Source organism: Hyaena hyaena, unplaced genomic scaffold (genome assembly GCF_003009895.1).
Source record: "Hyaena hyaena isolate Hyena2069 unplaced genomic scaffold, ASM300989v1 scaffold_156, whole genome shotgun sequence".
In the NCBI taxonomy this organism is placed as follows: domain Eukaryota; kingdom Metazoa; phylum Chordata; class Mammalia; order Carnivora; family Hyaenidae; genus Hyaena; species Hyaena hyaena.
The window spans coordinates 1,479,337-2,373,199 of NW_024080788.1; the positions used below are offsets into that span (position 1 = coordinate 1,479,337).

At 37.3% G+C, this 893,863-nt stretch overlaps 5 protein-coding genes, 1 non-coding gene and 3 pseudogenes across 7 annotated transcripts in view; 4 read left to right on the plus strand and 5 right to left on the minus strand.

Annotated features, from left to right (window-relative positions):
* The window catches only part of TTC37 (tetratricopeptide repeat domain 37), a 92,954-nt gene extending 84,593 nt beyond the window's left edge, over window positions 1-8,361 (plus strand). The window contains exons 41-43 of the mRNA XM_039239380.1: window positions 405-535; window positions 2,227-2,350; window positions 4,282-8,361. Of these exons, the coding sequence (XP_039095311.1) occupies window positions 405-535; window positions 2,227-2,350; window positions 4,282-4,356 (330 nt within the window). The 3' untranslated portion in view covers window positions 4,357-8,361. The remainder of the gene's footprint in view (window positions 1-404; window positions 536-2,226; window positions 2,351-4,281) is intronic.
* A 9,335-nt stretch (window positions 8,362-17,696) lies between these two features.
* FAM81B (family with sequence similarity 81 member B) lies at window positions 17,697-74,444 on the minus strand. Its single transcript, XM_039239355.1, has 11 exons — window positions 74,407-74,444; window positions 71,926-72,005; window positions 71,194-71,291; window positions 68,048-68,112; window positions 56,177-56,420; window positions 49,382-49,500; window positions 38,810-38,939; window positions 30,651-30,757; window positions 21,679-21,814; window positions 19,924-20,119; window positions 17,697-18,014 (listed from the first exon to the last, which is right to left on the minus strand). The coding sequence occupies exons 1-11, from the start codon at window positions 74,442-74,444 to the stop codon at window positions 17,881-17,883; spliced, it is 1,347 nt and encodes a 448-aa protein (XP_039095286.1). The 3' UTR covers window positions 17,697-17,880.
* A 77,469-nt stretch (window positions 74,445-151,913) lies between these two features.
* Window positions 151,914-669,599, plus strand: MCTP1 (multiple C2 and transmembrane domain containing 1). The gene is made up of 23 exons (XM_039239406.1): window positions 151,914-152,627; window positions 380,243-380,357; window positions 428,390-428,532; window positions 437,737-437,816; window positions 442,003-442,114; window positions 451,409-451,447; window positions 459,984-460,043; window positions 465,388-465,465; window positions 470,330-470,500; window positions 473,388-473,518; window positions 488,837-489,023; window positions 493,753-493,846; window positions 512,387-512,489; window positions 514,272-514,374; window positions 514,706-514,807; window positions 515,188-515,262; window positions 517,266-517,385; window positions 575,292-575,411; window positions 597,853-597,906; window positions 654,885-654,994; window positions 659,172-659,281; window positions 666,697-666,794; window positions 667,744-669,599. The coding sequence occupies exons 1-23, from the start codon at window positions 151,914-151,916 to the stop codon at window positions 667,813-667,815; spliced, it is 2,991 nt and encodes a 996-aa protein (XP_039095337.1). The 3' UTR covers window positions 667,816-669,599.
* LOC120236552 lies at window positions 253,563-253,712 on the plus strand (annotated as a pseudogene).
* Window positions 606,456-615,767, minus strand: LOC120236535 (annotated as a pseudogene).
* A 9,664-nt stretch (window positions 669,600-679,263) lies between the features above and the next one.
* Window positions 679,264-761,674, minus strand: SLF1 (SMC5-SMC6 complex localization factor 1). 2 transcript variants are annotated; one of them, XM_039239403.1, is made up of 21 exons: window positions 761,472-761,674; window positions 749,848-749,961; window positions 749,617-749,692; window positions 748,244-748,484; window positions 736,327-736,489; window positions 730,589-730,732; window positions 728,348-728,494; window positions 726,932-727,078; window positions 725,927-726,049; window positions 724,766-724,819; window positions 723,382-723,540; window positions 721,459-721,622; window positions 712,213-712,344; window positions 711,497-711,662; window positions 703,985-704,132; window positions 687,364-687,509; window positions 686,250-686,413; window positions 685,348-685,481; window positions 683,357-683,449; window positions 682,788-682,970; window positions 679,264-680,209 (listed from the first exon to the last, which is right to left on the minus strand). In XM_039239403.1, the coding sequence occupies exons 2-21, from the start codon at window positions 749,959-749,961 to the stop codon at window positions 679,728-679,730; spliced, it is 3,180 nt and encodes a 1,059-aa protein (XP_039095334.1). In that variant the 5' UTR covers window positions 761,472-761,674; the 3' UTR covers window positions 679,264-679,727. The 2 variants fall into 2 exon arrangements, with proteins under 2 accessions (XP_039095334.1, XP_039095335.1); XM_039239404.1 differs by lacking the exon at window positions 724,766-724,819.
* LOC120236521 lies at window positions 715,955-717,056 on the minus strand (annotated as a pseudogene).
* Window positions 761,675-772,511: 10,837 nt separating the features above from the next.
* Window positions 772,512-772,618, minus strand: LOC120236553. The gene has a single exon (XR_005529701.1). It is a non-coding gene; the product is annotated as a U6 spliceosomal RNA (small nuclear RNA).
* A 9,022-nt stretch (window positions 772,619-781,640) lies between these two features.
* The window catches only part of KIAA0825 (KIAA0825 ortholog), a 357,903-nt gene continuing 245,680 nt past the window's right edge, over window positions 781,641-893,863 (plus strand). The window contains exons 1-12 of the mRNA XM_039239394.1: window positions 781,641-781,735; window positions 807,433-807,564; window positions 820,433-820,601; window positions 823,561-824,230; window positions 859,151-859,312; window positions 867,936-868,030; window positions 869,605-869,832; window positions 871,284-871,549; window positions 872,944-873,094; window positions 877,535-877,725; window positions 880,105-880,287; window positions 891,845-891,955. Coding sequence (XP_039095325.1) covers window positions 807,434-807,564; window positions 820,433-820,601; window positions 823,561-824,230; window positions 859,151-859,312; window positions 867,936-868,030; window positions 869,605-869,832; window positions 871,284-871,549; window positions 872,944-873,094; window positions 877,535-877,725; window positions 880,105-880,287; window positions 891,845-891,955 — 2,357 coding nt within the window. The 5' untranslated portion in view covers window positions 781,641-781,735; window position 807,433. The remainder of the gene's footprint in view (window positions 781,736-807,432; window positions 807,565-820,432; window positions 820,602-823,560; window positions 824,231-859,150; window positions 859,313-867,935; window positions 868,031-869,604; window positions 869,833-871,283; window positions 871,550-872,943; window positions 873,095-877,534; window positions 877,726-880,104; window positions 880,288-891,844; window positions 891,956-893,863) is intronic.

Sequence of the window (893,863 nt, forward strand, 5' to 3'; positions counted from 1 at the left end):
GTCACAGACTGAAACAGGCTCCAGGCTCTGAGCTGGCAGTCAGCACAGAGCCCGACGCGGGGCTCGAACCCACGAACCGCGAGATCATGACCTAAGCGAAAGTCGGACGCTCAACCGACTAAGCCACCCAGGCGCCCCTCTTTTAATAAATATTTTAGTGTATTTTAAGTGGTGTCTCCCCTTTGAAACCTTCCTTTATTCTGAAGGAATAAAGTCTGCCCTGTTCTGAAGCTATTTAAGGACAGAAATCAGATCTTAATCATTTTGTAGAATCATGGTCGCTGTAGCATTTACATGGTGACTTGGACAAGTAGGCATTCAATATATGAGAGTTGAATTGCATCCTTTTAAGGTAAACATCTTGAAGAAAGCTTTGACTGAATATGTGTCTTATGTTTTTACAGGCTAATATTGCCAGTGATCACTGGTCATCTTTGGTTCAAGAAGCAACAACTGAGGCCTTGAAACTTTGCTTTTGTCCATTGGCTGTATTTTTACAAGCTTTGTTACAATTCAACCGCAAAATGGGAGCAAGGTATGAAAGATCTTTGTTCCCTTTTTTTTTCTTGGAAATACTTTTTCTCTTTCAGTCCTTCTAGGAAACAGATTTAAAGTTAGTCTAACAAACTTGGTGTTATTCATATATTCGTTACTACTTTGGAAAAGCTGTTCTAGTAACCAAATAAAGAAGAAAGTGAAGTCTTACATTTCTTTTACAAAAAATAGTTTGGTTCATAGAATATGAGAGTCTGGGCATGACAGCATTTCAAGTAAAGATAGGCTGGGAGTTTGGCTGTCTTAAGATACAGCAACATTGCATTGTGGATTCTAGAAGCCAAAAAGACCCAAGTTCAAAGCTAGATTGTCCTAAGTTCATGCAAGGCAATAAGCTATGAAAAACTAATGAATATTGAAAAGATAGAGACATGTTATAAATAATGTGGTTCTTATATCTTAGAAAAACCCAAAGTTTCTGAGATAAAAATGTAATAATTTTAGTGATTATTTTATTGGAGGGTGTGGATGGGATCAGAAATAAATTTGAAGAAAACTACTTAAAAGTCATATGAATGAAATAAAAGAATATTTTGAAATTGTGAGAATGATATCTGACTCTAATGGACATCACCCATAATGCAAAGCAACTGTAGGTAAGACAGTAGTTTAGGAGCATACGTTACTGGCACAGGATAGGTAGTGAAGACAGAGAGCATAATACATATAAATATGTGTCACATCAACATCCCAAAATAGGAGTGAAGGAAGAATTAAGACTAAAGGCTAATCACCAGTTCCAGCACCATTTATGATTTGTTTACTTTTGGTCATCTTTTTTTTTGTATGGCAATTTCACCAAGAAATGTTTTAGGCTATAATTTACACTTCCTCATCAACTCTTTCTGCTGAAGCTCGAGATAGATGAACTTAAGGCCTTAGCCTCCACCTGCCTGTAATCTGTTAGCATATCCCACAATGTGATCACCACCAAAAATCAGCCCAAATCAACATAGAGTCAAAGAAAAAACAGTGGGCTTATTGTGATTTCTATGTAGAAGCATCTTCAAGATAAGTTGTTTAGTTTCTGCTTCAAACCAATTGCTGCTTATAAGATCCCCCTATTCAGAACTTCTGAAGTTATAATTTGTGTTGTTTCTACAAGTTTGGAAGGCTTTGGAGTCTTAGATGTTAGTAAATTAGGAAAGAAAAACTTAGAACACAATTGTGAATCAGCCTGTTCTATTACATATGTTCACGTATTGTACATGTCCTTTAAAGCATACACTAAAAAGCCTGATATAATACACCTTGAACTTAGTGTAAATTATCTTTGTATTACTTATGGATTTATTTGTTTCCAGTCTGTTTTCAAAAAAAATTAGAGGTAGAGCACTCAGAAGTGCTTATAAAATAGGAACCTATTTTGATTTGAAATGAACCTTAATTTACTTATATGCAAAATGGGAATAGTAACAACAACCTAACCTTACAAGGTTGCATATATTAAATGTGACCACATGTGTAAAACATTTAGCATAGTACCCAACATATAATAAACACTAAAAAATGTTAGCCATTATTATTACCTTTATTCTATGAAAAAAAAATCATGAAGTAATCAGCACCATGTGGGCAAAAGAATGAGAGAGATAATATGTGTGAGACTAGTAAATAAAATATCTTGTATTAATTTAAATGCTTTGAACTAAATGTAAGTCTCTTTTTCAGAGAGACACGGCGGCTTTTGGAAAGAGTGGTGTATCAACCTGGATATCCTAAGTCTATTGTATCAACTGCACGTTGGTACCTGCTGAGACACTTACATGCCAAAAATGACTACGAGCTTATTGATGTAAGGCATTAATTTTATTCACAATATTTCATTTTGGGCCTTTGTTGGAGGAGGGGTGAGGGGTCCTGTCCTGCGCATTGTAGGCTGTCGAGCAACATCCTAACCACCCTAAACACTAGATGCCAGTAGGTCTTTCTTCCTTCCTTTACCCAACTTGTGACAACCAAAAATATCTTTAGACATACCCGATGATACTGGTAATTGCCCCTCATTGAGAACCACTGATTTAATACTCCTAATAGATACTCCCAATAGTACCATGTACTCCTAATGTACCATGCAGAATAAGAAAGTATTGATGAAGGTGCTAGATGCTGGCTGTGGTGTTTTTTATAAGCATTGCACTGGAGGCAAATAAATAAGATAGGGTTGGAAGTAGCATAATTTAATGGGATCTTCATATTATCTTTGAAATATTATTTATACTTCTTGTCTTTAAGATGCATGTGACAGTTTCTACTCCTCATGGGATGATGGCTCTGGTATCTAAATATATAAACATAATTGTTTGTATATCTAAAATTCTTTTTAGAAAGTATATAAAACACATACATTGTTTTCTCATAACTTGAGCCTCTAATTTTTAAAATAAAATGAATGTAAATGAGAAACTTTTTAAATACTTACAACATATGAAATACTGTTTGCCTGTCAATGAAACTTATAATATCAAAGAAATATTAATAAAAACAATGCTTGGAGAAAGACATTATAATTATCCTATTGCAAACCAAAAAGGTAGAACTTTTATGAATGCTGGAAGACACTTCTCCATGCTGTTCTTGCATTTCTAAACATCCCGTGAGCAGATGGTCTGACTGCTCTTTGTTCCAGACCATCTTTTCAAGCCTTGGGAGACCGACATAAGTGTCTTCCTCCAAACCAAAAGGTATGTCTATTTATTGCCCATTATAAAAGATTCAGGTCTCAGGATGTGTGGGTGGCTCAGTCAGTTAAGCATCTGACTGTTGATTTTGGCTCAGGTCATGATCTCACAGTCATGAGACTGAGCCCAACGTTGGGCTCTGCGTGGAGCCTGCTTGGGATTCTCTCCCTCCTTCCCTGTCTTTATGCCTCTCCCCTGCTCACGTTCTTTCTGTCTCTCTCAAAATAAATAAATAAACATTTTAAAAAAATAACAAAAAATATAAGATTCAAGTCTTCTAGGTTCAGAGTTCATTTTTTTAAATGTGATCCTGAATGTATGTGGGAAACTATATACGTCCCTACGTATCACCCTTGTGAGTCTTAGGAGCCAAGGGAAACAAATGTAAACGTCTTGATGCTCATGCGATTTATTGTATCGCGAGTGATTAAAAACATTGTCTCTGACCCAAGAGAGTCGCATCTTTTGGCACTATCCAAGGCTAACTTGTTAGCTTGCAAATAGATCAAAATCTCAGACCCTTCGCAGTGTTTGAACATGGAACAACCAAAAGTTTTAGTAGTCAAATGAACAACCAAAATTAAATCTTTGAGTTTGTGGAATTGGTGAAAACCTTGCAAAGTTTCTTGATAGAGCCTAGAATCTAGAATCTCAATTCTAAGCTTGTGGTTTTAAAGGAGAGGAGTGTCACTTGCACAGTTCTGTGTATAAAATGGTTTTTTTTGGGAAAGGGTTTAGAGATGACAGCATTGTAAACAAAGCCACGAATGAAACCTTCAATTTTATACAGTGCTGATGATGGTAACATTCATAATATTACATCTTTACTAATTGAGCATTTGAATAAATTGTGCTTATCTTTGATGTTGGCTTTGGCTGAACATTTTATTTCAGCAAAAATGACTGGAAAGATTGCACATAGTCACTTTTTCTTGTGCTGTTTGATGTTACCTGCTGCCTTTTGGCATACTTGGCTTCTATGGATTTAATTACAGTTACTGTTAATAAACAAAATACTAATGTTCCTGTATGTGATTTCCCTTAGGTGCTGGTAAACAATGCCAAAACTCATGGAGATACAAGAGCGTTGGAATTGAATCAGAAATTGTCCTCACAGTAACAATGAATTATTTTATAGTAAACCAACAAAGAAGCAGCTATTAGAAAGTATAAATCACTGAATCAAGACTTATCCCCAAAGCAACATTTAAAAAACAAACAAACATAGTTATAATCATTCATTCCTATTTTAAATCTAAAGATTTTAAGTTCTTAAGCTCGGGATTTAATTTTCCAAAAACTCTTAATGTAACTTTAATTTGAAAAATATCTCTTTGATTTCGAGAAGTCCATAATGAAAGGAAAAAACAGGATTCCCTTAGGTGTTCATCAGTATTTTGTAAACCATTTTTTTCTCCATCTTGCGTTGTGCACAGTAGGATACTTTTTGTGCCCCTCTACAGTAAAGCCTTAATAGCCATTTTCCAAGTAATATGCAAAGGCAGATTAGCACAACGCTGAATTTTATTTGGTAAAAAGTAAATTCAAAGATGTAATTCCTTCTATGACTTCTAGAGTTCAACAGACCAACTCATCATCCTATCTAAATAATCTTATAGCCTATTTTACTAGTGGCTCATCTCAGATTCTGTTGAAGAAGCATAATGTAAATGTTGGTGAGTCCTAGACTGCCAGTGGATATGTTTGTATAATTCAGAGCGCTCAGGTGTATGGCTGCGTTAAAAAAATTAATGCAAAATTTTGGAAACTGTGCTGACAATGTTTAATCGATTATGCAGTTCCTTCAATTATGAAAAGACTTGAACTTTCTGAAATAAAAAATATAGTGTCTTATTTTATTTATAGTATTAATATCAGATATACTTTCTAAGTTCCAAATTTTAAAACTTGAAAGCACATTTATCTATTTTTTTTAGAAAACCTTTTATATATCTAAAGAAGCTGTATGTTGCTTACTTTGCATTTATGGTTTTAAAAAATGTTTTCAGACATTTACATATATTATTTGTTGTATGCAAATGTGTGGTTGTACAATTTATGGGCGTAGTTTTTAAATCCGCTTTGTGTGTTATTTTGTGAGATAATATAAATTGGCAAAATTCTGTAAGTAAATTTTACTCCAGAGGTTAATCTAATCTATTGATCTGACTATAATTTGATGAATTCACAAATTTGGCCAAGTATTATCATCATTCATATGTATGCAGTCAGAATCTTTAAGGAGAAGGGCCTAGGACTCTGCATTGTAAAGGCATGGCTCAGAGATTCTAATGTTCATTCAGGTTTGCAAACCACTGGATGAGTCCGATGATAATTCTTCCCTGTACTTTTTTTCGTTAATAGGATCAAGCACTTGCCATTCTCTGCCCATCTCTTCCTTATCCTAACAGCTTATGATTCGTTGTTTTTAACAGCCTGGCCCATAGACTTAGCAAGAGATGAGCATGAGATGGTCTCTGGTGCCCATGCCCTCCTGCTTCCTCTGGAAGGCCTTTTGGCCCTTACTGCAGAATGGGCTGGATCCATCTACTTAAATGCTTCAAGTCAGTTCTTGTATTCCATCTGCTTTCTGAGGTGTCACTTGCTTCACAAGGTTACCTTCATCTACAGGGTGGTTTTGGTTAGCCTTTCCTCCAGGCCTGTGACCTTTTGACTAAATTGCCTAGTTTTGACCTCCAGGGACCTCAGACACAGGTTTTTCTAGCAAGGAAGGTTTGAAAACATGATAGTTAATACCATCTCAGGTAATTCTTTTTGCATGGATGGATACACATCCTCTCTTTTGTTACCTTCTCTTCAGGTTGCTGCCTGGTTATCATGAGGCTCAAATAATATATGATTTTTATAGTGCTTACTTCATACCAGACCTATGCTGTTTTAAATATTGTCATGTAATCTTAGTAAGTAAAGGAGAATAGTGCTAAACAGCATGCTTAAAGCAAATAAATCCTGAAATAGAATCAGTGTTAACAGATTCTAGGAACCTTAAATTCATTTTATATGTAAGTTTAGAGAAATTACATAAAAAGTTATTTCCTGCAGGGTCAATATTTAGCATTCATGTTGTTTCATTATTTGAGAATTATAGTACATTTTCTGCTGATTTTTATCCACCATTTGTCTATTGATTAATTTGATGTCTATAGGCTAGCTTGGCATCTGGGAATCATTTTCTGTGGAAAAAATATATTTTGGCTTATAAGTAAACTTTCAGAACACAGTCTCTTTGAGATCACTTGTCATATTTCTAGAAATGTCCCTTGCATCAATTTCTAGTCAGGATAAAAAAGAAAAACAGCTTTAATTTAAAATACTGTACTCTTTCTTCACTTTACAAAATGAGTTGACAAACTTCCTTTAATATAGGAATCTACACAGAAAAGAATTGGACAGGGACTTAGAAGACAAGGTTATCTAAACTAGTGTGAAACATTAGATGAACATTAGGCAACATTACTGATATGTAATATATCAATATGAAATAATACATGTTTGGTTGCTTCATAGAATGATACTTGTTTTGGGGACATTTTATAGGAACACAAAAATGAAGCATATTTAATGTATGAGTGAGAAGGGCTTGCAGATCCCTTTCCATTTTTACAGACTTTAAAACACATGGAAACTGTTTTGGCAAAGTTGACCCTTATCTCTCTACAGGTTTTCTTCCACTTCAGTTGCTAATGGATAGAAAGCTTCTCAGACTCCCATGCTGCTTATTGTAAGGTGTCCATTATAAACTGTCAATTTGCAGGAGAGGCCTTTTTATTTTATTTTGTGTTTTACATTAGAAAAATATATTTGTGTATCAGATACAACTATAACAATCTTCCCACATATGTATTTTTGAAGACTTTTTATACAGAAAAGTTATTTAGAGGTTATACTTATAAAATAGAGTCACTTAAGACCTATTGCACTGAAAGCCCACTCAGTGTGTCTAGCTGTCCCTTTGCTATATAATAATAGGTTTTTCCTCTTTTGGTTGATTAGGAACTTTTTGGATAGCAGTGTTTTAAATTCTAATGTACCTTAAAAATACCCTATACAAATATAATTTTTGAAATAAATGCTAAATTATATTTAGGCCTCAAAATGCTTTGGAAAAACTTAAGAATAGGGTCAGCTGTTATAAAACATTTGAAATCCTTTTTTCATCTGTTTTGGACTTAGAATTGAAAATACCTGTTTCTTTTGGTGAAGGGAAATGATGCCGGGAAAGGGATAATTAAAATTGGAGTATCTCATGAAAAAGAGGTTGGGTTTCATATGACATCACTCCAGTGTTGAAATAATTTGCATGCCATGATCTCTCCTGAGTTTGAATCAGTACCAAGTTTCATTTGGGCTACATACTTGCCCTGTATATAGTACCTATTATAAAAACATTTAAATTATATAATTTTCTTCTGAAGAGAAGATGCATAATAAAAAAAATGTTTATCTTGCTATTTCTGCTTATGTGGTAGGCAGAATAATGGTCCCCGAAGGTATCATGCCCTAATCACCAGAACTTGTGTATATGTGGTAAAGGAGCTATGCAAGTGTGCTTGAGGGGATAGACCCTGAGACAGAGAGATTATCCTGGATTATTGAGTGAACCCAGTTTACTCACAGAAGTCCTTAAAAGTGGAGAGCTTTTAATAAAGTGACAATGGAAGGTCAGAGCTTTAATATTGCTGGCTTTGACGATGGAGGAAGGTGGGACAGCCATGGACTAATGGGCAGGCTCTACAAACTGGAAAAGCAAGGAAATATTCTCCAGTGGAGTTCCCAGAAAGGGATGCAGCCCTTCTGGTGTCTCGATTGTAACCTCCTGAGACCCGTGTTGGACATCTGCCTTACAGAACTGTAAGGAAATAAATTTATGTTGTTTTTAAGCCACTAAGTTTGTGGTAATTTGTGATGGCAGCATAGAAAATTAGTGCATTCCCCACTGTGTTTATTGTTAAAATGAATTTGCATTCCTTTGAATCTGAATTTTACTAGGTCACTGAAATTGGGGATTACCATCTTAGTTGTTGTCATAAAAGAGGTCATCAGATAAAGATGATGAGTTATTAAAAATGGTTACTGTGAAAATATAAATGTCATAAGAATTCGATTCTTAAGAATGTGTGGCTGTTTATTTCTATAATAGCTGCTGAACTATTCTCACTCAGCATGCTGCTTAGAGCACAGTATCACCAACATAGCGGATCAGGTACTTCACTCTCATTCTCTTTAAAAGAACTGCATTAAATTATACTTGCAAAACCTCAGTGGTGCATTTCAATCTGGGTTTCACTACCGAATAGGTATGCAACTGGTAAACTTATGTCTTGACCTTTAATTTTTATGTAAATTTGTAAAGTCAGGGTCTTGAGCTAGATTTCTAATGGCAGCATTCTCTTGTTCTAAGGTCACCAAAGTTTACTAGGTCCAAAATGCACTGGAGCAAAAATACTGACATAAATTGCTTGGTGCAGCACTGTGAAACAGCAACCCTGATTTCCACTAAACAGGGGGCTCCTCTTGTGCTTCCAAATCATAGGGTGGTACCCTTCCAAGGAGGCCTCTGCTGTAAAACAGTAGGTAATCAATCAGTTTTAGGTAGGAAGACTGAGCTGGAAAGCAAACCTACACTCAGGAGGATGCGGAGAATGTTTTAATGGGAGCCAGCATCCATTAATGGTTGAATGTAATTACATGTGCCTTCTACATACCAAATACTTATATTTCATACAGAAAGAGCACCCACATTAAATAAAATAAACACATTGTTTGATTATCTGACTCCCAGGTGGCTTAATTAACTTGAGTTTCTAAGGCCCTGCCTTTTTAAATGCCATTTCCTCTCTGATCATATGCTTTCTCTATGGAGAAAATATGCCACATAGTTTAATATCAGACAGGAATTTAGGGGGGAAACCACTATATACTAGTTTAAAAGTCCCAATCTTAATTGTTCTGTTTAATAGAGCAAGAAATAGTGGACAGATAGTTTTTACAAAAGGATTATTTGCTGGCTTCAGAAGTTTGGAAATCAGCCTAAAAAGTCAGGTGGTATGGAAAAAAAGGTGGTTACAGGTTCTATCTTTGCAGATGGAGTTATGTATCTTTGAACACAAGAGAAAAACCAGATGGAACAGAAGATTTTTTGTGGGCAAAGAAGGAAATTAGAAGATACACTGCTGAGAAGGCAAATTTATATTGTCATAAGCGGCTTCAGTATTTTACTTCCAAATTGCCCGAGGCTAGCCCTTGAGTGCCTCAGAACAAGTGCTGTTTATATATGATTGGAAGGCTTCTCTGTCCAAGGACGAGGCTCAGGATAATTTATTAACTCACTAGAACCAGAATTACAGTAAGCAATGGTGAGTACTTCGTGAACATGAGGAAATATGTAGGCAGCAATAAGATTTTATGCAAGTCACATAGCTTCTAACAAAGCGAAATAAGATCCAGCATTACAGAGCATCTTGGCACTCTTAGCTTCAGCTGAGGCGCGTTCTGTGCTTCTGAGGGGGTAATCATTACCCACCAGGGCTTCAGCAACCAAGGACTTACAGGCAGGGATAGATTAAATGATGTGCCAAGTTCTTTACACCATTATTATCTCATTTAATTCTCACCTCATTTTTTTAAATAGTAGATACTATACTCATTTTACAGACAAAAAAGGAAGAAGAAGAAAGCTCAGCTTTTCTTTATATTTTTAAGCAAATAGAATCAGTCCCCCAAGATCAACTCCAATACTATTGTCTAATTTGTTAATAATTGGTGCCACCTCGGGGGAGAGGGGAAAATGGGTGATGGGCATTGAGGAGGGCACTTGTTGGAATGAGCACTGGGTGTTGTATGTAAGCAATGAATCATGGGAGCCTCCCCCCAAAACCAAGAGCACACTTTACACACTGTATGTTAGCCAACTTGACAATAAATTATATTTGAAAAAATAATTGGGGACACCTCAAAGAAATGTGAAGGAGTTGAGGTAAGTGTCTTTGGGACTGATGCAGTTATCCTACCAGGTTGCATTCTAATGCTGTCATTTACCTAGTGCCACTATCTGAATTCTAGAAAGAACCTTGGAAGGAACCTCCTGCAAAAGACTAACTTGGCAAATTTATTTTTCCCTCACCTTTATTCGCAAATTTAAACCTATGCAATGATAAGGAGTGTTCAGCCCTTGTTAGATTTTGAATGTAATAGATACTGAGGCCACAGTGAGCTAATTGCTTCAGTTAGTCCTTGATAACATCGCAAGTACCGAAACTTGGTTTTTTCTTTGGTGTTAATCTCTCTCCCATCAACTTTCTCATGTCTTAGTTACCTAGAACTTACTAGTTTTTAAAGACCTTCTTTTACTTACCAACTAATCCCTGCAGAGGAGGTGGTTGATAAAAGCTCCTAGGTGTGTTTTTGTTCCTTTTTGAGGGTTTTGTGTTGTTTTTGTGAATACGTAAAAGGCTTTCTGTGCTCAGCAATGGAATTTAGGCATAAGGTCTAGATAGCTTCCTCAATATGGAGTTGTTCTGAGTTTCAGAAGTAGGTTTGTCCACCCCCATTCACATGTGTCCATCTGGGCCCCACCCACCTGAAGTCCATCCCTGAATATCTCCCTTGTGAAAGCAGTGCATTACTCTTTTGGAGAAATATCTGGCAGTTGGATACTAATGACTTACCTGACATTAATGGCTCCTGGGTAGGCTTTGGTGGCCAGAACTTACAGAGGAAATCTACTTCACTGGATGTTGGCATCAGAACCTTAACTGCCTCCAGTCAATGTCCATAATGTTTCTTCATTATGTTAGCTGCCCTCCCCAGAGACCAGAGAAAGAAGTGCTTTTAAAGCAGAGAAATACTTCCTCATTATAATTTTGTTCCAGGAGAAATCTGTATTTTGTACTTCTTTCTGCTTTGGTCCATTGCTAGAATTATTGCAAGCCAAGGTATTTGTTCTCACACATAGTGTTAAAGACCTTTATATACTCAAGTATTTTTAGATACTAGTCTGAATCAGAGTTGGATGAAAGAGTACCATGGAACTTGTCATTCCCATCAAAATCAAAAGCTCTGTTTATTATTAGTAACTGATACCATTTATTAAGTGCAGCACCTATTATGTATCCAGTACCATATTAGATGGCCTACATATAGAGAAACAATACAATAGAATGTTTAAGAGCTCTTCTCTGGACTAATGAGTTCAAATTCTGGCTGTACCTCTTATGAATGGTATAACCTCACAAAAATTATCTCATCTCTCAGTGTCTTAATAATAGACTTCTCTTTGGAGAACTAAATGAATTAATCCAGGGAAAGTGCTTAGAGAAGTCTCTGATAACTGGTAATAGCTCAACAAATGTTTTTCTAATTCTTCGAATAACCTACGAGGTAAGTGTAGTATTATCCTCATTTTAAGTGAGGAAACTAAGACTCCAAAGTTAGAGAACATATTCAAAGTCACACGGAGAGTGACTGGTGGGACTCTGGTTTTAAAGTAAGGTCTGTCAAACCTCAAAACCCATCAAGACTTAGTGTCGATGTTTGGATTATTTTTCTGTTTTCTCAGTTTGTGTCTTTGGGACTATCAAAGAGGACCTGGTTTCTGACACACTGCTGAACCCATCAGTCGTTTTTTACCCACAACATTTATCACATGTGTAAATGCCTTCTGAAAATGAAGTTGTAGAAACAAAGAATGGGTTTATGGAAAACGTAGTCTATAAAGTTAGAAAATGTCATGACTGTATATTAAGGGAAAGATCTGAAATAACATCTTTGCCAAAACTGAGTGTGACTAATTCCTGGAGATGAAAATGCCAAACTGGGTAGGAGCCAAAACAGTCCAATATTTTCCCTGACAACAATCCTGCCTCTCTGGGAGGCCTTATCACCCTCTCTGCATCTGAGAAGATGCAATGCATTTATTTTATGACTGGAAGGGTAGTCAGGAAAGCATTTACAACTGTTTTCCTACTGAATTATGTAATGTACCCACCTTTGGACAGCATCCTCTTCAATAGATGGGGATCTAACGCTTTGTCCGAAAGCATTACTGGAAGAACTCGGAGTTGACACCATCTGCTTGCAGGAACTCACAGAGAAGACTGAAATCTGCAAAAGACGATACTCCTCCTACTTTGCTGTCACTGTCTTCAGATATTCACCTGTCCCCTCAGTGTTAGGTGTCCTCAAGGATTTCCCCTGGTCTCTTCATGTCCTCCACTCCCACCCCAGGCTATCTCTTCCTTCCTTACCTGTGAAGTCCAATTACTATTTCCATGCCAAATCTTCACAGTTTAGATCTTTCTCATTCTCCAGGTCATCTCTCTCACTCACCACTGGATACCTCCACCTGGACATCCTGTAGATACTTCAAAGTCAATTAGTTTAAAACTAAGCTAATTATCTCCCCTCTTCTCCATTATCTCCCCCCTTCTCCCCCTTTCTCATCCAAATTTGCTTTTCCACACTGTCTATTATCTATTCTCCACACTATCTCCAGAGGGATCTCTAAAATGCAAATCTGATAAAGTCACTTGCCTATTTAAAATCCTTCAGGGGCTCCTGGGTGACTCAGTTGGTTGAGCTTCCGACTCATTTCAGCTCAAATCAGGATTTCATTGTTCATGAGTTTGGCCCCACATCGGGCTCTGTGCTGACAGTGCGGAGCCTGCTTGGGATTTTCTCTCCCTCTCTCTCTGTCTCTCCCCTGCTCATATGCTCTTTCTCTCAAAATAAGTAAATAACTTTTTTAAAAAAGCATTTAAAATCCTTCAAAGCCACTCTGGGCCCTGAAGATAAAGCCCAAGTTCCTCAACATGAGTTATAAAGTCCTCTGTGATGAGACACCCTACGTCCCCCTAGCCTCTCCAGCCTTCCTTTTCATTATTTACATCCTCAGATCTTCCCTCCCACCTCCCACCACATATGCTGTGTCCTGCAAGTTCCTCTCATGTCTTCTGTTCTCTTGGCCTCTGGGCCTGTGCCCAGGCTGCTCTATCTCCCGATCCCCCGTCTCTACCAACCATGCCCCTTTCCCTAGACTAATGTCTGCTTAGACTGCAGAGGGCTCGGTTTAGATATCCTTTCTTCTGGGGGCGCCTGGGTGGCTTAGTCGGTTAAGCGTCCGACTTTCGCTTAGGTCACGATCTCGCGGTTCGTGGGTTCGAGCCCCGCGTCAGGCTCTGTGCTGACTGCCAGCTCAGAGCCTGGAGCCTGTTTCAGTCTGTGACTCCCTCTCTCTCTGACCCTCCCCTGCTCACGCTGTCTCTCTCTCTCTCTCTCTCTCTCTCTCTCTTTTTTCTGGAAGATCCCTCTGCCTGATTCTCCAGGTTTTCCTAAATGCCTCTTTCAGGTGCTCCATTGCACCCTTTCCTTGCCCATGTATTTGTAAGTTTAATTATTGGTCTTTTCCACTAGACTGTAAGTTCCCTTAGATGCAGGATCCTTGTTTAGTTTTCCTCAACATGTTATCACTAGTGCCTAGCACGTCAATGAATGGAAGCTGCAAAGATGGAAAAAGTAACATCTCACATGGGTTTGGAGATCCCCTTCCAAAGGTAAAAACACAGATACATATGCACATGTATACCTTATAGATGAAGTTTTCCCTCAGTGTTTTGGGGTGTTACCTGCTGCTATCATGGGTGATACTGATAGAAGTGAGCAGACATTTGGTAAGTTTCTGTAAATGATAGGGAAGCTGCTAATGTCCTATGAACTCTGGGGTGGTGAGCACTCCACCCCACCATGGGGCTGAGAAGCGGCTTACCCGTGTAGCATAAGGTGAGGCGTTTGTCCTTCATCTTCAGCAGGAAAGCAAAATCCTTGGAATATTACTTTTGAGTCCTCAGGGTAAATAATTTCATATGATTTTAACCCCTAAAAGCAGGTTTTCACAAGAGGAAGGAAATGGCGGGAAGCACTGGGAGGCAGTGTGACCTGTGGACTATCCAAACCTGTCTAGGTGGTTTTTGTGCCTCAATTGAGAGCTCTCAGAGATCATTTAACATATGCCCCAAGTCCACAGGGTGTCTGGATTGCAGATTCTGTGATGTTCAAACCTTCTCCTGTCTTTGTGGGAGAGAAGTCTGACATTTCCCAAGGGATTAAGTGTTGCTGCTTGGTAGCAATCAAGTGTATACTGAGGCTCACTAGGGGGATTGTTCATACTTGTCCTCTCCGTGGGTCCATGACCAAATAAATGCAAAGGAAAGGCGGCCCAGGGCTCCACTGGTCCCCTGAGGAGAGGTGAATTTATGGAAAAACTACGGCTCTTAAGCTCCAGGACCACTCCCTTACTTAGCCCTAACAATCTGTTTACAAGGTTGTGGTAAAATTTGCAGAAGTGAGACATTTTAACTACAATAAGCCCATTTATTAATATCATCATCTCAACTCCCCCCTTCCACTGATGTCAGATACCCCAGGAGGAGCTATGGGCATCTTTGGATCCAGCAAAAGAGAAGTTGAGTTGGGGATACATTCAGGTTAGAGGGATATGTTTCTGTTATTCATAGTCATTTCTAGAGGGAGGTAAGTTGTGGCTGTTCTGAGGTAGCCGTCTTCAGGAATATCCCTACAGCCTTCTGTGCCAATTCATCGGAACAGGGCATTAACAATAAGTCAAAACTGTGTAAGCTTTAGGTCCTACAAAACCTGGATCCGCCTTCTCACTAGGCATAGCTCTCAGGTTATCTAGCGTCTATGCAAACCTTGGGATTTCAAGCAAGAATACTGGAACCCTTTGATTCCACTCCTACCCTCTTGCATTGCATTCATTTCTACATAGTACGACCCTGTCACCACCAGTGAGAGAGATCCATTCTGCAAACCCTTTGGCTTGATTATAGGATCAAGTTACAGTAACCGAGTAGCTATTATTTGAAGTTCAATTTAGAGCATTTTTCCTCACAAGGAAAAAAACTGTAGAGTAAAAAATAGATATGAGTGAGATGACCTGGCTCTTGGTCTGTCTGGATTCTTAATTTAACCCTTCCTATAACCACTTATTTGGTTTATTACAAGGAGTTACTCTTTCAGCCTAGTAGTGTATTTGTTGTGGTGGATGTTTTCAAAATATATTTTTACTGAAAACAAAAATATTATCATAATGTAAAAACATTAATAAATTCTTATGTAGAAAGCAAAGTTCATAATCTGTGGCTAAGTTTGTTGTAAATTCCTACATTTTTTGAATACTATATGGTATGCATACTATGTTTAACATATTTAAATATATATATATATATATTTAAATGTTTATTTATTTTTGAGAGAAAGAGAGAGAGCCAAGCAGGGTAGGAGCAGAGAGAAGGGAACAGGGGACTTGTTCTGGGCTCTGGGCTGACAGCAGAGAGCCTGGTGTGGGGCCCAAACCCACAAATGGTGAGAGCATGACCTGAGCTGGGGTTGGACACCCAACCGAGTCACCCAGGTGCCCCTAAAAATATTTTTTGACATAAGTGGGATCATATCCATATTGCTTTGTAACTTACTTTTTTCACCTAACAGTGAATTTTGGATATCTTTTTGTGTTCTTTTTTTTATGTTAATTTATCCTTGAGAGAGAGAGAGAGAGAGAGAGAGAGAGAGGCATAGTGTGAGTGGAGGAGGGGCAGAGAGAGAGGGAGACACAGAATCTGAAGCAGGCTCCAGGCTCTGAGCTGGCAGCACAGTATGCAAACCCATGAACTGTGAGATCAAGACCTGATCCAAAGTCAGATGCATTACCCACTGAACCACCCAGGCGCCCCTCTTTTTGTGTTCTTTTTAAGGGTTGGATAGCATTTTTATCTGGTGATATCATTAATTTAGTCAGACAATTCCTATTAATTGGGTTGTTTTCAGTTTATTTGTTTTACTTAACAAATGGTGCTGTAGTGAGCATCCTTGGTCATACATCTTTGCACATTTTGGAAGGATTTTTATTTTCTGTAGTTTAAATTTCTAATGGTAAAATTTCAGGGTCAAAGGAGAAATACACTTTAAAATGTTAACGGATGTTTCCAAATTGCCCTGTTAGTCATTGTACCAGTTTATAGACTCACCAATAACAGGAGTGCACACTTCTCAATAGCTTTACCAACCAATATTATTAATTGCTTCAATTTTTGGCGATATGAAAATGGTTCCTTTAACTTGCCTGTTCACTATTATTATTTTCTTATCAACTTATAAGAGTTATTTACTATTACTTGAGATATTGGCTCTTTGTCTTAGCATGGCACTTGTTCGCAAAGGATACTTGTTATTACATTTTAAACTCTTCTGCTATGAAAATCCCTTGGAATATAGTCCATGATACTTTGTGTAAATAAATAAAAATAAATGGAGATGTTGCATGTAACTAAAAAATTAGGTGGGCGTTGGTCAAAAATTTATTTGGAAGGTAAATTTGTACTTTCTTAGGGGAGAAGTTATCACTTGTCCCTAAACCAAGGCAAGAGACTAAATCTGAAGCAAGAGTCCTCTTACCAGATTTACAAAAAGCTCTTTGATTAAAAATTAGTCTTTGGGGGCACCTGGGTGCTCAGTCGGTTAAGCATCTGACTTGATTTTGGCTCAGGTCATGATTTTATGAGCTAGTGCCCTGCATTGGGCTCCATGCTGGCATTGTGGAGCCTGCTTGGGGTTCTCTCTCCCCCTCTCTCTGCCCCTCCGCAGTTTGCGCTCTCACCTCTTTCTGTCAAAATAAGTAAATAATCTTTAAAAAAAGGAAAAGCAAAAAAAACCAATCAGTCTTTATTTCAGCAGTGTATGACATGAATAGCTTATTTTTACTTTTAAAGATTTTATTGCTTAATGCTAGTCTCTACATTTAACATTTATGTCTAGAAAAATTAGAAATATTTTAACTTTATAGGAAACTAGTTTATGTGTTTGAAGCACTCCTGAATGCACCTAGATCAAATTATGTTGGATGATTTTTCATGGAAACTGGCATATTTTATTTTGCATCGTTAGCTCTTACTTGTTCATATTTCTGATACATCTTGAGTACAATGAATCAATAATTTAAATAATCATAAGTTAGACTTGCTATAAATATTCGGATTGTTAGAAGACAAGAATCTCTGGATCAGAAGTTGCAATTTGATAGCCTGCTAGTTGTATTTGCCCCACAAATATTCCCTCCCAGTGAAAGAACTGTTTCGAACTAGACGCTAATGCTTATATGGCTTCATATAAAACTAGATTTCTAGTTTTTCTTGAAAAAGGAAATTTTGGCACTAGTAGATTGTATGCATATTAGTAAAGAACCAGAACTGCATGGTGGCTATTCCTTTATAGACAGAGTAAGTGGTCCAATTTGCCAAAGTTCCTGCCCCTCTTTTATGTTTATACCAGTCCCGTTTCACTTATATGTGGACATTTTGCTCTGTTTTATAGGCAAATAAAAATATAAAAAGGCATGTGTGTAAAAAAAAAACTCCTTCACTTTCTCAATAAGTTAGTGAAGTCATCATGAGCTTCTCTGCTTTATTGGGTTTTCTGGCACATTCATTTCCTGAAAAAGGTGGTAAGAAATACAGAGGTATAAGAAGCAGACAACATTCCGGAGACACTGACTTCTTCCCAACTTTTGCCAGCAAACCACTATATTGACTGGTGAAAAAGATGACCAAAAAGTTTATACTTCCTGCAGCTCCACTATCTTACGCTGTAATTTCTTTAGGTCCTTCTGTACTTTATATTTCTCTAAATCCATCTTTGTTTTCTGTATTTGTTGGAGGGAGCTGAGAGAGTCATGAATTGATTTAAATCCTGGAAGAGAATATGAGAAAAGGTAAACCGAAATTAAACAACGCATTGGAACTTTTCTTTTTAAACAAAGTTGCTAATCAGCAGTTCTGCCATAACTGATCATCATTTAATTCAAAGCATATTAAATTCCATTAAGACCAGTCTAAAAATGTACAATAATCTATTTCTTGTATCATAAAGATACATTAGTGATAGTGTTTCAGCTTGTATCTGGCTTCATTGTGAAAATTTAATTCAATTCCTCTTCTTTTCCTTGCCCAAATATATTGCATAACTAAATAATTCTATAAAGAGAGAAATTTAAAATATTTCCTTCTCTCTGTATACTTTAAAAAATTTTTTAAATATTTTTATTTATTTCTAGGAGAGAGAGAGAGAGACAGCGTGAGCAGGGGAGGGTCAGAGAGAGAGGGAGTCACAGACTCTGAAACAAGCTCCAGGCTCAGAGCTAGCAGTCAGCACAGAGCCAAACAAAGGGCTCGAACCCACAAACAGAGAGATCATGACCTAAGCGAAAGTCGGACGCTTAACCGACTAAGCCACCTAGGCGCCCCCTCTCTGTATACTTTAATAAGAGATTTGGATATTCTCTTTTTAAATTCTTGTTATCAACTTGAAGATAAAGGACACAGGTGAGATTTTCAAACTTCTCAGAAAGTGCCCTGTTGAGACCTAAGGAGTGGCCACCAGCTGTTCCGCCACCCCCTCCCCCCACGCCCCTCCCCGGCAGCACTTTACATCTCTCCTATGCAGCTCTAGTCACTTCATGATCACCGATCCCCCAGACCTGAAGCTTCTTAGGACAGCCCACTTCTTATTCACTGGGCCTTTCACATAAGTCATCTCTCCACACATTTTTATTAAAGGCATAAAAGAGCACACTGTTAATTTGAAATTTCCCTTTCCAGTTAGTAAAATGCAGAAACAAACAGAATGCAAATTCCTCTTTAGCTCATTCTGGGGTTATACTAATGGAGTGAATATAATTAAACCTCTGGTGTTTAAGTTGAAAGCAGGGCCCTTAAAGAAGCGACAGATTTCGTATATGATTCTTGGCCAGATAATTCATTATTTTGGTTTGACAGTAGGAGATGAGGGTAGGGGCCGTGGGGGTCAGATTTCCAGGCAGTAAATTTTAAGTAAAATGCTAGGAGCATTGGGCAGAATGAAACCATAATATCTTCCCAAGACACCTTCAAGGCATCTCTGTACAGGACCAACATTTGAGAGAATTTGCATGGATTTTTCTAAGACCTAGAAGACAGAAAATGAGTTGGGCATTCTTTAATAAAGGAATCTCTGATTCTGGTAATTCTCTAAGAATTGTGACTCGAGGCAGATGGCTGTGCCACAGCAACTGTCCCCATGTCCTTCCCTTTGACAAATTAGATGAGCCTTTCCAATTAATCCTCTTTGATGTGAGCGCAGCTTGACACTGCTGCCATTAGCCTCCTTAAGAAGGAAAGCAGTCATTATACTGGACTCTGTTAATTCATCTCTCTCTCTCTCACTTGTAAAGGTCAGGTCTCCAGTCTGACATCTGTCCAGGCTCATTACCTGCAATTCAATGAGGGCATTCGATTTCAGGCCCTAATTTCATATATACCACAAGTCAGGTCTTGATCTCAAGGACTTTCCACGTCTAACAATTCTATAATTCTATCATCTTAGTATAAAAAAAAAAGCTCACAGTGTTGGCAAGCTTGTGACTTCTGAGTGAAGAATGTGAACGTGTTGACCTACCTTCCACTGGTATGCTGACATTCTATGGGATATTTAGAAAAGTGAGATAAAATACAAAAGGATATCGGTAATGACAAGACTGATCCATGACCATGAGTCCAAGTAGATAACTCTGTGGAACTGGCTAAGCAAGAACTAGTGTTCTTAATCAAAGGTGTGCGCTCACCTGATTGGTATTCAGTCTGAATTTTCTCTAATTCACCCCAGATGTGTTTTTCCAGTTGGTTCATCTTCCTGGACAGTTTATTTTCTATATGCTTTACTCTGCTTAGTTCTACTTCCTGTTTCTCTGTGTTAACAAGATTCTCTATTTTGCTTGAAAGCTTCAGTAATTTTTCTTCCATTTTATTTTCAGACTTTTCCTGTAAAAGATATCATGAGATAAAACTCTGCAGGAAAGAAAACTTAGGTGGATTTGTACTTCAGTTTAGGGAATGTTTTTAACAAGTTCACGTTTCCATATTAAACATGAAAATTCCAACCAAGTTTCTTGGTATCTAAAACTGTGTTCACACGTGTAAGAGCTCATCCCTTTGTTTGGCCTTGTTTGCAGTTTCCAGAATTCTGCATGCTATAGGAGAAAGAAAAGAAAGGGCTGTGGTCTTGCTGAAATGCTTTGAGGAGTTGGGATTATAGTCTAGTGCCTAAAGAAGGGTGGTCAAGGAAGGCATTTTAGATACTGCTTGATCTAAGCTTGGTCAGGTTCCTGCTAGCCCTTCCTATACCCTCCAGCTTCATATCTCCACGTGAACAGAGTTCAGCTACACTGAGTCTGTTGTCTATTAGTATCACCTGGACATTCACACCACCACCACCCCACCCCCCAGCAAACTCTGGTTTAATTGGTCCACAGTGGAACTCAGGGATTTCTCTAATTGAAAACCTCTCCAGGTGATTCCAACCGCAGTGAGGAGGGGCCTGCGAGGACCCCCCCGAGGCTCAAGAGCTTCTCGGCTCCTCCTCACCCCCTCACAGGGAAATTGCTGGCACCAACTGGGTGACCCTGACTTGGCCCCGTTGTGCCTCCTGTGTTTGGCCCTGTCTGCCTCAGGGAGGTGGACTCCAGCCTGTCTCTTATGGTGGGAAACTTCTGCCTGCAAGTGACTCTGTGGTCACCTAGTGCTGCCTAGAGCTGGTGGATGAGTCTGTCTAAATCCGAGCGAACCAGCAGGCCCCGTTGGCTACGCGTCGGACCTCGTAGACTTCAATAGCCTTATCAGCGATAAAGGTGGACCGGTTATCTGCATCTCTTGGACTCCTGCCTCTGTCAACTGTCTACACATTCAGCTGCCCAAAGCCCCTCTACCGAAGTTCCAGAAACATCTTGTTTGAATGAGTAGCAAGGCTGGCAGTCACGGATGACACGGTTGTCCCCGTGCTGCTCTCCCGGTGGGGCTAGCAGCTGGCTGGATGCGCTGCGTGGAGTGAAGGGCACCTGCAATCAACAGACTCCCCTCCATCCTGGTAGCCTTGCCCCAAAGCTGGGGGGTTCTCTACGAGATTGCCTCTGGAAAAGAAGTTTTGAAAACCTTTGATCTACTAATGGATCTTCAGAGAGGTAAACTGACTTGTCTTTGGCAGAGGTTTTTAGACTTTATTGTGTCTAAGTATCCCCCAGGAGGCTTGCCTAGAGGCACAGATCTCCCAGGGAGGTCTCAGGAACCTCAGCTCTGGGTTGGGACCAGGAATCTGTATTTAAAAAAAAAAAAACCATCACCACCTCTCTTTAGGTTTTTCTGGGTACAGCACACTCAGAAGTGTGGATTCCCGGAGTTGGAGAGTAGCACACAGACCCAAAAGGCAGGCCTCTGGATTCCCATTCCGGTGCCAAAAAGGTAAGTTACTGACACTGTGATGTTACTGTGAATGTTCCTGCAAAACTTTCAACATCCACACCATGACTATGCAGCTGTTAACTTACCACCTTCTCCTGTAGGAGCTTCAGAGATTGATGTACATGGCCACGGTGGTCTTTTTCATAGTTGAGGAACCGTTTTTCTGTCCATTTTTGATGGTTCTCAACTTCCTCATATAGATTATTTGAAAGCGAATTAAATCTAGGGAAAATAGCTCTATTTTAATAAAGTAAATTGAAACATAAAACCAAAATCTAGTATTGAAAAACGCCGCAGTTTTTTCAGATGATGAGGTTCAAGGTGTCTAACAAGTACTTATGGGTTGATGCGGGAAGTGGGGGGGGGGAGGGAGCACTTTTTGGGTCCCTGCCCTGAGCTTGGATTTGACCCAGCTGCTGACAGCACCCCCCTTGAAATACACATGTACACAGTGACAGACACATGGATACACAGAAACGCATGCATCATCCATGCAGATTTCCTCTTAGGGCCTGTGATGCATTGTATGTGTAGAAGAAACACTTAACAAGCCACTTGGTGTGGGAATATCACTCCAGGGTAGGTAGTGATATTTTCTGTCTCAGGTGAAATCTTCAGTGAAGTCCCCATTGCCTCTAGTGGGTCTCTGTGTATTCTTTGGGGAGTAGTGTTCAGGCAGGGCATAAGAGGTACTGAGTTACTCATGTGAGGGCAAAACCAGATGTATAATGGGCTAAGGTGCAGGCTAAGGGTCAGCAAACTTCTGCTATAAAAGGTCGATAGTAAATATTTTAGGCTTCATACACCACATGGTTGCCATTGCAACCAATCAGTTCTGTAACCACTCAATGCTGCCATTGCAGTGGGAAAGCACCCACACACAATACAAACAAATGAAAAAGAACTTGGTTGTCCAATCTAACTTTATACACACTGAAATTTAAGCAACATATAATCATGTCATAAAATACGTTTTTTTATTTTAAAAAATTGTAGGAAGTGTGCAAATCATTCTTAGCAAGTGGGCAGAGTTGGCTAAGGGTGGCAGGTGGTGGAATCTCTGTCCTACAAGGGTCACCACCAGGCTGAGGGAGCAGCTGGGCCAGAAAAAAATGATAGGTAAGAAGTGAGGAAGGGAGCAGGAAGAAAGACCCAGAAGGACTTTGGGAAAGCAAAGTGTTCATGGGAGACAGTCCTCGGTTGTCTTTTCTGTCTCAGGTGAAATCTTCAGTGAAGTCCCCATTGCCGCTAGTGGGTCGCTGTGGATTCTTTGAGGGGTAGTGTTCAGGGAGGGCGTAAAAGATACTGAGTTACTCATGTGGGGGCAAAACCGGATGTATAATAAGCTAAGGTACAGGAAGCAACTGCTGGCTTCAAAATAATGACCATAAGAATATTAAATAACAAAGCATGAAGGATTTTTAAAAAATAGAAGTGTATGTTATTATACATATCTATCTATTTCTATCATCAACCTGAAATGTCACTCTGGAGTGGCTGAGGGTTTTAGTAGAAAGGAGAAGCCACAGCTGAAACAACTGAGAAATAAGGTCTGAGAAGAGGTAGGATGAGGGTGGGGTCTGGCGAGTGGTCTTTATGTTTTCTGTATGTAACTAGCCTGTAGTAAGATGTCAGTTTCAAATTCTCTTCTAGCATAGGCAACATATTAAATAGGCAGGAGTAATGCATGTTGTTTATTATTGAAAATGTTCAGACTAGCTTATGCCATGTGGGGGGGCTTGAAATAATCATTGCTGTCATGCTGAAATTTTTCAAGAAAGATTATATGTAGATAATTTTGTAGTATTTATCATTGGAAATTGCTTAAGATACGATGGACATATACTACATGTGTATGCCTCTGTAGCTTTCCTGAAAAAGTGTTTGGGTTAATATTTGGAAAAGACAGTTTTTATGAGACCATTTCCGCTTTTTATTTAGAGCGGTGGGCCTCTTAAAATGTATGGAGACATTTTTGGTTGTCACAACTTGGAGGTGCTACTGACGTGTAGTGGGTGGAGGCCAGACCTACTGCTACACATCCTACAATACACAGGACAGCCTCACAGTAAAGAATTATCCAGCCAAAATGCCAGTAGTGCCCATGTTGAGAAACAGGATTTAGATGATGAAATCAAGAAATGGGAAAAGTTAATTTTCCAGTAGCTATATCAGTTGTGGTTCAATACCTGAATTCAAATTTCATCTCTGTGAATTATCACATTTTTTGATACGGGGAGAGATACTTTTCACGTAAAAAGCATATCTTGATTCAGGTGAGTATTTCAGCTTTGAAGAAGAAACCACTGGCCACAGCTTGTTAATCTAATCATGATTTCCAAACACCTGTGCTACTGGCTAACAGCTGATGTATCTCAAATAAGTTCCCAACTGACACTTGGACAGCCTCACTTTAGCCAACTGTTTTCTATGTCTGGAATATTCTTCCTTAGAATACCCAATGGCTCCTGCCCTCATTTCATTCAAATATCTATTCAAGCACCATTTACCACCTAACATAGAGCTGACTTTGTTTGTTTATTTTTATTTTTTTGAGAGAGAGACCACACGCATGCACAAGCAGAGGAGGGGCAAAGGAAAAAGGAGAGAATGTTAAGCAGGCTCCATACCCAGTAAGGAGCCCAACTCAGGGCTTGATCTCCTTACTGTGAAATCATGACCTGAGCAGAAAGCAAGAGTCTGATCTTTAAGCAACTGAGCCACCCAGGCACCCCAAAACTTTTTTGAAACCACACTTTGAAAAAAAAATCTTCTTTTATCCACCTGACCCTTCTTTATTCCTTTACCCTACTTTATTTTTCTCCAGAGTGCTGATCACTATGTGATATATATAATTTGTGTGTTGTCTACTTCACTAGAGTCTAAGCTCCATGAAAGCAAGGAATTTACTTTGTTGGTGGCTATGAACAGTGGCTGGAATATAGACAGTGCTCAATGAATAGTTGTTGAATAAATGATTCTTTCTCATTTAATACCTTTTACTAGGGCTGCTCAGAAATAACAAGTCACACATTTGCTAAGATATTTAGATATCTAATCTTCAATTTTCATCTTCCCTTTCCAATATGTGGTGGAAATATTAATAGTGATTGTTAAGAGGGATAGCAAATCCCCAGATAATCAAGAGGTAGCTTTGCAATTGGAAATCCAGCCTTCAGTGTGCACCTTTACTGTGTATATAAATGAGAACATTTACTATCATTACTGATATGACATTAACATCCCTCTGAAAACCAGGGAACCATTAAATATGCCCAAGTAATATCTCCAGAAGTGCATATCAGTAATTAGAATTCTGAAATTAAAATAGTTATAAAAAATGAGTTATTACCTATGATCATTTTATTATAAGGTTGGCTTAGGACTGGAGATTCTCTTTACTGTTTACTATGAAAAGTCAGACCTGGTAGTTTATGAAAATATTAAAGCATTTTTTAAAAAGCATTCTCCTTGAAAGATAAAAAATAAAGATAAGCTAAAATCAAGGTTTGTATACATCTCCTTCTTTCCTTAGATTTTATTCTAACATAATGGATATGATTTTCCATGAAAGAATTACTTTTCTGTGAATTACAGTATTTATAGTTAAAATCTCAACAGGATAAATTATAACATTCACATTTTGGTTCCCAGATCCTCTATTCCAAAGGTTATGGTAGTATTTCTGTCAGATGTAGATAGATACAGGGGCTCCTGGGTGGCTCAGTCAGTTAGGCGTCCGACTTTGTCTCAGCTCATGATCTCACATTGGGCTCTGTGCTGACAGCTGGAAGTCTGGAGCCTGCTTCAGATTCTGTCTCTGTCTCTCTCTGGCCCTCCCCCACTGAGCTCTGTCTCTGTTTCTCTCAAAAATAAATAAACATTTAAAAAAAGATGTAGTTAGGTATAGATACATGGGTAGATAGGTAAGTAAGTAAGTAGGTAGATGCATGGATAGATAAATAGATAGCTGATTTCCTTTTTCAAAAAACACAGAAGTCAGACTTCTATATTATGGCCACAGATCTTACTAGGATAATGTGAGATAAAGTTAAAAAATGTTTTTCATATTGGTAGAATCAACTTAATATACACACCAATGGCAATTAAAAGGGAGAAGTTTACAAAACCATAAAATAAAATTTAATGGGGATTCATAGACCCAGCAGACGACTGTGGTGAAAGTGATTGGTGAGGGCAGAGTGTAGGGCTTATAACACTCATTCTAGTGACCCCTGTGATTATGGCTGACACACATAAGTGAGTACATAGGTCCACTCTGGACCTTTTTTTTTTTTTTTTAACCAGTTTTGTTATGTCGCAAACTCACTGTATTTAATAATCACTTGAACATTTCTAGAAGACATGAAAAGTTTGATTTCTTGAAAAATCTTACTATTAATAGTCTCTCAAGAATTCAGATAATGGCCTTAACCAAGTCAGTCTTTGGAGATTGAATCTAAAATTTTAAATTTCATGTCAGAAGAAAGAAACTAACTCCAAGAAACTTATTTTTACTAAGTTTGCACCTATATACTTTAACTTCTTCTTTATGTCCTGTGGTTTTTAATAAGTAATACAAATAAAGAGCAACTCTAACTCCATTATTATAAGAAGGTTTTTGCTTGTCATTCCATATGGTACTTGAACTTAAATCCCAATACCTCATAATCTCATACCTTCATAGTTTCAAGCACATGTGATCTTTCTTTTTTTTTTTTTTTAAATATTTTTTTATTTATTTCTAGGAGAGAGAGAGAGACAGCGTGAGCAGGGGAGGGTCAGAGAGAGAGGGAGACACAGAATCCGAAACAGGCCCCAGGCTCTGAGCTGGCAGTCAGCACAGAGCCCGACGTGGGGCTCGAACCCACGAACCGCGAGATCATGACCTAAGTGAAAGTCAGACGCTTAACCGACTAAGCCACCCAGGCGCCCCGCACATGTGATCTTTCTATTCCCTAAATTTCTATAGTGCAATTAGTCTACTAATGGTTGGAATTGTGAGATGGAAGAGGAGTCCTAGACTGACAAAACAACCTGAGGCTTGAAGCCAGATACTTTCTAATGATGTGACTTTGGGCAAAGTATTTAATTTCTCTGATTGTGTTTTCTCAACATTAAAATGGTGAGAAGACCCACACTACAGAGATGGACGCATCTGAATATCTTGATGACTTATGGATTGTAGACATTCAGAAATAACAGTAGATTTCTTATTTCTGTCTACTGATATGTCATATAACACTGTCTTTACTTTTACTTCATGTTTAGCTTTTCACTGATTTGTATATCCCCCCCCCCCAACTTTATATGTCTTTGAGAATTCCAAAACACAACTTAAAGATTATCGATTCTCAAAATATTCATTGGCTCTTTGTGTCTGAATGTGCTGGGTGCTGAGAATACGAAGACGGATGAGACATATCCTTGACTTGAATGTTTGTAACTTAATACCATGGTAGTATTTTCAGAGCTGTGTGGGAAGATTTGAGTCTATGCATTTGCTTCATTGACCATATACTTTTTCTAATAAATCACTATCAATTAAACACTGTCGGCAGCAAGAACTATCTAGGGAGTGACTGATAAGTACTTTGCCTGCCAAACCCTTGCTAAAAGACAGCCATATTATATGATGGCTAAGACTCTTGCTCTATAAGCACTAAGCTGTTTTGTTTAGGACATTACTTAGCTGAAGGTCTGACTAAGACTCTCTGGAGAAAGAAGTCTCCATGTAGGGGTTCAGATACAGAGCCTGTGCATCTCCTTTGTCAGATCTAGTAGTGAGTGTCAAAGTCCCAGGAATTCACTAGAAAACCACAGACAATACTGGAGTTTTTAAGTTGTATACAAGACATAAATTTAATTGACCATTCAACTTGAAATTGTTAAAGTTTCTAAATGGTAAAACTGCCCAATTAATACATTTCTGAATGTTATTAAAATGCTTTTAATCCCTTTATTTGTAGACAGTAGTTTCTTAAAAAAAGGAAAAGCAAATACCATAACCCATCTACTTTAATTTGAGAAATGCTCTGAATGGAAAAGAAAATACAGAGAGCCTTACTTGCTTACTTTCTTTTTGGTGAAAATACACTTGCAATAAATATCTCAGTCAAAGGGTGACTATCTCTAAGGTGAAGGAATGTTACAAGTTAATAAGAATATGAGGAAAATCATGATATAAACTTTGACAAATGATAAGAATGGGCAATTCCCAGAAAGGGAAATTCAAATGGTGAAGGTAACACAAATGGAAACAGAAGATGCAATCTTCATCCTTTAATTGGCAGATATTAGAAAGAATATCCAGAGTTGATAAGAATGTAGAGAAAGGTCTTCTCATCAATTGTTGGTGGAAGTGTGCATTGCTACATTAAAAGAAAAGAAATTTATTAAAATTAATAAACTCTTTGACCTCAGAATCTTGCTGGTAAAAATAAAAACATCTACATTTAAGAATATTTAAAGAAATATACACACAAAATTTTTGTGTTTGCGGTACCTATAAACTGGAAAGAATCAGTATGATAACTTGTTGAATTAACTATAGCACATTTGTAAGTTAAAATATTATACAGCTATTAAAACTAATGTTAGAGTAATATTCACTGATCTTGAGAGAGATGACTAAAATGTACTATAAAAAAGCAAATTATTGAGTAATGTGAATAGGATGTATTTTAAAAATCCATGCTCTCTCTATACATATAGTGTATAATATATATAATGTGTATATATATACATATATATATACACACACACATCATTTTTCTGTTAGATATTCATATTAACAAGGAGGAAAGTGTGGGAGGATGCAACAGATGTTAGCATCGGTTACTTTAAGGAAGCTGAGATGGAGAACTTTTTTTTTTTAATCTTTGGTTTTGTTACTTTTTATTTTATTTGTTTTAAAAACCTTTTTTAAGTTTACTTATTTAGTTTGAGAGAGAGAGGGAGGGACGGGAGGGATAGAGGAGGGAGAGAGGAGAGAGGAGAGTCAGAGAGGATCCCAAGCAAGGGCTCAAACTCATGAACCGTGAGATCATGACCTGAGCTGAAACCAAAAATTGGATGTTTAGCCAATTGAGCCATTCAGGGGCCCCTATTTTGTTACTTTTTAGTTTAAAAAACTATGAAGAAGATTTAAATAAAAAATGAGTCTTTCGTGTATTTAAATGAATTACTAGAGCTCATAGGTATTTTCCTGGGCAAAATTTTGGTTTATAAATTCAGTGTTACCTACTGTCACACTAATGAAATTTTAAAACTTAACTATTTCAAGTGAGAAAAAGACTCCAGTTTATACTATTACAAAAATGTCCAGAATCTTATTTAACTGTTTGGATGATTCAGCTATAGGCCAATTTTCCACAAGACTGGAAATGGAAAAAGCATGTCTCGTCATCAGTAATGCAGTTAGCCCTAGTTCTCCAACCTTTCCTTTTCCTCCATTTTGTTTGTTTATAAATTTATTTTCAATGTTTGTTTATTTTTGAGAGAGTGAGACTGGGCATGAGTGGGGGAGGGGCAGAAAGAGAGGGAGACACAGAATCTGAAGCAGGCTCCAGGCTCTGAGCTGTCAGCACAGAGCCCACTGAGGGGCTCAAACTCACAAACTGGTGAGATCATGACCTTAGCTGAAGTCAGATGCTTAACCAACTGAGCCACGCAGGAGCCCAGGTGCTTCATCCATTTAAGCCAGTATTCCATTCCAGATTATAAGTCCCATTTTCCCCCCAGGAAATCAGTTTCTAAAGTGTACCTCTAGAAACAGTTTACTCTTCTACTTTGGACATTTGATTTCTAAGCTAATGGGATTAGATCAAGCACTGCACAGGTGTTTACTGATCATCCTCACTGTACTGGAATTTAAATACCTTGCCATGCTTTTTATTGTATGAAGAAAGTGGATATATTCTCTTTACGTGAGACATTTACTTCTTTGAGTTTTAGAGATGACTATAGTTTTTCGTCAGTCTCTAGGACACAATGTATTTCCTAATGTAACATCTCTGAAATCAGGAGGTGTCTTGAAAATGATGGTGTGCTACGGTTTAATTGTTAGCATCATGTTTTGGAAGTAATATATATATATATATATATACACACTGGTATGTCTCCTAATCAGTGGCACTTCGATTTGATAAAATACTGTAAGGATGGGGGAAAATGGAGCAAGCAGAGTATATTCAGAACACTGCATTTGACCAAGTCATTAAACCCAAGTGATGTGGGACAGAGGAACAAGAACAAGGAGAGAGTAAGCTAGTATCATCGAAGTGACTAGAATTTTCCTTTGCCTGTGCCAGGATTCCAGGGAATGGTGATCTTTTATACAAGAAAGGAGGATATGGGAATAAGGAGGCCAATTATTTTAATGTTTGTGGAGTCTTGTCTCCTTTACTGTGTGTGTGGGAGAACTCAGTGAAGATGGGACAGAAACTGGTCTTAAAAAAGGGATAATGTAAAGAAGGTAGAGAATTTTGGAAGAAATTTTAAAAAGCTTGTAACTCAAAGTTGTTTTAATAATTATTTGGTAGTCTTGGGGAATTGACAGATATTCAATGAAGTGTGTTACATTGAGACATTTTATTATATCATTGATGATAAGTTCAAATTACTCTATAGAAAAGGTCAGGATGTATATCAATTCAGTTGCAGTACAGAAAAAAAGAGAATGACAAATTATTATCTGTATATTTTTTTAAGTTTTTATTTAAATTCCAATTAGTTAACATGCAATGTAGTTTCAGGTATACAAATTAGTGATTCAACACTTACATACAGTGCTCAGTGCTCATCGAAAGAAGTGCCCTCCTTAATCCCTGTCACCTCTTTTATCCATCCTCCTGCCCACCTCCCCTCACATTTCCTTTGTTATGAATATTGTATAAGAAGTTACTTTAGTGTAAAGTAGTCTCTCCATCAGTTTGTTGCTTTATGTCTTGGCCAGTTTCAAATGCCTGCAATAGATTTCCATTTAATGCCAATGCTTTCATTAGGCAAAACCTTTTGGAATGTACTTAACAGAATTAAAAATCTTCCCTTCACTTACTTGAACTCCAAAAGGTTCATTTCATGGCGATAATCCCCCTGGACCATCTTTAAATTCGAGGTTTGCTGAGAACTGGAAGCCTCAATCTTTCCTAAGAGCTGCATTACCTAATGAAAGTACAAAAAGGAGATTGTGTGTGTGTGAACAAAATCACTAGCGCTTACATTAATTATACTTTATTCCTAAAAGAGCCAAAAAACACACTTGAGCCTAAAGCATATTTGCATTTGAAAATGATCTTTTCTAAAGGAATGATTCAATAGTTACGGAGCTATCTTCAAGGAAAGATTTATAGGGAAGTGTTCCCTTCTGCTCTCTATAACATTCTTCTTGATAATAGGTACGTAACGATACAACAAAAACATGGTATTGATATTGGTTTATCAACTTTTAAATTTTGTCACTTCCTTACTTTTTCCCCAATTACCGTGTAAGTTGGTATGTATCCTCTGTCACCACTATGATCTTAGTGCGCATCAGTTGACCAGTAGTAAATATTCACCAAATACTTATTGAATAAATGTTTAAATATAAAATTAATTAGGCTCTGAGGAAAACACATGAGTGACCTAAGACTAGGCCTTAGGAATTTCCAGGTAGGAATCTAACATGAGCACAAGTGAATCCCAAGTGAAATGACTTCGGAGCATATAAAGATAGGAAAAAACAAGTTCCAGGTCTGTAAGTTAGGATAAGAGTATCTTCTACACAGCCAGCAACATTGAGGAAGTTCCTTACCGTAAAAGGACTGGTTTGGAAAATACACAAAGAATTGCAGCACATAATCACACCTAAACTATTCACTGTCTAGGGGAATAAAACTACATGATGGGCTTTGGTCAAACAGAATTCAACTCCTGAAACAGCCACATGAAGGAAAATGGGCATTTAACAAAATCTAAGTTTGTTTTTTAATTTAAATTCAAGTTAGTTAACATATAGTGTAGTATTTGTTCCAGGAGTAGAATGTAGTGATTCATCACTTACATATAACACCCAGTGCTCATCCCAACAAGTGCCCTCTTTAATGCCCATCACCCATTGAGCCCATTCCCTTACCCACCAAAATGTAAGTTCTCTTCAAAAAGAAAGAGATAATAACAGAAGACTTTGAATGAATAAATTGGGTGGGCAACCAATAGCACGTGAATGGCTATTTGTAGGAGACCCACTTAAAACAGGCTTCTTATAGGAGGTATACTTAAAAGGCAAAATTGTTAACAATAAAATATTAGGCAAATATATCACTGGCAAAAGCAAAGGAAAAGAAAGCCAAGGGCACCTTGGTGGCTCAGTTGGTTAAATTTTTTAAAAAATATTTTTATTCCTAGGAGAGAGAGAGAGAGACAGCGTGAGCATGGGAGGGTCAGAGAGAGAGAGGGAGACACAGACTCTGAAATAGGCTCCAGGCTCTGAGCTGGCAGTCATCACAGAGCCTGACGCGGGGCTCGAACCCACGAACTGCGAGATCATGACCTAAGCGAAAGTCGGACGCTTAACCGACCAAGCCACCCAGGAGCCCCATTTAAAAAAAAAAAAAAATTTTTTTTTAAAGTATTTTTATTTAAGTGGCTCAGTTGGTTAAACATCTGACTCTTGATTTTGGCTCAGGTCACCATCTCACAGTTCGAGTTAAAGCACTGTGTCTGCCCTATCAGAATGGGGCTTGATTGTGATTCATTTTCTCTCTCTCTCTCTCTCTTTCTCTCTCTCTCTCTCTCCTTCTCTCTCTGCCCCTCCCTTGCTCTCTCTCTCTCTCTCTCTCAAAATAAATGAATAAATAAATGTAAAATAGTCTTTAAAAAAAAAAAAGAAAAGCTAGAAGAACAATGTTAGATAAAATGTTATTGAGGCAAAATATGTTAAATGGGACAAAATGGTCTTTTTTTTTTTTCAAATGAAGACTAGATTTCACAGTGAAGGGGTTTGAAGAACCTTTACTTACATTGTATATTGACTAACAAGTAATAGTTATAGAATTACAAGGATAAACTGAGATGATATATTAATGATTTTAAATTATTTATCTTTGACCAACAAAGGCCAAATAAGTAAAATATAAATAAAGATATAGGAAGATATGGAAAATATAGCTTATTTAGTAGATTTATATACCAAGCAATCTAACTTGCACACAATAAAGAAACACTCATCCTTTCCCAGTGCCCAAGGAGCCTTTGCAACAACTAAGCAGACATGTGACTATAAAGAACTTAGGTTATTCCACAAAGCAGGAAAAGTACAGATCATGACTCTAAATACACTGCATGAAAACTAGAAATTAATAAGAAAAGTAAAAAGAAACAAAGATCTGACAATTTTTATTTTAAAAAACCCTCTTTTAATTCTATTGTTTAATTCCAGTGTTTCACTTGGAAATATGCCTCTCGAATCTCCTACTAGAAGGAGCATAATTGGCCAAAGGCCTTGAATCCTATGTTCCAAATGCATCACCATATGTGAATACTATGCTTCCCATTGGCTGCTCCCAATGAGTGTCTGAAGAGTATTCCTATGATGAGTGACTTTGGTTCAAAGAACTTGATGAAACTATTAGAATGGCTGTCTAAGATATCTCTTTTGCACTGCTGTAAGAACTACTCTGTAATCTGATGGCTTTTTCCATCTCCTCCAGCTCCTTCCCGTTTTCCTTCACAGTTTTGTTTTGTTTTTTCCTCAGTGAATCTCTTGCTCATCAATTCCTTTATGGCATTTGCTTCTCAAAGGACTAACACAAGTGTCAAAGAATAACTCAACTCTGCTATTATAATTTAGTTAGGAAAGGATAATAAGAATATTATATATCAAAAGGACACAGAAACATCTATAATCAGTGGTAAATTTGTGGCATTAAATGTTTCTGTAAGACAGAATAAAGCTATGTAAACCAACTACTAAAGAGAATAAAGCTATGTAAACCAACCATTAAAAAGAATAACAAACCGGGGCACCTGGGTGGCTCAGTCAGTTAAGCGTCAGACTTCAGCTCAGATCATGATCTCACAGTTTGTGGGTTCGAACCCCGCGTCGGGCTCCGTGCTGATAGCTAGCTCAGAGCCTGGAGCCTGTTTCAGATTCTGTGTCTTCCTCTCTCTCTGAACTTTCCGTGCTCATGCTGTCTCTCTCTCTCTCTCTCTCTCTCTCTCTCTCTGTCTCTCTCTCTCAGAAATAAATAAAAACCATTAAAAAAAAAAAAAGAATAACAAACCTAACCAAAGGAAAGCAGAAAGCAGAATGAAGAAATTGACAAATTGTGATAGTGGAATGGCTCCTTTAAGACGTCCATGCTCTAATTCCTGGAACCTGTGAATATGATATATTAGATGGCCAATGGGATTTGCAGCTATAATTAAGGTTACAGATCTTGAAATAGGGAGATTATCCTGTCTTATCCAACTGGGCCCAATTCAATCACGTGAGCCTTTAAAAGCAGAGAACTTTCTCTAGCCAGAGTCAGAGAGATTTGAAGCATGACATGGACTTGGCCTGGAGAGAGGCCACATGGAAAACATGAGAAGGAAGGCTGGCAGCTGAGGGAACATGTCTCCAACTGACAGCCGGCAAGAACCTCAGTCACACAGCTTCAAGAAATTGAATTTGGCGAAAAGCTTGAATGAGTCTGGAACAGGACTAATTCCCCGAGCTGCCTCACAAGAACATAGCCCTGCTGATATCTTGATTTCTCCATCGGGAGACCCTAAGCAGGGTTCTACTCTAGTCCACCCAGGCTTTTGACCTGCACACACTATGAGATATTTATGTTGCTATAAACCACTAAGTTTGTGGTCATTTGTTATGATAGCAATAGCAAACTAATATACAAATATTAAAAATCAATAATTAAAAAAATTATAGGATTGATATATAAATCCAAGGGCTGTTCCTTAGAAAAGGTAGTAGACAACGTTTTTCTTAGCCTAAACACAAAGAAAACACATAAATACTAACATTAAGAATAAGGAAAGATAGAGTAGTTATAAATATGATCCAAATAGTGTAGTGAAAACATTCACAAAGCTGAAGTGATAGATGAAATGGAAGCCAAATAATTATAGATTTTAATTCACTTCTCTCAATCCAAGACAGAAGAATAGACCAAAAAAAAAAAAAAAATAAATAAATAATAAGGATCCCAAACACCTAAACAACAAGCAAGTTTTTAGATATCGACTGAACTTTGTGCCCTAAAAATATAGAATATATTCTTTCAGAACATGTAGAAAATTTTGCTATCCAGGCATCAAACCCCTCAAAGTATTCCAAAAACTGAAGCTGGAATATAAGAAAATTTTCAATTACAGTGAGATAAATCCAAAAACGAATACGAGGATAACACAAAATCCTTAACCCGGGAAAAACAACAACCTCTCTTAAGCTGTTCAATCAAAGGGAGAAATATGATATAACAGCAGAATTTCTAGGAAACCATGAGATCACTGTATCAGCCCTAGGGGTACAGGGAAGTAAATAAATCCTCAGGGAAAACTCATAGTCAAAAACGCTTCAATCAGTAAAAGAAAGACTACAAATATATACGGTTCAGAAAGTTAGAAAATGAACAACAAAGCAAATCACAGGAAAAGGGGAAAAAATGAAGACAAAAGCTTGAATTGCTAACAACACATGGAAAACAAAATAGAAGAACTTAAAACTACATGAAAAGACTGGCTCATTGGAGAGTAATCAATATAACTATTAAAGCACAAATAGCTCAACTAATCAAGGGGTGAAAAAAGCACAAATACAATGGTGAGGAGAAAAATGTAAAAGAAAGAATGAAATTAATTTTCATAGTATTTTGCCCAACTTTATGGAAATTAATTTCAAAATCTGGATGAAAAAGGTAATTTTTTCCAAGCAGAAGTAATTAACTAAAGCTGACCCTTGAAAAGATAGTCTTTAAACAGACCAATTTCCACAGAAAAAACTGATTTTTAAAATCGTATGCAAAACCAGACAATTCTCACCAGGAAAAAGGAAAAAAGAAAGCACTGAAAGGGACTTGCTGTACCAGATACTAAAATTACTATAAGGTCTCAATGATTAATAATTAAGACACATCCTATATTAGAAAAACTCCAAATGGACAAAGAATTTAAATATAAACAGTAAAGTCATGAAAGTGCTAGAAGAAAATATGAGTAATTATTTTGAGAGGGGGAGACAGCGAGTGCTAAGTGGGAGAAAGGAGGACAGAGGGAGAAAGGGGGCGTGGGGCTCAGTCTCATGACTGCGGGATCAGAACCTGAGCCAAAATAGACTGAGCCACACAGGCTCCCCTAGGGAATTTCTTTTTCAGTGTGACCTAAAAGAAGCTACAGAAGAAAAGACTGATAAATTTAGCTATAAATTGAGAACATAAGCGTGACCGAAGTCAAAAGACAAATGACAAACGGGAAAATGTATTTGCAGCTCATAACAGAGAGAAATGCTCATCTCCCTAACATATAAATAGCTCCTAAAAACTGAAAAGAAGAAGAAAAACAGACCAATAAGGAAATGGATAAAAGAGATGAATAGATAGCTCACTGAAAAGGAAATGGAAATAACTCTTGAAGATGTGAACCTCACTCACACTAAGAAAGGCTAAGTGAAGGGGTGCCTGGGTGGTTCATTTTGTTAAGTGTCTGATTTGTGTTTTCAGCTAAAGTCATAATCTCATGGTTCTTTATTGGTTTGAGGCCCATTTTGGGCTCTGCACTGGCAGCTCAGAGCCTACTAGAGATCCTCTCTCTCTCCCTCCCTCTCTGCTGTGTGCACACACACTCTCTCTCTCAAAAATAAATAAATAAACATAAAAAAATGAGAAAAGAAGGGCTACGTGAAATAGGATTTTAGCTTTCTTTTTCCTATAAAAGTGGCAAAATTCAAAAGTCAACACCATTGGTGAGGCAATATGTAAAATGTTCTCATTTTTACATTTTACATATTGCTAACAATATAATAATGCTCAAAATAACAAACATGTACTTTAACCCAGCTATTGCACTTCTGGTTAGTAATCCTACAGACATACCTTTGGACATACACATAATGACATAGGTGCAGGTTACATGTTGCAGCATTGTTTGAAAGAGAAAAATATTAAAAATGCCCAAATGTCCATCTGTGAGAGATCAATTAAATGAACTATTGTACACAGAATAAGAATATGCAGTTGTAAAAAACAATAAGGAAGCTTTCCATGTATTAGTATGATTGATCTCCAGGATATATTTGTTTAGTTAAAAAAACAGATACATAGTAATATATATTACTATATATATAATATGTATATATAAGCATATTATATATATGCTATCTTTTTTGTAAAAAGGAAAAACTAAGAGTATATTTGCATTTGTTTGTATCTGCATATAGGCATACTGAAAGAATGCATAACAAAGTAATAAAAATGGTTTTCAGTGAGGAAATGAAGGAATGTGATCATTGGTGACAGAGGTGGGCATAAAAATTCTCAGTGTATATTTTCTTATATGGTTTCTATTTGTGGACCATACATATCATCTGTATTACCTTAAAAAAACTAAGAAGAAATTTCAATCAGTGTCATTTAAAAAAAAATTTTTTTTGCATTTATTTAGAGAGAGAGAGTGGGAGAGGGGCAGAGAGAGAGGGAGACAGAGAATCCCAATCAGGCTCCCTACTCTCAGTGCGAACCCCAGTTCAGGGCTCCAACTAATGAACCATGAGATCATGACTTGAGCCGAAATCAAGAGTCAGAGGCTTAACTGACTTAGCTACCCAGGTGCCCCAAATTAAATTTTTAACTTAAATGCAAAGTCAAATGACTGTATAGCAGAAATGGAGGAATGTTTCCGTATTGGGAAATGAATTGACATAGCACATCAGAAGTCCAGAAATAAACGAGTGAACAAATAAAAACCCAAATTAAAAAAAAACCCTAATCTGAAGATTTAGGCATTTGTTGATATCTACAATGCATTTTTAAGGTGAAATGTTCAGTCCTAATAAAAACTTAGTACTAATAAAAACTAATGGAAGTAAGTAGGAATTGAAGGGCACTCTCTTAACATGGTTAAAAATATATCAAACCAACAGCCAACAGCAAACAACAAAGACATCTCCAGTATAATAAGAAACTAAACAAGCTGCCTTCTATGACCACTTTCAACTGACAGTTATCTGGAAAATCTGGTCATGGCTCTACAAAAAGCGTACTGAGGTTTCACATCAGAAAACCAGAGATAACAAGGTTATGATTTGTTTTTTTATATGACTAAGTATTTTGGAAAACAAAGAGACTCAACCCAAAAACTATAAGGACTTAATTAGATGGGTGTGTAGGTGTGGGCAGGGTGAACCCAATGGGATCAAAGTAACACATATGCCCATCTAAACCTTCTGCTCTTGATTATTTTGGTCCTATGAGCAAATAATCACACACCAAACTTATAAGTCCCTCAATTCTCAAAGGATTTCCACATTGTTCTGCCCAAACAACTTCAGAGATGTGCTTATTGCTACTAAGGTATGTGAAAAAGTAAGAGGAAGAGTTTGCATTGGCTCCTTTAGTTAAGCTATTGGGAGGATGAAAAAGGAGAGGCATTTCAGGCAGAAAAGAGCACAAACAATATGGAGTCTGTCAATATCTTAGAGTTTGTAGGGATCTACCTGCAGGTTGTCCAGTATCGCTGGGTGTGAGGACTGAGCCAGGAAAAATGGGATGAGCTGAAGCAATAAGCAGGGGGCCAGTGTAGACATGGCCTTTAAAACCAGGGCAGTGGATTTGTATATCATTTTGTGAGAGACATAACCTACGGTAGGGCTGTAACAATCAACTCACATTTAGGTCACATATTTAATAATAATAACTTCCATGAGAAATTGTTTTGCTTATAATCTTTGGTTCTACAGTCTTTGAGGAAAGCCCAGAGAGTAAAAGAATAACAGCAACAGTGGAATCAAGTAGCACAGGCTTACAATGGGTGGCTATGTTGGAACATAGGAGGTGCTCATTAAATTTTCGTTAATTCACCTGACATTGCTCATAGAATATATGTATGACTGTCACATTTAAACGCTTTGGAAGAAAAGAGTTCTCTTGAAAAATTTCCACTCTACTAGGCATTTTGATAAGCTATAATGATCTTCTGGCAGTGACACATAATGTAAGAGTTCCAAATATTTTCAGTTACCTTCACATCCAAGTTCTTAGAAACAGTTTCTAGGGCAGACACGAAATCTTGAATTGTTTTTTCAATTTTCTGGTGCTCATGCCTGATGAACTGAATGTCTCCAGAAAGCTTCACAATGCTGGAGTCACATCTAGTGGCAAGACGAAAATTGGTTGCGTGATCAATAGGCTCAAACATTTTTAATACTACAGTAGGATGTGTGCATTCATTCACAGCAAAAGTTCTAAAGTTCTTTCAATAATGTTAGTAGACATGGGAACATAAACAGAAATCTTCATTTTTCTCTCCTTTTTCTGATGAGACAGAAACCAGGTTGGATAATGATACACTGGCCAAAATCAAAGACCTGCGTTGGAGTAGATGAAGACTTTAGGAGAAAATGAGGGAATTTTAGATTTTCAGTCTGATGTATCAATTCAGTCATAGGCATTCCAACACATTTTGGTGTTTGGGGACTACTCCCTGCTGCCTATGTTTAGGCAAAATTGAAACGTTTTCCTGTTCTATATTGCATTCTGAATCCACTTTCCTCTGTTTAGTCTGGTTTTTCTTTTTGCTCCAAGATTGTCAGTTCTCCTCTGGCTACAAAGAGTCCCAGCTTACCATCATCCTCCAACCCATCTTCAAAACACAATTTCCCTCCTCTTACCCTCAATCAAAACTCCTACTCCTGGAGTGGGCTCAGTCAAGTGTTATCTTAAATTAGGACAAAAGCAATTCACAGTAACATGTGAATGAAGTTTTGGCTCATAGAGTTGTATTTTAAGAAGTAAGTCTAGTGAAATGGGGTCAGAGTTGAAGATTAACCATCTTACAGCGTGTCAGGGAAGCCTACCCCATATCACCACTCAAGGGTTCTTTCTGGAGATGGCATGTCTCATACTATGTTATCAGTTTCAATGCACTCATAAATGCATGAAAAATATGGAGAATGCTGAATGTGCTTTTTGTCTAAAGTTATCAGAGATCACTTTGAAGTTTGTAATTTTATAAAATAATTCTTTGTCCTCATAATATTAGTTAGGAATTATATTTTCATGCTATTATGCAAAGTGCTATAAATATAGCTTATTTTATGGCCATCAATTTTTTCTTTAGGATCTAGAAATCAATCTCTTTTCCTTAAGTTTTTTAGTACTAAAGTTGAGCCCAAAGTGAGTATGATGGTAATTTTGCCTGAAAAATCCCTAGAGAAGACTCCAGGAGAATGTGGTAGGGGAGGGGAGATTGCTGGGAAGAAAAGTTAGGAATTAATCTTAATGGGAGCTGGCTTGTAATGCACCAAAGTCACGGGCAAAAGCCATTTCACACATTTGTACATAAAACTTGTTGTCAAAACAAGCTATGTTGTCAGTTAGTTAGGATATTGTTCTGTGAATCCGCATTAAGATCCCCAAAGATTACATAGAAACAGTTGCTGCTGTCACCGCTCCCTGCCACTCGTCATTCAACCCCCTCCTTGTTCGACCTTCAGAGACAGCTGGCCTGTGCACTTTAGGCTAATGGTTAAGAATTCGTCTACGGTGTCACAGTTGACCAGGCTTTGAATCCGGCTTCTGCTATTTCCCAGCTTTGTGATCTGGGAAAAGTTTCTTAACTGTCGATGAGCTTCAGTTCTCCTTAACTGAGAATAGTGAGTAATGACGTCAAGCCACTGCACATAGCTGCACAATTTGTCCACCACACAACACCAGACTTGCCAGCCACATGGGCAGCATGAACAGAGGAGCCATAGATAGTATCCTCTGGAATGCTTTGTGCTCAACCTTCTAAACTGTAAGTGGCTATCCTGAAAAAAAGTCACTTGATAAGGTTATTTAAAGATGAAAGGAGGTAATGAATCAAATGCTTTAGCCAGCACCTAGCCCTGAGGAAGCACCCCGGAAAGATCAGTAGCTATTATTTATTAATTCCTGTCTCCCCACGCAAAAACACATACTGCCAGCCTAAGGCCACATGCTGACTACTTGTTTTGTCTACCTGGTTATCTAATGATGTCTTTATTCTTAATGTTCAGTAACTTCGCCCAGATTGATTGTTTGTTTGTTTGTTTGTTTGCTTGGTGAGAGAGAGAAAGAGAGCGCACCCATGAGCACAAGTTGGGGAAGGGCAGAGAGAGAGGGAGAGAGAATCCCAAGCTGATAGCGTGCCGACTTGATCTCACACGAACAGTTAGATCATGACCTGAGTCAAAATCAAGAGTTGGACAGGATGATTAACCAACCCATCTCCCCAGGGGCTCCTCAACCAGGATACTTTGATTCACTTGTTATATTAATTTTTCTTGAATTCTAGTTTTGATTTATATATTCAAATCTCCGTTTCAAGAAAGTTTTCTTCTCTTATATGCGTGAAGAGTTTTTTCCTAAAGGATTTATTCTCTCTCTTCTTCAGGAGGTCCTACACGGTCTATGTTGAGTGAATTTTACTTGTCTGCTATATACATCATTTTTCTACAAATTCTATATTTAAGAACATTTTCTTTTCATTTTTTATGGGTTGCTCATGTTTGCCTTTAAAAAATAAATTATTATTTTTAGTTCTCTTTATTTCATTTCGGGGGCTTCCAAAAACAGATTTGATCTCTGTGATGTTTTAATGTTTTTCCCACCTTATCCCTGAGCAATTTCAGCTTATCTATTGTGTTGTGTTATGCGATGAAGCCCTTTTATTTCATATTTTTTAATCATTTTTATTTTATCGAAGTAAAACATGCCTATAGTTTAGAAGTCAATAAAAACTAAAAGGCTAATAACAAACTGTGGGGAATAAGCTTCGGAATTCCCTGAGCTTGCACTGATGGGTTAACAAGGCATAAAGAAATAGGAAGCCACAGGATGAAAGCACCAAAGACAGGTAACCAAGATTAGATATTCAGGGCGGAAGCACCCCAATTTAGTACAATAGCAGAAAGCTGCTTTCTCAGGAAGGAAGGACCAGAATAGGGAAACAGGTAAACAGGGCTACAGACAGCAGCAGGCTGAAGTTGCCAGGAGCAGAGCTTATTAGCAAAAGAGAGATGCAGGGCAGCAGGCTCTGTCTTATCCCCTAAACAAGCTATGATAAACAGACATGGCGTCTCATGCCTGCAGTAAACAAGCATCTGCCCAGCACCTGAACTTTGTTTTGTTATCAACCCAAACCCCTAATACTGTGTATCCTCAAAACCCCTTTCCCTCATACCCATGAGTTAATGTTCACGGTTTCATTGTCTGTCTGTGCGCGTCCATCACGCTTGTGAGCCTTCTGATCTAATAAAAACGGAGCAAGGACCCTTACTGGGGGCTCTTGTCCTTCCTGGACATTAGCATCTCTTTAATCCTGCATGCAGTCTCTTGCTGGATAAGAGAGAACTCCAGAAGTTACAACAACAGACTGTAGTGGTTCCTTGCTCTCCCTCACCCTGCTTTTCCCAGTTCTCCTTAGAGACCAGAGCCTGTCTTTACCTAGTTTCCGAGTTTCCTGGTGCTGCCAACACCTCAGCCTTTTGAGAATTGTGTGGTATAAAACCAGATCATTCTCAGCTTATCCCACAGATTTAAAACTGGTTTTATTACATCTGTTAAGTCAGTTTCCACATGTCTGTTTCCTAGGTCCCAAGATTTCTATGCTGATATCCTGTCTTTATGGGTCCGTTTTAAAAAGAAATTTTTTGTTTGTTTTGTGGTAGATTTAGTGAGACTTTGGGAAGGAGCAAAATTACAGCTGTTGCTGTTCAATCAGCGATCTGCTTTCATCTCTTTCCTTTTTTCTTAACTTCTTTGACGGGAGGAGACCCTCTGGTTTGAACTCCTCCTGTGTTTTTCTGGTAATTCTCATTGACATTTGCTCATCAGGCTCGTGTTTTCTGTGTGCCCATCGATAATGGCGGAGCTGATTTTTATGCACAGGCTAGATTCTACCTAACTATCACGCTTACATCTTTGGCTGATTGTGACTACCTGCAGAAGATCACCACGCGTGTGTGGGGGGAGGAGTAGACCACATCCTACACTCAGGCTTGCAGTATCAAAGCTGTTACTTCCTTAGGCCCCGCAGGGTGTGGGAGGGCACATCTCCCCTTTTCCTCCTCAAAACCTGCATTGGTGTATCTCACAGCCTTGAGTCCTAGAATTTGCAAGCACGGAGCTTCTAGATGATAAATAACACATGCATCGTCAGCTACATTCCTCAGCTGCTCTGTGTCACTGACCTGATTCTCTAAAGGGATATTTCCTGTCTGTCCTATGACCCGCCTGAGCCCTTAGCGTAATACTACTCCATTCACATTCTTTGGCTATAGCTTTTAGGATTACAATTCTTGATTTGGAGTAAATCATTATGTCTAAGATCTGAGGAAGACTATCAGTCCAGACCTGAGAATATTTGTAAGCGTGCTCTGTGGTTAGCAGTTGTGGCAACTTCCAAGCTCTATTAAAGGTGGAGTTTTTGCTGCCCTTCTCCTACTTTTAAGTGACTTTAAGATGTCGCAAGTGAGAGGAGTGGCATAAAAATACCTTTATTCAATTATCTTTAACCAGAAGTTCCTACTCTTAACTTTTGGAAGTTGACAATATCCATGATATCATTCCTACAAAGAATATGATTTTTGCTTTTAATTGCATAGCAACACAATTTCTTATTTTTCTTAAAAGAAAATCTGCCTTTGGGTCCCAAACAGCCAAATGTAGCTGAAGTTCGGCGTCCTTGGGCTGCTGCTGAAGACTGTAAATCCTGGCCATCTCTATGGATGTTCTTTACATATTTGCTTTTCCTCATTTGCACCTGAGACTATCATCTACTCGATGGAGGAGAGGGTATCAAAAGCAGGCCGGACAACTTTGAGAACCTCATCTCCTTGGAAGCACTTGCTTTTACACTACCCTTGTTTTGGAGTAGGAAATCGGGTGTAAAATTCGAAGCACACTGTCATTATTAAATATTGAGCTGGATTTAGGCAACAGTAAAATGTTTCCTCTGAACTATGTTAAAATAATCAACTTAATCTCAGTTATGCCAAAATACTCATTGGAATTAAGGTCAATATGCATAGAAAGATAGTAATTAATCTGCCTCCGCTAGTCTGTTAGTCCCTTGCCTGGCAAAAATACACAGGATGGGAGAGGAAGGCTTAATTTAAGTCTCAGATTAACAAATAGATTAAATAAATTTTCATAACAAGGAGATATTTCCAGGAAAAATAAGACCTTGTCCTAAAGTCACTACCTAAGATTCAAGGGGAAGGTAATTAAGCAATTGAAGAGTCCAGTGAAGAAATAGGAGGCTTTTGGTTTCCCTTCTCCTCTGGATGTACCAAATAAACAGCCACATGCAGATCATTTCCCTCTGAGAAAAATCCAGAAACTAATTTAAAGACTCCTGCTTATCCGGCAACTAAGAATATACCCACATTAGGGCTCACTTGGTTAAGCATCTGTAGTCGCCTCAGGTCACGACACGAGTTCAAGCCCCACGTCGGGCTCTGTGCTGACAGCTCAGGGCTTGGTGCCTGCTTCACATTCTGTGTCTCCCTCTCCCTGCTCCTCCCTCATTTGCACTCTCTCTCTGTCTTTCAAAAATTAATAAACATTAGGGGCGCCTGGGTGGCTTAGTCGGTTAAGCGTCTGACTTTCACTTAGGTCATGATCTCGAGGTTCGTGGGTTTGAGCCCCGCGTCGGGCTCTGTGCTGACTGCCAGCTCAGAGCCTGGAGCCTGTTTCAGTCTGTGACTCCCCCTCTCTCTGACCCTCCCCTGCTCACACTGTCTCTCTCTCTCTCTCCTAGAAATAAATAAAACATTTAAAAAAATTAATAAACATTAAAAAAAATTTTAAAAAGAATATACCCACACTGAAATGGGAAGGAAAAGCTGAGACACACACTCATGCTGCAAACCCCGTTCTTGGCACCGTGCCTTACAGTTGAGAGGGGACCCCCAAGCCTCAGCTTCTTCCTGAGGAGTGAGGGTTTGGACCACACATCCAGCACTCCAGCCTTCACAGCTGCCACCTGAGAGACTGGCTTCCAAATCACCCAGCTCTGAGAGCTGAGGGGGCTCCTTTGAAAGTCCCCCGGGACCATAGAAAAAAAGAGATAGCTTTAAATAACCACAAGATTAAACAACGGACAAGAGTGGGGGCACCTGGGTGGCTTAGTTGTTTAAGCGGCCGCCAACTTTGGCTCAGGTTCTGATCTCACAGTTCATGAGTTGGAGCTCCGCATCGGGCTCTCTGCTGTCAGAACAGAGCCTGCTTCGGATCTTCTGTCCCCGTCTCTCTCTGCCCTCTCCCGCCTCAATCTCTCTCTCTCAAAAGTAAATATTTTTTTAAAAAGGACAAAGCATCTGAATGGACATTTATCCACAGATGACATACAAGTGACCAGCAAGTACATGAAGAGGTGCTCAGCATCACTGATCATCAGGAAACTGCAAATCAAAACCACAATGATATATTACCCTACACCTGTTAGGGTGGCTGTTATCAAAATAATAAAAAGATAACAAACGTTGACTAGTAGGTAGAGAAAAGAAAACCCTTGTATATTGTTGGTAAGAATGTAAACTGGTACATTGTAGAAAACAGTATGAAGGTTCTTCAAAAAACTGAAAATAGAACTATTACATCATTCAGCAAAGCCTCTTCTGGATGTACATCCCAGGGAAATGAAATCAGTACTTGGAAGGAATATCTGCCGTCCCACACTCCCATGTTCACTGTAGCAACATTCACAATAGCCAAGATATGGAAACAACCTAAGTGTCTGTTGACAGATGAATAGATAAAGAAATGGTCACACACACACACACACACACACACACAGACGTTCTAATTATTATTCAGACTCAAAAAATGAGGTATTGCCATTTGTGAAAACATAGATAAAATTGGAGGACATTATGTTAAGTTAATTAAGATAGACACAGAAAGAAAAAAGAAACTGCATGATCTCATACGGAACCTGAAAAAGTAAAATATATGGAAGCAGAGACTAGAATGTTAGCCAGGGTGTGAAGGGGGGGCATATGGGGTAATGTTGGTCAAAGAGTACAAAGTTGCAGTTAGGTAGGAAGGCTATGCCTAGAGACCTTATATATACAGTGTGAGGACTACAGTTAATAATGTTATACTGAATAATGGAAATATGCTAAGAAAGAAGATTTCAGGTGCTCTTACCACACACATAAAATGGTCATTATGTTTGAAGATATGTTAATTAGTTTGACTGCAGTAATCATTTTACAATGCATGTATATATCAAATCATGTTGTAGACCTTAAATAGAAATAAATTTTGGGGCGCCTGGGTGGCTTAGTCGGTGAAGCGTCCGACTTTCGCTTAGGTCCTGATCTCGCGGTTCGTGGGTTTGAGCCCCGCGTCGGCCTCTGTGCTGACAGCCAGCTCAGAGACTGGAGCCTATTTCAGAGTCTGTGTCTCCCTCTCTCTCTGACCCTCCCCTGCTCACGCTGTCTCTCTCTCTCTCTCCTAGAAATAAATAAAAATATTAAAAAAATAGAAATAATTTTTATTTTTTAAAAAGGAAACAAAAAAGGAAAAAAGAAATTGAAGCTGAGCAAAAAGAATTGTACATCTTGTTCTTAATATTATTCCATTCATGTCTTGGCTTCACTTAAATCTGTTATTTTGTCTTATATATAAGGCAGGATTTAGAAAAATAGAATACTGGGTTTATAATGGTTTGCAGAAAAAAATAGTTGAGGTGTCATCAGCACACCACTAAGTGGAACCAAATTCCAAGTTTTATTCAAAACAGATGTTTGGTATTTATCTTTGTAAATTCAGGGCACATCTAAGTAGGATGGTGGGTTTGTTAGTGTTTATTTTATTACATTGCTTCACAACTTACCCAAATGCTAAAAACTTTCCTTTGTGTGTATCAGATATTATATAAGGAAATATATAATTTTGTATATTTTAGATGTATAAACATTTATACATAATATAAATACATATCTGTGTGTGTGTGTGTGTGTGTGTACACACATAGGTACTTTGTAGATTCCGTTTTCCTAATGTCTGTTACCTGCTCTAGACTTTCATGGCTAGTGCGTTAGTTTAGGCCTTTGCCATTTCCCACCTTGTTTACTGCATGCAGTGGGCTTCCTTTCATTTTCATGCTTCCTTTCTGTACCCCACCAACTTAGCTACTACTAGAATATTCCTTTGTCCAGGTACTGTCAGTTCAGAAGGAGTTCTTTGAATGGTATCTCTTGGTCTCTCTTGTTGAGACCTTGGTTATTTTATTTTCCTACTCTTAGAGGTATTTGGGACTCTCCACCATGTGTACTTTGGCTTGTTTCTTGAGGTAGCCCTGGAGAAGAAAACAGACAGACAAACACACAAGGAACAAAGGCACACAAACACACAGACAAATCCAACAAACACACAAACCGAAAGGGAAAATGAAAAAGAAAAAAGAGGAAGGAGGGAAGGCGAATAATAAGAAATAAAAATACATAAAAAAGAAAAAAGAAGAAAAGGAAAAAAGAAGAAACCCAATAGACAAAGAACAATTTAAAGCATATAACCATATTTCCCAGCTACAAATAAATAGCCGGGTGTATGCAGTGCTGGTGGAAGAGCATAGAGAAAGAGAGAAATGACAAGGTGGGGATTAGGTGAAAGTGGAAATGTAATAAGCAGGCAGAAGAAATAAGAAGTTTTTTCAAAGAGCGAAAGAGTGGAATATGGTTGGAGAAGAGGCGAAAAAAAAAAAAACGATGATGCTATGCAGAGAAACTGTATAGTCTAATTACTCCAGAGAGAAAGAGATGGAAAGGTAGGTAGGTGTAGAATTTACATCTAGAGAATGGATTAAATGTGACTGTTTAAGCAAACCAGTGGCCAGAATTAATCAGGGCAGTGCATCCATGTTGGTCTTACCCTAGCACCAGTTAAAAAAAAAAAAAAAAAAAGGCAGCTCTCTAGCGGGGATGGGCATGGTTTGGTCCAGTGCGTCCCTCAGGGGTCCTGCCTTGGTGGTTGTAGAGAGAAGAGTGGCGGCGCTCCAGTCCCTTCTTGAACCAAGCGTTGCAACTCACTTTTTTGGGTGTGTAAACTCCCTGTGCCAGGGGCGTAGCCAAGGTGGGCTGTGCTCTATATCCCAGGCTAGGCCTCGTTTCCAGATCTCAGTCTGCGTGCCCCATTGAAATTGCTGGAAATATAAACTTGCAGGCTTCAGGCCTTCTCCATGTGAGATATGGGGGCGAGTGAAATGTACAGAGTTCACTACTTCTCCACCATCTTGCCCTCCTCCCTCTAGAATGTTCCTAAATCTTTCCTCTCTCTTACTTATAATCTTACCATGGTTACTTACAACCTCTATATAAAGTTCAAACTTCTTACCTTGGCCCACAAGATCCCTCAGCATCCGATCTGGACCACTTGTTAGCTTCATCTCCCAATCTCCCATCTCTCCCTAAATGCAAACCCCAAAGTACCAAAGCTAAAACACTCTTCTTACAGGTAGCCCTTTGAACATGTCACAGTAATTCATCCCTCAGTTTGTTTGCACTTATTTTCCCTCCTATGTAAAGTGCATTTCCTGTTGTCCTTCCTTGTCTAGATAACTTCTACAGACGCTTCAAAACTAATTTCCGGTGTCACCTCCTCCAGGAAGACTTCCCTATGCCTCAGTCTGATTTGGATATTCCCATAGCACCTCAAACTTTCATTATAGTGTTTATCTAATCACTTACATTTGGAGTTTGTTTTCCCAGAGAGACCACAAACTAGGGGTCATGAGGAATTGGAAGTGAATCCCTGAATCCCAGCACACTGCTTGGCATCTGGGTATATGGCATATAGCTTAATACATTTTTGTTGTTGAATTGAATGGATAGATTCCACTCAGTAAGCCAAACTTCAACTCTAAAAGAAATTTGGCTTAGGTGTTAATCACCTAATTGTTATTTGGTCATTAAATTTTAGAGCAGATTAACAAGATGGAGGTTGAGCATTCCAGAAGAGAGAGTAAGGAGGTGATGGCAGAAGATGTCGAGTTGCAAAGGTGTCTATAGTCAGCCATTCACAAGTGATCTTTGATATGTCTACTTGAGTGGCCCTGCCATTGTCAATACCCACAGATTTTCGTTAAACTGTAGAGCATTAATTCTTTTGATTTAGAAATAGTGTTTGAAAGATGTTATTCAAAATTATATCCATTTGGAAGTAAATTCCTTTTGTTAGACTTTTATATGTAATTCTTATATATTTTAAATATTTTAATCATTAGAATTTGACTCATCTGGGAATTTTGTGTGTGGCCTTGAGGGTGGGTCTTTGTATAGCTGTTGGCATTTAGATGGTTGAGGGCTGTAAATATAATACATTTCTTGTCACTTGCAGATGGAACCAAACTGGACATTCTGTGTAAGGGGCCTTTTAGAGAACCCTTGAATCTCACAGGTAGCATGAGGCTTTCAAATTGTATTATACACTTTCTCAACTAACATCTCATCAGTTTAGCGTAATGTGAAGACAGTATCTACTTTTCTACCATCTGGAACTTACTTGGGAATGAGAATTCAGGGGGCAAGAACTGACTGCTGTTCATTGATAGGCTTCTCCTCACCTGGCCACTCTGCCTCGAAGATCTCCAACTCCTTGAAGGTGCCTGGTGTTTAGCTCCTGGACTGCAAAATTAGTTCCTGTGGCCGCCTGGTCTCGAGCTCTTATTTGGTGTTCTAAAATCTGTAATTTTAAGGGAAAAGTCCCATTAATTTTCTACACCCCATGATAAGAAAATATAAGCAGAGGTTGCAAAAATGAAAGCCTTTCCTAATGAGGCTGACAGCGAAAATGAGTGAGAGTCCTGTGTCAGAGAGAGGCAGTCCCTGCTTTATCTGAGGAAGGCAGAGGTGGCTTGATTCTAGATGATTGTTGTAAGAATGGTGGCTCAACACAAGCCAGAAATCTAGATTTTAGGTTAAATCTTTCAATTTTTTAAATATTGACATCTTAGTCAAAATCTTATATAAACAGAATACGGGCCAAATAAAACATACTTATTGTGCTGTTATGGCCATGAGATGCCATTAGGCCTTCATTGATACAAAAGCTTTTCACAAAAACAAGGCCCTTTACAGATTGAATCAGAAGCACAGTGAAGCTAATACAATTAACATAAGCAAATCTGAATCAAACTGTTCTACTCACAAGGAGTGATGAGGCTTATTCTAGATTTTTTAGAGAACATGAGAGATTTATGGTTTGAAGTTTATTTATTAAAATTTTTTAAAATTTTATTTATTTCTGAGAGAGAGAGAGACAGCATGAACAGGGGAGGGTCAGAGAGAGAAGGAGACACAGAATCTGAAATAGGCTTCAGGCTCTGAGCTAGCTGTCAGCACAGAGCCAGACACGGGGCTCGAACCCACGAACCGCGAGATCATGACCTAAGCGAAAGTCGGACGCTTAACCGACTAAGCCACCCAGGCGCCCCATCAGAGCTGACTATCTTTTTTTTTTTTTTTTTTTTAATTTTTTTTTTAATGTTTTATTTATTTCTAGGAGAGAGAGAGAGAGAGAGACAGCGTGAGCAGGGGAGGGTCAGAGAGAGAGGGAGTCACAGACTCTGAAACAGGCTCCAGGCTCTGAGCTGACAGTCAGCACAGAGCCCGACGCGGGGCTCGAACCCACGAACCGCGAGATCATGACCTAAGCGAAAGTCGGACGCTTAACCGACTAAGCCACCCAGGCGCCCCATCAGAGCTGACTATCTTATACGACCAGGCTGGTGGTCAAGAACAGTAGATTATTCACACTTACATGTAAGCATTAATTTTTAAAAAAATCTGCTTATCTATAGCAAAACTTTCTAACTTAGTTGGCACTCAGACAAAATCCAAAGTAAAGTGAAGGCATATATTTTTTAAAAACTTGTATTTATTTGTAAAAAGGTGAGAGTATAAGACCAGTTCATGATTTGGGGAAGCATTAAAGTTTAGTTGCTATATTAGATCAAGGCCTGAACTATGTCTAAATTTATGTTTACCAATTTTTTGAGGAAAGAACTTTTGTAGCAAATGAATCATAGAAAATTTAAAGACCATATACGGTGTCCTCCTCATTTGTAAACTGGCAGATTGAAACAACCCAAGAGCCCCAAAACCCCACAAACCCACAAAACAAAAAAACGAAAACAAACAAACCCTTAATTGAAAACATAGAAGTGTCCAGAATGCTAGCTGGAGGTTTCTTGTTGTTGTTGTTTTCATTTATTTTTGCATGACCGTGTCTTAGTCCATTCAAGCTGCTCTAACAAAATACCACAGACTGAGTAGCTAATAAGCAACAGACATGTATTTCTCACGGTTCTGGAGGCTGGAAGTCCAAGGTCAGGGTGCCGGCTTCGTCCACTTCTGTCAAGAGCCCTCTCCTGGACTGCAAACTGCCTACTTCCTACTGTGTCCTCACGTGGTGGCAGGGGCTAGGGGAATCTTGTAGGAGGGCACTGGTCCTAATCACGAGACCCCACCTAACACCGTCACAGGGGACATTAGATTTCAACATATGCATTTGGGGGGAGCAGGGAGACACACACATTTCAGACTATAGCAGTAGATGTTGTTTTGTTTTGGTAAAGAATAGTGATGAAAGGGAATTTGCCCTACTAAACACTAAAGCATAGGAGATGATAATAAATAAATCAAGTGTAGCCGAATAGATATGCATATGTAAATATGTAATGAAGACCTTGGTAAGACCTGCATATAAGAAAGAAATGTGCTGGGCCGCCTGGGTGGCCATTGAGTGTTTGACTTCGGTTTGGGTCATGATCTCACTGTTAATGAGTTTGAGTCCTGGGTCCATCTCTGTGCTGACAGCTCAGAGCCTGGAGCCTGCTTTGGATTCTGGGTCTCCCTCTCTCTCTGCTCCTCCCTCACTCACGCTATGTCTCTCATTCAAAAATAAATAAATATTAAAAAAAAATGTGCTATACTTGAGGCTCACAAATTAGTGGGGGAGGAATTTCACAAATGGTGTTGGGATCTCTGGTTATTTATTCAGAAAACAATGAGTTTAGGTCCTTACCTCATGAGACACATCAATATAGATTTTAGAAAAGTAGTTGAAAAATATAAAAAGTTAAGTCATAAAAATAACACATAATAGAGACGATTATTTGAATTCTAAATGAAGAAATTTCTATTTTAAAAATAATGAGAGAAATCACAGAGCAAAATATTGGAATGTTTAGCCTTATGTAAAACTCGATAGAAACATTGTAAATATAACTGAAATACAAACAAGAAACTAGAAAAACATTTATAACAAATGTTCTTGCCCCAGATTTCAGCTCTGTGCTGCAATCAGGATGCATTTGTTGGTGAAAGCCAGTTGTGCATATCATTTCCCATCTTTGTGTTTGGTGTTTTGGTGTTTGAAATCAATCACAGTGAGACTATTAACACCATGGAAATACGCAAACACTCCAACCAGAGTTTTATCCTCCAGAAAATATTTGCTGGCTGGTTGTTAAACATTTGCCAAGCCACCAGCAGCTATTATCCTCAATTAATAGAAAAGCTCATCAAATCCATAAGAATTAAAAAGCACTGAAACTCCAAAAGATAAATTGGCAAATGACATTAATAGACGATGGGCAGAGAAAAATGCAAAGCGTTGTCGTCACTTTTAAAAAGTGAATAAGAGAGTAAGATCTCACATCTATCCCATCATATCAGTAAAGTTAAAACAATACATCTCAGTGCTGGTGTAGGCACAGTGAAAAAGCACTTTCGTGTCATGCTAACGGAAGTGTAAGTAAGTATAAACTTTCCGGAAACCAATTTGGCAACATGCATCAAGAGCCTTTACAGTGTCCACACCCTCGAGTTCCACTTCTAAGAATATATGCTATGGAAATGAGCCAAATACAGACATATAATTATGAACAAGGGTATTTTAATATTAAGAGAATAATTTAGCAAATCATGGTGTGTGCACTGTACAAAGAACCTTTAAGGGGGCGCCTGGGTGGCTCAGTCGGTTAAGCGCCGACTTCGGCTCAGGTCATGATCTCACGGTTTGTGGGTTTGAGCCCTGTGTCAGGCTCTGTGCTGACAGCTAGCTCAGAGCCTGGAGCCTGCTTCAGATTCTGTGTCTCCCTCTCTCTCTGACCCTCCCCTGCTCGCTCTCTCCCTGTCATACAAATAAATAAAAAACCTTTAAGGACATATGAGAGTTTATGATATAATTTTATATTAAAGATTATGCTTACAAATGTAGTCTCAGCCTCCTAATGGAATATGTGGAAGAACTTGAGGGTAATGAGTCTGGGTGTTTGTAGAGATTGCCATTTGGGAGTGGAATTGCACCAATTTTTTCTCAGGTTTAAACATTTTTTCTTAAGCTTTCAAAATAATTCCAGTGAACAAGTATTGCTCTTAGAAGTCAGTGGGAAGAAGAAACAAAATAAATAAACAAAATAAATGTGATACATAAAATCCTCTTCCCTTGAGTTTAAAATAAATTACTTTAAAAATTTGTAATTAGCTGCCAGCTTGAAAAACAAATCATTTGAATATAAAAGGAACAAGCAACTGTTACAATTATGGTTGATTAAAAACATTTTTATTTCACTCCATTCATAGACCCAAGTCAAGCTTCAGTTCACACTCAAAGCTCTCTTGCTGGTCAGTTTGCAATGGACTGACCTCGTTAGTGAGTTTAGGTTTTTAAAAAATATTTGAATAGCACCTATTTTGCTATAAAGAGCACATTGCGGTCTTAATTATTTAGTAAAGGCAGTCTAATACTTTCTTCCTTATAATGTTTGTTTCTTTTTTTTCTTTATAATGTTTTAACTATGTTATCTATAGACTAAAATATTCTTTTTTTTTTTTTAAATGTTTTATTTATTTCTAGGAGAGAGAGAGAGACAGCGCGAGCTGGGGAGGGTCAGAGAGAGAGGGAGTCACAGATTGAAACAGGCTCCAGGCTCTGAGCTGGCAGTCAGCACAGGGCCCGACGCGGGGCTCGAACCCACGAACTGCAGATCATGACCTAAGCGAAAGTCAGACGCTCAACCGACTAAGCCACCCAGGCGCCCCTAGACTAAAATATTCTTGAATTCAGTTTTCTGCGTAGACCAGGCCTCCTCATTTCTGTATAAACTCTAACTCCTTAACAAGATGGCAAATATTTTGAGATTTTACAGTTTTTGGAAAATATTTTGTCTTTTTTTCAGAGCTAGCCTAAAACAATCAGTTATTATAGGGAAAGAAGCCCTTAACCAGATTTCTAAAGGGGCGCCTGGGTGGCTCAGTCAGCTAAGCATCCGACTTCAGCTCAGGTCATGATCTTGCCCTCAGTGAGGTCAAGCCCTACATAAGGTTCTGTGCTGACAGCTCAGAGCCTGGAGCCTGCTTTAGATTCCGTGTCTCCCTCTCTCTCTCTCTGCCCCTTCCCCTCTCAGGCTCTGTCTTCTCAAAAATGAATAAACATTAAAAACATTTTTTTAAAAATGAAGGTACTGAGATATTTTACTGAGGTATAATATATATTAAAAGGTATGAATCAAATTGTATATCTAAATGGATTTTGACAAATATCATCAACCACGTAACAGCCATTTCTCAATTCTGAGAATGCTACTCTCTCGTCAATTACCAGCAAGTTTTGACTTTTATTTTATTTAAAAAAATTTTTTTTAATGTTTTATTTATTTCTAGGAGAGAGAGAGAGAGAGAGAGAGAGACAGCGTGAGCAGGGGAGGGCCAGAGAGAGAGGGAGTGACAGACTCTGAAACAGGCTCCAGGCTCCGAGCTGGCAGTCAGCACAGAGCCCGACGCGGGGCTCGAACCCACGGACCGCAAGATAATGACCTAAGCTGAAGTCGGACGCTTAACCAACTAAGCCACCCAGGCGCCCCAGTTTTGACTTTTAAATTAGCAACTTATTTTAGTGCTAGTGCTCTACTTAGTCTGGTCATCATGTCAGAGGCACTGAGCCGCTAACCCCTTGTCGCTCTCTTACCACTATTATGCTAGAAGCACCTTTCACCACTTAGAGAAGTGGTACTGACTTGTAGGCACTGGGGGCAATTCAGTGTGTGCTAAATACCAATAAAGTACCTTTTAAAAGTTCACTAATTTTTTTTTTTTAAACTTCCATACTCCCTCGAATGCATCACAGGGTTTGCCACACCCTACAGATAGAAAATAAATTAATAAATGTCCTTTGCCTTATAAACAAAGTCCTAAGGAAACCTTTGCTGGGTTAATTGCATGAGTTTCGTTTGTCTGTTTGTCAAATCCACTATATTCTCTGACAGTAAAAGAGGACATTTATTGTGGGAATTTTCATGATAATTCTGCAAATTTTCAGTCAGTTTCCCGAAGTGCATTCTCTGGGATTCTTGCCTGAAAATTGCTACCCCAGATTCATCATGCTTATTGGCACTTTAAAAATGCTGAAAGACTTGTAGTGAAATCCTGTTTATTTTAGTTTAACCCAGATAGATATTTTCTTTTGTGATCAGAAATTCTATTTTCCATTTAACATCTTAAACATCATTAATCTGAGAAATATGTAGAGTGCTGACTACCTACCAAGTGCTGTTGTCATCTGTTGTGTGGTTTAATAATGATAAAAACAGAATCTTTGCCTTTATACATTAGAATACATATATTCATATATTAGAAGGGGAAAACAGTGAACAAATATAGACTGTAAGTTTGCTTATCACATGGATACGTGCTATGACTATAATGTAAGGTTTTAAGGAAGATTGTGACTGCTGGTTAGGGAAAGGTGCTATTTTACAGAGTGCCGAGGAAATCCTCTCTGATAGGGTCCTAACTGAGCAGAGACTTCAAGGCAAAGGAGAACATCTCACAGAAATGTCTAGGGGAAGATGATTCAGCCAGAGTGGATTGGACTGCTAAGGCCCTGAAGCCAGAACATGTTTGGGGTATTCTAGGAAGAGCTGGGAGCTAGTGTTGGTCACAGTGAAAGAAGTGAGGGGATGGGAGATAGGAAGAGAGTGGGCTGGGGTCAGACTCTGATGGGCCTCTGAACCATCATTGCCAGTGCATTAGGAAAAGCTCTGTTTAAAACAATTCCACGAAAAGAATCTCGGAAATTGAGATGAAAATAAGCACGTTAGCACAATATCTGATGTACTGTTAAACAATTCTCTCTGCTGTCACAAAATAGATATTAAATGTTTTTTGAATAGAATTTCCTTCTACTTTTTGGCACACATGAGCAGTTGAAAAGTTGAACTGTTTTCCTCTAGGGCAACATGTTGTAATCATTTAAACTTAAGCTCTAGTGAATCATTTCTGTAGTTGAAAATGTTATTGGTGGTTGATCATCATTGTCAAGCAATGATACCAACGTATGGGAAATGAAGAATTACCTCAATATTTTGGCTCAGTTTTTTGACGATGCTCGTGATGGTCTGGATGTGGCTTTCCAGTAGCTTCCTGGCAAGCGACTCCTCTTTTCGAAAGCCATGGGTCCCTTGAAGACAAGCAGAGATGTCTTCCTTGATGCGGAAGGCTTGTTCAAGGAGGAGGGCGATGGTGCGCTCCTGGGTGTTCAGTCTGTCTTCAAGCTGGCTTCTCTGGGTGTTTGGAATCACGGGAAGAAAAGCATGACCCCTGGGACAGGAAACAACACCAGAGGTGTTACAGGAATGAGTTGCAGGAGCCAGAACCAGAACTTGCCTCTTCACTTAACTTCCATACTGTCTCCTCTGTGAAAAGCTGGAGAGGACTTTAAAAGCAACTGACCTAGTTGGAATCCTGGTTTGTCTCTCATCTCACAAGACCTGACTTCTGCCTTGGTCTTACAGTATGTATTTTTCATGTTTTCTAAGCAGGAATCATTTTCTATTTTATCCACTATTCTAACAAGCCAAGCTGGATCCACATACATTTAATACTTGAGAATTCTACATTGAGGAAAGTGCTGCCTACAAAGTTGGAAGCAGTGATAGCTCAAAGGCAGAGATTCACGGAAGAATTAGAAGTTCCGTGAAAAAGTAAACACAATAAATGAGGTAAAGAAATAGTCTAGAGCTCTTAAGCATTAGGGTAAAGAACATGCATAGCAATGAGAAAGAATGAAATCTGGACATGTGTAGCAACATGGATGGACCTTGAGGGTGTTATGCTGAGGGAAATAAGTCAGGCAGAGAAGGACAGATACTATATGTTTGCACATATAGGAGGATTAGGAGGAACTTAATGGAGGACCATGGGGGAGGAGAAGGGGAAAAATAGTTGGGGAGAGGGAGGGAGGCAAACCATGAGAGACTCTTGAATGCTGAGAACAAACTGAGGGCTGATGGGGATGGGGGAGAAGGGAAGGGGGTGATGGGCACNAGGGGGGTGATGGGCATGGAGGAGGGCATTTGTGGGGATGAGCACTGGGTGTTACATGGAAACCAACTTGACAATAAACTATTAAAAAAAAAAGAACATGTTTAATTCTGATAGCCCCTATGGGCGTTAGTATATTACTCTTTTCCTTCACTGATAAGCCTCTTGAAGGACAAGCTACTTTGTTGTGTCTTTTTCTACATTGAGTTCACTTTGCTTGGTTCTGTGACCTAGCTTCTGAAGAAAGAAATGAGTTACACAGTTCTTCACAAGTAAAATTTCCAGGGTGCCCTATGGTTTTGACCAAAATGCTGACCTAGCATGACTGCTGGCTTCCTATCCTCTCTTCCTCCTAAAACCTCGGAGGGCCTGTAAAGAAAAATTAGAAAACTGCCCTCCTTGGGCAGCGGGGGCTATTATTAACTAGTGAGTGTATGGAGTGGTTCAGTGGGAGCCATGATGCGTCCCCAGCTCCCTTTTCAGGAAGGAGAGACTTATTTCTCCAAGTGTTGGGTGCACTGCTGGCTGACAGGCCTGAGCTGATAACGTCTCTGGGAAACCCCCTTGATGAAGACAGTCACTTTGCTCAAGGCCATATCCATTTCCTGGGGCAGCTTGAAATCAGTGTTCGGGCACCGTGTGGGTGTAAAGGCCTGGCACACTTGCTCTATCTCAGAACAACTTGGAAGGACCACCCCCACTTCAGGGCTCCCTGTGGAATTGTATCACCATACTTTTTCCCTCCCATTCTCAGCAGTGCCCCCAGAGCACTTCTTCAAGAGCCTTCTGTTCACCAGTCTCTGTTTCGGAGCCTGTTTTCCTGGGCAACCCAACCTCAGTCAGGTGGCTTCTTTGGCCTGGGGCAAGAGATAGTTCTGCAGGGCTGTGGGAGGGTAAAATGGGGAAGAAGGACTGTTGTAGTTCTACTTTTGCTTCTTCCCCTCGATAGTCTTGGGATCAACTGCTCTAGTTGTGTGAAATTTGGAGCCAGATCACACAAGGCAGGAGACCTGTGTTGATAAGAACCTCAAACAACAGTAACAAAAAACTTGGGGGGAAAACTGACCTTGGGCATTTGCTTTTATACCTACCTACTTCCATAGGCTCCAGGGGTGGGAAAGCCACTGGTCTCCTAAGGTGACTTCCTTCTGAGAAGCAAAGGTGAAGACCTGACTGGACAAGTTATTTCGTAGGATGGGGAGGGGTCAGTTGAGGTTTTACTGGGCCTGGGGCTCATCTATGCCCTGCCCCCTGAGTTTATTGCAGCTGACAGGACTCTACTGGAGAACTGAGTCTGGCTGAAAGCCCCAGGGGAAGATTAACTCACAGGCCAAAACAGCAAGACATTTGAAGAGCACAGTCTCTTCCAAAACCAACTGGCCAACAAATAACCTACTGGATTCTAGATTCCTACATAAGAGAAACACTGAGATACATACAAGACATTTTTTAAAAGGCCAATAAACAATAAAAGAAGGGAAGATGTTAGCAAAATGAAAATAAAGAACTAGAAAATGTAAAAAAGTACACAAAAAATAATGGTTGAAATAAAGGAAAAAGGTGGGGTAAATATGAAGTAGCTGAAGAATGAATTCATGATTTGGAAGACCTGAATGAGGAAATGAATCAGACAGAAGGAAGGGCCACACAATTTAGTTATGTTTGGGTCAAACTTTGAAACTCATCTGTGTGACTCCAAAATCCAATGCTAAGCTTAACTCTCCTGTATTCCTATAATTCCAAATGATAATAAGCAGAAGCAGGGGACTCACTTTGATTGATGCTACTCATGTGACCTAATAGAGTGGGAGCAGGAATGACACACAGAAGTGTCCCCAGGCTTCATATTCACTCTTTCCTTAGTTGTTTCTTCCTTTCTTTGCCCTGGCCACCATTATATACTCTACTTCTACATCTGAACCAAAAGTTCATCCTCCACACAGAAGCTAGACTCATCTTTCTAAAAGTTTAAGACCCTCCAATGGCTTATCCATTCTCTGAAAATAAAATTCTTGCTCTCCTTTCCAACCTCATCTCCTCTCACTCTTCACACTCCATTGACTCTCATCCAACCACATGCATCTTCTTTCCATCCCTCACACATGTAACTCTGGTTCCTTGCTCAGAGCCTTGGCACTTGCTGTTCTTTCTGCTTAGAATGCTCTTCCCTGCAGTCACTTCGTGGCTGCCTCCTTCTCATTGATTTTGTCTCAACTCCAGTATCCCCTCCTCAGACAACTCTTCCCTAGGGTCACTTTCTATCATAATACCCCATCTTCTTCTCCCCAGCATCTGTCATTATCTAAAATTATCTTAATTGTGTTTATTTCCTGTGTCTATTTCCTGTGTTTATTTCATTCACTAAAATGAAAGCTCCCTGTGGGCAGTGCTTTTTCTAAGTTGTTCTCCTCAGTGTCTACAACACTGAGAAGAGTGTCTGACACATAGTAAGTAGTCAGTAAATATTTATTGACCGACTGATTTTTCTGACTGGACTGTTTGTTCCCTTAAGGCTCTGTTGTTGGAAATTGGGGGGTGGAGACCGTGAAATAAACCTACAGTTGTTGGAGCCTCAAGGTTTACAGCTTCTTCTCTTGAGCAGTACACAACAGACTCAGTCTGGGTGGGGTTCCTCTTTCCTATCACCTGCACATCTGAGGAACAAAGAAGGCTTTGCTAAGGGTTTCATTAGATTCCCTCTACCACTCACTTGGCTCAAAAATGTTCTTCTGGAATATTACCAAATGGAATCTCATATATGTATGTGTGTGTATATATATATATATATATATATACACACACATATATACACATTCATTCCATTCCTCTAAAACCCCAACATGCTGACAGTGCTCCTGTCGATTGGATGCATGAGTCACAGGCAGAATGGAAGAGGATGTCAGGCCCTGCTGATGGTGACACATAGCCCAGTGGCAGATGTTACTTGTTACCTTCCCTGAGCTAGTGCTTCCTTCTGGTCTTTCCATGACCTGCAGCCTGGATGCACTAGGGGAAGAGTGGCTGGTCCTTAGCCTTCAGTCCTTTCTGGATACAGTCTTGACAGCAGCCACTAGCACACCCAGAGAGCCACAGCTGACAGCATGGAGCCTGCTTGGGATTCTCTCTCTGTCTTGCTCTCTCTTTCTGTCCCTCCCCCAGGTGCGTGCGTGTGTGCGTGTGTGTGCATGCTTGTGTGCCCTCTCTCTGAAAAATAAATAAGCTTACAAAGAATGCTGTTCTGCAATTGACCTTTCTAAATCAACAACTGGAAAAACACGCATATGAACATTTTCAATCCTCTAAGAGAGTTTCCTGATACCATTGTTCGAAGATTATCCAAATGGTTAAAAACTGAGTAACAAAATGTGGTCACTCTGATTCTTTCAGAAAGTTAAAAGAGAGAGCGAGCCCCCTGTGTTATTAGTATATTATATCAGTGGGACTTACGCCTAAATTTAACTGTGGAAGGAAAGAAATGACTGAATATTCCAGACTAGTCCAGATGGAATTACTAAGCACAGGAGAAAGAATTCCCATGGGGCCTTTTCAGAGGGATATTTGGGCTTTACATAAATCATTGATTATGTAGCTGACAACTGAATCTGAACAGATTTTCCACAAACTCTGAGTTCTGTTTCTCTGTGCTTCGGTGTGACTTGTACCAGCTGTGCTGTTGCTGGCAGAGGCATCCGTACCTAGAGCCTCTCACTTCTCTGCCTGTTCTGTTCTTGTGAGTCGAGCACTAAATTTACTTAGGAGATTCTGATAAACATTTCATCAGCCTACAGTACTCAAGAGGCAGAAACTTGAAAATTTGAGCTCTTTTCTAGAACAATGAAGACTATAACTAAAGAAATTTTTCATTTTTGAGAGATCTATTGTGACTAGTTCCCTTCTGGGTGCATAGAGTCCTGCAATGTGCGCGCGCGCACACACAAACACACACACACACACACACACACACACACACACGTAAAGTGAAATTTTAGAGAACATTTTGATGCCTCACGAAAATAACCTGTAAGTTCATGTGGAACAATGAAGTTGAAAAAATATTTTCTATGGTTTCTCAGTTGCTTATTTCTAACCACCCTGGCAAATGGATTTTTGCAGCTAGAGAAGCCTCCGTTGCTGAGTTTTACACAAGACTGAATGCTCTAGGGCTGAGATGGAGGCAGCTCCAGTTTCATGGGTACAGGTGGGGAAGAGGCAAACCAAAGCCAGCAGGGTTGTGCCAGCATGAGGTCTGCCTGAAGGAGCCTGGAGGAGAGGATTCTAAATGAGGACATGACTAAGAAGAGACTGGAGAAGGAGACTGGTTGTGGATAGTTCATGGCAAAAAAATTATATACTATATGAGGCAAACACCTCATGTTAGTAAAATTTTCATTAAAATTACAGAATTAATGATGCACCTGTTGTGATTGACTTTCTTGTGGGAGGCATTCAGTTGGCAAGTGTTCCAGAGTCTGTGTGAATGAGGGCATGATGGATGGGTTATACGTATAGGCAAAGTGTATGTAAACTGCAGCAAATAGTTTTGATGGTATTTGGAGTTCTTACAGCATTTTGTAGTGCTTTTGTGACACTTTTCCCTATTGCCTTGTAATTTTGGGAGTGTACCTGTTATTTATGTGAGTCTCCAGGGGAAAGAACAATGTACTTGGAGTCAGAAGATAAGGGTTCAAGTGTTGTCTCTGCCACTTATTATCTTTAACCTTTCTTAGGTTGTCCAGAGGAGAGCTCTTTGTGCCAAGTGGAGATAATGACTCCTGCCCTACCCAATTGATTGAAAGATATCAATTTACTTAATGTACTTGAAATGCTTTGTAATGTCTATCAGTATCATATACATGTGTTATTACTATAATTATTAGTAATTATTAGATGGAATAATGAACTGAATTATACCCCCACAAGAAGATATGTTGAAGTTCTAACTCCCAATACCTCAAAATGTGACCTTATTTGGAAATAAGGTCATTGCACATGTAATTAGTTAGGATGAAGTCACGGGGGGTGGGGGGTGGGGTGGGGCCATAATCCAGTATGGCTGATGCCCTTATATGAAGATGGCTATGTAAAAATGGAGACACACAGAGAATGTCATGTAAAAATGGTGGTAGAAATTGAAGTGATATATCTAGAAGTCAAGGAGCATCAGAAATCACCAGAAGCTGAGAGAGGAGAAAAAGAGATTCTCTCTCAGAGCCCTCAGAGAAAACCAACCCTGCTGACACCTTGGTTTCAGACTTCTAACCTGAACTGTGAGGCAATAAATATGTGTTGTTTTAAGCTACCTAGTTTGTGAAACTGTGTTATGGAAGCCCTCAGAAAGTAATACAGATGGTAGTTATTTAAGGGGAGTTCCTAGCCATGGAGAAATGTAAAGAATTTATTATTACACAGTCTTATTTCTTTTTTCTTTTCTTTTTTTATTTATTTCTAGGGGAGAGAGAGAGACAGTGTGAGCAGGGGAGGGTCAGAGAGAGAGGGAGCCACAGAACGAAACAGGCTACAGGCTCCAGGCTCCGAGCCGGCAGTCAGCACAGAGCCCGACGCGAGGCTCGAACCCACGAACCGCGAGATCATGACCCAAGCGAAAGTCGGACGCCTAACCGACTAAGCCACCCAGGCGCCCGTACACAGTCTTATTTCTATATAATGCTCATAGTTGACATGTTACTTTAAAAAAAATTAACTTTTTTTATTTATTTTTGAGAGAGAGAGATAGCACCAGCTGGGGAGGGGCAGAGAAGGAGAGACAGAATCCCAGTCAGTCTCTGCACCATCAGTGCAGAGCACAACGCGGGGCTTAAACTCATGAACTGTGAGATCATGACCTGAGCCGAGATCAAGAGTTGGATCCTTAGCCGACTGCACCACTCAGGTGCCTCTGACATGTCATTTTTATAAACATCATTTCATTTCATCCCCACAACTACCCTCATGGCATAGGTAAAATTTTCTCTCAATTCAGATGGAAACAGCCTCGGAGGTTGTCAGTCACTCAGCTGGGAAATATTTTAACTTGCTTCTTTGACTCTTTCTTACATGACAGCAGCTTTGCTTAGACTACTTAGTAGCTCTTCCTGTTATATTGTGTTTTCTTAGAATATATTATGTAATTACCTTTCCTCTACTTGCCTCACATATCACCATGGAATCCTCAGGGGACTCTCTGAAGCCCAGAGGCTGGAGGGACTCCCTCTCTGTTCTAGAAAACTGAGTCTGGCTCAACCTGACCTCCGTGCATTTCTGAGACTTGAGAAGAAGCTCATAGGTGATGGCAGGAATCCAGGGGGCCTCCTGGGGCAGGAGGGACTGAGCTTCACCTGGGCAGGCCCTGCCTTGATTGATATGCGGGGTGCAGTGGGTCATGCCCAATATCTGTGGCTGTGTCACAGGGGGAGGGGGAAGTGAGAAGATGCTAAAGAGGAATAAGAGGCTGCACTGTGGCTGATGGCAGCACCTCCCAGGCACAGCTGGGATGCTGTGAGTCCAGGCTGGCCACACCTCCCAGAAGGACCCTAGTGGAGGAAGATCAGAAATCTATGGTTGTATCACATCTTCTATGGTCCAGGGGTGGGCTGGAAGTGAAATGTCCGTGTGTGTGTGTGTGTGTGTGTGTGTATAGAGAGGGTAGCTGGCAGGGAATGTGGATAGAGGGGTGGTTAAGAAAATAGTCTTTGGAATCACTTAGCCATAGATTTCTGGATTAGAATCTTGGTTCTGTCATAGTATTATGTGCACTTGGACAAATATTTGACTCCTTTGAACCCCAGGGTCTTCATCTTGAAAATAGTGACACTCTTCCCCCATTACAGTTATTGTGAGCATTAAATGAGAAGGTTGACATGGACTAAGAACTGGAAGCTTTAACAACGAATATGGTCAGTGAGACCAGGGAGCTGTGCAGGATGCAAGAGGGTTCGCCAGATCATAAAAAAACCTTGCAAACAGACTCGGAGTGCCCCACGTATCCCTTCCCTCCCAAGCTGCCCAGACTGTTTTGAGCTTTGTCACCTGGAAGCTGGTTGCCCTTAATGAGGGATATGATGTTGGAAAATAAAACCGGAAAGTCCTCCAGTCTACAATGACCTATCTCATAGAAAGCTCAACCAACAGTGTTTTGTCTTTCTTTCTTGTGCACTATAATGTGAAATATCTGTCTTCATCATGTACCAAGAAAAGCGATGCATCACAATATAATACAATGTCTGCTCTGGTAGTAAGAGAAAACCTTGAAAGTAAATATCTTCCAGACCCTGAATGCCATATTCTACTCACAAGGAGAAATCATCAATCATGTATTCCTTTGCCTCTTTTACTTACAGTTTTATGTATCCAAATTTTAAACACCATTCTTTGGCTATCACCCAGACCCCTCATCTTCCCAAAATGTACTCCTGAGAGAATTTCTGGGATATATACAGGCTACAGCCTAGCCTGGACAACTCCTCCTTACCAAACAACTTCATTTCCCTGGTCCAGGGGCATGGGGATTCAAGTTTATACTCCCCCCCCCCTTTTTTTTTTATCCCAGCCATCTTTACGCTCTTGCCTTTTCAGCCACACTCCAGAATGTCCTGCCTTGGAAACTTAGCTCTTCCCACGCATGTCCACATGGCCAACTCCCTCATCTCCTAGTTTTTGCTCACATCTGACTTCTCAGTGAGGTCTGCCCTGACAGGCTGTCTAACAATGTGTGTCTCTTCCTCCTGCTAGAATAGAATCTCCATGAGGGCAGGGGTCTTTGTCTGTTTTGTTCACTAATGACTATCTACCTAAGTGCCTAACACAGTGCCCAGCACATAGTAAATGCTCAGTAAATATTTGTTAAGTAAATAAGTGGTAATAACCCATTTTAGAAGACCAAAGAATTTTAGGGATGCAAGAGACCTTAGAAATTATTTAATTCAGTATTAAGAATTTTTTTTTCCAGCAGAATCAGTTGAAGAAAAATAAAGAGATTTATGGGCAGAATTTGTTTTCTATTCAAAATTAAATCCCATGGGGTAATAATGTATGTTCTTAAATCTCAGCCATTTGCTTTATTACATAAAAGAATGTTTATGAGAAATTATGACCAGATTTGAGAAAGTGCAAGCTTTCTAAGCTGCATCCTGGAAACGAAATCTGGATTTGATTTTGAACACAGACAGCCCTTGGGACTCAGGCAGCTTGTCATCACTTAAAACTCCACCCCATTTTATAGAAGAGGCAGAGATTGCCCACAAAGAAAAGACATTTTCTTTTTCTCAAGTTCCCATAGCTAATTAGAGGCAGATTCAAAAGCGGACCTGATATGCCTGGCCTCCATGCAGTGGAGGGAGCAGGGAAATAAAGAAGCAACAGACAAAAAGGCTTTGGTGCTCTCCTGTTCAATGAAGCTTAAATGAGCATTGGCTACACCTTCACTCTGAATCAATAAACACATCGTGGAAATCAGAATTATTTACTGCTTTTAATATAATGTCACCGTAAATGCCCTATAAATGATTGCAAGCATTCCGCCTCCCCCTGCTCCGTGGATTAATAATATGACTGAACATTTAACAAGTACTAATCATGTGTGGGTGTTGCTCCAACTGCTTGAGGCTGGGAAGAGCCTTGTCAGTGCGTGGTCTGCCAGGCCTTTGAATGTGCATGTCTCTAGTCAAACCTTCTTCTTAGGGTATGTAGTATTCGTTTTGTTGCTCATTCTCCCTTTTTGGGGGGCTGCTGTTATTTTTTATTTATTTGTTTGTTTAGTATTTCCTATAAATATTCCCATATAGATTTATAAAGCAGAACCTCTGAGAATATGTAATACAGATGCAGGTAGTTTAATGAGTTTAGAATGATTTTTGCTAGTGTAAGCACCCTCTTTGCATATCAGTGAATCTATTTTCACTCAATGAATACTATGACTTGAAGGATGAAGCTATTTTTTAAATTGTTTTTTATGTTTATTTTATTGGGATTAGCATGTCAGTTCAAAGTATCTTCACTGACTATTGAAATGCCTGTGTGCCATTTTGCTTTTCCAGTTAATGACCTACCCAGGAGTCTCCTGCACGAAGCAGTCTTAAAGACTCAGCTGTTCCACTAGATTCTCCATTCAATCTGTCCACTATGGTTCTGCAGAAATCAATATTCAATGCACCGTGATAGGCTACTACTATAGGGGAATCAGAAAGCATAAAGTCTTATAGTCCCTGTGTTTTGGGAGCTTGTAGCCTGCCCTGGGAGATTAGAGGGGAAGGATCAAAAACTAAGCAAAGCAAAACAAAACAAAACAAAAAAACCATCTCAGGTGGTACATAGGACTTGTAGATATATGGCTTAGACCACAAGAGAGGGGTTTTGGAGGAGATCAAGGGAGAAATGAATGTTGGCACTAGATAAACGTCACTGTGCTTTTGCTTTGAATTTCACAATATTTCTCCCCTTTTGTCTTAATTTAGTTTCTCTGGAATCCAAAAAATGGCAAAAATTTCCTTAGATTTCTTTTTCAGTATATCATTGTCTTCCAGGAATTTGTTCTGTCATCTCCTGATATGTAGGTCAGCAGCCTGGGCTAAAAGAAATCCACTTAGGTTCATACTGAAATTTGACAGTTCAGAAGAATGATTTCTATTTTCTATTGTCATGTGTAGATTCAAGTAGGAATAAGTCTCCCATTCCTTCTTTGATGGAAAGTTTAGCTAATATGTCCATGTAAAATAATTATTTTTATGCATACCACATTCATTGTCCTTAAAAAATGTCACCTATCCAAATATTGTGTTTTTAAACATTAAAAAATCCTTTTCCCTTGTTTGGTTTCATTTTCCCTCGATTATGGCCTTATTGACACATAGACAAATACAAGTTATGGGCAGCATGAAAAGAGGGGCTGAAATATTGTGGTTGAACTATTTGTGATGTGTTCATTCAGTTGGCTAAAGATCAGAGAAATCCTTAAGGTGAACAGATTGTAATAAAAAAAATCAGTGAATTTAAAATGTTTATCATCTTCAAATTATTTTTATCATCTTCATTGTTTAAGGTAATTAAAAGAATAAAAATTCAGTATCTACATTTTTCTCTTCTCATCAACCCATTTCATTTTTTTGATAATTTTTCTTCTATGTCATAATGTATATTTTAGAACACAATTAATTTAAAGCTATAAGGGGTCCTAAGAGCTTCTAATCAAACCTCTTTATTTGGCAAATGAAAGAACCAAAGCCAAGAGACATTACGGGCCTGACTGAGGTCATACAGACAATTAGTGGAAATCCCAAGACTAAACCCCAAGTGTCCTAAAAACATTAATTGTTGCATCAGACTAAATCCTCCGACATACATACAAAATAGAAAACAATTCAAACAAATATGTGTTGCCTCTGTGATCCCACTTTTACAAACTAGAGTTCTAGAATCTTCTGGACATTGCACATTGTATTAATAATAGGTCATATTTCCAAGTCCCCAGAGTAGACCCTCTTCCGTAGACCTTCCCTGGATGAGCTCTTGGTGTGGCACTGGAAACAGCAGAAACAAAAGTTTCTGATGATTAATTTAATATACTTACAAATTCTCTGAGTTTTTATAATGAAATTGTTAAGAGATTTATGTGGTTTACTTTGAAAGTCAAAGTTAACAGTATTGATCTTTTCATATGTCACTCACTGTGTGGTATTATTCATAATCTATAGGAACCTATGGAAGTTATTTAAAGAGACAGCTGTAAAACTGGCTCATTTTCTGAATCAAAAAGGAATGGCATAGAGAGGTTCATCTTGTGAAATTACTGTCATCTCTTCTGAAAGTAGAAAACTTAGATGAACTCGAACATCTTATTTAGGCACTTGAATCTCTAGCTGAATCATTAAATGTAGTAATTAGTTAAAACCATTTGTAATTTACAGACTTACTTGTCAACATATTCAACTAGATCCGTAGAATTCTTAGCTGACATTGTGGCTGGAGATAATCTTACCTAAAATAAAGGTCATGGGTTTAAAATGTATCATCAGCTACTTTATACAGAAGTCTTATCCATATTATTTTTATATAAATATTTTAGTTTTAAACAAAATATATGCCATAGACTATCAGCCCAGTTACACTTGTACATACCCCATCTGTGTTTCTGGACACTTAAACCAAAATTAAGTTCTGGAAAGATACCAGGGACTTGCATTTCATAGATTGGTATCACAGAAAAAAGTCAAAACCATGGATTATTCTTAGAAAATTTTTTAAATGAAATATCCAATGATTATTGGCTGACTTACTAAAGAAGTTCTCACAGAGTAAATTATTCCAGCATGCTAACTTCTGAGGGGAATCAGCTAATTTTCAAAAACAGACCCCAAAACTAGAAATCTAGTCTATGCAGGCAATTTTGTTTTCTAGGAAACCTGGATGTCAGATATTATAGTCAATGAGAAATAAAAGTAGAGCACAGTTATGTACATAACTTACTAGTATTAAGCAAAGCTGGCCGTAGGAACACTTAACTAATTCAATCACATGGTGCTGCTAGAAAGTTCCACTAGCATAAAGTTCATAATATTGCAGCACTTCTAGGAGGAAAGAGTTCACCAAATACACTCATTGTTTGGCATACGCTAAAACTGTTTTAAACTCTAATGTTCTTTATTTTTAAGGTCAAAAACAGGACACAGATTTATGTTCATTTTATTTGCCCGTCATTGAGCTGGATTCAACAGGGAGAGTATGAGTAGTATTCTGCCTCACCCTAAAACTTAAACAAAATATTTTCCTGGGATATTTTGTCTTGGTTTATGTTATTGTGTACTATAATACTGAGCAGAGTAATTTAAAACCCACATACAGAAATCATTCCTTTTGCAAATGCCTAAAGAACTTACCACTTCTTACTTCTTAATGTAGGGCCTAAGAGACTTCATTGGAAAGCTCTCTCCTCCAATAAAACTTGCAAACAAACAAACAAAACCCGAGATGTATTATCAAGGAAGCTACTAAAGAGTCCTGACAATAGGCTCTCCTGACCCTGCTGACTTGGTATTGGGCAACCAGCACGGGCTGGAGGCTGCTCCGAATGGAGCCAGTGATCGCCATGATGGTGCTGTAGGCCCTCTCTTCCCATTGCTGAATGGAGTCTGCAACGGGTCTGATGCCCTGAAGTCGAGTCTTCCCCTACAGGAAGTATATACACTGATCCATGGGGCACTCAGGTGTCCATGGATGGAAACCTTCCCAATTGCTTAGAGAACATGGTTTGCCGTCCGCCCTGGTTTGTGTTTTGACTCCAGTTTTGAGCTGGAACCGAACAGGGTCCTGGGCCCCTGCCCTACTTAATGCCAGTTCTTCCCTTCTCACTTTGCCCTGGCTACCGCGGGCTGTGTGAGTGAGTCTGTGGTATTTCCTCAGCAACTGGCAGGCCCTGGGCCTTACCTGTTTGGCACCTAGGAGCCCTTTCATTCTCTTTTATGGAATGAGAGAATATGTGGATATTGTGTCCAAGGACACTAAATTACTGAGCTATTGTCTCCTTCCCCCTTCTCAAATGAAACAATTGGGTATGTATGTTTTACTTTTATATTACTCATTTTTAATTCTTATTTTGAAGACTAAATAGCATCCTCTTAAAAACACAACTCATATACTTTTAAAGTAACACATGTTAAACCTGATAAAGGAGGCAAATTTGGGAAAATATAGCAGAGTAAAAGGTACAGAAAAAAGAAATTCTCCCTGTAATTGTACTACTTTTATAGAGCGAAAGTTATTAACATTGTGGTATATTTGTTTCCTCTTTCTTCTATGCAATTTTTGATGTATTTAAGATAGTATGTAAATTTCCCTATTTTTGATAATTGAATATAGGAGTCAGCTCTGTTTCATCCCTATTCCTACAAGGTAGAATGTAATTTTATAACAAATCTCCTGAACAACATGGGACTTTTCATGTGTGTCAGTTTTTACCTGCTTTATAATAATACTTTAAAATGCTGTGATCCTTTATGACTTAATGGCCTATAAAACACTTTCACATATATGATATCCTATAAGGTATGAACCATTGTCGTTAATGAGATCCGATTTTACTACAGAAAAAATTTAAGATGATTATTATTTTTTTAAGTTTATTTATTTTGAGAGAGAAAGAGTGTGAGACAGTGTGAGTGGGGAAGGGACAGACAGAGAGGCAGGACAGACAGATAATCTCAGGCAACCTCTGCAAGGAGCCCAACAGAGGGCTCACACTCATGAACTGTGAGATCATGACCTGAACCAAAACCCAGAGTCAGACTCTTGGACAACTGAGCCACCCAGGCACCCCTAAGATGATTTTTTTTTAAGGTGAGGAATCTCAGGATTAAAGAAGTAGTGGACTTGCTCAAGATCCTATAGATGACGGTAATAATCATATTACAGCTATTGACTGAATCCCTCTTACTTGCTAAGCCCTTTTTCTTAGTAGCTGATTCGAATCATCTTTGTACGTTAGGCCTAATTAGTCCATTTCATAGAAGAGGAAACAGAGAGGTTAAGTAATTGCTAAAAGTCACACAGCCTATATATGGTACAGCCATTAGATACCAAAGATCAGTGCTTGATATTGACATTGTGCTAGCTTTCCAGTGCTCTTTCTATCACAAGAGACTGCATCCACTGATGAGAGCTGAAACTCCTGCTTCTTTGAATGTTCTTTTTCATTAATGACAAGTACCAATAAAAGAAACCTGTTTAGCTATTTTCTTTTTCATGTTAGAGATAAAGTCTGTATCTTGAATTTATCATAGTTTCTTTTGAATCTTTATAAAAAATAACCGTCAGTTTTTAGTTACTATTTAGCCCTGCATATTAAAAGTCAATCCAATAAATGTATTCACAGTTTGAGGCCCTTTTCCTTTTCAGCCTGTGCTGTCATCAATCACTTTCTCAAAGCAGAACAAACAAGAAATGTAGGTAGAGTGAAAAGAAAAGCAACTCTTTTAGAATTCCTTAGGCCTCTCTGAACAATGCTAAGCATGAAAGAAGCTGAACAAAATATTCTATGTTTACTATGAATATCTAAAATACTTGCTTTCTTTTCTTGGTCACTGACTGAGCCAGGACGGGGGCCATCAGCTTCATTCCGATGTTCTTCTGCAGCCGGGGAGGCATTTTTGTTTACATCCGTATCTAGGCAACCAGAATGCTGACTTAGATCAGGAACTAAGGCAAGTGAATTCTCGCAGTGGTGGTTAATCTTTTCTTTAAAATTAAGGGCAGTTTCTGTACATATGGTTAAGGGAGGCTTATTCATTTTTTTTAATGTTTATTTATTTTTGAGAGAGAGAGAGAAAGAGCCGGGGAGGGGCAGAGAGAGGGGGAGACACAGAATCTGAAGCAGACACACAGCCTGACATGGGGCTCCGACCCACCAACGGTGAGATCATGACCTGAGTTGAAGTCAGCTGCTTAACCAACTGAGCCACCCAGGTGCCCCAAGGGAGACTTCTAATTTACTTTACACCCTCCTCTTCTGTCCTCCCCTACATCATTTCTTCACCAGGTCCCCATCACACCCATCGTCAGCTACAAGACTTTCTCATCCCAGGTACTTCCATTAGACATTTAGGAAATGTTGCTGAGACAAACTCATTTAGATCAAACCGTTATAAAATAATAGGAAAAGATTTCTTGCCCTATTGTGCCCAAGCCATCCAAGGATCTTCTTTGGGATTTATTACCTTGTTTATATGTAATAAGAAATATAAGTAAGGTAGTAAAGAATGAGAATTTAGAGACCTTGGGTAATCCATGGGTTAGATACCTGTGCTCATGATGCTTGATTTCTTGGCTTTATTTTTTGTTGATTTTTTTTTGAAAGGGACCAGAGCTTTTTTGCTTTGTCTTTCAGAAAGCCAAAGCACTAAGGAAACTGGATTGCAATCTAACTAATGTCTTTATGTTTCTGGGGCATCTTCCTGAGGTGGCTCAGTAGCATTGTGACTGCAGGAAGGATCTGTGAGGTCAGTAGGGTTGACCCCCACACTTTAAGTCAAGCCCCTGGGATTTCAGAGCTTCAAAGGCTTTTGTTAGTGCTCATTGTCGTAACATCACTAGGTCATTCAACTCTTGGTCTCATTGGATGGGAAGTGGTTGTTTTTAGGCTAACATTCACACCTCCCCCTGATTTCACCTTCACATTTGATGGAAGACCAGTTTCTATCAAATTAGACAAAGAGAATGAATTCCTACTCCCCAATCTTCTTCCAAGTGTGCTGGTTCAGGAAGTCAACTCTTGTAGGCCGCTATGGGGAGTCTCACAAAGAAAGCATTAACAACAGGCATGGTGGGTACCGGCTTTAAGCCAATTAAAATCTTGAACTTTGCCTCTGTAGAGAAAATCATGTTCAGTTACTTGGTCAAAAAGATTGTTGATTGTTTCAGCTCTGAAATATTCTCCTGAGTCCTAAAACTGGAATTTGTACCTGCTCACGCTGTCTCTCCCTCCCTCCCTCCCTCTCCCCGCCCCCAGAAATAAATAAAACAATTAAAAAATAAATAAAACTGGAATTTGTCTATTTTGGTAATACTACTTGGTTTTCATATACAGAAATTAAAGGTTGAGTTACTTTTCAAATTATGGTGCCAGACTTGCCTTGCTCTCAAGACACATGATGCTCAGGATGCCAAATGACAAACTCAGATCCCACAGATAAATGTCGCCTATGATTTTTGCTCCAGTGGTATGTCTTCTAGTGCTAAGCCCTTAAAACTTAGAACTACAGTATTTCATGGTTTGCAAACTGCCCAGATGGCTCATTACACCATCCTCATCATCATTTTATCAAGCACCAAGGCAAACGGCACACCTTGAGTGAGAGCAATGGCTATGGATACCAAGAGAGTGGATTAGAACCCTGACTCCTCAACCAACAGCTAACTGGGCAAAGTGACCTCACTTTTTCAAGACTCGGTTTTCTCATCTGTAAAGTGTGCTGATAATATTGATTTTTTAAAAAATTTTTTAATGTTTTATTTATTTCTAGGAGAGAGAGAGACAGCGTGAGCAGGGCAGGGTCAGAGAGAGAGGGAGTCACAGACTCTGAAACAGGCTCCAGGCTCTGAGCTGGCAGTCAGCACAGAGCCCGATGTGGGGCTCGAACCCACGAACCACGAGATCATGACCTAAGCGGAAGTCGGACGCTTAACCGACTAGGCCACCCAGGCGCCCCCTGATAATACTGATCTTCTGAGGTGGTTGAGGATAAACACAATGATACACTTAAAGTACTCAACTGAGTGTCAAGCTGCAAATTCACTAAAAGGTACCTATTATTAGTGATTATTTCTAAATGTGACAATTATCCAAGAAATAGATACAGGGTCTGTGTGAGAAAGAAAAACTGGATTTGACCTTGCTAAGAAACTTTCTGTGGTTCTCTTTCTCCTTGAATTCTGCTTCTAGTCCATGGCACTTGGCTAGAAAAATGGACTCCAATGAAATAAGAATCTAATTTGTTCTCTAAATGATTTCTTGATTATTAACATAGGAATGCAACAGGATATTTGTACCGTTGGATAGCCACCTGCCCAATGTATGTAAAATCCTTCCTAGAAGGCAATAATCTTCCAAGATCTATCCTAATCCAGGCCTACCAAGAGTAGAGCCTAAAAGCACAAAAATCAGGGTGCCTGGGTGGCTCAGTTGGTTAACTGTCTGACTTCGGCTCAGGTCATGATCTCACAGTCCATGGGTTCAAGCCCCGCATCAGGCTCTGTGCTGACAGCTCAGAGCCTGGAGTCTGCTTCAGATTCTGTATCTCCCCCTCTCTCTGCCCCTCCCCTGCTCATGTTTTGTCTCCTCAAAAATAAACATTCAAAAAAATTTAAAGAAAATATCTTATTCTAACAGGCTCAGTATATTAGGACAGTTTTCTAGTAATGTCTTCTGATGTGTTGAACACTTAACATTTTAGAAGATGTTCTTCAGGTACCATCTCATGATTCTTCTAAGAGAGGCAGTGCAGACATGAATATCCTGGTTTTACAGATAAAATATAAGGAGTTTCAGAGAGATTGGCTCACATACGTGGATGGTGAAACCCTGACTGGCCAGACCCCAAGGCAGCTAACCCTTAGCCTTGTGTACAGCCCCTTCCTGGGATGATCATACTGGATTCTGCTAAGGTGTAAGTGCTGGACTTCCATTGCATAGGGTGCTCAACGTGAAGGGAGTCCTTAATGCTCCCTGGCAATTCTATTTCCTTTCCCAGAACCCTCCTACTCTCCTAGATGACCCTCTTACCTTTCCTCTGCCCTCAAACTGCCATCGGCTGCTGCCATCCTCCCTCTCAGCTCACGACCTTTCCTGTCTATTTCATCAAGAAAACAGAATTATCAGAACAGAATTGTGATGAGCCCACATGCTACATCCACAGACCCACATGCATCTTTGTCCAAAAATTTTGCCCTTGCTCCTGCTCCAGCGAATGAGCCCATCTGTGTTCTTGTTCAGGCCTGTCCTCCAGGTGTCCTTAGGTTCTACTCCTAAGTAGGAGGTCCTCACCTATTCGAGGACCCTCTTCCCATTTTGCTACATCATTCTCATCACAGCACAAACCTATTTCCACCCCCCTTCTATCCACCTCAAAACAAACAACCAACCTTCTTTTAATCCTGTATATTAACTACCACTTTCCCCCCTTTTCTCCACAGGAAAACTCCCTGAAAGTGTTTTTATTTTTCTCTTTCTAATTTCACTCTTTGCTGTGGTCTAAGTTGTGTCATCCCCTACTCCCATCCCCTTCATATGTTGATGCCCTAACCCCGAATGGACTGTATGTGGAGATAAGGACTTTTAGGAGGTAATTAAGGTTAAATGAAGTCATAAGGGTGAGGTCCTAATCTGATAGGATCGATGGCCTTATAGGAAGAGAAAGGAATCTCAATCTGTGTGTGTGTGTGTGGGGGGGGGGGTGTGTGTGGGTGCGCGCACGGGGAGGAAAGTGAGAACATAATGAAAAGGTAGGTGTCTCCAAGCTAAGTAGAGGGAGTCCTCACGAGGAACTGAATCTGTTAGCGCCTTGATCTCAGACTTCCCAGTTTCCAGAACTATTGAGACATTAATTTATGTCATTTATGCCACATAGATTATGATATTTTGTTATAGCAGCCTGAGCAGACTAAGACACTCTTGAATGACTAAAATCAGGCTTTCTGTCCCAGGCAAGTTCCACTAACATTGTCCTTGTCACAGTCCCCTGTGACTTCTCTGTTGTCTGTCCAGTGGTCAGCTGTCAGTCTTCCTGTTTGCCCCACCAGTGGCATTAAACAGCCGAGGTCTGTCTTTTCCTTACTTGGCTCCCAGGGCAACATGTCTCTCATGGTCCTGCTATTCTTTCCCATGGATTTCTCATTCATCTCCCTGCCCTCATCATCTGAATAGGTGATCAGTGATTTCAGTTTTCTGAGGCTTCCTGAAGGTCCCATGTCCCGGGAATCCTCAGCTTTGGGCAAACCAGAATGGCTGGTCACCCCACCTGTGAGTGCGGGGGCCCCGGAGTTCATTCCTAGCACTCCCACACTCACCGCCAGGATGAGCTCACCCAGTCTCATCACTATAAGCTGGTGATCCCTGAAATCCCTTCCTCCTCCCAGAGCCACTCCCCATACGGCTTTCCCTATTGCAGTAAATGGCACCAGCCTTTTTCCATTTGCTCAGGCTCCAAACCTTGGAAATCTCCTTTACTTCTCTTTTTCTTTCATACCCTATGTTTGTTCCACCTAAAAAAATATATCCAGAATGGGTCACTTCTCACTCCCTCCTCTGCTGCCACACTGGTCCAAGCTACCATTGTTTCTCCTCTGGACTATGGCGATGGCTTTCTAAAACCAATCTCCCTTCTTCAGTCTAACTTGCCACCCATAAATTGTTCTCACTGAAATACCCAGTGATGTTGTCAAAGTTAAGACTGATCACGAAACTCATTTACTCAAAGTCCTTCGATAGTTTTCCATCTTGTAAAGGATGAAACCTTTGTAATAACTACAAAATCACATTGGAGCCTATGTGATAGAGTCCTCCTATAGCCATCTGACCTGAGTTTCTATATCTTTGTTCTTTGCTCACTTTTCTCCAGCCATAGAGACTGGCCTGCTACCCTGGAACACACTGGCAGTCTCTTGCCTCAGGGCTTTTGACCTTACTGTTGCCTCTGCTTAAGTTCACCTGCCCTGTTTTAGCTCTGTGAAGAATGCTAGTGATATTTTGATAGGGATTGCATTGAATGCGTAGATTGCTTTGGGTAGTATAGACATTTTCACAGTATTTGTTCTTCCAATCCATTAGCATGGAATGTCTTTCCATTTCTTTCATCGGTGTTATATAGTTTTCAGAGGACAGGTCTTTCATCTCGTTGGTCAGCTTTATTCCTAGGTATCTTATGGTGTTTTGTGTAATTGTAAAGGGGATTAATTCCTTTCTTTCTCTTTATGCTGCTTCATTATTGGTATATAGAAATGCAACTGATTTTTGTACACTGACTTTGTATCCTGCAACTTTACTGAATTGGCGTATCAGTTCTAGCAATTTTTTGGTGGAGTCTTTCAGGTTTTCCATGTAGAGTATTGTGTCATCTGCAAATAGTGGAAGTTTGACTTCTTCCTTGCTAATTTGTTTTACTTCTTTTGTGGTCTTCCTTTTACTTTTGCTTCTTTTTCACTTCTTTTTGTTGTCTGATTGCTGAGGCTAGCTAAGTCGTCCACTTTCTCTGTCAAATAACAATGGTGAGAGTGGACATCCCTATCCTGTTCCTGATCATAGAAGAAAGGCTCTCAGTTTTTCCCCATTGAGGATGACAGAATGGCTAAAACCAACAACACAGGAAATAATAGGTGTTGGTAAGGATGTGGAGAAAATGCAACCCTCTTACACTGTTGGGGGGAATGCAAACTGATGTAGCCACCCTGGAAAATAGTATGAAGGTTCCTCAAAAAGTTAAAAATAGAACTATCCTCTGATGCAGCAATTACACTACTAGGTATTTACCCAAAGAATACAAAAATACTAATTCAAATGGATACAAGCATGCTGCTGTTTATAGCAGCATTATATATAATAGCCAAATTATGGAAACAGCCCAAGTGTCCATCGACTGATGAATGGATAAAGAAGATGTGGTATATATATATTTATATATAATGGAATATTACTCAGACATACAAAGAATGAAATCTTGCCATTTGCAACAACATGAGTGGAGCTAGAGAATATTATTCTAACTGAAATAAATCAGTTAGTGAAAGACTCAAATGATTTCCCTAGTACATGGAATTTAAGAAACAAATGAGCATAGTGGGGAAAAAAGGAGAGAGAGAGAGAGAGAGAGAGAGAGAGAGAGAGAGGCAAACCAAGAAACAGACTCTTAATTATAGAGAACAAACTGATGCTTACCAGAGGGGAGGGGCGTTGGGGGATGGGTGAAATAGGTGATGGGGATTAAGGAGTGCACCAGTGACGAGCACTGGGTGATGTATGTAAGTGTTGAATCACTATATTGTACATCTGAAACTGATATTGCATTGTATGTTAAGTAACTGGAATGTAAACAAATGCTTCAAAAAATTAAAAGGATGTTCCTAAGAGTGACAAAAAAAAAAAAAAAAGGCACTTACCCTGGATATTCCCTCTGCACATCCCTTGTTTTCTTCTAGTCTTTATTCAAATGTCACGTTCTCAGGGAGGCTTCCCTGGTTATCTAAAACTATATGCTTCCTATTACTATTTCCTGCTGTATTTCCCCTTGGTATTTATATGTATCCTATACATTTTACTTTTCTTATTGATTTCCCTATTAGAATCTTAGCTCCTCGAGGGCAGAAATTTTTATCTTTTTTGTTCACTGCTCTGCCTCTATGCCTGGAACAGCGTCAGCACATGTTAAGTGATCAATACATACTTGTTAAATGAATGAATAAGTTAAGTCCATCAAGATGTGCAGATAACATTTTACAGAGGAATTCAGAAGTACAGGTGATTTCTCTTTGGGTTTAGGTAATGAACATGGCACAAAGTGGTGAAAGGAGCCGCATTTTACTTGAACTTCATAATGCATGACTGGTACTTCCTAAGATGTGAGTGGCTCTCACTGTAGTTTGACTCTTGTCTTTGCTGCCCTAAGGACATTTCCAGGGACTCTTCCTGCCTAGAGCCCTGCACTGGCACTTAGAGAGAGGACAGGCCCCTCTCTCCACCATCAAATATTTCTTGCTCTGTCTTTTTGCTGTCCGACTTGCCGCCAGTTGTGTGTTAGAAAGGATCTGATACATCCAATATGGACTTTATGCCTGACAAGGAACGATGCCTTAGTTCAGGTAATTCAAACATTCACTCTCCTAAGCCCTACCCCAACTAAATTCGCACGTATAAACAGAGTTCTGAACAGAGGAAAACGAGCAAAACACTCACTCTCCAGGTGTGTATAAAAGTCACCTGGAGAGCTTCTTAAACCATAGATTCGTAGGCTCCACCCCACCTAATTTCAAGCTTATTTTGATCCAGAGATCCAAGCACCCCCCAGTGAAAAACTCAAAGGAAAGAATTTCTTTTTTTTTTTTTTTTAAATATTTTTTTATTTATTTATAGGAGAGAGAGAGACAGCGTGAGCAGGGGAGGGTCAGAGAGAGAGGGAGTCACAGACTGAAACAGGCTCCAGGCTCCGAGCTGGCAGTCAGCACAGAGCCCGACGCGGGGCTCGAACCCGCGAACCGCGAGATCATGACCTAAGCGAAAGTCGGACGCGTAACCGACTAAGCCACCCAGGCGCCCCAAAGGAAAGAATTTCTAATGTTGGTATCCCAGAAGTCCTACAGAGAACACAATTTTGGTCAGTGGACCTCTTTGATGTTCCTAAAATTGTTACTGTATAAACTATATATATATATATATATATATACACACACACACACACACACACACACACTGTATACTGTGTTTGTTTAGTTAGTGTTCAGTTAGCATAATATTCTCTAGTTCCAACCATGTTGTTGCAAATGGCAATATTTCATTCTTTGTTTGTTTATACTGTGTTACTGTATAAACTATATATATACACACTGTATAAACAGTCATCTGTTTGTTCATCCACCTGCCTGCCCGTGTGTCCATGCATCCATCCACCTATCCAGTCCACCCTCCCCCCCTCCATCTCTGTTTAGATCTTGTGTCTAAGTGAATTTTCCTACACTGTAGCAGTGCCGGAGGAGCTTTCTCCTCTGGAAACAACTGCCTCACGTCCGAATTACCATCTGCACCTCCCCCAAGGCCAAACCATATCCTGCTAGGAAGTCTCTCTCCTCAGGTGCCACCCATGAATTTGCTGTCGTTCCAACTTGCAGTTTTTATCCGTCTACTCCTCTTCCTTCCATTTGCCAGCAAGCCTCCCTTTGTTCCCCTTCCGTCTCCCCCACTTCTGAACAAACAGCTTCTCCCCAGATACCTAATTGTAGCCAAGCTGCTATGGTGAATTCCCACCTCCCTTAACTATGTTTCCTGCCTATCATTACCACTGCCCGTTGTCTGGCTTTGGCTGATATCAGCCAAATAAGTTGACTAATCAAATTAAGAAGTGCTATACATTCATATTTAGGAAGTTTGATGACTGCAATGACATAAAACGGCAAGGGAAAATATATACTCAAGAGAAGTGAATTTATCTTTGTATCAGTCTCACACACATATTCACATGTATAAACAGAGTTTCCAACAAACAAAGAAGCAAAACACAACAACTAGAAATACTGACAAAATCCCACGTGGCCGAAAATGCAGTACCAAGGTAGGTAAACAAATAATTCAAAGACAATTGAGGGTGCCTGAGTGGCTCAGTTGGCTGAGCTTCTGACTCATGTCATGATCTCATGGTCTGTGGGATCAAACCCTGTGTTGGGCTCTGTGCTGGACATGGAGCCTACTTTCTCTCCCTCTGCCACCCCCCTGATTACTGCGCTCTCTCCCTCTAAAATAAAAAATATAAAAATAAAAAAAAATGAAAGGCTCTAAAAATAAAAGACTATGACAATATGAGTGACAATTTATTGTGTTGCTACCAGATATAGGAGCCATAAATTTTGGTGGAAGCAATAAAGGCTTGTGCTCATTGTTAAAGTGAAGAATTTTTATGAGACTGGCAGCAGGAATATTTATTCTCACTGCTCTAACCCCATGGCTTATTTTCTTTCTTTCTTAGCAAAAAACTCTTTTGCTGTGGCAAATTTTCTTGCTCTGCCAGGGAGGCTCCGCGTGAGGCTTGTGGGTGCAGGATTCTGCTCTAGAAAACTCAGCTTGATGTCCCTGATCACGTCAGCTCCAGGAACGGGCTGTGGTGCGCAGCCATCCGATCTGTGGCTCTAATGATCTCCAGGAGCGGATTTTTCTTGTATATTAAGACCTGTCTTCCCAGCCATCCAGCCTAACATGGATGGGCACCAGTGCTTCAAGGTGAACAGAAATATCTGTTTGAAAAGCATATTAATAGAGTCTAATCACAAAATCAATGAATGTATTTTTGGTCCTAGACATCCACACATTTAGCCAAACGGCCTTAGGACAGAATTTAATATTGCATGTGTTTGTCTCTTCAATAGAAAGGGTAATGAAATCCATAAGAGAGAAGTTTTCCTGTGCTCTGGGAATACTTGTTTGCCCTGTTATTAAAATATATAAGGTACTGTTCTGTACGAAACTCACCCCCGAGTGACCTCTGGGCCCCCTCCTTCAGTATGGGTCACGTAAACGCATCTCCTTATGGTTGTGATGCCTAACCTTGTAAGAGTTTGGCCATCTTCCCTTTACTGTTATTCTAGAATGGCTTATCTTTGAAAAAATTACAGTAAAAATTTTGTCCAGTGTATTTTTTCTTAGAAATTCATGATCAGTTTTTCATAGGTATACAAATAACTAGATCAAACTGTAAGGGGATAGGTGTCTGAATGCAGGGGTGTCTGGGTGGCTCAGTCAGTTAAGCTTCTGACTTTAGCTCGGGTCATGATCTCATGGTTCACTAGTTTGAGCCTCGCAGTGGGCTCTGTGCAGACAGATCAGAGCCTGTAGCCTGCTTCACGGATTCAGTGTCTCCCTCTCTCTCTGCCTCTCCCCCGCTCATACTCTCTTGCTCTCAAAAATAAATAAAACTTTAAAAAATTCTTTGAATGCTTACTACATGCAAGGCACTGTTTATGTGCATTTATCTATATATAGTTCAGTTAATTCTCAACTAAATGAGTATAATATCCCATTTTACAAGTGCAAATTGAGGAACTTTCTCAAAGTCATATAGCAGTGCTTCTGACTAGAGTCTATGCTCTTTCCACATTGCTAAGCTACTTATCTTTGAAATGTCTCTATATCCTTTTCTGCCACCTTTTTGGCTTTACGTCTGCCCCTGGCCGGACACCTTGTATTTTAGATACTCAAGTTTTCTGCCGAGTCCATTCAGTCATTGACTGACTCATTTAATCTGTCAGTCCATCATGGAAACATTCAGACATTGATTGGATACCTCTAAGTACTCTTCTGGACACTGGGCATACAGCAATGAGCAAAACAAGAAAAAACTTCTTCCCTCACTGACATTCTCGGAGGGAGTGTACAGTAAGTACACAGGCATTCAAGATGAAGTGTGATGAGTACAATTATCAAGAATCAAAAAGGTGAAGGCATGCTGGCAGTCCAGAGGGAGGGACACGCAGCAGCCTGCAGGGAAGGAAGGAACGGAAGACTTCTCTGAAGTGACACCTCAGGAGAGTTTTGTCGCCTTGTAGGACTTGCCCCTACTGAGTGGATGAAGTACGTTCCTGCTTGGGTTATGCCCCTCTCCATGGCCAGGAGGGCAGAGTGTTGGGGACGGGGAGCGTTGGTATTCAGAGAGGAGGTTGTGTAGGTGAGTAGAAGCCAAAGATCTCATATCTTTGTGGACATTTGAGGAGTTTGGAATGTACCCTGTAGATGGAGAGCCGAGTGGTCACATAGTATTTACTGAGTCCTTGAGGCCTTGGGATGTGTTTAAATATGAGAACTGAGCCTGAAAAATTAGTCGATTTTTCTGTTCAAGCAAAATAGACCAGAAATAAACCTTAAAAATTTATCTTGTAAGAATTGGATTGTCTCTAATTCTTTTTGTTTTCAACATTCTATTCAATCTTTTCTTTAAGATATACGTATATACTTTTACATAAAAGTGATAGAAAGTGGAAATGCAATAAAGGGTTAATATTCTGAATATGTAAAAATGTATCCTAAGGTATATAGCAAGCAACACTTATAATCATCCCTTATGAAATAATCATTAAAAAAATAATTGTATACATTTTGATGTTTTTCTTTCTAGACTTTTTTTCTGTGAACACATATAGTTATATGCATATTCATATATAACTAGGTATACAATTGACATATATCTATAATTCTGTATTCCAGTTTTTTCATTCTATCTTAACTATATGTATATTTTGCCATGTTGCATGTTGTTACATGTTTTTTGAAAACAAGATTTCAAGGGTACACAAGTATATTCTATGGCTACTATAATTTTATCCTAACTTCTTTTTTAGTTTTGGCAAGTAGATTGTGACCAGCTTTTTTGTTAATGGAAGCAATAACAGCAATAATACTGTAAAGAAAACCATTTTATACATCTCTGATTGTTCTCTAGGGAAATAATGGGATATTTGTGAGGATCTTGATACACACTGCCAAAATGCCCTAAAAAGATATGATTATGTTTTTGGAAAGCAAATTAGAAATATGTCACAAGAGATAAAAAAATTTTTATACCCAAATGCAGAGACTGCCTGTCTTAAAATATATTCTAAGGAAATATCCCAAAATGAAGAAAAAGACTCACATACAAATACATTAGTCACAGTGTTAACAAAAGATTGGAGCCAGCTGAATTGTCCAACTCTGCGGAAATGCAAGAGTGTTACTTTTGTCAGATTTAATTATGACAACCATCAAAAAGTTTATTAACAATTATTTACAATTTGTAAAACATATACATTACAATAGTTAAGGGTAAAATTGAAATACAAAATATTATATGTGGTTTGATTTCCACTGTATTAAGAAATATTCCAAAAGAAATTTTGTCAAGGTTTTTTGGGAGGTAGAATATGGATCTTTTTTTTTTTTTTTAGTTTACCACATTTTTGTTTTGCTTTTAAATTTATTTATTTAAACTTTTTTTTAAAGTTTATTTATTTATTTTGAGAGAGATACAGTGCAAGCACATTCTGCACTGTTAGCACGGAACCCAACTAGGGGCTTGAACTCACAGTGAGATCATGACCTGAGCGAAAGTCAGGAGTCAAATGTTCAACCAACTGAGTCACCCAGGACTAGCTTTTGATTTATTTATTTTAATTCAAGTTAATTAACATATAGAGTAGTATTGGATTCAGGAGTGGAACTTAGTGATTCATCACTTACAGATAACACCCAGTGCTCATCCCAACAAGTGTCCTCCTTAATGCCAATCACCCATCAGGACATCCCCCCACCCACCACCCCTCCAGCAACCCTCAGTTTGTTCTCTGTATTTAAGAGTCTCTTATGGTTTGCCTCCCTCTCTGTTTTTATCTTATGTTTCCTTCCCTTCCCCAGTGTTCATCTGCTTTGTTTCTTTACCATATCTTTATTAGCATGAATTGTTTTTATATTTTAAATAGTAAGATAAGTCTTTTGTTGTGCAATTGTGGGTTTTTTCCCCTCTTTGGTTTCCTTACCAATGTCCGTTTGTGGACAAACTTCCAGCCATAATTTTATTTTCTAATGGCGTGCACCAATTTTAACGTTTTCTTAAGAAGAAATCACACTAGAAATCACTGGAGCTTCCTAGCTGCAGCCGGCTCAGAATCGAGCAGGCTGAAAGTAGCTGTCCTTTCAGAATGCCATCACAGACTGCACCTGACAGAGATGGATATGGGGTTTACAGTCAAGAATTCTCATTGGGTTCCCGACTTGTCCAATTCTCTGCATCTCTTAGAAAGTAGCAGCAGCAAAAGTTTTTGTCTGATCTATTATTGATTTGTGGAGAAGCAGGCAGGGAAGCACTTTCGGAGCAGAATGTTCAGCTGCAGGCTGAGAAAGCACTTTTCACTCCAAATCTCAGGCTCTATTTCCGTCAGTCAATAATCTCTTCTAGATTGTAGGTTGTTTTTATTTTTTCAGGTGGACGAGAAAGTTATTTGATGTGACATAAAACGAGAAATGTTTCGAAGGGAAGTCACTAGGGGACTTTCAAAAGTTTTGGAAAAACCGAGGTCTCTGTAATTTTTTTTGTGTTTTAAGTTCAATCTCCGCATATGTACATACATATATATAATTTTACATAAGTACATGAATGATATGTATCTTACGTGATCTTTGTTCTTTCCATTTTTGCTTCTTCTCTCTTCCAGTCCTCTTGCCAATGTGAGCTACCCACCGTGTAGCCTTGGTGAGACCTTTATAACTTCAGAATATATCAAGTAGGCTCAAACACTCCTTTCCCACTCAAAGTTTTGGGTGAATGTTACACTTCAAATGTTAGCCAGGTTTGAAAGTGCTATGGCAATGGCTTCTCATTAGTAGCTGGTCCATGCTAAAACCATACCGAGGGAAGTGTTATCTGATTTTATGTTAAGAATTTAAGATCGAAATGTTTTTTTTCTGGCAAGTGAACAGATTCTTCTTTATGCCATTCCAATTTAAAAAATGTTCAAATGTTCTATGGCTTATAAAATAAAAAGTACTTTCTCTGGCCATTTCTGGGGAAGAGTAGAAGGGAACTTTCTGGAGTGATAGAAATGTTCTATAATCTTAATCCTGGTGGTGATTACATAAAATGTGTAGCATCTGTCAAACTCTATTGAACTATATGTTTAAAATGGGTCCATCTTGGGGCGCCTGGGTGGCTCAGTCGGTTAAGCGTCGACTTCGGCTCAGGTCATGATCTCACGGCTTGTGGGTTCCAGCCCCGCATCGGGCTCTGTGCTGACAGCTTGGAGCCTGGAGCCTGCTTCAGATTCTGTGTCTCCCTCTCTCTCTGACCCTCCCCTGTTCACGCTGTCTCTCTCTCTCTCTCTCAGAAATAAATAAAACATTAAAACAATTTTAAAAAATAAATAAATAAATAAAATGGGTCCATCTTATGGAAACTCTACATGAATAAAGGTTATCAGTCAAAAGCATTTCTATCACCTTAAACTGTGGTTTTAGAACTTGCTTTGAAGACATTGTCATTTATCACTACATCCTCCCCTTCCCCCTATGCTATGACATGTGGGTTTCAAATGATTGGTTCTCTGTGACCATTTTAGGACTGGGGCATGAAAGAGAAGCAGCAGTGGCTTTGCAGGTGAATAGGGAGCCACTTGAGGAAATGTCATCAGAGCTGCCGCATTGCACCCTCATTCTGCCACAGAAAGTGCTTTGCCAACAGAGTCTCCCAGGTGGTGGCGAAAGATGTAGAAGGAGATGGTTCCTGACTTGGTGTCATGGAGACAGAGTCCATGTCTCTGTCTCAGTATTTCTGTCTATCCTCTTTCTCTTTCATTACTGTATCAAACATAGCTCCGGCAGAGGGAAAGGTACAAGTTAATAAGACAAACAGCATTATTTCTGAGCCAAGCATCTCTCCAACTGCTTGTTAGAGTATCTCTTAAGGCAGTTTTGGGGTAACATAATTATGCTTTTTAATCTATTGTTTACTTTAATCATGGTGATGACTAAACTCGACTACAAGAAATGGCTAAAACACCCTTGGTTAGAAAGAGTAACATTTAGATTATGAAATGGGTAGAGCAGATTATTTCATTAATACCCCCCCCCCCCATAATATTTGGCCTTAAATTGGACACAGTTTGTGAAGTTGTCTGTTGTCAGGGAGACCCAACTTTCCATCCGCATTTTGTTTCCTACGAAATACTAGTGAACTGGTGTTCATGTTCACTCTTCATTCGTGTTACTACGTCCCCCAGAGAGTCTATTCATTCTGGCTTCAGCCACAGCTGAGGCACAGAGTAGAGTTCACTGGGGAGAAGATTGTGGATTGTGTGGGGCTGGAAAAGGCAAAAGGTAGTAGAGTTGTGGCCAAAGAGAGCCATTGTGGGTCAGCGGGATGGGAGTGTCTGAGTGAACCTTTGACTTGTATGTGAAAGCACGCAACCTACCGAAATGTCTCTAGTCACCTCTGTCTCTACCTTTAAATTATGTTTCATACTGACTTTTTGTATTCCCAAACTCAGTTCAAAAATGCAACTTTTAAGAAACAATGCAGGACCTGAATGTGAGACAGGAAACCATCAAAACCCTAGAGGAGAAAGCAGGAAACAACCTCCTTGACCTCAACCGCAGCAATTTCTTACTTGACACATCCCCAAAGGCAAGGGAATCAAGAGCAAAAATGAACTATTGGGACCTCATCAAGATAAAAAGCTTCTGCACGGCAAAGGAAACAATCCATAAAACTAATAGGCAACCGACAGAATGGGAAAAGATAGCTGCAAATGACATATCAGATAAAGGGCTAGTACCCAAGATCTATAAGGAACTCACCAAACTCCACACCCGAAAAACAAACAGTCTAGTGAAGAAATGGGCAGAAGATATGAACAGACACTTCTCCAAAGAGGACATCCAGATGGCCAACAGACACATGAAACGATGCTCAGCATTCCTCCTCATCAGGGAAATACAAATCAAAACCACACTGAGATACCACCTCACACCAGTCAGAGTGGTGAAAATGAACAAATCAGGAGACTCTAGATGCTGGCAAGAATGTGGAGAAATGGGCACCCTCCTACACTGTTGGTGGGAATGTAAACTGGTGCAACCCCTCTGGAAAACAGTGTGGAGGTTCCTCAAAAATGAACAATAGAACTCCCCTATGACCCAGCAATAGCACTGCTAGGAATTTACCCAAAGGATATAGGAGTGCTGATGTATAGGGGCACATGGACCCCAATGTTCATAGCAGCACTCTCAACAATAGCCAAAACATGGACAGAACCCAAGTGTCCATCAACGGACGAATGGATCAAGAAGATGTGGTTTATCTATACAATGGAATACTACATGGCAATGAGAAACAATGAAATCTGGCCATGTGTAGCAACATGGATGGACCTTGAGGGTGTTATGCTGAGCAAAATAAGTCAGGCAGAGAAGGACAGATACCATATGTTTGCATGTATAGGACAATTAGGAGGAACTTAACAGAGGACCAAGGGGGAGAAGAAGGGGAAAAATAGTTAGGGAGAGGGAGGGAGGCAAACCATGAAAGACTCTTGAATGCCGAGAACAAACTGAGAGCTGATGGGGTCCGGGGGAGTGGAAGGAGGGTGATGGATATGGAGGAGGGCACTTGTGGAGATGAACACTGGGTGTTATATGGAAACCAACTTGACAATAAACTATTTTTTTAAAAAAAGAAACAAGGCAAATGTAATCTAATATTAGGTTTTTGACAATAAGTGAACTTATGCAAATAACACTGAGTAAAACTGGACTAATTCAAATTTATTATGTAGAATCTGAGATAGCTATGAGAGTTGTATTGAAGTTTTTGATGATTTTTTTGGTGAACTCTTTTTAAAAAGCTCAAGAATCTCAATGCTGATAGTATAAATAAAGTTGAAGAGGGAAATTGAAGATACTTATGAGGAAAAACCTCACTACTCTGAAGAAAGTCAGAAGAATGTATTTATGTAAGTATGTCTTGTAGGTAGGTATGTGTATATGTATGTATTTGCTTATTTATTTTAACATCTCTTCAAAAAGTCCTTGGGAATGCCCATGGATAATTCTTTGTTAGCCTAGTTTATTTAAGTAATAAATAGTACATAAATAAAACTGTATTGCATTCAGAATAAAACTACATAATCAATATGGTAGTTTGAATGTATTCTAATTGAGAAAAAGAGAACAAAGGATATTCACATTATGACACTTAACGTATGTAAAGATGGAGGGGCGCCTGCGTGGCTCAGTTGGCTAAGCATCCAACTCTTGGTTTTGGCTCTAGTCATGATCTCATGGTTTGTGAATTCAGGCCCTGGGTCAGGCTCTGTGCTGACAGCAGGAAGCCTGCTTGGGTTACCCTCCCGCCTCTCCCCCGCTTGTACTCTCTCGTGTTCTCTCTCTATCTCTCTCTCTCTTTCAAAATAAAAATAAACTTAAAAAATGTGTAATAATGGAACCAAATAAATGATGAAAACTGCAGAAAGTCATCCAAATATCCAATAGGAGTTTGTCCTTAACATCTCTCCAGGTGGCACACAGGGGTGGAAAGATCTGGAGCCCACTCCCACACTTGGTGGGAGGAATAGGGGCCAATATCGCCTGCCCCAAGCTAGGCTTCAGTTCCTGCACAGGCCCTCCCCATTAGCTGAGCATGGTGAGTATGCCTCAAGGTGGAGCAAACCAGTTTTTAAAGGGCAATGCCTCCATCATCCACTGGGGACCATGCCCAGCAGTGCCCTGGCTTTGAACAGGAGAGGAAAAGCCAGTGAAGACTGGTTTGCTCCTGAGAGGGAGGAGAATCACTGGGACATGTGTGGGAGATTGAGAGAGCATCCAGGTGTGGACCATTTAGGGCTTGGGGTGATCCCCCCTTCATCTGCAAATCTTCAGCCCTATCTGATTCTTTAAATGCTAGGGGAAAATGGTATTTTTGGTTATTTGTTTTTGGAAATAAGTGATCAGTCAGGGATTTGTGACTGGTTTACAATAGTATAAGAGAAATCCAATCACTAACATAGGAGCTGGACATAAGAAGCAAGCAAATTTCACTCGATCCAATTTGTGACAAAAAACAAACCTTTGTTGGGGGTAATGACTCCATTCCTACAAGGAAGTAAAACCATGAAAACCATGAAAACATCAGATCCTGGAAGACTTCATTGAGCATTAAGTCAAACCTCTTTTGAAAACTTCCCTGTTTTAGACTTTCAAGTTTTATGAAACAATACAATCTCTTTATTTTATAAATCAATTTGAATGCTGTTATCTGTTACTTATAGTAGAAACATCCTAACTGATGTAAGTAATAAAAAGTATTACTGCCATATGTGTAGATCATACTCTTTAGGTCTTAGGACAGGAAGCTGTGAGTAAGCCAAATAGTTCTGGAAGGAACTGTATCAGATCAGGAGTTTATCAACCCCAGGGGTCACAAATAACAACTTGGTAGAAAGAGCATAAATATTCCTTTAATGAACTTGCCATCCATCCCCAGGGACCATTTGATTGTGCTCCAGGTGACTCGCCTTATTAGAATGACTTGCTAATAACACATGATAAGGGAAAATAAGAAAGTGGGACATTCTGTGACCAAGACTTGAAAGAGAAAGGGATAGAAAGAGGAGGCTCTGAGGGCTGCTGGGAGGTGCTGAAGGGGAGGAGGGAGAGAGGAGAAAAGCCAGGCTCCTCACTGGGTCATTATCCTGACCTGGCTTCAGCTGCTTACTAGGTCCCTAGAGACAAGAGTGGGACTCACTGGAAGGGAGGTTCTGCTACCCTGACTCTGTGCTCCTATCAAGAAAGAATGCTGTCAAAGGTGCTTTAAGAACAGAGTGACCAATCCCCGTTTGTCTAGGACTTGTCCAGCTTTTATCCTGAAAGTCCTGAATTTTGGAAACCCCTCAGTGATTGGTCAATCTAGAGTCCTGTGGAATTTGAGGTGGGGCTAGGGGTCAGGGGCCTTGCAGGGAGTGGTGCTCTTGGACTCAGTCAAAGGACACCAGGACAGGTCAAAGGTGAAGCAGTGGAAGCATGCTTCCAGTTTGGAAAGCATGCTTCATAAAGTGATTTACTTTTTTCTCATTTCTTCTTTTTTTTTAATTTAAAATTTTTTAACATTTTTCATTTTTTGAGAGACAGAGACAGAGCATGAATTGGGGAGGGACAGAGAGAGAGGGAGACACAGAATCTGAAACAGGCTCCAGGCTCCAAGCTGTCAGCACAGAGCCTGACGTGGGGCTCAAGCTCATGGACAGTGAGATCATGACCTGAGCCGAAGTCAGACACTTAACCCAAGTCAGACACTTAACCGACTGAGCCACCCAGGAGCCCTGCTTTTTTCTTATTTCAAGTTGGATTCCAGGATTCCTTGATCCAGAGAAAGGACAGAGCTGTTACTACTAAGGTTTCCAGTCACACTTTGATATCAGGAGGCCAAAAGACCTGCATTCTTGTTCTCAGGGGACAAAGACAAAGGGATTAGAAATATAAGGTGTGGGGGGAGGGCTGATGAGGGATTGGCATAGAGGCCTGGCTATGGAGTAGGTTTTTTCTACCCCCCACCTCTGCCACAGCAGAAAACTGGCTGTTTACTTTCTCCTGACAGGAAGCAAAGCACACTCCTTAGTTCCTGATGGAAGAAGCCATCACTTTTTGAAAATAAATATGGGAGAGGCCATCGAATTATGTTTTAAAAAAGTTCCACTGGTTTCAATTGAAAATATGTGTACACGTGGGAAAGACACCAGGGGAAAGGTCTAAAGAGATAAGTATTGCCATGGCCCACGTTAGGAGTAGCTACCTGCTCCTAACACATGGGGTAAACACATGCTGATGTAAATTCATAAATAACAGAGCTGAAAGGGTAGAAGTATCAGCAGAATTGTCAGTAAAACTATGGAGGTCATGTTAGAGCAGGACATAAAAGAAGGGACAGTTGACCTTTGACACTGCCTTGATGGCTTCAAATTCTTCATTGAGACATTTAATAGTTTTCGGGGGTTTTTTGTTTTTTTTTTAAGGAAGAGTTCATGGTCAGGTAAGCTTTAGGAACCACCTTTTACCTTCCCACCCCTTCCCTTCTTCAGTAGGTACTTTAGCATGTTGAACTGCTCAACTTTGCTTAACTATTTCCAAAAATTATATAATTCAGTAATCTTGTTTTACCTTAAATTAAGAGACAGTTATTATCATCCTAGGGTATTCGTGAACCATAGAACACACTTTCAGAAATACTGCCTCAGAAAATTTGTTTTTGAAAATAGTTCCCATACAAAGCGCAGGAAGGAATTTCTTTGAAATTCTTTTAGAGGTGAATGGTATCTTCCTTGGTGGACTTCCATAGTGGAGTCCACTCCCCCAACCAAAGTACAGAGTAAGCATCAGTACCAATTGCTCAGGAGATGGGTTCTTCCACTAAAACTCATGGTCAACTTTGGAATACCTGGCCTTTCAGAAAAGAAGCTTTGTCTTATATCATTGGAGCTCTGAATGATTGAATCTCTGTGAATCTTCTCTTTGAACGGACATTTAAAATCCAAAAAAGACCCTTCAGAAATGCTGCCAAAGAGTTAAAAGCAAGTGTGAAAACATAAGTGGCCATGTGAAGATCAGAATATTTCAATTAAAAAATTATCATTCAACACAGGTGTTGAAATTCTTTTAAAATATAGATGGAATTAAAAATAAAGATGACTATGTTGAGTAAGGACCCATTGGGAAAAGATAGCAATTTGTTTGGGAAAATGGTTGAACTGGTAAGGTATAAATGCGGTTCTGACCCAAACACTACGCTTATAATCTCAAACCTGTTGAAAGGACAAAACACGGGAAAATTACGTTATAAATATTTTATAACTAGAGAACATTTTAGCTGAGCAACCTAAACACAGCCTTTTAGGTTAGAAGCAATATACTCTCATTTTCATATGATATAAATAGGTCATCCATCATTATTAGAGAACACTGTTTTTGCACTGAGTTAAAACAAAAGGTTGAAATTTTATTCTGATGGGAGGAAATGACAGGTATTGATTAAGAATGGTTAGAAAAAGGGTGTATTGTACTAGCTTTCAGGAATTCTTCTGAAGATTTTTTTTTTTGATGGAAACACTAAAGAGGTTTATTATCACTTGACTGAAGTCCTTCTAGAAAAGTAACTTCTAATAGTTATGGGACACAGAAAGGTGAGTGGATGTGTTAGCCTTGGAAGAACCTTTGTGCCCTTTCTGGGGCTGCCAGGTCTCTACATGTACCATGTCTGGGAACATAGTGAATGGCCATTTTTACTTGGGGATTTCCACATCACCTGAAATATTCCTTCTCCCCATCTTAGTATCTCCAGAGGGGCCCAGTCTTTCAATTCTCCAGCTCTCAAGGGTCACTTCTTTGCTACTGCACCTTGGTCTGCTTGTATAATGCACCTTTCCTGCATCTTACTGACACTTCAGATCTTACTAGGACTCTCCTAGTCCTAGAGCAAAATGTTGGAAACAATGTAAATGTAAAAAAATAAGAGAATGTAAAAATGGATTCTAATGAAGTACAAATTAGTCATTAAAATGGTCGTTTTGGAGTGCCTGGGTGACTCACTCAGTTAAGTGTCTGACTCTTGGTTTTGGCTCAGGTTCATGAGTTTGAACCCTGGGCTCTGGGCTGAGAGTGTGGAGCCTGCTTAGGATTCTCTCTCCTCTCTCTCTGCCCCTCCCCTGCTAGTATACCCTCTCTCAAAATAAATAAAAACTTAAAAAGTGGTTATTTTGTTTACTAAAGAAATCTTAAGTGAAAAAATTAATTCTATGTGTTATATACTCCCTATATATAAATTCTCTCTATATGTACATCCTGTTTTTTCTCTCTCTCTCTACATATATACATTCAAGTCACTTTTATTTTTTTTTATTTTCTTAATAAGAAAAAAACATCTTATGTGTTTACCCTTGTAATTATAATTACCAGGGACTTGTATTCCTTTTTTGTAGATCTATAATTCCACCTGGTAGTATTTTCCTTCTGCCTGATGCACGTCCTTTAACATTCTTCTTTTCAAATTTTCATGTAAGTTCTTGTTAGTTAACATATCGTATAATATTGTTTTGAGGAGTAGACTTTAGTGATTCATCATTTACATATAACTCCCTGCACTCAATGTCACAAGTGCCTTCCTTAATGTCCACTGCCCTTTTAGACCATCCTCCCACCCCCCCAGCAAACCTCAGTTTGTTCTCTATCATCAAGAGTCTGTTACAGTTTGTTACCCTCTCCTCCACCTAATCCCATGTTTTTTTTTTCTTAAATTCCATATATGAGTGAAATCATATGGTATTTGTCTTTCTCTGCCTGACGTATTTTGCTTAGCATAATACATGCTAGCTCCACCCATGTCGTTGCAAATGGCAAGATTTCATTCCTTTTGATGGCTGAGTAATATCACACACACACACACACACACACACACACACACACACACACACACCACATCTTCTTTATCCATTCATCAGTCAATAGACATTTGGGTCTTTCCATAGTTTGTCTATTGTTAATAATACTGCTACAAACATCAGGGTACATGTACTCCTTTGAATCTGTACTTTTGTATCCTTTGGGTAAATACCTAGTAAATTGCTGGCTCATAGGGTAGATCTATTTTTAACTTTTTGAGGAATCTCCATATTGTTTTCCAAAGTGGCTGCACCAGTTTGCATTACCACCAACAGTGCAAGAGGAGGGGAGCCCGCTTCTCCTCATCCTCACCAACATCTGTTATTTCCTGTGTTAATTTTACCCATTCTGACAAGTGTGAAGTGGTATCTTATCATGTATTTTCCTGCTGATGAGTGATGGTAAGCATCTTTTCATGTGCCTGTTACCCATTTGTGTTGTATGTCTTTGAGAAAAATGTCTATTCATGTCTTCTGCCCATTTCTTAACAGGATTATTTGTCTTTTGGGTGTTGAGTTTGACAAGTTCTTTATAGATTCTGAATACTAACCCTTTGTCTGATATGTCATTTGCAAATATCTTCTATTCTGTAAATTGCTTTTTAGTTTTGCTGACTGTTTCCTTTGCTGTGCAGAAGCTTTTTATCTTGATGAGGTCCCATTAGTTCATGTTTGCTTTTGTTCCCTTGCCTTCCTTCCCTTTTTTTTTTTTTTTTGTTTCCCTTCCCTTTCATTGAAAACATTATTCCACTATATATACAGTGGAATATATATATTTTTCTACAAAATACTCTTTATAAACACATATTTGCACATACATGTACACATACTAAAATGTTAATAGAACTTTTCTTGGTATAATTATAGTTGATTTTTTGTCTTTTTTAGGAGTTTTTTAAATTCTAGTTTCCCTACATGAATGTGAATTCATGAGAGCTTCTTTCTCAACAGTTCCAGTATCTGAAGGATTTGGGGTTCAGATTGCCCACTTTGGGTTCCTTAAAGCAATCACTTTTTCGGAAAGATTCATTTCTACAGCTGGCAAGGCCTAGGTAATATCTCCCTTCCACAGCAACAGATGGAGGACCACCCCCACTGGACACATAGACCTAAAATGCATATGGGCAGATTTGGGGGTAGAGGGGGTGTTTGGAGTATAGACAAGCTCTCCTTCATATGTGGACAGTCTTTTCAGGTCTTTGCCTCTTCTGTTTCTTTCTTCTTGGGTGAGGTTTGTCAGTGTGCACACTCTCTATTCCTTTCTCATCTAAACTCTCTAGCTTCACAATCATAGCCACACACTGGAAGTTACATGGAGCACTTTAACCTTAAAAAGTACTGGTGCCCAAGCCCCACCCCCAGAGACCCTGATCCACTTTTTCTAAAGTAGAGCCCTTTCAGTGGTGTTTTGTAAAAGCTTCCTAGGTGATTTTAATGTGCAGGCAGGCTTGAGGGCTGCTGCTCCAACCTGAACTTGTTGCTGGGAAGAACCTGTCCATCCTCGACACAGAGTAAGATCAAGTTTGAATGCTAACCTGCCTCAAGGGTGTTGCCCTTTAACCACATCCAACTGTTATGCTAAAAGAATGAAGCACTAATGGTGATCTGTCAGTCATTTACCAGGACAAAGAAAGCATTTGCAGAAGCGTCAGGCCCTTCTTGTGACTCCTGATACAATATTAGTTCTAGTCCCTCATTTCACCCTCACATATGGTTTACCCAGTTTATAATTATCCTGGATGAGATGAGCTACCAAATAGATGTTGGTCCCTGATTTTTAGAATGAGAAATATTTTAAAGTACAGGCTTTCATGTGTGTGTGTGTGTGTGTGTGTGTGTGTGTGTGTGTGTGTGTGTGTGTTTCTTCACCAAAAAATGATTCACTTAAAGAGGAAGAAATCGCCTTTACCATTGGGTTTTTATACTCATTGTTTTTCCATTTTCTCGGCCATAGGATTGAATTGTCATTGCTTGGCTTTCAAGAACAAAGTTATATATTTTCTGCTACATGAATCATTATAAACAACAGCTTTGGGAAGGCACTGTAGGGCCAGTAATTATACTGATGAAACAGAAAGACTGTATTCCAAGTGAGGTTAATTTTAGCAGGAGTCAGATAAAAATGTTGTCAACTAATAGCAAACATGCTTGCAATGGAGCCAAAATCGTTGGTGGCAGTGACTGGTTGTCTGGGCTGAGTGGTTTCCAGGGTCACCACAGAAAGCAGACTGGACCTCTTGACAGTCCTAGGTTATTTAAATTTTGAAGTAGATATATCAAGCTGGTTATATAAGAAACCTTACAAATCACAAGTGGAAAGTAATCTTAACTTAGAAATGTTACTAAGAATGTAGAATGCTGAAAATGTAAAGTCGTGTGTGTGTGTGTGTGTGTGTGTGTGTTGGAGTGGGGAGAGGTGCATAGATCCGTGTAGCAGATAATTGATCCAAACTTAATACATTTACTTCTCAATAGAGTAAGCTAGTTTCTGAAGAGGATCCCTAAATGGAGAAAAATAATGTTGCAACTTAGGAGGAAAGCAATTTGATGCCTCTACCAAAAAAAAAATGTCCATGTTTAAATTTTGTTTAGAATTCTGTTTTCTACAAAGAATACTGCTCTTTTAGGAAATGACTTAAGCTCCTTATAGGCAGTTTCTCCACTCAGTTTGCAGAACTGAGTGTTGGTGGATAATTAAACAAAGGAGTCCTTCTGCAAAGAAAATTAAAGCTAAAAACACAAAGATAATTGGTAAAGAAGTCTGCCACTGAGGAGAACTTTGGCATAGGAGGAAAGTGCTGTTGTATTTTCATTGGAAAGATGCTGCATGTAGCCTTCTCTTTTCCTTTCCTTGTCATGTGGAGAAAAGCAGCAGAAATTCTAACCACAAAAAGCTTGAGTACAAAATAAGGTCTTCCCTATGATCAGTCTGATCTCTTAAACCAGGGTAATATACTGACCTGAGGTATCTGACCTAGATTTAGAGATCATTTGATAGATAAGCAATGAAATGAGTAAGGAAAATAAACATTCAAATTAGCTTAACCAATAAGAGAATGAACTGAACTATGGCACTGAGATGTTTGTGGGTGGAGATACTATTTCAGAACCTACTAGGTAAGGGAAGTTTAAGGAATTTCTTGGGGTGTGGGCTTCTCCAATCTCTCCCCACACCTGTCCATTTCTTGCTTCTGCTTGTTCCAGATTGACTTGAGTCTGCTTCAATCTCTTTCCATGTGTCAGGCGAGATGGACATTCACAGCAGTTTTGATAAGCAACAGTGGTAGGAAGAGATGAATTTGTCAATATCCACATCTCAACCTTTGAAAATTCTCTCATTGTCTCTGATTGAGCTGTGAGTTCATTCTTCAAAAATCTTGGTGGCCTGAGCTACTGGTATTCAAACTGACCCAAACTGACCCAAACTGACCCAATGTGGTAGGCTGAATTCCTGGAATCTATGGATATCTTACCATATTAAGCAAAAGGGACTTTGCAGATGTGATTAAGGATTTTGAGATGGGAAAATTATCCTGTGTTATTTTGATAGGCTCACTGTGATCACACTTTTCCTATAAATAAAGAGGAGGCAAGAGAAGCAGAGTCTTGGAGAAGGAAATGTTACAGTGGAAGCCAAGGTCAGAGAGAGTAAGATTGGAAGAGGCTATGCTTCTAGTTTTGAAGATGGAAGATGTGGCCATGCAGCAATCACTTCAGGCTGCCTCTAGAAATTAGAAAAAGCAAGGAAATGGATTCTTCCCCTGCAGCCTCTGGAAGGAATTCAGCCTGGTGAAACTCTGACTTTAAAACTCCTGCTCTCTAGAACTGTAAGAGAATGAATATGTATTCTTTGGGCCAGTAAATTTGTAGTCTTTTGTTACAGCAGCAATAGGAAACTAATATACCCGGTCTGTGCCCAACCCACTAGGGTTACAGGAATGCAATGATTGATAGATCACCCAGCTGGGAGCACATGAGGGGTAGGGGAGAGGAGATTTTTCCAGAGGGACACTGGAGGAAAAAACAACATATATATTACATTAATCAAGCAAAATTTGATGCTGAGCAATCTCAAAGTTAGAGGAAGAATTCTAGAAGTATAGTTGTTAGAAGAAAAAGGAACTGGGGCCTTCTCAAATAAAATTAATAGAAGGCATTTCTAAAGCTCCTGCACGGCTTGTTCTCTCTAGTCTTTGCCCATAATTTTCTCCTGTCTTCTCCTGGGATGGAGGATCTTCTGGAATGGTTCGCATTATTTTAGTGGACATGTTAGGAAGAATCAGTAATACATGTCCTTGCAAGAAAGTTATCAGTCATACTATCCTTCTAAGGCAAATCTCTATAAACTAATAGATTTAGCTATTCCTAGAGTATTCATTTTCTATGCAAAGTTTTTGCTGTATGGCTTGGAGCATTTCTTTAAGGTAGTTTGAAAATGCTAGCTGGCTTGAAGCTAGGGACTAAAATGAATAATTAATTTATATTTTGAATAAAGCCAGGAAAGGAGTCTCTCTCCCATTTCTTTATTTGGCAATGATCAATTTTTAAAATTCAGATTGTCAAACTACAGTTATATGTGAAAGATATCAGTGATTTTTGCCACATTAAAATACCAACTTTTCTCTAACTAATGTTTTCTTTAAATCAACTCATTTTTAACTTTCCACAAAGAATTTTTTGGCAATTAATATGTAATTATAATATATTAATATATAACTACAAAAATAAAAAAAGTCCATCACCTCAAATCATTTAATGTACCACCAGTTTTTCAGATTTAAAATTTTGAATACTCTTTTAGTTTACAGAACAGCTTTACTTGACTTTTACCATAGCTATATTAGCAATCTAAAAGCATAGACATCAGACTTTGGCTTCTAATAAAGACTGAAAGGATAATTTGACTAATACTCCCATTAAGAATAACTAAAATGGATGGAAACAGTATGGAAATAATCTTTTTGAAGCTATCAGAGAAATACCAAGGATGCAAAGAATTATGGGACTAAGATTCAGGATAACTAAATACAGAGGGATGAGCTCAGAATTTTTGAGCTGTTTTTCCCACAGCTATGCCTGCCATGTTCAGAAATATGGGTTGAGGACCTGAAAAACTGAGCAAATATTTCAACAAACTCATGTGGCTGGGTGGTGGGGAGAATGAAAAGAAGGTCTCTGACAAACTCCTAGACATTGGGTTGACACCCTGTAGATGCATCCATTACCTAAGTAAGAGTGTATAGAAGTTAGACCAGTGCTCTTTTAGACACTGAAGCCTAGATAATTCAAATAATTTTAATCCTTTTGTATATTAAGCAAATTAAAAAATTGCAATGTTTGTGGTCCCTACTAGAAGTAAAAGTGAATTCTCTTGGGAAAAAGATAGCATTCTTATAGGGCTCAAGTTGAATCTAATATTTTTAATTTCCTGCACTATCTGGCACTCAATAAAGAATAAAAGGTGTATGAAGAAACTAGACAGTATAACTAAAAACTACAAACAGAAACAGATTCACAGAGAATCTAGATAATAGAACTCAAAACTGTGTATAATTTGATTAAAAAAACAAAAGACAAGATCAAAACCTTTTGCAAAGAATGGGAAGTTAAGTTTCACTTAACATTTCTTTTCAAGAAATTAGAAATATAGTATCCGAAATTAATGACAAAAGGGTTTGACTTAGAACATCATGTACCACTCAGGAAAGAATTAATTACAGAGCAATAGGTCAAAGAAAACATCTAGAATGATGGAACAAAAGGTTGGGGATTCCAAAACAAGAGAAAGATTTTTAAAAAAAGATATAATACACTAACATATGTTTTATTGATGTCTCAGAAGAAGGAGAAAAATTGAAAGGGACGGAAGAAATATTTGAATAGATAATGGCTGAAAAGTTTTCCAAAACTGACCAAAGACATCAAGCCATAGATTTGGCAAACACTACAAGCCTCAGGCAAAGTAAATTCAAAGAAAATTACACCTAGACACATCATGCTAAAACTACTGAAAAGAAATGTGAAAGATAAAAATCTCTTACAAAGTAAGCAAAGTATTGTCCAATTCATTGGCATATACGTTTTCATAATATTGTAATTGTTTGCATTTCTCAAATGTTGGTTGTAATCTCTTCTTTCTCATTCATGATTTTATTTATTTGTATTCTTTCTCTTTTCTTTTTGATAAGTCTGGCTAGGGGGGTATAAATTTTATTAAACCAGCTCCTGGTTTTATTGATGTATTCTACTGTTTTTGTTGTTTCTCTATCTTTTATTTATGCTCTAACCTTTATTATTTCCCTTCTGCTGCACATTTAGGCTTCATTTGTTGTTCCTCTTCTAGCTCCTTTCAATGTAAGATTAGGTTGTGTTTTTGAGATTTTTCTTGCTTCCTGAGGTAGACCTGTATTGCCATACACTTCCCTCTCATGATCACTTTTGCTGCATTCCAAAGGTTTTTGGAATATGGTGTTTTCATTTTCATCTGTTTCCATGTATTTTTAAAATTTCTTCTTTAAATTCATGGTTGACCATTCTTTCTTTAGTAGGATATTCTTTAACCTCCATGTATATGGAAGAAATTGATTAATTTCTAGAAGCATAAAGTAGCAAAATGGAAATGGAAAAGAATAGAAAATTTGAACACACACTTAGCCAGCAAAGAAATTGAATCAGTAATCAAAAATATTCCAACAAACAAAAAGTCCAGTGTCACACGGCTTCCCAGAAAAATTCTGCCAATTATTTGAAGGTTATTTAAAGGAGAATAAATACCTATTATTCTCAAACTGTTCCAAACAATAGAAGTGAAAGGAAAACTTCCAAACTCATTCTACAAGACCAGCATTACCTTAATTCCAAAACCAGACAAAGACCTGACTAAAAAATAGATTTATAGACAAATATCCCTAATAACATGGATGCAAAAATTCGCAACAAGATACTAGCAAATTGAATCCAACAGTACATTAAAAGAGTCATTCACCACCATCAAGTGGAACTTATTTTTGGGCTGCATGAGTGGTTCAATATTTGCAAATCAATCAATATGATACACCACATTAATAAAAGAAAGGATAAGAACTATATGATCCTCGCAATAGAGGCCAAAAAAGCATTTGACAAAGCACAGCATCCATTCTTGATAAAAACCCTCAACAAAGTAGGGATAGAGGGAATATACCTCAACTGCATAAAAGCCATATATGAAAGACCCATAGCTAATATTCTCAATGGGGAAAAACTGAGAGCTTTTCCTTTACAATTAGGAACAAGAAAGGGGGGTTCAATCTCACCATTATTATTTATCATAGTACTGGAAGTCCTAGCCTCAATATTCAGACAAAAAAATTAAGTAAAATGTATCCAGATTGACAAGCAAAGAGTCAAACTTTCACTATTCACAGAAGACATGATACACTGTGTAGAGAGGCTGAAAGATCCCATCAAGAAATTGCTAGAACTAATACATGAATTCAGTAAAGTCACAAGATAAAAAATCAACATACAGTTGCATTTCTATACACTGATAATGAAACAGCAGAAAGAGAAATCAAGGAATTGATCACATTTACAATTGCACCAAAGCCCATAAGATACTTAGAATAAACCTAGCCAAAAAGGTAAAAATCTGTACTCTGAAAAACTATAGAACACCATGAAATAAATTGAAGACGATGCAAAGAAATGGGAAAACATTCCATGCTCATGGATTGGAAGAACAAATATTGTTAAAATGTCTATGCTACCCAAAGCAATCTACAGATTTAATGAAATCCTTATCAAAATACCAAAGCAGTTTTCATAGAACTAGAACAAACAATCCTAAGATTTGTATGGTTCCACAAAAGACCCTGAATAGCCAAAGCAATCTTGAGAAAGCTGGAGGCATCACAATTTCAGACTTCAAGCTATGTTACAAAGCTGTAGCCATCGAGACAGTAAGGTACTAGCACAAAAATAGACACATAGATCATTGTAACAGAATGCAAAACCCAGAAATGGACCCATAAGTATATGGTCAACTACTGTTTGATAAAACAGTAAAGAATATCCAATGGAAAAAAGATGGTCTCTTCAACAAATGGTGTTGGGAAAAACTGAATGGTGACATGCAGAAGAATGAAACAGGACCACTTTCTTATGCCATACACAAAAATAAACTCAAAATGGATGAAACACCTAAATGTGAGAAAAGAAACCATCAAAATTCCATAGGAGATCACAGGCAGCAACCTCTTTGACTTTGGCTGTAGCAACTTCTTACTAGAAACACTTCTAGAGGCAAGGTAAAAAAAAGCAAAAATGAGCTATTGTGACTTCACCAGGATAAAAATCTCCTGCACAGTAAAGAAAACAATTCATAAAACTAAAAGGCAGCCTTTGGAATGGGAGAAGATACTTGCAAATGACATATCTGATAAAGGGTTAGTATCCAAAATTGATGAAGAACTTACCAACTCAACACCCAAAAAACCCCAAATAAGCCTGTTAAGAAATGAGCAGAAGACATGAATAGACATTTTTTTCAAAGAAGACATCCAGATGGCTAAAAGGCAGGTGAGAAGATGCTCAACATCACTCATCATCAGGGAAATACAAATCAAAACTAAAATGAGATATCACCTCACATCTGTCAGAATAGATAAAATTAACAACACAGGAAACAACAGATGATGGCATAGATGAGGAGAAAGGGGAACCTTTCTACACTGTTGGTGGGAATACAAAATTGTGCAGCCACTATGGAAAATAGTAATGGAGGTTCCCCAAAAAGCTAAAAATAGAACTACCCTATGATCCAGCAGTTATGCTACTATTTACCCAATGTATACAAAAATACTGATCTGAAGAGATATATGCACCCTGAGTTTATAGCAGCATTATCAACAATAGCCAAATTATGAAAAAAAAAGCTCTGTTTTTTTATGGAAAGGGCCCAAGTGTCCACCCACTGATAAATGGATAAAGAAAATATATATACACAATAGAATATTACTCAGCCATAAAAAAGAATGAAATCTTGCCATTTACAATGACACAGATGGAGCTAGAGTGTATCAAGCTAAGTGAAATATGTCAGTCAGAGAAAGACAAATACCCTATGATTTCATTCATATGTGGAATTTAAGAAACAAAACAGATGAACACAGTGGGAAAAAGAGAGGCAAACCATAAAACAGACCCTTAACTATAGAGAACAAACAGGTTTGCTGGGGCAGGGGGGTGTGCTTGGAGGGATGCGTTAAATAGGTGATGGGGGTTAAGGAGGGCACTTGTGATGAAACTGGGTGTTATATGTAAGTGATGAATCACTAAATTCTCCTGAAATTAATATTACACTACATGTTAAGTAACTGTAATTTAAATAAAAACGTTAACCTACAAACAAAAAAAGTAAGCAGAGTAAAAAGGCAAGCTTAGAAAAACAATTGACTCTAGAACAGTCGAGTAGTATTTTCCAAATTTCCAGCCTAAAGAAAATGAAGATAAAATAAAGACTTTTTCAGACAATTAAACACTGGCAGAATTCATCACCAGAAGATCTGCACTAAAGGAAATACTAGGATTTCAGGTAGAAAAACATCCCAGATGAAAGCTTAAAGGTGCAGGAGGAAATGACAAGCACCAAAAGGGAAATCTGAATATTGACAGTATGAAACAATAATATTATATAAGCATAGAAACAAAAAATATATGCTTTAAAGTTATGTAAGACAACAGTAGTATATATTTTTAGTGAAGAAGTGAATGAGATCAAAACCTTTCATTATCTGAAAGGAAATAAAATACTCTTTTATGTTAAACTTATGTAAGTTAAAGATGATTGTTGCAACCTCTGGTATAACCACTTTAGGAACATTAAAATACTGTAAAACTACCAAATTAATGAGAGTGGGAGCAGAATTTTAAAAATCAATCTGAAATAAGAATGGAAATAGAAAAATAGGAACGTAAACAGTTCTACAATACCAACCCAATAGCTACAAGTACTTTCAACTTTCAGATACTGATCCCATTTCCCACTAAAGGCACAAAAACGTCTCAGAGAAATGTCCAGTCCAAGGAAACACTGAAGATTCGCTTTGTCACTACAAATAAGAGAGTTATCAAAGACCATTGGGATCATGTCAAATTATCTCAAAAGCCAACTCCAACTGATTCTCACCAGTTTAAGATTGTAAAATTTAATAATGAATGACAATAATAAAAGCAAACATATTTAATCCATGTATTTAAAACCATATAATTAAGACATCTTCCAACAGACTCAGAGATTGACTTTTGAGGACACAAGGGCACCAACTCATTATAAATGATGACAAATATAGGGAAAGAATCCTACAGTTCTTCTAATTTTCCTATAGAACCATACTGCAAGTAACCAAGTGGTTGGCAAAGAGAAGTTCTGACATAAGTATTTTAAGTAAGCAAAAAAAAATGATAGAAGAATTCATCATTTACAATCCCTAATGAATTAATGGATCTGTGAACCAACCATCAGTAGTGCTTAGCATCACCTAAAAAAGACACTCGGATATCATGTACTTCCTTATGGGAGTTTACAGCAATCTCAGAAAAGCTGTCTTACAAAAAAGAAAAAGAAATCAAACTTGAATGTGACCAAGCTCCTAGATATTACTATCAGTTTAAAAGAGACAGAGGACCACAAGCCAAACAACCTAGTTTCTTTAGCAATAAAATTGTAAGGAAAAAACAATTAGATACAGTAGGAACCTAAATTAAAAACTTAAGAGTCATATTAACTAATCGTAATTATATTCTTTGGATCTAAATTCCAATGAAAGAAATGTAAAAAATATATAGGCTAGTTGTAGAAATATGAACACAAAAATATTTGATAATGTTAAGGGATTATTGTTGATTTGTTTGGGTTTAATGACGGACTTATAGGTATATTTTTAAAGGAAAGTCTGTATTTTGGAGATTGTAGTGAAATATTTATAAATAAAATCATCTGATGCTTAGGATTTACCTCAAAATAATCTGATGAGGGTGGGGAAGTGGGAAGAAGTTTAGAAGAAACAAAAATTTGCATGACAAATTTTCAAGCTATCTGATGTGTCAGTGGGGACACGGGGAGCATTCTATCTTAGTGTGTATAATGACAAATCTAACTCCATATTTTGATGTTTGACTGCTTGATGGTGACACTTTTAAGTGTCACCTTCCCCCTTCCCATTGTGCCCCACATCTGCACTAGTTGAGAAGAAGGTCCTGTGTTTCCTCCTTTTGGCACTTGCAGGAGATTCAATCCTTGCAATAAAAACCCATGCCAATTTCCTTTCTTTGCTCTCTCAATGCACTTCAAACCTGCTTGAGATGCCTGTCCTCCTCTCCCACAGAGAACTCATGATCAATGCAACTGGTCAGAAGCGTGGGTGGCCAGGGAATTCCACTTACAGCCGGTGTTTGAAGTGTCTTTTTGGGTCATGGGCTCTTTAATCTGTAGAGTCTGTGCTAACTCTGGGTGGTTAGTGTCAGAATTGTACCCTAGTCCACAGCACACCAGTTGGTGTCAGAATAACTCCTCGTTCACTTCTCCCACAGAGGCATCATAATATCCAGCTTTTACTTTTCTAAATATATCTCATAGCATGACTGGGTTGTTTTCTTTATACAAGAAAATATGGAAGTTTGGATAGATCAGAAATCATAAAATTTCTGGAAAGCAAGCCATCTCTGGGGAAATAAGAGGCAGGTTCTCAGATGAGAAGAGAACACTGTGACACTGACTCAACTCAAGCACGGTTACTCTTACAGATTCTTGCTTTCTCTCTGACAAGTCTAAAGCTATTTTATGCACTGAAGATTTCAATTATTGAAAGAAATTGAAGCTGAAAGAAAAAAACCACATAAATTAATACATCTGTGTAAATATATTAATTGTCTTCTATGCCAGACATAGTTCCAGACACTGGAGATCCATGTGGCTAAGGCTGAATAGTGTCTCTCTACCCCTATGCAGCTTACAGTCTAAAACAGGTTGGGAGGCGGGAGCTAAGCTCAAAAAAGTAAGCTAATTTAACATCTAAAATTGTTGTAAGTGCTTTAAAGAAAACTAAAAAAGAAAAAAAACCTGAAAGAGAATAACTAGAAATAATGACCTCAGTGATACTGAGCCAGCTATGTAAAGAGAAGAAAAGTGGGGCCAATTCATGTCAGTGTAAGTCCTATGCATTTGCATAGGTCCTCATGCTTAGAAGAGTCCATATTTATTGTAAAACTCTGCTGTCACCATCTTGAAATTCTTAATGAAATTTGAATAAGAAAGCCTGCATTTTAACTTTGCCATGCACCCTTCAAAGGGTGTAGCTGATCTGGGGAAAAACATTCAAATTTGAAAAGACACCACGTGCTAAGAATTGAGTTCAGGGAAGAGCAAGTTGTATGAGAAGAACTGAAAGAAAGCCAAGAAGGAGTAAGGAGCTGAGTGGCAGGAAGTGAGGTCAGGGGAAGACAGAAGCTTGGGCAGTGAGTCCAGCACCGCCATAAACTCAAGTGTTTCCACTGGCCCAGGGACCACTCCATTGAGAAATTCTCCTGGCAGGGTGCTTTTCAGATAACCCATCACCAAACTGGGGCTAAACCCTTGGGACAGAGGCCAACAAGAGATTACAATGTGTAGGAAGACAGCAAGCAACTCTAGGCTTCCCCTTAATGTTCTCCTATTCAAGCAGAGGGCAGCTGGATCCAGAGGTAGAGCCCAGTGGGGCCATTGCTGGGATCCAGCCTTTAGAAGCCTATCATCAGGGCTTCAAGAAGGTGTATACATCAAGTAGAGGGACGTTCAAAATGCTTAGGCAATGTTTTTCTCTATGTTCTTGTTTTAAGGTAATATTTCAAGTCTTGTATTATTTGTTGTAGAAAATCTGGCATTTCAATAGAATCTACTTTGATGTGAAGAGTAAGAGACATTTATAAAATTGTTTGACTGTTACTAAGTTACAAATAGCAAATAGCACCATCAAGTGATGAGTACCTGAAATAATTTGTAAGTTTCAAATGTTTTCTACTGTTTCTTTGGCAGGACATTCTAGGCCTTTTTACTGTGTTAGATAGAAGCAGCTTTTTTTTTTTTTTTTATTTCTCTAAAACTTTGAGGTCACCAGTTACCCAGGAGAGAGAGGTTTAACAGGGCTATCTTAGAATTGGTAGGAGAAGTGAAATTGCTGCCAGTTATTCTTTTTCCCACATGGAAATCCAAAAAAAGACCAAAATACCTTTGGAAAGAAAGCACAGGGCAGTAGATAGATCATGTTGGAATCACCTCCCTTATGAATAAGGGCCCCTACGTCAATGGTCCTCCTGAGGTCTCTACACAGATAAGGGGGATAAGATGGATACAGTTATTGATGGCACAAGATGGTGGTAGGTTGCTTATCTTATATACCCTCAGTATCTACCACATCTCTATGGATTGCTTAGGAGGTGATTCTCTACTCATCTGAAGAATGGAATTTATTATTAAGATTAATAAAAATGATATCTGCTACTATTGAACGCCTACTGTATGCCACATGCTTTACTAATGGCACATAAGTATATGTGTGCTACACATACTTCACTATGCTGCATAAGAATGTGTGCCACATTCTCATACTTAATTCTCACAGTGAATTAAGTACATAGTTATCACACTTCTACCGTTAACTAAAAGCGAAACTTGGAGAGGTCAGGTCAGTTACCTAGGAACTGAGGTCTTAACGCCAGTGAATAGCAGCCTTTTTGTACTTAAGTCTTCCTGGTATCAAAGTCCATCCTCTCAATGATTACCCCATTCCTTGCCAAGGTGGCTACTTCTCCCACTTGCCAGAGAACTGGAGTGGGCCTGGGGCAAGCAGTCAGCATTTTGTCATCTTCAGACTGAGTGGTTTCTGATTGGCCCAGTGCTTACAGGAAGCAGATGGAGCAGACACCAGGATCCTGCTGAGCTTAAAAGAGACAATCAAACCCTGCTCCTTCCATTTTTACATGACATTTTGTTACTTTGAAATGTTATTAAAACCAGGGTGCTCAAAGGCAAAGATTAGTATATTCTTATTCAATGGGTATATGCATTTAAAACCTAGATTAGTTGTATTATATTTAAAACATACTGGCCAGTTCTACACAATGGGTTTTAGTTTTAAATACCAGATGGCTACAGATACCCAGCCAGATTCTCTCAGGATATACAGGATTTCTTGGCAGAGAACTGGACATTTGGGGAGGTCTATTAACTCTTCCTGACCACTGGAATTGTAGCTGATACTTTTTAATATATTGACCCTCAAAAAGATTCTCTAGTGTTAAAGACAGACTCATTCAGAGAATTCCAAAAGACCCAAATGAATAAGAAAACTCCAGGCATAATTAAAGTTAAGAAGTCAGTTACTTACCATGAAACTAAAATGGTGCATTAAATGAAGACAAGAAATGGTGTCTCTGAACTGCGCTTATGTGTGATTACAGAGATGAATGAAAATAGCAATCTAACCACATTGACGTCCTTTCTAACTCCTGACTTTGAGGAACTTTTTCCAGCCTCTGTACTTTTGCATTTGTGTTCCCTGTGTCTGGAAGGTTGTCCTCATCCAACAATATAACGTGATTGTCTTTTTCTCATCCCCCAGTCTTAGCTCAGATGTTATGTTCTAAGAGAGAACTTCCATAAGTTTCTCCTCAGGTACTCTCTACCTTTTGGCCCAGTTTTTCTCACAGTGTGACATGTGTTGTTTGTTATTTATTACCTGCTCCTTCTTTGGAATACAATCTCCATGAAGACAGGTGGTAGTATTTGGTTCAGTGTTGTGTCCTCAGCTCCTAGTCCATAATGACGGGCGCATTTAAAGAATCAATAAATATTTGTTAAAAGAATGAATGAATGACTTGATACCCCTTGATGTTTGACAAAACTTTAAAAGTATCAAATCTCTTTAGAAAAAATCTCTAAGTTTTGTCCATACATTTGATTTTCATCTTAATAATTGTGAATGTTTCCGAAATTTCCAATATTTCAAAAACAGAAGTTGACCTCACATGTTATGATACCTTTCAAATAACAAGTAAATATGTGGGGCTATAGATATTTTCCTTTCGTTGAGGGAAAAAATGAAAGTACAGTGTTAGATGGTGATTCAGGGCAGAGTCAGCCTTGAAGCAATAAAGGCAAAAGCTGGCCTTCACGTTTGCCTGAGAGAGGCGAGTATGGACAGAAAGAACAGAAACAAATCTGATCTGTTGAGAATTCATATTTAAGGGCTCTTGACTGAATTGATGATAGCAGAGATGAAAAAAAAACCCCACCATGGAATGGAGAGTAATATTGTAGTTTTTATTTGCTCTAGGTTTGAAAATTCTTTGTTGTCCAACTATTTCTGGAGATATATGCTGGGTTACATTTTACAAGACTGTGCTAGATTGTTAAAAAAGAGGAACATAAATCCAACATTCGGGTATAATTAGAATAAAACAAAATGATGGCACAGGTCTTTCAAAGGATTTGGAGAGAAACTAAATTGGAGAGGACTTGATGGAAAGCCTGAAACTTTGTACTAATCTGGGTAAAAAGCACATTTGATGATATTAAGAATCACCAACTTAAAAAGGAGGAGGGCACTAGATTGAGGAAGGAAAAAAAATTATGTGGCCTTGATAATACTAACTGCTGGATGTCTTTATTTTGAGTCTTTTCTCACAGATGGAGTGGTACTAATAGCATATAAAAATATTATGATAGATGGAAAAACCAAGTTTTTAATTATCCCAAATTTATCTCATTTGTTCTTATGCTCTAAATGAAAAACAAAACTCTCATTTTAAATTAATAAGCCTGTGCAAGCCTAAGAATTTGGCAGCTACATCTATCTTCATATGGATATTAGCCCAGTTTTTTAGAAATAGGTGCCTGCTTGATTATTACTCATTTTCCCTTTGATCTTCAAAGTGCTTCTTTGTAAACACACTTTGGGAAATACTGCCCCAAACTGATACCTCCTGGCCTAACGTGGTTCAGGTTTTCCATTCTCCATGCCTTCACTCACACTGTTTCTCCCACCTGGGGGGTCCTCACCACTTCAGTATCCAATCTTCTAGTGCCCAACAGTACTTCTTCCTTCATGAAGTCTTTCCAGTCCCTTAAGACCACAGCAACTTTCTCCTTCATGGGGCCAAAGCACCTACTCTTCTCCTCCTTCATCTGACTTTGATAGCAGACTGCACTGCTTTACTGTCAGCGTTCTTGTCTGGGGTTATTATTACCTTTTCATTGCCCTATATCATGTATGCTTCTATATCCTTAAGCACATTTTTATGATTAGACACATATTGAGCAGTGAAAGCATGATGCATGTAGTAAACGCAGTCAAAAGAAGGAGCAAGCAATGATATTGCATTCTATTTTGGGGAGGGGGGAGCCAATCCTTAAAGAAGGAAAGGTAGGCAGGGAGTCTGAGAACTGAAATAGGAAATACCACCTGAACTCAAGTCTGTTTTAGCATCTTAGGACTCCAAAAGGATTCTAAAAATGGTCCAAGAAACAGAGAGGGCAAGGATGGTAAGTAAAGGGAGATTGCTTTAATCATATAGAAGAGTGGAAAAGTTAATAAAGTCAAATTACTTTGTCTGTCCTCCCAACTACTTGGGTTATTGAGTTTGTAGCTCTGTTGGCCTCTTCCCTTTCCTGGAACATTTTCTTCTTCATTGGCGCTTCAATCAGGGAATTTCTTTTTGCTGCTGGAAAGTGGCTGTAAAGGTCAGGTGGAAGAGGAGGCTGAATTCAAATGATGATGTGGCTTTGGCTCTGCAGGAAGAGAGTTCACTTTGGTCCCTTTGGGGAGGAGGGTACAGAGGTGTCTGGGCTTGTCCTCTCATTGCCAGTGTCCTTGAGTTCCCTTTGCATTTGAAATGGGACTTTGTTTTGCTTTTCTTTTTTTCTTTTTCCAAAGAATCAGAATCTGCTGAAAGATACAGTGTTCTGTTTCCTTTTCTGCAACTGATGCCATAGGGAAATATGGATTTTTTTTTAAACTGTCAGACTTACTGTTTTATTTACAGAATTGAATATTTACAATTATTGGAGGAACAAATCAGTAAGGGGTTAAAATTTATACATTTAGTTTTAAAATAATTTTGTTGGAGAGGAGTGAAAAGTGAAAGCTAAGACTATTTGAGCACTTACTTTATGCCAGAAATTGTGATTCATCCATCATCCATCCATCCATTCGACTTTATCAAACAGGTGGTATATTTGTTGCTTCCAAATTTGAAAGGTCAAGAAGGGTACACAGGGTGCCTCCAACCTCTTTCCTCCCACCTCAAAGTGACACAATCTTTGTGTGTCCTCAGAGAGATACTTCATGCATACTAAATTATTTTTTATTTGAAAAAAAGTCACAAATTGTGGTATATTACCTACTTTTCCTTTTGTAGCTTGGTTTTTCACTCAACAAGTTCTCCTGAAGGTCATTCCATATAAATCTACAAAGAACTTCCTCAGTTTTTTTTTTTTGTAGTTTTATAGCTTTCTATTGTATGGATGTGTATTATTTTTGTGTATTTAGATTATATCTAAATCTCTGTTGTTATATTCCTATAATAAGCACCCATGCAAGTATTGTCATTTCATAGTTGTGTGAGACTGTGTGACAGACTTGGTGAAGTAGGAGTGCTTGTTCAAAGGTGATGTCAACTTGATGAGGTCGATATTGCCATCCATCTTTCCTCAGATACTGAGGAAAAGTTTTCATTCTCACTGGATGAATGGTAGGATTTGCTATTATATTTTAAATAATCTTTTCAATGAACCCTTAAGCTCGTATTTTTTAAAGTTTATTTATTTATTTTGAGAGAAAGAGAGAGAATGAATACAAGAAGGGAAGGGGCAGAGAGAGAGACAGAGAATCCCAGGCAGGCTTGTGCTGTCCGTGCAGAGCCGAACTTGGTGCTCAATCTCAGGAACCATGAGATCATCACCTGAAACGAAATCAAGAGTCAGATGCTTAACCTGCTGAGCCACCAAGGTGGCCCCCATAAGGCTAGTAGTATTATCCCATTTTACAGGTGAAGAAATAGAGGTTCCAAAGAATAAATGTACTTGATAAAGATGACACAGTTAATAACAAACATAGTCATGTTTAAACCCAAGCTTGTCAGGTTATAAATCTACCTTCTTTTTGTCTCACTATGCTCTTTTTATCTTTTTATTTGTGTTGAATTATAAACAATAAATTTCTTTATAAATATTTATTAAATTCATGTATTTGTAGTAAGAATACTTATAACAGTATTCAACTTCAGTATACCACTTAACTTTTCAAAATGCTTTCATATTTGTAATTATATTTCATAGACTCAGGGAGATAGGTTATATATGTGGACATTTTGACACTGATAAATTTTTTAAAAACACACAGAATATTTAATTACTTGCATAAGTTCACACAGTGAGCTAGGTTGTAGAACTGGGTCTACAAACCTGTCTTTTGACTTTTTAGCACTATGTTAGACACAAGATATATCAGGGGCTGACCCCCCAGTAGCAGGAAATAGGTAAGAAACAAAAAAGTGTACCCATTGCTCTTCTCAGTAGACAGTGATGATTTGGGGCTTTTGAACTTTGGGAAGCACATGTGAATTTATGATGCTCTTCAATTAAGGATTTTTTTTAAAAACGTAGGTTCATATAGTTTTTTTTTCCCTCTGAAAAATGGTGACAGACTCTTAAACATGGCATGGCAGGGGTGAGAGGCTATGGTTACAAGTGTAAGATATGAGAAACAGTCAAGTTCTAGAGACCATCAAGACTATAAGCTCCTTAAAGCAGAAATTGGTTGTTCCTTTTAAAAATGAGTATTTGATACAGCAAAAGAATATAAGTAAAGCTTGTGTGTGTGTGTGTGTGTGTGTGTGTGTGTGTGTGTGTATGTATATGTATGTATAATGCATAAGAGAATGACACCTGAGGACCCACCACCTAATCCAGACCTCCAACACACCCATACCATTGGGACTACCTGTATATTTCTCATCCTTCCCATCTCTCTATCTCCCCAAGAGGCAGTACTATTCTGAATTTTGTGGGTTTTAAGATCCATTGAATCACATGTATATGTGTATTCCTAAACAATACATGATTTAGCTTTGGAAGGAGTTTCATAATTCCTAAGACATTGTATAAAATTAACAAACACCTGTTGAAAGAATGGAGTAAAGGCAAACATGGAAGCTCAATCCATTCTCTATCACCAACCATTGAAATTATCAAAGACGTGGTACATCACTAAAACCTTTTGTCCGAACAGTGTTTTTTGACATTTTTATGTATATTTCTGTCAATCGTAATAAAAGGATCTCCAATTGTTAATCATAAAGAGTAGGAGGGCTCTTCAGACCAGTGCAAGACCAGCTCTTTTTCATGCTTTGTAGGCATGAAGACGGATGTTGTTTAGGATTGTGACCTCTTAGCAGATCCCAGGACTTAGTAAAAATAAAAGGACTTTATGTTTTATGTGAGTACCAAAACTTCTATCTTGTGAAAAAATGAAATATTTAAGTCGATCAAATATCGCAAACACTTACTACATTTTTCAAATAAAATGGCTAGATGTCCTGTAAACACACTAAATACATCAAATGCAATATGCTTCAGAAAGAATTAGAGTTCAGAAACGGCCAAAATCTGTAATGGGTATCAGTTCATTGGCAAGTGTGGCTAATTTTATCCCATTGTCATGGTGGAATCCTAGGGTGACAGGCTAATCAACGAATGCACTTTCACTGGGTTTTATCAAGAGCTGAAATGACTGTGTTTATTTCAAGGTCTTGGTTTAAAATGCAAACTCATCAACCAGCAGCTCTGTAATTAAGTCCTCAAGAAGTAGCAAAGTTCTTTTTAAAAAATGGTGTTCGCACAGCTTGTTCCAGCAAGTTCGGAACAAGCAAGATGAGTTACACATTCAAAGCTAAAAACAAAACATTCTAAGGTTTTCCAGGCAATTTAGAGCTTCAAGGGTATTAATCCTATGCAGATATTTGTCTTGTGCCGTTTAAGTGGATATAGGATAAACGTATTTGAGGTGTGGTTCTCAGGTAAAATCTTGAGGTGAAAATCAAAGAGAAAGGTAAATACAAAGCCACAATGAGATAACAATAGCAACATTTAACATTGAGCAATTGCTTTGTGTCTGGCATTATTCTAAATAGTTTATATATTATCTCATTTCATCCTCAAGCAGATAGTATTATTAGTTTCATTTACAGATAAACAGGAATGAAAAAATTAAGTAATGTTCCCTAAGTCCACGGGTGGTAAATGATAGTCAGGATTTGAACTGTGGTCACGATTAACTTTCTACTGCTGCCATTCACAAATTGTCAGAAATTTAGCAGCTTAAATGACACAAGTTTATTACCTTATATTTCTAGAGGTCACGAGTCTGATGAAGGTCTCAGTGGACTCAAATGAAGGTATCAGAGGGGCTGAGTTCCTTTCTGGAGGCTCTAGGAGAGAATGTTTCCAGTATCTTCTCCAGCTTCTAGAGGCTTCCTGTCTTCCTTGGCTCCTGGCCATCCTTCTCCAACTTCAAAGATGGTAAAGGTAAATTGAGTCCTCACACTGCATCATTCTTCCTTGCTCCTTTGTCTCTCTCAGATACTTTAAGCACTTTGTGATAACACTGCGTCCCTGCATAAACCGGGATACTCTCCCCATTTTAAGGCCAGCCGATGAGCCATCTCAGTTCTATCTGCAACTTTAATTTCCCCTTGCTACGTAAGATAAGATCGTCACAGTTTCGAGCATTAAGATGCAGACTTTTGTTGTGATGTATGTCTGTGTATATGCATGTACTTTTCTGTATATCACAGTCTGATTCCCTAGAGCATGCTCTTAACAATTTCACCCTACTAGTAGAATGAGAAAGTGTTGGCATTTATTACTTTTGGAAAGCGGATTTGCAGATTTTTAGTTACGTACAGTCCAATGGGATATATCTTCAGGGAAAAAATAGTTTGAAAGATTTAACTTGTTTATTTTACCTCAAAGTTACTTTATTTAGAAATTTTGACTTATTAAAAAAAGAGAAAGAAATGTTAATTTATTGTAGGCATCTAAGTATTAACTGTTTTCTTTTTTTAAAAATTTTAAGTGTTTATTTATTTTGAGAAAGAGAGCAAGTGGGAGAGGAGCAGAGAGAGAGGGAGAGAGGGAAAGAGAATCCCAAGCAGGCTTTGCGCTGTCAGCATAGAGCCTGACACGGGGCTCAGTCTCACAGACTGTAAGACCATGACCTGAACTGAAATCAAGAGTCAGATGCTTAACCTACTGAGCTACCCGGGTGACCCAAGTTTTTCCCAAGTATAATCCATTAAGTAGAGGGATGAAGCCCTCACCACTGAATAGCGGAGGCTGGGGCAGGCAAGTTCTGTGAGGGAGGGGCCTGGTTGTCCACCTCAGCAAGAGCAACCCTGCACAGCTGGATAACAGAGGCTCCAATCGTGCACCTTCCCCTGGTGTGGACGAGTCCCCTCCCTTTGTCTTCCCTGGGACTTGCACCCAGCCTGCACAGTGCATTTCACCCCACAGACTGGTCCTCTTCCTGACTCTGCTACTACTTGCCACAGACCCATCTTTCCTTACCGGTCTTGGCAAGTAGATTCAGTTTAAATAATAGACCTCCCACCCCACTCCTGTATGCATTATGTTTTCCAATAAACCCTTTTAGGTCCTTCAACTGGTTTAGCTTACTACCTGGCTGAGCATTGAATGTGGATGTGACACGTACAGACTCTTTTTAAAAAGATGGAACTAAAAAAGGAGATAGGCTTCTCACTTGAAGCTATAATGAAAGGAATTGGGATCAGCCTGGGTGTGTGTACCACCTGAAGAAAGGAGCCAATGGAGAATGACAGTGACAGAGTATGCAGAAAGACTGAAACTTAGAGATGCAGGAAGAGCTTAAATCAGGAGGGTAATTCTAAGAAAGACCAGAAGATTGATGTGGCTGCAGATCTGGTAGGGGAGATTAGGTTTGAAAATAGGGAAAATATGCTGGAGGGACCAGAATTTCATTGAAATAGAGGAGAACATCATCTGCAGAGAGGTATAGGTGAAGGAAAGGAGGAAGAAGTTGACTAATGGCAAACGAAAATTATTTTTGTTTCAGTTAGTTATTGCTTGGTAACAAACCACCCAAAACTTAGTGGCTTACAAAACAGCCATTTACTATTTATGATTCTGCAATCTTGGCTAGGCTTTTGTGGGGAGTTCTTCTTCCCGTGGTGTCAGCTGCATTTTCCAGGATGGTTTCTGCAGGTGTCTGGTGTCTCAGCTGGGATGCCTGGAACAGCCTGGGCTTCCTCACAGCATAACAGTCTCAGGACAGTCAGGCTTCCTCCATGGTGGCTGGCCACCCAGAGAGGGGAAGCAAGAAGCTGCTGAGAGGGCACCCTCAGAACTGGCACAGAGTCACTTCCATCTGGCTCTAGGGGTCAAAGCAAGGGATGAAGCCAGGCCAGATTTAAGGAGAAGGCAAATAGATGGCGCCTGTTGAAGTAATGCACAGTGTGCACACACAGGGAGGAAAGGAACGGAAAGCAGTCACCTCTGAAGTCTCTTCCCTACAATTTCTGACAGTTTGAAGACTCATCTGAGGTTGCAGACTGTAGCAGTTTCCTACTGCCACTGGGACTTATGACTACTAACTTAGTTGGCTTAGCATAACACAATGTATATTTATTTTGAAATAAGGTATTCATTTCTGATCACAGAATACAAGAAAGCAGCAGGGGCAGTGCCTGTAACCTGGGCTGCACATCTCCCCAGTGTGCAACTATGAATGGCTTTGTGCAAGCCCAGGCTCACACTGCCCCACTAGCACTCTGACGCTAATGGCTGCAGGGTATAGTATGTGACACGCAGCAAGTTTAAGCAGATGCCTTATTCACGATGCCTTGTTCCAATTAGTTTTGCAGCTCACTTGTGCAAATATCAAAATAAATATTTAACTGGTTGTCCTCACTGTCAACTTTTTAAAATTCTCTAGGCACTAGTAAATCACAGACAAATTTTGTTTCACAACTGTTAGAGCTGTTTAAAGTGTATTTTTGGAAGACAGTTCTTTTTACTTTTTTGTTTTTTTATGTCTATTTATTTTTGAAATAGAGACAGAGTGAAAGCAGGGGAGGGGCAGAGAGAGAGAGGGAGACACAGAATCTGAAGCAGGCTCCAGGCTCTGAGCTGCCAGCACAGAGCCCAATGTGGGACTCGAACTCATGAGCTGTGAGATCATGACCTCAGTCAAAGTCAGACACTTAACCGACTGAGCCACCCAGGTGCCCCAGAAGATAATTCTTTTTAAAATAAGAATGGTGAGCAAAGCCTCTTCTGTGCCTTTGCTTTCTAGGCCCCAAGCCATCTTGTACCTGGATGGCTGCCCTTGGTTCCCCCGACATCCAGGGAAGTGACAGGGATAGGCCAAGCCAGGCCAAGCATGGGAAATAAAGTCTTTATTGTTCTCAGCCTGGGGGGGGGGGGGGGGGCTCCATGAGTCTTGATAAATACCTCTGTGTGTTTATCAATTTTCTTTTCAATGTTTTTTTTTAAGTTTATTTGTGTATTTTGAGAGAGCATGTGAGAGCAGGGGAGGAATACAAATAGAGAGAGAGAGAGAGAGAGAGAGAGAGAGAGAGAGAGAGAATTCCAAGCTGGGTCTGAGCTGTTAGCTAGCATACAGCCTGACTCGGGACTAAAACTCACAAACTGTGAGGTCACAACCTGAGGTGAAATCAAAAGTTGGGTGCTTAACTGACTGAGCTACCCAGGCGTTCCTTCTGTGTGTTTTGGTTTTTGTTCTTTATTTTTTGTTTTTTGGGTTTTTTGATCCTGTTTCTATAGGCTGTTAGCTGTTGTGTTTTTTTTTGTTTTTCTTCTCCCAGTCATGAATCTTGATTTCTCCTTCCTCTACCACTATGGCTGTCACCACCTGGTACACCTGGGCAACTTCGTGGCAGCATACAGGTAGGCACACTCTCACATAGGCTTCAGAAATTCTGTAGAAATTACCAGAAATGTTGGTGCCCTTTTAGTGCAAAAATACCACCTTCCAGCCCAACAGTGCCTCCTTGGTTATGATGTCTGCCAGGAGTCTGCACCCCCAATCATTGCTGGCAGCTGCCTGGGAAAGCCACATATTTATTGTCTTACAGTTCTGCTGTCAGAAATCTAAAACGAGTCTTGTGGGACTGGAGTCAAGGTTTCTGCAGAGCTGTGTTTCTTATGGAGGCTCCAGGGGAGAATTTCTAGCTTCTAGAAGACACGTGCATTGTTTGACTTCATGCCTCTTCAAGCTCATCATTCTATCACTCTACCTCTGCTGTTCATATTTTTGCCTTTGATCCCAACCTTTGGGTTCACTTAGATAATCCAGGATAAACTCCCACTATCAGGATCTTTAATTTAATCATATATGCCAAGTTCCTTTTTCCACCTAAGGTCACGTATTCTCAGATCTGAGGGAAGGGCCATGAGCATCTTTGCTGGAGGCCATTATTTTGTCTATAGAAACTTTACATATGTAATACTGCCAGTAGATAAAGTTTTAAGGTTTGTCCAATAGTACTCAACTTCATAGCAACGGTAGGGAAAGTAAGTTGTTGAACTGATACTTTGAGGGATTGGAGGGTAGGATTAGGGTATAAGGACAAGAAGATAAGTGAATGAAAGAAGCTGGTAGATATTTTTGTTTTGATTGATCACAGGGCCTGGTAGGGAGGGAAGGAAACCCATTGGGGTTTTGGTAGCTTGAGAGGAATGAGATTTTTCTTCAACTTCTTAACTCTGTTTCCTTTTGGATATGGCTTTTACGTTTCATTCGCTTCCTCTTTGAAGGAATTTCTAAAAGGATGCAGCAAGAGGACTTTGAATTCCATTATACAGTCTTTGCCATTTGTTGATAACATCCAAAAATTGTATTCAGGTGACAGTGGCCAGCGTGTGAACTCGTGGGTAATTTCTGTGGCAGATCATGTAGGATGAGGGACTGTGTACAGAGGTACTAGCTTGTCTACTGGCACAGACCGCACTGCGTCCCAAGAACACTAGGGGGCATCACACAGGGGAACAAACCCAAGTTCTGATGCTGGACATAGATTCTCAATTTTTTTCCTGAATGAATAAAATTGTTATCACTCTTATGAAGAAATCCAGTGAAACTAGATCACTTTGACACATGTTTTCTGAATTGTAAAAAAACCACTGTGCTGCCATTTTCTCATACCTCTTGACCAAGGTGGCTTTTTTTAATGTGTATTTTATTTGAGAGACAGAGAGACAGAGAGAGATAGAATGGGGGAGGGGGAGGGACAAAAGTGGGGAAGAGGATCTGAAGCGGATTCTGTGCCGACAGCAGAACCCCACGTGGGGTTCAAACTCATAAGCCCTGAGATCATGAGCTGAGCCACCGAGGCACACCAACTAAAATGGCTTTAAAGTACCCTTTAGCCTGACTAACTTTATACAGGGGTCTTCCTGGCCCTAAGTCTGACCTCCCTTTTCCTAGAGCATTTTTTAGAAAATGTTAAAAAAACATTTAGAAACTGTTAGAAAACCTGTTATTGTATATCCTTTATTCTGCTCCTTTGAGATGTAAATCTTTTTTTTAATGTTTATTTAGTTTTGAGAGAGAGTCAGAGACAGAAAGAGAGAGACAGACAGACAGACAGAGTGGAAATGGAGGAGGAGCAGAGAGAGAGGGAGATGCAGAATCTTAAGCGGGTTCCAGGCTCTGAGCTGTCAACACGCAGCCCGACATGGGACTGAAACTCATGAGCCACGAGATCATGACCTGAACCAAAGCCAGATACTTAACCGACTGAGTCACCCAGGCTCCCTGAGATGTAAAATTTTCAAACAGTCAACCTCTTGCCAATTTTGCCACCTAGAAATGTCTTTCTCATGGACCCGAAAGCCACTCTTTGAAATACAATTATTTAAGGAGATAGCGCTCCTGTCTTCCAGTCTCTTGGAAAGGGAGGAGCCTCACTTTCCTCTGCCTCCTCGCCCCAAGTAGTAAAACCACTTTGGTCATGAAGATATGAGAAAGCTTAATTTTCCTATGCATGAGGCCAATTAGCAAACATAGGTGGCCTATGATCTGCCATGCTATCTCTTAAGTAATTCTCTCCAGCCCTTTTCTCTGTGGGGCAGGTATCTCGACTTGGCCTGTGCTTTCTCTCCTATTGCTGGCAGTAGTATCTGAATAAAACAACTCTGCTCGTGTGGTCCAGTTTTTCTTTCACAATCTCCAGGCAAGTCAATTCAACAACTATATGAGAAGAGAGTATGAAGAGCACAGGTGGTTGGATTCATTGTAAGTAATGACGTTATAAAGAGCTATGATTGCTAATCGCTGTTGTCATTGTTTTCAACACCACCCCTTCCAATGTACTTTCACAATCACCAACCCATTGTAATCTTCAGAGCAACAGCAGGAAGTAGGTAGGACTTCATGATAATGAAGTATAATGATAATCTTATCATCTCCATTTTACAGATGGGGATCAAAAGGGACCAAGTTTAAGGGACTCATTCTTCCAACTGGAAAGAAGCAGAGAAGAGATTTTAATTTAAATCTTCCAGCTTCAAAAGTCATCACTATTTCTCCCATGTGATACATGCTCCATCTTGACTAGCACCAGGACTTCAGACAATAAGATATGAAGCCATAAATTGGAAAGGTCCTGGAGTCAGAACTGCTATTCAAAAGCAATAGCTGTAAGAAAAAAAGGGAGAAGAGTGCCAAACATTAAATTGTACCATGTTTCTTCCTGGCAACTCTGTTCCACTGATTGTCTGAAATGACTCCAGGAATCATATCATATTTCCTAATAAGTGGCTAAAGTTGAAATTATTGCAGATTTTACGTAAAGCATTGCCCCAGATGGTAGGAGGAATGCACATGTTCTCTTTCAATTGTATTTGTCCATTTAAGTTGTCTGGAAGGAATGCCCATTTTTATAGAAACTAACTGCTGTATTAGATTTAATACACTGAACAATTTTTCTACTTGGTTACCAGTCCCGAAAGGTGGGGATTTACCAAGGCTCTTCTTCCCTTTGGGTTTGCATAGATTGCAAAGTGTTTTTCAGTCTTCACCGCTGATTAATAGATTAACAGATATTTTGGTGCCAATGGATGAATGTCTGAAATGCAAGTTTTTAGCAGTTAGTCTGGACTCCAGATTCTCTGCCATGAAGTGTCTCAGGAATATACATATAAAAATTTAAAAATCCTTTTGCTATTTCTCAGGAATGATTATTTACTGAATTGACTCAAATCCAGTACACCTTGACCAAGTTGATAAACTTCTCAAAATATTAATACTACCCAATTCATAACCACATAGTATGTCAGTATTATGGCTAGAATTTTAATAACAAAAAAGGGGACCCAGTTCTTTCACTTTGACCTCTGGTTGAAGGTATTTTTTTTGTTTTTAACTATTCCAAATAAGCATTTATTGTATTAGGATTGGAATCTCATTTCTCCTAAGGCAAGCATCCTTAGATAAAGAGGTTATTGAATAAATATGATAGAGCAGTTTTTATGCCTTGTACTTTTTATTTTGATAAAATGCACATAAGAAAATCCATCATTTTAACTATTCTAAAGTCTGAAATTCAGTGGTATTTAGTACATTTACAATGTGCAACTATCAGCACTATCTAGTTCCAGAACGTTATCATCACCTGAAAAAGAAACTCCATCCCCCTTAAGCAGTCACTCTCCATTTCCCCTCATCCCAGCCCTTAGCAACCACTAATTCTCTATTGTCTCTATGAAATTACCTATTCTGGATATTTCATGTAGATGAAATCATGCAATATGTGGCTTTTCCATCTGGCCACTTCGCTGAACCTAATGTTTTCAAAGTCCATCTATGATGTAACATATTTCAAAATCTCATTCCTTGCTAAAGCTGACTTACATTCTGTCATGTATGTATGTGTATATATATGTATATGTATACACATATACATATACGTATATGTATACACACACCACATTTTGTTTATCCATTCACCTATTGATGAACATTTAGATTGTTTCTACTTTTTGGCTACTGTGAATAATGCTGCTGTGAACATTGGTGTACACATATCTATTCAAGTCCTTTCTTTCATTTTTTTGGTATATATACCTAGGCTTGGAATTACTGGGAAATATGGCAGATCTATGTAAAGTGTTTCAGAAACCACTAAACTGTTTCCACTGTGGCTGTACCATTTTACACTCCCTAGCAATGCATGGAGATTCCAATTTCCCCACATTTTCATCAATACTTGCTATTTTCCACTCTTTGATTATAGTTATTCTATAATATAGCCAATCCCATAGTAGGTATGAAGTGGTATCTGATTGTGGTAAGTTTCTTTTACTTCTTGTTGCAGAGAAATTTACTCTCAACTTCTACCCTGAACTAGGGTATTTTACACTGTAGAACAAAGGGTCAGAGCATACGAGTGGGGCCTTGAGTTGTTTTACTTGACAGGAGGGACATCTAAATGTGAGGGCCAATGAAAGCTGAAGCTGAAACATTACATTAGAGTTAGGAAGAACAGGGTCTTGCACACTAACTAGAGGCATATCAGAAGGTGAAAGGTAGTTTGTAAGAAAAGAAATGCCATAACAGGAGTTGGGAAATAAAACAGTAGAGTATATCCTGACGTAGGCTGAACTAGGAAGCACAAAGGCTGGAAATGAGTACTCCATTGTTGAGGTGATTCTAGGGCTCCAACTATATTAATCACCCATGTATTATGAGACAGCACCTGATACTTTATCAAATTAACTAAAAATGTTGGACTATTCTTGAATTTCACAGGAATGCCACACTGTCATCAGCTAGGTGGAGATAAACATATTTGGAAACATTTTAGGCTATGAGCAGTTCTGAACTAAGAATTCTAGAATTCTTTGAGTCTAAGTAGAACTCATCTGATGTAAAGCATGTAGCAGAGTGCCTGACACATGGCTGGTATAACAGTGCATGTATCACAAAAGCCAAAAATACTTAGGCTGCACCTCCTTTTTAGATGAGTGCTTGGGTTATGGTTCTGGGAAAGATCTGTAGGAGTAGGAATCATCATCTTGGAAACATAAAAAGGAGAGGAGACAGGGGGTGAGGGTCTCTTTCCTCAGAGGAAGCCTTGGGTCATTTTGATGTTATGGAACCTGGGAACAAGATGCAGGCTGGTGGGACCTGATTCAAGTCCACCCCCTGGTATTCACCTTTAATTTGGCTCCTTTTTCATTGACATTAGCTCATTTCATTGACATTAACTGACATTAACTCATCTGTCAGTTTAAATGATTTGCAGATTATCTATAGGCCAACTTTGATTTCATTGGGAAGTTAAATCCCTGTAAAACCGTGTATGCAGTTTATTCTCAGAGCAGTTATATGATGGCAGGCAATAGATTGCAGAAGCATGTAGCACATAGCTGGGCCTCTGTCCAGCTCTGTTCTCCTCTCTGAGAGAAAGAAGTAAACAACATAAGCAAGAGAGAACACCATCCCTTGCTGTCGGAGGGTAGGGGTGATATATTTAGCTCTTGGGTATGATGATTTGCCTAATATTTCTAACTATGTATTTGCCAGAAAATGCAGCATCAAGAGCATCAGGAAATGTAGTTCCCAGTGCCAGACTACACCGGGTGTCATACCCTCAGCTTGAGCTTGAGCCTGGCACATCAGCTACTGGCTGTTGGTATTGGCTAATATTACCCAAGTGATGCCATTATTATTATCCTTTCCAGTGGAAATTCCTCATGGTAATCTGTCACTTTTTGTGAAGTGTTATGCTATGTCTTTACATTTAATCTTGGTTAACAACCATATGAGGTGGATGAATAAACTGCGACTTAGATAAACTAATTGGCTCATATACATCTATGCAACCATTGTCATGGACAGGAAAAAATGCAATTCAAAAAGATGACTAGAGACATTGATTACCATTCTAAGATAGCAATAAAGTTGATTTCAGGGGAAAAGAGCTTGTTTTGGTTATGGGAAGGAACCAACAAGCAGTCTAGAGCGGAGTTTGAGAAATGAAATGGCTCTGCATAATAAAGTACCAGAAGTCTTTAGACTGCACACTAGTGATCTGAGAGGAAGGCAAGATTTCTGGAAGTCAGAGGAATGAATAGAATGGAAAGCACATGGAGACCTAGTATGGTCTTTCATCTAAGTCATCTAGTAAGTAGCAACCTAGAACTGTGGAAGAAAAAGGCCATCTGACTGGAAATGGTGGATATGATTTTGTGGATAGCGTGATCTGCATTGAATTCAAAGCTTTTTTTTTCTTCTTTTTTTGTACTGTGTGCACTCACTCTCAGTTGTATCCAAAGCTTAATAAAGCCTTGTTACACTTTAGAGTCTTGCTTTGATAGCATTTTGGTTGTGTGGCCCACGTGTAGGGTGAAGTGAAGAGGAGAAAGGAAAATGGTTTATAGGAGAGAAGATATGAGTGGAGAGGAGAGTCAAACGTGGAGCAAGAAAGAATGGAAACATGAAGGTCCTTCCTTTTAAAATCTTCAGAAATATTGAGGTGGTGGTGGTGGCTGATCCTGTCTCAAAGTATAAATCATTTTGTTTAGATAATAAAGGAAAGGAGAATCCCAGACAGTAGGAGTTTTGGGGCTCTTTGATAGTGATTGAGAAGAATCTTGAGGGTAAAGCCCAGTTCCTTCCTAGTTGCTCACTGTCTGGCCCTGTGCAGACACCATTAGCACAGGATGAAAGGCAGGCAATTTAATCTCACAGTCTCTTACTTTGTCCTGATGTCCGTGCTGTACTGGACCTACCACTGAGGCTTCTCTTTTTCCCTCTCAGTTCATGAGAGTTCTTGTTTTTTCACCCACCACACCACCAATGCCACTTTTAATGAGAACAACTTTCTAGTGTCAAGGAGTATCTATTGGAGGGCAATGAAAAACTGGAAGAAATAGTCATAGCTTAAGAAGCCAAAAAGTTCTCAGGCTAGCTAAAGTAGATTTCTTGGCTAAATGAGGATTTACTGTCTGTGAGAAAGGCCTCCTTTAAAGCTGAGTTTGTTCCATTATGTTTCTAGCAGCATCTGTATATCTCAGTTAAGTATGAAGTGACACTGTGCAATATGCATGGGTGGGCCAAGAGAATAAGAATAACTTGGTGACAGTATAATAAGGATAACAATTTCACAAGAGTAGGGTTGATGACAAATATGGGATAGACATTATGAATTATTGGTGTATTTTTATAAGATTTTACAAAAAAATCTTGGTAAAAATATTAGTCACTCTCTTTATAAAGGAATATTAGATAGCAATGTCCTATAGGAATGTCCTTTCAAAAATTGAATAGATTTTGGGGCACCTGGGTGGCTCTGTCAGTTAAGCAACTGATTCTTCTTTCAGTTTAGGTCATGATCTCATGGTTTGTGAGACAGAGTCCTGCATCAGGCTCTGTATTGAGAGCAAGGAGCCTGCTTGGGATTCACTCTCTCCCTCTCTCTGCCTCTCTGCTCTCTCTCAAAATAAATAAACATTAAGAAATTAAATAGGTATCTTTTGAATTACATATTCTCCAAGTAGCTCTTTCAGTTATCCCTCACTTATTCCACATTTATGTGGGAAGTCTACTTCTTTGAAGCCCAAGTGGGACGCAGAGAATAGAGGAAGCAAGGCGTATGAGTAACCTAAATAGGCACAGGTTTTTACACTAGTGATGGTCCCAAGGAAAACACAAATACACGTTGGCTGAGTGAATAAATGCATGAAGAAGCCTATATATGTGCTTATTTTAAAGAGAGTTGTGATCAACTTGCATATCGATTTTCCTAGTTGGCAGGAAATGAGAAGAAGCACTTTAGAAGGAACTAAAGGAATTAGAAAACTAGAATTGTTAGGGACAGATGTAACTGAGAGCTGACCAAAAAAAAAGTGGGGGGAGGGACAGCCGAGTTCCCTGAATACTGATAGTAGTCCTTTGGTGTCACTGATAGTGGGTTTGATACTGCAATACTGAAGGACTACAAAATGAAGACACAAGAACAAAGAAAGGCACGGCTATGTGAGATCACCACTAAGTATATAGTGCATGTTTCTCAAAGTGTGGTCCCTGGACCAGCATCAGGATCACTTGGAAGTTTAGAAAGCAAATACCCAGATCCCACCCCAGACCTACTCAGTCAGAAACTTTGAGAGTGGAGCTCAGCAATCCTCCAGTGATTCTGATGTCCGCTACAATGTGAAGTCCACTGCACAGAGTCTCTAAATCCAGAGGGCATCATTGCATTTCAACACAGTGACATAAGTGTTCATGACTTGGATCATAGCGGAAAAGTTTCTATATATAGAATACCTCACCCAAAGAGATAGGAAAGTTACCAAGAGTAACCATACATCTGGTTTTCCTGGGACAGTCCTGGTATAAATATATTGTCTAGTATAAATATATTGTCTAGTATTTCCCTTATTCTTGATAGTATCCTCATAAATTAGCCACTCTGTTAATAACTTGGAAAGATTACAGTCAAAATTGTTAAAAATCAAGGGGCTCCTGGGTGGCTCCGTCAGATAAGCATCTGACCCTTGATTTCGACTCAGGTCATGATCCCATGGTTCATGAGATCAAGTCCCTTGTTGGGTTGTGTGCTGACAGTGCTGAGCCTGTTTGGGATTCTCTCCCTCTCTCTCTATCCTTCCCCCACTTACATGTGCACACGCTCTGTCTTGCTCTCTCTTTCCCTCAAAATAAATAATATAAACTTAAAAAATGTTAAAATCATGAGAAGAATTGGAATTTAAATGAGAGTTGAATTATTTGGCAAACTCCCAGCCCTTATCCGTTGATAATGACAGATAATAAGATTTTAGTTTGTCAGTATTTTTCTTGCTCAGACTCATTACCAACATCCTTTGGTTAAAGATTTGTTCTTTGGTGCAGATTTGTTTTCAAATGAATGTCTGGGTTCCCAGCCAATTTGCCTTTGCATTCTACATTCTTGGTTACTCAGTTTTTAACCCCTGATGGTGCAGTACTCTCTCCTTTTTTAATCTTTCCTCACCAAAATGTTATCTGGGGAAAGAACCTTAAAATTCATGTGCAGTGAAGAAAAAACTGATAGTCTCACATTGGGATATTTGTGTTTGAACAGGAAAGATTGTATTGAGTTATTGAAATAACCTGCAACTGCTGCTCAGTGAATGGAACGGCGGCCAGGCTCAGGAAGAGATGCGGTGGCAGGGGGCACAAGACTGGGGCTTCCTAGACTGAAGCTTTATGCCTAACCTTCTAACCTACATAACGCATCATGCGGCCCGTGATGGGACCTAAACTTGGTCAGTGTCCCAGCATTCCAGTGTCCCACTATCAGTGAGGGAGAAGAACCACTAATCAGTGCATCTTGTCCATCTCAAACTAGTTCCAGATACCAATATTAATATACTTGCTGGCAGGTCAACATAGTCATGAAAAGCATCTTTTCTCTTAGCTCTCCAGTCTCATACTCTCTCCCCCAATCAGATAAATTCTTCCTAATTTCATAACCACAGAATGACTTGACTGAATCTGCAAATGGGGTTGTTTCACTGAATTAAATCTCAAAAATTATTTTTTATTTACAGCTATGGATTTTTATAGCTACAGGGAAGGCGCTTAAAGGTCAAGTCCAGGGCTCTCATTTTGCAGAGGTGAAAACTGAGGCACAGAGAAGTCAAGTGACTTGCCTATAAACACACAGTTGGTTGTTGTGAGGATTAAGATGAAGACCCAGGTTTTCTGATACAATTTCCTCTCTTTTTGCTCTTACTTGAATCCTCAAAGAGGGGATAGGGATCATTTCACAATTACTTCAATTTTGGTTTAGATCTTAAAAGACGGAGTAAAATATTGAAAGCAAAAACCAAGACTGCTTTTAAGAGTGAAAATTTGAGAATATTTTTCTGAAGCCTCTTCTGGGGATGATAAAAGTGGAAACCATTATATAGAATCTCATTAAAATAAAAAATAGCTGAACACACCCTGTAGTTCAGTAGGCCTTCATGTTTGAGTGAAATAATAAAGTCACTTTATTTATGCACATATTTCCATCTCCCTTTGTAATAACAGAGATTCTATTTTTGCTAATGCTCTTCCTCCCACCCCCGAACAGAGAGTGACTTCCTCCCACTTCAGGTGAAATGAGAGACTGACCATTTCAGAGTCAATGCTGCGAGCAGGATGATTTGGTCCTTGTGATAGTAATACCAAATAGCTGTATTTCTCAGTTCTTCCACCTCCTCCTGGGGCTAGGAGGAAGGGCAACTCTTCCCGGAGAGAGTAGCCCCTTTGGGTATTTGCCTTTCCTATAAGAGGTACTGGATGAGATATCATTCTATACTAATAGGTAAAAGAAAACCAGGAGCAAGGAGATGACAAACACATATCCAAGGTGCAGTTTTATTTTTTTTTTCTGGTTTGTTTTATGAGATAATACAGATATGTGGTTGAAGTTTAATGTATTATAACATCTAAACCCTCATTAATGGTCAGATGTTATTATTAAAGTGGTCATACTTTATTAAGTTTTAAAATGTCAATAATCTAAAAAAAAGTTTATTTTTTCAAATGTTTATTTATTTATTTTGAGAGAGAGAGATTTAGAGTGCAGGTGGGATTGGGGCAGTAAGAGAGGGACAGAGAGAATTCTAAGCAGGCTCCATACTGAGCCTAATATGGGACTCGAGCTCACAAACCATGAGATCATGCCCTGAGCTGAAATCAAGAGCCAGATACTTAACCAACTGAGTCACCCAGGTGCCCTAAAAAAAGCATATTTAAATAACCATCTAATATTGAGGGAATAGGAATGTTTCTTTTAAGGAAGTATATTTTTCACTTGTTTTTTTTTTTTTTTTTTTGATAAAAAGGAATGATCACTGACTAAAGTGTATTTTGTTGTATTAGTCTGTGCCATTTCTTCTAATTTCTCTTAAGTGCCACAGTAGTATCAATGGTTGTGTTTTTTAGCATGTATTCATCCGAAGACAAATTTTGTATCTGCAGGAAACTGTACAGCTCATTTATTCAATCTCTTTTTTACAGAAACAAAAGAAAACACAATAAAGAAAATCAAGGCCCAGGAAGGTTGAGATTTATGTGTTCAATCTTGGAGAGATCAAGACAGGATGGGGATCCGTGCTAGGACTGTGACACCCAAATAAGACATGACATGCCTAGATTTTAGTGTAGGGGGGATTGCTACAATCCCTTTTATGCTACCATTATTTCTCCCCAAAATTAAAAATAAGATTTTGTTTAAATTTAACCCACGTTCTCTAAGTTCTGCATAAAATATGATATAGAGAAGAATATAAAAGCAAGAGTAATAACAACAGGAAAGATAATGAAAAGCCAGGAGAACCAAATGCCTTGGGGTCTAGTTTGCTGGCAACAGTATAAACAAATGTGTTTATTCCTCTCATGAAAATGCTTTAATTTCTCAAGTGTAGAGAAAATAGTGAAAACTAGTCCTTATTACTACATATGTTGAAGTGACTCAGAAAACATAAGAAAAAAAATCAGAAAATAGCTAAAAAAAAAAAAAAAATAGGCCAGGAGACCATGAGCACAAGGACGAGGAAACCAGCCCTTATTACCAAATCTAGTAAGAAAACAACCAAAGAATGAGAAATCTCACCATCGCCTATAAGATCATTTCTCGTACAAGTGAATTTTTAAGAAAAAAGGAAAAAAGAAAACCATAAGATGCAATATTTTAAGATGTAAAAATACTCTAAAATGTGAATTCAGTTTTACTCAAGAGGAGAAAGTCAACTTTAACAGAGGAAACACTTAAAATAGTCCCAAAAAAACAGAAAATTACTCAAAGTAAAAATAAGAACTCATGAATCAGTGTCTTGAGTATAAACTTTATCTTTCTGACACATCATGCATTATGCAACCATGGAAAATAGTGAAACAGTAACCAGGGAAGAATAGCTCAGGTCAGTGTTTTGTACTTCCTCAATTTAATGAAGATAAATGAAAAGAGAATTGAACTATATGTACCAAAACCCAATATGAAGCAGACTTGAAAATATTTGAGGTATATCTGCAATATCAACTTTATTTACAACAAAGAAGGTCAAATACCTTTATTCAGATCTTTTAAAATGCTTAGTTAATAGCCAATATGCCATGGGTATTTATTATATTTATTAAACATTTGTTATATATTTGTCACAGGGATTGTGATAAATGTTCTGTATGGATTATTTCATTCAATATAGTCAACCTATCTTTGAGATAGATATTATTATTATTATTCCAACTTGATGAAACAACTAAGCCCAAGAGAGCTGATCTAGCTTGTACAAAGATTACGTAGCTCATAAAGTTAGTATTTGAACCAGGCAGACTTACTCAAAATCTAAATGCAGAGCCACTGTTCTGTGACCATGCTGATGTCTATACCATGGTCCCTTCTTTCCCGGAGCTTAAAGTCTAACAGTTTCTTTTTCTAATTGTAAAAATCAGAGCAATAATAGCGAATGAGTCCTGTCCTTTAAGACAGGCTAGAAATTAAACCATGGATGTCTCGCAAGCATTTTTCATATTAAGCATAGTGGAGCTGTATATTTTACGTTTCATGAAAAGAATGTATGTGAACCCTGGTATTGGAGGAAAAACAAAACCAGTCAAAAGTTAAGGAAAAAGAAAAAAAGGAATAGTTGGCAATTGATAAGGGCCAGGGAGCTCAATCAGATATGTCTAGTGAATGTGTTTATATTCAGAGAGATGCCTGAAGTTCTCCCGCAGTGCCTGTGTGATCCAGAAATGAATCACAAGGGATGCTGCCTGGGGTTGTGTCGTCAGGCTCAGTGGACCACTCTAAGTGAGGCCACTTGACCTCTGGCTGCATGGGACCAAACCTGCTCTTTATCTCTCCTGCTGGATTCCTATCTGAAGTCCTTGTTTTGATCCTCAGCCACTGCTGTTGCTTCTTTCCTGTTGCTTCCCTATTGTCAGAAGTCAGACGGAGGTATTTGGGAAGATGCAGAAATTTCTCACAGGGCCTTGTTCTCTCAGGCTTCCCAGATGCCAAACTGGCTTCTTCAAAGGAAAATGATGCTCACTTATTAAAGGCAAGAAATAAACCCAGGGGGACTTAGTGATCTTGTACATAGTTAAATATATTAGGAGCGTTGAGTCATTTTCTTCTCATACTTCATTTGATGAAAATGTAATTAGTATAGAATAAATGCCAAGATTGTGGCAATGTGTTTTCGTCTCCCTTCTCTGGAAACATTTCATTGTGTTAAACTACTTTCGCTGAGGTATTGAGAATCCTATTCTTAAGAGCTAGAAACATTTATTTCCTGTTAGTTGTTTTAGATTATTCAGATAAATTTAGCACTCAGTGTGATTTGCTCAGGCAATTGTAATTTACCTCTAAATGTGCTCTGCTTTGTTGGAATCAGGAAAAACTTGCTTCCCCAAAGGGGGAAGAATTATCCCCAATGTGTGAAGCAGACACTAATCATTATTAAGGACATTTTTTATGTAGAGAGAGATTGAAACAGTGTCTTATATATAATGGGATCTCATGTTTGTTGATTTAGATTTGTGGAATTCCAAAAGAAGAATTAGGGGGCGTCTGGATGGCTCAGTCTGTTAAGCGTCCAACTTCGGCTCAGGTCATGATCTCACGGTTTGTGGGTTCGAGCCCCACGTGGAGCTCTGTACTAACAGCTCAGAGCCTGGAGCCTGCTTCAGATTCTGTGTCTCCCTCTCTCTCTGACCCTCCCCTGCTCACGCTGTCTTTCTCTCTCTGTCTCTCTCTGTCTCTCTCTCTCTCTCTCTCTCAGAAATAAGTAAAACATTTAAAAATTTTTTAACATCAGTAGGAATGAAGAAGGGCCTCACCCTTTTTCTACCACCCTTTCTACTCTTCTTTTTCATGTCTCCTCAGTACTCCCAATCTTGCCACTTTCTGCCTTATGACAGGTAGATTGTACAACAGAATTACCTAGGAGGCTTATACCAAATATAGGTCCCAGGTCCCTGTAAGATCACTGAGTGGGAATTTCTGGGGAGGGGTCCCTGGAGTCTACAATTTTACTAAGCTCCCCAAGTGATTCTATATACACTGACACTGAAGTATGAGAACTACTGTTTCAAGAGTCTTAAACACAGAGAAACTGTAGATATTTTCTTCAAATGTATGGTCCATTAAAGTTTGCAAAGCACTTTTATACAGTTGCTCATTAGATCCCTAGAAGAATCAAATGAGACAAACAAGGCAGGTATTGATATTTTAATTTTACAAGTGGGGACAATGGGCATTCGTCATGTCCAATGTCTTGGTCAAACCATAGCAGAGCTGAAAAATTCTTAACACAGCATCCTCCTTGTGAATAATATTGGCTTTGGAATGATGAGGTTTATAGTTTACTCCTTCTCCTACATTATTTTACTTATTTGCCCTATAAACCTTTGAGGTAGATAAGACAAATATTATTAAATCTATTCGACAGAGAACTAAACTGAAACTCAGAGAATTAAAGCGATTTGCCAAAAGCCATAAGCTAAAAAGTGGCAGAACCAGGACTCAGACTCTGGTTTTTCAAGTCCAAGAAGTACCTGCTATCTAATTTTTACTAGTACTCAAGTGACCAACAGAAGAAGTTCCAATGAAGTATAAATATTTTTTAATTTTTGATTGCTTAATATTTAATAATTAATGCTTATATCATAAAATGTTTCTTACGTATATTTGGCTTTCTCACTAGTGTAACAAATAAAATGTTTTCTGGAGACCACTGTCCTAATTTTGTAACTGAGCATCATAAAGCTTCTTATGAAATAATTGTTTTTAATAACTGTTGTTTTTAAGGTCATAGTAACTTTTGAAGTATAGTTACTAAATCCAGTTACCACTTCCCCATCCTTGCCCCCTTCTCTTCTTCACAACAGTTGACACTGTTGAACATCCCTTTTCTTCTGGAAAATTTCTTTCTATGAAGTGGCATGTGCGTGATTCTGAGCTCTCATCTATGCTTCACTGGTTCTTCTTTGTCCTTCTGCACTCAGGACTTTGAGTGATTGCCTTCCTTTTGCCTTCATGGATTTCTGCTTGGAAATATGTACACTTCCATAGTTTCAGTTATTAGAATTATTCTGATGTCCCTCAAATGTATCTCTAACTTTTCCCCTGAGCTCCAGATCCATTCAGAAGATAGAACATGGTAAATACTCACTAAATATGTCTTGAATTAAATTTCCATCTGCTAATGATCTCATTTATTCAAGAAATATTTACTGGTGTCTACATCTATTCTAGATGCTTGGGCTGTACCAGTGAATAAAACAAAGTTACCCTCCTTCATGGTGCTTACTTTTTAGTGGCAGAAGACAGACAAGAAATCTGAAGGCTAAAAAATGTAAAAAGTAGAGTGTATGTGAGAAGCACTTTGAAAAAAAAGAGGAAAAAAACAAACAGGATAAAGAGGATCAGGAGTGTACTGAGCAGAGGTGGTGACGGGAGTATTGGTTGTGCTCTCCGCTAGGGTGGTCAAGGCTGCCCTGGCTCAGATGAAAACGTTTGTAAAAGTCTTAAAGAAAGTGAGGGAGTTAACTTTGAGCATATTCAGGGGCAATGCATTTTAGGCAAAGGGATAGCCATTGCAAAGCACAAATGCATCCCGTATATTCAAAGAATAGTGGTGGTAGGAGAGAAGGTCAGAGAGAAAATGAGAAGTCAGATTGTTTAGAGTCTTGGCGGGCCTTGTAAGGACTTTGGCTTTATCCTTTGTAAAATAAGAAAATCTTGGAGACTGTTGGTCAGAGGAATGACATGAAGTATTTTACAAGTCTAATGGATTATTCTAGCTGCTGTTCTGAGGACAAGGGTAGTAAGGGTAGCTCTGAGAGACCAATTATACAGCTATTTCCTAATCTGGGCACAATGTTATGGTGATCACAATGGAAGTAGAGTTGATGGGAGATGGGAAACTTGTGGCTATATTTTGAATTAAGAGCCATTAGAATATCCTGGTGTATTAGATTTGTATAGTCTGAAAACCTAGAAGAATGGAGTTGCCATCAATAGAGATTGGAAAGGTGGCAGGTAAAATAGGTTTGATGGGAAAGATCAGGAGATCACATTATGGACATGATAAATTTGAGGCATCTATTTGATTTTCAAGTGGAGATGTTGGACAGGATGTTGGATTATAGGATTCTGGTATTCTGGAGTGACATTGGGCTGGAAATATGAACGTGACTGTTGGTGCCATATAGATGGTATTTAAAGTCGTGGCCAGATGAGACCACCACAAGGATGAGCATGGATGGAGAAGAAAAACGGACCAAGGACTGATCCTCAAGGCACTATGACAGTATAAGTTTGAGATGAGAAGAGCCAATGAAAGCAGACTAGCAGGTTTATCTGTGAGGTGGAAGGAAAAGCAGGAGAGCACAAGGAGTTAGAGACAAAGTGAAAACAATTATCAAGGAGGAGAGAGAGCACTGTTGCATCAAATGCTGTTGTAAATTTAAGAGGACACTAGAGAATTGGCCACTGGATTTAACAATGAAGCAGTTGTTGGTGACCTTCAGATGAGCAGTTCTGGTAGGGATAAAAGCCTAATCTGAGTGAGTGAACAAGAGGGGTGGCAGGAATTAGAAACAGCACATATTGATAGCACCTTTAAATTAATTCAAACTCAAAGTATTTAAAACTTGACTATTATCCTCCTCTTTTCTAATCTATTCTTTCTCAGGATATTTTATTTTTATTGACAGCACCTGCATCCTCTCAGTCACTCATGGTCAAAGCCAAACAATCATCTTTTACTCATTTCTCTCTTTCATACCCCACATTAATCAACTAGCAAGTAAACTTTATAGAAAAGCACACTAGAAAAGCTAAGCCTTTTCATATCAGACACACCTAGTTAGGAAGTTATTTGATCTCTTAGCCTCAGTTAAAGGAAGGAGGATAGTACTATTTAACATTTAGGATTCTTGTGGTGGTTACATACATACATATATATATATATATGTACACACAGTCATATATAAATATTTTATTTATTTGAGAGAGAGAGAGAGCACATGAACAGGACAGGGCAGAGAGGGAGAGAGAGAATCCCAAACAGCCCCCATGCTGTCAGCACAGAGACCAGCATGGGGCTCCATCTTGCTAACCATGAGATCATGACCTGAGCTGAAACCAAGAGTCAGACGCCTAACTGATTGAGCCACCTAGGCACCTCTGCTCATATATAAAATACATATAGGCTCAAATAAAAAGCATCTAAAATGAAATAAGAGCTCAATATGTGCTGTTTCCCTCCTATGTGTCACTCATTTGGTTAAAATTTCTTCCTTTGTGCCACAACCTTAGCCCCAAACTCCAAGGCCATTATTACTTATCCTTTTGTCAATGCAATTTATAATGGTTCCCTTGGCCAATACATTGTCAGAGTAGTCTCTTCAAACCACAGGTCAAACCATGTCACTTTTATACTTTTAGTGACCCTCCATTACTTGAATAAAATCCGACTTTATAAATAACAGCAATATTTTGCTCCTGCATAATATGTAGAGCTCCCACCCCAGAATTTGCCAGAGTGAACTGGGCAAACCCAACCATTTGCGAATACTTGGGCATGATTTTAGAGTGTGCTTTTGCTTATGCTCTTCCTTCCATTTGATATTCCTGTTCCTCATCTCCACCTGTCAAACAAAACCATATCCATTTTTCAAGGCTTAGCTCAAATGCCATGTTGCTTGCGGAAACTTTCTGACCCTATCACCTACCCCCTCTGCCAACCAAAATATATCTCTCTCTTCTATCTATCGTTAAACCATCTTTTATTTCTCTTAAAGAACACAAATCATTATTGACTCTCTAATAATCATTTATGAATGTGTCATAGCTTCTTTTCTAGAATATATGCCCTGCAAGGACAAAGATCAAGTGTGATTCATCTTTATGTCCAGTTAGCACCTAGGACAGACTTCTGTACTTTGGATATACTCATAATGTGTATGTTGAATTGAATTATTGGGCCCTCTTATTATTGCATTTTTGGCTTTAAAATTGAATTATTGTCTCAAAAGTTACTTATGTCATTCAATCTTCTTAGTTGTTCACTTTACTACCAGTGAGAATAAATCCCAAGAATAATCCCAAACTATAAAAAACAAAAATGCTGTTGCTGAAACTAATGCAATCTCTCTTATTGTCTACTATAGTAAAATAGCAGAGTCATCTCTAATTCAAGTCGACCAAGTGATTTCAAAATTGAAATGCCTTTTCAGCCATTATTTATAGGTTATTTTGGTATAAAAGTAATTAATCTCTATTGTTCTCAATGGGTTCAACATAAGTATTATCTATTCCCTCTTACCCTTTACCTCCTTATTATTGATTTCATCTCTTTTCACTGCTAATTTAATTTAGTTGAACAGCCCCCCAAAAAGAGTTGCTCCAAAATATTTTGCAATTGTATCATAAACAAAAATTGTTAAAAATGCATTTAAAATAAATATTTTTTAATTTTTAAATGTTTTTTAAATTTATTTTTGAGAGTCAGAGAGAGATAGCACAAGCAGGGAAAGGTCAGAGAGAGGGAAATACAGAATCCAAAGACAGGCTTCAGGCTCTGAGCTAGCTGTCAGCACCGAGCTCTACGCAGGGCTCAAACCCACAAATCATGAGATCATGACCTGAGCCAAAGTCAGACGCTTAACCAACTGAGCCACCCAGGTGCCCCTAAAATAAATATTTCAAAACCAAAGTCGAGTTAGTCAATATTTGAATAAAATTATGTAATACCAATTCCATCATCTTTCCTTTACAGATGCAAGCTGAGAATGCCAGGATGTGAGTTTGGCAATAATTAGCAAATCCAAACATATCCCAAGAGCTTTTTGTATAATAACATGTATTAGTTTGACATATTAAAACTATTTTCTTATCAGAGGATCACTGACAAATTTACTCAAATGAAATATTTACCTATCTTGGCTTATTCTGAGGAGGGAGCAATATCCTCTCATGCAATGAATATGTAAATACCGGTATCTGTTATGGATTGAATGCTTGTGTCCTTCCGCAAACTGATAGGTTGAAACTGTAACCTCCACTGTGATGGCACTTACTGGTAGGCCTTTGTGAGATGATTAAGTTTGGAAGTGAGATGTATTTCCTTCCAGATGCCTGAAGTGCACACATGGGGTATATATTTACCTACCTCTGCACTTTTAAAGAGTAAAAAAAGGCATTCTCATGTTGTTCTGTGCGTTTCATTTAAATTTAAATATATATTATAGGTATTTTCCATATCTTACAGTTTACTTTAATGTCTATGTGGTATTCCCTTATTTTTATGCATTGCTATTTAACCAGACCCCTACTGGTGAATATTTAGGTTGCTTTAAAATTTCACTACTATAAACATGCTCTAACTAATATACATCTTTGAACATTTTGTGACAGTACATCTGTCAAATAAATGATTAGAAAAACTTACTGTTGGAGGATGTGACTGCTGGTTGACCAGAGAGCTTTTCTCTGTCCTTAGAATGTATGTTCTACCTACCATTGTGTGAGAGCTCCTTTGTCCCTAAACTGTATGTTCTGCCTACTATTCCCATAATAGTGGCCATTTCAAGGATGAAACCTTGAGAGTACAAGGTGTTGTTGAGGCCAAGACACTGAATATGGGTCGTTAAGGCTTGTATATAAATGTTTAAGATTTGGGTGGGTGAGTGTGGAGATAGTCTCATGGCCACCTAAGACAAGCCTCATAAGTTCCTTTGCTTATTAAACTCTTGTAGGGGAGACCAGATTTGATATTATCTATAAATTATAAAAAATTTGAATAATGAATTTTCCCTGGGGAACTCCCCAAGGTAGTTGACCAATGCTTACTGGGCCAAATGGTAAACATTTTCAGCATTTGGATATATATTGTCAAATTTCCTTAACTGATGTGGTCCATTTTGTATTTCCACTACTAGTGCATGAGAGTTCCTTTTTTAAAAAAGCAACACATGTGAATACTGGGTATAATCCATTTAATTTACCTTTTCCAATATTATTGGTTAAAAAGTGTGACATTTAAAAAACATTTACTTACATAATGATGAAGTTATTGTTGACCATGTGTATTCCTTTCTCTGTGTATAGCTTATTTATCCACTAATTTCGGCTAAGCTTTGCATTGGGTTGTTGTTTTAACATCGATCAGTAAATTCTTTTTGAATGTTAAAAAGGTTTGTCTTTTGCCACTTGTGTGTTTGTTGCTTTTTTTTTTTAATTTTTTTTTTTATGTTTTATTTATTTCTAGGAGAGAGAGAGACAGCGTGAGCAGGGGAGGGTCAGAGAGAGAGGGAGTCACAGACCGAAAGAGGCTCTAGGCTCTGAGCTGGCAGTCAACACAGAGCCCGAAGCGGGGCTCGAACCCACGAACCGCGAGATCATGACCCAAGCGAAAGTCGGACGCTTAACTAAGCCACCCAGGCGCCCCTGTTGCTTTTTTTACATTAGTGAACCAATCAGACAAAAATGTCTGCATTTATAGAATAATGTTTGATTCACTTATTCTTTTAATATATTCAATTCAAACTGCTATGATATTATTAATTATTTTAGCACTGGAGTAGTAGGTGAGCTAGGTGAAATTCACTTTGATAAAAGGAATGAGGTAGGAATACATTTTGTTTTATTTTTCTTTATAAAATTAGCTATTAATCTCAACTAAATGTTTTATCTTTTACTATTGATTTTCAAATAGTACCCTTATGAAAAGCTGAATACCTGTAGGTGCTTCGGTTTATTTCTAAACTCCATTCTGACTATTGATCAGTTGTGTCTGTTTCTGAACCAGTATTATAATTTTAAAACTACTGTAGTTTATAATGAATTTTGATTGCTAAAGGGACTGATTTCCCATTGAAACTCTTCTTTTATAGATTTGTATTTCTAACTCTTTATCGCCTACATAGTCTTTCAAATGAACTTTATAAACTATTTAGTCATGTTTTAAAAATTCCTAGTGTTGTGATTAAGATCACATTGACTTTGGGGTGCCTGGGGGGGCTCAGTCAGTTAAGTGTCCGACTTTGGCTCAGGTCATGATCTCATGGTTCATGGGTTCTATCCCTGCGTCGGGCTCTGTGCTGACAGTTCAGAGCCTGGAGTCTGTTTCTGATTCTGTCAATCTCTCTCTTTCTCTCTCTCTCTCTCTCTGCCCCTCCCCCACACTCATGCTCTGTCTCTCTCTGTCTCAAAAATAAGTAAACTATAAAAAAAATTTTTTAAAAAGATCACATTGACATAATGGATTCATCTAAGTATACATGATTGCTATTCAGCAGTGAATCTCTTCACCTAGGTGTTCTTCATTTATTCAAGTCTTCTTCCATGTCCCACAATAAAGTTTTAAAACTTTCCTCATATAACTCTTGGGTTTATCTTGTTTGTTTTTTTGTTATCTCGGTTTTTATATTTTGCTTATTATATTAGTATTATTTTTTTCTATTTTATTTTATAATCTCTTTCTATAGAAAGGTAAACTATTATTTTTGGGGATTAATTTTGTAACTTCACTGTTTTTTCTTAGTTTTTATGTTTTTATCTTTGGTTTTCAAGTACACAATGATTATCATCTCCAAATAACGAAAAAATTGCCTCATTCTTCAAATATTTACATGTCTTATTTTATTGTCTTACTTGAATGCATTGGCTCACTCTTGCAGTAGTTGTGCTGTTATTTGGGATCCTTGCCTGGTTCTTGACTTATGCAGGATTGCCTTTACTATTACTTTGCTATGAACATTATTGCTGGCTTTGGAGTTTATGCATATATTATAATGTTATGTTAGAAAATTATCCATCTCTTTCTATTTTACTAGGATTTTTAAATTAGTAAAGGAAGTCAAATTTTGTTCTATGTTTTGTAAGTATTATTGGATCTCTTTTGACCAATTAATAGGTCATACTATTTTAGTAAATTTCCTAATATTAAACAATTATGTCCCTGTGGAAATTAATCTAAATATGTTGTAGTATATTATTTTTTTAATGTACCATTGATTTCTACTTGTGAACTTATTTATTTACTTATAAATGTAAATATGCTATTATAACAGAAATATTTATTTGTAACTTGCTTTTTGACTCAGCAATGTTTCAGTAATCTTTCTCATGTAAACATACTGATCTATCTCTTTCTCTTTGTTGCATAAAATTTCATAGTACGAATAAATCATCATTGATATAATCATTCCTGTGTTGAAGGACATTCAAATTTTCTTTTTGGTTTTTTTATTTGGGTATTACTAACCATTACTGCTATTTCTAACAATGCTCCAATATTATCCTTATACATATGTTTTAATCTATGTGCAGAGTTTGGAGGTGTGGGTGGGGAAGACGCCTAAGAGTAGAATTCCTGAGGCATGAATTAGGTGCATTTAAATAGGTGTTGCCAAATTGACTTCTTAAATGGCTATGACAATTCACTCTGTCATTAGTAATGACTGTGATATCCATTCCCCACATCCATACCAAAACTTGTACCCTCAAGCAATCTTATATTTTACTAATCTCCATAATAAAATTGTTTAGAAAATATCTTCATGAGGTTTAAATTTACATTCTTTTCATTTTGCTATTTTGTGGATTTCCTATTCATGGTCTTTGCCTATTTTTGTCTTGGGTTGTTTGTCTTTTTTGTATCAGTTTGAGGAGTTCCTTATAACATCTGTATTTCATTCTCTTGCCTCTTATATATTTTGCATTTCTTTCCCCTTCCCCATTTTGTTTTTACCTTTTACTTTGTTTATAATATCCTTTCTTATAAATGTTACATGTAGTCTTTGGAAAAGTCTGTGGTCCACTTGTGGGAGACTGACTATGAAAAAGACACATGACATCTTAGAATTACTGGGAAACTATCATTGGCCTAAGAGGATCTCAGGCTTCCAGATCAAATTCTGAGAACCTTTGCTCTAAACCTTGATGTAGCTTTGAAAATAATTACATTTACTACACTTATACAGAAATGTCCTTACTTTTAAAAGTATTTTTTTTTTTTAAGAGAGAGAGAAAGCAGGGGAGGGGCAGAGAAAGGAGACAGAGGATCCAAAGCAGGCTCTATACTGACAGCAGAGAGCCAAACGCGGGGCTCAAAAACACAAACCGTGAGATTGTGACATGCGCCGAGGTCCAATGCTTAACTGACTGAGCCACCCAGGCGCCCCTCAAAATTTCCGTATTTGAATGTGCTATCTATTTCCTGCAGTAACCCGGAATGATAAACCTATCCTGTCTGGATACCAATGGATAATCTGAAGAGATGGAAGGAAGGCAAGGGAGATCGGGATAGGAATAAGGAGGAAGGATGGGGATAGGGATAGGGATAAGAGGGAGGGATGGAGGAGAGGAGGAGGAGGGGGAGGAGGAGGGAGACAGAGACAGAGACAGAGAGAGAGAAAGAGAGAAGTTCTATTTACTCCCAGAGGACAGAGCTGTTGCAAACCAATTTATGATGCAGCCACGTTAACAAAGGCTAGGTGGTGCTCTATAGCAGGCCAGAGGAGGCCCTGACATTCAGCTTTTCTGACTCCAACTCATTTCCTGTGTTATGGAGTCAAGTGCCAGTAGGCTGAGGTGGCCTCACAGTAGAAGCGTAGTATGAATAATTAGGGCCAGGCTGGGTAAGAGAAATGACAGTTACATGTCAGGGGCCCCAACCAGGAGCCAAGGAGATGTTGAGTCATCTGGGAGCTTCTTTGGGCTCAGATTAGGATATAAGTGCATACTTGCTCATGAATGTTAGCAGGCAAAGCAGGTAGACAAGGGACATCTGTCCCAGAGCAGAAGAGGTAGATGACACTACCTTTCATGAAGACGTGAAAGACACATCCTTTCTTCAGTCACCCAGATCCTTTCTCAGAAAGAGTAACAGGGGGAGAGAAACCTACCTGAGAGACAAACATTTTGTCCCAAGAGGACTGTAAGCATTTCCTAAAGGGACTGTCTAAATGAGGAAATCTTAGTGATTGTTAAAATTGGGTTGGATATTTAATTATTTTCCTTACCATTTACTTCTCGTTGGGTGACATGACTCTAAAAGAAAACCAGATTAGTTACAGAAAACCTAAAGGAGGTATTTTTTTTTTTTGCCCATCTGCACAGAAGGTAGCAAGACTGATTTTTTATTCCCAAACACTACCATTTTCGACGTCAGTCCCTAGCCCTCCTGCAATATATCCAATCTCATTAGTACACAGAGGTTGTATTTATAGATGACAGCCCCCATAAATGGTGAGTGCCATTTTGTTTATTTGTGGCAGCAATTTTTTCTGCCTCAAATTCATTTCTTAATGTGCAGAGTGGGAAATGTGCAGAGTGCCCAGGTGCTGCCATCCAGCCTGAGCCAAGGCTTTGCGATGCCAGACTTGAGGTCTTTGGAGTTGAGGCTATTGTCTGATGGATCCTGATGCAGACAAATAGTTCTTGATCTTGGAGTGGTTGAACTGTGCTTGGGTCCAATCTGCTGAATCATACAATTGAATGAGAAATAGTCCCATATACACTGGGAATGGGGGGGAGGAAGAGTGGTTCAAACCATAAAAGAGGTTGCTACTGGTAATTACCTCACTGATCCTATCACTGACTTTTTATGAGACCTGAGCTAAGTCCCCTATATACCTTGGTTTCTTAGGTGCTCTGTTAAAGGAGGAAAACAATACCTGTACTCTCTATGGAATTACATGCCAGAATTTAGAGGTTTAATTGTGAATGGAGGCAGACATCGAGATTAAGAATAAACCAAGACACCTGGGTGGCTCAGCTGGTTAAGTGTCTGACTCTTGATTTCAGCTCAGGTCATGATCTCATGGTTTGTGAGTTTAAGCCCTGCATTGGGCTCTACTGTCAGTGCGGATTATTTCTCTCTACCTCTCTCTCTGCCCCTCCCCCACTCACTTGCGCCCTCTCTCTCTCTCTCTCCCTCAAAATAAATAAATACACTTTAAAAATGATTAAAAATAAATCTGGGGGATGGACTTACAGCCTACAAATCAGGATCTGAGAAATCTATTTTACCCAAGATAGTTTCACTGAAAGTAGCTTTCTTCATAAAATATATTATACTTGAGTTTATTATTCCAAGGATGATTATACACATTTAGCTACTCCACTTTCCTTCCGTTTTCCTATCTCCCCTATGAGAGTCAGACAGAAGGTCACCTCAGAATAAAACTCTACAAAACTTTTTTCTCACTAGTTCTTTCTCTTGCATTCCCAAAGCAGGTGTTTTTAAAACAGAGCTTGCCAGAAAGGCTGCTCAAGTTTTAGGCTCTGGTTTGAAATCAATGATGTGTATTTTTTTAAATAACCATTTTATCTCAGAGAAAAATATGTGAGTTAGGGGACTGGATTTGAAACAAACAAAAAACTGACTGCAGCCTGGGAAAGCATCATGTGAGGGGAAAATAGGGGAGCAGTGTGATTTTAATTAGCAACATGGCCAGATTTGAAATAACACAGCAAAGAGTAAAGATCTGCCCTGTTTAGCAGCCTCTCAGTGTTCTTACTTTAAAAAAAATTTTAATGTTTATTTAGTTTTGAGAGAGAGAGAGAGTGAGAGACACAGAGCACAAGCAGGGAGAAGGGCAGAGAGAGAGGGAAACACAGAATCCGAAGCAGGCTCCAGGCTCTGAGCTGTCAGCACAGAGCCCAAAGCAGGGCTCAAACTCACAAACCACAAGGTCATGCATGACCTGAGCTGAAGTTGGATGGTCAATTGACTGAGCCACCCAGGAGCCCCTCAGTGTTCTTATTATTAGTGAATATCAATGTGTCTTAATTCTGCTACTTTGTAACACTGAGAAAGTTCCTCTGGGTCTAATGTCCTACTGTTAATGAGGCAATCTGGGGAAATATATTTTTTCTTCTGGTTCTACAATGAGGATGTGTCAATCAGAACACGCTGGGCTCTAGGAAGCTTGTGGTAACTAGAATTCTGAAGATGTCCCCCCAGAAATTCTTGTCCTTCAGTTATTAAATCAGATGCTAGTATTGGTGTAAGTGTGAAGGGACTTTGTAGATATAATTTAGTTTTCTAATACAATTGCCTGAGCTCTTGATACAACAAGGCAGCAGAAGAGTCAGTAAGAGAGAGAGATTAGGCAGAAGGGGAGGTGGTTGCGATCTGAAATGTGAGAAGGACATAGTCTGCTGATTATGGCTTTGAAGATGAGGAAGAGGGCCATGAGCCAATGCATGCAGGTAGTCTCTAGATTAAGTATGACACCTTGCCCCTGTTCCTGTGGACAGACAGCAAGAAAACAGGGATCTCAGCCCTACAAGGGCATAGAACTTAATTCAGTCAACAATGTGAATGAGCTTAAAAGCAAATTCTTTTCCAGGGTCTTCATCATGGAGCGCAGCACTGTCAACACTTGGATTTTAGTCTTGGGAGACCTGAAGCAGAGGAACCATAAAGCGATGCTTTGCCCAGATATCTGAACAACAGACACTGTGAGACAATAAATGAATATTTGTTTTATTTTAGTTTTATTTTGTTTTTCTTTTCAAATTTTTATTTAATTTTTAGTTAGTTAACATACAGGGCACTAATGGTTTCAGGAGTAGAATTCAGTGACTCATCACTGATGTATAACACCCAGTGCTCATCATAACAAGTACTCTCCTTAATACCCATCGCCCATCCAGCCTATCCTCCACCACTTCCCTCCATCAACCCTCAGTTTGTTATCTATCATTAAGAGTCTCTTATGGCTTGTTTCTCTCTCTCTCTCCTCCCCCTCCATATGTTCATCTGTTTTGTTTTTTAAATTCCATATATGAATGAAATCTTACGGTATTTGTCTTTCTCTGATTGACTTATTTCACTTAACACAATACACTCTAACTCCATCCACGTCATTGCAAATGGCAAGATTTCATTTTTTAATGGGTGAGTAATATTCCATTGTATATAAATACCACATCTTTATTATCCATTCATCAGTTGATGGACATTTAGGCTCTTTCCATAGCTTGGCTCTTGTTGATAATGTTTCTATAAACACCGGGGTACATGTACCCCTTAGAATCTGTAGTTTATATCCTTTGGGTAAATTTCTAGCAGTGTAATTGCTGAGTCATAGGGTAGCAATATTTTTAACTTTTTGAGGAACCTCCATACTGTTTTCCAGAGTGACTGCAACAGTTTACATTTCCACCCACAGTGCAAGAGGGTTCCCTTTCTCTACATCCTTGCCAACACCTGTTGTTTCTTGTGTTGTTAATTTTAGCCATCCTGGCAGGTGTGACATAGTTTCTCATGGTGGTTTTGATTTATATTTTCCTGACGATGAGTGGTGTGGAGCATCTTTTCATGTGTCTGTTAGCCATCTGGGTGTCTTCTTTGGAGCAATGTCTACTCATGTCTTCTGCCGTTTTCTCAAATGGATTATTTGTTTTTAATACCAACCCTTTATCAGATATGTCATTTGCAAATATCTTCTCCGTAAATGGGTATTTGTTTTAAGCAGCTAAATTTGTTATGACAGCAATAAAAAACCTAAAGCTCAGCTAAAAGTGGCTAAAGATCGAGACAAATTAATTTCCTCTTAATAATTAATAGATAGATAACGACATTATAGTATTATCAGAGCAAGGAAGGGCTCAGGGACTGACCGACTCTGTCTCATGGCATCCAGAACTGAGGTTGCTGCTTCTCTGCCAGCATTAGTGTTCACTTCATCCTCAGGCTCATTAAGAGATGAGGGGCACTTCCATGCACCTCACCAAACACCAAAACATGTGGGTAAAGAAGAGAGATCAGTTATCTTGTGCCTCCTCTTTATGAGTGAAGAAGCCCCTCAAATGACTACTCCTCCATGTCATAGTCTGCTTATTGTCACCCCAATATCCGCCTTCCCCCTCTTCCTCAGAGGAAACCCCAGATTTCTCAGCTAGACACATGACTGCCCAGAATCAAGATTTTATGGTGAGGCATGGCAATGTACCTGAGTTCTAAGTCCTGGGATATAAGAGTTGGGAAAGAACTTTACAGGCGGGGGTGGCACACTCTTCTTTACCCTTTTCTCCTATTTGTGGAAGGTGAATGTAATGACTGGGGCCCCAGTAGCTTATGGTGAAGCATGAGTGACTTGGGGAATGTAGACATATATGGTGGAGCAACAAGGAAGGAGTGCCATACTCAATCTGAGTGATGGGCTTCAGACTTCTACCCCCCCCCCCCAGTTTTTATTTAAATTCCAGTAAGTTAATATACAGTGTAATATTAGTTCTAGGTACAGAATTGAGTGAGTGATTCAGCATTTACCTACAACACCAGGTGCTCCTCACAAGTGTCCTCTTAATCCCCATCATCTATGTAGTCCATCCCCCACCTACCTCCCCTCAGGTAAACATTAGTTGGTTCTTTATAGCCTTCTTGAACATGGTGACGTTTTTTATGTTACTTGCAGTGAAATCCAGTCCCAAGTAATATAGAGTTTCCAGGATTGGTTACAGATCTGACAAAAGGGAATGATCATGATCAGTTGAGACTAATCTTCTAGAATGTAATGGATGCTGAGAAGTCCACCCTATTGTGTACTCTGGAAGGTAAATCATAGATGAAAACTCTGATTCTCAAGGGATCTCACTTCTAGGGGATTGCTTGTAGGTTGGGGGATAAACTGTCTTTATGGCCCCCTATAAGAGTATTGTATGGCCCAAAGGAATCTTGCTGGAGAACATTACTTTTATTCTCAATGAGTAGTCAAGTTGAGAATTTCATTAGTGAAAGGTTGAAATATGCACATAATGCGTTTTAGTTTGGGTTCCCCTAGAAGCCAACTTAGCGACAAGGATTGAAATACAAGCAGTTTATTTGTGAGGTGGAGGGAGCAGTGTTGGGGGAGGGAGCACATGAAACAAGAAGGAAAGGAAGCTGAGAATGGGTGTGTTATCAACCCAAATGGCACCAAAGGCACCGAAACTGGGGAAAAGATAGAATCCCTGCCTCTGAGTTATCCTACCTGATAGGAAGGGATAGGGAGCTCTACATCGTCTCCTTGAACTCAGGAGGGTGTGGTAGAGAGATCAGATGCCCACCCTGAAGTGCTGAGTCCTAAGGGATAGGAGTAGGGCCCTAAAAGCTTCTGAAACATCCTATATATTCAAAGGGGGCTATTTACATGCCCATCCACTAGTACCTGCCTTTGTGTGTACCACTGAAAGTAGGACACCGGAGCAGGAATGAGTTGATGGATTATACCTACACCGGAGAATTGTTTCAGAAGCTTACATAATTTTTAAGCTGGAAGAGACCTTGGAAAGGGAAACAAGTTCTATTTCTTCATTTTGCTGATAAAACACAGGCTCTATGGGCTGCCTGTGGTTACAGAGCACTTAGGTGCAATACCAGGCAAATGTCCACATCTTCTGACTTTGTGCAATATAGAATTGGCATTGGGAAGTGGGCTGGGGAAGGCTTGTCTCTCTTCAAACCTCCAGTTAACCCGTTCTTCTCTTATAAGGACAATTGATTTAAAAAAAATTATGCAAAGGCAGCTTCAGTCCCCCCTCCTCCATCCAAGCCACATGACACTCCTCTGCCCTTCCAACGTAGAAATTCCAGAACATTTATTGGTCTACAACCCTAGAATTTTTTTTTACCTCTCTGGTTAGGAAGAAAATAGGAAGTGGCTTAGGTTAAAAAAAGTTAACAGAAATAGCTTCTCTGAAGTGACGTAAACATTAAACTGCCTTTCAAGACGGTCCAGAAAACTCTCAGGGAAGAAGGCAAAAACTAGTTGACACCTGAACAGGGATTTATGCGGTCAAGCTGACTGTATAGTCAGCAGCCATCTCAATATGTGGAATTGTGATGGTTTAAAATGCTTCTTTCCACACAGGCAGGGTTTTGCCATGTAAGTTGGAACAAGACAGTGTTGTGGCTTTTCTTGTTTTTGATTGCAAAGTGATGATAACGTCTCTCTTGTAGACAGGCTCTCCTCATCAAAAATGCTGCCTGCATTGGCTTTTAATTGGTCCTTGTGAGGTGGGCCAGGCCAATAGATATTATTATCCCCATTTTAGAGACTGATAGAAGAGATGAGGGCATGAAGGCATCTGGCCCAGTGCTGGGAGCTGGGACAGCAGCCAGGGCCCCACTGACAAGAGGGCTCCTTAAGTGCCACTTAGTTGGCTTTTAACTCAATTAGTCCCCAAAATATTGTTTTATGCTTGCATTTATGTCCTTGATCTCATCAAGTGGAAGTTGTGGTTCTGTCCAAGACAGTCCTGTTGCTCACCCAAGGCAAGGACATGGATCAGTGCATCTTTTGAGACTTGCTCAGTTATTTGATTCCCTTTATGTGTACATTTTGAAATTAAGGAAGGGATGTGGCTTTGGAGTCTGTAGACCTGGAATCTGCTAACTACTCAGGGAGTGACCTTGCACAGTCCTATAACATGCTTCAGACGTGATTCCTTCATCCAAAAGATGGGGTTGCTGTGAGAAATACATAGAGTAAATGATGCCCACCGTTTAGCATAATGCTGGGCTACTGCCTGTCTAGACTATGGCTAGTCTTGTGACTTCTATCCTCCAAATGTCCTGTATCTAGAATTTAATTACTCTCATCACTTCTTAGGTAAAGCTCAAAGCCAACCTTGTCCCTCCAGTATTACAGTGAGTGACAGCTCTGATCTAAACTCTGTTTCTATTCATTCCCTTCCTCCACTTTATTGTCCACAAAAAGACTACAATGGGGTGCCTGGGTGGCTCAGTCGGTTAAGCATCTGGCTTCAGCTCAGGTCATGATCTCACGGTTCGTGGGTTTGAGCCCCGCGTCGGGCTCTGTGATGACAGCTGGCTCAGAGCCTGGAGCCTGCTTCGGATTCCGTGTCTCCCTGTCTCTGACCTTCCCCTGCTCACGCTGTGTTTCTCTCTCTTTCTCTCTCAGAAATAAATAAAAACATTAAAGAAAAAAGACTACAATGAATCTTTTAAAATGCAAATTGGATTTTAAAGAAACTCTATACCGAAAGGCTCCTAGTGGTTTCCCAGCCACCCAAATCCAAAGTCCTCACTGGTGTCCACAGAATCCTACATGCTCTGCCCCTTAGCCATCTTTGCAATATCTTCCCCTCTCATTAACCTCTTGCTTTCTCTGTTCTGACTATTTTGTTTCCTTTGCCATATCTCAGGCTGAGCAAGTTTCTTCCTCTGCCTCTTCATATTTAACGTTCCCTCTTCCTGGAAAAAATTTCCTTCAGATTCTACTTGGTTCACTCCCTCACTTCCTTTGGGTTTGTGCTGAAATATTACCTTATCCATCGCCTTCCCAACCTCCTGTATATTAATGTGTAATGCATCTATTAATTTCATATTAATTCAAGCAACAGAGGCTCTATCAATATTTAAGATGGTTAGTAAATTATAATAAAAAGAGCAGCTAACATTTATTGAAGTTTTGCTATGTGCCATGAATTTGGCTTTCCCTGGTTGGTGGCAATCTATCTTCTTGCATACTCTGTCGCCTGCAATAGATCTTAGCTCAGATGATGCCTCCAGCAAGAAATCTTCCTTGATCATTCAGGCTAGAAGTGATTCTTCACTCCTCCGTATTCCCTCAGTGATCAATTTGTACTATTCATTTTACCCTTGTGTGTAGTTTTTGTAAATATCTTCTCCTAAATATAAGACCTCATTGGATATCTAGGGCAACTTTATATAATGCAAAATCCGTAGGATGCTCTCTCGTTTTATAATCTACTCTAGATATTTAGGCAAAGTTACATGTGCCAGTTACATAGACATATTCAAGTTGTATAAATGAATTCACCTTGACAGATAAGTGTTATTTGGGATGGATCAGAGAGCCCAGAACAAAAATCCCAGATTAGTATTTTCAAGGAAACTTAGGTGGAGGAGAAAAATGAAAACATTAAATGATGAAAGTCAATTAAATGTCTCATTAAAAGACTATATAAATATAAGGTTGATTTGCGTGGAGTTTTGTCTCCATAGGTCCTCAGCTCCATGTCATCATATAAATATGACAAACTGACATATTTATAGAGTTTTGGTAAGACGTGTGGTCATTTCTTCTTAATTCTCTACAGTAGTTTTGTTCTTCTTACTTTCTCTATGCTTCTGTTTACCACATCCTAGAAAAATTAGTAACAAAGTGATTTTCCTGTGTTATAGAGAAGACTTCTGTATACTACAGTTCTTTTTGGACTGTCATGGTAGATCTGTACTGAGGTAATTTTTTGTGGTTGTGGTACTTTAAGCTTGACAGCCTTGTGTGGAAAAGCCTCAGGCATTGAGTTAAGTCCTTTTTTCACTTAATTCCTACAATTGCCTTATGGGCCTCTTGATTAAAAACTCTCTAATGGCTCCCCCTTTCACTTACAGGAACCTCAGACTTCCTGTGGCTACGGGACCCACAGCACTAGGATCCTTCCATTTCTTCCACTCCATCTCTTATCAGCTCTTCTCACCTTGCTCCATTCTATATAGTCTGTCCCCACTTGCCTTTGAACTTGCCGAGCCAAGCTGCTTCCTGTCTTGGCACCCTTGCACCTGCTGTTCCTTCTGCCTGGAACGCCGTAATCAGATCTCTCAGTGACTATCTCTTTGTCCTCATTAAGTCTTGACTCCAATTTTAGTTTCTCCACAGACTTTTAGTTTAAAAAAACAAACAAGCCCAAAAACCCTTTGTAGGGGGGTAGTCAGCTTTAGCGAATAAAAAATACAGAACACCCAGTGGAACTTGAATTTCACATAAACAAAAGGTATTTTTATAAGTCTTCTATGATATTTGGGACTTATCTATATTCAAACATTATCTGTAATTTAACTTAGCTGGATGCCCTGCAATTTATCTGACAGCTCTTCCTCCATAGCCACTCTGTTATGGTACCTTGTTTTACTTTCTCCATGGGACTTTTCACTGTTAGAAATTCTGTTCACTGTTTGACTCTCCTACTGAAAGATGGGCTCCATGAGGCTGGGCTTGTGCCTTGTTCGCAGCTACCTACTCAGAGTCTACCATATTGCTTGGCACAGAGTAGGTGCTCAGTAAATATGTTAAGTATTTGTTATAAAGGTAAAAATAAAATAAAGAAGAAGACTAAAAACCTTCGAGAGGTTGGTAAGACCTTGAGGGCATATTGCTAGCTGCAGGAGACTGGAATCCGCACAGTGCCAAAGCTCAGGGAGCTCTTCATGTTTTCCACATTTAATGGTGCAAAGGAGAATGGAGGAGGGAAGGGACAGGGTGTCACCTGCCTTTCAAGAGGCTCACTTAATAGAATCAGAAGACCCTTGGAAGACCCTTCTCCCTTGGAAAAGGTTTAGGGAGAAGCAAAGTCTGAATGAGCTAAACAAACCAACCCTTTTTCCATTTCCCTTGCAAGGAAGCAAATGAAGTAAATGCGCTTGAATGAAAGCAAGATTCTCTGGGTTTGGAACAGCGTCAGGGGCAGTGGGCATCCTCTACATTTCGCCCACCATCAACTTCTTGCAACTTTAGGGCTGGCTAATTTATGGTCCGACTCCGGAAACCTCTAGACCCGAACCACAAAAGGAACTACGCAAATAGAGAGCAAGAAGGATGGATGGGATGAAGTCAAGACAGAAGAAATCAAACTCTTGTCGGATGCAGGGCGCAACACGGGGCGGAAGCAGCGGTGTCCAGTCCCAGAATTCGGTCAGGTTCGCCTCTCGATGCGGATGCTCTGTGCCCCACACGACCCACCCAGGGCGCATCATCTTTCCGCTAGCTCACTTCATCGGACCCAGACACTAGCCGGCACGCGCGCCCAGCCGCCGGCCCAGAGAGCTGCGTGGGGAGCTGCGGCCAGATTCTGGGGAGCAACCTGGCTCCAGTCCCTGCTCGGCTCCACCCGGCTGTCGCCTGCCCACCCTCCCACCCAAGAACTGGAGGATGGTCCCGGGGTGCTCCTGTGCCGCGGCTGGTCGCAGTTGTCCCCAGCCCGGTCCGCCCCGCTGTGCGAGGCGCGCGCGCGCCCAGTTGGGAAGCAGCCGCCCCCGCCGCTGACAGGTGCTGCCCTGAGGGCGCAGGGTGCGGTCCCCGGCGCAGCTGGACGCGCACGCTCGGGTGCGTGTAGCCTCCCCAGCCCTAAGCCAGCGAGGAGAGGGAGCCAGGGCGCGGCCTGGGGGACTCCGGGGGCCTGGAGCTGCGGAGCCCGGAGCCAGAAACTTTGCAGGCTGGGCGGCCGGGATTCGGTGACAGCGCCAGCCTACACCGGCAGGTGCGGGAGGAAGAGGCGGCGCCGGAGTCTGGCGGCCGAAGAGCCTTGGCGGCGGCGGCGCCTTTCCCCCGAGCTGTCCTGAAGCCGCCGGGCACTCCCGGCTTCTGCTGCTGCGCCCGCCGCCGCCGCCGCCGCCGCCGCCACCGCGGGGCTCCAGGAGGAGGTGCAGCCGGAGAGGGCGGAGGAGAAGGAGGAGGAGGAGGAGGAGTGGAAAGGAGGAGCCGGGGGTGGAGGATGGAGCCCCGCGCGGCCGCGGCGGGCTCGCCCGAGCCTGCGGCGGCGTCCTCCTCCTTCCAGGCCCGGCTCTGGAAGAACCTGCAGCTGGGGGTGGGCAAGGGCAAGGGCGGCGGAGGCGGGCGCGCGGGGGTCCCAGAGCGCCGCACTGCGGACACCCCGTCGCCCTCCCCGCCACCCCCGGGAGGCAGGCGGGACGCACTGGCCGGCGTGGGCGGCGCGGGCAGCAGGTGGAGCGGCTTCAAGAAACGCAAGCAAGTGCTGGACCGCGTCTTCTCCTCCTCCCAGCCCAACCTGTGCTGCTCCTCGCCTGAGCCTCTCGAGCGCGGCGGCGCCAGCAGAACCGAGCAGGGGTCCACCTTGCGCCGCCGGATCCGCGAGCATTTGCTCCCAGCGGGCAGGGGGCCGGCGACAACCGCCGCGGGAGTGACGCCTCCTGGCGGACGGTCTCCGGACTCCGCTCCCTCTTCCTCCTCCGCCTCATCTTCCCTGTCCTCCTCGCCCCAGCCTCCCGCGAGGGGAGACCGTGCCCGAGATGAGGGGGCACGGCGTCGGGGTCCCGAGGCGCACCTGTGCCATCAGAAGAGTTCCTCCCTGCCCGGCACCGCCTGCCTGGAGCAGCTGCTCGAGCCGCCGCCGCCTCCCGCAGAGCCAGCTGAGAGCCCAGGGCAGCCACGGGCCCCGGAGAAGGGCGAGGCGCTCGGCGGCAGCCAGGTGAGTGAAGGCTGCGCGCGGCCCCGGACAGGTGCGCCTGGCCACGCCTCCGGCTTGGGTCAGTAGGCACCCCGGGTGTCGCAGGGGCGTGGGGGTGCTACCAAGTACATCAGCAGTGGAAAGAAAACATTCTCGCTCCTGCTCAGTAAAATACAGTTCTGACTTGCACCCTGACATTACTTTTGAAAGAAATAACACCTACTGCCAGAAGCTGGGTAGCTTTGAGTCGCTATGAAAGTGAAGTATTAATAGTAGCCAAATAGGAGAGAAATAGAGTTAGACGTAAAGTGGGTGCTTTTTGGAGGTCTAAGGGCTGTCTAGCGAAGTCTCACCTTCTCTAAAGAAAAACACATCCAGAAATTAAAAAAAAAAAAAATTACAACCCTGTATGACGGTGTGGAAGAGCCAGCACTTGACACAAATAGCTTGCACGAAGGGATAGTTATTAGGAGAGGTGAATTATTGGCAGGCGTGAGGTCGTTTATTGGGGAAACCCTTAAAGCAAAAGTCTGCGCGTTTTCTTGCACTCGCTTCTTAAAAGTACTGGCTGCAAATAGATCGCTGCCCAACAAGTGGACAGAGTGAGCGTCTCATCCGAGTTAGTCAAACTGACTGATTCCTATGGCCTTTTCTAAGTTTTAATATTCACCTGAAGCAGTTGCGTTTTAAGTATGTTGCTTCTTTGGTCAGGCAAGAGTTAAGTGTGGTCCGACCAGAGTAAAGTAAAAACAAACGTAGGGTCCGTAAGGCATTCCCACCTCTCCCTCCCCGGCCGCTGCTTTTATTGCCTCTGTTTTGTTCAGGAGATGCGCTCCTTCAACAAATACTTACAAATTGTGCTAATGCTAGCAAATATTTTGAAAGTTACGGTCTATCAGTGACGTAAAGAACCCTTTTTCTTCCAATACATCGTAGTTTATTTAAATTCTCATTATTTTGACTCTGATTAAGTTAGATTAATTAATCTTTAAAGAGTAATCTTTAGCTAAAAATTTGAACTACAAAAAACATAAGGCCGTGTTTTGAACGGCAAGATACGGGAATAGATGGGATGTCAGTTGAAAATTGTTATAGTTTATTAGCTAATTACTGTAGTTCCAGAAAACAAATCAGAATACAGGTGGGTAACCTGATGTTATTGATGGTCTAGAGAACGTTCTAGAAAAACGTTTTAGTCACTCTCAGAAGAGTGAGTAGAGATAACATTGACAAAGTGTCTCAACCACTCTACTTTTCCTTTTATCTTGAAAGAGAATTGAATAGAACTACTGTTTTTGGTTCCAAAAGTAAAATAAAACCTGGCTTTAAAAGAATGTTTCAAATTCAGTGTAGATGAATGTTAGATCTATTAAAAGAATTTACTCTTGAATGTGTACACAGTCCTAACGTATAAGAATTTTAGAGTTGGGGTACTGGTTACATTGGTTTTTATTAACGTCTATGACCAAGAATAATAAAACAACAAATAATCGCATTATTTTGAAGGTAGATATATTAGTGCAAACGTTAACTCACTCAATTACTTTGCAGTTCACTGAACCTAGATCTTCAAAGCAAAAGCAGAGAATTCTGAACTAATCTTTATTAAGATTTATTAATCTTTATGTTAGTTTTTACCAGAAAGTTTTCTGAAGCTATCCATCTTTTAGAAATACTGCTATGTAAATATGCAAAAGACCTAAGCGTATCTTGGAGAACGTAGTAAACTAACATTATTGTGTGTACCTTTACCATATGCCGGGCTTTATAGCCTTCCATGATTTAATGCTCCCAGCAGTTCTGCATGACTGAAGTTCTTGTTGCCATTTTATGGAATAGGAAACCGATGCTCCAGGAGATTAAATAACCTTTCCAGAGTCACATGGTCAATAAATGACAGAGGTGTGGTGCTTGCTGAAATTCTCCAGAATTTTTTTTACATGACTATAGCCACCTTTGACACCTTTTAGAGCTGGTTGTGCTTCTGAGATGACTTCAGTCCTGTAATTAATGCTTCCAAGTTTATGTACATTTTTGGGCTTTCTTTCCTCCACCCTAGAATCAGTTCCATGGCGTATTAGCTATATTAATTTGCTTCTCTGCGATACATTATTGTATAACTGTTATATCACGCTTGTAAGTGACATGATTAACCATACCATCTGTGGTCCTAAAGAAGCTTTCTTGTGACAAGGAACCAGCATTTCAGTGAAGACGTAAAAGCTAAAATACCTTTCGAAGAATACGTGAAAGGTGGTGTGTAGGCAGAACAGCAGTCCCAAGGGCCCTGTTTGATGTCACACACAGTGAGGAGGAGTCTGCCGCTTATGGAATCTGTTCCTTGAGAAGTGGACACTTTTCTGTTAGGAGTCCACGAATCTGGCTTTTGGCAGCACTCTCTCACCTGTGCAGAAGCAGGATCCCTCCATCCTCCCATGGCCCCTCTGCCCCAGTAATTCCTCAAGCCCAGCTGGCTCACCCCATGATGAGGAAGAGGAAGAAATCGAGTTGGAAGCAGGAACTAGAAAAGGAATCTGGAAGGTGTCCAGGAGTAGGCTAAGCTGTAAGGTGCCCTTTTGAGCTTCCTGCATCTCTCAGAGAGGTTGCCTTGCCATCTCAGCCCCTGGCCTCAGAAGATACTTGGGCTGGGGGAGGGAGTGTGTAGCATATGCAGATGCCTGTTTTATTCACAGGCCCAGAGAGGCACTCAGGAAAGAAAAGACAATAAAAGCGACATATACATCTTAAGATTGCCTAAATAAAAATAACTTTCTTTCAGAGAAGGAAAAAAATTCATTGCAAAATTCATGCAACTGTCTCGATTTTTCTCTTGTTCTCTGCTTGATCCTGGCATCAGCCGTGTTCTCCAACACACTCCCTACCTCTTGGCTTCCCCCTCCAGCTCAGCATGAGGCCACAGCAACATATGTGCATAAACTCTGACTCTGGGTGGAGATGTTAAAAAAAAGCAAAAGGGTGGTTGGGGACTGGGGGGTGGGGTGGGGAGAAAGAAAGAAGAAAGAGAGAGAGAAAGAAAGAAAAAGAAAGAAAGAAAGAAAAGAAAGAAAGAAAGAAAAGAAAGAAAGAAAGAACGAACGAACGAACGAAAGAAAGAAAGAAAGAAAGAAAGAAAGAAAGAAAAAGAAAGAAGAAAGAAAGAAAGAAAAAGATAAAAACCAGTTTGGACTGCTGGGAGAAAGAGATTTGGAAGTCATTGATGTTCAATGTTTATAACTGAGCAGACCTTGCTACCTCCCATGCACCGGCCAGCCCTCTTGGTGCTGTGTGTTCTTTAGAGAAATACACCTTTGAAAAACACTTTAACAGGCTTAATAATGCCTTGTTGTTGGGGCATGGACTTTATTTAAAGTGTTCTGCACTGAAAAAAAGAGAAAAACCCATTTCTTCCCACTGATTCTAGCTCACGTGCTGGGCCATATTGTCAGACCAGATGCATTTCATTTTCTGCAGCACAGTTGGGAAAGATGCTTTCTCAATTTGTGTGCATATCAAAAATATGCCAATTTTATGTATTCTGTCTTGATGAGTTTCTAAAATTATATTTTGCTAGAATCAGGAAGCCAGTATTTTAAGATAAAGGGTGAAGGATGAATATGTCACAGTTTTTTAGTGCTTTAACAAAAGCACGAAGTTTATGAATGTTAAGCTCACTGTTTTTTTAAATTCATTTTGTTAAAATTGTTTTCATAGAGAAGTAAAAAGTGTTTTGTAAAAGAAAGTGGCTAAATTACCCAGGGTATGATAGAAATGTTTCAAAACATAGGAAGAGGAATATTCATTCATTGGGATAAAATTCCGAAAATACATCTGTAAGCTCCAGCAAAAAGTAGAAAAATAATTTCTAAGACGAGATCTGTACATGAAATGCATCTTGCTTTGTTAATTATGTGACCTTTTAGAGAAAGCTTGTATTTTCTAAAATGATTTAAAATGTGATTTGGATTAATTTTTAGTATCTATTTTCCAGTTGTCTTTAATATTACTTTCAAGAACATAACAATCTTGGGGAAGACACAAGTCTAAAAAAATGCAATTCCTAACATAAATCACTTGAAATCAACAAAAAACTAATATTCTCAAGAACAAGCCCTAAAAGCAACGTTACTAACTTTTTCAAAGTGAGAGAGGCAGGATGAGATCTTAGGACATTTTGGAGCAGGGCATGAAGTTTGATGTGTGATAGCATTCTAGTAATGTACTGGGATCATCAGATTATTCCAGAGGAATAGAGTAAACAGAGTGACAGGTTTACTTTGGAATGGAATTATTTTTCATTGACCTTTATGTTCTCTATTGTGTATCTGGAAATTTTGAGTACAGCTATGAATCTTGCAGTAGTGACAGTGTTATCAGGTAGGTATTTGATGAGCTCAGAAAACACTAGCAGTTGTTGTGTAAGTTGTTATTGAACAGTATATTAAAGTGTTGCCACTGCCACCAAATGGGTGGTTGAAAAAAAATTAACAGGGAACTTTGCTGGTACCTTCTCATTTAAGATGTAAATTATTTTATTTGCACTGGTAGGTAGGAAAAGTAGCCTCAAATTAACCAAGGCATTACTGGTGACATCACAACTTCACAGAGTAATGAAACCAATCTTAACTTACTTTTGGCAAGTATGCGCACGTTATCTTGGAAAAGTGAAATAAATACTTAGAGGGGATAAAATAGGATTAATGGATTTATGAAGGTAAAAGGACAAGCACGCCTTCGTTTTTCTTTTGCCCTGTCTTTGGAAATAAGGGATGATTTCACAAAATTAAAGGTGAATAATGTATAGTCTATAACTCAGAGAAACACGAAGTGTGATTTCTGGGCTCATGATGATTATTAAAATGCTTGTCAGCTCTAGATTGACAAAGAGTAATAGTTTGTCTAGGTAACATCACAAGCCTTGATGAAATCTGCATATTCAGAAGTTAGGGTCATGGTTTTGTTGTTGTTGTTGTTAATTCATGGCTATTTTCAAAAAGTGTCATAGACCTATGTTGTAGATAAGCAGAAATTAATTTTTTAAAATGTGAAGCTTTTTTGTTTTGGCTTTTTTTTTTTCTGGAAATCTTAACTAAAAATGATCTATTTCCTTGCCTCTATAAGCCAAGAATCCTCAATAGAACCTTCTCTTAGTAACTGAGGGCTCTTGTTTCAATACTGGCTTTTTTGTTTGTTTAGTGTGGATGAAGTAGTAAATACTGTTCTAGAGCTTGCTTTAGATACACTTGTTTGTTTCCATAAAATTACTATATAAAGCATATCTATTTAGGACAAGTTTATCTTTCTATAAAGTTAATTATTGAAAGGTATGAGGCACCCTTCCTCATGTCAACTTTTCAGTTGCCACATATTCTCAACCATTTTTATTTATGAATTTTGATTTGTTGGAAGTGTTGACAATATACAGTTTCTTCCCCTGCATGTTTAACTTTATGTGCCATTTTGCTTTCTTTGTCGTGGTCAACCTTTTCTTCCAACTTACATTGCTTTTTATAAATCGGAAGTGCAAAGTTATTACTATCCCTCAACAATGGAAGAGTTTATGCAAATAGTTTCTTCCTCCAATGTATACTGGTTTCTTACATTAAAAATTTTTTTTCAGCAGAATATCAGGCCATGATTTTCCTCATGTCTCCAGATATTTGTATTTAACATTAATCTGAATGCAAGCGATGGGTAAAATCTGTATTTTCAATATAGTGAGATTTGAAAGTCCTGCATACTTGCCTTTGAAAGTCTTGCCTTCTTGAGAGAACAATTTTCCTGTGAAGTTTCTTGAGATATTTTATACCGGCCTTATTTCCCATCCTTTAGGGTCCTAGTGAATCACATGATAGACAAATGGACCTCTGGATGTTTGGGGATAAATGCATTCTCTTAATCTCACAGGTTTTATTCAATGAGGCTCTGTCAGTATTAGCAACTGACCCTACTTTGCTTAAGACTGAGTACCTTCACCAGCACTGCAAGAGCAGAATTTGGCAAGCTTTAGTACAATTGACCTATCTAATCAGCATTATAGAGAGAAGACTACTCAGTAAGTGCTTGCTGAGTGAATGAAGGGATGAATGGATGGGCTAGAGCTTTTAGAAGAAATTCTCTGGAAAAGTTTCAAAATCACTTTAATGATGTTCCTGCCTTCTTGTTTCCAAGTCCTTTTAAGATAGGCAGATATATTTGACCTTCCCCTCATCCTCTGGCTTTTCTCAACCCGTACTTTACTAAGTCTTATTCATGTCTGTGGGTGTGAAAGGAGGACATGACAGCTACTAAACGGCCGCCATATTGTATTCACATGGAGGATGGAGGAATGATTCCTACTTCTGAGGTCTCCAGCTGAGGGATGCATTTCTTGGTGCCAGTCTCTGACTCGGGGTGTCCCTTTGTTGCATCCAGGTCTCCTTGTCTGGCCTCTGATGTTGCATCCCTCCATCTGGATTTCCAACATCTGCTGCATAGTCTCACTCAATTACGGTCTCTAAGTCTTGAACTCTGCTTGGATTTTAGCTCAAGGTACTTTCCTGCCTGCTCCACTGCCACTTCTCCTCAATCTCATCCCCTTGAACTACGTTAAAATCCCAGTCTTGACCAAGAATCCTGTCCTTACTGGCCTGATCTATTCCGTTGCTTCTTCAATGCCAAGTGGGTAAACTCAGGTTCAGACATTTGGTCAGTTGCTTTTTATAGTGACCACATGTTTAATGCTGAGCCTGTTTATAAAACACTAAAGCCTTCCTCCAGAAAATCTGCATAGCCAGGTAAGTGCATCTGCCTATCAACAGCATCTCTTCCCCTGGAGCACTAGACTACAGCTGATCTTTCTGATCTTTTTGGGGAGCACTCTTTGTTGTCTCTATGATCCTATTTCTTTCCTCCTATTTTTGTGGTCCTCACCATGCCTGCTCTTTAACATCATCATCCTTTTCCTCATTCCCACCTGGTTACTTTTTTTTCCCTTAAAATTCTCTCTCCTTCTCTCTGCTTGCAAGATGATTTTTTTCTGGTGAATCATTAAGCAGCTGGAGCTGTGCTGTCTCAGAAGCAGCCACTAGCCACACGTGGTCCTTGAATGCTGGAAATGTGGCTAGTTGGACTTGAAGTGCACTATAAGTGTAAGATGCACACTGAAATGTTAGGCCTTAGCACAAAATATCTCATTACTAATTTTTATGGTGTTTGTACACCAAAATAATATTTTGGCTATATTGGATTAATTAGAATATATTATTAAAGTTAATTTTACCACTTTCTTTCTATTTTGTACAAGTATGACTACCAGAATATTTAAAATTTTGTATTTGGCTCACATTTTCATTTATATTGGACAACACTGATCTAGAGCGAGGATTCAAACTTCACTGTCTACAGGTGCCATCAGAGGAAAGAAAATGAGCATGGGGTCCATGGTGAACCAGGGAGCCCCTACCTACCTCACTGAAGGAGGAGCTGCTTTTCAGCGACAACTGATTATTGTCATACAGTGAAAGAAGCAGTGTCACCAAAGTTCATGGATTCTTTTTTTTTTTTTAATGTTTTGTTTCTTTTTTTGAGAGAAAGTGAGAATGAGAGAGAGGTAGAGCAGAGGAGGGGCAGAGAAGGAGGGAGACAGAGAATTCCAAGCAGGGCCCGTGATGTCACCTCAGAGCTCGACTTGGCCTTGAAGTGACCAAGGGTGAGGTCATGACCTGAGTGGAATGCTTAACCAACTGAGCCACCAAGTCTCCCCTGGATTCTTTAATACAAACCAAACATCTGGGAGCACCTGGTGGGTGGCTCAGTCAGTTAAGCACCAGACTTCTGCTCAGGTCATGATTTCATTGTTTGTGAGTTTGAGCCCATGTGGGCGGCTCTGTGCTAACAGCTCAGAGCCTGGAGCCTGCTTCCGATTCTGTGTTTCCTTTTCTCTCTCTGCCCCTCCCTGGCTTGTGCTCTGTCTCTGTCTCTCACTTTCTCTCCATCTCAAAGATAATATAAAAACATGTTTTTTAAAAAATCTGGATTTTCATGTGAAATCTCCAGAATCTTGAGTTTTTGGCAGATTTTTTGAAAAAATATATTTTAATGATAGGCCAGATAAAATATACTTCTGAGGTGAATCTAGCTATCCGTTTGAACTTCTGGCTCAGAGAGCTCATGTCCCATTTCTCCTCTCTTCTCCCGGTGCCAGGCATACATTACGCATCAATACATTTTACACAATATGGGTCATACACTTTACAAAATAATGGACTCAGGCATGGTAGAATTGAAGCAGAATGCAGTGGACCGAGGGGTGTGTGGAAAGAGCTGCGGATGGGGCAAGAAGCCAAAGCAGTTTGACTGTACAGGGAATAAAAGCTGTAGCAGGAGAACAAGAACAGTGTGGAGACGGGATCTCCTGAAGACGTTTGGTTTTTTAATTGGTGTCACCTGGGGGGGCAGATGAGCAGGAAGAAGCCTGTGGAGGAGAGGGAGAAAAGACTAAGGAGAACAGAGGGGTAAATGAAGGGGGGAGGTACCTAAGGGCATGGGTCAGGGCAGGGCCACACAGCCCAGGGGAAGCGGTAGCCTCCGCCTGGAGAAGGGTTCCTCTTCCACTGCAAATGGAAGGAGACACTGTGGGCGTGGATGGAGGCTAGCAGGAGGTTTGGTGTCTGTCATTCAAGAGGGTTCCCACCTGACTACATTTGCCTTGATTCGGAGAGTGGTTAGGATTTGGCTGCAGGGAGATGGGAGAAAGAACACCGTCACAGGCACAGAGGCGACTAAGGGTGCAGTGTGTTCAAAACACGGAGTCAGTAGCGGGACTGAGGCCTAAGGAGGGTACTGGGAAGTAAAGGTGTAAAGGAAGGTGTGGCCGGACGGACAGGACTGAGGAGTGCTGGGGTAGCAGCAGCCCTGGGGACCCTGGGGGCATCAGAGTTGGAGGGGGGGGCAGGGTCAAGTGAGAATCTGAAGTGAGTAGTTAGCAGCAGAGGCTGCAACAGTCCCAGTGGGGGGGTTGGGGGGGAGGTTTCTATTGAAAAGTCTCTTTCTTGGGAAGAGAGAAGGAGGGTTGAGTTTTGAGTTTGCATTTATGCAGAATGGTTGAACGTGCCACGCTCCTGAGTACCAGACTGTCACCTACTTACTGTAATAGCTCGTATTCTATATAGTTATTATGGATTCTTCCTAAAGAAAATAGTTCACCTTTTTCTTCTGCAGCATTAGGCATTGAAAGTAGTGTTAGCAGAGCAAAAAGAAAGGTCAAAATACAAAATCAGGCAAAACAAGAAAACCTACCACATGACTGTGTTTCATAGATTCTTATGGTCCTGATGTCAAAGTGGTTAAATATTTGGAGAAATAATTATAATGAAAAGTTTTAGAATCCATGGGCTCTCTTGGAAATTTTCATTCTTGAGGCATTGTGCTTCAAACATATTAAAATATGCTTTCTTTCTCAGATGAAAGATTGATCCATGCGTGGCAAATGATCAATTTCTGAAAATTGCAAATAGGTATTTTCTCAAAATAGAAACCATATTCTATCGAGACCCTTAAGCCATGTTTGACTCATGTTCTTTTATTGAAGTGTAAAATAGCTTTCGATAATAAAATTCAGCATTTCTATAGTTGCTTTTGAATAGTATTTTCACTACATCAAATTAGAAGTCTGAGTGTTTTCCAAAATATCTTTTGAGATCGGAAAAAAATTTGGAGAGAAGCTCTGTCACTACAAAGCTGTTGCCAAGCCTCATGCTCCCTGGAGGTGGGAACATCCTGAATCAGCATGCGCTCCTCTCCCACCCATGTCTCCTGGCTGCTAGCAGTCACGGGCTGAGCCTTCCCCATCTCCTTTGTTTGCTTCCTTCTGCTTTTATAAAGAACCTGCAGGTGAGGGACAGGGATGGGGTGCAGCTGAGATTGTGACTTGGCCTTGCATTTGACCCAGTCGTTTCAAGTAAGAAAACCCCATTTACCTAACCATTTTGGTCATCACCCCTCAACCCCTTTCGGCTCCCTTTGGCCCCCTAGGCAGCACTGATTTACTCTGGACTCAGGCTGGTCCTTTTGTGACTGTCTGGCCTGCTCCGGGAGGATCAGCCCAGGGAGACAGGGAGCCGGGCAGAGATGGAGGGAAGCCTGCACTTTGCAGTTTCCCAGGCCCCAGCCCCTCTGCTTCTTTTCCTGGAAGATGGGAGCTTTGTAAAGTGATCTATCTGTTCCTTTCTGCCTGACACTTCACTTTCTCTGCCCTCAACATTTTTTCTCCCTGGGCATCCAGAACGTGAGCAAGAACTGTATGAAACTTACCGGGAGGGGGTCTTTGGCTCTTGGACTACCGAGACCAAGGGGAGTCTGTTTACCTCTCCCAGGACCGTCCAGGTGGTGTCTTATATGGGTCTTGGCTCTTGGGTCTCTGCCTTGCTGCCACCTGCCTTCCAGTGATTTCACTTCTGGGAACATGGGAAGGAAACATAAAAAAAGGAAACTCAGAGACTTTTTTAAAATTAGAAGCTTTTATAACTTTGTTTCATGGCGAAGCTTAAATACTGAGCTCCTATGATGTTTTGACATTTTGTATTGCTTTGACATATGCTGTAACACACACAGACGCACACACAGGCACACACAGACACACTCTCACTCTCTCTTATGCTTTTACCAGGTATTATACAGACACCTATTCTTTCACACATATACTGTTTTCCCCTGGAGCCAAAGATGACCACAACTCCAATATTCTTCCACTTCTAAATGTAATGTGATAGTACTGAATTTCTATTCCAATTTTCAATATCAGTTTCAGTGATAACATTGTCTTTGCATTTGGTTTAAGTCTCTGTAGTTGAAGTAGTTATAAAATAACTTTCGCAGCCAAACGAAGAGAAGAAAAACCAATCTGAAGACAGTTTTTGTGGTTTACTCTGAGGTGTATTCTCCAAAGGGAATGAGTAATTTTATGTTTTTAATTAAAATAATTTTTTTAACATTCATTTATTTTTGAGAGATAGAGAGAGACAGGGCATGAGTGGAAGAGGGGCAGAGAGAGAAGGAGACACAGAATCTGAAGCAGGCTCCAGGCTCTGAGCTGTCAGCACAGGGCTCGAACCCACAAACTGAGATCCTGACCTGAGCCCAAGTCATACACTCAACAGACTGAGCCACCCAGGCGCCCCAGTAATTTTATTTTGAATTTGAATGAATGTATAAGGAATGCCTCAAGCAGAGTAATTATTCCTTCATAAGTAGCCATTTACAGCAACCATATAAAAGAGATCATTGAATTATTCCCTTCATCCTTTGAAACCTAGAAGTCACAATGAACAATTTTTATCATTAGTATTTTCAAGCCTGGCCTGGCTTTACCCTCACAAAGGGATCCTTACAGTTAAAAATGGGGAGATGTTTTGGGGAGCTTCTTTATGATATAGTTCACATTTTAATTAGAGAAAAAGCGATACCTCTAGGATTATAAAGATGGCTTATTATCTGAGGATATTCTTGATACTCATGAGGAAGTTCATTTTGTGAAATCAATTCAAAAGATGAATCTGAGGATAACCAAGGTAGACACAAATGGATTTGGTATGGCACAGCCTTTTGTTGTTTTTGTTATTGGCTGCTTTAAAGAATGTTTTGTTTTCTGTTAATGTTGCTCATGATCTTCACTGGCTGTTTTTGAAAACATGTTCCTATGCCACTTTATTACTCTATCCATCCTCTTCATTATATCTGGATTGCATCCTGAGTAGTATCTTTATCTGTGCCCATTTCATATTTTAAAGTAATTTTTTTTCTTTCTCGGCTTATAAATCTAATGTGAATTTTAGGCAGCTACACAACTTTTGTTTGTACTTGGTGCTAGAAGTTTGTGGTGCAAACTAGTTTTGCTTAAGTGTCTATGAACTTCTTTATAGTTGTATCTGCTGTGGTAGGCCTTGGCTTTACCACCCTGCGTTTGAATTAATTTTTGTAAAATTGCAATACACGTTCCATCTTCTCAAGTTAGATTGTGTGAGGTAGCACAGGCTGATTGTGGTCCTCCGCAGCCCACCTGGGCTGAGCTCTCTCTGTAATTGCATCATCTCACCTCTGACCTATGGCCAACCAGCATGAGGGGGACCCTCTCACCTCAGTGCCATTTTAAAATGACACTTGATACCTACTACTGATAATCACAAAACCTACAGAATATTTATTATGCATTGACACTATTCTAGGTGCTTTATATCTATGAGCTCATTTATTTTCTACAATACTTTCTGAAGTAGGTTTATTATCTTTTCGGTTTTCCAGATGAGGAAACTGAGTGATAGGAGATTAAGGGACTGGTCCAAAGTCACACATCAGTATAATTTGGATCCTGCCAAGGAAGGCTATCTGAAGGAGGTTGTGCGTGAGGAGCCCGGCCTCGGAAAACGGAGCTCCAGGTGAAATCTGAGATGAAGTTGTAAAGCCTTGTCTTCTTCCCCATCTCAGTAGTAATGTGTCAGCTCTTCTTTGCCTCTGCTGGTTCTTTCCCATCTTTCTTATATGAAGGTTATCATAACAAGCAAATTTAATAAAGGCAGGCTTAATGTAATAGAAGATTTTGGTGTCAGGCATCCTAGCTCTCCTACTTAGTTCTTACTGGCAGTAAGCCCTTTAAGCTCTCTTTGACTGCTAGATAAAGATATTGCTAGCAACTTTGAAATGTCAGTCCTACTTTTAAAAAGATTCTTCCTCATCAGGGACCATACTAGATCATCACCACTACTTCCGTTATTGTTATTAGGGAATGTAATTTATAATAACCTCATAATTACATATTTTCTATTTTGTCCAGCCTCCCCTGGTGTCTGTCATTAATGCTTTCTTGTTCTGTGAGAGGCATGGTAGTAGGGAAAGGATATGAAATGAAATTGATTTATTTGCTAGGCATTCTTTACACAGTACCTCAAATAATCATTAAAGGGGATGTGCATCATCTCACTTTAAACTTTACACATTATCTCACTTCAAACCTCACATCAGTTTTGACAGAGAGGTAGTGTTAGTTGCATTTTATACCTGGTAAATTATTAGAGAGGCTACTAATGGACTTGGAGTCCACATTCGGTGCATAGTTGGTAAGTGGCAGAACTTTAACAGACATCTGAATTCTGCCGGGGCCATAGTTTCCAGAAACCCATGGCTCCACTGGTCAGCGAGGCCACATTAGTGCTAGGTACATGACTAGTACCCAAACTACTGATTCATGATTGATTCTGGCATTCCTTTAGCACCAGTCTTGCTAATGGATCTGAGTCTCAACTTTGTTTTGCAGAGACAACTGGAAGAATATGCCTTTATTAGCTGGAGGAAAGTATCGTGAAAGATACAGTGAGTGTGAATGGGTTTATTTGCACACTCAATTCTGAGAGCTTATAAGTGAATATTTTTCAAATCATTCTTCTTGTGAGTTTTCTACATGTATCTGGATTTTCAGTCATGTTGTTAAGTGCCTGTGGGGTGCCTGGGTGGCTCAGTCTGTTGAGCATCCAACTTTTGATTTGGGCTCAGGTCATGATCTCACAGCTTGTGAGTTTGAGCTCCGTGTCAGGCTCTGTGCTGACAGTGTGGAGCCTGCTTGGGATTCTCTCTCACCCTCTCTCTCTGCCTCTGTCTCTCTCTCTGCCTCTGTCTCTCTCTCTCTAAAAATAAATAAACGTAAATATATACATATATATATATATATATTTAATGCCCATAAAAAAAAGCTATACATTCTGCATTTGGTCTAGGTGTTAGGATCTCTGGGTGGGAAAACAACTTGTTTCCTAAGCATCTAGTTGTCTGTGAATATGACTGTTTGGGGTATATTTCTTTTATGAGGAAAAGACAAGATATAAGATAATGTCTCCTGCATTTGTACACCTTCTTATGTTTCCTGGTGATAATAATAGAAGCACTAAAATCTTAGTCTTAAGTGCTGTGCAGACATTCTTCCTTTTAACCTTTGCAACAACTCTGAAAGGGGCCAGAATTCCTGGCCTCATTTTAGAGATGAATCAGTGGAGGCTCAAAAAGCATGAGGAAATTGCTTAGGCCACACAGCTGGTAAGTGGTGGAGCTGAGATTTTTGTGCTTAAGTAAGTGGCTGGCTCCAAAAACTCATGAGTCTCCCTGCCATGGTACATGGCTCTCCTTCACGCCAAAGAGCTGCTACATCTGCTCATGAGCTCTGTCTTTTCTCGAGGTCTTGGAGTGATAGAAAGAGTTAAATGTTCTGTACAATGAACCATCCCCAGATGTAGATGGATGACCTCCTTCAGATACAATGCCAACAGTTTCGGTAATATATCTCTCTTCCTTTCTCCCTCCCTTACCCCCATACTTATTAAATATCTACCTTGACAAAGAAGATATATCAGTTCCTTCTCTGATAGAGTTTATGATCTACAGGAGAAACTTCCATTACCCCTTTTAAAATACACAAATCATGATCACTTATAATTGTAATAACTGATTCAGAGAAGTATAGAGAACTACATGAAGAAATTTAAGAGGTCCCAACCTAAACTTGCAGGTAGGGGAGGGGCAGTGAAGGTTTTCTGAAGAAATGGCATTTAGGATGAAATGCAAAGAATGAACAGGAGTTGGCCAGATTTGGCAGAGCGGAAGGAAGTAAATGATGTGGTGGATAATTCTACAGCAGAAGGCGCTTGGAAAAAGTTTGCCTGGGGAGCTGGAATTTGGTAAGAAGGAAGGTATGGGGGATCAGTCTGGAATGGTTGGCAGGGGCCAGGTTATGCAAGACCTTGTGAGCCATGGAGAGATTGTGGACTTTTAACAAGTTCTGAAGCAGTCCTGAGAGCTCAGATGCTCCTCTGTTAAGAGGAGAACCGTCTTCAGGAAGTTCATGACTTTGGTCTGGAAATAGCTGTTCTTTGCCACTACATATGGAGCTATATTGTGCTCATAGACTTGGTTTGTAAAGAGGTAGGAATGTTGGCTGGGGCTACCTTCCTCACCTAAGATGCAATATTTTTTTAAGTTTATTTATTTACTTTGGAGGTTGGGGAAGGAGCAGAGAGCTAGGGAAAGAGAGGGAATCCTGAACAAGTTCCTGACCAGCAGCGCAGAGCCCTATGCAGGGATCTCAGGAACCTTGAGGTCATGACCTAAGCTGAAACCAAGAGTTGAACATTTAGCTGACTGAGCCACCCAGGTACCCCTAACATGCTATCTGGTAAAAAATGTGTGTAAGAAATAGAAATACCTAGTGGGTGAGAAATATCTTTTCCCCTGGAAAAACAAGCCATTTCATTCTTTCTATTGCTTTTTTATTGTGCGCTGTTGGAAGGTAAATGAAGGCAGGAAATGCAATCTAATCTTCCCTTGTCAGTACTCAGGGGAGAGATTCTCATAGACAGCACATTTCCAAGCCTAAGTAGAGATGAAAATGAGATAAAAACCCAGTGATTTAGATGTTACAGCTATAAATTATGGAAAACATATTTTGTGAGCTTCCACTTTCTTTTCTGAAGTTAGGATGGGTGAAACAAATGAAGAACCTTGGGAAGGGATTCTGTGAGGAGGAGTACACTGAAATCTGTATTGTGTGTTAACAGAATCATGGGTAATTAGGAAGACTGCTTGTTGTAGAGGCTTAAAACATGGTGAGGGAGATTTAAGTTTTATGTTTTCCTATATATTTTCTTAGATATAAAATCTAAGTTTTTAATTTTCAGGTACAGCCAATATTTCACATTTGTGAAACAGATATGCAGCAGTGCTTAAGCAAGAAGGAAAGCTTAAAGGGTATAAAAGCTCAGCATGATATTTATTATACAGTGCTATAGTAGAAAAAAAAAGGAAATGTAAAAACGCCTCATTGAGACTCTAGTCTCTCAGTCAAACGAGGTGGTAGTGTTAGTGGCATATTTATGACTTTATGAAAGCTCTGGGTGTGGATTCTAGCATGTCCAGCAAGTGAGGGCTCAGAATTTATACCAAGCCTTGCCCAAGTCAGGCCTGTGAATCAAGGTTTGATCTCCTCAGCCAACCACTGTGAGGACCTGCACCCAGGCAGTGTGGGCTACCTTAAACACCCAAGCATTACTGGAGTAGGAAATAGCATCTAGTGAAAACTCCCAATGACGTAAGTATGCTCACGTCCAAATAGTATCAGAACCTACATATTTTGTATCTGCTATAATGGAAAAAAAAGTAAAAATGTACTCATTTTTTTTTTTTTAATTTAGCATGTTACTGGAGTCATTACCAAGTAAACATTATACTATTTAAAGAGCGAAGAAATTTAACAGCAATTTTCATTCTGGGGGTAATAGATCCTTTTCAGAAACTAATGAAAGTTGTGGTATTCTCTTCATAAAGAAATACAAATGTACACAAATCCAATATTGTGCATTCACCTTCATGCAAGGAAGTTAATGACCTCTAGCTCATGGACTCCACAGCCCGCATTTAGTACCCCTGGGTTAAATGGAAGTTGAGCTGATAGCTCTCATGAAGTCAGGTTGCCCCTTTAGCACTACAAAAATTATTTGGTGCACCTGGGTGGCTCAGTCGGTTAAGCCTCTGACTTTGGCTGGGTCATGATCTCATGGTTCGTGGGTTTGAGCCCCACATCGGGCTCTGTGCTGACAGCCATCTCAGAGCTTGGAGCCTGTTTCAGATTTTGTCTCCTTCTCTCTCTAAACCACTCCTGCTCACGCTGTCTCTCTTTCTCTCAGAAATAAATAAACTACTAAAAAATTAAAAAAATATATCAACACTTGAGTCTCTGAATTTTCAACCATGACTTTTTGTATTTATCCCAGAACCTTGCAGGGGATATGCCTTTATTCTTAGAGGGAAAGAACTATAGTCTGGCTTCCTTGAAAGAAGTGCAGATATGCCAGAAATAAAATGCCAGTTGTGGCCGGCCGAATTTAATGAGACTAGTATATACTTGGAACCCTAATTTGGTCACAGCTGTAGTTTATTGTGAATATTGGGTTCTGTTTCCTGGAAGTTGATTTCTGTTCATTTAGGAACTTTTCTTTGGGACTAAATGAGTGAGAAGCAAGCTTTCTTTATTAGAGGATGTGATATGGAATAGAAGTTCCCTCCAGTTACTCTCCTTAGGGCAGACTGGATCCAGAGCTTCTGGCAGTGCCATCAGGTCTCTGTCTCTGCCCCTCCCCTCCTTACCTTTCTTCCCTTGAAATGGCTTGGTTCTGGGCATCTTCCATCTCAGGTGGTTTCCTTCTACATGGTAGCCTCCAGCAGCCCTTGGTACACATCCCTTTGCGGTTCTCCGGAGTGAGTCTTGCTGGAATGATTGGTTTCTTACTCTACTCACTGTGGCCAAGGAATGGGGTGGTGCTTGATCAGGTCATGTATGAACCTTAGAGTCCCACAGTAAGGGGAATTCTACCTAAACAGTGTGGACTGAGAGTGGAAGAAAGGCGGGCAAATCAGATTGCTCTAAGCAAGCAAAAATTTCCCGTGTGTGGTTGGGGCTTTGTCAATAATCAGCAGTGAGGAAGATGAATGATCTGGCAACGAGAACATTGATCTGTTAGCTACTGGACCTAGCTACTGGCCTGGGGCACAGCGCTCACTCCAGCCCTGCAGAAGGAGACTGTTTGTCCTGTGTTTTTAATGTAACAAGAGCATGGTGTATAGAATACAAAAGGATGTCAATTAGATTCTTTTCTTTATGCCTCTCTTCCTAAATGGATTATACTATTTGTAAAGCATAGTAATGAGATGACTAGTTTTTTTAAAAATGTTTATTTGTTTATTTTAAGAGAGTGGAAGGAGAAAGAGAGCACTCTTGCCTGTGAGAGTGGGGGAGGGGGGAGAGAGAGAGGAGAGAGATTCCTAGCTCATGAACTGTGAGATCATGACCGGAGCTGAAGTTGAGAGTCAGATGCTCAATCACTGAGCCACCCAGGCACCCAAGGATGACTCATTTAAAATTTTAAAGTCAGCTTTGGCACAAATGATAACATTTGAGTTACCTTTAAAAGGTCTCTCATTAATTGAGTCCTAGACCGTTGGAAAAGAACCTATAAAACATACTTTAAACAGGTGCATACTGATCCCTAGGGGATAAATACACTGGAGGAGTTAAGATACTGTCTGCTCCTTTTTCAGAGCCTAGTATACACTCATTTCCTGATTCACACCCCACTTAAGAGCAGTTTCATTTATACGCCTATGCATTGGTAGTCTTCATCCATTGATGCCGCAGTTTCTCTGCTGTCACTGGTGTCACACTCTGGAAGAAAGTTTGCCTTTAGAGGCAAAGGAATGTTACAAAGGAACAGAAGAAATAGTGCAAAGGAAAAATAGCCTAAGTGAGCTGCCCACCCCAGGGTGAGGATCATACTGGTTGACTTTGCAATGGTGGAGACAGGACTGGGCAGACTGTCTTCCAGAGTTCACTAAGGTGCTTAGCCTTTCCAAACCCCGCATGTCTTTTCTGTAAAACTGGGGGAATGATAAATTTACTGATCATATTCTTAAGAGGGTCTAGTGATGCACTGTGGGTTCCTGGCACATTGTAAGTGCTCAATGCAAAGTCATTATTCTGCTGTGACACCCCCAGCCCCACCTCATCATTGCTAATGGGCTACTATTTTCCACAGTTGGCTTACCATGTATTTTCTTTAAAAATTACACCCTTGGGGTGCCTGGTTGGCTCAGTCAGTTAAGCATCCGACTCTTGGTTTCAGCTCAGGTGACAAGGTCATGGTTTGTGAGTTCAAGCCCCACATTGGGCTGCATGCTGACAGTGTGCAGTCTGGTTGAGATTCTCTCTCTCCCTCTCTCTGCTCCTCTCCCACTCACTGTCTCTGCCCCTCTTTCAAAAATAAATAAATAAACTTTTAAAAAAGTTACACCCTTGTCTTTTTGTACCTTCAGGAATGATCATACTTCAGCATGAATTAGTTCATGTAGATTTTTCCCCTCCTAATTTATGGATAGATAACTTTAAATTTTTATGGGGGTGGGTGGAGTTGGTGGGATAGAAATGAACTTGGGCCTGAGTGGGTGCTACAGGACTTAGTAGTTGGCAGGCATGTTAAGAAGCTGTAAGCTAGTAGAGCTTTGAGTGGAGGTGTGCAGGAAAGGAGAAGGCTACCTGAAGACTTTCTTTGATCCAGAACTTTGCTACAACATGACTCTGGATCTGCCAAAGGAACTGAGAAACTACCATGTTCTCTTCTTGTTCTTCATAACTTATTTTAAAACATTTTTTTAAATGTTTATTTTTGAGAAAGAGATAGAGCATGAGCAGGGGAGGGGCAGAGAGAGAGAGAGAGAGAGGGAGGCACAGAATCCAAAGCAAGCTCCTGGCTCTGAGCTGTCAGTACAGAGCCTGATGTGAGGCTTGAACTTGGGAACCATGAGATCATGACCTGAGCCAAAGTCAGATGCTTAACCAATGAAGCCACCCGGGTGCCCCATGTTCTGCATAACTTCTTGCCCCCAGAACTTGGGCTGGAGCTGCTAGTACCATATTAGGAGGTCTCATCTGGAAAGCAGCCACATTTGTGATATTGCTTCCCTGGGCAAATGAAGTCAGTAAACAGCTTTCTGGAACCTCACCAGCTCAGGAAGCCAGGGTCTGTCTGCACTTTATAGATAATCTTTTCATAATGATTAGCCTTCCTACACTTGAGAGTTTTTCTTCACCACAGTGTAAGTGCAGTGTCTCCGAAGGGGGGGTCACTTTAAGTTACTTCCTTTGCTTAATATATGCCTTGCACACAGTGGATACTACACAAATATGAGATCAAATTGAATAATTAGTATATAATTTTTCTATTACTGGAGAAAAACTTTTAATTTTTAAAGTGCTAGGAGAGTAATCAAATTCATTTATGTCCTTTATCTTTTAGTTCACTTATGTCCTTTATCATTTAGTTTTCTGATATTTATTGAATAGCTTTGGCGATTTATTAAAGAAATATCTCAAGGAGACATTTAGCTGTAAGATTTTTTTTTTAGTTTGTTTATTTTGAGAGAGAAAGAAAGCACAAATGGAAAAGGGGCAGAGAGAGGGAGAGAGACAGAATCCCAAACAGGCTCCCCATGGTCAGCACAGAGACAGATGTGAGGCTTGAACTCCTGAACTGTGAGATCATGACCTGAGCCAAGTTGAAAGCTTAACTGACTGAGCCATCCAGGTGCCCTGTAGCTGTAAGTTTTTAAAAAATACTCAACATATCTTTATCAATGTCTTAATATTTGTGCACTGGTGAACTTTTTCAAATAAAACATTTTCTAAGTCCAAAATTCTGTGTTTAAAGAAAGGATTTAGAGGAGAGGGGAAAGGGGGTGATGGGCATGGATGAGGGCACTTCTTTGGATGAGCACTGGGTGTTATATGGAAACTAATTTGACAATAAAAAAAGAAACTGTGCTAACAGAAAATCATCAGATTAGGAGAAAAGTGACATGATGATAATGGCAGTTACATGGTCTAAACTTTTATTTGTGTTAAAAAAAAAAAAGTGAAGCTTTCCATCTTAAAGTCATAGCCTCTTGGTGAATTGTATTGTTTTCTGGAAGGATTAACTCTGAAAATAAACAAGTTTATTCACTGTCAAAAAAATATAAAGAATTTAGTTAGCTGTTATAAATTTTGAGACTCAGAACAATTGCATAAAGTCTGAAAAAAACAAACTGAGGAATCCAACATAAGAAAATTAAATGCAAGCTTTTGTTCACAAAATTTTTTTGTTTTGAATAGTGTTTATTTTTGAGAGAGAGAGAGAAAAGAGAGGCAGAGAGAGAAAAGAGAGAGAAAGAGAGTGAGCTAATAGAGGAGGGGCAGAGAGAGAGAGAGAGGGAGACAGAACCTGAAACAGGCTCCGGGCTCTGAACTGTCAGCACAGAGCCTGATGTGAGGCTTGAACTCCCAAACCTTGAGTACATGACCTGAGCTGAAGTTGGACACTTAACCAACTGAGCCACCTAGGCACCCCTGCTCACAAAATCTTAAGTTTTTGAGTTAAGCTACCTCTTGTTCTTCTGAGAATATTCCACATTACTACAACTGCTACAGGGATTGTATTTTTCAAGGTTAAATAGAAATAATCAATTTCCCAAATTTAGATTTTAGAATGTGATTCCTAATCTCTCAGCTCACAGCTATCTACATGGTCCTCCTTCAGGTTTTTTGCTAAGACCTGATTTAGGCATCTTCATCTCCTCGTTGGCCTTTTTATATTGTTTGCATTTTTATTTTCGGGTGTCATTTCCTCTCATTTCCTAAAATTGAGTGTAATGCTTAAGAATAATGATGTTTTTAGTACCCCTGGAAGGTATTTACAGAATGCCTACTAGGGCGCCGTGCTAGATGTAGCACGTAGATGTGCCTGCTCTCCTTCACCATTTTACAACTGAAATGAACTACAAACTCTCAGAAGTCTACTTGATTAAAAACAGTATCTTTAGACTGTAGACTTTATTTTCAAGAGCATACCTAAGAGTAAAGGAACAGGCAAAGACCTAGTGAGAACAGAGTCATGGTGGAAACTTTGGAGCTCCCGTCAGATGCCCTCCTCTGGTGATGTGCCCCTCCCCCTGCATCTGGGCTGTGGACTGTGACAGCCATTCCAGCTGTGCCCTGTCTGGGCATTGCCCTCGGCCACAGGAAACTACCTCTCCTAAGACTGGACCCCTCCAAGGGGCTGCTCGGAGCTAGTGACCACTCAATGAGAGCCTTTAAAGGCCCAGCCCTCTTCCCTCCATTTAAGATACCTCTGCAGTCTCGGCTCCATTGCTCCCCATAGCATCTATTTTGGCTCCTTTGAAACCACATTGTGGGTTACCTTCTCCATCCCAAGCCTGTCCCCCTCACATCTTTACAGGTGCATCTGGCGGGCCACCTCCTTGCCCCCAAAACCACCTGCATGCAGTTCTTCATCACAGAGAACATTTCCAAGAAACTCATTCTGACAGACACCATTGTTGAATTTCTTGAAGTGATCTCCAAGTTTTAGGAAGAAACAATTGGACGTCATGGAAACAATGGCAATGGTTTTGAAGAGTTTGGTGATCCATGGACATTTTGGAGACAATCAAGGGAAGTTTTGCTGGTGTGGTTACACCCAGGCTTAAAATAACATTTACAGGAGATGAAGAAATACAGAAGTGCCAGAGATATGGATATTAGGTGACACCAGAGGGCAGTGAAATTAAGAAGAGATAGAAGAATACTACAAGAAATCATTTATTATAGAGTAAAAATTTTAAGTTTTCAAATAAGTAATTTTTAAAATAATACCAAATGCTAATGTGGAAGGGATCTTTTAGCTACAGAATCACAATGTGGCCTGGAGATTCACATGTGGCAAAAAATTAGTATAAAAGCACCTACCACATGTACTATCTCATTGCAAAATCAGGAAATGATCTTAAGCTGTCAGATTAAGAATTCTGTATATTAGGTGTTCTCTTATTCTGTATTATGGCATAAGGCCTTATGGTGGTTAAATGTCTTTCCTAATAGTATATTTACCTGGTGTATAGCAGCTACTCAGGTGTTTATTGAATGAATGCAAGAATCAATGGATAATGCTATGGGTTGAATACAGATTCTCAATTTTTTTACTGTTGAGAGAAATGGTACTTGCTTCAGAAAAGTTGCACAGTCTAATGGGACTGCTGATACTTTTTGATTATTGTACTAAGGTAAATATGTTATTTTGACTTTAAAAACATAAGAATGAACTCTTAGGAATCTACTGCTAGGACATAATCAAAGGTATGAACCAAATGTCTACGTAGATATCTGTTCATCACTCTGCTGTGTTTAACAGGGAAAAATTGGAAATGGCTCAAATATTCAACAATAGGGAAATGCTTCAATAAGTCAATAAATACACTCTCTAGGTTATTATGTGGTAATTTAAAATATCTTCAAAAACATTTCTTGGTATACATTTTAAATGATCTTTATTTTTGAAACCATTTTATAATTACAGAAAGATTGCACAGAATACAGCAAATTCCCATGTATTCAGCACTCAGTTTCCCCTATTATTAACATTTAACATTGCTGTGGTGCATTTGTTGCAATTAAGGAACTGACATTATTATTAACTTAATGTGCATATTTTATTCAGATCTTCCTAGATTTCACCTAAGGTCATTTGTTTGTTCTGGGACCCCGTCCGGATACCAGTTGTATTTTGTCATGTTTCCTTAACTCCTCCTATTGGCTGTGACAGTTTTTTAGACATTCCTTATTTTTGATGACCCTGATGGGCTTGAGGAGTATGGTCAGCTATTTTGTAGAGTATTTCTCATTTGGGATGTGTCTGATGTTTTTCTCATTATTAGACTGGGGTTATCGGTTTTGAGGAGAAACACCACAGAGGTAGAGTGCTATTTTCATCGGATCTTATCAGGCATGCATACTATCAGCCCGACTTATTATGGTCACTGTGAACCTTGATCACTTGCCCGAGGTAGCGTTTGGCAGGCTTCTGTAAAGTTATTCTTCCCCAACCCTCTCCCATACTTTACTCCTTGGAAGGAAGTCACTGTGCACAGCTTATACTTAGGGAGTGGGAAGTTATGTTCCACTTCTGTGAGGGTGGAGTATTGACATATAAAGTATTGGAAATTAAGCAGAGGAGATTTATCCAGTCTCTCCATTATTTATTCAGTCATTGATTTATAGCAGTATGGACTCATGAGTATTCATTTTGTACTTTGTGTTATAACCCAACACTAATTTATTTACTTTTTTTTGTCAGATTGTTTCAGCTTTGGCAATTGAGAGCTCTTTCAGTTAGCCCCTGTGTCCCTTTGGCATTTTCCCATCATTGTATATGTATTTATTCCCATCAGTACTTCTTTACTTCCTTTCTTTTTAAAAAATTTTAATGTTTATTTTTGAGAGAGAGACACACACAGAGTACAAACAGGGAAAGGGCAGAAAGAGAGGGAGACATAGACTATGAAGCAGGCTCCAGGCTCTGAGACGTCAGCACAGAGCCCAGTGTGGGGCTCGAACCCATGAACCATGAGATAATGACCTGAGCTGAAGTCTGGCACTAAACTGACTGAGCTACCCAGGCACCCCCTTACTTTCTACTATAAGATGCTCCAGGTTCATCTTTTATGTTTCCTGCCCTAGTCCTAGAAATAACCATTTCCCAAAGAATCCCTAATTCCTTTTATTGGAGAATGGTATTAGAAACCAAGATCTGGATCCCAGGTGTGCTCATCGCAATTGGGAAGCATTTTTAATGGCATAGAACAATATTTATTATAATCCGAAAATTTAAAAACACATAAAATTGGATAAGCAGTGATATCAATTGTGTATATGTATAAGCTATAAATGTAAGTTCATAGAAAAGTAATGAAAAAGTGCCACTATAGCAACAATTCATTTATCAAAGGATTGTAAGGAAGACTTTTATATTTTTATATTTTTCTTCCCCACTCCCCATCCCATTTCTGGATCATGAATCATATGTCTTGCAGTACCAAAAAAAATTACCACTAGACAGGGGCGCCTAGGTGCCTTAATTGGGTAAGTGTCTGACTCTTGATTTCAGCTCAGGTCAGGATCTCATGGTTTATGGGATTGAGCCCTGCAACAGGGTCTGGGCTGACAATACAGAGCCTGCTTGGGATTCTCTCTCCCTCTCTCTGCCCCTTCCCCACTGATGCCCTCTCTCTCAAAAATAAATAAGTAAACATTAAAAAACAAACAAAAAGAAACAGAAGCTAGTGGGTTTATTTATTTTTTAACATTTAAATTGTCTTTAAAAAGGAAAATGAGGCAGATCTTGTTAATGTTACCCATCTCCTCAGACTGTATATTACTAACCATTAGCTCCCATCTCATACATTCTCAAAGTATACACCATGAAATGAACCAGACACTGTTATCACATTTGTTTTGAGGAGAATGTGAGGACAGTTAGTGTAGTGAGGGAAATTTCCCAGTAGCCACAGAATTGTGAAATGTCCTTACCAGTATTAAAATGATTCAAGAACGTTATTATATCTTATGCTAGGGTTTCTTAAACTTCAGTAATTCATAGTTTCTGCCATATCTGCCTGCCACTTGTATAATATGTATTTAATGGTTTTCTCTAAATTGATTTTTTAAAACTCTAGATACAGTTGAGACAATTTTTTCACTACCCTAAGTAAAAATCTCCTGTCATGAATAGAATAAACAGAAAACTAAAAAACCTGGAATAGAATGTTATTGAAATTAACAGATAAAGTGAAGGGTGTCCTGATGTAAGGTCAACTGGTAAAAATATGGCCTAGAAGTTCTTCATGGTTTTGGACCCTACTTCCCTACCTCATCTTGCTTTTTCTTGCTTCCTCCAACTATGCTACACTCTTCTTACTTTAGAGCCTTTTATTGGTCATAACCTTCCTCATTATGCTGCTTCTTGTGCTGGGAACATTTAGGTACTGTCTGCTCATTTGCCAGCTATTAGCTCATCCTCAGGGAAGCTGTTCTCAGTCTTCCTGACTTGGTCAAATCCCCAGTTATAGCTGTTTCCTTTACATACTCTGCTTTGTAGCACTGCTCCCAATTGGGATGTTATATAATGAGATTATTTAAGTGCCCAACTTTGTAGTTTCCTCCATGAGCCTGTGGATACATGCTATTGTATTCACAGCATGTTGGATAGTGCCTGGCCTATAATAGGAACTCACTAAATACTGAAATGTATGAATAAATGACTATAACACTCTCTAGGTATTTGACATTGTGATTAGTAAACCCCAATGTTTTCTCTCTGCTTAATGTGTCTTTTTTTCCCACAGGTTATATTCAGTTTGGCTAATAATAAGGAGTAGGGAATAATCACCAACTAGACTTTTGTGGCCCAGAGAAAGATTTTGAGGTTCAAGCATCTCCTCCCTACTCATCTCAGATTCCTGCTGGCTGCTTGTCAGCTGGCATCCAGCTGGGTTCAGCCAATGCGGGGTGGGTTGGAAGGGAGAAGCCAAAGTATTTCTCCTCCCACCTCTGTGCCTCTGAAGGCTCTGGGCTGGGTATTGTGACTACCATGCCTCCAGGGTCTACCCCCCCCGCCCCCCCTCATTCCAGTGTGGTACCTGCTTTGCTGGATCTCTACCACTGGGTTCCTGTCACCTCCTCCCTTTGTCCATCCCTCCTAAGGGTGACAGTAGCTGCCTGCTTTTGCCAAACTCTGGGTTGCCTTATGGTTCCCTGTTTGGCTTCTCAGTTTGCCACCATCTGTGCAGCCAATTCCTCACATTATATTCCCTCAGCTTCAAGTACTCAGAGTGGTTTGTGCTTTCCTTACTGGACACCGACTAACATAACTCTTCAGAAATAGGGCTAAAAAGAGAGGGAGAAACCAACCAGCCAGCCAACCAACCAACCAACCTATACACCGCTAACTATGATTGTAATAAAGTGATTTCTTTAGTAAAATAAATACAAAAATAAATTCTTTTGATATGGTCTTCTTCACACTTCTTTCACTATCAAATCACAGAAGTCCGTGTGTCCCCCAGCCTGACATGTAGAACGGTATGGATATGCTAGGAACGGGTCTGCTGGCACACAGGCCCTAGACAAGCTGAGATAGTGTGAGTGTGTCATTTTCTGTTGCTAGGTGCACTCCAGGAGAGTTTCCTAACACCTACTAGAAAAGAAACCCTCATTTATTTCCTTCCTTCCTTCCTTCCTTCCTTCCTTCCTTCCTTCCTTCCTTCCTTCCTTCCTTCCTTCTTTCCTTCCTTCCCATCTTTCCTTCCTCTCTTCCTTCTTTTTTGAGAAATATCAAAGAATAAAGGAACAAAGCAAAAAGAAGAAAGATGTAAGGTGACTCAAACTAAGGTTCTGCCCATTTAAGTACCACATGACAGAACTTGATGTTAATTTTTACTAAAATAGTTCCATGAAGTACAATATTTAGCCCTTTATTTAAGAGTGTCTGATTTCTTTTTTTATAGTTATTTATTTTTGAGAAACAGAGAGAAAATCTGGGAGGGGGAGAGAGAGAATGAGACAGAATCTGAAGCAGGCTGTGCTGACAGCTCAGAGCCCAACTTGGAGCTCGAACTCGCAAACCATGAGATCATGACCTGAGCCAAAGTTGGAAGCTTAACCTACTGAGCCACCCAGGTACCCCTAAGAGCATTTGATGTTTCCGATTAGCCATTGATGCCCTGTGCTACAGATGAACCACCACCTTCCCTTGTGCTGGTTTATGGCTAAACTTCTTCCTAATTCAGTGCTAGAATGCACACAGTGCTTAGGGAAGGCAATGACTCACTGATTTCAAGGGAAGAATCATTGAAAAGTTCTGGAGCCCAATCCATAAGGTAGGCTGCATTTGGATGCTAATGCCTGTCTTTAATTACTGGTTCTCTGACCCTCTGCTCTCCCTGTGCTCCTGGTGAAAATAGGAAGCATAAATCACAACCCTCTAATTTTATCTTTTTTGAGAAAAGGGTTAACACTAGCTCTCCTTAGTGACCTCAGTGTACTTTTCCAGCCTCAGGCTCCAGGACCTATAATTTTCCCATTATTCACAGGGCTGGAGGTGGGATCAGTGCACTGTGGTGGTGAGGCTTGTGGGGGGCAGGTATCCTGGCTTTGCAGTGTCATTCAGTTTATTATCTCCCTGCTCTGAGTAGAAAGCTTTGTTTTATTTCCTTCCCAGCCCTGATACATGGTCAGCAAATGGTGAAGCCTGGCTCTTTGTCAGGCACTGTGCTAATGCTGGAGTATAAATATTATTAGTAAGGCATGCTTGCCACTCTTGAGTTGACAGCATAGTAGAAAGCTATTTTTTCACCTTTGGAAAGATCTTTATAGGAACAAGAATGTTTAACTCATATGCTCTCCTGTAACTTGTACGAGTTTGGAATATAACCGTGGCTTTCAAATTTTCATGATTATCCTGTATTGAGAAATGCATTTTGTAGTAGACTTGTACACACACTCATACACATGTATACTTTAAAATTCAAGAAGCTTGACAGGATAACCTCTGACATTTTCCATTCCAGTCCATTTTTTATTTTTTTAAATTTTTTATTTAAGAAATTTTTTAAAAAATGTTTTATTTATTTCTGAGAGAGAGAGAGCGAGAGAGCGAGCGAGCATGAGCAGGGGAGGGTCAGAGAGAGAGGGAGACACAATCTGAAGCAGGCTCCAGGCTCTGAGCTAGCTGTCAGCACAGAGCCCGACTCAGGGCTCAAACTCACGAACCATGAGATCATGACCTGAGCCAAAGTCAGAGGCTTAACCAACTGAGCCATCCAGGTGCCCCTGCAGTCCATTTTTTAATAGAGTTGCTGGTTTTGACCAATTTTATTGATTTTATGACTCACTAATGGATTGTAACCCACAGTTTGAAAAAAGCTGATATCAGTATAATTTGGAATTGTTATACAAAATAGTATAACAGTGTGCCCATATTTGATCTGGCTAAATCAGAGCTGGTGAGTGAGAGCTGGAGCACGCATCCTGGAGTTCTCTCTCCTGCTTATAAATTTCAGTAGCACCTATATAGATAATTAACTTGCCAAATAATATCTGCAGTGGGTTCTGAAACATATTTTTCTATTGTCTTAAACACTCATTTTTTTTATTACTTTGTCTTATTATATTTTAAGCTTCTTCATAGAGTAGCCATGTCTGTAGTTCATTAAAGCCCCCCATGACTCACCAGAATAACTTATATAGAAGAGCCCATGTTAGTTTTATTTGAGATTAGAGACTGAAAGGCATCATTTGTAGATTATCAGAAAGGACAACATGCTTTATTGACAGCTAAACTTGAGATTAAAATATAAGCTCTGGAGCTAGTCTTCAGGGATAGAATCCTGGCTTCACCATTTACTAACTGTGTGGTTATGAATGAAATGCATCAGTTTATGCTTTGGAAGACAAAGATATTTACATTTTTATTGACTGAATTTTTAGCAGGTGTAGTAAACCTGTCTAGCGAGTTAAAAAATATAGGACTTTATTGCTGAGTCAATAAAAAGTTAATATAATAATAGGTATTTTATGGCCCAGACTACAAATATATTTAGCAATCATGGCTGCTGTTAGGATATTGGATTAAGCTTTCAAATTAGCAAATTTATAATTCCTTGTCTCCACCACAATGCTTCATATGCAATGAAATGAAATGTCTTCTTTTGAGAACTTTTAATAGTCTTGTCTTTGTATGTTAGTTTGGATTTATATATTTATTATTTCCTTCATACTTACACCTTATTTTATCCTAATGTTGTGTCCTGTGGTTATAAAAGGATATATATCAATTTGGTCCTTTCTTTAGTAATTCTTTTCATGAATTTTCATTGGAAAAGAGCAAAGACAACAATTCCCTGTGAAAGGTTAATATAAGGGGAGTACTTAATACATCATCTGTGTGTGGAGTACATTGTTGACTTGTATCTTGGCTCACTTTCTATTAAATGGGAACTGGTGTGTGTCATATATTATACCTTCTTCTTGTTTTGAGTGGGGTTGTTAAACTTAGTGTGGTCAGAGGAAACTTCTCAGATCATACTGGGGATGTAGTTATTCCATCCTCTGCCAATGTTCTTGTACTTGCACATAAAAATTCTTGTAGAGTATATGGACAAAATAATAGATACTTTAGAAATAAATATTTCTAAGAAAGGCAGTGATTTCTATAGTGATGAAATTTAAAAATCATCTCATGTGTTCTCACCCACTAGTCTCTTGTGTATTCTGCTAGTTGCCTTACTATCTGCCATATTTATTGCACTAGTTGCTGATTTTCATTTTCCAGGTATACCAAGTATTCTTTCCATGAGTGATTTATATGTTGGTATTGGTATATGATATAAAAGACCAATTTTTTAAAACCATCATCTAAAATGTACGTAAAATGACCTTATTTTTCTGTTCTGCCAGGGATGTGAATGCATTGTTAGATGGGCAGATTGCCAAATTATTGATAGACTTGAGCTGCATTTAATGCAGGGCTTAGTCTTTGCGAATTAAATGAGTCCAACTGAGAGTAGGGGTTCTAATAGTTATGATTTTTGTTGCTCCTCGCATTTATTGTTATTTGTCAAACTAAAGACAGGAAAAAGTGAGAATTAGGAATGTAATTATACGTATGGGAAAAAATAGGAATGAAGTTCCTAAGAAAGAAAAATCTAGAAGTGCAGATCCTAGACCCAGGCTGTGTAGATTCAGGTTTCAAATATAATACTTAGGAAAGGGCAAATGCAAATGAAAAATTAGAGGCTGAATTTTCCTCAAGAAGAGATGAGACTTCTACCTCCTGCCTTTTCTTAAACTGTGTACTTTGAAAACTTGTAGTTGCAAGTTCTCTGTTCCTTTGAAATGTTTGTAAATCATTTAAAATGCTACATAAGGGGCCTGGGTGGCTCAATTGGTTAAGCATCTGACTTGGGCTCAGGTCACAGAACTTTAAAAATATAATCATTGAACCATATATACCTATAAGGAAAAAGTTGGAAATGAAAATGTCATAAGAAAGGAAAGACCTGTGTGTTAAGCATTATTCTTGCATATAATTTCACATTTGTGTGTTATATTCATTTTTATAGAAGAGGAAAAGACCCTCTTTTAATAATAACTCGAAAGTTATTAGGTAGCTTGTAAGTGGATGGGCCAAAATCCCAGACTTCTATTAGTCTGACTCAAAATCTTGTTTTCTTTCCATTGCACTAAAAATGAAAACCATCTCCTTCATCAAATCCTATGAAGAGTCTGAGATTTTACTGTTTTTGCAAGTTAACAAGTTAGTTGCCCCAGTTTCATGATGCTTACAGTAGATACTAGGACCCAAGGCAGAGACCAAGGATTTTATGACTTACAACATGGCAGATGAGCTTTTGTTTCTTCAAAATAAATCTCTTTTCTTTTACTTTTTAAAAGTGTCACTGATTCTTCATTGCTCACATATTTAAGTCCAGAGTCCTTAACATGAAATATTAGGTCCTTTGTGATGTGACCCCTACATTCCTCATTTTTCAACACCTTCCTTAGTCAGACTAGGCTCTCTTTATGTTGTCATTCTCCAGATTCCAAGCTTTCTCATTTCAGGTGCTTCAGACCTTCTCCCTCACCCTGAGATGCACATCTCTCTTTTCTTGCAGCTTAAGGGGCGCCTGGGTGGCTCAGTCGGTTAAGTGTCCGACTGCAGCTTAAGTCCCAGCTTAAATACTGTCTCTGACCACACTGTGTTATGTGTGGAGGATTCCCTCCTATGTCACACAGCTACTGCTGTAACGATAAATTGTAGAGGAACTGTAAAAAAAAAAAAAAAAAAAAAAGATGCCAACCATTACAAAAGTTTCAGAATCCCTGTTAAGTGTCTAAATGACTGAGTTTGCATACTTTTCCTTGTTACTTTGCCTTTATTTTTCCCCCATTAATGCCTCACCAGAAGTAAGTGGGAATCAAAGAGAGAGAGAAAGAGAGAGAGAGAGAATGATATAACACTTTAGAAAAATCTAACATCTAGTTTTGTTGGTTAGAGATGAACCTATTCACTTCTTAGTCAAAAATAGCCACAGAGTTGTGTTTTAAATGAATAAGTGTCACATCATTTGAATGGAATTATTTTAAGCATTTCTCTGAGGATTCCTTTTTCCCACTAAGCCTTTTGATTCATAAAGGTGTTGATGTTCATTAAACCTTATAGTCAATTTATATTTTTATTTTCTCTACCTATTTTCACTCAGTGAGAGACTATGGTTCAGTTTCCTTTTTTGGGAACTTTTCCTTTTTCTAGCCCTTCAGTCTATTTTGCTTTGCATAGTTGTGCTTTAAATCTTCCCCCAGAGGAGGAAATGACTCATTTCTATACAGTAGCATGTAGGTGTTTGATGAATGTTGCTGCCAGGTAGAAATAGACTGTGATGCCAGTGTAAATGGAGTTTTACAGCTATTGAAGTCTGAAGGACTTAAATTTTCCTAGGAATTTAAATTGAGGGAAAATCGAAAGGTGGTCAGGACTTTATGTTCTCGGGCAAACTAAAGAGTGGTATGAATGTTAAGAGATTGCCAACGGCCTAATGAAAGAATGGCATGTTCTTTGAGATGTTTCCCCCCCTAAAATACTGTTTTGGGACTGTGAAGTTCGAGCAGATGATATCCCAGTTGTATTATGGGCCTGACGTGTCAGATCAAACCAGATCAATTTTTAAGATTTTTGCCTGTTGTGAAGTCACAGAAGTCTCCAAGTTTATGTGTTCTTCAGACTTCTGTGGTATAGGAAGTGAGGAAGTGGGTTATGCAGTATCTTCCTCTGCACACTTCTTATGTTCTAATAATAATGGCTGTGTCCTCATTTTGCAGACCGTAAGAAGTTGAGTTGCAAATACCACATTGTCCTACAAAACAGCTACCATATTGAGACATGAGAATGGTCTTTACCCGTGCAGAAAGGCTGATGTTAGTGCTTCAGGCCCAATTCCCACATGGATAGGGTTTATTAAATATTAAGCACAAATATATGTAGTAGATATCTGGCTAATTACATTTTTTCCTTAATTTATGGCAGTGCCTAGAGCAACACCTTACATATAATCTGTAGTTAATAAAGTTACCTGAAGATGGATAAATTAAAAACTGAAAGATGTGTGCAGTAAAATTTTAAATTGTTCTTTGAGGTGTGATTGTAAAACTGTATTTTAGACTTCACAATTCATGGAAATAAATGTAACCATTTTGATTTTTTAACTTGTTATAGTTTTATTATTTTGATCATTTAAAAACTGCAATATTATAGCACTTTCATGGATTTGTGAAACTTGATCTGTATTTAAAAACAAAATCCCAAAAAAAGGAAAAAATGGAATATCTGATTGGTTTAGAATTGAATTAGATAATATTTACAGCATAAAATATCCTAGTAAGATGTTTTCTAATAACATGAAGATTATGATTTACATGAAGAAAGAAGAGAGAGAGTGTGTGTTAGTAGATAACAAAGAAGAAGATATTAGGATTTAGCTGATCAAAGTATAACCTGTAAGTATGAAAATGTAGATAATAAAAAATGATGAGAGAATCTAAAGATAATTCTTTTGATTAAATGTAAAACGGTATGTTGCCAAGAGTTCATTGCACACAACCAACCAAGTTTGAATCTGCCTTGGTATATGCAGCTAACAAAGATCGTAGAAAAATAAGCAAAGATCTTAGAAAAGATCTTGCTCACTAATTTAATAGGTCAGTTTGTTGAGTATTCAAAAAAGCTTTTTGAATAATCAGTATTTGCCAGACTCTATCGTGGATGACTGATGTAGAGCATCTCTCTCCAAAAGGTTCATGCTGTGCTGGGGGAAATAGAGAAACAGACCAGGAATTACAAGCTCTCTCTAGAGCTTAGAGATATATCATCTTTCAGCATTGGCCTCTCTGTTCATTCGGAACCTGCTATCAGGTCTGAGCCGTTTTACAGCTCAAGAGGAAATGCTCACCCTCACATTGTTTCTGTCATCCCTGAGCTTGTGTGTGAACACAGGTTAGTATCCTGACTAATCTATACACCAATATCTCTTATGTATTCAAGGTATGATATCATACTTAACATTTAACTTTTAGATACAGATAAGTATTGTACATATAACTTAGAATGCTAATATCCTTATGTGTTTTTGTGTTGAATGATGAATTTCAAGTAATTAAATAGAAAAATAGATGAATAGCTCACATACTAAGAGATACTGTGTTAGCTAGATGACTTTGTGAAGAACATTGTATATTTTCAATAAGTGGTTATAAAATATGGAATTTATATATAAATACATATACATTATAGAAATTTAAATAACAACTCATGAAAGAAGAATACAGATGAACTCACATTATATTACTAATCTCTGTAAAATCCTAATATTTGTAGAAAACTTAGGACTCAAAATTCCATGAGGAGGAAAAATTATACAATCATGTGTGACAACATCCATGAGAAATCTTGATTAATCATGCATAATAAATAACATACAAAGTGTTGAGAAAACAGTGGTAGAAAAAAATGATACCTCAGAATCTGAAAGTGAGCATCTGTTTAGGAAAGCATTTGTGTAGCATGGTAGTGTGGTAACTGTAGGGGCAATTCTAATGAGTGAGAGGGCTGAAAACAATGTACAATACTTTTTACATAAAATTATAATAACTGTAATACTAATAAATATATCTGATAAGGTTTCACAGGCATATTCTTACAGTCCATAAATGTGTGTTTTGGTACCATTGACTTCAGCCTCAGCTTTGGCTAAACATGGATTCTAGGACTCAGCCTCCATTGGATGGAGGTATACATGGATATTAGCAGAACACAAAAGGAAGGTGTTTGACTCAGTTTGGGTCAGGGAAGTTTTCCTGAGTTTTCTTGAAAGAGGAGTGGGAGTACCCGAAGTAAAGAAGGGATGTGGCTAGTACAGGAAGGAGAGTGGATCACCGGATGTTTGGCATTACTGAGAGGGAGCGCAAGACTGGGACTGTGGTGGAGGGGCCTGGGGAGGAACTGAATCATGCAGGATTTCTCTTACGTGATTGATGGTTTAGGCTTTCTCTTCTGAAAATCTTTAAGGAAAGGAGTGACTTGCTCAAGCTTGTATCATGCTTGATGGTTTGAGTGGTAACCATGTGAGGCAGGATTTGACAGTTGAAGAAGCTACTGGAATTGGGAGGGGACAAGGTGAGGAGAACCTGAATGAGGCATTGGCAGAGTTAAGAAATTTTTCAGACATGAAATCAGTAAATGTGATGCTTATTGGGTGTGGGGAGCCAGAGGGGGTTCTAAGAAGCTCCCTCAGCTTTGTAGTGGAGTAGCCAAATGAACTGTGGTGGATTTAGAGATGTGAATGAAGAAATAGGTGAAGTCTATGGTAAAGGAATGTGTAATACAGAGCTTTGTGTCGATGAGTTGTCGAGGTGGAGGCCAGTAGAGATCTGGATGCATGCATCTAAAGCTCCCAAGAATCAGGCACACCCTGAGGGAGTTTATAGGTTTGAGAACCATCCACAGGTGGGTGGTGGATAAAATGATGGGAGAGGGTGGGACCACGTGAGGAGAGCAGCAGGGTATTAGAAGGAGATAAATGCCAGGGTAAAAAAACCAGAGTGTGTAGTAAGGGGCATGATGAGTGCTAGAGTTCAGGGCAAGGGTTTGATGTTTAAATCAGGTAGACACGGTGGGCTTCACCAGGAATGTGAGATTGGAGTACAGATTTGAAGAATGTGAGGGAGTCAGTCATGCTCTTGTCCAAGGAGAGAGTACTGCAGGCCAGAAGGGACATCCAGGCCCAAAGCCCTGACTTGGGAGCATGTCTGCAGTGTGCTAGGAACATGGAAGAGGCCAGGGTGGTTGGGATGGGTGAGTGAAGTGTTGCAGGGTTTGAACAAAGTAATAACATGGCTTGCCTTAGATTTTAAAGGAATTACTATGGCTGCTGGGTTGGGAATAGACTGGAGTTAGAGACAATAGTGTAAGCAAAGACCATAGGGAAGCTGATGCAGCATCCTAGAGAGAGCATGAGCCTTATCTCCTGCTGAATCCTGGGATTCATGGTATACGTTCCCCTCTCTTGTCACAGGACCTTTGTGCATGCCTATCTCCTTATGAAATATCCTTCTCCTACTGTTCATCTTTTCCTTATTAACCCTGCCTACTCTTTCCAATCTCTTTTAAATACCACTTACTTTAAAAAGAGGTCTTCCCTGACCATATCTGACTGTATTACATTCCTATTATTACATATCCTCAAGGATCTTAGTGATTTTACTTGTTGTAGCTTGCTTGTAAATATATGATTAAATGAATACACTTCTTGGAGTCTTCATCTCATGAAGAGTCTACACTTTGAGCACAGAAATGCATGCAGTGGAGGCCTCTAATTTATTATGTATCTCATTTATCGCATTTTTAAATTCTTCATGCCTATTTTTATTTTCCATTCTGTCTGTAGCCATAGTTCCTTTGATGTCCCCTATGTTTTTTTCAAGCCCAGCTATTAATTTTACCATTATTATTCTAAAATCTTGTTCATTTATGCTGCTGATATCTGTTTTGAGCAGTTCATTAGCTGCCATTTCTTCTTGGAGTTTCTTTGGAGGAGAGCTCGTTAGTTTCATCATTTTAGTTAGCTTTCCAGCTCTTGTTGGTTTTAAAGACCTGTTATGCTCTCTGTTTCTATGAGCGCTGCTATATCCAAGAAGACTCTTTGACTGTCCAGGGCCTATCCTTTCAGAGAGTGTTTTTTGAATGGTATCTCTTGGTCTCTCTTGTTGGGACCTTGGTTATTTTATTTTCCTATTCATAGTGATATTTGGGACTCTCCACCTTGTGTACTATGGCTTGTTTCTTGAGGTAGCTGTTAGAAGTCTTTCTCAGTGGAATCTACGTCCTTTCTCTCCCAATCTCTTGGGTGTGGTACGGTTTCCTATGGCTTCAGATCTTTTCCGTGTGATGCCTTGGCGCGAGTGCAGGTACGGAGCTCCCTACTTCTCTGCCATCTTGCCACGAGCACAGAAATAAATGGCACTCAATAAATATTTGCTGAATAAATTTTGAATGAATAAATGCATGATTGAATGGATGAAATAATGAGATGGAAAGAAGATTCTAAGCCCCTGACCAAAATATTCAATGAATTTGGCTCCTGGCTTGGTGACTACAGTGAGGAGGGAGATAGGCTGGTATAATCAAATGTTGGAAGGTTCTTAGGAGAAGAGGTCATTTCTCTATCCTCTTAGTTCTTTAGAAACTAGGAAAATAAAGAAGAGAGGTTGTCAACATGTACACAACAGTCTATGTAACTCAATGCAGGAAAATGCCTATGGCAAGAGAAAATAATTAGTAAATTCATTGAGCATCTTTAACACAAGCCAGATGTTCTCTGAGTTGAAATATTTGATTATAGACCTCTAGGAATGACTACTGTTTGCATTTTATGTTTGATTTTCACAACTGCTGTAATTCAAACCTGGAACAAGACTCACCAGATACATCTTATGCCGCATCTTTAATTAAACCCTCTATTAAAATATACAACTGTGAAAATAAACAAACCTCAAAGCACAGTAAATAAGTTTGAGAGGGCCTTCTGAAGACCCAAAATCCCTAAATTGACATTTTTGTCTACTCTGTTTCCATCTGTCTTCATGAGAGTTCTTTAGGATGCTTGGATGTGCCTTGTATCATTTTCATAATTTTACCACTGGAGGGCTCAATGGCCCTTTTAATGTTGCTTTTTTAAGAGACCAAATTTTATATTTGTACAATGGTAAGACTTGGAGTAAAACAAATTGATTTCTTTTGAGGAAATCTATTTTTTTAAAGGGGGAGTACATTTAGATGCCTAAGTGTGTGTGTCATTTAAGTCAAAATGCTTTTCTAAAAGGCCCTCAAAGATGGAAAGTCTTACCATTGCTGTATCCAAACTGAAATCATATAGGCTGCACTAGCCTCTCTCCCAAGGAATACAAAGGAATCAGGATTATATCCAGCAAGACTTTGAGTGTGTGCATGTGCACCTGTGGAGTGCTTGTGTGTATGTGCTGGGGGCAGTGTGGTGGACGTGGGGGAGAGGGGTTGACTGCTTTGAATGTCCAGGAATTATACAATTAACATAGTAGGGGTGGGACTGGGAATATTTGAAAGGACTAATTGAAAGGATATAGGACCGAGTGTCTGGGGAATAGTGGTCATGGATGGTTCCAGGACTCGTTGCTTGTTTCGTTGTAGAGATTATGGTTGCAGTTATGTTCCTGCAAGTATTATATGCATATGTGGTCCACCTTCCCTGAGGCTGATGCTGGAACGTGGATTGAGCAAATAAGTTCTGATGTGAGTACTGCATCAGTTTGGGATGTGCACTTTTGTTTTGTTTTGTTTTGTTTTGCAGTATTTTGTAAGCATCCAGGAAGTAGCAATGAGGTATTAAGCAAACAACCTAGAGACAGTGTTGACCCCCAAGTGAAAGTATAAAGTCAACATAAAGCAGAGAGGTGGAAATACCGGATTGGCTCTCCCGGGTTTGATAAGACTTAACTACAAATTAATTGAAAAATTAACATATTTAAAGATAAATAATATGCCACTTGGAGGGGAGATGACTTCTTAGACTGACACCAATGCAGAATTAGGGGAGAGTCTGAGAAAGAAATTTGGAGAAGCCTGGCTAAGAACTGTTCAAGAAGGCTGGCATGACAACTTCAATCCTTTTGACTTCCCCACCATGGTGATGGATGCTTGTCCTCCTCTGATTTTGAATCATCAGCGAATTCTCCTTGTTCTGATTTCATGCTTATTCAACTACAGTTGGTCTATGATATGGCCTTTCATCGCTTTGCCTATTGCAGAGAATGTACTGGTCATTTCAATCAGAGTATTCAGATCCATGTGTCAGGTATGCTTGTCACATCAGCTCAGCACCCACAAGTGTGGAGTGCTGAAACAATCAGGTCCTGAGCCAGCGGAGTTGACAACAAGGCTCCGGACCATGGTGAGTTCACCAAGACATATGCCACATTCTTAGGCTATTTGTAGCTTGCTCGTGGGCCTATCAGGGTGATGCTTCTCACTGCCCATTTTCCTTCCAGTCCCTACACATCCCACCAAATATTTCTTAGGGTAAATCAGAAAGACTGACACCAGAAAAAAAACTCCTAATTTTATAAAGGAAGTACCTGGGGCACCTGGGTGGCTCAGTCCGTTAAGTGTTGGACTCTTTGATCTCAGCTCATGATCTCACACTTCATGAGCCCCTGTATAGGGCTCTGTGCCGACAGCATGGAGCCTGCTTGGGATTCTCTCTCCCTCTCTCTCTGCCCCTCCCCTGCTTATGGTCTCTCTCTCTCTCAAATAAATAAACTTAAAAAAATAAAAAGGAAATACCAAATATTATAATTATAAAATTTTCTTACAATATTTTATTCATGAATTGAAGAGTGAGAATTTACTATGTGCTTAACATTGTGTGTTTTTCACCCCTGTGCTCCATTACACTTTGCCAAGAATACAAGGTAGAATATCTCTCTCCTTTGGAAGCCTGGCTTCACCCCCCCCCACCCCCACCCCGTGAAAGAGTAGCCACAACTTCCAGTAGAGGCTTCTTGTATAGACAGAACAGCCAACAGGGGGCTTGACTATCAGGCTCCCTACCTTGGTCATGCCTAGAGGAACTGAAGCAGTTCCTTTACTCACAGATTTGAGGTCCATCCTAACAGAGTTATTTTCTTCTGGGTGGAATCCAGGTTTGCTCTGATTCACTGTGTCTCTAGCAGCTTGTTATGAAGCCTCCTTCAGCAGGTGTTTCTGGGAACTTCAGTCTGGGCTCAGCAGTGGTGCCTGCTGGTTCTGGAGATGGGCTATAAGGGACAGAGAGGTGGGTGGTAGCCACCATCTCCTTTGGACTGCCTGTCAGAGTGCCATGTTGCCAATCCTCAGAGGATCTTTGGCATTTCTGGTTCAAGGAACAGGCCAACAAGAGGGACTAGAGATAATTACTACACACTCAGCACTTCTAGGATCTTTCTGGGGATGTTACCTGATATGAAAGTGCTTTAGTTTACATGGGTTGTAAGGAAGCATCAGAACACCCAGCTAAAAATGGGTTCAATAAGGCCATTTTCAGTCTCACTTAATGGGGAGATTTTGAGGTTTCAGGGTCAGTTTGGCAGCTTTACAGAGTCTTCAAGGATGAGGATGGTCTTCCCATTCCCCTTCTGGACTATCAGCATGTCAATGAAGTCTCCTCTCATGTCATAGGATATTCAAATTATCTCATGTTTCTAAATGTGTTATATGCAGATGTGGTCTAAACTCTTTGAGGCTGATGTAGGGCAAAGATTGAGCAAAGGAATTCTGACATGAGTATAACATCACTTTGGCATCTGCATTCGTGTGTGTGTGTGTGTGAGAGAGAGAGAGAGAGAGAGAGATTTTTAGGAGGGAAAAAGTAGTGTCTTTCTGGATGCCCAGAAAGCAGGAAAATTTTTCTCATGTTCATCCAGCAGGCTGCTTTTTTGGTCTTTTGGTCATAAGTGGATTGCCTGCCTACCTTTTATCCGGTTACCAGACCAGACTATATATAGGTTCAATCTAGACCAATCACAATTGGCCTCCTAGGAATAGGCACATTGCTACTCAACAGTCTTATGGGAAATAAAGGACATAGCATAAAAGGAAGATAGCCAGCTATTTTCTTCCTCTTTAAGAGAAATTGTCTTCAAACACAAGAAACAGAATTTAGAATGCCTCTAAAGGAAGAATGTGCAGACAAGAAAGTGGTATCATGCACTGGATCGTCTAATTGACAGTGAGCATATTTACTCATAAAGATTTTCTGAAAGTAGAATGAATGGATTTTGAGTAGAACATAATTCAGCCTTGCTTGGAGGCTGGAAAATAAATTAAGTGACCTTAAGAGTTTTCTTCATCATGCTGATAAGGATAAATGTCATTAGCAAGGAATTAAGTAAGAACTGTGTTCAAATTGTAAATTGATTTGGCCTCTCAAGTTTTGAAAAATAAGCTCAGAAGTGTAATTTGCTTCATTTCTGTGATCATATTCTTCTGGTTCAGTTGGTCTTATACTTTGCTGTGTATACAAATAAATTTGGAGCTTGTTAAGTATGTGAATTGGGTACCACTTTCAGAGATGGTGATTCAGAAAGTGTATTAATTTTCTTTTTTTAATGTTTACTTTTGAGCTGCATGTGCAGCTGAGGGAGCAGCAGAGAGAGGGAAACAGGGGATCTAAAGCAGGCTCCGTGCTGTCAGTATGCAGAGACCACTGTGGTGTTCGAACTCAGGAACTGTGAGATCCTGACCTGAGTCGAAGTTGGTCACTTAACCAACTGAGCCACCTAGGCACCCCCATAAAGTGTATTTTTTTTATTGCTGTATAACCAATTACCAAACTCAGGTACATAAAATGGTACCTATTTACTCTTTGATAGTTGTGTAATCAGAAGTATTTTGGTGGGCTCAAGTGGGTTTTCCACTTAGGGTCTTAGAAGGTATCAGCTGGGCTGATGTTTTAGCTGAAGGCTCTGGGTAACTATATGCTTTCAGACTCCCTCCAATTGTTGGTAGAATTGACTTCCTTGTGGTTGTAGGGCTGAGGCCCATTTATCTTCCCAGCTGTTGACTGAGGATCCCCCCCTCAGCCCCTAAAAGCTGCTCTCAGTCCTTGCCACATAGCCCCCTCCATCTCAGTGGCAGAGAAACTCTCTCATATCCTATCCCTCTCACATTTCTTTCTTAAAAAATTTTATTTAAGTAGTCTCTACCCCCAATGTGGGGCTTAACTCACAACCCCAAGATCAAGAGTTGCATGCTCTTCTGACTGAGCCAGACAGGGGCTCCTCTCACTTTTCAGTCTCTGTAATTGTGAATTCTCTGTGAGTTGCCCTTCTGCAACTAGCTAGAGAAACCGTCTACTTTTAAAGGGCTTGTGTGATTAGTTTAAGCCTACCTGGATAATCTCTCCAGTTTAACTGAATAGTAACTTAAATTACATGTGCAAAATCCCTTTCACTGTGTAATATATTATTATGTGTAGTAACACCAGGGGCTGGATATCATGGGGGGACATCTAAGGGTTCTGCCTACAACAGTATGTCTGGTGTGGGACTCTTCTGCATGTTTAGCAAACTCCTTATAAGATTATGTGGCAACTCGCAAATTGAGTAAAGTGCTCTTGCTGAAACATGACCACAGCTATTCTTGTGGATTAAATCAAACCCTTGAAATTAGAAGTCTAGAAAGGGAAGCAAAAAATGTGTGTAAATGAAAAGTTAGTGTGCTCATCCAATTTTGAGTCAAATTGCTATTTTAATGTAAGTGACAAATGATTACTTAACATTTTCAGAGTCTGGAGAATGTAGTAGTGGGTCAATCAAATACTAAGAACTACCTATATTTTGAACTCTGGGTTAGACTCTAGACTGCTTTATAGCTATGAGGGAATCATGTTCTGTTTTTACTCTTTTTCCCCCCATGCAGGTCACGAGGATGTTGTTAGAAAATTGACTGGCTTATTTGGCATGTTTATATAAAGTAAACACAAGGTCTATCTATGGTGGAAGTGTTTGAATTTGTAGTAAACACTCTGGGATTTTAAATAACTGTTTTAATCCTTTTTGGCTGCAGAGAGATTATTTTTTGCATTATTATTATTATTATTATTATTATTATTATTATTTTGCTATTGTTCTGGCTTCTTTCACTCAGCATGATTATTTGAAATTTGTTCATGTTACATGTAGAGATCATTCATTTCTTTTTATTGCAAATAGTATTCTATTGTTTGTCTATTCATTCACTTGTTGATGGACATTTGGGGGTTGTGTCCAGATTTTGGCTATCATGAATAAAGCTACTGTGAACATTTAGATACACATCTTTGTATGGACATAGGCTTTTGCTTCCCTTGGCTAAATACTTAGGAGTGTAATGGCTAGATCATATGGTAAACACCTGTTTTAAGAAACGATTTAACTGTTTTCCATAGTGGTTTTAACATTTTACACTCCCAGCAGCATGAGAGTCTGTGAAAGTGCCAGGTCCTCTACAGCCTCATCAGCAGTTGCTACATTCAGTCTTAAATTTGAGCTGCTCTAATAGGGATGCAGTGGTATCTTATGGTTTTAACTTGAATTTTTCTAAAGACTGATTATGTTGAGCATCTTTACATATGTGTATGTGCCATCCACATATCATTTTGCTGAAGTGTCTGTTCACATCTTTTGCCCACTTTTTAAATGTAAGATTTAAAAAATTATTATTGCATTTTGAGGATTCCTGAGGTGTTCTGGATTCAAGTCCTTGATCACATACATGATTTGCACATACTGCCCTCTAGTAGTCATTTGCCTTTCCATTCTTTAAACAGTGTCTTTCAGAGAATGAAAGTTTTAATTTTGTTGCGGTTCAATTTATCAGTTAAAGAAAAACTTAATGTCAATGTCTTTATGGTTGGATCTAAGTCTTTGTCACAAGTTCACGAAGACATTTTATTGTATGTTTTCATCTAGAAGTTTTATAGGTTTAGATTCTGATATATTTATCATATCATTTAGGCCTATGATATATTTCTAGTTAATTTTTGTGTATCTTTAAAGACATGGATTGAAGGTCACTGCTTTGCATATGGATGTCCAGTTGTTATAGCACCACTTATTAAAAGGGTATACTTTCTTCATAGAATGAAGTACCTTTCCACCTTGAATATTAGTCTTCTTTGTAAGTGTGGGCTATTTCTGGACTTTCTACTTTAATCCATTGATCTTGTTCTATATTTTGCATCCATAATAAACTGTCTCGTGTCTATAGATCTGAGGAAATCTTGAAATCAGATAGTATTAGTCCTTCAATTTTTTCTTCTTCTTCCAAGTTGTTTTGGCTATTCTGGTTCATTTGCATTTTGATATGAATTTTAGATTCAGTCTGTCAATTTCTGCAAAAAAATTGCCTGCTGGGATTTTGATTGGGTTGTGTTGAATCTCTAGACCAATTTGGAGAGAATTGGCTTCTGATTGACCTTGTCCTCTTACACATGAACACAATAGTTTGCCTCTCTATTTATTCAGATTTTTAATTTCTCTCAGTATAATAGCTTTCAGTATTAAGGTCCTGTTCATCTTTGGTCAGATTTATATCTAAATATCTCATAAGTTTGAGGCTGTTGTTTATAGTGCTTTTTTAAAATTTCAATTTTCTGTATTGTTTGTTGCTAGTATATGAAGATCACAGCAGATTTGTGTATATTGATGTTGTGTCCTGAAGACTTGCTAAACTCTTGTATTAAGCCTAGTAGCTTTTTTGCAGATTCATCGACTTTTTTACATAGATGATTATGTCATCTGTCAATAAGGACAATTTTACTTCTTCCTCTCTATTCTAGATGTCTTTTGTTATTATGCTAACTTGAATGTCAAGCAAAAGACTAACTAAAAGTGATGAGACTAAGCATCATCCTTGCCTCATTTATAATCTTAGGGGGAAAGCATTTGGTGTTTCATGATTATGATATTAGCTGTAATGATTTTTTACTTTAGTGTTTTGCTTTGTTTTGGGAAATGCCCTTTATTAAGTTGAGGAAATTTCTTTTTATTCTTAGTTTGGTGACAGTTTTTATCTGGAATAAATGTTGGATTTTTGCCAAATGCTGTCTTTGCTTCTCTTGCAACTATCCCTCCAAAAGGGGGGGGGGGCAGTTCTTTTTGAGTATGTCACTATAGTGATTATACTGATTGCTTTTTAAAAATGTTAAATCAACCTTGCATTTCTTGGGAAAACCTCACTTGATATATTGATTTTTATATATGGTTGGATTTGATATGCCAAAATTTTATTTTAAAGTTTTGCATCTGTGCTCATGAAAGTGTAGTTTTATTTTCTTGTTATGTTGTCTGGTTTGATAGAGAAATGCTGGGCTCTGGAATGGGTTGGGAAGTATTTCCTCTTCAGTGTTTTTAGGAAGGATTTGTGTAGAATTATATTATCTCTTTCTTAATGTTTTCTAGAAGGCACCAGTGAAGCCATCTGAGCCTTGAGTTTTCTTTGTGGGAAGGTTTTTTTTTTTTTACTCCCCAAATTGAATTTATTTACTAATTATAGTGCCAGACTATTCTAACCAGAATTTTCTATTTCTTCTTGAGTCTGCTTTAGTAGTTTGTGTCTTTCCAGGAAATTCAAGACATTTGTTCATTCTAAGTAGTCAGTTTTAGAATTAAAAAAAAAATCATTTTTTTAAGTAAGCTCCTGTGCGGTATAGAGCCCAACATGGAGTTTGAACTCATGACCCTGAGATCAAGACCTGAGCCAAGATCATGAGTCAAATGCTTAACTGACTGAGCCAACAAGACCCCCCTCTAAGTTGTCAGATTTGATTGGGATTGTCATTCACAATATTCATTCATTATCCTTTCAGTATATGTAGAATGTGTAATTATATTACTGATGGGTTTTAAATATCTATATTTGCTCATATTATCCTGAAAGTAGATATAAGCTTTCTGAGACAATGACAGACTATTATTACTTACAGCAATAATTATATTAGCTTCCTTATCCCTAACATTTCTCCTTTCTTTGGAGATGAGAGTCAGAAGTCGGCCCACATGTACTGGGGTTTGAACTCTACGTAAGAACTGCAAAAATTCGAATGTGAGAACTTGTGTAAATGTTGAACTTTACCCTTCTGAAAGAGAGAGGAAGAAACTTACTTTTGTCCTTGTAAACAAATTTTCCTTGGAAAGAGGAAGGAAGGAAACATCTCAACATTTATAGCTTTTTGTTTGAACCACTATAGTAATTTCTTAGAATCTAATTATCTGTATATTTGTGTTTTAGTGTTATCTGTATATTTGTCTTTTCTATCTCACTATATCATAAACTTAAAAAAAAGGCCCAAATGAAGAAGTGTTTATCACAGTGTCTTATATATTGTATACTTTAAGTAAGTATATAAATGAATACTATGATTTTGCCTTCTTTGGAACTCTTCAAGCATACATTGTCTGAACTATTTTGGTTGACATTTACTGGGCTTTCTACACAACTAGATGAAAAATTTCTTGAGGGTAGAGGTATGCCTTATACTTTTTTGTACTTTTTATAATTTGATAAACCCTTTGTATACTTAATTCTTGAAATAAATACTTATTAATTGATAATGTTAATATAAGAGAATAATCTAGTGATGAAAAATGGCATAATGTATATTAGAAAATGTTATCCTTCCATTAAGCCCTCTGTCTTTGGAAAGGTAGATAGACATAGCCGGTATCACCAGAAAGGAAGTAATGTTACTCCTTGACATTTGCACAGATTCTGGAAGATGGTATCGATTATTTTTTATGCTTCCCATCAAGTTGCCTTTTAGCTGGTACAAAGCCTGTCTCAGATGGGAGTCTGATCTCTCTTTGGCTATTCTCATTTTCTTCTTTTTTGAATCCTGGAGGCTGTTAAGGTTCTCTGTTTTGTCCTTGGTTCCACCCAAGAAGAAGTGATGAGTGATTCTCTCAGCACTCAGAGAAAAATACTTTAAGCCTTCAGTGAATACCTGACTAGAACATCTGTGCACATATCATGATTTTCCTTTACTAATGTTAACTATCATATAGAACATAACTTTAAGGGGTTCTTGCATTAAAAGAAAGCCACTCTCTCTACTCAGCTTTACTTGTTAGAGGTTTGGATGAGGAGAAACGAAAAGAGCTAAGGAGAAAAGAAAATGTAGTAGTGCCCCAGTAAAATCATGGGCTGAAACATGGGCAGACTCAAATCTAAGCTTGAATTTACCAACTTCACCAGGATTTGAACTGTCAGTTTTTAATTTTTTTCCCCTCAAACTAAAGAAATGTATCAAATCCTTCCCTTGTGGCCTGTAAGGTTTAAAAGGCTTGTCTGAGTCCATTTGTTTTTTTTTTTTTCTTTCATAGTTTATTGTCAAGTTGGTTTCCATATAACACTCAGTGCTCATCCAACAAGTGCCCTCCTCCTTGCCCACCACCCCCTTTCCCCTCTCCTACACCCCCATCAGCCCTCAGATTGTTGTTAGTTATTCAAGAGTCTCTCATGGTTTGCCTCCCTCCCTCTCCCCAACTATTTTTTCCCCTTCTTCTCCCCCCTGGTCCTCTGTTAAGTTCCTCCTAATCCACCTATATGTACAAACATATGGTATCTGTCCTTCTCTGCCTTACTTATTTCATGTCTGAGTCTATTTGTGCAAGGGATGGGAAAAGACTAGAAAGGGATTTAGAGACCGTTAATTCAGAGCCTCTTTCATTCCAGTTATCTGATCTTTTCTGTTTTGGATAGCCTAAAATTCTATAATATTTTATAATCCAGCATCTGTCTGAACTTTTACATAGTCATTTTGTCAATGGCTTCAGAAAATAAAGTGTTCTTTCTTGATTACCTTATATAGAAAATTACCTCAAATTAATTTTTACTTTGCTTCAAATTTATCTTGAAATTAGTACAGTTTAAAATGTGATTGCTTTTTAAAAGCAAATTATTGGATTTTGGTGGAAAGTAAAAAGTTGCATTTTTTTCTTAACAATAAATATGTTCAAAATTCACAAGTGAAAAAAATTCCAAATTTATAAAACTTAACAGAATTCTCTTTTAGAAAATAGGGAAAGGAGGCCTCAATAGGTGTTGAGTTTTAAAAAAGGAGTGTTTTTGGGGTGCCTGGGTGGCTCAGTTGGTTAAGTAACTGGCTTTGGCTCAGGTCACGCTCTCGTGGTTTGTGGGTTCGAGCCCCATGTTGGGCTCTGTGCTGACAGCTAGCTCAGATCCTGGAGCCTGTTTTGAATTCTGTGTTTCCTTCACTCTCTGACCCTGCCCTGCTCATGCTGTCTCTCTCTCTCTCTCTCTTTCTCTCTCTCTTTCTTGGAAATAAATAAAACTTTAAAAAAATATAAAAAAGGAGTGTTTTTGAGAGTGTTTGCAAATGGTGAGGGAGGGATTAGTTAACAGGAAGAATAACTATGGAAGGCATTTGCTGTGGACGTATAGGCCACTGACCAAGATACATTCCAATCAAGAAAAGTCCTGCATATGTCACATAGAAATTCTTAAGCTTTTTGTGCTGATTTGATATTGTTCAGATTGATTTGTTCAGATTATTGGTATTTCTTTGATGGACTGGATTATTTATTCAGACAGGCGGTGGTAAACTCAGAGGAGGAGGAAAGGTTCTCTTTCAATTAAATAACTATAAAAAATGACATAGCTGTGATACTCTACTCGAATATATACAACATACTTTCTTAAAGACAACAATAAGAGCAAACACATTAATAATAAATAAGTCTCAGGTCCAGGTGATGGTCCAGTAAAAGTGGTGGAGAGAAGAAGGAAGGCAGAAGAGGGAATGGAGAGAAGGAAAGATATAGCGATAAAGACCCATAGACACAGAGAAAAACAAAACAAAATCCCAGGAATAGAGCAAGGTAGATTTAGGGGAGAGAGAGGAATCCTGAGGAAAGGAGTGAAGGCAGCAGGAAGCACTGTGGAGTTTCAGTGGAATCTAAAGTGGAAGTGAAAGCTTAAAGCCCACTCACTTGAACTTGGCGTATTTACTGCTCTTGGAAATGTTAAGAGCTAATTAATAGCATTGGACTATATATATATATATATATATATATATATATATATATATATATATATATATTCATTTGCTCCTGGGGTATTGAAGTTTATTCATTCCTGTTGGCAACTAATCTCCTTTGGAGCTGGTACCTTATAATTCCTTGTATGCTGGGGCACCTGGGTGGCTCAGTTGGTTAAACATGTGACTCTTGATTTAGTCTCAGGTCATGATCTTGCAGTTTGTGAGATCGAGCTACACATCCGGCTGTATGTTGACAGCATGGAGCCTGCGTGGGATTTTCTTTCTCCCCGCCCCCTCCCCCCCCCCCGTCCTCTGCCCCTCTCTTACTAATGCTCTCTCTAAAAATAAATTATTAAACTTAAAAAAAATTCCTTGTATGCTCTCGTATCTCAGGTCAGAAGCCATCACTACCTTATCTGGAATCACCCAACCTGTTCTAAAAATTTTTGTCAGCAGGAAATCACTTGAGTTATTGCAAAATCTCTAATAGCTCTACTCTGACACTTATATCAGGCAGTGAATAAATGACCTTTTAACTGCCATGTTTTTTGTGGGTTTTTTAAAATAGTAGTAAATAAATAGGTTGTCGGGTGTTATGAATAGTAGGCTGAGTTTGTAGTAATGATAGAAGAAGCATTCCCATGTAAGAGCTGCATTAGTCTACTACTCTGAGATACCACGAGTTGTTTTTGCACATTTATCTGAGAAATGATGACAAAATTCTTTTCACAAGCTAAAAAATCTCTGTAGTTGATGGTTTCATTGTCAGATTTTAATTTATATTCTCTTTCTAGCCAAAGCCTTTTATTTTTTAAAAAAAATTTTAACGTTTGTTTGTTTTTGAGAGACAGAGAGAGACAGAGCACGAGTGTGGGAGGGGCAGAGAGAGCGAGAGACAGCTAATCTGAAGTAGGCTTCAGGCTCTGAGCTGTCCGCACAGAGCCTGACACAGGGCTGGAACTCATGAACTGTGAGATCATGACCTGAGCCGAAGTTGGATGCTTACCTGACTGAAGCACTCAGGCGCCCCTAGCCGAAGCCTTTTAATATGTCCACTTCCATTTAGGAGCATGTTCTACTGCATGTTCTCACTTATATATGGCAAAGGGGAAGTTGAAGGAAGGAATTGCATGTCTTCTCCATTGAAAAGTTAAAGATCAATGCTTTTGTCTTTAAATGTTTGACTAGAGGAGGTGATCAGGAAGAGGGCACATGACCTCTCTTGCAGATGCAATTCACATACCAAATGCACGTCCTCAGAATATGCCACTAAAATTCCATCCAATTCTGAGAGTCTGTTTTACAAATTGGCCATTTGATGGAGTCTTTTCTGTATTTGTGATAATTATAAAGCAGTGGTTCTCAATTCTATCAGAAAATGCCCTTTTTTTTATAACAAATAATTTTTAATGACTCATTTAATATGTTAAAACATATAGTTTCAAAAGATTGATATGATCTAACTCTATTATAAAGGAGAAATAAGAGAAAGGCAATTTATAGTAAATATAAGTATCCTGATATATAACTACTTCATCACAACTGTCCTGTTACCTCCAAATGTACCCTAGGGGGCGATGCTACCCTCTTTAAATTTGGAACCATTGTAATAAAGTAATAATTCTCACAACTATGCCTTCCTTCATTCATCTTTGGTATTTTTCTTACTTTTGTGGTCATTTTTATAATTATGTTTCCTTGTAAGTTTTGTAAAATGAGTACAGGAATAGGAACAACTGAGTTCCTATTATTTCCTGTTAGTTCAGAATTATTTCACCCGTGGGATTCTGGACATAGATGACTTACCTGACATATGCACCCTTTGTATGCTATTTACACCAAAGTCATGCATTTCTGTGTCATTAAATTTTCAGGTTCTTCTCAGAAGATGTGATATTATGTCAGTCCAAACAGTTGTAACGTTGACATAGGAATTTCTGATGCATTTAGATTCATTACCTTATGGCATTTTATAACCAATACATTTTCAGAAAAAAATAATTTCTGTTTTTTCCTGCTAAGATATCAGTGATTAACAGAATATAAAACCTCCTCAAAGATACCTTTGACACAAGGCAACATTGTTATGATATTTATTGAAATGAAATCCTCTAACCTAGAATATCAAAAGTTTTGCCCAGGTATATATGAAGTTACAATTTTTTATGGGGAAATTAAATTTGTATTAATGCTTTAAACAATAAATTAAAAAGTCAAGATTAGGTAACTTCAGTCCTTTAATCTAGTAGGAAATTAAGGAGAAGATATGTACTTGATAAAGAAAAATTAAAAGTTGAGTTGAAAATTAGGGCCATGCCATTAAAGAAAAAGGAATAACATTTCTGTTATTCATGAGTGAGTTGACAACTTTCATTCTGCTTCATAAGTGCTGGTCACTTCTGAAATGCCTTTGTGGTTTGCTTTTCACATAGATTCTGAAAAAAGAAGAAAAGCAGATGATGGCGTTTAGTAGTTTAACATAAATACTCTGTTTAATTTGACTGTTTAGTTTCTCAGAACATGCAAAGGAATTTCACCCCAGAGTTTACAGTGGTGCCAAAAATCTTGCTTCACAAGTGAAAAAAACTTACATAAACTGATGTACTAGATGCTGTGTGCTAAGCTCCTGAAAATGATATTTCATTTAGTCCTTATCACATGTAGGTGACTTGGGTGTTATCCTAATTTTAAGGCAAAGGAAATGGAGGTTTAGAGAGGTTAGAGCTTCATACCCAACGTTGCGGAGCTAGAATTAAAATTGAAGTCAAAGTCTGAACTCTTTGCTAGTTCCTATACCATGGGTAGCAGGAGAAAGCTTTATATCCTGATTTTAGTTGGCATGTGGAAACACAGAATTTTCTGTCTTTGAACGATTATGGGTTTTTTAGTGTGATGGAGCCATGAGAGCATAGGGAGTGTGTATTTGTGTCTATGTGTGCACGCATGGCTGTCTGTGTATAAAAGAGAGAGAGGGAAAGAGCTGAGAGACAAAGATACAGAGAGACACACACATAAAGAAAGAGAATTAACACAATTGGTAGTTCATAAATTTTATTCTTCTGAGCAGTGAAAACCGCAAGTTGCAGAGTATTGTTTGGAAGTTTTCTGCCTTTTTAATTGGGATATAAGCACACAGAGAGTGGGTTTTTGTTTTTTTTTTTTAATTTAAAGGGGACATAATCTTTAAACAAGAGAAACAGCAACTGGGTAAAGAATTAATAAAAAATGCATTTATCCATTCTGCTTTAGGCCAGTCTCTGAGCACCTGAAATTGTGCAGATTCAGGGTCATTGACTCCCTTGGTTGGTTTAGACGATTGTTTAAATGCAGAGAAACTGGACTGTGGACTGATTCTTTGCATGCTTGAGTGCTATGCTTTATTTTCTAATAGCTGAATCTAAGTATTTCCATAGATGTTGATAAGGCAAGAGTGAATCTTGAAAGTTCTTCTGGTTTTATCAGAAAGATGTCTACAGGAGTAATTCCCATCCCTGAGGGTCTTGAAGAGCTGCTCTACAACATAGAAACCTTATTCCAGGGAGGATTAGCTCACTTCTCTTCAGTCCTGCAGTTACTTGGTTATACTGGGGCCTACTGTTTGGAGAATAAAATTTCAGACCTTGCTCTTTAGAGTAGCTGGCACTTACTTCACCAGAGCTATTGCATTTCTCATGTTGCTAAAAATCAGAATTTCCTTTTATTTGTACTCTATTTCCCAAAGTTTACGCATGATTTCCTGCTATTTAGATATATTTTTTAGAAATGTTTTCAAATAGCCTTATTGTTATAAAAAAGACTTGGAAAAACAGAAAAATGTTTCTATTTAAACCAATCATAAATGTTTCATCTGATCTTTAAAAACAAGCAGATAAACAGTTTGGGGAATGCTTAGAGACTTTAGAAATGAATTTTAGACTTAGGTTCAAGCTAACTTGAAAGAGGAAGTATCATTGTCTGCTGTTACACCTGAAGGAAATTCCTTCTTATTGCAGCATTTGATATTCCTTTCATATAAGTCCCTTTGTTCATTTTTTTGAACTTAGAATTTCCATTAATGCAGTCATTTTTTATTTTTTCTAAAAATATGCAAAGAAGACTTGTGGACCCAATAACAATAAGTGATAAAATAATTAATGGACCTGATTAACAGTTATAACCAACAATGAGCCACTTGTGACATGAAAAATACTTCACTTCCCCTGAAAGAGATAGTAAATGAATAGTTGTTTATATAATGTGATGTGTTATATAAGAAAGTACAATGAATGTATATTAATTACATACTTATAAAAGGTAAGGAGGTATACAAAAAACTATTGAATGTGACTTAAATATTAAAAATGGACCTAACTAAAGTGATTATTTTAACAATTCCTAAACTTCTATCTTAAAACAAAATATAAAAGGCCTTAGCAGAAAAAGGGAAAGCTAAAAGTTTACTTTTTATCACTTTATAAACATTGCTCATTTCCCCTTTCATTTTATGGTAGTATAAATAAAGACATTGCTGTGGTACAACAACTATAAAACCATGCAGCAGAATTCTTTTAAAGTTGAGAAAAAATAAGAAATTTGATTCAATCAGTAAGCTCAAAGAAACTGTTGAATAGAGTCAAGAATCAGTGCTTCTTTTGTTAAGCAAGGACCAATGTTAAATGGATCTTTACCATTAGCAAGTTTTGAATATTAAAATATGATTCTTAATTAAAAGAATAAATAAGTATGATTCTAGTTATTCTCCAGAATCTGTTCACTTTTTCTTACTCAGTAATAGATATATAGGAACCCCTAATTTTTACCTAGTACTTGAGTGCTTGAAATGAAGACCTTGTTTTCCGGTCAGCTTGCAGCACGCGGTGGCCATGTGACTTTATCCTATTAGAACACAAACAAATCTTGGCCTGGAAGGTAGAACTACATGCTGAAGATGACAAAGGAGTAAAGTAGGCGGAACCTGGGTGCCCGACATCATGGAATGCCATACCAGACCCTGCTTGAGGATGACCTCCAGCCATTTTCTTTTTTCAGTAGAAATACTGTTGTGTTTAACCAACTTGTTTTCAGTTACTGGATTGAGATCTTTTTTTTGGGTCCAAGTTTACTCAAGTTAACTCTGGCAGATACATCAAATTATTATTTTTTGATCACTTGTAAGATGATTTTCTGTGCCAATAAATTCCTCAGGATACTAAAGTTTAGTGGCACATTCTCAGATCAACAACGACACTGAAGGCCTGGTTTATAATTTTGCAGTAAGACCTCATGTGTCAGACCTCAGAGATCAGCACACTGAGTTGGATAGAACAGGTGAATGGATCTGGCTCCTAAAGAAAGAACCTACACTCAGTTCATCAAGACTTTATATTTAGCAACTATTATCTGTCACCTAAACAATTGAAGTGACCAACAAGTGTAATGGGAGCCAAGAGGGAAGATAGATAGATAGATAGATAGATAGATAGATAGATAAATAGATAGATAGATAGACAGATATTAAAATGTTTTGATACTAACATGCGTCTAAATTTTCCAAAAGACACAGGTTAGAACATAGAAGAGATGTGTGGAGGTGGTGGTGGTGTCAATATCTTTCATGTCTACGTGAGTCTGTCACCACTATTACAGATGGTGTTTCTAACTGCATGTCTCAGATGTGCCCCATTAGTCACCATGGGAAGTAGAGGACAAACTCAAAGCCACCTGCAACCCAAAGCACAGCTCTCAAGAAGCAACATTTCTGTTTTGGTCCATATGCAAAATCTGCCCAGACAGATGGCTTTGCCTAAATGGGAGACGAATTTAGTCTTAGAAAAATGCTTTGGATAAAGCCGATTTCTTGAATTAAGCTTCCTAAATGGAATTTTGTATTCTTTAAAAGTTACAAACATACAAACTCAAACTTCTCATTGGCACTTTCTAATGAAATCATAGTACTCCCTCCTTTTTATTATTTTGCATTTATGTGACTGCCAGTCCCCCTTCAATGCATCTTGGCATGTTAGCTGATTTTGAAGAGCTGAAAATGATTCTGGCTGGTATATTTTTCCATGCTGGTTGGAGCATCTATGCTGGACAGTATATTTCGGGCTCCCTTAAAAAAAGTCACTTTCTTTCCCCCATGAAGTTAAAAATATTTTGCTTTTATTTAATGCATGTTAGGTCTCTTTTGCATAATTTTTCCTGCCTTTACTGATGTTTGCAACACTTCTCAATTTAGTACCATCTGTGAATCTATCAGCTTGCTATTTACTGCCTCTTTTAGATCATTAAGGGAGATGTTATGGCAATAATGCTTTATTTACATGTCACTTTTCCAGGAAACTCAAAGTATATTTATAAAGCTATTGTATCAAACAATGTCACCCATGTGAGGTAAAGAATTTTATAGTTAGAGAGCATTTCAACATTAGTATGACTTATTTCAGATAGAAGGGAATATTTCAGGCATTATAGGGTTTAAGTATCTCTGTTATGAGGTATTTTTGTTGCTTTGAGTTATTAAGAAGTTGTTTCAATGCTTCCCGTGCTGTAATGACATGAGAGGTGGGAATGATTGTATTAGATTGATGAATGAGTTTTAACTCTCTTCCCAGTTCCTGCTTGGTCCCCAAATCTAAGTCTTAATTGTTGTGAAATAGCAAGAAGCCAAGGAAGTTAGAGGGAAAAGGAGAACCAAAATAATTGGTAAAATGAATTATTAAGGATAATATAAAATTTCACCATCTTAAGTCCCTTCCTGTTAAATTATGGCATTGTCAATGTTTAGACATCCTTCTAGAGGCCTACAGATTAAGGAATCCTTTGTGAAAAATGCAGAATATGAGAATTCAGTCCCATTACTGAATGCGTGTATTTTATTTTAAAATTGTGTTGCACTATAGCAACCTGGTTGTACTTGGTTAACACAGGAAACATCTTCGGTAGACCAGCAGTACTTTTACTGACTACCCAATGGCCTAGGCCATTAGCAGGCACATAAGGAATCTCAGTTCTGGTTTAGCCTTTTTTTTTTATCCCTAGTTTTGAATGTCAGAAATGAAATGTCATCTGTTAACAACTCATACCACCTCTGCAAGTTAGTTCAAGAACTTTGGGCTCCCAATTTAGATGATGCAGGCTGTTGCTGAATTGAGTTTGCGATCTATCAGATACTTATTAGGGAATTAAAGTTAGAATCATGCCAAAGAGTGTGGTGTTTAACAGAATTTTAGCTGATATTTGACTTCTAAATTGATATTTTCTCTTACTTCTTAAGCTCATTAACTAATTCACTTAGGTTTTATTTGTAAGTGAGCTTAATTGTAGAGGATCAAATGAATAAAAATGAAGGGGAAGCTATAGGCCTCTCTATCAATAATAATATAAAATTTATGGCAAATTTGGGAAAGTGGAATTTCTGTATTTTCATTTAAGTTGCTCACCAGGGAACTGAAGAATACATGTGGATTTGTTTGATGGACTTTTGTCTCAGGTTGTGGTGTCTGCTGGATGAGGCAGTGGCTTCTGGGCCTGTGGCTTTTTTTGCCATATATATTCATACTACCTTCGTGACTACCTACTGATTTTACTTTAAGTCAACTCAGTTTGGGGACTTAAATTATTTTAAAAGGAAATTTTATCTTACTACCACAAATCAGAAAAATCCTCTTCAAAAATGTATGGTAAAATTGTGTGGTTCCTGGGTGGCTCAGTGGTTGAGCATCCATCTTTGGCTCAGGTCATGATCTCCCAATTCCTGAGTTCAAGTCCTGTGCTGGGCTTTGTGCTGACAGCTCAGAGCATGGAGCCTGCTTCGGATTCTGTGTCTCCTTCTCTCTCTGCCTCTCCCTTGCTCATTTTCTCTCTCTTTGTCTTTCAAAAATAAATAAAAAACAATACAAAAACTTTTAAAAATAGATATCAACTATAAAAATAAATAGGATGAAAACCAAAAAAAGTATACAGTTCTAAGCATAATGATGTTACCTGAAGAATTAGTGCCTATGAATATTTTACTGCTGTTAAGACAAGATTGGAGAGATGTTAAAGACCTGCTAGCACCAAACAGATTTCTCTCCTTGTTACTAGATAATCGAAAGGTGAAAACTGCCATTCCCTGAGTCAGAATTTTCAGTGCACTGTTACTTCCTAAAATAACATTCCATACCATGCTTTGGGAAATATAGGATTAAAAAAATCAAATAAAGAATATGGATCTAAAAACCTAAGCAGCTCAGTAATTCATTTATTCATTCAATTTATTATGTGCCCCCAAACTGAGTATGCAGTGTTGAACAAAGCACATAAATCCTTGCCCTCATGGACTTACCATGGGGCACAGATCTTTCCTTTCACCTTCTTATATCCTGTGTACAATTCTATCCCCTCTTTTTTTCTGTTCCAGCTCTTTCTGCTTGTTACCCTAGTCCAGTGTAACTTTGGTGACTAGAAATTCCTTACCTCTTCTGACATTAATCTGCTACCACTGTCTAAAGCTCAGCCTTGGAATGCACCTTGATCTTGCCTATAGGCAGAACGTCTCCAACCTTTAGCAAATTTAAATTATATTTCAAATTTCTTATGCCATTCCTGCAATTCCTACAGGATCAGATGAGTGAGAAAGCCAGGAGGCACATGTAATATTAGGAGGCCCAAGGTCCTGATTATTCTTTCCATTTGTGCTACTATTTGGTCATAAGTTGATTTTGATCCCAAAATCTGTTCTGGGGCCTAGACTAAGTAATCTGACCACATCAAGTATCTAAACATTGCCTGGTAAGATAATTTCACTGAAGGTGGTTAACTCAAAAGATTTATTTTATTAATATGATCTAGTATTCCAGCAAATGCTATTCTAGGTTCCCACATAAAATCTTGCCTTTGGTGTTATGACCAAGCCTGAGAACATCTTCAGAGTCAATGCCTATGATCTCTTCAGTTAACTCTCCATTATTCCCATAGCAATTAATTTCAGTGTAGATTATCCAACATCATGAGAGTTTAATAACAAAGATTATGGGCTCATGTTCCATTTGCCAGAGGAAAGCAGCTGTGGCCAAGACAAGCTGTGTTAATAGGCCCCCCTCATCTTTACTGGAACAAATATAAAGTTGTCTGTAGTTGAAATGTGGAGCCTCCAAATTCCATTTGTTGTTCTGACTGAACTTCAGCATAATTATATAAACTGCGTTGAGAAAGGGGTATGCCTATTCCATTATCCTTCTAAATTTAGATGTGACAAATTTTGACATCCTCCAAGAGAAGAAAAATCTTTAAATTCTGAGGAAAGCAAGCCCATGAATTTAAAAGGTAATGTCAATCGTAAATTCCAGGAAAGAAAGCTATTTACAGTATATGCTAGGAATATTTGGAAACAATACTAGGAAATATGAATGTGCTAGAATGCATGAGTAATACGTATTTTTTTTAAAGTTTACTGTGGCATCACTGAGCATACATCTGTGGTCTTATTGAAAGCAAATCTGTCTTGTTGCTTTTTTAAAGCTTTACTCTGTGTGCCTTCAATTGTAGATTCCACTAGGGCTGTATATAATCATATATTATCTGTTAGAGTCATGTACCCCTTGGAGTAGTCAATAGAATGCTAACTGAAAAGAGCTGAATTGCTCTCTTTTTATTTTGTCTTTTCCTTCCAGAGATAGCTTCAGGAGAGATGATACTGGCTGCCCTCTTGTACTTTAATAATGATAGTAATTTGGAGATGAAGTCTTTGAAAAGCTTGGCATGCAAGATGGCAGCGAGCAGTTATATAGTTTAGATTGGAAAGACAATAAGTATGTGTTTGTTTGTTGCCAGATTATCTATCAGCTTAATGCTACTCTGCAATTTCTCACTTTGCTGTAACAGTGTGTTTATAACAAGAATTTATAATTCTGCCATCTCACTCCTCAGTTTGTGTGACCTGTGTCTCTTATAAATGCCTGCTTCTGAGTGGTGTGATAATAGAAGAGCTTTGACATCTGGTGGAATTTCCTCTAAACACCTTAAGAGAAACTCATGTAGACATTTCTGTTGGGACATCCCAGCAGGTACTTGTCAGATTTGAGAGCCTCATGCTCTTTTGAGCTGGAGAAATGCCAGTAGAACACAGTGTCAGGGGATTAAGGCCAAGAAAATATTTTCACTCTGGGTAGCTGTGGAAAAAAAACAATCTGCAAGATGAAGTAGTTTCTTAGTAATTCTCTGGAAAGGCAAGGGGTGATTTCCCCATCACTAGCTCTTTGGACCAAAGCCCAGACTTCCTATGGACTTACCATAGCAAGAATTCTTGGCAACATAGTAGTTTCTCCAATTATGCCAGCACACACAGAGACATCTATGAATAGGAAGGACATTGACACAAGGGCATTGACAAAGTTACCGCTATTTTTAGGTAACTATATATATATATATATATATATATATTCTCATTGAAAAATGAATCTCTATTTACCATAGGCCTTCTTAGACTATTGTGAAAAAAAATATTTACAATAAATGCCAAAGATCAAAGAGTTAATATATTGGTTATTTGTTTCTGTTGAAATCAAAGAAGGTAAATTCTTCGTTCTTCAAATTGAGAAATAGGTTAATTTAATTAACCAATTAATATGTTAAATATATTAATGTGAAAATTATTTGAAATACTTAACTTCAAAGACATCAAGAAAATATTGACTTGTTCCAAAAATGTTATCCCTTCAGGTTGTATAAAAGTTTTTGTTCATGCTTTTTTGTTTTGCTTTTTAATTCTTTAGATATTAAAAATATGCACAGACTAATATTAGGAAGTCTAATGTTAATATTAAGGAATTCTCAGTGTATATACTCCTCATTATTTAAAAATAAATATGAGCATGTAAGACTTTAAATTTGGGGTGTTGCAGATGGTAGTTGTTCATTGAATGCAGTTGGGGCTAATGTGCACTGAAAGTAGGGTTGCCTGAGTTCAGGAGAGATTTTTGGCAGCAAATTAACAATGGATTATTGCTGTCATTTGCCTTAAATATTTTTCAAAGAACCTTCAATTATCCTTGAAAAATCATCAGCAGTGAGTGGAATGATTGAAGAATGAGAGAAGTAAGTGAAGTCTGGGGCAATTTTAATTCTTATTATCAAAGATTGTTCCATTGCATTGGACTTGAAGCCTGACTTTCCATTTTTCTTTATAATACCTAATATTCCTGGAAGGGTAGATAAGACAACTCCTGAGCTATGACTTTGAATTCCAGGGTAGAAATCCTATTCAAAAGCAAGTCTCAAGTTAATATCGTAGACAAGCTACTTAGCATCTGAGTTACCCTTTCTTTCTCAATTCTCTTAGTAGCAAATAACTCTGAAAATAAGTAAATGGAAAAAAATAGCTTCATTAAGTAAGGACATGATCCGGGTAGTTTGTGCTGACTTGCTTGAACCTGGTCTGTTCCAACAGTGATAGACATAAGAGGAGCCACGAATCAGTGAGGAATTGTGTTCTCCACATAACAGATCTCTTCAACAACCCTCCTTCTCCAACCAGAGAAAAGCCCAGCAGCTTTAATATTTTAGAAATTTTATTCTTCTCACCAAACTGAAAGCTGGGAGGTAGGCAGCTGCTGTCTCAAGGATTTCAGGGTCTAGGTCCTACAAATCTCTCCCCCTTTTCTTTGTGGTATTATGGCTATAAGGTAGCTGCTCTGTCTCCAACATCACATCCATATTCCAGGCAGAAGGAAAGGAAGGGAAAAAGTAAAAGTCTCATGCTAAGTTAGCATAAGTTTACTCCCTTTTTGAGAAACTGCTCAGTCTATTTATATCTCATTGGCCAGACTTGTATTGCAGGACATCTTTGGCCTGCCAGAGAAGGTGGTTATTGTTTTCTAGATGAGAACATTACTATTCCTCATTCCACAAATTGACATTCTTTTATAAAGGAAATTGGAAATGGTTGGAAATTAGTCTATCATCAATGTTACCTGAAATAATTCTCAAATCTATTCATATTTCATTATTTCCCTGTCACCACATTTAACAAATTACAGATAAGAAGTTATCACTTAATTGGATTAATCAAGCAATGCATCATGAAAATGTGAGACTTGAAGATGAGTTTTGAAGTTTAGTTATAATTTGGAGAGGAAAGCAAGGTAGGAATTTTAAGCAGGAGTGATAAAAGCCCCAGGATGGAAGTGATCATGGTACATGAGTGTGATTATGGTTGTGGGCAAAGAGGCAATTAGGAGAGGAGACTTGGATGACTGAGATGTTTGGAAAATCTTAGAGGTATTTCTTTAAAAGGTAGAATGGATGGAGGGAACTGTGTCAGATGCTCAGATCTGATTGTTACACAGCATTATGGAGAAGCATAAGGCAATCCAAATTACAGTTCCAAGAGAAGCTCTAATTCTTAAGGTCTATAAAAGGAGGAAACTCATCTCTAAATGTAGCCTCCAACAATAGCTATTTAATATGCATTTTCCATTTCTGTACTCATTATCTTTGAGGCTTCCTTGAATTTTCTAAGTTTTTAGGGTAATTTGTATTTTCACCTTCCTAGAACATAGAAAGTGCTTGTGTATTGACAGAATCAAATCAGATTGAATTGTCCCCTGCTCACCAACTCTCATGGAAATGGCCCAAAGCCCTTGCTCGAGGGTTAGGCGTAGGCTTCCATGTTGGTTCCTCCACACACATCTCTTTTTTCATAGACCACCTGAGTCAGAGGAAGCTCATTCACAGCAGATTATTTGAACCAAATATATTTTCTTTTGAGAATTTAAGGGTTTCTGAGAGTCTTCATAGTTTAACTCTCAGTAACAAAGCTACCACGCTATCTGGAAATAGGATCACTGACAAGCAGATAGAGGGGAGAAGAGGCCATAAATCAGGAATAAGCAGAAGAAGCTGTTCTAGATGGACAGAGTGCAAAAACAAGGAAATGGGAAGGTATCACAACCAAAGACATTGAAGTTTCCCATTCTTAGAGGTTTGGCTAAACTTCACTTTTCCTTCAGTGAAAATCTAGTGTCCTTTCAGTGAATTTCCTTTTCTTAGACTGGTATTTATGGCTTCTCTCTCTCTCTTTTGCTATCACTTAAACTTAACAAAGACAGAAATATATTTGAAAAATATTCCTGTATGTTCCTATTAGAGGGATGAGATTCATAAAAAAGAGCAGGCACTATTGATACATTGTATCTTTTTTAAATGACAGTATAAAATTAATTTAACCATTTATTCCAACCATTTCATTCTTGCATAGTAAGCATCCTTACTTGTGTTTGAAAATTATAGGATTGATAGTGAAGTCTTTTTAAAAATGAAAGCCTGTGTTATCTCTTGAATTCATGCAGATTGTCTTAATCTACTATTATTTACATATTAGTTCACTTAATTGTTACAATTCATCCAATCTTGGAAGCTCTAATAACATAGGATAGAAAGTATATAAGTGAATTTTCTACATATTTTGGGGAAAGTTCAAAAGTTCTATAGGGAACAATCAGAAGTATGTTTAGTAAAAAGACCATAAAATCAAGGGCATGTGCTCCCTTCTCAATGGTTCTGAGACTTTTGGTCTTACCACAGATAACACAATCACATCCTTGGTCTGTTGGATCGGAATTACCTAATGAGCCAAACTTGACCTTGAATGGTTCATCAGAGTGAATCTAGGGATGCTGCAAAGTAAGTGGTAATTACAAGAGAAAGTATTGCCACACTGCTTGGTTTATTAGTCCTCTGGTCTATAGTATTATAACTCTTTTCTTTAGAGATTACTGATATACTGAGTACCCATTTGTATTACGGTGTATTTGTAGAACTTTAAAGCACTTTGCTGGAGAGTTTTAGTTTTCTTTAATTAAAATTAAAATTTATTGTCATTTACTAAAGAAAGATTATTGTGTGATAATTATCTCCCTTAGAAGTAATATATGAAATAAAATATTACCAAAGTTAGCTCTTTTTTTCACACTTCCTTTTATGGTTTTTGTTTTCCTTAGTTTCATTGCATATTCTGAAATAATCCTTAAAAAAAATTAATGTGCTTTTGTTGAGAGGATTAATCAAGCACCCAAGAAAATCTACTTTTAGATTAGAGAACAGATAGTCTGTTTATGTGCTTTGCATTCAGAGACATTTATGAATGAGAAAGTTAGGCATGTTTAGATTTCTTTTTAATGGGAAAAAGATTGGTTTTCCATATGAAGATTTTAAAATTCTCATACATAGTGTAAAATTGTTTTGTAACCACGTGGTTTATTATTTAAGAATCATATGTTATTTGGAAAGTGGACAAATAGATGAATAATACATTAGTTCTCTGACAAAAACTCTGAAAATAAAAGGTATCTCAAACCAATGAACTCCTTGTGATTCAAAGAAAAATCTGCTGTGTAATTTACAATAGATAATTTAACATGAATTACTTCACTGGATTACTAGTTTTTCTCTAGTTGTAAGTAATTAGTAGAGGCAATTCAAGTGGTGATTGATGAAAGGGAAATTTATGAAATTTATGCCAGTGTTATCTTGGAAATTCATAACTTTATATTGATAAGAAAATTAACAAATCAGAGTTTATTCACTTTTTGTGTAGAAATACCTTATAATATCATTTGATATAGCAGAGGGTTTTTATTCTCTAGCTGGCCACAATCTACTGGCAATTAGTGTTTGCAGTTATTCCTTCCCCCCTTCAAACTGGTACTAAATTTGTTTACATTTGACATTCAGACATGTACAGAACAGGATGTTCCTGTTTGATGTTTTGTGCTTTCTCATTTTCATCCACTGCTAAGATATTTTCTTATGCTCTTTTGGCAAAAGGAGAAGTTAGCATAGCACAACTATGTTTTTTCTGACCTCATTTTGTTTGTTTAAAAACTCAGTCTTATACAGCATGAAAGTATCAAAAATAGAAGGATTTGAATTCACATTTATAGAGTCTGTAGCAGGTCTAGAAAACATCCGTGAGCACACAAATCAGAAGTTGCAGGTCACTGAGGGAAACTGAGCAGAGGCAGTCAAGTTTCTAGGACATACTACTGGTTGTAGCTACAAGTTATGACTAGAAATTTTGAATAGAAAGAGCATCAAAACCAGTCTCCTTTTACCCCCTCAAGCTTGTGTATCCCTTCCGGAATTCATTCCAATTATACATGGATCTACAAGTAGAACAAAGATGTCTACATTTTTTGTGTACTGTAGTAAAAAAAAAAAAAAGATGAAACAATTTTATTTGCTTTATAACTATAATTTAACCTTAAGAATTTCTACTAAAGTGTGTATTTCCTTATAAGTTCTACTATACAAGGCATTTTTTCTAGCAATAAGAATAAAAAGTACACTTTTTTTTGCCAGAAGTCAATTTAATGTTGTATATCATAAGCTACCTATCAGTTAAATGCTTATTTTTTAATTTAAGTATTTTTTGCTAGGTGATGACACAATTCAGTAAACATTTATGCAGCATTTATATGCTAAGAGCTATGTGGTATTAAAAAATGGGAGATTGTAATTTAGTGAGTTTGGTGTCACATACATTTGGTGACTATAGTATGAATAAGTATGGGTAAGAGAGGTAAACAGAATAGACTGTTAAAATATATAGCATTAATTTTGACTGAGGTTTTGGAGTAGAGGTGATAATACAAGGAGCATCCCAAAGGGAAATTTAAACAGGACCTTGAAAGATAATTAGGACAGAGATGGGAGCATTCTAATTGTGCCTTGGTGGTGAAGTTGCCGAACATGAATTAAAGTGTGGCCATTGATGAGTCTCAGATATATTTGGAAGCATCAAATGGTACCTATTTTTGGTAAATTGAGGCCAGACCAAAAGAGGGTTGAAGGCTATGCTGAAGAATCTGGACTTCATTCTGTGAATAATGGGAATTCTCTGAAGTATTTTGAGTAGAGGGACAGCATCATGAAAAGAAAGAAGGAATGGTCCACAATGATGAATGCTATAGATTGGAAAAGTGGATTGGAACTTGAGAGTCCATTGACATTTTTGTTTAATATATCATTGATGAGTTATAAGAAAGTAATTTTTAGGTAAGCAGAAACATTCCAATTAAGGACAAAAAGTGCTTTTTAGATTATTATTATTTTTTTTTTTAGGAAAAGTTTAAGATGAACAGGCTTGGTACCTCTTCTGCTATTCTGTGACTTGCTCTGTGGTTCTTTGCTCCTGACATCCATTGTAGATGCATGTGTTTAGGACAGGGACAAGTTCCAGTTCATCTGCTTGTGTGCTGCTGCTCCTGTTATTAAACTCTTAAAGTCTAAGTTTCCTTATTTGCTAAATGGAAATAGTGTAGTAGCTACCTTCGAGAATATTAGGAATAATTAATGCATGTGAAAGCATTATATGAATTATTATTAATCTGTTTCTTGTTAATGCCTCAAAGAATGATTCCTCTTTTTCTTAGTTTTGGATGTGTTAGAAAGTGATTCCATGACTTCCTTTATGTAGCAGAAACTTGGTGCTGTGTTTCCTGTCTCTTCCATCTCCTCAGGCTTTCTGATCATTAGATATTTTTCGTTCCCTTCTTTAACTTTCATTCTTATTCTTCTCTCTCACCTTCTCTCTCTTCCTCAATCATATTTTTATTAATGTATTCAGTACATATTTGTTGAGCATTTACTGTATGCTAGGAATTCTTATTGGGATCTGGGCATATACTATACTTTGTATTTATGTGTGTTTACCAGGCAGTTTTATGAGAATTTGCATTTACCCCTTCCAATTACTCTCTGTCACTCTGACAAAGCTCATTATTTATATTGTAGACCTCAATGTACTTCAGCTTTACTATTCCTGACCTATTTCATTTTGTTTAAACTCTGATCAGGTTAATCAGAATTAGCAGAGATATTTAAATAGCCTCCTGAAGAGTGTGCAGAAACTTTTGAGTATCATCTCTACAATGATTCTTATTAAGATTGGGGCACACATAGCTCCCTATATGTGTTTGAATTTGAAGGGAGCAAACTTTCAAAATATGTATTTCATCTTGGAAATTGTCAAACGTCTCTCTTCCTCCCTTATTCCAGAAGCATATTCTCTACCACCCACCCCCATTGCCCTGTATTGAGGAGTGTTTCTGATGGGAATTGGCCAAATTTTTCAGTGTGTTAGAATTAGTGGAAAAGAAGAAAGCTGAGACTCACTGGTCTATTATATAGAGATAATATGATGTATATATATCAGTGGGTATAAAGAATGTAATTTAATATATATGGTGAATAGATTCCTGAAATCACAATATATATACATTTAGTAAATGAAATAATTAAATTGTAAATATAGATACTATTCAAATTCTATGACCTAATGTAATACCCTCCAAGTGTCTTTTTAAAAATAAACTAAGGGCACCTGGGTGGCTCAATTGGTCAAGCGTCCAACATCCGGTTTCAGCTCAGGTCACTCTCTCAGGGTTCTTGAGTTTGACCTCCACATCAGGTTCTCTGCTGTCAGCACAGAGCCCACTTTGGATTCTCTGACTCCCTCTCTCTCTGTCCTTCCCCCCTCCCTTTGCTTTTGCTCTCTCAAAAATGAAATAAATGTTAAAAAAGCCAAAAAAGCCATATTATTTGTAAATATTTTTTCCTGTGTTATGTGTTTTCTTTTCATTTTCTTGATGGCATCTTTTGAAACACAAAATATTTTAAATTTGATGAAGCACAATTATTTTTCTTTTATTGTTTGTGCTTTTGATGTCCTCTCTAGGAAGCCATTGCCTAATCTAAGGTCATGAAGATTCGTACCTGTGTTTTCTTCCAAAAGATTTATGGTTTTAGCTCTTACATTTAGGTATTTGATCCATTTTGAGTTAATTTTTGTATATGGCATGAAGTAGGGATATATATTATTCTTTGTAGATATGTGGTTGTCACTGCACCATTTGTTAAGTAGACTATCCCCCCATCAAAAATTAAATGACCATAAATGTGAAGGTTTATCTCTAGAATCTCAATTCTCTCCCATTTAACTGTATTTCTATTATAATAGTACTACACTATCTTGATTACTACAACTTTGTAGCAAGTTGTGATATTAGGAAGTGTGAGTTCCTTATGTTTCTTCTTTTTCAAAATTGGTTATTTTAATGTGTTTGAATTTCTATGTGAATTTTAGGATTAGCTTATCAATTTTTGCAAAGAAGCTAACTGGGACTCTGATAGACATGGGACTGAATCTCTAGACCAATTTGAGATGTATTGCCATCTTCACAATACCAGGTCTTCAGATCCATAAATATGAGATATTTTCCATTTGTTTAAGTCTTCTTAATTTTATTTTTTTAAATGTTTTTTTTATTTCTAGGAGAGAGAGAGAGACAGCGTGAGCAGGGGAGGGTCAGACAGAGAGGGAGTCACAGACTGAAACAGGCTCCAGGCTCTGAGCTGGCAGTCAGCACAGAGCCCGACGCGGGGCTCGAACCCACGAACCGCGAGATCATGACCCAAGCGAAAGTCGGACGCTCAACCGACTAAGCCACCCAGGCGCCCCCACCCCATAGGTCTTCTTAATTTCTTTTAACAATGTTGTATAGTTTCCACAGTATAAATTTTGCATTTATTTTTCATTAATTTGTATTTTATTCTTTTTCCTGTTATTATAAATGGTACTGTTTTCTTAATTTTTCATTTACTCATTGCTACTGTATAGAAGTTTAATTGATTTTTATTTATTAATTATTGTATCCTGAAATCTTGCTGAACTTATTAGTTCCAATAGTTTTGTAGTGAGTTCCTTAGGATTTTCTGTATTTAACTTCATGTCATCTACAAATTGAGATAGTTTCACTACTTCCTTTATAACCTGGATGCTTTTTATTTTCTTTTCTTGTTAATTGTTCTGGCAAGAATCTTCAGTGCAACGCCGGATAGCAGAAAAGACGAAAACATCCTTGCTTGTTTCTGATCTTAGGGAAAAAGTATTCAGCCTTTCACCTTCATGTATGGCGCTAGCTATGGGTTTTTTATAGATGCTTTTTATTGTGGTAAGTTTGCTTCCTTTTAGTACTGGTTTGTTGAGGCTTTCTTTGCTTACTCTACCTGGAATGCCCTTTCTTCTCTCTTCTACCTGGTGAATTTTGTCAAATTGTCTAAGACCAGCTTAAATGTCTCCATTCAGAAAAAAAAGTTAATCCTCTCCTTTATTCCACTTTTGGCTTATAGGGCTATAAATCATTAAGGAATGGAAGAAATTGACTTTGAGTCACTATTTAAAAGACTTTCAAATTGGAAGATGTCCAATTTTGGATTCAAGACACAAAGATCACAGAGCACTCACAGATAATTCCATTTAACCTGTCTTGTGAATTTCAAGCACAAAACTCAGTGATTTGCATAGGCAGGAATGCATTTGCAAAGTACACACTGATGTACATCTGTTTGTATAGTTAGTAATCAGTGCATTTGCAAAAATCTAATAAAAATATGTCCTGAACATAGAAGATCTAAAATGATAAATTTTAAATATCCTTCAGTAGAAAAGAGATTGTGAACTGTCTGATCCAGTGAAACAGATTTTTTAGTAAGATGGCATATTAATTGAAAGCTGAAGATTAATGATTTTTACTTGCTTATATATTAAGTCACAGTTCACTTCTGCCATTTTTGTTTTCAAATAGTGAAAATACTGAGTTTTTCCTTTACTTGGGCAGATTAGCTTTTAACATTGTTTTAATGGCTTTCTTTTAGTCACTCATTCATTTACTCACCATCCATTTTATTCAATTAAATTTTTAAAGTTTACTTATTTTGAGAGAGAAAGAGAGTGCAAGTGAGCAAGCTGGGGAGGGGCAGAGAGAGAAGGAGAGAGAGCTAGAATCCCCACTGTCAGAGCTGAGCGCCACTTGGGGCTCCATCTCAGGAAGGATGAGATCATGACCTGAGGCAAAATCAAGAGTCAGCTGCTTAACTGACTGAGCCACCCAGGCATCCCTTGAATTAATTTTTAAAATGTGCATTTCTACGGGAGATGTAAATAAAAACAGGAATCCCTATTCTGCAGAAATTTATAATTTATTAGAAAAATTAAAATAAAATAAGATAATATGAATTAGTTGATAGGGACTTCCAGTTCAAGATGGCAGCCTTCATACATGTGTCAGCTTCCCTCTGCCTCAGCGTTCACGCACATACATGGCATGCACACATCGGCACAAAGAGGAGGCAATCTGGAAAAACAGATGCAACATAGAAGAAATTTAAGCCTGTTATTTATGCTAACCAGTAGATTCTGTGAATCATAAATATAAACAGACACAAAATACTAGTATATACTTGAAAAACCAGCAAAATGAAAGATGAATCAGTAGAAACAATTGCAGAACAAAAAAGATAACTTAGGGAACAATATAGAAATTAAGAATTCGTTAATATCCTGTTTTTTTTTTTTTTTTTTTTTTTGCTTCTACAAAGTAAGACAAACATCATATGATAAAATTAAGAAAATAACCTGGAAATTTAAATACATAGAAATAAATTACAATAAATTTTGAATTGAGTAAATCACAAATTGTTTATAGTTGAAAATAAAGTAAGAATATGAAAGATAAAGCCACGGAAACTGTATTTGTCTTAAGACCAAATTACCACAAAGTCGATGCTAAAACAACAGAATTTTATTCTCTCACAGTTCCTGAAGTCAGGAGTTTGAAATCAAGGTGTCAGCAAGGTTGATTCCTTCTGAAGGCTTCCACGTGTCTTTCCTAGCTTCTGGTGGCTGCTGGCAATTCTTGGTGTGCCATGACTTAAAGCTCCATCATTACATTCTCTGCCTCTGTCTCCACATAGCCTCCCCCTATGTGCCCGTGTATATGCTTCTCTTCTCTCCTCTCTCTAAGGAATTGCCATTGAATTTGGGACCCACACTAATCCAGATTAGAGAGATCCCTGCATAAATACTTATGTGACTGCATGTGAGTGTGTGACATTCCTACACGATCAGTGTCTTACTACACATACTGCACAACTTGATTCTTTTCATCAGTGTGTCCAGGAGATCTTACTATGTTAGTCCATAAAGATTTACCTCATTGTTTTTATCTGGCACACAGGATCCCTATTTAAATGTTGCCTGATGGATGATTATTTATTTTGCTTCCATCTTTTGCTCTTAAACCTATACTATGCATTGAACCTTTTTGGGCTTGCTTCATCGTGCCCACCTATATGGAGATTCTATAGGATAACAACTGAATAGTTTGCTCTGTTATAGGTTATACACCTTTTATGTCTTCTTAGACACTTTAAAACTGCTGAGGTAATTTGCTTATACAGATTGAATCATTGATATTACAATATATTAAATCTTAAAATGGGCTTTGTGAAAAACAAATTGTTCCTGTGCAGTTTAATTTCCTCAGTAATAAACAATAGCCTGGGAGATAAGAGGGAAGGAAGGAAAGCAATTTATTTGAAATGAAGATTTGGAATGGAATTACATAATTTTCTTACTAGTGAATGTGGGAAAATTACTTTCAAATATACAATAGTTAGGAACTCATTTAGCTGTAGTGTCAAAATCAAAAACCAGTAATCAATAGCTTAGCATCAATATGAAGTTCTTTTTTGAAGTTCCTCTGGTTTGATACTCTTAATTGTTTTCTTATAAAAAATGAGTGGAATAAAAAGCCGACTTAATAAAACTGAGCATAGTTCAAAAATAATGGAGGCCTTAGGCTGTTTGTCTCTCTTGTCTCAAAAATGAATTAACGTTCAAGATTTTTTAAAAAAAAGTCACCAGTAGGGGCGCCTGGGTGACCTAGTCCATTGAGTATGTGACTGTGGATTTCTGCACAGGTTGTGATCCCAGGGATGTGGGATTGAGCCCTAATGTCAGGCTCCACGCTATGCATGGAGTCTGCTTAAGATTTTCTTTCTCTCTGCCCCTCCTCCTGGTCACCTACTCTCTCTCAAAAAAAGTCACCACTAAAATGAGGATCTTCCTCAACTGTTAATACTATGCAATGATGCATTCCAGAGATATTTATTTATTATTATTTTAATGTTTTATTTATTTCAGAGAGAGAGAGAGAGACAGTGTGAGCAGGGGAGGGTCAGAGAGAGAGGGAGACACAGAATCTGAAGCAGGCTCCAGCCTCTGAGCTAGTGGCCAGCACAGAGCCAGATGCGGGGCTCGAATCCACAAACTGTGAGATCACGAGCTGAGCCGAAGTCGGGCATTCAACTGACTGAGGCACCCAGGCACCCCACATTTCAAGAGATATTTAGAATGAACTTAACCAGCTGATAATTGGCTTTCCCGGCTGGATAGTTTCCACCTCTAGATCTCCATAGCTCTTTTTGTTCAAGATACATATACCTCAGTTTCCTTATCTGTAAATTGGGGCTATCTACCTTAAAGGTTGCTTGGGGGGAATTAATTTTAATATTTTTATGTTTAGCACAGTATGAACAGTGAATTAATAGCTGCTATTATTATGATTATTGTTTTTGAAATATAGTTTAAGAAGAAATATGTAAGAAAAACTCTTGAGCTAAGTAAAAGAAAGATAAGGTATTATAAAAATGTAACCTAAATTCCTCAGTCTTTTTTATTTTTCAGTATAGGGGACAGATATGAGTTACTTATCTTTTTTTTTTTTTTTTTACCTAGTATAAGCTGCATCTCTCTACATTTATTCAGCACAGACTTAGGGAGCTTAGTGTACAATAGGGTCAGGTTCTCAAGATAATTGGTTTAATAAGGCACTTAAAATTTGACAAAGGGCACAGCACTTACTGTTAATAGTTATGAAACTATCTAGGAGTAAGCCAGCACACTGAGCTCAGGAGTTTCTTAACTGGCCCCCTGTAGAGATTTCAAAAAGTGAGGGATCCCACATAAAGGAAACAACTGAACATTTGCAGAATGCAATATGGGTAACATTCTCATCTTCCCAGAGCTTTAATCTTCCTTTGGGAATTTACTCATATGTCCCTCTAGCTTTTATATGCATAAAATGTTTATTCTTCCCACCATGAGCTTTATTGCTACCATTGAAATTTGGGTCTAGGAATTATCATTTACCTCTGAGCGTGGTTATTTTTTGCCCGCTCTTCCCCATGTCATTTATTTCAGAAAGTCTCAGTGCTTTATTGACTGGACATTTGGATCCAAACCTGTGTCTTTTATAGTGTCTGCCTGTCAAATTGGTACCTAATGTACTGTCTGCTTCTGAACCCTTTGTAGTCCTTTTTTCTTTTCTGATTTTATGTGCGTTCTTGAATTCTCTCTTTCCTTCTAGGATAATACAGGTCACCAGTAGGGGCCCTTTCTGTGATTGCACTGACCTTAGAGCTCCTTATCCTGTGCTCCCCACTGTTGCTGAACATCTGCTTTTTATTTGCTTTTGTCTTCTGTCACAACAGTTTCTTTTTCTCTCTCTCTTCTCTTATATTAGAAATAGATATGAAATATTATCTCATTCTTCTTAAAGAGTAGTTTTTATTTCCACATCTCTTCTGAGCTTCCATCAGCGTGGTGAAAATGAAAGCAGATACGGTGTATGGAAACCGTCTGCTCCAGTCAGGTTGCCTCTGGCGCAAAGATTCTGTGAGGCTGCTGTGTCCCAAATCCTCCCTGGAAACATCGTGAGGAAAACTTTCTTCTCTGTCATCGGTCATTCTGAACCCCTGGAGTGTATTCTAGAATGTGCTTGAATAAGAGTGCTCTTGGTGCCGTCTCCTGCACTTTGGTGGCCTGCCATCTTCTAGTCAAGATTCAAGGTCTTATAGGCTTGGCTAGACTCCACTTTGTACTTCTGCTGCTGGTGCCAAATTAACCAATCTGCCTTTCTATTTTGAACCTTCTCTGAAAGCTTCCCAGCAGTTTCTTATTGCCAAGGTCTCTGCCCTCAATTTTGAAGGCTTAAGGCCTGCCTTTTCCCTTTCATCCCTCTGGCTGCATTTGATCAATGACCACCCCCGTGGCCAGTACTTTGTTCCTGTGGGTACTATTTTATGTGTTTGGAAGGTTCCTCTCTGTGCCATCCACTTTCTGCCATGGTCCTCAGCCCAAATGCAGAACAGGCTATTTTGGTTACTTTTTCCCCTTGAAAGGTTCAGGCCTAGGCATGACCCTAGACATAGGCTTATTTTTGTTCATGTGGGTGTCATAAGAGTCATTATTATCTCCATGATATGAGCAGAAAGCTAACATGTTGGATAGTAACTACACATCCCCCAATACCTGCATCAAATAGAGGATTTTCAGAAACAAATCCTAAGAAGGAAACTTTTAATGGTGGAAAGTAATGAGGTGAATATTTTAAAGAGATGTCATTCTCCTCTTTTTCTTGAATCACGCCTCTGGATACCATCTGACCATAGATAAGCACTGCCCTCCCCTTTCCTTCACACAGTTTCAAGTTCTGGTTCACAGTAACAGACAACTTCTCTTGGTAGAAGAGTGGAGGTAGGGCCAAATTGTAGGAAGTCATGACTACCTGGATTTGACTCTCACCGTGGCCACTCTTCCGCTTATTAAGTGTGTGATCTTGAGTGATGTTTCTTGTTTTTTTTCTTTTTTAAAAAAGTGTTCATTTATTTGTTTTTGAGAGAAAGAGAGAGAGAGCTAATAAGCGCAGGGGAGGGACCAAGATAGAGGATGACAGAATCCCAAGTAGCTTCTGCACTGTTAGCATAGAGGCCTATGACGGGCTCGAATTCACAAACTGTGAGATCATGACCTGAGCTGAAATCAAATGTTGGGTGCTTAACTGACTGAGCTACCCAGGTATCCCTCGAATGATGTTTGTTAATCTCAGTTCTAGAGTTTTCCATGTGTCAAATGGGCATGATAATAGTGCCTACATCATAGATTCTTGTACAAATTACATAAGTTAAATCTTATTTAACATAAGTTACATAAGTACATAAGTTAATATCTTATTATCTTGAACTTAAAAAACAAGTGATAAATTCAACCTACCATATTCATCTGCGCTTTAACTGATGAAAAACTCGATTTTTCCCCTGAAGTTATATACGTTTACCGTGTCTTTATTCTCTATCTGTATGCTCTTAGTATTTGTCCATGTTAATGGTTTATAGTTTATCTTAGAGCACAGTGCTCAATGCAAATATTACTTAATAAAAGGTTTTCAATGAATTTGATGATAAAGTGCACTGTATTAGATTTCCAAAACTTTCAGAATATTTAAATCCTGGAGTCTTTTTTTTTTTTTTTAATAATTTTATTTCTAGGAGAGAGAGAGAGACAGCGTGAGCAGGGGAGGGTCAGAGAGAGAGGGAGATACAGACTCTGAAATAGGCTCCAGGCACTTAGCTGGCAGTCAGCACAGAGCCCGACGCGGGGCTCGAACCCACGAACCGCGAGATCATGACCTAAGCGAAAGTCAGACGCTCAACCGACTAAGCCACCCAGGCGCCCCTAAATCCTGGTGTCTTAATCAGCCGATTTAACTGTTTGTATATTTGCAAACTTCATCCTGTGTTTTTTGTGCAGATGCAATCTGTTCTTCCAGAATGGTGAGGCTTGAGTGAGGTAATCTCTGAATAAAAATCCTTTGGACTTAAAAAATAATGAGTTGTCTTCAGGTTAAAATAAGGTAGCTGTGGTTAAATTCACTTAGTCAAAAAAGCTTTGAGGATTATAAAAAGTGCATGAGATGTTTGCTTCTAATTTGACAATCGATGTCTACGATTACTTATTTGCTTGTAAAGATCTTTAGCTATTTATTAAACTTTAATCATGCTTAACATGATCTTCTAATATATTGAGTTTAGTAAAGCATATTTTTTTTTGTCCACTAACATTGATTAGGGTAGAACTTTGTACAGTTTTGAAGAAAAGCAATGACCCTACTTCAAGGTAAATCCACTTACATAACAGGTGAAATGTTACATGCTTTACATTTGACAATTCTTTATTTTCTAGCTTCTAGTTTTTCACCTAGCCTACCTTCACTGTCAGATCTCACCAACATATAGCAATTTATTCCCTTAAGATGTTCCTACTAATATGGAAAAATAGAAAGGAAATGTCACTGGAACCATACTAGGCTTTTATAAATCTTGGTTTCACTATTGATACACACAGCTTTGTGCTCTTAAATCCTCTGATATTCTTTAATTAGAGGCCTCCCCCACACCCCAAGGCCTGAAGTTGCAAATACGTAAGCTAAAATGAAATGTACTATTTTAGGCTGTATGGTATTAAACGCTTTTTCAAGACCTATAAAAGTATTTGTCAACTACTAAATACTTAGTTTCTGCTAAAATCAGAATCTACTCCTTCGATTGGAACATGTGTGTACATGTGTGTGTGCTTGTACTGTATCCTACCAGCTACCCAAGAGAGATTTGGAAAAGAATATGATACAGGCACAGTGAAATTAATTAATTTTTACTAGACAACACCCTAGAACTTGGGAAAGAAAAGGAAGCAGATTTGTTCAAGAGGCTAATGTAGTCATATAATGAGTAGCTGGTTTATTTGACTCTTTGCTTCCTGGAAGCCAGGAGGAAAAATGGAAATAAGCTGAAATACATATTCTCAGGATCATAAAGGGAAAAACACGTCAAATTCTTATTGTGCTCTATTATGAACATGGTTATCCATATATGATTCATCACACATGGGAAAAGACTTGTCAACCCAAAACGTATGTCTCTTTCACTACTTATATTTTTAATTACTTCACTTAGGTTGACGTAAAAACTTTTTTCATTCCCTGGACATACTCTCTCTGTGCATACGGTTTTGGGTAGCAGCAGGTTGAGGGTGAGGAAAAATTTTGCTCTGGAGAAAAAAGTGAAAATTTTGAGTGTATAATTTTTAGAATATTGGCTATGTAATTAGATTCTGATTTGTTGCATAGTAGCTAGCTATATCAACAATTGGGTAGTAAGGTTGGATCAAAAGAAATTGATTTCAAAGTTTGGGAATTTTTCTAGAAAGTAAAAACCTTTTTTTCCCAGTATAACTACTTGGAATTCGATTCCCAAAGCACAAATCCCTTTGAAATCTTAGCTTAAGAAACATTTTTTAAGCAATAGGAGGGGAAGACCATAGATTAGTCAGCTTAGAGCAATGTAACTTGCAGCAGGGGTTAGAGTCAGTTCTGGAAGCATCTATTCTTCCTGGTTGTTAGAGGCATACTATTGACCACTTGAAAAAGAATAGTAGAAAAAATAATCTTCAAGCAAACCAATAGACTTATTTTTACCTTTCTAAAAATGTTTGAAAAAATGAAGCAAAGGAAAGGAACTCATAGGAACTCATAACTGAGAGCCATGAGATAAATAAGAAGATGAAAGGGAAGAAAATAAAAAACAGATTTCTCCTTTGAGTAAAATTATGATGACTTGGGCAGATGGCTTCTTAGATTAATAGCCTCCTTTGCAGATTCCTATGTGACAGAAAGTAATATAAATATAGTTTGGCATATACTTTTGCATTTTTGTTAGCATTATTAAAACTTGTGTTTGAAACCTAGGGACATGTAGAAGTTTACATGCTGCTCCTCCATCTTCCCCAAAACCTGGGACATTTAGAAGTTTTAAAAATGTTTCGTTCTGCTTAAATTAAGTTTTAGTCTGAACACAGAGATTTTTAATGTGAACTCTTTGTACTGATACTTGGATAGTTTCCCTGGCATATTTTAATATAGCATGATGAGTAGATTTTATATTTTCATATGAAAAGTGACATGGAAAGAATAGAGAACATTTACTTACAATTTATAACTATATTTCAATCTATTATGTACTTCAATCTTCAGAATCAGATAACTTGCAACAAAGTTGTGGAAATTCATGAGCTAGCTGTGACCTATTTAACTGTATATGACCTTTCTTTATGTTTGTCTGATGCTGGTTTCATATCATTAATTTAAGTTAATTTTCAACTCTTGGAATTTTGAAGATTTCAGAATTTTAGTCCCTGGAGGAGTTTTATTTATTTTTGTTTGCTCGTGTTGTCAAAACAAAAGTTAATTCTCAAACTTTCTCAAGTACCCATATAGTAAATCTATCACTTCTGTCAAGTTTCTCCCCCAAAATGCATCAAATAGCACTTATATAATACTTAATACATGAAACATGCTTTGTGTTTTAGGTGTGTTCATTCATTTATTCGATCCTCCAGTCTTGTCAGGAAAATAGGGATCTAAGTATTTTTATCCCTGTTTCTCCAGTAAGGAAACTGGGAAGCAGACAACTAGTAAGTGTTACATAATTCAGGTTTCAGTAGCTCAACTCTTTCCTGGGTTCCATTTTGGAATCCACTTAGTAGGTTTCCTCCCAATTTTGTATGGGAGATCAGAAAATCACTATCTGTAGAATATAAGTGTCTAAAAAGATGAAGTTGAGCAGAAAAAAATACACAAAAATAGCTTGGTGTATTGCTTTTGATGGTGAAGAATTGATCCTCTAAATAATCAACTCCAGAATAACTGAGTACTATCTTTATATTCAACATCTCAGATATGTTTTCCCCATGTCTCATTTTTTTAAATAAGATGATGACTTATTTCCTCAAATTAACTTATCTGCAGGCTAGTTGGAGATTTCAAATATCTGGGCATCAGAATTCACTTCCAGTTCCAGAAGACATAAATGGTAGAGAGATATTTGTGTCCTTACCAGATTTCCCTTCCAGGCTGCAGTGTGCTCTGGAGTACGTGTGGTAGAAACACATTCTGTTACTTTAAAAACACAGCAAAATTGAGGCAGTTGAAGGCCATTAATAAAAGGCTGATAGCTTTATCTTCTAAGCTTACTTTTCTCTGGCATATACTTCAATCTCTTTGCATATATGTCACTTCTACCAAGGATGGATGTCAAAGCCACCAATCAATATTTTCCACGTCATTTAATCTCCCAGTGTAGTTATTGATTCTCTGAAAGTGCTTGGTCATCAAAAGTGCACGGTCAAGAGGGGAGCATGATAAGTTAGATGTGTTCCTGAACTAACAAGTTTGTTTGTTTATTTAAACCTTAAACAAAACACTAATTAAGCATATGTGGAAAATGCAAATTATAGGCTGTGCAAATTATGTCATCATCCACATTATCTCACTGATGTGTAAGCTTTAGAGTTTCTATTTCCCCATACGCCCTGTGGTGTAGAAAGGTATTGGAACAGGAAAGAGGCTTTATCTCTCACTGATTTCTTTGCTTGCTCTTCCCCCGCCCCCCTTCAGCTTTATTGAGACGGAATTGAGTATGACATTGTATAAGTTTAAGGTGTACAGTATGGAATGATTTGACACACATATCTTTTGCAAACTGTTTGCCACAATAAGGTTAGTTAATACATCCTGTACCTCACATAGTTATCATTTTGTGACAGTGAGAACATTAAAGCTCTTCTCTCAGAGCAGCTTTCAAGTATTGTTAACTATAGTCACCATGTGGTACATTAGATCCTCAGAACTTACTCATTTTATAACTAAAAGTTTCTTCCCTTTGGCCAGCATCTCTCCATTTCCCCCACCCCTCCACCCCTGGCAACCACCATTCTACTCTCTGTTTCTGTGAGTTTGATATTTTTAGATCACACATGTAAATGAAGTCATACAGTATTGGTCTTTCTTTGTCTCGCATTTTTCACTTAGCATAATATCCTCAAGATCTATCTATGTTGTCTTAAAAGTCAGGATTGCTTTCTTTTTTTTTTTTTTATGGCTGAATAATATGTCAGTTTGTGTGTGTGTGTATAACACACTTTCTTAATCTCTCATCTATTGATGCACACTTAGATTGTTTACATGTCTTGGCTTTTTACAAATAATGCATATCCTCTCTTTCCATGATGGATGTACCCTGCCCTTTAAGACCATCAGACCAGCATAGACGATTCCTGTACCAGGTCCTCCCCAAACATTTCCTTGCTTCTGTTCTCAATATCCTAGCCTTCTTTTCTGTCTGTCCTACAACTGTGTGGACACTAATTTTTTAAAATAACTTCTTGAGGTATCACTTACAATAAAAAGCTCAGATCTTAAGAGTATGCTTTTATGGTTTTGACAAATGTGTACACCATGTGACCAGCATGCTAATCAAGACACACAGCATTTCCATCATCCCAGAGCACTCCCTTATGTCCCTTTAAATCACTTTTCCTCCTCTCTTTCACCCAGGCATCCACTGATTCAATTTGGACCACCACAGAACTCTAGAACTTTATAAATAAAATACTGACTCCTTTCATTCAAGATAATGTTTTGAGATTATCTTTGGTGTTGCCGGTATATGCAATTTGTTTATTTCTATTTCTGAGTGAGATTCCATCATATCACTATACTGTAAGTTGTTTCTTCATTTACTCATTGATGGATATTTGGATTATTCCCAGTTTGGGACTCACATAAACAATGTTATATGAGATTTTGTATATAGTCTTTTTGTTTTAACAACACTTTTTATTTTGAGATGGTTATAGATTCACATACGATTTTAAGAAGTAATATGGAGGGGCGCCCAGGTGGCTCAGTCGGTGAAGTGTCCAACTTCAGCTCAGGTCATGATCTCACGGTTCGTGGGTTCGAGCCCTGCGTCGGGCTCAGTGCTGACAGCTCAAAGCCTGGAGCCTGCTGCAGATTCTGTATCTCCCTCTCTCTCTGGCCCTCCCCTGCTCACTCTGTCTCTCTCTCTCAGAAATAAGTAAAACATAATAAATAAATAAATAAATAAATAAATAAATAAATAAATAAATTTTAAAAAAAGTAATATGGAGAGAGTCCATGTACCTTTTATTCAGTGTTCTTTAATGGTAATATCTGATGAAATTATAATAAGTTGTCACTACTGGGAAATTGGCATTGATATAATCCACTGATCTTTATGAGATTTCCCAGTTTTAGTACATGTGTGTGTGCATTTAGTTCTAGACAATTTTATTTCACATGTAGCGGTAGTTTTGTATACCCACTGCTACAGCCAGATACAGAACAGTTCTGTTGCAGAGATCTCTATGCTGCCTTTTTATCACCACAGGCGTCTTCCCCATCCTTAATCCCTGGAAAGCACAAACATGCTCTCCGTCTTTATAGGTTTGTCACTCCAAGAGTGTTTTAAAAATGGGATCACACAGTATGTAACTTTTGAGATTGAATTTTTTGCTCAACATAATTTTATTGAGATTAATTTAAGTTTCACATCCACCAACGGTTGTTACTTCCTACTGAAGATTGTTTTCATCTTTGTGCTATTATAAATAAGACTGGCATGAAAATTAGTATACAGGTTTTTGTGTGAACATAAATTTTCATTTCTGTGGCAAAACTGTTCGAGAGTGCAATTGCTGGGTCATTTGGTAATAGTAAGTTCAGTTTAAAGAAACTCCTAAAATCTTCTACAGTGACTGTACCATTTTATATATCCAGCAGCAGAGTATGAGTGATGTAACTTCTCTACATCCTCATCAGCATTTGATGTTGTCACACTTTTATTTTAGGCATTGTTATTATTATTATTATTATTTTTGGAACAGAGACAGAGAGAGAGAGAGCAGGGGAGAGGCAGAGAGAGGGAGAGAGGGAAGGAGAGAATGTTAAGCAGGCTCTACACCCAGAACAGAGCCTGATGCGGGGCTCAAGCTCACAAGCATGAGATCATGTTCTGAGCCAAAATCGAGTTGGAGGCTTCACCAGCTGAGCCACCCAGGTGCCCCTAGCCATCTTTATTTTGTAGTGATATCTCATTGTGTTTTATTTGTATTGGTAATGGCTAATGATGCTGAACATGTTTTCATATGCTTTTTTTTCCTTCCATCTGTATATCTCTTTTAGGGAAGTATCTCTACATGTCTTTGGTTGGTCTTCTGTTGGGATTTTTTCTTTCCTATTCAGTTTTGAAAATTCTTCATATGGTAGATACTAGTTTCTTATTGAATATGAGGTTTGCAGATATTTTCTCCCACCTATAGTTTGTCTTCTCATCCTCTTCTAAGGGTTTTTCAAACAGCACACATTTTTAATTTTAAACCAGTTTATTTTATCATTTTTTCCTTTTGTGGATTGTGTTTGGAATCAAGCCTGAGAACTGTTTGCTTAGCTCTAGATCTCAAAGATTTTCTCCAATGTTCGTTTCTAAAATGTGTTTTTTCTAAAAGTTTTATATTTTTTTCATTTTATATTTAAGTTTGTGATCCATTTTGAGTAAATTTTTGTATGAAAATGTATGTGAGTCTTAGTCCAGGTTCATTTTTTAAAAAATATTTATTTATGTTTGAGAGACAGAGAGAGACAGAGCGTGAGCAGAGGAAAGGCAGAGAGAGAGAGGGAGATATAGAATCTGAAGTAGGATCCAGGCTCTGAGATGTTAGCACAGAGCCTGATGTGGGGCTTGAGCTCACAGACCATGAAATTATGACCTCAGCCGAAGTTGGACGCTTAACCCACTGAGCCACCCAGCTGCCCCCAGTTTCATTTACTTTTTGACTGAAGATGTCCAATTGCTCCAGCATTTTTTTTTTTTGAAATGGCTAGCCTTCTTCCACTGAATTTCATTTGTGTCTTTGTCAAAAATCCATTAGCATATTGTGTGTGTCTATTTTTGGGTTCCCTATTCGCTGCTGCTGTTGATCCCTAGTCTGTACCTCCACCTACCACACTGACTTGATTATCAGATAAGCTTTATTATCAGATAGAGTGATTTTTCTCCTCACTTTATTCCTCTTTGGCAACACGATTTTAGCTCTTCTAGGAGCCATAATTTTCCATATAAATTTTAGAGTAAGATTGTCAGTGTCTACAAAGATGAAATTTTGATAGGAATTATATTAACCCTGCACACCAATTTGGAGAGAATTAATACTTTTAGAGTGTTGAGTTTTCCAATCCATGAGCAAAGTATGTCTCATTATTTATTTATGTTGTTGTTTTATTTCATCAGCATTCTGCAATTTTTACAATTACGTCCCATGCATGCTTGTTAATTTTATGCTTAAACATTTGATTTTATTTAAAGTGATTCTAAATAATGTTATGTTTTAATTTCAGTTTCTGCAGATTCATTTTTAGGAACTTGATAAATTTTCATGAGTTGATCTTGTGTTTTGCAACCTTGCAAGCATTAGAAACATTCAGAATTACAGTGTTTTATTTTTTTTCTGAAAAGAATGTATTGGAAGTCTTTTGCACAGTGCTTGCCTTCTTCTCATTGTATAACCTATGATACAGAGAGAGAATCTTCTTATATACTGACAAACTGTCAAACTCCTTTCTAGTTTCTTGAATGGTGGCAATGTCAATGAATATTTCTTCTATATCCTCGTTTATGTTTGATTACATCTAGCTTCTTGAATGGTGGCAATGTCAATGAATATTTCTTCTATATCCTCATTTATATTTGATTCAAATTACACTTTCAGTGTTGTCACTTTTTGACATTTAATACATTTTCATCTTTGTTGGCCAGTTCTCTCTTTCAATTATCCATTGTTGTAAAATATCACATGAATGTTTCAATAGGAGACAAGGAAACATCAAAAGTATATGCTTTGCCACTAAACAAAAAATTTTTAAAAAGGGGTACCTGGATGGCTCTGTGGGTTAAGTATCTGACTTCTGCTCAGGTCATGATCTCACAGTTTGTCAGTTTGAGCCCTATGTCGGTCTCTGTGCTGATAGCTCAGAGCCTGGAGCCTGCTTTGGATTCTGTGTCTCCCTATCTCTCTGTCCTCCCCCACTTGGCTTTCTCTCTCTCTCTCAAGAAACAAACATTAAAAAGTATAAGTTTTGCTTCTGTGAATGAACTGAATAACAGATACATCATGACCAATCACTGATAGATTTAAAAAGAAGTGATGTGACAGTTACTGTCATCCACATCTGATTTTTATAAAGTGATTTGTTGATGGAAGGGCTGACAGAAAAATTTGCACTTTATGCAATTATTTACAGTTAATCTGTTATGGTAACTAATATATGAACTATGTTGTTGAGGACCTGGTGTTTGTAACTGAAGCTCATAGTAACTGAAGCCCAGGCATACTGGAAGTGTGCAAAGTGAAGACTGCCTCTGTGTGCATGTGTGTGTAATACAATGCCATGATGTATGATAATTGCTATGAAGTGAAATGAAGGGGGAATGAGGATTTTGAGTGTGCATGGGAAGTGCTCTTTTATATCATTATGGAAGTCCTCTTGATGAGCTAACATTTGATCATAGACATCCAAATGAAGTGAAGAAAGAAAGGACTACTACTATCAGGGTGAAGAAAATATTGGGTGAAAGAGATAGCAAAAGCCAAGCCCCAGAGGCAGGAATGAACTTGGAGTATTCAGAGAACAGAATATACAGAATATGGGCCAGTGCAAGTAGAATGAGCGAGAGGAGAGTAACCAGAAAACTAGCTTGGAGAAGTATGCAGAGGGCAGATCACACAAAGCCTTACAGGCCATAAGAAGAAGTTTGGATTTTATACTTTGTGTGGTGAAAGCCACCAGAGCGTATTAAGCAGATGAGTGATGTACTTGTGTGTGCTGTTTTCAATCATTCTCACAGCTGAACTATAAAAACTGTTTACGGGGCAGCTATCGTGGAAGCAAGGAAACCAGCTGAGAGGCTTTGGGAACAGTTCAGGTGAGGGATAATTATCGTTCAGGTCAGAGTTTTAGTAAAAGAGATGAGAGAAGAGGCCAGCTCCAGGATCTGTATTTCCTGAAGACAGAACTGAGCAGACTTGTTACTAGATTAGGTGTGGGCTGTGAGGAACAGACAGGGATTAAAGATCGTTCCTAAGGTTTTAGCTAGGGCAACTGAGGGTATGATAGCATTATATACAAAGATGCAGGAAACAACAGATGGGAATGGAAGCTATAAAGTTCTCTTAGGAACACCTGGCTGGTTTAGTAGGTTAAGCTTCTGATTCTTGATCTCAGCTCAGGTCATGATATCATCAAGCCCCACATTGGGCTCTGCACTGACAGCACAGAGCCTGTTTGGGATTCTCTCTCTCCCTCTGACTCTGCTCTTCCCTCCCTCTCCCTCTTTCTCAGAACAAATAAACTTACAAAAAATAAAGTTCTCTTAGATATAATAAATTGAAATGTCTCTCATCACCTATTTAGAGGTCAGGGAAGGGATATGAGCTAGAGATACAGTTGTGGGACTCATCAATGTAGAGATGTTACTTAGAGTCCCAACCTGGATGTGGATAATACAAGGAGTGACTAGAGAACAAGAGATGGTTAGAAACTGTACCTGTGGCAACCAACTGCATAGGTGAGATAGAAAGGGAAAATCCAGCAAAAGAGATTACATAAAGCGGCCAGTGTGGCTGTGGGAAAACAAAGAAGGCACAGTGCTCAGCAACCAAATTTTGATAGTATTTCATGGAAGAGGAAGCTAACAGTTTTGTCAAAATGTTCCCAAAAGTCCAAGTAATGTGGGCTAATTCAGCATTGAATTTGGTGTAGAGGCTGCTTTTAGGCAAACAGGATTGAGCAATAGAATTTAGAAAGGGGCCCACAGGGACCCCCTGGCTGAATACAGACTGGCCCTTCAGGGGCCCACCTCACAATATCCATAGGCCCTAACTGACCAATGGACTGCTTACAACCAGGCACAGTTATCAAAAGGGGAAAATTCCATTTATCACCATACCTTCTCCTCACCTTCCCCCTTTAGAAACAGTCTCCACCCACTGCCTCCTTGCAGACAGCCTCTCCTCTGCTGTCCTGCCTGCCACTCTCTTGTGGTGTATTCAGTATGCTTCTCTCTCCTTCGTTCTGCCTCAGGTGAATTCTTTTTAAAATATTTATTTATTTATTTAGCTAGTTAGTTAGTTTTATTTTTATTTTTTAGAGAGAGCAAGGGGCAGAGAGAGAGGGAGAGAGAAAGGGAGAGAGAGAATCCCATGAGGGCTCTGCCCTGTCAGTGTGGAGCTATGGACGCAGTCTGGGGCTTGACCTCACCACCATGTGGGGCTCGAAGAAACACCACATTTGATAATATTAACAGGGGATGTTTTGGTGAGTAAAATAAGGCCTAAAGCTCAACTGGAATGTCTGAGGACAGGCCAAGTGATGAGAAGATGGAGAGAGCAAATGTTGACCACGTCTTTAATGAGATTTGTTATAAGGAGGAAGAAAGAAAAATGGGACACTGTTTGGAGCAAAATATTATATCTAAGGAGAAGTTATACATATATATGTGCATTTTCCCCCCAGAATATTATGTTTGTACGTATGAGTGTAAGTTACCACAGATTAGTTAACGCTGTTCAAAACTGTTCAACACTATTCAAAAACACTGTTCAAATTTCAGTGTATTAACTGTGACTAAAGAATGAACTTTGTTGCTACCTGTCCAGTACACAAATCGTGATATAACTAACCTATGTGCATCTTGATCAGTGACGAGCCGTATCACTTCTTTCAAAGTGTATTAGTGATTAGTTACCGCACATCTGTTACTCGGCTCATACACAGATTGCAAAGCATAGAGTCATATTGCTTATCTCTCAGAGATATACCATACAGGTGAATTTTTAAAGCACTGTTCTGATGATTAATGCTTCAAATAACCCTGATTGTCTTGTGGACTTGAATAAAATGTGAAAATTTGCTTTTTACCTTCAAACACAACATTATTAATTCAGCCAATGGACCATTGAATTATTTTGATATTTAAAACCTATTACATGGACTTTCAGACAGGGTATTGAATTAAAATAATGCATTTTAATGTGTTTTGAAAGAAATATGATATAATGCATGTAACTGAAAACATTCAAGCATCACAGGAAGAAGTAAGAGTGAATAACATGCATGCAATATGGCATAATCTTTTAACTCACTTTACAAATAGATTTGCAGTATTTGAATCAAATGTAAATGGAGCTATAGAAGAAAGAGTGAAGTTGGAAATTTTAACACTGCCTATAAGTGTCAACACTACCTAGATTCAAGGAACTCTAGCTACGCAGCCATTTAGTGAATGCAAACTTATCAACATAGTTGAGAAAAGTGGCTGTCATGTATGTGTCCCAGAGGAAGTGATGCTGGCAAAGAACTACATTAAAGCAACTCTGGAAGGTATTTCATGACTTTGAAAATACAATGAGTAAAATGTTGGAGACTGATTCAAACTTAGATTCACCAAGGCACAGAAAAGATGCCTGCTTTGTATTGTAAGGCATACAGTAAGAAGGAGGCAAGTTTTGAAATATAGTTCAAATTACTCTTGCTAAGAAAGCACTTAAAATTCTCAGTGTTTCTAATGTTTGAAGCTCCAGTATACTAAGTAATTTTTTGTACTTTTTTCATTTTTCTATACATTGATAACTGACAATAGCAGAGTTTTTAAGGTTTTGGTAAGAAATTATTTAAGTCCTCGGCAATTGTAATTTTTTGTATTGATTCTTAAGATAGTTTTGAACAGTTGTGTCATACATCGAAGTCTGGAGTTCTTTGTCTGGCAAGACAGTGGATTCACAATTGAATACAAGAGAAGCTCATGTCTGGGAGGAGACAAGAGCCCTGAGCAGGGGTTTCATCTCCATTTTTATTGAGCTCTCAAGATCTTACATATGTGGTGAACATGAGTAAAACAGTCAGTTACACTGCAAGGACTGTCATGACAAGCTCCTGATCCTTTTTTTGCTGTCAGGTATTTTGGGTGGTGATTCTGCAAAGGCATAAGAAGAGACATAGTAAATGTATTCTGTTTCCCAGAATTATGCAGAATTCAAAATGGGTGCTGGCTATAAGTGAAAAAGGATTTAGGTTATGCCATATTGCCCAGGAATTAGCCCATTCATTTCTAAGTTGGTCTCCTGCATAGATATTGAGTTTGGCCTGGAAAAAAGAGGGTAAGGAAAAAAATCAGTGTTACCCACATGGAGATGATGGAGATCATGGCCATTAGATGTGACTCAGGGGTATATGCAATACCATTGTGTTGTAAGAGGATGGTGGTCTGGTTAGACAGGCCTTTAATGCTCCCCCAAGTGGGCAAGGACTTACGTTTGTGGAGTGGCTTCAGGATGAGGAGTCAATAAAGATGCTTCTTCCATCTTTATATAAGAAGGGGGCTGTGGTTACTCATTCAGAGGCCTTCTCTGGAAGTCCTGGTTGATTAGAAGATATTCTGGTGGTCACCACCATGCCATACTACAGCATCACCAACTGAAAGGAAATCCACAGAAGTCTGGAATCTGAAAGAACACAAGTACATCCTTGACCCCAGGTGAGGAGTTTAGTGAGTCCAATCCAGGTGGGTCCCCCTCTGGGAGTTTTGTATAGCACCATAGGATGAGAAGGTTTATCTAAGTTTAAAGAATGTTGCTTATTAGCAGTCAAGATTTTAAAAAGTTAAGAGTGATCATAGTATGATTGAGGAGAACTTGAGGTTGTAATGTAGATAGCCAGGGGCAGTTCTCCCCGCCCCCCTTTTTTTTTTTTAACAATTTTTTTAAACTGTGTTATATACTCATTCTGCAGTTGCTTGGCCTTGTGAATTATAAGGAGGGGCAGTTTCAACCAAGGCTTGAATTGAACAATTGAAAAGGGCATGCTGTCATGTTGTTCTGCCCTTTTGGTTAAAATTATATTTTTTCCCATCTTTTGGGCAGACCAAAAAGAAAAAAAAAACTTTTTCTTTTTTAATGTCTAGGGCAAAAATTTTTTTAATTCTAGATTTATCAACTAAGCGCAAAGCAAATTTTCCATGGTAAAATCGTAATAAAGCACAAAGCACATTTTTAACAGAAAAAATAGTCCTTTTTTTTGCAGTAAGTCAAAAGCACAAACCTACATCTAGCAATTAATGCCTTAGCCCCTATCTCATTAGATATCTCATGAATTCAATCTTAATTTGTCATGCAAGTAAAACAGTGTTTTGGGTTACAGCCTTTGAAAGCTATTTTAACAACTACCCATGAAAACTATGAGACAGACAAAGTTAACCATTACTTTAAGTCATCCTTTGGCTAACAAATTGGAAAGGAGATAGTATGGCTTTATTTGACCATAAGCAAACCTAGGTAGAATAAATTTTTTTTAACTTAATGTTGATAAACAGGTTTTTTTTCGAACTAACAAACTTAAATTAGCTTAAGCACTGAATACATTTTACTTGGGTCCACCTAAGACAGTTTGTTCCCCATGATTAATTTTTACCTGGAACACTGGTGGGGAAATCTGAAGTGAGGGGTCTTTGCTCCTAGACATTTTTCATTGTGAGTCTCTCAAAAGTTCTGAGGTGCAAATTGTTATGTAGTTTCGCTTTTCTCTTACCTTGTCAGGAGAGACTAAGGTCCTATGCACTTTTTCTTTTAGAGCTCCTGTCCTTCCATGGCTTTCTCCAGTCCTTGAGTACATGTCATCTTCTAGCCACATTGGCTTCTTAGTCACATCAGCTTCTAGTCATGTTGGCTCCTTAGTCATGTCAGGGTCACCACCTGTTGCAGACTATGAGTCTGGAGTTCTCTCTTATCTAGTGAGAGAGTGGACACAGAATTGAATACAAGAGAAGCTAATGTTTGGGAGGCGACAAGAACCCCAAAAAGGACTTTAGTCTCCGTATTTATTGAGCTCTCAAGATCTTACCTGTGGTAAATATGAGGAAAACAATCATATAGTAATCATTAACTTATGTAAGGAGCAAAGGGTCTGGGGAGCAAATGGAGTTTAAAGCTGTGATCAAAGTATATGGGCACCAAATGGAAAGTAGTTATCTGCGGTGATATAACAGATTACTTGTGATGCCATTATACTCTCTCCCTAACTAACCATGGGAGCTTTTGCCCTGTGGTGGCGGCTTTCCACCATAAGCTTTTTTTAGCCAATTTATGTAAGTATAAAGAATTCTTGAACCAATTTCCCCACATGCAACTTGCATGGTCCCACAGTACTGTGCCAAACAAGGACTGCATTTATTTATATAATGTGATGGTTAATTTTATGTGTCAACATGGCTGGGCCATAGTGCCTAGATATTTGGTAAAACAGTCTTTTGGATGGATGTTCCTGTGAGTGTGTTTTTAGGTTGAGACTGACATTTAACCAGTGAACTTTAAGTAAAGCAGGTTACCTTCTGTTTTGTGGTAGACTTCATCTAATTAGTTGAATGCTGTAGTAGAACAAAGACTGACCACCTCTCCCCAGGTCACAAGGAATTCTGCTAGCAGACTGCTTTTGCCTTCATTCTGTAACTCTTGCCCTGAGTCTTCACCCTGCTAGCCCACTTCGCCAGTTTTTGGACTTGCCAGCCCTCCACAATCAGATGAGCTAATTCCTTGGAATAAATTTCTCTGTAGGGACGTCTAGGTGGCTCAGTCAGTTAGTCTCTGACTCTTGGTTTTGGCTCAGGTCATGATCTCCCAGTTTGTGAGATCAGGCCCACGTAGGGCTCTGTGCTGAAGGCGTGGAGCCTGCTTGGGATTCTCTCTCCCCCTCTCTGTCTACCCATCTCTTGCTCATGCTTGTTCTCTCTCAAAATAAATGAACAAACTTTAAAAAGATAAATTGAAAAAATAAAAATGTAAGCTGTCTCTCTTTTTCTTTTTCTCCCCATATGTGTGTGTGTGTGTGTGTGTACACATATCTATTTACTTGTGTTTCTCTGAAGAATAGACAATATATATGTGTTATATATAAATATGTATAATGTATAAGTACATACTTGTGTGCATGTTTATAAATATATGATGTGTGTATGTATTTCTTTTTTTTTTAATGAAAGTTCATTAGAGACAGAGACTTTCTATTGACTTTCATTGTTATGTGCCCCAGACCTAGAATAGAGGCAAGCATACTCAACAGATATTTATTTAAAAACATAATTTTTATCATTTGGAGTAACAATGACAATTTTTGATTCCTTTCACATAAATTAACTCATGTTTTTTTTCTTAAAGATGCAATAAGGTGTATAAATAGGAGCTACCACTACTTTACAGAGAATGAATGTAGACCTAGTAAGATTGAATCAGATTTTGCTGTGAGAAATAGGTTTCTTGCCTCTTAATCTGTGTTTTGTTCATTATGTCTTCATGTCCCGGTAGCATTCTTGGAAGACAAAGGGCAAATATAAATGTCATTTTTTTCCTGTTTTTGTTTTGAGAACTTGTTTAAATTTTGGTTTCTCTTAGGCTTAACTAAATTTGCCAGGGGTATTGTGCGGTGGATAGGATTGTTGCTGGTGGAGACCAAGGACACCCCATCAGGTAGGAGTGGGTGGGCCTCTGAGGACTGCCAAGGGTACCTTGTTTATGTAGAGGAAATGTGACTGCGGAAAGGCATTTCCCTTTATGCTTAAAATGCAATTGTACTGCAAATCTGGATTTACCCAGAAGCTATTTCAAGCAGCCTTTACCAAAAGTCATAATTCTTTAGAATTTGATTTAAAAGTGGAATTTTTCTATGATATAGAAATTGGGATTTTTTGTTTGCTTGATTTTTTTTGTTGTTTTTTGTTTTATTTTTTGCCTTGTCAAGGTAGGAGGATTTGCTTTGGAAATTCTCCTAGATTCTTCCATGTGCCTCCCACCATCTAAAATATTCTTGTGTTTTCTCCTCAAATGAAAATAGAGCTTTATGAAAAATAGAGTTAAGGGTATCAATATTTCTGGAACAGGTACTGATCATTCACTCCAAATGAAAACCAAACTGAGTCTAAGAACAGGAGATTGGTATGAAGCCTGATGTGGCTTTTCCTGTGTCTTTGCTATGTTAAGATCAGCAACTGTTCAAAACTATTCCTCTTAGTTTAAAATCGCTTGACAATAATGAAGCTTGTCAGTTCAGGCTGGCATTAAGAGCTGGAGAGGTTTCAAGTGCTTGTGTTTAACATTAATGAATGAATGACAATCTCACAGGATGATTTTCCCTTGTAATTTTTCACTCCAAAACTTGCTTTAAAGGTACAACATGAATTTATTTTTTTTCCCCCATTTTATTTGAAAAACAAGTGTTTTCTTGTATTCTTTAATGATATTGTAGTTATTTCTTTAGTACTTTTTAAAGTAATATTTGATGCGAAATGTAGAAGTCCAGGACAGGAGCAAACGGCCAAGAAAGAATTCTTTTTTTTTTTTAATGTTTTTATTTTTGAGAGGGAACAAGCAAGCATGAGAGCAAGCATGAGTGGGGGAGGGGCAGAGAGAGAGGGAGACACAGAATCAGAAGCAGGCTTCAGGCTCTGAGCTGTGAGCACAGAGCCTGAGTCAGGGCTTGAATTCATGAACTGTAATAACATGATCTGAGCCTAAGTCAGCTGCTTAACCGACTGAGCCACCCAGGTGCACCATCAAGAAAGAATTCTTGAGAAGTCTTCAGTACAAAAAAGTGGTTTTCTTAAAGCACTAGGACAGAGAGGGCTGCACTGCGGTTTGAGGAATGATTGACTATATACTTCTTTTTTAAGATTTTTTTTTTTTGAGAGAGAGATCATGCTTGTCCATGAGCAGGGGAGGGGCTGAGAGAGAGAAGGACAAGAGAATTCAAAGCAGCCTCTGCCTCACAGGGGTAGGTTTGATGTAGGGCTCGAACTCATGAACTGAACCACGTGGATCATGATCTGAGTCAAAATCAGACACTCGCCAACTGAGCCACCCAGGTGTCCCCTGATTATATACTTTTAAGTTGGAAAGTGGGTAGGTATAGCTTAAGTCTTAAGTAATTTGGAAGCTAGGTTTTCAGGGCCTTGAGGGGCTACTGCTATTTAAGATAAGATCATTTACTACTGTCTAATAAAACATTGATCATACCCTTCAGGTATATATCAGGGAGCCAGCCATATGTTTGGAGGATGATTGCTAACATACATCTTGGGGTGGGGGAAGAGATAAAAGATGTTTCCAAAGGGGTTTTCATAGATTAAAGAAGATTTACAGGATCCTGGAGGTCAAGCTAAGGTTGCTTTTTGCCTCTAGCAAAGTATCAATATCCAGGCAGTTGAGTTTCCTGGAGGAAGGTCACTCTCCCTGTTTCAAGTACTTGTCCATGGGCTGTAATTGTAAGGAAGTTTAATTTTTGTGTCTTTTGTCTTTGTTCTCTATGTGGAACATTACTTACATTCTTAAACATGGATCTTGACTTCAGCATACCATTTTCTCTTTACTTACGAAAACTTAACATTTTTCCCAGGAATATAATAAATGTTGAAGTAAGAATGATAGGGGGACAAAAATGGGAAAAAAATACAGAATCCAAAGAATCCAATGGATGGCTAACACAATGAGGGTAGAAAAATACAAATGGGTTTCTAATAACTGAATAAAATGTGTACGCGAATTTAGTAAGTACCTTGTTGGTTTGTAGACATTGTTTTCTGTATTTTAGAATAATTAAAAATGGTCATCGACAATTTATTGGGTGCTTAGGAGGTAAATAACAGAAATGTCACTGTTTTACATATGAATTGAGTGAGACCAAATTGATGGAGTCACTTGCCTGAAGCCATGCTGTTAGTAAGTGGTGGAAGGCTACCCAGCCCCAAAGTGAACACTGTTAACCTTTGTACTATGCCAAACAGATGTGGCTTGTGTTGTTATTGCTTATTGCACTGGTATTTTTTTCAGATGGCTATATGTGGAAACAACTTTTTAAAATTGCTCAGCTAAGCCATTTCTGATTAAACTCAATGAACTTTTAATTTTTGAGTCCAGTGTATACCAAATTCAGTGATTAAATATGATTTTTAAAAATTGGTGTTGCCAGTCTGTTAATTACATTATGTTGCTTTTTTTTTTTTTTAATTTTTAAAATTCATTTCTGACAGAGAGAGAGAGACAGCGTGAGCAGGGGAGGGTCAGAGAGACAGGGAGACACAGAATCCGAAACAGGCTCCAAGCTCTGAGCTGGCTGTCAGCACAGAGCCCAACGCGGGGCTCGAACCCACAAACCGTGAGATCATGACCTGAACCGAATCATGACTCAACCAACTGAGCCACCCAGGTGCCCCTATGTTGCTTTTTAAAAATGCATTTATTTAGCTTTAAACATTCTGATCCATAGGTCACATAATGATCCACGGCTTAGAATGAAAAGCTGTTGATGTTTCCCTGTGTTGGCAGAGCCTGCAGCTTCCCTCTTCCTTTAGTTTTAAAATGATAATTTTAGTTCTCTCATCCCCTCTACACGTTCTCCCAGTGTACTTGGGTTAAATTTTCAGTAAATGCATTGTCAGTTAGGGGCTCCTGAGTGGCTCAGTTGTTTAAGCCGCCTACTTGGGTTCAGGACATGATCTCACGGTTCGAGAGTTTGAGCCCTGTGTGGGGGCTCTTGGCTGACAGCTTGGACCCTGGATCCCGCTTCATATTTTGTGTCTCCCCCCCCCCAACCCCCCGCCCCGTTCCTTCCCTGCTAGCACTATGTCTCTCTCTCTTTCAAAAATAAAGATTAAAACAATTTTTTAAAATTTCTTTGTCAATGATTTTAGTTTCGTGACAATGTAAATGTATTTCCAGGTTAACTCATGGTTAATTTCCCTTTGTGTGTAGCTCATTTTCCTAATCTTTTTTGTTTAGTTTTCTTTGAATATATATTCTGGTTTTCTTCACTCTCTGGTAACTGTAGTTTTTCATGTAGTCTAACTTGTCAAATGTACTGCTCCTTTTTTTTTTTTTTTTTTTGTTAGAGACATTCTTGCTGGAATTATCCATGCCTGGCTTCCATTTGAACCAATTGCTCTTTCAGCTTGCTGAACTGTTGTCATCCACCGACTTCTTTTGCTATCAACTTGGGGTTACTATTGCATTTCATTTAGGCTGGATCCCACTTCAGTGCCTGTGTGAATCTTTTTCTTCGTTTATTTCTATGTTTTGTCAAACATAACCTCTAGGAGTTTTTTGAGAGAAAATATTTGAGACAGAAATTTTCTTTTCCTTTTCACACAAAAAAATTCTTTATCCTACCATTCGATTAATAGTACTGGTCCAAGAAATCATTTTCTCCTAACATTTGAAGATGTTATTCTTTTGACTTCGAGCTTCTAATATATCTTTGAGAAGTTCAAGCTGTTTTTGTTTCTAATTTTTTTTATATATCTGATTTTGCTCTTGGGTTTTTAGGATTTTTACTTTATTCCTGATTCTGCAATTGCATGATAATAAGCACAAATGTGAAGTTTTTTAAAATAGTTGTTCTGAGGGCGCCTGGGTGGCTTTGTCAGTTGAGCATCCAATTTTGGCTCTTGTTATGATCTCGCAGTTCATGGGCTGGAGCCCTGCGTTGGCCTCTGTGCTGATGACACCTTGAAGCCTAGAGCCAGCTTCAGATTCTGTGTCTCCCTCTCCCTCTGCCTTTCCCCTACTCATGTTCTCTCTCCCTCTCTCTCAAAAATAAATAAACATTTAAAAAAATTTTAAATAGTTGTTCTGGCATTTTGTGGGCCATCTCATATCATGGACATTCTTCATTGTTGGAAATGAAGTTTTGCTCTTCTTTTGCTTCCATTGCTAGCTCTCTGTTCTCTGTGGAATGCTCATTTATTTATTCAACAAATACAGTTACTAACAACCTTTTCTATGCCAGTGATTCTGTGCTTGAGGTCACATCAGTGAAAAGCCTTGCTCTCAGTGAGTAAGTGAGTCAGATATTGGGCCTTCTCAAGTGAGCCTTTAATTTTCTTTTTTATTGTAATCCATCTGTTCATCTACTTTGTTCTACTTTCTAAAAGATGTCCATGTTTTATCTTCCAGATCTTTTACTGACTGATTTTTAATTTCATTTCTTTTAGTTGTTAAATTTCCAGTGGCTCCTTCTTATTCTCTGATGATTCCTTTCTTATAGAATCCTGCTTTTTTGCTTTTTTTCCCTTTTGTCTCTGTCCCTGAGACCATTAACTAAAATACCTTTTTTAAAAGTATTCTTTGGTTCTCTGCATGGTCTCTCTTCTAATTTGCTTTTGTAGTTTATTTGCTTGGGTCTCTTTCATGTCAGTGGTTTTCCCTAAATGTGTGATGATCCTTGTTTGTGTGTTAGTATTTAAGAGTTAAGCACTAAAATGCTAATTCGACACTCTGCCTGTATGTGTGAGTTTATAGTCTGTTAAACAATCAGGTGGCCAGGAGGAAAAGGAGTAGACAAAGTGGAACTGAGCCTGGACATGATTGCTGGGATCAGAGTGTAGTATGCCCTGTGCCTAGATAAGCAGTTTAAGCTTTATTCCATAAACACTGAGAATTCATGCTGTCTCTATCTCTCTCTCAAAAATAAATAAAACACTAAAAAAAATAAAACACTGAGAATTCAGATGATGTTTATACTTGAGGTGAGTCATTTGCAGTTACTCCCTTTAGATGTAGATTTCCTGCCTTTGTTCCGTTTTCTCATAAACATTTCTTTCTAGCTCATAATATTTTAATATTAGTGACTAGATATTAATCTATTGCTTTTAATTGCTATATCTATTGTAAAAAATGTAGTTAATTCTTACATTTTGAATACAAATACCAAGTAAGAACTCTACCCACTTATACTATTGCTGCCTAGAGAAGTGCTGATTTCTAACTGACTGAGATCAATTACAGTCACATTGACCCCATAGTCAGTCACTCAACAGTGTGTATTTTCTAGGTACATGTTTTAGTAACTAGTTAAAAAAAAAAGGTAGCACTCTCAGTCTTTGTTCATAGTACATCATATCTTTTATTTGTTCTAAGTACAGTTGTCCCTTGTACAACATAGGGGTGAGTGGTACCAACTCCCTGCACAGTCAAAAATCCACATACAAGTTCTGACTTCCCAAAAAGTTAACTGGGAATGGCTTACTGTTGGCTGAAAGGCTCACCGATAACATATAGTCAGTTAACACATATTTTTTGTGTTATGTATTATATTTTGTATTCTTACAATAAAATAAGCTAGAGAATGTTATGAGGAAAATCATAAGGAAGAGAAAATACATTTTTATAGGACTGTACATATATTTATTGGGAAAAGCCACACGTAAGTGGACCCTGCATTTTAAACCTACGTTGTTCAGTGGTCCATTATAATTCCAAGTAAAATAAATGACAGTGTTCTGTTGAACAATTTATATAAAAAAAAAATCCCTCAAAACACAATTTCTTTCCCTTAAGAAAAATGGCAAAAAAATTTTTATTATACAGTATGTAATTTGTGTAAATCACTATATGTGAACAAAATAGAAACATGTTCTTGTTCAATGAATATATACACTTTTTCATTGTTAGGCTGTGAGGGATTTATTGTGGTCTCTCAGAGCGCTTTGCACTCATGAACTCTTGGAGATTTGCCCTGTGGTAACCCTGCCCCTGCCAATGGGGCAGTAGCATAAGCAGTGAGGTCCTAAGTCTCAATGCAAGCACATGGCACACAACAGAGCAGAAATTCCCATACTGATCCTCATTCACTTCATTATTCATCCAGTACATATATATTTTATGTAGGTTATGGACCAGGTACCACAAACAAAGAGCAAATTTTATATCTTAGTAAATCTCTGTATTGCCTCCTGGTGCCAGGCATCACACAGGCACCAAATAACTGACAGAGGATGCAGAATGGTAATTTGTCTGTGCCTGTGGAGCTCAGGAAGGGCTTTTTAGCACTCTTAGAGTTAAATAGAATAAAATCGTCAGTGAAGCGACCAACACAGGAAAGGGTATTAAGAGTGACAAGATTTATGAGCTGCTTTTGACAAGAGAGGTTAAGAATCTAGCCAAAGGACAGTGAAATGTTGCAAGAATGTAGCTTTTAAGTGTTTTCATGAAAACCTTGCATTCTGATTACATTACTATGGGGGAGGAATGTTTTGGTCTAAAGAGCTGAGTGCTTATAGAGCAAGCCCAGGCTCACCTCTTTGGAGCACTTAAAGCCCTTCGGAAGACGAAGGACAAAAATGAGAGAGGAATTCCTTTGAGTGACATAGAAAAAAAGTAAACACAGTAATTCCATTTTCTCCTTGGGGGGAAAACGTGTAGAAAGCCAGATCTTGAGCAATCTGCACAATTCTCACTTCCGTATGCAACTGGAACTCTTTGCTATTAGTATGGAGAGCAAGAGGTGACCTTCTGTCATTTCAAATATGTCGGGAGAATGCTTTTATAAAGACTTAATTCAGGGAATGCAGGTTATCAACAGTAGCTGGAGATTTAATATCAGTGCCCGTGGGGACTGGAGCTGGCAAGAGAAATGTTAAGAATGGGGTTATAGAAACGTTGAGCAGGACCCCAGTTACAAGGAAAGGGGTGTGACTGTGGTCATTACGAGTCCTGAAAGTGAGACAGGTAAAAGGCAAAATTCTGGGCCAACTAGGGATGTCAGAGGCAGTGGGTAGAAATCCAACATGGGCAACGACACCGAAAAGAACCAGAAAGGACAAAACTATGTCTTCATTTCATTTCAGACCAGGCATGAGCAAGCAAGGAAGGGACTGAGTTCCCAGAGGTGGAATCATGGAGACTCATAGGTTAGAACATGGCAGGTCATGGTTAATCCTTGTGGTTGAGTTTCCAGAAGACTTCAGGGGTTAACAGCTGCATCACAAGCCAGAATGAGGGAGGGTTTGGCTGCTGGTGGTCTTTCCAGCAAACAGCTAGATCCTCTGAGGAATCTGCAGTTATGATGTGTGTTTTGATTTTATGTGTGAAAGGCATTTGAGTCCTCAAAGCAATTCACACCTCTTATCTTGTTGATTCTCATGACAGATCTTTGACATAGGTTGGTACGTATACATAATCATGTTTTTCTTTTCTTTTTTTTTTTTTTTTTAGTATCAGGAAAAACAATTCCACACAACCTGGCTGGCTTCATTTCTACAATTTATTAAATATCACAGATTGTGTACCACTTATACAAGAAGGAATGCTCCAAATATGTTCAGTGTTTTATCTTTCCAAAATACAAAGTGATATGGTATAGAGTGATTATTGTGTTTGTTTCCTTTGGTTTCAAACTGAGGATACGAATGACTAACTTTTCATCAAAATGTCATCTCTATTTCATTACGTGGAGTTGTCTCTGGGAAATCACTGTCCAGCAAGAAATTGTATTTCCCAGCCTTTGTTTAATCTAGGTGGAGCCAGATGACTACTTCTCACCAATAACTTGTGAGTAGAAATGTGACTTCTGGGTACAGGCAGTTAAAAAGTGGGTGTGCCTTATCCATCCTTCTCCCTCTTTCTGTCAGCTGGATGCAAGGCACTCCCCCTAAGACCCTTGGGATGGCAGAGCCACCAAATGGGAGGAACTTGTGTCCTTGAATAACCATATAGAGAAAAGCCACCTGCCAACTAGGAACATTCACATTAGAAAGTGAGAAATAGATTTATGTTGAGTTAGTCCACTTGTTATGTTCAGCATCTGTTACCACATTGACTATTATAATTCCTTTTATAAATAGTTGCTAGATTAAAGTAAATAAAAATATAGACCATTAAGTGACTAAAGACAGATGTACATGCAAGTGAAGACCATTAGCATTTAATATACATGTATTTTGAAACTATAACTATAAAAGGGATTAAATCAGTCCAGCAGAATACTGTATCATCAAATGGTGATGTTCAATATGTAATATATCAAATTGATAATAGATTTGAGAATTTATAGCATTCAGAATATTTAACCATTCTTTCTGAAATATTTTTTAAAATATGTTTTGATTTTTTGAGAGAGGAAGAGAGAATGAGTGGGGGAGGGGCAGAGAGAGAGGGAGACAGAGCACCTGAAAGCGATTCTGTGCCCAGGCTAGAAAGCCCCATGCAGGGTTCAAAGTCAGCTGTGAGGTCATGACCTGAGCTGCAGTGTGACACTTCACCAACCGAGCCACTGTAGCACCCCTGGAATATTGAATCATTATTATTTAGATAAAATATGTTTAGTCCTAAAATATGTTCTGTCCTAAAACAATGTCTAGCTGTTATCAATGTAAATTTAAGGTGAAGTATGCAATAACATAGAGTATTTTAAAAAATGGAAGTATAAAATTATTAGATTATGTCAAAAAGTATTTATAGTTGTGTTCCGTTTTTTAAAAATGTGTTATAATTATGTTCCATTAAAAAAATACTTGATTAATTACTTTCAACAGGGCTTACCAAATGTGAATTCCTAATTCCTTAGAAGAAGAGAAAAATGTTGCTATTATTTTTGCATTTTTCAAAAGAAACTTCCATAATATTACTGAAAAACAAGAAAGGGTCTCAGGAGTAGAAGAGAAATAATCATAAAATTGTAGAAGTTACTGAAGCAGATTTGGTTCACCTCTAATTCTGACTTTCAGGAAAAGGTGAATCATGCATGAGCTCCTTACTGGTTTCTCCTCCTGGAATTAACTATAGAAACTATAAAAGGAAACTAGAAACAGGGTAGGATAATATTTGTGTTTCAGCGCATTTTTTCAATTCTAGAAATATCTTTCAGGGTCATTTGATTCTGATTCTATGAAGCTTAGTTATAACTCTTTAAATTATAGATGAACAAGAGCAATGTAAAATAACATATCTACGGATAGGCAATTCTGTTTAATCCAATAGAGATTCAGTTGTCTTTTCTTCTACCTGTGGAACAGTTTTTTGGTCTATTTACATTTTCCTTTAAATACTCCTGATCTTTAGGGGCACCTGGGTGGCTCAGTCACTTAAGCATTCAAGTCTTGGTTTCAGGTCAGGTCATGATCTCATGATTTGTGAATGTAAACCCTGCATTGGGCTTTTGCTGACAGTGTGGAGCCTGCTTGGGATTCTCTCTCTCCTTCTGTCTCTGCCCCTCCTCCACACTCTCTCTCTCAAAATAAATAAATAAAAATTAAAAAAAAATCTAAATGCTCCTGATCTTTAAATGTGTCTCTCAACAGATTCTTTGTTTTTAACTGAAAACTTTATTTTATTAGAGTGGTTTTAGGTTCAAAGCAAAATTGAGCTAAAAGTACAGAGTTCCATTTAATCCCTCTCCCCCCTTCCCATGAACCCTGCTATCAGCATGCCTCATCACAGTGGTACATTTGTTACAAATGATAAACCCATATTTACATACCACTTAGATCCTTAGATTCCATGAGGGTTCACTCTTGGTGTTGTACATTCTATGGGTTTTGACAATCATATAGTGACATTTACCTACCACTATTATAATATTATACATGCCCAGAAAGTCCCAAACAAATAATATATTTATGACACCTAGTTAAATTTAGATTTTAGATAAATGGTAATAATTTTTAATATAGTAATCATTTATAACAATACATTTTAGTATAAATATGTTCTAAAAATTATGTGCATATTATACTAAAGCTTTATTCACTGTTCATCTGAAATCCAACTTTAACTAGACACCCTGTATTTTATCTGATAACCCTAGAATTATGAGTAAGCAAATTAGAGAGTTGGTGACATAATTGTGCTTGGATATTTAACTATTAATTTGTTGTATGAAACATTTTATTTTGGAAGAGATTTACTAGCAAATGTTTTCTTTAATCCCACCCTCTATACTGAACTTCAGAGTTTAAAACCTCAAGATACTTACTGTTGCAGAAATGGAAAGTGAAAATTTGCTAAGGGCCTGTTTGTAAACCTGTCTCGAAAATGAATAAAGAAGGAAAGTAGTAAAAAAATAAAATAGAAAATTTAATGTGAGTTAAATGTTTTATACAAGTGCGTCTTTCTTTTGATGGAAACCAGTAATTCTACCACTTTAATTTCATACTCTTTTGACGAAGATAAAGGAAAAAAGCTCAGTGTATTTTCAGAGAAAATTATGCAGAGCTCAGGAACACCATCACTTTATAGCAGGGCTGGTTCCTTTTCTGACTCACTATGAAGTCATGGAAAATAAAATATATGAACTCACATTCAGAAGTAATAAATCATAGATACAAAGAGTTTCAAAGAGTTACCAATTAGAGAAAATAAAAATTGATTGGCATTACAGTACATTAATCACAACTTCTTAAAACTAGAAAAAGTGTAAGAAAAGTACCTTTTCAAAATAAAAGCAGGAGGTAATTAATGTGACAGATTTAAATTAAGAGAAAATTAGTGATTCTCTACTATCGTTTAATTAAATCCTCCTTTTTTACAGAGAGAGAAATGAGATCCAAAAAGTTATGAATATGCCTGAAGACAGAGCTAATTAGTGCTACAAAACCAGTCATGTGCTTTTTCATAGGTTCATCTTTTTTTCCTATAGAGAAACTCCTGCAAGGGGAGCAAACTGAGGAAAAAAGACCAAGTTTTATTTCAACAAAATTCTATTTTATCATTAAAAGGACAATACCTACATTTAATTGCCTTAAAACAAATAAGTACAATTTCTGTGATATGACACATCTCTCAAATCAGAGTAGCAAATCATAAAAATTCTAGGTACTTAAATGTCCAGACAAGGTTTGTACACTACTGAATATACACTATTGCTCAACACCTGGTAAGAAATACTACGACTTTATATAATGACATTATTTTATATGTTGATGTTTTATTTTTTTCTTTTCATTTGCGATAGTGAAGGGATTTCCTCTCCAAGAGTGAACCAAAAGAACATTACAATACTTCCATAATAAAGGATAGATTTTTACTGTTTAGTTAATACCAAATAAAAAACATCAGACACATGGTGTCTGTATTGGGACCATAGCACATTTAACATATGTTATCTGTCTAACCCAAAAAGTCATTATGTATCTGTCACCTTGGCAACTGAGGCCATGTTCATTCAATAGTTAAGATCATCGACTGGGTGACGGGCACTGTGCCAGGCCCTAGCACAAACTTGGGCTTTCTGATTCTCTCCACTGCACTAAATCTTTAACTCCTTAAAAGTAAATACAAAGTTAAGATATTTTGGGGTAAAATGATAATCAGAAGAGTGTGCTTTGGGTAGATTTGTATATAGAGAAAACAAATTTTGATGTATAAATTTTTAAAATTCTTATGTATATTTTAAGTCCGTAAAATTGAAATTTTGAAGGTCTGGATAACATAGACTTAGCTTTGTGCAGTGGCAGTATCGTAGCCAGTGAGGTTTATCCGAGGCACAATTATTGCTAATTGGATAATATAGACTTATTTGAAGAGAAAGAATGATATTTCTAATATGGCTTTCTAGATTAGGCCATTTTTAAAATGTGACTTAATATTTAATCCTAATTCCTGCTAATATTGTGCCTTTGCTGAACAGAGCCAGAAAATGGTGCCAAATGATGCCGTCAGGTTTATGTGTAAATCCTCAGGGAAAAATCATGAAGTTAAGTAATGTTCATACTTGACAGATAAATGGTAATAGTGACAAGGAACCTTACTGTTAGAGAACGAAGTCAGCCATTATTGAAGTTGGGAGAATGAAAGTAATCTAAAATTTTCCTTGCCACCAAAATGACGTATGTGCAGCTTTCACATTTTCCCATTGGATCATGGCATCCTATTAATATTTTGGGTGAGATGTCTCATAGCAATATAATGAGTCTTTTTAAAATAACCCTTTAAAAATAGTTTGATAAAATCTTGCTGACGTAAAAGTCTGTAGATTTAGCCACATATGTGGTAACCTGATTGTTTCCCTCATAGACCATAAATGATCTGAAAGAAGTCATATTACTTTAACTCCTTCTATAAGTTCCTCTCCTGTAATTTTAGGCCAACACTGAAGTGTTGAAAAACCCAGTTCAAGTAATTGTTTCGTTTCTTTATTCAAAAATATACTAAGAGGCAGCCTTCTCAAAGAAATGAAATTCTGTTTATCATGGAATATATAGAGGGGTGCCTGGGTGGCTCAGTCCGTTAAGCATCTGACTTCTACTCAGGTTCATGGATTTGAGTCCCACATCGGGTTCTGTGCTAAGAGCTCAGAGCCTGGAGCCTGCTTCAGATTCTGAGCATCTTTCCCTCTCTCTCTCTCTCTCTCTCTCTGCCGCTACCCCAATCGTGCTCTCTCTCAAAAATATAGAAACATTAAAAAATAATGGAATATGTAGATAAATAGATATAAATCCACATCTGTCTAAATAGAATATTACATTATAATGTCTTTCTTGAAAATAATATTGATGCTGTTCTTAGGCTACTTTTCTTCTCACTTCAGATGTTCTTACTCGGCATCTCCTTTACACCAGCAGCATCAAACTGCTTACATCCTAAATGACTTCCAATTCTAAATGCCTGTTGACTGTTCTGCTCACCTCCAGATGCACATTCTCAACTGCCCATGACATCTCGGCATGTTTTCCCAATGGACCACAGTGCCTTTCCTACAAAACTAAGTCTGCTTCCTAAATTCCCCTCTGCTTCTCTAGATTATCTAACTATGGGAGTATAGCAGAGTAATTAATAGAATAGGTTGTAACATCAGACTGTCTGGCTTCATATCTTAACGTTGTCACTGTCTAGTTGGGTGACCTCGTGCAAGTTACTGAATGTTTCTGTCCTCAGTTTCCTGATCTGTTGAATGAGAATTGAATAAACAATCTCTCAGAGGTCCTAGAACATAGCTATGTTCTATAAATGTTAGCTTTTATTCCTGTTTCCAAAACATGCATAATCTAGTCAGTTTCCCAAATTAGAAACTAGTAATTTTCCTCTTTCTCTCTTGACGATTTATTTTATCATATGGATACATCATTACTGCGTCCTAAAAATCTATTTTATCTGTCCTTCTTTTTCCCCTGAATGCTACTGTTTTAGTTCATGTACTCATCATTTCTCACCAGAACAACCTATCTCCTTCCATGGAATTCTTCTTTCCTGTTTGCAATTTGTCTAATAATGTCACTCCCTTCATTACCAAACTTCAGTAACTCCCTCATAGTCTATGGATCAAATAAGAAATTTTAGCAGTGCACATAGGTTTGTTCATGGTCTGGCTTCTTCTGTTTACTTTTAAAATTTCTTCTCCTGGGCTTTCCCCTTGCATTCCCCCCATCCATACTTAGCTGTTTGGGATTCTCCAGACATACCATGCTATTTTCATGCCTTCACATGAGATTATTTTCACATTGATTATTTCTTTTGTACATGATCTACCTCTGCCTGCATATCTGCTTGGTATATTTCTCATTTATTAAGACTTAGCTTCAAGGCTGTCTCTTCAGAGAAGAGCTCTCTGAACTTGTTGCTTTCTTGTTGCAAATAAAATGTATTTGCATTTTATTCATGGTACTTTCCTTTTTGCTGTATGGTACATCTTTCAGACAAATGACTCTCAAACTTTAGTGTGCCCGAGAATCCTAAGTAGAACTTGCAAAATTCAAAGTCATGGGTGCTACCAACAGAAGTTCTGATCCAGTGGATCAGGTTGGAGCCAGGCTTCTGTATGTTTTATGAAATCTCCAGATTCTGTGCACACCAGTGTTTTAGACCATTCTCCTGTTTTACTCATTCCTTTATCCTTAGAATCTTTCTTGCATCATACATAGGTATGTATGATGGTACTTAAATGCTTCTTGGGAATAAAATATGGCACTCTGTTTCTTTTGAGCTTGCATACATAGCAGTAGAGCAGCTAAAATACCTGGGAGTTAGTGGGTCATCAGAAAGTGTGTGATGTTGGACATATGAATGATTGGATTAATTATTGAATTAATTTATTAAAAGGGCTCAGAGAAGCCAGAGAAAATATTATCTTAGCCTATTGAATCTCTTAAATATTGCAGATGTCAGATAGGTTTTCTGAACTTTTGAATAGTTGAGATTCAAAGTGTTGGCTGAACTCTCTGAAGGCATATTTGGTGACATGGTGTTGTGGTTTGGAATTTTGTACACTAGATGAACAGACAGATTCTTTTATGAAATTGACAACCTGTCATAAAAATCATGCACTCTAACTCGAATTCTTCTCTGGATGTGGTATCATTCTACTTTCACATGGTTGTAAATTGGGATGATTGCTTATAGGTACCATCAAACACTTTTTAAAAAAATAATCATGTCAAGGATATGGATAAACACTCATCAGAAACTCAAAAATTCTGCACTATAGAAAAGAATATATTTGAGTTTTAATAGTTTGCTTTTGAGTTTAAACATTTATCTAAAACTACATGTGCTTTTTAAACTATATGCTTTTTAGAAAATGCTGGAAGTAGGTTTGCCATAACCCTTTTTCCCCTAGATCTCTGATAATCATATCTTTAAAATATACTAGTTTTAATATATTTTAATACTTATTGCAAAAATATATCTTATAATTTCAAAAGCTATCATGACTTTTTAAAATTTCCATTTTCACTCTGTTTTTTCCTCTGAGCCAGGTGCTGGAATTAATTTGTACACAGAGGGCTATAAAATGTTTATACAGCATTGTATTACATAGAGGTCTGTGGAAAAGTGAAATCCATCAAAAAATGTTTCATGACTAAAATCTCAATATTTGCAGTAAATGAATGATATGTAATGACCGAAAATACCAATGAGATGTGTTTATCATTTTGGAAATGCTTACAAAAAAAAGAGCAAGATCTCATAGTTCATATTGTTTGGGTCTTTATGGAATCAACAGCTAGGCTCAATTCATAACATTTTAATTTTGCACAGTTAACATCCGTTCCATTTTTTTAAAACTGTTTGTTTATTTTGAGAGAGAGCATGAGTGTTTGGGGGTTGGGGCAGAGAAAAAGGGAGAGAGAATCCCAAGCAGTCTTCGCACTGTCAGCACAGAGCTAGACACGGGGCTCAATCACACTAACAATGAGATCATGACTCGAGCCAAAATCAAGACTTGAATTTTTAACTGACTAAGCCCCCCAGACCCCCAGTGTCAGTTCTATTTATTTACTTAACTAAGGACTTTCTTTAAATAGGGTCATGTACAGTTTCCTCTAGGAGTTGTAGGTAAAGAAGATATAGGCTTAGACTAAATACTAATTTAGATGAGCTACAACAGGGGTTGGCATTTTCCATAAAGGATCAGATAGTAAATATTTCAGCCTCTACAGACCATGCAGTCTCTTGTCATGACTGCTTAATTTTGTCATCGTTTCAGGAAAGCGGCCACAAGCAATACATAAAGAAAAGGGCATGGCAGTGTTTCAGTATATTTTTATTCACAAAAACACACAGCTGGCTGAATTGGCCATGAGCCATATAATTTGCTGATCCCTGCCCTACATAATCATATTTTTGATTCCAAATATGAGAAATTAGGATTGGCCGTGGTTGCGATGGTTTTGCTTGTGCATTGTCTACTTTTCATGACCAGAACTTGTAGACTTTTTTCCTAGTATTTTTAATGATATATTTAGTTGTTATTTCTTAATTTGAAAAAAATAGATTAAATGCTTATTACCTGTCTCCTCTAGCCCTATCACTATCACTGACCATGGCCAAGGTGCTAACGTTTTCTCTTCCTAGGATTTCTATATGGGCAGCTGAATTAGTTTGATAGAATAACATAAACTAGAAAGTTATTTTTCTATGTCATATTTATATCTAGAGGCAGTGCAAGTAATCATGTAGTATTCGGTTTATCTGCAGGGCACCCCAGGGCCCAGTACCTTTATCCTGTCTCTTAGCTCTCCTGGGCCTTTCACAGAAACACCCCCTTCTAGCAAGACAGGAGCTAGTCAATTGATTAATATATTCTAATACCTATCACCTACTTTATAATGTATTTGGATTTCCATAGGTTTTCTCAAGATCATTTTAACTCCAAAAAAGTATAACTCTCATTTATTTATATATAGACTTGTTCTTACTTATTTAGAACTTTCACATGTGTGCTTCAAAAAGTATTGGGGGCCCTTAGTCTACCTTAATAATTGCAACACTGAGCATCTTACAGAGGCAGTATGAGAGTTTTGTGGTTAAGTGTTTAGTCACATCTCAAATAAAACTTCCCAGTGAGCTTGACTGCTCTGGGAAGCCAGATGCATGAGAAAATATGAATTAATAAAAGACCAGCCATGAATGCATGAGAATATATGAATTATTAAAGTTTCATCTGTATATCAGATATTGAGGACATTATATTTTATTGCCTGTTCAGTGTGCTGAAATATTTGGTTTTGTGGCTTTACGTGACCAGTGACATGGATATAAAAACCTTTGATGTTTTTTGGACATTTACAGTTAATTACAAGAGGAGGCAAAGATATTTACAATAAATGAACAGATTGTAACAAAAGCCCAGGTTTCTCATACTGGAATGTCATTAGGAATGTATTTGTTAGTGAGTCACTTAATCTACCTTTATTTGTTTTTTTATCCTCAGAACCAGTGTAAGTGTAGCTGGGAATAAAGCAAATGAGAATTTTAAGGAAATACTGTAAAATGTCAGTGCCAGGAAAGTAGTGTTTGTGACCAGGTCTGGTTTGAGTTGACGTAGGTAGAGAACAGGCATCATTGCTTAAACTGAGGCCCACGTATCCACACTGCTGTATAATGCATGTGCCATGTAATTAAAACCCACAAAAGAGATTTCCAAAACGGTTCAGGCATTTGATTCAAAATTCTCTAATTTACTTTGTAGTTCAGATCATCACTTGGGAGTTGTGTTTGTTGGCCCTGAAACGTATCATGGACAGCCAAGTACTGGTCATTACTGTTCTTTTGCTATGTAATAAATTATCATCAACGTAAGTTAAAACAACACAAATTTATTACCTCACATTTCCCATGGGTCTGGAGTCATGTCGGCTCTTCTCAGGGCCCTTTGCTCAGAATCTCACTGGGCTGTACCAAGATGTAAGACACACTGTGGTTCTCACCTGGATCGCAGGGTACTTTTCCAGGTCCGGTGAGGTTATTGGCAGAATTCAGTTCCTTAGGACTGGAGAATGAGGTCCCTGCTGTCTTGATGGCTGTCAGCCAGGAGTTGCTCTCAGCTCCTAGAAACCACTTGAGGGCCTAGCCATGTGGTAGTCTCACAATATGGCCGCGTATGTCTTCAAAGCCAGCCAGAGAAGACTCTCTTCAGTCTGTTACTACCACCCTTATATAGTATTATGTAAGCAAGGGAGTATTATCTATCTCCTTCATCACATAGTGGAACCAAAGCAAGGGAAAGCCTACTCTATCATATTCACAGATTTCCCACATTCAAGGAAAAGGCATTATGTGGGTCATGATTACCAGGGGGCAAGAATTTGGGGGGCCATCTTATAATTCTGCCTGGTATAATTAATGTGCAGTTTTGGTCTCCATCCATGGCTTTGGGGTCTGTGCAGTTTAATGGGTTCTACCATCTTGTACGTAGGTTGTGATTTTGGAATATGATTAAAATCCTAAATTTGTTACAAGCTCCATTTTAGGGCTCAAAGTTACATATTTTAAGGATTAAGGTATAAGTAACTTATTTCCATCCTTACTTTCCCTCTCAGCCATGAAAAAGCAAAATAATCATTGACCTACCAATTTTTTTCACATGTTAAATATATGCTTTAGCAAATTTTATGTGCAAGGTGATTAGGTGAATATGAGTTCAACAATTTTGGCAAAACTCTTCCTTGGAACATAAGAATGTGCTGAGCCTGATTTTCCATAAATTATATGTTATTTCCTGCCTTTCCCTCCTTATAACATTGACCTCTGCAAAATGCCTTTAACTGTAGTTCAACATCTCCTCACCTGTGTCTTTATGTTCTAATCATGCAACCCTTGCTTATTTTTCTAATTATTCTTCTATATACACTGCTTATGAATAGAACTCTGAATAGCTAATACTTTTCTTTAAAGCAAAGGCTTAAAAGGAAAATTTGACTTTATTAATAATTAATGGTGTGTTTATATTCTTAATGTTATCTTTTTTGTTTCTGTTCACATTCATTGACTATATTAACTATAAAATTATACAGGCTTATGCTTTCTGTTTACAAAGAAAGTCCCTAAATTGTGATAACCTCTGTCTTCTCTATAAACCGTATTATAACTTTATCATATTTGCAGTTAAACCAACTTCCCTGTATGTATTGAAAAAGAAAACTTCTCTAAGTTTTCATCCAGGTTCTCCCCTAACTTCATCAAGTTTCTCCCCTAATAAATTATGGAAAAGACAAAATTATCACAAATTGACTCATCATGGATACACTTTCCATTTTTTAAACAACAATTCTGGTATTTAATATTATTATGAAAGGAACATCATGGTTAGGTTAATTTTTCCAGTATTCTCGGTGCTCTAACTTTCATCATTCTTTGTTGATTCATTTATTTTAAAAATTGCTCTGTGTAGGAATTTTGGGCAACATCCTCAGACTTTCAGTTGCATGATTGAATAAGCTGTTTGCCATAATTGCACAACCCAGTCCTTGAGTTTCTAGTTAGGATCCTGGATAATTTCATTTTGAGGAAGTTAACTTATGTAAGCCAAAAAATACTTAATTAGTATGTAAATGCAGTGGCAGCTGCCTTACTCTTTGTGTTGGAAGGCAGAATGTTCCTCTAATTCCATTCCTTTATTTCACAGATGAGGAAATGAATACCAGAGGAATTAACATCTAGTAGAAATGGGTTCAAAGGTTGGGAATGATTTCCTGGTTTCAGGTTTCTGTTGGCATAAAAACTTCATTTTGCTGCCCAGTGTGCTGCACTTTTGATTGTATCACCCCAAACCTGTGAGCTTCTTTCGATTCTGAAAGATTCATCATGGTTAAAGTTAATTTTTTCAATATTCTAGACGTTCTGATTTTCATTAGCTCTCATTATTTGGTTTAAATTTATTTATTTTGAGAGAGAGTGTGAGAGGGGGAGGAGCAGAGAGAGAGGGAGAAAGAGAATCCCATCGTAGGCACAGAGCCCTACGTGGGGCTTGATCTCACGAACTGTGAGGTCGTGACCTGAGCTGAAATCAAGAGTCAGATGCTCAACCAACTAAGCCACCCAGGCACCCCAAGAAACCACTAAGCCCTGGGCATGTGCCTTGCTCACCTTTGAGGGGTGACACAGTGTATTTAATATCTGTTGGTGGCTGAGTAACAGTGTGACAAGATGTGCACAAATATATCATCAGCACAGCGAAAACAATGGCACTACAACCACTGTTAACTCCAAGGTCTCTGTTCACAGCCTCACTGCTGCGATATCGAGTCTAAGGGAATAAAATGTTAAATGCACTTTATGAAAAAAGAGTCTTTCTTTCATCATTAAAAATTATTTAGTATTTCTTTTAGGCATGGTTTTCAGAGAAGATAAAAATACAGTCTCTTAATTGTTTTTAGAAATACAATAAAAATCTTGATTTTAGAAAGCATGGATAATTCAAAGGCCATTAATTACTCATTCTCTTTGGGGACAAAAAAAATTCCTTAAAAACAAAGACTGCTTCTAATGAGACTTCAGAATCTTAAAGACTATTCTGGCAACTGAAAGCTCCATTTCCTCTTTATGGGGAAGCATTTTGGCTCAGTGACTCTTAATCACTCCTCAGAGAGGGAACTACAGAGCAGATTCATGGACACATTTTTCACTACTTCAAAACTTTACGGACATTACAGTGAGCTCTTCAAACTCCCATGCAAACTTTGATGTTTGGGAGCATTTTCTTCTATTTTATTCTCTCCCTTTGTCCGCACACACAAATCTCTGAGGGTCAGTATCACTGTGCCTGAACCTGCTGTCTGTCCTGGGCACACTTGACTGTGTGTTTGGCTGTTGAGCTGGTTAGATGAACTGGCCAGGGTTCAGTTTGGGTTCATTGATCTTCTTGTATGTTTACAGTGATTACTATAATGGCATATTGTTTTGTTACTGGCTGTGGCTATGTTTTCTTTTGTTTCCCCTCAACCGAATGTCATCTTTCCCCTGCTACCGAGCCCTGAAGGTATATTTGCCAAAAGAGCACAACAAAGGAATGCATTTTCACTGCAGTCTTTATTAATGAAGCTAAAGAGGTCTAGATTCACTTTCTGGGTTCAGATTTATCTACTTTCTAAAGTTCATATTTCCCCCCATATCTGGCAACATTCCCTAGATTCTAAACGGAGCATTATCCTAAATGTTATCTATATATCTTGTGATGAATGTCCAGAAGAATAGCCAAGAGGTAAGGCCCAGGATACACAAGAAATCTTGAAGCCTTCATATAGAATGCATTTCTCTGGCTTTTGGCGTTCAGTCTGATGTGCCTGAGGCTTGCTGCCCAAGCTCATTTCCCTTCCATGCCTAATTTGAAGATGCAAAAATAGTGGAATAGAATTTCAAATGATCCTGGTGTTTTGATCAGATTTAAATCAGGAATAAAACCAAATCATCTCTCAGTTTTGAATTTCCATTGAGTCTTACTAGGGTGGTGGAGAGCAAGTGACATTATTTTTAGGCTTTATTTCAGTTTTTCTTCAGTTGCTATTTTGACTATATTAAATGATTTTAGACTTTTAAAAACTGGTGTAAATTGCATTCATATTCCAAAGCTTTTTTTTGTTTTGTTTTAATACTGTTTTGGTTTAAGGAAAGATAAAGGGCAAAGTATTATCTTTGGTTCTAACCTAGAGTATTCGTCAGTAAAGATTTAAACATGTGCTGGTATTTGCAATGGTTGGTTGTCTAGGGAGGGAAACAAGGATGTTGCGTGTGTGTGTGTGTGTGTGTGTGTGTGTGTGTGTGTGTGTGTGTGTGAAAGTGGAAAGTGGTTAGAGGATGTTCTGGGAGTGTTGACGTCTCTGGTTGGAGGCACTGAGTCAAAGGCTAGAGCAGAGAGGAAGAGTCAGGTACGATACCACAGCTGAGTGGAAAGGATTCTGCCTGAACACTAAAACACATGGCAAATGGTAGGATCTCCTAATCCTAATAGAGATGCCAGAGGGGAAGACAGGTAAGTGGAGAAATGGGTTGACATCATTATGGAAATAGAGCATTAGAGAGAGTCCGAGGTGGTGTCAGTAATGGACTATATTTAACTCTTAGGTCCTTCTCCATTGGAGCTATAGATTAATGGTCCTTTCAGATGCTGTCACATGATAATAAGCTTAATGCAGTATTTCATATACATATCTATTCTTTCTATGGCATCATTTTTAGATCCTCTAGGCTTTAGCCATATGAAACAGAAGGTCAGTGTGCCTGAGTATTCTTTTTACTTTCTTAGAGGAAATGCTAAATAATTCTAATACTTTTGTGGTCATCAAAAATGATGTGGCAATCATATGTCCTAGGAGAATAATATTCAATTTATTCATAAATTGGATTTTGTTGTCGTTTTTGTTAACTTGAAATCTGTGTTTTAATCCAAAAACAATTGGGTAAGACTGATAATGAGAAAGCTCTCAGCTAAAATCAAAGTCTCTATGCTTAGGCCTCACATATAATTCATTAATTTTTACTTAGGGACCCAACGTATATAACATTATTATCTCCTTTTCCAAAGCTGATCTGAACCAGCAGTATATAAGGAGCTTGTCCTGCTAAAGGCTGGCTCTAGGACAGCAGTGTTCTGAATAATAGTTATTCACAATAGCCACACTTTCTGTTTGGTTGAGGAAAACTTTATTCATTATAAGGGAAAGGGAATATAGGAATTAAACAATTAAAGTATATATAAAGAGATAGGGAAGTATAGAGAAGAACAAAGAAGGCTAAATGCATCAAATCGGGTATCACAACATCCAGTCTTCTGGCTGGGTGGCCCCACTGTGACAGCCGGACTAGAGTCCCTATTGACAGTCTTAGGGGAGCGTCCTCCCCTCAGGTGAGACCTCCAACTAACTATTCCCTCCGAGCAATAAATATACCACCCGTGTGTGATTTATGGTTAGTCCTTAAGTTTGTGTATGTGCAGTCCCGAGCAAGCTGTTTATTACTATTTTTTCCTCCCATTCTCTTCTGTTTCTCTCACAATTTTAGGAGGCTGGGCATCTGCATATTCCTCTTCCCTCTCTGATCCATTCCAGGGGGCCAACCTGGTCGGGCTCAAGGAGGTGAGGCAAGTTAATCCCTCTTGGCATCAGGAACAGAAGAGCCAGCTCTGATCCCGAGGCCAGATAGGAAGTACAAGCCAACTAAGCCCTCCATGGTTGTGTATGTGTGGCTCTGGGCAGAAATGCATGACAAGTCACACAAACAACGTGTATATAGAACAAGCAGATGGTACAGCCTAATGTCGAGGGAAAAGGGAAAGCAGGAAACAGAGACATAATTGTTGTGTTAGTTATGAAAATGAAGAATGAAAATATGACATTACAGCCATCAGCAAAAGTTTGAGTTTTCATCATTAGCTTATATACTGAAAACAGATATCAAGAAAGGATGCTCCATTTTAGGAAGTTTCATCAAAAATGGTGAAAATATAAAAAATACTCCTTTTGTTATCTGAGGAGTTGAGGTCCTGTTTCCTACAGTTCGTACTTACTTACGTAGAACAGTTCATTCTACAAATTTATGGTAAAGTCTGTTGTTTATAGGGAACTGGGCCAATTTGGGGCCTGGTAAATAGAAGTTTTTGTTAAAACCTCTGAGCCTGTTGGTAAGGGTGGAGCCTGTCAGGTGTCCCAAGCTACACGTGGTTTTTCTGAGTCTTGCTGCCAAGAATGAGACAGAGTGTCGCGGTGGGCGGGCATCCTGAGCAAGAAGCGACTGCCTGAGATACGTGGTGGTTGTGGTGGGCAGGGGAGAGAAGATTCTCAGTAACCCATGCTTGTGCTCCTTTTTGACATTGGGCTTTGTCTTTCCTTTTGTCATTGGGAAATATACTATCTTCCATTTGCACAGTGATGTTTGTAGTTGATATTTCTCTTCCACATCTATCATTGCACTTAAAGCACTAGATTATTCTTCATGAGCTTGAGCCACTCCATGACTTTAAGCTGCACGGTTACTATCGCTCACCTTGCCACTGCACTTGTCACTTCTTAAAATGTTATTTCATGTTAGTGAGTCATCAGGGTTTCACGCTACACACAGGGGGCCCAATGTCAATGGTCCGGAGCAATCCTGGACCAGGACCCAGTGAGCTCTTTTCCTTCTCATTGATTCCATGCAAACAGATTCCAAGTTTTGATTGGAAATGGGCCTTTGTTAAGTTTTTGGTAAGTGGAAGTGAAGTTTACAACTCTTGCGCTCTTGGTCCACAGTCCCTGTTCATATTTATTTTGTTTCTTTACCCATAGTGACTGTAACAATGGAACAAAAAACCATGATAATTTTCAATTTTTGGGAACTAAAGACTTTGTTCACATAGGTCTGTAAGGAAATGTGACATAGGATCTAATCTGAGATAAAATTTCCAAGTGTGCTGAGGAGTTGTTCCTTATGCAGAAATCTCATGTTTGATTCCTAATTATAAGCACAAGTTCTATTTTAAAAAGTTATTATTTTTCCTGTTAGCTTTGTTTCTTGGCAGGGAGTTCAAATTAGTACTAACAATAGGGACTCATCATGATAAGCCATGATTCTTGTTAACGGGAGACTTGGCAATTAGGAGAATCACATGGTGTCTTTCTGGAGACAGTGACTGAGCTAAAGTCTGTGTTGTGAAAATCTCTAACAACTAAAGTTAACTCTGTGTACAGCCTTCATGAAACCTACATTTAAGCTTTTAGACTGTTATCTGAGTTAAAAACAAGATGAGGATAATTCTAAACACAAATCAGTTTGAGTCAATGATGAAGAAAGAAATTTTGAAAATATGTAAAAGAAATAAAGTTTTAGTTCCTTTAGTTTATAGTATCTCTTGTGAAAAAACATTTTCTAACTGTTCAGCAGGTAACTGTGGTCATAAGTGTTGAAAATGGAGACTAGCAAAACATAAAGTCTTCTTGTGTTTATTCAGATCCTATTTTCTTAAAGTCTTCACCAATAATTTTTCTTTATTTTAAAATTTTTTATGTCTTTATTTTATTTTGAGAGACAGAGAGCAAGCAGGGGAGGGACAGAGAGAGAGGGGGACACAGAATCTGAAGCAGGCTCCAGGCTCTGTGCTGACAGCCCCGACATGGGACTTAAACCCATGGACTGTGAGGTCATGACCTGAGCCAGTCGGCTGACTGAGCCACCCAGACGCCCCTTCACCAATAATTTTCTAAAGAAAAATCTTTTAGCTGGCATTTTACTGCCTCCCATAAGTGTGTCTGATCTGTTTTAATCAAATATTGATTTTAATGAAGGTAAAAGTTAAATTCTTATACGAAAACCAGCACTGGTACCAGTCGCCCCCTCCCCTCCCCCAAATAAAAGAATAAAAGAAAGGAAGGAAATGAGGGGAGGGGAAATCAAGAAGACCATAAAGATGAGAGAAGCAATGATTACTAGGTCAGGGGTGGTGAAGAAACTCTTGACAGTTGGGTATCAGATGGCAAAAAAGAGCAAAACATAAGCCAGACATATGGACCTTTGCTTCAGGGGGGAGAAAAAGAAAGCCAACTCTCAGTCCTTGCACACTACCAGCTGTGACCTAAATTGAGCCAGAATTCAAGAGTCCCCCAAAGATATGAATAAGTGCTAGCCTGTGGGGGTTGTTATCAAGTAAAACAGGTATCATTGATTTAATCCACAAAGTAACTGTGGGTAGTTAGTGGATTTCAAAAGTATTGGGGGGTGGGAAGACTTGTTCTCTTGAGTAACCAGCATATTTCCATTGCAATCCCCTCACACTTTTTGTTTGGTCATATCCTTTCAGATGGCTATAATGAAAGCAAAGGCTAACTTTCCAATAATAAATTCCAAATGTATAGGAACCAAACTAATGAGATTTTATTAAAATGTCAAAATGCATGTATTTTAGTTAGCAGGCCTGAGTAAGTTTCTGAAAAAAGTTTCAATTTGATACAATCCCACTTAAAGGAAAATAGCATCGGTAAACCACTCTGTCTCAGTGTGAAGGGCAGCGAGTGATGTTCTCAATGAGGTTAGATAACTCTAGTCCCTCTTGTGCTTCCTGTGATAGAAAACACCCCCATTCTGAAGTTGCCAGTCATGGAAGGTATCCACAGTCTTTTCTCACACAGTCTCATTAAATTGTTCTTAAAGCAAAATCATGATCCAAAGCTTTATTGAGGAAACTGTTTTTCAGATTAAAAAAAATATTTTAGTTTTTGAGATTTCAAATGCTCAAAATTCATTTTAGCAAATTTTAAATTATATTTAAATTTTATTTAAATATTTATATGAATTTTATTTAAAATTTGATTTAAAACAAAATTAGTTTGTTTTAAACATTTTTACATAGAATAATTTCCAGTTTGATGAAAGATTTCTTTTGTCCTCACAAGGTTACTTTTGGAATATAGAGAAATAATAAATTAGCCAACTGTGTTCACTTATGTTTTCCATTACTGATTGGCCGAGAACACCTTCCACATCATGTGGCAAGATTCAGATTGCAGACAAAGACATGAACGAGAGCTGGAGCTTTGGAAAACAGGACAATGCAACATCTTGCCCAAAACACAGTTTTTACAAATATCAATTTTTTAAAAGAATGTATTAGGATTCTTCTGAGGGCAGAATCCTATCTAGAAATGAGGCAGTTTCCTACCATTAACTGTAGCCACACCTGGAGCAGTGGGATTAGAAGACAGCAGAAGGTCAGGCTGAAGTAAAAGGTGATTTAGCTCATGATGAGGGGACGGTTTTGAAGAGGAGTCTGGACTAGATGATAGTAAAGTTTCCTTTATACATGAAATTGTGTCTTTTTAAAACAACATAAATAATCATTCTCTGGATTATCTGTTTTTTTACACAAAGCTTATAGATGTGAAAGTTGATTAATATTCTCTTATGCATTTATTATTCAACTATTTCTTTTACAATTATATTACTTTCAGGTATATAACATAATGACTTATTAACCCCTCCTATGCCTCAGGTTATGTGCTAGATAATAAGGCAGGAGTTAATGACAATTTTGCTTTTAAGGAGATCATAATTTAGTGGGGAATGGGGCTAATAGCCACTTAGTTTGCCCATCAAGAAACAGTTTCTGTGGATTTGCTGTTATTTAGTTTTTGGCCTGTGCTCCCAATAAGTAGCTATAAATAATGTTTTGTCTAGAAATTCATCTACCAGTAGCAAGAATTCCTCTTAACTGGGTTCAGGTTCAAAATACCTGTAACCTTTTTATATTTTAATAAGGTTGATTCTGAGAGTCCTTTTAAAATTTCTTCGACTTAAAATGGTTTCGGAAAAAAGAGGAAAAATGTATAAAGAAGCTGTTTTGTTCCCAGAGTGAGAAACACAGGTACTGTACCACACAAATCTTGCTCTCACCTGTGCTCATTTTCATTGGACATGCTGCAAGTTGTAGATCTTTTTATTTCCTTAAAAAATTTGCATCTGCCAGAAGGAACAACATGCAAATATCTGTAAATCTCTAACCCTCTTTCTCCATGTTGAGTATCTTCTCAAACGGTTCCTAGGTTACAAAGACATTAGGAATAATATAATTTTCTTCTATTTTCTTTTGTTTTGAGCAGCATATGTTTCTGGCTATTATCATGCATGCATCAATTCTTCTATTCTTGGCATTTATATTTTGGTTTTGACATGAAGATCTAACTTTTTTGGTGAATGCATTCAGTCACAGTTACACTTCTTAATTGATATCAAAATAATATGAATATTGAAAGAAATAATTCTAATGGTTTTCAACACATACTACATTTTTAGAATTATAATTTTAGTTTCAGAAAAGGATCTAATTGAAAATAACTGACAGTGGGATGGTCCAGAAACATTACAAGATAATAGATAAAATAGACTACATAATTTTGTATATATAATAAAATGTAATCTACATTACTTTGCCCAGATACATTACAGATACTAATAAAAAATGATCATCCAGATAATAGGCAGGTTCTGAATTTCACTCTAGAGGTAGTGCCAGTTACAAAAATCAAGTGAGAAATAGAGAAGATGATTGTGCATTGTGATGAAGACTCCAGAGGGTAATCTGACAGGGGACAGGTGGTGGGATGGGGACAGCCTGAGGACAGCTGCTTCAGTGGATTGTCAGCAAAGGTCTCCAGGAAGGGGTGATAGTTATCTTATGAGCTGAAAGGTGAGAAGGTTGACTGTTCCTTTTATTAGCAGACCTTTTCCTAAACTTTTCAGAGGCCCTGCCTGACCAATATACCAGTTCCATGGTATTTCTATTTATTTATTTATGTACATGTGTGCAAACTGAGGAAGGAGAGAGAGAGAGAGAGAGAGAGAGAGAGAGTCCCAAGCAGACTCCGGACTGTCAGCTCAGAGCCTGATGTGGAGCTCGAACTCACAAACTGTGAGATCATGACCTGAGCTGAAAGCAAGAGTTGGAGGCTAAAAGACTGAGCCACACAGGTGCCTCTGGAATTTCTATTTAAATGGTTTGTTTTATAATAAGGTGTGTTAGAGTGGAAACTCTAACTGAAGGAAAAGATGCCTCTTTGTATATGTAACTAATCCGGTGTTCTGTCATTTTATTCTTGCTCTTCTACAAAGTTGCAGGTGAGTACAATGAGAAGAGGTTGGATGGGGACTGAGGAACTCATGTTCTTGTTTAGCTCTGCTGCTGCTATCTGCATATCATACAAACTCCCTGGACCTTGCTTACTCATCTAAAAAGTAACACAGCTGGCTTCAGTGCTCTCTACATTGCTATCCAGCCCCTGAAACATTACCACTGTGATGGGGCGGGGGTCTAATGGAAAAGTTTGTACTCCATCATGGTGAGCCCACTAGCAGACACAGCACAGCTTTTCTTCTGGGAGAGTGAAGAAAGGATACTAAAGATGCCTAAAAAATGAGGAAAATGCTTCTCTAAAAAATAAATTAGAAGCAGTCTGAAAACAGGTAAACTTGCATGATTATTATCTAGAGCTGTGGTTTTAATAGGTGGGACTTTCATTACCATATTCCCTGTAATTCAGTAGTCATGTGTTGAGGCCTTGAACAATTTCTAAGACTATGTTGCAAACAGATCATCTAGTTCATCTTTTTTTTTTTTTTTTATGGTGGAGGAACCAGCATATTACCAACTTTAGGGAATCAGTCTTTCCTGGTGGTTGACCACACATGGAAACAAACAAAATTATTTATTTATTATTTTCGTTTTACCCTACAAACATTTGAAGCAGCTTACAAAATGTATATATCAACGGGAACAAATAATCAAGATGAAATAAAACATAGATGGAATGGAAAGCAATGTTAGATGAGAGATCAGCAAGCATCAGAATTCCATAGAGCTGCTAAAGTTGTCATGAAATTTCGTCTCTGGTCTTAGTAGTGATCAAAGCTAAAAAAGAAGCTCCATGTCCATGAAAAAAAGGTATGTCCTAGGGGACCTGGGTAGCTCAGTCAGTTAAGCAGTTAAGCATCCCACTCTTGGTTTCTTCTCAGATCATGATCTCACAGTTCGTGGGATTGAGCCCCATGTTGGATTCTGCACTGACATTATGGACCCTGCTTGGGATTCTCTCTCTCTCTCTCTCTCTCTCTCTCTCTCTCTCTGCCCCTCCGCTGTTGGTGCCCCCTCTCTCTCTCTCTCAAAATAAATAAACAAAACATTTTTTAAAAAAGAAAATGTGTTGACTCTTCAGGAGAGGCAAAGCCTTTCCTAGAATACGCATCTTAAAGAAATTTCATGGTCCTGTTGTGTTGCGGGATACTGTTTGATGATGACATTTATTGAGCACTTTCTATGTGCTAGGCATCCTAAGTGTTTTACGAGTATTTTCTCATGTAATCTCCACAACTCTATGAGCTAAGGACTACTACGTTATTGATGACAGAACCAAGGCTTTGAGAATCCAATAAACTTTACATGCCACATAGTTCCTAACAGTTGAGGTAGGGCCCAGATAATTTCAGAGCCAGTGGCCATCATCACTAGGTTATACCTCCCCTGTGAAGTGCTCCCTGCCTTCTGTAGCAGGGAGCAAGGTCATAACCAACAAGCCAGAGACAAACATAGCATTAGACTTCATAAAGTTGTTGCTTACTTCATCTCTGAAGGTAAGCTTGAGGCATCATGCTGAAGGAATTCAGGGAAAATTTTCTGCTGCAAACTGTGAGTGAGTAAGTTAAGCACTTAGCTTAGTAATTGTTTTTGTTAACTGAGGTTTAAAATCTAGGCTATTTTGATGAATAGATGGAATGAATAAACTTTTTGTTTATTCAAGGGCAGATTGCCATGAGGCAGGAAGACTTAGTGGTGATTGCCTCTGGCTTGAGGGTTCTAGACCTTTTGTGAATTCTCTTGCCCCTCCTCTTCCTAACTGTGAGATTTTGGTATTCAATATCTCCATGTCTCAGTTTCCTTATCCATAATATAGGGATCATAATAGTATTTACCTCATAAGATTGTTATAAACATTTGAAAAAGTATTGTATGTAAGAACGTAGAGCCGGTACATTTTAAGCTCTCTGTGAGCTAATGCTGCTTCTGTTCCTCACTTCTCCTTCACTCTAACTTCCTTCTTCCTGGATTTTCTTAGTACTTCCTCCCTTCTTGATCTTTTTTCTCCCTAACTTCCTTTCTCCCCACCCTTTCCCTCTCATCAACTTCCCTTTTTCTTCCCTCTCCTCTCCTCTCCTCCTTCATCCCAGTTCACCCTCCCGCCTTCAGCTGAGCAAATAGCTTGAGCTGACACCTTATCATGAACCTGAGGTATCTAATCTGGGCCCTTCCTGAATGGACAGAGCTATCCACCCAGCAAAGGAGCTGAGGTGGTAACCATCTGGGAACACAAAGGACCTACAGCCTGTGGGAACCCACAGAAGTGAGTGAGCAGATATCTTTGCTTGGGGGCATTTACACGGGAAGTGACATTTCTCTGGGTCTTCAGCAAGAAAAAGAATGAATGAAATTGAAAATCGAGGGAAAGAATGTCAAGGCATAGAAATCATGATTGTCAAAACTTATACATGTGAAGGATTCATGTTTTAGGGCACTTGGAGGGTAGTTTTGTGCAATGCAGGAGGTAGGGACAATAAAGTAGTTTGGGGACAGATTTTTGAAGCCTACTCCAGTCACCCTGAAATCCACTCTAATTGCAAACTTCCAAGTGGATGCTAAAGCCTGAATCTTAATGTTTGTTATTTTTTGAAATAGAAAATGTTTAATAAACTGGTTTGAAACAGTAAACCAGGCTATAATTTGTTCTCGATTTATTGAGCCAGAAAACTATAATGTTCATTGAACCCAATGATATTTCATTTGGCTTTGGAAACTTGTTTATTTCACAGACCTTTTAAAACTCAAATTATAAACAGTAAGTCATAATTGTCATTAATATTCTCAGCTTACCAACTTTATATATTTTATTCTTTTGTTCTTTGTGATCTTTTGGTATTTATGGCCCCTGAGTGAAAAATTGAGAATATGTATTATTATTGACTATATTTTTTCATAGTTATAGAAGCTATTCATATTTCTTCTGCAAACATAATTTTTTTTCAGTTTTATTTCTCCACACTGGTATGGGACCTATGCTTGATCTAATGAAGTATTGATTTTTCACATCTCTCAGTGTCTGAGTCTAACCTTTTTTCTACTTGGGGGAAAAATGACATTTCTTTTGCCATGAGGCAAAAGTGAATTAAGATCCCAGAAAAACAATGTAATATAGAGGGTATAATAAATGACAATTGCTGTCTTGGAGATTACTTGCTGTTTAGTCGAAGACAGTAGCTGCAATGGTATTTTGAAAACTGAGAAGCAAGATTATTTTACTTAATTATATTCCGTAGTAAATTGTTACAGTGATAGCCTCCAGTAATCACACCTCTCTTTATCAATGCTCCATCTGACTCTGAGCTTGACTCTGTGATTTGCTTTGATGAATATGATACTAAGTGCATATATGATAGTAAAGTGTTGCTAGCAGAGCCCTGACGGGAAAAGAACTTGAGGTTGTGTTTTTCTTGCTGCTTTTGGAATCCATCTGCTGTGTGAAGAAGCCCTACTAGTTTGCTAGCGACCTGTGGCCCAGCTAACAGCACCTCTGTATGTGAGTGAGACCTTCTTGGACTCTTATTGGCCCAGCTGATATGCTGCCTAATTGCAGCTGCTTGAATGAGTCCAGCAAAAGAACTGCCTAGCTGATCCCAGTCCAAATTGCCAATCCACTGAGGTTTGAGCTAGTAAGGCAATTGCTGTTTTAAATTACAAAGTTGGAGAGGTGTGTTTCACAACAACATTTGGATTCCATATACCACTCTTATATGTAATCTCACTTATACCATGAGACTATAGATAGATACCAGAATGGAAACTAGAGTAAATCTTTACATGTTTTTAGTAGAATAATATTTAATAACTCAGTATATGAAAAGCATAGTTTTAAACAGCATATACTAAAATAATTAAATCTCTTAATGTTGGAAAAATTAATTATGTAAAAAAATATTTATTTATTATTTATGAATCTCACCTATTTACAGAACAGATGTAAAGAATTTTGTAGTGTTAAAACATGCAGAAACGGGTAATTAAAAAAGAGTAGAGTGAAAATCAATTAGAGAAGAGAAATAGATGAAAAATAAATAGTAAGACTGTACTAATTATTATTATCAGGAGCTCAGCTTCAGTCTGACCTCATGGGTAGCCAAGAAAATGTAAAATATTTTAAATTTATACAGTTCTTATTCAAGTAGTAAGCACACAAATTCATCTCAAGAATGAACCTTTTTTTTCCCCATCGGATAAATTTAGTACATGGGCCTTAGATGCAGACAGTAGATTCCTGACTACTGTTTTGCAGAAGTTACAAAAATATCATTCTTTTTTTATTTTTAATTTTTTAAATGTTTATTTTTGATAGAGAGAGAGAGATAGCAAGTGGGACAGAGAGATAGGGAGACACAGAATCAGAAGCAGGCTCCAGGCTCTGAGCTGTTAGCACAGAGCCTGATGTGGGGCTCAAACCCATGAAACATGAGATCATGACCTGAGCTGAAGTCAGAGCTCAGTCGATTAAGACTGAGCCACCCAGACACCCCATAAAAATATATTCTAATGAACATATCCTATATTGTCTCTTGTAAAAAGCTTAGTGCATATAATCAAATCTTAAATCTGCTTATGACTTCCTTAAAGGGACCTGGTAATTAAGTGTGATTATTTTCATAGAAGTCCTTGATCAGAATCCAGAAATGTTTATGTCCACTTTCCCCAGCATCTTACCGGTTTCTGGCAGACATTCATCACTTAAGGAGTGTATACAGAATGAGTGAATGCATTTATGGATTCATTGTGCATGGGCTCAGCAGGGAACACTGGAGGAACTTTGGTGAGCGAAACAGCCTTGCCCCTGCCCTCCTGTTACTTAGGTAACTGTGGAGACAGGTATGAATCAAAGTCACCCAGTATATCACCATCCACTGTGATCAGTGCTTCAATGCCAAAACACTACGGACCTAGCCTCCCTGAAAGTGACAGAAGGTCCCTTGTGGAAACAGTGTTAAAGCTGGAATCTGCTTGGTCAAGCAGTCCCACCAGAGAAGAGACAATGGAGAATAGTTAGCATACCTGGAGTAGAAGAAAGAGCCTTTTGCAAAGGTGCTGAGATAGCCAGAGCACAGAGCAGTCGGAAAGGAAGGCACGTGTGCCTGGTGAGCACAGAGCTGGAGTGTGGCCTGAGATGAGGCCCGAACCTGTGGTCATCAGGGCTTCCTCACATTTGTTTCCTAGACACAGAGAAATTCCATCAAAACACTGTTCTGGTTTTTTATGTCTTTTGAGTTTTCTCCATTGAGCATGTAATACTTTTATATTAGGAAAATTTTACAAAAGGTAGCCCCATGAAACATCTTGTAAATAAGTGTCACTTGGCTAATTTTTCATGGCTTTGCTTCTTGTTATACTTAGTGTCCTACCCAGCTCAGAATATTTAATTTTAACATTTTAATTAAATCAGCAAGAGATGGCCAAACACATAGGTATAAAAGAACAAACATGCTGTCAAATGTGATTATCCAAAAGCCTCTTAGGAACAAGAGTTATGTTCCTGCCCAAGATAGTATATGCAGTGCCTACGGACATTAATAGTGTGATAGGATGTTCCTGGGCTTCTTTCTTCAATTCTGCTGGCTGTGCGCTGAGAGATTTTGTTGTTGTTGTTGTTGTTAATTCTCTATGGATTTGTCACAAATCTTCATCCTTTCAGGTGGAATTTAACCTGGAGAAAAAAACTAAAAGTCATCTAGAACAGGGTTTGATAAAGAAAATAGAAGGTTGCACTGAGAAAGTACAACTATATGGAAAAATGAAATATAACCTTAAGGTAACACAACTAATTTCTTGTGTGGCTTGTAAACCACAGCTTAGGCAATTCTAAACGTTTTGAGTAATAGTGTAGCTGGAATAGAGCTCCCCTGACCCCATGGGTAATTATGTCAAGAGACTACATGCTTATGTAATTTTGAATTCATGTTTACAAAATTAATTTACTTTTTATAATGAAACTTCTATATATTCACTCATTCAATCATTCACTCATTCAACCATTCTTTTTTTTTTTTTTTTACAAATAGTTTATTGTCAAATTAGTTTCCACATAACACTCAGTGCTCATCCCCACAAGTGCCCTCCTCCATGCCCCTCCCCCCCTCCCCCCCACATCCATCAGTCCTCAGTTTTTGTCAGCATTCAAGGGTCTCTCATGGTTTGCCTCTCTCCCTTTCCCCCACCATTTCCCCCCTTCTTCTCCCCCTTGTTCCTCCGTCAAGTTCCTCCTAATCCTCCTATACGTGCAGACATATGATATTTGCCCTTCTCTGCCTGACTTACTTCACTCAGCACAACACCCTCAAGGTCCATCCATGTTGCTACACATGGCCAGATTTCATTGTTTCTCATTGCCATGGATATTCCATGGTATAGATAAACCACATCTTCTTGATCCATTCATCTGTTGATGGACACTTAGGCTCTTTCCATGTTTTAGCTATTGTGGAGAGTGCTGCTATGAACATTTTTGCATCAGCATTTCTGTATCCCTTGGGTAAATTCCTAGCAGTGCTATTGCTGGGTCCTAGGGGAGTTCTATGGTTAGTTTCCTGAGGAAACTCCACACTGTTTTCCAGAGGGGCTGTACCAGTTTACATTCCCACCAACAGTGTAGGAGGGTGCCCGTTTCTCCACATCCTCGCCAGCATCTAGAGTTTCCTGATTGGCTCATTGTAGCCACTCTGACTGGCGTGAGGTGGTATCTCAGTGTGGTTTTGATTTGTATTTCCCTGATTAGGAGGGATGCTGAGCATCGTTTCATGTGTCTGTTGGCCATCTGGATGTCCTCTTTGGAGAAGTGTCTGTTCATGTCTTCTGCCCATTTCTTCACTGGGTTGTTTGTTTTTCGGGCGTGTAGTTTGGTGAGTTCCTTATAGATTCTGGATATTAACCCTTTATCTGATATGTCATTTGCAACTATCTTTTCCCATTCCGTTGGTTGCCTATTAATTTTCTGGGTTGTTTCCTTGGCTGTGCAGAAGCTTTTAATCTTGATGAGGTCCCAACAGTTTATTTTTGCTCTTGATTCCCTTGCTTTTGGGGATGTGTCAAGTAAGAAGTTGCTGCGGTGGAGGTCAAGGAGGTTGTTTCCTGCTTTCTCCTCTAGGGTGTTGATAGTTTCCTGTCTCACGTTCAGGTCCTTTATCCATTTTGAGTTGATTTTTGTGCATGGTGTGAGAAAATGATCTAGTTTCATTCTTCTGCATGTTGCTGTCCAGTTCTCCCAACACCATCTGTTAAAAAGGCTGTCTTTTTTCCATTGGATATTCTTTCCTGCTTTGTCAAAGATCAGTTGGCTGTATACTTTTGGGTCCACTTCTGAGTTCTCAATTCTGTTCCATTGGTCTATGTGTCTGTTTTTGTGCCAATACCATACTGTCTTGAGGATGACAGCTTTGTAGTAGAGGCTGAAGTCTGGGATGGTGATACCTCCCGTTTTGGTTTTATTTTTCAGTATTACTTTGGCTATTCGGGGTCTTTTGTGGTTCCATACAAATTTTTGGATAGTTTGTTCTAGTTTTGAGAAGTATGCTGGTGCAATTTTGATTGGAATTGCATTGAATGTGTAGAGTGCTTTAGGTAGTAATGACATCTTAACTATATTTATTCTTCCTATCCATGAGCATGGAATGTTTTTCCATTTCTTTGTGTCTTCTTCAATTTCCTTCATAAGTTTTCTATAGTTTTCATCATACAGATCTCTTGTATCCTTGGTTAGGTTTATTCCGAGGTATTTTATGGTTTTTTGTGCAATTGTGAATGGGATCAGTTTCTTGATTTCTCTTTCTGTTGCTTCATTATTGGTGTATAAAAATGCAACCGATTTCTGTACGTTGATTTTGTACCCTGCAACTTGGCTGAATTCTTGGATCAGTTCTAGTAGGCTTCTGGTGGAGTCTGTCGGGTTTTCTATGTAGAGTATCATGTCATCTGCGAAGAGTGAAAGTTTGACTTCCTCTTTGCCAATTCTGATGCCTTTGATTTCCTTTTGTTGTCTGATGGCTGATGCTAGGACTTCCAGCACTATGTTAAACAACAGTGGTGAGAGTGGACATCCCTGTCGTGTTCCTGATCTCAGGGGGAAAGCTCTCAGTTTTTCCCCGTTGAGGATGATGTTAGCTGAAGGCTTCTCATAGATGGCTTTGATGATGTTTAAGTAGGTTCCTTCTATCCCAACTTTCTCGAGAGTCTTTATTAAGAAGGGATGCTGTATTTTGTCAAATGCTTTTTCTGCATCTATTGACAGGATCATATGGTTTTTATCTTTTCTTTTATTGATATGATGGATCACATTGATTGATTTGCGAATGTTGAACCAGCCCTGTAACCCAGGAATGAATCCCACTTGATCTTGGTGGATGATTCTTTTGATATGCTGCTGGATTCGATTTGCAAGGATCTTGTTGAGAATTTTTGCATCCGTATTCATCAAGGATATTGGCCTATAGTTCTCTTTTTTTGTTGGATCTCTGTCTGGCTTGGGAATCAGAGTGATGCTGGCTTCATAAAATGAGTCCGGGAGTTTTCCTTCGACTTCTATTTTTTGGAATAGCTTGAGAAGAATTGGGATTAATTCTGTTTTAAATGTCTGGTAGAATTCCCCAGGGAAACCATCAGGTCCAGGGCTCTTATTTGTTGGGAGATTTTTGATCACTGATTCGATTTCTTCACTCGTTATGGGTCTGTTCAGGTTTTCTATTTCTTCCCGTGTGAATTTTGGTAGTGAGTGTGTGTTTAGGAATTTGTCCATTTCTTCTAAGTTGTCCAATTTGTTGGCATATAATTTTTCATAGTATTCCCTGATAATTGCTTGTATTTCTGAGGGGTTGGTTGTAATAAGTCCATTTTCATTCATAATTTTGTCTATTTGGGTGCTCTCTCTTTTCTTTTTGATAAGCCTGGCTAGAGGTTTGTCAATTTTGTTTACTTTTTCAAAAAACCAACTCTTGGTTTCATAGATCTGTTCAATTGTTTCTTTGGTCTCTCTGTTGTTTATTTCTGCTCTAATTTTTACTATTTCTCTTCTTCTACTGGGTTTAGGGCATTCTTGTTGCTCTGCCTCTAGTTCCTTTAGGTGAGCTGTTAGATTTTGGACTTGCGCTTTTTCTAATCTCTTGAAATAGGCCTGGAGAGGAATGTACTTTCCTCTTAGGACTGCCTTTGCCGCATCCCATAGATTTTGAATTGTTGTGTTTTCATTTTCATTTGTTTCCATATATTTTTTTTTTAAATAAGCATTTTGTTTTTTTTTTAATTTTTTTTAATGTTTTATTTATTTCTAGGAGAGAGAGAGAGACAGCGTGAGCAGGGGAGGGTCAGAGAGAGAAGGAGTCACAGACTGAAATAGGCTCCAGGCTCTGAGCTGGCAGTCAGCACAGAGCCCGACGCGGGGCTCGAACCCACGAACCGCGAGATCGTGACCTAAGCGAAAGTCGGACGCTTAACCGACTAAGCCACCCAGGTGCCCCTGTTTCCATATATTTTTAAATTTCATCTCTAATTGCCTGATTGGCCCATTCATTCTTTAGAAGGTTGTTCTTTAACCTCCATGTTTTTGGAGGTTTTCCAGACTTCTTCCTGTAACTGACTTCAAGTTTCAAAGCATTGTGATCTGACACTGTGCATGGTATGATCTCTATTCTTTTATATTTATTGAGGGCTGCTTTATGTCCCAGTATGTGATCTATGTTGGAGAATGTGCCATGCGCACTTGAGAAGAAAGTAAATTCCCTGGCCTCATTCAACCATTCTTTATTGAAAACATACTACAGTTATTCTTTTAGGTGCTTGGGATATATCAGTGAATAAAATGGGCAGAAGTCCTTGCCTAGAGGGATTTAAATTTTATTTAAATTTAAATTCTAATGTAGTCTAATGTAGATAATCAAAAGTAAAAGAAATTAAATTGTATAGTATGTTGGAAGTGATAATTACCATGATAAGAAAAAGTAGAGCAGTGTGAGGGGACCGGGAAAATGTATCCAGACCAATGCACCTTCCACTGTAAACCTGAAAATGAGACCTAAACTATAGTGAATAATGAGGCTACTTTTAAACTGTCTTTTTATCATTAAAAAGCCTGACCCTGCTTGAGGTCCTTGCCCCAAATTCCATTTCATAATCACAGCTTTGGCCAGTAATTAGTCTAATTCAGAGGTTATTATGATCCAGTAAGTGTGGAAAAAGTCCTCAGCATCAAAATCGAGCCACACGAACAGAACCAGATCTATTGAATTAAACCATTCCATGAGTCACGTTTTCTGGAGCTCAGCCTGCTTTATTAATAACTGTAACTCTCACGTGCTGGGCCTTGGCTTTTCTCGCTTCTGATTGCAGTGTCTTAGATCTGAGTTATGCAGAAGTGGCATTAGAAGGGCCGGGTTTCCTTCCTTATTTTCAGAGAGCTCTGACAACATCAATATCTGGAAAAGCAACTCTATTTGTTCCTCTGTTATTCCTGGAGAACATGAGAGCATGAGAGCATTTCAGTAGGGGAAAGGGAAATAATTGACATAAATTTTGACCACTGGTAGTTGCCAGAGTGAGTTGAATATAGAGTGAACCCTCCAGTTTCTGAGCATTGGTATTAATTTCAATTAAAACGAAACAATAACAAGAATAACGAACCTGGAATTTTTCTCAAACAAGTTTAAAGATAATATGATTTATATGGAATGAATAATTTATACCCTTAAATTCTATTTCCTGATACCTAGACAAAAAGTCTCTTTTCAGTAGAAACCAAGCAACTGTGCTTTGCTTACACCTCACATCAGTTATCTCAAAGTTTCGGGGTTGCAGGGAACATGGTTTTCTCCATAAAAAGATTGGAGACCCCCACATGCTTTAGGCCTTTTATTTTATAGATTTTTATTTTCTAGATTAGGTAACTGTTCCTGATAGAAGTTAAGTGAAGACGAATTGTGATGAGCCATCTGGGACAACACACTTCAGTTCTTGAGTTTATTGTGTTGCACAGATCTGATGCACCTGATCAGAATCATGAAACTTGCAAGTTGTGATCTGAAAAATACAAGGCCAATAACTGGTTCATTCTGTCCAGTGCTACCCCTCTCTTCTAAGATGTTCCTGAACTAGTTTTTATGTTAGCTTTGCATGGTCTAGTAAAGAGGATTTTTGTGATCTTTGGAAGAAATCGGACACTTTGTTTTCTTTATAGTGCTTCATAAGTATGGATATAATTTTGTAATCCCAGTAGAGTAAACAGGAGCTGTCATTTTTTTGAGACATCTTTCAATCTTGACTTCTGAGAGTTTTCCAGGTGGCCAACTATAGGGTCATGTAACAATGTTTTTGTTGTTGTTGTAGGAGCTCTTACTCTGTTTCTTTTTCAGTAACTTAATATTAAGATATAAGTCATAGACCATACAATTCATCTATTTAGAGGATATAATTCAGTAGCCTTAAATGTAATCACAGAATTGTGCAAGATCAATTTTAGAACATGTTAGTTAACCCAGAAAGAAATCCTGTGCCCCTTGGTCATCACCTCCAGTCTCTCTCATCTTCCTAGTTCACCTCTTTCCGGACATCCCACACTGGCCTAGGCAAGTGCCAACCCACTTTCTGCCTCTGCAGGTTTGTTTACTATGGATTTTTCTTATAACTGCAATTAAGCAATAGGTATTTATGGTTGCCTTGTTTCACTCAGTGTAATGTTTTCAAGGGTCATCCATGGGGTAACATGCATCAGTACTTCATTTCCTTTCTTTGCTAAATGATATTCCATTGTATGGCTGTACCACATTTTATCTATTTATTAGTTGATGGACATTTGAGTTGATTCTGCTATTTGTCACTTATGAATAACGCTACTGTAAACATTTATATACCAGTTTTTGTGTGGATATGTTTTCCCTTCTTCTTGGGTTAAACTGCTAGGAGCAGAATTGCTGAGTCATACAGTAACTTTACATTTAACCATTTGAATAATGGTGTGAAGAACTGCCAGAATATTTTCCAAAGCCTTCAAACATTCTTATAGTTTGAATCACCATAACTAGCTGTGGGTGACTGTCATGGAACTTTAGATAAGTTCAGGGTACTCACTACTAACCACACCTTTTCCTGCCTCGCCAACCTTTTCCTCCTCGCACCAATCTCTATATAGCCACCAAAGTGAACTGTCTAAGCATATCTAATTGTGTCATTTCCCTGTGTAAGCCTCCCATGCCTTCCTCATCACCTGGATAAGCCCAAGCCCTTCCTGACAAGGTATACAGGAGCACCCACCGTCTGCCCACTGCCCATCTCTCCAGCTTTGTCTTGCTCCACTCTCTGCTTCCCATTTGAGGTTCCAGCAGCACCTAGTGCCTCTGATTCCCCTCCAATATCATGCTTCAGTCTTTGGATTTAAATCATACACATCTACTGCCTTTAGGTCCAGTCTGGGTTATTTATATCCTGGAGTTTGGGATGTTCAATTTGACTTTAAGATAAAGATTTGAAAAATACTTACGGTTTTGAAGTTATCTGAAGAGTCATTGAAGAAAATTTGTTGGATATGGATGATTAGATCAATACATGATGAGTGAATTGAATCAGATTTTCCAGACTTGGTTAAGTTGTGGACACTAATTTCAAGGCAACTTTAGTTCGTCCATATGGTTTTATTTATTCACTGATCATTGATTGCGCACCCACTATGTGCCAAATCTATTTCAGATCTGGGGATACACCAGTCAATAACACAATATACCTGTCCTCATGGGTTTACTTTGTATTAAGAAAAACATAACAAACAAATAAATGAAAACATTCAGGTAGTAATGAGTATAAGGAATAAAGCAGGACAATATGATTTCATAGTGTCACTGCGTGGTGGTGAGGAAAACTGAGATGGACAGAGAAAGCCTTGGTGATTTGCCAAACTTTGAACTAATGTCTGAAAGATGAAGAGACAGACAGATTAAGATCTAGAGCTACCAAATTCCACATGTCCGGATCATCAGGGCAAAGGCACTGAGACTGAGGTGGCAGCTGGGATTAATTCGCTAATAGCAGAGAGTTAGATTTTGATCATACTATTACTCTTTCTTCAATATAACAGTTTATAAGTTTAAAATTGTTTTTATCAGAACACAAACCAGACAGTTGATCTAACTGGAAGTAAATATATATATACTTGGATTAGTCTGCTTGGGCTGCCATAGCAAAATACCACAGGCTGGGTGGCTTTAATGACAGAAATTTATTTTCTCAAAGTTCTACAGACCTGAAGTTCAAAATGAAGGTGACAGCGCATTTGGTTTCTGGTAAGAGCTGTCTTTCTGACTTGAAGAGGAGTCTCCTTGCTGTATCCTCCCATGGTCTTTCCTCCGTGCATGCAGAGAGAGAGAGAACTCTCTGATGTCTCTTCCTCTCCTAATAAGGACACTAATTCCATTGAACTGAGGTCTCCCACCCTTATTACCTCATTTAATCATAATTACCTACCTAAAGGCCCCATTTCCACAATTACAACTTAAACATGGGAATTTGAAGAGGACACAATTTAGCCCATAACAAAACTTGAATAATTTGAATGCCTTCAAAAGGTAACTACCATCAACCAAGCAAGCAGTTAGATTGGGAGGGACAAAATCAAGAGATGCACATTAGATTAATTTCTTAATAGTTGACGGACATTAGTCCCCTCCCTTCCATACAGAACATACACATCCTAATGCTTAATGTGTGTGCAATTCAATGTTAAAAATTTCTTGACCTTTTAAAATGTTTTGCTTTTCAAGAGTAAAAGCCTAATGCATAAGATTCCTGATTGCTGGTCACGACTGAAGGATATTCAATGAAAGATCTTATGGGTTAACCATAACCTCTTCTAGGTGAAGTGATATCCTTAATATACATATGAAAGCACTTTTAAGTTCTAACAAAACAAAATAAAAAGACATGCAGAAGATGGAAGAAGATGGAAAGAATTGGGATAAATATCTTTGAGGTCTTAACAACTCTTTAGATTTTATTAAATAATTAGACTAAGTGGTTTAGTCATCACAAAATCATGTGTTTGTGGGAAATAATGTGGTGTATAAGTTCTACAAATATAGAATTATGCTTTTGCTTTCCTATAAAATCTAGAAAAATACTTTCAGTGTATGCATTATAAATGGTACCGATGGAAGGAGCAAGGATTAAAAATACTGTAGGGTCATTTTAAAGGCAAATTATATCAGAATACAGTTCTGGAATCTGTCTAATTTAAACAAGCAAGTACTACATTTCAGAACCTAATGCCTAACAGATATCCAATCACTTCTGTCCTGACATACATTCTCAGAATGGATATGCCTCTAGTGTTAATTTATTTCAAAAAATAATCATCATCTTTGAAAGTCTCATGTTCCAGGGTGAAAATAAATGTCCTAACTGAATAATAAAACATTTATATGCAGTCAAGAAATAATCAGATTCTTAAGTCAATATATAAGTTAAATAGAAAATTTTAAATAAATTATGTAACTGTCTAAACAGAAAGAATAGAAGAGAAATATGTATTCTTTTTGTGAAGCACTGGAAGTACTTTCAAAAGGATATTTTGGAATAATGCAGACTGGACTTGCTACAGATTTGTAACTACAGCACTGCCACATGATCCCACTTTCCCTTTTGAATAAATTTACCTCCTCGGAGATAAAGATTTCACTCTTTGCTCTCTCTTCTCAAATCCCCAGCAACTTCTCTTAGTTGATTATTTCTCCAAATACTTACAGAAAAAATAAATAGAGTTAGACAAACTGTACTTCCTCTTCCCACTGCCAAAATCTACTGACCTTGGCCAGCAACCTCGTAGAATGGCAATCATATTCCTCCTCCATGTAAGGCCACATCTGCTCTTGGGGCACTAGCTCCCATTCACTGCTCAGAGACTCAGCTCCTGCCATGATCTCTTCTCCCTCATGTTTCTGGATTTTCTTTCCTTTTTACTGGATAATTACCATTTGGCATGTATACATGCATTAATGCCACATGTTTATAATTAATGAAGCAAAAATTCCTTTTTAAGCCCTTGTCATCCTCCAGCTACTTACCCATTTCCTTCACACCTTAAAGTGATTTGTATTGGCTTGTTTGTTTATTTGTTTGTTTTTGTTTCATGCCTTTCTTCACTTCATATGTTCTCAATTCAGTTTATGTAAGCTTTCATTCTTACTCCACAAATGACTTCTATCAAGGTCAACATCTTCCCAAAGCCAAAGATAATGATGATGGTGGTAGTGATTAATAACAGCAGCATGGGGTGCCTGGGTGGCTTGGTCGGTTGAGCATCTGACTTGATGTCAGTTTAGTTCATGATCCCAGCATCATGGGATTGACCCCTGCCCTGGAGTCTGCTTAAGATTCTCTCTCTCCCACAGCCCCTCTCCCTTGCTTGTACTTGCTCTCTAAAAACAAATAAATAACAATAAAAACACCTCTATAAAGTTTACTATGTGTCAGGTAGTATTCTAAGTGCTTAATAGATACTAACTCAGTTAATTCTTACAACTCCCTATATAAGGTAAGTACCATTAGAATATCCATTTTATAAATGAGGGCACTAGAAGGTTAAGTAACTTGAAAGAATTCTCACTTTTGGTAAGTGGTAGAATGAAAATTTGAACCTGAACATTCTGGTTCAGGATTTCTTCTCTGAACCCTTACACTATTCTCAGCAGCACTTAACATGGTTGACAGTATCCTACATGAACCACTTCATCTCTAGGCCTCTGTGAACTATGCAGAGTTTCAAATTTTATTTTATTTAATGCATTTCTTGCTTTTTGGGCTGTTTTCTCAGAATCTTATTTGCTGACTCCTCATCCTCCATCAGCCCTTTAAAGGTTGTAGATCACCAGAGCTGTGTCCTCAGCCCACTTCTTTACTTACACACTAGCTTCATGGCATAACATACCATCGCTACACTGCCGACTTTCAAATGAACATCTCTAGGCTGGCCTTCTCCCATGAGCTCTAGGCTTAGAGTCAATGACCCACCTAGCATCTATCTGTACTTTGATTTCTGATAGGCATCTGAAACTTAGCATTGACCATGACAAACCTATTGAGTCCTCCCACTACACTTTCATACTAAAAAAACCCACCCCACAAGTCTTTCCAGTCTCAGTTAATGATAGAAAGGGCATGGAATGTACATGTCTATATTCAGTGAAAATGGAACCATATTCTCTTTGGAATGCTGTTTTCGATTCCCATGGTCAATCTTTGGATAGATTCTGAAAGCCTATAGAAGTGTTCTGGTAAGAGAGCCAGTGCTTGTAACATAGGAGCTGGCTTTCTGTTGTACGTATTTCATCCAGTTACACACCACAGAAACTGTGAAAATATGTATCTGGTCACAGCAGCACAGCAGGATGTTGGGAGGGGACTGGGAATCAAAGGCTGAAAATAGTTTTTAAGGTGAAAGGAAAGTTTTAAAGCATCATTTTGAGTCCTTTGTTTAATCTATACATTTTTGAATCAGATTTTCCCATTTTATAAAGTGCCTTTTCTCCATTTTATAAAAGCCTGACAGATAGTGTGTGCTTTCCCACACAAATCTGTCAGTTCACTCATCTTTATCTACCACACCCACCTATGGTTCAAATTTGAAAACTTTCTGAAGTAGAGAATGCCAGTCAGCTAGAGGCAGTTGGGTGAAAACTCAGAACTAAAAATTCATCATAAACCTTCATTTATCTGGGATTCTAACCAGAACCATATGAGTAACTGCTTGATGGATAAAGACAGGACCTTTGTGACATGTCTCAGGCCCCAGGATGGGTATAGAAACAGAATAGTTCTCTTACAGCTGTATATATGACCGTTAAAACCCTTTTCTCTTCTATCCATTTAGACATCCCGAATGTCTCAGAATATCTTTATTTGTATATTGCTACTTGACTTTATCCATATAGATGAGATCTTGTTACAATCCAAGTGGTTTCTTGGAAAGTAAAAGTACTATCTTGTCTGAATGGTAAATTCTCTCTCAAAGAAGCTCAGTGAGGCCTTTAGTGAAAGGGAATGGCAAACATTTCACATGCAGAGATGGGTGTGTGTGTGTGTGTGTGTGTGTGTGTGTGTGTGTGTGTGTGCAAATCCTAAAATTGATCTCATCTCATAAAAAGTATTTTCTCTTCTGAAATACACATTCTGGATCCTTAGTGATTTCTCAACTTTGACTTCAGCCTATGTTTAATCTAAGCTCATGAATTTAGTTGTTACCCCCTAAAACAGTAAATTAGAAAAATTAAACTCCGTATATGTTATGTTCTATTCCTCCAATAGTCAAAATAAAGGAGGGCCTATTTTAATGATTTTAGTTTGTTTTTTAACGTTTCTTTAAATTTAAAAAGTTTTTTAAAGTAGACTTCATGCCCCTCATGGAGCCCGATGCTAGGCTTGAACTCACGACCCAGAGATCAAGACCTGAGCTGAGATTAAGAGTTGGATGCTTAACCAACTGAGCCACACCGGAACTCCTGTCATTTAAAAAATGTTTAATTCCAGTATACTTAACATGCAATGTTATATTAGTTTCAAGTGTACAAATATAGTGATTCAACAATTCTATACGTTACTCAGTGCTCTTGTGATAAGTGTGCTCTTAAATCCCCTTCACCTATTTCACCGATCCTTCCACCCACCTTCCCTTTAGTAACCATCACTTCATTTTCTATAGTTAATAAACGTTAAGTCTGTTTTTTAGTTTGTTTCTTTTCTTCTTTGTTCATTTGTTCATTTCTTAAATTCCACATATGAATGAAATCATATGGTATTTGCTTTTCTCTGACTTATTTCACTTAGCATTATGTTCTCTAGATCCTTTCATGTTGTTGCAAATGGCAAGATGTCATTCTTTTTTATGGCTGAGTAATATTCCATTATATACATTATATATTACATATGTATATCATATCTTTTTTTATCCATTCATCTATTGACGGATACTTGGGCTGCTTCCATAATTTGACTATTGTAAGTAAGGCTACAATAAACATAAGGTTGCACATAACTTTCTTAATTAGTGTTTTTATATTCTTTGGGTAAATATCCAGTAGTGGGATTACTGGATAATGTGGTAATACTACTTTTAATTTTTTTTAGGAGATTGAGCATTTCCTCAAAAAAGATTGAGCATCTTTTTATGTGCCTGTTGGCCATCTTCTTTGGAAAAATGTCTTTTCATGTCTTCTGCCCATTTTTTAGTTAGATTATTTGTTTTTTGGGTGTTGTATAAATTCTTTTTTTTAAAGATTTTTTTAAGGCTAACTTTTTTCTTTCATAGTTTATTGTCAAGTTGGTTTGCATATAACACCCAGTGCTCATCCCAACAAGTGCTCTCCTCCATGCCCATCAACTCCCTTCCCCACTTCCCCAAACCCATCAGCCCTCAGCTTATTCTCAGTATTCAAGAGTCTCTCATGGTTTGCCTCCCTCCCCCCAACTATTTTTTCCCCTTCTCCTCCCCCATGGTCCTCTGTTAAGTTTTTCCTGATCCACTTACAAGTGAAAACATATGGTATCTGTCTTTTTTCTGCCTGACTTATTTCGCTCAGCCTAGCACCCTCGAGTTCCATCCACGTTGCTACAAATGGCCAGATTTCATTCTTTCTCATTGCCATGTAGTATTCCATTGTACAGATAAACCACATTTAAGGTTTATTTTTAAAAAATTTTTTTAACGTTTTACTTATTTCTGACAGAGAGAGAGAGAACGAGAGAGAGAGAGAGAGAGCATGAGCAGAGGAGGGTCAGAGAGAGAGGGAGATACAGAATCTGAAGCAGGTCTAGGCTCTGAGCTAGCTGTCAGTACAGAGCCCGATGCGGGACTCGAACCCATGAATCATGAGATCATGACCTGAGCCGAAGTCAGCCGCCCAACTGACTGAGCCACCCAGGCACCCCTTTAAGGTTTATTTTTGAGAGAGAGACAGAGCATGAGCAGGGCAGAGAGAGAGAAAAAAAAAGAGAGACAGAGAGACAGAATCCAAGGCAGGCTCCAGGCTCCGAGCTGTCACACAGATCAGCACAGAGCCCAGTGTGGGGCTTGAACTCACAAACCATGAGATCATGACATGAGCCTAAGTTAGACACTTAACCAACTGAGCCACCCAGGTGCCCCTCTTTTTTTTTAAATTTATTTAAGTTTTAGTTAACCTACATTGCATTATTGGTTTCAGCAATAGAATTCAGTGACTTATCACTTACATACAACACCCAGTGCTCATTATAAGTGTCCTTCGTAATACCCATTACCCATCTAGCCCATCCCCCCCACTCTCCTCCCTCCATTAACCCTCAGTTCTCTATGATTAAGAGTCTCTTGTGATTTGTTTCCTTTTCTTTTTCCTGCTTCCCATATATTTATCTGTTTTGTTTCTTAAATTCCACATATGAATGAAGTCATATGGTATTTGGTTTTCTCTGATTAACTTATTTCACTTAGCATAATACATTCTAGCTTCATCCAAGTTATTGCAAATAGCAAGATTTCATTTTTTAAAAAAATTTATTTCTAGGAGAGAGAGAGAGACAGTGTGAGCAAGGGAGGATCAGAGAGAGAGGGAGTCACAGACTGAAACAGGCTCCAGGCTCTGAGCTGGCTGTCAGCACAGAGACCGACATGGGGCTCGAACCCACGAACGGTGAGATCATGACCTGAGCCGAAGTCGGACGCTTAACCAACTGAGCCACCCAGACGCCCCTGATGAATGATGTTGAGCATCTTTTCATGTGTCTGTTAGCCGTATGAGTGTCTTTGGAAAAATGTCTATTCATATCTTCTGCCCACTTCGTAACTGGGTTGTTTGGTTTTTGAGATTAAGTTTGATGAGTTCCTTATAGATTTTGGAGACTAACGGTTTATCAGATATGTTGTTTGCAAATATCTTCTCCCATTCTGTAGGCTGCCTTTTAGTTCTGTGGATTATTTCCTTTATTGTGCAGAAGTTTTTATTTTGATGAAGTCCCAACGGTTCACGTTTGCTTTTGTTCCCTTGCCTTTGGCAATGTGTCTGATAAAATGTTGCTCTGGCTGAAGTCTAGAGGTTGCTGCCTATGTTCAGCTCTAAGATTTTGATGGTTTCCTGTCTGACCTCTATGTCTTTCATCCATTTTGAATTTATTTGTGTGTATGTTTTAAGAAAGTGGTCCAGTTTTATTCGTCTGCATGATGCTGTCCAGTTTTCCCAACACCATTTGTTGTCTTTTATTTTTCCATTGGATATTCTTTCCTGCTTTGTTGAAGATGAGTTGACTATATAGTTGTGGGTCCATTTCTGGGTTTGTTTTTCTGTTCCATGAATCTAGGTGTCTGTTTTTGTGCCAGAATCATACTGTCTTGATAACTACAGCTTTCTAATATAGCTTGAAATCTGGAATCATGATGCCTCCAGTTGTGTTTTTGTTTTACAAAATTCCTTTGGCTATTCCATGTCTTTTGTGATTCCATACAGATTTTAGGATTGATTGTTATCGCTCTGCAAAAATTGCTGTGGTATTTTCTAGGGATTGCATTAAATGTATAGATGGTGTTGGGTAGTATAGACATTTTAACAGTGTTCTTCCAGTCCATGAGCATGGAATGCTTTTCCAATTCTTTGTGTCCTTTTCAGTTTCTTTCATAAGTGATAAGTGTTCTATAGTTTTCATATTTTGGATACTAATCCTTTATTGGATATATCATTTGCATATATCTTCTCGGATTCCATTGATTGCTTTTTAGTTTTGTTAATTGTTTTCTTTGCTGTGCAGAAATTTTTTTATTTTGGTATAGTCCCAATACAGTAGTTTATTTTTGCTTTTGCCCTTGCCTCATGAAACGTATTTAGAAAAATGTTGCCATGACTGGTAACAGAGACATTACTGCTTGTGCTCTCTTCTAGGATTTTTATAGTTTCAGGTCTCACCTTAAGTCTTATACCCATTTTGAGTTTATTTTTATGTATGCTGAAAGAAAATGATCCAATTTCAATCTTTGGCATATTGCTGTGTAGTTTTGTCAAACCATTTGTTGAAGAGACAGTCTTTTTCCTATTGCATATTCTTTACTCTTTTTTTGAAAATTAATTAGCCATATAATCATGAGTTTACTTGTGGGCTCTCTATTCTCTTATCTTGATCTATGTGTCTTTTTTTTTTAGTTTTTTTTTAATTTTTTTAATTTTTTTTTTTAATTTTTGAGACAGAGCATGAGCCGGGGAGGAGCAGAGAGAGAGGAAGACACAGAATCCGAAACAGGCTCCAGGCTCTGAGCTGTCTGCACAGAACTCAATGTGGGGCTGAACCCACGAACCACGAGATCATGACCTGAGCCGAAGTCAGATGCTTAACCGACTGAACTACCCAGGCACCACAATGTGTCTATTTTTGTACCGGCACCATAGTGTTTTGATTTTTACAGCTTCATAGTGTATTTTGAAATTTGGGCTTGTGATACCTCCAGTTTGGAATTTTGTTTTGTTTTCCAAGATTGCTTTTGCTATTCAGGGTTTTTTTGTGCTTCCATACCAATTTTAGGATTGTTTATTCTGGTTCTTTGGAAAATGCTGTTAGTATTTTGATAGGGATTGCATGATATTTGTAGATAGCTTTTGGTAGTAAGGACATTTTAATAATATTTATACCTCCAATCCATGAGCATGGAACATCTTTCTTTTTATTTGAATCATCTTCAATTTCTTTCATCAATGTTTTACAGTTTTTAGAGTTTACATCTTTCATCTCCTTGGTTAAGTATATTCCTAGGTATTTTATTCTTTTTGGTGCAATTTTAAATGAGGTTAATTTTTTTTAAGTTTTTAAATTTATTTTTGAGAGAGACAGAGACAGTATGAGCAAGGGAGAAGTAGAGAGAGAGAGAGAGGGAGAAAGAGAGAATCCCAAGCAGGCTTTGTGCTATCAGCAGGAACCCTGATGTGTCACTCGAACCCACCAAACTGTAAGATCATGACTTGAGGTGAAATCAAGAGTTGGGCAAATAACTGAACTGAGCCACCCAGGTGCCAGGAGATTAACTTTTTAATTTCTCTTTTTGAACCTTCATTATTAATATATAAAAATGCAGTGGATTTCTGCATATTGATTTTAAATCTTCTGACCTTCCTGAGTTCATTCATCACTCTAGTAGTTTTTTGGTGGAGTCCTTAGGCTTTTCTATATATAGTATATCATCTGCAAACAGTGAAAGCTTTATTTCTTCCTTACCATTGTGGATACTTCTTTTCTTATCTATTTGCTGTGGGTAGGACTTCTAGGACTATGTTAAATAAAAGTGGTGAGCATGGACATTCTTGTCTTGTTTCTGACCTTAGGGAAAAAGCTGTCAGTTTTTCATGATAACGTATGATGTTAGCTGTGGATTTTTCACATATGGACTTTATTATGTATAGGTATAGTCTCTCTAAACTTACTTTGTTGAGAGTTGTTTATTATCATTATTACTGGATGTTGTACTTTGTCACTTGCTTTTTCTGCATGTGTTGAAATGATTATATGGTTTTTGTAATTTCTCTTGTTGATGTAATGCATCATGTTGATTGATTTGCAAATGTTGAACCACCCTTGCATGCCTGGAATAAATCCCACTTGATCAAGGTGAATGATTTTTTTCAATGTGTTAGTGGATCTGGGTTGCTAATTTTTTTTTTTTTTTTGAGGATTTTGCATCTATGTTCTTCAGATATTTTGGCCTATAGTTCTCTTTTTTTGGAGTTTTTTATTTGGTTTTGGAATCAGGGTAAGGCTGCCATCATAGAATGAATTTGCAAGCTTTTTTCTTCCTCTTCTCTTTTTTTGAATAGTTTGAAAAGCATAGATATTAACTCTTCTTTAAATGCTTGACAAAATTCAGCTTTGAAGATGTCTGGTACTGGAGGTTTGTTTTTTTGGGGTTTTTTTTTTTTATTAGTGATTCAATTTCATTGCTGGTAATCAATCTGTTCAAATTTTCTATTTCTTCCTGATTTAGTTTTGGGAGATTATATGTTTCTAGGAATTTATCCATTTATTCTATGTTGTCCAATTTGTTGGCATATAGTTTTTCATAATATTCTCGTGTAATTGTATTTCTGTGGTGTTTGTTATTATTTCTCATCTTTGATTTTTAATTTTCTTCATTTGGGTCCTCTCTTTCTCTCTCTTTTTTTTCTTATGAGTCTGGTTTGATATTTATCGATTTTGTTGATCTTTTCAAAGAACCAGCTCCTGGTTTTATTAGTCTGTTCTATTGTTTTTTCTTTCTTTTTTTTAGCTTCTATTTTGTTTACTTCTGCTCTAATCTTTATTATTTCCTTTTTCTACTGATTTTGAGCTTTGTTCTTTTTCTAGCTCTTTTTAAGAATAAGTTTGGATTGTTTATCTGAGATTTTTCTTACTTCTTGTAGTAGGCCTGTATTGGTATAAACGTCCCTCTTAGAACAGCTTTTGCTGCATCCAAACGATTTTGTACCACTGTGTTTTCATTTTCATTTATGTCCATCTGTTTTTGATTTTCTCTTTTTTAAGAGTTTAATGTTTACTTATTTTTGAGAGAGAGACAGAGACAGAGACAGACAGAGACAGAGTGTGAGTAACACAGGGGCAGAGAGAGAGGGAGACACAGAATTCGAAGCAGGCTACAGGCTCTGAGCAGTTTGCATAGAGCCCAATACAGGGATCGAACCCACAAACCATGACCTGACCTGAGCTGAAGTCAGACACTTAACCAACTAAGCCACCCAGGCGCCCTTGATTTCTTCTCTGATTTCTGGTTGACCCATTCATTGTTTAGTAGCATGTTATTTGCACTCCATGTATTCATGTTCTTTCTGGATTTTTTCTTATGGTTGATTTCTAGTTTCATATTGTTATGGTCACAAAAGATGTATGCTATGACTTCATTTTTTCTAAATTTGTTGAGATTTGTTTTGTGGCCTAATATGTGATCATTTCTGGAAGATATTCCACGTGCACTTGGAAAGAATGTGTACTCTGATATTTTAGGATGGAATGTTCTGAATATATCTGTTAGATCCATCTGGTCCAATGTGTCATTCAAAGCCACTATTTCCTTGTTGATTTTGTTTGGATGATCTATCCATTGATATAGGTGGGATGTTAACATCCCCTACTATTATTGTATTACTACTGATTCCTTTTTTAATGTTTGTTAATAGATGCTTTGTGTATTTGGGTGCTTTCATGTTGAGTGCATAAATATTTTACAATTGTTATATCTTCTTATTGGATTATTACCTTTATGATTATATAGTGTCCTTTCTTTTCTCTTGTTACAATCTTAGCTTTAGAATCTATTTTGTCCAGTAGAAGTCTTGCTGCCCGAGCTTTCATTTCACTTCCATTTGCATAATGAATGATTTTCCATTCTTTCACTTTTGGTCTGCATTTGTCTTTAGGTCTGAAATGAGTCTCCTGTAGGCAGCATATAGGTGGGTCATGCTTTTTAATCCAATCTGTCACCCTATATCTTTTGATGGAGCTTGTATTCCACTTAAATTCAAAGTAATTATTGATAGGTATGTATTTATTGCCATTTTGTTACTTGACTTATGGTTGTTTTTATAGTTCTTCTCTGTAACTTTCTTCTCCTCTCTTTTCTCACAGTTTGCTGGCTTTCTTTATTGATATGCTTGGATTTCTTAGTCTTTATTTTTTGCATATCTCTTACTGGTTTTTGATTTGTGGTTATTTTCAGGTTTGTATATATCTAATACAAATAGCAGTCTAAACTAAGCTGATTGTCACTTACGTTTTTGAACCCATTCTTTACTCTTCTTCCCTCCCATTTTAGGTATATGGTGTCATAACTCACATCTTTTTATTTTGTAAATCCCTTGACTGATTTTTATTTATATGCTTAATTTTACTGTTCTTGTGTTTCGTACTTTTCTTACTTTTACTTACAGTCTTTCCTTTCCAGTTAAAGAGTACACTTCTTGTAGGGTTGGTTGAGTGGTCATGAATTTCTTTAACATTTGTTTGTTTGGGAAACTGTTTATCTTTCCTTCTATTCTGAGTAGTGTCCTTGGTGCATAGACTTTTGTTGCTGCATGTTTTCTTCTTTCTGCTCTTTAAATATATCATGCCTCTCCCTCTGGCCTGGAAAATTTCTGCTGGAAAATTACCTGATATCCTTCAGGGGTTTCCTTTCTATGTGACTGTTTTCTTTTCTTTTCTCCTGCTGTCTTTATAATGGTCTCTTAGTCACTACTTTTTGACATTTTAATTACTATTGTGTTGGTGTGGATGTCCTTTGGTAAATTTTGTTGGAGGCTCTATGTGCCTTCTGGATCTGGATTTCTGTTTCCTTCTCTAGATTCAGGAAGTTTACAGCTATTATTTCTTCAAATAAGTTTTCTGTCCCCTTTTCTCTCTCTTCTCCTTTTGGGATCTTTTTTTTTTTTTTTTAATTTATTTCTAGGAGAGAGAGAGAGAGAGAGAGACAGCGTGAGCAGGGCAGGGTCAGAGAGAGAGGGAGTCACAGACTGAAACAGGCTCCAGGCTCTGAGCTGGCAGTCAGCACAGAGCCCGACGCGGCCTTGAACCCACGAACCGCGAGATCATGACCTAAGCGAAAGTCGGACGCTTAACCGACTAAGCCACCCAGGCGCCCCTGGGATCCTTATAATACAAATCTTATTATGCTTGATGGTGTCACTGAGTTCCATAAGTCCATTGTTATTTTTATTATTATTCTCTCTCTTCTTCAGTTTTATTGCTTTCCATTACTCTGACCTCCAGGATGCAGATACATTCTGATTCCTCTAGTCTGCTATATATTCCCTCTAGTGTATTTTTAATTTCAGTTATTGAGTTCTTCATCTCTGGGTTTTTTGTTTTTTTTTTTATGTTTTCTATATCTTGGTTAAGGGTCTCACTGAAGGTTTCCACTCTTTTCTCAAGTCCAGGGAGTATCTTTATAGTTTAAATTCTCTCTCAGGTGTGTTACTTATCCCTGTTTCATTTAGCTCTCTTGCTGTGATTTTTTTTTCTTTTTTTTTTTCATATGGGACACATTCCTCTATCTCCTCATTTCATCTAGTTCTCTGTGTCTATTTCTATATATCAGGAAAGTTAGCTACATCTCCTGCTCTTGAAAGCAGTCGCTTTATGAAAATGAGCTTCTATAGTGCCCTGCATTGCAGTGTCCCCTGTTCAACCCTGGTCAGGGGTGTCTCTTATGTGTATTGCGTGCACCCTACTCTTGTGGCCAAGCCACTTTTGCCATTAGTCCAGTCATCTGCAGTGTTTCTTTTTGCTTGTTGTGGGCAGGGGTTGGTCCCTATGTTGTTAGCAGGCCAGTCTTGGATCACTGTGGACTTGAGTTGAGTTAGACCAGACATTTGCCAGAGATGCACTGGCTCCAAACCATAGGCACTTTCCCTGTGTTTTCCCCTGATAAGCCTTTGTTGGTGGGCAGGGCCTGCCATCAGACCAGATGCCTATCCCTGCCCCACCGCTGGGGCTGGGGCTGGACCGGTATGTATGATTGTCTTCCCTTATTCCCAGGACAGGAATCACTTTGGAGTGGTGCTGGCCCCTGTTGGGGCTGCTTGGCTTATGACAGTACTTTGGATGGGCTCTAACCAAGGGCATATAGTGGGGTACAGGTCCACAGGAGAATGCTGGATTGGGGTGCATGGTCTTGGCAAGCTAGGTAACAAGCATTTGTACTATACTGATTTTCACAGGTGTGACACCTGCCAGCCCCTTTATTCCTTTGTCCCAGTGATCCCTGTCCCTCCAGCATACACTCTGGGATTAGTAAACAAATTATCCTATCATATATCCCAGATGTTTTTCAAACGGCTGCTTCTATGCTGTATTTCCATAGGGCTGTTTGTTGTTTTTTCTCTTTAAGGGCAATATTTTGCTTCCTCTTGCCCTTCTGGCTTTCCTGGAGCCACACCTGCTGAATTTTGAAGTTTCAGATGTTAAGCTCAGCTGATTTTAAGAACTCATAAAATTATGTTCCTCTGGTTTTTATGCAGGGTCTTCATGCCTGGGGTGCTTGGCGTGAGGCTCTTGTCCTCTCCATTTCCTCACCTGCTATCTCCCTTCCTCCTATGGACAGTCGCAAAGGTCCATGTAGTTCCCAACTGAGTCTCTCTCCTTCCTACCCTTTTGGATGTTTTCTCTTTTCTTCCAGTTAGCTGTGGAGAATCTGTCCTGCCAGTCTGCAGGTCATTTTCTGGATTATTTACACTGATTTAGGTGTTATCTACTTGGATTCATGGGATGAGGTGAGCTCTGGGTTCTCCTACCCCACCATCTTATCCAGAAGTCCATGATTTTACTTTTTAATTTTTATAACTAATAAATGCACATGGCACTCTACTCAGAAGGTACTAAGTGACACACAGAGAAAATTCTCGTTCCTGTACATATTCTATTCCCTAATTCTCTCTACAGGAAACTAGGGTTATCAATTTCTAGGCAAATACAATCCTGTCCTATTTTGACCATTAAGGTACCATTAATATAATAATCAATGTAAATCTTTAAAATTATGAATACAATTTGTAACTTTAAAAGTATATACTATAAGTATATATGAAATTGATGTTAAAGATAATTAGTAAACATCTTAAAAGTAACTTTTCAGCTCTAATAAAGATTTCTTTAACTTTTTATGTTGCATTTCCATAATATGTTTACTATATCTGACATAATCTCTGCTAGCTATCTCATTTGTTTGATTTTAAGATGAACTTTTTATTTCATATTTTAACATTTCAGAAATTAAAATGTTTCTTATAATTGTCATCTTAAAATTAATGGGCAGTGTTTTTATTTCTTAATGGTACAATAAATAATGGTATGATGCAAAATAATTTTTTCTCAGATGAAATATATTTAGACATCTGATTTTTTAAAATAAATAATAAATTGGAATTATGGTGGGAAATAAATGAAGAGACTATTTAGGTCTCCAACTGAAGGTTTAAAACATTTTAAAGTTTATTCCCAGTTATTTATTGTTTTTAAACTTTAGGCTGTGGTATGATGGATATAACTAGCATTTTAAGGATACAATATTTTGCCTTTCAAATTTCATTGCATGATGTGGGTAAGGAAATGCAGTGGAGTAGTTTAAGCACAGGGTTTAATGAGATGATTAAATCTATATATTTTAAAAATGCTAGTGTTTGGCATTTATTCCAGGTACAGTTTCACTTAGGTTGAGAACTGCCTTTGACATTACTTAGAGTTTAGTTATTAGAAAAATGTTCAGTATCTCCACTGTAGCTGCTTTGTGTATGTGTGTACACACACACACACACACACACACACACACACACACGTTGACACGTAGACATGAGCTACTTTTTTCCCATAAGGTATTACAGACAGGAGTCCATGAATAATATTGTATGGTGTGTGCTTTTAAAACATTTGTTGTGTTCTTTCTACATACCTGTTTTTTATTAGGTACTAAAGTACAAGAAAGATCAAGGTAAATCAGATGTGGATGTTTCCTCAGAGCCTGAGTCTATTAGTATAAGTAAATAGTGTGTAAGGTTTAAATAGCTAGAAAAACAAACTAGAGATTAATCAGTGCCATAAAAGGCATATAGTTAAGGAAAAATATGTTACATCCATCAGAGACAGATAAGGAAAGCTTCATGATAAGATATTCCTATAAAACTGATTAGAAATTAATAGGAAATTAGTTATTTGGTCTCATTTATTGGAAAAACCCATTTTGTTCATTTTTCATGTTCAGCTAAGTTTAAATAGGCCTCTTTTCCCAATCATGATGGTATCTGCTGTATGTGTGATTTTAAGTAAAAAGTTTTATCTAAATCAAAACACTCTCTGGGGGAATCTCACCTTGTTATTTCACAAGTATAATACAAGGTTAAAATGTGTGAAATTGCTGAATGTTTTGATAGTGTGAGCTATGTGAGCAACATCTAAGATCAACCAATGGCAAACTAAGGTGAAAGCAGAATTTTGGCTTCATATGAAATAAAAGAGCTCAAATTTCATCATGCCTACCACAAACTATGATAAAACTTTGTGGGACTCAACTTCTCATTTGTTCAAGCATTTGTTTTTCAGCATGTCACTGAAGAGAACATGCCTTCATGGTCACATTTCCCCAATTTAGTTCGCAATCAGCGTGTAGCTCTAGTGTTCTGCTAGTTTTCTTTAAAGAAGGTACTACCATCACTAGTTACTATAAAACATATGCAAAATAGACAGTAAACATTTCCATTGGAATTTAAGTCATCATTTGAACAAAGATTTATTGGCCATAAGAGTTTATACCTCACATATATTTTTTAATTATAAAGGAGGCATATCTTCTTGGATATCTGAACATGTTTTAGAACCTTTTTATTGCAGATTGTGAAGTGTCTCCAAAATAATCTTGCACATTAGCACCAGGAATTGATGCTTCCCCCCTTAAAATTATTAAGTCCTCTGACTGGGGAGTTGTTTTGCTATGATCTTAAAGTGTCCCAAGTCCCCGTCACGTTCAGAAACTTATTGAGATATAACTGACAGCAGAAATCTGAAATCAGAGGCTATCACGGTAAATCTTATCACCTACCATATTGGTAGGATAAAAACTCCTTTTGAGTGCTCAGCTTAACCATAAGAACTTTTCTCTTTGGGCTTAACTTAGCTTACCTAGCCAGTGACTGTGATCTTGGGAGCAGGCTAGACAGAGGACATATCTAAGCATAAAATTTACATATTCTCTGCCACATTTATTGGCAATTACTATCATCTGGGTGTCTCTTTTACCTCTGGATATATCTAGTAAGATCAGTTTGTTACTTAGGGTTTTGCCAGTGCCTTTAAAAAATAAACTCCGAAATTTCAGTGGCTTAACACAATAGAAGTTTGTTTCTCACTCACATAACATCCATTATGTGTGTTTCTGTGCTTTCCTCGAATCCAGGCTCCTTCCATACAGGGACTGTGCTCTTTCCTAGGAGTCCTGGAGTCCTCTATGTTCAGGCAGAAAGAATGAGAGAGGAAGAAGGGAAGACACAACCTCTTTTCATCCACCTTGGCTATGAAATGACACATGTCTCTTGCATTTGCATTCCACTGGTGAGAATCAGTCATATGGCCTCATTTAGTTGCAAGGGTTGCCAGGAAATGTCACTGCCTGGGTACTGCTTTCCAGAAAAGCACACAATAAAAGCGTGGGTAAGTGTGCTGGATTTACAGGATCTGTATTATGTCATGGAGCCCATAAATTTTGTTAGAGAGTAAATTCTATCTGCCCACCAGATTAAAGAAGATGCTGTGAAAAGTCTTGCTGTAATTTGTTTTGAAAAGCTTTGGTTCTTTGTGGAAAAATATTTTATACCCATCAGCTGAGTGTTTGTAAAAATTCCTTGAAAGAGATGCCTAGGTTATGATAGTAATAAACACCGGTCTGCCACAACCAAATTAGTAGTTTATTTGTTAAAAGCATAGTTTCTGAATGGTTCTGTTGTGTGATTTTGTGAATCCAGTAAACCTACCTACTCTGTTCTTTTTAAGTTTTGCATATCCCTCCTAAAAGGAAATGAGAATCTATGCAAAAGTATTTTTGACTAGTTTTGCTTGTCTGCAAACATTGGAGCTGATGAAGTATTGATATAAGGAAATTGTCTTTTGCCAAAGGTATTAACCCATAGCAGAATCTAATGAGTAAGAACATTGGATTCCGAGACATAGAGTAGGTGTGTAAAAAATAGGTCCTTCATCAAGGCCATATAGATTTGTCGCCTCTCTTTTTGGCCTCTTTGTGACCATAGGCCAACCTTTACTGTCCTGAACTGTAAAATTATACTTTACTCTGGTGATCCAGCTCTGACTCTTTTTGTACTAAAACATTTTTTCAATCTATGGCTTGAAGCCTCTGGAATCTAAAGGGACAGAAGTCATATTCATTTCATAGGAAAAAGCCTGAAGAGTTAAGAGTAAAGAGAATATTGCTAGCATATGAAGTATTTTACTTGGTGAGCAAAAATGTCGCCATCTTCTGAGAATGAATATTCAGAGAAAAAGATAATTTAAAATCTAAATGATTCTGATTTTGTAATTATCTGAAAGTGTGGCAGGCTTTTTAGAATTTTACTGGGACTCTCAGTAAAAAACAATCTCAGCATTGTTTTGTTCTTATCTTTCCATTGATACTCTGCTTTGTTTTTGCTTAAAGAGTACATCCCCTTTTATGGAGAAATATAGGTGCCTGCTTAGGGCAGACCTAAGTGGTCAAGACTGAATTTGCTGAATATGAATATCCCTGAATTCTAGATGGTCCATGTGAGCAGCCTAGCCTCCTGAAGGAGAAATGTCATTGACCTCGGGCTGTGTGTTGATTAGGTCAGACTCCTGGTTACCTTATAAGTAATGCTGAATATGCCATTATCAGGTGACCCTCAGGTTTTGACTAGTTTACAATGAAAATAATTTTACTTCTATTTAATGTCACTTTTTTGTGATTTATTTGAATAAAATGTTAAGTATTATTTTAATTTTTTAATGTAGCATCTCTTAAATAGGAGATACTGAACAATATGGATAGCTACCTATTTTTTCTACCTATTAATATTTCTCGGATTTTCAACCATTCAGGGCTGTCTTGATTCTGCATTTCTTTTACCCCATGCTATGACCACTTCACAAATATTTATTAGCATCCACTAGGTAAAGGGATCTTCCTTATTACATGTATTGGTGGGATATTATGACATGTAGGAAACACTAACAGCAGGTACAATAGGGAAAAAAATGCCTGGATATGGGTGATTTACTGGTTGTTGACAAAGCCAGCTTTCCTTTATCATAGAAAGGAAACTTTCTAAAGGAAACTTTCTTAACTTTCAGTTCTGAAACTGAAGTGATTTGAGGGCTATGGTATGCCTTATTGTTCTAAAAATTTGATAAACTGTCTAGGTATTTGAGATTTCATTGTACTATTCCATCCCCTTGCTTTGCCCTTTTAAAATATATTACTGGCTTGTGTTTGAGCCATAACACATTAAATTTGTTCTTAATCATTAACACCTTGCAGTGAATTATTTTTCGAGGTTGCTCTGTGCCTGTTAATAAGGTGTGTCAAGGTCTGGGACTCAGCAGGAGGGACCTGTCCTGACTTTTAGAAGAGATTCTCAGTTTCCATCTGGTCCTCCTCGTGTTGTCTGTTGTCCTGGCTGTACCTGGAACAAAGAGTATTTAAAGGGAGTGTGAAAAAATCTCTTTCATTTAGGGTAACTCAGGTAAGGCTTGGTCTTTTAAAGAAAATGTTACCAGGAGACTTTAGAGAAAAGAAAATAAAGAGCAATGCAGAGCACAGATTTCCTAACCTTCTTAATGATAGTGCACTCTCAGATTGGGTTGGCTGATTCCTTTACCTTGACTTCACTGTGTTATTGGAAGGTGAACCCCCAAAATTCCTGTTTGGTACAACTCTCCTCATGCAGCCTCTGAATGGGAAGACTAAATAGGCTTATAAATTGACTGAAGTTTTCCTAGACTTTCCCACCTCCAGAAATTTGCTTTCCAAGCTCTGTGCCAGCATATCAGTCTTCCCTGTCAGTACTTTGGAAATATCTTCATGATTTGGAGGGCTTTCCAGATTAATGGAGGTGAGGTGTAGATGGCACCTGAATGAATGGTATAATACAACTGAAAGCTCAGAAAAGTGAGGGCTAGAGCTAAAACTTTACTCATTTAGCTTTTCTTAGGGTCTGCTCTCCACGACAGCCCTGAGATTCCTACCAGGTTTATTTCTGTACGTTAGATGCAAATTCTGTTTTATCTTTTTTTGTTATGACCTACTTTAAAAATTTGTAACAAAGTGTTACTTTCATAAATCTAAATGGCGGGTGAGATTACTATGAGACCTTTAGAAAAGGTCACTTTTTTTGACTCCTCTTAAAGTTCTCATCGAGTTTTATGAAGGGTGTTGCTGTATTCTCATGAGGAAATGTGACTCTTCACTTATTAAAGGAAATGCCCTGCAGTCTTTCGGTACAGTGTCTTCCAGAATTCCTGGTTCACATTATGTGATAAGTAACATTACATATATTTGAGAAGGTAATCTCTTTCCTCCTCTATTTTTGGGTTGAAAATGAGTGCTGCTTAATCATTTTAAAGTAAACTATTTTAAATACAAAATGATCAAAATGAACTCCTAACTTATTCCGTACCCATGTTCCATGCTCTCTCTGGGTTCATTCGCTTTATCTCTATCATAGTTAACACTCAACTAAGTTTACTATGAATTTATTTTTCTACGTTGTTATTTTTGGCACAGTAAGCTTTGAACAAGGTATTTATTATTATGTTCTAGAATACTGTTTTTAGACGATAGATATTCTGATTCTCATAGAACAACTTTTCAAGGATATTTTTTTCTTTGATTCTTAGTCCATAAAAATAGACTGCCAGTTTTATGTTTTTTAAAACATGCTTACCAGTTGGATGTTATTCCCTTTCCTTGTCCTTCAGAATGACTGTTCTGGTCCAGTGAGATGGAGTCATGACAGAGATCCATGGATCTGCTCTTTCAAAACAGCACATGGCCTGTTATCCTGTAAAGAATCACTAGAAGTTGGGTTTATTGCCCAGCACAGAACTCTCATGAGACTGGTAGCTATGTTTCGTTCATATTTGTAGCCTAAGCAAGTAGCACAGGGCCTGGACCTCAATAGATCCTCAACCAATGTTTGCTGAATCAAATTAAATAGAGATACAGGTAAGCACTTCAAGATTCTCTGGTTTCCAAGTGATAGAAAAGCCTACTCAAACCAGCCTGACCAAGACAGAAACTTTATTGGTTCACATATCTGACATGTCTGGGGACACACGTGGCTTCAGACCTGGCTGGATCCAAGAGTCTCCCCAGTGTCATCAGAGCACTGTGCGTCTCCCTTTCTCTTTCTGCTCCAGACTCTACTGTCCTCTCTGTTGGTAGGCTCCCTTCAAGTGGAGGTAAAGGGGATTATCAGCAGCTTCGTACATAACATTGCCCTGACAGGTAGTCTTCCTAGGAAGAGAAGTGGCCCTGCAGGTATCTTCTGTACCAGTGCTGTGTCTGACCCTCTGAGTCTCAGTGGCCTGGCTTACATAGCCTCACCATACCCGAACCCACCGCTTTGTACTGGGGAAAGAGTATATTCTGGCCAGATCTGGGTCAGGGACACACTGCTGGTAGTCAACTCCACCCAAATCCTAGGTTCTAAGAATGGGGAGTGGTGAGTCCCCAGAAAGATGCCAGCAGATGGACACCCCAGGAAAGTAAGGAATGGTAGTAATTGGCAGCAGATCACAAATTCAAAACATGCTATACGTTTGAAACAAGATTAACCTCTTTCCATTGGGCCTTATACTTCTGGTAGACTTGGTGCTTTTAGGGGCTCTGTACTAGATTTAAGCCTCTTAGAGTTTCTGGATCTCTAAACCTACAGCATGTGGTAGGAAAAATGTACTCTTTCCTCAAAATGATATATAGTCAGATCTTAATGATTATATTTATCCTGGATATTATGCTCAATGATGACCGAATTATTTTTCTCTTAAAAGACAAACCATGCTGAAATAGATACCTCCTAGCACAAGTTTTGTTTAGACTAATATTTGTTTCTGCTACTCCTGATGGTAGGTAGCTCTTGTAGGAGACAATTCCTAGATTTCCCTCTTAGAGGGAAGAATTGTCTTTTTTAGGTCTTTTTTTCATTTGATTTTTTAAAATTATCAAAGATATTTATATGTTATATATCACAGTATATAAATCTCTCATATTTACATACACATATATGTCTGTGTATTACATATGTATATCTCAAGTCAAACAATAATAATAATAGCTAACACATACTACAGTACTTGCTATGTTTTTAGGATATCAACCTCAGCTTCAATGATAGTGAGGCATATCAAAGGCTGGTTAAGAGGACAGATGCTGCATCTAGACAGGCTGCGTTCAAATCCGAGTTCTGTAACTTACTAATTGGCCAAGAGCTGCTAAAGTGGCTCTCATTCAGTGAGAGTATTCAAGTATGAAAATCACACAGAATACATACAGCATACTGGAATAGATTGTTCCAAGTCTATTTTTAGGAACCGTTTTTAGTACCACTTGAAGTAGCTTTCAGTGAAGAATACGAATCTTTAAAAATAAATGTTTTCAGCGGCACTTGGGTGGCTCAGTCAATTAAGCCTCAAACTTTGGCTCAGGTCATGATCTCACTGTTCCTGAGTTCGAGCCCCTCATTGAACTCTGGCAGCTCAGAACCTGGAGCTGCTTCGGATTCTGTGTCCTCCTTTCTCTCTGCCCCTCCTCCACTCACACTCTGTCTCTCCCTCTCAAAAATAAATAAACATTAAAAAAATTTTTTTTAAAGAAATAAATGTTTTCATTATAGATAACCATAAAGGACCTTAGAGGATTTTAGTTATCCAAAAGGGCATAATTTTATATTAATCTCATCTATAGTCCTGCCTATCTAAATGTGCAGTTGATGAGAGAGGCCTTATAAAAGCAAGAATCAATAGATGGTAGAAGGCGATGGTTTAACTTTCCCAACCTAGTCGTAAATTTGATAACTACTGAGATATTTTTCTTATAAGAAAACCTGTAGTATCTATTCTTTTTTTTTTAATGTTTTATTTATTTCTAGGAGAAAGAGAGAGAGAGAGAGAGACAGCGTGAGCAGGGGAGGGTCAGAGAGAGAGGGAGTCACAGACTCTGAATCAGGCTCCAGGCTCTGAGCTGGCAGTCAGCACAGAGCCCGACGCGGGGCTCGAACCCACGAACCGCGAGATCATGACCTAAGCGAAAGTCGGACTCTTAACCGACTAAGCCACCCAGGGGCCCCTGTAGTATCTATTCTTTAATGTATACCTGTTCTTGTGGTAGATTTCCGCATAGCAACTACATTTAAAACAGTCAGCATAATAAAAGTACACATTGTGGTGTAGGCGAACCTAATCTGAACACAAATATAAAGCTTGAAAATATAGATCCGTAGGTAAGGATCCCGTGTAAGGAGGGTTACTGTGTGCCGCCATCTTTGGTGGCTGCATGAGCCTGGGGATTGACTGCTCTTGCTAAACATTCTATCAAACCCATATAATAATAAAAGCTATTTAAAGTTTTTGTTTTTGCTTATTTGTTTATTTTGAGAGAGAGTGCTCAAGCAGGCTCTTCACTGTCAGCATGGAGCTAGATGCAGGGCTTGAACTCAGGAACCACAAGATCATGACCTGAGCCAAAATCAAGAGTCAGATGCTTAACCAATTGAGCCACCCAAACATCCTCACAGTTTTTCATGTTGGATTTTGCATCTTAAAGTTTTAACTATGGATTTCTATTTTATCAAGCATTCACAATTTATGGTGTAAATCATAACACTGGCTTTGAAGGTGAGATCTAACATTGAATGAAATCTCACATTTATGAAATTGAGAGCCATGGGGTTCAAAGTACACAACTTGGATTTTTGCTGAATGGAGTGGTTGGTTAATAGGAATTTAGAGAGCTGTTATAAGTTTGGGTCCCAAGAGCAAAAGGGATATATTGCCAAATTTCACTTTAGGGATTTGGGAATGGAGTAAATCTAAACATGCAGAGTTATGATTTAATTCTATTGGGTACAGTTTACATAATATTATAAATAGTTGCAAGTTGCATTATTCCTTTGATAATTGGTGTCCAAAGTATTCCTGTTGGTAATCACTGGCAGTGAATATAGAAATAGCAATGGTACTCTGATATGATGGAGAAGGTTATAGGAAGGAATGCCCTGTAGAGAAATTGGATTCCAGGAATGGATTGAGACGAGTACTCTTTCATTCAGTACACCCCTGAAATCTTACTTCCAAAAGCTTTGTCCTTAATATTCCTCCTCATCTCCCAGAATTAGTAGTTCTGACCCATTATACCATAGACCTTGACCCATTTTCCCTTTAGAGCATAGTATATTGAACTGTAACATTTGCTTCCAAGGCTGCCTTACCTACTAGACTGGAAACCCTCTGAGAGCAGGACCTGAATCTTATTACTTGGATTCACCTATGCTGTAGAAGTAGTGATCTATATAGGAGGCATCCAAAAATTATTGTTGAGTAAAGTACAGTATGTGAAATGGTATCATCTTATTCCTACTTAAATAACCAGTGTATGGTTTGTTTTCTAAGAAGACTGCTACTTACATCGATTCCAAAAAAGAGGCAGCAATGTCTCTCTGTTGCCTTTGGAATGAACTGCAAACTCTGCTGCACATGTGACGTCCTTCATGACCTGGCTGTTGCTATTCCCCCTGCCTCGTCTATCGAACTCTGTCCCTTGTGTCGTATTTTGGTCAGATTTATTATTTGCCATCCACCATATGTGCAGACAGTTTCACAGCACCCTAAGTTTATACTTGCTGTTCCTTCTACTTGGAAAACCTTTTCCCCACTTCTGTTTTATTATTTTGATGTATTACAGAAACATGGCACATAAAGATTCAGGTAAAGAATTTGCTTCTTTTCAAGGTTAACATATATATTGTAGTGTTCAGTGATCACTTTATTTTTCAAAGATTTACTTTCTACCTTGTTGAAATATATTTAAATCCAACGAAATATGTGCTTATGGTAACAAGACAATAAATGGCAATAACAGACAGGCTTTATTGGGTAGATATTACATGCTGGCACTGGGCAAGCACTTTACATAGGCTATCTTATTTATTGCTCCAGACAGCTATGTGTGCCGAGCTCCATTCATGTCCTGCTTGGTTGAGGAAATGAAGACTCAGAGAGCTGAAGTAAGGGCTGAGCTTCACGCAGCTGTTAACGTAGCCACACTAAAAGTTACCCACCTGCCTCTCCTTTGCTCTAGTCCCATTTTCCAGAGTGGTTTAGTTTGTGGCCTTCTACACTTTTCTCTCTGTGCAGCACATATACACAACCCTACTGCTTCATCCGGTCACTCTGCCATTAAAAAAAAAACTTTGCTATTCTATCACCTCCTCAAGGAGGTGATAGACCCCTTCCTCTGACCCCTACCCCTAGGAACCTCCCCATGTTAACCTGAACATACTGCTAGCATGCTTTGCTACAATATCTTGTGTGAATGTCACCTAATTGTCTCTTCCGCTAGCCTGGTAGCTTCTTGATGTCAGAGACCCTGTTTCCTCATACTTGACACAGCATTGGCACACTATGGGAACTGTAGTAGATGGATTAATATATTCAATGACATTTATCCAACTTACGATGTGTGCCTTCTAAATGCCTAATCCTGTGATGAACACTAGGGATGATTGTGTATCAGTTGGCTTTTGCCACATAATAAACCACCCCTAAACTGTAAGGCTTAAAACAATGGCCTTTACTTAGCTTGTAATACTCCAACTTGGCATTTTAGCTGAGCATTTCTTCTGGTGTTGGCTTGGCCCACTCATGCATCTGTAATTAGCCATTCAGTCAGCTGACACTGGCTAGACCCAATGGCCTCTGTCTCTGGTCAAAGTGGTCTGATCCTCCAGCCAGCTAGCCTGAGCTTGTTCGTGTTGGCAAATTTGCAAGCGCATGAAAGGTCTCTTGAGGCTTATGCTTGGAACTAGCACAGCATTGCTTTTGATGCATTTTATCATTCGAAGTAAGTCACAAGGCCAGACTCCACTGAAGGGAAGAACAACTACCTCTCTACAGGAGAAGCTGCAATGTCCCCTTGTCTCGTATGTGAATGTAAGGAGGAGTAAAAGATGGTGGTCATGTTAGCAAGTGACCACTTGGCGGTGAGAAAAACAAAAGAAAACAAAACAAAAACAGCCTCTGGCACAAGAAAGCATACAATCTAATGGATGGAATACTGTAAAGAAGGCCTATATCAAAATGTTTCCTTTTCCCCTCCCGCTGCTGGAAGCACAAGGGGATTTTCTTTAATATTCAGTGTAAGAAATCCTGGAGGTAAAACTCATAAAACTATGGGGGCCCCCTGTGACTAGATATCCCTGAGCTTTTTAACTCTAAGACTAGTTCACACTGAGTGTCTAATAATTCATCAGTCCCAATTTATGTTTCCCATCCTGATGCGGGTTCCCACGGCAGTTTCTGCTCACAGGTTTTTGCTCTGATAGGCTCTGGTTCTCTTGAATTGACTGTCCATCTCTCCAATTTTTGAGTTTGTATTTTACCCTGTGACCTCACTTCTCTGCCAGATAAGAAGAGTTGTAGATTTTTTCAGTTTGTTGACCTTTTTGCTTGGAAGGGCATGACTTCCAAGCTCCTTACATGCCAGGCCAGAAACCAGAGGTCCCCCTCCTGTGTTAATTAGCTGGGATTCTTTGCCAAAGAACAACTTTCTCTTACCTCTTTTGTCTCCCTTTTAAACACCACTATGGACTCTTATTTTGGGGCTAATTCTTTCCAATAAGAGCCTGTTCCAGCTGCATCTTTTATTCTTATGGCTTGGCCTTTCATCATTGAGTACGTGGTTGTTTTCTGACACAAAATGTCTCAAATTATCTTGTCCTTTTCATGCTTCAGACCTGGAGTCATTCATTTATTTAGGAATCCCTGGTTGCTTTTGGTGGAAATATTTGAATACAGCATTTGTTCTATGTGGCCACTTGATCTATTTAATAAACCGTTAGCTTAGTTTGTTTCTATACATATTCAGTTTTAGTTCTTGCTATCTTCATTGCTTGCTCAGTTTTGTTTTGCTTTCACCCCAAAGAATTGATTTGATGTTTAGAATGTATTTGGTGATTTTATTTCTGGGATATGTGGCAATGAAATGACATCACTTGTTGTGCTAGGTGCTGTGACCTGCTGAGTAAGGTGGCAGTGAAACTCCTGTGAGAGCACTCAGAAGCAAAAGTGCCAGGGATGATGCAGTTATTTCATTGAAAGCAGAGAATCAGCTCCCTAAAACCCAAGCCCATGAGAACCCATTTCATGAATGATTGGATTAGTCTCAAATAGGTTGAAAATGTCAGTACAGAAGTCGATATTTTATAGCACCATAGTCACAGAAAATCCTGTAGGAAAACAGTAATACATTTTGTGTAGAAATAAAATACTTTAAAAAAATTTTTTTGTAGTGAAACAGGGAGAGAGTGGGAACTGGTAGAAGGGGCAGAGGGAGAGGAAGAGAGAGAATCTCAAGCAGGCTCCACACTCTGCATGCAACCTGATGCAGGGCTCGATCCCACAACCCTAGTATCGTAACCTGAGCCAAAATCAAGAGTCGGTCGCTCAACTGACTGAGCTACCCAAGCACCCCTAAAATATTTTTTGGGTAAAAAAAACCACCAAAAACAAAATGGAAAGCCAAATGACAAATCAAAATTATATGCAGACCACGGGTTAATATTCTTAACATTAAAAGATGTATGTTTTTAAATTAATGGGGAAACACACACACACACACATTTTAAAAAGGCACAAGACCCAAGTCAAAAGAAGAAATAAAGGTGGCCAGTGGACATAAATATTGTTCAGTCTCAGGATCTGGGTTATATTTTTGGTTAGGGATGTACTTACTTTTACTTATAATAAATAACATCACACTATTAAAAAAAAAAAAAAAGTAAACCTAACATTGACTGCAAAAAATAGGACCCTAAATTAACAAAGAAATAAGGATCAGAAATTATTTTGTTGGATAATGAAAAACATGTCAAAAATGTCAAATACTAAATACTATAATTTAAAGCTCATTGTGTTTCTGAGCTTTTTAGTGGCTGATCAAAAATGGGAGCAGTGTTAACAATATTTTTTGTTTTTAAATATTTTATTTATTTTTGAGAGAGAGATAGAGACAGCATGAGCAGGGGAGGGTCAGAGAGAGGGAGACACAGAATCTGAAACAGGCTCCAGGCTGTGAGCTAGTTGTCAGCACAGAGCCTGATGTGGGGCTCGAACCCATGAACTGTGAGATCATGACCTGAGCTGAAGCCGGATGCTTAACCGACTGAGCCACCCTGGCTCCCCAACAATCTTTTCTTACCATGTGAGAAAGGGGCTTTATTTATTGAAATATCACTGCTCAATAAATAGAATCACTATTCTAATTGCTTAGACCAGAAACCTAAGAATCATCTTTGATCCCTTTCTTTTTTTTCATACTTTTATCTATTCTATTAGCAATTTGTATCCCCTTTACCCATAACATATCCTGAATTTCAGCATGCTTTCATCTAAGCCACCTGGACTCTGTAGTTGCCTCCTGACAGGTGGGCCAGTGTTTTCTCTTTTTTCTCCTGTGATCTAACCTCCACATAGCAGTGGGAGTGTTCTTTCTAAATGAGATCATATGACTCCCATGATGGAAATCACCAAAATGAGTGCACATTACTTTTCATTGCTTCCAAGACCCTATATGATTAGGCCCCCACCAAACTCTCCAACATCCTCCCCCTCAACTCTTCCCCTCTTTCACTACACTCTGGCATTCTTCTGTCTCTCACACACCAGAAGATCGTTTCTATCCCAGGGACCTCGGTTGTGCTGGTCCATGTTCCCAAAACAATCTTCCCCTGGATCTTGCCATACTTGATTCCTGATCATCGATTGGTTCTTCATGCAAAGGTTACCTTGTCGGAGTGATCACCCCTTCCCACTAGCTGAAGCTCTTCCCTCTTCCCACCTGTCATTTCCTCACTGTCACATTGGCCTAGTTTATTTCCCTCATATTATTTTTTATTGTTTAACATTATTTATTTGCTTATAGGTTTATTGTCTATCTCTTCTCATTTTGAAGGATGGAAATTCTTTATTCTAAGACAAGGGCAAAGTAGGTGCTCAAAACGTACTTGTTAAGGATGTAAATCTGTTAGCATTAGTTATTTGTAAGAATTGGTATTATAGATATGTTTTTAACTGTATACTTTTTAGAATTTTCCTAATATGTAAAAATATACTATCATCAGAGTAAAAGCTATTGAAAATAATGATTTGCTATCATGGTAAAAGACCCTAAGTCCTACCATATCTGTGTGTTTGAACAATTATAATGCCTAATGCATTTGAACACCATGAAAACACAAAAACATAATGGAATTACACAAAATTACATAATGGGGGCTCCCATTAGAGCTATTTAGAACAATGTGGTATATAATAACATGTTTTAGACTATTAATATTCATTGATGGGTTGGGGAATTATTTTGGAGATTCAACTGATTCTTTCTTGGCCCCATTCAGTATTCATGAAAAGACTTTACAATTAAAATATTACACTTTATAAGAAAAGGGATTTCAGGACTTGTATCATCTTTGGTTTTGTTCCTCAAGTTCTGCTTCCATTTATCTCCTGTAGCTCTCTAAGGCACTAAAAGCATTTGTGCTTTAGCATACCGCAAGAACTAAAGCTTCTTCCATTTATGGAAACTCTTTTAAGCAGATCTATTTTATCAAGCAGATTTTAAGATAACTCCTTGCTTTTCCCTTTTCTTGCCTTCCCTCCCACCCCTGGATTCATTGTATTCTGTGTCTTCCTTTTCCTTCATTACTCTTAAGGCTCTCAGCAAGGCAGAAGCTGAATAGCCTATGATCACCCCTCGTGGAAGTTTCTCTATCATTACCAATGGAATCTATTTTGGTTGTAAGAGGTTGATTCTTTGTGCAAGTGCGTAACTATGTTAAACTGAACACACAATTAGGAATTTCATTTTTGTCTGCCAGAGAATGAAAACATTCTTTGTTGTGTTGCCCACCAATTCTCATGTGGTCGTTAATACTCTCTTAAGAAGCTGTTGAAATACTTTGCTTTTTTGTATTTGTTGCTGTTGTTCCCTATTGAAAAGTTCTCTTAAGTCACAATCTCCACAATGGAAATATTGTAAACAGTTTTGTGTGACAGAGATGTATCACTGAGTGTGCCTTTCTAATTTTGTTTTGCGGATGTGGCACTTTTGCATGAGTCTTTGCCCACAAAATGAGTGTGTGATAAATACCATACTCCTTCACTGTCTTTCAATCAGCTTTCTCTAACTCTCAGCCCCCATTAAAAAGTGTCTGGGGTCCCACTTGCACAGATGTGGCATGCCAGGCCTCCTCTTGGAGGTCTTGTTGCAAGAAACCCACAGAAGTCTCCTCACTATCCCCTGTGCCTCCTTTTATTTCAAATTCACTGTCACCTCACTAAGTCATACATCCATTGATTTCTTCAATGAGTTTAAATAGAGAAAGTCATTGACTTCATGTGGCTTCTACTTTTAGTTTTGTCCAAATCGAGCATAACGTATGAAGAGCAAGGACTACTACTTAATTTCTAATCTGTTGTCTTGACACAAACGTAAAAGCCTGGCAGAAGTAGGGCAGCCTGGAGCTTGGTATCCTGTGGTTTACTTAAAAATGATAGATCAGGACACCTTCTTTTCCCAAGGGTCATGCTATAAAGTAGACCATGCTTTGGGTCTAGTTATTTTCACAATTCCCTGAAATCTCACTACTCTATAAATAAACCAACTTCTATTCACTTCTGACCTTGCACCTCTGTTCCCCGAACTGTGATCTTTTCCTCCTAACTTTGCTGTTCTTCTTTGCTAATACAAGGTTTGGGAGATGTTCATTAAAACAAACAAACAAAACACAAAACATCCTCTGTATACCAACCACCTTAAACTCCTTGGAAGAAGTGGGTTTCATAAAAATATAAAAACCCAGCATAACTAATAAAAAATAGTCTGCCTTGGGAAGAAGTAATCACTAAGAAGCAAAAAGAAAAAGAAAAAGTACAAATACCAAGAATTTGTTACAGAGTAAGTTTGGGAGTGGTTATACTCCACAGAAAGAATAGAGGAATATTTAGAAGAAAATCTTGGTATATTCTGTTAATAGAAAACTTAGGAATTCCCAGAAATGGTAATAATAAATATTATACTTGGAATATTAAGAATTTCTTCTAATTTTGTACTTTTGTCTGATAAAGCAGAACTATGTATTTATCAAAATCAGATTATTAAGGTTTAGGCAAAACAGTGTATCATTTGCTTATAAAGAAATATGTGTCAATTCTCATACCATATATTCTTAGTCATAAGATGTTTTCATCAAGAATGTCTTTCGATTTATAAGTAAAGATTATTTCAACATTTGAAAGTGAATTCTTGAAAATTTCTCCCTTATGTTCATTGTAGCAGAATCAGCAGTACTGTTAATGTGATAATTCAGTTTCACAAAATTTACATGTTATGAGTCAAGACTCCATTTTAGATCCTATTTAAGTTCTAGGAACAAAATATTTTGGTAATTGATTTATTCAGCAAATGTTTAATGCTATTATAAAGTTAAGAAATCATTCATGACGTCAGAATGATTATAGTTTAGTGGCAGAGATCCTAATGGCCAAAAAAAGAAAAAAACCCATAGTCTCAGACATAACTTGATCAGCTTTATCTTCTAGAAAGTTCATGGGGAATGAAGAGAAATAGAAGGCTGCATGCAAAGAAAGCAGTAAGAAGGTACTTCAGTTATATATTACTGCATAACACACTGTCCTACACCTAGTGGCTTACAGACAGCATGAGTCATTTATATTGTTCATCAGTATGCAATCTGGGTAAGGCTTGGCAAGATCAATTATTTCTGCTCTCTGCAACATCACTCAGTTGTGGCCTAGAAGATCTATGTACAAGATGGTTTATTTAGACATCTGGAAAGTTGGTGTTCCTCATTGACAAAGGACTCAACTCAGACTGTAGGCCTAGTTTTTCTCCATGGGATCTTCCCTCTGGGATGCTTTGGGTTCCAGTATGGTGACTGGATTCTAAGAGCAAGCCCTCCAGAGAACCAGACACATTGTGAGCCAGATTTTATGTCCTGTCTTCAGAGGTCACATAGCATAATATCTGCTATAGTCATAATTCTGTTCAAAGAGAAGGAACCTCCCATTATCTTTTGATGGGAGGAATGTCAGTTGCATTGCAAGAATAGCATGTGAAATGGGAAAGATTTATTTCCCCAGTTTTATGGAGGCATAATTGACAAATATAAATTATATATATAAATATATTCATGGTGTACAATATGGTGCTTTGATATAGGCATACATTGTGAAATAATTACCACAACCAACCTAATTAACATTTCTATCACCTCACATACTAATAATATTTTGTGTGTGTGGTGAGAACATTTAGGATATATTAGCAAATTTCAAGTATACAACATACTATTAACTATAGCCACCATCCTATACGGTAGATCCTCAGAATTTATTCATCCTTCATAACTGAATCTCTGTACCTTTTAACCAACATCTCCCCACATTCCCTACCCCCCCAGAACCTAACTTTCAATGACAGGATATATACATATATATATATGTAAACTGCTGTAGACACCCATTTAAAATAGGGGGAAAGCACATAGCAGTCACTGGCCCACAGTGTTCAAGATGTCCAACCAGGCTCTTGCTGCCAGTTTCTTCAACAGGGTGTAGTCCTACTGCTGGGACTTGTCCTTTCAGGCTCTTGGTTTTCTAATTTCTGAGTCAGCCTTGAAAGTACTCCATTAAGAAAAAAGAAGTTTTGGGGCATCTGGGTGGCTTAGTTGGTTAAGCATCCAACTCTTGGTTTGGGCTCAGGTCATGATCTCATGGTTCATCCTTGGGATTCTCTCTCTCCCTCTCTTTCTGCCCCTCCCCCACTCACTCTCTCTGTCTTTCTGTCAAAATAAATAATTTTTCTTTAAAAAGAAAAAAGCTTTATTTGCAAATAAATAGATTTCTCTGCCTGCTTACTGTCCATCGTGTTGGCGATCCAAAGTATACTTTTCATTTTGTAATATCTCTAGTTTTTTAGTCCAAATTGGTGGTTCCTATTCCAGAACAATTCTCTTAAAAACTTTCCTATGAGTTTTAAAAAGTTTCCTATGAGTCCACAAGCACAAGTATACTTCTTCTCTACTTTAGGATCCCTATGAGATACCTTGAGATAACATCCTTGTGGTATATAGAAGTCCAATTGTTTAATAGAGAGACATTGTAAAGCATACTCTTAAGATTCTCACAGAGCCTTTGTGTATCTGCAAAGTTCTAGGAGATACTGCCTTAGATTCTTCTGAATTCTTAACGAAGGATCTTATAATTCAACTCTGAATTATTCTTTGCCCTCAAGCCATTTCTCAGGTTGAGGATCGTTTACTGTTTGGAGAGGCTGAGAATAAGAAATAAATTTTGGGGTTTTTTTTTGTTTCATTTTTAACCCAGTCTTCAAAGGACATAAGGAAGGAGGCACTAAAGGGAGTAGGTTTACGAGAGGGAAGATGCAGAGTAAAGTAGAGTGGCAGTGATAAATATAATTTTAAACCAGCCCGGTTTGAGTGTGGCCTGTGTTGAAAATTTTATAAGGTATAATCCTAGGAAGAGGTATCCCTAGGGCAGTATGGTACATGCTGATTACCAGATGATATAAATTGTTTTAAGCAAAGAAGGTTGGATTGTTTGGGAGAATAGGTGGCTGAAAGAAGGAAAATATTATTTTTCCTTTTTGTTCGGAGTCAGTTTATGAGCTGGTTGAGTAGCATGCTCTGTCTTCCAATATGATGGTCCCTGGAGTTTATGAACTAACTCAAACAGCAGAGATTTGTAGGGGAACAAAACAGATCCAGAACTTAAAGAGACTTTATAAATACAGGATGGGGTTAGCTTTTTTAGACCTTGGCTGTGAAGGTCTAAATTGGATTGTTTAGTTGGTAGAGGAAGCAATAGAGGCCTTTTCTCATTATTTAAATAGAAAGTCCCCTCACGTCTACAGTATGAGTCAGAAGGTGTTATTTTTACCAAATCAATTCTGAAGTATTATTCTTAATAAAAGTCTATAATTTATGGATCTGAAAGTTCCTTTTTAAGTTGAATGGAAAGTTTGGTTTAAAGTAGGAGGTATCTAGAAATAATAAGTGTTGGCGAGGGTGTGGAGAAAAGGAAGCCCTCATGCACTGTTGATGGGAATGTAAATTGATGCAACTACTATAAAAAATAGTAGGTAAATTCCCCCAAAAGAAAAAAATGGAAATATTATATGATAGAGTGGTTCTACTTCTGGCTGTTTTCTTGAAGAAAACAGAAACATTAATTCAAAAAGGTTTATACACTCCTATGTTTATTACAGCATTATTTACAATATCCAAGATATATAAGCAACCCAAGTGTCCATTGATAGATGAATGGATAAATAAGATGTGGTATACCTACATACAATGAAACATTACTCAGCCATGAAAGAAACTGAAATCTCACCATTTGTGGATGGACTTAAGATGGTATTAGGCTAAGTGAAGTAAGACAGACAAAGAAAGACATCTACTATATGATTTCACTTATATGTTGAATCTCAAATGCAAACAAATAAGCCAACACACAAGAATAATGAAAATGCAGAAACAGACTCATCAATACAGAGAATAAACTGATGGTTAATGGAGAGGAGGGGGTGGGGGATGGGCAAAATAGGCAAAGGCGATTAAGAGGTACAGACTTCCAGTTATAAAATAAATAAGTCTCGAGGATGAAGAGTGCAGAGCAGGGAACATAGTCAACAATATGGTAGTGACATTGTATGCTGGCCGACGGTGATTACACTCATCATGGGGAGCAGTGGGTAAATGTACAGAAATAGCGAATCACTGTGTCACACACCTGAAACCAATATATTATATTTTGAATATACTTTAATTAAGAATGAATAAATGAAATTGTTAAAATGGTAAAAATGGTGGTAAATAATAAATAAAATGGTAAAAAGAATAAACAGACAAATAGTGGTAAAATAAGCAGACAAATAAACATATATGTAAACGTGTGTATATGTTGACATGAAAAGAGAAAGTATATTCAGAGAGAAGAGTGTTGGAGAATAATGTGGGAAGTATATACCTTTTTGTGGTTGTAAAAAGCATGTGCCTATATATGTTCATACATTCTTGGACAATGAAGAAATAACAAAATTAGGAGTGGTCACCTTTGGGTAATGAAGAAGCAGGAAGGGGAGTTTTTAAACTATGCTGACTATTCTTATGTAGTACTTTGAGGGTGTGTTTTTTTTTGTTTTTTGTTTTGCTTTACAGAATGTGTAGTGGTTTTTTTTTTTTAAACAAAAATACATATGATAGGAGCATTCACTTTTGAATGTCCCCTCTCTATAGAGAGAGCTTTCCTAATATTCTTCCTTTCTTTTTTTTTTTTTACAAATAGTTTGTTGTCAAGTTAGTTTCCATATAGCACCCAGTGCTCGTCTTCACAAGTGCCCTCCTCCATGCCCATCACCCCCTATTCTTCCTTTCTAACCTTACACTCTAAGAAACTTTTGCCTGCTGCTCAAAAAAAAACACACACACACACAAAAAGCACACACATGAAAACCATTATAAACCTCAAATTAAAAAAAAAAAAAGCAAAGTAGGAAATGTCCAGAGCAATGTCTTTATGCTCAAAGAACTTTTATTCTGGTATTACACTTGCTTGGTTTCTAAGAGAAAATGTCCCTTAAGTTAAACTTTGGAATATTAGCGTCATTTTAGATTTCTCAAAAGTATTCCAATCTTTTCCTTGAAAGATTTATAAATGCAGAAATTAAAAAAAGTATCATTTTATTCCTTCTGTAATAGTGAGAGGGGAAAAAAAGCTGCAGAATTAAATTTGTTACCCCCTTTGGATTTATATCCTAAGAATAATCGTACGCTGGTCTGTCGTATGCTGTGGTTTCGTATCCATCCTCCTGAAAAAACTACTTACAGTAGCACTAAAATGAATATTTAAAATTGGAATCTTTGTCACTTCTTTGCAAGGAGTCTGGTGAGAGTAGCGTAGATACAGAGCATGGTGTCTGGAGCCAGAGTACCTGGGTTTGAATCCTGGCTTCACCTCCTGCCAGCTGTATAATCCTAACTTCTGTCTGCCTCAGTTTTCTTATCAGAATAAGGATGCTTTTGTGCCCAATCCATAAGATTACTATGAGGAAAAATTAGGTAATATTAGTAAACTAGTTAGAGCAGTGCCTAGCATATAATAAGTGCAAAGTGCATGTTTGGTGTTTTTTAAAAATGTGTAGTAAATCCTACAAACCACCTAGTGTAGTGTTTGAGGGGTCAAGTTCTAACCCCATCTCCACTACCTGTTAGCTGGGTAAGTGTGGTTGTTACTTAATCTCCTTAAGCCGCAGTTTCCACCTTTGTATAACAGAATAATTGCCAAAAGTAGTATCTGCTTCACAGTTTCTCAGGATTTTGTGGGAGGATGTATGGCAAGCTCATAGCATGATGTCTGCTTCGTAGCACCAATGGTTGCAAGTATATATATTTATTTATTTTTTTTTTTTTTTAATTTTTGAGAGGGAGATAGAGACAGCATGTGCAGGGGAGGATCAGAGAGAGAAGGAGACACAGAATTCAAAACAGGATTTAGGCTCTGAGCTGGCTGTCAGCACAGAGCCCTACGCGGGACTCGAACCCAGGAACCGTGAGATCCTGACCTGAGCCGAGGTCAGATGCTTAACTGATTGAGCCACCCAGGCACCCCTACAAGTATATATTTTGATTTCCATGAACTTTCTGTCCCTTGGTGTTCATTGGGTGTTGTCTTTAATTCTTCTCTTCACACTTCTAGGTCACCTCTGGTCTTCTGAGCCAGGTAGGGATCCTTCAAAAGTGTGCTACAGGGGCAGAGGACAGGGGAAGTGAGGTTGCAAGATAAATTACTTAAGGTTCTAAGAGGCTTTGCAGGTGGACTTGTGTCAGGGAGTTGGCCACTACCCATGGTCTGGCCCGAAGCCTTGTGGGTCTAGAAACCACTCGTCAGCACTTCCAGAGCCCATCTGTCCCCTAGGGCTGGGCTCATAATAACGAAGCTCATACGACTAATGTACGGGATCCGAATGCCAGTGTTTCCATTTACAAGGAGAAGTGAAAGTCCTGGGCCTGGTGGCTTGTGCTCCCACCCAGCCTGTTTGTGCCTGCAGAGGCCACATCTCTGACGAGGCTGTCAAATTATTAATCTGTAATGAGGACATAGCTCCTGACCTGCCGCTCAAGGCCCTCAAGTTTCTTCATGAAGGCGTGCAGACAGGATACCAAATTCTAACCAGAAAGCAGCCTGGTGAGCAAGGCATCAGAAGGGCAGTGTATTCTTGGATTCAGGTTTAGTGGAATTAGAGAGATAGATCCACCGCAGCAAGGGACATGCCACCAGCCCGAGCTCCATCTCCCAGTGTTTGAACAGCCATTTTCTGTGCTTGCTTCGGGGACTGCTCTGTACCTATTTTCTTGTCTGGACTGTTTTTCTATTAGTAGAGGTTATATGCTCACTGAGCATATATTACCATGCCTGAGGGTCCAAGGCTGACTGTCCAGTGGGCCCATCTGACCTTCCAAAGCTTTGGTTTGTCTGTTATAAAGTATAGAGGGTAAGGTTTAAAGATCAGAAGTATGCACTTAAGGTCTAGCCTCTCCTGAAGATCTGGCTTTGCTGAGATTTTCCCACAATAGGTCAGTCCTCCAAGGCTGAGCAGAGACTGGGCCCCTTATGTGAGGATTGAAAACCTTTACTCACTACCATGCATACCTCTAGGCAAGAATTTGCATCATTTTGACTAGTGAAGCTGCCTTCTTTTAGCTGTGCTCTGACTACTACGCTTTTACTTTCACGTTTAGTTCTCAGGCAGCAGTCTTATTTTTTCATTTCCAGATTCCTTTCACTGTCACCCCCCCAGTATTAAAAACACATTCTAGTTTGTTAGCCCCGGAGAGTTACAGTGATGTGAAGACTGGAGTATAAAGCTCATAGCTTCAGGGAAGTGGGGCACCCTTCATCCATCCCTGGGAGATATGTGGTGCAGCTGGCCGCCCTTCTCTGTTTCTAGCTTGACAGTCTCTTCTTCCTTCTGGGTGAAGAATATTAAGCACTCTCATATTCTCTACTTTTTTGTAAGGCTATAGATATTACCTACACTCGAGAAATACAGTGTGAACATTTGTACTACAAAAGACACATTTGGATCCCTAAACAAAATGTGTTCACCGAAGGATTTCTTTCAGGAACAAGTGCTTATTTTTAACTTTAGGGTTATAAATTATTAATAATCTGATACAGGCAAATGTGCCATTTTTTATGATACCTAAAAACTATCAGCATTTTTTTAAACTTTGTCTCTAATGAATGATGAAAATGTCATTATGTGATTGGATCACTGATTATAAAGATGAAGTTGTTTCCCAAGGAAGCAATTTTTTTCATATAAGTAACCCAGTCCATAATTCCTATTACTATTCTAAATAAATTAGAATTAATTTATGAGTGATCTGTTTGGGAAAATAAGACTATCAGTTCTAGGTTTTGCCATATCTCTCAGGTCTTACTCCATCAAATTTGACCACTAGATGTCTTTTTTAAATGTTTATTTATTTATTTACTTTTGAGAGACAGAGATACAGAGTGCAAGCCAGGGAGAGGCAGAGAGAGAGATGGAGACACAGAATCCAAAGCAGGCTCTAGGTTCTGAGCTGTTAGCACAAAGCCCAATGCAGGGCTCAAACTAACTAACATCAAGATCATGACCTACATACTTCAGTAGGACACGTAACTGACTTGGTCACCCAGGTACCCCTTGACCACTTTATATCTTGAATTGTCTTTGGGGTACAAGATGATAACACATTCTCTTCTCTCTGCTTCCATATCGCCTTATGTGTACCTCTTACAATAGCATTCACTTCATCTTATTTAAACTATTATTAAATAGGGGCACCCAGGTGGCTCAGTCATTTGAGCATCCAACTCTTGATTTTGGTTCAGGTCATGGTTCCAGGGTCATGGGATCAAGGTGCACGTTGGGCTCCATGCTGAGCATGGAGCCTACTTAAGATTCTCTCTTGAAGAATCTGTGCCCCCAACTTGTGTACTTGTGTTCTCTATCTCTCCATCTAATAAAATAAAAATACTATTAAATAATTAATTAGCACACTTAATGGCACATAGTTACTTCATTATCATCATCTTCATCTGCTTAGGTTTTTTTTTCCCTCAAATAGATTGCGTATTTCTCCGTTGTGTGGACTGTTGCTTATTTATACTTTCTGACACAATATAGGCCACCAGCAGATGCTCTCTAAATGGTGAACTGAGGTGCTCATTAGACATAGGAGTTCTTCTAGGTTTCCCTTCTTATATGCAATCTGACGTTATTGCTAGGAATGCTTCAGGAGTAATAACTGAGGAACACATAATATTCACCATATTCCTGACTCAAGATATATATATAAATAACTGAAAAAAGTAAAGTTTTAAATTAAAAAGACAAATCATAAATTTAAAAATATATAGCAGGGGCAACTGGGTGGCTTAGTTGGTTAAGTGTCTGACTCTTGATTTTGACTCAGGTTATGATCTCACAATTGTGGAATCAAGCTCCACATTCAGCTCCATACTGAACATGGGAGTCTGCTTAAGATTCTCTCTCCCCCCACTCTCTTTGCCTGTCTCCCCCACTAGTACTCTCCCTCAAACATTAAAAAATAGTAATAAATAGCAAAAAAAAAATCAGGAATGATTAGGAAAAACCCAATTAAACATCAAGAATCTATATCAGTCTCATGGCAAAAATGTCATTCTGGAATATCAGTACTATGGAGATTGTTTACAAGAATCTAGTGTTATAAAAATTCTCCTATACTACCGGTTGAATTATAAATGAATCTAATTATGTTGAGATGCGGTTTGGCAATATTTAGTCAAGACAAGGCATGCATATCCTGCGATCCTATTAATTCCATTCCTGTATTCATCTTTAAAGAAATTCTTGCACATATACAAAAATTACAGTAGTTTAATAATAGCAATAAATTAAAAACAACCTAAATGTCCACCAACAGGAGAATGGATACATGAGCTGGAATGATATACAGCAGTTTAAAAGAATAAACTATGGGGACACCTGAGTGGCTCGGTTGATTAAGCATTCGACTTCAGCTCAAGTCATGATCTCATAGTTCATGCGTTCGAGCCCTGTGTCAGGCTCTGTGCGGACAGCTCAGAGCCTGGAGGGAACCTGCTTCAGATTCTGTGTCTCCTTCTCTCTCTGCTCCTCTTCAGCTTGCACTCTGTCTCCATCTCTCTCTCTCTCAAATATGAATAAACATTAACCAACTTTAAAAAAAAGAATAAAGTATGTAGAACTACATGTAAATCCCTAGGAGAGAATATTAAGCACATACACAAAAAATTAAAAGATCTATCTATAATATCATTTTTGTAAAGCTCAAAACATGCAAAGCAATATCTTATTTATAGATAAACATAGATTTAATAAAAGCATAAAAAGATGTATGGGAATGATGTAGAGTAACTCTGGAGAGTGTTTACCTTTGAAGAGAAAAGGAGTAGATGGGATTGGCAGGGAAATACGGTGGCTTCAATTTTATCTGTAATGTTGTATTTCTTCCAGGAAATCTGAGGTACATTTGGCATGTTAAGAATTTAAGTGGAAGCAAGGAGAATGGAAGGAGAAAGTCAATAGGCTCTGTAAGAGGTTTAAGTTATTAGAATGATTGGGAGAATAAAATAGAGCAGTACTCACTGCTTGGCAAACTCATCAGTTTGTCAGTACCCTGTATGTTCCGATTCTGGTTAGCTGTCCTAAAAGTCAACAGGGTCCTGACTCCTGCCTCAGACTCAAAGCATCTTTAGCTGTGTAATTTTTAAGGAGAGAGTACTGTAGAAATTTAGGGGGATACAAAATCATGGGGTGGTATGAACATAACTAAGATCATGTGAAGATTTTTTAGAACTAGAACAAGCTGGAAAAAAAAGGTTTGGGTTTTGTGTTAATTAGAAAGGCAATTATGCCCAATTCAGAGGCCAGAGTTTTTTCAGTGAGCTGATAATAAGCAAGTTTATTTACTCAGATTCAGGACTAACTAAATTAATATAAGACATATTACTATAAACATTTGGCTGTTGATATGCTGGCTGTTGAATAAATTCAAGTGGTATTTTTTATGAGGTATATACAAGAAATTTTGGAAAAGACTAAGAGAAAAAAAAAATCAAAGGCTTTGGCCAATGTTGGAGGGTCTGTTGGAGATTCTGATGTAGTTTACTGTCTGTTCCTATGTCTTTCTGTCCTGTCTTTGTCTCTATCTTTGCATATCCTTAAGCCAGACTGAAAAAAGCAGAGAACACTTAAGTTTGGGCTGGTAAAGAATGGAGAGAGTGGGGCACTTTATTTTTGTTACATTGTTTTAAAAATAATAATAAAGAAGAGTAGTCTGCTTAGACTGCAAATAATATAGCAAAATAGGCATAAAAATATCAAATTATGATCTTGTTTTAAAAAATAACATGTTCTGGGGACACCTGGGCGTCTCAGTAGATTAAACATTCAAGTCTGGATTCCGGCTCAAGTCATCATCTCACAGTTGTGAGATCGAGCCCCACACTGGGCTCCATGCTGGGCATGGAGCCTGCGTGGAATTCTCTCTCTTGCTCTGCCCCTCCCCTGCTCATGCTCTCTCTCAAAAAAAAAAAAAAAAAAAAAAAGAAAAAGAAAGAAAAAAAAACATGGTCTTTTCAAATTACCTAAAGAATACATGAATTTATTTTTGTAAGATTTATGAAATAGGTAATACACTGAGCAAAATGATCAGCTCTGTCTTTGTCCCTCATCATTCCCTATTTCAAACCTCCTTCCAAGATAGAATGTCTTATCCACAATCGGTGTGCAGTTCATCCAGATTCTTTTCTATTAATTTGCATGTAAAAATTCATGAACCCATAATCGGGATAATGTTTATTTTTGCAACATGTCTTTTCCATTTAATATCTTTTAGGGAGTTTTGCATGGTGGTGCATCTAGATAACCTGGTGAACCCATTGTTTATTTAACCCTTCTGCCGTTCATGACCCAAAGCAAAGTTTGCATTTTTTCACAATTACAAACAATTCTGCAGTGAATATTCTAGTATATCCATCGTTGCAGCAGAGGGCAGATGTGACTAAATGCCTCGCCAGATCTAGGAACTATAGTAGCATCAGGAATCTGCCTTTCATATTTTTGACTTTTTTTCTCCCCCCTTGATTGGCCTCAGTTTTAGGCAACCTCACCTGATGTGGTAGCACATATGTCGATCAGCAATTCCTGGCTCACAGTCTATAAACTTAACCTCTTTCACATTATCAGCAAAAACAGAATATTGGATCTCCACGAACCCACTTGGGTTATGTGCCCATCCCTGACCCTGTCACTGTAGCTCTGTAGGTAGTACACAGAGGTTGGTCAACCCTGGGTCACATGCCCACTTCTGGGGCCAGCTCAACGTGACCCAAACCGTACGGATTAAGAGGAAGGGATGGATGGATGATTTGCCAATTAAATATCAGAATGATAATACGAGGAAGAGGCACATATGCCAGTCGGGCAAATATATCAAGTTCTCCTACAAATGTCTTCTAGATATTACTTTATGGTTTTGTGAGTAGGAGGTGAATAGACATCCTAATGGTATCCAGATTTCTGTCATTAGGACCAAAGTATTCCTATAAGAATCTTTCCACATTTTTGCTAGAATAATGAAACAAGTTTATATTTACTATTGCAGATGAAAATAAAGTAGGTTATAGATTAGGGATCATTAACGTGAAAGAGAAGTAATTTCTGCAATTCAGGAAAGTGTTACCCAATATATTTGCTGAAAGTCCTGTGATGTGCTAGGTTACACCTTTTCTATGATAAATACCTTGTCTTAGAGCACCTTTTAAAATATTCTATTATTTACCAAACTATAGCCTAAATTCTAAACTTTATTTATTTATTTATTATTTATTAAACAATATCTATGAAATTCCAGTATATGCTCATCACCACACCAGAGGCTGAGGATAAAATCTTAACTACAAGGTCTCGCCCTCAAGCTTCTTACATTATTGTTAGGGGCCACAGACTATGAATGACTAAAGGAGAAAGTTCCAGGCTGTGATGCACTATGAAGGAAATCAAAAGGATCCTATATGGAAAGTAATTGGGGAAGGTCATGTGAGGTGACGTGGTAAGGGAAGACCCCTCTGAAAGGAGAATGTTTGATTTGGAAGCTGGGGATGAAGAATGAACCCCAAACTCTGGACCTGTGCTGACAAATGTGGTAGCCTTTACCCATTTGTGGCTGTTGAGCCCTCAGCTGTAGCCAGTTTGAATTAAAATGTGGTATAAATGTGAAATCCACATTGGCTCTCCAAGGTTAGTATAAACATTGTAAAATATGTGATTAACGACTTTTGTATTGGTTACATGTTGAAATTATAATGTTTTAGATATATTAGGGTAAGTATTGTTAAAATTAGTTTTACGTATTTCTCTTTACTTTTTTAATGTGACCACTGAGACTGTAAAATTATATATGTGGCTCACTTTATATGTCTCTGGAACAGTCTTGGTCTAGGTGGTTTCAGTTTGCTCTAAATGACATGTGCTTTTTTGTCGTTTTGTCCTTGATTATGCCAATGGCAACTGAATTTATGTAGTAGATTTTTCTCCAAGGATATAAGTCTATAATATTCATTGACTGAGGTGTATAAATATAATAACTCAATGTGTGATCAAGCTGAATACAGCTCAGAGTTAAGAGGTAGTGGGTGGTGGAGAAAGCACAGAAAATTGCCACATTTACTAAAGGAGTTGTGTCATTAGTCATGTTCCTTTAGAAATGTTCACAAAACAGATAAAGGAGGGCTCTGAGTTGGAGAGGTAGGCAGAGCAAGCGGCACAAGGTAATGACAGCGTGGGACAGGATTTCTGTGGGAATCAGCGAGTGCAAACCACAAAGATCTATTTCCATTCTCTCCCTCGTGAAGGAGATTCTGTTGTGTTGTATAGAACTGCCACTTCTTGCATGTTAAAATAGAGTTTTGTTCTACACACTGTTTTTGAACTGAGGAGAAAGTGACTTTAGCGTGCCTCTCTTTTACGTCTCTGTCAGGGCGATGCTAGCAAGTTCACACACATTTAATAACATTACATTAATTCACTGCAGAGAGCAAGCAGGATAGTTTTCTTTGTGCCATATTATTCTCAGTTCCATTGGTGGCTTGTGCCACAGGGTAGAAATTAATTACTTAAAAAATGCACGTTTGTCTGACCCAGTGGAGAAGGGGGGGGTATTTGGGGGTGAAGGGGGGGAAGGTTTACAGTTTTAGTCTGTAAACACTTTAGGACCCCAAAAGTGATGATTGTTATGTAACCTAACAGTTTTGTGAGGGGGAAACTCTACCCTTACTGGTTTGAGAGAGAGTTGAGTCATATCCTGTGAATGTGAGGCAACAGTATTTAAGCATCACAGGTTCTTCTTACTTTCATTCTAAGTGGCTGCAGTTGAGAGCAGCAAGTGCTGTCTGTGAAGAGGCTGTTACCAGCCCTTGGAGGTGAACAGCCTCTCCTGCAAGGATTCAGGAAAGAAAGCCAAGTATGAATATGCAGTTCTCTCACTGGAATGAAAGATGGTTGGTTTATTTCTAATCAACTATGCTAGACACCTGCAAGCTGAAAAGTGCCTCCAATTTGCCATTTGTTTATAATAAGGTAAGTTCCACGTTGTGGTTTACTCATTGCATCGGGACAGCCTAGAATTAACGTGGCAGTTTTTGTACATGGTTATGCTTCAGAAAATGCGTCTCACAGGTATTGAAAGTGGCATTTGAGATGCTAACACGGGTCATTTTAAACCTACAGTACAATCCATCTGTGAAATACTTAATTTAAGGGATTGATATTTTCTTTATACTAGCTTTTTATAAAAAACATAATTCCTGAGAAGCAGTAACATTGTAGTTTTGTATCACTTTAGGATTTTTTTAAGCATTAAATAGTACCAGGATCTTTACCTTTCCCCTACCCCCTATTTTGCTACTTTCTAATCTCAGTTCAAGATGAAACGTGCATAAAACTCGTATGACTATGCTTGGATTTTACTCTAAATAACCATAGCTTGCCAGCAATATTTATCCACTGAAATAAAAAGTGGCCATAGTAATAGAAAGTTTAGTGTTGAAAAGTAATGAAAGTCTCTTTCCCTTTCTTATTTGGCTTTCTATTTAAGTAAAAGGCCACCATATTCATAAACTTTAATTGATGTGTCAGCTTTAAAATGTGTATGCGTTTATCAAAAACCCACTTCGTCAGCTGCTGTTGAAGACACTCATATATAAATTGTGTGGCTAGAAAAATCTGTGTATAGAAAAGTGAATGAGAGGTTTGTTTTTCAAATTCTTTAAGCTTGCTGCTGAGAGACTGGGGTGAAAGACAGGAATGTTGTCTTGGCTTTTTATTGATTAAAGAAACAACATCAAATCAGAGGCTAACAGTTGGTGTCTGGTGTCACATAAATTTGGACACTCATATGTCCAAAGAACTTTGAATTCTTTTGATATAGAGAAGGTCAATTTGATTTTGAGGGATATAGCTGTGAATTTGTAAGATATTAAAAAGTTGAGGGTTTTTTTTGTGTTTAATGACGGTTGGCAGTAGAATACTTTCATCTTGATTATTGACCATTGTCATGCTTAGAGATTGTTTCATTTCTGTTCAAAATTATACCCATTACAAAATTGCTATATTTTGACTACAACATGAAAATTACTTTTCATTAGGTACATATTGAATAATTAATGGTTTTTTGCAAAGGTCAGGGGGTCAGTGAACTAATGGAAAGCATGTAGTTTTCCTCTTCTCTGAATGGGAAATTCAAAGTAGTTCAACTTCCAAACATATTTGATGGCAGTGTTCCAAACTGAGAAAATTAAAAAAAAACTTTAAGGAAAATGACTTAGCACAATGAGAGCCTTTGGGGCCATGCATAGTGAAAAAACACATAACCTAAAATATTAGAATACAAAATGTTATAAGTAGAGTATCCTAATATCGAATCTGTAGCAAATTCTCCTTTTTTTTTTTTTTTTTTTTTTGTCTGGCAGAAAGGGACCTATTCTGGTTAGTTAAGAATTCCACTTGAGCATTTTTCCTTATACTGCGTGTGAATTACTAAATGTCAGTAGAAAGAATAGAATATATCTACATCAAGACAAATGCATGTGTTATTTCACTTTGCATAGTTTCAAATTCTTAAATATGGATTATAATGACCATACAAACTGTTGTTCTGAATTAAAACTCAGACTGATAAAATGTTGTGAAATCAAGTTTTTACAGTATGCTCTGTTTCAAATATGGACTTAATTATTTATGACATTGTGCAGCCAACTGGTAATTACCTGATTAGATTATCAGGACATCTTTCTTCTTTTCCTTCCTTGCTGTGTTCCCCATTCTTTGTATATTCTTTACACTTCCAGAAGAGGTGTGGGTAAAGTGCAGGAAGAGAGAGGGAAAGAGAGCAAACACACACAGTATAATATTTCTCTTTCTCACCTCTCAGAATGGTGTTGCTGAGGAAAGAGGTTAGATATAATAGCTAAAATGAGTCTTTAGATAATCTGTGGATCTTAATTACTCAGGAAATCCCTTAATTGGGATGAAGAATGATTGGAAGCTTGGTTCAGAAAACCATTTTTTGCCTTACAGGATTGTTTGCAAAGATGGAATAATTTCATATCTGTGTTGTACTTTATTAACTGTAAGGTGTTAGACGTGTTTTTGAGAGCTTGTTTTTCTTTGTTTTCCTATAGTAAAGGAGCTGATGAGATATCAAAGACTCTCTAAATTCCACTCTGGATTCAGAATATTCCTTTTCAGTAATAAAAGTCTCCTTTTTCTCCTCTTTTTAAACTATTTTACTGGTTAATTTCCAATTTATATAAAAATATTTTGCAAGGATGAGCTCCACAACTAGAAATAAAAAAACCCAGTTTTACCTAAGTCCTGGTGCTGTTTTAAAATTTCACATACCTCAGGGAAACTCGTCCTCACTCAAAAGGTATGTACTCAGTGGCAACTAAATTTAATTTTCAACCTAAAAGCAACATGATATCTCTCACCTGGGGACTACATCAGCAGAAACACACAACATGGCTTTTTTTTTTTTTTTTAAAGGTTTTTCTCTTAGGTAAGGCTTTGACAGGGCCAGGAAAATATTTTTATAGAGTATTCATTCTGACTCCTGAAAACTAAATCTTTCTGGATAGTGGTTTAGATGCTACTGTCTCTAGTCCTGCTGAATATCAAAAGCTGCATACTTGCTGGTAAAAATAAATAGTGATAACTCCTCCACCTACTTCTGAAAATCAGTTTTGAAGATCAAATGAGACAGTTGGCTGTGAGAGTCCTTGAAAACAGCATAGAGCTTACAAAAATCACTATCATAAAGTAAGATATACCAAATTATGCTGTTGAGGCAAAATTTGATGTCCTCTCACACATTCTCATGTGACAAAGAAGGAAATTTAGATCCACAGGAGTTAAGAAAGGTGCCTCATTTTCTTCAAGATAATATCTGAGTCAAGACCAAATCCTAGATCTTTCTGTCTGCTCAGTTACCTAGAAATTGATCAGAAGACTGGTTCTTGATTTGCATGATTAGGTTTTTTTAAAAAAATAAATAATATTTTCCAACTATTGATGAGCAACTTTTTAGGAAGCTATATGCTTGGAAAACATTTTGTAGAAGACATATTGCCTTGTCTATAGGCTGTGTGGGCTGAGGATTCTCTGTTGGATCTAGTTTAATGGAGCATGAATTTTTGGAATGATTATCAAACTACAACATCTGACTCTTGCAATCTCTTAGCTTTTGCCACAGTCAAAGTGTTCAAGCCCTTACTATGGAAGATTGAATCATAAAAGGAGACATGCAGTATGAACAGGGATAGATTTTGTAGCTTTTAAAATTGTAGGTAGTGTGGTAGATTGTTTTGATATGTTTGCTGAAAATGCTTAGCAAAAAAGTGATTCTCCAAATGCTTATCATTAAAAGGAAATTAGGAAAATTTAGGGGCACCTGGGTCACTCAGTCGGTTAAACATTCGACTTTGGCTTAGGTCACCATCTCATGGTTCGTGGGTTCGAGCCCCGCATTGGGCTCTGTGCTCACAGTTCAGAGCCTGGAGCCTGCTTGAGATTCTGTGTCTCCCTCTCTCTCTGCCCTTTCCCTGCTCACACTGTCTCTCTCTCTCTCTCTCTCTCTCGAAGAAATAAATAAAACATTAAAAAAAATTAAAAAAAGAAATTAGGAAAATTTAAACAACCAAACAGACTTGCAGCCATTTCTGTTAGAATCCATTTGTCTATTTTATATTTATGAAACTCTCTTCTTTATCAGGGACATGAGATGGGAGAAACATGACTTTCCAAATTACAGAAGTCAAGGACATGTATTCTACTATACCAATGAACATAATAGGTTTATAAAGAAAATTTTTCTTTAAAACCTCTTAACATTAAGATTAGAAGACAGAGACAGGATACCTGGGTGGCTCAATTGGCTAAGTGTCTGACTCTTGATTTCAGCTCAGGTCATGGTCTCAAGGTTTGTGAGATTGAGCCCCACACTGAGCTCTGCACTAACAGTGCTAAGCCAGCTTAGGATTCTCTCTCTCTCTCTCTCTCTCTCTCTGCACCTCCCCCCAACTCTCTCTCTCTCTTTTCTTCTCTCTCTTAAAATAAATAAATAAACATTCATAACAATTAGAAGGAAGATTAATTAAAATTTTTAATTAAAATTTTTTTGTGTTGGTAGTATTAATAAAGGTTATTTTTATTCCAAATCCAAATCAAAACATGATCACCATTTCATTTAATAAAGTATTTAACTCTTATGAAAGGTATATGCTATCTGTATATCCATATACAAATATGGATAATATATATATATAATATGGATAATATATCCATATTATCATTATGCTATCTTATGGACAAATCTTAGCCCTGTTTTGTAATAAAGCTCACTGCTTACTTTATTCCTAGAACTCTATGAATCTGCTATATAACCTATAGGAGATAAAGGAAAACAGGTGACATGAACATATAAAGGTCTTTAAACACTTTGCTAAATAGAAATACAAGATGATAGTGCCTGGTTGAAGGCACAGAGTCTTGGGCACTAGGAGTGTAGTGGAAGGAATCAGTATTTCTTTGTAATATTGACCCCTCCTGGGGGTTTGGAGGTAACAGGTCTTATTTTGATTTTGTTTTTCTATCTGCAAAGTTTAGAAAACACATTAAAGGCAGACAATTATCCCACATATCCTATCGGTACTTGGTAAATATTGATTGATTAATGATCCTGTGAACATCAAGTTTGGGTGAAGTGCTTTGAACTCATTCGAAGAGTCTATCCATGTGTCATTGGTATAAGTGCCCAGGTTTGTAAAATATCCCCTTGAGAGAGACCCAAGGGAGAAAGCTTTGGAGACGGTTTGTTGGGTTTTAATTCCATATTAATTTAGTAAAGATAATCAAATCAGTCACTTGGTCTTCCTTTGCTCAAGTCATTTCCCTAGTAGAATGGAATTAACAATATTTATTCATGCCAATTTATAGCATCCCCAAGTGTAACAAACCAAGTTCCAAATCTCTCACTCCACAAATGTTTTTGTCCAAGATGTAAATAACAGTAATGGCTAACATTTACGTCAGCCTATATAATAGCTTCTTATGAACTATCTAAATTAATATCTTAATACCACCTTATAAAATTTGGGCAATATTAATATTCCCATTTCATAGATAGAGAAAATAAAGTATTTAGAGATTTAGTGACTTATCTGTAACATCAAATAGTTATAGAATGACCAGAATTGAACTAAGGCAGTTAGGCTTCAGAGCCAGTGTACTTGATTACATTTTATACTGCCTCCAGTTAGAACTCCTTGATCCCAGTAACAGAAAGTGACTGTTATAAAGAGCCACAGAAAGGAAAAGAAATCTTTTTAATGTTAACGTATTCAGTCATTTCGATGACTCTAACATTCTCATTCTTAGAGAACCACAGGCCTTTATGAAGTACAAATATTCTAAAATCACAAGGGAATTCATGTAAGGCTAGTAATAGTACAAAATGTGTTTGGAATCAGCAAACATAAAAGAGAGTTCTCCTAGGTGATCAAATGAAAATATTTCCATTTTTTTGAGGGGAAAGGGAGAGAGAGACAGCTTTCAATGTATACATAATCAACTTACACAGTCCCAGAAAAGCTTGTGGAAATTTTTGTGTTTTGAGGAAAGACACTCTGTAAACATTTTGCCTGGACACTCTGTAAACATTTCCTGATGAAAGGCATTATTTGGGGGAAGGAGCACATTGAATGAATGGTAGGAGTTTAGGTCCATTATGCAACTAGGGTACATGTTGATCTGATTTCTCCAGAGACTCCACTGATTTTGCTTGAAATTCTTGGGTGGTTTTCAAACCTTCTTGTTTCTTCAGGTTTTGCAAACAAGGATTTTCTTCACAGTGTTGTGTTCGCTTAGCACTACTTTGGTGACTAATACATAGTAGACTCTCAATAAGGCTTGTTGGCAAGATGGATGGATGGATGGATGGATGGATGGATGGATGGATGGATGGATAGATGGATGGAAGGGATAAACTGGAGCCTCTCCAGATCTGCTCTGAGCAATGACTAATGTACCTGAAACTGGATTTGGATCAGACTGTCACTGAGCATGTAGGCAAAAGGGAATGAAGTATAAAGTATGAAAGAGTTACCTCAGTTAATCTGATACTTTATCATAAGATGGTTTTCAACATGGAACTGACAGCCATAAGTCATTTCTTGCTACAAGCCTTTCCCACTGTTTCATATTAGAGTTTCTTTAATTACATATTAGAAGCATAATTGCTTTACTCTCTTGATTCAAAAGCTAAACATATGCAGATATATACATATATAACATATATAACATATATAACAGAGAGAGATTAGATAAAATTAAAAGATCAAAATAAGTTTGAATACCTACATTAATGGGAATTGTCACAGTCTGACTATTTTAGGATTTGTTGTGAAAAATAATCCAAATTGTTTCAGAAGAAACAACTGATGCACAGGATTGGAGAAAACAAAGGAATTTTTTAAAAGTCATTTTAAAATGCTTACTTACAAAAATATATGTTTCTTTCAATCTTAGAATAGAAGCTTTATTTTTTCCACAAAATTTCATTAGAGAGCTCAAACTAAGAAGTCTGTGAACTAAGGGTGCCTTGGTGGCTCAGTTGGTTAAGAGTAGGACTTTGGCTCAGGTTATGATCTCCCAGTTCGTGGGTTTGAGGGCCCTGTCTGGCTCTGTGCTGAGAGCTCAGAGCCTGGAGCCTGCTTCAGATTCTGTCTCCCTCTCTCTCTACCCCTCCCCCACTCACATTTTGCCTCTCTCTGTCTCTCTCTCTCTCTCTCAAAAAAGAAGTCTGGAAACCAAAATTTATTTGCTATCACCAGTCAATTATTGAGGGATAATTTTCAAAATGAGGATAGTGACTAAGGATAGGAAATACTGCCTATTTTGAAAAGGTAGTTATTGTTTCAGGTTTTTTAAAGGGGAAAACCAGAAAACTTTCCTGTAAAAACACGTGATCACATGTAAACTGTATCCAAGTTTTAGACAATGGGAGCCACTCTATTGGGAAAATTACACATTTGGCCTTGGCCCAAAGCAATCATTAAAAATGAAACACACACACACACACACACACACACACACACACAAACACACACACACACACAGAGTGAGAGAAAATCCCAGTCAGCACAAAATCATTGGTTGGATTTTCTTTTTCCTGGTCCTAAACACAACAGCATATGTTCACTATTTGAGGATATTCTGTTCCTTAGTGTACAGGTGTGTTGTGTTATTTGAAATGCATTTGATTCCTATGGCTCATTGTTTATTGGGGGTGATTTTCCTACCTTAGCAATAGCATGCTTTCAGTCAACAATCAGTGCAAAGTGTTACCCTGGATAACAGCAGACCTAGATTCTGCGCTTTACAGTCTGGGCCTCATTTTAACATCCCTCAAATGAAGGAGTCATCCTCTAGCCCTCTCTTGTTTCCCAAACACTAGGAATTATTTTTGGATAGGATTTCTCTCCTCTCTCCTCCCCTCCCTTCCCCTCTCTTCTTCCTTCCTTTTCTTTCTTTTCATTTTCAAATCTGTGGTTACTTTTTATTTTCAAATCAATTCTGAAACAATTACTTCCAGGGTTATCTAGCCAAAGTGTATGAAAACCTTCTAAGTTCATGCCTAGTGTTTGAGAAATGTTCATGCTATAAATAGATACATGGTTGGATAGTAGATGAATGAATTAACGCCTCATGACAAATGCATACTTTCTAAATGTGTAAATTGCCACAGAAAATACACCAGTCATCAGAAAACTTTGTAACTTTCTTACCTTTTTTAAATTTTTTAACGTTTTCATTTATTTGAGAGAGGGAGAGAAAGAGAGAGAGAGCATGAGCAGGGGAGGGGCAGAGAGAGGGGGAGACACAGAATTTAAAGCAGGCTCCCGGCTCCAAGCTGTCAGCACAGAGCCCAACGCTGGGCTTAAACTCATGTACTGTGAAATCATGACCTGAGCCAAAATCAGACGCTTAACCAGCTGGGCCACCTGGGCACCCCTGCTCCTGTTAATGTTAAGTATTTGATAAGTTACACTATATATTAATGTTTTTGAAAAGTTTTTTGAAAGTACACTACAATTCCAAAAGTATGGAGATTACTACCAGGAAGCTACTGCTGTCGACAGGAAAATGACTTCTTATAGTTATTTTTAGGAGAAAGTATTGAGGTGATCATTGTCTCAAGCTTTCCCAGGATGAAAAGAACAGAAAATCTTCCTATAAAAATATGTGATCACACAGAACTTTTAGGGTCAAAATATGCAAGTTTTAGACAGTGCAAACAAATCTTTTGGAAAAGCAGTCGTGTTCTTTGGCTTCTAACATGGCACATGCTTTACAGCCAAGGGCAGACTCCCCATTTGGATGGTTTTTATGTATCAGATACTGATATAATTTTTTTCAGAAATCAACTAAGGCCTGAAAACTATATTTGCTGTGTAAAAATATTTTTCTCATCACATCTTTAGTAACTCTTTTTCATTGTGTCTCTTATTTTTGTATGTTTTCAGAAGGGATTACTATTATATTTTACTATTTTAATTATATTTTTAAACAAAACATAAGGAGAAAGTTCCATAAAATCTAGACATTAGGGGGCACCTGGGTGCATCAGTCAGGTAATGAGCTCAGGTCTCAATCTCAGGTTGTGGGTTCAGTCCCCGAGTTGGGCTCTGTGCCGAGTATGGAGCAAAAATCTAAACAGCAGTTTTATTTAAAACGTATAGCTTAGCATGTCAGAGTAGTTCAGCGTATTGTACTGCCTGTAAAATTTTTATGATTTCTCCCTTTATCCAAGCAACACATCATTCATATTCACAAAATGTTGTAATTAAAAGGTACCTTAGAAATCAACTAGCTCCATTCTCTCATTTTGCAAATGAAAAGTATTCTGGCACAGGCAAATTAAATGACGTTTCCAAGGTTATATACATCCAGCTTCCGACAGAGCCAACTTGGGCATGGGGTTCCTAACGTGCAGCTCTGTGGTCTTTTTACTACACTCATCGATGAAAGCATTGTTACCTGAATTTAGTATTCAAATAGTACATTGGATTTCTACTTCTTTTTAAAAATATTTTTAATGTTTGTTTATATTTGAGAGCAGAGAGAGACAGAGTGTGAGCAGGGAAAGGGTAGAGACAGAGGGAGACACAGAATCCAAAGCAGGCTCTAGGCTCTGAGCTGTCAGCACAGAGCCCGATGTGGTGTTCAAACCCAAGAACTCTGAGATCATGATCTAAGCTGAAGTTGGATGCTCAACCGACTGAACCACCCAGGCACCTTTGCACTTCTTATTAAAATTTTAATTTTGCACAGCATAAATCAGTTTAAATTTGGCCTCATTTCCTTTTGGCCACTAAACAGTCTTTTTTCCCATATTTTTTGGAAGGACATATTTTACCCACAGTCTACACAGAAGCTTCTCCTGACACTGGGGAATTTATCTTTATTCCCTTGACACTGCAGAGGCACCTGTAATTACAGGGATCGATCTGCACTTAACTACTTGTGCATGTCTAAGACTTGTACTTTTCCACACCCTCCAGCTTTCCAGGTCTCAAAACAAATACCTACATCAAAGTGACAGAGAACTTCATCAATGCAAATTATTGTGTGAGTAAACAACATACTTATGTATTGGAATCATTTTACCAAATAAGTGGCAACAATTGCTAAACAATGGCTCTCCTAATGACCATACTTTTGTCATTAAATTTAGTAACCCACTGGAAATTCCAACCCTATTGCCCCTTTCTTGGTGGCTCCCGGAGAAGCGATATGGCCACAACTGGACAGCATATTCAAGGTGTCAGGGTGCGCCTCCAGGTGGGGAGGTCCCTTTAGAAAATGGCCCAGAGACAGGCCATACCGGGTGATGTGGTCTGCCCTTCTCCTTGGAGAAATACTGTGTCTCATTTGCCTTCTCATTCACAACTGCTGTGAGGCATGAAGGAGGCCGATTTCTTTCCAGAGTATTCTTTGGAATGTTGGTTCTATAAAAATGGCATTCTATAATCAAATAACTTTGGGAAATGTGATAAAGTGTATTCCTTTTTTACAAATTCACACTGGAGGCAAAAAGCAAGTAATTGAGAAGCTTTAAAACAGGAATTTGTTTAACATCCTCTAACCCGCTGTTTCTCAAACAAGCCCATTTTCAAAATATTACCTGCTCCTGTCATGGAATACGCTTGAGAAACACAGATTAAACACTCCCCTCTGTGATCGAATGTCCTATAAAGGGGGTAGATTGGGACATAGGAATTCTCTGTTCCTTCCGTGTCTCTGTCCCTACAAGCCCATAATGTGAGCTCACTACTGAGTAAAACTAGTGTTTAAACAGTAATACTAAATAATTGTATTCTATACACACATATTACTGTGCTCATTTAGAGCAAACTGCTTACTTTGTGAGTGACTTAAGGAATTTTTAAGGTAATTTTGACTTTGAGACTTTTACCTCATTCAGTAATGTCAGAAGCATCTAAAATACCGTATTTCTGAACTGGTTTGATCAAGAAACCAGGAAGCTCAAGGCGTGGAGTGATGAAATTCCAAAGTGGGAGGTGGGGAAGATTTCATCAAAATGCTCCTTAAGCTGGATTGAGAATGATGTGCTGTCATTTTCCAGGTGGATAAGAACACAGGGACAGAGGCATGGCTCAGCATAACAGCTTAGGAAACTGGTGTTAAAAAACAAAAACAGTATTTGGAGTCTAAGGTGGATGGGGGGGAATGGCTGATGAGACGGGTCAATGCAGGCCTGGTTCTAAAGGTCTTTCAATGCCATGCTATAGAATGTGGCCTTCACCTTACAGGGAAGTGATTGTTCAACTGAACGATGCGTCCGATTTACCAGAAATCTTTTTCAAACTGTGTGTACCCAGGCCCGATGTCCAAGCGATTGTGATTGATTAAGTTATGGGTAGAGTTCTAGAATGTAAATCTGGAGGAAAGCACTCAAGTGATGGCAGTGTTCACTCCAAGTGGAGAAAGCTTGAGGCACCAAAAAAGCGTTTCAAGGAGGGCAGGGTTGTAATCAGCATTTTGAAGACTTTGAGGAGGAAGGGTTGAGAGGAATGACTTCAAAGTCAGGGAAAGCCATCTGGAGGTTCTTACATGAGCCTGGGCAAAAAAACAACCGGGACAACAAAGGCAGCGTTATGGGAGTGGAATGGAGAGGAGGGGTGTTACAGATTCTAGATCTGCTCCATCTGGTATTTGGGGGCCAATCCTAAGTGTGAGTGAGAAGTGTCCAGGTTTCTGGGCTGATGATGCTGACAGCCATGGCAGGAGCCGCTAAAGGGTTCCACATGAATTCTTGTTTATTCTTCATTTTTCCTCTTCACCTCCAACTTTGTGTCAGGTCTCGCATGCTCCCAACTCACTGCATTGTCAGCTTCTTCCATAACTTTGCAGCCATCAGACATTCTTTGCAACTGAGCACCTCCCTGTTGGAAAGAAAAAAAAAAAAAATACCGGATAGACCCTGAGCAACTGGTAGACCTGTCCCAGGATCAAGAGGACACTTGGGGAAAACTTTTGGGCATGAGAGTAACCATTTGGGGAGACTGAGGTGAATGAAGGATCTTTGTAGGAGAACTCACAGAATACCCTGCACCGTGAATCTAGTCAGGGCTGTGATCAGCCACATCCCCCACTCTATACTCAGTGAGGTTGGAAGGGTAGGAGGGAGATGTTAGAGAATAACCATCCCAAAGTGCAGCCATGAATGGATGGCCTCAGTCCTGAGCCAAAGACTCCCAACCATGCGTGAGCAGCAGAAGGAAGTTGAACCATGAGTCTGGTTGAAGAGGAAATGGATGAGGTGAGGAAGCTGAGATTTTGCTGAACAACCAAAAATAACTTTGGCAATGAGACCACAATGAGAACTTGGCCTTCCTCTGCCAAGACAATGATAGAATTAAGAGGCCCTCTGGTGTGGGGATTGGCGCACTCCTTTTCAGGACAGTGGCTCAGCTGTACAGCATGGCTGGGCTGGTGAAAGGAGGCCTTGTGAACTGTGGTGTGACACGGGGTAGTGCGACAGCCTATACTGAGGAGCAGAAAGGGCCTGTGGAAGAGGACTTGAGAAAGAGTGTCTTAGTACATCCCATGAAAACAGCTGGAGCTAGAAGACTTGAGTTCAAATCCAGCCCCCATTACATATGATGTGACCCTGCGAACATTATTTGACACCTCTAGGCTTCAGTTTCCTGCTCTTAAAAAGAGAATAAGAGTACTTTCTTTGGTAATGCCTAGGTAATGTGGGTCAGATGTGGATTATAATGTGGACCCACTCGTGCTGCCAATATTTCCGCCTCATCAGTTCCCAGGCCCTTTCAAGTTATTATAATTCAAGCATATTCTCGCCTAGTGGCCTGTGGAGGGATCAATTCATGTGAGACAGAATTGGGGAAAAATTGAGAAAGTCTCCATTATGCAGGGCAGATTTGGCAGGACAGTGATTGATGGGACTCTTGTTCACAAGCTCTTGTTTCTATGTCCTCAGCCTTGTATAATTTGTTGAGGATTTATCCAGCTAGGGTTAGGAAGGTAGGATTTAATATACTGCAGAACTGATTAAATGCTTCTCGATACTGATTTTATCTGAACCTAAGAGCAACTTGTCAACCTCTGTTCTATTTGTGGGGAGGGGAATGGAGTCCATTGGTGCCTCCAGAATTGTATGCTTAGAATCGGTATGCCAACACACCCAAGACTGTCCCCCCCCACCCCTCCACACACACAGGAGAAGTGTAAGGCATAGTCTCATATTAGAGTCTCTGAGATGTCCAATAGTGAAGAAGCTTGTATATCAGTTAAATGTGTTTACTCTAAAGGAAGATTCACTTTTCTCATGGACCTATTAAAATCTCTCTTTACAGTTTTCCTATGGAAAGGGTGGAAATGACTACAAGCATATGGACTTTCACAGGTGCATATTTCTGTCTATTCTTTTTTTTCTTGGAGGTCCCACAGAGAAGTAAGATAATACAATTCACCTCTCCTGTGATTGTCAGATCTTAATAAAAACCTAGTGAATGTTAAATCTTAACTTTTATTTAAGGCAATCCCATTTATGTGATGATGAATGTCATTCTGATTTTTAGATACGTTAGTGTCTGCAGTGGCCACACTTCCGTAGGGTGAAACTTTGAACTGACAAGGGCCTCTGTGGCTCACATGCAGTTCACCGGTTGCTTCAATGAGTTTCTTTCCATGTATTCAAAAGTGCAAAAATATTTTTTGAGAGCCCGTGTGCTAGAAACTGTGGGGACACATTTAGCAGATAAAGTGAACACAATGTATGCTAACAAGGAGCTTTAATCACTCTCATGAATATCAAATTATAAGCTGTACTGAGTGACATTAGATGAAGGAGAAGATAATAGAGAGTATAATAGGGGAAGTTAATTTAGATAATGGGCTCAGGGAAGTCTGAGAAAGTGACTTTTAAGCTGAGAGTAGATCACTAGTTAGCGTTTGTTTCCCTGTTGCTCAAAAGTTTGTGAGGATTAGAGAAAACCTATGTAAAGTACTCAGTGTAGTACTTGGCACAAAAGTCATTCAGGAGACTCAGAGTGATTCTGTTTCCTGACCTATGAATATCAAGTTTGTTTAACATTTCTCTGCAGAGTTAAGCACCCTTCCCTCCCTTGCTCTGTGTTCCAGTCCATACTGATTCCCTGCCTCATCTCCTTGCAAGCAGGTCCATCCCCTATGGAACTTCCCTGAACCAAGACATTACCATCTTCGCAGTGATGTCAGTCCGTTCCCCCTCCAACCCCTCAAACCACTTTAACCAGATCACAGCACTTCAGTGCAGTTCATTGTTCAGATCAGAATGAGTTTCATTTGCCCTGTAGACTTGTGGTTCCTACTTGTGCATCACTCCTGGGTAAGGTGGGGGGGGTGGGGGGGGTCTGATGCTGTATGAATTCACCAAGCCACAGCCAACTGTGCTGGTGACCCTGCCTCGCACATAGCCAGAGTTTGTGCAGTTGGTCAGGACCCAGAATGTTGCCCCCTGGGCCATGGCAGTCCAGGACAACTCACACCACAGGGGAGCCGGTAGCGGGGCTTAGATTGGATCATCCCACACTGGGCTTTCCTGAGGAGAGTGAAGGCATCAACTCTAGCAGGCTGGCAATGGGCTATGTTTGAATTCGTTGTCAAAGGATCCAAGTGTAATTACGAAGTAACCAGAGTTACTGTCGATATTGGGAGGTTTGGAGCTCCCTGTAGGTGTTCCCCAATCTGTCCTGCAGAACTAGGGTACTCCCACCCCTCCGTGGCAGGGAAGAAGGGCACTAGGGGAGAGGAAGCGACCTTGTGGTCAGGAGGTAGCAGAAGGCAGGAGCGCCTCCATCACATGGTGCTCTAGCCCCATCCCCTCCTCAGGGAAGAGGCAAAACTGGGATTAAGAGTGTCCTGAGAGCAGAGCTGGCTTGTGGCTACAGGCTAGTAGGCCTTTCATGGATCTGCTGTTGGCAGATGTGTAACAAGAGGGCTCAGGTGCCAATGAGACAGTGCCTTGACATGGGTGTGAATATGACAAACAGCACCACAGAGAATAGGAAGACAGTTCTCTCCTCTCTGTGTGGTTTCTAAGGTTCTGTCATGGAAGACCACACAACGCCAGTGAGAACTGTGATCTGCAAAGTTATTACATAAAAATGCTTAGATTAGGGGCGCCTGGGTGGCTCAGTCGGTTAAGCGTCCGACTTTGGCTCGGGTCATGATCTCGCAGTCTGTGAATTCAAGCCCCACCTCGGGCTCTGTGCTGACAGCTCAGAGCCTGGAGCCTGCTTTGGATTCTGTGTCTCCTCCCCTCTCCGCCCCTGCCTTATTTCTGCTCTCTCTCTCTCTCTTAAAAATAAATAAATGTTAAAAAAAAAATGCTTAAACTATGTGGGCTTTAGAATGACTGGTCAGTTTTTGTTATACCCGCCCCCATTCACTGTGCCTCCCAGTAATATAGCAGAGCTCTTGCTCCTGCATTAATATCTTCCATCACATCACCCCTTTCTTTCTGAGCGATCACAGTGGGCGATGAAATAGGACACATTTGAGAGAAAATAGGTGACTATACAAAAGACAGGCACATTTCTTTGGCTGTCAAAATTAGCTATGAAAATTAAGATGGAGAACATCTGTTTTCATTATGTATGTAGCACAGACTGTTCTGTTGGTTCACGGTGTCTCTGGAGGGGAGAAAAAAAAGCAAAGTTACCTGCTAGTTTCTCAGGATCTTCTAAGTCTCATTTGCTTTCAGTTATAAAATGCTATTATTTCTATTAAAATCATGTTCTTACATGCAAATACTATGTAAAGCTTTTATAATTCTTGTTGCAGAGCCGGCATCGTAAGATCGGAAAGGACAGGCAAAAACAGTCAACATAAATTTCTGAATAGGAATGATTGCCAAAGCATGGTAGTGCTGCGTTTAATTAACAGAGAAGCTTTATTTTTTGACCCACTTGTGCAAACCATAATAATGCAAACTGACACCCAGAAAGCTGCTGGAAACAGCAAAGGAAAGGGAGGTGCACTAAGTAGAAAGCAGCTTCTGTCTGGTCTTCCAGTTGAACCTTTCAAATATTTACCACTCTGCACGTCTCCCCAGAGTGCTAGACACTGTAGAAGATGAACCTGTAAATCTGCAAGGGGCTGTAAAACCACACCTGCCACTGGGGCTGTGGACATGTGAGACGAGGCCCCCTGTTTCTTGTTTTGTTTTCTTTTATTTTAATTTCCTTTTTAAAAATAACTATTCTAACTCCTGCATTTACTGTCCCTGAGAATTAAATGTTTTCCTTCTTCTATCCACGTATTCTCTCTCCTTGCTGTGCGTTAAATCCCATTTTCTCTCGTTGGATATTTCTTAGGGCAAACCTACCTAAGACCTTCTCTCTGTCTTTGAGAAACTTACAGTCAAATGTGACTCAGTTCAATTTCTACTCTTGCTGAACATATAATTCACTTAATTTGATTTGAACAGATTAATAATAAATTTAATAGAATGAAGTAATTGCATTTTTCCCTGTCATAAAAGAAGTTATGGAAAGAGTAACTTAATTTAATGATTTATTTTTTTAATTGACATTAAGAAATTAATTGTTTAATGTTTATTCTAACAAACATAGGTATAAAATATTTGAAAATACATGTAAATATATTCTGAAGCTTAACAGCAAAATATCTTAGTTTATTTTTGTGTAACTATTTTTCATCAAGTTCTTAATTTTAATATTTATTTCTACATCCTTTGAATTTTCTGGAGAAATAATAAAGACTATATAGGGAGGCAATCTATGAATATTGTCCATCTTATTACATCCTTTCTAAATCATATATTTTGTACTTCTTTTTCACTTTTACTGCTCTGGTCAGTATCTCTAGTAAAAAATTGAAGTGATGATAGTGAGCATCCGGTCTTTTTCTTGATCTCAAAGGGGAAGATTTCATGTTGTACCATAGAGTACAATCAAATTCTTAATTACTTTTATGATATTAAGAGAGTTCTCTTCTATTGCTGACTTGCTACAATGGTTTTAAAAATTAATAGTTTTAAATTTTATCAAATGCTTTTCCTGTATTTTTTGAGATGATCATTTAAATTTTGCCTCTAATTATATCATGATTTTCTGATGTTAACCCAGCTTTAAATTCATGAGCTAAACCCATATTGATCAGAATCTTTTATTCTTTATATACATTCTTGTATTTAGTTTGTTAATATTTTGTCTGGAATTTTTACATGGATGTTTGTGACTAAAATTGGCCAGTATTTATTCCTTTCTTATAGTCTTCTTGTTAAATTTTGTTATTAAGGTATGGACTTCCAGTAAATCACTGATAATTTTTTATACTCTGGAATAATGTATAACTCTGCAGTGATTTCTTAGATACAGGAAGATTTAAATTATTGATAACATACCTTAAATAGTTTCAGTAATGTCAAAATTTTCTAGTTCTTCTTGAATTCATTTTTAATAGATAATATTTTCAAATTTAAGTTCATTTTATATAAATTTCAAATGAATTGACAAAAATGTATTCTCTTATTTTGTAGAAAATGCAGAAGTATTGATGATTTTTGAGTAGAAAAAATTGTACTGTATTAAGAGACATTATGTAAGATGAGTTGAATTAGGATTCAAAACATAGAACTCTTCGTTGGTCAGCTATTTCTTTTTTTTTTTTAATGTTTAAACAATTTTTTTTTAATGTTTTATTTATTTCTGAGAGAGAAAGACAGTGTGATCAGGGGAGGGTCAGAGAGAGAGGGAGATACAGAATCTGAAGCAGGCTCCAGGCTCTGAGCTGTCAGCACAGAGCCCGACGCCGGACTCGAACCCACGAACCAGAAGATCATGAGTTGAGCCGAAGTCAGATGCTTAACCGACTGAGCCACCCAGGCGCCCCTTAATGTTTTATTATTTCCTCTTTGAGAGAGACACAGACAGAGCATGAGCAGGGAAGGGGCAGAGAGAGGGAGACACAAAATCAGAAGCAGTCTCCAGGTTCTGAGCTGTTGGCCTAGAGACCGACTGCACGGTGGGGGTGGGGCTCGAACTCCTGCGCCTGAGATCATGACCCGAGCTGAAGTCGGACGCTCAACGGACTGAGCCACCCAGGTGCCCTTAGTCGGCTATTTCAGTAGCAACTTTCAAAATCTTTTCTAAAGTGGTCCTACTCGGTTTCATTATGTTAACCCATTAACATAATTATTGAATATTTTGCTCAACTTTATTAACTCTAAAATTTCATCTTCTTATAAGATGGTTGCCTGTTGGTTTAAAAAGTCTTGTCACTGGGGCGCCTGGGTGGCTTAGTCGGTTAAGCGTCCGGCTTTCGCTTAGGTCATGATCTCGCGGTTCGTGGGTTCGAGCCCCGCGTCGGGCTCTGTGCTGACTGCCAGCTCAGAGCCTGGAGCCTGTTTCAGTCTGTGACTCCCTCTCTCTCTGACCCTCCCCTGCTCACGCTGTCTCTCTCTCTCTCTCCTAGAAATAAATAAAACATTTAAAAAAAAATTAAAAAAATAAAATAAAAAGTCTTGTCACATTTTAGAGGAAAGTTTCATGGTTGATTCCACACTGCATTCTTACATGTCATATTGGTACTACTATAGGCCTTTGTATACGGTTCTACATCAGAGTTTCTGAGTAGAGTCTAAAGAAACACTGATGGGCCCTGAACATTCTCCTTATGGACTGAGAACGTATCCAAAATACCATACTGGGTTTTTTGTTCTTAGAGTCAAATGACATTGATTTTTATGTATACATATGGGGTATCTACTAGTGAATTCACAAAGTGAATTATTAAGGCATACTAAAATTTAGTATTTGTAAATAAAATTGATGTGTTATTATGTTACCAGATTCTGGGGACACAAAATTTGTATAGTCCTAAGAAGCCCAGCTGTTAATACCACAACTGGCAGTGTTGCCTAGCTCCTGCTGTGTACATACATAGAGTCTTTGCAGATTTCTGGGATGAGTACTAGTATTTGTGTATCATTAATGTCATTTTAGTGGATTGTGTTTGGCCATTGCAGTTTTTCTTATATAAACTGCATCAGTTTTGTTTCACTGTCGATTCCATTTGTAGTGGGTTCTCTAGTTAACCCTGTGGCATGTAAAATGGGTATGTGTACAAATAGCTGTTAGGACTCTCTAAATTTGTAATAATTAGACCATAAGACATGTGATGTAATTTGAATAGGAATTATTTGTGCATTTAGTGCAGAAGTAGATGTTTACACAGTTTGATCCACTGTGATGTTTTCCTCTTATCAGTCTTCCTTGCACCTCCCTCTCCTTGTCTCCCACTGGAAGATGATAATGGTCAGGAGTTGGCTGTGGAGTTTTTGCCTTGTTATATTTGGGCCAACATAACAACCTTTTGTGGATTACAATTTAGAAGGCTAGAGGGAAAACAGCCTATATAAAAAATGAACTGGTTATGAGTGAACATCCTTCATCAAAAAGTCTGTTTTATCTTCTCTTATACACACAAGTTCAGTGAATGTTTCCTTGTGTCCTGTCTCCAAACATGGAGCTTCTTCTGGGATTAACTTAGGTGCTAATGAATAATCTTTGGATTTGGGCAGAGAAGTTGGGAATCCTGCAGCTTAGACTTTCTTTAAAAGAATGAACAGTCATATCAGCACCACTGATGAGTTTGTTGTAACAAAAAGAGTTCACATGAGAGAGTTCCACAAAGTGGGAATAGACACAGAAATGAAAATGAAAAGATCTTTGATCTCTGGTGTTGAGGGTGAAAAGACTGGCTTTCCTAGGGCACTCATATTCCATGAGATTATGCTGACACGCGTCTTCTTTCCTCATTTGCAGCAGAGCTCATTTCTTATGAATGTTGGGGGAACTTATTTTAAAAATTATGCAAAGAAAGTTCTTTTTAAAAGATCAATTCTGCACCCAGAAGTAATGAGGTAACATTGTCTTGACAATCATCATAATTTGCAGTGCATATTGGAGTTATTTCCATGTGGGTGGATTTTTCTGGCTTTGAGAGAATTTGTAATTACTGAAATTAAATAATGCAGATGCCAGAAGAATCTGTGCGGGCTGTTCAGTTCTTTTGGCCCATCTTATGCTGAGGGAACTCTTGGATGAGATCAAAATATCAGACACTTAATCTTGTTCCTACTGCTTATAGATTTTATCACCTCTGTAAAGGAAGCTGAATCTGAGCATGACAAGGAAGTGTGAAGCTCTTTTTCTTATAGCTTCAGCTGGACTGGATGTTGCTCTGAGCCTAAAGATACAGATACTACCAACCAAGAGATGGCTGCCAACCAAGAGTTAAAAGTCAGAATGACATCAATGTCATTTCTAGTTGAATGTGTTTGTCACTTGCAGCTGTTCTTCTATAGACTGCCCTCAGTTTCGCTTCACTATCTTTTCCACTTGAGGAAGGTTGTCTGGTTCAAGTACATCAAGACATTATCTATGGTGGGTTTTCTAGTATCTAATGTTTTCCATCAAAATATCTTCCCTCTAATATAAATCATAAAGGCTACACATGGATTCTCTAAAATTTTGCTGTAGTGAAGTTTTAGTCTATAAACATGTCAGAGGCTGAAAAAAAAAACCCACAGTTATTATAAAGAATCAAATACTGAATCAATGCTGTGACCAAACCCCATTCATTGATCAAACTGGGAGAAATAGTCATTCTGGAATCCAACTCTCATGTCTATTGATGGCTTTACTTCTCATTTTTAGTCAGAAGTTGCTAACTATTGGCTGTGATAAGTAACCTAACTTCTCTGAACCTCATGTTGTTCCTCAGGCAACAGGGTTAGCACCATGAAGAACTATGCAGGTTCTGGACTCTCGCTGTGGTGGAAGCCCTACTCTCATTTTCAGCTGTTCGACCTGAGGCATGTTTTGCATCTGTGTGACTCAATGTCCTTATGTGTCAAATGATAATTGCCATAAAATTGCCTGCTGGTGCTGTCATGAGTTTCAAATGAAACAGTGGGTGCCAACCATTAAACACAGCATCTTCCACAAAGAAAGCACTCAGTAAATGTTATTCAAAACAAACTTGAAGAGGATTTGTGAAAATGGATATGGAAGTAAATTGGATGTCCGCTGAGAACAGAAAGGCCATCTATAAAGAGAGACCCAAGGAATGTTTTATTATTATGACTTTGAAAACCTACCTCCATTTTTAAGAATTCTCTTTTCAATTACTGTATTTTTCCTTGATTTATGTCTTCCATCAGTAGTCATTCCCTGTTCATGATGTTTTAGTCTTTTCTTCTTCTGAATTTGGCATAAAGGGAAAGACAGAGATGTTAGAGAGTTGTTGTGGCTGTATCCATGTCAACCATCTTGCATGACCCACATGTACTCATCATTGCCTAACGGAGTTGCCAGACAATGGGAAGGGGTAAGAAAGGCCTAATGACATTTTGCTGGGAATTAAGCGTGTAGAAACAGACATAGGTTTAAAGGTAGATTAAGGGTTTCCATCCATCTTGGCCTTACAGAATAAAACAGTCTCTCAAGTTCCTTTCCCCCTGGCTTTTGAGAAAGTGTGAGAGATTTTATTCCGAGCGATAAAAGAAAGCTGATTGGAACAAAATGTCATCTCATCCCATCCCATCCCATCAGGCAGACTAGGTGCCCCTCCACCTTCAGGAACCAAAGAGAGATGAGACAGGGGAGAAGAGTGTGGCAGATGCTATAGAGGCTGGGGTACTAAGGAGCACATGGAGCTATTGAGCAAGGTAAGTATAAGTAGAGAATAGCCAGGGGCTTAGGACCTGTGGCCTGCAAAATGCTTTCCTTATTTCTAAACTAACCCCCAAATACCTCTTTTCTGTCCCTCCAGAGATCCTTGGGTTAGGCCACCTATTGCCTTTAATTCATTTATTCTGACCAAGGTTTCCATCTATCTTGGACTCTCAAGTTCCTTTTCCCCTGCCTTTTGAGAACGTGTGAGAGATTTTATTCCAAGTGATAAAAGAAAGCTGATTGGGACAAAAAAAGTGTCATTATTTATCTTCCCCTCTCTCTGTCCTATGACTGCTATCACCATCCTCTATATCTCCTCTTTTTCTCCTGTCCTCTCCTCTTCACTGTGATCTGCTAGAGATAAGTCTCCAATAATAAAACTTTGGGTACAAAATGGACTCAACTGAGATTTCTGCAACATTTCAAAGAACAGGCTGACTGGTTACATGCATATGCTTGTTACCACAATGGCTTGAGTTTCTGAGCCCCTGAGTCCTAACCTAGATTCAAGGATCCAGGATGAGAGCTATAGACATTGTTGAGTGGACCAGCACTGGGGTCAAGGAACTATGGGCCTTTTCCGAAGAGGGTGTCAAAGAAATGCTTTGAGCATATTACTCTCCTTGTCCCCTGAAAACCCTGTTTGGAGTTATCCCTGAGGTAAATTAAACAGGAACAAATTGTCCCAAGTAGCAGGAACACAATAAGCTGCATCAGGAGGAAAGGGAAAATCCCCACAGTCTTCCCTACCTGGAAATCTGTTATCCCCACCATTTCACTTATTTTTATTTTAGTTCATGTTGGAGTAGCTTATTTCAGCTCTGCAAAAGGCCTACTAGTTTCCAGAGTACTTTTCCATACAGTATTTCCTTTGAGTCTCCTAACAAGTTTAAGGTAGGCAAGGAAGGTCATAGAAGCCTTATTTTATTAAAGACAAAAGGGGACAGAAAGCTTGAGTTGCCACACGTCATACACAGAGTCTATGGTACAGATCCAGGCCAAGAATTCAATTATTTGCTCACTGTTTTTCCTTTGCATTAGATTCTTTGTCTTAGTACCGGCCTTGACTCATGGGATTAGCAAAAATACAGTAGTGTGAAAATATAGGAAATTTAGTGTTTTATGTTTCGTGAAAATTATTAAAAATAAAATCTGAACTATGCATAGCTTAGACCAAAACAGGAATATTTTTCCTTCATTATTTATCCTTTAATGTTGTGATAGTACATTAAATTTTACCGTTTTCTAAGAATTAACCATACATAATTTATCTATTTGAATTATTTGAAAGAGCTTTAATAGACTAAGAGAAAAGAACTGAAGCCTCAGCTAATTTATTCTATTAGAATATGAATAGCAAGCCAAAGGCTGTAAAAATTGCTGGGCTGAAAATGATTTGGATCTGAACACTGATTTATCTTGAGAAGCCTGTTTTTTTCCTGCATTTTAATTAAAACAACCCAGTTAACAGAAATAAAGTTACTCTTTCATTGAAAACAAGCTTCTGTTATTGAACTAAGTCCTGTGAAATGGAGATGTACAATAAATGTTGTTCAGAGGAGATTATCTAGGCTTGATTATCTCTGCCCTTGCTTTCCATTCTTCATTTTGACAATTTGCTGCTCATTGGTGCTCCAGTGGTTGAAAAGGGGGAAAAAATAACAAGCTCACCACTGTGAAATAGATAGAGCTCAGAGATCACTATTTGTCACTACATTGACTGACTCCTCTAAAGAAAAATTTTGGGGTGGGGGAGGGCAAGAGCCACCTACAGGTATATACTAAGATGAAGTTGGGAAGCATTTGTAATTTGAGACTATCTCTGTCTCAAATTACCAAAAAGCTTGGGAACTATTTGCTAAACCAAACTGTTATAATCTTCTGAGACTGTCCTCAGTCTCTATTTAAGTATATTTTTAAATTCATTTTTATTAGTTGTATAAATTTCTGTTCAATGCCTCTCTCATTTCTAAGTAACTTATGTGGCCTGCAATCTGATGTTAAATTTTGGGTAAGTTGTATCTAATACAGAAAGAGTTACTAACTCTAACTTATAACAACTAAATTATTCTTACTAGCCTTTACTTTGCCAAATGATTCATCTCCCCATCACACAGAACTTTTCAAAACGAAGAGAAGTTTCTCTCTCTCAGAAGTGTTTACTGCCCAGCTGAAGGTTTTTAAATTCAACAACACCTGTGACATAATTGTAACTTGCACACATGTTTATTTTTTTAAAGACATTTTCAAAAGTACAGAAAATACAAAGAATAACAAGCACCTCTGTTTCCATTCTCCATCATTAACAAATGTCAATAAGATTTTGTGATAACTTGCTTCCAGTCTTGTTTTTCCCCAAGAAGTAAAATATTATAGGTAAAGTTAGAGACCCCTTGTGGCCATGAATCTAGTATTCTTTCAACCCCCCTTTCATCCTTTTACTTAAATATGTGTGTGTCCATAAGCAAAATATAGCATATAAATGAAATCATACCATAGACTTTCCTATAACTATGAGGGATTTCATTCCACTTTTAGTGGAAACCCTACAGCAGAGCAGCAGTATTGGGGGAATGTAGGGAGTGTATTTCCTCAGAGAACCAACACAAACAAGGTCTCTTAGATAGGAATTATTACCATCAAAGTGGGATACAAACATACAGACCCCACTGCTGGAATGGAAATGCCACATGAGGTCATGTGTCATGAACAATTCAGTCATGTGCTCACTGGAGAGACTCAGGCCCATGTTTGTCAAATGAGTGATACCAGGTCCTCACAGCTATAAGTAAGAACTAGAGGGTTTTTGTTTTGTCCCTTTTTATATCTTCTGCAGGATCTAATACTGTCTGCTGTACAGAATGGATAATGATCACTAAATTGAATCATGACTTATTTTAAAAACTCCCATGAAGATCATTTTCCTGGTTGTAATTCTCTGTTTTTAAAATGATTTTATATAGTTTTAGAGTTATGATGTCTTGAATTTGGCTTCTGGAAAAATGGAAAAGCAAGTCTTAGCTCCAATGAAACTAACTTGGTTATTTTGCACGGGCCCCTGGAGCCATGAGAGCCTTTAGTGTTCTCATCTATTTTATTGTGTCTTATTCCTCATGCATATTGGAGCAGAATAATTGTACTTTAAGATTTAAATGTTCAAAATTCCTAAAAGCAAAGTAAAATTTAAGAAATCCATATTTTCTGAACTTTTCAAGTAGAAGAATGACCAGAATCAATCTGGGATGCTTCGGCAGGTCAGTCTGGAGCCTGAGAGCTTTACTCTACCAAAGGCCTCACATGATTTTTCCAATATAGCAAGTTTGGAGCATATAATCATGGACAAAGAAGGAAGATGGTTTTTTATCCACCACATAATATCTTTTTTAGTCTTAAGCTCAATCTTATTATTACTACGTAGTAGGTTCCCTCTGTCTTCCTTTCAAGGTTCTGCTTTTCAGCTTCAAACATTTTGTGAGCCATTGACTGTCTCCTTGAATTCTTCTTTGTCTGTTGATTTGTGGAGGCTACACCTGGGTGTGCCCCATCAGTCAGAAGAGATTGTGTTGCAAATTGTAAATCAGAATTCATCTACTTGGCACCTAGGAGGTACTCACTAAAGATTGCTTACATTTTTTGTGTGTTTCCTTTAGAGTTTCTGCATGTCCTTTTCTTTCTGACACAGAGAATACAGGTTAGAATTTTGCTTCCCAAAGCATAAATGTTGTGGAGCTCAGGTTTCAGCCCAGGCATGGAATTCCTGTCTGCATTTTGACTAGGCTGCTGGTGATTTCTGTGCATAGTAGGATCAGAGAAGCAGGAGGTAGAGACTGGATGATGGAGTTCATTACAGTCCTTACCCCTACCCCAAAATGCCCTGAAGCTCCCAAGTCATGTATAGTCATAGTTTTGTATTCCCATGTGAACAGCACATTCCTGAGCTCGATAACACCCCGAGTTAATGTCTACTTTGGAGTGTGTGGTTTTATAAGGACTGAGAAGCTTGTCATTCCGATTTAAAGACGTTGGAGATATGGTTATTTAAACCCATGAAAAGAGTTCGTGCTTCATATGCTCTTGCTAATAATAGCTGGAAAGAATTCTTTCATTTCAAACTTTGGTCTGCAGTTCTCCTAAGTATTATTTTATTTCCCTGATTTACATGTAAAATTATGGAACATTTACAAACATACTGTTTTGTGCCTAAAAATATATCCATTGCTTTTTCGATAATAAGTAAAATTATTTTAGGTCTGCAGGTATTTCTTTGTTACATTTTACTTGCTGCAGTAACTTTCTGTGGTAAAGAAATCTATAAAATACTTTTCCCTGTTGAGGTATTAGTTTCTTTTTATTTAAATGTTGCATGGCCAGAATTGAATTTTAAATACTCAGAATGTTCTCCTAGTGCTAAAACTTGGTTCAGCTGGACAACCACCCAATCTTCTTCTTCTTCTTTTTAATGTTTTATTTATTTCTAAGAGAGAGAGAGACCACATGAGCAGGGGAGGGTCAGAGAGAAAGAGGGAGACACAGAATCTGAAGCAGGCTCCAGGCTCTGAGCTAACTGACAGCACAGAGCCCAACGTGGGGCTCGAACCCACTAACTGATATCATGACCTGGGCCGAAGTCGGAGGCTTAACCAACTGAGCCACCCAGGCACCCCAATCTTCTTTCATTAAAACAAGCTTAATGAAATTCTATGTGCTTAGAAACCATACCTTAAAACCTCTATCACCCAGTATCATAAATTTAACTTGGAGCCCCCAAACACACACATGGAATAGTACTTTCTTTGTTGATTACTTACTTGGTCCCTGGAAACTACCTCCCACCAAAGCCGTAGACCTTTGGTTTGGGTCCCCCTCATACCTCTACTGCAACTAGAAGCAGAGGGATTTTAGGAGAGCTATAGGATGACAGCTTTTGATCATAAGATTTTAGCCATTTGATTGGGGACCCGAAAACAAAAATCCAGTTTGCAAAAGTGTAGAAAAGAAGTGGCAGCAGAATGTTTACAGTTTAAGCCAACCACTAAAATCCTTTAAATTATTTCAAAGCTCACCTTTAATATGTGTAGAAATTTCTCTAGATATATTCTTGGACCCTATCCTCTAAGAATGACTCAGTGGCTCTAAGGTAGAACCCAGGACATTACCATGGTAACAAGCCAATGAAGCCTTAGTGGACCACAGTTTGAGAAATACCTGTTGAAAATGTTTGGAAGTAATTTAACTTGATATTAAGGCTGACCCAAAAAGTGCTGAATCTTATTTCAAAACTTCATAAGGTTGACTTAGAAAATAACCTACCTACTTCCCTAAATTTTCAGAGAAACTTACTCAATATTATACACACATGCATTGTTTTTAGGTTATTTTCTTTATTTTTCAATTTGCACTTTTTTGATATATGTAGAAACACATTTCTCTAACATATATACATATATTTATGTTGGGGAGAGCACAATCAGGGGAGAGGGAGAGAAAGGAGAACAGAGGATCCAAAGTGGGCTCTGTGCTGACAGAAATGAGCCCAATGTGGGGCTCAGACTCACAAACCATGAGATCATGACCTGAGCCCAAGTCAGATGCTCAACTGACTGAGCCACCCAAGAGCCCTCAAATGTATATTTTATCATGTTTCTGCTTTAAGTATGATAAGCCATTTAGTCAAGGATAAGAGATGAGTGAGACCAGCTTTCCTTGAACAATGCTGGAGAGGTCACACATCCAGCTAAGGAGGAAGTTCTGGTGTTTAAGGAAATGCTGGCAGGTCCTGAGCTAGGCAGTGGATGGTCATCTCAGCAGGTAGAGAGATTCACTGTCACAAGATTGACTTAATATAAATATATAAGTATAAATATGTAGCATTTGGATTTATCAGATGGTCTGTACTCTCTAAATCATTGGGGATTCTATAGGAACCCAATTTTGGAGAATCTCAAGTGCTGAGTATATGCAAAGCCTCAGGCCTAGGATGAGATTGGATAAGACTGGGGTACAAGGCATGTCTTGGCCAAAGCAATTAGCCCAGAATACAGTTCCTGTAGTCAGAGAGAAAAATGAATGGAAAAAAAAGTATATGAATGTGTATGAAGAAAGTATATGAATCAGTATAAAATGCTGATTTTGCCCACATATTAGTTTCCCAAGGCTGCCCTAATAGTGTACCACAAAATGAGTGGTTTAAATAATAGAATTGTATCGTCTCACAGGATGGAGGCTGGAAATTCAGGGTCAAGGTGTCAGCAGAGCTGTGTTCCTTCTGAAGACACAAGGGAGGGGTCTGTTTCAGCCTCTCTCAGAGCTTCTGGTAGTTCCTTGGCATGTGCAGCATATCTGCCCATGGTGTCCCCCTGTGTGTTGATGTCTTTGTGTCCACATTTCCCTTTTTAATAAGGATATTAGTCATATTGGATTAGGGTCCATCCTACTCCAAGACATATGGTTGCCAGATATAATACACAAATTCCAGCTAAATTAAAATTTCATATAAACAACAAATTATAAATATATTTCAGTTAAACTATTTCCCAAATATCACATAGAAAGTGGTTATACTAGAGAATTATTTATTTATCTGAAATTCCAATTTAGTTGGGCATCTTGTTCTAAATCTGGCACCTGCCTTCATGTCATATCACCTATGTCTTCTTCAGCTATAAAAGGTGAATTTAACCCTACTGTTTTGGAACAGTGTCTCCCAGATGTTTGGTGGATTCAGGACTGCCACAACATCTAAATGGCTGCCTTACATCTTTTGAGGGGTGGGGTCAGTGTGCCTTGGGGCCCTGCCTGCTCTGCATCCCTCTGAGGGCCTAAAGAGGAAAGAGTGAAGCTATTTTTCAAATGTTTATTTTGAACCTGGATATTCTTTTTTTTCTACTATATTTAATTGGACTTTGATCCATGTGTCTCAAGATGGAAGATTGAGTGCTAAGCAGTTTTTCTAACCTGGAAGTCATGGCTAAGCTATTTTATCCATTATCAGGTGGGATAAAGTGAAGAGAGGTTTACTCTTACAGGTTCTTACGTTTTACCTGGTCCTACCACTAGCGCTGATTTGATTAATTTGAAGTTAACATCTTTGTGTGTTATGGCAAAGGACAACATCATTAGATAATTATTATTTTTTTTTACAAATAGTTTATTGTCAAATTAGTTTCCACATAACACCCAGTGCTCATCCCCACAAGTGTCCTCCTCCATGCCCATCCCCCCTCCCCTCCACATCCATCATTAGATAATTATTAATGAATTGTTGAATACCAGACAGAGGGTTGATAAGTGAGGTAAGCAATTTCTTTTTACCAGGGGAACTATTTAAATACAGTAGAGGGAAAGAAAATTATTTTCTAACCTTCAAGACCCAAAGCTAGACTAAGAATTAGATTTACATGAGACAGAGTAACAGAAGAAAAAAGCAAAGTTTTGTTACATGCACACAGAGGCCCAATAATGAAGTCAAGACCCACAGAAATGACCAAGGCAGATGGTTTTTATACATACTTTTTAGACAATAAATCTTTGACGAATTGGCCAAAGAAAACTTGACTTTGGGACTTTTAATCAATAAGGAATTCTAAACAGAATTTGGGCTGGGGTGTGGTAAATGATTGAAAAGTAACTAGGCTGTGCATATAGCCTTCTCAGCTCTAAATTTCCTATCTCTAGTGATAAGGATGTCTCTTTACCTCCTACTACAGGGAGGGCACATTTTACATGGAAAGTTTATTTCCTGCTTTCAGGGGGACAGAGAAAGGTCTCAGTGTCCTTGCACTGGCTATTTCTTAAGTAACTTTTATTTAAACTAATCAATAGGACAGAGTGGACCATTGTGGAGTGGGCTGCCTTGGCAGCAAAAGAATTCTATATGCAAATTCTATATGCAAAAGAATATATTATCAATTTCCTGGGAGGCCAGTCCTTTCATAACTGCTTTTTTGCAAGTTAGCCTTTTTAGTTTTTGCATATCTAGATGCAGTTTTATTCTTTATTTCTCTTTCTGATTCGGTATCTTTTCACTTATTTAAACTATTTGAGAGTGATTTTGTAGCCTTTATGCTATTCCAAATTTTGATTTGTTCATCTGAGATTTCTGCCTCAACAAACTTTGCTCTTATTAGTGGGCGGTAATTCAGACCTCCTCAAAAGAGTCTTGGCATCCAACTGTGAGTTGTTTTCCTTGAATGAGAGTGTTGCTCTATAGGAGGCAAGTACTAAGAAACATAATGGGAAGTGCTAAACTCAGAAGTGTCTTGCTGGCATTTTTGTTTTGTTTTGTTTTGTTTTGTTTTGCAGAGAAGTGAGCTAATGTTTAGCCTGAGCACTGTGAGCCCCTCACACTTGAGTTTGATGAGGAAAGTAAGACCCTGGGGATTAAGATGCATCACTGTTTAATTAAAGATGATGCCATTAAAGAACTTAGAGGTGTGAGAGCAAAATGGCTAATGCCAACACAGGAAGCTGTGTCACCAATGCTTTTTAGAATTCAGTATGTTCCCATACACAAGAAATTTCCATTAGTGCAACTTCCTGGCTCTACACATCCCTTTTTCAAAGGCCTGACTGAGGTTCTTTGGAAGTGGATTCAAGCAGTCACCATCAAGAGTTCTTTGCTATAAAATTTGACTTCCTCTTTCTTTTCTGCAAGGAGGAAAATGGTAACATTAATCCTTTGTCACTCTGCTTCTCTCCAGCTCTCCTGGCCTTTGATAATAGTGGTTGATATTGTAGAATTCTGTTAGTTATTATACCTTGTTACAGTGAATACTCTTCTCAACTGAGGAAACTCTGAATTGAGACCCTCCAGTCATTCATTGAGCAGCCATGGAGCACTCCTGTGCTTCAAGTCTTCAGATCAGGAAAACTAGTACTTGGACATCTTATTCTAAGTATTTCTTTGGTTTTACATTAGTTGCTTAGTAAGTAGGACATTAATATGTGTTTGGGGCAATGGTGAACTCTTACTTCTGACAATGATTTATCTATTTTTGTAGCTTCTCATCTTCCCTCAGGGGAGATAAGTGACATTTTGACTAGAATCTGTAACAGCATTTATCATCATTATTTGGTATTCTCAGCATGATAAGAGTGGGCATAAATTCTTTATGAAATTAACCCCAGTGACAAAGGATTTGTCATTATAATGATCCGTGTCTTTTCTTCCATAGGGTACAAAGTCTAGTAAATATTAAGTCAGTCAAAATAATATTTTTATGTAAAAAATTTTATATAAACCATATGTTGTGCTTTTTTTTTGCCATCTTTAGTTTATGACAGCAATTACAGCTAATGGCAGACAAAGATTAAAAGTACATCAGTAAATTACTCACACTCGAGCTTCAAAATCTAATTAAAAAAAACAAATTCTATTCCTTTTATGTGTTGGAAAGAGAGGAAAAGCAATTATGCTGTAGTTACGTTTGTCAGTTTGTGTTATTCAAGCACAATATGGTGAGCTCCCTGTACTTAACATATTTTATATGCAGCATTATCAGAAAGTTTCCTTTGAATATATTATGCAATTTAATAACTTTTTCTGCTTAATATCTCATTACATTATATGTAACACCCTAATTTATGTGAGAGCTATGTTTAAATCTATGTTTGCATATCCATTCCCACTAATGGGTGGGTGGATGGATGGATGGATGGATGGATGAATGGATGGATGGACTGATGGGTATAAAGGAGAGATAGGGATTGAGGGAACAAGGAAGAAAGGGTGAGTAGGCTGTTTGGTACTCAGAAGTCCTATTCCTCAGAAATAATTCTATGAATTCCTTGATACACTGTCAGACTACTAAAATGCCACCATTTAATTTTATAGGAGGTACAATGTTTTCATAGGAGGAGAGTACACAATAGTGTTGGCCTTTTATTTTCTTTATTCTTTAAAAAATGACACTTTTATTGAATCAAAATGAAGTAATATTTATTAAAATGGAAAATCTCTAAAGTTCCTCATTTTCATTAATGCAATGACATATTTTGAGAGTGGTCAACCAGTTATGACATCCTGTATGCTATCAGTTATGCACTCAGGAGCCAAATCTCCTCCTAAGACTTGACTTTCAAAGGATAAGTTGTCCATGCCAAAGAGAAACACTCATTACTTCCAGGGTGCAGTCTGAGTTTATATCATGATACCCTTGGAGTGCCTCATGGACTGTTTAACCAGGGGTCTATGAGGCACTAGGAAGAACAGATGTCACAGAGACCATGGTAGTACAAGCTCAGCGGTCACTTTTCAGCCACATTACACATCTTTTCTGAAGAATGAAAATATCTCTCCAGTTGGTTCCAATTTATATTGATTTTCAAAGTTCTCTTCATACAATCAGGAAGAAAGTAAAAATGTTAAAGAGGTCTCTGACAAAGAGGATGTGATACACAAATTAATCTCTGCCTTCAACAGAAAATTCTGAGTTTTCAGCCAAGACAACTTCAAACAACCTGTGCTAATCATATACCTGCCAAGACAACATCATGGCAGTCTGATTCCAAGCCAGTGCTTAGCTATTTTTAAGACCTTAGAAATTCAGTCTGATTTTTGGAATAAATAAATGAAGCACTGTGTAAATTAATCCACAAAAAGAGTATTAAATGAAACACTTTGTAAATGTAAATTCTCATAACCAAGCATAGCTCATGGTAGGACTGTGTTCACATTCATAGATGGTCTACAAAGTGAAATGGAAACTAGTACAGGAGAAAAATAAATGGTCTCATCATCTACTTCCATATAGTTGTTGTAGCCACTGCTTAATTCTCAGCCCTATTCTGATACAGGAACCATAAACAGTACTTTAGATTATAGGTGTCTTTTCTCTACACTTCCTTAATATATGTAATAAGTTCTCACCATGTCATACACTGCTCTAGATACATGATGGAGTGAACCAAATAGATAAAAATTACTGCTCTCAAAGAGCTTATCTTCCAGCAGGAATGCCATTTGAAATACTGCTTTAGTGTCAAATATTAAACATGATTATAGTCTTTCATGAAATTCAAACCAATCTGATAAATCTTCATCAAGGTATCTGCAAAGATGAGTCAGTCCTGGTCCTCATATCTAGGAATTCACAGTGTAGTAGGGTAAATAGAAGTGTGTGGTCAAGAGTTAAAATACAGTGAGACAGTAACAGAGCAGATATTGAAAATGCACAGGTGGGTATTGGCATTGCACAGAGTGAAGGGTAACTAACTACAGAGAGAGGAGGAATCAAGGAGAGAGGTTGTTAGGTAAGAATGGTCAGGAGGACTTCTGCAATATGACCTGTCTGCTGAACTTCTAATCATCCTTTAAAACACTCCTAATTTGACATTGTAGAGTGAAAGTGGTGAGGTAGTATTGATGCTGGTGCTCTTATTCATGCAATTTTTCATCCTTGAATATTTTAGCATTTCTTCCTGAGGCTTGAGAAAAATGAATAGAGTTGATCAATAGGAAGACTGTTAGCATAATGAAATAACATCCAAGATAAAAGTTAATAGAATAGGAACATTTATTTTTAAGAGCTCTATCTCTGGAGGCATTGAGGGGCAGTCAAATTGTGAAATTAGCTGTTAGAGTTGATATAGATTTCACATTCATTTAGTTGACCGTAGCTTTCTACAGGGTTTCTGTGCATCTTCTAAAGAATTGCATGTGTGGCTAATTAGCCTTTCAAATGAATTCTTTCCAAGGTAACAATAGCAGTGAAATTATAGCATCTCTATCTGTGCACATTTTCATGAATTGCTGTATGTGGTTGGATCCTCAGAATACTGTATTGCAGGAAGACATGTTCTCAGAGTTCATCTGCTCCAAATACACCCTTTTTTCCTGCTGTTTCTGGAAATATAACACTCATGGGTAACATTTCTATAGTGTTTACTGTGCACCCTGACACTAGCAGAATCATGGTACAATTATTAACTCTCTCCATTCTCACGATTTGATGAGGCATGACCTGTTACTATCTATTTCACAGAATGGAAAACAGAGATATAAAGAAGTTAAGCCACTTACCCAAGGTGCCACAGTAGAAATATCAGAGTCAGGATGCAAATGCAAGTCAGGCTACAGAGCTGTATTCTCAACCATTATGTTATACTGTTTCTAAAACATAGAATAAGCATTCTTATCATGGCATTATTTTGAGAACTTTCAAAAACTACCACGTACCATATATCAGATATTAGGTGTGTGTTTGCATATTAAATACAAATTCCACATCTGATGATGAGCCCACCATAGCCTTTGCACCCCATTTGGCACATACAAACCTCTGACTACAAACCCCTTTTACTGATGATGCTGGTTGACACGTGACTCAAGCCTCACTTCACTAAATCTTGAGACACTTCATCAAATGCTGAGGTTTTTGTTCTCTTCTTAAACTATGCTTTCATCTTTCTGAGAGCTAGCCCTGTCACTTTCACTGCATCTAGGAACCATTCTTCACTTGCCCATCCATTCATCAAATATATATTGAGTACCTCTGTGCCAAGCACGCTGCTAAAAGCAGGAGGTATAAAGGTATACTGCACAGAGATATAAAAATCCACTAAAACCAAGTCCACTCACAAATAAAATATTCACAAATTATGATGAGTTAAGTAAAGGACACAGCAGGTTACCATGGTAAAGAGTAGCAGAGGAAGTTTTTCAGTAGGTGGGTCAGGGAAGGCTTCTCTGAGTTGACATGAGCTGGCACCTCCAGGATGAGAAGGAGATAGTCATGCATATTGCCTGAAGAAGAAGATTCCATGCAAAAGTAACAGTCTGTATAAATCCCCTAGTAAATAAGAGCTTAGTCAAGCAACTCACAAAGGACCAGTGTGGCTAGCATGTAGTGAAGGGGGAGAGTGGCTGCAGATGACACTAGGGAAGTTGGTGATGAAGGTTGTACAGGATTTTGTAAACTACAATAAGGAGTTTTAAGTGCTTGGAAATCCACTGAAACATATTAGGTGGGAGAATAACATGATCATTTTTATGTTTGGTGATCACTGGAGCTGCTTTGGGAGACATGAGTGAAACATTACTAGAAGGCTACTGGGCAAATTCAGGTTAGGGATGATGGGGCATGTACAAGGGGTGGTGGTGATGGATTTGGAAAAAAAGAGTTAAGACACATCTTGGAAGTGTCCTTGATGGTGCTTGCTCATGGGTCTGATGAGAAGGTTGAAGAGAAAAGGAAGGAAAGGATGCTGCTGAGCAATAGGATGGATGGTGACTGCTTTGCCTGAACTAAGGATGGGGACAGGTGGAATGGGAACATCAAGAGAAGATGACATGTTGAGTTTGAGTTGCCCATGAGGCATTCGAGTAGAAAGGAAAAGGCTATGTGGGCCTGAAACTCAGAAGAGTCTGACCCCAGGGTGTGGATGTTACCTAAAGCAGTGAAATTGGTGTCCTCAAGGACGGAGTGCCAACATCAATGTGAAACAGGCTGAAGATCACACCCTGTGGCACTTATGCCAACATTTGGAGAGATGATAATGCCTTCTATTCTCCTGAGTACAACTGCTCTCTCTGCTGCCTGCTGGAAAGGCAGAAATAGCCAGGACATCTATCCTGCTTTTTTCCTGTGGCTTTGAGGAGGGTGCAAGAGTCAAGGTGAGGGCAAAGCACAAGATAATACCCACAACACACCACCCCCTCCACACACACAGCCTTAGGATATGTGTGAGGCTCCTCAGGTATTGCTGGCTGCCCAAGGACAAAGGAAAGGGTAAAACAAATGGTTAACTGATAGAGATCACAGTCATGCAGAATGTGAGTCTTCATCAGTTTGCAACTGTCTTAATGATTTACAAGAAAAAAGCAATCTCCAGAAACCTATAGTCTCAATTTCCATGAGCCCTAATATCACTCTCTCCTCCATGGGATAGAGAATCTTATATAATCAGTCACCCTCACATCCACAGTGCAGCTCTTTCTGCCCACAAGTCCTGTCCCCATCCTATAATTAAAACACCTTTATGTGCTGAAAATGTCTCAAGAATTCTTTCCTGGCCCTTGGCTTCCAAACCCCACTTGAAATGACATCAGCAGATGTCATGCGCATAGCAGAACACCAGCTGAATTCTATAGGAAAAATGAAATTAATTCCACTACTTGCTTCTTCTCTCCCTAGAGTCCCTTTCTCTCTCACCTGTACTTCTGAACAGTCTCTCCTGACATGGCCCCACACCACTGATAAAGTACTTGGGTGGGTCCTGCCCTCCCTGTTGGACATAGAATCATCCCACCTATATGCAGAAAAAGACAGGAAATCCAGGTTCCACATTTCCCCTCTTAAGAACACTAAATTCTGTTGAACTGCACAGGAAAAATCTAACAAATGGCTTCTGGCCAAAAGACATTCTATTAGAAGCGATGAGCAAACAGAGTTTAGCAGGCAGAAGCAGAGTTTGTGAGACTACTCTAACAAGGATCATTCCAAAGCTGTACTCTCTGGTTCCTGGTTCCATGCCCACAAGCCATGTCCTTTAGAATGCAGCCCTTGCTAATTTCCTTAACTTACAAAGAACACATACTAGCCAATTAAAAACTCACAATAAAAGTGAGTTGAGGATATGCACAGTCAGTTCACAAAAATTGAGTATACATGGCTCACAGACACGAAAGACAAACTCACTAGTAATTAAATGCATGCAAAACAAAGGAAATGCCTGTTTTAATCTGTCAAAGTGGCAAACAATTTATAATTTGTGTAACAGTCAGACAGTGTTGAAGGTGTGAGTTTATGGGTTCCCACCCAGTATCCGAAGAATTTTCACTCAGTTTCTTTCCTGTCTCCAAACTTCAGAGGAAAGAAGGAAAAGGGCTAAGTAGAATGATCACCAGGGCATTGGAAATCTGAGTAGGGATGGGAAAAGAAACACAGTTCTCAAGGAAGGGGAAACCATTCTGGCTGGTATAGAGGAGAACACTGGTGTTAGTGGAAAGTACGAGAGGACCTAGGGACAGATCCGTGCTGAGGAGTTTTGGAGGTGGGCAGGGTGGGGGGCAAGGCAGTTTTGATAAGGCCAAAATAGTCTGTAAGATAAATAGGTTAAATTTAAAAATTTTTGAGAAGTGCAAGTAAATAATTAAACAAGTAAAATTCCTTGTTTAGCTTCTGCACTGTGAATCTTTAAGTGTGAGCCTCTGTAGAAGATTGACTTATTTGAATTATCTGAGAATACCTATTTTTGGAGTGGAAAAATTGAAAACTCTCAATCACCTTTAGTGGCAATGTAAATTTGTGGAATATTTTTGGGGGTTTGGTGATTTGACAACATCCCTCAAAATTAAAAACAAAAAACACTTTTAACTAGCAACTCCATTGGTACAGATTCACCCATTAAATACTCAGAAAAGTGGACAGCACAATTTGCATAGGGTGACATTCATTGCAGCACTGTTTGCAATAGTATAGGAAAGGGTGGGGAGGGGGGAGACCTAGAAACTTAAGGATCCATCAACAAAAAACTGATGAAGTAAATTTTGGTATACACATTTAATAGAATTCTGTTGATCTCTTAGAAAGGATGAGGTAGATCTGAATGCACTGACATCAAAAGATTGTCAAGAAAAGTAAAGTACATATTAATGCATGCAATATATTCATTTCTATATCTGTGTTTTTGAAGGTATGTGGCAACTTTTCTTTTTGGGTGATACTGAAGAAAATGGTAATGGTGGTTACAATTGTGGAAAAGCAGGAGTTTGGATGGGAGATGGAAAATTTTACTTTTTACTTTTACTTTTATGTTCCATTTGGAGTACCGAGTCAGTGGGTATGTTTTGAAGAAATGGCACTACATGCAGTGTTCCCAACTACATGTATAAACTCTGGTTTGTCTTTAACAAGAGGATGGTGTGTGGGGCTATTATTTTTAACTGTTTTTTTCTCATTTATCACCATCCATTAACCATGACACCAAGTTGACAGCAAATTTCTGAATCTTCCAGTGTTTTCTGGTAACATGATATCATTTATATTTGTTTGCTGTTCAAAACTAACAGTTTCACATGAAGCAGTTGGAATTGCCACATATTTTACCCTTTGTTCAGTGCATATCCAATACACTGAATAATGCATTTATTGCCTTATAAATAGACCTTATACCTGTTTGATCGGGTTGTATAAACAAACTTTGAGTGGCACTGAAAAACTGGCCACTGGGTGTGAAAATCAGTGTGGGTACGCCAATTATTGTTAACTGGGAACTTCTCAAAGCAGTGTGGTGAACCATCAAAAGTAGCTGGTCTAATATCTCAGCTGATGAGTCAGTGTGATTCAAAACTCTAGATAATACCTGAGGTCTTCAGGCTTTCACAATTTGAACTAGCGCTTTGGTAGAAAGTGAGATAGTGTGCCCCATGGGTAGCCTTTTCAACTAGGAGAAAGGGGACCAATTCAGCTGAAGGCATGGAGATATAAAAGAGCTTAAAAAAGAAATGAATAACATTTTATTTGCAAAATGAAGGGGTGCATTTTCATCTTTGGAATCTAAAAATAATCCTATAATTATATATTCTACTTTCTTGGGAAAGATGTTTTCGGCACCTTCTAGATGGAGAAAGTTATGTATGATTTTTATACTTCGTGAACTGATATAAAGGCAATATGTGTGATTGTATTCTATTTACTAATTATAAACTCCTAAGTTGCATATACACTGAATTAGACCCTTATCCTGAAATAGTATCCAGCTGTTTAGTCTAGCTATTGACACTAAAGACGTTTGATTAGACACAAACAAACAAATGCTCTACAAATTACAGTAATAGAAGGCAGAGAAAAATATTTTTCCATGAGAATGATTCTGAATCTGTTACTTAGAAACCCTTGATATTAGAAATTTAAAGTACTTTTCCTTTAACCACAGCCCACCCTTTCTTTTTGGCTTGAACTTTTAGTTAAGGGAAATGATATAATTAAGGTCTGAGCAGTTAGAATTGCTGCATGGTCTCAAATGTCTAATTTACTTTCTGATTTTTTTTTTTTAATCTGGGAAATGTGCACATAGTGATTTTGAGCATGAGCTTTTGGTACTGAAAGAGTTTGAATCCTACTTCTAGCATTTTCTAGCTGAAACAAGGAATTCTATGTCTCTAATCCTGTCTCCACTCCTGTATTACTAGGATAATAAGAGCAAATTATCCCTTAGAGTTTTCTGGACAATAAATGAGACAATGTTCATGCTGCCTCAGTGCTAACTATGTCATCAGTTGAAATACTTTGGATTGCAAGTAACAAAAAACACAACCCAAATGGAGTATAATTATAAAGGGAATTTATTGGCTTTTATAACTGATAACTGGAAAATCTAGAAGTTAACTCAATGGTTTAATTAAGTCATGAGAATTTAGTGTATTTTTGTCTATCCACCTAGCTTTCTCTATTATTAGCGTTATCCCAGATCAATTCTATTCAGGAACCCACGATGGCTGCTAGCACTCCCACAGCCTGCTCCATGTTTCCTCATTCTCATCCAGGAGGAATGATTGAACCTACTATTTCAGCATTCTCAACCAAGACCAAAGATTTACCCTGATTGGAAGAGCTTTGGTCACATTCCTAACTCTGAGCCAGCCATTGTAATCAGGGTATTTGATTGGCCTCATTCTCCACCCTTGAGATGAGGGGCAAGTTAGTTTCCTACAACCACACCGGTTATCAAGAGGAAATTGAGGGCTATTGAGAGGATTGGATCCTCTCCTGCTTGGATTACCTGCTTGGAAGGTAATCAGTACATGCGGCATTGTAATCACATCCAGCCACCCCAGAAAGGACATTCTACTGTCCAGGCAGGAAGTTATCTGGGTCCCTGGATGGGCTCAGGGAACACATTAGTCCCCAAAAACATATTAAAATTTCTATTAGAGGCAGCATAATTTCAGGAAGCATGTACATGAACACACATACACACACATACCACACACACACACCTGCTTGCCAAGATGAATAGTATATGTTTCTGGAATAAATCAAAGCTTCCCTACACTGAGTACCTATTACTGAAAAACATTTGACCATTTTAGATTTTCAATTTAATGCTAAGCTATAAGGAAGTTTTAAAAAATTCAAAGTGACATCTAGCATCATTATCTACTCATATAATATCACTCAAGTTTTGGCAGTTTAGATGTCTTTTTTGCAATTAGTACTGAGAACACTTACGCTGTTATTCACTTGGTTCTAACAATTTCTTTAGAACACTTAAAGTATACCAGTTAATTGAATAATTTTAACTAAGCATTTATTTTCATTGTATTTACTTCATTACTACAGTCAACTCTTGATCATTTCTAGGATCTACTATTTATCTATAGCAGATTCTGCTTTAATATTTATTAATCCAATAGGTTTTATTTATGTATGAAAACCCTCATAAAATGCCTTTCTCTAGGACAGACTGTGTGCTGAGTAAATAAAATTAACATGCCTGTGGTAACATTTTAGAATTTGAACTCTTATATAAGTGTAAAAGCATATTGCAAAAGGAAGTAGAAATGTATGTTTGATTTCTTATCTTTTTATTATTAATCGTGCCTCTACTCATAGCCCCTCTCGCTCACAATAAGAGTAATTGAGAATGACACACTTTTCTCACGAAATCATGCTTAGATGAGAGCATTGCAATTCATGGATGAAGGGTTCTGAAGATCTGTGAAAACTGAGAAATGTCCATAGTTACTCCTGACAAATGGCTTCCTATAACATCTCAGTCTTTTCTCCTTTGAAGCACTTCCTTTATGAATGTGTCTCATAGTCTCAACTAGATACTAATATACCTTTCACACATCTAGTTTATGTTCTTATCTGTAATTAGACTGTCATTTTAAGAGTACAAAGGTAGGGTCTAATATTACTTTAAAAAATGTTTATGTTGAGAGAAAAGGAGAGGGCACGCGCTCATGCACATGAGTGAGGGAGGGGCAAGACAGAGGGATAGAGAGAATCCCAAGCAGGCTTTATACTCAGTGCAGAGCTCAAACTCATGATGGTGAGATCACAACCTGAGCCAAGATCAATAGTCAGATGCTTAAACTGACTGAGGCACCCAAGGGTGGCTATTTTTAGATTTACAGAAAAGCTATGAAAATGGAATAGATGGTTTCCATGTGTCCCATACTCAACTTCCCCTGCTGTTTACATATTACATTAATTAGTATATATTACACAGAGAGTACACTTGTCACAAATAATGAATCAGTTTTGATACATTAATATTAGCTAAAGTCCATACTTAGACCCTTAGTTTTCACTGAAGGTTCCTTTTCTGTTCCAGGATCTCATCCAGGACACCACACTTCATGTAGCTTCCATGTCTCTTAGGCTTCTCATGGCTGTGAAAATTTTTTCAAACTTTCCTTATTTTTGATGACTTTGGTGGTTTTGAGTAGGTACTGGTCAGATAGTTTATAGAATGTCCTTCAATTTGGGTTTGTCTGGTGTTTTCCTCATGGTTAGGCAGAGGTTGTGTGTTTTGGGAGGGAGGCAACAGAGGTTAAGAGCCATTCTCATCACAGACTTTATATGCAAAACTATTTTAATGATAGTCTTTGAAGGCAAAGACTATAATCAAACATCTGTATTCTCCATAACATCAATTCTGTGTGGGGTGTCCAGAGGGATTGAAAAATAGTAAGTGTGGGAGGACGGGAGAGAAAGACGGAAGAATGAAGGAAGGAGATGCTGAATGAGGATGCGATAAACGTTGGGTGTTTGAGGGAGTGTGAGGTTGGAGATTAATTACTAAAATTTGTTAATTTCCTGTTCAGAAAAACTACCATCTCCACGCTTTTCTCCCAAGAAAATCAAGTGTTGAAATAAAGGGAATCATAGAGTTCATGCTACCTAGAGCTCTTTAATATTCTTTGGAAAGATTCTTATATATTACCATAAGGATTGACAGGCTATTCCCATAAAATTGATACCTGATGAAGACACTAAAATATGACGGTTCTTGTTTTTTTTTCTTTCTGGAGTTAACATTAAGAGAAATAATAGAGGAACTCCAAAAAGGAAAGAAGGAAGGAAGGAAGGAAGGAAGGAAGGAAGGAAGGAAGGAAGGAAGGAAGGAAGGAAGAAACCCAAATAAAAAGCAAAACACTTTTGATTCAGAGAAAAGTGAAAACTATAGAATTGTTCCAAAAGGAGTAATGTATTTAAGTCAAATGAGAAGCTGTGTTCATAAAAGCTATGAGGCTATGGATCAGTGCACTGCCAGTTTTATAGATGTGAAGGCATAGAAAGACTAGGAATATTTATTAGCAAAACCCCAACAAATGTTTGGCATCAAGCATAACATCTATTACACAGGCTTCTCTCTCTTGTGTTTGTTAGAACCTCAAAAACCCAGGTCCTCTGAAATAAAATGTTTTCCTATGCATATTGCTCCAATCTTGGAAATCATAGAACTGGTCTAATCTATTAAAATACTTATTGGTGAATACTTATTTACTATCTTGCCTCATGGCAAGGAAGATAACATCAATAATCAAGTTGTTTGTTGTACATGATGCCTTTTTCTGACAAATCTTTTCTTCTCAGAGTTGCTCTCTTTGCTGGTAGCTCTGCACTTTAATGCAGCCTGATTTTCTTTGAGTGAAAAAAGAGTATGCCTGGGAACTCACCAAAAGACAAAAGTTCAGTCATTCAGTAATATAATAGTATTGAAAGCAGAAGAGTCATCCTAAACATGATGTACTTTGTAATCTCTGATTAGCCATCAATGAACACTAACATTAGAATATACACAATATATTATTCAAAAAAGCAGGAAGAATCTATTTTGCAATTGTAAATCACTTGATTCTCTACAAAGCACTGTAAATTGTGTTATTTTAATTTTCACAGGCTTATTTTTTTAATATTCATTCATTTAGAGAGAAAGAGAGAGCACAAGTGGGGAGAAGGACAGAAAAAGAAGGAGAATCCCAAGCAGGCTTGGTGCTCAGCCTAGAGCCCCAAATGGGGTTCAATCCCAAAACCCTGGGATTATGACCTAAGCCAAAATCAAGAGTCAGAAGCTCAACCTACTGAGCTGCCCAGGTGCCCCTCACAGCCTTATTACTTTTTAAAGAAGGAAATGAGGCCAAAAAATTTTTCCTCTGCCTCAGAGCAGAGTTAATAGTGTAATTAGGTCTTATGTACATATCTTTGTGTTTTGATTCCTATAATCTTACCTCTGTTTTATACTAGGTCTCCTCACCTCCTGCCCTCAAATAACTACTTATAATTTAATAATTTCTTACATGAGGGTATAAGTATTTTGGGTTCAAATTAAATAGTTGACCTCACTCCTGCCCCCATCTCAGAGTTTGATTCTGGTTAACACAAAGGCCGGTTCAGGGTCTGATTCCAAAAGGTAATGTTTCTTTTTGGATTGAGAAAAGAAAATTTTATTTGCATTCCTTTGACTCAGGTTATTTTATATACCGTATGTGTGGGTGGAAAAGGTTATCTGCAACAATGAAGTGAGGCTCCACAGAAGTCAATTTAGCAGACAAGTCAGGGGTGAGTAATCAGTGCTGTGGGAGTCCCAGAAAAGACATTCTGGGAAGACTGAAATTTGTACTTCTTTCAGCAGTGGTTAAATATTGCTACCTAGTGGGCTTGAATATTTATAGCCCCATTTTATTTGGTTTGGGCTCTTGCAAAGTCAAAATCCCAGAATTAAACCCTGGGTTGTAATTCAGTTTTAAAAGAAACTGTAGTAAAGCTTTGATATGACCAGATGATCAGACTTTTCTGCTTAGTGTATCTTTCTGGTTAACCCATGGCTAACTTATTAAGTACTATAACATGCATCTCCCTTCCTCTGAGACAGATTTTTTTTATACTTGTTTTTGCCCTATAGTTATTAAGAGAATTCCCTTTCACTCTCCAAAGTATAAGCTTGAATGAGAAATTATATGGTTACCCTCGCCATAAGGCTTTTCCTCCATTTCTTGCTGAAGATATTAATAAAAACACAAAGTTTTCTTAACTTTGTAATTACAGAGCATTGACCTTATTTGGCCTATGGGTGGTGAGCGAGCATCCCGGGGACATCTATTTGTGAACATCAGTGAACACTACACAGCCAGGGAGGAAGCCGAGGCATGAGGCAATTTCTGTCTGTCTACAGCCTCTCTGGGCAGCTCACTTTCTCCTTTATTACTGTCCTCATGGATTTTCTATTACCTTACTGCTTTCTTGTTTCTGTGCTGCTTTTGCTTATTCTTGTTGTTCTTAATCTATTCTGTTGTAAGTGCCAAGGACTCAGTTCACCTGTCTCATACAAAGCCCGAGGAGGTAAGAAGGTGATCAGAGACCATAGCCATCGAAGAGCACAGAGCCCAGAGCAGCTGGCTCTCAAGTCCCAGAGCCTGGTCTTCAGTGGTGATTCATAGATTCTCACCCTCCTGCCCCTACACTGTCATACTTTACTTTGGTCATTTGGTCTTTTTATATGTCCTGCTACAAAGTGACATTCTAATTTTTACTATATGTATTTTTTCCACCCCATGCTTTTGCTTAGTTATAGCCCCACTTTCTTGGTTTGGGATTATACATGGACCATCATGGCCTCTCCATTCTCCCTGTCATGACCTTTGGTCTTAGCAGCCACTATTTAACTATTTCTTCTCTTTGAACTTGATAAAAATAACCTTTGCCTAATCACACCTTTGTTAATAACAGCCTGTCAGTTAATAACTAGGAACAAGGGGCAAGAAAGTTAAGTTTACATCAAGCATAAGCTGTTCTGTAGCTTACGGGGGGCCCACAGGGCAGGCTGTGGATTAGTCAGACACTATGACTGACATACCTAGTGGGATATGCCCATTTGTTGCCATGGATTTGCCCCATTTTGTGTGGTTTCTAAAGTCATTTTATCAGTTGACCTCCAACTAATCATAATGTTCCCATGGTAAGTGAATCACGGAGCTTCCCTCAATTCGGAATTTCTTAGTGGCTTTTGAGTTCTGTTTTGAGAATTAAGTTTTAAAAATCTTTGATTTGCATATGATGTAGATTTCACTATGCAAATGTTTTGAATGTCATAGAAACTAGGAGAGATGACAAAGTAGAAATGGGTAATGACTAAGAAATCCTCAATGATGCCTCTTGATATCCTTGACAAGGTTGTTAGATTTGAAAAGGTGAAAATGTAAAAGCTTTCATGAAGTTTTAACTTTAAGTGGATTTGGTTGATAGACAAAGTTAGAGCTGCATTTGAGCACAGCCTACATGTATTAAACACATATGGAATGACTTAGCCAATCTATAATCCACTGAGCCTGCCAATACTGGGAGCGTTCAAGAAAATCTCCTAAAATGCAAACATTCTCCTCCCTCCTTGTGCACTGCTACTTCCTATTGATAATAATGATTAGCCAGCCCAGCTAACAGTGTAACCCCATTTTTTGCCTATAACGAAAATCTCAAAAGGGCTTGGTGGCACTCCCAACTTTTAATCCATCAGCACCATTATATCTTCTGGTGGAAAGTTTCTCCACTTAAGTTAAAAGGCCTCCTAAGCGGCAGATCTCAAAGTGACAGGGACCCTCATATTGACTCCCCCACATATTTCACAGATGTTTCATGATATACATTTTAACAGTATATAAATTCTTTATTAAAAAAAAAAAGCCTTCTCAAAGACTTGCTTTTATAATTAGCACAATTGGTCAGGTCAGGCTGCCTATTGAAATCATCTGAGTACTGAAAGAACAAATGCTGCTACCTGGGTCCCACCCCCAGAGTTCCTGGGTGCCTACCCAAAGCCCTCAAGGTTTAGAACCATTAACCTGTATAAAATGAGGGAAAGAAGGGGTTGGATATGAGGAAATTTGACATCATCATCATGAATGGTACTGCCCCACTTCAAGCAAGCCAGGTGCAAAAATGGTGGCTATGTGAAGTCGATGTGTGTGCTCTGGGGGTAATTCTTCCAAATGCTTTCTTTCAAATGCTCAGAGTCCCTCTCTTCCACATTCTTTTTCTGACTTTCCCATAAGTAACCTGATAAAGTTCTGACTTTTATTAAAATTTACAAGTCCAAACATTGCATCTGCTTTTTGGCTTCAATAGCTCCAAAACTTTGAGTGTTGTCAAAGAAACCTCCCTAATCATCTAACTGTGCCTAGAACTCTGAATTTCAGACTTTGAGCTAGACATTTATTTTACAATCCCACCAAAGGGGAAATTTATTCTCACCAGTATTTATTATCTTTTAATTTTTTAACCATAGCCATACTAAAAGGCATGATGTGGTTGCTCATTATGGGCTTGAGTTGCTTTTCCCTGATAAAGATGTTGAGCACCTTCTCATATATTTGTTGCCAATTTGTATGGCTTCTTTGGAGAAATGTATGCTCAACTATTTGCCCAATTTTTAATCATTTTGTGTTTTGTTTTGCTGTTGAGTTGTATGAGTTCCTCATATATTCTGGATATTAATGCCTTATCAGGTATATGGTTTATAAATATTTTTCCAATTCCATAGGTTGTCTTCATTTTGTTGATTCCTACTTTTGCTCTTCAAAAGCTTTTTAATTTATGTAGTCCCACTAGTCTATTTCTGCTTTTGTTTCCTGTGTTTTTGGTGTCATATCCAAAAATTCATTTCCAAGACCAATATCAAGGAGCTTTTTCCCATGCTGTATTTTTTTCTGGTAGTTGTATAGCTTCAGGTCTTATAAATAAGTCTTGAATCTATTTTGAGTTGATTTTCACATATGGTGTAAGATGAGGGTCTAATTTCATTCCTTTGCATGTGGGTATCCCGTTTTAACAGCAACGTGTGTTAAAGAGGCTATATTTTATCAATTTATGTTATTGGTGCCTTTATAGAATATTAGTTGACCATGGGTTTCATCTCTGATGTGTGAGTTTCTTTCTCGGCCTTTTATTTTGTTCCATTGATTTATGTGTGTGTTTTTTTATGCCTGTATCATACTATTTTGATCAGTGTAGCTTTGTGGTATAGTTTGAAACCAGGAAGTGTGATACCTCCAGATTTGTTCTTTCTCAAGATTGTTTTTGCCATTTGGGGTCTTTTGTGGTTCCACATGATCCAGCAATCCCACTCCTGAGGATTTATGCAAAGGAATTTAAGTCAAGACCTCAAAAAGATACCCATATTCCCATGTTTATTATAGTACTCATAATAACCAAGATATGTCCAACATAAATGTCCATTGATTGATGGATGGATGAAGGAAAATTTTTTTGCACATATTATAGAATAATATCCCGCCTTAAAAACAATGAAGGAAAATCACCCATGTGTGATAACATGCACGAACCTAGAGAGCATTGTGCTATGTGAAATAAGCCAGACATAGAAAGACAAATACTGATCTCATTTACATTTAGAATCTAAAATAGTCAAACTTATAGAAGCAGAGAATGGTAATTGCCAGGGCCTAGGAGAAGGGGGAAATGGGGACGAATGGTCCAAGGGTACAAAGTTTCAGTTATACAGGATGAATAAATTCTAGAGATCTGCTGTACAGCATAATGCCTTTGGCTGACAATACTGTATTGTATACTTAAAGTTTTCAAAGAGGGTAGATCTTCAATTAAGTATTCTTACCACAAATAATAATAATAATAATGACAATAACAATAATAGTAAATAAAGGAGATGGGAGGAAACTTTGGGAGGTTCTGGGTTTGTAGTCTTGAGGGTGGTGATGGTTTCACAGATATAAACTTATCCTCAAACTCATGAAGTTGTTTTATACATCCACTCGTACCTCAATAAAGTAATTTAAAAATAGCACTTAAGTGTGGGACATAACAGTTTAGGGGAGGGAAGAATATATGAAGTTCCTATAATAGTCACTAAATAAATGTTAAATTTGAAAAAAAAAAGATGTTTAAAATGACTGTTTTAGAGCTGTGTATGTACCTAGCACTTCAGATACATCTTTCCTAAAACCTCTTAACATTTTTGGACTTAAACATTTTTAGAAGGATACTTTACAATAAAAATATTATATTTCTATAATATATTTCTAGTATGTCGGCATAACTGGCCTACCAATTTTCTTTTTGGAGCCATCTCAGTGAACCTGAGGAGAGATGACTATCTAGATCTACTTAAGTTCTCTACCTCTTTCTTTCAGAGAGTTGGAGGCACCCTTAGAAGCTGACACCATGCGGGTTAGGAGCTTGCTTCTCGTCTCACACTGCTGTCACACCATTCTTTAGAGGCTCAGCTCGGACTTCTGTGTGACTCATCCATCCATTTCCCGTATCTCCCACATCTTGTCAGCTGATAAATTCATCTGATTGAATCTCTTCAGTATCTCTCAAATTCACTTTTATTTCCATTACCACCATCCAGATGAGGCCCTTGTGACTTAAACTGGACTGTTATAAAACCTTTTAAGTAATGTCTGTATCCACAGGATTTTTCTTCTCTTTTCTTTCTATCCTATGGAGAGAAAAGGCTTGGTTTTGATTATTTCTGAAATCTAAGCACTAACTCCAGAGCAGATAGGCAATAACTGTTTGTTAAATGAGGACTGGTTATACTGCTTCCTGTCTTCAAAACATGGGATGGTTTCGTGTTGCCCATGGGTTGAAACTCCTCTCAACCTGGTGTCAGTGCATATCAGTCTTCCTTTACACCTTATTTCTCATACAGTTTAGTGATATACCCTCTGGTGACTATTCACCATTGGGCTCTCCCTGATTTTCCCATCCTCCCTTCTTCCAAATTTTCACTTGGCAAAGTCCTAACCATATTTTCGTTCCCTGCTTCATGGTCATCTTTCTAAAGCCACCCCAGATTCTTCTTATGTAATAATTGGTCTTTCTTTCCTGCTCTCCCAATGACTTAATAACTCCATTATAGCACAGTCTGTCTTTATTTTTTTTTTGTTTTTGTTTTTGTTTTTTTTTTTTACATAATCTCATTTTTATTTTTTTATATTCTTTTTTTTTTTTACAAATAGTTTATTGTCAAATTAGTTTCCACATAACACCCAGTGCTCATCCCCACAAGTGCCCTCCTCCAAGCCTTTCCCCCCCACATCCATCAGTCCTCAGTTTTTGTCAGCATTCAAGAGTCTCTCATGGTTTGCCTCTCTCCCTTTCCCCCACCATCTCCGCCCTTCTTCTCCCCCTTGTTCCTCCGTCAAGTTCCTCCTAATCCTCCTATACGTGCAAACATGATATTTGTCCTTCTCTGCCTGACTTATTTCACTCAGAATAACACTCTCAAGGTCCATCCATGTTGCTACACATGGCCAGATTTCATTCTTTCTCATTGCCATGTAGTATTCCATGGTATAGATAAACCACATCTTCTTGATCCATTTGTCTGTTGATGGACACTTAGGCTCTTTCCATGTTTTAGCTATTGTGGAGAGTGAGAAGCAGCACATCTTTGACAGATAACCCAAACTCCTCATCTCTCCTCTGGTAACAATAAAAAAGATTCCACTTCTTTTCATGGCATCCCTATTCCTATGTATGACAGGACTATTCTCCCAGAGGCTCAAGCTAGAAATCAACAGGCTCTCCTTGACTTCTTCATGTCCTGCTCTACCAAGTTCAGAAAGTTGCCAAATCCCATCCATTCCATTTCCACGCTGGTTACATCTCCCAGTTGTCTTTTTCTTTTAATTCGTATTGCCACTACTTTGGATCATGCCTTCAAACAACAGAGGAACAAAGGTGAAATGACTGTATTGCTCTTCCCGCCACTTGCCCTCCTCTTTNAGTTTGGTGAGTTCCTTATAGATTCTGGATATTAACCCTTTATCTGATATGTCATTTGCAACGATCTTTTCCCATTCTGTTGGTTGCCTATTAGTTTTGTGGGTTGTTTCCTTTGCTAGCACAGTCTGTCTTTAATTACAGCTCTTGAGTGGACAGGGTTTCATTATAAGAGCCAATTTTGATTAGTTGGTAATGGCAGCCTATATCACATATTAAAAAGGATTCTAAAGGTATACTTAACTCTATCATGACAAAAGGTGCCAAAACAGATAAGATGCCATCCATGGTCATAGAAAAAGAAAGGAAACAAACTGCCTCTGAGTAGCCAACTTTGTTATTTACCTCCATGCATGTAACTACTCAGCCAAATCACATGTCCTTAAAGACATCTTTCTCTTATCATCACCTCTGTCAGAATTTGTGTTCAACTTTATTCTCAAACCCTCTATTCTCTCATTTTAAAAGTTTACAGTCTAAAGTGGCAAATATGACATTTGCGATAGAATGTGATAATGGACAAGAAAGATATAAAGGCTAATGAAATGGCCCTAGAAGACTGGGTAGGAAGACAAGACATGGAGAGCAAGAGGGGGAAGGCAGGGATCTATTCAAAGTAAGTGAAATCAGTATGTTGGAGAGAGATCTGTATTCCCATGTTCATTACAGTCTATTCACAATAGCTAAGATACAGAAACAACCTAAATGTTTGTCATTAGATGAATGGATAAAGAAAATGTCACACACACACACACACACACACACACATGCACACACACACACACACACACAGAGAGAGAGAGAGAGAGAGAGAGAGAGAGAGGGAGAGAAAGTCAGCCAGTAAATCTAAGTCCAGTGAAGCTATCTCTTAACTAGGTGTTAAATTCTAAAACACCAAAAGTGAGAAACCTAATATAATTAAAATTACTTTTGAAAATTTAATAATTTGCCCATATAGTATAATACACATTTCAAAATATTACACCAGGAACTCTATAAATTACTAACTCTAAACTTAAAGACACACTGGAAAGAACAACGGAAACTACAAAGTATACAGCCATCTGAGCATTCAGACTTTTCTGCCTTTAAAATACCTATCAAAATACTAGAGGAGGATGCAGGGTGGGTAGAAAATGTCTCCTTTCCCGTAGATTTTATTCTATTTCTGAGAAAGTGGTAAATCTATTTACATTTAATATTTATTAATGGGCTTGCTTATTTTGAAACAATGAATGTACAAGTGTCTAATGAAAGGCTTGGAACATACTGGGAGCTTAACAGATGTTTGCTGGATTTGAATTTAAATCTTGCTTGTTAATTAGACTGACATACAAACTGTTTTTTGAAAAGTTGTTTAGAAGACCTTGATTGGCTTCCTGTCTTTCAAAATTGGCATCTTCTCTGCGGCAGTGAACAACTTGTCTCTCTTGCCATTTACAATAGTTTCAAGATACCCTACCATAGTTCTGGAAATGTATAATAAAGGGAGAAAACATTTTTTGCCCTCCAAACTTGAAAATTAACGGCACCCTATGCTGACTAGGGTCTGGGAAATAGGCAGTCTTGTATACTTTCAATAGTAGTATGAGCTATTTAAACATTTTTTGGAAAAATTCACCCTACAAGTAAAATAAAAGCATAAGTCCTTGTAGTGGCAAGTACTGAAACCAGCTCATAATCAATAGAGAAATCATGGTATTCCCACACCATGGAAAATAATATACCTAAAACACAAAACAAAACTAAATAGATCTGTATGTATGGATTAACAAAATATCCATGTTTTTTTAAGTTAAATTGTGAAATAATAGATAAAATATAATACTATCTTTGTTAAAAACAAACAAAACCTGAAAACTCAAAGAAAAATATGTGTGTTTGTGTAAGCCCTTCAAAAGTGTGGAAGGATTTACTCTAAATTGTTATAATTGATAACCCCAAAGAGGAGGGCAAGTGGCGGGAAGAGCAATACAGTCATTTCACCTTTGTTCCTCTGTTGTTTGAAGGCATGATCCAAAGTAGTGGCAATACGAATTAAAAGAAAAAGACAACTGGGAGATGTAACCAGCGTGGAAATGGAATGGATGGGATTTGGCAACTTTCTGAACTTGGTAGAGCAGGACATGAAGAAGTCAAGGAGAGCCTGTTGATTTCTAGCTTGAGCCTCTGGGAGAATAGTCCTGTCATACATAGGAATAGGGATGCCATGAAAAGAAGTGGAATCTTTTTTATTGTTACCAGAGGAGAGATGAGGAGTTTGGGTTATCTGTCAAAGATGTGCTGCTTCTCACTCTCCACAATAGCTAAAACATGGAAAGAGCCTAAGTGTCCATCAACAGACAAATGGATCAAGAAGATGTGGTTTATCTATACCATGGAATACTACAAGACAATGAGAAAAAATGAAATCTGGCCATGTGTAGCAACATGGATGGACCTTGAGGGTGTAATGCTGAGAAAAATAAGTCAGGCAGAGAAGGAAAAATATCATATGTTTGCACGTATAGGAGGATTAGGAGGAACTTGACGGAGGAACAAGGGGGAGAAGAAGGGCGGAGATGGTGGGGGAAAGGGAGAGAGGCAAACCATGAGAGACTCTTGAATGCTGACAAAAACTGAGGACTGATGGGGGGGGGGGGGGGGGGATGGGCATGGAGGAGGGCACTCGTGGGGATGAGCACTGGGTGTTATGTGGAAACTAATTTGACAATAAACTATTTGTAAAAAAAAAAAAAAAAAAGATGTGCTGCTTCTTATTTTAAATGATAATTACTCCTATAGGAAAGCTTCTTTTTTGTTCTTGAAACAAAAAAAAGCTGCTTTATAGTTGTATTTCTTATGAAATATAGAAGTTAAAGAGCCTGACTGGTATCTAAAATTGTACCTTATCCATGCATATTATCCCCAAACAAAAGAATATTTATTTTTGTATTGGAAGAAAAATGATAGGAATTTAAAATCATTTCAAATATGTAAAAAAAAAAAAGTAAGTTTTCCTGTTGTATTCAAAGTGGCATAAGGCATAAAATATGACCTATCCAATTTTCACTGTTTGTTTTGTGTGTTTCAATATAGCTCTTCCTCTTACAAGTGTTTATTTAACTTAATGCCTATAAATAAATAGTTTATTGTTACCAAAGTTATTCTCTATGGGTAGACTTGCAAAAATTTTTAGTTCTAGACATAGCTTGTGCACTTGCACTTCTATTCTATGGAAAGCAGCATTACAAATTCAGCACCCCTGAGAATTTATTTCTTGCAAATAAAACTGTCAACATGCTGGGTGAATTTTTCTGTATAATTGTATCATATTTTATGTTGGGATTGAAATAAAAGTGTGTAATCCATCAGTATGACCCTTTTGCACAGATAAATGAGTCAACACAGTTACCTGAATAAATCATTTTAATCTTCAGCCTACTTGTATGGAAATCAACTGTTCTTGCATACCTTTATTCTCCATTCATCATGGATTGTATTTTTACTTCAGACACTATTCTTATATTAGTCTTCCTTGGTTGAATTATGTGGGGCTTTATATGGAGAATGTTTTTCCTATTATATTTGTTATCTCTAATTTGAGCTAAAACAGGAATTCCTGTAAGTGTCATGTTTTTATTTTGATCTAAAGAATTTCATGAATTTAAAAGCCTGCAGAGAACTGGGTGACTATGACATGTGAATGCATAAGATGATTTATTTTATTGACTAATTCTTACACTTTGAGTGAAGCTTCATATGGTTCCCCATTGGGGGAAATAGGAAACAGGTATTAAATTTAATATTTTGTATATTTCTTGTTTTTCAGAAAATAAATACTCCTGGAACCAGTAATGCAGATGTCCCCTTGGCTAATCCCGGAATGTACCAATTGGATATTACCTTAAGAAGGGGTCAAAGTTTAGCTGCCCGAGATCGAGGAGGTAAGAACAATAGCGCCTGGAAACTTGTCTTAATTTTTTGACAGATTTTGTTTTCCTTATGGTTGGTTAAGTTAAAAAAAATCAACAATAATTTTATAATTTTTAGAAGATTGTGTCAACAATATGGCTCGAAGCTTTATCTGCCTCCTGTGACCGTGGAGCAAGTGGTTACGATACAAATCAAAATCTCCAAACTGACCCTGACCCACACAAAATGGTTCCTGCCAAACTGCTGACAAATTAGACCCTGCCTTATATGTTATGAGGTACACAATTGGTTAGTAGGTGGAGCACATATTTGGAGCCCTGTCAGAAGTCACCTTTTGACAGACCTGAAGTTCTTATTGCTGCACAGATTTACACAGGTGCGTCTGCTGAAACTGCAGAATCCAGGACTAACATTTCACCAAAACTTTGGAGATTCCCACAGGTGATTTTCTGAGGCTTGGTTGGACCTGGGAATAATCTCATGATAGGTCTTTGTAGGCCACAGTGAAAGAATGGACAAGGAAAAGTCTCTTTAGTTTCTGGATTCCAAATCTCAAGGCAGTCTCCTGGTGAACTAGCCTGGGTTACATGAGGGATTCCTTGAACTCAGATTAAAGTCAGCACCAGGGATGGTCCCTAACTAGACTTGGATCATCCTTTTCATATTTTGAAATACCAGCCATTCGAGATGTGGAGACCTGAGTGCCCTGAGGACTCACATTTCCAAAGGAAGCTGAATTTGAGTGTAACTCCTCCAACAAGGAAGTGGGGGAGGGGGAGCCCCTAAGCCTCTAACAGGTGTCAGACAGCCTGAAGAGTGTTCCCAGCATCGCGCAATGTTGTTTTATCTTTCCACCCTATTTGACACCCACACTTAGCGTGTAGAAGAATCCAAATTAGGATAGTTGTTTATAATTTCTATCTCCTGTCTCTATAAGAATAAAGTAGAGAAAATAATTTAGTATAATAATGTTTTTTAAGACCAGAAGCTATATAACTAATTGCTTTAATTTTTGAATAAAAACTAGTAAATATCAGAACATTCTTAAGGAATGAAGGTATGATTGGAAATGTAAAATTTTAATACATTTAATTTTAAAAATGAATCATCTGGTTAAGTAGCTGAGGACAAATTTTTATTGAATTGAACTGTTTGTCTCAAAAACAGTTACAATTAGAAGAGAGAAAGAAAATAATGCTATTAACGTAGTATTATTTTATTGAATACATTTATGCAACATTTTTTGGTTTTCAGAGTATTCTTAATTATATTAAATTGCATCATTTGATTTAAAATAGAATTGAATCAACTGTCATGAGATCAAATTTTTCATTCTAGTATTAAATATATATGTACATAATTATTTATGTATAGTATTGTTTGTAATTATAAAATGTCCATAAATAGGGGAGGTAGTTAAATAAACTGTGGTATACCCATATGATGAAATACGATGCAGCTATAAAATAAAGAATAAGGAAATCCTCTAAGAATTGTTATGAACATAATTGCAGGATATATTATTAAGTGACAAAGCAAGGTACGAAAGACTACTGATAGTATGGAATGTAAGAAAGAAGGGAGCATAAAAATTTATCCATTATCCATTTATTTCTTCATAAGGAAACATCAGAAGTAAAACCCAGAAGCTAACAAGATTGGTAATATACATAATATGGATAAGAACAGGTGTCAAGAATGAGGGATGGGAATGGTATAAAGGGTGAAGAGGAAGTGACTTTTCTCTGAGTAAACTCTTGTTATTATGGCAGTATTTCAGACCCAGCTAACTAGATAATTAAGTAAGTATCTATTAGGATGTGGGAGGAACCCAAAATTAATTGTAACTATAATCATACCTTAGGGGGATGAGGAATAAAACAACTACTCTAAACGATCATGTAAAACAGTATTTGGATTGTACACCATAAAACTCAAGACAAAAAGCACTATCCATGTTGTACTCTAGAGCATGACTGCCAGTTTGGAAACTACTTCATGTGTGTACTAGGACTGAACAAGTGAGTAAATATATTATAAATAATGAGAGCCAGGTTTTCCCCTGTTAGAGAAGGATGTTATAAAAATAGAACAGGAGAACGCTGGAATGAACCTGCCCGTGTTAGAAAGATATCAGTATGAGCTACTTGGTTTTACTATGTATAACAGATAAAAATGAAAATGAATAGAATGCTGTGTTTGTGTGTGAGTGTGTGTGTATGTGTGTGTGTGTGTGTGTGTTTCCTACATTTATCTGCTGAGAGGGCCTAGAAGCAATTGCTAATGTGTAATGGCAAACAAGAAATCGACACACACTGAGCCCAGATTTTGGTTTCTAAATACAGTTTCCCTAATAAAAGTAAGCAAGGCTCCTGCAGAAATGGTTGATTGCAGATCTGGGGCAAGGGAAGTACAAGATGAACCTGGACTATTTTACAGGCCCAGGAAGCAAGGAAGTAATAAAAAATTCATGGCATGATGTCAAAACAATTTAGAAGCCAACTCAAAAGAGCAGCTCATGGTAATCAAAACTTGGACACTTTCAGCAACAAAATGAATGATGGTAATAATGAATTCTAACCTATCAAATAATATAATATAAATATCTGTGAGCTCATGCTAGTAAGTAAATAACTGAATAAGTAAGTGGGGGAGCAGGTACAACTTTTCCTTATTGCAGAATTCCAATGAACAACTATAGAAGGGAAAATAAAAATAGAAAATCATCTTTTAACAAACACCACAGTAACATGTTGAAGGCAAAAATCATCAAAAGATGCTAAAATTATATGTGCAAATCTATATGAGAAATAAGATAGTTGCATCATTTCAAGGTATTTCCCAACAATATCCATTTGAATTATAAAGGAGGAATAGAAACTTTACAATGGAGACACTTGGAAGACACCTCCTAACTAACCCAAGGGGATTGAGACGGACATGGACTCCCTGGTGTGATGCCATGACAAAGGCACATCCTTTCTGTAACATTCTTGTCAACAATGCATAAATTCAATGTGATCGTGAGAAAACATCAGGCAAACTCTGGCAATATTTGATGCGAGTTATCTGAACAGAGTAGTGTTCAGTAGTAGTGAGGACAGATCCTGTCCTCAGGATCGCCACAGTCTTGCCCTAGCATTCCATGTCTCCACGCATTTCAGTCTGGAAGGCACTGGACACACACACTGTCTTTCTTGTAGTTGCAAGTTATTCTGTACGGCTGTCTCTGCCAAAAATAGGAATTTTAAAGAGAGAACAAGAGGACCATATTCTTAAGAAAAACAGGAAAGAAAATACTTTGTGGAGGTGAAGAATATCCCAAAGTGTTTAAAATGCAAACTCCAGTCAGGCTCCACTGGTTTACTCACTTGGCCTGGCATTTATGAGGTTTTTATCAGGTAGATGTGAGAAGAGATATTTAAACAAAGGAAACAACCTAAGTATCGGATTGACTAAAATTGATCTTAGACACCCCTGTGGATGACAGATGTGTTAAGTATGTGATTGGATAGGTCCTATTGGGTCAGCTTAAACTTGTGAATTGTATACATACAAGACAATTAGATGGAGATAGATAGTTTGAAGGCAAACACAGCTCTTAAACTCTTGCAGGCATGTGGGAATGTAGTTTAGAGGGTCTGATCTGGGATTATGGATGTGGAAATGGAGAAGGAAAGGAAAATGTGAGAGGCCCTCCAGAGGAATATCTGCTAGCATCTGAGGTCAGATGGATGAGGGAGTTCCAAAAAGCCATTGAGATTTAAGGATGATGGTACCTGGGAGTCATGTGGATTTTGGAAAAAGGTAAATGTCAGCAAAAATATTTGTGTAACTGTTATAACTAGCAGAAATTATACTTTTATCATTTATTGCATTGATGCTCTCACCTAGTGCCCATCAAAACCAAAATGCCTGGGCTCCCTCTGTTACATATCACCTTTGCACAGAATAGTGGAATGGGAAAATTCACTTCACCATCACCAGCACCACTAGGATGTTGTTTGAACTTTTCATCTCCAGAATCTTCCTTCATACATAATTGGCACTGAGTTGGGCTCTGCAGTCAGAACTGGCCATCATTCTTCCTACAATGCGTCTGCCTCTTGCTGAGTTTTATTGTCTCTGCTTTAAGCAGCCTAATGAACTAGAAACATATGATCTTGAAGAGTTTGACAGACAGAATTTCAAAGCCAAGCTCAACATTCTATTACCTCTGTGATTTTGAGTGATATGTACAATCTCTCTGCTGCAGTTGTAGGGGTCCAGAGTTAGCAAATAAAAATACAAGATCCCTCATTAAGTTTGAATTTCATATAAACAAACCATTTTCTTTTAGTAGAAATGCATCTCATCGAATCCACAATATAATGAAAACAGATAATAATATTGTACTATAAGTATGTAATGCGGTAAGTATTGCTACAATGGCAACATAAGATAATTTATAAATGTATCAGAGCAACAGGCTGGACACCTCAAACTTACACAATATTACATGTCAGTTTATGTAATAAAAAATAAATAATAAAAATATTTTAAATAAATTCATCTCATACTATTTAGGACATACTTTACTAAAATGTTTTGCATTGTTTATCTGAAATTTCAGTTTTAACTGAGCTCCTTATTTTAACTGGCAGCCCTGTGACAATCGTCATGTCTAGTTTTTATTAGGCCCAGGCTATTTATATTTTAATTGGACTGGGTTTTTCGAGGCCATATTATAATGTACCACATTTGAATGTAATGTCTTGACACGATTATTTGTATTGTTAGAAAAGTAAGACAGAGTAATCTCTAAGGTCTGGTGCTAGCAATTCTCTACAATGTTGTTTCTTATAATTTGTACTATGGAAGAGGTAATAATTTTCTAGGAATGATTTTACAAATTCGTACAAACTTGGTGGCTTAAAACAACAGAGATTTATTACGTCACAGCTCTGGAGTCCAGGAGTCAGTCAAGGGCAACACTTCCTCCAAAGGCTCTTGGAAAGACTTCTTCCCTGCTTCCTCTAGTTTCTGTTGAGTCCAGGGATCCCTTCCCCTGTGGCAGCATCACTGATCTCTGCTTCCATCCTCACATGGCACTCTCCTCTGTGTCTCCATGTCTCATGTCTCTCCCTGCTTTCTCTCTCATAAGGATGGTCATTGGGTTTAGGGTCCCCCCTAAATCCACGATCATCTCATCTGAAGATTAATACCTGCAGTACATCTATGAAGACCCTATTTCCAAATAAGTTCACCTTTACAGGTATGGAGGTTAGGACTTAGACATGTCTTTAGGAGAATCCAAGTCAACTCACTGTCGAGGACAACTGTTTCTCTTCAAACACTATGAACAAATTTAAATAATAAAAAAAAGTGGGGCAGTGCACCTGGGTGGCTCCAGTAGTTAATTGTCGGACTTCAGCTCAGGTCATGATCTCACAGTTCATGGGCTCGAGCTCCACATTGGGCTCTGTACTAAACAGCGTGGAGCCTGCCTAGGATTCTCTCTCTCCCTCGTTGGCCCTCACCACTCATGCTTTCTGTCTCTCTCTCTCTCTCAAAAATCAATAAATTTAAAAAATAAATAAAAATTTTAAAAAAAATTTTGTTTTAAAAAGTGAGCCATGTTTTACCGTCACCCAAAGAAGGTCTTAGAACTAAAGTAAACTAGGGGCACCTGGATGGCTCAATTGGTTAAGCGTCCGAATTTGGCTCAGGTCATGATCTCATGGTTCGTGGGTTTGAGCCCCGAGTCAGGCTCTGTGCTGACAGCTAGCTCAGAGCCTGGAGCCTGTTTCAGATTCTGTATCTCCATCTCTCTCTGACCCTCCCCTGCTCACGCTGTGTCCCTCTCTCTCAGAAATAAATAACACATTTTAGAGTCTTGAATCCTGAGAACAAACTGAGGACTGATGGGTGTGGGAGGGGAGGGGGAAGATGGGCATGGAGGAGGGCATTTGTGGGGATGAGCACTGGGTGTTATATGGAAACCAACTTGACAATAAACTATTTGTACATAAATAAATAAATAAATAAATAAATAAATAAAATAAAAAATAAAAGTGAAAAAAAGAAATAAATAAAACATTTTTAAAAAAGAACTAAAATAAACTGTGTCATATAACAAATTTAATGAGGCATTAGATTACCTGCAAAAAAAAAAAGTGATTCATGTAAACTTGTTTATTGCCATTGTATTCATGACAATGTTAGAAATTCCTCCCTGAGTAGAGTTCAAGAATTCCAGTCACTTCAATCTGTGTGAGTCTGATGTGTCACTGACGAAGGAAAGTTTCCAAGTGTTGTGAGAACAGGATTCTCAGGTTGGAGTAAAGATTACAGAAATCTGGGGGATGGGAAAGGATTTAGGAGGTTCCCCCTGAAAGCTTCACTTTTCTCACTAGTGAAATCTCACTAACTGAGAACTGATATCAGTTATAAGATAGTCACATCTGAGAAAATGAAGGGAAAAGCAATTTTTCCCCAAAATAATGGAATTTGATAAAAATGAAATACTTTTCATTTTTATAGTATATAGGTATAAATAAGCTTTTTTCACATTGGAGGGCCTGCCAGCAATTTTGCCATTAAATGTAATTTCTGAAAACTTTTAAAGAGAGTGATTCTCTGAGTGGGTAAGGCATGGTTGTATTTCTGGTGTGAATTATGCATCAGGCATGATGGTGGCTTTTTATATATATTTCCTGTCATCTTCACAGGATTGGCTGTAAGGGCCACTGCCATCCCAACATCTACACTCTCCTTCTGGTGTTCAGGACCCTCTCTGGTTCTGACCCTGAGGAATGTCCTCTCTGGTAGATGGCTGTATATCTTGGTTTGCCTGAGGGTAGCTCTTTTTTTTTTAACTGGCATAAATAGTGCCTCATTTAACTCTCAAAAGTGTCCCAGTGTCACAGACATACTGTATATACTGATGGTTCCTAGAAAAAGTTCTATTCCCATTGAAGTTGATCAGAAAATTAAGTTGTGTGTATGTTCCTTTTTACCCAGAAGGAGAATACACTTGGATCATCAGAGGAAGGTTTATCTCTGAGCAGGTTGGAGATACTTTTCTTGGCAGCTTTCTTTAGATTTACAGTGACTGATGAGCTATTTTGATCAAGAAAAGGTCTGTCCTGTTGCATTTTTGTGCTAAGATTGTGAATTCAATGTGTTGTTAGTCAATTGTTTTTTCGCATTTCTTACAAATGACAGAATGAGGTATTGCCTGTTTTACCCAGTACAGACACAATCATATACATACATGTTAAATGTCATTCCTTTTACCGGTTTCCTATCATTGGGAATTTTTTTTTAAATCACAGGGATTCAGTTTTAATGATGGCTATTTCATATAGTCTATGATCTTTTCTTACTAAGTTTTTATGTTTATTTATTTTGAGAGAGAGATGGAGAATGAACAGAGGAGGGACGGGGAGAGACACAGAATCCAAAGCAGGCTCTAGGCTCTAAGCTGTCAGCACAGAGCCCAACACGGGGCTTGAACCCATGAACCATGAGATCATGACTTGAGCCGAAGTCAGACACTCAACTGACTGAACCACCCATAAGCCCCTCACATAACTTATGATCTTAAATTAAACCTCATATATATAAAATATATATGTACATATACATACACATATATACATACATAAACATAAAATATATCTACACATATATACATACATATATATATAAACTTCTGCAGAATACATACATTCTGTTCTGTTTTTCCTATCTTATTCTCATAGATGCAAAAAGCATCACTCATTGACATACAAAGATTCACAGGTGCATATTATTATAACTAAAGCCATATAACTACTAAACACTGAGAATAAACTTCTACCTGGGATCTTGTAAATGACTCCAGAACTGCACCATTGTTCTGGAAAGCTTTTTGTACTGGTCTTAACACTTCACTTACTCTGAGCCAGGTCAAAATGTTCAGTGGCTCTTCTCCAAGCTGTCTATAGCACTACACACACCAGGGCACTCCTTTCTTCAAAATTTCCAAGAAGTGACGTTTTTTACCAAATAAAAATCTGAAACTCTTTAAGCCACACAGCAACTACTATACCAATCTCCTGAAAGGACTCTGAAGATGATGTTTCCATATATGAAATGTAGTCACATCATACCTAACTAAATAATACTTTCAAATGTGCTATTTTTATATTGTTATGGTTATAGATTTACTTTGCTTAATTACATGTATTTATATATTTATTTATTTTAAGTTTATTTATTTTGAGAGAGAGAGTGCACAAGCAGAGGGGTCAGAGAGAGAGGGAGAGAGAGAACCCCAAGCAGGCTCCATGCTTTCAGGGCAGAGCCTTTCATGGGGCTCAGATTCATGAACCATTGATTTCTTTGCCTGAGCCAAAATCAAGAGTAAAATGCTTAACCGACTGAGCCACCCAAGTGTCCCTGCTTAATTATACAATAAAACCTTGTTTCATGAGCATAATTCATTCTGGAAACATGCTTGTAATCTAAACAAAGAAAATTTCCCCATAAGAAATAATGGAAACTCAGATGATTTGTTCCATGACCCAAAATTATTCATATAAAAAGGACTATAATACTGTAATATAATACAAAATATTAAAGAAAATACAAAATATAAAGAAAAATAAACAAATTAACCTCACACCTTCGTGCCTGGTGTGAGGGAAACCAGAGAGAGGAGGGTTATCGTATAGGATGACTTTCACTATCACTAACAGAATCACTGCTATGTATTGGCTCAAGAAAATCTTTTCCTTTTCATGCATCATTAACAAGGAATCTATCCAGTGATGTAGAATGAAGCGAAGCATTCCTAAGGTTACTCTTGTATAGAAAAGCAAAAGATTGTCCATAGATGCTTTGAAAGGACAAAAAATACACTAGTACCAGTTGTGGGCACCTTCCAATAATCTGGAAAACGACTGATTTCTGGCACATACCGTGGCGTGAGACCACGCATCTGAGATCATCATCTACAAATCCTCAATGAGAGAGAGAGAACCATTGGCTCAGTTGTGATCATGTGACATTCGGTTTCATGTGCTGCTCATATTGCAAGACATTGCTGATTTAACAAATGAAAATTTATTAGAAATGTTTGCTTATCTTGTAGAACACTTGCAGAACAAGTTACTCACAATCCAAGGTTTTAGTGTACTTAGAGAAGAAGGATCAACTTTTATTTGCAAATAACTGCAGGGCCATGAAAAGTAAAAGGACCCAGGAAAGGCACTGTGTATAAAATCTGACATTGTTCTCAGTGGTTTATCGATAAGACCAGTTAATATGCATTGTATTTCCTTCAGGATCTGCATAGAATTTGCCAATGGTTGGTTTTTTTGAAATGTGATTTGTTTTAGTTGATTTGATTTAGAATAAGTATAATTTAATTCAACATCTGTTAACAAAGGATGTTTTCAAGCTTAACTCATTTAAAAAGTGCATCTCTGAGCTCTATTTATTAGACATTGTCCTTAATTCACTGGAGGTTAATTAGCTTATATTTATAGTTTACCATATTTAAACTTCTTAAAGAATATGTTCCTTGTTGGTATAAACATAAAGGAAATTTTATGTGTTCCTGAATTTTGATGTATTATGCCCATGGAAAGAACTATTCTCAGGGAATTACTTACACATTCCCTGAAATTGGGTCATGTGAAGTATACAAAATTATCCTTTCTGTATATTTTGAAATGTCAATTGGCACAGTATCCCGATTAAGAATGAGTCTATATTTTTGGTACAGCTGTTCAGTGTAGCCAAACCTTACAAGGTTATAGACCATTGATTATTTTAAGAGAGGGCATTCATTCTAATTAGTACTAATTTAATCTTCTAAATTTGGGCTTGAGAGGAGCAGACTAAAGGACGTTTATCATGTGCTTATTATAAAATAAACCATTAAAAAGAATGTCAGTATTTAAAGCAGTGTTGGTTCACTTTCACAGGGTCTTATTTCTTCTGCTGATCTTGAGTTAGCAGTTTACTTTCATAAAATCATTTGTCTCTGGAGCAAATTAGTTCTGGAATCCTATCTTTCGAGTCTCCTGGAACAGTTGATCAGGTATTTACTTATGTGCCAGTCTCAGCTTACATTTAGAAACCTGCACCTGTGGACTTATTCTTAACAGCCTCAGTAGTCTTTTCCACCAATATCTGAGTCTTTGTAATTTTTCCAGAAGACATGATATCTAGTCTTTAGCTTACAGTAAGGACCTTCAGGTAAACATGAGGGGAGAAGAGGCCACCTGTTGAGAATATACTGAATGTTTCTGATAATTTTATTATAGAAACCAATCCTATCAGTATGGAAGACAGTGGAGTCCCCTACTGGAAATTATTACATAAGCAACTGGGAATAATTGTAATTTACGTGATAATTACCCTGAGGGGGAAAATGTATTATAGACAATGAAGACATTGGTAAATCTCCAATGCCTTACAATCAGTACATTAATGTGTGTACCCAGATCATCTCCAATTGATAAAAGTATTTTAAAACTACAAATAAAATCTTCCCAGAAGTAAATTTATTGACAGCCACTGTGTTATGTGCACAACTAGGAGCTTGCCTCCCTTACTCCAGTAGGGCATGTAATAGCAGATCAAAGAATAATACTTTATCTATACAAAATTGATCTTGGGGAAGTTGAGTGTTCCTTTTTGCTTTGAAAACATTGCCGCATCTCAAAAAACAATACCCCATGCCCAATGTGACCCTGAGGTTGAACTGAAGATCAGCCTTACAATATGATCCAAGGCCATACCTGATAGCTCTTCAGGAAAATACAGGGCAGGAACCACAACTCAACAAAAGGATAGCATCAGCTATCTCTTAAAGTCCATGCAGCAAGCCCCACAGTCAGGTGAGAGTTGTCCTCTTTGGCTCCCCAGGTAATACAGGGCTGATGGAAAAAGACAAAATCACCCTGAACAGGTGGAAGGACCACTCTGGTATAAAGGCGTCCTTCCTCACAGGAGCCAATATCTCTCATAACTACTTCATAGACATAACTTTTATGGACCTGCCCAGTTACAAGAATCGTTACACTCAAGGAAGCCAAAAGACATGGCTTCATAGCATGTGTTTCTACTTCTCCCAGACCAGATGAAATTTACCAACTAGGCGATCACTTGTACCATTTGCTGCTTAGCAACATAGTTGACATACAATCTATTCAGTTTACCAGGGTAATAGTAACTAAAAGTCATATTCCAGAGAAGAAGGAAAGAGTTTCCCCACAATGGGACACACAATGAGAAAATTAAGAAAATGCAGGATATTCTAGTTGTGCCTAATTGTATTAGGCAGTTAGTCCCTCCTTGCTCTTAAGTGCCACAGAAAGGAATTCAGGGTGAGGTGATTTCAAGCCTTTGGTGCTACCTAAGAGCTGTTGAAGAAGCATCAAAATTGGTTTGGCTATAAAAACAACCTGTCAGTCTTATTAGTCTAAATTTAGGGCTGACCTTGGAGGACAGTAAAATCAAAGGAATTTTCGGAAAGGTGCACAAGTATGCAGAAAGATTGAGAAGTAGGTACGGCCTTCCTGTGTTATTAACCGCAATAACAGCACTTTACAGCAACCATAACAAAAGTAAAACAACATATGGTTTAGCTGTTTTAGTTTATCTAGACATGATAATCCCTTACTATTCTTTCTGTTTGCCTCTTCTTTTTTAAATAATTGACTGTGGTCATAAACTACTCAAAAGCACTCAAAAAGCAGACACTTTTTGATAGTATGTGTTCAGTCTGGCTGAGGCAAAACTTTCCATCTCTGCAGAAAGCAAATCATTTTTTTACCACCTTATGTTCAGAACACACTTTATACTCAGTGATCATTTTTTCTTTCTGAATTACCAGTCCTCTATTACACAAAGTTCTTTTAAAAATAGTCATATTTAAAAATTTTCTTTCAACTCAAGTTTATTGAGATATAATTTACATAGAGAAGTACTTACAGTTTGATGAGTTTGACAGGAAAATACAGTCATAACTAGCACCAAAATAAAAATATAGAAAATTTCTATCACTTCAGAAAGTTGCCTTCATCTTTTGTGGTTAATTTTCTTCCTATACTTCTGGCGACAACTGGTCTGGTATCTATAAAAAAATTTTTTAAATTACTTCAGTATATATGCATTTTAGTTATATATACATAAAAATGAAATGATAGGTGATAAATTTTAGAGATTGAATTTAATTAATATTATAAAGCATAAGGCACTGTTTTCACTGCATTGATTTTATCCTAGTAATTTGAAGTCGTTTTACATTCCACATATATTTACATGTTGACAAAATACATAAATAAAAACTACTCAGTGACCCCAATGTAAACTATGGACTTTGAGGAATAATGATATGTTACTGTATATGTATGTGTGTGGTAGTAGTAGTAGTAGTAGTAGTAGTAGTAGTAGTAGTAGTAGAATACTACTCAGCCATAAAAAAGAATGAGATCTTGTGGCATCTGGGTGGCTCAATTGGTTGAGCATCCAACTTCAGCTCAGGTCATGATTTCACAGTTTGTGAATTCAAACCCCATGTCGGGCTCTTTGCAGAAAGTTCAGAGCCTGGAGCCTGCTTTGGATGGCCTCACTGCTCCCTTGCAGTATCTTCAATAAACTTCTATCTCTTTTGTTCTTCCTTGGGTGAATTCTTTTACCGTCCACTTGTTAGCCTCCACCAGATTGGGTTGCCTCACCTGGGGGTCCTCCAAAAATTGTGAAAAGAAAATATTTCAGTCAATTTACTTATGAATATATATCAGAAATGTATTATAGGTGTGCCTGGGTGGCTTAGTTGATTAAGCATCCAGCTCTTGACTTTGGCTCAGGTCATGATCTCAGTTTGTGGTTTGAGCCCCATATCAGGCTGTGTGCTGGCATTGCAAAGCCTGCTTGGGATTTTCTCTCTCTCTCTCTCCCCACCCTTCTCCCTTCCCCTCCTTCCGTCTCTCCCCCTCTCCCACTCCTCTGCATGAATGTGTGCTCTCTCTCCCTCTCTCTCAAAATAAATAAACTTAAAAAAAAAAGAAATGTATCACATTTCTTTTGCAATCAAAAAGGCTCCTCCTAGACCATATCAAAGATTCACTTCTAAGAAAATTTATTGGCAAGTTTTTAGTTATCTATCTTTGTATTATTCTAAAAGCAAACACCAGGTTTCTAGATTAAAGATCAGACATTTTTACTTATTGTATTGGTTTCCCAAGCTTCAGTCTCTCTCTTCAGGGAGATGCAGTGAGACCATTTGTCAGCAGCATATGCAGGGGATATGTACTGTGGAGAAGAACCCAAAAGTATCCAACTGGGGAGCTTTATAAAAACAACTGCACAGCAGCCCCTCCTGCCCTCTTAAGAGAAAAAAGAAAGAACTCATCTTTTTGAAATGAACAGATCCTCTCTTGAGAAATGAGAAGAACTCCTAGATCTTCACAGCCACTTGAAACATAAACTCATGTCTCTAAGCCTTTCAAGCTTCCAATGTCAAAAGAAAATGGATTCTGGGGAAAAGGAGACATTCTCTGTCTTTATAACTTATACTGAATTTCTTCATTTATTATGCCCCTGTTTTGCACCTTCCTGTTAAGTGTAGATTTTGCCTGGGATGCCTGGGTGACTCAGTCGGATAAGCTTCTGAATTCAACTCAGGTCATGGTCTTGCAGTTTTTGAGTTTGAGCCCCTCAGCAGGCTGTGTGCAGAAAGCTCAGAGCCTGGAGCATACTTCTAATTTGTGTGTGTCTCTCTGTCTCTACCCCTCCCCTGCTCATGCTCTGTTTCTCTCTCTCTCAAATATAAGTAAACATTGAAAAAATTATGAAAAAGTATGGATTTTGCCCATTGTCAATATGTGTAGATGCTCTGCTATAATAGTCTAAAATGAAATTATCGTTGTCGGTAAAGAATGACCAATTTATCACTTAGAGATATCATTCATATGTAGACTGATGAGTGGTTTTAAATTTTAAAGGATTATAATTTTGTAACAAATGTACTGGGAGACATTGACTACAAAATTGTATATGTAAGCTTTTCTAAATTTTCTAGTGTTTTGAGAACATATAAACCTATTGAAAAAAGTTATCAGAGAATAATTCCTAGTTAAATTTAGAAGAGAATGAACAAAGCTTTCTTCTTTATTAAAGAAAATTTGAGTATAAATTATAAGAATAAAATAAATTGCTTTTCCAAAAAGTATATTCAAGTTTAAAAGTTCTCACACTTCAGTTAATTACCTTAAATTGTAATTGAAATTATTTAAATTACCTTAAATAATAATGTCTTATTAGCAGTCTGTCATAGAAGAAAAACACCATGTTTTTTTAGGTGTGGTTATGCAGAATCAGAGCCTGACACAGATTTGAGCTCCCTTGGGCGAGAATCCCAGAAGACACTGGTAGGGGCGAGAATAACGTAGGGAATGGAAGGGGGTCAGCACAGGGTGAATGAAAAATCAGGTTAGTACTGGGACCTCTAGGACATGGTGTGGAATGCCCCCAGCAAGACCTGATGAGTAACCGAGAAGACTGACTATTCATTTACCAATCCCCACCTGCCATTTGCTAAGGCTTGCTCCGAAGGGTGTATCACCGAGGCCTGGGCCATGCTTGCGCCAAGCATGCTTGTGTGACTGCAGAATGTCACAGGTGCTTGAGGAAGGAATGGAGGTAGAAAGTTTTTGGTGTGTAGGAAAACTGAGAATGTAGGCAGGATATGGTCGGGCATCAGAGTTCAGAAGTGAGTCACTAACATATGCAAAATGGGGTAACAAGGGCATCTGCCTCTTAGGCTTGTTCTAAAGGTTAAATAGGATTCTACACATAATATTTTAGAGGAAGACACAAAGTAAGCCTTCTGATCATCTACAAGGCATAACCCAGATATACTGTGGTTTTGGTTTCACTGCAATAGAGCTAATATCACAATAAAGACAGTCAAAGGGAGTTTTTGCTTTCCCAATGCATTTAAAAGTTATATTTATACCACATCACAGTCCATTAAGTGTGAAATAGCATGATGTCTAAACAAAAATGTACACACCTTAATTTAAAGACAGTTTATTATTTAAAAAAAGGCTAACCGTCATCTGAGTTTCAGCTAGTTGTAATCTTTTTGTTGGTGAGGGTCTTGCCTCCATGTTGATGGTTGTTGACTGGTCAGGGTGGTGGTTGCTCAGAACAGGGGCAGTTGTGGTAATTTCTTAAGATAAGACAACAGTAATATTTGCCACATTGACTCTTCCTTTCACAATTTCTCCATAGCATGTGATGCTGTTTGATAGCATTTTATTCATGGTAGAATTTCTTTCAGAATTGGAGTTAATCCTCTCAAACCTTGCAGCTGTTCCATTAACTAAGCTTATTTCATATACTAAATCCTTTGTTGTCATATCAACAGTCTTCACAGCATCTTCACCATGAAGAGATTCCATATTAAGAACCCACTTTTTTTGCTCATCTTTAAGAAGAAGCAACTTCGGATCTGTTAAAGTTTTATCATGAGCAACAACAATTCAGTTCCGTCTTCAGGCTCCGCTTCTAATTTTCATTCTCTGACTTTTTCCACCACATCTGTAGTTACTTCCTTTTCTGAAGTCTTGAACCCCTTAAAGTCATCCATGAGGATTGAAATCAACTTCTTCCAAATTCCTATTCATGCTGAGTTTTAACCCCTTCCTGTGAGTCACAGATGTTTTTAATGGCATCTGGCATAATGAATCCTTTCCACAGGTTTTCAGTCTACTTTGCCAAGATCCATGAGAGAAATCACTATCTCTGGCAATGATAGCCTTATGAAATGTATTTCTTAAATAACAAGACTTGAAAATTGAAATTACCCCTTGGTCCACAGGTTGCAGAATGGACATTATGTTCACGAGCATGAAAACAATACTCATCTCATTGTATGTCTCCATCAGAACTCTAGGGTGACCCAGGTGTATGGTCAATAAGCATAATATTTTGGAAGGCATATGTTTTTCTGAGTAGAAGGTCCAAATAGTGGGCTTATAATATTCAGTAAACCATGCTATATAAACAGACATGGTGTCATTCAGCTTTTGTTGTTGCACTTACAGAGCACATGCAGAATAGATGTAGTGTAATTCTTAAGAGCCCTACAATTTTCAGAATGGTAAATGAGCTTTGACTTCTGCTTAAAATCACCAGCTGCATTGGCCCTATAAGAGAGTCATCCTGTCCTTTGAAACTTTTTTAAAAGTTTATTTATTTACATAATCTCTACACCCAACATGGGGCTCCAACTCTTGACCCCAGGATCAAAAGTCACATGCCCCATCCTTTGAAACTTTGAAGCAAGCCATTGACTTCTTTTCTCTAGCTATAAAAGTCCTAGATAGCATCTTCTTCCAATATAAGACTGTTTTATCTATACGGAAAATTGTTTAGCCTCACTGAACAATAGCCATCTTTATGAGTTATCTGATCTTCTGGATAACTTGCGGCCACTTCTACATCAGCACTTACTGCTTCACCTTGTACTTGTATGTTATAGAGATGGTTTCTTTCACTTAAATCTCATTAGCCAACCTCTGCTCACATCAAACTTGTCTTCCACAGCTTCCACACCTCTCAACCTTGATGGAATTGAGGAGAGTTATCGCCTTACTCTGTATTTGGCTTTGGCTGAAGGGAATGTTGTAGCTAGTTTGATCTTCTATCTAGAATACTAACATTTTCTCCATATCAGTAATATCATATCATCCACGTGTTCACTGGAGTGACACTTCACTTTCCAAGAACTTTGCCTTTGCATTTACAACTTGGTTGTTTGGCACAAGGGGCTTAGCTTTTCACCTGTATTACCTTTCAATTTCCTCTCCTCACTAAACTTAATCATTTCTAGCTTCTGATTTAAAGTGAGACACATGCAACTCTTCATTTCACTTGAACACTTACAGGCCATTGTAGGGTTATTAATTGGCCTGATTTCAATATTATTGTGTCTCAGGGATTAGGGAGTCCTGAGGAGAGGCCTGAGTCAAGGTGGGGGAATGGCCAGACAGTGGGACAGTCATAACACACACAACATTTATCATTTAAGTTTGCTATCTTACATAGGCACAGTTCATGGGGCCCCCAGAACAATTACAATAATAACATCAAAGATCACTGATCACAGATCACCATAAAGACAGTAATAATGAAAAATTTTGAAGTACTGTGAAAGTTAACAGATGTGACACAGAGACATGAAGTGAGCTTATGCTGTTGAAAAAAAATGGTGCCAATGGACTTGCTCGGTGCACGGTTTCCAGAAAACTTCAATTAATAAAACATGCAATATCTGCAAAGTGCAATAAAACAAGTCATGTCTGTATTTCCATCATTATCACCAATATTATTATTATTAGCATGGTATCATTAACTGAAGTGTTACTGGTTAAATTAATGAATATTTCTTTTTTTTAAAGTTTATTTATTTATCTTGAGAAAGAGAAAGAGCACAGGAGGGACAGAGAGAGAAGGAGAGAGAATCCCAAGCAGGCACCGTGCTCTGACTGTGGAGCCAGATCCAGGACTTGATCTCATGGCCCTGGGATCATGACCTGAGCCAAAACCAAGCTTAACCAACTTAGCCACCCAGGCACCCCATAAATTAGTGAATATTTATTTCTGAATGAGAGCTGCAAGGGCTTTTCCCCCATTATTTTTAGTTGGTATTATGTATTCTAAATGGTTCTGGCACTTAGCTTTAGACTTTTTGTCTTTCAAGGATTTCTTTGATTTTATTCAGCTTAAGTTCTCGACAGTCTATTCATTTTATGTCTTTGTACTTACTATTTATTCCAACACCAAAGGCCACTCTGCCTCACAGGGAGAAGAAAGCAGTGTTCTTGCAAAGAACTGAAAAAGGCAATTGCTTTGGTGATGCTGAGGATATTCCTTGTACCTTTATTTTTTCTAACTTGTAAAAGCACAAAGCTTGCATTTTGTCCTTAAATATCGTATTTCTATATCCTTAATAATTTTGGAATTGAACTCTGAGATCATTAAAACAGAATCCTGGAAGGGAATCATCAGTTTTCAAGATGGCAAGTAAAATAAAGCTACAGAAAGCAATCTGTACTTCAGAGTATGTAAAATGGTTTACTGATTTCAGTTTCACTGTTGTGATTCAGTGACATGGAGAAACAAAGATGTTCTTCAGTGTTATGAATAATGTATGTCATAAAGGAAGTCAGTACTTTTTCTTTTTACTCCATCATATGTGCCAAAAAGCAGTAGAGTGGAGGGACAGCACCTCTCAAACGGGTAACTTTTACTTTTGCAATACACTGATGTAGAGTATCAGCAATGGAAAAAACTGAACAAGGTAACATTTCATTTTTTCATAAGAAAATAAGGAATTGTTCTTGAAATTTTATTAGCAAAAATAAGAACATTTTAGATTCACCATTACTTAGTAGTATGTATACTAAATCACTTCAGAGATTTCAAACTTATAATACATTTATAAGGCTATTTCTTCCTATGCTTTGATGTACAATTAGGTCCATGCTTGGGGTGGATGGTAGGATCCAGTTTATAGCCTTGTGAAAACAAAGCATTTCACACACTGCTTTGAAGAAGTCCAGAATAATTGCGAAGAAGAGTAATCGGAGAAGGCCCTGGGGAAAGCGACCTGGGCCGTATCAACGAGGGCCTCAGAGTTGGTAATTCTGTCATTTATCTGTGCTGGGCCTCTAGCTGTAAAGCCTGTGATGAGGTCTGGAAAATAGGATGTAAGAAACTGATTCAATAAAACTGGATTTGATATGTGCGGTACAAACAGAATTTTAAGTTGAGCCGTAACAATCTGTGTCCTTGTATTAATTCTCTCCCCTTTAGTATGGGTAGAATCTTTGAGTATGATGGGATATCACTCCTGTGATTATAGTAAATGATATGGCAGAAGCTAAAGGGATTTTTGCAAATTTAGTAAATGTTTCTAACAAATGGATTTTAAGTTAATCAAAGGATTATGATCTTTGGCGAACTTGACCTAATCAGGTGAGTCCTTTGAAAGGAACTGGAGCCCTCCTTGAGAGAATGAGATCCTCTTTGCTGACCTTGAAGAAGCAAATAGCTTTGTTATGAACTAACAGTGGAGAAGCAATGATCTCCAAGAGCCAAGGACTTCATTCCTACAGCTTCAAGGAACGAAATTCTACAGCCTAAGATTTAAAGGTAGAGATGAGAACTCAGCCCACCCAACAGCTCGACTGCAGTCTTGTGAGACCCTGAGCAGAGTTCCCATTTAAGCCCAACCTGACCTACAGAAGCTTTGAGATAACAAATGTGTGTGGTTTAAGTCACTAGTTTATGGTGATTTATTACATGGTAATAGAAAACTAATACTGGATCTAAGTTAAAGAGAGACAAAAGGAATCTTCTTTTTCTTTCCATCCAGATTCTCTATTGTGTTTCGGCTCTTCTGGAAAATACTACTAAAAAAACCCCTCTTTTAGTCGTTGGCTTTAATCAAATCTCAGTTTCCCTTAATGAAGTTAGAAAGTAGAGAAGTAAATAAATGAACATATCAAGATGCCAAGTTGTTTTCAAAAACCTACTTCCATGGTCACCTGGGTGGCTCAGTCAGTTAAGCTTCTGACTCTTGATTTCTACTCAGGTCCTGATTGCACCGTACCTGAATCTGAGCCTTGCATCAGGTGGGCTTTATGCTGACAGCACAGAGCCCACTTGGGATCTGCTCTCTCTGCCTCTCCCCTGCTCATGCTCTCTCTTTCTCTCTCTCTCAAAATAAATAACAACAACAAAAACAAAACAAAAAATCCCACAAAAACACCTACTTTCAGGGGAGCCTACTTGGTTCAGTCTATTAGCTTCTGACTCTTGATTACAGGTCAGGTCATGATCCCGGGGTTGTGAGATTGAGCCCCAAATTGGACTCCATGCTGAGCATAGAACCTGATTAAGATTCTCTCTCTCCTTCCCCTCTTCCCTGCTCACGCTCGCACTCTCTAAAATAAAAAATAAAATAAAAAATATCTACCTCCACAAATCATTTTTGCAACATACAATGCACAAAATTGCTTAAGAGCAAAAGAGCACTTTCATTTTACTAAAAGATTAGCATTTGGAAAATATATTCATTATTTCTTGAGATAGCAGTCATTTGAATACAATAGAAATCAATTGTCACATTTCTAAATGGAAATGGAGAGGTTAGGGAGGATTGAAATGACTCAGAAAAGATACATTGCTATTCTGTGAAGACTTGTAAATCAGCTCAGAAAAAGCAAAAGGCCTTAATATCTGCTAATATAAAGGTATTTTTAAAAGTTCTATCTCAAGAATAAATATTAATATAAATCTTCAGTGTTTTTAGTATCCCTGAAAAATAGATTTGCTTTAGCTTGGAAGAAACTAATACATTCCTAGTGAAACAACTTGAAAGAAAGTAAGTAAACTGAAATATAAAAATAAACACACAGCATTAGCCTAAGAGAACAATATTGCTGAAATTTGAATATTATTCTCTGGCTTCTGCAGAGCCTAGTCACAATGTACAGTGTCTATAGCAAGCAGGATAAATGTCCCTGACAGTAGCAAAGAGAAAATCAAGTTATTTGGACTTCATAATTTTTATATACTTTCATAATGAGAATGTAATTAAATGGGAAAGGCTTAAGGAAATGGTTAGGTAAGCCCATTAAACTCCATGTGTAAAACCACACTCAGCATTAAGAAGCTCTCCAAGGGAATCTTACATTTAACAGTGAAAGCTTTTGGGTTTTCGTGGAATCATGCTTTTGACTTATCAAAAATACCGCACTAGCCCCTAAACACAAATAATAGAGTGTAGCTATTGTTTTCTGTGCATACACATTAAGTTAATTTGTTCAGGTTATGCAGATAGTCCTGGTGACTATCCCAAGGAAGTCCCAAGGCATACCCTAAAGTACTCCATCATTAAAAGACTTCTGGTGTGCTATTTTGCCTCTGAAATTTTATTCCTTGTTCCCACTTAAGATTCTATTTTCCACTTGCACTCCCTTTTCAAACTCTAAAAGTAATGCTTTGGCAAAGCTGATCTTCAACATAAGTCAGAAGAACTCCTCAGAACACCGAGGATGTGAGAAGGGACACAGAAAAGCACAAAGTGCGCGAGTGCTAAAACTTAATGCCCGTAAGCATTTACTGAGCAGCTCATCTGCACAACACCCAGCACATTGTCCACGCTAGGAATCCTTAGTCCTGCAATGTGACAGCCCAGCAAAGTCCCATGTTGGTAGTGATATAGGGGACACTGGTCCTCATGATAATTATAACTATCAATTATTATAGATTGTATAGTATAAAATAATAAAAGAATATAGTATAAATTATTTTGAGGATTTGGTGACTGGAGAAATGTAAAACAACAAGGACAATGTCTGGCACATGGCATAAGCATGCAATACGTGTTAACTTTTTTAATAAAAATAACAACCAAGACAGTGCTAGGCTGTTTTGAAGTTTGAACTACTGGTCCTTAGTGAAGAAAAGACAAAGACCCATATTATATTCTTAGTAAAACAGATCATGGTCAAAGGACTGAAATTTAGCTAAAGTTCCCACTAAGGCAAACCCAAGTGGGTACTTTGGTACAAAACATGGAAAACAGAGAAATAGCTAGGCTAGAGTTGCAAAAGTTAGTAAAAGCAGACTATCTTTCTAGCTATGCAAGGAAAAAAAACCCCACATAACAATAGTCACATCCTGCATTTCTGTAGCATTGTAATTTTGCATACTTTTAAAAATTCATTCTGGCTACAGAGCCAGATAAAGTCAGACTTGCTTAACACGTTTTTTGAGAGTTAAGTAAACAGAATTTATGGAGTAATTGTCACAATCACAAATTGATGACAAAGAATTTGAAATTAACTTTTAAAAATTTTTTAATGTTTATTCATTTTTTGAGAGACCGAGAGAGACAGCATGAGGAGGGGCAGAGAGAGAGGGAGAGACAGAATCTGAACCAGGCTCCAGGCTCTGAGCTGTCAGCACAGAGCCCGACATCCAACATGGGGCTGGAACCCATGAACCTTGAGATTATGACCTGAGCTGAAGTTGGAGGCTCAACCAACTGAGCCACCCAGGTGCCTCCGAAATTCAATTTTTAAATAAAGAGCTTCAGAGCTGGGAGAATTTGTAAATCTGTGATATTTTGATGATGGTAGCACTGTTTCCAGTTCTTAGAACAAGGCCTTTGATCTCTATACTGCACTTCCAAAGAGACATTATTGGTATACAAATTTTTAAAATTTTGTTTAAGTTTATTTATTTATTGAGAGTGCAAACAGGGTAGGGGCGGGGGGGGGGGATGGAGAGAGAATCCTAAGCAGGCTCCACACCATCAGTGCAGAGCCCCATGTGAGGCTCAAACTCATGAACTGTGAGATCATGACTTTAGCTGAGACCAAGAGCCCGTCGTCTAAACAGCTGAGCCACCCAGGCACCCCGTAGGTATAAAAATGTTAAGGGAAAATAAAAATCAGATCTTATTTCAAACAAAACAAAAATTGAAGGCACTAATAATGACTGGGGCTTCAAATCATTTGTCCCATTTAGGATAGCATTCATATTAAATTATCAATATTACTGTGATGTTAATATCACATATTACCATCAAATGGTCTGTTGTTTTACTGGCCTGCATTGTGAAGGAGAGATGAACTATTTCTCAATCTTGAAAAAAGGTACTTTGTTACATTTACCACTCATGTACTTTTTCCCCCTATTTTTTGTTTGTTTGATCAGATTAGTTTATTGGATTAGATCTCTTAAGAGCATTATGATTTGTTTGTTTTCCATAAAATAAATTTTTTCCAGCCTCACTAAAGTGTTATTGACAAAAATTTATATGTTTAAGGTGCACAATGTAATGTTTTGCATATGCATACATTATAAAATGATTATCCCGATCAAGTTATCTAGTATATACATCACCTCACATATTTACTTTTTTTTTCTTTTTGATAGAATACTTGAGCTCTAGTTTCTCAGATTTCAAGTGCACAATACATTATTATTAAGGTATTGTTATGTGTTATTTATAGTATAATATATTCATGGATTATAGTCATCATGACGCACATTAGATTTCCAGAACTTTCTCACCTTGTAACAGATAGTTTGTATATGCCCTTTGACCAACACCTCCCCATTTGCCTCACCACTCCTGGCACCTGCTAATCAACATTCTACTCTCTGTTACTATGGTTTTGACTTTCTTAGATTTCACATATGTGAGATCAGCAGTATTTGTCTTTCTATGCATAGCTAATTTCACTTAGCTTAATGATCCATCCATTAAGCTTCTAGATCTGTTCATTAGGTCACACATGGTACAATTGCCATGTTTTTTAAGCCTCAGTAATATTCCACTGAATGTATATACTACATTTTCTTTGTCTATTCATCTAATAAGAGACCTTAGGCTCTTTTCACATCTTGGCTACTATGAATAATGGTGTTATGAACATGAGTGTGCAGCTATCACTTTGAAATAGTGATTTTATTTCCTTTGGAAGTATAACTCGAAATGAGATTGCTAGATGCATTTTTAATGTTTTGAGGAATTGCTGCACTGTTTTCTCAGTGGCTGTACCATTTTGTATTTCCTCCAACATTACACAAGGGTTTTCATTGTAATTTGTATACATTCTCACCACACTTGTTATTTTCTGTTTTGGGCTAATGGGGATGAGGCAGTATCTTATTGTAATCTTATTTTGCATTTCCCAGCCACTCATTCACTTTTCTGGTGACTGCTAGTACAGATTTTCACCAGCTCTGAAAATGTCAGCTTTTGTAAATTTTCTTGAGCATTTGCTCCCTGATACTGGGAAGATATGGAGATTTATAAGCAGAGAATAATGATCCCCCTGAGAGATTTGAATTAGTTTCATCACACAGTGACATAGACTTTTTTGTATAATACTTAAAATGCCATGGATATTTTATTTACATCAGAACTTATATTAAATAAGATGTAAGAGAGAATCTCAATATATGATTTAATCATCTGTGTTATAAAGTTTATTAGCAAGTGCTCTCTTCTTGATTAAAGGAAAATGTCAGTGTTAGGACTGTATTTAATATTAAAAAGATTTTAATTTAATATTCATAAATGTCATGTTAATTCTTATATGTTGTAAGTAATTCATTTTCATATTAAATACAAGGTATGTTTATTTTTAAGGTAAGATTATATATATTATGAAAATTTCTTTGAACTTAAGGCTATAATCTTCTGAACAAATTAAAGAAAAGCCATCTATCAACTTTAGAAGGTGTAGCTTTCTATAGCTATGCATATCCATTGTTTTACTTTTTTGACATCCACATTTAAAAGCAGATATTTATAATTTAGACTGTAGATTTCACCTGACTGCCTCCATTGCTTCCTTTGTGTTAATATGTCAAAATTCTGTAATCCGGCTTTCAAGACTCTGCATTTACTGATGCCATATGCACTGTTCAACAGTTATATCTCTTCTTAATTACCCCCTCTCTACTCTAGCAAGTGTGATTTTCATAGAATTTAAATGAACCATGTTCATTTTCCTGCAAACACAAGCTGATTTAGTTCTTTACCTTAAAAATTCCTTGGCCTCTTTGCCAACTCACAGTCCTAGCCATAAGGAATTTCACTATGTTCTTTGAGGAAGCCCATGTTTTGAAGGATCCCTTGACAAGTGAAAATGATTCCAGAACATTTCAGATAGTTAGGAATGTTACATAGAGAAAAGTAGGAGACGGACTAGAGAGTACTGAGCCTAGAAACTTATGGGGGATGTTGACAACCTGATTCAAATATTTGGAAGACTATTACATAAAAGGGGAATTATTCTTTGTTTGGTCTACGTGGAGAGTCTAGAAAATAGATTGAGGATTAATTGGGGACAATTTTGATGAAGCAGCTATCTATCTGACACAATTCCATGGAAAATAATTCATCACAGTTTGAATAACTTAGTAAACACAATGAAGTACTGAGTTCATCTGTTGGATTATAGTAGAGACTTCTAGTTGTCCACCAACTTCCAGTCCCCAACCCCATCTTTCGTCACAGAACTTCTCTGTGTGAGATGGGCAAAAGGATTCACAGCAACAGCTGGAATTTGCCAGCCTCCCTTGCAGCTGAGTTCTGTGTTCTGGCCAGTGAGATGTGAGGAGAAATGCTACTTTGGGTAATGCAACATCTGGGTTGCACTGCTAAGACAAATACACGACTGTTTTTCTAACCCTCTTCCACCTTCCTTCCAGCTGGAAGATGAAGAGAACAAGAGTGGCTCTCTGGAGTGCTCTGTGATCTCACTTCTATGTGGAACTGAACAAACTGATCTGAGAAATAGAGTAGTTTAGTGGTTGTCTTGGGATGGGGGAAATGGTGATGGTTGTCCCAGGGAACAAACTTCCAGTTATAAGATGAATAATTTCTGGAAATCTATGTTCAGCATGGTGACTACAGTTAGTAATAATGTATACTTGACATTTGCCAAGAGAATAGATCTTAAATATATTCACCACACGCACACACAGACACACACACACACACAGTTAACTATGTGATGTGATAGAACATGTTAACTAATCTTACTATGGTTATTATCTCACAATATACACATACAGCAAATAATGTTGTACGCCTTAAAACTTATACAATTTTTTTCTCAGTAAAACTGGACAGGGGGAGAAGAATGGCTGTCTCGGACCAAAAGTCAGAAGCTACACTTTGAGAATGGCAGAATTGTTATATTGGCTTAGAGTTACTTCTTGCTCTATGGTTTCTTGAGAGAGGAATGAATTTCTCTGCTACCAAGGAGAGAAAACACTGTGCTTTTAAAAGAAATTAGATCAGATTGGGTCCACCCTGCCAATCTCCCTTTTGATGAACTCAGAGTCAACTGATTAGTAGCCTTAATTACATCCACAAAATCCCTTTTGTCATATAAGCAGCAGCATCACATATATGACATCTCATAATATTCACAGTCCAGGGATTGAGATGAAAACTCTCAGGGGCACATTTTTGAATTCTGCCTACCCCAGGAGGGAAGACATTTGCCAATAGCTTCCAATTTATGGTCTCGTTATGTGCTGAGAAACCATTAACATTTAATGAATTCTCATTGTCTTGAATATGATAGTCTAGTGATGAATATTGGTTGCCAAATTTTATTTGATCTTATTATACTATTGACATCAATAGGAGTGATAACAACTTCTGAATATAATTTATATTTGATTATGTTGTGTTACATATAGTTTAGAAATCTAAATTTTAAGGGATATAGTGTAGACCAAAGATGAGAAGTATAAAAATTCACATTTATTTTACATGCATTATTAACCTTTAGGTTGCCTTTGTTGAAATCTTTCAACCTAACTAGTCTTAAATTAAAAAATTCTTTGAGTAATTTAAGAAAACAGTACACTTGCCCTTTTATAATTGGCCCTTTGAGTACATCCTATTTTTCAGGTGTTGGGGTATTTTCTAATAAAGACTGATCTTTTGACATCAGACAAGGCTGTCTTATATTTTAGTCTATTTATTCATTTGCTCTTCCATTTTAACTCACTTAAGGAAAACCTCACGTCCTTACCAAGGGCCTGTAGGGTCCCATGTGATCTGTTGTTTCAACAAGTTCTGATTTCATTTCCTCGCATTCACTTTCTGGGTCACTCCACCCAGAATTCTTCAGGGCCTCTGCATTTGCTGCTACCTTTGCCTAAAACACTTCCTCGTTGCTTCAGGTCCCTTTTCAAATGTTTCCTTACAGGGCAGGCTTTCTGTCCACATCTTATCTAAAATAGTAGCTCCTCTGACCACCATCCCTTTACCAAGGGCTTTATGTTGTTTCATGCACCTGTCACCATATAACAGATTATCCACCACTTTATTGGCAGTTTACCTCCACTAGAATGAAAGCTCCTTAGGGGTAGGACCTGCTAAATCTTCAGTGCCTAGTACATAATAGACATCCAGTAAGTATTATTGAATGCATAAATGTATTTCACAAAAGAAAAAGTATACCAACTGGAGAAGACATTCAGTCTGCAAAGTAGCACAAATCTTTTATTAGAAAAAGCCCTGTCTTCCTTTAAAAAGTAACAGAGTGTTAATGGAAATGGAAAAATAGCAAGCTCGGTAGAAAGAAAGCAAGAAAGAGTGAATCATGGGGAAATGTAGTGCTTGGGTTGGTTCTACAGTTTTTGTTAAACTTGTCAACGCAGGCCATCGACTTTTCCACACCCTGCCAGAGAACTGAAGGGGATACAGTGTTGAGGGTAGAAACACAGATTCACAACACCTACCGGGAACCTGTATCTGCCATCTTTTTCTCGGTTGGTGATGACATGCCTTAGCAGGATAACTGCAAGTTTTGAAGTCATTTGTCACATTAAACACTTATTAACTGTTTTTAGCCTAAGGAGTAAGCAACAAATACATTGTTCCTCAAGAATTTTGATTACATTATAGGTGTTAACATTTCACTTTGCTTCTCTTTTTTACTTGCTTATAAAACTTATATAATCATTGATTTATCAAATAATATGATAATTAAAGAAAAGCTTTAATTGATAATCCAGGGATGTGCAAGTAGCTATAATCATTTATTTTTTAATGTTTATTTCTTTTTGAAGAGATAGAGCATGAATGAGGGAGAGACAGAGAGGGAGACTAAGAATCTGAAGCAGAATCCAGGCTCTGAACTGTCAGTACAGAGTCTGATGTGGGGTTCGAATTCACCAATTGTGAGATCATGACCTAATCTGAAGTTGGATTCTTAACCGACTGACCCACCCAGGTGCTCCTTTATTTATCTATTTTTTTAGACAGAGAGCATGTGAGTGGGGGAGAGAAACCAAAGGAGAGAGATAATCTTATGCATGCTTCACGCTCAGTTCTGAGCCCAACGCAGGGTTCAGTCCCATGACTCTGGGATCTTGACCTGAGCCAAAATCAAGATTCAGACACTCAACCGACTGAGCCACCCAAGCACCCCTGTAATCCTTCCTTTTAAATGTGTACTTTGAAAAGAGAAAAATCCTTCCTTTTTATTGCTTACTTGTGGAAGCGTATCTTTTAAACATTCTCTCATTGAAAAATAATTGCTAAGGTTAGCTGATAGCATTTTCTTTTAATGACCTCAGAGATATAATTGCCAATGACTAAATATATTCAGAACTGTATATATGCTTGGAAGGGCTATCTGTGAAACAGGGACTAGCTATTATAGCTCTGAAGATTCAGAGGAAGCAGATTAGCTTTATACCATACATTTTATAATTTGTCCAAAATAAAATACTACATCACTCAATGTATGTGTTCAAAAACACTGAATTTAATTTTGAATTGCTGAGTTGAAAGTATTGTAACTACGTCTACATTCTGTCTGCATGACCATCTGTCATCAGTCACATTTGTAGCTGGGATTCTTGTATTCAGGAAAAGACTGGACAAGGTCCCTTCCAATTCTAAGATTTTATGTTTCTATAAGACTATTTTATCATCACTCACTTTTAAAGGAAAAACAACTGCTGAGTGGCAAAACAAACAATATGCATAATAGGACTTTTTCTTCTTGTCATTGTTATCAATTAAAATAGGTGAAACAGCTAAAAGAATAAAAATCACCTATCTAAAATATATCTGTGAATACCATTTTAAATGTCACTGGGGCTCCTGGGTGGCTCAGTTGTCTGACTGTCTGACTCTTGTTTTTGGCTCAGGTCATGATCTCAGCGTTAGTGAATTTGAGACCCATGTTGGGGCATTAGGTGGGGCTGCTTGGGATTCTCTCTCTTAGCTCCTCTCTCTCTGTCTTTTTTTCTTTCTCTCTCTCTCAAAATACATAAAGTTAAAAAATTTAAATGTCACTAAATTCCAATAAAATGATAAAGTAGAACATAACCAGTATAAGTCCTTAGAATTCTATTTTTAGTATTAACTCTGTAAAGAATCATTATTTGAATAAACTATCAATCACTTGCTGAGATATTTTGCAAATTAGATTTTTAAAGTATTTTTAAAAACTAATTATCAGTGAAGTCATTGCTTTAAGGGTCTTAAATCATGCAGGAAAAAAATTATTTGTATCAAACATTGTAACCATAGTGTGATTTGGCTTAATTTTTGTATTTGTTAACAGATAAACTTCATATATCAGTGATTTAGCACAATAGAATCTTATACCTTGCTCTTACCATAGACTAATAGGGGTCAGTGATGGAGAGTGGGGCCTGAAGACTACCCTACACAGTTATTAAGTCACTGGACATTTTTCCCATCTAGTGTTCCTAATTCTTTGTAACCAAACACATTCATCTGCCTCATGTGCAGCAAAGCCAATCAACAGGACATCAGGTAGCAGCAAGGAAAGGATTTATTCCAGAGGCCACCAAAGGAAGACAGGAGGGCAAGCCTCCTCCTTCCTTCCTAAAGTGGGAGAGAACAAGAGTTTTCCAATCATAGGGATTGAGATTATATACATACTGATGAAAAGGACAGGGAAACGTATGACTGTTTATGAGGATAGATGGAGCATGGGCACTGAGCAACCATACAGGTAACACATATTTCATGTTCACTTTATGGTAGAGACTCAATATCAGAATGAGTCAAAATTCAGCTCCTGATGTCTGGAAATTATCTTAGGACAAGGGGAAGGGGGCTATTGGCATGCTCCAAGAGCTGGTATAAACTTATCTCAGGGAAGGAATGGAGGGTCTTGCTTATTCATAGGCTGGAATCATAACACTTAACCTTGAGTCCAGGCTTCTGCAGAGACGGCTGGTGGATTTATTAGTGGGGTCTGAAAAGACACAGTAGCTGATTAGGGAGAAGCAGTTCTCTGAAAAACAAACTTTATCTTGTCTACTAGTTTCAACCTCATTAACCCTAATGGGGCATGGTTTCAGTACCACCTAAGTTATGATCATTACTCAGTCTAGAAGGAATTAGGATGACAAGTGCTCTGGCTACTTCCTTATCTCCTTAGGTAAGGTAGGTTTTGGATAAAGAGTGGGTTTTGCAAATCTTAGCTGTAAGCAAAATTCCTTTGATGGTTAACATGCCTGCATTCAGGGCTTAGCAAAAGTTGCTAAGCTATAGGTCACAGCATGGGGGTGAGGGGCACGTGGAATAGAAGCAATATGGAGTCAGACATACTAGGTTTCTCCCTATTACCACTTTTGGTCCTCAAGTCTTTTCCCTTCAGCCTATGGAAAAGAAAATAGACTAAGAGTCACACATGAGAGGTTTTTCACATGTCAGCCTTAGAACAGACACATCATCTTCTGGGCATGTAGTTATCTGACCAGAATGCAGGTACTTGGCCATTCCCAATTTTATAGGAGGCTGGGAGCTATAGACCAGTTATGTACTGAAGAAGAAAAACATGTATATAGCCAAGCAGTAGTGGTCCTGGTTGCATTCCACCTTTCTGGTCACTAAGTACCTGGTTCACTTTTGTTCCTGCACATAGAAGACATTCATCCTTCCCCAGGGGAAACAGCCCAGAGTCCCATATCATCACTGTATCCAACTCCGGGCCCAGGATCTCTGAATAGAAGGGAACTCTTTATCAGGTCCAAATATGTTTCCTGGGGGCATAGCTCAGTGGTAGAGGATTTGACTGCAAATGTGTTTCCTTACATCCCTTTGAAATATAAACCTGCCTACCACTTCACCATATACATCCAGCAACTAATGACCAAAAATAAGAGCATGGGAGACACATAGCAGTTCCTTGCCCATAACAATTCTGAAATCCACATGGACAGGTTTTATGAAGGCTGCTTACTTGGAGAGTAGGAAAGTTCCTTGAATAGAGCTCTACTATTTGGGGAGAATCCTCCTGTATATTGTTCTCTGTAACAACTGTCTCCATCATCTGAGAAGTTCTTTATCCTCTATAGCCATATCTGAGGTGTGATGTAGACTGCCCTCCTTGGACATTGTAAAGTTTTCATAACTTGCTTCCTGCTGGTTGAAGAGCAAATATGTCAACCAGCTTAAAACTTAGTAGTCTCAAAGTGTTAGTAGTCTTCTGGGTGCCAATAACCACACCAATGTTTTTTCTTACACTCCTCAAGCATGACTTATTTCTTTGCTTCTCCTTTTAAACATAATGACAGGTACCATATGGCTGTGATGCTTGGGTAGAAAGGCTAATCTGACATTCACCTTTAGGTTGTTTTAATGCGATTTTGTTGTTCCAAGGTTTTTTTCAATCTTATTTTCTTATTTGAGGTCTAAAAACAACTTATTCAATTCTCCTCTTTATAGTTCCTTTCATTTCTACCTGTAAATCAGCCTATTTTTATCTAAACTCATCTCTTTCTTATGGTTACTTACTAAAGGCAACCAATTGTAGAAAATATATACCTTCATTCTGGCTCTTTCCAACCATGTCCCCTCAAGCTTACCTTCAACAGCAAGGAGTTTAGCTTGCAAGTTATCACAGGAATAGCTGTACCAAATGTTAACCATGACCTAATAAGACTTTCCAGCCTTGCTGCCACTGCCTGACCACTAAATCAACGTCACATATTTTAGGGATTTTTTTTTTAATGGAAGCACCCATTTTTTTAATCAAAGTTGTTTTTTTTCTTATCAGTTAAGGTAGGTTGCTTTACGACTCATAGAAGAGGAACACCCAAATCTCAGTAGTTTCACAAAATAAAAAATTATCACTTTATAGTCCTTGGTAGCTGATTGTAGGGCTTCTGTCTCATTCAGGAATTCCAGACTCTTTCTATCCTGTGGCCCTGCCCTAATCTAGGTTTTCAGTGTTGTGGAAAAAGAGAAGATTGCATTTGGGAAGAGGTCATGGGCTGGGCTGGAAGTAGCCTGCAGCGTTAGCTCACATTCCCTTGGCGAGAACCTAGTTTTTAGTCACATAGGTCCACCTAAATAAAAGGAGTAAAAAATGTAGTTTAGCTGCTTACTTGTAAAGAAGAGGAAAACACAGATATCAGTGAAAGGTAGCAGTGTCAGCCATAATTTTTCTATACACATAAAAATAACCTTCCTTCTGGGGCATGTGGGTGGCTCAGTCAGTTAAGCGTCCAACTCTTGGTATCAGCTCAGGTCATGATCTCACAGTTCACAAGTTTGAGCCCTGCATCAAGCTCTGCGCTGACAGCATGGGACCTGCTTGGGATTTTGTCTCCCTCCTTCTCAGCCCCTCCTCCACTTGCTTTCTAGCTCTGTCCAGAATAAATAAAAATAAACTTGGGGTGCCTGGGTGGCTCAGCCAGTTAGGGTCTGACTTCAGCTCAGGTCATGATCTCACAGCTTATGAGTTTGAGCCCTCCTCAGCTCTGTGCTGACAGCTCAGAGCCTTGAGCCTGTTTCAGATTCTGTGTCTCCTCTCTCTGCCTCTCCCCGACTTGTGCTGTCTCTCAAAAAATAAATGTTAGGGGCACCTGGGTGGCTCAGTCGGTTAAGCGTCCGACTTCAGCTCAGGTCATGATCTCACGGTATGTGGGTTCGAGCCCCACATCAGGCTCTGTGCTGACAGCTAGCTCAGCACCTGGAGCCTGTTTCAGATTCTGTGTCTCCTTCTCTCTCTGACCCTCCCCTGTTCACACTGTTTCTATTTCTCTCTCAAAAATAAATAAAACTTTTAAAAAAATGTTAAAAAATTTGTTGTTTTTTAATTTTTTAAGTTTTCATCCAAGTTAGTTAGCATATAGTGCAACAATGATTTCAAGAGTAGATTCATTAATGCCCGTAACTCATTTAGCCCATCCCCTCTCGCACAACCCCTCCAGGAACCCTCTGTTATTCTCCATATTTAAGAGTCTCATGTTTTTGTTTCCCTCCCTGTTTTATATTATTTTTGCTTCCCTTTCCTTATGTGCATCTGTTTTGCATCTTAAAGTCTTCATATGAGTGAAGTCATATGACATTTGTCTTTTTCTGACTAATTTTGCTTAGCATGATACCCTCTAGTTCCATCCATGTAGTTGCAAATGACAAGATTTCATTCTTTTTGATTACTGAGTAATACTCCATTGTGTATATATATATATAACACATCTTCCTTATCCATTCATCCATCCATGGAGATTTGAGCTCTTTCCATACTTTGGCTGTTGTGGATAGAGCTGCTATAAACATTGGGGTGCATGTGTCCCTTTGAAACAGCATACCTGTATCCCTTGGATAAATACCTAGCAGTGCAATTGCTGGGTCGTAGGATAGTTCTGTTTTTAATTTTTTGAGGAATCTCTGTACTGTTTTCCAGAGTGGCTGAACCAGTTTGCATACCCACCGGCAACGCAAAAGACATCCTCTTTCTCTGCATCCTTGCCAGCATCTTTTGTTGCCTGACTTGTTGATTTTAGCTATTCTCATGGGTGTGAAGTGGAATCTCATTGTGGTTTTTATCTGTATTTCCCTGGTGATGAGTGATGTTGAGCATTTTTTCATGAATCTTTTCACCATCTGGAGGTCTTCATGGGAGAAGTGTCTATTCATGTCTTTTGCCCATTTCTTCCCTAGATTATTTGTTTTTTGGGTGTTGAGTTTCAGAAATTCTTTATAGATTTTGGATACTAACCCTTTATCTGATATGTTGCTTGCAAAAATCTTCTCCCATTCTGTTGGTTGCCTTTTGGTTTTGCTGATTGTTTCCTTCTCTGTGCAGACTTTTTATTTTGATAAGGTCCCAATAGTTCATTTTTGCTTTTGTTTCCCTTGCCTCTGGAGATGTGTTGAGTAAGAAGTTGCTTTTTCTTACAACTTACAATGGCCAAGCTCAAGGGAGGTTTTTGCCTGCTTTCTCCTCTAGGATTTTGATGGCTTCTTATCTTACATTTAGGTCTTTCATCCATTTTGAGTTTATTTTTGTGTATGGCTTTCATCCATTTTGAGTTTATTTTTGTGTATGGTGTAAAAAAGTGGTCCAGGTTCATTTTTCCACATGTTGCTGTCCAGTTTTCCCAGCATAGTTTGCTGAAGAGACCATCTTTATTCCATTGGATATTCTTTCCTGCTTTGTCAACGTTTAGTTGGCCATAACGTTTGTGGGTCCATTTCTGGGTTCTCTATTCTGTTCCATTGACCTGAGCGTCTGTTTTTATGCCAGTACCATACTGTCTTGATGATTACAGCTTTGTAATACAGTTTGAAGTCTGGGATTGTGACGCCTCCAGCTTTGGTTTTCTTTTTCAAGATTACTTTGGTTAGTTGGGGTCTTTTCTGTTTCCATACAAATTTTAGGATTGTTTGTTCTAGCTCTGTGAAGAATGGTGGTGTTATTTTGACAGGGATTACATTGAATATGTAGATTGTGTTGGATAGTATTGACATTTTAACAATATTTGTTCTTCCTATCCAGGAGCATGGAATTTTTTCCACTTCTTTGGGTCTTCTTTAATTTATTTCATAAGCTTTCTATAGTTTTCACTGTATAGATTTTTCACCTCTCTGGTTAGGTTTATTCCTAGGTATTTTATGGCTTTTGATGCAACTGTAAATGAGATCAATTCATTGACTTTTCTTTCCGTTGCTTCATTATTGATGTATAGGAATGCAACTGATTTCTGTGCATTGATCTTATATCCTGTGACTTTGCTGGATTCATGGATCAGTTCTAGCAGTTTTTTGGTGGAATCTTTTGGGCTTTCCATATAAGTATCATGTCATTTGCAAAGGGTGAAAGTTTGACCTCCTCCTGGCTGATTTGGATGCCTTTTATTTCTTTGTGTTGTCTGATAGCTGAGGCTAAGACTTCCCATACTATGTTGTGTAAAAGTGGTGAGAGTGGACATCCCTGCTGTGTTCCTGACTTTAGGGAGAAAGCTCTCAGTGTTTCCCCATTGAGGATGATATTAGCGTTGTATCTTTCATAGATGGCTTTTATGATCTTAAGGTATGATCCTTCTATCCCTATTTTCTTGAGTGTGTTTATCAAGAGAGGATGCTGTATTTTGTCAGATGCTTTCTCTCCATCGATTGAGAGGATCATGTGCTGCTTGTCCTTTTCTTTTATTGATGTAATGAATCACATTGATTGTTTTGCAGATATTGAACCAGCCCTGCATCCCAAGTATAAATCCCACTTGGTCATGGTGAATAATTTTTTTAATGTATTGTTGGATCTGGTTGGCTAGTATCTTGTTAAGAATTTTTGCATCCATGCTCATCAGGGAAATTGGTCTATAGGTCTCCTTTTTAGTGGGGTCTTTGTCTGGTTTTGGAATCAAGGTAATGCTGGCTTCATAGAAAGAGGTTGGAAGTTTTCCTTCCATTTCTATTTTTTGGAACAGCTTCAAGAGAATAAGTGTTAATTCTTCCTTAAATGTTTGGTAGAATTCCCCTGGAAAGCCATCTGGCCCTGGATGTTTTTGGGAAAATTTTGATTACTAATTCGATTTCTTTACTGGTTATGGGTCTGTTTCAATTTTCCATTTTTTGCTGTTTCAGTTTTGGTAGTTTATATGTTTCTAGGAATTTGTCCATTTCCTTAAAATTTTGTTTTAATAAATAAAAATAATCTTAAAAATAAATTCCTTCCAAGTATATTTTATATAATACTGTTTACTATGTATTTAGTACATCTATTTTTTGGACATTTGATGTAATAACAGAAGATGTATATCACAAACATATTCATTCACATTGTGAATCCTGGGATGATTTCTAGTTGATTATTCTGAATAATCCAAAATCAATCTATCAAATAAATAAGCATTCTAAGCAGATTGCTACTAAAATGAGACTGTCAAAAAGCACTTTGTAAAGCTAAGACAGCCTGACCATTTTTTAGGAATTACAATGAACGTCAGTCACTCTAATTTGTGAAAGTGGCAATGGCAAAAGTCTTACTGTTGTAGAAGTGATAGCGCAATGCTGTTGTGATGTTAAGCATCTCACAGTTAAGATTCAGTATTTGAAAATAAAATCCAAATGAGATTCTTAGAATCATATTGAATAAGAGAAGGGGGGAAATAAAGGGTATACAACCTACATACTGGTTCCCTTACTAGTTCCTGTGTTATTTTGACATAAGACAGACATTCTTTATTTGCTTCTACATGCATGTTGTCACATCAGTTAATATTTCTTGATCACATATAACCCAGGAGTTGTGCCAGACACCAGGGATCAGAAGTAAACCAGTCCTCAACGTGACAAGTGCTGTTGCAGGGAATGTTTGGGAGAGTAAGAGAAAGGCCAAATAGTGTCTGTTGGATGGCTGGGGAAAGGTGTCTGCACAGCAGGGAGACTTGCATTTGGTACCAGAAGAGGACGGAGGATGGTGGACGCTGTCAAGTTCAAGGCAAATGGAAAGGGATGAGGAGGGACACAGATGTGGGAGAGAAGCTGAGAATTTGAGGTGCTGCAATTTGTTCTGTAGATTGGAGGTCTGGCAAAATGGAGTCTGGAGAAATTAGCAGAGAAATATTTGCATGACATGCTAAGAGCTTTAAACTTTATTCTGAAATCAGTGTGAAAATGAAGAATTTAAAGCAAGGGAGGAACATTAGACTTTTTGCGTCCAAAATATATCCAGGCATAAGATTTTGGGGAATGAGTTGGAGAGGGGAAGACTAGAAGCAGGGAGACAAAGAGGAGACCATTCACTTTTCTTTTTTTTCCTCGAATTGAATTTGTGACGATGCCAAGGAACAGATAATTCCATGACCATGCCTCTGTGATGCATTTTAATCATACTGCAATATAGTTGTCTTGAAATTGGTTCAGTTAACGATGGTAATCAAACAACAAGAATCATAAAATTATTCACATTGCTATAACTTATAGTTTTGACTGATGAAGAGGGCTTTGTTTTCTTCATAATAACTCCTTTTTTTTAGTGGATATGTTCTATGGGCTCCAATTATTTTAATGTCCTGTTTTATGATATACTTATGTTTATTCTTGCAGTGTTTCTAATTATTTCTAGGCTATTTTTTCTTTTCTTTCTTTATTTTTTTAAAATCCGGTAGAAATACTATCTGTAACACAACTGGGAAGGAGAAGGCCCTAGAAAATAGTCATTACTTTTCTGGTGTATAGTTATGTATTCTTAAATGATTAAGGAAGGTAGCTAAATTGTAACTGTTATCTCAACTGAAATGAATTATTCAACATGGGAAATCAGAGATTTGACACCCATTTTGATATGTTTGTAGTTCTTTATTTCAATTTTGTTATATTCAGGTTTTCAAATCATGATGTCATTATATTACTTTGTCTCCATGCATCTGAATACGAGTAAGAATACTTGCTAATTGTTATTGAATGTTTTGTTTGTGCCAGTAACTCTGCTAAGTACTTTACACAAATTAAGTCATTAAACCTTCACAACAAACTTTATGAGGTTTTATACCACCTTCATTTTCATCTGAGTGAAGTGGCTTCTTGCAGTTCACATATCCAGTAAGTACTTGAGCTGACACTAGAGCCCAGGCTTTCTCACTTGGAGGTCAAGCTCTTTACCAATGCCCTCCATGGCACTTAACCACCTCTGTTGTAGATGGAGTGAAAATAAGCCTTCAAAATACATTAAATAATTTCATACTTTTTAGTTATATTTTTCTGTGGAGCACCATTGAACAATTATTTTCATTGCAGAGAACTCCCATCTTAAGCATCTGAATAAGTGCCCAACTTAGCAAAGCCAGTATATTAATGGTAATGTATGTTCCTCATATAAGTCAACAAGTTTTATTGATGAGTTGAGCACCTGCTTCATGGTAGGTTCTGGGTTGCAGAAAAGTTCTTGCCCTCATGAGATTTTCTGTTAGATGGAGGCAAAGGGCACTAAATAAATCATCTCCCCCATCACATTCACCTATGCTTGTCTAACTGCTATGCTGCCTTGATTACAGTTCAGAATTAAAGATTGCCAAGTTTAGTGAGATCCATGGCTTCCTAGTATAGAATCCCGTCTCTAATGGGGGTACCATATGGGAGGGCTGAGTTCAAAAATGAGAGCTTGAGCTAGATGGGACATGTCTATTGATTTAAAAAGCTTAGAGTAGGTAGGCATCATAGTGTAGTGGAACACAGTTGGAATCTAGAATCAAATGGATCCTCTGACCAGATCCAGCAGCCTAACCTCTTGGAACCAGCTTACTCATCTATAAAGTACTAAGAATATTAATTTATTCATTTATTCAGTAAATATCTTTTGGACACCTCCTATGTGCTAGTTGAACTCACCTCACACGGCTATAGTTATAACTAAGTGAATATTTTGTGAAAAGCCCCAGGTACATAGTAAATATTCAGGAAAGTTAGTTCCTTTACATCTTAGTCTGTTTTCTTTTCTTGACTGGATTTTATCTTCCACTGCAGTCAGCGAGAAGTCTTAGTGCCCAGGAATGGCTAGGCCATGGAGGAAGATAGTTCATGCCACCTGATCTTATGAAATGGATTGAATGGGACTCAAATAAGATTCATTAGCTATATTAAGTCAAATCATTCCAATAAGAATCATACTCATCTAGATGCAAAATCTCTTTAGAAAGTTGTCTTAGGGGTACCTAAATCGGTTGAGCAACCAACTCTTGGTCTTGGCTCAGGTCATGACCTCATGGTTTGTAAGTTCAAGCCCCACATTGGGCTCACTGCTGTGAGTGCAGAGCCCACTTTGGATCCTCTGTCCTCTCTCTCTCTCTGCTCACTCGTTCTCTCTCAAAAATAAATAAGCATTTAGAAAGTTATCTTAGAGTGGAAGCCAAGCGTCTGGTAACAAGAGACCTGTACATATAGTGACTTTAAAAAGATATTTTTTTCCCACATTAAGTCCAAAAGGGAGAGATCACAGCCCAAAGAAGGCGCCGTGCCTGCATCACCTCATGCTTCCTTCTCTGATTCCAAGCAGCTGCTCCACTTTTCACCAGAAGATCCAGAAGCTGTGTATGCCACTTCTGCTCACCTCTACCAGCAAGGACTGTTGCTTGGAGGATATAAAATTATAATATATAAATTCTTTAATGAGGTGACCACATGTGCTGCTAACCTCACGGAGCTCTATCGCTGAAACAAAAATGGAAGAAATGGGTATTGGGGTTCCTTCTGCCATGGGAGCCAAATTAAGATCAGAAGGTTCCATGGTAAGAGTATAAAACAAAAACAAAATCAAAAACAAAACATCCACCCAGTTTATGTAAAATTCCCTGGACAAGGAGAAGCTTTGATAACTGACTCTGAGCCTGAGTGTTGCAGCCTGGGTTACCCACAGCACTGCTTGTGGATGGGGAAGATGGAGTAAAATGTGGTCTAAGATGAATCAGATGGAGCTGGCGTGATTTATGTATGACAGAGAGGACTCTGGTAGCTTTTGGGGAAGAGATTAGACGGGTGGCAGGGAGACCAACAGAAGGTGCTTAATAATCTAGATAAGGAAGAACGAGGCAATGCTGGCAGAGATGATTTCAAGAGGTATTTTAAGAATTAGAATCAGAGACCTTAGGAGCATTTATCACATGGGACAGGCTAAACTGTGGTTACAAGTAGAGTTTTAATCATTAGAATTCACAAGATGTAGGAATCTGTATTGGTTAAGGTAGAGTGAGCTGCTGTTATAACTGCACCCTTAAAATATTAAATGGCTCAAATGTGATAGAAGTTTATGCCCCGTGCACATAATTATCCAAGCACGTGCTCTTGGTGGGCAGATGGCTCCCTTCCATTCAGTGATCCAGGATCTCAGGCTCCTTACCTCTCAAATCACTTTTAATTTATTATAGCTTAAGAACCACATTTTATTCACTGGCGTGTATAATAGCAGAAGTATTACTGTTGTTGAGTTTATAACAACTTTAAATTGAAAGGAATAGATTAGATTAAGAATATATAGAATATATTACAGATTACAGAGATACTTGTGGCTGGGGGGACTCTCTGTGGTAAATATCTCTCTGTGAAATATCTTCTGGGTTTCAGCAGCAGTCACTTGGGAAATCCAGAAATTGAAATATTTCTGCCAAGTTTCAGTATTTTTGTGCTGAAGATTTCATTTTGTTTTCTTAGAACCTTAAGGATAATTTCCTAGACATATATAATGAACAAATTCTGTTCTGCCTCATTTTTTTTAAGTTTACTTTTTGTTTTGAGAGAGAGTGAGTGAGCATGGGTAAGGGAGGGGCAGAGAGAGAGAGAGAGAGAGAGCAAGAGAGAGGGAGAGACAGAATCCAAAGCAGGTTCCACACCGCCAGGTTAAGAGCCAATGCAGGGCTTGATCCTGTAACTGTAGATTATGACCTGATTGTGACCTTAACTGACTGAGCCACCTAGGTGGCGCTTCTGCCCCATTTTTTAAAAATTACATTCATTATTTATGCAAGAAGAAAAGAGAATAAATTTTAAAATAGTTCTTTCAAGTGTATTAGTAAAACAATACTTGGTGTTTCACATGACTATTTTTACTTTTTTGGAAAATTCTCTTGTGTGGAATGGCTTCTTCTCTGTCAGTGGCATGTAAGTGAAATCTTATTAGAAATTATTTACTTTTCTCAGAGAAATTTGGGAAATTGTCTCATTTTAAGGATCCAAAAACTATAGACAAGAGACTTTGTTAAGACCACACTGCCTGTAAAAAGCCAAATGACTATGGCCAATATTCTTTTCACCATAGGATTACTGAGAGAAGAGTCACAGAATCCAAATAAAGAGGGAGACAGAGGGAGGGAAAGACCGAGAGAGAGAGACAGAGAGACAGAGAGACAGAAAGGGAAGGAGAAAGAAAGAACGAAATCCCAGTCCACAGCTGGAAGACTAAGAAAAAGCCCACTGAAATTGGTAGTTGAAAGTTATGGATGACACTCAAGGAAATAATTTCAGAAAAGGACTGGTAGAGCCAGAAGAAAAATGATTGAAAAAAATCATAGAAACTTTGGGATTTAATTTTTTAATATGCTGATTTTTTTAATAGGAAAGTTAAAGTACTTAAGTTCTTTTCAACTTTTCAACTCTTTAGCGGGTTATGATGGCCGTGCCAACATAGTAATATATTCCAACAGAATTCCAGGGAAAACTGTTTCCCTTTGGAAAAAAAAAAAAGAAAGAAAACAGAAAAGAGGGAGATGGTGAAGAATATCTGTTGTAATCTAGTCAATGCATTGATTAATTACTGGTCATAGAGGGAGCGCCCAGAGGCAATGGGTGTAAGGCCCTTTGGAAAAACTGACATCTAAGGCACTCCTGTATTGTGCTTGCTCCTATATCACAGATTAATATATAATTTATATTCAAAATTAAAGCATCTTTGTCTAAAGCAGTGTGGAAAGAAAACGTAAGTAAGCACTTCCCTTCCGTATTTTAGTTTACCTGTACTTGCAGACATTACTGGAAAGTCCCATGTAGATACCACCTGTAATTTATGCCACATGGGAAAGGGAATTGAGCAAGCTGTATTCATCCCAAATATACCATCTAGAATCTTATCTTACATATCCTGAACTCTGCATTTACAAGAGAAAAGTAAGCCAGAAAATCTCTCATAAAAATCAATAGCCTGTTCCTGTCACTTAATCTCTCATAAAAATCAATAGCCTGTTCCTGTCACTTACGCCTCCTCTCTGCAGTGTGCCTTGAAGTCTCTTCTACTCTTCAAAGAAAGAAATTTCCTTGGTTCAGCCCTACACTCTGTTACATCACACTATTATTCTTAGTTTGTCTTTGTGCTGTCTCATGGTAACTCCATTAACCATAAATTTCAAAATCATTGGAATATTTATATTCCTCATTATTAAAAAATGTTTGCTCTTATTTTATTACAGTAAGCCATAGGCTGTTAGAAACCTCTTGCATTTGAATTTTAAGTTATTTTAGTTATTTTCCCCTTCAGTTATATATTGACATATATAATACATCAATTGTAGAGCATTCCAAATCTCCAACAAAAAGTGAAGAAGGAATAGGAGAGCTTAAGGAAATAACTTTAATACATAAATATGTTTTGAAGATTTTTAAATCATTAGTGAAAAAATAAATGTATATAAAGATATAACCTATTCTCTCAGTTTGCTTTGAACATTACCTTTACAGGCTGCTTCCTTTTTTGTTTTTTAACTTTTTTTTTAAACGTTTATTCATTTTTGAAAGACAGAGTGTGAACAGGGGAGGGGCAGAGAGAGAGGGAGACACAGCATCTGGGCTGTGATGAAGCAGCTCTAGGCTCTGAGCTGTCAGCACAGAGCCTGACACGGTGCTCGAGCCCACGAACTGTGAGATTATGACCTAAGCAGAAGTTGGACACTTAACTGCCTGAGCCACCCAGGTGTCCCTACAGGCCTTTTTCAAGTGTGAAGGACCTTATTATACAATACACACTTTCTCTGCTGCATTTGGGCAGCAAAGATGGCTAGCTTTAAATACTTCTAGACAAACCGGTACCTTCAGGAAGATCCAACTTAAATTTGAATTGTTTTTAACTGTCCACACTCAATATTTATATTCACTTCTCTTTGCTGTCCTTTTACTCTTCTTTCTCTAGTCCTCCCCCTCCTCCTCCTCTTTCCTACTTCCAGTATGAGACTGAGTTTCAGCTTGGCATTGTTTTGGATTAGGGCTTAGCATCATTGAACGACTATAAATCCCCACGACAGGAGTAGCTTGTTCTGTTTCTGTACATACTAGGTTTGGGATAAGAGACTTAAGCTTGTTAACCAGGAAGCTCGTTTATTCTGAGGAGGAAAACCAATATTTACACTGAAATATCTTTAGTGCTATTTTAAGGGAAAAGAGACTGCCATCTTGTGTACACAGTGTTTATTGCACACAAAAGTGGACCCGTTCAAAGTTTAGTTCTCCTCCTCTCTACTTAATTACATTAAAGACTTAAATTACATTAAAGGCTAAATAATCACACAAAATGTTGAAGTACTCATCATTGACATGACTCCAAAAAAATAAAATAAATAAAATACAGTATAGCATTGGGGCATGTATTCCTTTAGTACATAAGAGAATATTTTACATACCATCTAATTCCTCTTTTGGAGACAATTTGATCCTAAGGTTCAGAAATTATTAATAATCCTTAGGACTAGACTATTCTAGAATTTTTAAAGCGTAGAATTTATAGTTATAAAATAAAAGAATTAATGTTAAAAAATAAATGCTGAGGTTAGTGCTATCTGATAAAATGCATACGGACAAAAGATTACTCTTGATGTTAATAAAAATAAAACCTGAATTTTATTTTAGGGCTAAACATACCCTACTTCCTTCTCCCATATTTATTTGCCCTGTTTTCATTTCATTGACACCATCAAAAATGTTTTAATGAGGGTCATGGCTTAGTTAATAACAGCAAAGCACAAATTGCTAGAAAATGCTTAAGAACCAGTGTGCAGTAGAGATGCCTTAATTTTGAATAGAACTGCAGGCTTCACGACAATTTGATAAGTGTTAGTGCCATCTTGTGGTTGAATGCAATATTGCAACAAAGCAGCACTATCAGGTGAATTTATTAATTTTCTGGGTTTCTTTCAACCAACGAACTAAATATATATATTTGGAAATAATTTTAATACATAAATAAAATACATGTTATATATTGTATAATATATTATATATAATATATGTATAAAACCTGGTTGTAACTAGACAAGATTAACCGCATGTTAGGAGCTTGGGAGTGTTATTAAAATGAAATCATTTGAGTGCACTGGAGATTCCATTACAGTAAAATAAATTCCGAAACATGTGAGAAATTTCTTATCTATGAAATATAATAAAGTACTATTTCCCAAAGACAGATCAGGGGTTATGAGACTGAAAAATGCACTCAAGAAAAATAGGCCCCACGGTCAAAGAAGCCTGGGAAAAACACCACATGTCATATTCCCTTCTTGAAGACTCCTGGTGCACATTCACTCATTTAAAGGCTATAGAAAATGTATCTACTTAATTTTGTTCTAAACCTGCATTATGATTGAACACAAAATTCTTTTTTAAAAAAGCATACAATGCCTATTAATAATCAATAAGCCATAACTTGCTTAAATAAGGTTAGAAAAACACTTTCTCATATAGAAGGTACAAAATTTTGTGTTAGATACAAAAATAAACTTGGAAAATACAGTGAAAGTGAATTAAAGATTGTATCTGTTGGCTTTGTATACTGCTGACTCTTTCAAGTTTTTGTAAACTAGGTTAAATAATGGCTTTGGAATATAATATAATATGGGAGTCCTATTCTGAGATGTTGAAGCAATCACAACTGCTCAGATGAAGTCAAAATAGACTGAAGTGTGTTATAATCTTTCCAGAAGACAGTAGGAAATATTTATTAGATGGAAATTAGCACATTTTGCCTAACCATTTTATTTTTAGAAATTTACCTAGAGGATATAGTAGGAAGTGTTCAAAGATGGATATAAACTCAAGGTTACTCATTACAGCCTTAGTTGTACTTTTAAACTGTAAGTAACCTCTTTATATAAAGTCATAATTCAGGTAAATTAGTGTTCATACATTTATCTAATTGGATTATACCCTATTATATATGGCTATGTATATTTAAAGTAATTGATATGAAAATCCAGTGTATTCAGAAGTTTACCTACCAGTTATTGAGCATCAAGTACGTTTGAGACAATAACATCGTATTTCATTCATGTAAACTTATATACCTATGTGCTTGTACAGATATGGTCAATAAAACAATTTTATTTGAAGAATATTTCTTAAAAAGAATGCTAGATACAGATCTTTTACTGAACCTAAATTAAAAAACAAAAAAACAATGTTGTTATCACAAGGTAAAAGTCTTCAACTGTTAAGGACTAAGTCACAAAGGTTCTCTTTGTTGAGAACTTGAAAACAATTAGAAATTCCTTAAAGAAACAGGACTATTAAAAAATACTAAATTTTAATAGTAGCATCAGAAGATTCTAAGTGATGGTTGGAAAGAGAAATGCAGCAAATTTCACCTGGGGAGTCAAAGCAGAGAATGTCAGATGACATTCATGAGTGTGCATCTGAATTTGTTTTCCGTGTTCAGTGGAATTTGCTAAACACATTTGCTATCTCCAAACCAGGTCACCCTGTGGCCAAAGCCACATGTTTATGAAATATTTTGCCATCACATCATGTTTTCAGAGTCCCTAAAAACAGCCTCTCTCTGTTTTACCAATCCCTATGATACCTTTCAAAAATCTGTCCCTAATCCCTAACTTAACCTGTAGACCTACTTTTATTGGCTGGATTGTTATTTCCTCAGGTCACTGGATATGTACTGCCTCAAGTGGCAAAATAGATAGGACACCAAGCATGAAAAATGTGTTTGGAGTTGGCTTAGACTTTACACAGCTGTTCTATGCTGTAGTTTCTTCAAATGTAACCTCAAGATAGCACTAGAATTTATCTCACAGGCTTGTTGGCAGTTACATTATATCTGTTATAGTAAGTGATCAGTGCATGTTCCCTTGCGTGACCGGATAGCTGGAACATGCTGAGGGGCCCAAAATGGAGTTGGAGAAATGGCAAGTCCTGTCTACCATGTTACAGATTTTGGATTTTATTGTAGGTGTAGTTGAAAGCTGTTGAGATGTGTTAATGCAAAGAAGGGGAAAGATTAAATTTGTATTTTTAAAAGCTCTGCCTATCATTTAGTGAATTAATGAAGGGGGGACATCAAAGACGTGAAGAGCCCAATTAGGAGGCTATTATTAACAGTAGTACAGCAAAGAAGTCATGGTAGCTTAACTAGATTGGAGGCAGAGAAGTTAGAACATGTGTGTTTTGGGGTTAATTGGAATTGGTGGTGTACTGGATGCAACGCATGGAGAAGAAGGAAGTATTGCGAAAAATTTCCAGGTGTCTTTCATGAGCAACTATCAAATGATGAAGTCATTTACTGACCAAACAAAGCCTGAGGGAGGAGCAGTTAGCAGGAGAGAGGATCAAGACTTAAGTTTTGGACATTGTTGACAATGGAATGTCTATCCGATATCCAAGTGGAAGCAACAAGTCAAGAGGAACAGAGGTCTACCACTGACACTATTACGTCAGTGATTCATTCAGTTAGTCACCAGGTGTTTATTGAGGACCAAAAATATGTCTGATTCTGTACTAAATGCTGGCAATTTAAAACAAAACAAAACAGTGATCCAAATGGCTCTGATATTATGGAGCTTATTATATTTTAGCAGGTAGCAATAGTGAGAGATGAATTTCAAATCATGAGGACATGACTGACAAATTTCATGTAGGTACATGGATTTTAGTATCCCTCCAAGTGTGTGCTGCAAAACTCCCAATCTCCAGGGTCCTCAGCCCATATTAGGAACCACTGTGTTAAAAATAGCAATTTTATTTTTTTTTTAATTTTTTAAAATTTATTTCAGAGAGAGATGGCATGAGCAAGGGAAGGTCAGAGAGAGAGGGAGACACAGAATCTGAAATAGGCTCCAGGCTCTGAGCTAGCTGTCAGCACAGAGCCTGACATGGGGCTCGAACCCACAAACTGAGAGATCATGACCTGAGCCAAAGTCAGACGCTTAACCGACTGAGCCACCCAGGCGCCACCAAAAAAATAGCAATTTTAAACTTACTGGTTGCACTGACTCCCCTAAAGAATGCATTATAACAAGTGACCATACAGTAGCCTGCATTTACATTTATAAATAATTTTAAAGTTTGTATCATTATGATAAAATCAAACTGTCGAAATGGGAATCTCACAGTGGGAAATTGGGATCATTATTTTATTATACCCAAGTCTAGACATACAAAAAGCTGGGCATTAAATTTACTTCAGGAGTATGGAGAGTTTTGAAAAAAAAAAAAAAGATTAAATAAGAAAAGCCAAATCCTATAAGTCTGTCCTTATATTTAATTTAGCACAGATCTTTATGTGTCATTGCAGTGAGGGGAGGTGTCAAGAAGAAATGCAGATAGTAAGCTTAAGGATATCGGCACAATTGTGATGTCTAACGTCTATATCATGCTTCACAGTTTACTAAGCCCCACTTACATTTTTCTTTAAATCATATAGACCAAAGCTATCAATTGTAGCTTCAGTTTAGACAAAACAGAAAGAATTAAACAAAATCTTATTATAAAGGGGCCGGGCCATGTATAAGGAATTATTTCCTGAGGATGAAGACTGTCACACTGGAATGATTCCTTTGGGGATGTCTCTGACTCACCTTCTCTTAGGAATCCTATCTAATAATAGCATAGACTCATTAGATCGATTGGCCACATTCGTCAATCACAATGAGAAACGGTATGAAATGTATGGAAGCATGACAAAGCCCTCCCGCTTCCATGTGTAGTTGAAAAAGCATAGGTATTAGAGTCAAACAAGCTTGGATGGAATTTTATCTTCACCTCCTGTTAGCTCTGTATCCATGAGCAACTTCCTTGACAGCTCTGATTTTCTTTATCATCACAGGGAGCTTGGGAGGTGTGAAGGGTTAATATGAAGTTTGCAGATGACTTATTAAAAAGTTGTCCCCTTCCCCCAATGCCTTACTCAGAGACCTCCATCCTATACTAGCATTCTAAAATTGTAACTTCTGAGCAAGAGAGAATATGGGACCAATGATGAAATTAGAGCCCAGTTTGAGACTCACCTTCCCTTAAGTCCATGATACGAGTATAAAGTTTGAGCAGCATATGTAACTCTAAAATTAGTCAATCTGGTCAAGATCATGCATCATCTTTTTGTAGTTGGCCAGATGATACCAAGAGAAATGTCAGATTAATCTCTGTCATTTGTATGAATTAAATTTACATATGCAGCATGCAATAGAGGTTTTTAAATACCAGGACAAGGTTACCATATTAAGATCAGTAAAATAAAATAATAATAATTAATATTTTTACTGCTTAGATTTAATAATTAGTATTATATACTGTCCCAGCAAAATTTAAGGAAAATTTTAGGAAAAAACACTTAACCTTTATTTTCCCACATGATAAGCTTTCTTTAACGTTTATTCCTTTAAACACTTCCTGATGTTTAAACAAGCTATTCTCTTGCTTCCAGTGAAAAGCATGATTAACATGACTCAATCTATATCTCTTTAACAGGGACAAGTGATCCATACGTGAAGTTTAAAATTGGAGGAAAAGAAGTTTTTAGAAGTAAAATAATACACAAGAACCTCAATCCCATATGGGAGGAGAAAGCTTGCATTCTTGTTGAGCATCTTAGGGAGCCATTGTATATAAAGGTGAGCCAGTTATTTGTTTTCCCCTGGTGGAATGACATAAAACTCCCTGTTTAATGGTTTTCTACCATGTCTCCCTGTCTGATGAGATTTTTCATGAGAGATAAATTCTGCTGTGTGCCACTCTAACCTGTGGATGGTGTGACAAAAAGGAGTTAGAGGGGAGGAGAAGCTTGGGAGCACTTTTCTTCAGGAAAGTTCTATTGCCACTCGCTTAGCAGAATTATGGAGTCCATCTTCTCCTGTTGGGTGAAGTTAACTGATTTAGCATACTCTGGGAATATGTACACACGAATCTCCATAAACTAGCAACTAGGAAAGCTTACACAGAACCTAGCCTTTTTGTTCAAGAATTATATCAGGGGGTCTACCATTACAGGTTGTGAACAAAATATTTTCCTTGGAAGATGAGAAGGGTAAAGATAGAAGGGTGGCAGTGGGGATGGGAATTCCTATCTCTATTGTATTACCAAAAATGGGGGGAAAAAAGTCTTTCCTCTCACTTGATGTAGTTTGTTTTGTTTTGCTTTTTATAGAACTTAAGGAGATTCTTTGTTTTATTTTCCTACCTAACTTCTTTTTAATCCGTATCTCCAGATACGTTTTCTGTATCTAATTCCTATCTTTGTAGACACACTTTGTGGCTCCTGTGTCCTATCCATTCAGTGACCAAACCTTTTTCTGTTTTTACCATAATAACTACATGTTGCAACTGGCACATGAGCCAAAACTCTCATGGAATCACTCTATGAGCAATCTCTGGGTATCCTCATTTCCCTCAACTCTTCATTTATATTGCCTCCAGTTGTTTCTCTTCTCCACAGAAAGGGGAAAACCTTAATCAAGCTTTTATTAAAATCAGCAGAACTGAGTCATCTGAAGGTAGTGAGTTACCACAGCGGACTGTCAGTCAGATACAGATCCAACTCCTTATTCCACTCTTTCCCCTTCTCACTACTGTACTTGATTAGTCTTAAAATAATCATAGCAGGACAGTTTATAAGATCAGCGAGAAGAGAATCTCCTAGGTACATAGTTAGTAAATTTCTAGAAGTCATTATAGGAGATTAGGTCCATATTTGCATAAGAAATAGTCTCAGAATGCCTGGATGGCTCAGTTAAGTGACCAGCTCTTGATTTCAGCTCGGCCATGATCTCATGGTTTGGTTCATGGGTTTTTGGGCCCCACATTGGGCTCTGTGGTGATAGTGTGGAGCATGTTTGGAAGTCTCTCTCTCTCTTCCTCTCTCTCTTTGCCCTTTCAGCACTCTCTCTCTCAAAATAAATAAATAAACTTTAAAAAAATGAATTAAAATATAGTCTCAAGTGGACATTGGCAAAGCAAATCAATTAGAATTCATGAACTGTGTTTATAACATGTAATGCGTGATGGCACAAGAATTATTAATGTGGCAATATTCATGACCAGCCCTCCTCCCACCAAAGGGAAGATCTTCAGAGTTGGAGATGTTTTTCTTCCCTGCTCCACACTTCTAGAGAGAAAGAAATATCTACATGAGAAAAAAATATCCACACGAGGAAGTACCTTTATAATAAAGAACTGAGACAGACATTGCAAAAGGAATTAAAAAACTATATAAATGGGATGTAAAGGAAATTTTCTTTCTAGGGAGGTTTGGAAAAGATGAGTTGGGGCAGCTGCGGCCATGGGGACGATAGACAGGAGAGGAAAGCAGGGGTTAATAAGGATTGTACTGGACCATTTGGATCTTGTTTAAGGTCCGTTATGAGAAAATCATGGAAGGAACAGGATTTATTTTTAATTACTTTTACTGTGGATCTGTTTCTTTAATGGGATGTTACTCCGCAACAGAACCATGTGGCTCTCCAGTCTTTCAAAAGATTAAGAAATAAACTTCTCAAAATTACATTAGATATTGGTTAGGTTTTTTTTGTTATTCTCGTGTGCTTAAGAATGAATATTCATCTCTGTAGAAATCTAAATGTCAAAATGGATATTGGAAAAGGCGTATCACAGGAGGCTCAAAAATAAACAAAAATCTGTAGTACCCAGAAAAAACCATGGTGGCACAGTTTTTTGTCTTGGTTTGGGAGAGAATATGTCCACACATAGACTTGTGTCAGTGGAAACAGTGACATGGCACGGAGGCCCAAAGCCTTGGTTAACATCACCCTCTAAGCCAAAAGCTAGGAGAGAGACTCCAAATATTGTTTTTGTTTTTTTGTTTGCTTACCCCTGTAAGTTTTCAAAGTATTACGTCATGTAGCCACAACTTAACTTCTACCATACAGAAAAAGATGCATAGTGAATTGTAGAATATTTGTCACTTTTGTACATTCCTACATAAGAAAAATGATTAAGTAAAAATCACACTGGCCTTTCATGTAGAAACATAAGATGACAATATTTTTATGTAATGCTTTATGCTTTTAAATATGCTTTTGTATTTTTCATTTGATTTTCATTTTGTATGAAATGCATAGAACTTTTTTTGAAAAACGTCTCTATCTTTTAGCTTTCTTTTTTCACTCTTTATGTTATCTACTTTTTGCCTAACCTTGCACACACAGAGACCTAAATCAAATACACTGGTAGAAAAATTTAGGAATTTCATGAACATTGCATTATTTTCATTGTCTCTTTGTATCCTTGTGTGATTGACTGACTTGATTTTAATATGATTCCCATATCCTATATACTGGGAGATTTATCCTCTCAGAAAGATTTCTTAGGGGCTAACCAATTCTGTACTGACAGGCAATATGAAAATACATCCATGTACTAGATGGTTAGAAAATATTGTCTACAACCCTCCCACCTATAGTTAAAGGAAAAAGAAGCTTATATGTACCCTGTAATCTGATTTCTATCAATGTAAAGATTACCCAGGGAAACAAAATTCACTTCAGAGCCAAGATTATAAAATCACATTAAAGTTGCAGTGTTCATACTATTTCTAGCAAAACCAGATTTTTTTCCCAAACGAATCTTGGAACTGTCATTTAAAAAAAATTAGACACAAAATAAATAATAGCATACATTCCAATTGGTTGGAATTCCTATGGCTTTTAATTTTAATAAGAATATTCCTTCAGTTCCAAAAGACTTTACAGTAAGGGCAGATAAAAACAATTCTATAGGAATGGACTTGAAATATACTTAGAAGGTCGTAGTAGAAGCTGGGGGTTTAAATGAGACAAGAGCCACTGGAGCCTGCTTGGTTGCCACGGGGATGCATGCCCAGGCTCACATCTTAGATAATAGGGTAAATTCAGCATCCATTTCAGCTGGATTGAATTAAATTCTCGATTTTCATTTCACTGACACTGTTATCCAAGTTACACAGTGAACATGCAGAGTTACAGTGGAAAAGAGAAAAGTAGTATAAAGGGGAAGTGTTCATATAAATTGCTACTTGTTTGGCCTAATCATAGGCTAGAAATCTGGGTGTTAGATTGGAGTGCTTTTCTAAATAATCGAAAAATTTTGATAATTAGGAAGGTGATTCTGTTTGAGATCAGATTACTGTGTCTACCAAAATTGACAATTCCTTAAATAACTCATATCTCTCTGGGTTTAAGATTTAAAACTGACAGGGTGCCTGGGTGGCTCAGTCGGTTAAACATCTGACTTCAGCTCAGGTCATGATCTCACAATTTGTGAGTTCAAGCCTCTCATCAGGCTCTGTGCTGACAGCTCGAGAACCTGGAGCCTGCTTTGGATTTTGTGTCTCCCTCTCTCTTGGTCCCTCCCCCCCCCACTCTCTCTAAAAAATAAATAAGCATTAAAAATTTTTTTAAAAAGATTTAAAATGGAAACTTTTAAAACATGGTTCAAGTTAAGGACCACATTGCTATCTTATACAAAATTATTTCTCAGTAGGTTTGAAGGGCCCTAAAATAATGTCATATACCAATGATCATCAACCCTGGCCATACATCAGAATTATCTATGAAGTTTTTTTGTTTTTGTTTTTTTTTTGTTTTTGTTGTGTGTGTGTGTGTGTGTGTGTGTGTGTGTTTTAAGAATCTAGGTGTTCAAGTGTATTCCCTAAAGACTTTGATTTAGGGCTTCTCTGGTTGAGTCCAATCTTCTTTACTTTTAAAACACAGTAGGTTCTTCTGATGTGCTGCTTGGGTAGGGAGCCACTTTTCTAGACTTTTAAATGGAAACACCTGAGGAATCAGAAGAAAATGTTTCCAGCCCTAAACCACACAGCATCCAAACCAAATTATCCCAAAGTTAGATGCTCATATCATCTTAGATGTTTTGTCTTATATGGTTCAAAAATACTTCCTAAATGCATGAATCAAGAATCTCAACTATGTTAGCAACAACAACAAAAGTCAATAATAGCAAGACAACACAAGGAAACAAAAAACTTGACTGTACTTGCTTTTGGTTTATAGGCAAAGAACATAGGAGGTTATTGAGTTTCAGGAAGATAGAATCTGTAGTCAAATCTTCACTGTAATAACTACCATTTCTTGAGCACCATGCTAGGCACAAGGCCTACTTTATCTCATGTAATCCTTACAATACCTGACAAGTAACTATCCTCATCCCCATTATACAGGTGAGTGAGACTTAGAGAGATTCAGGGTTTCCTATTGTCCATCTAGTAATTACGCAACATAATTTGTATTTTCTTTTTTTTTTAATAGTTTATCGTCAAGTTGGTTTACATATAACACCCAGTGCTCATCCCAACAAGTGCCCTCCTCCATGCCCATCACTCCCTTTCCCCTCTCCCCCACCCCCCTCAGCCCTCAGTTCTCAGTATTCAAGAGTCTCTCATGGTTTGCCTCCCTCTCTCTCCCCAACTATTTTTCCCCTTCCTCTCCCACTTTGTCCTCTGTTAACTTCCTCCTAATCCTCCTATACATGCAAACATATGGTATTTGTCCTTCTCTGCCTGACTTATTTCACTCAGCATAACACCCTCAAGGTCCATCCATGTTGCTACACATGGTCAGATTTCATTCTTTCTCATTGTCATGTACTTTCCATTGTGTAAATATACCACATCTTCTTGATCTATTCGTCAGTTGATGGACACTTAGGTTCTTTTCATGTTTTGGCTATTGTTGAGAGTGCTGCTATGAACATTGGGGTATAATAGGAACTTGTATTTTCTAGTAAAGATGACTAATTGCAGTGACCCCCATTAGATTTTCTGTTTTGTTTGTTTGTTTGTTTGTTTTATAATGTCAAAACTATGATTTTGAGTTTAATTATTCTTATTTTGAAGCTGCCTGGGAATGAAAATGAGTCATGGACATATTTTCTGCATAGAATCTTAGATCTTGGGTCACATTACATGATCTGGGTCCCATTCCATATCCTGTTTCCATTATGCATCTTTATTCAAAGGCTACTCTCTCTGATTGTCCTCTGAAACATTTTATAAATAGCAGTTCCCATCACTCTCATGCCCTGAGTTATTTTTCCCCATGGCACTTATCACTACCTGTCATGCATTCATTTATTGTCTGCAGCTCCCCTATATGTAAGCCTCAAGAAATCAGACTTTGTTCTGTTCACTGCTTTATTTCCAGTGCCTAAAACAACACTTGACACGTTGTAGATGCTAAACAAATATTTCTCAAGTAACTGAATGAATAAATATATGAATCATTTGAACTGGCAATTGAAAACTCCACTGAAGTCATAATTACCTATGGGCATTCCAGTCATTTGAGCTAACAAATTCCCATTTGTAGAAGCTGAGTTTTCTGTTACTGATATCCAAAGGCATTTTAGTTGGTGTACTCCCTGATGCAGTTTTTCAGGGAAGACAATTAAATCAAGATGCTGAATAAATTCATTTATTAGAATAAAACTTTTTTTGTTCTAAACTCATATAAGAATGAAGAGAGGTGTTATGGAAACCAAGCAAGTTTTATCTATATTATCTAAGGTTTCCACCTCTCCCAGGAGAGGCTGTGTGAAGGCAAGCATCCCATCTCAACTGTTCACATGTGAATTCACAGTGCTTCCCTTGCAGTGGGTACCCAACTTGTGGTTGTTAAATTTAAATGCGTTCTATTCTAAACAGAACATCATGCACAACTGAATTTGAATCTGACCTCTTCCAAGCCCCGAGCTTTGGGGGGAAGTAACATAAACTTTTTAAGCTTTGGATTCCTTATCTGAAAAATGGAAACAATGCCCTGTTCACTGAGTTGTATAAGACATGACTTTAAAAATATCCATAATGTGTTTGATAGATAACTGTGCCTAATGGATAGTAAATATTGAATAAACATTAATCAGTCTTCACTGTGCTTGTTGTTATTGCAATGAGAGTACCTTTTCTTTTTTTTTTTTTAAGTTTATTTATTTGGGGGGGAGGGACAGAGAGAGAGAGAGAGAGAGAGAGAGAGAAAATCCCCAGCAGGCTCCATGCTCAGCACAGAACGCGACATGGGGCTCAATCTCATGACCCTGAGATCATGACCGTGAGATCATGCATGACCTGAGTGGATATCAAGAGTTGAACACTTAACTTACTGAGCCACCCAGATGCCCCAACAGTGAAAGTACCTTTTCCTATTTTATCTCTTCTCTATGTCCTTTATTTCTGAAACTCCCCCCTGCAGCAGTGCCCCTTTTGACAAGTAGTTTATAGAGCTTGGAACCAAGTAGCATAGCTCATAATTTCACTAATGAATGGATTCTGGGGGTTCCATTCTTTCCCATGGTTATGCCTTTGCTAATGAGTAGGAAAGCACTAAAGTAAGCACCTAGCATTAGGACTTGAGGAAAGACTTTCACCATGGGAGGAAAGAGAGTTTAAATGTGGAATCACCCAGTTGGACTGTCTCTTCTAGCCAGTTCACTGGATTCACAGCTCTCCACTTCACATGTATATATGTGCCCCAGATGTTCTCATTGATTATCACTATAGTCCCTAAGATTTTTAGCTTTAGGGTGCTACAGTTAGAAGAGATCACATAGGAGAAATTGATTTAATTTTGAGTGTAAATTTTATGTTGTAAAATGCAGTATTTGTAGCCACTTGCAAACATTGAGGTGTCTGTTGCCTGACACGTGGCAGTATATTCATGTGATTGGCCACGGAGCAAATGACTAGATCTCAGAGGTGCAATTGATCAAGGAGAATATCTATTGCAGGAGCAATGTGCTTTCTATAACAAATGTACTCCTGAAAGGTTGTATGTAAATCAAATGACTGTAAATTAAATAATTTAGAAGGCATTAGGGGAATTTATCACTTAAGTAAATCCCCTTATGACTTCAAATTTAAGAGTCCTTTTGAAATGCAAAGTATTTATCTTTTTGTTTAAATATCAATTTTTTACATATTAAATTTGTTTAAATCAAAGTCTATGAATATTGGAGGAAAACCAGGAAGACAGGCTGTTCTACATACTGTTCCCTTGCTTCAAGCTTTCTAACTATTAAGCACATTTGTGCTGAATTCTCCCAGACTAATGGATTCTCACATCCTGGAGAGTACCATGGCCTGCTTGATCCATCCAAGAGTTGGCGTATTAGTCCATGCTCATTTCCTGCAATGTGCAATACAAAGATGTTCTGTTCAGAAAGGTCTGGAAACACAGCTCCAAACTTCATCTGCTAGCATCTTTCTTCCATCTTAAAAGCTTTTCCTGATCTCTATTGTTATTTTTTTCCTTTTCATACTCTGTTCTTTTCTTTCCAACACTTATCAAAATTTGGGATTACGGATCACCTGTGCACTTCCTTGTTGAACACCTGTCTCCTTTACTAAACTATAAGCATTGATGTTGTCAGCTTTGCTCACCACTGGTTACACATTGCCTAACGTATTGTCTGGTACATGATAAATACTTAATCAATGCTGGCTAAGGAAATAATGAGAAGAAAAGTTAATGAATGAATGGAAGTTAGCCAACTCCCATTTACTTGAGCCTTTTGGAAATGGCCCTAATTGACCTAGCTCTGAGCTGCCTCTCTAGCCTTCTTCCACTCTCCATCTTTCTCAAGCTGCCTTCAACCACACTGGCTGCTTGATGACCTTTTCATGTGTTGGTCATTTACTGTTTCTTCTGCCTGGAATGATCTTCCCAAATTGGCTTAATCCTTCTCATCATTCTGGTCTCTACATGACACACTTCCTGCAGGAGGCCTTCCTGTCTAAAATAGCAGCTCCCAAAAAACCCCTTAGACTTTTGTGTCCACAGTGCTCATCACTGAAGTGTATTTATCTATTTGTGTTTGTATAGACCGTCTCAGCTCCTAAATGCAGGGTCCAAGAGATCAGGGATAATGCTTTTTTATTTATCATGGTATGAGTAAGAACCATGAAAGGCACAGAGAAGACACTGGATAAATAAAAAGAAACACATTGTCTCTTTTCCTTTCTGTTTGTTGTTGGTAGTTACATTAATATTATTTCCTAGTCTTGCTTGTGATGATAAAAACTAAATTTGACTTAACCTTCATATGACTTTACAAAGTGCTTTAATAACAACACTTCAGTTTTTACTTATTTGTATACTTAAAGTGACATTCTCTTATATCACAGAACTTATCTTCAGTGACCTGAAAAACATGAAGGAATTAGAATCATATACTCATCACCAAGAGCCCAGTATGGAAGACGTATTTGTTGAATTTCATACCCACTTATTTTTCCTTACAGTAATGCTAATAACCCTTCCATAATATATGGAAAATATTCTAAGCCTGTGTTCCTGAGATTTTTGATGATTACTCTATTTTACTTGATTTTGTTGTTCATCTTCTTAAAGTTCTATTTGTTATAAGATAACAATTTTAAGTAAAAAATATAATTTCCTTTGAATATTTTGTGAGACTCTCACATTTCAAACAAAGAATTTTTTTTGAAGTTTATTTATTTTGAGTGAGACTGAGCACAAGCTGGGTATGGGCAAAGAGAGAGAGAGAGAGGGAGAGAGGGAATCCCAAGCAAGCTCTGCAGAGTCAGTGCAGAACCCAACGTGGGACTTGAACTCACGAAACCATGAGATCATGGCCTGGGCTGAAATAGAGTCAGACGCTTAATCAACTGAGCCCTCCAGGTGACCCTGAAACAAAGAAATTTGTAAAAATATTAGGAAGTTTCGTTGTTTCTGGTGACATAGACAACCGATATTTTATAATCAAGGTATTTTTATTCATATTGTAATTTAATAATATAATTTTATTTATATTGTAGTTATTTCTAATAATGCTTTGTGTCTTTGGCTTCTTAGGTATTTGACTATGATTTTGGACTACAGGATGACTTTATGGGCTCGGCCTTTCTCGATCTCACACAACTGGAGTTAAACAGGTACCTTTTAAACTGTTGTAATACCACTGCATCTTGTTGTGAAGCTGGGCCTGCATAGTAGACAGTGACAGCAGATCTGGGTTCTAGACATTGTTTCCTCATTTACTGTTGTGAGCCTTCATGCTAGCCAGCGTTTTTCAAGTACATCTTTTTTTATCTACCTAGTGGAAATAATAGCATCTTCTTTGATTGTCTTATTCAACAATTATTTGGAAGAAAAAGTCTTGGATGCCTGGTTTGTCCCCCAGCACTGTGCTAAGCACCAGCAATCTAGAGATGAAACACACATTCCTTACTTTTATGTTGATGATATGGTTGTAGTGGGACATAAAGTAGATTACCCATGTAAATAGAATTATTAATTGAAGGATCAGGCTATCATATAGGAAATAAAGCATGTGATTGGCCTCAAAAACAGCTACTCTCTTATCATCTGAGCCCAAGGACAATCTAATTTTGCCATCACCCATAATCTTAGGCTACCAAGGAGTGCCTCAAACATGAAGGAAGATTAGTTGTATTTTCTCAGTCATATTAGTTTATCATTCCTTGTCTAGTTGTAAAGCTATATAATTATTACTAATATCAGTCATACCTGGCACCTAATTATGGGCTTATATTTTTTTTAATGCATTTCAAGTGGAAGCTAAGAATTGATTAATACTACAGAGGGAAAAATACATTTTAAAAGGGTCAAGCAATACTGGGATAGGTTGCAAAGGAAATGTGAGATCTTCTTTGATGGCTTTACAATGTTTTATTTGATTATGTACATGATGTGGCGGGAACAGTGGAAAGAAGGAGAGCAGAGGAAATTGGGCCAGATCACTATTTTATATTTTAAATGCAAATTGAACAGAAATAGTAAAACCTCTTTATGTATTATAGTCAGCTAAGCTTGAGCACACTGTCAGCTTGTTGGTCTTCCAAAAGCCATTTTTGCCATGGACTAGACAAAAGAGCAGATGTTTCTGGACTTCCTGCACATCCTCCATTCCAGACAAGAGCTTAGCACAGGCTGACCTAATGATAGAATGTAGGTGATTGCTTGCTCCCCAGTGGAAGGAAGTTTCCTAGATAGTGTTGTTGTTGTTATTGTTTTATTTATTTATTTTGAGAGAAAGAACGCACTCACAAGAGTGGGTGGGGGAGGGGCAGAGAGCAGGAGAGAGAGAATCCCAAGCAGGCTTTATGCTGTCAGCACAGAGCCTGTGACAGGGGCTCGTTCTTACAAACTGTGACATCATGACCTGAGCTTATATCAAGAGGCAGGGCTTAACTGACTGAGCCACCCAGATGCCCCATCCCAGTGTTTTATGTAGTCCATTATCATGAAAACGGAGCTTCAACTAGAATGGACTGTGGTGTTTTTTTATAAAGGCCACAATTATTTTCTATATAGACTTCTGCTAAAGGATATGCAAATTGCTGTATTTAATCACAGAGCATAAATTTCTCTTTTTCACTATTAAAGATATATCATTGATGAAAAAGAACTTTAAATAGAAAAATAACTTTAAATAGAAAAATATGGGATGATTAAGAAAACAAAAAGACATTGTATACAAGCATTTGGTGTATATTTGGCCACTTTACTTATTTTATGTATTTAATCGTTCCTCTCAAAACCATGTAAACACCAAATAACTACTCTTTAAAACCACAGGCTGGTGTATGCCGTTACATCCTGTGTATAAATCAATAGTCCCTAGGTGTAGATAAATAAATAATAATAGTAGCCATATAAATAGTTATGCTATTTATAACTATGTAATGTAATGCATTAAAGTTTTTCTTTGAAGGAAAATCATCATCATCATCAAGCAGTTGCAAATGTTCTTAAACCTTTATCATGTAATCATTATAAAAATGTAGTGAACTTTTCTTTTAATTTTATATGTACTCGTTATAGGAAAATGAACCAAATCAAATTGTAACACCGTATAAAAACATTTATGTATGGGGCGCCTGGGTGGCTTAGTCGGTTGAGCGTCCGACTTTCGCTTAGGTCATGATCTCGCGGTTCGTGGGTTCGAGCCCCGCGTCGGGCTCTGTGCTGACTGCCAGCTCAGAGCCTGGAGCTTGTTTCAGAGTCTGTGACTCCCTCTCTCTCTGACCCTTCCCTGCTCACGCTGTCTCTCTCTCTCTCTCCCAGAAGTAAATAAAACATTAAAAAAAAAAACATTTATGTATGTATAGTATGTGCATACCTACTACAATGCTTAACATGAATTTGTTAAAATGAAAGGAATAAGTTGTTGCTGTCAAACCGCAGTGATTAGTTGTAATGAAATTGACATCAGAGCCATTTGTATCATGACTATTATAACATGTATATTATCAATCTGACTAATTTTTCATTTTTCAGTAAAACCTCTGACAGTGGGGGGATGCTTGGGTGGCTCAGACAGTTAAGTATCTGACTTGTGATCTCAGTGTTGTGAGTTCAAGCCCTGTGTTGAACTCCATGCTAGGCATGAAGCCTACTTAAACAAAAACAAAAGCAAAAGTAAAAACAAAAACAAAACAACTCTGGCATTGGAAAACTGTTCATTTTTTTTCATAACATTACTTCTTGACTTTATAGTATACTATAGTATTATAATATCTTAGGCTTAAAAAATATCTGTGGTTCTCAATCCTGGTTATATGGGAAAATCACTTAGAGAGCTTTATAAACAATATAAATTTCCAGACTCCACCTTGATCTATAGAACCAGGGTCATAATGGGTAGAATTCAGGAATATACACCTTTTTAAAGCTCCCCACTGGATTCTGATGTGCAGCCAGGATTGAATATTTTTAGTTTAACCAGCTATCCCCATCAAGCTCTCTCCCCAGTACTAGACTCCAACTATAGCATTTAGTAATTGTTAAGCTCCCTGAAGATAATGGTATTATCATTGATCTTAACCTCTCGTTTTTATCCAAGATTTAGCACAGTGTGTGGCATTTCATATGTGTTTAATATACGTTTTGTGAATGAAATGAATAAGTGGCTGAACAAGTAAGGGAATGTTCCTAATTTGCCAGCATTTTAAGATTCACATTTTGTGTCAAATATTCCACAGCCCCTTAGGTTTATGGGGGATGGGGGCATGAACTCCTATTTATTCAACAAAATGAACTAAATCAAATTATATATAAAACACATATGTATATATAGTATATATGTATTTACTATAATGCTTAACATGCATTTTTTAAAATTGAAACATTTGTTTAACTGAGATATGGAAGCAAGATATTATCTACACATTGTCAGTTTATTATTTTTTAAATTTTTAATGTTTTTTAATTTATTTGTGTGTGAGAGAGAGAGACAGTGTGAGCAGGGGAGGGGCAGAAAGAGAGGGAGATACAGGATCTGAAGCAGGATCCAGGCTCTGAGGTGGCTGTCAGCACAGAGCCCGACGCGGGGCTCGAACCCACAAACTGTGAGATCATGACCTGAGCTGAAGTCGGCGCTTAACCGACTAAGCCACCCAGGCACCTCTACACATTGTCAGTTTCATGTGTGGTTTGTATTATATTCTAAAACTGATTTTGGGTAATATAGAGTAATTCATAATCTCTTCTTCAGACATATTTAATTCTAAAGTTTCTGTTCACCAGCTCATCTAAGTATTGATTTCCTTGTGTTTCTGAACCTATAGATTGTTTAGGCATAGGTTTAAACAGCCAAAAAATATAGAAGCATTATTTTAAACAATGGAATCTGTTAATAATAACTACACAATGAAAAAATATGTGTATGATGCACATAAGGCAAATTAGATATTGTCTTTTCCTCTTACTCATCTCTTTACTCCAAATCATGTAGTAGTCTGTAAATGACCCTCATTTACTTGTTGGATTCAAATTTATAGAAAATAGCTGGCTTTCTGTGTGTTTAGAGATCATAAAGGTACTTGTACATTTCTCTGTACTTTTATAGTTTCTTAGCCTTCTAGAACCCCAGGAAGGACTGAGGCTTACACAGTGGATCGAAGTACATCCAGCTGGTCCACAATTTATTGGATAAGAGTGCATTAATGATATTTTAATAACAACAGAAATTGGACCAGAAAAGTAAAAGAGAACAAAACTGATTTGCTTCTTAAAAACAATAAAGTGTTGCTATAAAATATATTTTTGGCTTATCCATTTAATGACAGTTTACAATCTTAATATTGTATATCATAGGCCCACAGATGTGACCCTAACACTGAAAGATTCCCACTATCCTGACCATTACCTTGGAATCATTTTGCTGTCTGTCATCCTTACCCCTAAAGAAGGAGAACACAGGGATGTGGTAAGTTCCCCCACAGCCTTGGAGGAGTGCTTTCTTGTTCTCACTTGGTGGAATGTCTTGAGCCTTCTTTGAATCCAGAGGTGATAATAAAGAGAAGCAGCGTATGAAAATCTGGCCTGTTCTTTGTTTCTGTAAGTATCCTGAGTATCGCTAGGTCCTGTGCATTATATCTTTTGAATCCAAATTTCCTGTTCTGTGCTCCAGATCAGAACCTCTTGTGGTAAATAAGGGACACATTTGCATCTTTTATTATAATTTCATTTCCCAATTTCAGACATCTTGTGTTGTAGGCAAATGGTAGTATTCATTCAGGGAATACATTTGCTACCGAACCGAATGTTTGGAATTCCACACTCAGGTATCCAGAGCCTAATGTTTTGACTATATTGTCATGTGTACCATCACAAAAAAAAATGAGGTGAAATTATAATAGAGTCTCTGCTTTCTGGTATTTGTTTGCTGAATGATAAATGAATACTCTTCATCTTCTTGATGGGATTCCGTATCGGTGTTACCCGTTTTCCAGCACTGGCTGTCTGCACTTCCTTGCACACCATGCTGCGGTGAGAAACTGACAAGGGATACAGAGGAGCCAATGACTCCAGCATGTTGAAGTGACATTAAAAAATATCAGGTTTGACCTGCATCGGTATGCTTGCCAATGCACTTTCTGCCCCAGTTTTCCAGAAACTCCTCATTAGACTCAGTGTGCTTTCAGGTACTGGGAGCTGCCCTCACAGGTTTTGATTATAACACATTTCAGGAGTAGACATTACTTTTTAGGCAAGTTCAAATACCCCCACTTCAGCAATGTGTATTGCTGTCTACAAATAATGCATGATGAAAGTTGGTTTATGCTGTCTGCCGGAAGAGTATTCCTGACATTATTCCTGAGACTGTAGATTAAAATAGTGAATCCCAATTTCAGATTTGGAAGGGTTTTAAACTCATTGAAAAACTCACCCTTTTCAACAAGCATTTTTCTCTACCCTTTTTAAAAATTAAACAATGAGCACACATTTTCATATACTGTATTTGCTAAGTATGATTTAAGTGTCCATACTTAATTCAGTGAGGAATATATTTCTCTTTTCCAACAAGTACTACCAGATACCTACTGGTGAGAACTTAGCATGGTAAAAAAAAATGTATGTAAGTGTGCATGTGCACAGGCCCATGTGTGCAAAAAGAGGGCTAGGTGGGGACATTTTTTTTAAACAGAGAATATTTAGAAATAGAAACCCATCATTTTAGAAATCACCAATTCAGAATACCTTATTGCACCTAGTAGAAGCCAAGGAGTATATCCTAGCTGGCTAATCCATACATAGGAATAAATTATGTGTTTATTTATTGTTGTATTCAAATAATCCTAGTACTGACCAAACCTACTATAAGCCGGGTTCTATGCTAGACCTGTAGGATACCATAGCACTTGTATCTAATGGAGAACTCAGGGATTGAATCATTACTGAAGGAAATTTAAAATGACAACTGTGTTGAGTGTCATGAAAGAGAGGTACTTGTTGGTGTTAAGAGGAAATATAGTAGAGTTAGGGGAACAGGAATTTTCTAAAGAAGTCAAATGAGACCTGATGTCTGAAGTGTGAGTAGGAATTAGCAGAAAGAGAGAAGATATTTCAAGCAGAGGAAACAGCACATGCAAAGGCCCTGGGCTGCACTCCAGTCATTGAAAAAGTACTGGAGCTCAGAAAAGGTGTACACAGAGGAGAGTGTGGAAATCATGGTACATGATGACAGTGGACAGGAGACACCCAGACTGTGTGAGGACTGTTGGTCATGGTAAGGTTTGTGGTGAGTCTCCAAAGAGTCTATAAATAAGAAGTGGCATAATCATATTTGCCTTTTGAAAATAGCTGTGTAGCTGCATTGAGGAAAACAGATGGAAGGATGAAGAACAGATACTTGGAGACCAGTTAGGACTAATTATTTCAAAAATCCTAGGGGAAAGATGATGGAGGTTTGGATTAGCACTGTCAAAGGTAGAGATGGAAATAAATCAGCAAGTTTACTGGTAAGAGGTAAAATCAACAAAACTTGGTGATAGAAAATTCTTGTTTTGAGGTTCTTTGTTATTTTAATGAAGAACAGCACTTCATAAGTGGAAAATACCTAAGTGCCTGAGGTCTTATGTATCCCAAATTATCTGACTGGCAATATTACTGGAAATTAGAATGATATGGTGGCTGGTTTAGTTATTTGGGTGATTTGACGATGGAGGATCTGCTGAGTTTTTGCATAAAATGGATATTTATTAAGTGCTCTAACATCAAACTGAGGGTTTGAGAGATCAAGCTAGTATCAAGAGACCTTACGATGAAGCTATTGAATTGTTCTGAATTGCATAGAAATGAGTGTCAGCACAGACCAAGTGGTCCCAACATTATTTTTTTTTAACACTTGTAAAAATCTTTCAGTCTCCATAGCTGCTCAAATTTATTATTTCAGTTCATTGTCTATTTAGACAAATATCATTTAAAAGTATTGCAGTGCCTGATTATTGATCATCATTGATTTGTCACACGTGAATGGGAAGAGAACAGGTGGGTTACGTGAAGCAGTGGCTCATCAAAAATCTGGTATGATTCATCTTTTCTTCCTTTTCCATTTTCCTCATTGTCCTCTCCAGCCCCATTCGCCCTTAACACAGGAAATTCATCTCTCCTGAAATCTTTGTGGTATTTTCTTGATTCAAATCCCTACCTTTTGTTTCTCCACCTTTTTGAAAGAAATCCTTTACTGCCAAGTATTATTCATGCACTGGCTTACTTCATGCCCTCGCCTTCAGAGTTCCAAATAGCACTGAATTCATTCTGCTGTGGCCACTGAGAAATGATGTCTTCTCCCCTCCCGTTTTAACATTGACTTCCACAAGAATCAGGTAGCTTAGCTAGGGCTCTGTGCCTCAGAAAAGCACAACGGTTGCAGCCTGTACCAGAGCCAGCTTCTGGTCGGCGACCACCCTGACCTCAGTGACACCTGAGGAATGGAGAGAAGGGTGTCATTGTTCAGGTGTCAGATTGACTACACTTTGTCCTCCTTGTGGGTGTGATTAACAGCTGGCAGCAGGGGGTGGTTGCAGAGAAGCCGGGTGACTCAGGGAGAGGAGGAAGTATGAAACATCCTCTACAGGTAATTCTGGTGGCATTCCCAGTATCCTGGCTCGTCTGATGTTGTAGACTTGAAGCATGTGCTTACCGGATGACAATTTCTAACAAAGACTTAAATTTGCTTTTGTTTGTTTATTTTGATCTATATAGCAGTTTTATAGCTATTTTCTTAAGATCTCTAAAACTGTTAAGCAACACTAATTATGAGATTTTGAAACTCTGAACAAGGACCATTTGCTGCCTGAACAGGGATCAAAAAACACTTATTTAATCTATAAGCATTGTGCCAGGTTCTGTAATGTCTTCTTTGTTCCTCTTCTAAGTGTTCAGTGACGTGTGTTTATTTCTCTAATTAAATGGAAACTCCTGATGAGGACTTTAAAGCTCTCCAAAGAGCACCATATGTTCCCTCACTGGTAACTTCTGCCCCAGCCATACCAACTCTGGCAGAGCTCACCTTCTCTCAAGTCCAGGCTTTCATCATTGTCATTTGCCCTACCTAAATTGCTTTCCATCACCTCTGTCCTCTATCCCATCACTTCTGGTAAAAAAAAAAAAAAGTAGATATAAATTATTGCTTCTGATTATCTTTTTTTTGATGACTGCATTCAATACCTAGTCAAGCTTTCTGTACTGAGTGGCTGTTCAGTGAGTTGCAGATGAATTTCTAAAAGGATTTGAAGGAATACTTCAAAGGTCCAGGGAAAGGTGTTTTAAGATATTTTTATCTTATTTCAGTATTCAAATCCCTGAGGTTGTCACAAACAATATTAAATAAGTATTTAATTTCCTTTTGTGTTCTTAAGATTAGTACATTAATGATAATCTGCTTAAAATCAATCTGTATTGCTCTATGAAGATATTAATAATGCATTAAAGCATGTTACTGTATTTTCTTCATTTTGTAACATGTTTAGTATGACCCCGATATTTTTCCCTGGAATATAATAGAAGTTTTTTAGTTGAAAACAATCAGGGATCCAATGTATCTTCAAAATAATTTTTGTATGCCTGAAATACATATTATATTGCTGCAGTGAAAATGATATCATGAACTTTCACAAATCATCCAGGAACAAATCTGATTTAGAAAAATTCAAACTCAAAATACAGTACACCAGAAATCAGTTACTAAAGGCTTCACAATTCCATATAATAATATCCAGCATAATACATAGAGAAGGAACTGAGGATGATTTTTGCATTGATTCTCACACAGAAAAAATTTAAGAGTTCCGTTCTCTTTGATTATTAGCACAGAAATAATCTATTTTAAGCTTTTGGGATTTAAGAGTTTAGTCCAAGAATGACATGTTTATTCTTGTGCTATATTTATAAGACTTTGCTAAATATTTTATATGTGTTAAAATAGAGAATGGAAGACAGAAATTTCAAGAGCCATTAACAAATAAGGTCTAACAATCAAATAGGAAGTAGAACATTAATGTTAAGAACATGTTATCAAAAGTAGGAATAAATTAACTGGAATTACAGAGTACTTAGCATCACAAAGTGTGAAAGTTTCTAAATCAGTTATCTTGCGAGTTTTTTATACACTGTTAATACTGCTACTACGTTCCATGAATAATGCAGTTGGGATGATTTCTCCTTGTGTGGATTGCCAGTTCTGGAAATCAGTAAAACTGAAGAATGAGTTGAAAATCATACCAGCCTACTGAATCTACTAAAACCTCTAAAACATGCAATGTCTAATTACAGCAATTTGAGGAGTATAGTATGAGTAATAGCAAACGTATTTCAAAATTGCTTCCATTAAAATCTTGTCCATTGAGTTCATCATTGAGTCTTTTAAAAAAATCTCAGATGTGAACAGATTTTATAGACATATATACTTTTTTAAGTTTCCAGCATTGTGTGTATGAGAAACCAAAATCTTTGTTGGGGGGGCAGGGGCATGCTGATGAATTGCATGACACAGCTGTCATTTCTGTTTTGATGCATGTCTTGTTTTTGAACCTACAAAAATGTGTAGCGCATACCATGTGTGTCCTGTATATGGTATTTTGGTCTGATAGTGTGTTTGAGTTCTTTCTGGCTCTTTTTCTAGCAGAGTTCAATCCACAGCTTTCTTCATTGGAGAATTTGTGAAATAAAAGTGAGTTAATTTGTGTTACACACTCCCTTAGATTACCTAGACCTACAAATTGCTTGGCTAAAGCTAAAAAATAGAAGATTATAAGAAACATATGAATTGACCCTTTGGTGAATGAAAAAAAATATTTTCTTATGTTGGTTTACTTTGCAAATTTTTCGGAATTATTTCCTAGCTAACATTTTTTAAAAATCCACTTATAAAAATTTTAATGTTTTATAAGATGCATATACTATATTGTCTAGCTGTTCTGTGATTATTTTTTATCTATGGTACCCATGTAATCACCTTAAAAATCACTACAACAAAAAATAGAAGCAAGAAGTGGATTGAGATTGTAGAATCTCATAAAAACATAATCAGTTCTGCAGCTCTATCACAGGCCATATTTTTATGTTACTTAATTCTTTCACTGGCTTCAAAGAAAGTTGAGCTAATGAAGAATTTTGATTATCCTGTAATAATATTAGATAGTGAATGATGCCTTCAAAATCAAATTCATATGTTTCTCAACTGAAGTTAAGACCATAGAGCAAAAAATAAATCGTATTTTTTTTTATAATTTGCCTTATCTCCTATCTTTAACATTCCCCAAACAATCTTTCTTCTGTAACATGGCTCATGGTTTAATAGCATGTTTGTTTAATTGACTCTTTAAAAACTTTCCTCCTGTTTTCAGTTTTATTGAATCTAGCTTAACCCAGCTATCTAACAAGAAAAAGAAAGTTGGGAGTAGGATGCTTAAGCCCATTATTTATCCAGTTGGCTTGTCTCAAGAAGCAGAAATTTTGTTCTAAAATCTAGGGACCACTTTATTTCACCATATATTAAAAAAAACTCAAAATGGATTTAAAAACCTAAATATAAGACCTGAAACCATAAAAATCTTTGAAGAGGGTATAAGCAGGAATGTCTCTGACATCAGCCATAGCAACATTTTTCTAGGTATGTCTCCTGAGCCAAAGGAAATAAAAGCAAAAATAAACAATTGGGTCTACATCAAAATAAAAAGTTTCTGCACCGCAAAGGAAACAATCAATAAAAGTAAAAGACAACCTGTGGAATAAGAGAAGATATTTGAAAATGACATATCCGATAAAGGGCTAGTATCCAAAATAAATAAAGAACTCAACACCCAAAAAGGAAATAATTCACTTAAAAGATGGGCAGAAGACATTAACAGACATTTCTCCAAAGAAGACATACAGATGGCCAACAGACACATGAAAAGATGCTCAACATCACTCATCATCAGGGAAATGCAAATCAAAACTATAATGAGATAGCACCTCATACCTGTAAGGATGTTTGTTTAATAGTACATTTGCTTAATTCTCTTTTCTAAAATCAAAACACAAGAAACAAGTGTTGGCGAGGATATGCAGAAAAAGGAACCCTCTTGCACTGCTAGGAATGCAAACTGGTACAGCCACTGTGGAGAACAATTTGGAGGTTCTTGAAAAAGTTAAAAATAGAACTACCCTATGATTTAGTAATCATGTTACTGGATATTTACCCAAAAAATACAAAAGAACTAATTCGAAAGAATACATGCAGCGGTATTTACAATTTACAAATTATGGAAGCAGCCCATGTGTCCATCATTGATGAATGGATAAAGATGTTGTATATATATATACACAATGGAATATTACTCAGCCATAAAAACGAATGAAGTCTTGCCACTTGCAACAACACGGTTAGGGCTAGGGAGTATAATGTCAAGCAAAATAAGTCAGTGAGAAAAAGGCAAATACTACATGACTTCACTCATATGTGGAATTTAAGAAAAAACACAAATGAGCAAAGTAAAAGAGAGAGAGAGATAGAAACCAAAAATCAGACTCTTAACTATAGAGAAGAAACTGATGGTTCCCAGAAGGGAGGTGGATAAGGGATGGATGAAATAGGGACTGGGGATTAAAGAGTACACTTATCATGATGAATAATTTAATTAATTAATAGTTTCAAAATTCGAGGCACATTTTGAGAGTCACTGGATCTAAGAATTCTAGGAACCAAATGAGGAAAATAATGAATTTGTTCCCACAACTGCCAAATATTTCATATTTATACTTAGGGGAAATTGTTGACTTTTTGTTTGTATCAGTGTCCCATTCTGAAAAACGATACCATGCAGTCTATTTGTAAAGCCAATTTTGAGAGAGAGAAAAAATAGAAACCCCACGATGCTTTACATCATGTAGATTTATTGTATGCAGTGGCTCTGAGTCAAGGGATGTGGTTTCAAGCGGCCGTAGTAAATCTGTGTAATACTGAGTAGTGCTGCCTTGAGATTCAAGTCTTCCTCATGTTCTTAGCTCCCTTTTCACTGTACCATTTCTTACAGAATGGAATTTTAGGAGATTCTTAGAAACTAGATGATGATAATAAATGGCCATGAGTTACAAGGTTTTGCTGATTTACTTATTTATCTTAACTGTTCTCACTTGATTTGACTGAAAACATTGTCTCTAGGAATTATTCTTTGTTCATTGAAACTCTGCCTTCTGAGAAAGTTGAAGTTTTGTCTGACTCTCAGTGGGGGTTTTTTTGTTAATATAGCATACCACAAAAGTATTCGGTTTCCAAGTGCCTTTTAGTGATGATTGAGAAGGTGTAGTGGAGGTGGTGGTAGTGGTGGTGAGGGTGGTGGTGATGATGATGATGACAACGATAACTCACTTAAGATCAATAACAAACGTTTATTACATGGCCACTGTATGGCCACTTCCTCAATACAATAGTGGGTTTTATTGCTTCAAAATAAATTGCACATTAGTACTTAGAAATCATATAAAATATTTCTATAATAGTATTTGATAATAATGCTTTGCAGTTTCCTGGCTCCATTCAAAACAAAATAGGGAATTATTTTGACGTTAGAAAATCTATTAGTCTTCCATATTTTGGTCAATATTTAACACAGAGGATATACAGGGAAAATATAACCTATAAAAGCACTATCTACAAAGAAGAAGAATGAATCCTTATCTTTGACAATTTCATGTTTTTCTCATTTCCTATCCTAGAACCTCTACATAATTCCATTGACTTGGTTTAGGCCAAAGGTTGTCTTCTATATGACTTAATCTTTTATTAAAATCTTTTTTGTGTGTTTTTGTAATTTATGAGTGGTTTCTGAAATGGTCCTGCTTTATAGTGAATTCTGCTGAAGGAGATATAGTATGCCTCCTTAATATACAAATATGACAGGCATTTCCATAAGCTGTATTCTTTCGCCAAATATTCCATTTTCCACTTCATAAGCCTTAAAAATAATGATAAAGCTAAGAGAGGGTAAAGAGGTTAATCAGGAAGTTAATACCTCAATGTTCACTGAGAAAACTTTAAAACTGGAGACTAAATAAAAGATCTTTAGATTTTTATGACTTACTTTATGCAAGAGACCACTGATCTTGGGCACTCATTACACATTTCCATTAACCTTAACTAAAACTTGTAGCCATACATACTTATTACTTTGGCACACGCAAACCAAAAAAAAAAAAACAAAACTAATTTAAGGATATGATATGGCTAAACATTTAGCAGGAAGATCTACTAGTGTAGCATTTTTCACACCTGAAAGCATTTTTGCATTTGAAAGATTAACTGGAAGTGGAGACAATTCTAAGATGTGACCAAAGGAGCAGAGTTTTGAACAGGTTTGAAGAGACAAGTTACCTGGTAGAGTCTTAGTACATCCTCAACCTCCAGCACTAAAAGGAACAACTGCCAATCATGAGATGCAATATGTTTTTTTTTTCCAGTCAGTAATTAAGATATTTCAAATTTTCCATTCTATTTAAAAAATACTGCCTCATTTCTTTGTACAAAAGAATAAAGCAAATGAACTCTCACCAGAAAGACTGCTTGAATGTTAAAGGTGCTTCTTCTAGCTGTGTGTACGTGTTAAAAACAATTTTGTCTTGTATACTTGTTGCTGGAAACTGCTGTTTAAATGTTAAGCTTCCTCTAGAAAACAACTGGATGCCCTCTTCTGTACTTGAGTGATAAGATAATGAAAATGCTTTATTTCATTTACAGACAATCCTAATGAGGAAGAGTTGGAAAAGATCAAGTAAGGTAATGGCTTAGCATGTGATCTTTCAGCTTTTCTTGTTGAGAAGAACTATCAGCTGCATTTCCAAATCTCTCTCATACCTCTTCAAACTGTACTACAGGATTTCATCACTCTTGTTCTTTTTTCCCCATAAACTTTAAGTAAATCATGTGATGCTTCTTACGTAACTAGAAATCACACCGATCAGTCACATCCACATCATCCTCTTGCTAATGCCTGGTCACTTCTCAGCATCTGGTTTCTGTTGTGTGCGCCACAGGGTCTAGAAAATGTCTTTGCTCCAGATAAGGAATAAGACGATGGGGTTAGAGTAGGGACCACTCCAGAGAGAAGGAAGATCCATGTAAATCACTGCCTTTGTTCATTAAAAACTAAGTTTGAGGCTTTCTAAGCTCCAAAATTCCTCTAGGACTACATCTTTGGAGTCTGTAACAAGAAGAGTTTTCCATCAGTGCCTCTTCTTACTTCGAGAAATAAATGGCTCTTGGGAGTGAGAAGAGTTTATGGTTCCTGTAACTTACTAAGCCTTGGCTCTTCTTATAACTTGTAAAATACCTAAGATATGAACTAAGCTTCGCATTTGTTGAGCGGTGGTACCACTCTTGGATGCAAATAAATATCAAGATGAAACTGACTTTTATATATATACTCTTTGAAATAAAGGGATTTTATTTGTCAGCACCTTCTATGTTCAAATTTCTGTTTAAAAAGCCAGCACTCATTTTTAATAGTGAGTAATTTTTTTAGACCCTGGGACATGACAAACTTTTTTTTCCATTCTGATTGAATCATGCTATTACTTAAATTTGTCTTTAATTTTGTCATTTTTATTACTGTGAATTAAGAAAATACTTACATCAAGATGTTTTTGTATTTATAGTAATGTATTAATTTGCTTTAACAAGAATTTCTTATTGTACAGTTTCTTCTCAATTCTTATAATATTAATGACTGAAAGATAACTTGGCTCACAAAAAGGTCAGGGCCACATTAAAAATCACCGTTTCATTTTAGTAAAATGGGAAGCATTTGCTAAAGAAAGTTGTCGAATATCTCTGACTTGGTATTCACTGTGCTTTTTAGTGACCAAAATAAAGTTTCAACAAGTCTGAAGGAAATGTTTGCACTGTTCATATTGGTATTACATGTTGTTCTTTGTAGTTATACTTTGAAATTAGTATTCTATGAAAAGTATATACTTTTTGAAAGTTGTGTAATTTGGCTTTCCTTATTCTGTGTCTATATTATAACATAGCTGTGTAAATACATTGTAATTCATTAACATATATCAATATTTCCTCTTCCAGATGTAGTTAAGGTGTAATGCTAGAGCAGGATATTATATAGTACTTAGTATTAAGTAGCAAGAATGATGCACTTATTGTAGTATAAAAGAAAGAATAAATGCAAATATTCTTCTATAAATTATTTGATTTATATTTAAATTTAATTTGAACAATAAATTAAGTAAGCATTAATCCTCATCTTTCACTTTGGTCTACAAAAAATAAAAAATGAATAATAAACATCTATTCAACACTATTTTTACTTCTAAAATTCTTGAACTTCTAGTTTATTATTAATAATCCATTTGTACTTTCTGACTGGCTTGCCATTTTTCTGGCTTGTCTTTAGAGAGACAGAATTGCCCGTGTCTAGCTCTGCACTTATTAAGGTAGTTTGGCAGATTATTTTTAGTTTGAATGGCAATATGGCTTTGGGGTTTTGAGCCTAAGGAATTTTCCATTTTATAAAATTTATTGGGGATATTGAGTGCTGAGTAAAGGAAAATCAGTTCACTCACTTGGGTGTTTTCTATGAGAATACACTGAACACCTGATAATGCATTCAGTCATCCCTGTCCCCAAAACATTTTCGTATTCATCCATATTAGTGTTATAAGAACAGGGTGTTAAGTTCAAAATCAAGGGAAAGTTTGTAACTTTGTTTACCACACAGTCCATCATCCTTCACACACACCGAAACTGCTTCCACAGCTCCTTCCCTCAGAGATTAGAGGAAGAATGAAGTTCAAGTAAATTGTGCTTCCTGAGAAACTAAGGGATAAGTGGCTATACCGTGTAGCTTTATGTATTATTATGTGACTGTTTTGTGGAAATGTATCCTTTTCTAATTATTTCAATCTTCTCCTTCAAGACCCTTGTGTCTAAGATTTATATCCTCTTTTGTTTTCTTGTAAAAGGATATAATTTATTTGCATTACAGTTAAATACAGGTATTTTATCATTGATACAACTTGCTCAGAGTCAAAAGTGAATTTTTCATATAAACAGGTCATTTTTTTCTTTGGAATCTTGATTTGTGGGAATGAGGTCTCCCGCTTTTCTGGAGCAGGCCCGTGATGTGCAGCCTATCTGTGGGTACCAGCAGTGATTAGAAAATCTGAGAATTATGAACTCTGTGGCAAAGACCTAAATACCGTCTGATAATGTTGCTAGATACTCTCTCTAGTATGGAGTTTTTCTTCCTCTTCTTGTTTTTTTTTTTTTTTCTGTCAGAAGTGATTAACCGTGGAAAGGGAAAACTAAATTGACATAGTTATGTCTTAAATGTGCACACCCCTCCCCATAGTCAAGTTTATCAGCTCATGGACTTTCCCATTACTTAAATATCGGTTCATTATTTTCGTCATCTTGTCAATAATTGATTCTTTCAATGGAAATCGTATTATGTGTGGCACTCTTATAATGTGAAGTTGTATGTACTATTGAAAACAAGAGCTGAATAGCCAGCTTGAGGGCAGGGAATTATATTTGCTGTTCAAGACTTACTTCCATATAATTTGGAGTAATTGTGTTACCATCTATCAACAAATAGGAAAAGAAATACACCTCAACTTGCCTCTGAGAAGCAAGAATGATACATGTATTTGAACGGTACGTTAACCAGGAAATAATTATGAATTCCCTCATAGCTCCTCTTCTGAGGATGATGACATCTTTTAAAACTCTCTGTCTGGTTTTCCACAAGCATACTTCCGATCTTGCACATTCATAATCCTGCCCCACACTCAGCTGGTAAAGAAGAATGTTATTTTCAGAAGAAAGGAATCAGTGTCTCCCTAAACTTGGGCAACTGAATAATTTTCTTGGTCAAAGAGTTATACTTACATGACAAAATGCATTTTGGCAGAGAAATGGTAATGCTTTAAATTATTGTAATATTTTATTCTTTAGAAGAAGCTTATCATTGATAATTTATTCTAAGGTTAAATTATTCAACAAGAAAGTTTCATGAGCTCAGAAGAGAAGATGTATATGTGTTTTGTGAATAAATTTTGTGGGGTCAGACAAAAAGTAGAAAAAATAATTAAATAATTTCTTCTGTCAGACCAACAGTAAGCAGAAATGATTTTACACTACCTTGTGTACAAGAATTAGTTTATTGATGAGTGTGACAATAAACTATGTACTTTCAACAATTCACATTAATTACATGAGACATAACCATTTTGATAATATAAAGATATACACGCTGCAATTCATATTCTCAACAATAACAGTTTAGAAATCTTTTACGAAGAGATCATCCTTTGAATAATATAATATGGACTTTGTGATCATGTCTCATTAGCATATCTTCTATTACTTGATGGCTTATTTTTTTAGTAATACATCTTTTTATAAAGATTTTATTATAATCACTTAGCATAATTTTAATGAACTATAAAACACTTTATTCACTGGTGAATGAAGCAATTTTTAATAAGACTTTTGGCAAGGATATTGTTAATTTAAACTAGAGAACACTTTCAACTCTAAGTCTGCAGGGTGTAGTTAAACTTGACACCTTGGATGACACATTAAAAATGCATCAGTGAAAACCTCTAAGTGCTTTAATTTAAGAAACGTTAGAGAAACAGATTAACGCATTTTTAAGTATCTCACACAGTCAGTCCGACATAGTGAAAAAAAGTCATTATTTAACAATTACTAGGTCCTCTATCCAAAGACTTCATATCCTGATAATAAATAGATGATTTTTTTCAAACCTCCAAAACATGTGAGCTTTCTTGGTCGATGACTCTCTCAACCGTGAGTGACTGAAATGGCTTTTCTTTGGTGGCTCATTTCAAATTATTATGCATAAATTTTTTAAAAAATTACATGCTTACATGTTTCCAAAGGAAGTACAGTATTCTTTTACAAATCCTTACCACTGTTTGTATCACAAATCTGTGTTATTTGGGAATGCTATAAAGTCAGCCTCATAATTAAGGCTTCTGAGATTCCAACGTGCAGTGGTGAACAAAAGGCAAATAGCATGAGTATTTCCAGTATAAAAGACTATTTTTACCTCGATCAGCTAAACTCCTAAAATTTGTAGTAAGTTTATTTAAAGTAGAGATATCATAGTGCAGTAAATATTTTATTATCCCACAAAATAGATGGAGCCATGGTTAAATTTTATGTTGAGATGATTTTTTTCTTGCTGTTTTGATAATATTTTTCCAATGGTATAAAACATCATACAATTTTATATATTGTAGTTCATAACTACAGGGATTTGCAGAAACAGCGGCTCTACATTTATTTGACCGTTCCTGTTGAATTTTTAAAATGTTGTTGAGTCCTTGTGGGAGCAAAGCTGGATGACTCGTCACAAAGTAAAAGGACAAAATATAATCTCAGGCAGAAGACGAATGCCATGACGCCTGTGTGCTGGCTCTCAAATGTTTAATTGTGGGTCACTGATTGCCTTCACACTGCTAATATATGTTCCCCAGTGTGCTGACCATTTCCCAAGATCCTCTCCGAACTGACCAAAGGGAGGGAAGTAATACAACGTGGCTCCAGGATAATGGAGCTAACTGTCGGTTTACAAGATTATATGGCCTTTGAATTCAAAGATATATAGGTGTATATATGATATACATTAGATATATCTAACATATATATGTATACATATGAGATATATATACATATGTTAAATTGTGACTGGAAGGAGATTTATTGGTTTTAAAGTCCCCTAAATATCCACAATGAAAATCATAATTTTGTGAAGATTCTGCTTCTCAAAACAATGGTTGACAGCAATAGATACACATGTATGCATGTGTTTATACATATGCACTAATGCACAAATAAAAGATTTAAGTTAAAATATATAGGAAAATAAAAGACAAAGCAAAACCAGCCTTCAGTTACAGGGCATGTTCCCTGGGGAGTTGAGATTGTCTGTCTCTTATCAGAAATATTTAAACGGACAGTTGGCATTGCAGAGGGAATCATATTGGTGTTTAATGAGTATAAATGATATGAACACAAATTTGAGTAACCAAGAAAACAGGAAAGTAGCATTTCAGTGTAATTTCTACTGACTTCATGTCCCTGTTTTCAGTTACATAACTATCAATAGGCATATTCAACTTGGTGGGAGCATCCAAGAGCTGTAGCTTTGATAAACAATGATTGCAGTCAGACCAGGAAAGGCTATGAAAAGTATTTACTTATGGATTTATTTATTTTAACCTCTTAAATGCCTACAGAGTATTGATAAAATGAAATTGTGCACCTGTGAAAATATGCTATATAATACAATGCTACCTGATTTGCCTTTCACATTTCAATCTCAGGCTTCACAATTTCAAATGTGTAGTGAGTTTTCAAGTATTGAAGAATTGCTGAATTACGGTGGTAACATGCAATATGTTTAAAGACCTGTACCCATTAAGGCTAATTAAAATATCACAGTTAGCAGTTTGGTGGCTAACCCTTGTTCATCTGATGACAAAGTCCTTAAAGATTTTTATGATTTATTTAAATAGGAGGCTGAACTAAATGGCATCATATTCATTTGTTAGGAAAGAAATCAACTGTCCATTAGCTTTCTTTCTTTGTGAAAAAAAAGCATATCTTACAGATTTTTAAATTTAAAATCTTGTTACTTTTTAGATTCACAGTAGGATTTTGGATCTTTGAAGATAAATTTTCTTAGTGTGTATTGGTATTTTGGAGGCAAAAACTAGATTTAAATAAGATATTATCAGTGTATCTTGCTGCTTTGATAAATGCAAAGCCTCAGCAGAAATACTCAACAATTCATTACTCAGGGTAACTTCCAATAATTTTCCTTTATCAATGTGATGTCTCTGTTTTTTGTTCTTTTTCCTTTTGCTCTTAATTTTTAATTTTAGCACTTTTAAAATGACACTTTCATTCACTTATCAACCTCTTGTCTTGATGGAGACTGAAGTACAACTAAATATCTATCTACAATAATGATTGAAATCTTGCCCTCAAAAAAATCACATTTTTTACAACTCTTTATCATAATGCCAGGTGTCTTATTATTAATTGTTATTATTAGAAACTCTCACAAAAGGAAAGCCATGCCTCATCTGCTGTGGATTTTATATTCATCAGGCAATAAATGGCAGCAGGGTCCACAGGAAAATTAAATTGTTCCATCTGAAATAAAGGCCTAAATTTACAAGAGAATATAGGTTGTAAAATAAAATATAAATTTTAGTGGATGAATAATGACAGAAGTAATTAAACATGGCATGAAAAGCATAGCCTGGGGACATCAGTGGATCCAAATGTGGCTAATATTTTTGTTTCTCAAATTTTAACAGAGAAACTTAAGTTCTAAATGTTGATCATTAAAATTCCCCCCCTCCACACACACAAATTCATCGATCTCTTTGCATTACCAGTCACATAATTAGGTCATTACCCTCTGTATTCATCTGAAGAAGAATGGAAAGTATGGAGTTGGCGCAGTTTCAATATTAGTCACCTTAGACCACCTGAACTTTAAATGAATTAACGATACCTTGGAATGTTTAATGGTCATATTATTTATTGTAACTGTCTTGAGTCTAAATCCAATACTCTCGCATCCATTTAAAATGTATTGCCTTAATGCATTTGATATTCATATAAAGCTCCCTGTTGTATTACTTGTGTTATTGGTTCTGGGGAAATTATTTGTGTAAGGAGACTTCAAAACATCGGTTTCTTTAATATGGTGCTTTAAAATTTTCCACATGTTGCTAAACATGCTGCTTAATTTAAAAAGAATTGGGAATCAGAGTAAGGAGAGAATTAGCAATAGAAAAGAAAAACACACATCTTTTGTAAAACCTGGAAGAAGGCTTTTCTAGTTAAACAGTGTACAGTATCAAAAGACTGCAGTCATTCTGTCTAACATTCATGCTCCAATGTCCAAAGGTAAATTTGTTTTTTCACGACTTGTTTGTTGGTTTGTTTGTTTTGAGAAACTGATGTGACAGTGTGCTAAGTGTGACAGATGAGAACCATAGCTTTACACGTAAATGAATTGTAACTCCGTGGTGATGGTAAAACAATGTCTTAAACTCAAGAGTTCTTCCCACTAACCTCTGACATTAGCCATGCTGCCTGACCAAACCCTACGCAGGTAACTTGACAAAGTGAAATTAATTTCAGTAAGAAATAGATTTCATGTAAACAAACAAACAGGTAGATTGTATAGATTACCCTTGATGTAATTCTAGTTCTCAAATTATACAACTTGCTGAACACCCTGACCATTTAAGCTCACTATTATTTTCTCCTATGATTTTTGGCATCATTTTTGAAACGAATATCTATACCTAACCAATTGAAGCTCCCAGTAACTAACAATCAACAAATTATTTATTGAGCACCTACTATGCAGTAGGCATCTTGTGAGGTGCTGGGCCACTATCTTAGTTGCTGACACAAAATTGTGAAGTAATCCAGTAAGTTACAAAACTTCTTCCTCTTTATCACAGTATCAACTGCCCGATATGGGTCCTCAGATTCCCATTTTATCATAACCGACACCCAGAAACAGGATGCAAAACACTGCAGTTTAAAAGATGCGTGTAATACAAATGTCCTCTTTAAAAGTGAAAAACAATAGTTTTGATTTCCTGAAGGTGAGCTGGTTTTACTTTATAAATGTCTGAGGATTAAGTAATAAAATATCCAACACGATATTTTACTGTGATATTGCTACTCTTCTCAGAATTCATTTTGTTAAATTATTTTTGCAGGGCTCAAGTTAACTAACTCTATTATCTATGTTCTATATTATATCACAAAACTAGGAAGTTTTTAATAAGGGATTAAACTAAATTTGAGTAGGTGTATGATTATAACTAAGATTTCTACTATTATTCTTTAAAAATGCTCTGTGGATCTATGGTGTTAAATTGTTTTCTTAAAAGGAACAGACATTATATGACTTATTTCAAAATCTTAAAGTATGTTCGAACAGTTCTACTTTCCAAAATAAAGTGTTAGACTCTGAGATATAATAATCAACATTTAAGAATAAAGAGGTAAGTAGAGTCTTTAAAAATTACAGAAATTACCACCACTGAATATTAGATATGAATTAGATAAAAACTTTAACTTATTCAAAGAAAGAAAACTAACAGTTTATAAACATCAAAAGTGTCATAGGATATACAATTTTGGAGTTTTACTTATTTTGGTTTCAGTGGGCTCACTGAGTATTCTCACAAACACCTCAAAATTTAGCTAAATATTTGTTTGTTTTTAGGATCTCTCAGAAAATGAAGTGGTTGGATCTTATTTCTCTGTGAAGTCTTTCTTTTGGAGGGTAATGTCTAAATCCTTTATATTAATATTCTTGATTTTGGTTCTGAGTAGTGATTTGGAAAGTTAAATGTGAATTAGGAAATTCGCTTTTTAAAATAGGGTCTCAGAAAAATGTATTCAGTTGCCTTGTCTATTAATTTTTATTCCAAGTCATTTGGGTGATTCTTCATTTGTAAAAACTAAGAACTTCATATATTTAATATATTGCTTTAAAGACAGCTGCTTGTGGGACTAAGTTTATCCCAGATTCTTAACAGCTAGAGGCCCACAGGCCCTTCCAGGAATATAATGGTGCTATCCAGAGAGTCCATTAAATTTCTTTTTTTCCCTTCTTGTAAAATCTGCTCCATCTGTTTGGAAAAAAATTTACTTCTATTACAGTGATCTTATACTATATACGTACTACATAATCAGTGTTCTTTCTCTGAAAAAAAAAACTTATGAATCAGAAAACAGCAACTTTGCTTTTGATTTAAATAAAGAAAAAAGTACAAATTCCACCAAGAATTTGTTTTAAATGCCATTGCAATTTAATGTTATTTACTCTTTCATGACTTAAACATAACGAGCTCTGTCATCCTATTTTCTCTACTCTAATTCTGCATTATGCACAGTATGATTTATTACAAATGCACTTACTACTTTGTGAAGAATTTCCCTCTTTCTTTGAAAATTCACACTTGGTACATGATTACCTAGTGATAGATAGTACAATGAAAATGCTACCCTCATAAGGCTTTACCATTTTCTTTCCTTGGCTCTTAAACTGCTCATGACTGAAAACTACCCTTCTTCCCCCTTAGAATGGTAAGGCTTGTGCAGTGTCTTTTAAGCAGACTGGCATACACTAAATTAAGTCATGCATCGACTTAATCAATGTGCCAGTATAAATCACATCTCTTCATCCTTTGCTCCCTCCACACATACTGTTATTGGTATGAGCTTATTATTATATTGTCTTCATTTCCTTTCAGTGCACTTATGGATGCCTCCACTGATGCTATTCTGTGTCCTTGCTAAAATAATAGTAATTTATCTTCTATGTTCACACATTATCCATGAACACACAGTAACTGCTTTTGAATTGTCTTATCACCTTAAGTGGAATTTGGCTTTTGGCAAAAATGCAGTCTCTGTTTTTTTAAGACCCACATATATGGTAAATTCACACAGTGCACTTCTTTGCGAAGAGAGGAGAATTCAGGAGTGTTCTCTGTTTAGTTTGTTCTATATGCAACAAACATGCAAACTAATCACTATAAATGAAGCCTTGCTACCAGGATCAGTTGCATAAGAAATAATTTTTAAGGGTTTCCCTTTCAAATGATTTTTTCAAAATCTTTGCTATTTCCAAATTAGCATTGCATGTACCAGCACCTTCCATTTGGTTGTGTTCATCCTTAATTATTCTTTATTAACCTTTCTCAATTTCTTTAACTATCTTATTTTAGAATAAGAAATATGCAAATTTAAAAGATAACTTTTTGTATTTGAGATCAGTGATCTAATATCTTTTCTTCTGAGCATATGTTGAGGAACTAACTGAGTCATAAAGGCAGAACATTTAGGGGTCATTTATTTTATCACTGAGGAAACTAAGGCCCAGAAAAGTGATACCAATGACCTGACATCTCTAAATATGATATGATCAATCAGGACCAGTATTTTTCTTTCTCTGAGTATCACAGAAAGAATTGTTCAAAGCAACTAATTTCCTTTTGGGGTCAATGATGAATACAGATAGGATGTAAAAATATAGTTTTTCCTTAGTTTATCTTCATTGACCCCTTTTCAGATTCTTCTTGCATTATGTAACCCTTCTCCCTCACAGCTCCTTAACCCACTGATAGATGGACGTGTTGAGAGCTGTGACGTTGCTATGTTTGAGGTCCCATCTTATAAAATCAGCAAATCAGTGATCAAGTCTACCTTGGATGAGTGTGACCTTTGATATTCACGTTTAAAAGTCACTCTGATAACTGGCCAAATTGTTCTTAGCCCAGGTAATATTGGTACTGTGATTTTTTATGTTTATTAACTTGTAGAGGAGATATGTAGTCAAGGTGGTTCCCCGTAGACATTTTCAGATATGCAGAAAACATAAATAGTTCTGATACAATTTTACATGAGGAGTGTATGTGTGCTTTGTGCGTTTTTATCAGCTTCTTTATAAGGATCAGTACATGTATCCAGGAAACAGCAACTGAAGTACATTGAGTGAAACTGAATCCCTGGTGGGAATTCAGATCTTAATTTGCTAGGTCTTAATTTTCTTGAGAACAAAATACTAGAAAGAAAAGACCGAAGTGGTACACAGATAGTCTGAGTTTCCAAAGGCATGGCATTTGTAATTTATCAAAACATGAGATCTTATGACACAAAACATTAAGCAATGGGTACGGTGATTACCACACTTTTGATAAAAGCAACAAACATTATGTGAAGCCATTTGGATTACTCTAAGTCAGAATTTCATTAAAGATTTTAACTTCTCAATAAAGGATGAAAACTTAGTGCTGTTGCTTCAAATATTTAGTACATTTAAGCTTTTCCCGGTTAACTCCATTGACTGGACATGTAGATTTCCATGACTGAGAGTTAACTGAACAAACTGTTTTATGAGAACACTGTAGTGAATTAAAGAGAAATGTTAAGATTGTTTAAATGGAGAATGGCTGGATTATACCAAGATACCTCATACAGAAGAATGGAGAAATGGATCATAATATGAAATAGGCCAAAAAGAGTATGTAGAATACAGAACGATTTGGAATTATGTCAGAGCACCATCTTACAGTAGGGTCAAATCAAAGTGTGGTTGAAGAGAGACCCTGAAGACCATGGAGAAGTATTGGTTTTATCAAACAAGAATTTTATTCTATGCTGAAGTACTCACATTCTTACCAACTCAACCATATATGACATATAACCAAGAAAGTACAGGAAGTATTTATATCTTTAGGTGTGAAAGTAAGACCTTCAGAAAAAAAATACATTTCTAACATTTAATTAAAAATCTCCAAAGAAAAAGTGTAAGTCAAAACCCAGGACCTATTATTTCTTTACATCATTGGTGGAAACCCCAGTACATTACTTTAGCAAACCAACAAGATTACAGCATATATGATGATTTTCTATGAGTATATATTTTGAGCACACATTGTAAAAGCTTAAGAACTTTTGTTTGGCCCCAGTTAAGCTTAGAACTGTAGTTAAAGCATCTGAAGTAAACATAAATACCTTCCTGACACCATAAGTTATATCAAGAAGCAATAGAAATAGGAAAGAAAGTTTAAGGATAAAAACCAGGAGAATTTCTCTAAGGATTATAGTGCCGTGAATCATCTTCTAAGAAAAAAGGGATCGAAGCTTTATTATTACATGAGACACTTTAAACTAGGCTGGACAAAGCCCCAGGAAGGTTTTTTGTAAAGGCAATCCTACTCTGAGTGTATGGATGGACTGTAGAACAAATCTACTTGTTGGACTTCATCACCTAGGTATAATTCACTGGAATCAACTCAGCAGGCAAAGGAAAAGATAGGACATGGCTGTTCCTGGGATTGAGCTAATAATTGCTCCATGCTCCAGGCTTTGCAGCACAAAACAGTCATTCTAGGCTGTCATTATCTCTCCTTTGTAGTGTCTCGTGGATCATTTGATTAAATAAAAGCATGTGCACCTCTGTGCTGAAAATAGAGGTGAGCTGACTCCACACACAGCTATTGTAAAGACACAGTGATGTCTTTCACTCGTTTCACAGGGTCTGGGGCTCATTTGGAAGGATTAGGTTGTACACAGGTAATAAAATCCAAGATAACAAAAGCCAAGGATTATTTGCGCATATCAGGGAGAAGGTTAATATGACCGAGTGGTTTTTTTCAGCCACATGTTAAACCTAGATAGATTTTAAACATTTTCATCTGTTTTTTAATCAGGATCTAGAATAATAGGACACCTCCTCCCAGTTTTTCAAGGAATTGAATTAAGAAACTTTAATAAGTATCCAGAATTGAAGTATAGAAGTGTTCTCAGTTTATTTGTGAGATTCTACAACTTCACCACCTTATTAATAGCTGTTAGAATATAGTTTACTGTGGAGTACAGTTGACTCTCATATTTTACTGAACAACATGTGCTGGTGTTATTACCATCTGCCCACTTTTACTTCCTCTAACCCTCTGATTAACCTTTCTCAATAATCTATACCCATGGATATATTTTATCTAAACAGGAGTCAACAAATCCTACACACACACACACCCTTTATTTTGTATTATGAACTTCTTGGACTTTGTCCAAACCTGAGAAATAATGCGAGAATAATGAAAGAATCATCAGTTAGGTATCAGAAACCCAGATTCAAATCTCAGCCTTGCCGATGTCTCATCATTTGGCTTTGAGTAGGGTATTTATCAACTTTGTGCCTCAGTTTCTTTACCTTAAAAATGCTTGTCATGAAAAATGCTAGAGTATTAAAACCCCTGCCTAATAGTTGCTCAATACATGCTCGTTTCTTTGTGTATGATCTAATCTATCCTTCATGTGGGCCACATCTCACCCTCCCTGTTAATGTTCTCATCTCATGAGAATACTCCTGTTAGGAGACTTTGTCTAGGTGCTCTAGTCATTTAATACAAACTTGCAGCTTATCATAATAATTTTCTTCTTCAAAATACTTCTGAGCAAGTATTTCTTGCTCAGCTGTGCCTTTCTGAATCCATCTCTTGCTGCTCTTGGTCTTGATAATAAAGGGACTTTTTGATTGATTTCTTAGGCACAGGAGCAATAAAGAGAAAATCAGCAAATTATATGGGGTAAAATTTCTCTGGTACTTTAGAGATCTCTCTAATCATTGCAAAAAAAAATCGCATGTGGAACGTAGCCAATATATCATAGTTGTTGCCGGTCCATGAAACACTTTTCTGGGGCCTTATCACTTTTTGACATTGGAAACAGTCTCCAAAATATTCTGAAGCAGCAGACTTTCCATGATTTCTCTTGCTATGGTTCTTTTCACTGCTATACCTACTAACAAAAATCTGAAACCACTCAAGGAGGATTCATCACCATTTAATCCCTATCCTCTATTTTTTTTTTTTTTTTTTTTTTACCATTGCAGCATTATGCCACTAAAGAAAATGGTGTCTGGGCATTATATTATTGCACTGGCATTGATCTTCATTGTGCTAGAAGACATTTTCCAACAGTGACTTGGGGGGCAAATACATATTCTTTTCTAAATAATGTTTCTTTGAAGAGTAATGGTGAACTCTAATTAAAATGAGGTGTTGATAGAGGCACAAAGCTTTCCTGTACAGCTATGATCATTCATCTCCATCCAGACGTGCGGCAAGCCTCCTTTTCCTGTCCTGGGCTTCTGCAGAACAGAGCTTCAGAGTACTTATTACCAAAATGCACAAGTAAGTTCAATCATTCAGTTTGTTTCTTTCTTCTGAGCTTGCATGAGCTGTGAACTCTCATGGCTGACTTAGTATTCTGAAAATCTCTTCCCTAGCCTAACCTCTTTTATACATAGGAAAAGGAATTGAATCTTGAATTCCTTTTCAAGGAATAAAACACATAAACTAATAAGCTTCTTAAAATGCCAGCTCACCCGTTCTAAAATTTTACTAAATATACATGTCATTGACTAATTGCCTCAAAATTGGAAATTGATGTTGTTACCTGGTGTTTTGATTTTCTTTATTAAATCTGAACTTGGATGAATATTCCTTATGAAAATGACCTCAAACTTCGATGCATGTGAGAATCACGTGGGGTACGTGTTGAAAATACATGTGTAGCTCTGCTCCATAAGACTTGACTCATATCCAGGAGGGTGTGATCCACTAATTTCAGCAAATTGCCCACTAAAATTTGGGAATTACTTCTTTAAAATTTCAAAGATTCTTTCTTCTTTTTGCAGTGTTGGTTTTTTGCTTTGAAGCTAGGTTGGTTTTCCTATTTATTCTTCCCTCCCTTCTTTTCTCCTTCCTCAAACAGAATTCTGTTTCAACAAAGACATAGTTGAAAGCATTCGCTCAGATAACTAAATCCCAGCTCTAATATGGTAATTCTATTGAGGGATGTCTTGGATTTAACACACCTTGCCATTTAGGTGCTCAATAAGTAATTTTTGGTTGACTAATTATCAGTACTTCAATCAACATGTATTATTTAAGTAAATCCTGTAAGAAAAAAATTAAAGGAAGAAAATAATCAACTTCACACAATTTTGCAGTAGGCTCCTACTTCTCTCTTTAAATTCTCCAAGTATCCAGACCAACCTGCTTTCCTAATCAGTAAATTTAGAAGGAGGTCTGAAAGACTTTAATTAGCATAATGGTCTCTATGCCAGAGAGTGGATAATGTTCACAATTGTAGTAATTAAGAATAATAATTAGAATATAGGAGAAGGCCAGTGCACACGACCCTTAGAACTTTTAAAGCAGGAGTTTGTACTCTTTAGCATGTATCCCAATGACCTTGAGTGAGGTCTTGGTAATCCAGAGCTTCTGATTTTTCTTGGTTTGGGATAGAGCTAAAAAATGTGAATTTCAAGCCAGTTTTCAAGTGACACTGATGCCATTGGTCTGTGGCCCACACTTTGAGAACTTTACTGTACAGAGGAAGGAAACTTTAAACAGAGCAGCAGGTGACTCAGAAAGTACCCTAAAGAGCATTAAAGTTAGTGGTTTTCATTCTTTTTTTTTTAGTTGTCGAATTCCATTTGTTACCATCTCGTCCATGAGCTCCCTGAAAGTTTGATTTAAAAAAGTAATAAAAGTGATAAATGGCTATCTTAAGCAGGCTAAATCTTTGTTTGTTTATGTAATATACTGTTTTCAAGGCCCCCTACACACAGACACCTCTAACCTCACTTACTTCCTGCCCTCCCACCCCCACTCCACAACCCACATACAGAATAGTGCTCTTAGTACATTTGGAGCTCTGGAGTAGAGACTGAAGAGCCATAGGTAAGAAAAGTGAGAGGGGTAACATGTCCAAGTCACATAGTCAGGAATTGCCAGAAAGATGCAAATAGGTGGTTATGTTAAATCACTGTCTTTCCTACTACTGGTGGTATAAATTTATATCTTCCCTCTTTACCTTATAATTTTATTTCAAGTTCCTATTCTTCACACTTACACTAAACGTTTTTCTATTTCATGACTATGCAATTAATCAAATCACAAATGAATTATAGAGTTTTTTTTTTTTAGAAGAGCACCATTTTTGACAAAAGAAATTTTTGGAGAAGGAAAAATTCCTTTTAAAATGATACCTAGTTGGTATGTCTTTGGGACCTCCTCCCCTTTTTCCTTTTAACCTTTTATGCAGATCAACTTAATTCTTAAATTCATTAACGCTGTTTGTGTCAAGAAATATTCTCCCTGCTCCTCTCCCTTAGCTTTCCAGGTCATTTTAGGAATGTTCTTTCAGGTTATAGAAAAGCATTTTGTAACTAATGGCAGTAGGTAAAGCCTTCAAGAAGTTTATTTTATTTCTATGAAACCATGAAGGATCCCACGGAAAGCATTCATTCTCCTTCCCACTCTGTAAGTAAAGATCTTGCTCTCACGTGAGAAATGAAAGGAGGGACAAGCAAGTAAGCGTTTCAGACCTGGCACTATTTGAGATCCTAACTTAGCACTGTTAATGGAAGATGCTGTGTCGCCTAGATTGTACCTCCATACAATTTGACTGACTGCAGGGTATGACTTCTAGAGTGCATAGAAAATGTTATTAAGTATATCCATCAGCAAGCTGAAATATTCTGAGTATGAATACATATGCTCATATAATAGAAAAGTAGAAGGTGATTTCACGTAATAACCATGCAGGAAAAGCTAGACTGGAATGTCATTTCAAATATAATGACTCACTTACCTGGAGAGTACCCTTTAGAAACGTTATACTTATATCATGATTACTGTTAAACCTAGGAGAGAGTCTGTACCGTAAAGACCAATATTGGGAGAAGTCCAGGAATAGAGGTTGGAAATACTGGGTTCTAGTCACACATCCAACATTTATTAGCCCAAACCACACTGAACCTCAAATTCCTCATCAAAAATATGGAAATAGCAGGACTTGGCCTTCCTACTTCATATGGTTTTGTTGGAAATCAAGTGAAAAAAATGTATATGTTTGCACTTTTAAATTCTAAAGCTGAATATAAGTGGATTGTCATTAACTCCTTGGTCTTTGCTGAGATAAATATTTCTTCTTACTTACCACAAATTTATTTCTCTTCTTTCCTTCTTTGTCACTCATATTCCTTAACAAAACTTTCAGACCCAAAGTTTAGAAGCTGTTTCTCTGGAGTCTTCCATGAGAGGAAGTCTCAATAGCAGCATTGGTGGGTGGATGAATGGGTGGATGGATGGATGACAAAATAAGTACATAAAAATACACTGTATCTCTTGCTGCATTATATACTAATAAGCAACATGAAATCATAGGACCCCTTCAGGGTCACTTGGTGCAATAATTTTTTTTAAATCTGGGAAATCCTGGTTCAGACACAATCCAGAGTAGAAACCCAATGTGCAAGACAGACGAGATCAGTGGGACTCTAGCTAAAGGAGACCATGGAGTCCTGTGGAAGGGTACAGGTGCTCTGTGAAACTCCCTGGCCCTCAGAATACTCTTGAACTTCACCTGTGGAACTCGCAGAGGTGTGCGGTGTGCAGGCACAGTCCTGTGTTGATATTAATAAGGCAGAGCCACCAAGCAATGTCCTGTGAAATTTGCTGATCACCAAGGCAGGGAAATAGGCAATGTGATTTACAGAGGTTTCCATTAAAATGTTCAAATATTAAAAATGTTGTCTTTTGAAAAACATAGTTCTCATTTTCCTAACAAAACACCCAGAAATGTATTACTTTTTTTAAAAAAAATTAATGTTTATTTATTTTGTGTGAGAGAGACATAGAGAGAGAGCGCATGAGTGGGGAAGGAGCAGAGAGAGAGAGGGAGACACAGAACCTGAAGCAGGCTCCAGGCTCTGAGCTGTCAGCACAGAGCACAACCCAGGGCTTGAACTCATAAACCGTAAGATCATGACTTGAGCAGAAGTCAGATGCTCAACCTACTGAGCCACCCAGGCGCCCCTGAAATGTATTAATTTTGATAATGGCAGATTAAAATGGCTATGGCATTAATGTGGTATGGGGGGAAATGTAGGAATTCAAAATAGGAGAGGAAGTTATACAAAATAGGGTATAACTTTATAATGGTAACGTAGAAGGAATTCGGCTGAAAGTAGTTAATCTATAATTTAGAAGTGGAGTACTTTGAAGTTGAGAGACATGTTGAATTTCTTCACGAAATGACTGTAAGTGAAGAAAACATGCTTGGCAGTATGAAAAAAACAGGAGTTTTTATAGCACTGCTTGTTTCTGAATCCAAATGGAAAAGATTTTAACATTTTAGCTGCTTTGATTTGTTGTATGTGGTGCTTGGTTCAAGGAAATTATGGAGCTGTGTTTTGTAGGCTTCCTAATTTTAAAAATGTGACTTCTTTTGCTTCCTTGAATATTGTGAATTAGCATTGAGCATAATAAAGATCATTAAAGACAATGTTCAGGTACTAGAATGAGAAATTTAGTAACATATCCGCCAATAAAAATCACATATGTAATTTAAAAAATTTGTGATGCAGGTTTCAGCATAAGCCAGACGTCTCCGATAGGCGTGTTGATTTTGTTTTCTGGTCTGTGGTACCTTAAGTAGTTCTCTAGTGAGCTGAAACTCAGTTAATCTCCTAACATAGCAATAAAGAAGTTTTTAAATTGTCTGAATAGAACTTGTAACTAATCTTACAACTAAAATTACCACTAGTGAAACAAACTTGTAACATGAAAGATTTTCAAAAACCGTAACTAATTAAAAATTAAATATCGCAGTGTAGATGAGGTCTTGGTATTTATAATATTTTTTTTACATATTTTGACACTGGCATATTTGACACAGAGGCAATATTCTCTGATATTCTTGAAGTATCTACAACTTGTAATTTTAAGAGTTGGAGTATTAGACTTTATTTTGAGCATTCACATCTTACACAGCAACCTTAAATTTATCATGAAAGGATAATTTCACATTTATTAATAATTTTGTAATTAATAAATAATATTCTATAAATCATGTTTATTTTCTTACATTTTAACTACCTACCATTTTTATTTTCAAAAACTTATAAGCAGAGAAAGGGTAATTCCAGATAAGGTATTTGGGGTTAAAACTCAATAGGCTAACTCTGTTTTCCTCTACTCAAAGTTTCAGACCCAAAGTTTACGTCTATCAGACGTACACAGAAAATCACATCTTTGGAGAGGAATCGTCAGCATCACATTGATTGAGGGACGAGATCTCAAGGCAATGGATTCAAATGGGCTAAGTGACCCCTATGTGAAGTTCCGGCTTGGACATCAGAAGTACAAGAGCAAGGTAACCGTATCTCTCTTGTGTTCCAGCCTGTATTTGGCAGGCAGTGGTTGATTAATAGCCATGCTTTGGGAGATGAAAACACTAGGTACTTTTTAAAATGCTTAACAGAATTTCTTTGGAACATCACATCAGCAAACCAGACCAATAACTATATTATCGCATTTCTTACTCAGTGTGTTATGTGACCTTGCATAAAGTACTTCTCTGCCTCAATTTAATCTGTAAGACAGGAATAATAGTTGGAACTATCTCTTTTTTTAAAAATACCAAAAAAAAACCCAAAAAAGGCAATAAAAAAGGCTGAAACAAACCTGAGTTGATGGCCTGCAGCATAAAGTGCTCAAAAAGTGTTGGCTACTATTATTATTATTACAATCAGTACTGGTATCAGTTCAGTACTACAAATAGCATTATTTTACATACCATAAAAAGCCTTTGTGCATTACTCTGAAACATTTTATCCAAAATGACTTGCACCAATGCAGATGGCAATTTTTTTGTTTTATTTATTTAGAAAACCAAAGGGCCAAATTCATTGTGCCCATACTAACAGTATGCTATAGGGCAAGTTACTGTGCCATTCTATGTCCCAATTTCCTCATCTGTAAAAGTGAGGATTAAAATAATGCCTACCTAATAAAATTATTGAGAAGACTGAATAAATATATGTTATACATATGTATTAGCCTACCTAATAAAGTGATTGAGAAGATTGAATAAATATGTTATACATGTAAATGCCCTGGAATACTGCCTTGTCCATAATAAATAATAATTGGTAGTAGCAGAAGGAAGAGTAGCAGCAGTAAGAACAAAATCTTGTGTAAAAACAATTATATTAATAGTAATAATATATTAAATAATCATATTAGTATCAGACTGATGGAAGTAATAGTAATTACTAAACATCATAGTGGTAATAGTAATATTCAAGGCACATGTCTTATCTGTGTTGTATCCAAATAGAACCTCTTTGGGGTACCTATCGGGCTCAGTCTAAAGAACATAAAACTCTTTATCTCAGAGTTCTGAATTCAAGCCCTATGTTGGGTGTAGAGATCACTTAAATAAATAAATAAAAACTTCAAGGAAAACAAAAAACAGCAACAACAAAAAACAAATATAACCTCTTTAATGTTTGGCTTCGACAGCTGTTATTCACACATAGCCTGACAACTCATCATATGGTCTTGTATTAAAAATCACATTCTCCTTTGATGAGAATAACTTCACTTTGACATTACTATTTTCAAGAACTTTTGATAAACAGCCTTCCCAGGTTCCTTCTGGCACAGGAAGTTTTCATCAGTAACTAAGGTGGCTAGTAATATCACGGAGTTGATTCATTAGTAGGCAGTGAGAATTGCTCTCAGGCTGATGGGTGATCTTATTGAGTGCCCATGTGGAAGGGGAAAGCATCATTTCTGACCTGAAGGCAAATCATACAGGGAAGTCAGTCCTTAAAAAGGAAACTGAAAAATTAGGCTCTCTATAGCCAAATAAGTAAGACAGACCATTCTCCAAAATACCACAGTAGTGCATCTGAGCCCTATAATGAGAGGTTTGAATTATCATAGGATCCATCTAGTGCCATCTTTTCTTTTTTTCTGCCCTGGACTTAATAACATATTTTAAGGAAACTACTGATTCCAAAAATAGGTACCTATGACCACTTCTATTTCGTCCTTTATCAATTAACAGCATCTCTATGTTCTGGTAGGCTTAAAACATTACTTATTTTTATAGTTCTGCTCTTTAGGTGTGAAATATGAAACCTAGCTATGGACACGTGTCTCTCTTTGCTCTTTCCTTCCATGATATATTGCTGATTAATTCCATATTATGAACTTTAAAAATTGTGATTCATTTGTATTACCTTTGCATATAACATACTTCATTGCTTTCAAAGTCTTTACATCTGAAGATCTGTCTCCCATACATTCAAAAGAGGAAAGGCCACTGCATATCCTACTGCTAAAAATAAAAAACAGGGAAACAAATATGAATGTTTTTAACCCAGTGGTGAGTGAAATTTCAAAGCACATCAGTATGGGTCACTTTATTCATTGATTCTACCAGATGTCTTATCTGAATGCTTAAAGTTACACAATTACATTGCAGATACCTTTCTAGTATTTGCAACATAGAAATTATACACACACAATCATACTAATTTATAAAAAATTTTTGCAGATTTGTTTTGGGGAAAGAGACCTGAAACTCTACTCAAAGACCTGAGTTAGAGTCTAGATACTAAAACATAATGATTTGGTGTTATTCACTAAAACTCCAGGTCTCAGTTTCTCCAGATATAAAATGGGGATAAAACATCAGTGCTATTATTCCAACATAAATGTTTGCCTGACTGCCCCAGAGTTACTTGCTGTTTCCTCCTGCTACCTAGAACTTCATAATCTGATTGATTGATTGATTGATTTTACATTTTTAGCTCAAAATTCCCTTGTGTGTAGGGAGTAAGGGAAAAAGAACTCTGGGAATCCACATAGTCCTTTTTTAGGAGATGACAGACCAAGAGTTATGTCTTTGTGAATTAACTGGTTATGTAAAATAAATGCTAGTATCTGAGTGAGCTATTTCACATATAGACTATATGCCTTTCCTATATAATTCATATCTCTCATCTCTTATTCAAGATGATGAAGGCATGCTCTTTGATTTTGAGAACATATCCTTTAGGGTTCTTTCAGATGATATACAGTAAGGTTGCTAAAGAGCTAATGACTCATGTCCATCATTTCTGGAAGCTTTTGTTCAAGTCTCATTCATACTTTCGTAGGTAGTACCTTAATTTTGATTTAATGTCTCAAAGTTACATTTTTTAAAAGATTGATATTTATAAGACAATCATTACTTTTTGGTTTTCCAGATTATGCCAAAAACTTTGAATCCTCAGTGGAGGGAACAATTTGATTTTCATCTCTATGAAGAAAGAGGTGGAATCATTGATATCACTGCCTGGGACAAAGACGCTGGGAAAAGGGATGATTTTATTGGCAGGTTTGTACGATTTGGTATTTTTGGTTCACCCTGGAGAGGGCAAATTTTTTAAATGGATAATTGCTTTATGTCTAGTTATTGTAATTGATCTCTTACCATTTCGAAGGAAGGGATCCAACCAAGGTAAAGCAGTGCTTGGGTAAAGTGAAAAAACAGATTTGGAGACTGACCAGCAGATGGCAGCTTGGACCAGTCCATGGAGAGACTCTGAATTTGATATCCAGAAATTTTCTCCAGATGGCAGAACATTGTGTGTAAAAGTTATGGGAATTGAGAAAGAGGAATCTCACTTGATCAAGATACTTAAAGAAACAAAGAGCTCATTCATAGTCTTGAAAGTGATCTGAGATAATATTCTTTTTCATAAAGCATATTGTGAGACCATAAAATGCATTGTTTCCTACAACCCCCTACAAGGTAGAGAATCTCTATAATCTCCTAGAAGTTCATAAATCTGTAGGGGTCTCAGGTTTTAGTGACGGAAACATGTAAGAGAGGCAGATCCATATTAATCTAATAATGCAGTGAAGGAGGGAGGATTCTGAGGCTTAATGACATATCTCCACAAGGACAAGGTGATTTTGAATATAATTCGCTTTGAATAATTATATGAACAGTTTTCTTGCTTTAAAACTATTTTTATTTTTAATATGTATATGCCTTTGTAGCTAAACACATCGAAACCTGCCCATACTAAAATAAACCACGGTGTACGGAAGAAATTGTTAGTTTAGAAAATTCTTATTTCATTGCAGGTCACATGAATTCCAAGTCTCTAAACACACATCCTGAAGAAATACATACATTCTAATAAGAATAAAGGAAATTTTATGCTAGAAAAGCAAGAACAGGAATCTGACCTGACATACTTATCTCTTGGTTTTGTTTTTTTTTGTGTGTGTGATTCTGATATATATATTTTTTAAACAATGGTTTTCTTATAGGATTATAAAGTAAGAGGTTAAAGAATAGCTTCATTTATCCTTTAAAAATTGATTTATAAAATGAAATGGAAAAAACTACCATAACCTAATACTGTGTTATATTTCAATCCTTTTAAAAGGACAGGCCTTCATTGCGAATTTTTTCCCTTTAGTGAAACACTCTTTTCAGGGTTTTCTTTAAGTTTGACCTTTTTCTCTTTACGTAGCAGTGTACATCTGTTGATACACTGAATACATTTCATTATGATTATATGTCTTTGTTTCTATCTCTCTCAACATGTTATGAGCTCTTTCAAGTAGGTGATACCTAGCTATTCCTTGAATATTTAATTCGCTTTCATAATTTATGGCAACATTAGCTATTTTTGGTTACCATAAGATAATCAGAATGATTTTCATGTGTAACTTGCTACCTCGATCTCCTTCCTTTATATTCATACTTTTCTTAGTAAGATAATGAAATAATTGCTACAGCACACTGTCTTCCTATACTTCTGGGTCCATATTACATGAAGCACATCTTATCCCTTTTTCTATTTTTTTCCTGTGATAAGAGACATTCTTTTATGTATTTTATTCTTTCTTTGAAAATAATTTCCAAATTTGGGAATTACGACGATTTCTCAACCTATCTGGTACTGACCTTTACGTTTTCCTCACTTGATAATATTATGAATTCTTCAAGGGCATAGCTTATTATACAGCAGAAATGATTGGTGAAAAGGAGAACCTGTTCATCTCATTTCACCGTTTACCCATAATTTGGCAAATTGTGAGAGAACAGTGACAATTAGCTGTTCTGAAGATCATAGGGATTGTTTTCAGTAACTGGGGAGCTAAGGAAGTCTTACAAAATTTGAGAAGAGAAGAAATCCATTTTTGGAGCTTTGTGGTTGGTGAGCATGTGGAGGTGCCAGAAGATTGGCATGCCTGAGTGGGCGTGGAAGCCCCGTGTCCTTTCCCCCTAACTTGCCTGGGTATCTCTTCCATCCGGCTGTTCTGAGTTATCTCTTTTTATAATAAGCTAGTAATCTAGTTGGGTGTATATCCTCCCTTTTTATTTTTTCTAGCTTTTGGAGGTGTTACCACCTATGTATAGTTTGTAGCTTGGGTATGGCCTAGATTGCTAGACAAGTTTTTTTGTTTTTAATTTGAAAGAGTGCATGTGAGAAGGCGAACGGAGCAGAGGGAAAGGGAGAGAGAGAATCTTAAGCAGGCTCCACACTCAGCACAGAGCCTGATGCAAGGCTTGATCTCAGCCTGGAATCGTGACCTGAGCCAAAATCAAGAGTCAGACACTAAACCGACTGAGCCTCCTAGGCGCCCCTAAACAAGTGGTTTATATTCACGGTTATTTACGCAAGACAACCCAGCAAGCAGAATCAAGGAGCCCTGGGCCCCATCGGCCACAATGCCTTGATGGGCACAATCTTGTGCTCTTCTTCCTAGTGTCTTGGTTGAATTAAAATTGGCTTAGATGGTAAGTCCAAATGCCACCACTGAAGAGTAATAGGGGTTTTTTAAACTGTTATTAATTTTGAATGAATTACTTTTACGTCAAGTTACATTTACTTCTAAGTATAATAAAAACTTACCCATCAGCCTCACTTCTTCTAAAAATCCATTTTGAGGCCCCTGGATGGCTAATTCAATTAAGCATCCAGCCCTTGATTTTGGCTCAAGTCATGATCTCATGGTCCAGAGATCGAGCTCCCTGTCAGCCTCCATGTGCTGGTCTGGAGCCCGGCTAAGATTCTCTCTCTCTCCCACTCCTTCTGCCCCCTCCCTGCTTGTGCACCCAAGAGTATGCCTGTGCTCTGGCTCTCTCTCTCTCAAAAAAGAAAAAAAAATCCATTTTTGGTCATATGCCAAACATAACAGCCTATAAAAGAGTTTTAAGCCAAAAAGTTTTAGAGAGCACAAGAGCACAGGTGTAGACAAGATGACTATTTAGGACAGCTTTTGAGTATCAGTTAAAACCCCCTTATACAATAAGTGGAGTTATTGTTGAATTTTGAGGTAATCACATATGTTCAGGAAAAACTTGTTGTATGTTCGGCTAATTTAACCAAGATGCCTGTTGCAGAAAAAGGAAATGACTATGGTAAATCATTATTTCAAATCTATTCAATGTCTAGATAGCACCAGAAACTCTAGGTCTTTAACTGTATGTTTATTAAATTATACTTTAAACGCACCCTGCCATTGAAAACCAAGATATTATTATACCTAAGTGGTAGGCAGAATAAAGTCGCTGCATTTATGTGAAGGTTGTGTGGTAATGGTGGAAATAATGCAGATTTTAATAAAATTCCTTGGTTCCTAGGGTAGTTTAAATTCTTTTCTTTAATGTTTTATTTATATCTGAGAGAGAGAGAGAGAGAAAGAGAGAGACAGCATGAGCAAAGGGAGGGTAAGGTAGTTTAGATGAGAATTAACTTCCTTCCATTAGATGAGAGTTCTAGGAGTAAAGTCATAAAACTCATAATGGTGTTCTGTCTTCTGTCAAACTTTCATCACAACATTTTATGCCCTATTAATATTTATTTATTTATAAATATTTTTGCATGTAACTAATATAAATTTAAAGTGTACAATAGCTGGTTTGGTGAATTTACATATTATAATATGATTCTCATTGTAGCTAGAGTTTTTGTCCACTTTATTTTCCAGTTTTGGTCACATATAATGATTTTTGAAAATGTGTTTTGTAAATAATGTATGCTCAGTAACAGGGTTTTGGGTTTTTCTGGGTTCTGTTTTTTGTTTTTCATTAGAAAGACAAGGCTGGCTGTGAGTGAAAGGGTCACTTGCAAATTTGGAGTGTTGATACAGTGAAAGCTATTTAACACTGAACATTATTGCCCATTCCAATTCTCACTTGAACCCATGCAGTCAAGGCTTATGCCCCTAACAGACCATACAAATTGCTTTTACGAAGGTCACCTGTGACCATCAAGTTGTTAAATCCAATGGCCAATTTTCAACCTTCATCTTACTTGCATTTAGAAGTAGTACTGGACTTGGCTGATTGTTTCCTTACCTTAAAACAACTTTTTCTCTTGGCTTCTAAAACACCGGACTCTGTTTTCCTTTTACCTTATCGTTTGCTCCTTCTTGGTCTCATTCACAGAATTTTCCTCATCTCCCTGCTGTTTTAGTTCTGGAGAGCCTCACAGCCCACTCCTTGAGCATCTTCTCTGTCAACACCTGCTCCCATCTACTCTCGTACTTTCCATACTGTCTGAGATCGATAATGACAACCAGCCCCACCCCATAATGCTTCTCTGAGCTCCAGATTCCACACCTCCTCCCTACTAGATATCTCCACTAGAATGCCTAATAGACTTCTCCAGCTTTGTAGGTCCAAAGCCAAACCTGATGCCTGGTATCCCCAAATCTTCTCTTCCTTTCGAATTCTCTCTTGTTTGTTGCTAATGCCAAAAACCATAGTGTTCTATTTGCTTCCTTTCTTTCTCTCACTCTTCTCAAATCCATCAGCAACCTACCAACGTTTACTTCAAAATATATTCAGAATCCACTCCTGTCATTATCTTCATCATTGTAATTCTGGTTGAAGCCACCATCAGCTTTCATGTGGACAATAGCCATAGCCTTGTGTTCTTCCTTCCACACAAGACAAAATAATTTAACTCTTCTGCTCAAAACCCTCCAATGTTTTCCCATCCTAATCTGGGCAAAACCTGGGTAAGTCCTTAGAGTGACCTATAATTATTCTTATGATCTAGCTCGGTTACCACTCTACCCTGAACTTCTGCTGTTCTGGCCCTCTCTCCATCTACTCTGTTCCAGCCTCTTTGCTCTTCCTCAGGCACACCAGACACCTTCCCTCCATAGGACCTTCCTCTACATCTGTAACACTCTTTTTTTAGGTAGCCACATGGATTGCTTCTTTATCTTCTTTAGGTCTCTGTACAAATGTCACATCAGGGAGGCATCTATTCCAACCCTAGTTTTTAAAATATTTTTAATGTTTATTTTTGAGGGGCAGGGAGGGGTAGGGAGAGGGGGACAGAGGACCCAAAGCGGGCTGTGTGCTAACAACAGAGCCTGATCTGGGGCTCGAACCCCTAAGCTGTGAGATCATGACCTGAGCCGAAGTCAGACGCTTGACCAACTAGCTACCCAGACGCCCCCATATTAACCTTATTTAAAACCAATCCCCCCTTTTCTTGACATTCACTTTCCCCTGTCCTTCTCTGTTTTTCCCATTTAAGTAACCACTCTTTGACATACTATGCATTTCACTTTCATGTTTTATCATTTATTTCCTACCACTAGAATATAAGCTTCATGAAGACAGAAAGTTTTGAGTGTTGTGTTTTTGTTCACTGTCAGATCCCCAGTGCCTAGAAAAGTATATGGCATATAATAGGTGTTTAATAAATATTTGCCAGATTTTAATTTAAATAGCTGAAATTTGACTTAATACTGAAAATCATGGCTCTTCCTTCTCTGAGTACAGTTGACCCTTAAACAACATGGGCTTGAACTACACACATCCACTTATACACAGATTTTTTTTGATAAATGTAGTACAGCACTATAAGTGCATTTTCTCTTCCTTATGCTTTTATTAATGACATTTTCTTTTTTCTCACTTCCTTTTTGGTAAGAATATAATGTATAATAAATATAACATACAAAATATGTGTTAATCATCTGTTTGTGTTATCAGTATGGCATCCTGTCAACAGTAGACTATTAGTATTTAAATTTGAGGGAAGTCAAAAGTTATACATAGAATTCTGTGCCAGGCAGTTGGTGCCTCCGACCCTCATATTGCTAAAGGGTTAGCTGTAAATTCATAATTTAACAATAGACATTAATGCAAAGGCAATTAGAACACCATGACTTAGTGGCAGGTATAAAATTTCAGTGTAATTGAAAAAAGCTATTTATATATAATCCAAAAAGGGAGAATTAATGAGTTAAAGGTGAAAATGCCTGAGTAATTCTTATACTTAAAAAAGTATAAGTATTGTTGCATTTGAAAAAAAAAAGTAGCCTGCACATTTACCAAGATACTTATAACTTTTTCATCATTATATCCAGAGAGCTCATACCATCTGGTAAGTAAATTTTGCAGAGAAATGAATTCACCATGAGTAGAAAGAAACAATAATAACAGTGCTCTACAATGAATAGAGCACTATTACATTAGCTCACTATTACGGGGTAATAAGAGTGGTTCACATTATATCAGTTTTGCACATGCAAAAAGTGAGGCAGAAGATAGATTTAGAGGCTGCTCAGCTAACATGAATCTGGGCTGATTGATCTGAGAACTCTTGAGTCTAAAGATCATACTCCTTTCATTTTGGTCTTGAACTCAGTATGTTCTGAAGCCATTAAGTGCTCAATAAAATACCAGGTAGTCAGCAAACTCAGATGGTCTACACAATAGTGCAAGTTTGAACAACACATTTTACCTGTCGCTGAACTACAAATATCAAGTAAAGGTGAAATAATGTTAATCTGCATGTAATTATTTAACTTTCTGATCACCTGCATTTTGGCAGGCAAGACGGACTGCCACCTTTACGATAATCAGCTAATAAATCCTCATGATTGTTACACTTTTATGCAGAGCAGTAATCTGAACAAATTGGCTGCTGACAGCTGCGGTAAATTGCCAAGAATGAGTGCTGTCAGAGAACAAGTTGTTTTTATGAACGTGCAGAATAAGTAAATCCTGTGTCAAGCAATTTTATTCAGTTGGAGTTATTTGCAATCCAATATAGCAAGATTTATGGCATTATTTATTAGTGTGCAAAATGCCTGTTTATCTTGAAAGTGGCATTGATTTGGGGTACATATATTTTCGGTTGGGGAATTGCTACTGACTTTATTTGTTGCATTGTTATCGGGGCTGAGGAGTTGGTCCTGCCCATGAGAAAAAAGTGCTATAGATGTAAGCTTCACTAGAGAGATCTATTTCAAGAAAATATTTATTAATGGTGTTTGATAAGAAAAACTTACTCCAAATGGGCAAGTTTTGGATAAAGAACAAATGCTTCCAAAATCCACAACCATAAAAATAAATCTGTGACTCTGTATTTAATGCCAGAGGAAAGAAAACATGGGGTTTTTAGGTGCACACATATATGTGCTCTGGTATAGCGTGGCAAATGGGGAATACAGCCTTTGACTTTGGATATTAACAAAATTAATGTTCTCTGAAGGTTGAAGTTCATTGCATTTGATACTCTGTAGGCCCTGATTTGCATAGGTTCTTATTTGTGATTCCAATTCTCCAATGATTCTTTTACTTCCTACATAGAACGAAAACACTCCTCCTGCATTATTAATTTGAAAGCACAAAGACAGCTAGTCAGAAAATTCTGAACTGAAGAGAGGTTTTTCAGGAAATCATTATATTTCACCATTTTTCTTGCTGAGGATTGAGCGAAATATTTCATTAGTGAGATCGACAATATTTAAGGAAAGAATAGAATATGTCATTGATTCTCGCCTTGGTTTTTCATAAAATCAACCTAAGCCAAATATATTAAGATTTCAATCTATTTTCCTTCATGGGCTACTATTCTTTTCTTCTGAAGATTTCCTCCAAAAGTTTATACTCAATGCAGTGTTTCTTATACAGTGAGCAGAGTTTCCAAAGACAGCTTTCAGACACCACTGTGTGTATATTAAATAGTTTACCTTCGTGTCAGGGAATGGAGATTTTCACAACTTGCTCTAATAAAGCAACTTTGAAATAAATCTCCCCGAAAATAGTTAAACAGTGACAATTTCTAACAACAGAAAGGCAAGAGCAGCATGAGGGATGGTGTAAAAACTGCATAGTTGTAAAACTTTAAAACACTTTAGTGGTTAAGTGTTGAAGTCTTGAAAAATTCTAAGGAATTGTGTATTATATTGATTTATAGTATAAAATTTTATAATATATTATGTATTATTAGTTTTACTAATATAAAATGGTTCTCGTGTATTACAAAATCTCACAAAGCTTTATAATTTTATTGTTGAATTTGGTCAAAATTATGTAAAATATGTTTTTTTTATAATTACCCCCCACCAAAGAAATTCTGTAGAGACTTATCTTCCTATTCTGAAGGCTTTGTTTTCAACTGTCTTGCTAATCATGATGGCTTCATAATATCATTAGCTAATACTTCAAGACACAACACACGCTTAATAAGTTTATCGCCAAAGTAGATGTAAATTTCTATTGCAAATATTATTCTTGATAATTTGGGGTTGTTTCGGTTGAATTCTTGCTAGACCTGATGAGACCATCATTGGTTTGTGAATCAGAATGTGATGGAGAGCTCAGCTAAGAGCGGAAGTGGTGGCTCTGCAGATCCTTGTTTATCATTCTGCTCACTGGTGCTTGTTCAATTAGCATTATCTTCAGTCCACAGTTTCTTTACTGGGATCTTTTAAAGCCAATTGTCCATTTTGTGAGGATTAGTTCAGTTAAAACTAGATTATATAATCCGTAAATCCACTTAACGAGGCATACATGAACTGCAGTTCAGTGAAAGCAAGTCAGCAAGTAAGGGGGCCACTGTCTACCCATCTATGTTATGTAGCTCCTACCCTTTTCTCAAATACTTACAGGCTATAAGTGACATATCTGATGCATGGGACACCTGTGTTAATGCACATATTAAATTTTTATAAAGCTTGATTCTTGTCCTCTTTTTAAATTTTTAAAAATCCAAATAGTCTTAACATTTACTCCTGCATGCCACTGTACTCACATGTATGTATATGTATACACACAGGGTGTTAAGAACAAGACTATTTCATCTGGGAGGAATATCGTTGGTCATTGGTTCAGGCATGGTAGATAGAAGGGCAAGGGAGAAAAAAAGTGGTAAGAACACTGAAATTTTACTCTGTACTCTTAAGGGGAAATGTCACCAAATAAGTGTGACATTTTTCTTTCGAGTGACTAAATAAATGCATAGAGTTTTTTAAAAGCACAGAGAACTCTAAACTTTCATATGGAAGTCAGAAAACTTTCAAATTCTTGACATCCTTAAATTTCTCTGAGCCTCAATTTCCTCATTTGTGGAATGAGAGAAAGTAGCTTTGACATCTTCAGTTTCGAATCTGTTTTGATTCTTCTATTGATTGAGGAGCTGGGTTCAGCACAGCTTTAAGTTTAGTAAGTTTTTAAACTTTCCAACATCAAACCAGGGCATATGCAATAATATAACCACATATTATATTTAGATAGTACTTTCAACTTTTCAAAGTACTTACCCATCTATTACTCCTGCGTTTTTACAACTCTGTACAAAAAAGACGTTTAATTTTTTTCCCCATTTGATAAGTGAACAGAGCTGATATACAAAAACTTCAAGTGACTTGCATAATATCAGAATGCTAAAGAATAAGCTTTATTAAAACTTCAGTGTTCTGAACCCCTGGCCACAGTCTGAAGCCATTTGAACTTTGTTCAAGGCAACACACTGAGTCTGGTAGTTCTGGGGAAAAGGGGATGAGAAACTAGTAGGCTTAGAATGACTGACTCCCTAAAATCTAATAGAGGCCTGACACATAACAGAGGCCTGATACACTTAACGAACAGTCCATGAATAAATGAGTTAATGACTGAGCCAAACAAGTATTGGAAAGAAATCAAACCACTTTCTAGGAGGACAGGAGAGGGTGGTAGAATGGGCACATTACACGCTAGCCCTGGTCTGCCACTGTCATGGGGGTAAATTTTGGGCCTCTCTTCACTTCCATATTGTCCATAAGTACTTCAATACTTATAGAGCACCGACTATATTCTGAGTACTATGCTGGATCCCTGCCATTGAGGTGTCTCGGGATACTGGCAGAGAAAGACAACTGCAGGTTATTTCATTGAGAATTATTAAGTTTAGCAAATAAAGATAGATATATCAGCTCAGGCAGAGGGTTGGTTTGTCCAAACACAAAGAAACAGGTACACCCTAGCAAGGATGGTGGGAGAATTATCAGCTATCTGGAATGACTTGAGTTGTAAGTGTGAGTCAGCAAATGACAGCTGATGGTAGGTCATGGAGGGCATCATTGCCTTGCTAAGGATATTCCAGAGGTGGTGGGAACTGAGGGGAGGGGCATGGTCAGGTTTGTGTTTTAGACATCTGTTACTGAGGGGATTGAGTTGCGTCAGTTGTTTTCTCCATAGCCAAACTCCCTAAAAAACAGAGATTAAGGCAGTGATTAAGTTCTGTTGCTTTACTGGGAGATAGAACCCTAAGCACTGAGAGTGAGAGACAAAGACCATAAGTCAGGGAAGACTAGGAGGCAATGCAAGGCAGTATATTACTGCAATGGCCACTGTTTCCTAAGTTTCAGAGACACTGCTGGTTGCTAGGCACTCACCTGGCCACATGTGGACAGGCAATCTGGAGAATTACCATTTGAAACAGTCTGTGAGAGGGAGGAAAGTGTGGGGAGTTACCTTCCCGTCTCCTATTCCATGAATCTAAGTTCACCCCACGAGAAGGCTATTGTTGCATCTGGTTTCTTTGGCACTTGATCAGGGAGCCAGATTCCACAACCCACAGTATGGCTTTTCATCCAAGTGAAGAAGTGGTCTGAGAAGCCAGAAACTCGGGGCATGTGGCAATAAGTTTTCAAACCTACATGTGGAACCACAATATGAAAACAGATGTTAGAGGAGCCATTCTTTGAGTTAGAGAGGGGAGTCCACACTCTAGTTTTTCACCATTGTCCCCTCCATGGCAACTTTTGAGGTACCCCTTAGTGCTCCTTGGAAGACAATCTGAAAATAGATTATCTGCCCTCCAGCAGCAACATAAAGACTTTTCTGGAAGTGTGTATCATACATTTGAAGAATAATATTTCATTTCCGGTATTTCATTGCCTAAAAGATGAATTTGTTTTCTTAGTTTTTTGGTTTGTGGAATTGCAAGGAAAGGATGTGAACAAGTGTACACATGGATAGAGTTCTAACGCATTGTGAAATTTGGGGTTTTCTGGTTCATTTACCTCATATCACAGATGAGGAAACTGGAAGTCAAGAGGATACATTTTCTTGGAAAAGGTCATACAAATAATCAGTGACAGATTGAAGGCTGAAACAAAAGGAATCTGGCTCCCAATTCTGGCTTCTTTTCCCTGTGTACGTATCCATGTATGTACTTCAGGAGTTCATGAATTTGCTTCATTGCTTTTAAATTTTGCATTTTCATTTTGGCAACAATGTAAAACTATTAATTTATGCCTATTCTGACCATCCAGATGACCGCCAAGGACTTCTATATCCAAAGCGTAGTGAGTCCTTCTATTCTTTAGGAAATACCAGTATGGGGGAGCTAAACACAGGTGAATCTGCCTGTTGGGCTGCTATCCCAGATTATCACAGACTGGGCATATTATAAACAACAGAAATTTATTTCTCACAGTTCTAGAAGCTGGTAAGTGCAAGATGAAGACACCAGCAGATTTTGTGTCTCGTTTCCTGGTTCATAGACTGCTGTGTTTTCTCTGTGTCCTTACATGGCAGAAGGAGTGAAGGATCTCTCTGGGGCCTCTGTTATGAAGGCACTAATCTTATTGATGAAGGTTCTACCCTCATGACCTAATCACCTCACGAAGGCCTCACCTTATAATACCATCACATTGGCCAATAGGTTTCAACATAGGCATTTCGGAGACAAACACTCAAACCATGACACTGATCTGTAGCAAGAAGCACTGAATTTACTTTGAAACAGCCTGTGTTGTGGGAGTTCCATCTTTGTACATATTTATTCAACAGCAACAAAGGGGTAGCAAAGACTTCTTTCCACCAAATTCCAGCCATAATTTGATTTAATACCCACTTAATGTAGACGTCAATGATGCTGTAAAGCTAACTTCATTCTCAAGTTAACAGGACAACTTTGCTCAGTTATCAGGCGACATTTCATTTATAACAGCATCTGAGGACTACTCCTGAGCAGAGTTTTTAGATGAAGAGGAGAGCCAAATAACCCCAACTAGCAAAAAGAACCTTGGAGTCATCAATACTCTCTTCTAATATATTTATACAAATAAACATTTTCTACATTAGAATTATTAAAGTCAGAATTCTGAAGCATTAAATATAGGATAGAATCTGAGACTATTTCTACAAAAATACTCAATATTGAAACTTTAGTTGCAGCAGAAAAGCATAATCCTCCCTATAAATTTACAATGTTAATTTAAATTTTATTAGTTTCATGGTTTTAAAAATTCATTTTACTGAGTTTATCTTCTTATAAGAGAAATAATTTATAGTCTTCTATTGTTTCTATATATTTTAAGAGTATAATTTATAACATAATTCCATGCTTTAAAACTGAAAAAAAATTCTGTTGAAAACAAGTCCAGATATTACCCAGTTTAATAACCAATGCGAATAGACACACTTCCTCCTGGGATACATGTTTATATAGTGAAGACTAGTGCAGGGAAAAAGCCTAGATCTTGGATTCCATTGTTCCAGGTTCAGGTCCTAGCTCTGCTAATAACTAAGTGTATAGCTCCGTTAAGTCAATATCTTCTCTGGCCTTCATTCAGTTTTCTCTTTGCTAAATTAAAGAGGTTGTAAGGATCACCAATACCTATGCCTGTTGGAACCAGATACAAAATTAAGTGAAATTGACCAATTGTAAATAATAGACAGTGTTAGAGATAGTAGTTACATCAGAGGACATTTGCTCTGTCTAAATATGTTTTCAATTCAAAACTTTTTCTAGCACTACAAGCAAAAACAACACATGCATGGGCCAGATTGGATCTGAAAGTCACCAATTTGCAATTCTTGCACCAGGTCATCTTTAGAGAACTTTCCCCAAGTCTAGAGCACCAAATGCAGTGACTCTAACATAAACGAGGAGTAGGCCAGCATCCATAACACCAGTATAAAATGGTAATAGCCAAAGAAGAAAATCTTCCAGAAGGCTTTGATGCATTTTAAGGGTGATGCAGTGTCACAGGAAAGAGTAAGGCAAGGATGAGACTGTGAAGTACATGATCCAAATGAGCAAAAGATCTTTCTTGTTCCCCACTTTATCCAACCAAAAGTACTGTGTGAATTGTAATCCCTGTTCAACTCTCTAGTATCGTAGTCCCAATCTAATCCAAAGATTTGTTTACATTTAACAAACTCCAGGCTAGGTACGATGCCAGTCACTGGAAAGATCTGTAGAAAAATCATATTGATGTTCTTCCTTTTTATTAGAAAATGCATTTGATTGGTGGCTTTTCACCATCCCATTTTTCTCCTCAATTTGTTCCAGGTGTCAATGACAAAAACTTAATTCCAGTTAAAGTTAGAATATTAAACAAGGAAATGGGTATTTTTTTTCTAGTCTTCAGAGTTTAAGGAGAGAGCATGAAAGTATTTTGAAGTGCATGTTGTAATTGCAGAAACGATGAGGTTATTTGATGTATGTTCTCACTTTAGAAAGATGTTTTCCAGACTTGGTACAGACTCTGATTTCCTGCTCTCAATAGTTAGCATTTACACACACGGACTTTCTGTCACTGACCAGGACATTTCTTTTTCTTTTTGTTTCTTTACTCCTCTTCCTCTCAGATGTTTCTAGTCCCAGCTACCTCTCGTCAGTTTTGATTGGCACAAGTAAAGGGAAAATATCAGACTTTGGTTCAATTTCTAAATGTATGCATACTAAAGAGATGTTTGAAACTACCTATAAGTGTTAATGCCCTATTTATAAAAATTTAATTTAAAAGGAAAACAATAGGGGTGCCTGGGAGGCTCAGTTGGTTAAGCGTCTGACTTCGGCTCAGGTCATGATCTTACGGTTTGTGAGTTCGAGCCCCGTGTTGGGCTCTGTGCTGACAGCCAGCTCAGAGCCTGGAGCCTGTTTCAGATTCTGTGTCTCCCTCCCTCTCTGATCCTCCCCCTGCTCACACTGTCTCTCTCCCTCTCTCAGAAATAAATAAAACATTTTAAAAAAATTTTTTAAAATAATAAAAATAAAAGGAAAACAATAGACAATAAATCAAGTAAAGAATAAGAAGGAGCAGGGTGCCTGGGTGGCTCTGTCCAACTCTTGATTTCTGCTTAGGTCATGATCCCTGGGTCTTGGAATCAAGCCCCTCAGCAGGCTCTGCACTGAGCATGGAGCCTGCCTAAGATTCTCTCTCTTTTTCTGCTCATGTACCCAGCTCATTCTCTTTCTCAAAAAAAAAAAAAAAAAAAAAAAAATGAAGAAGAAAGAAAGAAAAGAGAAGAAAAGAATAAGGAACAAAAATTTAATCTGTCCCTGATAGCTGACTTCCCTGTTTGTGATGTTACCACATTTATTCTTATAATAGGCTGTTTCCTGTTATAAATGCCTTCTGTTCATATCTGCCCCCTTTTCTCAGTTTATTGGCTTTGTGATCACCTCTGTAGCTTTCTCTTCCAAATCAGTTGACATTTTTATGAAAACATTGTTTAGCTCTGAGCAAGTAGGTTATCATGTGTGGACTGTCATGGGGGTGCCTGGGTGGCTCAGTCAGTTAAGTGTCCCAACCCTTGATTTCTGCTCAGGTTGTGATCTCACCATTTGTGGGTTTGAGCCCCGCGTTGGGCCCCATGCTGGCAGTGTGGAGTTTGCTTGGGATTCTCTCTCTCTCCTTCTCCCTGGTCTCTGAATGGATGAATGAATGAATGAATGAATAAATAAATAAATAAATAAATGAATAAATAAATAAAGCATGGGCTACCATGTTTGAAACCTCTCTTAGAACAACTCTGGTACATAACCTTTGAGCTATAATGTTTTTGGAGAGTTTGTTTTTATTTACATTTATGCATGGTGTTCTCTGAATAAACTAGTATGGTTTTAAAAATGAAAAATTTATTGTGTCATCATAGTATCTATTTTATTCAGTGCTTAATAGCATTTATGAATGAAGGAAGAACACCCATTGTTTTAAAACTTGCACAAGAAGTCAGATTCTTGGTGCTTTGCCTCTTCTAAGACCTTTGTATTAATCTTTCTGTAGGCAAAGCCCCACTAAACTACTCCGTCCAGGGATTGAAAGTTCCCACCGATTTATGAATATGGTCGCAATGGGTAGTAAGAATCAGACAAGCATTTTTTGTGTGTCTTACAGGAAATAAGAAATTAGATACTAAAAATAATCAGGGTCTGAATTTTGTGAAGAAAGTATGTTGACATGAAAGACATATTCTTCCAGTGGTCCAAATACTGTGTCTATTGATTTATTTTCCACATAGCTCTGAGCAGCCTGCACTTTCACTGTTTGATGTGACACAAAGAAAGAGAGAAAAAAAGAGAGAAAGAGAAAAAGAGAAAGAGAGAAAGAAAAGGAAAAAAATAAAGCCCACTTGCTAATTCAAAACATTTGTTCCTAGGTGCCAGGTCGACCTGTCAGCTCTCAGTAGGGAGCAGACACACAAGTTGGAGTTGCAGCTGGAAGAGGGTGAGGGGCACCTGGTGCTGCTGGTCACCCTGACAGCTTCGGCCACAGTCAGTATCTCTGACCTCTCCGTCAACTCCCTGGAGGACCAGAAAGAACGGGAGGAAATATTAAGGAGATATGTACGTATGTAACCCTCCTCCTTCAGGGCTATGTGTGACTAGTCGGGGTTGTAAATAATTTACTTGGAGTGACAGAAGTACATCGGAAAAGCTGTCTGACAGATGAATCAGCAGAAACAGAAAGCTGGGCAAATGCAATGGCTGCACTTACCTCTGTAGAATTTCTTGTATTACCCTGATGTCTAGACACCTGGTCTACTCTAGAGTCTCTTCCAAAGCAAGTTCTAGATTCTGAGCATCTCCTCCATGATTTTGTCATGCAGCACAATTTTCATGCAAGGAAACTTCTCATAAAGGAAAGTCAAGTATACACAGCATTACTTCAAAATTAAGTCATCAACTCTTTGTAATTGCAATTAAGAATCCTTGGTCTTTCCAAGTCTGAAGTGCAATTAATGGCACCTACATTAATTAGCAGCTTGGTAATAAGAAGATATTCCAGAAACAATTTTTATTTCAACTGCTTAGAAAAGCCTCACTTCATTCCTTTATTTCATTTTAATTGAATGGGAAATGTAGTTAAAAGGAAGCCTCCCTACATTTTGATCAAATGTAGAGAGTGTTTGGGTGGGACAATGAGTCACTATTGACTCAAATTTTACCAAACCAAAATATTCTTACTCAAATCTACCTATTTCCCGGCATCCTCACATAGTGCATTTTCCACCATGTAGTTTTCTCAAATCAGCAGAGAGGGGAGCTCTTACTCCACCATTCTCTCTCAATGGAGACTCGAAAAGTGAATGCCTTGGTATCCGTGAAGCTGGGAAAAAATCTTTTCCACTTAAAATTACAAAGCTTGTATTGTACAGTGCTGCCAGGTGTTTAGAAGGCTCCTCTAGACACTCAGCCATGAAACCAAGCTCTAACTAACAAAGAACTGCTTAATTTTTTTTTAGATTCTAAAATATTCCTATTTGCTGACTGACATCCTTCCAATAACTGAATTTAATAAAGATGTACCTTATCAGGCTGTGCAGATAACATGAAGTGCTGGTACTAATGCTCTACAATATTCTTCAAACAGATTAGCAGGATGTGTGCTTCAGCAAATTTATTCTGGCTATCTCCACTAAATCAGCTGTCTGCTAATGCTTGTACAACTCATCCACCAATGGTGTTATCATAAACAGTTTAATAGAGGTGACTTAGCAAGGCTAAAGAATATATATTTTTAAACCACCTAAGAGCCCAACGTATTGTTGGGCATCTTCTAATATGTAATTGCAATTATGAAAATTATTTCACATTTTGGAACCCACAAAAACATATTCTCCTGTTACCAGAAGTGAGCCTCATGAATTGAAACAATTTTAAAGGAATTAATTGGTATATTAATATAAAAATTCTAGGTATTATGATACTGTATTTTATGGATGAATATCTGAAACTATCCCATATATTAAAATGATACTGCAGGCTTGGTAATTAGAAATAATCCAACTATCATTGATTGGTTTTTTTTTCCTTTTTTTTTGGATGGGCTTCCTTAAATCAAGCCATTTCCATTCAGAATTTGAATATTTGTTTCTGCACTTTCTTTCAAATGTTAGTTATTATTTCAATAAAATGTAAAACATTATATGGACACCCCAGCTAATTCTCAGGTTATATGCTGCTCAATACATTAAAAAGTGAACTGTATTTAAATATATCTTTTTTTTAGCCCTGAATTTCAAGCATAGCGCTGTATTTCCCTCTAGAGTGGTAGCTGCTAAGAAGCTACTGTATGCAGTGAAGCCCATGTGTTATAATTGCTCATAGCAATACAAGGACAGAGACCTGTACCTTCTGGTTTCGGCGTGTTTCCTTTTTATTACACAGATTATGAGATGATGAAATGCTGTATCATGTCTGAAACGTCACTTGTTTCAGAGAAACATAAAATAGGAGCTTATCTGGGGATTTATTTCTATGTTTTCTCAGGAGAACATGTGTATTTTTTAAATTTTAGGTTAAACTTAAGAATTTGATTTGGCAGTGGCCATCATGAGGAAAGTAAACGAATTGCCCCTGAAAAGGCTCTCCATTTCTGTCGCTCAGCTGCTCATTGCAAAGCATTGAAGCCCCACAAATTAAACAGACATTACTGTGAGAGCCATCATTTGATCACCTCATTCTGAAAAGATGGCTAATTCCATTTTTCTTTTTTTTTTTTCTTTTGGGGGGAGGAAAGCAGGGAAGGTCAATAGGGGGCGGGTAGTAATGGGTAGTAGACCAAGAGCGATTGTATGACCTTTTCAGAACGGGTATGCTGAACCCTTGCTCCCCCTTGTCACAGTTTAAAAACCAGAGGAGCTAGTTTAGAGAAGAAGTTGTTAGCATTCCATTTTTATTATGACATTTCACAGTCATCTGATTTAATGTCCCTTGACCGGATTGTCCACCGTGAGACGATGGGCTTGAAATGTTATTTAGAGCATTGATAAAAGGTGAGCGGTTCTAAGATGACAGCGAGTCATAAGGCTGGTGGTGTGACATTAATTTTCTCCATAACAGAGATGGAATAAGACGTCACGGTGACAAGCTGTCAATCAGCTCTGGCCCCTCAGAGCATCTCGATGCCATAGGATGGGGTATTGCCTCTCCCGTAATAGAGCTGAACTGAGATGCTCTCCCTGACAGCTGCTGCAGCCATAGAGAAAATATATTATACAGCCTTTCATTAAAAAAATAAAGAGGACTCCTCTCCAGAGCATTTCAATCTTTTCCCATCTATTGAGGGCTGAAAGGATTCACAGCAAATCATAGATTCCTCTGCTATGGAAATTTCGGGCTTCCGAAGACATCCAGGTTTTGAGGCCTTCTAAAATAACCATAAATAACAAGGCGGGAATACATCTTGATGAAGCATTACTGAAAGGTGTATTTTTAAACTGATAAATTTAAGTTTTTTGCTTGTTTTTTTTTTAATTCTTATTATAATCGATGTGTCACTGGCCTAAACAGTTGAAGTTGGCAATAAATTACTGAGTGTCAGCTGACTGGAGGAAATAAAGCCTTCAGACAATAATTACTCCCCCAAATGAGAAGCAGAATATCGGAGCTGAAGCCTCAGAAGCTGTATGTCTGGGCGATGAGGTTACTAGTATGAAATAATTCTCAGCCTGAGGACTGATGATGTTTGTTTTAGACACAGTGAAACTTGGTTGAAATTGCTCTTGAAAATTAAAGGACAGGAACCTTTTGATAAAACTCTTCTCTGTCATTAGGATAGGGGGCTTACCTGGGGTATAAAACTCTGTAAACTCTGAGATAAGGGCACGGTTCTCAAACCTGGTGTTTCTACATTAGGAAGACGACATGCCTACAAACCTCTGAGTTATAATACCCACTGTGTAAAGTCCCCACTGTTAAACCCTTAACTTACAGGAATGTAAATGAAGAGAGAAGTGCATTTTTACTGAACGCTGTCCTCTGGGTAGTTTAAATAGATTTTTGGTGATAAGGAACTGTTTAAAAACAATAAAAGATTAAGCACTAATCCTGTGCTCAATGCTCTTAAAAGTTAGGCTCTGAGATTACACATATATCTGCATTTCTTCCTCTCAATGTACCAAGGTCATAGCTTCAGTGTAAACACTGACTAGTCATACAAGACTGATAAAGTTAATATCTCAGTAAGCTTCTGCTTGTCAGTATTCTCACATTCTTAATATAAGGATGGGAATGTTCTTTGGTAACAGTTTGATGACTTTGTTAGGTTATGCTCCCTGGTCTTAGAGCACTTTAAGGATTATGATACAGGAGTACCTTTGATTTACTTAGAAAAAATGCCTGTCTTGTTATAAGAAAAATGCTATGAAGTGCAAATAAACAAATGCGTATGGATATTCTGTGTCAATACTTACTCCTTAAGTATTTGTGCCCATTAATTGGAGTTCTGAATTATTGCATTAGTAGCCCTCTTTCCATGCCTTCAGGTACTATACTTCCCAAAAAACCGCCATTATTAATTTATGAAATTAAATAGGTTTTATTCTTTGGATCTGATTTGTCTGTTAAAATTTCTCTACTTCTACACATACTATAATGGCCAATAAAGTTATAAACTTAAGAAAAGTTACTCATCACTTTTTAACTTATTTTTAGTGATCAATTTGATTTAATTTAGAAGATTATATATGATATTTTTCCCAAAAGGCTTATAGAATGATGTCAAATTTTTGAATTAAATATTACAAACCATTTCTCCATTAATTTAACCTTCATCTAGGACATGATATTTCCAAAACTCACCAAGAACAAAATAGTAAAAAAAAAAAATTATGTTGACTTTCTTAATTCTAAAGGCTGCAGTGTGTTACATAACCAACAATTTAAGACTCAATGTTAATAATCAATCATTAGTCTCCAAACCATCATACCCATTGATGAAACATTTCTTCGAGTTCTTAAGGAGTTTGAAGAATGAAAGTAGGCATATACTATTCTATATTTTATTGTTCACCATCTACTGATAATTATTTATAGAAAGGCATGTGGTATTTTTTATTCTTTCAAAGAGTCTTGTAGAACAACGATTATCTATGTAGATATATATGTGTGTGCCTATGCCTATGTACTTGTTAATGATGGTGGAAGTGTAGTCTGTACTGAAGAAACACAAATTTCCCTTTGAACCACTTAAGCAGCATCCTGAGATCAGTCATAAAACTTAGTGTTTTCTCAGCACACTCTGAGACTCACTAGGACCTCTCTTTCTTAATATCGATGTTGGGTCTTTCAGAGCCCATTGCGGATATTTCACAACCTGAAAGATGTGGGATTTCTCCAGGTGAAAGTGATCAGAGCAGAAGGGTTAATGGTCGCCGACGTCACAGGTAAGAAATGAGGCAATTCTCCTAGTGTCTATGTTTATATATATATATGTATATATATCTCAGGCAGCACACAGGGTTCACACCATTTAATGACTAAACTCTTCATTCAACCTGACTGGATCATTGAAGTAAATAGTATAAATACGAAGTTTCAGCTTTGATCTTACAGGATTTGCCACCCACTCAGTTTTATACTGGCTCTGCTTTCTGAAAGAAGAGTAATGTATTAAAAGTAAACAATAAATGACTTTTGAATCATTGCCTTCTCCACAGTTTGCCTAACGTAATGGAAATGTTTCTTCCCTGGTTTCATCATTTCAGCATCTTGGAGTATGGTATATCTTCTTCTATTGGGAAGAATCACTCTTTTTGTTGTTCAAGTTCCTTAGCACATCCCAGAGATAATTCTGGGTCTAAGCTAAGTACAATGTTCTAATTTTTTAAGAAAGAAATGAGCTTGTAAAAACACTGAAATCAGTCTTACCTCTTAAGGCTTCCTGATTTAGATACTGCTATTTCTGTGACATACTAATTAATTAACAAATGCTTATTATTTCATCAATTTCCAGAGTTAAATTGCTTTAAATTTGCAATTATGTGATCATTCCTTTTGGGGAATATTATACCATTTCTCCAGTTGTCTGTCTCAAGGTTGGTTATCCATCTCGACAAATTTTTGTGTAAATTTTGCTATTCCTGAAAAAAAAGCATCCACTTATAAGTTGTAGAAGTGTACTTACTTATTACTTGTAGAAGTTCAGCAAGTTGATCCTAATAAGGTACCAGACTTACCTGAAGGGGAGAAATGTGCTTTTCCTACCATCTCAGAGCTTGTAAATCGATTACATGATTGTTGGTACCCTTCTTTAATTCCTCAAATCTAAACAGAACAGAATCAAAACCCATTTAAAAGATTACATGCATTAAAACTAAAATAGCAGACGCCTGCTCCAAAATGGCAACCGTTTAAACATTTTAATATTTGCGTAGTATTGGCTGACTATTGTGTGATAAAAATGAAAATGTTGAGAGTTTACAGTTTCTTTAAACAGGTGATTATCAACTGATTTGAAACCAAGAAGTTAATAACAACTGTCAAATATTCTTTCAAAATAGGCATACTTGAAAATAGGGAGAGAGGAATTTGTAATCTTTTTGCAGGTACACCCACTTGGTTCCTTGTACTAAACAATTAGTTGAATACTAAGTTTGTTCATTTTCTTTTTGATTTCTGATGTGGATATGCTCATATTCATGTGGACATAATGATTTCATTTTATTTTCTTTTTTATGTTGTATTTATTATTAGAACCAACAGTCAACAATGAATGATTGAGTAACTGCTCTTTTTTTTTTTTTTTTTTGGTCCACTTTGGACATGAACTTAAAGACTGGAATAGGAACTCAGTATTGCTTTTATACTACGGAGGTTGCATCTAGCCTCTGATTCCCAGCAGCAGATAAATTCAGGAATTCGTGGCAGTGACATTCACCACCATGGGAGACACCTTCAATTTTCCTCAGGATTTTCTGTAAGGGAAGGGAGCCCCCAGTGTTGAGCTGAAAACCTCTGAATAATAGGGAGAAACACCTAAAATAATCAGTATCTCAGTGGGCACCTCAGTGCTAAGAATTATTACTGAACATTTATGTATAAAAACATTCCAGTCTCATTTACTTCAAAAGCTTATTCACCTGCCCATTACACAAGTTGAATGTGATTATATAAGTTTGTTTCTCTTGGAGAGAAGCTGTCATTGCTTTTAAAATTCCATGAATATGCAAACTATGTTAACCTACTTGGCCTATATGCCACTATGGAGGTTAAAGTACATGTTCTTTCAAAGCTGTAAAAAATAGATATATTTCTTTCCTAATGGTTCTATGTAAATTAATGTGAATAACAATAGCCTTTTCCCTAGGGATTCAGTGAGACATAATTTTGATCTGGTAAAATGAACTTTAATTTGGGGACTACTAAATAACAGATTCTCCATTTTTTCCCTCCAGTTTTAGGGATATAAATCTAATGATTCCTCATTCCACACTGACCTTATAATCTAATGTGCTCTGAATTGAACAAGAGAGATGTTGAACTATTCAGGGGCAAGAGGATAATTCAGTCTTTGACCTTGCTCACTCTTGAACCTTTTGTGGTCTTTATGACATTTGTGATGGTGGCAGAAACTGAGGACCATATATTTAAGTAAGAAAGGCCTGAATATACTACCGACTTTTAAAATAATCCTTACTTCCCAAAAGGGTAAAAATGTATAGGTATACTGATCCTTCCTGGTCTTTACCATTAAATTTGGAGCACAAATAAGTTCTTTGTATACTTGCTTTTTTACTTGTTCAAAGGAGAACTTTAAAAATATCCTGTACATCCTAGTGATAATCACAGTAACGCTCTACAAGATACTCAGCCACAGTTTGAAAAACAGAAATTGAGTCAATGGTGCTGTCTTCAAATCCTCAAATTAGCATCCATTTAGGAGTGTTGTGGATGGAGAGGGGAGATTTTAAATCACTGATAGCTCTCTGAACTAAACAAAGAGTATTTTCTGACCTGGTATAAATGAGGCTATTATTATAAGATACTTAGTTGGCTGCAGAACACTTTTTTTCTAGCACAGTCTAACAAGACAAACATATATTTGAGCAACTTGGCTCTACTTTTAAATGTTTAATGATCAGAACATAAAGTCAAACTTCCATAGTTGAAGCAAAAAAAATTTAAATTACGGTATTCCATCATTTAACATGGGCACAGGAAAAAGAGATTCCATAATCTTTTAAGTAGCCATCAATCTTACTGCAGTTACAAAGAATTTTTTTCCTTTCAAAATGTAAAATTTTTCTTTTGTTACAACACATTCATTGAGTAACATTGTGATACTGTATTAACTCTGTGTGAATAAAGAGCAATTGAGACTCTCTTTGAATGAGTGAGTACAAAGCACAAATTACTTTTTAATGAAACCCTCAATTCTTTCCCTTTCCACAAAAAGCCTATAGCCTTGTTCAGCTGAACACTCCTACAGTAGGGTCACTTCAGTTAAGCCCCTAATAAACTGTTGATAGTTGAGGGTAGTTTTTTCTTCAGTCTCAATAGCCCAGTGTTGGACAGTGCACTTCAAATCATTAAGGTTAATACAGATTTAAAAAAGAGATTAACTCTGGTGGTTAAGGCCTCAATTTACAACTCCCACACATACACATGCATTGAGCAAGGCACAAGAGTGGATTGAAATTTCAGTCAAATTGTGGGCAGCCTTTCACAGCCTGAGAAAGAGGCACTCTGGTTTTCAAAGTTGATCGGCTAAATTCTTCGTGAGGCAGAAAGTTTGATTAAGTGAAAAATACTTTGCGATACAACTTACTTACCTTCCACCTAAGCAGTGAGAAGGTGAATGTCTTTCTGTACCATCAAAGCAAAACCTAGACACTGTCTGGCCCTGCGTTCACTGGGGAAAATTCTATCCCTAAATCAAGTATTCCTTAAAACTGGACAGTTTGTGAGGAGAGAAAGACCACTGGAGTGGGGGGGGGGGGGGATTTTTTTTTAAGGTGGTGGGAAACAGTTCATGCTGGGACTTGGTCTTTTCTGGCTTCTAATTATCCTATTCCTTGGACGGGGCCTAATTTCTGCTTTCAACAGAACATTTCAAGTCTTCTGTATCGAGTGAGGCTTTCTTCACAGAGTATTTAGACCTGGCCTATGGGTTCTTTCAAGTTCTAAGAGAAGAAAGAGAAAAGGGTTCTTCTCTCCAGCCCCTCCCCTGCATTTTCCCCTGGGTTGTGTTTTTGAGTTCCCGAGGAAGAGGTCACAGCCTCCCCAGGGATACCAGCCACTCAGGTTCAGAAACAGTGATATGGGGGAACTGCAAAACCCTTTCAAAAGATGCCCTACCTTTTCACTGTATTAAAAGGAACACTAATATAAAACTTCTCCACCCCAGGTGAATTGATCTCTCAAGTTAATGCACCATCTCTTTCAGGAAACAATAGAGGGAGAGGGAGAGAAAAAGGAAGAGAGGGAGAGAATTTTATAATTAACATAATCTGTCACTGACACAGTCCCATCAAATGAGTATATCTTTTTCTAAAACAAGGCTACACAGAAAGACCTGTGACTCACCAGCCCCATGGTCTAGAAACCTACTAGTTATTAAGGGAGATGTTTACTACCCCTTTATTTGCATAGATTTTCCCCATGTTTTTCTTTAGGAAAACTGTCTTCATTGTTGGAAAATATTTAAGTAACAAAACAGCAGAAAAAGACATGCTACAGTTTTTTTTATCAGCTTCCGTGAGAGTCTTATTATCTTAAGAAATAACAGTTAGCAGCTCAGATTCATTAGCAGAGCTAAATTTAAGCCCCATTTGACAGGCTGCCTAGAAAACATTTTGTTTTGCTGTCTGTGGGCTTTAATTAAGATGTGTTCAATTTCAGTCCTCTTCAGTCTAGCGCCACCGCCCCCCCCCCCCCCCCCGCCCCCCCAACCTTGCTGTGTCACAGACCGGCGATCAGACACTTTTAGACGGTCCGGCCCATGACTTTGACCTTCTGCGCAGTCCGGCGTTCCCTGGGGAACCGTTCAACTCATGAGGTCTGATTTCACACTTCCAGGATGCCTCAGCTCTCTTAACAATGACAGGGAGACAAAGCCCTTTAGAGCAGGCCGCATGGGGACTTGTTTAAATTGGAAACCAGAGAGGAGTCAAGGAACAAGGTTATAGGCTACAGAATAGTGCTTTTAATAAAGAGCTCACAGCTCTGGCTCAGCTCAAAGAGGTCTACCTCTGTACAATTAATTGAGCCATTTATCTGGAGCATCTTAGGCCTCTACTTTCTCACAGAATTGCGTGGTAAATATCAGCTAAGAAGCAAATGAGATATGCATGAAATGAATTTTAACACTTTGATTACTGTGCTTCCAGTCTTCATTAAAAGTAAATTTATTTGTATTTCTGACCTCATTATCAGTAGGCTGCCTGCATTTTTATTGGTTCCTGTGATTTCCAGCTTGAGTATGTCATGAAGGTATATTTTATACAGAGATTTGGATTTATTATTCTTGGTATTTTCCCTGAACATTATGGGTCTATTCAGAGAAAGAAAATGAAAAGGTGGCTGTACAGAAAAAGGCAAGTCTGTTCTTTGAAAGTTTTATATACAGTTGGAGAAATGCCAAGCACATATATTTAACATAGATAAGATATTGTCCTTTAAAAAAATTAACTTTTTGTGGGTTACCCAAGAAAACTGCATGAGATATATTCAGTTGTTGCTTGAGTGGACCTCAGAATACAAGAGCTCTACTGGAAGAAGTGGGATTACTGCTTCTCTTACAGAACTAGAGCAGCTTGAATGCTTAATAGCATGTGCCTTTAATGATATCATCACGTTTAATAATATTGATGATATTTGATGAATGCAGCCTTAGATTTTATGGTCATTATTTAAAGCCTGTTTGGAAGATGAGAAAATATATCTCCCTTAAATGCTACGTAATTCCATTGATAGTATCATATAGCATATGGTGCAAGTCCTTCATATTTGTGAATTAGCAAAGGTGAAATCATTTACCAAATAAAAGGGGCTTGTGTATGGATATCATTCTTAATTTGTTTAACTTTTGCTATCTTGAAATCTTAAAATTATATTGATTGTTTGAAACAAAAACACCTAAGTTTTACATAAACTGTTCCGAAAATTTCCCAAAGTATGCTTTATTTCCATTACATAAGCTAATGATGTCCCTATTTGCTTTTTAAGAATTAAGCTTATAGAAGATTAAAAGCAGATAGTGTAGTTTGAAAACAAACATCATCCAATTTATAATGCATCAGAAATACCCAACACGTGACAGTCTTATCACTATACTATGCCTAGTTTAGAGAACGTTACATACATATATGTTAAATGTCTACATACTATAGAAATACCTTCCTTAAGAATGAAATTAAACAAATGAAGGTATCACAAGGAGAGAAAGCAAATCATTCCTTTTCATTCTTTTTTTGGTTCTTTGTTCATTTATGTCAACATAGCTCACATAGAAATAAAAGTTGTTTCCTTTTAGTGCTTGCATTTTTACAAAACTAAATCATATTCTAATTTTGGAAATGTGAACGTGTTTTACTAAAACCAAACAGTGAATATTAAATATTTGTGAAAAGAGGAATTAAAATGATAATTTACCCCAGAGGCTACTGAGGCTGAGTTTGAACTAGTGTTTTATATGGAATGTGGAACTCATGTGTGATTCATATGCAGGTCACACGGTCAGGAGATCCTGCTCTGGAAGAATAGGTGGGATGACAAAAGAGATTAATAATTGGGTTTGATATGCTCTAGAGGTGAAGGACTATGGGCTGAGAAAGTGGTGGTCCCACTCTCAATGGGAAATGAGGAAAAGAAATACTATGAAGTAATTAATTGAGTTCTGTGGAAGTAAGATTACAAAATGATCTCTTGAGTAAAGAAGTAGAGACTTGGTGTTATGGCTTGGATGGCTGGCTTCATGATTCCATTCAGTGCTTGAAGAAATGCTTTCAGATGCTAGAACCATTGTTTAAAATTAAACTTTTTTATTTTTTGTTATGATATAGTCGTGTAAATAAGCAATACATTTCCTAGAATGATGGATTAGGGAACTGGTGCAAACAGAGAGGATCTGGATTTAACTAGACTTTTGGAAAACAAAACTACCATAGGAATATTTGGGTTATGTGATGGTAGAGTTAGGTGCATAAGTGATTGAATAGCCAAGCCCAAAGAGTGATTGCTGTAAAGGATTGATGTCAGTGAGGATGCCGAATGGAGGAATACAGAGCTCTGTTCTTAGTGTAACATGGTCAATCTATTTACTAGTGACTTTGAAGAGGTAATTAAGGGCTTCCTTATCAAACTTGCTAAGAGGGATAGTTAACTGTATACTATATGGCATGTGTTATTTGTTTATACTATACGTATATATTATATATTTAGATTTTTAAATAGTTATATAGTACTATGGTATTTATACATAATATATACATATTCGTATATTCATACATATGTGTAATAGCCTAGTTCAGAATAATAGGGTTAGTTCAACAAGATGAGCATTAAACAGTATATGAAAAAGCCTTACTGGGACATAAAACGGTGATGTCCTGCATTAACGGTAGAAAATATCGGGGGGAAATTAGGGTTTGAATTGAGTTTAGCTCTTGTGAGAGTGAATTATACATATATCGATTTTGTTACATTGGTTTTTTTTAAATGTTTTAAAATGTTTTATTTATTTTTGAGAGAGAGATAGAGATGTGAGCAAGGGAGGGTCAGAGAGAGAGAGAGGGAGATACAGAATCCAAAGACAGGCTCCAGGCTCTGAGCTAGCTGTCAGCACAGAGCCCGACGCAGGGCTTGAACTGTGAGATATGACCTGAGCCGAAGTAGGAAGCTTAACCAACTGAGCCACCCAGGTACCCCTACATTGTTTCTCAATATACAAATTACAAATTTGTTACATTGAATCAAAGGGAAATGTTGAGAATGATACCTCTGGACTCCTCAGATACACTGGGGTATGAATTCAGTGTTGGAAGCTATTCTTTAAACAAAGACATTGACAAACAAAACAGAATTTATTCTCGATGGGGATATCTGGTGTTTTAAAATCAAGTCAGTTGAGAATAGCTCCAGGGAAATGATCATAATAATAATTAAAAAAAAAAAAAGTGGCAGCTAACATTAATGGAGTCCTTATCACATGTCAAACACTACCCTGAGCTTGGAACAAGGGTTATCACAATCTTACAACAACCTAATTAGTTCCTGTTGTTATGCCCACTTTACAAATTAGAAAACTGAGATGTGGAGGGGTTAATTAGCAAATGTCCACATTAGCATGTGGAGAAGACACTGTGACAATTAATTATGCTACTTGAACTTGCTGTCTGCAGCAGCAAAACATACTCCACACGCTCTCAGTTAAATGAATACTAATATAAAATCTTAGGCAAGTACATCTGACTGGTTTGGCCACATGCACATCTGCAACCCTAGCTGCAAGGGAGTCTAAAAATGTGATTTTGGCCTTTACAGCCTCTCTGGTTTAGGAAGAGACACCAGAATTAGAATAGATGCTCAGTAAGCCATCCACATTAACTAGTGCAGGAGGCCAGGTAATAATGAACATTGATCAGATACTCAAAGTGGCAGATGCTATACTCTCACTTTGCACCCATTTTTTTCATTTCAACTTAAAAATGACCACAGAGGGCAAATCATAACATAGGTAAATGTAACAGAGACATAATTTTGTGTATATTGTAAAGAAGCACTTCCCCAAAATTATAATTGCCAAATATAATTTATATGATTGCCAAATACACACTTATACATATGTATATAAACACTTCCCTAAAATTATAATTGCCATATATATATATATATATATATATACACACATATATGTACATATGCCAAATATATATATATAGACACACATTTCAGAATAGTCCTCTGGAGGTAATGATTTCCCCATCACTGGCACTGTCAAATCAGAACTTATATATGACTGCCTGGTTGCAGAGAAGATTTAAGTCCTAGGTGAGGTTTTGAACTTGGCCTGTGAGGCATTGTTCCCAGCCCTCAGAATCAGAGATCCTATAATAGGTACTAAGATGAGTAACAGACTCTTGAATGATTAGATATTTTGTAGAAAACAAATAAAAAGACAAAGCTACCTTTTTAAATTTTTTTAATGTTTTTATTTTTGAGAGAGAGATAGAGACAGCATGAGCAGAAGATGGTCAGAGAGAGGAAGACACAGAATCTGAAAACAGGCTCCAGGCTCTGAGCTGTCAGCACAGAGCCTGACATGGGACTCGATCCCATGAACCATGAGATCATGACCTGAGCCGAAGTTGGACGCTTAAAGGACTGAGGCACCCAGGTGCCCCAAAGATACCCTTTTAAAGACAAAGCTAGACAGATGACAATTTTCAGTTTAATTGCCATATATATATATATGTATATGTATATATATATATATATAAAATAATAAATATATATAAAGGTTCAATCACCTAATAGAGTATTTAATTTTTTCAGCCTAAAGAATTTTATTCTACTGCAAACGATCTCACCAGCTAATGAATTTATTTATAAGGAAGATTATCTGCAACCTCACACTTTTCTATGGGGAATCTAATTGAATATATAGTTCCTATAGGTCCTAAAGTATCTACAGGAACATACTAAAACAAAAGAGCTTCTAATATTTATACTTATATTTTTGGACAAACAACTTGTGTGTTTCCAGTCTTGTAACAAGTCACTTTCATATAGTTTCTATATTAAATATTAATTGAAATAAAATCTTTAAATGTTTTAACCACAATTTATGTAAACTCTTAAAAGCTTAGACATAATTTTTTCATAGCCTCTCTTCATTTATTAGATCCCATAGTCTCTCTTTTCTTTCTTTTCCAGTTTCTTATCTGTCTCATTCTATTTCTTGTTCTTCTGGCATAAATTTCAAGCTTCCCAGCATACACAGAGAGGGTTCAGGTTTAGGACTCAAGCATGCATCTTGTTACACGCAATACTATAAATATTCCTTTGCATCTAATTCTAGATCCCAAGGGAAATAAATTCATCTTTACATTGTGCTTTGTCTCCCTTGCTCTTAGTCATTGTTCTCACAGGGTTGCCTAAGACCTTCGAGGGATCCCAAAGACACTTTCAGAGATCTTTTAAAGTCAAAACTATTTCCATAATAATGCTAAGATGTTATTTGCCTTTTTCCCACTCATTCGTTCATGAATGGACAATGAAATTTTTCAAAGGTTGTATTTTTTATTGCTCTGATGTTAACATGTCATAGATTTATAATGTTATTTTCGAATGAATGATGGTTTTACATGCTCTCATTTTTAATTTCTAAAAGGGTGAACTGATATAACTTATAAAGACAAAAGTTTTTTGATGTCCTCAAAAAAATATTTTAATGTTTTATTTAATTTTGACAGAGCGTGAGCAGGGGAGGGTCAGAGAGAGAGAGAGAGAGAGAGAGAAAGATGATCCGAAGACAGATCTGCACTGACAGCAAAGGGCCTAACTTGGGACTCAGGCCCACAAACTGTGAGATCATGACTTGAGCCGAAGTTGGCCACCTAACCCACTGAGCCACCCAGTGCCCCTCCTTCAAAAATTTTTAAGAGTACCTGGGGCACCTGGGTGGCTCAGTAGCTTAAGCCTCGGAGTTCAGCTCAGGTCATGATCTCACAGTTTGTAGGTTCAAGCCCCACATCAGGCTGTGTGCTGACAGCTTGGAGCCTGGATCCTGCTTTGGATTCTGTGTCTCCCTCTCTCTCTGCCCCTCCCCTGTTTGTGCTCTCTCTCACTCTCTCTCTCCTTGTCTTTCTTTCTTTCTCCCTCAAAAATAAACATTAAAAAAACCCAAAAACTAAGAGTACCTAAAGACCAAAACGTTTAAGAACTGTTGCTGTAGTGCAAAGATCCTCATCTGGAGGAGGGCAGTATTGCCCCCTTGAGCATTTTAGAGCTTGGTGGGAAGCTAACCACAGTGGTTAAGAAGCGCTACTGGTATTTGGTGGGAGTGGATTGGGGATGTTAAATATCCTACAAAGTATTAGACAATTTTAAATAGTGAAAACTGTCCCATATGCTGCATCATTTAACATAGACATTGACATAGGTTTTAAACCTGTTTCATGAGTCTCTGAGCCTAGATTGCATTCTGAGATACATATTATTTACTCAAATCTTGCAAATGGCTTCCATTTTTCACTGTAATCACCAAAGACCTTGGGATTTCCTCCACAGCAGTTCATGGTCTGGTTCCCCATTACTTCCCTGACATGTTCTCCAGTTTTTCCCATTGCCCACGGCTCCCCACCATCAGGACGCCTGAGCACACAAACCTTTGGCTCTAGCTCTTGCCTCTGCCTGTGATGTTTTTCTCCAGGTGTCCATTGACTACTCCTATCACTTCCTTCATTTCTTTGCTCACATCTCACCTTCTCAATGAGGACTACTCCAGCCACACTAGTCAGTTTGTAAACTGTTCCCCTCACCAACATCCTTCAAACCCCTTTTCCTGCTCTGTTTTGTTCTATTTTCCATGAACATGTATCACTCTCTAACATGAAATATAATATGCTTATTAATTGTGTTCAATATTTAGTCTCTTTTTACCCCTCCCCACCGCAAATAGACTCCAAGAGAGCAGGGACCTTTCCTTTTTTTGTTTATATGTTCTGATATATAGCAGGCATGCAATAAATATTTGTCAAATAAATAAACCTATGGTTTCATTATAAATAGCTTTCTATTTAGTTCTCCTTTATCTTGGCGTTAAGGCATTATATGAAATTTTGAAATCATGATTGGGTAAGTCTAATTTCAAATTAGTAAGGAGGATATTACAAAATCTTCAATATGAAAAAAGATGTACTAGCTCTAATGGACTGGGAGCCACAATTGTAGGGGGTCAGTTTTTCTGATACACGGAAACCTGCTTCATGACTTAGTGAGGAAGAGAAGCCTGATTATCATTACTCAGTCCCAGAATCAGACCCATTGGGAACCTAGTGAGGAGTTTGGTTAATGTATTTCTTTTTAAAAAAAATTTTTTAATGTTTTATTTATTTTTGAGAGATAGAGAGATAGAGACAGTGTGAGCAGAGGAGGGTCAGAGAGAGAGGGAGACACAGAATCTGAAGACAGGCTCCAGGCTCTGAGCTAGCTGTCAGCACAGGGCCCGACGCAGGGCGTGAACCCATGAACTGTGACACCATGACCTGAGCTCAAGTTGGACGCTTAACCAACTGAGCCACCCAGGTGCCCCTGGTTAATGTATTTCCACCAATCAGATGTTTAAAATATGTGTAAGTCAGTTGATGAAAAAAACAAAAGTCAAACCCCCATCCCCAGTGATACAGGAGGGATTGGAAGATATATCCAATGTACATTGTTTTTTTTGTTTTGCTGAACCCCGTGGAATTCCCTCATCAGTGTAGAACATTGTTATATGTTACGACTGAAATTCCAGTTTGTAGAAAGGACAGATGGCAAGGTTGATTATAAGTTTTTTAAAAAGATTAAAGTAGAGCCATTTCAAACTGTGACACCTGAGGAAATTAAACCAAGGAGTTTAATTTGTGCAAGGTAGGCCCCAAATAAAAGGCTCCAATGCGTATGAATTGCTTTCCATGCTATTGAAAGCCTTCTGTGTTTTCAGAGACAGGGCAACAAAGAGGTGGTCACTGCGTACCCCCTATACACACATTTCTATAACACATCACATCCAGCAAACTGTGCTGCTTGTCAGCAGCAAAATGACCCTGGACAAAGCCCACCACTGATGGATCAGGATTAACTTTCTATTCTGAGAGCGAGAATATCTTTCAGTATCTTTTGAGTGACTTTAATGCTTAAACCAGTAGTTTGCACAAACTGAAGTCATCCACTTGGCCACATAGCAGGTAACAAGCAAGCAGGGGTGGTGCAGACTTTCCCACAGTTCTTTATAAATATGTTTGTGTTGTGCCCTCAAAGAGCAAGAGCGAAGAGTGACAGAGAATTAGCCAGTCAGTGCATCCTACTTATCCCTCGGTGCTGTTTTGAAAATTGCCAAAAAAGATACCTATTGGAGACAATTCTGACATCTGTTGTTACTGTTGTGGGAATGGCTTTTCACCATAAGAATTTAGGTATTAGATCATAAGCTTTAAAATTTGTTATAGATTTATTTTTTTTGATAAATAGTTTATTGTCAAGTTGGTTTCCATATAACACCCAGTGCTCATCCCCACAAGTGCCCTCCTCCATGCCCATCTCCCCTCTCCCCCCACATCCATCAGTCCTCAGTTTGTTTCTCAGCATTCAAGAGTCTCTCATGGCTTGCCTATAGATTTATTTTTGACTTAAGATAGAAGAACCTCTAATTTTCATTCCTTTGGGAGATTTTTTCCCCTATAAAAATCCATAGGGGAAAAAATAGCCCCTCATATTTAGATGAACTAGATTTAACTATATTATGGACAAATGCATTAGTCTTAACCTAATATTTGTAAGTATCTATTTAATAGTCATTATATAACATGTATTTAAGTTTCCCTGTTGTAGAGACCCTATTAAAAGGATACAGAAATAAATTTAAGCTAAATATTCCTTATCAGAAATTGTTAAAGTCTTTTTAAAAAAATTTTTTTTAGTCTTTCTAAAATTGTTGCTGATAGAGATGTGTAATCACCATAGATCACTAGGGTCATCTCACCCACTGAGGAAGTCTTTGCCTCCCTTTCCCTTCCTGTTCTAGAGTTAGAGAATGATATGCTTCTTTCTCATTGCTCCCATTGCCCCCTTCACTTACCTTTATTCAAGCACGTACAACCCGGCATCCTAATTGTGTATTTACATGCCTATCATGCCCACTAAATTGCGCGTGCCTTGAGTGCTGGACTATGTCTTAATCATACTCATAATTCTGGAGTGAGAAGAGCAGGCATTCAATAAGTAATGAATGCTTCAAAAAGTATTCCTATTTCTCTCTAGAGAATTGTCAACGTTGAAAATTGCAGTGTTCTCAAGCAAGGCTAAGACTCTCTGTTAGCAGTCCTGGTGGTTAATGCAGTCAAACCCACTACTCCAGTCCCCACCATGCACTGCTGCAATTTCTATCTTGCATCCAAACCCAAATCTTCTTTTACCTGCACGGCAAAGGAGAGGGATAGGGCACTTTCTAGCCAAAACAGTGAACGTTAAGGGAAAACAAGCTGGTACCCACAGATCAGCTTTAGCCTTATGATAAGAATGAGTAAGAGGGAGATGAGCAATAATACAATCTGTTCTCATACATTTAGGCTGTTTAAATAGCCAAAAAATGATCAGAAACAAAGTTCAGCTTTGCATGCTGCCTTAACTTCTTGCACTTCTAGCCATACAGTATTGAATAAAACCATTACAAGGAGCATCTTCACATCACTCTCTAGGGCTTTGAAGAATACAGTGTTCTTGATAGACATCAACACTGCTTCCTCTAGTCAATCCCACTCCTCAGATACTCTCAGCAAGCAAAGCAGCATATCACGGGGTCTCACTGGAATGATAAAAGGATGAAAGGAAAGAATAATTAAGGAGATAATGAATGGTTAGGTCCGTCACTGGTATTTCTGTGATTGTTTTCAGTTGTTTAAGTGGCACATAATCAAGGCTGCAAAATTTAGGAACTGAAAAGCCAGTCATTTAAAGCATCATTTAGCAAGCCAGATAAGCACATTAACTATGTGTAGCCACTTCTTTAAAATAAAACTATGGTGAATGCTTTTTAGTGGTAAGTTTATAAAATTTGATATTGTACGTTTACTATTATTTTGGTTGAAATTGCTGTTAATTTTTAATTACTCTTGAATCACGCAGTGGCAGAAGGATACTTTCTAAATTAGTAGAAAATAACACAGTGTGTAAAGACCTGATGTTGGCATCCATTACCGATAAGTGTAAAAACATAACTTTTTAGAAGGGAAAGATGAATAGAAGTTAAATATAAAATTGGCTGCTCTCTCCTTGCGTAAATTTTCCTCTTTGCCAGATTCGAGAGAAAGCTACTCTGAGCACTTTGTTGGATGCTTCTTGTCCTTGGGAAAAAAAAGACTGACTTGGCTAAGCTCAATACATTGTTTTTCATCAGTAAATAATAAATAACAGTATCAGTCGTAGTAGATTGTTCACTGTTGGTATCTTCAAACCCATTGGTTTTACCTTCAAAATATGTTCAGAATCCAATCACTTTCCTTAACCTGAATTATCACAATATCCTCCTTCCCTCTACCTCCTCCACTGGCTTCTCTCCACCTTACACTCCAAATAGCAGCCATAAGATCAAATACCTCCAAAAGCTTCTCCCAGCACTTTCAGAGGAACCGTATTCTACAGAGACGTGCCCCCTCCCCATACCTCACCAAATACTCTCCTTCTGTCCCCAGTTTATTCCTTCAGTCACACTGACTTCTTGGATATTCCTCAAAACACCAGGCACAGCTATTTCTCTGACCTTTCCACAGTCTGTTGTTCTAGGTAACCCAAAGCTCACTCCCTTGCCTCTTTCATTTCTTTTTGCCCATATGGCACTTTTTCAGTGAGACCTTCTCTGACAGTCCTTTTAAAAATTGCACATATATACAAACACTCCTCATGATCCTTCCTATGTTATTCTCTACAGTACTTATCACCTTCTAAAGTACCATAAAATGTGTGTATCCGTTGTCTTTCTTTTTCCTCAATGTAAATGCCATGAGGTCAGGATTATTATTATTTTATGCACCTCTGCCTTCTCGACATATAGAACACTGCCTGGCACATGGTAAGTAATAATTATTTGTTGAGTGAATGAATCTGTAGTCAAAACATTAGCCAGCTCTTCCCATGTGTGTGGCCTACTAACTACTAAGATACAACACATTTATTAAGAAAAGGTCTTGCCTAGTGGCTTATGTTTACCTACATTTAATTAAAGCTATGTAAAATAGTATTTTGGTGGGGCGCCTGGGTGGCTCAGTCGGTTAAGCATCCAATTTTGGCTCAGGCCATGATCTCATGGTTCGCAAATTTGAACCCCGCATGGAGCTCTGTGCTGACAACTCAGAGCCTGGAACCTGCTTCAGACAGACTGTCTCCCTCCCTCTCTCTGCCCCTTACCTCCCCACACCCTGTCTTTCTCTCAAAAGTGGATAAACATTAGGAAATTTTTTTAAAATAGTATTTTGGTCTAAGGTAAAAGGTTCTTTTTTTTTTTTTTTTTTTTATGTAAGCACCATTCCATTTGGTACAGTGGTTAATATGGTCTCTTAAAAATTATGTTGCTTACCCATTTCAAGTTATGAGCAGGTACATATAAGAAAATATTTTTACCAGTGCTGGCTGCCACTGGAATTTAGTCCAGCTGAATGACTGAGAAGTGGCTTCAGAGGGTGCTCACACTATTTTTGGTGCAGCATTGTCTCGGCGCTTTAACATCTAATAGAAAAGAATGACTGAGAGAATAAGTAATGTGGTAGTAGACAGTGGATATCAGTTTTCCCTAGGAATGGTCTTGAAAAATAGTCAAGTAAATGATAAGACAATAAGGATGGGCACTGCCTCATGGGCATAGGCTTTAATAAATGTATTTGTTTTCTAACAAGGTATGAAAAGTATTCATCATTAAGAACAGATTTTCTTTCTTTAAGACTCCACATCTTTTGTCAGCAAATACAGATAGAGTAACAAAGAAGGTAGTGAGTTCAGAGACTTTCCATGGGGTTGAAAGCCTCTTACACTATTGAATATATTCCTGTAGAAAAAGAAAATCAAGGGGAGATTTTTCATCTTCTGCTGATAGAAGTTTAAAGTAATTTTTTCTCCCAGTAGATATTAGTTTCTGGAATTTGTTCTTATGTTTTGCAGTTGAACAAGTGGTACAACTTTGGCTGAATCTCTTACACATTGTTGGTCACTTGAGGGCACGTAAAACCAAGTCAACTAAAACCTAATAGTAATTGAAGTAGAGCAAGTGAAGATGAGGAAACACAAATGTCAAAAAGTACTCTCTTTATGTAGTCTTTTTCTTTTTACTAAATTAAGATGTACACGAATGTACACATATATGAGAAAGATTAAAAGGAGGTCCTAGGAAGAGTGTGAACATTCCACTTGCCTTTTAAGTAAAAGTTTCCAACACTAATCAGTTAATCTAAAGTTCTATCTAAAGTGATAATAAAATCATTATTCTTTTGACATTGAATTCTATTAAATATGGCGTTAATTTTCTCTCTGATCATTAGAGATAGATATGTTTTCTCTCTCCAGCCCTTTTGGAAACTATTTGACGTGGTAGTTTATGTCCTCTTCTTTCATGCATTCCACAGTGCCCAGGACAAAGCTACTTAAAAAGAAAATACTTAATATGGGCTTTAAGAATAAGTAAAGTTTTAGAAATTGTTCAAATCTACTTTTTATGCTTGTACTTGAATTCCATGGAGGAAAATAAAATCGTTGATGGGACGAATAAAACCTATTGCATTGTGTTTTAATGAACAAACTACTCTTTTTTGAATTCGGTCTACCACGTTGTATATAAAAAAGGATAATACAGATCCTAAGGCAGAGATAAAATTTCACCAGACCTCAAAGACTTTCAAGTCTCTATTCTTCAGTCAAAATAGTTCCCAAGACCAAAAATTGAAAAGACTGCAATACTGTTAAATTATGCAGTCAACCTGAGGTATCTGAGGCCACTGAAAAACATATATATATTTAATCTCTCTTTTAATATAAAACTAATACATTAAACTAAAGGTGAGTCAAAGTTTGTACAGCTCATTTTAAGAATTACAATATGGAAAGTAAATACACTGCTATGTGGGAATACATAGTTTATCCGTTACTGATAGCTAATGAATTCCTTCCTATTAAAATTTAATTGAAAATCTTCAATGATATTTAAGCTTTCACAGAAGTGTAAACTACTGTGACTACAATTCACAATGCATCTAAAACAATTATTCTTTATCATTAAAGTTAATAATATGCACATTAACCTCTTATGTAGTCTAAATCAATATTGTAGTTTAAAAGATATGACCTCTGGACAGCTTTGTCTAAATATTGATTTCATTGTCATTTGTATAAGGTATCAAACAAATTACATGCTGCACTAATATCATTAATGCTGCCCCAAAGAGCCTCTGACTTTATGGGGTTCTTATAATACCAAACATGACATTACAAAATATTGAGGATATCACACAATATAATTGCCAAATAGACAAGATTTGACTAGGCAGAATGGAGTCCCTGCAAACAGATGATAATTTCCAAATTCTTTACTCTCAGTGGACAGAAAAAAATACTGGGCTCTTTAACATGCAAACTGGTTGAGCGGTTAACTTTCAAATGGAAGAATTTCTTCTGCCTCAGAGGGTCTAATTTACTTCTTGTGATGCCATAGATATTTCAGGAGGGAATCTAAAGACACATTAAAATGGAGTAATTCTATAATATAGCAGAATTATATATTATATAATATATAATATTCCCAAAATAAACTTGTTTAGGAGTTTCTGTTAGAAGTTACTAATGAGTCCAATGAGTTGGAAAATATATACATAAAAATGAAGGGGTTGAGCCTTTTAAAGGATCATTATAGAAATACATACAAATTGACTTAGGGATGAACATGTATCACATCTCTCACAATTATTATTTTGTAAAAAGAAATAAACACAAATTGAAATACCAGCTGTACAATCTTCTCTTTTCCACTTTTTCCAGGTTCTAAATTGCTATGAATCACAACAATCGTTAACATTATCCATTTATGTCTAACTCTATTTTGATGTTGTTTTTAAAATTTTTAAACTGTACATTAGTTTTTGTTTTTTATAAAACTTCTTAGCAAAGAGATGTGGCTGTGATCATGATCCTGTGAACCGTGGGTGCTATTTATACTAAAAATGTTCCCCCCAAATCTCTTACAGGCAAAAGTGACCCATTTTGTGTTGTTGAACTGAACAATGATAGGCTGCTAACACACACTGTCTACAAAAATCTCAATCCCGAGTGGAACAAAATCTTCACATTGTAAGTAATCATTACCTTGAGCTCACTTCACAAATGGAGCTACGATATTTATTTTTGAGATATTTGTGTGTGCGTTTATTCTTGACTGATTAACAACTCAGTGCATCTGGACTGCTTTTGCTGGCGACACCGAAGATCATAATTGCATTACCTTTCTGATAGTGAAGCCTGGGAAAGTGTATGCTGGTTTTCTGTGTTTTCACAGAATTTTTTTAACTGAGATTTTTATATGATTTGACTAAGGGTTTTGCTCCCTTTAACTGAATTGCCATACCGCTTCTTCCTTTTATACTTTCTATTGAAATTCTCCCCAAATGCATTGACACCAGGGAGGACAAAGCTCTATTTGTTCCATTGCTCAAATCAGCAAACAATTCGGTCTCGAATTCAGAGATGCTTTAGTTTTGTTTTATTGCATTTCAGCACAATAAGAATATTAAGTATTGTCCTAGTTACCAGAGCACCATTTAGGTTGATTTTTTTTTTGTTTTAAGAAAAAAAGTTTATAAATCTTTTGACCATACACTAAAAAAGCTGCTAATCTACACCAAAGTATCTCCTAAATTCATTTTGTGTGTGTGTGTGTGTGTGTGTGTGTGTGCGCGTGCGTGTATGTGCATGTGTGTGCGTGTGTTTTAAACTGGGCTTTACAAATGGACTCTGAACAAAAGAAAACTCTCCAGAGTACTTCTTAAAAGTTTTCTAACATAGTTTTATTTTTTTGTATATGAAAACTGCTAAATTCCTCATTAATTTCTTATAATGTCTCAGCTTAAGAGCCAGTAACTAATCAGATTTAATTATCTGACCAATTTATCTTTAAGGAATTCCACATTTTTATAGGAGATGAAAGCCTGGTCAGGAGACTTGCACTCCTAAGAAGGTTGTTGAGAGTGTTTTTCTCTGGAATGCATAATTGAATGAATAGGTTTGATTATTATCAAAGCCATTAATTGATTGTGCCCTGATAAAGCCTCTTCTCACATGTGGTTGCAGTCTTTCAGTAATGAATATATTCATTTTTTTGTTTTCTCTTAATTCATGTTTTCTTGGTAAACAGTTTGATCAAAGAATCAATGCTGTCAGCAATTGGGGTTTATTTTTCCAGAAACAAAAATGAAGAGCTCACACAGTTGTTTATTAACATGCGTTGTCTTTGGAACATAATGGAACACTATTTAATTTCTAAATCCTGGGGTGGTACAAAAGCTATCAGTGTTACATTTCTCCATTCTGTTTTCTGTGTTGGTTAATTTTTACTATAAACCTATCAGAAATAAGTCAATGTTTTGATAAGAACTGTAAACAAAAAGATGTCCTACTGCTACAAAAAAAATATATGTATATATATACTGTGACTCTTGCTGATATCAAATTTACTAAAGTTTTACTTGGGGTTAATAGGAAAGTAGGGATTATTGTGATAATAATTAGAGGGAAAAGCCTCAAAAACATCAGCGCCACTTATTGATGTTTTATTTTTTACAATAACTTATTCTGCGCCCATCCAGATGGAAAATTATATTTTATTAAAAAATTATAACTCGAAATTACAATGGTGTTCAAAGTTCCAGATAATAGAACCGTCACTGTAGTCTACTAAGGTGCATTATGGGAAATTCTGTCAGATACCAAGCTACCTTGTATACGTGGATATGCAAATAGCATACATTAAAACACATACACACAAAATCAGCTGGAACCATCTAAATTTTCAAAAGCAGTTTTGTTCTTGTTCTCCACTGATGAAGTCTTTTTTTCTTACGTGTATTTATTATGCAGCAACATTAAAGATATCCATTCAGTTCTTGAAGTGACAGTTTATGATGAGGATCGGGATCGAAGTGCTGACTTTCTGGGCAAAGTTGCTATACCATTGCTGTCTGTAAGTTTTATTCACCTGACACACTGCTCTGTGTTGCTTTTGCTCAAGGAAAAAAAAAAAAACCCTCAGCTCTGTATCTGTCATTTCTCAACCAAGGTCTGTAATAAGAACACTAAAAATTTTAACATACTCAATTCACGGCCATGTTGAATCCCATGATAGTTAATTTTTCCTGACAGACTTGATCCTGGTAATGAACAGGTACTTGTCAGAATTGCCACAGTTGTTTTGGGTTCTCTGTCAGTTTCAGCAGCTGGGGGTCAAAGGTCACTGAGGGAGTGTATTCAGTGGAGACCGCGAGACAGACGGCTGTCATGTCCTTTTCCCGCAGATTCAAAATGGTGAACAGAAAGCCTACGTCTTGAAAAACAAGCAGCTGACAGGGCCAACAAAGGGGGTCATCTATCTTGAAATAGATGTGATTTTTAATGCTGTAAGTCTTAACTTTGGCTTTTTTGTACTGCTAAAGAGTTCAGTTTCATGAAAGCTTTTGTTCCTGATTTGTAGAGAATTTCTGTCATTCCTCATTTTCTCTAAACCTTGATGTATCCTGGAGAATACGCTTCTGCCACTGCCTGGCACACCCACACTTTCAGTTATAGTTGGCGGCTGCCACTGCGGCTGTGCTTCGGCCGCTGCCTGCCGGCGTAAGAAAGGGAAGCGCATGCATGTGCAACTGTATACATTTATATTTTATGAGCACAGCAGCCAGGACTTTGAAACTTTAGGAATTATTGCAAATTGAACTGCTTGAAAAACTTATAAACATCTGTAATATATTAATCCATAACATACACATATGTTGATGTATAGGTGAAAGCCAGCTTACGAACATTAATACCCAAAGAACAGAAGTATATTGAAGAGGAAAACAGACTCTCTAAACAGGTAAAAAGCAAGGAAAGATTAATCCCTCTGGGAAGACCTGATTATATCTGTAAAACATCTAAGTAAATTCAAATAAACTTTGGAAGTATGGGGTGGGGAAGCCTATGAAATTTTTGATCATCTACTTATGTGAAATGGCTCGCTCTTTTTCTCTTTCTTTCTTTCTCTTCCCTTCCTTTCCTTAAGAGATCAAACGAGGACAATACCAAACTAATAAATTGGAGGGGGGTGGTCAGAATGGAAAGGGGATACTGTAGGTGCTGCATAGAATGGCTATGTATTCATGCATTGGCGTAAGAATGATCATTTTGAACATAAAATACTGTCTGGTTGCCATGGAATGTGTAAGAGAGAACACCAAAAACTGAGGTTCATATATATGTCCAGACCACCCACAGGTATGATGCAGGTGTGTGTAAAGCGAGCCCTGCATAAAGCTCTTCCCTCTAATCCACAAGAGAGGGGGCTTCATCGGTTAAGGGAAACCTTCCTGTTAATTAGATTTTGACTATGATCTTTTAGAAGTGAACTTTTATTGGCATTTTTTAGCTAAGAAAATAGAAAATCAGCACATCTGATTTTCTGTCATGAAGAAATTTTAAATAAGGGTTGATATCTTGTAATTAGAGTTTTAAATTAGGTTTGTTGTCAAGTTAAGAAAGGGTACTAAGCTACCTCTTTAAAAAACTGTTTACTTCCAATTAACACAGCTAAAATAAAATGTTTTCCTTATGGCTATAAAGCATACAGAACTCATTTGTGTGTGTTAAAATATTTAACAATTTTCTGTGCTATTAGAAGCCTAAAATTGGTTTTGTTTTTAATCTAATCAATTCACCGTAAACAGTGGGATCTTCGGTTGTTTAAAGACAGTGCATGAATTACAAATGCAATATCTATCTAAGTAGCAATACAGATTACATTTTTTCACAATTATAGATAAACGTAATGAAAGTAGCTCTAAAAGGACGGTGATCAGGGTAGGAAGGAAAACAAATAGGTGACTCTTTTCCCGAAAGAATTTCAATTTTAACAACTTGTTAAAACTGGTTTGCATGTACATGCATCTATATTTAGATACACACATATACATATTTTTTCCATATGACCCCAGGAAGCTTTACATAACTTCTTTAAAATAACCAAATCACTATTGAAGTATGTTTGGAATTAGCAAAATATTAACCCATAGACATAGTAGTCTAATTATTAATACAGCTGTAGATCATTTTTTGTATCATCATCTAGCATATGGGCATAGTGGTAGCCATGCCTTGTTTTAAATTTCAGATTTAAATTAATCAATTCTCATATACCTTTTTAATGAAAGATTTTGTAAAGCACTTGGTTACCATAATTTTTTTCTTAACTCCAAAACTATGAAAAAGCAATGTTAAAAAATAGGTTAAATTTGTTTTGAAAAGAGAGACAGAGAATTAGACTGAGAGAGAGAGAAACTGAGAGAAAGAGAGAGACCAAGATGAAAAATTAATAGTAAATAAGGGAGAAGCCCACAAAAATAATGAAAATTTTGTTTTCTGTAAAAAAGGCAATACTTGTCAGGTTTTTCTCTAAGACCTCAAATTGAAACATTCCACATTATCCATTTCACTTTCAAATATCTTGAAATTAAAGCCTATTAAGAATCTTAAAGCCACAATAAGATTTAAGAGTTTAAAAATATATTTAAGGTTCCCAGTATGCAAATGTTTTTAATTTTTGGAGACTTTTGTCCTTTTGAACAAAGGTAGCCCAATCCACGTAACAATGTTATTTGAGAAAATATATTTAGCTCAGGAATTGTTCTTAGAATTCAGTTCTTTCTGCTCTCTCCAGAGATACTTCTCTTCCTTAAGCTCGTGAGCCAAATTGCTGGGTATATTCTTCCAACTTCATTAACTTTATGAATCCTTTTTAAGTCACACTAAACTTGAAGAATTTTGTACCATATCTGATGGTTTTCAGTCTTGCAAATTCTAATAATATTTCCATCTTCCTTACAGCTGCTCCTAAGAAACTTTATCAGAATGAAGCGTTGTGTCATGGTGCTCGTAAATGCTGCCTACTACGTTAATAGTTGCTTTGATTGGGATTCACCCCCAAGGAGCCTCGCTGCTTTTGTGGTATGATAATTCTTTATTACTTACATTGTTATTCATTAAATTCAGTAATCATAGCTGCGTGTTTCTGTGGCTATAGTAACAGTTATGTTGATGTGGCCATTTTAAAACTCCTATTTCAAGACTTGACTGGACAGATTTGCCGTGGGCAGGAACCTGATGGATCGTTCAAGGTCTGAGTCCAAGAATACATCCCCCACCCCCAACCAGATTTCCGGAAAGCAAGATATCTCAGCCAATATTTAATTTTCTCCGTGACAGTTAAAAAGTAAAATTTTACATATTGCATAATTCCAAATCCCAATAGCAGAGCCAAGAAAAGTCCTTAGTGTTAAAAAAAATTAATAATCTTGACCATCCTCATTTTAATGTTATTGTTCTATAGATTTTTTTCAAAATATGAAACCCATTGGCAGTAGAATGCTAGTTGGTAATATTTTAATATGTGAATCAGTTGGAAGTAGATGTGACCTATTTAAGAGATGTTTTATTTCTGAGATAGTCAGTTTTTAAAAAGGCACAAGTGAGAATTTGATAGATCCAAATAGTCCTCTAACAATGTTCATCTTGTAGCCTTTTACTTTGGTTATTTAAAAACTGCTGATGAGACCAACTTGCAGAGCCAGAAAATCTGAGAGAATACTCTCCTCTGTGCTTTAGCTGGGATTTTCTGCTCTCACGTTAGTTTTGCTTATTCAGGATTTCAGTTTGAAGTTTAAGTGGAGCCCTTCTTCTGAACTCCTTTATTTTATTGTCATATTTGTTAGAATATGAGTACCTTATGCTTCCTTCTAGTTTCCAGTTTTGCAGAATATGACTTTGTGAAGGGGCTCATAAGAAGAGCCTTAATTATAGTAACAAATCAACATTTTAGTATTACCATTCAAATGAGCCTATGCACATCTGTTGAGCACTTTGAGCTCTGTCCTCCTCTCAGGCCTTGTATAGGACTTTCATTAATGTCTGAGCACATGGAACAAAGAGTGTGTATGTCCCTTTGTGTTGTAAGTTACCAGAAAGTTAGGCAGCTTGCTTCCCATAGACATGTTGTTGTCTCCTTAAAGAAAGTGATTGCCATCATCATTAGGTTTTGGAAAAGAAAAATCTGCTTCTGTCAATACTCTTTTAGTTAGCTCTGTCACGTAATAAATACATCGGGGTACTGTTAAGCAAACTTGATGATGATTTTTCAGTATCATAGAGGCACTTTGATGTTAATGAGGAAAAACTGACACTGAGTTTCTATGTATATTTAATGCCATTACTTCCAGGTTCCCTGGGCCTTATAACAGACGCACTAATATTCTCCCCAAAATGCCCCAATACCGTCTTTGAGTCACTCCTTCCACAGTCATTCCACACAACTGTTTGTGAAGTTTGAAAACAGAGAAATCTATATAATTATATCATTTGTTCAGGAACATTCATTTGTAATGCTTTAGTATCACAATATGTTGTGTAAGTCTTCATAAACTTCCTCTTGCTTCTAGAGGTCACTCATGTAAAACGAATTCAAGATGGCAGACTTTTTTCACAGTTTCCTTCTGATTGACAAAAATCCAGTGCTGGAAGTCTGAGAAACTTAGGTACATGTACATGATAATACTTGAGTGGTTTCACTGTAAGGGTATCCGAGTTCACTGGGGAAGACAGATAATAATATCTCTCCTAGCTGGTAGCAGTCTCCAATAGCCGTCATCCTACGAAACACAAACTGAATGTGAGATGCTTGCAAAAAAATGAGGGGGAGCCCACAGTAAAGGTGAGAAAAGGGGCTGCAGACACAAATGCAGAGAAGAGGGCTCACAAGTCGCAATGTGAATGTGCAGTAAGAGTACTTTTGAGAAGAAATGATAACATTGACAGTTTTGTTGGATGGAAGCACTGAATTATACTCTACTGAATGTAATTAAAATAATGAACAACAAAACTGAACTGGACCTGAGCTGGGCCGACCTTGCGAAGGGGGGCCCTGCCTTTTCCACTCTGGTAGACCAGCATCACCTGCAGAGTATCTAGTACTTGGTAGGCTCCCAATATAAATGGCTATCCAAATCAATAGACCAACCAATAAACCTGTCAATCAGTCTGAAAATTTTTCTTCTTAAGTGGAGAAATTCTTCTCCAATGACGCCAGATATGTAAGGCTTTGCTCTAAAAGAGCTAGTTATTAAATGATGATAGACATAGGCTAATGCTTTGTAACAACTTTCCCTGGACTTTCCTTTAAATTCTAAACTATTTCATAATCCTCTAAATTATAATATAATAATCCTCTATATAATAATAACAAAAACAACCAATACTTATGTGCCAGGAAACTGTTTTATAGGCACTAATGCACGAAAGTGCTTTTGATGCATACATGAATCTAATGTTCCCAGTAACCAACAACAATCTACAAAGTAGGTATTATTATTTTCCCAATACACAGAGGAAAAAACTGAGGCACAGAAAAGAACCTTACCCAAAGCCACACGACAGCTATTCTTTTCTTTCTAAAAGAACTTTTACGATATGTACCTTGTAATCTAAGTTATCGTAACAATTCAGAAAAAAAAATACTATAGGGTTTTTTATTCATCTTAAAGATTTTAAGTGATGTATTTAAAAATGAAATGTTTCAAAGATCCCATTGCATAACCAGAGCCTTTCTAGGCCAGTTTATTGAAAAGAACTGCTTTCCATTAGGAAAAGAGTATGAGCAGCACCCCATTGTTACAAACATATTGTTCCCATCATTCCCTGTTGATGGATCTCGGGTCTATTATTATAATATTGGTTCCACTTGGCCCACTTTTTCATAAATGCAGCTGCTTCATGGAGCACATGCATTTGCACCATTATGTGGCTTGGTTTTAGGCCCAGATCAGTAAACTTTATAATGTTTAAGTGCCTTTTTTTCCCTATTCCGTTTTCTTTTTCTTTTCTAACTTCCTATCCAAAAATAAAATATAGAATAATGAAATCAAAATGGAAAGACAATGGTTTTTTATCCCAATGTCAATTCAAGTGGAAAGCCTAAGAAACACAGGGTTAGAGATGTTCCGGCTCCTTTGGCACTACCTGTGTGCTCTGGGGAAGGTGCAGAGCCGGCTGACGATGTGTAGCTGCAGGCGACCTGGGAGGTGAGGGATAAAATATAAGCAGACATGTTCCTGGGAATGTCCTTGTTTTTGTGTGCTATGAATTAGGTTTTTAAATTTTACTATGAATATTGTATGCCTAAGAGCGAACACAGACGTATGTGGCGCAGAAGGCGCGGCTTGTCTTTTGGAATCATCTATTGTAGACGTGGAAATGTCTCATAAATTGGGCCTAATTTTCATCAGGCTCTTGACCAGACATTTGTGTTCTTGCGGATGTCAGTGGGTGCAACGTGGGGGAAAAAAACGGAGTGCACACTCTCTCTTTCCCTTCAGTACTGTCATTTCTCACTGTAATGAGCACAAAAATAATTGGACAACTGAGCTATCAGTAAAAGGACACACTTCAGTGTGCGTCAAAGAATTATTTTACAGGACAAACTTTAATCTTTAAATGTGATTGTAGATAATTTGTGGTACCATCTGTCCATTTGGAATTGTTTTAGCCTTTTCTGTCGTTATACAGTAAGTGCCGCTGTGTTTAACATTAACATTTGATATTTTACACATTTAATTTCTGTTCTGCTGTGTGGTCCTTAGGGAATGGAGTGCTAGTGCTACATGAGAGAGACAAAGTATTGATCAGTTAACATTTCAGCTACATTTATGTATGTCGCAAAATTAATGAAAATGCCAGACAAAAATGTCAGAGTGCACAAAAAGGTAGAATTTAAATTTGGTAGTTTAATGAAAAGTTTAAGATGTGCATTATCAAAAATGTCCTCTTGACTTTAAAGTACAATTCCTAACAGAAGAACTACAGGGAGACACATATTTTACTTAGAGGAACAATGAACATGAATTATGAAGAGATGTCAACCCTTCCAAGTACCTTGTGTCCCAGAACCAGCATGTTTGAATGCTTAACTGTTACTCATAAAACACGTTTGTTTCTGTTCGTATCTGGAAGGCTACTGGCTTCAACCTTCTGTGCTGACCAGCCTGTGAGGCAGGCTTCCTACTGAGATTCTCTTCCCTTCCCCCCCCCCCCGCCCCCAGGTTTTCCTTGGTATCCATGTGTTCCTTTTGTGTCAGAACTGAGAATTCCCTCTACAGCAATTCATCGAGGCCACTCTGGTTCATTACTCCTTCCTTTCTGGGTCCTTTTCAAATGCCTGGTTTTCCTTTGCCTCCAGATAATTTGTGCTTCACCTTCATTCAATCCCCATTTTAGTAAAGGATCACACTCAGGACAACAGCTACTCTCAGAAAAGCTGGGCCATTACGCAGGAAAAGAGAAAAAAACAGAGATGATGTATGCAAAGAATGACATGAGGCAGCTCTGTGTAGCCAAATGATTTTTTAAAAAATGGAGGAAGCACAAGCAAGGGAGGAAGAACTGAACTTGCAGAGGCCAAGGGAATGCAATACAACGATCTGAAGACAATAGGCTCCCGAGGATACCTTATCAGGTATTTTCTGTGTGCAAAGCCTGCTGCTATTGAACAACATATGGATTTTTCTAAAAGTTATTACAAACAATAAGGACATTTTAAGTGGCCTTCATGTGCAAGGACTAAAAGAGGAGCATTGCTTAAGAAGAAACATCAATGTGCAAACAAAGGCATAGCTACATCCCCTGTAGTTCAAGTCTTAGCCTTCATGCTAGTGGGCAATATAGGGTGATTGCACTGGACATAGGAAAGGTAACTTTAAGTTTCCAGCAGAAATTTCTGCCTTCCAAATTTAAGGACATCAACGATACCATACCAATGAAAGTATGCTTCAAATCTATGGCAATTTTCAAATGATTTGTATAGAAGCTTTTGTTGGTGTTGCTACAATTATTTTTTAGTGCTAAGCAGGAAAACTGGAAATGTTCCAGATGTAATTGTTGTTATTTTCCCTGCAACAACGAAACAGAAGGACCCTGGAAAATCAGAGAAACAAGTACTAAAGCAAAATGATCTATAACTCTTGTTCCTATCCTTGCATTCTTTAATTTTCCTAAAATTATGTAAATCTAAACTTCTAAGCCCACCTGTCCACCCTTCTTCACTTACACTATCCTCTGACATAAACATTTATTAGGTGTACTAAACAATGCTTCCAATCTAATTTATACAAAATTTAAAGGTGCATTAAACATTTCCTTCCCAAATGTGTGAAGAAAGAAGAAAGCCTATATAGAATTTCATTGATTTAGAAGATTGTATACCTCCAAAATGACCCAAAATTCCTTTTACAAAACCAGAGACTATTGACACTTAGAAGATTCCAGTACTACAGTTTCCTTTTCAGTAAATAGATTGTATCCCCAATTCATAAGGACATACTGACACTTGAAGTCGATGCTCAAAATACACATTTTTCTCCTAAATTTATCTGATTTCCAAGGAAGAAAAAATGTTCAAATGTTGGCCAATAAAAACTTAGGTTCTCTTAAGTGATGCCAAAGCTTTGCATATAAATTTTGCAATTACATAAAAGCCCCTCGAAGATCAAAATTTAGAAATGAGTTGACTTGAAGGTTGATCACACACAATTAGCTAAAAATCATCCATGAATCTTAGGAAATGTAGCAAAATCAAATATTACTGGAACAAAGCATTTTGACTACATTTCTCAAATCCTTCTTGAGGAGTGTTGCTCTAGCTTAGCTTCTAGATCTATTTAAATGTGTAGTCTGTCTGTTTTGTGTTTTAGCTGTTACATCTACAAAGGCAGCACTTCTGCAAACCAGTGCATAGTTCTCTTTAAATGGGGCCAACCCCCTTTTTTGGTTTATTTTAATAGATGTCAGCAAAATGGCCTCCTGCTCTTCGGAGGGAGATAATCACCTAAGACACCAAGTCTACTACTCTCTGAAAAGCTCATTCCTTCTAAATTTTATTGTATATTTACAAAAAGAATTTAACTCTTAGAGCACGTGACATACACATTTTTCTATTATCTTTACCACTCTCCTTTGTCTTCAAAGGAAGTAGTAAAATGCTGTAACCCAGGCATATATTCTTCTGGGGGTGATTTGGGGAAAATAAAACTACAGTTTTTCTCAGGCAAAATGCCGTTGTGCTATATTATAATCAAACATAAACTGCAAATATCACAAACATAACTCTAATACCTTTTTGAATTCAGGAATTAGCCTTCTTGTGAATCTTCATAGTTCGAGCAATGAAAGCTGGGGCAGGAGGGGTGCCAGTGCCTCAGTGTGGTCTCCTCCTGGCTCTCTGGCCGCTGGGCCATTTCACCTCAAGCATTACTTATCAGGTAGTTGCAGCCTCAAGACCTTTGTGGGAGCCTTTAAAAATAAGTTGCTTGGTCTAGACTGTAGAAGTGAGTTGACTAAGGATCAAAAATTAGAAAATAATCACTCTACATCCTCAGATTCCTAAAGCCAATGTTCTCCTCCTCAGAAGAGTTTTCTACCTTCCGGCTTCAATTTAAACTGTTTGGTACAAAAGAGCAGGCCATCTTCTATCGTGAAATATTATGTAACATGTTTTGCAAAGAAAAACGTTTGAATGCATGATATTCATTCATTATATAATAAATATATAAAAATAATTATATATATATAAAATAATTATATAATTTATTTTACTAAAATTTTGTAAAGTAATAAGTCTTCCGAAAGATTGTAAATTATAAGAGAAATGCAGTCATTAATATACTTTTGTCAGTAAGTTTACTCGACACATATTTTCATGCCCCTTTGTATCAGGTAAATATGAAGAAATAGGAGTAAAGTGGTGCCATTTTTCTCTTTTGACCAGTCATAATGATATACCTTAGAATTATGAGTGTGTTAATTTTCCACGGGACAAGCTGACCTGAAATGTTGTTAAGTGACTTATTTCGGTTTTTTGTTGCTCTTTCTCCTGCCATCATTTTACCACATTTGACCACTACGGTCAGAACTGGATGTGGACCCAGTAGTCAATCTTGCCACAGTAGATGTGTGAGTTATGGCTCCACATTGCACCTTCTCCTGGGCTGTGATGACTGAGGTCCGACACTCAGTAAGTGGCAACATTAGAGATCAGTAAGAGAGTCAAGATGAAAAGAGTAACCATTTCTCACGTTCACACCAGTCACCAGCTATTGGCTCAAAGGGACATAATGAAGAGAAAATCAGAGAAAAAACTAACAAGCAAGAAAAGATGGAAATTACATTAAAGTGTCAGTAGATATTTGGATGAAAATGAAAGGCAACTCTGATTCTGGAATAAAAAGAGATGTTAGAGCTAAAACTTGGTTTACATTTTATATTAAATCAGTGTTTCTCAATGCTTTTTTTTTTTTTTATTTTCAACCCCCTAAGAAGAAAATTTTCATTAAATGAGAGAAAATAAATGCTAAGGGAATAAGATTATCTCAGGGAGTGTTGAGTTTTGGAGGGGCACAAATCATTGTAACGTCTAAGTTTCTTTTATTCTCCCCTAAGAACCAATTTTTGCCCCTCGGGTGTCATATTGCCCCCCATTGAGGATGCATGCTGTAAATGAGGTTTAATGTGAGTTTAACTCTGTTTATTTTCATGCTCTTGGTAGTGAAGTCTAGTTTGGTTTTTCTGTTTACATGCAAAAAGAAAAAAAAAAGTTATTCCCATAGCCAATGCAGTCTGGAGAAAGAAACTGTGTGATCTCCATGTAAAATTATTGACTACATTAGAGTCTGCTTCAAGGAAAGATTTTGTTTGGCTTCATAGAGATTAAAGAATTTAATCTTAACCTTGTGAAAACCCATTTGAGAGTTTTCTTCTCTACACCAGTTCTGAGGGTACGTTGTTGTGCTTCACTGAAATGGAGAAGTAGGGTGAACATTAATTCTGGCTTGAGTAATATAACCGCCATCATTACGAGGGTTTGATGGGTTTTGTCTATACATTGCACTGTATTTATGACTAGTAGATAATCTTTATATTCTTAAATGAGTATCATTATGTCTGAGATATAAAAGCATACTTCATTAGGCTTGATTACCCATTAGATCTTCATTGGAAGGGAAAGAAGAAGGTTGTAGAATAGGAAAGTCATTTAAAATGGTGAAGATACCTGTTTTACTGGCTATTCTGCATGTCAAGTTATCTAGTTCTCCATAGGAATCCCAAACTGGAACTATTGCAATTTATCAGTAATATGTAAATATATGGTGTTCTATATCCCACTTAGCTCCACACACATAATTCTAGTGCATTTTCTATTATTAGGATTCTATACATTTCTTGCCAAGCAGACTTCAGGCAATGCTTACTTGTTTGGGAAAAAGAATCTATCAGTCAGTTTTGTCGTAAAATGGGGATAAATTAAATATTATTTTTCTTACTCAATTAAAGAAATCTTTAAGATTTAATTTAAAATAATAGATTGCCAATGTTAAAAGTAGTCCATTAATTATCCACAAATTAATGAGGTTGTATAAAAGAGGTGTTACATTTTGAAGCAATAATAGTAAAATGGTGGCTGCTACTTGGAGAAAATTGATTTATAAATGTGGAAGTTCAGATGCCAGAGTTCACTCTTTCTGGTTCAGTGGCAATACTGAAAATTCATCTGGTTGTGTTTAAATTATTTTAAATACAGTTTGGTTCTTCCATTGCAAGAGCCTCTTGCATGCCTCCCCCAGCAGGCTGGTATTTGTAAAAGGGATATTTAATCCAGGTTCTACTAGGTTCTCTGGTTGTATACTATTTCTCTCACTTTTAAAAGTATCAGAATATGAGACTCATACCATTGTTTCTAAGTCTTGGATCTTGACTGGTTTAGTTACTATAGTTAAAACTAAATATTTTTCATATAGGATTCCAAACTCCAAACAAGATGTAAAAGTCTGTTTTGTAAGATAGTTCCTTAGACTTTGGAACATACTTCCCCATGGTAGCAATGTCAAAAATATTGACATAGAGCCACTAACAAAACCCATCAATCCCTTGATTGAGTACTAGCTGTAGAGTGGAACCATTGCATGTAGGGAGGAGATTTGGTGCAATCATGGCTTGGTGCTCAGGATCGCAGCAATACACCTATACCAATCCTACCTTCAACATAGCGCACCTGCCTCATGGCAAAGGCAGGGGGCCTACAAAGGTGGAGGTTGTATGGGCTCTGAAGGAAGCAGATGAAGTCATAGAATGTTACACTTGGAAGGGAGCTTAGAGACCATTCTGCGGTAGGGGAAATTACTGAGGCGCTAACTCTCCTTCTCCCCCAATTGCTAGGAGTAGATCCTTTAAGACAGCAACATTGAAAAAGTAAGAAGGGCAGAGAGAGGCACCTGAGTGGCTCAGCCAGTTAAACACCTGTCTGGTTTTTGATTTGGGCTCAGGTCAGGATTTCATAGTTTGTGGGTTCAAGCCCTGTGTCGGGCTCTGCACTGACAGTACAGAGCCTGCTTGGGATTCTCTCTCTCTGCCCCTCCCTCCCTCTCTTTCTCTCCCTCTCTCTCTTTCTCTCTCTCTCAAAATAAATAAATAAACTTAAAAAAAAAAAAAAAGAAGGGCAGAGAGAGAGGAAATATAGATAGATCTGTCTCTCTTTCCTGAACTTTACATGTTGAATGTTCTTAGTTAAGGAAAACCAAATGTCTGACGTTGTCTTGTAGAGTTCTGAGAGTACAAAATTGGACTCCCAATCCTTGCTATTCCTTGTTAAGGAATGTGTTTATCTGAGAGGGCTGGCATTGCCTATTGGAAACGGTAACCATGTTCACTTTAGTTAGTATTATTCCTGAAGTTAGTAAGTATGTATCTTACGTTCTAACGAACTTTTCTATTAGTTGAGGTCACATCACACTATAGCTCCTCAAACCACTGCAGAGATGAGTGTACAATAATAAAGAACTCTTAAAGTGTTCACTGTGTGTCTAAGTGAGGCACGTTTTAGACAAGTAATGTCATTTGGCCTCCAAGTAGTATAAATTACTTATTCCCAAAAGTAAATGTAGACTCATTAAGAATATATTTTCCTGGTTTCAAACATATATTTTCACTGAGTTGCTTATACAGTTTAAACTCTCTATATTGATTCATATTGATTTAATGGTCACTAAGATGAAGCTGTCCATGGCGTAAGTGTTCATTAGACTAAATAAATGCCAAGAAAAAAAAGTGTATGTATTTTGAATTATTTAGAAAAATTGGTGATCTAGCTTCATTGTATTGCTCTCATCCTAAATATCCTTCAAAATTCTGTAGATACAGATTTTTCTGGCCTATCATTAAGTAATATAATAGGATAGTTTATTCCTTTACAAAGTGGTAGAAGTACTAAAATAATAATGTGGACATATTTTGAGATGGCATTAGAATTTGTAAGGGGGTTGTCCTCTTCATTATATAAATGTGCTGTAATCTTGGTGCCCCAATTTATTGCTATTAAAGTTATTGGAGTGAAGACAGCTAAATTAAATCAACTCTATGAAATGCTTTGAAGTCCTTAAGTACAAGGATCCATGGATCATTTAGGCTTGAACGACATACACAACCAGAACACAGGTTTTTGTTTCCAAGAGCCGTGTTGTCTTCCAGAATGTATACCAATCTCGAAAACTGATAAAACTTAAAAGTCTTATTTGAAGTTATCTTAACTTAGGTCTAAGAAAGAGAAACAAATCACAAGGAAAAAATGTCTAGTCAGTGTTTGCTGAAAATGCATGACCCCTCCTCCAAAAATGTTTAATAATATTTAGACATATTTAATAATACCAGGATTCTATTTCTAATCGAGTAGAATGTTTAACCTAAGTTTAAGGAGCTAGGAAATAAAATAGATTATAAACTGAAAAATGCCATTTGTCAGTATTTTTAATCCATTACTAGAACCAGTGACAGGAAATAAATTCAGGCTGTTCTGCTTGAGATGCATTTCAGTTGCCATTAACAGGTCTTCCCCATTTTCATGCACACTCAATAAAGCTGTGTTGAATGACTGACTCAGATGACTTCAGCGGCAAAACTTGAAGTTAAAGCTGTAATATTGTAACAGAAGCCCCCAACAGTAGTATCAGATGAAGCTGAGAATAAATGTAGTATATCAGGCATCATAAAAGAGTGAATGTCGGATACATTTATGCCCTCCTCTATCTACTAGGAGATTCATACATAAGATTCACACTCATTATTCTCGTCATCTTAATGAGATCAGTGTGGGAACATTTCTCTCCTTTCCCTCTTGACTGTCAGAAATGGGGCACTCCATTATTTCTCCTTACTCTCTCTACTTTAACGGACTGGTTATATTTTCTTGGAAGGCCAGGAATGTTAACTGGTTACAGCAGGCAGCACTAGAGTATCGCATATAAAGGCTCAAGGACTTGAGGTAGACAACACAGCATTAGTCTCTCTCTTGCTCTTGCTTTCCCTCTCCTTTTCTCTCTTGCATGTGTTTTTATTTCCTTTCAGATTTTTATCATCTGTTGTATTTCCCAAGGAGTTTGCTTGGAAAAGAAGGGAAAAGATCATTTCTCTGTGTGGAGGAAAATAGGGTATCTGAGTATTACCTCTAATTGCTGTCTTCCTTCTCATTGGATCTATTGCCTTAATTAATTTTGCACACCTCTTCTTAAGCCAGTTCTGACTGCAATTGGTTCACGTGTGCAATCCAGACAATATATCCGGCCTTGAACGGAAAGAGGTAAAATGGGCTGGGGACCAACTTCTAATGCATCTTATCCTCACATAACATTTGAGATCTGTCAAGAAAGAGTCACTATTTATAATTAAAGTTGCTAGGACAGATTTTTATCATGTTTTTAGATCACACACTCCCTTCATTCTTGCAGACAAGACAGCAGGAACGTATAGAAATGTCGTTTAAGCTATCTGTGCTATCGATTATTAATTTATGTTGTAAGCACACTGTTTTTGGTACGGCTTTCCTTTAGAGGAGCCCATGTGTTCGAGGATTCCCTTTAACATGATTGAAGAATTTCAAATAGGCATTTTTAATATTTGCTGCCCTCTTAATATAACTTGTTTAATGCACCACTGTTAGCACAGGGATTATGAGTTAATAAAAATGTCATAGTATTAGTGAATAAAACACTATGTAATTTTCCCCAGGTAATGATTAACAGCATAAGGCTATATTAACAATACTCTTAGTGTACAGTCCCTTAAATGTATTTGATCCTTATCTTTTAGAGAGTAATTTTATACTGAAATTCAGTAATAAAATATTTGAAGGATTTAGTTAAGCTAGCGAATGTAAACTCCTCAGGTGTATGAATCTTTCGAATGATTTGTATTGTACTGCTATGTAAAATATCACTCTGCTTCAAAGTCAATCCAGAAGTTTTATATGTTAGTCCAACATTCACCTTATTGATATTCATAAAGAGCAGATTTATCTCATCACGGCATTTGTTTAAACAGTTGAAAAATAATATTAATAAGCCATTAGGTCATTATTACGTAATGTTTTTGCTCACATAGATAAATGGGTTTCTTTTTCTGTCTTTCTTTTTAAATAATGTCTCTCTGGCTTTGTTCTGTGGCTGCAACAGGCTGTTAGTATGTATCTTTATACCATCAGAACGAATGAGATATATCTGTATAAATTATTGATTCACTTGAGCCTACCTCTGTAATTCAGAGCTGAAAACTCTGGCAGCTTATCTAATAGAATGATATAACTCGGAGACTGAAGTTACCTACCACAGCAACAATTGCCAGTTGGGGGGTCAAATGCCCTTTTACCTTTATACCTGAACACCTGCAAATTGAGCTGCACCCCATTCAGAATTTTAAGAACAGGTCCATTGTCGCAGGAAGTAGAGTTTGTTTCTTGGAGAAAATTATGCCAGTTCTAGTTCTGAATGAAAGACAAGGCTTTTATTACTCAAGGGATATTAGGGCTGACTGCTTTTTTGAGAAAACAAATTTGCTGTAACTTTATCTGTAATTTAGTCCTGAATGGGTGCAAATAGACTGCACATTGTATGGTGCAGAAAGAAGAAAATAAGGGTTTGTTAAAGCTGTACAAGGGCTATGTAACCATTATATTTCCGAGGGAAGTCTTATCAGAGTTGCAGGTTATAAGGGGGAATAATTTGGTTACAGCCTTAGCATCAAACACCTGTTTTGAATTTTAGTTTAGAATGACATTGGAAAAGAAAGTTTTTGTCTAAAATTGTGGGTGATGAAATAGCCATCTCCTGAAAGTTGCTGTACAGGCTCTCTTTGACTTAGAGACTGCACCGATCCAGAAATTTCCAAAATTATTACAATGACTCCTCATGAGGTTGAATGTTAGACTCAGAACTAGTCAGAGTGTGTTGACTTGCTTCACTTTTCTGAAGAGACTGGATTCATAGCTTTATAAGCCCTTTCCAATTAAAAAAGAAATCCTATGCAATATTCTTCATATAAGAGCCTGATTTAAGCTTTGCCATGGCTGAAAGCAAGATCAATGTTTTGAGTAAAGGACAAGAGAAAGCATGCTTCAGCTGATGAGCCTCCAGGTTACTTAGTTCCGGGACTAATGGATCATATATTATTTGGAGAAACTCATCCCTCAAGTTGGTCACCCACTCCTTAGTCAGCAAGCTCAAGAGTTGTCATAGAAACACTCATTTTTATAGTGTTATAGTTGATCACTGACATGGAACCAGACTAGGTAATCAAACATCTTAGCCATATGCTTCTTCCGAGCTCCAACCTAGTCAATTAGCACATTTTCTATTAAAAACTTAGTTGTAATAGGTCTTCATTAGGAGCACTTGCCATAATTGAATAGTTACTCAATTATGTCCATCCCCCAACCTCATTTCACTTCTTTACAGAGTCCAAGTAGGAAGATATCCAAGAACATTCAGGAATACCGCTTCAAGCAAAATTCATGACCCTCACCTCACACAAGCTGTTAGAGGTTGATTCAGGGTTTAATACTTTTTTTTGTTTGTTTGTTTGTTTGTTTGTTTCTATGCTGTGGCGTATATATAACCAGGTCCTTGGTCTCTTCCTTTTTCTGTTTATTTCAGGATTTCTAGTATTTCTTCACTGAGTGAGGCGTGGGGAAGAAGTCTATGGTAAAGGTTCATTGTGCAGTAATGTCTCCAGGATGAGAACCGCTTTCTACTCTTAAACCGATCCCTTTCTTTACCATTTTTCAGTCTTCCCCCCAGATACCTATCCGAGCACATCATAATCCTTGGATCACTCCTGATTATCTGTATTACGATCCCTGCTACCCTCTGCCCCTGTCTGCCATATTTTATGTCACTGAAACTCATCTGTGCCCTGTATCATCTGATGATCAAACTTGCTTTGTAGGGGTGGGAGTGAGCCACCTGTAGATAATGTATGCATATTTTATTCCTGGCCTTGTGGACAAAATATTCTGATTATCTTAGATATCCAAGTCCTGATTCACAAGCATGTGTGAAAGGTTGTAGATGAAGTATCAGAGAGCAGAGAGAGCACTGAAATGGTCCTCAGGTAACGCCATGTAGGAAATTTTTCTGGCCCTAGCTGCTCACATGAATGTTCTTCATGGTTGGTGAGCATTGTACCTCTTTCTTCATTGTAAAATTATAAATATGAAAAAATCTGGAAGAGAATTAGTCATAAAGGTTTTCTGAGCTTGGAAACCTCATTGTGCTTTTCTCTGTGTAATACGAAATAGGCAAAAGCCAGTACCCTCATAAGAAGTGTAATCACACTTAGCTTTAAAAACACAGGGTTTAAACTTCTCTGCATTACAAAGCATCATAGCTGCAAGGTTTTGCCATCAGAATGGCAAATTAAAAGGAAAAATAGAACCAAAGTTCTACTAACGTTCCTGCCACTGTTCATTCTCGGGAAGGTGGCAGGGCCCTTTCTAATACATCCATCCTGCTGACCAGGTCTTTGCGATTTAGATTTGCAGGCTGGATTCAATGTAAGAGTATAAATTGTTTCAAGGATGACAGATTACACATCTGGTTTCTTCTTCCCCCAACCCCTGTGTTCACCTTTATAACATTTTTTTTCCAAAAGTAATGCAGTTTAAAAATCATTTTAAGTTGCCTAACATAAACGATAAAATCAAATATTGGATTCACAAACAATAGCCTTTATTGGTTTGTGACAAGTAATCCATCTTTTTACATTAGTGCAGCTTTCCGAACCAGATTATTTTTCATAATTGATAATTTGTGAGTCATATATTTGTTATCTGTTCTTTTCTGGCTTTGAAAATAGTGAATAGTGCCAAAGATCACTGTGCTTTTATAAAGAAAATTATTTTAGTGTCGTTTATTGTCTGGCATTTCTGAAAGTATGTAGCCAATAAGTTTTGCAGAGAATGTAGCAAAGATAAAAGTAACATCCCCTCCCTAGAAAGAGCCCTGATGGGTCTAGAATTCATATCGATAATGTGAATTTAGTTTTAGAACTCACTCATGTGGAGGATGAGAACAGTGAAAATACACAAATAAGAAAAAAAAAGTATCAAATACAACTCTGTGAGCTAAGGAAAACTAGTTTTGTTACATGTATGGACAATTTTTCTGATACGCAATCCATGTTAAAATGACCTACAAACACAGCAGTCTACCTTGTTATGAGCATTACAATTATGCCCACAGAATAATGGCACTATTTCTTATGATCAATAATTTTAGTTGATTTTGATAAATAGCCTTAGGATAAGTATCCACCAATCATAAGATAATTTTTATTATTCAGCTTTATATTTTGTTCCTAAAGCCTTCTTAAAGGCAGTAGGAAAATTTTTACCCTTTGTTATGGTGTGTAATTATGTTATGGTAGAATTAGAGCTCTACATATGAATTTATTTGCCTCAGGTAAATAATAATAAGGACTTGAAAATCTATTTTGCTTAAGAGGGCAGAATTAAAAACTTTTTCTTCCCTTTAATTAATAACTCTCTCACACATCCTGAACATTCTCACTAATTCTGTTCACCATTATACTGACTGACAAAGTATAAATCAGTTGGAAAAGAAACAACCCAATTTCTGGGGAACTATATGAGGAGAAATACCGTTAGGTAAATTAAATATTAATTTCACAGAAAATTTATTATGAATTTGCTTTTAGAAGTTATACGGTTTATCCTCAATCTTTATTAAAATTTCTCCTGAATAATTTAACTATGGGAAACTATTTCTAATAAAAATATTACCTACTTGATTAAAATAAAATTGAGATCATTTAATCATTGCATAATTATATTATGATTATATACAGTTAAACACCATATATAAAATTTGCTCTTCGGGAGACACTAATACTAGGCGGGAATACCCACCTGTAGTCTAATGCCTTCACCACTTTGACTTCTAAAGTTATAGATTCTATCACACACGTTCACTGTACCATCTAATTGCTTTAAATCCATACTTTAGTTGGTGGGGGTGGGGGGAAATGATGAACAATATGCAGTTGGCCACAAGTTAGAATGAACTAGCATGTTTGTTGCTCTACCATGTTTTTTCTTTGATGATTCTGTTATATTGGAACTCTTGAGTTAATGAAATGTCACCTAAGATTATTACTCCTAAATATTTCAAGGATAGATTATAACTAATATTTCATTTTTTGAAACCAAAATCCAATGATAAAGAATAGCATTCTTTCCTTCCTCAAACTGAGTATGTTCTAAACGGAGTTGAAAATTAGGAATGTGCGGAACATCTTCATCAGATGGGCAAGCAGAATGTTTGAACTATATAAATATTATGGAAGGATAGCTTTCCTTTATGCATATCTTAGAAAATGTTGACAGTGTTATTTGGTGAGTATAACAGTATGAGAAGAAGTTGCTCTACCTTTTCAGATGTGTCACTGGCCTCTATGGCATGTGCGGTGCTGGGAGTGCACGTTTACTTGTACATACGGTGTGACAGATTGTTGATGTGTTTTAACCATAATTTATTACTCACTTTTGAAACCTACTCTCTTTAGAGTTGGAATTTCCTTATAGTTGAAGAAAAATGCATTTCTAATAACTTGTCTTCCAGTTTCAAAGATCTATATTTTAAAAACCACCCTCCATATTTCAAAAAAAAATGTGGCCGGTAAATAAATTACTAAGAATTCAGTGTTAATCATATTTTTTTGTCAGTGAAAATCAGATTCCTTTATTGTAAGATGAACTACCATCTGAGCTTCAAAACCAAAGTATTTGGTATTTTCTTAAAGAAGAGATACAGTTTAAAATGTACGTAATCTTTAAATTACTCTAAATATTGAAAGTAGATAGTTTTGAACAAATGACTTATAAAAGCTGCCTAGAGTAGGGTAGAATGTAATATAACCTGCCCCTCCTCCAGCCACCACCACCTTAGGAGGCTTGTTGGAGCCATAGAAACTTATTCCAAATTCTGTAGTTGATTGCTCTACCAAAAACAATTAAAATTATCAATATGGATTCTACATAGAATCTCTATATATTCAATATATATGCAGAAGTATTAGACTACATTACTGAGACGGAATGTATTTGCCACTCAGAAAAAACACTTTACGTTTTTCAGAAGATAAGGAACCCTTCAAAAGAAAGAAGTGGGAAATAATAAAAGCTCTAAAACTGGATTATAGTTTTATAACAAAAGCTGCCAATACACATCCCAGTGTGCATTATGAAATCTTTACTTTCTCCTGGGTTTGTCTGATTATCAGTGTATGATTTACATTGCTGTGATAAAATACTGTTTGCCTCTTTTTTTCCCCTCTACTCTATTTGTTTTGTATGTTATTCTGCAGTTTGGCCTCTAGGTAGCAATCTTGCACCGTAAAAAGCTCTCCACTTTCTCATTTATTTAGGCTGAAAAAGCTTACACCATTACAGATCTCTTAAATGTAAGCAGTGCTATTTGCATAAATTCCAGACTTTGATGATGGTCTGTGGCCTACAGATAATTTATGCAGTTGTTTGGCCTTGAAGTTCACAATTTTGCGCAGAGGTGACTTTTCTTTGCATTGTGACCCCATGTAGGTGGGAGACAGCTGAATGGCTGAGTGCATAACCTGGAGTCTTGAAAATCATAAGGCCTCTTGTCTGAAACATAATGCTTTGTTTCTCATACAGCCTTTCAAATAAAAAAATAATACGCAAGTCTTCTAAAATATACAGTAATATTTTAGGACTGTGTAGCAATATTATAAAAAAGTGCTTCTGGAAGTCAGGCACTGTCACAAGCAACGAGACAATTACTGTTAGCATCTCAGAACCTTTACCAGTTTAGACCCGTTTTATTTTATTTCTGTTAAGAACAGTTAAAAGTCAGAAGGACTGGCATTACTATTGTGACTTGTTATTTTTAAACTAATACTACAAAGTGCCACTGCATATATATTTCTTAAGTGAAAACGAAGATCATTGCCTTCCTTTCTTCTCAGCTGTTTTTTGGAATAATTGACAGCATGTATTAATTCAAACAGTTGCAGAGCATGTGTTTCATACCAAAATGCACCTTTATTTCTAATTCATGGGTTGAAAATAGTACATGATATTTTTAGAAGTATAACTTTTATTTCAGAGACATAGTTCTCTTTTCTTAGCAGGGGTATTTGTCCCATTTTGATGTACTCTCCTTCCTTCCTTCCTCACACTGGCTGAGTGTCCAGGCTCTTTTCTAGATCAGGAGTCCTAAGTGGTTAGAACCTGACCTGAATCATTTATATTTTCTTAAAGTCTTATTTCACTGAGGAGGGAAATGGATTTTAATTACACTAAAATCTTATTAGTATATTTTACTTTGAGATAATAGGTCACACCTGTGAGTCTAAGTCCGTGATGCTTTGGTGGTGGTCAAAAAAAATTAGAAATCCTCATTCCTAGATTCCTTTGCTACCAAGAAGCTCATTGGATTTTAGAGAATGGAGCTTGATTTATTTAGTTCAGAGATCCTTTGAACAAAATTCTTTCTGAATGATTATATTTCTTAAAATGGAAAATTATATCTAGGTGGCAAAGAAATGAACCTTTGTCGCCACTATGTCGACATAGTTCAAACCATCAGCATTTTTAATTTCACCTGTTGACCAGATTGGCAATACAGTGCAACTAGCTTACTTTGAAAAAAAAAAAAATCCCTGCCCCATGGTCTTAGAAATTGTATGTCATCAATTACCACCTTTGTGGATAAACCTTCAACTCCTTTTCTGAAGTTTGAAATTAATCCAATCCTAAGAAACTTATGGCTGTAATTGCATTGGGATCCATCGTGGCTACTTTTTATAATACTTGCAAAGGTTAGAGTGCAGTTGCGGGAACAGGAAGAGCTTATTGTTCGTGAGGAGTAGCCTTTGATTCCATGGATCAGTGGTTATTACAGCTGCAGCTGGTTCACAACAAATATTCACATCTTAAGTGGTTAGATAGAGAAGTCATTTTCTCACAGAGTAAGCCCCAGGGCTGGGGCTGGGGAAACTCAGGAAGAAGTAACTTGACTAAGAAGTTTTGAACAGACTAGTCACACTAGGGCAACTAACGTTAATGTTGTAAGGAGGCTTCTTCATTTCTTAATGTTACACATTTGATTTTGAATCTTAATTTTTTACGACTTTCTGAAAAGATTTCAATGGCATATTCTTTAGTAAAAGAATGTAGTAGACTTACACGTTGATTTTAATCAGATTCAGGCATAGTTTAAAATCATTATTCTTTAATCTGCTCTTTTCAACTCTGAAAATGTTCTTTTTATTAGCTACAAAAGTAGATCATGTGACAGCCCTTTTCTCTACCTGCTCACCACCCCTTCCAAATCAAGGCTCAGGCTAGGATACCAAGCAGGGAAGGACCTGCAGTTTCAAGGGATCAGTTCTTATCTGAACTAAATGAGGCTGAAGTTGCAGATGAAAGAAGAAGAGTGGAAAAACAGGTGCTTGAGCAGGTGGGTTTGTGACCTTTTGCCATTACCTTGGTTCTCACAAAGTAATGCTTTAGAATAATCAAAAGAAGCAACAGAGCTCTCTCTGTTATAAAGAAATCTGGGCCATCCTCACACCAGAGCCTGACCCTAAAGGGGTGATGAACTTGACTTGCTGGAGATGACATTTCCCTCTCTCTAATTTGCATATATATGCAGGTGTGTGTGTGTGTGTGTGTGTGTGTATAAATATATGAGAGGGTATGGTCAATAAAGTTGTTTTTTCCACCCCAGAGATCCTTTCCTGTGTGTGGGAGTAGACACAAAGCAAAGAATCTTTGTTCTCTGTCAAACCTCAGAGATCCCATTTCCAGAAGAATAAAATGGATACATCTCAGAATGAAGGAAAACATAGGGAATTTTGATTTTTCATTTCTTGATCTTTTCCTTCATTCTGAGAGGTATCTATTTTATTCCTCTGGAATAAAAGTTTTTCCATTTTCTCAGGAGGTGAAAATTACCCTTAGAACAAAAAACAGAAGTATAGAAAAAGACTTCAACCTGGCACCACATAGGAAAAGCAACTCTGTCTTTTAATAGCTAAAGGATAAATGGGTTCCAGTTTTGAGAAATGGATAATTATTACATGTATTAATAAGATCGTAACAGCCAGCTATTTGGCAGACTCCACGGAATTTTGAATAACTTCTTAGAACAGTGCTTCTCAGCCTTTGATCTACATACATTTCACCTGGGGATCTTATTAAAAACCTCAGTAAGCCAAGGGTAGAGCTCTTAGGTGATCCTGATGTTGCCAATCAGGGAGCACCCTTTAGATAAGACTTTGCTAAAAGTCTTAACTTAGGCAATTAAAATGTCAGTGATCTAGCACATAGGCTTACAAATTTTAGCATGTTTCAGAATCACCTGGAAGGTTCTTAAAAACACAGACATCCAAGCCCTGATCCCAAGGTTTCTGATATATTAGAGTAAGGTAGTGTGCAAGTAGGTGCAGTTTTAACAAGTTTACAGGTGATGCCAATTATGCTGATCTAGGGCACACACTTTGTGAACTAATCATCTGCAATCCACTCTGTTGGGTGCTTGTTAAAATCATCAGGGATGCAATGGCACACACACACACACACACACACACACACACACACACACACACACACCAGTTTCTGCCTTTCAGTGATTCTGGTTCTGGTTTAACGGGTCTCGGGTAAGACCCAAGTATGATGAGTAAAATCCAACTCCTCTTACGTTATTTTATGTTAGTTGTTATTTTGGAAATTTAGTTTTTTAAGAGAGGGAGAGAGAATGTGAGTGAGGCTGGGATGGAGAGAGAGGACAGAGGATCCGAAGCAGGCCCTGCACTGACAGTAGAGAGCCCAATGTGGGGCTCAAACTCACCAACGTAAGATCATGACCTGAGCCAAAGGCAGATGGCTTAACGGACCCTAGCCGCCCAGGTGGCCCACCTCACGTTATTTTAGTGTGAAGTCAGGCTATATACTGCAGCTGGGTTCCGTCCATGAACGGCCATAGAATACGTTGGGAAAGGAAGAGCTACCTCAGGAGAAGAAAGGACATGGTGTTTCAGAAGACAGACGAAAGAAACAAACATTGCCGGAGGAGGAGGGAGGAAAATGGTAACGATTCATTTTTTTGTCAATATAAAGTGAAAATATAAAGTGAAAGTCAGTGAGGCAGGTTCAGAAAAATGTTCCTACAACTGGCAGTTGGGAAGCTGCCAGGATTTCATTGAGACTGACATCCTGACACTTTTCAATCCATCTTTCGCTTTCTGTGTCTCCTGCCTGTTTCTCTGCCACCTTAAAATCGGAAGGAAAAAAAGCCTCTTGAAGTAGCATCTGTAGGGCTCTAGTGTTCTTGGAGTAGATGAGTGTAGCTGTAGAAGTAAATTAATGAAATGAATAAAAGTGAAATGTCCATATTGGTTCAAATATTTAAAAATTTTTCCTTATATTTCCAACTCTTTCTTTAAAAGAATGATGAACACGAGCCTTGTCTGTTCCCAGCATTACTTGGTGTTGGTGTGAATGGGGGAACTCTAAGAAGGAGAATGAGGGGGAAAGATAGGAGAAGGCTAATCTTTCCTGGTCCTTTTGGGATACTTAATATCTGTTGTATTTAGAGTAGACTGAGCAACTGCTTCCAGCTAATGTTTTTTGGATAACATTTGGAGACATAGCGCACACACACACACACACACACACACACACACAAAACCAACCAAACAAACAAAAAACCCCTTTATGTTTGCAAGGGCACAAACTTTGTATCTAATAATCAGTCTGTTTGCCTCATTCACATGTGCTTACCCTATGTTGCAAATTCTCAGAGCCTATGAATTTATGTCTAGGATTTTGGACAAAGCAGCCACTTGCTTTCATGGAGCGAACATGTGTAAACTTGTGTATCTTCAGTGTTAGTAATGAATATTTTGTTGAGGCTTTTATTTTCTACGTAAACCACTCTAAAATTCATATAAGGAGGCACAATTAATGGTCTCAACACCATTGTTTGTTAACAATTTGTTGGTGTTCTGAAAGATATTGAAAATAAAATGTCACTAACCATTCCGACCTACTTTCTTATATAAAGTCCCACCCCACTCTTTCATCCCAGCTTTAGCCCAGGGCTGACAGAAGCTTCGCCTTCGATAATGGTAGACATTATAAGCTGATCACAGCATGTGGGATTGTGTAAGTGCACACATGGATCCCAACCAAACCTGCCATGTAGCCACCATCAGTTATCTCCCATTTGCTCTAGATCTCTGAATGGTGTCTGCCTTCCCTCCTGGGATTAAGCCTCTAAAGGGTGAAGGGGTGGTTGCATTTGTGTCTCTGTTCCACTCAAGATGTGGTAAAGGGCTTGGTACACAGTGGATACTTGATGTCAGAACAACGTTGTTGTTTTTATTTTGTAATCTAGTCTAACGGAATGGAAAAACTTACTTACATAATATTTTGTCATAGTTCTTATCCTTAATAAACCATACCTAAACTAACAGAAAGCAAACTACAACCAAATAGAATTAGCCTGGATCAAGAATGGTTACTAGCTATTTTGGATATAAACAATACAACTAAATTAAAAAGTGGACTGTTAAATCCAAAGTAAACACTCTCTCCCAAGAAATCCTTTTTATGTTATTTTAATTTTCTTTAGTAAACCCTTTTATCAGGGCAAAAAAATCAATTGCAACTCTCTAAATTTTCATAAAGCCTGACTTAGCAGTTTACACTAATGGCCTTGTCTATATTATTTCTATTCTGTTTCAGTAATAAAAAGCAGGTTACTAAAACCTCTTTATTTACTCCGTTGTGATATTTCACTATCATGATTATTAGAGATGTTGTTTATCAGATAGCATGCATAACATTGACTTTGGGGAAGAACATTTTCAAATACTTTTGTTAATTTTCTCTTCATAGCGCAAGGAATAAATTGTTTGTGGCTCTTTATTCTTGGATGATTTTTCCCAAAACTCACTAGTAGTTAATAAAGTTGATGAAAATCTCCATAAATCGAGAAAGATAAAATGAGAGGTAGACACAGAGAGAAAAGATTGTTGTTGTTTTTTTAGATGACATAATCCATATGTTAGCATTTAATGAAGAGCTTGTTTGCTTATAAAGTAAAACATGCCCTTTTTCATAACCACAATCTATAGACTGTTCATCGACTGTGTGTGTGTGTGTGTAATTTTGATGTGGAAAGAAACATAAAATCAAGTAAAAAGCTTTGCTGGAATACTAATAGTTCCTCAATAAGTTTTCCTAATGTGTTCAGGGGGGGAAAAAAGACCTTAGCACCTTTTAATTCTGCAGCTGTTTTTACACTTTTATTTCCTCTCCTTTCCTCCCACATTTACACAAAAACCTTCTCGAGTCTCTTTTAAGCATTGCAGCAACTAAATCAATCCTAAGTGGCAACCACTTCGAACAGTGTTGTGTATGACTGTGTGTTAATTAGCTCCAGTAGATTATCCCCCGGTGTGCAGCAGGGTGTTGGTGGGAACTTCTCAATGCGCAGCAAGTGCCGAGGATTTCATGTTTATTTTCATGTATTGAGGCAAATTCTCAGTATGTCTTCAAATTATCTCCTTGGGGGTGTTTTTCCTGAGCTAATCCTGACAGGATCTTTCTGTCAGATATGCCCATCATCAAGAACAGGAGAATGGTGCACATACAGGAACCTCTGTGCTCGGGGCTGTATGCAAATTTAATGCCCAGCTCATTTCTCTTTCTCTTACATGGATGACAGACATTTTAACAATGTGTTCCACATTTCCCTCTGGGAATCCAGTTGGATTCCTATATGTATATGAGCACGTATATACATCTGTTCGGAATGTGTCTTTGAATACAGCATTGAAAACATATATGCATACAAATGTGTTTATATATGTACATAGGAGCACATTTATAAGTAATGTGGATATTGGGATGCACGTGTGAGCATGGGAAAGAGTCAAGCAGCTCTTGATCAGAGATGTATCTACATCCCAGGGAGACTAATCAGCTGCTGAAAAATGGATAGGGCAGAAGAACTGATAAACAAATCTATACTGAATGTAATTCCACAGCATTTTGTGAGTTGTGCCACTATAAAATGGTGAGTACCAACAGCATAGAAAAATCAGCCTTGTTTGTCAGCTATTCTTAGTGGGGAAAGTTCAATCCTAAGATTTTTATTTTTATTTTTTTTTTGTAATCTGAGTGCCGATCTTTGTGACTGACCATGTATTTGTGGCTTAAGTTCCCTTTTGCCCCATTTTTATATGTGGTGGCCAACCCAAGTACTTTCTTGACAACACCGTTGTTTTATTTTTAGTGGTAGCTTTCTACCCCAGGGATGTGTCGTTGAGGCCCCTAGCTTTATTCCCCGAAGAACTGGGCTGGCAACTTTGGAACAAGAGAAAGACCTATCTACTTCTCTCCTTTAAGCCTAGGATGCATGCCACACAGCCAGCTTTACACCTGTCTGCCTCCTGCGGTACTCTGATAACAAGGGTGCTTGCCATATTCAGCACCTACCGTGCACCAGGGCACTGAGATGTCTTAGAGAAATGGCAATACCTGAGAGTATAGCTCTCCATCAACGACCTCCCTCACACACACAAAAAATCCACCTTAAATCAACATAGACGCTTGCTCAAAACACTCTCTTGATTTCAGAAATGGAAACTGAGTCCAGGGAGTTTAAATCATTTGCTTGATAGCACGTGGCTAGTAAGCTCTGACCATCCCAGGTATTGACCTCTCCCAACAAAAAATAAAAAAATAGGAAACAAAGGGGTAAAAGGGACAGAATGAGAGCCGTAAGGAATCCAGAGCATCCCCAGAGACTAAAAGCCCCGATTACCTGGTTCTAGTGGGGTCAGAATCTCTTCACACGCCGTGAGTTCTTCTCTGAGAAGATCTTCTCTCACCCTCCCCTTGCCAGGTTCCTAGTCCTCCAACCAAGGAGTGAGAAAGGAGAGAAGGGCTTGTTACTTGTCATTTCTCTTCCTCTCTCTATACCCCAGTCTTCGCAATTTTGTCCTATTTTCCCAGTAGTACTGTTTGTAATCTTGAGGGAGGTTCTCTCAAATGTTTTTTCCACTCTCAGATGAATTTATAGGTAGGTTCAAGAATACCCCTGAGAGTTGAAGAAGGGGAATATTTCCCTAGCTATATTATTTGAGTTTCAGATGGGTGTCACTTTGAACCAAACCCTGTTTTAGCATATGGGATTCATTTATGGTGATACAAGGTTGATTCAAAGGACTTGGCTTTGTATCCCCTGTGGTGGTCAGATGCAGCCATGTTTCTAGTGCTTAGCCTGAGGTCATTACTCTAGATCTCTAATTATTACCAGAGGACATAATTAAATACTGAATTGAGGGTATATAAAGTCCTAGAATTTAATGTGTGAATTAGTTTCTTTCAATTAGGGAGAATGAATATTTATTGAGCATATATTATATGCCTGGCAGTGTGCACATGTCACCATGTGATCTTTATAATCTTTTATTTATTTATTTTTAATTTTTTCTTTTTTAATGTTTTATTTATTTTTAGGAGAGAGAGACAGCGTGAGCAGGGGAGGGTCAGAGAGAGAGGGAGTCACAGGCTGAAACAGGCTCCAGGCTCTGAGCTGGCAGTCAGCACAGAGCCCAACGCGGGGCTCGAACCCACGAACTGGGAGATCATGACCTAAGCGAAAGTCGGACGCTTAACCGACTAAGCCACCCAGGCGCCCCTCTTTATAATCTTTTAAAAAGGTGCTATTATTTTAGCATTTTATGGGAGAGGAAATCAAAGCCCTGAAAGAGAAATTTGTCTGAGCTCATAGAGCTAGAAAGTGCCAGAGCTAGGAGTCAAACCCATTGTTGAGTTTATACCTCAGTGCTTCCCAGAGACCCCATCATTAGTAGAGCAGAGTGAATCCCCATCCCAACGAGGCCTTGGTCTCCCAGTCCCAGAGGGACTTTTTTTTAGAAGTATGCTACTTTTTTTTAGAAGTCTCTTCTGTTATTTTTAAGGAGGTGTAACTTAGGCCTTCTATTCTGAAACCTATTCATCCTTATTTTATATTTCCTTAAAATTATTACCAAGAAAACAAAAACTAATTCTTACCATCTTTAGTCTTACCTCTCCCTACCCTCAGCAATGTGCTGTGTAAATCTGAGTTTTCTAGTATTGGGAGATGTAAAAACTCAGCTGGGAGGAAAACACTACAGATTGGTTTCATGGCTTTGTATCCCTGGTTAGCAAGTAAAGCAGATTCTGGTGGCAGTAGGATATTTGCCCAAAGGCATAGTTATAGTTGATTATAAAACTTTGTTGGGGGGTGTCTGGGTGGTTCAATGTTTAAACATCTGACTCTTGATTTTGGCTCAGGTCATGATCCCCTAGTTCATGGGATCAATCCCCACATCAGGCTCTGTGCAGACAGCACGGAGCCTACTTGGGATTCTCACTCTCCTGCTCCCTCTCTGTCAGTTTCTGTCTTTCTCGTAATAAATACACAAGCAAACAACAGCAACAAAAAATCCTTTCTGGATATTTAATTGTGGTGACTTCAGTGTGGGGGTAATTGCCAAGTACCAGTACTGGACAAGAGTGGGGTAGATTTAAAAGATTGAATTTTTGAGCTCTTCAATTTCATTGTAAGTTTATAGACGATAAGGACAGCACCTGAGAGAAGTTTTCATGCCTGTGTCCCAGCACCTAGCATATGGCTTGGTTGATCAGTTTGTTGAAGGGTCATTTGGTTAATGATGAGATAAGCATAGATCTTATTTGTATTCAGCTTGGACTATTCCAGAGATCGTCAATACCATAGGATTAATTCCAGGCAAAATAGTGATGGAATTTTGTCTGGAGTCCCACTACACTGCTTAGGGAAGTTAGTATGAATAACTCTGAGGATCCCTTCAGTTTAATCAGTTTATGTCTAATCCGGCCAACTGTATCATCATCTTTCTTGTCCAGCGTCCTCTGTTTTTTCTCTGCCCATATCCGTCACATCTACTGCAGACACCTACTGTAACGCGCTATTGTTAGAGTATTAAATACATAATTAGCAATAGGCTAATTAGTCCACTCAACATTAATTTATTGACCACCTCCTACACATATGTGGCATGATGGCGGATGCTAAGGAGGAAGTCTGGTAATCTGATAGAGAATTTCAAGTTCAGATGGGTAAAGACTTAAAGTGATACACTGAGATCTCTTCACTGCCCAGACTTTTCCAATGCATTTTATTTTTACAGGAGTTTCTGGTAATGACTACTAGCCATTGTCCTCAGACTATAATGCATTGAGTCTACTAGTTTAGTTAAGAGTCTTCTCAAAGACCCAGGAAAAAGGTCTTGGTCCTACATGACTCCCATCTGTCTTCCATATCGTAGGAGTTCACACTTTCGACATTATCGGTTATAAGAATGCCGTCATGAAACCATTAGACTTGAAGAAACTCCTGTGTTGCAATTCACTATGAAACTGAGCCAAGACAAAACCTAACAGTTAAGTGACTGTCCTTTTGGAATTAGGGTTAACACCTCTATCTTAATGAAACTTCTATAACTTATATAATATTCTGGCAGGAAAGATGCTGGGTAAGTGCAAATTATGATGATGGCTGCTGCTGTTGCTTCTGTGACATTTGGACAACTTAAACCATATGGCCTAAATGTAACTCTAGATAAGTGTGTAATTTTAGGTTGATTTTGTTTCAGAGCACTTGGAGGTCTGTTTGAATTAGGAGCCAAATCAAATCCCAGAAACAGGTGTATTTCCAAAAAAAGGAAAGGATATGTGTTACAGATGACCCAGTTAACAAATCACTGCCTTAAATCAAATAGTGGGATGTAAAGGAATGTTTAAATGTCATTGCCAAAAGTCCCGTCCAAGAGCTGTGCCTCAGGATATCTGCCTTTCTGACTCCAAGCATAAAATGATGTTAACTATACAGATGAATACTTTACTCTTACTTGAGTACAAGAGTAATCTGATTTGGGGCCCTTATTAAGTAAGACTCTTGTATGTCAAGAGATGGCCAATCAATTAACCAATGCTCCCCTCTGCACCCTCAAATTCAAGGGCTTCAGATTTCAGATACTTACTTAGAGAAGAGACTGAGGGACAGAGAAGTGAAACAATTTGCCCAAGGACCCATTGCTGCTAAGTGGTGGGTCTTCTTCCCAAACAGACTAGCTCCTGGCTCTGTGCCTAACCACTGTGCTCTGATACCTATCCATGGATCCTGTGACTCATTTTTGCTTCTGTAGAAACCATAGAATCTTCCGGGAAAGAGCTTAAAAGTCAGGTTTTCAACAAAATTGCTTTTAGGGAAAAAGCGCTCTTAGGTTTGGCATTATTAATGGTCCTGTATACAGAGAGAATGTTCCTAATCAAAATCTTTTTGCTTCCTGGCATGTAAATGGCCCCTTAATTTTTAAGTCCATGATTTTTAAACGGCAGAGCAGGATCCAATAATTATCTTGCTTATCTTGTCCTTTTGTCTAAGAGAAGCAAAGATGTTATAAATAGGAAATGGCAAATTTTATCAGTTCCAGTTTACGTAAGAAACTAAGGTCGCTGCATAGGACAAAACCATGAGCAATCAGGTGGGTCTTTTAAATCTATTTAAAAGACTATAGAAAGTATGAAATCACTAGGGAAAGGGAATTTCCTAGTGTTAAACTTGCAGCATGAAGTCTCAACCCTGAGTGTCTTAATAGGGAATCTCGGTTGATTCCTGCCACCATGGTAACCAGAAAAGCACAGGAGACTGGAGAAGGTGAAGAGATGCAGTAATGAAAACCCCTCCACTCCTAAAGTGCTTTCTGCCTTTATCTTCATCCTGTTGCTTCACAATACTGTATCATGTTTTATGTATTAAATTGGTCCTCTGTGTGTGTTTTCTCTTCCCAGCTGAATAGTAAGCCCTTGAGGACTGGCATTTATATACCTTTAGCACCTCTCAGTGACACAGTGCAGACATACAGATGGGTTTGTTATTTCATTCATTTCTTCCCAGAATCCAGTTTGAAAAACTATATTGAGGAAAGGGCAAGAGCTTTGAAGTAAGGCAGGCTGAATGCAGATTATGCCTCTGTCATGGTTTTGAGAAGTCCTCAGGATCACAGCACAGACCAAAGCACAGCTTTTAGTAGGCACATATGGTGGGTCAGGCACCCATTGAGTTGTGTACATAGATGGCATCTCTGCTCTTGGCAAACAGCAACCCTATAGATGAGGCGGCAAAACCCAGAGTTGTGAGGTCTCTTGGCCTGTGCTGTAGAGCTAGTAGAACAGAGCCACGGTTCATGCCCAGACCCTTGTAACTCCTGTTTTTGTTAAATTTCTTGCCTTGGACAAGTTATCGAGCATTTCTGATCTTCAGTTAGCTCCTCTGTCAGAAGGGAGAAATTGCCAAATTCCCAGCATCCAAACCCTCAAACTTTGACATTTATAACTGCTAACTAAACTAAGAAAGATAATACACAGTAATGGCACACTGTCTTCTAATCCAGGTGGGAGATGTCCCAATGAAGCTTTGTTGGCAATAGGTTATCTTGAGTTAGGTTGTTGCTGCAAAAACTGAAATATCCCTGAAAGAGTTTGAAGGACCTGTTTTCTGACTTAGGGAACTGTCAGGCCAGTCAGAAATGAGGACTGAATGAAGCCATGGTACTACTATGGGAAGGGGCCCCTTTCACAGTCTCCACTCTCTGCCCTGTCTGTTTGTCCCCTGTGCAACCTGAGCTCTCTACACTTAGCTGCCCCTGGATGGCTGTACGAGGTCTCTTTGTTCCTGGTTATTGCCTCCTGCTCTGAAAATTAATTCCTCACAGCGTTGAGATTTCATAAATGAAAACCCTTAAAGAGCTCAGTATCTTGAAGGCTTTATAAACCTCAAAAATGAAGTTTACAGCAATAAAAAGCAGTACTAGTTTCTGCCTTGAGAAATGGGTGCCCCATTGTCAGTATGCTTCTGCGTTGTAAAATCACTAGTCTTGAAATAATTCCAGAATATACTTGAAAATTCAAAAAGGGAAGCTCGCATTAGAAAATGCCATGTGGGTAATAGTAAATGTCTTTCTTCTTCCTTCCCCCAAACGCGGAGCTACCTATCTCTCTGGAATTGCTCGGTGTGGCGTCTACGGTGCACGCTGGATGGGCAAAAGCGAACACGGGTAGACAAGCTTCCTCTGTTTTGCAGTGGTGAAATTTCACCGCCTGAAAGCCTGCGTTTCTTACTTTTACAAACTTGTCACAAACTTTCACCATAATGTCCAAGTCTCTCCTGAAGATTGTGCAAAGCGAAAATCAAAATTCTTGTACAGCTTTAATGATGACATCAGTGGTGAGAAAAAGATTATGCACGCACATACACAAATCCAGCTGGCACATGAGCATAAATAACAGTTTGGTGACAGCAGAAAAGTATTGATGCCTTTCAAATTTGATGTCTTTCCCTGAAGAAATTTGCTGATTTGCTGTGTTGAATTGAGGATAGTTCTCTCTTTTCTTGATAAATCTATTTTTTTTCTCACTTCCTTAAGTTATTATGCATTCGTAAACTGCATCTTGAAAGATCATAGTTGTCATCACCCACCCCAATTTTTCTTCTGTAGATAATCTAGGGAACTTTTTTAACCTTTATTTTGGCACTTGATGAACAGCAAGATATTAATACATTTAACAGAAATGGGAAAAATAACTTGAATAGCCAACATAAGAGCGCCAGAGAAAGAAAGTTTTGATAGCACAAACAAAGTAATAATACTGGTAATAATTTAGGAACACGCATATATTAGTATGCCTCTAATTTAAGAGCCAATTATCTTTGTTTTCATTCTTTAAAACAAATTTGTTTTTTCCATTAAATATAAAAATGGTTCCACCTTCCAGCAACCCCTTCATTAAAACTATACAAATAATTAAAACAAAGAAATTACCACATAATTGGGCCATATTACGCATAATTTATTACGCCTTTTCAGTCTTTAGATAATAGTTTATTTGTATAAATAATTCTTACAGTGCTGAGGTGTTGTGTAGGGAGGATACAGTCTCTAGGATAAAAGAAGCAGTGTGATTAGTTGATGAGGTGTTGACACTGCCTTTATTATAGCTACAAAGGTTGATTAGCATCATAACATTAGAATAAATCTGCATACAATTAAAATAAAACATTGCCAAAAAAAAAAAAGCACAGAGAACTAATTGGCCTGATTCAGTAAGTTCTCAAATAGCTGAAATTTTGCTTTAAAAAAATTGTTCACCACTCTTTTTTTGCTTAGATTTTTCGGGTGTGTTTTCTTTGACAGTTTTTCTTTACCTTCTGAAAGATATTTATAACTCCCTGGGGTACACCAGCCTACTGAGATAACTGTGTTCTTAGATGCTTGAAGACAAAGATGAACAACTCACTTGTGGTGTGTGGTTATCTCATTATCTCTACCCACCCCGTTGTAGGGTATTGCTTGAGCTGCAGTGAACTGTTTGCCCTGCTGGCAAACAAGCCCCTTGCAGCTCATGACACGTGTTTTAACCGTTATTTAGGCTAGCTCTTCGCAGAGAGCCTGAATATGCCCTTAGGCTCCCAATGAAAAGGGAGCTTAATGATGTGTCAAAAATAGCACTACAAGGGCCCACAGTAAATCCAGACTTTGTAAGTACAGGAGCCAACAGGCAGCTGAAATTTAAGGTAGTGTTCGGAATCAGACCACTTGTCATAAAGTCATTCTGAAGGGGTGTGTGTGCACGTGTGTGTGTGTGTGTGTGTGTGTGTGTGTGTGTGTGTGTGTATGTGTGCAGATAACCCAGAGCAAGAGAGGAGAACCTGTGTCAAAATGAATGAGGGAGGAAGTCAAAGGATACACCATGGACTGAAAGTCAAAGACGACAAATGCACTATTTCAAAGCATTTTATAGAGGGAGATCTAAATGTTCTAGCTGTCGATCAAAAAAATCACTGGCATATTTCCCCAGCAAAAATAACCTTAGGTAGAAATTAAGCTTTGAAAGCCCGGGGAAGAAATGGCTCTGTCTTGTGAGTGTGGTGATGACTTGTGAACTTTCTTCTCCTACATGAACAGAGCAGAGGGAGAATTGGACAACTTTTGTCCCTCCTTTGGCAATGTAAGCAGCTTTTCATTGTATCTTCTCTTAATCTAGTCGGGAACAAACTGCATACTTGAGGAGGGACTCCATTATAAAATGAGTCCCAAACGTTTGTGTAAAGAGGTAGAGACCTTGTCTTTTCCTAAAGCAGTGGTTGAATCATGATTTAAAGTGGAAACTTGAGAAACCTTTGGAGTGCCCTAGTACTTAGAAATCTTTTAACATCCAAATCAAACATCTGTAGATTCATTAAAGACCCTGTCCTAGGTTGCTATTTGAAAATTCCAAAGAAGTATTTGTTATCTAAAATTTTGCTCTTCCCCTTCTCTCCAGCCTAAATATTATTGACATTAATGAAGTTCTTATCTTTTTTATTATTTGAAATCTTGGAATACCTCTGTTTGACACCAGAGAACATGTATATCCATCCCATGAAATTCTTGTGGATGTTTACCCTCTTAAACATCTTAAGTTTAATGTGAACTCATTAAAGTTTATGTTAATTGCATTCCATAAAGGATTCTTATTTTAAGCACCTTTTGACTCCTAAAAACAAATCCTATAGATGAGATGGAGTATGATGCACAGTGGCTAAAATGTCAGGTGTCTATAAGTTATGAACTACAATTTCAGTGTATCTGTAAAGGACATTCAAAGATCACTTTTTTTTTTTTTTTTTCAAAGATCACTTCTGGCGTTAAGTTTGAGTGTGAAAATTAAACAAGGATGTCCTAAAAAATTCTCGGTAAGCAGATTTTTGTGTATGGTTACAAAAGACAAACATTTTACAATTCGTTGGAAGCACACAGCAGTGGCTCAGAGGTTCTTCCTGGGTATCTAGTGATAGAAAATGGAATGAACTAGAGAATAATATGGAGGCCCATTTTTGTCCTGTTCAGGAATATCCTTGGCTTAATGTTATCAACTCTGAACTATGTTATCCTATAATCATATAGTAGTGTAGGATTTTTCTTGGCCTTTCCACATATCAACTTCATTCTCTGTCTGCAGCCTAGTGGCAATGCTGTTTTACTAATACTGGTGCTGAGCTCTTAATGTGACCCTGCACTTCAGTAAGCCTCCTCTTTAAAGAAATCTACAGGGGCACCTGGGGGGCTTAGTTAGTTAAAAATCTGTCTCAGTCAGTTAAGTGTCTGAGTCTTGGTTTTAGCCCAGGTCATGATCTCACAGTTCCCAAGACTGAGCCCCATGTAGGGATCTGTGCTGACAGTGCAGAGCCTGCTTGGGATTCTCTCTTTCCCTCTCTCTCTCCCCCTCCCCCACACGTGTTTCTCTCTCTCTCTCTGTCTTTCCCCCCACACACACCATGTTCCTCTCTCTCAGTCTCTTTCTCTGTTTCTCTCTCTCTCTCTCTCTCCCCCTCTCAAATTAAATACACATTAAAGGAATTTTTAAAAAGCACGGTGTGTTCTGATGTAATCTAACAGCTCTCGATAAATGTTAGCTAATTGACAGTAGAAGAATGAAACTCCAGAGTCTTCGTTTTATTCATACCTAGATACAGACTGGGATCTGGATCTAACCATCTTTAATTTGTTCATGTTTTACCATTTACAAAGCCCATTCACATGCATCATCTTCAGAAAAATCTTGGCTGATCTCTGTGCCATAGTGGACCTCATGGCCCTCTTCACGGGTAGTGGGTTTGGGGCTACAGTTGGGGGCAAACCCAGTGCTTGCTTCACCATTTTATAGCCCATCCCAGTTGAAGAAGAGTCAAGGCAACTTTAAAAATGACCCAACTTCTCTGTGTTGAGAAATCTCTGCCATGAAAAGAGGAAAGACTAGGGAGACATGTACAGAGTGTGACCCTGAAATAGTGCTTCCATGTAGAAACACAAAGCAACTTCACCCCCAAACATACACATCCTCCTTGAGGAATGACCTTAATCCAACACAGAATTTGATCTAGACAGTAAACTCAAATTCTCCTATTTGGAATGTTGAATCCGAACTGGACAGACAGAAATCAACAGTTACACAGACTCATTCATTTTCTCAAAGATGATTAGTATGACAGATAATAAATTTTAAAGATATTTCCAGCAGGTAAAATCACAGACATCTATCCAATTCCAATAGAAACTTGTAAAACTCTCATCATTTCTTAATCTATAGCAGTTCCTTTAAAATTTCCTGGGAATGGGGGGCAAAACCCTTCATTTTAAAAATAAATCTTAAATTTGAAAGTAAAATCAGGGAAGCTATTTTCTAGTACAGCAAGGGCTACTTTTAAAGTGTTTTGGAGAGTTAATTATAAATTTAAATTCAAACTTATTGTGATATATAGAAGTCCATGTAAATAGCTGTGCTTCTCAGAAGTATCTCTCCTGATCCTACCCCCACCTCAGTCAACTTTCCTGTTCCTGGCTGTGGAAAGAAACCAAAAGGAAATGATTCCTTGGCCTGGGGTCAGAAAAACAAGGAGTTTGGTTTGGGTTTTGTTCATTTGTGTGCTTAAGTCTTCTTTCTGTTTACCTCCATGGATAAGACTTGAAATGAAAAGACAAGCAGGCTTTTTTGCCTTTTTGTTTTTTTTGGTAATGAACACCATGAAATCTCTCTTGAATATGCCTCAGCAAGAGTGGCTTCCTTTTCCAACCAGTAGTAGAATCTACTTGGGTTGAGTGCAGAAATAGAAAACAGAATCCATAGCAATGAAGAGGAGCAGACCCTTCCCTGAAGGAGTGGCTCAAACAGGAAGAGGTACAGAAGCTTATAGTGAAGAGTTGGTGTTTGTGTGTTGGTCATACTCAAGGCTGGCACTTAACGAAAACGTCCTTTTGAGAGTTCATACAATTACATACTTGGGAGACAGAGTTGTGAACATACTCCATCTCTGTCCTGTGCTTTTTCTCTACCCTACTTTTCTCCTCTTTTTTTCCATATCCCTTTTCTTCACTTCAGGGAACCTTTTCCCACCTTTACCATTTCCTTTCCCTCATGTCCCCTTATATTCTCATCATACTGTGTCCATCTGTTCCCCTTAACTCAACAAGATGTGGAGATAAAGAGACACGTGTGTTGTGGTTAGGTGTTCAGATTCTGGGGTCAACCAGAAATCTGTCTATACTGTGTGACCAGGGGCATTTTATTCAGCCTCTCTGAGCCTCCTTTTTCTGCTGTGTAAAATGGGGCTAGAATATAACCTAATTCACAGTTGCTATTGGACTAAAAAGAAAATACAGTAAAACCTTGGTTTGTGAGCATAATTCATTATGGAAACATGCTTGTCATCCAAAGCACTTCTATATCACACTTGATCTTAGCCAAAAGACCAAGAAGCAATCAAAGCACTTCTATATCAAAGCAAATTTCCCCATAGAAAAATAATGGAAACTCAGATGATTCATCCCATGACCCAAAAATATTCATATAAAAATTCTTAGACTACTGTAATAGAATACAAAGTAATAAAATACAAAATATTTAAAAAATAAATTAAACTGCACTTGCCTTTGAAAACCTTCATGGCTTGTGTGAGGGAGACTAGAGAAGAGGGCTATTATGTAGGACAACTTGCACTATCACTAATAGAATAACTGCTATATATTGGTTCAATGGAATTTTCTTTTCATGCAACTTCAACAAGGAACCTATCCAAGGACCTAGAAAAAAGCAAAGCATCCCTAAGCTTACTCTTGTATGGAAAACCAAAGGACTGCCCATAGGCACTTCGAAGTGAGTTGCCAGTTGTGGGCAACCTCCAACATTCTGAAAAATCACTGATTTCTGCCCAGCACTGTGGCCTGAGAACCAGCGTCCAAGAATGGGAGGTGATCACCTACAATCCTGCAGAGAGAGAAAGAGAGAGAACCATTGGCTCAGTTGTGATAATGTGATGTTCAGCCTCACGTGCTACTCCTATTGCAAAATGTCACTTCTTTATTAAGTCAAAATTTATTAGAAATATTTGCTCATCTTGCAGAACACTTGCAGAACACGTTACTTGCAATCCAAGGTTTTACTGTATATAAAATTCCATTTAGCACAGTTCCTGAAACTAAGTACTTAAGTGCAGACTTTTTGTTTGGGTTTAATATATCCTATCTCCTTCCAGAAAAATAAAGGAAGTAGATGACAAGGATACATGCAGTAGGACAAGTGAATGCATAAGTAAAGGAATCAATCATGCTGATGGCCAGCGATTGGGAGGGTAAATAAAATACTAGGGAAGAAGATGGCACATAAAATGCAGAGCTCAAGTACTAGACAGAGGAAGATCGAAACTTGGGATCTGGGCTTCCCAGAAAGTAGATGAAGGGAAACACTATCATGATTCATAATCTTCTTAATATTTTTATATTAAGCCTATTAGTTGCTCACTGAAAGCCCAATTATACCCAGTATTAAGATCTCAGAAATGCTTACTCAAGAGCCTCCATAAAGTTGAACCAAATCTCCAGAGTTCAATACAGTTCTGTGCTTCATAGAATTCTCTTCTAATTTCCCTCAATAGAGGCTGCTGTAACACCAGAATGCAATTCAGTAAAAGCAGCTCTAGCTCCATGGGGCATGAAATTCAGAGCCAGACAGACTTTCGTTTGAATTGTGACTCTGCCATTTCCTTGCTGGGTGGTCTTGAGCAAGTGATTTCATGGTGCTGAGGTTGTTTCTTCCCCTGGAACACAGCTCTTGACCCTGACTTTGCACAATTATTTTAAAGATTATTACTAATGTATGAAAAGCGCCTCAGTGCTAGGCACGTGACCACAGATGATAACTGTTATTTAGAGGGGACGTAGCCATGGGGCTTATGTATGTTACTCTCAAATGGTTTGGCTAAATCCAAAAATAAAATTTAGAAGATCTAAACAGGAATGCGTGTCCTTCAGGCAACCTTCCATAAATACAATTTCTCATGACTGATTTTTGATAGGCACTGGGCAGCAAGCATTCAGCGTTATCCTCTTTTGACAAGTACTTGGAGTGCAAATATTCTGTTGCCAATTAGGGACAGACCATGCTTTAAGCCTCGGCTGAGATGGGAATATAGTTGACAACTCTTTTAAAAGTTGAGAAGCCTAACCAAAACATACGTCTGTAAAATGCCACCTCGCCTCCACATGGACATGGACTGAGAACGGGACAAGATTTTTCACACAAACCTCAAAATCCGATGCCAAAGAGCATGACTGATTATTTTAGCCTGTAAAAATGTTAGCGCTGTGAGACGCCCACCGCCTTAGGCATAAGCAAGGTCCCATTAGAACACTTACAGCATCCCTAACCTTACAACTTCCTGTGAGTCCTCCAACGAAACCTGCCATTCGTAGGCACCCATAGGTGGCAAAATCCTGTTCGGAGTGCTTAGCTTTGTAAGCAAGTTCAGTGTAACAGCACATCTGCCAAAAACAATTATTTGGGCTTTAAGATGATTAGCCTTAACACTTTTTTAAAATACTAATTAAATAGTATATTTTTTCTTAAGCTCTCACCTATTTTGTGACACTAACACTATGATATCTGTACATTAGGAATGTACTGTTTTTCTCTCTTCTGTTCTCGTTTTGTGTACAGCTCAGTCCAAAGTGATAAGAGGTCATTAAGGTACGGTTTTAAAAGGAGATGCAGGCTCTTGCAAAGTTGGAAAGAGCATATTCCATATCATCTCAGTGGAATTCCTATCCTTCAGGACAGCTTGCCCATAAAACCCATCTCAAGATGACACAATGGGAGAAATTCCATAGGATCATTAATGGCTGGAGACCCAGAGGACCTCACATAGTTTGTTCATAGTGAATTCTCATCCATTTTGAGAGGTCTCAGAATGAACTATCTGAAAGCATAGTGTTTGAGGCCAATTCCTTAAAAGGCACAGTGGTCAGTGGTACAGTGCTGTGCCCAGAACCCTCCTGCTCCTTAGGCAGAATTTTGGCCTGAGAACGTTGACTTGCAAGTTATTAAGGGGAAAACTAGCCCTCAATATCTAATAATATAACAAGGTTGATAACTTTAAAAAATAAACAATCACTACTTTTTAGTGGGTTGGTCACACCAGACCTATTGCCTACGCTTAGAGTTGACATAGGTGAACAAATGTGCAGGGCTGGAAACCACTGTTAAACAGGTGTGAAGGCAGGGACTTTTCTCTGAAGATCTTATTTGTCTCAGCTTCTCTCAGCAATGGCACTATGTGAAGAGTGTGGCTGGAAGCCGATTAGAAACACCGGAAAGTAAATTTTGAATAATTTCTCTTGCTTTATCAACTGGGGTTGAGATCCAACACCGTTTACACCTCAGGAAATTATGTCCCCAAAATGATTCCTTGTTTTGAAGTCTAAGATCTAACAGACAAACTTAGTTCCTTCGATGTGGGTTACATTAATTTACTAATAAGACAATGAAAAAAAATTGAATTTGGGTGTTGAATTTCAAATTACCTTTTGTCTGCTCATCCTACTTCCCTAATCAAACAATTACCAGAAAAGTAAGCCCCACATTTTCCTGAACACAGAGGGATTAGAAACTGAATTAACCAGGAGGCTGTTGGGAAGGAAGGACAGAGACCTCCTTTTATTAAAGTATCTCCCACATAATTGCAATTTCCTCTCTTTCTTGAATGGGGGAGAAATGAGGGGGTGGCATTATAGCTACCAGAATAACTGTGGCCTGCAGCCCATTTTATGTATTTTAAAGTCTGTTTTCTGGGAAGCCTTTGGGGCATTATGTGAATTTCACCTGACCAGTTGATGATGTCAGAAAAAGAGTGAGAGCATTTGATGAATGCCCATAATGCTTCCCTAAATTAGTGCAACACTAGAAATGCTGAGGAAATAGTTAAAGATTCCTCAGGACCCCACTGCCAGAGATTCAAATTAAGTTAGTCTGGTGGGTATCAGCAGTGGTGGATGAGTTCTCAATTTTTCAAAATCTCTAAGAATTACACTGAAGTGTTTGAATTGTCCTCTTTACCTTCTTTTATATGTGTATGTGTGGAAAGCCAAATTATACTTTGAGACATGTCTGGATCTGGGAGTGCATTTGATTGAATCAGAACTCAGTTTCTTGCCATTTCTTGGCTTGGTTTTCATTTGTGCCATCATTGATCCCAAGCAAGATGTCCCTTAAATGTCAGTCAACACACCCAGGTTTACAGTCTTAGAGCTTTTGGTCAGGAAAGAAGAGATTCTCTTTTTCAGTAGCTCCAAAGACTCAGAGTTGAGTCTCACTTGTTCCGATTGGCCCACTCTTGTGCCCGCTCCTGTCACCAGGAGCTGGTACTGCTCTCCTTGACCAGCTCGACCTCAAGTGTCCGTCCATCTGCAGGCAAAGAGAGGTTCTGCTCCACCAGAAACTATGAAGTGGTGGTGGTGGAGGATTTCCACAAGGAAATTCAGAGTGGTGAATAAAGAGACAAGGGATGTCAATGGTACATTGATGGTGAATGGGCCAACAGTTATTATAAAGGCATTAATCATCATATTGTTGAATCACTTATGAGAAGAGGAGCTACCATACATAAATATGTGTTATTTATGTATGGTGTGATTAGCTGATTTTTGGTGAGGCATGGCACCCTCTTGCCCTGCCTCCCTTCACTCACTATCTTGCATTGCAGATCAAGCCAGACTCCTCTCACTTAAAACTTGCCTAAGACTGAAGTGGAGGTATGACCAAAGAATCAACAATGAAAGCAAGATCTCTCTGGAAAAGGGACCATCGCTGTAGTGTTTTAGGTAACCAGTTCATCAGGCACTAACATCCTTGTAATTGTGAAAAAGCTGGTGGAATTGAAAGGTTGTGATGTAACAAATTTCAACCCCTTCTTTATGGGAGGCCAGACATATTTCAGCTATGCCAAGGCACTGGGTGAGTCTTGAAGGTGAGAGAAGATAAGAGGTTTTCAGCAAGGTATAAGATACCTCTCTTACAGATTTTCAGTACTGGTTATCAAGTACATTTCTTATCTTTGACACCTTTTATCTTTAACACAGTCTTTAAAATGGACCTTAAAATGGGGAGGGAAAACTTCTTAGGGCAGATTAATAAAATGATGCAGTTAAGTCACATAATATAGAAATATTCTTTTACATTTCACAAGCTTTAAAAATACATCTTTTCATATGATCTGGAAGAGAGGCTACAAAAATTGTCTTGAAATCCTGTCAAACTTTACCATCTTGTTTCTGGAAATAAGATTGTGAAGTAGAGTTTAAAAATTGTGGCTCTTAGACATACTGGAAAATGCTTGCTTCACCCTCAACTCAATTTTCCTATCTGCAGTATGGGAATAAAAATAATTTTAAAGATGAAAAAACCTAAATGGTCTCTTGGGGCATAGAACTGCATAGATATAATTAGTCCTCCATGGTAATAATTTTACCTTATTAAAATTATTTAAAGCTGACTTCATTTTCAGTTCCTATTGAGGTTTTAAAATAATAAAATTTCTTAAATATATTAATAGTATAATATTAATCCCATGTAAAATTATTTCCTAAGAAGTGAGATAAACTATATCATTAATAGCATTTAGTGAACTTTCACATTATAACTGATAGTTCCCTTCTACAGTTGAGGGGGAAGGGCCCATAAATAATCACTTAATAATTATGGATACACACATCCCATGGGATGGATAAATAAAAGTATGGATATAGATAGAATATAAATGTATATACACACATCTTATGTTATATCCAGACATACACTGGTAAATTTATTTATACATAAACTACTTTACTCTGAATACTAAAATGTTGCAGCTGCTGTGGGGCTCTCATCCATAAAGTTTCCCAACAGAAAAAAAAAAACTAAATTGTCATAAAGAAGAAATCTTAGAACACATTTTCAGCCCTTTTTAATCTTTTCACTGTGTTCCTTTCTGGGTTCTGCCTCTGTATCTGTAGGCTGGTTACCCTTTAGTTCACATAGATGAGCTATAAAGAAGAGAGAAACATAGCTATAAACAATCCAGAGGATTCCGCGATAGTTGATGAGACATGTATTTTGTTTTTAGTGAGTATGTTACCCTCTCTTTGACATCAGCCCAATTTGCTCTAATTTGCAATGAGGTGCTCTTTTCTAGTTGCTACTTAGAAGCCCTACACCTCTCTCTCCCTGCCTTCACAAGATCAAGCCACAGCTAGGAAAGAGAAACATGTCGTGCTGTCTTTATTACACTAGTAAACACTGAATCCAGAGTTGCCTCTGAGTCAATGTCTTTATTAGAGCAGGAAACGTGATGAACACTTCTGGACAGAAGTGTGGTCAAACATGTCTGAAAGGCAACGACGTAAATGAAAGAAAGGCAATGTTGCCCCAACAGTGAACTTCTGAAAGGTGAGCTGGATTCTGCCCAGGATCGTTCACTTAGAGGACAAAGCCACACCTGTCGCCCTAGGAGATAGAATAGCTCAGTGGCACTGACAGCGGAACAGGGAGTCAGTTTAGATTGCAGCAACTGATAGATGGAGAAAATGGCTGTAAAAACAATGGGAAATCTGCCAGGGCTCACCTGCTTCTCGATGCTTGATATAATTTAGTTAACTTACAAACACATGTATTAAGCTGGGTGGAAAAAAAAATTTAAGAAAAGTATGCAGCGGTTTAGGAAGATAGAGGATTTTCCTAGAGTTTTAGAAGTGCTCGAATAAAAACAGTTGGAAGCAGTTTTCAGATTTATTTCACTTTTCCTGCTGCGTTCAGCAGTTTTCATTTCTATTTTCTTGATGTAATATACTGAGAAAAACAAACCCAGCCAACCAAAGGGAGCTGCTGACTGTTGCTGACCAGAAAGATAAAACAAATGCCTCTTAACAATTTCCTGCCATTTTGGTGGATGGATGGGGGAGGGGGGTGCTGAGAAGTTTTATTTTCTAATAGGTGGTACTGTAGGTAACTTGGCAGTAGAGATCACTGAGGAATCCACACGAAAACCTAAGACTCCAGGCCCAAATTAAAAGAGCTTCCCAGTACAATTATAAAGTAGAAAACACGGTCATATTTATGCAGCAGTCCTTTCTCTAGGCAGGGAAGCTGACCTTGCCAACTCTGTCCTCGTTTCTCCTGTACTAAGATTTGATTCTGTTTTGCTTTATTCAACTTCTTTTTTTCAGTCTGTTGCACTCCACTATCCTTCCTTCCTTTTCCATTTGTTTCCATATCCTCTCTAAGTTTTCCCTAGAATTCCTTTTTTCCCCCATTCTGTCAGCTAGCTCTTATTTACAGGGTAAGGAATTCAACATTTTCTTTCCCCAAATTGATCATATTTATCATGGGAATTTAGAACTAATGACATAATAGTCTCATCTTAGGGTGGTAGTATTTCATTACCATTTTCACTGCCTGCCTCTGGGACCTTGTGTTGCCTGTTATAATTAACAATGATTGATGTTGGTGTTTGCTTTAACTATTTTTTTTAAATAATACAGAGCTTTTTAAAATTTTTTTTAATGTTTTGTTTATGTCTGAGAGAGAGAAACAGCGTGAGCAGGGGAGGGTCAGAGAGAGAGGGAGACACAGAATCTGAAGCAGGATCCAGGCTCTGAGCTGGCCATCAGCACAGAGCCCGACGTGGAGCTCGAACCCACGAACCGTGTGATCATGACCTGAGCCGAAGTCGGACGCTCAACCGACTGAGCCACCCAGGCGCCCCTGCTTTAACTATTTTTTAATAGTCTTTGCAAAACTTCTCTGAACTCAAAGGATCAACAGCTGTCCAAAGAATCATAATGTAGGTAGTGTCATCAAGTAGCATTTAAAACATTTCGAGACTAAAGGTCCATCTGAGATCTATGATCGTTCATTGGTTTAGCCTAGGTTTTCTCCATTCTTTGTTTCAGAATTTACCCTGTAGAAGTTATAATTTTTACTTTTACCCAACTGTACTAAAGCGTAATTTATATACCATAAAATTCACCAATTTAAATGTGTAATTCAGTGACTTTTAGTACATTTACAGAGTTGTACAGCCATCGTCCCAAAAAGATCCTTCATGCCAGTTATAATCACTCCCTGTTTCCACTTGCAGTCCGTAGCAACCACTAGCCTGTTTTCTATCTCGAGTGATTTGCTTTTTCTGGACATTTCACATAAATGGAATGGTGCGAAAGTAGTCTTGTATGTCTGACTTGTTTCATTTAGCATAATGATTCGGAGTCCATGACACAGGATGTGTCAGTAGTGTTTTTTTTTTTTTTATTGTTGTAGTATTTCAATGTATGGATATAGCACATTTCACTTTCCACTCACCAGGTGATGAACAGTTGTGGTATTTCCATTTGGGAGGTGTATTGTGAATAACGCTGTTATAAATAAGCATTCATATACAAGGCTTTATGTGGGCATATGTTTTCATTTCTTTTAGGTGATAACTAGGAGTGAAAGTGTTGATTCATATGTTAGGTTGAGGTTTGTTTACCTTTTTTAGAAACTACCAGACAGTTTTCCAAAGTGATGACACCATCTTACATCCTCATCAGCATTTTAGGAGAGTTCCAGTTTCTCTATATCTTGACCAGTCAGTGCTCTCTGCCTTGATTATAACCATTCTAATATGTGTGAAGCAGTATTGCCTGCCGTTTAATTTACCTTTCCCTAGTGATTAATGATGTTGAGCATCTTTTCATATTCTTATTAGCTGTTCACACCTTTTCTTTGGTAAAATGGCTGTTCAAATCTTTTGCCTATTTTTTAATTGGGTTTTTGTTTTTGTATTATTTTTAAGTGCTCTTGATATACACTGGCTACCAGTCCTTTATTAGATACATGATGTGCGATTATTTTTTCCCAGTATGTGACTTGTATTTTCATTTTCTTAATAGTGTCTTTTAAAGCACAAAAGATTTTAACTTTTGTTAAAAAATTAATGAGGTCTAATTTTTAAATACATATTTAGATCATGCTTTTCGTGTTGTATCTGTAAATTCTTTGCCTACCTTGGTGCACCTTGGTGGCTCAGTTCGTTGAGTATCCAACTTCAGTTCAGGTCATGGTCTCACAATCATGAGTTTGGGTCCTGCGTTGGTCTCTATGCTGATAGCTAAGAGCATGGCACCTGCTTCACATTCTGTGTCTTCCTAATCTCTCTGACCCTCCCCCACTCGTACTCTGTTTCTTTCTCTCCCTCTCTTCTCAGAAAGAAACATTAAGAAATATATGTTTTTAATTCTTTGCCTAGCCTAAAGCCACAACTGTTTTCTCCTATGCTTTCTTCTATAAGTCTTATAGTTTCAGCTCTATGATCATTTTGTATTAAATTTTGTATAGGGTAATTTTATTACTTTTAAAGATAGATTCGTTTATAGCACCCTGCTAATTTCCACAAGTATACTTAAAGATACCTTTGAGAAGGTTCTGAAGACAAATAGAAGTGGATAATTTTTTTTGGCAAATCTGACCTAATTCCAAACCAATGTATCTTTTGGTTAATATTCACATTTACTTTTGGGGGGTATCTGGGTGGCTCTATCGGTTAAACATCCAACTTTGGCTCATGTCATGATCTTATGGTTTGTGGGTTCAAGCCCCACCTAGGGCTCTGTGCTGACTGCTCAGAGCCTGGAGCCTCCTTCAGATTCTGTGTTTGCCTCTCTCTCTGGCCTCCCCCCACTCCCCCACTGTCTCCATCTCTCTGTCTGTCTCTTTCAAAAATAAACATTAAAAATGTTTAAAGTAAACAAATTTACTTTTGGAAATAACCACTTATTAATAGCTCATATTTTTCTTTGAGAGGACATTAAATTCCAGAGAGCTCAAGAACCCTCTTGAAGCTTGTGAATAACTTAAATATTGAGCGCGGTAGTCTTTGAGTCACTGTCCCAACAATGAATATCCAAGTAAATTGTCCACAAGAAACTGATGATCATCACATGGGAACTTAACGTCAGAGTTATCCCATCTGAAGCTGTGATCTTGCCTCCATAATGCCCTCTTTTGTTTAAAGAGAATGCAGTATTTAATCAGGAAAACTGAAAATAATAACATGCTGATGATAGAAAAAATCGGAAAACTTTGATTAAAAAACTACTTGAAGAAGTATAAATGTTCGTTGAGAATCCTACATCAGTACCATGTGGCTCAGCAAAATGTGTCCACTCCCAACAGATTATTTTTAGAAACGAGGTTTTACAGGCAATCAGATACAACAACAAAAATGCCTTAAAGATAATACGTGTCAGCATCTCCATGTCAATGAAGTGAAAGCTTTTCTGAAAATGAAATGGCCTTCTTTTAGAACTCTGGAATCCTAAACCACCAGACATTTCAGGAACTATTTTGGCTGAAAATGATATGAGAGATTTTTCTTTTTCATAATTTTTATTACAGTGGAAATGGTTTTTGTATTTCTAACAGTTTGACAAGAGCTAATTACAATGCGCTCATCTGCTTGGCGGACTAATTTGAGCCATCGGGCATCAACACCATAGACATGCAGCAGCATTGCAAATGATACGCATGCTTCCCTTGCTCCAAGAATTTGTACTTGCTATAAAAGAAAACAGATTTGGACAGCCCTGAAAAAGTTGGGTTTGGTTTGAAGAAAACATTTCAGAATTACATTAGAGCTGGCCTACAAGTGAACTAAAAATACCTGCTCATCTCAGTGGTCTTGGCCCAGGGCCTTTCCTTTTACTGTAAAAGTCAGGCTGTTGGAACAGTTGGAGTTCAGCTTGCTTGCTGTCTAAACTAGTGTTCTCTGATAACTTCTGTTACCATTGAAACACAAGCCCTGTTGCGTTTAAGAGAATGTTTGGAGGTGTGGAAAATAGCCAAGAGAAATGTCTACTTAGTGTTCAAACCTCTAGGCTTCCCGTGTAGAAACTACACCACTTAGATCTGTTAAGAAACGGGAGAAAGACATTCATCAGTAAACATTACACAGCAAGGCTAAAAGATGGAATGGAGTAAAGAAGGCTGTTAAAATCAGCCCAAGATGATTATTTGAATTGCAAAGAGAAATGTTCAGACATAGCTAGAGCTGCTAAACATAACTCTTGAAGTTTTTCCAGAACAGAGGGATTGGGGGGAATGAGACCAGTGAAGGAGAAAATTAGAAAATTATAAGACAGAATGGGAGATGAAGTTTCAGAAGCTGGCAAGATAGCTGAAATATATGATATTATTAGGTCTTAAATATCTTTATAAAGGTGAAAATTTTAAAACACGCTTTCTGACTTTGGCTCTGCAATTTTAAGATTGAAATGAAGATATTAAATCTGGACAAAGAATAACCAACAGTAACCCTTAAGTTATATCATGAAGGATTAAAAAGAAAAAAAGTCAGAAATCAATAGCCCAGGCAAGATAGTCATGATCAGTTGAATAAGTCTGAGTGAGATAATTTGAGTGGAAATGAATCAGAATGGCACCCAACATCCCAAAATTTGGCAGGGTGCAGCTCTCGACATATCAGCTGCGGCGTCACAAAGCAGTCACTGTGGTGGATCATCCACTTTTTTAAAGGCAATCCTATTCAGTGACTTAGAACGGGGAGTGTAAAGCCTACAGTACTAATTTTTAAAGTAACTTGTATCACAGACTTTACTAACATGTGTTTGGCTGAGTATCCTATTTTCTGGCACAGTATATAGAACAGAGGGAGTTTCCCCCCATGAGCAACTGAAGTGCCAGCTGTTGCCCTAAATATTGTACCTGTTCATGATGGAGATAGCTTTAAAGCCAGATTTCAAGCTTAGGGAAAATTTTACATTTTGTACATCAGCAAACATTGGTATCAGGTTTGTAAGTCTACTTACAGCATTTACACACACAAAGGAGGGAGTTGATCAAGAACTTACTTCAAAAATAGTAATGGTAACAGATTCATTTCTTTAAAAATGTAAGAGATAACTATCTTCAATAAGCCTTAACAAACCTTTACAGCACTTCTAAAGCCTAGAAAATATATAGATATGGCACATGTGTATGACAATACTCTCAATAATATTGTTTAGAAAATACATATTTTTAAATGGCATATTTGTATGAGAATATCCCTAAATAATATTATTTAAACATTTAATCCAATAATTTTGTTAGTAATAGTTTAGGAATTAAAAAGGAAAGGGTATCTGAACATTATACAGTGACTTGAAGGAAAATGTATGTTCTTTTCATTGGCACTGGAGGCATAATAAAAAACAAACCGAGCATCAACATTAAAGTACTTTTTTAAAAATGAAAGCATGGAATATTCTTGACCTATACTAGCAAGATTGTCATGAGTTCTTCCAGAACCAGCTGAAGCCTTGAGAAAAGAGATACTAGAAAAAGACAAATTTCAATGAACGGAACAGCCTTAACACATTGTTCCATGTTTCTTTGTATACTCTAAGTATTTTTTAAAGCAGAGTCCCTTGATATGTGTTGATCTGTCTGCAAGAATGACTTTGCATGCTGCCTGATTTTGAATGAGCAGAACTTCTGTGAATAATAAAGCTATTAAAACGAAAAACATAACTGTATTTGGTACTATGGTAGGCATTACAAACTACTGGGTAATGTACTAATTCCTAATGAAAGAGACCTCAGAGAATCAACATTCTCCAGGCATCTATAAGCATTTGTCACTTTCATTCTACATCCTAACTTTTACTAACATTAGACTCACAACATTGCAGGGATTTCTTATCAGTTATTCATGTGTGCTTGATGTGATGCTCAAGTTGGACATACTCTGGGCTTTACATTTTGGAGTTGTCAGTGTTCTCAAAGCAAAGCCAGAGCCTTTCATCTCTGACTTTGATAAAAATGACATGAAATATCAGTACAAGTTGTAAGCTGAAACAGAAAAAGAAATCTAAATAAATAAATAACTTCCCAGGTCTCCTGGCTGGCAGGTTCTATTGATATAATATCTCCATCAAGGAAAGTAGTGTGCATTATGCTATGATTAGTTGATAGCACCATCTTTGAGGTTGTTTTCGTCCATTTTGTTGTGGATGTCCTTCGGTCGCTGTTTCTGTGAGTCATATGTAAGACATCTTCAAATGGGTTCTATCTAGTTGTCACCTGTGGTTAATAGATGGAGTCAAGCTACACTTTTCAAAAAGGTTTGGGTGTACTAAGATTGTGGACTTTAAGTCTCAGGAAGCAACTTCAAAACCCAGTGTATAATTTCACACAGTAAAGAATTAGAACATACTGATCTGTATTTATACTGTATTTAGACTATATTTGTCTAAGTAAATCTGAATAAACAATAACTTTTCAACCTATTAGCAAATAATTACCTAAGTTATGGTATATAATATACATTCAATTCAAAGCTTTACTAACACACTAACCAATTTCCTTTTTTTTTTTTTTCCTACCCCTAACCATATATTCCTCTTGTCACCAGAAAAGAGATAGATGGTTGGTTCTCTTGGCATATTTTGCCAAGTCCATATAGGGGATCATTTAGTAGAATGCTTGATTTCTTTTGCTCTACACCTGCAAAACACACACATACATGCACACGCACACACAAGCACACCTAAGCACAATAAAACACAATAAACCAGTAGTTTTGGCAGTTTGGTTTCTGGTTGAAACTACTCACAAAGAAAGCAGTAGAGGGAGCCATCTCAATTCTCATTCTAGCTGAGAGAAGGGAAGAGAAGCCATTGTATATGAGCATCTGTATGAGGCTCTTTTTTTTTTTTTTTTTTTTTTTATTTCTAGGAGAGAGAGAGAGAGACAGCGTGAGCAGGGAGGGTCAGAGAGAGAGGGAGTCACAGACTCTGAAACAGGCTCCAGGCTCTGAGCAGTCAGCACAGAGCCCGACGCGGGGCTCGAACCCACGAACCGCGAGATCATGACCTAAGCGAAAGTCGGACGCTTAACCGACTAAGCCACCCAGGCGCCCCTGTATGAGGCTCTTTTGAACATGATAACGCTCCTTGTATCATTGTGGCACGACCTCAGGAAACAGCACAAGTTGGAGCAATCCAGTGGGTCTAAGGTTGTCGCCATTTCCCTGCTGTTTATTTTAGAAAACAGTCTAAACAAAACAAAACCTCTCTTCAAAAGAGCAACATCTCCTACTTGAAAATCACCTTGGAAAAGTATCACTACGCTGGGAATTAATCGAATTCATTTTGCCTATCTTCTCGTTTCATTGGAGGCGGAACAAAAGGCTTTAGTGGAACCAACTAGAAATAAAGACCTTACAGCAGGTGGTGATGCCATCTGGCTATTTAAATCAAGGCAAAACCACCCCCTTCCCAGAAGATGAAGTTCTGAAGACTGATGATGTGCGGAGTCTGACTTAATCCAAGGGAGAATAAATGGGCAGAGTGGGTTAACCTCCAGTTCTTCTTTAGCCATATTTTTTTCAGAAATGTTAAACGTTAATCGATGATGAGAGAGAAACAAGAGCAAATGCTAACGACTGAGTGCAATTTTTTTTCTATGCTACCGCCTCACCCTAAGTCCTTAAGTCAGAATTCTTGCCATGATCTAGGAAATCTATCTATACTTCTTCTGTATACATTTTTTTATAAGCGTACTATTTCTTCTCTGCTGAGCTGGGAATGGTCTGGTGTCTCCCATCCAAGTAGTAACCAGGCCTGACCCTGCTTAGCTTCCGAGATCAGACGAGATCGGGCGCATTCAGAGTGGTAGGGCCATAGACTGGAATGGTCTATTGTCTATGTGAGAGAAGTGGCCATGTTTCTCAGGCATGCTGGGAACATTTGGGACAGGGCAGGACTTTTCGATGTAGTTCAGGGTGTTTCACACCCCTGGCCTCACCCAGGAAATGCCAGTATTTCCCCATTCCCACCCCGCTGTGACAATGAAAACTATCCGCACATATTTCCAAATACACCATGAGAGATAGATGTGGCAGCACAGTACCCCAATTTTTGAAAGCTCATGATTCTTCCTTCCTTCCTTTCTCACCCTGCACCTAAAAGGATTTAAAGAAGCATTTGACGGGACAAATTTGTGAAGAGTTTCTTCATTTGTTTCTTACTGTACTCTTAAATCATATTTTTTTAACTCAAGAATTTTATAACTTCACTGATGGCTTTTTCCAAAAGAAAAGCTGTTAATTTTTAGGTGTCACTTTACATTCCCTTTCTTCCTGAAGGCCAGTCTTATTGGTAGAGGTGAAATAGTTTCTTTTTGAGGATTAATTACCAGAAGCAGTGTTTTGTATACTGCTAAGCACCTTAAGAGTTGGTGGTGGTGGCTTGGTTTGTTTTAAAGCACTGTACTGCCCAGTTTCTCAACAGGCAAATGGTAGGTATTTATCATTTTTCTAATTTGGGGCCTCTCTCTAAGATTATTCCCACACCAGATGCTTTCTGTTAGGGTAAGCATATATGTACTTTTGATACATTTCCTCATTTTGTTTTTCCTAAAATAGTTATTATTGAAGGATAAAACAAACAGAAAAACATCAGAGAGAGAATACTGGGTGAAAAATGGGTTAATACTGTGAAGGCCTGAGTGTAAATGTGTTAAGTTTAAGAAAAAAAAAATGAATTGAAATTAGGGAGGAAAAGGATTTTCTAAAAGGGCCGTGAAATAATTAATTGTTTTGTAGGAGAGGGCCTTTCCGTGTAGGCAGAGGATTTTTTCTTCACTTCTTTCTGAAGAGACAGTCAAATAGAGAATCTCATCTCTTAATTAGAAAGAAAAATACTCATCAAACACATCTCATCACTGGAGAGCTAATGATCCACAGCTGTTAGTCTGAAAGGGCAGGCTTTTTTCCTGAACAGTAGGAAGTGTTAATCATTTTGGATGAGATTTCTTTTTAAAATATACTGTAGTTTGCAAAAGAATAGGATATTCAATATTCCAACTTAAATGATTTTTTTGAAGTGTGCTCCCCCAGGGAACTGTCATGTGTTGCACTGAATGATCATTGAATGCAGGCATCTTCCAGTGCACTTCAATGAGAGCATCAATTGATAGGATGATGTGAATGGCCCTGTCCTGCCTGGGACTCTCAAGATCCCAAGCTCAAAGAAAGAAAAATCCTGCATGTCTTATACCTCCTAAGAAATGGTGTTGCTCTAAAATCTTAATATTTTGAATCATTCCCACTACTTTGTCTAACTTGCTTTGTTTAAATATGAGTGAAAAGCCTTAGCCCACCTTAAGTTAGCTTCTGAGTAAAAGGAGTTTTGTTGTTATGTGTTTGTTTGTTTAACCTTCACGTGAAAAAGGAATGCTTTTTATAATCTGTAAAAATGTAATTGACTCATTCATTTTTTCAATCTCTGGCCTTATGGCCACTTCGCTAACCTCTTCTAAACATTTTGGATAGAAGAAAACCCCACTTAATAGGAATCTGGTAGCCACCTCTTAATGATTCAGAACCATGCAAGATAGAAAGGGGAAGAATGAAATTGGCTCCACAAACTTCATTTTGACCATTAGTTTTTGCCCTCTCTGCCATTTGAAACCTTAAACCAGAACACCTAAGAAGTGGTATTCCATTTCTTTGCACTAATACGAAGTAGTTATCCCAGGGGAAGAGGAAGGAAAGGAATAGACATATAGAAAGTCTGCAAGTTAAATGATCAGTCCATAAATAAGTGACAACTTTAGAGCATCAATATTCAATAAAATCCTTTACCTTAGAGGCACTGGAGCATTTGTGGAAACACAGCACACTGGATTGGGGGTCAGAAGGCCTGGCTCTGTGTCTCGGTAGCAGGTGTCCCTAGACAAGTCTCAAACTTGAGCCTCAGTTTACCTATTGGCAAAATAACACAATATTTTCTGCCTTCTCAGCCTACCTCTCAGGACTTTTTCCCTGAAGTTCATTTTATGTAATGTGATATAAGACACAATTGATAATATATTATTTACATGAGTTAGAGATTTTCAAAAAAAACATTCTGAATATTTATGATTAAAATTTAAGTTCCTTTTAAAGTCTGGCCCAAATTAAAAATAAATAAACAAAAAGAAAGCCTAGCCCAAATAGACACCAAGTAATTGCACTCTGTGATGTTGATGCTAATATCATAGGCAAGATAACATTGATTAAGGTAAAAGGTATTTGGATTTAAAGCAAAAAAATTAGGGACCGGAATTGACATTCACAAAACTGCTAGTTGAGAACAAGATGCTTTTATATCAAGGGGCATGAGATTGTTAAAAATGGTTAACATTCAAACACCTGATTGTTTTGAGTCTAGAGTTCACAAAATCTGCAATGCATGCTAATGCAATTTACTAGAAATAATGAGTTTTGTAAAGACCTGGCTTTCTCTTGTTTCAACTATTAGCAAAAACTTTAACTACAAGACCTCTGTTTAACACTTATGATTTCCTTCCAGCAAATACCTTTCACACACAAATCCCTCTAAGAAACATCCCCCATTGGCTATAACTGCTCAAGGGGAATTATGATTTTGACTATTCTTGGAGGATTTTTAGTCTATAAGGCCTTTTAACTTTTCAGAATCAATTTTAAATAAGAAAGGCAGTAAATTGATAAAACTTGTACTTTTGAGTACTTTGTGATAAAGTGTTTTCTCATACATTACATGAGTTGTTCCCCACAGCCAACCTGTGAAATAGGCAGGTGTTACAATCTCCATTTTACAAATAATGGAATCAAATAAAGAGAATAACTGATTTGCTCAAGGTCCTGTGATCAAATAGTAGAAATGGAACTAAAACCACTTCTTCAGTCTTCTGGTCCACACCTTATTTATTATACACCATTGTCTCCTTAGAAAAAAGAATGTTTATCAGTTAGCTTTTGCTATATAATAAACCACTCCATAATTAGTAGCTTAAAACAACTCCCATTTATTTAGTGATGATTAATGAGTGACCAGTTGGACCAGATTCAGTTTGGGTTCTGGAAGTAGGGGTCAGGATAAATGCTAGGACTTTTATGGTTTGTATTTATATTCTGTGAGTGTGTCAGGGATTTTTTAAATTCCTTGATTTCTTTTTCCATCCCATTTTGGCCTGTTAATGATATCTGACGTTTTTCTCTCCAACTTAGGAATAAGTGGAGTCAGGACCAAGGATAGATCCTGTATTGTCTTGGCTTCCCTGGGGGTTCCCTGAGCCATCTTTCTTGTACTGCCCTGGTAGCACATTGAGGACCTGGGCTTGAGTGTTCTCTTGGCTTTTAGGAGGAAAAGAGGAGAGGGCCACTCTCAGTGCAGGTAGGCCTCAGGGAGAGGAAGCTTGAGTGTGGAAACAGGAAGCTAAAAGGCACTTTTCCTCCCCTGAGGGCTTTCTTAATTAGAGGCTCTTCTCTGGCTAACAAGTATTATAATCATCACTAATATTATAGTGACTGGTTGCTTTTTTTCTTAGTGATTCCTAGCAGTCTGAACCCATAAACCATGTTATATGTTTGAACATTAACTATTTCATAGCACATAGTAAATATTCAATAACTACCTTTTATTGTTAATCTGCTTTATGTTCTTTTTATCTTTGACCTTTTGAAACCTCCAGTTAGATATTAAGAAAAAAATAATGCTTTTATATGTAGAGTTTATTCAGACCCCCCATGTTATTTTTTAACAAAAAGATATTGTCAACAGCAGAGGTTCTTTACCTAGTTATCCAACTATTAGATTCTTTTTTTAAAAAAATTAATGTTTATTATTGAGAGATAGAGCATGAGCATGGAAAGGACAGAGAGAGGGGGAGACCCAGCATCCAAAGCAGGCTCCGCAGCTGTCAGCGCAGAGCCCAGTGCGGGGCTGGAACTCACAAACCAGGAGATCATGACCTGAGCTGAAGTCGGATGCTCAATCAACTGAGCCACCCAGATGCCCCCCAACTATTAGATTCTTAAGGAACACAAAATTGCGAAGGTTATTTTTCTACTGCCAGTATCCATGAAGCTAATGCAATTCTATTTTTTTTTTTTATCTCTTCTGTATCTTTCCCCATCCTGTGTGCTGGTGCCCATGTTGGTAGGGCATATAAATACCATAGGTATTAATTAGACATGTACAGTTCTGAGTACTGTATTTTTTTAATATTTATTTAATTTTGAGGGAGAGAGAGGGAGACAGAGGATCCGAAGCTGACTTTATGCTGAGAGTTGAGAGCCTGATGCGAGGCTGAAATTCGCAAATTGTGAGAGATCATGACCTGGGCTGAAGTCGGATATTTAACTGACTGACCCACCCAGTCACCCCCTGAGTGCTGTGTTTTAAGAAAGCTATTGCTGTATGGATTTGGATGTGGTGAGAGGACTATGCCCACAATGGAGATGTGCCCAAAAACCAAAGCCTGTGACTAGTGCTTTAAGTAACTAGTAACATTGAATCTAGAGAATAAAAAGGTATGATAGGTGTCTTGATTACTTGGTATCATCTAGAAAGCTTATTCTATGCAATACCTGTCCTTTAGCTAACACTAAGACATAGACATCCCACATAACTTTATTCTGGGTGACATCAGAACTCTAACACCAGTGAGTGGACATTACCAGATGGAATATATACACTTAATGGATTTAAAGTAATTACAATTGGTGCTGTTAATGGTGGAATCATCTGAGTCCCATCCATGAGGCCAAAACACAACAAGTCAATTGAATGTCCTCAGAGGAGGCAGACACATAGGAAGGTCCAAAAGGAAAAATGATGGTCAGACCATAATGTTTATGACTGCATAGCCAGAATGGATAGAAAATCTTTATGTGCCTCAAGGGAGAAATTGGTTAGTGGCATCCCAGGTTGTAATTTTTTAAAAAAAAATTTTAACATTTATTTACTTTTGAAAGATAGAGTACAAGCAGGGGAGGGGCAGAAAGAGAGGGAGACACAGAATCTGAAGCAGGCTCCAGGCTCTGAGCTGTCAGCACAGAGCTCAACACGGGGCTCAAACCCACAAACTGTGAGATCATGACCTGAGTGGAAGTCAGATGCTTAACTGACTGAGCCACCCAGGTGCTCCCCAGGTGCCAGATTGTAATTCTGAATACTACATGAGGCTACTTGATGCTATATAGTGGCTGTATAGTACTTTTACTAAACAATTAAGTAGACTTCTGTTAAAAGACTTGGGAACCTAGTCCGCATTTATTCATTAATTCAGCAAATATATATTTATTGAATACCACCTATGCCTAAGCACTGTTCTGTGCTCTGGGGATAGAACAGTGAACAAAAAGTCCTTATCCTTAAAGAGCATATTTTCTAGTAACAGCCTAAATTTTACAAATAAATGTGTAAAGAATTAATATAGATCTTAGCCAAAAATAATTTTCCCTTTTACATGTGTTCATGTCTATCAAATTTGTTTTAATTCATTTCCTGAATAAAGAATTATCTTTTGAAAACATTTTAATGGAACAATCAAAACCATCAATTATAATTTGTATCATCTTTACATATATTGCATAAGTTTCAAAAATTAAATAGAAATATTTTCTTTTTCTGGAGATCCTTCTACTTTTCTCATAAAGGAAAAGATAAGTCTTCTGTCTCATGCATTGATATATTTGAGTTTTTTTTTTTAATTCAGGAACTTGAATCTATAGTTACCATGTAATTCTGTCCAAAATACATTTCTTGGGTTGCTAAATCATTATTTATTGGTGTGGGTTATAAATATCCAATAATTCAGTAAAATATATAATTTTCAGCATCTGTCACATAAAAAATAGATGGCAGAGTAATGTCATGAAGTAATTATAAATACTAGGAAAGGGATGTTAAAGGTTATCAAGTCTATAGTCCTGGGTTTAGAAATGAAAACACTTTGGGGCACCTGCATGGCTCAGTCTGTTAAGCATCCAACTCTTGATTTGTGCTCAGATCATGATCTCCAGGTTTGTGGGATTGAGCCCTATGAGGGGCTCTTTGCTGACAGTGCAGAGCCTGGTTGAGAATCTCTCTCCCTCCCTCTCTGCCCCTCCCCCACTCTTGCTCTCTTTTTCTCACTTTTCTCAAAATAAGTAAAGAAACATTAAAAACAGGTTTCTCTACCACTCCACACAGGTTCATTTTCTCTGCCATCTTAATTAGCTGTAGGCTTGCCTGAGGTTTATTAAGAAGGCTGCAAATGGTCCACGCTGCCATGTTTGACATGAATGTTCTCAGAGCATTGCTTCTAGCCCTTCTGGCCTGTGGAATCCAAGATGTCTGTGTTCCCCCGGCCAGCTGGCTCAAATTTCCACTTATACTATGATTTCACTAAATCTTAGCAGGCAGATGACTTTACAGTTCTCAGTAACAGAATAAGTATTACCTGAGGACCTTAATTGACCATAGTTAACTTTCTGAGTTTCGGAAGGTATTGATAAACATTTACACAATAATACAAATGGTTTTTCAGCACTTTTTGGATACCAAATAATGTGTTAACTTCTTAACCATGTTTCAACAATGTAATTGTCACAGCTCTCAGGTGGATACTCTTATCACCCCCATTTTATAGGGGCAGACACGGAAAGGAGGATGCATGTGGTGCCAAAAGTTATGGGACTAGTCAGCATTAGGAATGGAATCCAGCTCTTCACTCCCTTCATTGAATCATCTGACTTACTGTTGCCTTTTTTGTCAGCCAGAGACACAGACCCAGAGAATTCAGATGATCTCTTCAGAATTATAAGAGTTGGGGGTGAGGATAGGGGGAGGTAGATAGGGAGAATCACATTTGGTACACAGTGCTGTTTTTTTGCAATGCTGATGCTCTTCAAATGGCTGCTCTTGCCAGGCTAGGTAAGTTCTTAATCAAAGATTTGTCTTACAATTACAAAAATAATTTATAGAGAGAGCCCGTAGCTTTAAAAACTTAATAGACATAGACATTTAAAATTTTCCCTTCACAAAGTTACTCTGTTTTTTTAATAGCTGTTTGATTTCTATGGTAATACTAAATGTTAAGCTAACCTTTCTTTTTTTTTTTTTTTTTTTTTTACTTCTTGGTAGCGGTGCTTTTATTCATAATGTGAGATCTTTGGCTTTCTGGTGCAGACTTGGTATTTTCATCTGCCTATTATGCGTATTGCATTGTGAGATTTTTTAAAAAGTCCGTGATATTAAATAGTGATTCATCCTTTATCATTAAGGTAGATAGAGGCTGTGTCGAACAATGTAGTGAAGCTCATTTGACAGTCTTTTTTTTTTTTTAACTTTATTTTGTCCAACCTAACAATAATTTCACTAGAGGAGAAAAATTAAAATTGCCTTGTTGACAGTGGAATGATCTCAGTTGTCCTTCATAGAAATGAAACAAAGTAAAAATCTTAACAGTAACTTTCCAGGGGTCAGTTGTGCTTTTAGAAAAATGCCTAACTTGTTCTCAAGTCTCTGTTTTCAGGATAAATCTTTCCATTCTGAAGCATTTAGTTTTATGGTTTTGAAGTGGAGTATGGATAAGAGAGTCCATTTAATGAAAGTCAGAGTTGACTCATCTTTTTTTCTCTCCTTTTCCTCCAGCTCTTTCTCTTTGTTGTCTGGAACTTTGAGCTCTACATGATACCACTGGTTTTGTTGTTACTATTGACATGGAACTACTTCTTGATAATATCAGGGAAAGATAACAGGCAACGTGATACAGTAAGTTTCTACTTTCTTATTTGTATGTGGTTTTGTTCTTATTCCGAGTTCCTCTGACAAGGTCAACGTTGATTTATTTTTACAAACTAGAAATTCTGTTTATAAATACTCAAGTTTGGATGAACGTTTTAATCAGTTCAAAACTAACAATTCTTTGGTCGTAACAGAATTAAAAAATATTCACCTATTTCTAACATGACTCATCTGGGTAGGAACTAAAATCAAGAGCTCCACCAAAGAATGAGCTATGATTTTTAATTATAAATGGGTTATTTCAAACGAGTACTTCTTTTGCTCTCCTTACTTGCTTTTATGTCTTAATCTTGAATTTAGACATAATATCCTGAAATTATTTATGATCAGACCAACCGAATGTATTTTACTTAAGACAGTTCTCTGTAGTCTGTCATTGGAAGGAAGGAAAGATTGATGGTTGTTGGCCTGGAAAAGTGCATAAGGTACCTTAATTCAATGAACATTCACTGAACAACAGCAAATATCTTTCTTCGTGTCAGGGCTGTATTAGGATTACCAGCTCAAGGATAAAGAGGTTTCTTTTAACCCAGGGAAAATTATACTGAAGCCACCTGCCCTCTCTGGCATTTTTGAAAGATTTTAGAGTCTGTGAGACCGTCATCTCTCTCAGAAAGAGTTCTAGACTGAGAAGCGAAAGCTAGCCAAATTATTATCATATCTGTTGTTCCGCCAACTTTCATTCCGCTTAGATGATCTCAGTCACTATACCCTTAGTGAACATACACCTTCCAAAAGCTTTCTGATATATAAATGAATGAGAGGGAGGTGTCTTTTCCAATTAGGATATTTGCAATTAGGTAACTTTATAGATAGTTACTGAGAAGAATTTAAAAGTTTGTCTAATGTGGGAATCTATTTGGTTGCCAGCTATTTGTCTTCACCAGATTACACAGTTGTTTTTGTTTTCGTTTTGCTTTTCATTTTATTTGGGTTTTGGACTGTTAAGGATCTACATTGGATTTCCAATCAGGAGTGGTTGCCGTCTACCATGTCCATAATGGTATAGGAACCAAAGTTATTTGATCATCAGTTGCATAATAGTATATCATACTTTATTATAATAGCATCATAATGGTTGCACAGACATACCTGTGACCTAAAACAACTTCCCTGTTAAATAATTCAAGCAAAACACACTTCAAATGGTAACACAAGCAGAACCTACTTCTTAAGGATACTTTTCTTTATCATCAAAGTAAAAGAAGAACCCTGAGGCACAGCCATCAAGTACATGGCAAAGTTGCCAACAGCACACCATGTTTATTTTCCTGTTTAATTTGAATATATTTGTTTCTCTGACATGGTTGTATATGGGGGGGGGTGTCTTTGTGTCTTTGTTCATCTTTGTACTTGCCACTTTCTCTAGAAAGTGTTTTTGCAAGTTTTAAGTGTTGAAAACATTTTTTGTAAGGTTTAGCAAACCAAACATGAGATTGTTAATAGAGATTTTAATGGTTAGGCAGTATTAACAGATGAGAAGTTATTATTGGCAAGGATTTTATGGATATGTATTTAAATTGCACACTGAGAGACAAGCCCCAAATGCCATCAGCATTGGTGTTATGAGGACTAATAGGTACTTTTATCAATTAATCCAGGATGTTTTCTTTAAGAAATGGGACTTGCTCAGACAATTGCTTTTTTGTCAAATTTATTTCAGGAAGATTGTTGAGAGAGAAGAATATCTATTTTTCATTCAGTTGCCTTGAGACAAATTTGCAAATAAGATTATTTGCAAATAGGAAAAACTGGTAATTTAGTTCCAGCTTCTTAATCCTATGAGGGGGCTTATCTTCAATATTTAGTCATTGGCTTGAGTATTCTTAGTGAAAAATTCTGTAACTGTAAAGTTTGCTTGTTATCTCCTCCATAATATACTTGCCTTGGCTGGGAAAGGTCCACTTTTACAGGGGAAATAGTTGTATGCCATGCATCCTCTTGTGCTTACAGTTCTCTAAGAATTTTTACCACTACTGAAAAGTTACATACTATGTGAATTTCTTTACTGCCCTTTTTCCCCAAAATATAATTCCAATATTGTATTTACCAAATATTTCATTTTAGGCTTATCTCTAATGGAGTTCCCCCTTTAGCCACAGACAACATTTTATTCCTTAAAATCTCATGAAATGCCAGCTACACTCCATAACTCTCACTAACTGCTTTTTATTTGCCCCAAACACACGATCCACATACTCCATTCTTCCTAGACACCAGAGCAGCAGTCATACCATTTCATTCAGTTTTTACTCAGTGGCTCAATTGAGACCTTATATAATTTTTAAATCCAATCAGTCTAATTATATGTCTCTGTCATACTTGGCTGTGCATTTGTACTCATTGCTCTTTTTGAAAACAAACCTGAATTACACCTTGCTGCTTACAGGTTATGTGCGCATGCATACACATACACACATACTTCTGTACATATACGTATATGTTCATACACACACACACACACACACACACACACACACACGTAAATCAAGGGAAAGTGTTTGTAGGGCCTGCCGTGCTGTGCCTAATTGACTCTACCACATAGTGAATAGCTCTGGAGGAAGGTATTTTGCCGAGTGCTTATTGCTATCCCCAAAACCACGCACCATTTTTCAGCATGTGTGAAAACTTTAGGTGATCTCTGAAGTACATTAATCACACCACTATGTGATTCCAGAAGACTTTCTGTTTTGCGAGAGAGAGAGAAGGAAGGAAGGAGGGTGGGTGGGCAGGCAAATTTTCTGTCAGGAAAAAAACATCCTTTGTACATTCAGCTGAGAAAATTTAATCAGGATGGAAATTGTAAAAGAAAACAAATCAAACTGACCTTGAGCTTTGTATGCAAGAGAAAAAAAGGAAGTAACGTTTCCATGACATAAGAAGTTGAAAAAAAAGCAAATAAATACTGTGAAAGATGAAGAGTACATAGATGGGTAAAAATTCTGTCTTCACCATATGGGTTGATAGTTGAGTTTAATACTAACATAGGAAAGGATTTCTTTGTGTGTTTACTGTTTATTAAGGAGACCATTTCCTTTCTTGGATGCTTAAGATTGTAGGTGCAAAAACCCCCTGTCTTTTCTCTACCATGGTGCCTGTTCTAGTTTAATGAGAAAAATGAGATGTAATCCTTGCCGAGTAAGTTTTGCTGCATTTAATGAGCTGAGCCCTTTGAGGACAGGGTAAGGAGGCTTTGCTGAGGCTCATGCTGTAGGCTCAGAGGTGCATATGAGAAAGAGGCGTGGTTAGAAATGGTATTTCACCTCTGCTGTTTCCCAGTTGGACTTGTTAAAAATAAGCTGTCCTACATCTGAATCTACCTACACTCAGACCATGACATTAAAATTTCTGGCATGAGAATTGTTAGGCTTTTCCAGAAGAAAAACAAACAAACCAACCCAAAACCTGTTTGTAAAGTCAGGAATGCCATACTTGACTTGGTTTGAGCTGTCACTCCAAACCCTGAGGAAGAGTCCCCCCTGCAGTGCCCATTAGGCTTGTCCCAACTACTCACATTATACTGTATACTGAAATTCTATAAGTTAAAGAGCAGATGCCAGGAAATTGCCTTTACTTGAGGCATAAACACTACTGAATACTCACTACACCCTGGGTACCATGTTAGCCACATTCTTTCTTCATGTCCTTCATGTGGCCCCCAGGAGAGAAAAGCTGATTATATCAGCCTAGCCAGTGGGTTGGGTCCTCATAAGTCAAGTGCCATCTGGTCTCTTCCTCTATGGCAAGCAGGGGAACACTTTCATGTGGTATAAGCATGGGTATGAGAGCCCTTCCTTGAGAGAAGGGAATCAGGTCTCCCAAAAGGAAAGACCCAGGTTGGCCAAGCAAATTAGTGGTCTCTTGTACCTCGTAGGACACCGGTATCATTATTAGTACTTTACATACAGGAAACCAGCCAGAGAGGTTTATTAGTTTACCCAAAGGGACACAGTTAGAACAGGCATCAGTTAGAAAGTAGCAGAATGGGTATTAGAATCTGTCAATCTGTCTGAAATTTTTACCTCTAACCTCCAGTCAAGTCTATTACTCTTGAGACTATATTTTGATACATCTCATGTCTCCCTAGGTAACTTTAGGCCACGTTTCTCCCTTGAGCTTTAGAAAAGCCAGTAGCAGGGCACCTGAGTGACTCAGTTGGTTGAACATCCAACTCTTAATTTCGGCTCAGGTCATGATCTCACGGTTCATGAGTTTGAGCCCCAATTTGGACTCTGTGCTGAGAGCACAGAGCCTGCTTGGGGTTCTCTCTCTTTCCTTCTCTCTTTGTCTCTCCCCTGCTCATTCTCATTCTTTTTCTCTCTCTCTCCATCTCTCTCAAATTAATAAACTTTAAAATACAGTAGAAAATCCAGCAGCATGAACTTCACCTCCAAGCACACAGATTGATAGAAAACCCTCATTTCCCCCACTTGACCCCCATCCTCCACATCCTCCTTCCTTTCAGTGAATGGAACAGTTATTTATTAAGCAGTTTCTATGTACCAGGTATCCTGCTAAGCCTTTTTGTACACAACATCTCTTTTAATTCTTTTAAAAATTTTTAACGTTTTTTATTTATTTCTGAGAGAGAGACACAGCATGAACAGGGGAGGGTCAGAGAGAGAGGGAAACACAGAATCTGAAACAGTCTCCAGACTCTGAGCTAGCTGTTATCACAGAGTCCAACGCGGGACTTGAACCCATGAACTGTGAGATCATGACCTGAGTTGAAGTCGGACGCTTAACCGACTGAGCCACCCAGGCCCCCCTCTTTTAATTCGTTACAATAAATAGTTTTATTATCATTTTACAAATGAGGAAATTCAAAATTGAAGAAGATAAATAATGAACTCCGTTGAGTAAGTGGCACGTGAACCTAGCTGTACCCTGTTTTGAAATCCCAGGCTATTTCCATGGTATATGCTTGGGCATGCCCTTCCTAAGGGCTTACTTTCTAAGTGTCCAGAGCCTTATGTGGAATTACAAGTATCCCCCAAATCCTTCTTACGAGGTTCCTAGTGACCTCTCATGAATTGGTTTGGTCCCCTGTTTGATCCCAGGTGAACCTACTGATTTCAAAACTGGTCATGACCTGTAGGACCATCCTTAATCCCCCTGGGAAAGCATGGGTAGGAAGAGTAAACCAATGCTGAGAACTAATATTTTAATATTTAACATTTTAATATTCTTGACATACAAAAATTCTTCAAGATACATTTTTAAATTACACTTTAAAAGAACATTCATTTGTACTGTCATGATACTCCTCCCACATAACAATCTCAGCTGCCTAATCAATGGAGGCATTAAAAGACTGAAGAGTAGGGTAAATCAATGAAATCATTCTCTGATTCATGATCTGACTGTGACACAAATTGAGCCAAATTCTTCCTTGCTAAAATACTTCAGTAAATGCTGAAATGTTTTGTTAGCTTCCTCAAATGGAAAAGCCCCTCAATTCTGCTTTTCTCCTGTAGAATCATAGTATTATTTCTTGTTGGATCTGTTCCCATTAGTCCCAGAGCACTTATTTATAGAAATAAAACTTAAGAGGAGAGAATTGTCTTTGTTGCTAGAAATGGCAGTGGTTGGACAACTTGGGATGGTCCACCAAATATAAGCCAGCAAAGAAGCATTTGCTTGTTTGAACTGAGTTCCTATAAATCAAATACATTTGTCATTTTCTCGGCCAGGTGCAAAGAAGTTCATGGTGTAATATATGAATAAGTAGAATATTGAACAAGTGAAATATTTCTAACAGAATCTAAAGAGGCTGACCAAAGTAGAGCTGAGAAGAGAGGACTCCATACGCAAAGCACATTGAATGTACAGTTAGACCTTCTCTACTTCAATACTTTATCATTCACAAAAGTAGCATAGACCACAAGCCTCCTCTGTTTGCATCTCAGTACCAAAAAAGACCACATACTTGCTCTTAACAGAAGCAGCACTGAGTCATACAGCCTGTAAACACATCTAAAAATGGATGATCACTTTTTTCTTCTTCCTGCTTATTTCAACAGCAATTTTCTCAATTTTTTCAGAAGGTCACCAGCTTGCAAAAATCTGAGAAGGACCATGAAAAGAACCAGACCTTTAGTTTCCGAACACAGTCACTAACATAAATTAAAAAAAAAGTAGAAACCAACAGCCAATCAGATGTCAGTAGAAAAGTTTATGCCCTATGACTGCCCTCAAAGCTGTTCAGCAACTGCTGAGCAGTGCCACATAATCAGTCGCTGGACAGATTGGTGTCCCTAGACATCAGTGATCATCACCTCATCAGGCTCTGGACATTGACCAACAGATTTCCACAATTTTTCCACACTGCTCAAATGTCCCCCACCTCACCATGCTCTTATCCCTTTTATCAGTAGATGACAAGGCCCCTACCCTGCAGATTTCTCTCAAACTCCAGCCCCTAAAGCTCTCTGGATTCACCCCCAATTTAAGATTGCCAGATTTAGCCAGTAGATATACAGATGCCCAGTTAAATTGGAATTTGAGACACGCAGAGATATCCTAAATAATATTCATTATTTATCTGAAATTCCAATGTAACTAGATGTTCTGTGTTTATCTGGCAACTTTATTCTAAACTAACTACACCTTGAATTCTTACTTCAAGCCCTTCTGAGATAAAATCTGATTTTTCTGGCTGCTTTCATCTTTCTCTAACACCTTCAGGAGTGGCATAGAAGATCCCCTCATGGGCAGGCACCATTCAGCCACAGCTTCAGCTCTATCTCCCCTGAATTCCAACAGAATTGTTTGTTTGTATGTGTGTTGTTTTCGTTTCCAAATGCAGGATGTTTATTGAACAAAAGGTGATGGTACTGGATGGAAGAGGGAGTTAAAAAAAGGAACCAGACAGTGCCCCTGCTCTTTTGTCATCTCTTTTACCCATAAAACAATGGTTCCTCACTTGGGAGTGCAGGAAACCAAGATTTTGCTGCTTGCAAAGGCTCCCACATTAAGGCTAGACCAGGACACGGTTCTAACTGGCTCCCAGGCCAGCATTCTGTTCTCCTCTCCTCTCATTCCACAGGGGCCCATTCAGCAAGCCCCCAGAGGGCAGCATCTTGGTCCGTTTAGCATAGCATGAAGCAAGGAAGAATGGAATGATGCCTTTCTCATCATGCAGATGGGGAAACTGAAGCCCAGGATAAGCCAGTAACCTCTACAGAGCCAGTGAATTTGTGTGAAACACACATGGTGACCCAGGGAGGGGCAGCACAGACCAGGTCTCAAGTTTTATGGAAGCACATGTGTTGTGTCAGCCCCAAGTTGTTCTGGAAGCCATATGCACTTCTGGGGGCCATAAGTGCAGCCAAACACCCCTGGCATAGTTTTTGGTGTGACTACATAACAGGTGGCTGGAGCTCTTGAAGTGCTTGCCGAAGGAGCCACATGTGAAGGGCTTGAGGTCCAAGTGTGATACATGGTGGTTCCATGCTGCTCCTTGGCTGCTTCCCACGTTAGGGAAAAAGGGAGCTTGAGGGATGGTGGATGTAGGAGATGAGAATGGAATGTGGCCAGTGTAGTAGCTGCTTTGAGAGCAGTGATACCTGGAACAGAGTGTATTTGTGGTTTCCCAAATAGTGACACATATTCTTTATGCCTTCTCCTCTTTCCTTAAAAATAATATATTTATGTCATTGATTGTTACAAAAATTGGATCATGTTAAGTGCACAGTTAGTATACTTATTTTTACATATTTCTTAAATATTCATTTTGAGAGAGAGAGAATGTGCATACACCCGGACAGGGGAGGGGCAGATAGAGAAACAGAGAGGAGGGAGAGAATCCCAAGCAGGCTCCATGTTGTTAATGCAGAGCCCAAAGTAGGACTCGAACCCATGAAGCCATGACATCATGACCCACGATCACGACCCCAGCCAGAACCAAGTTGGATGCTTAATGGATTGAGCCACCAGGCACTCCAGTCCACCTACTTTTAACATCACCAGCGTATCCAGAAATCTCCCTGAAACCACTGGAAGACCACATGATTATTAGTGATTGTGTAGTCTTCACCATTTGAATACTTTTTTTCTTAAACACTCATTTTAGAAATGTTTCAAATATTTTTTCATCTCAAATAATGTTGTAAATAAAAGTCTAACCAAACCTTTGAGACGATCCTCGTAGGAGAATTTCTGGATCAAAGTCTATGTACATTTTGAGTATTTTCAGTTGTTAATGCTAATTTGCCACCCAGTAAGATTTTAATATTTTATGTATATGTCCCTGGGTAACCACCTTGCATTTTTATCATTTTCTCTGGAAAACCATCCCTGACTTCACTCTCACTCTTGCCCCCAACCACCAGCGTACCCCTCCCAACCCATATCAAAAGGATAAGCGAAGTGACCTCTCTGAGATTCCATATTTGTCTCACTATATTGTAATAGTCACCTCACTGTGGGTCTTTCTCACCAGCCTAAAACCGTTCTCATTGAATCTTGCATTTGTGATTTATTCTCAGCACAGAGCAAGATGTCTCAGACACAGCAGTATAGTAGTGGCTCAAAAAATGTTTGATGAATGGATAAATATTTTAGTTGAATCTCTTTACAGGTCAAAATTATCTAATGTTTTGTTCAAAATTTTTGTAATGTTTATTTATTGTTGAGAGAGAGAGAGAGAGAGTGAACGGTGCGGGGGGGGAGGGGGCAGAGAGAGAGGGAGACAAGAATCTGAAGCAGGCTCCAGGCTCTGAGCTGTCAGCACAGAACCTGATGCGGGGCTTGAACCCACGAACCATGAGATAATTACCTGAACTGAAGTTGGATGCTTACCAACTGAGCCACTAGGCACCCCTTTTAATGTTTATTGTTGAGAGAGAGAGCGAGGGCGCTACTGTGCACATGAGTGAGGGAGGGGCAGACAGAGGGTGACACAGAATCAGAAGCAGGGTCCAGGCTCTGAGCTGTCAGCACAGAGCCCAAAGCAGGGCTCAAACCCACAAACCGCAAGATCATGACCTGAGCTTAAGTCAGACGTTCAACTGACTGAGCCAGCCAGGTACCCCCAAAATTGTCTAATTTTTATGCATGATTATTTGCATTCAACAAAAGTTTATTAAACATCTGCAGGCATAGCACTAGCTGTTGTTCAAAGATGATTAAGAGGATCCCTTCCCAGGACAGTTTGTGGTCTAGTGACAGAAACAAACAACTAAATCAAGTACATGAATATAATAGATGCAATAATAGGGATGTATATATAATATGCATGGTGTGTAACCAAAAGATCTTTAGATCACCTCAGATGTATGTGCATGTGCTGCATATGTAAAGAAAAAGGCTCTAATCATCTGTGACCACAGCTCTTATTCCAGCCTTCAGTCTGTCCCTGTCACTAACTCTGTGTTTGCCTTTAATACTTTTTCAGTTTATTGGCTGTCTTTCTACTCTATTCTCAGACTGCAGCTAAACTTCAAATTGGAAAGATAAAATTATAGAACGGTAGAAGATGAGTGTTACCTGTACGTGACATGTCAGTTCATACAGAGAAAGATGTAAAGGAAAACATTTCTATTTTTAAAAGTCAATTTACTAAAGATTCTCCTCACTGGAAGGCATACGTGTTGGTTTGGATCTGTTAAGACTCAGAAGAAAGATAGAACTAAAGTTAGCAGTAGCTGCCACAGAGAATGCTTATAGTTACTCTCGTATCTTGCCTACTCCTTCCCACCTTGCTCAGATTCTCCAAAGGTGCATATGAGAACATCCCAAGATCAAGAGGGGAGCTTCATTCTTCTAGAGGATTTCTGCCCTGAAAGCTAGCTCCTTTTCCACCAAATGAATTGTCTTGACAACCTAGAAATAAACTTGAAGATCTTGCCCCCATAAATAATAGATTTTCTCTTATTTGGGCCCCAGATGATTCCTGGGGTCCCAGAAACTGCTTGAAAAGCCAATTTTCTAAACTCCTTTCAAAGCCTCCCTTGCATCCAAAGAACTCATTACCTAAGTTGTTCTCCAAAGTGTCCAGCCCAAGTGTTTACCTGTATGTCAACCAAATGGTTTTATTACCTTTGTTCTTCCAAAAGGTCTTCCCCCACAATTTTGTCATTTCTGTGATTGAAGAGGGAGCTGGAGGAGAGAAGAAAAAAGAGTACTCACAGTTTTGGTCTCGGTTCCCAGGGTGCTTGTGTTATTCTTACTCTCCTTCTTTTTAGTGATAGTCTGTTCTTTGTGAATGATTTTGCCTTCTCCTTATAATGAGCCCAAACTCCTTCAAACATTATCGTGAGGGAGGCAGGAGATACGATCAAGAGAAGCACCTCGTAGCTGACTCATGATCCCGTGACTAGTTTGCATCACTAGCCTGATCATTATACCCATTATACCCTTTGTAGTGGGTGATGTTGGTACAGGGTTTCCTATGATATTTGTGGAGATTTATTGTTCTGGTTCAGAAAGATGACAAGAAAGTGCAAGACTGGGTGGCTCAGTTGGTTGAGCGTCCAACTTCAGCCCAGGTCATGATCTCCGGGTCCGTGAGTTCGAGCCCCACATCGGGCTCTATGCTGACAGCTAAGAGCCCGGAGACTGTTTCAGTTTCTGTGTCTCCCTCTCTCTCTCTGCCCCTCCCCAACTCGTGCTCTGTCTCAAAAATAATAAACTATAAAAAAATAAGAAAGAAAGTGCAAGACCTCAAATAACTAACTAGAAGTAGAAAACAAATGGTATGTCTTTATCTGCTTGTGGAAACTGTAAATCAGAACTATTATAGGAGTCTAATAATTTGGAGAGTTTTATATTCATTATTTTTTTAGTGTTATTTGATACACATTTATCAAGGGCAGACAACCTTAAAACCTTTCCACCATCGTGTACATAGAACTGTAATGGTACATGGAGGTAACCAAACTGAAATATGCCTTCAAGAGCATTTTCTGTCATTTGTTACTGAATTTATTTCATCATGAAGGAAAAAAATAACTATCATACCCTACTATTTTTTTTAATCAAATATTCTGGTAACATACTTAAATGAAAGAAAGTTCATCTAAACAAATTTCCAACTAGGTGACACTCCCACAGTCAGCATCAAAAACATCTTAAAAATGAGTGTTGCCACTACTCATGTCTAGTTGGTTGAGGTTAAAAGCCCAAACTCTGAAATTAGGAAGATGTGAATTTAGCTCCAGACTTTCCACTTGTTGACTGTACACATTTACTCATCTCATGAGCCACAGTTTCCTCACCAATAACACAGGGATCATACCCACCTTGTTGAGGTCTTGTGAGGATTAAAGAGACAACCTACTGTGTTATACTGAGGACACAATAAATGACAACTAGGCACCTGACCGTGTGGAAAACAGGACAAACTAGGGTGGCTATAATGAGGAGTTAAGCATTGTATGTCACTTCTACTCTTGAAGAGTTCCCTTGTAAAAGCTCTTTTTATTTTTTAATGTTTAATTTATTGAGAGACATAGAGAGACAGAGCATGAGTGGGGGAGGGGCAGAGAGTGGGGGAGACACAGAATCTGAAGCAGGCTCCAGGCTCTGAGCTGTCAGCACAGAGTCCGAAATGGGGCTCGAACTCAGAAACAGTGAGATCATGACCCAAGCTGAAGTTGAATGCCTAACTGACTGAGCCACCCAGGCGCCCCATAAAAGCTCTTGAAGAGAATGGTTTTCCATGGCCATCAGTCTTGGTTTTAAGCTTATAGACCAAGACAATAGCATTGCCACAGAAAGATTTCCTGTGTCTGTAAATCCCCTGCTATGTGTACGGAAGTCCCACAGAAACAAAAACTGTATTTTTTATCAGCAAAAGAAGCAGATGAAGAAATTTGACCAGTCCTCTACAGATGAAAGCTTCTTGGTAACTGAATTTTACAGAAATATCATAAATAAATGCTGTTTTCCAGATCCTATCAATAGATATTTGAAAGTAACATTTTTCTTGTTTATTGTAGTACAAACCTCCACCACACACAATGCATCAAGACCAGGACCAGTAACACTGTGAGCAAGGAACAGGGCATTTTTCTGAACCATATTTGAGTCCAAAAGCACAATACACCTTCCTAACAGCCTCTCTCTGGTAGTCGACTAAGGGAAGGAGGAAGGTAAACCCACACTAACGTACCAGGCCTGGGCACAGGGACTAATTTTAATAAATCAGAATAGAACATGAAAATGTCAACTTAATCAAGCATTTAAATTTTATTAATCAAGCCTAATTTTTATGAGTGCAAATAATCACTGAAGCTGGACAAATTTGTTCTCGATTGCATCAGAAACATAATTTTAATATTTAATGGACTGATGAATTTAAATGGAGAATTATCTTTATGAAACATGCTCTTCATAATTTGCCATTAAATGAGAAATAAAAAAAATCAACATAAATCTTACATAAAGGTTATTTAACTAAATGTTGGTACTATAAATATTATAAATGCATTATGCACTAATTTAGCGATCATACAGTACACTACATAAAGCAGACATGATAAGTGGACCAGGCAAGCTTTTCCTAGAATATAGAGCTCTTGTGTTATATTGTGGGAAGCTCATGATAAAACGGTTACGGAGGTTTTATGTGAGGTTTCGTGAACATTCTTTTCATTCAGGCTTTTATGCTACAATTCACCATTCACCACAGACATTCTTTCCAGTTCAAATGTAGGTCTACACCCACATGGGCCTTCTTTTGTGAGGTGATTATTCTTTACAAAGAGAGATAAAAAATATTTTTATCATTATTATTTATAGAAAAGGGATATAAAGAAAAAAACCTAAAGTTTTCTGACTATATGATTTTTTGACATTCAAAACGCAATCTCTTTTTAAAGTTAGATTTTTCTCACATAATGTTCTCAGGGTTCAAAATATCCTAGGCACAAGAAGAACAAAAGAGAAAGAAAATCAAATTAGTGTCGGAATATTTTTTCTACACATGTCCACCTATTCCCCTCACCCCTTCCGTTACCCCCAACAGACTGTTTAAAATAGGGAGTAGCTGCGAATTTCTGTACAAAGTGAATCAAACCTAATAGAGCAGTATGGTCCAAAAGTTTGCGAACGTTAATCTCCAAGATAAAAGATTGCTGCTGCTGCTGTTGTTGTTTTCAAATTCCGCTGTTCCCAAAATGTAGTATTTTCCCCTATTCCATGTGCTAAACCTTAGATTTATCTTAAGAGGAACTTCTTGACTACTGCAGCTTCAATGCCCCCCATCATGCCTGCAGGGTTAGAACAATGCACAGTTCTGGGAAGAGTGTACACGTGGTAACTCTAACAGAGGTCAGACCACTCCCTCCTCTTACTTTGCAGAAAATGTTTTAAATGGATAATGTGGGCTCTTGATGAAATACTTAAAAATTCCTAGGCTGGTTTTAGAGTTTGAAACATTTAAAATTGTGCCCCTTCCCTTCCTTTTTTTTTTTTTTTTTTTAAACAAATCTGTGCTTCTGGAATGGAAATCTGGTTTTATATAGAGAGGCTCGAGTGCATAGTTTTCTTTTTTATTTGAGATCTGTTTGCTTTGAATTCACAGAGAAATCTGCCTTTGAAAATACTAAATTTCATAAAATAGATTAGTGATGCATCTAGTGATCTTTTAATTTCACTTTGCAAAGCATGTGAAACAATTCAATTTGGGGGACTTTTTATATACTTCTTTTTTAACCTGACAAAAAAATAGTTTCAAAAAAGCATTGTCATTTAAAAAGCACACGATAGGTTAAGAGTTGACCTATTTTTTTCCTGCTCTGTCAAATTAATATGCAATATCCTAAGACACCAAGCTTAGACTTTTTCCTGCCAGCAGAAACACAATACATTGTGAAGCCTTTAGATGGAGACATAGTTCAAATAAACACTAGAATTCTGTTCACAATGCTTTGTGTAAGTCTAAGAATGAACATTTAAGAATACTCAAAAGGAAATATGAGAAGAAATTCATTTAAGATGCTTATACTGATTATAGAATTTATATTATTATTTGGTCTTTCATAATGGAAGAGGTTTCCCACATATTAAGCTGACACTTAAAAAAATAAAAGGTTACATATTCTTGGCCAGTAAAGTAAATTTACTGCCCCTGCACCTTACAGCAAAGCGTATTATACTGCAAATAAGAATGTTGTTGTTGATGATGCAGAATACAGGCTATATGTAATCAGTGGCATGCATCAGAAGTCATCTGATAGCCACATTAAAGCCACATTTCCTATTAAGAATCAGACTAAATTACAACATGGCACTTCCCAGAATGAGCCAAGGAAATGCATTCTGCAAGAAGAAATAATTGTATTTGAGTGTCTCTGTGAAAATCAGGAAGTCTTTTAGCAGTAAGTAATAATGCTTTTCTTTTTAGTCTGCCTTCTTTTGTATTGCAATATATTCAACCTCACTGGCAGGCCTATCACACTAATTATTATTACATCTAGTGGTTCAGTTATCTTGATGACTACTGTGGCTGAAATACTCCAAGGTCAAATCTTTAATAGCGTGAATCAAACTAAGCAGCCATCATACATCCAGTTGCTTTTGAGATACACTAGATGAAACAGTATATCCCAGACCTGTTTACGACTCTTATTATTCTCTCAAACGTGGAGTAAATTATATGTGTGGCTTAATTGCGCCATTCTTTTGCAAAAGTTCCTTCTCAAAAATTTCGTGAGAAGCAGATGTGCTGTTGTGAAAATGACAGGCCAAGCACACCTATAATGATCTTATTGACCGCAGAAGTCTTTTGCTTAACCTTGGGTACTTTTCAATGATCTGAAATAATCTGAGCAGTTATATGAATCTTCTCAATCCATAGACTTTCAGTAATTCCACATGATATTTACACATGTAATAAATTCATTGGCACACAAATGCATGCTCTGCTTGGTTTATGCACACACAAAAATGGTATAAATGAACTCCAGACCATGGTGAAGAATACCGTTCTCTCCAAATTCCTTTATATCTCTAGGGTGGAAATAGACATTTAGTTTGTAATGTGTCCAAATATAAGCATCTGTACACATTTGGATGTTCTCTGAATATGAAATTAAATATGAAACTTCTTTCTTTTGTGACAATTTTCTTTCTTTAATTTTTTAACATGCAGTTGCACATCTGGACAGCAGTGATTTCTTCTTTAATTTAAATGTGTTGCTTTTTTATAGACCGTGTTTGAGTAAAGCAATTTGAATTGTGCAACTATTCATTCTGAACATAGCAAAACATCTATTTAATTCAAAGATTATTCCCAAGGAAAAAAGTAAACAGATGAAAGAACCCGGTTTGTGTCAGCTTTGGCTTTTGAGTTTCTGGCCTTGTGGTAACTCAGTCGTTATCTTACAAGGGTAGCATAACCAACATCCTTTTGTTTTGTTTTGTTTTTTCTTTAAAGAGTTACAAAAAAGTGGAAGCCTTCATTGCTAGGAAAACCATAATACAAAGTATTTCTAGAATTATTGATAGGCCTTTTAACCCCCTTTCGTCAGTTTTGTCTTAAAACACGCACCCTAAACTGGCATTAAAAAGCCGCAATTAGGATTCACTGCCCCCGTGATGACTTTAACAAAGAAGTTGCCCCGAGTCCACTTTTTCTCATCCCTCTGCCGCCTTAGTCATCCTTTTCTACATCCCCTGGTCCCCTCCCTTATGCATCATTGTCTGGTGCAGTAACACTGAACATGGCATATTTTTATTCAGATTACCAATGCCATTATTAACATTTTCAGCCAAATAAAATTTTATTTCCTTGCAAATCACAAAGCGTTTAAGTTGTGTTGAATTATAAGTCACAATCTGAAAAGAGCTCCTATGCAACTATACAACCTATAGATTCTACAGATGCAATCTTGCTCCATTTGAAAATGGATTTTTAAAAGGTACAGCCACATACTATATTTTATATGTTAATGACAAGTGTTCAGCAAATATGGAATATGAAGGAAGAAATATTAGGCTTTCAAAAATAACATTATCTGCTTATTCTTTGGCTGTAATGTAGCTGGCATGCTGCATTTGGGGCTGTCTACGTGTGTTTTTAAAAATGTCATCTTTATTAGTATTACATTCAAGGAATAGTACCAAGGAATCAGTTTCTTTCAAGACCTTCCTCCAGCGTGTGGCATATAAGTCTGTGACGAGCGACATTACAGAAGGTCATGTCACTTTTAACTGCTTGCATTACATCTTTCTGATTTCCCTAGTGCCCTTCCTTTGTTTGATTAATACTACTTGCTTTCAAGCAAGGTATCAGAAAGCATAATTTGGAAAGAGAATTCTAGAGCCGATATGAGATCTCCCCCTTGAAGGAAAGGGAAAGGAAAAAACAACGTTGTAAAAATGTATCTTTTAGAACACATGTATTTTTTTTTCTCAAGGAAATCCTGCATATGTGTTGTTATTAAATTATTGTTGACAAATGTTTGGGCAACTGGACTTCATATACTTGCAAACAAAAGTATGTAGTCCTTATGGGGCTTTATTTGAAGAGGAAGGGGCTGGGTTTGAGATGAAGACTCCTTTTTTTTGTTTTGTTTTCCTTTGTTAAGTGTGCAACCCCACGCTCTTTCTAAATGTTAGGTGGTGTTTGAGTTCTCTGGGAAAGGTTGTGGGTTTGTGCAGTCATTAAATGCACTTCAGTAATATATACAGTTTGTTTTTAAAAGCTCTTGTCTGCAGTTTCTACATACATTGCATTTGGCCAGGGCTCATGTCTCAAAGCACAACCCCACTTCTGAGACACTTTTGCCTTTATAGCCGTCCACTTCATTGGACCGTTAATGCCTGAAAATTAGTGAAAGCGTCATCATTTTAATTGGGAATCTTTATCCAAGTCCCTACCTGTGCCCTTCTATGTGCTTCTTAGTGTCTCTGAAACATGAACCAGAAGTTTGTATGTCATTAAGAACAATGAATATTTTGCCCAGGAAAAGAAAACACCTAACAATTTTTAAAAATTACTGTTTAAAATATTCTTAATTTGATGTTATTTTTCTTGTCACTAATAGGTAACATTTTTGAACACTTACTTCCATACAGAAACCATGCTTGTTACTTTAAACACATGATTTCATTGGATCCTTAATCACACTGTGGGATAGGTCCTATTATCTCCATTTTCCAAGCCACCTTCAACTTCACCTGAGCAAAATGTAATAGCAGATACATTCTGAAGCAGCTTAAAGGCATCCATAGGAAAGCATCTGTATTATAAATCCTCATTTGTAGATGTTTATGATGTAACATTAAAAAGGCACTGGAGGAGGGGAAAAGCCCTCACTAGAGCGCTAAAACACAACACAAAGGCATCTCGCTAACACAACACTTTTCTGCCAAATGTAAAAGCAAATGGTTGTATTGGGTGGTTCTGGCTGCACATTTGTAGAGCAATTGTGCGTAGCCAATTACCCACTTGTGCAGGGTAAGAACAGTTTGGGTTTTGCAAACGAAGAGCCTGATTCTGTAGACCTCTCTGAGTTGTTCTTGAACTTAAGATCTACAGCTGATTTGGAAAATGTGTAAATTAAGCTATTGGCTTATTTTCTGTTTTGATAATATTCTGAAATTTTGAAAATTAACTTGAAGGTAGTAGAAATCTCCAAATCTTAAAGGTTAAATATTTATGGTTTCTGTGTCTAGGCAAATACTTGAAGGCATTTTGAATATTTGCTTTTATTAGTCTGTGTCACCGATTAGGTATAAGGCTTCCCAGACAAGCTAGTTCTCTTCTGTGAGCTAGTTCGGGTCTTTTACATAAAAACCTGTTGAAAGATATAAAGAATAGGGGCACCTGGGGGCGCCTGGGTGGCTTAGTCGGTTAAGCGTCCGACTTTCGCTTAGGTCATGATCTCGCGGTTCGTGGGTTCGAGCCCCGCATCGGGCTCTGTGCTGACAGCTCAGAGCCTGGAGCCTGTTTCAGAGTCTGTGTCTCCCTCTCTCTCTGACCCTCCCCTGCTCACGCTGTCTCTATCTCTCCTAGGAATAAATAAAAATATTAAAAAAAAAAAAACCTGTTAAAAAAGAATAGGGGCACCTGGGTGGCTCAGTCGATTGAGTGTCCAACTTTTGATTTTGGCTCAGATCGTGATCTCAAGTTTCCTGAGATCAAGCCCCACATTGAGCTCTGCACTTGACAACACGGAGCCTGTTTCAGATTCTCTCTCTCTCTCTCTCTCTCTCCCTCCTTCCCTCCTTCCCTCACTCCCTCTCTTTCTCTCTCTCTCTCTCAAAATAAATAAATAAGTAAATACATACATACATACATGCATAAATAAAAACTTTTAAAAAAAAACAAAAAAAAAAAGAAAGATATGAGCAATAGTTGATGCAGTCATTTCTCCATTCTGTCAGCAAATATTTCTTGAACATTATTATGCCCCTTGCAATCTGTTAGGCACAATCTGACACCATTCTTCCTTCTTAGCACCTGCAGTATGATCATATATATTAAAAAGATGCATATAATACATTTTTAATAATTAGTGAAAACATTGAGTTTATGCCTAGGAGTAAAAGTATACTATACTATTCATTTCTTTTTCCTTGACATATGTGATAGATGACTTTGTGGGTAATTTTAGTAAGATATGACTTAACCAAATCATCCTATTTTATACCTCAAATCTATACAGGTTTTACAAAATTTACTTAATCTACATCAAAACTTTTAAACTCATTTTATTAGAGATACAAAATTGTAATCATTTTAATAAGATGCATGAGAGTTAGGTGAATTCATCCCCCGCCTCTTTGCTATCCCACTGTTCGGATTTGAGTTCTAGCTCAGCTTCTTGCAGTGTCAGGTGAATTCTTTGGAAGAAATGCAATGTACTGAAATATTGTGACTATTTCTCCTATTTAAACTTCCATCAAAATTAGCCCAATTTGGAATTACCTAGCTTATAGCACCTTGATTATGCTTTGTCACTATTATTTCTATATACTTCTGAATACTTCAAACTTTCAGGAAATTAAAAGTCAACATGAATGATTAGCTTGTAGGCTCCGTTTAAATTATACTGGATTATAAACCTCTTGAGGATGTTTTCAGCTTTGTATCCCCGTGGTACCTAGCACTGTGTTTCTTGGACAAGGGGTTTTATAATAAATACTTATGGAGTTACTGAATATAGTTAGAAAGAATGTTAAGAGTCCTTTCTTGCTGAGGTTTAATTGCTTTATATGTCTTGAAAATAATTGTAAACTCTCACCAGATGTTGGAAACAGAACTTTGTGTTTCTATGGTTCTTTTGATATGCTGAATGTCCAAATGAAAGACCACAAAATTCTAACATATAAGAGAAGATTTAAAGCAGGCCATTAAATTAGGAACAATCTCCAGGCACCTGGGTGGCCTAGTTTGTTGAGTGTCTGACTCTTGATTTCAACTCAGGTCATGATCCTAGGGGTCATGAGATCAAGCCCCGCGTTGTGCTCTGCACTGAGTATGGGGCCTGTGTGGGACACACTGTTTCTCTCCCCTTCTGCCCCTCTCCCCTGCTCAGACTAGCGCTCTTTCTCTCTCTCTCTCTCTCTCAAATTAAAAAAAAACTAATTAGGAACAATCACAAGCTGTCAGATGCTTTAGGTTCTGTATTGATTTATGAGAAATGGAGGTTTGTGTTTGGGCTATTCTTTTAAATAAGTTAATGCTTTTAGAATATTTGCGAATAATTATTAGATTACTGGAAGTTCTAACATATTATCTCAGTTTGTGTAGCTTTTTGCATAATACAGTCTTAGCTATTGAAGTTTTCACTCATAGCATATTCCTGTCTGTATCACAAGCCACATGAAAGAAGCCCTAGCTGTCTCTATCTTTTAAAGTTACGAGCTCTGAGAGAAAGATTTAAAAATATTTAATAACCATGATTCTATCACGTTTATTCAAAAATAGAGATACAGACTGGATAAAAAAGAAAAGCACCACAAGAATTAGAAGTTATATGAAATGATATAATGCAATCAGAAGTTGGCACTTAACTGAATATCAACCCTCCCCAAAGTTTTAAAAATTTTTGGTTTCCATGGAGAGAGAGCGAGAGAAAGAGAGAATGAGTAAGTGTATAAAACCATAATAAAACACCTGACACAGAGTGAAATCCCATTTGTAATACCACAGTTACACATTAATCAAGGAAAGGACAAATTATTCGACAAATCCAAAATGACTATTGCATTAGGTTGAAGTAAGGAAACCAAGAGTCATAAAAAAAATGCATTCATGCATATCTACCTACACGGGTTATATGTACATATCATATACGCTCGATTATTGAATACATTCCTAATTTTCTTTCATTGTCCATTTTCATAATGTAATCCTTGTGTAAAATCAGAGAATTTAGAGTGTCTGGTAACCCACAAAATCAAAAACTAATACAGAGAGATAGTCAAAAGTTGAAATAAAAAGACAACCTACAGAATGGGAGAAAACTTTTGCAAACAGTCTGCAGATAAGAGATTAATATCCATAATATCTAAAGAACTCAGTCAACTCCCTAACAACAACAACAACAAACAATCCAATTTATTTTTTTATGTTTTAATTTATTTCTGAGAGAGAGAGAGAGAGAGAGAGAGAGAGGGAGACAGAGAGAAAAGGAGAGGGTCACAGAGAGAGGGAGACACAGAATCTGAAACAGGCTCCAGGCTCTGAGCTAGTTGTCAGCTCAGACATGGGGCTTGAACCCACGAACCATGAGATCATGACCTGAGCCAAAGTTGGACACTTAACTGACTGAGCCACCCAGGCAACCCCAAACAATCAAATTTAAAAATAGGCAGAAGCGGGGCGCCTGGGTGGCTCAGCTGGTTAAGCACCTGAATTTGGCTCCGGTCATGATCTCACAGTTCTCGAGTTTGAGTCCCACATTGGGCTCTTTCTGACAGCTCAGAGCCAATAGTCTGCTTCAGATGCTCTATCTCTCCCTCTTTCTTCCCCTTGCTTGCACTTTCTCTTTCTCTCAAGAATAAATAAATACTTAAAAATAAATAAATAAAAATAGGCAAAGAACTAAATAGACAATTTTCCAAAGAGAATATCAAAGTGGCCGACAGATGAAAAGATGTTTAACATCATTAATATAAAGGAAATCCAAACTCAAACCTCAATGCAATATCACCTCTATATCAACTTATCAATGAGTTATCGAACATCTTTAGAATGACTCTCATCAGGAAGAGACAATAGGTCCTGTTGAGGATGTGGTAAATAGAGAACCCTGATACATTGTTGGTAGGGATATAAGTTGGTCCCAACACTATGGAAAACAATGTGAGGTTCCTCAAAAAAATAAAAATGGATCCACCATATGGTCCAACAATTAAGCTTCTAATATATACCCAAAGGAAATGAACACAGGGTATCGAAAAATTATCTGTGGTACCATGTTTACTGCAGCATGATTCCCAATGCCAGTATATGGAAACAACTCAAATGCCTATCAACAGATGAATGGGTGAAAAAGATATGGTACGTATACATAGTGGAATGTTACACAGTTACAAGACGGGAAGATAGCCTCCCTTTTGTGACAACATGGATAGACCTTGAGCACATCATAAGCAAGATAAGTCAGAGAAAGAGTAGTACTATATGAGGGCATTTATATGTGAAATCTAAAAAAGTTAAATGTATTAAAAAAAGATAGTAAACTGGTGATTACCATGGGATGGAGGGCAGGGATAGCAGTGATGGTGTTTAAGGGTACAAACTTGTGACAGGTAGTAAGTAAGCCGTCCATATCTAATGCACAGTATAATGAACATAAGCCGTAATGGTGTATTATATTGATGTAAAGTGATAAGTACTGCCACATTAGCAAACATAATGTATAATTAGCAAACACAATATATAAATGTATCCAAGTAACACACAGCATACTTTAAACTTATCAAGTGTATTCAATTAAAAAAATTAAAAATAAGTAAAATTTGAGCCATGAAAGATATTAGCTTTATGCCATAGACCACCAGCATAAATCAGTGAACAGACAGTATACTTTCCCTTAGAGTTTGGTAAAAAGTCAATTAGAAATAGCAGAGCTGTTTTCTGCTTAGTTTTCTAGTTCCAAACTTAAAGTGCCTCATTAATACAGACCATGGAGTAAGTAAGAAAGGAAATTTCCTGATTTCCAGCATCTCTCAAATTAACGTTAGTTTACCTTATGCATATTTCAAATTCTTTAAGTCGTCACAGAACATTTCACACACATAGGACTCCCCCAGTGGGATTCACTTCCCTGGTTTCAATCAATTAAAGGCAGAGCATTTTCCTAATCCCTATCTCTAGATCAAATAGTCCCTCTCCATGCATCTGTTTCAAATGTTAATAAAGTTTTCATTTCCAAAAGGTTCAAAATGACAGAACAAAATTCTCTCCTCTTAAGAGCACGGAAATGACTTCTGTTTCTGTCTGCAGGTAGTGGAGGACATGCTGGAGGACGAGGAAGAAGAAGATGACAAAGATGACAAGGTAATTATCCTTCCCAGCACTTGGGTACCAGGGGATGGGGAAATGTAGACATGACACTGTTTTCACAGACAGTTAAAAAAGGAGTCGAAGTGTTTGAGTCCAGAAAATTGGACAGTGCTGTTTATCATCCTAACAATGCCACTGCATGTTGCAAAGAAGGAGAGAGGGCCATAAATCCTCTTCGCTTGTGTCCAGAGCTGGGTCAAATATTTTTCTGCCAGGAACAAAAAAAAATAATAATTCAGCTTGTCTGGAACTTGATAGCTCTCGTGAAGATAACAGCAGTGACAACTGTTTTTGAAGGGCAAAAATTTGTCCTGTCTTGAGTATTACAAATCGGGCTACACTTCGGAGGAAGAGAGAAGTGAAAAAATAGCAGTCTGCTTAAGTTGAACATGGATATTGTCATCTCTAATTTTCAAAAGAATTGCTCAGCAAAAGAACACGTGTGTGTGTGTGTGTGTGTGTGTGTGTGTGTGTATAGGCTCCAGAGGGCATTTACATAATCCCAGTGCTCAGGGCCCTTGCCTAGACTTGACTTGGTGTGGCCCTGTGGCTTCTTGGGCAGGAAAGCCTGTTGAGAGGTTATTTTTGAATTGCTGGTTGGCATGGGAATGGCGACCATCGTTAAAAAAGAAAAAGATCCCAGCTAGTTTCTGGAATCGCTTGGAGTGGCCGTTCCCTGGGGAGAGGGGACAACTGGAGGGATGAATTAGAATGAATTTGAACCACTGTAGTGGTGTCTGGGGTCAGAAGAAAGTCTTTTTATAGGCAAGGAGGATAGTGATGCTGTTTTATCAAAATCCATGGGCATTTCTAGATAGAAAATCTAAAAGGTGCTAGGATGAAATTGGGAGGGAAGAGAGAATATCATTCATTATTTCCAAATTGTTTGGCATACAAAACCAGATTGTGACCTTCACTGGAATCTGATTTCTATTATAGTAAAGCAGTGAATTTTTGGAATAAAAGAGAACAACAGTGTATCTTAATTTATGCCCTTGACCTTTGATTCTAGCAGAGATGTACAATTATACCCCTGTGTAAGAATTCACGTACTGGAAGCAAGCATTAGAAATGTAAAAAAAGAAAACAAAAAAACAAAAACAATTCACAGTGATTAGTCAAACCCCACATGATTTTTTCTTGACCAATGTTCGATGCTAGAAGGAGAATGAAAACATAGACACATACACACACTTTCTCCCATCTAATGCTGTTCCAGACATTTTTAAATTGATAGAGCTTTTATGTGAAATTTTTCTTCTCTATATCATTTAGTCATTAGTGACATCATCAAACATAAACTCACAAAATCTCCTTCCCACAAAAACACATATGTGCTTGTTTTTAATGTTAAATAACATGAACATACACTTCTGGCAATAAATGATATGATTTATTGTTAAGGCCAGTAGTAGAGCTGTAGAGAGCTTGTATTTTAACTCAACATGCCAGCCCTGAATCATCATTTCTCTGCTGATAAACACTGAGCTGCCATCCATTTATGGCTATTTTCCTTTGCTTGTTGCTGCTTTATTATTAAAGCCACCATAAAGATTCATTCCAGCAGCGGGCGTTTCTCCAGAAATGTTAATAGATGGAAACCCTTAGTGAAGTCTAGTACTTAAATGTCCCTGCTTGAAGGCAACCTGTATTTTTTTTTAAGCCAGTTTGTTGATACTCCAAACCACTAATCTCCCCTTTATGGTCATTTTTTTAATAGAGAGAATGTTAGGAGTGGGAAGCAAATCACACTTGGTTAACTACCTCCCCAAAACCTAGATGTCGAGTGGAGCATGCCCGGTGGAAATAGCACCAGGTCTCTGCAGCGGCATCTGTTGTAATCTAGTGTTTAGGTGTCTGCAAATGACACCCTGGTTCTAACACATTTGCAGATCTGGTACCAGAGTTGATTGCAAATGAGTGCTTAAATAACTGTGTGAATTCTACTGTATTCTTGTGCACAGGCTGCTGACAAACAGTGCGTTTTCCGTATGAAAGCGTCGTGAGCTGATTTTCATAAATCCAACCCTTTATTTGAGTGATATGTAAGGAGGCTTTTCCTTTCTACTCATAATGCAATTGACAGCATAAAAACCATATCTGAGCAAAAAGAAAATCTCAAGAATAATAATTTTCAAAAGACTTTTAGGGGCTTGCGTAACAGAAGAATCCTAGAGTGGACGTGTTAAAATAGAAAGATTTTACCATAAGAAATGAAAATATAAAAGGATCCTTCAAGTTTCCATTTACCAGCTTCCATCTCTTGAGTGGTGTCATAGTGGCAAAGGCTGTAAAGTCTTGGCTATCAGTATGTCTGAGTGGGAGAAGGGTAATTTCCTACGTTAAAAGAATCCATTGGTTCCTCTGTTTAAAGTTTGTGTATAGAGTCGTGCGTAATGGAATTTCAGGAGAAAACAAATGTGTTTTTTGCCATATGAGTGGGCATTGACCTCTAGCTCTCATTATTTCTCTGTTTTCTCATATGGCATAATAGTGGGGTCAGGTCAGTGAGTCCTCTTATAGGATAAAAGTAAAAAAGATTAATAAATGTGCCAAAGCCTCACTTTAATTGAACCTGAAGCATATGTTGCAAGTATGTAAAATATGTCCCAGATGTTACATCGAGGCTGGTTTCTGGGCTTTCCCTGATTACCACAAGGCAGCTATTAGTCTTATAACCTTTGGACTTGGGGGTAAATGGGGTATTACGTGGCACAGAATGAGAGCACCTGTTTTCCATTCAGCATAGACCCCCTGGCAGGCTTTGCCTAAGCCCATCCATATGTTTTCACTTAGCAGATTGTTGGGCGATTATGAAAAGTGTCTTTCTTTAGAGCCAGCATTGATATTAGTCACTCACAATGAAAGGGCAAGTCATTGGCTACTTGACAAGGTCCGTGTGGACATAAACTGAAGTCGTTTATTTCATTTCAGCTCAAAGTGTTTTCCCTCAACATAATTATATAGATGGCAAAGACACAGGTACAAGAAGTTGAAGTGGACACAGATTATAATTACTTCACCTAACATTTTTGTAAGAGCTTTTCTCTAGTGCTAACTTCAGCACCTGGGAAGACTTTGGTTAAAGTTGGTAAAAGTTAAATCACGATTCACCTGGAACCCCAGTTCCTGAAGCTTTTCCACACAATGGGCGTTTGAGGATTTTGTTTTTCATGTGTCCTTCCTTTTTATTAAAACCGCTAATCATTATTCAGGTGAGGGTTTGTGACCTTCAGACTTAGCCTTCATTCTCGGACCCATTGTCCACATTTGCTTGAATCTAAAATTAGGTGGCTTCTTTCTTAATCCAATTCCGTGGTTTTCACAAAGGCAGAGAATGTGGGTTTTCAATGGTGGGTCTTAGTTATGAATCATTGACTTGTTAATATTTTCACTTATCTGCATTATGTCGTAGCACTAGATGAAGCTGTACCAGAGATGAAATTTCCCCTGAATTAAATGTGAGAAAGGCATCCTACTGCTTTCTCAGTTCCCTTTGTTGTAGAGCATTCTCTCAGCCATCAGCCACAAATTCACAGTTTGATCTGATTTTTGACCTGACACCAAATCCTGCCTTTGTGGTTAAAAGAATATCTTAGTAAATAAGGCTTAGCTAAATTACCTAGGTGGAGCTATCAACAAGCCATATAATAGTGTTTTTGACCATGTTATTTATAATAATACAGTGGTCAATCTGCATAATCTAGACATCTAATTAATGAAGATCAGCTTTCGTTTTGTAGCTTAAAAAGTTTAGGCATGCTTCCCATGGTGTGTCCTACACTTGTAATGGGATCCAGCTGCAATATCAGGAAGCAGAAGATAGAACGCAGGTTTTCCTCAGGATAAGCTTGGATTCGGACGCATGGCATACTACTAATGTTTATTGATAAAAGGCATTAAAATGTTCAGGCATTTATGCTTGCCTTGCTTCTCCTTTTTCCTCAGCCATTATGTCAAGGTTACTGTGTTTCAAGATAACGAGATGCAATGAATGAAACATATCTGAGTTACTTCAACATACACAGATTGTTTGCTTTAATTCTTGAAATCTGTGTTTTCTGCTTTGATTCTCCAGCCCTACAAATGTATCCAGTATACCCAGGATGCATACGTCTCTGCATCTCAAATCAAGGATGGGGGTAGGGGAGGAGATACCTCTGATATGTGATAGGAGAGAAGAAGATTCTAATGACAAAGTGGCATTTTCTAGTTATATTCAATGAAATAATTACATGGTTGGGGAGCAGATCAAAGCTTTGGAGAAAGGGAAAGAGGAGTCAAGAAAAAAAATCTTTAAAAAAGTCTTGGGGCACCTGAGTGGCTCAGTCTGTTGAGCATCCGACTTCGGCTCAGGTCATGATCTCACGGTTCGTGGGTTCAAGCCCCATGTCGGGCTCTGTGCTGACAGCTCAGAGCCTGGAGCCTGCTTTCAATTCTGTGTGCCCCTCTCTCTCTGCCCCTCCCCTGCTCATGATCTGTCTCTCTCTGTCTCTCAAAAATAAATAAATGTTTAAAAAAATTTAATAAAAAGAAGGTGTTAATTCACATTTAACTGGAATAGCATTGTATTAGTCTATTAGTTTTCTATTGTTGCATCCCAAATGACGACAAACTTAGAGGCCTCAAACAAGCTACGTGTATTAGTTCTCAAATCAGCAGGTCAGAAGTCTAGGCATGGCTCAGCTGGGCTCTCTGCTCAGCATCTCATACTCAAGATATCAGCCTCATCTGAGGCTCTGCAGAAGAATCCACTTCCAAGTTCATTCAGTTTTTTGGGAGAATTTGGTTCCTTATATTTGAAGGACTAAAGCCCTCATTTTCTTATTGGCTTTTTACTCCCACTGGTTCTCTTACGTGGTCCCTTCCATCTTACATCCATCCATGGAGAATCCCCCTGTTGTCAAATCTAACACTTCAACTCTCTTTCCTCAGGAAGAGCCTAGTCCCTCTTCAGGTTTCACCTGATTATATCAGGCCCACCAAAGATAATTCTTTCTTAAAGTCCACTGTGCCATCTACTATAACCTAATCATGGGATGACTATCCCATTGTATTCCTAATTCCCTTCCCATACGAAGGGAGGGGATTATACAGAATAAATATACCAGAAAGTAGGAATCTTGGCAGTCATCTCAGAATTCTGCTAGATGCTTAGAATTGTGCTTAGAATTTGTTCTAGATCCACTCAGGCTCTGGAACAAAAATGGAACCATCTTTGTGTTCCTTGTATGTATCTATTGCCAGGCAATGCCGTAAGTGTCTTATAGTAAACAAATTAGGAAAGCCTGCCTGCAGGGACGACACATCCTTTCAAAGATGATAGGAAGCATCTCATACCAGAGTTACAAACTGAAATATATGTTACTGAGGTAAACTTCATATTTTAAACGGAGTCATAGTACAGTATGTTCTACTTCTTATCTAGTTCTGCTCTGGGGCAAGGGGTGTTGGGCATGCAGAAAGGGTGATGGGAAACTTGCCTCCTTCTGGGAAGAACAAATAGGCAAAAAGCAAGGAAGGATCCATTCCTCTTTAAGGATGTGTATTGGTGCTCAGACCCGCTAAGGTGTTAGCCCACTGACCTTGAATCAGCAGGAACACTCTACTTCATCTAGAACCATAGCAACATTCATACTAGAGGATGCCCAAGAGAAAGGTCAGAAGGACGCCTTGCTGCCCATGGCATTCAGCCTCCTGCAGGGCAGGAAGCCTTCTGAGCTCACATGCACAGTCAGTGCCCTGACTCAGCCTTTACTGGTGTTACCCCTGCACAGCCCCTGGGGGCCAGAGCCCATCTGCTGCACCTGGCTGGGCCTCTGAGGTGAAGCTCTGCAGCCTGGTGACTCTGACAGGAGTGTCAGGGGAAGTGTTCACAAGGATTGGCATTTGCTTGATAGGTGCTGTGAGCCAGCCTCCTTAGAGTCCACAACTAGGGGCTTCTGGCACCAGGGCACCCAGGTGTTTCTCATTCCAGGACTCCCTTGTGGGCCGGTCTAATTCTGGAGATCCTCTGAGCAGTCCCACACACTCAGCACATCCCGGCCCATCCTCTCCTTGCTGCTCCTAGTTCAAGTCATTTTCAAATGGGGAAACTGTGCTTCAGCCAAGCATAGGTGCATTGCCAAAGGTGACATAAACAATAAGTGGCAGAGCCAGGACTGAAGCTCAGGTTTTCCAAGTTTGGCATCTTTATCCTTCCTTAAAACTAAGTTTTATGGGAAAATAGAAATCAAAGAACAAATGCAAATTACCTTAGACATGATCTTCAGGCATTCTGGTAGCATAATCAGGGAGTCTGGAGCATAATCCATCCCTGCTAGGAGCTCTTACAGAACTAGAAACCTAGTTCTTCGCACTGCTTTCTTGTACGTTCAGCCATTTCCCACTACACCAGCTAAGCAGAGGTGTGGTGAGCAGAATAATAACCTCTCAAAGATGTCCTGCCAGCAGTTCTACAGCCCAGGAGAGGGTGTGTCCCGTAACGTAGGCTCAATAAACACAAAAAGAAGCTGGAGACCCAGAACTACAGCAGCAGAAGGAGCCGCTGGACAGCACCCAATGTGAGGGTACGGAGCCAAGTCCAGAGAGCTGGCATTAATAAAACAAACGGAAGAGGGTGGAGGGCAGGCTGGGATTGGAGGGCTGAGCTGCTACACCAGCTTTGGAGATGAAGGAAGGTGACCACAAACCAAGAAATGTCTGTAGCCTTTAGAAGCTGGAGAGGGCAAGGAAGTGGATTCTCCCCCAAGAGCCTCCAGAAAGAAATACCGTCCTGCCTACATCTTGATTTTAGTTAGCTCTGCGAGACGTACTTGCAATGTGTAGACTGCAAAAGTGTAAGATAATAAATCTGTGTCGTTTAAGGCACTAGGTTTATTCATTACAGCAGCAATAGAAACTGATACAGATGCCTTCCAACAGCATCTTACACACACACACGTCTGTGTGTGTGTGTGTGTGTGCGCGCACATTTTAAAGCACTGGATCTAAGTTACTAATTTTCCTTATTAATATACTCTTCTATATAAATATGGCTACACAGTTCTTCATTCAATATGAAAACTAAAAACAGTATAGCAAAGCAAATATTATTGTCTAAACTGCCTTAGTTTTTATTCAGAAAAGCTTGTCCGAAAATGAGAGGGCTAGTACACTTGCTTATCTTCCTGTTGAGGAGCCTGTATTATTCATTTGTGACTACAGCACCAAGGCATGGTTGACTCGATTTTTCAACAGAAGAATTTCACTTCCTTAGAACATTCATTCTATTTCTCAAAACATTTCACTCTACAAAGCATCAGGACAGAGAGTATTAGTCCTATTTTGGTCACAGACCCTTTGAATATCTGAAGAAAGCTGTAGACTTTTTCCCCAGGAAAAAAAAAACACACACACACATAACCACTTAGGCAAAAAAAACTTTCTCATGCCTTCTTTTTATTACAATGGAAATTGAATTATTTTTAGAGTAAAGTATCTTTATAAAGTCATACCTCTGTTCCTCTCACTATCTTCCTGTTGACATTAATGCCTATTTTCCTCAAACACCTGAGATAAATGCAAAGTTTTTCAAGTAAAAATAAAGTTTAGTTCAGCTCAGAAGTAAGCTTCTACAAGAAGGCTGGGCTTTGATATTGAAATTATGGAGTGGTTTTTGACACAGCAATAGGCTTGTTATTTTTGACATCTGTTTGACTATGACTTTTCAGTTGCACGGCAATACATGCTTAAAACACTGATTTGGCAAAAGAAAACAGCAAACAAAATGGGAGCTGCCGTGGTTTTATTAGATGAGGGTTAAGCATAGACAAATTCCTAGAGTTCTCCAAAGTCCTTGTTGAATTCATATCATATTGTGCTGAGGAGATCATGTTTTAAATCGTTTGCATCACTAATACCTCATCATTATTTTTTTTAAAAAGAAGAATTACGGGGAACCTGGGTGGCTCAGTCAGGTAGGCATCTGGCTCGATTTCAGCTCAAGTCATGATCTCAGAGCTTCGTGGGTTTGAGCCCCACATCGGGCTCTGTGCTGGCAATGCAGAGCCTGTTTGGGATTCTTTCTCTTTCCCTCTCTCTCTCTCTGCCCATCCCCATTTTGCACTGTCTCTGTCTCTTTCAAAAAAATAAACTTTAAAAAAAGGGGTTAAATATTCACGATTCCATGTTAAGGTCATTGGAGACAGAATTTTAAAAAGCTTTTAAAAAGTTAAGATTCCAACTGTCTGTGGGTTTCCACCTGTAAACAAGTCGAAAAACTCCATTACTCTTTGTTCCAGTTTTCAGAAGTATTTCTTCAGCCTTGGAAAGTTTAAGTAAATGCCCCAACATGCCCTACAGCATGGCAGTAGAGCTAAAATAATTTAAATAGGAAGATCTACTTCAATAGTTTGGCGAGAATAATCACCAAGTAAAGCAAACCATGAATGGGCTGTTTCCTGTGGTTTATTCTCATCATTGGATTTCCTTTGCCTCAGAAAAGCAGAAGTCATATTTGAAAGTCAATCACATGTTTCAAGAACGGTCTTCTGGATAGCTAGTTATCGTCTGTATTGCAGCAGTGAACTTACTCTTATATTCCCATTTCTTGACGAAACTTCTTGAAATAGTGTGTCAGCTCTGGCTCTCAAGAGGTTGACAACATCCGTAGAAATAGACACAGTTTTTTCAGGATCGCTGGCAGAATTGTTGACACTGGCTGACACCACTGCATGTTGAGATGAGGAGCATGTTTCTTCACCAAAGCAGCAGAACCAGATGTGTTGCCAAGCATCACAGATGCTCTATCGGAGCCCAGAGTGCCAAGATTTTTATTCTGCCTGAAAATTTGTTTGGCAAAGAAATTCTTCACCGTGTTAAAGACATTGACTCTGCAGATTCTCAAAGAAGTTCACAAAGTAGGAATTCTTTGATTGTAAGAACTTGTCGACAGAAGTTGGCTATGCAAATAGAGGTATCTATTTGTATTATTACGTGCAAAAGGGAGATATTAAAGACATGTCAGAAATTCTGGAGTGTTGACATCATTTGATGAGAACACAACTTCAAGAAATGTGTGGCTTCACCAACATATTTCCAGTGACATGTGGGTTATTTTTCTTGGTGATATGATGAACACACAAAAAAAAAAAAACAAAAAAAAAACATTTTAAACAAGTCTTTTTTTCCCCTTGGGGCAAATCCAAAACCAGGTAAAGTCCCAGTCTTTAATAACCAAGATGTCTTTATATAAAGAAAAAAGATCCACAGCGTCTAATAGATTTTCACAGTAGGCAGCACGAGCTACTCCCTTTCATTGTATTGGTTGCATGCTTCCATTGGCCAGAATCCTGCCACGTAAGAAATATTGGGGCGCCTGGGTGGCTTAGTCGGTTAAGCGTCCGACTTTCGCTTAGGTCATGATCTCGCGGTTCGTGGGTTCGAGCCCGGCGTCGGGCTCTGTGCTGACTGCCAGCTCGGAGCCTGGAGCCTTTTTCAGAGTCTGTGTCTTCCTCTCTCTCTGACCCTCCCCTGTTCACGCTGTCTCTCTCTATCCTAGAAATAAAATAAAAAAAAAATATTAGAAATACTGTACTTTTTGTATTCCATAAAACTCCATAATGAATAGAAAATCAATAGATATGAAAACCTCATGGTACTCTTTTTTCTTTTGAAATTTTCCTACTTAAGCTAGACTCCAGGTAAACAGAGATGTATGACGATAGTCATGTTAGTACAGTGTGTTTTCTGAGATTCCTATCCATAGGAAACTATTCTAGAGGTCTTAACACTGTAGTGACAATACTGCCTGTCTGTTTACCTTCAATAGCAGGTTGCTCTCTGTTCAAAATACGCTTCCCTGCCTAGTGATCTCAGGCCCGGCCATGTATGTCACTTTGGCGGACACAGGCCATTTCCCAGCCAAAGGTTCAAAGCTATCCTTGGCTCTGTCATCTCTCTCTGTTCCTTCTGAAACATAGATGGAGCTGTCCACACAGGAGATCCTTCTTAACTTGAATTCTAGAATAAAGGTGATGTGGAGCCAATCCATAAGGGCATGTAGTATGAACAAAAAAATAAACCCTTGTTTTTATAAGCTTTCATGATTTTGAGGCCTTTTTTTTTTACCATGACATAATTTAGTTTTGGCTGATAAAGGATTCATCCCATATTATTCGATGTGAATTAATGTGTTAATATTATAATTTCACAGAAAACATAAGTTTTTTAAGTAAAACTAATAAAAGTCTCAGAAAAGAAAATTTAGAATACTTTTTTTAATTCTTAAATTCACAGGCCCACCCACAGACCTTGAAGCCCAATCTCAGACACAGGTTGAATTATTCTCTCTCATTGAAAAATGTTTTCTTTCCCCCATAAACTTAAAGTGAGGGACAAGACACTGAGCAGACAGAGATAAATATGGCAGAATATGGGCCTTTCAGGAATCACTGTCTGATGGGACCCTTGACAACTGTGTAAACTAATAATTCTAATACACTGAGAAAAATGTAATAAAGAGTTTGGGTGAGAAAAACAGGAAGGTGACCATCTTCACAGACTCATCAGCAAATGCTGCACAGAGGAGGTGGTATTTAGTTTAGGTCTTGAAGGATGAGTGAGAGTGTACAGGAAAGTGTGGTATGTGAGGTCAAGGAGTATTTGGTACAATAGGAGCGTAAAGTGGAGGAAAATGACACTGGAAAAGGTAAATTTAAGACTGTGAAGCCTTTAGCCATCAGTTAAGGATTTTGAATTATCTTCAAGCAGTGAGAAACCAAAGGCTGTTCTAAAATAGGGAATTGTCATGATGATATTTGTGCCTATAGGAGGAACTGTCAGGGCACGTGGGTAGTTCAGTCGGTTAAGTATTTGACTCATGATCCTGGCTCAGGTCGTGATCTCATGGTTTGTGGGTTCTACCATTCTCTCTCTGCCCCTCCCCTGCTTGTGCCCTCCCTCTCTTTTTCTCTCTCAAAATAAATGAATATATTAAAGAAAAAGAAGAAGAAGAAAACTCTGCTTAGTGGGTAGGTGATGGAATAATAAGGAAATGAGACTTGGGATGCCTGCGTGGCTCAGTCAGTTTAGCATTTGACTTTGGCTCAGGTCATGGCCCCAAGGTTTGGCAGTTTGAGCCCTCCTTGGACTCTCTGCTGTCAGTACAGGGCCCACTTCTGGTCCACTGCCTCCCTCTCTCTCTGCCCCTCACCTGTTTGTGTACACACGTGCACTCGCTCTCTCTCAAAAAATAAACATAAAGAACAGAAGGAACTGAGACTAAAAGTAGAGAAATATGCAAAGAAGTGCTATGGTAACTCCAGCAGGAAATTATGGCAGCCTGCACTGAAAACAGCATTCATGATAATAAGAAAGAAACGAATTTCAGAGACATTTTTACTAGTAAATGTAATAAGATTATTGAAACAATTTATGTTGTCTAGAATAAGGGAAAATGTAGGGTTTCTGAGGACTATAAGATGCCTGGCTGAGATATCCTTGCATTTGTGAAGTGCTTCACATGTTTCAAAGTACTTCTTTGTCTTTACCTTAATTTAATGTTCACAATAACTCTGTGTATTGGCTTATCAAGTATCATTCCCATGCTTCAGTATCAGGAAGATTAACTTGGCTAGTGGGGAAGTAGCTAAGATTAGAAACCAGATAATAAGACTAAAATAGAGAAGTAGTTGAATCTAAAAACAAGTTAACGTATCTAAGAAGAAGCTAAGTCTGGGAATTAGGTAACTTGTCTAATGATGAAGAAAATGAGATCAGGAAACTAACCCTCTAATTAACCTTTCTTCCTGGTCATGTTGTAGCAAAACCTGTTTGACCCATCCAGAGATCACAACTAGGTCACTTGGTATGCAAAGTCTCCCGTTCTGGTCAGTATAGACAGAAAGTGTCCTCCACGCCTGCCCAGCCCTCCTTTCCTTTGGCACGAGGTCTTAAGAGAGACTTTGAAAAACAGGGCAACAAGTCCGTATTCAGGGCCTCTTCCCCATTGAGTGGGCTTTCACTGAGTGAAAGCAGATCCAATATGGAAGCAAGAAGTATAAATGTAAATGGAGACAAAATATTTTTGATGCCTCAAAAGTTGATTCAGAAGGAAAGGCATATAATAGCCATGCTTATTCTGGCTTTGATCTAAGAGTTTAGGAAAGTATGATGCAAGAGGATCATGCGTCAGTTGATAAGCCCCTTCTATTGTCACTATTTATAAAATGAAAAGACTCAAGCCTCTGAGTAACTCACACAACATTACAAAGTAAGTGAAACATCCAAACTACAAACTTCAGTCTGTCTGCCTCCAAAGCCTGCCATTGTTTTGTATAACCATCTCCCAGTGCCTACCGCCTACAAAAACCCACTTAGTGACCTAACCCAATAATTTACATTCTTTCATTATTCAGTGGGTTTACTGGGCTCACCTGGTCAGCTCTTGTTTGAATCTCTCTTGTCGGCCTAGCCAGATCTCCAGGTCTGTGGTTCTTCAAGGGCTTGACTAGGCTGGACATTCAAGACGGCTCAGTCAGATGACTAGGGGTTGTTGCTGGCTTCTCATAATGTGGCAGCTCAGTTCTAAGAGCAAGAACCATTTCAAAAGTGAGTGTTTCAAGAGACCCAAGCAGAAGCTGCAAAGCTGCTTATGGCATAGCCTTGGAAGTTCCAGAATGTCACTTCTGTCATGTTCTTTTGGTCAAGCAAGTCACTAAGGCCAGCCCCGATTCAAGGAGAGGATGAATTTGGTTCTACCTCTTAATCAAGAGTATCAAGGTCCTATTGCCTAAGAATCTAAGAGATGGGAGATATTATGGGGCCATCTTTGGAAATAAAATCAGCTACCATTTCTAAAGAGGGAAAGCTTCTAATGTCTAGTAGCATTAAGGTGTATGGAGCCTGTTGCCTAACAGGAGACTTTATCTTAGGTTTATCAGCACATAGTGCTGGATTAGGTTATCTCAAAACTTAAACAAACATAGTACCTTCAAACTGCCAGGTATATCCAATATTTATGGTCCCATATATTTTTATTTCACTTTGGGTTTTTGATTTACAAGTTGAGAAGCATCAAAGGACTGACTGAATTGTCATTCTCTACTTAGCTAAAACCTCAGAGTGTTGCCTAAATCGCTCTCTTGCTTTTCCATAGATAAGAATTCAGCCCAGAAATTTCACTATCTAGCTGAACTCTTCCTTGAAGCTAGTTGGTGGGTAGAAAGGAGTCATTAAAAATCCTTTTTTAAATTCCTAATCAAACTCTAGTGAACACTGATTGTCCTCTTCCAGTGAAAGAGGACAAAATGCCACTGTCCAGTGTCCTGGAAGTGAGACTTTACTTGCTCTGACTGGCTGCCAAAAATAAAAAACCAAGAGAGGAAAGGAGATTGCAGAACATTTCCTTCTTAAAACATAAGAGTTTCTTCTTTTTAGAAAATGTAATTTGAAATTGCCAACAGTTCACATCTGGTATTTTACTAATTTGTTCAAGGACATTTCTCATAGGATTTAAAAGATGACGAACATCTCTGAAAATTTTATTGTACAAACTCTAAGTAGCTTGGTCAAGACTCTTTTCCAGGATCCTTGGAGCTAAAGTTTTTTTCTGCTGTAGTGAAGTAGCATTATGTGGATATTAAAATCAATATTGAGCACATTGTATACATATATGCTATTTCTTGGTTCTAGTATCTTAGCCATGTATTCTAATCAGCAATGATTTGAAAACAGGGACAACATCTGTATTCTCTGTGATTCCACACTAGAATATTTTGGAGACATACAGGCAACATAATAAATGAATATACAGATGCTGCAGTCTGATAATGTAAGATTTTATTGATTATCCAACAGAGTAACTACCCTAGGTATTAGCTTTGCTTGTCACAACCTTCAGTGCCTGGGGTAGTTGAACAAGTTCTTTTTTTCCTTTGAGCTGACCTCAAAGTCACATAGTTTCTGAATCAAGGTCCTCAGATTTCATACTTGGCAATTTCTTTCCTTTCTAATGGGGTATATTAGAGAAAATGTGTCACCTTTTGCACCATGTAATACCAAATCAGATCAGAATTCATGCACAATTATGTCAGTGGAAATCTAATAGTACAGGCTGGCTTATCTCTAGATAACACATGGAAAAATAAACTTCCCCAACTGACAGATTTACTTGATTTTTTTTTTTCAGATAAGTTTTTTTGTGAGTAATCGAGCTAAAGAATGTAACTGGATTATTTTTCATACATTAAAATAAAAGACTCTCAACAGTAAAATGGTTGCTAAGTATTCAAGCTCTGCCACTCTGCCCCTCCCCATCCCTTTTCCTTTGAAAAAGTTCCTGGATAATGAATGCAAAAAAAAATTTTTTCTTGCATTAGCTATCTTTATTAAGAGGACTAACAACTCTAGGAAAACAAAATTTACATAAAACATTTACGTAAAAATAACATTCGTTGATAGTTAATGGCATGTAAGTAACACAGGTTAGATGATAGTCTACCTGGGAATGATATTAGGCTGCCTAAACAGCATTCATCTGTGTTTCTCTTTTATAATCAGAAAAAGTCAAAGCCCATCACTAATCTTAAGTTGTCTTGAAACCAATTAAAATAATTTAAGATAAGTTGTACTGCAAATGTGCTTTTTAAGTGTTTTAGACTTAGGATGTCTTAGCGATGTTGTAACCCCTTTTTAATGTTACTATTTATATATAACTACCATGTGTATAGTATTACACCTTTAATGCACTGTATTAGCTGTCACTGGAAATTAAGTGCAAGCATGTTCTTTTTTGGCCTTCAGTTTCTCCTACATTAAACGTTTAAATAATGGTACCAGTAGTAAAAGGGTGGGTAGTGCTCCCAGTGGAAACTCACTTCTGCATCTGGTTGGGTTGTGTTTGGGTTTCTGCACAAAAGATATCACAGTATCAGAATCTCTTAGTGTTTACACACCTGGTACCCAGAACTCTACCTGATGTCTCTTCTCAGGAAATTAATGGAATCAAAGCTAATGGTAGGCATGTTTGATAGATATACCTTGTCTGTAGAGATCTGGTGATAATTCAATCAGAGTTTGTCCCTAGTTGATCATATATCTATGCATTTTTATATCTTGGTGGTTTTCTTCACCAACTCTGTGCTTGCCTCAGTGCCTTCATTAGAAGGTCAGGTTCTGAGGATTTAGTAATTCACCTTGAAAACATACTCTAAGTTGAATGTATCAAGCATGAGTTTTCCCCACTCAGCATGAATTTTATACTCTTAAAAAAAGGCAAGCTCATAGCTAAAATATTTTCTTGATCTCTGTTTTTCATTTATATAAAGAAAAGTAAACAGATGCTTACTGATTTCAGGTGTGGTTTTGTTTGTTTCTGTAAGTCATGTTTACTTTTTATATTGTAATGATGTTATACAAACTTTTCTCCATGATGAAAAAATTGTGCATTTTCCAAACATACAAAACAATTAGTTTAACAAAAGAGACTATCCACATGGGAGCCACTTGGAAGGGTTATAGCTTATGTGAAAACAATTGATAGGAAGATTAAATTCCTTGTATTTATTTCTACACATTTCCCTTCCCACAATCTAAATCATAATGATAGAACTTCTTGTGTGAATCTTTTTCCATAACAACAAGTAAAAATAATATGCTAGAAAGAGATCAACTTTTTTTTCTAAATGAGTTGACCAACTTTGTCACCTACTAGTATGTTTGCATCTATTTACATACAGCACAGAAATGAAGGTGGAAATATTCTGATTAAAAAAGGAATCAAGAAACTGGTACAGCCCCTCTGGAAAACAGTGTTGAGGTTCCTCAGGAAACTAACCATAGAACTCCCCTAGGACCCAGCAATAGCACTGCTAGGAATTTACCCAAGGGATACAGAAATGCTGATGCATAGGAGCACATGTACCCCAATGTTCATAGCAGCACTCTCCACAATAGCCAATACATGGAAAGAGCCTAAGTGTCCATCCACGGAAGAATGGATCAAGAAGATGTGGTTTATCTATACCATGGAATACTCCATGGCAATGAGAAACAATGAAATCTGGCCACGTGTAGCAACATGGATGGACCTTGAGGGTGTTATGCTGAGCAAAATAAGTCAGGCAGAGAAGGACAAATATCATATGTTTGCACGTATAGGAGGATTAGGAGGAACTTAACAGAGGACCAACGGGGAGAGGAAGGGGGGAAATGGTGGGGGAAAGGGAGAGAGGCAAACCATGAGAGACTCTTGAAGGCTGACAAAAGTGGGGGGGAGGGGGGATGGGCATGGAGGAGGGCACTCGTGGGGATGAGCACTGGGTGTTATGTGGAAACTAATTTGACAATAAACTCTTTGTAAAAAAAAAAAAAAAGAAAGAAATATCAAATTAAAAAAAAAAGGAATCAAGATAGGGTATTTTTGTCTCATTCAATATGAATGATTCATTTAATTCATTCATTTGTTCATATATTCATGCATGTATGAACATAATAAATATCTGTATACCTATGACAAATGTCTGTTCTTGCATCATATATAGACACATTGTAAGAAAATAGGTTTATTTTCCTTTATTCACTATCAATCTTAGACATGCTGTACATCTGTTACCTCCATTTACTCTCCTCTTTTGTTCAATCTTAATTCTTTCCTTTCTGGCTTCCATTTATAACACTGTTCCCTGAACTTGTTCCCTGAAGACATTAATAACATCACTCGGTCTTCCATATTTTAGTGCATTTAGCTCAATGATATCTTAGCCACCATTTAATATCCCCTTCTATCTCCCTGGGCACTGAGATATTTTTACTCTAACACTTCAGTTTTCATCTTTTGTCTTTAGGGTTTACATATCTCCCAATTTTGTTCTGTCTTAATCTATGCCCACAATTTTAACTATCATATCACTTCAATGAAGATAACTCCAAAATCTTTACTTTGATTCATGCATTCATTCATCTATGCAACATGTATTATGTACTTTTAATGTTCAAAGTACTATGCTATGTTCTCTGAAGTATACAAATAGAAATGAGACCTAATTCCTCTTCTCAAGGGCTAAACATTTCTGGTTATACCTTCTGTCTCAAGTCTGTTGTATCTTTCCACCCTTTTGGACATTGAAAGTTGCTTCATCATAAACCCACACTCAACATATTTCCATCTGAACTTGTATTCTTTCCTCTCAAAATAGCTTCCTTTGTAGCTAATGTATTTCTACCAGTAGTGCAAATATTTTACTCATGAAGATGCAAAAAAGTCAGTTTTGGTGGTTTTCTCTAATCTGTAATAAAAATTATATAGATTTTATTGTTGTACTCTTCCTTACTTTGTATCTTCCTCTTAAGATTCTCTTGATATGCTTTTTCAGTCTGTATGAAGTGACATTTCTGCTTATTCAAGACCCATTTATCCTTTTTTTTTTTTTTTGGTGTGGTTTATGAACACAGATACGTGCACATAAACTATATATTCATTTTCTTCTCTGCACAGTCTGTCATTGGGATTGTGACTCTGATGGCCAGCTGAGCTGTTCTTTCCACAGTGGCTTTGTGGTTCTTAGAGGAGACATTGTGATCAATCTGTGTGCAGTAAGATTTGTTGCATATCAGCAGCACTTCAAGCTCCTTGACATTGTGGACTAGGAACTTCTGGAAGCCACTGGGCAGCATGTGCTTTGTTTTCTTGTTGGCTCTGTAACCAGTGTTAGGCATCAAGATCTGGCCTTGAATCTCCTGTACACCCCATTGTCAATGCTTCTGGGTTTTTACCAGTTGCGCTTAATTTTGACATATCAGTCTGACTGGTGCCAGGTGAACTTTTTCCTCTTTTTAATGATCTGGTGCTTCACCAGAGGTCTGAGGTCAGCCATGATGCCGAGTGAGAGATGGCTGCCATCTCCCCAGCTAGCACTAGTAGCAAGACACATTCATCTTCAAAACCCAGCTGGAATCTGCTACCCCCACCCCCACCCCCCCCGGATCCTGCCACTTAACTCTTCAGTCAGTGGTGACTGTACTTCAAAACACATGATAATGTGTTTGTTCTCCTCAGTTGATATTCATCTATTTTTCCCTTCCATTTTTTTTGAATTATGTCCACTATGCTGAGCACTTCACATGTATCATCTCATTTTCTGTTCATGACAACACTATTAATAAGTTCTATAATCCACTGTGCTAGGCTAAGTGACTTGTCCAAAGTCACAACTAAAGACTGAAATTAGAACCCCAGTTCTACTAGACTCCAAAGGCCCATAATTTAAACCATTATGCCACTTTCTTATGACATATACATATTATTAATTCATGATCTTTTTTTAATTTAATGTGTAAGCCTCCACAAAAACATTATAAACTCTAGTGACAAAAACTGAGTATTATAACACATATTATGGATATATAAATAGTAAGTATTTGGTTAAAAGCTCAGTAAATAGAAAGCTATATGTGTATGAATGGAAAACAGCAATTCAGATATCAGAGTCCCATAACCACTCCAACTAGCCATGTTGTATACTGGATATTATTTAGCAAAAGAAAAGCAATTGTCATACCACCTTCATTTTGCCAATATCTTTCTGATCCCTTGCCTAACGTTTACACATCTCATAAGGAAACAGAATTGGATCTACCTTTGCCAGTATGATATAAAAAGGAACTTTCCGCTCCCTATGTATAGAATCCGTTCCTGTCCCCATTCAGTGGTCTCTGAGACCCAGTCATTACATGTGGTGCCATAGATGATACAGAGTTGAATGCAATTCCTGTCATCACAGAATTCCATTGTGTTCCAATCAGTCACTCTCCTTTATATTCCTAAAACTACCACTTGATGTCAAGTCCCTCCAACCTCGAATGAGCCATCTACCAGCCACTCTCAGCTATAATACGTTCTTAAGAATGCCTCCAAAAATAGCTTTAGACTTTTTGAAGCAGGATAGCATCATGGTTAAGAGTATTGGTTCTGGAACCAGGCCTTTGTGTGACATTAGGCAACGTACTTCACCTCTATCCCTCTGTTTCCTCATCTTTAAAATGGGGTTAATGATAGTTCCTGCCTTATCTTGCTATAAGGATTAAATGAATAAATATGTAGAAAGCCAATAATGATGTCTTTATCATAGAACAAATTTCATAAGTATGTTTTTAGAGTGGTGTTATCATTATTGTTAGCAGAAGCAGCAACATTATCAGTCATGGGTGTCCAGGAAGACTGTTATGTTATTAAATGGACCAGAGAGTCTGAGCAGGGATAGATTTTAGAGGGGAAGAAATTACTTTTGTTCTAACATGTTGAGTTTGAAATGTCACCAGGCCATTAAATTAGGTACTCCAGTAGATACTAGAAATATAAATCTGGAATTCAAAGAAGAGGTTACAGCCAGAAAGTTAAATTTGAGCAGTACTAATTAGAGATAAAAGTAATTACTGAAATAGAGGGTGTTGAGAGTGCAGGGAAGAGGGCCAAGGACAGTTCTGTGGAGAATGCCTCTATTTAAGGGGCAAGACAGGATGAAGAACAGAGCATATGGCTGAGAAGGAATCATAAGAGTGGTAGGAGGGGAATCAGAAGGGTTGCTGTTATGGGAACCAAGAGTTTTGAGAAACGTATCACTAGAATTAAATATGGCAAATGCACATGGAAGATGAGAACTGAAGGAAAAAGTCATGAACATTGATGATTCAATTAGTGAAGACCCTGGTGCTTGTAGTTTCCCTGACAGCAGAAAGCATAGGGTATGTTGGAGGCAGCTTGTATGGATTGCTCTTCAGAATGGCCCGACTCTGGAAGGGGAGGGGAGGAAGGACAGGAATTTAGGACCGTGGCAGGAACTTGAGTTTTGTTTTAGTCTTGGGGAACTCACATTATTTCAGAAAGAACAAGCGGGGCAAGGTGGATTTACAGAGCTAGAAGAGTGCAAGATCAAGGTCTCAGAAGAGATAGGGTGGGTGGAAGGAAGCACACAAGAGAAGGGATTGAGTTCCATGGGGAGAACCAGGGTAGAAGAGTCAGTGTTGAGGAAGTACACATGGCCTTTTTCTTTCAGCAAAGTGGGAGAAATGGTCATCTGCTGTGATTTAAAAGTTAGGGTGCGTTATATGTGGAATTTGAGAAACCTAACAGAAGACCATGGGGGAAGGGAAAGGAAAAAAATCCTCCCTCCCTCCCTCCCTCCCTCCCTCCCTCCATCCCTCCCTCCCTTCCTTCCTTCCTTCCTTCCTTCCTTTTTTTCTTTCTATTTCGTTTATACTGAAAACTCTTCCTGGATAATAAAAGAGGATATATTTTAAAATTAAATGTACTAAGACACTTCTGAAAGCATCGCTCTAACTGTTGAGTAAGGAAAGTGGAATTTTGTTCTCCATCTTCTTTAACTTTTCACTTACAGCTTTCGATAAAGTCTGTTTGAAACGAAGAAGGGGGAAAAAAGATGTCAAAAAGAGTTGTAAATTATAGAATGACATCTACCCTGCAGTTCTTCTGTCACTCTCACTAATATTGCTTAGCATTCCGAGTTTTAAAAATAACGCAGTTATTGAGATTTAAAACTCTGTGGATGCAGAATACATTTTGGAAAATAAGACTTTTTACTATGCATAGCCAATTATAGTCCACTGAGAAAATGATGTATTTTTCCAATACATTTTTATTATGTACTTAACTGACGGACCTTCCCAGCTTCTTCATAGACATTCCACTCCATCAGCCACTGTACATAATACACTTCTTAGGAATCTACTTAAATTTGTATTTACCTGTGAGGCTAGATTGGCTCCAGAGGACACAGTCCTTTTTTCCTTGAGTAAATTATACATATTTTAGAAAACTATCTAAAAACATATTTACCTCATATGGAATTCTGGTCTCCAGGGTAATTAAGACCAGTTTTTAAAAAGCATAGCCAATGCACTTTAACTCTCTCAGGTAAATAAGATATATTTTATAATCATATAAGAACGATTTCTCTCTTCCTTGCCTTCTCTTTCCCTTCTCCTGTAACTATCACCATGCCTCTTTTATACACATATTTAGTAATTATTTCAATGTTTCCTCAGATACTGCTTTTCTCTCAGGGGCTGGCACACAATTATGCGTTCCTTCCATTCCATGCACTGGTAACTCTACACGAAAGAGGCACAGTCTATCCTACATATAATTTCTAGAAGAGAAGTTACTTTGTGAAGGTCCAGATTCTTTGTATATGGTTTCTTTGGTTTTCACATTTTAAGAAGGACTTCCAATATTGGGGCATTTACCCATTAGAACAAGTATGTAATTATGTTGGCTAAGAGATGCCTATTGAATGAACACTGTGTTTTGAGTTTACATAGAAAATAGAAGGAATGTCTACAAGGAAATATGCAGTAACATCACTGTAATGATTTGTAAAAGCCACTATATACCACAATCATTATTAAAAACCAAAGAAATAAATGAAGTTTCCTAGAAAAAAAATGCTTTCTTGCTTAGCTATTTTGCACTCCTAAAACATCCTTTACACACTGAGTTCTTTGCACACATGGAATAATGAAAATGCACAACCCATTCTTCCTTTGTCCTACAAGAATATTGCAATAGTTCCCTCAGGAAGAAAGCAGTAAGAAATCCATGTGACAATAATTGTTAGGTGGTTTGTGGCAACCACGTGAGAGTAAAACTAAAAACTTGGGGAAAAGGTATTTTCTAGAAACTGTAAGATGAATGTAATGAATAGAATAATGTCTGGTTTGTTTCTCCTCTTCTTTGCCTCTGAGGAATAATCCTTTACATTTCATGAGGCTGATTTCTGAAGTTGTTGTGGATAAATGTTACTGCTGTATATATTCTTCCACTGGGAGGTCAAGATTTCTACTGGTCTCTTCCTGGTTTGCATAATTGGACCAGAGAGTTTATCCAGTCTGTCCAAGCTAGTGCAAGCCTCTGAACCAGATCCTCTCAGTTTGGGCTCCTAAAGCCTCTTGTATTAAAATATTTGTACTGATTGTTAAGCGTCAAGACGTGGTTGAGGACTTTCTCTTGGGCTGGTGGCCTAAATCCTAATCAGCCTTCCTGTCAAATTAGTCTTAAAACTCAGGTGGCCATGAGTCCTGGTTGGCCTAGCAGAGTCCCGGTCTACACCTGCTATCCTGGTGTAAGTATTAGTAGTGCCCCACTTTGCTCTCAGAAATGTCCTGGGTTGGATGATAAATGATATGGTCTCTCTACTTATATGAGTTCTTTTGACTGAGTTTTGTTTCCTTTGAACTTTTTGTGTTTATGTGAGGGGTTACTTTTTCTTTGTTGTACTCAGGTAAATTTGAGGAGATTAAAAAAAAGACCCCAGTTTTCACCAGAATGATCTAGGAATCATGTTCAAATGTTGATTCCTCACCCCCACCTCAAGATATTCCTTTTTCAGTAAGAATGGGGCGGTTCACTGGAATTTTTTCTAAGTAGGTGATTCTTAGGTGGCTGAGTTTGCTGGTGCTCGAAACCTGCAAGCTCAGCCTAGCTATTTGACCCCTAAACACTGAACTCAGGTAGGTGCAAAGGGACATAACTGCTCCAAGGTACTCTGGTGAGAATGAGGGCAAGCTGGTCAGCTGCAGTCTAGCTGGGTAATACTGACCAGCTAGAAGAGCTACTATCTCCCAAGCTGCTTTGGATGGCTTATCCTCAGTACCCTGTTGTGGCTGGAACTCAGGTAATCGTTTTGGAGGAAATGTAATCAGGAGAATTCCTTCCTGATTCTCTAGCCAAGCACACAGATACAGCTTCAGCCAGGTGAATTAATTGACATACCTGAGGAAGCTACGTTGGATATTTTGCAAGGTGAGTGGTGCATGCAGATTGAATCGTGGTTGGTTTCTGGAAGGTTGATCCTAGAACAAAAGACAAATCATTCAGTGATGCAGCCCTACCACCTTTCATTCCTTCACAAGGCATTGTGCTGTGCTCAGTCAAGGACACATGCCATTCAACGGCGGCTCTGCTTTGCTGACACTCTCAAAGTCATTCTTTCCTTTCGCAGCTGTCAGGGCTCTGCACACGTTGTGCATTCATTCTGGGCACTTGATGCTCACATTCTACCCAGCAGGAGAAGCAGGCACCTGAACAAAAGCAAGCAAAGACTCCTGGCCTTCCCAAGATCAGGGCTATAGGCCTCACACTTATTAACTGACTGCCCTTTACATTCTCCGGTCACTTTTATTAGTCTTTCAAGGGCACCTGCATTTGAGGAGTCTTAAATTTTTCTTCCCTCACTCTCCTCTTTGCCCCCATCCTCCACCCCGCCTTGCCCCTTCTCCCATACACTATCTTGCATGCCTGGGCTCTGTAGAAGGAAATTAAACTGTGATTTGGTATGCTAAATTACCTGAACTAAAAACTATAATTTGCAATATTATTAAGTCATCACTGTCATGGATTTCAATTTCTTTCTGTTTAAACCTCTAACTCACAGCATCACTCTTTTTGATTATTCCTGAAAGGAGAGAGAAAAAGCCCTTGGTTGCACTACTGACTGATCATATCTGTCAGGAAAGTTAAAATAGTATGCTTCCAAGTGGTGACTTCAGCCTCGCCAGTCTTTAGTCATAACCTCCATGTTGCTCCCACGATGTGCTAGTTCATATGTGAGGGCACATGGGAAAGATGTGGGGCTTCTTGGGTGCTCCGCACAGTGAGTCAGTTACAGGAATTGGAAATTCCACATTTCCACATCCCAAGAAACCCAGGATTTCAGTCCTGGGTGAAGAGGACTTTTTCTTTCTGTACCGCTAACTCCAGTCCTTTTGGAAATGCCTAGATATTTCCTGGTAAGCTGGAAACACTGGGAGTCTTCATGATGGCCTGAAGCTCAGTCCCCCTCTCCTGCCGTATTCTCTATGTTGCTGCTTTTATTAGGCATTCATAGTTTCTGTAAGAGCGCACCAATCAGGATAGACTAGGTTTTGCTGCAGTAATGAATCCAAGTCTTGATAAGTTAAAACCATAGTGCTTTATTGCTTGTTAATATTTGTACACCACAGGCACATTGGGAGCTTTGCTCCACAGCTTTGCTGTCATCCTCACCTTAGGCTCGAGGCTGACAGAGAAGCTGCTATTTTGAATATTGCCAGTTACCACGTCTGAAGGAGAAAGATGCCAAAGCATGCACTGACTCTTAAAGCTTATTCCTGGAAGCAACACAGACCACTTTTGTTCACTTTTCATTGGCCAAAGCAATTTGCTTTGAGCAGGTAGAAAAGTGTGATACTGCCACACGCCTAAAAAGAGAAAGCCAGAATATTTGTGCATGGCCTTAATGATTACTATAAGGGCCTGGTAGTTTCATAAGCCTAAAATAATGAAGGAAGAGAATGACCATTAAAAAACAAGTTTTGTCTACCGAAACATATGTAAGCTGAAACATTCAGAATTTATTGCTTCTCCCTGCATTCCAATAACATTACAAAAGCAAGGCACAGACCTCAATAATTGCTGGGAAACAACTTTGCTGAAATCTCTTCTTGGGGTCCTATTGATCCCTCCATGACAGCCCAGACAAGGATAGGATGGACTCTGTAATATGTCAGCAGTGATCTGGTGGACAAGGTGACTGGAATATATGGTCTGCTCTTTCTGCTCTTCTGTTCCTTCTCTCACTCAGCAAATCTCCACTGAAGGACCTAGATTTTATCTGGTCATTATGGTGTCATTAGAGTAATGGTTGATTCAGTCTCTGGAGTCAGACTTCCTCAGTGTGGATCTCAGCTCCATCATTTACTAGCTAAAAGACCTTGGATCCGTTACTTAACCTCTTTATGGCCTCAGTTTCCTCACTTGCATAATGGATATAGTAATACTATGTTGTAAATAGTATTTACTTCATAGGATGGATAAAATACATTTATAGTTCTTGGTTCAAGGCTGCATGTATGTTATCCCTAACAGGAGATCACTTACAATTTTCATATTTATTTTTAATACAATACTTAAAGATTCTGAAATTTAGAGAAAATAGCTCTTTTTTTCACTGGTTTAATAAAATATTTTAAATATTCCTCATTCTTCAAAAGCAGATTTCAGGGTATAGAGCTGCATATATCTTAAGTGCTAGGAGGGGCCAGCAAATAAGACACCCCTGTCTTTTGCCCAGTCATCCACAATTAATATTTGTACCTACTAAAAGACATTTTTTCCCCATCATCTTGAAGGTAAATTGAGCTAGCAAAAGTTGTATAGACTGGTAAGGATTCTGAACTTCTTTCAAGGTTGAGCTAAGCATTTAAATATGATGTGCATAACCTAATAAGACATGGATGCTCAGAATTAAAACATAACCCCAGGTTGTGACACAAGTCAAGGACAAGAATGCTGTGGGGCCACAATTATAGCAGAAGCATGAAGGTATCTATACTTCTTGACCTTGTAGAGTCAGCTCATCTTGCAGCCTTCAGATTATGTCGAGCCTGAATAGGCTGGCCAATCTCATGGTAAGGCTACTGTGAACAGTCAAGGTAACAGCATCTTGTCTCTATTTTCTTGAAAACAGTACTCAAGAAATAGATGTGCAAGAGGATGTTAACTATACTATATTACAAGGCTATTAATATAAGGAATGAAAATCACATAATAACAGTTTGCCTCACAGAAATTTTATTTCCTGTCAAATATTTGAATCAACAATGCAGAACTAAATTTCTTAGAGCATGGCGCTAAGGAAGTCAAGCAGTCATGGGTTTCGTCCTGTAGCTGTAAAGTCCATTCCTACCCCTCTTAACCATGTCAGAATGTCCCCTGGCAAAATAGGAAGCCAAATTAAAAAGTTGGCAGGGAGCCATGTACATTCAGAACCATTCTGAGGAACCTTGTCAAAGGACTTCTGTCTTGACAGTGTTTCAGGAGTTCCGTACCCACCAAACCATGCTTTTCAACAAGCACTAAGCCCTAGCTATACACACACCTGTGACATATGTTTGGCTGATTGGGGAAATGCTTTCCCCTGCAAGATAAACAAGGAAACTGGGTCTAACATTTCATGTACCTTTGGGAGGTCCTGAAGATAAAATAAAATTATATTAATCTAATCACCTGAATCAAAATGATCTAGGTTTTCAATAGTATCAGATCTGCTTTCTCGCTTCAAAAGTCTAATTTATTATAGAATAACTATCCCAATTCATTAGGTATTAAAGACTGCTAAAGAACCAACCAGAAGACATGTATTCTAGATCTGTCTCTAGTGCAGTCTTGAGCAAGTGGCTTTATTTCTCTTAGCCTAATATATAAAATGAGTTATTTGGACAAGAGCAGAGGTTAGCAAACAACTCATAGGCCAATCCCAGCCTACTGCCTATTTTTGTAAAGTAAGTATTATTGGAACACAACTACATCCATTTGTTTATTTAGTATCTATGATTGTTGTCCTGCTACAACAGCAGAGTTAAGTAGTTATGGCAGAGATCATATGTCCTGTTAATCCAAAAATATTTACATTACAGTCCTTTACAGAAAAATTTACTAACAACTAGGTTGGAAGCCATCTATTTCCTCTCATTTGCAAAGTAGAAATAAAATAGTACCTCAGCACGCCTGGATGGCTCAATTGGTCAAGCATCTGGCTCTTGATTTCAGCTCAGGTCATGATCTCACATTTCGTGGGTTCAAGCCTGGTGTCAAGCTTGGGATTCTCTCTTCCTCTCCCTCTACTCTTCCCCTGTTCATGTGCATGCATGTCTCAAAATAACTTAAAAAAAATAGTAACTCAAAATAACTTAAAAAAAATCATATGAACAAATGATCGTTGTTAATACAGTTCCTATTTATTACATGTTAGCTAACATAATTATATCATTGTAAATGAAGTAGTGAATATAATCACTATCAGGATTCTAGCAGTTTCCCATTACAGAAGAAATAGGTGTTGCTGCAGTGCTCTTCTGAGTAAGATGCTACATGGAAAGGAAAGAATGGCAGTTGCCGCATGTAACTGGGATAGCTGGAGTAACAAAACCCAACACAGTCAAAAGATAACCCATAGGCAAACTATATTTCCAGACTAATGAGTGCTAGAAACACACATCATGTATTTACATATCTACTTGATACTTAAGCCCACCTTTGAAGGCTAAGATTTAGACAAGCCAGGAGAGGAGTTGAAAGTATTCAGAGTCGAGGAAAGTAGAATGCTCAAGGGGCATGAGGAGTAATGAGTAGAAAACTTTGGTGGGAACAAAATATTCTGATACAAGAATTTTGAGTAACAGAGCTAGGAAGGTTGGTTGAGTACTCGAGCAAGAAATGGGAATAGGGGTTTTTTTTTTGTTCTGTTTTGTTTTGTTTTTTTTAATGTGCATTGAGATTTACTGAAGATCTCTGAACCTTAAAGAGTTAGTAATTTCTAAGATAAAATATCTTTATGGTATAGAATGCATCAGAGGACAAAGAAATGAGAAATTCACTTCATTTTATAGAGAAAATTTTCAGTTTTGTCTGTATTGTTGTTATAATTATAAGGATGGTTTATTTTTGTTTCTGTTTGTTCTTCTTTTTTGAAACTTCACTTAAGGCTACTAGTGTGTTTAAAATGGAGTTGTAGCTAATGCACAAGTGTAAAAATGAATTCATGCTTTTTCTTTAAGAAATGCTACTTAAGCATTATTTTATATGTACTACAAAAGAAATTCATAGAATTTTCAATTCATTCAACCATACTTACCAAGAGCCTACTGTGTAAAAGATAGGGGAAAACAAGTAAAATATAGGTTATGTCTTCAATCTAGGAGGGAAATAAATGACATTAAATAAACTAAGACAATGCCATTAGTACTTTGAATGTTCAGAAGGAGTGAGGGGCAGGGAGGACTCTAAAGGTGTTGTAGACACTGTTAGTTGTCTATTCAATGTCCATTTCCCCATTTTCCCCTGCTAATAGAAAACTGATTTTATATATAACAGCAAAGAGTCTGGCTAAATATTTATTTCCTAAGGTTTCATTTCAGCTCTAAATGGTTTTCTAATATAGTTCTGACTAAAGATTTGTAAGGAAACTTTTGTGCAGAGTTCTAGAAAAACTTACTGTCTTGATAAAAGAGGAGAGATACCACTGGCTCCAGTCTTCCTCTTTCCATCTAGTCTTGAATGTGGTTGCAATGCCCAGGGCTGGGGCAGCCATCCTACCACCATGAGGTGATAAAAAAGAGGATAATAGAATGGAAAGATAGAAAGTTCTTGAGTCCTCAGTGATACCATTGAACATATAAAACAACATTTGTAACCACTGACTTCTGTGTTTCCTGTTATGTGAGAAAAATTAGCTCTATGACCTAAACTACTATTAGCTGGATATTCTTTGGCAGACAGCTGAATGCTAGAAGATTCATTGAGAAAAGCTGATTTTATGTTTATTCACTTCTATAATAAATGTCTCATCTACAAATACTTATTTCTTCAACCCCTTAATTTCTTTAACAAGTATTTTTAAGCACCTACCTTGTGTCAGACATTGTGCTAGAGGCTTAAGATTATGTGTTAGTTCTCTTGGAGGTATTCGGGTAGGAAACAATAGAATGCCTCTTTTCTCTCCATCTCTGTCTTTTGATTTTTCTAACTGTTCTCTGTCTTTACGCTACAAAAGAAATAAAAAGAGACAAAGTGAAAATGAGGCTGGGAAGATCCAATATATTTATATATTTACTGCACATCCCTCCTCCTCATTCTCTCAGAAGAAATGGAAACAAATGACCACTCTGTAAGAAGAGGTTAAGAAAGCCAGTAAAACTCTTTTATTCTACCTCATATCTTGGCCCAAAGAACACTCTCCGAGCTCTAGCACAGTTATGGGATCTTCATCTAGAACACTGTTACAGACCCATCTGGGAAAAGGTTAGTTCACTTGTGGGCATACTGCTCCCAAAAAGAAAGATGGTCATCAAGTGAATCCGCAAACCCAAGCCCCTAAGCTCCCTTTTGGGCTTTGCCGTGCTCAGTCTTGTGCAAAAAGAAATCCACAAGCATGAGATGTGCTGGAGAAAGTTTTTATTCTACACGGGTGGGAGTATATCACAGGAATGCTCTGGAGTCTCCCTTCTGGTCGTGTTTTTCACCATCTTAAATGGTTATCTGACAGGAAATGCTTTGTGTGCAGTCTCTCCTTTTGATATGTTATTTTGGGAAGTGAGATGAATATAGGTTTAGTCTTGGTATCAAATCTCTGGATATAATCCAATCAACAATTATCTTTTGGTAAGAAAACCCAGTTGCTTCAGAAAGAATCATTTGACTAAAGTGCTACAGTGATAACACCAGTAACAGAGAACTTTTACCAAAAGTAAAGGTGTGTCATGTACCAAAACTCTACTGCGGCAAAACTCGACGCATCATTCTTGCCAACAAACCAGCATCTTCTCTTGCTTTCCTTGTTTTAGTTGATGCCTTCAAGCACCTGAGTCCAGCCAACAACTTACACTGCTTCCTTCTCCTTGCCCTCTCTCTACTCTTCTCGTGGATCACCTCCCTGCCACTGCCTTAAATCAGGCCATTACCTCTTGCTGGAACTAGCAGTAGCCTACTAACCAGCCTCCTTAACCCTACATTCTTGGATCCAACCCACATCCACTTCCTATGGCCTCTAGTGTGTAACCTCCATGGAGCAGGGGCCTTGTTTGTTTGCCTTGTTTGCCACTGTGTTCCTAGGACTGAGTACTGTGCCTAGCACATACTTAGCTCCCGGGAAATGTTGGTTGGATGAATGTATCATACAGAAAAACCCTGATCTGATTTTGATCCCCTGCTGAAAACCTTATTATCTCCTCATTTCCCATGATGTAAAGCCTGGCCCTCCCTAGGGTGGCATTCAGGAGCTCCAGAGACTGGGTCACAGTCTGGCATTTTTATATTCATCCCTGTACATTCTGTCATCTACTCTCTCTTCCAACCAAGCCAGGTGACATTACTTTTGCCAGACAGGATCTTTTTGCCTCCTCCCAGTGCCTAAGCCTCTGCCCCCTCTCCCTGGAATGTCTGAAAAACCCTGTAAGCCGTCTCTGCCAATCCAAGTCCTAAATCCTACCTATCTCTTGAGAACCAGCTCTCATCTTCCTTCCTTCATGAAGGCTTTTCTAAAAATAATAATAAATGTGTCAGTTTTTTGGAGAGCTCACTATGTGCTAGCTCACATTTTCTTCTCACAAAAACCCTATGAGGCAGATCTGTTTATCCCCAGTTTAAAGATAGCGACGCTGAAACTCAGAGCCACTATAGGGATTTGCCTGAGTTTGCACAGCACAGGCCGGGTAGGATTTGAACCCAGTGCTAAAGCATCTCCCTTAGCCCTGCCTGCTGCTACCCCATTATCCACCATAACTGCTCCTTGTACATTTTGGAATCACAGAAGCTGCAAACTGGTAGTCAAGGAATTGAATTCAGCTATGGACAGGATTTTAAAACTATTTTCAAAAATCAGGAGATCAGAAAAATGTGGGTTTTTAACTTCTCTTAAAAATTATGAAGTTCTGGCCACTTGGATGTGTGTTCCCACATGGCCGTGATCCAGGGGAACTGCATCATCAGTGCCCCTTCACATGGGACTTGCCCTCTCTCCCAGCCTGGCCTAGGCAGGCATTTGAGTTTGTGTTCCCCAAGAAGAATTTGTGGGCACCTGTCATAAAACATTTTTCAAATTCTCCCTTATCTCATTTCACTTTGCCTATGCTGCGAGCTTTCTCCTTTATTTCTTTCTTCTTTAGTCTGTTTTCTCTCTCTCTCTCTCTCTCTCTCTCGCATGAAATCAGTGCTTGGCATGTCGTGGATCTTCAATTACTCTTTATTAAATAGAATATAAGGAAATTTGCAAGTTTGCTAATAAACCCAACTTCAAATACTTCTCTAAATACAGCTTTTGGGTTAATTTTAGTATAACCAACTCTGACGTAGTCCTATCCATAGAAAAATAGTAGGAGTGAAAAACCACCCAACAATCTCCGAGGTTTTTTATTTTTTTACATTGGATTACATTGGTGTTTTCTTTAGATTTTCATTAGAAATTTGTTTCTGATTGTTCTCATTGGAAGGTGATGAAATCATTTTGCTTTCCATGTCAAGTCAACCTTTTTCTTCTACCCATTAGCCATGTCCTCACCTTTCTATGTCTCTAGACAGATGTCTCTGTCTATCTTTATCAGACAGGATCCTGAGGGTTTTTTGACTACTAGCCTGTTCTCTTACTGGCAGACTATTATTCATCTTTGTACCTCTCATGCTCAGCATACTGCCTGGCAAGTAATAGGTGTTCAGTACGGTTTCATTGACTGAATTGTTGCCTGAAGTACATGCACAATAGTTGGATGATCTAAACTGGTTTCTTAAGTCTGACATGAAGAGACATTGACACTACTTCCTCAAGTTAATCAATGGTATTGATAACGTAATACAGTATTTTCCTTTTTACCTCCTGCCAGTTAAAAATTTTAACACTGTGTTCTTAAACACCAAAGGGATATTTTGTTGTAGAGTTCTTGGTAAAATCAGGAGGCTTCAGAAGTTACTTACTCTTTCTTCTTTTGAAGCAGTTTTAACAGGCAGTGATTGGTTCATCAGCCTAGGCTTCTCTTTACTGTGGCCTGTGAAGGCCAGCCTGAAGGGCTGTGGCAGGCTTGTGTGTTTGATCTGACCGTAAGCAACTACGGCCCAGTTCTGACTTCATAGACCAAAGCAAATGACAGCCATACTACGCCATTTTCTTTATATCATCAGGCCCGAGAAATCAAAAACTAGTAAACTAAAAAAAAAAAAAAAAAAAAAAAAGACATGCCTTCTCTTTTATTTTCTGTTGTTGGGCTATAGTAGAAGTGTTCCAGAGTCCTGGCTTTCCACTTTCCAGGGTCTTCAATCTAATATTTTATGGCCCTGATGGCACTTAAGATTTTGCCTTGAACTCCACACCTTACATGATATCATTTAAATATTCTGGAAATAAAATAATAAGGGTTAACATTTATGGAATGTTGCTACGGCCAAGCCCTGGGACAAGCATTCTATTTGTATCGTTGCATCTTATCCTTAGAACAACCCTGAGAAATGGGGATCCCTATTCACCCAGATCTTACATTTGAGGAAACTGAGGGCTTAGATGGATTAAAGAACTCAGACTTTGTTTGAATTAATAAGAATTTTATGTATAATGGTAATTACGTGAGAGTGTCTCCAGAAGCCAAATATTTTCTGTGAAGACTTTAAGTTTGAGCAATAGAATTATAAGACTAATTAATTTACTCATTACGGTTCTCTCACCTTATGCACAGATTAGAGATCGACAGCGAACAGCACTCACTCCAGGGAGAAGGGAGATGGTGCCAAGAGGGCTGAATGGGTGTCCTTGGCAGCTTCCCCACCACCTTTCTCTACCTTCAGTTCTCCTTGATATAGATTCGTAGCTTTCATTCAGCACATTGATCTCTCTTCATCATACAGTAACTTGTATGTTTCCACAACCTGTGTCCTCACCTCCTCCTAAAAGTCTTGATTAATCCTACGTACCTGATTATTCCCCCCACCAAACCCCCGATGCGTGAGATAATGGATTCAGCATTCTCAAGTACTTGCTGGCATTTTCATATACGGCTGTTCAGCTCCTCGAGGGCACAGAAATCCAGTATCTTTTTAAATGCTGGGCTTGGGACACTACACACAGTGGGTTCTCAGGAAACACAGATTGACTAATAAACAGAGGCAAGGCTTCTCTCAAACTGAAGCCCTATGTACTTTGCATAAAAATTGCTAAGGTATCAGGAATAACATCTTCGTTTATATTGAAACTATGAAACCCAACTGACAGAATTTTTACCACATACAACCACCCCAGAGATGCTCCCAAAGGGCATCTTGTTCACTGGGAAAACCTGACTCAGCAAGTTTAAATAATTCCTTCTGAGCCACTTAACTTTTGAATTTCCTCATTCAGTGGCTTAAACTTGACTTTACAACTGCATGCACTCAAAGCATTTGCATTTAATTGCAGCAGTAGTATGTTTTCCTGTTGCCATCTGAAACATATTCATTATCAGTGTCAGGCTTAGATTGAGAGAGTTTGGTTATTTATATCTAAAGAATCAAATTCAACAAAGATAACTGAAGGCATGTAAGTAGATTTTTTTACTTTTTTTATTATAAGAAGATGCAGCCTGTAGATACACAAATTCAAATCCTTGGCAAATCATATTTTCAATGACTGTCTAGAGATAAATGGATATGAGTAGAGGGAGTTATTTTAGGAATGATAAGTCAACATGAATTTTATTTTTTGTAATGTATATATACATATATTTTCAATATGTGTATGATTCAAGAAAATATTGTGTCTGGCAAGTAATTGCTGTAGCACTTTACATGATGAAGAGATTTGAGCCTTATAAAAATGTATTTAAAACTGTCTTAAACCTTATTCCAAATTAAAGAACAGGAAGATCCTATTGTACACTTGTGATCACAGGGTTAAAGTGGAGGTTGGAGATGCCAGTGGGCTGGGTGTGCATTTGCTAGATTATCCATTTTATTAAGAGCAACACGCCCTCCTAGTAGAATGCCATGTCATTGAGAGCACGTGTGGCAAAGCTCAATACCTTTTGTTATTCCAGGACACATTTAAATTAATTTAAGACCAAAGTGTTCCCCTCTATCCATGCATTGTTGTTGCAGTAGTTTTAATCAGAACCAGAAGCTCTGGCTGCCTCAGGTGATGTCATGTGAACAAATGTTGATTTCACGAATCCGATGCCCTGTTGATCAGACCACATTCTTGTCTAACGTGTTTGTGAAACAGTAAGTTTCTTTCTTCAAAGCGGAAGGTTGTTGTTTAAGATTGATGTATTTTAAAGATGGATAGTGACCTTTGAAAGGTATTCATAAATCACTTACAACTGACCTGCAGGTACAAAGTGAAATGAATAAATGAGACAAATCCTTGCCGATATGAGCCCTAACTTTACCTTAAATACCCACGTAATCAAAGAAAAACTGTTCTCTTGGCCTAAATTACTAAGAGACATCATGCCAGTTCTCCTCCTCACTGAATATGCAGATACAGTGACATGAAGGTACCTCTGCTATTGAAAAGATCACATGTGTTTTAACTAGCAAAAGATGACAGGGTGATCAGAAGCCACACCTGGGAGTCATCTGTAGCCCAGCAGATCAGAATCCTGAAATGCTGGTAAGGATTGGTGGAAGCAACCTCCAGTATTTAGTGGGCTTTGTGTTCTTCCCCGAGCTGGGTGTAGTGGAGAAGGGGGTATTTAAAATCACAAGAGCACAGTCTCTGCTTGCAAGATGTTTCCCGAACGAGTAGAGAACCTGTCTACTAGACCACAGATGTGATGGACACGAATAAGAGGGCAGCAAAAACCAATCAAGGATAAATTTCGGGCTACAGACAACCATTCTTAAAATTCATCACAGGGAGAGATGAATGGATTGCAGTCGTCAGGAAAGGCTTCTTGCAAGCATTGGGCTTTGAGCTGAGTCTTGAAAGAATGGGTAGGAATTCTTCAGGTAGAGGAGAGGAAGGAAGAGGGCCTCAGGTCATGAGTTCAGCAAGGGGGCAGGGGCTGGAAAGCATGAAGTCTGCTCACACAGCAGTCACACTTGAAGCGCTTGCTGGAATTCACCTTGCTGAGCAAGTTCAAACTCTGGCACTTTGTATCAGGCCCAGGTGCTTCTACCGGGTGTATTACAGAGGAGTTTATCTGTATTTCTTAAGCAGAGGAATGCTATAAAGAGCAGCGCTTTAAGGGAATTGGAGAATTTAGTCAGGTAGCTACTCCCACAATGACAGGATAAAGTGAGGGTTATTTGGTCTAGACTGCTCAGTGGGGACTGAGATGGAATAAGAAGAGAAGTTACTCCGTTATATTGCTAGGGACTAAAACGTCACAATCTGGAAAATGGAAGTTACTGTAAAGTTTCTGATGTTATCCTTGAGTTAAATTAGCAGAATAAACTATTTGAAGCGTAAGGTAGCTGCAGTTTGCTAAAGATGCCACTAGGTGGTGAACGTGCATTATTCGTGGCTTTAGATTATCCACTGGCTTTCCTTCCGGTGAAAGGGGTTTAGCTAATTCTGAGAATTCAAGTTTTAATTACATCAAATTAGATTTCTATTAGTGAAATATAACTCTATAGCTCATGTAACTAGTTATTCATAGATAGAGGAAACTTAAATATTATTCATTGATAGTTCAAACATATAAGAACCTGTATACACAATTGGAGCTATCTAAATAAAACTCCTTTAGGAATCCCCATTTTATTTTAATATTTCTTATTAGTTGCCTGCTCGGGAAACTTCCTCACTTAATATTCAAAGAGCAGCAAGTTATCCTTGGCAGTGAATGACATCAAAGTGTTTGGGTATTTAGAGATTTGAAAATTGTGCTACATTCTAATATCTGAGCTGACTGTTCTGGGTTAAAACCTATTTTTTCTGCTTAGCTCGTACCGGTGTGTTACGTAACACCCTCATCTGGTGGTGCTTCTGCTGTGAGAATGTGTCTTACTTGCACCGTTTCCCTCAAGGTATTTTACTGACTTTGTAAGCATCACGAAGACAGGGTCCACATCTGTTGGGCTTGGCACTCATCTCAGTACCCAGTATGGTACCCCACACGAGTAGACCCTCAGTGAGTTAATGAACTTGTTCTGCTGGTCAAAACAAATGCACTTTTCTTTCTACCTGATCTCAATAAGTCAAATACAACTGCATAGTATATTTTTACCAATTGAGCAGAGTTCACCTCTGTTAACCTCCAAGAATGACACAAAAAGAAGTTCACACAAAAGTTTTCACATATTATTTGTTTCTTGCAATGTTTCTTTTAAAATATTCACAGGGGAGGTGCCTGGGTGGCTCAGTCAGTTAGGCATCCAACTCTTGATTTCACCTCAGGTCATGGTATCACAGTTTGTAAGATGGAGTCCCGTGTCAGCCTCTGAACTGACAAAATGGAGCCTGCTTAGAATTCTCTCTCTCCCTCTCTCTGCCCCTCTTCTGCTCACACATGCATATTCTCTCTCTCTCTCTCTCTCTCTCTCTCAAAATAAATAAACAAACTTTAAAAATAAAACACATAAAATATTAGCATGAACATGCATGTGTATGTTTAAGAGTCTTGGCACTTTGGCTTTAGTCTTTTTAGAGTAACTCAACAAGATTATCATTTTGTTATGCTTAATTCTCAGGGTTACCTGTATTTCTATTGCTTATATTTATCTTTATAAGTGTGAAAACATGTCTTACAATGGGACAGAATATTTGGGTTTCGGGCTATGCTTCTACGGCAATATTACAAGTAGTAGTAGTGATTTATTGAGTAGTTAGTACATGTCATTTAAAATGTCCAATAATCAAGTATTATCAACCATATTTTATAGCTAACGAATCTGAAGCTCTGATGGGATAAGTTAGACATTCAGGCACATAGTTAGCAAACCAGGGTCCAACCCTGGAGCTGGTTGGCAGTGTTTCCTGTAGACCCCAGAATGCTATCTGCTTCCCATCTTTTCTACTGTGTTGAATTTTCTTGCTTGAAAACCTATCCAAAGCAGTAAAATGGAAAACTATCTATTCAAACATACAGGTTTAAGTACTTAGGACATAATATGTAAATAATATTACAGTCTATTTCATTTCATCGGTTTTGGTGGAAATTGCCATTTAGCAAGAAAAGTTTTATTTTTTAGTGGTTTGGAGATTTTTCATGACCTTCTTATACTGTAAAATATTCAGCTGATTTGGCCATTTCTATAGCCATAGGAATACTGTTCTCTTGTCTAATATATATTGCACCCTCAAAAGTCCTGTAAATCAAAGCAATTATTAGTTAATTAAAAACAGATATAGACAAATGCTTGGTTAAAATTGTAACAACTGACACTCCGGGGCCCCCACAGCAGCTAATCTGTGTCTCCAAATAGTCTTGGAAACACGCAGAAGAGAGGAAGCACATCTTTGCAACAGCCTGGCAAGGAATCGGGCATGTCTCTGTCTTCCTGGTGGGAGTGGAAACCGTACATTCTCTTTTGGAAGACGATTTGGCAGGAGGTATCAAAATCACAAAAACACAAATCCTGTGCCCAAACAATTCGACTTGTAGAAGTTTACCCTGCGGATACTGACACATGCATACAATTACCATCTACACAAGGTATCCTTGGCTTTTCCTTTCTTGTAATAGCAAATTATTGCTGAAGAACTTGAGCATCATGCATGGAACCACCTGGAACTGCTCTAACACTTGGTCTTAATTATACTTCAATGAAAATGAGAAAGCACCTAAGGGTTCATTAAGGAAAAACTGATTAAATAGATTAGAGCACATCAGTGCAATGGACTATTATGCAGCTGTAACAATGAGATTATTTAGCACTGATATGGAAGAGTTATGTATATATTTTTTATTTTTAAGTAGGAAAAAGACACGGCAATGTTTATACGATTTGCAACTTAAGGAAAATGGAAAGCAGGGGTGCCTGGCTGGCTCAGTTGGTAGAGCATGCAACTTTTGATCTCAGAGTTGTAAATTCAAGCCCCACTTTAGGTGCAGAGATTACTTAAAAATAAAATCTTCAAAAAAAAAAAAAAAAGGACAGCAAATGATACAGGTACATAATCATGTCTATGTTTGCTTGACTATACATATAATAATCTCTGGAAGAAGATACAAGAAATTGGTGACCCTGGTAAATGTCCAGGGAGGAGAGTAAATTGGGAGCCACAGAGTAAAAGAGAGGGCTTTCCTTATGTTTGAACACGTATTCTCTATCTTTAAAATGCTATATTTTAATTCTAAAACCTCTTTTCTTTTAATATTTTAAAATGTTTATTTAGTTTTGAGAGAGAGCGTGAGTGCAAGTGAGGGAGGAGTGGAGAGAGAGGGAGAGAGAGAATCTGAAGCAGGCTTTTCGCTGTCAGCACCAAGCCCCACGTGGGGCTTGAATCCATGAACTGTGAGATCATGATTGAATGCTCAGTCACTCAATCGACTGAGCCACCCAGTTGACCTAATTCTAAAACCTTTTAAAAACACATGTATCTTTTCATCCTTTATCTCAAGGACTTTAGCTTGGGGATATTATAAACGATGTCCCAAAGACTTATATCCAAAGATGTCCTTTGCATTATTATTTATAATAAAATAGAGAGGAGACGCAATAAAATGTTTAGCATTTGGAAATTTGAAGCAAGAAGTAAATGCATAAGCATGCACACTGCACACTTCCTATGTAAAATGCAACAAATTTTTATGTTCATTACCATGGATTAGGAGCATTCTGTTTTGTCCATTGAATCCACAACATCTGGCACAATGCTTGACTCATAACAATCAGAAGATTAATAATTACAGAAAAATTAATAGAAAAAGACTATTAATTAAGTTAATTTTTTACATATATATTTTTTACATATAATTGTAAATAAAACTTCATCCCGGGGTGCCTGGGTGGCTCAGTTGGTTAAGCGTCTGACTTGGGCTCAGGTCATGATCTCACGGTTTGTGGGTTTGAGCCCTGCATCAGGTTCTGTGCTGACAGCTAGCTCAGAGCCTGGAGACTGTTTAAGATTCTGTGTCTCCCTGTCTCTCTGACCCTTCCTTGCTCATGCTTTCTCAGAAATAAATAAAAAAACATTAAAAAATTTTAAAAATAAAAAGACTTCATCACAAAAAGAAATTCATATTTTCATGCCATATCTATCAATAGAGGAATGAACAGCTATTTTAGTGTGTACTACTGAGTGCTTGCATTTGCTCAGCAGTGCCTACAGAAATTCTGGAAAGGATGGTAGTGGTGTGTAAGTGGCAGCTGGTACATTTAGTGAGTATTGGAGGTACATAAGGGGATAATTTGAATGCTAATTACAATATCACTCTGCACTTAGGAGGAATCACAGAACTGGGGCTGGGATTATTTGACTGAGCAGTGCTATATGCACATGAAGACTTTTTCTGTAACATTAGACCTGATTCTTGTTTTTTCCCCACTTTTGACTACAGGCAGATCTAGGTTCTGGTCCCCACTCAGCCACTTACTCTGTGATCTTTCTAAGATAATCTATCTTCGGGGTGCCTGGGTGGCTCAGTCAGTTAAGCATCCGACTTCGTCTCAGGTAGTGATCTCACGGTTCGTGGGTTCGAGCCCTGCGTCGGGCTCTGTACTGACAGCCAGCTCAGAGCCTGGATCCTGCTTCGGGTTCTATGTCTCCCTCTCTCTCTGACCCTCCCCTGCTCACGTTGTCTCTCTCTCTCAGAAATAAATAAAACACTAAAATTTAAAAAAACATAAGATTATCTATCTCCATCTGCAAAATGAAGCTAATAGCACGATCTTTGCTGAGTTACTCATGGAGTGCATTCCCAATGCAAGTGAGGAGGTTAGCTCAGTATCTGGCATATAGAAGTCTCTCTGGACGCCTCACTCCCCTTCTTGCTTCTCCCACATTTGTCAATGTGTCTGGATATAAATGGGGAACAAAAGTTGGTTTTGAAGTGGGGAAGAGACTAAATTTTAAGCAAACATTTTATTTAATCCTGCGATAGCTCCTTTAAGATATGAATCATCCCATTATCCCAATGTGGGGAGAGAGTGTTGCCCAGGAAGCTGTGACCATCCTCACATCCTAATGATTAGCACCTATGATATGCTCATACACAATATACACAGAGCTTTTCTCTGACCTCTAGAATTCTGTTCTGAGGAAAGAAGATGGAAATCCTCTATTGATCGCATTGCTGTGCCTGAGGACACGGAGAACTTATTACATTAGTATGGGTTTTGGATGTTTGCCTAAAGCCACAAACCTTTTGATGTCCACCTTCCAGCCCTAAGAAATTCCTCATCAGTCATATAATTCCTGCAAATAAGATAAAGCAGGACTTTTAATGGAAAAATTTCTGCTCCTTCTTGCTCTCTGACTTCAGTTGCATTAGAAAACTTGTTAAATACGAATTTCACAAAATAATTTTTCATTGTGTGTTCCAAATAATTTTAACACCCTCTAACACAATGCATGTGCTTAAATAACAAAGTAGATGAGAATGATCAAGATTTCATACTTAGAATAGATGAAATTATAAGGAATTATGCAAAATTCACCTGTAAATGTAAATTGTACAGGTATAAAAGGTTAGTGTATAAAAACAATTTTGTAAACCATACCTGGATGATTTGACTAACTTAAATTTCTTAATCAAGGTAATAGTGCATTAAGGAGAAATATACAAACTTATAGATGGATGGACACTATATACTAGCAGAAAAAAATCCTATGTGTCAGCAATGTAAAAACCATTCTGTTAACAAATCCTTTATGTAATGTGATAATACTCCCTTCTAATATTTCTTAAAACCTTATATCGCAAATGGAGTCCTGGGGTACTCATCTGTCCCCCACACTGATGAAACACAGGATGCTTGCCACCAGGTGGCTCTTCCACAAATGACCTTACTCTTGCTACCTGGTGTCACTAATCTTACATTTTTTGGGTTTTTTTGATTATTTATTTATTTATTTTGAGAAAGACAGAGACAGAGTGTGAGCAGGGGAGGGGCAGAAAGAGAGGGAGACACAGAATCTGAAACAGACTCCAGGCTCCACGCTGTCAGCATGGAGCCTGACATGGGGCTCGAACTCATGAACCATGAGATCATGACCTGAGCCAAAATCGGATGCTTAACCGACTGAGCCACCTAGGTGCCCCACTAATCTTACATTTTTCATTGGTATTGTTAGTTATCTTGCTAAGTTAAAAATCCCCATTTCTTTTAAAAATTATGTTAATGATTGTCAAAAATAGAAAAACAAGAATGCAGAAATTAGAAGCAAAGTTTTGGCATTTGGACTTTTGAGGTAAATAATAATTCTTTTACAAATACTTAATAAGGTCTTTGTTTCCCCAGCTCTCTGTCTGTCTGGAGACTACCACTTCTTTTTTTTTTTTTTTTTTTTTTTTTTACAAATAGTTTATTGTCAAATTAGTTTCCACATAACACCCAGTGCTCTTCCCCACAAGTGTCCTCCTCCATGCCCATCCTCCCTTCCCCCACATCCATCAGTCCTCAGTTTTTGTCAGCATTCAAGAGTGGAGACTGCCACTTCTATTTGTATGTCTGCATAGTGGCAGTTTGGCTTAGATAAAATTTCTAATTCATATTACTGGTAGATGTGACAAAAAGTGACACAAACCAGAAGGTTAAAAATAATTTCTATCAACTCTGCATAGTGTGTTTGAGGAAGAGCAAATCATGCTTACAATTAGAATGCGTTCATAAACAAAGGCATTTAAATGTTTGTGCATAACCAATACCATAGAAACTTAAGAAATCAGGTAGGAACAGCCAAATGTATATTATCATCTATCTTCCAACACTCATTGATAGCAACAAAAATAATAGTAATAATATTAAAAGGGTAATAAGTCACATTTTGAGAACTCACTATATACCAGTTAGCAGGCAAAAATGCTGTGAAAATTCAAGATTAATTTACCATATTAGACTCAACACTTTTAAATCCATTTAAGTATGTAGAGATTTATTAACCTCTGCACGCAAATATAGTAAAAATATTTTTTTTGTCCTTCTGAAATGTGTACTCACAGAAAAGAACTGGAAGTAAGACCACTCACTGTTGCCCTGGTACTGTTTCCCAATCCCTTCCTATTGTAGGTTTTCTTCTTTTTGACACAGGCACTTGATTTTGTGTTGGTCAAGTTCGCTTACATTTAGTGTATATATGTTTGGCTGGAGGTGCAGATATTAACCACAGTGCAGAATTCAGTATTGCAGAGGCTCCTACATGGTGATGAACATCGACTTCTAATTCACCTCCAAAACACTTGGGAATGGGGGTTAGCAGGGAAGAATGGATGTCACAGGATGAGAGGAGTACTCCTTAAAGACAGCAGGCAGAGCACTTTGGTGAGATGCCCAGTGAGCTCCTCCTCCTACAAGGTATGGCTTTGACACTTGCCTCTGGGTCACCACCTGCGCGTAGGGCCGTCTCTGTCACTGACTCTTTCCAGTTTACATCGAAAAGAATCCCTCCTCCTTAGCTGATGCTGGCAACTCTGACATAAGCAAGACTGGGGTTAGAGGTTCGCTCAGAATTTTGACTTGGAGGATGTTTGGTTAAAGAGCCAGAATAAGGATAACACACTTTACTAAAATTTGAGTAGCTGGGGCACCTGGGTGGCTCAGTCAGTTAAGTGACTGACTCTTGATCTTGGCTCAGGTCATGATCTCATGGGTTTTGAGGTCGAGCCCCATGTTGGGCTCTGTGCTGAGAGCCTGGAGCCTGCTTAGGATTCTCTCTCTCTCCCTCGCTCTCTCTCCCTCGCTCTCTCTCTCTCTCTCTGACCCTCCCCAACCACTCTTACTCTTTCTCTCAAAATAAACAACTTAAAAAAAAACAACAACCTTGAGAAGCTTGCAGTAGGATGAGAATAATTGGTTTTTTACCATGAGTAATTGGATACAAACGATCTAGAGATCAACAAAGATCCCTCATGCCAACAGCGAACACAATAGAAATGTGGTGGGGCTGTTCGCCTACTTCAGAGACAGGTTTTCTGTCAGCATTCCAGCAGAATGAAATGGACCTAACTTACCTGTGGCCTGGCTAAGTTCTACCTTGATTATACAGCTACTCAGCCAAGAACTGTCTGTGGCTCCTTAGAAATCACAAGAGCCTGGAATAAGAAGCAGGAATCGGTGAGAAAGAAACCAAAATACTCCTTGTTCTCAGGTGTGAGCTTTTGGCGCAGACACCGGCTGGAGCCCCAAGTCCGCTGGGGCAGGGCCAGGAGAGGCCCGCTTTGTCCAAAAGAAGGGTCTGGGCCCCCCCCCCCCCCCCCCGCCTCCCCGAATTGAGGAGCAACTTATGGCTGTTAAACACAATTCTGGTTAAGACATTTTAACAGTAAGTTATATGACATCTTTTTAAGCTTTATAAAAAGGGGCTAAATAAAAGGCTGGCTAGGCAAGCTGGGAAAATTCTTAATTTTATTAAGGCAGTGAAAGAGAATGAAATGCAAAATCAATAGGAAGTAGGACAGTGCAGAGCTCCTATAAATCACCCTAGCAGGCCTGTGAACAGACCTGAGAACTTGGGCAACCTATTTCCCAGGGAAAAGACTGTTCCCCACACCTGCTACTGGCTCCACCAGCTTCTGCTCCTGTTCACTGTCACGAGCGGGCTCACTGATGATTAGCTTCCTGCGTCACTGAGGAAATGGAAGCCATTAGGAACTTGCAGATCCTCACATCTTTCTTCTGCCAAGTCTCAGACCTAACTCACCTGCACCACTCTCCTGCATTCCCTCTGGTCCCAGGGGAAGGGGTATCCCCACTTCTCACCTCCATTCTTCAAACTCTGTCCCACCTCTTCTCAAACACACGGCTCCTGCACTCACTGTCCCTTGCACCCCCTCCCTTTCTTTTCGATACAGACTCTTTCCAAAAGCAAGAAAATACACCAGAGCATAGCTCTTCTCAAACTTCAACACGCATATGCCCTGATCTTGTTATAGTGCAGGTTATTTCTTGAGTAGTCAGCATGTATTTTCCATCTTTAAGTAAACGGTCCCCTCTCTTGACCTCACGTCTCTGCTTTCCACACTTTGCCCCATTTTTTTTGCCATCCTTTACAGCAGTGCTTTGTGAGACAGGGGTCTGCATTTGGTTTGTCCAGTTTTCACTCCCATTCTCTGCTTGATATATACAAAACTTCTTTCCCCTCCAGTGAACTGAAGATGTTCTTGACAATGATCTCCACCTGTCCAATCTTCTTCCTCCTTTCTGAAACACTTTTCTTTTGACGTCTGTGATGCTTCTTCCTAATTTTTCTTCAGCTTCAGTCTTTTTCAGTAGCCTTAGCTGGCTCATCCTCATCTGGTCAGCTACTAAGTTTTGTTGTGATGTGGGGCTCTGTTCTGCCCCCCCCCCCCATCTATATTCTTGCCCTGAGTGACTCCTATTCACATGATGTTAAGGACCTTTTAAATGCCATGGGCTCTCAAATCTCTGTCTCCAGCCCTGACTCATATATCCATCCACCTATCGATATCACCTCCTGGATATCTAGTAGGCAACTCATACTTTGTCATGGCCCTAATGTAGCTCTTCATCTACACTTTTCCCATGCGTGTTCTTTCTCTACTCTTCCGTAGCTCAGTAAAACCAGCATTCCTTTACCCAGGCGCTCACGGTGAAAATGTAAGCAGTTCTTTGATTTCCCTTTTTTCTCACCTCCCAGATATAGTCTGGTGGTGATTTTCCTTACAAAATAAACTGAGTATGTCCAGTGTCGTCTAAGCTATCATCTTTTGTAGATTACCACAATAACCTCTTGTTTTTCTTCTACAGTACATTTTGCCTAAGTGGTCTTTAAAAAATGACAGTTGGATCATATTATTCTCCTCATTGACACACTCCACTGGCTTCCCCTCACTTATAATAAAATCCTCACTTTTTAAAAAAATTGATTTATTTAGAGAGAGAGAGAGAGAGACCACAAGCAGGAAAGAGGCAGAGAAAGAGACTCCCAAGCAGGCTCCACACTATCAGTGCAGAGCCTGATGTGGGACTTGATCTCACAAACTGTGAGATCATGACCTGAGCTGAGATCAAGAGTATGATGCTTAGCCGACTGGGCCATCCAGGTGCCCCCAAATCCACACTCTTGAGTCTGGCATGCAAGACCTTCTGGCATTGCTCCTCTGATATCTTTCTCTGCCACTCTCGCCTTCTCCTGACTACCGTATTCTGGGCATCTTTTGTTTCCTCAAGAAAGTTACATTTGTGTCTCCCTTAGAGTGTTTGCCTTACCTGTCCTGGTTCCCCAGATCTCCTGATTAGCCCCTTCTGGGCCTTTAGACCTTTTTCTAAGTTCTGCCTTTTTGCTTCCAGGTTGATCTTTCTCACCTTTCTCCTGCAAGCCATGTTTCCCAGCTCCCTGACAACGGCTTTTGGGGGATTTGCCCAATGGGAGACAGTAGAAGGGAGGAAGGAAAAATAAAAAAAACTGGACAATTTCTTCCACTCCATCTCTTTCCTTTCTCCTCCCCTGTGTTCTTGCCTTTGCTCACCTCCCAACCCCACCTCAGCTCCTGGGAGCACTTTCCAGTGGTGACTGGGCTATCATTCTCCCCAACAGACAGAGACAGCTTCTCTGCAATAATCATAAATATGGCCCAGCGGCCCTGTCCATGGCTGCTTCTCCTGCAGCCTCCTCCTGTCGGTCTATGTGGTCTCACATCTGGGCCCCAGTAACACGGCCTCTTCTGGCGGTGGCTTCCTGAATCGCTAATGTCTGTCCCTCTGTTTGATTCTCAGTTCTTCCAACACCAGTGTAGCTGCTTCACTGTGTTAAATTCCTTTGTGTGAAATACCTACAGTAGGGTCTATTTTCCTGACCATGCCAGGTCTCAGTTACAGGGTTCACTGTCACACACCTGTCCCAGACTGTTGGGGCACTCCCCAACTCTCCAGTACATGCATCTATTTTGAGTCTCTTCACTGCACTTTTCAGTTCTACTCTTTTTTTCTTCTTCACTTATATCTTTGGTGCTGTCCCCAGAGCCTAGAATAGTTTCTGGTATGTGGGTGATATTCAGTGAATATTTATTGATTAAATGAATAAAAAGAATGGATTGAGATTTGGCTAAGCTGAATACTGCTCAAATGGGGAGGTGATGGTAATGAATAATAATCAGATTTCTAAATACAAAATCCATGAAAAAAGTGGAAAAAAAGAGAAAGAAAAGTAGGCCAAAAAGGAAAATGTTACCCTTTGGCAAGAGGAACAATTAGTAGGGAAGAGAAAGCACATTTATTTAATATCCATTATTTAATGTGCCAGTTGCTTTATATACATGATTTCATGATTTTATTCTGTTCCCACGTCAGCTCTATCAGGTAGAGACATTATCTCCATTTTACTGTTGGGAAAGCTAAGGATCTGAGAGGTTAACTTCTATAAAATCACAAGGCTGTAAAATATACAATAGGATTCAAGCCCACCATCTGTCTAGGACCCAGGAAAGTACATCATTGTATGCCCATGCTACTTTTATTTTAAATGTAGCAGCTTTAAATGCAGATAGATACATTATTTCTGAAGCACTTATTTTATCCTATTAAACCAACAGCCAGCCCCAGTGAAAGAATTTGAGATACTTTTTCAAATTGACTCCCAAGTTTTTCTTGCCCTTCCCACTCCCTTCCCCTCTGCTTACATGAATCACAAGGCAGATCATGATCCACACAACTAAGTAAATAAAAATACTGCCATCAGCTCAGTCCAGTGGGCCTTTGGTGTTTTCTTCCAGGTTGACCTCAGAATGAGCCTGTTTTAGTGATTTAGTCTGCAGTAAGGAAGGGGTTTAGGGGTTAGGCCCACCCCATATATCAGCAGCATCCCATAGAGCATGAAGTTTTATTCAGGTATGTGCTACATATGGCATCAATAGAGAAAGATGGCCCAGTTCCCTTCAAATTCACCAAGACTTTATTTGTACCATCACCTCTGTTTTGTCAAATTTCATTGAAGAGCTCCATTATCTTCTTAATGGGGACAAGTGAGTTCTCAGTATTATCCTTGATTTCCTATATTATGCCAAGGTCTGAAAATGGTGGGTGATGTTATGCTATGCAATGTATAGGGAAACTGAGGGAGAACGACCAAAAAGGGTAGAGCAAATGATTTTTTCCTAATTTTAATGTCCCTTGTTTGATTGATTCAAGTACCGCTATGACTCTAGCATTGCTTTTTTCCTGAGCTGTTCTTAAGACAGCTATCCCCAAACATCATGCTCTCAGAACACTGAAAACTTACAGCAAACAAACAAATCATGGAAATTAAATAGCAATAAAACTGTTGTTGGATTCGTATAAAAAATATTATCCAGTATTTAAATGGCTATTATTTACAGAAACTTGGCAATTGTACCATACAAATAATGAAATTGATTCCAGTCACAGTCCATCTTTGTTTGGAAAGGAAATACCAGTAGTGTTTGAAAAATGGATTATTAAAGACCTTGGTTTGCTGAAGGTGGCTCATATGTTCTATTTGCTAACACAGCATCTTCTTGAGGGGAAAAAAAATAGTAAGTGCAGCTTTTCCCTACCCCAGATTATTTTCACTACAGATCTTTAGAGCAGGAAATAAAAAACAGCTAATGGTTCATGGGGCATGTGGAATTAGTTTAAGCAAAGCCGAGCCCTCTGGTCCCGGTGACCGCCTCCTCTTTCCTGTGCTGTTTTGTCTATGCTGGCCTTCGAGTATGTCAACAAATCTCTTTTAAGCTCAGATGGGAAAGAAAGGATGGCGATTCTCTCTCTTTCTGCAAGGGAGTAATTTACAACAGATGTGCTTTTTTAGAAAGGTACAAGTTTGTCTTGTAAAATATTTGTAAAGAAAGATAGCCTCCGGATTTCACAAAGTAATCCTTACTTGATTTTGGAGATGTCACAAAGAGCATTGTTTTTATAATACTAATATAATTCTTTTCTCACACAATTTGATTATAACTCAAGATTCATTTTTGGGAAGAGCCAAGTTTAAATACCTAAAACAGTGCAGTGAAGAAATACCATATGTGACTTGATGGCTTTCTGACATTGACCTGAAAGGAGCCCAATTTCAGTCAGGAGATAAGGTTTAAAGCTCTAGGAACATTTTTAACCAGTGATGAGGTCTTCTCCCAACCTCAGTTTGCTCATCTGTGAAATGGAGGATTAGCTTGGCCTTGCCATCCAAGTGGGACGATAAGCTTAAAATGTTTTATAAACCATAAGGTCCTACGTAATGGTAAATGATCATTTTCATAACAAATCTGTTCAAGCCAAAACTCTTTGTGGGTTCCACACGTTTTGTATATGCCTTTTTGGATATATAATAAAAGGAATTTTTAAGTTGTTACTAAAAACTGTGCTAGCAGGTAGATTAGCAACAAAGCTTGTGCTATTTAAGATTAAATAATACATTCTGGGTCCGACCGAGCCATGAAGCTTGCTGAAGAACCAATCACCGATTCTAACAGGAATGTTTACCTGCATAAACACTGACAGATGAAAATCACATGATAAAAAGGTGTGTGCCCTGCATAAGTATGGACTAGCTTTGGCCTATGGAGGATGTATAACTTCCACTGGGTAGGAAATACTGTAAACTGATGAACTTTCTACTAATGTTTGAAATGCCATATCTTAGATGAGAACAGATATGGTTAGAGGCACCAACAAAGAGGGAGCACAGGCTGGGATATAAGTTAGAGTTGGGATGTTAGGTTACTGGTCTTTAGTTTCCTCACGTGGGGAATGAGAATAGTAATACCTATCACTCTGGTGTGACTGTTGTAAGGACCTTTCAGGATGATACATTTAAGATAATCTATGGTTATATTAGACGACTTGTATAGCATAGGATTCCTGAAATATAAATAAGAGGGGAGAAAATTCTGTCATCTTCACAAAGACTTAATACAAGTAGCATTTGAAAGTTTTATAGGATTTTCTTTGTCAAGTTCTTCAAATTGTTAATAATAGTAATGACTAACAGGCATTGAGCACATCCTCTGTTCCAGACATTAGTGTAAATACTTTAAATGGATTAAACTCATTCAATTCTATAACCATCATGAAAGTCGGTTCCATTGTCACCCCTATCTTACAGATGAAGGTAAATAAATTGCTCAAAACCACATAGCTAGGGAAATAACGGAGGCAGGATTTGACCAGGCCTAGCAATGGAGCCAGCCAGTCAGTCAGAAGTCTGATCTTCTAAATCAGATTGTGGTGGTGAGAATAGAGAGGTCACAGCCTTCTCTAAATTCTCAGATGCCCTCTCAGCTCTGCATTGGAATTCCAATCTTATTTAAACACACATTTTGAAGATAAAACAAACAATTTCAAAAAAAATTTTTTTAATGATTTATTTCTGAGAGAGAGAGAGAGGCAGCATGAACGGGGGGGGGGGGGTCAGAGAGAGAGGGAGATACAGGATCCGAAGCAGGCTCCAGGCTCTGAGCTGTCAGCACAGAGCCCGATGCGGGGCTTGAACCCACAAACCGTGAGATCATGACCTGAGCTCAAGTCGGACGCTTAACCGACTGAGCCACCCAGGCGCCCCAAAACAAATAATTTCAAAAGAGATTATTATTATTATTTTTAATTTTAGAGAGAGAAAGAACACAAGATGGGAATAGAGGTGGAGAGAGAGAGAGAGAGAGAGAGAGGAGTTTTAAGCAGGCTCCACACAGGACTCAATCTCATGACCTTGGGATCATGACCTGAGCCGAAATCAATTGTCAGACACTCAATCAACTGAGCCAGTCAGGTGCCTCAAAAGAGATTCTTTAAAACACATGCATATACACCCAATTTTTTGTAACAAGTTAAGGTAAAGGAAAACTAGACCAGCATTTGTTATTTGAATTCAGAAACAAGCTGGGTGCTTCTGTTCCCTATTGTCACTTAAGCTCCAACCACTAAACCCATACAAAGAAGGGCTCTGGGGCGTGGGGTGGGGGACAGAAAGCTCTTCCACAGCTCTCACTGTCTCTGTAATGTGGCTGGTTTGGAACCAGAAGGGATTTCAGGACACATTTTATTGAACTATTTTTTTGTGGGGTTTTCCTTTGTTTTGGTTCAGTTTTGGTTTTCAGATGAGGTCTAAGGACAGGTAGTGACGTGTCTTAGTCCACCATCATCTTGAGTTTGCTCTCCCATTTTCAAAACCTTTCCACAATCTGTTTTGACTTTACAGAAAATTCTGTGAGGCCTACACATTCTTATCTCAAACCGTGTATTGTACTGTCCTGGGTGAAAGTATCCTTTGCCACTTATTTTCCTGGTTACTTGGGAACAGCAACCTCACAGCTTCTGATGTGGCTTCTGTCAAGGTTAGCCTGGAGCCAGGCCTACTGGCCCTTTCTCTTGGGAGTCTGTCCGTGAGCAGAGTTTCCCATGGGACAAAAGCCTGAGAGGGCATAATCTATAAAGCCCCTCTCTGGAAAGTGCACTTCCTGCCTGCTGGCAAGGAGATTAAGTCAAAGGTTTTGATATTGATATATAGTCCTAATCTTTTAAGAGCTTTCAAGCACTAGCAGGACAGTTATAAGGAATTTTCTTAAATCATTAAGAAGAGGGAGATTTGCAAGTCCCTTAGGGCCTATGGATGAGAGTTGCCAGGAATTTGGCTCCGGGGAGCTCTCCCGCTAGAAGACAGGTACGTCAGTTTGTCCCTGGGTGCTTTCCGTAAGGTTTACTTATGTTTACATTGAATGGAAATTAAATATTTATGTGCAGACTTCTACAATAATTATTTCTGCTTAGGGGCACCGGGTGGCTTAGTCAGTTAAGCGTCCGACTTTCTCTTGGGTCATGATCTCACGGTTCGTGGGTTCGGGCCCCGCGTCGGGCTCTGTGCTGACTGCCGGCTCAGAGCCTGGAGCCTGCTTCAGTCTGTGACTCCCTCTCTCTCTGACCTCCCCTGCTCACGCTGTGTGTGTCTCGCTCTCTTTCCTAGAAATAAATAAAAAACGTTAAAAAACTTTTAAAAAAATAATTATTTCTGCTTAATTGGGAGTTAACACAGGCAATACGTTTTGCTTGTGCTTTGGTTCTATGTCTATGTCATTTTTATTTATGATCAAACGTGTTTCCCTTCCTTCCTTCATGATCATCCCCAAGCTCTTGGTCCCCACGCTCCATCCTCCTTCAAGGCCTAAGAGTCTGTCTGAGTCCCTCCTCTTCTTTCTCTTGCCCTCATTCTCCTTCTCTCTCCTCCTCTTCCTTTCTTTTTCCTTTGTCACCCCTCCTGTCACCTCTCTCTCTTTTCTCCTTTTGTTTTCCTTTCCTTCCTGGCTCTCATCAGGTCTTAGGAGTCTCAGCTGCCATTTAAAAAATGCCTCTTGTTTATATTGCCAAGCCCAGAAGCCATTTCTCTATAAATTTCTATTCCTTTACAGTCACTTTTAAAGTTACAAGCAAAATGTATAACATTAAGCTAACAGGGCAAGGCCCCATTAAATGCAATTAAAAATTGCATTGTAGAAACTGAGTGCTGAAAAGCATAGGGCTGGGCTACCTTGCAAGAGAAGAAGCAAAAAAAATTAAGTCTAGGTAAATGCTCATTCTGCAAAAAATCATGTGCAGAGTCAGCGGAAGGAGGTGGAGGGAAATGATCGTCTCTGTGTAACATTATAAAGATCTACCATCATTTTCAAAAATGGAATTTGACAAGTTAACACTAAGTCATCTGGGGCAAAACTAAACATGCACAAAAAGGTTGCATATTTTGGGGAATTCTGTCTAATATTTCAATTTTGTTTTTACTGTAAGCAAATATAGATAATTTGACTTCTTTTAATAAGAAACTGTGTCAATGACTTTATTATTACTACTACTCTCCATAATAATTATAGACAGTTTATTTGTACAGGCATTATACTAAGAGCTCTATATGTCTTATTTAATTTAGTCCTCTTTATAACTCTGAGACGTAAATGTTTTAGAGAACTGTTTTATTTTTTTAAGAGAAAAATATACTGTCTTAAATAGTATACACCTGTCCTCTTAACTGTAAATATTGTCTCAGAATCCTTTAATGTCTCAGTGGAGGGTTCTCATTATTAAGGTTAATATGAGTTGAACAGCCAAGACATTAAATAACCTGGGTAAGATTTTATATAATAAGAACTGAGTAAAACACAGAGATAAAATTCAGTAAGAAAGGGTCTCTGACTTGCCAAGCTGCTGTGAGAATTTCCGTATTCTAGATTTGGGGTTGAAACGCAGTTTTCTCTATCTGAAAAAGAAGGACTATTGGCACAGAGAAAATATTTCATCACTTTGTGTGCCTTTATTCAATTTATATCTCATTTCTAATATATTTTCCTTAAGTTAGAAGTGTAGCTCCAAGAGGAATTTTGCAGGGCGTTTTACTGAATGAACCGAGCAAATTGTGCACCGAAATCATCTTCAGCACAAAAAACAAATCACATGAAACACAAAATGTATTCCAAACACAGTTGTACACCCTGTCCTATGTGAGACTCTCTTTGCTCACAGAAGAGCTGTAGTCACTAGTAAACTAGAACAATTCTGTCTCCTAGCAAAAATATCAATCTTATCACCCACCCTTTGCCAGAGGTCACATAGCAAGCCTTTAAAGCAAAAGCAAAATTATAATCAAGATGAGATCTTTGGGTTGGTATATCTGAATGCTTCATCCAGAAAATAGTAAGTAAGGTGATCATTTGCCCTAGAGTGCTGGGTCGGTTCCCTTATATGCTTCGCCGTTCTGTGCATCAGATTTAATAGCTGCCCCTTTGCACTCTCGGAACATTCTCTGACTCCAGAAAGTAATTGAAATAATATTAATTTTGTAACAAATATTTTGACCAAACGTATTCTACAGACTTATTGTGACCAATATAGCACAGGTGTTCAACAGATCCTTTTTTATCACGTCAATAGGGCTGACAATGACTACTTTGGCAGGGGCCCTAAATAGCATTCGTGACTGTGACAGGATGCAGCTGGATACACGAGGAGCCCAGGCACACAGCACATATCCCGCAACACCTATCACTTTGGGTTCTTGTTCCCGTTCAGAATGGGACCAATGAATGGGACCCATGTCCTTCTGGTTTGAAAGTCACTGAACAGGATTCTCTAAATATGTAAGGTACTCCTATTGATTTTTTAGGTCTTTCAATTTTCCTAAATATTTCAAAGCTAGGAAGTAGATACTTTGGAAAAATCTAGTTAGCTTTCTGTCCTGATATGTGATCATAAAATAGGTGAATATGAGAGAATCACTGTATTTCAAGTTTGCAGTTATTGATGTTTTGTGGACTATTTAAAATATAATAAGATTTTTAAAAATTATATAGAGCCATTAGAAAAAGTTGTATGATATAAATCTCACATGTTCTCAGATTTATAGTTATAGCTCTTTTTTATGGGTAATTTTTTTTACATCTTCAAAAGAAACCTTAATAATGCATTAAAAAAAAAAAAAACAACCAGTGTCACGACCAAGCCTTTGGATGATTAACTACCCTATGATATTTCTTTCATCCAAGCTGGTTTATAAAGGAAAGCAAAAACGACAATAAAAGAAATGTACCAATTTATTCTCTACTAATAAAGTATTGAACATTAGCGAAAAAAGTGTGAAATATTGGAATGCAACACAGAGCAATTCCATTACCCATTGCAGTTTTGGGTCATATACTGTATATAAAGAGTAATTACTTCATTGGTTGGGGACCGCAGTGGAGGAATACAGAACTTGATGAAAGATTTTAAAATAAAAATTTTATCCCAAAGCATTTGCTTTTCAAAACTTTGTCAACATTATAGACCATCTTATTTTGTTATTTGGTGTTTGGGGGTGAGGGGCTGGGTAGTGGGGTGGGAGTGCAGAAAAAACAGAAAATTAAGAATGAGCAGATTTTTAAAACTCTTTAGTCAGTAATCATACACCAGCACATCAGTTTTAAAGTGTCTACTAAAACGTCTTTGTAGATGCTTGCAGTGACACATCTTATTAACAAAGATCTGTATTTAATATTTGCACACTGCATTACTAACATTACACCTGGTGGTGTCTAACACATCTTTCACTTCCTACTGTTGAATCAAGTTTCCTGATTTTATTATCTTGCTGATCATGGCGACTACAATGTAAGTTCCTAAATGTTTCCAAGGTTTGTGTTCTTTTTCATCGCACTGGAATTCTGGATAGGCAACGAAAGCTTCCTGGGTAGGATGGTAAGGTAACATGATATATTATGGACAGAATAAACTCTGGAGTTGGCCTATCATAGTCCTAATCCAAGCTATCCTTGTTGTCTTCTTCAGGAGAGTGGAAGAAAAAGCTACATTGTAGGATGACGTTATAAAGACTGAATGAGCCATGTGAAAAGTATATGATGGTGCTTAATGTGTGTGTTTATATTCCACTTCTTTATAAAAATAATTTAAAATAGGCAAAAGAATACACAAAATATATTAATAAAAAATAGAGAAACCACCTAAAATCATGCTCAATGACTACCAATTCCTTTATTTCTTCTATTCATGTTCCTTCAATTATGATATTAGAGAAAATCAAGGAAATAAAAGTAAAACATTAAGTGCAAAGAATTATTAATATTATAGGAGATAACTTCCATTACTATGTGTCATATTTTGACACACTCTCTTCATCTTTTTCCAACCTACCCATTTCAAAAACAGCTATTATACTTTATCTCACATTTACCTCTTCCCCCCCAATATCTATTAGATCATTGACATTTTTGTTGTCATTAAGAAGTATTCTCTTTAAATAATATCTTGTAATTTCATAGTGTGTCAGTTGTATGTGCTATAAATAATTCCTCCTAACATGTCACTGATTTTTCTTTTTGTTATAATAAACAAAACTGCAAGGAAAGTCTTTTCAGACCAATGTTTCCCATATTGAGTATATTGGAAATCCCATCCATTGATTTGTCATATTTGTTGCAAATTTTTTCCCATTCAGCCGTTTAAATTTGTGAGGATTTTTGACGTAATAAGTTTCTTGTTTTCTGTAACTTTTGCTACCAATTATTTTTATGACTTTCTTTAATGCTGGTATGTTTAAAAAGTTATTTCCTATTCCAAGATCACTAAATAACTTACCTCTATTTTCTTCTGTTTTTATAATTCATCTTCAGTTGTTTTGCTTTTTAATTAATCTAGAAGGTATTCGGGGCTATTTGAGGTACATCTGAGTAGAATTGGGCTATCTCAAGTAGATTTGAGAGTCTACTGAGGTAGGATTTAATACAATCTTCTGCAAATAGTTAACACAAGTACCCAGTAACATCCTGCTTTCATCTTTATGGTGGATTCATGCTGGTGCTTTATCATTAAACACTCTCTTTCAGTGTTCATCTTTCATATTTTAATTACCTAAATATCTGGTACAATAAATGCCTTCTTATTATTTCTCTTTTACAAAAATTTCTTGGCTACAGCACTCAATTTATTTTTCCAAACAAATTTATCAAATTCTCCCCATTTCACTGCACTCCAAACACATTAGAATTTGTTTGAAAATGCTTTAAACCTATATGTTCAACAGAAGAAAAGAATACATTCTTTTAATAATCAGTGTTCCGGTACATAAACACAGTATCTCTTTTCTTAATGTAAATTCTGTACGTATCTTATTAAAGTTATGCCTAAGTGATTGTAGATTTTATTGCTTTTGTGAAAAGTATTTTTTCACATGATCATTTCAAACTGGTAAGACATTATTCTCCATGAATTTGGATTGTGCAGCCAGCCTTCTTCGACTCCAGCTTGATTTATTCTGTGTGCAGAAAGATATTTGTAAGAGCACTTTATTTCATAGAGATGAACCAATTTAGCCAGTGTTTGAGAGAGAAAACACTGAAGGCCGTGGAGATGATTAGAACAGATCAACTTTGTAATTAGGAAAAAATAGAAGGAGGTGCTGGATATCCGTTTTTTTTCTAAAGTGTAAAATGGCAGAAGTGAAATTAATGCACTCTATCACTGGGGAGGGAAAAAACACAAGAAATGGATGGATTCACGTCTGTAATAAAGTGAAGAGTGGCTTTTGAAGACAGTGAGGACCTTGAAACTTGAACTTAATTGTTCTGTATACTTTGAGCCTTATGCATCACATCTACCTTACTGTCTGGACAGTCTATCTTGGTATAAGCCAGGTGAATAATTAGACAATATCTCTCATGGGAATTACATTTAAAATGACAGGGCTAAGGAACTTCTAAAGATCATGTTTAAAACTGGCCTCCATAGCCTCAATCCCACTGTACCCTGTTGTTCTTGGAGGCTGCACATAACACCTGTCATTTGCTTGCCCTTAGTTTCTAAGGTGGCAGGACGCCCGGCCCAGCCATGTTCGGAGTGCAAAGTGCTTTAGACTTTTCTAAAGTGAAAGTCAGTATGTAAATGTGCAACATGACGACATTATTATTCTAGCTTTCTGGCTGCTTTCAGCAAGCACTGACTGCCACATGAGGTCTCAAGTGTTCTGGCACAGTGTGGAAGTGTTCAAAAGAAGTTAAAGTAATGAAATTGGATCTACATTTCCATAGATATTCAAGCTGGCATGGAGGAATGGAGTCATGGAATCAGGGTTGGATGGTCTCCACCAAACAGCCTAGGCAAGTGCCTGTGATGCCAGGCTACTAAGCAGAAATTTCAGTCGTGAAAGGCCACCACTATTTCTTCCTCTGGGTCTAAAATTACAAAATGTGCACATTTCCCCAGCTCACACCATTCCCCGGGTGCTTTACACTCAATCCCACCCACCCATTCCCTGGAGCACACTAGCGCTGCTTAAATCCAGGACAAGTTTTAAAACGAAGAACAAAGTACAAAGAGAGGGGGAACATGTTTAGTTAGAACCCTAAAATAGCACATGCTATTGCATCAGGTGTGGACCATTATACTTAAGAGGTGGGCCAGGCTTACTTTGTATCTGATCTTCCTAAAGCACTATTTAGGAAGTGTTTACTTAATGAATGTCCATTGACCTTGTCTTTTTTTCCCCCTTTCAGTTTTCATTGCTCACAGGTCTTCCAGATTTGGTTATTCTGAGACCTGCCGTCTCTCCTACACCTTTACATCCTTCCCCACCCCCTACCCCCTACCTCTGGCTAAAATGTTTCTGTTCATCAGGGCAAGAGCAACAGAATCGGAGACTCCCGCTTTGCAACCACCTTTATATTGGCACAGGTCCATGATGCTGGATGCCCTTCCTCCTCCATCTCCCTTTACATCCTGATATTTTTATGGGTTCCAAGCATCCATTTATATATACACAGAGATGAAGTTTATTTAAGTTTAAAAATGTAAGAGAGGGACAATTCAAGAAGTCAAACACTGAAGAGTACCTTTACTCACACAGAATCTCTCTTTTTTCTTAATTGTATTTTAGGACAGTGAAAAAAAGGGATTTATAAATAAAATCTATGCCATCCAGGAGGTTTGTATCAGTGTCCAGAACATCCTAGATGAAGTGGCTTCCTTTGGCGAAAGGATAAAGAAGTGAGTGAGTGATGCTGACATGTGAGCCCTGACCTTCTGCGGGACAGAGTGTCCATTTGCTTCTCAGAGGGCGAAATGCCACATTCTTTTTGGCAAGGGATACTCCTTCTGGGTGATCTATTGCTCAGTTTCATCATTATTTACTTTGTTTCTGCCAGTCTTTGGTTTTCTGAAAGTTCTGTCAATTTCCTTCCTGAAATTTGAACATATTGGTTGGAAAGAAGTCCTACTTGTAGCTTTGAAGAAATAACACCGTCCTAAATTTTAGCACATTTTCACAGTGAAAGACTTTGTTCTTAAATGGGATATGAAATCGTGATAGGAAAAAAATAAACCAAACTTAGATGAGAATTTCAGGTAATCAAGACACATCTTCATTTTATTATAGGCTGACATTGTCATTGAGTAACTCTGAAATTAAAAAAAAATCATATCTTATATAGCACCCTGCAAAAATATTCTTTTAAATTTGTCTAAATAGTTAAGATCATAATTACAGATGAAATAAACTAATAGTTTTAATAATTCTAAAAAAAGAAATTCCCTTTCCTAATTAAAAAAATAAAGCTTCATTGAAAGCTAATGTAAAATTAATGTAATTTTCTTATATTAAGAATATTCTTACATTCTAAATTTTACATCACTTGTGTTTTGCTTGAAATAATTTTACTTACTACTGAACTTCTAAAAACAACTGTCTATAAATCCAATCAAGTGGGTTTAAAATTCTTGATGACCAGTTAAAAACTATACTAAGGTCCCATCCTACTAAAGTATATGAAAATTGGCTTATATAATGATTACTAAATAGTCTATTCAAGGGGTGCTGTTATCTGGATAAGCCTACATTTTCTAGTTTCATGTATCCATTATTATTCATATTATTATTCACCAGAAGTGTTCTACAGATATGAATCCTTGGGCATACACATTTGAAAGGACTAAATTATTTAAACTAAAGGTATGAGTCGTTCACCAAGTGCTTTCCATGTTTCAAGGAATAATGCATTTTACTTTGTATAATTTTTTAATACATTTCCACATATGCATAGGTGCTGAGTTTCCATTTTTTATATCATATTAGAACAGCGTCCCCTTTACTCCAAATGCACAGCAGCCTTCAGTCTCACACTTCTGAAGACTGAGTCCCACATCTTTTTTCTTCTTCCTCTCCATGTTATTTCCATTTCTAAGAATGTTCCTTTGTTCTGCACACTCTTTCCACTAGAGCATAGTGTAATTAAATAGGGCATTTCCCTTTTGAGTGTTGTCCTTTCTCTGAGATACACTATGTGTTGATACCTGATGGAAGTAATTTCATTTATACCATAGGACACTGGGTCAGCTCTGAGGTCAGGCAAATTTATGCCTGAGAGGAAAAAACTTCTTTGTAACTCTAGGTGGTAGGGGATCTCAGATGCTTGGTTGGAAAACATCATAGCCAGTTGGAGGATATGACCAGATCCTGGCTGTGGACCAGCCTTGATAAAAACGGAGTTTTATGGAACTTTCCACAGGTGTAGACAGAGGTATAGGTATAGGCTGAGGTATAGAAAGGTATAGGATCCAGTGAGTCTTCATCTTTCCTGCACGATTTTTTGAATGTTAAAAAAGAGAAGGTCCCCTGGGGTCAAATGAAATAAAACTCATCTATTCAGAAAGCAGATTCAGAAGCAATCATTAAGTAAAAAGTGAAAAGCCTCTATAATTACCGCATCTTGTTACTAAATAATCATTCCAGAACTTTCTTGAATTGCATCTTTTTTGGGGAAAGATCATATTCTAGATTTAGTTTTCATGATGCACTGTGGAAATAGAAAAGGGCAGTCTTTTTTTCTGACATCAGCTACGCTCGTAGCGATTTCTTGTCATTTATCCTTCCAAAAGGAGAAAGGAGAACGCAGGGAGCCCTTCAGGGAGGCTGCCCAGAAGGAGGGTTTTCTGACTGAAGAGCCAGTGCCCTTGCACACTATGGTGTGTTGATGGATGGTTCTGAGCTGAGCCCCAGGAAAGCGAGCAGACCCTCAGCCTTCTGTTCTCTCTGCACGCGGGCAGAAGCCAAGGGAAGCACAGGTGTCAGTGAAGGAAGGGAGGCATGATCCTTTACCAGGTGACAGTTAAACAGGGTGCTCACTCTGGCCAGGGCAGGAAACAAAGAGAAAAGCCAGACCCCAAGAGTTACAGAAAACAAGACAACCAGATTTCACTAGGGCTCTTTTACTAGAAAAAACATTTTTAGGAAACAGTTGACCCTAGACAGACACAAAATGCAGGGCATATGCCCACCAACCATTAGGACTCACCCCTAAGTGTTATGCTGAGAGGAAATATAGGCAGAAAATCTCTTAATCATCCTTTATTGGATCAAAAACCACCCTGGACAAACCCCACCCCAAGTGCATATAACCTACATTATTGAGAAGTTAGAGAAAATTAAAAGCATTCACATTTCTCTGTATCATGTATAATTTCATATTTTCTTCAAGTGTCTTTGGCGCCCTCGTCACCGCAATAGATTCCTAGAGTTGATTAGCTGTAAAAATATCACTTGGATTCACATAAATGTGTTACCATTACTACCAGTCCACCACAGTAACAGCTGTCCTCATTTTTTAAAATGTTTTATTTATTTCTGAGAGAGAGAGAGAGAGAGAGACAGTGTGAGCAAGGGAGGGTTAGAGAGAGAGGTTGGTACAGAATCTGAAACAGACTCCAGGCTCTGAGCTAGCTGTCAGCACAGAGCCTGATGCAGTGCTCGAACCCAAGAACCATGAGATCATGACCTGAGCCAAAATCAGACACATAACTGACTGAGCCATCCAGGCGCCCCACAGCTGTCCTCATTTTTAAAGGAGGAAGTTGAGGCATAGAACGGCTGATTCAGCTAAAGTCACACGGCAGAATCTAGGCTTTGAACATAGATGTCTTTTTTTTTCTTTTTTCCTTAAGCTGCACTAAAGTGTCACTCAACAGTATGTGTTCATTTCTCCTCAGAGGCTGGCTGTTGAGGCAATTGTATGCCTGTGACGGATGACATAGTTATATACCCAACACTGAAGACTCCATGCAGTGGTTCTGTTTTATTGTTTTGCCATTCTCCATTGAAAACCATGAGATTCACTACAGAATTTCTACACAAAGAATCCTAAACTATTGCAATATTTCCATGTTCGATTTCCCTGCTTTTCTACATCTTTTTAAACTTCTCTGTCATTTTCTTTTTGTCCCACTACATTCCTTCCCGTCTTCCTAGTACTGTCATTTTTTGTAACTTCTACTTTTCTTCACTGATCCTGTTTTTGTTCTTTGTTCTGATGTTATCTCACTGTCAGCACTCAGTCTTGCAGCTTTCCCTGACCCCTCTACATTATCAGTCTGCAGCAGGATGCGAACACTGCACACCCATCAGGCAGGCCCTGCTGTAACCCACTTTGCCAGCTCACACTCCATTTCCAGTCTTTCCAACAAATCTACCATGTGCTTTCCTTTGCCAGAAGTAATACAGGGAGAACAGGAGTCAGTACTGACTTTATTTCTTAATTATCTCTGTATTTCTGGGAAGGGCAAGGATGGCAGCTGAATGTTTACAAACCTAACTGCTCTGTTCCCCCTTCCTGACTTCAAGTTGCATTTCAAACATAGCTGAAGTACAAAATGAGTCTTCCTCAAAGGAATTCTAAACTCGAGAGGATTTACACAACAGTGTAAGATTTAAGTCTATAGACAATTGCTGACCATTTATTTCCAGTGTCAGGAATCTAGTGTGAGTTGACGGAAGAAAGAATGGTAGGCCCAGGGGCATTCTCCTTTATGAAAATTTGGAGAAAACAAGATTGGCTACTAGTTTTAAAAGGAGAAAAGCCTATTAACAATTTTTTTTTTTAACCACATAGGAGTCACCCAACTAGTGCACCTTTAGACCCTGAAGTCACCTGGGACAATCTGGAGGGGTTGGTGGCAAGCCTTGTTTACTTGGGTCCTGCTTTCATGAAACTCAGCACATGGTGCCTAATCTGTGTTCTCTGACAGTCTACTGCACTCGCCTTCTACTCCAGAGAGAAATGGAGTCTTACTAGATCCCTAGTCCAGAGTCTGAGTCAGAATTACATTGATTTTAATCTTTGCTTGAAAAAAGTATGAAGTGTTCAGAATGCTGATGTGTTAATTTCTCATTCAGTACTTTCAACTGGACTGTCCCATTCTTAAGCTGGCTGGCCATTGTAGCCCTGTGTGTGTTCACAGTCATCCTGTACTTCATTCCACTGCGATACATTGTCCTTGTCTGGGGTAAGTAAAGCCTTTTTTTTTTTTAAACTGTGTTAGATCCTAGGAACAAACTATTTTTAAGGAATGAGTTATACTGTCAGTAGTTCCCTGTATTTATTATCATGAAGCTACTCCATGATGAAAAGAGACAGCTCAGTTAAAAATCACAACAGTATAAAGATTTAGGTCTACCTACAAAATGCATTTTTCTTATCTGGCACCATAGGCTCCATCATACTGTAAACATGTAGTTGCGCGGATTCTTCATATATCAAAGTGTAGCTTTGTCTAGATATCATTCTGATTTATTTTCACCACTTATACGTAAACAGAGGCATTTCGATCCATATGGTGCATTTAGGACAATATGCTTTTGTGCTGCGGTGCTTTATCTTGTGGAAGTGTCCGTAAACACGGTTCTATATATGGCCACCTATTTAAGAGGTCGCCTTTAGGATACAGAAAAAAGGTCCTTGGCACGGGCAGGCTGCCTAGGAATAAGAAACCTGCTTTATGTGTACTACATAAAAAGGCTTCTGTGCAAGCCCACCTGAAAGGTCGTATTTTCTGGTTCGACGGTTTTAACGCAGTTATGCCGCAAGCCAACAGTTCCTATGGACTTAGCCTCCACTTAGGTGGTACTTTCAGCATTCTTCATTGTTGTAGGGCTTCTGTTCCTTATCTAAGAAAATTCTTGGTTTGAAACAATTGTCCATCTCTAGGATGGACTGGGTAGAAGTATGACTCTACTTCCCCCTCAGCCTGCTTATAACTAAGATTGCTAACCACATACAAAATGTAAAGAACCAAAATGGGTACTAAGTCCAGAAAACATATGTTTACACTAAAAGCAAAAAGATCAAAAGGAATGTTTTGTTATTTTCTAAGATTTGTAAAGAAATGCTGGAAAAAGTGACAAAGGGAGCAGAGGTCTCCAAACCCTCTGTTTTCAGATTCCTATCTCCCTATTCTTTTTGGCCTATCTTGTCATATCCTGAGTCAGCCCTCTTACCCTTGATCGTCACTCTCTTTACTTTACATCTTGGGTAGAGAGTAGGGAGTGGGGGGGGGGGGATGATTATATTTCACCCTTGTTATAATTTAAAGTTTCAAATAAGATAGTACTTGCACGACACAAGGAGGGAAGCATTTCCACCGTTCTTGCTTCCGTGATATATGTGAGGCCCCATCTTTCATTCTTTCCTTTGATAGTTACAACAGATGCCGTTTTATTGAAGGTTTAGGGTAGAGCACGAGGTGTGGTAGTTTATTTTCTCTAACCTGGCCAGGGTCAGGTCTGCCATCTCAGCTGTGATAGGTAGTGCACCTCTGGTTCTGTTTCCCGAGTTCTCAGACAGCAGAGCCCATGGCAGACATCTGGCTCTGTAACCTGGGGTGGCCTCACTGGCTCTGTCTTAAACGTAATTCTTAGAGAATGTGTTTGGGCCTCTTGTTTCATCAAATGAAATGAAACAAGAACAGTATTTCTTTAGTGCTAGGTGATTGCTGAAATGTTAACCAGAAATTTAAGATATGGGTCTCACATGGGTAGACAGACCAAATTCAAGATTGCAAAAGAAGTGGACTGTGCTGAACTTCCTGAAGAAGAGCCAAGATCCTCTAAGTGATGGCTCAGTTTATTGATTTCCTATAAAGCTGTTAACTTATTTTTTTCATGTGAATATGCTTGGTCACTTATTAGGTGCAGTATAAATTTCAGAGTAGAGTTCTCTCATTGAAATTCTATCTTATATCATAGAATATGTACAATAGATACCTCTAGTTTTATATACTGTTTAGACATTTCTATCTCATTCAAGTTTTTCTTTCTATAATAGCTCCAATTTCCCCTATATTTACCCTTCAACCACATTTGATTTCCCGGTAGTGCAGGGGATTCACTGTTGAATAACTGTGGGTAGATGCAGCTCATCGTAATGGGTTATGGCTGCTCTATTCCAAAAGTGATCCAAGTAAGTCAATCACAGCATCTTTTGCAAGCATTCACTTTAAATTTTATTAATTTAAAAGGAAAATTGCTTTCCAAAAATCTCAGTGCCAGAAATGAAGAAGTGGAAACATTGTTCCTATGGTGAGAACTTTTAAGATCTACTCTTAATGACTTTCAGATATGCAGTACAGTATCATTAACTAAGGTCACCATGCTGTATATGACATCCCCATGACTTATTTTATAACTAAAAATTGGCAGCCCTTCATTCATTTCATCCATCTTCCCACCTCCTGCCTCTGTTAACTACCAATCTGAATCTACGAGCTTGGTTTATTATTTAGATTCTACATGCAAATAAAATCATTTGTGTTAGACTCCTCTCATTTAGCATCATGCTCTCAAGGCTTGTCTCTGTTATTGCAAATAGCAAGATTTCCTTAATCTGTCAGTGATTACTTAGGTTGTTTCCACGTCGTGGCTATTATAAACAGTACTGCAATGAACATGTGCCAGGAGGGTATATTTATCTTTGTGAGTTAGTGTTTTTGTTTTCTTTGGATAAATATCCAGAAGTGAAACTGTATGTACATAGGGTGGTTCTATTTTTCTTTTTTAAAGGACTATCCAGTTTACATTCCAATCAACATTGAATGAGGGTTCCTATTTCTACACACCCTTGCCAGCACGTTTTACTCCTTGTCTTTTGATAATGGCCATTCTTACAGGTGTGAGGTGACATCTCAAGGTGTTTTGGTTTGTATTTCCCTGATAGTAATGTTGAGCATCTTCTGGTGTACCAGTTGGCCAGCTGTAGGTCTTATTTGGAAATTAAGATCCTCTGCCCATTTTTAAATTGGATTGTTTTTATTTTTGCTATTGAGTTGTATTCATTCTTTATACATTTTGGATATTAGCCCTTATCAGATTTGTAAATATTTTCTCCCATTCAGTAGGTTGCTTTTTTATTTTATTGATGGTTTCCTTTGCTGTGCAGCTTTTTAGTATGACCTAGCCCTGTTTATTTTTACTTCTGTTGTCTTTGCTTTTTGGTGTCAGCTCTGAAATGTTGCTAAGATGAATGTCAAGGAGCTTACCGCCTTTGTTTTTCATTTCTTCTAGGTTTCCAATTTGTTGGTAATTGTTCATGCTAGTCTCTTATGCTCCTTTATACTTCTGTGGTTTCTGGTTTAACATATCCTTTCGTTTCTGTTTTTTTTAAATCTTTTTTTCTTGAGAAGTCTAGCTAAAAGTTTGCCATTTTATTCATCTTTTCAAAGAACCAGCTCTTAACTTTATTATTTCCTTCCTTCTACTAACTTTGGGTTCTGTTGTTTCTTTTCTAGTTCCTTGAAGTGTAAAGTTAGGTTGAGATTTTTGTTTTAATTGAGGTAGGCATTTATTGCTATTGGTATGAACTTCCTCTTAGAACTGCTGTGGTTGTACCCCACACATTTTGGTATGTTTTATTTCCATTTTCATTTGTCTCAAGGTATTATTTCTTCATTGACAAATTAGTTCAGTAGCATGTTATTTAATCTCCACATAGTAGTGAATTTCCCAGTTTTCTTCTTGTAATTGATTTCTAGTTTAATACCAATGTGGTCGAAAAAGATGCATGATATCATTTCAATCTGTTTCATTAAGATCTGTTTTGTGGCATAACATATGACTTGTCCTGGAGAATGTCATGTTCCATGTGCACTTGAGAGGAACGTGTATTCTCTTGCTTTGGGATGGAATGTTCTATTGATGTCTTTTAGGTCCATGTAGTCTAACATGTCGTTTAAGACTGATGTTCCCTTATTGATCTTCTGCTTGGATGATCCATGTGTTGATGTGAGGTATTATTCTAGCATTGTATTGCTATTGCTCCTTTTATGTGTGTTAATATGTCTATGGGTGCCCCACATTTAACATCTTTTAAAATCTTGAATATCCCTTAATTATCGTTTTATTATAACATGTCTTTTAACCTTCATGCTAACTTTATAAGTGATTAATCTACTACCCTTACTCTATATTTATCATTACCAGTGAGATCTATACTTTCATATTTTCTTTTTTACTAATTAGCATCCTTTATTTTTCAGCTTAAAGTAGTCCCTTTAACATTTCTTTTAAGGCCAGTTTCATGGTGATGAACTCTTTCATCTTCTGTGCCACTCCCTTCTGGCTTGCATAGTTTCTGCTGAAAAATCTTAGTCTTATGGGGGTTCCCTTTACTTGCCAAGTTGTTTTTCTCTTGCTGCTTTTAGGATTTTTTTTTTTTTTTTTTAATCTTTACCTTTTGCCTTTTAAACTATAATATGTCTTGCTATGGGTCTTTTTGCCTTCCTCTTATTTGGAACTTAGGCCTTCCTAGATCTGGATGCCTGTTTCCTTCCCTGGTTTGGGAAGTTTTCAGCCTGTTCTCTTTCTTGGACCCCTATCGTGTTAGTATGCTTGGTTTTGCCCCATGTCCCTTAATTTGTCTTTACTTTTCATTCTTCATTTCTTCTGCTGCTCTGCCTAGGTGAGTTCCACTGCCAGGTACTCGAGTTCACTGATCTTTTCTGCTGTTTCATCTAGTTTGCTACTTAACCCTTTTCATGTATTTTTTAGTTCACTGACTGTATTCTACAGCTGTGGCTTCTATTTGGTACTTCTATTTTCCATTTTTTTTGAAGTTTTCTCTGTGTTCTTTTTCTTCTGAATTTGGTGAGCATTATTATGACTATTACTTTGAACTTTTTATCAGGTACATTACCTACCATTTTCCTTAAGGTTTTTCCAGAGATTTTATATTTTTCTTCCCTCTGGAACACATTCCTCTGTTTCTTCATTTGCCTTGACTGTTTTGTTTTCTGTGCATTAGATGAAATGACACTTTTCTCATTCTTGAAGGGCTGGGCTTGTTTAAGAGGTGAACCTTATTCTTCAATCCTGTCTTAGCTCTTGTTTGTCTCTCTAACCTTTTTGATTGTCTGAGTAGCCTATTTTAATAGCTCCTTATAGTTGATGCTGTGCCAAGACACGTTAGTACTTAGATTCAGGCTGGTTGGAAACCAAACCTTCAGGTAGCAGCTTTTAAATAATGCAAACATATACAGTTCTATGGGATTGCATGCATAAACCCCACTGACCCCTAGACCCAGGTTATCTAGAGAATATCCCCTGGGAGACAGAATATTCCCCTGGCTAAAATTGGGGCTCCAGATAAGTGTATAAGGTCCTTTCTAAAAGATATGCCAATGAGCTGTAGTGAGGTGGAGGGACAACACAAAGATTACATCCTGCAGCCTACATTTCCTCAGAATACCTTTCTAAGCTTGCAGATGCATGCCAAACTTAAAGCTTGTCATGCAGGCCTGAAGCTCCAGGACAATCAAATAGTTCTCTTTTTACAGATAGACTATGTGTGTTGTAGCCTGAGACTACAGAAATGTATAGGACCTAGAAATGCAAGTAGTAGTTTAGCCCCCAAAAGCAGCTACAAAAATCAAGGGTGTCAAACAAGGATATAAGCTATCCTAAGAAAATACCTTAGGAGGTATTTATGAGCTCTAGTGAGGCAGTCTGCCCAAGATGGTCTAATTGTTAGGAGTCCCATGCAACTCAGGAATGGAAGCAACCCCGGCCTAGTGAGCCCAGCAATCAAGGGGTGTCCCCTTGCTGGCAGCCACAAGGACCAAGGCACCAGATGTGTGCAAACCTCCCCTCCAGGAAATGTTGGTGCTCTGAAGCATGGCAGAGGGAGGGTGTGAAGATGGTGCCTGCCAGTTGGAGGGTAAAGATGGAACCCACCAGCTTTGCAAGGCAGACAGAGTGCAAATATGTCACCCACAAGCAGGAGAGTGTCCCAGCAGGTCCCTGCCCCTGCAGCTGAAGCTTTAAAATCAGAGAAAGAATTTTCATTTGCTTAAGTCTGGGTGCTTTTCTCATGGCTGCTTCTGCACTGCACCCTGGGGCAAGAGAGTTTACACATGAGCCCTTTGAACCATTTCTCAGTTCACTACAGCTCTTTAGGTCTCATGGTTTTCAAAGCCAGACGTGTTGGGAGCTCATTTCTTAGGTGCAGGACTTAAAAGTTAGGGTGCCTGACGTAGGATATAACCTGCTGCTCCTCAGAGAGAAGCTCCAGGTTTGTGAGTTATGACGTGATCGTGCGTGGGTTGCCTTGCTGGGGTGCAGATTGTATCTCAGCCCCTCCTACCCCCTTCAATTTGTCCTTTTCCTTGTTTGCCTGATGTGAAGAAGTTGCTCAACTAGTTTTCAGGTCTTTTTCAGAGGGAACTGTTCCATATTAGCTGTAGATTTGGTGTCTTCATGGGAGGAGGTGAGTTCAAGATCTTCCGACGTTGCCATATTGAGCCACCTCCTAGAAATAAAACCAGACATAAAACTGGGGTACCACGCATGTGTTAAAGCTTCCCTTGGGGGAGATAACTGACACTCTGGAGTGTGGCAAAGGGAGAATATGAAGATGGCATACACCAGCTGGAGCAAAGCAGAGGGAAAGTGCAAGGATGTCACCCCCCCAGAGCCCTGGGGTGACTCCAAGCACGTTAGGCTCATTAGGAGCCATTTCTCAGATCACTGTAGCCTTGACATGAACCCCACAGTTTTTCAAAGCTAGATGCTTTGGAGAGTCTTCTCTTAGGTGCACATCTTAAAAGCCTGGCGTGCCTGATGAGGGGTTCAAACCTTTCACTCCTCAGGAAGAAGCTGCAGGTTTTTAGTTCCTTCCAGACTATGACTTGCCACACTGGGGGTAGGATTTATGATGAGATTTGTGTCCCAGGCTCTCCTACCTGCCTTGATGTGACCCTTCTCTCAGATGGGAGGAGAATTTAGGATCCTCTTGCATCGCCATCTTTAAAGAGGTTTATTTTTTTTTAAAAGCTGGTAGTGAACGCTCATTTCAGGTCATTTTGAGGAAGAAACACCCCACACAGAGAAGTGTCTTCTAAACATTTAGTTTGCATAATAGTAACAAACATTCCCCCACCCCCCTACCAAAAAAAAAAAAACACAACAAACTAGTAAGGTTTATCTTTTGAAAAAGGGAAAACCAATCAATCAGACTTTTTGCCTTGACAACAGTGTAGGGAGACAAGTTTCATCATCAGTGGAACACTAAAGCTGGGCTTCTAAGTCACATGGACGGAGTGGCAAAGCAAGATGCAGCACTGTGAGGTCTTGCCAGGTGCCTTTTGTTTCCCTAATAAAAAGCCTTTCCTGCTGGGAAGAAGTCACTAAAGAACAAAGAGAAAACCAGAGCAGGCAGTGAGTGGGGATGGAGGGAGGAAGGGGACAAAGGAAAGGAAAGAAAGAAACACGAGAGGGAGGGAAGAAGGAAACAGGGTTTATTGGTTCATTCAGTCAAGGCTGAAGAGCAGCTTAATCTAGATCTTTATGTTACTGCAACATATAAAAATATACATGATGTCTCGAATTCCTAACTTTGGAGATTTCAATAATCTTTGGTCTATCACCTTTTCAGGTATCAATAAATTTACAAAGAAGCTTCGGAGTCCATATGCAATTGACAACAATGAACTACTTGACTTTCTTTCGCGGGTCCCTTCAGATGTACAAGTGGTATGTAGGTTTCACTATTACTACTACTATTTAATGTTGTATGGCATTGGGTTTTAGGTTTTAATTTCATTTTAATTTCAAGGGTTTTAGAAGAACCAACTAAAGTTAAAAAGGACTGTAGCAGATTTTGCCTTTCAGGAATGCAGCCCACCTGGGGTGTTGTCCAAGAATTTTATAAAGAATGTGGAGTGGAGCAAGGAGAGAGTTGCATCAAAAACCTACCAGGGCTCTTAGGGGCAACTTTCCTCCAAGGAAGGTTCAGCTGGAGTTAGTGAAGTCACCATTACCTGAAGGGAGGAAATGGGAATATAGATGATGAAGCAGAAGTGCCAGTGGACATTTGAAAAACTTTTCTTTGCATAATCTGCAGGGATTAAGTGAGTTTTAAAAATGCACATTTTGAGGACTGGTGGGGGGGTGAGGCCAGGGAGACAAACTGGTGTTTGAAGACTGGGGCGCATTGCAATCCTTTAAAATTCTTTCGGGTTAACTAATGCCCATTGATCATCAACTATTTTCAGAACAGAGAAATGTTTTTAATCAAAATCTTAAAGCTACTGGCAGCAATACCTTTTTTCCTTTGTTTCAGTTGAGTTTTTGTCTTGGTATCAGACATGAGAGTGTTACACAAACAAATTGCAAAGAACCATTATCCAGCCTTTCAAAACCGATAAAGATGGTTTTGCTTTGTGTTACGGACAGTGAGGACCCGGCCTATTAACCACAGTTCACCTCAGGGCTTGCATGTAATTTCTGGCAGGATGTCCCTTCCAGCCTTGCTGTATCACTCTATTGTTTTCTGCATCCCAGCTGCAGATCTCATACAGCTTCCAGGGTGAGCACTCTTCCCAGCCCTGACTCCAAACACAATCTCTCATTCCTTTGCTTTTCCTTCCTTTGCCAGAAAGTGACCACCTGACCAGTCTTTCTCTGAACTCTGTTTAAACAGGTGCAATACCAAGAGCTGAAACTAGATCCTTCTCACAGCCCATGTAAAAGGAAGAAAAACAATCTTGGCTAGCCAACTCCCAGCCCTGAGGAGACCAGCATCTGTTTGGGAAGATAAAAGAAAAAGCCTTCAGCCTCAGCAGCATTTCCTTTCCTCCTGCTTTTTATTTATTTTGTCTTTTTATCATGATCGAGAGAATTTGTAAATAGTGTACAAAGGCATATGTCTTTGAAAATATACTTCCATTGTACAGACTCAATATGATAAAGGTTCAGCTGTTGCTATGTGAAAGCCGTGGTGGCTGTGGCTAGTAATGTAACACACTGGGACAACAGATATAAAAATGGGAACACTGGGAGACAGATACTTCTCTAATTACAAGGGGGAAGAACCAGAATATTCCATTAAATGCTCAGCTGTGCTCTGATTAAATCTACATAAAGTGTAAATGTCAATTTGATTTTGAAGTTTTTTTTTTAATGTGACTATTTTTTATCTGAAAAGTAATCCATTACAGTTTTCTATGTTTTATACATTTCAAAAGGAAAGGGAGATCCCAAAATCTGAATAATGGAACAGATGCATTTCAATTTAACACAGATTCTACTTCAGATCCTGACATTCATTCCTGTACAAATTATAAAGATATGACTCGGCTCATTTTAAGCTAATGAGTGAAGGTACAGCCACTTGTGAAGATAATCTTCCATACTTTGCTAAGAAAACCTCCAAACCTTCTAGCATTCCATCTAAAACCTTAAAATCTCTACAGGACTACACATAAATACTGCCAGGTTTATAAATGATTGCCTATCTGAATTTTTATACTATCACTACTTTAATTTGTATCAAGTTAGTTAGCAACCCAGTTGTCAAAAATACTAGCAACTAAATCCGTACTGCTTTTGGTGTCTCTGTGCATCTAAAAATATTTAATACTCAAGTGTTCTCATACACAAAGTATCTGCTTTCTCACTAAATTACTGAAATGCTTTAATGCATAGAATAATTTTTGTTATTAGTGTGAATTTTAATATAAAGGAGAATGCAGTGTGCTAAGTGATATGCTAGTGTTTCATTACATTCATTTATAGAAAAACTAACCATTCTTGATAACATGAATGCATGAAACCAATTTTGTAAAAAAACAAAAACAAAACACAACTGCTTCTGGGGTGGGGGGAGTTTGCCTTTACAAAAATGTTTCACTACTTACCATAGAATCTGTACTTAAAAATTGCATTCCCAAGACTTATGGTAGTTTTTGTACCTAACTCCCTGATAAATCAAGGGAGTATACCTCTGGAGAGTGAAATAATTTGGTGAGAATGTTTTACTTCCCTGACTGGATAGAGGATTAAGCTTGGGTGAAAATGCTATAGAAAATGTTTTGCACTATTTATTAATAGATGGGGATAGGGCGAAGGTGGGGGTTATGGTGGCCAAATGTAGAAAAGCCAGAAATATATATATTTCACTCTAAAGGAAGAGTCTTTAAAAAATAAATTTAATCTCATCAAAGCTAATTTTTAAAGTATTTTTATTTTAAAGCTACGTTGTTAAATACTATTTCTTATAATAGAACTATTTTGATCTGTTTATACACTATGCTTGAAAGAGAATGTCAGTTAAATTCCCTTTCTACAGAAAGGCTTTGACCTCAATATGCTCTGTTTAGCTCACCATGTTTATAATGACATGCTGATATTGGCACACCATCACTGTTTGTTGCTTAGACATAATATTCCATGAAGCTGATGTTATTACTACAGAAAGTTTATTGATGGGCTAATTTGTTCAAAATACCTTTTGATTATATCTTGTGTGAGATTTATGTTCTGTGTTGACAGTGTCTACTCAAATGTCTATAAGCCTGATATTGTACAACTTCAGATATACCGAGTGCATAGTAACCATTAACAGATGCCTAATTTCTGTTTCATTCTACCAACTTTCAGATGTTAAGTTTAATGGTAATGTTAACTATACATTCATTGCATTAAATAAAAAAAAACTTCTTTTCTAAGTATAATCAGTACTTTTTTTTTTTTTTTTTTTGGTGGGAGAGAGAGGAGTGCTGGAGGATTGTTTGCATATTCTTACAGATGGCACTTAGAGAGTTAGAGGAACTTAGTTTGGTTTGGACACAGAGGGCCTTCACCGAACCCTGACTATTGAATGAAACTCAATGCCTCTGAAGGACTGAGCACGCAATGAAGTTGATAGAAGAGTAAGAACTACCTTGAGGCATGAAATGATATTCAGAGCAATCTTCACATTGCTCTCAAAAGTAGTACTTTCACAGGCTTAAAAGAAGAAACTGTCTAATAAAATTTTAACTATTTCTTTCCCCTTCTCACATAAGTAGAGTTTTGCCTTTTGAAAGCTACTTTAGTTTTTAAAGATTTTTCCTGTAAATATTTCAAGATATCTTTAAGAGATTAAATGTCACTCCAAATAGGTGTTAGACTGCTACATACAGTAATCTTGTCAACTATTAAATCTATTTCTCTTTTAGTGAGTAAATTCACGAAAGGTCATTCACACGGGAAGTACTATTATTGCCATTAATTCTGGTAATTCCTAAGAAAGGCATATTAAAAATTTTTTTCATTTATAAAAAGAATGTAACACTTGTTCATTTTGGTACTGTTCCACAGCCTCAAATTGACAGATGCTATAGGGATTCCAAATTACATTTGAACCATAGGATAATTTGAACCCCTAGGATAATCTGAATTTTAAAAATTTTTAAAAGATTTTATTTTTAAGTAATCTCTCCACCCAACGTGGGGCTCTAAGAACTCACAATCCTGAGACTGAAGATTCTCACGCTCTACCAACAGAGCCAGCCAGGTGCTCCAAATTAAAAGATTTTTTTTTAACAGCTCTGCTTTGTGATACATTTATTGACTACCTATTACAATTATATGACTTGCCCTGTCACAGGCAATGATCCAACCAATGACAGTATGTTAAAGTCCAATCTGGAGCTAAAGTAGGTAAGAACAAAATTTGACAGCTTTCTTGACATTACCTTTTATAGAATTTTATTCTATATTTCAAAGTGAAAAAAATTCAGTAGTAAGCTCTCTTATTGAGGGAACATGGGAATTTGTTTTTCCACTTTGCTCTTACTATCCAAATGTCTATAATGCTATAAGTGGTCAAATTTTGTATTAACTAATTTTATTCAGAGGTTTTATGTAAAGAGAGTAAAGAGAGCCACCATTATTTTTCTTGCAAAAACTTCAGATATTATTAAAGTAAAGCTTATTTAAATTCTGGGGCTTTAAATGTCAGGTGTGAGTATGTGTATATGTAGAGATGCCAATTAATTTTTCTGATTAGAGTATCTGGAATCAGCCTTTTCTAATTGCTCAGTCAAGTATGAATTAAAACTACATAAAAAATGTAATGAATACTTACAATAGTGTCATTCTTTTCAATAATTCTCTTTCCCAGGATGACTGATGTAACTCACTGAAAGAAAAAACATAAAACATTCTTTTTTTTGGAGGGAAAATGTTATCTCTTATGACTCAGTTTCTACATCTGCATGGTGGCAGTCACATAATAAAATTATTTCAGCCGAACCTTTGAAATTAAAAAGCAAACAAAATCTTGTTACATAAAAACACCCCAAACATTAAATGTCCAAAAGTGGTCACTTGCTGCCGAAACTAACACCACTGGCAAAGGTTTGCTGGAAGTTAATGATTATATACCCATGTTTCCAAGAGGATCTGTCCTTGGAACCAAAAAATTAAACAAATACCTAAGTGGTCTTAAATGATTTCAATTTATCAAGATCATCTTCCTTTGCATTTTAAATTAATAACATAGACGTAGTCCTTCAAATGCACAAGCTGTATTTTTGTAGACAGGTTTTTATTTATATGATGGTTGTGTCTCCAAATGTAACTGAACAATCATGAAACTCCATTTTAAAAAAAGTAGTGGCACTGTTCTGCTCTAGTCAACTAACACCGTTACTATATTAAGTGGAATTTTTTTTTGTATTAAGGAGAACAGAAATAGCTAAGTGGCTGTGCCAAAGTCTTCTCAATTTGTAACAAATGTACAAACCCAACACAATTCTCCCCTGCTGGAGATTCTTCAGTGTTCCTCCAAAAGAGAAAAGGAGTGAGCAATCTCAGTCAAGGAAGGAACCTGCAAACCACCTTATTTTCTTAGGAGGAAAGCATGAGAGATCCCAAGACCTGGCTGGTTGCTGTTACTGTGCCAAGATGATCATACAGACTCAAATCCACTTCTTATCAAAGACAAGCTTCATAATGGCATGAGTCAACTTGAGGCATTTTATTTTCCTAGAATTCAAATGGTAACAAATTGAGGGGAATGCTCACTGCATAGCGAAAGGTGCACACCTGGCCCTGAACACGTGAACACGCTTAAGTGTCTCTTGATTACAGGAGACCCACCTGGGACAATAGTCAAGAGCAATTACTGAGGCAGCTGGACCCAGAAGAGAGCTGAGAATACCAGTGTGTGCCCCAAGTTCAGAGATCTTTTAATAAAGCCATTCAGAGAACTGGAAACCTTACCAACTAAACTCTACAATATTCACACTAAACACTCCTTTGCACAGCAAAATTTTGTTACAAGACAAAATCTGTGTGTAACCTGTAATATTGAAATCATGAAAAACAACTTATTGGTGTCCAGAACTTATATCTCTTATAAAAATTTGATACTTAAGTGTCTATTTTCTATTATACTGAGAGGGAAAATGTGATTTTGTTGACTCTGTTGTGTAACACGGTAAATAACTCACCCAAGTTCTGACCCAATCTTACACAATGGTATACTTACTCCTTGCCTTTGATCTGGAACTCTTCTTACACAGAGGATTCTATTAACACAGAGAACTAGCAAACTACAGCAGGGTCTCTGAAGCACATGGGAGCCCACTGGGAAAAGTAAAAAACTTCTTATGTTTGAAAAAGTAGTTTTAAAATAGATCAATGTGGTGGTCCATTTTATTCATCTGAAGTTACTGAACATTACTTTAAAATTTCCCTGTGGGACCAAAAAAAATGCATTTTCAGATATAACAGAAAAACTTTTTGGGCACATCTGGCACATGGTACCTAAGAATCAGGCACACTAGCTCTTGTGATGTGGGGCAGCAGGCACGCAGCCCTCTCGAGGCACTAGATGTTAATACGGAGAACACAGAAGTATTCGATAACCTGTGACCTGCCATGACTGTGACAACCCTGAAAAGCAGCTGACAGTCTCCTCCAAAAACAATTAATGAAATCCTCAACCACTGCTTTATGGTTACATTACAGGTATTCAAAGAATTCATATACAATTGTTAAAATATTCTGTTCTGAATTGTACTATTCAAATAGTACCTTACAAGAAATCATTTTCCTAGCCTTCACAGAAGAGGTGCAAAATAATATACTCTGAATAGGGTAAGAATTCTCTCAGTAGACAGCTGGCTGCTTGTATTCTATATTAATGCTGTAGAGAATAAAATCTATAGTAAAAAGTGAGTTTTTTCCAAGTCTGTGATAACAAGAAGAAAAAAAAATCCCAGTAACACAGTAGTAAACTCCCTTCACGTGCATTTAAACGACAGCCTGGATTGAATCTTAGCTTCTCCCTGCGTTTTTGGGGTTGAATCTGAAAAATTAAAAAAAAAATCAGAAAAGGAATTCTTCAGGTTCCATGAATACTTCTAAAATCAGAAAAGGCTGATAGTGAAGCTATGTTATCGTTACTCCACAAGGTGTCTACACGAAGAAGTTTAATCCTTAACAATTGAAGAATATTCCTAATGGACCCACCCGAAAGGGTGATGCACTAATTGGAAGAGGCTTAGAAGAAGACTGAAGCAGCATATCAGTAAAATGATGAGCCAGATGCACTCTTAAAGGGGGGAGGGGCATATAGTCCACATATTTTTTGAGATCAACACTAGATAGTACTATATTTAATTGTATCTTTCCCTGAAGAAAACTGGTATACTTTTAGAAATGTACTTTGTATTTTATTTTTTTAATGTTTGTTTATTTTGAGGTGTGTGTGTACAAGCAAGAGAGGGACAGGGCAGGGAGAGAGGGAGAGAAAATCCCAAGCAGACTGCATGCTGATAGCATAGAGCCCCACGTGGGGCTTGATCTCACGAACTGTGAGATCATGATTTGAGCCGAATTTGAGTCAGATGCTCAACAGACTGAGCCACCCAGACATCACAGATCTACTTTATATTTTAAAAATCCAACAGGTGCCAATTTAAATAAGAGCTTCAGAAAAATTTCAGTACTTGATTCTTATTTATGTCAGGAACATTACTTTCAAAACTAACTGATTTACTGGCATTATAAATATACATCATGTTACAAAGAAACACGGAGAAGTGAAGAAAATATTCAAAATTCTATCACAAATACAATCACGATTAGCAACATATTTGTTTATAATATGTTCCCCTATGTAATTTTAATTTTTAATTACATTTAATTTTTAATTCCATCCTATTTTTAAAAAAGAACTTAAATTTAGTTAAGAAAAATGGCACTGAGAAAACTAGTCTAACCATGTTTTTATAAATGGGTTTCAACCTCTCCTTAAGCCCATCTCCTCCAATAACATGACTGTGAACTTACAAGTACTTTGTAATGAAGAGTAAAAACTAAAGTCATGGGGAAAGAAACTAGATTTGCCTAACCTTGAGGAAAGGCTTGTATATTACTATTCAGGATAGCCATTTGTGATAATAGCAGTAAACCAGGTATTTTTATTCCCCTTATTTTTGATGGAGTAAAAAAGAACCTCAAACATAACAATTATCTTCACCCTTTGGTTTGCTTAGTATTATTCAGAAATTTCAAAGACAGGTAAGTTTATTCCTAAGATTAGGATATCTGCCTGTATGCCTTTTGTCTGATTGTATACTTTCATTAACTTCTCGGTCAATAGAAATCTTTACCCTCATGAGTCCTTTAAACCACAAAGACTCCTCACCATTTCCCCCTCAGTCCTTTACCCAGTTTTCATCTTTATAATTCTGCTTTTAAAATTTCATGAAAATGCTTAATTTTACTGAGTATTACTTACTGCTCTGTCATTTCACCTCTATGTTGTAAAACAACAAAGAATGCAAAATAGAGAAATGCATCTTTAGGACCGAGTCAGATAGCAAAGATACATATTCCTTAAAACAAAAACAAAAAACTATTATAAATCAAACCATTCTGATCATTAGAAAAATTTATCAGTGTCATGACAGAAGCCATTGCTGACCTAACCTTTAAGTTGAGAAGTACTGACAACAAACTAAGTCCTTTTTATCTGTCACCACTTGAAGATTAATGATTTTTTCAACTGGACTATTTCATTTTGAGGACAGAAAAATGGAGAATCATTGTAAATTTTAGTTCATCTACTATTAAGATAAATGATAGTATAATAGGTGTAAATTCAAAGCCGGATTCCAGATTTTCTGTTCAGTGCAATTTACCTGCTGGAATTCCTAAGTACATTAAAAAAAAAATTACATTCTTCAGTTGAACTAAATCATATGTTCCAAAGCGGTTAGCCATTCTCTATTAATGTTTAACACCCATTAGAACATTATGCCTAAGTGTTCATTTGCTCCAATTCAGATGCTTTTGAAAGGAAGGAGATTATATTTACCAAATCTGGGTTTAATATTCTAACAAGATTTGGGGGCCATGATAAAAAATTGGAGGAAATGACTGCACCAATTGTAATTGGAGATGGCTAATTATAAATGCTTGAATAAGGAACTTTTATTTTTTGGTCTATGCTAAGGGCAATGTTACATATTATAAGCTACATATACATATATATATATATTATATGCTTATTTTATTAGCAGTATTGTTTTTACAATAACTGATTACTGGTTACTTTGCCAATTCAATACTATTGGATCTTACGTCAGGAAAGCAGTTTAAAAACCCAGATATGTACACTCTATTTCTGTTTCAAACAGCAAAAATATATATATATATTCAACAGTACAAAGACAACATTATGAAAAAAACCTCATGCATATCTAGTACTAAGAGTTACATTTTAGGGTTTTTTTTGGTGTTTTTGTAATAAAAACTACATACTCACACTTAAAAAAGGCCTATAATAATTAATTCAAATATGCAAAATATTGGAAAATATCAGTATATCAAATTATAATTTTGCTTACAACACAAAAATACTCCCAAACAGCAGACTCCTCTGTGATAAAAAGCTAATCATTTGGGTTTGTGATTGGAAAACGTTAAGAAGCCTCTTTCTCAAGTAATTTAGTAGGACACCCCCCCCCCTTAACAATTCACATAAATTCATGGGTCTCAAGAAACAAAGATGTTTATGGGTGTTTGTTGCTTGAGACTTTCATGAATTGGAAAGCATAATTCAAAGACTACCACTTACTGAAGAGGAAAAACTTTTGAAAAAAATCTAGTGATCCATGATGGCAAATATATCTTTTGATAGTTTCATCTGAAAAGGTCTTCCTTTAGTAAAATCTGCAATAATCGGAAAATACTTGCTTTGGAATCACACAGAAACAGTCCCACAACCTTTTCCAATTAAGTTAGTCAAATAATTTCTAATTCTGTATCAGAGCAAATAACTGCCAGAGCATATACTCCCACTACAATTCATTTCAACCCAGAAGGTGAATTTTTTGGTAACATAATTTGATTTACAAGAAAGAGTTAAGTATTCCATGCTTCCATGGAACTGATGTCCACAGTTTTGACAACACCAGGCACAGCCTAATTCCAATAATGCCATTGCCGACCTTTCTAACTCAATCCACATTTGTTATAAAAACAATTATCATTCAGAATTTTGCAAGCTCCACGTCAGCAGGAGGTGCGATTGGTGTGGAAGCTACGTGATAAATGCCTGAGGGAAAGAGTGCCTCATGTCACTCAAAGATGACCCTTTTCTACTGCTTCAGGAGCAACAGTGGCAGGTTCTCATCAAGTTCATAACTTAACCGGAAAGGTGTGTAAAGGCATATGGATTGCACATTCCAGCAACAGTGTTTTCATGTGAAGGTATTCACTTAACTTTCTGTAATAGCATAGACAGCAAAGGCAAACATTTCGTGGTGTTGATATAAAGTATCCTAGCATCAATGCATTTGGGTCTACCTGGAAAGCATATTAGTTCCCTAACATTGCAAAAGCACACCCCACATTCCACTCACTCTATGAATTGCTAAAATCATAATGATCAAAGATTAAACTATCAGATCTGTGTAATATTCACATTTAAGAACTAAAACTGAACACACATTATTACTGTATTATTTTAGAAACACACAAATACTTTCAACAGCCCATAGAGGAGGCAATCAAAGTAACAATATTTCAATCTAGTTTACCTTCCTAGAATGTCAACTTTTTTCCTTTTATTTTAGTCAGCCCTGTTAAGCACACCACCTGGAATACAATAGGTGTTCAAGAAACAAAAACACTCATCAATTTCACATTGGATTTATACACAGATAAATGTTCTTCTGGTCAACCTGGAGTTAAGGAAATGACAGAAAATGTGTAAACATGGACCATTTTATCCTGCATAAGGAAATTAATAACTAACCAGCTAAAAAATTCTAACTTCAGAGAGACCCTTCCTAAGAAGCTGCCAGTAAACATTCTAAAACCTTTTATAATTCCAAATATTTGTAGGGATTACATATGGGGAAGGGTGCATCTTAACAGCTCAGAAATCTTCTTCCAGGCTTTATTTACACTAGTAATGAGGGCCTTGATAGGATTTTTTTCTAAAAAACAAATCTAAAGAACTATGATGTGAAATCTAGCTACGTACAAGAAAGAATAGCATAAGTGAGCCTTGCCTTCAGCTGCTGGAAGTTCGAGACATTTACAACTAAAAGCCAGGGCTCAAAAAGACTATGAATTTTATTTATTAATATTTCTATTTCATCTACTTCTAAGATCAACCAGAAGGAATTATTAAGTAATATTAGAAACATAGTCTCTTACTGAAGGTTTAAATTCACATACATTTGTTCAAATTCATACACATACATCGATATTGTTAACTAGGACACAGAATATAGTAATCTGTTTGCCAAGTTGTACTTTTGAGTAAGTGCAAAACTACAATGATACCTGATTAAAGGCAGAGACCTCAATGGCATTTTAGTGATTAATATTTCATATTTTGATGACTTGTAGAAGTGGGCAGACAGAACAGTCATGAAAAATTAATTCTCACTGCAACTAAATGGCATTTCTTTAGATCATTTAATTCAGAAAACTACTTTTTCTTAGCAGTGCAAAACCCGAACTCCTAGCACTGGTTACTTTATTAACTTAGAATTATCAACAATTTAGGCAATTATTATGTTGTTTAAATGAGTCATTTTAACTAAAAAGAGGAGGTAAGAATTAGAAAAGCAACATTTATTAAGTGTCATTTAAGGTGATAGGATAACAATTCTATCATGACAGAGGTAATACCTGGTGTTATTTCCTTTTGATAGGTAAGAAAACAAAAGCTCAGAAAGGAACCTGCCTTAAAATTTAGTTAATAAGAAATAAGTAGGGATTTGTAACTATGCCTGTTAGATCTCAAAACTATGTTTTTAAGTTTATACTAGTTCACCAAGCAATTATTCCAGAATGCCTTCCCAAGTGAAGCAAAGTGCTCTTCTTTGGAATAAAAATGTCCTTATTCATCATGCTGGGAAACATTTTACTAAACCTTTCTGAGCATTTTACCGTTTCTCAGATCGTCTCTGCTGCATCTCTGATACTCTAGCAGATTAAGTAAATATTAATGAGACTTGTTTCACATTTGAAGCCTAACTAGAAACAACTAATATTTCTTACAGTATGTGTAAAAAATTTCTGATTTAAAAATATAGGGAAAAAAACCTAGATTTTTATTCAGAGCTGATATACTAATGTAGCAGTTTCCAGTTTAGATTGTAAACCCCAGTAATAAAACACTCAGAATTTGTATCTTATTAAAAGATCTATTTCCAAGATAAAACTAAAGTGTGCTTCTTTAGCAGATTAATTGCTGTGAGATCATCACTTTAGTTACATAAAAGCTAAATGGAAGTTTTAATGTTTCTTTTCCAGCTGTACCACAGTGTAACTTATTTCCACCAGTAAAGCAACTCCAATTTCAAAAGTAGTTATTATCCACACCCTTTCTTTTAGTTGTACCATAAATTGCTGTTAGGAAAAAAATTGCAAATTGAAACATAAATTCATACTACACATTAAGATTTTAGATAATCTCAAATCTATTACTTAGCTACCACTTATAATCTTAATATTTGGCAAAACTTACTATGTAGCAGTATGTTTTCACTTACAGAATCGTGATACATGGAGTAGAAATAAACTTTGTACATGAACTGCTAAAATAAAGTAGATCAAGAGATCAAACTGTCAAACTTGGCACATTCACTGCATTTAAAAACCAAGAGAGTATTATTATTGTAAACTTTAGAAATGTTTATTTTACAACAAAACTAAACTGAATAGTTTAGCTCAACAACCTACAGAAAACAGGTAGCTACATGCTTATAGGTACACATGTGCATGAATATCCTTACCATGATTCTAAGACCTTAAATCCCCAGAACAGAGGATGTTACATTTTGATTTGAAAAAATATTTAAATTAAAATGTACAATATAAATAAATATCATTTTCAGAACAAAAAATAATAAAGATTAATGAGAGCAGTGTATACCAAATGAAACTCTTTTTACTTCTGAGTCAAATTCTACAACATGGAAAAAGCCAGAGGCCTACATTTATCATTTTGCAGCAGCTCTTTAAGTGCTTATGAAATTTAGCAAAGCTGCAGATTCTGTCAATAAATAAATAAAACTAACATTTGTTAATAGGCTACGAAGTCCATGAGAAATGACAATACAAGCTAAGTACATTTGGAAAGTTGACTAATGGTTTTTGGCATCATCATGAAAACTCTGTGACTGAATGACACATCATTTCCAGCGTCACCAATAAGGCCTCAGTGTGCACTCCAGGACATACTTTTACATTCTCAGGCAGTTCCTTAAGAATATTTGGGAGCGTCTGCAATGCCTTTATATTTCTAGCATAAAGATCCAATAACCAGTCAGTATGAGCACTGGTGGTTTCCTTATAATTCTTACAAGCCACAAGCAGCTCATTTAGATGAGTTAACCCTTTGAAGGCTAAGAGGAACTCTGAAGATAAATCAAAAATTGAACAAAAATTTAGCAACATCCTACTAAGTAAAAATGAACCAAATTCAAGTTGCTGGTGGTAAAAATGTTTCTCTGCTTGTGCATGAAAGTTCTCCACTGTATCTTCTATTTTTGTAATAGCGAATAGTTCCTCCTTGATTTGAGATGATAGCACATAATCCAAGGGCAATTCTCCCTTAGAGTTCCTCTGCTGTAAAAGCACCGGGCCTAGGAAAAAGAAAACATACAATGTTAAAACATTTTTATTTTGGCAGCTTAACAGGTGTTTTCCCTATTTTTCCAAAGCATCCAGGTCCTTGTTTACAATCCAAATTTGTCCTAATTCATGTTGACAAAATTTAATGGCTATACATACTGAATGCCTAATAAAGTTACATTAAAAAACTCAGAATTCCAGTTAACGCCTAATTAGGTTTGCCTAAAAATAGATGCCTTAGCTCTATAAATAACTACAAATGTAAAAGAAGCATGTAAAACTTTGTAAGTTGTCATCTTGACATAAAAATTTCAGTGTTCCTAGAAGATATTAATAAAATACATCCATCTTTAATTTTGTGTAAGAGTCTTAAAGGTATCATAATTTCATCAAGAAAAAAAAAGTACTGTCTCCTTCCATGGCTAATAGGTGACTTCAGGAAAGACTACAAAACCTTGCATAGCCACAGATCACACTTTTCACTTAGCCTTGCTTATGCTCAATTTTTAGTACAGAAAAAACTAAATGTTAACTGCTCTGGATCAAAGTCAGGTTTCATCTTTTCGTCCTAGTGAAACCTATCTATGTCTATCTACTTAGCAAGCACTCAAGAGTTTATCTCCTAGGTAGTAAAGGATAATATGGGAAGAACAAAAGAAAAATGACTCCCTATTTGGACACATAGCACTGAGTACTCTTTACCCCCTCTGTCAAGTTCTATAGTTATTTATGCACTCTGCCATAAAAATCTTTTAAGGGACAGAAAGGTTTTAGTACTAGAAGACATGATCAGAAGATCCTACACACAACAGAAGACCATATTGCCAGAGAACAGATTATAGCTGCAAAAATTCCTAATGATGTATCTGATGAAACACATGTATTTAATATAAAAGATCAGCCACGGGTAATATGTGATTGATTTTGTGGAAGAAAGAGAATTCTAAATCAAACTCAGGTAGGTCTCTTGTCATTATGTTTTATTTCAAAAAACTGTGCCAAATGATTCCCTCTTAAAAAAACATACAAGAAAATTATAGACACAAGATGCCAAAAGTAAACAAAGGCTTTAGAGACATAAATAAACTCTCAAAATTACTGCTCTCAACACTGAATCACTCATATAAAGAGATAATGTAGTTTAGTTACTATAATGATGGTGTTAAACCATCTGACAGATCCAAACTCAGAATATGACGAAGGGAAAGGTAAGTGAAAGTGCGACTGTCAAAGGGCTATGGTAAATTCACCTACAAGTAGATTTCCTCTCTTATGACAATAAACTCATACATTTACTATTCTTCACCAAGAGACCTGGAAAAATTCACTTCAGTGAGTATAATCCAATTGTCTCCTAAAGAGTTGGACTTAATACAATAATGGCTCTTACATCGCTTAGAGTATTTGAAGCAAGGCCAAATACTGCTTTCAAATGTCACATACATGATTGAATAGAAAAATAAAGCACTTAGGAGACAGAACATTATGGTTTAGTAAACATATAATACTAAAAGAAGTGGAAGAACTGAAAAACATATTGATTATGAAATGGTGTCACTAAAACAGACACACTAAGGCCTTTAGGGGGCAGGAGAAGACTATAAATAACCAAACTGCTTAAGCTACCAAGCTGTATACAACCATTCACTTATGGATATATGGGGGGGGGGGGGGGAAGACATCTAAAGAAAATGTTTTATTTTCATGCAAAATGAAACAGCTTTAATTATAAAAGAAAATAATTTTAAATTTCAAGTTAGCACAAATAAAAATAACAGGAAATTTAACACAAATTTTTATTTCTGCCTTACAAGCTAATCATCACGCTTCCTTTGTTTCTCTTATAAAACATAAATCAGTTTTCTGTAAAATTTAACCTAAAGTTTATATTATTCAGTTCAGATATAAGAAGAATGTCACTTAAGAGAGGGTTGCAGGTACTCTTCGAAATACAGATATCAAAAATCAGAAAAAGCAGCAGATGAATATTAAGCTCAAGTTATCTCCATCACAAAACCCTGCACAACAGTTACATCATTTGAAAAAAATCTTCCTACTGTAACTTAATTGACTGCAAAATGTGAATGAAGAAAAGATATTCTAGGATATCTTTTTTTATAGTCTGCAAAGAAATGACTCATTAAAAAAAAGGCTTAAAAAAAGATTAGTCCAGTTAGCAGTTATATACAAGAAATGAAACACGAGTGAAAAATCCAAGTAATCACAATGGAACATTTACATTCTTTTATTAATAAGCTTTCAGAAATGGCTGGTTCACAAAGACATTGCACACTTTATGTAAAAGAATATTTAAAATCAACACATTCAATTCAAAAGACACCCTCATATACAAACCTAAATAGGTTTTATAATTAATAAAATAAATTAATAAAATAAATATTTACATATTATGAAAATGCATCCCTATTAAAGAAAAGGTGCTTACGTTCTAGGAGATTTTTTATTTTTTTCACTAATGTGAATTAAAGGCATCTTTCCTTACAGATCTTAAGCATAAAATGCTATCTTTGAGGGATTCATCAAAAAGTGGATAATTTATCAAAACCCATTTAGCATAAATGCACTCACCCCCATGCTGTAGTAGCAGCTTGCCAATTTCTACATGTCCGTTTGACAGTGCATCATGCAAAGGAGTCACCCCGTCCACTTGAGTGAGCAGATCTACCTCTGGACAACGTTGCAAAATTTCCTGGACACACACTGTGTTGCCATAGTTACAGGCTTCATGCAAAGGCGTCCAGCCAGCATTGTCTAAATTAGAAATCAAGGCAAGTTTTAAAACAACAAAAGTAGGACTTTTGGTAGTGAAGTATTGATATTCTGCTTCCCTTATCAGGGTGACTTTCTAGATGCTTCATATAGAAATAGCATGTTTTGATAAAAATGTCTAACATGTAGTCATATTTCTAACTGTAAGAAAATAAAATAGTTTTAAAATATGAATTTTGAGATCTTATCAAAATATGGACAAAAAATGTTTCTGCACTATTAATCACTGATTTCCTGGTTTTGTAACTGGTAATATTTTAAAGATATGTTAGGTAAATATATTTAGATTTTTCTTAATGTTGACATAAAAGTATTTAATATCACAAATATTAAGACATTGGATCAGACCACAAAAATGGAGAACTTACCTTTAACATTGATGTCTATTCCTGGCAAAGAGAGAAGTAGAATCAATTTCTCCACTTGGTTATTTATGCAAGCTCTATGGAGGGCTGTTTCTCCTGCCATAAAAAATTAATAGATTATTCCAGAGAAGACAAGATATAAACTAAAGAAAATAATCAAAGGGCATGAACTAGGAGATCTGGCCACATGCCAGAAAATTATTTAAGTTTTCCTTCTGACTGGTTTAAACATTTCTCGCATTAAAAAAAAAAGAGGGGGGAGGGATACCCACCAATCCATAGAGCTTCTGTTCTATCAGCAATTCAGCAATGAAATTCTACTGCAAAAGGTTTAATACAGGCATTGTCTCCCCCTAGTTCAAGGTTTAAAGCTTCAATCCCGCTATAAAAGCTACAAATGATCAGAGAACACCAAAAATACAGGGTTTTGAAGCAATAAAAGTTTAGAGTGCAATTGCCCTCTCTTAAATTTATTCATGAACCTACGTTAAATGTATGGCTCTTTTTTATACAGCATTTATAGCTTAATTCAAATGAATGTTTCTGGCTAAGCACGAGTGCCTCTACACACTCAAGTATAATTCAGAACTTCAAATCCATTAACAGATGGTTTGCTGCTTCTCAATAGGCTGTCTGGCTTGGCTACAGCAGCACAGAGAAGGAGAAATGGGGGAATCTTAATATAAACACACACGCACACACACACACACACACACACACGAAAAAAAAATCCTAGTACCATTTAAAGCTGAAACAGAGTGACAAATGAAATGGTAAAGTTTTTTCTAGGAGGGATGCAATTAATGCCTACTGGCTAAAAGTGTCCATATCCATCTCTGTTGTAACCAAGAATAGTAAGACCTAAGTGATAATGTGATATAATGGGAATTAAAAAAACTTATAATAAGCAACTGTGTAGAAAACAAATGAAATACTGAATCAAACTCTTTCTTGCTATAAAATATTAAATAGTGTATGTTTAGTATTTAATTTTATAAATTAACTCTGTAACTTCTACCAAAACATCTCTTTTACATGCACTGAAAAGCTTTTGAAGTTTTTTTCCCCCACTATTTCTCAGTTCTCTTCCTCCCTCCCAGTTCCCTCTGCTGTTCAGCTTAAAGTCATTCATATTCATTTTACTTTCTGACACAATAAACAAAGAGAAAGGACACTGTTTGCGTAGTTAATATTGGAGTTCTCCTTTAATACATTTTTCACATTTTGAGCTAAATTGGCAGCTATTTTAAATACATGAAATGCAATTACGAACTTTTATTCACGTTGAGAGATTAAAAGAGCTTCACTGTTACTGTGCACACTGGTGTCCTAATGATAATTTTTGTATTAAAAGCACAATACAGCTTCTTATCAAGAGACTCTGCAATTTCCTTTGGCCAGGTATAGACTCTTGGAAGAGCCTTATATTTGTGAGTTAAGAGGTCACTAAGTAAAAGAGGTGCCCAAGTGAATTATTATAGCACTATTCTTGTAACTCCATCCTTTAGGTACTTAGGTTCCAGTATAGTTAGAACCAAAAGCCAAACACATTTCATAGTCTGGGCTCAATGCCTGGGAGAAAAGAGTCCATATGCTTAACACAGCTATGTAACATAGACTACTCCCCATTCTTTGTTCACAAAATGTCTAGGACTGAGAGAGATGAAGACTGAATTATACTTTCAAATCAAAAGACTCTAATCCCAAGCTGCACAGGTTGAGGTGGAATAGAAAAGTAAGGCGGGCAAATCTGGAATGAGCTCAATAAGAGCTAATATCTGGAAAGGCAGAGGGGGAAAGGGAGGAATATTCTATTATATTGAGTCTTAAACAATCACTTTCTTTGAATAAATGAGAGTTGAAAAAAAATATGCTAAGAAGGTATTTTCTGGGCCTAGTCAAGTTCAAGTATTCATCAGGGCCAGTGTGTGAAACTTGCAAATACTGACTACAACCATGAGAAGTTCCTAGCATAAATTAGATACTTGGAATACCTTTTAGATTAGTTTTGTGAAAATTCATCTTTGTAACTAAAGAGGGGCAATTCTCCTTGGAAGATGATAATTCTCCTTCTGACTTCTTTTTCAATCTTTTTAACGATGAAGAACATTTAGCAAGGTTCAGCTCTCTGAAAATAAAGTAAGAAAAGAAAATGAAAGCTTGTTTTACACCAAGGCATGGCAGTGTACATTACATACTGAGTACTTTCAAAAATCCAGCCTCCTGTTCATTTAACTCCTCCTTATTCATTCTTTACTGCTTGTTTTTTTATATTTATTTCAATTGTACAGAAATAAGTTTTCATGCATTAATTTTTATTTTAATAACTGGTACCCCCAACTGCCCACTGAAAAGTTAATGGTTATGTACTGTCACATAGAAGAAGAGACCAAGTAAACTACATTTGGCAGAGAGAGAAGAAGGCAAATGCTAAGATTCAAATGCAGGCTCCTGCTCCCCACTCTTATTTTCATATTCTGATCCTACTCTTCCTAAAAACATTTTAAAGTTTTCTGAATTTTATACAGTAAACTTTTAGAAGAGGTTTCTCATTTGGCAATGCCATTGCTAACAATTCAGAGTATCTTACATGACTATGGATTCTGAAATCCAATCTTTATCATATTATATACAAGTAGTAATTTAAATCACAGGCAAAAATGGTGTAAAAGAATTTGAAAAACAGGTTTTTTTCCTTTCAGGAAGCACATGTACCCTGAAGAAGAGAAAGCAATAATGTTGACTATATGTATTTATTTATACATCTCAAATTGAGTTTTGTGTTACTCAGTATAATTCAGACAACATCACGGTAAGGATAAAATTTAAGAAATGTGTCCAAAAAAGGCTGTACTTGGGGGAAAAAAAAAAAAGTTGATATATGAGCATCACTTACGGTAACTCTGGCAGCCCTTCCACTTGTTTCTGCTTCGCACCATTCAGCATTAACAAGGCTCTCTGAGATTCAAGGCAAGGCCGCTGTCCTATTTTCTTTGGTATCTGCGTCTTTCCAGCCCCATGCACACCAGTCTTCCCCAAAGCTGGCAAATAGGAATATACCTGTTGCAAAATAATATTATAATGCTTTCTCAACTACCAAGACCTGGAAAGCAGTAAAAAGAAATTATCTGATTCAGCTCACCATTAGATTATTTATGCTTTCTTGGTTGCTATCCTTTCTCATTTGAACATGCTACGATATTAAGAAAGCTGCTACTTCCATGTCATTAATATGACATAGGTAAAAAGAAAAATACCTTCTTGAAAATAACTTTTTTCAAATTCACTTTAGATGCTCATTAGCAAACTTCACCTGATTAGCCTAATAATCAACTTGTTATAGTTCATTTGCATGCTTTAAATATTTACGGTTTATGAACAACCAGTATTTTGTCATTTCCATTTTGGTAATGCCTTCCTTAGACATGAAACAAGTCTGGAATAAGTGGAGTAAGAAGAACAAAAGTCGTTAAAGACAAAGATTGCAGCAAAACAGTATGTGCCCAATAAACAAGCATGTTTCTCATTTGCTGAAGAAACTGCTGAAGACAGTAGGTCTTAAAGACAAGATAAAACTGGAAAACCTGGAATCAAATGCAGCTTATGTATGTGTATATATAAGATAAAGAGGAATAACTTGTGGCATCATTTACAAATTTTGCTTTTTAAATACCATTAAATATTACATAAAATTGTTTTGGATCTACATCTTTCCAAAATTATCTTATGTGCTATGGCAAGGAAACAAAGATTTTTGTATTATTTTTCTGTTATCAATCCTTAATTACTCTCAGGAAGTAATTAAAATTTCTATTCACAAATGACTTCATTTCCTAGGTAGAAAAACACCCACTCTTACATAGATTTGAAAGGTTATATAGATTTATATAAATTTGAAACATTTACGGTTAATAAGCTCTAATTATTAGAAATAACAAAAAACATTTTAAAGTTGAATTTAAAAACTCATTTTTTGGCAACTACAAGAGCTAGAACACAGTGGTGCTTACCATTTTCTGGAGAGACAATGGCTCAGAAGAAATGCTGATGGAACTCTGTGAATACAACTTTTTAAAGACTGCCTCTGCCACAAACATTTGAAGCCAGGAGGAGGAAAAGGAACAAATGAAAATCTCTAGTTCCTCTGAAGAAAAGTCTGTACAAAGCAAGAGAAATAAATATAGTTATTGCTACACCCTATAAAACTTCTTTCTACAGAGTATTTTCTGCGTGGGTGTTATTCATTGAAATGACGACTCCTACACGAGATTCATCCACTTAATTTTAAACCACAAAAACAAACAAAAAAAAAGATGACACTCCCAAGACGACACTTGCCTTTCAAAAAATTAGAAATTTTATTTTTTTTATGGTGCATATTCTCACATTTCGAACAACCATTACTTATTATTTTAAATAAAAGTTTTGAAATTAGATATATACACACATGAATAGAGAGATGAGACATGAATAGATAGGTATAGGATTTTATCACTCTATTTTCCAACTAATGTGAAGATCTCTTCCCACAACAGAGTTGTGTCTTTGGCGAACCAGTGTTTGGTTTAATGGACACATATGTTATTTAATTTGAGATGACAGGAAGAAAGAAATTAGATTCCCAGTACAATATTCATGACTCCTATCACTGCAGAGGAGAAATAAATGTAAAGAAAAGGAAAATGTAAGACAAGCGAATGTATAAGGATATCCTTAGAAGTCTGTACCTACTATATAGGAAGTAGGAGGGAGGGCTATAATTTTAAATGACAAAACAACAACAACAACAACAAATACCAAGAGCCTCAAATCTTTTCTTCCAAAACCCTCAAGCTCTCCAATAACGGAAATGCATAAATATACACAAAAACCGAAAGGACTATTTGCCACATAAAATAAATTACTGGATGTTATGAATTATCCAATGATACTTTCTGTATAAGTAAAAGGATGGAAGATACAATGGAATATAAAGAACAAGATGAATCAACAAGATATTAAAAGAACCAAAATAAAACAGGACAAAAAAAAGTTGTGATATTATACAATATGGCAGATTCATTAATGTAGGGGAGAAAAATTTTTTTCTTTACCCTTCTAGGTTCTTTTGGCTGGTCTATTAATTTAATTGACATAAGACAGATTAACATAGGTCAAACAAATTTAATTACTTTCATATGGAAGCTTCATATACATGAGAGGTTCAAAGACAGGTAACTGAAGTTTACATGCCATCCTGGTTAAGGAGAATGGTGGTAGGGGTCTGTGGCTTCAAAGGTAAAGAAGGCAATTCACAGGAAGGTGAGAAAAGCAGGTGTTTGGTAAACAAATATTTGACATGCCATACACAGACAATGGGACAGAGAGAGGAATCTGAACAATTAGGCTCTGCCAAACTTGCCCTAGCTTACAACGCCTAGCTTATACTCTTTATAGTTATCTCTGGTGATATTTCTCTTCCAGGACCAAACCCTCTATCCATTTTGAGAGAGAGCACACGTGTCGGGGCAGAAAGAGAGGGGAAGAGAGAGAACCCCAAACAGGCTCCGTATTGTCAATGTGAAGTCTTATGCAGGGCTTGAACCTATGAACCATGGGATCATGACCTGAGCTGAAATCAAGAGCCAGATGCTTAACCAACTGAATCACCGGGGTGCCCCTCTTCCTGAGTCTTTTGATTCTTCATTGTTTAGCTCAAAATAATTCACCTGCCAAAGTGGCACATTCTGGGATATTTTGCTCCCCTTCAATCCTGCCTTTGAAACTTCCCAAGAAGTTTCTCATTCTAGAAGCTGAGTCAATAGATTGCTCCATGTCAGTGAACCAGTCTCTTAGCCCTGAGAACTGGTCAGTTCAATTACAAGAGTTGTGTCTCATTTCAGGAGGTAGTAATGCAGGTGGGCTCCCAAAGTTAGGTCTACATTGTACAATCCAAAATTTACTAATATTATTTCTATGGAAGCAAAAGTTAATGGATGGGGCAGTCTATAATCTAAATTTCTACGTTCTGTAGGCAGCCAGTCAAGATTTCTTGACATTTGGCTCCAAACATTGTCAGAAGGAATGAGGGCAGGCAGTGGCAACTGATAGATTTTCTTGGTTTGCAGTGTGAAGGTCTCTGGTGAGTTTTCTGAGTGGCCACACGGCATTAGGCATGAAGACGGTCCATGCATGAGCTGCTGTGGTAATTTCTCTCAAGTGTATGTCAAGTTGTCCAGCTTTTTCTTGCACAGCTTCAGGAAAAGTATAATTTCAGTTCTCAACAATTCCAAGTCAACAAGGTGGTAAAAAACAGAAATGTCAGTTTGAAGAGTTATAGCCAAATATTAGAAGGAAGAAGAAGAAATCAGCATCTAGTCCAGTTCACAGGTAGAAAACAAGACCTCAAAGACAATTAACAGAAATCAGATTTGATACCTATAAAAGTGTATTACTGAAACAATTTTTCTTTCTACAGTCACCCCCATTTTCCTAAATATGAGCACAATGAGACAAATTCATTTGCAAATTAAGTCTAGTCTCAGGAAACGTGGCTGATTATTTACATAAGTGCTGTGAGAATAGTTATTGATCATACAGACTCTTAAATTTGCTTTGCTGGAACTTTTCATAAGCAATCTCAGATTCACCTTTTATTTTTTTTAATTTTTTAAAAGTTTTTTCTTTTTTTTTTGTAATCTCTACACCCAATATGGGGGTTGAACTAATGACCCCAAGATCAAGAGTTCATGCCCATCTGACTGAGCCAGTCACACACCCTTCTGATTGAACTTTCAAAAGACCCTTGAGACTAGGAAGCCAAGCAAAGTTCCTGCCATCAGACTTTGCCTGCTATACCTATAGACATGGTAAATTCCTTTTTTCTTTAGGTCTCCAAAATATCTGGAGGTTTCGGAGACTGCCAGGAAGTGACCTTGTTTACTTGCTAAGGCTGCTGGGAACACTGAAAGCAAGGTGCCAGGCTCTTTTTCCATGAAGTCAGCTTTAGTTCCTTAAAGCTGTCTGGTCATAATGTGATTCTATGCATATTCTAAAATATGACATTCCAGCCAAAACTTTGGAAACACAACCAATGTTTCCAATTGTGTCTTGTTACAAGGAGAACTGATTCTTGTTGAACTTATGCAAAAACTGTAGTGAAAATAAAAATACTAAGAAGTTTGAGTTCCAGAGAGATCAGGTAGGGAGACAAAGCTAAGGTTTTGTCTTTGTTTACAAAGGTATACTTCACCCATTTGTTGTAGTTTCCTTAAAAGTGGAAAAACATAACATTAAAAACCAGTAACGTTTCAAATAGAAAGTTATAAAAATTATAGTCATCCTCATTAGTCCATTCAGTCCCATACAATTCTTATTGAATGTGACCTTATGTTTGCAGTTTTAGGAAATGATGTTTCTCCATCAGAATTTTGCAAATCCTTACCCAGTTAAATGGTATGAGCTTAAAATTATGAGAAACAATTTGCATTTGTCAGAGTCCTTTCTATAAATCTCACTGAGGATAAAACATATTAACAAAGGCAACAGAGTAGAACAGTAACTCTATAAACAACAAACTTAAAAATGATCCTGGTTAAGGGTCTGGTAAGAGTTCATTACAATGAAATTAACAAGAAAATTTGGTTATCTCTGTGGCACACAACTTAAGATAATAACTAGAATTACAAGTGACATTATACTAGTACATATTACATTTCTGGGAATTTTACATTATTTTTGGAACACCTACATACAACTATAAAAGAACAGCATAAAGAAGGCTTAAGTATTACTTCTTTTAAAAAAAAATTTTTTTTTTAATGTTTTATTTATATCTTGGAGAGAGAGAGAGAGACCGCGTGAGCAGGGGAGGGTCAGAGAGAGAGGGAGTCACAGACTGAAACAGGCTTCAGGCTCTGAACTGGCAGTCAGCACAGAGCCCGACGTGGGGCTCGAACCCACGAACCGTGAGATCATGACCTAAGCGAAAGTCGGACGCTTAACCGACTAAGCCACCCAGGCGCCCCTTAAGTATTACTTCTTATTTGACTGTTTCCCATATGACTTATCAAATAAACCTAATTTGTTTAGAATTTGCTCATTTGACAAGGAGAAAGAACACATCTTTTGCAATATTCCAGAAATCCTCTGCAAAATCCCAAATTTACTTCAAAGTCAAAAAAGACTTTAGAATTCGACGTTGCGAAGTTTGTCAAGAATATAAAAGCTTTTAGGGGAGTCTGGGTGGCTCCTTCAGCTGAGCTTCCGACTTTGGCTCAGGTCATGATCGTGTGGTCTGTGAGTTCAAACCCACATTGGGCTCTGTACTGACAGCTTAGAGCATGGAGCCTCCTTCAGATTCTGTGTTTCTCTCTCCTCTCTGCCCCTACCCTGCTTGTGCTCTGTGTCTGTCTCTCTCAAAAATAAACATTAAAAAAAGAAAAAAATTTAGAACATTTGGTCAAACAGGATTATAAGGCACTATAAGGCACTATGAAATGAGTTATCCTAAGTGACAAAGACTTTACATTCAAATATAGATATTTAAGTAGCCATTAAAAAAAAAACAACTTAAACAATCACCTTAGCAACAGTGAACATTTAGTTTCTTAAGTAATCAAAAACTTAAGACAACTGAGGAAATTATTTTGATAATACATAAAATCACTGTTTACTAGGCAGATTATTTAAAAGGTGAATAAAAACCTTACACATTATCAAAAGCAAACCGATGTTCCAAGAAAACTTTATCCTTTTAGCAGATCAAAGAATATTTTTAGTTGTACTTAAATGTACATACACTATTGATCTCAAAGGTTACTTTTAAAAATGCTTATAATACATTCATTTAACTTTAGTCAACTTGACCTCAAAGGTAAAATTCTCTCTTCTTCCCATTCTGAAACAATTAGGAAAAAAATTACTTGTTTCCTTCTTACCAAAAACACATCTCCATACCTCATACCTTCTCTTACTCAGAAACTTGATTTACTGTTCCTTGCATACAGTAACTTCCCCTATTATTTCCAGTAGTCTTAATTACATGCATTAAATAAGACTCTTAACCCTTAGAAATTTTAATTTCTAGTAAAAATTAAGTAGACACTTGTGTTATGGCCAGGGAATTCTTAACACATCCAGTAATTTTTAGAAATATATTATTCCTCACAATATATTTGCCAAAGTGACAAAAGACCAGTTTACTAACAGAAAAAATATCTTTAGTTCCTCTGTGAAACCAAAAGTAGATAAACCAGTAATTAATGTTTCAGTATTTCATCATATTTAGAAATTATCTAGTATTTTCATCTTATTTAAAAATGAATTTCTACCTGGGTACTAGGGTGGCGCAGTCAGTTAAGTGTCCGACTCTTGTTTTCAGCTCAAGATTTTGCGGTTTGTGGGTTCGAGCACCACACTGGCCTGTTCACTGACAGTGGAGAGTCTGCTTGAGATTCTCTTCTCTCCCTTCTCTCTCTCGTCCCTACCCGACTTGTACCCACTCTCTCTCTCTCAACTAAATGAACTTTAAAAACTTAAAAAAAAGAAATGAATTTCTATCATGTAACTTGACTTTGCAAACAAAACTAAGGATTTAAGAAGTTACCAAAGAGATTTGGAAAGCTTTTGAGTACACATACCATAAAACCTAATTATTATGGAAAAAATTAACCTAAAAATTCTCATCTCACTTACATTTCCTCACTTGCTCCCAACAACTATATTCAGGTTACCCATGAATACAACATGAGACATTAGACAAAAACAGCCATCCCACCATATTTATCTTGTTGACAATTTTTTTAACAGAGTAAAAAAGTGCAAGTTGCATTATATCCAATGTTGATAATTTTAAGGACATGTCTATTGTAATTAAAACAGTGAACTTAAACTTTTAATACTAAGCGCTTTTACAGCTTATGTGGACCTAAAAGGCATTTGTTAGTCTTATGTATTTCTGAGAATTTTAAGATTACTTTATCCATATAAGCACTTGCTTTTACACCAATTAAGTAGAATTCTTTTAAAAGCTAATATTAGCAACATTATCCAGAGATAGAATAATACATCTAATACATCTGCCACACACACACACACACCTGCAAACAGCCTTTAAAGTTGTTTTAAAATTTTAGCCATGAGATGGGTATGATAATGCAAAACTTACTGGTTTTTAAAAAAGTAGTTGGATCCAAATTTTGTTTTGACAGTTGAAGTAAGTTAAATCACCTGCTCAGATGGCTAAAGCTTTTCAGTATTTATGGAGCTGAAACTTAAGACTTTTTATTCGCTTTATTTCCACATCGCTCTTTTTTTCCTCCTTGATAAAAAAACTTCTCCCTAAAGTTTGCATTTCCAAGAATGGCTCTTAGGTCTTAGAGGATCTGGGGGTAGAAAATTCACATCACAAAAGCACAAAGTATCCAAGTTTTCTCCAAGATGCAGCTTTGGGGGCATATATGCTTATTATCAGAGATGTGGAGTGATTACTACTTAAATTTTTCCTTCTTTTTCTTAAGAGACAGACAATTCTATTTTCAATGTCCCAATCTTTTATAATATCTACACGATCTCGAAGGGAGATTTGGGGGATGGTACTTGTTTCTAGGGCTTCATTTTTGGTTTTGCAAAGATCTGTAAGATAAAGACTTATATTATGGAAAGAATTTCCGACTAAGGCAGAAACCAAAAGATTCCTCTATCTACAACTTCAAGGTTTAGCACAATATACCTTTGTAAAGTTTCTATTAAGCATTTTAAAGCACAAAGGCGTTCTTTCACACTGCACAATTCAACCTGGACCAATTCACCTTAGGGGAAAAAGAGTCTACTAGTGCTTCCATCAGATCCTGAACATCAGCCTTCAGGCCTTCAGTGATGGTTTGTTGGAGGATCTAAGAGATACTTTGGTCACTGGTTTCCTATGGGAGGCAGATTTTTCCTCAGAGAGCCATCTGGCTTGTCAGTTAACTACAGCAAAACTAAGGGTGGGGAGAACGCCCATTTGCAGCTAATCAAGGTCTCTGTTAGTGGTGTTATGAATGGCCATTAATCTTTCTGCTCTCAAATTTGGTAATCTTCTGAAAGTACAGGTAATGTCAAAGATCTGCTCCTGTTCATGGGTCATGAATTCTTTGCAGCAGAGGTTCCAGGATACATCTTCTAGGGACATTGCACAGCAAGGCCCAAAGCTGGCAGGGCCTGATTACAGAGCCCAGGGAAGTAGGACGAACTGTAAGAAATAGTAAAGCAAGGCCTACTGCCCTTCACAGGTGCTTCTGTTTAAAACTTACTTCCCAGCCTTCAGCATTTACACTAGAAACCTGTATGCATCTGCAGTACAAACTGGAAAGCTCTAGGTAAATCTTTAGAAAAAGTAAAATTAATACAGGTAGCTAGGTGTATAACGAATTTTCTAGGGAAGGCAGGGGGATTTGGGGAGTTAGAGAATTTGCTGAGATGAGACTAGAATTTAAGATGGAGAATTTACACTGGGTGTGTACTATAATTTTTGTTCTAATTTCTGTTATTTAACCTTATTAAGGGACTCCCTAAGGCTACCCATTATATTCCTTTGGGTCTGTTTCTTTTTTTTAACTTTTTTTTTCCGTTTTATTTGACAGAGACAGTGCGGGTGGGGGAGGGGCAGAGAGAGGTAGAGAGAGGATCCCAAGCAGGCTCCGCACTGCCAGCTCAGAGCTCGATGCAGAGCTCAAACTCTGAGGTCATGACCTGAGTCAAAGCCATGAGTCCGATGCTTAACCGACTGAGTTACCCACGTGTCCCCTTTGGATCCTCTTTTTAAATCTAGTCATTCCATAGGCACCAACAAGACAACTGTTTAAGATGACATCCTTTTAGAATTTTTCCTCTTAGATATAACCAATTACATATTTTTGTATTACAAAGGATCTGTTGTCTGACCATTGACAAGAGGGATCATGTTTTAATCTTAATAGCAACTCGTAAGCAATAGCAACCAATAAGCCTTTTTGTGGAAAATCCCAGAGGCAACTTTCCATACTTTGAATCAATCTTTACCATGGACACAAGAGACATTTCTCAAGCAGGTGCACAAGAGGCAGCCCCTATTAACCAAGAAGTTCACTCTAAGAGTCTACAGAAGTTGTCACAGTAAAAATGGTATAATGATAACAGAGTCTCCAGTTTCCCAGGAGAACCTGAGACACCTCCAGTCATAAACGTGCTAATCTGTGACACCAGACAGGCACTTCTGGAATGGGACTTTTCTAGCACTAACAAAATATAGGTTGGGATGGCTAAAGCCCCTCATGGACTGGGTGGAACCTCTCACAACAAACCCTCCTCAGAGCCTGCACAGAGAGTGCTGCTTATGACTTCATGTCATAAGGAACCTGAGTCTATTCAACTGGCCACCAAGATGCATGCTGGTATGTGCACCTTCCAGCAGAGAGGATAGAAAATATTCTCACTGGTCACAAATCCAAGTTCTTAAGACACAGAATGAGAGAAACAGAAAACCTCTTCCAGTTTTTCTTGCATGTACACTAACGGAGCCTTGGGTCTCTCAGAGCCAGAGAGGGACATGCTACTCAGTTGGAACTTCCGAGTTATTTTACAGAGAACCTCATTGCACAGAAATTATCTTGAGACTGGTGGGTGACCTAATGTGAATCTAACCTGTTGTAGGACCAACTTATCCGAACATGGGAGTCACTGAGTTAGGTAGTGAGCACTCTAATAGCTTCTCAGTGCTTGATCTGTGCCCACCAATCTTGCAGCTTTGGCTTCCAAAAGCCTTTACCTTATGTGCATGTTAACCCACAACAAAGCTGGTCTGAACAAATGCCAATTTGATGAGAACCAGAGAACCATGAACTCACTTGTCTGTGAGGCCAGTGGCTCAAAAAACAGGTTTATAGGCTTGGGCTTACGTTACACCCTATGGTTTTCCTCCTTATGACAAATAATACAACAAAAAGATAAACAGCGACCATCTTTGAGAGGAAAATGACCAATAAAAAACAAGAGAACTCAAGGTGCCTGCTGGTCAACAGGAAGAGCATCCAACTCTTGATCTTGAGGTCATGACCCAAGACCTATGTTGGACATAGAGATTACTTAAATAAAAAAAAAAAAAATTAAAACAAAACCAAGAGTACTAATTACACACCTTTCCCAGAGTCACTATATCCAAGGAACTAATTTCACAAATATTTCCTCCTGCTAATCTAAATTTATAAAAGGAAAAAGAGGACTGTCACTATTCTTGCTTCCACTGGACTCTGGAGGCAGAGATCTGGGAAACTGACATGTTAAGAATTCCTACCTTCTGTTTGCTTTCTGAAAATGGTCTCAGGAGCTCTCAGCTGCAGCAGCCACAGAATAACCACCATCCAGACACTAAAATCACCCTCTCTGTAGTCAGCTGTAGGGAAGGAAAAGTTTTTCCTCGACACTTCGAAATTCCTTTGGTTGGTCTATTAATTAAATAGATATAAGACTAACAGGAGAAAAACACATTTAATTCCTTTCATGCAGGAGCCACACACAGACAGGAGTATTCCAAGACATTTGGCAATTGAGGTTACCCTGAACTTAGGAGGCAAAGAATACATTTCACAGGAAGATGGGAAAAGCAAATGTTTGTTAACAAAATGTCTGTCATGCTATGCAGAGACAATGGGACACATACAGGAATCTGAACAAACAGACCCTGCCAAGCTAGCCCTAGCTCACCACACCTAGCCCATACTCTTTGTATAGAAGGCCTAGTTAAGGCGGAGATAAAAAGCTCTTCCTAAAGTCTGTTGGTTCTTAACTGTCTTTAGCTCAAAATAAGCCACATGCCAAGGTGGCACATTCTGGGGTGGCATATTCTGTTCTCCTTTACTATAAGCCCTGGAAAAAATTAGAACTAGAAAAAGTCAATAAAATTAGCAAAATAAACATAACAGGTTAAAATGCAATTTAAAAACTGAACAGGATGATAAACTAAATATCAATATTGAGTATAAAGCTTGACCTCTATATGCAAGGGTGAGTTCCTTTGGGCTGAAAAGACTCCAGACACCCAAGAGAAGTCCTATCCTGCTCAAATGCCTTAACAAAAGGCTAAGGGCTGGCATTCCTGCAGTCCTTAATTGTCTGAATTTCAACTGCAGGAGGGGTGCATAATGGAGTGAAGAGGACGGACAATGAACTAAGTGGGTGGGGAATTTTCCTCCAGGGAACATTTGGCAATGCTTGGTTGTCATAACTAGTGTGGGAGGTGGTAATGGCATTCAGTGGCCAAAGGACACGGCTACTACTGAAAGCCCTACAATTCAGTTCATAGTAGTCTTCCACAACAAAGAATGATCCAGCCCCAAATATAAACAGTGTCCAGGCTAAGCTAGAAACTCTGCCTTGCCTAAAGACCTAAACTTCTTGCCTTGAGACACACATATGGGCAAATGGCTCCAGTTACATGTGAAGTAGATCCACCTAGCCCACACATACAGGAGACTGCTCCATTCAAATAAACCTTTCCAAAATGGCCTCCATTGAGTTACACTGATTAGAACTACAAATGAGAAAGGAGTGGTTTACAACCTTTTGTTACAACTGACTACTTACAACCTACTACAATGTATTACTGAAACTGTGTAAGCAGGAAGAATGATCATCAAAGGATTTTAATCAACTTGACATACTACATTTTATAAATTTAAGGTATACAGTCTGTTACTTTGATACTTTTATACACTGTAATACGATAGCCACCGAAGTAGCATTTATTATATAACATCATTACAGTGCAGTATTATCTGTATTCACTATATTGTATATTAGATAGATGTCTATGGCTTATTTACGACTCGCTTCAAGTTTGTATCCTTAAATACAATCAATCTTAACCCCCTACTCCCCATCCTATAGTAACCACCACTGTGATGTGGAGAACAAAAACAAAAGAAATGTAGAAGAAAAGAACCCAATGACAAGCACTTAAGACAGGCAGAGCTACGTTCCTCCAGGAATTCAAATACTTCAATGTTAATACTTTGCTAGATGCAAAAAGTAACCTTAGCTTCACATTATGACATTAGCCCAACCTCCAGGATCCTGTAAGTCTTAACATACGAGAATCCCTTTGAAAACTTCCTTTATCTCTACTCCCTGCCAACAACCGCTCTCTCCCCGCGAGTCCTAAAATATGTTACCAATTATCCTATGTTTGGACATACGGCCCCCTGATATACATCTGGAGGGTCTCATAACTAAGGTTTACTAGAGATTAGTAAATGACTTTATTCTTAAACAGCAGCCAGCCCCTCAAGGTCCTGAAAACCTTGCTTCCAAATTCCTTAAGAGACTTACACTATCTCTAACCCCCTCCCAACTTACAAGTTTACCATCAGTCACTCCTCAAAATCCCGGTACAGCTCTTCCTGCCGATGGGTCCTGTTGCTGTGCTTTAATAAAACCACCTTTTATGCACCAACGATGTCCCAAGAGCTCTTTCTTGACTGTTTGCTCCTGGAACCCAATGTTACATCACATCAATTTTACTGGGTTTGCTTTTTGTGTTTTATAGGTCTGACTTTTTAAGTTTCCACGTGTAAGTGACTTCATACAGTACTTGTCTTTTTCATTTACTGTAATGTGCTCAAGGTCCATCCGTGGTGTTGTGAATGGCAGAATCCTCCCTTCTCATGGCTGGATAATATTCCACGGTATATGTATACCACATCTTTTGTAGCCATTCATCCAATGATAGGCATTTGGATTTTTCCATATCGTGGTTACTGTGAATACTGCTGTGACAAACATGGGTGTGCATAAATCTCATCAAAATCTGTTTTCATTTCCTTTGGGTAGGTACAAAGAAGTGGTACTGCTGAATTGTATGCTGGATCAAGTTTTAATTTTTGATGAACCTCCATATTACTTTCCATAGTATCTGGACTACTTTACATTCCCATTAATAGTGTATACAGGCTCTCTTTTCAATACATCCATGTGAACCACTGTCTAATCCTCTTGAATAGCCATTCCAACAGGTGTGAGGTGGGATCTCACTGTCTTTTTGATTTGCACCTCCTTGATGATTAGTGCTACTGAGCATCTTTTCGTATGTCTGTAGAACATTTTCATGTCCTCTTTAGAAAAATGTGTATTTACTTCTGCCCAATTTTTAACAGACTGTCTGCTATTAAGTTTTGTTAGTTCTTTATATATTCTGAATATTAACCCCTTAGCTGATGTATGATTTGCAAACATTTTCTTCTATTCTGAAAGAATTCTTTTGAATATTAAATCTCTAGCTATACATTTAGAAAAAAAAAAAAAAGCCGTCATCACAGTGTTTACTACAACCTACTGACTGATCTCTTAACATATCTCTAAGCAGAGGCAAAAACAAAGCATAAATAACTTGCACTGTACAGCTCAAAAGAGATGATCCAAATGAAGTTATTTACCAAGAAAGAGTATTTGATAGGCTTTTTAAAAAAGTTTATCAGGTCATGCCATTCCCCTGTTAAAACAGCTTCTAACTCCTCAACATGGCTTAGGAGTTCTTCAGCAAACTCCCCTACAATTTCTCTGCTTTTATTCTGGCCACTCTTCTCCTTGTATCTTGCCATCAGCTAGCTACCATAAGATTTCAAACAGGCCCTACTTCTTCCTATCTCAAGAGTTTTGGTAATGTGTTTTCTATTGGGAGTATGCTTCCCCGTCTCTGTCCAACTCCTACTTTTCCTTTTTTAGGTTTTACTTTACATGATTACCTGATATGAAGTGTAAGTTCACTCATTTCAACACCCAGTTTTTCTTGTTTGAAACAATCAGCATTTTTAGACAATGTATGTACATTAATCTAATTATAATCTGTTTCTCTCACCAAAATTTCCAAAAACTCAAGGGCCATGTTTTGTTACCTTTCCTTCCCCCCTACACTATACATGATATTTGTATCTGGGCCTGGTAGAGTTGCAATAAAAATCTGCTGAATAAATAAAGTGAACAGAAACATTCTAATGAGATAATTAGTAAAATTATGAAAACATGTTTATGGAAGAGGTCTGAAAAATAGAGAGGAATGAGAATAGAGATTTAAAAAATAAAAATTAGAGTTTGGAAAAATTTTGTATCAGGAAAAAATAATGATGTAGCCTGGGAAGGACAAAGGGAGTTTTACCAAATTTCTCTAAAGATGTATAAAAAATATTATAGATTTTGATGACATGTTTTCTTCCCACTAAAAACAGGAGAAAAAATAAGTTAAGACACAACGTCTTGCTGTCTGTTTTTATAAATACAGTTTTACTGAAACATCACCATGTCCACCAATGTACTGTGTACGGCTGCTCTTCCTACAACTGCAGAGGTGAGGAGCTGGCACAGACTGTGAGCCTGTAGCGCCAACAATACTAACTATGTGATACCGTACACAAAAGTTTACCAAACGCTAGTTTAAGCCAATATACCAGAAATTTCAATGAAAATAAAAAAGTAATTTCAGATCACCTGATCTTAAAATATAGAGAGGGATATAAGAAAAGTCCTTCTGTTCAAAGTGTTCAGAAATAAAAGAGAATGACATCAATGTGGGTTAATGAACATGAGATCTGAAGGAAAGAAGAAAGGATCTTATCTATTGAAATATCTTCTACCTTAATTTTCTATAGAACGAAAACTAACCACAGTTTTACTAAACTAAAATTAATAGATTTGAATCGGAGTAGCATCATGATATAATCTATACTTTTGCGCTGAGAAAAACAAGAATGTACAGTTCACTATGAGAATGATGGACTATTATCTTCAATTAAATGTTACATAACAGCCAAACTATAATATCTTTATTAGTGACCTAGGAAAAGCAAAAAGCAGTTTATGAAAAATGCAAAGAAATTTAAAAAAAAGGGAGCATCCACAGAGAAAAAGAAATGGTTCTTCGTCAAAATACTGACATACTGACAAAAAGGACATTATTAAAATGCCTGGGCCACTTGTAGGGATAAAAGTTATTATGCAATAAAGTCCATAATAAACACTTTAATTTTGCATATTGGCTCTAGAAAAGCTACTTACACTCTCTTAAAGATAACTTGTTCGCTTCATTTCTGTCTCTTGACAAAGGTAAAACATCAAGCCATACTGACAACAAAAATTTAGGAAGATATTAATTTGAACCATTTTAGAAATATCTTCAATTTTTAAAATTGCCTACCTGTAGCTCAATTAGAAGCCCCAAGAACTAATTATGTGTTTTGAGTTAAAAAAAAAAAAAAAGGGGTTAAGCCTACTTTTCAAACATGGATATAGTATAAATCTCAATGAGAGTTTTAAATACTAGTGATCAAACACACTGGGGGAAGCAAAGTAATCACTCAGTATGTCAAAATGATCGTAATGGTAACATTAATGTCTAGCTGTAGCTTAAGTCAGTCATAGGCTCAAACTTGTTGGGTTTAAACTTGTCATGTGAAAGGAGGAAATAGCAGTGGATATCAATACCATGCTTTAAAGTACAGTGCCAATCAGAATATGAGTGAAGAAAGCATTGAACCTGACTTAGAACACCTAACAAAACCCTATTAGTATAGGCTCCTATTTCCTGCATTTGGCTAAACTATGAGATAAATTGTATTACTGTCAAGGTAACCAACACATACTGGAAATAACACATTTAACTGTACTGATGGCCTTCTAACACCACTGCTAATCCTGTCATGGGTCCCCCAACTCAAAGAAGCTTCATTATGGAATAATAACAAGCAGGAGAATCCTTTTAGCTGAATGGTTAGTTCTCATACTAGCAAATAATGCCAGAAACCTGTGGTTTCTAAAACAACATCAACAACAACAACAAAAGAACTACCCAGTAGGAATGGTGTGAAAGAAGAAAGGATTGTAAAGGAAAATTGAATTTGAGCTACGTAATGTTAAAAAGTCAAGCAACAAAGAACAGCAATCCACAAAAGTAACAGTAATTACTCCTCAGCTCAAAGAAAAAGAAAGAAGATAAAATGTTTTAGATAAAAATCTTCTAAATTCAGTAGTATAAAGAGAGACCACTCTTTGCAGAGGGCATCACCAAATAAATCCTGAACCCCAGTTTTAATCCTGGATTCGTATTCTAGAATTTTTCTTCAAAGTATTAAAGTGATTGACAGCATATTCAAGAACTTTTTCTTTTACATAAAACCTAGATATACAGAAACATATATATGACAAAAAAGAGTATTTGGCAGTTTAAAATTTTTGAAGCATATAAAAAACAATCTTTTATAGGAGGGCCACAAAAATCTTGTTTTGAAATACATTCATTTTAGAAAGTTAGGATGCGAGAAAGAAAGAAATAAAAAGATTCATAGTTCCCTAACCTGACTGAAGTTCAGGAATGGTACCTCAGGTCTTTTGGAAGGTACCTCAGGCCTCCTTCCCTCCCTCTGGAGACCAAAAGTTTGGTACAATCTTTTGTAAAGTGAGCATAGATGATTGAGGAGAGGAGAAAGAGTGAGGAAAATTATACATATAAATGACTTCTTTTTGCTTCATCCATGCTCATTTGTTACATCACCAGACTCAATCAAAAAGAAATAGCAGCAGCTTTTTATAGTAAGAAAAATTATACAGCAACAGACATCTGGGTCAAATGTTTTAAATAGTGATACATAGTCCAAGTTAAGCCAAATGGTTTTATAATGTAAGTATTCTGAGTCACTGAGTTTCATTTTACTACTGTTAAGTATTTACATAGGAAGATATCTGGGAACTGTTCATAAGGCACATATATAAGATGAAAGATACTATTTTTTATTTAACCTCAATGATTAGTAGTATTAAAAGGAATGAAAATAGTTCTTACCATGTAAGATTTTGAAACCATACATAAAAGTTAATCTATTTCTTCAATGAAAAGAGAAACAAATTTAAATGTCTAGTTAATACAAATATTAAAAAAATTAAATTTAACGGTGCTCCTGGGTGGCTCAGTCGGTTAAGCATCTGACTTCGGCTCAGGTCATGATCTCGCGGTTCATGGGTTCGAGCCCTGCGTCGGGCTCTGTGCTGATAGCTAGCTCAGAGCCTGGAGACTGTTTCATATTCTGTGTCTCCCTCTCTCTCTCAGAAATAAATAAAACATTTAAAAAAATTTTTAAAAATATAAAAGACAGGAATTAAATTTCTCTAGTTAAATGTTTACTTACATAGGGTAGTGTACTTGTAATTTTTAATTAGATGATTAAAGAAAATATTAATAAGATTACATATAAATAAATATTTCCAGGTACGGTTTTCTATATTATCATCTAACATTCCATTTTTGTGAAATCATCAAAATGATATTTCGAATAATAAATAATGTGATGGGGGTGAACTCTCATGTAACATTTAGAAGAAAATAATATAAATGCTATATATGAGTGCAAGAATGTAAAAATACTTAGATAGTACTAGAAAGAAATAGATGACAATATTAAATGTTTATCTGAATGGGAACATTCATGATGAGTAATTTTTACCTTCTTTATATGGTTTCTACGTTATGCATGCATGTGCGCATGTATGTGTGTCACTATTTTAAGAAAGCTTCATGTGAAGGTATGTTAAAGATTACAGACTGCCTAAAGGAAAAATCACATAATAGGTCTAAGAAAAACACAGCACACTTACCATCACATGAAAGGGTAACGTAACTTCCTAAGTCATCAGACATGTGTCGCATCACATTTTTACCCCTCTTCAGACCAAGGAAGATCCAATAATCTATTGCTGCTCCAAGAATTCCTGTCAGTAAGTAGGCGAGTTCATGTTTGAAGACCTAACATTAAGACGGGAAAAATATTCGTAGTATTTTTAATACTAGAAAAATATTAAAATAGATGTTTATTATTAGGGTCTATTTCAAATACTTGAAGCAAAACTTAGCTATTTAAAAATAGAGTACACTAATACTATGTAAGATATTCCTGAGAACCGTAGCAAGCTAATTCGTTCTATTTATATTCTGCCTCTTTTCTACCCCCCATCCATAGCTACATCTTTATATCCATATGATAAAACAGTTAATAAACCAAAATCTCCAGTACTTATATATGGATAGGTTATAATAAACTTTTAAACTCTTATTCAATAGTATCAAGTGCTTTACTATGGCAGTATTTCCATTAAAACATGGATAGGTTGTAATAAACTTTTAAAATATTATTCAATAGTGTCAAGTGCTTTACTATGGCGCCTAGGTGGCTCAGCTGGTTAAGCGGCCAACTGCAGCTCAGGTCATGATCTCAAGATTCGTGGGTTAGAGTCCCGCATCGGGCTCTGTGCGGACAGCTAGCTCAGAGCCTGGAGCCTGTTTCAGATACTGTGTCTCCCTCTCTCTCTGACCCTCTCCCATGCTCACACTATCTCTTCTCTCATTCTCTCTCTCTCTCAGAAATAAATAAAACATTAATAAAAACAAAAAACATGGAGGAGATATCTGGCCTTTGTGCATTTGTTAACAGAAATAGAGATATTAAAAAAAAAAGATGGACTTAGCCACCCCTGTTTATACATAAAATTAACCTTTACATTTTTGCAAATGGCATATTCCAGAAAAAGACTTAAAAAACATAATGAATAAGAACGTTAGCAAACAAGATCGTCTACTGTTGTAAAGAAACAGATTGGTTAAAATTCTAATTATTAAATTGTATCAATTTACATTACCTAATTTAGGGATGTATAGAGATCAATTTTTTTCAATGTTTTATTTATTTTTAGAGAGGGACAGAGACAGCACGATCAGGGGAGATCAGAGAAAGAGGGAGACGCAGAATCCAGAGCAGGCTCCAGGCTCTGAGTTAGCTGTCAGCAGAGAGCCCAACGCAGGGCTCGAACCCACAAACCATGAGATCATGACCTGAGCCAAAGTCAGACGCTTAACTGACTGAGCCACCCAGGCGACCCAAATCAACTTTTAAAGAATGAATATTGCTCTCTATTGTCAGTTCTACAATAAACATTATTAAATTCCTATAAAAAATAAAGCAAGCATACAAAATTTAATTATAATAAGTATGCTTTACTGTAATGTGGAAAATTTCTTTCTAATCCGTAAACTAAGAAGGCAAAGACGTATAAAAATACTTGATACATTTTTCATTAAAATTTTAACACTGTTCTACAATGACATTAAAACTGTGTGAAATTTCTTTATCTTTGGTATTTGTTCTTTAGGTGGGTTGAAATATAAATATGAAAAAAAACTGACAAATTAACAGTTGGGTAGAAAACATGTGAAAATAAATAAATGTTATAGTATCCAAATAGATTGTAAGTGCTGTGTTCAGCAACTATACTATACCTAATATGGGATTAGGGACAAAGATATCTCTAACCATCACAGACGACTGGATTTCTTTCTTCTGCCATCAGCAAACAAGGTTCCTATAGTACCCAACATTTTCTAAGAGTATCATCATTCCTTATTATAAGAAGCTATTATTAACTTCAAAACTGAAGTTCTAGGTCTGGTTTGGTGTGCAAGCAGCACATACGCCAGGCCTGCCAAAACAGTGTATACTGAGGAAAAGTCCAGAGTCAGGGTGCTTAGGTAGGTATGCAAGTTCCCTATGGCTCTGTCACACTGTGTGGCAGTACTGCATTAAGGCAGGGCTGGACATTAGAATGTGAGAGACAGACTATGAAGAATAGGGCCGAGGAGACTTTAAGCTGCATGATTAGGGAAGGGCTACCCTTCCTGTAACATCATCAGGGATCTCAATACAGAACCTTGACCACTGCTCGATCCTGCAGGTCAGGATTCATGAATGGGCATCAGCACCACCCTCTCACCCACCCTGATTAGAGGGCTGTGTTTAAATCTTGCAGTTGCAGCTGTGTGACATGGGCAGCTAGCAGTAGGACTGACTGTATCAGCAGGAGGGGAAAGTACCAACTCCTTCCCTAGTATCCTGGTAGAGTCCAAGCCATAAGCTGATCAGAACTCATTCTCTTAAGCACTGAGTCTTAGTCAGTATTCAAAGCAGTTTGCAGAAAGCCAACTCTTTACTTTGTAAAGCCAACATGGAGATAATCACTCTGAGCAAGTTTTATTTCTCATATTTCAACTTATCAAGAGAACATAAAACAAGACAGTGATAATCTACATTTGAACTAAAAATTGATCATATCAAGATCCATGCCACAGAATGCTCCTTGCAACCCAATGACTATCTGAATGTCAGCAATGACACTACTCAGGAAACAATCAGGAGATTGGGAAATTCTGATTTCTCAAAATAGTCCCCATCCCAAGGGTAAAATAAATCAGGATCACTTCAGATCCCTGGTGATAAGGCTCTAAATAGGGAAAAAGGAGGTTAGCCCACAGAGCTAAGTCTCATGTAAAACCACAATCCAGCACCCATCAATTAAAAAAAGACTCCACAAAATCAACCAGCTGGGACCTTTCTCTTTCCTCATACAAATGTATGTACACATGTACTTGATACCACAAACTAATTTTGATATTGCCTATTTTTCAATTTACCTTGATACCACGGTTATTAAATAGAGATAGGTAGTGTTTGCAAGAAATGACTGTATCTTCTTTACCATGATAAGAGAGCTTGTTAAAATTAACTGTGTGATATTAGCTAAACATCCATACTATCACATATTCATAGTAGTAAATTTTTATATAAAAAGACCCTTTCAAATCAGGTTTTTGGACCCTTTCACATTATACTCTTATCTATGTCACTCACCATCACCATAGGGCCAAGCTACTGAGCTACGGATTGTACTCACTGGAACTTTAACAGTGTATAAATAATATTACCAATTCTAATATAGTGAATATATGATTTAGAAAGAGATTCATGAGAAAATGGCAAGTACACCATAAAGGGAGACAAGGGTTCCTGGAATACTGAAATGTTTGCTGAAGCTGAACAGACAGAAAACCCTGAGAATTAACAAAGAAATGAAAGATACGCATGATTTGCATATGACCGATATTTATCTTAGACTCTCCTTTCTAATGTGTTAAAGTCTATTATCAGATATACTGTCAATACAGTTCTCTATTGCCTCTATTGACTGTCAGGACAAGTAAACTCCATTTAATCAATTTGGTGATCTTCCAAAAACTAACTAGTATATCATGTAGAACAAACTACAATCTTGGCCCTCCAACTCCCAGGTTAGGGCTTTACATAATATCCCACAGCAAGAGAGGGCACATGGCTCCTTTAGTACCTCTGTCAGATAGATGCAAACATAACAAACATCCTGTGTCTCTTCCTGTTTAAAACACTGGCATCTGAAACCAGAAAAAGTAGGTTGCAATGGGGACTTGGCCTCTAGTCAAGACTTTGCCCTCACAAGCTGTGACACCTTGAATAAGTTCCTTAAACTCTTTAGCCTCAATTTCCTTATCTTTAAGTACAAAGTAGCTTCCATTTCTACCTTAATTCTAGGGTTATCATTAAATAGCACTTAAGGACATCACAAAGAAAAGTAGGACTAACCACCCAGCTTAGCAAATTTATACCTCCTTCATAACCTTGACACAGCTCACCTCTGCTCTTTTGCCAAAGAAAGCCCAAAGCTTTCTCAGATTAATGACAATGAAATTCACTGCCACTGTGTCACTCTGCAACACTTGCTGATTGACATTATGACAAAACAATATTAGCATAAACTGAGGACTTCTGTTTAGCTAATGACTTAAATTGAATGCTTCAACTCAGCAAATCAAGAAACAAATGCTTTATAGTACAGAAAATGATGTCTGTGAACATGCATGGAATTCTTGAAATTGAAAACTGCCAAAAAGATTTAATTAGTACAAGAATGAATTTGAGCAGATAAGGTAACACATACACACAAAAACTAGTTTATATGAATTTAGACAATTCAAATGTTAAATAAAATATTAATCTGTTAAATTTAAAGCTGGTTCTAATGTTATAATGAATGCTGTAATTGCAGATTGCTTCACAAAATGTTTAATTCATTTAAAATTCTGAACAAAAATATTAAGTTAAATACGGGTAAACCTGTTATTAATTACATCAGTATTTCCTGAGTAAATTTCTGTCTTTGACAGTCCTTTGGGCGATTCAGTAAAATTGTGAAAATGTCAGTATTATTATTTTCAATTATGAATAAGCAATTTAACTTAAATAATACAAATGGATAAAACAGAAGTGCTCCATAATAAGAAAATATTTTCTATCCCTAATGATTCTATGATCTAGAAACTACATAAACAGATAGTAATTAAGAATGTTATCAGTTATATCTTAGAAGTACAGAAGTATTAAACTCAACTGCCAATGAAGTATCATTTTATGTTGACTATTTTCAACTTATACACATGTATACAGCCAAACTAAAAAAATTTGGAGCCTTCAAAAGAATTTTCTTTTTTTAAAGCCTCGGGTACCCCCGAGACAGACTTTTTAAAGACCAGTAAGGGCTTCTGTTTCTGATACTAGAGGCTTAAGTAATTCAAATAAATGCTGTTATAGAAGAAAACTAAAAATGTTGAATAAAACATGTAAACGTCTTCTAGAAACATGTAAGAAATTGCTAAGCCAAGATCTAGGAGAAGGTAAAAATCCAAATGAGGCACTCAAAGCTAGCTCACTTTACCCTAAAGATACTTGGTGACCCCAGAGAAAGAGCTGAGATACAGAACTCTAGTTTTTGGAGCCCAGAGGAAAAGGAGTATAAAAGCCACTGCCCAAGGCCTAATATAAAACTATATGTATTTATAGTCCTGTACTTCACTTGCGATTTTCCAGGAACCCTCAAACATGGCAAAAGAAATTCTCTCCAGAGGAAGATATTCTGTGTTTTTGCTATGTTATACTTTCTACAAATAATTTTCAAATGAAATTTATGGCACATAGTAATTGATAACTCACTAAGAATATATCCAACATAAGAGAACTTTACAGGAGAAACAACAGGTAGACTGACAAAGACTTCAGATATGCAACAGTCAAAGACTATAAATTATTACGGACACATAGAAAACTGAAAGAAAGCCCTGAATATTTTGTTGGAAACTAGAAACCATAAAAACATGTCATAGTAACTAGGAAGTAAAAAAGTCTAAACCTGGCAAAAATACAAAAAATAAAAACAACAGTCATCTTTAATAAAAGCAATAGTAATGTTTAACAACATATAAGACACCCCTGAAAAGAGACTAGTAAACTGGGGCACCTGGGTGGCTTAGTCGGTTAAGTGTCCGACTTTCGCTTAGGTCATGATCTCGCGGTTCGTGGGTTTGAGCCCCGCGTCGGGCTCTGTGCTGACAGCCAGCTCAGAGCCTGGAGCTTGTTTCAGAGTCTGTGTCTCCCTCTCTCTGACGTTCCCCTGCTTACGCTGTCTCTATCTCTCTCTCTCTCTCCTAGAAATAAATAAAAATATTAAAAAAAAAAAGAGAGAGACCAGTAAACTAAAAATCAAATGAAAAGACACTACCCAGAATGCTTCAAGTATAGAAAATGACCTGAAAATCTAGATTAAGAGGGAAAAAGCACAGAAGATACACAAAGAAGGTGTAAGAAGTTTAACTGGAACTAAAAAAAGTAGAGCAGAGAAAAAGGATCAGAGGAAATATGAGAAGAGAAACTATATAAGAGTTTTCCTGGAGAAGGAATAAACTTATGGCCATTCAACACTCGAATTCTCCATGTAAAACACTATCCATCATCTATACAAATGGTAAAGAAAGAAAGAAAGAAGAAGGAAAGAAAAAAGGAACAAATTCACAAAGTAGATTCAGAAGGATTGATGAAGGCAACTATTAAACTTGACTTTAACAGAGAGGAATTTAAAACAATAGGGAAATCACACTGTGGACTCTGATCTTACATGGACTCAAAAAGGAAAGTTCAGTTAATTTCACATGGCAGAAATACAGGGCTCATTTTTTAACTATAATTTACTATTAGAAATTAACAAAAAAGCATAGACAAAATCCACTAATCATAACAAAAATACATCCATTTGGAAGTTTTATTTTTTAAAAAAATTTTTTTAATGTTTTACTTATTTAAGAGAGAGAGAGAAAGAGAGAGAGAGAGACAGCGTGAGCAGGGGAGGGTCAGAGAGAGAGAGGGAGATATAGAATCCGAAACAGGCTCCAGGCTCTGAGCTAGCTGTCAGCACAGAGCCCGAGGAGGGGCTCTAATCCACAAACGGCGAGATCATGACCTGAGCTGAAGTTGGATGCTTAACTGACTGAGCCACCTAGGCACCCCATTTAGAAGTTTTAAAACATCTTAAAATATTTCTTGGAACAAAGAATTCATAACTGACAATAAAAAATACATTAAAAAGACACTAACAGCACACTGAAGTATTAAAACCTATGAATAGGGGCGCCTAGGTGGCTCAGAATAATGGGTATTAAGGAGGGCATTTGTGATGAGCACTGGGTGTTGTATGTAAGTGATGAATCACTGAATTCTACCCTGAAACCAATATTGTACTGTATGTTCACTAACTGTAATTTATATAAAAATTTGAAAAAAAAATATGAGCAGAAATCAATGATGTAACACAAAAAAAGCAGACAATTAAGTCCTAAAAGCAGATTATTTTGAAGAGAAGAAAGGTGACTAATGGTAATTATGCATTGAAAACACTGCACAGTATGTTGTGATGCACTTTATGTATTTCAGTGCATTTAATTTTCCCAACCACCCTTCAGATAGGTTATAGGCTAAAATCACCATACTTTAAATCTCTAAAATATTTCTAAACAAGATCTATTTATGAAAAATAACTAACAACCACAAAGGCAGTTTTAAAAACAAGCGGAAGTTTCTATTTGTACACCAAAAAATTGTATGGACTCCGTTTTTAAAATCATAGGTTCCTTAAGAATTGAAATTGTACAAAAGTAAAAAATTTAGAATGATAAGTGAATTTGGATATCTCAGCAGTAATGATCAAAAAACTGTCTCTAACTACTACACCCAAATGCAAGATGATGAAGAAACTAACTTTTAAGGATCTTTTACAATAAAACTAAATAAAATAAACAGAAAACAGTGCTACACTGGGATAGATTTTAGTTTTATTCAAATTGCTCAAAGAATGAAGACAAAAGATGTTTAAATCAAAGATGTATTTTCATAGGCCATTATTCATTTGTAAATCAATTCTACTTACATCATTAGATTTGCACTTTTCCTTGTGAGAATATATAGTCCACTCCAAAAGCATATTTACTGGTTTGGTCAAAAGCCCAGAGGCCTCATTTCCTGACCAAAAGATTTCAAGAAGGATTGTCTTTCCTGTTATTTTCAGACTCTGAGAATCTGACCAGTCATACAACCTAATGAAAATATGAAACAAAGTATATTTTATACTAACTTGATCACTGCAGTTATTAGGCATAATATCTTTTGCCATAATACAAAAAGATTCAGCGATTTCTAAATATAGAAAGGACATAGTATGTAAAGATTATAACATAATTAAAGAACACAATATTAAAAAATTGCCATAAGTCAATATAATGACCAACAAACAGAAACAGAAATCTAACTTATCATGGATATTATAGACTAAATGTTAAAAAAACCCCAGAACTTTCACTTCAGTATTCCATTACTTAAGAATTAAAAAATACATAAGCCCTGAAAAATATAATGAAATCTTACATATCCAAATGTCTAAGTTAGTGAAAAACAAGAATGTGAATGAAAGCCACATAAAGAACATAAAAATGTTTACTGCCACTGAAGGACTATGTTTGCAACCATGTTTTAAAAACAAATCTACTTTAAACTAGAACATGAGGTGACTTTTTAGATATACATAAATTAGAAAAATAATACATAAAATACAAATACAGAAAAATTTTTCTTGGTGATTACACTTACTTTTGGCTCAGATGTCGCACTTCACTTTCCACTAAATTAAAGAAAAATTTGAGCAGGGTCAGGTGGAGCACCTTACTGCCACTAATATTTTTCGAAATTTGGTGACAAAAATTTTCATTGTAAAGACAAGACCTGAAGAACATGAACCGAATAATTTATAACATACAAGCAATTCAATGAACATTCTGTGAACAAAGTATTTCTCTGAGAGTATTATTAGATTTCTAATGAAATTTACTTCAATAAGCTATAAAGCTAATCAAAATTTTATTAGTCTTCACTTTCAAGTGAAGATTTCAACTAAGAAATCTTATGTAACAATACTTATAATAATCTTCCAGATTTATGTACTTGTAACTGTCTACCTCTGTCTCCACCATTCCCATTTTCTTTTTGCATACCACATTGTCAGGTTAGTAGGGTCGTGAATGACTGTTAAGTTTAACAATATTTAATACTCATGTCTCTTCTAGAAGATGTTCCAAGGCTATATAATTATCTGAAAACTGTCAGAGATGGATACCATAGATTTCATTTTAAAAAAACAAAATATATACTATGGAATACTGCAAATATATTTAAAAGTAGACTAATGTTATCCAGTTCATCTATATGCCTACCACTTCCCTAGACACCTTCTTTCTGACTGCCAATGAACCCAATTGTTTTTAAATGAATCTGGGTATTTATTAAAAAGTCTACTTGTAATTCTACCTTCCACTGCATCGATTAATTCATCCAAACATTTATTAAGCATTTACTATGTTCCAGATATTGTATTAAGCACTAAGGATAGAGATGTCTAAAACTGAGCATTTAAGTGAAGAGATGGGAAAATATTAATTATACAAATAGAATCAAAAAGAAAGCTAGGGTAGCAATACTAATACCAGACAAAACAGACTTTAAAACAAAGATTGTAACAAGAGACAAAGGACACCACATAACCATAAAGGGAATAATCCAAGAAGAAGATATAACAATTTTAAATATTTATGCACCCAACATGGAAGCCCATGAATACATAAAGCAACTATTAACAGACATAAAGGAAGAAACAGATAGTAATACAATAGCAATAGAGGACTTTAACATCCCACTTACATCACTGGATAGACCAGACAGGAATTCAACAAGGAAATAGTGCCATTGAATGACACATTGGACCAGATGGATATAAAAGATATATTCAGAACATTCCATCCAAAAACTGTAAAATACACCTTCTTTTCAAGAGCACACAGAACACTCTGGAGAAGAGATTACATCTTAGGCTACAAAAAAGTCTCAACAAATTCAAAAAGACTGAAATCATACCCTGCATCTTTTCTGACCACACGGCATGAAACTAGTAATAAACCACAAAAAGAAACCAGGAAAGAACACAAATACACAGACATTAAATAACATGCTACTAAGCAACGAATGGGTCAACCAAGGAATCAAAGAGGAAATAAAACGGATACATGAAGATGAATTAAAATGAAAATACAATTGTCCAAAATCTTTGAGACACAGAAAAAGCTATTCTAAGCAGGAAGATTATAGCAATATAGGCCTATCTCAAAAAGAAAGAAACATCTCAAAAAAACACCTTAACCTTAAGCCTAAAAAGAACAACCAAGCCTGAAGCCAGCAGAAAGAAGGAAATCATAAAGATTTAAGCAGAAACAAATGAAATAGGTACTAAAAAAAAAAGGCAAATCAGATCAATGAAATCAGGAGCTAATTCCTTGGAAAGATGAACAAAATTGAAAAACTAGAGAGACAGGAATCAAATAAATAAATACAGAAATGAAGCAGAGGAAAAGTAACAATTGTAAGCACATAAATACATAGGATTATAAAAGAATATTATGAAAAACTATATGCCAACAAACTGGACAACCCAAAAGAAACAGATAAATTTCTGAATCAGGAAGAAATAGAAAATTTGAACAGACTGATTACTGGCAATGAAACTGAATCAATAATCAAAAAAATCTCTCAACAAACAAAAGTCCAGGACCAGATGACTTTTCAGGTGAATACTACCAAATATTTAAAGACAATTTAAAATTTATTCTTGTCAAATAATTTCAAAAAATAAAGAAGGAAAAAAGCTTCCAAATCCATTCTGAGACCACCATTACCTTGATACCAAAAGTGGATTAAGACATCACAGAAAAATAGAATACTATAGGCCAATAACTGATAAAGATGTAAAAATTCTTAACAAAATATTAGCAAGTCAAATTTAACAATACATCTAAGAAACAATTCACCATGATCAAGTGGGATTTATTCACGGGATGCAGGAGTAGTTCAATATATTCACAAGTCACTCAATATGATGCATCACGTCAACAAGAGAAAAGATTAAAAACGTACAATCATTTCAACAGATGCAGAAAAAGCATTTGACAAAGTACAAAATCCATTCATGACAAAACTCTCAACACAGTAGGTATAAAGAGAACATACCTCAACATAATAAAAGTCACTTAAGAAAAACCCACAGCTAACATCATCCCTAATAGTGAAAAACTGAAAGCTTTCTCCCTAAGGTCAAGAACAAGACAAGGATGTCAACTCTCACTACTTTTATTCAACATAGTACTGGAAGTCCTAGTCACAGCAATTGGACAAGAAAAAGAAATAAAAGGCATCCAAATTGGTAAGGAAGAAGTACAATGTTATTTACAGATGATGATGTAATACTATATACAGAAAATGTTAGAGGTGCCTATGTTGGTCAGTCGATTAAGCAACCAACTCTGGTTCAGCTCATGATGTCATGGTTCAAGCTCCGTGCTGACAGCTCAGAGCCCGGAGCCTGCTTTGGATTCTGTGTCACAGAAACAATAGCATAAGCTACTAAGTATCTACGCGTAAAGGCATTAAACAAACCATACTGTCAGGAGAAAATCCACAATGAACAAAAGATACAGTATGCCTGAACATTTGAAAAGTGTAATTAAACCATAAGAGTAAGAGTTGAAAAATGATGCTGAGGTTTTGCTAGAGATTAAGTGCACCTTTTCCTGCTTCCCCCAAATAAAGTCATAGCTTACTATATAATCACACCTTAGTTTCAGAATTTTCTCAGTATAAAGCAACGGCTACATACACATAAAATGCTTATTGTTAATGTAATAATTCAATGTGCAATGCACATGACTCCAAAGACTACAATTTGGGGCAAATATACACCAACTGAAAAAACACAATTCAAGTTTCAAAACCTGCTCTTAAAATTATTTACAGGACACTCAGATCATTTTTACTTCTCAGTAAGATAAAGATGTCACGCTGCCATTTGATTATCAGTCTACCTTGGCATGGGAAGAATATACATTACCAGATGCCAATTTGAGGGATTGAACACTCAAAAAAGTACTTATTTCTCAATGGCCAATAAAGATAATTATAAGTAAGCTTATGTTTACATTCTGCTGAAGACATCTCTACAGTCTCAGCATCTAACAATATCTAACAGACTCCCAAAATCCTATCAGGTTAATGATGCTGCAGTATTTTAAGGAGGAGCCATTTCAGCTTAAGTCATTCAGAGTCAAACATCTTAAGAATGACCAAAATCAAACCTTTATGTAACTGTATAAATGTGATCCAAATGTGTCCACCACTAAGTTTTCAAAAAGAAACATGTTATAAATAAGCAAACTATATCTGGTCACTGATATGTGTATGGACTCCCTAGATGTCTTATTGGGCTTAATTACAGACCACTCACAGCAAGACATTTTTAGTAGAAAGTGTAGCATGATGTTAAGCCATTTTAGCTTTTGCACATACATGTTGCACTTCTGGCTGATGATGCATTAAGATTTGCAGCATTACACTATTAAGCTGGGATGCACCCACACCTTTAAATGGCATAAATATCAATGTCATCATCCTTGTTGTCAGACTTCACAGCTTCAACTTTAGGTATACTGGCAGTCTTCGAATACACCACCTCAATATTCTCATCTTCATCATCTTCTTCACCTCCAGAAGATTCCTCCTCTGGTTCCTTCAACCATTTTATAAATGGTTCTGCTTTGACATGAATCTCCTTGGTAAGGTCCTTTGAGACATATTTCTTAGAGGCCGTTTCTGACCAACTGATGATGACTTCTTCTTCCAACAGATCTGCATCATACAACTTCTTCAAGATATGGGGAATCTTGGAAATGAGCTGAGCTTGATGCACTGGTACCACACACTCCAAACCATGAAGAAGGTATTGCTGAGCTTTTTTTGTTGTTGTGACAAAATCGTAGGAAATGGTGCCTGTATTTCTTAATTTGTTCTCTAATCTTCTCATTAAAAAGAACTTCAGTCAAAACAAGAGGACCCATGGCTTTTCCATCCAATCTTTCTGCTTCAGCAACAATTTCTTTGTCCGATGAGTCAATAATACCTTCTTCTTTCTTTTTCTTAACAAAATCAAACAGGACATTGACCAGCTCTTCAACAGTCCTTTCCAAATCATCAATGAGCGTCAGAACTTTTGCATGGTCACTGATTTCATCCATTCTGCAACTTTGAGCTTCCTCAGTTGTATGCTCCCCCCAATCATCATCCTACTCTTCTTCCACAGCATGTGGAAGAGGACTGATTTCATCTGGTGGTGGTGGTGGTGGGGTCTCACTGCTGGACATGGAACCATTTTCCTTGTCTTTGCCCTTCCTGTTTTTCTTTTCCTTTTCTTTCTTCCCTGTACCACTGTCACTATTCTCAGGTAGGTTTCTGAGAATGAATGTGCAGAGTTTATGATGTGTGTGAAGCATGCCATGATAGCCACAGGCTTTACAAGAGTTACCTACTGTTCGCTTCTTTGGACTGACATGCAGATCTGTGTCTCCCTCTTCCTCTGCCCCTCCCTTGCTCTCTTTCTCAAAAATAAACAAACATTAAAAGTTTAAAAGAAAGAGAGAAAACATTAAAGACTCCACCAAAAAACTATTAGTGCTAATAAATTAATTTAGTCAAGTTGCAGAATACAAAATCAATTTACAGAAATCTGTTATTTCTATACACTAGTGAAGTAGCAGAAAGAAAAATTAAGGAAACAATTCCATTCACAATTGCACCAAGAAGCATAAAATACCTACCAATAAGCTCAACCACAGACATGAAAGAACGGACTCTACTTTGAAAACTCTAAAACACTGATGAAAGTTATTAAAGATGTATCTATTTATTTAAATGGAAAGATATTCCATGCTCATGCACTGGGAGAATCAACACTTTTAAAATGTCCATAGTATTCAAATCAATCTACAGATTTAATGCAATCCCTACCAAAATACCAATAGGATTTTTCACAAAGATAGAAAAAGTAATACTAAAATAGAACCACAAAAGACCCCAAACAGTCCAAACAATCTTGAGAAGAATAAAACTGGGGGTGCAGGGGTAGCTCAGTTGGTTAAGTGTCCAAGTCAGCTCAGGTCATGATCTTGCAGTTCATCAGTTTGAGCCCTGTGATGGGCTCTGTGCGGACAGCTCAGAACCTGGAGCCTGCTTCAGATACTGTTTGTGTCTCTCTCTCTGTGTGCCCTCCACTCGCACTGTCTCTCAGAAATAGCAAACTTAAAAAAAATAATAAATTAAAAAAAATAAAGCTGGAGGTATCACAATTGCTGACTTCAAGATATAGTACAAAGCTGTAGTGATAAAAAAACAGTATGGTACTGGCACAAAAAGAGACACACAGATGAATAGAATAGAACAGAAACCCCAGAAATAATCCCACAATTATGTGGTCAATTAATCCATGCCATAAAAGACAAGAATATGTGAGAAAAAGACAGTCTTTCCAACACATGGTGTTGGGAAGAATGGACAGCTAGATGCTGAGGAATAAAACTGGACTACTTTCTTATATCATACACACACACCAAAAAAACCCCTCTAAATGGATGAAAGACCTAAAAGTGAGACCTGAAACCATAAAATTCCTAGAAGAAAACATAGGCAGTAATCTTCTTTTTTTTTTTTTTTAATGTTATTTATTTTTGAGAGAGAGAAACATAGAGTGTGAGCAGGGGAGCAGCACCGCGAGAGAATGTAACACAGAACCCAAAGCAGGCTCCAGTCTCTGAGCTGTCAGCACAGACCCTAACACGGAGCTCGAACTCACGGACTACAAGATTGTGACCTGAGCCGAAGTCGATGCTTAACCAACTGAGCCACCCAGAAGCCCAAGGCAGTAATCTTTTTGCGATCAACTGCAGAAACATTTTTCTAGCTATGTCCCCTAAAGCAAGGGAAAAAAAAAGCAAAATTAAACTACTGGAATTTTTCCACAATAAAATGCTTTTGCCTAGCAAAGGAAACCATATATAAAACAAAAAGACAACCTACTGAATAGGAGAAGATATTTGCAAATGATATATCTGATAAGGGGTCAAGAGCCAAAATATATAAAGAACTTATACAATGCAACATCCAAAAACCAAATAATCTAATTAAAAATGGGCAAAAGATATGAACAGACATTTCTCCAAAGACGACATCCAGATGACCAACAGACACTTGAGAAGATGCTCAACAACACTTATTAAGGAAATGCAAATCAAAACCACAATGACATCACCTCACACCTATCAGAATGGCCAAAATCAAAAACTCAAGAAACAGCAAACATTGGCAAGGGTGTGGAGAAAAAGGAACCCTTGTACAGCTGGTGTTAATGCAAGCTGGTGAAGCCACTGTGGGAAACAGTATGGAGGTTCCTCAAAAAATTAAAAATAGATATAATCATAGGATTCAATAATTCCACTCCTGGGTATGTGAGCTTAAAGGAAATAGAAACACTAACTGAAAAGATATATGCATTGTGTTTACTATAGCATTATTTACAATACCCAGTGTATGGAAGCAATCCAACTATCCATTCAGAGATGAATGAGGTTCTTTACAATGGAGTATTACTCAGCCATAAAACAAAAACAAAACAAACAAAAAACAAAACAAGAAAACCCAAAAACCCTTGCTATTTCCAACAACATGGATGGATCCACATGGTATCATGTTAACTGAAACAAGTAAGTCAGAGAAAGCCAAATACCACATGATCTCACTCATATGTGGAATTTAAGAAACAAAATAAATAACAGAAAAAATAAACCAAATTCTTAAATACAGAGAACTGGTGGATGCCAGAAGGGAAACGATGTGTAGGTAGAGGGCCAAAATAGGTGATGGGAATTAAAGAGTACACTCAGCATGATGAGCACTGAGTAATGAATAGAACTGGTGTATTGTTATTTCATATATCTGAAATTATAACACTGTATGTAAATTATACCTAAATTAAAAAAAAAACAAAACTTAAAAACCTGGGCATCTACTCTTCATAAAGTCAGAAGCTGAAATAAGTGATAACAAAGGAAAGGGCAAGAATTATGAAGTAGCATCTGATATATACACTAGTTTACTGCAGCATTATTTAGAATAGCCAGTGTATGGAAGCAGCCCAAGTATCTATCCAGAGAAGAATGAATTTCTGTACAATGCTGTATTACTCAGCCATAAAACAAAAAAACAAAAACCCTTGCCATTTGCAACAACATGGTTGGATCCACATGGTATAATGTTAAATGAAAAATAAGTCACAGAAAACCAAATATATTCTTGGGGTTCAGGAACAGAGGTATATTTAGGCAGAGAGAACATAAGACTAAAGGGATAGGAAATGAAAAATAGTTCAGTTACTGAGCAGATTTGGGAAAATAATGAAGACGAGAATACAGACATATAAAGTAGCTAAACACAAAAGTTCTTACATGTTTTGCTAAAGAATATCAACTGTCTCCTATAGGTGATGTGTCAGTTAATGGAAATCTTTTATCTGAGAAATGACATTACTTTGGTAAAAGTATCCTGAGGTACCTTGGAAGATAAAGGGGAAAAAACAGAATCAAGATCAATAAAGCAGGTGTTGCAGTAGTTTACATATGAAACCAAGAGGGCTTTTTAAATAACGACAATGGGAGTAAAGGAAGATGCAGATTTGTCAATTAGAAAGAATGTCAGCCACATAATCCATATATCCTCACATTCTATACACTTAACTGACTGAGTCACCCAGGTGCCCCCGCTTCACATTCCATACAAATGCTGGGCTAGTTCTGTTGGCTTTAGAATTGTGTTTACATCTCAGCCACCTTCAAAAGTGAAGGAACTGGCACCTGGGTGGCTTAGTCTGGTTGGCACCCGACTCTTGATTTCAGCTCAGATCATGATCTCACAGTTCATGAGTTTCAGCCTTTGGAGGGCTCTAAGCTGACAGCGGGGAATCTGCTTAAGATTCTGATCTCCCTCCCTTTGTGCCCTTCCCCTGTTCACATGCGTGCATATGCTCTCTCTCAAAAATAAATAAACATTCTTTTTAAAAGTGAAGGAAATGTTTTTTTATCTTTTGTCCCCAGAGTGTATGTAGCACAGTGTGTGGCTCCCAATAAGTACTCGATAAACACTTGTTGAAAAAATTAATAAAATTCAAGCTAGCTATTTGATTAGTTCACATCCAATACATCACAACCTTTATATCTTTATAATCTCAAAGAGATAATCAAAGGTCTAGTCATTGCCTAGTCAAGTGTCCTTCTCTCATCATGATGAAGCCCTAAAACTGAACACTTGGATAATGAAGTACTTCCCAAACAAAAGCAGGCTATCAGGTACAGGGAGCTATCAGAGAAGAAAGAAAAAAACAATTCATGGTTTGGTAGAAAGAAAGAGAATAGAAAAGATTTTCAGAGAAACATTTTCAAGACAAAGGAATAATCTGGGAAGAAAACATGCAGAGACATGAAAGGAATGACTCTTTAGAAAACACTAATTTGTTTCAAAATTCAGATCTGTAGCTAAAAAAATAAAAAATCCTCTGAGAGAATATATACAGTCACAAATGTTTACAATTTTGATGACCAAAATTTGATACCCATATTCAATAAATTTTAGATTTTCAAACAATATACACACCTACAATTTTGTTAAAAAATAAAAACAAATAATGAGTTGTTTTTCCTATCTATTTCATGTATTCATTAAACTTCTTTTGTAAAGAAACTAAATGACAAAAATGACCAATCTGGACTTGACCTTTTTAGGAAAGTTTTATAAAAAATACAAAAAACATATTACACACACATATACTTTTTCTAACATGAAACATACTTTCATTTTTGTCTAGAACATATATAGCAAAACAAGGTAAAACTTAGCATCCTCACATGTCAAACTTCTTACCTGATCAGCACTTCTATTAAAGACCATGCTCCTTTCATGCAAGTTGGACACTGAAACAGCTCTAAGTAATATCTTGACATGGCTGGGGACTTCCAAGGAGGATGTAGGTGAAGAAGAGCAGACAATATATGAAAGTATCGGCCAGAAAATGTATCTATGTTATCCTATTATTTAAAAACAAACAAATTAAAAATACACTTTTACCAGTTACTCCAGTCTAAAACTGTAATAACCATGACCTTTCTTCCCAAATAGATGTATTTGGAAGTTATCATACTTAACTAGTTAAATACTGCAACTGAGAAAGAGGCACATTCTAAATATGTTTCTCTACATTAGGTAGTCCCAGCTACTGAGACTAACTTATATGAAATGTCCACTACTTTTCATGATTATAGTGTGATTTAGAGTGCCCAAATATGACCTCAGAAGAATTAAGCTTTTCATGTAATATGCTTACTTATCGCCAACATTAATCTGACATAGCTTAAGTTGGTTAGGTCTTCAAATTGGCACTTTGATGAAGAACAGAATTAGTAAGCTACCTTTGAAAAGCTGTTCTTATTGGTTTTCACAGTTTAAGGAATATGTTTATTGTCTGTGAATACTATGAATAAAAATGATTATCACTGTACAAATGGCTTTCCTAATCAGTGTTACCAGATTTTTATATTAGTTCCTTAACTGCCACAGGAAAAGAAATCATATAAATTTTTCCTAAGAGAAAATTATCTTGGAGATTCTAAGAAAGTAAGTAAATCCCTCAGAATAGTACCTAGAAAATAGTTTAAAAGTAAAAAAGAAATGGTCTGCCATCTCAGGTCGTGGCCCTGCTGGGATGCACTAGAGAGATCTGACACCCAGACCTATAGTTCTCACAGGAAACCAGCCTTGTGCCTGCAGGAGTCCACGCTCCCATCCGGACACAAGCAGGAAAGTAGGCCTCCACAAACGTGCTGCCTCCTAGCTCAACAAAGGGATGATCCAGGAGGAACCCTGGAGGGAAGTAGTATCCCTCTTCCCGCTGCACCTTTTTCTGCATCGCCCAGCCTAAAGTCATACTGTCCTTCTCCAGAGTAGAATATACTTCTCTCAAACCAGGATATGAAGGATTGCAGAATGACTCAATTTCCTTAGTGCATTTGTAAAACAGTTCACCCAGTGAAGACAATGATGCTCTTTTTCTGACATCACGTAACAGGTAATTGTGTTTTTTAAGTCTTATGATATCATCAGCATAATTTCACCTTCTGAATTTGGATGAATTCTGGGACATAAACAAGATCAGGCTGTAGGTGTCTAAGAGTGAAGGCCATGACTTGAATCATGGTGAACTCATCAAGGCAACGAACTCCTGTGAGATGGTCCTGTAGCAGCCAATCAATGCTCTCTTTTGTGACACCCAATCCTTGCTGTGGAATTTTGAATTCCTAATTCTGAATTCTCCCATTTTGTCTCTCATTGCTGTGTTAGTTCTCTGTGACTAATATTTAGTAAATTGTGAATTTTTATTAAGTATTTTATAACTCTCAATAAAAAACATACACAAAAAAAGAAAAGAAAAAAAAAGAATAGTAATATATGGCTACAGCATTTCCTATTAAAACAAGGGAGGGGCACCCGGGTGGCTTAGTTGGCTGAGCGACCGACTCTGGCTGCTCAGGTCATGAACTCACAGTTCATGAGCTCAAGCCTCACACTGTCTTGCTGCTGGCAGCACAGAATCCACTTCAGATCTTCTGTACCTCTCTCTTTACCCCCTCCCTTATTTGTGCTCTCTCAAAAAGAAAACAATTAAAATTAAATAAAAATTTTAAAAATGGGAAGGAATATTGCAAAGGCAAACTGTAAATATATGAAAAATGAGAATGTTCATATTTTAACATTCCCTGAAAGATTATAAACCCCTAAGACTACTCTTACCTGTAGAATGTTCTCTAGTAAAGCATGAAGAAGGCATACAGGGGGGATATAATGTGCTTGTAAAGAGGAAAGCTCTTCAATTGCCTCTTTAAAAAACTGTCCTTCTATGAGACTTTCAATTAAATTTAATACACCTCTAGGAAATTCAGCATTTTTAACCTAAAAGAAAAATAATAAAGTCTATGAATTAAGAGAGAGACAACTTTTGGGAGCAAATCAAATTCATAAGGAGGCTTAATTTTCTTATCTATAAAACAAACATAATTCCTTCCCTCCTGACTTTACACGATTGTTAGATGGTTCAAAAAGATTATTCAGGGGCACCTGGGTGGCTCAGTCGGTTAAGTGTCTGACTTCAGCTCAGATCATGATCACACAGTTCGTGGGTTCGAGCCCCATGTCAGGCTCTGTGCTGACGTCTAGCTCAGAGCCTGGAGCCTGCTTCGGATTCTCTATCTCCCTCTCCCTCTGTCCCTCCCCTGCTCACAATGTCTCTCTCTCTCAGAAATAAATTAAAGAAAAAGACATTAAAAAAAAAAGATTATTTATATGAATGTGTTTTATAACTATAAGGTACTACAAAAATATACATTGGTTGATTTGTTTATTATTCTCTGTTGCCTTAAATAGTAAGGGGAAATCCCACCACTAAAAGAAAACATTAAAAGGCAAAAGGCATTTACAAAGTATGGCTGATAATGAGGAGACCTCAGAGCTACAAGTACACACAGATCTTTAGGTGCAAAACCATTTTTTTGGTTTTCTTTAAACTTATAAGCAAACTGTATCTATTAAGATATACTAAAGATATTAAGATGTTATCAAGCACAATCAATATTTGTAAAAAGTTTCATTTGCTATCATGTCACAGAATCACTTTGAAGATGCACATTAATAAAACTGTAAGAAATGAAATTTCTTTCATTAGAATGAAATACATTCCCCTTGGTCAAAACAGAACTACAATGAACTAGTGGAGAGTTAAAAATACTCTGAAAGACTACATGAAATAAAATGTAAAGGAATGAATAATAATACAAAGGAAATAATGTACTTTCATAAATATAATATTGAAAATTTAACCTGTAAGTAGTAATCATAAAAGCTGTGCAATGTGGAAGCAGGGGTATATAACTCATCCATGATGAGCACAAGTTGAATTTTTAATTCTCATTATCAGTTTTTGCTGCCATATACAATTTTTTGGGAGCTCTGACAGAATATTATTTTTCTTTTTCATTGCTAATGAGAGAAAGTACATTTCACATTTGATGACAAGCTTTGTTGTGCAGATAACACATTCCTTTATATCAAAAGAACTAAAAATGACAAAATACACAGCTTATTTTTTGCCTCCATCACCACCCTGCTCCAAGCCCCTTACCTCAATATTGTACACTGGTTGTTTATCTAGTCTAATGCAGCTGTATCTGATAGCCTACAAAATAGCAACCATATTACCAAAATTAAGCATTTTTTTTTTAAGGTAAAACAATACACTTCAGTGTACAAAAAAGTAAAACCTTGGGCAAATGTATAGAATAGACTCAGGTACATATTAAAGCTGTAATTGATCTGATACTGATACACATATATTCAGACCATGACTTCCATCACTTTAAAGTAACAGGCCTCTCGAGAGTATGAACGTTCTCTATTTTCTCTTTCTAAACTAATTTAAAATTAAAGTCATATTCACTTTGAAGAACTGAAGAAGTCCATTGTCCTTAGTATTTTAATAATTAGAAATAATAAATGCGAAGAACATTTTGTATAAAAGTCCACAGAAGAAAAAATGTAGTCACGTTTTCAATATAACAATCTTTCTCCGTTTTAAAATACTATAATTCTATATTTGTTTCAAAGAATAGACTTGAAAAGTTATTTGTAAACGTAAAAAGAGATAATATTCTGATTATATAATGAGTTCTAGATACACTGATATAAAATAACCTAATGGAAAAATTGAAAATGAATCTAAATATGCAGCTGACAAAGACAGAAATCCACAACTGGTAAGCGAAGGTATGAAATATGCTCAAATTTGCTACTACCAAAAGAAATACAAATTAAAACAATGATAAAGCTTTGGCTTCCACTCAGGATGTAGAAGTGAAAACCAGTAAGCCTTTGGGTAAGTGAACAGGAAAAACAAATCTTTACCTGTAAAGAAATCTTTACCTCAGATCATTAGCAATCTCCTACCACTGGGGGCAGGGCAAGATCACTGAGAAAGCTTTCCCCCAACTCTCAAGAGCTGCCTAAAACTGAGGCTGACCCAGAACAAAGGCCATTAATCCAGCCCTCATTCTCTAATATCAGGCTAGCAAACATTATAGCACCAAGATACAACAGTTTAGAAACACCTAATTTGTCTTTAGCATTACTGAGCTATAAATAGCAGAGAATTCAGCTTGTTTATTAAATGTCCAAATGCATTACTGTTCATAACAAAGTAAGAAACAGAAAATTTTATACTATTGTTATATTTTGGTTACACTCAAGGATAGGAAACTAGAGGAAATTTTAGTATGACAAGTTCTACCTGAGCTCTATATATGTGCTTCCTTAAGTCATTTTTTATTTCAACAATATCCACATCTGTCCTGACATCCTTGGGTTTTGATTCTTTGGCACGATCAGCAAAAACAGAACTCTTCATTTCTTTCTGCATACATGTAAAAGTACTTTAGACAGTGTACTAAAGCAGTATCACCACAAATGTAAGTATCATCATGAACAAAGTATCATCACGAACAAAAGAACACAAGAAAAATTCATTCATGAAGCATGAACCTCGACAAAGACCCTTATAATCATATTTCATAAAAATAATATAATGAAATAAAAAGTTTTAAAAAGGAAACATTTTAATTTCAAACTTTTACCTAGGGAAATTTTCCTTTTAACCTGTTCCTAATCTTTCCTGGAATCTCTCCCTGCTGCCTCCCTTTTATTGCCATGGTCACACATAACATGATTCCTTATTTGTCTACCTTTATCATCTTTTTGAAGATCCTTCTGAATACAGTATATAAACATGCTATAGTTTACATTAATTTGTACCCTAGAAAAATTAAATCGAGAAGGATCCCATTAGAAAGACAAGCTATCTTATTAAAAATAGTATTACATCAGGAAGGAGAAAGACAAAAACTAACATTTAGATTAGGAATGTATTACTCAAACTACACACACATGTAATCTTAAGGTATTTTTCACAGGAATTTTAGGAAAATTTTTAGGAATTTTAGCCTCTTTTTTCAGAACCTTTGTTTATTTTTCTTCTTTCTGACACTTAGGCAAAAAATAATACGTTTTAATATCTTGGCTATTAATTCAAATGTGTATGCATATAAAAATACTTATAAACCAAAGTTAATTATAACATTAGTTATGAATACTATACCAGATCAACTGAAAGACAATTTTTTTTCATAAGATGAGGTTATATTTGACACAGCAAGCAATATTAAAAATAAGATTCTATGTCTAGATTTTATTATGGAAGAACCAAGAAAAATGAACTGCATAGCTTACAAAGTTTTACCTGATCTCTATATATGTGCTTTCTGGAGGTGCTTTTAATTTTGTTACGTTCAATGTCTTTCCTGGAATCTCTTTCATTTCCTTTTTTGCTTTTTTTCCTCAAAGTATAACTCCTTTGGATATCTTCATCCTTTTCTTTAATTTCCTTCTACGAGTATTTAGACCACAATTAAATCTCAACATGAATGATAATGTATTACAAAATCCAAACAAACTCAAGAGTCTGACTTTTTAATTTTTTTAACCTTTATTCATTTTTTGAGAGACAGAGAGAGTAAAAGCAGTCAAGGGGCAGAGAGAAATAGAGACACAGAACCTGAAGCAGGCTCCAGGCGCTGAGCTATTAGCACAGAGCCTGACGTGGGGCTTGAACTCAGGAACTGCAAGATCATGACCTGAGCCAAAGTTGGATGCTCAGCCAACTGAGCCACCCACGGACCCCTCAGGAGTCCGATTTCTAACACAAATACACCATGTTAAAAAATAATAGTTTTATACAAGAGAAAATCTCATCTATTGTTAAAGTGGGTATATATTTGTAAAATGTTTTTAGGAAACAGATGGGAATTACCTTCTACAGTTACATACAGAGTGCTTACCACACAGCAAATCTACTCTAAGGAATGTATCCTAAGCTAGAGAAACTCCTGAACCTGAACATGTGTGCCAAGAGTCATATAAGAAAATGTTCACACTGCTCATGGCACAACTGTTCATAACTGCAAAAACCAAGCAATCAAATACACACCAAGAAAATTAAACTCAAATTTATTTATATGAATAAATAAAATGGATACAGTTGTGAGGCTGGGTCAGTTGGTTGAGGGTCCGACTCTTTGCTATTGGATCAGGTTATAAGCTCACAGTGGCAGAACAGAGCCGTGCATCAGGCTGCAGGCTCCTCACAGAACGTAGTAGAGCCTCCTTGGGCTTCTCTCTCCCTCTCTTTCTGCCCCTCCCCCACTCACATGTACTTTCTCTCAAAAATAAACATTAATTCTTAAAAAAATAGAGTTGTGAGTCAATTAAACATTGTATACACCAGCAAAAACAAAACAAAAAAGTCATAAGACTATCAATACCATAAATTATAAATACATAGCTGGCAAAACTATAAGGAAAAACAAAATAACACACATGCCAAGATAGAGATCATCTGTGGTAAGGAGGAGAAAAAGAGAACACAGCTTAGAAATGACACACAGCAGGATCTTACAAAACTGGTAATGCTCTTATTTCTTAGCCTGTCTGTCGGATACATAGCAGTCACTTCTGCATTGTTAAAAACTGTATACAAATGCCTTATAAACATTTTTATAATGTAATTAAGAAGGAGTAATTTATGAATATCATTACATTTGGTAAATTTAAAAAAGAGTTGTAAAATATAAATTATTTTTCATTTAGAGGGTCTTACCTGACTTCCACACGTGCGCCTTCCTAAGGCATCTCTCATTTTAACAAATTTCAAATCTTTACTGGAATTTCTGAATTTTTCTTTCTTGTGATGTTCAGTCAAAAGAGACCTAATGTTAACATCTTCATCATGATTTTGCATTTCTTTCTATGTGTATGCAAGAATACTTTAGTTAGACTGTGGATGAAACATAGCCTTGACACAACCAATGTTAAAGTCACAACAGAAACACCCACTCTGGAATGCAGGTTTTCTCTAACATACATATGCAATTAACTATGTTAGAACTGTGAATTATATTACATCTTAGTTACATTAAGAAGAAACAGAGAAATGCACATTTTTAGTTAACAAAGGTTTATATTGTGTTCACATATACATTTCATGTAGGTGCTTTTATTAACTTAGTCTTTCTTGGAATCTGCTTCCCGCCTCCAGAGCCCTCCCTCCCCATGCCCAGCATTTGTCATATAATTAGTCAAAACACAATTAGGTTATCTCCATTATTTTATTTTTCTAAATATTTGTAAAAATTATTTTAGACTATAGATCAAATAGGATCTTGCCATTATTAGGTATATCAAATAAAAACATCTCAAAAAAAATCTTTTTATAGAATATAGGTTTAATAATAAACATAGTAATAAGTATCAAAACCATATTGTTTATTCATTATAAAAATTATATCTATACAAGCTTTCTTAATTATGTATATTCATTATATTAGTTACAGGCATATAAGGATTCAACAATTCTATACATTAGTCAGTGCTCATCATGCAAAGGGTACTCTTTAATCTACCTATTTCACACATCCTGCCACTCACCTTCTCGCTGAGAATCACCAGTTCTCTGTATTTAAGAGTCTGTTTTTTCTAAAAATTTTTACCTCATTTCTATAAAAATATAAATTGATGTCTTTTTCTTAATTTCTGTATCTTACACAAAATCTCCATTTGATTTTTTCCATGTTAAATAAAAACGAAGTTTATTTTAGTAACTCCATCATTTTACATTTCTTTCTGTATGTCAAAATTTTTATACTGTGTTTATAATGTATTTTTCATAGAGGAACTCAAAAAGCTTCTTAAGACCACCTACATGTTAATCATAGAAAGCAGTCTTATAAATCACATAAATATCATTAAACTTTGGAAAAGACAGAAAAAATTGCATTAATATTTTAATCTGTTGTAAAATTTTATCTAATCTTTCCATATATAATTTAATGCACTGTTGATTTTACGAAGTCCCAAATACTTCTTCAAATTCTCTTCGTAAATTTTTTTTTTTTTTAATGTTTTTATTTATTTATAGGAGAGAGAGAGAGAAAGACAGCGTGAGCAGGGGAGGGTCAGAGAGAGAGGGAGTCACAGACTGAAACAGGCTCCAGGCTCTGAGCTGGCAGTCAGCACAGAGCCCGATGCGGGGCTCGAACCCACGAACCGCGAGATCATGACCCAAGCGAAAGCCAGATGCTTAACTGACTAAGCCACCCAGGCGCCCCCTCTTCGTAAAATTTTTGACAGATGCAAAATTTTTAATTTCTTTCTTGTCACATTTAAAAATATTTTAGTTTAGGTTAAGTAACAATAATTACTAGGTAAATGACTTGGTACATAAACTCAAGATTATAAAACAGAATATGAAATTGAGCATACTTACTTAAACATTAGCTATTAGCTATTCTGGAAAAAAACTAATAATGCCTTTTTTTGGTTACTGCTATTTGAAAAATTTTACATGAGAGCCACAAATATACTTCCTTAAGGTAGTTTTTATTGCTCCAAGTTCAAAGTACTTCCTGTTTGTTCCTGTTTCCTTATTTAATCAAAGTAGAATTCATTTGTATCATTAAAAAATTTTTCTTCTATATGCAGTAAAATACTAGACTTCAGATCATGAATTATGAATATACATACTGCTGACAGATAAGAATCCTTTATAGGAAACACATCCATATTAAACATACAGGGGAATTTTAAGTAATTCTCATGTGCTGAGAGCACACTACACATAGGAGCTGTCTCTTTCTATATGCATATATGCATTACTTCAATAAGAGTCTGAAAACAGAGACATAGGGCAGTATCTTGATAAGCTCAAATCACAGACAATAAAATATAGAGCTGGGTTAAAATACTCGCTGTGTTTCTAAAATTTGTTATTTCAACCATATATTGCATCTCAAACAATTACGTTACAACCAAAAATGTACATTTTTGGCCCATAAAGTTTTACCTGGGTCCTACGCATGGTCTCTTTTAAGGCACCTTTCATTTCAAGAAATCCTTTATCTTTCCAGAAATCTTTGTTTTTTTCCTGATTGCAATGTTTACTCCAAATAGAACTGGTCTGGGAATCTTCATCATTCTGAATTTCTTTCTGTATGTATATAAAAATGGTTCAATCAAGTACAATTTCAAAATTGTGTACTTTTTATGTTAACCAACTTTACCTTTAATCCTTTAGTAGTGAATAGGTAAAATGCGTTCTCCTAAATCAGAAGTTATTGCCAACATATTCTTTCAAGGAAAAAATTTCAAAACAAAGGTCCCGAATAATAAAGTGACTTCTGTGTATCTCCAAATAACGTACTGCTTTGTTGGTCTAGTAACAATCAATCCTTTTTATGAGTAATCATGAACAGAAATATTTTATCTAGTTTTTGTCCCAGTTAAAAGTATAATATAGATAGAAAAGTTTCAGATTATAGATTACTTCTCAGATTATTTTTCAGCTTTTTACTGGTAAGACTTCTCATCTGCAAGTCTACTACAAAGAGGAAAAGAGGCTTAACAGATGAATTCACAGCTCTTATTTTACTTGAACAGCAATAAGCAATCATTTTCACCTAACTTATTTCAAATATTTAAAATTTCTCGGGGCACCTGGGTGGCTCAGTCAGTTGAGTGTCCGACTTCAGCTCAGGTCATGATCTTGTGGTTCGTGGGTTTGAGCCCTGCATCAGGTTCTATGCTGACAGCTCAGAGCCTGGAGCCTGCTTCAGATTCTGTGTCTACCTCTCCTGCTTGTGCTCTCTCTCTCTCTCAAAAATAAAGACTAAAAAAAATTTAAAATTTTAAAAAAAATTTTAAAAATAAAAAATATTAAAAAAGTTAAAATTTCTCTTGCCAAGAAATCTAAAATGAATTCATAAACCACCTACGAATAATGTTAAAGACACTTGCATATGTACCTATACATAGAGTTCTAAAAGTTTGGTAGGCTAAAGAGATGGAAGTAAAGATGAGTTCATGACAGATCCCACAATGCACTTACAGAAGGGTGTTCAGAGATAACTACCTTTACACTGAGAATAAAGAATCACTGTCCTCTTAGAAAACAATTATGACAGAAGTTGAAATATGTAAGGCCTATTGTGTCATCTTCGGTTCCCTTTCACTTGTACAGGGAATCCTACGTCCATAGGGGGTCCTTTAAGCAGACTGCAATCTTCCAATCAGAGAACAATTCCTGAGAGTACCTGACTGACTTCTTTCAGTTATTGAGGAAAGTAAAATTGAAAACCAAGAAAAAGCAATACCTTTCTTCCTTCTATTCCTGGCATGAAAGAAAGTACTCTGAATGTACAAGCACAACCTGAAGTGGGACAAAAGTAAGTTTCTGGCTTAAATTTCATCTGGTTGACAATAGGAGGATAAATCCGTAAGCCCAGATCATCAAGAAATGTCTAAAATACAGAATGGATTAATCCCACATGGATTCCACTAAAACAGAATATTCAAAAGAACATGCCATTGCCATTAACAACTAGCAAGAACATACTGTTTTCTAATCCTGAATATATTTACTTACATATTTATTTGATATGTTATATAATGATCTGTGAACTAAGATTTACAACACAAGTACCCTCCATTAACTGAATTAAAAATTATAACCTGATCAACTACGACATGTGCAGTTTTTAAAATAATCTATATTTTTATAAAGCTAAACACATGATCAACGTATAATTTTTGAACCACCAATACTCTAATTGGCTATTTTAATGAAATACATAGGAATTATTTCATTTATGTGTACATACTCATTTCTTACTCCTTTTTTATAAATATTTCTTTAGTGCCAACTATGTAGTAGGCATTGTGTTAAGTCAGAGTGACTCGTGTATGTGAGGTAAAACACGACCATGTTACTTAATATTACTTTGAGTGGGTTTTCTATTACTTGCAGTCAAAAGCATCCTATCTGATCTCCATGTTGTATGGAGAAGGGAGGGAAGGAGGAAGGAAGGAAGAATGAATAATGTTTAGAACAGAGCCTGGCACATAGTAATCATTCATTAAGTATCAGTCTAGAGTAACTTTTTTAGTAGTTTTCACAAAAGCCAAAAGGAGATAATAAGTATTAGCTTTGATGCACACAAAAAAGAAATTCAGTCTCAGATAAATTACTTTCCTATTGTTGAAAAACTAATAAATTACAAATCTGGGCTACAAATTAGTTGATCTGCCACAAAAACTGTATGTTTTTTTCTACTGTCCTATTATATTTCTCTAAGACTTCCTATAATTCACTTTTCATTTTCTTTCTTAGGCTGAGAGTCAAAAGAAGTTTTAAGTATTACTAAGTGTCTTATCTTTTTTTGTGACTCCTTTGGGCCAAACAGTTGAAATACATTAGTCATTTGTTTCTCTAAATACCTATACCTTGCACTTAAATTTTAGAATGTACAATACACACTACACACTAAATGTAATTAATAGTTTTCATGTTCTGTTTTCACCACTAAATAAAGAGTAAGCACCTTGAAGTCTGACATGTGGTCTTATTTATTTTCCTTAGTCCACAGCATAATGTCTGGTACATTAAGTCTTCAGTAAGGATCTAAAAGCCTGAACTAAATAGATTCTTGATTCTGTTTACTTTCACCTGAGTCATTTTACATGGCAACTCTCAGAGGATACTTCAGAATCCATCTAATAAGGAATGTGATAGGCTATATGCCAAAGTCGTAGAAGAAGATACTGCAATGAAGGTAACTATTTTCTCATCAGAAGTGATCACAAACTGCTTTCCTTCTTTGGAATAAATGGCTATGAACTCCCAGCTGCCTAATCAAGAACTTATATAAGAATATATTAAAAAAACAAATCTAAGTTATAGATTATTTGCTACTTTTACTTGGCATACTATTGCTGCCTTCTAATATTTCAACAACTGCATCCGAATGCTGTTACACTGCTGCAGTAAAGTAAGACTATGGATAAAGCATACCAAATTTTACACTTTATTCATTTCTTTCCATAGAAAAAAAATTTATATACTTTTACTAATCAAGAATGACTTTCATTCTATTAACAGTAAAGGCTACCTTTAAACTGTTCAGATAGGAAGATCAGATAGGATGCTTTTGACTGCAAGTAATAGAAAACCAACTCAAAGTAATGTTAAGTAACATGGTCGTGTTTTACCTCACAGAATGGTCATGTGGTCCAGGGCTAAGACAAGTTTTAGCATTAGCTGATCCAGCAACTCAAGTACCTCTGTAAGGATCCACACTCTTTCTGTATTTTGCTAACTACAAGGCTGGTTTCATCCTAAGGATACCTCTCCTCATGGTCAAAACTGGCTGTTAGTAATAATTTAGGTTACATTATTCCATGTTCACATTTAGCAGGTGCCAGGCTGCCAGTGGCTGTCTTTTCAGAAGGGTGAAGAAACTTCCCAGAAGCTCTTACATACCACTCTTCATGTGCCATGGATCAAAACTGGCTTACAAGTCCATTCCCGGACCTATCATTATCACGGACAATGAGATTATCCGTAGTGCAAGCAGATCTATCCCCTGAAAAAAGGTCAAGTTTCCAATCTCCACTGCTGCTTCTCAGTAGGGAAAAGTAATTATAGAATAATATATTACATCTACTCTTGGAAAACTCTGATATCTTTCATAATTTTTCTATTAATCTAACATAAATTGAGAACTCATGTGCCAGGCTTTGCACAATATGATTTGGATATAATCATGGAAAAGTCAGACATCATCTTGATGTCCTTCTGGTTTAGATGGGGAAAACACATTAACCAAGGAATCAGCCAGTTGATTAATTACAAATGTGGTGAGAACCATAAAGCAAAATAACACTATGAAAACAATTACAGGTGAACCTATTGTAGTTAGGAGATAAGGGACGCTTCCTTGAAAAGATACCATTATAAGTGAAACTTGAATGATGACAGAAGGACAGAAGAAAGCAGGCACAGGGAGTGAGAGAATACTGGGGAGGGCTTTTTCAGGCAGAAAAAGTAGCTTTTGAGAAGACACTGAGGTAGGAAGTGGCTTAGCCTGTTTAAGAAACAGGGAGAAGGCGGGGCATCTGGGTGGCTCAGTCGGTTAAGCCTCTGACTTCAGCTCAGGTCATGACCTCATGGTTCACGGGTTCGAGCCCCGCGTCGGGCTCTGTGCTGACAGCTAGCTCAGAGCCTGGAGCCTGCTTCAGATTCTGCGTCTCCCTCTCTCTCTGACCCTCCCCTGCTCATGCTGTCTCTCTCTCCCTCTCAGAAAGAAATAAAACATTAAAAAAAGAAAAAAAAAGAAACAGGGAGAAGGCAGTTTTGTTATTGTGTAGTTGAGTGCAGAAGAAGCAGAATAGGATACACCTGAAAGGCAGGACTGAGAAGGATTCTTTGGGGAACTTCTAAGCCATATTACAAGTTTAGGACTTTATCCTAAAGGCAATGGGAAGCCACTGGAAGGTTAAGGAGGCCAGTGACAGAATTAGAGTTGTTTTAGAGCATTCTGGATGCTCCTTTTGAATGAAGAAGAGTTGACTAGGAAACGGTTAAGAGTAATCCGTAAAGTAGCAAGAGTAAAAGGTAGAGTAACAAGACAAGTAATTAAAAGTCTTCTCAGGACAGAGGAAAGAGGATGAACTCAATATAATGTTGATATAGGAAGAAAAAAGCACAGTGATGCAAGTGGTATTTGGGATAATAAAATCAACAGGATTTGGTTACTGACAAGATGTGGGGAATCAGGTAAAGGAAGGTTTCAAGGGTGATTCCCAGGTCTCTCATATAAATTACCAGGTGAAAGGTTATAGCATTTATTGAAACGTAAACACTTAAGGAGTCAGTTTTTTCTAGAAGATTAAAGTGTAGTTTTTGGACACAATGAAGTTTCTCTTCTACCTTGAGTGATCGTTCTTAAAAATTCTTTTCTTATCTCCAGACAATTCCTTCTGGACAGTTGTAATTCAGACAACTTAAGAAGTGGTATTTCCACAAAGTGGGAAGAGGGAGGCAGAGGAATAGGACAGAAAAATATTTCTAAATCCTTATAAATAGCTTCCTCTTTTCCCATGGGAAAATTACAAATTCTCAAGTGATACTACATGATACTGCTATTTTATTTATACTGACATTAAAATGCTAAAATTATTTTGTAGTAAACATCACGAAAGCACTGAAAACTAAGAGAGACTTAACACAAATTTAAATTTAAGAAGCAAGGTTCTTTCACATTTATTAGAAATATTCTCAAATATTTAAATAACTAAGAGCAAATGCCTTTAAAAATATGTCATTTTAATTACAGCCAAACCTTGAACAATGTGGGGATTAGGGGCAAGAACACCCCCTGCCAAAGTTCAACTCCACATATAACATTTAGCACCCCCACCAAAGACTTAATAGCCTCTGTTGACCAGAAACCGTAACAATAATGTAGCTGAATAATATTTTATATTTTGTATGTATTATGTACTATATTCTTGTAATAAAGCTAAAGAAAAAAAATGTTAAAATCCTGAATAAGACACACTTACAGTTGTACTGAACTTACTGAAAAAAATGTTTGTAAGTGGATCTGTGCAGTTTAAGGGTCAACTGCACTTCTAATCACGTTATTTATTTTTAAAATTCAGAACATAATTTGATTTTTAATATTTTACAATATCAATATTTTATAAAATAAATATTCAAAAATGTTTACCATTTATTTTACTTACCTCTAAAAGAAAATCCCCTAGATACTGAATTGGATAAAATGGAGCCTTAAAGTTGTCTTTTTCTTGTTCAGCCTTGATTCTTGCATTACTGGCAATCACATGAGTTATTCCACTTGGTGAACTTTTTGGTAAAATAACACTTGCTTTTCCAGCCTCGAGAACTCTAAATAAAAATGTAAATAGGATAGAAAGTAGTTTTTTTTTTAAGTATATTCAGTCATATTATCTAAATCAATTACTTCCTTAGAATAGGAGTAGAACTTTCTGAAAGAATTAAGTTCCCTCAGGCTATGTGAGTGCCATGGAGAATAACTACTATAGTGATTTCTTAAATTATAAATTGCTCAAAAATGTTGAAGAAATCATGATTTTTCTTTATGTTTATCCATTTCTTGATATGGGAAAGATATTTAAGAATCAAACATTGACTTTATTCCCTAAGGAAAAGTCATCTCCCTAAGTCAAAAGAATAATTGAAGAAGTTTAGGGATGTAGCTACCTCAGAAGGCAACATACCTCCAAGGAAATCATTCCAAAAGGAGTTGCCAGAATTCCTTTAAACCATTAGTTTTTGATTAACTAATTTTTAACATCCCCAAAGTTTCATCAAAGTTCTGCTTGTGCCTAGGATATAAAAAGCCACAAGAGAACACTGTTATTACCTAACAATAAGAAAAAGCCAAATAATCTACAGAATCTTTAACCTTTCATGAACCTATCAGAGAACTGAGGTAACAAGCCAACCAAGACACTTAAATTTCCCTAAGAGTGATAATAATAAGCTCCTTTGTGAAGAGAATGGACAAACTATTTCATTTTGCCAGGGTTCTGGAGAGAAGTAGCTGTCATAAAAATAGGTAAGAATGAGATAAAATTCTAACAAACTTAAGAGTCAAGTGCAAGTACCATGAATATTTATAGTATTTGGGAGTAAATGACTCAAGCAAAGTCTGCTGTCACTTGCAAGCTCTTTGCCATAGACCTCTATTAAACATTCATGAAAAAAATGAAGAGTAGATACCACTGGGAGTCCCTACTCATAGCACAGGTGGGTCATTGGGGATTGGCTGCCATCAAGAGATAGACCTAAAACTAGATCCACTTCCCTGGATCCTTCTCTCATATGAGGCAACATCTTAAGTCATCTGGGTAAGGCAAGAAAGTCTTATACTTTCAGAACCCAAGAAAAGATGTACAACTAATGGTGGGAAAGTCTAAGTAAAACCCATTCACCTCTGGGAAAGGGGCAGGAAAATCTGCTGCACAACCTAAAAACGGATCCATTATTTCCGGGTAAGATACAGAAACAAAAGCCATCTGTCCCTGCAGGAGGGACAGAAGTGGTACCCAAACGTAGGTTCCTGTATCAATACAAAGCAGAGATCTAATACTGGGACATAGGCTAGAAATACTCTCTTGCCAAAACCTTAACAACAGACACAAGGCAGAATTTTGCAGCCATGGGGGACTGAGACACAAATATTAACAAAGTCCCAACCCCAGAGACAACACAAAGAATGCTTAAGAGTGAAGTCCATCCAGGGGTGCCTAGTGGCTTAATCGATTAGGTGTCTGACTCTTGAATTCAGCTCAGATCTTGATCTCAGTATCATAAGTTCAAGTCCCATGTTGCAGTCCATGCAGGGCACACAGCCTATTTAAAAAAAGACTGAAGCCTATTTGGCAGAACACGTCCACTTCTTACCCCTAACCAGCTAGAATGAGTAACAAGCAAGACAGGAAGAAAATGTGACCTAGCAGTGCAAGGACTACTGAAAGCTGAGAGTGCAAAACATTAATTGAAACTCTTCCAGCACCCCAGGCCCCACAACAAGGACAAAGAGACTGTATTCCATCTACTCCTCGAGTAACCAGAAAGGATGCACTGAAAATAACTATAGCATTAACAAAACCCAGTGCTTGCTCAACAACTGACAAGATTAACTCAACTACCCATACTAACTACTTTACAGAAAAATAAGCCCATTTTTGGATAGAAGTATTTATCTCAGCCTCTATTGTACTATATATGATATCTAAGCATGCACTAAAAAAAGACACAAAGGGCAAGCAAGAAAACCAAACCACTGTCAAGAGACAAAGCAATATCAAGCATAGAGAGAGGATTCATTTCTTGAAATTATCAGAAAGTGACTTTAAAGTAACTATGACTGTGGGATGCCTGGGTGGCTCAGTGGGTTAAGCCTGACTTTGGCTCAGGTCATGATCTCAAGGTTCATGAGTCTGAGCCCTGCGTTGGGCTGTGTGCTGAGAGCTAGGAGCCTGAAGACTCCTTCAGATTCTGTGTTTCCCTCTCTCTCTGCCCCTCCCATGCTCACGCTCTGTGTCTGTCTGTCTCTCTCAAATAAACATTAAGAAAAAAAATAAAAACTAAAATAACTATGACTGAAATGTTACAAGATACACGGATAAAATGATCAAATTGCATTAAGAGACCAGGAGCTGTGCAGGGAGTACACTAAAAATGGTAAAGAGGAACCTGGGTGGCTCAGTTAGTTAAGCGACTGACTCTTGATTTCAGCTCCGGTCATGATCTCACAGTTCCTGAGATAGAGCCCAGGAACAGGCTCTGTGCTGACAGTGCAGAGCCTGCTTGGGTTTCTTTCTCTTCCTCTCTCTCTGCCTCTCCCCTGTTCTCTCTCACCTCTCTCTCTTAAAATATATAAATAAACTTAAAAAACAGAATAGAAAATGCGAGGGTCATGGAATCGAGCCTTGTGTTCATCTCTGCATGGGATGTGAAGCCTGTTTAGGATTCTCCCTCCTTTTCCTTCTAGTAATTCCCTGTTTGTGCAGGTGAACACGCTCTCAATGAAAAAAATTGGTAGAAATAAAAGTTACTGTCAAAAAAAATAATCTCTTTGACAGGATTATGAACAGATTGCAAGCAAATGAAAAAGGAATGAACTTGATGATAGGTCCATAGATATTATCTAACTGATATACAAAAATGGGAAAAGTTAAAAACAAAGTAGAACATGCATAAACTGTAGAAATGAATTAAATGGTTTCATACAAAGGAACGGAGTGCAAGAAAAAGAACCCAACAGAAGATTTTAAAACTTGATGGCTGAGACTTATCCATAATTAATAAAAGATAAAAAATTACATGTCCAAGAAGCCCTGAGAACCCCAGGCAAATGACATAAATAGAAAATAAACAACACACACTAAATTTGACAAAAAACAAAATATATTGGTTTTTAAATTTTAATTTCCAATTATTCATCACTAGAATATAAAAATACCATTAATTTTATACAGTAACTTTATATCCTGTCAACTTGCTGAACTCACTAATTACATCTAATAGCCTTTTCTGGGTAATTTCTGGGTAAATTATTTAGTATATGACCATACCTTTTAGAAATAAAGACATTTTTATGTCTTTCTATCTGACTCTATGGCTCTTATTCTCTTTGCCTTATTATACTGTCTAGTACCTATAGTAAAATGCTGAAAAGAAATGGTCAGAGTCAACATTTCATTTCTTCATTCCTAAGTAGGGAGGGGAAAAAATCCATGATACGAAATTTATGTATTTTTACAAGTTGCCAAGTTTTGCAGGCTGAAGATACAAGAATTCTTAAAATATCTGCAGAAGAATCTGCAATTATTAAAAATGGATAATACACTATGATGAAGTAGGATTAACATTTAGAATTGGTCAGGGGAGGAGTTAAGATGGTGGTGTATTCGGAAGACCCTGGAATAGCCTCATCTCTTGAACACACCTAGATCAACACCAAATCATTCTGAAGACCTAGGAAACCAATCTGAGGATTAAGCGAAGATCCTGCATAATATCACGGAGACAATGTGGCAGATATGCAGTGTGGAGAGGGGAAATGGGGATGAGAAAAACCACAGTGCTGCAGGAGGTGGGAGCCCTTTTCACAGAGAGGAGAGGGGGGAAATAGCGTAGAGTGCTGGGTTTGTGCAAGAAAAGCACTCCCCCAAAGCCACTAATGGGAGAATCATTAAGAACGGACTATCCCAAGTTTCTCCAACAGTGGAGCAAAAATTCTGAGTTTTTGCAAGTTTGTGCCATTTGCTGGAGTAGATCTGAATGGGCAGCAGCACTTCTGAAGAGAAGGAGGAAAAGCCTCAGAATGGACAGTGTGATGGGGGATCCCTTGGGTCACAATGGGAGAGAAAGTTCCCCTTCCTGGAATACAATGAGAAGACAGTACACTGCCTCTACAAGGACAAGAGACCTGGCTGGCACCTATAAGCAGCCTTCCTACAACAGGGGACAGAGGCATGCACAGAGGGTGGATAAAGTGTTCACAGCTTTTTGCTGTGCTTCACCCTAACCTTCAGGCGCCTGCCCAGCCAAGTGACCGCTTTCTGGGACAGAACAGCACAAGGCACAGCACTGCAAGTAGGAGCGAGTCCATGCCCTGTTATGTCCTTTAAGCTCTGGAATTTTGGGGTGCTTGAGTGGCTCAGTTGGTTAAGCATCCAACTTCATCTCAGATCATAATCTTGTAGTCCATGAGTTCAAGTCCCATGTTGAGCTCTGTGCGGACAGCTCAGAGAGCCTGGATACTGCTTCAGATTGTGTGTCTCCCTCTTTCTCTCTACCCTCCTTTGCTTGTGCCCTCTCTTCCCTTCTCAAAAATAAACAAATATTCAAAAAAAATAAAAAATAAATAAAAGACTTGGGAGTGTTGAATCCCAGTCCTGTGCCAGAGATGAAAAACACAGGAGAGCTAGGATGCTGGGCATGTCCACGACCCAGCAAAGAAGGCTTGAGGGCAGGGATCTGACGGAAGCCTGGGACACAGAAGGGGAGAATGCGCACTTGTGAGGGCTTCCTCAACAGCCGCAGGTGCAAGCTTTCCTCCTCAGTGGCCAGAGAGCAGGGCGAAGCTATCTCTTCCTACCCACCAGCACAGTCAGACTTTAGCAAGCAACATAGAGCCGCCAGTGGAGGATAGATCCACATACATTAGAATTCGCTTCTCTGTGCCCTACAGGAACATCTTTACAAGAGCAGGTCTGACTGTGAGACAGTGCAGCTGGCTTCTCCCCGAGAGGACCAATAAAGGACCCCCACATGCACCAAGTCTACTGATCATAAAGTGCTCCAAAGTGTCAGCTTCAGTTCTGGTGGAAACAGCATCAGGCTGTTTTTTTTTTCTTTTTCTTTTTGAATCAGGATTATATTTTTTTGTTCAATTGTTTTTTCATTTCTTTTTCTCATTTTTTTGGATCTGGTTTTGTTTTTTTTGTTTTGCTTTCTTTTTCTATGGAATCTGGCTTATAGTTTTTTGTTTGTCTCTTTTTTCTATTGTTGTTCCTTTTCTTGTTCTCTTTTTTTGTAGAAGATATTTTTTTCCCTTTTTAAAATCAGGCTTATTTTAACAAACAAATCAAAGCATACCTTGTTAATGGTCAAAACACTCCCCACTGCAAGCAAAGAGGAACTCTTTAAAGAACTGACTTGGGGGAAAGAACAGCCAAATCACAATAGCTGAATGTACAGGGTATACACCAGAAACACTTCTTAAAGCATCAGGCCCTAGACAGTATATAACCCCTTAATATAGCATTCCACTCAGGAGCAGGAAACAAAATAAGCTTTTGTAACATGTAAAAGATAAACCTAGACAAACGTTAAGACCCAGGAATTCTTCTCCCAAGAAAGACGAAAAAGTAACCAAAACCAGGGATCTAATCAAAACAGATATAAATAATATACCTGAACAAGAGTTTAGAACAAAAGTGATAAGAATACTAGCTAGTTGAAAAAAATCATAGAAGACTCCAAAGAAACCTTTGCAATAGAGATAACAGACTTAAAAACTAGTCAGGATCAAATAAAAAATGCTATAAGTGAGATACACATCCAACTGGATATAATTACAATGAGAATGGAAGACGCAGAGGATCAAATAGGTAAATGGAAGTTAAATTATAGAAAACAATGAAGCTGAAAAGAAAAGACCAAGAAATCAGCGATTCTCTAAAATGCAGTAAGATCTGTATCATAGGCGTCCCAGAAGAATAAGAGGTGGAAAAAGGCATAGAAGGTTTATCTGAACAAATTATAGCTTCAAACTTTCATAATCTGGGGAAAGAAACAGGCATTATTCAAGTACAAGAGGCCAAGAGAACTCCACTTGAAATCAAGAAAAACAGGTCAACATCAAGACATACATCATAGTGAAACTTGGAAAATACAAAGATACAGACAGAATTCTGAAAGCAGCTAGGGACAAAAGACCCTTAACGGACAAAGGAAGACATACATAAAGTGAGCAGCAGACCTATCCACAGAAACCTGTCAAGACAGAAGGGAGCAGTATGATATATATATAACATGCTAAAGGGGAAAAATATGCAGGCAAGAATACTTTATCCAGCAAGGATGTCATTCAGAATAGAAGGAGAGATAAAGAGTTTCCAAGACAAGCAAAAACTGAAGTTCTTGAACACTAAACGAGCTCTGCAAGGATTATTAAAAGGGACTCTTGGAGTGGGAAAGAGACCAAAAGCAATAAAGACTAGAAAGGAACAGAGGCAATCTACAGGAACAGTGACTTTACAGGGAATACAAGAGCACTAAATTCATATCTATCAATGAACCATTTATCATGCTAATGGTATCAAAAGAAAGCTGGAGTGGCCATATTTAGGCAAACTAGAATTTGAACCAAAGACTGTAATAAGAGATAAAGAAGGGAACTATATCATAATAAAGACCTCGAACCAACCTGATAATCTAACAATTGTAAATATTTATGCCCCCAAATTAGTGGCAGTCAAATGTACAAATGAATTATAACAAAGAAATTCATTGATAATAACATAATAATAGTAGGGGATTTTAACACCCCACTTACAGCAGTGGACAGATCATCTAAGGAGAAGGAAACAATGGCTTTAAATGACACACTGGACCAGATGGATTTAACATATATTCACAATGTTTCACCCTAAAACAGCAGAATATACACTCTTTTTCAGTGCACGTGAACATTCTCCAGAATAGTTTTATACTGGGTCACAAATCAGGCCTTAACCAGTACAAAAAGTTTGAGACCATATCAGGCATATTTTCAGACCACACTATGAAACTTGAAGTCATTCACAAGAAAAAAAAAATGGAAAGACCACCAATACATAAGATTAAAGAACATTTCATTATCAAGAATGAATGGGTTAACCCAGGAAATTAAATAAAAAATTAAAAAATACATTAAAGCCAATGAAAATGAAAATATGACAGTCAAAAAACCTTGGGGATGCAGCAAAGACAGTTATAAAAGGGAAGTATATAGCAATTCAGGCCTTCCTCAAGAAGGAATAAAAGTCTCAAATACACAACCTAACCTTATATCTAAAAGACCTGGAAAAAGAACAGTTAATAAAGCCCAAACCCAGCAGAAAAAGGGAAATAATAAAGTATAGAGCTGAAATAAATGATAAAGGATTTTTTTTTTAAAAAGTAGAACAGATAGATAAAACTAGTAGCTTGTTCTTAAACAGAAACTTAACCAGTAAAGAAATTCAATCAGTAATCAAAAATCTCCCAACAGACAAGGAGTCTAGGGCCAGATGGCTTCCCAAAGGAAGTCTACCAAACATTTAAAGAAGTAATACCTATACTTCCGAAACTGTTCTAAAAAATCGAAATGGAAGAAAAACTTCCAAACTCCTTCTATGAGGCCACTATTACCTTGATTCCAAAACTAGACAAAGAACTCACTAAAAAGGAGAATTATAGACCAATATTCCTGATGTATATCAAAGCAAAATTCTCTATAAGATACTAGTGAATCCAACAGTGTATTAAAATAATTATTCACCATGATTAGCGGGATTTGTTCTTGGGCTGCAGTGGTGGTTCTATATCCATAAATCAATGTCATATATCATATTAATAAAAGAAAAGATAACAACCAAATGATCCTCTAAATAGATGCAGAAAAAGCATTTGACAAAATACAGCATTCTTTTATTCTTAAACATACTCAAGAAAATAGGGATAGAAGGAATAGATCTCAACATCATGAAGGTTATAATTGAGAGACCAACAGCTACTCCCTTCCTCAGTGGGAAAATACTAAGAACTTTTTCCCTAAGGTCAGGAACAAGAGAGGGACATCCTCTCACCAGTTTTGTTTAACATAGGACTGGAAGTCCTAGCCTCAGTAATTAGACTACAAAAAGAAATTAAAGGCATCCAAACTGGCAAGGCAGAAGTCAAATTCTCCTTCTCTGCAGAGGACTAAATACTGTAACTAGAAAACCCAAAAGACTCCACCAAAAAATTGCTAGTACTGATACACGAATTCAGCAAAGTTGCAGGATACAAAATCAATGTACAGAAATTTTCTGCATTTTTATTCACCAATAATGAAGCAGCAGAAAGAGAAATTAAGAAATGATCCCATTTACAATTGTACTAAAAGCCTTAAGAATAGGAATAAACTTAACCAAAGTGGTAAAAGATTTATACACTGAAAACTATACATGTGAAAGAAACTGAAGATGATGACACAAAGAAATGGAAAATCATTCTATGCTCATGGATTGGAAGAACAAATATTGTTAAAATGTCTATATTACCCCAAGCAATCTACACATTCAGTGCAATCTCTATCAAAATACCACGAGAATCTTTCACATAGCTAGAATAATCCTAAAATTTGTATGGAACCAAAAAATAACCCGAATAACTAAAGTTATGTTGAAAAAGAAAACCAAAGCTAGAGGCATCACAATTCTGGACTTAAGTTATATCACAGAGCTGTAGTGATCAAGACAGTATAACACTGGCACAAAAACAGATACAATAGGTCCATGGAAAAGAATAGAAAATCCAGAAATGGACTCATAACTATACTGTCAATTCATATTCGATAAAGCAGGAAAGAATATCCAATGGGTAAAAGTCTCTTCAACAAACAGTGTTGGTAAAACTGGATGGACAGCAACATGCAAAATAATGAAATTAAACCACTTTCTTACACCATATGCTAAAATAATTCAAAATGGATGAAAGACTTTAATGTGAAACAGGAAATACTCAAAATCCTACAGGAGAGCACAGGCAGCAAATCTTTTTGACCTGGGCTGTCAAAAAGACACATCTTACTAGATACATCTTCAGAAGCCAGGAAAACAAAAGCAAACATGAACTACTGGGACTTCACCAAGATAAAACTTCTGCACAGTGAAGGAAACATCCATAAAACTAAAAGGCAGCCTACAGAATGGGCGAAGATATTTATAAATGACATTATCTAATAAAGAATTAGTATCCAAAACCTATAAAGATCTTATCAAACTAAATACCCAAAAAACAACAACACAGTTAGGAAATGGGCAGAAGACATGAACACTTCCAAAGAAGACATTCAGATGGCTAACAGACACATGGAAAAATGCTCAACATTACTCATCATCAAGAAAATACAAACCAAAACCACACTGAGGTACTATCTCACAACTATCAGAATGGCTAAAATTAGTAACTCAAAAACAACAGATATTGGCAAGACTGTGCGGAAAAGGGAAACTTCTTACCTACTGGTGGGAATGCAAACTGATGCAGCCACTATGGAAGACAGTGTGAAGGTTCCTCAGAAAGTTAAAGCTGAAGTACACTATGATCCAAAAATTATACTACTAGGTGTTTATACAAAAATACTGATTAGAAGGGGCATATGCACCCTTGTTTATAGCAGCACTAGAAACAATAGCCAATTTACAGAAAGAGCCTAAATGTCCATCAACTGATGAATGGATAAATAAGATCCATACAATGGAATATTACCCAGCCATTAAAAAGAACGAAATCTTGTGACTTGCCAAGGACATGAACGGAATTAGAGTGTATTATGCTAAACAAAGTCAGTCAGTAAGAGAAAGGCAAGTATCATGGTTTCACTCATAGGTGGCATTTAACAGACAAAAAAGATTAACACAGGGGAAGGCAAAGGAAAAATAAAGTAAGATTAAAAAAAGGAGGGAAGGAGGCAAACCATAAAAGACTCTTAACTAAAGAGAACAAACTGAGGGTTGCTGGAGGGGAAGTAAGTGGGAGGATGATCTAAATAGGTGATGGGCATTAAGGAGGGCACTTGTAAGGATGAGTACTCGGTGTTATCTGTAAGTGATGAATCACTAAATTCTATTCCTGAAAGAAATACTACACTATATGTAACTAACTGGAATTACATATAATCAAAATAATTTACCATTTTAACAGAGTAAAGGAGAAACACCAATTATCTCAACAGATGCAGATAAAAACTTTCAGAGCAATCCATTTATAACAACATCCCAAAACATAAAGTACTTAGGAATCAATTAACATATGTGCAATATTTATACAATGAAAACTGTAATCCTTAATGAAAAAAATCAAAGACCTAGAGAGAGATGGTATATATAGATAGGAGAACTCAGTATTGTCAAGATCTCAATTCTCCCCAATTTGACCTATAGATTCAATAAAATTCTAATCATAATTCCAGCTTGCTTTTTTTGTAGGAATTGACAAGGCGGTTGTAAAATGTGTAAGGAAATATAGACATTCCAGAATCACCAAAATATTTTTGAATAAGACAAAGTTGGAGGACTCCCTCCACCTGATTTCAAGACTCATTATAAAGCTACAGTAACCAAAACTGTGTGCTTTGGTATCAGGCAGACACAGACACCAGCAGAGTAGGAAGCCCACAAATAAACAAATATACTCAAGTGATATTTGGACAATAGTGCCAAAGTAACTGCAGAGCAAATGAAATCTCACACAACTTCAGAAAACAGTTTGGCATTTCCCCATAATGTTAAATACACAACTGCCATCTGAGCCAGCAATTTCATTTTTGGTATTTACTCAAGATAAAAACAAATATACATGAAGACTTGAACTCAAATGTTCATTGCAGCTTTATTTATATTAACACAAATAAAAAAACAAAACTAAAACCTAAAAACAAATGTCTATCAATGGGTGAGTAAACAGATAGTAATATATCTGCTAAGTGAAATACTACTAAGCAACAAAAAGGAGTGAACTCCTAATACGCACAATAACCTGGATGAATCTCAAAAATAATGAGTTAAGCAAATGAAGCTGTATCAAAGGAGTATATACAGAACTCCATTCACAGTAACTAAAAAAAAAAGGCCAAATCTAATGTATGGCGTAACAAAGGAAATTAATGGTTGTCTTACATAGGTGGAGCAGAATTAAATGTGTAATGAATGACACGAGGGAGCTCTGTAGAATTACATAATTGTTACAGATCTTGACAGTAGTGCGTGTGGGGGGTAACATGGGTGTATAAATTTGTCCACAGTCATCAAAATGTATACTTAAAATGTGTGTGTTTTGCTTACCTATAAGTAATACTTCTGTACAGGTGACTAAAGGCCCTTACATCCCCCCTAATAGTTATCACAGTGTCTGAATACAATTTACTCAGTAAGAAGTCTTTTAAAAATATGATGTAAAAGACAGGAAGAAATGAAACAATGAAAGAAACAGCATGAACCATAAAGCTACACTGTATAGACCCAGAAAAAGCCTTTGTTATAAAGACTTATAAAATTCTAAACTGCTTCAAAACTAAAATCAGAATCTTCTAATTTTTTTTATTTTGCTTGAGTTACCCAAAAGAAATAATATGGAAAGTTAAACAGAAACCCCAAGAGTACTCTAAAGCAGTACTATAAAGTAGATTTTGTTCTAGTAGACACATATACTTAAATGTACAGAATGGCTTAACTCTGAGATTAAAGAGTAAATCATCATGGTTCATTTGGACTAAATCACAAATTTCAAAGAAATTCAAAAAGATATTTAATCAAACCGAACTTTTTTTTTTGTTGTTGTTGTTCTTGCTTTAGCTTTCATGATAACTCATCTTACCTTACAAGAGAATCACTTCGTTTATCAGCTCTAACGAGGAGGACAACTTTCCATCTATGGAAGGCTCCTGGAGCACCAGTGCGTTTCAGCTCTTCGCGCCATCTTTTAGGTGCAGATTGCATTTGAGGTGAAAAATTGGAGTCTTTTTCAATTTTATAGCCCCATTCATAAGTTGTTTCATCAAGCCATCTGCCACTTTTGGCACTATGAATTATGTAGTCCTTAGTTAATACCCACTTTCCTAGAAAGCAAATCAACTGTCAGTCACAAAAGAATTGTGGTTCTAATGAACGGTACACAATAAAGACCAAATATCAAATAAAGTTTGATACTGTTCAACATGAGACCCTTAGGCTATGTTGCCAACATCATCTTTGAATTATGTTTGTTTCCCCAAATTTTTGGTAGAGGGCTACAATGTCACTGAACATTGTATATAATTTTTCCCATAATAATTCTAAGTCTAAAAACATTACTGAATAAAATACAAACCTAAGGCTTAATAAAATACGTATGGTATTTCTTAAATTATGTCTACTCTTACTATTCTTTACCATTTTGGCTGAGACTTGTATTTTTCTTCCTATGGTAATGACTTTTGTAATGATGTTTACAGCAATGTTACCCTTTGTAAAAGAAATTTACAAACACTCTGAACCTTCTTTAACTGGGCATCCATAATTTTTTTTTTTTTTTTTTTAACAGCAAGGACAATAATACTTTCAATTTGTAGATATAAAAATAAACCCAAGCATCTTTCTGGTGAGTTACTCTAAAAAAATAAATTTCCTGACATTATATGTAATTTTTTTTTGACAATAACTACACTAATGGTATGCTAGATCACAGAAAAGAAACAATAAAAGGAACATCAAGGATGACAAAGATAGAAGGAAGAACACTAAGCCCCAAGTTGGATTTATGGAATTTAAAATCTTAGAAAAACAAGACAGTGAGATCACTGCTTCATAGCATGGATGGGAACAGAGGCAAGAGAAGGAGAACAAAGACTCTTTCCAAAGACAGATCAAAGAAAACTTGACTAGAACAGTTCACTGAAGCTTCAAGAAAATCTTTATTTTTCTTTTGGCATTTTATGTCTTTCCTTTTCTGTTAAATTTTTTTTCTGACATAAAATATTTACATAAAACACTAAGTCTTTGGTAAAGTAAGTATTTTCGCCTCTTTGATACATTCTTGTATGTTACAAAGTTTTGCTTAGAAAAATAAAACAAAAACATAAATATTTTCAGAAAAATATCAGGAAAAAACATATTTATGTTTGATATAATAAGCATATTATCTTTTGGAAATTAAGGGATCTTTTTTTTCACATGAAAATTTTTATTCAAGGGGAAAGGTAGTTAATTTACCTGCTGCACAAGCTGCTAAGAACTTTTCACTCTTACACAAGCGTTCAGCTATAAGATGGGTACAATTTTTGTATTTCTGAAAGAAAAAATCCACATGAAGAAACGTTACTAAGGTAAGATTTCCTTTATAACACATTTTATTCCTACAATATCAAGTGGACATTTTATCATTCTTAGACCAGTATTATTTTTCAATTCTATTTTAAATACTTTACAAGTTTCTATACTCACCTCACTCTTAATAAAAGTGCAATCTAGTTTTAAAAGCAATTTGCCTAGAGCTTCCTTTTCTTCCATCTTAAATCCTGTCATCTGGATGATATGCTTTGGAGCACCATCTTCCATCTAACACATATACAAATAAAGAAGACAACATATGTTAAAGATATTATTCACAGGATTGACCTTACTTTTTCTTAACTATGAGTGCTAAAAATAAAAAATAAAACTTAAAATGAATTAAACATTTAAGGCTCTATTGTAAATACCAATGTTAACACTGCTTATGTGCAACAGAAGCTGGTTTATAAAGTTATCTTCTCAAAATGTGACCGTAAATAGATTTTCCTTTTTCTGGTTTGAATACTGAAAGTTTGCATCACTACAGCATTTGACGCTAGAACACTGATGAATGATTACAATTCTTCAGAAAGGGATACTTAAACAAATATTAGTATAATAATACTACCTTCATTTTAAAAGCACTCTTTTTGTTAAGGTCTTATGAAACAATGATTTGTGGACAGATATTGGGAGTATGTATAAGTAAGTAGAGATATCAGGACTTACGGTCACACATCATTTACACCAAGTAACTTAGCATAGTAGGTAAATATAATGAACCTGGATTCTATTCCCAATATACGTCTTCACTCTGCCATATGTTAGTTTCATCACCTACAAAATAAACTGAAAAAAATCAGTTTTCAAATATATTTTAAGAGGAACCTTAATCCACATTTAAATGTGGTTCATAAAGTTCATGAAGCAGCACATTAAGCAAGAAAGATTCCACCTCACTGTATTTTTACTTTTATTATTTTTTTAAAGATTTTAAGTTTATTTACTTATTTTGAGAGAGAGAGAGAGAGAGAGTACAAGCAGAGAGCCTGACGTGAGGCTCAAACTCACAAACTGTGAGATCTAATCTGAGATCAAGAGTCAGATGGTTAACCTGCTGAGCCACTCAGGTGCCCTCATAGTATTTTTAATTAGAGTACTGGATTTTGTTTGTTTACATGACATCAGAACTTCAGAACTAGATGGTATCATAGAGGAAATCTACTTTCTCATTATAGATGAAAAAAGCTGGGACTATGGAAATTGGTAATTTTCCATTTCTCTAACAATTTTGTTACTAAAGCTCTAAATTAGTGTTTAATTAATGCTGTAGAGCAAAAGCTGCTGACCTCTTTAAAGACAATTAAAAGCAAACTAAAAAAATTATACTTGTTTGAGGTGGGGAATAGGAACAGACAACTGGTGACAAGTGTTACATAGAAGACAAGTGTATAAAGACAAGCGTTCTTTATAGAAAATCTACTGTCAAAGACCAAATACATACAGACATTAAATACATATGAACTATATACACATATATGTATTTAGGTAAAGGTTGTGATTCATTTTTGAGTAAAACCTGAAAGTCTCACTATGAACAATTTAAAGCATTACTCATGGTTGTGAACGAACCTTCATTTCCTTTGCTTGTGGTTTCTAAGAGGAAGAACTTCAGCTGAAAGTAAGCCTGGTTTCCCTCTCTACCTTCCTCACTCCTTGCTTTGGGAGGAGAAGGTATTTGAGAGAACTAACTGGATATGCTTTGATAGACAGATCTTCACACTCTTGCAAAGACAAGTTCATTTTAATGCTTTCCGACATGTCCTAAGAGGCTGCCAGTAGTAGTCCTAAAGCCCGGTGGGTAAATGAATTCTGAAAATATGTATTAAGAAGCACACTTGAGCTACACAAAGCTACCTCTTCCAAACTATTTTTTAGTCAGTAAAAAAGCTGACATTTTGGCCCCAAAATACCGGATTTTCTTATGTCTCTACTGGCTCCAAAAGAGGGAAAGGGATGTAATGCATTAACCCTTTAAAATACTAAAACTCAAGATACTGAACATAAAGAATAGGTCTCTAAGGATAAGGCTTCTCAAAGAAATATTTGTTTAAAAGTTAAATGGTTCTAGTACAAAATTATAAAACACACAAAACAGGGCTTATCTTATGAAAAATCATTCATGTAAAATACTGCCAACTAAATAAATTATAAGTGGCAAAATTTTTGCAGAAGGAACTCCTTATAAATTTCTTTAACAATGTATACGGAATATACGACATAGCCTCTCCATAATAATATCCATTTATATGGACTGGTAATATATAAAAACTTTACAAAGAATATCCTCTGTTGCTTGAAATAATGATTGATGCAGAACACATTAACACACATACAATAAAGGCCCAAGTGGATTATAAAGCATACAACCATAACTAAGGAGAAATGTTGCTTCTATTAATTCTATGGATATACATAAAACTTTCAAGCAAATTTCCTTTAAAAAAATAGTAGGTCCTCCTTGAAAAAGAAAGCATTGATGGAGTCTTCACAGTTCCAGACTTAAGTTATATTACAAAGCTGTAGTGATCAAAACAGCATAGTATTAGCACAAAAACAGAAACATGCATCAGTGGAACAAAATAAAAAGTCAGAAATGAACCAACAACTATATGGCCAACTAACTGCTGACAAAGCAGGTAAGAATATCCAATGGCAAAAAGATGGTCACTTCAACAAATGGTGCTGGGAAAACTGGACAGCAACATGCAAAAGAATGAAACTGGACCACTTTCTGACACAGGACACAAAAATAAATTCAACATGGATGAAAGACCTAAACGTGAGATCTAAAACCATAAAAATCCTAGAGAACACAGGCAGTAACCTCTTTCCAGATAGGTCTCCTGAGGCAAGGAAAACAAAAGCTAAAATAAAATATTGGGACTTTATCAAAATAACAAGCTTCTGCCCAGTGAAGGAAACAACCAATAAAAGTAAGGGAATCTAGGAATGGAAGAAGACATTTGCAAATGACATATTGATAAAGGGTTAGTATCCAAAATATATAAAGAACTTACATAACTCAACACACACAAAAAAAACCCCAAATAATCTAAGTAGAAAATGGGCAGAAGACATGATAGACATTTTCCTAAAGAACACATCCAGATGGCCAACAGATACATGAAAAGATGCTCAACATCATTTACCATTAGGGAAATACAAATCAAAACTATAAGAAGATACAACCTCACACCAGTCAGAATGGCTAAAATCAACACTATGAGAAACAGCTATTGGTGAGAAAGTGGAGAAAGGGGAAACCTCTTGTACTGCTGGTGGGAATGCAAACTGGTGCAGTCACTCTGGAAAATAGTATAGAGGTTCCTCAAGAAGTTATAAAGAAACCTACTCTATGATCTAGCAATTGTACTAGTAGGTATTTACCCAAAGAATAAAAAAAAAAAAACAACTAATTTTTTATTAGGGATAAATGCACCCCAATGTTGATAGCAGCATTGTCTATAATAGCCAAATTATGGAAACAGCCCAAGTGTACAAAGACTAATGAAAGGATAAAGATGTGGTATATATACAATGCAATATTACTCAGCCGTAAAAAAGAACAAAATCTTGCCATTTGCAATGACATACGTGGAGCTAGAGAGTATTATGCCAAGTACAATAAGTCAGAGAGCAACAAAATACCATACGATTTCACTCATAGGTGCAATTTAAGAAATAAAAATGAGCCAAGGAAATAAAAGAGAGGGAGGCAAACCAAGAAACAGACTTAACTACAGAGAGCAAAATGATGATTACCATAGAAGGGAGAGGGAGGATGGATTAAATAGGTGACAGGGAATAAGAGACATACTTGTGATGTGCACCAGGTGTTGTATGGAAGTGCTGAATCACTATATCATACACCTGAAACCAGTATTACACTGTACGTTAACTGGAATTTAAATGACATTTAAAAATAATAAAAAAGAACTAAAAAAACAAAACAAGAAAATGGTAGGTCGTTTAAGAAATACTAGGTACGTGAAATTCAACACATCAGTGACGATCATCTTGCTATTCTTTTTTTTTTTTAATGTTTGTTTATTTTTGAGAGAGAGAGACAGTCTGACAGACAGACTGTAAGCAGGGGAAGGGCAGAAAGAGGGAGACAGAGAATCCAAAGCAGGCTTCAGGCTTTGAGCTGTCAGCACAGAGCCAGGAGCAGGGCTCAAACTCATGGTCAGCTAGGTCATGATCTGAGCCAAGGTCAGATGCTTACCCAACTGAGCCACCCAGGTGCCCCCCAAACAATAATGAAAAAGAATTACCAAAAAAAAAAAAAGGAAGGTCCTTTAAGAAATACGAGGTAAGTGGAATTCAACATACTGGTGAAGATCATCTTGGTATTCTAATGCAAAGGCAAACTAATCTAATCTTTTATATTTCTTGAAAGCCACTTTTATTAGAGGAACACAAGTGTTTCAGCCATATTTATATCACCTACTACATTTATTTACGTATTTTAAAGTTTCAAAAAGCTATTTAGTAGGCTATTCCAAGAAATGCTGCAAAAAAGAAGGTTGATTAACTTTAGAAACCTAAAATCTTGCCTATCAGGCTTTTCTAAAATACTGACATATATAAGCTACTGTTAAATAACCAGAATATACATACAGAAAGCAATGAATACAAAATCACTATAACATTATTATCCAGAATGTTCTATTTAAAGATTGTCCTTTGAATTGTATTCTTCTGCTTGCTGAGAACTAGGTGTATGTTACACAGAACTATAAGGGGAAAAAAATTATCATACTATATTCCTCTTTCATATCTAGTTAATTAACAGCTATTTTACAATCCAAATGTTTTTTTTAATTTTTTGTTTACTTGAGACTGTGCGTGCAAGCTGGGGAGAAGGGCAGAAGGAGAGAGAGAATCTCAAGCAGGCTCCACACTCAAGCATGGAGCCAGACCCTCGGCTCTATGCCACTACCATGAGATCATGACTGGAGCCAAAATCAAGAGTCCAGTGCTCAACTGAAGGAGTCACCCAGGGGCCCCGGGTGTTTATGATTTTGACATTTTAGCATATTCTGATTATAAATTATTAAGTGACTTGGATGTGCATCATGCAAACTTTTCACCTTAAAATCATACTTTCTTTATAATGGAATAAATACATCCGTTTTGTATATTTAACAGCATTTTCCATCAAAGCAAGAGTTCACACTAAAATGAAAACAGGACCAACTGTGCTTAATAGTAGAAATCAGGAAACTTTTTTTTTTTTTTTTTTTTTTTACAAATAGTTTATTGTCAAATTAGTTTCTACATAACACTCAGTGCTCATCCCCAAAGTGCCCTCCTCCATGCCCATCCCCCCCCCCCCCCCACATCCATCAGTCCTCAGTTTTTGTCAGCATTCAAGAGTCTCTCATGGTTTGCCTCTCTCCCTTTCCCCCACCATTTCCGCCCTTCTTCTCCCCCTTGTTCCTCCGTCAAGTTCCTCCTAATCCTCCTATACGTGCAAACATATGGTATTTGTCCTTCTCTGCCTGACTTATTTCGCTCAGCATAACACCCTCAAGGTCCATCCATGTTGCTACACATGGCCAGATTTCATTGTTTCTCATTGCCATGTAGTATTCCATGGTATAGATAAACCACATCTTCTTGATCCATTCATCTGTTGATGGACACTTAGGCTCTTTCCATGTTTTAGCTATTGTGGAGAGTGCTGCTATGAACATTGGGGTACATGTGCTGAAATCAGGAAACTTTTTAAAAGCAATTTCTTTGCTCTGAAAAACCATTAAAAATGAAACTGATACTAAACAAGCAAAAGGAAGGGCAGTGTGAAATAAAAGGATGTCCTGATTCAAACATTATGCAAATACTAATGTTGAAAAACAAATCAAAATAAAGGGCATTTGTTTACAAGTTTATCAGAAAAACTGGGCTATTCGCTAAACTTTCACAGAGGTGTGAATCCTCACGATTGTACAAAATAACTAGTACATTTTTTTAAAAACAAATTCCAGGGGCGCCTGGGTGGCTTGGTCGGTTGAGCCTCCAGACTCAATTTCAGCTCAGGTCATGGTCTCATGGTTCGTTAGTTCGGGCCCAACATCGGGCTCCGCACTGACAACATAGAGTCTGCTTGGAATTCTCTCTTCTCTCTCTCTGTCTCTCAAAATAAGTACAGGAAACATTAAAAAAAAAAAAAAAAAAAAAAATAACAAAGTTCCATTAACCTAATCGAGTTAACATCCTATAAGCAAGTGATCTACTCAAAGTAACAGTTCACAATAGAGTTAGCAATGCTTTTTAATACTATAATCCTAGGACAAACTTACAGGCTGGATCACCAATCTAATTCATGCAACTACATGAAAAAACTGGCATTTGTATACACAGAAAAAGACATTTATAGATACACAGGTAGCATTATTTATATTTATTCAGTGGTTTAATGGTTCTTTCTATGACCCTGGTGGATTAAGAAAACAAGAAACAACAGTCTGATATGCCAATAAGTGCAGAGAGAGCGTTATATAATACCGGTTTAACACTGACTAATGACTCAAACAATTCAAAGTCCTTATAAGAAGGGTCAGGTTGTGTGGGTGATGTCCTGGGGTACGGAGGATCAAGGACTAACTGCCACATGTCTTCTGGCACAAGAAAGTAAATACACTGCAATATAATTCTATCGTTGGTATTTCTAGGGAAATGGTAGCTTTTTCTAGAACTTGGAGGAGGTGATCCTTCAAGCATTCACACAGAAGCTACTATCCTAACACAACAAAAGAAAAAGGAGAGCATTTATTTAAAGTTAAAGGTTTTATCTTTATCATCAAAAAGTGAAAAATTATACACTAGGTTCTCAGTTACAGGAAAATGTTTTTGTAATATATTTTTAAACGCAGTATTTAAAAAAATAGTTACTTACCTTGAACCATATAATACACACCACTAAGGAGATAATGATTGTGAACAGAGCTGGCATTTATGCAGAGAAAGCAACTGTCTCTGTGGTGCGGACTTTCCCAAAATATCTCCCACATGGGCCTATCCCTGATGCCTGAAATTCCTCTGCAGTTGGTGCTAGTTGCAAATGCAAATAAACCTATAGCACTCATCATAATTAAGAACATTTTATTAAGCACTAGCTTTTTAGTGTCTATGAATTCTTTATGACACTGAGCTAGAACACATTTGAAGAATATGACACACAGAGTGTATAGAAAAGAGAAGTCAGGGAAAAGTAGAGGAAGGAATACAGTTGAATGCAAAGGTCTGGTTCAGAAGGGAGAATAAAAAACCAGGGTGTAATGGTTGAGTGAAAGAAGAAAGTGCTGCCAAAAATAAGCAGGGATTATCCACTTGCACTTAAGAACCAAAAATTTCCCTCAAAATAACTTCCACTGTTACTTTTAACACACAATTATAGAAAACTTAAAAAATACTACAAAGCATATAGAAAGATTACAATCACTGTAATCCCTTCACCCTGTAATACCATTGTTAACATCTGGGGGAAGGGGGAAGGGTTTGACTTGAAGGTTTTATGTATGTGTGTGAAAAAACCTGTAACAAAACTGAAATTATTATATAGTTCTGTATTTTAATTTTTATTTAAAATATTATCTTGATCATTTTTCCACGCCACTGAAAATTCTTTATCTTTTCAAGGCAACCGCGTTGAAAACTAAGCTTGTTAGTCTAGCAAACTATTTTGATTTTAAACCTACTTCTATTTTGATTTTAAACCTACTAAAGAAAATCACTTTTAAGCTTCCCTTTTCTGGAAAAGATCTACCAAGACTTAAATACAATCAATATTGCTGCTTTGTCAAGTGTTTTAAGATTTTCATGGTTTCTCCTATCTAAAGCATTTAACTGGGAAAGCAAATAAGTGACAAGGGTCAAATGGTTGGATCTCTGTTTTAACCAATACTGCAAAAAGTATACACAAATCAGTATATTTGTATATGTACTGATGTACCGAGTAGATCACCGTTTGGCTCTGAATGCTGTAAGAATCAAGTGGAGTTGAGGAATTCTGTACCCTCTTAGCTGAAGAGCCAAATTAAGCCTTTCTTAATTTCATTCAGCTGCCCTTTGGAATTTTCTTCTTAAAGACGTAGTGTCCATTCCTGCGCCTTCTTTAAAGATATGAAATACGTGTGTGCCTGTGTGTGTGTATATTTGACTGACGTCTCCAGTGGGGAGACCTGAGGGATGCTCTTATTCTTTTTTTTTTTTTAATGTTTTCTTTATTTCTGAGAGAGAGAGAGCAGCGTGAGCAGGGGAGGGTCAGAGAGAGAGGGAGACACAGAATCCGAAACAGACTCCAGGCTCTGAGCTGGCTGTCAGCACAGAGCCCGATGCAGGGCTCGAATCCACGAACCGTGAAATCATGACCTGAGCTGAAGTGGGACGCTTAACGGACTGAGCCACCCAGGCGCCCCACTTCAATGGCATTCCTTGGGAAAGGAACAGCCATATTCAGTCTTTCTGATGGCAAATTTAGCAGGAGAGGTAGAAAAGGAAGTTGCAGCAGAGTGAGCGTGGTGAGGAAGACATGACAGGCTAAGAGGACTTATGCAGATGTTCCATCTATCCAGTACCATACAAGGAACAGGTAGACTGGAGATGCTACTTGTAGGGATAAAGACACCCTTAAGGAAGCAAGATGGGCAAGAGGGACAATGTTCAGGGGAAAAAAGAATGGATAGACAGTCTATGTTGGTTAGCTGTGGGGGATGAAAGTCAAACATGCTTTAAGTACACTAGGAACTTTGTTTTAATCACTTAGTAGACGCATGAGATAGAAGGTTGAACAAGCAGGAGTTCACTTTTAATGAGGACCTAATCATAGTCTATAGATTACCTGTTAGTTCCTTCCCTTATTGACAATTTAAGTGTTGTTTACCCTTCTTATACAGATGAGGATACTAGGGAATCTTAGGAATTAAGAAACTAGCTCAAGGGTACACAGCTAGCAAAATGGTGAAATCAAGGTTTGGTTCAAAGAACTGCCTGTTTCTAAGTGCCTTTTCTACAATACCACAGACTTAAATTTCACAATTCAGTCTAATAATTTTAATTACATTATAATTTTACAAATTAATCTATTTTTAGCTAGCACAAGAGAAAAATACACTGCAGGTAAAGCAATCTACTATGAGGGTGAGGAGATATTTAGATGAGCTAGATTACTGAAAAATATTTAAACATAACTACAAAAATAACACTAATGTCTTAAGATTTCAAAGCATTTCTAGGAACAATCTAAAGAGTACCATTTATTATGAAAAATGAAATTTTCATTATTTTCCTTTCAAAATGGATCTCAGGTGAATTACTAGACTAATTCATACGGGCTTTTCTTCATCAAGAATAACCAAACAGCCTATTTCAAAGTAATTTTGATACCAAGAAAATAAAAACAAAGTCAACTTACAAGTTTCAGGGAGGGGCACCTGGGTTACTCAGTTGGTTAAGCGTTTTACTTTGGCCCCTCTCTGGCTCTATGCTGACAGCTCAGAGCCTGGAGCCTGATTTGGATTCTGTCTCTCTCTCTCTCTGCCCCTCACCCACCTGTGCTCTTTCTCTCTTTTAAAAATAAACATCAAAAAAAAAAAAGTTTCAGGGATACTTTGGGGCGCCTGGGTGGCTCAGTCAGTTAAGTGTCACTACTCCTGATTTTGGCTTCTATCATGACTCATGGTTCTTCAGTTTGAGCCCCACACTGGGCTCTGCACTGACAGTGTGGAGCCTGCTTAAGAGCCTCCCTCTCTCGCCCTGCCCCTGCTTATGCTCTTTCAAAATACACAAAACTTTAAAAAATAATTTTAAGAAGTTTCAGAGATAGTTTTGAACAATAAGATGTCCTTAGAAGGTTAAGAATAGTACATAATACATTGTGCAGCATGTTTTCCATTAGCATATTTATGGACAATTACAAGAGTTACATATTACATTATTGAGAAAGAGGGTTCTGTACTTTCTTTAGGTTTTACTTATTTATTTTTTTAAAATATTTTTATTTATTTCTAGGAGAGAGAGAGAGAGAGAGAGAGACAGCGTGAGCAGGGGAGGGTCAGAGAGAGAGGGAGTCACAGACTCTGAAACAGGCTCCAGGCTCTGAGCTGGCAGTCAGCACAGAGCCCTATGCGGGGCTCAAACCCACGAACTGCGAGATCATGACCTAAGGGAAAGTTGGACGCTTAACCGACTAAGCCACCCAGGCGCCCCTCTTTAGGTTTTATTATTCGCAGTCTATATGCAATTGATCTTTTTAAAAATTGTTTAAGCAATGAAAAGACACTGAATAACTAATCAAAAAAATACTGTCTAGTTAAAAAAGCTATACAACCGGTTTTCAAAAAAAAAATGTTTCTGTGAAAATTTTGGATACTATTATGAAGTCATAAGAAGTTTGAATTTTGATTATAAAAGATAGCCACATTTAACCACCTTTTCAAAGTCTGTTTCACATGACTCTGCTTTCTGCTTTAAGGAAGCAACAAGAAAATATTAAATCATACAACTGAACCTAAGTCAACAAGGCCAAAAAAAATCTGTATTTAGAAAACAGATCTAAAAGGGGCTGATGTGCATTACTGAAGGCTAAGGACATCACTTAAAATGTCCTAATTCATTTAAGTTAACAATACTCTTTAAATTAGATATAATCAAATCAGACATAAAAAACACCCCCCAACATTCAACTTCTGTACTGAACACTTGCAATACAGGTTAGTCGAATGTTTCTAAAACGGGAACATCTTGCACATCAACAGATACTTATAGGTACTGAAGCATAACTTAACATAAACCAGAAAGTTCAGTAGACACTCGTTAACACGTCTACTGTACACTCAATTTAAGTGTTGATACCTAAGGTCTTAAGGAAAAACAATTGGGGAAGGAGACAGGATAGTCATTTGTCCAAAAAAAAGAGCTGATCACGTTCAAAAATCAGGCTCTGGGTTAGATTCTAATTTCTGGGTTAGATTCTGATAGGGAGTCACCTGAGACAAACCAATTTTTTTTTTTCAATTGTTTAATCAGACACTTTGGAAGTGGGAGGAATTCTCAGGATAATCCTATCACTTAGTCTTGTTGCTGGCCTTCAGGCAGCTAAGATACTATATCCCCAGGAACAGACAGCCTTCTTTTAGGGAAAAGTGTGTGCGTCTGTTTAAAGGCATACAAGAGCCGCAGATACATGATCATTACCATTTGGTTACGTTAAACAAAAATTCTGCTAAGGAGAAAAGAACGGCACCACTTTCCCCGTCACTGGTAGGTGGGCCTGGGGGATCCCAGCCACCTGCACTGACGCTAAATTATGGAACGCAGCCAAGAGACTCGGCGAGAGGCGTCCCAGTCGGTTCTATGGAAACAGGAGACGCGGGTGGCCTAGCGTCGTCCTGGCAGAAGATCGACCAGCCGAGCTGCGCAAACAAGAGGCGGGGGAAGCCTCCCAGCCCTGCACTGCAGAGACGCTCGGCGGCGGTCCCTGCGGCGGCAAGGGCGGAGCGGGGCGGGGTCTGCGGCCGCAGCCCACCAACGCGGGCGCAGAGCTCAGCGAGGCCGGGCGAGTGGGAACGAATGGTGGCTGCGGAAGGCAGGAGAAGCAGGCACCGGCGGCGCTCAACCCCAGCCCCTTCCCAATCTCACAACCGGGAGCCGCAGAAACTTTGGGGACAAGGAGGAAACAACCCCAGAGAGTCAGGGTACACTGTGTCTTCCGAGCTGAGGCCCTTTACCTTCCCTGTCGGAGAGTCTGGGCTGCTTCCCTCGGGTGGCGGTGGTGACTGGGGAGACGACTGCCGCCGCAGCACTCGCTACCTCACTAATCCGGGCTCTGGGAAATAATTTCCCGCCGCGCGCTAGGCGGCCCCGGAAGCTCTTGTACCATTTCCGGGTGGTTGTCAGTGACGCTCTCGATCCGTCGTCAGGGTGGTCCGAGCGGGTGCCTGGCTGGGTTCTGGCGGGCGGGCCAGGTTTCTGCTAGATCTGCGCCAGACGTGGGAGACTGGTAAGTGATTTTTCTGGGTTGCCTCCTGGGCCTGGTACTTCCGGCCGGTCGGGGCTCCGTGTAGCATCTTAGCAGGACCAAGAAGTGAGTGGGAGACGGTTGAACCAGGAGTCTGCATCCAGCCCTATGGCGCTTGACCCTCTGCCGCTGGCAAAGGCCCTGGAATTCCGGCTCACTCCCTTCTCCACGAGGAATATCCATCTCCAGCTAGGAACTCGACCTCGGATTCCCAAGTGAGGCCAAAGACAATGTATACCGAGACTTGTAGTAGCGAGTCTTTCTTCCAATATCCAAGGAGTGTCATTACTCTTCCATTGGCGGAGTTTAGTCACCTTCGATTCCCGAGAGCTACTTTACCACCCTTGTCCAGAGTACTATTTCCATTGCCTTGGGTTGCACCTTTTACAAATGTTTGGAATGAGGGAGTCGTTCATGTCTGGAATTAAACGTTCCCGCCGCTGTTTGAATTGGGTAAGAAAGTGCTTTGTTTGCCTGACTACGTGAGCTCATGGGCTTTAGAGAGACGTTTTACCCGTAGGAAACGTGTAATCAAGAGATGAGAAGTAGATGCACCTTCCGAAAGAAGTGCTTTTGCTCTGCCCCAGCCTTTCTCCGTAATGAAGGATTCAGGAGAATTTTCAAGACCGAGGTACCCACAATAGTTTTAAAGAGAAAATTGCTTGCGATGGAGAGATAATGTGAGGAAAGGGGTTCTTTCCATGGAAGGTTTGAAATATGCTATTTAGGGAACCTTGGCTACTTCACCTTTATGTAATGCAGTTTCTTCAGGTAAGTAGTTATATTTAAATCATTACTTTTCCCCCTAAAAAGCAGCTGTTATATTCCCAAACAGCCAGTTCCGAAAAGAGTTCTAGAAATTACCATAAAGAAAAAAAGCCCGATTCATTATCGAAATTCGTTTTTACTTTTTGAAAGTAATGCAACCATATTTAGGGCAGCCTATTGTTATTCTAATATCCTTGTTGATTAATAGGTCAACCTTTTAAAATACCCCCATTTGGTCCCAATTTTGCCATCTTTATTTCCATTTAGTTATTTCTCCATTTTAAAGGACTGCAAATAATTTAAGGGAAATTACATGTCAATTACATGTCAAAAGCAACTAGCTTCTTAGACAGTGATTTTTTTGTATTCTTGCCCTTGGTTTGTGTTCTTTGAAATTTATACAGCCAACCACTATACCACAAACAGCTAGTGTTTGCCGGGCACTGTGCATTCCTTCAAGTTAGTACCATTCTACAAGAAAAATTATATTAACCCTGTTTTGCAGACACTTTCTACTTAGACTCAAAATTGTCACTGAAACTGAGAAACATTCCTCCAATTATATAATTAAATAGCACAATTGAGATTTGAACAGTCTACATGACACCCAAACTGGCTCTTTTTACTGTGCTTTATACTCCTAAATAATCGTAACAGAATCACTTTTCATTCTCACATAAAATTGTATAGATAGTATGTTATATTCAGAAGTCAGAGGGATAAAAAAGTTGAGTATAAAGAGATTTTAGGGATGTGTTAAGGAGTTTAGGAACTAATTCCTTATGTTACAGTATTAAAGATTAAGGATTGTGTTAAGGATTTAAGGTATCACTATGAAGTAACTTTGTCATATGAATAATCCAGTTTCTTTTCTATTTTGATTCTTGGCCTCTTTTATCTTCCTAACTCAAACAAATATAAATAACCTAAAGACCATCAGCATGTAGGTGACCCTAAGTCCAGAATATCAGCTGTCTTTTTAGTCAGGTGTTCTCTCTCTCTCTCTCTCTCTCTCTCTCTCTCTCTCTCTCTCTCTGTCTCACACACACACACACACACACACACACACGAAGATAAAATGAATGCATGAGCACGAACTTTGTAAAACTGGACTTTGTAATGCCCCTTAAGGAATTGCTATTTATTGGTTATTAGCAAACCTGTTACATTTAATTCATGTAACCCTCAGACAGATGGTGCTTATCACACATTTTAAGGGAGTATCCTTAATTAAACATACCCATTCCAGTATTCTATTTTATGTAGAGAAATAGAAATAGCCTAATTATCAGAGAATTTACTAAAATCTTATTGAAATGACCATTATAAATAACCTAGAAATTAGTTATAAAGAATATCCTGCTTTATCAACACAAGTTTATATGTACAGCTAGTCTCAAATACTAATGTGCATTTTATTACATTGTGTCAAGTTCACTGTGTGAAAGGTATTTGCTTTGCATATCCCATAGGTAGATCTCAGGGTTTTGTTTTCAATCCATTGTCCCTGCTATGAAGGTTGAGATTGTATCTATTTTGTCCATTATCACATAGTCAGCATTTAGCACTGTGTCTGGCATAGAGTAGGGGCTCAATAAACATTAGTGAAGGAGTGATTCCTTTTTAAAATGTTATTTATCCATAGAGAAGTATTTGTACATGCATTTTTTAAAAAGGGTCTTACCGCATACATGCTTGCTTGTTGATCGTAACTCACTTAGATGTTGAATGTCCGCTCCACACTCATCCATAAAAGACAGTGTGATCACCTGCAAAGAAGACTGGACAGTGAGAGGGGAGATAGAGAATACCTAATATTTATTGTTGCTTATGCTCTGCTATGCAGTGTTACATTTGATCCTCACAGAACTATAGGGTATTATTACTCTCCTTTTACAGATGAGAAAAGTGAAGCAAAGATAAGCTTTGTAAATGGTCCTAGGTTACCATAGTAATTAGGTGCCAGAGCTGTGATTTGAACCATTGCTTCAGAGGCTATTACCTTAACCTCTTTGGTATGCTGCCTCTGTTTGAATTTTAAGTCTGGCTCAGCTACTAACGAGGTATATACACAAAGGGAAATTGATTTCTCTGAGGATCATTTCTCAAATATTCAGATTAATGCTTGGGAGTCAGTTCTAAAGTCAGAGGATTTTATAGCTGAAGGAACCTTATAGATCATTTAAAGCAACCCTCATGTGTTATAGATTAAAAATTAAAGACTAACTATACAAATGAACTAAAAAGAAATGAAAAATTGGCCATGATTCTACTCCAGCCCCAGCCCAGCACCTGCCTACTACTTGCTACCCCCAATCTGCTTACCCAGTTAGGGAGCAGTCCTCTCCCTCCTAATGAATGGATGGCTGAGACTCAGGGCTCAAGCCCAGCCAGTGATGGGAGGGGACTCTGAGGGTCCATCTAGCTCTCCATTTCTGGGGCTCCTTCCTAAGAGGACAGGGATTCACATCAATAGCTTGGGGATTTGTCTATAAGCACTTTGTTACAACAGGGTGGGGGCTGGGTACTGGCACCTCGCTGAGATGGCATTGGGGGTTCAGGCTTGGCTGGAGGTGGGGATTCTCTGAAGCTGTGAAGTTTTCCACTCCTGGTCTTAGTGTCTCCTGCCCCTTACTTGATGTCTGTGACTCTGAGCAACTACCTGCCCATCTCTGGGCCTCAGTTTCCTCATTTGAAGTCACAGAGGAGACTGGGTAGGAGACCCTTGGCTCTTTCCTCCAAGGAGTGGGTCCAGGACCTCCACGATGGGGTCACTCCTAAGGCTCCTCTTTCTAACCTGACAGTGCCCATATCCCTAGGATTGCCGCTTTTGGAAATTTTTCCACATGCTTTTGGTACAGAAAAACAGAAAAACAACTCCCCCTCCCCCCCACCCCCCAATACTACCCCATTCACCTTCCAGTGTTCAAATACGTTGCTGACTTACTTCCGACATCCAGCTCTGACTGACATACTGCGAAGTACTGTTAGGCTGTGTTCTTTTAGAGGCTGGGAAACAACCAGGGATTAATCATTAGACGTGATGATTCTACAGACGCCTAACTTACCTCTTCAGGTGACTCTAGTTAAGGGAGGTTTTGGAGCGGTGCACTCAAAGACTGCTGGTAAATTAAGAGAGAAAGGTAAAAATCAGCATAGTAATATTAAAAAGTATCAGGAAGTATGAAGAGAATACTGCCTGCCATCCTCAACTACTGATATGTTATTGGAGACAGGTGTTTGAAACAGTGCCCCAGCAATTTTCCTGTAAACTTTTATTAAAATACAAATCGATAAGGAGAGAGGTGGCTCAGGAAATTACTGTAAGTTGCTAATAGAGCACCTGTAATATTTATGAATACCCATGTACCCACAGAGAGAGAAGAAACATTTATAGCTGTTTAAATCATTTGGTGAATTCTTTGCTGAGTCACATTTTCAAGAAAATTAGCTAAAACTAAAAAAAAAGTCATTTTGATTAATTCGGCAAAGCAGTAAAATGTAAAATAGCTGAATTCAGAGAAGACCTGCATATAAGCTCAAATCCATGAACTTACACGATTTGGAAGAACCTGCTTAAGTTCTTTGAGCCCCAATTTGTTCATCTGTCAAGTGGTAATAACAACTTTATAGATTTATTAGGATTAAATGTGATAATGTGTGAAAGCACACAGGCACCAGAAAGAATGTTGTTAGGGATTTGTCTAGTTTTGTTGTTTAATGTAGTGTAATTGCTTTAAAATAAGGTCTGGGGTCTAACTTTGAAGGCAAAACGTTCAAATCCCTGCTCTGTCACTAGTTGTGAGTCTCTGGGAAAGATACTTTTCTGCTCTCAGTGTTTGTTTCCTTATTTTTAAAATGAAAATACTAATATGTTCATAAGCCGCTTGCGAAGATTCAGTAATGATGTGTAGAATTTAATATGGTGGCAGGACTTGTAAGCACTTTCTTTGTTGGTTCAAATTCCCGGAGAAGCAGATCCTAAGATGAACTAGAGGTTTATTGGGGAAGAGGCCTGTAAAGGATAAAGAAAAAGGAGCGAGAGTAGGAGGGAAGTGCCTTCAGGTCTCAGTGCAGGATCTAGCCACCATGCAAAGGCGGGGAGGAAGGGAAAGAGCAAGGAAGTCAAACCTCTGTACTTTTATAGGAAAGCTTCAACAGCACAATGGGGACTATGGAGTCCAAAGTCATCTGTTAGAGGAATCTCATGTTGCCACAGGGCTCAATATAATTTTAGCTATTGGTAAAAATAATTGGTAGTCATCACATGCTGTAATTTACAAGTGTATTCAAATTTAAAGTCTTGACTTTTTTTTTTAAGAGCTGGGTTTTTTGGTTGTTTTTTAGAGAGTAAGTGGGGGGTGGATAGGAGCAGGGGGAGAAAGAGAGCACCTCAGCAGGCTCCATACTGAGTGTGGAGCCCAACAAGCGGGGGGGGGGGGTCCTCTATCCCACACCCTGGTATCATGACCTGAGCTGAAATCAGGAGTCTGATGTTCAACCGACTGAGCCACCCAGGTGCCCCTCAACTCTTGACTTTTATTGCCTGTCCTAACCTCCTCTAAGAAAAGTACAATCCCTTCTGCCAAACATTGACATTATTAACATTTGAGGGACATATTCTTAGATCAACAACTTCCTATATTTTATAATACAGTTTTGTTACCCAGTGAACAGTAAGGAATCAGGAGATCCAAATAATAGTTGGAAAAATGCACATGTTAGCTAAGCAACTGATTTTTTGACATCAGGCAGTCAAACACAATATGCTGTTTAAGTTTCTCAATTCATGGGACACCTGGGTAGCTGATTGGGTTAACGGTCTGACTCTTGATTTTGGTTCAGGTCATGGCCTCACAGTTCCTGATGTGGAGCCCCATGTTGAGTTCTGTGCTGACAGTGCACAGCCTGCTTAGGATTCTCTCCTTCTCCCTCTCTCTCCACCCCTACTTTGTTCCCATGATCCCTCTCTCTCAAAAATAAATAAATAAACTTTAAAAAATTTTTCTAAATTCAGGTAGCCAATAAATACAACAGTCTCAAAAAGCTGAGTAATGTTAATATCCATAGTTTGAATATTAGCCAAATGTGAATATACATTTTTCTTCCTTGCAAAGACACCCCTGTAGTTAAAAAGATCACGATATTATAGTTTTGTAGGCAACCCCCTCACTTTTGTTGTTTTTAATAAACAATTGTGGACATCAGTCAATTCAGTGCTTTTCAAATGGCAGATTATAACTTATCCGTTTGGTGAGTACTAGTGTGTATTTTTATCTTAGATGTGTGTGACTTTAGGATTTGGATATAAAATGTGTTTCTGTGATTTACAGTTGAATTCTAAAGCAAGAGATTTAGACTAACTTTATTATCTTACATAAGGAAATGAAAACAAAAGAGGTAGTTTAAGTTGCCCAGATAACTCAGGGAATGTGACTTAAGCCAAAAGTTAGGTCTTCAGAATCTAAATTTAAGGTTCTTTTTTATCATGCTTCCAAGAAAAGACTTCTTGTCTTTTTGCCCTGGTTAGGGGACATAATTACTCTGTTTCCCAGTTGGTTATGGTGGTCATCGTTTTCTGTCACTTTCATTATTTGTTTGCTAAGGTTACTGAAAAGGGATCTTCTCTAACTCAGGCTATTGAGTGTCAGAGAGGTTGTACAGTTGTGGTTCTTTCTAGCAGTGAGCAGCCATGCCATGTCACCTGAATTTTCCAGTTTCCCTTTAGAGAACACAGGTAATCCAAGTTTAGGTCTGGAGTTTACCTAATTTAAATTGAGGAGTGATAGGAACTCTTTTTGAGGAGCATTTTACTGATGAAGTCTTAATTTTTACCAGTGAATATTACTCTGTGCTTCATTGGCATGATGACATTCTTTACTCATGTTGCTTGCTATTTTAGTCCAGCTCCCTAATTTTTTTTCACCCTTATATTTTTAAATGCAAGTTTTGTGGATAATCACATTTATTCATCTATATTTTTGTAAAATAGCATTCTTTCCTTTTCTAGCATGTATTAATATCTGTCCTCAAAAATGCCTGTGGGCTAATTTAGCTTCTAGGAGGGGTGAGCTCTGTCCTTGCAAATCACACATTTGACTAGGAAAGAGTTTGGGAGTGGGGCTATTTGTTCATGGAGCCCTCCTTCCATGCCCTGTTTTTATGTTGTCTTCTCTATCCTGGTGCCCAGTGTGGCTGTCTAAGTTTATTGCTTTGATAGACACTATCTGATGATGATCTTTCTGGGGCTTTCCCGTTTATCTTCCTAAACAGTTCTCAAATTTTTGGTTTATGAGTACTTTACACTCTTAAAAATTACTGTTGACCTCAGAAAGAGTTTTTATGTTGTAATTCTACTTATATTTGTTATAAGTAAAATTATATATATTTTTTGATGTGTTGGTCTTAACTTTAATTTGTGTATATATTTTTTTGAATAGTTTATTGTCAAGTTGGTTTCCATATAACACCCAGTGCTCATCCCCACAAGTGCCCTCCTCCATGCCCATCACCCGCCTTCCCCTCCCCACCACCCCCATGAGTCCTCAGTTTTTTCTTGGCATTCAAGAGTCTCTCATGGTTATTTTTAAAACGTAGTTAATTCAATAATAAAGCCCTATACATTAACATATAGAGCATATTATAAAAAATATTATTATATTTTCCCAAAGAATGTTTTAATGGAAGAGTGACATTATTTTATGTTTTTGCAAGGTCTTTAATGTCTGGCTTGAAGAAGACCGCTGAATTCTTAGATCTGCTTCTGTATTCATTCTGGTGTGATACGTTGTTTTGGGTTGAAGTGAATAAAATCCAGTGTCATACAGACATATAGTTGGGAAAAAAAGGAGTTTTTTAAATGACCTTTTCAGATCATTGTGAATGTTTTTCTTTGATCCTATACCCAAAATTAGTAAGTGGTGATTTCTTAAAGTTTAATTGCAATGTGAAATCTGAAACCCTATCAGTGAACTTTATGTAATCCCCTGGTCTATCTTGCAATTTGAAGGATTCTTTTATAAACATATGATTTTGTTACATAAAATATCGGTTGTATGGAAAACACAGATTCATTGAGGTATGCTGATCTTCTAAATCTTAATGCCCTTCATTACACACGATCAAAAAATCCTATTTGTTAATATTACCAGCAGTCTCCTTAGGAAAATTTTTTAATGTTGGGAAGCTCTCCATCTGACAATGCATCAATTTTACAAAATTCTTATTTTTGCTTTGAAAACTCTAATTTTATCATTAGCAACAAATGCTGTCTAATGTTTTCCTTGAAGTGAAAGCTCAAATTGGTTAATTTTGAAAAAATGTGTGGTGTACTCACAGGTTTACTTAATAAAATTACTAATCTTTACTGCCTCATAGAGGATATTATCAAGTAAACCTAGTTTTACTTTTTATTCTAATTGTGTGGCTGAAGAAATAGGACTAAGGTTGTAAGCAGGATGATACCCTCACCCCCAGATGCCTACATCCTGATCCTTGGAACCTGTGAATATGTGAAGTTATGTGACAAAGAGGAATTAAAGTTGCTAATCAGTTTACCTTACAATAGTGAGATTATCCTGGATTATCCAAATGGGTCCAATTCACAGTCCTTCTCGAAAGAGGAAGGAGGCTCAACAGGAATTGAGAGTAATCCAGTATGAAAAGGACTCAACCCACAGACCTAAATAGAAAATGAGGGAAGTGGGCCATGAGCCAAGGAATGAGAGCAGTTTCTAAAAGTTAGAAAATGCAAGGAGACAATGCATCTACTTCAGATCCTCCAGAAAGGAAGGCAGCTCTCTTGACCCATTTCCTCTTAGTGTGATGAGACCTTAGTGTGATTTCAAGACTTCTAACCAAGAGAACTGTTAGATAATATATTTCTGTGGTTTTAGAACATAAATTTGTGGGAAGCTAGTACAGCAGCAATCGACGACTATACAATTTATACAGTTTGGGGACTGCAATTTGACCTTGGGGATCATTACTTTTGCAGTATTCGTACAAATGTAAACCTAGTGAGTGGCATAGGTCTTATTACGAAAATAGTTTTGAACTTTTAAATGTCCTGAAAGAATATTGGGCCTCCATTCAGGATCTGAGTACCACACTTGGTATCACTTTAACTTTTCCTTTGTACTTCCTCTGTATTGCCACTTTGACTAGGTACTGAGATGCAAAAATTAAGAAGGCCCAGTCCAGGGACACCTGGGTGGCTCGGTCAATTAAGTGTCCGACTCTTGATTTTTGCTCAGGTCATGATCTCATGGTTGGTAAGATCAAGCCCCACATCGCCCTGCATCGGGTTCTGTGCTGACAGCTTGGAGCCTGCTTGGGATTCTCTCTCTCTCTCTCTCTCTCTCTCTCTATCTCTCTCCCTCCCTCCCTCCCTGCCCCTTCTCTCACCCTAGCACTCTCTAAATAAATAAATAAACACTTTAAAAAAAAAAGGCACAGTCCAATCTTAAGATTCAGTTTAGTGGTTGAGAAAAGGTAAGGAAATCAGTAATTGCAGGTAGCACACAGAATGACAAGTGCCCTAACTAATACACTCAGGTGAAGTAAAGCAACCTCAAACCAATTTTCATGTGCTTTCAGTCTCCTGAAAGATATTATAAATTATTACAAAATGCAAAGTGCTTTTAAGGAAATAGTCCCACTGACAGGGTGAGGGAGAGAGCTTTACATTCTCGGTAGCAGTTTATGACGGTTTCCAATTTCTCCACATCTTCCCCAATACTTGATATTGTCTGTCTTTTGATTGTAACTCCATTCTAGTGAATTGTGAAGTGGTACCTCTTGGGGTCTCAATTTGTATTTATCTAAACTAAAGATGCTGAACATCATTTCGTGTACTTAATGACCATTTGCATACCTTCATTGGAGAAAAGATCTATTCAAGTCCTTTGCTGTTTTAAAACTAAATTACTTGTCATTTTATTGTTGCACTGTAATAATTTCTTTATAGATTGTGGGATAGTATTCCCTTTTCAGGTTATTTGACTTACAAATATTTTCTCCCAATCTGTAGATTGTTGTTTCACTTTAATAATTGTGTTCTTTGAAGTGCAGATGTTTTAAATTTTTGTGAAAACCTGTTTTTTTACCTGATTTTTTTTTTTTATTTTGTTGATTCTGCTTTTAGTGCTTTATTTTAAAAACATTGCCTAATCTAAGGCCAAGGAGATCTATACCTGTGATAGATTTTTTAAAAATTAATATACTTTGTGGTTATAGTTAGATGTTTGATCAATTTTGAGTTAATTTTTGTATGTCTTCTGTTGAAGGAATCTGACAGTTCTTTTATGTATTGGTATCCAGTTGTCTCACCAGCATTTCTTGAAAAGGCTTATCTTTCCCTATTGAATTTTCTTGAAATTCTCACCAAAAATCAAATGGACATATATGGATTTATTACTGGACCATCAATTCTATTCTATTGATTATATCACTATCTTTTTTTTTTATTGAATCCCTCCTTTTATTTTTATTTATTTATTTTTTTTACAAATAGTTTATTGTCAAATTAGTTTCTACATAACACTCAGTGCTCATCCCCAAAGTGCCCTCCTCCATGCCCATCCCCCCCTCCCTCCCACATCCATCAGTCCTCAGTTTTTGTCAGCATTCAAGAGTCTCTCATGGTTTGCCTCTCTCCCTTTCCCCCACCATTTCCCCCCTTCTTCTCCCCCTTGTTCCTCCGTCAAGTTCCTCCTAATCCTCCTATACGTGCAAACATATGATATTTGTCCTTCTCTGCCTGACTTATTTCGCTCAGCATCACACCCTCAAGGTCCATCCATGTTGCTACACATGGCCAGATTTCATTGTTTCTCATTGCCATGTAGTATTCCATGGTATAGATAAACCACATCTTCTTGATCCATTCATCTGTTGATGGACACTTAGGCTCTTTCCATGTTTTAGCTATTGTGGAGAGTGCTGCTATGAACATTGGGGTACATGTGCTCCTATGCCTCAGAAAAATATGGAACACTTCACGAATTTGCGTGTCATCCTTGCGCAGGGGCCATGCTAATCTTCTCTGTATCGTTCCAATTTTAGTATATGTGCTGCCAAAGCGAGCACTTATATCACTATCTTTAAGTGTAGCCTATCACACAGTCTTTATTACTGTATCTGTGTCTTAAGTTTGGAAAAATGGGAAAGGTGTGTTCTTTTTCAAGATTGTTTTTGCTATTCTGGGTCCCTTGTATTTCCATATGAATTTTAAGATCAGTTTGTTAATTTCTGCAAAATAAGCAGCTGAGATTTTGGTAGAGCGCACATTCAATTTGTAGATTGACTTGGGAAGTACTGCCGCTTTAACAATATTAGGTCTTTCAATCCATAAGAGATGGACTTTTAATTTACTTATGGCTAAGTCAGTCTTTCACAATGAGGTTTTCTAGTTATCAGTGAATTTTGTGGACCTCTTCTGTTAAATTTTTCCTAAGGACAGTATTTTATTCTACTTGATGCTATTGTAAGTGGAATTGTTTTCCTAATTTCATTTTGAAATTGTTAATGACTAGAGTATAGAAATACAGTTTGATTTTTATTTATTTGTCTGATAACTTCTATACTTTGTTGAATATATTCATTAGCTCCAGTCATTTGGGTTTTTTTGTTTTAGAATTCCTTAGAGATTTCTACATACAAGATCATGTCATCTAAATGAAGATGGTTTTACTTTTTCCTTTCAAATCTGGATGCCTTTATTTACTTTTCTTGCCTAATGCCCTCACTAGAACTTTCAGTACGGTGCTGACCATAAGAAATAAAAATTGGACATTCTTGTCTTATTCCTGACTCTAAGGGCAAAGCTTTCAGCTTTTTACCTTTAAGTGTGAGGTCAGCTTCTGGGCTCGATTCCTAGTTTGTTGAGTGTTTTTCGTCATGAAAGGGTATTGGATTTCCACACATCCATTTTTGCATCTATTTAGAGCATTATGTAATTTTTTGTTGTATATTCTATTAATAAACTGTATTACATTGATTCATTTTTGTGTGTGATTCAGCCTTACATTCTTGTGATAAATCCTACTTAGTCATGGTGTATAATTCTTTTCATATGTTGCTGGATTCAGTTAGCTAGGTTTTGTATTGTATAAAAAAAAAAGGAGTATTTTTCCTTTTGTATTGGTTTACACTTTTCTTGTAATGTTTTTGTCTGGTTTTGGTATCAAGGTAATATTGACCTCAGAGAATGAGTGGGAGGAATTCCCGCTTCTATTTGTTAGAAGAATTTTTGAAGGATTGGTGTTAATTCTTCTTTAAGTATTTGGTAGAATTCACCAATGAAGCAAACCTGGCCCTGGACTTCTCTTTGTGGTAAGATTTCTGATTACTAACTTCAATCGTTTATTTGTTATAGATCTATTCATATTTTTAAAAATGTTTAGTCATTTCAGTACTTGGTATCTTTCAAAATATTGTTTCACCTAGATTGTATAGTTTTATGATCTACAGTTGTTTATGGTATCCCCTTATAATCTTTATTTCTGTAATGTCAGTAATATTCCCTCTTTCATTACTAATTTTAATAATTTGAGTCTTTCCTCTTTTTGAATGGGAGGAGGTCAGCTTACCTAAAGGGTTGTCAACTTTGTTCACCTTTTAAGAGACTCAATATTAGTTTGATTGATTTTCTCTTTTGTTTTCCTATTCTTTTTAGTTTACTTCAAATATAATCTTTATTGTTTTCCTTCCACTTGCTTTGGGTTAACTTGCTCTTTTTCTGTTTTCTGAAGGTTGAGAGGGTATTGATTTCAGAACTTTGCTTTTTATTATATATTCTTTAATGGTTTATTATTTTTGAGAGAGAGTGAGAGAGAGTGCATGAGTGGAATAGGGTCAGAGAGAGAGGGAGACACAGAATCTGAAACAGGCTCCAGACTCAACTGTCAGCACAGAGCCCAGTGCGGGGCTCAAACCTGTGAACTAGGAGATCATTACCTGAGCATAAGTCAATCGCTTAAATGACTTAGACACCCAGGTGCCCCAGATCTTTCTTTTTTAACATAGGTTTTTAGTCTGCAGTTTTATTTTCTTGTGTTGTATCTGTTTGGCTTAGCAATCAGGATAATACTGTCATAGAATTAGAAAGATTTCTTTCCTTTGTTTTCTGAAATAGTTTGTGAAATGTTGATATTGTTTCATTCTTTTATTTCATAGAATTTACCACTGAAGCCCTTGGGATTTTGCTTTTCTTTATGGGGAGACTTTGAATGACTAATTTGATGTTTTTACTATTCAGTTTTCATATTCTTAAGTCAGTCTTGGTCATTTAATGTCTTTCTAAGAATGTGTTTGTTTCATCTGCGTGTCTAATCTGTTGGCATAAAGTTGTTCATTGTGTTGTCTTATAATTCTTTTGATTTCTGCATAGTCCATACTGACATCATTTTTATTCATTGTTTTGGTAATTTGAGTCTTTTTTGTTCTTGATGAGTCTTGCTAACGGTTTCCATTTTTGTTCAATTTTTCAAAGAACGGATTTTTGACTTTATTTTTTTCTATTGCTTTTTCTTTTCTCTTTCATTTATTTCTGCTGTAATCTTCTGTATTGCCTTTCGACACTGCTTTTTGTGTATCCCATAAAATGTGACATAATGTGTTTTCACCCTCATTCAGTAAAAATGTTTTTTAATTCTTTGTGATTTCTTTTTTGATTTCTTATTTAGAAATGTGTTCTTGGGGTGCCTGGGTGGCTGAGTTGGTTAAGTGACTTTGGCTCAGGTCATGATCTCATGGTTTGTGGGTTTAAGCCCCTCATCAGGCTCTGTACTGACAGTTCAGAGCCTGGAACCTGCCTCAGATTCTATGTTTCCCTCTCTCTCTGTATCTCCCCTACTCATGCTCTGTCTCTCACTCTCTCTCTCAAAAATAACTAATAAACATTTTAAAAAATGTGTTCTTGTGGTGCCTGGGTGGTTCAGTTGTTATGTATCCAAATCTAGGTTTTGTCTCAGGTCATGATTTCATGCTTCATGGGTTGGAGCCCTGCATCGGGCTCTGTGCTGACAGTACAGAAGCTGTTCGGGATTCTCTCTCTCTCTCTCTCTCTCTCTCTCTGCCCCTTCCCCAGTTGCATCTCTCTCTCTCTCTCTCTTTCTCTCAAAATAAATAAACTTTAAAAAAGTATGTTTTTTTAACTTCCAAATATTAAAGATTTTCCAAGATATCTTTCTATTATTGATTTCTAATTTAATTCTGTTCTATTCATAGATTATGCTTTTTATGATCTTATTTATTTGAAATTTGTTGAGATTTTATGACTTGGTATATGGTCTGACTTGGAAACTATTTTTTGGCATATGAAAAAAAGTGTGTATCGTGGTATCACTGAGTAGAGTAGTATATGTATGAGAGGTTGAGTAGGTGAACAGTATTTTCTAATACTCTTGCTGATTTTCTCTTCTATTAATTTTTTGATAGGAGAGTATTGAAATATCCAACTATATTTGCCAATGGTCTATTTCTGTTTTCACTTCTGTCATTTTTGCTCCACTGATTTTAGTGCTTTGTTTCAGTGCATATACATTTATAAGCATTATTTTTTGTGATTTACTGACCCTTTTATAATTTTGAAATATCCCATATTCTCAAATATTATTTCTTTTCTTTTTAAAATTTATCCTTTTTTTGTTACTGTTAAAATTCCCTTTTTATTTTTTAATATAATTTATTATCTATTTATTCTTTTTAAGTAGGCTGCAGGCTCAACATATGGCTCAATTCAGGACCCTGAGATCAAGAGTTGCATGTTCTACCAAGTGATCCAGCCAGGTGCCCCTTTAATACTATTTCTATTTTTAAATATTAAAAAAAATTGATGTTTATTTTTGATGGAAAGAGAGACAGAGTGTGAGTGGGAGAGGGGTAGAGAAAGGGAGGGAAACACAGAATCTGAAGCAGGCTCCAGGCTTGAGCTGTCAGCACAGACCCTGACACAAAGCTTGAACACCTGAGCAGTGAGATCATGACCTGAGCTGAAGTCAGATGCTTACTTAACTGAGTCAGCCAGGCACCCCTCAAATACTATTTTTTAAAGCCTGTTTTGTTTAACATTAGTGCAGTAACTCCAGCTGATTATGGTTACTGTTTTCATGGCATATCTTTTTCCATCCTTCTACTTTTAATATTTTTTTTTTGCCTTAGAATGTGAGATAGGGCGCTTTAGATGACGTGCTAAGATTTTGCTTTCTTATCTGACAATTTCTGCCTTTTGATTGAGGTGTTTAGACCATACACATTAAATGTAGTTATTGACATGGTTGGGTTTACATTTTCCATTTTGCTGTAGTTTTAATATGGTTCCTGTCCTTTTTTTTTTTTTTTTGAAGCTTATTTTATTTTTGAAGTTTATTTACTTTGAGAGGAGAGGTGGTGAGTACAAGTGGGGGAGGGGCAGAGAGAGAGAGGGAGAGAGAGAATCTCAAGGAGGCTCCACCCTGTCAACGCAGAGCACAACCCACTTCTTTATACCCCGAATCATGATATTACCTGAGCTGAGATCAAGAGTCAGATGCTTAACCAACTAAGACATCCAGGTGCCCCCATCCCTCGGTTAATTTTCTGATTGTACTTTTCAGCTCCAAAATTTCCACTTGAATTTTTTTATAATCTCTCTCTACTTGTTGAGAATCTATTTTTTATTCATTATTGTCTTTCTTTCCTTTAATTCTTTAAATAAGGTCACCTTTGGTTCACTGAACATATTGGTAATAACTGCTTTGAAGTATTTTTTAATTCTAACATCTACAGACACTCAGATAGTTTCCCCTATTTCTTTGTATGTCTCATAATTTCTTGTTGAAAATTGGATATTTTAGATCATTTATTGTAGCAACTCTGGATTCTGATATTTTGTTTCCCCTAATGGTTGTTGTGATTTTGTTCATTTGATTGTTTCTTTGTGTAGTAATTTACTTAAACTAAGTACAGTGACACCTGTCTCCCTTGTGAAAAACGGCACTGATAAATCTGGCTGTGTTTGTTTGGTTGGTTTGGTTTGGTTTTTTTAATATTCTTGTTTTGAGTTTTACATTTGGCTTTCTAGGACTTGTTCCATTGTCTATGTATCTTTAATTTTAAGCTGATTGTTGGACACATCAAAGCAACCAGTCTTATGTAATCTACTCATGGATCTCTGTATTGATAGAGGAATACATTGAAAGTTTAAACTGTTTTCAGGTGTGTTATAGCTTTTACTTTCTGCTGGGCTTTTTCACATTTGCTTTGTGCATGTGCATTGAGCTTCAGGAATATGTGACTAGCTTTGTTTTTCTGTGGTCTCCATTACACATCCTCTCAGCCTTAGTTGAGAATATATCTACCCCAGTTATGACCATCACATTGGACCAATGGAGCTGTTTACTCTTCCTACTTGCCTGCTTATAAGATCATCACTTCCACTGAAACACTGCTGGACATGGGCATAACCTACCACTCAAGATCAAGTTAGCACTATTTGACTGCAACAGAGATGTTTCCAGTCTAATGATCTTCCTTACCCTGGAAGAACCTCTCTGCTGACTGAGTTGTGGTTGATGGTGATTAGAGGCCAGACCAGAATGTAACAGGGTCTTAGTGTTCTTTCCCAAAGATTAGCAGTCTTTCAAACATAAATGCTTCTCAAATTGTTACATCCTTTTAGTCAATTTCTAGGGCAGTGAAATGATAGTATTTGTCAATTTTGTCTGACTCTTTAGTTTATTTTTAGAAGAATATTTGCTGGGGGCACCTGGGTGGCTCAGTCGGTTAAGCATCCGACTTCGGCTCAGGTCATGCTCTCACGGTTCGTGGGTTCGAACCCCACATCAGGCTCTGTACTGACAGCTAGCTCAGCCTGGAGCCTGTTTCAGATTCTGTATCCCCCACTCTCTCTGACCTTCTCTTGGTCATGCTGTCTCTCAAAAATAAATAAAAAACATTTTTAAAAAACTTTAAAAAGTCTCTTATTGAAAAAAAAAAAGAATATTTGCTGATTGCACTCAGCCATAGCTGGAAGTCCTACTTCTGGTCTTGTATTATGTATACGTTTTTTTCTTTAGTCTCCTACAGTGATGGAAAATGTATATGTTCTGTCTCTGTTTTTTGGAGGGTAAATTTTTATTTTATAGTGGTCCCAAATGTGTGTGTGGGGGAGATATTCTTGAAATGCCCAGTGGTTTGTGGCTGTGCATTCATATTAAAAAATGAGAAAATCAAGAATGCTGGAAGTCAGCTAAAGGCTTGAATGAGGCTGACTTTTCTTTGGAGTGTATCCACACCCATACCGCCTTTCCTAGTTTTCTAGAATGTTAATGCATTTCTTCAAACACAACACTTGTCCCATATACTTATCCTTTTTCCTTACTTACAGATATTTAACCATGAACCAGAAAAAGACGAAGCACATACTTGCTTGTACAAAAAGGTAGTGGAGGGAGACTTGGTATATTTTAGCTTCACTTCTTACTCCACACTTCTGTCAGTGATTTCAAGCCATTCCCTTCCTTAATTGAAGCACTCTCTGTACATACTCTAGAGTTTGACTTTTCCTCCTCAGCTTCTTCTATGAATGCTCTTTCATGTGTCACTTTGTACAGATTTGTAGTGATGACTTTCTTAGTCTCTTCATTGTTACGGCTTATATCCTCTTCCCTAACCGCCAATACACGCCTTTATTTTCTTTTAAGGAGGTGTCTGAGGGAAAGGGGGGAATTGCATGCTGATTGGTCTTCCTAACCAAAAATTTGTCCACGTACAAAAAAAAATTTCAGTCACTCCCAACATGGGTTCAAACTCATGACCCCAAAATCAAGAGTTGCATGCATCAGCAGTGAAACCAATTAGGCACCCGGGTCCACATATTTTTTTTTAAAATGTTTTTTATATATTTCTAGGAGAGAGCGAGAGAGACAGCGTGAGCAGGGGAGGGTCAGAGAGAGAGGGAGTCACAGACTGAAACAGGCTCCAGGCTCTNGAGAGGGAGTCACAGACTGAAACAGGCTCCAGGCTCTGAGCTGGCAGTCAGCACAGAGCCCGACGCGGGGCTCAAACCCACGAACTGTGAGATCATGACCTAAGCGAAAGTCGGACGCTTAACCGACTAAGCAACCCAGGCGTCCCCGGGTCCACATATTTTTAAGCAGTTGCAGTGTGACGTGTGCATGCTGTCTTGGGTCCTGCTTTCACTTCACCATTTAAGCATTTTGTACATTGCCATACATCTTTATATTTCTTGTTTGTAGTAGTATATGAATTTATTTTTAAAGAAACAGTTTGTTGTGTCTTTATTACTATGGTGGCTTTTACATTTTAATTACTACCTCTTCTTTCTTTATTCTCCATCTCAGCATCATGCACATACCAATGATAACAACGTTGACAGTTTGTGAAACAGTAAATCTTATTTTTTTTCCCTTTGGTCAGCTGATTGGCTGAAAGCTATCAAGAAGGGCAATTGCCCTGGAACAGGCTGACATTGTCATCCAGACGGCAATTTTAGTTTTTTTATAGGTTTTCCAAGAAATCTTGTGATTTCAGCTATGGAGTATATAGATGATGTGTTTTATCTCTATTATGGTATCCTAGCTTTGATGTCTTCACACTAGTTCATAGATGGGACTGAACCATTCCTCTCTTTATAATTCCTCTTTTCCCTTTTGTTCAAATTCAATTCCCAGAGTGGCCAAGTTATCTCTGGGATGTCTGTCTGTTTTTGATGAAATAACAACTGGAAGTCAGCTCTGGGTAATGGATGTTAGTAATATTTAAGCACTTGCATATTAGACACCAGAGAAAGGCAAGAAATATGAGGACAGTCAATAAATGTCAAAAGAAGCTTTTGGAACCTTCTTTAGAGTAGATTTCTAGCCGACCTAGGCCTAACCAAGAGATCAGTTTTGCTGACTGAAGATAACAAAATAGTTTTTTTCTATTAAAGAATACATTTATTGTTTAACTTTTTCCTCCTTTTAGTAAGGCAACACAAAGAAATAAAAAGCATAGATTTTGGAACAAGGAAGTAGAACTCATTATTTGTGCATGATGTAAAGAAAAAATATAAGAATAATAATTTAGCAAATATCCTAGATAAAAACCTTCATATACAAAAATTATACCAATAAATATTTAAACAAAAAAATGAAAAGGTTTTTGCAAAGAGATACTGTTTATGCTAACATTAAAAATATGAAGTCTCTAGGAATACATCTTATATAATAAGAGCTATACAAAACTCCCTTGGGGAAAGTATTAAAGCATTATTGTGTGGCAGTAAGAACTCACTAAGTGGAATGATATGCCATACAGATGGCTTGGGAAACTCTTTGTTTTACAGATGCCCAGTTCAATCAGTGCAGTCTCAAATTCCTGTTTGTTTTGGTGGGGAAGGGGGAAAAGTGACAGCACATTTTAAGGTGATATGGAAAAACAAAGGGCCAGTTATCAAAAATAGCAACAGTATACTTTGATGGAGGGAAAGACAAATAGACTGGTGGAACCCGGCTAGTGAAAGTGTCATCTATGGCTCCATAGCATTGGTGACATTATCTAGAAGCTTCTCAGAAATACAGAAGCCCAGACCCCAACCCCCAGTCAACTGAATCAGAGTTTATTTTAACAAAATAATCCAGAAGAGTGAGAAAAAAATGGCTTTAACAAACTGTTCTGGAAACTAAATTGGTAACTAAACAGGATAAAAGTAATTGTATTGAAAGGCTTTGCTTGTACTGTGTGTACGTCCATCCTTTACTCTCTGTAATTTACATTTGTTTAGGAACATTTGAAAATCAGTGACAATGAAAGGAATGTTTTGAATGTATGTTTCTCTAGGTGTCTGCCTTATTCATGTTCCTGTAATCTATGGATCGTCTGGTTAATAAGTTTTTCTTAGGTATCCCAGCTTTAGCATGTCTTGATATATTTCCTATCTCTTGACTCATGCCTGTATGTCAGAACTTAATGAAAATACTGTCGCTACCATTGTAGACAAGTAATGTGACCATACCCCCTCCATTGTGACAGTGATTAAGTTTTATCTAATTTTTTTATCTAATTATTTTATAGGTGTATTTTTTATATGTTGGGAAAAAACTCAACTGAAGATAATAAAGAAAAGACAGCTCTTCCACTGACAATTTGGAAGAAAATAATTTCCCTTTATTTAGCATTGGAAGACCAGCTCATTCTTCGAGTCTTCTGAAACAAAATCAGGTAAGAAATGTTTTTCTTCATGTTTTGAATAATTTGTTCTCTTCCATGCTCTGTCTTGTTGAAGACTTCTATAATTCTATTCCTTTGGCCTCGAAGAGAAATACGGTTAGCATTTTCCTTTAGGAAGTTGGTGTGCCAGCCAGCTGTCAGCCTTATGATGTACCTGATCTCCGATGTCAGGGGAAGCACAATACAATTTTAAACTAAGTCTTCTGCACCACAGTGCAGTGGGGGTGCCAGCAGCTCTTTTTATGTACCTTGCTTTGAAATGCTGCCTTCTACCCAAACACTACAGTTTTATTTTTAAATCCTTTGTGTGAGATAAAACCACCACTAACTGACTTTCCATGTCTTTAGTTAAAAATCAATGAATTGAATGAAATAATCTGTAAGCATTTCTTAGCTACTCTTCCTGATTTCTAGAAAAGAAAGTCCCACTGCTTGTTTAACTTATGACTTGTCTAAACATGTTGAAAGCATTGACTATAAGGCATAACATTCAGGCTCTGAAAGGGAACTGTGACAAGTTTAGTCAAAAGGGAAAAGAGGAATAATTTATAAAAGGTGCTGCAGATAATGATGCCAGCCAGTTATTTTAAAATGCATCCATCTCACCTTTTAATGAATTAGATTTGTCAACAGCAAATGTTTTATGCACCGCTTCTAATAAAAGTGGCATGCTAGGAATGAGGTGCTTTGAGGTTGGCTTCTTCAAAGCTTTAGGAGTATCTTCAATTCAAAGGTATTTTTTAAATAATAGATATTAAAAAGTATATTTAAATAATATTAAGGTTGTGACACAAACACCACATGACAAAATTCAGGAGTTTCAAAGCAGACACTGACATGCCATCACTATTTCACATGGTACCTGTTTTTTAAATTAGGACAGCAACAGACTCATTTGGGGATTGTGTGTCAAGTTAACTTTAAACTCTCTGTTGTTTTGGTGGGTGTCACAACCTTAATGTCAGCTTTTCAAATAGGTTTCTACATTTCCTGTGGTTCGGGGTCATTAAAAACTGCATATGATATATCTGTGAGGCATAAATGGGTCACACTGGAGTGGAATTCATTGCTTCTCTGCTGTTGAAAGATAAGTAATGGCTGCCTCATAAGTGGACAAGTTAGCTCGGGCATTTTAGTGAATTTCTGGTTTTTCAGAAATTTGATTATGATCAGTAGACACCCAAATAACCAGATATGAGATTTTGATAGAATTCTATTCATAATCTCCTCTCTTCGTGCCTCTTCTCCTAACCATTGGATCTTGTTGGTTGTCACCTTTATAGATGTTGAGAATCACAGCCCCACGCTTGATTTTTTTTTTTTTTCCACTAAAAGTACAGGTAATTTCCTTTGGAACAATCCTTATTTGCTGTAGTTGAGTATGTGTAAAACTTGTCTTAAAACTTCATATGGCAGTCCTTTATATAAGCCCTTTTATGCAAATTTTTGGCAGGGTTAAAATCTTGTGTTTGAAAGTAACACTTCTTACAGAAACTAAAATGGAAAGTAAAATGTGATATGTTGTGTTGTGTGTTAAAAAATATTCTAGTACCCCACCACACTTTAAAGAGCAACTAGGAACATTCTACATGGAAAGGGCAAAAGAGGAGAGAGAGTTGGGAAAGAGTAATCTATTCATCCACATTCCTTTCTTCTCCTGGATTCTTACCTGTCATGATCTCACAGCTCAAGTCTGCATTGTCTGTGCTGAATCTGGTTTTAATTTAGAAAAATAAACAAATTAGAATCTGTCCCATAGTTGTCTTTTACATCAACTGTGTTAGAGATACAAAAGATTAAAAGAGAAGCAAATCACCTATTGATCTTTTCTTGCTCACTTAAAGATACTGACAGACCTATAACACTACATAATTCTCATCTCCTCCTTGATTGGACCACAAGGATTTACCCTTCCTGATTTTTAACAATGTCTCAGCAAACATTAATCTTCTCTAGTATACTCCATTCCATTCCCTCTATCTATTTTTCGAGCAGTGTTAAATTTTAGACATTTTTAATAGTTTTCATTTAGGATGATGTTGTGAAGTTTTATCTTCACTTCTAGTCCTGACTTTACTTTTCCTACTCAATGGACCCTCCCATATCACATCATTATTAACTCAGCATAATTCTGACAAGTAATATTCTTTCTAAGCCCTAGTCCTCAACAGGAAGAGAGAATTACACTGCATTGTGTAGTGGTTTGAAAATCTGTACATTTGTCTCTGAAGGTTTGGACTAAATCTTTTAAACTCAAACTATACTTAGTGTCCTTGTTTGAACAGTTCTTTTTTTCTTTAATAACAAATGCCCCCCCCCCTTTTTTTTTTTAAGATTTTATTTCTAGGGGCGCCTGGGTGGCTTAGTCGGTTAAGCATCCGAGTTTCGCTTAGGTCATGATCTCGCGGTTCGTGGGTTCGGGCCCCGCGTCGGGCTCTGTGCTGACTGCCAGCTCGGAGCCTGGAGCCTGTTTCAGTCTGTGACTCCCTCTCTCTCTGACCCTCCCCTGCTCACACTGTCTCTCTCTCTCTCTCTCCCCTAGAAATAAATTAAAAAAAGAAAAAAAAGATTTTATTTCTAAGTAATTTTTACACCCAACATGAGGCTCGAACTCAAAACCCCAAGACCAAGAGTCGCATGCTCTACTGGCTGAGCCAGCCAGGAACCAGTGAACCAATTTTTCACATCATGAATTTTTTTCATAATAATACTAATTCTGATATCTGTTTGATAAAAATGAAAAGTTTTAAGCAAAAATAAATGTTTCTAAATTCAGAGGAAGGTATTCAAATAAATGAATCAGTACTCACTGTATACCTACAATATAAAAAAGTTTTCTGCAGAAAAACGAAATATTCTCAAAAAAAAGAAAAAAGAAAAGAAAAACGAAATAGTCTCTTTAAATATTATAGGCCAAGCTGTTTTTATTCAAATTCATTTAGAGCAGTTTCAGATTTATGTATTTAATAAAACTGGATCTAACATGTATTTAATGTCCTTCAGTGTACAGTAATGTCCTAGTGACTGCCTGGGAAAGAATGATGAAATTTTATTTAGTGTTTCTGCTTTATCAGTCATTCCTATAAAAGACATTCTCATGGGATACAATATATGTTTTTAATGGTTTTCTCTGATGTTAAGAGTTAATATTTATTGGGGCGCCTGGGTGGCTTAGTCGGTTAAGCGTCCGACTTTTGCTTAGGTCGTGATCTCGCGGTTCGTGGGTTCGAGCCCCGCGTTGGGCTCTGTGTTGACTACCAGCTCAGAGCCTGGAGCCTGTTTCAGAGTCTGTCACTCCCTCTCTGACCCTCCCCTGCTCACGCTGTCTCTCTCTCTCTCTCTCCTAGAAATAAATAAAACATTAAAAAAAAATTTAAAAAAAAGTTAATATTTATTGAGTGCTTCCTATGTGCCGGTGACTATTGTACATACATTCATGGATTATCTCATGTAATCTTCATTACAGCACTTTAATGATCTTACTATTTTACAGATGTGGTAGAGGCTCACAAGAAGGTTGCAAAACTAGTAAGTAATGGAGCTGGAAGTCACACACCAGTAGCATTACTCCAAAGCTTGCATTCTAAACCCTCACTACTTAAAATGTGTTCCTTGGACCAGCAGGATCACCATTAACTGGGAACTTGTTACAAATGCAAAAATCACAGACCCCACCCCAGACCTAGTAAAAGTCTATATTTTTAACAAGATTCCTAGGTAATTAACATTTGAGAGCACAGTTCTAAACCACTATGCTCTCCTGCTTTTCTGTACATAATAAATTTTTTAAAACTAATTTCTATTTTTATCTACAGTGTAAGACTACATTCTCACCTTTATGCTGTTTTGGGTATTCCCTTTATGTATAAAGTGTATTATAATGAGATCTGACAAGTAAACACGAGCAGACATCCAAGGTTAGACCCAAGCTGTCTTGAAATCAATTGTATAAAGAATAGGGGGGAAGGAAAGGCAATGGGGCCAACATCCCAGAGTGTAAAGGGCAGGAGGTCTTTTCTTTCCACAAAAGCAGCTAACTACTCCAACACTTGAGCCTTTCTTACAATCACAGGGTAGCACACTGCCTTGAGCACACACTCTAGAGACCGCTGCAGTTTTGTGGGATCTCAGGAAAGTTAAACAGCCCTCTGCACTGTTTAGCTTTGCCATCAGGGAAATGAGGTCTAAAATAGTTCCCACTTCACAGGATTATCAGAATGATGAAATGAGTAATCCATGCAAAGGGTCTGGAACAGAGCCTGATATGAGGCAAGTGAATAAATGTTAGCTACTGTAGTTTATTGTTGCGATGATTTCCATCTTAGAATAGAATATATTCATATTATATACTTCTTGGTTCTCCGTTGGTAATAAATTGATGGATATTGTTGTTAGTGGAGCTCATCACATAAAGGAATATCTTTGCTCTTAGAGTCCAAACCACAAACTTCAATATTTGTAGTTTTCTGAAAAAATGTCTTGTTGAGGCACTTCCTGCTTGTGAGTTCTGCTAAATGACTTTTGATTGTGGTACTTAACCAGTTAAGTCCAGTGAAATCAGTTGAAAATAAAAATGAAATATGCTAAAAATTGAATTCTTAAACATATATGCTATTAAACTGAATAAAGAACAATGAGAATTATAAATCCATTTGGCTAACCAATAAAGAATATTTAGGGTGTCTGGGTGGCTCAGTCTGTTAAGCATCCGACTTTTGATTTTGGCTCAGGACATAATCCCTGGGTCGTGGGATGGAGCCCACATCAGGCTCTGCAATGAGTGTGAGGCCTGTTTAAAATTCTCTCTCTTTCTCTCTCTCTCTCTCTGAAAATAAATAAATAAAATTTAAGGAAAGAAAAAAAAAAAGGAATGTTTGTTTAAAGGCTGAATGCTCCAGGGGAGCCTGGGTGGCTCATTCAGGTAAATGTCCGACTTTGGCTCAGGTCATGATCTCGCGGTTTGTGAGTTTGAGCCCTATGTCGGGCTCTGTGCTGACAGCCAGCTCAGAGCCTGGAGCCTGCTTCTGATTCTGTGTCTCCCTCTCTTTCTGACCCTCCCCTGCTCATGCTGTCTATCTTTCTCAAAAAAATAAAACATTTAAAAAAAAATTTAAAGGCTGAATGCTCCAGAATCTTCTTTGTTTCCTTCTGGGTAAATGTAATTCTGAAAGTAATCATTATAGTCCCTGGGGGAATAATGGTTTAGTGTGTAAGTACTCCCTTAACTTTTCAAGAATGAATCTAATAGGTGAAGTGAGATTGCATGTTCCTGGAAAGTAACATTTTGAAAGCTGATTTGTGAAAGGCAGTGAGATAAAAATAGTGGGTGAAAAGAATGCCCTGGGAAACTTTTAAATTGTCAATGCCAAGACCCATACCTAGAGACTATAATTCACTAAGGCCTGGGATGAGACCCAGGTATCTGAATTGTTAACAGTTGCTGGGGTACTTCTGCTTAAATTAGTCTTGGACTACACTTTGAGAAACACTACGATAGAGACAAAGACATGAATTTGATGCTATTTTTCCCCACTTTCTTTACTTTCTTGGGTCTTTGTCATATTCCCTGTTAGTGGTCCCATGCCAGTCCTTAATTTTCTGCCTTTTTTTTTTTTTACAGTTTCTCAAAAAAAAAAAAAAAACCTCTTCTGGATTTATTAGTTATGTCTTTACAGATGGTTATACAAAATGATCACAAAGATTTCTTTTAAAAAATGTTTATTTTGAGAGAGAGAGAGAAAGAATACTAGCATGAGAGTCCACCCAAGAGAGGCGGAGGGGCAGAGAAAGAGAGAGAGAGAGAGAGAGAGAGAGAATCCCAAACAGGCTCCATGCTCAGCACAGAGTTTTACTTGGGGCTCCCACAACCCTGGGATCATGACCCGAGCTAAAATCAAGAGTAGGACACTCAACTGATTGAGCCACCCAGGTGCCCCTGCAGTGTACTTTTTAACCTGGGAATCATAGTCCAAATTTTTTTTTTAAATACTATCTGAGTTTTGGTATTCTGAACTTCAGTGATATTAATGATGTTTTCTCACACATTCTCCTCATATGTCACCTCCATCTCTACTCTGGACATTTCCATTTGTATAATACACTCAAAATCATCTGTGTAAACTGCATTTTTCATGTCTTCTTATCACCAATCACCTCCTATATTTTATGTCTATTCATAACTGTCATCCAGATTAAAGTTTCAGAATTTCCTTTGTAATAATTTAGCTCCTCCCCTGTTGGTCCTTATGCCCAGACCACCAAAACCATATGGATGACCATGGTAGTGACCCACCCCTCAGCTGGCTTCTCAAAGGCTTGCGTGGACATGCACTAGATGGTGTCTATACCTGCCTTCAGCAAGGCAGTAAGAACCTTTGACAGCAAGCATGCCTTGCTCTGTATGATGCCCATCTCTTTATACTCAGTCTTTTCCTGCCCTGAGTTTTATTACCCAGGAATATCCACACCTTTGCTTTTACACTTTGCTATCTTCTAATGACACATCCACAAGTCTCCTATCTCTTGTGGTGCCTTATAATTTTCACATCATCCTGTTTGGTTGCTCTGTTGACTTCGGTCTAAAATCCAAGCTTGTTTATGCCTGGGATTATGATACCTGCCTGGTTTTCTCTCAGCTATAATTGCATGACTCCTTCAACAATCCCAAGCTTTGTACTCTGGCAAGTAATTTCAAAAACCATCTTTCCATGGATGGACCTTGAGGGTGTTATGCTGAGCGAAATAAGTCAGGCAGAGAAGGACAAATATCATATGTTTGCACATATAGGAGGATTAGGAGGACCTTAACTGGGGACCATGGGGGAGAAGAAGGGGGGAAATGGTGGGGGAAAGGGAGAGAGGCAAACCATGAGAGACTCTTGAATGCTGACAAAAACTGAGGACTGATGGATGTGGGGGAGGAGGGGGGAGATGGGCATGGAGGAGGGCACTTGTGGGGATGAGCACTGGGTGTTATGTGGAAACCAGCTTGACAATAAACTATTTGTAAAAAAAAAACAAAAAACAAAACAACCATCTTTCCTTTTCTCATGCCTCATAATGCTCTTCCTGTTCATCATCACTTTCACGTGGGTTAGTTCACTATCTTAATTGATCCTCCTGTCTCTGTTCTCTCATTTGTTCTTTATTTGAAAAATATTTTTGAAACATTGGTTACATACTGTCTTAGTAAAACATAAAACAAAAAAAAAAACCCTCCAACTCCCTATTTTGTACAAGATAAAACTCAAATATTTTCCTTCTAAAGGAAAAAAGACCTTAGCATACCTTTTCAATTTTTTTTTTTTTTTGAAGTATGTTCTAGGCCCAGCATGGGGCTTGAATTCATGACCTTGAGATCAAGAGTTGCATGCTGTACTGATTAAGCCATTCAAGTGCCTGATACCTCTTTGGTTTTATTTTTCACTCTTTTCATCCATGAGTTTTCTGTTCTGACTTTCCCAAACAGTCCCATTTATGCTCTAGTGATGGTCTAATCATTTTAATTATCAGGGGCTCCTCTTGGTTGTGGTTTATGAATCTGGAGCAGGTAGCTATGGCTGGAATTTAGGAGTGGGATCACAGTACATACAAAGAAACCTCAAGATGGGGACACCAGAGGGCCTGGGTGATTCAGTTGGTTAAGTGTCTAGCTCTTGATTTTGGCTGGGTCCTGATCTCATGGTGTTGTGATAGACCTCCCCCTCCCCCCAACTCTACCGCAAGGTGGACATGGAGCCTGCTTAGGATTCTCTCTCTCTCTCTCTTTCTCTCTCTCTCTCCCCCCCTCTCCCCCCTCCCCCTCCCTCTCTCTGCCCCTCCCCCACTTGTGCATACATGAATTCACATGCACTCCCTCTCAAAAAAAAATGGGGACCTAATTATATATTGTTAATAAGCAAGTTAGTAAGAGCATGGGTTCTGGAACAGAATAGAAATGAGCAGGAGACCAACTCATTATTTACTTCTCAAGTTAACTATTGGCTGAGACTTCTTACGTCCTCTCTTCACTAGTTTTTGGATCATTCCCAGAACAAGAGAGAGCTTGAGCCTACATACAGTGAGAGATTAAATGTCTCCGACTGTGGAGCCTCTGAGGATATGGATTTTGGAAGATCACAGGGCTCCCACCTTTAGGAAATGCCTTTATCTTACTTTTTCTTGGTGGCTTGGCTTCTCTATCTCTATCTGCCTCTAAGGAACTTCCCACTGCAGGAATTTAGGTCATTTGTTACTTGAACCATTCAGTTGATACTAAGTTAGCTAATGTAATATTTTTTTGTATTTTTAAAATTTGTTTTTCCTTTTTTCTTTTTCAAGTTTATTTTGAGAGAGAAAGAGAATGGATCTGGGGGTTGGGGAGAGAGGCAGAGAGACAAGCCCTAGCAGGCTCCATGCTGTAAGTGCAGGAGCCCGATATAGAGCTCCATCTCTTGAACCAAACCATGAGATTGTGACCTGAGCTGAAATCAAAAGTCAGACGCTTAGCTAACGGAGATACCCAGGTGCCCCAAATTTGTTTTTCCTTTTCGTGTCAGAATTAAGACATGCTCATTTTAAGTTCAAATAGATAAAGGAAGGGTCTCCTGGGTGGCTTAGTTAAGTGTCCGACTTTGGCTCAGGTCACGATCTCACGGTTTTTGGTTTCTAGCCCCGCGTCAGGCTCTGTGGTGACAGCTAGCTCAGAGCCTGGAGCCTGTTTCAGATTCTGTGTCTCCCTCTCTCTCTGACCCTCTCCTGCTCACACTCTCTCTCTCAGAAATAAATAAAACATTAAAAAATATTTTTTAAATAGATAAAGGAAAATACTAATAGTAAAAATTTACTTTTTTCCTGTCCCGTTTTAGTTCCACTGCCCATAGATTAGCACCGTTAATAGTTTGTTGAGTATCATTCCTGATATTTTGGGATGATTTGTTTTTTTCAAAAGTATTTTACTCTATCATGGTATATATGTGGTTCTACAACTTTTTTTTTTTACTGAAATAATGCAGCTCTCTGGAAATCTTTGCCATGCCATACAGAGCTAGATTATCATTTTTATATGTACATAAATTCCATTTTATTTAAGTTGTAATTTTATATAAAATATTACGTATAGTGATACCATATCATATATCCCGTTTGCCCAAGATAGTCTCAATTTATGCCTTTTGCCCTAGTGTTTCATTTGGTTTGGCATTTGTCTCACATTTTTCATTTTTCAATAAAGTATTATTTAGTAGTTGCATGTAATTAAACCAGCTTAGGTTTAGGTAGACCTATATTTTGTATTTCTACATTCTGACATAATCTCATATGTGAGATGCCAGTGTAGTAAACAGAATTCTCACTTTAACATATGCTTAAATTGGCAATCTCCCATTTCCCTTTTCCACATCCTTTCTGGAAGTAATAATAGCTAACACATCTTTTTCAGGGTAATATGAGGGTGCTTGCTGATGAAGTGAATGTGCTCTGGCATGAGCAGTTAGCTACAGCTAACTTTTTCAGGTCTTGGGTGATGGTGGTGGCAGAAGTATTTGATGCTGCTACCTTTGCTGGCCACTTGATATGCCACCCACGTGGTGCTGGGCCCATGTCCTTACCCTTGGATTGCATGTTTCCCAGCCTTTGTTCAGTCTTACCATAGAGTGAATGCAGCCTGAACTCTGTCTATTGCTACAAGTTTTTTATCATGTATCATAAATCTACAACTACTTTTATTGTTGAGTAACACATTTTTATTTTGTAATAACCCTTTTGGTGGCAATGATTTCAAATATGCGCACACACACAGCAGTGCATATTAACAGCACTGAATTTTGTTTTTTTTTTTGTTTTGTTTTGTTTTTTACAAATAGTTTATTGTCAAATTAGTTTCTACATAACACTCAGTGCTCATCCCCAAAGTGCCCTCCTCCATGCCCATCCCCCCCTCCCCCCCACATCCATCAGTCCTCAGTTTTTGTCAGCATTCAAGAGTCTCTCATGGTTTGCCTCTCTCCCTTTCCCCCACCATTTCCCCCCTTCCTCTCCCCCTTGGTCCTCTGTTAAGTTCCTCCTAATCCTCCTATACGTGCAAACATATGATATTTGTCCTTCTCTGCCTGACTTATTTCGCTCAGCATCACACCCTCAAGGTCCATCCATGTTGCTACACATGGCCAGATTTCATTGTTTCTCATTGCCATGTAGTATTCCATGGTATAGATAAACCACATCTTCTTGATCCATTCATCTGTTGATGGACACTTAGGCTCTTTCCATGTTTTAGCTATTGTGGAGAGAACAGCACTGAATTTTGACTTGTGGAAATGAATTAGTGTGTAACTCAAACTGTGGGGGCTATAATGACATCACGGATCACATGAAAATGAGAACACGTGCCTCAGCTGAAGAATCAGCAATATCTATTTCATAGTCATCTTTTAAGATTATGCTTGAAAATGCTACATGTAATAGTCACCTGCAGAAGGTACATTTGTATACCACACTGTGAAACTTACTCTTTATTTAAATCAAATGCCTCTTCTAAATTAATTTCTCTCATTTTCAGCTATAGATCTTCTTGTTCATATACGAAAGGTGAATCAATAGCTATTAATGTGTTGGCTCCATTGATAAAACTTTATCAACAGTTAAATAATGCCTAATTTACATTACCATTGGATATTTCTAATAAAAGATGAATTAATTCCAATAAAGATTCAAGTTTCATGTCTAATTCATGAAATTAAAATAAAGCATTTATTTATTATAGTTTATTTTTTATTTAAAGAATGATTATTTTGAGAGTAAGAGAGAACTGGGAAGAGGCAGAGAGGAAAGGAAAGAGAGAATCGTAAGCAGGCTCCACACTGTCAGCACAGAGCCTGATGCTTGGCTCGAACTCACCATCTGTGAGATCATGACCTGAGCCGAAACCGAGAGTCAGAGGCTTAACTGACTGAACCACCCAAGTGCCCCAAAAGTAAAGCATTTAGATGTTCATTCTGTAAAAGGTGAAATACTTGGCATTATTGTGAATACTATTATAAATTGAATTCCAAACTACAACATGATAAAATATTTTGGTCTTAGTGGTATTAAAAATATGTTGTAGTGAAACACAACATCATAAAAAAATTAAAGATAGAATCTATGAAGAGAATTATACTTGGAATATGTTGTGATGTCACGATAACTCATAACTGCACCCAAAAAACTCTGAAACTACCTATCTAAATAGGAGATATGGTTATCAAAAAGTACAAATATGTTTCTACACAAGATAACCAGCCTTAAGTTTTTATGATTAGATTGCTATTGAAGAAAAGAAAAATAACTTAAGCATGGCAGTATACACTTTTTGGATTTTAGAAATGTTTGAAACTTTGAGGAATTACAGTATTTTGGAAATTGACTTTAATTTAATTGCCTATCTTGGTATTAAATACTCTTTTAAAATTACCCTCTAAGTTTTTTGTTGTATTTTCTTCAAAATCTATATGAAATCTTTAATCAGACTATTCAACAAGTGATAGGCCAAAAAAAAAAAATCATTTGATATGAAGCATTTAGGGAATTCTTGAAATCAACGCTCACAAATAGAAAGACCATGAAGTGTATCCCTGTGAAATTAATAGGGAAACTGAACAAATTAAATGATGAGAACTCAAATGGTTTACAAGATTTAATTGTGAGATTCCATAATTGTGTTTTTTAATATGTAGACTAACAAAAAAAATCTTTTGTGGGAGTTTATATATTTAATTGGATAAATTGATATTCTAGTTCAGAATAGTGTTGAACTGGGAAAACCTATAATTCTGAAGCATCTAAATTTAGCAAAACATTGAAATTAATCATAAACATATGATGAGGGTTTTTTTTTCCAGAAATTTAATTTTTAAGTATTTTGAGTTTTGGTTTTTTAAATTATTGATCACACTCTCCATGGAAGCAAAAAGAAAAAAAATAGGATCCCAAACTACTACCTTTAAGAATATTGGGATAAATATTTAAATATGTTATTAATAAAAATTAAAATTGAGGATATTTTCCATTTAGCAAAATTTGCTGTGAACTTAATAAATTCACCAAGTAATATCTGAGGGAGACTATATAGGTGTCAACAATTTAAAATTTATTAACCGTATAATGCAGTTTAGAAAAATATAAAAAATATATAATCATAAAAAATACTTTCCTCTGAAAAATATCTGTGAAAGATAGATACAACTAAGAAATTAACATATATGGAAATGAATCATGTATATAATTTTAATATTCAAATAATATAAACTTTTTACTTTAATGAGTACAGATACAAGAATTCTTTTGAAAGCATGGCTTTTTTTTTTTTTTATAGTTTATTAATTTTGAAAGGTAGGCGGTAGAGACAGAGAGAGAGAGGGAAAGATAGAGAATCCCAAGCAGGCTTTACACGATCAGCATAGAGCCCTATGTGGAGGTTGAACTCAGGACTGTGAGATCATGACCTGAGCCGAAATCAAATGCTTAACTGAATGAAGCACCCAGGTGCCCTGAAAGCATGTAATTTTTGGAAGTAGTTTTTGAATACAATTATTATGTAGGTCTGTAGGTCCACAGATAAAGTAAGACCTTTTAAGTCGTTAATCAACATTTGAAAAATTATGTAATTTTAATGATTTTCAGGACCTTTTTTAATTCTAAATAAGGACTGTTTTGGGTGATCCCTTTGCTTGCCAAATTTCCCTCTATAAATTAACAAATTCTTCTGATTTTTCTTTCTCTTAAGAGTATGACTTCTCCCAGTCATGTAGACTTAAAATCTTGCTATAAACACTGATATCTATCTCTCTTTTACAAAAATCATTCACTTGAGAGGATAAAGCATGAGTTATAGGGAAATGATGGAGTCTGAACCTCACTGGTATGATAGGAAATGGATGGATATGAGAGATAGAAGACTGATTGGCTATGAGGTTAATGAGAGAATGCTAGAATGTGGAAGATGACTCCCACTCACTGAATGAGTACCTGAGTTGATAGTGGTGCTGTTAACTATCATAGAGACCTCAAGAGAAGAAGGAAGCTTCAGAGGGAAGATAATAAGGTGATCTGGGGACATGCTGACTTTAAGGTGTCTGTGAGACATCCCAGGGAGTTATCCAGTATGGGGTTGGATAGGTAGAGCTGGTGCTCTAAAACTCAGGTTGTATCAGAGGACATGGATAGAAATTAATCTGACCAAGAGGCAGAGAAAGAAAAGGAGCTAGTAAAGGACCCAGCTGTGGTGTCTAGGATAGTACTGGGAGAGGAACAGTGCTCTAATAGCCAGTAGTTTGGCCTTTGAAGAAGGGAAAACCTAGGATTAGTGTCAACTGTAATAGGTTGGAGGGAAGACTTAACATCTGACACTTGTGAATTTCTAATAACTGTAGGAGGAATTTAGGCCTAGCTTAGACAGGAAATGGTCCATGAAATATCTTATTTGAAACTTTTAGATTTAAATTCAATAAATTAAACTTCCAAGGTATAATAGTCTTTAGTATGGTTTTATATTTAGTATGGTTTATATTATTCTAATACTTTTCTATGAACTAAATATTATTTCTTTTCACTATAACTTTTTTTGGATTTCTACTTTGTACAGGGGCACATTGATTAGTATAGAGGGGAATTTTAAAAAATCATCATTATTATATTGTTATTATTATTTTATTGTTAAGGAATCCACTTCTGTGACTATCATGAAGCCAAGGCTGGATTAACAGTAATGAGTCCTGTAGGTAACTACACCTGACTCGAGACTTTCTGGTTAAAGCACTGTATTCTCTTTCTACCTCATCTGAAAACTCATGAAGTCTCAATCCCTGTCTCCCTATTCCCAGAAGATGCCAAAGCCAACCATATATGAAGCTTTTTCAGAGGAAAACACAACTTTGTTTTCCCAGAAGACAAACACTCTACTTTGCTTTATGAATCAGTTATAAACCCCAAACCACAGACAAGTTGGGACCTGCGCAGGCCTCAGTGTAAAGTGTAGTTTTTTAATGTCTTGTTAAGAGCATTGGTTTTATTAAATAATTTGATGCATAGACCTGTTCTAAAAATTTGACTATTCATTGAGTTAGCCCAAAAAATCTCTTTTGATTTCGCTCTTAGATTCGTTTGTCAGTAGTATCCATGAATAAAATTTTAACTTTTTTTATATTTTATTTTTACTTATTAGCATTTTCTTTTAAAAATTATATCAAGAATGTATTCGGGGGGCATCTGACAATAGAGCATATGATGCTTAATCTCAGGGTGTGAGTTCAAGCCCCAAATTGGGTATGGAGCCTACTTTAAAAAGAAATAATAATAAAATAGAATGTATTCTGTATGTTTAGACTTAATTTAGTGATTAAAGCACCTAATTTAAGTAGTTTTTCTTCTGTAATGTATGCCTTCGTGTATGCCTTATGTGTTCATTTTGATCCGTTAGCTTTGATATTTGATTTATCTTTTAGTAGAAAAATGCTAGGTTCTTTTAGTAGAAAAATGCTAGGTTTTTTTATCACAATTACAGTCACTGGTCTCATAATCCGGTGAGTCAATCTACACAAAACAAGAAGCTCATATCAAACTCCTGGCAGGTTTAGTTAAAATTAAAATGCATGCTGAACTGTAGAGATTGTCAAGTGTGGAAATAATATTTGTCCAGCTGGACAGCTTTCTTTTGTAGTTGTTAAATGAAAGTTGAGATTCTGTCTGCTCCTTGAAAGCTTCTGTGTCATGAAGGTAATTTGGACTGTTTGTGGTTTGACAGGGATTATTAAAATCAGATGAAGTGAAGGGAAGCAAGTGTGAGAAAGCAAAATTGACACTGACACTCTCTATTATTTGCAGCTTGGATCATGATGACTATGTTGATATGATAGATTCACTGTTGAGATATGTTAAGCAGCAAATAAAGTAAAATGCGAGTATGGTGATGGATTTTCAGATTTAACATGAAGAAATCCTATATGTACTTTCACTGATTGCTTTTTAAATAAATTTTCAGGTCATTTCATATGAATCTGCTTTAGTCAACAACAAATTATATTTCTATTGTACTATAGAATTAAAAAGTATTCTGCAAATGCAATAAAACAGAAGATTAAATATTAGAGAAATAGATCACATGACGAAAGTAATAGAAGGTTAAAACTAGAAGAATCCTTAGAGACACTTTATGTCTAATTTCCTTTTTTCATAAATGGAAACTGGAAAGGGTTTTAAGGTACCACATTCAAATTTTATTTGATAGATTAAATGTTAAATCTTGATTTTTCACAAGTATATTTTCTTATATCTTCACAATTTTTTAAAAAATGGTTTAAGATGTTAAAAAGCATTTAAAAATGCTTTACACCACAATTGTAGATAACTTTTCTTTGTTTAAAGATAATAAGTAATGTTATATAATTATACGTGGCCTGTAAACAATATTCTGTACAGTGATGAAGTAAATATGTTCCATAAATATCATTTTTGCTGCAAACATCCTTAATAGAGGGAGTTTTCAGGTAGGAGGCTATTTCAAGTTGTTAATCAAGGACGATTATGATAGAGAAATATAATTAAATATGGAAGACTGTATATATAAAAGAAGGTAAAACTACTGGAGTGTCCTATGCATTGTGGAAAACCTACAGTGGTATTTAAGCATGGTAATGAATTGTCTGATTTGGTTTTTAAAACAATAAGTTGAATACCAATATGCACATTGGAACCCAACTCGATGTCCTACAGTTCAGTTTAATTCAATTCTGACACTGTCTGGGGTTAGTGCAGGCCCCACAAACTTAATGGTTCAGTCCCGCAAGGCTGTCCCCATTTCATGTGAGAACCTCAAGTGTCACCTCTCCAGGGGGTGTCTCCTTCCACCCCACTGACTACAAATTTTGTGGTTCCCACAGCCCCCTCAGGTTCAATAGGTCATTAGGCTGACTCACAGAACTTAGTAAAATGTTGCAGTTCTAGTTACAGTATTTTTAGAAAGGCTACAACTCAGGAATGGCCAAATGGAAGATATGCATAGGACAAAGTAAGGAAGGAAGTAGGGGGAGACAACGATCAATAACCAAATACATATTTCTTATGAAACCACAAGATGTAAATCTCAGAGGCTAGATAGGAGGTTTTTCCATTATTTTTCAGCAATAAATAATGCCATATTTAGGATGCTGGAAGCACACAGAGGGATAAGTCAAATTTGAGAGCATTTGGTTACCACTTAATATATTAGGGAGAGAAAAAGTCAAAGAATTTGGTGACCATTTAAGGCAGAGTTTAGCAAACTTTGTGTTAAAGGCCAGATAGTAAATATTTTAGGATTTGTGGACTACATGTGGCCACTGTAGCATATTCTTTTTATTTGTTTATACTTTTACAACTCTTTAGAAATGTAATGACCATTCATTGTTGGCTGGTCATATAAAAAATAGACTGTGCTGTAGTTTACTGACACCAGATTTAAGTTAATAGAGCAAGGAAGAGGGAAGAGATTATGTAGGTAGTGATGCTGCAATCTAGGAAAAGAAGCCAGTTTAAGGAAACGATTTTGAATTAAATTTTGGACATGTTGAGTTTAAGGAAACTTTGAAACATGAATGTTGAATTGCCAAGTGTTTGGAATATGGATTGGGGTTTTGGAGGAAGAACTAGGTTAGAGATACAGACTTTAGATTTTCAGCAGTTGCATGAGGTCACTCAATACAAAACATGTAGAATACGAAGAGGACCAAGAATTCCAGCCTGAAATGGATTGAAAGGCAAGGGGAGGGAAAATTTCTATATTTCCCTTTCCAAGTCAGGCAAGGGGAATTAAGGGGAATTTGCTAAGACTACAACATGAGATCTAATGTGATCTAATAGGAATAGATTTTTTAAGATCTGAGGAGGATGGAATTCAGTGAATAAAAATAAAATCTTTAAAAATTAAAATACTTAAATGTACTCTGTTAAAATTACATAAAAAGAAGCAATAGCTTTGAATGAAGAATGCTTCAGGAAAGTAGTTAAAATGAGAAGCAGATTCTAGAGAAAACCCTGTGGTGAATATCAGTATTTCATGCCAGAGATGAGAGAGGAGCCAAATGTTTTATTAGTTTAACAAAGTGGTCTGGTTAACTTAGGCAGAGAAAAAACAGTTGCTGTTCCTCAGTAGAACAGGGAGAAGATTTATTGTGTATATCTGGCAGAATGAAACAAAAACAAACCCAAAAAACAATCTTTATGAATTTTCAGTTCCAGAAGGACAGATACTCGGCAATTCCAGGGCCTCAGCCAAAAAAGTCTATACACCTTCACTTGGGAGGCTGGATTTAACTGGGTTGGTGTACCTCCAAATACCTGGTTGTGTACCTTCCTATTCCTGCCTTCATTCCAGATTTCAGAATTTATTTGTATCTGATGATTCAGTTTGGGTCAGATGTCTAGCTTTGGATCAGATAGTTATGGCCAGGAAAGGTGGGTACACTAGCATAGAAATTGACCACCATTTTATATCCATTTATTGTCTATCATATTAAAAAAAGAAATTTTAGCTGAATGGCTACCTAATTTGGGGACTCATACTGGGAACCTGTGAATACATGTGTAAGAGAAAAGAAAAGAACTAGGAAGCCATAGTACTTTGAAAGATTGACAAAAGAGGAAACAACTTCTCTCTTAGAGAAAGAATAACCATCAGTACCAAACTAGTGCAGAGATTAAGCATAATAGGACTTAAAAAATATTTAGTCACTTTCAGTGTAAGGACAGAGAAAGAAACCACATTTCTCTGAGTTGAGTAGTGAATAAGAGATGAGATAAAAGATTAGGAAATGTAGACTGCTATTTGCTGAAGTTGGGCTATGAATGGAAGGGAGGGTCTTGTTTCTAAAAGGCAGGAAACTGGAACATGTTTAGTATTGATGATACAGGATTAGTTAGTGATACCTGATGGAGTAAAGTCCTAGAAGACCGAACAGGGTATTTCAGTGGATAGATTTATTCATGAAATTAATGTTAGGTTAATAATTTTCCAAAATTTAGGAGAACAATATCACATCAATATGAATAGCTAATTAATACTATTAACAGCATTTTAGGAGAAGTTCTAAACCCTTAGAACATACTGTAAGACCTACATCCTTTAGAGTACCTGTGTATGCATTCTATTAAGCCTCTGACTCTTGGTTTTGGCTCAGGTCATGATCTCGCAATTTGTGAGTTTGAGCCCTGTGTTGGGCTCTTCGCTGCCACGCAGACTCTGCTTGGGATTCTCTCCCTCTTTCTCTGTCCATCTCTCTCAAAAATAAATAAATAAACATTTAAAAAAAAACCTACATTAACATTTTATAGAAGCACCAATTTAGATAGAAAATGCATACTAAGTTTAAGTCATTCTTAACTAGTTATTAAAAGAATTCCTTAAAAATGTAATTGACACATTTTATAAGCAATGTTTGTTATTATTCTTAGTTGATAGATAATATAACTGCCTTTTTAAAAGTACTCCATAACTTAAACTTTCTACTAATGCAGATGTACTAGTTTCCAAATTAATAAGGCTTTTACTGTGCTTAATTTCATTAGTTAATCCTTAACCCTTTGATTTGTGACTATATATACATCTAATCTAAAAATATAAAATTTTATGATTTTTAAATCCTGTGGAATGCATGAGTGCTAAGTTATAAAAGAATGTGGAAATTAAAATTTGGTTTTCATCATCTGGGTTTCTCTATTGTGTTAAGGCAAAAGATGGCTAGGATTGCATATTGAAGATTATAGAGTTATTAAAATGAAAATATTTTCTAGAAAGGGAAATACATTGAAAAATAAAGCGGTGTCAGATTTGGTGGGTAAAACATATGACAGTTAATTCTGTTTGCTTGTCAAGCTACAGTAGGGTTTTCTGACTGATCCTGTCAATTTCTACTTCATATGTGCACCTATTTAAATTACTAATAGAGGAGTTACAATGAAGTGTTTTATATTTTATCAAAAGGGATTTTAATAGCCATAGCATGTTAATATGTGTACTTATTGGATGTATATTAATATTCTCATGAATATAATTATATATTCAGAATTTTCACAATTATTAATAGAAACGATAGTAGTCTGTGGTGGAAGTCCTAATACATAGATGAGAGTTGAGAAAATAAATGGAATGGAATGTCAAGTTCTATACTTCCTAATGTAAGACTTTAAAGGATAAAGTATCTTAAATGACTATCAACAAATTGAGATCCATTTGAATTGTTTCTCAGTCTTTGGAGAGGCTAAAACATTAAAATTTCAACTTCCAGTAATTGATGGAAAGAAAGAAATTTCTGGTGACTTTGAAATATCACAAGGGGGAAGATCTAGCCTTAAAAAATTTTATTTTTGGAATTTAGATAGGTTTCATAATGAAGGAAATTTGTAGTGATTTTAGGGAAAGCTGTCAAATACATATGACAGTAAATAAGTCAATACATATAAGATATAAAATAGTAATTTTTTTCTTTTAAGTAGAAGTCTACACAGAGGCAGTTTATAGCACTGTGATTAACAACAGCCTTTGAAGCAGTCTGAACCCCACCTTTGCCACTGTGTATATAAGGGATCTTGGGCAACTCGAAAATCTCTCTATGCCTCGGTTTCTACATCTTTAATATGGAGATTATAATAATACCTGTCCCATAGAATTATGGTAAGACTTTATGAGTTCACATATATAAAGTACTTAGAACAATGCATTACCCATATAATTGCTGTATAAAAGTTAGGTGTAATTACCATGAAAATTACTATTCAGCCAGCATACTTTTAATCCAAGTCTCAATGAATGAATTTACTCAACTACATAAAATTTTCAAGATCTAGTAAAAGTTAAATTTTGCATTATGTAATATTGGCAGGACTTCGTAAATGATCCAGGGAACTACTTTGTGACTAGACATGGATGGAAAAGTAAAAATGATGCAAACTGGGGAACAAAGGCAGGTCAAAGTTTAAGAATGATGACCTGGGGGTGCCTGGGTGACTCAATCGGTTGGGCGTCTGACTCTTGATCTCAGCTTCAGTCTTGATCTTGGGGTTGTGAGTTCAGGCCCCACATCGAGCCTACTTTAAAAGAAAAAAAAAAAAAGAATGATGACCCGGTCAAAGTTTATCTTAACTCCGCTATTTTTTTTAAACCAGTGACTCAAGCCAAACCAGCAATACAACAAAGAATACAAAGAATATAAAGAATACTAAGAATAACAGGTCAGGGATACATGATGTCTGGGAAGGTATGATTCCCTAATGTCACCCTGTTTCTTGTGGAGGCATAATGTCCAAAGTTCATTGATCTCACACATCTTTTGTTGAGTGAAGAGTATGCCAAGTCAGAGGATACGTGTGCTAGCTGCTGCTTAGAATATTTTAGGAAGCTAGGGGGTTGAGGATAAAACATTAATACTGCATATCTACCTGTTACCATAAAACAATATCTTGTTGCCTCACATTTACTCTTTTCTCATATTATTGCTTGTTCAACTATAGATTCCATAAGCTTTTTAGCTTTTTTCTTTTTTTTTCTTTTTTTTTTTTAGAAAGAGCAAGCAAGAGAGCATAAGTAAGTGAGAGGGAGAGCATATTAAGAGGGAGAAAATCTTAAGCAGACTCCATGCTTGGCACAGAGCCTGATGTGGCAATCAATCCCATGACCCTCCTCACTGGGCTTTTCCACAGAGGAGAAATCACATGGCCCTAAAGTTTCCCCTTTACTAACTCATTTTCATTGTAGACTTCTTCCCAGTGGTTGGTTTTTCTGTTTTCACTTTTTTAGAAGTGTATAGTTGATTATGAGAAAGCATACATTTGATTGGTTATAAGAAAAATTATACTCTGGATTTTTGTTACTGACAAAACAGAAAAAAATATAAAATGAGGATTCTAATCATGATATGTGTTTAAATAATGAAAAGGAACCCAAGGTTAGAAAGATACTGTTTTAAAATATGGTAAAAGACAAGTAAGATTCCAAAATTACTTTTGTGGTCTTTCTTTTGATCACATAAGGTTTGATTTTTTTATTGCTTTATTTTAATATTTTCTGGCTGTGCTTATAATATGTACATATTTTATTATAGTCAGTGTTCTTAGGAATTTATAGCTCAACTGCTATAATTTGCCTATGTCTGAAACTTGATCTACAGATGTTTGGCTCAGATATAATTCTTCAAACATTACTCATTTTTAAAAGGCAATAATTAATATTAGATTGGGTGTTAATACTTGTTTGAAATATTAAGCACTGTTTTTTTTTTATCTTCTGCCAAAAATGATCAGAAACATTACAGGAGAATGAATATTTAAACATAGTACTCTGGAATGACAATTTCAAAAAGAAAGTTAGCATACTTTAAAAAGTTTCAGCTCTCATTTTTGATTGATCATGGATTAGGTTAAGACACTTCATTCTGTCAAATGATGATTACCTCTCTGATGACAAGAGTTTAATAGTTGAAAGTGCAGAAATATAAACAGACTGTGAAGCTATACAGCTTCATAGTCTCTTCCTTTTACCACCTAATTTGTTTTTGAATTTTATTTATGTATTTTGAGAGAGAGAGAGCACAGGTGAGTGGGCTAAGGGCTGAGAGAGAGAGAGAGAGAGAGAGAGAGACCCAAGGAGACTCTGTGTTGTCAGTACAGAGCCCAGTGTGGGACTCACACTCACAAACTGTGAAATCATAGCCTGAGCTGAAATCAAGAGTCGGATGCTCAGCTAACTGAGCCATCCAGGCACCCCTCTCTCTAAATTTTTTAAAGGTTGTTCTTTGTTTCTGAAATACCACTGAGGTATTCGTCAAGTTACATTAGTCCCTTAATAATTCACTTTTTTGTTGTTGGGGTCTTAGTTATGTCTTAGAGAATAGAGTCTCTTTCTACTGGCTCTCTTGCCTATTGCCTTATGTTTTTACTGTCTCTGCTCCTTTACAGGAGAGACTATCCAATCTCCCTTCCATGATGCCCTCATGATGCCCCGCACAGTGTCACACTGTGGACCCACAGAGTGCCTGGAAGGACATGGGAGGCCTGGTGTCTGTGCTCATGTCCATTGGGTGCTTCTTTGTCACCACATTCCTGCAGGGATCACTGCTATTCCATTGAGAAAACTTTTAAATTCACACTTTAGCATCACTTACCGCAGTTTACCCTCCCTTTTTCATTTATTTCTTCTGCTGGTCCTGTGCATCTCTATTCATTCAGGTTAATTTTCTTGTCCTTTTCGTTCTATTTTGCCAATCAAATTTTCTCTTATCCTTGCTACCTCTTTACCTACAACTGTCATTGCTGCTTCTCTTGTCTTTCATCACCATGAAACCATATCTTAAATATAGAAGCATCACAGATCTGTGGTGATCACGTGAAAACTCTGAACCATCATTGTTCTGGTACCCTATTGTTATCAAATGGCACTTCCTTAATCTGTTCTTTGTATTTATTGATTAATTTCTCTACTGAGATTAGAGAAAAATCACACAACTATATATTTTGGGAATCCTTCAAAATCGTGTTACCAACCCCATCTGAATGCTCAACATATTTCAGTCCATTATTGTTTTACTCCAGAACTCATCTCCGTGAAAGTCATAACACACATTTAATACCAACATAGCACAGAGCAGCAGATTTTCCTTTAGCAGCATTTGCAAGCACAAATACCACAAAAGCGTACAAAAAGTTTGGTGAAATGGTAGTCAAGAGATATTTAGGGATTATGTAAGTTTTGAATTAGATTTTGAGAGTAATGATAAATTCAGATTGGCAAGATAGGTGTTAAGGTTCGAAGAGGTTTCAAATGAAGACAGAATGTAAGATCAAAAGCTCCTTGAGAGCAGGTATAATTTCTTTCCAAAGTATTTTTCTTCATTATATACATTTTTAAAAAAAGAAAACCACAGGCCCAAAACGGTGTCCCTCAAACCAAGTTCCCAAACTGGGGCTTAACACCCAATGTAATTGCAGTTTCTACTTTCACCAGAAATATGGCCTTAACTGGTCAGTCAGGAAGTTTTTCTTTCCATCAATGTCAGTAAGTCTGTCACTTGAGTCCTCTCCATCCCCTAAAGAAAGATAAGATCTGCACGGTAAGACCCCTTAACTTTTCCCCTAGAAAACAGGCTTGTCTGGAGCAACACTTTTCTTTTGCTAATAACTCTACTGCCCCCACCCTCCTCTATCAATTCCTTCCATTTTGTACAACTCCTTGGAGTGCCTGTGTGTTTGCTAGATGAAGTGCTGTCTGGTTCATGAATAGTTTAGCAAAGCCAATTAGATATTCACATTCACTTGATTAAATTTTGCTTTTTAACGTATATAAAACAAGTACTAAATGCAAAAAATAAGAAAGTACTAAGTATAAAGAAGAAAATAAATATCAACTGTAGACTGAATATCCAGGGTTAACAATTTTAACGTATTAGTTAATATTTCTACAGAATTGTGGGGCACCTGGATGGCTCAGTTGGTTCAGCATCCCACTCTTTGTTCTGGCTCAGGCCATGAACTCACAGTTTGTGAGACTGAGCTCCGTATCTGGATCTGTGCTAACAATGCCGAGCCTGCTTGGGCTTCTCTCTTTATCCCTCTCATGTTTGCACACACTTTCTCTCTCAAAAATAAATAAACTTAAAAAAATATTTCTGCAAAACTGTTCTGTATGCAGCGAGTGATTCATTTCTCAAGATACGAGGCAGCCTAAAATTTAGAACCAAATAGATTCAGTTCTCATTCTACTCCTAACAGTAAGTAGCTGCTACACGAGTATGTTTGTTAATGTCTTTGGGCACAAGTTCCTTCTCCTATAAATGAAGATATTAAATAACTATTTTGTAGAATTAAGAGAATTAAGGAAGATGATGTATGTTTTGTACATAGTAGATATATAACAAGTCAAATTGCTATTTTCCTATTATATTTAAACTGACCTGTATACCTATTTTCTTATGTTTTGAATATGTGGAATCTGAGCTTATGAGTCTTTATAGTAATGACAAGACAAGTCTGAGCAGAGTATTGGTATATAACTGGTTCTGTTAGAGAGGCTGGCTACAAAGTAGTTACTAAGTTTGAGCTATCTACGGACCTTCAGCCAATCACATTTTTTCACTACAAATGTGAAATTTTATTTTTTTGCAACAGTTTTTGAATGAGTCATCATCTGAAGAGTTGAACTACCCAAAATGATTCAAAAACATGCAAATACAGAAGCTGAATTCATTATTAGTAATAGTGGCCATTGGATTTAGAAACAACTATTCTGATAATAGCTGTAATTAGTTGAGCAGCTAGGGAGATAAGATTTTAGACTCTTTTTATATGGAAATGTTGAGGTTTTAGTGCCCTAAAGATGTTTAACTTCTGATGGATATACAGTGTTTTATACCTTTTGCTTCAAAATATTTTAAAAGAAGGATATAAATATATGAGAATTTTGATATTTTAGAATGGCATATCTGTGGTTATTCTGTATTTGGAACTAATGACAAACCTTGTGATGCCACTGAATTTTATATTAAAATGTTTTAATTGGATGTTTCCCTTTTAAAGTAAAATATGTGAAAAAAATAAAAGCTTTATTCCACGATGATGCCTATGTGGAATTCAACTATTTCATTATAGGATAATGAATTAGCTGGATTTGTTGTAATTAAATAATTAAAGATGAGGAAGTCCATTAGTGTTGTAGCCTCTGCAAAACTTTTTAGACAATTTTTCAAGTATTTTGGATTTATCGGAAATAAAACCACATTCTCCAAGCCTTTCTCTTCTTAATATTTATTCCATGTATATTTCTTGTAATTTAAATTTCTCAAACATTTATACCATTAGTCATTACGTCCTTTATAAGCACCACTTTATGTCCAAAAATAATATATTCCTAAATAAAATAGTTCACAGTCTGCCCCATCTCCATCATTTTTGGTCTGTCCCATTACCCTGCTTTCTTGTGCTCACAGCATTTCTCACCATGCGATTTTTTATAAAGTATATCCGCTTGTGTGTTCTTAAAATAGATAAAAACTCCCGAGGGTAGAGACTTTGACTTGTTGCAACTATATCCCCAGCTTCTTGCAGTGCCTTTTACATATCAAACATTCAAGAATATACATGCACTGACTGAGTGAATGATTCGATAGTGGGAAAATCCACGTTTCTCTAGGAAGAGTAGCATATGTAAGTTTTAGTTGGTTAAAAGTACTTAGGTTGACAGGGGTAATAGAGGAAATCAAGGAAAATATTGCCTCCACCTATAAATAAGGGGAATGGGATAACACTTTTACAATTTGGAAGTTACAATTTCCAGGTCAGTATATTGGCAAGGGTGGAGAGAAGGTGTTGAATTTGTGTTGCTGCCACCCTTGTTCACCGTGGTCTGTTAGGCTTTGTGGTCCTTCTGCGGCTCTTGGTTATAGTGAGAAACAACAGGATGCTGGAGTATTCTCTGAGGGGTGCTGTTTTGTTCAGCTTTCAAGCCATAGAGGAGTGTGAAAATCAGGTCACACCTCATGCAAATGAAGTAACAAAACACTCTATACCTAGTTTAACAATACCCCAGTTTTCCTACTGCTTTATTTCATTTCACTTATAAATGAGAATTATTTGTGGTTTAGGATCACAACTTGAGGTGTTGTTTCTTTCTTTATTTTTGAGAAACTGACGTGCTTTTTATTCCTATTCTGCAGAATGGATTGGGGAGATGAATATTCCCATAATTCTTTTAACCTACATTGTTTGTTAAATTCACTTCCTGGAGACTTGGAGTTTAAGCAGATCTTCAGTGACATTGATGAAAAGATACAACAAAATGCTATAAGGTAAATATTATTACTAAGTATTTAAAACTAGTTGGTTTCATGTTTCATTTATACAAACTTTCCCTGGTCTAGTTTTAGTGTTTCCTACTGTTAAATCATTTTAGATTTTAATATCATTAATTTTCTTTTTTTTTTTTTTAAATTTTTTAATGTTTTATTTATTTCCGAGAGAGAGAGAGAGAGACAGCGTGAGGGGGAACGGTCAGAGAGAGAGGGAGACACAGAATCTGATACCGGCTCCAGGCTCCGAGCTGGCTGTCAGCACAGAGCCCAACGTGGGGCTCGAACCCACAAACTGTGAGATCATGACCTGAGCTGAAGTTGAACGCTCAACTGACTGAGCCACCCAGGCGCCCCTAATATCATTAATTTTCCTGAAAAAAAATTGATTAGGCCTTCCTCCCTAGAATTTAACATGATTGGTACTTTAAATAAGACTAAGGGGTGCCTGGATGGCTCAGTCCTTTAAGCGTCCATCTCTCGTTCAGGACATGATTTCGTGGTTCGTGAGTTCAAGCCCCACATCAGGCTCTCTGCTATCTGGAGCCTACTTGGTAACCTCTGTCTCCCTGTCTCTGCCCTTCCCCATGTGTGCAGCACTCTCTCTCAAAATTAAATTAAAAAGAAAATTTAAATAAGTAAGACTAAAAAACTAGGCACTGCCTTCAAATAGGTAAATTAAAGTTTATTGAACTTCTAATAATGTTTTCTTAGACTTTGCCAATACTGATGGCCTTGATTTTCATTAATATGTTTAGAGTTAACCATCCTCACTTGATGGATAAGCAGAGAAATTAAAAACTTGAAATTACAGTATTAAAATGGTTGTATAAGGCCATGGATTGCTTGAGTTGTTAAAAGAGAACATTAAGTATGTACTATTTTTATGTAACATTTGTCATTATAAGTCTCCTTCGTGGAAGGCCAGAGACTCCATAGAGAGCTGCACTGCAAGGTTAGTGTTCATCACCTACTCCAAAATTTAGTGCTAATGTTGGGAAAATAAGTAAAGTTATGCACCACAAGATGGACGACAGGACTATTATAAGCTCTAGTCCCTAGCTTAGAGACTCTCTTCTGGGTTTCTTTTTCCTGCTATGCTTGCCGTGCGTGCCAAATTATTACTAATACATAATGCAGAAGTAACACGATAAATTGTTGCCCATGCTTGTGCTCTGGAGAAGGATCTCCTCTGAGCCCACCAGTGTAAAATAAAACACCGATCCACCTAGATCTCTGAGTGCCGCTTGGTTTTTCCGCCAGTGATCCGGCCTGGTTCTGTAACACCAAACATTAGGAGTGGTGGGGACAGCTAAGTAGTTTGCCATTAGATGGAAGGGACTTTGTCTTTATATGTGTTTTAGGTCCTAGAATCAGTTCACCGATTTAAATCCTTTTGGTCAAAGGTTCTAATAATCAACCTCATGTAGGTTACAAATATGCAAACCACAGTAAAAATTTCTCATATAGAATCAGACATACTATACTATTTCTTTTTTTTAAACTTAAGGTATAGTTATATTGAATTGTCAAAGAAACTGAGCCAAGCAAGTGAAATGTTCCTATGATTTTTTTTCTCATGTTTTATATAAGAATGCAGTCTATTTTTTGTCATAACAAAGGGCATAAATAACTTAAATACAGAAGAAACCTTATTGTTGGGGAATTGTAATCAAAACCAAAATCTCCCATCTCAGACATTCTCTCCACAAAGGCAGAAGAGAATAAAAACACTTCTGTTATTCAACAGGCATTAAACCAGAATGCATCACATATCACAGGCAGTCTGCTGAGAGATTGGGAAGACAGAGCTGGGCATCACACCCCTTCATATAACCTGGTAGATAGAACCCATTACAAACATGTTTTCAAGATAAACATAGCTAGTCCTCATGTAGAGAATTTGGCAGCACATTTTTTCACACATAGTTCATCCTAATTTTACCTGTGTTAAAGGATACCTGTGTTAGCTAATTATTTTATCCTGAGGACAAACATACTTCTCATATCTATAGGACAGGGTGATTTTGCAGATTGGAACACAGCACCTACTGAAGTTAGGCCCCTGTCTTCCAGCAGGAAGTGGAGCCAGGAGCCACCGCCCTTGGTGTGTGCATTTGGAAAAGATGGCTTCCAGGTTCTTGAGAAAGATGGTCCTGGCAGAGAAAGCTGACAAAACGTCTAATCTAGTCTTCTAAGGGATATATTTCAAAGAGATGAAAAAATACTTGAAATTACAAATTTCTAAGATAAATCAGTAAAAGGAAGAGAGGGAAATCCATTCTCTTATTTTCAACAGGGAAAATTAAGCCTCTTTTAATTTGCATTTGCCCTTGCAATGTATATACATATATACATACATCTATATGTATATATACACGCATACACACATACATAAGTATATGTGTTTATGTATATGTTCTTGAAAGATAGCATATATGTATGATTTAACCATACTATAGAGTATTATAATTTATATATAAATATAAATTAACTGTGCTAAACTTTAGTTACATATTTATGTAACTCATGTATTATATATTTTATGGCACAGTTTTTAACCCAAAGAAACTTGTAAATGACAATAGTATTAGCTTAAATATGTTTGTAATTCATCAAAATTCCAAATATTGTTATATTAAAACAAATTTTAAATAATTTTTAAAAGGTAACCTCATTTCATATAGCATTTAGGCTTTTTTTAAAACAAAACAAATCACCGAACTCTGATAGAATGCTTCATTTTTATTTGCTATACCATCTGTAGTTAATTTCCTGCCCTACCTGGTCAATAAGAAATCATGCTTATAAGTAAAACAGTGATTAAAATATTGTATTTTGCATTCATAAGTTGTTATTTAGGTCAAAACTCAGATGTTATTAAAAAGGAAATATGACATGGAATATAAGGATATAATTTTTAAATTAAAAATATTTTATTGCCCATATATTAAAACCAACCTAGAACAGAACCACCTCAAGTGACCATTGATCTTCACAAGGGATAATATAAGGGAGTAGCTATATGTGCTTTATGCTACATTTAGAATAAAGTCTATTTTTCATCAAATTCAATTATGTTTTTATTATACTCTAGAGAATAAACATAATAGTATACGGTGTACATATTTTTTAGAATAAAATACTGAATAATAACCATGGTTCAGAAGAATGTAAATCATTTATGCACTCATTTATTGCCTTCTAACAGAATAGCTTTTAGAAAATTGTATGTCATGACGAATCAGTTATGCCACACTTACAGTGCAGTAGTTGAATTACCCTTGGCATTCTTGTATTCTAACAGTTCTATTTATCTCTCAATGGTGTACATTGAATAAGTAATGAACATTTGTATGATATGGGTTTACCAGATACTTTTTAAAGGAAAAAACACTAGTAATTCATTTTTAAATATTAAAATTTTAAATAAATTACCCTTGAATTTTTAAAGTTGTATTTCTAGCAGTGACCCTGAATTCTAAGTGTAAACTCCTTTCCTCTTCTTAATATCATCAGGTTTTATGAGCCACAGGGTCTTTTGTTTCCCCAAAGCAGTGATTCACCAGAATGGAGTAGAGTGCCCAGGGGTCAGTGAACCTTCACCTGCCCTTCAAGAGAGGCTGTCATTCACTCAGACCATTTTCACTCCTACATCATCATTTCCATTCAAATCACAGCTAGGTGACTCTTGAGTGTGACCGTGGAAATCAGTGATAGTGAATCATTTACTTTTAATACATATCAAAATTGGTAACAAGAAGGTAAGTAACTTGCCAAAGAGGAATACTATGAATGTACCCACAAACTCACGTTAGTTCAGTAACTGAAAACTGCACGTGTCATTGAAATATTTTTTGAGCTAAATGGAGCTTAATAGTTGAACAAGATAATGAGGTATAGAAGTTTTATTGGGATCATAGTAAGAATAATTTTTTTTCCTCTTAACTTTCAGTCAGAATGATACACTAGTATCATTAAAAGTTCATTTTAGGGGCACCTGGGTGGCTTAGTCCTTAAGCGTCCACCTTTGGCTCAGATCATGATCTCGTGGTTCGTGGGTTTGAGCCCCGCATCAGGCTCTGTGCTGACAGCTCAGAGCCTGGAGCCTGTTTCAGATTCTGTGTCTCCCTCTCTCTCTCTACACCTCGCCCACTCATGCTCTGTCTCTGTCTCAAAAATAAACTATAAAAAAATTTATTTTACCTTTCTGTTTTCTAAATATAGAAGGTTTTTGTGTGTCCTTCAAGACCTAAATTTTGATGGTAGTGGTACAGGGTTACTACTGTTTGTTTGGGTTTTTTTTAACCTAAAGAAACAACAAGCAGTGTTATCATGGATAATACTTACCTTAATCTAGGAGCATTAACTTTAAATTGTGACAGAACATTAGATACATGGTTTCTGTAAATTTAGTCATGCCTATTTACAGAGGATACATATTCCATATATTACTTTTATTTTCCACATAATGCCTTTTTTTTGTATTTATATATGAAATCTTGGGGTAAGTTCCCACATGATAGCTTAAAAGCCTACTTCTGAAAGAAGTAACCAAAAGAAATCTTCACATAAGCTATCAACTTTGGGCTTGTCATGGTGGAACCACAAATCTGCCAGTGGACACACATATTCACATTAATGTATTTTAAGGCCATAGCAAATTAGATAAAGTGAAAATTAGTTGTTTCATAGACTGTACTGAGTATTACTATTTCTGGCAGTATTTTGGCACTTACTTAGGAATAATGAGGTGATACTAATTAATACATAGTCCTTGTTTAACTTTTGTGTTTGTACTTCTCTTTTGTGTTTCCCTATTCTCATATATTCCATCTGACAGAATCTGTACCTGTTCTCCTAAATTACTCAGCAAGACTAGGCTACATGGAAAGAAACGTGAAAGCTCTCCCCAACTGCTCTTGAACCTAAAGTGAGACTTAAGTAGGCACGTTCCATTTCTCCTATTGGGGCTCTTGTCCTTCTCAGAGATAATAATGCCTCTAAGCAGACAGCATCCTGGGCCTCAGCAGCTCGGTAACCTAGACTTTCCATGACCCCACTTATATATTTGCTGCTTTTTAAATGTATCCAGTCCTCCCACGGAAGCTCTCAACCTAAAGTCTAGTGATGCGTGCGGGTAGAATTGGAGACAGGTGAGAAGACAGGCTACTCTGTCTTCATGGTGGCTTGTGGAAGTGCTCCCTTCCCTCATTTTCTCACTATTAGCTCCATTATTTGAATGTCTGTGGTGTCCCTTACTCTTTTCTGCATATTCCTGTATTGTGTGCCTTCAATGCTGCCCTTAGACGTCTGCTTTAAGAGGCTGAATAGGGTAAAATGTGAGACTGGTAGCTCCATTAGATGATTATTAAATGATCCTTTCAAGTAACACATGCATTATAACTGTTTGACATTTTTAAAAAGTATAACTTTTATCCCTTGAGTAAATTCCTAGCAGTGCTGTTGCTGGGTCATAGGGGAGTTCTATTGTTAACTTTTTGAGGAACCTCCACACTGTTTTCTGCACCAGTTTACATTCCCACCAACAGTGTAGGAGGGTGCCTGTTTCTCCACATCCTCGCCAGCATCTAGAGTCTTCTGATTTGTTCATTTTAGCCACTCTGACTGGCGTGAGGTGGTATCTCAGTGTGGTTTTGATTTGTATTTCCCTGATGAGGAGGGATGCTGAGCATCGTTTCATGTGTCTGTTGGCCATCTGGATGTCCTCTTTGGAGAAGTGTCTGTTCATATCTTCTGCCCATTTCTTTGCTGGGTTGTTTGTTTTTCGGGTGTGGAGTTTGGTGAGTTCCTTACAGATATTAACCCTTTATCTGATATGTCATTTGCAACTATTTTTTCCCATTCCGTCGGTTGCCTATTAGTTTTGTGGGTTGTTTCCTTGGCTGTGCAGAAGCTTTTAATCTTGATGAGGTCCCAACAGTTTATTTTTCCTCTTGGTTCTTTTCCATCAACAGATGAATGGATCAAGAAGATATGGTTTATCTATACGATGGGATACTACATGACAATGAGAAAGAATGAAATCTGGCCATGTGTAGCAACATGGATGGACCTTGAGGGTGTTAGGCTGAGCGAAATAAGTCAGGCAGAGAAGGACAAATATCATATGTTTGCACGTATAGGAGGATTAGGAGGAACTTAATGGAGGACCAAGGGGGAGAAGAAGCCGGGAGATAGTGGGGGAGAGGGAGAGAGGCAAACCATGAAAGACTCTTGAATACTGAGACCAAACTGAGGACTGATGGATGTGGGGGGGAGGGGGGAGATGGGCATGGAGGAGAGCACTTGGGATGAGCACCAGGTGTTATATGGAAAACAACTTGACAATAAACTATTTGTAAAAAAAAAAAAAAAAAAAGAAAAAGAAAAAAAAGATCTGAAAAAAAATAAAATAAAAAAAATAAATGTAATACAAAAAAAATTCCAGTGGCAGGAAATACATGGAAAAAAAAGTTTCACTTTTATCTTTATATGTGTTAGCTTCACCTGCTCTTTGTCAAATATGTGTAAGGCAATAATGGATTTTTATTTGAGGATTAAAAATTTTTTGTAATGTTTAATTTTGAGAGAGAGACAGAGTATGAGCAGGGGAGTGTCAGAGAAGAGAGGGAGACACAGAATTTGAAGCAGGCTCCAGACTTTAAGCTGTCAGCAGAGAGCCCGATGCAGGGCTCGAACCCTGTAACCACAAGATCATGACCTGAGCAGAAGTTGGACACTTAACCAACTGAGTCACTAAGGTGCCCCAAATTGAGAATGTTTTAAAAGATTATTATTGAAATTATGTTTCCATGGGAAATAGAGGGAAACAAGTGTCTGCCTATTTATAAGTTGGTATGATAATAAAAATAGAATAATAGTATTTTAAATATCCACACCTGATAAGATTGACCCAACACTAGTTAGGCCACTATTTCCCAGGGAGCACCGTAGTTAATTGGCCCCTGAGAAGTAAGTCCTGACCCCTGAGCTAAAAATCAGGGGTGCCTGGTGAAGACCTGGCCCAGCTCTACGGTCAAGAATAGGACAGAAACACTGAAAGAGAACTGACTAAGCCATGGTAATGAGATGTGAGTGCTGTGGCTGGCTTACTTTTCCTGTTAGGTTGATGCCCTGAGATCTAACCCAACCCTGCCACTTTCCCCAAAAGACAGCCTTGTCAGGGATTCAGCAGAGTCAACACTTTATCTAAAAAGAGTCACTATCAGGGGCACCTAGCGGGCTCAGTCAGAGGAGCATGCAACTCTTAAAATTTAAAGAGTCCCACTAACACCACACAGCCTTTGTTAATTATGTCCTAATTCTAGAATGTCTTGACAGAATATTTTTCTTTGGGATTATAAGGTAGCTGAGGGGTGGATTGGGGTATTTGGAAACTGGGATTATTACTTCATTCATTTCTACTTTAAAGACTTTGATTGCTCAGTGTGTCTTGGTGGCTCAGTCGGTTAAGCATCTAAGTCTTGGTTTTGTCTCAGGTCGTGGTACCGCGGTTCATGAGTTTGAGCCCCATGTCAGGCTCCATGCTGACAGTGAAGAGCTTGCTTGGAATTCTTTCTCTCCCTCTCTCTTTGTGCCCCTCCCCTGCTCATGCTCTCTGCTTTTTTCTCAAAATACATAAATAAACGTTAAAGGTGTCCACTTCTCGACACTGCCTTAAACAGTCCTGGCACAAAGTAGGCTAGAAAATAGTCAATAAATGTGTGTTAGACATCTATTGTGTTTGCTTTATCTTTAGCTAATGTTAGGTTAGATGCGTAGTATGTGATAAAGATACTGTCATCAAATGCTAGTTTTCTTTTCCATTATGTATTTGGAAATACATGAGTGTATATATATATATATATATACTCATGAAAAATTGTAGACAGCAGAGAAGGAAGGGCATATATGAGGGAAAGGTCAGCACAAAAGGCAGAGATGAGGAAGAGTTTGCCTACTTCTCTGACCCTCCTAGTCTTATTCTTCAGAAGTAACCTATATTGATAAATTATTCTATAACTATCCAGAAATAGTCCCTGCGTATGCATGCATGCATGCACCCAAAAATACTTTACCTTTTTTATACAAATGGGAATTATATGATGTACCACAATTACATTTTTTTTTTTACTTAATACTCTTTTTAAATCTCTCCATATAATTTTACCTCATCTTTTAGATTTCACTCCTGTGGGTGTGCAATAATTTATAAATCCTTTTCTCAACCTTTTAGAAACTGCTATCCCAAAATGTTTGTCTCAGGAAAATAAGCTTTTATTGCATGGCTGACTTATAGTTTAATTACACACTAATTTTTATGTATCAGCCCTCTTCCCTCTTAGTTACCTGTTAATTCCTAGGAGTTTTACTGATCTAGTTAGATAAGTTGGATTTACCTAAAAACTAGAAAACTGCTGATCTCACAACTATTTCTCTGTGCTTTTAAACATTGATAGATTGAAAAAGTCTTTTCCTTAGACTGAATTTATGTTGTGGGTAAACAGTATAAACAAGAGCATCGAAAATATAAAATGCCTTTTTTAATGTTTAGATTTCCCATATGGTAAAAATCTTAATCTCTACCATGACACCTTAATCTGATTTTAAAAATAAAAATAGAAATTCTAGCTTTCCACGAAAGCATACATAAAAGTTTTCTACAACCTTTACATCAAAAACGCTCTCCTAATTTTCCCCAGTGGAACATACTTTTTTTTTCCTTTCAGTTATTTTGTGGTTGAATAATAAAGACTATGTGTTTTAAGTCTTGAAAGAAATTTTACATTAAAGTTAAGTTTCTAGATTTTATGTCATAAATATTCTCTTTTTCTCAGTTCCTATCCCTATCCTCACCTATACCAGCCTGATACCAACAGGCTCTTATACTGTTGTTATTTAATACTATCTATTTTACTGGAAGACATCTCAGTTCTTTTTGGAAATAAGATACACACTTACATACATACATAAATATAGTTGTGACCATAAAAATAAACTATTTTTCATTATCCAAATAAATATAGTTTTAAAGTGACATGACAGTAAGGTTAGATGATCAGCACTAAATTTTCAGGAGTCAGGGGTCATGAAATTCTAAGTACAGTGATCCCATTAAGTTCCTTAAAGCATCAATATCCTTGCATAATTTCGTTTCTGTAAGATTTCTCTACCTTTTAAGGCATGTTTAGCAGCCTCCTCCTGTGTAATCCCTTAGCACTGTACACACCTCTTCTCAAGTCTAAGTGTAAATGTAGTTATTTATTTACAGGTCTGTCTCTCTCATTAGACAGAATTGCTTTAGGGATGGGGCCCTGTCTTATTCACATTTGGGTCCCAAGTATATATCACAGTGCCTGCCACATATTCAATATTCACTTAGTGTTGATTGAACATGTCTTCATTCAGTAAGTAATTTTTACACCTAAGGTACCCAGGAGTGAATGTTGAATGAGAAAGTCACCACAGATATCTTTTAAGAAAGCATACTGCATATTGCATTTTAAAAATGGCTTATAAATCTGATTTACATGTAGTTTGTCAGTAATGCATGCACTCTTAAACGTCGTTAACTTGGATAATTCAGAGTCATTATAACTAAGCATATTGGGTTCAAATTTATTAGGAAATGTTGAGACATATGAAAAGGCATAAAGAGTATTAATGATAAACATTCATGCACCCATCATCAGTTTAAGGAATAAAACAATACCAGGACTGCTAAGGCTCACTATATACCTTTCCACAAATTCATCCCAGTTTCTCATCTCCACTGTGAATTTGGTGCTAGTGATTGCTCCAGCACATTTCCTTACACTTTGACTACCACTGCTTGTAATCCTCAACAAGGTGTACTGATGTATGGCAGATTTTCAAAGTATTGTTGCATAGTGTCATACTGTGTGTATTCATTTGTACCTTTTCCTCTCAACAGTATATTTGTAAGATTCATCCATGTTGATAGCTACATTTCTACTTTTATTTTCACAGCTCTCTTCCACTCAGTGAATTAACTATTTAATAATTTAATAATTTTCTTGTTGATAGGCATTTAAGATATTTTCAGTGGATAAAGCTAAAATGATGCTCTTAAGAGTTCTTGCTAATGAAAAAAAAAAGTTCTTGCTAATGATACCAGGGTCATGAGACTGAGCCCCCGCTGGGCATGGAGCCTGCTTGAGATTCTCTCTCTCTCCTTCTTCCTCTGCCCCTCCCCTGCTTGTATGCATATGCTCTCTCTCTCTCTCTCAAAGAAGTTCTTGCTAAGCCAACTAATAGTATAAATTTGGGGATTTAAACTATTTAGGGAAGAGGTTCTACATTTGTTTTTAGACTGTTTACATTTTTTATCTAATGTCTAGGATCTAATAATAAAAGTGTTAATTGGATTTCTATTTGTTGAATTATTTTGGTAATTTTTTTATGACTGATATTGCTTCTAAAGAAAATTTGAAGCATCTTACAGTTAATTGGAAAACACTTCAACCAGAATAAAGACCAGTACCATGTTAGGTCAGAAAACCTAGAGTAGGGTCTTGCATCATCTACCTATGAAGTTATATAGACCTCCTCCTTCCATCCAAGATTACGGTCCCCACCAGCAATATTACTACTACATAAATATGAAAATAATTTTACCTCTTAGGTGTTGAAAATTAATCTCTACACTTCAAACTATTGTTTTGCTCTTTTAAAGCAAGATGTTTAGACAGTGGTGAATGGCAGAATGACAAGATATTTAGCCAACTAAAAACAAAATCAGAAGTTCTGACATTTAAAATTTTGTGACAAAAACTTTTTAACGTTTATTTATTTATTTTGAGAGAGAGACCGAGAGTATGGGTGGGGGTGAGGGAGGGAGAGAATCCCAACAGTGAGGAGCCTGAGGTGGCGCTAAGTCTCATGAAGCATGAGACCATAACCTGAGCTAAAGTCAAGAGCCGGACACTTAACCAGGCACCCCAAAATCTGTGATTTTAAAAGGCAGCTTACCTGTCTCAGTTTGTATCAGTGAGGGAGGTCGTCTACAATGCAACTGGTTAGTCCCTTTATCAGTGTTTGGACAAATTACTAAAGTATCTAGCCTTCAGAAGGCTTTACCCCTTTGATAGCTTATAGTTATGGGCCTCTACCCAGATTCAGATGTTAGAGATTAGCATAAAATCTGAGTCTTGATTGAAACAGATTTAGGTAGACTCAGCCCTGAGCCTTTCCAATTCACATTGCTGTAGTCTATTAGGTTGCATTGAATGAGACACATGAGGATGCTATAATAAAAACCTTTGGTAAAGGGTCCGTAGAGTTAAGGTATATGCTTCAGGTATCATGTTTCTCAGTCCATAGATGTGCTTACATAAGTTAAAAACCTATCTGCCAATCTGAAGTCTGATTTAGAACTGATATTCCTAAATAAGTTTGTCCCATCAGGAAATTGTGTGGCCTGTGACCTAAGGAGGTATTCTTTTTCTTGTAAGTTTTTTGTTTTCATGAAAAAGCTCTTTGAGTCTCACAATGTTATTTGTTTCATGGTAATTCAGTTTGAATTCACTCATGCTCAGAAGTCTCCTGAAAAGCCTTCCTTAAATAGACAGTGTGTGTTTTATAGGCAACCCACACCTGATGATTTTTGAAGAGCCATTCATATGACATCAGTTTTACTACTAAGAGTTTGGTTTTCAAAGCTTAAGTAGTTCTGTCACATGGTATCCATAATGAACAGCAATGATATTTTCAAAACAGTAGTAACCTTTTTAGTAACAGACTTTCTTAATACTATTAAGAGGCAAATGCACAGCTGTCAATTTTAGGTGAGGGCATTCAGCTTCAAAAGAATTTTTCTGTTAATCTTTCTTGCAGTTTAGATATGCTGCCATCAGGTGGTAGTAATATGTCATATCCATGTGGCTCCTCAGATGACATTCTGTTTAAGGTTATCTGTTTATACCACAAAGATTTATAATCATGAATCCACAGATTTTTATATGAAAATTAAAATAACGTCATATATCCATTTAGTATCAGAACTAACGGTACTTTGTATATAATTTTTAAAGCAGGTATGTATTGAAAAATTTGATTGGACAAGTGTTTCTGTTTTTAGTTTATTAATTTTTTAGTAAATGAGTATTATATGCTTTGTAAAACTTTACAAAATTATAGAAAAGTGAAATTTAAAAGAACAATTTCACGACCCAAAGATAATTGCTGTTAACCCTTTGTTTCATTTCCTTCCAGTCTTTTTTTTTTTTTTTTTTTTAATATGCAGTGTTTAGTTTGTTTTTGTTTTTTGGAGTGGAGTTCCATGGCAGGAAAAGATATTTGGCTGTAATAACAGTGTATATAGAGCATGTATCTATCTTTTACAACTTCTGAAATTACAAGGTTTTTGTAATTGCTTTGTGACATTTTAACATTCCGTTGCTTGAAATTTTCCATAATTTACATAGTCATTCACCTATCAGTAAACAAGGTATGTTTATGATCATTAGCCATCAGGAATATGTTTTCTCTGCCTTCCATCTACTGCCTATCAGGAGGACCATCATTTCATTGTAGCCATGCTTGATTTTTGTTTTTACACAAAATGATTTCTAATTCATCTCAGAGTATCTAGGTATCTCATATTTTATATTTCCTCCACTGTATGTAATAGGAAACTGCCAGGAAATCTCAGCCTTCAGTTTTCAATTATGAATGAAAATATGTAGTCTCTCTATTATTGTTTTCCTATCATAAGAACACTTTATAATTTTCTAAACCATATGCAACCAGGTTCCACATATAAATGTCTCAGGTCCTGTGATATTATGACACAGAGCCTTTACCTATTTCCTACCAAAATAATCTTTTCTTTTCTTTTTTATAGCATAGAACATTGCATTAAAGAAATACAATCTGAAGTTAACAAGCAGTGTCCAGATGTGCAGCTGCAAACGACAACTGACTGTATTGAGTGGCTAGATAACTATAATTATAATTCATCCAAATCGCCTTCCATTCCCTGTGGAGATTTGATAAAATTCCTCAAAACACTGGTAAAGAAAAAAAAAGAATCTTTGTTTTATAGTGAGGTGGGGTGGGTAAACAGGAATATAATTCATTCAGCTTCTATATGTAAATATTTTAGTGACCATGTTATCCTGCCATATCTAGGAGTTGGGCTTTTGTTTGATTTTGTTTTGTTTCTGTATCCCCAGAGCTATTTGTTTTTACCTTTTACAGTGATTTGTATCAATAAAATGAAGTTTTATATAAATGGAGATTCAACATTATAATTTCAAAATGTGTAGATTGATTTGATTGATATTTACCACACAGTTGTCCACCAGAAAAGTTAATATTTATTATGTTTTATGTCCTTCATAACCACTCATTTTCTCTGTGCTTATTATTAAGCATAATAAGATTGCCATCGGTTGTATCTTTTAAGTAGCCTTGTCTGTCATTCCTTGTATTCCCAAGCTACAGGCGTATCCAGTTTTTTCAGTCAAGGCAGTAATTTCTCTACAAGGCCACTGTTAACTGATGGGGAAATCTTACACTGGTCATTCTTTGTTATTGACCACTCTTTATGTTAAAGATGTGTTTGTAGCCATAGAGTAAGAACACTTACTTTAGTACACCTGTATCTGCAAGCAGTAGCTTGCATCAACAGTTTCCCAAACAAACAGCACAATTGTTAGAAAGCAGTATGTCTGTAGCTTTGGTTTTAATTTACTTTAGGGGGTAAAGAGGCACTGTTTTCTCTAAACATCAAACATTGACTAAGGCAGATGTGGAAAATATCTTGAGGTTGTAGATGGCTTAGGATGACAGAATCAGATGAAAAGTTTTTGGCCGTTGTTATTATTGCAGATGTCTCTTTAATGTTTACAAAGTAATAAAAGGAAGAGAAAGGAAGACTATGTGCCCCGAAGCCTATCCTTTTAAGAAAATCCTCTCACCCATTATCTCTTGAAGGTGCAGGCTTGAAGAATAAATATGGATATAGTTATCCTTTTAATTTCTATTAAGGGCCATGTGTATTGAATTTCATTAATATTGATGTAATAATGCTTTCTCATTTAATTAAAACCAAAAGCTTTTAATTATCTTTTAATCTGTCACACATAAGTCATTCTCTATTCACTGCAGGGCAAAGGCCGCTTTAGTTTTGCTCAAAGTCATTAGACTGATAGGGTTGTTCCAGACCTAGGTTTTTTTGTTTTTTGTTTTTGTTTTGTTTTTTACATAATTGATTATGTTATTTTGAGGAAAGAACCACATTATTAAAGCAGATTCAGATTAAAACAACCTTATTATCAAGGTTTTACATACTAAAACTGTCAATCTTAACAGTCATTTTACATAGCTCTCCTTCTTAATAGAATTTTTTATTAATAATCTAAGTACTTAAATAAGAAACAGAGGTTCTCATGATGACAGTTATACTGAAGTTAGTCTCAGAATTTAAGTAGTCATATTCAACACATATCTGAACCTCTTGTCACCAATTATTTTTTAAATATTACTTGATCAAATATTTACAGATTTAGATTATTAAAAGAAACCCAAGGTAGAGACACTAATATAACTTGTTTGTTTCATAGAATTTATCACTTTTTTTCCTACAAGTATCAAAAGAACTAAATAGAGGGGGATGAGAGAGAGAGAAGCTTTAGAAAGATCGCTACACTTTGTGGCTCTCTGGAGTGCAGTAGAAAGAACATAGATAGGGAGAATGAAGCCACAGATTCATTCTTGGTTTTGCACTGTATTGTATGTGACGTTTAGAAAGTACCTTAAACATGTTGCATGTTAGTGTCCTTATCTGTAAATTGGGTTTTTAAATATCTGTGCCACAGAATTTTTATTATGAATAAGCCAAAGACTTGATAGAGAAGTGCTTTTTATATAATAAAATACTATATAGATATTAGGTATTATTTATTACAGATAGAAAATTAAACTGAACATGGCACTACTTCAAATTACTTCAGAGCAAATTCATGGAATTTGTCTAGGACTTATGCATAATTATGAATCACATATAATACCTGTGGTATCTTGGTCAATAAAAAATTTCAAAGCCAGCCTGATTTTATGCCACTTGAATTTTGCTTCCAGTTTTCTTATAATCAGCTTGTTACTACTCAGACAATATAAACTAATTTCAGTATTAGCTGAAAGAGACAAAATTAGGAAAGTCAGCATGTAAGAAGAATGCGTGCATGTAATACAAGGTCCAAAAAGAAAGTAACTTTTTGTTCCTTTACTATTCATGATTATACCTTTCACTGTTTTCTGTCAGCAGAAAAGGCATAAAGGAATAATTTTATATCACCTTTTGAGGAATGATTCTGAGAGTATTTTTTCCCCAGTATTGAGTTAGTTATCCTTTTGGATAGAACTGAAATATTCTCAGATTAATTTCCAAAGTGAAATATTTCTTAACATGGTTCTCAGAAAGGCATATAAATGAAAGTTAAAGGATGGCAGGTTTTAGTAAGTTCTCGGCACAGTCTATATTTAAAGGTCTCCATTTTGTATGTTTATTTGGGGTTCTATAATAATAGATATGCTCATTCAGGCATGAAAATTTTCTAACAGGAATCACTTAGGGATATGATCTTGAGTTTATTTTGTGTGAGGAATACATTTCAATCAACATTTTGCTATAGGTTTTCCTTTAGAATTTTCAAATTGCAGCTTAGATTTATATTGGGGATGGATAACAATGAGGGCTGAAAACGATATTATGTTTGGAAAGCTAACTGGAAATATAGATCATCACCTGAGTATGCATAATTTAACAGATCATAAAGCTAACGTTCTAAAATATCTGAATCGATTAAATTCCAAATGCAAAACACAGAAACAAAACCTTTGAAAACCATTTGAGTATTGATTCTAAATTGAAATGAATTATTACAAAATTGTGTGACTATGGAAATCATTTTTACTATTACTCTTACGGTTAATCACATTTCTCATGTTATAATTTACTTTTATTAGCAAGATTCATTGATGCATGAGCTAAATCAAGAAGAGGTGATACTGGATTTACTTTGGGATCTCTCCTGCCGGAGCAGCATTTCATTCCCAGCGACTCTAAGTGGAGCATCTTTTCATTTCCTCTCCAGAACGTCTCTTCATTCTGTTGAAGATGATTCCTCCATGGATGTAAAGTCTATCTGGGAGAACATAAGGCTACATCTTAGACGCTTCTTAGTGAACAAATTACAAAGCTTTAATGAAGTCATCAATTCACAGCACAAAATTTGGTTGAAAAAGCAGTGCCTACAACAACTGTTGTTTCTTTATCCAGAATCCGAAGTCCTAATCAAGTACCAAAGCATACAGAATAAACTGTTGGCTGAACTCCTGCAGAACTGTCGTCCTGCTTACAGCAGAGAATCGAATTTAGATGAAATGGCTCATGGATACCAAAGTATGATGTTTAAGTTATACTCAGTGATAAAAGAGGATTTTACCACACTACATGAAATTTTAGCTCCCACCTCAATGGTAAAATTCATTAAAGAAACTTACCTGGATACTGCTGCAGAAGAAATGGCAAAGTTTCTTGAAAATGTTTGTGAGCTGCAGTTCAAAGAAAGTGCTGTCCGTGTGATTAAAACAAGCAAGAGCTCCAGCAGGCATAGAGGAGCAGTGCATGCTTTGGGTTAGTGATTTTTTAAATTTGTTTGGTTTGACTTCAGCCTTTTCATACCTTTAGTTTTCTATCATTTTTCTATTTGATTAAACCTATTGCAAACTTGAAACTAAATCAGAAAATAAATATTAAAATGAAATTTTGCAGTGCACACTTCTCTTCTGCATTTCTTTTTCTGTAAGTACAGTTCTAGAAGTGCTTTTTTCCTGTTCTTTAAATTATTAAAGATGTTGAAAATGTAAATCAAAAATGTTGCCAATAAGAGTTTTGGTTTTTTGGATTGCATAAGTTTCTGAGTGAAACTATATGTGTGTGTGTGTATATATATATATACATATATATGAATCAATATTCATATTCATATATATGTAACAGAAAAGTATAATTCTTAACCCATTGTATCTTTCAAAGTTGAACCGTCATTAGGTAAAAAAGAATTGTTACAAATTTGTTGAAATTCACATGAACTAAAATTGGACGTTTCGAATTGTATTCTTTTATTCAGTCAGTTCCACTAAAGAGATATTATGAAAAGGTAACTATAAAACTCTACATTATAATTGGTCACAGAGGATAGCATTTTAACTTTAGCTGATTTAAAAGTTCCTCTAGTATATTTCAGTAAGAATATACATAAAAAAAAGGTGACTTGAAAATTTCTAATTTTATATGAAAGATAAAGGAAAAATGAAAGCAATTATTGTGATATAATAAAATTTCTTGTCACCATTTTAATCTCCCACTAGCGGAAAAAAATCACAATAAAATATTATTTTTGAAAATTATTAGTCATGCATTTATGTAAAAACTAGGGGATATATTTCTAAATAGGTACATAAACTATATTTTTTAAGTGTTTGAAAATTGTCATTTGGTGAATTGCTGTCTTTGAATTTATGATCACTTTATAAAAGTTAACATAGCTCACTATATTTTTACATACCTTCCTTAATAAAATGCCAGAATGCCCAAATACTGGGATATATGAATTTTTAAGTAGCTTAATATTTTCTCTTATAGTTTTAATTTTCCTCTGGAAGCTGTATCATATCACAGAACAGACATGCATCAGCCAACTTTAGGTTATGGCAGAATACAAAGTCAGTTAATTTAGAAACATTACAGTTTTGCTCAAGGCAAATAGATTTTCATTTTAATTGTTACATAAATTTTAAATGCATTTCATGAGTGTATTTATTTTCTAAAAATTTTTATATTCTCTAAAAGAATTCCTGCTTACTTGTAAAGTGTTTTCAACATGAAAGTTTTATATATGCTAAATATAGTTTATAACAAGAAAAGATCCATATGGTTGAAAATATGTGTAAGTTGCTATGGAGTCTTTAGGGCTGATATTGAGGTGTTTTCTCATTCGTGAGAGAAAACTATGTGTGTAGGCTTTAACACCAAAATTTGAAACATTTTCTGCAAGTCTAGGTGCACTGATCTCTCAAGCTCCTTTATCGAAATGTTGGTGTAAATCACTTGTTAAAGGCGCTGTGCCACATACATTCTTTTTCTTATCTCAATTTCATAAACAAAGAAAGAAGCTTAGAAACATTCCTTTGCCCTGGGCCATGTTGTACAGAGTCAGAATTCATAGGTAGATCTTCATGTCTACAAGACCCATGTACTTAACCATCATGCTATTGGACCTTGTTTTAAGGTATAAAGTGATTCATCACTTGCAAGAGATTTCAGACAGCACTGTTCACGTGGGCTACCTGAAAATCAATTCAGTTCAGCTTTTTTTGAGGACTTAACATTGGCAAACCATTTAGCAGCTACCATGTTTAAGGTTCCGAGCTAGACACAGTGGGGAAAGAAAACGAAATGAGTAACTGCTTCTAATATGGTATAAGAACTGCTAAACTAATTCTTAATGGGATCAACCGTATTTCCAACTAATATTTGACCCAATGACCAAATTTTATTTATTAAGGAAATACAGTTTGAGATAAGTGAAATAACATAATAATAAACATTATTAATCAATATTAATACAATTATTAACTTATAGCCCTGTTAGAATAAAGTCTACATTGACTTGAACAAGTTGTACATTATATTATCTTTATTTTTCTAAGAACTCTTTGGTGTCTTCAATAATTTTTTTGTTTTATTAATTTTTTGAGAGAGGGCAAGCAGGGGAGGGGCAGAGAGAGAGAGGAACAGAGCATCTAAAGTGGACTCTGCCCTGACAGATTGACAGCAGCAAGCCTGATGTGGGGCTCAAACTCATGAAATGCAAGATCATGACCTGAGTCCAAGTCAGATGCTCAACTCACTGAGCCACCCAGGCATCCCTATATTATGTTTAATATATATCCATATCTTTATGCTCACCAAGATATCAATATTTTGCCTGAACCTATAGAAAATGTTTTCCTTAGGTAACAATAGCTAACATTTATTGCACCAAACTTGATGTGCATTATCTCATTTAATCCTTCTAATGAACCAACAAGGTAGGTGCCATTGTCTGTTATCTCTGTTATATAGTGAGGAAAGTAAGGCATAGAGATATTTAATTTGGTCAAGGTTATAGAGTGAAGCCAGGATTCAGACTGTCTTAACTGCAGATCCTCTGCTCTGTCACTGTGCTCTACTTCCTGAAAGAACAGGATAGAAATAGCTCATTGATTAAAACAAAACAAAACAAAACACTGCCCTGAATCTCAGTATTGCTAACTCTACTTTAGTGCAGTCATTGTTTTACTTTTTCTAAACTATCACACCCTCTTGTCATCTGATGACTATGTAACACTAATTTGAAAGTATTTTTTTTAGAATGCCCAATTTGTAACCTATTAATCTATCTTAAGCTAGCATTGTATGTATACCATTCTTTTTTCTCCAGCATTATTGAGATGTAGTTGACATATAACACTGTGTAAATTTAAAATGTACGATGTGTGATTGGATACACTTATATATGTTGTTATAGTTACCACCGTAGCATTATCTAATATCTCCATCGTGTCACATAATTACCATTACTTTCCAGTGATGAGAACATTCAAGATTTACTCTCTTAACAACTTTCAAGCGTGTAATACGCTATTGTTAAGTAAATTCACAGTGCTGTACATTAGATCCTCAGAAATGATTTCTCTAACTAGAAGTTTGTACCCTTTGATCAACATCTTTCCATTTCCCCCATTCTCCATCCTGTGGTAACCACCATAATACTCTGTTTCTATGAATTCAGGTTTTTTTGATTTCACATATAAATGTTATCATACAATATTTGTCTTTTCTCTGTCTGACTTATTTTATTTAGCATAATGTCTTCAAGTTCTATCCATGTTGCAAATTTTCCTTCTTTCTCATGGCTGAATAATATTCCATCATATATTTGTGATAAACGGTGTTAAATATATATATCCATAGATGGACACTTGGGTTGTTTCCATATCTTGACTATTATGGTTAATGCTGCAATGAATATGGGAGCATAGATATCTCTTCAATATCCTGTTTTTGTTTCCTTTGGGTATATACCCAGAAGTCAGACTGCTGTTGGTAGTTCTTTTTTGATTGTTTGTTTTTTGAAGAACTCCCTACTATTTTTCACAGCAATGATACCAATTTATATTCCCCATCTACAGGGCACACAGGTTCCCTTTGCTTTGTAGCCTCGCCAGTACTTGTTATGTCTCGTCTTTTTGAGGATAACCATTATAACAATTGTGAGGTGATATCTCATTGTGGTTTTGATTTGAATTTTCTGCTGATTAGTGATGTTGACCATCTTTTCATGTAGTTGTTGGCCATTTTGTATGTCTTCTTTGGAAAAACGTCTAGTCAGGTCCACCGGGCTTTCTAAAATTTTCTTGTTGTTATTGAGTTGTATGAGTTCCTTATATATTTTGGATATTAATCCACTGTTAGATAGATGGTTTGCAAATATTTTCTCCCTACTTCAAGTTGCCTTTTCATTTGAGATCCTTGTAGTTCCATACACATTTTAGGATTATTTTTTTTCCACTTTGAAATTTTTTTCTTAATTTGATTTTTTTAAGTAACCTCTCCATCTGTTGTGGAGCTCGAACTCACAACTCCAAGATCAAGAGTTGTGCCCTCCACTGACTGAGCCAGCCAGGTAGGTGCCTCTGCATTGAAATTCGGATGGAGAATTGAATCTATAGTTGGCTTTGGGTACTATGGATTTTTAACAGTTTTAACTCTTTCAATCCATGAAATCCAATATTTTTCCATTTATTTTTATCTTCTTAGATTTCTTTCCTCAAAGTCTTATGTTTTTCAGTATACAGATCTTTAACTTTCTTAATGTATTCCTAAATATTTTATTAATTTTGGTGCTGCTGTGAATGGGATTGTCTTATTTATTTTTCAGAGATTTCATTCTTATTATTTGGAAACGCAACTGATTTCTGGGGCACCTGGGTGATTCCGTCAGTTCAGCGACTGGGTCTTGGTTTTGGCTCAGGTCATGATCTCACAGTTCATGGGTTCTAAACCCCATGTTGGGCTCTGTTGGAATCTGCTTGGGACTCTTTCTCTCTCTCTGTCTTTCTCCCCTCTTCCCCTGCTTACACATGCGCTCTCAAAAATAAATAAGTAGACATTAAAAAAAGAAGAAATGTAACTCATTTCTGTATGTTGATTTTATGCCCTGAAACTACTGAGTTTGTTGATTAATTCTAACAAATTTTTAGTGGAGTCTTTAGAATTTTCTATGTAAGATTATACCATGTGCCAACAAAGGCAGTTTCACTCTTTTTTTTTTTTTTTTCTGATTTGAATGCATTTTATTTCTTTATCTTGCCTGATTGTCCTGGCTAGGATTTCTGGTATTATGTTATATAGGAGTAGTGAGAATGAATACTCTTGTCTTATTCCGGATCTTAGGAAAATGTTTCAGCCTTTTACCTTTGAGTATGATGGTTGCTGTGGGTTTGTCATAAATGGCCTTTACTGTTTTGAAGTATGTTCCCTCTGTACAAAATTCACTGAGAGTTTGTATCATGAAAGGATGTTGTGTTTTATCAAATACCTTTCTACATCTATAAAGAAGATCATATGATTTTATTTTTTAAATGTGGTGTATCACATTGATTAATTTACATGTGTTAAACCATCCTTGTACCCCAGGGATAAATCCCACTTGATCATGGTATGTTATTCTCTTAATGTAGAATTGAATTTGTTTTGTTTTGTTTTTTTTACATCTATATTCATCAGGAATACTGGTCTATAGTTTTGTTTTCTTGTAGTATCCTTATCTGACTTTGGTGTCTGTGTAATGTTTGGCCTTGTTAGTTGAGTTTGGGAGTGCTCCTTCTTCTTTATGTTTATGCTTACACTACCACGTTCTTGATGAGCAATTTGGACCTGCTGAATCCTGAATTGCCTTTGATTCTTTAGGTAGATTGAGAACTGATTTTTTTCCCTGAATGGTCTGTAAATTATCTATTTACACATACATATAAACATATGTGTAATACAGAGATAGCATTGCTTGGGTATCAAAAATAATCAGAGATGACATTACCTGAAAATAAAAAAAAATACAGCTTTTTCTTATGTATTAGGCTTTATCCATGTGAATTCATTTAGTCTTTTGAACAACCCTTCATACTATTCATATTTTAAAAATGAAAAAACTTAGATTTGTAAATTTTTTCCAAGGCCCTACATTATTATTTTCTAATAATCCACAGAGGGGAATTTTGTTTTTTGCAGTTATTTGGTACATTATTTTGATACACTGCTGAATTCCATGGCAAAAACTGTACAAGGCACATGTAATTAGCATAAAAGTAATTTTCCAGACACTCTGATATTTTCTTTTTGATTTTAACATTTCTGTGTTCTACTCTCAAAGTTTTTGCTTTTTTTTTGTTGTTGTTGACAGTGATTCATAACTTACCCATAATTTGCTTGGTGCATATTAACTCAGAAACTGAGTAGAAGCACTTTTTATGACATTTTATTTTATTTTATTTTATTTTATTTTATTTTACCAGCTGGCCCTCTGGTGGTGGTGGGTGTTCACTTGTGTCACCCCAGAGTGACTTTCAACTGTAACCATACAGCTGGGTACTGATTCAACAATGGTAAAGTACCAGGAGGACACTTAATTATATTTTATACAAGTTAATCCTTTGACTTGAATTTCTTATCTTGGCATTGTATGGTAACCTTTCTTTCTCCTTTGAGAGAAGGTGTAGTATTATAATATACTTTGAAGTGTATAGCTTGTATGTTTTGCAATTTGAAGAGAATGATGAAATAATGTTAATATAAATATTGTAGGATCTTTGTGATTTGGTGATCTCTCCCAGAAAAGAATAATATTATTTTTGCAGATACTCTTCTACAAAGTTTCATGAATGATTTAAGAACCCAGACTTTCTCAATAAGTCTGATCTGTGTTCTTACAGTTTCTCTAATAATTTTTGGAGAAAATATCAATTATTTTATAACAATTTATGTTATAATATAGTGTTTTTAAATTTAATTTATAAGGCTTTAAATTTTTATTTAACGCCAAAATAGACAACTTTCTTGAAGCTAGAAATTTACCTTTTGTATTTTGATTATAACCAGATTGCTTAACTGGGAAGTCAAGTCGATATTCACACATGTACAGGTGTCATCCACATTTCAGAATAGTGTCATCCTTATATTGTAACCTATGAAATGAAGCAGTTAGAAGATTTTAATCAAAATAAATTTTCTGGTCCCTTGTACATCGTTACTCTGAATTTTTTGAGGTTATTGTTAGCTTTTGAGAAGGAAAGACTTAAGAAATTACCATGCATGCCTTTGAATATTTGGAAGGTTTCTAAAGATCTGCAGTGGATGTGAGGTTGAAACTAAGTGGCATCTAAAGCCCCTTCCCATTCACAGTCCCTTGCTGTTTTATTTAAGGAATTTTGAGGGTGAGGAAAACAATTCCTCAGGGACGAAAAGACCCTTCAGAGCAAAGAAGACCTTGAAAATGAAATAAAAGAATTTTTGACTGGAGAGACTCAGATCACAGTTGGAAAGTCAGCCAGGCTTAATAGTTAGCCAAATTTCTCTCTTGCTTCTCAAGTAGCTTTGAGTAGCTGAGTGGTGAACATCACTCAGAAAAGATGAAGAAACATCTGGAGGCCAGCCTGCAAAATGTGTACAAAAAAAGAAGCATTTGTGTGAGTACCGTCATATATGAGTGCTGTTATAGAAGATTCCAAGCCTCCAAGAAGGATTGCATCTTTCACCCTGCCATGTACTCCTAAGACCAAAGTGATGAGCTTTGTTAAATCTCTAATGACATTTATGCTTTCTATCCTCCCACTAATAGAAGGTAAAATTTCAAATAATAGAAAATAGTGATGGGGAAAAAGAACTTAGAAAGTATTTCAGTTACTACAAATTCTTTTAAAATAATAATGTAGTTCTAGGTTTTGTAGCATTGTTAAATTCTAAAAAGTAATACTATTCCTCAGAGGCTTTTTTTCTTCCACTGCTTTATCATAATTGCCATTTTTAAATGAAATTCTGGTGCATTACTTTTCTACAGTCATATCTTGGCTCTCAGAGCGTGAAAAGCATACTTACTGGGAGTCAAGTGTGTTCTGGTCCTGAATCTCCCACTCCTTTGTTTGTGACCTTAGATAAGTCATTTAACCTTTTCAAATTTCTTAATGGATAAAATTTAAGGGTTATAGTACATAGCATCTAAGCTCCACTACACTTTTTCTGACTCTGCGACGTGGAAATCATCCCACGGCCAGATTTTATACCTACAATTTGTCATGGGAAGCTGCCGCATTGATTTTCTCTACTGACAGTACAGATGTGTTAACTGGCTAAAGATGTGGTTTTGTTCATCTCAGAAGCAGATACAAATCTTCTTTTAGATCTTTTTCTGTATGACTTTTCTTCCCCAAGTGAAACTTGAAAACAACAATATGAAAACTGCCCACCTCCTGTGGTTGTGTTTTATTATCAGGATGAGAGGGTGAAGAAAGGAGTAGGTAATTAAGCAGAAACAGAAAGTAGAGTCTCTTCCTTCCAGCTAACATCTGAAGCTATTCCTAGCAATTATTTTTTGGGTTTCCTTCCTGATCCCACAACCAAGTGTTTTAATTTTGTTTTATTTGTAGTTTCTATTTTTATTTATTTATATTTTTGCAGGAGCATTTTCAACCATATTATTGAAAATTAAGATCACAGGCAAGAACTCGAAATACAATTATTATTCTGTATTGTCAGTTAAAGAGAAATCCATATGCCTTTTCTCTGGCATGTATTTAAAGCAGGTGGGGATTTAATGATAACTTGTATTTTTTCCTGGGGAAGAACCAGCTCGTTTCTGTAAGCCTGTGGGCATGGGCAATACTTTTTCTCTAAGAACCTATCTGTATCCATACAGATCTTTGTGGAAGTACAAAATAAAAACCTCAGAATTCAGCCTGTAAAGTATAGAGGAATGAGCTTGTCCTAAAAGTCTGTGGGTAAGAATTTCAGGAGACATATTATAATGAAACAAATACACGTGTTAAACTCTTATAAATAATTTTACTTCTTTTTTTTTTTTTTAAACACATAACGTCAACAGTGATGATTTGAGTTTTGGCATCATTGACCCTAAAGCCTTTCCTCTAGCCAGTTGTTACATGGCATGTGCATATGCTGTGGCAACCATGTGGTCAGCTGAGAGAAGGGGTCTTGTCTTTCCTTTTTCTGAGCCAGGAGGGCATTCTCCCTCCATTCAGTCTACTTTCTGTACTGTGGATCTCTACCTAGTAGAAGTATCCAAGGTGATCCATCAGGGTGACAGTAAAAACTAGAAATATTCATTTTTATTTTATACTTTATGTATTGAGGCAGATAGGACAAATTCTTGAAGCCATTTAAGATGGTGTTTTGTGTGTTAAAAGTCATCCCCAGCCATTCTGATTCTTGACTTTTGATAAAGCACATATCACTTAGCATCTATTTGTGGGAAATACTTGAATAAAGTATACACTTCACAAAGGATGATACTCAGAACGTGAATTCAGGATTAATTTTCAATAGTATTTCCCCCTCAATCATTTTCATTTTTCCTTATTATCGGCTTACAAATATATAAAGTCATTTATATGATGGACTATTTTTTAAGTGTTTTTAATATATCATGTACCCTGCTATGTACTTGATATACCAGTATACCATTTATTCAACATCCCTGAAAAATTGATTATTATCTGTATCTTATAGATAAAGAAACAGAGTTTGGACAGGTTAATAGCTTGTTCAAAGTCCTGCCTTAGAAAGTATTTCGGCTGGTATCCAAGGCCGTTTCTGAATTATAACTATGCTTATTCTCTTAACTACTATAATTTCTGTCTCTTGCTTAATTCCCTTGTAAGGTAAATAATCCTTTTACATACAATTTGAAGAGTCATTCCACTTTAACCACAATTCTAACTTCTCTTTTCAAGTTTCTGGAATTGCAACATGTATATTTATTTCTCTACATGTAAAATTAAACAAATTTGAATTTTAGAAAGAACTAATAATTGAGTACAAAGCTCCATCACTGGATTTTCTCCTTGGGAAAGATTTGGGAAGAAAAACAATCACCCAAGACATTACATAGTAACACATGCAAAGGAAAATCATACTAACTTTTGATTTAATATATTTTTTTAAAATGTATCTAGAAGGAGACTCAATTTATTCATAGAGATGCAATTAAACTGCTTACATTCAAGCTTTTTGCCAAAGCTAAGCTAAAAGTAACTAAGCTACTGAAATAGTTGAAACGATTATGACCAGGTTTGAGATCCTCTTTAGATTAATAAATAACAATACCATTTTAGCCTTCTGTTTGCAAGATGCTTCCACAGTTTTTGTTTGTTTGTTTGTTTGTTTGTTCTAGTTCTCTTTGCCACGTCACTACGCCGAAATTAGTGCAGCATTTTCAGTTCTTGTGTTTTGGGTGAAAATCAATCATTTTGGCTGGTTAACAAATCAATTTTGAGACAGAACAAAGACTAAAAGAATCATTCACTGTGTCTCAATGCCTTATAAGAAAATGAAAGAAGAGCCGGACGCTAGAATGTTTTTCCCTGAGGAATTGATGGTGTTTTTATTTTAAGTTCTCCCTGCTAGAGATCGCATTGTCAGTGAAAATTATTTATTTCTTTAAAAACTATGAGAAAATGACTGGATGTGTAGGTGTATGAGAAAAGGGTATATGTTATGTGCTTGGGTAGATGTTTGGTATTATACATATGCCTGTATTTATTTACCTTAAGCATGTTTTCTGCAACATGGGCTCTTTTTCTGACCCATTTATTCACCATTAAATGTTCTAGGACCTCTGGGTCTTTGTTCTAAAGACAGTAGGGCAACAAAGATGGAAAGTATATTCAGTAAGAAAGAAAATGAATGCAATTTAGCTGTAGTAATACTTTTGCTTTCATACAGCAGCAATTAGCAACCACTAAATTGCACTCAGTTATTTACTCCCCCCCCCGCCAAGAACACCTATGTTTTTCCTAAAGATGGAAAAAGTATTTTCACTTGCTACACCTTCTAATTATGACATTCAAATATGAAGAATGACAGATGAAATGACTCAGTGGTTTCTTATGAAGGTCTTAGGTCAGTTGAAGATTTATTTGCCTACCAACCATTCGGTAACATTTTTAAAAGGTAAGCAACTAAAAAAATATTAAAATACTGGGATTTTAGCCTTTTTTTAAGTTAGAAAAAAATTGATTAAAAGTATAGATAACATTAAGAACAAGATGAAAATAATTTAAAAGAATCATTGAAAAGTTTAGAATAAAATTATTCTTAAAGTGAGCAAATTTCTTTTGAAACTATTTTATATTGAACAAAGAAATTGGAGAAGATAAAAGTAATATATATGAGGTTATTGCAAGCCAGAAATTCATATTCTATAGGAAGTGAGTTGCTAAATCACTTTTCAGCCTTCCTAAAACTTTTGTAACTTCTGCTTTTCCCTGCTAAAATTACTAGTTATTCTCTGTCTTGATTTATGAACATAATAGTAAATGAGAATGCTTAGTTCTGTTGTTTTATATGAAAGCATTTATGGGTTTTTACAGGTATGGGTCATAAATCCCTAAATTTTTGTTTAACAGATAATCATTTTTCAATGGGCTATTATAATGTTAAATATTGTTTAATTAACATATTTGCCCCTCAGGTTCTCAGAAAATGTAATATGTGACTTCTGGTTATTATACTTTTATTTTTGTTATTATACTATTAGTCATTGGTACCCAACATTTTTTTTTCATAAACGTTAGTTTAATAAGGAAACTAACATTGTTAATACTCTTTTTAAAATGGAATCATTTTAATAATTAAAAATTTTAATGGTTCTTTTATCAGAACATTCTTTATTATGGAAGTCAACTTAGAAATATACATTATAAAATTTTCATTGTCATTATATATAGGTGTGTATGAAAATCTTTGACCATCAGTGTCACATCTATGAGGTCAAGGGCTTGGTATAAAACCTATCTTCTGCCTCAAAGCGGGTGTTATTTAACATCTCCACCTATTTTTTTCTTTATAACTCAGGGGAAATCTGTGTCTTTTACACCTGAGACTGTTAAACTCTTTTTCTGAAGTAACATTTTCTGAGTATGGGCTGATCTCTGAGTAGGGATTTATACAGGAGAAACTGCTGGCAGCTTTGAGAGTTAGACCAATCAGTCCCCTATCATAGAAAAGAGAAAACAATCCTTAGCTTTGGGTAAAATGTTTAAAGTCCTAATGGATTTCCAGTCAGAAACTCTTCTGCCTCTGTCATTCTTAAAATTGAATTTCTTTTCCTTTGTTTATACCTATATTTTTAATTTGCTTCTCCTCTTACCAAACCATTAATAGGAACTTTGGTCGGGTATCTAAATGGAGATCTAAATTGTTCATGTAAAGAAACAAAAAGTTTCTTAAAATGAAGTACATGTATTGCCTCAATCAAAAGCAAAATCTATCAGTGTTTGTTTTTGCAACTTTTTTTTAACAATGAGTAAAAACCCTTGTGTATTGCTTAGAAAAGTGAAGTTTACCCTATTACTAGTTTAATCTCTTCCATAATTGAATACTAGGAAGCACCAAGTTAACAGATAAGTGCTAGTGAGAGATAATACTCTTGACCTTTGTTTGTGGCTTTTTTAAGGTAACAAGATAGTTTTTGTCTGTTTGTCTTAAAGATTTAATTTTTTTAAGTGATCTCTACACCCAGAGTAGGGCTTGAATTTACAACCCCTAGATCGGCCACATGCTCTACCAATTGAGCCAGCCAGGTGCCGTGATGCTCTTGACCTTTGATGCCAGTGAAATATAAAAGATGAAATATTTTGAAGTTTTGGTATTTTAGATCTCTATAACATGATCATACTGAATTGATTTTAGAATAACCAGCATTATATTGTTTGTTCTCCAAGGTAGAAATTAAGTTTAAAATTCAGTATTAGGGGCACCTGGCTGGCTCAGTCAGTGGAACATGCAACTCTTGATCTTGGGGTTGTGAGTTCAAGTCCCTTGTTGGGTGTAAAGATTACTTAAAAAAAAATACAGTTCATTATTAGTATTTCCATTAGCACAAGGCACACAGTGTTAATTCTTGTAATAATTGTCGAAGTGAATACCGAGGTTTGCAAAATAATCTATTCAGAAAAGAGATATTGCCTCTAAATTTTATAATGATCATTGTCAGAGAAAGCTATATTGTAAAATTGTTTTATAGTACTTTCTATATATTTTTTCGAAACTGTACTGAAATCACTTGTAATCATCATTACAGTTCTTTCTGTAGCACAGTAAAACAGTGATCCTTCAGTTATTTGAAGAGGGTATATTTTTAATGGACATTTTTCTTAGTCATGGTTACAAAAATCATAAAGTTCACAGTTATTTGTATGTGAGTCGAGTTAGGAGAGCATGGACCCTGAAGAGAAATAGGAAGACATAGCAATCATAGTCCCTTTAAGACTAAATAGCCAAGATCTAATGTAGACTGAGTATGTAAAAATGAGAAGAATCCTTGCCCGACTTTATAGACAAGCTATTACTGCACACATTTGGTTGGAGCTTTATGTTCAGTTGAGTCCCCTATAAAGAGACTTGTGTTGTCTGTATTGAACTTGAGTAGTTGGTCTCAATATGTCATTATTCAGATTAAACCTATGTTAGTTTATACAGGCTTTCTATGTTTATTGATAAGTGATAATCTCATATTTTGCCTTGTTTCTGTAGCGTACAGACAACAAAAATAAAGCACACATCCTTTATATTTTTATGAAAGGTGCTTGTATAAGGATTTGAGTTGTAGAAAAATGCATACCTTCTTAACATCATGACTATATCTCAAGACAGAATTAATGAATACTAAATTTGGTTAAGATCACTCAGTGATGAACCAATGCGAGTTTTTGTTTTGTTTTGTTTAATTTTGATCATGTGCCAAGGTTTCTGAAACACAAAAGGAAACCAGAAATCGGACAGATGTTTTAAAACATTAAATACCCTGATAAGGTTTGCATCCTTGTGGTTTTCTCTGCTATCCTGATAGTTCTTTAAGGTTCTGTCATTTTCAATCAGCAGAGAGTACATGTGATCAGTATATCTGATAAACTTGTCAATGCCTCTTTAAAGCAGGATTCCCCAACCTATTCAATTCAGAACCCCCTGCTTCATTTCAAGTATCATCTTGATAAGACAGCTATGTCACAGGCATCTGTGTATAGCCAGCTCAGTCTACAACTAATTTGTGCAGGAAAAAATTAAATCAGGAGGTAAATTATTTCATGATTGCTCATTCCCAACAGAGTTAGGCATCATTCTGAAGAAAATATCAAATAATTGGTTTCAGACCGTGTCAGACACATGCAATTCCCTTCTCTAATGGCTGTGTGTGGTAGCACCAGGCCTCAGGGGTCAGCAAAGAACTGGAAATAGCTTAGTGCCAGGCACGGCAATAGAGAGATGGAGCACATAGGAAATGAAGTGGCAATAAGTGCAATACATAGGGGAAATGTGCTTCACTTGGAGTTTAATATATCGGTTCACAATCTGGCAGGAAGCCATGCAACAATTGTTTACCTTTTTGTCAGCATCTGCATCTGTTCTGTTTTGTAAACAGCACTTAACTCTCAGTTGGTAAATGCTGGAATCAATAACAACTGTTAAGGGATTTCCTAGCCCCCCCCTTCTTTTTTTTATATTCTATAACAAATGCACACTACAAACAATGTTTGCCTTAGATTAACAAGGAACAGACATTAACAGGGTCAAAGGGATTTGGTTGGGAACATTTTATAGCTTCTTGGGTTTACAGTAATTATATCTGTGTGATTTGAATGTATTTTGTAACCTATCCAAATTAAACTGTTAAAAAAATGCTAGCATGCAGTAATGAAGATGATTTTTTATAATTATCTTAAGTACTGTGTATAGAAAACTGCTGGCACTGTTTGTAATAATTTAGTTCTGTGCAATATTGTGTATTACAGCTGCTATGCAGAAATATTAAGTTGCCTTTTGCAGTTTTAGGAAATTAGTGATTATATCCAGCAGTACTAATTATTTTAAACATACAGTTATTAAAAAAAAATTACGCACCACAGTGAGACATAAAAAAGGGTCGATCTGTGACTAGTGCCTATAAAACTAAATATATTATTAGTAAATGCAAAAGAAAGAATAACCACTTTTAAGTTCACTGTCTTCAGGGACTGAATAGATGAATGTTGTCATAAATGCAGGATTGTTACAATAGTTATGGCATCACTTAAAAGTGAATATCACCAAGATCAGAGGCACACATTATTACTAATGGGATTTATGCGTAGATCTCCCCATGCACTACTTTGAAAACTTACTCCTTAAAATTTCCCCCTACACAATTGCTAAGTTGCTTTGTTTTTACTTTATTAAACTACTTCATATCTGATTGGACCCAAACCTCATTTTGTTTCTTCTATTTTTACTTATATAATAAGCATTAAATCTTAGGCTTTTCTACTAATTTTTGTCAAATGTGTGACTTCTTTGGATTTTTATTGGTTTACCATAAACCATAAATAAAAATCAGGAATTATTTGATCAGGTCACTGAGTCAAGATTTACATTCCCTTGTCTTTTTTTTTACTTTATGTGTCTTATGACATTGTGGAGTTAACTTCTTAATTTTTTTGCAAATCATTTTGCTCTTTCACTTGTCTAAATTATTTTGGCCAACATCTTTTAAAAATTTGTCATTAGTTTTTATTAAATAAATTCAATTAGAATTAAGAATTTTAGTAATAACCTTCATACTTTTACTATAGAGAAACTATTTTGGCTTCATTTTCTTAACTGCATATTCACTTATTTTGTTTCCGTCACTGTGTATGATATTAATATACAGTAATATACATACAATCACAAGTTAGATGTATATTGTAAATTCACTGTTATCACCCAGAATATCCAGATTTTGATGCTTTCATCAGCATTAGAATTACAATCCATATTTCACAGTTTGGCACTTCAAACTCATTTATTTGAGGGTATAGCACGTGTGGGGGCTTAAAAACTACAGAAGAGATGTGTTTTTTAAGTGTGTATATATATATTTTTAAGCATATATTCTCTCCAGAATTAGAGTTTACTTTATTTACCATCCCATTATGACTTTATATGATTAAGAAAAAATAAAATAACAGCACTATTACATGCTTCAATCTATAAATATAAAGAAAAACATATATTTTAATAGAAAATTTTGTCACTAGATGAGAATCTGCCTTTGAAAAACCATAGACAACTCTTAGAAGTCAGCTTTTACCTTTTATAATTACTCCCTTTACCAAAGTCCCATGTTACCAAATATTCCTATAAACTTAACATAAGAATGAAAGGCTTTAGCCAAGGCTGTTTGTGCTTTGCCTCTTAAACATGTTTGACAGGAATTAATGTCTCACTCTTGCCATGTCTCACTCTTGCCATTTCATATTAAATATTTTCTTTTTTTTTCTTTTACAGTTTATTGTCAAGTTGGTTTCTCATGTTAAATATTTTAAATCACCCCCTAATCATTCAGTATACAAGTTTAAAAATTAGGATTGAGACTTTTATACCAAAAGTCAAAACATTCTAAAGTTTTATTGCTCCTAAAATAATCCAAGAGACTATTCTGCATTTATGCCAGTATGAAAGTTAACTATCTCTTAGCAGAGCTTGGAAAATTATAGTGGTTCTGTCCTGATGGAATGTGTGAGACACTTATTGGGAGATGGGTATTGTCTACGGATCACTGGCTAATTTTTAAAAATTGATTGTTAAAGGTAGACCTTGTTGTATTCGGTGAAAGCAGTAATCATTATTCCCCAAGCAAAGGGAAAATTAAGTGCTAATTAGTAAGTTATGGAGTGTGCAGTAGTACTTAGAGGGTAAGCAGTATTTTCCCACTGGTAGCAAATGCTATCTGGGGATGATAGAGTCAACAAATTGATTGCTGATATCTAATTGTATTTTTCAAATCCCACAAAGTACTATTAAATGTCAGGAGGTTTTTCAGCTCCATTATCTGTATTGAAACCTTAACTTGTAATAAAATTTGAATTTTCTGCTAAAATGTTACTATTTTAAGAGTTTATCCTATCCATGATTATTTATTTACATATAGCATTCTTATCACTAATTAGATCTTCTCTTTCAAGATCTTGAAGTCTCTATTCAATTATAGTTTTATTTCCTTTTATTTATTTAAGATTAAACTTTGAAAAAGGTATATATCATCCTTTTTATATTAATTTTAAAACAATTTCAAGGATACTACCTTTCATAGTCATCAAATGAGAATTACTAAATTATTAATATTGTTACAGTTTGAAAATCTAATCTTTATTGGTGATAGAGCTAACATATTTTATGCTCTTAGTTATGCCATAATGTAGATTTGATCTTGAAAACTAGCTTTTAAAATATTTTAACTTGATGTGTATGCAAAATAAAGATTTGAATACTGAGATTAACTTTTAAATATCAGGTAGACATAATTCTATATGTTAATTTCATTTATAATAAATTAAATGAATTACAAAAAGGCAGCTTCTGCTAATGTAATTTTTGATTTCTCAGGCAAAGAACAGATTTGTAGGTTTTTTTCAGTAGTTAAAATTTACACACACTAAAGATAAAATCTGATCTCTATGTTGAATCACTCACAAAAATAAGATTGTTCATCTAATATCAGCTTGGAATCACTCATGCCATTTTGTGATAAAAACAAAGGAGCACAGCTGCTTCCCCGATTTATCACAAGCCTTTTGGAGCCTTCTAGCCTCCAACTGAATTCCAAGCATGTAAGTCTCACTTTGGCAAACTGGAAATCTTGGCTCTCCCCACAACTGTAAATGGCTGCTTTCCGATGCTCTTGCCTGGCATGAGTGAAAGCAAACTCGGCTGAGGACTAAGAGAGGGGGCTTTGCAACTTTGACTCCATCTGATTGTCTCTTATCTTTCTAGCCCCTGGAGACAAAGACCACAGGACAGCCCTCAGCTTGCAGGAAATTCTCATTTCCTGCTCAAATTTACATTTCTGTTACCTGAAATCAAAAACTTTGGAGAATTACAATCTTATCAGTAAATGCCCTCTGTAAGATACCTTAAGGACTCTGATAATATTCTCTTTGTTATTTGCTAGAAAGCAGCCCTACTTTTAGATCTAATTGGGCTGATCTAATTGAAGCTCTTTCTTCCTTAGGCCCCTTTGAATTTCAGGTACATGCTTAATGATCATAAGCCTTAGTACACAGGCTAGAATCCTAGGTGTCTTCCATATCATGCCCTTGTAGTACTCTGTCCCTTTGTTCTAAAGGTGAAGTCTGACTCTGAGATATCTGGCTCCCTGGAAGATGTCAAAGGTTGGAAAAAGCAGAGCAGATGATTCTTCGTTAGGAATTTACACATATTTGCCTTTCAAGTGGCAGGACTTTCTTTCTGACCCTTAGGAGAAATCAGAGAGGCTCTTGAATTGGTCTTCTCTGAAGACAACCAAGGAGAGGAAGAAGGCTTAAGGCATGAGTAAGAGCTCAGAATCAGGACTGAGACTGTCAGGTAATGGAAAAGTGGTGTGAGTGCAATGGGAAAAGCTACAACTGACGTGAGACAGGCTCATGCATTGTGGTCTAGAGGATAGTGGCGTCTCACTAGGTGTCTTCCCAGTTAAAGTAGAAAGTTCAGTTCCATGTTTTGAGAGAGGGGATGAGATCAAAGGGGAGATGGCTCCACATCCAAAATGATCACTAGGAACATTTCTGGCCTAGATTTATATTGTGAGAACTGGAAGAAGGAGAGTAAGATTTGGAAAATATATTGAAGTATTTTTACCTTTTTTTCAGTCTTTTGTTTATGTTTAATTATTTATTTTGAGACAGAGAGAACACATGCAAGTCTGGGGGAGAGGAGAGAGAGACAGAGAGACAGAGAGAGACAGAGAGAGAGAGAGAGAGAGAGAGAGAATCCCAAGCACGCTTTGCACTGTCAGCACAGAGCCCGAGGCAGGGGGCTTAGTCTGACGAACCCTGAGATAGTGACCTGAGCTGAAATTAAGAGTTGGATGCCAAACCAACTAAGCTACCCCGGTGCCCCTCATTTTGTTCAGTCTTTAGGGGACTGAAAAGCCATACTCAATTATATATTTCATAAACATTATGAATATGAATTTTTTCTAGGATGGTTGCAGATGTTGTGATATCAGATATTGAAGATCTGAAATAAAGTGATAATAAAGTGGATCCACTGATCCACTGCTAAAGTTGCATTTCATTAGAAATGTTCTTACTCCTTTAAAAAATGACCAGAGTAATGAATTTTTATTACAAAAATTAAAATATAAAATACATATGAAGAAGGTGGTCAAAGTCCTCACGTTTCCTTCCCTCCAATCCCAGTCCCCAGGATCACCATTCTTATTCACACTTTGTTGAATACTCTAGAATTTTTCTTATGCACATGTAAAAATTAATATACAAATTTATATTTTTCAAAATGAGATCAAACTAGACATATTGTTCTGCATTGTGCTTTTTTCAATGAAAATTTCATGACCTCCTCCCGTGTCACTGCAAGCTGGTCTGACATTCTTTTCAGAAGCACTATATTCCATAATAGAGATGTAGCATAATTGATTTGCATATGGCTAAATTTAAATTGGTCTTATCAGGTTGTTGGCTCAATGGATTTAGAAAATCTTAATTTTTTTCTCCCCCCCAAGGCAACATGCCCACTTTTGGAGAAATATGCATACTTTCACACATGTGTGTTTAATCAAACATGATGTATGTTTAAAATGTATAAATTAAAGTGTTAGATCTTTTACGCTCTCCACCCCTAAACCCCTCAAGTCATCCCTGTTTTACACTTTGGTGTGTGCCCTTCCACATTTATGTATGTGCATGTACTATATATGCACATTTTACAAATACCTCTGCAATTTTTTTAACTTACTATATCATGGACCTTTTGTGTATCAATATGTACAAAATGATCTGCAGTGTTCTTTTTAGGGGCTGCAACCTATTGTGTTGTATGATTAGGTCATTATTTAATTATTTAATTAACTGACTCCTGTTGACAGATGGTAGGGGTTTCCCAGTTCCTTTGTCTTTGTATGCTCATGTGAGTATCTTTTAAAGTTTCATTCCTAGAAGAGACCTCCTTGGGCCACAGAAAAAGCTGATTAAATTTTGGTATGTGAACTCACATAGCCCTCCAAAATCAATAGACTTACTGGGTTTTGACTACAACTATTCGGAAGCATAAATATCTAAATCGATGCATGAATTCATTTAAGCATCCGATCATTATGATTTTTTTCAACTGTTAAAATTCCTGTGCTCACCTGCCTCCTTCTGGATTATTAAGGCTATTGCTGTCTTGTCAGCTGTCTTCTTATTGCCGCCAGAAAAGGCCCTCAGCAAAGGGATGGGGGTGTAGGAGGGATACTTAATGCTTAATGTCTTGTAGGAGTTTTGCAGCTGGACAGAAGTGGCTTTGCATTCCAGCTTTGCCCTTTGACAGCTAGGTGGCCTTGGACAGGTTGCTTGTCTTCTAGGAGTGTCAGTTGTTTAATCTGTAAGATGGACATTATAATAAAACGTACCTCATAGTATCTAAGTATTAATATAGATGCACTTAGTGTTCGGCACAAACTAAGAATTTTGCTATTATTTTTTGAAGTTTATTTATTTTGAGAGAGAGGGCAAGTGAGCAGAGGAGGGGCAGAGAGAGAGAGGGAGACGGAGAATCACAAGCAGGCTCTGCACTGTCAACACAAAGCCCCAAGTGGAACTCAAACTCAGGAACCATGAGATCATGACCTGAGCCAAAATCAAGAGTCAGATGCTTAACTGACCAAACCACCCAGGCATCCCTTGATATCATCATTTAAAACATATACATATATATACACATAGCATTAAACAGAATATGTGACTTGTCATATATTAATATGGTGTTCCTAAATACCTGTTTATGGCAAAGGGCTGCTTGTTTGTTACTTTTGTCAGTTTCTCATTGAATAATTTTATCTTAAGAATCCTTCATATAATATTATCTGAAAGTGCTATATTAACATTTTCCAATTTCAAAATAAGCAATAGTAATGAAGTAAGACTAAGCTAAAATACTAGATGCATGTAGATTCTTTCTTTTTTATCCTCTTGACTCCAACCATCACTGTGTGGGAATGACCGCCTGATGTAGATCCTGCTCTGATCCCCCCACTGGAGCTAGCATATTTCCAGAGCTACATTCTTGCTCAGCTGGACCCTGGGATGTTGTTCCATGGGCACTCCAAACACAGCATGGGTAAAACAGATGGGTAAAACTCCTCTTCATTCCCCGCATCCCTGATCCTCTCCCCCATGCCCACTAATGTCACTAATAGTCAGTCGGCAGAAATCATGACTCATTTTCCCCTTTTGCCCACCTCCCCACCATCAAAAGAATCACCAAGATTCTTCAACTTACCATCCCACCTAAGTGTTTCAGGTCTATCTCTTCTCCCTTCCTGCCGTCAAGGCCCAATATTGGTCTTTATTGTCTCTCATTTGGGCTGTTAAAGTTGCTTTGATTTGTTTTATTGGATTCCTTGCTCTTAGTCTTGTATTTTTCTAAAACATCTGACAAGCACATGCCACTCCCCTGATGAACGCTCTTCAGTGGCTCCTCATCACTGTCAGCATAAAGCACCAGCTCTTCAGTGTTAGAAACCAAGCTTCCCTTGGCCTAGCACCTGCCTTCTCCAGCCTCATCTCATGCACACCTCATATTTTTCACTCTCGGACAATATGAAACTGACAGCCCTGCTCATGCTGTGCTCTCTCCCACCTCCTTCCCTCTTCCTTCCCTTCTTTGCCTAATTCCTATCGATCCTTTATGACAGCTCATGTGTCATTTCTTCCAGGGAGCTTTCTCTGAGCTAGAGCCCCTAATCCACGCTCCCACAGCATCTCCGTATGCCTTTCTCAAAGCTCTTAGCGGATTCTATTAAAATATCTAATTAGGGGTCTGTCTCCCCATATGGACTCTAAGCACCTCAAGGGCAAGTATTATTTATTTTCCTCAGCACCCAATCCACTGCCTAACACACAACAGGAGTTCGATGAATATTTTTTTAACTGCGTTATTTTCTTGAGATAAATCAATGTCTGGAGGTATACTGTAGGAGACAACTTATCAACCTGCTGATTGAGCCTCTACAATATTTTTAAAATATTGTGCTAAGATTAATTGTGATTCCAAAAAGTAGAAGGCCCTCACTCCCTATATAGATTGAGAAATAAGTACAAATATGTGAAAAGCTGCTAGGAGTTATGCAGACAAGCAGTTGCAGAGTTCAGAGAAAGTGATTCCAGCAGGTAGGGGTCCCTTCTGCTGTCCAAGGTGATGAAGGTAACATGGAACTGAATTGATTGCTGGGTGAGCAGGATCTGGAGAAGCAGAAAGCAGGAAGAGTTGAACAACAGCGCTCACTCCCTAGTGCTGTCCTGTAATGCAGAGAAAGGGATGTATACAGAATGGAGTGTTTATTTGGAAGGCACAACAGTAAGAACACCCAGGCCTGGCGTCTCAGGTCTTCTGGCTTCTCCCATCTCATCACTCAATGCCAGGACTTCCAACAAGATGCCTTCTTCTGTTCCTACTCTCTACCACCCACTCACACCCCCAGTTCAACTCTGCAGTAACTAATAATATTACTTTGGAGAAGAACTACTTACCTTGAGGCAATTTTTTCTGAAGTTTGAAATCAATTTAAAGTCTAATTTTATTTGGTGTCTTCAAGTACTAACAAGGGTGAGAAGGACTAACCCATCAAGCCATATGTGAGGGAAAAAGCATATGATACCATATTAAATGAATTACCAACTATTTTGTCTCTTTAAGTACATTAGGAATTCACGAAAGGGAGGTTTTATTGTAAGGGAGAGCAAGCTAGAAAAACTTCATGAAGAACATGGACTTGAATTTGGCCTTGAAGGATGCGTAGCCCTTGTATAGGCAAATGGAAAGAGAAAGAAGTTCCCTTGGACTGAATGAGTGATGAGATATGTAGCATGAGGAAAGGTTACAGGGTCTTGAAAAACAGTCATTGATGTTTCAATTATACATGGTTCTTGTTAAAGGTTTTAGAACAGAAAAGTAACTTGAGAGAGCCGTTGAATAAATAAAACTCATCCAGTAATAAGTAAGATTACCTGAATGGGAAAAAAGATATAAAGAAACCACCTAGAACCCCATTTTATCTTGCCTCTTCCTTTTTAGCCCTGCTTTCTTCCTTTGCTTGTCAACTTGTCTGGAGCTGTTTCTTTCGCATTCTTCCTGCTTATCTGGGGCTGAGTTGTCCCTCTCTGCAAAGGGATAAGGAGTTAATGTTTTAGGCTTTGCAGGCTGTACAGCCTGTGTCTCCACTACTCAACTCTGCATTGTAGCCCAGGACAGCCACAGACAATAGGCAAATGAATCAGTGTGGCTGTGTTCCAATGAAATTTTTATTTGTGGACCCTGAAACTTGAATTTCATATCATTTTCACTTATCATTAAGTACTCTCCTTCTTTTGATTTTTCTCTCATCCATTTACAAAGAAAAAAGCCAGCTTAGCTCACAGACTATACCAAGACAGGTTATGGGCCAAATTGTCCACAAATTATAATACAATGTTCTGTTTGAGAACATTGCCTCCTACTCTCCTACTGCCTTTCTCTTTTTCCATCTACTCTTGCCTTCTTTTCTTACTCATCACACCCAGCCACAAACAACCTTGAACCCAAAAATTCGCTATAAGTTGAATTCTAAAACACTGTTTATTGACCAATTTTCTTTTTTATTGTGATATAAAAATCAAGTACAAGTAAGCTTTGTTTGTATTTCAAAAAACTAAGTCTAGTTGCTTAATTTTCATGTATTTTTATTCACTTCTTTTTAGTTAGAAAATGTTTCCATGAAACAAACCCTAACAAAACAACAGAGCCCAGCATTGACCATTTATATCAAAATAGGATGACCATTGACTTCTGATAATTTCTTCAACTAGTTTTTTATCTGTTTAGCTCTGAATTTTTCTTATATATGGAACCTAATGCTTTTCTTCTTGCCTGAACTTAAAAACGGAGGTAAATTTACTCTGAAGAGACTGGAATGGCCACAGGAGCCAATGGTGATAGGTCTGAGATATGACCCTTGTTAGTCACCCTTGTCTTGCTTCCTCTGGTATTGGTCACCATGAGTGGTATGCTACATAGTACCTGGTGTATTATAGGCACATGGGAAACCTTTGGTTGAATTAGCAAAGGAAACCCACCTAAGGGTGGTTTCTGTAGTTCATAGGTCTCGAGGACGACTATAAGTGATGTTATCTGCTGCCAGCGTTCTCCAAAGTCCTGTGTGAACTTTGAAGGGAATATGGCTTTGCCTTTATGTGTGAATAACTATTTGTTAGGTGAGGAAGCCACCTAAAAGTGAAAAAATAACCACAAAATTTGCTGTGTGAGGTGTCGTCATACCTGGGAAATGGCTTCCTGAAGTCTAAGACCTACCGTAGTCTCTGTTAGAATAATGAGCTCATGACTACAACTTCCTTGATTGGTACAAGAGATTTCTCTTATCACCATGGCTATCTCTTTTCATATTAATTTTTAACATATATTCATAGGCATTATAATTTGCCTATCTGATAAAAAGTGTGAAGAGAAACTTACTCTTTATTTTTTAGTATAAAAGAGGAAAAATGTCCAAATTTGAAAGGTTAGAATTTAATTAGAAAATGTATTAGGAAGTACACAGACTCAGCAGGTGTCTTAACTTAAATCCATCTTTTTGATGATGGCATTATTTTTTTTGCAGTGCTAAGTTTTTAAAATTAATTTCTAATATGTTATATTAAGATCTAATAATGTAACATCTCTGTCATGGTGTATTCCTTTAAAAACGAAATATCAGTTCTCCAATACAGCCTTAGACAAAAGTAAAAATGAATCGTTAATTAAGTTTAAGATTTTTCTGTTGGTTAATTTTGGTCATGATAATAGAAAGTAATACATATGGTATTAGATATAATTAACTGTAGCAAAAAATTTGAGGCTAAGAAAGGGATATTAGGAAGCTACTTTATTAATGATGTGCTATTAGCATACTGTACTTAGAATTTAAACCTCATTTCATTATACTAGAAATGTATTTTTATTAAGATGTTCCCTGAGAGACTCAGCATATCTAAGTATTTATAACTAGAAGTTAAACCAGCCTAAAACAAGTCAGCTGAGAAAATATTCAGAACTTTGCCCTGGGCATGGTTCTCAGTTTTGGCTGGATTCAAATGTAAGCCATTCTTTGATTAGCATCTTCCGCTTGTGGTGGCCACACAGAGTCAGATATTCTCTCACGTTCTCAGCCAAAACAGCAAAATGAGAAAGGTAGAAAATAAGAGAAGGCTACAAGCATTATACCCTTGGCATATGAGCAAGAAGTCCAATCTCTTGTTAATGTAATACTGACAACTTTTGCCAGAGAAGACAGAATGGAGTGTGGGAGAATTTGTTATCGTTTAGGAGTACGTTTAGGTGTCGTCCAGTGGGGCCAGTGCTGGCTCGGGAATCATAAAGGGTAATAATAGAAGCAGTTTCTTTTCAGTTTTTCTCATTGACCCAGAAGAATAGCTACAAGGTGACTCTATCCTCTTTTGTTCTTGATATGTGAAGGAAGAGGATATTTGTTTGTTGTGTGGGCCCCTCCAAAGGGACCGGCAAATCTCCCTCTCATGTGGGAGATTTTGGGGGATAGTGAGCCTTTATTTTAAATGCAGCAATTTTTTCTCTGTCCATATGTCTACCTGCCTTCAGATAATGAATACTGGTCCTGTCAATGGATACAAAATCAAGTGTAACAACTCTCTGGGCCTAGAACAGTCAGAGAAAAAAAGATATAAACAATGCAGATGAAGTCTATACTAGCAGCCCAGTCATTTATAATATAATGTTTCAGTTGTCGTGTACTGTTTTCGGCACAGTGGCCAGGTAGTGTTGATCTGTGTGTTTGTCTAAGTTCCTGAAAGGATGGAATAGTAGTTATTCCTCAGTTTATCCCCTCACCTTACCCAGGACTTGTGTCATAGAAGGCAGGAGAGTTAGCTGTCTGTGTAAACGTTGGAAAGTGTAAAAAGATTATGAGGTAGAAGCTGGACTAGACCTATCCTTCTTGCAAAGGGAAGTAGAATTTTTAGGAGCTGTTGGTTCCCATGGTGGGAGGGATCTATGCGGCCTACTTTTCATAAAGTCAAGCAGCCCAAGGCAGAGGGCCTCAACACTGATCAAGTAGAACCCTAAGGTCTCAAAGGATCTGGGAATCTCCCAACACTATATGCAAAGCATCATTTCTATGAACATGGGTGCCTAACTTAGGTTCTAAAAAAGATGATGACCACACTTACACAAAATCAAAACCCATGTTTTGAAGGACCCACATAGCAAAGAAGCAGTGGAAGTTCTTAGAGTGGGCTCCCATGCAACTTTATGAGTGTTTAAGCTTAGAGATAGTTGAGTCCATTAAATAACAGTAATATTTAAGGTAGTTTATAGTGAAACAAGATCTCTGATATGTTTATAGTTCTTTCTCCCCCAAATATTTCCTGTTCAAATTACCATATAGTAATTAACATTAAGCTCATTTAATATTAGTATTTTACTAAAGAACCATGTTTATGGCAGGAGGGAAAGCCAAATAAAATGAGTTAAAAAGCAGTTGACTTTGTCTCTGACACTCAACAGTAAGTATAACTCTGGTCATTTATGTAGGCACTCTGATGAATAGTGGGAATGCAGTAATGGCAAAGAAGGATCTCTCCCTTGAGCAGATTAAAGTTTTAAGACACATCTCCCAAACTTATAATTACAATGTGACATAGTAAGTGCTAAAATGAAGGTATGCGTGAGGTAAATTAAGAAAGAGCATGTAGAATAGGAAAGTAAGTTGGCCTAGGATCTGAGGGCAGGCTTCTCAAGGGAAATGGTAATAATATCTAACATGTATACAGGACTTACTACGCCTCAGTTGCTACTCTAATATGTTAACTCAGTTAAACCTCAGGTACTGCTGAGTTATAGAAAGACTAAGTAACTGTCCAAAGACACATGGCTGAGAGTAGTGTCTGGACTTGAACCCAGGCCATATGGCTCATAATTCCACCGGTTAGCTACTCCACTCTACTACTTCCTGTACTTTGGGTAGTGGTGTCATGAACAGTATTCCATATAATAAAACATGAGAGAAAAATGGAAGTGGGGAGAGAGACTCAGAGGAGTCTGACTTCCAGTTTTTAAGAGTTTAATGTTTGCTGATTTCAAATTCAGATTCATTAACCTTTACAAGAATTTTTTTTAGCATTTTTTTAATAAGTAGGCTTCACACACAGCATGGAGCCCAACACAGGGTTTCAACTCACAACTCCAAGATCCAGACCCTAGCTGAGATCAAGAGTCTGATGCCTAATTGACTGAGTTACCCAGGCATGCCATTAAGATTTTATTTTTAAGTAATATCTACCCCCATAGTGGGGCTCAAACTTACAGTCCCGAAATCAAGAGTTACCCGCTCCACGTAGCGAACCAGCCTGTTGCCCCAGATTCATTAACCTTTATGAGGCTCAGCTTCCCCTATAGTTCCTTCTCCATTGTCTCACTATAAAGAAGGGTCCTGACTATCTCTGGGGCTTCTAAATTTCCACATATTCAGCTTGTGTTGTGTTGCGTTTTCACTTAACTTGAATGCCGAACATTTCACCCTTTCTATCATGTATTCAGTCACTCATCTGTTTACTCAGTTTATTTTAAAGTTTTACCCTGTCTGTTTTGGGTGGTACATATGGAAGCTTCCTGACAAGATGAGAAATAATAAATTCAGTTTTGAAAACTGAAACACTGCTCTCTTAGTTTTATTTCAAATGTTTCTTGGGGCACCCGAGTGGCTCAGGCATTTAAACCTCCAACTTCAGTTCAGGTCATGATCTCACATCGGGCTCTGTGCTGACAGTTCAGAGCCTGGAGTCTGCTTCAGATTCTGTGTCTCCCTCTCTTTTTCTTCCCCTCCCCCATTCATGCTCTGTCTCTCACTCCTTCAAAAATAAATAAACATTAAAAAAATGTTTTCCTACTTGTATATATTTGAAAACTAACTAAAAGTTAAAAGAAGATAATGCCAAAGCAAAAGGGGAAAATGGCTTTAATTTCTTCTTTACTGTGACAAAAAGGAATGTCTGTAGGTTGTCTATGATTTTCCAGGTACTTCTTAGGCTAACATGACAACAAGGTTTTTTACGCACTTAGGGACATAGTGTTTGATTCTCTCCTTCCCCTGCTGGGTGGCTCCACAGAAGAAGGCGCTCATGGAGGCACAGTGCTCATTCAGGCTTCGGGAATACCACAGTGTGTTCCAAAGTCCCAGCTGCTCTTAGGAAGTGACTTGGGTACTGGGAAAAGTACTGCTTGTTATTTGTTCCCCTGTGGTCCCTGCTGACTTCTTTTGTAATATTGTTAAAAAGTTTTCTTTACTGGAAGAAATATATTCCATTTGGATTATGTCATGAATTTCATCTGGAATAATGAGCCTTCCAATAGCTTTTGTGTGATACCTCTTTTTTACATCATTTGTCCGGTGGCACCAAGAATACTCCTCACTGAAAATGGATCCATTTACGGTCAATAGTAGAGTGGCTAGTGTTCGTTTTTCTTGGGAAAACTAAAATGTGCTCCTTTTATCCTATTATACTGATCCACCAGCTTCAGATTATCTGATTTTCAAGCTTCTCATTTTCTCCTGTATCTTAATGCTATTATTAACAAGAATTCTGTTGCTAATGGTTTTGAAAAATAATATGTGTTCTTTCAGCAACGACCTGTACTTTTATGTTGTGTCTGATTTAGCTGGACTTTGATAATTAATCCAAATACTCCTTTGTTGTGGATCAAATGTGAGGAGCCCTAATGTCCCTCAAGATTTGTTTTCAATGTCCTTAATTTTGCAGAAGAGAATGGAGTTAATAGTCTAACTATTAGCCACTAGGTAAAAAACACCTGTAAGTGTTGAGTCTATCGTCTATATTCTCTATGAGTGATATATCCATATATATGTATATTATGATGCATATGTATATATGTGTGTGTGTAGTATTTGAAGAGAGGAGAGAGGCTTTTTTTAATTTTAAAATAATAGTTCTATGAATATCTGTGCATATCTTCATGGCGAGATATTTTTCTTAATATACTCCTTTTTATTTGAGTATAGTTGGCACATGATGTTACCTAAAGTATATTAAATTTATTTTTTATTTTTATTATTTTTTATAGAGAGAGAGAGAACATGTGAACTGGGGAGAAGGGCAGAGGTAGAGAGAGAGAGAGAGAGAGAGAGAGAGAGAGTAAGTCCTAAGCAGGCTCCATGTACAGTGTGGCCCGATGCAGGACTCGATCCCACAACCCTGAGATCATGCCTTGAGCTGAAACCAAGAGTCAGACACTCAACCAACTGAGCCACCCAGGCACCTCTAATTTTATTTTTTTAAAAACTACACACACAAAAATCCTATTTTAGAGTCACTTTTATCAATATGCTCCATCAGGTCCCCAGCTCATAATTGAGTTTATGTATTTTTTGCACAGATTTTCTATTTTAGAAATAATTTTCAAATTTCTTTTGTCTAACTAAGTACTAAAAAAAGTGTATATAATACTGTTTTATTTATGCATGTGTTTGTTTATTTATCTATTTATTTATTGACTTAAAGCTATAGTCATTGTTTTGAAGAATGCATTTCAGGAAGAGGTTAAAAATCTTTCTTCGTTCTGAGCCAAACCTATCTACTTGTAGGACTTGTGGAATTTCATACATTTATTTATTTATTTATTCATTTATTTATTTATTTACTTTTTAATAGTTTATTGTCAAGTTGGTTTCCATATACCACCCAGTGCTCATCCCCACAAGTACCCTCCTCCATGCCCATCACTCCCCTTTGCCTCCACCTCCCTTCAACCCCCAGTTTGTTCTCAGTATTTAAGAGTCTCTTGAGGTTTGCCTCCCTCCCTCTCCTTAACTATTTTTTTCCCCTTCCCCTCCCCTATGGTCTTCTCGTGTTCTTGACATACTATGGTGAATACACTGGAAATAATCTCTGCCCTCCTGGGAATCATTTCACATTTGCAATGAATGTGTCTATAAAACCACAACTCTTCAATGGGTGTTTTCCTAGGAGCAGTCCTTTTGCCTAGAGCAGATGTGCAAAATATACTCTTAGAAGTTTCCTGCCATAGTTATATATTTCCTCCAGAAATTTTTAAAAAATCAGAAATCAGGAGAAAAGGAACATTTCTCTTTTAAGTCATGGTTGTTTTACACAATAGCACCTCTTTGGTTGACTTGCTAAGATCCAAATCCCCAGATTTTCTAATGTCCAGAGAATAATTTTCTACTATAACAGTTTTTAAGTAAAATTCATGGACCCCCTCAGGCAGTGGTCTCAAACTCCAAAATGCAGAAACCTCAACTGAGACACTTGCTTAAAAGGCATCTGGTGATGGCCAAGGAATACTCATTTTTAACAATTCAGGAGGTCCTGGACCACAGTGCCTTATGTGAACCTTGATGGGCTTCAGGTGGTTCTGTTTAGCCCTGAAACAATGACTACATAGATTTTTTTTCAATGACAGGTCCATAGGGACTTAGGAGACTTTGCTTAGTTTCTCAAAGGGGTCTGTAGAATACTATGATGCTGTTAGGAGCAGTAGTTTGTAAGTGGAAGCAAATACTGGTACAATCAGTCACATAGCCAGCAAGAAGAACCCTTTGCTAAAGATCTAACAATGGGAGGAAAGACTACAAGGCAGAGATAAATACTTGAGTAGTGCCCTATACAACCCTGCTGTTTGAGAACATCCCAAAAGTTAATAGATTTGTTGGAGAATTGGTGTCCATTGGTCAAAAAAGTTTGAGAAATATTGTTTTTTAATTTACATTATTATGAAATTAAATAGATTTTAATATGCTTATTTGTGTTGTGGGTCTCTTTAAGTAGTATTTAGTATATAGTGATTCCTAAACCTATTTGATCATAGAATCCTTGTCAAATGAGTTTTGAGAAATGCCCTTTGATAAGAGACAGACATTCATCTTTCAGTGCAGCATGTAAAAAATCCTTTATCATAACTCTGTCATGAAGAAAAATTTTAATTGTGTTCTAAATACTAAATAATAATAAAGCAGGGAATCTTAGAAAAATTTTTATGAAAATGGAGGGTGGAGAAAACTTTGAACGTGGAGTTATTCATTGTCAGTTAACGGTAAACCGAAGTCTTACACTAAAATGGAAATGTAACTTTTATCTATAATATTATTAGGATTTAGAAGAATTTTTTATTTGTTTAGAATCATAGAGCTCATCCTATAGCAATGATTGGTGGCCAGCTAAACATAGTTGCCTGTGGATAAACCTGTATGTCCAAAGTTTCTTGAAGGAAGACACTCATATAATGTTTAGGAAAAAATAAATAAAGGCCAGATTAGTTTAACAGGGAAGGTGAATTGATTGTATCCAGATAAGATTTTCTGGGGAAGTGAGTTGGAGGAGAGGAACAAACAGAATGGTGGGGAGAGATTAATTGAGTGAAAGCAAAAGTAAAGGGGGAAACTCTTTCCTTATTTTGTTGATAGTGAAGAGTCTGAGGAACAGACAAAATAGATATGTGTAGGCAAATAGAAATTATGAGCTAAGATGTGATGATTAAAACTCTAGTCCTCTGAGATATTTATGGGGAAAATAAGACAAGTTTGGGCTATGCTAGTCCATCCTCTGTGTTTAATTTTCCTTAAATGGACTTTCACAAAATGAGTTTATCACAGAATTATTTTTCCATAAATTAAGAACTTTCACAATAGCCCTTGGGAGAACACTGAGCTAATAGTAATAGGAAATAAGGACTACTAATTAATGGACTTCTACCATTAATCATTGCTTCTTTGGGACAAAAATGATTAGATTTAGGTCACACATATTATTCTATCCTCTTTCGTTATGAAGTTATAAAGATGAATTGAAATGGCTTCAGCATTCAATATTGTTAAATTTCTGGAATACAAGACTATTCTAAATCCAGATCATGAAGGTAAAACCTCTTCATATAGTATCCTCAGACCCTACATAATTTTTTTAATGTTTATTTTGAGAGAGAGAGAGAGACAGAGAGAGAGACAGAGCCAAGCAGGGAAGGGGCAGAGAGAGAGAGGGAGACAAAGAATCCAAAATAGGCTCCAGTCTCTGAGCTTTCAGCACAGAGCCCGACCCAGGGCTCAAACCCACTAACCACGAAATCATGACCTGAGCTGAAGTCAGACACTTAACCGACTGAGCCACCCAGATGCCCAAACTTACATAAATTTTAAACAAGTAGCACTGTTAGGTTAGAGCATTTTGACCCTCAAAGATTTTTTAGGAAGGCATGTGCTTCTTTGCTTACCTTATAAACCAAATAGTTGTAATGAGAATGGAGCTACACACAGCCTTCTTATTTTTCTAGCTAAACTATTGAAGAATGAGGAAGAATTCTTCAAGTCTGAAAATTTGGCTTATAAATATTTAGTTCCAAACGAACACCTTTAAGATTTAGAAGGTTAGGAGAGCCTGGGTGGCTCAGTTGGTTAAGCATCCGACTTCAGCTCAGTTCATGATCTTGCAGTTCATGAGTTTGACCCCACATCAGACTGTCTACTGTTAGCACAGAGCCCGCTTTGGGTCCTCTGCCCCCCCCGCCCCCGACCTTCCCCTTCTCAGACTGTCATTCTTAAAAATAAATAAACATTAAAAAAAAAAAAAAAGAATTAGAAGGTTAAACCAGCCCCTTCAACCACAGGAGCAAATCCTAAAGAAATCAAACAGGCAAAATGAGAGTCAAGCAGCAACTAAATCATTCACAATATATTTATTCTCTTTTCATTTTTGAGTCATGATTTTCATGGCAAAACCTTAGTTACATGCTGATTGTCCGTGTTTGGGTTCTCTGGCATGGCTGTGGGAAAATGAGAGGTATGAGCAGGGCTGTTTAGAGGTAGACTTTAATGTATGTGGACCTAACATCAATTTAGAGATAAAATTGTTTTTGTAGTCACTCATGGATTTTTTTTTAAAGCCTTTAAGAACAAGACTAAATTTGGGGCGCCTGGGTGGTTTAGTCGGTTAGGCGTCCGACTTTCGCTTGGGTCATGATCTCGCGGTTCGTGGGTTTGAGCCCCACGTCAGGCTCTGTGCTGACTGCCAGCTCAGAGCCTGGAGCCTGTTTCAGTCTGTGACTCCCTCTCTCTCTGACCCTCCTCTGCTCACGCTGTCTCTCTCTCTCCTAGAAATAAATAAAGCATTAAAAAAAAAATAAAGAACAGGACTAAATTCCACTGTTTAAGTTGGCTGACAGGGTCTCTCTCAAATTATCTACAAAGGTACCATGACATTTTTTGTCCTCAGTGAAAACCTCTATCATATGGTTACAAGTCTGATTCCAACATTTTAAAATTTAACTGAAGTGAAGTGGATTACCCATTAACCTGTCACATTTTTGGAACCTTCCTTTTAAATTCATGTGATGAAGGTAATCTTTTTCACATGGAATCACCAGACCTTACATTATTTCTAGAAAACAGTCTCAGTGTTTTCTCACCAAAGGGACTGTATGCTTACTTTACAAGAGTTTGCAAATTTTCGAATTTGTCATTAAGCCTCAAGACATTCTTAAACACCACATATGTTTTAAGTGACATTAATAAAGGAAGAATTCTTTGAATCTTTGAAAACTTGGTCCACAGTACCACTTGGTAAGGTTAGTTCTGTTCTCCATATGCTTAAAATTTAAGATATTTTTCTGTATTCCAATAGTAGTGTGATGCAATTATAAAAGAAGAAAACATTAATTATAAAACGGAAAAATCAATCTTCATTTATTTTAATGTTTTGTTCTTATGAAAGCAATGCTATCACCATTACTTAGGCGGAAGTTATTTTTAAACATGATTTCATGAATTATGTATTCTAGATTCAACAATTAAGTTGCTCCTTTTTAATGAAATAGGAGGAATGCTTCTAAAGTCTTGAAACTCCTCTGTTTTGTCTAGTCATTTTTTCTTTTAAGTTAAATTTGTATTTTAATTTCAGATTTACAAAAATTATCCAGATTCTTCAAATGTTACTCATTTACCACATTTCCACCTTTGCATTCACTCTCTCTGGAAACTATTTTTTTCCTGAACTGAGCATAGTTACAGACATTTATCCTTATATAATTCACTATATTTCTTAAAAACAAAGATATTCTCTTTCATAATCACAGTATAGTTATCCATATCAGAATATTACCAATCATGGAATAAAAGCACCAGATTGAAGACCTTACTCAGATTTCACCAAATTATCCCAATCATGTTCTTTATAATAAAATAAAATAAAATAAAATACTGATCATGTATTGATTTCAGTTATCATGTCTTTTTAAATTCCTTTTGACTAGAACATTTCCTAGTCTGTGTTTCATGACATACCACTTTTAAAGAGTACAGACCAGCTATTTTGTACAATTTCTGTCCCTTTGGGTTTGATATTCCCTTGGGAATAGTTTCAAGTTGTGACAAACTTTTTAAAAGATAAAATTGTGTAAGATATGATTTTACAACAACCAATCACATTCCTGTTTATAACTCTGAGAATCAATCTAATTATTTAATTGTCATATTTGCATCCAACAGAATACTCATCTCCAGTTTTCCTGAAGAAAAGATTCTTTTAGGAGATTTTATATGCATCTTTTTAAAAAAAATTTTTTTTAGAGAGAGAGAACACAAATGTGAGAGTGGCAGAGGGAGAGAGAGAATCTTAAGCTAAGTGTGGAGCCCAACACAAGGCTCAATCCCATGACCCTGGGATCATGATGTGAGCCAAAATCAAGAGTCAGACGTCAACTGAGTGAGCCACTCTGGCACCCCATATGCATTTCTTTTTTTTTTTTTTTTTTTTTTTACAAATAGTTTATTGTCAAATTAGTTTTTACATAACACTCAGTGCTCATCCCCAAAGTGCCCTCCTNTTTTTTACAAATAGTTTATTGTCAAATTAGTTTTTACATAACACTCAGTGCTCATCCCCAAAGTGCCCTCCTTCATGCCCATCCCCTCCTCCCCCCCACATCCATGAGAGACTCTTGAATGCTGACAAAAACTGAGGACCCATATGCATTTCTTAAAGAACAAATTTGGTTTACTTACTGAACCTGTTAGTTTTGATGACTTATGGAAGCACATAGATTGTCTTAGTATTTACTGAGAAAACAAATAAAATGTACAAATAGAATAGTATTGATCTTCTCTTTTCACAGTTACACCTGAATGCTCACAGAAAGGAAGAAACATTTTCCTCTCCATAGATGAACTCAAATTCTTAGCACAGCTCATAAAATCCTTTTTGAAGCTGGAAAAAAATGTTGAAGAATTATTGGAAGAAATATTTGTATCACTCAAGACACCCAGAATTCCTTCAGGTAACATGCTCCTTTGTTTAAATTTGTAAACCAACTCTTCTCTCTGTTTTCACTTCCTGCCACTAAATCTATACCATTACTTGAAAAAAAATGCATGATAGACTCCTTTAAATAAATACTAAATATAATGCACACCATAGAATTACATTTTTATCCTTTATATGTGGCAAATTCCATAATTCTAATTAACAAAGCATTGAAAGTCAATTCTGGATAATGATCTTTAGATAAAATCAGATTTTTTTTTAAAATTCAGGAAAACACGGCCTGGCCTAAGGGGAAAAAGCAAGCATACTGGATGATCTAGTACCTCCTTTTTTACTAGCCACTGGATGACCTTAGGCATAATATTTTGTTTCTTTAGACCTCTGTTTTCTCATCCTCAAAATGATGATGTAGGACTAAACTAACTTTCTCTTTGTTTGTTGTTACTATTACATGCTTCAAATCTCATTATGTTATGTAGAGTTGTGAGAATTCAATGATTTAGTGTATATATTTAAAAGAATGTCTAGTAGGTCACAAACAATAAATGTGAGCAGTTATAAAGGTAATAATAGTTATATAATGTGTTGTTTTAAGTTTAGTCTTAACAAAATCTTTTTGAAGAAAAACTATGCCACCTATGTTGAAATAATGTTTCTAGATATAAAAGCCTAGATAGTTAAAATATGTTCTCTGTGTTCATATCTATACTTACAAATATTTTCATCTGTATCATAATAAACTATTACAAAGTTCTCTTTTGCATGATACCATACATCATGTTAAGGACAATAAATATAGCTTGTGGCTGCATTTGCAAAATGATGTGAGGGAAACGAACAATTAACAATCAATCAGAAAATTTCAAAACCCCATTTCTTTGTAAGAAATCACATCTACTTTAATATGTTTACTTGCGCATTTCTTTACTTAATTTGCCTGGGTAAATAGTATTGGAAAAGTTATAGGGTTTCAGTTTCTTTCATATTAAGCATAGCTTAACCTCTTATGTGTCAGATTACACTTACGTAGCACTATATGAAATTATAAAGTAAAGTAGATCATTTTATCAAGTTTGGTAACAATTTGAAGAAAAATGGAGGTGGATTTCAGGTTTCTAAAAGCTGCCAAAAAGTTTAATAGGAAAATAATAAAAATATAAAAACAGAAAACATGAAAATTAAAAGACAATGGAAAAGTAGATTTACTTAGGAGATAATATGAACCCTTCTAGATGTAACTGACTGGGGCAGTGAGATGTGAAGAGATAAATATGACATTGTAATTTATTATGGAGATGTTGATGCCTGAAGCAGCTGACAGTTGGTATTGATCCTCATCCACCATGGTTGGCTAAGACGTTGCATCTCTCATCCACATCTCTAGCAGATCGTTCTGAAGTGTGGATCAAGAAATAGAGTGGACTCCAACAATACAGACTCTTACCTCTTTGGACTACAATATTGGTCCTACAATAGGCTCTAGAGAAATTAGGTGGATTTTACGAACTTTATTCCTTTAAAGAGGAGCATACATTCAAAATCAGAATTGTATTAGAGAAGTATTATAAAGATACAAACCTAAATGGCCAATGATTGAAGCAGAGGTTTGATGTACTGATTTCAGAATAAAAGGAGAAAAAGAAAAAGCTGGTTCAACGTATTCGGATTAAGACCAAGCAATGTTGAGACCTGCAAATACTACATATTTGAGAGAAATAGTTACCATCATAGAATAAAATCAACAGAGAAAATACATAATTATGCTACAATACACTGCCTTACCCAAATTTGTCACAATACAAGCAGTATGGCAGATAAAAGTAACTGAAGTTCACATTAATAAGAATGCATTATAAAAACACAGTTGTGGGTTATGGAACATAGTCTGTGGAAGGAATTTTGAAAGGCAGATATAAGAAATGTCTTAAGTACTAGACCATCCCCTTGTGATATATGTGTTCTTCATTGTTGAAATTCATATTTTTTATAACAAAGCTAAGATTGATTTAATCTGACTATATAAATGGCTCCCTGAAAAGAATGATCTTGAGGGGAAATTGTCAAGAAAAACTTAAATGTTTTATTCAGTACAGCCAAGTTAATCAATTCTTATCAAAACCATGGTTTTTTTTTTTTTAATCAGGAAGGAAAAGATTCCTTGAAATGGATGATTAAAGAAACCAAATGCATCTTAAGTTATCCTGATAGTTAAGGGTTTGCTTGAAAATCTTGTGTGGGAGGGCATAGCAAAAAAAAAAAAAAAAAAAAAAAAAAATCAAGTCATTTGGTTTCCTGTGTATTTCTTTTGATTGGAGCATATTTTGCTAATAAAAATCTTGGAAAGAGTTGCCTACTATGTCCATATAACCAAAACAATGTGATGAAAGTGAGGTTTTTTTTTCTTATTGTCCAGATGTTTTAAAAATATCCAGGTGCTTAACATCATATAGAGAAAATATAAAGATGATTAACTAAATTTTTTACTTTTTACTTTGATGTTTACCATTATATCATCAATTTAGCTAAATTGTCTGTACTCTTAGTAATTTGAATATGATGCAATAGATTTTGTAGAGACATAAGAAGTATTTTCAGAGAAAGAAAAGCTATTTAGTTATTCTTTGCTTTTTCTGTTGTTATTATTTGTTTTTTTGTCATGACTTGATGGTTTTATTTTGGTCATTTCAGTAAATGATAGCACATTATTTGACTATAATGGTGCCTTACTGTATTTCTTTTAGGTGATCATATCTTCTGGAGTGCCTCGGGTTTGATTTATGGGGCACTTCTAATGCTCCTTTGGAATAAAGTTGTTCTCCGGGCAGTTCCTCAAATTTTCCAAAGGTGGCATCTGAGATTTATCTAAACCAGGAGGTTTCTTGGCCCTCATTTTTCTTTAGCCCCAGCAATGACAAAGAGCAATGGCTGCTTCAATTGGATGTAAGAAGAACACTTAGGGTTTGTCTCAGAAGAATCAAAGATTTCAGATCTTCTGAAAGATTGTTTGTACTCTTAGGGGGTCTTAAGAGGGGTCAAATGGCTTCTAAGAGTTCCTTAGCTAGATGGTTAAGGGATTGTATTAGGGAGGCGTATGTAGTTAAGGTAAAGAGGCTCCTAGGGTTTGTAAAGCTCATTACACTAGGACTTTAGCTGTTTCTTGGGCAGAGAGGTCGAAGGCTTCCACATTGGAAATTTGCAAGGTGGCCACCTGGGCTTCTCTTCATACTTTTTCATAGTATTATCTCTTGGATGTAGTCTCTTCCACAGATTCAGCTTTTGGTGGGAGGTTGCTTGTGAGCCAGAAAAGAACAGTGAAGAAAAGAAAGACTTGTAGTTCCCACTTAGAGCTGCCAACAAGGCAAGTTGCTTTGTAGTGCACACAATGGGAGCCTATGAAGACCAATTTGGGTGTGAAAGTGGATGTCACAGGGAAGTACTGCCAACCTCTACTCTCTATGAAAGAAAGCGACAGTGTGGAAACTAACCAGAAATGTAAAATGAACCACAGCAAACTCTTTAGGGAGAGACTGTTTAGCAGCTGGCATTCCTGTGACCCTCTGCACTCTACTGAGGTCCTTAATCTGGGCGTGCTTGTAAGGAAAGCAGTGTTGACTGTATACAAATAACTATTTTAGAGTGATGAGCCAAAAATAAGCTACTTCTCTAGACAATGCTAATAGGTGAATAGAGTTTTCAATATATATTTAAATAGGTTAAATAATTCATCACATGTTCAAAGAGCCCATAAAGTTTGACAATGCCAAATTTTGATGTTGACCATTTTGAATTTCAGACCAATGCAAAGATGCCATTATTCACTAAAACCAGAAGACATATTATTAGTCTAGAAACCGTCCTACTAACACTGCCTTAAAGTGATACCTTTTGCTCTTTATATAGGATTAGGTTTTTATTTATTGTTTTTAGTTTTGGGGGGGAAGATCATATCTTAAAAGTTAGCATAACTGCCTCATAATTCATTTTCTATCTTACTGTAGAATTGCTTACCAGCAACAGAAGTCTTGGGAAGCTTATCTTTTTTTATTCATCTTGAAAATAGGCAAATGGTTTGTATAAACATCAAGACATATTACTTTGAGTGAATAAGCATAATGTATTTGGAAGTGCAATGGCAAATATAAGATAATTAACTTTTTTTGTAAGTCTTAAATGATAGCTGCACAATGGCAGATAGTTATCTCCAGAAATAGATCTGCAAAGCTTGTACTTTGTACTAGTGTTATTTTTCCAGAGTAAGTACCTTTATAAATTAGCTGGCTTTATGAGCTATTTGTAGAAAAGTAAGGTGACATTAAGAATCTAAGCATTGCCCCCTTACATCATGAATGATTTGATCTTTATTATTTTTTCTTCTTTAAAATTTGTTTTGAATAGTAGCCCATGCATATAGGAAAACTTTTAACAAGACAAAAGAGTAGACAGTGTAAATGAAGTCTTTTTTCACTCTAGTTGTGTAGTTTTCCTTTTAATAGACAACTATTCATCAAGTTAAAATAACATGAAATCTTGTCATACAATGCAGAGCTGCTTTTTTATTAACAGTTGTTTAGAAAGACCTCATTCTTCCTAATAGCTGGATAATTTTGGCACATGTACCATAATTTCGCCAGTTACTAATTGATGAGCATGTAGGGTTCTTTTTTCCTCTTCATTTGCTACCACAAACAATGATACAGCAAATTTCCTTGAAACTGTGTCTCATATGTGCACATGTATATCTGGCAGTACATTTCTAAAGTGAAATTGCCAAGTAAAAAAGATGGTAGTTAAGAGGATGAGAAGACAAGCCATAGACTGAGAAAGATGTTTGCAAAACACATATCTGGTAAAGGACTTATATCCTAAATATACAAAGAACTCTTAAAATTCAACAAGAAAACAACAACAACAGAAAACTCAATTTTAAAAAGAGCAAAAGGTCTGAACAGACTCCTTACCAAAGAAGATATACAGATGGCAAATAAGCATATGAAAAGATACTCAACATCGTATGTCATCAGGGAGATGCAAAGTGAAACAAAGAGATACCACTACTTACTTGTTGTAATGGCTAAAATCTAAGACAGTAACACTACCAAATTCTTACAAGGATGTGAAGCCACAGGAACTCTCACTCTTTGCTGATAGGAATGTAAAATAGTACACCCTCTTTTGAAGATGATTTCATTGTATCTTACAAAGCTAGACATTGTCTTATATGATCCAGTATTCACCTTCTCAAGTATTTACACAAATGGATTGAAAACTTATGTTCACATAATACCCAACATGTGCATGTTCTTATCAGCTTTAACATAATTGCCAAAACTTGGAAGTAACGAAGATGTTCTTTACTAGGTGAATACCTAAACAAATTGTGGTGCATCTAGACAGTGAAATATTATTCAGCGATAGAAACAACAGAGATATCAAGCCACAAAAATACATGGAGGACTCTTAAATGCATACTGCTAAACGAAAGAGGCCAATCTAAAAAGACTGCATACTATATAATTCCAATTTAATGAACTTCTGAAAAAAGCAAAAGTATAGAGATGGTAAAGAGCAGTGGTTCTCAAGGCAAGAGAAGAGGTGGGAAGAGGTGAGTAGATGGAGTGCAGGAGATCCCTACAGCAGTGAAATTACTCTATATGATACAGTAATGGTGGACATGTGACATTATGCATTTGGCAACCCATATAATACACAACAAAAAGAATAAATCCTTATTTTCAAAACGGATTACAGACATAAACCTGAGACCTGAAACCATAAAAATCCTAGAAGAGAGCACAGGCAGTAATCTCTCTGACATTAGCCATAGCAACATTTTTCTAGATATGTCTCTGAAGACAAGGGGTATAAAAAATAAACCATTGGGACTACAGCAAAATAAAAGCTTCTGCACAGCACAGGGAACAATCAACAAAACTAAAAGACAGCCTACTGAATGGGAGACGATATCTGCAAATGGCATATCAGATAAAGGGTTAGTATCCAAAATATGTAAAGAACTTACCAACTCAATATCCTAAAAACAATCCAATTAAAAAATGGACAGAGACGTGAACAGACATTTCGTCAAAGAAGACATCCAGATGGCCAACAGACACATGAAAAGATGCTCAGCATCATTCATCATCAAGGAAATGCAAATCAAAATTTATTGAGATATCACCTCGCACCTGTCAGAATGCATAAAATTTAAAACACAAGAAACAAAAAGTTTTGGTGAGAATGTGGAGAAAAAGGAACCCCCTGTACTGTTGATGGGAAGGCATACTGGTATGGTCACTGTTGAAAACAGCATGGACTTTCCTCAAAAGTTTGAAAATAGAACTACTCTACAACCCAGGAATCACATTATTGGGAATTTACCACCCCCCAAAAAATATAAAAACACTAATTCAAAGGATACATGCACTCCTGTGTTTATAGCAGCATTTTCTGCAATAGCCAAATTATGGAGGCAGCCCAGGTGTCCACTGATTGATGACTGGATAAAGAAGATATATATATATCTTATATATGTGTGTGTGTGTGTGTGTGTGTGTGTGTGTGTGTGTGTATGTATATGCTGTCTCTCTCTCTAAATAAATTTATAAAATTAAAAAATTAAAAAAATAATTCCTTAACCTAGATTTTGTTTCAGTGTTAGAATTATTTATAATACCATGTTTTTAAATGACACAATAAAATGCAAGCCATGGTGAAGGCACTTCACGTTAAATAGTGTAACACTGATCTAAAATCCTCTCTCCGTTGTGGTGTGTGTTGAGAAATGAAGCAGGATTCCTAAACTATAGTCCATAGGCCCTTGGAGCTAATGGATGCCCTATACAGGAGAGCCCGGGAATCCCCAAAAGAATATATGTGTGCATATATGTATGAAGGTGTGAGTGTGTATGTGTGCACACACCTACTATGCAGTCATATTGTGTATTTTGGCTGCAGTGTTCTGTCACTCTAATCAAGTTCTCAGAAATGTTCACAAATCCAAAATGATTAAGAAACTCCAGAGTAGGAGAGGTGGGGAGGTGGAGAAAATAGATGATGGACATTAAGGAGAGCACTTGTTGGGATGAGCACAGGGTGTTATATGTCAGTGATGAATCACTGGATTCTACTCCTGAAGCCAAGACTACACTGTGTGTTAACCAACGAGAATAAAAAATTAAAATAATAATAATAATGAAACACTGGAGTTGAGGAAAACTTTTCCTCAGAATAAAGTCTGATAAAATTTCCAAAAAGGATATTATTGTTTACCAAATGGAGTATTTACCTCTCAAAGGAATGTTTATTTATTTGCTTGTTTTTAAAATATAATTTACTGTCAAGTTAGCCAACAATACAGTGTGCTCTTGGCTTCAGGAATAGATTCCCATGATTCACCACTTACATACAACACCCAGTGCTCATCCCACCCAGTGCCCTCCTCAATGCCCATCACCCATTTTCCCCTCACCCCTCCCCACCCATCAACCCTCAGTTTGTTCTCTGTGTTTAAGAGTCTCTTATGGTTTGTCTCCCTCTCTATTTGGAACTATTTTTTTCTCCTTCCCTTCTCCCATGGTCTTCTTAACATTTCTCAAATTCCACATATGAGGAATGTTTTTGTAAATTATATTACTTAGAAATCATTCATGATTATGCTCATAGAACCACACTTAGAAAAAACAAAAAACAAAACCCCCACACATCTTCTAAATGACTCTATCAGTCAGAGTCCTATTTAGAAGAATCAGTAAGATTTTGAAATTTGTTCAGGATATAAGCAGAAACTGACTCTTAAGATTCTAAAGAAATGTTTTTAAATGCATCAGAGTATATAATTCATCATAATATGTCAAATCTAGACAAAAACAAAAGGTAATGCTAACTCAGTTATTTAAAATTAAACTGTAATTAATAGAATCTTAATGAAAAAGTGTAAGGATTTATTTTTTGGCATATTTTTAAATTACATTTTTGTAGCTCTATTTCTTCCCCATGGAAAAGACTTCCTTAATTCTCAAAGATAAAGGTGAGGAAATAATTCCACTTTAAGAGCTGGAGATTGTTTCTTATCCCAGTGTTTGTATTTTTCCAAAGGATTGACATATTTATTAATAGTGTAATTTTTTTCTGATGTTAGTATTTATTCAAGTATTTTTCTTCTTCCTCATTTTGAGAAAAGAAGTATTAATGTGCTAAGGAACACCATCATTTCTTAAATCATTTCCTAAAATGCATTTTTAAATTTAGAATTTTAATTTTTAAATGAACATGGAAATTCATTTTAACTTTGTGCTCTTATCCTGCATTATCAACATGACAATGAATTAATGACAAAGCAATCTATATTTTACAGATTACATATGCATGTATATCAAATATGAATATAAATAGCATATAAATTTCATCAAGAAAGATGAAAGAATGGAAAGGGTCTCTCTGTATTTTGATCCTGTAGTTATTTTAATGGTGACATCACCCTACAGCTTGTTGACTCTATTATCTGCATCTTTATATGTATGTATGTGTGTATATACTATGGATAGAGCTTTTCTACATAATTAATGTTAACTGGAGTCTATTAATTCTGTCTAGTATGGTTTGTTTCTCTTAACATATGTCTGTTTTCTGTTACATAGGAATTTTGGATACATCCATTCGGAAAGTTGTAACAGAGAAACCTAAAAGAAATGAAACTAGTGTTCCTTCAGAGCAATTGCTACCAGTAAAAGAAGTGAGTGAGGAAAAAAGGGTCGTATTTTTTTACTCATCTATTATAACATCATATATCTGTGAATACATTATGAATCAAAATATCTTGAGTTTTACCATTTGCCACTAAAAAAAAAAATGATTCCTGGTTGGAAATTAGCTTATAAGTTTTGGGACACCTGCATGGCTCAGTTGGTTGAATGTCCAACTTCAGCTCAGGTCATGATCTCACCATTAGTGAGTTCCATCTCCACATTGGGCTCTGTGCTGACAGCTCAGATTCTGGTTTGGATTCTGTCTCCCTCTCTCTCTGCCCCTTCCCCACTTGTTCTCTCTCTCTCTCTCTCTCTCTCTCTCTCAAGTATTAAAAAAAATAGAAAGAAACAAAGGAGATTGTATGAGCTGAGTGGATCCAATTATTAACTAATTTATGTAAAAATAAAGTGAGAAATGTGTTTTCAGGCCCTCTAATGTTAAAGGTCCAAATAAACTTTACAAAGGAAAGTTCAATTACAACATAATTATATAATGAAAATGGGAGCCACTTTTTTGACTATAGATTTGATTATTGATTATAGTATACACAAAAAGCACCAAATAAATGCTGTACAGGATGTGTGTATACAAAAACTAAGCTAATGGTCATAATCTCAGTAATTTTAAACCTATAGAAATCATCCAGATCCAGAAAAATAAGTACTTCAGTCAGGTACTTTAAGCTTAGAGTCTTCTGAAGTTGGAGTAGGTGAATTATTACAGTAAACAAGATTACATTAAAACAGGGAGAAAGTAATGCTAAGCACAGGCTCACCTACTTAATGTTCTTAGTACGTAAGAGAACATCGGGGGACTTGGGAAAAGGATACATTCACAATTAAGCTGAGCCAAACTATAAGAAAAAAGAAAACAGAACACCACCAGCTTCCATTCTCTCCAGTCTCCTGCTCCTTCCACACAGAGCAGTGCAGATAATTTTAATTCCTCATTTCTTGGAACAAAAATGGTGTTGCTTACCACTTTGTGGGTGACGAAACGAAATAAAACTCAAAGGAAAAAATCCAAGAAGGTACAGTGATGGATTTTCTTTGAGAAATTTCTTGTTGCTATTTTTTGGCTGTCTGTATTTCTGAGAGTGAAAAAGAAATAGAAGATTGAATATTAAACTCTGTCTTACATTGCAATACTTGTTAACAATAAACTATAAAAAAGCCTATAAAAATCTAATTTAGGCTTTATTAACTATATTGAATTTAAAGGTTGCTTTATGTGATAAATAGTAAATGTAAGTTTTAACTCTCATAAAGATAGTTTTATTGAACTGTATTTAAGAGATTAAATTTTGAAAAAAGTTTCTGATTAAATCCACTGAAGAACTAAAATGAAATGCCAGTATATTACTCTGTGTAAAGAATACACATGTTTTTGTATATTGCTTTATTCACTGGGTAATATTTTTCAGGTTGTAAGAAGGCTTTTGCCATTTATCAAAGAATGCCCATATTCAAATACTGAAAGTAATAATTTTATATCTATAACAATAGGAACACTTGTTGCCGAGTTAGGAGTAATATAACTTCATATAAATTTATATTTCAGGCCGCTTTACCAGATTTTGGTTGGCGAAATGCGTTTAAAAAGGTGTCTCTTCCCGTGGCACATTGTATGCCAGCAGCAATTGAAGACTTTTCCACAAAAACTCTCCAACAGGAGCAGAATGAAAGGTCTTCGGCTGCAACCTATGCTATGAACCTTGTAAATGTCCAGCCAGTTTGGCAAGACAGTCACGTGGTTCCGGGGGAGGACCAACCAAAGAAAATTGCAAAGGCAAGTATCAAAGGAAGTCCTTTGAAACTGTAGACTGGTGTAATTAGATTTTTTTTTTTTTTAACATATAAGACTTTGCAAAGGGAACCTATAGAAAAATGGTGGAGTCTCCTGGTAAATATTTAGTACTTGACCCAATACCAGCTTTCTTCTCTGGCGTGCATGGGCCACTGCTAGCAAAACAGACTGAGGCTTATTCCCAACTTGTTGCCCCATGAGCCTCAGGACCCGCGAGGACAGGCTTCTGTGACTTCACACAGAGCTGGGAAAACTACTTGTTTGAATTTTTTCTTTGAATGATTTCAGAAGAAATTGAGGAGGTTGAAGGAATTACTGTCTTTGATTGGTCTAGGCAACTTTTAAATCTTTATTTACACATTAATGCACATTCCATTACATTAGCATCCGTCTTGCATCTTTATGTGTGCCTTGAGAGTTTCGGAGCATACTGAGAAAATAGGAAGTAATCACAGAAATAAATAAATACAGTTACTCAGTATTAAGTCCACAATGAGTTTGGCAACCTTTGATTGGAATGTTTGTAAAGGAGCATTCTTTCTTTTTTTAGAAAAATGTTTTCATTTATTTTGAGAGAGACACAGCAAGTGGGGGAGAGGCAAAGAGAGGGGGAGACACAGAATCTGAAGCAGGCTCGAGGCTCTGAGCTGTCAGCACAGAGCCGGACACGGGGCTTGAACCCACAAACTCTGAGATTATGACCTGAGCAGAAGTCAGATGCTTAACCGACTGAGCCATCCAGGCATCCCTGGAAAAGAGCATTCTCAAAAATGTCCTCCTTATTTGGATCCTGCCAGAACATTCCCCTGGGAACACTGTTGGGAAATTGGGAGTGCAGGGAAGTCTTGCCTTCCCACCCACCATACTTCCTTTGCCAATAAGAAAGAGTAGATTCATAATAACTACTGAAAAGCCAGGCACATTGCTTCTGGAAACTGCTGACTCCTTACCAGTAAGAAGATGTGAGGTAATATTGTTTCTGATGCTTCTAGATTGTTTAAATTAAGTTGATATAATCTTATGTATATGTGGTGATTAATAAAAACTTACTTTATGAAACTTCAGCAAAAACAAAATTAGATTAAGTTCAAAAATAATACAACCGTATTAATGCCAAGGATTCATGTTTTCTGAGTTCTATGAACTACAAATAAAGTATTGTCATGTAAAGCTACTTAAAGAGTTTTTCATAATGTCTGTCTGGTAAGCATAAGACTTGAAGGTTATACGTAGGGAAGCATCATTGTGGGATTTCCTTATTTGACATAAAACATTTAACTTTATATAACTGAGAAATTGATTGTTACAAAGTTGTGTCATTATATTTACATTTGATGCCAAATTCACTATTTAGGAATTTGGCTCCCCTGTACATAAATTACACGGTGCTGTCAGAGTACAAATAACTCAGTGCTACATTTATTTCTCCCTAGTTTTGTTCTGACATCATGGAAAAACTTGACACAATGCTTCCACTGGCTCTGGCATGCAGAGATGATTCTTTCCAGGAAATTAGAGCAAACTTTGTGGAAGCCTGTTGTAAAGTGGCTGCAGCTGTCCTGGCCAGACTGCAGGAGAGAGGCAAGGAGTTCCCTTCCAGAGCACCCCTGACGAACCTACACACGCTGCTCTCCACAGCGGTGTATGTCTTCCAGCGTTTTACGCAGTATGATAATTTGATGAGAGATAATACTAAGAAGTGAGTGTCATTTAAATTAAGTTGATGGCCATGCTTAAAGTAACATGTAATCTTTGGAAATCACAGGAGCAAAATTTTGATGACAATATTCAAGAAGGAGAAAATAATAATGGACGTGGCACATTATATTTTCATTTGCCTTGACGACAAAATGTCAGAAAGGTAGAGCATAGGGCATGTTAAACCAGATACACAGGTATGTGAGAGACAGGTATTCCTTTGAAAGACGTACTCCAAATACCCATCTATTTACCATCTAATCTGGAGCAACTATTTTCCACATGCTTTTATGACACGAGTAAACAGACACTCTCCATTTTGCAAGGCACGCCACTGTGACTGCCCCGGAAAGGAAAACTGAACTTGATTCTGTCCCTTGTGTTCACAGTTGTGAAATATGCACTTCTATTTTTTTGTTTCTGGACGTCAAGACTGACAGAGAGAATAAACACATTTTCAATCTATCCTATTGACCAATGTAAGCATACTTCAAAACATCCATTTAGTAAGAAACTACGCTTAACATGTGAGGAGAAACCATCTGGCAGTCTTAATTCTCACGTATTAGTCTAAAAAGACTGTATGTTTTCTGGAAATGGAATAAAAATGGCCACATGGTCTTTCTGGCTACTCGTGGCCACTCTAGGAGATAGCACAGCCCCTTGCGAAGGGAACATGTGGACCTGGCTGTCCAGCGTGAGGCCAGCAGTCTCTTCTGTGTCCTCACTCAGCATTTGTAGTCTCTTAGCTCTGAGAGAAAGCATTAGAAAGTGTAATATAAATAACTAAAGATAAAAGTAAAATAAATTTGGCTTGATGCAGAATATAGCTCTGCTATTTAATTCTCGTAAGTAGTCAGATGTGGTGACTCATAGTTGAATTTATAAACAAAATGTGCCAGAAGTCGCTTTATTTCCATAGAATATTTTAAAACAGCTTATGAGATAATTGACATCTACAAAATTGCAATTTTTGAAACAAAAGAAGTGTGTTTGTGGGACGTGTGATCGCTTTATAAAAGTTGGTTCTGACAAATGCATGTTGTTCTCTATAATAACGATACCCTAATGCCTAAATAATGCACTGATCTCTAATAATAGGCTTACAAAGAATACTTTTATTTTTGAATGATGTATTGACAATGCAGTTTGTCTCAAGTTGAAGCGCATATTTGTGGAACAGCAGATGTACGTTTTCAAAGGACTTGCAAAAACAAAGACCAGCTTTTTTTTTTTTTTTCCTTTTTGAAAAGTGAATGTGGATGCAGACTTCAGCATCAGGAGGAAATGAATGATTGATATCTAATAATCAAAACCATTTGTAGTACTGGAGATTGTTACCGCCTACTGCACAGGCCTTAAATCTCTGTCTCTTTGATCATTGCCTCTGAACAGACCCATATTCCTGGTGCCTGTCCAACGATATCAGGAATTCATCAACACTCTACAGTTTCAGGTTACGGACTACTGCGTCAGAGTCTGTGCTACAAGCATTTTACAGGATGCTGAGAGCCACCACTGGGATGACTACAAAGCTTTTTATGAGGTGTGAAGTTAAGTTTACTATCCCTCCTTTTTACACAAATATGTTTTACTGCCTACCTGCTTTCTGGCTAATTAGAAACATGAGCTTGGCATTACCAACACACGAAGGCTGTGAGGATAATATTTTTTAAATATTGAATTTGTACTTGGGAAAAACACTTTTTAAAAACCTGAAATAACTAGACATCAGAACTCTCCTTCTGCTTAAAAGTAAAAATAACTTAATTTGAGCTGCAGCATGTGCTATATAAGATGGAATATAACGGGATACAATGAGAAAGTCAAAGAGATAACAATGCCAATTTAGTATTTTTTTTCTAAAGGGGCCAGTTATAGATATTCCTGTGCTTTTTTTCTTATGTATTTCTGTTTTTGATATCTTTTATTAAGCCATTTTATTCTTTATACATATTTTTCCGTTCTCATTGTATGTTCTTATGAGGGTGCTTTAAGACCCATCTGATCATTTATAGCTTACCTATTTTCATTTAGCCCATGTTTTGAAATCCCAAATTTCTACTGAATTAAAGCCTAATGATTCCCAGTGCAACCAAACCCAGGATCAATTAAAATTATTCATCATCAGGCTTCATTAGTTTCCCTTCTCCTAAATCCCATTGATTATACATAAGCCACAATATTTGAAATTCCTTGAAGTTGATTTCAGGGCAGGGTGAAACATTTATAATGTCTTAATAAAAGATAATCAGAGTTTTTACAAAATTCATCAGTCAAGCCCAACTTCATTAGCTTTTCCAACTTACCCTTTCCTCTGGATTGAAGCTTATGATTTTTGTTTTTCCTGACTGTCCTAATCTCTGTGGAGTACTGGGAAAAACAGACTGGAGTCTTATTCAACGGAGTTACCCTTGTCAATTCCCTGGCACTGAGGGGTTCTTTGGCTCTATTTATGCCTGAGTTATTATCATAATAAATGTTGCCGTAACAGAGAGAGGTGGCTAAGAAGCTCTTTTAAAGGACTTTCCACTTATTCTAAGGCCATTTCGTCTGTCCTTCAGAGGCCCTTCCCAGATAGTTTTTCTTTTTGCAAGAGCATTCATACAAGGTTTTCCAAACCTGACATACTTCAAACAGCAGTGAGCGGAATGAGAACGAGAAAGTGGCACAGTGCAGCTGGTAGCTTGAGATAAGAATGAAAGTATCGGTCTTCCTCTCTTGGCAGCATCACAGCTTCCTTATTTGCCTTGAGGTAAACAGAGAGATTGAAAATGAATCTGTCTCCTGTTTCAAACTATTTCAATATGTCAGTGTACTAATGAGCAATTTCATACGATGTTTTCATTGAGGAACAGGTATCATTTCACTGTACGTCCACCACAGGGCCATTATGTTCCCTCTTATGCAAATTGGGAGCCAGAAGAGTTGTACAGTATAAATAATAAGTGGATGCATTGAGAACCTGGTATTGAAGTTACCAAGTATTAAAAACAACAACAACAAATTACCATGTAACATGCAGCTCTTAGATCTTATGACAAGGCTTTAGCTTCGAAGACAGAAATAACGAGATAGTTACCCTGTGATTACATAGTACTGTGGCTTCCATATACTTACGTGGTCAGTAGTTACAATTTAATTGCAGAGCTAGTAGCTGTTATTTATGCTCAGAAAAATAAAGTGATACTGCTTTTCTATTTACCAAAAATAAGAAACTTCTAAAAATAGCACAGATTTTAAACTGTTTTGACAACTGGAGTACTTGACATGGTTTTATCCCGTTCGCTGCACCCTTTTCTTCTCCTCTCCCCATTATTCCAGCTGATTTGTGAAACACGACCGGTATGGTTTTTGGCAGGGCTGTTTTGAGAGGAAAGGAGGCGAAATCTGCCTGACTGGAGGCGAAGAGTGGGATAGAGATCTCAGGGGAGCATATCGCCATGTGCAGAGTGTAGTAAGGAAACAGTGAAAGAATTTACAAGATATGAAGCAATATTCGTTTGTGGTTTGTGATATCCAGTGAGCCCCAGACACATTATGTCCATTTTCTAAACTGTCGGGTTGAGAGAGTCAGAGACTTCGGTATCTGTCTGATGAGGTGCTGGTCAGATGGCATGGTGGGTGTTCAGATTACATGTTTAAAATTAAGCTTTTAGTATAGTTGACATCTGCTCAATTTTAGCAACTTGTGTTTTCCAATAGTCAAAGAATAAAGAATTGTCTGTTCAAAGATAATATTGAATGCCTTATATAATAAAGCCCAGCTGCTTGTTTCCTGATATATAATCTAAATAAAAGCTCACATCTGTTTACATTATAGTGGGTCTACAAAAATAACAGATGTTTACTAGCAGAATACTTTTGAAATAACAACAAATAGGGAAACAGGTCAGAAAAATAAATGAATCCCAGTTAGTTTAATGAAAACCTTTCGTACATCACAGCATGACACACTTTGAAGAGAATTGTGAGAATGATGACCAGTTTGGAACGTCTTTAGATAAATACAAAGTTTGTATTTTTAAAAGTCTAAAAATAAGTATTTTTCACTTCTAGGGAAGGAAATCTGCATACTTCAAGTTATTTTTATTTTCTCATTTATTGGTAACTTTTAAGGAAATTGGCTTTTATTTTGAAAAATACAAGAAACCCTGTTGGCCACGTTATTAGAACCACCCATACATTGCCATGGAGAAAGTTAGTGTAAATCATTCATACTAGTCATGATGTCAGCTGGGCCAATTTTGCTGTAATTAACCTACAACACAAAAAGTATGAGAAAATCAAGCTTTTAAACTTCTTTCTTACTTTAGAAATTTTTTTTTTTTTTATTTTTGAGAGAGAGAGAGAATGAGTGGGAGAGGGGCAGAGAGACATGGAGACAGAGGATCTGAAGCAGGCTCAGTGCTGACAGCCACAAGTCCAATGGAGGCCTCCAACTCACAAATGATGCGATCACAACCTGAGCCAAAGTCAGACACTCACCCAACTGAGCCATTTAGGCTCCCTTTTAGGAAATTTTAAAAAGTATTCCTTATCAGAGAACAACAGCAAAAAAGCTTAAGAAACTATGATTTCCCTACTCCCACACAAATTTTGTAATTTTTTTTCTTAAACAGTTTTGATACACATCTAGTTTAGAAGTCAGGAGTGGTCAATACCTCCTCTTTTGACCTTGACTCATAGACATTTTGATGCCTAGTTTCCCACCCAAGTCTACCCGTTCTACTCATTTATAAACTCCATTTGAAAGTCAATAGAAAATAATTATAGATTATTATTACAGTGACTACAAAAGATTTTAGTAATCATGGAAATTATCAGAATAATATGTAAGGAAAATACTGATAGATATTTCTGCATTAGAAACTATCAACTTTTGATATAAGAGTACAGTACAGCAGATTTTTTTTTTATATAAGGTTTGAGGAATATGAGTAGTTAGCAAAGCAAAATTTTAAGTCAAAGAGGATTGCTTAGGGCTAAAATGGGAAGTTTTACTCATTTAACTTTTGATATAGTAACAATCAGGGTAATATTTGAAAAACTCATTCAACTCTGCCTATTTCAAGTAATTTTTTAATCTGGTTTGAGGAAAATGAGGTCAAACTACTAGCCTACCTCCCTAAAAGCATGTTGACTAATTAATGCTTGTAAATCACTTGAGGCCACTTCTCATTTCTGCCTGTTCCCACTGGCCTTGGCAGCTGTTGGGTCTTCCTCTTTGGTCAGGGAAAATTTGGTATGCAGAAGGGGTCTGTAGGGGGTGGAAAGGAATGAGAATCTGGCCCCTTGTACCTATGAAGTACTCTGAAAATACTAAGACGTGATGATATTATTAACATCTGCCTAAGATTTACAAAATCTTGTAAAATCTGACGATTGTAGTGTCTGTTTCTAACATTGTTATTAGAACTCCATGAATGGAATAGCCTAATGTAATAATCTTTAATAGTTACCCATGCTCCTTGGTTTAATGCATGTTGACAAGTGTGTGGTATGTAAGTTTATTTTTACTTCTGTCATTTCATAATGTGAAATCTCAAGCATTTATAGGATGACCTCAATGATGCTAATAGTCTCAGAAGAATATGCATATTTAAAACAACTTATATTACTAAAATTTAATTGTAGGAGCATCAGCCCACCATCTTAAATGAGCATGACTTGTTTGGCACCTGTAAAGCTGATTGCTTAAAATGAATTTTAAACTCCAGGCTATGAGTAGGTAAATCAAGATATGTTAGGTTAAAGACTTATGCTCTGGATTTGCACTAGAATATCTGGTCTCATAATTGAAATAAAACACATGTTCCTTTGTCAATAAGGATGTTTTACATCTTGTCAAAAATCTTTCTTGGTCATCTAGTGTGTCAAACTCTCCAGCTATTTCCTTTCAGCCTGAACTAATTATGTTCATAGGAAGCTAACTGACATTTTGGAAGATGTAGTTCTGTAGTTTAACGTGTGGTGGTTTTGCCAGGGGGAAAGATGCTCCTTCTCACTCCAGATGTGGCACTATTTCTTCTGCGCTCTTCACCATGATCTCTGGACCATTATGCCCCCTAAGTTAGCCCAGGAGATTCTAACAGACGTGCTGGAGAAATGTTTGGGTCTACTGGCCTCCAGATATGCTCGGGCCCATCCCAGTTATAAGAGAACTCCGCAGATAAGGTAATTGAAGTTGTGAAAACCATTGCCTTTCAAGAAAACTCTTTCATCAACTGGTATAAAGCAGAATGTAATTCTAAATCTCATGACATAGCTCCTTGTGTATTTAATATGTTTCTAACATCTGAAAGGAAATCATATTCAATTCTCCTGAGATACTGAAGTGGAAATGTGGAACTTGAATCAAAATAACTGTGTTCTTTTTTCTTCTTAAAATGGTATATAGAACCCACTAGTTTCTAGAAAAGGATTCAGGATGTATTACAATCTAAGACACTTATATACAAAGGTTAATAAATAATATAAAGACGGAAAATTGAGGCCTGGATATGGAGAAAAAAGTAGCAGTTCTGTGATGGGGCAGTTAATTTGACTTTGAGATTCTCAGCAACCAGGGGATTTCACTTTCTGTTTGTAAGCCTTTAAATAGTGTAGTTTATCTTCATTAAGGAAACTCCTTTGTCTAATAATTTTTCTTCTTGATATATTCTAATTACCTCTTTTTAATTTTTTGCCCTTTTTTTCATCATGTACTACTAAAAGCCAGTTTAACAAAATGTGAAAGCACAGAAAATGAGGAGCAGCAGTCATGGGATATTAATGACTAAATTATGGTCCAGGTCTATGAGGCATCTAGGCAATGACCATTACAAAAATGTGCTTACATGACAACAACGGTCCATATGAAGGAAAGGCTTTTGTTTTATAAATATTCTCACCAATATGATTAAGATCTGTTTTTTAGGGTATAAAAGATTTTTTTAAGATATGTTTTTGAAGGACTCTAAAGACATCGGAGGGGTTTTGGTTTTGTTTTGTTTTGATTCTTTTTTGCAGTGGGAATCATTTCCTGATCACATTCTTGTAAAGCATGCTGCATTTGAAGGGTATTTAGGTCCCGCTACGGTGTTTCATAAATATGGTATTTTGCAAAGGCTGTTTTGAATTACTGACCAAGCATTTTTAAATCATTGACCTCTGAAGAATAGATGGAAAGGCTTTCTTTGAGAGCAAAGGGTACCTTCATTCTTTTCCTTATGTAGGTTAAATCACTTTTGACCATGAGGTGGCAAGTCATTATGAGATGTTTGTGAAATCAGATTTACTGTTAGCTCATGAATTGGGTAGTATATTTAATTAACTGTACTATAGAGACTTTTGGTTTTTGTTTTCTGGATGGTTACATAAAAGTGCCATGAAATGCTAGAGTTATTTCTTCTAGTTTTTTAAAGTAAAATAAATTGTTTTATTTGAATGGTTAATACTAAACCACCATTACTGTGGAAATCAGATTGTGTGTGTGTGTGTGTACATATCTTCAATTTGTAATTCTTTAGTTAACAATTAGAGCAAGTGGTTAACAATTAAACCTTCCTAAAGGTGATTATTGATGTATTCTAGTAGCCTCCAACTGTCATATGGCCAAAGCTATATATATGTAATATGTAGTATATTTATAAATTTATTTCATATATATATATATATATATATATATATATATATATAAACTTGAGGCTAAAATGTCATTTTAAAAGATCCTCAAACTTATTTGTTCTCTTACCACTTCATAGTTTCTATCTTCTATTACTTCAACACTGAATTGAAAAGAAAAACATGAGGAAATTAGGCTTGTAAAATTTAGTCAGTCATATACCACAATAATCTTTGATCAGATCTTTGGGTCTCTGTTAAAATAAAGGAAAGATTGAAACAATGAGTTAATGAATAACAGTATATAATACAACAGAGTTTCCACAAACTTCTTTCCTATGGCTTCTCCATTTGTTCTTCTGGTCCCATTTTTTCTCATCTCCCACTTGCTGGGGAAGCGTGTTACCCAAGCTTGTAACTTCCTTTTGACAGCTTGTCGTTGGATAAGAAGAATTATCCTATCAGAAGTTTACCTATCATATACATGTGGGCAGTAGCAAATTTTCTTTTAATCTGACTCCTCTTTTGCTAGACATAATTTCAAGGAAAGTGTCTTGAGCTTCTTGACCAGTAACCTAGTAATAAAAAATAAACCTTATAAAAAAGCCCTCCCAACACTTGTGGGGATGCGCACTGGGTATTATATGGAAACCAACTTGACAATAAGCTATTTGTAAAAAAAAAAAAAAAAAAGCCCTCCCAAAACATGTTAGTATTATAGACCTCACTGTTGCTAAAGATAGCAATATATGGATCATCTAACACCTGGAAACTCAAATGCTAAGCTATTTGATGCTTTCTATTTGTCTTTGATTTCTGAATCTCTGCTTTCTAACCAAATATTTCTATGCTTACATTTGTTTAATATAAGAGATATGGATGTTAGTGTATGTACCAGTCAGAGAAACAATTTTGCTTCACATGATTTTCTTTTTTTTCTCTTTCCAATAGACTTGATGTCACGACAATTTTAATATGCACTGAGAACTTGCTTTGGTCAGTTTGCACATCTGTACAGAAGCTTTTGAATCCTCTTGAATATAGAGATGATAAAATTTTTAAAATTCATACCCACTGTAATAATCTGTTTACAACATTAGTTGTTTTGACTTCACCATTAACTGAATTATATCAGTAAGTATCAAAGATTTTTTTTAGCTATTAAAATATATAATGTGACTTAAAGTTTTTCTTATACTACTTATTGAATTGTGTGAAGTAGCAAGTAGAAATATTTTGAAGTGCATTTTCGATATTATGAGTTGGGCCATTTTACAAAATGAACTAATATTGTGCTGTATCTCTATTGATCAATCTTATTCAGATGCTAAGGCTCTGATAGGACCAGGATTACCTTGAGCTTCACTATTTGAATTGTTTAAATGATTGTGTTAATGGACAGTTATTTTAATCATAGCTGGATACTCTATGAAAAAGAAAATCATATTTTATGACTTTTAAAAAATAGTTTTTAGGGGCGCCTGGGTGGCTCAGTCGATTAAGCGTCTGACTTCAGCTCAGGTCATGATTTCATGGTTTGTGGATTCAAGCCCCGTGTCAGGCTTTCTGCTGACAGCTAGCTCAGAGCCTGGAGCCTGTTTCAGATTCTGTATCTCCCTCTCTCTCTGACCCTCCGCTGCTCACACTGTCTCTCTCTCTCTCTCAGAAATAAATAAAACATTAAAAAAATAGTTTTTAGTTTTAATTTTATGTAAAGTAATTTGCTTTAATTGACAAATTTTAAAAGGTGATTCTAAAATATTCCCAAATCTGGAAGAAACCTAATGGTTTCACATTGTCAGTTAGTCTGCCATAGATTTGCATTTTTAATAGTAGGCTGAGTTGAGTGCCTGGCGAGTATTGGCTAGTGGGAATAGAACTAAGTAATTGAATTTTTATTTTAGGTCCGTCTGTCTGTCTACCTATCCATCTATCTATCTACCCTTTTTTAAAAAGTAAATTATATGCCCAGTATGGGCTTTGAACTCACAACCCCGAGATCAGAAGTCATGTGCTCTTCTGACTGAGTCAGCCAGGTGCCTCAGCAATTGCATTTTTTTTTTTTTTTTTTTTTAAGGAGAAAGAAGTTTATTGAATACACTGCAAGGAAGCACCAGGCAAAAGATCAAAGGAGAGACTGCCTGCCAGGGGCTAGTGGTAGGGGCTACAGTTACAGGGGTGGTAGTGAGGAGGTATGAGAATGTATTTAATTTTCCTTTTTTGGTACCTGTGCTGGGTTGTAAGTAGCCCACTGGTCAGCTAAGGCAGTACTGAGGGGAGTTGTTTAAAGAGCCTGTTTGCATTCAGTTCACTTGTCACTGTGGGCCCTTTTACCCATTGCTCAAGGCATTTGCCTAAAAGTGGCCTCTATATTCCCCCCTGACAGATCAACAGTGACACGTCCTTAGCATTTGGATGGAGGTCTCATCTTCATTAGCTGCTTCACACCGGACAGGGGAAGCACCTGTCCTTACCTAAAATTGTCAGTCCATCAGAAGTTCTGTACGGTTATAGACCAGAGCATGATATTAGATCAACATGATGATAGGCAATTTGAGTTAAATTCCTTGGTGGCCAGCTCCATGGGATTTGGAGGGAGAGGATCCTCTGATGGTATGAGCTGGGATCCTTGTTGAATCATGGAATTGTTGGATACACTCAGGCAGGTAGTAACAGATTTTGCCTGTGGATCAAGATGGTGGCTGCATTCTCAGTAACAAAGGGAAATAAGAGGGGCAGAAAGAAGCAAAGTGGCTGAGAGATAACCAACATCAGGAAAGGGTTCCAACAAATTCCCTAATGTTTGAGTTGATCCTGGATGAGCTGCCACACTTTGGGAAGAGATGCCTCAGGGGGATGGAACGGGAGAATAGAGGACAGGGGTCCTTCACCCTCACAAGCATGGGCAGTCCAACTTGTTCACCCTCAGACCTTCAGACCACACCTGGGAGTCACCTGGGCCAGAGATCTTCAGTTGTATGAGGAGTACTAGGGTTAGATAACAGAAGAGCCAAAAAGAGTAAGGGGAGGGAAGGAAGGGTCCTTCCAAAGGGAAAAAGGGGAACTGGTTGTCCCTGGAGTTTGGATCCTCATGGAGGAATAACCTCCTCTTGTAGTCTTCAGTTTCCCAGGGAGTCCTAGAATCTGTCCACTGATGGAAGAGTCCCAAGAAATTCCCAGAGAATCCAGGCAAAGTCCCAGGCCAGCAGAGGTTCCCTGTGAGAGCCACCAAATGTGGGGCAATCCAATCAACTGAAGGCTGGTGGCAGGGTGTTGAAAGAACTCACCAAAGGCAGAACAAAGGAGATAGAAGTTCATTGAATACACTGCAGGGGAACAATGGGCAGGACAACCAAGCAGGGACTCAAACAGTGCATTGTATTTTCATTTTTACTTTATTTTAAAATGTATTTATTTTGACAGAGAGAGAGAGTGTGTGTGCATGCAAGTGGCACAGGGACAGACAGAGAGAGGGAGAGAATCCCAAGCAGTCTCCACACTGTCAGCACAGAACCTACCGTGGGGCTTGAGCCCCATCAACTGTGAGATCATGACCTGAGCCTAAATCAAGAACCAGGCGTTCAACCAACTGAGCCACCCAGACGCCCCAGCAACTGTTTTTTTAAAATGTTGAAAGCGTTTATATAGTAAATAAGATTTAGGAAAATTAAAAATTTTGAACTACTTTCCTGGTTTGTTTCATTCAAATGGTAATATTGTAGAAAAGTTTGGAGTAGATCTTATAATAAAATAATAATATGTTTGTTTAAATTCTCCTCCAAAATAGTCACTTTATCTTGAGAGACTAGATAATTGCATATTCTCAGTTTCTTGGTTAGGAAAAATAATTCATATTTTTATTTCTTAGGATAAATTAGATAAAGTATTCCTCTCTGGAGGATTCTGGTAGGAGAAATATATAAATCTTGATTTTCAGTAAATTTTGAGACTCTTTTGTTAGAAATTCTAAGAGTAATTAACAAGTTTGACTTCACCTTCCCTATAATTTTCACCCACTCTTTGACTTTCAACAAACCCATTGTTTATAGATTGTTTCTTCTGGCAACCCTACCGTTGAGAACTAATTTTAGAAATGGAGAATTCTTTCAGAAAGGGAAGAAATAGTAAGATAAATTGCTGTAAGTTTGGGATTATATGCATAATAGTGCATATAATGCATAATAGTTCATAATCATAAAAAGCTCAAGGTCTGAAGCACATAATAAATCCTAGTAAACTAAACTGATTTACCATAGATGAAAAAATTGCTATGCTCTTAGTTCAACGGGTCATTTCATCTGAGAGGAAGGCCCTGTGAAAATCAGGAACAAAGTTGACAAATTTCATGGATTGGTCATGGTGAGCAATATTGAATTTCATGGTTTGTCACAGATGAATAGAAAACTCTTAACCCCCCAATGCATTTGTAAAACAAATAAATTATTATCAAAGATTGGATATTTTGATAATAATAATGCAACATACATTCATTATTGTTAACCCATGGCCTTTTGATTCATTTTTTAACAACTATGCAAGTACTCAAATCTCTGTGATTTGTGCATTAGATATTGCACTGTAACCTCATTCAACAATTTAAATTGCTAATTTCAACCAGGATTACAGAACATTTTACACCAAGCACCACCTCTGGTTTTTCTTAATATAAAACATAGATAGCTGCATTGCCTTTAAGCATGAGTAAAGTCTAGCTACGTTCCTTTTTAATGTTTCTCAGTTCATATAAATTTTCACAAATTGTATCCATTCATGTTGATTTAAATGTTATGACTGTTTTCCTAGAATAGCAATGTAATCTTTGAAATATATTTTGCTTTATATTGACAAAGAATATCTACAGGGCGGCATGTTCTCCACCAAATAGGAAAAAATTGTATGTTGCAAGGACCCTCTTGACTTATTGAGCTTCTTTTCACAGCCAGGGTATGAAATTGTCATATTATTAGTATTGAGGAAAAAATGTATCTCTAGCTCACATTTAAAAATTAATCTGTGCTTTGAGGAATTGGTGAAAAGTAACAATCAGATGTTCATCGTATTGAACTGGTGAAAAGTAACAATCGGATGTTGATAGTATTAAATTTTTTATAAACTGTACCTGACATTTGTCACTACATGCGATATGCCTTTTTGGAAGGTGACTGCTTTCTTCCAAGTAGTTCTGACAGATAAACCGAATGTATTTTCCTTTTTAGGAGTTTAGCGTAGGACCACTAAATCCCAGGGCAGGAATACATGATTTTAAAATCTTTTCAGGAAGAATGAAACCTGTTTGCAGAAGTGTGTTCTCTTTTAACTCTCCTTTGTAGATTTCTGTTAGAATGTTATAAAAGGAGTACTTTAAGTTTGTCCTCCAGGGAAGGAGACCTGCTAAAACATAAAATATTCACCGTGTATTTTCCAAAATGCCTATTGCTTGTAGATCTTTCATAAAGGCAGTTAAATTGCACATTCAGAAGTGTACTCAGTGCACACTCGCACACATACCCAAACACAGTTTCATATGTTGCATTAGAATGTTAATTTTAGGGGCACCTTGGTGGCTCAGTCGGTTAAGCACCCGACTTCAGCTCAGGTCATGATCTCGCAGTTTGTGGGTTCGAGCTCCATGTCGGGCTCTGTGCTGACAGCTCAGAGCCTGGAGCCTGCTTCCAATTCTATGTCTCCTCTTCTCTCTAATAAAATTTTTCATGTTAAGATTACACTTATTTACATATATATAGCCACTGTCCCCAGTGTTACATTTAGTAACAGGGAAGGATGATTTTCAGTACGAGTGTCAACATACCGGGCAAAGGCCAGAGTTATTGGAAATAGGCCAGAATATTGACCACTAGGACAAGAACAGCAGACCTATCTTGGGATTCGCATGGTACACTAATATGGCTTTGAAGAACTAAATTCCAACATATTTCCATGCTGTGTCTATCGTTTGGTTTCAAACCAACACTAGATAGTTATTTTGAGGTTATGGTCTTAGCCTTTAAATTTACTTATTGGTTTTAAATTATTTTGCCATCCCTCACACAGCAGGGCTAAAATTTCATTTTTCATATTTCTAGAGTGCCTGACATGCTTCAAAAACAGGTGGTTACTCAAAATGTTAAGCATAGAGTATGCCTATGTAAAATATTGAGCATATGGTCATCTGACCCAGCAGTTTTACTCTTAGGTATATATGTAAATGAAGCAAAACTGTATGTCAGTACAAAGATTTGTACACAAGTGTTCATAGCAGTTTTTATAATATCACAGAGGGAAAAGAGCCCAGATGCCCATCCGCTGGTGAATGGACAAACTAAATGTGGCATATCCATACAGTGGAATATCGTTCAGCCATGAAAAACTATCGAGTGCTGACAGGTGCCGCCTACCTCAGGGCTGAACCTCAAAAGCGTCTGTGAAGTAAAAACAACCAGACCAAAGAGAATACATATTGTACAGTTCATTTTACTAGAAATTTCCCAAATAAGCAGTGAGGGACAGAAGATAGATTAGCCGTGGCAGAAAGGAGGGAAGAATGGGTTGAACCTGCTGATGAGTACAGGATCTCTTTGGAGGCTAATGAAAATGTTATAAAATTAGATAGAGGTGACATTTACACAACTCTGTGAATGTAGTAGAAGCCATTTCATTGTAAACTCAAAATGAGTAACTTTTGTGGTACATGAATTAGATACCTTAATGAAGGTGTTAAAAAACGAATGTGTTTGAATAGAAATAAAAATTTAAATTATTAACATGTAACAGAAAGTGGCAGGATGCAAAAGGATTCAGAAAGGGAAGTTAGTTGGTTTAGCCATTTTGTTTAGATTAAATGACCCCCCATTATTCTCTTCCTCTAACCGTTGCTTTTGAGGAAACTTTCTGCTTTTTTAAGCCTAAAATCAAATAGCATTATATGTGATTCTAATAAAGTAATAAGGTAAAACACTGGTGAAGAGCTGGTCATGACCTTGGGAGAACGCCCGTGTCCTGAGTCTTTGACTAGCTAGCTCTTGCCCTTTCTTCTGGGATCCAGTCTTGTTCTGCCTCACCATCTGTCCTGTTCTCCACCTGCCCTTTGGCTATGCACCATCCAAGATCGCTCGTCACACGTGGCCCCTGGAATTAATCTTCCTTGCCATGATTCATTGTTTTTTCTTTTTTCTTTTTTTTTTTTAATGTTTTTATTTATTTTTGAGAGAGAGGGCATGAGTGGGGGAGGGACAGAGAGAGAAGGGAACAGAAGATCTGAAGCAGGCCCTGCGCTGAAAGCAGCAAGCCCAATGAGGGGCTCAAATCCACAAACCAGGAGATCATGAACCGAGCTGAAGTCAGATGCTCAACAGACTGAGACACCCAGGCGTCCCATTCGTGTTTTTTTAACTGGTGTCTGCTATGTGCCTACAGTTTGTCCAAGCATTGTGCCAGTCATTTTCAACTTCAAATCATCATTTTCTAACCTCAAAGAGTTATCTTCATCATGAGAAATATAAGAGAGGGGGCAGGAGAAATGTGAGGGGCCATAATTTATTCTAAGTATCTTAACCTTAATTTCTCTCACTTAATGGCATTCATGCAACTACTTATGGTCCCAGGGGGTAATGCTGGTTTATGAAAACAAAACAATAACTCAGAATTGTGTTTAAAACGGTGAAGTAGATGGGGCATCTGCATGGTATCTTTGTCAGTTAAGTGTCCGACTCTTGATTTTGGCTTAGGTCCTCATCCCAGGGTAATGGGATCAAGCCCCGTGTCAGGCTCCATGCTGGACAGGGTGTGTGCTTGGGATTCTCTCTCTTCCTCTCTCTCTGCCTTCTCCTCTGTGGGCATGCATTCATGCTCTCCCCAATAAATAAATAAATAAACATTTTTTAAAAATAAACAAATAAAATGTGAAGTAGATTGAATTTGGTTCTCTCTACACATTCATGGTTAATTGTGATTTTAGAGACATCAGGAAGGCTTGCGTGTCTTCATTGTCTCAGATATTCCAGTGCTATCTCTGTAATTCAATTTCAAACTAATTCTACTTCTGAAGTTGTGGTCTCCTCTTGGTACTTTAATTTCTGGAGTGTCTCCAGTGGCTTAGACACTGTGGTAGACACAGAAGTGAGGTGTCTGGCCTGGCCCCTCTATCCCTATGAAACTCGCATCCCTGGGCTACCTCAATTCCATCCTGGAGATTTAATCCATTAGCATCATATTATGAGACATATTTCTCCTGGGCGGGCAGCCAAAATCAGGGTGGCACAAGCAAAGCATAAAACCCAACTAACTCTTTTTAGCTTATCCGTTGTTCTCACTTTTGATATGCGTTGGATTTATGTCTTTCTAGCAGCAGCTGGCTGCATAAGCCCCCCAAAGTCAATCAATTTTGTTAATGAAGAAAGGAAGGAAGGCAACAGACTTGTACATCACAGACCCACAAGAGACTGAATCTGGGGCAGAGGGCCCAAGTGGCATGCTGTGAGGAACGCAGAGTCTGTCTGATGTTAGCGAGAGAGAAGGGGCAAGGGTCAGCTGATGCTGGAGGAAGGGCAAAGGCAAGGAATTTCCCCCAATTCACTTTTTTCCCCCCTAAGCAAAAACATCTTTACAGTCTGCTAATTTGAAACTGTGAGGAAATGTATTTTTCTTCAACCTATGGACAAGTACTTATTTTTAAAACACTCTTTAAATTTGCTGTATCAAAATTCTTTTAAGTCTTGTGGAAAATATAATTCTGTGGCTCGTATGATTGTATTTTATTCTCCACTATGAATTATTTAGAGCATCCTCTCTTTTAAGTGTATACCAAAACATCATTAGAGGTTATCTAATAGCCAGCTCATCATTTCATTCCCCCATTGAGGCTTGTGGGCCAATTTTCACCCTGTTATACTCTCCAGAATAATGACACTAATTTGGGATCTTGCTGTGGAATTAAATGCTTATACAGACCCCACCCCCTCTGAGACCATAAACATCTGCCATAACATTTCTTATAGCCAAATAACCGTACTATTACCAGGATGACTGAGAAACCAATGAGTGGAATAAAAGAGTCTAGGTACTGGCAGAAGTGTTCTGGGAAATACTGCTTTGCCAGTGGTTTGTAGTCTAAGAAATTTTGGCACTATTCCAAACAACCATTCCATTATTCTTAGATTCTCCATTATTGTTTTCTAATCTCAAGGATGTAACTGTAATTAGGCAACCATTTAGACTATGAGATAGTTGTAGACCTTCTTAAGAAGCATTTACAACTGTTGTTATCATACTGATAACGTGTTACATATGTTGGTCCCTTATTATGTACATACACTTTCTAGATCCTTTAACATTTTCTCAATCCTCACACTGACCGCGTGAGGTGACTATTATTATTATTTTTTTTTACCATTTTATAAATGAGAAAACTGAAACTGAATGAATTGTGAAGCCACATTACATGTCCACTAAAGAGCCCACCCAAAATATAAATTCAGTCCATTTGGCCCCAGAGCTCCTGCACATGCCCATGCACTGCCTGGGCTGGCAGTGAGTAAGACAGGAAATTTCTTAAAGTAGCAGGGAAGACTTACTACAAGGTTTGAAGGTAGAGCACTGTAGTGACAGAGAGTACTTTCTAGCTAAGATCTCCATTTATTTCCTTTATGCAAAGGGCTCAATGACATAGGTGGTAAAATAGCCAGAGGTTAGGATACCACAGCCTCAGGTCCCTACTGGTCTTGCATCAAGGCCCTCATCTCTTGTCCCCTCCTTTTCCTCCAGCCTGTCTTCCTATGAGGTCTCCTTTCTTTCCAGATCCCTTGCTGTATCTCCTCTCCCGTTATGCCAGCACTGTCCTTTCCTAGCTCCCTTGCTAGTGCTTGTCCCTTCTCTCTACCCTTACTTTCTTGGCCTCTCCATCCAGAATTTGGAACACTGCCGGTGAAAGTCACTCAGCTGGCCGTTTTTACTCTCTGACAACTCCAGTCTTTGTCTTACCTCTGGGTGGTTTTCTCTTCCATCCTCTTCCATGTTAGCCAAACCTTCCGCCTTGCCCCATTCCACTATTTGTAAGCAGACGGCTTTGCCCCTGTTCTTTTCTGAGAAAACCTAGATCATCATGAATGCACTTTAACTTCTCATTTCCATTTATAATAATGACCTTGGTCCTTACTCACCTCTAAATTCTTTGATGATCCATGTGTCTCTTTTCGTAACCAAAACAAATCTTTTCACCTGAGCTCTTGATCACATTTAGCTCCTACTCATGGCCATAGTCTTTTAAATAGTCTTTCTCTCTTCTGGCTCTTTCTCCAAAGATTCTTTTATATTTAAAAATATTCTTTTAGGGGCACATCTCATTCTTGATCTCAGCTCAAGTCTTGATCTCAAGGTCATGAGTTCAAGCCCATCATTGGGTTCTGTGTTGAGTGTGAAGCCTACTTTAAAAAATTCTTTCTTTATTATTGTTTCCTTTCTAAAACATAGTTTTCACTCATTTTCTGCACTTTTATACCTACCAGTCATTCAGTACACTGCAATTGCCCTCATCATGCTAAACAAACAGCATGGGCCATGTCATCCATGCCCACCCCGTTGCTAACTCCAATGCTGTCCCTACATTCAATTACCCTTTCTGCAGCTTTTATCACTAGTGGCCATTTTTCTTCCCTTGATTTCCCTAACATCACTTTCTCTTGGTTCTTTGCCTACGTCTCTGATTATTCCTTCTTGGTTTCATTTGAGTGCTTCTTTTTCTCACTTCACCCTTTAATTGCCAGTGTGTTCCAGACCATCTATTCTTGACCAACTTTTCCTTTTACACTTTCTTTGGGTGAATTCACCCATTTCAGTTGTTTTGCCATTATTCTACTGACTTCCACATCAACATCTTCCCCCTAGATATCTCTTGTATATGTTACATCAGCAAATCTAAGTTTCTATTGGATATCACTCAAATGCCTGCAGCTCCTTCAACATATCTGAAATTAAATAAAATGCCTTCGAATCATTCCATATTTCTCTTAAGCCTTAGCCCTTCCCCATCTCCTTTCTCCCTGTGCCATCTCCAACCCCATCTCTTTAGGGAATGAATATCGTTAACTCTATTAATTTTATGTTTTTTATATTTGTCTCCTACTCCCTGTCTCCTCTGCCTCTTACTTTGGTTTAGGACATTGTCCTCTACTGAAGTATCATCTTCATCATCCCCCTGCCTAGCTTTGATATCGTTGGTTGAAACTCCACACTATTGCACAAGTGATTTTTCTAAAATATAAAATAGCTGATAGAATTCTCATGCTATAAACTGTTCAGTGATTCCTCACTGTTGTCACAAAGCCCATACTCCTTAGAAAAGCTTCTCCTAGTATCCTGACCTAAGCTTCTGCTTGGTTCACACAATGTAATGTAGAGATTGGAAATATCACAGCCTCATTTTGGAGCATATTTAGGAATTTTTGTTCTTTCTATAGTTTAGTAAGAAAAAAATATGGCTTTCAAAAAAGAGATATATTATAGGGCACCTGGGTGGCTCAGTCAGTTAACACTCTGACTCTTGATTTCAGGTCAGGTCATGCTCTCCAATTTTGTGGGTTCAAGCCCCACATTAGGCTGTGTCTGACCGTGCAGAGCCTGCTTGGGATTCTCTGTCTCCCTCTCTCCCTCTGCCCCTCCCCTGCTCATGCTCTCTCCCTCTTTCTCTATCAAAATAAATAAATATTCAAAGAAGAGATATATTAAAGTCTAAAAAAATGTTGAAGTATATTTAATTAGAAGGTGTTCTACTTGGCAAGGCAGACTGGGGAGAGGCAGGTCAAATTTGGAAAATGTGAGAATACAAAAAGCAGGATATGGAATGAAAAGGTAGGAAGGGCTTTCAAAATGGAATTCTGTTCTACATATTATTTAAAGACACTGTTGTTCCTGTAGTATATATAAAGAGAGATAGTACCACTTCAAACAGTTCCACTTCTAAAATGTTCCCAGTTGTTATTCCGAACTCCATGTAGGCAAATATAGTCTCCTGTTATGATAAAAATTTTATTAACCTAGCTATCTACTGAAGATTTTATGTAGCAAATTCTTTCTTATTGCCTCAAGATTTATTGTTGACTTTGGGCCAACCCACAAAAATGTTATAGTCACTTCTCCAAAGATAGTTGTAGACCAGATATTCCGGCCAAATTGTTCTAATTTTGAAATCATAGGCATATATTTCACAGTTAAATTTTTCTTTATAAGCTCTCTGTAGGCTCTTAGGAACATACAGAATTAATTATAAATTCTCATTAATTGTTTAGTATTTCTAAATCACTTTAAAGAATAAAGAGAGGTATCTTTATGCTAAACTTTTTACATAAATGAAGCAAATATGACAAAATATTGACATTTATTGGCTCTAGATTGAGGAGGGAGAAAGAAATGGTATTTCTATCCTGTACTATAAACACTTATTTTTGACAAATTATATAATGGGAGTTTTAACATAATAATGATATTGTCAGACCTTTCTAAGTGTAAGGATTACCATATAGGGGCCTCTGAGTTACCTATTAACACAGATCCCAAGTGCATTAATGCATTGTCCATTCTAGCACAATATCATTTTGTGTAAAATCATTAACTTTGACTACTGAGTGAGAATAAAAAATGTTGATGGTCTTCATGGGTATTGTTTCCTGTATATTATGAAATAATTATTTTATTTCCCCAGGGCTTTTCAGCATGGCTTGGATGATTCTGCTTCAGATTCTATGAAACCAATTTTTAAGCAACCATTGCATTGGTTTTCTTGCATATCACATTTCTACCCTTCTTTACTCAGGTGAGAACCTCTAAACGCTTTACTATGTAAAATTTGGTAATTCATTTAAAGTTTGAGAGAAACTTTTATTCATCAAGGTAAATGCATCTCTCAAAAAGAACTTACAAATTTTTATATTATGTAGGTAAGTAAAAAGTATTACTTCTCTTTTTATTAGCTCAAGAATCCAAGATACAAACTACATAGTCATTCTACTAACTTATAGCTTTACTGATGTAATGGCAAGTTGTGAATTTTTGGAACTTAGTAGTTCTATTTTAGCTAATTGCTTAGCCAGCTTAAAATTCATCCTTTTTGATCTATTACTGGGGATTTGACAGTACAACAACTAATTATAAAATTAAAAAAAAAGACAGCAAAACTTGATAACTCATGTAACTAGAGCCTTAGGTAAAAGTTGAGAGAGAAGAAACATTAAAACTTATGAATAGGGCCTTTCACTTTTATTATTTAATTGACAGCATTTAAACATAAGGAAAATCATTTAAAGCATGAAATATACTTCCAGAATAATCTGATGACATTTGATGGCATAATATAGAATGTCAATTTGATTCTTTGCTGAATATATCATTGGAGAGTGCCTTGGCTTGGTATCTGTGAATAAATATATCATGTATAGCTGAAGGAGATATTGTTAATCCCCATACATTCTTGATTCATCTTGGAAATACCCTATCCGTGATTTCACTCTCTAAATTTACTGACTGTATCTCTCTCTCAAGAAACGAGTCCCTCCCAGAAATAAGGGTGTGTAAGCCTCCTACACAAAGTCTCCATAAACACAACAGCTATATCTTGTTGACCTATTAAGTGGCTCCATGTAGGTAATGAGGAATCCAAGATCAGTGACACATAGACTCTACCTTCAAGTGTATTGTTGTTACTTCACTTACAAATGAAACATTTTCACCATCTCTGATTAACTCCTTATGATTGATTCCTAGAAATGGAATGGCCTCAGTACCCTGTTGTCTCAGTATCCAGCAGGTTGCATGTAAATAGACTCTTATGTCATTGAAAAGGAAAGAGCTGACTCTAAAATTCATTATTGCAAAAATAAGAAATTAAACAACTGAATCTTTTACAATGTGAATTAAAAAAAAAAAAACTTGTCATTTTGATGAGTTCCCAAACTTCTAAAACTTTTTGTTCTCCATGCTGTCACAGTTGCTTTAATCTTTTAATATTACCACTTCCATCTTAATCCATAGCCATTGATCTGTAACCTATTTCCTGTAGAGTCTATATCGTATATATCCTCTATAGGTCCTAGATCTATACTCTATACTCTATAACCATCTATAACTTTAGGCATTGCTCATGAGACTTGCACCTTCAGGGTCAATCAGCCTAGAAAGAGGTCTGGAAAGTCAGCATGGAAATAGGTTTATCTTTCAAACAGCAACTTCTTATGTTTAACATCTTTCATTCTTCTATATATGAAGCAAGTATAAAGACTTTTCTTTCTCTCCCCTTATGTGTAGCAATCAGTCTACACTATTATCCTTCACAGACATCAGCACTTGAAGATCACTAATCAGTCCATAGTAGAAACACAGTTTGGTACGAGCTTTTTGGAGGACTTTTTAGTAAGCTCTGTCAAAAATCTTAAAAATATTTTTCGTCTTCTGAGGACTGATGGATGTGGGGGGGAGGGGGGGATGGGCATGAAGGAGGGCACTTTGGGGATGAGCACTGAGTGTTATGTAGAAACTAATTTGACAATAAACTATTTGTAAAAAAAAAAAAATATATATTTTTCGTCTTTATCCAGAAATTTATAGGAATCACTCATATGGATTTTTTTTTTTTTACAAATAGTTTATTGTCAAATTAGTTTCCATATAACACTCAGTGCTCATCCCCACAAGTGTCCTCCTCCATGCCCATCCCCCCTCCCCCCCC

Coding starts and splice junctions, on each gene's coding strand:
- SLF1 (XM_039239403.1), bottom strand. CDS start 749,961: ATGGAAGATGGTGCTCCAAAGCATATCATCCAGATGACAGGATTTAAG. Junction 728,495..730,588: donor AGACCATGCGTAGGACCCAG/GTAAAACTTTAT, acceptor GCATACACATAG/AAAGAAATGCAAAATCATGA. Junction 711,663..712,212: donor GTGCGACATCTGAGCCAAAA/GTAAGTGTAATC, acceptor TATTTTCATTAG/GTTGTATGACTGGTCAGATT.
- FAM81B (XM_039239355.1), bottom strand. CDS start 74,444: ATGGCAGCAGCCGATGGCAGTTTGAGGGCAGAGGAAAG. Junction 72,006..74,406: donor AGTTTGAGGGCAGAGGAAAG/GTAAGAGGGTCA, acceptor GCTTTCTGAAAG/ACAAAGCAAAAAAGCTCTGG. Junction 38,940..49,381: donor CTTCGAGGCAGAGTGGCCAG/GTGAGGAGAAGC, acceptor TCTTGCCACTAG/ATGTGACTCCAGCATTGTGA.
- MCTP1 (XM_039239406.1), top strand. CDS start 151,914: ATGGAGCCCCGCGCGGCCGCGGCGGGCTCGCCCGAGCCTGCGGCGGCG. Junction 514,808..515,187: donor TAGATGTGATTTTTAATGCT/GTAAGTCTTAAC, acceptor GTTGATGTATAG/GTGAAAGCCAGCTTACGAAC. Junction 597,907..654,884: donor AAGATGACAAAGATGACAAG/GTAATTATCCTT, acceptor ATTGTATTTTAG/GACAGTGAAAAAAAGGGATT.